The sequence below is a fragment of the Gopherus evgoodei genome, chromosome 10 (assembly GCF_007399415.2).
Source record: "Gopherus evgoodei ecotype Sinaloan lineage chromosome 10, rGopEvg1_v1.p, whole genome shotgun sequence".
Taxonomy (NCBI): domain Eukaryota; kingdom Metazoa; phylum Chordata; order Testudines; family Testudinidae; genus Gopherus; species Gopherus evgoodei.
In genome coordinates this window covers 44,581,081-45,734,513 of record NC_044331.1, presented here as the reverse complement: position 1 = coordinate 45,734,513, position 1,153,433 = coordinate 44,581,081, and the positions used below count along the sequence as shown (strand labels likewise).

At 44.9% G+C, this 1,153,433-nt stretch overlaps 4 protein-coding genes and 3 long non-coding RNA genes across 16 annotated transcripts; 3 read left to right on the top strand and 4 right to left on the bottom strand.

Annotated features, from left to right (window-relative positions):
- The first annotated feature begins 91,947 nt into the window (after positions 1 to 91,947).
- LOC115659269 lies at positions 91,948 to 93,455 on the top strand. Its single transcript, XR_004002496.1, has 3 exons — positions 91,948 to 92,119; positions 92,733 to 92,791; positions 93,433 to 93,455. It is a non-coding gene; the product is annotated as an uncharacterized LOC115659269 (long non-coding RNA).
- Positions 93,456 to 106,827: 13,372 nt separating this feature from the next.
- Positions 106,828 to 156,796, top strand: NPTN (neuroplastin). The gene is made up of 9 exons (XM_030578289.1): positions 106,828 to 106,845; positions 107,652 to 108,033; positions 115,986 to 116,154; positions 122,862 to 122,956; positions 134,892 to 135,025; positions 137,600 to 137,873; positions 148,431 to 148,452; positions 155,504 to 155,580; positions 156,186 to 156,796. Exons 1-8 carry the CDS (start codon positions 106,828 to 106,830, stop codon positions 155,562 to 155,564), a joined length of 1,155 nt encoding a protein of 384 aa, XP_030434149.1. The 3' UTR covers positions 155,565 to 155,580; positions 156,186 to 156,796.
- On the bottom strand, positions 137,880 to 245,211 carry REC114 (REC114 meiotic recombination protein). The gene is made up of 7 exons (XM_030578288.1): positions 244,987 to 245,211; positions 234,602 to 234,691; positions 204,890 to 204,973; positions 179,475 to 179,687; positions 165,875 to 165,958; positions 157,287 to 157,472; positions 137,880 to 139,923 (listed from the first exon to the last, which is right to left on the bottom strand). The coding sequence occupies exons 1-6, from the start codon at positions 245,209 to 245,211 to the stop codon at positions 157,308 to 157,310; spliced, it is 861 nt and encodes a 286-aa protein (XP_030434148.1). The 3' UTR covers positions 137,880 to 139,923; positions 157,287 to 157,307.
- Positions 245,212 to 338,295: 93,084 nt separating this feature from the next.
- HCN4 (hyperpolarization activated cyclic nucleotide gated potassium channel 4) lies at positions 338,296 to 518,046 on the top strand. The gene is made up of 8 exons (XM_030578700.1): positions 338,296 to 339,014; positions 388,412 to 388,835; positions 439,928 to 440,089; positions 459,366 to 459,584; positions 480,409 to 480,555; positions 481,995 to 482,235; positions 484,592 to 484,756; positions 513,786 to 518,046. The coding sequence occupies exons 1-8, from the start codon at positions 338,386 to 338,388 to the stop codon at positions 515,345 to 515,347; spliced, it is 3,549 nt and encodes a 1,182-aa protein (XP_030434560.1). The 5' UTR covers positions 338,296 to 338,385; the 3' UTR covers positions 515,348 to 518,046.
- A 67,722-nt stretch (positions 518,047 to 585,768) lies between these two features.
- NEO1 (neogenin 1) lies at positions 585,769 to 1,144,922 on the bottom strand. Of its 10 annotated transcripts, none has more exons than XM_030577723.1 (29): positions 1,144,555 to 1,144,922; positions 933,742 to 934,059; positions 878,030 to 878,305; positions 864,435 to 864,588; positions 847,512 to 847,648; positions 783,776 to 783,930; positions 782,151 to 782,271; positions 714,899 to 715,118; positions 700,768 to 700,922; positions 686,352 to 686,500; positions 683,517 to 683,655; positions 681,371 to 681,420; positions 680,361 to 680,505; positions 678,040 to 678,150; positions 674,710 to 674,904; positions 673,117 to 673,212; positions 671,648 to 671,871; positions 670,115 to 670,253; positions 662,383 to 662,490; positions 658,622 to 658,816; positions 657,804 to 657,836; positions 626,086 to 626,154; positions 623,827 to 623,974; positions 614,194 to 614,432; positions 613,422 to 613,514; positions 593,781 to 593,939; positions 591,458 to 591,715; positions 590,101 to 590,237; positions 585,769 to 588,580 (listed from the first exon to the last, which is right to left on the bottom strand). In XM_030577723.1, exons 1-29 carry the CDS (start codon positions 1,144,664 to 1,144,666, stop codon positions 588,497 to 588,499), a joined length of 4,419 nt encoding a protein of 1,472 aa, XP_030433583.1. In that variant the 5' UTR covers positions 1,144,667 to 1,144,922; the 3' UTR covers positions 585,769 to 588,496. The 10 variants fall into 10 exon arrangements, with proteins under 10 accessions (XP_030433583.1, XP_030433585.1, XP_030433590.1 ...); XM_030577725.1 differs by having other exon boundaries at positions 671,648 to 671,823; XM_030577730.1 differs by having other exon boundaries at positions 671,648 to 671,823; positions 714,899 to 715,058.
- LOC115658571 lies at positions 790,847 to 806,915 on the bottom strand. Its single transcript, XR_004002340.1, has 4 exons — positions 806,906 to 806,915; positions 806,839 to 806,842; positions 799,597 to 799,605; positions 790,847 to 790,948 (listed from the first exon to the last, which is right to left on the bottom strand). It is a non-coding gene; the product is annotated as an uncharacterized LOC115658571 (long non-coding RNA).
- Positions 1,094,803 to 1,111,632, bottom strand: LOC115658572. Its single transcript, XR_004002341.1, has 3 exons — positions 1,111,475 to 1,111,632; positions 1,110,370 to 1,110,374; positions 1,094,803 to 1,094,812 (listed from the first exon to the last, which is right to left on the bottom strand). It is a non-coding gene; the product is annotated as an uncharacterized LOC115658572 (long non-coding RNA).
- Positions 1,144,923 to 1,153,433: the final 8,511 nt, after the last annotated feature.

The following is a 1,153,433-nucleotide window of genomic DNA, read 5'->3' as shown; positions in this document are numbered from 1 at the left end:
GCTGCCCCACTAACAGACCTGACCAAAAAAACACAGCCAAATGCAGTTAAGTGGACTGATGAGTGCCAAAAGACCTTTAACCAGCTTAAGGCAACACTCATGTCTGACGCTGTGCTAAGGGCTCCAGACTTTGACAAACCATTCCTAGTAACCACAGATGTGTCTGAGCTTGGTGTAGGAGCAGTTTTTAATGGAGGAAGGACCAGATCAAAAATTTCATCCTGTCGTGTTTCTCAGCAAAAAACTGTCTGAGAGGGAAAGCCACTGGTCAATCAGTGAAAAAGAATGCTACACCATTGTGTATGCCCTGGAAAAGCTATGCCCATATGTTTGGGGACAGCGTTTCCAGCTACAAACTGACCATGCTGCGCTAAAGTGACTTCATACTGCCAAGGAAAACAACAAAAAACTTCTTTGGTGGAGTTTAGCTCTCCAAGATTTTAATTTTGAAATTCAACACATTTCAGGAGCTTCTAACAAAGTAGCTAATGCACTCTCCCGTGAAAGTTTCCCAGAAACAACTGGTTAAAAATTGTCCTTAAAATGTAGAAAATCTTGTAGTTTTACATAATTAGTATATGTAAAGGTTCATGTGTTTAATTAATCTGTTTATTCTAAAGTTCTAGGAAGAAATCACCGCCAGTGTGGTTCCACACTGTCTGAGATTTGGGGGGCGTGTCATAAACAGATGGTTAAGGGTTAATGTCTCTTTTACCTGTAAAGGGTTAAGAAGCTCAGTGAACCTGGGTGACACCTGACCAGAGGACCAATAGGGGGACAAGATACTTTCAGATCTTAGTGGAGGGAAGTCTTTTATTTGTGCTCTTTGTTTTTGAGTGGCATTCGCTCTCGGGACTAAGAGGGACCAGACGTCAATCCAAGCTCTCCAAATCTTTCTGAATCAGTCTCTCATGTTTCAAACTTGTAAGTAATAGCCAGGCAAGGCAGATTAGTCTTATTTTTGTTTTCTCAACTTGTAAATATTCCTTTTTTTTGCTGAGACGATTTTACCTCTGCTTGCTGTAACTTTGAACCTAAGGCTGGAGGGGGTTCCTCTGGGCTATAGGAATCTGATTACCCTGTAAAGTATTTTCCATCCTGATTTTACAGAGATGTTTTGTTAACTTTTCTTTCTTTAATTAAAAGCTTTCTTTTTAAGAACCTGATTTATTTTTCCTTGTTTTAAGATCCAAGGGGATTGGATCTGTGTTCACCAGGGAATTGATGAAGCCTCTCAAGGCTGCCCAGGGAGGGGAAGGTTTTGGGGGGGACAAGAAGTGATCCAGACACTGAAATTTCTGGATGGTGGCAGAGTTACCAGATCTAAGCTAGTAATTAAGCTTAGAAGTGTCCATGCAGGTCCCCACATTTGCACCCTAAACTTCAGAGTGGGGAAGGAAGCTTGACAGGGTGCACAAAGGGGGTCTCACATTACCAGCATGGAGTAAGACCAGAGACTGTGACTGCAGAGATAGAGCAACTACTCACCAGGCAGGAAAGGCCTCAGAAGGGGAGAAAAGGGATGAAATCAATCCTGTTTCATGAAGGCTCAAGTCTCAAAGATCCACTCTGCGCACCTCCATAGTCTAACATGAAGTATTGCACGGGACTACTGTCATGGGAGTCAAGTTGGAGGAGAGCGGCTCAGGATGGACAGAGACGGGTAATTAGCTTCCAGAGTTCTTGGGTCAAGTTTTAATCTGGAGTTTATTTTTATAACAAATTACAAACACGCAAGAAACAGATATTTATGATACCTCCTTTAACTACCCCAGCATTATCACAGGCCTTCTGTTCTGCCTGGAGATTTGCCGATAAGCCCAACGCATAGATCAAACTCAAAGTCCCAAACATGGAGCTGAAAGAATCCAAAAGAGTGAGGTAGATGGCTGACCAAAGAGATTTCAGAGTCTCTAGCTTGCAGTCTAGTCCTTCCTCTGACACTGAGTTGCCACAAGGCCTCAGTCAGGTTACTTAACTTCTCCATCCCTGTTTCTTCCCAAACGTAAAGCAGGGAGGATTAGATATCTTCTGTCCTACTTCACCAGGGATTTGTGAGGATTAGCTAATTAACTTCAGGTTACTTGTGCTTGGAAGTGCTAAAGATATCTTTAGGTGTAGAAAAAAATAACTGTATACACACAGGTGTTGCACACAGTCCTACTGATTAATCTGCAGCACCTGGGGAGTAAAAATGGAATCTCACACACAAAGCTCATTGTGTCCCTCAAGGGGAAAAACAGTAGCGACTTTACATCACTTCCTCATTTAAATAAACGTCAGTTAAAAATCAATTCACATCACATCTCAGGAGTCCGGCGACAGGGAGAGCCCGCACCTGTGGGCTACTGCGCATGTGCGGTGCCGGGGGGGTGGGACGGTGGAGAGTGAGTGCCCTGGGGGCGGGGCCTGAGTCCCTCCTCTCCATGTCGCCCAGCAACGGGCACTCGAGTCCCTCCATCTCCCTTTCATGTGCTACTTTATAGTTATCACTGCACGCAAGAGAAATGATTAATCCATTGTAATTAGTGACAGCACTGGGTCTTCTACTGAGTCTGACCCCGTTGCATGGTGATTTTACACCTTCAAATAGTTTTACTCACACCGCTATCTTGTCACTGTTACGTCAGTTGAATTGTAAATGAATCGTAGGTAGAGAGGGGACCCCCTTTCAAACCCTCTCAGGCTCAAATCCTGCTAGCAGCTCCCTGTAGGTGGACACCTGCAGAGTCTTCGGTGACCTTCATCCTAGGTGCAGTGAGCCACCCACAATGATCAGCTTGTAAGATTGGGGCCTTCGTTGGGACGACTTCTCTGATGATCAGAACAGTGGCTGAAATCATTCCCAGAAATGTGAGTAACCAGAGAAGCTTGAACTCAATCAGGTATTAAAATATACACTCTCTATCTCCACTTCTGCAAATGTGCTCAACAGGCATTCACGTTGTCCCCTAAGACTTTAATAAGCATGGGCTATTATGGGGCTAGAAATCAGGCAAGGGCAGTCATTTAAAGATACAGCTCTGTAAGAGAAGAATTTGGGCTCTGTGAATTTCCCATGTTGCTGAATTTGGCTTCCAGAAACTAGTAGAGTACAGAAAGTTCCACACCACTGTTGCTTGTTCTCTCCATTCACTCTTACTGCTCCATGATCCCTTGTCCAATGAGGGGTTTGATCTGACCTGAATTGTTTTCAGGATGCAGTTTCTTGGGATTCTGTGACTAAGTCGTCGCACCCCTATGGTGAAACCCATGGTAAAAGGCTCTGAGGGAGGAAATCTCCATGAGGAGACCCTAGCTGAGATACCTCCACATCATCCTGGTAGGGGGTGAAGAGGGAACAAAGCCACAAGGCCCACCCTCAAGCCCTGCACATCCCCAGAGCACTGCAGAAGACCGGGACTCTCTATGTAGAGGCCTTTTACCTTGTCAAACCTTAGTCCCAGATTTGGACCTTAGCGTCCAAAATATGGGGGTTAGCATGAAAACCTCCAAGCTTAGTTACCAGCTTGGACCTGGTAATGCTGCCACCACCCAAAAAATTAGAATGTTTTGGGCACTCTGGTCCCCCTGAAAAACCTTCCCTGGGGACCCCAAGACCCAAATCCCTTGAGTCTCACAACAAAGGGAAATAATCCTTTTTCCCTTCCCCCTCCAGGGGCTCCTGGAGAGATACAGAGACACAAGCTCTGTGAATCTAAACAGAGCGAGTCCAACCTCTGTAATTCCAGTCCTGGAAACAAAAGCACTTTCCTCTTCACCCAGAGGGAATGCAAAATCAGGCTAGCAAATCCAACACACCCAGATCTCCCCCTGATTTCTTCCTCCCACCAATTCCCTGGTGAGTACAGACTCAATTTCCCTGAAGTTCCTCCACTAAAGAAAAAACTCCAACAGGTCTTAAAAGAAAGCTTTATATAAAAAAAAAGAAAGAAAAATACATACAAATGGTCTCTCTGTATTAAGGTGACAAATACAGGGTCAATTGCTTAAAAGAATATTGAATAAACAGCCTTATTCAAAAAGAATACAAATCAAAGCACTCCAGCCACTATAGACATGTAAATACAAAAACAACAAAACCATGTTTGGTACTTACACTTGGAAACAGAAGATTAGAAAACAGAAATCACTTCTGAAAGCTGAGAGAAAAGCAGGCAGACAGACAAAGACCTCAGACACAAAATTCCCTCCACCCAGAGTTGAAAAAAATCCTGTTTCCTGATTGGTCCTCTGGTCAGGTGGTTCAGGTGAAAGAGACATTAACCCTTAGCTATCTGTTTATGACATACCTCCACACCAGCTCCAGCCCCAAATTCAGTTGAAGGCAATGGGAGCACTGGCTTCACAGCCCCTCTGAAAATCAGCCCCCAGGTGTCCTCAGTTGGGCACAAGAAATGAAGGCACCCAAAAATCAGTAGCTGCTTTTGAGAACATTGACCTCCCCATCTCTGTGCCTCAGTTTCCCTATCTGTAAAAGGGAGATTGTACTTCTCACTCAGCTTGCTAAAGCACTTTGAATGATGAACGCTTGGTAATGCTTGTTGGAGAGACTGTAAAGAGAGAGGAACTTTCCTCACACACATATCAGAGAGACTTAGCAGCAGCCATATTGCTTCCCACCCCTTTGACTGACTCCCTGGAATGCCCAGTGAAACTATGCATCCACTGAAGAATTCTAGACAGCCTTTGCATCTCTCATGGCCAGTAAACTGCTCCTTGGTGGCATATTGGAAGAGCAGATGCCCCTAACAATACTGCCTGGGGTTAGGGGGACAAGCTACTCTTGTTACAGAGGAACATTGAGATGATCAGAAAGCCAGACCCAGGGACCATCCTAGAGTTTGCCAGCTTTTCCTTAAGGGAGTCAAGAGTTTTGATTCATTCTAAATTAGACTCTTCCTCAGTCACTTTGTGTGAGTGTGTGGATACAGAGAGAGAAAGTACAAGGGTGTGTACCTATATAGGTAGGAAAAAGCAGGGAGAGGAGGCAGGGAGCAGAGACAGGCACTAGGGAAAGACACCCCTTGCAGATGACACAAAGCTGGGAGGTATTGCTAACACAGAGGAGGACCAGGATATCATACAGGAAGATCTGGATGACCTTGTAAACTGGAGTAATAGTAATAGGATGAAATTTAATAGTGAAAAGTGCAAGGTCATGCATTTAGGGATTAATAATAAGAATTTTAGTTATAAATTGGGGACACATCAGGTGGAAGTAACAGAGGAGGAGAAGGACCTTGGAGTATTGGTTGATCACAGGATGACTATGAGCCGCCAATGTGATATGGCCATTAAAAAAGCTAAGGCAGTTTTAGGATGCATCAGGCGAGGTATTTCCAGCAAAGATAAGGAGGTGTTAGTACCATTATATAAAGCACTGGTGAGACCTCATCTGGAATGCTGTGTGCAGTTCTGGTCTCCCATGTTTAAGAAGGATGAATTCAAACTGGAAAAGGTTCAGAGACGGGCTACTAGGATGATCCGAGGAATGGAAAACCTGTTCTATGAAAGGAGACTCAAAGAGCTTGGCTTGTTTAGCCTAACCAAAAGAAGGTTGAGGGGGGATATGCTTGCTCTTTATAAATATATCAGAGGGATTAATATTAGGGAGGGAGAGGAATTATTTAAGCTTAGTACCAATGTGGACACAAGAACAAATGGGTATAAACTGGACACTAGGAAGTTTAGACTCAAAATTAGACAAAGGTTTCTAATCATTAGAGGAGTGAAGTTCTGGAACAGCCTTCCAAGGGGAGTAGTGGGAGCAAAAGACATATCTGGCTTTAAGACTAAGCTTGATAAGTTTATGGAAGGGATGGTTGTGATGCAGTAGGGACTGTCTGTGTGGGGAGTGGGAGAGCAGGGGAGGACTTTAGGGGATGGACGATGCCAGGGCCTGTAACCTGAGCTAGGTAAGGGAGGGGAAAGGTCAACACCTTTGCCCGGGAAGGGGAACAAAGGAAGGGAGTGGCAGGAGGAAGCAGTTTGAGTTTGGGCTTGGGCCTGTGTGGGCGGAATTCAGGGTATCCTAGGTAGGATCCAAGCACCCTGAAAGCCCAGAAGGACTCGGTGGAGGGGTCCTGAATGTGCCTGCAAGCTCTGCTGTAACCGGTGTTCCTGTTGTCCAATAAACCTTCTGTTTTACTGGCTGGCTGAGAGTCACTGTGGGTCCCAGGAAGAGGGGTGCAGGGCCGGACTCCCCACACTCCGTGACAACGGTATGATGGGATAGCCTAATTTTGGCAATTAATTTTGACAATTGATCTTTGATTATCAGCAGGTAAGTATGCCCAGTGGTCTTTGATGGTATGTTATATGGGATGGGATCTGAGTTACTGCAGAGAATTCTTTCCTGAGTGCTGCCTGGTGAGTCTTGCTCAGGGTTTAGCTGATCGCCATATTTGCAGTCGGGAAGGAATTTTCCTCCGGGGCAGATTGGCAGAGGCCCTGGAGGTTTTTCACTTTCCTCTGCAGTGTAGGGCATGGGTCACTTGCTGGAGGATTCTCTGCAGCTTGAGGTCTTCAAACCACAATTTGAGGACTTCAATAACTCAGACATAGGTTAGGGGCTTGTTATAGAAGTGGATGGGTAGGATTCTGTGCCCTGCTTTGTGCAGGAAGTCAGACTAGATGATCATAATGGTCCCTTCTGACCTTAAAGTCTATGAGTCTATGAGTCTTAAGTGGGTTGGAAGAGGAAGAGCCAAAAAGGGACAGAAGGAAAGAAAGAGGCAGGAGGAGAAGAAAAAGAAAACAGGGAGGCCTGGTGGGAAGGCGAGCTGGGGAAACTCAGGGGAAGAGTCCACTGGCCCCAGGGCAAAGGGTTGGAGGAGATGCAGAGGAAGAGAATAGAAAAGAAAGGGAGTGGGGGGGGAGATGAAGGGGGAATCAAAATCATAGAGAGGAGAAGGGCTAAAGAAATGGCTCAAGGGGAGGAGAGAGCAAAACAAGCCACCACGTTATTATCCAGCCAGGCTAGTGGAGCCTGGTGTAATAATCTGGGACTCATATGCCTACCTGACTGTAAGCTTAACTTTGGGTAAGTGCATAAAAACTTGATCAAATGTTCCAATAACTCATAACAGGGAATGCTGAGGAAAGGGAGACAGACTGAATGAGCCCAAACAGAAAGGCCAACTAGTAACTCAAGGACAGTGTTAAGATCATGCCTGGTCAAAAAGAGAACTGTGGGGCTGGAAATCAAGGGACCAAAACTGGTGTGTCGGAAATGAGGTCTAATTGGTGGACAAAATAATAAGGGGAAGGACTATTCCACTCATCGCCCCCTTTGGGGTCCATTAGAAAAAAGACCTTCGGGGAGATTGAAGTGCTCTGACTAGCTGGGAGATGGGTGGACAGGAAGAAGTGAGCTTCACTGCATGGCTGCCACATCCACCATCTCCTAGGGACCTCAGGATCCACCGTAACGCTGTTGGGCCTTCACGATCTTGATCCTGCTGCTGAGAAATATCCTGTCCAGACCAGGCCTGAGAGAGAGGGACCCAGATGACACGGCCAGCTTCACTGGCTCCAGCCAAACACCACCTGGAATGTAAGACCGTGGTTCCTGCTGTCACCCCCACCTTTGTGTGTCATTTTCCTTCCCTCCTATTTCTCCTCTTCCCTCTCCCTCTCCTTTTGCCTTCTGTTTAGTAAGAGTCTGACTGAGCTGGCCAAATCTGCATATTTTGCAGCACTGCTGTGATCCTGTGACTAAAGAGGCAACAAAAAGCAATGTTCTAAGCAGCCCAATGCTGGTACAAGTTTGCCAGGTCTCAGAGCGGCTGATCGGAACATGTGCTGTGCCTTTAGTTCTCCAGCAGTAAGGCTGCAAGGGAAAGTTTTTCAATCTTCCCCTTTTTGTGTGTTTCTGACTTATTCGGTCTTTTCGGAAACAGCATCCATCTGCAACAACAGATCCAGCTCATCTCAGCTAACTCCTTTTCTCTACCAAAAACAAACAAACAAAAGCAAACAAAAAAACCAAAATAACAAAGAAAAAAACAAGGGACAGCTATTACCATCTTTAATACCATCAAAGAGACCTTCAGACAGGGCTTGTCCCTTCTAAAAACTCTCTATAGCAAAAGGATATTGTTAAAACAAAAGCCTCACTCAATACATTACATTTCAAATGTGTGAACTATTTCCTTCTTGTTCTGTGTCTTTAATAAAAGGTTACAAAGATTTTTAACAGGGTGTTTGCTGTGGGACTGAGCAGACCAATGTCTGTGTCTTCTAAAATCCCAAGCCTTGTTTCACTGTTTAGCGCTGTACAGTGGCAGGTCATGTTAACACCTTTCAAGCTCTAGGCCAATATATTCTTTTAAACCAAATACAAAAACTTTCCAGGCTATGGCTGCCTCTCTGCCCCCAACTCATAGTAGCCCTTGGGAGAGCTGCATTGCACAGCTGCCCCACACCTTCCCCCCTCTAGAGCTGACCCCAGAGCCACCCTCCTCTCCATCAATCCCACAGTCTCAACCTTGGGATCAGCTACAACTCTGCCCCTCCTTCTCCTCCTCCCCCCACCCCAAATCCAGGCTGCTGCCCAATCTCACCAGTCATAGGCCTGGTCTACACTACGCGTTTAAACCGATTTTAGCAGCGTTAAACCGATTTAACGCCGCACCCTTCCACACTACAAGGTCCTTTATATCGATATAAAGGGCTCTTTACATCAGTTTCTGTACTCCTCCCCGACGAGAGGAGTAGCGCTAAAATTGGTATTACCATATCGTATTAGGGTTAGTGTGGCCACAAATCGACGGTATTGGCCTCCGGGCGGTATCCCACAGTGCACCACTGTGACCGCTCTGGACAGCAGTCTGAACTCGGATGCACTGGCCAGGTATACAGGAAAAGCCCCGCGAACTTTTGAATTTCATTTCCTGTTTGGCCAGCGTGGAGCTGTGATCAGCACAGGTGACCACGCAGAACTCATCAGCACAGATTGCAATGCAGTCTCCTGAGAATCGAAAAAGAGCTCCAGCATGGACCGCACGGGAGGTACTGGATCTGATCGCTATATGGGGAGAGGATTCAGTGCTAACAGAACTCCGTTCCAAAAGACGAAATGAAAAAATATTTGAAAAAATTTCCAAGGCTATGATGGCCAAAGGCCACACCAGGGACTCCGTGCAGTGCAGAGTGAAAGTTAAGGAGCTCAGACAAGCCTACCAGAAAACCAAAGCAGCAAACGGAAGGTCCGGGTCAGGGCCGAAAACATGCCGCTTCTACGCTGAGCTGAATGCAATTTTAGGGGGCTGCGCCACCACTACCCCACCCCTGTCCGTGGATTCCGAGGTGGCGGTTGTAATCTCAACCATGGCTGAGGATTCTGTGGAGGGTGAAGAGGAGGAAGAGGAGGAGGAAGAGGAGGATGAACTTATAGCGAGCACACAGCACTCCGTTAGCCCCAACAGCCAGGAGCTTTTTGTGACTCAGACAGAATTACCCTCCCAGCCCTCTCAAGCCACTAGCCCAGAGAGTGAAGCCATGGAAGCGACCTCTGGTGAATGTACCTTTGTAAATATAAAACATGGTTTAAAAGCAAGCGTTTTTTAATAATTGATTTGCCATGAGGGTTTGGGATGCATTCGCGGCCAGTAAAGTTACTGGAAAAGTTTGTGAACATGTCTGGGGATGGAGCGGAAATCTTCCAGGGACAGCTCCATGAAGCACTCCTGGAGGTACTCCAAAAGCCTTTGCAGAAGGTTTCTGGGCAAGGCAGCCTTATTCCGTCCACCATGGTAGGACGCTTTACCACGCCATGCATGTAGCAAGTAATCGGGTATCATTGCATGACAAAGCATAGCTGTGTATCGTCCCATGATTGCTGGTATTCAAGAAACATCTGTTCTTTATCTCGCTCCGTTATCCTCAGCGGAGTGATATCGTTAAAGGTAACCTGGTTGAAAGTCAGGAATTTAATTAAGGGGACAGAGATGGCCATTTTCCTACTGGGCTGTTGCTTAAAAGAAATCCTTCCTTGCACGTAGCCAAGCGGGGGGAGGGGAGGAAGGCTAGCACTACGCTTTTTTGCGTTGGGCTAGCAGGAATCGTCCCAGCTACCAGCCACGCGGTGGGGGGCAGAAAGGGGGGTGATTAGCAGTGATCTTCCATGATACCAGCCATGCGGTGGGGGCAGGGGTAAAGCAATCATCCTAGAGAATTGGATGGGAGGATTGGCTTCTGCTGCTGCATGTTAACAGGAAAGAAGCATCAGAGGGTACTGTGTATATGAAGGCTGGAGAAGCCAAAAGACAATGGCTTACCATGGCCGCATGCAAGCTGAATTCTGATGCCCGGACCTGCGTCTGTGAGATCTGTAACACCAGAGCCGCAGGCACTCAATATTAAGATGCAAAATGCGACCTTGTAGTGAAATCACATGTGCTATGTAAGGTGAATAGTGTTCTTCACTGTGAAAGAGTTTAACCATTGTTCTGTAAAATGTATCTTTTAAAATACTTCTCTCCCTTTTTTCCCTCCCTCATGCAGCTGCACATTTTTCAAGCCTCCCTACTCCATCCCGAAGGCTCTCTCAGATAAGGCGGAGGAAAAAGAAGACGCGAGACGAAATGTTCTCTGAAAACATGGAAGTAACCCGCAATGAAAGAGCTCATCTGAATTACTGGAAGGACGTGGTAGCAAAGTACAGGAAAGATGCCAGTGAATGTGAGGACAGGAGGGACCAATGTGAGGATAGGAGAGACACTCGAGATGAGAGGTGGTGGCAGGAAGATCAGAGGTGTAGGCAGGAAGATCAGCGGTGGCGGGATGCAACACTGGAGCTGCTGCGTGATCAAACTGATATCCTCCAACGTCTGGTGGATCTTCAGGAAGAGCAGCAGGGTCACAGAGTGCCGCTGCAGCCCCTGTGTAACCACCCTCACCACTCACCATGTTCCATAGCTTCCTCACCCAGACGTGTAAGAACACGTGGGGGAAGGCTTCGTGCACCTGCTCACTGCACCCCAGTGGACAGTCCAACCAAAAGGCTGTCATTACATTGAAATGTATTTAATGGCCTTTTCCTTCCCTCCTATGCTCCTCCCAAACCACACCCGGGATACCTTGTCAGTTCTCTGCCTCTTTTTATAATTACTTTTTAATAATGAATACATGATTTTTAAATGATAGAGACTTTATTTCCTTAAGCAAGCTGTAATCGAAGGAGGAGGGTGGGTTGCTTATAAGGAAGGAGTCAATAAAGGGGGGGCGTTCATGAAGGGGAAACAAACACAGCAGTTACACCGTACCCTGGCCCGTGATGAAACTCATTTTCAAAGCTTCTCTGACGCACACCGCTTCCTGGAGTGCTCTTCTAATCGCCCTGGTGTCTGGCTGCGCGTAATCAGCGGCCAGGTGATTTGCCTCAGCCTCTCACCCCGCCATAAAGGTCTCCCCCTTACTCTCACAGAGATTGTGTAGCACACAGCAAGCAGCAATAACAAAGGGGACATTGGTTTGGCTGAGGTCTGAGCGAGTCAGTAATGTGCGCCACCACGCCTTTAAACGGCCAAATGCACATTCTACCACCATCCTGTACTTGCTCAGCCTGTAGTTGAACAGCTCCTGACCACTGTCCAGGCTGCCTGTATATGGCTTCATGAGCCATGGCATCAAGGGGTAGGCTGGGTCCCCCAGATAACTATAGGCATTTCAACATCCCCAACTGTTATTTTCTGGTCTGGGAAGTAATTCCCTTGCTACAGCAGTTTAAACACAGCAGTGCTTCTGAAGACGCGAGCGTCATGAATCCTTCCTGGCCATCCCACGTGGATGTTGGTGAAACCACTGTGATCCACCAGTGCTTGCAGCACCATGGAAAAGTACCCCATGCTGTTTAGGTACTGGGTGCCCTGGTGCTCCGGTGCCAAGATAGGGATATGGGTTCCATCTATCGCCCCCCCCCCCCACAGTTAGGGAATCCCATTGCAGCAAAGCCATCCACTATGATCTGCACGTTTCCCAGAGTCACAACCTTTCGTAGCAGCAGCTTAATGATTGCTTTGGCTACTTGCATCACAGCAGCCCCCACTGTAGATTTTCCCACTCCAAATTGATTCCCGACTGACTGGTAGCTGTCTGGAGTTGCAAGCTTCCAGAGGGCTATTGCCACTCGCTTCTCCACTGTGAGGGCTGCTCTTATCTTGGTATTATGGCATTTCAGGGCAGGGGAAAGCAAGTCACAAAGTTCCATTAAAGTGCCCTTACGCATGCGAAAGTTTCGCAGCCACTGGGAATCGTCCCACACCCGCAAAACTATGCGGTCCCACCACTCTGTGCTTGTTTCCCAGGCCCAAAATCGGCGTTCAATGGCTAGAACCTGCCCCATTACCAGCAGGATCTCCAAAGTGCAGGGGCCCGCGTTTGAGATAATTTTGTGTCCATGTCCTCATCACTCTCGTCACCGCGCTGCCGTAGCCGCCGCCTCCTCCTTGCCTGGCTTTGCAGGTCCCGGTTCAGCATAGACTGCATGAGAATGCGCGAGGTGTTTACAATGTCCTCTATAGCGGTACTGATCTGAGCAGGGTCCATGCTTGCTGTGCTATGGCGTTTGCACAGTTCACCCAGGAAAAAAAGCGTGAAATGGTTGTCTGCTGCTTTCACGAAGGGAGGGGTGAGGCTGTACCCAGAACCACCCGCGACAATGATTTTTGCCCCATCAGGCACTGGGCTCTCAACCCAGAATTCCAAGGGGTGGGGGAGACTGTGAAAACTATGGGATAGCTATGGGATAGCTACCCACAATGCAATGCTCCAGAAATCGATGCTAGCCTCGGACCATGGACGCACACCGTCGAATTAATGTGCTTAGTGTGGCTGCGTGCACTCGACTTTATACAATCTGTTTTATCAAACCGGTTTATGTAAAATTGGAATAATCCCGTAGTGTAGACGTACCCATAGAATCATAGAATATCAGGGTTGGAAGGGACCTCAGGAGATCATCTAGTTCAACCCCCTGCTCCAAAGCAGGACCAATTCCCAACTAAATCATCGCAGCCAGTGCTTTCTCAAGCCTGACTGTAAAAACCTCTAAGGAAGGAGATTCTACCACCTCCCTAGGTAACCCATTCCAATGCTTCATTACCCTCCTAGTGTAAAAGCTTTTCCTAATATCCAACCTAAGCCTTCTCTACTGCAACTTGAGACCATTAGTCCTTGTTCTGTCATATGCTATCGCTGAAAACAGTGTAGCTCCATCCTCTTTCAAACCCCGTTTCAGGTAGTTGAAATCAGCTGTCAAATCCCCCCTCATTCTTCTCTTCTGCAGTCTAAACAATCCAAATCCCTCAGCCTCTCCTCATAAGTCATGTGCTCCAGCCCCCTAATCACTTTTATTGCCCTTCACTGGACTCTTTCCAATTTTTCCACATCCTTCTTGTAGTGTGGGGCCCAAAACTGGACATGGTACTCCAGATGAGGCCTCACCGATGTCGAATAGAGGGGAACGATCATATGCCTCCATCCGTTGGCAGTGCCCCTACTTATACAGTCCAAAATGCTGTTAGCCTTCTTGGCAACAAGGGCACAGCTGTTGACTCCTATCCAACTTCTCGTCCACTGTAACCCCCAGGTCCTTTTTCTACAGAACTGCTGCCTAGCCATTCGGTCCCTAGTTTGTAGCAGTGTATGGGGTTCTTCCATCCTAAGTGCAGGACTCCGCACTTTCCTTGTTGAACCTCATCAGATTTATTTTGGCCCAATTCTCTAATTTCTTTAGGTCCTTCTGTATCCTACCCCTACCCTCCAGCGTATCTACCTCTCCTCCCAGTTTAGTGTAATCTGCAAATTTGCTGAGGGTGCAATCCACGCCATCCTCCAGATCATTAATGAAGATACTGAACAAAACTGGCCCCAGGACTGACCCTTGAGGCACTCCACTTGATACCGGCTGCCAACTAGACATGGTCATGGACCCACTGATCACTACTTGTTGAGCCCGATGATCTAGCCAGCTTTCTATCCACCTTATAATCCATTCATCCATCCCATACTTCTTTAACTTGCCAGCAAGAACACCGTGGGAGACCGTAGCAAAAGCTTTGCTAAAGTCAAGGAATAACACATTCATTGCTTTCCCCTCATCCACAGACCCAGTTATCTCATCACAGAAGGCAATTAGGTTAATCAGGCATGACGTGCCCTTGGTGAATCCATGCTGACTGTTCCTGATCACTTTCCTCTCCTCTAAGTGCTTCAGAATTGATTCCTTGAGGACCTGCTCCATGATTTTTCCAGGGACTGAGGTGAGGCTGACTGGCCTGTAGTTCCCCAGATCCTCCTTCTTCTCTTTTTTAAAGATGGGCACTACATTAGTCTTTTTCCAGTCATCCGGGACCTCCACCGATCGCCATGAGTTTTCAAAGATAATGGCCAGTGGCTCTGCAATCACCTCCACCAACTCCTTTAGCACTCTCAGATGCAGCGCATCCGGCCCCATGGACTTGTGCTCGTTCAGCTTTTCTAAATAGTCCTGAACCACTTCTTTCTCCACAGAGGGCTGGTCACCTCCTCCCCATGGTGTGCTGCCCACTGCAGTAGTCTGGGAGCTGACCTTGTTCGTGAAGACAGAGGCAAAAAAACAAACAAACACTGAGTACATTAGGGGCCCACACTTTCCTTGACTTTCTTCTTGTTGCTAACATACCTGAAGAAACCCTTCTTGTTACTCTTAACATCTCTTGCTAGCTGCAACTCCAAGCATGATTTGGCCTTCCTGATTTTACTCCTGCATGCCTGAGCAATATTTTTATACTCCTGCCTGGTCATTTGTCTAGTCTTCCACCTCTTGTAAGCTTCTTTTTTGTGTTTAAAATCAGGAAAGGTTTCACTGTTATTTACTATTCTTTCTACTGTGATAAAGTTCCTTCTCTACCTTGGTGGGTCCTGTGCTTATTGGCAGATTTGCTCGCCTCAGAGATCTTCCCCTCTGGTGGAACCCACAGTCCGGGTCAACTCCTCCTGTGTCTGATCAGGAGTTGAGAGGCTTGGGGGAACCCAGGCCTGCTCTCTACTCCAGGTTCCAGCCCAGGGCCCTATGGATTGCAGCTGTCTATACTGCCTCCTGTAACAGCTGCATGACAACTACAACTCCCTGGGCTACTTCCCCATGGCCTCCTCCAAACACCTTCTTTATCCTCACCACAAGACCTTCTTCCTGGTGTCTGATAATGCTTATACTCCTCAATCCTACAACAGCACACCCACACCCACACCCTCACTCTCACTCTCACTCTCACTCTCACTCTCACTCTCACTCTCACTCTCACTCTCACTCTCAGGTCCTTGCGCCTCTTGCTCCCAGCTCCTCACATGCGCACCACAAACTGAAGTGAGATCCTTTTTAAACCCAGGTGCCCTGATTAGCCTGCCTTAATTGATTCTAGCAGCTTCTTGATTGGCTGCAGGTGTTCTAATCAGCCTGTCTGCCTTAATTGTTTCCAGAAAGTTCCTGATTGTTCTGGAATCTTCCCTGTTACCTTACCCTGGGAAAGGGGACCTGCTTACCCTGGGGCTAATATATCTGCCTTCGATCACTCTGCTGTAGACATCTGGCCTGAGCCTATCACACTACACATTGGGATGGTTTGTTCCTGCAACCTCAGTAAGGATTCTTTAAAATACAGCCAGCTCTCCTGGACTCCTTTCCCTCTCACGTTATTCTCCCAGGAGATCCTACCCGTCAGTTCCCTGAGGAGTCAAAGGCTGCTTTTCTGAAGTCTAGGGTCTGTATTCTGCTGCTCTCCTTTCTTCCTTGTGTCAGGATCCTGGACTTGACCATCTCATGGTCTCTGCCTCCCAGGCTGACATCCACTTTTGCTTCCCCTACTAATTCTTCCCAGTCTGTGAGCAGCAGGTCAAGAAGAGCTCTGTCCCTAGTTGGTTCCTCTAGCACTTGCACCAGAAAATTGTCCCCTACACTTTCCAAAAGCTTCCTGGATTGTCTGGGCACCGCTGTATTTCTCTCACGGCACATATCAGGGTGATTGAAGTCTCCCGTGAGAACCAAGGCGTGCGATCCAGTAACTTCTGTTAGTTGCCAGAAGAAAGCCTCATCCACCTCATCGCCCCCTGGTCTGATGGTCTATAGGAGGCTCCCACCACGACATCACCCTTGTTGCTCACACTTCTAAACTTAATCCAGAGATTCTCAGGTTTTTCTGCAGTTTCATACTGGAGCTCTGAGCAGTCATACTGCTCTCTTACATATAATGCAACTGCCCCACCTTTTCTGCCCTGCCTGTCTTTCCTGAACAGTCCTTCATTTACCATGTCTCTACAATCCCCCTCGTCCTCTCCAGCCCACCTGCTCCAGGCCTTAATCACCCATCCCATTAACTCTGCCCTCCCCCCATATCTCCTCTCATTCCCCTTCAGAGCCTGCTGTAAAATCATCTCACCCATCAGACTAGTCCATTCTGATCCCTCCCTCGGGCTCCATCGCAGGTCTGTCAAGGTTCCTCCCCCACTCTGAACTTTAGGGTACAGATGTGAGGACCTGCATGGACACTTCTAAGCTTAATTACTAGCTTAGATCTAGTAACACTGCCACCATCCAGAAATTTCAGTGTCTGGAACACTTCCTGTCCCCTCAAAACCTTCCCCTCCCTGGGCAGCCTTGAGAGGCTTTTTCACTTAGTTCCTGGTGAACTCCAATCCAACCCCTTGGATCTTAACACAAGGAGAATTTTACCATCCCGCCCTCCTTTCCCCCACCAATTCCTGGTGAGTCCGGATCCAATCCCCTTGGATCTTAAAACAAGGAAAAATCAATCAGGTTCTTAAAAGGGAAGCTTTTAATTAAAGAAAGAAAAGTAAACAAATCATCTCTGTAAAATCAGGATGGAAAATACTTTACAGGGTAATCAGATTCCTATAGCCCAGAGGAACCCCCTCTAGTCTTCGGTTCAAAGTTACAGCAAACAGAGATAAAATCCTCTCAGCAAAAAGGAACATTTACAAAAATAAGACTAACACGCCTTGCCTGGCTGTTACTTACAAGTTTGAAACATGAGAGACTGATTCAGAAAGATTTGGAGAGCCTGGATTAACGTCTGGTCCCTCTTAGTCCCAAGAGCGAACAACCCCCGAAACAAAGAGCACACACAAAAGACTTCCCCCCACCAAGATTCGAAAGTATCTTGTCCCCTTATTGGTCCTCTGGTCAGGTGTTGGCCAGGTTTACTGAGCTTCTTAACCCTTTACAGGTAAAAGAGACATTAACCCTTAACTACCTGTTTATGACAAGGTCCTACAGTAGAGCTAGCAAATTCCCCTAAAATGCATCTCTCAGGGCCACCCAAACCACGTGTGAATTCAGCAAATCCTTTCAAACCCACACACAAAAAGGGAATTTTTTTTTAAAAAGTCTAACCAGTCTGTTTGGACCTTTCCACAGCAAAATGTTGTCACTTTTCATTTTGAAATTGAGGCAACTTTAAAAAAAAAGAGGTGAGGGGGGTCTTGAAAAACACCCATACACAACCTGAAATGAACAACCAAAACAATTTTGTTTCAGTCCAAACCGAACCAATATACATATATTTTTTTATTTCTCCGACTGGCCCCCAAACTGAAAAGTCACTGATTCGCTCAGCTCCTTTCAGCACCCGAGTGCAGCTCCTTCTTGAGTCTTTGCAGACTTCATCCCCATCTAGCTCTCCAGGCTCATTCCCCCGCCACTCTCCCAGCCATTCCATTTGTATCCTTCCCTGGTTCTCCCTTGCCAATCCCCTGCCACGCTGCTCCTCAAGCTAACATTATTCTCCCCTGCTCCTGCCCCAGACTTCCCTCTCTTCCTTCAAGTTCCTCCTTAAACAAGATCCTGCTCAAGACAGTGGGAAATCAAATAAACCAAGCAAGAGATTTGCTGCCCTCCCCTGTGTTCTACAGCCCCCAGAATGCTGTTGGGACTCAAGAAATACCCTCGGGTCCTGGGCTCTGACTGCCTTTTATTGCAGCCTTTAGGAAAGGGATTTAGTGTCCGTGTGCATCCTTAGGAAAGAATCTTCTCAGCCCTTTTATTCTCTCGGCCCAGGGCACCGATGCAGCTGTGGCTGGACTAGCAGTTGGAGCGCCTCATGCTGAGACAGACGCCCAGTGCAATCTCATGCTTCATGGATTCCATGGTCACTGAGGGCTGAGGAAGAAATTTTTTACCCATGTGGCAGAGAACAGCAAAGGTGGCCAGGTGCATTGTGGGGATTTCACCTTTCCCTTTGCTGCTGCAAGAGGCAAGATACTGGAGTGGACTGACACAGAATAGTTTTGCACCTTGCGGTTGAATCTCCTTTTCTCATGACACATTATACAGACAGGGTTTGTGGGGAGGCCCCAGGGCTCCCTTGGATTAAAATTCCCAACAAAAGCCAAGAGCAATGCTCCCTTAATCCAGTCTGGGGGATGCAAACCTCAAGGACCCTAGCCAGAAAGCTCCAGCCCACCTTGCCTCTGTGATGTCAGCAGTGGCCCTGTGTCACAAAGGGAGCAGGCAGCCTGTGGCTCAGTGTGTGCTCTGGGAGCTGGAGGAGGGAGCACACGGCTGTCTGGGCTCTCCTTTTCAGACAGTTGGGAGCATTTTTTGGAGCATATAGCATCTGTTTACATAGAACTCGCAGAGGAAGCCACATCTTCACTGTCATCTGCAATTATATGTGAGACATCAACATTCTTCTGTGGCTCGACCATCCCAGCACAGGGAGAGGGACCTTTCCTAGCGTATCCTCAGGGATAGGAAAGAGACGGACAAAATTATACCAAGCTCTGACAATCAGTCTTTCTTTAGGTAAATATCTAAACAGCAAAAATGGAAAACAAGGTTAAAATCACAGATTTAAATCAAGATTTCCTCTGCTTGTTGATTTAAATCACAGTGAAAATCATTGATTTGACTCGCTCTGATTTAAACCAGTCCATGCTGCCGTGAACTCGGTGTGGGGTGGAAAGGGGTAATTTTAAATTGCGTTGGATGTCAAGTAATTTTATCCCAAAACTTAGTAAAAATATGTAGTTTAGAGAAACAAACAATGCTAAGCTAGCTCTTCTTATCTCTTTTTCTGACCATTCAGAGGGTGACTTCACTGTTTTAGTCACAGGGGCTCTTTTACATACTTTAGGGGACACCAGGATTAAAGCCAAGCAAAAGAATCGCTGTTATTAACCATGGCTATTTGATTATTCAAGAAAAAAAAACACTAAACAAAACAACAAAAGACAGAACACAACTGAGAAAAGGCTGATTTCTGTTCAGTCTCATCTGTGTGCTTCTCTCTGGAGCACTTTTAACAGATAACACCTTTGTGAGCAGCCCTGCCTTTGATGGGGCACTTTTCTTTTGGTAAGTTGAAACCAAGGTCTTATTTCCCAAAATTTTTGTGAATCATAGATACTAAGACTGACTATGGATGGGGAAAATAATTTTAAAAGCAGGCGGATCCTATTAATAACTAGACTGTTAGATGGGCAAAGTAAGCAATTTTAACTAAATTCTCGGAAGCAGAAGAAATTAGTAAAATTACTGAGTTAGAAGAAACCGTTTAAGGGGCTGTCTGGAGACTGGCCAATGAACAAAATATTTAGAATCTTAAATACAGTTAAATCCCACGATTTCTCTGTTTCCCAATGTTTAGCCCTTGTCTCTTTCCCAAATGCATATGGTCGAACCATTTAGTGGTTCACAGGAGAAACTGTTAACATCTTAAATTACAACAGTATTTCCATATCACAAAAAAACTGTTACAAGTGTTTATTACTCTAATCCCTTGGCAGGGTTTTAGTTAACTTCTCTTACCAACACATGCTGAAGTTTTGGGGAGGTTGCCTTGGGCTGGTTTCTTCCTGAGGCATCTCTCTTCTGTCTGTGTCAGCTTGCTTGTAGAGAGGGAGAGGATGAGTTGGGTTGGAGCAGGGTCGCAGAGCATGTGCAGGGTACTCACTTAGAGTTTTTATACTCACCTCTTCCCTGTTTCCATGTAATTTTAGAAAAACACACCTCTCTCTCCCTTTACTTGGCTCCATACATTCATGGAGCCTCTTCATCTTATGCATAGGTAGTTTGTTAATGGGTATATGTGTTAGGGCTGTAAGTCTTTCTTGACAGTTATATTTCCTTTGTTTGTGTAGGGGAGATTCTCAAACCAGCTTCAAATTTAGTCTTTTAACTCTTCTTATTCAGTTCATTTTCTGAGATATTTCTTCAGTTTCATTAGGGTTCAGCAGGAAATGAAATTCTGTTTTTAAAAAGTCCAAACATTCCTGTTCTTTATGAGAAGTTTTTAGTTCCTGAAGCAGTCTTTGAAAATCAAATCATTCTTAGCAAGTCTTTAGATTAAATAATGATTGAAGGACTTGTTGATTCTTTAGAACAATTGTTGGAGAGATGCTTCTTATCTTTCTGAGTTGGGGGAAGGAGTGGCTGAAGCTCTGCTAGTAACAAATTAATTCCTCATAAATATAATAGATAGTCTAGACTTAAATGTCTTCTTATAGTGGTAATCAGCTGAACAAGGTCATTTGATTTGATGTTAGTACATAATGCATTTTACTACATGTAGCAATGATATTAGAAAACTACATTAGATGCTTTTCCTTCAGTTAAAATACTTTGCAAATATGCCCTCCAAAACAGTTTGCCATTTCAATATTTTAGAAATCAACTGAAGTTTTCTACAAAACTTCTTCTCCACTACACACATTTTTCTCTAAAGTTTGAAGGACCCAAGCAGAGGGTTTTGTTGCAAAGAGGGGCTGGTAGAGGGCACTTTGTGGCTTTGATTTATTGTTCTAACATCTGTGGAGATACACACTTAGCTCATAGAGCTAGAAGTGACCCTGAAAGGTCATTGAGTTTAGTCCCCTGCTTTAACTAGCAGGACCAAGTCTTGATTTTTGCTGCAGATTCCTAAATAGCCCCCTCAAGGAGTGACCTCACAGCCTTGGGTTTAGCAAGCTAAGAGCTCAAACCACTGAGCTATTCCTCCCCTGCCCTAGCCCAGCCCTCAATTCATTTTGGAATATCCAACATAAATAACATCCTCACCTTCTACAGGGCCAGATCTTTCCTAAAACATTTTCCTTTATAACATGTGTTTTATTGAGTTAAAGGATTAGATCATACTAAACTGGCAGCTTATAGAAGGTGGGGGGGTGCGCTGGTGTAGATAAAACACTCTTTTGGGTGCTTTGATTCTTGACCCAAGTTCTTTAGAGTTACAAGTGGTTTGTTATAGCAATTCAACTTCTATTAAATATTTTCTACAAAGTACAAATGCCAATAATTGACACATATTTTAAACAAAGCACAAAAAGAAAATAGTATAAAAGTTAAAGCAAATTAAAATTAGGACAGCTGCCTTTGACATGTTTGTACAGATACTCTTGCAGGACATAAACAGATTTATGGTTAAGAAAATATTATTTTCTGGACATTTGCTCATTTCTGGAAAGCAGAAAGCTGAAGCCTTCTGCAATTTCTTTGATTAGCGTGAACATTTTATAACCTAGCTAACTAAAACTGGGCTACTCATTTTTTTAAGCATCCTGGTGATAAATGTATATTTGAATGTTCAGTAAAGGCATAGACATGTTTGTAATGACCTAACATTATAAACATGTTATAATAATGCTATTCATAAAATGTTTACATCAATACTGAGGTCTTGCCACCTCCTAGCGGTCTTGTCTCTCCAGCCAGGCAGGCAGCAAAAAACCTAAGTCTGGGTCTCCTTGGCCCATCTAGAAGCATGTGTGAGAATGGTGTAGTCTGTGTCATGGGAAGGAAGCCCCAGGGACTCATTCATGTTGGTTCATGTCTTAGGAGCCGATATGAATCTTAATGGCTACCTCTGCCAACTGCTGGTCCGGTCTGGAGGTGAGTAGGAATTCTCCCCTGCAATGGACCCTCCTCTCCCACCATTGCTGTCCTCTCCAGAGCTACCTGCAGGGGACTACTGGGAATCTGCGTGGAATCTCCATGTACTTGGGGAGTCAAGGTCTCCTGATGGAGGAGGTTTGTTTTCTCCAAGGTTCCTTGGAGCATTTTAGCTTTATTTAAACCCCCAGACATTTCTAGCCCTTCTGGACTGGCAGGGAATTCTCTGATGGGACCCCAATGCAGCACTGCCATCCTGACCTTATCTGCAGTCTCCTTGTCTCCTGCGGGAGATCTCTTATTAACTGGAGTAGCAGGGACAAGCAGAGCTGTGGAAGTTCTGGCCTCTAATGGAATCCAGCTGGTTAGGAAAGAATTTGGGGCAGATTCTCCACAAATTTCCCCCAGTCCCTATTGCCCCTGCCCATAGTCTTCCAGCTCCCTTCCTGTGGGGTGAGATGTTTGTCAAATGACCTTGGAGATGGATGTGCAGTATAAATGCTCTGGGCTGTGACTGGTGGCAGTCCCTCTCCAGAGGTGCCCTGCAGTGTCATTAGTTCTCCACACAGCTGTATTGTCTACCTCAGCCCCTGTGGTTTCTATCAGAGACAAGGAAAGGAGAAATGACCCCCTCCCCTTTGTTCTTTTCCACAGCCACAGACCAGGGGAACGAGGCTACGGCAACCACTGGGTATTCCAGCCCTTCCCTATCTGAGCCCGCTGCTTCAGGTAAGTAGGAAACAGTAGACTCATAGACTTTAGGGTTAGAAGGGACCAATATGATCATCTAGTCTGACCTCCTATACAAAGCAGGCCACAGAACCCTACCCATCCACTTCTATAAAAAAACCCTAACCTATGTCCGAGTTATTGAAGTCTTCAAATTGTGGTTTGAAGACCTCAAGCTGCAGAGAATCCACCAGCAAGTGACTCATGCCCCATGCTGCAGAGGAAGGCGAAAAACCTCTAGGGCCTCTTCCAATCTGCCCCGGAGGAAAATTCCTTCCCGACCCCAAATATGGCGATCAGCTAAACCCTGAGCATGTGGGCAAGACTCACCAGCCAGCACTCAGGAAAGAATTATCTGCAGTAAATCAGATCCCATCCCATCCAACATCCCATCACAGACCACTGGGCATATTTGTCTGCTGATAATCAAAGATCAATTGCCAAAATTAAGCTATCCCTTCATACCATCCCTTCCATAAACTTATCAAGCTTAGTCTTAAAGCCAGATATGTCTTTTGCCCCCACTACCGTCCTTGGAAGGCTGTTCCAGAACTTCACTCCTCTAATGGTTAGAAACCTTCGTCTAATTTCAAGTCTAAACTTCCTTGTGTCCAGTTTATACCCATTTGTTCTTGTGTCTACATTGGTGCTAAGCTTAAATAATTCCTCTCCCTCCCTAATATTAACCCCTCTGATATATTTATAAAGAGCAAGCATATCCCCCCTCAGCCTTCTTTTGGCTAGGCTAAACAAGCCAAGCTCTTTGAGTCTCCTTTCATAAGGCAGGTTTTCCATTCCTCGGATCATCCTAGTAGCCTGTCTCTGAACCTGTTCCAGTTTGAATTCATCCTTCTGTACAGTGGTACAGACTCCTCAGATTCACCCCTTTCCCTGCATAACCTTCTGTAACCTTGATGCTGAAATGTTTCCAATTCGTAGTAAGTTGTTACAGATAAGGCTGCAACAAAACCCAGGTTCAAGCATCTAGGTCGGTTTCAGAAAATGTATTTAGGCGACACTATGAATGATAAAACCAAACTTCATTCCAAAATAAAATGATTCGTTGAGCAAACAGGTGTGCAGTTACCACCTACACTGTCATCACTGAGTGTTGGATTGTGGATCAGTGCGGGATCAGTGCACTGACAACAGCATGAAGTACAGCCTTAGAGCCCTGGGACAGAACGGTACCTTGGGCTGTTAACTGGAGCGCTCACCGAACTAACAAAACAACTCCCAGTGGAAGCTATTCTCAGACTATTGAATGTGCAACTGCCCCTTACACTGCTTATATTTCCATCACCTCCTTATTGACTCTCTACATTACATGTGGTTTACATTAATATCTGCACCAATATCCTTCCCATGCTATTAGTATACATAATGTTTTAATAAAACTGTCACAATTCTCAAAAACACTCATTCAAAACCCTGCTTAAGCCAGTTATAGCCAAACAATAGCATAATTCCGGGCTTATTAACTCTTACTTTCCCATAACAGGACCTTTAACTTATCGCTAACATTCCTCATGCTAACAACTTCAGTTTTCTAAATTCTTCTACACTTGAGCTAACGTAGGCCCCAAACCTATTTTCTACTTATTTCTTAACTAAACCATCCCATAGGTAGGGCAAATTCACAGCCACGAAAAAGTCATGGACCATGAAATCAGACCTTCCCATGAAATCTAGCTATTGGAGGGGTGGGGAAAGGCAGGCTCCTACCATGGCCCTGGCTCCAGCTGCTAGTCCCCTCTGGGCTGGGGAGGGAGGGAACTGGCACTTCTCCTGCACAGCCGCCCTCACGGGGGAGATCAGACCCCCCTCCAGGTACATACACCTGTTGCTCGGAAGGCAGTGCAGAAGTGAGGCTGGCAATCTCACAATCCCCCTACAGCAGTTTTGCGGCTCCTCCACAACTTCCTTCCAGGGCAAAACCCCCACTACAATATTGTGACATTTCAGAGGTAAATATCTGAAAACTTGAAATTGATTTTCAAATCCTATGGCCATGAAATTGATCAGAATTGACCGTAAATTTGGTAGAGTGCCACCTATAGGCTATACCTGCCCTTTGCCAACTCCCTCCAGTGGATCAGCCCTCTCCTTCCCAGGAGGTTCTGCTTGTGCCTGGCATTCAACTTTTCCACGGGCCTTGTGGTCTGCACTGCTCAGGGCCGCCCAGAGGATTCCGGGGGCCTGGGGTCTTCAGCAGCAGGGGGTGTCCGCTTTGGCAGTAATTTGGCGGCAGGGGGTCCTTCCACTCCGGGACCCCCCATCGAAGTGCCCGGAAGACCTGTGGCGGGGACCTTCTGCCACTGAATTACCGTCGAAGCTGGACCCGCCGCCGAAGTGCAGCCGGGTTTTTGGCAGTAATTCGGCAGCAGGGGCCCCTGTTACAGGTCTTCAGGGCAGTTCGGTGGCAGGTCCTGGAACAGAAGGACCGCCCCCCACCGCCATCCCACTTCGGTGGTAATTCGGCGGCAGAGGGTCCCTACCGCGGGTCTTCAGTGCACTTCGGCGGCGGGTCCCGGAACAAAAGGACCCCCACTGCCTCCGAATTACCGCCGAAAACCCGGCTGCACTTCGGCAGCTGGTCCCGCTTCGGTGGTAATTCGGTTGGGGGGGGTCCTTCCGTCCCAGAGCGGATGGACCCCCTGCCAGTGAAGACCGTGAGCGGAAGCTTCAGGGGCTCGGGCCCCACGAGAGTTTTCCTGGGACCTCAGAGCCAGTGAAGGACCCTGCTCTAGGGACCCTGAAAAACTCTCGTGGGGGCTCCTGCTGGGCCCAGGGCCTGGGACAAATTGCCCCACTTGCCCCCCCTCTGGGCAGCCCTGGCACTGCGTGAATGAGGAGGGCTCTTGGAGTCTCCATCTCCCTGCAGTTCTCTCTCCCCAGGCACTGCACGTGCAAGATTTCTAAATCCTCCAAGTTGTGTTTGCTGCAAGCTAGTCCCCACCCCCTGCACTGCTGAGACCCCATACCGCACTGTGTGGGAGTCAGGGGCTGTGATTGTTGGCACCAGCCTGTGACAGTGAGAAGGAGAACTGGAGTGGCTTTGCAGCTGTTTAGAGAAATGCTCCTTTCTGGGTCACACAGGTGTTTTCTGTAACCGAGAAAGTTCTTTGGTGACCCAGGTGTGACTATATTAGTTACTCAGTGAAATCAGCTTCATTGAAGTGTCACAAGAGGACTGGAACCTGCTGCTTTGGGTACCGAAAACTCCCCTCCCCTCAGCACTATCATTCAGATCATTCCCCTGGGCGTTCAACCAGAGACCTTTAATGGAGAAATTTAACTCTTCTCTTCTGTTGAGAGACACAGCAGTGCAAGAGACTTCAGTGTCAGCCAGAGATGGCAACCTACCTGACACAGAGTCTCCTGGTCCAGGTAGGCAGAAAGCGGCATGTTACACAGCCAGAATTCCTTTCCGAGGCCAAAGTTGCTGTTCATCTGCAATGTCTTTTACAGAATCAACATAATGTTTAGTATCAGGGGGTAGCCATGTTAGTCTGTATCCACAAAAACAACAAGGAGTCCAGTGGCACCTTAAAGACTAACAGATTTATTTAGGCATAAGCTTCCGTGGGTAAAAAAACACTTCTTCAGATGCATGGAGTGAAAATTACAGATGCAGGCATTATATAATGATACAAACTAACATAATGTTTAGTTCTAGCTTGTGCAAACAGTATAATTCCCAAGGGATCCTTCTGGGTGAACAATGATATATTAACATGGGGTGCTATATTAGAGAATCACAACTGTTATTATGAGAGTAAATGCCTCATTAGGCTCAGAATTCAGAAGGATGTCCACAACTGCTTATTAACTCATGTGCATGGTTGCAGCAATTATCTAAGCAGTTGAAGTGACTACTTGTGCAAACTGTCATTGTGATCTGTAACTGGTTAACTGTGTGTCAAGTGATCACGGCTGTGGCTGGAACTGTGGGTGCTACTGAGCCACACACATTCCATTTCTGGGAACAGATGCCAGTGCATTTTTCTTGACTGAGATGCACACATTTTTCATATGTATATTAGAACAGATGGTTAAGGGTTAATGTCTCTTTTACCTGTAAAGGGTTAAGAAGCTCAGTAAACCTGGCTGACACCTGACCAAAGGACTAATGGAGGGACAAGATACTTTCAAATCTTGGTGGAGGGAAGTCTTTGTCTGTGCTGTTTGTTTTGTTCGTTGTTCGCTCTTGGGGCTAAGCAGGACCAGACGTGCAACCAGGTTTTCTCCAATCTTTCTGAATCAGTCTCTCATGTTTCAAAATAGTAAGTACTAGCTCGAAAAGGCGGATTAGTCTTATGTTTGTTTTCTTAACTTGTAAATGTGTATTTTGCTTTAAGGATTTTTACCTCTGTTTGCTGTAACTTTGAATCTCAGGCTGGGGGCGGGGGAAAGTCCCTCTAGTCTATATGAATCTGAATACCCTGTAAGCATTTTACCATCCTAATTTTACAGAGATAATTTTTTACTTTTTCTTTCGTTAATTAAAAGCTCTCTTTTTTAAGAACCTGATTAATTTTTTTCCTTGTTTTATGACCCAAGGGGATTGGGTCTGAACTCACCAGGGATTGGTGGGGAGAAAGGAGAGGGGGGAAAGGTTAATTTCTCTCTGTTTTAAGATCCAAGGAGTTTGGATCAGGTTAGCCTCTCCGGGTAACCCAGGGAGGGGAAAGTCTGGGAGGGGGAAAGGAGGGAGGATGGTTTATTTCTCCTTGTTTTAAGACCCAAGGGGTTTGGGTCTTGGGTTCCCCAGGGAAGGTTTTGGGGGAACAGAAAGTGTGCCAAACACTATATTTTGGCTGGTGGCAGCGTTATCAGATCTAAGCTAGGAATTAAGCTTAAAAGAGTCCATGCAGGTCCCCACTTTTTGGACGCTAAAGTTCAAAGTGGGGGAAAAAAACCTTGACACAAGCTACCACGGCTGGAACTGTGGGTGCTACTGAGCCACACACATTCCATTCCTGGAAACAGATGCCCACATTTTTCATATGTATATTAGAAATGGCTTTGTGAGTCATGATCAGATGCTGTCTCAAGCACTGCTGGTTTGGTGGCTGTGCAGTGAGGTGGGCCAGAATAGGTAACTTCTTGGTCAGAACATACCTCATAAGCTCAAATACCTCATGGAGCCAAATGCTCTAGGTGATAGAGCCACCTTGCTGAATCCCAAGGAAGAGGAGAGGTACCACAAAGGTTTTATCCCAAAGAAGGGGGATCCCACATTTCAGTGCTGAATTTCTGTGCATCTACCTCCATCTGAGCCTTGCAATGTCTCTATTTCCTTGGGGTTCTCCAGCTCATGAGTTCCATCCTTCTGACTGAGGGGAACCCAGTGGAATCTCCTTCAAAGTCCCTAGTCAAGCAGAGAGCCTCCCCATGTAAATGGAGGTTCCCTCCACCTGGAGCAATTCCAGCCCTCTTGGGAGCCACAGACCCGCACGAAGAATTGAGCCTAGGTCTCATTCCACATGGCAGTGCAGAGCACTGAGCACCTGAGTGCTAGCTTGGCCTCCCAAGAATGAGATGTGAATGTTATGGTGACCAGATGTCCCGATTTTATAGGGACAGTCCCAATTTTGGGGTCTTTTTCTTGTATAGACTCCTATTACCCCCCACCCCCGTCCCAATTTCTCACATTTGCTGTCTGGTCACCCTAGTGACTATTCTGAGGTCTGTGCAGTAGAAGAGAAACTCCTATGATCTGTTTACATTGGTTCTTGTCTTAGGAGTCAAGATGGGGCTTTTGGACCGTGTCTACCAAAGACTTACTCATACTATTGGTGAGTAGGAATTCTGTGTGGGAGCATCCCCAACGATACAGATGAACCCCAGCTCTCCTCTGATTCCTATTGCCCTTACAGAGACTCAGTCACCTGACACCTCACCCCACCACTGCCCTTCTGAATTACAGGATGGACACCTTTCCGAATAGACAGGAAAAATCTGGACTTCAGCCAGCCAGGCCCCACTGACTCTTCTGTCCCAGGTAGAAGTCAACAGCCTTTCGCTGTGACAAATCATCACATTTCTATTGCTGTCCCATCAGGAAGTTCCATCCCAGTGCACACAGGATCATTCAGTGCCTCAGTTTCCCTAGCTTCATCATGATTCACAATCTTCACTGGGGTCTGGAAGGTGTGGGTAATGTTTGTAAAGGAACTAGAAAGGGAAATGCCCGATCTCAGTGTTAAGTAACATGACAGCGTCTGGGCAGTGATTCGTGGAAATCCCTCACCAGGGGTTCCATAAGGTGCAGATAGTTCCCACACAGCTGTATGTCCCTGTCAGTCCATGAGAGGACCTTCCCTCTAATCCCATGACTGCTTACTTTGCTTAAGAGCCAACTTAGTTTCCTTCTGTTCATTTTAGGCACAAAGCGAAAGGTCTATTTGTCACCCAGGGGACAGCTCACCCAATCAGCAAGGAGGAGGAAGAGGAAAGGCCAAGGAAGACCAGAGTGAGTGAGGAGAGAATGGGAAATTCACAGCACACTGGGGAAGTGTCCATGGCACAGACGGTACAAAGTTCCCTTCATCACCAACTCAGCCTGGACTCCCGCTCCTACTGCCTTCTCCACAACATACTGACCCTCTAAGGCTCTGATCCCTTTTCCCCATCTGCTTGCTCCCAGATTCACTGCCATTCTCTGGCCCTAGAGAACATGCTCTGCCCCCACTTGCCAGGGCAGCTACTGCAGATGGGAGGAGAGAGGCGACTCCATTCCCAGCACCTGGCTCTGCTTTCTTTCTTCTTTGCTGGCTGGTCAGCAGGGCCGGTGCAACCATTTAGGCAGACTAGGTGGTTGCCTAGGGAGCTGAGATTTGGGGGCACAAAAAGCACCCCCAAATTTTTTTTAAATGGTTGAGCAGCCGCTGCTGCTGGGACAGAGAGGGAGTCTGAGCTGCCGGAGGCAGCCAGCAGCCCAGGGTGTCCCCTGGGTCAGGGCGCCGCTGCGGCAGCCGGCAGCCCAGGGTGTCCACGGGTCAGGGCGCCGCCGGAGGGGGCGGCAGGCAGCTCCTGTAGAGCTGCTGCAGTGGTGCCTGCGGAGGGTCCATTGGTCCACGGCTCCGGTGGAGCTGCCGCAGTCGTGCCTGCGGACAGTCGGCTGCTCGCGTGGCTCCGGTGGACCGCCCGCAGACACCACTGCGGCAGCTCCACCGGAGCCACGGAGCACCGGACCATCCGCAGGCACGACTGCGGCAGCTCCACCGGAGCCGCGGGACCAGCAGGCGGGGTGGCGAAATTGCCGTCCGCCTAGGGCACTCAAAACCCTAGCGCTGGTCCTGCTGGGCAGCAATGGGCTGCATTTGGGAACCAGAGAGAGAGAAATAATAACCATAGTCCTGAGCTTCACCTCTCCCCAGAGTGTCCCGCGCACTCACCTCTCCCTGGGTCCAGGGCAGGATTAGCTGTTAGCCCAGCCTAGACCTGCGGAGACCAAGGCTCCGGGAGGGGAAGTGGCTGGTCCAAGGCCAGAAAGCAGGAGTATCCATCCCTGGTACACTCTGGAAGTGACCATTGTAGGAGGTGAGCAGGCAGAGACAATGGGCCAGATCTTTGGCCCCTGGTAAGGCTGCATGAAGGGACATGAAACTCTCCCTTCCAAGCTTCCATGTGGTTTCCTCACCCCAGAATGGGGGCAGGGAGGAGCCCTTGGATGCTGTCTCCCCATCCCTGACCTGTCTGTGTGGGTCTCTAGACTCTCAGCCCTTCAGGACACAGATTGTCTCTGTCTGCATTGTGCTGCACCCAGTGCAACAGGGCCTGATCCTGACTGGAGCCTCTGGGCGCTGCCATAACATCAGTAGTGATAAGTAATCAGGGCAGGCCCCGCTCTTCCAAACCGGGCCCTGCCATCCCTGCCATCCTCTCAGCACACACCACCCCAGCTGGCACCAGGTACAACTGTCCTGTTGAACCAACCAGCAGTGATACTAGGCTATTGCAAACAAAGGGGTCAAACTCCCCTTCCAGAGAAAGGAGAGTCCAGCACCAGCTGGAAGCTGCTCTCCGCCAGGGCCATAACTTTATTCCTTCCAAGTCTGGGTTGTAGTTACCCAGCTGCTGATGGAGATTCTACACATTGGGGCTTGTCTGCCTGACACGTCATCGCCATGTCCTGTGTCTCTTCTCTTGCACAGGGCCTTGCTTGCATGAGGGACATGGATGAGGCTGCCCTGAGGAAGGACATTGGCATCCTCTTCCCAGCATTCCACTCCATGGTAAGAGATGCTGGGATCACTCAGGCAAAATGCCGGGGCCTGTTGGCTTAAACTGGATAGGCTGTGGGAAGAGCTGTCCCTGCCTCATCCTGTTCCCACTGCGGGATGGATCCTGGAGAACTCTCCTTTGGTTTCTTTTCCTCCCACCCACCCCAACCCCTTTGACCGGGAACATCAGCATCCCGCACCTTGTTCCAATGCTCCACATCTTCGGTTCCTGACCCCTCAGACTCTGCTTCTACATGAACCACGGCCCCCAAAGCCTCAACCTCACTCATAGACTGATCCAGCTTGCTGGCCTGGTCTTTAGATGGGAATTAGAATCTGCCTCTCCACCCTCATCCCTTCACTCTGCCATCCCAGGGCTTGGCCTGAGAGACATTGGATCTAGTTTACTTTTGCTGCTGTTGCTTTCTTCCCTTAGGTGTGTCATCTCCCCAGAGAGCACCTGGAGGAGCGGAGAGAGGCCCTGGACTCTCTGGTCCATCTGGGTAAGAAACCCATTCCCCTTTCCCAGAGAAGGAGATCCCAGCCTGTGGAATTTCAGAGCCCAGGCACAGAACTATATTCCCTTCCCCTTTACGATTCACCCCATTATGATTCACTCCTCTTCCTGCAGCTCGCTTCTTCCTGGTGGACTTGCTTGTGTTCGTGTTCAGGAGGCTGAACAAGAACGAGGAAGAGGAGACCTGTGCCAGTCTCTGCATTCTGGACCAGATAGTCCGATCCAACAGTAAGTGACCCCACAGCAAGGCGTTGTCTTTTGATGTGTTATGGCCTCTTGTGCAATTAGCAGCACTTAGCACTGGGCCTCATTGGGCTCATTTGCACCTGTCTGCAGTAGACAAGCCAAGTCCTGCAGCCCCTCAGCCGATGCTGCGGCAATGAGAGAGGAAAATCACTGCTGGAACTGCCAGCGTGGGCAGATGCAGCTGGTTACCTGTGGGGGTAACCTCCAGGAGGGTCATGTAGGGACACTGAGGTTGCTCTAAGGTTCCTGAGATCTCAGGTCCCTGCACACCCTGGTTTAACATCAGCCCTGCCAAGCCGTGTTTCTGTGTCTCTTACAGTTTCCGAAATGACACAGCACACAGAGAAGCTGTTCATAGCCCTGAGGCCAATCCTGCAGAGCACAAGCATACGGGTGAGTCTGGAACCATGGCCAACGTGTCCAAAGCTAGTGAATGTCTGCCTGCCAGTGCAGAGCCTGCCGGGACCCTGTGCATCGAAACATATGACCCATCAGTGCTCCATAGTGTAGGGCAGGAGGTAGGGGAAAGAATCCCAGCAGGCCTCCGCCTGCATTGCCATCTCTGGGCTGCCTAGCAGTATTTCACCAAACACCCCGCTGAGAAAGGATCCCAGCCTGTACCGGGAGAGGACAAGGTCCCTCTACACTGTGTGCAAATCATTTCTGTTTCTGTCTGGGTCTGGCAGGTCAGAGAAGCCCTTGCTTATTTTATACGCACCATGGGGGCGCATGGGCTCTTGGAGAAACCTGATTCAAGACCCTTAATTGACTTCTTGGTGCGTCAGTGCACCCTGCCCCTCGACAGCATGGTAAGAATCCGCAGAGACCTTAGTGATGGGGGTCCATGAACAGGGCAGAACATGAGGTCAAGGGATAGGGAAGGAGAGGCAGCTGCAGATGGGGAGGGGCAGGCGATGGGCAGCAACTAGGGCTTGGGAAGCAGATGAAACTGGAGACGGCACCCTCCGTCTACTGATGGAAGATGATGACAAATGGAATACAGTGTTTTTTCCTCTCAGCCCATTCTCTCTGATCCCTCTCCCAGCTGCCATCTGGGCTCTGTCCCTTGTGCTGGGAGGGCAGGACCCCTGGCTTCCTCCTTCTCTCGCCCCACCATGATCATCCACCCTACAGGAGACTAAGCCATGATGGGTCTGGTTTTCACTACGCAGAGGGGTGGAGCCTAGAACTGGCTCCACACAGACCCTGGGCTGGTTATGGCACAGTCACAGCCAGGGTTGTGCTTTTTCCCTTCAAGACCCATTTTCACCCCCTGCCATGCCCACTATATGTACCATGCCACGGAGGTCTCCACTGAATCTAAATCTCCCTGGTGTCTCCTTTATTTCTCACCATCAGGAGGCAGCAGACGAGAGGCACACCATGGAGCTCGAGGTCCGCCAGCTCTGCTCCAGCACCCTGCAGTCCCAGGGTGACTCCCCCAGAATGGCCAATGTAAGTGCCCCTCTCCATTGGACACAGGCCTCTCTGGGTCTGAGCTTTTCCATGAGACAGGCTGCAACCAGACTTATTTACCTGAGCCTTCTCGCTGCAGAACATCATGGGGTTGGGTAAAATGGACCCTGGATCCGCGCCAGACCTGGTTCTTTGGAACAGGGAACACTCACCAGCTGAGTGCCCCTGCATGCCAGGATTTGGGGTCACGGGGGCTCTTCCGCTCTAGCATCCCCTGTGGCCAGTCATGCTGCTTCTGCAGCTTCCATAGCTCAGTCCCTCTTCATTGGTCCCTCTGTTAACTTTTTCCTGGCAGTTACAGGGTGGGGTCTATACAGACCATCACATTCTTCTTTTGCAAAAGCCAATCCTAGCCCAGGACTTCCTGCCTCTCACCCACACTACCCTGGTGCCTAAGGGAGAATCCACTGAGCTGGGAGACACTACATCCCAATCTCATCTCTGCTGACTACTGCTTAGGTTTCCACACACTGCACAGGCCTGATTACTGACCCAGGCCTCAGAACACAAGCCTAAGCAGTCAAGTATTAGCCAGCCCCTCCCCACACTGAACAAATTAACAGCCACGTTGCGCAAGGTCACGTCAGGCAGAGCTGAGATTAGAAACCTCATTTCTAATAAGGCAGACCCAAGTATTATGCCCTCAGCTACACTGTTGTTCAGACTGAGCCTGCCAAAGACATGTGCTTTAGATACCACAGGTGGGGAGAGACCCCCGGGGGTTCCTGCTCTCCACTATTCTATAGTGTCTAGCAAAGAGTTGTGTAACCCTGTGGCATAGTGTGTGTTAAGTTCCCCTCTTGTCCACACAGCAGACAGCAATTTCATCTGTGGTTCAAGTGGCGTAGGCCTGTGTGGGGATGTGAAGGTCAGAGCTCAAACCTCCCTGAGCGCCTGTCATGGTTTCACTTGATGATATTGGTTTTCCTAGTCTGCACTGTGAGGCAGGACATTGCGGCCTACCTGTGGGCCCACGAGTTCTGCAACTCCCTGCTGACCTTAAACACTTGGTGCTGTAGGGTAGGTCTCCGTAGGAGGCAGGTGCTCTCCTTCCTTCAGGACAGGGGGTACTCTGTGATCTTCCTGTAGGAGACCCACATGATTCCAGCCACCAAGGTTAGTTAGCAGCTGGAGTGAGGGGACGAGTTTTATTTCGGTCACCTCAGCACCCATTCGGCAGGAGTGGCCACCCTGTTCTCCCCCAAGCTAGGGACCGAGGTGCTGGGGTTCGCTGAGGTCATGCCGGATCGCCTGCTGTACCTCCGGGCCTCTGTGGAGGGGCTGACATTGAATCTAGTCAAACATAGGCCTAGAATGAGTGCATTTTTATCAGCAGGCTTCGGCCTTCCTCGACACTCTGACAGAGGACGGTGCCACCCCTCATGGATCCAGGGGAGATACATGGAAGGGCCAGGGCCTTTTACGCCAGCCTCTTCTGCCCAGATCCACCTGATGCTGAAGCCTTCAGGGTGCTCTGGACTGAACTCTCAACAGTCCGCACAGGTGGCCAAGACCAGCTGGAGCAGCCTCTCTCTCTGGCCAAGCTCTCGGAATCCCTCCGTCTCATGCCCACCAACAAATCCCTGGGCATGGACGGGCTGACTGTGGAGTTCTACTGCGTGTTCTTGGACGTCCTAGGCTTGAACCTCGTCATCACCCACTACCCCTCAATGACTACTGCCTCCTGGTGCCCGCCTCGCCCCATGTCGAAACTTACATGCTAAATCTCAGTGTTTACCTTTCCACCATGCATCCTTCTCTGTCGGAGAACTGGCATGATATGGAGGCCAGGGTGGGTGAGCGGCCATGAAGATGGACAGGACTCCTTCGGTGCCTCTTTCTGTGGGGGAGGGCACTGGAACTGAACCAGCTAGTCCTGTCTATGCTCTGGCAATGGCTCAACACCCTGAGCCTGGCCCCAGGGATCCTGGCCTGGCTTCAGAGGGTAGCTCTGGAGTGCTACTGGCCAGGATTGCACTGGGTCTCTGCAGGGGACTTGAGTCTTCCCCTGGAGGAGGGAGGACAGGGCCTGGTGTGCCTCTGCAGCCAGGTCCATGTCTTCTGCCTCCAGGCCCTGCAGAGTCTCCTTTATGGTGCAGGTAGTCTGGTGTGGAGCACGTTAGCACATGCCTTCCTCTGCTGCCTCCAAGAGCTCCGATACAACCGGCAGCTCTTTTTTTCTCCACCCAAAGGGTCTTCCGTGTGATCTCTCCAAGCTGCCGGTCTTCTACCAGTAACTCCTCCAGACCTGGAAGCTGTTCTCGGAGACCAGGTCTGTTGTCACCACCGAGAGGGCCGACCTCCTCGCGGAGCTCCTGCTACACAACCCCAACCTACATGTGTAGGTGGCTGAGTCGCCCGCAGTGCACCAGAGGTTGGTCCTGGCAGATACCACCAGAATCAGAGACCTCCTGGATTATGACGGGGGGACTGGGTGGATCCCCGTGCGCTCGGTCGCCACATGGGGTTCTCCATCCTTGTGACGTCCCTGCACATATTCCAGGAGGTGGGAGCAGCTTTGTCACCCACTTCTCTTGTTTTCCTGCAATTGGCAGTGCTAGAGGGAGCTCCCCGCTCACTCCTCACTCCAGGCCCTCCAGACCTTTTTATCGGGCCCCTGTTCTGTGAGCCCCCTCTGGCACCCGCCCTTTTGGACTCCAAGCCGGCTGCGTACCCTGCAGCCGGTCTGCTTTTGAACTGCCCCGAGGGATAAACTGTACATGCTCCATATGTTGCAATTTCTCACCCTCATGTCCCGCCCCAACACAAAATGGCAGAAATACCTTCCACCTGTACAGGGTGAGGAGCCCCGGTGGGCCAGCCTCTACTCCACGTTGGTCCCATGGCCCACCAGGGACATCAGTTGGCAACTCCTCCAAGGAGCCATGAGTACAGGCGTGTATCTGGCATGATTCATCCCTATTCCCAAGGCCTGCCCCTTCTGCAGCATGTGGGAGAACATGGTGCACGCCTACCTTGAATGCACCAGGTTGCAGCTCCTTGCTGAGGTTCTGGATGCACTTTTCCCCATACTTGTTCATTTGTGCACACTCTATCCATGGCCTCATGAAGTCGCGAGACCTCCTTGTCAACCTCCTTCTGGCCCTGGCCAAAGTCCCCATCTACAACAGCAAGAGAAGGATGTTGGACGAGGGGGTGCTCTGTGACTGTGGATCCTATTTCCGGTCTTCCCTAGTGTCATGCTGTCATAAACAGATAGTTAAGGGTTAATGTCTCTCTTACCTGTAAAGGATTAACAAACAGGGACCCCAAACACCTGACCAGAGGACCAATCAGGAGACAAGATAGTTTAAAATCTCGGTGGAGGGAAGCCTTTGTTTGTGGGTTTGGGGTTTGGCTTTGTTCTCTCTGAGTCCTGGATGGGGCTAGAGGTGTAACCAGGTTTCTGCCAATCTCCCTTCTACAGTCTCTTATCTGTTCAGAATTGTAAGTAGAAAAGGCGGTCATAGGCTTTTAATTTGTTTTCTTTTTAATTTGCATATGGGTACTTGCTGGAAGTAGCTTAAATTGTATTTCTGCTGGAGAAAGTTTCTTTCTATTGTTTATAAGTTAAAAGACCCTGTAACTTTTTATCATCTAAAGTGCAGAGATAAACCTGTTACTTTTTTCTTTCTTCTTTTTTTTTAAAGCTTTCCTTTAAGACCTGTTTAAGTGTTTTATCCCAGTTAAGGCTCAACGAAGCTTGAGTCTGTATTGCCTGAGGGAGGGAATGGTAAAGTTCCTCTTTGTGTTAGATTCACTGAGTTGAATCAGGTGATCTCCTAGTATTCCCAGGGCAGGAAGGAGCTGGGGAGGAAGGAGGGAGGGGGAAGGAAATGGTTTATTTCTCCTTGTTTTAAGAACCCAGGGGATCTGGGTTCTTGGGGTCCCCAGGGAAGGTTGGGGAGGTCAGAGTGCCCCAAAACACTATATTTTTGGGTGGTGGCAGTGCTATCAGATCTAAGCTGGTAATTAAGCTTAGAGGATTCAGGTGCTAGTATCTCATTTTCTGAACTCTAAGGTTCAGATCTGAGAAGGAATGCTATGACACATGCCTCCAGGCAGAGTTCCACTGGGCAGCTTCCGCTGGCTCCCTAGACAGCTTTGAGGAGCAATGGGCACTGTCTGGGGTCCTCTGCTCGGTGTCCCCATCCGGATCCCTCATTTTGAACCTCTGACCACCACTCCCAACCCTGTTTTTCATTAGTTGTCTCAAGTAATCATTTGGAACCTGGGTCCAGAGGTCCCTCCTGCCCACCCAAGTCCCAGGTTTTTTCCAATAAGGCCTCACTACACTCCCCCTCTGAGAAATGTGGGCCACAATCCCCACATGTGGGCTATGAGAGCGTTTCAGAGGGAGAGTGGGTGACAGAGTCAGTTTGAGGTTCTCACCTTCTGAAGGCAAGCTGGGTTCTGGATTCAGTGCTCCTGGTATATGGGCTTTAGAAGTGAACCAGTGGGGAGTTCTCATAGTCAGATCAGGGATTTACAGCCACCACTTGGTCATATTTCCATTCTCCTATATGTTCCTCACAGTGATTTCCCCTTGGGGGTCCCCTCTGTTTTCTGGGGCTAACCCCCAACATTTTGGTTGATTTTATCAACAATCATTGATCTGTGCTGCAAACTCAATTAGAGCTCCATCGGACCACAGGCTTTGTCAGCTTGGCTTTCGAGTGCTGTTGTGAGTGCACTTGAAAGGAAGGTGGCTAGTGGGGAGATCTTCTGGGAGAAGGATTTCTCCAAATGCCAAACCATATCAATAAATACATGGAAATAGCAGAAACTCCTGTTAAACAGATCCATCTACAAGTGTTTAAAAGTGACCTGTAAGGAAAAAAGGTGTTTGTCTCTCCTTGCTGCTCTACGATGGATAAAGAAGATCTGGGGGTTTGTCTGTCAGATTTTCTAAGGGTTTTTCCCCCCTCCTTGCTTGTATTTAATTGACAAATATTCTGGGTTATGTCTATCCAGCTTCTGCTGGTGCAGTCTGTGGATGGCCAAGGCACGATTGGAATTGCAGATAGCAAGGGATGTGAAGGGTAACAAGAAGGTAGTCAGGGAAAGTGTGGGACCCTTACTGAATAGGGGAGGCACCATAGTGACAGATGATGTGGAAAAAGCTGAAGTACTCAATGCTTTTTTCACCTCAGTCTTCACAGACAAGGTCAGCTCCCACACGGCTTCACTGGGCAACACAGTATGGGGAGTAGGTGAGCAGCCCTCAGTGGTGAAAGAACAGGTTAAGGACTATTTAGAAAAGCTGGACATGCACAAGTCCATGGGTCCAAATCTAATGCATCCAAGGGTGCTGAGGGAGCTGGCTGATGTGATTGCAGATCCATTGGCCATTATCTTTGAAAATTTGTGACAATTGGGGGAGGTCATGGACGATTGGAAAAAGACAAATATAGTGCCCATATTTAAAAAAGGGAAGAAAGAACTACAGCCTCACTTTAATCCCGGGCAAAATCAGGGACCAGATCCTCAAGGAATCCATTCTGAAGCACTTGGAGGAGAGGAAGGTGATCAGAAACAGTTGGATTCACGAAGGGCAAGTCATGCCTGACCAACCTGATTGCTTTCTATGATGAGATAACTGGCTCTGTGGATATGGGGAAAGCAGTGGATGTCATATATCTTGACTTTAGCAAAGTGTTTGATATGGTCTCCCACATTATTCTTGCCAATAAGTTAAAGAAGTATGGAATGGATGAATGGACTATAAGGTGGACAGAAAGCTGGCTAAATTATTGGGCTCAACGGGTAGTGATCAATGGCTCGATGTCTAGTTGGCAGCCAGTATCAAGTGGAGTGCCCCAAGGGTCGGTCCTGGGGCTGGTTTTGTTCAATATCTTTATTAATTATCTGGATGATGGGATGAATTGCACCTTCAGCAAGTTCGCAGATGACACTAGGCTGAGGGGAGAGGTAGATATGCTGGAGAGTAGGGATAGGGTCTAGAGTGACCTAGACAATTAGAGGATTGGGCCAAAAGAAATCTGATGAGGTTTAACAAGGACAAGTGCAGAGTTCTGCACGTAGAAAGGAAAAATCTCATGCACCACTACAGGCTGGGGACCGACTGGCTAAACAGCAGTTCTGCAGAAAAGGACATAGGGATTACAGTGGATGAGAAGCTGAATATGAGTTAGCAGTGTGCCCTTGTTGCCAAGAAGGCCAATGGCATCTTGAGCTGTATTAGTAGATCGAGGGAAGTGATTATTTCCCTCTGTTCAGCACTGGTGAGGCCACACCTTGAGTATTGTGTCCAGTTTTGGTCCCCCCCACTACAGAAGGGATGTGGACAAACTGGAGATAGTCCAGCAGAGAGCAATGAAAATTATTAAGGGGCTGAGGCACATGACTTATGAGGAGAGGCTGAGGGAACTGGGATTGTTTAGTCTGCGGAAGAGAAGAGTGAGGGGGGATTTGATAGCAGCCTTCAACTACCCAAAGGGTGGTTCCAAAGAGGATGGAGCTCAGTTGTTCTCAATGATAGCAGATGACAGAACAAGAAGCAGTAGTCTCAAGTTGCAGTGAGGGTGGTCTGGGTTGGATATTAGGAAACACTATTTCACTAGGAGGGAGGTGAAGCACTGTAATGGGTTACCTAGGGAGGTGGTGAAATCTCCATCCTCAGAGATTTTTAAGACCTAGCTTGACAAAGCCCTGGCTGGGATTATTTAGTTGGTGTTGGTCCTGCTTTGAGCAGGGAGTTGGACTAGATGACTTCCTGAGCTCTCTTCTAACCCTAATATTCTATGATTCTGTGATGACCAGAGAATTAGTGAGATTATGACACCCAAAGTAACAAAATAATTTAATCCTGCTCCATAGAGGAGGGAAGGGATTTTGAGCCAGATTGTTCAGAATTTTTATATCTTCTCTAACCGTTCCTCATTTGCCCTAAAAGGTTGGGGGTTATCAGCACTGGGATTTGAACCTCTGCAGGCAAATCACCATTAATCATCACAGACCACTGCCTTAAGTGCTCAGCCCTTCTAACTGACTTGATGGCTACCCCCAGGCTTTGTAATAAAACTATTCTATTCTTACTTTCATGTCATTATTCCAAAGACACCAAGATCAACATTGAGACCCTATACTGGCAAAACCATTTTTTCTACACAACAACTTCTCTATAAGCAGAGGTTTCATTATAAGTGGAAATGCATTTTGCTCACAGAAAGGCACTGAAACAAACACAGTCTTTAATAACACATCAAGAGTTTCAGGATATCCGAGTTTGATACAAAAAGGTTCAATTGTAAAGGCCCTATATATACTATGGACCTGGTCCAAACCCTGTGGAAAGACTTTGAGAGCCTTCAGTAGGCTTTGGATCAGGCCCTAAAAGCACAGCCATGTTTTGTAATTAGCTCATGACACCCCAATCTCATTTGGTTTACTAAGGTGTATCTACTCAGCAGTTTGTTTGTTTGTTTGTTTGTTTGTTTTACAACAAAAACATATGTCAGATGAGTTTCTGCTTCCTCACTACTTGCACCGTGTAACCATGTTCATGAGTGCCTTCTGGGAAAATCTGGGCAGTTATTCCATAACACCTCAGCATGGAACAGAGTGCCTGGAAGACACATACATACAGCAGTACCAGCAGCATGTGAGGCAATGCACTCTAGGATATCCCACCACACAGTACTGGGAGGAAGAGCATCTCACAAACCAGTTACGCAAATGTGCATAAAGGGTTCTAGCCACACAGCAAAATAGCAGCACGCCACACTGGTTACAGGAAAATAACTATATGTTAGCTTAGGCTCAAGCCTCTGGCAGGGTGACTTGCCATGGTTACTGTCAGTGTCTGGGATGTGGCTGTAACTAAGAGAGTGAAACTCAGGTCAGACTGTCAGAAAACAGACATGCCAAACCGGTGATCTGTTCCATAATTAGATTTCATCAAGACAGTAACAAAAGTGCAGTCCTGGATTACTATACTAGCCTCACTATGAAGTCACAGCCAGTGTCTGTGATGGGTTCAGTCACAGAGACTCTCTTGGGACTGTCACCTGATGTGCTGAAATTACCTCCGAGACCATTTTCCCTGCCAGCTTGGGACTTCCAGAACCCTGCCTTGTTGAGCCAGACACGCTAGCCTGCTGCAACACAGACCCAGGGTCCAGGCCATGCCCCCAAAGCTGCAGAATTTAACCAAAAACAGCTCAGAAGGTTACCTCTCCAGCACCCAGACACCCAGTTCCCAATGGGATCCAAACCACAAATAAATCCATTTTGCTCTGTATAAAGCGTATACAGGGTAAACTCACAAATTGTCTGCCCTCTATAACACTGATAGAGAGATATGCACAGCTGTTTGCTCCTCCAGGTATTAATCACTTACTCTGGGTTTATTAATAAACAGAAGTGATTTTATTAAGTTAAAAAGTAGGATTTAAGTGGTTTCAAGTAAAAACAGACAGAACAAAATAAGTCACCAAGCAAAATAAAGCAAAAACACACAAGTCTAAGCCTAAAACATTAAGAAATTGATTACAAGTAAACTCGCTCCCTCAGAGATGTTCCCATAAGCTTCTTTTACAGACTAGACTCCTTCCTAGTCTGGACCCAATCCTTTCCCCTGGTACAGTCCTTGTGAGTTCCAGCTGACATGTTCTCATGACTGTCAGCCTCCTTTGTCCTGTTCCACCCCCTTTTACAGCTTTGGCACAAGGTGGGAATCTTTTGTCTCTCTGGGTCCCCACCCCTCCTTCTGAATGGAAAAATACCATATTTAAGATGGATTCCAATATCGTGTGACATGGTCACATGTCCTATGAGACTCCAGCCTCCATTCTTCCTGGGCTGGTCCAGAGGCATTTACAGTTCATTGATTCTGAAGGATGCTTAATGGCTTCCACTTAATATGTTTAAATCAGCAATACAAGTTCATATCTTATTCTCCTGACTCCAGATATAGAAATAATACAAGCAAACAAACAGGATAAACACACTCAGTAGATTACAAGCTTTATAATGATACCTTACAAGAGACCTTTTGCATAAAGCATATTCCAGTTACCTCATATTCACATTTATAAGCATATTTTCATAAAGCATATGGAATACAACGTCACAGTCCCCTTAGCTCTCCAGCCCCTTTTTAACACCCAGACAAACGGGACTTTATGATGAAATGTTTTTAAAACCACAGCCCATCACATAGATTCATAGACTCATAGACTCTAGGACTGGAAGGGACCTTGAGAGGTCATTGAGTCCAGTCCCCTGCCCTCATGGCAGAACCAAATACTGTCTAGACCATTCCAGATAGACATTTATCTAACCTACTCTTAAATATCTCCAGAGATGGAGATTCCACAACCTCCCTAGACAATTTATTCCAGTGTTTAACTATCCTGACAGTTAGGAACTTTTTCCTAATGTCCAACCTAAATCTCCCTTGCTGCAGTTTAAGCCCATTGCTTCTTGTTCTATCATTAGAGGCTAAGGTGAACAAGTTTTCTCCCTCCTCCTGATGACACCCTTTTAGATACCTGAAAACTGCTATCATGTCCCCTCTCAGTCTTCTCTTTTCCAAACTAAATAAACTTAATTCTTTCAGCCTTCCTTCATAGGTCATGTTTTCAAGACCTTTAATCATTCTTGTTGCTTTTCTCTGGACTCTCTTCAATTTCTCCACATCTTTCTTGAAATGCGGTGCCCAGAACTGGACACAATACACCAGTTGAGGCCTAACCAGCGCAGAGTAAAGCGGAAGAATGACTTCTCGTGTCTTGTTTACAACACACCTGTTAATGCATCCCAGAATCACGTTTGCTTTTTTTGCAACAGTATCATACTGTTGACTCATATTTAGCTTGTGGTCCACTATGACCCCTAGATCCCTTTCTGCCATACTCCTTCCTAGACAGTCTCTTCCCATTCTGTATGTGTGAAACTGATTGTTCCTTCCTAAGTGGAGCACTTTGCATTTGTCTTTATTGAACTTCATCTGGTTTACCTCAGACCATTTCTCCAATTTGTCCAGATCATTTTGAATTTTGACCCTGTCCTCCAAAGCAGTTGCAATCCCTCCCAGTTTGGTATCATCTGCAAACTTAATAAGCGTACTTTCTATGCCAATATCTAAGTCGTTGATGAAGATATTGAACAGAGCCTGTCCCAAAACAGACCCCTGCGGAACCCCACTTGTTATACCTTTCCAGCAGGATTGGGAGCCATTAACAACTACTCTCTGAGTACGGTTATCCAGCCAGTTATGCTCCCACCTTATAGTAGCCCCATCTAAATTGCAAATGCCTAGTTTATCAATAAGGATATCATGCGAGACCATATCAAATGCCTTACTAAAGTCTAGGTATACCACATCCACCGCTTCTCCCTTATCCACAAGACTCGTTATCCTATCAAAGAAAGCTATCAGATTGGTTTGACACAATTTGTTCTTTACAAATCCATGCTGGCTATTCCCTATCACCTTACCACCTTCCAAGTGTTTGCAGATGATTTCTTTAATTACTTGCTCCATTATCTTCCCTGGCACAGAAGTTAAACTAACTGGTCTGTAGTTTCCTGGGTTGTTTTTATTTCCCTTTTTATAGATGGGCACTATATTTGCCCTTTTCTAGTCTTCTGGAATCTCTCCCATCTCTCATGACTTTCCATATTAGATTACTTCCAGCCCCTAAGGGCCAGTCGCTCACCCCAAGTCAACATATACTCCAGATCTCACCAAGAGAAAGCTGACAGCCAATTCCTTTAGTAAACTAACTAAAGATTTATTAGCTAAGAAAAGGAAATGAGTTATTGAGAGGTCAAAGCAGATAAAATACTTCACAGGTGAATCAGATCTTGTAGTCCAAATGATGCAGAGATGTAATTTCTGCTAGTTTTCCACAAGCTTCTCGGGGTTTCCCAAAAATGGCTTTTGGGGACCTCTGTCTTGTATCTGGAACCTCCCTGTCAGTGTTCAGATGGATCAGAGATGAAGGATCTCTCCCAAGATTCTTCTTTTTATAGTTATCCCTGGAAAATGATCTGGCAAGTGTTTTTATCACAGCATGCATTTTCCTCTGAAGAAGAACAGGTAATGTAGACCAGTGATTCTCAACCAGGGGTACTAAAATATCATACAAACAATGACTTGTTTATACAGCTCTAAATACGATACTCTGAAATGTAAGTATAATATTTATATTCCAATATGCTTATTTTATAATTATATGTAAAAATGAGAAAGTAAGAATTTTTTCAGTAATAGTATCTCTGTGACATTTTTGTATTTTTGGGTCTGATTTTGTAAGCAAGTAGTTTTTAAGTGAGGTGAAATTTGGGAGTATGCAAGACAAATCAGAATCCTGAAAGGGCTGCAGTAATCTGGAAAGGTTGAGAACCACTGATGTGTTGACTGATTTTTAATCTGGCCAGGAAATCAGCCTAGATTTGCCTCCCTATCCTACATCTGTCATCGAGTTGTTAGCCCCAAAGAAAACTCAGCCCTGGTCTACACTGGGGAGCGGGGGGATCGATCTAAATTATGGAACTTCAGCTACGTGAATAACATAGCTGAAGTTGACGTACTTAGAGCGACTTACCATGGTGTCTTCCCTATGGTGAGTCGACTGCTGCCTCTCACCCGCCAACTCTGCTTGCGCCTCTCGCAGCGCTGGAGTACAGGAGTCAACAGGAGAGGGCTTGGGCGTCGATTTATCATGTCTAGACCAGACACGATAAATCAATCCCCACTGGATTGATCACTGCTCGCGGATCCCATGGGTAGTGTAGACAAACCCTTACAAAGATAAGGTAAACATTAAATAACAGCTTTATTTATAACACAACAGTTAAAACAGTAATAAAGGGATAAACACTAAGGACTTCCAAACTATAACTATAAAGGACCAAATACAAACCCAGCTCTGGCTGTAAAAACCCGGGACTTAAAGCCCTGACCCAGAACTATATACAGGACAGGTGATCTGAGCATAGATGTCTCTTTACCAGCTTGGTTACAGATGCCCACCGACATGATAGGATGGAGCACCAGTTGCAGGCAATGACAGCAGGCTGCTGAGGATTAGATCTCGAGACAGGTAAACTGACAACTCTGTTTTTCTCTTCACAGGCCTGTGCTTTCATGTGTGCCTGGGTGAACTGGAACCAAAGGACAGCAGATGGATGGCTATCCTCACATGCAGGTATGTACCCTACCCCAGCAACCCTTAGTGTGGTACCTGTCTGCCTCTCAGATGGGCAGCCCCGTGTGACTGGAGGGCTGGACTTTTATACTGTCTTGTTACTAGGCAGATTACCCACCTTTAGCAAAAAAAGTGCTTTGACGGGGCACCTGCCCTGCACTGGCCCTGAGAACCTGGGGCGCATTTGTTTGATCCTGCATCCATCTCCTTTGGGAGATGGACTGCGGCTCCCGCTTCTTCTATGCCTTGAAGAAAAGGAGGAGGACTAAGAAGCACATCATCTGTCTTTTGGCAGAGGATGGCACTTCCCTCATAGATCCGGAAGAGATGTGCGGAAGGGCCAGGGTCTTCTACGCCCACCTCTTCTCCCTGGATCCAACCGACATTGATGTTTGTAAGGTGCTCTGGAAAAAACTCCCAACAGTTCGTGTGGGCGACTGGGACCGGCTGGAGTTACCTCTCACTCTGGCCGAGTTCTCTGGGCATGGACGGGCTGACCGTGGAGTTCTACCACATGTTCTGGGACATTCTCAGCCCAGATCCTGTCACTGTCTGGGCCAAGTCCTTGGGGAGCGGGGTCCTCCCTCTGTTGTGCAGGCAAGCCGTGCTCGCCTTGTTACCCAAGAAGGGAGACCTCCATGACCTTTGTAATTGGCATCCCATCTGACTCCTCAGCACGGACTATAAAGTCTTAGTGAAGGTCATCTCTCTGCAGCTGGGGTCTGTGCTGGCAGACATGGTCTACCCTGACCAGACCTACACTGTCCCGGGCCGCTCCATCTTCGACAATCTGTATTTGGTCCAGGATCTCCTTGAGCCTGGGTGTGGGGACGGTCTGTTGCTCACCCTCCTGTTGGGGGGGGGGCAGGCCCCGAATAACTGGCAATATGGCGTGGGGTTAAAAGTTTACATTCTCAGGCCTGCCATCGCCCTCGAATTGCCCCTTAGATTAATCAATATGTTCCTTTGAAGCTAGCATGAGTACATGTAATCATTTATCGTTTTCTTTTGTTTATGGTATAAAATGTAATCGAGCAAAGGGGGGCTCTGTAGTGTGGGTAAAGGATATAGTTTAATTAAAGGAGCCGGTACTTAATGAATTGTAAATGATCAATTGTGGCACCTGTGAACATCTTTGTAAACAAGTGCGGTATATAAGGTGGGGAAGAGGATAGTAATTCATGCATGATTTGAGATTTGTATCTCCTGCACCTTATTTGACTCAAATAAAGAGACTTGCTTCTCCACTCCGGTGTGGTCATTGGGGATACGCACACCGGGCAAACGAACCCCAACTGTTGCCCCCCTGCAACACTCCTGTCTCTAGATCAGGAGACAGTGTTCGACTGGATGGACCACGGGTATCTCCTGGGCACTCTGTGGGCGTTTGGCTTTGGGACCCAGTTTGTGGGTTTTCTCTGGGTAATGTACGCCTCCGCGGAGTGTTCAATCAGGCTCAACTGGACTCTGACCATAGCTGTCAGCTTCGGACAAAGGGTACAGCAGGGCTGTCCACTATCAGGCCAGCTGTATACTCAGGCCATTGATCCTTTCCTTTGTCTCTTCCATTGGAGGTTGACGGAAATGGTGCTCTGTGAGCAGGAGATTCAGCTGGCCCTGAGTGGTAAGTGGCTGCAGCAGGGATGGGGGACTCTGAGAAAGGGGAAGTGGCACTAAGGGGCTGCAGCAGGGATGGGGGCTCTGAGCTGGGGGAGGCAGAGGGGAGACAGCAGTAAGGGGCTGCAGTAGGGATGGGAGGATCTGAGCGGCCAGGAGGGGAGGTGGCATTAAGGGGCTGTAGCAGGAATGGGGGCTCTGAACTGGGGGAGGGAAGGGGCAGTTAGGGGATGCGGCAGGGATGGGGGGCTGAGCTGGGGAGGGAAGGTGGCAGTAAGGGCTGTAGCAGGGAGGGGGGCTCTGAGCTGGGGAGGGAGTGGCAGTTAGGGGGTGTGGCAGGGTTGGGGGCTCTGAGTGGACGGGAGGGGAGGTGGCAGTAAGGGCTGCAGCAGGGAGAGGGCTCTGAGATGGGGGAAGGAAAGTGACAGTAAGGGCTGTAGCAGGGAGGGGGGGCTCTGAGCTGGGGGAGGAGAGGTGGCAGTTGGGGGTGCAGCAGGGATGGGTGTAGGGATATTAAAGAGGCTATTAATGATTTCCCCTAGTGACAATGACCCCCCTCCAGTTTCACCAAGTGCAGAGGTCTTTTAGTTCTTCTGTTGGGGCTTGTGGGCTCTTATCTGCAGAAAACACTGATTGTATCTGTCCTGTGAAAGGTACTCTATTACTATGTAAAATTTACAAACAAGTTAATTGACTTTGTTCTTGAAGTAAACACTATGCTAGCCTTAAGCTGTAATTGATACGATGTAAACAAACAGATCCCCACCCTCTGTAATTACAGGGCCGGGAATCTCATAGGAATTAGTGGTGGAGATAGTAAATTAAAATATGGTTAAGATATGGAATGTATGTTGATGAATGTTTGATGTATGTGAATGGTTAGGGAGGTGCCAGCCTATAAAGGATCCATCCGCAGAAGAATGTGTCAAGTGGACCACCAGACAACCCCTAGAGGGTAAACTGGGATCCACCCCAAACACCTGGAAGGAATGTGCCACTTTAGACAGTGTGGAGCCACCAGGAATGTGAAAGGGTTTCCATAGACTAACATAGGAATTAATTCCTATAAAAATGGACTCTAAAAACTGAGGACTTCTAGTCTATGGTTCTGCTGCCAGCCTCCAGGAGCATCAGGTGCATCTGACACACACTTGGCTCCATCCTCATGACCAAGGTACCTGGCCAGTAACTTGGCATGAGCAACGTCTAGGCTGGTAACTATAACACCTATACAGAACCTGAATGAATGATTTTGTGTGTGTGTGTGTGTGTGTGTGTGTGTGTGTGTGTGTGTGTGAGTGTGTATATATATATATATATATATATGGAATAAGGAGTGATAGGATAAGTAGTTAAACAGCGTTGTTTGCTTTTATCTTTTGCTTTATTATTATATTTACAATAAATGTGGCATCTTTGCCTTATCCTTCTTAATAAGATCCTGCTGGTTTTTATTATATTGGTATAACATGAGGGGCTGAGCTGTGGAGGGGAGGTGGCAGTTAGGGGGTGCGGCAGGGATGGGGGGCTGAGCTAGGGAGGGGGTGGGAGTTAGGGGGTGCAGCAGGGATGGGGGGCTGAGCTGGGGAGGAGAGGTGGCAGTTAGGGGGTGCAGTAGGGATGGGGGGTGAGCTGGAGAGGGGAGGTGGCAGTTGGGGGTGCAGCAGGGATGGGGGGCTGAGCTGGGGAGGTGGCAGTTAGGTGGTGCGGTAGGGATGGGGGCTGAGCTGGGGCTGGGGAGGGAGCAGTTAGAGGGTGCGGCAGGGATGGGGGGCCGAGCTGGGGGAGGGGGTGGCAGTTGGGGGTGCGGCAGGGATGGGGGACTGAGCTGGGGGAGGGGGTGGCAGTTGGGGGTGCGGTAGGGATGGAAGCTGAGCTGGGGAGGTGGCAGTTGGGGGTGCACCTGGGATTGGGCGGCTGAGCTGGGGAGGTGGCAATTAGTGGGTGTGGTAGGGATGGGGGGCTGAGCTGGGGAAGTGGCAGTTAGGGGGTGTGGCAGGGGTGGGGGGCTGAGCTGGGGAGGGGGTGGCAGTTGGGAGTGCGGCAGGGAAGGGGGGCTGAGCTGGGGGAGGGGAGGTGGCTGTTAGGTGATGCAGCAGGGAAGGGGGGCTGAGCTGGGGGAGGGGAGGTGGCTGTTAGGTGATGCAGCAGGCAAGGGGGGCTGAGCTGGGGGAGGGGAGGTGGCTGTTAGGTGATGCAGCAGGCAAGGGGGGCTGAGCTGGGGGAGGGGAGGTGGCAGTTGGGTGCGGCAGGGATGGGGGCTGAGCTGGGGAGGGGAGGTGGCAGTTAGGGGGTGCGGCAGGGAAGGGGGCTGAGCTGGGGAGGTGGCAGTTAGGGGGTGCGGCAGGGATGCGGACTGACCTGGGGAGGGGAGGTGGCTGTTAGGGGGTGCGGCAGGGAAAGGGGCTTAGCTGGGGGAGGGGAGGTGGCAGTTGGGGGTGCGGCAGGGAAGGGGGCTGAGCTGGGGAGGGGAGGTGGCAGTTAGGGGGTGCGGCAGGGAAGGGGGGCTGAGCTGGGGAGGTGGCAGTTAGGGGGTGCGGCAGGGAAGGGGGGGCTGAGCTGGGGATGTGAGGTGGCAGTTAGGGGGTGCGGCAGGGAAGGGGGCTTAGCTGGGGGAGGGGAGGTGGCAGTTAGGGGGTGCGGCAGGGAAGGGGGGCTGAGCTGGGGAGGTGGCAGTTAGGGGGTGCGGCAGGGAAGGGGGCTTAGCTGGGGGAGGGGAGGTGGCAGTTAGGGGGTGCGGCAGGGAAGGGGGGCTGAGCTGGGGAGGTGGCAGTTAGGGGGTGCGGCAGGGAAGGGGGCTTAGCTGGGGGAGAGGAGGTGGCAGTTAGGGGATGCGGCAAGGATGGGGGGACTGAGCTGGGGGAGGGGTGGTGGCAGTTAGGGGTGCAGCAGGGATGGGGGGCTTAGCTGGGGGAGGGGAGGTGGCAGTTAGGGGGTGCGGCAGGGAAGGGGGGGCTGAGCTGGGGATGGGAGGTGGCAGTTAGGGGATGCGGCAGGGATGGGGGGCTTAGCTGGGGGAGGGGAGGTGGCAGTTAGGGGGTGCGGCAGGGAAGGGGGGCTGAGCTGGGGAGGTGGCAGTTAGGGGGTGCGGCAGGGAAGGGGGCTTAGCTGGGGGAGGGGAGGTGGCAGTTAGGGGGTGCGGCAGGGAAGGGGGGCTGAGCTGGGGATGGGAGGTGGCAGTTAAGGGGTGAATCAGGGAAGGGGGCTGAGTTGGGGGAGGGGAGGTGGCAGTTAGGGGTGCAGCAGGGATGGGGGGGCTTAGCTGGGGGAGGGGAGGTGGCAGTTAGGGGGTGCGGCAGGGAAGGGGGGGCTGAGCTGGGGATGGGAGGTGGCAGTTAGGGGATGCGGCAGGGATGGGGGCTGAGTTGGGGGAGGGGAGGTGGCAGTTAGGGGATGCGGCAGGGATGGGGGGGCTGAGCTGGGGGAGGGGAGGTGGCAGTAAACAACTGCTGTAGGTTGACCGAGCAGGCTAGCTGCCCGCGCTGTCACGTGACACATGTCACTGTCTCCCAGACTGCGTCACGTGAGGAGGCAGCTCAGTGGGCGGAACTTTGCTCCTTCCCGTTCCGAAGTCTCGCGAGACTTGGCGCTGCGGTAGGAGGCAGAAGGACGGAGTCGATCGTTTCTCGTTGTCGCCTCCCCTATCGCCTCGGGCCGTGTCGCGCTGTGTCCGGCCTGAGAGGAGGATGTCCGGCTCCGGGTCGTTCCCCCTCGCGGCCTGCCTGTTGCTGGCTGCCGCCAGCCTCATCTCGGGTCCCGCCGCAGCGCAGAACGGTGAGGGGGGGGGCAGGGGAGAGGAGGAGCAGGGGGGCTGTGGAGCGGAGCAGGGTATGGGGGGGCCAGGGAGCGGAGCAGGGTACGGGGATGGGGGGCTGGGAGGAGGAGGAGGAGGAGGAGGAGGGGGGCTGTGGAGCAGAGCAGGGTATGGGGGAGGGGGGCTGGGGAGCGGAATGGGGCAGGAGGAGGTGGGAGGTCTTGGGAGCAGAGTAGAGGGAAGGGAGAGTCTAGGGATCGGAGCAGGGCATGGGAGGAGGAGGCTGAGTTCAGCAGTTACCACTTTAAATACTCAATGCCAAGATATAACTATATAATTTAAAGAGTATACTTGTGTTAATAGTTATGTGAAAACATGATGCGTTGAATGAATCACCCCACTTAAAATCTCTGATGGCCTTTTTGAACCTGTTCTTAATAGCATAACCTGTTAATGCAGTGGAAATATTATCTAAGCAGTCAATAGACAGGCCAGTGTCTTCAGATAAATACAGTCTGCAGTGTCAAGACCCATAGCTTTAAATCACAGCTGCTTTCTGAATTTTTGTGTCTCAAGGAGCTTCTGAGGCATTTAATGTCCTATGCAGCATTTGGGGTGCTCCTGGTAAAATGAAATGTCTCGGTCCGCCTACTAAATCTGCATCTGCTGAGCTGCTTTAAATCATTTATAATAGAATACAGTTGTAGTTTCTTAGCAACCAAAAAGAGATCCACTGATAGCACCATAAAGAAAAAACTGTTTGTTTTCTCAAAGGATAGTGTGTGCTAAATCTAGCATAGCATAACATCTCCCTAGTGTGAGTTTGCAGCTAAGTGCATGACAGTGGCAGTGTAAAGCAGGGCCAAGAGCCTGGGTTAAACGAGTGAAACTCTACATCTCAAGGAAAGTTATGCAGAGTTTATAAAAATGAATAAGAACATAAGAATGGCCCTATGGGTCAGACCAAAGGTCCATCCAGCCCAGTATTCTGTCTTCTGACAGTGGCCAGTGCCAGGTGCCCCAGAGGGAATGAACAGAACAGTTAATCATCAAGTGATCATCCCCTGTCGCTCATTCCCAGCTTCTGGCAAACAGAGGCTAGGGACACCATTCCTGTCCATCCTGGCTAATAGCCATTGATGGACCTATGTGACATGATGAAACGTGATCCTAAAGCTAGTGCAGGGGTTCCCTAATTGTGGTATGTGAAATTGTTGCAACTGGAACCCTGTAATGGGGTGTTCTGCCCCTTTAAAGGGGTGAAACCTGGGGCTAACCAGCCCTTATTCCGTGACCTGATTCTTTAAGGAAACAAGTATTGAAGGGAGCAGTGAACTGACACCATCTGTCAATCAGGTAGATACTTCCATAACATGATAACATCTAGTGTGTAGGTGAGGCTCAGGAGGAGAGCCTGGAGAGAAGAATTGCAGGGGAGCATTGAGTTAGGAGGGAGGCTCCTTGGGATGGGAACTAGAAGTAGAAGGGAGATTGTTCAAAGTAATGCATGTTGGAAAACATAATCCCAACTATACATACAAAATGGTGAGTTCTGAATTAGCTGAATTAGAAAGATCTTTGAGACATTATGGATAGTTCTCTGAAAACCTCCGCTCAGTGTGCAGCAGCAGTCAAAAAAGCTAACGGAATGTTGGGCGCCATTAGGAAAGATAATAAGACAAAAAATATTATAATGCCGTTATATAAAGCCATAGTACACCCACACCTTCAATACAGTGTGCAGTTCTGGTTGCTCCATCTGAAAAACGGTATGTTAGAATTGGAAAAGGTACAGAGAAGGGCAAAACACGTGATGGGGGTATGGAACAGCTTCCATATGAGAAGAGATTAAAAAGATAGGGACTGTTCAGCTTGCAGAAGAGACAGCCAAGGGGGGATATGATAGAGTTCTATACAATCATGAATGGCCTGGAGAAAGTGAATTCTCTTCAGATCGTATAAATCTTTCGCCTTTTACTCCTTCATGTAACACAAGAACCGGGAGTCACCTAATGAAATTAATAGGGAGCAGGTTTAAAACAAAGAGGAAGTACTTCTCCAGACAGCGCATAGTCAGTCTGTGGAACTTGTTGCCTGGGGATGTTGTGAAGGTCAAAAGTATAACTAGGTTAAAAAAAGAAATAGATAAGTTTGTGGAGGATAGGTCCATCAGTGGCGGTTAGCCAGGCTCTGGATGTTCCTAAGCCTCTGACTGCCAGATGCTGTGACTGGACAACAGGGAATACATCACTTGATAATTGCCCTCTTCTGTTCATGCCCTCTGAAGCGTCTGGCACCGGCCACTGTCAGATGACAGGATAGTGGGCTAGATGGACCATTGGGCTGACCCAGTATGACTGTTCTTATTGGTGTGCTGGGGGAGCCTGTCTGAATCACAGCCCAGCTCTGAGGAGGGAGAGGGGCCCAGTATGAGAGTCCAAAGTTCACAGGAGCCTCTAGGATCTAGGGCTGGAGCTTGGACACTGGTGGGTTGGGGAAGTGTATTTGAATCACAGCACAGCTCCATGAAGGAGGGCTGTGCAGTCCTTTTATGAAGGGGGAAGGAGTTCAGACCAATAACCAGGGCAGGAGGAGAACTGTGGGAAAGACTGTCCCGTGAGGCCAGGGCCTGCAGTGAGACTGACAGAGCTCCCTGGCTCAGAGGGAACTGAAAAGGGTGTCTGGGAACCTGAAGCCTTGGAACAAGGGTAAATTGGAACTGAAGTTTCCTGATGCCCAGGTAAGAATCAGGGATTCATTATAATAGAAGTCAGGCCAGATGGCTTCCTGTCACGGAAAAGGACAGATGATTAAACTGCATAGGATGAGGCACTCAGTTTTGAATTTAACAAAGTGCTGCTCAGTAACTTGTGGTTAAGAAGAGGAGAGGACTTTAGTCTGATACCTGACAGAACTTTGAGATTTTTTGATGCCCTTCAGCACTAAGTATCTGTGCAAGCATTTTTTCCCCTAATTGCCATTAAAAACAAGTATAGGACAAACCTCAGTGTACAACTGGACCTCTGCCAAATTTATTAGTATCTCACCTAACATAGCAACTACTGTATATTCTGTGAAGCAAGCACACCTTTCTCATTAATGGCACTTTTAAAATTTTCTCTGAGTTATTCAAAATGTTTAATATTTTTCTTGATTTTAAATTTTGTAAAAAGTAAACAGAGTAAATTTTGGCTCATGTTCAACAATAATCCAGATTAGAATTAAGCAGGAATTTCAAATTTAAATTAGACAAATTAAAAAATCAAGCCATTGATTTAATTTAGCGGCATGTCAAAATACATCAAAACATCATTTGACATATTTCATTGTTTTCTATACTTTGAGTAACATGACCAACATAAATTAATAATTGATGCTTTTGATTCACTGACTAAAAACCCAAGTTGTTTTATGTGATACATGAACCAATAAGTTAGTGAACAGCTGAGCTGGTGAGATGTATGTATCTAGGTGGGTTCTGCACCCAAAGAGTATACTAATGCAGTTGTAAAAAACACAAAAAGTAACTAGTATGTATTAAGACATAGTTGAAGGTATAAATGCTGTAGGGCTTAGGTATTTTAGTGCAGAAAGATGGGACTGTGGATCTATGCACCTTTTGAAATATAGATCTAAAAGGAAGGCAATCGCTTACTATAAGTAAGCCTACGATTTTGTCATGCATATTTTTAGTAAAAGTCACAGGCAATAAAGAAAAATTCATGGAAGCCAGTGACCTGTCCATGACTTTTACCAAAGATATGCATGACAAAATGGGGAGGTTCAGGCTCCATACAGGGCCTGGCTCGGAGCTACAAGGTCTCCCCAATGCTGGTGGCTCCAAGCTTGGGACACTCCTGCCACCTGCGGTGGCTTGGTGCCCCAGCACAACCCTGCTGCTTGCATTGGCTTGGAGCTTTGGGGTTCCCCCTCTGCCCATGGCGTCTCTGTGCTACAGGGAACCCCCGCTGTCTGCGGCGTCTCCGTGCTACAGGGTGCCAGTGAGGGGCCGAGAGTTGCAGGGCAGCCCCCAGAAGTTCCCAGGAGCCCCACCATCTGGGAGCTGCAGGGTACCCCCGCCTCTTCCCTGGGTGGGAGCTTGGGGCCCCCGCAGTTCCCAGCTGCCAGCGGTGATGGGGGACCCTGCAACTCCCAGGCACCGGGGCTCAAGTAACGGAGGTTTCTGGAAGTCATGGATTCCATGACCTCCGTGACAAAATCATAGCCCTAACTATAGGTCACTGGTTTTCAGTGTTTTCTTCTGGCTTGCAAAGGTTATTGTTTTTAGCATTTATTTTGCAGAGAAATGCTACTATTATCTTGTCAACATAGGTCAGTTCCATTGACTTGCCTCCTACGAATTATTGGTTTAGAATAACTAGTGAAGGTCCCTTAACATGCTTATCTTAGAACCTTTGCCAAATAAATCAATGAATGGACACTTGGAGAAGATATGAAATCTTTAATCTATACAGTTTGGAAGTCTGAAAACAGAAGAGATGACAGCACTGCTGAATCTTATGCTGCTAAAAATCCTCCCAAACTTTCAGAACCCATTTAAAGTGGATGAATACTGTAGGCTTTCCTCCACGACCAAAAATGTGCAAAGCTAGAAGCTAGGATTTTTAAGACAGTCTAAGGGGGTTAGGTGTCTAATTCAGTGGGGAATAGGCAGCTAACTTCCTGAGATCCCTGTAAAAATGCTGGTTGGAATATGCTGTGGATAAGTCTGACCTCCCTTCTGTCAGAGAAATGCTGTCTGACTCTTGTGGTCAGATTACTTTCCAGGTGTCATCTCTATTGGGTTTATCTGTCATGTTTTCTATTTTATGTGAGTGAAGTGAGGGGAGCATTGAGTTAAATGAGCCATATGCTTGTAGCTGTTACTTCATAGAAATGACAGGCAGGATGTAGAATGATGGGATTGGATATAAATCTGTATAGACTGCATGCAGATCTGCAGCATAAATGTTTGCTTTGTGACAGTGAGTACTGGTCTTCAGATTAGTGAATGTTGACATAAAGCTGGGGTTAGGCTGAAGTGTTTAGCACTGTAGTGCACTGATCATGATTTCTGTTGCTGACATAAAGGCCTAGCTAGCCAGGTAGTATCAGGAATTAGCATAAAGCAAGTCCTTTTAGTCACAGAACTAGAATCCTCGTTCAGGCATGTAGTGTTTGGATGGAGTAGACCAGGGGTTGGCAACCTTTCAGAAGTGGTGTGCTGAGTCTTCATTTATTCACTCTGATTTAAGGTTTCGTGTGCTAGTGATACATTTTAACATTTTTAGAAGGTCTAAATATATAGCTAAACTATTGTTGTATGTAAAGTAAATAATTTTTTAAAAAAATGTTTAAGAAGCTTCATTTTAAATTAAATTAAAATGCCCCTTGACCGGTGGCCAGGACACGGGCAGTGTGAGTACCACTGAAAATTAGCTCGTGTGCTGCCTTCGGCACACGTGCCATAGGTTGCCTACCCCTGGAGTAGACTAAGATCATTAATTAGAATATTTATTACTTAGCCCACACCCACCCCAACCTTTCAATTGGAATAAATGATGGTTGTCCCAGTATTTAATAGGTTAGAGAGATGGCTTGAGGTTGTGCTCAGCTGCAGGAAATGTAGATAAGTAAGTTGAACTCTGCAGTAAGGCTATGTTTACACTGGCAATTGAACGACAAAACTTTTGTCTTTCAGAGGTGTTAGCTGCCTCTCCCTCCGAAAGGCAAAAGTTTTGCCCTGACGAGCGCCATTGTGAATAGAGCACTCCTGCCGACAATGCGAATGCGGTTCATTGGGGGTGGAAGTTTGTTTGGCAGAAGAGCCGACAAACAGCACTACATAACTTTTAGTGGCATGGCAGCTATAGCCTTAATGTCATAGAAGAAAACGGGTTTGTTTCTTAAAGAATGTGCATTGCCACTAATAAAATCAAAGATCAGTGACTTAAAAATGCAACAAAAACAAATCACTGTACAGCCTGAATAGGTCTACTTAAGTATTTTCAGTTTGATGACAACTTGCTTAAAAATGTGACTTTTAAATACAATATTGTATTCATGCCTATCATGCTGAAGGATCCCAAAATGTTTTACGGACTATACCTAGGAATCACACTATCTATTTGAAACCTAGTCACCCCTGTAGTAAAAGGTTACAGTGTTGTTGTGCACTGTGAAACACTGTAAGAGTTTAGGACAGGAAGTTAAAAGTAGCATAGCTGTTGAAATTGAAGAAGACATTGCCACTGTATTTTGATGAAACAACTTCCTCCTCCAAAAATGCTATGGAGTCTTGAATGGCCACAGACAAGCAAATCTCTGCTTTCTGTCTCAGAAAAAAGATTGTCATTTATTGGTATGCTGAACTTAAAAAAAAATTACTGTGAAATGTCCTCTTTAAATAAATGGGGAATAATAATTTATTATTCCTATAAAGCTCCAATAGAATTTTAAATTATTCAAGTGTTTTTTAAGATCGTGTATGAAGATTCTAAAAACCTATCAAATTTGAAGCATTTAGAGAAATTGACATTCTTGCAATTTAAACTTTCATGCTGGGAATACCTGAGAGAAACTTGTCAGGTTTTGCAAGACTGAGTGGATGTCTACTCCGCAATGTAAGCTAAGGGTCAGAGGGATTCAAGCCCACTAATTCAGTGATTGCAAGCCTGAACTTGGTTGTCCACACTAAATATTGACCCTAGGTTTAGAATTTCTGAACTCAGGTCTCTCACTCATACTTGGGTGTTGACACTGCATTACACAGACCTGAGTCAAACTAGCCTATCCTGAGCTTCCTAGTGCCCTCCCCAGCTGTAGCTGCTTTAGCCCTTTGTTTGTGGTGCAGTGTGGGAAAACTTGACTGTCTGCCTCACACCTCGCAGGAAGTTGTCACAGCCTGCCAACATATTCTGCCGTGCTGTCTTTTGGGTCTGCACACACTCAGCAACATGGAAGAGTCACCATTTGAAGAACTTATCTTGGTTATTAGAATATGTACAGAGCATCTGTGAGACACTGGTGGATATTTAGATGGTGTTTTATGACCCTACTGAAGGCATCTTTTGGAGAAGGAGGAGTATGCAGACATGGCAAACTCGATGTGGCTGATGCTGCTTGTGACTCCTGGTGTAGCTGCTGATACCTCCTACGTAGACCAGCACTTCTGGAGCAGGGCCACAAACACAGACTTCTGGGATCACATTGTCATGCAAACCTGGGATGATCTGAAGTGGTCCAGAGCTTTCTCAGACAGAAAGCTACATTTCTGGAACCACGTGAGCAGTTTGCCACAGCTCTCCAGCGTCATGACATGCATGAAGGCTGCCTTGCCTGCCCAGAAGCAGGGGGCTGTAACCATCAGGAAACTGTCTACCCCAGACTACTACTACAAGTCTGTTGCTATCCATTTTGATGTTAGAAAGACAGGTGTGGGAAAAGTGGTTGCCTCAGAAACCTCTGTCATCAGGCATGTGATTTAACCAGAGGTGGTGGGCTTAAACAATATCTCTGAAGTAACTACTAGGTTTGAGAGAATGCGGTTTCCAAACTATGCTGGGGCTGTTTATGGAACTTATGTACCCGTAGTTTACCCTCCTGAAGGCTCATGTGAGTACATAAACTGTGAAGGATACTACTCCATTGATATGCAGACCCTTGTGGACCATAGAAGCTGACTTATGGATGCCAGCATGGGCTGTACTGGAAAAGTTCATGATGCTAGGGTTTTCCGCTGATTGGGATCTACCTCTGTGGTTAGTTTGGGACGCTGTTTCCACCAAATGACATTGTCATAAATGGAGTTACTGTCCCCATTGTTGTTCTAGGGACCCTGCCTATCCCCTTTTCCTTGGCTTATGAAGTCATATCCTGATCTCAGGCGGCCTGGCAAACAAAGGCTTAATTACACTCTCAGTAGGTAGAATGGTTGTTGAATGTATATTTGGCAGGGTACCGTTTACAGAAGTGCTTGGATTCCAGTGGAATCAGTGCTGTCTGCATTACTGTGGCTTGCTGTGTTCTTCACAAGCTTTGTGAAACCAAAGGTGAGCCATTTGCCCCTGAATGCACATCTGACAGTAATGGATTGCCAAACTGGTACACTCAGCCAGAAGATTCATCTGTCACAGTCTGGAGCAGGATCTGCCTGGACAACAAATCAGGGATGGTCTGTGCTCCCATATTATGGACTTGCATGGGCCAATGGAAGAGGGAGAGTAGTATGTTTCTGAATGTGTTTGTATAACAATGTTAACAATAAATGAGGAACTGTCACTATATGCAGTGAATGGGGGCTTGGGGAGTGATTGCCATGATTTTTAATTATGAATGAGATGGGGGGTGCACTGTGTCACAACAATTGTGGATTTTCATCATGGATTGATGTAAATAGATGTATTGAGAAATTGTATTCGGGAACAACTTCCCAGTTGTGCTGTATCCTGTGTTTCTCTTTATTATTCAAAATACACATTTAATTCCATTCTAGGTGTGCAGGTGCACGTGCATGTCCGAGATTTTTGACTTAGTGGTATCTGTAGGGCCAGCTGTGGCGCTCCCTTGAGTGCCACACTCATGCATCGGTATATCAGGTGCCACCAGCTCTATGCCCTCTCTGTTGCTTTTTACCACCGGTGCTGGTTAATCGGAACGCCTTTTCTTGCATACCAAGGGCTAGCAGTTTCCACCATCCTTTCTGGTTCACAAGCATAGACACTTCTGATTCTTCTCTTCTCACCCATGCCAATCCTATCTTTAAATCCCACTGAACGTTGCTCTAAAATTGTTACTTGAACCATAACTGTATCCCATCTCTACTATTGTAGCCTTGTCCCCATACCTCATGCCTCTACTGTCCATAGAAAAAAATGTTTTGCATCACTAGATTGGTGTCCATCTCCTCTTCAGATTCATTCACTGTGGTTTCCTTTTGGTTTCTATATCAAATTCAAGTCTTGTCTTTCAGAGCTCATATAGCTTGACTCTTGGGTTTCTCATTGGCAATCTTGGTTTGTGACACCCAAACCACATGTCTTACTTAACTCCACTTTGTCTCCTTTCACTTTCTGGGCTTTATTCCTTGTGGCCCCTGTGCCTAGAAGCCCCTTGAAGAACGCTCAAAGTGCTTGTGATACTGTCCAAAGCAACCAGTTGCTTATTGTTGGAAACCATTTCATTCTCTTCCTCAACCACATGTTTTAATTTGCTTTTCAACTGAAGCTGTTCAGGGCAGGGCCATATCTTATTTGGCTATAAAGTTCCATGTTGTATAAATACCTAGGTTTTTTAGTTAATTAGGTAGTTCATTAAAATACACTCAGCTTGTCTTTAAAGTTGTACTTTTAAGCTGGAAATAAACTTAAAAAAAAAAGCTGATTTTAATCAGTCCAAGGATCAGTAATCATAAATCAATGTACGTACACTCTCCTGGATTTAGAAAGCACATACACTAATCTCTTGATGTAGGACCTATACTATGCGACGTTTGCTTTTTAAATATATACTGGATCTGATGGGATGGGAAAAGCAAATTACCCTCTTCCTCACTAAAGTAAAGTTGTCCCATTTCCAGATACAATGTTTAAAAGCACATTTATATAGTGCTGTATTGTACGCATGGTTTTCCTAACTTTGATTAATACATATTCCGTTACCTGAAGAGCCTACTCTTTAAGAAAGAAAACAAATACAAGAAAAATTAGAGCGCATTTTAAGCAAAGGAGAATGTGGGGTTCATTGCTGACGAGCAGCAGGGGTGCTTGAAGAGAAGAGTTTGAAAGTGGGGAGAGGGCTCTTGGCAGGCAATGGAAGTTTGAGGCTGTTTCAGGTATGGGGGAACAACATGACAGAAGGTGCTGTTGAGAGGGGCAAAGGAAACTAAATATGGAGTAAAGTAAACATATTGGGAAGAGTGCAAGATGTGGGATGAGGGGCATAGAATTGGGGCAGACAGGTAGGGCTGGGGTGGGCAAACTTTTTGGCCCAAGGGCCACATCTGGGTATAGAAATTGTATGGCGGGCCATGAATGCTCCCAAAATTGGAAATTAGGGTGCGGGGCAGGGGGGGAGGTGAGATGAGGGCTGGGAGTGTAGTAGGGTGCTTCAGGCTGGGAATGAGGGGTTTGGAGGGAAGGAGGGGGATCGGGGTGCAGCCTCCAAGCAATGCTTACCTGAAACAGCTCCTGGAAGCAGCGGCATGTCCCCCTTCCGGCTTCTATGTGGAGGCACAGCCAGGTGGCTCTATGCTCTGCCCTGTCCACAGGTGCTGCCCCTGCCGCTCCCATGGGCCACGGTTCCCAGCCAATGGGAGCTGCGGGGGCAGCGTGTGGAGCCCCTTGGCTGCCCCTGCACATAGGAGCCAGAGGGGGGACATGCCACTGCTTCTTGGAGCCGTGCAGAGCGAGGCAAGCCCCCTGCCCCACACCCTGGCTGGAGCACCAGAGCGGGGCAAGCCCCGAACCTCGCTGCCTGGTGGGAACTCAAGGACCATATTAAAATATCTAGAGGGCCAGATGTGGCCCCCGGGCTGTAGTTTGCCCTCCCCGATGTAGGGCATTGTAAATGAGTATCTTAAATTGGATTAAGATGAGAAGTCAATGGGAAATTCAAGGAAGGGGCTGATTTGATGAGAGGAAGGGGATGGTCATTGTAGTTGCAGTGTTTACGACAGAAAGAAGAGGAGGCGAAAGGCAGAGGTTAGAGAGTTTTAAATGATTGAGGTGAGAGAGATCCACAATGTGAACAAAATGTATTTTTTAGCAATGATGTGAGTGAGGAAAGAGCAGATTTTGGTGCTATTATAGAAACAGGATCAGCAGGATTTAGCAAGAAACAGGATTTGGTGGAGGAGGGAAGCCTGATTACATTAAGAGTATGGTCTGGGAGATGGGGAAGACTAGAGGTGTCACTAGAGAAGAGGAAAAAAGCAGAGGACAGGACAGGATGGAAACAAATTTTGCCTTTGGGGAAAAATGGTTTAGAAGGCAGTTGAACATCACAAGTTTGAAGCAGATAGTGATGTGAGATTTTGGCTGAGAGGAGATGTCAAGGTTAGAGAGGTAGACTTAGGAATCATCAGTATCAAGCTTGTATTTCAAATAATGGGAGTAGATGAAGGTGGCTGTGGTGAAATATAAAGAGAGGACCAAGAACAGAATCCTGGGAATGCCAGCTGATAGGAGGAAGAGTGAGGAGCCAGATATTAAGGGAGATGGTCAGCAAGGTAAGAGCGCAGTTCTGGAAACCAGGAATAGTGTGGAGGAAAGCAAAGTGCCTAAGGCAGCAAAGAAATTGCAAATTAGGATGAAGTCTTAGATTGTTGGTGTGTCAGAACAGTTTTAGTGAAATGGAGAGGCTTGGAAAACATTCTGATGGGGATCAAGGAGGGCTTGAAAGAGACATTGAGGTAGATCAAGCAGAGGAAGCAAAGGGTAAACAGCACACTAAAGGATATTCAGATACAGCAGACTAAATTTGGGACGCCAAATATTTTGATAGAGTTCCTCTAATTTTTATTGGTGAGACTCTTCCATTTGAATTTCTTATAATGAAATGAAGTAATGAATGTGGAAATTGCAGCTGTACTGTAAACCAGATAGTTACCAATTAAGGCAAAACTAGGAAGACAGAATCACAAAAGCAAACCTTTTAATATTCTTAGCATGATGGATTATGCTGTGTTTGTAGAACAGTTTGGTAACTGAAAACTCTTGAATCTGGGATCCATCAGTAGAGAGGGTTTACTTAGACAGTTAAACTGTCTTAATCTCTGCAGGAAGTGAATGAGAAGGTCAGAATGGACATGTTGATTTGTTCAGGGCTTGCATCCAGGAAATTGGGGTATTGCGTTCTGTACTGGGTTTCTTGTAATCTCCTTTGATGTAATTGCAAGGCTGGCTAGCTGGTGAGTTCCCCAGTTCTAAGGATGATGAACTGTATTAGGTAGAGTTACTTGTTTGACAGGAAAGAGGGACTTCTTGGGATATTTTCAGGTCCCAGAGCAGTTGGGCATGAAAGTCTCGTGAAAAGTTAATGGGAGTTAGGTACCCAGCTGCCCTTTGTGCCTTTGAAAATCTTCTCTCCAGTATCCTTTAATGGCACCTGATGCAGTAAATAGAGGTAAGCATTGGTTTTATAAAATGTTGCTACATTTTTACACTTTAAAATGTGACATACAATAACTTTGTTACACACTATGCAGCTTGACAGCAAATGTAACATATCAGTTGAGAGGCGAGTGTTGTGGTAGCAAACAGAGTTCAGATCTGGGATTGTTTTGGGTTGGTATTGGGGAAAAGAATACAGGTATTTCTCAGGAGCGGTCTAAAGAGACCAGAGGAAAGTGGTGCAATTGTGCATGCTCCATTTTTAAAAAGATGGTCAGAAAGTTCTTTTATTATTATTAAAGTCTAGTGATGGTGAAAAAGCTTAGTGCTGGTGTTGGAGTGCTAGTTCTGGAAAGGATAGTTTTATATCTGCAGAACACAGGCAGTAGTAATACATGGTTCTCTGCACCACACTCCCAAATTGCGAATGTGCTTTAATTCCCACTAGGAAGGACCTCTTAAGGGTTGGTATGGTTCATTCTTGATGCCTATAGAATGCTTGTCTTTGGAGACTAACCGTGCCAATTATTTCAGTTTGTGTTAGTGTTTCAATGTGGATACCTGTTTGCGTGGAACTTGAATGTGTCTACACAGCCTGCCGAAGTGAGCCTCCATGCCCAGGTCAACAGGCTCGGGTAGAGGAGCTCATGCTAGCCCTCTAAAAATAGCTGTGTAGATAGTGCTCTGAAGCCCATTTCCCTCCTTAGGCTTCAGAGCTTGAGCTGCAAATTCAAAGCATTGTCTATTCAGCTATTTTTAAAGCCCCAGTGCAAGTGTTGCTTCCCTTGTTGGTTGACCTGGGATTGGAGGCTTGCTTCCATGGGCTATGTAGACATACCCAAGAAGACCACCAGCTAATTTTGTGCAGGCCTAAGGAGAGTCATCAGATGGCAAATGTTTTCAGTTGCCACTAAATTGGCTAGATTTGAACATCTGAAGCCAAAAAGGCTCCATATCCCATTAGTATTACTAATGCTCTGAGCTGTTTTGCTTAATGGCTCGCTCCCACCAATGCACCTGTAATGGAAGGCTTCAACAAAATTGAGACAGCGGCTAATCAGGGCACTGCTTGTTTTAGTAAACAAAATTTGAAACAAAATTAAAACTAGAAAAGTAAATATGGGATCATATGACTTGTGCAAGAATTTTTAATTTCAGATTTATCTTAGTTATAAACTAGCAATTATATCTTGGGGGCTTAATGTTCAAATAGTCATATGCTAATTATGCTTTAAGTCATTCTGAACCTAATCCTGTCTCTTCCCCTCCCCCCCATCCCCATTTGCATTAAGGTCTTAGATTCAACCTGTGACATTAAGGTCATGTATCTAATTTCTAGCACTCATCTTAATCACTCTAGACAAGTCTGTTTCCTTGGATTTCCCCAATTAAAATACATTTTACAGACATCCAGATTAGGACTTCAAATGTTTCAGATGAAATTTCAACTGAGGTACTGCTGTTAATGTCTGTAGAAGTTCTTCATATTTCTTATAAGAACAAATGCCTATAAAAGATATCTAAATATCTAACATCTTGATTTTTACATTACACCTTTGTGGGGTTTGGTGGCAGCAATCTTTAGTTTCTAACCATCTCTCTTGCTTGATTCTCCTGCTTTCACACACTTCTTTTAAATTATTCTTCCTTTAATGTTGCTTTAATCAAACTCTGCTTCTGATATATTTATGCTTTTTGTTTTTATTTATGCTTAGATGACTTTTTCCAGCTGCTGTTGTTTTTTTAATATATATTTTTTTAAATGTTGGGGCTCTTTCTGTTCTGGACATGGCTTTAACACCCTCTTTTCATTGCTCTCCATCTTGCCTTCACCTTTTTCTTTATAGTTTGGTGCTATCATCTCTCTGTCTGCTCCTTCAGAAATATTTGAACTTTGTTCCACTTCCCTTTCTGCTGACTGTTCTATAACCTGCAGTGAAAGATTGGGTACTGAATGGAACAATTGTGAGAATGTTATGGTGTTGTAAAAACTTCACCCCCTAACCTACTGCCACATATTTTCTGTTAAACATTCCTGTACCTGCTTCTTTCTACAAGCCAGGATGTTTGCTGTCTGAGATGGGCTTGTTACCATGAAGCTTTGTTACTTGCATTTTGGTCTTTCACAGCCTCTATATAGTATCCAGTGGGCCTATTTGACAAGAATAAATATGGCACCACTGATGCAGTCAGAGTATACTGTACTCTGTGATTCTGCAAGTGTGGAATTTGCCACAGTATTGTGCTCCATAATCTAGCCTTTCATTTATAAAATTTTCTGGCCCCTTGTGGTTTTGAAAATAACCTTGGAAATATGAATGGAGTGTAAAGCGATGTAATGATCTCTTCTTGGATCAGCAGACAGTCTGACTTAACTACTTTGAGGTGTGAACTGTCACATTTGCTCAACTCAATGTGAAGACAATACAAACTTGAATTTAATATTGAACTAAATAGCAACTGTCGAATACAAACTTGAATTTAATATTGAACTAAATAACAACTGCCGTGATGATTCACTTTCATATTTAATCCCTTTTTTAGCTGAAAAGAAGTTGCTGCAGTGTTTCTAATTTGCCCCACCAGTGTGCTACATAATATATGTCCGGTTTGCTCCTTTGTAAATGAGGCCTCGTGTACAATATGTTGCATATCTTCAGTTCCTCTTGGACCCAGAATTATGCAGAGTGAAACTTCTTCCCTTCTGGCAGGGGATGTGTAGAAACTCAGGCTGTCAGGAGCAAACATGAGAAGTAGCCTCAGCAGAGATCCTTGGACACTGATATGAGACTGCTTGTTGTTTCCCCTCTAAATGTTCTCTCACTCCCTTCCTCATGTTTCTTAACCCCTTGCTTTATCTTTAGAGATACAAGTGTGTTTACGTAGCGAGATAACTAAATGTCATAGTTCATTTGCTGTGCCTCCACTCCCATTCAACCCTAGCCCCAGTCTGTCCTCCCCTACTAGTCCTTATCAGCCCATCTGACATGCCTCCTCCACCCCCACCCAGACCCGCAGCAGCTGCACACTGTCTCTCCCCATAGTCCCTGTCTCCCAACCTGGCCTGACAGGCACTGCAAAGGAGGCAGGCTCTTTCTCTTCCCTAGCTGGCCGGGAGCTGTTATAGTGTTCAATGGCCACAGTGCCCTTTGGTGGGCAAAAGGCAGAGCTGCAGCAACATTTCAGCAGAAGCTTTTTTTCTGGAGAAAAAAAAAAAGTGCAACTCATTAATTATGCACACATGCAGGAGCACAGAATTCCCCCAGAAGTAACATGAAGTGGTGGTCTGGCTGGTTCCTATGTGTATTCCACATGTTGGTACGTATGTGTGCCTTGTACCTGAGTCCAGAAATTCTAAAAAGCAGTGTCTGTTGGCCTGTGCATGCTCATGCTCCCGACCGAGGTCATCAGAGGGCCAACACCTCTCCAGTTCCTTCTTACCGCTGCATGATCTGAGTTGGAATCCTGCGTCCTCAGATTGCTCCCGCTTTTTTGATAAAATCTATACATCTGTAAGTACTCTTTATGCATCTACACCTTGTATTAGTGTTTAGAGTTTTATAGTATTGTTAGTGTATCTTGTTTTCTCCTGTTGGGGACTTCCTTCCTGTGGTCTGGGACTATGCCCAGGGTCCTGGAGTCCAGGAACTGTCTCTCTTGCCCTCACAACTTCTCTGTCCGTGGTGATCACCAATGCTGCCTCTACTGCTTGGGTGAGAGGCATATCTCTGCAAAGTGCTGTACTGGTCATTCATTTCCACCAAGAGCTCACAAAGCTTTGCCTAAGGAAAACACCTGATGGAGAAGGCTATGAGGCCACTCTCTGGTCTGGGTCAGAGAGACCTCTTCCCACCCTTTCCAGTACATTGGCCCCAACAGATGAGCAGCGCTCCTCAAAGAACATGCTTAGGAGCAGATTTTGCACCATCTAAGCACAAGGATTCTTTCTCCAAGGCTTTCCATGAGAGTAGGGGGCATTCTCATGGTCACAAGGAGAGTTCTCTATCAAGGATGCGGTCCCTCCCTGAACCTGTCAAGATTGGGTGAGCCTTTGTGTGCAGCAGTACTGGAAAATCACCAGGCTGGAGGGTAAAGTGTTCAGGAAGAAAGAGCTGTTGATGACTCTTGCATTACTGCACTGGAGGATGATACTACTTTGGTGTCTCAGGAACTGTCTCCTCTCCAGCCATCAAGCAGGAGAAGCCCTGGTGCTGACGACCGCGCCATTACAAGGGGAGTAGATTTCAGATTTGGACAAATCAGACGTGCTGGCTACTCCTGTATCTCCCTGGAGAGAGCTGAGCCCTGACAGGAAATCAAGGAGTTATGGTCGCTCTCTCTCCAGATAAGACTTCCCCAGGGACTGCTGGTACCCAGTACCACGCAGTCCCCCACAAACGGTTTACCCCTCTTTCCTTATTAGGCACTGTGATATCCCTATGGCAGATGCCTGGGACCCACCCATGAATCTTACCACACTTCTTCTTGGCACCCACCAGATCCATCAGTGTATGAGGAGGAAGATATTGACCCAGATCTAAAGGTACCTGTGGTACCAACAGAAGTCTTGTCCTTGTCTTCCAGGTTGCTCCTTCCTCTCTGTGTCTATCAGATGACTATAGGCAGTACCAGGAGCTATGGCAAAGAATTTCCAGTGACCTCGAGATATCACTGGAGGATGTTCAGGACCCACAACACTGGCTCCTGGATGTTTTGCAAACTTACAGCACCATATAAGGTGGCCTGTCCTGTTGATGACGCCCTCATGGAACTGGCTAAATGGTCTGGCATACTCCAGCATGCTGGTTCCCCACACCTAAAAGAGCGGAGAAGTGCTATTTTGTCCTCACTAAGGGAGCTGTGTTGCTAAATATCAGGTCTTGTTAGGGAAATATGACTTTAACAACTATTCCAGGTTAACAGACTTTAAGGACCAGCTCCTCCCTGAGGAGAGAGCTCAATATTAGTCCTTCAAAGAGGAGGGCAAGTTAGTGGTTAAAACATATCTTCAGTCTGCAGTGGATGCGGCAGATACAACATCCAGAGATCTGGTCACTGGTATAGTCACAAGGAGAGATTATTGGTTACAATCATTGGGTTTCCTTAGAGAGGTCCAGAACACCATTCAGGACCTTCCTTTTGACGAGTCAAGCAAACAGACAAGTCCCAACATTCATTAAAAGACTTGAGTTTGACCGTACGCACCCTTGGGATCTGCACTCCAGTCCTGAGGAGGAAACACTTGAGACAAACCTATAAATCAAGACCACCACCTCATATTACTCCTGGGGGAATTTTGTGCTACTGCATATGTGCATAATTAATAAGTTGCACATTTTTTTTCTTTTTTTTTGCAGAAAAAAAGCTTCTGCTGAAATGTTGCTGCAGCTCTGCCTTTTGCCTACCAAAGGGCACTGTGGCCATCGAACACAGCAACAGCTCCCGGCCAGCTAGGGAAGAGAGAGAGCCTGCCTTCTTTGCAGTGCCTGTCAGGCCAGGTTGGGAGACAGGGACTATGGAGAAAGACAGTGTCGGGCTGCTGCGGGTGGGGGTGGGGGTGGAGGAAGCATGTCAGATGGGCTGATAAGGGCTAGTAGGGGAGCACAGACTGGGGCTAGGGCTGAATGAGAGTGGAGGCACAGCACCAGAGGGAGGAGGGAAGTGGATGGCCACATGGTGATGGGGAAGGGGATGCAGAGCTACATAGGGACAGAGAGTGGCTGAGTGGGGGCACAGAAACAGATTGGGACAGGAGGAGGGGGTACAGGGACATGGGGAAGGAAGTGGTTGTGTGGGGCACACAGATACTTGAGGACGTGCAGGGGTACAGGGACACATGGGGATGGGAGGAGTGGGTGTCCGAGTGGGCATGGTGGGACACATGTCGACAGGGGGTGCAGGAACACATGGGGGTAGGAGCACATGTGCCTGACTGAACGGGACAGACTAGGGGTCAGCCAGGGTCTGCATCAGGGAATCTCCCTAACAATCCACCCCCCCGCCCCAAAAAAATAAGCCGTGTTCCATATTTTTCCCACTCATGCCCAACAACCCTCCAAGTTCAAACCCAGGCTCCTTCCCAGCAATTTACTTCCCTCTCCCTCAATTCCTCCATTATCACTACTCCCCCAAATCTTTGCACGGCTTCTAATGGGTGTGGGAAATATAGTTCTGTATTGTAGTTTAAATGAATTATTGTTCAGAGTTCTGTATTAATGTGCCTAGTAAGGAACCTATTTGTCAAACATTTCCTGAATCTTTTTTTGTCTGTATTGTTTTTAATTTTTTGGAGCAGAATTCCTCCAGGAGTATCATGTGTTCTACTACCAGTGTGCAGCCGAGCCCCCGTGACAATGTCAGAATGTTCAGAGACCTTGCTTCTTTGTCCCCTCTACAACCACGACCTCTACCCATTCCCAGCCACCTGCAAATGGCTACTTTTGGCATCTTGGTTAAGACCTATCTGCAACCCTCCTCTTCTCCCATCACCTTTTGGGGGCCCTCTCATACTCTTCCCCTCTCACAAACCCCCTTCCCAGTCCTCCTCTTGAGACGACTCTTATGAGATGATTCTTCCGCAAGAGGCAGACTCTCTCCATGCAGTAGAGCATGTCTCAGCTCACTATCAAGGGCGAGGGTTCTATTCTCTGTATTTTCTAGTCTCCAAAAAAGATGGAGGGTGGAGACCCATTCTGAACCTTTGACAAGCTCAACATCTTTATCTGAAAGTTGAAATTCAGGATGGCTACATTAGCATCCATAATCCCCTCCCTGCAGGAGGTGATGTGGTTCAGGGCTCTTGACGTGATGGACACTTTCATATTAGACATTCATCCCTCCACAGGGCATTCCTTCTGCTTGTGGTTGGACAAGAACATCTCCAGTTCAGAGTCTTTATCTTTGGGTTGGTGACAGCATCCAGAGTGTTCACAAAAGTTTTCTTGGTGGTGGCAGCCCAAATGAGACATCAGAGGTACACAGTTTTCTCCTATCTGGGTGACTAGCTCTTGGTAGGCTGCTCCTGCCAGGAAGTCAAGCTGGCGATTGTAGTTTCTGATCCATCTTCTAGCAGCCCTGGGCATTTGCATAAAGAAAAGTCCATTTTTATCACCTAAAAAGATGATAAACTTTAATGGAGCAACACTGAGACTCTGTTTCTGCAAGAGCTTTCCTTAATGAGCAGCCCGATCATAGGATATCAGGGTTGGAAGGGACAACCCCCTGCTCAAAGCAGGACCAGTTCCCAGACAGATTTTTACCCTAGTTCCCTAAATATGCCTGTCAAGGACTGAACTCACAACCCTGGGTTTAGCAAGCCAATGCTCAAACCACTGAGCTATCCCTCCCTTCCTCCCATGATCTCATGAATTTCCTGCAGACCAAGAACTGTAGACAGTCAGTCTGATTTAGATGTCTTGGAAACTACTAGAGCAATGTATAAAATATTCAGATTGCGAATACCTGGAGCATGAAGGGGTAATCACTAGCAGCCAGGGTGGACTTACCAAGAATGAATCATGCCAAACCAGCTTGATTTCCTTCTTTGACAGGGTAGCTGGTTTGGTGGATAGGGGGAATATGGTTGACATCGTATAGCTGGACTTCAGTAAGACTCTGTGACACAGTCCCACATGACATTCTGCGAAGTAAGCTGGAGAAATGCGGTCTTGATAGAACTGCTCTTAAATGTATCAAGTGCGGTTCCACAGGGATCTGGGTCCGGTGTTGCTTAACATCTTTTTAAGGAACTGTATGTAGAAATAGAAAGCATACTGATCAGTTTTGTTGATGACACAAAGCTATGTGGGGCGTGCTAACACTTTGGAGAATAGAGCTAAGATTCAAAGGGCTCTTGATAAATTGGAGAACTGGGCTATAAGACAACAAAATGGAATTCAGCAAAGACACACACAAGGTGCTATACTTAGGGAAGAAAAACCAAATGCACAAATACAGAATGGGGAATAACTAGCTTGGCAACAGCACTGCTGAGAAGAATCTGGGAGTTGTGGTAGATCACAACCTCAACATGAGTCACCAATGCAATGCTGTTGCACCCCTTCCACTGCCACCCCCCCCCCCGCAAATGCAGTTTTAGATTGCATTAACCAAGGCATAGCACGCAAGTCACAGAGGTGATAGTACCACTCTACTCAGTCTGAGTAGGCCTCAGCTGGAGTATCGTGTCCCAACTTTGATCACCATTGTATAGAAAGATCCAGAGGCAGGCAACAAAGATGGTCAAAGGGATGGAATGCAAGTCATCTGAGCAAAGGCTGAAAGAACTGGGTATGCTTACTTGGGAAAAGAGGAGATTGAAGACCACTATCATGTCTCCCCTCAAATACTTGAAAGGCTGCCATAAAAAAGATGGAGAAAAGTTGTTCTCTCTTGCCACAGAGGGCAGGACAAGAGTTAATGGGTTCAAACTACATCATAGCAGATTTAGAGTAAATCTCAGGAAAAACTTCCTAACTGTAAGCCGAGTAGAACAATGGAACAGATGCCTCAGGAGATTGTGGAACCTCTTTCACTGGAGGTTTTCGAAAGGAGGCTGGATAGCCATCTGTTTTGGATGGTTCAGTCTCAACAAATCCTGCCTCTTGGCAGGGGGTTAGACTAGATGACCTTTGCAGTCCCTTTTGAACCTATGATTCTAATTACAGTGAGAATGTGTAAATTGCTGTTAGGCCTTATGGCCTCATGCACTTATGTGACACCAATGGCCAGGCTTCATCTGTGATATTTACAGGACTGGCTCTGCTTTGTCTACTCACTGAACAAGGATCACATCAACTCCAAGGTTACTGTTCCCACTAGAGTCCTCTCCTTCCTCACTTGGTGATCAAACCTGGAAAAAGGCAGAGTGGGCATCCCCTTCAGTACTCCCACCCCCAATCCCATGATCATAACAGATGCTTCCCTTCTGGGATGAGGTGTGTACGTGAACAGCCATGCTGCTCAAAGTACTTTGACCCCACAGGAGGCCAGACTACACATGAACATACTAGAACTAAGAGTTGTCTGTCTCCCTTGCAAGGCCTTCCTCCTGTTTATATGTTTACTCCATATTCAAGTGATGTCAGACAGTATTACCATGGTCTTTTACATAAACAAGGCAGAGCAAAATCTCTTCCCCTTTGCCTAGAAGCAGTCAGACTTTGGAACTGGTTCACCAGAAACCACATCACTATCCAGGCCCTATAGTTCCCAGGTATTCAGAACTCCTTAGCAGACAATTTGAGCAGACACTTGTCTGTGGACTGTAAATGGAAGATCCGTGACACTCTGTCAAAGTGAAATATTCACACTGTGGGGTGCACCTCAGTGGGACTTCTTTGTGTTCCAAATGAACAGAAAATTTCCTCTGTACTGCTCCAGAGAAGCCATGGGCTGCTGCTCCCAGGGCAATGCTCTTCTGTTGTCATGGACAGACTATCTTGGATACGCATTTTTTCCCATTCCCCTGATTCCACAGGTCCTAAGGAAGGTATGTCGTGACAGGGCCAGCATCATTCTCCTAGCACCCAATGGGTCAAGGAGTTTTAGTTCACTGAACTTCCATCTCAGCCTACCCTCCAATCAAGATTCACCCCTTCTGGACCTCCTAACTCAGGAGAGGGGCAGACTCACATGCCCTAATCTGAGCTCGCTCCACCTCATGACCCTAACGTTTGGATAGGTGTCAGAAATAAAATGCTCCTGCTCATCACCCATTCAGACTGTCCTTATCCAAAGTAGGAAAGGTTTATATAGGACCTGTTATCGAGCTAAATGAAGGTGTTTCTCTGCCTGGGTGCAGCACAACCAACTTTATCCAGTCACTGCAGATATGCTGGTCATATTAGATTATCTCCTGTCTCTAAACCTCCCCCCCCCCAAAAAAAAAAACCCACTCCTCCTCCCCAACAACTCAGGACTTTCTGTTACCTCATTATGAATCCACCTTGCAGCAATTAGCATCTTCCTCCAGTAGATGGACTTCACCCACCCAACTACAGTATGACTCATGAAGGGCCTGATTAGGACCTGCTTGCCAGTGGTCCAACCTACACCTCAGTGGGACATCAATCTCTTTCAGTTGGTACTCACCAGACAGACCACCATTAGAACACTTGGTGACATGTTCCATTCTCCACCTGTCCATGAAAGTTGCATTTTTAGTGGCAATCACTTTGGCCAGGAGGGTCAGTGAGTTGGGAACCATCATGACAGACCCTCCTTATACAGTTTTTCACAAGGAAAAGGTATCCTTTTGCCTCTATCCTAAATTCTCTCTAAGGTTGTTTCTGAATTCCACATCAACTTTTGCTCATGAAAGAGACAAGCTTTTCAGCTCCACAGAGTAGTTCTTCAGTTCTGTGGAGCTCAAAAACTTCTCTTTCACCAATAGAATTTGGTCCAATAAAAAAATATTACTTCACCCACCTTGTGTGTCTGTGTCCTTGGATCAACACAGCTACGACAGTGCAAACAAACATGAAACTAACATGACACTTGCAAACAGTCATTCTTTTCACTGTTCACTCTGCTTGTATATTACCTCCCTTTCCCCTAACCTGTGTCTGTCTTGTCTAGACTGTGAGGCTGTTTGGGGGAACAGTCTATTACTTTGTTTTGTATAGGGCCTGTCAAAATGGGGTCCTGTTCTTGACTAGTCGGGCAATACCATGATACAAGTAAGGATGTTCTGCATTGCCTCTCTCCATTTTATGGCCTAGTATTGTCTATAAATAAAAAAAAAAAAAAATCAGTAGAGGTCCAAACTGCTGTCCTGTTCTTTGTGCACAAACAGACTTTGTTCCCAGGAAGCTGGCAATGGAAGCCCTTCGGTTACTGGGAAATTCAGTTATCTCAGTGCATGTTGTAGATCATAGGCCCTCCCATTGCAATAGTAAAACTTCTATATAAAATATTTTTTTAATGTGACTCCTCACATGCTTCTACAGCCACTTCTGTATTTGAATGCAGCAGCAGTTTAACAGTGCACAGCACACTGCCCTGCAGAATAATTCAAATATAACTCTTCAATTAATACAGCAGGTGGAGTTGAGGGAGGTAGAAAGGAATGGGGCAGATCAACTGGATTAACATCAGTACTCTTCCAAAACATACTATGAGATCGCCAATGAACATGATTTCATCAGAACTTTGTCTCATTTTATCAGGGTATATCAATATGACATACCATTTATAATACTGGACATTGTTTCAGCACTGTCAGGACATGAAGAACACCCACTATAGAATCACCAGTGTCACTTCCTGCAGCCCATTTATACTTTCTTGGGTTCCCATCTGACAAGGTGTTGCTCAGTTTAGTTTGTGAGATCTGAGTGGATCACTGTCTTTGATATTCACTTCAGGCAACTTGTTTAATGACTGTGCCCCTAGGCAGGCAGAAACTCGCTTATTTTTTAAAGTCTTTAATGCTGCACCTGACTAAGTGAAGTAGGAAAAATATGGATAGGCTATGTAGATGATAATTATTAGTGCGGCAGGGAGATTATGCTCTGGTATACAACAGTGAGAAAGCTAATAAAGGTTGAGCCTGCTGGCATTCATGTTTAAATTAAGATTATGTATATTTCAGTAGCTACTTGAAGTTAGCTTGGGAAAGGCTTTATGTGGTTGTGTTTTAGAAACAGTTTAGCAGAGTTATGTTACCCTTCTGCAACATTATCACTGTTACAGAAAGATATTCTCGCAGTCTGTTTAGTAGGTTACATTTTTAATTAGGATGTAACATTTGAAAAAACTTGTTCAGTACTATTGGTTGTTTTGGGTCATACTTTATTGCTGTCTTCATTGTGACTAACTTTGAGGCATGTTTTAGGCTAATTCTCTTGACTAATTTTAGGCTAATTCTCATAGCAGAACCCATTGCAGTGTTCATGCGCCCTTCCTACCTCTCTCCATTCTTGAATGTTATAAAATGATGTTATAAAAGGGGTATGTGGAGCCCTAGCCTTCTTCATTTGTTCCACTGCTTCTTCAGGTCTATGATTCTGTTAGAACTCTGAGGAAGAGAGGAAGGTGTGTGGTGAGTGTGCATATGCAGAGTCCATTTCAAAGAACTACAGTTACAGGAAACTATTAGTAGTGTCATCATCATGCTTAGGAGCCTTAGTCATGAATCAGGCCCCCATTGTTCGTGGTAGTGTACAAACACAGAACAAAAAGACAGTCCCTTCCCCAAAGATCTTACAATCAAGTATGACGAGACAACAGGTGGATCCAGACAGAGCAATGGCAGGGTGCAAGGAAATAATGAGACAATATTGGTCATTATAAGTTGTGGTCACAGCCCACCAGCAGCGTAATAGAAAAGTGTATTCCTGCTTATCGGATAGTTAGATAACCAGTGCATCTTGTAAAGAAGTTTTGTAATCTGATCTTAATTGAATAGGGATTGAGGTATTACTCTCTGAAAATGAGTTTGCAATTTAAACGCGAGGTCTAGGGTGTAGTGGTTTGTAAACGTTTGCTGCAGTTGGAATATGCCTAAAACATGCTATGCAGGCAGCCATTGCTCTGGAATGTGACCTAACCTCTACAAAAGGTAGAACAGATGCTAGTTTATAGCTTTCTTTTGTGCACTTTCTAATCTATCTGTAGTGAGATAGTGTGTCCCTTATTGATGTCTGTCAATGAAACGAAGAGACTAGAGCCTTTCTTAATGCCTTGGTTCTGTTAAGATAGTATGCCAAGGTTCTTTTAGCATTCATGGTGTGCAGCTTTGACTCCCTTATATGAGCATCAGATCTAAGAAAAAATACTGGCAGACTCATTGTTGGATTAAGGTGAAAGTCAGATGCCACTTTGGGGAGGAATCTAGAATCAGGATGAAGCACCACCTTATCATTGTGAACGGTAATGAATGGAGGATTAGCCATGAGGGCATGTAGTTCACTCAGTGGCCTATGATATGGCTCTGAGGAAAGCCATTTTGATAGGTGGAACAAAAAACACACTCTCCTAGGGTTTCAAGGGAAGATTAATTAGCTGCATAAAGATTAATTTAATATCCCGTAACTATACTGGATTCTTTACTAGTTGATACATATTGACAAGTCTTCTAGTAAATTTCTTCACTGTAAGATGTGCAGACTGGTTTTTGTTTTACTGATGCATAGTGAGCTGATATAACTGCTAAGTGAACTTTCAAGGAGGATATAGAAGTCCTGAGAGCTTTAACTGAAGTATTCAAGAGTAGACTGAATTTGTGCACTGGTAGATCTGTATATTCTTTTTTTCATTTGTCCACTTTACAAACCTACTCCATGTGAGAGCATAGTGCCTTCTCGTTGACTTTCCTAAAGTTAGTCAATACCTGGTGCACTTCTAATGGGCAAGATTTCATAAGATTCAGTAGAGGACTCTAGCCTGTGCAATTAGGTGCAGGGACAGGAGGTTCAGGTAATAAATTCTACCTGCTTGTTGTGTTGTGTTTGGGGACACAGGGAAAAGTTTGATACTGCCTTGGAGAACTGAAGTTGTTCCAAGAACTATTGTTGCCTGCCTGCGTTAGAGTAACAAAAATTATTTTCAAAAAGCACAAGAGTACTTGTGGCACCTTAGAGACTAACAAATTTATTTCAGCATAAGCTTTCATGGGCTACAGCTCACTTCCTCGGATGCATAGAGTGCATAGTCTCTAAGGTGCCACAAGTACTCCTGTGCTTTTTGCGGATACAGACTAACACGGCTGCTACTCTGAAACCAGAAATTATTTTGGCATTGTCTTTACCTTCTGGATGAGAGAGAAGTGCGGAAGGCATAGAACAGACCTTTCTTCACACCTGGAGAGAGCTATGTTATGTGGCTAGATTGTCTAGATTATTCTTTTTAAATGAATGACACAGGATGTCAAAAATGGGCTGGGAAGTCTCTTCCACTGTGACTGAAGGGAGTTTCAATGTTACTGCATTTCTGTGCATGTTAGTAGAATTGTAACACAACATCAGAAGGAGAGGATGCAGAAGCAACTATAATGGTTTTTGTCTGGAAAAGATTCATCATCAGGTTCTGTCTCCAACTCCTGATAATCAGCCTGGCTGCAGACTTCTGTTTCTCCTCTGGCAGTGACAGAAATTATAGTGGAAGAATTCTTCCTATAAGGAGGTGAAGTCAATTGATCCAGGAGTCCTGATATGAGGAGCAAGACTTTCTCTGACCCTTAGGAGGAAAGGAGTTTTTATCTGGATGAGAATGTGGAAGATTCCTGTACTGCCTAGGAAAGGGCTAATAGGACCAGCCATTTCAAATTGAAGTTCCATGTCATTCTCTAGGAACCATATTTATTTTGAGGTGCATTTTTTTTTCTTGTGAGAATGGAACTTAGGACATATATCTAATGCATTCCAATTATTCTTTGGACTGTGATTCTGATCTTGGATCCAGTTCAAACTATAGATGAAACTACAGGTCCTGGCACGTGTATTATTGAAAGGCATTAAATGTTACTGGAGAGCCTGTAGGTATGTAAGAGAGTGGAAGGGAAACGTTGGGATATCTGCAGTGACTTATCTGACTGCCTCTTCTTAACTCCCCCCAGAGACAGAATAAAGAAACCAGGGGCTTTCTCCCCACCCCCACCCTCCGGGTGCTCTTTGGAGGATGATACAACCTTGCCCACCCAACTGTACCTTTTGGATCCATTGTTACATTGCACTTGAGCTTCCACTGTAAATGTTGGTGCAGCATGGATGAGTGAACAAGAACAGAATCAGGAATATTCTTTGGATCAAGAATGTTTCTCTGAACCACTGTTGATTTTCCATAAGTCTTGAAACACTGGAAAAGTTCCAGATTGTATCAATATTTAAAAACGGTAAATGGGGTAACCTGGATGCTTATAGGCCTGACAGTCTGACATCGATTCCAGGCAAGATAATGGAGTGGCTGGTATAGGACTTGATTAATGAAGAATTAAAGGTCAGTAATACAATTGTCAGTCAACATGGGTTTATGGAAAGTTGATCCTGTCAAACTAACTGGATACCTTTGTAAAAAATCAGATTACAAGTTTGGTTGTTGAAGATCAGACTTTTGTAAGGTGTTTGACTTAGTACCACGTGACATTTTGATTATAAACAAACAAACTACAATGATGTAAAGTTAACATAACCAACTTTTAATCCACTGAATGTTTGCCAACTGATAGGTCTCAATGTAATTGTAAAGGAGGAATGTCCATGGAGCAGGTTTGTTTCTAGAAGAGACCCAGGGGGATCTGTTGGCCCTATGCTATTTGTATCAATGACCTGGAAGAAAACATAAAATCACCACTGATAAAACTTGGAGATGACACACATTGGGAGAGTGGTAAATAGTGAAGAGGTCACTAATACAGAGTGATCTGGATATCTTGGTGTAAGCTGGGTGCAAGCAAACAACATGTGTTTTAGTATGACTAAACTTGAACATGTACATCTAGGGACAAAGAATGTAGGCCATACTTACAGAAAGGGGGACTCTATCCTGAGAAGCAGTGACCTTGAAAAAGATTTGGGGGACATAGTGGACAATCATCTGAACATGAGCTCCTAGTGCAACGTTGTGGCCAAAAGGGCTGATATGATCCTTGGATGCACCAGCAAAGGAATCTCAAGTAGGAGTAAGAGAGGTTATTTTACTCTGTATATGGCACTTGTATGACGGCTGCTGGAATACTTTGTCCAATTCTGGTATCCACAGTTCAAGAAAGATGTTGATAAAATGAAGAGGGTTCATAGAAGAACCACAAGAATGATTAAAGGATTAGATGACATACCTTATTGTAATAGTCAAGGAGCTCAGTCTGTGTAGTTTAACAAAGAGACTATTAAGAGGCCCTTGATTAGTTTATAAGTACTTACAACAAGAACAAGTATTTAATAATGAGCAGGGAAAAAAATGTAGCATGATCCAATAGCTGAAAGTTGAAGATAGACATATTCAGATTATACATAAGACAGGATTTTATAACAGTGAGGGTGGTTAACCACTGGAAAAATGTACTGACCGTCATGGTGGATTATCCATCACTGACAATTTTTAAATCAGGCTTGGATGTTTTTCTAAAAGGTACACGGTATGAATTGTTTTGGGGAAGTTTTACGGCCTGTGTTATACAGGAGGTCAGACTAGATCACAGTGATCCTTTCTGGCCATGGACTCTATGAATTAGATAAACTTTTCAGAACAGGGAAATCGATCTTAACCCAGTACAACATCTTTATTCTTTGGTGTAGGAGCCCATGCTCTTGAGTCTCGGGATTCTCCTGAATGTGACTTGGTCTTCTAACAGGAGCCATTTTGACCTTAGTAGCTCTTCTTGAAGCAGAGGGAGACTGATCTGAAGATTTCTCCTATGTTTTTGATCTGATTCCAGAGGCTGACACAGACTGTTTCATTGAATGCTTTGACGTTGAATCCGATGGTCTGGGATCCGTCTTGGATCCAGACTCTGGTGCAGAGATTGGTCCCTTCTGCATTCCGCTCTTAATCTTCTTTGTTTCTAAGGCCTTTTAATCTTACTTACAGCCAAGGTCCTTTGGATTTGAGAGATTTTTCAGCTAGAGCTTATTGCAATATAAAGCTTGTAGCCTGTTCTGGCGCTCCTCGTAGGGTCTCATGGTAAAAGTGCTGTGAATTGAGCACTGTGAATGAGAATGTCCCTTTGAGGCACACCAGGCATCTGGTATGGGCATTTGATTCCGGAAAGACTAATGGACTAGAGGCATGCTTCTTGAAGCCAGCTCTCTGAGCTTTCATAACTGCCATGGGTTTGGTGGTCAGAATCAAAATCTGAACTAAGTAATCTAACCTAAAATCAAAATAACTTAAAATAAACAAGAACCCCGATTAGCTTAATGTTGTTCTTAATTGATAAAGCACTGATCCTTCTTAAAGAGAAGGTGCAATGACCTGGCTAGGCTAGGCTGTGCTAACTGTGAGGAGCAGTAGAGGCGAACTAAGACAAAAGGTGATAATTTTAAATTTTTAGAACTTTAATAAGGGAAAACTCAAAAATTGTACCAGAGGATAAATAATATAGCTCATTACCAAGTACTTACTGTTTCATAATAATCTATAGGTAACGAATACATTAACCTTTGTGAGCTTGTACAGGATATTCTTCTTCACTCTGTGCAGTTAATACCAAATGGCATGGTATTAAAAAGAACAGAAGAGATTTTTCAGCATAATATAGTGTCAGTTCAGGAAAGGAACCAGCTTTTCCTCTCCTTGGCTGTAAGTCCAGCTCCATTCTTGCTGTCTTGTTCTTTGCTTCTCCTTCACTTGAAGTGCTCCTTAGATTTGATATTCTTGTGACTGTACCTCTCTTCACCCACTTTATCTACAAGAGTGGTTTCTTCACTCTGGTGGGCCCTCACTTGTCCATGTTAAGAACCTTTGAACAGTATTCTTTCAATAGATATCGAACAGTCATTTTCTCTGTTCATATACTTCAGTTATTTTGTGGGTGAACTTCTTGTATACTGTTTACAGGATCTGTTTCATCTAACACAGCTTTTTCGTCAATTTCCTCTTCCCCCAATTATATTTTTCCTTTCAGTTTTCTCCCTTGATACTCTCTCTCCAGAATGTCTGTAGATTTTATTTTCCTCTGCTTCCCTTCTCTAATAGTATCTGTTCACATTACTTACACATTTCCTTCTTCTCATGATCTGAAACATCTTCTGTTTTCCTTCTTTCCTCCTCCTCGCTTACCAGATCCCTCCTGTTCTTTATCATTTCGCCTCCTATCCCAGCTCCAGTTCATCTGCTAACTCAGCATCTCAATACTTCTGCTTCCCTCTTTTTTTTTTTCTCTAACATCTTTTTCCAACTGCCCCCTTTTGGGTCACCTCCCCAGCTTGATCTGCTGTCTCCTTGGCTGCCTCTCTCCTTAGGGTAGTGTTCTGTGCTGCTTCAGCAGGTGCTAGTGCCAGGGTCAGGGTTACTACAAAAGATCTGAATCTGGAGAGGTTCACGACCATGTGTTGCTACAGTTGGAAGGAACTGAGGTGGATGAAGTGCCAAATCCCCTTTTATAGCCTCGTCCTGAAATCCTTCAAGAATAGAGAGGGAAGAGGAGGGAGGGGACCAATGAATGTTCCAACAGGCTCTGTTATGAGCAATGTTCCCTCTAATTTTTTCTGTCCACGTGTGAAATAAATTGTATGTGCACTGAGGTGATGTGCACCACCAGCAGAAACAAAAAACCTAGATATTATGTAATATATTTTAAGAGTTACCATAGGGATAATTACTCCAGTCAGGACAGTTAGGCATTTTAGAACTCACTACTCAAAGAACTAAATTTAAGTGTAAGAGAGAGAAATTATGAAATGCATATACCACTCAAAAAACTAAAATAACACACTTTGAAAGAATAAAATTACAGAGAATATATGTGCATTTCAGGAAGTACCAAGAAGTAACAATAATAATAATACAAGTGTTGGGAGGTCAGTGTGAAAGACTGTGTGCACGGGGGTGCGTGACACACAGACTGTGTGTGTATGCTGGCTGCTGGGGAAGCTTCCAAGAGACTGTGTGACTTCTCTTTAAGGCACTCACTGAAAGCTCCCCTGCTCCTGAGCCCTGCCCCCGTCCCTCGCTCTGCAGAGAATGGGATACATGGGCAGCGGGGAGGAAAAGAGACTCTGTGTATGAGTGAGAGAGAGCTGGCTGCTGGGTATGTCCTTGAGAGACCTTGCGCTATCTCTTTAAGGCACTCACTCACTGCCTGGGCTCATTCAGACCACAGCAGCTCTCTCCTGCTTCGAGTCCTGTGCCCTGGCCCCTCTCCCCAGCTCTGTGGGGAGAGTCACAAGAACACCTGGACATCAGCTTTCCCTCCCCTACCCCTCTTCTGCAAAACCAGCAGGAGGATCCTGGGAGCAGCTGCAGGAGCAGAATGGCTGCAGAGCAGTGGGGAGAGGGGCACCTGAATACATGCTGCTGGATATGCAGAGCTCTGCTAATCAAGTGTGTGGTACTTTAATCACTTCTGGGTGACTGCACAGCTTAGAGGGATCACAGATTGTGAGTGAGTTCCACCGTAGAACTGCACCCGCCAACACATCCTTCAAGTGAATATTCAGAGGATGCTCAGAACACTTACTACTCAAAGTGAAACTGTATTTTGGAAGGAGTTTAAAAAATTACATCAAAGGCTTCTGTATTTATTACTTAGTAAATTGACTTTATCTCCCTCTCCCTCCCCACAGCAGTGTCTTCTATGTGCAAGCTAAGCTCTGCTGAGTCCAGTGGCATTTAGTGGTGGCTAGTAGCACTGCAGCCCATTTATGAGGGAGAAAGGTAATTCTGCATGCACAATGTTAATTTCTGCAAAATTCTGCATTGCGCAGTGACACAGAATTTCCCCAGAAGTAAAAGTAAGCGAGTGTGCCTCAAAGGGCACATGGACCAGATATGTCAGATTACATGGTGCCATTTTATTGGTTTGTTTTTCTGAGCAACTACACTTAAAACAAATGCATGCTATAGTAACAGACATGATGAAGAATACCAAGTGAAGTACAAGAGCACAATAGAAATTTGATCCAACAAAAGAATTGGTTTGTTCTTCTTCAAGTGCTCGTACATGTCCATTCCGATTTAGGTGTGTGTGCCGAAGAAGAGACTTCGAGGCCACTGAGAGAAGACCCACTCTCCTGCACCGAAGGGAGGTAAATGGACAGAATGAGACAGAGAGAGACCCAAGCCGGGCTGATCTCTCTCCCCAGCACTGTGGCAAATGCCAGTAGCGATGGCAGCACCGGAACTGCAGGCACCAGATATCCAGCCAGCTGCCTGGCACTGGGCAGACCAGTTCGTGGCACCATTACCCCCGAAGGCCTATGCAACAGCGAAGGACTTATTAACTTTACTGGTATCCTGTAACTTTATTACAGGATACTTATTAACTTTACTGGTATCCTGGCCAGGAGGGAGGATACAGCACCGGCACCACCCAGCGGCACTCAGTCATCGACCAGCTTTAGATTGGTCTTAAGTCCAGCCTCCAGGGCAAGCCCCCTTTCATTGTCTTGCCAGAGATGTCACCATGGCACTGATAACTGGCACTGGGGGGATTGGTGCCGCTGTGGTCACTGCAGTCATCGTCATCGTCCTCATCCTCTTCCAGTTCGGACTCAGGGTATGACTTCAAGATGCCGGCGCTGGGAACAGTGTTGGCACAAAATACCTGGACCATGGGACTGTGGGGTCCAGCACTGTTAACAGTGGTCCTTTTGGAACCCATGGAGGTTTTCCCAGGTCCAGGGCACCAGCTCATGGCGCTCTTGCTCTGTGCGCTCAGAGACCACAGCGGCACCAGGGGTGCACTGGGAGACTCCGGTACCAATCTCTGGTGCAGACACCGGAGCAGGTCCCAATACTGAATCTGACACTGACCCAGGACTACTCCCTGGTACCAAGGCCAGGACTGGGGCTGATCAACAAGAACAAGTTCCTTGACAGGAGGTTGCCTTGGATGCTATGGCAACATATGGCTACTCATCTTCCCCAGATAGATCCTCCCTGCCTCAGGACGACCTTAGAGCCCATCAGTACATTCTAAAGCAGATGACCTCCAATCTAGTGTTGCAGGCGGAGGTTGTCAAGGAACAGCCGATAGGTTTCTGGATATTTTATCGGCCACAGCTCTTGCAAGGGTTGCTCTCCCCTTGCACAACACCATCGTGGGACTGATCAAGGCCCTCTGGCAAAATCCTGCTTCCATTCTTCCCATGGCCAAGAGAACAGAAAGAAAATACATTGTGCCTGCTAAAGGCTACGAGTTTCTGTTCTCACATCCTCCCAGGAAAATGGACCTTCTAGGGAGAAGGCATACTCAATGGGAGGGGCTTCAGCTAAGGATAGTGAACCAGCAGGCACTACTGGGTCGTTAGACTCCGACATGTTAATGTCATATAAACAAACTTAAGGGCAAGCTTCCACATGATAGTCAACAGGAGTTCTCGACCCTCGTAGATGAGGGCAAGACAGTGGTGAGAGCCTCCTTGCAGGCAACCCTTGACATTGTGGACTCGGCGTCTGGATCTTTGGCCACAGCTGTGACTATGCGTAGGAGCTTGTGGCTGTAGGCAGCAGGGTTCCCTCAAGAAGTACAACAGTCGGTGCAAGACCTGCCATTTGAGGGACCCTCGCTCTTCTTGAAGCAAACTGATGCCGGACTCCACGGGTTCAAAGATACCAAGGCAACACTGAAGTCTCTGGGTCTGCAGTCACAGCCTAGGAGGCAATACAGGCTGCAGCAAAATAGTCATTTCTACCCCAACCAGAACTGCTACGATCAGAGGAGATGGAGGAACAAGAGCTTGGGACGCAGACTTCCCCCACTTTCCTCCTCCTCTGGTGGCTTGGCATAATTTGCCCCAAGTCACTCGGTGGACATTATACCAATTCCTCACAATCTGGATTTAGTTACTCCGATTTTTTCTGACAGTCTTTCCCACTTCCTAGAGGCCTGGAAATGGATCAACTCCGACCGCTGGGTTCTAAATACAGTGGAATTTTTTTATACCCTCCAATTTATTTCAACTCCACCTTCCCAGTCCCTCTTCAGGAACCCCACTCAGAAGCTTCTGCTAGAGCAAGAAGTTCAGTCCCTCCTCAGCATGGAAATGGTGGAGGAGGTTCCATTACATCTAAGGCAGGGGTGGGCAAACTACGGCCCGCGGGCCAGATCTGGCCTGCTAGCCGATTTAATCTGGCCCTTGAGCTCCCGCTGGGGAGCGGAGTCTGGGGCTTGCTGTGCTCCAGCGCTCCAGCTGGGGAGCAGTGTTGGGTGCCACTCCACGCGGCTCCTGGAAGCAACAGCATGTCCCCCCTCCAGCTCGTATATGTAGGGGCAGCCAGGGGGCTCTGCTCTGCATGCTGCCCCTGCTACAAGTGCCACTCTCGTAGCTCCTATTGGCCGTGAACTGCAGCCAATGGGAGCTCCAGGAATGGCACCTGTGGATAGAACTGCTGCAAAGCTGCCTGGCCATGCCTCCACATAGGAGCTGGAGAGGGACATGCTGCTGCTTCACGGAACCGCTTGAGGTAACGCTGCCTGGAGCTTGCCCCCTGAGCTGCTCCTCGTGCCCCAGTCCCCTGCCCCAGCCCTGATCCTCCTTCTGTCCGCCAAACCCCTCAGTCCCAGAACAGAGCACCCTCCTACACCCCAAACTCATCCCTAGCCCCACCCCAGAGCCTGCCCCCCCACACCCCACTCTTCTGCCTCAGCCCAGAGCCCCCTCCTGCACCCTAAACTCCTCATTTCTGGCCCCATCTCAGAGCCTGCACCCCCAACCAGAGCTTCCAACCCCAATTTTGTGAGCATTCATGGCCTGCCAAATAATCTCTATTCCCAGATATGGCCCTCGGCCCAAAAAGTTTGCCCACTCCTGATCTAAGGGGAAAAGGGGTTTACTCTCGTTTATTTTTTTGATACCCAAGGCCACGGGAGATCTCAGACCTATCTTAGACTTGCATCGACTCAACCATCTTAAAAGGTTGAAGTTTTGCATGGGCTTCTTGGGATCATTCCGTCACTGGATCCAGGGGATTGGTATGCTGCCCTCGACTTAAAAGATGCATACTTTCACATATCGATCTTCCAAGGACACAGAAGTTTCCTGAAGTTTGTGGCAAACCAAGGACATTACCAGTTTGTGGCCCTGATGTTTGGCCTCTCAGTGGCCCCGAGAATCTTCACCAAATGCATGGCAGCGGCATTCACTTACCTTGACAACTGGCTCATCAAGGGCAGGACTTGAGTGCAAGTGCAGTTGGACATCGCCCTCGTTCAGTCAACCTTCTGGGAATTGGGCCAACATTCAGAAATTGACCCTGGTATCTATTCAGAGAATAGACTCCCAGCTGGTGAGGGCTCTTCTCCCAGAGTGTCATTTCCAAGTGATCAGAGTCAATACGTCTCGTGAAGTCTCAACCAATCACCAAGGTCAGGCTTTGTTTGAGTCTCCTCAGCCATATGGCTTCATGCACGTATGTTGTTCATCATGCGAGGCTGAGATTCAAACCTCTCCAAGCGTGGCTCGTTACAGTCTGCTCCCCTTCAAGACACCATCTGGACAAGGCAGTCACATTGCCACCTCATATTTTCAGCCCTGTGCCATGGTGACTGGATCCTCAAGGGTTCTGTGAAGGGATTCTCTTCACAAAATCTTGAGTTAACAGCTCAAGATCCAGGGTTGTTGGTCTGCGGAGGACCTATCGCTTCAAATCAATGTGAGGGAGCTCAGGGTAGTCCGATTGGCATGCTAGGTGTTCTTACCCCATATTGTGAACACAACAGTCTTGATCCTCATGGACAATACATCAGCCACGTACTATATCAACAGACAGGGAGGGGCTCGTTCTTGCCCTCTGTGTCGAGAAGCAGTAAGTCTAGGGCAGGGGTTCTCGGACTTTTGTACTGGTGACCCCTTTCACACAGCAAGCCTCTGAGTGCTACCTCCCCCCCCCATACATGGAAAACGCTTTTTTATATATTTAACACCATTATAAATGCTGGAGGCAAAGCAGGGTTTGGGATGGAGGCTGACAGCTCATGACCCCCCATGTAATAACCTCACGACCCCCTGAGGGGTCCCGACCCCCAGTTTGAGAACTCTTGGTCTAGGGGAATTCTGCATCGAACATTTGATCGAGATCAAGGTCTCGTATCTGCCAGGAGTACAGAATCAGCTTGCATACTGGCTCAGCAGGTCCTTCTAGACTCATCACAAGTGTTGCAATGAGCATCTTCCACAGATGGGGATTTCCCCACACAGACCTGTTTGCCACACAGTCCAATAAGAAGTGCCGTCAGTTCTCCCTGAGGGGTCACAGCCCTGACTCCATGACAGACACCTTCTTGATGAAGTGGTCTCATAACCTGTTCTGCGCCATTCCGCCCATCTTGCTAATCCACAAGGTGCTGACGAAGATCAAGCAGGATCGGACTTATGCCATACTGATAGCTCTAGTGTGGCCCAGGCAGCACCGGTACACCTTGCTTGTCTGTCTCTCTTGCAAGGCTCCGATCAAGCTTCCTCTGTGCTCAGACTTGATCTCACAAGACTATGGTCGATTACTCCACTGGAACCTCAGCTCCCTGCATTTGACAGCCTAGAATCTGTATGGCTGAACGCTGAGGAATGGGCTTGTTCGGAACAGGTTCGCAATGTTCTCTTCAGTAGGAAACCTTCCACGAGGTCAGTTTACTGTGCAAAATGGAAACTGTTCTCCCTCTGGTCTATTATCATTGAAAGAGCAGGGCCTGGCCTTTGCTCTATAGGTCCACCTGGTGGCCATTTCAGCTATCCACCCAAAAGATTGACATTAAGTTGGTATTTTCACACGATTTGTTTCCTCAAAAGTCTAGAAAAGACTTTTCCGCAGATAAGAGAACCTTTCTCCATGGGCATTAAACTATGCCCTCACGAAACTAATGAGGCCACCCTTCAAGCCGATGGTGATGTGCTGTCTGCTGCATCTTTCATGTAAGACAGCCTCCCTGGTGGCAATTACTTCAGCCAGGAAGGTTTCAGACATTCAAGCCCTCACGGTGAAGCCCCCCTATATTCTTTAAGGACAAGGTACAGCTTAAGCCGCACCTGAAGTTCTTCTGAAGGTTGTGTCCCAATTCCATTACAGCCAGCCTATCTTTCTGCCAGTCTTTTACCCCAAACCTCATGCAATTAGCTTTGTTTAAACTAGAACACCCCCCCTCTCTTCCCCGAAACTTAAAATTGAAAATCTTGTTTTCGGATCAAATGAAACATTTTATTTGCTTGAATGGAGGAGGTTTCTAGAGAGGGACTGATGGTACAGATCTTTTCTCACCTCCCTTCTCTTACTCTCTGGAGGCAAATATCCTACTGTTGCAGCACTCCTAAACCCTGTCAGACAAGCAGCTGTAGACTGAGTTTGTGTTGTTTTTTCACCATTGATCTTGCCAGAGTAACCACTTCTTTAACTCTTTTGGGTTTGTTTAATCTGGAAAAGAGAAGACTGAGAGGGGGCATAACAGTTTTCAAGTACATAAAAGGTTGTTACAAGGAAGAGAGAGAAGAATTGTTCTTCTTAACCTCTGAGGATAGAACAAGAAACAATGGGCTTAAATTTCAGCAAGGGAGGTTTAAGTTGGACATTTCATGGTGGTTAAGCCCTGAATAAAGGACTCTACTTAGGAAGGAACAATTAGTTGCACACATACAAAATGGGAAATTACTGCCTAGGAATGAGTATTGTGGAAAGGGATCTGAGGGTCATAGTGTAACACAAGCTAAATATGGGTCAGTATTGTAACATGGTTGCAAAAAAGAAAAAAAGGTGAAAGTCATTGTGTTATCATAGAATATCAGGGTTGGAAGGGACCTCAGGAGGTCATCTAGTCCGACCTCCTGCTCAAAGCAGGACCAATCCCCAACCAAATCATCCCAGCCAGGGCTTTGTCAAGCCTGACCTTAAAAACCTCTAAGGAAGGAGATTCCACTACCTCCTAAGTAACCCATTCCACTGCTTCACCATCCTCCTAGCGTAAAAGTTTTTTCTAATATCCAATCTAAACCTCCCCCACTGTAACGTGAGACCATTATTCCTTGTTCTGTCATCTGATACCACTGAGAACAGTCTAGATCCATCCTCTTTGGAACCCCCTTTCAGGTAGTTGAAAGCAGCTATCGAATTCCCCCTCATTCTTCTCTTCTGCAGACTAAACAATCCTAGTTCCCTCAGCCTCTCCTCATAAGTCATGTGCTCCAGCGCCCTAATAATTTTTGTTGCCCTTCGCTGGACTCTTTCCAATTTTTCCACATCCTTCTTGTAGTGTGGGGCCCAAAACTTGACACAGTACTCCAGATGAGGCCTCACCAATGCTGAATAGAGGGGAATGATCACTTCCCTAGATCTGCTGGTAATGCCCCTACTTATACAGTCCAAAATGCTGTTAGCCTTCTTGGCAACAAAGGCACACTGTTGACTCATATCCACCTTCTCGTTCACTATAACCCGTAGGTCGTTCTCTGCAGAATTGCTGCCTATCCGTTCGGTCTCTAGTCTGTAGCAGTGCATGGGATTCTTCCGTCCTAAGTACAGGACTCTACACTTGTCCTTGTTGAACCTCATCAGATTTCTTTTGGCCCAATCCTCTAACCCCCTCTCTATCGTATCTCTATCCTCCAGAGTATCTACCACTCCTCCCAGTTTAGTGCCCTCTGCAGACTTGCTGAGGGTGCAAGCCACACCATCCTCCAGATCATTAATGAACATATTGAACAAAACCTGCCTCAGGACTTACCCTTGGCAGCCAGTATCAAGCAGAGTGCCCCAACTAGACATGGAGCCATTGATCACTACCCATTAAGCCCGATGATCTAGCCAGCATGCTATCCACCTTATAGTTCGTTCATCCAGCCCGTACTACTTTGACTTGCTGGAGTATTAACGGGAGTGAGCAAGACCCGAGAAGTAATTGCTCTATTCTGTGCTGATATGGCCTCAACAGGAGTATTGTGCCCAGTTCTGGGTGACGCATGTCAGGAAAAGTGTGGACAACTTGGAGAAAGTCCAACAACAGAAATGATTAAAGATCAAGAAAACATGACCTATAAGGGAAGACTGAAAAAATTGGTTTTGTTTAGTCTGGAGAAGAGAAGACTGAAGGGGGACAGGATAACAGTTTTCAAGTACATAAAAGGTTGTTGCAAGGAGGAGGGAGAAATTATTCTCATTACCTTTTGAGGATAGGATAAGAAGCAATGGGCTTAAATTGCAGCAACAGTGGTTTAGTTTGGACATTAAGAAAAACTCTCTAACTGTCAGGATAGTTAAGCACTGGAATAAATTGCCTAGCTAGATTGCGGAATCTCCATCATTGGAGATTTTTAATAGCAAGTTAGACGAACAACTGTCAGGGATGATCTAGATCAGTGGTATCCAACCTTCTTATGCACAAAATCGCTTTTTGAATTTAAATGTAATCCAGGATTTACCCTGCCCCTTCTCTGAAGCCCTGCCCAGCTCACCACTCCATTTCCCGCCCCCAACACCCCGTTGTTCGCTCTCCCCCACCCTCGCTCACTTTCACCAAGCAGGGGGTTGGGGTTTGAGAGCTGGGTGCAGGCTCTGTGCTGGGGCAGAGGGGTTTGGAGTGTGGGAGGGGGCTCTAGGCTGAGCCTGGGGCAGGTGATTGGGATGCCGGAGGGGTGAGGGGTGCAAACTTGGGAGGGAGTTTGGGTGCAGGAGGGGGCTCCAGGCTGGGACACAGTGTTGGGGTGCAGGGTGTGGGATCTGGGCAGGGTATTGGGATGCAGGAGGGGACTCAGGGTGCAGGAGAGGGTATGGGGTGTTGGTTCTGGGAGGGGGCTATGGGCTGGGGGTTAGTGTGCGGACTTCCTCTGGGGGGCTCCCTGCCTGTCCCAGTCCCACTCGGGCACATTGGCACCACCTCCCCATCACAAGCCAGGCCACCTCCTACCCTGCCAGACAGTAGTGCACCACGAGGCCACGCTACTCCTGGAAGGGGCCAACGTGCCCCTATGGCTCCTTGGAGGGACGGGGATGTGGCTCTGCAGGCACTGCCCCTGCAGCTCTAATTGACCACAGCTTCCTGTTCCTGACCAATGGGAGCTGTGGGGCCAGTGCTTGCGGGGACTTGCTGGCCACTTCCAGGAGCAGTGTGAGTCCACAGCAGCCAGGGAGCCTGTCTTAGCGGCAACTCCGCTACACCTCACGCTGCGGCTGGAGGTCGCAATTGACTAGGAGAGTCTCCAGGATCGCAATCGACTGGTTGGTGACCACTGGTCTAGATAATATTTAGTCCTGCCATGAGTACAGAGGACTGGACTAGATGACCTCTTGAGGTCCCTTCCAGTCCTGTGATTCTTTGATTGTCTAAAACATTTATGTATAATTTAACTTTCTGTGATGAATACATTGATTTGCACAGATGGTGCTGGACAAGTTTCCATAATGTAGGTATGTCATGCTAGCAATATTGTGGCTAGTGTAAAGAGTATAAACCAGTTTGTTTTCCCTTTTCATGTTTAGAAAAATCCTTTTTAAGGAATTTAAATATTCAATTTAAATTTCTTACTGTAAGTTGGCTTGCATTAGTCTCTAGTGACAGGCTCACTGCTTGCATCAAATGTCAGCCCCTCCTGTGGTATATGTGCAACCGTTTTGCTGAAATCTCTGAAATGCACACTTCGATCAAACTAGTTTCGCTGACAGCATGCCATTTATGTACAACACTGCTTCCTGTAGAAACTGTTGGGCTGAGGAAACTAGGTGCAACTATTTTAAGCAAGACTGTGATCAAAATATTACAAAGCTAAACAAATCTTTTTGAAAGTAGTAGTCTGCATTTATTACAATTAGGGCTTGTCTACACTTAAAATACTGCGGCAGTGCTATAGCACAGGGGTTCTCACACTTCATTGCACCGCAACCCCCTTCTGACAACAAAAATTACTACATGACCTGAGAAGGGGGTACCGAAGCCTGAGCCCACCCACTGCCCTGGGTGGAGGGGACAAAGTGCCTCTGGCTTTGGCCCGGGCACTGAGGCTCAGACTTCAGTCTGGGCCACCCAGCAAGTCTAAGCCAGCCCTGGTGACCCCATTAAAACGGGTCGCGACCCACAGTTTGAGAACCACTGCTGTGGCGCTTCAGTGAAGATGCTATCTATGCTGACGGGAGATTCCCTCCCATTGGCATATGTACTCCAGCTCCCTGAGAGGCAGTAGCTAGGCTGATGGGAGAATTCTCCTGTTGATCTAGCACTGTCTACGCCAGGGGTTAGGCCAGTCTAAGTGCACTGCTGAGGAGTGTGGATTTTTCACATCCCTGACTGATGTAGTTATACTAATCTAATTTCCTAGTGTAGATCAGGCCTTAGTCCACACCCTTGAGTTATCTTAGGCCTGGTCTACACTACGATTTTAGGTCAAATGTAGCAGCATTACCTTGATTTTAACTGTGCTCCCGTCCACATGACGAAGCCCTTTTTTCGACTCAAAGGGCTCTTAAAATCGATTTCTTTACTCCACCTCTGACAAGAGGATTAGTGCTGAATTTTTGGCCTTGCGGGGTCAAATTTGGGGTAGTGTGGATGCAATTCAACGGTATTGGCCTCCGGGAGCTATCCCAGAGTGCTCCATTGTGACTGCTCTGGACAGCACTCTCAACTCAGATGCACTGGCCAGGTAGACAGGAAAAGTTCCGCGAACTTCTGAATTTCATTTCCTGTTTGGCCAGCATTGCGAGCTGATCAGCATAGGTGACTATGAAGAGCTTATCAGCAGAGGTGACCATGGAGTCCCAGAATCTCAAAAGAGCTCCAGCATGGACCGAACGGGAGGTACAGGATCTGATCGCTGTATGGGGAGACGAATCCATGCTAGCTGAACTCCGTTCCAGTAAACGAAATGCCAAAACAGTTGAAAAAGTCTCCAAGGGCATGAAGGACAGAGGCTATAACAGGGACTCGCGGCAGTGCTGCATGAAAATTAAGGAGCTCAGGCAAGCCTAGCAAAAAACCAGAGAGGCAAACGGCTGCTCCGGGTCACAGCCCCAAACATGCCGCTTCTATGATGAGCTGCATGTCATTCTAGGGGGTGCAGCCACCAGTACCCCAGTGCTGTGCTTTGACTCCGTCAGTGGAGTAGGATGCAACACGGGAGTGGGTTTTGGGAACAAGGAAGATAGCTCACAGCAAGAAAGCGGAGAAACCGATTTCCCCAACAGCCAGAATCTGTTTCTCGACCTGGAGCCAGTAGGGATAGCTCAGTGGTTTGAGCATTGGTCTGCTAAATCCAGGGTTGTGAGTTCAATCCTTGAGGGGGCCACTTAGGGATCTGGGGCAAAAATCAGTACTTGGTCCTGCTAGTGGAGGTAGGGGGCTGGACTCAATGACCTTTCAAGGTCCCTTCCAGTTCTAGGAGATAGGATATCTCCATCTCATTACTCATTAGAACCCCTGAACCCACTCAAGACATGCTCCTGGACCCTGAAGGTGGAGAATGGACCTCTGGTGAGTGTACCTTTGTAAATATTAGACATGGTTTAAAAGCAAGTGTATTTAATGATTAATTTGCCCTGGCATTCGCGGCTAGTACAGCTACTGGAAAAGTCTGTTCATGTGTCTGGGGATGGAGTGGAAGTCCTCCAGGGACATCTCCATAAAGCTCTCCTGGATGTACTCCCAAAGCCTTTGCAAAAGGTTTCTGGGGAGGGCGGCCTTATTCTGTCCTCCATGGTAAGACACTTTACCACGCCAGGCCAGTAGCATGTGGTCGGAAACCATTGCAGAACAAAGCATTGCAGCGTATGGTCCCAGTGTTTGCTGGCATTCAAACAACATCCATTCTTTATCTCTGTGTTATCCTCAGGAGAGTGATATAATTCATGTCACCTGGTTGAAATAGGGTGGTTTTATTAAGCGGACATTCAGAGGTGCCCATTCCTGCTGGGCTGTTTGCCTATGGCTAAACAGAAATGTTCCCTGCTGTTAGCCACACAGTGGGGGGAGGGGTCAAGCCATCAAAATGCAACCTTGTAACGAAAGCACATGTGCTATGTAATGTTAACAGCAAGGTTTACTGCGAAAGAGTGTACCCATTGTTCTATAAAATGTCTTTTTAACTACCACTCTCCCTTTTTTTCCTCCACCAGCTGAATATGTTTCTCCTTCCCAGAGGCTAGTGAAGATTAGAAGGCGAAAAAAACACACTCAGGGTGAAATGTTCTCTGAGCTCATGCTGTCCTCCCACACTGACAGAGCACAGCAGAATGCATGGAGGCAGACAATGTCAGAGTGCAGGAAAGTACAGTATGAACGCGAGGAGAGGTGGCTGGCTGAAGGTGATAAGTGGCATCAGCTTGCTGACAGAAGGCAGGAGTCAATGCTCGGGCTGCTGGAGCATCAAACTTATATGCTCCAACATATGGTTGAGCTGCAGGAAAGGCAGCAGGAGCACAGATCGCCGCTACAGCCCCTGTGTAACCAACTGCCCCTGTGTAACCAACCGCCCTCCTCCCCAAGTTCCATAGCCTCCTCACCCAGATGCCCAAGAACGTGGTGGAGGGGCCTCTGGCCACCCAGCCACTCCACCCCAGAGGACTGCCCAAGCAACAGAAGTCTGGCATTCAATAAATTTTGAAGTGCAGTGTGGCCTTGTCCTTCCCTCCTCCCCCACCCCGCCTGGTGCTTCCCTCCTCCCCCACCCCGCCTGGGCTACCTTGGCAGTTATCCCTTTATTTGTGTGATGAATTAATAAAGAATGCATGAATGTGAAGCAACAATTACTTTATTGCCTCTGCAAGCATTGATTGAAGAGGGGAGAGGAGGGTAGTTAGCTTACAGGGAAGTAGAGTGAACCGAGTGGGAGGGGGTTCATCAAGGAGAAACAAACAAAACTTTCCCACCACAGCCTGGCCAGTCATGAAGCTGGTTTTCAAAGCTTCTCTGATGTGCACCACACCCTCCTGTACTCTTCTAACTGCCCTGGTGTCTGGCTGCGTGTAATCACTGGCCAGGCGATTTGCCTCAACCTCCCACCCTGCCATAAACGTCTCCCCTTTACTTTCTCAGATATTGTGGAGCGCACAGCAAGCAGTGGTAACAGTAGGAATATTGGTTTCGCTGAGGTCTAACCGAGTCAGTAAACTGCGCCAGCATGCTTTTAAAATCCAAATGTGCATTCTGCCACCATTCTGCACTTGCTCAGCCTATAGTTGAACAGCTCCTGACTGCTGTTCAGGTTGCCTATGTATGGCTTCATGAGCCATGGCATTGGGGGTAGGCTGGGTCCCTAAGGATAACTACAGGCATTTCAACATCCCCAGTGGTTATTTTCTGGTCTGGGAAGAAAGTCCCTTCCTGCAGCTTTTGAACAGACCACATAGTTCCTGAAAATATGAGCGTCATGTACCTTTCCCGGCCATCCCACGTTGATGTTGGTGAAACGTCCCTTGTGATCCACCTGCGGTTGCAGCACCTTTGAAAAGTACCCCTTTCGGTTTATGTACTCGTTGGATTGGTGCTCCGGTGCCAAGATAGAGATATGCATTTCATCTATCGCCTCACCACAGTTAGGGAATCCCATTGCAGCAAAGCCATCCCCTATGGCCTGCACATTTCCAACAGGCTCTGCCCTTGATATCAGTAGTTCTTTGATTGTGTTGGCTACTTGGATCATAGCAGCCTCCACAGTAGATCTGCCCACTCCAAGTTGATGCCCGACCGACCGGTAGCTGTCTGACGTTGCAAGCTTCCACAGGGCTATCCCCACTTGCTTCTCAACTGTGAGGGCTGCTCTCATCTTGGTATTCTGGTGCTTCAGGGCAAGGGAAAGCAAGTCACAAAGTTCCATGAAAGTGTCCTTACACATGTGAAAGTTTCGCGGCCACTGGGAATTGTCCCAGACCCGCAACACTATGCAGTCCCACCACTCTGTGCTTGTTTCCTGGGCCCAGAATCGGTGTTCCAGAGCATGAACCTGCCCCATTAATACTATTATGTGCACATTGCCGGGGCCTGTACCTTGTGAGAAGTCTATGTCCATGTCTATGTCCTCATCACTCTTGTCACCGCGCTGCTGTTGCCTCCTCACTTGCGTTTGCTTTTGCAGGTTCTGGTGCTGCATATAGTACAGGATAATGTGTGTGGTGTTTACAGTGCTCATAATTGCTGCTGTGATCTGATCGGGCTCCATGTTCCCAGTGCTATGGCGTCTGCGCTGAAAAAAGGCGCAAAACGATTGTCTGCCGTTGCTCTGACGGAGGGGTGACTGACAACATGGCTTACAGGGAATTAAAATCAACAGAGGGGGTGGCTTTGCATCAAGGAGAAACACAAAGAACTGTCACCAGAATGTCCCCTTCAAGGATTAAAGTCAAAACCCTGGGTTTAGTAGGCCGTTGATTTCATGGAGGAAGGGAGGAGCAAATGAATATAAAACAAGTTGGGTCTATTTCTTGTTTTGATCCACTCCATCTATCTTATACATCTTAGGCTGGCAGCAGAGGGTGCAGTACGACAGCTAGCCATCGTCATCTCCTGGGTGCTCGGCAGAAGACAGTGCAGTATGACTGGGGAATGACCTGGCTGAATCACTCCCATGTCTGCCCAGGCGCCCCTGACCAACCTCATGAGGTCAGCTAAAAGCACCCAGGAGTACGACGATGATGGCTACCAGTCGTAATCCACTGTCTGCTGCCAAAAGGCAATGAGCTGCTGCTCTGTAGCAATGCAGTACCACGTCTGCCAGCACCCAGGAGACGTACGGTGATGGTGAGCTGAGCGGGCTCCATGCTTGCCGTGATATGGCGTCTGCACGGGTAACTCAGGAAAAAAGGCACAAAACAATTGTCTGCCGTTGCTTTCAGGGAGGGAGGGAGGAAGAGGGGAGCCTGATGACATGTACCCAGAAGCACCCATGACACTGTTTTTGCCCCATCAGGCATTTGGGATCTCAACCCAGAATTCCAATGGGCGGTGGAGACTGTGGGAACTGTGGGATAGCAACTCACAGTGCAATGCTCCGGAAGTCAACGCTAGCCTCAGTTCTGTGGACGCAGTCTGCTGAGTTAATGCACTTAGAACATTTTGTGTAAGGACACACAATCAACTGTATAAAAACGATTTCTAAAAAACCAACTTCTATAAATTTGATCTAATTTCATAGTGTAGACATACCCTTACTTGCATCTCCTATGCAGCTTGATATATTGGTAATACTAAATGAAAAGGTGCCTATGGGTGGTTCTTGACTGATGTCTTCTAATTTCTTTAACTAATGCCTCTAGGGTGTATACTTTCCAATGTACTGAACAGTGTGCTATCTTAATATATCTTTAGATCCTGTTCAGGATAGTTGTACTAAGAATACTTAACTGTTTTAGTCTTTTGCTTTTCCTGTTACTTAGATGACAAAAGGAAGTAAAATGATCATCCTGAGGTTACATAGTGAGTCAACTCAGTTGGATCTTGGAGCCAGAGGAGCACTGGATTCCACTCTTTTATTCTAACCTCTAGGTCAGAATTCTGGAGTGAACGGAGCGAGCCTCCCAGCTGGGCCGATAGACTTGGCGAGTGGGGCTTATGCTGATGCTCTAAAAATAGCTGTGTAGACAGTGCTATGAAATTGTAGCTTAGGCTCTGAAGCCCACCCCCACCAGGCTTCAAAGTCCGAGCTCCAGCCCAAGCCACAACTTCAAGTGCAGTTTATGCAGCTATTTTAAGAGTGCTAGCCTGAATCTGTTGACCCAGATTCCTCGTGCTCAGTCCAAAATGCTGTGTAGATATACCCTTGGTAACTGAGTTTACAACAGAAAGCAAGCATTGGAAGTGAAATGTGTTGTTTTGCTCTGGACAGAAAATGGAGGCTGTGTTAGGAACTTCTGAATGTTTGAGAAACGTGATTTGTTTAAAAATAACATCTCATTACCCATATCTGTCACTAGTGTCTTGCAAATCATTCTTGCAAACTACTGCATCAGCTACTATCTGCTCCTCTGAGTCAAACTGCTGAGGAATGAACAGGATTCCTATGCCTTGTGCATCATCAACAAAATTGGCAATTAAATAGTGCTTCAGAATCTTTGGTGTACAAAGCAGAAAATGGCTTTATTTCCTCCCCCCAACCCTCCGCCTCATACTAAGCTAAGTCTGAAGTTCTTTGTCACTTGTAAATGAAGTTGAACATTAACCTGTTTTGTGTTCTTCTGACTACAGTCTCTCTCCAGTAAAAATCATATTTGGATGTATTTTGCTTTGCTAATATTCAAATGTTACATTCTGAAAACATACAATAGTCAACAGACTGACATAAGCTTGGAACCGATGAGTAAAGGGGTGCCTATCCCATGCTTGTTCAAAAAATTGTAGCAAATGGGGAATATTCAGAGTCTGAATTCTGTAAATTTACCTTTCTTATAATTACTACATACGTGCAGGCACATGATTGTGGCAGCAAGATAATCACTAGAGGAAATCTTAATAGTATTACCCATAGATTATAATCTTGCATTAATAAGGTTCAAGAGAAGTTCCAGTTACTTTTAAAAGTGAAGAAGCTGAACAGCAGGCGTCTTCAATAGGAGCACCAGTATTTCCAAGAATGCTGTCATCTTTAGTGTGATGTGTTTCAAAAGGGCAATTCTTGACTGTTATTACATGATGATCTTATATGAAGAGAATCTCCACCCACTCTCACATTCAAATCATGCATGGAAGTTTTTGCTTTGTGGAAGTAAACATTATACTTGAAAGTTTACATTGAGGAAATGTAAACTTTTAATTTTAAATTCCATCAGGACTTGTGTGGGAGAAGACAAATAAGTCACTAGTGGTCTGTAATTACTACCTTTTGTGACAAAGTTCCTCCTCTACCTTGGTGGGTCCTGCGCTTATTGGCAGATTTGCTCACCTCAGTGATCTTCCCCACAGTCTGGGTCAACTTTTCCTGTGTCTGATCAGGAGTGGGGAGGTTTGGGGGGAACCCAGGCCCACCCTCTACTCCGGGTTCCAGCCCAGGGCCCTGTGGATTGCAGCAGTCTATAGTGCCTCCTGTACCAGCTGCATGACAACTACAACTCCCCGGGCTACTTCCCCATGGCCTCCTCCAAACACCTTCTTTATCCTCACCACAGGACCTTCCTCCTGGTGTCTGATAATGCTTGTACTCCTTAGTCCTCCAGCAGCACACCCTCTCACTCTCAGCTCTTTGCACCTTTTGCTCCTAGCTCCTCACACATACTTCCTCTCCTCTGGCTCCCCTTCACCTGACTGGAGTGAGCTCCTTTTTAAACCCAGGTGCCCTGATTAGCCTGCCTTGATTGGCTGCAGGTGTTCTAATCAGCCTGTCTGCCTTAATTAGTTCTAGCAGGTTCCTGATTACTCTAGTGCAGTCCCTGCTCTGGTCACTCAGGGAACAGAAAACTATTCATCTTGTGGCCAGTATATTTGCCCTCTACCAGACTCCTGTACCCTACTGGTTTGGATCTCACACTTTCTGTCTGAGGTTGAGGTTCTTAGTCTGGGTGTGGTGGCCACATTGTCTGTTCCCTATGGATAGATATGAGGGTTGGGGAAAGAGGGACTGTTTCCTATCTAGATGGGAGGGTTATAAGCATGGTCCTGATATGGGAAAGGTTCAGAACCACAGACTTAGGTAATCTTTGGTTAAATCTTGAATAGATAGCTAGTGAAATGAGTTTGTTTCTATAATTGGGTTGGTTTCATTTCTTACAGATTAAAGAAAGATGCTCTACCTTATCTGAAGTGCTACAGATAATGTGTTCCACTAGAGAAGAAAGTTTGTAGCCAAAAAAATCAGGGTAATTAGTATGCACACCCAATATTCAAGCTGCCAAAGCCCAAATGAGGGCTGCTGCAGGAAAAGTGGAAGGAGGTGGTGGGGGGGAGAGGATAACTTGAGAAAATATAGAATCCAGTTCCTTTAATAATGCTCTTTCTGCAGTTTTCTTTCAGCATTTGTGATGTCAGTAATGGTAACAGGTGGGGCTAATGGAGATAAATATGCTAAAATGAGTATCAGACAAAATGCATTTGGAAGTGTGTGCAGTGTTTCTGAGAATTCCTAGGAACCCATATGCTTTCTTATTTTAATAAAAAGCCAAATGCTAATAGTGAAGGCACTTTCAGATTTGGGGATAGAGGTGTAGTTAGCTGGTCATCCAAAAGTACATCTGGCTACTTCTAGTTGAACATCCCATACAGTGGTTAATTTAGCTGGACAAATTACAAAAAGTGAGATTATCACTTCAACGGTATCTGAATCTGAGTGCGTAAGTGACTTCTACCAGTTCACTGTTGTGACTTTCTTTAAAACATCAGCAAACATATATTTCTTGAATGGTTCTTATTCCAAAAATGGGTCTCTTTTAAGGTCAGCTGCCATTATAGATTTTCTCTTCTAGTGAGGGCATGGTATGGTAGATGTCAAATCAATGACAGCTACACTCAGAAAGACCTCAAGACTTCTGGAATGTGCTGCTCAAACAGTTTCACTTCTGTTTCTACTGCCTGTCCCTCCCTTCTCACATTCATCTCCAGACTTCTTCTCCTTGTCCAGATCTATTCCGCCCCATCAATCTTCTATTCCAGGGATTGGCAACCTTTGGCACACGGCCTGCCAGGGTAAGCACCTGGCAGGCCGGGCCGGTTTGTTTACCTGTCGCATCTGCAGTTCGGCTGATTGCAGCTCCCACTGGCCAGGGTTCGCCGCTCCAGGCCATTGGGGGCTGCAGGAAGCAGCAGCCAGCACATCCCTCACCCTGCACTGCTTCCCGCAGGCCCCATTGGCATGGGACGGCAAACTGCGGCCAGTGTGAGCCACAATTGGTACTTACCCTGGCAGGCCGGGGGCCAAAGGTTGCCAATCACTGGAATAGAAGATTGTTAGGGGCAGAATAGATCTGGACAAGGAGAAGAAGTCTGGAGATAAATGTGAGAAGGGCCGCATACCAAAAGTTGCCGATCCCTGTTCTATTCATTGTACTTTTTGAAACTTTTCACTTTTAGAGAGAGGTAAGGGATTGACTCTGTGTACACAAATTTGCAGAGGGACAGTAGGTTGAGGTCTGTTATTTCTCACCTCTATATATTATTTATGTATTTATTTATTTATGTAAAAACATTTTTGCTGTTAACAAGCATGTTATCTCTGAAGACACAAATCCAGAGTTTGAAAACTTCAAAACTAAGCATCTCTGATGGTATCTTCTAGACTGAGCACTGAGTCTCATTGGGTAGATAGAAAGATTAACCTAAATAATCTCTATACAGAAGCTCCTGGATCCCCATAAAATTGGGTCTCTAATCCATGAACTATTGGAACTCATTTACAAAACTTTTTTCTTAAACATTACATTAATATATTCTCATATTATAGAATTAGAATTTATAATCCCTATTGCATGATGAGATATTTTTGAGCTATAATGTATCTTAATTAAAACTATCTTTAGATAGTTTTTTTCCTCAAAAAGCATTTTATAAAAAAAACTTCAATTTAAATAAAAATCCAGTTTAAAAAAAAATTATTTTTTTTTAAATCATTGATTGTTATCCACCCTGGTAAAATCCTGTCTAAGCTGTAAAAAGCTAATACAGTTTGAGGCCTGGTTACAGTATGATGATTCTATTTGATGTCGGTGAAGCACTGTTTGGCTTTGCAGTGTAGAATGGACTGAATTATGGCCCAGCCTTGGACTTTGCAGCACTGTAGCACAACTTGGGAGCATGATTAAGATGGTTAGAGTCCTGTCTGTGCTGTAAAATCAGTATTAGGCACTACTTGTGGTAGTAGCTTTTTGTAGTGTAGCGTGGACCCTAAATCAAATTACACTTAATATTCTTCTAGTTCTTTTAAGGGTGTAAAGTCAAGCACTCAAAAAGAAAAATGCCCAATTTAAGGTTGCTGATGCAAATACAAGTAAGACTAGGTTTTATTTTAAACTGCCTCCTGTAAACCAGACAACTGCTTACAAAGATTAATGTCCCTGATGATTTGACCTTGTAGGCATCAATATATTTACAGCCTAATGCATCAGTTATGAAGTCATGGTAATAAAAGGCAAGAGATGATTCAGAATCAGAATAGTCTCTTCTATCAAAAGATAGTTATCTACTGAATTCTGAGCTATTTTTAGACTGGTAAAGAGATGGATGGTAGCGAATATATTTTCCTTGATTGCTTTCTTTCCCCCACTGAGATGACTGTTTCTGCTAGAAAGAGCAGGCGGAAAGGAAGTAGGAATCTTTTAAATTTTTGATGAGATTGTTCAACCATTAAGGAATCCCCTTTTGTGTTTTTAAATTGGACTCCAACCAAGATGTCATGGAGTTGCTGTACTTATTTAAATCATGCTTTCTAAGGTTTGTAACATTGCATAAACATTTTATTGCAATTAGGCTTTATGCATGTGATTGCCTAACCCATTCGTAATGTGACCAAAGGTAAGGTGACATGACAGATGACACAACAGCCAGCAGAAAGGGGCAGGAAAGCCTACTCCACTCGCCTGCCATGCCATTTCCAGTTGGCATGCAGATTAGGAGATCATTGAACTGGCAGTGCTCTTCCACTGAGTTCTGTGTAACTCATATATGCCAAAGGGGCACAGAGTTCAGCTTTGCATCACTCTTGATCCTTGGCAGATCAGTTATTCCAAAATTAGCTGCATAGAATATGCATATCAGAAGTATGCTGGACAAAAATGCAGCTCTTGGTCCAACTGAGAGATTGCGTGCCTTTGCCAATAGGACCTAGTCAATGAAGTATTTAAAATCAGATTTTTTTTAAGCATAATTGCTAGAATTTCCTGTCTCCTGTTTTTCACTCTGGGTCTGTTATCATAAAGTTTTCATAACATCCAGGTGCTGTTAGTTTACTTATGTTACATTATATGTCTCCTTTCAGTATTTAGAAACTAAGTACTGACTCTCAAATATTCTTTCTGTTTTTGAGTTTTCCTAGCTGTCCTTACAGAAAAAAGTGTTCCTTTATCATTTGAATAAAAATAATTTCTCTTTCTAGATTTTAGTGAATCTCCATGTTGTACAAGTACTGCACAATCTGTAATCTGCAGTTCTTAGAGAGGTATTGCAGGAGCTATTGCAGGTCAGACTTCATATGCATTGGTGGAGATGCACATGGAAAATTTATCCACATTGACTAGTTCTAGGTCATGCCATCAGTCTTTTGCTCTCCTGAGCACGATGCTTGTATACTTTAAAAAAAGAAAAAGAAAAAAAAAAGAAATCTTGGCTATTGAGCTTCTGATATAATCTCTCTTTCATTGCTGAAACCTATGACTTTATCTGAAGAACAAAGCTGTAGAAGAAAATAAATTACAAAAATTTATAGCTCAGTTTATGTTGGTGACAGCAAGTAAATGTTACCCTGAAATGGCAAAGCTTCCCAGACTGTCCTGCAGTGTAACATCCCTTGTCCTCTGGTGTATCATGGAATTATATTGAGACTTTGTGGTGAATCTTGTGACAGATTTCACAGTAACTCTCACTTGCTCAATGCTACCATGTACAGTAGAACAATGTTTCGATTTGTTTTTTCCATGGTGCATTTCACTCCCTAGCAGTTTACAAAGCAGTCAGTAGCTTACCAGTGATTGTAAGCTACTGGTAGCTTTACAGCCATGATCATAACAACCTGCCTTATTTAGAGGGAGAATATTTCTATAAGCATTTCCATTTGCTTGTTCTCAGTAAGTAGTGTCTGAGGCCAAGCCCCTTTTGTCTAGTGCACCAGGGCTATTCTATAACTTGCAAAAGGGCCTTAGTTCTTTACCTTGCACTTGAAGAGCTACCAGATGGATTGGAGACCTCAGTTAAATAAATGCTTTTCTCACTCCCTTATCTCTTTTGTTCTACAGCATCAGCATCAAACATCAGCCCAAATTTTACAAGACTTAGTGCTGCCAACTGTGCCTTAATGACACTTGCAAAGTCCAAGCAAGACTGTTGTTCTTTCTGAACTGTTTTGGGGGTTCTCAAAATGTGAGAAGGATGCATTCAGCTTTAAAGCTGTAGGCAGCTAGAAAATCTGAACGAGGGCAATTTTCAGATGTAAACAGATGTCAAGATCAGTAAACTTTGACCTATTTTTCTCCCTTATCTGTTGAGAGAGATATTTTCTTTTGGGGGGTATCTTCTTAAGAATAAGTTATTCTTTGTTTCTGTAGCACCTGCCTCCTGAATATCTGTCTTTATGCACAATGCTACAAAAAACCCAGTGTATATGTGATATGGGGGGGAAAACCGAGTAAGGAAACTTTCTGGCTTCAGAAGCATCTTGTATAAGCAGTGAAATCTGTACATTCTCTCTCTATTTGCTTGGTTTTGTACGCTTATGGCATACATTGACAGAATTGCCAAACAGCATGAGTTTTCCAGATAAGTTTCTAGTCTTTCCTTCCATTATGGAAAGTATTCTGTTTAGTGTGCATTCCATTTTTTCAATAATTCCTGGGGTGCGGATGGATTTCAGCTCTACTTGTAGCTTCTTCTTGGAATTCTTTCCTTATCGGATATGGCTTGCTGAAGGTGCTGCCTGAAACTTACTGATGCTGTTTGGCGTTGCGTAGATAGTAATGAATTAGTGAAAATGCAAAGCACTGAGTTACGTATAAAAGTTGATAGACTTGCATGGCATTTCTAATCATGCAGCTAGTCCCGTACTAATAAGGTATTTTCAGAGTACGCTTTGTATAGGGAGGTTTCCTATGACTTCTCTCATTTCTAAATCCTTATAGATTCATAGATTCATAGACTGTAGGACTGGAAGGGACCTCGAGAGGTCATCGAGTCCAGTCCCCTGCCCTCATGGCAGGACCAAATACTGTCTAGACCATCCCTGATAGACATTTATTTAACCTACTCTTAAATATCTCCAGAGATGGAGATTCCACAACCTCCCTAGGCAATTTATTCCAGTGTTTAACAACCCTGACAGTTAGGAACTTTTTCCTAATGTCCAACCTAAATCTCCCTTGCTGCAGTTTAAGCCCATTGCTTCTTGTTCTATCATTAGAGGCTAAGGTGAACAAGTTTTCTCCCTCCTCTTGATGACACCCTTTTAGATATCTGAAAACTGCTATCGTGTCCCCTCTCATTCTTCTCTTTTCCAAACTAAATAAACCCAGTTCTTTCAGCCTTCCTTCATAGGTCATGTTCTCAAGACCTTTAATCATTCTTGTTGCTCTTCTCTGGACCCTCTCCAATTTCTCCATCTTTCTTGAAATGCGGTGCCCAGAACTGGACACAATACTCCAGCTGAGGCCTAACCAGCGCAGAGTAGAGCGGAAGAATGACTTCTCGTGTCTTTGTTTACAACACACCTGTTAATGCATCCCAGAATCACGTTTGCTTTTTTTGCAACAGCATCACACTGTTGACTCATATTTAGCTTGTGGTCCACTATGACCCCTAGATCTCTTTCTGCCATACTCCTTCCTAGACAGTCTCTTCTCATTCTGTATGTGTGAAACTGATTGTTCCTTCCTAGTGGAGCACTTTGCATTTGTCTTTATTGAACTTCATCCTGTTTACCTCAGATCATTTCTCCAATTTGTCCAGATCATTTTGAATTTTGACCCTGTCCTCCAAAGCAGTTGCAATCCCTCCCAGTTTGGTATCGTCTGCAAACTTAATAAGCGTACTTTCTACGCCAACATCTAAGTCGTTGATGAAGATATTGAACAGAGACAGTCCCAAAACAGACCCCTGCAGAACCCCACTTGTTATACCTTTCCAGCAGGATTGGGAGCCATTAATAACTACTCTCTGAGTATGGTTATCCAGCCAGTTATGCACCCACCTTATAGTAGCCCCATCTAAATTGTTTTTGCCTAGTTTATTGATAAGGATATCAACGAGACTGTATCAAATGCCTTACTAAAGTCTAGGTATACCACATCCACTGCTTCTCCCTTATCCCCAAGACTCATCATCCTATCAAAGAAAGCTATCAGATTGGTTTGACACAATTTGTTCTTTACAAATCCATGCTGGCTATTCCCTATCACCTTACCACCTTCCAAGTGTTTGCAGATGATTTCTTTAATTATTTGCTCTATTATCTTCCCTGGCACAGAAGTTAAACTAACTGGTCTGTAGTTTCCTGGGTTGTTTTTATTTCCCTTTTTATAGATGGGCACTATATTTGCCCTTTTCCAGTCTTCTGGAATCTCTCCCGTCTCCCATGACTTTCCAAAGATAATAGCTAAAGGCTCAGATACCTCCTCTAGGGCTCCATTCTTTTGCAGGGGGAGCTCTCTGCAAACCCCAGATATCTTGTGTGGTAGAAAGTAGTTCATTATTTCTTCATTTGTGGTCTAATGCTAAACTGCTTTATATTCATGGCAGAATATTTTCACTTGCATGACTGTGTGGAATGCCAGGGGGAGATGTAAATCTGTGTTTAACTGAAGTGTGTGCCGCAGCGACTTCTGTGCTATGCCGGTTCCGATAGCGGGACCCAAATACATTTTAAGGAGTTCTAAAAAGTAGTTTGTAGTATGAAGCAACGGTCTGTAGAGATTACAGATCTGGTCACATTGTATTGGGCCCTATAATCTCACAGTCAGCGCTCTTCTACTGAAGATGAAGGCAGCTGATATCTACTTAATATAAAAGTTAAGTGTAGCCTTAGGGCTCCTGGCAAATTACCAAAATGGTCCTTGGATGGACACAGTTTATGCCTAGCTTAAATGTGCATGTAGAATGTTAGGCCTTGTTTATACACTGTTGTAATGGATTATCTCAATTGCTCTGGAGGAACCAGTACTAGAACAGCAAGAGAAGCTTTTCCTGTCCATACTTCAACTGCCTGTGGCCTGAGTAACATGAATACAGAATTCCTCCTAAATCTACAGAAACGCTTGTTATAATATTAGCTTTCCAGTGTACATTTATTGTTCACTTGAATTTTATTTTACCGCAGTTCATCAGTTACCTATTGAGTAGCAGAGGAGAGAACCTTGGAACAGGAGTAAAAGGATGTGGTCCAAACTGTCTGACAAGGGACTGAAAAATTTCATCTAATCAGTGTGCATGGAAAGCTTAATGGAATAAGCATCTCATTCCTCCTCTCCTTTCTAACGGCTTATAACGACCAAAGGCTTGTTTCCCTACGCCTCTTTCTAAAATGGATTGTGTTTGGGGTGGGAGAAGAGTATGAGGATGTGTGGGGTGGAGTAGTCTATTTTATCAGTGTGTAGATGTCAGTAAGACTGTCTGCCCTCTCTGCTTGCTGCTGTTGCTGATCCCTGGTTCCCAGAGAGAATTCAACATAGATATGACAGGTTTTGCTGCATAATCTAGCTGGCCAGCTGTTTTTTCTAAAATTTTCAGTATACAAAATAGACTTGCTTTAAATCTGTACTATTTTCAGTGGGTCACTTCCAAAATATGCTTTGGAGGACAACTTAAAGTCAAATGCACTGATGTAATAATGCTGGTAAATAGCAGGGAAATGTATGTCACAGAAGGGGCTCCAATGGTTTTGGTACTGAATCACAACTATGCATCTTATACAAAAGGTACAGAAGGACTTCCCTTGTAACATATCTAGTTACTCAGTGCTATGAGTGTCTAAATTAGTGAAATAATTTTGTTATTCTGTATGTGTAAAATGAAAATCCGTATCAGAATTTAACAGGGATTGTGAGAATCTGCTGCTTTCAGATGCAGTGATCTAGCTGACGCCAGAAAGTAGGTCACTTATATCTCAGGGAATTCCCTGCCTCTGAAGTTCAGAATAGGTGGAAGAAAAGGTCAAAGTAGAGTTCATGGTGGAGAGGTAGATAGGACAGAAGCTTGCTATTTTTTTCTGTAGTTGCTGTTTGATCAGTTTTCTGTTTTAATGAGAAGGCTGAGAATGAACAGGGGAAAGTCTTCTGTTGGACATTTAACTTTTTTATAAACCAAACAGTTCAAGCAGCTAGAAAAGGACCACCATAATTTGCAGTCTGCTTTTCCATAGCTCCCTGGTGCCGTTTCATCGCTTTCCAGTTCCGAAAGGTGATGTGTGTTTGCTGTATATGGTTCCCCTGATGCAGCCTCCTGTAATGCAGTTTGACACTCTAGAAAACCCATCTTAAAATGCTTATCCTGGTAGTCTGTCTCCCAAGAACAACTCTTCCTTGAGAGGGTGTGCTGTGCTGTGAAAACTATAACACACCTTCAAGCCAACAAAATTAGCAAGTGCTCCGTGTGTTGTGCTTTCTTTCTATAAAAGTCTTGTTAACACCTGGTTGCTGTAAATGATGATGTCTTATCTAATCCTTTGTCTGTTTCCTGCAACTGACTTGCTTTGTTCTTTATAACATCTGTTGTTTTCTGCTAGTCTATCACTGCATTTCTGCTGCCCCTCCCTCTAGCTGGGTTTATCAAGTCGCCCATGTCAGAAACTAAACTCACAGGGGATGCCTTTGAGCTGTACTGTGACGTGGTTGGGAAACCCACTCCAGAGATCCAGTGGTGGTATGCTGAAGTCAACCGGGCTGAGTCTTTCAAACAGCTGTGGGATGGTGCTTGGAAGCGCCGTGTCACCATTAACACCGCCTACGGGGCGAACGGTGTGAGTGTGCTGAGAATAACCCGCCTTACATTGGAAGACTCTGGGACTTACGAGTGCAGGGCCAGCAACGATCCCAGGAGGAATGACTTGAGGCAAAATCCCTCCATAACGTGGATTCGAGCCCAGGCTACAATAAGCGTCCTTCAGAGTGAGTTCAGCACCCTACAGTAGTAGTACTGTAGTAACTAGAGGCAGTCCAGTGACCCTTCTCCCTCTCCCATGACCCCTGATATTACCACCTTTTGTCTTGTTTGTTGAACCCAAGATTATTCCTCCAGTTGTAGAGCTTGAGTGTGTCTGCCACTGTTTTTTGTTTTGTTTTTGTTTTTGTTTTTTTTAGTCTCTCTCTCTCTCTCTCTCTCTCTCTCTCTCTCTCTCTCTCTCTCTCTCTCTCTCTCTCTCTCTTCCATAGGATCAAAGGACTTGGGAAAATCTCTGGAACTATCCTATAGCTCTTGTGTGAAAACAAGCTCAGTGTTGGATTTTTTTTTTTCTTCTACTACCCTTTACTTTTATAGTAGGTTTCCTGCATCCTATCGCTGGCTTCTTCATGAGTGCCTTTCTATTTTGTTTTTTTTTTTTCTTTCCTGATCTAACCACTTTTATTTCTTCTTTTTTTCTTGGAATCTCTGAATACCTTCCTTACTTACATGGTTTTGAGTTCATAAGCTTCCGTACAAATCCTTCCCATTTTGATTTTGTTGTTACATGTGACCTTTAAAGCCTGGATTTTTCCATAAAGTCATGGAGCTTCTTTTCTAAACAGTATGTGTCCTAACAGATTCTCTGATGCAGCAGCACATTACTGATACAGCTATTCTTACATGGTGGTGTAAAAGCAAATGCCACTCAGAGTGAAGGGATGTTATCAACTTAATGTGCACTAGCTTTAGCTAAATGACTCCCCACTGAGAATGTAACATCCCTTTTTAAAAACTTATACTGGATAGGATGAGTTCTCAATTGATGTTTGTTCCATTTATTGTCCTAGATTTTGTACATGCTTTCTGCTGTCTTTATTAGGTTGCACACAAGTTTTGCTTTTGGTATTTTCAGAACCATTTTAACACAATCCTATTTTTATGTACATTGAATAGAAAGAATACTGTTTGCTTTCTCTTAGATGTAGTGATTGATGTACAGCTTGCATCTACACAGATTCAAAATGAAATACATGCAGTGTGACTTGACTGGGTACAAATGTGAAGAGCAGAAGGTAAAGGAGAGGTTTTTTTGATTTGTTAGTATAAATGTCTCACTGTTTTAGGGCTGTGAATAGCAGAGGACGGATGTTCTCTTTAACACTACTCTGAGTGTTTGTGTACATAAACCAGGATAGCGCAGAAATGTAATTTCTCGCTGCATATATTGTGCTTCATATTGCATAACTCAAGCTCTCTGATGGTGTAGTGACATCTGTTTAATCAATGTAATGGTGTCTGAAGGAACCCTGTGCCAGATGTAGACCTGGTAGCTAATGCTCAGTTCAACTTGGTACCCCACCTATCTGAAAGTATTTCAGAAGAGTGCTGCAATATGAAAATGATTATGGACGAAAACAAGCAACTTGCTTCAGTCAGTACTGATGGATCAGAGAATCTGCCTCTGGAAAATGAAAAGAACGTGAATGTATGTGGAAAAATAAACAATTAACCCAATGACATGGATTTGTTTAAAACCTAAAAAACATTGGATTGTTTGACTTGATAAACCTGTTCAGTTTCTAGTCCTAGGACTTGACCCCTCCCTAGTCCTTAGAGGTCACATTGGACTCAGACCTGTCAGCAGCAAGAACCTTCAGATTTCAGGGACTGGTGTTATTTCAAGACAAAGCTGAATTGTCCTGCAGCAAGTTTAACTTCTGGAAGTCTGGTTCCTGTCTCAGATACAGTGTAGTTGTAGCTGGTGGTGTAGTGTAGTCAGTCCCAGGATATGAGAGAGACAAGGTGGGTGAAGTAATATCTTTTATTGAAACAACTTCTATTAGTGAGAGACAAGCTTTCGAGTGACACAGGGCACTTCTTCATGTCACCAATAGAAGTTGGTCCAATAATAGATACTACGCACCTTGTCTCTCCTGTTTCATTTGATCACCTGCTTCTGCTGCCCATGAAGGTCTGTCGTATTTCCCAGCTCTATTCCTTGCCTACCCAGTCTCCTTTTAGTATCTTTTGGGGAGGGGGAAGAACCTTTTTGAATGAAAAGCTAATTATTAAGTTCTCGAAGCATATATTTGATAGAGTCCTTATGAAATGTCTCATTGTGTTTCCTATCTCCCTCAAATAGGTCATTTGTAACTGAATGTACTTTTTGGGATAGAGGTTCTAAGCTTCCATCTCCTTCCCCAGTTAAAGACCTGTCTTGTCTCTTGCATGCCTGCAGTTCAATTATCCAATGTTTCCTAATTTTGGATTATGTATTATGACTATATTGCCAAGTGCCTTGTGTTCAGGACACACTTTTGTTTTTGTTTGTTTCATATTGGTGAGAAAAACACTGTACTCAAACAAACAACTGTATTGTGCCCACAAAGGAGGCTTGAACTGCTGTAGTTTGTGGGAAGCAGAGCTCTTAAGGTTTAATCTCTAGGTAACTGCACATCGGAAATGGAGCTGAAGGGAGTCCTAGCTAAAGAAGCTCAGTCTGTACCTGGAAGGCAGGAGTACAAGTCTGAAGTATCCCAGAGTGTTTAAGCTTGCAAAGGCAGAATACAGTAGTGCACCTAGTAGAAACTATCCTGTAATTTTCCATTAGGAGAGTTGCATCTTACAGCTTAAGTAATATGTATTTGAAATGAAGGCTTCTGATTAAAATGGTGTTGGAGTCTTTGGCTAATGGTGGTCACTCTTCCACTGATCTCATGACACCATCTTTGGTATTCAAAAATAGACACAATAAACTAGTAGAGCCTGCTTTAATTGTGGTAGCTAAAACAAAATGTCATTGTTAATATCAGAACAGAATGTAGTGAAAAGCAGCACTGAATACTGATTTGAAAAGTTAAACAGGAGAACTGGAAATTGGTTTCCAACTAGACCGGGGGTAGGCAAACTACGGCCCGTGGGCTGGATCTGGCCCCTCAGGGATTTGGATCCGGCCTGTGGCGCCACCGGCACCACATCCCTGCAGCCCCCGGGGGGGGGGGAGGGGCAGAGGACGCCATGCATTGCCCTTGCCTCTAGACACCGCCCCTCACAGTTCCCATTGGCTGGGACCGGGAAACATGGCGAAAGGGAGCTTTGGGGGAGGTACCTCTGCCCCACCTCCTCCAAGGGTTGCAGCGCTTCCTGGAGCGGCATGGGGCCAGAGACAGGGCAAGTGGGCAGGGAGCCTGCCCTGGCCCCAGTGCACACCTCTGCCACTCGGGAGCCACTTGAGGTAAGCGTGATCAGAGCCCAAACCCCTCCTGCATCCCACCCCCCAGCTCCCTGCCCTAAACCCTCTGCCTGCACCTCACACCCCTCCTGCACTCCAACCCCCTGCCCTGAACCCCCTCCCACAGTCCACACCGCTCCTGCACCCCAGCCCCCTGCCCTGAGCCCCCTCCTGCAGTCTGCACCCCCCGTACCCCAATCTCTTGCCCTGAGCCCCTTCTTGCACACCGCACTCCCTCTACAATTGACACCTCAAACGTGAGGTATGGGAAGGATTTTCCTCTTGAGACTCTTCCGGATGTTCCTTTTTGGAGTGGGACAGCTGCTTTTTTGTTTGCATACCTTACCCAGTACCCCTTCCACAATGCATTATCTCCTCAGAACTAAACAGCAATGCCTGCTTGCTTTTCTGCTTTCTTACAGATTGATGAAACATTAGTGTCTTCTGCTAATATTTTAATACTTCAAGTGGTCAGCCATCAGGGACTCTAAGTTACATTCTTAATCTTTAACTCTTCTTGCTTCAAACATCTGTGTTTAGTAGTTTCCATATATTCCCAGGATAGGTATGAAAGCACCCAACAAGTCCTGTAAAAAGCCTTGTTGTTCACTTGGTTCCCATTATTTCATTCAACTCCACCTATAAATATCACAAATATGACTATGTAACTGATAGGTGGGTAAGAATAGGTCTAAACTGGACGAGATAGCCATTAAAGTCCCAATTAGCTCCAGGTCATCAACGTACAGTTTGAAAAGCAAACCTAAAATGGTCCATTATTGGCTGAATATGAAAAACATTTGGAAAATAAAGCAATTCCCAAAGCACTTCTGGATAAGTCTCTATTACACAAATTTTCTAGTTCTGTAGACTAGATTAAAACCGTTTTTCATTACTTGCTTTTTGGAGGTATGATGCTTGTAACATTCTCTGATGGCAGCATATATACTTTCCATTCTAGAGTCACTGCAGGTTGTGCTCTCCTCTAACCACCACAATAGGGTGTCCCTGGCTTCAGTCCAGTGTACTGCAGACAGCATCAGATTGCCTCTACTGTTGACTCTGTTTAAAAATATCCAGTTCACTATTACAGTGGCCAGTATACATGTTTTACCAATTTCCTCTTTTGACAGGAAAATGCTGTTTATAATTCATTGACATAAATAAAACTGAAGATATTTCTTTTCATATTGGATGAAAATCTGTAAAACAGAAGCAAATATCAGTCAGTTCCAGTAAAACTGATATCTGTTTACAAAATGCCCAGAAATTGAGTTAATGTTGCTTCAAAGGGGTATTTCTGTCAAAGTATTTTGATAGTTAACAGTAATTTTTGTTTAGGTGAACAAATCTTGTGTGCTTGCTCATTGGGGATGATATTGGGGTATGAAAGGAGAGGAGAATAGTTGTGGAGTGGTAAACAAATTATTTTCTTCCATCTAGGACCTGATCTTGTGGTCCTTGCACAGGTTAAATTCCTATTGCCGGACATAGTGGGGCAGAGTTGCAGCTGATGGGCAGTAATAAAGTTTCTACAAGAAAGGACAGAAGGAACTCCAGCATTTTGATAGCTGCAATATTGTATCTGGGATGGGGTGGTTAATACTGGGACTTCTAAGTAACTGAAAGAGGAAGTTTGCTTAGCCAACCTAGTAGAATTAGAAAGGAAAAGATATTCATGTGTCAAGTGGTGATGTAAGGGGCTTATTGGTCATCAGTAGTAAGATTTCTCACTTTGCATCACTGGGCAGCAGCAAGAAGGGCAAGTACTATATTATTGTAGAGATTAATGTTACATTATGAATAATAATACAACCTTCATGGTGCCTCGTTTTTTTCCCGATTCAATTTAATAATTTGCTTTAATAATTTGCTTTCCAAGTGCTTTACAGCTGAGACTTAAGAAGACTGTATGGTGTGACTTATCTATACTCCAAATGTGCTTAAAATAGCTGTCAGCAAGGTATATGGAACCAACTGGAATATATATTCTTCTTTGACTTTCAGACATCATTATGAAATGTTAATTAGGAATTATATGAATGTGTTTGTATAAACCACACCTGGCAACCCATCTGCAGTTTCCTCTCCTACTGTTTGGAATGCAAAGGAAGTTCTTGTATTCTGAGATATTAGCATTTTTCCAAGTCTAACCACCAAAAGTTCTCTCATCTTTTAAACCTCATGTTTAATAATTTTTTAGTTTGAAGGTAGATAAGAGCTTTTCTTAGTCTCAGTAGAAAAATGCCTTGCTTTGCAGTTTGGGAAAAGCATAGCTCCAGTGGCCAGCTTTCAAAATTTGGTGGTTGTGGATATTAGCTCTTAATTGTGCATAATGCCGCTTTCAAATTTAAGGAGAAAATTCATAATGTCCAAGTTCCCAATGCTAATTTCTGCAAGGCCTCATATATATGGTTGGACTTGTGCAATTTATAAGTTCTCACATTGCCACTCAGGACTGAAATGTGAGATATTCAGGGCTTCAGAAAATAACTAAAAACATGTCAGCAAAGTATGTAACCCTTACGTTTACCACTGGGACTCAAATGTTGCAAGCAAATTCTATTCAAGTGAACAAGAAAATGTTTCCTATTAAATAAAACTAAGGCCATTCTCAGTCAAACTCAATTGAGTAAAGGTAGGAAATATATTCTTCCCCCTTTATTTAAAAAAAAACAAAAAACCTTTTCACCCTCCAACTACTGTACAAGTGGGAGATTCTCCCCTCAACTACAAATGCTATTTCCAGTATGGGCCACAAAGTACCAACTCACCCTCTTTGTTGGCTGCCCTTCCACCCAGTCATGCAGTCCCTTCTCACCCAACTTGTGTCAACTAGTGAGGTCAACAGAAAACAATTTTCCCTTTTTCTCTATGGCCAGAAATTCTGCATCCCCCGCCTTCACCTCTTCCTCCCCCCTCCTGCCCCCCCGCCAAAAAGGAGCTAGAGATTCCCCTTTCCTCTCCAGTTCTTGGTACATGCTGAAAAGATGGATGTGGATTATACTGTGCAACTAACTTGCATGCTGTTCTAATTCATATACTGTGTGCAACAGCACAGTGCTGACTGTCATGGACACAACTGATCAGGGTCCTCTGGCCTAAATGTGGAATGCAATTATAGGGCCAGAGTTAAAGATGGCCTGCAAAAGAGAGAGAATATTTTATCTTTACAATATATAAAGAAAGCTTAAAAGCTTCTTTTTAAAAAATCTGCTAGGTTTTTTACTTTAAAAATATCAGGAATGTCAAGTCTTGTTTACCCTCTTTATGGGAAGACTTCCTGGATGACTAAAATGAGATCTGGGGCTTTGGTCTTTGAATCGTATTGAGTGTTGTGTTGGATTCTTAATGAAGCAAAATTCTTCAGACTGAGACAAAATGGCTTTAATAAAAATGAACATGTTTAAACAGTGAATAAGCACTGCATTTCTGCTCAACTAGCTTTAATGTCTTTGTTCACTCCTTTATAAAAAAAAACCTTCTAGTTCTCAAGTTGTCCATAGTATGGAAGAATGCACAAGATCTGAATTCCCAATATGAAAAAACAAGTAGGATACAAATCTCTTTCAAGGAGTTACACATAATAGGAGAAACATGGATGCTTAAATGGAATCTCTTTTCCTTCACAGTTCATCTTTAAGATTAGAATTGGAATCTAAACTGCACATTTCCTGAATCTTATAGCATTTATTTGATTTGATCACTTACAATACAAGCCTCTGTTCCACATTTCTTCTGCTTCCAGTTTGCTTTATGCTACTCACAGAGGACACCACAAGAAGGTTGTAGACATGTCACCCAGGTGTCCCATGACTGAACACTCTAGAGATCAACATATGCTACATAGCAAAGATGTTAATGCAATGCAAATTTAGTGTTATGCACTTTAAAGGCAACACTTTCTCAACCCCACCTCACATTTTTGTAGTTTGTGACTTGCAACTTGTCTACAATTGGAAATTTGCTCCAATTTTAGCTGTCTCAGGCTACCAGTTGGTGAAGCTGCACCCTCATGTGGACAAGATAAAAACTGTTTATAAACCAGTTTGCACTTGTGCAGCCTACCCTTAATTTCAAGCGGGAGTAATATCTACCAGCAGAAAAAGCAATTCTGTCCATTTCCAGTAAGGATTTGTACTGTTGCAGCTGCACTGATGGCAATAATGAGAGCATATCCCCCTTGTAGACATGGCCTTGTTCCTAAGACTGTTGACGTGTTTTTTTCCTGGGAACTGGGTACTCAAAGAGATGCATATTATTCGCTAAAGCAGATTTTTTTTGCTTGAAGTTTCTGCATATAGAAAAGGGTTTGCTTTATTCTGAATGAATAAAACTGCATTATATTGCCCAGAAACAATGACTTACTTCCTTCAGGAGGTGAGGAAAAGAAGATGATTTTGCTTGCATAGTCAACAAATATGAAGCTTACCTCTTTGCATTCCACCATATGCAGAAGATTTGTAAAAATCTTACTCTGAGGTGTGTAGCGGTTTGAAGTGTCAAAGTGAAGAATCTAAAATTCTTATTTTTTATATAGGGGAACTGGTCCTTAAACTGTTGCCTTCACTAGTGATCATTTGTTTGTGATTTGTTCTTTAGCTCCCAAATTAGTGAAGCAGTAGTCTCTTCCCTTCCCATCTCCCAGCTGAACATTAGACCTGGGTTCGAGGTGCAGTTGTTAGCTGAGATTTATGACTCTCTTTAATGTGCACTTTGTTCCAGAGCCCAGGATCAATGCCAGCGAGGAAGTGACCATTCACCAGTCTAGTTCTCCCATCATCCTGCAATGTAACCTCACCACAAGTCCCAGCCTCCTCACTTACAGCTATTGGGTGAAGAATGGGGAAGAAATTTCTGGCACTAAGAAGAATTCCAACACCACAGAGCACAAGTAAGTTTGTAAGAGGAGACGTCTCTTCACTATAGCATCAAGCCCCTGGTCGCCTTATGATTTAAAGTAGGGGATAAAGTCAGGACTTCAGGGTTCTGTTCATGGCTCTGCTACAGGGTGGCTGGACAGTTTGCATGAGATTCATCTGCAGTAGAGGGGTGTGTGATTTCTAGGGTAAACAGAACAACTAAATAGTTCTAACTCTGAAAGGGATCAGTGTTCACCATAGCTATCCCTGAGTAGTTCATATCCACATAATTCTAGGCACAGCTCTTTAGAACTTCTTGGAGCAGGAGTGTTATTGTATGGATAGAAAGTACAGATAATGATTTCCTTTCTCAGCTGAGCATACTATATATTGTACAATATCCTGTTACATACATTGCAGAATGTGTTCTTGCATCTGTGCATATTGTGCCTGAACAGAAGAGCTGGTCTGAGCTGAGACCAGCTTACCCACAACTTGGCTGTACTCTGGGCCTTGACAGATGAAAGCCAGTGCTCTGATCTGTCATTGAAGTATAGGCAGGAGTATTATGGAATTGCTAATTATGAGGAGATAATTGAAGTAATGCAGCTGCACTACCTGAACTTCTTGTCTTTGTCAGCACAGTAACATTTCTGACTGAACTCTGCTCAGAGCTTATCGTTGCCAACCCTCCAGGCTTGTCCTGGAGTCTCCAGGAATTAAAGATTAATCCTTTAAGATTGTCATGTGATGAAACTTCCAGGAATATGTCCAACCAAAACTGGCAAACCTGTAGAGCTCGTGCATTAGTACTGGAGCCTGTAATGTTTGTGAATAGTATTTCCATACGCTTGAATTGATGGTGTTACATGCGAGTATTCTTCAAGCAGTATTTTCATGAGTTTCCTCTATGATTGGTGTGCACACGTTGCTCTCATGAGATTGGAATTTTGAATATGCTCACCATACCTCTGTCCTTGCATCTCCTGTCCAAAGGTATATAAGGGCACGTCTACATTACGTGCTGGTCAGGCAGCAATCAATCCAGCGGAGGTCGATTTATCGCGTCTAGTCTAGACGCAATAAATTGATGGCCGAGTGCTCTCCCGTCGACTCCGGTACTCCACCGGAGCGAGAAGCAGAAGCAGAGTCGACGGGGGAGCGTCAGCAGTCGACCTACCACAGTGAAGACACCGCGGTAAGTAGATCTAAGTACGTTGACTTCAGCTACGTTATTCACGTAGCTGAAGTTGTGTAACTTAGATCAATTTCCCCCTCACCCAGTGTAGACCAGGCCTAAGAGGGTGATGCCCTAAATCCCACTCATGTCCTTCTATATGATTACAGTAACGAAAAATTATTGTAAGGTGTGGCTCCCTGGCACTGAGCTGTGAAACTACCTTGAAAAGCCACATCCATTGCGGATGTGCACAAGACATCTTGTGCAGTGGTGATGTCATCAACATACTCTCTGCGTGGGAGCGCAACTGCCTCACTTCCCTTGTTGTTCCAAAAGAGAGCATACAGAACTCTCCTATATGTCCTCAGGCTAGCTCTTTCCTTAGTTTAATTGATCTCCTTGTAGTTAGTGTAGAGTAGTGTAGTATAGCTTAGTGTACATAGCAGCATGCATCCAACAAAGTGAGTATTCACCCACGAAAGCTCATTCTCCTATATGTCTGTTAGTCTATAAGGTGCCACGGGACTCTTTGCTGCTTTTACAGATCCAGACTAACACGGCGACCTCTCTGATACTTAGTGTACATAGTATGTCCAGAACCACATTGGGCCCAGAGATAGATGCTCACATCTGGTGCCTTCTGTAGTTGGGTGAGACCCACTCAGTAACTAAGTGCTGCACTTTTGCTCGCTTTGGTGGGGGGGAAGAGAGACTTGAGACTCCAAGCTTCTCCGTGTCTCCAGCCTGATATACTCCAGACCCACCAATGGTATCAAGACCAGCCTCCATGCTGAGGTTCCTCTGACACAGGATGCAAGATGTATTTTGACCTTTTGGCCTTGGTACTGCCTTCCATCATGTGCCTGAGAACAGAATCTCCTTGTGCTGGAAGCAGATCCCTTATTCAGCTCTGCTTAAATCAAAAGTGGCACTAATGACCAAATTGGCACCACATATTATGGCCTCAGTAGCCTTGGTGACAACACAAGAAACACCTTTGCCATAGTTGCCCTGAGCACAGACTCCAGACCTCCTCTTCTTGGAGGCATCAAGGAAGGGCTTACAGTCCAGGAAGGGCCACTTTGAAATGCTATAAAACAAAAATGGAAATGGTTTACTATCTGGGCCACTAATAAAGGATTCTCTCCATCTCAAGCTTGGGTCACTGCAGTCCTACCATACTTTCTACACCTTCAGTCTAAGCAACTAGCCTCTCTAAAGATCCAGATGACAGCAATTTTATCTGCTTCTCACAGTTATCTTAAGGACAAACTCATTTTCTCACTCTACAGTCTCCAGGTTCTTAAGGGCATAGTAAACATGTTCTTCAAACCTCCACACTCCAGTATGGGAGCCTCTGCCTTCAAAGGACCTGCATCTTGTCTTAATGACACTGGTGGCCCCTCCTTATGAGCCTTTTGCACAAGTACTTATCAACCACTTATAAAAACGGCCTTTCTGATAGAATTTACATCTGCTAGGAGGGTGAGTGAGCTTAGTTCTTTGATCATTTCAACTTATGCAGTAAAGGCAGCATGAAGTCCTGTCCCAGCTTCATGCCTAACTTGTCATATTTCTACCCAGCCATCCCCCAGGTTTTTCCCCAGGCCCATTCCTACCCAGGGGATACATGTCTAGGTGAAGACGATATGCTGCTGGAAGACTTAGCCCTTGAAGAATCTAACTGGTTATTTGCAGTATGTGGGGAGAGGTGTCAGGGAAAACCCATTACTAAACTCTGTCACACTGATCTCGGAGCTGAATACAGTATTGTTACATCTTAGCTAGGAAACCATGGTCCTTAGGTTCAAAGCTCTTTTCCATGAGTCACTCAACAAGAGCCACTTCAGTATCAGTGGCTTAAGCAGGTGGGGATATGCAATGCAATTCAGCAGCTTTGAGTCTGTGAAAGTGTGCAACAAACAACTTCCCTCGATTTAGCATCGCACCCAGATGGGGAGAGCAGGGCTACGGGTCCATATTTAGTTAAGACCTCACCCATCATTGTCCCGAAACAGCACTGCTTGTTAATCTTCCACAAGAGGGAATGTGCACAAGTCCTGAAAGAAAAAGTTGACTTGCCTGTAGCTATTCATGAGTTACCTCTGCATATTCATGCCAACCGCTCACCTTCCCTATCACCTAAGAGTTCTGTCAGGAGAACATCAGGGCTCTATGGCTAGGAAGGAAATGAGGCCATAGAGGAGTGCGCTCCTTTCCTTAAAGTAGGGTGATGCCATCACTCTAGTGCAAGATCTTCTATGCATCCCTTAACACATGACTTTTCAAGGCAGTTCTATGGCTAGACACCAAAGGGCTCAAATAACATCTCCTGGTAAGTGACATCTTTTTCAGCAGTGTCCATCACTTTCCCATTGGTTGTTTTCAGGAAAGTGTAGTTTTGTATATTTTGCTGTTTAAAAACATCAAGACACAGTTTTATTACTGTTAGTCTTTTACAGCTTATCACTTCTCTAGCAAAACTCTGAGACCATTGCACTGTTTCCAACCAACCGTGAACTAGCCTCATCTAGGTGACCTGGTCTGATATTTCCATGGTGGTACTCTCTCTGTTATGGGAGCATGAAACAGAACATGTTTCCAGGGGCATTCCGTCCCTTTCATACCATCTCCACTGTCTGCTATGTTAATGATTAGTAACACACCCGATTAGCTCACAATCCAAAGCCTTTGGGCACAGGAAATGACCAATCTCTACATAAACATCCTGGAATGGAGAGCAGCCCACTGGCCATTTGAAGGGCACTCCTCCAAATTTTAAATGACAGTACAACATTGATGTATTAGGCAGCAGAGCAGTCCCCATTTTATACTCCTGTGTAACCTGGTGCATTCATCACTGTGGTACAGGCAGAGCTTTCCATCATCCTGGCAGACAGCCTCAGCAGAGAGTAGAAAAACCATTGCTGGTGGTCACTTGGAGCCAAGCAAGCAAGTTTTTTCGACCTGGGTCGAACATAAAGGATATGGTCCTCCCTTGGCTTCCATTCCGTTGTTCAGACTCTGCATACATGCTCTTGCTACAGTTTCAAACAACTGGGTCTCTCCTTCAGTTTAGTAAATGCACCGCTTTCTCTCACTGGTATAAAGGTCTGCTGTATTATTTAATCCTACATTGAGTTTTAAAAGGGTTTGCTTCATGTATTTCATCCTCTCCAGGAAGGTCTAGGACTCAAATATAGTACTTCCTAAATTAACAGCCAACTGAGTGATTGATAGAATGTTCTTTTCATCATCATCTCATGGAAAGCTGCATTTATGGTGGTGATCATGCTGGCTTAGGATCCTGAGATCCAAAAGGCTGATCCATAGCATTTCATGGTAGAAGTTGGTCCTTCCTCAATACCCCAAATCCCTCTATAAAGTAGTTGGGTATCTCTTTTTTGGAGTAGGGAGGGGAGAAACAGGAAGGTTGAAGTAAATCCCCATTGGTTATCAGGAGAGGGTCAGCTGCATGGTTTCTTTGTTAACATGGCTCTAAGTTGCAGTATGATCTGGAAAATCTTAAGTATTTGTGACTCATGAGAATAGTACGAGAAGTCAGTCCATTTCCACCAGAGGCTAACAACTAATTGGGATTCCAGGTGTTGGGGTACATTCCACCAGGGGTAAAGCAGTCTCTGCTGCCTGTCACAAAACTGTTTCCATCGCGGAGATCTGAATGGCTGGAGCTCTGTCCATGCTTTCATATGTTAATAGTCTTTGGACTCCCCTTAGCCTCTAGATTACATGCTTAGTTTGACAGAGAACTCTGGCAATCTTTATTCAAGTGAGCTTCCTCAAACCCATTTCCTTTAGGTCTGGGAACTGCTTGTCAAGCTCCTGTAGTGGGGATTCATGCAGGTAGTGCTCAAAGAAAACTGTTGCTTACCATAGCAACTGTAGCTCTTCAAAGTGATTACCTGTATGGATCCAAGTGTTACCTGCCCTTCTTCCCCATTATTTCGAAGTCTTACCATAAATTCTTGATATTTAATGGGAGGAATTGATTGGCTGGAATTGTCACACTGTGTCCTTGGGTGTTATGGTACAAGGATATCAGCAGGGTGCGCTTGCAGCATCAATGGACAGTGTTCAAAGTTTCAAGTTTGTGCCCCCAAGCTACACGTTGCTTGCAATCTGAATCCATAAAGGCAATTGTCTCTAAAAATCATAGGTACTATAGTAAGCACCCATCCTTTCTCTCGTGTAGAAGAACCTTTAATTTACCTCTGTGTAAAATATGTATATTACTCATTTGGGTCAAGGGGGTATGGAGGCTTGATATTGATACAGCACTTTGAGATTCTCTGATAAAAGAAGCTAGTGCAAAGTATCATGTTAAATTCACTGGCTGCTTCTAAGACTCTTGACAATTGCCCTGTGCTATTCAATAACTCTTTTACTGGAAATATCTTTTGTAGGCTTTCTGATCATCTGCACATTACTTCCTTTCTGTAAGAGGGTTGGGTACCTTTCAGTAAAGGGAGGAGGTGGGAGAAACATTAACAACATTTGCTTTAGGCAGGGTGGATATGTGGCTTCTGTGTTTAATACTGCAGAACAAAGCACATTTATTTTCCTGACCCTCAAGCTGTTGGTAGGTTAAATATCAACTGAATTTAGCAAATACTTTTTATTAGATACAGAACTTACTGCATGCAATTGAGTCTAAGCTTTTCTTGAGACACTGAAGGTTTCTAGGCTTTAAGTATAAAATATCTTTGTTTTTAGTCTCCAAAACTAGAACTGTAGCATTCTCCTAGCTGGTTCACAAGAACAGAGCTAAGAGAGGGAATGGAGAAGACAGTGAAAAGCCCTCATGTGTGCTTGTTTCAGTCCTTTGTTCCCATTTCAGTCACTGCAAACTTAAGCATTGCTTTCTTTATGTGGTTTGACCAGCTTAGAGGATGGGATTTTTGCCAGGTCCCATTTGCACAATTAATAGTCTTTTTTTTAAAAAAAAAATTCAGTTGAATGCCGTATTACAAAACTTTCTAGTATGAGAGGGTCGTGGTTTGGTCTTATCAATCTTGATTGTCCCTCTAACTATAATCATGTCTTAAATGGCTGTGCCTCAACTGTTTATGTTGCAGACGTATGTATAAATTGCATCTCTTGAGAGAGCAGATCTTTGTTTCCCATGTGAAGTAATCTCTGCCTATTGCTAACAATGAATGCAAATGTCACAGAGGTAATTAAAATTGTGATTTGTGGATAATTTGTGTGAAACTAGGCACAGCACTTAATGCAGGAGTGATGCTGAAACTTCCTATTGCTTTACAATAAAAGAGAGGTTCGTCTGGAAATACTGATTGTCATTCTAGTGTGTTAGTTTGTGTATTATATTGCTGAGGCAATACTCTGCAAATACAACATATATTTATATTGCAGGATAAAATCATAATTACCCAACACAATTTGACCAGTTTGTAATACCATTCTGAAATTCAGATTAAAAAATGAAACTCTCCAATGTACTTTGGTTGCCTGCCACCTTTCAATTGCTGAAAATAATTCCCAATGCCATTAACACACACTCTTTCCTTGTACCTACAGAATTTTGAAACTCCGAGCAGACGAGTCGGGGGAATACTTATGTGTGTTCGTGTTTGCTAACTCGCCTGTAGCCAATGCCACTATAGAAGTGAAAGGTATTTTTGGTTTTTCTCTTTCCAGAAAACTATGTCTGAGCAGTGCTCTTTCGTTTCTTCTCTTCTGGGTCCTTTTTGTCAGTAGTTCTCTCTGGGTGTGTCCATCCTACATAATTAACTCAAATGACCCTCCACGAGTTAATTCCCTTGTGTTACCTTCTCACGAAGTAATGTTCTGCATCCACACTGGCATCATGGTTGTTCATATGACTTCTGGAGGCACATCCTTTGGTTCAAAGCATTACAGTAAACTGTACCCCAATATGACTGCATTTGCAGTGTATAATGATAACTTTTCTGTGCCTTTTGTGGATACTGAATGGAAATGGTATGAACCCAGCAACTAATTAAAGTAAACCAGTTTAGGCTGTCACGTTCTAGATTTCTCTCAACTGGTGGCACGGTACGGATTCAGTTTGCAGAGGTTACCTGTACCAGATGTTGGCACTGGTTTCTCAGTTATTCCCTACACATGTGACCCTTTTTCCTGCTGTATCCATTTAACAGTAGTTGTACAAACTACTTCAGAGCTTGAAACTGGACTCGATGCACTAATGAAAAAACAGATTAGAGCTTAGTCAGTCAGAAGAAAAGGCAGCTAAGTAGTCTGCAAGGTACAAAATCCTCATAACCAACTTTGTAAACCTCACTCCCTTTCAGGTTTTGTATTGCCTTTTGCCATTACATAGGTCTGTCCCTAAACTTACATTGAAGGGGTTCTGTTTCCAGTCCATCCTCAAGCTTAATTAAAAAGTGTAAAGCTTTGTCTGTTGCTGTTCCAGTCCTAATGGCAAGTACCGAGGGAAGACAGATCATTGTCTTCTAAATGGGTGGTTGTTTTTTTGGCATCCCTGTGGGTAGCTTCTGACCTCAGTTATTTGATATGTTCCTGTGATATTACCTAAGGAACACCCTTGGCAAAGTCAAACACTGTTAATGGATACATCGGAAACTTCTCTGCCCCTGACTGAAGATATATTGTATGGCTGAGCTACTGAACTAAGCATAGCAGGAAAGTGGAGGTAACAGACTCTGCAGTCCAAGAGACAACTTATTTGATATTAAAATAAAATTAAGAAAACATAATAGCTGTAAAATTATGGTTAAAAGTGAGTTATGTTGTTCTAACACTTCAGACAAAGGAAGCAAACAATTTCCTGAGGCTTAAAACATTGCTATGTTAAAAAGATTGTATTCTGATCAAGATGTATGAAAAAATACTGTCAAATGTGTGTCTCTGTTCAAAGGATTCCTTTTGCAATGGGCTCTGAGAGAGGATCTTTACATAAAGACTGTCTAGAGATAGTGGATTTTGGTTAAACGTTGGGTATTGTGCTCATAAGGAGAAAGTGGTGATAGCTCCCTAAAATATATAATTAGGAAACGTACTTAGGAAGGCAAGAGGGCATTTTGTGTGGGAGGGGAGAGGGAGTAGAAATTCATTGCTGATCAGGAGTCTGACTGTGAAATGTGAGCAGAATCACACAACTCTAAGAATGCGAGTTCTATTGCTTTGCTTGAATCAGTTTAATAGAAGGTTGTGCTGTATTTAGTGAGCCTGTTTTCCAGGATTTAGACTGGCTGTGATTTTATGCTGCTTAATCTTGTTTACTGTGATTTTGCTCAACTTGCTAAATAATTATTGCTTTACGTAAAATCACTTTTGAATTAGGCTGCTCTTAGGGATGACCCTTACAAACCATTTCCAGAGAGAAGGACAGCGTCTTAGCTTTTATAAGGGGCAAAATATGTCCAGCCTAGAGCACTCTGTCAAAAGATGCAGCATGAGGCTGTGCATCAGAGTGGCCAACTTTCACATGGTAAATAAGCACCCTGACTTTCACAATAAGCCAAAAATCAAGCTAAAACAAGCCAGTCCCTAAGAACCCCAACACTTGATGCGATTAGGTCCCCCCGGCATGCAGTCTGGGACTGTGGTGGGCCCTCTGTGCACCCCTGACTCTCTCCTCCCCTTGCCCCTGCTTGCCGGGAGCCGATCAAAATAAAGAAGCAACAAGCTACAAGCCAACAAGGAACTCACAAGCCAATTAAGCCAAAAACAAGCCCAATTTCTGGGGGTTTTTCCACAGGTTTGGCGTGTCTGCTGTGCATTCCCCAAAAGTGCTGTTACTGTGCTGCCCAAGGATAGTTGCAGGCACGCAGAAAACCTGGTGGTGCTACTGAGCAGTGCTAGTGATAAACTGAGTTTCCTGGATTGAATCATTGGCACAAAGCATAGAGGCAGAACAGTAGTTAATGACATTAACAACTTTCCATGGAAATTATGTATAAATACCTGTGACTGAGTAATCATTTCCAATTATAAGTTAATGGCTATTAAGCACCACTCTCGGGAGGAGCTACACTTGTAGATTGCACAGCAGTCAGTAATTTGAGAGGACTTATGGATCCTATTCTGAAACCACTCCATACAATGTCATGATAATTCCTAGACCAGTAGGCATTAAACAAATTTGTAGACATACAAAGTATGGAGTGTGGAGTAATGGGAGAAGTCTTGTTAAACATCTTGCAAATTGTGGCAGGCAAATTTTTTTAGTTGAAGGAAAACTCAAAACTTTTGTACAATATAAATTGTTTCCCTACGTAGTGGCTACATAGGACTGTATTTAGGAGAGTCTTCTAAGCTACTGGTGATTACGTGGTTTAACTTCAGAACCAATGTTTTCCTAGAACTGCATATAAATTTATTATGTTGAAAATGATTACTCATTAAGGTTATTGCTACTGCAAGAACCACTGTATAAAAGGTGGGACATATATGGTGTCACATGGATCCTCTTAAATGTAGAATGTCACTAAGTGACTAGTTTGTATGTTAGGAATATACTGGTTTCTCCCAACTAACAAATCTTGTTGCCAGTTCAGTGGTAGTTTTTTAATATTCATACTGTTCTGGCATAGTAGTTCAAAAAGTCTGGAACCAAGACTTAAAAATCATTCTTCTGGATCTAGACTACTATGCTCTAGCATTAGTGGGACCTCAACTTTGTCCTCAAGTGCCTTACAAGGCTTTCTTTCAAATTCATGGCCACATCCTTGCTAACACATTTGTCTATAAAAATGGCATTTGTAGTAGCCATCACCTCGACTCGGAGGATCGGAGAAATAGGGGCTCTAATGACACACCCCCACTTAATTTTTTTCAGAGATAAGGTTACGTTGTGATCACACCCCAAATTCCTCCCAAAAATATCTTCCGCTTTCCACATAAACCAATGTATCCACCTCCCAGTCTTCTTTCCCAAGCCACGCCAGGACAGGAGATGTCAGAAGAGCATTGGCCTTCTGTTTAGATAGAACTAAATCTTTCAGAAAATCTCCTGGACCAGTGTTTCTCAGTGACTTGTCTGTGGATTGACACTGGTACCTGAGATCTCCCTGACACAGTTTAGGAAGGCAGCATGCTAGTCTCTAGTGTCAGAAACGCTGTCTTAGACTATTCCTTTCTAGTGCAGAGAGATTTAAAGGATCCTGAATCTCTAAGCGAAGACTCTCTAGATCAGGGGTCTCAAACTCAAATGATCACGAGGGTCACATGAGGACTAGAAAATTGGCCCGAGTGCCGCATTACTGACACCTCCGCCCTGCCCCACTCCACCCCTTCCATGAGGCCCTGCACCTGCCCCGCCTTTTCCCACCCCTTCCCTGCCCCCATTCCAACCCCTTCCTCGAAATCCTCACCCCAACTCTGTCCCCTCCCTGCTCCCAGGGGGTGCAGGATGGGTGTGGGGTGTGGCAGGGGGTCGGGGTGTGGCAGCGGCTTCAGGGCAGGGGGTCGGGTGCAGGGAAAGAAGTTGGGGTGCAGGAGAGGTGCGGGGTGCAGCAGGGGGTTCAGGACAGTGGTTCGGGTGTGGCAGGTGGCTCAGGGAAGGGGGTTGGGGTGCAGGGTGCGGCAAGGGACTCAGGGCAGGGGGTTCGACTGCAGGAGAGGTTCGGGGGGAGGGCTCTGCCCCGGCACGCACTGAGATGTTTATTGCAGTCTCCAGCTTCTTAACTGAAGGAGTCAGGGTGCGGAAACTTGAACAAAGGCATAATCCAAAATGTTGTTTACTGAAGTTAAATAGGTTTGAAACTATGTTTTGGGGTTGCATTACTGGGCAAAGATTTTTATTCCGATGTCACTGTTTTATTAGTTCTCCACGCAGTTTTTTAGCTTAAACAAGACCAGAATTTTAATGCGATTCGGGGGAGACTAAAACATGTTTCAGGTTTGCTTTATGCATAGTAAATATGGAAAGAGCCCACTCTTTTCCTCTGCTAGACCACCTTTGTATTCCCGTAACCCTTTGTATTTTTAGCTGCTTGCTTGATATGTAATTTTTCCCACTTAAAAATTCAAAGAATTAAGGGAATCGGAGCATGGTTGTGAACTGATCTTCTACGCACCAGTACTCCCTACTTGTCAATTTCTACCCACAGATATGTGCATTCAGCTCCCTTTGTCTTCACTGGAAGCTATGGACCAAATTCCATCCGCAGGTCAAAAGCAGCATTATACGCCTTGTGCTTGGAAGGAAATTTTCTTTCAGGGATCAGTTCTAAACATATCATGTCAGATACCTGTAGTGCTGTGTACTGTGTGGCTGTTACATAGTTCAGTGTTTGAAGATATGAGGGTGAGAAAGGGCTCACACTCAGTTTGTCTTCCTAGGAGTGCATCTGTCATAAACAAATAGTCAAGGGTTAATAGAACAGAAGTACTTCATGTCTCTTTTGCCTATAAAGGGTTAAGTTCCGTGAGCCAGGCTGTCACCTGACCAGAGGACCAGTCAGGGGACAGGATACTTTCAAATCTTGAAGGAGGGAAGTTTTTTGTGTGTGCTGTTAGTGTTTGGTTGCTGTTCACTCTGGGGGCTCAGAGATCAGACGTGCAACCAGGTTTCTCTCCAATCTCTCCGATACAGGCTCTTATAAGTTCAATATAGTGAGTACTAGGTAGATAAAGTGAGTTAGGCTTATGGTTGTTTTCTTTATGTGCAAATGTGTATTTGGCTGGAAGGAGTTCAAATTGGTATTTTGCTGAAAAAATTTTAATTTGTACTTGTATACTTAGGCTGGGAGAGTATTCCCAGTGTCTATAGCTGAAAGACCCTGTACCTATTCCATCTTAAATTTACAAAGACAATTTTTACCTTTGTTCTTTCTTCAGTTAAAAGTTTTTCTTGTTTAAGAACCTGATTGTTTTTTTATTCTGGTGTGAGACCCCAGGGGATGGGGTCTGGATCCACCAGGGAATAGGTTGGGAGAAAGGAGGGAAGGAGGAGAGAGAGGTTATTTTCTCTCTGTGTTAGGATTACTTTCTCTTTCAGGGAGAGTCTGGGAGGGGGAGACAGAAGGAGGGGGAAAGGTGAATTTTCCTCTCTGTTTTAAGATTCAAGGAGTTTGAATCACAGTGATCTTCCAGGGTAACCCAGGGAGGGGAAGACTGTGAGAGGCAACGGTGAGGGAAAGGTTTACTTTCCTTGTGTTAAGATCCAGAGGGTCTGGGTCTTGGGGGTCCCCCGGCAAGGTTTTGGGGGGACCAGAGTGTACCAGGCACTGGAATTCCTGGTTGGTGGCAGCGCTACAGGTTCTAAGCTGGTAATTAAGCTTAGAGGAATTCATGCTGATATCCCATCTTTTGGGACGCTAAGGTTCAGAGTGGGGAATTATATCATGACAGCATTTCTTTCTGTCACTGGATTATCTTCCAGGATACACTGTAAATGGAGAGATGGAATTTCTAACTAACAGGAAATAGGTGCTAATAATATAAAGAATTTTCTCTTGCTTTCAGAATGGCTCAAACGTAATTATTAGTTACAAAATTATTAGTAGTAGTAGCCCTCTTTCTTCTTGATCTGCTTACACATTATTTTAAAAAGTTCTTCAAACTGAGGAACTATTTTCTTCTTTTTTTGATGTAGAAATAAAAATAAGATGCATAAAAGCACTTCACAAAAATTACCTCTGAGGTGTAATGAATGAGAAAGCAATTAACCCGTTTTTAAGAATGGGGAAACTGAGACAAAGCATGTGGCTTGTCCAAGATCACACAAGAAGTCAGTATCTGAGCAGGGATTACAGTGTGGCTTGTAGTCCTCTGCTTTTCAGATAAACACTACTGCTCAAAAGCATATGTGAAATCTAAATCCAGTGTGAAGAGAAAAGAACTAAAGTTGTGCATTTGATTTTCCCTTCCTAACTACAAAGTGGACACTAATTGGCTAGGTGGTAGGACTGCTGAAAAGGACCTAGGGATCGTAGTGGATCACAAATTGAATGAGAGTCATCATTTAGGTGATTCAGTTCCAAAAAAGGCAAATGTGTCTCAGGGGTATATTAATGGGAGTGTCGTATGTAAGACACAGAGGCTAATTGTTTCACTCTACTTGGCATTGGTGAGGCCTCTGCTGGAGTAATGTGTCCACTGCTGGGAGTGACACTTTAGAAAAGATACGGACAAACTGGAGAGAGTCCAGAGGAGAGCAATAAAAATGACTTATGAGGAAAGGTTTAAAAAAAACCCAACTGGACATGTTTACTCTTGAGAAAAGATGACTATGGGGGGATCTTGTAACAGTCTTCAGATACGTTGAAGATGGTTAAAAAGAGCACAGTGATCAGCTCTCAATGTCCAGAGAAGATAGGACAAGAAGTAAGGGACTTAATCTGTAGCAAGGGAGATTTAGGTTAGATATTAGGAAAAACTAAATTGTTCTGGAATAGGCTTTCAGGGGAGACTATCACCTTGTGGTGCTGTCAAGAATGGTCCAGGTTTACTGCAGTCCAGTAGGGGGCTGGACTAGATGATCACCTGAGGTCCCTTCCAGCCCTACATTTTTATGATTCTATTGCTAAATTCCTGATCCAGGTGAACTAGTATGGTCTCTGCTGCTTAATTGCGATCTGCACAGTAAAACCCAACTGCCAGTTAGTCAAGGCTCTCTGGCAGAATAATCATTGAGTTAATGTCTCAGCCATAGTTTGAAAATCAGCTAGCATAGGAGGCTCTGGAATATTAATATTCCATATCAATCTCCCTTCAGTAGACTGCATGCTAGAAATAGTCTTTGTCCTAGTGGAATTATAAATTGCACATCCAGCAATAAAGTAGAATGTATCCTTGTCACTTATGCTCTCTTTGGGATAACCCAACACAAATGTCCTCTCCTTAAAGGAATGTAATTATCTCCTGACTCTAGGAGAGTTTTAGGTCACCCTGCAGTTGGAGTGACTGTCCTAGAAACCCCTCTGCTGCCCCCCACCTTTTTTCTAACTGTTTGCTGATGCAGTAAAAGTGGGCCAGCATTAGCTGTGCTGATTTACTGTACCTTCCTCCTCTGCAAGGCTTTGCCCTGCTTTCCTCTCTGCTGATATATGGCAGTGAAAAGCTCAGTGCTGACAGATGGAGACTGTGAGAGGTTGCAGTTTAAGCCGATGAATCCTGTTTCCCCTTTACTCCCATTAGGAAATTTACAGTCACTCTCTAATCCTGTGATGCCAGTTTTGGGACTATCACCCTGTTGCCTGCTAGCCTTTCTCTTCTGCCCCTACCTCCTGCCTGTTCTGTTCCATGAAATGGGACATAAACCCTGCATCTCACATTCTTAGTGCACAACATAGGAATGTCTCTAGAGCTCACCCTGACTGTTTGGAAGCCAGCAACAGGGAAATTAAGCAAAGGCCAAACTAGTGGGAAGGAGGAGGTGACCTCTGAATCGGTTAGGGGGCCTATGAATCCTCCCACATGCTCCACAGGCCCTTGCCTTTTGTCCACCCCCTTTCAGAACTCTGCTAGTAGGAACTGGTGTCCCGTGCAGTAGAAAAGACTCTTGCTGAGCAAGTGCCTCGTTCCTGCTGGAGGCTCTGTGGTGTGTCCACAAGAGGAGACTGTAAGTAGACAGTGAACCTAGTTTCCCTACGTGGCAGTGCAGAGCACAAAGGTAGCTTTCCCGTAGCTGTTTAGAGACCCTCAACATGAAAATCCCATTTGTCTGAAAGTCTAGTGCCTGTCATAGTCTCAGGTAACAGCTAGAATCACTATAACCGTGGGAGAAAAATGTTGCTAACGCCTTTATTTCTTTAGTTTGTTTTGTGCATTTGACTGTCCTTTGGATATAGTCTGTCTTATAGTTTATCATGACTAATCAGTTTTCCCCTGCTGAAGAGACCACTACATTGAAATTAGAGGTGAAAACCTCTTTACTATTTTACAGGATTGTTTTTAAACTCTCAGAACTTACTGTTTAAAGTGGAGATCTACCAGAAACTTCTGGAATTTTTCATATTACTCAGTTTTAAAAAAAAAATTCCAGTTGCCAGTATTCCTCTATTAGAGTGTAGGCCTCTTCCAGGTTAACTCTGTGGTCGCCAAACTTTTACCTTGCGCCCTCCTTTGCCGCTGTTTGCACGCCACCCCTAGAGCTGGGACTGGGAGTGGGGCCTTGACTGTGGGAAGGGGGGCGGAGAAGGGGAGGCACAAACAGAAGTAAGGAGTCAAGGTTGTGGCCACAGCTGGGGGCAGGCGTGGAGCCGGCAGTGGAACATTGGGTCAGCAGCTAGGACCCCGGGCCAGGAGCGGAGTCCCGGGTGTGGCTTCAGCTGCCAGGGCAAGGGCCAGGAGTGGAACTGGGTTGTGCTCCCCCCCTCCATGGGTGCTAGCTAGGGACCCAGTCCCCACCCCCCGAACATTCCTTTGCACCTCCCTAGAGGGGCGCACCCCCCAGTTTGGGGAACTCTGGGTTAATCTTTACCTCTTCTAGGGATATTATCCAGTGTCAGCTGATATACTCAACTAATTCTACATAATAATAGCTATGCTCCCTTCCTGTTTGGAGGTGGCAGCATGTTCTGGTCATTCAAGAATATGGGACTGGGAGTCAGGAGCTCCTGAGATCTAACCCTGGGTCTGCCACTGAACTTACCCAGCGGCCTTGAGCAAGCCATTTGTTTGTTTTTCTCCCATTTTTTAGATAGGCAATCTTGGTAGAGCTGGCTGGCTAGTAGGATTAATGCTTGTAAAGATTTTAAAAGAGAACTACACCTCTACCTTGATATAACGCTATCCTCGGGAGCCAAAAAATCTTACTGCATTACAGGTGAAACCGCATTATATCGAACTTGCTTTGATCCACCAGAGTATGCAGCCCCGCCTCCCCTAGAGCACTGCCTTGTTCTGTTATATCCGAATTCATGTTATATAGGGCTGTATTATATTGGGGTAGAGGTGTACTATATAAGTGCAAGAAACCAGGTGAATGGGTCTCTCTCTGGATGAGTGTGTTTGGTTGTGATGCTGTCCTTGCAGTGACGATCAACTAGTTGGTTTCTTCACTTGAAGGAGATAATGGTTGGATGTTGCAGTGACTTCCTATTTTGTAGTTCAAAGACCTCTTCTTTTCTGACCCTACTTCTTAAGAACAAGAATGGCCATACTGGGTCAGACCAAAGGTCCATCCAGCCCAATATCCTGTCTACCGACAGTGGCCAATGCCAGGTGCCCCAGAGGGAGTGAACCTAACAGAGATCAAGTGATCTCTCTCCTGTCATCCATCTCCATCCTCTGACAAACAGAGGCTAGGGACATCATTCCTTACCCATCCTGGCTAATAGCCATTAATGGACTTAACCTCCATGAATTTATCTAGTTCTCTTTTAAACCCTGTTATATTCCTAACCCTCACAATCTCCTGAGGCAAGGAGTTCCACAGGTTGACTGTGGACTGTGTGAAGAACTTCCTTTGGTTTGTTTTAAACCTGCTGCTAATTAATTTAATTTGGTGGCCCCTAGTTCTTATATTATGGGAACAAGTAAATAACTTTTCCTTATTCATTTTCCCCACCACTTATGATTTTTATACCTCTATCATATCCTCCCCTTAGTCTCCTCTTTTCCAAGCTGAAAAGTCCTAGCCTATTTAACCTCTCCTCATATGGGACCCATTCCAAACCCCTAATCGTTTTAGTTGCTCTTTTCTGAACTTTTTCTAATGTCAGCATATCTTTTTTGAGATGAGACCACATCTGTACGCAGTATTCAAGATGTGGGCATACCATGGATTTATATAAGGGCAATAAGATATTCTACATTTTATTCTCTATCCCTTCTTTAATGATTCCTAACATCCTGTTTGCTTTTTTGACCACCTCTGCACACTGCGTGGACATCTTCAGAGAACTATCCACGACGACTCCAAGATCTCTTTCCTGATTAGTTGTAGCTAAATTAGCCCCCATCATATTGTATGTATAGTTGAGGTTATTTTTTCCAATGTGCATTACTTTACATTTATCCACATTAAATTTCATTTGCCAAATAAATGGAATCACTTTATTTCTTTACCTTCCAAACAGAATTTAACTTTAGAAATGCAGCCCATTTAAATACCAGAAAATGCTGTTTGAGTGATACAGTGCAAAATAACTGTCGTGCTGAAACCATGAGCTTCTCATTCTGGCTGAGAAATATTTTCACAATAAAAGGCATGATGCAATTATTTGCCAGCAAAGGGTAGATTTAGCGTCTACTTATCAGTCATTTTGGAGGTCTTGTTTATTCCATTTGCTGGCCTGACTTGAATAATCAAATTTATCTAGCTTCCCAAACTAATTTTCAGCTGCACATGTGCTATAATGAACACAGATTTTCTACCTTCCTTCTGTAAGGATGACTGTCCAGTGCTCATTTGAGCAAAGGGGAGAGTGGCAAAGGAAGCTTTGGCATTGAGTGAGCCCTGGAATAATTTCCAGTGTCTGGAGTCTGTTGCTGAGGCACTTGGCTTGGACTTTGACTGGATTAACAGTTCACTGCCCAGCAATCACATAGCAGGCCACGTGTGACATAATTAGCAGGCTAGAAAGGGAATGTCTCTTAAAGGTGGTGGTCACTGCAGCACACCAACCCATCTGCTAAGTGAAGGTTCAGCTCAGGCAGTCCATTGATCCATTCTAATCTCTCAAGTTATTATAGTTCAACAGGCTGCAGTGGCAAAACTGGCAAAGTGATGGCAACAGTATTATTTATAAACAAATGCATGTCACCATGGTGTGTTCCGGTGGAAAGGCCCCATTCTGGGTACGTAGTTCCCATGCTTATCGATGACCTCCTGTGGAATGTAGGCTTATGGGTAGAATGGATTGGAGAACCCCAAGATAAAGAAGAGATTTCAGTATCTGCAAGCCCTTCTATACTGCGTGAGTGTGAGAAGTCTCTAAATCATGTCTGTGTAATCGTGGTGGTTAGAATTCTCTTCACTTGTTTTTCTAAGCCTATCCCTATTATGATGTAAAAAGTCCTCAGTTGGGTGGCAGGAGCCTGAACAGCAGCCAGGTTCCTATATCTCAGTCTCAGATCAAATCCAAGATCTTGCTTCAAGCCTTGGGAAATTTGCTTTTCAGCTAGCTTGGCATGACTTTGAACTCCTGCAAATTAGAGTTCAGAGAAGACTAAATCCATTCAGAATCCTCAATTATAGATGTTCCACCAGGCAGGAGACTATTCTGAGAACTTTTAAATCTGTCCCTAAATATGAAAGTCCCTGGAGGACAACTGGAATTGATTTGTGTGTGATTCTGCTGCAGTTGAGATCAGTGGAGGAACTTCAGCCTTATAAGTCTCTTCCCTTAATAGGGAAGGGGCATAGACAGAAGATGATTGTTGTAACTGTATGTAGTCCTCAACATTTCGTGTTCCATCCATTCACCCCACCCCCAGTTTTTACAGCCTGAACTTCTTAACCGGGGCAGATGTGAGAGTTTATTATTTTATGTGATTTACATTTGGGAAGTTGGACTTGGCTTGGAAGAGCAGGTGCCCACTTCTTTGGGCTTTTTATAATTTAAATATCTGTTCAAGCTCTCTGAGCTTGAAATAATCACTTTTTTGAAAGGAATGGTTTGTAAATGCAGAACTTCTGTTTGTGTTTTGTAGCTAGTCCTGATATCACTGTCCACAAGCGAAGTGAGAACAAAAATGAAGGGCAGGAGGCGGTCATGTATTGCAAGTCTGTGGGCTTCCCCCATCCCGACTGGGTGTGGCGCAAGAAGGTCAATGGAGTATTTGCGGTGAGTGAGAGCCATAATGTCAGTATGCAGGCCTGAATTAACCTGCTGAAGCTTCTGATAGGAGAGAGAACTGGAATCCTTATTTGTTCCCAGTGTTGGACGCTCTAATGCCTTGTAACTTTTTTGAAAAACTGATTGGGGGGCGGGGGGAGAGGGAGGGGTGTCTGTTTGAATCTTTACTGAAATGGAACTGAAATGATTTGCTTAATAATGAAATAAGTAATTCTGCTTACCTTTAAAGTTAGTAGCTGAAATACTAATAGCTTTCTAAAATGGTCTCCTTTGTCCTCCATTCCTATGCAAGCAAAGCTGCCTGTTACACTGCTGCTGGGTGTGACCACTAAATGAACTGGCAAGAACATGGAAGGATGGTGTAATTTGCAGTGGGCAACCTGAACAGGATACATTCGGAAAGTCCCTTCAAATCTATGTTTAATGGGCAAGAACACCAATTCAAAAAAAAAAAATCTCATTAGCATTTTATCATTTGCTTTCATTTTAAGCAGGTTCTCCAGATACCCTGGAAATCCAATTTTCCAATTATACCATTGTAAAGAAATGACCCTTGGCATTCACATGTGTGACAGAAGCTACAGCTAAGCTTATTCACATCTATATTAGAATGCAAGATTAATGTTGATGTCACTGGCTGCTTTAATTTTATGCACAATCTGTGCTATTGTAGTATAGGTGAATTTTATTGCAATGGTGGTGATAAAAGCAATAACACAAGCATTCCATGGTGGGTAAAGCATCTCAGCCAAAACAGTGCAAAATGGTCCCGTTTTCCCATGATATCTACTAACATAGATTAAATTTCTTATTATGAAGCTGATTCATTAAGTTCACTGTGAGAGTGGCAGTAAAAGCTTTGGCAATCATATTTTCCATGTGGATACTTGTCTCTTGGGCAAACTATTAACAAGTGGTTGAAATTGTACATTGTCCTGGCTTTTACACATTGCTTGTGAGTAAGAAAAATGCTTATAAGTAGAGAAAATATCATGATATACCTATCATGGAATACATTTTTTCTTTTAAGTGAAAATTTCCCAACTCTCTCTTTGATGGGGAAAACCACATTAATTATTTCTTAGGAAAACCAATAATGGATATATCAAGTCCAAGCTGGACCTGGTGCAAGCAAATCTGATGCACCTCAATCCTAACCTATGGAGTTTCTTGTATTTCCAGTCCAGGGTCCCTTTCCCCTACAACGCTACCCTGGCACCTTGACCCTAACCTGCAGTTCTTCCAGTGTTTGCAGATTCTGCAGCTGACTTTGCAATGTGGACAGAGTCCCCCTATGGGCTAGATTGAGACAATACTCACTTTGCTTGTGACCTAAGGGCTAGTATAAAGTGGCAGCGCTTTAATGTGCCTAGTGTGGTCGCGGCGCAGCGCTAGGGGAGAGCTCTCCCAGTGCTCTAAAAAAACCACCTCCAAACTTTACAGCTTTACAGCCTTGAAACTTGCTGTACTCAGGAATGTGTGTTTATGTATACTAAACACCATTATTTGGAAATTACTTAGAGAATCTATGTGCTGTGCATTGACTTCAGTTGAATCTGAACCAAAGTAATAGGGTCCGTCAATTTTTACAGTTAGCTGGAAGAATGATACCCAGCAAATGTATCACAGAATAAAAACTTTTACATAGTCCAGTCTTATGAGTCCAGACATCCAGCTGGGCTACTCTCAGAAGTGACTTGATAAAAATGGCATGGAAAAAATTTGCAGCCTCACATGACTTTCAGATCAAAATGTGTTTTACCTGCTAGCCCTGCAAATATACCTTCACATCATCGGTAGTAATTTCTGAAGTTTAGCTCCATCTATGCAAGCTTATTGCTTAGAGTTGACGATTGGGACTTGTCAATTCCACTGATACACAAGCCAGAAAAGCATTCTGTTTACATGATCATGGCTGTGTTGGTGTTGCATCTCTGACAGTAATAAAAAGGAGTGAAAAAAAATGTAAATTATATCATTGCAGTGAGCAAGTCTGCTGATTTAAGGTGCCACTTTTATATTCCTTTCAGAGCAGAACTGCATTTTAAGAGACTGGAGACTAACTTTAGCTTTTGTAAATATTTTGGAGCTTTTAAAGACTGAACACTTAAACATTAGACTGTTGAATAGTCTGAAGTAACCAGCCTCTTCGCTTTTACAAGAATCTCTTTAAATTTCCCACCTAACACAGTAACTGAGTGGAAACTGTATGTCTACATGGCAATGGGGTGTGTGGGGGGTGGGTGGGGAGCGGACACCTGCGACAGTGAGTCTGACTGGGGCTTGCATTATAAGGGCTAAAAATAGCAGTGTAGATGTTCCCTCTGGAGCCTGGGCTGAGACCCCTCCACCTCACCAGATTTCAGGATCTAGACTGCAGTCCAAGCAAGAATGACTACACTGCTATTTTTAACCCTGTAGCATGACAATGAGTCAGTTGACCTGGGCTCTGCGACTTGCTGTCACAGGTTTTTCTTTGCAGTATTGACATACCGTAACAGCTTATCACCTGGGCTTACTCAAAGTTCTCATTCCCGTCTGTTCCCTTTCTGCTTTTTACAGGAAATCAACAACTCCTCTGGCCGATTCTTCATTACAAATAAAGACAATTACACTGAGCTGAGTATCACAAACCTCCAGATAAGTGAGGATCCCGGCGAGTATGAGTGCAATGCAACCAATATAATTGGCTCTACCTCTGCCACCACCATCCTGCGAGTGCGCAGCCACTTGGCCCCTCTCTGGCCCTTCTTGGGGATATTGGCAGAGATTATCATCCTTGTTGTTATCATAGTGGTTTATGAGAAGAGGAAGCGGCCAGATGAAGTCCCAGACGGTAAGAGTGTTCTCAGAGCCACTTGTAAAACTTATGGAACCAGGTCATTGAGAGAAAATAAGCACCATAGTCCATGAAGAGTTCTGAAAAGTTCTCATTTCAGCAGCTGTTCTCTCTCCAAATATTAGGCCCTTCACAGTAGCTCTGCAGAATCTGTACATTAATTCCTAGCTTTGCTTGTCCCTGACTCCTCATGCTATAGTTGGACAGTTACTACTGAATCTTTGAAATGTTTATTGTAAAACTGGTAGTGGTTCCATGGTTCCATCTCTCTTCCCTGCTATAGCCCTTAGATCTGACACTTAGTCATACAGCATAGGAGAATAAACTGAACCTCCCCCTCCCCCCCGAGTCCCTCTTAATGTGTCCGCCTAAATCTGGCAAGCTCTGTTGGATTGAGCAATATTCAGGGATAGGTTTTCATGTCACATTAAAGAGATTTTAATTTTGACTTCAGATGATCATAGGGAGACAATGATTTCATTGTTCTTATAGTCATTCATCTGTTGTTTGATATTTAAATAAGACTCTCTGGTCTCGTAATACAAGTTTTGCATCCTGGTCTCTGCTGAAAGCATCAGTAATGTTTTTAACAGTGTGTTTTATGTAATTGAGGTTACGTAATGTAATTAAGGAATGTTATGGAGATTTTAGTCTAGCTGTGTCCATTGGGTTAAAATCCAAGTTGAAAGGAGCTAAGTTATCTGCCTTCCATGCTGGTGGTAGGATTCATTAGTTAATGTGTGTACAGTGTTTAGGAAAAGTAGAGTTTTTATTTTATCCTTATTTGAGCTCTTTGCACTATATTTTCCTCTCTTTAAGGAAGGGTGACAGTTTCGGAGGAGAAACTGGTTTATGAAAGAGACAGACTGGTGAACAGACTTTAACGTAACAACCAGTTGCTTACAATGTTGTCTGTCAAAAGCCTACCCAAGTTGTCCTAGTGAGAAACTTATCGCTCACTATAAGGATGTGATGTTTTCAAGTGATCAGGGGAAGCGGGTGCAGCAGGGAATGACCATGTCCATATCATAATTCGCTATCATTTTATAATACTGGAGAATCCTTCTCGTGTATCAGACAGGTACCACAGTGTTCCAGTGTACCATAACTTATGCAACAATAACTACTGTAGCTGAGGCAGTACAACAGATTGATTATTCAGTGGTCTTCAAATGTTCACCTATTGGGATGAAAATTTCTGAGCCCAACGGTGAACTTCTTTGCAAAGTTGGAGCGAAAATAGCTCTACCATTTCTGAGTAATACCATGGAGAACAGAAAGTCTTCATTAAAAAGATTTTTTTTTTTTTTTTTAATAAACAGCCTTATCAAAACAGCCGAGGCTTGTAAATTTCAATCTGACATGGAGTAATGCATATCCTGGGTTCTGAGAAAATCTGCTTTGGTTCAGCCAGGTTATGTGAATGTAAAAAATGCCTACAAAGCATGCACAGAGACTTTGTCCCTAGGTGCATTTCTAACAAGCTTAGCAAAGTGGTGCACAGTGATGCATACTCACTGTAGTGATGGGTGGCAGTATAAAACTCTAAACTAGTCCCAAGGTGGCTCTCAACAAGCCCACAAAACTTTACATGTGTGCTGATAAACTTTTAATTTTTAAAAAACTTCTCTTTACTAGTCTTTTTCTCTGTTTACAACCCCCTTTTTGCTTAGCAGAATATGCACTAGGCTGGGATTCAGAATAGCCTGTGTTATAGTACCACCTTTTCCATTGGTGGCTCTTCATAATCCATTGCACTTTTCTACCTTTTATTTAGTGAGGGCTGACCAGAGGTTACAGCAGAATCTTAACACTTGCAATTTGGCATGGAAAATAGTGCATGGACTTATTTCAGAGGAAACTGGTGTTCATTTGGTCAAGTTCCAAGCATTTGTAATGACATTATCTTAAACTCATTAAGTGCGCACCTAAAATGATGTATGCATCAACAGTTAAGTGTACTGAATATAGGCTCCCATGAAGTGTTCTCATTTGGTTTGGCCACTCTTCTCAAATCCCCAAGATCATCTCCTCCAGTAGAGACATTCTGGTAATGATAAGGCAAAGAGTTGAGATTACTGAATTTGCTTGTTTTGTTTGCTGTTCTCAAGGCGACTAAGCTGAAGGCCCTTGTGATGCTTCTCTTCTCCTCCCTCTTCCCACTTCCTTTTCTAGGGGAGGAAATTAAATGTAAATGTCTCCGTGTGTGCCATTAAGGTTATTTGGATAAAGGAAATCCAGGTAACATTAATCCACGCAACTTCAAAAACAGTTAGTTCTGGGTCAGATATATGTCCTGGAGTCCCCTGGCTATTCCTGTTCTTTTACAATCGCATCATAAAGTTTTTCTCCGCTGCTACTGTGGAAAAGACCCTCACAAGCAGTGACTGTTCACACGCTGCTATCAAATGTACATTAAAGAAAATGAAAAACCTGGAGAAGTCACTGATCTTTGATTTTCAGTTATATCAAGCAAAACATTCCAAGGAGAAGCAATTTTTAAACTGACTGCCCCTTTGAACATTAAAGTAATGAAATGCCAAAGTTAAGGGTGAACATTAACTGTGCCTTTTGTGTGTGCCATTTGCATTCAACTTTCAATTACATCTAAAACCCATGTAGTACTATTCTCCTCTCTACATATCAATCTATGGAAGTGCTAAACAGTGAGCTGTATTTAATTTGCTAAAGAAGTTAATATTAACTCTTGTGTACCATATGCCAGAGCATTGTGTAGCATTTCATTAATGCATCTTGTTCTAAATAACACTAATTATATTAACAGCTGGAAACACAACTGTGATCCATAATCTGCACTGGCTATCAGTTAATTTCCTTGGGGCTGTTTTAAGGTGTTCATTTTGATCTACGAAGTCCTAAATGACTTGGTTCCTGGCTCTCTCCCCATATAATACTACTGTAGCTGTAATTAATGGAGGTGCTTAAGCTATCTATCAGTCCTTCCTGGCTTACTGAAGAGGAAGGTTAGTGGCACAGGGTCCTCAGTGAGGGCCTTTGACTCTGGGATGTACCCTCACCCCAAGATCTACCAAAAATCTTTCCACAGACTCTACAAGCTACCTCCTTCCTTGAGCTTTGGCTGTTTTATTCCGGGGTGGAGTGACTGGAGTCACATTCCTAACAGAGATTTTCCTGTGGAGTGGCAAGTAGGAGAGGCAGTCAGGAGAACACTTGAATGGAGTGACATGGCTACTTGTGTCTTAACTTGAGAACTGTATGCTCATAGGTCATCAAGATATATCCAGACAGTTTAGTCTGCTCCAGGGTACCTACTTTAGCTTATCAAGTGACTGCTAGTCGTAAACAGTCTGAGTGACACAGCACACATAATTTTCATCTACAGCCTAACCTTCCGGTATACTCTATCCCAGTTCAGAGTCCCCTGAAGGCAGGCTTTGGGGGAGGAGGGCAGATCTGTGTCTAGTCTCCTCTTCTTTTAAAGATCCCCAAGGCTTTTTAGTAACCTGCTGTACTGTCTCTATAAGAAGATCTCAGAATGTGATTTTTTTTCTCTATAATACATCTCTGTGACTGAATGCAAATGAGACCTCTCATAATCTTAATCAGGGAGAAAGAAAAATTTTTTTTTCTCTGCTGGAATATTTCCAGTTACATAGAAACTCAACAGGGCCAAATTCCAGCAACTTTCTTCTTATAAGGCACAAACCCCACCAAACAGCTGGAACAGGATTACTTCAGTGTCTTGAATGTTCCTTCTACTTCAAAAGGGGTATATCATAAACTCCCTCCTTCTCATTATCCCCAGCCCAGTGTCATCTTTCAGAAATCAGCATCCTCTTCCCAGACCATAGGAGTAAAAGAGTGTACTTGATATTTAGTTCTTCAGAGGCCTGGAAAGTTATGCCACATTCTGTATCTTAAGAGTCAAAGGAGAGGGATAGCTCAGTGGTTTGAGCATTGGCCTGCTAAACCCAGGGTTGTGAGTTCAGTCCTTGAGGGGGGGCCACTTAGGGATCTGGGGCAAAAATTGGTCCTGCTAGTGAAGGCAGGGGGCTGGACTCGATGACCTTTCAAGGTCCCTTCCAGTTCTAGGAGTTTGGTATATCTCCAATTATTTAAAAAAAAAAAAAAAGTCTTAACTAGCTTGTGAAACAGCATACATTTAAGATCCCTCAGCTCAATTCTGGCTCTGATGGACAAGTAATGGGGGTGGGGAGTATCATTGCTGAAAAGGTTGATTTGGTGCTCTTCCCCAGACTGGCTACTTGATGAACAAGGAAGACTCATCCCATAGCCTATATTGGTGTTGCCAGGATGCACACACATGCAGGTGTGTTGCTAGCATAAAAACACACAAAACTCACTACAGTCTTTAACTCTGGCATTTCCTGACTTGAGTTCCTGTCTATTCAGCCTCAATGTTCATGAACGTAGCATTTAGCATTTAATTTCATCATGTCTCCCATTCCAAGGAAAAGGGGAAGAGAGTACTGTAAAGCTCCTTTGTTAATATTTCTTTACTGACATACTCAAGTTGTTCACCTTTTTGCTGCTGCTGTGTAGCAGAAAGAGGAAAACCAGTCTCTAAATCCAGCGAAAACTGTATTCCCAACTGGAAATGTTAATACAGTGACTGAGTTATTACAATTTTAGCTGTAGTGCCTTAACGACGAGGGGTATCCTTTTGCATCCCACAGTAAGAGATTCTTTTCAGTGAACACGTCAGGAGGGAGAGACTGTGCTTGATCCCCTTCATAATTTTTAAATAAAAACCTGACCTTGCTTCCCTCATGACACAAACGCATTTCTTTTTGCAAACAGCTGTCAGGGTGCTTAGGCTCTCATACTGTAGTTGAATAGTGTGCAGCTTTCAACATCATACTGTTGCAAAAAAAGCAAACGTGATTCTGGGATGCATTAACAGGTGTGTTGTAAACAAGACACGAGAAGTCATTCTTCCGCTTTACTCTGCGCTGGTTAGGCCTCAACTGGAGTATTGTGTCCAGTTCTGGGCACCGCATTTCAAGAAAGATGTGGAGAAATCGGAGAGGGTCCAGAGAAGAGCAACAAGAATGATTAAAGGTCTTGAGAACATGACCTATGAAGGAAGGCTGAAACAATTGGGTTTGTTTAGTTTGGAAAAGAGAAGACTGAGAGGGGACATGATAGCAGTTTTCAGGTATCTAAAAGGGTGTCATCAGGAGGAGGGAGAAAACTTGTTCACCTTAGCCTCCAATGATAGAACAAGAAGCAATGGGCTTAAACTGCAGCAAGGGAGATTTAGGTTGGACATTAGGAAAAAGTTCCTAACTGTCAGGGTAGTTAAACACTGGAATAGATTGCCTAGGGAAGTTGTGGAATCTTCATCTCTGGAGATATTTAAGAATAGGTTAGATAAATGTCTATTAGGGATGGTCTAGACAGTATTTGGTCCTGCCATGAGGGCAGGGGATTGGACTCGATGACCTCTTGAGGTCCCTTCCAGTCCTAGAGTCTATGAGTCTATGAGTAGGAGCTGCTGAAAAGTCACATATCAAGTCCAGGCCTAGGGTGCTGATCCTTCACTGCATGTATGACCAAAAGTTTTCAGTGAGGCAGTGCTGATTCATTTTGCCCAGTACATATGTTGGTTGGTGGGCATTTTACAGTGAAAGGAGGAAAATAGCTCTCTCCCCTCTCCCCATGGTAGTTTAAGCTGCTTAATTTTTTGAAACTAATGATAGTCATAGAAATCAGCCATTGTGATCTCTGTAATATTTTAAAGGCTCACAAATGAAGGAAGTTCTTTTACTTAGCAAATCACTTTTTAAGAGAGTGTGTTCTTGGGTAAGTAGAAAGTAAAAACTCCTTGGTTACATTCCTACCGAAGAATGTAGCAAGTGAACAGTTTTTACTTCCAAATCCATTTTCTACATACTCTTTAGTTTAAAGCCATGAAATAACTTAGTTATTATAACATGTGCCTTCTCTTTCTTCCCTTTTCATTTGTCAGCTTAATTGGAAGTAAACTATTTTCATAAGTATTTCTGCTCCAGTGGTGCAGCAGTCACATTCCATTACCCCACATTTTTTCTAATACTCATTTTTCTTGCTTTTCTATGCTACTGCTATTACTGTAAGTAGTAATTTAAAGAACAGATATGTTTATTTCACTAAAATGGTTTATCTTGTTACAATTTAAATTTTTCTACTACCCTTCATCTTTCTCCCCCACACTTAATCTCACCAAGGAGAACAAACTGTTGGACACAAACTGTAAGAATGCATAGGCGTTAACTGTACCTGCACTGAGGATTACTGTAGCATAGTGACAGCCAAATCGCATCATTTCTTAGGTGGCTTTGCCCTTTAGCACTGTATAGGTTTGTTAGATGCTATTGTAGGAACAGAATTCATTATGTGCCAGATTTGTCCACTGTTGGCCATATGTTTTGTTATAAATCTATATTTATGCCTACATTCCATTTCAGATTGATTGATTGCTTTTTTGGTACATAAACTCTTCATTAATATGCATGTTTTATGCAACCCATGAGTCCCTTATCCCATTTTCCTACTGGTCATGCAGCATGATAAAAAAATAACATTAAAACAATTCCTATTGCAAACTTGGGACTTAGTGGCTATAAACGTTGCCTCTAAATCTTTGTGTGTAACAAAAGCCCTTGACAGTTAATAAGAAGGGTTTTAACTCACAGCTCTTCTAAAGCTTGCATATCTCCAGAAAATTACTAGTTTTTAAGAACACAATATCATCCTGCATTTTGGAAGTCATCAAGTCATCCTGAATACTGATCATGCTTTTTGGGAATCTGAAGAATAAAATACAAAAACTTAATATTGGATAAATAAAGTCTAAAACTCTTCTCAATGATAAATTCTCTCAGAAGTAGAATGTTCAAATTTCTCATCAGATTGTTTTGATTTTATTTCTCTTCCTGGAAAGGCAGAATATTAAACCAGTTTAACACTTAGGTGCTGCCTTTTGTAGCAATTTCACAGAGCTGCTATAAAGTTTTAGAAGAAGTTCCATTATAAAACCAGACTTCCAAACGGCTTAGACTGGCCATTTTAATAGAAGGGAAAAAAAAATAAAAAAGTACTTGAGTTGAAATTGATCATAAACTTGGGTTGTGAGTATTTAGCTGAAGTGGGGTAAGGCAGCAGAATTGACTGCTGCCCTGTGACTCTGGTCTATCTGACAAATGTTCATCTCTTCTGCTGCTGCTGCTTTCTGAAACTGCACTTCAGTGAGACATTAAACTGAAGCATCAGCATGAGTTGCATTAGGTAAAGGGATATTCAGCAGCAAAATGGACTTTGAGGGAGAAAAATATTTACTTATGCTGTTAACTTTTTTTTTTAATCCACTTCTGAAAATTAGTTCTCAATGACCCTGAGAAAAATTAAAAAAAAAAAAGTTATTCCTATTAGGAAGCTAGATACTGAGCACATCAGAAATGTTAAATTTGTTATGTCCATGTTATAGTAGCATCATAACGGGCCACACTCAGTATTAACCCAGTACAAATAATGGCAGTATAGTGTGATTGTTCCAAAGGACCCACATTTTGTGCTCTTAACATACATCCCTTAAACACTCACACGATAACTGGGTAATATGAGAAATTAAATGAAAAAAACTAGAATTAAATTAATGTTTACAGTGACAAGCAAGGAAATTAGAGCTGAATGGTATTAGTTTCTCTGCTCATCCTACATACTACAGATGACTGTTAACCATGTACACTGCAATGTGCAGGAGGGCTAGTTATGTATAGATACTAGGGGTTGTAAACGTTTCAATTTCGGAATACGCTATTTCAGGGCAATGTTCAGCAGATAATCACTTTACCTACAAGCAAGGTTTGTTAATCTTGCATTATATAAACAATGATTCACTGAATCTGCAGATCCTCCAGATTAAAAAGCAAATGCCTGAAGAGTGAGGGGTGTAGTGCAGTTATCTTATACAACTGAAGACTGAGTCGCAGTATTTCAAGAGCCTGGCACAGTACTGTTCATCTGCACACATCTGAATGGAATGAAGAGACATGTTCACATCCTCTCTGACCATTGGTTTCAAATACTAGTGAGTTAGAGACTATCAGTTACTAGAGCAGGCCGTCTAGCATGAGGGATTTGGGTTATATTGATATTTATCGGTTACTATGACTTCTTTTTTTTCCCCCTCAATTGCATCATACCCTTAAAAAAATGGTGGTAAGTGAGAGATCTGCATGCTTTGGAGTTTGTTAATCTCCGCTTCAGTCTATACGATGCACAGTTCATAACGTTAACACTTTTCTTAAAGTTTCTTCATTCACGTTCACAACTAATTTGGATTTCAGTTTGCTGTTTTTAATCTTTATTTACTCTTAATTTTGTTCTTATTTTTCTGTAGTTCTGTTCTCCCCCTGATTTTTTCATTAGGGTTTTGGACCTTTGTCTGTACTGTATTGTACTGTACTGGGGAAGATTTTGTAGCAGTTAAATGGCTGACCAACAAGCTAGTGACATACAAAGGCATTTTCTTTAATTTTGTTTTATATTGAACCTATAGAATTTAGATGGGTGATGGGAGGAAGCGATCAGTCTCCAAGTTTATGCTTAACTGTGACTATTCTTACAGGCACAGCTCCTATAGTTAATTAGATCTTTGCTAAGACAACACCCACTGGTAGCCTTTGTAAATCAGAAAAATGTTAGACTAACACAACTATTCATCTGGAATCTGCATCCATGCTACATTTATTTATTATTTAGTTAAGATCACAGAATGGTTACCATAACGAGATGGCTTGCATCCCGTTAGTATAGTTTTATTTTCTGAAGTCTAGCAAAACTCCCAGCGATGTTCATTATATAGTAGTATATATTATAGAAGGCTGCGATGACAGTCTTGAAGTAGAATGTCTGCTTTTATATGGAATTACTAACCATATTAATCCTTAAAAAAACCCAAAACCTAAGGACTCACTGATGTCTGTCTGATTCCATTAAAAGACTCCCAGATAGTGTGTAGTTTAAAGTTGGTAGAGAACGTGGCATCATATGTTTTGAAATCTTTTAGAAATCAAAGATGTTTGCAGAGGCAGGACTTAGTTTTACTCTACTGTGCTTTGTGTTTCAGTTCCTGGATGTGTCTCTGTATATCTCCACTGTATATACAGCACATTGATGTCTGGTTGTCCTTACTAGTCCTAGTTTCTCTGTACCTTGTATTGTTGCTAGTGATGGACTTCCGTGGACACTGGTGTGTCGCTAGTGTGTTACTTTGGCTGTAAAGCTGTTGGTTTGTGGTTAGTTCTTTATTTTTTTGAAATATTTTTTTGTTCCGGTCACTGTTTGTGCTGGCAGTGGCTTTGCCTATCCGTTGCCTTGAAGGTACAGGTGGAGTAATGTCCTATTTTTTGACAGACATTACTCCTAGTGTGTGCTCATGCAGATGCCTACACTGTTAAGACTGTAACTTCCATAACTGCTTCATGTGCACTAAGCCCCCTTGTGGAATCCTGCTGAGAGTTTCTTATAGGTGTCAGCGGAAAAAATCATTAAACCTTTTAAAAAAGAAAAAAAAAGTTGAGATGCTTAAAACAATGGATTAGCAATTGCTCCCCAACAGTAGTTCTACAAGGAGCACTAACACAACTTTGTGGATTAATTTTTATGACACTAGGTACCCAATTACTACTCTCTATAGTGCAGCCTGAGGGCAAAATAAGGCATTTATAAATCCTAAAGAATAAAATGTTCATGAAAGCATATATTGAAACATCACAAATTATTGGATTTTTTTCAATTTCTCAATGATATAACTATTTTCTGGTGTTTTTGCGAAGAGACACAGGCAGATCAGTGCTATCGGTTTATTTGTAGTAGAAGTCTGTTGTCTCTAGGGGAGTTGCAACACCATTTAACTTTTCCTGTTGTTTTACATGAATCTTATCCTGATACACACATGCACAGTGCTTGCTGCTATGCAAGAGACTGCACTTGTTTACAATGTTACATTAAAATATTGCAGCTTCCACCTCCCAAAATGGGTTCAATGTGATTAGATATCTGGAAGAATGGGATATGAAATGGGTTGTGTAATCCTTGGGGGAGAAGAGATGGTATATACCTTTTGCGTATATACTGCTACTTGCCCATCAAGAGTTGATGAATGTGTATTTTAAAAAAAAAAAGTTAATGCAAGAAAACAAACAGCAGGATTTTACAACTGAAATGTTGGTTTGTGTTCTCATCTAATTTATAAGATTGAACCACTGGAACTTGGGGACAAGATGAGTATGACCATATTGCAACAATCTGTCCACTACAGTTGCAGTTCTTCATGACAAGCATTCAAAGTGTTAACTCAAACCATTGAAACAACATACTTGCCATTAAAACTTGAATCCAGAAAAATAACTTCATGAACCTTTGCACTACCAAGTGGAATGGCCTTTAACGCATAGATAGATCAGTTTGCTGTTCACTGTCCTGCTAGGGTTTAATACAGAACCTGACTCCACTCTCTTTCCTTCCTTTGTCTTTCACTGAATCACAATGGAACTCTTGCTGCAGACGACGAACCAGCTGGGCCAATGTAAGTACTTTTATCTGAATTTATTAAGATAGTTTTATCTAGTTCAGTCACTATTACTGAATTTGTAGCTTAAAATTGCTTACTGGAAGAGCTTGGAGGCTAACGGGATTTTATAATGCATGAAACTTAGATTTAGGCATGATAGCAATTACTATTTGTATTGCAGCACTCGGTTTCTAATGGGGATTGGAGTATTGTGCTAGATGGTATTAAGCAAATAAGAAAATACTTCCTGCCCCATAGAGCCTGTGGGTTAAGGCCATCTACTTTGGTTTTCCTTCCCAGGCCAGGAAGAGCAATACAAATTCAGATGGATGTGGGAGGTATGAAGGGCTTAGTCACAGAGCTGGACGAATACAGCAAAAATATTTGCAAATATCCTTACTAATAAACCTGCTCATTTTCACTGGTATTTGTGCCCCCAGACCTTTTTACTTGCTTATTCATGACCATTTGGGTGAGGGAGATTATATTTGCAAGAACTTCCCTGCAAAGGTAAGTGTTGTGAAAATCACTGGAAGCAAATATTCTTCTTCGAGTGCTTGCTCATATCGATTCCAATTAGGTGTGCGCGCACGGCGTGCACGTTCGTCGGAAGATTTTTACCCTAGCAAAACTCGGTGGGTCGGCTGGGTCACCCCCTGGAGTGGTGCCGTTATGGCACCGGATATATACTCCTGCTGACCCAACAGCCCTTCAGTTCCTTCTTACCGCCCGTGACGGTCGTTGGAACTGTGGAGCGCGGCTTTGCTGATCTCCACGTCCCTAGCTACTCGTAGTTCTTTGCTGTTTATTGTGTTGTATAGTTTGAGTTCTTGTAGTTATAGTTAGTATTAGTTGTTGTATTTATAGTTAGTGTATATAGTTTAAGGGGGATCAGGGATTAGCCCCTTTCCTCCACCCTGGTATGGGCTCATGCCCAAGGCACCGGGATTCAAACCGTGCTCGGCGTACCAAAAGCCGATGCCAATAGGGGATCCCCATGACTCCTGCCTCAAGTGCCTAGGGGAATCCCACCTTACCAATAAGTGCCACATCTGCAAGTCATTTAAACCAAGGGCGAAGAAGGAGCGGGACTTTCGATTGAAACAGCTCCTCATGGAGTCGGCACTTAATCCTGCAGCATCAGTACCGAGCACCCAACAGACTGCTTCTGTAAGGAGCACCCCTTCGGTCCCAGACCACTCTGGTACCAAGAAGGAGCCCCAGCACCGACCCTTACTGGCACCGACATCTGCTCGGCACCGCTCCCTGTCCCCAAGACCCAGGAAGCAACATAGTGCTACAGCTGCTTCAGCTCCACAGAAGGAGCGCTCTTTGAAGACGAATCGTCCGGCGCCGTCATCTGCCGCGGCACCTTCGACTGTGGCACCGCCAGTTGCGGCTCCGCCAAGCGCGGCATCGTCGATTCTGGTCCCACAAGGGCCGTTGAGTCTGGTGCCTCACAGTTACCCACCTCATGCTGTGGTTCAGCTTGCCCTCCCTTCTACACCGGAGACCTTCTCCACGGCAAGGGAGCTCATCACCATGACGGAGTTGGCACGGCCTCAACCCCCGGCACCGCCGGTGCAGGTCATACAATCCATTGGGAAACCGGCCCTAGTAAGGCCACCTTCCGTTGGTCCAACTGAGAGACGTCATTCAAGATCACAGTCTCACAGACGCTCTCGATCATGCCATTCCCGCTCCCGGCGCTGCTCGCAGTCCCAGCACCGCTCTCCATCGCGGCACCGTTCGCACTCGCGGCACCGTTCGACATCTCATTCACCGGCCAGATACTCCCAGTACCGATCTGACTCACAGCATCGCTCTCGGCACCGTATATCCTGCAGTAGCTCCAGACGAAGGGACTCGAGATCCCGGTCGACCTCTCGACACCGCTACGGTCGCAGGTCCCAGTCTCGTTCGCGGTACCATTATAGCTGCCAGTACCACCCCGGGATCGAGCATCCAGAACAGTGGTGCCCTCCCAGGGTCTACTGGCACTGCCGTGGCCATCGAGACACACATCAGTGTCATCGCAGGCTGGTAGCGCATCCTGTCCTCAGGAGCGTGACTCTGACGTCCCCAGCCATATATTTTCAGAGAGCCAGAGCCACGAGCAAGGGCTTCATCACTGGAGATACGCCTCATCGTCACTCCTGATGCCAGAGTTCTGGCTTCTTCTGGACACCGTGGGCATTCCACCAAGCCCAAGGTGCTCCATCAGTAGCTCCACGGTCGGCCCCATCAGAACACTGGGTACCAGAGGCGACAGTAAGCCGTCCCTCCCCATGGACACGGATGAGGCTCCGATACCATCTGCAGACACCCAGGTCTCACCTGATGCAGATGACGCTTCTCAAGTACAGGAGCTCCCACAAGATCCCCTGGTCCTGGGCCTCTCCTCTTCCTCCTCGCCAGACGAGGTGGTGGCGGGAACATCCTCCTCAGGCCCCCCACCAATTGATCTCAGGGCCCATCAAGACCTTTTGAGACGACTAGCTCAGAATATGAACTTACAGGTGGAGGAGGTCCCTGAAATAGAGGACCCTGTCGTGGACATCCTATCGGGTGATGCACCTACTAGAGTGGCTCTTCCGTTTATGCGCACCATACAGGCAAATGCGGACACCATTTGGCAATCCCCAGCCTCGATTCCACCTACAGCCAGGGGAGTAGAGAGAGAAAATATATGGTCCCCTCAAAGGGGTATGAATATCTCCACATTCACCCTCCTTGCTCTTTAGTAGTGCAATTGGTGAACGAAAGGGAGCGTCATGGCCAGCCAGTCCTGGCTCCTAAGTCGAGGGAGGCTAGGCGCATGGACCTCCTATGCTGCAAAATATACTTGGCTGGGGGCCTCCAACTTAGGGTGGCAAACCAACAAGCCCTCCTAAGTAGATATAGCTTTAACACGTGGGTGTCCTTGGGGAAGTTTACGGAGCTTCTTCCCCAGGAGTCCCATCAAGAATTTACAGCCCTACTTGAGGAGGGTAAAAAGATAGCAAGAACCTCCCTCCAAGCCTCTCTGGATGCAGCGGACTCTGCAGCCAGAACTCTGGCGTCAGGAGTGACGATGAGGCGTATCTCCTGGCTCCAGGTATCAGGCCTTCCTCCTGAATTACAACAAACTATTCAGGACTTGCCCTTCAAAGGCCAGGGCCTGTTCTCAGATAAGACTGACCCCAGATTGCAAAGTCTGAAGGACAATCGCGTTATAATGCGCTCGCTGGGTATGCACACACCAGTGACCCAACGCAGGACCTTCTGGCCCCAGCCACACCGTCCCTATGCTCAGTCTAGGCCATGTCAGGACTTTAGCAGAAGGCATGGTCGAGGGAATCGTCAGAGGCAATCTGGCCCCCAAGGAGGTCAAAATCAGGCACCCTCTAAACCACCAGCAGGGCCCAAGCAGAACTTTTGATGGGACGCCCGAGGACGGCCCACCAGTTGCTTTACCGGATCCTTCTCCTCCCTTTTTCAACCGCCTCTCCCAATTCCTCCCTGCCTGGTCCCAGCTAACTTCAGATCGTTGGGTCCTGCGCACGGTGGAAGTGGGACACCACCTCCAGTTTATTTCAACCCCGCCTTCTCACCCTCCCTCCCCGTCCCTCTTCAGGGACCCTTCTCACAAGCAATTCCTCTTACAAGAGGTCCAGTCGCTCCTAGCTATGGGAGCCTTAGAGGAGGTACCAAAAGACATGAGGGGCAAGGGGTTTTATTCCCGATATTTCCTAATCCCCAAGGCAAAGGGAGGTCTACGACCAATCCTAGACCTGCAAGAACTCAACAAATTCATGATAAAGCTGACGTTCCGCATGGTAACCCTGGGGATCATTATCCCGTCCCTGGATCCAGGAGACTGGTATGCCGCCCTCGATATGAAGGATGCATATTTCCACATCGCAATTAACCCACCACACAGACGGTACCTCTATTTTGTGGTCAACCATCAACACTTTCAGTTCACTGTACTTCCATTTGGCCTTTCTACGGCTCCGCGTGTTCACAAAATGCATGGCTGTAGTCGCCGTCTCCCTCCGGCGTCGTCGGGTACACATCTATCCGTATCTCGATGATTGGCTCATTCAAGCGACCTCCCAGTTACAGGTGTCAGAGCACCTGTGCATCGTCAAAGACCTCTTCAGGAGCCTAGGCCTGAAGATCAACACAGAGAAGTCTACTCTGACACCCATGCAGAGAATAGACTTCATCGGAGCAGTTCTGGACTCCAGTCTGGCCAGAGCCTGCCTCCCACAGTCGCATTTTCAAGCAATGGCTACAATTATTCAAGGTCTTCAAACCTTCTCGACAATGTCGGGGCGCACCTGCCTCAGCCTAGTAGGTCACATGGCCTCCTGCACCTTCGTGACCAAACAAGCCAGGCTACGCCTCCGCCCCTTTCAAACCTGGCTTGCTTCAATATACCAACCACGCAGAGACAGCCTGGACTCGGTGCTCACTATTCCCTGGAAGGTTCTGGGCTCCCTAACCTGGTGGCTAAACCCCACTTTAGTCTGTGCAGGAATGCCATTCCACCCACCGCAACCCTCAATGGCCCTATCCACAGACGCGTCATCTCTGGGTTGGGGTGCCCACCTCGAGGGCCTTCGCACTCAAAGCCTCTGGTCACCTCAAGAGCTGGCCTTACACATCAATGTGCAGGAGCTGAGAGCGGTCCGTCTAGCATGCCAGGTGGTTTGAGAGCATCTCCAAGGCTGTTGTGTATCAGTGTTCACGGACAATACAACGGCCATGTTTTACATAAACAAGCAGGGCGGAGCATGCTCCTCCCTCCTTTGTCAAGAAGCCTTCCAACTCTGGGACTTTTTCATAGCCCACTCGATTGATTTGATAGCGTCTTTTCTCCCAGGAGTCCAGAACACTCTGGCGGATCACCTCAGCAGATCCTTCGTGTCTCACGAGTGGTCGATTTGTCCAGACGTCATCCATTCTGTTTTCCGGAAGTGGGGGTTTCCCCACATAGACCTCTTTGTCTCCCGCGAGAACAGGAAACGCCAGGTGTTCTGCTCCTTCCAGGGATGCTCCCTGGGCTCTCTCTCAGACGCATTCCTGATCCCGTGGAAGAGGCACCTACTCTACGCCTTCCTACCGTTTCCGCTCGTTCACAGAGTCCTACTCAAGCTCCGCAGGGACAGCACCCATCTGATCCTGATTGCTCCAGTGTGGCCGAGGCAGCACTGGTACACCATGTTGTTCATCCTCTCAGTGGCAGACCTGATTTCCCTGCTACTCTGGCCGGAGCTCATAACACAGGACTTTGGCAGGCTTCACCATCCGGACCTGCAGTCTCTTCATCTCACAACAGGGTTGCTGCGTGGTTGAGCCAGTCTGAGTTGCGTTGCTCTGCCTCGATCCAACAGGTGCTCTTGGACAGTAGAAAGCCTTCCACTAGGATGACATATCTGGCCAAGTGGAAGCATTTCTCCTGCTAGTGCGCTCAGCGTAACTCAGTCCCCAGGCAGGTGTCCATTCCTACTGTCCTGGACTACCTCTGGTCCCTGAAAGAACAGGGCCTAGCGGTCTCTTCCGTAAGGGTGCATCTGGCAGCCATCTCCGCCTTCCACCCAGGGAAAAATGGCCGATCAATCTTCTCTCACCTTATAGTTTCAAGGTTCCTCATGAGATTGGAACGTTTGTACCCTCAAGTCAGGCGCCCAACCCCGACCTGGAATCTCAACCTGGTGCTAGCCAAGCTTATAGGTGCTCCTTTCGAACCACTAGCCACCTGCTCGCTGCTGTACCTTTCCTGGAAGACAGCCTTCCTCATCGCTATTACTTCAGCAAGACGAGTATCTGAGCTTCGGGCCTTGACAGCGGACCCCCGGTATATGGTATTCCATAAGGACAAGGTACAGCTGCGACCAGAGCCCTCCTTCCTCCCTAAGGTGGTGTCTGCCTTTCATGTCAATCAAGACATCTTCCTTCCAGTCTTTTTCCCGAAGCTGCACTCATCGCGTCGGGAACAACAACTGCACTCCTTAAGACGTGCACAGGGCTCTGACCTTTTATATCGAGAGAACAAAACCCTTTCGAAGGTCGCCTCAGCTCTTTGTAGCGGTGACAGACCAGATGAAAGGCCTGCCAGTCTCATCCCAATGAATTTCAACTTGGGTAATGTCCTGCATCCATACCTGCTATGATCTGGCTCATGTTCCGGCTAGCCACCTCACCACCCATTCTACTCGGGCTCAAGCTTCATCTGCCGCCTTCCTGGCCCATGTTCCCATCCAGGAAATATGTCGGGCAGCTACCTGATCATCGATTCACACCTTTGCCTCACATTACGTATTGGTTCAACAGTCCAGAGATGATGCAGCATTTAGCTCAGCAGTTTTGCATTCTGCAACATCTCACGCCGACCCCACCGCCTAGGTAAGGCTTGGGAATCACCTAATTGGAATCAATATGAGCAAGCACTCAAAGAAGAAAAGACGGTTACTCACCTTTGTAACTGTTGTTCTTCAAGATGTGTTGCTCATATCCATTCCAAACCCGCCCTCCTTCCCCTCTGTCGGAGTAGCCAGCAAGAAGGAACTGAAGGGCCGTTGGGTCGGCAGGGGTATATATCCAGCGCCATAATGGCGCCACTCCAGGGGGCGACCCAGCCGACCCACCAAGTGTTGCTAGGGTAAAAATCTTCCAACGGATATGCACGTGGCGCACGCACACCTAATCGGAATGGATATGAGCAACACATCTCGAAGAACAACAGTTACAAAGGTGAGTAACCGTCTTTTCACAAGATTATTCAAGACAGAAGAACTCTCCTGGCCCTTACCTTGAATGACTTAAGAGAGACATAGTGGGTGAGGTAACCTCTTTTATTACATCAGCTTCTGTTGGTGCGCTCTGTGTAAGCTTGAAAGCTTGTCTCTCTCACCAACAGAAGCTGGTCCAATAAAATATATTAACTCGCCCACTTTGTCTCTGTAATATCCTAGGACTAGCATGGCTACAACACTGCATATTGTGAGTGACTTGTCTCTTAACCATGCTGCTGTTACATTTTCAACAATTTTGATGTGACTTTTTTTTCTCTCTAAAGGAAAAGCAATTCTACAAACAATCACAAAGATAAAAACTTACGCCAGAGAAACACAAATTAAAAATAATGCGTATAATGTAAGTATGACTTTTTTTAGACGTTTAAAATATTCTTACTATTTAAGCACTTCTGTTCTTTCATTAAGGTGAACTAAAAATGTAAGGAATAATCAACAAATAATACTGATCGAACAAGCCATGTGTAGGTATTTCAGTGACTTGCAAAGTTATCTGAAACTGTTCTGAATAAAGCATCATTTCTATTGAACTCTTCCATACACTACTTGGGTAGTGTATCCTTTTCAGGATTTTTATAAAACATTCCTGCCATAATAGCCTAGGCTCAGTAATTAGTGCATATTCACACAGCTCTAGTCAAATTCTAACATGATTCTTACCTGTGCAACACTTACAGCTTTAGCAGCAAAGTAAGTCCACAGACACACACAGATGCACAGACACACTTTCTGCGGATTTTATACCATAAAAGTAAATTTGCTTTCTGGGTGTAAGCAGTTCCAGGATACGGTATGAAACTGATGTTTTTAGGTTGAAACAACAGGCAAGCCTTTATCTTAATAGCAAATCGGACAGCAGTTTTATTATGTGCATTATGGTATACTGTAATCAGGGTGGCATTAATCATTGACTAATATCTGTTCTCAATTCTTTTTTTTCCATAGAGCTTTAAGTTTCTGAGAGACTGATGGCAATATAACCTGCTAAATTAATGGTTGGAACTCTTGGTTCTAGAACTCCAGTTCTATTTGATTTTTCCTTTCAAGTGAGCAACAATATGACTGTCTAAAAAAGCATGCCTTATTTAGCCTGTCCTGTAAGGATGACGTACCCAGACACATTTTAACAATGCTTCAGTGTAGAAGGTGTAAACTATTTTGGGCTTGATGTGCTGTGAATGTTGCTTTTTTCCCTTAAGGTATTTAAACATTAGAAGTAAAGTCAAATCATGCATGCGCCATTTTTTACTTTCTTAATGTAGCTGTTAAATTGGCAAAGCTCTAAAATGCACTGCTGCCATCTAGTGATAACTTTTTGTAAAGTACAGCAAAACCTAAAAATATATACAGTATATATTTATATTTTTTGGGAAGAGGAAAACCAAAATACAGTAAGTGTTTCATTTTTAAGCTGCTGATATTCATTCCTTATATTGTATGTCTGAGAGATGAGAGAATTATACTGTTCTGGTACTTAAAGAGGAGTAATATAAATTGAAATTATTTTAAGGGCTTAACCTATATAGAAAGATTTGGGTGTCCTGTAATCAAAGACTTTAAAAGCTGGAACAGTCCAACAAGTGGTGATGAATTGTAGTACAAACTTCAGTTTATATATATATGTGTGTGTGATTGCTTTTTAAGTGTGGTGGTGTTTTTTTTTGTTAAATCATGTAAATTCTCAAATCCTTTTGCACTGATGTGTTCAACATATTCTTGTACATTCAATTCAGGCAACTTTTATAATTTACTTTTTTGTTTTAAATGATGTTGAAATGTTACAGCATGGTGATAGTCTATGCAACTAGTAATACTTTTCAGTTTTACACTGTAATTTCTCATGTTCATTTAAAGATTGATTGTAGAATTACAGATCTAACAGGGTTCTCATGCCGTGCATAATTGTAGATGCATGAACTTGTGTTCTGTGTATTTGTTGAAGTGCAATGATGTATAAAAAGTGGATTCACCTGTTTTTAAAAATAAAACACTGACCAAAAAAACCCCAGACTTTCTCAAATTTGTATCTACTCTACTTGTTATTACCTGAAATGTATTAACATTTCCTCAACCTTCTGTCAGTTTTTTCAACTCCTTCTCCACTTCTTCCACAAATGCTGGGAAGTTCTGATCCATGAGACATAGGCGAATAAAAGGTCCTAATTCTTCAGCACTCCACACGGAATGCTGATATGCAAGGGGGAGTGCAAATGTTGATGACTTCAGCACAGACTGCAAAAGCAAAGGCAAAGGTGATTTTATTTAAGGTACATTTCATCGTCAGTGCAATTGAGTGTGTTTTTAAAGTAGCATTCATAGATTCACAGAAATGCTTGTTTTACTACACATGCATACTAAAAATCTACATGGCACCTGTTCATTACAAGTATGACAGTCCAACTAGGTCAGATCTTCCTTTTATGTTACTTGCTAACATGTTAAAAAAAGACAAATCTACAGTTTTTGCTTGCTATGGCCTAACATCTAAACACTAGCCTGTTTCAGATGTAGTCACCGTTTTAAAGTATTTTACAAACAATAGCATTTAATATATGTTTGACCTCTGCACACAAGAAAAGATACTTGCATCCTTTTCCTTCATGGAAACAGTCTTTCTCTGATCTCTTTCCAATCTCTTTTCCCTAAGTCACGAACTTAAAAATTAGGAAATGCCAATTTTACAGTTGCAACCTTATTTCTGCCACCTGTATGTCCATCCTGTATCTTGAATGAGGCAAGGATTCTATTCTTATCTCTTGCAGAGCTTGCCAGGCCAATTTGCGGCAGCCTCATCAGCAAAGTGCACAGCCTTCAGACCACTATCAAATCTGGTCAGAGGGTAGTCATAAGTGAGGTGTGACATAATGTGTTTTTGGCCCTAGTTGCATGTGGGGATCCTCATGCTAGCCCTAATTGTGAAGGCTGGCTGCATGTTGACCCTGGCCCCTTCTAAATCGATTCAGAAGTGCCTGTGAGCAGTGTGGTCAGGTCCATTATAAGAGACTGGTTTCTGACATCAGCTGCAGACCATTCTACATTGATGTTGCAGAAAAATCTGGGCAGGGCAAATGGGCCTCCAAACAGGTGCCTCCATGACTAGTGCACACCTGGATGGTCAAAGAGGTTGATGTATACTGCTAGGCTCAGGTTTGCCCTGATCTTCTCAATCATTCTGGCTGCAGCATCCTCACAACAGATATCTGGGAGTGATGTTGCTTAAGACAGGGAGCACAGTACTGATGTGGGTCGATAGTCCAAGTTATGGTGCACAGGGTTGAGTGTAGTTGTGTGTCAGCCAATTTGAGATGAATGGAGCCATTATTAGCACAGCATTCTGCTGCAGAGTAACAGAGGGCTAATATGGAGGATCAGAGTTTTAAGTATTTGCTCCCTATAAAGTGCTAGCCAATTTGCTTAGAAGGCTTTTATGCATCCTCACCTTAGCAGCAGTTTTCCTCAGGGGTTAAGATATGTGAGACATCTATCTAGGTTTTCTTTGAGGTTGAGTGAGTGGGATTCATGTTTCAAGTGACGTCCACTGAGAAAGATATTTAATTCCTGGCCTGCTCTGGTGTTGTAAACATGGAATACACTCAAAACTGTTTTAGTCACACTGGGCTGTAAATGCCAGTGACCTTGCTTGGATGTCTACGCAAATGCTATCATTTGCATACAGGAGAACGCAGTACTGGGTGAGTGGAATGTCATTCGTGTACAGGTTGAAAAGCATTGGTGCCAGCAGAGCCTTGAGGTAGGACCGTTGGTTTGTCTCTTCCATTGGTAACTCTGTTTCCCATGTGCATTTGAAAACATCTGTTGCAGAAGAGGTACCCTTTCAGGAGTCTGATTTGTCTTGCGTTCCCCCAAGTTACATCTCACTTAAAAACTACTTGCTTACAAAATTAGACATAAAAACAGAAGTGTCACAGCACACTATGACTGAAAAAATTGTTTACCTCCTCATTTTTACCATATAAATATCGTTCTTCCATTGTACAGTGTATGGTATATAGAGCAGTATAAACAAGTCATTGTCTGTATAAAATTTTAGTTTGTACTGACTTCGCTGTTGCTTTTTATGTAGCCTGTTGTAAAACTAGGCAAATATCTAGATGCACTGATGTACCCCTTGGAAAACTGCTATACTCCAAGGGGAACGTGTACTCCTTGTTGCTAAACACTGTGCCAGACCATGTCATATGCTGCTGTCAGGTCTAGAAATATAGCTCCCGTCTCCAGGTTCTTCTGGAAAACTGTTTTTGATTAACGTTTTCAAAGCTAGCACTTGATCACAGGTACTCCAAACTCTCAGAAAACTTTCTTGCTTGACACAGAGTACTGACTCCACTAGGAGTCTATGCATTCTAGATTCTATGGGGGAAAAGTGTAATTATATGATTCTGTACTATCAGTGCATGTGTACAAGGGTGTAAGATGAAGGCTGCCTGGCAAGCCATAAATCTGGCATTTTCTTGACTCTGCAGCCGAAATATCGTCTCAACAGCTTTTTTTTTTCAAGATAACTTCTTTTAAAAAAGCCTAGCACAAGTTACAACAGTAATAATGCCAAACAAAAAATCATATAACATCAACAGGATTTGAACTATACAGCTGGCAACAGAAGGCAACTGCTATTCCTGGAAGGGCTCAGAGAGGAAATAATCAGCAACTGGCACTACATGCTGCATTGGAGGGCACAGGCCCACCTCCCACCAGCAGGAGATGAGGGCTCCTGTCCCATGTGGTGATGGGGAGAGTGGGACCATGTGTCAGGTCTAGGAAGGGGTATGAAAGAGAGAGCTCCCAAGATTCCCTGTGCTGTTACTATTTTGGCAGTGGTGTGACCCCGGCTGTTTTAAATGTTCATGTTCAATTATTTTGGGATGCTGCCAAAAATTCCTGAGGAACGCAAGTCACTGTGGGGGAAAATGGCAATTTGAACATTTACATCTCAATCAAATGGGAACAGATTTTCCTGGGGCAAAGAAAAGACACTTCTGTCCCCGGAGCTTTCTAAACTGCAAGTGCCTGTTGCAAACAATACAGGTGCTAGAACTTTTCAGGTATCTTTTATAATGGATAATATGCAACCTAAATACCAGGGTCATTGCCAGCATCCTCTCTAATGAAGTAAGGACAGGCAGGGGGAAAATGGGGGTTGTGTTGTATTATTTATACACCAGGAATGTATTCACTTCTTCTGAGTTCCTGATGGAGGTAAGAGGCAGAACACTTGAAAGTCTGTGTGTGAAGATAAAAGGGTCTAAGTTGGTGGATGAGGAATTTCTAGAACAAATGCAGAAATAGCCAAAACCCAAGAGCTGCTAGCCAAGGGGAATTTTACCCCAATAGCTGTTTGACCAGTAATATTGCAAAACACAAAACATCCACTAAGTTCTTGGAATGTACTGGGGATAACTTGTTTCAGAAGGTGAGGGAGGCAGCCATTTAATACTTGATTGTGACTAACGAGGAAATTGGTTGAAAATCTGAAGGTAGGAGGCAACTTGGGTGAAAGTGATCGTGAAATGATATAATAATATAATCTAAGAAATGAAGGAGAGAAGACAGAAAAATAAAAAGACACAGGCTTAAAAAAAAAAAAAACTTGAATAAACTCACAACTGGTAAGTAAGGTCCCATAGGAAGAAAATCTAAAGGGAAAAAGGAGTTCAGGAGAGCTGTTAGTTTCCCAAAGAGAGATTAAAAGCACAATAGCAATCTATCCTGATGAAAAGAATAAGAGGCCTGTATGACTCCATCAGGAGCTCTTTAATTGATCTTGGATTACCACCAGATAGGTCTGCTCAATGGTCTGCGGGGAGATGTTGGATGGCATGGGAACTGAGTTACTGCAGAGAATTCCTTCTTGGGTGCTGGCTGGTGACTCTTTCCCACATGCTCAGGGTTTAGCTGATCGCCATATTTGGGGTCGGGAAGGAATTTTCCTCCAGGGCGGATTGGCAGGGGCCCTGGAAGTTTTTCGCCTTCCCCTGCAGCGTGGGGCACGGGTCGCTTGCTGGTGGTTTCTCTGCAGCTTGAGGTCTTCAAACCAATTTTGAAGATTTCAATAACTCGATCCTGGGATAGGGGGTGTTATAAAATTGAATGGGTGGGGTTCTGTGGCCTGCCTTGTGCAGGAGGTCAGACTAGATGATCAGATTGGTCCCTTCTGACCTATGAGTCTATGACCTGATAATCAAAAAGGAATCTTACAAAATGTGGAACTATGGATGAATTGCTAAGGATGAATACAAAAGAACAGCACAAGCATGTAGGGACTAAATCAAAAAGTCTAAGGCACAAAATGAGTTACACCTGCAAGAGACATAAAAGGTAATATGAGGTCCTATAAATATATTAGGAGTCAGAGCCAAAGGAAAGTGCAGATCTACTACTTAATAGGGAAGGACAGCTCAAGTGTTTAATGCCTATTTTGCTTCAGTCTCCACTAAAAAGGTTAATTGTGATCAGATGCTTATCACATTTAATAGTAATAACAAGGGGGAAGGATCAGGAGCTAAAATAGGTGAAGAACAGGTTAAAGAATATTTACCCTAATTTACTTACACAACTAGGTGAAGCAATCTTTAAAAAGGGGAACAAAAGGGACCTGGGGAATTAGACCACTCAGCCCAACTCTGATATCTGGAAAGGCATTGGAATAAATCACTAAACAAACAGTTTGTATGGACCTAAAGGATAAATGGGTTATAAGCAATAGCCAACATGAATCTATCTAGAACCAGACATGCCAAACCAACCTAATTTCCTTTTTTGACATGATTACTGGCATAGTGGATGGAGGGAAGCAGTAGACATGACATACCTTGATTTTGGTAAAGCTTTTTTGACCCAGACCCACATGGCATTTTCATAGGCAAACTAGGGAAATGTAGTCTAGATCCGCGTTCACAAACTATGGGGCAGGCCTCCCACGGGAGGCACGAGCTGTGTGCTTTGTCAGCCCTGAGTGGCTGGAGCTCATGCAGAAGGACATGCATATCCAGGACATGCATAACCCAGGCTCAGGATCTCCTTCCCTTCCCTCCAAACTCCTCACCTGGAGGCAGTGGGGTGGCAGCAGCAGTGCAGAAGTAAGGGTGGTAATGGGGCACTAAGTCTGCTGTGAAAAGTGATATTGAATATCACTTTTCACATTGCGATCCTTATTTCTGTGCTACTTCCAGTGTGGTGCTGCCTTCAGAGGTGGGTGGCAGTATATATACTTTGGGAGGGGCACGTGAATGACTACAGACACAAAGAAGGGAGGCCTGATCAAGTAAGTTTGAGAACATTGGTCTAGATGAAATTACTATAAGGTGGTTACATAAGTGGTTACATAATTAGTTGAAAGACCATATTAAAATAAGTTATTAATGTTTGTGTTCAAACTAGGAGGATGTATCTAGTGGGGTCTTTCTAGAGTCTGTCAGTACTATTCAATTAGTTGGATAATGGAATGGAGAATATACCTGTGAAATCTGTAGATGACACCAAGATGGGAGGAGTTGCAAGCACCTTGGAGGACAGGATTAGAATTAAAAACAACCTTGACAAATTGGAGAACCGGTCTGAAATTGACAAGATTAAATTCAATAAAGACAAGTGCAAAATACTACACTCGGAAAAGAAAAATCAAATGCACAACTACAAAAGGGGGAATAACTGGCAAGGTGGTAGTACTGCTGAAAAATAACTGGGCGTTCTAGTAGATCAGAAATTAGGTGAGTCGTCAATATGATGCAGTTGTGAAAAAGGTTAATATTCCAAATTGTATTAAGAGGAGTCTGGTATGTGAGACACAAGAAGTAATTGTTCTGCTTTGGCATTTGTAGAGTCTCAGATGGAGTACTGTGATCAGTTTTTAAGAAAGATGTGAACAAGCCAGAGTGAGTCAAAAGGAGAATTACAAAAATAAAAGGTTTAGAAAACCTGACCTGTGCGCTAAGGTTAAAAAAAACTAGGCATGTTTTAGTCTTGAGAAAAAAATGACTGAATGGGGACCTGATAAATCTTCAGATATGTTAAGGGCTGTTGTGAGGAGGATGGTTCTCCATGTCCACTGAAGGTACGACAAGAAGTAATGGGCGTAATCTGCCCCTTACTAAAGCTGAGATTTAGGTTAGATATTAGGAAAAGCTATCTAACTATAAGGGTAGTTAAGTTCTGGAATAGGCTTCCAAAGGCAATTGTGGAATCCCCATCAGTGGAGGTTTTTAAAGAACCAGTTAGAGCAACACCTCTCAGGAATGGTGTTGGTAGACTTGGTCCTGTCACTTACAGCCACATGCACTAAGACAACTCCTCATGTCCCTTCCAGCCTGACATTTCTATGATTCTATGAAGTCTCTTACAGCGAGCTCTCCACAGATCAGCTAGTAGGAGATGCTGCAACTTGTGCCATTGTTCTCTGAATCCTCTACTCTCAAGACCAAAGATAAGGAAAATAAGAATCCAGATTTGCTCTTGCATAGCAGTACAATAAGCTGCTCCCATCATTGGACTATAACATTTAAATAAGAAAGTGCTTCATTTCAAGGGGTTTAAAAAAACAACTAAATCTTTTTTTCCATGGGAAGGATTCTCCAAAGAATGTTCACTGCTGCAGTATTCTCATTCTCTGGTTTTGTGCTCCTAGTGCGAGAGAGAGCAGATTTTCTCCTAATTCTAAGACTCAAACCTCTGAGATAAAGGCTGCTAGCACAAAACATCCCACCTGGTTAGTTGTGGCAACAACTGTCACACCTGCTGAAATGTGGTAATCTCAAAGCACACACTGAAAGAGGCCTTTCTGAAGTCTAAGTCCAGAGCAAAATAAAGTGGCTGAACAAGAGACTCTACGATTCTATAAAATGCAGTAGAGTTGGAAAACAAAGCCAAAAATTGGAAAGGTCTTGCTGGTCAGCAGCCATGTGGCCCAAAGTGCCAAAGGTGAGGAACCTCCTTATATGAGTAGACAATACATTAACAGCTGACTCGAAGGCATACAAACCAGTAAACGATTATTTGACTGCTTGATACAATCTGGATGGACATAGAAAAACAGTTGTTGTTCCAAAAGGGAGATCATTACCTGGTATAGTCAAGTAAGAGCCATCTAAAAGTTCAATTGTAGTAATGGCTGCAGTGTGTAACTACTGTGTATGTAACGAGAAAAGTTTCATTAATTGCTACTGCCCTGCTACCAAAAAGCTTTGACCTGGAGCAGGTATTATAAATCTCAGACACACGTGTGATTAGAGTAGCATGATATATATATTTTTTTTAAGTTTAGTCTGTGTTTAGACTATTTTGAGAGCCCATGTAGTTAGTAAGAGTGTAATGCAGGAGCTGGTGAGGGGGAGAAGATGGTCAGAGGAGTGTGTGTCTGGTGCATTGGAGTTCAGAGCCATGTAATAGAGCTGACCTTCAGCTTGCCTCCACCCCATGCTGCACAGGCATATATAGCCGTCTACAACACATCTACTGCCTCTAATCTACCACATCAAGGCAACTTCCACAGCAGACTCCATTCTGCTTTCGGAATTCATGGCTCTAACTGAGATTGACATTGAGAAAGAAGCAGTGGCCTGCTTCCAACTGTCACCTTAAGGAGTGGCCAGTGGCCACATTCTTCCCTCTGATACTACAGATGACAAATTAGCATTAGACTTTAGCATTGATGGAAGTACTGTATTCTGTAGTTTGCAAACAGACCAGTACGCAGGTGAGGAACAGCCTGTGCGCTATATCTAGGCTGTGACATATTTGAGGCCCAGATGCCATTCACCTAATGCAAAATCTCCACTTTAAACAAAAAAAAAAAAAAAGTTTTTAGGGTTCGTGGTTGCAAAAACAACCTTCCAAACATGAACAGACACTAACCCATGCATTGATGTCTATGGGAATCAATAGCTTTGAGAGGGGTGAACTCCTAGGCTCCTATTAATGTCACTGAACTATCAACTCTAAAGCCAATGACTTCTAGGGATAGTTTTACTATTCTACAGCCCTTCACATGGGCAGTAGAAATAGGGTAAAAGGGCAGAAGTGAAGCCCACAGGGAATTGGGAGTTACTGCTAGAAAGAAACTGTAGAGGGAAGACAGAGAAACAAGGGCCAAGAATAATAGTGCCATATTGTCTTACTGATACTGAATGTGATAAGGTACTCAACCAATAACAAAATATAGTTAACATAAACATGCCATTCTACCTTGTTCTTTAAACTTTCCATTCATAACAGCTGCAGTTCTCGATCAAGGTTAGTATGTGTTCCTGAATTTATACACCAGCCCAGAGCTGATAAGTAAAAATTGGAATTTGTCTCAGCACACTAAATTGGGTTAAGTGCATCTAATATTTGGGCAAGTTTTCTTTCTAGCCATTAGGGCCTGAATGTTAATTACAGTGAAAGCTCAGGTTGTGCAGGCAAGTCCATGGCTACTCAACAGCAGACACACAAGGTCCTGCCCTTTTCTCAATATATGGTCTTTGTGTGCTTCTGTCTTGATGTCTGCAGGTTACTGTTTCACTGAACAAGCTGGTACATCATCAACATAGGAAAAACATAATATCACCCAGCCTACCACAAACTGTCTCTCCCTGACAGAGAAATGCAGTGTCTTATCACAGGACAGTGTTTGACTCTACCTGTGCTAGCTCTGTCACGGATCTCTGTCTCTCTGGAAAGCTTCTGCATGACTGGGCTGGAGGCTTATCTATAATGTGACTTGGCTGGAAAGGATCAAAACAGAATTTAAATTAATAAGGATCAGTTCAATCAGTGCAATAAGGACAAATGAAAAGTATTTTGCTTAGGAAGGAACAATCAGTTGCACACATACAAAATGGGAAATGACTGCCTAGGAAGGAGTACTGGAGAAAGGAATCTGGGGTCATAGTGGACCATAAGCTAGATATGAGTCAACAGTGTAACACCATAGCAAAAAAAGCAAACATCAGTTGTGGATTTGATTTATATCTCTTAATCATGATTTAAATCACTAGTCAGGAAGTCAATTTAATCATGGATTTCTACTTAAAAGTGCATTCTTGTTCATTGTTCTAAGGGGGAGGGGGATAGCTCAGTGGTTTTAGCATTGGCCTGCCAAACCTAGGATTGTGAGTTCAATCCATGAGGGCAGGAGGCACTTAGAGAACTGCAGCAAAAATCAGTACTTGGTCCTGCTAGTAAAGGCAGGGGGCTGGACTCCATGACCTTTCAGTTCCATGAGACAGGCATATCTCCATATATTTAAACCTTAATACATATTCTTCACAACTCAGAGATAGGTATAGGTTTCATTTTTAGAAGGAACACACTATACATTTTTAAGGTGATTTATTTTGAAAACTTTTCAGATTCGTTTTACAGCTATATCAGAAAATGAATTGGTTATTTCATTTACCAAAGGTAATTGAAGCAAATATTTATGAAGTCACTGGGAGGTGAACTATCTCCAATTCAACAGATTAATCAGTAATATTTTGAGGATTTTTTTGCCATGCTCTATTAGGAGAACATCACCAGACAGGCATTTAAATTGTTTTATTTAACTAAAACAACATTATGTATTCTGGATTTTTTTCTTCAACAGAAAACATACAATATTTTAACAAAACAAGCATATGATTTTTGAGTTTAGTTAAACATTCAAGTTTTCTAAAATCAGATTTGTTTTTGCTAAAATTGTTTTTAACTAAAATAGTTAAATGAAATATTAAAAAAAAACCCTCAAATTAAATTGACAGCCAGGTCAACATGAGAAACTTAAAATATTGGCTTCTGCAGCTAACTCAGTTGTCATCACCTTCACTTTCCTGTTTGTTTATAATCTGGAAAAGAAAAACAAGCTTTTTTGATTTTTCAGGTCCCAAATGATTTCTCAATTTGGAATGAATTAGTCCAAAGGAAGAAGCTATTCTTTCTACACCAGCAGAAGAAGCTATTGCTGTTAAAAGTGAGATTATCACTTCAACAGTCTCTGAGTCCAAGTGCTTAAGTGACTTCCACCAGTTCACTGGTGTGACTTCCTCTAAAACATCTTCAGCAAACATATATTTCTTAAATGGTTCACCCTTAGCTCTGAAGTTTATTATAGTTGGCATTATGGAGGGATGATTGCTGGATGCCCATGTCATAACCAACTCCTTTTCTTCAGCAGTTAAAAGTTTGACCCTGGTACCACGTATTGAGAATATTTGCAAGAAAATGAGCTGGAGACAGTGCTTGTCCTATTTGTTTTTTTAATGCTTGTAATTTAACTCTGTCATTGCATATTTCTCTTTTTTAAGATCACTCGGTTCCTTCCAAATCTCAGCAGCATCAGCAATAAAACCGCTATTTCCCTGCATTTTGTTCAAGACTACAGAAATAGGCTTCAGGGTACTCAGCAGATGTTCAACATTTCTCTTAAGCCCAATGCTGAGAACTTTGGCTGTGTCAGTGTCATCTATTTTTTCACAAACTGTCATCCGATTAGGTCAGTTCTTGATATAGTGCTCAAAACAGTCCACTACTGAGTTCCATCGCACGTCTTGTGGGAACGTTAGCTTGGTTCCTTCCACTTTATTCAGAGCAGCTGCTGCAAAGTGGTTGTTATGGAAGTATTTTGCAATTTCAACATTAGCCTTTATTTCTGGAACACTGAAGCCTTTGGCTAGGAGGCTCATCAAATGAGCACTGCAATGGCATGTTATTAGCTTGGGACTCTCTTCACTCTCTTCTAAATAATTTCTTCTCATCTTGGATACATTTGCAGCATTATCTGTGACCAATTTTTCCACAGTTTGTTATAGCTTTTACTGCTACTTCTTGTAAGTATTCTGTGGGTGCATTTCCTGATGTATCAATTGTTTCTGTAAGGAAGACATTCCCTTCTGTTGTCACACAAGCACATACAACAGGATCATTGTGGACATTGCTTCATGCATCAAGACAATTTTACCCTCTAGACCTTTTTGCACACTGCTCAATTTCTCTTTCATACACTTTATCCAGCAATTTGCTTGCAACATCTGCTCTGTTGGGTGGACTGTATCCTGGTCTTAATGACTGAACCATGTTAATAAAGTGTGGGTTCTCAATCATACGGAAAGGAGAGTCTGTTGCATAAAGAAACTGGGCAATTTTTTCATCAATTACCTATTTTTGTAATTTGTTGGTTCTTATCACAAACTTATCTATGGTTGTTTCTGGATGATGGAGATTTTTTTTCTTTTTGGTACAGGTGATATACTGTGGCTATGTGACATATATGATGTGACTGAATCACTATCATTGGCAGATAACTCCGAAACTATAGAAAATGATGGTGATCTTGAAGGTGGATAGTCTTCAGAATCCCGTATGTTGAGAATGGATTCTTCTAAACAAAATAAGTCAATGCAGTTATTTAATTATTACCATACTGCTCATTTAGTAGTACTGATTGCATTCACTGGCACTCAGTACTACTAAAGGTGAAATTGTAAAAGGAAGATCTGCCTATCTTAGCTATTTATTTTTTATCACAACTTCATTTGAAATGATAGTATCATAGAGTAACAACTATAGTATTTGCTCAAACATGAGAATTCAAGAATAGTCCAGAAGGAAGACAAGCAGTCCTTAAGAAAGAAGTATGAAATAAAAAAGTTTACCACCGGAAGATCCTGAATGTTCAGACATGTTCCTTTCATCATCTTCAACGCAGCTTCCTCCTGAGAAGGAACACTTCTTATGATGATGTTTCATTTGGGCAACCAGGCCTTGCATTTCTTTGTTGCACTGTTTGCATTTTGCACACATGCCTGTCTTACCCACAGGTAGAGGAACTTTATTAAAATATTCCCAAACTGGGTCTCTTTTACAGCCTGCTGCCATTATAGGTTTTTCCCTTCTAGTGAGAGAATGGTATGGTAGATCTCAAATCAATGAAGGCTACACTCAGAAAGACCTCGAGACTTGGAATATGCTGTTCAAACCGTTTCACTTTTGTTTCTACTGCCTGTCCCTCCCTTTTCACATTTATCTCCAGACTTCTCCTTGTCCAGATCTATTCTGCCTCAACAGTCTTCTATTCATTGAACTTTTTAAAACTTTTCACTTTTAGAGAGAGGTACGGGATTGACTCTGTGTACACAAATTTGCAGAGGGACAATAGGGTTGAGGTCTGTTATTTCTCACCTCTATATAGTATTTATTTACTTATTTAAAACATTTTTGCTGTTAACAAGCATGTTATCTCTGGAGACACAAATCCAGAGTTTGAGAACTGCAAAACTAAGCATCTCTGATGGTATCTTCTAGACTGAGCACTGAGTCCCATTGAGTAGATAGAAAGATTAACCTAAATAATCTATACAGAAGCCTCTGGAACCCTGTAAAATTGGGTCCATAATCCATGAAAAATTGGAACTAATTTACAAAACTTTTCTTAAATATTATGTGAATATAATAATAGAGGTATACCCATCTCCTAGAACTGGAAGGGACCCTGAAGGGTCATTGAGTCCAGCCCCCTACCTTCACTAGCAGGACCAAGTACTGATTTTGCTGCAGATCCCTAAGTGGCCTCCTCAAGGATGGAACTCATAATCCTGGGTTTAGCAGGCCAATGCTCAAACCACTGAGCTATCCCTCCCCCTGAATAGATTGTCTCATACTATAGAATTAGAATTTACAATCCCTATTCCATGATGAGATATCTTTGAGCTAAAATCAATCGTAATTAAAACTATCTTTAGACTGGCTTTTTTCCTCAAAAAGCATTTTATCAAAAAATAATCTGATTTAAATTAAAAAAAAATCATTTTTTTTAAATCATTGATTATTTTTTCTCTGTCATGCTGTGTCTCTTCCCTCCATTCATGCTGCCTGGTAGAGTGTGAGGCTACATTAACAACAATGTGTTAACTTTTGAGGGCTCAGCCAAGTTCTAGTTCATCATTTAGCAGTAAGGCATTCCCTGGGAAATATCCCACCCTCTTCCACTGTCTGACTCCACCACCTCAACCAAGCTCCACAATCATCATTGCTGTGTACAGTATTAAATTGTTTAAAACTTATACTTGTGTGTGTGTGTATAGTCTTTTGTCTGGTGAAAAAAATTTACATTAATTCTTCTGGGGAAATTGGATTTGCTTAACATCGTTTAGTTTAAAGTGGCATTTTTCCGGAACATAACTACAACGTTAAGTGAGGAGTTACTGTACTAATGCGAGAAGTATGGGGAATAAGCAGGAAGAACTTGAAATGCTAGTTAATAAACACAACTATGACATAGTTGGCATCGCAGAGACTTGGTGGGATAATACACATGACTAGAATATTGGTATAGAAGGGTATGGCTTACTCAGGAAGGACAGGCAGGGAAAAAAGGGAGGAGGTGTTGCCTTATATATTAAAAACGTATACACTTGGACCGAGGTCGAGATGGATATAGGCGACAGACTTGTTGAAAGTCTCTGGGTAAGAATAAAAGGGATAAAAAACCAGGATGATGCCATGATAGGGGTCCACATAACCAAGAAGAAGTGGATGAGTAAGGCCCTAGCAAATTCATGATCCATTTTGGTTAATTTCACAGTCATAGGATTTTAGAAATTGTAAATTTCATGATTTCACCTATTTAAATCTGAAATTTCATGGTGTTGAAATTGTAGAGGTTCTGACCCAAAAAGGAATTTTGGAGGGGTTGCAAAGTTATTGTGGGGGGGGGGTTTGCGGTACTGCTACCCTTACATCTGTGCTCCTGCTGGCGGCTGCGCTGCCTTCAGAGCTGGACAGATGGAGAGTGGTGGCTGCTGGCTGGGAGCCCGGCTCTGAAGGCAGAGCTGCCGCCCGCAGCAGCGCAGAAGTAAGGATGGTATGGTATGGTATTACCACCCTTACTTCTAGGCTGCTGTTTGCAGAGTTGGGCCCTCACTCAGCAGCCACCTCTCTCCGGCCGCCCAGCTCTGAAGGCAGAAGCAAGGGTAGTATGGTATGGTATTGCCACAGGATGCTGCCTTCAGAGATGGGCACCTGGCCAACAGCCACCACTCTTTGGCCACCCAGCGTTGAAGGCAACACGGAAGTAAGGGTGACAATACCACAACCCTCCTAAAATAACCTTGCAACCCCCACTGCAACTCACTTTTGGATCAGGACCCCAATTTGAGAAACACTGGTCTCCTTCCACAAAATCTGTATAGTGGAGGGTAAAAGTGCACAAAAGACTTCACAGAGGAGACCAGAGTTCACAGTCCATGATGCGTTTTTCATGGCTATGAGTTTGGTAGGGACCTATGGATGATGCTTTTTTTAAGCAACTAACAAAATCATCAAAAGCAAGGACTTGGTGGTGATTGGGGACTTCAACTACCCAGACATCTGTTGGAAAATAACACAGCAGGACACAGATTATCCAACAAGTTCTTGGAATGTATTGGTGACAATATTTTATTTCAAAAAGTAGAGAAAGCTACTAGGGGAGAGGTTGTTCTAGATTTGATTTTGACAAATAGGGAGGAACTGGCTGAGAATTTGAAAGTGGAAGGCAGCTTAGGTGAAAGTGATCATGAAATGGTAGAGAGGAACGATAGGAGGGAAAACAGCACAATAAAAATAATGGATTTAAAGAAGGCAGACTCTAGAAAACTCAGGGAGTTAGATAAGATTCCAAGGACGCAGTGTGCTCTGAGGAGGAGGTGAAGCAGGGCTGGGAAGAAGCAGGGAAAGGGTAGGAGTTTGGGGGAAGGAGGTGGAGTGGGCGGGCCTGGGGCAGAGCCAGGGTTGAGCGCTCCCCCCCCCCCCCGCCCGGGGAAAGTCAGTACCTGTGCTTGCACAGTAGGGGAAGCTGCTGCTGCTCAAGTTGTTTCCTAGCCTACACTGACACCTTCAGCCTCCTTGCCTGCCTCATTGTCTGCAGTGGGCTGTGACTGTGTAGGGTAAGACGGGGGCACCTCCCTACTACAGTACAGTATGGTTCAGTATGTATGTTTGTAAACACACACCATGTGCACGCTAACCCCCCTCCCTGTTCCCCAGCGATTCACTGTCACTTTATGGCCCAGCTGCCGCCCTGCTTGGGAATAGGGCAATATACGAAGTGCTTGAGAGGACACCAGTTGCCTGCAAAGCAGCTGCAGGGGATGCATAGCAGCAGCCCTGCCTTGCTGCCTTGCGGCTGAATAAACAATGTTCCAGCTGCTCACCGCACTTCGCTGGAGGCGGGTAAGAACACAGGGGGTGGCAGCCTGCCCAAAGCAAGTTACAGTAATAGTGTTCCAAAGCCTGTTTTGCTGTAGCAAGAGGGAGAAGCAGCACAGAGATGCACAGAACCCATGAAAGTCTGTGAAATCCACGGGAGTTTTGTCATTCACTTTAATGCCAGCAGCATCTCTCAGCCCTGCATGCACACAGCAGGGAGGGGCGCAGCCCTGCAGCAAACGTTATTTTCCTCCTCTTACTACATTGGCTGCAATGTTGCCTGGGTGCTGAGTGCATGGTTACTAGGGGAAATACAGCAGGGCCAGTTTTCCACGGCACCCTGGAAGACAGGCCTTTGGTCCTCCAGGTGAAAGTAAGAACCTACAAGAAAGTAATAACCTCCATAACTAGTCCTAGCCTAAACCCACAGGGCTTCCAGTAGGGGAGCAGATTACCATGAAGAATGACATAGGTTATCCAAATTCTTTCCCTTGCAATAGTTGACTGATGCTGCATGACCTCGGCCACTCCAGGCTGAAGGGAGTGAAGAGTAGCACATGCATGCGCTGTTTGGAGTCAGACATCACGAGTCAAAAACATTCAGCAAGTGATAGTGGAGTGCCTAGCAGTAGCAGTACCACTAGCACCAAGAAAACCAGGAAAACCATTAACATGGGTTCTAAATTAGACATTTTAAAGCATTTTGATGCAGGTGAGCGTGCGATAGACATTGGCATCACTCTAGGTCTTACTCTGACCACTGTGAGAACAATTCGGAATAATGCCGACAAGATCAGGGCTAGTACTGGGTGTGTAACACCACTTAGTGCTACTACAATAAGTTGATCAAGAAGTAGTTTGCTGGAAAACATGGAGCATCATCTCTCACTGTGGATAGAGGACCAAAACCAGCGGAACATATCTTTAAGTTTGCTTGTGATACAAGGTAAGGCAAAAAGTTTGTATGATAATTTGAAGAGAGACCAAGGTGAAGGATCACAGACAGAGACTTTCACAGCAAGTCAGGGATGGTTTGATCGGTTCAAGAGGCGCTTCCACTTGCATAACACCAAGATGTCTGGTGAGGCAGCTAATGCTGATACCCCGACTATCTCAAGAAAATAATTGAGGAAGGTGGCTATTCCCCTAAACAAGTCTTCAATGTCAATGAAACGGGCCTGTAATGGAAGAGGATGCCTGAGCGGATTTACATTTCCCGAGAGAAGGCAGTGCCTGGATTTAAAGCAGCTAAAGACTGTCTAACCTTGCTTCTAGGTGGTAATGCTGCCAGAGATATGAAGGTGAAATTGCTGACAGTGTACCATGCGCTCTCAAGGGATTTTCAAAAGGAACACCTTCTGGACATTTGGTGATCCAATAAGAAGGCATGGATAACTCGAGCTATTTTTTCAGAATGGCTGACTCTCTATGTCATCCCTGCATGAAAGGAATACTGTGCCAAGGAAAATCTTGATTTCAAGATTTTATTGCTTATTGATAATGCATTGGCTCATCCAATCAACCTGGATGACTTGTGCGAAAACATCAAAGTTGTCTTTCTGCCACCTAACACCACATCACTCATCCAACCCAGGGACCAAGGAATCATCACTGCATTTAACGCATATTACTTACACCGTACTTTCAACCAGCTCATCAGAGGCACTGATGGGAAAGGCAAACCTATGATTTGGCAATTTTGGCGTGACTACACCATTCTGAAGTGCATCAATAACTTTGTTACTCAGGCATGCATGAATGGTGTGTGAGGGAAGTTGTGGCCTGAATGTGTCAATGACTTAAAAGGATTTATAGATGTAGTCCCCGCTATGAAGAAAAATATCCTTGGCTTGGCCAAGAAAGCAGGTTTTGATGAGGTGGAAGAAGCCAATGTTATACAACTTCTGCAATCACATGGAGAAGAGCTAACCAATGAAGATCTGATGCAACTAGAGGTGATGAGAGCAATGGAAGAAGGGGGCCAATAAGTAAAAGAAAAACCAATCTATTGAAATTTTATTGCCAAACGTCTTTCTGAAGCTGTGATAAATGGGGGGGGGAGCTCCGTTTTATGGACACCCAGCTAGCCAGTAGCTATAAAATCCCTCTTAGTAGCTGTTCTCTAATTGCTTTATCTGTAAAGAATTAAAAAGTCTCACTGCTATGCACAGGTAAAAGGAAGTGAGTGGGCACCTGGCCAAAAGAGCCAATGGGAAGGCTAGAACTTTTTAAAATTGAAACAAGACTTCCCTTTTGTCTGTCTGTTATTGTTCTCCAGGGGAGAGGCAAACAGGGCAGAGTTATGCTCTAAGAATCTTGGGCCAAGTATGAAAAAATCATCGGTATCATACCTAGAAACTTCTCATTGGAAACCCCAGATATGTAAGTAGATCAGGAAATATCTAGGAAGACACAATTAGGTTTATCTCTTTTTATTTCTTTGTCTTGTGGAATCCTCTGTGCAAACCCCAGGTGCTTTTGTTTTGCTTGTAACCTTTAAGCTGGACCTCAAGAAAGCTATTCTTGATGCTTAATCCTCGTAGATTTTTTTTAAATCTAGCAAATGCCTGAGTTTCCAATTGTATTTTTTTTTTAATAAAATTTTACTTTTTTAAGAACAGGATTGGATTTCTGTGTCTAAGAGGTTTGTGCACATGTTGTTTAAATTAGCTGATGGCAACAGCTGATTTTCCTTTCTTTTTCTTTCTCAGCTCTTCCGCGGAAGGGGGGTTAAAGGGCTTAAGGGAACCCCATAGGAAGGGATTCCCAAGTGCAACCTCCTGGGCTCTGAAAGGGGTTCTGCACTGGTGGCAGCATTTACCAATCCAGGTCAGAGAAAAGCTGTACTTTGGGAGTTTAATACAAGCCTGGAGTTGCCAGTATTAATTTTTATTACCCCTGTGGGCCCCCATCTCCTGCACTCAAAGTGCCAGAATTGGGAATCAGCCTTCACAGAAGCTTTCCAAATGATTGAAGCTGGCTTGCAAATCCTTAGTGATGACAATCCTGACAGGGAATGCAGCTCCAAAGTGATTAGGGGAGTTGGTCACCTAATGACTTTCTATAAAGAAATTTACCAAGAAAAAAAAAGAAAATCAAAACAACTATCTCTATATGTGTTTTTTTTCCTAGTTCGTAAAGTTCAGCAAGAAGAGGAAGAGGAGCAGCCGGACAATCCACCCTCTTCCACTTTGACTCCACCACCTCAACCAAGCTTCACTCTCAGCAATGATGACTGTAGTATTAAATTGTTTCTTTAAAACTGTTTAAAACTTATACCTGTATTAAACTGCTTGTTTAAAATTGTTTAAAATTTATACTGTATATGCATATAATGCCTTTTGTCTGGCAAAAAAAATTTCCCTGGAACTAATCCCCCCATTTACATTAATTCTTATGGGTAAATTAGATTTTCTTAACATTATTTTGCTTCAAGTTGCATTTTTCAAGAACATAACTACAGCGTTAAGTGAGGAGTTACTGTATAAAGATCTCTAAGCAGCCTGCCTCAGAACTTCCTTCACTTTGCACCTGTCTGTAAGTGGGACTCCAGTCTAAGTTTCCAAACTTCTACTACCTGGTTCCAAGGAACAGTAATCTAATTCTCCTTTATAGGTAAAACTGGAGAAGACACAGATCCTGACAGAGAAGGAAGACAGAACAAAATATTGCACACCTGGCTGAAGCAAAAAGGGAAATTCTACAGAAGTGCCGACTTCTGTGGCAAATTCCATGGTCTTGGAATTGCAGAACACAGCACCCTACCAGTTGGATTCATTATAAACTAAATGGTATATCTTGTCCTCTAAACACAGGTTAACCCAAGCACTGCACCACTGTTAAGAGTTCTGAAACAACATGTCATCCTTCCCTCTGTACTGCTGCTGGCAGTAGCACTGTCCTCAGAGCTGGACACTCAGCCAGCGGCCACTGCTCTCTGGCCACCCAGCTTGAGGCTGATACCTCTCAGATTAAGCACTGCTGACAGTTGTTTGTTTAACCCATTCTTAAAAACCTCCAATGACAGAAATTCCACAACCTCCCTACATAGTTTGTTCCAGTGTTTAATTACCGTGACAGTTGGGAAGTTTTCCCTAATGTCTAACCCAAATCTCCCTTGCTACAATGTAAACCCATTACTTCTTGTCCTGTCCTTAGTGGTTAAAAAGAACCATTTATCACCCTTCTCTGTGACAGCCTTTTACACAAACTTGAACACTGACATATCCACCCTCACTCATCTTCTCCAGACCAAAGAAACCCGATTTTTTCAAACTTTCCTCATAGGTCATGTGTCATAAACAGATAGTTAAGGGTTAATAGAACAGGAGTACTTCATGTCTCTTTTGCCTGTAAAGGGTTAACAAGTTCAGTGAGCCTGGCTGTCACCTGACCAGAGGACCAATCAGGGGACAGGATACTTTCAAATCTTGAGGGAGGGAAGTTTGTGTGTGTGCTGTTAGTTTTTGGTGGTTGTTCACTCTGAGGGCTCAGAGGGACCAGACGTGCAACCAGGTTTCTCTCCAATCTCTTTGATACAGTCTCTTATATGTCCAGAATAGTGATTACTAGGTAGATAAGGCAAGTTAGGCTTATGTTTGTTTTCTTTATTTGCAAATGTGTATTTGGCTGGAAGGAATTCAAATTTGTATTTTGCTGAAAGGATTTTAATTTGTACTTGTATACTTAGGCTGGGAGAGTATTCCCAGTGTCTATAGCTGAAAGACCCTGTAACATATTCCATCTTAAATTTACAAAGATAATTTTTACTGTTTTTTTCTTCCTTTAATTAAAAACTTTTCTTGTTTAAGAACCTGATTTTTTTTTATTCTGGTGAGACCCCAGGGGACTGGGTCTGGATCCACCAGGGAATTGGTGGGGAGAAAGGAGGGAAGGGGGAGAGACAGGTTAATTTTCTCTCTGTGTTAGGGTTAATTTCTCTCTCAGGGAGAGTCTGGGAGGGGGAGAAAGAAGGAGAGGGGAAGGTGGATTTTCCTCTCTGTTTTAAGATTCAAGGAGTTTGAATCACAGTAATCTTCCAGGGTAACCCAGGGAGGGGAAGCCTGGGAGAGGCAATGGTGAGTGAAAGGGTTTACTTTCCTTGTGTTAAGATCCAGAGGGTCTGGGTCTTGGGGGTCCCCGGGCAAGGTTTTGGGGGGCACTGGAATTCCTGGTTGGTGGCAGCGCTACAAGTACTAAGCTGGTAATTGAGCTTAGAGGAATTCATGCTGGTACCCCATCTTTTGGACACTAAGGTTCAGAGTGGGGAATTATACCATGACATCATGTTTTCTAGACTTTAATCATTTTTCTTGCTCTCCTCTGGACTTTCTCCAGTTTGTTCACAGCCCTCTCAAAGTGTAGTACCCAGAGCTAGACATAACAATCCAGTTGAGACCTTATCAGTGCTGAGTAGACTGGAAGAGTTACTTCTCATGTCTTGCTTACAAAACTCCTGCCAACACATTCCAGAACGAGGTTGACATTTTTGGCAACAGTATTACATTGTTGAGTCATTTTTAGTTTGTGATCCACTATATCCCCCAGATCCTTTTCTGCAGTACTCCTTCCAAGGCAGTCATTTCCAATTCTGTATTTCAGTAACTGATTATTGGTTACTAAGTGTAATACTTTGAATTTTTCTTTATTGAATTTCATCCTATTTATTTCAGACCATCTCTCAAGTTCGTCAAGATCATTTTGAATTCTAATCCTGTTCTCCGAAGTATGTGCAACCTGTCTGCTTGGTATTATCTGCAAACTTTAGAAGTGTACTCTCTATGCCATTATTCAAATAATTTATGAAGATATTCAATGGAACTGGATCCAGGACAGATCCCTGCAGGACCTCACTTGATATGCCCTTCTAGTTTGATTGTGAACCTGTAGAGGGGTTTGGCCGGGGCTTGTCCCTCTCCAGAGTGGCAGGGGACCACACCACCTTGCTACTTCCTTCCAGTTGTTGATGGGTGATTAGCCTGGCCATGGGAATCTCTCACCGTGGCAGCAATAAAGGCAGACACAGACAGTTATTCGTGCTGGCCTATGGTCGACAGGAATAGCGAGTCAAGGGCTCAGGTCCTCAGGCAGGGGCTGAGCAACAGTTTATGTAATTTGCAAGCCCCAGTACTGGGTCAGAGTGGGGCAGCAGAGAGTCAATGGCTCAGGCCCTCAGGCAGGGGCTGAGCAAAGGCAGGTAAACAAGCCCAAGCTCTTGGCTCAGAGAGGCCTGGGAGAGGGGACACTGCCACCCACAAGTTGGGTAGCAGGGGGGATGCAGCCCAGGGCCCTAGCAGCGGCAGAAGGCCTGCTGCTGAGTCAGTGGGGATCCTGGCCACAACACACTTATACTTCGGTGTCCAGAGGGGCTCGTCCGTCTCCGGGGCGGGGGGTCAGGGGACCACACTGCCTTGCTACAGAACTATTAATAACTACTCTGAGAATGCTTTCCCAACTACTGGTGCACCCATCTTATAGTAGGTTCATCTAGGCTATATTTCCCTAGTCTGTTTATGAGAAGGTCATGTGAGACAGTATCAAAAAGTGTCATGTGACATATTTCCTGCTGGGCAGAAACAAAGAAGCCCAGGATACGGGAGTCATAGTCTGCGGCTACATACAGTAGTAGGAAGTTTGTTACTTCATTGCTATACGTAGTTCTTGTTCATTATAAAGGATTTATCTTGATATCAGTCTGCTTGTCAATAAGATACTACATTAGCAGATAGCATAGTTTTGTTTCTGAATAAATGCATAGATGAAATGCCTCTTTTCAAAAATTTGTATTATGAAACAGGATTAAAATAGTGATCTCTCATACCCAACAACCATACAAGGACCATATTCTTATTAGACTACACATCTAAGCTGTGGGCTTAAAGCAGTGGTTTTCATCCTGTAGTCCACGGACATCTGTCTAAAATTTCCAAAGGGGTTCGCACCTCCATTTGAAATCTGTAGGGGTCCTCAAATGAAAAAAGGTTGAAAACCACTGGCCTAAAGGACTATGGACATGGCACTTAAAGAAGGCAACCATTATTTTTCTCAGTTTCACACACACACACTCTTCCAGCTTACTCCATGCAGCATTGATGTGTTTTGTTCAAAGTCCTTCACTCGACTTTCACTGTTAGCCAGCTGACTATGTCCTTGGTGCAGCTCCTGGCTTTGCTCATCTGTTACCTGAACTGTTACATAGTCTGCAAGTTTCTGCACACAATTATAGCAGTGTTCCAGCGCCTGCTCTTTTGAATCTCCACCAAACTGAATACGAAACATGCGGCATTCATTCTGTTGAAAGCCAAAAAGAGAAATTAATTTGAGTTTAAAAACAATTTTGTTTTTAATTACATTTGTATTTATTGTAGTCAAAACAAAATAGGGATAGTTACTGGATCACTGTGCCAACTATAAACACAAGGTTGATTAAATTTCTCCTTGTTGTAGAAGAACATAAGAATGGCCATCTAGTCCAGTATCCTGTCTTCTGATAGTGGCCAAAGCCAGGTGTTTCAGAGGTTATGAACAGAACAGGTAATCATCAAGTGATCCATCCCATCACCCATTCCCAGCTCCTGGCAAACAGAGACTAGGGACACCATCCCTGCCCATCCTGGCTAATAACCACTGACTGGCAAAGAGTTCCACAGGTTGACTGTGCATTGTGTGAAGAAATGCTTCCTTATGTTTGTTTTAAACCTCCTGCCTATTAATTTCATCTTCATTTACTCCAAAAGAGCTACACCAGAAACATTTTATCAAATAGTCAAAGCTGTTTCCCAGTGCAAACATGGAACCAGGAAATGTAAGCAAGATGGTTTTACTTTTGCACATTCCACTATCTATCTGCATCTTAAACAGAGAATTTTCAGTCTGCCATAAGTTGATGCTGAAATATTAAAGCATATTCCACATTAATTTATCACTTTAAAATTTTTGGAAAGTTGATGGTTCACTGCATTACTAATGCAACACTGGCCAACATAAAGGCCATGAATGTTTAACTAATAGCATCCATGGCTGCAAATGTGATTTCCCGACAAGTAGCACTCTGCCTGTATCCAGACCACCAAAGACTAATCAGAGCTCTCACCATCTAAACCTGATGAGGCTTGGGCAATTACCTAAATCAGAGATTGCCAAAATATAAAGCAGACTCCTGCAAGTATTGCTGGGGAAGTAAGAAGCACATTCCTTCTGTCATTATTAAAGCAATGTCCCAGGGTGCAGTTAAGGGCCCTCTCTGGGACATTGGTTGAATGACAGAAGGAATGTAGACTCTTTTAGAGGATACAAACCAAGTTCTGACCACTTCTGGCCTCTAAAAGTCCAACGGCACTACAGAGAAGAGCAGAGGTATTAGCCATGGAATCCAGGCCGAATTCTGACTCTGGTATTATTATTACATGGTAATTACATTTTCCATTCCTAAATTTTCCTTACAGTTTCAATTTATTAAGTTATTCTTCATTTCAGACTCTCCTGAACCCACCGATTAGCGTGAATATGCATAGTTAAGCAGTTGTTGCCTTCCACCCCAGAGTTAGCTGCACTTCAGTGGTGGAGAAAATACTCTGAGTATAATTTGTACTGCTGTTTAAGTTTATTTAGTGAGACAGAGTGACCTTCTTCCTCTGCATGGGCAGAGCCAAATCCACCCCACCCCTGCTCACCGGAAGTACCAGGGCGGGACAGAAAATAGAAAAGGAGAGTCCTGGATGTCAGTTGCTGCTGAGCCACAGGAAAGTAAGAGAGAATATAGGCGTGGACAGAAGAATTGATATAAGGAGGAAAGGTAGTGTAGATACCAGTCTAATAGGTGATGCTGGTGGTAGAATGTCTGTGCCTAACCGGGTAAAGAATGTCAGTAAAGCCAAACGGCAAAAATTAAGATGTCTGTACACTAATGCGAGGAGCCTAGGGAACAAAATGGAGGAACTAGAGCTACTGGTGCAGGAAGTGAAACCGGATATTATAGGGATAACAGAAACATGGTGGAATAGTAGTCATGACTGGAGTACAGGTATTGAAGGCTATGTGCTGTTTAGGAAAGACAGAAATAAAGGCAAAGGTGGTGGAGTAGCACTGTATATCAATGATGAGGTTAACTGTAAATAAATAAGAAGTGATGGAATGGATAAGACAGAGTCTGTCTGGGCAAAAATCACACTGGGAAAGAAAGCTACTAGAGTCTCCCCTGAGATAGTGCTTGGGGTGTGCTACAGACCGCCGGGATCTGATTTGGATATGGACAGAGACCTCTTTAATGTTTTTAATGAAGTAAACACTAATGGGAATTGTGTGATCATGGGAGACTTTAACTTCCCAGATATAGACTGGAGGACAAGTGCTAGTAAGAATAATAGGGCTCAGATTTTTCTGGATGTGATAGCTGATGGATTCCTTCACCAAGTAGTTGAAGAACCAACAAGAGGGGATGCCATTTTAGATTTGGTTTTGGTGAGTAGTGAGGACCTCATAGAAGAAATGGTTGTAGGGGACAACCTTGGTTCGAGTGATCATGAGCTAATTCAGTTCAAACTAGATGGAAGGATAAACAAAAATAGATCTGGGACTAGGGTTTTTTACTTCAAAAGAGCTAACTTTAAAGAATTGAGGAAATTAGTTAGGGAAGTGGATTGGACTGAAGAACTTGTGGATCTAAAGGAGGAGGAGGCCTGGAATTACTTCAAGTCGAAGCCTGCATCCCAAGAAAGGGGGAAAAAATGATAGGCAGAAGTTGCAGACCAAGCTGGATGAGCAAGCATCTCAGAGAGGTGATTAAGAAAAAGCAGAAAGCCTACAAGGAGTGGAAGATGGGCGGGATTAGCAAGGAAAGCTACCTTATTGACGTCAGAACATGGAGGGATAAAGTGAGAAAGGCTAAAAGCCATGTAGAGTTGGACCTTGCAAAGGGAATTAAAACCAATAGTAAAAGGTTTATAGCCATATAAATAAGAAGAAAACAAAGAAAGAAGAAGTGGGACCGCTAAACACTGAGGATGGAATGGAGGTTAAGGATAACCTAGGCATGGCCCAAAACCTAAATAAATACTTTGCCTCAGTCTTTAATGAGGCTAATGAGGCACTTAGGGATAATGGAAGGATGACAAATGGGAATGAGGATATGGAGGTGGATATTACCACATCTGAGGTAGAAGCCAAACTTGAACAGCTTAATGGGACAAAATCAGAGGGCCCAGATAATCTTCACCCAAGAATATTAAAGGAACTGGCACATGAAATTGCCAGCCCATTAGCAAGAATTTTTAATGAATCAGTAAACTCAGGAGTTGTACCGTATGACTGGAGAATTGCTAACATAGTTACTATTTTTAAAAAAGGGAAAAAAGTGATCCGAGTAACTATAGACCTGTTAGTTTGACATCTGTAGTATGTGTAAGGTCTTGGAAAAAATTTTGAAGGAGAAAGTAGTTAAGGACATTGAGGTCAATGGTAATTGGAACAAATTACAACATGGTTTTACAAAAGGTAGATCATGCCAAACCAACCCGATCTCCTTCTTTGAGAAGGTAACAGATTATATAGACAAAGGAAATGCAGTAGATCTAATTTACCTCGATTTCAGTGAGGTATTTGACATGGTTCCACATGGGGAATTATTAGTTAAATTGGAAAAGATGGGGATCAATATGAAAACTGAAAGGTGGATAAGGAACTGGTTAAAGGGGAGACAACAACAGGTCGTACTAAAGGGTGAACTGTCAGGCTGGAAGGAGGTTACTAGTGGAGTTCCTCAGGGATCAGTTTTGGGACCAATCTTATTTAACCTTTTTATTACTGACTTTGGCACAAAAAGCAGGAATGTGCTAATAAAGTTTGCGGATGACACAAGCTGGGAGGTATTGCTAACACAGAGAAGGACCGGGATATCATACAGGAAGATCTGGATGACCTTGTAAACTTGGAGTAATAGTAATAGGATGAAATTTAACAGTGAAAAGTGCAAGGTCATGCATTTAGGGATTAATAATAAGAATTTTAGTTATAAATTGGGGACACATCAGTTGGAAGTAACAGAGGAGCAGAAGGACATTGGAGTATTGGTTGATCACAGGATGACTATGAGCCGCCAATGTGATATGACCATTAAAAAAGCTAAGGCAGTTTTAGGATGCATCAGGCGAGGTATTTCCAGCAAAGATAAGGGGGTGTTAATACCGTTATATAAGGCACTGGTGAGACCTCATCTGGAATACTGTGTGCAGTTCTGGTCTCCCATGTTTAAGAAGGATGAATTCAAACTGGAACAGGTTCAGAGACAGGCTACTAGGATGATCCGAGGAATGGAAAACCTGTCCTATGAAAGGAGACATAAAGAGCTTGGCTTGTTTAGCCTAACCAAAAGAAGGTTGAGGGGGGATATGCTTGCTCTTTATAAATATATCAGAGGGATTAATATTAGGGAGGGAGAGGAATTATTTAAGCTTAGTACCAATGTAGACACAAGAACAAATGGGTATAAACTGGACACGAGGAAGTTTAAACTCGAAATTAGATGAAAGTTTCTAACCATTAGAGGAGTGAAGTTCTGGAACAGCCTTCCAAGGGGAGTAGTGGGAGCAAAAGACATATCTGGCTTTAAGACTAAGCTTGATAAGTTTATGGAAGGGATGGTATGATGGGATAGCCTAATTTTGGCAGTTGATTCTTGATTATCAGCAGGTAAGTATGTCCAGTGGTCTGTGATGGGATGTTATATGGGATGGGATCTGAGTTACTACAGAGAATTCTTTCCTGGGTGCCGCCTGGTGAGTCTTGCCCACATGCTCAGGTTTTAGCTGATTGCCATATTTGGGGTCGGGATGGAATTTTCCTCCGGGGCAGATTGGCAGAGGCCCTGGAGGTTTTTCGCCTTCCTCTGCAGCGTGGGGCATGGGTCACTTGCTGGAGGATTCTCTGCAGCTTGAGGTCTTCAAACCACAATCTGAAGACTTCAATAACTCAGACATAGGTTAGGGGTTTGTTATGGGTAGGATTCTGTGGCCTGCTTTGTGTAGGAGGTCAGACTAGATGATCATAATGGCCCCGTCTGACCTTAAAGTCTATGAGTCTATGAGTCTTCTAGGGAGCAAAGGCCCTTACAAGAGCCTAGCCTAGCCCCACCACCTTGCCATCAGGAGAGGCAGATGAGGACCCCAAGGAGCTGCCAGAGCTACCAGTAGCTGAATGCCCTGAGGAGATGGGATCTTTGAACCATGGGACTCTACACCCAGACTGTGGTAGGAAATAGTCCAGGTGGACCAGACTCTAGTCCAGTTCTGCTGCTGGAGTGTGAGTCGGTGTGTTGTCTGGATTCCCCACTGACCCAGTGGTGGAACACTCAGCCACTGTTAAGGCCCTGGGCTGGGACCTGGTGAAGTTGGGTGGGCCTGGGTTTCCCTACCCCCTGCTGCCAGCCCCCACCCCTTGGGTAGCAGCCTATTCACTCCTAGGCCAGAAAGCCCTGTGTGTTGTCTGCCCCAGCCAGGTGTCTGAGGGCTGAAGACTGTTTGTAGTTCTGCCTTGCCCAGAGGGCCAGAGCTCCCTCACAGACTGCTAATTATAGGCTGTTAATTACTGTCTTCCCCAGACAGGTGTCTGTGGGCTAAGGAATGTTGTGCCTCACCCCACACAGGCGGCTGGAGCTCTCCCCTATAAGACTATTACTTGCAGTCTGCCAGCAGTGAGGCCTTACTGGAAATCCTCCCTACTAGAGAGTGAGGGACCATGAGACCAGTGGTTCTCAAACGTTTGTACTGGTGACCCTTTTCACATAGCAAGCCCCTTACAAATTAAAACACTTTTAAATATATTTAACACCATTATAAATGCTGGAGGCAAAGCAGGGCTTGGGAGTGGAGGCTGATTGATCACAACCCTCCATGTAATAACCTCATGACCCCCTGAGAGGTCCCAACCCCCAGTTTGAGAACCTCTGTGCTAGATCTTACAAAGCACATTGGGATCCTTCAGGATGAAAGATGCTACTTAAATGAAAGGCTATTATAATCACTGTGACATTGCAGTCTATATGATTTTATAAAAATTTGATAATGAGTGAATATAATGTAACTGGAATATGCTTCATACATAGACTCATAGACTCTAGGACTGGAAGGGACCTCAAGAGGTCATCGAGTCCAGTCCCCTGCCCTCATGGCAGGACCAAATACTGTCTAGACCATCCCTAATAGACATTTATCTAACCTACTCTTAAATATCTCCAGAGATGGAGATTCCACAACTTCCCTAGGCAATTTATTCCAGTGTTTAAACTACCCTGACAGTTAGGAATTTTTTCCTAATGTCCAGCCTAAATCTCCCTTGCTGCAGTTTAAGCCCATTGCTTCTTGTAAAATGGTTCATAGAATAATCAGAGTTGGAAGGAACCTCAGGAGGTCATCTTGTCCAACCCCCTGCTCATTTTTACCCCAGTTCCCTAAATGGCCCCCTCAAAAATTGAACTCACAACCCTTGGTTTAGCAGGCCAATGCTCAAACCACTAAGCTAACCCTCCCCCTTCTAAATGGCCCTCTCAAGAATTGAACTCACAACCCTTGGTTTAGCAGGCCAATGCTCAAACCACTGAGCTATCCCTCCCCCAAAAGTCATAGAGTCTAGCCTCCTGCCTTCACTATCAGGACCAAGTACTGATTTTTGCCCCAGATCCTTAAGTGGCCCCCTTAAGGATTGAACTCACAACCCTGGATTTAGTAGGCCAATGTTCAAACCACTGAGCTATCCCTCCCCCCAAGTCTCTTGCAAGGTATCATTACAAAGCTTATTATGTACTGAGTGTGATCATCCTATTTATATAAATGTACCACTCTTGTATCTGGAACTTATATGAAATATAAGTCTGAGGGCCTATTGTAATTATGCAAAGTGTGGGCCATTAATGGTGGTTTGGAATCTTGATGACTCCCATTAACCAGGACAATTGTCTGCAGATGGGTGTGTTTTACCTGTAAGTCTTCCTGTATATGTGTGTGCTGGCAAGTGGGCAATGAAGTCTTGCAGTGCCATGTGATCATGTCACCCTGAACTGGAATCCATCTTTATCCTGGTGTCTTTCCATTGAGAAGGAGGGGGTGGAAACCCGGAGAGGGACAAAGGATTCCCGCCTTATGCAAAAGATATATAAAGGGGTGGAACAGAACAAAGAGAGAGAGGAGCTATCATGAAGAATCCACTAGTTACCACATGAGCTGGATCAAGAGCTGTACCAGAAGAAAGAATTGTGCTCAGGCCTGGAAGGGGTCCAGTCTTAGGGAAAAACATACTGAAGCATCTCTAAGGGTGAGATTGTCTGTATTCAGTTTGCTTAGACAGAGATTTGCATATTTTATTTTATTTTGCTTGGTTGACTTTGTTCTGTCTGTTACTACTTGGAACCACTTAAATCCTACTTTCTGTATTTATTAAAATCACTTTTTACTTATTAATTGATCCAGAGTATGTATTTATACCCAGGGGCGCAAACAGCTGTGTATATCTCTCTATCAGTGTTATAGAGGGCAAACAATTTATGAGTTTCCCCTGCATAAGCTTTATACAGGGTAAAACAGATTTATTTGGGTTTAGACCCCATTGGGAGTTGGGCATCTAAGTGTTAAAGACAAGCACACTTCTGTAAGCTGCTTTCAGGTAAACCTGCAGCTTTGGGGCAAGTAATTCAGACTCTGGGTCTTTGCTGGAGCAGACGGGAGTGTCTGGCTCACCAAGACAGGGTGCTGGGGTCCTGAGCTGGCAGGAAAGGCAGGGGTAAAAGTAGTCTTGGCACATCAGGTGGCAGCTCCCAAGGGGGTATCTGTGATCCAACCCGGCACAATCGCTTTTTGAAATCTGTCTTTGGAAGCGCTTATTAGTGAAAACCAGTCTTACTCAATCCACTCCCCCACAAACAATGCCCTCAGTTCCATGAGGTTCTGGATCACTTTGCACTCATGGAATAGCCAACAATGCATACAATGGTAACAGTCTCACATAATGTTACCTTTTCTAAATATTAAAACACTATAAAATTATAAAAACCCCTCACCAGATGGATGCTGTATAATTTCCAAGGTGAGTTTGATAGCATTCGCCTTGATAGAAGTCACATCACACAATAGACTGGAAAGTACAACTACTAGACATAATTCTGTAAATTACTTTGAAAATGCAGGCCAAAAAAGGATTCAAGTATCTGTCATGCATGTCTTTCATGTGAGTGAGCATGCTGTAAGGGCTGATTTATATACTTAACACTATGCAGGATGCAAAAGCTTGTGATGTGCAAATTATTCAGACTTTTATGCTGCTCCTGAAATTTTAAAACAGAAAATGGGCTTAAGATACCAAACATGAACAAGTCTCATTTAGATGGGCAATGCTTAGTTGATCCTGGGTGTTTCTGAATAGAGCTCCACATCACTAAGCCAATATCATATTTATCCTATTTTTTCTTTTATGACCAGATCAGTAGACTGTTCAGTGATCTACATAAATTTAGAGGACTTCACATTTAACTTCCAAGCCTTTGACTAGTAAAGATGAAACAACTCATCGCAGTAGTACAATCTGGCATATTATTACAGGCACATTATTTTAGGACACAGCTATTATATAATGTGATTTGAAGGCACTGCAAGTAAATAACTCTATTCTAATGCTTTTTAAATGGAAAAATGTCAAAATGATGGTTCAGATTTTTAACTTTCTCTTTATGCATTGTACCATGAGAAGCTTGTAGGATTTTTCTTCTAGTTTATTGAGCTGATATGGCAAGTTGATTAACTTCTCACAGTTCAGAAGTAACACATAGGCATGTTTTTAATGGGAGAATTTACCTGTATGGGACAAAATCAGAAAATACCTTTTAATTTGAACTCATTTTGGGAGATTTTCACAAGAGACAAATAATATCTATAGGGTCTTTTGGAGGCACTGTAAAATATTTAAATACACTCCAGCTCTGATGAGCTATTGTTACCTCACTGTGTATATGTGGATCTGAATTACACAAAAGCTATAACATTTGTGCTTATCATTGAATTGCAGTTCATCACTGATTTATTTTTGTTGTAGACATTTATTTTCTTTATGTAGGAGGAAGGCAGCAACGATCTAGCTAAGGAGCATATATAAATGGATGTGAGCATAAAATCCGATGCACAGCTAAGTGTGCTATTCAAGTGCAGAGTACCCTGTAAGGATTTTTAAATTGTCCGATCACGTATATTGTGCTTAGTCACCAATAGAGTTTCAGTGAAAATAAAGTCTAATAAGGAATATTGCTTCCTACAACTATCTTAAAGTATACACTGCGTAATGATTTTTATAAAAGTATACTTTTATACGTGGAGATAACTGACTAATATAACATTGGGGGATAGTTGACAACCAGAAGAGTTTTGTGCCTTGAGTAAGAAAGAAGCTGTAATATGAATGACAATACAAGATTGTTCACAATTCTGTTTGCTCACAAGTGTTTTAAAGTTTCCTTCACTATCATTCATGTAAATATTTATATAACTTGAGGGCACTTCCTATTTATGAGGTGTCAATCCTATCCTTGGATAAACAAACTTGAAGTCTGAAGCAGGGGTGCCGGAACAGGGAGAGAGGCAGGGAGCCATGGCCCTCCCACTTTTTACTGTCCGTAAGGATGAGTGGGGGGGCAGGGAAGGGGAGTGGGGCCATGATTTGGGTGCCATTAGGCCCCCCTCCCCCACGGTTAAGAAGCTTCTGCCACTCCTGGTCTGAAGTGTTTATTAGTCTAGGATATAGTTCATAAGCAACACTCCATATCATATACTGAAGTGATCTGTTTACAAACAACATGGTTTAAAATAATTTTTCTCTGGAAGAAGAGATGAAGATAATAGGCCACCACAGTGACAGTCAAAAGAACTAAAATGGCTTTGAGAAATAAAAAAAACTTTCAGAGGAGCTAGGACTAGATATCCCTCTGCTTGATTTTATTTTATTTTTTTTACATTTTTATAGTGTGATTCTTCTTTTTAAAAAGTATTTGCTATTATCTTTCACTCAAGAAAAACACCATTATTGATTTAGTGTAGGGGTAGGCAACCTATGACGTGAGCTGATTTTCAGTGGCACTCACACTGCCTGGGTCCTGCAGGTTTTTGCTTTTTAGAGGGAGGATTCTTTTAAAATTTGAGCTGGTCTTATTAAAGATTAGTCCTGGAACAAAAAGCTTTAAGAATAAAATAATGGTCATATTGAAATCAGTAGGTGTTTTGCCATGGACTTCAATGGTACCAGAATGTCACCCTAAATGTTGAGAAAAAGTGAACAATCTAGGCAACAAGATTAGTGAAACAGTGAAGGGTATTCAATATCTAGCAGGAATTTAAATAAAAATGCTTTTGCATATGTAAAACAAGAAAACATTAAAAAATATTTCATTAGTGTCTAGAATTGTTGGAATGGGGAATTATTTTAAAAGAATTCCTATTTGCTGAATTCCCTTACCAAATTTTGCCTCTTACTGCATGTTCTAAAGATGGTCTGTATAACCCTTAAATCTGCCCCACTTAAATCATTACCTGATTCAGCTATATGAGCTAGAATATCACGGGACAGTTAATCTATTATGAATGCAGTTGGGAAAAAGGCCCATATATAAATTTTAGATAAAATTTTTTATTAATATCAGATAAAATTACTATTAAAAATCAAGAAGGAAATTACTGGCCCTCTGCCCAAAATTCATTCTTGCTATAGGCTTTCTTGCTATAGACCCGCCGGGCGGACGTCAAGGCTACCTTCCAGGAAAGGTGAGACCACAAGCATGAGGCCAGGGGTTTGAACGGGGGCCCCGTGAGGTGGGACAGCACCAAGTTTAGATCCCACTGAGGGACAGAGGTTCTAGCATAAGGGAAGGACCAGCCTAGCCCTTTGAGGAAATGACCAGTGATGGCATGGGAGAAAACTGAGCAGCCCTGAACTGGTGGATGCAACGCCGAAATAGCCGCCAGGTACATCCTGCCAGAGGAAGGGGCCAGGCCTTGAGTTCGAAGGGAAAGGAAGTACTCAAGGACAAGTTGGAGTGGGGCAGAAGTTGGGGAAATACCCTGCTCACCTGCCCACCTGGAGAACCAGAACCATTTTGCCAGGTAGGTCCAGCATGTGGATGGCTTCCTACTTTCGAGGAGGACACGCCTGACTCCCTGTGAACACCCTCTCTCCTCCGCATTTAGCCATTGATCTGTCAGACGGAGAGTGTCCAGATTGGGGTGGAGGAGGTGGCCCTGGCAGAGTGGCAACAGCCAGGGAGGGGCCACGAGTAAACCTAGGAGGGTCCAATACCAATGCTGTCAGGACCAAGCTGGGGTGATTAGGAGGACATGTGCTTTGTCCATTTTTACTTTCTTACCTTGGCAATGAGGGGAAATGGGGGGAAAGTGTAAAGAAGTTGGCCCAACCATAACAGGAGGAAGGCGTCAGAGATCGCATTCCTCCCCACACAACCCCTGGAACAGAACCTGTGGCAACAGTGGTTCTGCCTGGTTGCAAACAGGTCTGCTTGGGGAGAGCCCCATGCTCAGAAGAGCTGGTGAGTGACCTCTGAGAGGAGTGACCACTCGTGTTGGGAGGAGAAAACCATGCTCAGGCGATCTGCCTGTGTATCTGCCTGGGCAATCTGCCTGTGTAGCAAGGTGCTTACCCTGCTCCTGCCCTGAAAGGATTGGAAAAGCCCTGCAGAGGGCAAGGTAAAATCCTGTCTGATCAGGGGAAGAGGCTGCAGCTGGGGCCACACCCCAAACTGAGCAACAGGGCCTTATAAGCAGCCAGGGAAGCTAGGAACAAGGAGTATTTCTCTCTAGCTGTAGAGTGAGATGGGCCTGGCTACAGGGAACTAGACACAAGGTACCTGAGTGAAGCGGGGCTGGGGAAAGGCAGAGGAGCTGGGGAGCTCTACCCTGGAAAGCCCTAGGCTGCGGCCCAGCATTGGGCCAACAGGTACTGGGGGTTGCAGAGGGCAGCCCAGGGGTAGGCCAAGGCAGCAGGTCCAAACCCAACCTTGCCAATGATGAGTAGGCTGATACTGCAGTCTGCCCCAGGGTGCAGGGGCTAGACAATGACTGGCAGTGGCCATATACAAGGCAAGGTGGGGACAGTGGGTGGGCATTCCCTTGGGAGGGGACAGGTGGCTCACCAGCGTGCAGAGGGCGCTCTGGATGCTGGAATGAGCTAATTCCCTGAGAGACCAGCAGGAGGCACCGCAGGGGTGAGTCCGCCAGTCTACACATGGTGGAGAATGCAGGCACATATGGCCCACCCTTGATACAAGGGGCCAGGGCAAGGATTGTGCACTATTGCCCAGAGCAGAGACTTGATAGCCTGAAGATGGACTATTATTGGAGAGCCTGTGTGGCCCGGCTCACCGAACAGCAAGAGGGGATGCTTGAGCTGCTGCGGGGGAAGGCAAATGGACCTCAATGGGGGCCAGGCATCTTGGGCTGGAGGCTAGTGCCGGGGCCTAAAGACTGTTTCGCCTGCGGGTGACGGGAACACTGGAGAAGGGAGTGTCCCTACTGGGCTGGAGCAGAGAGGCCCCAGCCAGCAAAGGTGCCCCCTGTGAGAGTAACAGGGGGGGCCCCCAGCTTGTTGGGCTTGTGGGGAGCAGGGACACTTAAAGAGAGAGTGCCCTTATAGAACTCCCAAGGCCTGGGCCAGCCCAGAGGGAAGGGCTAGGGCCAAACAGACTGTGATAGGGCCGTGGCAGGGAAAGGTCCAAGGGTGCTTCCGCTGCCACACCAAGGACCACATAAAGAGGTATTGCCCCCTGAGGAAGAAAGACGGCGTGCCTGAGATAAAGTCTCGGTTTGAGACCAGCCCCAGGGAAGGGGTGGTGAAGACTGAGGCCTCTAAGGAGAAAGGGGCTGGGGCAGAGAGGCCCCACCTAAAAAAAGGAACCCATGTAGTGGCCGGGAGGCCTGAAGTGGGAACCCACATAGACCTCTCTAGTCCTATGGTGGGGACCCAGACTGAGGAGAAAGCGAGCAGGCTGCTCCAAACACTGCAGAGTCTGTGGCAAGAGAGGGATTCCCTGCAGGCTCAGCTGAGGAGACAGCTGGGCCGGTAGAACAACACCCCCAGGTGGAAGGGTTCTTGAGGTGGGGGGTGTGAAACAGGGTGCTTACCCTGCTCCTACCTTGAAGGGGTTGGAAAAACCCTGCAGAGGGCAAGGTAAAACCCTGGCTGATTGGGGGAAGTGGCTGCAGCTGGGCCCATGCCCCAAACTGAGCAACAGGGCCTTATAAATGGCCAGGGAAGCCAGGAGCAAAGAGTCACTCTCTCTAGCTGTAGAGTGAGATGGGCCTGGCTGCAGGGAGCTAGACACAAGGTACCTGAGTGAAGCAGGGCTGGGGAAAGGCAGAGAAGTTGGGGAGCTCCAGCCTGGAAAGCCCTAGGCTGCAGCCGAGTATTGGACCAACAGGTAGAAGTCACTTAAGCACCTGAATTCAGAGACTGTTAAAGTGATAATCTTGCCACCAGTCAAGGTGCATCAGAACTTCATTAAAATATTCCCAAACTGGGTCTCTTATGGCCTGCTGCCATTATAGGTTTTCCCTTCTAGTGAGAGAATGGTATGGTAGATCTCAAATCAATGAAGGCTACACTCAGAAAGACCTCAAGACTTCTGGAATATGCTGCTCAAACAGTTTCACTTTTGTTTCTACTGCCTGTCCCTCCCTTCTCACATTTATCTCCAGACTTCTTCTCCTTGTCCAGATCTATTCCACCCTCAACAATCTTCTTGTTCATTGAACTTGACTCTGTGTACACAAATTTGCAGAGGGACAATAGGATTGAGGTCTGTTATTTCTCACCTCTATGAATTTATCTATTTAAAAACATTTTTTGCTGTTAACAAGCATGTTATCTCTGGAGACACACATCCAGAGTTTGAGAACTGCAAAACTAAGCATCTCTGATGGTATCTTCTAGACTGATGATATAGATGTTTTGGACAATTCTTTCTTCATTATCTCACATGGAACAATATATGCAATTGATCTTGACTTTGAATGCTAACATTTCTCTTTTTACTTCCCTTTTTCTGTACCTTTTGGTAGAGTTAGTGGAATTTGGTAAGGCTACTCATTTTTCCTTTGAAATTATGAAAACATTTATCCTTATTTGATTCCCTTCATTATATTTACAAAATATCAATAAATAAAAAGGGTAACAAAATGGGCTGTTATAGCCATGTCAGATGTCCATGACGGCTTGTAAGGCTATTCTGGTCACCATCTGGCCTTCTCTAATGGTCTCCTTTAACTATTCCTTGGAATCCTTTGCCCCATTTAGCAGGAGGAGGGCATCACCCTGTCCCATGTCAAATTATATTTGGCAAACAGCAGGTAGTTTGCCATACAGAGTTCTAGTGAGACAGAGACGAGGCCTTGCACTCAGACAGATCTAGATTTTTGGTCTCCTAGTCTTAGGCATACCTTGTTTTGAGTTTTCCTGCACTGTTGCAACTACCAATGATACTGAATTTGGTGGGAGTAAGTGTTCTCATTTATCCAGCCTCTATTTAAACAGGGGCTGCTAACAGGGAGTCTTGCAAAGGAGTTCTCTAAGTGAAGGAGGAGCAAATACAGCACCCTTGGGGTAAATGACTGTCTGTAGTGTGTGTTTGGGGGCTACCTGCTGTGTACTGAGCTTGTGTTTGTCAGTCTGGTTGGTTGGTTGTTTGAAGGACCATGTGCTGTGGCTGGCATTTGGAAGCTGTGAGCTTCAAAGGAAGGTCTGAAAGCTAGAAGCCTCTGGTAATTAGCTGAGCCTTAATCAGTGGGCAAGGCATTCACACAGGCCAGTGCTTTATAAAGCAGCGCACAAGCGACCAGGGAGCTTTGGACCAGGGGCTGCTAACAGGGAGTTTCGCAAGGGAGTTTGGAAGGGGAGTGGGAAGGGAGCAGGGGTCCCTTGCCAGTTCTGTTCTCTTTATTCCCCTTAAAACCTATAAAACAAACTACATTCAAAAACTTCTTGCTTTAAACAACCCTTTCATTAACTGGGAGACAATGCAGGCAGAAGCCCAGCAGCAGAGTGGGGGCTATCCAGTTTATTGCACTGAGTGTAGCAAGTATGATTACCTGCCCTGTGGGCGGGTGGTGTATGCGTGCATTCAGTGCAAGGAGCTCTTGGCCCTCAGAGACCACGTACGGACTTTAGAGGCCAGGGTGGCAGAACTGGAGGAGCTAAGAGAAGCAGAGAGGTATGTTGATGAGGCTTTCCAGGACACTGTAGAATTGTCCCACCTCCAGTCAGACAGCCCCTGCGCTGTTGAGGAGGATGAAAGGCCCAGGGAAGCAGAGCAGTCAATGGGAGCAGAGGGAAACCTTCCCATAATTGGGAGCCTCCTTCCAGATGGTGCCGGGATTGCCTCTTGCACTGAGGTTACCTCTCCAGGGGAGGGAACTCCAGTTGCTAGGAAAAGGCAGATGTTAGTAATGGGAGATTCGATCACTAGAAATGTAGATAGCTGGGTTTGTGATGACCAAGAGAACCCTATGGTGATTTGCCTGCCTGGAGTGAAGATTGCGGATCTCTTGAGGCATCTAGACAGACTTATGTGTAGTGCTGGGGAGGAGCTGGTGGTTGTGGTACATGTAGGTACCAGTGACATAGGGAAGGGTAGGAGAGATGTCCTGGAGGCCAAATTTAGGCTGCTAGGGAAGAGACTGAAATCCAGGAACTCTCTGGTGGCATTCCCAGAAATGCTCCCAGTTCCATGCGCAGGGCCAAGTAGGCAGGCAGAGCTCCAGAGTCTCAATGCATGGATGAGACGATGGTGTAGAGAGGAGGGGTCTACATTCATTAGGAACTGGGGAAATTTTTGGGATGGGGGAGCCTATACAGGAGAGATGGGCTCCACCTAAACCAAAGTGGAACCAGACTGCTGGCACTAAACATTAAAAAGGTTGTAGAGCAGTTTTTAAACTAGAAGGAGGGAAAGCCGACTGCTGCAGGGGAGCATGTAGACCGGACACAGACTTCTCTTAGGGGAGAGTCTAATGATAGAGAATCTCCAGGTTATAGTCAGGAGCAGACGATGGAAGAGGATAATGTAAGGGCCAGATCAGATGATAAACAGTCACATAAAGAATGACACATCAGAAAAGGGCAGACAAATAAACAGGGACAAGTTTTTAAAGTGCTTGTACACAAATGCTAGAAGTCTAAATAATAAGATAGGTGAACTAGAGTGCCTTGTGATATAGGAGGATATTGATATAATAGGCATCACAGAAACCTGGTGGACTGAGAGCAATCAGTGGGACACAATCATTCTGGGGTACAAAATATATCGGAAGGACAGAACAGGTCATGCAGGGGGGAGTGGCACTATATGTGAAAGAAAATGTAGAATCAAATGAAGTAAAAATCTTAAGTGAATCTACATGTTCCACAGAATCTCTATGGATAGAAATTTCATGCTCTAATAAGAATGTAACATTAGGGATCTATTATTGACCACCTGATCAGACAGTGATAGTGATGATGAAATGCTAAGGGAAATTAGAGAGGCTATCAAAATTAAGAGGTCAATAATAGTGGGGGATTTCAATTATCCTCATATTGACTGGGAACATTTCACTTCAGGATGAAATGCAGAGATAAAATTTCTCGATACTTTAAATGACTGCTTCATAGAGCAGCTGGTACAGGAACCTACAAGGGGAGAGGCAACTCTAGATTTAGTCCTGAGTGGAGCACAGGAGCTGATCCAAGAGGTAACTATAACAGGACCACTTGGAAATAGTGACCATAATACAACAGCATTCAACATCCCTATGGTGGGAAGAACATCTCAACAGCCCAACACTGTGGCATTTAATTTCAAAAGGGAGAACTATGCAAAAATGAGCAGGTTAGTTAAACAGAAGTTAAAGTACAGTATAGAATCATAGATTATTAGGGTTGGAAGGGACCTCAAGAGATCATCTAGTCCTACCCTGCTCAAAGCAGGACCAATCCCCAAATCCCTAAATGGCCCCCTCAAAGATTGAACTCACAACCCTGGGTTTAGCAGGCCAATGCTCAAACCAATGTATCCCCAAATTAAGAAACACAGTAAAAACTAAAAAAGAGCCATTGTGGCTTAACAATCACATAAAAGAAGCAGTGAGAGATAAAAAGACTTCACTTAAAAAGTGGAAGTCAAATCCTAGTGAGGCAAATAGAAAGGAGCACAAACACTGCCAAATTAAGTGCAGGAATGTAATAAGAAAAGCCAAAGAGGAGTTTGAAGAATGGCTAGCCAAAAACTCCAAAGGTAATAAAATGTTTTTTAAGTACATCAGAAGCAGGAAGTCTGCTAAACAACCAGTGGGGCCCCTTGATGAGTGAGATACAAAAGGAGCACTTAAAGACAATAAAGTCATTGCAGAGAGACTAAATGAATTCTTTGCTTCAGTCTTCATGGCTGAGGATGTTAGGGAGATTCCCAAACCTGAGCCGGCTTTTGTAGGTGACAAATCTGAGGAATTGTCACAGATTAAAGTATCACTAGAGGAAGTTTTGGAATTAATTGATAAACTTAACATTAATACGTCACTGGGATCAGGTGGCAGTCACCCAAGAGTTCTGAAAGAACTCAAATGTAAAGTTGCAGAACTATTAACTAAGGTTTGTAAGCTGTCCTTTAAATTGGCTTCTGTACCTAATGACTGGAAGATAGCTAATGTAATGCCAATATTTAAAAAGGGCTCTAGAGGTGATCCTGGCAATTACAGACCAGTAAGTCTAATGCCGGTACTAGGCAAATTAGTTGAAACAATAGTTAAGAATAAAATTGTTAGACACATAGAAAAGCATAAACTGTTGAGCAATAGACAACATGGTTTCTGTAAAGGGAAATCGTGTCTTACTAATCTATTAGAGTTCCTTGAAGGGGTCAACAAACATGTGGACAAGGGGGATCCAGTGAACACAGTGTACGTAGATTTCCAGAAAACCTTTGACAAGGTCCCTCACAAAAGGCTCTTATGTAAATTAAGCTGGCATGGGATAAAAGAGAAGGTCCTTTTATGAATTGAGAACTAGTTAAAAGATAGGGAACAAAGGGTAGGAATTAATGGTAAATTCTCAGAATGGGGAGGGGTAACTAGTGGTGTTCCCCAAGGGTCAGTCCTCGGACCAATCCTATTCAACTTCTTCATAAATGATCTGGAGAAAGGGGTAAACAGTGAGGTGCCAAAGTTTGCAGATGATACTAAACTGCTCAAGATAGTTAAGACCAAAGCAGACTGTGATGAACTTCAAAAAGATCTCACAAAATGGCAAATGGTGTCAAGTATCAGAGGGGTAGCTGTGTTAGTCTGGATCTGTAAAAGCAGCAAAGAATCCTGTGGCACCTTACAGACTAACAGACGTTTTGGAGCATGAGCTTTCATGGGTGAATACCCACTTCGTCAGATGCATGTCAACATGCATCTGACGAAGTGGGTATTCACTCACGAAAGCTCATGCTCCAAAACGTCTGTTAGTCTAGAAGGTGCCACAGGATTCTTTGCTGCTTTTACAAAATGGCAAATGAAATTTAATGTGGATATATGTAAAGTAATGCACATTGGAAAAAATAACCCCAACCATACATATATGATGGGGGTGAATTTAACTATAACAAGTCAGGAAAAAGATCTTGGAGTCATCGTGGATAGTTCTCTGAAGATGTCCACGCAGTGTGCAGAGGTGGTCAAAAAAGCAAACAGGATGTTAGGAATCATTAAAAAGGGGATAGAGAATAAGACTGATAATATATTATTGCCCTTATATAAATTGAAGGTACACCCACATCTCGAATACTGCATAGAGATGTGGTCTCCTCATCTCAAAAAAGATATACTAGCACCAGAAAAGGGCAACTAAAATGATTAGGGGTTTGGAACGGGTCTCATATGAGAAGAGATTAAAGAGGCTAGGACTCTTCAGTTTGGAAAAGAGGAGACTAAGGGGGGATATGATAGAGGTATATAAAATTATGAGTGATGTAGAGAAAGTGGATAAGGAAAAGTTATTTACTTATTCCCTTAATACAAGAACTAAGGGTCACCAAATGAAATTAATAGGCAGCAGGTTTAAAACAAATACAAGGAAGTTCTTCCTCAGGCAGCGCATAGTCAGCTTGTAGAACTCCTTACCTGAGGAGGTTGTGAAGGCTAGGACTATAACAGCATTTAAAAGAGAACTGGATAAATTCATGGTGGTTTAGTCCATTAATGGCTATTAGCCAGGATGGGTAAGGAATGGTGTCCCTAGCCTCTGTTTGTCAGAGGATGGAGATGGATGGCAGGAGAGAGATCACTTGATCATTGCCTGTTAGGTCCACTCCCTCTGGGGCACCTGGCATTGGGTAGATGGACCTTTGGTCTCACCCAGCATGGCCATTCTTATGTAAGTGGAGAATAACTCAGTTTTGCCAGAGCTCCTTCGCTGTCTCCAGTATTTCTTTTTCAAACTATTTCTAAGAGATGAGTTTGAGGCTAGGAGATTTAATCTTGTTGCTACAGGAGAGTAATGAGGGTGGCTGGGGTGCGTCGCAGCTGCTCCACTCTTTATAGTCTACACAAGGAGATACACTGGCTTCAACTCTGCAGAAACACAGCACAGTTGTTTGAAATAAAACAGGATAAAATCTAAAATAAATGATGAAAGAGTGAATTTCTAGTGCAAAGGTGTAAATTGTAACCACTAACATACTATGGCTTGGAACTTTATCAAACAGCTCTCAAGGGACATTTACAAAGGCAGATATAAATCTTACTTTAAGGTATGATGAGTGAGTTACAGAAGGCTTTGATGATTTGCCTTAAGTCACACAGTTAGCAACCAAGCCAGTCTTTCAATTCCCAGTCTAGGGCCCTTCCTCTTTATAAGACAACAGTCTTCTGAGCCCCTAACTGAGCAACTGCTACCCAGATTTCCTACTACCATAAATGGGAATTTCACAGCTGGAATGGTTATATAATTGAGGACCTGAGGAAATATCCTTTAAAGAAAAATACAGCTGTGGTGCAAAAAATTCTGTCTGACTTCAGTTCTGATTTTCTTAAATGTGCTACTCATCTAAATCAAGATGTTTCCAAACTAAATTTCTCAATTAAAACTGTAGCAGAGTGGGTTTCTGAACTATCTGACAGTTTGCAAGGCATTGTTTAAAAACAGAATATTTCATTAAAAATTAGTACATTTCACTAGAAATGCAATATTATCAGCTGGGTTAATGCCAACAGATTGGTTTTCATAAATCTTCTTAAGTACATAATCCCAGTCATTAATCTCCATGTTTCTTTGATGAGGATCATTCTTTAAGCTTTGTACAGCTGTGAAGCAGGTAACTGGGAACATAAAGAATAGGAGAAAAGAGAAGTAGCAAAATAAATGAAATGTTCATAGTAGTAAATAAAAAAAATCATCAAAATAAAAAGCAAGGACCATAACAAAGGAAAAGCAATTTCAGTACATGACCATTAGTTTCTGTTTACTGAGAAATAGGTCCTGTTTTTTTAAAATAAGCACCTTTCCTCTATTCAGAGGGCTCCTTCTTCTCTCTCTGTCTCTCAATATTTTGCAGGAATGTCAATGTTTTGGGTTTACCAAAGTGGCAAGACAGGCCTGAAATTTAATATACCAGCTAGGCACAGGAATATCTTCACTAGTAAAATGCAGCCATTTCTGGTGTGAAATAGGGCAACTGTTTAACAGGACATGCCAAAACCACCACATCCTATTGAAAGTGCAGGAGGAGTTTAGATAAACTGAATATGGCTATGCAGATTGAATTCACCCAAGACACTGGTGTTAATATTCCTCCTCTTCTGAAATGTGTCCTTGTGTTCCATGTAAACACAAGCTGTCAAATCTTTGATTTGATATGTCTTAACTGAAAGGTGCAGCATAGTGCCCTTTTAACACTATGCTGGGGTGCTGATTCAGTACTGACTCATTGGGAAAATGATAATCTATTGATTCACCAACACTACTTACAACTGCACCTGGACATTTTCCTCCAGTAGGTCTCCCATCTACATGATGACCCAGGTTCAGTTATGAGATCTGACAATCACATGTGAAAGACTGTGCTGGTTAGGCCTCAATTACAGTATTATGGCCGGTTCTGGGCGCTGCATTTCAAGAAAGATGAGGAGAAATTGGAGAGGGTCCAGGGAAGAGTAACAAGAATGATTAATGGTTTACAGAACATGACCTATGAAGGAAGGCTGAAAGAATTGGGTTTGTTTGGAAAAGAGAAGAATGAGAGGGGACATAGAATATCAGGGTTAGAAGGGACCTCTGGAGATCATCTAGTCCAACCCCCTGCTCAGAGCAGGACAAATCCCCAGACTCTTTTTTTTTAACCCCAGGTGCCTAAATGGCTCCCTCAAGGATTGAGCTCACAACCCTAGGTTTAGCAGGCCAATGCTCAAACCACTGAGCTATCCCTCCCCCATGACAGCAGTTTTCAGGTATCTAAAAGGGTGTCATAAGGAGGAGAGCAAAAACTTGTTCATCTTAGCCACTTAAGTATAGAACAAGAAGCAATGGGCTTAAATGGCAGCAAGGGAGGTTTAGGTTGGACATTAGGAAAAAGTTCCTGTCAGGGTGGTTAAACACTGGAATAAATTGCCCAGGGAGGTTGTGGAATCTTCATCTCTGGAGATATTTAAGAGTAGGTTAGATAAATGTCTATCAGGGATGGTCTAGACAGTATTTGGTCCTGCCACGAGGGCAAGGGATTGGGCTCGATGACCTCTCAAGGTCCCTTCCAGTCCTAGAATCTATGAATCTATGTGGGTCATTATCATTCATGGATTTAAAATCAGCTAAGATCTGTAAACTCTTCATAGCTGGGGAAAAAAGTAAATACATTTTCTGATGCCACAGTAAGGTAAGAGGAAGAAGTGGTTACTCACCTTGTGTCCCTAGGGTGTTCCACTGTAGGTGTTTGTGGGTCACTGCGCTTCTGATTGGAGATCTTTGGTAGTAGTGTCCGTTTGGCCTGCACATGTTCTCTCTCCTCCTTGTGCTGTGCCTCAAGGCTAATTAGTGCTGCATGGGCAAACCACCCTCAGTTCCTTCTCTACCACAGAGTCTCTATCAAGAACTCTGAAGTAGAGGGCAGGAGGGTGGATCATGGAGCACCCATAGGGGGACACATTTCAAAGAACCATCATTAACTGCACAAAGTTACTTCTTATTTGAATAGTGTCCCTATAGGCTCCATTGTAGATGATTCCAGGTCAGTATCTCTAATGGGAATGTGATGGGCTGTACCCTTGGGGTGAAGCCTGGAAGCTGTTGGATCCGCTGCGGCCTCTAACTATTCAGCTGCGCTGCCCTCTTCCCTCTGGATTCTGCTGGTAACACACAACCAGATCCTCTGGGCCCTGTTATCACCCAATATGACAGCACGTGGCATCACACACCCAACTGAGTCACCTGATGCTTTACCTAAGCCACTCATGGACCAACAAGGGAGGTACCAGCCAATTTCTCAGCTCCCGGGCCTTGCATCCCTCCTGGAGTATAAACCCAGAATTATGTCATCATGCATTCCACAGGGTTCTGTATAGTGCAAGCTCATTAAATTAGTCTGCTTCCCCCCCTCGATGTGGGAAAGATATAAACAGCCTTTGTTAACAGAGCTAAGATTCCCTAACACTTCACTCAAAAACACACTGGTTAAGATAAAACATAAAACAAGTTTATTAACTACAGAAAGATTATAAGTGATAGCAAATAGATCGAAGTAGATTACTTATCAAAGAAATAAAAATGCTACCTAAGCCTAACATACTACACGGGATTTGAATCAAACAGTCTCTCACCCAGTTAGATAGTACAAGCAGTTTGTAGATATCTCACACACAGGCAGGGTTTCCTTCTTTCCTGCCTGGGACCAGCACATCCCCAGTTCAAAGTCTTTGTTTAACAAAGGTATTTTCAGGTGTTGAGCTGTGGAGAAAGTGAGGCTCCTTGGTGATGTCACTTCCCCCTTTTATAGTTTTTTCTATAGGCGAGAAGTCCTTTGTTCCAAGTCAGCTTCCTAGTCCAGTTTGTAGAAAAATACAGTACCAAAATGGAGTTCAGTATCATGTGGTCTAGTCACATACCCTTGCATGCCTCACTGAGTCATAGCAGCCATTATTCATAGGCTGGCTGAATCATCCCCAGGGGAGGACAAGCCTTTCCCATGGCCCACTGTCTTTGCTGATGGGCTATTCTACTTGGATGGGCCATTCATGATGTGCTGGCTTGCCTGAATGCAAATGAATTTTTGGGTGTTACCCCGGGGTGAACACATTTGAAATACAAATACATAGTCAATTTTCATAACTTCAGATACAAAAATGATATATGCATACACATAAGATAATAAAATTCAGCAAATTACAACTTTTCCATAGACATCTCACATGACACATTTTGCACAAGATGCATCGTAATTATGTCATAATCATATCATAATTATATCATTATATAGTGAATATAGGGCAGTCACAGGGAGGTTGGGGCTTCAGAATCGAGTCTGTTATCGATGATAATACTGCGGAGCTGAAGCTAGTGTTGGAAGCAGAGTCGTCAGTAACTGCATAGTATTCTGTGAAGGTATGTACAGACACCCAGGTGGCTGATCTACAGATTTCTGAGATAGCAACATTCTTGAGGAAGGTGACAGAGGAAGGCAAACTGACTTCATGGAGTATGTGTGAATTCCAGATGGAGGTACTATCTTGAGATGGTCAGTACTGAGGGCGTACATACTGACACAGTCTTCCTAGAAGCAGCATGGTCTCCTTTTCTGTACCTGACAGGCAATACTGCTACTTCGATATCTGTGTCCTTGGGGTCCTTAGGCATATCAGCAGTATCTTTCGCGCTGGATCCACATGGTCTATGGGTACCATGCTTAGATGCCTGCCTTCAGTGCCATCGGTACAGAGGAGACCAAACAAGCCAGGGTTCTCCTCTAGCTGGTTCAGGACTCACTATGAGGACTCCGAAGCACTCTTTTTAAGAGGTCTTACATGGAGAGTCTGAGGATTTCTTTCTTGGTTCACTGGCCTTGAAGGTGGAAGGCTGTGGAGAAGACTCACGTCACCTGGGAGACTCTGGACCCAGGTCAGACACTGGCTGATGAGCTCCCTCCATGAGGAGCAGATTGGTTTCAGTTCCCGTTTTTTCAGGATCTGGTTTTTGGCTGCTGACAGATGGTACGCTTCTGTGGGATGTGGCCCTCCCCAAAGCAACAGACACAACAGGAATGCCCAACCATTACCAGAATGGACTCCTCGCAGGAGAGGCACGTCTTAAACCTGGGCGAACCAGGCATACATGTTACTGAGGGCAATCGCAAGTTAAGGGGGAAAAAAGGGAACAGAAAAAACTAAAGGAAACTCTATGATACTAAGAAAAACATTAAAACCAGCAAAGAATGAATTTCTAAAGAGTAAAGTATCTGTGAATGCACTGCTAATCGCTCAGTTTCTAGCCGGGGTAGCTTAGAAGGAACTAAAGGCGGTTTGTCTGCACAGTGCTAATTAGCCTCAAGGCAGAGCATGAGGAAGGGGGAGCGGATATGCAGGTCAAATCAACACTCCTACCAAAGATCTCTGTTCAGAAGCACAGGGCTGCACATACACCTACAGTGGAGCACCCATAGGGACACTACTTGAAGAAGAACTAGGCTATTTCTAAGGCAAGAAAATGTCTTTCCTGTTCACTTGAACAATGTTTGTTGTTATTCTTCGAGTCTACTAGCATTCTGCAGACAATAAGGTGTTTTCCCCTGCAAATTGTAGAATACTACTTCTCTGTTTATAAATCAAACATACCTATCTAAAAACAAAATGCAATCACTGACTGTTAAGCAGTTTTGTGACGGGTCCACGTGAATCTTTCATAAGGAACAAAGCAACAGCTATGCTAGACATAGCTTCCTTCACTTACAGCCTTACTAGCCAGTTCTGCACCTCCCCCACATGATCCTGGAAATATGGTATGCTGGAGCCGGTCAAAGAATCCATGAAGCATTCTTATGCCCCAACTATTCTGCACCTGAATGGGAGAGGTGCAATCCATGCTCCATAACACAGCACTCAGTTCTGAATTTCAGACTTACAGATCCAAAACCTGTTCAGATGTCTAGGACAATCTGGAGCACTTTTAACTGTATCAAATAACCACATGTATTAAAAATTTTTATCCATGGTCATGTATGATGAATCCAAAAGTATCTAGGCTCCAAATCATCTACTTGCAAAGAAATACAAGTAACAAAACCACAGGTCCATCAGCTTGAGGAAAGGAGTTCCTTCATCTTCATCTTAAGCATACAAATAACTCACTGTACCTTTGAACTTCCTGTTGAATTTCACCAAAATCAATACAAAAAATGACATTGCAGATATTAAGTCCATACATGACATCCAGATTTTAATAGCAGAAACAGCAATGCAACTTACTTTTAACCTTGAACCAAACAACAGACAATCTGCTCTTCTTACTATCTTCAACCATTTGTTGGCATCAATTAATGAAAAACCTTCCTGAAATTAAGCAAAAAAAATAGTGACTTGTACAGAAAACCTGTAAAGCAGAAGGACCCAGTTATGCAAGCTAATAAACTGAGCCTGGTCAGTAAATGAGAAAATATTTACAACATGAATTTAAGGCAGAATACATTCTTTCAGAAATAAAGAATGTAAATACAAATCTTACAATATTTTTCATTCAAAATATATAACAAACAATATTTATCATACACAAACATAACACATATTTACATGTACAATATAAAATGTACAGGGTTTCATTTGTTTTTACCTCAGTATGAATTAAGTTTAAAAATATATCTACAGCAGTACCAGTACATTAAACTAAAATTTTATTTTTAAATATATTTCACAATTCATACATAATGAAAGGCAATTTGACTTATATTATAATAATTCCTTCCACAAAGAGCTTTGAACTCTACTCACAAATCCCATGCGGTAGCCCTAGAGGGCAGCAGAGGGCATGCAAGATTTGAGAATGTGATACCAGTGGGCTTGTGTAAAGCTGAGAAAGATACTTAGGTATTTTCTTAAGATATACTTAAAGAAAACAAAAACATTCTATCAAATTATTAAAGCTTATGCTCCAATTATGTTGACTGTGAATCTCCTCACATAAGCAGTAAATTAAGCTACAAAGTTTAGCGTGTGGTACTAATTTAGGAAACTGATAAGCTGACTGTACAAATATAGCATATACACTGACTCTGTATGTCAAAGCTATTTCACAGAGTGTTGTATACTCAGCACTAGACTTCCACCATGGAACTCTAGTACACTGCTGTCCAGGTTAAAAAAAAGTTTAAAAATCACCTGAAATACTCCAGCAGGGGGGAAATGGTCAATCTATTATCTCCAAACTATTGCCTAATCACAGACTTCCTTTCCCATTAGCTTTTTGGGATATAGCAATGAAAAAGTTGAAGTTATGTACTTATTTAAGTTATATAGATTTAATCTTTTAAAAGCTGTATTGGCGAAAGTATTAATGTGAAATATCTATATATTGTAAATAAAATCAATAAATACATCAGCAGAATCTCAATTGAACAGTTTTTATTCATTCGTCACAAACAGCTTAGAGGAGCATGAAGGACCCCGGAAGGATTTCTGAGGCAGACAAAGATAAGAGAAAATCTGAAAGGGGACAAATGGCAATGACAAAGCTCAGAAGAATATTTAGAGAGGCAGAAGGAAGATGAAACGAACGCAAAGATGAAGGAAGAAAGTTAAAAACAGCACAAAGGGAGTTAGCTAAGCATGATGTGAGCTGTACATGATCTGAAACCGTACCAAGTGCAGGCCTGTTGACTCAAGCCAAGTGTTTCTATTTGAGTTTATTACATAGATATTTACTGAAATAGCATAAATCCCCTAGAACCTCAGTGAGGACCATATCTTAATAGAGAGATGGTCCATGAGACAATCTCCTCTCCCATTCTTGAATATATAGCGTGCTTGTGGAAACTACTACAGTTGCTTACATGCAAAAGTAATATCAGGAAAGGATTTAATGTATTTTAGCTACCTTTCAATGAAGATCAGCAACCAGAAACAAGGAAGAGAGTCAACACCATTTTAACAGCCAGCTTTCCTCAGACTACCGGCAATTCACAGACTACAGTTTGAGAACAGCTGCTCGGGAGTTAAACATAAGTCAAAAAGAAATAACCACAAAAAATAAGGAAGTAGAAACAATCTAGCAAACAACAACAAATCATAATATCAGATGCAGAAGCAATTCCTGAACCAAACTGGCTGGTATGAGTCACCAAGAAGCCAAATAACAGAAATGCAAGACCACAAAATGAGTTCTCATGACCAACATACGATTTTATTACTATTTCGTCCCCTCAAGAATAGGATTTTGAATCCTGCTAGCTGGAAAAGGCAGCTGTGATGCGGTCGCAGATAGAATCATCCCTGATTACTAATTTTCAGCAATAGCTGCATATAACATATAAAAGGGAAGAAAGACAAAAAAGAGGGGAAGTAGAGAAACTGAGGGTAGAGATAAAGAAATAAAGGGAGGGAAAAGGGAAACCCAGAGATCCAGTGGAGGGTGAGAGACCCCTCTGCCCCAAATTAAAACAAGTGCTTTCAACATCAGCTAACAGAGAGGTAGCTGAGTTACCTTTTTTCACTATATATGAATAGGTTTGATTTTATAAACCTAATAACATGAATATCTCAGAAGACATGCCTAGTAAAGCAACACCTGACTGGTCTTATTGATCAGAACTGGTCACTACTTCAATGGGAGACACCTCACCCCTTACTCCCACTCCTGCAAATAAGGTTGTACTGGGGAATCAGTAGATGGCACTCTTTTCTCCAAGTGAGCTCTGCTGGGTCCAGCAGCCCCCAGTGGCGGCCAACAACTGCAATGCCAATTCTGTGGGGGGGAAAAAGGAAATTCTGCGCAGCACATTAATTCTGCACAAATTCTGCACTGCACGGTGGCATAGAATTCTCCCAGGAGTAGCAGGACAGCTGCTACTAGTGGAAGTCCCCACCGCTGACCTAGCCCAGAGTCAGGATTTTATCCTGTATTTGGAGGAACCTGAGAAAAGATGGTAAAGAAAATACAAAAGCCTCCTTTAAAGTTTACTTCCCAAAGTTTTATAACTTACAAATTCCTCTCTATTTAATTTTTAATTTTTAAAATTAAACCATGAATACACACTCCTTGAAGGAACTACATTGCCATTGGCCTGTCAGAACAACTGAAAGCTACCTATTATACTGTGGCTTCAGAGGATTTAACACTAAACCTAACCTGAACAGCATATAAGTAACTAGACTTCTCTGAACTATTCTACAATGATTTTTATTTCTGTAAAATTGATACATAAATCATTAATGCATGTAAGCTGGTGGTGTCGGGGCTCGTCCCTCTCAGGCGCAGTGGGGAGCCAGGGCGCCTCCTTACACACAGCAGTCTGGGTAGGCCTAACCCCTCAGCAGGCTTTGAGGGAATAAAGGGTCTGCAAACAAAGTATATCAGGCCAGGCCCTTGGGCAGGGCAGGGCGGGGCAGTAAACAGTTCAACCTCAGGCCTCCAGCAGGCTGAGCAAACAAAGTATCTCAGCCCAGGCCCTTGGACAGGGCAAGGCAGTAGCAGTTCAGGCTCAGGCCTTCAGCAGGCTGAGCAAACACAGTATATCAGCCCAAGCCCTTGGGCAGGGCGGGGCAGTAGCAGTTCAGGCTCAGGCCTTCAGCAGGCTGAGCAAACAAAGTATCTCAGCCCAGGCCCTTGGACAGGGCAGGGCAGTAGCAGTTCAGGCTCAGGCCTTCAGCAGGCTGAGCAAACACAGTATATCAGCCCAGGCCCTTGGGCAGGGCGAGGCAGTAGCAGTTCAGGCTCAGGCCTTCAGCAGGCTGAGCAAACACAGTATGCCAGAAGGCTACACAGCAGGCCTCCTCAGGCCAGGGAGAGGGGGAGTCTGCCACCCTTGGGGGGATGGCAGGGGGAACGCAGGCCCTCCCACTCCACTGCGTTCCAGCCCGGGGCCCTAGCAGCAACAAAGGCACGCTGCTGTCAGTGGGGATCCTGGCCGAAACACACTGACATGGGTTCAGGCTTTTCAGGAGCCAAACCAGGGTCGGCTATCCCCAGGCCACTTCCGACCTCCCCCTCTCTGGGTACCTGTCTCTCACCAGCTTCGTCTGGGAGGTCCCAGACCATGGGCTCCTCCGGGTACCAGTCGTAGGGAGGCTCAGGCAGCTCCTCGGGATACTGGTCGTAGGGAAGCTCAGGCCACTCCTTGGGTTACCAGGCGCAAGGCAGGTCAGGCCGATGTTCCTCCGGGTACCGGGTATGAGGCAAGTACGGCCGGCGTTCCTCCGGGTACTGAGCGCGGGGCAGGTCAAGCCAGCGTTCCTCTGGGTACTGAGCGCGAGGCAGGTCAGGCCAGCGTTCCTCCGGGTAGTGAGCACAGGGTAGGCTGGGCCCAGCGGGAGCTCGGGCTCCAGCGTCTGTCCTCTCCAGCAGCCGGCCGCCAACTGAGCGCTTGGGCCGGGCTTTTATACTTCCTGTCCCACACCTTGAATTCCGGGGGGCGGGGACAGGTGGCAGTGGCTCCACCCACTGAGGCACCTGCTCTGGCTCGTCCCTCTCAGGCGTGGCGGGGAGCCAGGGTGCCTCCTTACAATGCACAACAAGCCAATAACATCCCTGAGTTTTGAAATGAGATTTTGAAGCTATGCTAACAGGACTGGACTTAAATCCTCTCACAAATGCTCATATATGATGGACAGAACATAAACTCCAAGATATACGACCATGTGATTGATATCTCAAAAGAAAATAACTTGGATTATGAGTCAATCCTGTCAAAAGCTTTGTAGCAACTCTGGAATATGTATTTCAGACAGTATTAAGATTTTATACTTTAAAGTATTTTGGCCTATTGAGTGAATAATATTTACTTACAAGGTTTTTGACCACACTCCTAACCAGCTGAAGAGGCTGTTAAGGTCTAGCAGGTCAATCTGAATAAGTCACTACATACTATGATTCAGTCTTTCTTTTTTGTGGGGGGAGGCCGGGGGTTGGGTTTTTTTGAACATTGTGGGGGGAGATGGCAGGCAGCAAGGATGGGGTTTCAATGGCTGTGATGCCCAAGCAGTGATGGAGAAAGGAAGTATGATTGCATAAGGCATATTGCCTCTGTGGGTGCTGCAGAGAAGACTCCTTTAGCAAAGGCACTTGCCACACGTTAAGAGTGCTACCTGCACACAGCCACAGCACTGTCCTCCCTAGTGTGCAAAATGGATGGCACTCTGGCCATGCTCATGTTGGTGTCACTTTGGCATAACCCTAGGTAACTCGGGAGGGTGGTAGACCACAAGTGTCAATGAAGCCCTCCTGTTGTAGGCCTCAATGAACCAATGTTCCTCCATGTTAAACACTTTGTGTAACCTAGTGTAACCTAATATGTTAAGAGCTGTAAAATGTAATGTCAGCAGTTAGTTTTCTGATTGTAACAGCCAGTTCCCTGCTGTAACACACTGGAGCTAAATTGAAGCAAGTTTCAAGACCGCTTTTAGATACAGCATACATGTCTCTGTAGCAGAAAGGGGGAGAAGGAGGGGGAAGACAAAGGAGTGTGTAAAAAAAATGCTGCAGCTGGACAGAAAAGGAAGGGGAAACGGGGAATTGTTAGTCAGCAAGAAAAGTTCTCGTGGGATATAAAGGAACAGACTGCTTGTTTTAGCTGTGCTTGATTTGAGGCATCAGCCTCCCAGCACCGCTTTGAAATCTCAAATAAACTTGTGTTTTGCTTCTCCACCCTGGTGTGTTCATTGGCGCTAAGCACTCTGGGCAACGAACCGCTGTTGCTTGCCTCTGGCACTTCTGTGTCGGCAACACTCACAACCAATCCAAACACTTGCTTTGAGATGTGCAACATGGCAAGCAGCTCTACAGGCCTTCCTTGTTTTCAGGGTGCACAAGCATCCGTTTGATTACTGTCTCCCATAAGGTTGCAGTGGGGGTAATGTTCCCAGTAAACATAAAAGGGCTGTGATAAACTGGTCCTTAGTAAAAGAGCAATTTACACTGCCTATATGTATGTACGTATGTGTGCGTTTGCATATATATATATATATATATTGCAGTACAGTAGCAATTATTTTTAGAACTTAAGAATTAAAAACAAAGCTCACTGCAAGCAATATTCTAACTCAATGCTCCACATCTTTTTAGACTTTTTTAAAGTTTTAAAATGCACAAAAAACTATGTTAAAAGAATATTAAGGTTACAATGTCAAGCATTCAAAAATTACTTACAAGGTTTTTGACCACACTCTTATATGTCTAAATTAAGGGTGACTCTATAACAGCAGTAGGTGAAAGCACACAATGGAACTTTTAGTGTGTGGCAGCAAGATTCATGAGGCCACTTAGTGTGCAGCAGGTAGAGCACTATATGGAGAACCTGTAGATGTGAGATTTGAAAACTTGTACTCGCAAGTTAATGTTTCTATAGTGATTTTGCTGGCAGAGATTCAGTCAGTGATAACAATTATAATATAACAACTTTTTTTTAATTATATATTTTTAAAGCCTAAACACTGCACGAGTACTTTAGATATTATTTGTGAATTTGAGTAAGTTTCCATTACTGTGCAAGAGAGGGCTGAAAAGGCATAATACTTTACAAAAGTAAATAATTAAAGGTTGTCACAGGGTATTTGGAGTCTTTGTGTGAAGTGGGTCCAGCTCCCGATGATGAGGTACATGCACCCAGGCTGGGCCTACTGACAGGCAGAGGGATGACTGAGTTAGGGGATAAAAAGAATGCTGCAGAGAGGCAGACTGGGAGGAGCAAGTTGGAGCAGGGCAGCCCAGAAAGAGTCTTGCAGAGGAGCCTAGGGCAGGGCCACAAGGAGAGCGGCGTGAGGGGAGTTAGTGCCTACAATGATTACTCCCAGGTTGGGGCCAGAAAGAGAATGGCTGGGAAGCTGCCTGAAACCTTGGGAAAGAAGGTAAGGCCCAGCAAGAGCAGATATAGACTATAAAAAGACTGTGGATACCCTGGGATGGGGGAGGGAGAGTGGCTAGAAAGATTAATAGAAATGTAGAGTTGGAAGGAACTTCAGTAGGCTGTCTAGTCCAGCCTCCTGCACTGAGGCTGGACCAGGTATACCTAGAACATGTTTGTCTAACTTGGTCTTAAAAACTTGTAATGATGGGGATTCTACAATCTCCCTTGGAAGCCAATGCAAGTATTTAACTATCCTTTTCATTAGTTATTCTTAATATCTAAACTATATCTAATATATTTCCTTTGCTGCCTATTACTTCTGGTCTAATTTTCAGTGAACATGTAGAACAACTGATAACCATCCTATTCACAACAGCACTTTACTTATTTGAAGACTTATTCAGTCCCTCCTCAGTCTTCTTTTCTCAAGACTACACATGCTTAGTTTTTTTAGCCTTTCCTCATGTGTCAGGTTTTCTAAACCTTTTATCATTTTTGTTGCTCTCCTCTAGATTCTCTCCAATTTGTCTACTTAGGTTCCACCAGTGCTGAGTCGAGTGGAACAATTACCTCCCATGTTTTACATACTACACTCCTGTTAATACACCCAAGAATGATTTTGCCTTTTTCACAACAGCATCACACTGTTGACTCTCATTCAATTTGTGATCCACTATAAGCCCCAGTTCCTTTTCAGCAGTACTACTGCCTAGCCATTTTGCAGTTGTGAATTTGATTTTTCCTCTCTAAGCATAGTACTTTGCACTTGTCATTACTGAATTTCATATTGATTTCAGAACAAGTCTCTAATTTGTCAAGGTCTTTTGAAGTCTAATCCTGTCCTCCAAAGTGCTTGCAACCAGACATATCAAACCCATGGGAAAAACACAGAAATTGGTTTGCTTTTGGCTTTATTGACTTGTGAGTTGCTGTTGGTTAGTTTTTGACTTGTAACTTGTTTGGCCTCCTGAGGGTCGAAATGACAGCCTGGACCTCTACATTGAATGCTTCCGCCGACGTGCACAGGCAGAGATTGTGGAAAAACAGCATCGTTTACCTCATAACCTAAATCATGCAGAACGCAATGCCATCCACAGCCTCAGAAACCACCCAGACATTATCATCAAAGAGGCTGACAAAGGAGGTGCTGTTGTCATCATGAACAGATCTGACTACCAAAAGGAGGCTGCCAGACAACTTTCCAACACCAAATTCTACAGGCCACTTCCCTCAGATCCCACTGAGGAATACACTAACAAACTGCACCATCTACTCAGGACACTCCCTACACTAACACCGGAACAAATCAACATACCCTTAGAGCCCCGACCAGGGTTATTCTATCTACTACCCAAGATCCACAAACCCGGAAATCCTGGACGCCCCATCATCTTGGGCATTGGCACTCTCACTGAAGGACTGTCTGGATATGTGGACTCTCTACTCAGTCCCTATGCCACCAGCACTCCCAGCTATCTCCGTGACACCACTGATTTCCTGAGGAAACTACAAAGCATTGGTGACCTTCCAGAAAACACCATCCTAGCCACCATGGATGTAGAGGCTCTCTACACAAACATCCCACACACAAATGGAATACAAGCTGTCAGGAACACTATCCCTGATGATGCCACAGCACAACTGGCTGCTGAGCTCTGTGCCTTTATCCTCACACACAACTATTTCAAATTTGATGACAATATATATCTCCAGATCAGTGGCACCGCTATGGGCACCCGCATGGCCCCACAATATGCCAATATTTTTATGGCCGACCTGGAACAACACTTCCTCAGCTCTCGTCCACTCACGCCCCTTCTCTACCTACACTACATTGATGACATCTTCATCATCTGGACCCATGGGAAGGAGTCTCTGGAAAAATTCCACCATGATTTCAACAGCTTCCACCCCACCATCAACCTCAGCCTGGACCAGTCTACACAGGAGGTCCACTTCCTAGACACCACAGTGCAAATAAGTGATGGTCACATTACCACCACCCTATACCGAAAACCTACGGACCGCTATGCCTACCTTCATGCCTCCAGCTTCCATCCCGGGCATATCACACGATCCATTGTCTACAGCCAAGCACTGAGGTACAACCGCATCTGCTCTAACCCCTCAGACAGAGACCAACACCTACAAAATCTCCACCAAGCATTCTCAAAACTACAATACCCGCACAAGGAAATAAGGAAACAGATCAACAGAGCCAGACGTGTACCCAGAAGCCTCCTACTGCAAGACAAACCCAATAAAGAAACCAACAGGACTCCACTGGCCATCACATACAGTCCCCAGCTAAAACCTCTCCAACACATCATCAGGGATCTACAACACATCCTGGACAATGATCCCGCACTTTCACAGGCCTTGGGTGGCAGGCCAGTCCTTGCCCACAGACAACCTGCCAACCTGAAACATATTCTCACCAGCAACTGCACACTGCACCATAGTAACTCTAGCTCAGGAACCAATCCATGCAACAAACCTCGATGCCAACTCTGCCCACATATCTACACCAGCAACACCATTACAGGACCTAACCAGATCAGCCACACCATCACCGGTTCATTCACCTGCACCTCCACCAATGTAATATATGCTATCATATGCCAGCAATGCCCCTCTGCTATGTACATCGGCCAAACTGGACAGTCCCTACGAAAAAGGATAAATGGACACAAATCAGATATTAGGAATGGCAATATATAAAAACCTGTAGGAGAACACTTCAACCTCCCTGGCCACACTATAGCAGACCTTAAGGTGGCCATCCTTCAGCAAAAAAACTTCAGACTTCAAAGAGAAACTGCTGAGCTTCAGTTCATCTGCAAATTTGACACCATCAGCTCAGGATTAAACAAAGACTGTGAATGGCTTGCCAATTACAAAACCAGTTTCTCCTCCCTTGGTTTTCACACCTCAACTGCTAGAACAGGGCCTCATCCTCCCTGATTGAACTACCTCATTATCTCTAGCTTGCCTGCATATATATATACCTGCCCCTGGAAATTTCCACTACATGCATCTGACGAAGTGGGTATTCACCCACGAAAGCTCATGCCCCAAAACGTCTGTTAGTCTATAAGGTGCCACAGGACTCTTTGCTACCGTGAGTAGTCTTTCAACCAGCTATGCACCCACCTTATAGAAATTTCATCTAGACCACATTTCCCTAGTTTGCTTATGAGACTGTTATGTGGGACCGTGTCAAAAGCCTGACTAAAATCAAGATACATTCTGTCTACTGCTTCTCCCCACTTCCATTAGACCAATAACCTGTCAAAGAAGGAAATTAGGTTGGTTTGCCATGATTTATTCTTGACAAATCTATAATAAGTATTACTTATAATCCTATTACCCTCTAGGTGTTTACAAACCGATTGTTTAATAATTTGTTCTGTATCTTTCCAGATATCAAAATTAGGCTGACAGGTCTATAATTCTCTGGGTCCTCTTTGTTCCCTCTTTAAAGATAGGTACTGTGTTTGCCCTTCTCTAGTCTTGTGGGATTTCACCTGTCCTCCATAAGTTCTCAGAGATAATCACTAATGATTCTGATAACTGCTTCAGGTAGTTCCTTAAATATCGAGAGTGAATTTCATCAGGCTCTGTTGACCTGAATACATCTAATTTATCTAAATATTTTTAATCTGTTCTTTCCCTACATTGGCTTGTGTTCATCCTCCCTTGTTAATATCAATTGTGTTAAGTATCTGATCAGAATTTACCTTTGTATGAAGACTGAAGCAATCACTGTGAAGCTACAAAAAGACTGTGATTACACTGGGATGGGTGAATATCATCTTGGTTGACTTTCATTTCTGAAGGAACACTGAGGGCCTGTGCCCAGTACCAGGGAGTCTATTAGACTCATAGACTTTAAGGCCAGAAGGAACCATTGTGATCATCTAGTCTGACCTCCTGCACATCACAGGCCACAGAATCTCACCCATCCACTCCTGTAATAGACGCATAGCCTCTGGCTGAGGTACTGAAGTCCACAGATCATGATTTACAAGACTTATAGTTACAGAGACTCTACCATTTACTCTATTTCAAACCAGCCAATAGCGCAGAGAAGAAGGGGTTGACAGAGAACTTTAAGCTGTGACATTAAGCTTTGCTTTAAGATTGTGGGAACAGTTATTTAGAATACTAACAAATAAACATGCAGCAGGGGTGCTTTTTTATGTTAAAAAGGTGCCAGTGGAGTAACTGCTGAGACCCTCCTGGAGAGAATATAAGAACATACGAAAGGCCATAATGGTTCAGACCAAAGTTCCACCTAGCCCACTATCCTCTCTTCCAACAGTAGCCAATTGCCAGGTGCCCCAGAGGGAATGAACAGAACCGGTAATCATTAAGTGATCCATCCCCTGTCGCCCATTCCCAGCTTCTGGAAAACAGAGGCTGGGGACACCATCCTTGTCCAACCTGGCTAATAGCCATTGATGGCCCTATCCTCCATGAATTTATCTAGTTCTTTTTTGAATCCTGTTATAGTCTTGGCCTTCACAACATCCTCTGGCAAGGAGTTCCACAGGTTGACTGTATGTTGTGTGAAGAAATACTTCCTTTTGTTTGTTTTAAACCTGCTGCCTATTAATTTTATGTGGTGACCTCTAGTTCTTGTTATGAGAAGGAGTAAATAACACTTCTTTATTTACTTTCTCCACACTAGTCATGATTTTATAGACCCTCTATCATACCCCCCCTTAGTCATCTCTTTTCCAAGCTGAAAAGTCCTAGTCTTACTAAACTCTCCTCATATGGCAGCCGTTCCATACCAATAATCATTTTTGTTGCCCTTTTCTGAACCTTTTCCAATTCCGATATATCTTTTTTGAGCTGGGGTGACCACATCTGCACACAGTAATCAAGATGTGGGCATACCATGGATTTATATAGAGGCACACTGGTATTGATTTTATTTATTTATTTTCTGTCTTATTATCGAACCCTTTCTTAATGATTCCCAACATTCTGTTCGCTTTTTTGACTGCTGCTGCACACTGAGTGGATGTTTTCAGAGAACTATCCACAATGACTCCAGGAGCTCCTTCTTGAGTGGTAACAGCTAATTTACACCTCATCATTTTATATGTATAGTTAGGATTAAGTTTTCCAATGTGTATTACTCTGCATTTATTGACATTGAATTTCATCTGCCATTTTGTTGGTTCGTCAGTTCTGAGAAATCCTTTTGTAGCTCTTTGCAGTCTGCCTGGGACTTAACTATCTTGAGTCGTTTTGTATCACCTGCACATTTTGCCCCCTCACTGTTTACCTCTTTTCCCAGATCATTTATGAATATGTTGAATAGAACTGGGCCCAGTACAGACCCCTGGGAGAGACCACTATTTACCTCTCTCCATTCTGAAAACTATTTATTCCTACCCTTTGGGCATAGCTGTGGTCTGTTGGGCTGCACTTGGAGACAGAGACTCATAGATTCTAGGGTCAGAAGGGACCAATGTGATCATCCAGTCCGACCCCCTGCACAAAGCAGGCCACAGAACCCTACCCATCCACTTCTATAACAAACCCCTAACCTATGTACAAGTTACTGAAGTCTTCAAATTGTGGTTTGAAGACCTCAAGCTGCAGAGAATCCTCCAGCTAGTGACCTATGCCCCACGCTGCAGAGGAAGGCGAAAAACCTCCAGGGCCTCTGCCAATCTGCCCTGGAGGAAAATTCCTTCCCGACCCCAAATATGGTGATCAGCTAAACCCTGAGCATGTGGGCAAGACTCACCAGCCAGCACTCAGAAAAGAATTCTCTGCAGTAAGTCAGATCCCATCCCATCCAACATCCCATCACCGACCACTGGGCATACTTAACTGCTGATAATCAAAGATCAATTGCCAAAATTAGGCTATCCCATCATACCATCCCTTCCATAAACTTATCAAGCTTAGTCTTAAAGCCAGATATTTCTTTTGCCCCCACTACTCCCCTTGGAAGGCTGTTCCAGAACTTCACTCCTCTAATGGTTAGAAACCTTCGTCTAATTTCAAGTCTAAACTTCCTAGTGTCCAGTTTATACCCATTTGTTCTTATATCTACATTGGTACTAAGCTTAAATAATTCCTCTCCCTCCCTAATATTAATCCCTCTGATATATTTATAAAGAGCAAGCATATCCCCCCTCAGCCTTCTTTTGGCTAGACTAAACAAGCCAAGCTCTTTTGAGTCTCCTTTCATATGACAGGTTTTCCATTCCTCGGATCATCCTAGTAGCCCGTCTCTGAACTTGTTCCAGTTTGAATTCATCCTTCTTAAACATGGGAGACCAGAACTGCACACAGTATTCCAGGTGGGGTCTCACCAGTGCCTTATATAACGGTACTAACACCTCCTTATCCTTGCTGGAAATACCTCGCCTGATGCATCCTAAAACCGCATTAGCTTTTTTAACGGCCATATCACATTGGCGGCTCATAGTCATCCTGTGATCAACCAATACCCCAATGTCCTTCTCGTCCTCTGTTGCTTCCAACTGATGTGTCCCCAATGTATATCTAAAATTCTTATTATTAATCCCTAAGTGCATGACCTTGCACTTTTCACTATTAAATTTCATCCTATTACTATTACTCCAGTTTACAAGGTCGTCCAGATCTTCCTGTATGATATCCCGGTCCTTCTCTGTGTTAGCAATACCCCCCAGCTTTGTGTCATCCGCAAATTTTATTAGCACATTCCCGCTTTTTGTCCCAAGGTCAGTAATAAAAAGGTTAAATAAGATTGGTCCCAAAACTGATCCATGAGGAACTCCACTAGTAACCTCCTTCCAGCCTGACAGTTCACCCTTCAGTACGACCCGTTGGAGTCTCCCCTTTAACCAGTTCCTTATCTACCTTTCAATTCTCATATTGATCCCCATCTTTTCCAATTTGACTAATAATTCCGCATGTGGAACCATGTCAAATGCCTTACTGAAATCGAGGTAAATTAGGTCTACCGCATTTCCTTTGTCTAAATAATCTGTCACCTTCTCAAAGAAGGAGATCAGGTTGGTTTGGCACGATCTACCTTTAGTAAAACCATGTTGTAATTTGTCCCAATTACCATTGTCCTCAATGTCCTTAACTACTTTCTCCTTCAAAATTTTTTCCAAGACCTTACATACTACAGACCTCTGTTACAAACAATTATTTTAAGTTCTTAAGTTTTAGTTCAAATATTATTTGAAAAATATTTTTTCTGTGCTGTTGACATTTTAGAAAATGTTGTCTTCACATTAATCACAGAGGGCTCCAAAGAAAAATCTCATTCTTGTGTAAAGTTAGGAGTTGTGAACATTAGGCTTAGAATGAAACTCCAATCACACTTTCAACTACTGACTTGTGACTAGCACCTGCAGTAAAGTAAATTTTCCTTGCCTGTTTTTTTTCATTCTTTAAGATCTTCTGTAGCAGGCTAGATGTTCGGGTTATAGTTCCAAGGATCTGACTGATTTAAAAGACTGAAGACAGAATAACATCTTAGTATTCATGTATGATAGGAACTGAAATAAACAAGATAATGATGTAGGACCATAGACAAGACATTTCATCTAATTTTACTGTTCTGTAAAATAGACATTATGAAAATTAGTGCTTTTAAAGCACTCTGAATTCCTGTGATTAAAGGCTCTATAGAAGTACAAAATTATTGGTGATGGAGAGATCCTCTTTGGGGACCCAGTTCTCCCAGGAGCTGAGTGTTCCCTCCCATGCAACACTCCTTCAGAGGTGCTCAGTACCTCACAGGATCAGGCCTTAAAGAGATGTGGTTAATAAAGTCATATAAATGTCTTCTTGAAATTTCTGTACATCACATCTATTTTCACAGATCAATATAAAAAATACTATTTGGTTTTAGGATAAGTATGGTATATTTAATCTAAGACACTTCTCTCTCAAGCATCCAGCTTGAAGGAAAAAAAAAAAAGACAAACATTAAGCCTTCAAAACTCTTTACTGCTAATATTCACCTATCTAGAACAAAAATCTATAAGCACAGACCAACAAGAAAAAGCAGCCAAGAAGGTATGCTCTTCAACTTTAAAGTAGTTGTAAATTCAGTTTCCATCACAAAATTTGTTTTAATGTATCCAAGGACAATATTTAACATTCATATTTTCCTCAAAAACTATACATATTAGGGCTTGGCTACACTCAAAACTTCAAAGTGCTGCTGCAGGAGCGCTTTGAAGTGCGAGTGTGGTCACAGTGCCAGCAATGGGAGAGAGCTCTCCCAGCGCTGCAGGTACTCCACCTCCTCATGGGGATTAGCTTGCAGCGCTGGGAGCCGCGCTGTTTACCCTGGCACTTTACAGCTTGCAGCACTCGGGGGGGTGTTTTTTTCACACCCCTGAGCGAGAAAGTTGCAGTGCTGTAAAGCGCCAGTGTAGCCAAGGCCTTAGTTTTATTCCCTATATATATTTGTTTTATTCACAAAGACCAACAACATTTCTAAATGGAGGCATTATAATGTTCACATATATTACAAAATTGTGTTCTGAGCTGGATAAAAATGGTTACTCACCTTCTCATAACTGTTGTTCTTCGAGATGAGTTGCTCATATCCATTCCAATTAGATGTGTGCGTGCCATGTGCACAGTCATTGAAAAGTTTTTCCCCTAGCAGGATCTGTTGGGTCAGCTTTGGAGCCCCCTGGAGTGGCGCCTTTATGGCACTCAATATATGACCCTGCCGACTCAGTGCATCCTCAGTTCCTTCTTGCTGGTTACTCGAACAGAAGGGAAGGAGGGTGGGTTTGGAATGGATATGAGCAACACATCTCAAAGAACAACAACAGTTACGAGAAGGTGAGTAACCGTTTTTTCTTCTTCGAGTGATTGCTCTTATTGATTCCAGTTAGATGACTCCCAAGCCTTACCCTGGCGGTAGGGTCGGAGTTATGTAATCACTGATTGGAGCACCACTCTGCCAAAAGCTGCATCATCTCTGGCATGCTGGGTGATGGTGTAATGAGAGGTGAACGTATTTACTGAGAACCAAGTTGCTGCCCTGCAGATTTCTTGTATCTGGATCTGGGCTACGAATGCTGATGATGAGGTCTGAGTGTGCTGTAAGAGCTGGGGCTGGTATTTTGGCCAGTTCAGAGCATGTGCGGATGGCATGACATGATCCAGGAAGTTATTCTTTGAGATGAGATCAAGAGTCCTTTTATCTGGTCTGCCACCTCTATGAACAACTGGTTCGACTGTCTGAATGGCTTAGTGCACTCGATGTAGAAGGCTAGGGTTCGCCAAACATCCAGGGAGTGTAGTCTCTGCTCACGGCTACTGGCATGAGGCTTAGGATAAAAAACAGGCAGGAAAATGTCCTGACTAGTGTGGAAGTGTGACACAACCTTAGGAAGAAAGGCCAGGTGAGGTCTGAGTTGCACTTTATCCCTGTGGAAACCATATAAAGTAGTCTGAGGTAAGGGCCTTTAACTCAAACACCCTCCTTGCTGATGTAATGGCGACCAGAAAGGTTACCTTCCATAACAAACAGAGAAGGGAGTAAGTCACCAGTGGTTCAAATGGGGGCCCCATTAGCCTAGAGAGGACCAGGTTAAGGTCCCATGCGGGGAAAGGCTGTCTGATTTGGGGATGCAGCCATTCGAGACCCTTGAGGAACCGACCAACCATAGGGTTGGTGAAGACAGAGCGTCCAGATGCTCTCAGGTGGAAAGCCGAGATAGCAGCAAGGTGTACCTTTATGGAGGACGCTGCCAGGCCTTGCTGTTTCAGCTGATTGACCTGGCCGGAGGGCTGAGTCATGAAGAGGACACTGCAGTTCCTGGAGTGGGAGAGGGACTGCAAATCAGAGAGTGTGATGGCGTGCGACCACAGGATGTGGTGTTAGCCTCAAGAGCTAATCCCCAATGACCAGGAGGAGGCACCATACCTGCAGTGAGTATTGCAATTCTGTGACACCACCAAAAGGCAAAGTGATTAGTTCTTTGTGCATCTGACAGAAACACTGAAGTTGCAAGCAACCAATTACCTATACAGCTGCATGGGAGTGTTCTTTAATAATTCACTCTGAAGCATCCTCAAACATTTTAAACTACTGTTTTGGAAGTTATCATAGAGCACAAGGATTCTCTTATTCCGGCCAGAGAAACCAACAATTATTTTTCAAAGCACGAAACGTTTGAGGAAAAAACCTATGTAAAGATAGTTAATATTAAGATACATTATAGCTCAAAGATATCTCATCATGGAATAGGGATTATAAATTCTAATTCTATAGTATGAAAAAATATATTCATGTAATCTTTAAGAAAAGTTTTGTAAATGAGTTCCAATACTTCATGGATTAGGGATCCAATCTTATGGGGTTCCAGGGGTTTCTGTATAGATTATTTAGGTTAATATTTCTATCTACCGAATGGGACTTAGTGCTCAATCTAGAAGATACCATCAGAGATGCTTAAGTTTTGCAGTCCTCAAACTCTGGATTTGTGTCTCCAGAGATAACATGCTTGTTAACAGCAAAACATGTTTTAAAATAAATAAATAATATATAGAGGTGAGAAATAACAGAACTCAACCCTAATGTCCCTCTGCAAATTTGTGTACACAGAGTCAATCCCTTACCTCTCTCGAAAAGTTTCAAAAAGTTCAATTAACAGAAGATTGCTGGGGGTGGAATAGATCTGGACAAGCAGATAAATGTGCGAAGGGAGGGACAGGCAGTAGAAAAAAAAGTGAAACTGTTTGAGCAGCATATTCCAGAAGACTTGAGGTCTTTCTGAGTGTAGCCTTCATTGATTTGAGATCTACCATACCATTCTCTCACTAGAAGGGAAAACCTATAATGGCAGCAGGCCATAAGAGACCCAGTTTGGGAATATTTTAATGAAGTTCCTCTACTGTGGGTAAGGCAGGCATGCATGCAAAATGCAAACAGTGCAACAAAGAAATGCAAGGCCTGGCTGCCCGAATAAAACATCATCATGAGAAGTGTTTCTTCTTGGGAGGAAGCTGCGTTGAAGATGAAAAATGTGTCTGAACATGCAGGATCTTCAGGTTGGTAAACTATTTTATTTTATACTTCTTTCTTAAGGACTGCCTGTCTTCCTTCTGGACTATTCTTGAATTCTCATGTTTGAGCAGAAACTATAGTTGTTACTCTGTGGTACTATCATTTCAGATGAAGTTGTGATGATAAATAAATAGCTAAAATAGGCAGATCTTCCTTTTACAATTTCACCTTTAAAGTAGTACTGAGTGCCAGTGAATGCAATAAGTAGTGCTAAATGAGCGGTGTACTAATAATTAAATAATTGCATAGACCTATTTTGTTTAGGAGAGTCCATTCTCAACATACAGGATTCTGAAGACTATCCACTTTCAAGATCACCATCAGTTTCTATAGTTTCAGAGTTATCTGTCAATGATAGTGTTTCAGTCATATCATGTATGTCACATTGCTACAGGTGATATACTATGGCTAAAAGAAAAAAAAAAGTCTCCATCATCCAGAAACAACCATAGATAAATCTGTGATAAGAACCAACAGATTACAAAAAGAGGTAATTGATGAAAACATTGCCCGGTTTCTTTATGCAACAGACCCTTCTTTCCATATGATTGAGAACCCACACTTCATTAACATGATTTAGTCATTAAGATCAAGATACAGTCCACCCAACAGAGCAGATGTCACAGGCAAATTGCTGGATAAAGTGTATGAAAGAGAAAGCGAGCAGTATGCAAAAGGTCTATAGGATAAAATTGTTAACCTGAATCTTGATGCGTGAAGCAATGTCCACAATGATCCTGTTGTATGTGCTTGTGTGACAACAGAAGGGAATGTCTTCCTTATAGAAACAATTAATACATCAGGAAATGCACCCATAGAATACTTACAAGAAGCAGCAGTAAAAGCTATAACAAACTGTGGAAAAACTGGTCACAGACAATGCTGCAAATGTATCCAAGATGAGAAGAAATTATTTAGAAGAGAGTGAAGAGAGTCCCAAGCTAATAACATGCCATTGCAGTGCTCATCTGATGAGCCTCCTAGCCAAAGACTTCAAGTGTTCCAGAAATAAAGGCTAATGTTGTTGAAATTGCAAAATACTTCCGTAACAACCACTTTGCAGCAGCTGCTCTGAAAAAAGTGGAAGGAACCAAGCTAACTCTTTAATGTTTTTAAGGAAGTAAACACTAATGGGAAATGTGTGATCATGGGAGACTTTAACTTCCCAGATATAGACTGGAGTACAAGTGCTAGCAAGAATAGTAGGGATCAGATTTTTTTGGATGTGATAGCTCATGGATTCCTTCACCAAGTAGTTGAATGACCGATAAGAGGGGATGCCATTTTAGACTTGGTTTTGGTGAGCAGTGAGGACCTCATAGAAGAAATGGTTGTAGGGGACAACCTTGGTTCGAGTGATCATGAGCTAATTCAGTTCAAACTAGATGGAAGGATAAACAAAAATAGATCTGGGACTAGGGTTTTTTATTTCAAAAGGGCTATATTAAAGAATTAAGGAAATTAGTTAGGGAAGTGGATTGGACTGAAGAACTTGTGGATCTAAATGCGGAAGAGGCCTGGAATTACTTTAAGTCGCAGCTGCAGAAACTATCGGAAGCCTGCATCCCAAGAAAGGGAAAAAAACCATCGGCAGGAGTTGTAGACCAAGCTGGATGAGCAAGCATCTCAGAGAGGTGATTAAGAAAAAGCAGAAAGCCTACAAGGAGTGGAAGAAGGGTGGGATTAGCAAGGAAAGCTATCTTAGTGAGGTCAGAACATGTAGGGATAAAGTGAGAAAGGCTAAAAGCCAAGTAGAGTTGAACCTTGCAAAGGGAATTAAAACCAATATAAAAGGTTCTATAGTCATATAAATAAAAAGAAAACAAAGAAAGAAGAAGTGGGACCGCTACACACTGAGGATGGAAAGGAGGTTAAGGATAACCTAGGCACGGCCCAATATCTAAATAAGTACTTTGCCTCAGTCTTTAATAAGGCTAATGGGGAGCTTAGGGGTAATGGAAGGATGACAAATGGGAATGAGGATATGGAGGTGGATATTACCACATCTGAGGTAGAAGCCATACTTGAACAGCTTAATGGGACAAAATCGGAGGGCCCGGACAATCTTCCTCCGAGAATATTAAAGGAACTAGGGCATGAAATTGCAAGCCCGTTAGCGAGAATTTTTAATGAATCAGTAAACTCAGAGGTTGTACCGTACGACTGGAGAATTACTAATGTAGTTCCTATCTTTAAGAAAGGGAGAAAGAGTGATCCGAGTAACTATAGGCCTGTTAGTTTGAGATCTGTAGTATGTAAGGTCTTGGAAAAAATTTTGAAGGAGAAAGTAGTTAAGGACATTGAGGTCAATGGTAATTGGGACAAATTACAACATAGTTTTACTAAAGGTAGATCGTGCCAAACCAACCTGATCTCCTTCTTTGAGAAGGTGACAGACTATTTAGACAAAGGAAATGCGGTAGACCTAATTTACCTCGATTTCAGTGAGGTATTTGACACGGTTCCACATGCGGAATTATTAGTCAAATTGGAAAAGATGGGGATCAATATGAGAATTGAAAGGTGGAGAAGGAACTGGTTAAAGGGGAGACTCCAACAGGTCGTACTGAAGGGTGAACTGTCAGGCTGGAAGGAGGTTACTAGTGGAGTTTCTCCAGGATCGGTTCTGGGACCAATCTTATTTAACCTTTTTATTACTGACCTTGGCACAAAAAAAGGGAATGTGCTAATAAAGTTCGCGGATGACACAAAGCTGGGGGGTATTGCTAACACGGAGAAGGACTGGGATATCATACAGGAAGATCTGGACGACCTTGTAAACTCGAGTAATAGTAACAGGATGAAATTTAATAGTGAAAAGTGCAAGGTCATGCACTTAGGGATTAATAATAAGAACTTTAGATACAGATTGGGGATGCATCAGTTGGAAGTAACAGAGGAGGAGAAGGACCTTGGGGTATTGGTAGATCACAGGATGACTATGAGCCGCCAATGTGATATGGGGCCGTGAAAAAAGCTAATGCGGTTTTAGGATGCATCAGGCGAGGTATTTCCAGCAATAAGGAGGTGTTAGTACCGTTATATAAGGCGCTAGTGAGACCCCACCTGGAATACTGTGTGCAGTTCTGGTCTCCCATGTTTAAGAAGGATGAATTCAAACTGGAACAAGTTCAGAGACGGGCTACTAGGATGATCCAAGGAATGGAAAACCTGTCATATGAAAGGAGACTCAAAGAGCTTGGCTTGTTTAGTCTAGCCAAAAGAAGGCTGAGGGGGGATATGCTTGCTCTTTATAAATATATCAGAGGGATTAATATTAGGGAGGGAGAGGAATTATTTAAGCTTAGTACCAATGTAGATACAAGAACAAATGGGTTTAAACTGGACACTAGGAAGTTTAGACTTGAAATTAGATGAAGGTTTCTAACCATTAGAGGAGTGAAGTTCTGGAACAGCCTTCCAATGGGAGTAGTGGGGGCAAAGGACATATCTGGCTTTAAGATTAAGCTTGATAAATTTATGGAAGGGATAGTATGATGGGAGAGCCTAATTCTGGCAATTGATCTTTGATTATCAGCAGATAAGTATGCCCAGTGGTTGGTGATGGGATGTTATATGGGATGGGATCTGAGTTACTGCAGAGAATTCTTTTCTGAGTGCTGGCTGATGAGTCTTGCCCACATGCTCAGGGTTTAGCTGATTGCCATATTTGGGGTCAGAAGGGAATTTTCCTCCAGGGCAAATTGGCAGAGGCCCTGGAGGTTTTTCGCCTTCCCCTGCAGTGTGGGGCATGGGTCACTTGCTGGTGGATTCTCTGCAGCTTTAGGTCTTCAAACCACAATTTGAAGACTTCAGTAACTCAGGCATAGGTTAGGGGTTTGTTATAGAAGTAGATGGGTAGGGTTCTGTGGCCTGCTTTGTGCAGGGGGTCGGACTAGATGATCACATTGGTCCCTTCTGACCCTAGAATCTATGAATCTATAAACTCTCTCACAAGACGTGTGATGGAACTCAGTAGTGGACTGTTTTGAGCACTATATCAAGAACTGGCCTAACCGAATGACAGTTTCTGAACAAAATTGTGAAAAAATAGATGGCACTGTCACAGCCAAGGTTCTCAACATTGGGTTTAAGAGAAATGTTGAATACCTGCTGAGTACCCTGAAGCCTATTTCTGTAGTCTTGAACAAAATGCAAGGAAATAGCTGTTTTTTTGCTGACGCTGTTGAAATTTGGAAGGAACTGAGTGAGATCTTAAAAAGAGAAATATGCAATGACAGAGTTAAATTACAAGCATTAAAAAAACAAATGGGACAAGCACTATCTGCAGCTTATTTTCTTGCAAATATTCTCAATACTTGGTACCAGGGTCAAACCTTAACTGCTGAAGAAGAGGATTTGGCTATGACATGGGCATCCAGCAATCATCCCTCCATAATTCCAACTATAATAAACTTCAGAGCTAATGGTGAACCATTCAAGAAATATATGTTTGCTGATGATGTTTTAAAGAAAGTCAAACCGATGAACTGGTGGAAGTCACTTAAGCACTTGGATTCAAAGACTGTTGAATAATCTCACTTTTAACAGCAAGCAATAGCTTCTTCTGCCGGTGTAGAAAGAATAGTTTCTTCCTTTGGACTAATTCATTCCAAATTGAGAAATCATTTGGGACCTGAAAAAACAGGAAAGCTTGTTTTTCTTTTCCAGATTATGAACAAATAGGAAAATGAAGGTGAAGACGACTGAGTTAGCTGCAGAAGCCAATATTTTAAGTTTCTTATATTGACCTGGCTGACATAGTTGATTTAATTTTTGTTTTTTAAAAAAATATTTAATTTAACTATTTTAGTTAAAAACAATTTTAACAAAAACAAACCTGATTTTAAAAATATTGAATGTTTAACTAAATTCAAAAATCGTATGCTTTTTTTGTTAAAATATTATGTTTGTCGTTGAAGAAAAACATCCAGAATACATAACATTGTTTTAGTTAAATAAAACAATTTAAATATCTGTTTATTAATACAGCATAGCAAGAAAATCCTCCAAATATTAATGATTAACCTGTTGAATTGGAGATAGTTCACCTCTGTAACGATGCTGCTTCTGACGGGAAACAACTGAGAGTATCAATTCAGGACAAATTGCTTAGAGCACGGCAGTCACAGACCCAGGCTGGCGGTTCTCCACCTCTAAGGCACACCAAACCAGCCAAACAGAGAGGACTTTGGTTTCACCCTACTGTCTAACCATAAGTCATACAAGCAATACCTCTGTGCTTTGAACATCTACACAGACGCTCTTTTCCCTGCTTGTTTGTGAATTTACCACCACCAGCAACTTAGAGACTGGATTGTGTTTGAAAGCAATACTAAACCAATTCAAAGTACTTAAGGGTGAGAGTTTGCTTGCTTTCCCCTGCATTCTTAAGCATTCAGCCATAAAACTGTTCTGCTCTGAAACACTCAGTAACCAGATCTGTTCTTAGACCCTGAAGCACAGACTGCTTACTTAAAGAATCTTAATGGAGACATTCCTCTCTCAACAACCTTGTCTCCACAATAAACTGGTTAAGCACAACCACTTGGTTATATGGCTGTTCAACTTTCTTAATAGCTTTTACATCATCTGAGCCCTTCTTAAAGCTATCCACACCTTACGTAGCTTAGGAAAGTCAGTGGATCCATACACAACAGAAAACTTCTGGTTGTTAGAAACTGAAATTTCTTTGATTAAATCACTTCCACACCCTTCAGTTGCAGTAAACTGCTTGCAAAGACTACCATGAGGATTCCTTTCCCTAGGAGCTTCTCTAAGCAACAATTCACCCGTCACAGAAATTCTGCCCTTACGCTCTTCATCTAGGGCTTGCTCTAAAGGAACACTTTCCTGAGCAACAATAGATTTTTTCTGGGTCTCGCTTACATCCAGGATTACCTTTGGCTCATCAGGCAGATTTCTACACAATCCCTTTTCAGTCAAACTCATAGACTTACTAGATAAAAGGTTAAAGGTACTCTCTTTCCCTCTGCAACTTTCCTCACAGTCACTGGTGACATGCAAGTTGTCAGACTCAACATACACAAGTTTAGGAATTATTTCCACCTTGTTGCAAATTTCCACACTATCAGTGGGTAATACAATCAAATTACCTTTAGGATCTCCTTGTTCCATGGCAAGGGTATCAACTTGATTAGACAGAGCTGCTACACCCTTTCCCAGCAACACATTAACAACAGGCAAAAAAAATATAAGCACCAGAATTGTTTGGTCTCTGGGACTTTGCCATGACACTAACTGGAAGCAACCTAGTTACAGTGCCATTCTCCCCAGCAGACACAAATCCCCTGCACCCCTCACACGCCCCCAGCCCCCTGCCCTGACCCCCGCACCCCCTCACACCTCCCCAGTCCCATGCCCTGACTCCTGCACTCCACACACATACACAGCCCCCTCCCACACCCCATGCTGTGACTCATGAACCCCCCCCACATCCCCACCCCAATCCTGAGCATCAAACAGGAATTCCTGCACACACACCCATTCCCACCTGCACCCCTCACACCAAAGAGAAGCTGCCCCCGGTAAGCGCGCCACACCCCAACCTCCTGCCTCAACCCTGAGCCCCGTCCCTCACCCTAGCTCCTGCCCAGACCCTGCACCCCAACTTTTTTTTAACAATATTTAGAAAGATCATTAAGTGGTCCATCGAGACCCTCCTCGATTTTCAAGTAGTCTGCTGAAAAATAAGTTAGACTACAAGAACAATCAAGGTACCTCACTTTATTTCCATTTACTTGCTATTACTTATAGGAAGAAGATGAAGAAAAAAAAGAATGAAAAGTAGGGGTGGGGGAGATGAGAGAGAATGCTTTTTTTCTTGGCTGGGTCCCAAAGAGGGGCCCCAAAAAATGAAGCTGAGCACAGGACCAGGGGACCCCCACTAACTCTAAATCCACCACTGGCTGTCACATCACCTGGACTGGGGATACTGTGTCAGCTGATCCCCACAGTCGCCAACCTACCTTGGCAGTACAGCAGACATGGCCCTGCCCATTAGCTCCTCTCCCCCCACCAACCACCCACCAAGAGGTGAAAGCAAACCGAGACGGTACTTCTGTGACAGTGATTTAAAGGGCCTGGAACTCCAGCCCCTGTGGGGAGCCCCAGGCCCTTTAGAGCGCCACCCAAGCCCCGCTGCCGGAGCTTCAGCGGTGCTACCCCAGCAGTGGCAGGGCTCCAGCAGCACTTTAAAGGGCCCGGGGCTCCCTGCAGTGGCAAGAGCACCAGGCTCTTTAAATCTCTGACTGAGCCCAACTGCTGGAGCCCCGGGGCCCCAGCAGCCAGGCTCCAGCAGGGATTTAAAGGGCCTGGGGCTCCCCACAGTGGCAGGAGCCCCAGGCCTTTTAAACCCCGCCCGAGCCCTGCCACCCCAGGGTAGCGGTGGCAGGCTCCTGTGGTGATTTAAAGGGCCCAGAGTTCTGTGGCGGCCGGAGTCTTGGGCCCTTTAATTTGCCCCTGGTAGCTTCGGGGTGATTTAAAGGCCCTGGGGCTCCCAGCCACAGCCGGAGCCCCAAGGCTTTTAAATCTTGAAAGGCCATGCCTCTTCCTGTTGAGGCCACAGCCCTGCTCAGGACTCCAGCATACCGGTAAGTCCTTTAAGTTACTTTCACCCCCGCACCCACCCCTTGCTTCCCACCGCTTAAGGCTTAGCCCTCTCACTTTTAAAAATGATTGTTTGCCCCTCCCCTCCTCAGGCTTTTCTGGCACCCCTGTTGCCAGGTATCCAGTTTTAGACTGGAGACTCCAGTAGAAAGTGGGACCTGGGAGTCCAGTTAGCAGTGCTGACTGGAAACTATAGGAGTAACCACATTATCCTCCGCTCCTCGCACTCCCAACACCCACCCCAGAGAGCTGGAAGAGAACCTGTCCTGCTGCTGCTGGATGTCTTTGTTCTCCAACACCTTCAGTTGGTACCTTGCAGGGGAGGGGCCCAGGCTATCAGTTGCCAGGAGACAGGTTGTCAGCCATTCTCTGTGCAGACAGCATCACATCTGCCATCTAGGGCTCTGCAACAATCACACACCCTTATCCCACTACCTAGATACTTAAGAAATGCATAGGGAAAACTGAGGCACCCACACAGTATTCAGAGAAAACATTAAGAACATTCCCACTTTGTCACACTGGAGGAGGGGCAGCTCAGTGCAGAGAGAGATGAAGAGAATGGGCTAGAACCAGGGAGAAGGTAGGTACCCACTCTATGTGGGCAGGCGCGGGGGGGAAACCTGTTTATCCCCCTCCCCAACCCTGCTGCGCTTGCAGTTTACCCCTGGCACCTCCCTTGGTCCAGAAACCAACCCTAGCTCCCGCCCCACTGTGCTTTTGCCCCCAGCCCCTTTTCCCATCATTCCCCAGGGAGGCCCACAAATATGTTTGGAGCCGGGCTCACAAAAAGTTAATCCAGCCCTGGTAACAGGTAAGGCATAGTGACACTCATCTTCCACTATTCTTGCCTTCCCAAACTTCTGATTAGACAAAGCCATCAGCTCATAAAGTTGCCTAGGCTCATCCAAACTTTCTTTGTCCTTCTCTCCCTTCAAAAATCTACCCTTTTCTTCCTTAGCTAGGGCTTTAACCTGACCATCCATTTTAATCTGCTCCTGAGAAACATTTTCCTGACCAATGAGTTCTTTCTGTGCTTGATCTAATTCCAAATTCACTTCTGAGACATCAGACAGACATTCAGAAACTTCCCTCACAGACAAACAATTATTTGCCACCTTTCACAGGTTAGTGTCCCCCTCCCCCTAGGATAAATACATAAACCTGCTCAGAGTAATATAGCATACCAACATTGTTATAAACTGGACTTCCAAGAGAATACAGTTTCTGCTGTTCTTCAATTGCTTTTTTGACTTGGAGCCTAAGTCTGGCAATCCTCTTCTCAGCAGCCAGTCGTTCCATTTGCCATTTATGAGCCCTTTCCTCTCGTTTAGCAGCTTCTTCTTCCAATTCAGTATTCCTTTCCTTAGCTTCTTTCTCCAGCTGGGCCAAGGCTTGCTTCTCTCTCATTCAAATTTCTGCCAGTTTTTTATTATGTTCAAATTGCAGGCTGCCTCTCAGGGATTGCAGTCTCACTGCTTCTGCTGATGCTTTCTGGCTCATGGTTACTGACCTTTAACCAACAAAACTCTCAATACCGAAATTCCAATTTGGATAGCATGGCGTTCTGATCCAAAGCTTAACTGACCTGGTTCTGTGGATCCTGCCAACTATGCCACCGTAATGATGCTGCCTCTGGGCATACCAAACCAGCCAAACACGGAGGACTTCAGTCTCACCCCATTGGCTAACCATAAATTATTCAGGCAATTCCCTTAGACACTCCAGTTTCCCAGTATCACTGCCACCCGCTATGAGGACAACTGGTTATGAAAACTAATACCCCAGTAAAAGAAAAAAGGTTCTCCCGATCCCAAAGGACCAAGTCCCAGACTCAAGTCAATATACAAGTCAGATCTTACCAACAAATCACGCTGTTGCCAATCCTTTAGAATATAAAGGTTTATTCATAAAAAGAAAAAATATATAGATGAGAGCTAGAATTGGTTAAATGGAATCAATTATGTACAGGAATGGCAAAGTTCTTGGTTCAGGCTTGTAGCAGTGATGGAATAAACTGCAGGTTCAAATTAAGTCTCTAGAGTACATCCACAGCTGGGATGGGTCATTCAGTCCTTTGTTCAGAGCTTCAGTTTGCAGCAAGATTCCTCCAGAAGTAAGAAGTGGGACTGAAGACAAGATGGAGGAGATTCAGCAACCTTTTACAGTCTCTTGCCATGTGGCCTCTGCTTTCTTTGTTCCAAAGACAAGCTATCCAGCACATGGCATGGAAAAACCTTAAGAGTTCTGTCCATAAGCATGTTCCTGCATGCCTTGCTGAGTCACAAGGTGTATCTGCCTTCTCTCAATGTATCAGTTGTATAGCTGATGGTCCTTAATGGGCCATCAAGCAGGCTAGGCAGTGCTGATGCCAAATTGTCTGGGGTGTCACCCAGAAGCATAGCACAAGTTTGAAATACAGACAGTATAAAGCCAATACTTACAACTTTAAATACAAAAATGATACATGCATACAGATAGTATAATCATAACCAGCAAATCACAACTTTGTCTTAGACACCTTACTTGACCTCCTTTGTACAAGATTTGGTGCCACTACAGCATCTTGGTTGCAACAATGGTCTATATCGTCACAGTTCATGTCAATAATGTCACAACCTCCCAATGACGTAATTAATTTCTGCTTCAATTACCTTTGGAAAATGAAATAACCAAATAATCATTCATTTTCTGATATAGATGTAAAACTAATCTGAAAAGTTTCCAAAAGAAATCACTTTAAAAATGTATAGTGTGTACCTTCTAAAAATGAAACCTACATCTCTCTTTGAGTTGTGAAGAATATGTATTAAGGTTATAACAACCAACAAGAATGCACTTCTATGTAGAAATTCATGATTAAATCGAGTCTTCCTGACTCGTGATTTAAATCAATTTGATTTAAAATCAAATCTATCCTGTAACTCCTATAATCCTATGTTCTGTGATTCCTTAAGGTCCTCCTTAGACAAAAAATATGATTTTTCAAAAAGGTTCTAGAATCTAAATAAAGGCTGTTTTCTAAGGCATTTAATTCAGGAAAATCAGACAAAACAGAAAACTATGTGTAATGGTACCAGTTGATGTTCTCCAGAAAGATGATACTGCAAACAAAAATGTCATTTCAGTCTAAATAAACTGTGCAACATCCAAAATAGTTTGTGCAAGAACTGGAACATATCTTGATGACAAACCATAGAGGTATTTCCAGATCAACCATATTTAATCCACGGTAGTTTTTTTTTTAAGTGCAGCTGTTTTATCATTTTAATATTTGCTTACAGTATAGAGTAGATATTACACGACACAGAGAGAGAATGCATCAAGAGGGAGGTTAATAAAACAATATTAGATTGTTTTAGCATGATACTCATTGTGTAAATGTTAATTTAGATTTTATAAGGTTGGTGCAGAAGTGTGGTCATTGTTGTAAAGACACTGGAAAGGGGAAACTTTTAGGGAAGAGATGTAGATCGTTCAAGTTCTAAGGAGCAGTGTGAGAGAAAGCAATGAACAATAAACTAAGGGAAGCAGAATTAGTACATATTAGTAGTACATAGGTGGGTCAGAGCTGTGTAACTCTTTAAAGGGGAGGACAAGAAGTATAAAACTAAAGCAAAACTGTACAAGCCAAATTTAAGCATCAAGGGCATGGCAGATGTTAGGTGAACACGTAGTTCCTTTCTAGAAGAGCATCTCACCCAGCAATGCCTTGGACCACAGGATTTCTATGGCAAAAATTCACCAGGCAGTGTTTCTACTCTATGTTGCTGCACAATCTAGAGCATGATTTGGTCAGTTTCTTGCATACACTGAGCATGCCTGATCCTAGTTCCCAGCACAGACCCAGTCAGTCATGCCTAAAGCTACCTATCAGGAGTTCTGCAAGCTCGTCCTGGCACAGAATCAATTTGTTCTGGCTGAGACTCTGATGTTAGCTTCTCTGATGTCATTGTGACTTCATTAAAATCATACAAGCTGGCTGTGTTGTAACCTAGGCTACAGCACAATCAACTAACAATTTCTCATCTCTGTTAATCTGTCACATTAAGGATGTATTTTATGTAACTATTTTTCAATTACATTTTTACCTGATCTACTCAAATAGGTAAATATACATGTGAAAGTATCCGCATATTGCTGAAAATGACATTCTTTGACACCAGTGGGACAGTTTCACCACACTTTTTAAATTTAGTTGTCAGTCACACAAGAAAAACACTATTATTCAATAGGGAAAGAAAAGTGCACTTTAACTATTATATAGATAAGTTTAGAGAACTTTTTCCACCATGTGAATTTGAATGTGCTAAGTAAAATTGGTACTGCTTTCTTTCAGTAACAGACCTCATTAAATTGAGGAAGGACAAAAGAATCAAGACTGATTACTAACTTGAGTTGAGAAATATGTTTAAGTACATGAAACTGAAAACCTACCTGTACTGCCCGTCTTTGGGAAATGAAGAAATGTCCAGATACAACAATGGTGAGAATAAGATGGCCTGATTCTTCACTTGACTCCAAAACCTTTTTTTAAAAAAAAGACAAAAAACACACACAAGAGAGCAATCAGTTATAAACAAGAAACCTGTATATCCCACTGCCAGTATAATGGGTACAGGTAAAGCCAAAGTTTTCAATCTTGGGTGCCAGAAATTAAGCATCTAAAGAAACTGCTTAGTTTTCAGTGATAGTGAGCACTCCACTCCTATTGATAACAATGGGAGTTTAGAATGCTCACTAATTCTGAAAAGGACCTCTTATTTAGGCACCAAAATATAGATTTAGATACCTAACTCTAGGTAACGAAGTTTGAAATTTTTCATCTGAAACAGTGGTTCTCAGCATTCTTGATACCACAAACCACTTGTGAAAGAAGGAAAATTGATGAACCACTATTTTATTAATTTTAATATTTATGTTCAACAATTAATTATGATTTCATGAACAATTCAATCTAAAGCGGTAATGATGCATTTAGATATTTAAATACAAAGGTTACTGCTCAATTTAATCAATTTTATGCAAGAAGATAATGATAGTAAAAGTCAATCTTCCGCTGTACTGCTGTTCAGTTCTAAAGTCCTTTGGAGTACTGACAAACTATATAATAAGCAGAGCTGCAGTAAGCAAGATTCACATTGACTTTCTTCCCTTCAACCCTCAATCTCCTGTCATGCAAAGAGCGCGATACAGAATATAACATTTCTTTTCTTTCAAATGAAAGGAAGTTAGGCCAGTTGATTCACCCAGATTCTTTTAATAACGTTTCAGCAACAATCATACTTCAAAGATTTGTATGGTTAATTTTTCAGGCAACCAATATTTATACTACTGATCTAGATTTCAGAATCTTAGAAGTGTGTGGAAGGAAGGGATGACAAGAGGTCATCTAGTCCAGCCTTCTATGCTGAGGCAATTATATGTACATAATTCCTTATAAGTGTTTGTCTTAAAAACTCCCAATGGAAGGGATGCCACAACCTCCCTTGGAAGTCTATTGCAGTACTTAGCTATCTTTATAGTTAGAAAGTTTTTCCTAATATCTAACCTAAGCTCTCCCCTGCTACAGGTTAAACTCCTTACTACTTTTCCTACCTTCAGTTGGCATAAAAAACAATTGATTACAATTCTCTTTACAATAGCCCTTCACATATTTGTTTACCAAGTCCCCTTTCAGTCTTCTATTCTCAAGACTAAATATGCACAGATTTTTTAACCTTTCCTCACAGATTAGGTTTTCTAAACTTTATGATTTTTGATGGACACAATACTCCAGCAAATCTTTTTTATATTCAGATTGTCCTGAGCTCTCTCTTGCATTTAATGTTGCCACTCTAAAAATACCTTACTGCTTCTGGGTTGGTTTTGCTTTCATCCTGCTAAATTATGAGACTTGTAGTACTTAAACTACAATTTTCCAAGGAATAAAACTAAACATTTATGCAAGAATGAATATTGAATGCACATAGATGGCTCTCCCTATGCAGCCTGCTCACTGTCGTACAAAATAAAAAGAAAGACACAGTCCATTCCCATATAGTTTACACTCCCAGTATATATTTAGGAAGATCCTGAACAATAGAGACATTTGACAAAATTCTGTTGATCATGACTGGGTTTTCAGATCAATTGAAATGAAAAGTAGTAGCTATTCCACTGACATTCTTTTTGTTCAAAAAGATTTATAGACATGTAAAAGGAAGGCTTAGGTCTCTTAAACTTCTCTCCCCAGTTTAATACCTTTTTTATTTATTTTAAATATATAGTGTGTGAAAAAGTGTAAACAGCAAAATACATCTCTACCCCGATATAATGCTGTCCTTGGGAGCCAAAAAATCTTACTGCGTTATAGGTGAAACCACGTTATATCAAACTTGCTTTGATCCACTGTAGCGCGCAGCCCTGCCCCCCCAGAGCGCTGCTTTACCGCGTTATATCCAGATTCGTGTTATATTGGGGTAGAGGTGTATTGGTTTATGAAATCACATCAGTGTCCATATTCTTAATTACATATGTAACACAAAACATCATTTGTGATTATGGTGAAGTTAACAGCACTATCCAACATGAAATTGTTTCCAAAGTATTCATTCCCTACACAGAATCATAGGGCTGAGACCGTGAGAGGTCATCTAGTCCAGTCCCCTGCACTCATGGCACGACTAAGTATTATCTAGACCACTCCAACACCTATTTGTCTAACCTGCTCTTAAAAATCTCCAATGATGGAGATTCCACAACCTCCCTAGGCAAATTATTCCAGTCCTTAACCACCCTGATAGGTAGGAAGTTTTTTCCTAATGTCCAACCTAAACCTCCCTTGCTGCAATTTAAGCCCATTGCTTCTTGTCCTATCCTCAGAGGTTAAGGGGAAAAAAAATCCTCCCTCCTCCTTCTAACTACCTTTTATGTACTTGAAAACTGTTATGTCCCCACTCAATCTTCTCTTTTCTAGACAAACAAACCCAGTTTTTTCAATCTTCCCTCAGAGGTCATGTTTTCCAGACCTTTAATCATTTTTGTCGCTCTTCTCTAAACTCTCTCCAGTTTGTCCACATCCTTCCTGCAATATGGTGCCCAGAACTGGACACAATACTCCAGCTGAGGCCTAATCAGCGCAGAGTAGAGCAGAAGAATTACTTCTCATGTCTTACTTACAACACTCCTGCTAATACATCCCAGAATGATGTTTGCTTTTTTTGCAACAGTGTTACACTGTTGACTCCTGTTTAGCTTGTGGGCCACTATGATGACCAGATCCCTTTCCGCAGTACTCCTTCCTAGGCAGCCATTTCCCATTTTGTATGTGTGCAACTGATTGTTCCTTCCTAAGTGGAGTACTTTGCATTTGTTTTTACTGAATTTCATCCTATTTACTTCAGACCATTTCTCCAGTTTGCCCAAACCATTTTGAATTATAATCCTATCTTCGAAAGCACTTGCAACCCCTCCCAGCTTGATATCGGCTGCAAACTTTATAAGTGTACTCTCTATGCCATTAGCTAAATCACTGATGAATATATTGAACAGAACCGGACCCAGAACTGATCCCTGATCATCTCTGAGTACTGTGAAATTCAACAACATAGGCTACTTCTAAGTTCATTACACACCTGAAGGCAGTACAGACTGCATATTGTGCAACAGAAATGAACACTGATACAAAAAAAATCATCTGGATCATTCCTCTCTATTCAACATTGGTGAGGCCTCATCTGGAGTACTGTGTCAAGTTTTGGGTCCCACACTACAAGAAGGATGTGGAAAAATTGGAAAGAGTCCAGCGGAGGGCAACAAAAATTATTAGGGGGCTGGAGCACATGACTTATGAGGAGAGGCAGATGGAACTGGGATTGTTTAGTCTCCAGAAGAGAAGAATGAGGGGGGATTTGATAGTTGCTTTCAACTACCTGAAAGGGGGTTTCAAAGGGGATGGAGCTCGGCTATTCTCAGTGGTGGTAGATGACAGAACAAGGAGTAATGGTTTCACGTTGCAGTGGGGGAGGTCTAGGTTGGATATTGGGAAAAACTTTTTCACTGGGAGGGTGGTGAAGCACTGGAATGGATTACCTAGGGAGGTGGTGGAATCTCCTTCCTTAGAGGTTTTTAAGGTCAGGCTTGACAAAGCCCTGGCTGGGATGATTTAGCTGGGGACTGGTCCTGCTTTGAGCAGGGGGTTGGACTAGATGACTTCCTGAGGTCCCTTCCAACCCTGATATTCTATGATTCTATGGTTCTATAATCAAATCTTAGTTCCATTAAATCTTAAGACTCTCAATCAAGAGCTACCTTAGCTGCAGCTACCACATTTTGCTACACTTAAGATCACTAGAGATTTTACAAGGATAAATCATTGCACAAAGAGAACCACTAACAGTTCAGACAGCCCAAGTATCTTGATACAGGATAAACAACCCATCACTTCTTTTGTGCATTTATTTACACCAATGCAAAGTCAGTGTAAATCATTACCATTCTGTTTTACTAGCCTTTTCCATATCCTTTCTATCAGTATGAATGACTACTACCCAAAGTGCTGGGCAATGGACAATCCAGTCCAATACTTTTCATTTTAAATCATAAAAGGCTATTTCAAATTATTTGTTAAGAGCATCCAGGGTATATTTCTGTACTGTCAAAGCCCCTATTTCTTTTCAAAGACAAGTCCCATTACATTTAATTTTAAATATTAAGTAGAGCAATCATTCTATGTCTTTACTGTTTATTTTAAATGTGAACATTTTTAAGGATAAAATCACCTAAATAGAACGAAATCCCTTGGGAATCTTCAGAGGATTAAAAAAATTAATTTATGTTTGCTTTTAGTGCAAAGGATAAGCTTCCATCATTAAAAAATTCTTATTAAAAATTTCAAACAAGCAGAATAAAAAAATACATTGCACAAAAGTCATGGAATAAACCAAAGATTACGTCTAAGAATGCATGCAAAGAGCAAAAAGATGCAGCAGGAAGAGAGGTTTAACATCATGCAAGCCCAAACTATGTTCCTGCATGTGTTTTGTATCAAGGAATGAACAGGTTGATCAAAGTTTAGGCCTGCCTATATACTTCCTAATTATCTCTTTCAGACTCCAGTTTACTTCACTTTCAAGCATGTCCAGTGCTCTCATTTTATTTGCAAATTATCATGGCAGCATCAGTAGCAACTCCATACTTATGGATGCAACTAGACATCCATTATGAATCTTACATTCAAGTCCCCTTCTCCCACCTTTTGATTGGACTACTGGATTTGAGTAGTGGTACAGAAGTGTTTGGTTTTGTTTGTCCTCTTAAAAGAGATTTTGGTTCATTCAGGACTTACAACACTAAGTACAAAATTAACCTGGGTTTTCAAGATATTCCTAGGCAACATAATGGCAGTGTGCTATTAAATTTCTGTCTAAATTTTCTTCACAGAATGATGGTTTGAAAACTTCAAGTTTCACATAGTGGAGCACTTCAGCACTGCTGAAGCTGCCTGTTTGGAAGCCTAGTCACAGAGGCAACCCAGAAGAGGTACCCTCTAGCTCTGCACTTCAGTGATGCAAAATCCAAGTATTCAAATCATAGGTCATGATTTGTGGGAGGTCTAGGTTGGATATTAGGAAACACTATTTCACTAAGAGGGTAGTGAAGCACTGGAATGAGTTATCAAGGGAGGTGGTGGAATCTCCATCCTTAGAGGTTTTTAAGGCCTGGCTTGACAAAGCCCTGGCTGGGATAATTTAGTTGGGGTTGGTCTTGCTTTGAGCAGGGGGTTGGACTAGATGACCTCCTGGGTCTCTTCCAACTGTAATCTTCTATGATTCTATGATGACCCCCAAATCATGATTGGCTTTAAAAATAAGACATGTAGAGGGTTTTTTTTTGTTTTCCTTCTCGCTTTCGCACTTTTAGGGGGTTGTGCTTTCAAGCTTATCTCCACAACCATGAAGGCTAGATTTTTTTATTTTTTTTAATAAAAGATGAGATTATAGCATATTCATGTAACTCTAAAGCAGAAGTGGGCAAACTACGGCCTGCAGGCCACATCCGGCCTGGGGGACTGTCCTGCCCAGCCCTTGAGCTCCCAGCCGGGGAGGTTAGCCTCCGTCCCCTGCAGCCTCAGCTCACCATGCCACCAGCACTGTGGGCAGCAGGGCTGCAAGAGCCACCGGGTGTAGTGTATTAAATTACTCCCCATAGGAATATGCTACTTACGGAGTACCAGGAGTGGCAGCCGCAAGTAGTACACCATTAGTAGCACACTCCTATGGGGAGCAATTTCCTAGTGTATTAGATTGCTCCCTGTAGGAATGTTCTACTTACAGTGTACTACTTACGGCTACCAGTCCTGGTGCTCTGACGAGCATGGTAAGGGGATGGGAGTGGGGGGCTGGATAAGGGGCAGGGGCTCCCGGGAGGCAGTCAGAGGACAAGGAACAGTCGCAGTTGGATAGGTATGAGAGTCCAGGGGGCCTGTCAGGGGGCAGGGGGGTGAATAGGGGTCGGGGCAGAAAGCGACAGGGAACAGAGGCAGTTGGATAGGCGTGGGAGTCCCGGGGAGCCTGTCAGGGGGAGGGGATGTGGATAGGGGTTGGGGCAGTCAGGGGACGGGGGGGGATGGATATGGGATGGGGTCCTGGGAGGGGGCAGTCAGGGTGCAAGGAGCAGGGGGGGTTGGATGGGTCAGAGGTTCTGAGGCGGGCAGTCAGGGGGCAGGAAGTGGGAGCGGGCAGATAGAGGGCTGGGGCCAGGCTGTTTGGGGAGGCACTGCCTTCCCTACCTGGATGTGTCCCTCCATACAGTTTTGGAATCCCGATGTGGCCCTCAGGCCAAAAAGTTTGCCCATCCCTGCTCTAAAGGCTTTGAGAAAGCAACCCAATATCATGAAACTCATGATAAAAATCACAAGAGTTGGAGACCCTGGCAAAGAACCCTGGTATTATTATTCATTATTTGTACTGCAGTAGCACCTAGGAGTCCCAATCATAGACAAGGTCCCCGGCATGCTTGGCGTGTACAAACAGAACTTCAAGTCTCAGTTCTAAAAAGCTTATGAGTAGGGCCATACCAAATTCATGGTCCATTTTGGTCAATTTCACAGCCGGTGGGTTTTAAAATTAGTCAATTTCATGTTTTCAGATCTTTACATCTGAAATTTCACATGTTGTAACCATGGGGGTCCCTCCAAACCCAAAAGGTGGACACGGTGAAAGAGTCACAAGGTCATTGCAGGAAGCTTGTGGGACTACCACATTTACTTCTGCCCTTCTGCTGGCAGAAGCACTGTCTTCAGAGCTGGGAAGCCAGAGAGGAAGGCTGCTGGCCAGGCATCCCACTCTACAGCCAACGCCAACGCCACTGCCAAAGTGAAAGTCATATGATATGTGGGGGTGGGTTACTATATATCCAGTGATCCTGGCAGTCCCATGCCAGTGCGGGGAGATGACAGCTCACCTCGAGCCGCAGACAGTACCGGATTTACCAGAAGGAGCGGGGAGGTGACAGAAGGAGGATTTACCAGAAGGAGCAGGGAGGTGACAGCTCACCTTGAGCCGCGGACAGTACCAGATTTATCAGGAGCCCCATAACACTCACTTCTTCCCCTCTCGCAGTGCTGCAGAAGTGAAGGCTGTGAGAACGATCCTCGGAGCAGCAGGGATCCAGCATGGGAGCTGAGAACACAAGGGGCCCTGGGAGCTGTAGTTCCTTGGCCAGCTCCCTGCCTATAGAACCGGCCCTGGAGCAGGGAAGGAACTACATTTCCCAGCATTCCCTCAGCAGCTATCAACAGGAAAGGGAGTGGGAAAGCTGAGACCGCATGCACTGCAGCTTGTCGTGAATGAAGAGCTGGCTGCTAGAAGGGGGTGGCACTCTGAATGGGGAACAAATATACTCAAGAAGTAGAAGGCTTTGGCCCAGATATCACCCTCAGAAGACTTCCCCATAGTGGATTAGGGATGATGGTGTGACCTCACCTGGCAGTCCCCAAAGAAGGAATTGGGTGGACTAAATGGACAGTGCACCTCTCTCTATCTGAAGCCTAGCAAGGGAGGTACGTAGATCCCACCAGAAGTTAAAGTGATAAGTAAGGGAGGGAAGGCTCTACTAGAGGACTTAGGCAGCTTTAGATACAGTACCAGGCACACTGGAAGATTTCCACATCTGACTCACAGAAGCAGAAATTGGCTTTTCCTTTCCAGATTTATATAATATTCAGAAAGGGAATCTAGCACCTGCCTTCCAGATTTGAACACTCTCAAAATTCAGATGTGCTCAAGCTCAGTTTAGGCTGCTGTTACTTCATTTCTCGCAAATCAAATATGCTGATCCACTGTAACTTGCTGTAGAAAAAGTAGGATCAAATTGAGCAACAAATGCTGGTATCTCCCTAGTGCTAACTAGGACTGGAATTGCTATTTTCAACAGCCATTACCCTTTTTTTAAATTTTGTTTGTTTAAAAGGAAGACAGTAATATTGCATTGGCAAGTTCCCCAGAGTGGAACAAAAGAATAACAAAGGCACCTCAACTTTTCCTTGTTTATGTAGGACACTCTTATAATATGGATCCAGCTATCCTCCAATCACACAAGCTGCAAATTGTTCCACTTTATTGCAGTTCTGTAACCATGTGGGAACCAGTTCTGTCTGTGTTCTGTGCACATTCAAAATTCCTACTGAATTCAGAAGTGCCTTGCTTTTGTGATCATACTACCTGATATTTTCAGCCCTTGTAAGCAAAGCGGGTTTACATTTAGTAATTGGGTGGGAAGCCTCTCAGAAAAAGTTAGGTCCTGTAGGAGGTGTTGCTTATTCATTAGGAAATGTGAGACCTTCCTGTTACAATAGTAAACCAGTGCAACATAGAATGCACTTTGTTCCTAGAGTCTAGAATGGGGTCCTTTGCTTCTATACACAGCCCATTAAAGATAATGAAAAGACTCCCACTCACTTCAACATGCTTTGGACAGAACTGGTTATACATAGGGTAACTCCACTGTCTTCACAGGGTCCTGGTCCCACAGCAGAGAGGGGCCATGTAAGCTTGTTGCAGAGCTGCTGCTCAAGGATGGGAACCTCCTGGCACCCCAGCCTTGAAAATCATTCAGGCTGCACTTTCTGCACGACTATGTGCTAGCTGAGGGATGCATGGGAATTGGTCGCCTCTGCTGCAGGTGATGGGCATCTCAGGTACTTAATGATATGGCTTAGAGGAGGGAAGCACTTAAGTGCAGAGTCTGCAGCTGCCTAGGGCCAGTGCTAAGGATTTAGAATCCCTAGTGCTGCCGTTGCAAGGTTCAAGCATGCTCAGCCTTGGAACTGTCACCCCTCCCTTGACTAGTAGTTGCAGCTATCTAAGGCTGGCCTTTGGCAATTGGCCCCATGGCTATAGCCAGAGAAGCTGCAGGTGGCTCTGTGACACTGGGGACCATTAAACTAGAGCAGATAAAGAAAATGGAATTAATCTCAAAGAACAGAGGTCACCAGTAGGAAAGAAATGTCAAGGGAAGCAGGCAAAGAGGAAGCAGGTCAGGCTTGTAGCAGGAGAAGAGCCCCAGCTGGTTGGGGAGCATGTCCAAAATAGAAAGGAAACAAGCAGGGGGAGAGAGAGTGGTGATCAGGTAGTAGACTAGCATGTAGATGGGAGCAGAGAAAGGCTGGTGTCTTCAGATTCCCAAGGGCTAAATCCTCACTTTGAGGAAATGGTGTTTGTAAGTGACTTGCTCAAATGGCAAGATAAATGCTGAGGGAGGGATTTGTCAGAACTGATCGGGTATCTGCTGGCTTTGGAACTTTGAGCTGAAACTAGGACCACATACTGTGACTGGTGACATAGAGTGGTACTGGAGACATGGCTGTAGAAGGGCTGAATGAGGAAGGAGATAAATCCGTGGGGAGTTTCCCGGGTCACTATGAAAATTCTACTCACTGTGGACACTGGTAAACCCACATGGGTGTACAGCTCAATGAGAAAAACTGGGGGCTGAGAGAGCTGTGTATGGCAATGCATATAGTCATGCAGAGGTATGTGACCAAATGAAAAGTGTCTCAGATTCAGTACCGGATATACTATGGCACTGCCACACCAGTCCCACACTCTGATCCCACAATGACTACGTAGGGGCCCACAAATATGTTTGGTGTCAGGGCCCCCACAAAAGGTTAATATGGCCTTGGCCACAGAGCTTCCTGCAGCTGGGGGAAGAGACCAGAGGTGGGTCTGCGCAGCCCCTGAAGGAGAAGGGGAAGAGGAAGTCTGGTCCCTCCCTATCCAGGACTCGCAGCAGCTGGAACTCAGGGTAGGAACCCAAGCTTCCATGGGTGAGATCAAATTTCATGGTCCATAATACATTTTTCACAGCTGTGAATTTGGCAGGGCCCTACTTATGATCTAAGTCCCCTTATCATTATCCCCTGCCCACCACCATGTCCTCTGCAGATTTCTCTCTCTCACACTTCATGTCCATCCTGTTGCTTCCCATTCAAGTTGGAAACATCCATAAACTCAGTGGTTAATAAATACTGTTTAATTTTAAGATATTCATGTTTACACATAATTTCTGGATGTGACAGGGGACCACAAAGTCGAGGGGGGGGGGGTGTAAGGGAGACTCCGTTGCCACAGTGCCTGGGTGCACAGACTGAGGGTATACAAGAGACTGGCATGTCCAGAGAGGCTGGGGTAGAGTGCGGGTGCGCAGGACACAAGGCTGAGCCCCGCAAAATAGGCAGGATATACGGGCAAGTACTGAGGCTTCCGGGAACCAGGGCAGTGACGGCGGGTGCAGCTCCGCCCGAGGCACCCAGCCCCAGCGCACAAACCAGGCCTCACCTTCCAGGAAGCCGAAGCTCGCGCCCCACACGGTGGGTCTCCCGGGGAGACAAAGCGGCCATAGCGTTTGAGCGGCCACGTCTCGGCGCTACTGAGTGGAGACGCTGCCCCGGGGCCACGCGCCTGCTCGGGAACGAAACACGGGAGCGTCCCCGCCGGCTCAGAGGTAGAGACTGAAAGCTTCCGACCCAGCGCCACACCACCGCCCTCCTCCGCAGCCGCCATTGCAACTATAAAGCCGACAACGACTGCGCCACGGAACGGCACCCGGCCGCCAACCAGGAGGTGAGACGTAGACGGCAGCCAATGGGATGCCGTCCGCTCTTTCCCGCTCGAGCCTTCTCTGCCCAATGCCGATTGACCCGGCGCAAAGCTTAAAGCGCGCGTGGCGAGGTGCACAGAGACCGCACCCTGCTGCTGAGGTGGAGATAGCAGCGTTCCTGTCCCTCAGAGTACCCTGTAGACTGCTTCCCTCATCCCAGTTAGCCCCATTCCGTGGCTTCATCTGTTCCCTACATCGGCTCAGCACCTCCCTCTTCTCGGACCCTGTCAATTCCCCTTCACGTCTACCAAATCCTTTATTCCACTTGAAGGCTCTCAAGTCCTCTCCTTCTCCAATTTCCCTCAATCCCTCTGCTCCTCAGACCCCTCTCAAACCCACCCCCAATCTCCCTAATAAAAGTCCTCAGACTGTGAATGTAACCCACACACCTTTTGGGGGTGGTCTGTCCAATCTAGTGGCACTGAGACCACTTAGAGAGAGAGAAAATGAGTCTGCTCTACAGAATTAGCTAATAGCCAGTTGGCTTTTAGCTGATGGTAGAAGCTCAGGCACTACGCTCTAGAGGCCCCAAGTTCCACCCCTGCCGGCCAATGAACAGGGTCTGTCTGTGTTACACAAACCCAAGTTTCTTGCTTGAATTTGCCCCCCACAAATCCATATGCTGGCTCTGCTGGCCTACCTACTGTTGCAACAGAAGAATTCTGTGGGGCATATAAATGCACAGTCTTAACCAAGCCAGTTATGTTGCACACATGCCTTTGAATGCAACATGAATACAGTACATCTGCCAAATGAGGGCCAGCCACTTTGTTGGATGTACTTTGCATCATTTTCCTGTTGGAATTTTTAAAATTTTTGCAGTCCTTCTATTGACTTATCACCCTTCCTACTGGGGCCTTCAACAGGCAGTAACTGACAAACTGTATGAAAAAAGACTAAAAATGTCAGAATCCCACTTTTGCTTCAGAGCACTTTGTAGTGGAGGGAAGCAGAGACAGGGATTAATTTAGATTTTGTAACAAAAAAAAAAGGAATACAAAATCTAATTTCACTAACAATGTTTCTAGTGTCAACAAAGGTCAAACTTTGTTCATAAAGGGACAGACATTTGACAATATGAATCATAGGGCTATTCAAATTACAACATAAATTAGTGGTATTCCGCTCTTTAAATAGCAGAGCAGGCCTGTGATAGGGTGAAGAGGAACCTGACTACTTTGAATATAGGTTCATGATTTAAAATAGGTAAGAAGCTCTTTACTCCCATCCAGAGGCAGCAGTGATTATGAATTGTGGTCTGTGCCTGTTTCTGCATAAGCAGGACATACTAAGAAACATTTTGTGTCCAATGCAAACCATCTGTTTTTCTGTCATATGCTATTTGGAATTGGAAGAGCATTCCTCACCAATTTAGTACATTCTTAACATAATCTAGGCATTGTATGGGGTGAGTTCCACAGGTAGTATCTCTGCATAGTAAACAGCCACACCTGTAAGGGGTGGTTTTGCTTGCACTTGGTCTCAACAACTCACTCAGTTCTCATTAGGGGCTCCAAATAGCTGCATGTGTACCACAGTGCCAGGTCCTGGGACCTTGCCTTGGTTGGCATGTTAAAGCTACTGAGGGTAGCTAGCAGTGACAAGTGCAAGTGAAGGGCACATGCCATGTGCATGCCAAGGACTTATGCTCATACACTTGGCAAATATTAGACCATAGATCAAATGAAGAATGGAAAAGATTTCACTCATCCTCATAAACATTGTTGAGTTAACAGATGGGAATCAAAGAAGAACATAATCTAGATCAAATTTTAGCCGAAAATTTTTTTCTTCTGAGCCTTACTTGCCACCATTTCCCACTGGTGTCATTTCAGCTGGAAGCTCCAAAAAACACCAACAGAAAATTGATCATGCATCAGGCAGGGATTTGTGGCTATTGAAATCTGGATAGACAAAAAAAATAAGTAAATTAATTATTAGTCATTGTTCTTTGTTCTGATTTACTATGATAAAATTTGTGCGAGGCACCATCTTTATTAAGCAAACTTTTGTCTTCAGGAACCAACCCAAAGTATTCCCCAGTGCACTGAATACAGTTCTGCTTTTCCTTTATGATATGACAGTCTCCATTAAGCAACTGATTTTTGTAAGTCCGTTGCAAGGTTTCACAGTATCTTTATATCCGCAGGTGGCCCGAAATGTTTGGGAATTGTTAGGAAAAGTAATGGGACTCATCGTTGCTGTCATTTCAAGCAAAAAATATCAGCTGCTACCTTTTTGGCTAATGATTTGTGTGGCTGCTAGCAAAGTGTAAAGCATGAAACATTGTAAAAAAACACTAAAGTATTGACTTGGCCCTGTTTTTTGACAGTCTGCCATGAGGTTGGCACTCATGGTTGTGAACCATTTCAGACACTGTGACAGGTGCTTTATAAGGTAAAATGTTGTAATTTTTATTTTAGGTCCAGATTGTGCTCTTGCCTGAGTGTTCAAGGGAGAGAATGGGCACAAGGGTCCTCTTTTCCTTCTTTACCTCTCTGAGACAGAAACCAGACATAATGAGAGTCTTTGTACTCCCAAAATTAAAATGATAGACTTTTACACTCATTTTGTATTCACTTTGCACAGGTCTAATTGACTACACAAGGTTCAGAGCAATGAAAAATCAGGCCCAGTAAGCATAAGGACTATGCCAAGATTATGTTTCCAGTATCAACTACACAAAAATGAGGAGGTTTGTTAAACAGAAATTAAAGGGTACAATGCCAAAAGTGAAATCTCTGCAAGCTGCGTGGAATCTTTTTAAAGATACCATAACAGAGGTTCAACTTAAATGTATACTGCAAATTAAAAAACATAGTAAGAGAAACAAAAAAGAGCCACTGTGGCTAAACAACAAAATAAAAGAAGCAGTGAGAGGCAAAAAGACATCCTTTAAAAAAGTTAAATCTTAGTGAGGAAAATAGAAAAGAGCATAAACACTGGCAAATGATGTGTAAAAATACAATTAGGAAGGCCAAAAAAGAATTTGAGGAACAGTTAGCCAAAAACTTAAAAAGAAATAGCGTTTGTTTTTTTTAAGTACATCAGAAGCAGGAAGCCTGCTAAACAACCAGTGGGGCCACTAGACAATCGAGGTGCTAAAGAAGCACGTCAGGACAATAAGGCCATTGCAGAGAAACTAAATGAATTCTTTGCATCGGTCTTCACGGCTGAGGATGTGAGGGAGATTCACAAACCTGAGCCATTCTTTTTAGGTGACAGATATGAGGAACTGTCACAGATTGAGGTATCATTAGAGGAGGTTTTGGAACAAATTGATAAATTAAACAGCAATAAGTCACCAGGACCCAGATGGTATTCACTCAAGAGTTCTGAAGGAACTCAAATGTGAAATTGCAGAACTACTAACTGTAGTCTGTAACTCCCATTTAAATCAGCTTCTGTACCAGATGACTGGAGGATAGCTAATGTGATGCCTATTTTTAAAAAGGGCTCCAGAGTTGATCCTGGCAATTACAGGCTTGTAAGCCTGAGTTCAGTACTGGGCAAACTGGTTGAAACTATAATAAAGAACAATATTGTTAGACATATAGATGAAAATCATTTATTGAGGAAGAGTCAACATGGTTTTAGTAAAGGGAAATTATGCCTCATCAATCTGCTAGAATTCTTTGAGGGGGTCAACAAGCATGAGGACCAAGGGGATCCAGTGGATATAGTGTATTTAGATTTTCAGAAAGCTTTTGACAAGGTCCCTCACCAAAGGCTCTTACACAAAGTAAGCTGCCGCAGGATAAGAGGGAAGGTGTTCTCATGGATTGGTAAGTGGTTAAAAGATAGGAAACAAAGAGTAGATATAAATGGTCAGTATTCAGAGGTAAATAGTGGTGTCCCCCGCGGGTCTGTTCTGGAACCAATCATATTCAACATATTTATAAATGATGTGGAAAAAGACGTAAACAGTGAGGTGGCAAAATTTGCATATGATTTTGCCTGGGTCTTAACTACAAAAGGCTCTCTCAAAACTGGGCCACAAAATGGCAGATGAAATATAATGTTGATAAATGCAAAGAAATGCACATTGGAAAGCATAATCCCAACTATACATATAATCCCAACTATACATATAAAATGATGGGGTCTAAAATAGCTGTTACCACTCAAGAAAAAGATCTTGGAGTCATTGTGGATAGTTCTCCCAAAACATCCACTCAATGTGCAGCAGCAGTGAAAAAAGCAGTGAAAAAAACAGATTACTGGGAATAATTAAGAAAGGAATAGACAGAAAATATCATGTAAATCCATGGTACGCCCACATCTTGAATACTGTATGCAGATGTGGTCACCCCATCTCAAAATAGATATATTGGAATTGGAAAAGGTTCAGAAAAGGGCAACAAAAACTATTAGGGGAATGGGCTTCTGTAAGAGGAGAGATTAATAAGACTGGGACTTTTCAGCTTGGAACAGAAACAACTAAGGGGAGATATGATTGAGGTCTATTAAAATCATGACTGGTGTAGAGAAAGTAGATAAGGAACTGTTGTTTACGACTTCTCATAACACAAGAACTAGGGGTCACCAAATGAAATTAATAGGCAGCAGGTTTAAAACAAATAAAAGGAAGTATTTCTTTACACAACGCACAGTCAACCTGTAGAACTCTTTGCCAGGGGATATTGTGAAGGCCAAGACCATATCGGAGTTCAAAAAAGAACTAGATACATTCATGCAGGATAGGTCCATCAATGGCTATTAGCCAGGATGGTAGGACTGGTGTCCCTAGCCTCTGTTTGCCAGAAGCTGGGAATGAGCAACAGGGGATTGATCACTTGATGATTACCAAGTATCAGAGGGGTAGCCGTGTTAGTCTGGATCTGATGATTACCTGTTCTGTTCATTCCTTCTGGGGCACGTGACACTGGCCACTGTTGGAAGACAGGATACTGGACTAGATTGACCTTTGGTCTGACCCAATAGAGCCATTCTTATGTTCCTGTGGCAGGGCTGGCCAGGTAGAGAGGAGCATTGTCTCCAAGGATATCACAGCACCCACACTGTGCCCTGGGACCAGTGAGAAGCATTTTGAACTGATTCAGAAACTATGGCTTCTGGAGCTAAGGCTGAGGCTGTAGCTATAAATCGCAATCCAGCCCTTATTGTTTGTTTATGTTAATCTGTGTGAAATGTGGAAGCTACAGATCTTAAGGATTTGTTGGAAGCTTTTTTCAGTTACAGTTCTCATGAGGTTTATGCTCTCAGAATTTCATTTCCAATTTCATTTTCTAACAAATCCAAAAAGTGCAAGTGAAGTTCATTCAAAACTCCCTATTTTTGCCTAGTTTTCACCAAAGGCCTTACATTTGGCCTTGGTTCAATTAAAGGTCTGTAAACATCAGCAAAACTAAGTAGATCATCCTCAACTTCCCATTTTGCAATGAAATCTGAAACCAAGTGAAATAGTTTTGGGTTTCATTATGAACAGTTCATCCAGTTCTCATTCTAAGCTCTGTGTGAGTTATCGGTGCTATCTGTACTTCCTGGCACAACCACTACTCTAGCAGTCTCTTCTGACCAAGGATTATAAAGCACTTTGGGATATTACTGTAAGTAGGAAATGCACTGTGTTAAAAATCCATTCTATTTTAGTTTTATGGTGCCGGTGCTTAGCTAACATTGGATTGTATATCTTGGTAATAAAATAGAAAAAATTGCTCTCTCTCACTCTGCTCTTGGTTTTATATAATCCTATGAGCAGCCTAAATTTTCTCTAAAAAAAGAATGATGCTACAGTGACTCATAGTAACACTTTGCACTTTTATCCATTTCACTTATAGGATTTACCTATCATCAACCTCTAGGCTCACTATGCATCAGCCATCCAAGGTCATTGAAAGTGCTGTGATAGAGGCTGCAGTCTCTGTCCAGAGAGATGTTTGGGAATCTGTGCTAACAAAGTGAGCTGGGGTGCCACTCTTAAACCACCTCCTCAACTAACCCACTCAGAACAATCCTGAATAAACAGCCTTAAAACATTTTACAAAGTTAAGTGTTTAGGTTTTTTTCCCCTTTCAAAGATGGAGAAACTCAGGCATAAAGAAGTTAAATGACTTAACAAGGTCACACAGAAGGTCAGTGACAGAACAGGAATACAAGTCTCCTGACTGTTAGTTACCTTCTTTAACCAAAAGACACATTGCTTGTCATGAGTGAAAGGGAAAATTCAAAAAGATTTTCGCCAGCAGATTTCATTCTACTCCTGTCAAGTGACCAGAGTTGACCTGTAAACTTAGGATTTTCTTGGAAACCACAGAGGAAAATAATGTGGGGAGTGTCAGAGAAATAAAGAGTGTGAGAGCATATATCAAATGCATTTTTCTACAGTGCAACAAAAGCTGTTGTGGAAAGTGGTTTGTCTGCAACATTTTCTAGTGTCTGATTGTTCTGCAAGAAAGAATTCTGACAGGCATGCTCAAGGTTCCCATAAAAGAAGGAAGGAAGATAAAAATCTCAGTCTGCATCTCAATTTTTTTAACAAAACAAAAAAAGACCAAACTGTTACTTTGGAAGAAACAGAGCTGAAGCAAAACCAGCTGTGAAATCAGATGCTCCTATCAAATTTTATTTTAAAAAATATTCTGTTTTGAATGTGATGCCCATGAAATGGAAGACCTAAATTGCAGCAGCTAGAGCTGGAGCTAGAAATAGTATGGGTAGAGGCTATACAAACTTCCCCACTCTCAATTCCTGACATGAAATCCTCACACAGCTCTGCTGATATATATCAGCCTTAAACCTACAGTATCACCAGGGCCTCGCAGAGGCTTGGGGCAAAACGTGAAACTGAGGATCCCCCACCCCCACCCAACTTCTAAACAAATTACCACTGAGGGGAGGCCTGGCGGGAGGATGTTGGAGAGCAAGCCAACCTCACACTCACTCTGAAGCGATGGTTTCTGTCCCAAGGGGCTGGACCTCGCTCCCCACTCCAGACATTGCGACCTGACGCACAGAGTTGCAGCACCAGTCTGGTTTGGCCTGGCCACCCTTCCATCATGACAGAGGGCCAGCAAGGCCAAAACTGTATGGCTCTCTGACCTCACAATCCAGGTCGTGATGCCTCATGGTTTGGGCACCTTCTCAAATAGGGGATGTGGGTCAAACTGACCTTTTTGTCACATCCCCATCCCCCAGATGGCCCTGAGTATTGCTTACTATCTGGTTGTGAGGCACCACTTCCACATATATCTCTGCTAGTGGACCTCAGGGATGATTTCATCACTCCCTGCTGTTCCAGCCCTGAGTGTCCCCTGAACAGAGACTGCCAGTGTGTCACTGGCTATGTGGTCCGACTTGTGGTTACACGAAGATTGTCAAACTCAGTCTTTCTAATATACTAAGTAGGATTTGAACCCAGAGAAAAAGGCTAGTTCATTAAGCCCCTGATCTCCCAGCTCCTGACAATGCTGAGTTTCCTGGAACATTGCACTATTAGTTCTATACCTAGAGGACAAAGGTGTATGAAACTGGTTAAAATGTTATTCTTGCAAAAGGCTACTGAGGCTGCCAATTTTAAACTACAAAAAGGAGAGAGAGAAAAAAGTTTCTGGCAGTGAAATTGACAAAATAAAGTCACATTTGATCAGAGATGAGGTGGCAAATTTGTAGCTACCTAGGACTTCACCATTATCACTGTGCTGCACACTGTGGCTGCTAGGAACTTCACAGAGAAACCAGTGGCATAAGTCAAATCCTCCTGCTACGAAAGCACAGAAGCCTAGCAGTGAGAATCCCCATTAGCTAGAAGAGCATAAATAAGGGGATGTGGCCTAGGGGAGATGAGGGTGAAACTAAAAGCATTTTTTTTTATTATGTTGTGATTTTGCAGAGTTTTACATTGTTTTATATCCCATATCTGCAGTTTTCAATTTTCTTGAGTATAGGGGTCCAAAATTATTTCCTTCCCCAGTCTAAATTGTGTGTGTCATTCATACCAGCCCCTTCCAGTCCTGCAAGTGACTGTGGCTGACCTTTGTCTGGGGAGTTGCTTTGGCAGCTGCAAAGTGGCCTAGGTGTTATCTTTTAACCAACAGGAGAATGCAGATGGGCAGTACATCTTCCCCTGTGCATTTAAAACACAAAACAAAAGCAGCTATAATCTGGTGCATTTCAAAAGCCAAACAGGGTCTTTAAGATGTAGTAATAAATGTCAACTTTGGTAAGATTGATTTAGGTAGATGGGGATGGATCACAAATATCTCTTACATAATATGTCACAATTCCTGATCTAACTGCACATATGACCCCTCCAGGTCCTCAGAATTCATCTGCTGCAGGGCTCAGGCATCCAGCCATATCTCTATGGTGGCAGCCTGGAATCAAGTGATTCTCCCCCTCTCAGATTAGGCTTTGGATTGCAGTCTGAAGGTGCTAACTGTTATTACTTCAGCAGGCCTGACATCTTTAGCACCCATAGTTTTTCCCACCCCCATCCAGGAGCAACAACAGTGGTAACCAGTCACCAGACAGCTTTCTTAAAGAAAACTAGTATTTATTTAGAACAAAAGCATTTAGGAGAAAACAGATCTTCAAACAGTAAACAGCCTGCATGCCAGCCTGGCTTTCCATAAGGCTTACCATTCCCTGTAACTGGGGAGAGAGCCAACTCTTTTAAACTTCTCCACAGAGTTCTGTCTCTGTGTCAACTTGTCCTCCTGACAGCCCCTGACAATTCACTCCCTCCTCTGCTGCAAATGGCTTTTTAACTGTTTCGTGTTCTTTGGATCTCTTTATTCCCAGCATTGGCAGAACAGCTGTGTCACTTTAGCTTGGAGCCTGGAAATATGCTGTTGTCTTGTAATTGCCACCCATGTTTGTTGGAAGGGTTGCTTATCTATAGTTCTTGTGTTGCTTTCCTGCTTGCTTTTCCCACAGACCCTTATTAGGTTGCAACATTTGATGAGGAAAATCTTACAGTATACTATAACTTCACCTCACTGACCAGACCACACGCAATGTTCATAAAATTGTTATAGCACAGTATTCTTAGACTTTTACATAGCAATTCCACATCAGTCACAAAATAACATCTTTAAGATCTAGTGATAAATGTTAACCATAGTAAGGATGGTTTAGCTGGATGGGGATGGATTATAAAAGATATCATACACACATTCAGATTTAAAGCTCGGGAACATGGAAAGGAGACCCTTGGAAATCCTTGTGGGCCCACCTGGAGGACCCTGGTTCTAGAGAGTGCCAGAAATTCTGTCCTCCAACCAATCACCTGCCAACAGAGATTATTTCTCTGAGAATCATCACAGCAATTTAGGCTTCAGTATGAAATTTTACTCATGATATTTGGCCCTGGTTTCACATTTTCCCCTGACAGAAAATCATTCTGTTGCAGTGAGCTTTAGAATGTTTAAGTAATAAATAGAATAGGCAGTGCATTTCTGGGTGATTGTAGCACAGTTCAAGTAGTGTTAAAAAGCATGAGTCTGAAGGCTGATCATTTGTATTAGATTATTTTTGTACAGCTATGGGTACAAATAATGTCCTGAATCTGAACTTGACAGATGTCCCTTTATCTATGATGGGCCAAACCAGAACTCTGGATCCAGACACCCCAGAAATTCAGGGAAGTTCCAGTCAGGATCTAGACTTTGTGACTCAGGCCCATCTCTAATTTTAAGTGTTTGAATCTACGTTTTGCAACAGTTCCCCTCAGCCTCCCACTTCCTGTTCTCCAAGTACTAGCCATCTCCTCAAAAGCAATCCTCAAACTCACCTTTATCCTGAAGCCATCCAAAATTAGTCTCTTCACAAATAGTATCTCCATATGTCCTTGCTCTTCATCTGTTCATTTTATCTAATCTAGGCATTTCTAACCTTTTCTATAGCAATGGTCCCCAAAATTTTTACCTCACCCCCCACTTACCCTGTCCACAGACACCCCTCCAACCAGATGGGGCCAGGGCCAGGAGTAGGGCTGCAGCTCCAGGAGGAGGGGACAAGGACAGGGGTAAGGGAGCCAAAGCTGGGGACACAGGTGCACAGGTGGAGTTGGGGGCAGAAGTAGGAGTGGAGCCTTGGTGAGGGGCAGAGGCCAGCAGCCAGGGTGCAAGACTGGCAGCCTAGGCCCTGGGCATGAGGCTGTCAGCCAGGACCAGCAGCAGAGCCCAGGGCATGGGGCTGGCACCCAGGACTCTGGGCACGGAGCTGGGAGCAGAGCCCCGGATGCGGGGCAGGGAGCGGAGCCAGCAGCTGGGATCAGGGACATGAACTGAGTTGGGTGGTGCTCCCTCCCCACCCTGCATGGGGGCTGGCCCAGGCCTCAGATGCACCCCCCCAAACATTCCTCTGCACCCCCCTAGGTGGGCATGCCACACAGTTTGGGAACCTCTGTTCTGCAGTGACTAGGCACCATGTTCATAATTAAGTATAGCATTTCTCTCCAGAAAAAGAGCAGAGTCTCAATTTCTGTCTTATTTTGTGCCATTTCCTTAAACTAGATCAGTCAGAAAGGGTATCTTCTAGGACAACTGAGGGATGTACTAGACTGTGTCTGAACATATGAGTTAGGAGCCTTAAAAGAAGAGGAAACAGCCCCCAGAAAATGCTCCCCTGTACAGGAAGCCTCTCTGGCTGGTGTAGAGCTGGCATAAGAGCTCTGTGCCAGCTCTGCTCCTGGCCCCTGGCAGATGAGGCAAGGGCAGTGCGGAGATAAAGAAGAAGGCACGCATCAGGACCCTAACTGGGCCTGGGTGATCACTACTTCCCACCACCCAGCACAGATGTAATGAGGTTGAGCAGTGGCTGTATAAGAAAAATTAAAACTACTGATTATTCCTCAAAAAAGGTTTTTAATGACTTTTGACTATAAAGGCAACACAGACAAAATAAGAAAAGCAACAATAAAGACAAACACTGAATAAGGATTAATATAAATGGCACTTTATACTGAAGACAAGCACAACTACATGTACAGTTATTATTCATCAGATACTTACTGCTATTCTTAACACTATAGTATTGATACAGACTTGAGATCAATTCACCTAGAGCAACCAGACTTCTTTACTCCATAAACTTACCCTGCATTCATCCAAAAATAAGTTACCCTTCAGTCGGCTGTTTTCTGCACTGGCCAGGTACAGACAGTCGACAAGTGCACGTCCCTTCGGTTCAGGGGGTGTGGGTCAGGTTTCCCTTATGACCGAAACACACACACAGTGTCATGCCTTCATACTTTTTATCTAATCTGTTGTCCGTGTCTTAAAACAGGCCAACCAATTAGGGTCAGCCAAATCTTTAATATGGTTAGTGTTGTCACATTGGCTATATAATTTATGCTTACTTATCTCCTTGTGTCACTTTGACCATATAATTTATGCTTACTTATTTCCTTGTAGCCAATTGTTTTAAATGTGGATTAGACAAGCTGTGCCCAGGGGCACAACTTATCTTGCTTTATAGGAGTCAGTATGCTGTGTTATCTGGTTGCAGCGCGTTTTGACCACAAGTCTTAGCTTACTTCTGCGAAGCGTGCTCTTTTTACCTCTGCAAAGCGTGCCCTTTTTACCTTTGCAAAGTGGAAGTTTGAGGTCTATCATTGTCAATACCTTTGTTCATTTTAAGCTTGACCATACTTTTGTTCACAGATTAATCACAGGCAGGAAGGACAAAGTGGGATATGAGGTGAAGGGATGGCTTGAGTATACATGCTATAGCTATTCTCTGCTTCCTAGTACCTATAAATGACCCTGGGAAGCAGGGTATCGGTAAAAGCAAACCAGAAGAGCTCTAATTTACACTGGGGTCTGGGCGAGCTCCTGAATGCCCCATAATACAGGAGGAACAGTGCTGGGTTAAAGCCATTTCTTCTCTCCTTCCATTCCTGCCCCAAGCAGTAGAATGGAAGAATTGAGCATTGATGTCCTTGTCTCTTTATGTTTTTATAAAGTATCCTACATTTCTGGTGAACCAAATGTATCTGCATCATTTCCTCCCACTGTTTTATTGTTGTTGTTTTTTTAAAGATTTCTAACTTCAGCACTTGTGAGGCACAGATGAAGGAGCTTCCCCCTCACAAATTTTCCACTGACATAAAAAAAAATCCCCACTGTCAGTGCATTTTTTTTGCTGAATGCCTTTCATTTTCTGTTACCTTGAAAACTTAGGGGCATTTATTAGTTAATTCAAATTTACACTTGGATGGAGGGGGGAATTGCAGATCAGAGAAGGGTGTTTTGCTGTCTACCCCTCATTTGAGGAAGTTTGAAGGAGAAGTATTTTTCATGCATAGCCAAGCCTTCCCCACCCTACTCAGCTATCAGGTATTTTTTCTTTCTGCATTAGCCCTTGTGGTAGAAAAGAGACAGGACTTTGTAGCGGTTAGTATGTAAGCAGGGTCTGCATGAGCTCTCCCCTGACATCTAGTGATGAGCTGGGGAAGAAGACTTCAGGAACTGAACTTGTTTGCATAGATACATCCACTCTGCCTGTGTGTGCAGCGTTATGGGGCTGCTTTGCCTAAAAGATCACTTTTGGCTGGTGCTGTATGATGTCACTGTGTTATTGAGTATAAAGGTAATAAAGTGTTGTTATCCTTGTTGTGTTAATCAAGGACAGGAGAACTGTGCTTGTCATACCCTAATTGAGGGACTCACCCTCAACTGAACTGCACTCGCTAGGCAGGGGACAGGGGCCAACAGCCAGTGCAGGGGAGAGAGGTTAGGGATAGGAGTTTGCAGTACTGGATTTACCATGGTGCCACTGGCATCATGGCACCAGGCCCCAGCTCGCTCTTCTCCACCCCCCGCTGTCTCCTGTGGGGTCAAAAGCTAGATGCTGCTGGAGCTCCGTGGCAGGCTCTGCCAGCAGCCAAGCTCCTCCCCTGTCTCCCCAGCGTGCTATGTTACCGCCCCCCCGCCTCTGATGAGCTGGATCAGCTGCTTGCCGGCAGGAGTGGGGAGGAGGAGCGAAGCCACAGAACACTTGCCGCTCCGGGGAGGAGGAGGAGAAGAGGCGGGGGTGAGGCCTTGGGGAAGGGGCTGGAATTGGGGCATACCCCCTCCAGCTCCCTCGTGAGCACCCCCACGACTCCAGCCCACACCCACAGCCATCTGCCCACTCTGACCTCTGCACTCCCTCACACACACCCAGCCCCTGCACCCCCTCACATACCCCAAACTCCCACCCTGACTCCAGAACCTTAACACACACACCCAGCCCCCTGTCCTGACCCCTGCTCTCCCCTCACACCTCCCCAGCCCCTGCCCTGACTCCTACACCCCCCGACACACTCCCAGCCTCCTGCACCCCCTCACACACCCTGAGCCCCCTGCCCCAACCCCTGCACCCCCTCATACCTCCCCAGCCCCCTGAACCCCCCTGACACATCCCCAGCCCTGACCCTGCACTCCCCTCACACCTCCTCAGCACCACCTCACACACACCCAGCCCGCTGCCCTGACCCCTGTATTCCCCACACCTCCCCAGCCCCCAACCCTGACCCCTCCATCCCCCAGACACACCCCAGCCCCTGCCCTGACTCCTGCACCTCCTTCACACACCCCCAGCCCCCTGCCCAGACTCCTGCATCCCCCCACATCCCCACCCCCATCTTGAGAACCAAACAGGAGTTGCCCCAGGTAAGTGCTCCACACCCCAACCTCCTGACCCAACCCTGAGCCCTCTGCCTCGCCCTAGCTCCTGGCCAGACACTGCACCCCAACTTTTTTTACAATATTTGGAAAGATCATTAAGTGATCTGCCAAGACCCTCTGTGATTTTCAAGCGGTCTGTGGAAAAATAAGTTAGACTACAAGAGCAATCAAGGTTCCTCACTTTATTTTCATTTACTTGGTATTACTTATAGGAGGAGGATGAAGAAATAAAGAATGAAAAATGGGGGCGGGAGGAGATAAGAGAGAATGTTCTTTTTCTTGGCTGGGTCCAAGGAGGAGCCGCAAAAATGAAGCTGAGCACAGGGCCGGGGTGTCCCACTAACTCTAAATCCACCACTGGCTGTCATGTCACCTGGGCTGGGGATACTGTTAGGGCCGGTGTAACCACTAAGGCGACAAGATTTGGGGGCGCCAAAAAGCAGTGCCCAATTTTTTTTTAACACTATGGTGGACTCACATCTTATGCGGGGGTTAGGTTCTAAGGTCAGCGCATAAGAGGAAAATCGTGTATAGTGAAAATTATCATAAAGTATAGTACACACAGTATACACTGTATACACTAGAACAAGGGTCCTCAACTATGGCATATGTGCCAAAGGTGGCACATGAGCTGATTTTTTTTTAATGGCAACCTGGGGTTTCATTCACTCAGCTGCCAGCTGGGGTCCCAGTCAGCAACTCCGTTCAGCCTCCTGCTGTTCACCCAGGCCGGCAGGAGGCTGAGCAGGGCTGGTGGCCAAGACCCTGGCTGGCAAGGGGCTGGCAGTCGGAACCCCAGATCGTCAGCGGGCTGAGCAGGGCCAGCGGCCGGGAACTTAGACCGACAGCGGGCTGACCTGCTCAGCCCGCTGCCAGTCTGGGGTTCTGCCCGCCGGCTCATGCCAGCCGGAGTCCCAGCTGCTGGCCCCACTCAGACTGCTCGACCTGCTGCCAGCTGGGGTCCTGTCTGCCAGATCCCCTCAGCTTCCTGGCGGCCTGGGTGAACAGAACCCGAGGCCAGCGAGGCTGAGCGGGGCAGTGGCCGGGACTCCTACTGGCAAGGGGCCGGCAGCTGGAACCCCAGAGCAGCAGCGGGCTGAGCGGGGCCGGCAGCTGGGAAACCCAGGCTGGCGGACGGAACCCTGGATGAACAGAACCCCAGACTATTTACCCAGGCTGGCAGGAGGCTGAGTGGAGCCAGCTGGAACCCCAGCAGGCTGAGCAGGGCTGGCGGCTGGGACCCCGGCTGGCAGGAGCCGGCCCACTGCCAGCCCTGCTCAGCCTGCTGCCGGCTGAGTGAACAGAACCCCAGGTCGGCTGCAGGCTCAGCAGCAACCGGGACCCTCAGCGTGCCATTAAAAAAAAGAATCGGCTCTTGTGCCACCTTTGGCACGTGTGCCGTAGGTTGAGAACCCCTGTTCTAGTATATACTGTGTATATTGTACTTTATGGTAATTTTCACTATACGCAATTTTCCTCTTATGTGACTTCACTGTATTCAATTTTGAAAATTTATAATAAGCGATGCTCCGGGGGGCGCAAGGTGGAAGTTTCGCCTAGGGGGCAAAATATCCTTGTACCGGCCCTGGATACTGTGTCAGCTGATCCCCACAGTCTCCAACCTACCTGGGCAGTACAGCAGACATGGCCCTGCCCACTAGCTCCTCCCCACTCCCTAGCCCACCCACCCCTTAAGGCTTAGCCCTCTTACTTTTAAAAATGGTTGCTTTCCTCTCTCTCCCCCTCAGGTTTTTCTGGCAGCCCTGTTGGCAGGTATCCAGTTTTAGACTGGAAACTCCAGTAGAAAACGGGACCTGAGTGTCCAGTTAGCAGTGCTGAGTGGAAACTAAATGTCCTGTTATAGGAGTAACCACATTAGCCTCCGCTCCTCTCACTCCGAAAACCCACCCCAGAGGGCTGGAAGAGAAGCTGTCCTGCTGCTATGGGAGGAGGGGCAGTTCAGTGCAGAGAGAGACAAAGAAAATGGGCTAGAACCAGGTAGGTACCCGCTCTACGTGGGCAGGGGCAGAGTGGATCCTGTTTATCCCCTCCCTAGCTTGGGGTGGCTCCAGGGACCAGTGCACTAAGCGTGTGCCTGGGGCAGCAAGCTGCGGGGGGCGGCCTGCCGGTCGCCATGAGGGCGGCAGTCAGGCTGCCTTTGGCAGTATGCCAGCGGGAGGTCTGCTGGTCCCACGGCTTCAGTGGTAATTCAGTGGCGGGTACACCGAAGGCGCGGGACTGGCAGATCTCCCACAGGCATGCCGCTGAATCTGCGTTACCAGCAGACCTCCCACAGGCATGCTGTCGAACGCCGCCTGACTGCTGTGCTTGGGGCAGCAAAATACATAAAGCCTCCCCTGTCCCCAGTCCTGCTGCACTTGCAGTTTACCCGTGACCCCTCCCTTGCTCCAGAGACCAACCCTAGCTCTTACCCCACTGTGCTTTTACCCTCAGCCCCTTTTACAGTCATTCCCACAAAAAGTTAATCCGGCCCTGATTTGTACCTGGTGGTGTGCCCAAGGATCTGGATGCCATTTAACATTTCCCTTCTCTACAGTGTAATGACAGAGCCAATTAAACTCAATTGTGAGTCTTTCATTGTGGATTTATTGAGCTAATAACCCAGTCTAAATAGTAGACCTGTGAGGAGATAACATCTCTAGTGAAAGAGACTTCCTAGCCGGCACTAGCAGTGACGTTTCCCCCACTAACAGCTGAAATCACTGAGAGCTGTGCTAAGTGGTGGGACTGCAAGACATGCCAGAGGGTGTGGTGGAGCAGCAAATGGTTGGCGGAGCAAGCAGTGTGGCAGGAGGAGTGAGCAAGATGAACTCATGCCAATGCACCCCTGTGAGTGAAGTGTGGTGAAGGGAGATGAGAGGGACACATTAAGGGAACATTTGTTTGTTGGACTGGAGAGCCTGAGACAAAAGACACTGCCCAATATATTCCGGAGTGGGTGATTTTACTCATGGTTTAAGGCTTACGAATTCTGCTTGCTGTGTTTTCCCAAGTTAGCACCAGCTTACTTTCCTCCTTTTTATTAAAAATTTCTTTTCTACACTCAGACTCTCTTCTTGCAAGCGGGAAAGTATTGCCTCTTAGCTGGGGGAGGAATAGCTCAGTGATTTGAGAATTGGCCTGCTAAATCCAGGGGGACCACTTAAGGATCTGGGGCAAAAGTCAGTACTTGGTCCTGCTAGTGAAGGCAGGGGGCTGGACTCAATGACCTTTCAAGGTACCTTCCAGTTCTAGAAGATAGGTATATCTCCAATTATTATTATAGTGGTGCTCAGGGGATGGTGTGTAATTTTCCCAGGTTACCAGATAGGGGCTCAAGCTGGTTCTATGTTGTATTGCTGAAAAGCAATCCCTACATATTCAACCTGTACCTTGTCACTGCCGACTCCACTTGGCAGAAGGGTTACAAATACAAAGGTGATTCTTTCTTTATTAAGTTTGTTGGACACAGACAGACCCTGTGGTTGTTTCTGGTTCTTTAACACTGACTAACACCGCCAGTATTGCCTAATGTCAGCACATACAGATTCCCTAAGTACTGGTTTGGACTCAACAGTCATGAAAAGGAATTCTGAGTACACAAGACTACATTGAAATTCATTCCTGTCTGATAGTACAGCACAGGAAACTCATTTCACTAACCTCTCTCTCAGCCCCACACCTCAGCCCACAACTGAAAGCCAGAAACAAGTCTACTTTGAAGTATAGCTACCAATTCCTACCTAAATCAACCAGAGGAGGCCTCCGTAATAATAAAGTAAACCTTTGGTGTTTGAGCTCAATTTTACAAGGTCCCACACTGGGGAAGTGGATCTTAAGAAGTTATCTTCACTAACCTGAAATCAAATGCTGTCCAACCTATTACTCTTAAAGCTGAAATAAATGGTCTCAGGAATTGGATAGGATGGAGTTATTTCACCTCTGTGGTTGGGAAGGAGGAGTAAGGAGTGGAAAAGATCTTAACAAGAAAGAGCATTATTCATATTTAAGAAAAAGTAAAACAATGATCTTTAGTAAAAGAAACAGCTGGAAGCAGTGCTGTCTAACAGTGATTAGCTTAGAGTACTGGGAGTCAGGACTGCTGGGTCCTACTCTCATTTCTGCCATCGACATATTACGGGAACTGGGGCCTTAGGCTCAGATCTTTAAAGATATTTAGGCTCCTAACATGGAATTAAATGTTTTTGAGGATCTGTGCCTGTTTCCCCATCTGTAAATTGAAGATAACAACACTTACCTCTCACTGTGGTGATGTGATCAATAATTCACATTTGTAAAGGGCTGAGATCTTTAGAAAAAAGTGGTGGTATAAGGTGAAAAGCATATTATTATTATGACTAAAAATATGGAGCAGTTGGGGAACTTTTGAACCAAGATAACACTTTTCACTTTAGAAAAAGCCATTCCTTTTTGTATTTATTCTAGCTAATCATTTCAGTTGGACGAGGTAAAGGATTACTGCGTGTAGCGTTTCAGAAAAATGTTAGACTATCAACCTTATTAATCAAGACTTAATATCAGTGAGCATTCGGGCCAAATTCTACTGTAGTGTCACTGAAGTCAGTAATATTGCATATGTGCCCTGTAGGGCAGCTTTTAGGCCTTCAAAACTGAGCCGTCAGAACCTTGTTCTGTTTGTGTCCTTCTCATTTATTTTTGTTTCCTTGCAATCCTTATTTCATTTTATTCCCCCGTGACCTCCCTTCCAGTCATCATCTGAATTTCCTTTTAACTCAGCCTTTGTGTTCTTTATCTGAGAGACTTTTAATCCCATATCTGAAGGAGCTTTGTCAGTGTAAAAGGAACAGAAATAGCAACTACTCAATGTTATCTCCTATTTAAGACTGTGTACTGTGGACAGTATTGTTTGTGTAATACTGAAGCTGGAGTTAGACTGTATGATCACTCTCCATCCATGCTACCAGCGACTTCAGTAAAATCAGATGTGTATCTTGGGACCCAAATCTTGCAAGGTTTAGAGCATCTATTTCCAGGCTACTGAGTGCCCCCCTTCCCCTTGAAGTCAGTGGCATTTTAGGGCAGTCAGAACACACAAGACCTGTTCAACAGCTTGCTGGATGAGGTCCCCAGTGAGCAAAAATAAAGGGCCACATCATTTCCTATGCAGGGCCCATGGCGGCACAAGAAGACTGCACTAGTTTCAGCTACAGGTCATGCTTCTGGTGTGGCAGAGATGTCCCTTCCCCACTCCCCACTGAATAGGTAGGGTGCAAGACTCACTACGCCCACAGAGGGTCTGATATCCTGTGGATTTCAAGCAATCCATGGAGGGCTGGGGCATGAAAATAAAGCCTTAGAGTGGAATCTACAAAAGTACTTAGGTATTGCAACACTGAGCATCACAGCACCTAACTTTTAGGCACCTAGAAAATCACAGGAAAAAGACCACAATCCACAAAGCCTGAGTTAGGTGCCTAGCTCCCTATACAACGAAGGTGGGAGAGAGGTGCCTAAAAATGTAATCCATCAAAACTAGCACACTGGGCAGAGAGCTGACTAAGCTAGCCAACAAGTGATACTGATGTACTAAGCCCTGCCTCCTTCTTAGAGATATGTGCCTATGTCCAGGCCGCAGGCGGGCACCTTGTTCTGCTAGCAATCTGTGAACAGGAATTCCTCTCTTGGTTTAGGTGCCTGCGTAATTTCTTGCAGCAATTAGTTAGATACCTACCTTATCGAAGGAGAGGGTACTGCCAACTTTGTAACATTTAGCTCAGTGGTTAGAGTCATAATCTGGGATGTAAGAGGTCTCTCTGTGATGGAGCGTGGGGGGAGAAAAGATCTGAACAGGTGTTTCCCCTGTCTTAGGAGAGTGCTTTAAGCGCTGGGCTATGGGACTGTCTGATGTGGGGGGCTCCCTTAGTCTCTCCGGTTGAAGCTGTTCCACTTTGGATAAATAATAAACGAGTGATGAGGCCAGAGATGTGAGTGTGACTCTATCACCCACTGGTGAGGGCACCCACCTAGGATGGGTGGAGATCCTGGTCAATGGCCCCTGCTCCGATCATTTTTTCATTATTTATCCATAGTGGGACAGCTTCAACAGAGGAGCCCCACGTCAGAATATCTGAGAGTGGTTAGAGAACTCACCTGAGAGGTAGGAGAGGCCATTGTTAAAGAACTTTCCCTCCAGCCCTTGCTAGAGAGGGGAGAGTTGAACGTGGGTCACCTGTCTCCCAGGTGAGTGCTTTAACTATAGTCTAACAGTTACAAGGTAGGCACCTCTTCCTCCCCTCCAGATTTTGAATGGGGCCTGATCCAGTAGGCATGCTAAGAGACCACCTTCTGGATCTGGCCCCTTGGGCGAGTTAAGTGTCCAGCTGTCTGTCTTCCTCAAATCATGAATTGGGGCTTAGGAGGGAGGGAGGTATCCAGAGGGCGACAGTGAGGCAATAGTGTGCATGCCCAGAGGCAGAAACATAGGCATGCAGGGAACTTTTACGTTGAAAAACTTTGCCGCCAAATAACTTAGGCTCCTACAGTGTTTGGTGGAGATTTTGTTGATTGCATTGGGGATTTAGGCAACTAACTCTGGGGTTTAGGTGCCTACCTAGCTTTTTGGATTCCACCCTTGGTGCCTCCACTTTACTTCGCAGGCCATCCTCCCCCACAAAAGTATGGGTTCCTCAAAAGCGGCACTGCGGTGCAGGCTCAAACAACTGCAGCTCCTGCGCTAGGGAGAATCAATGGACTGAAAAGTAGTGGACACCTGGTGGTCTCCCCTCTCCCTCCACAAAGGCTTGGCAGCCTGTAAATCCCACCCCGCATTAAACGCTGGAGAGCATAGAGAGAGAGATTGTGCCTTCATGTCCCATTCCTCCTAGTGACTCTGCACTGCCCCCAGCACAAGGTTGGTCCTTAAAGGCATAGTCTAGCCCTTATGTTGGAGCCCATCACCAAGACACCTGGGTGCCTGCCTTTAATGCAACAGTTGATTACTAAATATGATCATCTACCCGTAACAACATCTGCTAATCCTACTCCCTGTTATTAGTAAAGATGAATCAAAAGATTGTTTAAACCAGGGGTCGGCAACCTCTGGTACACGGCTTGCCAGGGTAAGCACCCTGGCGGGCCAGGCCAGTTTATTTACCTGCCATGTTGGTAGGTTCGGCGGACCACAGCTCCCAGTGGCCGCGGTTCGCCATCCCAGGCCAATGCGGGAGGCGGGAAGCCGCAGCCAGCACATCCCTCGGCCCACAGCGCTTCCAGAGCCACGTGCCAGAAGTTGCCGACCCCTGGTCTAAACCAATTGGTCTTATGCTCTGGCCTATAGATTGCTAAACTCAGGCTTTAGCAGAGGGCTGGACAGGGCAGGATCACAGGTTTGGACCCTCCACTGATAACCCTTTACATTCACCAATAGTGATTGTAACTTGATCCTCTTCCTAGTTTATCAACAAGCAAAAGAGAAATAACAGCCAAAGAACAACACCAAGAGCGTGAAGTGCTTTCTCTTTAGAATTTAGCTTTAGTTTTCCCTGTTATAAACCCTTCCCATTCCACCTGACATGCACACACACTGTGGAAAGTGCCCCTGGAATGGTGCAAGACATCTAGCCTCCACCCCATCATTAGGGATGGGATGTATTTACACTGTGACAAATCTAGTCCCCATCAATCTGAAGTGTGAGTCTCCAAGGCTTGGCTATGAATATCAATCTCTCAGGATCTCCAATAAGACACTGAAGGCTGAAAGTTGCTTTCCTCCAGAGTCCCTTTGATTTCAGTGGGACCTATAGCCTGAGAAAGGTGAACAGGATTTCACCCTGGATATTTCTTCAAGAGAATATTTCTTTGATGGTGAAGTCTCTTCCTCCATGTCTGCATTTTAGACTGTAACCCTCTCTGTGGTAGGGACTGTCTTAATTTTCACCTATTTTACAATGCTAAGCACACTGTCAGTCCTTAGCAAACATTAAGTATAAAATGTATTGCCTGTGACTGTAAATTATGTTTGGGTTAATTTTAATACAATCAACAGATGCTTAATTCAGGTTAATTTAGATGCTGTTTGAAAATGGAGAGACCTCTCCAATTACTCGTTGCAGAACCTGGGTCTGATCCTGATTTCACTTATAGCTGGTTTTACACCAGTACAACTCTGTTGACTTCCATTGATTGATTCCTGAAATCCACCAAAGAGAGATAAGAGTCTAACTCCCCCACCCACCCCTTCAGTCTTATTCCTTGTTGTTTTCAGAGGTTACATTGGAACTAATCAGTCAGGGCCTTCAAGAAGCAAAACCTTCATTAACATTCTCAGTGAAATAACAAGTGTGATAGATGGAATGCCATCTGGGACACAAGGTATTGTGCGTTCCTTTCTTAGCACTCCAGGGACAGGGCTTGCTAACACATTTCCATCTGCATTTAACAGAGGCACGATGTCAATGGAAAGCTCAGGATGTCTCTTTACATAAGCTCTCAAGTTAATCAAGTAAATTCTACTTGTTAAGAGACATTTCTGCTATCTGAGCACATAGGAGGCTTAAGGCCAAAATGAAAGGTTAGAGACCATTCATCAGCTTCCACATTTCCTGCATATGCTGTAGAGCACTGTTTCTCAGATTTTCAAGTTGACAACTCCTTATTCAAAGTCAAACATTTTTGTGTGTCCCTTATACTTACTATAAAAGTAGGAGTAAAATATATATTAATAATCACCCTATATAATTCATGTTTTGAGACACTGACAGAGTACTTGACTTTGAAGAGGAAGGGAGTGTGGGGAGTGGAAGTGCGAGGGGAGGTTGCTTTAGACTGTAATTAAATTTTCAAAGCCTCGCAACTCCCCCCTGAGTTCATGACCCAACAATTGAGAAAAGTTGCTGTAGAGCGTACAACACCTTGCCAGAGATCAGTCAAGTTTGATTTCCAGTCTTGTATTTCCTCAGTACAAGATGACAGTAGTGTGGTCTCTACCTATCTCTGACTAGCAGTCCATTCTGTGACAGGGTCAGGCCAGACAGCTACAGGAGAGTGCAGGAAGGAAGGTATTAGGCTCAGGATAAGCAGATCTCTCTTCTCTGGGTAACTGAGCAGGGGTTCCTCCAGGTTAATTGGGACACCTGGAGCCAATTAAAAACCTGCCAGAACGGGTTAAAAGCCTGCCCCCCTAGCCAGTCAGGGAGGGTGATAGGTGTTGTGAGAGTGAAGGTGAGTTGATGGATAGCTGAGCAGTGCAGAAGCTGACAAGGACCAGAGGAGAACACCAGAGATATACAGATTGGGGAGAAACCCTATCCTAAACAGGAGCTAAGGACCCTTCCAGGTCCAGACCTGAAGAAAAGGACCCCGCTGGAGGGAGAGACTGAGCCATGCATTTGGTGTGGTGCTGCCATGCCCAGAAGGGCTACCAGAGACTAGGGGCTCTCTCTCCTCTGGCAGGAGGGTTGAGAGGTACCCCACCCAAGCACTGTGGGGACAATAAGCCAATGAGCCAGGGAAACTAGCAGCTTTCCTGGGACCCGGCAGTGTGAGGCTGCTACTTGTAGGGTCCCTGCATTGGGGTCCAGAGTAGAGGGCAGGACCGGGCTCCTCCCACCCCTTTTTTCCTCTCACTAAATGTCCACCGAGGAGGCCAAAAGCTCCAATGAAGCAGTGAGGACATAGCAGGCCCAGAAACGGGAAGGCTGCTTGGAGACAGAATTTGCCCACCCACAATAAAAAGAGGGGGGGAAATTCTGAGAGACGAGACTCTATCCTGACCCACTGCTAGAAGGAAGCTTGGGACCCACCAAGGTAGAGAAGAAGCCCTCCTACAATTTAGATTCCGTGGATACTGGTGGCAGGCAAAATGGACATGGCAAAGGTATACGCAAGCCAGATCACACACAAAGCTTGCCTTCCCTGGGCTGGTGAGCTTTGCCTGCTGTTACTGGCAGCACCAGGCTGAAGAAAAGATTGAGGACTGGTGCTCTCAGCCATGGAGGTCTAGCCCAGCTGTAGTTTTATGGACAATTTAATATAGTGCAAAAGATACTGTCTGTGAAAAGAGCCAAAGTGATGAATCTCCTAGATTGCCTTCACTTTCTCCCCTTCATAAAGAACAAGTATATCTGGGTCCTAATGGACAATATAGCATGTATGTTTTACATCAACAGACGGGGGGAGCATGATTGCACTCCCTATGCATGGAAGCCATCTGGTTATGGAATTGGTGCATACAACACCACATAGAAATTACCGCTTCATACCTACTCAGATGTCACAACACTACCACCTACACACTCAGCAGACACTTCTCTGAAGAATACAAATGGGAATTACATCCCATGATACTATGCCTTTCCATCGATCCCTCTGATACACAAGGTTCTACACAAGATTAGAGACAACATGGCCCGGGTCATACTTATTGCCCCAGCTTGTCTGAGACAGACATGGTATCCTTACCTGCTATGCATGTCCATCCGTCCTCCACGGACTCTCCCCAACAGACCAGATCTGCTTTCTCAGGACAACAGCCAGCTTCTTCATCCACAGCTCCTGAAATTCCACCTGACGGCGTGGTTCCTTCATGGGTTCCAAACCCATGAACTAGCCTGTTCTGAGCAAGTCCAGTATGTCCTCCTGCATAGTAGAAGAGACTCCACTCATAAGACTTACCTGCAAAAGTGGAAACGCTTCTCCGTGTGGTGCTCCCATAAAAATTTAGCAATAGGGCAGTCTATACCACTCCCAGAAGGTCACCAGGCTTCTACTCCCATGCAAGGATGGGAGCACTGGCTGCAGGGGACACCTAGCTCCAGTGCAATCTCTTTCAGGCCTAGGGGGGAAACAAAGTCACACCCTGACTCAATTGCTCTGCAGCCTCTGGGTTCCTGTCTCCCTCTCTTGCCTAGGTTGCCACCTCTCCAGGCCAGGATTGTCCCTTGTTGGAGGTACTGTCCTGGGAAATCTGTAATGGTGCTTGTGCCATACTGAACAGCTGTCCAGTTCGATGGCTCAGGATCATCCTAGATGTCTTGGGGTTTTGTACCTCAGAAGTGGCAGCACTACCTTTTGTTGAGGCTTTAGGGGCTCACACTCTGCCACGCTCGGTTTAAAGAGGTGGGAGGTTTGGCCAGTGGGTGGGAAGGAGCCAGAGCCCACTGGGGAGAGGGAGCCAGCTGGGAACTCTTCAGGGAGGATGGTGAATGGAGTCGCTAAAGGCTGGGAAAATTCAGATCATTTATGATTCATCTCTTTAACTAGCCCAACAAGCCCTCTGAGAATTATTCATCACTCATCCAGGAAACCTGGGGGACCTGCAGGGGCCAGAGCAACATGTGGCCAAGGAGCCTTCTCTACCTAAGAGTTACGGCTTTGGCTGGGTGAGTTGGCACTCAGCCCTGAATCCTGCAAGATAATTGGCCACTATCAGATCAGTGTTTGCTGAAGGCTCCAATTCTGCATGGAGCCCCATTGTGGGGCCTAGACACAGAATCCAGGAGAGAAAACCCAGAGCTCAGGCCTAGAATAGAAAGTTCAGCCAGGGCCTTCCACTCCCACATCCCACCAAGCCACACAGCCACATGGACACTGTCCACTGTCCACTGTTGTTGATTAATCTACCCAGTTCCCAACCTCCCCCCCACACACACACCCCTTCATCCACCTCACTGCTACAGGATCTGCCCCATACTCTCCTCTTATTACTCAGATCCCTCTAACAAGTTCCTGAATCTCTACCAGAATGAAGGGCTAAAGCCCAAAGCGGCTCCTTCCTGAGACCCACAGGCCGCAAAAGCACAAATCTTTCTGTTTCTCCTGCTGAACAGCACGGCACCTCTGGCAGGAGGCACAAAGCATTGGATTGGCCAAGCCACATGGGAAACATGAGAACAGGTGCCAAATTCCCCCCTCATTTCTTCCATTCCCAGGTCTGACTCAAACCTGCACCCATCCCCTGGGATATCACATGAGTCTGATTACACTGGTGGTCTCTGTAGATTTGTGATGTGATCTGATTAAAATACGACAATATAGATCATTGTTGCAACCACTGTTATATATTTGCAACAAATCCTATACAAAATGTGACACATGAGGTCTATGAAAAGGTTATGATTTGCTCGTTATGATTATGCTATCTGTATGTATGTATCATTTTTGTATTTGAAATTGAGTATTGGCCTTATACCTGAAATTCAGATGTTTGTTCCTGGGGTAACGACCAAAGGGTAGTTAGCCAGCACATATTGGAGAGACTATTCAAATTGAGTGGCCCATCAAAAGGACACAACTCACAATGGACCATGGGAGATGCCCATCCAAACTGAATGGACTTTCCTTTGGACGTTCCATCTGAAGTATAGATAATGACTTCCTGCTATGTCTAAGCGAAACTGGGCATGCACACACAGGTGACTTGCCCATGTGACTCCAAACTCCCATCTTTTACCTGTAATTTTCCACTACCTGTGCTGAGGGCTTTGTTTGAAACAATGGATTCTCTCCACATGGTAGAAGCTATAAAAGGCCCTGGAAACACTTCCATTTTGGCTCTTTCCTGCTTAAAACTCTGGATCAGGGCTGGGCAAACTTTTTGGCTTGAGGGCCACATCTGGGTTTGGAAATTGTATGGCGGGCAATGAATGCTCATGAAATTGGGGTTTGGGTGCAGGAGGGGGTGAGGCTTTGGCTGGGGGTGTGGACTTTGGGGTGGGGCCAGAAATGAGGAGTTCAGGGTGCAGGAGGGGGCTCTGGGGTTGGGCTTGGGATGAGGGGTTTGGGGTGTAGGAGAGTACTCCAGGCTGGGACCAAGAGGTTTGGAGGGCAGGAGGGGATCAGGGTTGGGGCCCAGGAGGGGGTCACGGGTGCAGGCTCCAGGTGGCACTTACCTCAAGCAGCTCTCGGAAGCAATGGCATGTCTGCTTTCCAGCTCCTACATGGAGTCATGGCCAGGAGGCTCTGTGTGCTGCCCCATCCTCAGGCGCTGCCCCTGCAGCTCCCCTTGTCCACAGTTCCCAGTCAATGGGAGCTATGGGGTTGGCACTTCGGGTGGAAGCAGCATGCAGAGCTCCCTGGCTGCCCCTACATGTAGGAGCCAGAGGGGGGACATGTCACTGCTTCTGGGAGCCATGCAGAGAGCTCCCCGACCCTGCTCCCCAGCTGGAGTGCAGGAGCAGGGCAAGCCCCAGGTCCTGCTCCCCAGCAGGAGCTCAAGGGCTGGATAAATTTGGCTGGTGGGCTGGATGCGGCCTGCGAGTCGTAGTTTGCCCACCCTTGCTCTGGACTATGGATTTATATTAATAGGAGCGTTTTAACCAAGAGACTTGACTTAAGCCAGGAGTTCGTTCCATCACTGCTACAAGCCGGAACCATGAACTTTGCATTTAATGTATGTATTTGATTCCTTTAACCAATTTTAACTCTCACCTTTCTTTCTTTCTTTCTTTCTTTCTTTCTTTCTTTCTTTCTTTCTTTCTTTCTTTATTTTATAAATAAACCTTTAGATTTTAGATACTAAAGGATTGGCATCAGTATGATTTTGGGGTTGGCATCAGCATGATTTTGGGGTAAAATCTGAGTTATATATTGACCTGGGTGTGTGGCTGGTCCTTCGGGATCAGAAGAACCTTTTATTTGATGAGACTGGTTGTAAAGAACCACGCATCTTTAAATCCAGTGTTTTGCGGGGTGATACTAGGACTGGAATACCTAGGGAAACTGCTTTTATGACTTCTTGTTAGCCAGTGTGGTGAGACAGAAGTTTACTTTTGTTGCTGGTTTGGTATATCTTATGCAAGAATAACTGCCAGTTTTGGGGTGTAGCTGCCCTATTTCTCAGCAGTTTGTTCTGAATTTGGTATTCTCAGCTGTGATCCACAAAGGCATAGTTACAAGATCCCTGTGAGATCTGTAACAGATGTTAGCGCCAAGCTCCCACTCACCTACTTTTTGAACAAGGGACCTAACCAGGGTTGCCAATTGCCCAGTGAGTGAGAACAAACCCACCTGCAGCCCCACACCTGCCTCACCCTAGTCCTCTGCCCCCTGGGGAATCTACCCAACCTGCACATCCCCCTCCACGATGACACCAGCCAAGGTGACCCACTTCTCTTCTGGAGAAACAATGCAGATTCTTGAGATCCCTCCAACCAATTCAGCTCATAGAACTGGGCAAAGCTAACGCTTTGCAGTAGAAGCAGCTCCCACCTCTGATTCAGAGCAGTGGGGTCCATCTGACAGGATTTATATCACTCCTCTCCCCAGATTCAGGCTCTTTTGCAGGATCACGAGACAGGAGTCAGTGGGGAAGCAGGTCAGGAAGCTGGTCAGACCTATCTAAAGAGTGAACCCCAGACCATTATAGGGAGCAAGGACGGACTTCTGGCTAAAATGCAGGTACAGAAGCCAAGACATCTGGTTCTCAACTCAGGTCTGCTGCTATGTCACTGGAGATTCTTGGGCAAGTCACTTAGTGTCAGGTTGGCTAAACTGGCCAGACTCAATCCTGAGCCCCTTGAACTATCCCCCAGTTGGAAACACTGCCCTGTATCGCCCACCCAGCTACAGAGAGACATTGGAGTTAAGCCAGAAGTGGTTCCTATCTGAGTTGTGGAGGCCTTGGAACAAGACAATCTTGTTCCTCCTCCAGCTCCAACGTGCTACAACAAGTCCCCTAGCTGGGGTCACAAAGTGAAGGATGGGCAACCTGCATAGAGATAAAGAGACAGACCCTAAACTCATGAATTCAGGCAGTGTGACCTCTCCTGGGCTAAGAAAACTCCCTAATCCCCCTCCTCCCCAATGCCCATGGAAATGCAGAATGACAGCTGAGGAGCAGTTCCTAACTCTGACACTAGTGTGAGAGTTGTGGGGCTTGGCCACTCCCCCGGGACCTCTGCAGAGTCTTTGCAAGGAACATGAGACAAGGACCATCCAGGAACATTAGAAGGCAGATAGGAGACTCCTTTGGATGACATGGGAACTGAAAGTAATCTCCACCACCAGCAGCCTCAATCCTTCTGGTACGTGTGGACCCCATCCCCACTTGGATTTTTATTAGATTTGCTCACAGTGGCTATCCAAAAGGAGTAAATCTCCCTCCCGGGGTCCTCAAGGTATTTCCCTGAATTCCTCTCCTAGTCTCATTCCTGCTGCTTAGTGCTGACCTTCTGGAATTGTCCATGCCGTGCAATGGGAGATCACGTCCTGGAGAGAGACCATCCTGCAGCTGCTTCTGTCACCAGTCAGAGCAGCTGGACTAAATGATGCTGTTCTGCCCCATGGGAATCCTGAGGATTCCTACCTGAATGGAGGGAGAGTTGTGTTTAGGCTCCCCAAGGGAATGGGGAAACATCAGTGATTCCACTGGAGCTGAGGGACATTGTGACCTTGTGTCACACACAGGGTCCTCTGCTTGGAGGTGTCAGTGGAGGACCTACAGCAGGCAGTCTTGGAGTTAACATCCCATTGAGAAACATGGGGTAGTTCACCCCTCTGAACAATGGTTTCAGGCTGGCTGCAGACTCACGCAGATACCACTGCATCACATGCCATTCAAATTTTCAAGCCACAAGGGCTAAAAATTTAATTTTTGTTTTTAAATGAAAACTGAGATCTCAAATTAATCACATGACTCCATAAACTCGACCCTAGGCATGGACCTATAGTGCCTAGGCCTTAATTTGGCCTGGTGTTGGAGGGTCAGCAAAGAATGGTGGTGGGGATGAGTTATTGTGGGGGTGTGGAGAGGAGTATGGAACAACCAAGAAAGTAATGTCGAAAAGAGTGTTAAAAGCAACAGAATTGGTAAGGCAAAAGATGACTCTGTCTAAGCATCTGAAAGTGCCCTTTTAAATGGTGTGTGGATCCAGAAGCCAGTTTGGCACGTTGTTGCTGATTAGCAAGAACAAATCAGGAAGTTCAGGTTCCATTTGATGACTTTTTTGTATATAAATGTTTGCAAAATCCATTACACTTATGTCAGTTTCAAAATTGCTCTTGCAAACTTTCTCCATTAAAGTGCATGGTTCAAAACTTTATGAAAAAGTAATTATAAACTTGGCTCAGAGTAGGGAAAGAGCTTTGTTTGGTTAAGTCTGTTCAACTTAGCTGTTCAATATACATTTTTTCTCCTTCGGCACGGTGAAAGGGCCCAGTTTAATTTTATAGTCGTAGCATCACATTTGGAGGATGCAGTCAGGTAATTCCTTTGGTTAGGATTGGCAAACATCCTCCTCCTAAGATTAGCAACTACTCGTAGCACACCCTTTTATAGCTCTTAAGGGGAGAGGATGAGAAAACAAAGTTCATGTTATTAAGGTACAACTGGAAGATGTTCCGATACTATGGTGATGACAGCAGTGCAGGAAGTTAAGTCTTCACCCAGTGATTCCTTTGCCAAGCCCAGCAACCTGTAGTTCAACTACTGAATATCTTTAGGAAAGACCAAATCGATCTTGATTTAAACCCTCCAAGTGGCAGAATCACTTATCTGCCATCAACTCTATGTTAGGATGAGAAAAAAGAAAATTCACTCTGTAGATGCAAAGAGAGCCTGGAATCATCTGTTTTTTATGTGATCTTTCTGCTTCTGTTGGAAGGCTCAAATCCTAACCAAGGCAGGCTTCACCAAGAGGGAGACTTCTGTGACATCCCCTCCTGTGAATCTGTAAGCAGCTGGTTGTTGACACTCCTTGACTGATACGAATATCAGTGTCTCTTGGTGGGGGAGAATGTGGGCCACATAGTCAGTGATGAACCCAGCTTTCACTGCTGGCTGAAACATAGTCTTAAAGGAGGGACTGTTTGTTGGTCATTTTATAGAGTTCAAAACCAGGGAAATCAGTGTATGGCCTTCTCCAAAAAGTGGAATGCAGAAATAAAAGGCATTAAAATGAGTTAGACACTTTTCTCTCTTGTGCTCCTCTAGAGGTGAGTGGGAGGGAGTGTTCCCTGTCTTGGTACCACAGGCAGGAGTGTACCCACCATTGGCATTGCTGTGTGAGATGACGATATGGTCACCACAGACAGGGCCGCCCAGAGGATTCACGGGGCCTGGGGTCTTTGGCGGTGGGGGGCCCCCATTTCAGCAGTAATTTGGCAGCGGGGGGTCCTTCCGCTGTGGGACCCGCTGCCGAAGTGCCCCGAAGACCCAGCACTTCGGCGGCAAGTCCCACTTCGGCGGTAATTTGGCGGCGGGGGGTCGTTCGGCCCTGGGGTGGAAGGACCCCCGCTGCCAAAAACCCAGAGTTGAAGAAACTCGAAGGGGCTGGGCCCCGCGAGAGTTTTCTGGGGCCCCCGGAGTGAGTGAAAGACCCTGCTCCAGGGCCCCTGAAAAACTCTCATGGGGGCCCCTGTGGCGCCCAGGGCCTGGGGCAAATTGCCCCACTTGCCCCCCCCAGGCAGCCCTGATCACAGGGTAAGTGGGTGGGAGTGTGCACCCATCTTGGTGCCTTGGGGCAGAAGAGTGGGAGCATCTCCTATATAACCACTCAGAGGAGTGTGGTTGAGAGCGTCCCTGGTCTTGGCATTGCAGGATGAGTGTTTGGGAACATCCCAGGTCTCAGCACTGGAGGGCAGGAGCATTTGTCTTCGTCAGCCTGCCTGCTGTCTGCAAGAGAGGGAAGCAGGAGAGTGGTGAAAGACAGAAACCCAGGCTCAAATAAAATTTGATGTACAAATCTGTGACACATTCATCAGGAAGGGTAGAGTACACAGCAGGCTCATTATTATCCCTCTCAGCCCCCTGGTTCTCAGCCAGTGGCTGCAGCACATTGGCCTCATTCTCTAGCTCATCCTCATTATCAGACAGTTGCTACTGTGCAGGGTATTAGCACTGGCACCCATATTACCAGGGGGAGGCTATGTGCAGCTTGCTGGCCTGGGCTGGGTTTGTTAATCTCATGCCCTTCTGAGCGCTAAACTCCACCAGCCCAGAGCAGAAGAGCTCTGAGGTCACATTAAGATGTCCAGGTCCTGTAGAAGAACATGCTGCTGTATGTCTCAGGAGGCCTGTGGAGATAGTCTACAAGTTGTAAAGGGTTGTGAGTGGAAATGATGATGATGATGATGGTGATTGATGACAAAGTGGCTAAAGGAATGTCAAGTGTGCTTCTTACAGGGAACCTGAGAGCCTAGGGAAGCCCTGGCTAACTCAACAGCTGCAAAATTGGAGTGTGCCGCAGATAAAACAATCTGTCCTGCCCATGCATGGCTATGGTCAGTGAAAAATCTTCCTGGTGGACTTCAAATCAGTACTAGGTGCCAGAGGGCTCCAGTTCTTTTACGCCTAAAGGACTCAGGAGAGCAATTGCAGTGTGTGAGTAAGGGGTGCAAGCTGAGGAACGAGCCAGGGTGTCTTTGTTTATTCAGATCCAGTGTCCCCAAATGCATCTGGAGGAGATTTGGGAAGGCATTGGCTGCTATTCCAGACACCAAGAGGCTGCTTACAGGCAAGGGTGTGAATTTTCTTCCCCATTTTTGTGAAAAGAAGTGTGTGCACATGCATGTCTGTACATGACACATATCCTTTGGTTAAGCCAAAGCCATTCCCAACTGACATATTTAAAAATAACCATGTAAGTGAATGTAGCACAGGCTGGACAGTCTCTGCATATCCTCAGAACAGCAATAACTTGGGCAGCTGCAGAGCAAGCTGCTTCTTACTGATAACATGCCTCAAACCATCTCTGGAGAAGGCACAACTAGGTGTGAGATGGGGATTGATACACTGGCGTTTTGACTATGCCCGGTTCTGTCAGTGCTATGTATTCATGCCTTGCCTCTCTGCTGGGACTGTCAACAGTGGGTTCAGTGAATGCCACTTGCTACAGGATGATATTGACACTAACCCATTATGCACTGGCCATCAGCTCACTTCACTTCATGCCAATTCAATGGTAAAGACCTGCAGGTGCTACCCTCCTGCTTCAGATTTGAACTGGTGACCAGATGATAAAGGGCTTGTTAACCTATTCAGGCCAGTTCAGCCCTCCTGCAGCCAACATTTAACTCAGGTTATCACCTGCTCTTCTTTCCATTACCTGTGTCTTGTTAGTAAGTGGGTCATGAGTTCAGACCCATGGGCTTCAGAGGACTAAAGTGGTTGCATTCACTTCCGGCCAATCAGGTAACCTGAAATTAGTTACCTGTTTTCTCCCCATATAGCAAAGCTGTAAACTCACATTTGTAGTGGTAACAAATTATTTTTTTACCGGTGTTTTTGCTCTGAAGGCCATATTCCAAAGAGACTGTCTGACTTGTTCTATTATCAACGGCAATTGGACCTGTCTGCTCTACCACCTTGAAGGAGGCTATTTTTAGGCTCTCTCCTCTAAGCATCTGCAATTGGAAGCGAAGTAAGTTAGTTCAACAGATGGCGCATTGGGCAATAGTACTTTTGTAACTGTGCAATTAGCTGATTGTTAACAGCGTTAGAAACAAGGGTTCTAGTGAGAGCCAATTTGTTGTTCTGGGCAGGAGAAACAGGCACAAAAGTTAGGACTTGTTTATAGCCAAAGACGAGCTATTGTAACAAAACAGTTATTCAAAGAGACTGAGAAGATCAAGGGCAAGTCCTTTACCTGTCTGACAATGGTGCAGACTTTGTCAGCTAACAGTTGTCACTGGAGGCAGCTACTAGTAAACTCATGACTTGGGCTACATTGTCAAAGATTGCACAGAGCATACGCTTGCTTTAACTAAAATCAATTTAACTAAACCAGTGCAAACCCTCTGCATGGACACATTTAAATATAAACCAATTAAACGTGTCCACCAAAGGATTTGTATGGGTTTAATTAGCTGGATTTCAAAACCAATGCTAGTTAAAGCGGTTCAATGTTTGCATGTAGACCAGCTCCAACACAGGTTTTCACGCATGTAAACATAATGGTGCACATATAGTGGATGCTTGCCTGAATCTCCATTGACACATGCAATTTCCTGGTTTAAACTGATGTACCAGAGTGTATGTGTGCATGAGAGAGATTGTTGCCCTCTAATGGCTCATCCAAAAAGAGAATATAAACTCTACGCAACTGGTATCACTAAAAGGTTTCCCCTTTAGCTCAAGTGGTAGGGTCCTGTGTTCTAGGAGCACAAAGTTCCAAGTTCTGGCCCAACTTACAGTTGTCCAGGAGGCAACAATGGGGGACTGTCCCATCCCATAGCCCCGTGTGTTACCAGATGCATTGCAGAACACACATTTGGTTTTTGTCTGTGTAAATTATTTGTAAATTATGACCAAGCAGTATTTAGGATCCCGTCTCTCAGTCCATTATAGCAATGCTTCCTTGGTCTGAAATTAAACACAAACCTCACTCTTAAAAAAATCAATTAATTGAGATCCAAATGTTCCTTCTTAACTTTGAAACATACACTGTCACAAACTGGTACTTTTCCAGCAATTTGAAATGATTTTTGTAGGGAATTTTCTTCTGTAACATTCAGTAATAGGTGGACATTCATTTAGCAACAACATAGGGGGTTTAGCGGAAATTGTATAATGCCAACAATAACCTGATCTCAAGCTTAAGGGTGAACTGTAACTATCCTAGAAGTGCAATAATTTATGTGAAATACCAGCCTGACATGCTTCCTTAGTGCTATGAAATAGCACTGGTCCCTAAAATTGAGGAAAACAGTCAGAAGAAAGAATTTGCTTGGTGTTATTGAGGTGGGAATGCTGTCAATGACAGCTCATAAGAATAACACTTCTGTCTCTGAAATAGGTTCATAAGTAGAGCAGCGTGCTAGTCTTTTCCTCTTCCACACAGATCTCTACCGTTCTTTCAGATTCAAGGTTCCCAACTACAGAGAAACCTCCCTTTTTGTTAATGTAGCAGAACAAATATTCTGCAGATGTAAGGGTTTAGGTATGGCTACAGGCCAGAGATTTGGGAAACTTGGGGTCAGTTTTTGGCTCAGCCACACACTTCCTTGTGACCATGGGCAAATAACTTGATCTGCCCTGTGCCTCAGTCCTCCAGTCAGTAAAATGGGCATATTAATAATTCCCTAATTCACAGAAGTGTTGGAAGCTTTAATGATTGTGAGGCATTCAAATACTACTGTGATGAGGGCCATATGGTTAGATAGATAAAAGCCATTTCCAAATTAATGCTAACTTTCGGGAAAATTGTTTAATTAGATCTCTGTTAATTGCAGAGGACTCCAGCACCAATGACATAGCTCATTGCAGTCATAGTAATAAAGTGCTGTGTATCCCTATCAATAAAATATTGTTTTATTCTCCCTGGAGTTTGTCTGTTTCCAGGGATGCAGCAGGTGGTTCCAGTCAATCATGTGCTGGACCTCTGCTACTGTACCTTGCTCACCAAATACTGAAGCTGTTCAGAAATCCGGGGTAATTGTGACACACACTCTGACCTTGCTTGTCAAAGCAATCTGTAACTCAAAGAGAATATTTACTGAGGTTGCAGTGTATTCCTGTGGGACATGGCAGCTTCTCCCCTGAGTAACAAAGGGCTTGATTAATTCTGACTGTGTTGACACAAGTAGGCTATTGACTAGGATTTCCTCATGAGTGGGCAAATCCGTCCCCAACAGGAAACCATTATAGAAATGTCAAAGATCCTCCTCTTGTACGTTAAAAAAAACCACGCCGGGGCTGCAGAAAAATAGCTGAGGATGTGCACAGTTAGAAGTTTACACAGCAATATAACCCCCATCTCCCCAAGCAGTGAGTCTCAGAGCCAGGGTCAACTGATTTGGGCTTGTGGAGCTCAGGCGACAGGGCTAAAATTAGCAGTGTAGTTATTCCCACTTGGGCTGGAGTCAGGGCTCTGAGATCTATCCCCCTCAGTGGAATTAAAAATTCATGTAAACTCCACATATGTGCTAAATGTCAGTGACACTTTGAAAGCCTCCCATAATCCTTTGCCAATGATTGAAGAGATGCTGCCAAGACTCACAAAGGCCTTTCTACTTTAGATATCAAAGATGGTTTCTAGAAGGTAAAATTTGATGAAGACAGCCAGTATTTGAGGACCTTCTGGAGTTCTCCTGGCAGACTTCAATGGCTGTGAATGCTACTGGAAATTTCTCTGGTGCCAGAAGGATATCAGACTTATCAACATAAAGCGCTAGAGGGATTGAAGGGGTTGGTGTCATTGCAGATGACAATTCAGTGCTTGGTTGTGGAAACTTCCTTGAAGAGGCTAGTGTTGATTATGATCAGAATCTGATAGCAATAGTGCATATTAAGTGAATCTCAAGCTGAATAACAAAAAAACTTGACTATGCCTGTCAGGTGTACCATGTATTGGACACCTAGCAGCAAAGGGCATAAAACCAGACGCTGAGAAGGTTTGAGCTATTTTGGACATGCCCTGGCCCCAAAATATGCAAGACATGCAGCACTTTTTGGAATTTGTTAATTTCCTGTCCAGGTCTACCACACCTTTCCTGGGTCACTGAACCTCTTAGGGTATATGTACACTGCAAAAAAAGATCCACAGCAGCACATCTCAGAGCCCAGGTCTACAGACTCAGGCTCATGCTATGGGGCTAAAAACAGCAGTGTAGACATTCCCATTTGGCCTGGAGCTTAGGTTCTGGACTCAGCTCCCTCACCAGGTTGCAGAGTCTAAGCTCCAGCCCAAGCAGGAATGTCTACAGTGCTACTTTTAGCCCTATACTGCAAGGCCCATGACCCTGACTCTGTAGACCCTGGCTCTGAGACTTGGAACTGTGACAGAATGTCAGAAGCTAGCACCTACTGAGTTCCAGGAATGGGTGGATGCAAGCCTGCCCACGTCTAAAGGCTCCTCCCCCAGCCTAAAGGGAGGAGCCACTAAACCCAGGGCTCAAATTATTATGGGGGACAAGTAATGATAAAACAAGGACAGGAGTGAGGGTCACAGGGTCATAAGCAAGGAGCCAGAAGGGGACACTGAGCAGAGAACCCTGGACAGCGCCCACAGCTCCTTAAAGGCATCCAGGGAGCCAGTGGATGCGGCCCAGAGGAACTCTGCCTGGATACCTGAACCAAGGGTAGAGCAGAAATAGGCCCCACAGTTGCAGAGCACCTCCCCATCCAACATCATCCTCCTAGCATGGTGGATGGCCATCTGGCCAGCACCAGGAGGAGGTTGACAAGGAGGTCTTGTGACTTCATGGGGTCAGGGATGGGGTGTGCATAGAGCAGGAGTTGGGGGGGAAGTGCAGCCAGAACATAGGGAGAGGGTTCTGCAGGAACTGGAATAGGTGCTGCAACCTGGCACACTCCAAGTAGACGTGCCCCAGGGTCTCCCTGATGCCTGCCAAAAGCTAGTGGGTCAGCCAGCAGTTTGGTCACTTAGGCACCAATCAGTTCCCCTACGGAGAAGGCTGATTGGGGATATGTAGTTAATTAGCTGATCAGGCTGATGAACCAATTAACCACCAGCTGAGGGGTATAAAAGATGACATAAGCAGGCAGTGAGGGGGAGGGTCTGGGCTAGGTGGACTCAGTATGTGCTGTGATCTTGAGGAAGGGAGCGCTCTGCTCTTTTCTGGCCTTGTGGGAACAGGTAAGAAACACTGTAAGGACTTTGCTGCGTGCGGACTGGTGTAGATGAAGGGAGGCAGGGTTGCCAACCCTCCAGGATTGGCCTGGTGTCTCCAGGAATTAAAGATTAGTCTTTAATTAAAGATTATGTCACATGATTAAATCTCCAGGAATACGTCCAACCAAAATTGGCAATCCTAATGAAAGTATAAGTAAATCCGTGTCAAGTTGCTACTTTCTGGAGGGTCAAGGGTTTCTGGAGCATTAGAACAGGGACAGAGCTTATGCCTGTTACACTGAAAACAAATGCTTGGAGATGACAGAGCAATGGGCTACCCCAGGGCTCTGTGCTTTCTCCAACCCTGTTCAACCTTTACATCAAAGACCTGCCAACAACAGAGTCATAAAAGTTCATTTATGCAGATGAACTCAGTTGTGGTACCCAGGCCTGGATGTTTCACGAGCTTGCTGCCATCTTAAACCTGGACATGATAAAGTTAGCTGACTACTGTAAGATTGATGCCTCCAGCTAAGTGTCATAAAAACAATCTCCAGTTTGTTCCATCTTCATTAGCACAACCTGAGAACTGAATGTTTATCTGAATGGTCAGAAGGCGAAGCATGAACTAGAACTGGTCTACCTAGGTGTGACCTTAGACAGCACACTGAGTTACCATGCTCACCTGAAGAAGAGAGCAGCTAAAGTTAAGATGCACAAAAATCTTCTTAGCAAACTGGCAGGTTCGTCATGGGGTGCTTGTGCTCCAACTTTGTGGACATCAGCTCTTGCCACCTTGCATTCAGTGGCGCAATACTGCACACCAGTTTGGAGTCAATCATCACACACCAAACTGGTGGATACACAGTTACATGCCGCCATGTGTATCATCTCCAGCACCTTGCGTCTGACTCCACTCCCATGGCTTCCAGTTATGAGCAATATTGCTCCTCTTCATATCAAAATGAGAGGTTGCCACTGGCAAGTTACTGGAGAAAGTACGCTCCAACTCAAGCCTGCTGCTGCACAATTACCTTTTTAAACCACCAGCTGCACGTTTGCCATCACATCACGCATTATGGTCTCATCCGTCACGCCAGGATATTAGGGTGGAAACACTCTGGCGGGAGGAATGAATATCCATTATAATCCCCAACCAGTCCCTTGATGCTGACCCTACAATTTGCCCGCCTGGTTTTGACCTGCTCTGTTGCCTACGATCCCTGTTGAGCAAGATCTCTGTTCAACCAACCATTATTGCTGGGGCCTTCATGACAGCCCTTTGTGCAGCAGCAGCGCAACACAGACGATGACACAGATTGTCGATGAATACCTGCTAACTAGGTTCAGCAGTGGCCTAGAAGAACTGCATCACACCACTGACGATGCCATCACTTGGCTAGATGACTATGCACACTTTAAAAAATAATAAAATAGAAAAAAACTCTGCCATTATTCATGGTTGTTACTACTCTTTACTGGTAATGTTAGGCCTTGGCTACACTGGTGCTTTACAGTGCTGCAACTTTCTCGCTCAGGGGTGTGAAAAAACACTCCCCTGAGCCCAGCAAATTACAACGCTGTAAAGCGCCAGTGTAAACAGTGCCCCAGCGCTGGAAGCGCGGCTCCCAGCGCTATAAGCTAATCCCCTCGGGGAGGTGGAGTACGTGCAGTGCTGGGAGAGCTCTGTCCCAGCACTGGCACTGCAACCACACTCGCACTTCAAAGCGCTGCTGCGGGGGCGCTCTCGCAGCAGCGCTTTGGAGTTTCGAGTGTAACCAAGCCCTCAGACTTTGAGCTTGTGAGGGTTCTCCTTTTGTTGTTCTTGACAATGTTTAGGCCCAGCTTGTGCCTTGCCCTGTGTGTTTTGCCCAGGGTGGAGCACAATCCCAGGCCTCATGCTCTTGGCACACAAGGACCAGGGGGAGACTAATACAGTCAACAACAAAGGGAGGAAGGCCTGGAGTCAAGAGAGCACTTAAGAATGTGCATAAAATTAAGCATGTGTTTAAATGCTGCCCTGAATAGGGGTGTATCAGGATTCTGGTCCTTCAACAACACCCCCTTGGGGTGTTGAGGAAGTTCTAGACTTATTCCAGGTCTGGTAACTCAAGGGCAGGTGCTCAATAGCACCCTGAAGGGGATGGATTCTTATCTCTCTGGTTTGGTGCCTCTTGATCTTTCCCCTCTTGGGGTTTCAGGGAACAAGCAAGTGATTTAGGAGCAGCAAAATAACCCTAAGCCACCCTCCTGGAAAACAACTAGCTCCCCAGGGGGCTGCTAGCTGTTTGCCTGGGGGATGGGGAGCCAGGGACTAGAACAGTTTGAATCTAGTTCTTTAAAGCAGAGAGTGAGGAACATGCCAGCTGCCCAAGACTCAGAGCACTGGCTAGGATTACAGTTCCCTGATAATGATCCAGGACCGTCCAGGCCAATCCAGGAACACTGGCAGCTGTACTGCTACTTTTGGACTCTGCATCCATTTCTTAAAGGTGCAGCAACCACACCCAGTCACCATAGTTCTTTAATATGCACATCAAGCTTTACACCAGTGTACCCTGGAGCAGAATTTGACCCACTGTTTACAGAACCTGGAATATATTGATTGTTTTCTTCGCTGTAGCTTTATTTTCATGCTATGGACCACTGGTGTTTGGGCCCAATTTCTAACTGGCTTAAACCCATTGACGTTAAGGGAGGTACAGCTGGGTTTAATTTAACCCTTTGTTTCTAGCTTTCCCAGTAGGCTTCTGGGAGTTTTACAGGGTGGGGAGGGCAGGGGAGAGGACAGTGATGGATCTGAAGCAGAACCTGTCAGATGAGGTAGCTTATGTGCAGTTTCTTCAGTAGCATTGCCAACTCTCACCATTTTAGCATGAGTTTCTCAATACATAGTGTTTTTCTTAAATCTCTGGCTCCTGGAGTCATGTTATTTAGGCGAGATTCTCAACTTTCTTATTTTAGAAAAGCAAATGTCTAGACCTCATGGTTGCAGATAAAAGCTTGAGAATGTGATCCCTGAATGCTATAAATCCAGAAGGTGAATAACAAGAACCCCAAATATCTTTTTTTCAAGAAAATGTGAAAAAAATCTCCCGACTCATGGTATTTTGAATGCTTGAGGCTAGCAATGCTGATACAGAAATGAACAAACACAAGTAGAGCCTTCAGATTCAAATGCTGTGCATGTGTCAGTCTGAGAGAGTGTGAGAGGGGCTGTGTGAGAATGAATGGATGGTCAGAGGTAGAGGTGCAAGTATAAGGAGAGGAGAAAGGGATGACAAAGCTTTAGTGAAAGGCAAGATACCCCTGCTAGAATTATCAGCTTTCTTTCTGAATGGGGAGGTAAGGACAGTTTTGGGCTCTGATGTGCCAGCTGTGGCCAAGAGGGGAAAAAAACTGTTCATCTGTGCTGACTTCTAGGGTATTTCTAGCCCATGTTATGCAGTGCCACTTTGTCTAAGCCACAAATGATGTTTACTGGTGGTCTGCTTGAACTATGTGTCCAGCTGTTCTGAAGTGACTCAAGAGCATAAGTATCAACTGCGGGGACAGACAGTTAAGTGGCAGGGCACAAACCCCAAATTGGCTGAGTTCTATACTTAAAGTTATGCCTCAAGCACTATAACAGGCTTAAAAGGGACTGTTTGTGACTCCAGGTTATCTTGTCATGCCATAAGCTTGCCTTTGTGATAAATGGTTCCTTACACCAAAAATCACAACAATATTCAGGTTACTCCCAGTCCCAAAGGACCAATCACTTACCCCAGGTCAATTGAGCCTTAAATCTCACAGCAAGGTCTAATTAGATATTATTAGTTATCTATCTAAATATTTATTAACTAGGAAATAGTTATTTACAAGGTTAAATCAGATAAACATACACACAAAAATGAGTTATTCTTAAATTTCAAAAGGTAATAGAAGCTTCTCTAATAAGCAAAAGCAGCAAAGAGTCCTGTGGCACCTTATAGACTAACAGACGTTTTGGAGCATGAGCTTTCATGGGTGAATACATGCATCTGAGGAAGTGGGTATTCACCCATGAAAGCTCATGCTCCAAAACGTCTGTTAGTCTATAAGGTGCCACTGGACTCTTTGCTGCTTTTACAGATCCAGACTAACACCGCTACCCCTCTGATACTCTAATAAGCAAGCTCTTTGTGTCTCTTAGGTCTAACCCAGGCTAAATACCAGGGATCTCTTGCTTGTGCCTAGAAAACCCTGCCCTAGAGAGTCCATGCAGCACAGAGATAAAAATCCCTGACAAGGAGAAACTATTTCCTTTTTCCCCTTCTCTGAGCAGCCACTTCAGCTGATGGGAGAAGTTTACTTGCATGTCTACTCTTTATGGGGAGGGAGGAGAGCAACAAAGTATCTTGTCCTCTAGTGTTGTTCATCTGGTGTTGATGGGCCTTCTCTGTTGGGCGGGTCATAACACCTTTTGTTGTAGGCCAGCATTTCACACTAGTTAATGTCTCTCTCCTGCCTGGTGACCTACACAGCTGCAAAGGCTTACAATGCAAATGTTACTTTACAATATGAACTACAGATTGTTGTAAGTGAGATTAATGCATGCAACAACTTAAAGCACTCAAAATCTGAACACTAAGCACATTTTTGTAACTCTAATAGCTATTTTAACAATACTAACACATAGGTGAACCAGACTGTGCATTTGTCAGCATCCAAATGAGGCATGCAGACCTTGGCATAAGCTGGCACCTGGCTTGGCAGCATCACTCCTTGTTTCATCCCACAGTGTCCTTCCTTATGCCAAATGAAGAGTCTCTTTTAACAATAGCTGTAGATTCTGTAAGGTGAATAAACTCAAATCACATGGTGAAAGGCAATGAAACTCATGGGTTCTATCCATGTAGTGAATATGGCTACCATGTATATCCTGCCATGCTGAATGTGTCTGAGTCTATCACAGTGGTAGAGGACATTCTGCAGAGGCATCTGAACACGCATTGTTACAGGCAAACATTTAATGTTGGCACATGCCATGTCTGAGACATCCCACCATCTCTATCCATCCCTGACAAAGAAATAAAGCCTCAGCCTTTTAACTAGTGTCTTGGGAGACAACCTGCTAGAGGGGGGTGTCTCACTCAATAGCTTAGGGCTACTGATCAATGTTGGAAACAGTTCTCTACTTGGTTTCTCTTGTCCTGAACCAGGAAGAGCCTTGAAGAACTGTGAAGGATGGGGCTGTCTCATGTCACTCAGTACTGACCCTTGCCACTGGTTAAAGAGCATCAAACTTGGGATTTCTTTGAGTCTGAAGGTACGGTTGCGACAATTGCCATGTTGGTTGTGAACGTGGAGTGAATTGGGACCTCCATACCTAAAAGCATCAGCCACTACAGGTTGAGCTAAAGGACTAAATTGCTTAACAGGCAGCTGTAGCAGACTCATATGTCTGTGAAATAGGCACCGAGGGGGATGGGAGCAGGGTGGTGGGGCACTGTGAGCCGGAGCGGGGAGCAGGGTGGTGGTGAGAGAAAGTGTGACTGGCTTAGGAGTACCTAGGGCAAAGGTGTTTGAATGGTTGGATCTGTAATGGCTTTAAAGCTAATTCATTCCACTGGAGTGGCACAAAGCAGCCAGAGCAGAGGCTAGGATGTGATCCCTGATATTTTAATTATACACACAACTTGCTTGCCTTGAGAAGAGTGTTGTCTAGTGATCAGAGCAGGGGACTGGAAACCAAATTTCCTGGGATCATTTCCTAGCTCTGACACTAGCTTTTTGTTGTGCAATCCTGAACAAGTTGTTGAACCAAACTGTGCCTCCATTATCCATTTGTAAAATGGAGAAAATAACCTTTGGCCTTTAATGATGGGGTGTACTTGTCCTGCACTGGGGATAAAAGGGTTAAGTCCACACTCTTAGCAGTAGAAGCCATGCCCCATTGCCCCTGCTGGAGCTGCAGTATAAAAGGGAGCAGCTCACGTCAGTCAGGACTGATGGCCAAGGAGGAAGGATACATGTTGCTTGCCAGAAGCCCCAGACCTTAGAAGCCAGAAGCTCTGAGACTCAGGCAGCTGCAGATGCCCAAGAGAGGTTGGAGCCACCGACAGCAGCACAGGCTGAGGCACCTGATGACGCCAAGACCATAGCAACAGAAGATATGGTAGGAAGTAGATGGTGGGGAATGGGCGGGGACTAGGGCTTGTCCCAAGTGTCATCAACGTGTTTTGGATGCATTCTTGCTGACTCAGTGGTGAGTACACTTGCCCCTGAGAGGGGCCTGGGCTGGGATCTGGTGCAGCAGGAAGGGCCTGGGTCCCCTTCCCTGGCTGCCCCCCGCCCCTAAGTGTGGCCTATTCCTCCGCTGGCCACCAGGCCACATAGGGAGGGGGGCAACCATAAGACTGACCACTGGGCCATGCAGCCCTGCTGAGGAGGGTGGCCATATTGACTCTGGCCACTTGGACCTACTGCCCTGAGGCAAAGATTAGTCAGGCAGACAACCACAGGGCTGCAATGCCCTTGCCCTGACCCAAGGGGGGATGGGGTATACTTGTCCTGCAACAGATGCCTTATAACATCCCTTAGTTTGTTTCATAACACCATGAAAGCATTGGATGAAAGTTGTTCTGGAAGTGAGCCCCATTCCAATTCACACCCTCAAGTGAGAAATTGTTACAGTTTGCTGTGTGCTTCTTAGTATTGGGAATATTTTCTTCATTCTAGTTTAATGAGGCTTTATAATCCCATTAATTTAAAATCAATCTAACCTAAAACCAAAGCATGCCCGTGAAGGGACGCATTCTCCAGGACATGCACTCATCATCTAATGCCATTATGCTGCTTAGCTAGCCAAAGCCTATCATGCACAATAAGAAGCGGCCTGACTCTCTCACAAACCTGAACCTTTATTCTGAGATCAGGTCAGAGACATTCCCTCCCATCCCCTCAATTCCACCCACTATGGTGCAGGTGGCTTGAAAGAGTGGTGTGCCATGCCTTCTGGGAATAGCACAACCTTTGAAGCTCTAATGCAACAAGAGTGGGATTTTCAAAGACATCAAAGGGAGTTAAGTGCCTGACATGCAATGAAAGCCTAAGGGAGTTAAGTACCTCTGAAAATTCCAGTCATAAACTAAACTTCAAGGAGGCCCAGCAGAGAGACCACTTCCTGCTGCTAGCAGTTCCTGTGAGGGAGCAGAGGATAAAGCAGCTAGTGGAAGTATCTTTCTTTTAATTTAAACTCTTAAATGCATGTGACTTTTGTGCTGGTGAATAGCTGACAGCCCTGGAGAACCAAGGTCTCTATTTATCTACCCAGCCAGCAGGATACATTTGACCCTTGCCAGTAAGTGCCAACCAGGGCCAGTTCCAGCCACCAGCGAAGGAAGGTCTTCAGCAGCAATCCGACAGCAGGGCCTTCACTCCCCCTCTTCATTGGCACTTTGGCGGATGCTCAGTCGGGTTTGTTTGTTTTTTTTCCTTCGCTGCTTGGGGTGGCAAAAAAGCTGGAGCCGGCCCTGGTGCCAACATTGTCTCGAGGGTGAGGAGGTTTTGCTGTCCATGTCCTCAGCCAATATTAGTGACATTTGGGGTAAGGAGACTCCTAGGAATAGAGTGTGATCACTTCATAGACACTATCAAAGATCCAGGAAAAGATAATGACTATCAGTCCCTATTGACCTGTGCTGGATTTAGCCCTGGGCTGGTGATTCCCAGTCCTTCCCACTGTCCCATCTTCATTCCTAATCTCATCCCCATTACCTGTCCTCTGCTCTATCCTCTCTCCCATGCAATCGGATCTTCTCACTGATTTGTAAAATGATAAATGACAGCAAGTGTGTGAGGAGTGGGGCCAGCAAAGGAAGGATTAAATCATTAGTTCTCCTCTCACCCTCTGCCATCACCAAATGGTTGTTGCTCAAATTACTAAGAGTTAAAAGCTCTAGATCTCTGGAACATGCCTGCAAGCTCCCCTGTCTCCCTGTGAAGCAGAGTGCTGACCCTGTGAATGCTGGGCTCCTGGTCCCTGGACTGGAGTGAAATGAATTCACTAAACCCATCTCAGCCTGGCTGGCTGTCACAAGCAATTAATGGCAAAGCAACTCTATTCTTTTCCAAGGTGTCCTTGTCAGACAACTGTAAGTCCAGGTTTGTCTCCCTATTTCTTTAATTGCCAGTTCCTGATGGGATAAATAAAGGGTGCTTGCCAAGCCCACTCGATGTCTGAATCAATGTGGACAGAAGGAGATGTCACCTCATTGTTATAGTGCCAGCAAAATCAGTGAAGGATGAGCCCTTCCCTTGCCCTTAACTTCATTCATGAAAATTCAGCCATCATGCCCTCACTCTGATGTGCACCAGCTGTCACTCATTAAGCAGAAGCAATACAGAATTTAGACAGTGCTGTGACATACATTGTTGTTGCTTCTCATCTTTTCAAAGCAATACATTTCTGTTCAGTGCACTACCTCTGCCTACTGCCATGCCGTTCTGAGCTGTAATTGGAGAGAGGCAAACCACTTTGGGACGTACCCCTTAAGCCACAACCTTCCCCAATGCACTGCCCCCCACCCATAGGGCTGGCCCTTTTGTAAGATTCTCACACATTTCATTAAGGGGTGCTCTGTTCCAGACAAACGTCAGCTCCCAGAATGGCTGCTAAACTTTCCCACCATGCACTTCTAAGATAGGGCCTGGTCTTCTCAGAGCCTTGGAGCTAGCCAGTTGTGCCTCTCTCTCCACACACAACCCACCAATCCAGATCTGAAATCACTTAAGAGATGGGCCAGGCATCTGATTTCTAGCCTCTCTTGTGTCTTCAGATGCTTGATCCAGTAGCAATGTTAGGTAATAAAGCAAGTCCTCACTCACCTCTCCAACACCCAAGCTCGTGCGGAGTTGGAATTTTGGGCACACAATTCTGTCAGAGATCAGACACTAATGCGTTGATCAACGGGCTCACACTACCCCAAAAGCTTTAGAATAAGTGTGGCGCCTTTATTAGGGGTGAGCATCAATATTTATACACAGAAGTAAACAAAGTGATTAATAAAAGATAATGGTCATGCATAATCAATCAAGATTTTACAGGAAGAGCAAGTTTAACAAGTAAATGCATAGAGATAAAGGCTAATGGCTACTTGAGGAAGGGGGTGTCATGAGTAGTTTGCAGGTCAGTGCTTTGTTCAAAAAAAGGTTCAGAAAGGATTATGCAGAGACGGCCAGTCTGGATGTTTTTTGGCTCCAAAGTTCACCAAAAGTTTAGACCCAACATTCCTCCATTTGTAGCTTTGAGATAACTATTAATCAAAAAGCTACACCCTATTTCAAGATCTCAAGGGCCGCTTGGCAATTTCAGCCTGGGCCAATTCGAAGAGAGTAAGGCTTTTAGTTGAAGTGGGAAAAGAATAAACTGACTTACATGAGTTTATGAGGGAGGGGACACACTGAATACAGCAACACAGTATTATAAGGACTACCATGGCCCCAACAACACCCACCAAGAGGTTTTTAACCCACCCAAATCCGGGCAGCCAATTCCATAAGGCTCCCCACCAATCATAAGGTGGCTGGCCAGAGGAGTAGTTTTTAGCCATTTCCCTTAGGTGTTTGGTACGTTGAAAAGTGTCAGAGTAGGTGTCATTTACAAAAACACAGCATTCTTCATTTATGAGGGCGCAAGTTCCTCCCTGGGCTGCTAACATCATATCTAAAGCCATTCTGTTTTGCAAAGCCAACTGGCGCAGCTGGGACATTTCCCCGGCCTGGTTCTCAAATAGGGTTGCAGTTTCATTGGTCAAAGATTCTAATAGTCCCTGTAGACGGATGATGGCACCCTTCAAGCTAGTGTGACCAGCCCACCGCTGCCAGGACAAACCATCACGGAGATTAATATCTCTGTCAGTTTCACGGATGTTACGAACGTGGGGAAAATGAGGGGGAGTGAGGGAGATCCGAGAAGGCGGTGCTAGCCATGCCAAATAACATGACCCTGCCCAATCAGGGGAGAGAAAATAATAAGCCTTGGGCCCGCACACCCAGTATGTTCCATATAATGCGTTTTGGGTATTCCATTTCTCAAAGTAGGAGGTAACCCACCACCCGTTGTACCACTGTTCCCCTGGTAACGCAGAGGGGTCATTGTGTGAACTGCAGAGGCACAATTTGGTAGTGTTGTCCTCAAAGGGCAGTGTAGTACTGCTTGAGCAGTTGTAGAAGGCAATTGTGTATCCTTTAACAATTAGTTGGACACCCTCGAGATCTGAGCAGGGCTTTTTAAAAACTGACTCTGAAAACCTGCCCCTCCATGAAAAAGTTGAAAAGGTTGGATCGGGGTGAGGGATCCACATATGGGATAAGTGGGATGCGCAAGGCTTGAAGCCAAGATTTTTACTAAAGGCGATGCCATTAAAATATATGTTGCATTTACTTGTTCCCACAAAAGTTGACCCTTTTTCTTTAACAAAACACAGTGATCCTGTTTGATTGGTTACCCTGAGATATTTGTTAATTGGCACTTCTGTTTTGTCCCATGTAAGATTGGGCTGGACTGGATCTTTTATTCTAGTCGGTGGCATCCAAGTCATATTAGCAGTGGTTAGGGGAATGGGTGTGAAGGGGAGTCCCTGTGCTGCATTTACTGGAAATTGAGTACATACCCAGCAATCACTTCTATTTCCTAAAATACGAGTTTTAACCTCGTGGGAATATCTAATAAAAGCATTATCTTCATAAGCAGAAAATAAACTGAAAAAGCATAAAAAACATACAGTTGTCAGAATAAAGGGTCCTCTCATTTTTTTCGAGTTAATTTAAGTCTAATGTCTGAGAGAGGTAAGCTGGTCCACTGGTCGAAGGCAGTGTCCTCAGTGGTGACAAGAGCTGCTGGTCCGTCACTGTGGTCCACTACGGCTGGCTTGACGTGGGAGTGGTGGATCCAAGATTTGCGTCCTTCCAGGAACACTGCAGTCTGGGTTGTCAAAAGAACCTGGTGGGGTCCAGTAAACCTTGGCTGGAGGGTGTCGTCACGAACGAACTTTTTGGCCCAGACGAAGTCCCCTGGTTGGAACGGGTGGATTTGTTCCTCCAGCGGCACGGTCTGGGAAAACTGCGAGGCTTTCCAAAGGGTACGGAGGTGAGCCTGTAGGGAGAGAAACTGACACGCAGTCATATGATCCCCTCCCAATAGTGAAACATCAGCACGTGGTAGCGCCCCGCCTTTGAAAGGGGGGTGTCCATAGAGCAGTTCAAAGGGGGATAATCCCAATGCGCGGGTTGGGCGAGTACGAAGGTGAAACAGGACCAAGGGAAGTACCTGAGGCCACTTTAATCCTGTTTCCTGACAGTATTTAGCCAATGTAAACTTAAGTTCCCTATTCATACGCTCAACTTTCCCGCTAGACTGGGGGTGGTAGGGTGTATGAAAGGAGTGTGAAATGCCCAGTCCTTGTTCTAAATGGCCAAGGACATGACCAGTAAAGTGAGGTCCGCGATCTGAGTCGAGCACAAGAGGGATGCCAAAACGGGGTACAATATCTCTAAGGAGAATCTTCGCCACTGTGGCAGCAGTACAATTAGCAGTAGGAAAAGCTTCGACCCAGGAAGTCAGAGGGCAAACCAAAACAAGGAGGTGCTTTTTCCCAAAAGCCTTTGGCATATCTGCAAAATCAATTTGAAGATGTTGAAATGGAGCAGCAGGCGGAGGTCTTCCACCCTTAATTTTGTTAAGAGGTGGAGCAGGTCCATTACGCTGACATGTGCTGCATGCTTTCACTATTGATAGGCAATAGCGTTGAATGCCTGGAGCATACCAAAAGCGGGCGATAGTGTCCACGAGGGCGTGCGTGCCGTAGTGACCCCCTTTATCATGGTGCCAGCGAACTGCCACGGGGTATGTGGAGCGAGGGAGGCAGGCTCGGCCATCTGGCATAAGCCAGGTCCCTTTGACCAGAGTGGCCCCGAGGCTTTCCCATGATTTTAGTTCAGCAGCGGGTACTGGTACGGGGTGCGGTGGAGTAAAGGAGGAGGTTGCAATAGCCAATGTGGGCATGGCTAAAGGTAAGGTGGCAGCCTTCTTGGCGGAGGCGTCAGCCAGGGCATTCCCACGGGTAACGGGGCTGCTATCTTTAGTATGGGCCCGGCAGTGAACTACAGCCAGGACAGAGGGTTTTTGGAGGGCGTCCAAAAGCTTGTGGATGAGGGGGAGGTGCTGAATGGGTTTACCGGCAGCTGTCTGGAAACCTCGAAACTTCCAGAGGTGGATATGACAATGCACAACTCCAAAAGCATATTTGCTATCAGTAAAAATGGTAACGGTCTTACCAGCGGCCAACTGGCAAGCTCGGGCCAGGGCATAGAGTTCAGCGGCTTGGGCTCCCCAGTTGCCTGGCAGTGAGGCGGCCTCTTGAATGTCCCATTCAGAGGTGACAGCATAACCAGTGAAACGCTTGCCATCAACATAGAAGGAGCTTCCGTCCGAGAAGAGGATGCAATCGGGGTTGTCCAGTGGCACGTCAAACAGGTTGTCTCTTATCTGTAAGATGCTGTAAACTACTTCCACACAGTCGTGCTGGTCCTGGGGGACTGGCAGGTCAGGAAGCAAGGTAGCTGGATTAAGGGGTCCACACCTTTCAAAAATTAGGTTAGTGTCTTCTAAGAGTTCGGCCTCTAGCTGTTGCTGACGATGGGCCGAAAAGACTTGGGTTGTGCCCCTACGCAGAAGGGCTGACAAGGCATGAGAGGTCCAAACCGTGGTAAAATGACCCAGGGTTAGGCTCTTTGCCTTTGTGATCAGCAGGGCAGCTGCTGCCAGAGTCCGGGTGCAGGATGGGGTTCCCTGAGCGACAGGGTCGATTTGCTGAGAGTAAAAAGCAAGCGGGAAATGGTGGGGCCCGCTCAGCTGGGTAAGGACACCACTAGCAATTCCGCCCCTCTCGTGGACAAAAAGGTGAAAGGGTTTGCTGTAATTGGGGGGGCGGAGAGACATGGAGGAGGCCACGCTGTCCTTGAGTAACTGAAAGGCTTGAATAGTGTCCGGGGACCACTGCAAAGGGTCAGGAGCAAGGTTAGCAGTGAGTCGGTGGAGCGGTTTGCTTAACTCCCCGCAGGACGGCAACCAGGGGCGACAGAAGCCAATTAATCCTAAGAAACCTCGAAGTTGTTTCTTGGTGTTCGGTAGAGGGCAGTTTTGAATAGTCTTTATGCGGGCTGGGTCCATCTGTCTTCCTTCTGGGGTTAACAGGAAGCCCAGATATCGGACCTTCTGTGAGACCCACTGAATCTTTTTAGGGTCTACCTTGTGGCCTCTGGTGTGTAGGTATAATAAAAGTGCCTTACCATCGATGCGGAGGGCAGCTTCTTCGCGATTACCTAATAGGATGTCATCTACGTATAGGACCAATGTGGATCCCTGCGGACTGGTGAAACCTTCCAAGTCGTGGCGGAGGCACTGGCTGAAAATCGTGGGGCTGTCTCTGTAGCCTTGAGGAAGTCGTTGCCAGACATAACTTTGTCCCTCCCAGGTGAAACCAAAGAGATACTGAGAGTCTGGGTGCACAGGAATGCTGAAAAAAGCTGATTTTAAGTCAATAACAGTGAACCACTCAGCATCCCAGGGGATTTGGCTGATGATAGTAGCTGGGTCAGGAACTACTGCATGAAGAGGGACCACATACTGATTAACAACTCGTAGATCCTGTACAAAGCGCCAACGAACAGGGTCTCCGTCCTTTTTAGGAGGCTTTTTGACAGGCAGTATAGGGGTGTTACAGGGAGTGCGCTGAGGGCGGACTAGCTTTTGTGCAATGAATCCCTCGATAATGGGGCGGATGCCCTCCCGGGCTTCCAGCGACAGGGGGTATTGAGGGACTGACGGGGGGGTTAAGGAAGGTTTTACCTGAATCCTTACGGGCTCTGCCGAAAGGAGCAGGCCAACATCAGTGTCAGAAATTCCCCAGAGGGTTGAAGGCAAGTCAGTGAGGTCAGGGGAGAGAGAGAGAGGTGTTTCCCAATTACCCTGAGTAGGGGCCGAATCTCCTAACACTGTCATCAATAATCCTACCCCTTCAGGAGTGCAGGTTAAAGTAGCCTCAAGCTTACAGAGTAAATCCCGGCCCATCAAAGGGATCGGACAAGCTGGGGAAAAAAGAAAACGGTGAGAAAAACATTTATCAGCATAAATAACATTCAAAGGCAAAGTGAGTCCCAGAGACTGTGGGTTGCCCTCCACCCCAGTCGCAGTTTTAACCTCAGAGGATAGCCAGGGAGAGGGGGCATGATTTAAAAGAGAGAAAGTAGCCCCAGTATCAATGAGGAAAGAGACAGGCAGTCCCTGGACTGAAAGGGTTAAACGAGGCTCTTTGCTGGGAGGGGAGAAAGTGAGAAAGGAGCCGGCTAAAGACATTAAGGAAATAAGACCATCACATTGTTTGCCTTCGCCCCCGGGGTACCGTCATTGAGGAGGCTGAGTTTGCTGCGGCTGCTGCTGTTTCCCGTAGTTGATCCAGGCCTGGGGGATGGGCTGAGCTGGTGGTGCAGGGGTGTATTCCTCACTTGTATAAGCATCTGCGGATGCAACCAGACCCTCTGGGCGTCCCCAGGGGCATTCACGTTTAAAGTGACCAGGCTGTCCGCACTGAAAACAATTTCCTGATGGCTGGGGTCGCCAGGACCCTCTTCCCCGGGCACCCTGGAATCCCCTGCCATGGTCACGGCCTTTGCCTCGAACACCGCCGTGAAAAGCTAAAGCCATCAGCTTATATTCTTCCTTTTTCTCTTTCTTTTTACTACTTTCCCTTTCTTTCTCCCAGGCAAAATCAGCTACTTCCAACACTGAAGTGACTGACTCACCTCCCCAACCAGGGCGAAACTTTAAGAAGTAATCCCTTACAGGGGGCACCGACTGATTCACAAAAAATGAAATAAGAGTAGGGTGGTCTGCTTCTCTCTCAGGATCCATCTGAGTGAACATTCGGGCCCCCTCCAATAGCCTCGACCAGAACTTTCTGGGCGGCTCATCAGATTCCTGCCGAATCTGCATGAACTTAGCCTGATTAGGCGAGCGGCGAGCCATTTCCTTGAGTCTCTCTAACAATCGCTCTCTATCTGTTCGCAGCTGAGTCAGCCTTAGCGGAGTCCAGTCTAGGGGTTTCCAGCCAGCGGCCAGATCCCGCCTATCCATCCAAGTAAGATTAGCTGCATTGCTATCTCCCCATGTCCTTTCTGCCATCCACAATCTACTACGTTCTTCTCCGGTCAAAACTCTACTTAACAACTGATCCACATCCGTATAAGTAGGATTATAACTTAAAAACAATCTTTCTAGAAGTTCTATGATCTTTCGGGGATTTTCCCCAAAAGACCCTGACAACTGTCCCCACTCTTTCAAATCCCATTCTAGCCATCCTTTATATTCCACAATACTAGCATGTTGCAATCGTCCATCATTGCCCATATAAGGTTGATCGTGCACCTGTAAAGGCATCTCTCTAACTATACTTTTATTATTCGCAAGAGATTTGACGGAGACATCCTCTGGGCTATCCTCAGGGGGGGGGCATGCACCCTGCTGTACCTGCTTGGACCTAAGCCTAGTAACTACTCCTCCCGAGGTTTGCCCCTCCAATTCCTCCTCATCCTTCTGCACAAATTCCAATCTGGGATCCTGCAGATTCCCCTCTGCTACAAGGAGAGAGTCCCCCTGCGGAGGAATAGGGGCAGGTGCAGAGGGGACCAGCTGACGAGTCAAAACACGCCGTGGTCTACACCCTTCATCGAAATAACCTGGAGGGGGTTCACTCTCGGGAGAGTTCCTGACTGCCATAATTTTTAAAGATTTCCACAGCTCTGCTGCTGTGTCCCAACAAAACCAGTAACATAACTGTCCCGGATGGTCTTTTTCGATCTGGCTCTTTACTCCTCTTAAGGCAGCCTGCTCGAAAGAGCCATACGAAGGCCACCTCATCTCCGAGTCGGCCAATACCGCGGTATACCCAGTCCAATTCCTTACACATAGTGTGTACAACTTCTTCCTAGACATTCCTGTCTGTACTGGGAGTTTCCCTTCGTTCCATAACTTATTTACAATCCCCAACGGACTCTCAAGAGGCACGCTAGTCCCTTGACCCATGGTGTCTGACAGGAGCCCTCCAACTGGCGTTTACCCTGCTGTCCAATACACGACCCCTCAATATTGAATTGGCTAGGAGAAATCTCCTGTGGCGCCTTGCCAATTCATATATGAGTGGTCTGACCACTGGACAGAGGTACCGCACCAGAAGGAATCCCGGACGAGCCCCCAAATTGTTAGGTAATAAAGCAAGTCCTCACTCACCTCTCCAACACCCAAGCTCGTGCGGAGTTGGAATTTTGGGCACACAATTCTGTCAGAGACCAGACACTAATGCGTTGATCAACGGGCTCACACTACCCCAAAAGCTTTAGAATAAGTGTGGCGCCTTTATTAGGGGTGAGCATCAATATTTATACACAGAAGTAAACAAAGTGATTAATAAAAGATAATGGTCATGCATAATCAATCAAGATTTTACAGGAAGAGCAAGTTTAACAAGTAAATGCATAGAGATAAAGGCTAATGGCTACTTGAGGAAGGGGGTGTCATGAGTAGTTTGCAGGTCAGTGCTTTGTTCAAAAAAAGGTTCAGAAAGGATTATGCAGAGACGGCCAGTCTGGATGTTTTTTGGCTCCAAAGTTCACCAAAAGTTTAGACCCAACAGCAATATCTGCTTCTCCCTCCATAATCTGTCTGCTTCTGGGGTGACCAAACAGCTCATTTCCTTTCTCCACCATATGGTGTTTTAGTGGGTCACCAGCCTCTCCCCTCCCCTAGTGCATTATAGCTTCTGGGCCCTAAACAGCACTCTAGGGCTTCTGCTCCAGAAGCCTCTAGGAGAGGCTCAGACCTTGCAAGTCTGCCTCCTCCCCATGTTACTGTGCAGCAGAACTGATTGAAACATTTCTAACCCAACATCTTCCCATTGGAAAAGGAGGTTTCAGCAAAATCTCCTGTAGTGAGGGATCACCATGCATCAAGGGAGATATAGTCCAGGCAGATGCAGTACCTATAAGGGAAAATGGGGCTGCAAGGGACCCCCAACTACTACTCCATGATGCACTGTGGCTGTCAGGGTTCTCTCCCCCCACCATCTGAGGTACAGATGTGGAGACCCACATGAAAGTCCCCCTAAGTTTATATTATACCAGCTTAGGTTAAAACTTCCCCAAGGCACAAATTCCTTTCCTTGTCCTTGGATGGTATTGCTGCCACCACCAAGTGATTTACACAAAAATTCAGGGAAGGGTCACTTGGAATCTCTATCCTGCCAAGCCCCTTCATCCCCTTTCTTGGAGAGGCTTGAGAATAATATACCAACCAGTTGCCTTAGCAATGTGAGCACACACCAGACACTTTGTCTTCAAGGCACTGAAATCAGTCAGGGTCTTAAAAGAGGAACTTTATAAATAAAGGAAAAAAATAAAAATCACACCTGCACAAATCAGGATGGAAGGTAACTTTACAGGGTAATAAAAAGATTTAAAACAGAGAATTTGCCTCTGGGCTCAGCTTCACAGTTACAAAAACAGGAATGAAACTACTTCTGTGGCATAGGAAAATTCACAAGCCAAAACAAAAGATAACCTAATGCATTTCCTTGCCCTACTCAGTTTCTATGGTTTCAGATGGATTATTCTAGGTATATTTTCAGGAGATATTGTACCTGCTTGGCTTCTCCCTCTGTTCAGAGAGGGAACAACACACAGAACAAAAACAAATTCTTCCCTCCCCAGATTTGAAAGTATCATCTTTTGTCATTGGTCCTTCTGGTCAGGTGCCAACTAGGTTATTTGAACTCCTTAACCCTTTATGAGTAAGGCAATCCAGTACAGCTGCCCAGGATACATAAAAGTTGCTACCCTTCTCCCTATATTTAAGACAAAATGGGACTTTAAGGGACCCTTCCTCTCCCCACCTCCCCCACTACTACTCCATGATGCAGTGCGGCAGCTCAGCCAGACCAGAGATTGTCAACCTGAAGCAAAAGTGTGACATTCGTGCATCAACATTTCAGTTTTGTTGTTTGACTTTTTGTCCCAATTTGGGATAAAAACAAATGTTGAATTATCAGGGACAGGAATTCTATATTTCAATCGGCTCTCATGTACAGTGATCCTCTCTTCCAGCCCAGCAGGGAGGAAGCACTACAATTGCTGATTAGTAATGGAAAGGATCCATTTATTGCCATGGCGACAGGGCTGCGAGGTGTTGTTCAGTCACAGGTGCTGAGCCTTGGGTCTGCCTGCAGCATTGTCTCTACAAGGCTGCAGGAAATGCAAAGGGTTTTGTTTGTTTTTGCTTCAGATTCCCTGAGAGTTAGATTTTCTGACAGCATTTACCACTGCAGTTGGTCTTCTAGCTCTTCCCCTTTGAAGCTCTCTTCTCCACTAACAGCAGCTCAGTGACATCCTTCCTCCCAGCTCCCTCAGAAACTCCTTTGTCCCCCCTCCATGAAGCTAAAAGTGAGGTATCCTGGGCCCTGAAGTGTCCTTAACTGTTCAGGGATTTTCCCCTGCAAGATAATTCTGACTCTCTGCCTCTGCCCAAATGCCCCTGCATACCACCAGTGTCTCCAAATCCATAGGATTTCTTCATGGATCACAAAACAGCCGCAGGGCTGAGACTCACCCCGTTCACCTTTCATTTGGTGAAGGACAAATCTCCCCTGTGCAATTTAACTGATGTGTTTGAAGAAAACTCAGTGAGTTGAAGTCCACAATATTTCCCAGGGTTTTCCTCTATGAAGGACAACAGAGCTCTTACAGTTGTGTAATTCTTGTGAAAAATGCCAGTCATACTCCAAGGTACATAGGAAATATTGTAAGACACCCAATCTCCAGGGATTTCCTGGCACTAATCCAAGGCCGGATTAACTCTCGTGTGGGCCTGGGGCTATTAGATTTTGTGGGGCCCCTGTCCAAGGGGGTGCAGACTCTGGGAGGGAGTTTGGGTGTGGGAGGGGGTGCAGGCTCTGGGCTGGGGCAGGCTGCAGGAGGGGTCCAGGGGGTTGGCCCTTACTTTGAGTGGCTCCCGAAAGTGACCAGCACACCTTTCTGGCAGCAGCTCCAGGGGGTCTCTGCAGTGTTCCACTGCCGGCTGGGAACTATGGCCAGTGAGAGTTGTGGAGTTGGATCTTGGGGTGGGGGCAGCGCACAGAGACACCCACCCTCCCCTAGGACATGCTGGCTGCTTCTGAGAGTGGCGCAGAGCAAGGGTGGGCAGGAAGCCTGCCTTAGTCCCGCAGCGCTGCCAGAGGTGGCCGGGGACCTCCGGGCTCTTTTAAATCACCCAGGCCTCTGGGCAAATGTTCCCTTTGACCCCCCCCCGCCATCGGCAGGCCTGTTGCAGGGCTCTCCTTAGCCCGAGGCTGTAGGGGCTTTAGGGGCTGCATTAATCCATCCTTGCACTAATCTGAAGTCCATTGTAGGAATGGGAATGAAACAAAATCTAAAGCCAAACTTTAACCCTCTCCACTTTCTTTTGAAGTTCAGTGGAGTTTGGGTAACTTGAAGCATGACACTGGCAATTAACTTTATACTCTACTCTTCCTGCTTACAGACAAAAAATACCAGGAGAACCCAATGGCTTTTTATATGGATATTTGTCTACTGGCAACAAACCCCCTTCTACAGAGGCCACCACACAGGCTAGGATCTAAACTGTGTTAGGACTGGTGACCTAGTGATGTAAAGAACTGTGTTCTGTTACCAGCCCCTGGTCATACACTGTCATAAGGAGATTTTAAAAAATTAATCAGTCAGTGGTGTTCTGATCTAATTCTCCTCTCTAACTCTCAACAAGAGCCACCAGATTTCTCTAGGAAACCAGCAGCTTAGAGAACAGCTTGGTTCAGTATTCGTGACCTTCAGCAAAAAGTTTTATCATAAAAGCTAGGGGGTTGGGAATTTGCTCTCAAATGATTCATTAAAATCAGAAAATTTGACAGGCATTTTGCAGTGACAGTGGGATCCTCACAGACTTTCTTCCCTTCATTCAGTCATTAACTTTAAACCCCTTCTTGCTGCTCTCTGCATTCTTCCTGGCCTTTGCATTATTCCTGGATGAGTCAGGGGGCTGGGAATTCTGTTGGTGTCTCCATAAGATCACTGCATGCATTTCTATATTGCCACATCGATGGGGATTATGTAACTAAAAAATGAAGACCTAGTCAGATAGAGTTTTTAAAATGGGGATTACTGGTGCTGCAGATGAAATGGTGTGTTTGATGCGGTTACAATCATCAGTGTAAATCCTTCTCAGTCTCAGGACTCTTTAACTGATGTACTGAAAGCCTCCTTTGCAGCCCTTATTGTTAGGAGAAACAGAAAAACATTGAGTGCAGACACCTTAAAGAGAGAGGGAAAAACACAACCCTGAGCGATAAGCTTGGTACTATCAAGGCATTTGATTACTTTCAAGCACAGTCCCAACACTTCAACTGAAACTGATATATTGATACCATCTCTTTTGTCTTTTCTCAGAGATGTGCACTCAGTACTTTGGCTTGCAATAGCTTTCGAAATTACAATCTCCTTCAGGACCTGAGTGGCAGCCTCACAAATCGGGTTCTGTTGGAAAGAACTGTGTAATGAGATTTTGGAAAAGCAGGTGTCTGACATTTCTGCTGTTGTATCTGGAAGTGTCCACAGGCTTCAGGATCACTGGATACAAAGTTCCAGCAGAGGGATAAATAGCCAGGTTTTTGAATAACTAGGTTGATTGCAGTTGTTTTAGAGAAGCCAATTGATTATGAAGTGCTTTGAGATCCTCCAAAGGAGGTTGCTACAGGAAGGTGAGAATTATTAGCCTTTGTCCTTGACACAGGCTAATAGTCTGCAAAACTGTTAAATGTGAAAAATAAGCCTGTTTTGAGTTAGTTCTACCAGCAGGAACCCTTTGTTTTTTTATCTAAAGATCTCAGAGTTCTGTACCAGTAGCTAGCCTCAGAACAGCCTAAGGGAGTAAAGAAATTAACCCCATTTTACACCCATGGGGCCAGGGTCTTCTGTGTTAGGCCAAATTTTTACCACTCTCCTGGCACAAATCTTCACTAAAGCCAACTAATGTGGCCACAGGAGGCTCATCTCCCTGTTGGGGGATCCTCAGGTGGCATAGAGACTCATACATACATGCACCTTATGGTGCATGTATCAGCTTGGAAAGAAGGTATGGCCAGGGCTCTGTTGCACCTGGATGATCACTTATTGTTATGACAGCTCCTTAGAGCCAATGGCAGCTGGCATATATTAGACCAGCTTTCAGGCTGCTGTGCCTTGCACTGGGGGAATGGATCAGTGCAAGGAAATGCTAGGAGTGGGGGAGCCCAAAACGTACCAGTGACATTATCCATGGTACAATCTGGACTATGGACAGCTGTGATCCCATAACTCTCCAGACTGGGGTGCCCCTTACTCTGCTTCGCTGTGAGAACAACCACTCCTGGTCTGTTTAAACACAGCCCCCAGCATGTAATTGACACCTAGCTATGTTGTATGAGTGCCATATCCAGTCACTCAAGAACTATTACAGAGCAACACCAGAAAATTTGTCCCCAGAAATGTGGATCTTGTACTGCCCAGCACGCTCCTGATAATACGAGCTCATATAAAGTCGGTTATTTCGTTATTAGAAAATGATATGCACAACCCTTTTATCCCAAATGGAGGTTTCCAAATACTTCAGTCCAAACATATACTGGTTTAGATAAAACAAGCCTATTCACTTAATCTTATCTGTACTTATTACAAGTAACGAGGCATAAAAGTCAGAATTGGTTACAAAGAAATAAAAGGTAAAATACAAACTAATATCTAGTTTAACAAGCTAAGTGAATTTAAGACAAAAGGTTCTCTCTTACATTATGTTCTAGCAGCCTTACTGGCTGAATCTTTCAGCCAGGATCCTTCCCCAGTCCAATAATGCTTCCTTTGTTTGTTTGTTTGTTTTCAAGTGTTTGTCAATGCTGTGAGTAGAGATAATGTGGAGAGTTTATTTCCCATTTTTATATCTTTTCCTTCTCTTTGAGAATCATCTCCTGCTGGGGTTCAGGAGACAAAAAGTGTGTGGGATAGGAACTTGCAGCTGTTTCTTTGCCAGCATGTAAATTTCTTACTAACCTTCTTCCTGCTGAATAATAGCCAATTAACCAGGTGATATTCCATTTGATCATGTTGACTCCAGGCTTGGGTGTTGGCTAGCCTTTTGTCTCTGGATGTCTTATACAGTAGAATATTATAATTTTACAATGTCATCACACTTATTTTACCAGAACAATAATGTTCAGCAGATTATGAGTTTTTTCAAATGATACCTCACAAGACATACTTTGTACAAAATTTATCAGTCTTATAAAAAGGATGAACATAGGGGCACAGACTGTCCCTTAAAGCCACATTTGCACATCATTACCCTCCTGAGTTTTACCTTTTGCTCCACAGCTGGAGCCAAGGAATAGGCTGTGGGAACTAAATACAGAGACTAATTTAAGGACCATTTCTGCTAAGCAAGTGTTTAGTTGTGGTGTAAATGGAAGCTACTTTATTTCACTTGCACCAGGTTGAATATCATTCCATAGAAATTAAGGATCTTAGGGGAGTGAAAACTCCAGAGGTCTTCACTCCCTGAATTTCCTTTTCCAAGTCAGGGGTAAAGTTGAATTTACACCCCTCCCCTCCAGGACAGAGGTCCAGGCCCCACAACTGAGAAACCTCTTGAGCAGAGTATCCACCAAAGACCAGGGCCATGCAAACAAAGGTGCTGAGTTTCCACAATGCCTCCCAGCTTCCATGGGAGCCCAATTCCCAAGGAGCCATGCTGCTGTCACCTCCCCACATCTCTGTTGGGAAGAGTGACTGTGAAGGGGTGGGACACAGTCAGCATTAACTTGAATTAGTGTTGTCCCACAGGGTTGGTAGGAGAACATTGTCATGGAAAGCAGCTGTCCCCCACCCCACACTCAAGACCCCAGGTTGCCTCATCCTCACCTGTGTATCTCATCTCTGAGGGCATCCACTGGGGTCAGAGGAGAGGACAGTACCTCTTGGAGTCGCTACTCCAAACTTCTATTCCCTCCAGAAGGGATCCATGCTTTTTGCTCACATCCATTCATGCAAGGAAAAAGTGGCATTCGGCCCTCTGAAATTGGAGATGGGAAAGATTTACTAGGCCCCATCCAATCCATCTCCTATCGGTGCCAATGCAGGATTGTTCCCTATAGTGCATTCCCCAGAGCTTCAGCTACTCCAGTTTTAAATGTCTCCTTCTCTCGGGAGACAGTTCCTTAGCCAGCTACACCTCATTGTCAGGAAGCTCTACCTGAGATTTAGTCTACATTTTCCTTAACTCACTTTCCATTCTATTACTCCTAGTTAAACTCCTTCATATCACACTAAATAACTCCGCTCCTTTCTTGGTGTTTAAACCCTTTTTAATGATTTAGAGATTATCTTGTGCCCCTAGTCATCTCTGAGCCAACCTTTACATATTTCATTTCGTTATTTTAATCTTTCTTCCTAAGTCAGTCCCTCCAGCTCCTGAATCATTTGTGTTACTTTCCTCTGAACTTCCTTCAAAATTTGTCAATGTCTTTTTGGTAACAAGGAGCCCAGAACTGAACACAGTATTGCAATTTCGCCACTAGGTCATAGCCTATTACCGAGTCTATTATCCACCCTGTTCATGGTTTGATGCTTCCACAAACACCCAAGACTGCCCCCCAAATTGCATTGACTTTTCTTTGTTGCCATATTCCATGGAAGACTTGTATCTAGTGTTCTGTCCCATATCCTCCTCAAGTATCCAGGCCGTGCCCAAGGTCAGACATAAGTATGTTGGTCTGGGATATTTGTGGAAGCCATCCAACTTTTCTTGGCTGTCTTGTCTCTGTTACAGTTTGTGGTTTTAATTATTTGTCAGGGTGGAGAGAGCCTCAGCTTTATGCTTATATGTTTAAATCAGACTACATGCAGTGAGTCACTGGCAGAGCTGGGAGTAGAATCCAGGAGCCCTGACTGCCAGTCCTCTGCTCCCTGGGATCTGTTCCTGAGATGCTTGAGCACCTCACAGACCAGGACCTGCAACTGCACAAACATATCTAAAAACTGCTTGCTGTGTGTTGTTTAGGTGGGTCTGAAGAAGTTTCACTAAGAGCAATGGGATGAAACTGCAGTGTGACTAAGGAGCAGTGTGGTCCAGCTGGATTCTGTTCCTAGTACCAGCTAGGTGAACTTAGGCAAGTCAGTTCACCTCTCCGTGCCTCTATTTCCCCTCACATCAGGGAAAGGGTGGATCAGTTTAGACTGAGGCCCAGATCCTCAAAGGTATTTTGGCTCCTAACCCCCATGGGTTTAATTGGCAGTTAGATGCCCAAATGCCTTTTATGGTCTGGGTCTTTGTGCCCCAGGTTGCAGCCCCCAGCTCATTTTAAACTTTAGAAACCAGTTTCCTAATGGAGACTGTGACAGAACCCTCACTCTAGTGGCCCAGAGCACATGGCTTTAACAAAGATTAGTTGTCCTTTCATTGCATCTGCTTAAAGAGGTTTGCAAATTAATTGTGTGCAGCAAAATGCATGTTCTCAGCTACGAGTGTGAACCTGGCCACTGCTCCCCTGCTTGCCACATTTGATTTGTGTAGCACACTCACCAGGCCTGGGCTTTTTTTAAACAGGTCAGTCAATATGTAAAGTAGAACCTCAGTTAGTTACTGCAGGTGACAAAATTAATGTCTTGGGTTTCAGCACAAGCTGCTGACACAACTGGATGGGGACAATTACTTCAAAGTTAAAAGCCACTTTTGTGAAGAAACAAAGCAGGGAGGAACTTGAATTTACTTAGAGAGAGTAAGAAACTCCACTTGGCAGCTCCCTGGCTTTGTCCCAGCTTACAAAGCATTTGGCTAGTTAATTATAACAGAAGAATGAGCCCAGTCCTCCTTTGGCTATAAAATCACAGGAATTAATGTATCCAAATAGACCCCATGTCCCTTCTAGGCTAGTAGCAAGTCTCAGGCACTGGGTGGTGCTGGAAGCACTTGAGGAGCCCAGTTCTAACTTTGAAATTAGCTGCTATCCCTGTAAAGGACCCACCCAGAACCCCATGCCTAGGCTGCATCCACTTGCTTCAAGTTATCCTACCAGGTTTTGTTGAGGGACAACATTAAGAGAACAACACAATCACACTACTGGGCTAGTGGCTTCCCAACCCACAGATCCTGATCTCAGAGCATCCCCGTCATTGGAGGAGAGTAGGAAGTATGTCCCGGAGTGCTTATTCCCATTGTGTGAGTACAGCACCCCTCTCTGAGGGCCAATACCTTATGCTTTGTCATGGGTGGCTGGCCCTTTAAGGAGAGATGAGCCTAGTCCCATTTGTGAGCACTCAGTTGCCTCTCAGCTGATGCTCTGAGGACAGAGGGGGATCAGGTGATAGCTGGAAGATCACCTAGTTCTCATAAAAGCCAGAGGGTAATTTCCTTGAGTTACGGATGTGTGGGAATTCTTGGGTCAAAAGGAAGAGTCAAGAATCTGGCCTGCATGCATGTGATGTTCAGGAATATAATTCTATGGGGGTGTAGGCAGGTTCTTGCAGTACAGCCTGGGTCAGGGGGAAAGGATGTTGGGTGTGATGAGCTTATGTTAAATGATTTGTTTTTTTCTAAAAGAAGCTGAGTTCTTAAACCTGAAATCTTGTGGCTAGAAAGTGAATGGTGATAGGGGGCTACCTGCCATTAGAATCAAAGTCCTCTCTGGTCCCAGCTGATGTATTGCCCATTAGGGACCAATAAAGTGGGAACTCCAGGGCTTCACATCTAAGGGTAGGGATTCCACTCATGTCTGGAAAATACTCTAGAGGCTACTAGATCTGCCTGAGAGGGAGCTCTTCAGTGTTTGTGGGGATTCTATTTATGTATGTTCCATCACCATATACCCCTGAACTTCAGGAAAATTCAAACCTGCTGGCTGAAGGAGGTCTCCATCCATAATTCACCTACATGCAATAATATTCTTTGGCAGGAACATCTTCCAGACTCCACAGAGTGATCATCATGTGTCTGAAGCATGTGGACTGATCTCTCTTGTAACCTCCATCCTACTGATGAACACTGCAGTTACTGTTCCTTCAGCCTTCCTCAGAGAACACTGTTCCACTTACTCCAGTCCAAAAGTTATTGTATCTGGCTCAAAAAAGGTAGAGTCCCCACTCTGCTCTAAACAGAGCATGCACACACTGTATAAAGTCCAAGCTTACCCTATTCTTGGAGTTTGGTTTTACTCATCACTTAAATAGCAATAGAAAAATATAAACCACAGTCTAAGCATTCTCCTTAAACTTGGCTGTCCCTGGGTTTTCCTCTAGGACCAATCCACCTGTCTGTCCCTGTCCCCTAGTTTCTCCTGCTTCTGGTAGAGAGATGTCAGCCTTCCTGTATGTCTAGATTGCAGCTAATGAGATGGGGATAGCTCAGTGGTTTGAGCATTGGGCTGCTAAACCTCAGGTGATGAGGTCAATCCTTGAAGGGGCCATTTAGGGATCTGGGGCAAAAATCTGTCTGGGGATTGGTCTTGCTTTGAGCAGGGGGTTGGGCTAGATGACCTCCAGAGGTCCCTTCTAACCTTGATGATCTGTGATTCTAGGCCTGGATATGTAGGATGGAGAAGGTTTGAGAGGGTGTCAGCCTGAAACTGAAGGCATTGATTTTCAAAAACTAACACAGAGTGGTGAGCATGAAAACAGCAGGACTGCTGCTCTAGCTTTGCTCTGGGTAGAGGTTGCTTTCCTTTGCTCAGTATTTAGCATGGCTTCATCTGTCTGAAAATGGCAGCTGTAAGAGCTTTGATAAATGGATTGAAAGGTTGTCTAGTTTCACAGTACATGTCATCCTCTGAAATTCTCTTATATAACAAGCTACAGAAGTACTTCTTCATGGAGCACAGCTACTGTCCCTGCAGTAAGAATCAGCTGGGAACCATTCTCCTGCTCTCCAGTGGCAGATGCACAGTGCCTTGTGACTGTGTTCCTACACATAGGCCTAATCCTTCATGTATAGTCCTGAAAATGGCCAACAAAATTATAATTTAATAGCTTGGAACATGGAGGGGCCTAAACTACCCAGGAAAGAACCCCAAAAAGGTGTCTAATTCAGTCACATATATGATCACAAGTCCATGGCACCTAAGAATTTCAGAGCTGTCACTGAGCTGGACTCCTTGGAACTTCATGGACACAGTGGGGATATAATGCATTCTCCTTTTTCTGCACTGGCCCTGCACTCAGGGCTGGCTCCAGGCACCAGCTTATTAAGCAGGTGCTTGGGGCAGCAACTCGGGGTGGTACTTTCAGGGATTTGGCAGCAATTCGGCAGAGGGTCCCTCACTCCTGCTCAGAGCGAATGACCTCCCGCTGAATTGCCGCAGATTGCAATCGTGGCTTTTTTTTTTTTTTGGGCTGCTTGGGGCGGCAAAACTCCTGGAGCAGGCCCTGCCTGCACTACTTTAGGCTAATGGGAAATCCCCAACTACTATTAGCAGCATAGGGTCTAAGATAAGCAGTTGAACAGTTCTGGCCAACAGAGGGCAATGGTATATGGATAAACTAGCCAGTTTGTTATCTCTTTGACCAAGCACTGTTCTGACTGGCCATCAAACATAGGATTCTGCATAACTGTGTAGCTTAGACAGCTGTGTGACATGGTATATTCTAAACCCAAAGTGATTCTGAAGATCAGTCTGATCCTTTAAGGGGGCCAGATGCCTGCTGCTCATCAGCATTCTTTGCCAACAACATCTTCTAATACACCCAGTGCTGATTAGTGGAGTCCCAAAGAGGGCTCTTTGGGGAGGTGTTTTAACCCCTTTCTAGCCAGAACAGAGGGTCCCTTACATAACAAAACCTAACTTCTATAGATCTCAAAGCACTGCACAAAGGAGGTTGATATTTCCATCTTACAGATGGAGAAACTGAAGCACAGAGTGCGGAAATGACTTGCCCAAGGTCATCCAGCAGATTGCTGGCAGAACTGGAAATAGACAGATCGGAGTTCCTGTCCAATCTCAATACTCAATCCTATAGGCCACTCTGTCAACATATACAGTAACTCCTCACTTAACATTGTAGTTATGGTCCTGAAAAATTCAATTTTAAGCAAAACAATGTTAAGCGAATCCAATTTCCCCATAAGAATTAATGTAAATGAGGGGATTAGGTTCCAGGGAAATTTTTCTCACCAGACAAAAGACATACACACACACACACACACACACACACACACACAGAATAAGCTTTAAACAAACAATGTAATACTGGTAGGTACACACAGTGATTACGATTATGAAGCTTGGTTGAGGTGGAGGAGTCAGAAGGTGGGATATTTCCGGGGATGCCTTACTTCTAAATGAAGTAGCAATTGACTGAGCCCTCAAGGGTTAACTCTCAACACTCTACAAGGCAGCAGGAAAGGAGGGAGGGCAGACAGACACACACCCTGTATGTGAAAGAAAAAATGTGCATTTCCCCTGTAAGTAGATGACCTCAGGCTTAAGTACACTGCCTGGTTAATTTAATCAGCTTGCTAAGACCTGAGACAGCAGCTACTGCCTAGAAGTTCCCTCCCTCTGTCATATGTCGCCCCTGCACTATGGAAGATGGGGTAAGTGGAGTGTAGGAGCAGGGGGAGACACCCTGACATTAGCCCCCTTTTCCCCCCATACAGCAAGCAGGAGTCTCTGGGAGCGGAACATGGCAGTGGGGGGAAGGGACAGCTGCTGCACAGGGAACTTAGGGGAGGGGGGGAGCTGATAGGGGGGCTGCTGGTCCATCCTGGTTCCAACCAGCCCCAGCTGGTTGCAAGGGGCTGCTCTTCCTGCAAGGAGTGGACAAAATAGGTGGCTGCCATAGAGGTTATAAGGGAGCATTTCACAACTTTAAATGAGTGTGTTCCCTGATTGATCAGCAACTTAACATCAAAACAATGTTAACCTTGACAACTTTAAGTGAGGAGTTCCTGTAGTATAAATGGACCCAGGCTAAAATACCCCTGTGCATCTTGATTTCAAACACTCACTCATCTTAGAGGAAGGGCTTGGATCTGAGGTTTTAGTTCCCAGCTGTTCTTCTGGAAACCCACATGGCCCCAGCAGAGATGACAGAACAAACAACTGACTCAATGGGGCTATTCCTGGTGATAACACTAATCCAGTCTAATTTGCTGTTCAGTCCTGGAAAATGGTTGTTGTCCTACTTTTCCCCATACTCATCCCTGCCCATCCCAACTCAATATTAGTGATAACAACATTTTCCTCTACTGACGTTCATCAAGGTGACACAGTCGGATAGATGGCTGAGCAAACCTGAATTTAGGTGTTTTACAGGATTAAAAACCCACTTCAATCAGGTGATACACAGCACCATCTTCTGCTGAGAAATGGTGAGAGGTACAAGCCTCTGGTCTAACTTTTCCTGCATTCACTAAGCATTTATACATTGGAGAATGAGCAACACATGAAAATTCAATTACAGCAAATAGGGAAGAATCAAAAAGGGATGCACAGCTGGCTATCGCAAAGCAGGGGGTTTAGCTCAGCAGTGAAAGACTGACACGTGACATTCAAATATGGAGTGCTCAGATAAGTTATGAAGGTTGCTATTTCTTATGATTTTCAATTATTCTGTTTTAAAAAACCAGCTATTTTGTAATGAAACCCTGCTGGCAAGAGCTGAGCAGGGAAGTGAAACATATGAAGAGTAACAAAGATCAGTAAAATCAGAAGCTGCAAATTATATGCAAGGCACTCTGCAATTAGGGATGAATGCAAGCAGAGAAAGCCCTTGGAAATTACAAGCACAGTTCAGTGTTCTGCAGATGCTGCCATTTTAAAATACACTAGTCTCCAGCATTTCCAGTGTCACCCCTAGTGAAACAAAAAGGTAACAGCTGTTATCTTCACCTTACATAGTGACAGGTTTCAGAGAAGCTGCCATGTTAGTCGGTATCCGCAAAAAGAACAGGGGTACTTGTGGCATCTTAGAGACTAACACATTTTTTCAGCATAAGCTTTCGTGGGCTACAGCTCACTTCTTTGGATGCATAGAATAGAACATTCTATGCATCCGAAGAAGTGAGCTGTAGCCCACGAAAGCTTATGCTGAAATAAATTTGTTAGTCTCTAAGGTGCCACAAAATCACCTTACATAGTGGTTCTCAATCACTGCTACTTACTTTAACAATGAGTGTGCTCTTCTCCCATTCAGCAGTGCTCCCACTTGCCCATAATGGAGCATGGCCAGGCATTGTGAAACTCTGGCTCAGTGCAGCCAAAGGGTGCATACAGTTGCATAGGAGCTGGGGGCTACAACCAGGGTCTTCATCTGGTAAACCAGTGTGGTTGCTCAAAATGCTTGGGACCCATTGCTCTAACAGGCAGACAATTCTGACACAAGTATTTCTTCTGACACAGGCAAACTGGAGGTGGTACTGTCTCCTTTTCTTACGCGGAGTTGCTTGTCTGTTCTCCAGCTGCACCTATCCTGCCTCTTGTGGAGACCTCTCCTTCCTACCCATCAGACATTTGGAGTGTAGGGGGAGGAAGCAGCTTCCCTGAATAAGGCCAGCACCCAAATAGACAGAGGTTTTTAAAACATCTGACTCCCTTCTCTCTAGATTCTGGACTAAGATTTCTCACTCTGCTGCCCATTCATGTGAGCTGCAGGTAGAGGAGGATCCTTCACATTTTTCTAGTCATGAGAGCAGGTAGATCTCAGGGTAGACAGGATACAGCAGCTGGAATTGTTCTGTGTTGGAGTGCTAACATTTAGGAAAGTGCAGAAACAACAAGGAGGAGTGGATAGCATTATGTTAAGCACAGTTGGCTGATAATGACCTGATCTCTGTTTTAGCCAGGCTATACTTAATGATCATAGAGGTCTGAGAGGTTGCATGTTCTGGTGGACTGATCCTGGGACTAGGAATCAGGAAGTCTTGCAGTCTAATCCTGCTCTGCCATTGCCTTGCTAAGTGGCTTTGGTCATGTCCCTTAACCTCTCTATAGATGGTATATCGGTTTCCTGATTTGTCGGTAGCACTAAAACTTGCCTTTCAAGCTCACTGAGGACTAACTAGCTGGTGAGTTTGTACAGTGTTTGAAGATTCTAAAGTACATGTGGTTTTTCCATGCTACAAAAATCTAGTAGATTGGTACAGGTTCTTGAGCAACAGATGGGCAATTCTACATTGTAGCAATAATACAAAAGGGATGGGAATATTGGTAGAATTTCCATGGAGTTCTGGTTGAGGAAAATAGAAGACACAGGGAAAACTGTCTACTTTTGCCCTTCCTCAAGGAATCTTCAGGATATCCAGTCCTTTTCCAAAAAGGGCCTAGGAAATAAGGGCAGATTTCTAAACGAAGAGGTCCTCAAGCCAGCACAGGGATTTGTTTGACTATTTTTAATCATTAGCTTCTCTACTGTTCTGCCCTGTAATATACAAGAGGACTAAATATTATCAAGTGGTTAGAGAATGATGGTGAAGATATCTGGTTTCCACTCTTGACTTTGGCACTGACTTGCTGTGGTGTCCTTGGGCAAGACATTTGGGCCTCATTTTTTCCTATCTGAGAAAGGGAGATAATGTCCATATAAGGTAGGGTAGGATCTTTGGTACAAAGTAGATTATAAAGCCACTGAAATAAGATAATTTTCCTTCATCCATATAGGGAGACAGCTAGTTGGAAATTAGCAAATGAATTTAGTTTTATTCAGCCTATGGAATGGTTCCATCCAATCCTCAAAAGTGCCAGTTTATTAGTCATTTTCCCTAGCTGTGAGGCATTAATAAAACACAAAATAAAGCTCACCCCATCATAGATGGAAATCCAGGCATTACTGTTGCTCAAAGAGTCCTGGAAATCTAGATGCCTTACTTTCATTTTCTGTGAGGAATGAATTATTACATACAATGCTAAACTAATCACTAATGGTTTCTAAGAGGCTTCACAATTGGACATCCTCTCAATATTCCTTATTAGGACTCTATAACACCCAAAGAAGCAACTGTTCCCTAGAGTCCTTTCCAGATTTTACATTGAACCCAGGACATGCTCAGACTGGACTTTGATGATCTGATTCAATGAGACCTGTGAGTGATCAGCCCTCTGAAAGCCAAAACATGAGAGTGTGGTACAGATTTCCATGCAGTGCAAACATGATCAGTAATGCTCAGTTATGCACCTTACCACTGAGTCTTGATGCTTAGATTTAACAGCTTGGGATGTAACACCCCATCCAAGTTGTTTTGCTTCCTCATGTCCATTCTGCGCAGATAATTTGGTTTACACTGTTTCAATACATTCCTTCTCAATTCTACCTATGAGATTTATTCCCCTTTTTGATGGGCCCCCACAACTCTAACAATCATTAGGGGGCAGGGCCAAAGCCAGTCTGGGCCAAGTGGTAGGGACATATGACCACCCCACATGTTGCCTAAGCTGACAAGCAGCAACAGAGCCAGGAGTGCCAGGGCAGCAGCGAGTGAACACCCTTTGGGGAGCATCTCCTGGCAGCCAGGCTCTGCAGGCAGGGGCTGGCATCAGGGGGTGTCACCTGGCTCCTTTGAGGAAGAGGCAAGAGTGTGTCAGGGTGGAGCTCAGACTTGTGATGACCCCCCCCACCGCTTGGGAACTGCCTGGCTGTGCAGAGGTGGCCTGGCTTGGCTCTGTCACAGACTTCCCGTGTTACTTTGGGCAAGTCTCTTAAACTTAAATCCAGGCCTAACAATGCCTAACTTTTAGGCACCTAAAAAAATCCTGTGATCCACAAAGCCTGAGTTAGGTGCTGTAGCTCCCTAAAAATGAATGGGGAGAGATCGGCATCTTTGAATGTGATCCACAAAAGCCAGCATTCTAGGCCAAAAACTGCCGAAACTAGCCAATGGGAGATACACAGAGATGGTTGTGTGCTAACCCCTGCCCCTCTCACCAGGCTAGGCCACTATGTCCATTTAGCAGTTGTCAGATAACCTTAGTCCCAGATTTGGACCTTAGCGTCCAAAATATGGGGGTTAGCATGAAAACCTCCAAGCTTAGTTACCAGCTTGGACCTGGTACTTGCTGCCACCACCCAAAAAATTAGTGTTTTGGGGCACTCTGGTCCCCCTGAAAAACCTTCCCTGGGGACCCCAAGACCCAAATCCCTTGAGTCTCACAACAAAGGAAAATAATCCTTTTTCCCTTCCCCCCTCCAGGTGCTCCTGGAGAGATACACAGAAGCAACCTCCGTGAATCTAAGCAGAAGGAGTCCACCCTCTGTAATTCCAATCCTGGAAACAAAAGCACTTTCCTCTTCACCCAGAGGGAATGCAAAATCAGACTTCCCCCTGACTTCTTCCTCCCACCAATTCCCTGGTGAGCTGCAGACCCAATTCCCTGAAGTTCCCCACTAAAGAAAAACTCCAACAGGTCTTAAAAGAAAGCTTTATATAAAAAGAAAGAAAATACATACAAATGGTCTCTCTGTATTAAGGTGACAAATACAGGGTCAATTGCTTAAAAGAAATATGAATAAACAGCCTTATTCAAAAATAATACAATTCAAAGCACTCCAGCAACTATAGACATGTAAATACCAAAGAAAAGAAATCATATAACTCACTATTTGATCTCTTTGTCCTTACAACTTGGAAACAGAAGATTAGAAAACAGAAATCACTTCTCAAAGCTGAGAGAAAAGCAGGCAGACAGACAAAGACTCAGACACAAACTTCCCTCCACCCAGAGTTGAAAAAAAATCCTGTTTCCTGATTGGTCCTCTGGTCAGGTGCTTCAGGTGAAAGAGACATTAACCCTTAGCTATCTGTTTATGACAGCAGTCCACAAATGGAAACCCACTGCTGTGAGTCAGGTGGTGTAGGGTCCCAAGCTGCTCTCTGGGGGAAATGAGCTAGGTGCCTGCCTCACTCTGCCATGGAGCTGGTGGCGGTTGCTCCAGCACTTGCCTGGGATGTGGAGACCCCATTTCAATTCCCCTCTCTGTAGGGGAGCAGGAGAGAGCTCTAATCACTGAGCAATGGGCTATTCTGACTGGGGAGCTTCCTCAGTCTCTATTTTTGAAGCTGTTCCACTGTGGGTAACTAATGGAAAGAGTAGCTGGACTGGCCGCAGGGTCTCCCACATGGGGTACTTGAACCACTAAACTATGGAGTCATTCCCATTCTTTCTATGGCTCAGCAACTGGTTTACTGTGGATAAAGACTTAATCACTGGCCCAGAGAGAGAGAGAGAATGACTCACTCCATGGTCCAGAGGTTCAGGCACCCATCAGGGAGGTGGGAGACCCTGGGGCCAATCCCCTGCTCAAGCCACTCTTTATCCAGGGTGGAACAGCTTGCATGTGAGACAGTGTGGGAGCCCCACATCAGAATATCCCATAACTCAATAGGTAGAGCACTCCAGTGAGGTGGGAGGCCCCTCTTCAAATCCTTCCTCTCCCTCTGGCAGAAAGACAGGAATTGAACCTGGTCTCCCACATGGCAGGCAAACATTTGAACCACTGGGCTGAAATGTGGTCAGCTCCTCAAGCTGCATTCTGAATATGATGGCTTGCTCAGAGGCCATCTGCCAGATTCAGCATCTTAGGGGCTGAATGCTCATCTTCCCCAGTTTGTGGATCACTCTGGGGCTTAGGTGGGAGTTGGGCATCAGGATGCTTAAATGAGGCAGGAGAGTGAGTTTAGGGGACAGAAGGGCAGGAGTTCTGAAGATCTCAGCAGTGCCTTGGGCAAAATGCTATTGTCCCCCTTTTACAGGTAGGGGAAGTGAGGCAAAGAGGCCCATATCCACAGAGGTAACAACATCCCCAGCAGAGAGATGCCTTATGATATGTATATTACCAACTGGGAAATGCTCTTATGCTATGCTGGTGGAAGCCAAAGTAGTACCTAGATAATTACAATTTGAAAAAAAGATGAATGACATGCTGTAACAGGGAGGGACTCACCACTGCAGCACTTCCTGCTGGCCATCCTGGGAATTAGCTCTCATTTCACCAGAGAGCCCTTGTCTCACCCATTGTCATTCTCGCCTCCACCTCTAGGACCCACACCACTCTACACCACAGCATCCTTTTCTGGAGGCAGTCCTCTGGCTGTGTCCCACTCAGTTCTCTCCCAGCTTCTGGAGGACTTGACAGTCCTCAGTCCAGCCACTTGCCTCAGTGACAAACTGTTGTCCGTGTAGTGACCACTCCCCTTGGTGGCAAGTGGGAGGGAAAAGCACAGAGGAGACCCAGGCCCACCCACTACTCCAGGTCCCAGCCCATGGCCAGCAGCCATGTACTGCTCCTCCTCCTACTCCACCATCTGTTTCCCTGGGCCACTTCCCCACAGCCGTAGCACATTCTCTGCCTTTGTATCAGAGCATCAGTCTAGCAGCCCTCAGGCTGCAGCTCCCCTGGCCCTGCCCAGCACTTCTCTGTCCATGGTGCTATCTCACTCAACCCTCCTACAGAACAACCAGTCCTCCTCCTCCTTTGGCCTCTAAGGAGAAACTTCCTCTGTTCTGCTCATCAGCTCTTCTTATATGGGCCAGCCTGGCCCTGATTGGCTGCTCCACTAAGCCTTCTGCTAATTGGCTGGATTCTGCACAGCCTCCCCAAAGCTGCTTTAACCTTTCTTCTGCCTATGTGGGGCAACTGCGCCACCACACATGTGAAGGGGCAAAAGGGGAAAGGGAACCCTTCAGAATGATTTTTTTTTTGGCCAGATAAAGGTCAAAGTCTGTCCTCGGTGCCTTGATTCTCCAATGCCCTCTGCCTTGATCAGGCGTTTACAGCCATGCAAAATGAGAAGGTATAACAGAATGTTCCCAGATCTGAAGATATAACACCCCCTTCATCCTTAACCATGCAAGGTGCAAGTCAGTGGAGAATCAAGCCCAGTGTGAGATTTTCCTAGTGACTTCATTGGGAACAGGGTTTGGCCCTAGCAGAAGAGCAGAATGGATAGGGAGGCACACCCACTAATATAACACTGTCATCCCAAGACAAAACTGTACTGTGATGAACTGGTGCTAGGGCACTGGCCTCAGGTGCCTGTTGAGTGCTGTTTAAACATTTACCCAAAGATAAGCTGTGGGTCACAAACAAATGGGAACCTAATCTGTGGAAATAAATAAATAATGTAATCCAGGAAGCAGCTGCTAGAATTAGCAAAACATAATACAGGGTGAGCAGCATTCAGTGCACTCTTCCTATGTAGAACAGAACCTTGGAACTCACTGGGCTGAGGTCACCTGACCATTCCCTGACTGCTTAATTCTGGTCCAGATGTGCACAGATCCCTCAGTCTGCGTGCTAGAGAACCACCAAGCTACAGCTCTGTGTGTCTATTATTATTATCATCTATTTGTATTACTGCAGTGCCTACAGTCCCCAGCTGAGATCAGAGGCCTGTTAGGCTGGGCACTGAACATATACTGAATAAGACACCATCCATGCCCCAAATTGCTCAGTCTAAATAGGCAGACAGACAAAGGATGGTGGGAGAAGCAGTGCCCCAGAGAGAAGCAGTGAGAGGCTGTGATAAATGAAGGTGGGGTTATGCCCCTTTTTTGAACACCTAGTCAGCCAGTTAGCTGTAAAATCCCTCTTGGTAGCTGTTCTCTGCTTGCTTTGTCTTTAAAGAGTTAACATTCCCCAGGTAAAGGAAAAGGAGTGGGCACCTGACCAAAAGAGCCAATTGGAGGCTAGAACTTTTTAAAATGGGGAAAAAACCTTCCCTTTTGTCTGTTGTTCTCTGGAGAAGGAGACCCAGAGCAGCAATGCTATAAGCAGCAATGCTGTGTAAGTCTTGAACCAGGTATAAAAATTCATCTTCCATATCTAGAAGAAATCATTGGACAGAAAATGCTTAAATAAATGCAGTCAGGTTTATTTCTTTATTCTGGTTTGTGGCTTTTATCTGTGCTAACCCCAGATGCTTTTGTTTTGCTTGTAATCTTTAAACAGAACCTCAAGAGAGTTATCTTGATGCTTAATTTTTGGAATGGCTCTTTTAAAATCTAGCAAAAGCCTAACTTCCAGATGTATTTTCTTTGTTTTGTTTTTAATAAAATTTACCTTTTTTAAGAACAGGATTTGAATTTTTGTGTCCTAAGAGATTTGTGCATATGCTGTTGATTCGCTGGTGGCAACAGCTAATTTCCTTTGTTTTCTTTCTCAGCTCTTCCCCAGAGGAGGGTGAAAGGAGTTGAGGGTACCTCCCAGACCTGGCAGGTGTTTTTCTAGCCTGTTCTTAAACAACTTCAATTCTGCATAAAGCTGCATAAAGCTTCCCCTGTGTGTTTACACTCAAGACCCATCTTTTCTCTGTCCCTGGGGACACTGGGTGCACCACTCATCCCACAAAGTCCATCCCACAGTCCTGGGGAAAGGGGAAGAAAGACCAAATCTCACCTTTCTGCTGAATTGTTTCAACATTAGAGCTGTTTCAAAAGCATAGTGGTTCTTTTATAATGATGGAAGTGTATTCTACCCAAACACTCCATATTTTCAAAAAATAGTGAACCATTTTTGCTCAATCTTTCAAAGGAGGAAATTCGCCCTTGATTACAGACCAGGTAGGGAAAATGTCAGCCTGGAAAATAGGCTATTTCCTTCCAACAAAACCTCACCCAAAACACAATCCCCACCAAATGAAAAAGTCATAGCACCAACATGACACTTGAAGACCATAGGCTAGATCCTCAAAGGTATATAGGAAATTAATGGGCATTAGGTGCCTTTTTTGTCTTGTCTATTTAGATGATCAGATCTGGCTTACTCTGTTGGTACAGTGGGGCCCTGATCTAAACCAGGGTCCCTAGATGCTATCGTAATAAGAGCAAAACCCTGCCAGAGCAGACCATTATTTTTAATCCCATAGAGTCATTTTGGTCTTATCAGCTGAAGGCTCTTCGCTTTTCTCCACTTATCTCCTGGCTCACTGAGGCTGTGTTGCTTACATCTGCAGTACCTGCTTCTGAGGAACAGGCATGTTGATGGCACAAAATATTCTCATCTTATTGAAGATAATGGAGTGTTTAAGGATTCTGGAACTGGCCTGGCCCAGTCACTGATTTGTGCAGGGGATTGGTCAAGTCTGAAGAAAAAGAAACATGTGCAGTGAGATCACGCCTGAAATTTCTTGGGGCTTCATCTACGCTGGGGTGAAATCCCAGCCCCATTGAAGTCAATGGAAGTTTTGCCACTGACTTCAGTGGAGCCAGGATTTCACCCTGGGATTCTTTTTCCTGAAAAGTTTTCCCAAGTAGCTACCACTGATTCAGCACAGCAGGCATACGAGAGGACACCAGCTTCTAGTGCTTTTACCATCATGTTGTTTAGACCTGATGGGCCTAACTTGCCATTGTCTCACAACTTATGTTATCATTTACACCAATGCCAAAGAGAGGTGATATGATCAAGTGGCTAGGGTACTGCACTCAGGAGACTGGTTTCTCTTCCTCACCCTGCTGTTGACCACCTATGTAGCCCTGGGCAAGTCATTTCACCTCTCGGTGCTTCCATAGCATCTCTCCCCTTTGTCTTCTCTATTTAAATTGTAAGCATGTGGGAGCGGGAATATGTGCAGCACCTAGCACAATAGGGCCGTGATCTTGGTTGGAGCCTTCAGGTGGTATAATGAAGATAAATCAGAAGGGCAGTGTTTCGCACTCACTTTACAGTGGCATCACTGACAACACAAGTTGAAGAGCAATGATGACTTGAGCCCACTGCCTGGTGGACAATATGGAGCTTAGAATGCCGGTGACTACCTGCAGCCTTGCCTACACAAATGATCCTACTGTTGCATCCACTGATAAAGCTGAAAGAGTAGGAAATTACTCAGAAAAAGCATAGTGTAGCCCCCAAAGAAACTAGGCAGGTGACGTAGAGAGCCTCACCAATGTGAAGTCAGATCCATTTTCAGCTGGGAGAGTGCAAGTAAGAAATCTGCCCAAGTTGCTATAACAAGTTGTCTGTTTCTCTTTTTAATCAAAGATTTCAGGGCCAAGGGAAGGCTTGTGCATGGCAATGAGAATTGAGAGCAATACATGAGTGAGGTCTAGCAGAATGATACAGCCACATAAGAGGAAAGTGAGGAAAGTAGATCCAGTGGTTCAGGCACTAGCCAGTGACTTGGGTTCCAATTGCGGCTCTGGCATTGACTCTGTGTGTGACCTCAGTCAAGTCCTTTACCTTTCCTGTGCCTCAGTTCCCCACCTGTGCAATGGCTATAATAGCACTGCCCTACCCCACAGGGCTGCTGTGAGGATAAATACATTAAAGATTGTGAGGTGCTCAGATACAACAGCAGTGGGGGCCCATGGAAGTACCTTAGATAGACAGTAAACTGCACTGGCATGATTCATATCTGTGCTGGGGTCTGCAGCCTGTGCAGCTACGGTGGTGATTAAAACAGCACGGTTGAGAAGGCCACTGTTGAACTTATTTTCTCAGCAGGAAGAAGTGTTAAGTGAGCCCTGTGGGAATAGAGAGTTTAAGCACTCCAAATCTGGAGCCTGCTTCGGCTCCCCTGGGAGCCATGGCACAACTCCCACAGACCCATCTGTGACACTACTCACATATCCTTCACAGAGATAGTTATATTATGAATATGGCATAACTAAGATATGTTTTATGCATGATGGATGATGTGAGGTATCCTATTTGTATGCATGTATCATTTCTGTATCTGAAGTTAAGAATATGGACTATGTATCAATTACAAAAATGTTTGTGCCTGGGAAATGCCCTCCAGACAAAATGCAATTAGTCTGGCTGGTTAGTCAATGGGCCATTAGGGAGAACAACAGGATTCTGGAGGTGCTAATATCCCACCTTCCTGAGAAGCTTCCTGGGATGCTGCGTTGACACTGCAAGATTATGTGATAATGTCACCTGGTACTAGACCCCGTCTTGGCCTACTTGTATTTTTCCACTAATGGGGGTGGGCCCAAACTGGAAAACAAAGTATTCCCGCCATATAGAAATCCTATTTATGGCAGGGAAGTGAGTTAATCTTTGTTGGTTCTTCACTGAATCCCTGCCCAAGATGACTGCTGAAAACACTAAGGCTGATCTGGGGACGAAGGGACTGGACCCAGGCTAGAAGGTGTCTGGCCTGTGGAAGGAATATCTGGAGTTCTAAGCTGCAAGCAAAAGTAAGTTTGTCTTCAAGAATCTCTGCAACCTGCTTAATACAACATTTAGAGTGAAAAATTGCTACTTATAGCCAGTTTCTTTAGTATCCTAAGCTTAGTTTGTATATTTGCTTTATTTGCTCAGAAATCTGCTTTGATCTGTTTGCTATCCCTTATAATAATTTTAAATTGATCCTTTGTAGTTAATAAACTTGTGTTTGTTTTCTCTAGACCAGTTTGTGCAATTCAGAGCCAGGAGGCAAAACGCTGCGCATATCTTCCTCCACATTGAGGGAGAGGGAGAATGTCATGAGCTTACGCTGTACAGTTTTCTGTGCAGCACAAGACAATACCATTTTGGGTTTTCCAGAGGGGTTGAGCACTTGAGTGCTGGGCAGTTCCCTAGCTGAGTCTTCCAACAAGGAGCTGATCTCAGTGTCTCTGTCTTTCTGTAGCTGAGTGTGGCCCTACATATGTGTGTACTGGAGGAGGCTTGAGGGCCTGGCTCAGCAGGCCAGTGTAAGGGAACCCAGACTGGTGGAATCGGCCGGCTCAGTGGTACCACAGTACATCAGGCTGCACCGCAGATTGGGGGCAATCCATCACACCATCCCTGCCTGGTAAGAGCTGATATAGTGGAAGTCATATAGGAAGATACACAGACGGGGACAGATTCATGAAACAGGATCTCTATTTTCGGTTAAATTACAACTCACTGAGTGTGGGTGAAAGGGCCTGCTTTGAGACAGATAACCACAGCACTGACCCAGCTTGAGCAAAGTTCTTTCAACGGCCTCACTAATATTCTGGATGAGCCCAGGCAGATGTGGAACTTGAGAAGCCTGGTCCTCAGACCTCACTTGCAATGTGAGTTTGATGGAATATGTGATTAAAATGCAAGTTGTATTGAATTTAAGTTCTAGATACAAATTTAATGGCAGCACTTCACTATAAATATTAAGAAACTCACCAGTAAAGCTTAGGTAATGATTTTCAAAACTGTCTAGGGGATTTAGATGCAAACTCCAATTAAAATTAATGACATATTTAACACCTCTAGCTGGCTCCATCTCAGCCATGGTCTCTTGTTACTTATTAAATCAATCAATTCTATATATAGCTTTAAGATAGGTGGCAGGAACAAGAAGCACAGCTCTTGTATACAAAGAAAGAGAGATTTCCTGGCTGCTTTGTCCATCTTGGGTCATAGCTGTATATTTTGTTACTAGTCCCTGAAGCACCTGCCCCTCTAGTCGAATACTAATGGTGGAGTGGATGCTGTTACTGGTCATTATGTCTCAAGCGATGAATTTTAGCAAATTGTTGTGGTGAGAATACTAACATTTACAGCAAATCCAAACATCCTCAAAATGTCAGGGGGTTGTGTTTTCTGCACATTGTGTTCTATTTCCATAGATACAGGCATGACTGACCATGCAACAGAGGTGCCCTCGTTACTCTCCAGTAATGAAACTATTTATGAGTAATGAGGGCATCTCCGCCATACTCATGGAGATATGTATCTTGGATAGAGGCACATAGTTTTTTACTTGGTTACACAGGTGAAGTTAATGGAAATAGTTTAGATTAACACTGATGTAAGTAAGAGCCAAATTTGGCCTTATAGCTCCTTCCCTCTTGACACCTCTGCCAATGTCCCCTTCCCTCCTCTTCCCCTGTCATAAACATACAGCTAAGGGTAGCATAAAATTTCTCTTTTACCTCCTTTACCTGTGGTTGGCACCTGACCAAAAGGACCAATAAGGGGAGAAGATACTTTCAAATCTGTGTGGGGAGGTTTTGTTTGTGCTCTCTTTGTTGTTCTCTCTGGGACAGAGAGGGACCAGGACAGGAAAAACCATCTCCTAAAACCTTACCTGAAATAAGCATCCTCAATTACAAAAATTGTAAGTAATAGCAAGGAAATGCATTAACTTATCTTTTGTTTTATCTTGTGAATTTTCCCTATGCTAAGAGGGAGGTTTATTTGTGTTTTTGTAACTTTGAAGTTTTGCCTAGAGGGGAATCCTCTGTGTTTTAAATCTTATTACCCTGTAAAATTACTTTCCATCCTGATTTTACAGAGGTGCTTCTTTTACTTTTTTTCTTTATAATAAAGTTCTGCTATTAAGAACCTGATTGGTTTTTAGTGTCCTAAAAACCCAAGGGTCTGATCTGTGCTCACCTTGTTTACCTATTTGGTTGGTTTATTATTCTCAAGCCTCTCCAGGAAAGAGGGGAAAGGTGCTTGGGGGATATTTTGGGGAAACAGGAAATCCAAGTGGTCCTTTCCCTGAATCTTTGTCTAACTCACTTGGTGGTGGCAGTGATACCATCCAAGGACAAGGAAGAATTTGTGCCTTGGGAAATTTTTAACGTAAGTTGGTAGAAATAAGCGTAGGGGGTCTTTTATGCGGGTCCCCACATCTGTACCCCAGAGTTGAGAATGGGGAGGGAACCCTGACATCCCCCAAGTCATAACTTCTGCTGCCATTCTCTCTCCTCCCTATACCATTGTTGCTCTGACCTACCCCATTTCCCCAAGCTCCCCTTGGTGGACTCTGGATGCTGTCTCACCCAGACAAGTTAGAGGATTGGGTCCAAAGAAACCTGATGAGGTTCAACAAGGACAAGAGCAGAGTCCTGCATTTAGGATGGAAGAATCCCATGCACTGCTACAGACTAGGGACCAAATGGCTAGGCAGCAGTTCTGCAGAAAAGGACCTAGAGGTTACAGTGGATGAGAAGTTGGATATGAGTCAACAGTGTGCCCTTGTTGCCAGGAAGGCTAACGGCATTTTGGGCTGCATAAGTAGGAACATTGCCAACAGATCGAGGGACATGATCATTCCCCTCTATTCAGCATTGGTGAGGCCTCATCTGGAGTAGTGTGTCCAGTTTTGGGCCCCACACTACAAGAAGGATGTGGAAAACTTGAAAAGAGTCCAGCGGAGGACAACAAAAATGATTAGGGGGCTGGAGCACATGACTTATAAGGAGAGGCAGAGTGAACTGGGATTATTTAGTCTGCAGAAGAGAAGAATGAGGGGGGATTTGATAGCTGCTTTCAACTATCTGAAAGGAGGTTCCAAAAAGGATGGAGCTCGGCTGTTCTCAGTGGTAGCAGATGACAGAACAAGGACTAATGGTCCCAAATTGCAGTGGGAGAGGATTAGTTTGGATATTAGGGAAAACTTTTTCACTAGGAGGGTGATGAAACACTGGAATGGGTTACCTAGGGAGGTGGTGGAATCTCCTTCCTTAATGGATTTTTAAGGTCAGGCTTGACAAAGCCCTGGCCGGGATGATTTAGTTGGGAATTGGTCCTGCTTTGAGCAGGGGGTTGGACTAGATGACCTCCTAAGGTCCTTTCCAACCCTGATATTTTATGATTCTATGATTTATCTGTTGCTGTGTTCATAGGTGCTGGAACTAAGGGTTGAAGTGGTTTCAATCATATAAGCTTTTACAGTTTGGTTCAATGGCTCTCAGCCCCCCCGCTATACAAATTGTTCTAGGACTCCTGTCTATACTTCAATTTTTAAATTCTGGCATATATATATGTATATATACACGCCTTATATGTTCATGCAGTATCTCTGTGATCATTTGCAGAACCACATGATAAATAATCTGACACTTTTACTACCTCCCCTGCACTCTGCGCACTAAATCCACCCCCCTGGGACTTATTCCAACTCCCTGGGGTGCTCCAAACAGACATCATTTAAAAAAGCAATCAACTTGCAAAACAAAAGTTTCCTCTCTCCCCTCCCCACTGTAATTACATCTACTTGGAGCCCAGGATAAATTAGGTTCAGTACTACAGGAGTAGCAGCTTTTCTGCGCATAAAAATGTTATTATGAAGTCCATTTACTCATAGGGTGGATGCTACCGTAATACATACATAATACCAATAATGGCCATAATAATAGCTTGGTGCTCTCAGAGTGGCTTCTCAGGCCTTCACACTTATTTCTTGTCTTATAATGTCCTCAGATAAAATGATCATGACTTTGAAGTTTTATAGGTATAGAAAAGCCATTTAAAGACATTTTTAGAGGTTATAATACTCCCTCTAAGCCTGGGACTTTGGACTCATGGAGAAAAAATTTCCAAAGACCTTATCACTCTTGGCAGACTGATTTACACATTTTTGAAAATCTGGTACATGGTAACAGAGGCCAGATTCAGCAGAGTTCTTACACACTTGCTTCATGTTAAGCACATTCATCAAACCCATTGAAGTCAATGGTACTTAAGCATGAGCTGAAATACTGTGCTCAGCAAGGAGGGATGGAAGCATGTGCATAAAGGTAAGCACTGTGCTGAATCCCAGCCTCATGCTTTAGAGGCACAGGGATTTTTTAAAAACTCTCTTAAAATATTCGTATATATTTTTCTGTAATAAGTGTGGCATGTTGAGAATACAGGTTGGTGGGTGGGGAGTGGGATTAAAGGGGCTGGGCATTCATTGGGGATGGTCTGCATACTTCCCCACTGTGAATAGTGTGCCCAGATCCCAAGTGCACAATGACTGAACCTCTACACCAGTCAGCTGTCTCGACCTCTCATGGAGGTCATCTAGCCAAGTCCCCTGCACTCAAGGCAGTTCTAAGTATTATCTAGAGTCATCCGTGACAGGTGTTTGTCTAATCTGTGGAAGTCAAATCCTAGTGAGGTAAATAGAAAGGAGCATAAACACTCCCAAATTGAGTGTAAAAATGTAATAATAACAGCAAAAAGGAGTTTGAAGAACAGCTAGCCAAAAACTCAAAAGGTAATAACAAAATGTTTTTTAAGTACATCAGAAACAGGAAGCCTGCTAAACAACCAGTGGGGTCCCTGGACGATTGAGATACAAAAGGAGCACTTAAAGACGATAAGATTCATAGATAAAGTCATTGCAGAGAGACTAAATGAATTGTTTGCTTCAGTCTTCATGGCTGAGGCTGTTAGGGAGATTCCCAAACCTGAGCCATCCTTTGTAGGTGACAAATCTGAGGAATTGCCACAGATTGAAGTGTCATTAGAGGAAGTTTTGGAATTAATTGCTTTTTTAAAATTAATTAAAAGTTTTCTTTTCTTCTGCTGATGATAGCTCATCTCAGTTGATTGGCCTCTTACAGTTGGTATGGCTACTTCCACCTTTTCATGTTCTCTGTATGTAAAAATATCTTCTTGCTGTATGTTCCAGTCTATGCATCCGATGAAGTGGACTGTAGCCCGCGAAAGCTTATGCTCAAATAAATATGTTAGTCTCTAAGGTGCCACAAGTACTCCTGTTCTTTTTGTGGAATTAATTGATAAATTTAACAGTAAAAAGTCACCGGGGCCAGATGACATTCACCCAAGAGTTCTGAAAGAACTCAAATATGAAATTGCAGAACTATTAACTATGGTTTGTAACCTGTCCTTTAAATCAGCTTCTGTACCCAATGACTGGAAGATAGCTAATGTAAAGCCAATATTTAAAAAGGGCTCTAGAGGTGATCCTGGCAATTACAGACCGGTAAGTCTAACATCAGTACTGGGCAAATTAGTTGAAACAAACATGAACGGGGTCCTTTTACTGTTCCCTTACAAAAATTCCCCTATTTCAACCAGGTGACCATGAACTATATCACTCTACTGAGGCTAACACAGAAAGATATAGACCGAATGTTGCTTGAATGCGACCAAAACCCAGGACCATTCACTGCCATGCTTTGTGCTGCAATAATTCCAGAATACTTGCTACTGGCTTGGTGTGGTAAAGTGTCCTACCGTGGAGGACAAAATAAGACAGCCCTCCCCAGAAACCTTCTGCAAAGGCTTTCGGAGTACTTCTAGGAGAACTTCATGGAGATGTCTCTGGAGGATTCCCGCTCCATCTCCAGACATGTGAACAGACCTTTCCAGTAGCTGTACTGGGAGTGAATGCATCCTAGTTCTTCAGGGAAAATCAGACATTAAACACTATTGCTTTTAAACCCTGTACTGTAGTTACAAATGTGCACTCATCAGAGGTGCCTTCTCCGGCTTCAGGGTCGGGGATCCCGCCTTGGGAGGGCATTGGCTCCAGAGTGATGAAAAGTTCCTGGCTGCCGGGGAGAATGGATTCACTGCTTGTCTGCTGCACATTCGCTTCCTCCTCCTCTTCGTCATCTGCAAAGTCCTATTCCCTGTTGCATGAGACTTCCCCCTTGCTGGTGTCCATGGACAATGGTGGGATAGTGGTAGGGTCCCCACTTGAATGCCATGCAGATGGTCATAGAAGCAACATGTATGGGGCTTTGACCTGGAGTTACCGTTTGCCTCCTTTGTCTTTTGATAGGCTTGCCTGAGCTCCTTAACTTTCACACGGCACTGCTGTGTGTCCCTGTTGTAGCCTCTGTACAACACGCCCTGTGAAATTTTGGCAAATATATTTGTATTTCTTCTTTTTGATCGGAGTTCGGTCTGCAGAGATGTTTCTCCCCATACAGCAATCACATCCAGTGTTTACCTTTTGGTCCATGCTGGAGCTCATTTGCGATTCTAGGGGGATTGCATGATCACCTGTGCTGCTGAGCTCGCTATGCTGACCAAACAGGAAATGAAATTCAAAAGTTCCCGGGGCATTTCCTGTGTACCTGGCTAGTTCATTGGAGTTCAAAGTGCTGTCCAGAGTGGTCACATTGCAGCACTCTGGGCTAGCTCCCAGAGGCCAATACCATCGATTTGCATCTGCACTATCCCAAATTCAACCCAGCAAGGTCAATTTTAGCGATACTCCTCTCGCCAGGGAAGAGTACAGAAATTGATTTTAAGAGCCCTTTAGGCTGAATGGGGTTGGTTGTGTGGATGCAGTCATTTTTAAATCAACCTAATGCGGCTAAATTCAACCTAACCCCATAGTTTAGACCAGGCCTTAGGTGCAATCAACCGCCTCTCAAACAGGAGAGGTTTTGATTAATGAGATGCATAATATGTAATACTGAGGCAGCTCCTTAAGACTCACAGTCCCTAACCCTCCCAGAAAGAGAGATCAGTTTGGATCAATTCAAGGATAGAGCTGCTTGTCTTGTTTTGTCTCTGTTCTAGTTTCCCCTTGGAAAATGTTTGCACAAATTCTTCTTCCTGGATGTGCTGGGGTTATTCTCTCAACTCCACCTCATTTGAATAAGAATGGCCATAAGAATGGCCATACTGGGTGAGACCAAAGGTCCATCCAGCCGAGTATCCTGTCTGCCAACAGTGACCAATGCCAGGTGCCCCAGAGGGAGTGAACCTAACAGGTAGTGATCAAGTGATCTCTGTCCTGCCATCCATCTCCACCCTCTGACTAACAGAGGTTAGGGACACCATTCCATATCCATCCTGGCTAATAGCCATTAATAGAGTTAACATGTTTGTGCTTGGCTAAAAGGGATCATCCCAGAGAAAAGCCACACGATGGGGTAGGGGTAGGTGTGTGCTGCACATCCACTAGAAAACTGCAGCCCCTCCTTTTAGATGTGAAACCCAACCCATTGCGTGCTCTGGGAAAGGAGGGTGCTGCAGTTTGAAAACACTCTTACATGTTATGAAAGCATTAGAAGCCAACCCTGCGTACCCTTTGGCTTACCATGGCTGCCTGAAAACCGAATTCTGTTGCCCAGCCGTGTGTGTGTGGTGTGTGATGTGTCACCATACCGGCAGGTGCTCAATATGAAAGGCAAAATGCGACCTTGTACCTAAATCACATGTGCTCTCCGCTGTGAATTGCTTGATGCACTGTGAAAGAGTCTCCCTTTTGTTCTCAGAAATGTATCTTCTTAAATTTTACTCTCCCTTTTTATCTCCCCACAGGTGCAAAGGTTTCTACTCTCCCTCTATGATCTCCGTCCATGAGGGTATCATAGATTAGAAGGCGAAAAAAAATGCATTCGTGATGACTTGTTTGCTGAGCTCATGCAGTCCTCCTGCACCAATAAGGCACAGCTTAATGCATGGATGCAAATATAGCATCCTTGGGGTAAGTGACTCTCTGTAGCGGGTGTTTCTTTGTGTTTGGGGTTACTTGCTGTGTGCTGAGCTTGTGTTTGTCAATCTGTTTGGTTGTTTGAAGGATCCTGTGCTGTGGCTGGCAGTTGGAGGCTGTGAGCTTCAAAGGAAGGTCTGAAAGCTAGAAACCTCTGGTAATTGGCTGAACCTTAATCAGTGGGTGGGGCATTCACACCGGCCAGGGCTTTATAAAGCAGCACACAAGCCACCAAGGAGCTTTTCAACCAGGAGCTGCTAACAGGGAGTTTCGCAAGGGAGTTTGGAAGAGGAGTAGGAAGGGAGCAGGGTCACATGCCAGTTCTATCTGTGTCCCTTTATTCCCCTTAAAACCTGTAAACCAAACTACGTTCAAAACCTCTTGCTATAAACAACCCTTTCATTAACTAGGAGACAATGCAGGCAGAAGCCCAGCTGCAGAGTGGGGGCTATCCAGTTTATTGCACTGAGTGTAGCGTGTATGATTACCTGCCCTGTGGGCGGGTGGCATATGTGTGCATTCGGTGCAAGGAGCTCTTGGCCCTTAGAGACCATGTACGGACTTTGGAGGCCAGGGTGGCAGAACTGGAGGAACTAAGAGAGGCAGAGAGGTATGTTGATGAGGCTTTCCAGGACACTGTAGAATTGTCCCACCTCCAGTCAGACAGCCCCTGCGCTGTTGAGGAGGATGAAAGGCCCAGGGAAGCAGAGCAGTCAATGAGAGTAGAGGGAAACCTTCCCATAGTTGGGACCCTTCTTCCAGATGGTGCTGGGGTTGCCTCTCGCACTGAGGTTACCTCTCCGTGAGAGAGAATGCCAGTTCTAGTAATGGGAGAATCAGTCATTAGAAACGTAGATAGCTGGGTTTGTGATGACTGGGAGAGCCGTATGGTGACTTGCCTGCCTGGTGCGAAGGTTGCAGATCTCTCGAGGCATCTAGACAGACTTATGTGTAGTGCTGGGGAGGAGCTGGTGGTCATGGGACATGTAGGTACCAATGACATAGGGAAGGGTAGGAGAGATGTCCTGGAGGCCAAATTTATGCTGCTAGGGAAGAGACTGAAATCCAGGACCTCTCTGGCAGCATTCTCAGAAATGGTCCCAGTTCCATGCGCAGTGCCAGGTAGGCAGGCAGAGCTTCAGAGTCTCAATGCGTGGATGAGACGATGGTGTAGGAAGGAGGGGTTTATATTCATTAGGAACTGGGGAAACTTTTGGGATGGGGGGAGCCTATACAGAAGAGATGGGCTCCACCTAAACCAAAGTGGAACCAGACTGCTGGCACTAAACACTAAAAAGGTTGTAGAGCAGTCTTTAAACTAGGAGATGGGAGAAAGTCGACTGCTGGAGAGGAGCATTTGGATTAGGCACAGACTTCTCTTAGGGGAGAGTCTAATGATAGAGAATCTCCAGGTTATAGTCAGGAGCAGCGGACAGAAGAGGATAATGTAAGGGCCAGATCAGATGATAAACAGTCACATAAAAAAGAATCTGACACATCAGAAAAGGGCAGACAAATAAACAGGGACAAGTTTTTAAAGTGCTTGTACACAAATGCTAGAAGTCTAAATAATAAGATGGGTGAACTAGAGTGCCTTGTGATAAAGGAGGATATTGATATAATAGGCATCACAGAAACCTGGTGGACTGAGAGTAATCAATGGGACACAATCATTCCAGGGTACAAAATATATCGGAAGGACAGAACAGGTCATGCAGGGGGAGGAGTGGCACTATATGCGAAAGAAAATGTAGATTCAAATGAAGTAAAAATTTTAAGGGAATCCACATGTTCCACAGAATCTCCATGGATAGAAATTTCATGCTCTAATAAAAATATAACACTAGGGATCTATTATCGACCACCTGACCAGGACAGTAATAGTGATGATGAAATGCTAAGGGAAATTAGAGAGAGATCAAAATTAAGAACTCAATAATAGTGGGGGATTTCAATTATCCCCATATTGACTGGGAACATTTCCCTTCAGGATGAAATGCAGAGATAAAATTTCTCGATACTTTAAATGATTGCTTCATGGAGCAGCTGGTATGGGAACCCACAAGGAGAGAGGCAACTCTAGATTTAATCCTGAGTGGAGTGCAGGAGCTGGTCCAAGAGGTAACTATAACAGGACCACTTGGAAATAGTGACCATAATACAATAGCATTCAACATCACTGAGAAGAACATCTCAACAGCCCAACACTGTGCATTTAATTTCAAAAGGGGGAACGATGCAAAAATGAGGGGGTTAGTTAAACAGAAGTTAAAAGGTACAGTAACTAAAGTGAAATCCCTGCAAGCTGCATGGGCAGTTTTTAAAGACACCATAATAGAGGCCCAACTTCAATGTATACCCCAAATTAAGAAACACAGTAAAAGAACTAAAAAAGAGCCACTGTGGCTGAACAACCATGTAAAAGAAGCAGTGAGAGATAAAAAGACTTCCTTTAAAAAGTGGAAGTCAAATCCTAGTGAGGCAAACAAAAAGGAGCATAAACACTGCCAAATTAAGTGCAAGAGTGTAATAAGAAAAGCCAAAGAGGAGTTTGAAGAGTGGCTAGCCAAAAACTCCAAAGGTAATAACAAAATTTTTTTAAGTAAATCAGAAGCAGAAAGCCTGCTAAACAACCAGTGGGGCCCCTTGATGATCAAGATACAAAAGGAGTGCTTAAAGACAAAGTCATTGCGGAGAAACTAAACGAATTCTTTGCTTCAGTCTTCACGGCTGAGGATGTTAGGGAGATTGCCAAACCTGAGCCAGCTTTTGTAGGTGACAAATCTGAGGAACTGTCACAGATTGAAGTGTCCCTAGAGGAGATTTTGGAATTAATTGATAAACTCAATATTAACAAGTCACTGGGACCAGATGGCATTCACCCAAGAGTTCTGAAAGAACTCAAATGTGAAGTTGCAGAACTATTAACTAAGGTTTGTAAGCTGTCCTTTAAATTGGCTTCTGTACCCAATGACTGGAAGTTAGCTAATGTAACGTCAATATTTAAAAAGGGCTCTAGAGGTGATTCCGGCAATTACAGACCGGTAAGTCTGTCAGTACCGGGCAAATTAGTCGAAACAATAGTTAAGAATAAAATTGTCTGACATATAGAAAAACAAACTGTTGAGCAATAGTCAACATGGTATCTGTAAAGGAAAATCATGTCTTACTAATCTATTAGAGTTCTTTGAAGGGGTCAACAAACATGTGGACAAGGAGGATCCAGAGGACATAGTGTACTTAGATTTCCAGAGTGCCTTTGACAAGGTCCCTCAACAAAGGCTCTTCCATAAATTAAGCTGTCATGGGATAAAAGAGAAGGTTCTTTCATGGATTGAGAACTGGTTAAAAGACAGGGAACAAAGGATACGAAATTAATGGTAAATTCTCAGAATGGAGAGGAGTAACTAGTGGTGTTCCCCAAGGATCAGTCCTAGGACCAATCCTATTCAATTTATTCATAAATGATCTGGAGAAAGGGGTAAACAGTGAGGTGGTAAAGTTTGCAATGATACTAAACTGCTCAAGATAGTTAAGACCAAAGCAGACTGTGAAGAACTTCAAAAAGATCTCACAAAACTAAGTGATTGGGCAAGAAAATGGCAAATGAAATTTAATATGGATAGATGTAAAGTAATGCACACTGGAAAAATACCCCCAACTATACACACAATATGATGGGGGCTAATTTAGCTACAACGAGTCAGGAAAAAGATCTTGGAGTCATTGTGGATAGTTCTCTGAAGATGTCCACGCAGTGTGCAGAGGCAGTCAAAAAAGCAAACAGGATGTTAGGAATCATTAAAAAGTGGATAGAGAATAAGACTGATAATATATTATTGCCTTTGTATAAATCCATGGTATGCCCACATCTCGAATACTGCATACAGATGTTGTCTCCTCATCTCAAAAAAGATATACTGGCATTAGAAAAGGTTCTGAAAAGGGCAACTAAAATGATTAGGGGTTTGGAGAGGGTACCATATGAGGAAAGATGAAAGAGGCTAGGACTGTTCATCTTGGAAAAGAGTAGACTAAGGGGGGATATGATAGAGGTATATAAAATCATGAGTGATGTGGAGAAAGTGGATAAGGAAAAGTTATTTACTTATTCCCATAATACAAGAACTAGGGGTCACCAAATGAAATTAATAGGCAGCAGGTTTAAAACAAATAAAAGGAAGTTCTTCTTCATGCAGCACACAGTCAACTTGTGAAACTCCTTACCTGAGGAGGTTGTGAAGGCTAGGACTATAACAGGGTTTAAAAGAGAACTGGATAAATTCATGGTGGCTAAGTCCATAAATGGCTATTAGCCAGGATGAGTAAGGAATGGTGTCCCTAGCCTCTGTCTGTCAGAGGATGGAGATGGATGGCAGGAGAGAGATCACTTGATCATTGCCTGTTAGGTTCACTCCCTCTGGGGCACCTGGTATTGGCCACTGTCGGTAGACAGGATACTGGGCTAGATGGACCTTTGGTCTGACCTGGTACAGCCATTCTTATGTTCTTATGAGGCATTCAGTGGCAGAGGCCAGGAAAGAATTAAGTGAGCGCAAAGAGCAGAGGCCATACTGAGGCTAATGAGGGAGCAAACGGACATGATGAAGCATCTGTTGGAGCTGCAAGAAAGCAAACAAGAGCACAGATCCCCACTGCATCCACTGTATAACCGTCTAACCTCCTCCCCCAAGTTTCATATCCTCCTCACCCAGATGCCCAAGAACATGGGGAGGAGGCTCCAAGCACCCAGACACTCCACTGCAGAGGATGGCTCAAGCAACAGAAGGCTGTCATTCAGACAATTTGTTACTGTGACTATAATAAACAATGTGGCCTTGTCCTTCCCTCCTCCCCCACCCCACCCAGGCTATCTCTTCTTGCTTAACTGTCAGGGCACCTCTCATCTTGGTATTCCTGTGCTTCAGGGTGAGGGAAAGCAACTCAGAGAGTTCCAGGAAAGTGGACTTAAGTATGCAAAAGTTTCGCAGCCACTGGGAATCATCCCATACCTGCAACACTATGCAGTCCCACCAGTCTGTGCTTGTTTGCCTGGGCTAGAATTGGCATTCCACTGTATCAGCCAGCCCCAGTGCCACCATGATGTGCCAATTACAGCCTGTGCTTTCAGGAACGTCTGTGTCCATGTCCTCATCAAAATCCTCCTCATGCTGGTGTCTCTTATACTACAGTATATGCAGAACCAGACTAATGCGTGAGGTGTTCACCGCTACTGTTGCGAGCACTGTAATGGTGAGCTGAGCGGACTCCATGTTTGCCGTGGTATGGCATCTGCATGGGTAACCTAGGAAAAAAGGCATGAAACGATTGTCTGCCGTTGCTTTCATGGAGGGAGGGGCGAGGACATGTGCCCAAAACCACCCACGACAATGTTTTTGCCCCATCAGGCATTGGGAGCTTAACCCAGAATTCCAATGGGCAGCAGAGACTGTGGGATAGCTACCCACAGTGCACCGCTCCGTGAGTTGATGCTAACCACAGTAGTGACGACACACTCCGCTGATTTAATGCGCTTAGTGTGGACATACACAATTGACTGTATAAAATCCATATTTAAAAATAGACTTCTATAAAATGGACCTAATTTCGTAGTGTAGACAAACACATCCCTCAGGGAGGAGGGGGACAGGTCTGTAATCCTGACAGAGGTTTGAGTTTTCCAATCTACAGGAACATTTCAAAATTGACACCCCTCCCGCCCCTGCTGAAGGAAAGTTCACAATCCCCCCAGCTGGGTGTTGGAGTGTTTCACAGGAGTCAGTCGGTGTAGGTCCTGTCACTGGCTGCAGGGGCGGGCCGAGATGCTAGGCGAAAGCACAGCGAGGGGGCTGGTCAGGATGAAGCAGCATGTGCTGTGCGTGTGCACGGTGAAGTCACTCCGCTGCTGGCTGCATTTCCTCGAAGTCAGAACTCCAGTGACTGACACATCCCGCTGCCATAGACCGCTGGAGAGCGGACTGCGCCGCCAATGACTGACAGCAGCCTGCTGGGAAATCTGTACCGCTCTTCTCAGGGGAGGCGGGGGATTCCCTCCTTCGCCAGTGTACAGGCTGCCAACTAATCCCGCACAGCGTGCACGGGCGTGGCCTTTTCCCGATTTAGTTTTATTTTACAAAAAGGGAAAGGAAATAGAGAGCGGAGGACTTAGACCCCCACGTACAATACAGACTACCATCCTCCATCCAGTAGGCCAAATTCATCCTTGCGGTAACTCGTTGGAATGCAAAGACAGGGAACCGGGGGCAGTTCGCAAATCTACGAGTTTAGAAAAGCTGGTATGGAAAATAGCCACCCCCAATAGCCTCCATCCATTAGCGCGCATGACCAAATCCCCCTCCTTAGGAATACGCCTGGCTGTGTCCTGACCCCACCGCTTCGGCATCCCTTAAGGGAGGTTCAGTGCAGGGCTGTGCCGGGACAGAGGCTCTCCAGGCCAGCACCAGTCTCCTTGGAGACGCGGTGAGTCTGGGGTGAACTGCTGAGTCAGCTGCCCCCTGCCAAGCGGTTTCCCCAAGTCCCAGGGAGAGCCCAAGCTTTCCAGCCCCTCCCGACATCAAACCCAGCCTCCCTGGTTTGCGTGGGGGGGGGCGGGGGTGTCTTTGAAATATAGCTTTGGAATGACCAACCCCGCCAGGGGACATAGACAGTAACGTTTACAGGACTCAGGGGAACGCAAGACAAAGGGAAGCCAGAAACCCATCCATGGCTTGCCGGCGTGTAGAGAGTAAGATAGCTTCCTTCCAGCGCAACCTGCGACCGAAACGCCGCGCATCCCTCAGACCCTCTGCTTTGCATGCAAGCACGTGTCCAGCACGCCAGCTTTTCAAGGTGAACTGGTCTCGCTTTAGCTTTGCATTTTTCCCCTTTCACCAAAGCCACAGTGTTTTCGGGAGCAAAACTGCAATGACACAGCCACAACTCCAAGAACGAACGGAAATGAACCTGTCTTGGTCTTTTTAACATTTGTAATTCATTACCCCCAAGTAGTTTCCTCTGAAACTAAACTGTACAATAAACCTACTCAATGAACGAAGAGAACCCCGGGATCTCGGACAAGGAGCAGAGCTGCAGTGCCCAGTCCGAATGGACATTGCAGGCTGCGCTCAGAAATATTGCAGTGTCCATCTAGCTATACACCACCTGCCCAGCCAGACGTTGCCCTTTTAAGAAGCCAGGGTGATGGCTCAGGTAGGCAGAGCTGTTTGCAGTAGCGTTCCTATGGCAACCCAATTGAATCAGATAGCCTCATGAATATTCCCAGCCCTGGCAGCTGCAGGAGAGATGAGGAGGGCAGTGATGTCAGCAAGCTGGGGATGCTGCAAGTTGCGGTTAATTGTGTCTTAGTGGCTGGGGGCGAGGAGCGGAGGCGCCCCGGGGTGATGTGCGCTGTGCCGGAGCCGCAGCCCCAGCCCGTTCGCAGGCGGCATGGCCACGGCTGCTGCGGCCGCGGGCTAAGCCCTGAGTGCGGCTCTGCCCTAGACTTGCCCGGCGGCGGGGCTCGGGGCGGCCCCGGATTGCAGTGACCCCACCCCCTGGGGAGCAGGCGGCCAGGAGCCGAACCAGGACGAGGGGGGGGGCTGCTGTCCCCTGGCGCGGCCGCGGAGCCGAGCCTGATGCAGAGCCAGTGGCCGGCACGCTCCGGCGAGGAGATGACACGCCTGCCGCCGGCCCCCCCTGCCCGGTGAGCTGGGGTGCGGGAGGCCGGGGCCCCGGGGCGGAGCAGCCGCCATGGACAAGCTGCCCCCTGCCATGCGCAAGCGGCTCTACAGCCTGCCCCAGCCCGGTGGGTCCAAGGCGTCGATCATGGACGAGGAGGGAGACGTCGACAAGGACACCCGCAGGCGGAGCATCCGCCTCAAGCCGTTGCCCGCGGCGGGGGGCACCCGGGGAGACGCCGGCCTGGAGCTGGGCGCCAAGAGCAGCACCAACGGGGACTGCCGGCGCTTCCGCGGCAGCCTGTCCTCGCTGGCCAGCCGGCACCTGCACGACGCGGCCGAGGGCACGCGGCTCATTGGGGGCGAGGGGGAGGTGGCCTCCCCTGGCGAGGAGCAAAGACCCCCGGGTGGCGTGGAGCCCAGGCCCCTGCCGGCCCCCGCCCCGTCCCCCCCGCTGGAGCCACATGCCCTGCCCGCCTCCATCAAAGTGGAAGGCGGGGCGGGGGGCGACCAGATCACCCCGGACGAGGAGCTGCGGCTGGGCCAGGCCGGCTTCATGCAGCGCCAGTTCGGGGCCATGCTCCAGCCGGGGGTCAACAAGTTCTCGCTGAGGATGTTCGGCAGCCAGAAGGCGGTGGAGCGGGAGCAGGAGCGGGTCAAGTCCGCCGGGTTCTGGATCATCCACCCCTACAGCGACTTCAGGTACTGAGACCTCGCCAGCCCCAGCCTAGAGCCCCAGCAGCCCCCCAACCCCGCCAGACGTGTCCAGCCCAGAGCCCCTCACCACCCAGCCTGCGCGTTGCCTCCCACCAGCCTAGAACCCCCGCCTGCTGCGCCCCTCCCAGCCCACAGCCCCCTGCCCGGAGGGAACCTTCCTGATTAGTTTCCCTGTCGCCGGAGCTAAAGGACGCAGCTGTTGCTGAGCAGCCCCAATGCAGACCCGCTCTCGCTCTCCGCAGGGTTTATTTGTTTAAGCAAAACTTTACTGCCCCCATCTTATTTTTGACTATATTTTCAAATGTATCATCAGCTCCCACCTGCGTTAAGGGCCACTCCACAGTCCGGAGTAACTGGGAACCTGCCCTCCACCTGATGCACAGTTGTGGTTAGTTTGGTGCCTGCAGCTTGCTAAACTGCTCCTGCCTCTCCACTTCTACCCCTAGGGTCTACTTTGTTCAGGTTCTAGCTCCGCTGTTTGCTGTTGATCCCTAGATCGTTATTCTCTCCTCCCCCCCCCCCCCCGTGGAGTGAGGATGTTGCTGTTGCTCCATAGGGCTACTTACTGCATCACCACTCGCCAGGCATTTGTATGTGCAAGGGATAGCACAATTCATTAAGCAGAATCCTAGTCCTTAAAAAATGGTAAAGACTTTTTTTTGTTGCATGTACAGATGCTGTTTGTGGAAGTAATTTGAACGGGGTTAGTTAGCCTGGTTTTGCTACCTGTTCTCACTTTCACTGAAGTGGGAATCTTTCATTGTGGGTTAATGAGAGAATTAACTTGTAAGCAGTAGAGCCAATTTCTTTAATGCTCTCTGTCACAGTATTTGGATATTTCTGGGTGAACTGATGGCTACTGTACAGGCAAGTGTTCCTCAGTGCAATATGTAAAGCACTGCAGTCAGTAAGGGAGTACTTAGTGCAAGCAATGTCCAAAGTTTATTGCTTTGGCTTTAATTACAGCAGGTTTATATGCTACATTAAAATGCAGTAGAAGCTCCCCATACAAATACATATCACAAAATACACACTGCAAATCATCCAGCCCAGCATTATCTCCTAGGATGGTGTCAGGGAGATGGTTGTAGGGGAGGGGGAGTGTTGGTTTCTTACCAATACAAAGCCCCTGAAACTATGTTTTAGAGATTTAAAAATCAGTTCACACATTTCATGGGTCTACACCTGCCAGTGATCAGATTAATTGATATTTCTTGAATTAACACACAATAATAGGGGTTTTTTTTAATCTGGAAGAACTGCACTGTCAATTAAATCCATGCATTGAAGTGTCCCAAATGCACTGCTGACCCAGCACATAAGGGTTTCCAATAGTCACATCATTTTAGTCCTTGTATGCATAATCTCCTTTATGCCTGGATTGAAAAGGGTTTAAAATTGCCTCCCATTTGTGATGCCTCACAGACACCATGGAATGTGAGGGGTTGGCTTGAAAAACAATAATTGTGTGGCCTTGTCTTCAAATCTTTGTCTTATCTGCCTCTGCCTGAATGTAAAACCGAACCAAACCTCTGTGGCCTCTTAGGTTATTCTAGTAAACTGTTCTCTTGCATACGGTATCTTAAACAGTTTGTTTGGTTCTCAGTGCATTAGCCATCTGAGCGGACTCCATCCAAAAATAGCCAGAGCTTGCATGTTTCACTCATACTCTGCATTCATTCTCCTCTTCTTTCTTTAGGGCTAATTTTTCAGCATAGAACCAGACTGTCAAACTCCAATACAGAGATGTTTGTAATAGTAGCCAGTGTGCCTCTCATTCCAAGGTGAGATGTTCCTATTTGGCTTGACTTGCTAAATTAGCCAACACTTGCTGCTTAAAATAGAGCAACACATTATGAGGTAAGTTTTTATTTCTGAGGTGCTGCAATGCATGGCCATTCACAGCATCACACACAGGAACAAAACATGCAGGCAAGTTAGACACACCCAGACCAAATGATAGGACCAAGCCTGTAACATGCATATATGTGATTTGTTAGTATTAATAATTAAATCCTTGCCTGATGTAGCCTTGTGTTTGTGCAGAGATGATAGAGCTGGCTGGATATTGTCCTCAGGTGCAAGGCACTCTTGGTTTTAAATTCCAGTTAAGATGATCTGTTGCTGTTTTGTGTTCCGTTGTAGCCCTATGCTAGAAGCCTGGCACACAATATATGCTTTCTCCCCACAGGCTGTACTGGGCCCGCCACAGATGGGACAGCAGCATTGGTTACACAATGGATGTTAGGGAAGGGGATGAAGAGAGGGGGAGATGAAACAGTATTTTATGGCCATTGCCTGTCTTCCCCACACTGTTTTCCCCCCTTTCCCTGCTTCTAGGTCCCTTGAGACTATCCCTGTGAAGGTGACTGCCACTGAAAAGAAATGTGTAGACTTCCCTGAGAATACTCCTGTGACCAGTGTTTGAGCTGAAGGGAGCAAGTGGAATTTTTCCTGATTTTTGGTGCTGAAGCATTCTTCTTGGGGGCAACTTTGTTCTCCCTTTTATGGGTGACAATATTTTTGGCCTCTGAAATGCAGCAGATTGCAAAAAATAGTAGGTATTATCAAAGTACTTCCAAGGGCTGGATATCCTTGAGCCAAAGGACTTTACTTCCTCCATTGCAAATTACTCAGTGCAACACTGACTGCTCCTAATCAAAGGCAGGTGCAGATTCCGTGCTGTTAGGACAGTATAATGGGCCTGATTCTCTGTTGCCCTGTAACTGCATAGTCTCCAAAGTGCTAGGGGAAAATTTTGTAATGACAACAAGGAATCTGGTGGCAAAAACCACGAAAGCTTATGCCCATACAATTCTGTTAGTCTTTAAGATGCCACCGGACTCCTCGTTGTTTTTATGGATACAGACTTAACATGACTCCCTCTGATATTTTGTAATGACTACACAAGGTCCAGGGCAATGGAGAATCAGGTCCCAGATCATATTTCCTGCCTCTCTAGGGTAACCAGTTTGACCATTGAGAGTAGCTCTTGCACCTGCAAGACAGAGATCTGGAAAATCATTGCTGTTGCATTAGACTACTGGGGATGTGAACCTGTGGGCTGGATGCCTTGGTATGTCAAGTCACTATTACTGGGCCTGATTCTGCCCTGACTTACATTGGTGTAATTCTACTTGCTTCACTGGAGGTCCTCCTGATTTATAAGGGCATGCGAGCAGTTCCTGTTGCAGTGGCACAACAGATGCTTTCATTCATAGATTGTCATTAAAGAATCTGTTTTACACCTAATATGGTTAATTCAGTGGCAAATCTATGACCCCTCCAATAGTAAGATGAGTTAATACGGATTAATGCTCCATTGATCCCAGCTTCTAGTCCATTGCAAGAGGAAAAGAAACTGAATGACCTTTTTAAAAATCAACTCCAGTGCCCTAAGTATGGTGACTAATGAATGGGCTAATTCTAGAAGCACTTAAAAAGTGACTTAACCAATACACTTTCTGTTAGAAATTGCTGTTACGCTGAGAAGCATACCTCTGTATTAGTTACCAGAGTCTATTTGCATTCATGGTTGATTGCACATCAGTGCAGATTCAATGTACGTTTCCTAAATCAAGATTTATGTGAAACTTTGAAAGCTTTTTCAGTGGCTAGATAAATAGATTCATTATTTCTAACTTGGAGGAAGCATTGATCCAGTACAATTTGTTTAAGATAAAATAATAGGCAAACAATGATAGATTTTTGTTTGTGAAGGATATTGGGGGTGTCTGCTCTCTCTGTGGTCAGGAGCTGCTTGCAAAGTGGGCGTGGCATGCTGCTGTTTAGAGTGAACTGAGCCATAAATGTCACGTGAAATGTACGAATATCAGGAACTGGTAAGGAACACAGTTGTTTCCATTCCTGAATATGGGCCCAATCCCCCGGATACTATCAGCCATAGTTCTTTCTACTGTGGAATCAATAGAACTGCTCCTAGTAGTGCACACTAAACCTGGTAGCGTTTGCAAGACTGGGCCAATGAGGGGATGAGAAACACAAGGCCCATGATTGTTTTTTAATAGACTTACTGATCTGTGAAGGATCCCTGGGGCACTAGTGGATCTGTGCTTTTCCACTAGTGGATCTTTTCCTGCTTATCTTTTTACTCATTGTTTTGCTAAGATGAAAAACCATTTGCAACATGTACAGTGATACCCACTGCCTATGTCAGTTCATCAGGCAGGTATTGTCAACCCTGTTCTGAATCAGCAATGGTATGCTCGTTACCTACTGTTGTAAAATGGCTCTGAGTGCCACCTCTCTGCATCATTTTATGCCTGCCCATGTTCTGAGACCACCCACCATAGTGAACTCTGATCCTGTGAATTGCTTGCTACTCTTAGTGAAATGGAATGGAAGCTGCACATTGTTCCAGTGTCAGAAAGCAAATTGAGTGAGATCTCAGTTTAAAATGAGAGGCAGAAGAAGCTCTGCCTGTTAGTAAAAATGGCAGGTATAGCCCAGTCATAGACACAGGTTAAAACAGATGGTTCAAACACTGAAGTCTCTTTTCTTATTTTCAAACTGATTATGCTTGGGTTAAAACTGGTGCTACATTGCTAATTGTGAAATAGTTTCACTGAGCCCCGTCCTGCCATCCTTACTTAGGCAAAACCTCCCACTGACTTCCATGGGAGTAGTACTCTAGGGTATTTAGTAGGAATGGTTCAGGGTGTCACAGCTTCAGGGAAACTGCAACTGTATTCAATCTCCTCCTGCCATCCTATCTAGCCCAGGAGTGCCCAGTCATGTCTCAGATTTCTGCTGTCACTTGTCTCCGGACAGGAACTCTTGACCCACTCTGTTCTGATGGGGGATTTTTAAGGCCACACAGCTCCCTGCCATCCACTGAAATATCCCCAGCAAGCCAGTCTGCTTAAAGGCCAACCCTGTGTGTTGCTTTCTCTCTGAGGACGACACTGTTTTTACTGAAAGGGACAAGTTACCACCCAGTTCTTCCTAAGCAAGCACATTCTTCGGGTAAAAGCGTTACAGAGAAAACATATAAAAACAATAAATGGATTTAAACACATACCAGGAGTCACTCATGAGTCTTATGGGGCCCTAGTAATCCAAAGTCTTTCCAACGCTTCTGCAATGGTTCCCCTCCTCCCCCTTGGACAGAAGGCCTTGTTTGCTGGATCAGAAAGCAGGCCCTGCATCAGTTTAAACCTGGCCTTTTTATATCAAAAGCCCTTTCTTTGTCTGTTGGTCTCTGGAAAATCCAGTTGAACCAGTCTATGCACTCCCCACCCCCTCTGAATTGATGCCCCTCTGGAGGTGTTTATAACCTAGCTGATTCACCTGTATCATCCCCTCACTGTTTGTTGTTTGTGAAGGAGTTGTGGTAACAATCCCTGTCCCACAGTGATACATTATACATTTAACGCAGCATGCTTCCAGAGATATTGCATGGGGTTGCAACATCTGTCACACAAGGCTCTAATCCAAATCTCATTGAAGTAATTGGAAAGGCAATTCCTAACTTCAGGGTTCCAAGAGAGGAAGCCTAGTCTTGTAGTTGGCTAGTCTAGATTCAGAGGGTCAGAGTTCTCTTCCTGCCTCTGACTCTGTGTGTGCCCCTGTCCAAACCACTTAATTTTTCTGTGCCTTAGTTCTCCATCTGTAAAAAGGGAATAATAGCTCCCTGCCTTACAAGGGTGTTGCGGTGATAAGTGCATTTGTTTATGAGGAACATCCAGCTACTAGAACAAGCACCATTTAAAGAAAATAATGCCTCTGTGGATCAAATGCTACAGCTTATTACCATAATGACAGGGCAAGATTTGGACCATTATCATAGTAGCTCTCAACCCTTCCAGAGTACTTTACCCTCTTTAAGAGTCTGATTTGTCTTGCATACCTCTATGTTTCACCTCACATAAAAACTACTTGCTTGCAAAATCAGATCTAAAAATACAGAAGTATTGAAGTAACTGGAAAGGTTTCACTATTAGTATACTATGTTATTACTACACTATTACTGAAAAATTGCTTACTTTCTCATTTGTACTATATAATTATAAAATAAATCAACTGGAATGGAATATAAATATTGTACTTACTTTTCAGTGTATAGTATATAGAGCAGTATAAACAAGTCATTGTATGAAATTTTAGCTTGTACTGACTTCACTAGTTGTAAAACTAGGAAAATATCTAAATTAGTTGAGTATTAGGGGGGTAGCCGTGTTAGTCTGGATCTGTAAAAGCAGCAAAGAATCCTGTGGCACCTTATAAACTAACAGATGTTTTGGAGCATGAGCTTTCGTGGGTGAATACCCACTTCGTCGGATGCATGTAGTGGAAATTTCCAGGGGCAGGTATATATATGCAAGCAAGAAGCAAGCTAGAGATAACGAGGTTAGTTCAATCAGGGAGGATGAGGCCCTGTTCTAACAGTTGAGGTGTGAAAACCAAGGGAGGAGAAACTGGTTTTGTAGTTGGCAAGCCATTCACAGTCTTTGTTTAACCCTGAGCTGATGGTGTCAAATTTGCAGATGAACTGAAGCTCAGCAGTTTCTCTTTGAAGTCTGATCCTGAAGTTTTTTTGCTGCAGTATGGCCACCTTAAGATCTGCTATAGTGTGGCCAGGGAGGTTGAAGTGTTCTCCTACAGGTTTTTGTATATTGCCATTCCTAATATCTGATTTGTGTCCATTTATCCTTTTCCATAGCAGAGGGGGCATTGCTGGCATATGATGGCGTATATTATATTATATATAATATATGCCAGCAATGCCCCCTCTGCTATGTACATTGGCCAAACTGGACAGTCTGCTGTGGTTATGTATATTATACAATAGCAAAACACCAATGTATGTTGAAAGAATGTTACTGAGGCTGCAAAGTGAAGCCTTATAGGAAATGCCAGTATTTCAGAGCAGCATTCAGACCATCCTTTCTCTTCCTGCAAGTCTCCTGCCTCGTTCATCACACATCTTCCAACTTCCCCAACAAATGGGGCAGGGGGTCTTACCAACAACAGTCTCCTTCATTACACAGTCATTCATTCATTCTATTCTATAGGGGCTGATCCTGTTCACTGAGTGAGTCGGGAGTCATGTGGAAAAAATAGCATATGCTCATGTAATTACCATGTCGTAATGCATAGACACAATGGGGTTGAGTTAAGGTTGTACAGGCAATCTTAATTTGGGCATTTCCTATCTTTTGAGTGCTTGATTTTGCAATCTTAATAATATTCTTTTAAAATAGTTTTGTGTGTGTCATTTCCTAGTTTTTAAGTTTGCTTTTCAAAAAATACAGAAATTCCATCATATAGGATCATAATAGCACACATGCAGATCATCAGTGGGGTTGGTACCTTTAGATCCGCCACACAGACCTCTACCACTTGAGCTGACAGAGAGCAGCAGTAGCCAGGGTATCTATGTAGACCAGCACTAAAAGGGTGAGAGAGAGACGCTATGGTTTTCACTGCTATTTGGTGACATCAGAGGAATGGTGACACTTAGGAATCTTGAGTTCCATTCTAGCCTGGGGTGTGTGCTCTGATGGGTTCGTGCTCTTATGCTCATTTTCCCCAAGCTTCCCCCTCTAACCAGTCTCTTTGTCAGTCCTGTCTCTTTCCTACCCCATCTTAGCCAGTTCCAGTCTCCCCTCCTCAGACTCTTTATCTCAGTCTCCTTGCCCAATAAAGCCTAGTCTTATGCCTCTGGGCACCCATTTTGTCTCCCCTGCACTCCCAGTCCCTGCCTGTCTATTCTTAGCCCCTCCCCCATATTTGTTGCCATTTTCCTTGCCCAGTTTCCCTCCCACTCCTTATCTAATTTATCCCCTTCACCCTGGTCTCCACCAATGCCTCCTCTGCTCACGGTCCCCAGGCCCACTGGCTCCCAGTACTAATCTCCCTCTGCAGGTCCTTCATCCAATCTGTATCGTCATTGTTCCATCCTGGCTCCTTGACTCAGGGCAGGGCTTTAATGTGTGTGGTCCTGGTTTCCCAGTGCTGTAAAAAGCCCACCTCCATGAGGGGAGTAGCTACCCTGGTACTTTACAGTGCTGAAATTTGCAGTGCTCAGGGGGGTGTTTTTTCATACCCCATGAGCGAGAAAGTTGCAGTGCTGTAAAGTGTCAGTGTAGACAAGACCTTGGTCTCTTTGCCCAGCAAGTCCTAGTCCCCCATACACTCTATGGCTCCTTGTCAGAACCGTCTCTTCTCCCCACCCCTCCTTCCTACTTTTCTCAATCCCAGTCTCCTTGCCCAGCCAGTCCCAGTCTCCCACTTTCCCACAGCTCTTCATCTCAGTCACCCCTCTTCATCTACTGGTTCTCAGTTTCTCCATCTCCCATTTCCCTTTCCCAATCCCTTAGCCCAAGGAGTGGCAGTCCCCTTTGTTCCCCCCTTTACTGACCTAAAAGTGGAATTCTTTATATAAAGACCAATTTTTAGATAAACTCTTCTACTTTTTGACTGCTGGATCCAAATAATCTCAATCGATAAACCTTTCAGATTACATGTGTCTATAGAAGTAAAATCTTCATCTTGCTAGGATGAAGCAGGTTTTTTTTGAGGGGGAGGGAAAGTGTGTTATAAAAGTATTTACTGATGAGCACACAGAAAAATATACATGTAAATATTTTTAGTGTTATAAACAGGTAGGGCTCTGCTGTGCAGGTGTTTTGCATTATACAATAGTCTGTGGTGCAACAAAGTAATATTGCATCAGAAAGCTTTCAGAATACAGAAACCAGAATGCTGTCTTTCTGGAGATCAGCATCATTTTAGTTTGAAACTACTGAAATGTGTGATTTATTTCTTATTGGTGACTCATTAGCTAAGCCACAGAATTCTTCAGACTGCTCTTGGAACCATCACGTTGGAGCACTCCTCTTTCCCACATCATGTGTTTCTCTCTCTCTCTTTCTCTCTCTCTCATTTTTAAAGACATGTTAGTGCCAAGGCAGTTACAGGTTGATCAAATCATTGTTGGTTATAACTGGCACTCTAACAAGCTGTTAAATCATTTAACTTGCAGATGAATGTCACTCATAAATAAAGGTGCCAAATCCTTTTCCTCCTTTGAGAACATCACAGAACCCATTTCCCTGCATATCTCTTCTCACTGATGAGCATAAGTGAAAGGTAACTACCCGGGAACTGGCTTGTTGGAATTTGAGATTCAACCCACAATGCTAAATGAATGATGGCTGCACAGAGGGCCTGTGTAACTGTGTTCCAGTCTGGTCCCTTGTGTGATTGTACAGTAGGAAGGGTGCAGCTTTTATACAACATGAGACTATGGAGAAGATTTTCAAAGGTGGAATGGGGAATCAGATGCCCAACTCTCATTGTCTTTCAGTGCCTAACTGCCCTTTGTGCCTGTGAAAATCTCTTTCCTGATCTGTAACTTTATCACCTTTAAAAGCAGCAAAGAGTCCTGTGGCACCTTATAGACTAACAGAAGTTTTGGAGCATGAGCTTTCGTGAGTGAATACCCACTTTGTCGGATGCATGTCGGATGAAGTGGATATTCACCCACGAAAGCTCATGCTCCTAAACTTCTGTTAGTCTATAAGGTGCCACAGGACTCTTAGTCTGGAATTATAAAAGCAGCAAACATGGCTACCCCTCTGATAATTATCACCGTTGTGCCATCTGCCAAGCCCCTCCTGCTACTGGGATATAACAAGGCTAGTGAGCATCCGCCAGTAGAGTCAACTCTGCTTTAAGCCATTTTAAGAGATGTTTTATGTATCAACATCTCAGTTCCTCTCTCTAGGCATTCATGCCCATCACCATAGTGTCTAAGCATGTCTCATTCCCATTCTCTATTAAATGGCTCAGCTTGCAAGTCAGAACAAGATTTTCCTAGCTATTAACATTGAAAGCTCATTCTAGTGCCTCCAAATCACAGCTGCCTTTTCTCTGCCTCGTATATGACAGGCAGTAGGAAATATTCTGGAATCCTTGTTTAGGTGGCCAGTTTTGCTGGTGATGCATGTGGCGGAATAGAATGCAGTTTTGCTCTGCACAGATGTATGGGCTCTGCAATGCTGACAGCACTAAAATGTAGTGGTGTTTTTTTGGTCAGCGGACAAAGCGGTTAGGATGTTGGGAACATTGAGGAGGGAGCAGGTGTGTGCTAGGCACTAATGAAGTGCCATTCTATTGGCCCTTTTCTAACCTTGACCCTAGTTTAATGCTTCATTTCTTTGGAGTCCCTTTACAAATGCAGAATATTTGCCCCATGCAGTATATTCGTGTCAAACGTGGCCATCCTGTGCTTAGCATTAGCACCAGAATGTAATACAAGCAGACAGTTGCTCCTGTTAGGACACCGCATGCAGCAATGGAAGGATGTGTCAATAAGAGAGAGGCAGATGATGATGATCCAGAGGGGAATTCCAAGGTCAGCTCACGGGACCATAAATCTGAAATGATAGGCTCACAACCAAGCCCCAGTGAGGCACATGCGTTAATCTCATTTGTGGTGCGTCTTCTAAACATGCTAACTATTGATTTAAATCTTTGCCACTTTGGAGGGACAGGCTGCCTGTGTTTATGCATCTATTGTTAAGGAGTTTAGAAGCAGGAGAGTTTCTTCAGATGCCAACTGACTCTGGGCAGTGAAAGGTGCAAGAGCTTCCCCTCTCTTTCATAGCTGTGGGTCTGGTTTCTGCGATTGCACAAGTGCTGGCTTTACTGGTAATGAGTATCTCCCATTCCTTGCACTTGGTACCTTATTGCTCTCCTTTCCCTTACTCTGAACTGCTCTAACGTTGCTGTAATTTGACAGACATTTAGGTCCTCTGCACATTTGGGGGATGGGAAACCTGGTGAAGTATTTATAGATTTGTTGGGGGGGAGAGAAATCTCTTGCACCGTTATCAGTGCTCCAGAGCTTGTGAAGGAGATAACAGCTGCATTCTGAAGACTTGGGGACTCCACATTAAAAAGTCTCTTACTTCCACCCATCACATCACACATGATTTTGTAGCCAGGCACTCATTCCGCACAGCACTAGTATCACTGTTGCCCAGCACAATGTCTTGTCTGCAAAGAAACAGAGTGCAGTGATGGCAAGGGGTGGGTGGGCAGGGTGTTTGAAGCCCCTATTTGTCCACTGGCTCATTCTGAGAATTCAATCCCCTGTGTTATGTTAGTGAAGAGATTGCAAGAAAGGTGCTGAACCCTGGGGGTGCAGGATGAGAGAATGCAGGAGCCGATAATGGAGGTATTAGAGCTCTGCAAAGAAGCAGATGTTGCATTAGACAAAGAAGCAGAACAGGGATGACACTTGTCAGGCAGTGTCCGGATTTGGACTGGCTCTCCCAACAGTCAGAATGATAACAGGGTCAATACTGACAGCTGGCTCCATGCTGCCTCTTTGCACAGAGAAAACCCTTCACTAAGTACTGATTCCCAAAGCTTGATTTCCCCCACCCTCTTGCTTATAACACTTTTTCCAGTGTTGTAACTCCACTGACTTTAATGATTTACACTGGTGTTAATGAGGACAGAGTCGGGTACCTTCCATCAACAGTCTTTAATGAACTGTAGAGAGAGGAAGGGCTTAGTATAGACTGTGGCCATATTCTGTTCTCACTTACACTAGTACAAACCTGGAGTCACCCCATCAAAGTCAACGTGTGTGTCCCAGTGGAACTGAAGGATCAGTAGTCTCTGGAGAGGAAGCATTGTCTACCTGTCGAAGTGCAAAGTTGGGAGGTGGGAGATCTGGGATCTATACTTGACCCTGGGCATAGCTACACTGGAAACTTCAAAGTGCTCCCATGGGAATGCTCCTGCAGCAGCGCTTTGAAGTGCAAGTGTGGTCACATGAGAGCACTGGGAGAGAGATCTCCCAGCGCTCCTGGTAATCCACCTCCACGAGGGGATTAGCTCCGAGCGCAGCTCCCAGCGCTCAGAGCCTGTCTACGCTAGCACTTTAAAGTGTTCCGAGCGCAGCAAGTCTGGGGGATGATTTTTCACCCCCCGAGCCAGCAAGTTAGAGCACTATAAAATGTAAGTGTAGACAAGCCCTCTGTCACACATTCATTGTCACCTAGAGCAAGTCACTCTCTTTCTCCAGCTGTATAACATGGCTATAATATTCAGTGACCAAGTGAGCGGTTGTGAGGCTTAACGTTGTGTAAAGCTCTTTACTACTCTCAGATGGAAGGTGCTAAAGAAGGACAAAGTAGAGTTACCTGCTCTGGGATCCATTGTTCTTCTTCGAGTGATTGCTCATTTCCATTCCAGTTAGGTGTGCGTGCTCGTTGGAAGACTTTTACCCCAGGAACTCCGGTGGGTCGGCAGGTCGTCCCCTGGAGTGGCACCACCATGGTGCTGGATATATACCCCTGCCCACCCGTCCGCTCCTCAGTTCCTTCTTACCGCCCGTGTCGGTCGTTGGAACAGTGGAGTGCGGCTTAGCTGTCCTCCACTTCCCTAGCTTCTCTCTGTTCGTCTAATCTCTAGTTGTGAATGGTTGACTTAGTTCTTAGTATCTTAGTTTTATAGTTTACAGTCGTTAGTTAGTTGTTGTACATAGTTTAGTGGGGTTTGTGCTTGAGCCCTTCCCCGCACCCGGTGCCAGGGCCCATGCCTTGTTCACGAGGGTTTCATCTGTGCTCGGCCTGTAAAAAGCTGATGCCCACAAGCGATCCCCACGACTCTTGCTTAAAGTGCCTCGGGGAATCGCATATCTCCGACAAGTGCCACATTTGCAAGGCCTTTAAGCCGCGAACTAAAAAGGAGAGGGACGTTCGGTTAAAGACTCTCCTTATGGAGGCAGCCCTTAACCCTCCGTCCTTGGCACCAAGCACTGACAGCTCTTCTCCGGCACCGGACCGCGCCGGCCCCGCCAAGACACCTCGGCACCAGCCTTCTCTGGTGCAGGGACCTGACCGAAGGCCTTCAACTTCTTCCACGCCCTCGGTGCAGACTCTCCCGAATCGCCCGGCATCTACCCATGCCGTGACACCAACGCCTGTGGTACCGTCAACTCCAGTCCTGAGAGGGCCGTCGAGTCCGGTCCAGGAGAGCTCCCCGGTGAGACCCGTCATCGAGCTGATGGTCCCCTCCACGCCGGAGACATTCTCCTCGGCCAGGGACCTTATTGCCATGACTGAATTGGCCCTGCCTCAACCACTGGTGCGGGTTCTCCAGTCCAGAGGCAAACCTGCTGCTATGAGGCCTCCTTCGATGGAGTCGACGAGCCAACACCGATCCCGATCTAGGTCTCGGCACCACTCCCGGTCTCGCGGCCGGTCCTGATCTTGACGCCACTCGCAGTCCCGGCACCGCTCACCCAGGCGACACTGGACGTACTCGCGGCGCAGATCCACCTCTTGTCCCGGGGTCGGTACTCTCGGTACCGCTCCGGCTCCAGTCACCACTCCCGGCACCGAGACTCTTGCAGCTGGTCCCGTCGTAGACAATCGAGATCCAGGTCGACCTCCCAGCATCGTGCTGGTTGCAGGTACCAGTCTCGGTCTCGGCACCGATACGATTCCTGGTACCGATCCCCGGCACCGAGAAGGTCTCCAACGATAGGAGCGAGGGACTCATACCAGCCTCGCTTGGCTCCTCTATGGCCGTCCCATCAGCCGTCCCTGTGCTCTCAGGCAGACAGTGTATTTGCCCGGACACTGACGTGCCCGCTGCCTTGTTCAGCGAGCCCCAGCCTCAGGAACATGGTCCGCAGCAGTGAGGGTTCTGGACACCTTGGGCGTACCATCAAGCCCAAGGCCCTCCCCCAGGTCCTCCGCATTCGACGGCCTCGGAACACAGGGCACCGGAGGCCACGATTGCCCTCTCTCCCCCTCCTGCTATGGAGGAAGGGGTGACCCAGCCACAGGACTCCAAGCTCCCCAGGGAGACAGACACTTTGCTTCAGGCGGAGCCCTCTTCAGACCCGCTTGTTCCAGGTCTTTCATCTTCGTCCTCTCCTGACGAGGCGGTAGCTGGAACGTCGTCGACCAGCCCTCCTCCAATTGACCTCAGGGCCCACCAGGACCTCCTCAGGCGTGTTGCGCAGAACATGAATTTACAAGCCGAGGAGGTCCCAGAGGTCCAAGATCCAGTGGTGGACATACTGTCATCTGATGCCCCCACTAGAGTGGCTCTCCCATTTATAAAAACCATACAGGCCGATGCCACTACAATATGGCAGTCTCTGGCCTCTGTTCCGCCCGCTGCGCGAGGAGTAGAGCGCAAGTACATGGTGCCCTCAAAGGGCTATTAATATCTATATGTACATCCTCCTCCTTGCTCCCTCGTTGTCCAGTCGGTTAACGAGAAGGAGCGCCATGGCCAGCAGGCCCCAGCTCCTAAATTGAAGGACGCGAGACGTATGGACTTGCTTGGGTGTAAAGTTTACTCTGCGGGAGCTCTCCAGCTCCGGGTGTTCAACCAGCAAGCCCTCCTTAGCTGCAATAGCTACAATACCTGGGCAGCGGCGGACAAATTTAAGGAGCTTCTTCCACAGGATGCATGGCAGGAGTTCTCAGCGATCCTCAACGAGGGGAAAAAGGTCACGAGAACTTCCCTCCAAGCTTCCCTGGACGCTGCTGACTCAGCCGCCCGGTCTCTGGCCTCTGGCGTGACTATGCACCATATCTCGTGGCTGCAGGTCTCTGGCCTCCCCCCGGAGCTTCAGCACACGATTCAGGACCTTCTATTCGAGGGTCAAGGGCTATTTTCGGACAAAACTGACCCTAGGCTGCAGAGCCTAAAAGACAACAGGGTCATTATGCGTTCGTTAGGGAAGCATACGCCCATAACTCAGTGCAGGCCCTTCCGACCCCAACAGCACCGCCTTTACCCTCAAGCCCGTCAGAGACAGGACTTTGCCAGACAGTGAGGCAGAAACGGCTGCCGGAGACAATCGGGCAACCAAGGGGGCCAGAACCAAAGCTCCTCCAAGCCTCCCCCCGGGCCAAAACCTTCCTTTTGAAGGTGCGCCCGAGGGTGTTGTACCAGTTTCTTTAAAGGATCCGTCTCCGCCCTTTTCCAACCAGCTTTCCTTCTTCTTCCTTGCGTGGTCCCAGATAAGTCAGATCGTTGGGTCCTACGCACGTTGGAACTTGGATACCATCTGCAATTTATTTCAACCCCCCCTTCCACCCTCCTCCCTCGTCCCTTTTCAGGGACCCCTCTCACGAGCAACTCCTCCTACAGGAGGTGCAAGCACTCCTCGCCAAAGGAGCCATAGAGGAGGTACCAAAGCATGAACGGGGCAAGGGGTTTTATTCTTGCTACTTCCTGATCCCCAAGGCAAAGGGAGGTCTCAGACCAATCCTCTATCTGCGGGAACTCAACAGATACATGGTAAAGTTGAAGTTCCGTATGGTATCCCTGGGGACCATTATCCCATCCCTGGATCCTGGAGACTGGTATGCCGCCCTCGACATGCAAGATGCCTACTTCCACATAGCCATCTTTCCACCTCACAGGAGGTTCCTCCAGTTCGTGGTCAACCGGCAGCATTTTCAGTTCGCGGTCCTCCCGTTCGGCCTCTCTACAGCCCCAAGGGTATTCACCAAATGTATGGCTGTAGTCGCTGCCCACCTTCGCCACAGTCGGATACACGTCTTTCCGTATCTAGACGACTGGCTTATCCGCGGGACCTCCGAAACGCGAGTCCTCAGTCACGTCCGCATTGTCAAGAACCTTTTCCTACATCTAGGTCTAATGATCAATGTGGAAAAATCGACTCTAATCCCCACTCAGAGGATAGAGTTTATCGGGGCCACCTTGGACTCGACTCTTGCCAAAGCCTGCCTACCACTTCCGGGGTTCCAGGCTCTCATGGCCATCATCCGGAGACTGCAAGCGGCGCTGCTAACTTCGGTACGCACTTGCCTCGCTCTCTTGGGCCACATGGCGGCCTGCACATTCGTAACGAACTATGCAAGACTGCGCCTATGGCCCCTCCAATCCTGGCTCAACTCGCAATACTGTCCAGCCAGGGATCCTATGGACATGGTCGTCACCATTCCCTCGACCGTGCTGGACTCCTTCCAGTGGTGGCTGGATCCCTCCATGGTGTGTGCGGGGCTCCTGTTCCACCCGCCCCAGCCCTCGGCGTCCCTGACAATGGACGCATCGTCCCTCGGTTGGGGGGCTCACCTCGGGCACCTACGCACCCAAGGCCGTTGGTCACCTCACGAGCTGGATCTCCACATCAATGTCTGAGAGCTGAGAGCGGTCCGCCTCGCTTGTCAGACGTTCTGACAACACTTGCAGGGCCGTTGTGTGTCGGTATTCACCGACAACACAACAGCCAAGCACTATATAAACAAACAGGGCAGCACGACATCTTCACCCCTGTGCCAGGAAACCTTACAACTATGGGACTTCTGCATAGCCCAGTCTATACACCTCGTCGCATCCTTTCTCCCAGGAATTTGGAACAGGCTGGTGGATCGCCTCAGCAGATCCTTTCTGTCCCACGAATGGTCGCTTCGCCCGGACGTTGCTCTTTCACTCTTCCGGAAGTGGGGGTTTCCCCGGATAGACCTCTTTGCATCCCAAGGGAACAGTAAATGCCAGACTTTCTGCTCCTTTCAAGGCCTCTCACCGGGTTCAATGGCGGGCGTCTTCCTTGTGCTGTGGACGACGCACCTGCTCTACGCCTTTCCACTGTTTCCACTCGTCCACAGGGTCCTACTGAAAGTACGCAGGGATAAAGCCCATTTGATCATGATAGCTCCAGCATGGCCTCAGCAGCACTGGTACACCATGCTGCTAGACCTGCCCCTATCCGACCCTGTTCCCCTGCCTCTTCACCTGGACCTGATTACCCAGGACCACGGCAATCTCCATCACCCAGACCTTCAGTCGCTCCACCTCACCGCGTGGCTCCTGCGTGGCTGACTCGCTCTGAGCTGTGTTGCTCCACCCCGGTGCAGCAGGTACTCCTAGGTAGCAGGAAGCCTTCCACTAGAGCTACATATTTGGCCAAGTGGAAGTGCTTCGCGTGCTGGTGCGTGGAGCAGAACTTCCTTCCCACCGAGCTATCCATATCTAACATCTTGGATTACCTCTGGTCCCTCAAACAACAGGGCTTGGCGGTATCATCTCTGAGGGTCCACTTGGTGGCCATCTCTACATGCCACCCAGGAGAGGATGGCCGCTCGGTGTTTTCCCATCCGATGGTGTCTAGGTTCCTGAAGGGCCTAGAGCGCCTCTACCTTCAGGTACACCGCCCTGCCCCAACATGGGATCTTAACCTGGTTCTTGCCAGACTCATGTCCCCTCCGTTTGAACTGTTAGCAACCTGCTCCCTTCTCTCCCTCTCCTGGAAAACCACTTTCCTGGTGGCCATCACATCCACGAGAAGAGTTTCAGAACTTCGGGCCCTCACGGTGGACCCCCCGTATATGGTGTTCCACAGGGACAAGGTGCAGTTGCGGCCACATCCGGCCTTTCTCCCCAAGGTGGTATCAGCCTTCCACGTTAACCAGGAGATCTTCCTCCCTGTCTTCTTCCCAAAACCGCATGCGTCTCGCAGGGAGCAACAGCTACACTCCCTAGACGTTTGTAGAGCGCTTGCATTTTATATAAAACGAACTAAGCCATTCCGCAGAACCCCCCAACTATTTGTCACAGTGGCTGAGCAGATTAAAGGGCTTCCTGTCTCCTCGCAGCGGATTTCCTCCTGGGTAACATCATGCATCCGCGCCTGTTACGACTTGGCTCATGTCCCGTCGGGCCACGTGACTGCGCACTCCACCAGGGCTCAAGCATCATCAGCTGCTTTCCTCACTCACGTGCCCATTCATGAAATCTGCCGTGCAGCGACCTGGTCCTCGGTCCACACTTTTGCCTCCCACTATGCCCTGGTTCAGCAGTCTAGGGATGACGCAGCCTTCAGCTCCACCGTATTGCAATCTGCGACATCTCACTCCGACCTCACTGCTTAGGTAAGGCTTGGGAATCACCTAACTGGAATGGATATGAGCAATCACTCGAAGAAGAAAAGACGGTTACTCACCTTTGTAACTGTTGTTCTTTGAGGTGTTTTGCTCATATCCATTCCACACCTGTCCTCCTTCCCCACTGTCGGAGTAGCCGGCAAGAAGGAACTGAGGAGCAGACGGGTCGGCAGGGGTATATATCCAGCGCTATGGCGGCGCCACTCCAGGGGGCGACCTGCCAACCCACCGGAGTTGCTAGGGTAAAAATTTTCCGACGAGCGTGCATGTGCGGCACGCACACCTAACTGGAATGGATGTGAGCAACACATCTCGAAGAACAACAGTTACAAAGGTGAGTAACCGTCTTTTACATAGTGTGTGTGTGATCTACAGCAGTCCGAGGGTTTACAGGGCAATCTTGGAGGAATTTCTGTCTTCTGTCTTTGAAGATGTGAGATATACCCCATAGCCTGTTAATGTCACAGGCCTGAATGGATCTCCACGCTGCTGGCTGATTTCTAGAGAATTGGTTCCTTTGTCCTTATCTTAATGAGACAAATTTGACCAGCACCAAATCTGAAAAACAGATAACTTCTATGATAATTTCTAACTTCAGATAACAGGAATAACTTCTATGATTCTACATTGCTTGGCACGTTTTTAAAGCTAGATTAGACAATCAGTAATTGTGTCATAGGGAATAATCCTGCATTGGCAGGGAGAGCGACTAGAGGAATTCTCTCTCTTCAGTGATCTAGTGCAGCACCTTGGGAAGGATTGGGGATGCTTCCAAAATAAAATAATGCTGTGCCTTTCCCTTGTGCACAATGCACACCACAACATGGGACACTCTCTGCTTTTGGAATCGCAGCTTCTTGGTTACAGTAAATGTGACCCGATGGAAGGTCCAGCCCCAGGGTTATGCGATCTGGCCTTTTTTGGGGATGTGGCAGGCTTGGAAAACATCAGCTGGTATAATTTCCTGTGGAACAACCTTTTGAATTATCTGTTGTGACGCTGGGCTTTCAGTTCAAACGTGAATGTGCTTCAGATAAAGTCAGTCCTGATTAAATTCAGGTTAGAAAGTAGCTGAGGTGCTTGTTCCATGCTTGAGAGCTGGAATGAGGCAGCTTGAACAAATGATACATGCTTAAAGGAAAATCCAAGTATGGGGGTGGCTGTAGGCTGAACATTGATTGTGTTTGAAAAGGTCTGGTCCTTAGCATTCAGAAGACCCTATGCAATGTAATGTGCAGGGGTCCATCTAGTTCTTTCACTATGGACGCCCCCTGCCACATCTCTCTGTACCCTTGATATTCCTCCTCTCCTGCCTGTCTGTCACCCACCACGTGGATGGGGTGAATTCCTCCTTGTTACTGTCCACGAGGCTTCTGTGACCACCCATCCCACTACATTGAATAGGAAGGGCAGCCTTTTAAGCAGAGGAGGTTAAGCTGGCTCTGTGGTCTGCTGGTACCACAGCAATGGCACTGGCAGGTTTGTGTATGGTGTGGGTTACTGAGTATTTGAACAGGGATCTGGAAACCTCTGCCACAAGTGGAGCCGTGCTGTGAAATTTGCACTGCAGGCAGGGGAGGATTTGCCTTGACATCATCTGTCCTGAGATCCTGTCCTTGACGTCATCTGTCCTGACTGTCAGCAGACCTGTGCGCACATCCAGCATCTTCAGCTTTTGTAGAATTAGGGTTTAGCTTCAACATAAGCTAATGCAAGCTGTGCCCAGCCCACATAGCTGGCTGCTGTATGGTTTTGTGTCTGTCTAAGCATTCTGTCATGTGGGCGGATGTGTTATGTGTGTGAATGACTCTGACTCTGCTTTGGAAATTAATACGTAAAATCGGGGGTGCAGCTAATAATAATACACTGCCTTGTGAGTGATGGGGATGTGAGAAGCACAAAGCAGAGCTGAGCATGTCAGGCTCCTGTACTGGGAACAACATTTCTGTTATCAGAGCATGGTGGTTCTCAACCCCATCTCCACATGATAGTAGCTCGGATGTCCAGCCAGTGCTTTTCTCCTCCCACAGTCAGTGGGCATGCTAGAGATTGCAGTGGAGCTTCTCCAAAACCCAGTCTCTCAACCCCAAGAATAGCTCAAACTTTACTACACGTTAGAGTGCATGTAAGTGAATGGGAAATGGGCAGTAGAGGTCAGGTGCCTGGTTCATCATTAAGGAGTGAAGGAGACATATAATCTCTATCCATGAATACAAAGCTTTCAGAGAGTTTGAGAAAAGTCATCTGTGCCTCCAGACTTCTGGAAAGTGACCTGCACAGGCTCTGACCTTGGCAGCCTTTACAGGGGTATTGTTTTCCTAAGGATGAGTGTTTTAAAACAATTTTTCCAGTGTAACTGGCAGAAATCTACGTTCCCAAGTAATATCAGGTCAGCAGTTCTTCTTTCTTTGTCTCCTGGATGAGACATGCCAAGGCATGCTGGGTAAGAGTGACGTGAAATGTTCCCTAATCAGTCATTCAAATTCTCTTTGACTAGGGTTTGGGGTGGTCTTTCTGCATTCATTCATGAGTGTCCTAGTGAATTAGGTTTTAGAGTGGTAGCCATGTTAGTATGTATCAGCAAAAAGAACGAGGAGTACTTGTGGCACCTTAGAGACTAACAAATTTATTTGAGCATAAGCTTTCGTGGGCTAATACCCACTTCATCGGATTCATGCAGTGGAAAATATCTTCCTACTGTATTTTCCACTGCATGCATCCAATGAAGTGTGTATTAGCCCACGAAAGCTTATGCTCAAATAAATTTGTTAGTCTCTAAGATGCCACAAGTACTCCTCGTTCTTTCTAGTGAATTAGTTCGCTGGTGGGAATGTTCACTAAAACAGTGAATGTTAAATGAATATTTGTGGAAATTTGTTGTTGTTCTTCACACCTGAAATTTGATTCAAAGATCCAATCATGTAACGCTACCATAGCATGTGAGTTATATGGTCAGTCAGGGTGGTTTGATTCTTGAATTTCAAATCTTAAATCCTCACGGCTGAGCAACAGAGTGTGTGCAAGTGAGAATTCTTCACAAACCTAGCCGCAGCAAACTGAGAAAGTCATTTGCTCCTGAACAGTTTATGGAAAAAGTGAGAGGTGCCATTAATCAAATAAACTATTTTTTGGTTTGCATTATTCATCCAACTTTAGAACACAGATATACAGGCCACCCCTGCTTATTTAAGATCCACAGCAGTTTTTGAAAGAGTTCGTCTCTTAGCCAAATTCCAACTGGAATAATTCCACTACAGCTTCAATAGCATATAGTATTTCTGTTCACATCCTGCCCTGAAATGTTCTGTGGGGGTTGCTGTGCATTGCTTAACAGCTATTGCACTTCATCCCAGAGTCAGCTTCATTCCAGTGCTGGGTGAAATTACTCCAGTACATGTAGTTTGCACTGTGCTCTGGGATCCTCACTGATATACAAAGGTGTCATTTCTTTCTAACTATTTTTATTTGAATAGATGTATGGTGCCATATTCCTTGGTGTAATGTCTCTAAAGTCAGGGACATTACACCAGAAATGTATTTCACCCATTGTGTTTGTCTGGGGCTGATCTTTCTAGTTTAGATATTGTGTAACTTTAGCGCTCTTGTGGCCAAGATGGAGTCTGCTCTGCAGGCAGCTCTGGCCAAGAGAAGGCGTGCGCAGGAATGCAGCAGGAAAAATCCCTTCCACTCCAGGGGCACCTGTTCCAAAACTCCCAGTGAACACACACACCTACAGGAAAAGTACAATGGATATAACAAAGGGAGGTAATTATTTACAGAGGAATGAGAGGAGAAAAACAACAAGGGGAAATATAGGGGGAGCAGTAAAACAGGGCTGCATCCAAGCCAAGGCCCCATGGGCCCAGTGGGAGCACAGTCTGGAGGGGCAGACACCAAACAATGTGTCTGCACACAGAGTTCAGGAGGCCTGAGCAAAGTTCCAGTCCAGTGGTGAGTCTTGGTTGCTCCTGGTCGTCTTCGGCACCAGTGAACTTTCCCCCAACAAATTCTTCCGGTGCCCTCTTCTGCCGCTCTCTGCAAAGCCACACAGAGCGACCACCTCCCCACTTAACTAGCTAGCAGCCTCCCTCCTTGTTCCCAATGCAGAGTCACAAGCCCCAGTACTTTCAGATCCATGCAGCTCTGGGCAGCCTGATACTAGGTCCAGCTCCAGCCTATCCTTCACGGGCGATTCCTCCCTGGCACAGGACTCCTCCTGGCTCCTGTCGTGTCGTGGAGTGTCCCCGATCGCCTGCCCTAGCCTTCCCAGGCTTCAGGCAGGTTCTCTCTGTTTCCTTTGCAAGGGCCTGTGGGCTGCTGCCTCTCTCTCCCTCCGAGCTCCAGAGCCACCTCCACCCCGGAGTTTCCCTCCTTTTTTCCTCACTCTCCCTATCCACCCTAGGAAAAAGATTTAAAGGGGCCATGCTCTCTAAACCCCAAAGGGGTTACACTTGCTTAGGTACCTATCACTGCTATATCTAGAGCGATGCCCGAGTCCTGCTTTTGCTGTGCCATAGTGATATATACATGCTCTTGTTAATGTTTGTTACTTGTGGAATCTGACTTCAAGATTCCAGAGCAGTTTCATAGAGGTTAAGGCCAGAAAGGAGCATTAGATTATCCAGCCTAACCCCCAGTATAACACAGGCTATACATTTTCATCCACTTACCCCTATGTTGAGCCCAATGACTCTAGCTGGATGAAAGTCCTCAGGTGACTAATTTACTGTGTGCCACAGGCAGAGAAGAGGAGAGACTGAGGTGCCATCAATACCCATGGCCCCTGGAGTGACAGAGAATCGATTAGGTAAGACATGCCAAGATGATCCCAGCAAGTGAACTGCACTCTTTGTTGTGGAGGAAGGTGAAAACCCCTCAGGGTCCCTGCCAAAATTCCTTCCTGACCTCACTAGAATGGGGACTTTTAGGGGGCATGGAGTTTTCTCCTCTTATCCCATGAAGAGTCTCTGGTATGAATCAGTGCTGTCTGTGGTGGATTGGATCCTGAACCCAGGAGTTAATTGTCTAAGCAGGTTGAGAGGGTGCTGGGGAAGTTTTCCTGCACAAGCCTGAGAGGAAGGGAGCTAATCCACTCCCTGTTCTTCTAGGCTTCCTGGGAAGGACCGTCCCCTTGTTTCTGAGCACAGAGTAAAGGTTCCATCTACTGGTGACTCAGCTGCTAAGAGTTGGGATTTGGTTTGGATGCCGAACTATCAAAACCTTTTTGTCCCGGTGGTCCTCTCGCTGACTTCATGAGCTTCAAAGGGAGGATCTCTTGATTTACACCAGCATGAGAGGAGAAGGTTTGCAAAAATAGGCTATCTCCTCAACTTGGCCGAAATAACTATCAGAGGATCTATCTGCCTATATCCTCACAACTCCTCCTGAGAAGCAGGGCAATTATCCTTATTTTACAGATGTGGAGACTGAAGCATAGAGAGAAGGTGTGATTTCCCAGGGTTATAGAAGAAGCCTAGAGGAGCAGATAATAGAACCTGAGTATCCTAGGTCAGGGGCCAAATCACTGGACCATCCTTCCTCTCATAATCCTCTCTGAGCACTTCAGCACACCAGCGAGTGCAAGTCATTTGAACTGAGTTATGCCAGGGTTAGCCCAGGTGGACACAATTAGGTAAAAAGGGATCGGGTCCTAGATCCTGCCTCCTACCGGAGCTTTCTTTAGTGCAGTGAGTAGAACAATAAAAAATTTAAAGTAATATCCTGGAAATCACTTAATCAAGTCAAGGGAAGCAGTTAGGTTTTTTAACTTCTCCCATTGAAATCACTGGGAGTGGGGATTGGTCCCCATGTGTGTAGAATTAAAAACTACCAAACGTTTTAGACAGTGAAGTATTTAAGGATCCAGCTCCTCCTTTGCTTCCCTGAGTTCAGGGATCTGTGCTTTTTTTTAGCTGCTATCACAGCTACTTAAAACAGGGCAGGGACTGGACATTGACAGCAAACGGAAAAACCTGTTTAATGATATTTTCTCTTAAAATATAAATGTGATTGAAACTTTAAAGTCTGGGGAAATCTCTTGTGGTCATAATTTTCAAGACTGCACATGAGTTTTTTTTGTTATTAATTTGAAGCCATAAACATGACTGGATAGGTTGTGTCTCGCCTTAAGCAAAATATCTTTGTTCACCTCCCGCTCCCTTTTGGCCTCCTTGTGCATTGGTCAGGCACAGTCCTGGTCCTTGCCCAAGGACTGGATAACAGAAAAGAGGGTTAATTGCGCCAGCACCTGGACCAGAGCAATATTAGACAGGATGCTGCTGCCTGTTGCAGGGTGAGATGGGCATGTCCAGCCCATGCTTCAGGAGCCATTGGACCTGCCCCTGAGAGCAGCTGCCGGTATGCAGTCCCCACCTACGTGTGTCCCAATCTAGGCAGTGGCTTACAGTCACACTCTTGCTCTTTTCTTTTGTTTTCAAAATACTTTGCATGTCACCGAGTACAGTTGGGTTATTTGAGGGGTGCACAGTTCCCAGTGACTAATTCTGAACAGGAACTGGGAAATTTAAAACACATCTTTAATAAACATGTATGTGGTGTTTGCGATGGGATCAGAGTCTTAAAGGGGGAAAGCAAGACAAACAGTTCAGATCTCAATAACGAAATATAGATGTCAATTCTGTTCAATTAGTAATTGTAGTTCAGTTCATTAATATAGATAACTGTGTGTCTGAATTACTTATGACTGATGGTAGAATAATCATGGTTGATGTACATCAAAAATCTTTAAAGAGATTGTTTGTTTGTTTGTTTTTAATAAAAAGCCAGTTAAAATCTGGTGATAAGGAGCCCCAAGGATTGGCATATATTTAGTTCTTCGTAGTTTGGAATGCACTTCAGCTGTTTTGGATCCTGTTAACTGTATGGGTCAAGATTTTGAAAAGTGGCTAGTGATTGTGGATATCTCAGTTCTGGGGAGCCTTAAAAGGGCCTGCCTCTCATACGGTGGGCGCTCTCAGCACTTCATGATCATCAGGCCACTTTAAAGTTTCTCAAGTCGGGAACCCAAAGTTGCTAATCATTTTTCAAAACCTTGGCTTCGGCAATGAATACCTTGGAGAGCATTAAGAGGAGAGGCTCCTAGATTTGTTTTAAACAGCTGGTAGAAACTTCCATTGTAACTCTGATGTAAGAATTCATCTATCTGTGAGTCTAGTCACTTACGTAGCCTCCATCACCATTCTACTTGAGCACCTCCCAAATGTTTATGGATTTACCTTTGTTATACTCATATTAGGTAGAGAGGTAGTATTATTCCTATTTTACAGATGGGGTACTGATAGGAGAGATTACTTGACTTGCTAGAGGACACACAGAGACTCTGTGGCATAATCAGGAAATGAATCCAGGTTTCCTGAGTCCCACACTACTGCCTTGATCATCAGTTTGTCCTACCATTCTCCTGGGATGTCCCTTTTGTTTTAGATGGAAAACAGGCAAAAATCTGTGATGAAGAAACTGGGATGCCTCAATCTGAATAGATGTCAGAACTTGTTTCTGGCAAGCTGGTCATTTAAAAAAATATATTTACTTCTAATTGCTGAGCTGAATTCTTAATTAGTTCTACATTTCCAAGAAGAATTAATCAAAGGAATGGTTTGTGACCGAGTATTACTTCCTGAGAAGCCAATGGCAATGCTCTCATTGTCTTAAATAGTGCGACATCAGGCACTCAAAGACCAACCCTTATTTAGAAACAGTATCTATGCAAGTTCCTATAATGATAGCCAGAGGCTACATTGATGGATACCTATGCTCGAGGTACTCCAGTATTCTACAGTAACAGTCAGGGCCGGCTCCAGGGGGTTTGCCACCCCAAGCAGCCCCCCCCCCAAAAAGCCACGATTGCGATCTGCGGCAATTCAGCGGGAGGTCCTTGCTCCAAGCAGGAGTGAGGGACCCTCTGCTGAATTGCCACCAAATACCTGAAAGTGCCTCCCTGCTCCAGAGTTGCCGCCCCAAGCACCTGCTTGATAAGCGGGTGCCTGGAGCCAGCCCTGGTAACAGTCCAGGAGGCTGCAGTCGTATTACAGCAAGGTGCAGTGTTTTGCAACATTACTGTAACACTTCTCAAAAACAAGGGGACCCTGCATTATTCGTTGGGTTGTGCAAACTCCCATTGACCTGACTGGGCAGAGAAGGAAAGATCAGTGTTGGGCAATGATTATTCTATCTCAGAGAGCGTGACTGCTCACATGAGATATTGGATGCTCTGTATGACTGATGTTGTATTTAAGCCCACTCCCTGGCAAATCTCGAGATGGGCCCAAAGGGAGTGGTGGGATCACAGCACTGCTGAGGTTTGGATTGAAGCATTGCTGCCTGGCTCCTCTCTAATATGTTTTATTTAATAAAATACTTTCCAGGTTTTAGCCTGTGATGTTCCAGGGCATAATGTCTGCAATATTAATACACAGTAGGCCAGTTAGGCAGCAGGAAGCTTGATAGTAGTTCAAAGAATAGACTCTTCCTGCAGCTTCTGCAAAGCTCTTTTTATGGCATTATAAGATGCCATGAATTGCCATGGGGAGGTGATGGTTTCTTAATCCTGCTCCTCCCATCCAAAACTCCTGCTGCCCTTGAGCCTCCCTCTACTTTCTATCTAAAGCAGGCACACTTGCTGCGGAGGAGTCAGGGAAATGGAAGGGCTCACAGAGACCTGCAAAGGGTTGGGAGACCCAGAGGCTCCTTGCAGATGGAACTGCCCCATGTGGGGCCTGGTCGTTCCATCAGGGTCGGGAGGGCTGGGGTAAGCTGCCTCCCTGTGATGGAACAGTCTGTAAGGGCGACCTCTTGGAGTTTCCAGTTCCCTGCGTGGTGAAGTGCAAGCGGGAGACAACAGAGCCAAAGTGAAGCAAGTGAAGCGGTTATGTGAACATCGCTCTGTCTCCCAGTGAGTGCTGGAACACTGACTAGGAGGCAGGAGACCTTTGTTCTGTGCTCGGTTCTGCTGCTGTCTTGCTGGGTGGGACCTGAAGCAAATGACTTACTCTGTGTGCCTCAGTTCCCTCATCTGCAAAATGTGGGTAGCCTCCTTTTGCAAAGGGCTTTGATATTGTTTGATGCAAGCTCTCTCTGAGCCAGGTATTATAATGGAATTGAATGTGTCTGGTATGAAGAGGGGGTAGAAGATGCATGTAAATAAGTATAGCCCTAGCACAATCTTTCTGGGCTATATGATGAAGCCTGTCTGAGTCATAGACTTTAAGGCAAGAAAGGACCATTGTGATCATCTGGTCTGTCCTCCTGAGTTGTCCACCCACTCCTGTAGTAGGCCTGTAGCCTCTGGCTGAGGTACTGAAGTCCTCAAATCATGGTTTAAAAACTTCAATTTACAGATATGCTGCCATTTACTCTAGTTCAAACAAGCAAGTGACCTGTGCTCCACACTTCAGAGGCAGCTTTAGCTCTCCTGATCTAGGATGAGTTATCCTGTAGGGATAGTGGTCCATGTCCTTGACTGGTGTGAATTGGCATTGCTATGTCGGCTTCAGGGAGCTATGCTGATTGGTTGTAGCTGAGGATTTGGCCTGGTGTTCTTAGGGGGAAAAAACCTGCCATTTAGGGTCAAATTATTCCTTCCTGCTGGAAAAGGTGGGGAACAAACTGTTTGTTGCCTCCTCTGACTCTTCCCGTCACAGGGCTGGTGGTTTGGTCTTTGTAGGGAGGATTGGGAGACGTGGCTTGGAAATCCCATGGAGTCCTAAGCTCCATGCACTCAGATCCTAGGCCACTCAACAGTGCAACACTGGCCTTCCCTTCACCTATACCTTTTGGAGCTCAGCTGTTGTTGGCTGCCTGAATTCTACTCACTCCAGGTGGGCTGGGGAATAGATGTACTATGGGAGTCAAAGCTGCTCCAAGCTGCATTAATGCCAGAAGCAATTTCTACTGGGAAAGGTAATAAGACACAGAGCATGTTGCAGAGAATATCTCTTTCCCCTTGGCTCCTCTCATTCCCAGCCTGCAGAACCCTGATCCATTAGAGCAGGGGTCAAGGGTCCACTGTAGGCTTGGAAGGCAGGGTGGGGTGAAGAAGTAGTTTATAGCTGAGACTCTACTCCCTTCCTTTTGTGACTCATTTGCTCCCACCTCTTGCAGTGGGGGAGGAATTTCTGGCCATTAGGGCAAACTAGGGGTCACAAAATGAAATTAATAGGCAGCAGGTTTAAAACAAAAGAAGTATTTCTTCACACAACACACAGTCAACCTGTGGAACTCTTTGCCAGAGGATGTTGTGAAGGCCAAGACTATAACAGGATTCAAAAAAAGAACTAGATAAGTGCATGGAGTATAGGTCTATCAATGGCTATTAGCCAGGATAGGCAGGGATGGTGTCCCTAGTCTCTGTTTTCCAGAAGCTCGGAATGAGCTACCAGGGGATGGATCACTTGATGATTAACTGTTCTGTTCCGTCTCTCTGGGGCACCTGGCATTGGTCACTGTTGGAAGACAGTATACTGGGCTAGATGGACCTTTGGTCTGACCCAGTATGGCCATTCTTATGCTCTTTATGTTCTAACTATGAATGTCATGACCACAGCAAGCTCCCTACTTATCTAAGAAATCTTGATGGCTTTTCATTACTGTGGATATGGCTACACTTGGAGATGTGCAGTGCTGGGTGTTACAGCTGTCTTCATACAGCTGTGTAGGGACAGCGCTGCACTGTGGCCACACTGACAGCTACCAGCGCCGCAGTGTGGCCGCATTTGCAGCATTTGCAGCGCTGTTGGGAGTGGTGCATTGTGGGCAGCTGTCCCACAGAGCACCTTGTCCCATTTTGGCACCATGGATTGTGGGAAGGGGACGGAAGGGTGCGGGTCATTCCGCTTCCTGTCCCAACGCCCTGTGGTGCATCACTTCACATCCCAGCAGTTTGGCGCCATTGTGAGTCTGCAGCGTGATTTCTCTGGGAAATGGAGCCCGAGCTGCTGAGGACTTTGCTGATGAATGTCGCCAGCACATCACATTTGGCAGTTGAGCTATTCCTTCAGCTCCAAAGTGACAGTGAGGAGTCCGACGATGATATCGATTTGCCTGACGTGTGTGACAGTAAATTGCTTGTGGCAGTAATGGACATGCTCAGCACCGTGGAATGCCGCCTTTGGGCTCAGGAAACAAGCACTGAGTGGTGGGATCACATCATCCTGCAAGTCTGGGATGATGAGCAGTGGCTGCAGAACTTTAGGATGAGAAAAGCCACTTTCATGGGACTGTGTGCTGAGCTTGCCCCCACCGTGCGGCACAAGGACACGAGATTGAGAGCTGCCCTGTCAGTGGAGAAGCAGGTGGCTATTGCAATCTGGAAGCTGGCAACTCCAGACAGCTACCGATCGGTCGCGAACCAGTTTGGAGTGGGAAAGTCGACCATTGGAATAGTGTTGATGCAAGTTTGCAGGGCCATTAACCGCATCCTGCTAAGAAGAATCGTGACTCTGGGGAACGTGCAGGACATTCTGGATGGGTTTGCACAAATGGGTTTCCCTAACTGTGGAGGGGCGATAGATGGGACACATATTCCTATTCTGGCACCACCCCACCTAGCATCCGAGTACATTAATCGGAAGGGGCATTTCTCTATGGTTCTCCAGGCGCTTGTGGATCACCGGGGGCATTTCATTGATATTTACACAGGCTGGCCTGGAAAGGTGCATGATGGACGCATCTTTCGGAACAGTGGCCTGTTCAGGAAGCTGCAGGCCGGGACTTTTTTCCCAGATCGGAAGATCACAGTAGGGGACGTTGAAATGCCCATTGTGATCCTTGGAGACCCCGCTTACCCGTTAATGCCTTGGCTCATGAAACCGTATACAGGGAAGCTTGGCAGGAGCAAGGACCGGTTCAACTACAGGCTGAGCCGGTGCAGAATGACTGTGGAGTGTGCTTTTGGCCGTTTAAAGGGACACTGGAGATGTCTTTATGGGAAGCTAGACTTGGGGGAAAGCAGCATCCCTGCAGTTATATCCGCGTGCTGTACCCTCCATAATATTTATGAAGGGAAGGGTGAAACATTCAGTGAGGAATGGACCTCCGAGGTTCAACGCCTGGAGGCTGAATTTGCACAGCCAGAGAGCAGGGCTACTAGAGAGGCCTAGCACAGGGCTACAAGGATTAGGGATGCCTTAAGGGAGCAATTTGAGGCTGAAAGCCAACAGTAATGTTTGGTGCCTTGCACGGGAGTGAAGTGCAGTGGTTACAATGATTTGCAGTGCCTGTTTTTTCCTTGGAGTACAGTATCTTTCACTTTCTGCAATAATAAAAACTCTTTTAAAAGCCAAGAAATCATTTATTGAAAAGACAGTAAGTAAAAGGACAGGGGGGTAGGGTGGTGAACTGTACAGTCAGAGGTTTGAATATGTCCTGCCTGGAGTGCTGTGCAATGACTGCTGCACTTCAGGATGAAAATGCTGCATGGTGATGGGGGTTGAGTGCAGAGGGTAAGGGTCGTAGTTCTCAGGGCTGGTCGGTGAATGTACAGGTGTTGGGGGCAGCTGGTGGTGGTAAGAACCTGGATGCTGGAGGAGGACGTTTTGAGCTGACATTGGGGCACAAGGGAGAGAGCTTTGGGATGGGGGGAGGGGCAGCACGTTAGTGCTCTGCCTGCATGGCTATGAGTGACTGCATACACTCCGTTTGGCGCGCCAGGAGGCTTATCAGCTGCTTTGTGCTTTTCTTCTTAGCCAATTCCTTTCTCCTGCTTTCTGTTTCCCTCTACTGCTGAATTTTTCTCTCCAGTCCTGCAGCCTCTTACTCTCTCTGGCAGACTGATTCATAACTGCTTTCACCAAATCTACTTTACTTTTTCTTGGTTTCCTTCTCAGGTTCTGTAGCTTTTCAGCAGTCTGTGATAGGGATGGTGGATTACTGGTACTATTCAAGGACACTTAGAAAAAAAACAGAAATAGAAACATTTATTACAGAGGCTGCATTGTTTATAATCACAATTAAGGAGTTTTTAGTCTCATTTGTAGCATCCTTTACACATGGCAAACATAGCACAGAGAGGCCACAGCAGCGAAGACATGGTGAGTAATGGGGAATGAGTGATTAATGAAGCCATCTCGCTGCCGCGGCTCACCTAGGAAGGGCAACTGCTTGGGTCAGGGCTGCACCGGGGTTTCAGTGCATTGGGGAAAGCAGAGAGCAGCTGGGGGGAAACCGCACTGAACACTACCCCTACATTTGCCACAGGCGTTACTCCTGGAAGCCACCTCACTGCCACGGCTCACATGGGAAAGGCAACTGCTTGAGTCAGGGCTGCACTGGGGTTTCTATGCATTGGGGAAATCAGAGAGCTGCGGGGGAGGGGGGACCTGCACTGAACACTATCCCTACCTTTTCCACAGGATTTTATCCTGCCAGATATCTCGCTGCTGTGGGTTACCTGGGAAGAGCGGGGGGGTCTTCTCCAGCAATGCGGATTCCACCCTGGCCCCTATGCAGCTTGCCTGTGTGCAGCAATGGTCCCCCACCCCTCACGGCACAGTGGCGTGGACACGTTAGCCTGACTGGGACAAGGACCACAGTGGCTCTCCCTATAAACTTGCACAAGCGCATTGCCCACGCTCTGGCTGAAACTTTTGAAGAGATTACAGAGACCGATTACCGAGACGTGATAGACCACATCAATGGGCTATTCCACATCTAGGCATGCATGCATGCAGCCATAACGCCCCTCTCCTCTCCCAAAACATTTCCATCTTTAAAATAAAAGCTGCTTACTGGGAATCCGCTCCTCTGCTTCTTCTTCACCAACAAGTTCCAGCTGCTGCGACTGTCTAGCTTCCTCCTGGATTGAGAAGAGCTCCTGGCTGCATGTGTCCTGGGACTCCGGGGTGTCTCCCACCACCGCAGTACCCTCACTCTCAGTTTCCTCTACCCCCTCCCGTTCCCCCTCCTCTCCCTGCTCTGAACTGTCCATCGTGGTCCTCGGATTGGCAGTGGGGTCACCCCCAAGTATCACATCCAGCTCCTTGTAAAAATGGCAGGTCGTGGGGGCAGCACCTGAGCGGCAGTTTCCCTCACCGGCTTTGCAATAGGCACTCCACAGCTCCTTTACTTTAACCCTGCACTGCACCACGTCCCGTTCATGGCCCCTTTCCAGCATGGCCCTTGATATCTGCCCATAGGTATCATAATTCCTGCGGCTGGGGCACAGCTGTGACTGCACAGCTTCCTCACCAAAAACACTGATGAGGTCCAGCAGCTCGCCAGTGCTCCATGCTGGGGCTCGTTTGGCGCATGGAGGCATGGTCACTGATTGATTGATTGCACTCCACAGCTGGCTGAGCAAACAGGAAGGGGATTTTTAAAATTCACGAGGCATTTAAAGGGCGGGTCACCTGAGCCCAGGGCAGTGGAGTGTGAAATGATGAGCAGAGTGGCTGAAAAGGTATTCTGGGATACCTCCTAATACCCTGGAGGCCAATAACAGCGCGTTTGCTGGCCACACTTGATGAGCAGCGCTGCATCACCAGCGCTGGAATTGTGACACCCCAAGCAGACCAGGTGTACAGCAAGCGCTGCAGCCAGGGAGTTGCAGCGCTGGCTATGGCTTGCAAGTGTGGACACAGAGTAAGTTGCAGCACTGTAAACCCACCACCAGTGCTGCAACTCTCCAGTGTAGCCAAGCCCTGTGATGAGCAGGCATACCCAGGGCCTGAGTCAAGCAGCAAGAGTGTGCATGCATTGGCACTGCAGTCTACACAATGCTGCTATTCAACCCAGTTGTAAATCTAGGAATTTGCAAAATCAACATCATTTATTTTTCATGGATTTCGCCCCAAACATTTTCATTTTGAAAAACAATAGAGTCTGATCCTGCATCACTCCCTCTTGGGAGCAGAACCAGGGATGTCAATGGGATAGCTCACTAAGAGTGACTTGCATGACTTAAGAGCTGTTGGATCAGCCTCACATTTGACTTTTCACCCAACTCTTTCCCCACTGTTTTGCTTTATTTTTTATTATTAGTCCCAATCTTCAAGGTACTCAATGGCTTGGGCCCAGAGTATCTAAAATATCATCTAAAGCTTCAAGATGAGGATCATGGTCAACATCTCTGCTATGCTGGCACAATAAGGGTGAAGTTAGTCTATGCAGGAGACAAAGTTCTCAGTAGCTGGTCTGAGAGTCTGGAATAACTCCCCCAAGAACTAAGGACCATCACAAACCTCTCCACCCTCTGTTCCAGGACAAGGTGTGTTTCTTCGACTTGCCTTCTCTCTCCAACATCAACTCAGAGCAGCCTGGGCATTCTCAAAAACAAAAAAAAGGAAAAAAAAAACACCCCACCAACCCACAATAAAACACACTAACCTCCAAACCGAACACTCCACTGCGCACACAGTTCTCCTTGTGGGGAGAGAGTGAAGCACATGGGGAAGGTGCTTGGACCCTGCAGTGATGAGGGGAAGTAAGAATCTGCACAGGATAGAACAGACAAAAATATTAGCAAGGCCAGCTCTTTTCCATGGTACTTCAGCATTTTCACCTCCTGACCCAGCCAGAATCAAGGAGGTCCATGTAAAGCTCCATGTTGTCCCCTCTTCTCTACCAATGCTCCCAAGTTTGTCAACCTCTTTGCCAGCTTCTTTCATGCAGCCCTCTCTGCACCTCCCTGAACCCATCCACAAGACCCTTCCCCTGTCCACATGTAAGTCCTCCTACAGGCCCCACTTCTGTTGTGCTGCTTACAGTGTATTGAGTTGGCTTGTGTACAAATGGACTGTTTATTCCCATTCCCATAAGCTCTGTCCATGTGTCTGTCCCTCCTTAGATTACAAGTTCCTTGGGGCAAGGAATATTTAGAAAGCACCTGGCATGTTGTGGGTGCTACTGTAAATAAGAACAACAATTTTGCAGTTTCATTAATCTGGTCCAGCTTCCGTTAGACTCTTGATGACTGTTCTGGCCATTTCTTGTTATCTGACCCAGTTCATTACTCCGATAAAATTGGTGATGATGGTGGGATTGCCTTACATGTAATTGGCTATGTGTCATTCTCAGCTGGGATAGATATGGTGACACCAGTGTTCTCTCTTTTAGTTTTATATTCTAGCCTTTTTTCCTTCAGTTAATGAGCAATAAAGACCCAGATTCTCAGCAAGTCTAAAGTGATGTGATTTCCATGGAGCTGTGTCATTTACACTAGCTGAGAATTTGGCACATGGTCTCTGTAGCTTGTGAAGAGAAACATAGTTGAGAAATACATTGTGTACAACTTTAGTTTACATCAGGGGTCGGCAACCTTTCAGCAGTGGTGTGCCGAGTCTTCATTTATTCACCCTAATTTAAGGTTTTGCGTGCCAGTCATACATTTTAACATTTTTAGAATGTCTCTATAAGTCTATAATTTATAACTAAACTACTGTTGTATGTAAAATAAATAAAGTTTTAAAAATGTTTTAGAAGCTTCATTTGAAATTAAATTAAAATGCAGAGCCTCCCAGACCGGTGGCCAGGACTCGGACAGCGTGAGTGCCACTGAAAATCAGCTTGCATGCTGCCTTTGGCACACGTGCCATAGGTTGCCTACCCCTGGGTTACATGTTCTCTTTGTCATACTGTGTTGTGGTTGCAGCGTTGTTGATTCTAAACCATAGAGTATATTGAGCCTGATCTGTAGTTGTAGCCCAGTTTGTCACAAGTAGCCCAGTTTGTCATGTAAGGGCCACAGGATCAGGCCTATAAGAATTACCCCATGTGACTTTTTCCATGGAATTGGCATCTGGCAACTCTGAAACAGGAGACAACCCCATTTGTGTTCAGAGATGGGTCCAAACAAAACCCTGCTCCCAAACATTTTGGGAAAGTTTTTTGATACAAATCCTAATTTATGATTCAGGCCCCTCTTTATAATGGGCAAAACCAAACTCTGGATCTGGGAAGTGCCCAGGGTTGGACTGTGACCAGGATCTGAGTTTTGTAGCTCGGTCTCATCTTTACTCGTATTCCTGTACATTCAACAGTAGATGCACTGGGTCTTTGCAAACTACTGCCCCTGTTGAGCTGTATATTCTCTACTGCAAGTTTCCAAGGCAATGGGCACCCTTGAAGGGGCTTCCTTCCCCAGCATGTTGGTTCTTTTTATTATTCACTCATCAGAGATAAATACATTTCGAGAAGGGTCAAAGCCTGGATCAATGGACAGCAAACAAAAAGGGACATTTCCATATTCATATATTTGGGAGATTTTTGGGAGATCAAACAAAGCATGTTGGGCTTATACATAATTTATATTGGGAGCTCTGTTAAATTAAGACATATTAAACACATTGAACGTCTTAACAAAGAGGCATGGAGAAGGGGGCTAACGATGTGTTTATCCAGTACAATGGGCTGGACGTGGAGAGGGCTAGATCCTTTGCACTGCTTTTTTCCTCGATGACTTGCTGGGATTCCAGCAGGCCTGGATGAAAAGTCAGAACAAGGAATTATACGTAGCTAGGTAGCTTTGTATGGAAGGGATTATGCTGCTTAACCCCTCCTGGCAAAGCTTGGCTAGGATAAGCATGGAGAGAGATGACAGCCTGCAGTGACATGACTGCCCAAGAAGTGATCCCACTGGGATTCCACTGGAACAAACCAGCAGAACTTAGGCGCCGGACCACAGTAGTAGGTGTGCATTGTCCCCTCTGTGACTTTCACTCCACCTAGGGGCATGGAATTAACTAGAGCAACACCAACAGCAGGTGGAGCCAAGCCACGATAAAGTGGGACCATGCTGGCCAGGAGACGCACTGATTGGGCACCTCTCCTGGTCAGCTTGTGCCTACAAGTCTCTGGTGAAGGCCCTAATGAATTTTAAAGCAGAACACATATGGGAGGGGGTAGTGGTTCCATTACCAGCTTCCCCTGGCAGTGAAATACCACTCGTGTCCCTTTGCATGTCATCTTCAATCCACTCAACTTTGTCTGAGCCTGGGGTCTCCCCATAACTGTATAAACATGTCTAGCTCCAAGAAATGAACCTTCTCCCTTTCAAGCCCTAAGGAGGGGAAGGAATGAAATTTTTGCACAGGAAGTAATTATCCTAAAACCTCTTTGCTCTACTGTCATGTTGCAGAGCATGACTCGCCCTGAGCTGATAATGGCTGAATCCAGGGAGGAATATGACTAATGCTGTCTAGGAGCTGAAATGGTAATTCTACTCTAACTGCCTCCACTCTTCAGATTTAGGGCAGAGAATTCCCTGAACCTGAGCGCTGAACAAACAAGGTCTCTTGAGGGTCTGTGTGTGGGGGGTGGGAAATGAAATCACATTGATTCCTCTTTCTCTTTTAGGAAAGCCAGATTCTAAATATAGATTTAAGAAAATGCTTAGTTTGCTAAGCAAGCAGTTGCAGGAAAGAGAGCACAGAGCAAGTCCGGGGCAGTAGCCATGAGAGTAGCTTGCAAAGAACCTAGTATGGCTGCTGTTCTTGTGACATGTTTGTGTCTCGTCACTGCGGGGAACATCCTTGTAACACAGTAAAGGAATATGTTGTTTCCTTGTGATGCCATGCGTGCAGGCAAAGGAGGAGATTTAATTAGCCGAATACATTTCAATACTGGCTTTTCCTTCAATTTTTGTCAATTGCATGTCGCACATTGGATTCCTCAGACCTTTCTGCAATCTTTAACGCAGTATTTTTTTCAGATGGTGGAAGTTGCTTGTTTGCATTGTATTTGAATTGTGGTGGAACAAGTGTGCATGTTGCTCTCCCTGGAGTTGCTTCCAAGAATGAGATGAGTGCCTTTGGTTCTGGAGGCAGCAGTTTCCAGTGGGTAGAGCATGGGATGGGGAGAATGGGACTCCTGAGTCCTGACTCTACTACTGACTCATGTAGTGACCTTAGGCAAGTCACTCACCGGCTCTGTGCCTGTTTCCCCATCTGTAAAATGGGGGTTACATTTACAGCAGGATTGGAGGGTTATGTAGCTTGATTGATGGCTGTCAAGTGTCATTGATTCCTATTATTACAAGCACTGTATAAGCATTAAGCAATATTACTTGTCTTGGGGAGCATGGACTGACATACAATAACCAATGGGAAAGGGAATCTGGGGGAATATTTGCAGCTGGAGAAAGCTGTTGGCCTGACAAATCTGGAGACCATGAGACATAGAGAGGGCAGGCAGTGGTAGTGCAAGCTACATACACACTCCCTCACTACCTTTTGAACCAGCCTCAACCATGACTGGAGGGACCACTGGTCAGGATGGAAGGGGCAATCAGTCTTCATGGCCCGTTCATTGTGCACAAGGATACAACTCTCCACTCTCCTTATGTAAACTACCATCCTATCAGACTTGAAGGGTCAAAAGTAAAAAGAAGTGCTGTCTAGTGGTTAGTGTGGACTTAGAGTCTGATCTCAGCTCTGTCACTGATTCATGTCAGTCAAGTTGCTTACCCTCTCTGTGATTGGTTTTCCATCTGAATAATTGGATTAATTATGCTCATAGGAGTGTGTTGGAAAAGCTAATTCACAAAGGCTTACAAAGAGCTTTGAGATCCTCATGTGAAAAGGCAAAAAGCAAAATGAAGTGAGGAGAAGCACACTGACATGGAGGGACCATAGCCTTTGAATGAATAATTTAAAAGGCAGTGTTAAATCAAATGGAACAGTAGGTCTTTGGTGGAGGTAACAGAAATGTCTTGAGTCCTGTAGATCCCGTCTTGCTGGGGGATAGTCTATTGTCTTATGGCTCATCCCAGCAGCTGTAATGGTTGAGACTGGAGCTGTTGGCTGTCCTAGCATCCAGGAGCTGGAGCTTTCTCTCTCAAGGCCCCAAGTTTATGAAGTGCTCTTCCTTCTTGCAGAAGCCAGAGCACATTCAAGGCTGACTGCTTTTTAATTTCTTTTAGCTGATATTTGATGGAAGGGGGGCTCTTGGTAATGGGTTCCTTTTATTGCATTCTGCACTCCTTTATTTGAACTAATGGAAAGTGCAAGGTCCAAGACTTTCTTAATCATAGCAATTAAAAGTCTGTTTGTTTTAATAGGCATGTCATTTGTTTATCTCCAGAGGACCATTTCGGCAACTACTCAATGGTGCAATGGAAAGAGGTGTCCATGGTGCTGAAATGGATCACTCGCAAGGGAAATAGTGCTTCCTTGTGTCCATCCCAAAGCATGCAGCTTGGCCAAAAAAGTTCATGCTGAAATCAAATGTAGTGCTAAGAACTAACAAGGCTCTGATTTATTTAGAGCATTGTGCTATTGCATACTATAGATTAACACATTCTCTGTTCGGAGATTACCTTTAACATAAGGCCAGTTTTAGTAGCTCTTGATTCTCTTGAATTTCTCTATAAACATCTCCTTGTGAATAGTGCCATGCAAAGCCCTTCATGTCTTTAAACAGCATGATAATAGAGTGGATGTATTGTAGTTGACATCAAAGCACTAATAATTTTAACGAATTCTTATTGATTTAATGCATTATCTTTTGTAAGTTAAAGGCCGTCCATCATATTTTACTGTGTTTATAATAGGGTAAATGCATCAATGCACTGAACATTTGAAAACTATTATACGCTATAACTGGAATAAAAATATCACTGAATGCATATTTATGTGTGATTATATTTTTACTGTGTCAATAAAATGCTCCAATTTTAGTGTATAATAGGGAATTAAGCATAGAACTAAGACAAACTCTCCTAAAAAAACAAAAGTCTGGTGACACCTTAAAGACTAACAGATTTATTTGGGCATAAGCTTTCATGAGTAAAACACCTCACTTCTTCAAATGCATGGAGTGAAAATTACAGATGCAGACATTATATAATGACACATTAAGAGAAGGGAGTTACCTCACAGGTGGAGAGCCAGTGTTGACAGGGCCAATTTGATCAGGGTGGATGTAGTCCACTCCCAATAATAGATGAGGAGGTATCAATTCCATGAGAGGCAAAGCTGCTTTTGTAATGAGCCAGCCACTCCCAGTCCCTATTCAAGCCCGAATTAATGGCGTTAAATTTGCAAATAAATTTTAGTTCTGCTGTTTCTCTTAGAATCTTGTTTCTGAGGTTTTTTTGTTCAAGAATAGTTACTTTTAAATCTGTTATAGAATGTCCAGGGTGATTGAAGTGTTCACCTACTGGCTTTTGTATGTTACCATAATTCACCATCAAGAACTCATTCACCTGCATGTCTACTAATGTTATATATGCCATCATGTGCCAGCAGTGCCCCTCTGCCATGTACGTTGGCCAAACTGGACAGTCCCTACATAAAAGAATAAATGGACACAAATCAGACTTCAGGAATGGTAACATACAAAAGCCAGTATCTCTTCAACACTTCAATCTCCCTGGACATTCTACAACAGATTTAAGGCTAGAGCACCGGTTGTAGTGAATCAGATGTGATAGAGTAGCTCTAATGCACTGAGACGTAGGCCAGTACCAGTAGTGAATGCTTTGTCTGGCTCCTCTCCCTACCTGTGGTTCTGACCCTAGCAACACTTAAATATTTATGTAAGTTTCCTACTTGGAGTAGTCCTGTTGATGGCAATGGCAGTAAAGTTAAACAAATGTAGGATCAGGGCCTGTCTTAGTAACTTAGGCCTAGATCCTCAAAGATATTTGGGCTCCTAACTTCCTTTAGTCAATAAAATCATGAATGATGTGTCAAGTATCAGAGGGGTAGCCGTGTTAGTCTGGTTATGTAAAAGCAGCAAAGAATCCTGTGGCATCTTATAGACTAACAGACGTTTTGGAGCATGAGCTTTCGTGGGTGAATACCTACTTCGTCAGATGCATTTGACGAAGTGGGTATTCACTCACGAAAGCTCATGCTCCAAAATGTCTGTTAGTCTATAAGGTGCCACAGGATTCTTTGCTGCCATGAATGATGTGGAGAAAGTGAATAGGCAAGTGTTATTTACCCGTTCACATAACACAAGAACTAGAGGTCACCTAATAAAATTAATAGGCAGCAGGTTTAAAGCAAACAAAAGGAAGTACTTCTTTACACAATGCACAGTCAACCTGTGGAATTCGTTGCCAGGGGATGTTGTAAAGGCCAAAAGTATAATACTGTTTCAAAAAGAATGAACTAAGTTCATGGAGGCTAGGTTCATCAATGTCCATCAACGGCTATTAGTCAAGGATGCAATCCTATGTTCTGGGTGTCCCTAAATGTCTGACTGCCAGAATCTAGGGCAAATGACGGGGCTGGATCACTTGAAATTGCCCTGTTCTGTTCATTCACTCTGAAGTATCTAGCACTGGCTGCTGTCAGAGACAGAACACTGGGCTTAGATGAACCATTGTTCTGACCTATTATGGCTGTTCTTATTGATTTCAGTGGAAGTTAGGAGCCTAAATGTTCTCTAAGGATCTGGACCTTAGCCTCTATGGCAGGTCTGGTACAGCACCATTGACCATGTCCCATCCGCTTACATACATTTTAACTTGCAGTGGAGATAGAGTTTGGTGTAGTCCCAGTTTTATGGAGAACTGGAACATGCACAACTGACGGGAAGCAACTGGCACTGACTAGTATGGCCAGGGTGTTAGTCTGGTAAACTGTTATAGGAAGCAGACTTTGCAGTATACTGTCACGTGATGCACACCTCATTATCAGTACTCTTGGGTGGTTATTTACGGATGGCAGAGTATACATCTTGTTTGCATAGCTTAGTATGGAGTTAATTAAAGCAATTTATCTCATTCTTTTAACAGGTCCCCTAATCATTTTCCATTATGTAACATTCAGGTTTGCTGGGTTTTTAGTAATTTAACACAAGAATTCTCTTTGTGGGTATTTATTTCAGAGAGATTTATCATGTGGATAGCGCATTTGAATCGATCACTATGAGTAAATGAACTTGTTCAGCAGGTGAAATCCTACACTGGGTATTTGCCTAAGTGTCCTTTAATGCATTTAGTCGCAGTGACTCACCACATCTATTCTATTATCTCTGTGAAGAATGCAAAGTTATGACTATCTAACAGAAATATACCAGATCCTGGTTGGAAAAAATAATGCTCAGTATAGAGGAAAGTATCTGTCTAGCCCTCCTTCCTTGTGTGTATCTCTTCTCATTCTACCCAGTGAGTAGCTGCTTTCTGAAACGAACCTTTCCTCCAACCCCCACAAACCATACCATCCCCACTCCAATCATACTGACATCTGCTAATGCATTTTGCAAATGATGATTTCTATTTCTAGCCTAACTAGCAGTCCAGGGAATTAAACGGTGACCTGTTTCCTGCCAAGAAAGTTACTGGTCAGTGTAGTAGTACATCATTCAACATGCATCCTCCAGGAGAGGGGAGCTGCTCCTTTGTCAGGAGAAAAAATTTAGGGAACATTCCCATGTGAAGAGTGACCATATAAAGAGGGGAATTCTTCTCTGAATCAGCTCTTAACCAGTGCCCCAGACTGGTCTTGTTGGAGACAGTGGGTGTTTTTGATGGGATGTGGTCATTAAATATACCATTGCACTCATTGTAAGAGTAGGAAGGTTATCCATGGTATCTCATTTAAATTGCACTCCTGGTGATATTCTGGCTTTGGTTTTGCTTCATTTCTGTGCATTGGCAGAAAGCTACTTGGTTCAACCCAGAGCTGACTGCATTGCAATGAAGGTTGAAAATGGCCCAAATGCTTTGTTAATTTAGAGTTAATGTTAGAATCATATACATGTAGGACTGGAAGAGTCCTCCAAAGGTCATCCAGTCCATCCCCCACAAGATGAAGCAGGACCAAGTAAACCTAGATCATCCCTGACAGGTGTCTGTCATTCTTAAAAATCTCTAGTGATAGGGATTCCACAACCTCCCTTAGAAGCCTATTCCAGAGCTAACCTACCCTTCTAGTTAGAAAGTTTTTCCTAATATCTAATCTAAATCTCCCTTGTGCAGATTAAGCTCATTATGTTTTTGTCCTACCTTCAGTGGACATGGAGAACAATTGATCCCTGTCATCATAAACGTATTTGAAGACTGTTATGTCCCCACTCCAACTTCTTTTCTCAACATTAAACATGTCCAGTGTTTTTAACCTTCCCTCTTTTATTTTTTGCTGCTCTCCTCTGACTCTCTCCACATCTTTTTTTTAAAGTATGGCACCCATAAGTGGACCCAGTACTCCAGCTGCGGTGTCATCAGTGCTGAACAGAGCAGGACAATTACCTCCCACATCTTACCTACGACAATCCTGTTAATACATCCCAGAATTACATTTGCCTTGTTTGCAACAACTTCACATTGGCTCATATTCAATTTGTGATCCACTAAAAGCCTCAGATCCTTTTCAGCAGCACTACTACTTAGCCAGCTATTCCCCATTTTGTATTTGTGCTTTTGATTTTTCATTTCTAAGTGCAAACTACTTTGCACTTGTCTTTATTTAATTTCATCTTGTTGATTTCAGACCAATTCTCCAAGATTGTTTTGAATTCTAATCCCTGTCCTTCGAAGTGCTTGCAACCCTCCCAGCTTGGTGCCACCTTCACATTTTATAAGAATACTCTCCGCTGCATTATCTAAAGGATTTAGACATTGCAACAGCAAGCATTGCAACGCCTAACTTTTAGAGGCCTAGAAAATCACAGGTTCAGCACTGAGATCTGCAATGCTGGGTTGGATGCCTTGACTCCCTATTCATTGCAAAGGGAGAGATCAGCGCCTTGGAATGTGATCCACAAAAGCCAGCATGTTAGCCCACACCTGAGCTAGCCAATGGGAGATGATGACAAGAACAGTGTGTGTAAGCCCCACCCCTCTCATGGGGATACGCACCTAAGTCCAGTCTACAGGGAGGGATCTTTCTCTTCCTCTGCTAGGTGGTGGTGGGGAGCGGGGGCTGTACCTGCGTCTCCCACATCCCAGGTAAGTACTCTAAACACTGAGCTAAGAGATGTAAGATGGGTACCACCACCTCCTCTGGCCAGACTCTTAATGGGACTCGGTTTGCTAGGTGGCCTCTGAGCATGCCTGCTGGACTGGGCCCTGCACACAACTTAGGTTGCTGAATGCCTTTCTTCCCCTGGCTTGTGAATTGCTCTGGGCCTCAAGCAGAAGAGAGGAGTCCGGACACGGGAGAGAGGCAGCTGTTCACGTACCCAGAGACAGGAACATGGGCACCCAGGGAACTTTTACTCCGAAAAGCTCAGTTGTCAAGAGAGTTTAGAGTTTACAGGAGTTTTGTGAATCGCAGTGGAGCCAAAACTGAAACATAGGCACATAACACCTGACTTAGGTGCCTGAGTCTGGAGTTTAGGTACAATAGTAACTTTATGGATTCCCACCATGACTCATAAACGAGAATGTTGAATAGTGCCTGATCCAGGACAGAACCCTGAGGGTATGTCTACACTGCAACCAGACACCCACTGTTCCTGTGCCAGCAGATTCAGGCTCAGGCTAAGGTGCTGTTTAATTGTGGTGTAGACAGTTACAGAGAATTGGGTCAGCTAGTAAGCTTGCTAGGGAGGACTAATGACCCAGCAGAGTTTGGCAAAAAGCAGCACCTTTATTATATTGATAGCTAAGCTCAAAAGAGGGACGGGGGGTGTCACATTCACACTCGCATACTCACGTTCCCAGGACAGGCATAGCACTGGAGATGTCAGGATCCTTTAAGGTAAGTGTCCAACAGCACAGCGAAGGATGGTGTGATGAAGTTATGGCTTCCCAAGGCATGATGGAATGCAACGCAGCGAACCACTGGTCAGCCAGTCCAGGCGAAGGGCCTTCATGGGAGGTACAAGCTTGTGAGTGCACTTCTGAGTACATGGCCCCTTCCTCTGCTAAAGACCTGCTCCTCATGCCCTGCAACTAGAGATGACTTGGCTGCATCTGTTTGGCCACACTGCATCTCAGCCAGTGTCCATGCACTGAATGTGTGAACACTGCCTAATTAGAGTCCCAGACACCTTGTCTACCTGGGAACTCTTCTGATCTCCCAGCTGTTCAACCAGCCCATTCATCCCACAAGCATTCCAGGAGGGGGGGGTGGGGGAAAGCCACTTCACAGGTATTCAAAGAGGGAGGGGAGACAAGGGGGGTGGGAAGTATAACAGACCTTTTGAGCATACAGGTTATACAGAGCATACAGATCACTGCTGCTCCTACAACATAGACATTTGAGCTCAGACTGCAGCCAGTGCTCTGGGACTCTCCCACCTTGCAGGGTCCTAGTGCCCAGGCTCCAGCTAAGCCCAAATGTCTACACCATAGTTAAACAGCTCATTAGCCCAAGCCCCATGAGCTAGCACAGGCCAGCTGCAGGTTTTTAACTGCAGCATAGACAGACCCTGAGAGACCCCACTAGATACATCCTCTCAGTCTGACAGTGAACTGTTGATGATTGCTCTCTAAGTGTGTTTTTTCAACTAGCTGTGCACCTACCTTATAGTAATTTTATCTAGACCACATTCCCCTAGTTTGCTTATGTTATGTGGGACTGTGTCCAAAGCCTGACTAAAATCAAAGAGCTAGCATGTCTACTTCTTCCCCCCATCCACTAGGCCAGTAATCCTCTCAAAGAAGGAAATGAGGTTGGTTTGGCATGATTTGTTCTGGACAATACCATGTTGGCTATTACTCATCACCCTGTTATCCTCTGGTGATTACAAACTGATTGTTTGATAGTTTGTTTCAGGAACTGAAGTTAGGCTGACTGGTCTGTAATTCCCCGACTCCTCCTTTTCTCCCCTCTTTAAAAACCGGCACTATGTTTGCCCTTCTGCAGTCCTCCTGGACCTCACCTGTGCTCTGAGTTCTCAAAGATAATCTGAGATTGCTTCAGCTAGTTCCTTATGTACCCTTGGGTGAATTTCATCAGGCCCTGCCAACTTGAATACATTTAAGTTCTCATACTATTCTTTAACTTGTTCTTTCCCTGTTCTGGCTTGCATTTCTTCGTCCTTGTTGTTGCTTAAGTATATTTTTCTTATGAAAACTGCAAACGCTTAAAAATCCAGGAGAACATAAGTTAAGGCAGCATTCATGCCCAATACAATATCAGTCTCCAAACATTAGACTGATATCATCCATGATATTGATCCAGACTAACACAGTAATACCCCTCTGACACGCAATCATTTTCTGTTCCATAATACTATTCCCTCTCAATGCATACAGCGAAAAACTGAAAATCCCACTGCAGCATGCACTCTGAACTTTGTCCTTCCAACATTACAATATTTAATTTAATGTTAGTTATTGTAAAATTACAATTCTAGCACGTCCACACAACATGCACTAGGTATTGAACAGAAAGCTGATTTAACTCGCTGATCAAAAATCACAAACGAACATCTGCTAGGTATTTATACTGTGACTTTTAAAAAATCAGATCAGCTATGCAATACCCACTGCCATTCAGAAATTCTCACAAATATGACTGAAATGCACATGCCCACCCTATTTCATAGGCATATCCGTGGAACGTTGTAACTAAATTACAGATTAGCAGGTCAGAGTTAAGTGTGCAGGCTGCAGTGTGAATTTTTTTTTTCCCAGTTCTAAGGTATGTGATCGTATTGTATTCAAAGCAAGTATGTTAGAACTGGCTGGTCAGACAGTGTGACTGAGCAGCTCAAAACAAGAGGAAAACCAGCACTAAGTCAGCTAAAATAAATCACATGCATTCTTGCTGTTAATCTTCTATGTAAGCTTTTGGAAATTGGAGGGGAGCTGTGGTCAGCAAGACAGGAAATGGGAAGGGAAACATCCATAAGTCAATCTCTTTATAAGCTGTAGTCCACACTATGGGAAAAGTTTTAAGATCTACTGGTCACAGCACAAGACTGCAAGTCGTTTGAGTTCTGTTCTCTGCAGTGCCATAGACTTGCTGTGTGACCGTTAGACTATCCCTTAACTTCACCATGTCTTCGGTTCCTCATCTGTAAAATGGAGGTGATAATCCTTACCCACCCTTCAGGGGAGTTATGAGGCTAAATTTATTACTGTTTGGGAAGTGCTTTGGGATCCTTGGGAGGCATTGGAGAAATGCAGTGCACGGTTATTAATAATTGCTACTAGCCCTTCTAAACGTCACATGCATTTTTATTCATCTCAATCAATAACTTAGAAAGGGCAAAAAGAGGCTTCTTACTGCAAATATAAAATGACATGAAGATGTTTGACCCCCCCAAAGTGTTGTGATCACTGAGCAGCCATTGACACTAAATTAATGATCTTTCACTAAGTGTGGTGCATTTGACCTAGATTTATGTGGGCTGTGGCTTCCTTATTGTTGCATTTATAACGTCTAGGAATTCTGGTTAGCAAATTCCACTAGGCACCTCTTTTTGTAGTGTGGGAATGGTGTCAAGGCCAAAATCCTGGTGCTTTTCAGCCTTGGTTTTCTTCTTCATAGAGGCCAAAGGTTGTATTTGCTCACCATTTGGGGCACCCATTAGTGAGTAGTCAGTGCATTGGATATAGATGCTCATCGTCTCTATTCCATATGTGATGCCTTCTGAATGCCAGGAACAAGAGGAATCGATGGCATTTGTCTTGACTCATTTCTCCAAATCTGGGCTGAAACTCTGCTTTAAGTACCACATGGAAATGAATGTTATGACTTAATCTCTGCTTGTTCGCCTCACAAAACGACTGTGTATGTGCAAAACTCAAAACTCAGCATTATAATATCAGTGGCACTGCTGCTGATCAGGTCAAGGCTGACGTGTTGGCAGAGCTAGGAGGGGTTACTAGGACTGGAGCAGCAGGGACTGCAGTATTCAGGACCACAGGGAGCTGGCAGAGCTCTATATCTGGATTAATTTACAGTGGACTGGAATATGAGGGAGTTCTGCAAATCAGGATTGAAGTATATTGCTCAACCTGCGTGTGGGAAATTTCCTGCTACCCACACTGACTAGTTAGCCAATGCCATCAGTTTCTCACTCTCTGCTGAACCCTAAAATCACCTGCTGATGTTGAGAAAGGCAGGCACAGAAATCAAAAGATCTCTGCAGAAAGTGACTGTCACCTTTATGTGTATGCAGGGCTGGCTGCTGCTTTAGCTTTCATCCGCTTCCTTTGAAACTTGGGGAGGAATAATGCTCTTCTTATATGTGTGCATCTCCTTCTGTATTCCAACAGTGAGATTAAAGATGGCTGAAAGGATATTTCTCTTGGGAACACATATACCAATGTCTTAAAGACTTGCATGCTGTTGTGTGATTATCTAAATTACTTGAATAGGGAAGCTGTGTCATCATATCGCCCTTAATAAACAAGTTTGCAGCTTAGATTTGTTCAGTACTAGCGTGTATTGCGATATGGCATGATGATGCTCTTAGACACACAGTAGACTCATTTTGTTGCTTGGTTTCTAACATCAGCTACTGTGCTTGCATGCTAGGTAGGCAGTTGCACTGGGTATTTGGCAGGGTAACGCCTATGCATCGAAGAGAGAGATAAAATTAGCTGATGGGATATTCAGAGGTGCTCACTGTTGGCCTAACTTTGCTCCCACTGAAGTCCATTACCATGGGCTTCAGTGGGACCAGATTTAGGCCAATGCTGAATACTTCTGAAAATCCCCACTTTGTGTGTCTCTTTCTCTGTAAATATATCTTACACTTATGTTTGGGGAGTGCAGTGTTCATTGATCTAGACAAAGAAGTCTTTTGTTGTTGTTTGTTGACAATTTAACAAAATAAAGATGAGGGGTCAGATCCCCAGCTTGCACAAATTGATGTAGCTTCATTGAACTTGCTAGAGCTACGCTGTTTTATACCAGCTGAGAATCTAGTCCAAGATATAGACTCAAGGAGTAAAATTCTTACCTAGATCTACATTCTGAGCATCCCAAAGTTGGGTGTGGTTGATGCAAACCCATCTTGGCTGTGTAGCGAATTTGCCAAGAAACATGTGCTATGTCTGTTTCACAGACCAAATTCTGTGCTTGATTACATCAATGAAAATCCAGAGCAACTCCACTTAAGAGTTCCTAAGTGTAAATAGGAGTGGAATTTCTCTCTTCTGTTGTAAACCTTTTGGGATGGTGACCTTGTCTTCCTCTTTGTACTCTACATGGCAGAGAATATATTGGGTGCTCAGGAAATGAAGAATAATAAATAAAGTATCTTGTGACTGTGTGAGTAAGCAAACAAAGCCGTTAGATGAGTTTGCCCTGTGCACTTGGTTCATTTACTTTGACAAGCGCATTTTAATTGTTTATGATACTACTTAATATAGCAGTAAATGCCCTGTAGTATACTGTGTAGAAGTAATGCAGTCTTGATGATAATGAGGCCATCGATGTCTCCACTAGTTACACCTCTGTTGAGGATTGGAGTGATGCTACTCGGTTACTTGTGAGACTCCTCAGCAGAGTCTGAGACTAGTGAGGTTTTCTGTCTGTTTTACTCTGGATTAGCTGCTGCAGCAGCATCATGTGATCACGTATCTATTATACTAATGCCTGGTTAAAAAACAGCGAGTGGTTTATAACATCAGGGATTATGCTCAGACACACAGTGCTTTCCAAAAATAAAAAGAATGCTGTTCTGAGAGCCATTCAGATAATATTGATTGACCAATAAAGAAAAGACCAGAGTATCAGAGACTTGTTTGAGGGCACAGCAGTGAAATGTTTCCCTTGGTTACTTTGACAATTAAATACATATCTTCAGGCACACGACTATGAGCTGTATTGATCATTTCTGCACTGCTTGGGCATCCATGTAGCGCTATCTAAACTCCCAAAATCCAGTCTCTGCACACACTAAGCGCAGTGAGAAATCTAAGCTGAATTCTTGGGATACTGCACTGGATCAGAGCAGGCTCCATCTAGTGCAGAGTCCTCTTTCTGAGTGTGATCAGCACCAACTGCTTCAGGGGCAGGTGCAAGAAACCCACAGTGGGCAGTTCTGAGAGAGCCTGCCTGAAGCACTATGTTTCTTCTGACTCCCAAAGGTCAGCTGACACCTGCAGTGAGAGGGTTTAGAATCATAGAATATTGGGTTGGAAGGAACCTCAGGAGGTCATTTAGTCCAACCCCCTGCTTAAAGCAGGACTAATCCCCAGATTTTTACCCCAGGTCCCCATATGGCCCCCTCAAGGATTGAACTCACAACCCTGGGTTTAACAGGCCAATGCTCAAACCACTGAGCTATCCCTCCCCCTTCCTTTCATTAGCTTTTTTTTTTCTTTTAGTGTTTGTTTATTATTAGAATGGTGGTGGTTTTTGTCAGCCATGTAAATGTCTTTTGGGTTATTCCAAAGCCCTGATCAGGATTTTGGAGTGGACACCCCCATTGTACCCTACACCCCCATCAGGATCCACCATGCCAGCAACCTAATATCCCTCTTTACGTTAAGTACCTAAATACAGTGGTCACTGCTGTGCCCTAGACGTACCTCTGACAGGCGGGCAGGGGGTGAGGAATCTAATAACAGTACAGTTTTATAAAGCACATGACTTGGTCTCTCTTGCCCTGGGGGACCGCCTTTGGCTGATATCCTGTCTCTGTCTCACTGCATAGGTTCTACTGGGATCTGACCATGCTGCTCCTGATGGTGGGAAACCTGATCATTATCCCTGTGGGCATCACTTTCTTCAAGGATGAGAACACCACCCCGTGGATCGTTTTCAATGTGGTCTCAGACACCTTTTTCCTCATTGACCTAGTTCTCAACTTCCGGACTGGCATTGTGGTAGAGGATAACACCGAGATCATCCTTGACCCCCAACGAATTAAGATGAAGTACCTGAAAAGCTGGTTTGTGGTGGATTTTATCTCCTCCATCCCCGTGGACTACATCTTCCTGATTGTGGAGACCCGTATCGACTCAGAGGTTTACAAGACTGCCCGGGCTCTGCGCATTGTGCGCTTCACCAAAATCCTCAGCCTCTTGCGCCTGCTGAGGCTCTCAAGGCTCATCCGCTACATCCACCAATGGGAGGAGGTGAGCAGAGGCTGTGTTTCATGTGCACTAGGGCCCTGAGGCCCCTTTCCTCTCACAACAGGAGCACAGTTCTTCCCACTTCACACCACTGTAAGTGGGAGAAGACTTGGGTTCTAGATGTGGCTCTTGGCAAGTTGCCAAGCGGACCCTTAACCTAGCAAAATTTTGGCACTCTTGCTTTAGAGTGTACTCTCTCTTTAAGGGCCGTGATATAATGTGGGGTGAAGTTTCACTGTGTAAAAGGAGAGTAAATTCAGGTTATTCCTCTGCACTTCATATGAGATTGTAGAGTAATCTCAAGGAGAAATGGATAGCCAGTCTGCCTGCTGGTGCTCTTTTAGAGCCAGAAAGCACTACCGGGTAAATAACCTAGGGCAGGGGTTCTCACAACACACTCAACTCTGAGTGTGGCCACTATCTCTTGCTGGGGGCCGCTCTGACAATCCTTCCTAAAAATATTAATTAACTTTAGGAAAAACAAATAAATATGCACAGATACACATCCAAATTCCGACCTATCTCTGTCCTTATCTCCCGTGGCCTTTCAGCGAGACCCTGCCCTGGGGAAGATGGGTTGGGAACTCACCAGCTGCCTGCGGAGTCTCAGACTCTCCATGCCCTGGCTGGGCGGGAGTGGGGGAGCTGATCAGAGGAGTGCCCCAGCAACCAAATATTGCAGCTGCTTCCACAGATAACTGCTGCAGTCCCCACACACACTGGTCCCTCGCATCTCCAGACGCGCTGCCCAGAATGCAGGGCACCGATACCTGCTGGTGGCACCAGCACAAACAGCAAAGCAGCACATCTCACTGCCCTTGGTAACAGCTATTCAGGAGCAACAGCTGGGTGCTGCAGGGAGAGGCCACTGCTTTCTGGGAGGGGAGACTGAGGGTAAGGGTTGGACTGTGACTCAAGCTGTTCAGGAGGCAGTGGAACCTTTACATTGTCGTCTCCCCCCCCACTATAAACATATACATTTGGGTGGGGGGGATAATGCCCCCCAATTTCCATCCATACTTTAGAGGCTGTCGTGGCTTCAAAAAAATCTGCAGGTGGCTGCATTTGAGAAACACTGACCTGGAGTATCAGCCTCTCTTCAGGTGCCTGCACAGACACGGACATTCATTACATGCTTATCTCTTGAGTAAACAGCTTGGTGATCTATTTATAACGTGCCAGCTTTTCTAAATTCTCAAACGCCATGTTCAGGGGAAAAAAAAAGCCAGACAATCTGCTGGCAAGCAGGCACTGCTTGGTGATGGGGAGAAACCTAACAATCTGGCACAGCCTGATAGCTCCCAGCACCTCCCTGGCCCTGCAAGGAAATTCCAATGTATGGATGTTGATACTCTGGTTCCCAGGTTGGTTTGATTGGAGCCCCCTGTCTTGGCTATGGCCCAAGAACTGATCACCTCCCAGTTCCCTGCTCCCTCCACAGGAGCAGGGAAGGAGCTCCCTATATTTATACCCATGTCTCAGGAGCACATCTGCAGTGGAGGAAAGACTGGTTAAGTGTCATGCATTTTTTCTCTTCTCTGTACCCTAGCTAGTCCTGGGTTCCCCAGTTTTGGGAGCACCGATTTTTATGCAATTGTGCCATTTCCTGTTCTGCTCCCCACAGTGGCATGGCTAAGAAGGGAGGGTCCTCAGTCACTGTGAAATCCCTGGGGTTCATCTGTGTGTTCTTAATAATAATAATTTGTATTAGAGTAGTGCCAAAGGTCCCCAATCAAGATCAGAGCCCCATTGTGCTTGGCACTGTGTGGGGACACAGTGAGGGGCAGTCACCCCAAGTAGTTTGTAAATAGACAAGACAGATGAAAGTAGGGAAGAGAAGCAGAGGCATGGGGGATTAGTGGGGAGTGGATTTCCCCAGGTCACACAGCAGGTCAGAAGCAGAGCTGGAAACAGAATCCAGGCCTCCTAGTTCCAATCAGAAAACAGAAACAATACCATGTGAATTAGGTGACCAAACACACAATAATGAACTGTGAGTAGATGAAGCGAACGAATCCATAGCCTGAAAATTGTCTATCCAAAACTATTCATTAATACTGATGAATAAATATGTCTGATAGGATCACAGTCCATTCACAAATGACTCTGGATGGGATTAATTCAGGCACAAATATGTCCGATGAGTTGAATCATAGGACTGGAAGGGAACCTTGAGAGGTCATCTAGTCCAGTTCCCTGCCTCATGGCAGGACTAAATATTATCTAGACCATCCCTGACAGGTGTTTGTTTAACCTGTTCTTAAAAATCTCCAATGATAGAGATTTCACAACCTCCCTAGGCAGTTTATTCCAGTGCTTGACCACCCTGACAGGAAGTTTTTCATAATGTCCAGCCTAAACCTCCCTTGCTGCAATTTAAGCCCATTACTTCTTGCCCTATCCTCAGAGATTAAGCAGAACAATTATCCCTCCTCCTTGTAACAACCTTTTATGTACTGGAAAACTGTTCTCATGTCCCCTCTGTCTTTTCTTTTCTACACTAAACAAACCCAATTTTTTCAGTTTTCCCTCATAGGTCATGTTTTCTAGATCTTTAATCATTTTTGTTGCTTTTCACTGAACTTCAATTTGTCCACATCTTTCCTGAAATGTGGCACCCAGAACTGGACACAACACTCCAGTGGAGGCCTAATTAGTGTAGAGTGGAAGAATTACTTCTCGTTGTCTTGCTTATAACACTTCTGCTAATACATCCCAGAATGATGTTTGCCTTTTTTGAAACAGTGTTACGCTCCTGTTTAGCTTGTGGTCCACTATGACCCCCAGATCCCTTTCTGTAGTACTCCTTCCTAGGCAGTAATTTCCCATTTTGTATGTGTGCAGCTGATTGTTCCTTCCTAGATGGAGTACTCTGCATTTGTCCTTATTGAATTTCATCCTATTTACTTCAGACCATTTCTCCAGTTTGTCCAGATCATTTTGAATTATGATCCTATCCTCCCAGCTTGGTATCATTCACACACTTAATGGCATAGAGAGCACACTTATAATCTAAATCATTAAGATATTGAACAGAACTGGACCCAGAACTGATCCCTGTGGGACCCCACTCATTATGCCCTTCCAGCATGACTGTGAATCAGTGATAACTAATCTCTGGGAACTAGTTATGCACCCATCTTACAGTAGCTCCATCTAGATTGTATTTCCCTAGTTTGTTTATGAGAAGGTCATGCGAGATGGTATAAAAAGCTTTACTAACATCAAGATATACCATGTCTACTGCTTCCCCCTATTCACAAGGCTTGTTAGCTATCAAAGAAAGCTATCGGGTTTGTTTGACATGAGTAGTTTGACTATCTCTAGCCTAGGAGTCTTTGTAGTGTTGAAGGAGCATGAATCTGTTCCTTTCTGCATTATGGTTCTGCTGGTCCAAGAGGAGTTAAATAATTTGGCTGCTGCTTGTACTGAACTTGTTTAAAACATCAGCAATTAAGAGCTAATCAGGCACACTCTTCCCCTGCTACCCTCCCATCTCACAGTGGGCAACTGCCCCTAATTTGAGTCTGATAACATGACCAACATGTGGTTTATTGCACCTTTGCTGCCAGCGACACTAAGCCAGATGTGGCTACCATTGGCATGACATCTCCAGATGCTCTGGAACACTCTAGAGATTGGGCTCTCCAGCAAGGTGTTACACTGCAAGTGTGAGGGACAGATGGCAATGTATTGCCACTGGGGACTACAATGCAGAGCCCAGCAGTGCAAGCCCAGGCCTGTCTTTGGCACAGGACTAAGCTGAAACAGCTGGTTCTCAGGGATGACCCAACAGTAGGAAGGTTTCTTGGTTTTGGGTGGAGTGGTAAGAGATCTCCTTGTTGGGGTGTCACATGCTACAAAGCAGTGAGGTGTTAGGGAGGCCGTTACTTCTCCTCCTTGGGCAAGGTTAGTCTGTTCTGCTCACTGTAATCACACAGACAGTTCTTGCATCTCTTACCCTGAAGTGCCTACAGCTGATCTGTCTCAGACAACAAATTCCATGCAGCTCTCCTCACTGTACAGGCCAGAAATGTACAGCTGTAGCAGGAAACCATGTGAGACTGGATTGGCTGTGGGGGCAGGGCATGAGGTGGAGGGCTGGCTGACCAGAGAGAGACAGAACGATGTGGAGGGCGAGAGGGAAGTGAGGGTCTGTCTGGATTGGGGCCTAGCTGATATGGGGAAATGGCTGCATGTATGGGCAGGCTGAGGAGAGGCTAACATGCAGTCACTCTCCCTTGTTTACTGGCCACCCCCACTGTCCTCATTCTGTCTCTCTATCTAGCTAGCCCCCTACACACAGAGCAGGGATGTGGAGAGTAGTTAAGGAGAGGGTGGGGAACAGTAGCTAGACAGAGTGTGCAGGGGTCAGGAGGAGGCAGGGTTGGTTCGTATGCATGGGCTAGTTAGGAGGACAGCATGAGTGTGATAAGGCTAGTTGGCTGGGGGAAGAGGGAGAAGCATCCTACTCTGTGGGTGGAAACCTAGTGTTGTGATGGAGCTGTTTGATTCACCTGCATGGAGCCTTGTGACTTGCCTTCTGAGGGAGAAATTGCTGCTGCAGGGTGGAAAATAGTCACCTAATATTGAGACTTACGTTCCTTCTGAGGGTAGGAAGTTCAGGCATCCATCCACAGCTCCTCTTGCCACTAAATGCAGAGGGGCTCTAAATTACTGGCCCTACACACACGGACATGTGTGCGTGCTTTCTATCCCGGCTTTTTCTCAGAGTCAAAGGGGTAGAACTTGTAAAATGTTCATTTCCCAAGTTCACTCTACTCTCCCACCCCCATTTGTTCCCCTCTCACATGTTGGAGTTGAACAAGCACGGCATGAATTCAGCCCCACAGTGAGTGTGGGGGAGAACCTTCTCAAAGGCTGCAGTGCAGCAACACAACCAGCCAGTTATCCATTCCTGTCAGTGCCAGAAGGTGCCATGGGCTCAGGAACTGGATGAACAGACAACCCCGACTTCCTCTGTGGGCTTGTGAGGTTAGAGCAGGGCAAAGGCTTCAACCAAGATTTTGCTAATGTTTACTTGAACTAAAATGTAAATTCATTCAGTTAATCATAGTCATTTGTATTTGCTTTCTAAAAGTATTCCTGCAAACAAGTGTCCTGGCAGGAATGACTGTGGAAAGAGCCAGTTTTAAATAACTAGGAGAGAATATTCTTGGAAAGCAGATTTTGACCACATAAATGCAAGTATTTGCCCTAGAAAACATGTCTTAAATTCCTCCAGTCGGGGGACAGAAACAAGACCATATGCCTCTGATTCCACCAGACAGGACCATTGTGGTCAACCTCTGATCTGTGCATCCGATCAAAACAAGCAAGAGTGGTTCAGATTTTGAATGTTAAATACAATAAAAATCTTTGCTCAGACAAAGTCTGAAATGAGAAAGAGGCAAAACTGACTGAATAATAAATCTAATTTGCTGAGCTTTGCCAGTGGAACCTACCCTAACACTCAGTACTAGTATGTAGTACCATGTGTAGACTTCTTGGTCATTTGAGGTCGAGGCCATTGTTTCCTTGGTGAAATTAAATGTGTAGCTGGAGAACAGTGGAATCTCCTTCTTGAGAAATCTGTTTTTAAACAGCAAAACAGCAGCTCTGGCTAATTTTTTTTTGTTTTTGGAGAAAAAATGGTGCTTTGATTACGATGGATTTTTCTGTAGGACTCTTTTTCATCAAAAAACAAAATGATTTTTGCTTTTGGAAATCAAAAACTGGAAAAAAAATTCAGGTTTGGGATTTTTTGGATTTTTTTTTATTAAAAACATGAAAACTTCTGAAGAAACATTTAAATGACAACTTTTAAAAAAAGTATTTTCCCTAGGAACAGAAAACCTTTCCCCATCCAATGCTATCAAACAGGTTGCTGATCTTCTCCTCTGTCTCTGCTGAGTACTAGTAAGGAGTGTAAGTTTAGCCTGGAGAATATACAGTTCTCAGGGTCTGTAACTTAATGTTATGGGTATCTCAGTTCCAGAAAGACATTGGCATATTTGAGGGACTTCAGAGAAGCCCAAAAAACATGCTTAAAAGAAGGGATCGGCTTGTGAGGAAAGAATAAGAGTGGACAGCAGTAGCTGCTGGCTTGGCACCCAGCTCTGAAGGCAGCGCTGCCCCAGCAGCAGCACAGAAATAAGCGTGATTAATGTGAAAAGTGATATTCATTAATATCACTTTTCACAGCAGATTAGTGCCCCATTGCCATCCTTACTTCTGCACTGGTGCTGCCACTCTGGGCTGATAGCCAGAGGCCCACGGCATCCAGGTGAGAGACTGCAGGGAGTAAGGAGAGCCCGAGCCCAGGCTGCCTTCTGGTGTGGGAATGGTGGGGGTGGAAAGGAGAACGTGAGCTCGGGCTGCCTCCAATGAGAGCTTGGTCGGGGGGCGAGCCCGAGCCTGGGTGGCAGGGCTCTGGCTGTTCCCTTTATCCCCACCTCCTGGGTGTGCATGGCCCTTCTGCACAAGCCCCAGCCACCCAGGACTGACAGCCAGAGCTCTTAAAAAATAAACACACAGCTTGCACCTCCCTTGATACAGATAACTTTGGCCTAGATGACTCTTGAGGTCTCTTCCAACCCTAATCTTCTATGATTCTATGATTCTGGTACCTCCCATGGGAGGCCTGCCCCATAGTCTGAGAAGTGCTGCTCTAGAAAATGTAGTGCACGGTGCAGTCCTGCACTGGGGATGGAGCAGATGGGTCAAATTATAGTGCTACAGTAGATCCTCAAGGTCCAACACTGTTTGGGGGCCCCAGTTTGCTAGGTGTTGAAAATGACCTCCAGGGCATTGTTAATCTCTAATGTTGACTGTCAAGGCAAACCTCCACTGGAAAATCTGTAGCGTGACCCAGGACCTTCTCTGAGATCTCTGAACGAAAGCCAATCCACTGGGGGGAGTCTAGACAGTAGGCTTCCAAATTGTACACCCCTGCATTTCTTTAAATGGCACGATCAAGCTTTTGTTTAATGCCACTGGAGCAGCCTCTAGCATTCCTGCTGAAGCCCTAGTAACTTGCATTCCCACTGCATAGATTGGCCAAGAGCCCTGGCAAGTGTTACCTCTGGAGGAAATCCTGGCCCCACTAATTCCAACTCCAACTGATTTCAGTGGGGCAGTATTTCACCCCTGTACATGGTGACCTGCTGTTTGACTTTGTAAATGAGCAGACTCACCCCCGTGGCGCCCCCTGCTGGTGTCTTTGGGGAATTGGCTCCAGAGCAGCGTCTGCAGGCCGGTGATCCACCTGTCCTCTGGCCATGTGTCCTTCCCTGGACCCAGTGCCCTTTTACCTGGGGGCTGCCCCCTGGCAATAACCCCTTTCTCTGAGGGTTTCCCCTCGCCGGGGGACCCCCACCCTCTATCCCCACTTTGCCTCAGTATTGGCTACTGCCCAGTCTCCATCTAGCCCCCACACCCTGGGGCAGACTGCAATATCAGCCACTCATCATAGGCAAAGGGGTTTGGACCTGCTGCCTTTGCCTACCCCTGGGCTGCACCTTGCAACCCCCAGTACCTTTTGGCCTAATGCTGGGCAGCAGCCTGGGGCTTTCCAGACAGGAGCGCCCCAGATCCTCTGCCCTTCCCCAGCCCTGCTTCACCCTAGGTACCTTATCTAGCTCCCTGCAGCCAGGCCCTTCTTCCTCTCAGACAGAGAGAGACTGTTTTCTTCTGGCTTCCCTGGCCCTCCTATAAGGCCCTGTTGCTCCATTTGGGGCATGGCCCCTGCTGCAGCCACTTCCCCAGTCAAAGCAGCCTAAAGGCTGCTTTCCCCAGCCACAGCCCCCTCTCAGGGCTGTTTTTAACCCATTCTGGGCAGGAGCAGGGGTCCACCCTGCTACAGACTTGTAAACCTGACCCCTTTTGGAGCAAAGTGTCATTTGTGGGGAATGGGTGCCCCTCTTCTTCTACACATCATCACAACCTTCCTTAATGCATTGTGACTGCTAGAGACTGACATCTGTACCTAAGCAGAGTCCTTGTTAGAGGAATAAAGCTAACGAGGTCTGGTCTTGGATGTTGCCCTCAGCAGGAAGTTATGTAGCTGTAGTGCAAATAAAGCTTTCCACCTGGGCAATGAAAATACACAATTTCAAAGTGAATATCATAAAAAAAAGGGTTGTAATGAATTATAAAGAGCAAGGCAAATATTTGAATAGCTGCGCAGCTGCAAAGGTTGAGGAGGTTGGGATAGAGAAGAGAAAAGCAGTTTTACATTTGCTTTCTGGCGATATTTAATGTTTCTGTTATCAATGAGATGGGATGATAAAGAGAATGGATGGCTCCAGGGGCTGCAGAGCCCTTTGTCTCTAGGTCACTGGTTCAGATCCAGCTTGGTAGTAAATGAACATTATATGCCATCTTGTGGCTGTTCGACTATTTATCTCTGATCAATTTTCGGCAGGCACGTGTCTGTTACAAAGTTATCGCCACAGCTGGCCCCGTTGGTCCCCAGGTCCCATTCAGAGGCAGCCTCTCAGTTCTGGAGGGTGGTCTCTCTAGAGCAGGGTGAAAGCATGTCGGTAAGAGAGTACAGGAAGTTTGTCCTGCCTCTGCCTGGCCTGCAAGTCATCAGGGCTATCACACTGGCACCTTTCACCGGCACCAAACAAACTGTGATTTAAGGACAGGATGATCAAATCTATCTAGAATCAGGTCCGTGTGCTATCTAGAGGCTGCTGTAGCGTGTCACTTTGCCGTCCGTAGGTTTCTCTTCTAGACTACTCCATATGACTGACGTTCCTTTCCCAGTGCATTCTAGGCACTGTGATAAGGCTGCTCTCCTCTTGGAGAGCTCGGATCTATTTCCCAGCCAGCAGCAGCAGCTCCTTATTCAAAGTCCATGCCTCCCCAGTCATAGCCATTTTTTCCAGACAGTTATTTTTGCGTAGAGTTTTCTGCTAGGTTATATTCTAGCCCCAGGCTGCCGTGTCATGGTAACACAGTGTCTCAGGTGAAGGAGTGCTGGAGTCCGGCCAAGGCTGACTCCTGCTTTTTTGCAGCCCCAAGTGGCGAAGCAGAAAAAGCTGTGATTGGCGGCACTTTGGCGGCGGCTCTACTGCGCCGCTTCATTCTTCGGCGGCAGGTCCTTCCCTCCGAGAGGAAGTGAGGGACCCACCGCCGAATTGCTGCCAAAGACCCGGACATGCCACCCCTTTCCATTGGCCACCCCAAGCACCTGCTTTGCTTTGCTGATGCCTGGAGCCGGCCCTGGGTCTGGCACAGGGAGATTCGGATTCCAACCATGGTGGTTTCATAAGAGGCCTGTAAATAAGGAGGAGCGAGGTGAGCTAGCTATAAACTATTCCCATAGATGCTACATACACTGGTAATGGGCCAGTAATCTACTGTACTGATATAGCCCCATGGTGCTCTTGTCACACTGAGACCCATCATGTTGCCACATGGGGCATTGCTGGAGCACCCCAATGCTGTCTCTTGTGTTCTGAATTCCATTTAAGCCCATGTGTAGCAGCATGAGCAGCTGAGGAGCCACTGGTAACCCTGTAACTAATGTGGAGAGAGTCCAATGAGCACGGGGACCAAGATGGTCAAGGCCTCATGGGTATCTGCTGAGATACATGGAAGCAGCTGAGATTCAGACCTACGTGGGCCTGTGCTAGGCAGTTGAGAAGGTCTCCATTCTCAGTGACATTGGGAAACTGTCATAAGGTACAAACCAGCTCAAGCAGTCCATGTGCCACAGCAAACCTGCCAAAGAAGATCAGTGCAGACCTCTGCTTAACCAGGGCTGTGTCTTCTGTGGCTAAGCTGCCTAAAATGATTTGTACAGCACATATGTTAGCAGCTGCCAATGGGATCCTTTTGATTGAGGGTTTCAATAGAAACTGGGATGTTGATCCTACCTCTCTGGTCTTTCCGCTTGCAGTCCATGGTATAGTGTTTGGGCAGCATGAGAGACATGCTCAGCCAAACATGCCAAGTGTTTCTGCCAGATGTGCCTGGCACTACGTAGCAGAGAAATCCATTTTGCCTTAGCCTTAGCAAAGGGCAGCAGTGTAATTGCTGTCCTCAGAAAATGACAGTGAACCCACTTCCAAGAAGGCTCTCTGGATTGTAGTCATGTCAGGTAAAGAACGTGACGAGACAGCATGCGAGAGAAGAGTTTTCTCTCTGCTGCTTTATTATCAAATGAGACAGGTGGAAGAGATGGACGTTGGACCCACAAGTGAGGCAAGAAACCTGCCTGACAATTTCACAGGGCCAAATGGTTAAAAAGCAACCCCAGGAAAGGAGCTGTGTCTGAAATTGAACCTCACCCACAGCTGGTTGCAGGTGTAAGCCTAGAGGGTTTGGGGCTGTAATAGTAGGGTGTAGCAGCAGGGAACCACATTGGTTAAGAGAGTATATAAAACTGGGTACCTACTTTCCGCCGACAGGACACTGAGAAATGAATGGGAACAGGACAGAGAAGAATCACTCAACAGGACAGGAAAAATAAAAATGACCTACTGCGATGGTTTAGGCCATATGTTCAGCAAAGGGGCATCTGCCCTCGAACCGTGTGGCTATGCATGCTGTGTTTCAACCTTGTTCTGCCTAGGCACTAGATCAGGTGGACCCTTCAGTGTACAAGCCACCACTGGCTGTTGTCCAAATTGATTCCACAGTAATGCACATATGTATGGCCCCTTCATGGAGTCCAGTACAGAGGATGGGTTGGGCAGTGGGTTAATGAACAAAACCCCAGGTCTTCTGGTATGAAGGAGTGTAATGTAGCCCATGGAATGCACTGAATCACTGCAGGGGCTCTAGACCTAGACAACAGGTGCCTACCTCTTGCAGTTCGCGCCCACTGTAGTGAAGAAGGCTGAGTACACCCAGGCCTTGCTGACATTTTTTGCTTGTCCCCAGACCTGAGATACTAGCATGGCCATGGAGTAGTTGTGAGCTGGAAGGGCACTGTGGGTACTGTCATGCAAGGGAGCTCCCTTAAGGGCAAGAGCTGCCTTTTCAAGTATGAGATGCAATGAGAGGGAGGGGGCGGGGGGTGTCAGTTGAGCTGAGGGACCAGGAATCCTCCTACCTGCAGGGATGGCTCAGAGGGCAATTGGTTGGGTAGCATGCCCAGCAGCATTGCTAACCATTTCTCTGCACACATAAGGGCTGAGGCCTGTTCAGTCCCCCATGGGGCTGTGGAGCACTGCTGGGTACATTAGTTGGGTTCCCCACTCAGGAAAGCACCAGCTGCCCCTCCTCTCTTGACCTTGTGCAGATGGCTTAAAAGATGAAGAAACTTGGTGGGTGCTCGTCCTCCAGAGTGCTTCCAAGCCATCTTTTGCCCAGAGCAATTCCCACATCACTCCTGGAAGTTCTGAACAGCCATGGTGGGGTGCTGTCTCCACAGCACACCCTGTGGGGGGTGGGGGGGAAGAGGATAGAAAGCTCCAGCCCTGAGCACATTTATTTTTTAACCACTTCTTTCTCAGCACCAATATGCAGACGTGACAGGGAAAGCCAAATGGCCCCTTTCCATTAGTTAAAGGGGGAAAATCACCCCAGGGGTGCCGGCTTTGTATCTGACGTGACACGGAGTAGTGTGAAGGGTTGATGAGTGAAAGCCGTACTAATGAAGTTATTTTCTAAGTGCAGCTGTAGAAAGAGCTGTGGTGAAGACAGTTTCAGGACATGCAATTATCCAGTTTGCCAGCTTAATGCATTCAACTTAACCTCATTTATATAAAGTAGAAATCAATGCGTAACTTTTTCCGGGCTGCAAGTTGACATTTTGCTTCTGCTTATCTCAGAAAGATGAATTTTCTGAGCTCCCTCTTCCATGTCTGCCCAAGCATACTCCCCCGGCTCTGAGCAAAAAGGAATAACCTGAGGGCAGAAGGACATGCTGGGGCCATTCTCCATGATCCTTTTGGCAACTGGGGCTTTGAATGTCCAGCATGGGGGTAAGGGCTGACAGTGCATTTACAACAGAAATCCAAAAGCCTTTCTCGTTTCAATCCACCATCACTTAATCAAGAGAGAGGCCCATTCCGTTGTTAATGGAGTTAATCATCAGCCCTTTGGGTACTCTGAGACCTCGAGGAGGCTCCCTTACCTGGAGCTCCAACAGCAGAGCTTCCACACAGAAGCTTGGACCTTCTCTGTACTACAGCAGCATCTCCCACCACGAAGAGGGCCATTAGTATCCTAGCAGTCCTCCTCTTCTTTCAGTTAGAAACACAGCCAAAGCAAACTGCATGCAGCTGCTGGAGGGTGCTCTTCGGGATCCCTGGGATAGAATTCTGCCACCAAACTGGAGAGGGTGCTTGAGGAAATTCCTTGCCTCTGGAGGAGTCATCCCCTCTCTGGATATTGCTAAGCCATCCCTGCCATGGATAGCTTCTTCCTGGCGATTGTTGCAATCCCCATGAAGTGTGTGGAATGGATCAGGGTGCACTAAGGGTTGGGGATTTTCAAAACACTTACTGGGAGAAGAAACCCCAAAGTTACCTCCCACCCACCCCCATCTGCCTCTTCATCAGGTGACACATACTGAACTCTGGGCTGTATTCTTCATATGCTCTGCACGCTATCGGGAACAAAGGATAAGCCTTCCAAAGAGCCAGTTGGGTCCATGCTTTCACCTACCTCTTTCTTTGATTCTCTTCCAGCCAAGAGCGCAATTTTTGTTTAAATACAAAAACAAGTGACTGGGTTGCCCAGATTCTGTCCCTCCTCACTGCAGTGCCCTAGGGTTTATCCCACACTCCTGGCAAAGTTTTGTGGGAGCCCCTGGTTTCATGCATTGGCAGCACATCGCTGGCTAGTGCACAAAAATCCCAGATAGCATGGCAGCCCAAACTCCTCTTGAGGCAGTGAGAGTCACAATACATGACTCAGCATTTGTGCTGCTGAATGCTTGGCAGCATCTGCAGGATGGACAATGGCAGCAGGTTGTCTGCTTAATACAGATCCCAAGCTGGGTCACTCTTCAGAGCTATTGGCTCTCACCTTACTGGTCACCACAGCTGATGTGACTTGCAGATTTCCATGAAATTGTCAGGCTGGTCAAGGGCAAAATGCTTCATTTTCTAAAAGGAAAAAACGATGTTTTGTTTGGACAGTGGAAAATGGCAAAGATCTACCCTGCAGAGCACAATAGCAAATGGCCACCTGCTGAAGTGCAGGTAAATGGATCATCACCATTTTCTCCAGGAAGGTCTCCTCCCATGTTTTATGGGAAAAGCCAGAAATCAGAACTGACCAGAGGAAATCTGCCTGTTGGTGAAAGGAATGAAAATAGAGGGAAGCCTGGACTGAACACAGGAACTGAGTTCTTCCATCAGTCCATGAATGTCAAGGCCTCAGTTTCCCTATCAGTAGAACAGAGTTAACAATAACTGAACTACATCACGTGGGACTCGAGAGGTTTAAGATAACTAATGTTTGCAAAGCATCTTGGAGCTAGAGGACCAGAATCTGTCCTGATCTGCATTCTGAGCAATTCAGCTCAGATACTGTTTCAAAATACAATTATCCCTGTGTCTCTCTTTGGCCAGCCGTGCACCTCTTATCTCCCCACTCTAGAAAGACAGTCCTAGACTAAGCTAAGGCCTATATATCCCTCTGTTCCACACTTATTGTCTCCTGTGGCCCCACACTGTATTGCAAACCTGCAGAAGCACCATCCAGTGGGGTCTTTTACCTCCTCTTCCTTGATTTATTTACTTTGCTGACCACGGAGAGACTCATTAGCTCAAGATCCTGGAACATGATTATGTCACAAAACTTCATGGCCACTGTCCCCTAAGGGGCAGTAATTACAACAGTGACAATGACACAGCAAGGAGATAGGCAGAGTGGTTTTGGAAAGGAGTGATGGGCTGGTAACAATGATAGTCAACAATTCCAGGGCTAGAAGGGTCCACTGTGATCATCTTGTCCAGGGGTTCCCAAACTTGGTTTGTGACTTGTTCAGGGTAAGCCTCTGGCGGGCCGCAAGACACTTTGTTTGCCTAAGTGTCTGCAGGTACGGCTGCTCGCAGCTCCCAGTGGCTGCGGTTTGCCATTCCCAGCCACTAGGAGCTGCGAGCGGCTGTACCTATGGATGCTCAGGTAAGCAAAGCATCTCACGTCCCACCAGGGGCTTACCCTGAACAAGCCGCAAACCAAGTTTGGGAACCCCTGATCTAGTCTGACTTTCTGTACAGCACAGACCAGAGACCTGCCCCTAAACAATCCCCATTGGAACCAGAGCTGACTGTTTAGAAAAACATCCTATCTGGATTTAAATAGTGCTAGTGATGGAGAATCCACCCTGATCTTTGGTCAGTTGTTCCAATGGATAGTTACCTTCACTGTGAAGACCATGCTCTTGCTGGATGTGTTCAGTGTGATGAGCTGCCTGTGTCATTCCCCTACCCCAGAGTGTCTACGCTTTACAGATAGGCATAACCAGGACAGCTATGTTGTGAAAGCAGAGGGATTGGTGTGAGAGAGGGGAGTGGGAGGTTGTTCTGAGCAGTAGGGCATCATGAGAGAAGGCGTGAAGAAGCAATGGGGCAGGCAATAAAGGGATCGGTTGGGAGAGAGGCTGTGGAGGTGCACAGGGAGTGAAGGATGAAACAGTGGCAGAAGGGATAGGTAATGGGGGTTTGCACAGAGCCATCGAAGGGAGGCTGAGAAGCTAGATTCACTCCTCTGGTGGCTCTGCTGGAATCCCAGGTTTGCCACCAGTGATGAACTGGGTCCCAGGAGTTCAGAGACAGAGGAAGCCAGCAAAGGATTCCTAACAAAGGGGCAGGCCCAGTTGGAGGGGCAGGAGTGGAAGTCATCCTAGTAGCTGATGAGAGCAGGGCTAGGATGCAGGGAGGCAGAGATGGCAGCTCTCAAGGTGAGTGAGGACCAGGGCATGAGGCAGGGGATGGAGAAGGAAGGGCAGGTTTTAGAGCTGTTGGAGAACAGCTAACATGGAAAGAGCCTGAAGGTGGGGGAGGAGCCAGTGCTGACACTGAGTTTGGGTGTGGGGGTGAGAAACCCTCCTCTTCTGAACTCTGCCCAACGCTGAGGCAATAAGCCAGAGTCTTCTCCATCCCCAGCAGGGAGAGGCCAGGAGACTTTTCTCCATGAGCATGGATCAGGGTCCTGCTCAGTCTCTGTCAGGGAGAGGTCGGGAGCCTTCCCTGGCTCAGGGTCTGGTAGACTCATCTCCGTCCCCGTGGTGGAGAGGCAGGGAATCCTACAGCAGGTGGCTCAGAGAGAACCTCTCTCAGCATTGGTGGTGACAAGCAATCAAACAAGCAGCAAGGGTGTCTCCTTGTAAACATTGTGAGGAAACAGTGAGGATAATAGCTCATAAAGCAGCTGATAGGCCTGTTCCTCCCAGGGTCCCGGAGGGGTAGAGAGCATTTAAGATGCAGCAGCTGTGTTTGTTTTTTTGGCTTTGCACAGCAAACTGCCAAGTATTAATTCCCCTTGATTTGCTTTGTCTCAGCACAGCACAGTCTGGAGTTGCTGTCCCCTGAATAGGGTTGATTAGACGCCTCTCCTGTCTGTTTTGCCCAAACATCAGCTAATTCCTTTTTATACTAACAAGGTGCCAGGCTTTTATTGGGCTATAAGAAGTAATGCTGCAACTGTCAACAGTTAATTAGATAAACTTACCACTAGAGAGGTCTCTAGGGCATCAGCGGGCCCAGCCAGTGTTCCCCAGAGCTGGGCCAGAGGCCAAGTCCTAGATCTTGGCGCCTCTGACCCCAACCATCCCAGGCTGGGATTTGCACAAGGAGACTGTCTCCTGTGCCCAGCTCTAGTTAGTTATGGCAGGGCCAGTTCATCCTTATGGCTAAGCTTGGCACAGGGATTGAAGTAAAGATAGGTGAGTTTGTGCCTCTCTGATGCTGGGGCTCATTTGTCCCATGATGGAGATTAGAGCAACCCAATGGCTACCCTGACTTGTGCCCTGACTCATCAGCCATGCTTCCTGCTCAGCCAGCTATGCCAAGGGGACTCCTGCAGAGGATGCTGTAGCAGTAGTTAAGCTGACTGTACACTGTCAGGGACTCCCCTTTTCTGGGCAATCTCCCAGGGGGCTATAATAATAGCTCTGTCGCCTGTTTAGGGACCCAGCACACAGATGTGTTTGGCTCCATGTGTTTGCCCTGTCATCCCTTGTCTCCTGCACCCTGAGTCCTAGCTGGAGATGCACAAAGGATTCTTCTTCTTCTGACTCATTGCTTCTGGCAGAAACACTACAGGGGCCTGGGTTGGGCCACCAGCCAGGTTGTTCCCACTATGACTGGGGTCCTCTGTGGCCACCCCATGCCCTGGGTTGACAAGTGAGGTGACTGCTTGTGTGTAGCTGATGAGAAAAGGATGGGCCAGGTAGAAGGAGTGCAGCAATGTATGGTTAGAGAGTATTATGTCTTCCCTGGTGGTCTCTCCTCTCCCTGGAAGGGTTTGTTGGCCTTGTCTCACATGGCAAGATAGAGCAGCTCATGGCTCCTCCCCCTGCACAGCGAACACGTACTCTATGAAATATCTTGGCTCTACCACATCCCTGCCAGGACGTATAAACCCCTTTGTGAGATGGCTGCCTGAGCTGACCTTCCTGCAGTCAGTGACTAGCTCAGTGCAGAGGGGGACGTATAGGAATGAATGCCAATGTCTGAAGGAAATTGTCAGGGCATGTGCCTGGACTGATTGCTTGAGACTTTTTCTTCCATTTCAGCCCTCCAGCTCTGGCAGATGAGTCTCAATCCCATGTCCAGGATACACCAGACAGAACTTCCAATTCTGGAGTGCAAAGGGAAAATTAGAGCTATGTGGAAGGCTGGACCAAAGAAGAAAAGGGAATGTAACAGTCTCCTGTAGACCAGGAGCCACAGAAATTAGAGCGGCCTAGTGCTTCAGGTAGAGCCTCCTAGTACAGGATCATTCCCTGCACTGTATTTCTGTGCTGTTTTCAGATGAGTTTTATATGGGTGGGACATCCCTACATTGGGACATCCCCCACTTACCCTGGGAAGCTCTCGCACAACCTCCCATTGAGTGCTGTGCCATCTTTCTTCCAGATATGAATCATAGAATATCAGGGTTGGAAGGGACCTCAGGAGGTCATCTAGTCCAACCCCCAGCTCAAAGCAGGACCAGTCCCTGTCCCCAGACAGATTTTTGCCCCAGATCCCTAAATGGCCCCCTCAAGGATTGAATTCACAACCCTGGGTTTAGCAGGCCAAGGCTCAAACCACTGAGCTATCCCTCCCCTCATGGTGACTTCTGTTGCTCATTTGGGGGAATCTCCTGTTGTTTCCTGCCTGTGCCTCAGCCTGTCTAGGCACAGTGTGAGGGGTGTATTGGTCCTGCTGGAAATAGAGTTTCAGGAAGTGCTCTAGGAGAGGAAGCCCATTTTGCCACCATGGAAAAATCATCCCCAAACCAAAGGATGACAAGTCCTCCTGATCCAGAGAGCTGCAGACATGTGCAGATTGCAGGGCAGGCTGCAGCACTTCTGCTTTGCCAGCCTCCCATAACGCTCCTTGTGAGCACAGTGGCGGGCTTTGGGGGAGCTGGATAATTCCCCCTCTCCTGGCCCCCTCCATGATCATTCCCACAGCTGTTCAGTAAGTAGGAACACCATCCATGCTAGGGAGAGGGAGATGCCAGCAGCCTTCCACCTTTGCTCCCTAGAAGTGCTAGGAATGTGGAGACTGGAGGCTGGAGCCTGGCTGGAGCGTGTTCCTCTTGGGCCTTTGTCCTCTCCTCCTGCCTGGCAGCAGAGCATGCTGCAGAGCCCCACAGGAGATGGCGCCTCTAAAAGGAACCTTATCACAAAGTGCTCCGCTCTTATCTGCAATCTCCAGATGCCTACGTGCTGCATACAGCATCACACTGTTCGCAGCTTGACTTACTCGATGGAGGAGAGAGCGCTCTCTCTACCTGCCTCCGAGCCCTTCTGCAGCTCTTGGACTGGCCACAACGGGGGGCAAGGAAGAGAGTCTCCACCTCCTTGCAGTGGCTTGCTGCGCTGCCCATGCTGAAGCTTCTCTCCCTTTCTGTGAAAGCAGAGCTGGGGATGAAGGTCTGCTGTGCAGCGTTCAGGGCTGGGTGATGGTGTCCGGTGCACGCATGCTGCTTGCTGGCAGGCTGTGCTTGTCATTACAGACTCCCGCCCCTGGGCCTCGTTGCTCATAGCACTATGCACAGCTGCAAAGCAGCCTTGTGGCCTGGTGTGTCATGGCCTTTAGGGCTGGCTGACTCGTGAGCAGGGGTGAAGGGAGGCTGAGAGGAGCTAGTGCTCCAGTCAGTTACTGGTGTGAGGCCACTCTTATGCTTATTGGCTAGCTGTTCTGCCAGCTACTGTCAGAAAGAGTTGCCAAGATGAGTTCTTCCTTCCCAACAGCAGGCCATAGCAGTGGTCTGGCATAACTGCACATGGCCCAACACAGAATCCTAGAATATCATGTTTGGAAGGGACACATCAGGAGGTCATGTAGTCCAGCCCTCTGCTCAAAGCAGGACCAATCCCCAACTAAATCATTCCAGCCAGCGCTTTGTCAAGCCTGGCCTTAAAAACCTCTAAGGAAGGAGATTCCACCACTTGCCTTGATAACCCATTCCAGTGCTTCACTACCCTCCTAGTGAAAAAGTTTTTCCTAATATCCAACCTAAACCTTCCCCACTGCAACTTGAGACCATTACTCCTTGTTCCGTCATCTGGTACCACTGAGAACAGTCTAGATTCATCCTCTTTGGAACCCCCTTTCAGGTAGTTCAAAGCAGCTATCAAATATTCCCACCCACATTCTTCTTTTCTGCAGACTAAACAATCCCAGTTCCCTCAGCCTCTCCTCATAAGTCATGTGCTCCATCCTCCTAATAATTTTTGTTGCCCTCTGCTGGACTCTTTCCAGTTTTTCCACATCCTTGTAGTGTGGGGTCCAAAACTGGACAGAGTACTCCAGATGAGGCCTCGCCAATGTCATAAAATGTCAGGGTTGGAAGGGACCTCAGGAGGTCATCTAGTTCAACTCCTGGCTCAAAGCGAATAGAGGGGAATGATCATGTCCCTCGATCTGCTGTCAGTGTCCCTACTTACACAGCCCAAAATACCGTTAGCCTTCTTGGCAACAAGGGGAAACTGTCGACTCATATCCAGCTTCTCGTCCACTGTAACTCCTAGGTCCTTTTCTGCAGAACTGCTGCCTAGCCATTCAGTCCCTAGTCTGTAGCAGTGCATGGGATTCTTCTGTCCTAAGTGCAGGACTCTGCACTTGTCTTTGTTGAACATCATCAGATTTCTTTTGGCCCAATCCTCTAATTTGTCTAGGTCCCTACCCTCCAGCATATCTACCACTCCTCCCAGTCTAGAGTCATCTGCAAACTTGCTAAGAGTGCAGTCCATGCCATCCTCCAGATCATTAATGAAGATATTGAACAAAACCAGCCCCAGGACTGACCTTTGGGGCACTCTGCTTGAAACTGGCTGCCAACTAGACTTGGAGCCATTGATCGCTACCCATTGAGCCCAACGATCTAGCCAGCTTTCTAGCCACCTTATAGTCCATTCATCCAGACCATACTTGCTGGCAAGAATACTGTGGGAGACCGTATCAAAAGCTTTGCTTAAGTCAAGAAATAACACATCCACTGCTTTCCCCTCATCCGCAGACCCAGTTATCTCCTCATAGAAGGCAATTAGGTTAGTCAGGCATGACTAGCCCTTGGTGAATCCATGCTGACTGTTCCTGATCACTTTTCTCTCCTCTAAGTGTTTCAGAATTGATTCCTTGAGAACCTGCTTCATGATTTTTCCAGGGACTGAGGTGAGGCTGACTGGCCTATAGTTCCCCGGATCCTCCTCCTTCCCTTTTTTAAAGATGGGCACTACTTTTTCCAGTCATCCGGGACCTCCCCCGATCGCCATGAGTTTTCAAAGATAATGGACAATGGTTCTGCAATCATATCTACCAACTCTTTTAGCACCCTTGGGTGCAGCGCATCCGGCCCCATGGACTTGTGCTCATCCAGCTTTTCTAGATAGTCCTGAACCACTTCTTCTTCCACAGAGGGCTGGTCACCTCCTCCCAATGTCCAGTGCAGTAGTCTGGGAGCTGACCTTGTTTGTGAAGATAGATGCAAAAAAAGCATTGAGTACATTAGCTTTTTCCATATCTTCTGTCACTAGGTTGCCTCCCTCATTCAGTAATGGGCCCACACTTTCCTTGACCACCGTCTTGTTGCTAACATACCTGAAGAACCCCCTGGGACTGGAATACTTGGCTTTCAGGATGTGTCCGAGGCCTCCTAGAATGGGGGGAAGGGGGCAGTGAACTACTATATTTAGGAATCTCTTCCCTTCCCTTAGTCCCAGATGAGTGAGAGCAGAGGAGGCAGGGGGCACTTCACCTCTGACTGAGGGAACATGGGGAGATTGGGCTAAAGGAGATGGGGCATTTCACTTGTGGGCGAGGCAGCTTCCAAGGACGGGATCTGCATGTTGGGCTCTTGCACAGTGGCTTCTGGCTCTTGTTGTTTGTTGGAAGGTGTTCCAATGCTACTGAATCTAACAGCTAATAACCAGTCCTGTGCATCCTGGCTGACACGTTCAGTATGCCATGGGGTCCTTTCTTGGCCTGGGAAGGTGAGAAGGTTTTACCAATGAGCCAGCATAATTGGAGGATCTGCTGCTGGAAGGTGAGCAGCTGCCAATTCCAACTGTTGGCGCTGGTGCAAAGAAAGCTACAGCAGAGAGGAGACTGGAGTGCATAAGGGAAAAGATCTGAAACATAACTCTGTTCTCAAGTTCTGGAACTGAGCAGGCCATGTTCCCTGGATGGAAGGACAGTGAAACACTCTGACTTTTGGGGTCCTGAGTCTCTTGGGAGAATGACTGTGCTCTGAGAGCTCTGGCCAGGTGTAACAAGCCATCTCTAAACAGTCAGTTATTAAAGAGAGCTGATTTCCTCCATCTCATGGGTATGGTGGTGAGAAAGCCTATTGATTCCTGGAGAGATGGCAGCCAGAGGTCATCCAGGGTCATCTGTGTTGGCGAAGACATCCCTTCTCTCTTGTGCATACAGGTGGGGCTCGTGGGTTTCAAATCCAGCTCGCCAGAGGGCAAGAGGATGTATTGGCCAGACACTTGTCTGTATGGCTGACTGTGCCAATCTGAGGCTATCATAGCACATCTTCTCTGTCTGTCCCTTGCGATTATCAGGATTTGTGAAGTCACCTTAAATTTACTGGATCATAGAAGTTTGAGATGGCAAAATCTGTTGAGCCATCTAGATACAGGCACATTCGTTCTTCCTCCCCACCCTGCATCCCAGAGTCCACTCTGGTGCTGAGTGTTTGTACACATCCCATAAGACACTGGCACAACCTAAAAAACCTCCCAAGCAGGAGTTTCCCCCTGATATTCAGTTTAGATGCTCCCTTTCCTAACTTCTTCCCATCACTTCTGCTTAATCCCCTTGGAACAGTCTTCAGATTTAGAGATGGGGTCCCAACCAAAACCTCAGAGCCAGATAATTTCATGTATCTTCTAGAATCCAAACCCAACCCCCCATGCACATGTATGTGTTCTGAATCTTGATCTGAAACCAGACTTTGCCAAAGTTTAGGACGCTTGGATCACAGGGAGCTGCAAACTCCCATCTGGGGTTTCAGACCTTGATAGCTGGTTGTATTCTCCACTTCACCTTCTATGACCTTTGGGGTTATTGAGCCCAGTGAAATATTTGTGATCCAGCCCTTTTATCATTTTTGCTTGCTGTTCTCGGAATTCCCACCAAGGTGTCAGTGTTTTTCAAACATTTGCCTCTGCAGGCTTAGAGGCAGCAGTGGTGAAGGGGAGAATGAAGTGTCCTTATGGAGTTCCACATGTCCATGGGGGCAGCATGATGCAGTAGTAGGTGGTTGTGGCTCTGTAATGTTGTGATCTTGTGAATACAGGAGTTAGGCTTTGTTGCAAGATTAATGGAAGGAGGCAAAATCTTGTCATCTTGTAACATTTCAACTGTATCTGAAACTGAACTGGAAAATTAAGCTCCTTCTTCTTGGATTCAACTTAGACCCAAATCCAGATGGCCAGGTTTAAAGCTGAGTCTTCCCACCCACCCCTTGAAATCCAAAGAAGTTCAAGACTGGATGCTGCTTTTGGCAGATCTCCCAGAGAGTTTTAAATACCATCTGTTGCAAGAGTACTACATCCACCATAAAGTGGTGCATTTAGAAGTTTCATACATAAAAACAGCCATGCTGGGTCAGACCAAGGTCGATCTAGCCCAGGATCCTGTCTTCTGACAGTGGCCAATGACAGGTGCTTCAGAGGGGATGAACAGAACAGGTAATCATCAAGTGATTCATCCCCCGTCATCCAGTCCCAGCCAGGGGTGCCAGAACGGGGCCAAGGGGCCATGACCTCCCCACACTTTTTATTGGCCATAAAAATGGAGGAGAGGGTGGAGAGGAGCAAGTGAGGGGTGGGGTTTGAGGGGGAAGAAGCAATGCAGGGGTAGGACCTTGAAGGAAGAGGTGGCGTGGAGGCAGAGTCTTTGGGGAATGGGCAATGCAAGGGTGGGACCTTGTGGGGTGGTACAGAGGGGTGGGGCAACAGTTCAGATGCCTGTGCCCCTCCCCACTTTACAGTGCTTCCACCACTCCTGGTCCCAGCTTCTGGTAATCAGAGGCTTAGGGACACCCAGAGCTTGGGGTTGCATCCATGACCATCTTGGCTAATAGCCATTGATGGACCTGTCTTCCAGGAGCTTATCTAATTCTTTCTTGAATTCAGTTATATGTTTGACCTTCACAACATTCTCTGGAACTTGTTAAATGTCTGTTATATGAAAAAGTACTTCCTTTTGTTTGTTTTAAACCTGCTGCCTATTTAATTTCATTGGGTGACCCCTAGTTCTTGTGTTATGTGAAGGGGTAAATAACACTTACTTTCTTCACACCATTCATGATTTTTATAGACCTCTATTATCTCCCTTCTTAGTTGCCTCTTTTCCAGGCTGAATAGTTAGTCTTTTTAATCTCTCCTCATATGAAAACTGTTCTATATGCTTAATCATTTTTGTTGCCCTTCTCGGTACCTTTTCCATTTCTAATGTATCTTTTTGGAGATGTGGTGACTAGAACTGCAATCAATATTCAAGGCATGGGCGTATCATATTTATATAGTGGCACTGTGCTATTTTCTGTTTTATCATCTATCATTTTCCTAATGGGTCATAACATTCTGTTCGCTTTTTTGACTGCCATGGCACATTGAGTTGTTTTCAGAGAACTATCCACAACGACACCAAGATATTTTTCTTGAGTGGTTAACAGCTAATTTAGATCCCATCATTTTATATGTATGGTTGGGATTATGTTTTCCGATGTGCACTACTTTGCAATTATGAACATTAAATTTCATCTGCCATTTTGTTGCCCAGTCACCTAGTTTTGTGAGATCCCTTTGTAACGCTTTGCAGTCTGCTTTGGACTTAACTATCTTGAGTAGTTTTGTATTATCTGCAAACTTTTCTGCTTCACTGTTTATCCCTTTTTCCAGATCATTTATGAATATGTTGGACAACACTGGTCCTAGTACAGTTCAGTGGGGGACATTGCTTTTTACCTCCTTGTTACCTTATTCTCCATTTATTCCTACCCTTTGTTTCCTGCCTTGTAACGACTTACTGATCCATGAGAGGACCTTCCTTCTTATCCCATAACTGCTTACTTTGTGTAAGAGCCTTTGATGAGAGAACTTGTCAAAGGCTTTCTGAAAGTACAAGTATGCTGTATCCACTGGATCACTTTTGTCCACATGTTTGACCTCCAAAGTATTCTAGTAGACTGATGAGGCATGATTTCCCGTTACAACAGCTGCGTTTACTCTTGCCCAACAAACATTGTTCATTTATGTGTCTGATAATTCTTTTCTTTACTGTGGTTTCAACCAGTTTGCCTGGTACTGAAGTCAGATTTACCAGCCTGTAATTTCTAGGATAATCTCTGATGCCTTTTTAAAAAAAATTGGCATCACGTTAGCCATCCTCCAGTCATCTGGGACAGAAGCTGATTTAAGTGACAGGCTTCATAGCACACTCAATAGTTCTGCAATTTCATATTTGAGTTCCTTCAGAACTCTGGGATGAATACCAGCTGGTCCTGGTGACTTATTACTATTTAATTTATCAATTTGTTCTAAAACCTCCTCTATTGACACCTCAAGCTGGGACTGTTCCTCAGATTTGTCACCTAAAAAGAATGTCTCAGTTTTGGGAATCTCCCTCACATCTTCTGCAGTGAAGATCAATGCAAAGATTTCATTTAGCCTCTCCTCAATGGCCTTGTCTTCCTTGAGTGGTTCTTTAGCCTCAACTTCCTCAACTGATTGTTTGGCAGACTTCCTGTTTCTGATGTACTTAAACATATTTTACTGTTAGTTTTTGAGTCTTTTGCTAGTTGGTCTTCAAATATTTTGGCCAGCTTTGTTATACTAAATATATTTTTGCTTTTGAGCTTCCTGAACTTCAGGGACTGTTTTGTCCAGTAATCATTAGGAAGGGCCTTTAGTAGAAGGGAGTGTCGCCTAGTGGCTAAATTAATGAACTTGAGACTGAGGTGACCCCTGGCACACCCCCACCCATCCCTGCCTGTGACAGCCTATCTCTGTGGACCAATTGCCACCAGCATCATTCTGTATAAAGACACCCCCCACACACACCCCCCACTGGCATCCTCCTGCTTTCACGCTCTCCTCCCCTCATTTTCACTGAACAAACTCACATCTGGTGCCAAGTTCCTATCAGGTAGAGACAGTGCACCACAAAACTAGGACTGTTCATCCTTAAACTGGGCAAAAGATCTCCCTACTTGGGAGATGGGGGCGGGAGGTCAAAATCCTCTTGGGCTACTCACTTAACTTCTCTGTGTCGCCGTTTCCCTGCCTGTCAGATGTGGGAGAAGAGGGGGGAAATAACATGTCCAGAGCATACTACAGGGTTTGTGAAGCTTAATTCACCTACCATTTTGTAAAGTGTTTTGAGATCTTTAGACAGAAGGGGCCAGAGAAGAGAGAGAATTATTCTTGTTATTCAAAAGGTAGAATAATTTAATCCTAGTGCTAAATTTTCCAAAAATGGCACCTTGGAGGGCTCAGGGAAATGTGCATACTTCCCTGCTGTTGCTGAGGGTCTGTGCTTCACTCTCACATGCCCCTGCTGTCAGGGTACAGCCTCTGGTATCTGTGTCCTCCACCTGATAACATGCTTCTGTTCTGAGTCATATTTCTGCCACAGCTATGGGGTCAAGCAACTGGCTCCATTCCTCACCCACACGGTTGACTCATCATTCTGCATGAGTATTGCTCGTGGAGCAGCCATTGGCTAGAGCAGGGGTCGGCAACCTTTTAGAAAGTGTGCTGAGTCTTCATTTATTTACTCTAATTTAAGGTCCCACATGACAGTAATACATTTTAACGTTTCTAGAAGGTCTCGTTCTATAAGTCTATAATATATAACTAAACTATGGTTGTATGTAAAGTAAATAAGGTTTTAAAAATGTTTAAGAAACTTAATTTAAAATTAAATTAAAATGCAGAGCTCCCTGAACGGGTGGCCAGGACCCGGGCAGTGTGAGTGCCACTGAAAATCAGCTCGCGTGCTGCCTTTGGCACACATGCCATAGGTTGCCTACCCCTGGGCTAGAGTAAAAGAACCACACCCCACTAAACCTCTGCTCTGCTGGCTCCTCCCCACCCCTTCAGCCTATGTGCTCTGAATAGTGGGGTGCAGCCTCACAGCTCTGTTCATACTTTGTCCTGTGGGACAGGATTTGAAGTTGCCTTTTGTGGTTGCTCTGGAAGCCTTTTGGCACTTGAGGAGGTGTATAATTAAGTCATACTGGCAAGAGTGATTTGTGCCACATACTTAGATTTCTCTAATAAGCCACTGCAGGGGTTGGTGGGATTCGCATTGCAGCAGGATCATAAAGAATGATCAGCACTGTCATTCCAATGCAGTTCATTTTCCCTGGTAACTTTTCAGCACTGCCGTTGCTGCTGCTTCAATCTACAGAGGCAAATTTTCAAAGTGCTGCATTGGGGATGGAGGGTGGTTAGCAGCAATGACTGTCATTAAATCAGACATGGCAGCAGAAGTTGAAGAATGGTCCTCAACCATGGCGGCCAAGATGGGAGGAGGGGAATGACCAGGATGTCATGTGACTCCCCAAAAGAGTCAGTTTCAGCTAAAACTGAACAAGGAACTTTATCCAAATATGGAAAGCAATATTATCCTACCTCTGCATCACAGGAGAACCTCTTCGTAGAATTTTCCCTGATTCTTACCCAGGTCTGGCTCTCTACTAGAAATTTTAAAGAAACAATAGGCTGGAGATTGGAGGAAAGGAGCCTGATTTTGATTTCACTTATACTAGTTAGGATGCATGAGGAATGGGCTGGATAATACAATAATTCCATTATATAAAGAGGCTGCCATTTTAATTATAATTCCAATAGGAAATGCTGCCTGACAACAGACATCAAGACAGAAATAACTAAAGCTGCAGCTGGAGAGACAGGGCAAAGAAGGAGATTTGCACAGCCCTTTGGGGAAGCAGGAAAAAGTATGACATGGATGTAGAACATTAAATCAGAAAGGAAAAGCTATACAAGAGTGTTATGGAAAACTCCTGCAGTTCCCTGTGTCTCCAGCTGTACCTCTTATCTTCTTGCTCTGATGCATGTCATCAGGCTGGTAACATGGCAGGGTCCGGCTTTGTTACTGCATATTCACATTGCACTGTGAGGCTCTGACATCCTTTCCACTCAGTAAACTCCGACCTACCAACCAAAAAAAAAAAAGGGAAATTTAAATAAAATCGAAAACCCTCACCCAACAGTTTTTACCCTTGAAAGGTTGCACTGCCAGAGACTCCATGAAGTCCACCAGGACTTTGCTATTGCTATTTATGTTAAGTGGAAATCAACCAGATACTATGGTGATGGGTGGCAGTACAAAATCCTAAGATAGATACATAGATGCTAATGAGGTAATTGTTAGGGACTTAATCATGTTTCACACTGGATCATGTGGCTAGATGCTATTTTGAATCCCACTAAAAGGCTTGTTACTTAAAAGATTGGTTGAAATTGACATCACTTGTTCTGATCAGTTTTTTTCTCTTGCCCTAGAAAGAGGGACTCTCTCCTTTCTCTTTTGACATGACTTCCTCCAACTGAAAATTGCCCTCCTAGTCCTGACAGGATTGACATCCTGCTCTTCCCCCGCCCACTCACTCTTTTCCTGGGGCCTGATTTTGATCTCTGTTATACCAATTTACTTCAGGAGCAACTACATTAACTTCAGGGTAAAACCGCAGGAATCTAACAATTGGATTGGACCTGTGGTCCATCTACTCCAGTATCCTATCTCTGATCAGCTGCTTCAGAGAAATGGGTAATAAGACCTGCAGTAGGTAGATATGGGATAATCTGCCCCCATGAAGGTCTCATCCACAATAGATACTGATTGAAATTCTGAAGCATAAGATTTTTTTATGCCTTCCAAAACACTTTTTGCATTGTTATAACTCTGGGTAGTCAAATTATCCATATAAACTGCCAAACCATCTTTGAATTGTATTAAGTACTTGGCTCAACAACATCCTGTGGCAGTGAGTTCTAACTAAGCATACAGTGAAAAATGTTTCCTTTTACCAGTTTTTAATTTGCTACCTTTTTGAAGTGAATTGAGCATCCCTTTGTTATGGAGACTGGGAGAACAGAAGCTCCTGATTTACCTGCTCTATATCATTAATCATTTTATGTACTTTTATCATGTCCTCCCTTATCTGTCTCCTTTCTAAACAATCCAATCTTTCCAATCTCTCCTCATAAGAGAGTTTTTCCAGGCCCTTGATTATCCTCACTGCCTTTCCCTGAATCTTCTCTAACTTTGCAATATCCTTCTTGGGATGGGATGACAAGTACTGCCCAAAGTGGTCCAAATAAGGCCAAAGCATTACTTTATATCAGGGGTTCTCAAAATTGGTTTGTGGCTTGTTCAGGGTAAGCCCCTGGCGGGCCGCCAGACACTTTGTTTACCTGAGTGTTCGCAGGTACGGCCGCTCGCAGCTTCCAGTGGCTGTTCCTGGCCAATGGGAGCTATGAGTGGCTGTACCTGCAGATGCTCAGGTAAACAAAGCATTTTGCGGCCCACCAGGTGCTTACTCTGAACAAGCCGCAAATCAATTTTGGAAACCCCTGATCTACAGGTTTTGGTTGAGTGAGTTTTTGTGTGAATGTCTAAGGCAGCTGTAAAAACCAATTCACATCTGGGTGCTCTCAGCATTTCTGAGGATCAGGCCATTTAGTTGGGTGTCTAGATACACACACCTGGTTTGTAAAGGTTGGTCTTGGTCGAGCCATCATAGTATCATAGAACCATAGGGTTAGAAGGGACCGCAAGTCTAACCCCTGCCAAGATACAGGATTTGTTGTATCTGAACCATCCAAGTCTCCTTTTGAAAGTTTTGTCGAACTACCTAGCCTCCTTTTGAAAACCTCCAGTGAAGGAGTTTCCATGACTTCCCTACACAGTCTGTTCCATCGTGTCCCACTTAATCTCTTTTCCTAACTGAATATATCAAGTTCCTTCAGCCTTTGCTCTGGCTTGCATTCCATCCCTTTGATCATTTTTGTCGCTTGCCTCTGGATCCTTTCCGGTTTCTCTACATCCTTTCTATACATTGATGACCAAAATTGGACACAGTACTCCAGATGAGGCCTACCTAGCACTGAGTACAAATGGTACTATCACCTTCTATGATTTGCATGCTAGGTCTCTGTTAATGAACCTGAAATTGCATTTGCTTTTTTTGCAACAACATCGCATTGCTGACTCATGTTGAAGTTGTGATCCACCACAATTCCCAGATCCTTCTCAGCACTGCGGCTGCCAAGCCAGTTACCCCACATTCTGTATTTATGCATTTGGTTTTTCTTCCTTAAGTGTAGCACCTGACAAGTGTCTTTGCTGTCTATAGCCCAGTTCTCCAATTTATCAAGATCCCTTTGAATTTTACCTCTATCCTCCAAAGTGTTGGCAATCCCCCGCCCCCGGCAGAGCTTTGTGCCATCTGCAGATTTGATCAGTATGCTCTATTCCTACATCCAGGTCAATGATAAAGATGTTAAACAACACTGGGCCCAGAACAGATCCCAGTGGAACTCCACTTGAGACCAGTATGTTAGAACAGATTAGAATTTGGTCTGAGTGGTGCTCTTTTGGATCCAGAACTGAATCTCTGAACATGCCCAAGGATCAAGCTGTTAAAAGTGAACAAGGCATGGAGCACAGGGGAACCAGCCTACATTAATGGGGACATTGCTGTGTGGCCACCAGCTAGTGCTGTCTGGTGGCAGGAGTAAAGCCTAAGAGGGGATCATGTAATTAACATTTCATTTGCCTGCTGAGGATCTTGCTTTGTGCAGTTACATTCTGGCTCTGTAAAAATGGCATGAGAGTCTGCTATAGACCACCAGACCAGGGGGATGAGATGGACGAGGCTTTCTTCTGGCAACTAGCAGAAGTTACTAGATTGCAGACCCTGGTTCTCATGGGAGACTTTAATCACCCTGATATCTGCTGGGAGAGCAATACAGCAGTGCACAGACAATCCAGGAAGTTTTTAGAAAGTGCAGGGGACAATTTCCTGGTGCAAGTGCTGGAGGAACCAACTAGGGGCAGAGCTCTTCTTGACCTGCTGCTCACAAACTGGGAAGAATTAGTAGGGGAAGCAAAAGTGGATGGGAACCTGGAAGGCAGTGACCATGAGATGGTCGAGTTCAGGATCCTGACACAAGGAAGAAAGGAAAGCAGCAGAATATGGACCCTGGACTTCAGAAAAGCAGACTTTGACTCCCTCAGGGAACTGATGGTCAGGATCCCCTCGGAAAATAACATGAGGGGGAAAGGAGTTCAGGAGAGCTGGCTGTATTTTAAAGAATTCTTATTGAGGATGCAGGAAAAAAACATCCCGATGTGTAGAAAGAATAGTAAATATGGCAGGCGACAAGCTTGGCTTAACAGTGAAATCCTTGCTGATCTTAAATGCAAAAAAGAAGCTTACAAGAAGTGGAAGATTGGACAAATGACCAGGGAGGAGTATAAAAATATTGCTCAGGCATGCAGGAGTGAAATCAGGAAGGCCAAATCACACTTGGAGTTGCAGCTAGCAAGAGATGTTAAGAGTAACAAGAAGAGTTTCTTCAGGTATGTTAGCAACAAGAAAAAGGTCAAGGAAAGTGTGGGCCCATTACGGAATGGGGGAGGCAACCTAGTGACAGAGGATGTGGAAAAAGCTAATGTACTGAATGCTTTTTTTACTTCTGTCTTCACAAACAAGGTCAGATCCCAGATTGCTGCACTGGGCAGCACAGCAGGGGGAGAAGGTGACCAGCCCTCTGTGGAGAAAGAATTGGTTCGGGACTATTTAGAAAAGCTGGATGAGCACAAGTCCATGGGGCCAGATGCACTGCATCTGAGGGTGCTAAAGGAGTTGGCGGATGTGCTTGCAGAGCCATTGTCCATTATCTTTGAAAACTCATGGCGAATGAGGGAGGTCCCAGATGACTGGAAAAAGGCTACTGTAGTGCCCATCTTTAAAAAAGGGAAGGAGGAGGATCCGGGGAACTACAAGGCAGTCAGCCTCACCTCAGTCCCTGGAAAAATCATGGAGCAGGTCCTCAAGGAATCAATTCTGAAGCACTTAAAGGAGAGAAAAGTGATCAGGAACAGTCAGCATGGATTCACCAAGGGCAAGTCATGCCTGACTAACCTAATTGCCTTCTATGAGGAGATAAGTGGATCTGTGGATGAGGGGAAAGCAGTGGATGTGTTATTCCTTGACTTTAGCAAAGCTTTTGATATGGTCTCCCACAGTATTCTTGCCAGCAAGTTAAAGTAGTATGGGCTGGATGAATGGACTATAAGGTGGATAGAAAGCTGGCTAGATCGTCAGGCTCAATGGGTAGTGATCAATGGCTCAATGTCTAGCTGGTGGCCAGTTTCAAGCAGAGTGCCCCAAGGGTCGGTCCTTGGGCCAGTTTTGTTCAATATCTTCATTTTTAATGATCTGGAGGATGGCGTGGACTGCACTCTCAGCAAGTTTGCAGATGACACTAAACTAGGAAGAGTGGTAGATATGCTGGAGGGTAGGGATATGATACAGAGGGACCCAGACAAGTTAGAGGATTGGGCCAAAAGAAACCTGATGAGGTTCAACAAGGACAAGTGTGGAGTCCTGCACTTAGGATGGAAGAATCCCATGCACTGCTACAGACTAGGGACCAAATGGCTAGGCAGCAGTTCTGCAGAAAAGGACCTAGGAGTTACAGTGGATGAGAAGCTGGATATGAGTCAACAGTGTGCCCTTGTTGCCAAGAAGGCTAACGGCATTTTGGGCTGTATAAGTAGGGGCATTGCCAGCAGATTGAGGGACGTGATCATTCCCCTCTATTCGACATTGGTGAGGCCTCATCTGGAGTACTGTGTCCAGTTTTGGGCCCCACACTACAAGAAGGATGCGAAAAAATTGGAAAGAGTCCAGCAGAGGGCAACAAAAATGATTAGGGGGCTGGAGCACATGACTTATGAGGAGAGGCTGAGGGAAGTGGGATTGTTTAATGTGCAGAAGAGAAGAATGAAGGGGGATTTGATAGCAGCTTTCAACTACCTGAAAGGGGATTCCAAAGACGATGGATCTAGACTGTTCTCAGTGGTACCAGATGACAGAACAAGGAGTAATGGTCTCAAGTTGCAGGGTGGGAGGTTTAGGTTGGATATTAGGAAAAGCTTTTTCACTAGGAGGGTGGTATAGCACTGGAATGTGTTACCTAGGGAGGTGGTGGAATCTCTTTCCTTACAGGTTTTTAATGCCAGGCTTGACAAAGCCTTGGCTGGGATGATTTAGTTGGGAATTGGTCCTGCTTTGAGCAGGGGCTTGGACTAGATGACCTCCTGAGGTGTCCCTTCCAACCCTGATATTGTATGATTCTATAAAATACCATCCTTGCAGACAGCAGGGGATTTGAGAGTCAAGCTGGGTTTTTTCATCTTTGCATATTATCAGCTGTTAATCAAAGTTTTTCAGGGCAAATCAGGCCTTTAGCTACATCCCATTTTCTTTACTAGATTTGCTTGCTCAGCAGCAACTGGAATTCAGTAACATTCCTGATGATGATGAAGGAAGAAAGGAAATCCACCTCACTCAGTCCTGCAGAGACAGCACTGCTTGGAGTGACTGGAATAACCTGCAATAAGGTTTATTTATTGGCCTGACTTTCAGAAATGCTGAGCTCTCATGTGGGCCAGGGGCTGCAATAAGAGTCACAGCTGCTGAGCTTGCTGCAGATTGAGTCATTAGTCACTAGCCAGAGCTCTGACTCTGAGCATGCAGAGAGGAAGGACAGTCTAGTAGTTAGAGCACTAGCTTGGGACTTGGCAGACATGGGTTCAGTTCTCTGCTTCTCCACAATCTTCCTGTGTGATCCTGGGCAATCTCTCTGATGGGGTAAGAGCCCTGGGCTGCCCCCTAGGGATGCTGTGAGAGTTAATGGAGCATGAGCTTTTGTGGGTGAATACCCACTTCGTCAGATGCATGACATGCATCTGTGAGAGTTAAGACATTACAGACTGCAGAGTACTCACAGACTGTGGTGGTGATGGCTTGGATAGAGAGAAAAAGGGCCTGTTTTACTTTTGGCACTTCAAGTCATGTTCCCTTGCTTCTTGCCTGCCCCTGCATTGTTGGAAACAGCGGAGCAGGAGTGCAGGGGGCTGAAGCCTTGCTCCCACTCAGTGCCTACAACTGTCCCAGCTCTGAGCATAAAGTGCCCTTAGGGACCTTCCATGCACCCTAGTGCTCCATGCTGCACATTGGAGGGGCAGGGAGGTGTCATTGTTCTCGTCTGGCCTGTTACACAGTGACGCCCAAGTCACATTTTGAATCCAGAACAGCTTTTGTTACCTGGTCTGCTCTGCACCTGTTTCATGGTTAATCTGAGGATTTAAGTCTCCAGGGCTGTCAGTTCAATACCCTTTTGAGGGCACTTCAGTCAGTAATGGCATAAAAAATGAAGGGTGGAAGTTGCATTTGGTTCCTGAGGTTTTAATCTAATTAACTGGAGGATTGAGTTAAAGGGAAGCACTCCATCTCCCTGTAGAATGTGACCTGTCCAGGCAGAGTGATTTTGTGCTATAAGCCACAATATATTAAACTAATACATAATGTAATTGACTGTAACACAATAACAGCATCTGTGGACGGATGTTGCAAATTGGAATTTATGGCATCTGTTGTGTTTAAAAACAAACTAACTGCAGGCATTTCCGTTGACAGGAAATCTGACAGCTTTTCAAAATTAATAGCTGAAATTGACAAAGGGTCAGTGTGAAAACAAATCTAATTAAAACAATAATAAATCCAGCAAGGCTGATTGTGGCTCCTGCTCTGGTCCCTGTGCACTGCTCTAGGGGGGAGCCTGTTGTGCACTATGAGGATTCTGGGTTGTTATGCCATCCATACACCGCCATGAGGAGTCTGTCATATGTTAGAGCAGCCCTTGGGCTACTCTAACTGATGCCAGTACGAGCAATGCAGCAGCCTAGAATTCAGGCAGTGCAAAGGTGGCTTAAGGTGATCTATGACATTTGTGTTGTGCCTCTAGGAAATACAATATAGAATCTGCCCCTTGAGGCACAGGGTAAACGTCAGCTTCAGGGGAATTGTCAGTTGTTAAGGGATTTCCTAAAAAGGGCGGTAATAATGAGGACTTTGGAGCAAGTTCTTATAGGGAGTGAAGTACCAGAAAAGGATGCACTTAAACCCTCCTAAGCCTGCTTAATTCCATGCAGGGAGGAACGCAGTGCTCTGATCTCTGTGGGGAAATGCGGATTTGCAAATGCAAATATGGGTGTTTGGGGATGAACAGGTGCATGGGCATTTCACCTTTGGGATTGTGTTATTTTAGGTCACATCCCTTCCATATGCTCTCTCTCGACGTTTGCATAGAGCTTAATGCAGGATTAATGTGCATGTTCTTCACTTGCTTATTTAAATGGAAAATGTGATAAACACTCATTGATCAAGAATATATTGCATGAGTTATTTAATTCTCTAGTTCACAGCTCTTGCACAGGACCTCTGAGTCTGGCACTGAGTTATATTGGACCCCACTAGCTGTATTAATCCCCTGATATGTGACATTCACAGATTGTTTTAAGTCTATACTGAATCCTTACCTAAGGCTGGCAAATTAAAGTGTGACGGAAAAAGAGAGAAAGAGTTGTGGCTGTTTGGAGTCTGATCTGGACTTTGAGTTTTTGGTTTTAGTTTTTATTTGAAGGGTGTCTTCTATGGATCTGATTTTATTGCTTTGATGATCCAATTTGGGGTTTCTGTTTAGATACCGAGCTGTCAGCAATTAATTATCAGGATCATGCTCTTTCACTGGTGTAATTAGGAGCATAGGAATGGCCATTACTGATCAGACCCATGGTTCATCTTGTCCAGTATCCAGTTTCCAGTCAAGGTCAATAGCAATGCTTTAGAAGGAAGGTGTAACAAAGTGCCCGCAGGGGAAGTTTCTTCCTAAGTCCCATCAGTTACAGGTTGACTTCTACCCTGAGAAGGGAAGGGCATTAAAAAAATCCACTTTCTAATATAACTGTGGATGTCCTTGTTACCCAGTCATTTTTTTTTAATCTTGCCAAGCTCTCAACATCAGTGATACCTGAGTGGCATTGAGTACCACAGGTTAAATGTGCATTATGTGGGAAAAATAGTGTCCCCTCTGATCAGTTTTTAAATTTGGCATCCTTCAATGTCATTCAATGTTCCTTTGCTCTTGTATTATAAGATAGGGTAAATCAGAATGCTTCACCTCCCTTCTCTGTGCTAGTTGTTGTTTTGCCCCCTCGGTCACCTCCTCTCTGGACAAGACATCCTCATAATTTTACACTCCCCCTGCGAAAGTCTTTCCTGAACTAATCATTTTCATCTCCTACCTCGAACCCTATGTCTATTGTATTGATTTGGCAGCAGAGTGGCTAGGATGTGGTGTTCCAGGATAAGGGGACTGATCACTGACTTATGTCATAGCACAACACTTCCCCACCTTCACCTTTTGTTTGCGTTTTTGACCACAATGAGCAGAGGTTTTCAATGCACTCTCCACAGCAATGCTCAGCTCCTTTTACCTGCGTTGTTAACTTAGAAGCCAGTAATGTGTATGGATAGTTCAAATGATTCCTTCCTGTTGTGGCAGAGCTCTGACCTTGCTCCCCTGGGTTCTGCTCTTCTAGGCAGTTTATGCTAGCCTCAGTGGCTCACTGTGACCCTCCACATAGCCCTTCTCTCTCTAGGGCCAGGGTTATAGTCTACTGAGCCCTTTACATCATAGGCCATAGGTTGGTGAGAGAACTCCCACAGTCTCTGTTCAGCCTCCTGTCCTGACAGGGGCCTGACTTCCCCTCCCAGGAGATGTTCTTGTAGTGGTAGGTTGGGGGGGGAACCCAGGCCCACCCTCTACTCCGGGTTCCGGCCCAGGGACCCTAATGGTAGCAGTTGTTGGCAGTCAACCTTTCACTGCCAGAGTTGCTACATTTCCCTGGGTCACTTCCCCACTGCTCTCCTGCTTCTCCCTTCTTCACCCTTACCTTAGGGCTCCTTTAACAATGGTCTGAGGGCATTTTCAGTAACCAGCCCTTCAGCCACACTTCCTCACCCCTGGCTCCTCTCTGTCTGACTGAAGTGAGCCTTTTTTATAGTATCAGCAAGGCCTTAATTAGAGTCAGGTGGTCACATTAACCGAATGGCCTCACCTGACTCTTTGCAGGTTAATTAGAGTCAGGTGTTCTCATTAGCCTGGAGCAGCCCCTGCTCTGGTCAGTCAGGGAACAGAAAACTGTTAACCCAGCCGCCAGTATATCTGCCTTCTGCTATACCCAACTGGCCTGGGTCTATCACACTATGTGCATTACTTTGCATTTCCCAACCTTGAGTTTTATCTAACATTGTGTTGCCAATTTAACTAGCTTTGTGTCCGATGAAAAGCCCATTGAAATCAATGGGGATCATTCCATTTATTTCAATAGGCTTTGTTCAGAACCCCTGTGAAGCCCCTCTGAAGTTTCTGCATGCTTTTCACCAGTCTTGACTAGTCTAAATAATTTTATGTCGTCTACAAACATTCTCATCTTGCTGCTCAACCCCTTTTCCATTTCACAGATAAATATATTAAACACTGGTCATGGTACAGAATCTTGGAGCTGTTAACCTTTGCTGATGGTGAAAACTGACCACTCATTTCTCCTCTTTGCTGTCTGTTGGCCACTTGCTAATCCATGACAGAACTTTACCTCGCATCCCAGGGTGACCAAGCTTCCCAAGCCTTGGGATAGACTTTGTCAAAGGCTTTCTGAAATGTCATGTTAATGATGTCATCTGGTTCTCCTGTGTCCATGACCTGCTCAAAGCATTCTAATAGGTTAGAGAGGCATAGTATTTTCTTTGCCAAAGTTATGCTAGTGAGTCCTTTTCAGACCATGATCAGTCACCTATTGCAAGTGTTTTATAATTCTGTTTTTAATGATCATTTCAACCAATTCATCTTATGTTGCTGTAAGAGGAACGATATAGAATAACAGAACTTGGTATTTACATAGCACTTTGCTTAGTCCACACAGAGTATAAATATTCATTAACCCTTGCAACACTGCTGAGAGGAAAGTATTATTACTCCCATTTTACAGATGAGGTGCAAAGACATTATGATTTGCCTGAGGCCTCATATAAGTGATGAGAAACATGCATTGTTCAGTCATCTATTCCTTGCTAAGTTTGGAACTGTTTTAATAGAGGGACACTGATTAAATGAAAATCATATTTTAAAATTCTACTCAAAATGTCCTTCTGTACTAATTATTCTCCTCATAGAATATTAAAACTGAAAAAAAAATTAAGTTCATTTTCACCTTTCTGCTGTTAGTTTAATTCTTGCACTTAGTTTGGCCACAAAGAAGATAAACTGGTCAGTTTCACTTCCTGATTCTCCTGCACCAGCAGCAGCTGTTGTGCTTGGGTTTCCAGCACTGCATGGAATGGTTTAAGTGCAAGCTAGAGCCATGGTGCAAAATTCAGATTGACATCTGAGGTGCAAACACACCAGAATTTTGTTTTGTTCAGACTTGGACCCATTTCTAGTTTAAACAACCCCCCCTAAAAAAACAAAAACAAACCACCAAATAAAAAAACAGCCTCTTGGAATTTAAAATGCCACTGAAACATTCCAATTTATATGTTGAGTTTTGTAACTAGTGTTTTAGCAAAACCTAAGGCTAGATTTTCAGAGTGGCTTATGGGGGTTAGGGGCCAATTTCCACTTCAGTTGGAGTTGAGTGCCCAAATTTGTCAATCACAAATCATGCCAAATCAATCTAATTTCCTTCTTTGGCAGGTGTACTGATATAGTGGGTGAGGGGAAGCAGTAGATGTGATAAATCTAGACTTTAGTAAAGCTTTTCACACAGTGCTGAGTGGATGCGCTCATTTTTAATTGCAAGCGATTGACATTCCTCACTTTTGATTCTTTTTGTGTTCATTTTCTAGGCTCAGAGTAAAATTTCCGAAAGTGGCTAATTCCCATTTTCAAAAATGTCTTAGGGCCAGATTTTTAAAGAGATTTAGGTACCCGAAGATGCAGCTAATGGGAGTTAGGCACCTAACCTGTTTAGACACATTTGAGAGTCCCAATAGGTCTCATCTCCATCTTTAGGTGCCTAAATACCTTTAAAAGTGTGACTCCCCTAGGCACTTCAGAGCCAAATCCTCATTGAAAGTCAACAAAATGTTTGGGCATCTAGGTGTCTAAATCACTTTTGGAAATGATACATATAAAAAAATTAGCACCAACGTTATTGTTGCTTTTATCAGACACTTGCTCTGAGATTTCAACCGTTGCCTCCTCCCTGAAGTCTCACATTTGAGTTCGGTGGGAGCAGGATCCACTCTGGAATCTTTTTCCTAGAGGTATTTGGAAAAGACAATTAAAGAGCAAGCCAGTCACTGGAGTTGTCTGTGTCATGTTTGTTGTGGTAGAAAAGTTCTTAAAATGATGACGATTAAAATCTAGTCTGAACAGTTGCATGGGAAGGGAGGCAGTTGCCATGACAACCTGAACTCAAAGAGGCACAAACACATGGCGCAAGCAAGATTTGGAGTTTTATATATCTATCTATAAACATCTGCCATTTGCACTAGCTTTTTTGGTGCTAATTAGTCCTGCTACTTCACCTACTCCTGCTGTAAACATTTTGCAACAGACATGAGTCTCTGCAGGAGAAGAGAAAAAAATGTTTTTTATTTTTAGTTGGGTTTTCTGGTGGCTTTTGTCCTGTCTCCTGCCCACTCACTCCTACCTCACGACTGGAGAAGAAGCTCCATTAGCCTGATCAGTCCTGCTGGAAGCCAGCTCTCTGTGAAGAATTAAACTCCCTCTGGAGGTTAGTGTAAATCTCTCTTGCTGCTATACAGTTAAATTATGCTGGCTGACAGTGTTACAGAACAATCACTGTGCAAAGTATAATCCCTCCACGTGCAACATAATTCTTCACACTGTTATAGCCTTGAAAATAAGCCTCCTCATTCCTTCTTGCACATTTTTTCCACTTCAAATTAGCCTCTGATCAACGAAAACAGGTCCATTGTGAGTAACAGGTGCCTTTGAAATTCAGAACTTGTGTGTGTTAGGGGCAAAAATGGCCATTTTATGCAATCTCGAGGGTTGGTAACTGGCCAAAATGATGCATGTTTTGGGGTAAAATGTGCCTGGTTTTGCACAGCTTGAATTGCAACCTCACTGGGGGGAAATGAGCAATCTTAGCGGGATGTAAATGAGAGAGGTTGATGGATATTTGATGGACAGCACAGTGTTGGGATAAGAAATGCAGAAAAAGCAACTGAGAGCTTTTGTTTGGAGCTGCTAAAATAAAATGTATTAGAGTTTTGGATAGTGTGTGTGCTGGTTTCTCAGTGCACTGAAGCGTGAATTATTTTTCCATCTATCCTAGTCACCCTGGTTCTTATGCCTTGTCCATCACCATAGTATGAGTTAGCTGGCCAAGGGGTTTGGCTGTGGGTGACTTAGGTGTACTTGTTACTTGTCAGTGTTTTGATGTCCATAAAGTATTGTATATTCCTGGAGAGTATTTATCTTCCTTGGCGGAAAGCCAGCTTATAAAATCTCCGAGCATGGGGAGGTGCTTGTTTGATCTTCCCCCTCTTCCACTGGCACATCCTGTTGTCAACTAGCAGTCAGGGCATGTCATAGTTAGTGTTGTGTGAGATGTTTAAGTTTGGAGAAGAGGAAGGAAGGTGTTTTCTTTGCAGGCAACAGCAGGCTCTGTCCTCATACAACAACAAGCTCTCAGTGAGAAAAATAATGATCCCTGAGCAGTTGCATTACCTTGAACATTGGTGTGGGGCAATAACAGCTTAGATATTGTACTCAGAGGTGTGGTTGCAGCATGAGTAGATGTACCCAAGCTAGCATTAATCTAGCTAATGCAAATACCAACTGCAGTGAAGCTGTGGCTGCATGGGTTGTGTAATCCGTCTGGGACCCTGGATTCTTAATCAGGTGGCTGGTCTGTGCTGCTGTGGCTTCACTGCTATTGATAGTCCCATGAGCTAAATCAAAGCTAGCTCAGGTGTGTCTATACTTGCTCAATTGCACCTCCAGCTGCAGTGTAGACATAGCTTGTGGTCCTTTCTAGTCAGATCTTGCAAGCTAAGCAGGATCAAGCTTAGTCAGTGTTTGGATGGAAGACCTCTAAGAGGAATAGAGGCTGCTATCAGATGTAATGTTGGTGACACAGGATATTCTGCTGCTCCTCTATCAGTAGGAAGCTTGTGTGAAAGCTGTGCAGTGTTACTCTTGTGTTCCTCCCCAGAAGTGGGGGAGTGATTCAGGTGTATATGTTAGAGCCAAGCAAATAATTCCCAGTGAATGGTTTACTTGGAGATTTTAGCCTCTTTCCCTGCTTCTGGAATGTTCTTGGGTAGATTAATTTACCTGATAAATTGATAAATTAAACAGTAATAAGTCATCAGGGCCAGATGGTATTCACCTAAGAGTTCTGAAGGAACTCAAATGTGAAATTGCAGAACTACTAACTGTAGTGTGTAACCTATCGTTTAAATCAGCTTCTGTACCAAATGACTGTAGGATACCTAATGTGACACCAATTTTTAAAAAGGGCTCCAGAGGTGATCCCGGCAATTACATACTGGTACGCCTGATTTCAGTACCAGGCAAACTGGTTGAAACTAAAAAGAATAAAATTGTCAGACACATAGATGAACATAATTTGTTTGGGAAGAGACAACATGGTTTTTGTAAAGGGAAATCATACCTCACCAATCTACTGGAATTCTTTGGGGGGGGGGCTGTCAACAAGCATGTAGACAAGGGGGATCCAGTAGATATAGTGTACTAAGATTTTCAGAAAGCCTTTGACAAGGTCCCTCACCAAAGGCTCTTAAGCAAAGTAAGCTATCATGCGATAAGAGGGAAGATCCTCTCCTGGACTGGTAACTGGTTAAAAGATAGGAAACAAAGGGTACGAATAAATGGTCAGTTTTCAGAATGGAGAGAGGTAAATAGTGGTGTCCCCAAGGGGTCTGTACTGGGACTAGTACTATTCAACATATTCATAAATGATCTTGAAAAAGGGTAAACAGTGAGGTGGCAAAACTTGCAGATAATAAAAATTTCTCAAGATAGTAAAGTCCCAGGAAGACTGCAAAGAGCTACAAAAGGATCTCACAAAACTGGGTGACTAGGCAATAAAATGGCAAATGAAATTTCATCTTGATAAATGCAAAGTAATGCACATTGAAAACATAATCCCAGCTATACATAAAAATGATGGGATCTAAATTAGCTGTTACCGCTCAAGAAAAAGATCTTCGAGTCATTGTGGATAGTTCTCTGAAATCATCCACTCAATGTGCAACAGCAGTCAAAAAAGCAAACAGAGTATTGGAAATCTTTAAGAAAGGGATAGATAATAAGACATAAAATATCACATTGCCTCTATATAAATCCATTGTATGCCCTCACCTTGAATACTTTGTGTAGATGTGGTCAGCCCATCTCTAAAAAGATATATTGGAATTGGAAAAGGTTCAGAGAAGGGCAATATAAATTATTAGGGGTATGGAATGGCTTCCCTATGAGGAGAAATTAATAAGACTGGGACTTTTCAACATGGAAAAGAGATGCCTATGGGGGGACGGGTATGATCGAAGTCTATAAAATCATGACTGGTGTAGAAAAAATAAATTAGGAAGTGTTATTTACTCCTTCTCCTAGCACAAGAACTAGGGGATTGCCAAATGAAATTAATAGGCAGCAGATTTAAAACAAACAAAGTGAAGTATTTTTTTCACACAATGCACAGTCAACCTGTGGAACTCCTTGCCAGAGGATGTTGTGAAGGCCAAGACTATAACAGGGTTCCAAAAAGAGCTAGATAAGTTTATGGAGGACAGGTCCATCAATGGTTATTAGCCAGGATGGGCAGGGATGGTGTCCTTAGCCTCTGTTTACCAGAAGCTGGGAATGGCAACAGGGCATGGATCATTTGATGATTATTGTTCTGTTCATTCCCTCTGGGTTACCTGGCATTGGCTACTGTCGGAAGACAGGATACTGGTCTAGATGGACCTTTGTTCTGACCCAGTATGGCCGTTATTATGTTCCTATTAACTTTTTCCTCTAGTTTTATTTCTATCTGTAGTTTGATCACAACCAATTTACTGCCAGTATTCGACACTTAATACATATGAACAAAAATTAATTATTAGCTAGCTGTGATTGACCAGATGGTATCATTATTGTTTCCTGATTGGATTATCATTATTTTTGTGATCAGGCAGAAGGCTCAGCAAAGCTACTGATGCTTTGAATCTCTTGGAGAGAAGAAGCAGTTTAAGGAGAGAGAGAGCATTTTTCATCAGCTTCTTTAAAAGTATTTTTTGCCCCTTTCTGTGTCATACAGGACTTACCTATGGCATCTTTCCTAAAAGAACTGGGCTATGTGGGGGGGAGTTTAAAGATAAATTTGTCTTGTACTAATCACACAGAATAACTGCTTGGACATTTGTGGTCTGTTTAATTGTATCAGTACTAGAGATCTGGTGAGGCTCTTAGGGAACCTTGTCCACCTATGTCTGATACCATGTAAAAGACACCAATTTTCATAGAATCATAGGACTGGAAGGGACCTCAAGAGGTCATCTAGTCCAGTCCCCTGCACTCGTGGCAGGAATAAGTATTATCTAGACCATCCCTGACAGGTGTCTAACTGGCTCTTAAAAATCTCCAATGATGGAGATTCCACAACCTCCCTAGGCAATTTATTCCAGTGCTTAACCACCCTGACAGTTAGGAAGTTTTTTCCTGATGTCCAACCTAAACCTCCCTTGCTGCAATTTAAGCCCATTGCTTCTTGTCATAATCTCAGAGGTTAAGAACAATTTTTCTCCCTCCTCCTTGTAACATGTACTTGAAAACTATCATGTGTTACACTGTTGACTCATATTTAGTGTAACCCTTCTGCCCCTCTGAGTTGGCAGCAACAAGGGCCGGGTTCAGTATCCAGGGGTTTCTTTTCAATAACACAATGCATAACCAGCTCAAGCCCCCACCCAGTGACCTGGGACACTTACCACTCGCCCCCGGGTGCCTCTAGGAGGCAATACTTCCCCACTTGCAAGCATGGAGTCTGAGTGTAGCAAAATCCTTTTAATAAAGGAGGGAAACAATGTGGCATCACATTGGAGAAATACCACAAACAGGATTATAACACAAATCATGAGCAAAAAAACCCACCTCAAAGTACGTCTGGCAATGTCCTTTCCCCCTTAGGGTCTTAAGTCCAATCACCCCAAAGTCCAACAACCTGAAAGTCTCTGGTCAGTGCCACCCCAGAGTTCAAAAGTTTATCTGCAGAGTTTTACTCCGGACCCCGCCACCAGCCTGGGTGGAAATGGGGGGAGAGGAAGCCCAAACAGGGTGTTAAGGGGCACCTTACGTGGGCCAGAGCCAACTGCTCCGCCTCTCCGTGGAGTTCTGCTGCAGCCTGCACCATGACCAGCTCCACTACACCAGTTATGCTGCCACTCCAGCCATCCCTGCAAACCACTCCACTCCACTCACTGTTCCATGGGCTGCTCCAGCATGCTGCAAACTGCTCCGCTCTGCCAGCCACTTAGTGATAGGTCTTCAGGCTCCCCCACTAGTTAACACAGCACTCAGTGATCTCAGCTCAGCTCTTTTAGTGATTTCAGCTCTTAGTAGGGGAGCCCTGGTGCACCATTGGCCCAACATGAATTCAGCTTAGCAGTCTCTAGATGGACTCCTAATGGAATCAAAATTAGCTCTACTCTTTAACAGTGGAGAGAAGAGGCTGTGCAATTGGTGTTCCAGGCCCTCAAAAGGGGCCCATATCATCAGGTACACACACCAATCCCCAACCTCTCTCAATTCACTGGGTTTTGGAACCCATGTCCCTTGTCTAGCAAGTACTACTTAATTTAGGTTGAGTCATTTCTGTCATAAAGCAGTCTCATAGTTCCTCATTTGCATAATTAGGGTGACAGCATTTGTTTTCCTCCTGCCCCAATAATAAAGAAATTGGGGATCCCAGCTGTCAAAATAACCATCCCAGGCTGCCGTGGGCTTATGCTAGGTGAAGTAGGTGTGCCAATGCAAATACCTGGAATTCCTTTCCATACTCCCTGAGATTCTTTCCACTCCCCATAATTCACCACCAGATGTCAGGGTAGAGCTCATCCTGACTCTGCTTACATCAGCTTATGGTCCACTCTGACCCCCAGATTCCTTTCCGCAGTACTCCTTCCTAGGCAGTCATTTGCCATTTTTTATGTGGCCAACTCATTGATTGTTCCTTCCTAAGTGGAGTACTTTGCATGTGTCCTTATTGAATTTCATCCTATTTACTTCAGACCATTTCTCCAGTTTGTCCAGATCATTTTGAATTTAAATTTTGGTGCAAATTCTGGCACATGTAAGTTAAAATACGCTATGAATGAGTATTTAGGTGTTGTGTGTGTAAAACTCTATTACTCCAAAAGTGGATTGAGCATGAGCAAAGCATATTGGGTCTGATTGTCTTTTGTCCTGCATCCTTGTATAGTCATTGACACCAGTGCAAAGGAAGAGTGAAATGCTATCAGATCAAAGTGGTAGCATTTTACGTTCACTCTGCATTAGTCTAAATGACTATGCAAGGTGCAGGGCAACAGACAAGTGGTCCAGTGAATTTTAAATTCAAGCCAATACTGTATGGAAAACTTTTTTCCTCATTCACTCAACTTTCATATATCCAGAAACAAAAAGCTTTGTTTAGAAAGCTAGCTAAGTTTGCTACGTGAAAAAAAAATCACAAAATTTTCCTAATGCTTCATTTGCAAAACCCAAATAAAGGAACGAATAGTTAAGTGTCCTAAATCTCACATTCTCCACGTAATCGACAAACATGCTATTTTCAGAAATAATCAAATGCACATTTAATCACAGCACAACCGTAACTCTGTCCCATAGGGTGGTTTTTAAAATTATTTTTGTTGTCTTGATTTCTGTACCCTTAAGTGTTTTCTTCTAAAGGGATATTTTTGGATTTGTACCATAAATTAATGTTGGACACTTAAACTACTTAGCCAACACTATTCTCAAGGAACTGAAATTATAGAAACTTTACCAAAAATTCTACAGACAATTGATACATCAGTTGGAGTATCCACACTCAGATATGCACCGACTTAAAAAACTACACCTTTAGTTAAAACAGTGTGATGGAGTCACGGCCTAGATCCCACAGCAAGGGCTGGGCCCCTGGCCCCGTTAAGTCACCTTAAAGTCTACTTTGCTCTCTGACTTTAGTGGCCATCTGAGGCTTCATCCAGCCCAGCGGAATCCTACAGGGGTGTGGAGCCAGTGGAGATGTATTCTACAGAGCTGGTCAGTGCTGACAGGATTTCAAACATGTACAACTAGGAGCCTGATGGATATCCCATTAGATGCAGAGGGGGTTCTAAGGCACATCCACAACTAGAGGCTGCTTTACTGGGAAAGAGTTCAGTCTGGCTGTGGTGTTCACAGTCCCTCCTGCTGCTGGCCTGCCAGGAAGCTTTATCGTTCCCTGGACTGGGGGGTGTAGAGCAGACTTCATAACAGTGATTCACAAGTCATAGCCATTTGTGGACAATCAGCCTGGTTTCTGAGGTGAAGCCCTCAGCGCTGTCAGCCAGTGTCACCACTTGCCTCTTTCCTGAAACAAAGGTTTGGAGGTTGAGTACAGGACACCACCGCTTTTGCCAAACCCCAATCACTCAAATGGCAAGCAGATGAAAGACCGACTGTGTGACCAACTCCAAGGGAGCTAGGGAGCTCCAATAGCACCCAGCACAGGACTGGTAATTAGCACTCCAGGCTTCCCTGCCATAATGACAAAAGCCAGACAAGTACCAATCACAGCTCATGTCCCCGTGCAATTTACTTTCGGACACTCTTTCCCCATCTCTCATGCACAAGTGGGATGGGATGGGGGATGCTGCAGCGCAGCAAGGCACAGTGCTAGGTGAGAGACCAGCTTAGGAGCTCTCTGGTGAGTGTTTGGAACCCGTATTCCCCATGACATGGGGAAAAATTACAGCAGGGCTATCTGCTCAGACGAAGGGCATCCACTACACCCCCCCTGTGGCTACGTCTCTGCTCCTCAGAATGCAGGTTCCTCATTTGTTCTTCATGTCTGAAAGTGAATTTATTTCCACAGGGGGAAGATACTGAACTGACTGCCCTGGAGACTTGGGCTGTCTGTCCAGATAGTGGCAACAGCCCTGGGGATGGCAATTCACTCTATGTAGCCCATTCAACTTTTGGCCCCCTTTCCTGGGACTGCCAGCCAAGGGGGTCAATTCATGCCAAGAGCAAAGACAGCGGCTTGTCATGGGGACACCTGTCCATTAAGAACTAGGCTGAGGTTCCCAACTCAGTTCACGCAGGTTGCTGAACATACATCAGAACATACATAGGGCCAAATCCCCAGCTAGGGGGTGAAAAGCTTTGTATCCCTTTACAAATCCCCTAAGATAAGTCCATTTCCCCAGCTTTTGATTTTCTATCTTTCTATGTTCAAAGAAAAAAGGCAGTTCCAGACACTGTCCCTGTGGGCAGGGCTCCTAGGGATGGAATTATTACTAGAACTCTAATGAAATGTGAGAGTGCAGATACATAGGAGAGGAAACGTCATTAACTCACTAAATCTCTCCATTGACACATATCCACTTGTGGCCCCTTTCACAGATCATTGCCCCAAGCACCAGCATAGCCCTCGGTTGTCATTTGAATACTCTGGACTCGAGGTGATCGTTTCTGCGACAGAAGAAGAGATGAAACGAGTCAAATGATTCTTTCTGAAGGATTTGCTCAGCTGTCATACTAACCTGCTGAGCCAGCCAAACAGAGCTGGATTTCCTACCGCAGCCTTTCACTCAGGATTCTGGGTCCATCTTGCTTGGAAATGCTGTTTGCTGGCCTCTCAGGCTGTTTTGGCTCTGTTTTCTGCTGCACCCTGTAAGCAGAGGAAGCTGGGTAAACAATGGGGTTTAGAAACAGTTAACCAAGCTGTCTGCCTTTCTACTTCCCTACTTACCTGGCCACATTGCTGCAGTATCTGAGCGCCTTTAATTTATCCTCACAACAGTCCTGTAAAGTAAGGCCAAGCTATTGCCCAATTGTACAGATGGGGAACTGAGGAACAGGAAGACTAAGACCCGGATCCTCCAAGGATTGAACCCAATGGGACATAAGTGCCTAAACACCTCTGAGAATCTAGGCCTAAGGGATTTTCCTAACGAAATCTGTTGTGGAGCGGGGAATTGAACCTGGGTCTTCTGAGTCCCACGGTCTGCTTAAATTTGATGGTGATGGTTTGGGTTGGTTCTTTCTTCATACAAACCCATCACTTAGCCTAATGTAATAGAGCTGTGTGAGTGGACAGCGCTGCTCTAGTGCTAAATGTTTTCAGAGTACAGAATATGACTAGCTCTACATTATTAATTATTATAGTTAGTGGTTCCTATTAATTAACTGAAAATTACTTCTCCATCTTACATGAGGGGTTGCATCAATTTCTCAACCCAGCTTGGCCAAGTGCCATGTGAAAAAGCTGGGTTAAGTGGTACCAGAGGGCAAATGTTCAACGGGATTGTGTGGTAGCCTTTTCCCCAGGAAAATCCCAACAGTGTAATAGCAGGGGGTGCTGCACCTCAGGATAGAGACCCCTTTGGCAGAGCTCTGTGGGGGTGGGGGTGGCATCAACAGAGCTGTGAGGGGAGCCCAGTACTGGAATAGCAGGGGTACAAATCACTGATTCATAGAACCATAGGGTTAGAAGGGACCACATGAGTGAGGACTGAGGTGCATTTTGGTCAGGAGGCAGGTGTGTTGGCAGAGCTGTGAGGAGTGGGGGACTGGGCACTGAAATAGCAAGGGGGCTATGGATTAGGACTGAGCCACATTGGCAGAGTTGTATGGGGAGCCCAGGGATGGGATAAGTCCAGATGCAAGGTACCTGGGTAGAGCTGTGGGGTACATGGAGTAACCAGAGACATGCTTGTCCGGAATGCGTCTCCTTTGTGCTGCCCAAGTCCCGTCTGTGCTTTGCCTGACTCACATGGGGACATTCAGCCCCTCAGGTTCCTTGGCACTCTATTGACTCAATTAAAATCAAACTAAGAAGTTGTGTGAATAGCTTGTGGGCTGATCTGTGAAACAGCCAGGCTATGCCTGGATCCCCAACATGGGGAAGGGAAAGGTCTCCTCATGATGAGGGGCAGCCAGAATACATTTGGTGGGAAGCAGCTGACAGCAATGAGTCTACATACTTCACTCACATGTGTCATTCCTCCTCTAGCCACAGCAGCATTGCTTCACATGGGCAGCGGTGTTCAGGATTTCCCTGGCCAAGGCACCGAGATGCGATGAGCAGGCAGGGCTAGGCAACATCTGTCTGTTGTGCCTCCGTCCTTGCACTGGCACAAATCGCTATGGCAACCCTTCAGAACATGGGGAGAAAGGGTGGGGCAGGGCAGGGCCTTGGGGAAGGGATGGGGCGGGGAAGGAGTGTTTGTTTTTTTGTGATTAGAAAGTTAGCAACCCTAACAACTTGCCAGGCACCTCAAATACAACAGATTTATTGTAATGTGAACATGCATCCCATGGGGACTACAGGGTCTAACACAAACTGCTCCATCTTGATCCAAACAGGCTTTTTGTTCAATTGGATTGTGGTATGCTGGGATTTGTAGTCTTCCTGAGCTGCACGTCTGTATTAAAGGTGCAGGGAACCTTGGGATGCTCTGTGCGCCATGTGTCACATGTAACTTACAGGTCTTCCTTTAAAGAGGGAACCTCCCCCAGTTACACTTGTGCAGGAGTGTGCACACCTCTCCGCCCACAGTGATCCACAGCAGAGGGGTTCAGCTATTGCAACAAAGCAGGCTATTAATAAAGAATCATAGGACTGGAAGGAACCTCAAGAGGTCATCTAGTCCAGTCCCCTGTCTCATGGCAGGACTAAGTATTATCTACACCATTCCTGACAGGTGTTTGTCTAATCTGCTCTTAAAAATCTCCAATGATGGAGATTCCACAACTTCTCTCGGCAATTTATTCCAGAGCTTAACTACCCTGACAGTTCAGGAGTTTTTGCCAATGTCCAACCTAAACCTCCCTTGCTGCAATTTAAGCCCATTGCTTCTTGTCCTATCCTCAGAGGTTAAGAAAAACAATTTTTCTTCCTCCTCCTTGTAACAAACTTTTATGTACTTGAAAACTGTTAAGTCCCCTCTCAGTCTTCTCTTTTCCAGACTAAACAAACCCAAGTTTTTCAATTTTCCCTCAGAGGTCATGTTTTCTAGACCTTTAATCAATTTTTGTCACTCTTCTTTGTACTTTCTCGAATTTGTCCACATCCTTCCTGAAATGTGGCACCCAGAACTGGACACAATACTCCAATTGAGGCCTAATCAGCACAGAGTAGAGCAGAAGAACTACTTCTCGTGTTTTGCTTACGATACTCCTGCTAATGCATCCGAGAATGATGTTTGCTTTTTTTGTAACACCGTTACACTGTTGACTCATTTTTAGCTTGTGATCCACTATGACCTCCAGATCCCTTTCCATAGTACTCCTTCCTAGGCAGTCATTTCCCATTTTGTATGTGTGCAACTGATTGATTGCCCCTTCCTAAATGGAGTACTTTGCATTTGTCCTTACTGAATTTCATCCTATTTACTTCATACCATTCCTCTAGTTTGTCCAGATCATTTTGAATTTTATTCCTATCCTCCAAAGCACTTGCAACCCCTCCCAGCTTAGTATCGTCCACAAACTTTACACGTGTACTCTCTATACCATTATCTAAACCAGGGGTGGCAAACTTTTTGATCCAAGGGCCACATCGGGCTTGCAAAACTGTATGGAGGGCCGGGTAGGGAAGGCTGTACCTCCCCAAACAGCCTGGCCCCTGCCCCCTGACTGCCCCCCCTCAGAACTCCCAACCCATCCAATCCCCCCCACTCCTTGTCCCCTGCCTGCCCCCCCAACCTCTGCTCCATCCAACTGCCCCCTGCTCCCTAGCTGCCCCCCGGGACACCCTGCCCCTTATCCAACCCCCCCACTCCCCGTCCCTTTACCATGCCACTCGGAGCGGCAGGAGCTCACAGCCACGGGGCCTGGCCAGAGTCAGCCATGCCGCCCAGAGCGCTGGTGGTGCAGCATGGCTGTGGGGGAGGGGGGACACTAGGGGAGGGGCTGGGGACTAGCCTCCCCACGCGGGAGCTCAGGGGCCAGGCAGGAAGGTCCTGTGAGCCTTAGTTTGCCCACCTCTGATCTAAACCATTGATGAAGATACTGAACAGAACCAGACCCAGAACTGATCCCTGTGGGACCCCACTTGTTACATCCTTCCACAATGAGCCACTGATAACTACTCTCTGAGAATGGTTTTCCAACCAGTTTTGCACCCCCCTATAGTAGCTCCATCTAGGTTGGATGTCCCTAGCGAGACAAACTCCAGTGTTTTCAGAATGCCAGTTCTCCCTAGCAAATAAAGCAAAGTGTCCCCACTGGGCTGTACTCTATGGGGCATATGTCGGTCTGCACCCTGCCTTGATCACATGATACGTGGACTTCTGAATATATTCTGCTTATGATTAGTACAATGGGGGAAAATACGTTGCCCCTCCTTGTAATGGAGAATGGTGGCTGCAGAGAACCAGCTACAAATCCCTGATTCACGGCTGCTGAGCCCTCTGGTTCTAAATGGCCCTGTGAAGAGTAAGACTCTGCATACCAGCAGAAGATGGTAGCCCAACTCTGTGTAGCCAAACTATGCCATGCCCCTTCCTCTCTACCAGCCTGCCCTCCTCCTTGTAAGGCCAAGGGCAGAGGGGACAGCTGAATAGGAGACAAGATCTGCTGAATTTTTTGGTGGAGAGCTCTGGCTGGTTTAAGGCTGCTGCATGTGAGAGAATGCTGATATATGCCTCCGATGTACAAACACAGAGAGAGTCCCTGCCCTATGGGATTTACAATCTATTTTCAAAACTGGGGGGATATCAAAGGCAGACTGCTCCCTGGAGAGATGTAATACACCAGTGAAATGCTGAAGAGAAGCTATGCGATTTATTTTGTAAAGCAGACTGAAAAATTTAAATCCAAGTGAAATTTGAGTGAAAAATGGGAGGGGGTGGGTATATTTGGTGATTTTTTTTTAACCTGTTTTCTGACTTGCTCTAATGTTTTGTATTTAACCACTGATCTGCCCGTGGAGAATTAACCCAACCTTGTCTTGGGCTGCCTTTGTTTTGTTGTGGCTCCCTGGCTTGGAGCTCTCTGTCTGCTGGTTGTATTGGTTGGCTGATGCGCTGGGTGTGAATCGTCTCCATCCTGGCCCCTGCAGATATTCCACATGACCTATGACCTGGCGAGCGCAGTGGTGCGGATCGTGAACCTGATTGGAATGATGCTGCTGCTGTGTCACTGGGATGGCTGCCTTCAGTTCCTGGTGCCCATGCTGCAGGACTTCCCTGAAGACTGCTGGGTGTCCCTCAACCGCATGGTGGTAAGTACCTGCTCTTTCTGACACTCCAGAGCCCTCCACAAGCCTCCAATAATGAAGCATCCCTCCTACACACAGCTTCCTATTCCACAACCCCTCCCCCATCAGCAATACAACATCCACTAGGGTTGCAAACTTCCTGGATTGGCTGGGAATCAGCCTCAATCTCCTGGTTGCTATTGAAAGCACTCCAGGAGATTTTAACAGGTCAGAAGTCCAGTCAGCGGCACAGCGGAGCTAAGGCAGGTTATCTGCCTGCCTGCCTGGCTCCATGTGGCTCGCAGAAGCAGCCAGCAGGATCCTGCGGCTCCTAGGTGCAGGGGTGGCCAGGGGGTCTTTGCACACTGCCCCTTCCCTGAGCTCCAAATCCACAGCTCCCATTGGCCAGGAATTATTGCCAATGGGAGCCACAAGGGCAGTGACTGCAGGCAAGGGCAGAGCCGCCTGGCTGCCCCTGAGTCTAGGAGCCTCAGGGATATGCTGCTGCTTTCAGGAGCCCTCCTGAAGTAAGTTCCGCCCGGCTGGAGCCTGCAACCCTAACCCCCCCCCCATACCTCCTAGTCCTCTGTCCAGTCTCAGCCTGGAGTTCCCTCCCACACTCTGAACCCCTCAGCTCCAGCCCAGAGCCCGCACCCCCTCGCGCATCCCAATCCCCTGCCCCAGCCCAGTGAACATTAATGAGGGTGGGGGACAGTAAGCAACAGAAGGAGGGGGGATGGAGTGAGCAGGGGCAGGGCCTTGGGGAAGGGGCGGGGAAGGGGTGGGGCAAGGGTGTTTGGGTTTGTGCAATTAGACAATTGGCAACCCCAAGCACCCCCCAGCTATCCAGCAGCCCTCCACTGTCTCCCCCACTCCAGTATCTTCCTCCTCTCTCCAGCATCACCTGGAGGTGGGGGAAGCTGGAGGGAGGTGGAATGCACCTTGCAGAGCCCTCTGTGGTGAAACAAGCAAAGCTGACTGGCCTGGAAAACAGCAGCGGCAGAACCTAAGTAAAGTCTGCTCTGGATGCACACAGGAGAAGGCAGGAGCCCAGCTCCCCCTGCTGGCATGAGACAGCAAGGAGGAGGGTTCAAAAAAAGTACACAAACCCTGCTCCATGCTGGGAGCAGGCCCTTGTGCTTCTGTGGGGCAGAGCTGAGGCGGCAGCATGCCCAGTGCCTCCTCATAAAGGTAGGCCTGGGTTTGAACCACAGGCTCCTAATTCCTGACACCAATCCCTGCTGTGGCCTTGAGCAAGTCATTCATCCTCCCTTGCCTCAGTTTCTCTGTGTATAAGATGGTGTGATTGCACTGCTCACCTCCCTGCCATATGGAGGTGTTGTACAGACTATAAAGCATCCTGAAAATAAACTGTGCCAGGCAGTATTGCAACTCCCATAGCAGGAGCAATAGCTCGGGCTCTGCTGGTGGCTGCAATGTTTATGATGAGACATGGAACATATGGTAAGTGCCTGATGAGCTCATGGTGCCTTTCAACATTTCCCCAAGAATTCAGGATCCCTTATTCAAAGGGACAACGTCCAGATGATTAAACAGCAAAACTGACAAACCTTAAAAAATTGACTCTTATTGCAGCTCTTAACCTCCGGATCCCGCAGCCAATTTCTTCTTCAAAATCAGGCACTGAAGTAGAAAGAAACTTGAAATTAAAAAGACTCAGCCAACATCTCATGCCTGCCCTATGCAGAACTGTGAAGGGCCAGGGTGGGTGTCCCATCTCAGGCTGAGTTAGAAGCCACAGAGAACCACCTGTGGGGAGATTGGTTTGTTTATTTCTCCTCGCTGGTGAATGGTGCCAGACTGACTGCTCTATTGATCTACAGGACAGGTACAGCACAATTGTCCCCCATGCTGCCCCTTCTCTATTTCCATTGTGGTGACTAGAGATCAAGGCCCTGTTCTGCTGGGTGTTGGACTGAGACGGAGTGAGAGACGGCCCCTGGCCTGAAGAGCCTATGGCTAGACAGATCAGAAATGCGCAGTGATGTGCCTACGGTCACCCAACAGGACAGTGGTAGAGCCAAAAATAGAACCCAGGCATCCTGGCTCCCAGTCCAGTGCCCTGGCTACTAGATCATGCTGCCTCTGCATTTCTGCTGATGTGCCTTAACCATCCCGGGGAGGTACTAGCCTGAGCAGCAGCTGAACGGGGAGTGGTGTCTCTCTGCCTGGTCAGTACTGACCCCAGTCAATTAGTGCCATTTCTGTGGTGGGTTTTGTGACATGGATACCTGTCCACTAGGAACTGGGTGGAAGCTGCAAACATGCTGAGCAGCCTGGAAGGACTTTCAGACGGTTCTCTCCTGAGCCAAACTCCCAAAGCTTTGCATCCCATCGCTGCGTTCTTGAACAGCCAGGCTCCCATGCCAGACTGGTGTGCCAGATTTACAGTGCAAATTCAGCTAAAACCAAATGTCATCTGGAGGAACTGGAGCAAGTGGCACAGCAGGCAAGGAGGAGATAGTCCAGACTGACACATGCCAAGCCCTACACCTAGGAAAAGGCAATAAACAGTTTGGATAGGGAGTGACAAAGAGGCTGGATGGACCGGGGTCAGGGCACTAGCTTGGAATTTGGGAGATTGGGATTCAAGTCCCTGCTTTGCCACAAACTGTGTGTGGCCTTGGCAAGGCACTTAATCTCTCTATGCCTCAGTTCCCCACCTGTGCAATGGAGGTGACAGCCCTGGCGGGTTGAGAGGAGAAAGCCATTAAAAATTATGAGGTGCTCAGAGATTATCGCAATGGGGGCCAGATAAGTACCTTAGATAGACAGATTTAGGGGAGTCTGAGACCCTCAGGTGATAAATCTGGGCTCACAGTGCTATCCTGGGGTTCAGTACAGCTAAGGATGTACAAACAATGCCAGTTTGTACCCCTGGGGCATGTGGCACTTTGGTCACCACAGTCGCTCTCAAAGGATGTTGATATTCTTATCTCCTCTGCCTTTTTAAAAAAAAATGGGGAAACTGTGGCACAGGGAGGTAATGTTACTTTCCCAGTGTCACCCACTAGGCCAGTGACAGAGCCAAGAAGGTAACCCTGGTCTTCCAAGTCCCTGTCCAGTGCTCTATCGACTAGCACACACTGCCCCCCCCCACTAGTCTCACCCAGTACAAAGATGAGCAAAGGATTGGAGCACGAGAGGAAGTGAGGAATGGAGCTAAAATTATCATCATAAAAAAAATTAGGTAAGGACAGGCCATGATCACAGGCTATTAATATTTTCAAGAGATCAGTATGACAGAAGGAAAGGACTATTTGCAGGCTCAGAAGATGCAGGAGTTGTGGAGGGTGAAGGAAAAGCTAAGTGGGATTTGGGGTTAGGTGAGAAGTGAAACACACATCACCTTTGGTACAAACAGTCTTGTGAAAACTCCTTGACTCTAGCAACGATTGCTGATGCTCCTGTCACGTTGCCTTTCTTCAGCTCTAGGCCTAATGTATGGGAGTGATGCCCTAGGCGGGGGAAATCAGCCCCCGGTGCAGTGAAGTTGAAGTGAGACAAGTCTAGGATGACCGCATGACTCAGCTCTATCCAAAGTGTTTGCTAGCTGTGGGCTGACTGTCCAGGTGTCTCATTCCTAACTTCTGCTGTAATAGATTGGCTCAATTGCTCACAACTGGCTGCCCTGCCAGGAATGTCTCATAAGCCATTGCATCAGTTACCACGGTGCCTTCTCCAAAGTGCTCGAGGCGCTGCCCCAACTCCCCATATCCCCAAAGCCGGTGGGAATTTAGCTTGGGCTGGTAGCCTAGAGCTGAGGCTCAGCCAGCTGGCTATGGCCAAGGGGGACCCAGGGCAACTCAGGCCAGGGGTTGGCTTGGGGCTGGTCAGGCCGGCAGTTGGGGGCTGGCCAACAGCCCAGGGGTTGCGGCAGTTTGGCCAGGTCTCCTCTGGCTGCGGTGGGCCTCAGGGCTTTGGCAGGTGGAAGGGAGGAGAGGGGCAAGGTGGGGTGGGACCTCAGGCAGAAGGGGTGGGCATGGGGAGTCTATTCTTCTCGAAGGCGGTATTCACATACCGCCCATGGACCCCATGCTTCCTTTGAGGAGTTACAAGAATTGCCACAAAGTATTTTGAGAAAGAGCAGCTGAGTATGGGATACTGAGGGTGCCCAGACCTGTGCAGCACTATCTACATTAGGGCTAAAGTCAAACCGGTTTGGCAAATCATTTAAACAACCTGTGAGTTCACCCACACAAATGCTTCCTGAATCAGGGAATGCACTAAACTAGGTCAGTGCCAGACGAATGTTCAAATGGATCTCCGCTCAGCTGGGTTCACACACTGTTCTGTAACTTGGTTCTGCTTGGTTGAAAATTTGTTTAATGAGGACAGGGCTGTTTCCTTAACACAATGTAAAGGCTTAACACATAAAAGTTCTGCAACTTTAACTACCCTGGAACACTTCCTCTCATGTGGCCACAGTTATTCTGCTATAGCTGTTACCTTACAGGAAGGAGAATAAGCTACATCAGTGTGAGGCACTTTTATCCCCTTATAACTGTGTCCACACTGGGGTTTGTATTAGCATTACTTGTTCAGTTACAAAAATATCACCAGTGTAACAGATTCGTAGATGTTAAGGCAGAAGAGACTACTGTCATCGTCTAGTCTGACGCCCTGCCTGGCACAGGTCAATAGACATATTTGTGCTGGTAAAAAATCCTGGGCCTAGACCAGGCCTAAATTAACAACGTGAAGAGGCCCATAAACCAATGGGCATCCCAGAGATTGCAACCACAAGTGTCTGGAAAGGTTTTGTAGGTGTCTGAAGCACTCAGTGGGTAGATTGATGTCCTGAGGCACTGAGCTGAAGCTTCTGTTTCTGCAGCTCTCGTTTGCTGTCACTGGCACACAGCCCTGCCCAGTGCCAGTTGCTCCTTGCTCGCCTACTGCCCTGGCAGTTTGACCTGTAACCACCATAAGATCTGAAAAGTTACTCAAGGTCTGGTGTGGAACAGGCTGCTTCTCAAGGTGGAGCCAGGTGCTGAAGGGAATGGTGTTGGTGGTACAGCAGGTAGCACTCTTCCCTCTGAGCCAGTTCTGACTCTGGGCCTCAGTAGGATGCTGTGCGTCAGTCTGGTCTGCGTTGGGTAACCACTGTACAAAGTACTGCCTTGCCCTCTAAAGTCCCAGGGCATGTGGGTAAATATTATCCCCCACTTCCTAAGGGACTGCCAGAGAGGTGAAGTTGTTTGTCCAAGGTCAAACAGCAAATCATTGGCAGAGCTGCTCCCAATTCTCAGCTCTCAGTCCTGTATCTCAGGCCCTGGCCACCCGTGGCCATTAGAGACCCAGTTTTTGTGTGGTGTTGAGTTCCTCCTGTACTGTCAACTCCTGTGGAGCTGGATGAAAACTGAATTTGCTCAGCACCTCACAAGAAGGGCCCAGCACCACTGGCAGATCTTCTGGTGAGAGAGGGTGTTAGCCTGGGTATTTTAGCCAACAGGACTGATAGAAATCTGTACTCCGAAATTCCCACTTCAGTTTCAGCTTGATAGAGCGTCCTTCACTTCCTGTCTTAAACTGTAGCATCAAGTTGCACTTCAGTGTTTAACAGCTGTTGCGTTCAACCCGAAAAGCAGCTGCATTTCCATGATGGGAATAAGTGATTTCATAGATGTACCACTGATAGAGCACTGTGGGATCCTTCAGGCTGGGAGATGCTGTAGAGAAGCTAGAATGACAAGGCCAATGGAGACATTTCCTGAGCGCTGCCCAGCTGGAGTGAAACAGGACATTGTCTCCCCTCTGTGTAGTGCCTGCCTCTTGCCTCTGTCATTGCAGTGACAGCCACAGATGAGTATGAAGGCAGATGGTTGCAGCTCTCTCGAGGCATCTAGATAGACATATGTGTAGTCTGGAGAGGAGCCGGTGGTCCTGGTACAAGTAGGTACCAATGACATAGGGAAGGGTAGGAGAGACATCCTGGAGGCCAAATTTAGGCTGCTAGGAAAGAGAGTGAAATCCAGGACCTCTATGGCAGCATTCTCAGAAATGCTTCCAGTTCCACAAGCAGGGCAAGGTAGACAGAGAGAGTTTGAGTCTCAATGCGTGGATGAGATGATGCTGTAGAGAGGAGGGGTTTAGATTTATTAGGAACTGGGGAAACTTTGGGGATAGCAGGAGCCTATACAGGAGAGATGGGCTCCACCTAAACCAGAGTGGATCTAGACTACTGGCACTTAACATAAAAAGGTTGTAGAGCAGTTTTTAAACTTAGATATGGGGGCAAGCCGATCACTGCAGAGGAGCACATGGATCAGACAGAGACTTCTCTTAGAGGAGAGTCTATTGATAGAGATTCTCAAGTTTTTAGTCAGGAGGAGAGGATGGAAGAGGATAAAGTATGGGCCAGATCAGATGAGAAACATTCACATAAAAAAGAATCTGACACATCAGAAAAGGACAGACAAACAGTGACAAGTTTTTAAAGTGCTTGTATGCAAATGCTAGAAGTCTAAATAATAAGATGGGTGAACTAGAGTGCCTCGTGTTAAAGGAGGATATTGATATAATAGGCATCACAGAAACCTGGTGGAGTGGACAATCAATGGGGGACAATCATTCCGGGGTACAAAATATATTGGAAGGATAGAACAGGTCATGCGGTGAGCGGGGGGGGGGAGTGGCACTATATGTGAAAGAAACTGTAGAATCAAATGAAGTAAAAATCTTAAATGAATCCACATGTTCCATAGAATCTCTATTGATACCGTGACCGACCCAGACCAGTGGAGTGCAGGAGTCTGGTAGAGGGCAAATATACTGGTCACTGGGTGAGTAGTTTTCTGTTCCCTGAGTGACCAGAGCAGGCTCTGCACTAGAGTAGTCAGGAACTTGCTAGAACCAATTAAGGCAGACAGGCTGATTAGAACACCTGCAGCCAATCAAGGCAGGCTAATCAGGGCACCTGGGTTTTAAAAGGAGCTCTCTCCAGTCAGATGGAGAGGAGCTAGAGGAGAGGAAGTGCGTGTGAGGAGCTGGGAGCAAGAGACACAAGGAGCTGAGAGTGAGAGGGTGTGCTACTGGAGGACTAAGGAGTACAAGTGTTATCAGACACCAGGGGGAAGGTCCTGTGGTGAGGATAAAGAAGGTGTTTGGAGGAGGCCTTGGGGAAGTAGCCCAGGGAGGTGTAGCTGTCACACAGTTGTTACAAGAGGCACTATAGACAGCTGCAAATCCACAGGGCCCTGGGCTGGAACCCGGTGTAGAGGGCAGGCCCAGGTTCCCCCCAAACCTCCCAACTCCTGATCAGACACAGGAGGACTTGATCCAAACTGTGAGGGAGATCACTGAGGTGAGCAAATCTGCCAATAAGCGCAGGACCCACTAAGGTAGAGGAGGAACTTTGTCACAGCTGGTGTCAGGCGTGGGATCTTGGTGTGCACAGCGCGGCAGAAGAAGGAGGGTGATTTTTTAAAAAAAAAGTAGAGGGTTTATTTTTTTTCACCACAGTAGAAGACTTAGTGCGGGCATTGATACAAGCTACGGTGGCCCAGCAGGAGGCTACCCGTGTCCAGGCAGCTGCCCAACAGGAGGCAGTGCGGCTGCTGCAAGAGACTAATCGCCTGCTGATGAACCAGGCTTCTCAAGACCGAGCTATGTTGCAAGAACTGGTAAACCAGGTAAAGACCCTTACAGAGCTGAACTACGGCCATGATAGGACGCAGATCATACGGGCCAGCCATTGGCTGCAGAAAATGACATGGGAGGATGATGTAGAGGGATACCTTCTGGCCTTTGAGAGGACAGCCATACGGAAGGCCTGGCCTAGAGATCAGTGGTCTGGCATCCTTGCCCCATTCCTGTGTGGAGAGGCCCAGAAGGCTTACTGTGATCTGCCTGAAGAGGCTGCAGCAGACTACCCGCAGCTGAAAGCAGAGATCCTGGCCAGATCCGGGGTAACAACTGCAGTGCGGGCCCAGCGGTATCACGAGTGGAGGCACCAGGAAAATAAAACCCCGCGGTCCCAACTGTATGACCTCATCCATCTCGCACGAAAGTGGTTCCGAATGGAGTACCGGAGTCCAGAAGAGATACTAGAGGTTCTGGTCATCGACCGATACATGAGGGGACTAACGCCAGACCTTCATACCTGGGTAAGCCAGAACGAACCCTCCACCTATGGTGACGTTATTGCACTGGTAGAGAGGCGAAGGACAGCGAGGGAGCTGACCGACCAGTTAAGGAAGAGGCACCCCGGGTTAAACTAGCAGCACTAAGCCCTAGAGCTCGAGTGACGGGGACACCAGGAGAGCCCAGGTGGAAAAAGAGAGGGGCTGAAGGCTCACCAGAAGCCACAAAGAGTCAGAGAACTGAGAGAGAAGAGAATCATGAGGTTGGACTGCCCAAACCAAGAGACCAGGGAATGCCTAGGGCTCCATATAGATGTTATGCCTACGGGGAATGGGGACATATAGTTGCACAATGTCCCAATGCTGAGGAATCGATGCAGCGTAACCTGGGGAACTGGGCAGACCCATGCTCCCTAATCCACCTTGTGGGGGGTCTCACTAACCCCACATATGTACACCAGACCAGTAAAGCTAAATGAGATAGAGACCACAGCACTGGTTGATTCGGGGAGTGCTATCACACTTGTCTCAGGGAAGCTTGTGAAGTGTAGTCAGTTGCTGCGGGTTAAGCGTACGGAGATAACATGTGTCCATGGGACAGTTGGTTATTACCCCACCATCCCAGTAAAACTCGAAATTCAGGGGAACACTGCTGAGGTAGCAGCAGGTATAGTCCCTAAACTCCCATACCCAGTGCTCATAGGGAGAGACTTCCCAGGGTTTGGAAACTTACTCCCAGTTTGAGGATTGGAGAAAGAGGGGAATCCTGAAGTTAGTGAGGCATCCACAGTAGACTGTCAACCCCTGGTTTTCTCTGAAATATCCCCAGATTTATTTTCCATTCCCAGACAGGGTAGAAAGTCGAAAAGGGAAAGGAGGGCAGCTAAGGCCTTGGGAACCCGAATACTGACCCAAAGCCAGAGGGTCACTCTCGTAGGCAGGCGGACCCGAGCAGCTGAAAAGGAGGCCACCCAGGAGGGAGTAGCACCCGAGTCTGACCCCCACCCTAGCGTTTCTGAGCCAATAGAGGCAACAGAGACTGGGCCCCTAGATCTTGGGCAGATTAGTCCCGGAAGAGGAAATTTTGGACAAGACCAGGCCGAAGACCCAAGGTACGACAACATTAGGAAGGAGGTGACTGAAATAGATGGAGTCCCTGTGGAAGGGAAAACCCAGGGACCAGGACCCTACTTCGTAATGAAGGAGAATCTCTTATACCGAGTTGCATCAGTACAGGGGCAGAAGATACAGCAGATCCTAGTACCTCACAAACACCAGAATGCTGTATTAAGTCTTGCTCATAGTCACCTTTTGGGGGGGCATTTGGGGGTAGAGAAGACCCTGGCACGAATCCTACAACGGTTCTTCTGGCCCAGAGTACACGAAGAAGTATGGAGGTACTGTGTGTCCTCCCCAGAGTGTCAGCTGCACAGTCCCCATCCCCACCTGAGATCACCTTTAGTACCCCTTCCCATCACAGAGGTCCCGTTTGAGCGAATAGCCATGGACCTAGTGGGACCCCTGGAGAAGACGGCTCGTGGCCACCAATATATACTTGTTATTTTGGACTATGCTACTCGCTACCCAGAAGCCATCCCCCTATGGAACACAGCCTCTAAAACGATAGCCAAAGAGCTGGCGGGGATCTTTGCCCAAGTGGGGCTACCAAAGGAGATATTAACAGACCAAGGAACCCCATTTATGTCAAAACTAATGAAGGACCTCTGTACGCTGCTCCATATACATACCCTGAGAACTTCAGTCTACCATCTGCAGACTGATGGATTGGTAGAAAGGTTTAACCAAACCCTCAAGGCTCTGATAAGGAAGGTGGTAAGTCAGGACGGGAAGGGTTGGGATGTCCTACTACCCTACCTTATGTTCGCTATCCAGGAGGTACCTTAGGCCTCAACTGGGTTTTCCCTCTTCGAGTTATTATACGGGCGCCACCCCCGTGGCATACTAGACATCGCCAAAGAGATCTGGGAAGAGGAACCCAATGAGAGGAGAAATATAATAGAACCTATAATACAGATGTGAGACCATATAGCCTGTGTCACCCCTATTGTACGGGAACATTTGGAAAAGGCCCAGGAGGCCCAGAGAACCTATTACAATCGCCAGGCAAAAGTCCGACCGTTCCAACCAGGGGATCGGGTCATAGTGTTGGTACCCACAGCAGAAAGCAAGCTTCTGGCTCAATGGCAGGGGCCCTATGAGGCGGTTGAACCCGTGGGGGAAGTAACCTACAAGATGCGGCAGCCAGGACGCCGAAAACAAGAACAGATTTATCACATCAACCTTCTGAAACCCTGGCATGCACAAGAGGCGTGCATAAGTGTCCAAAAAGACCTAACCCAGGAAAACAAGCCTTCCAAACAGGTGAGAGTGTCTCCTGATTTAACACCAGACCAGAAGAATGAGGTGTCTGAGATGATCTTCCGGAACCAAGATGTGTTCTCGACAAAACCAGGTTGAACAACCGAGACGTATCACCACATCGTCACGAACCCTGAGGCCAGAATAACAATGAAACCCTATCGGGTGCCAGCGGCCAAAATGGAGGAAATAAAAGCAGAAGTAAAAAAAAATGCTGGAGTTGGGGATCATCGAAGAATCCCACAGTCAGTGGTCCAGCCCAATCGTGCTGGTGCCCAAACCTGATGGCACCACAAGATTTTGCAACGAACTTCCAGCAACTAAATGAAGTATCAGTTTGGCACATACCCCATACCTCGCATAGATGAGCTAGTGGACCGTCTGGGTAATGCCCTGTACTTGACTACTCTAGACTTGACAAAGGGGTACTGGCAGATTCCCCTTGTGGAAGACGCAAAGGAAAAGACTGCATTCTCTACACCAGAGGGTCTTTTTCAATATACTGTCCTCCCTTTTGGACTACATGGGCCCCCAGCTACTTTTCAGCGCCTCATGGACAAGCTATTATGCCCGCATAACAGTTATGCTGCTGCCTACTTGGACGATGTGGTCATTCATACCCCAGACTGGGAAAGTCACCGAGAGAAGGTGGAGGCAGTCCTTGATACCTTCAGGTGAGCTGGCCTTACAGCAAACCCTGTCAAGTGCGCTGTAGGGTTTACGGAGGCCAAATATCTTGGCTACATTGTGGGAAAAGGTCTGGTAAACCCCCAAGTGAACAAGTTGGAGGCCATCCAAAATTGGCCCCGACCACGTTGCAAGAAACAAGTCCAGGCATTCCTAGGTGTAGTGCAGTATTACCGACAATTTATCCCCCACTTTGCCACAAGGGCAAGCCGCCTGACTGACCTAGTAAAAGCCCGTGGACCTGATCTGGTGAGGTGGTCTGACGCAGCAGAGGAAGCATTCACAGACCTATGGACTGCCCTCTGCAGTAACCCTGTCCTAATAGCCCCTGTTTCTCCAAGGAATTTATCCTGCAGATGAATGCATCGGAAGTAGGGTTGGGGGCCATTCTATCACAGATGATCAGGGAGGAGGAACACCCAATTCTCTACCTCAGTAGGAAACTGCTTCCAAGGGAACAAAAATATGCAGTGGTGGAGAGGGAGTGCCTTGCCGTAAAATGGGCCATGGAAGCATTGAGCTACTACTTGCTCGTGACCGACCATGCCCCTCTCCAAAGGATGCAGCGGAACAAGGAGAAGAACACAAGGGTGACTAGGCGGTTCTTATCCCTCCAACCTTTCCAGTTCCGTGTGCAACACAGAGCAGGGAGCTGTCATGGCAATGCGGATGGCTTGTCAGATGTGCACTGTCTGGCTTCCCAAGCTGCCCAATCCCTTGGTGTTGAGCAGGGGGGAGGGATATGTGACAAACCCAGGCCAGTGGGGTGCAGGAGTCTGGTAGAGGGCAAATATACTGGTCACTGGATGAGTAGTTTTCTGTTCCCTGCGTGACCAGAGCAGGGTCTGCACTAGAGTAGTCAGGAACTTGCTAGAACCAATTAAGGCAGACAGGCTAATTAGAATACCTGCAGCCAATCAAGGCAGGCTAATCAGGGCACCTGGGTTTTAAAAGGAGCTCTCTCCAGTCAGATGGGGAGGAGCCAGAGGAGAGGACGTGCGTGTGAGGAGCTGGGAGCAAGAGACACAAGGAGCTGAGAGTGAGAGGGTGTGCTACTGGTGGACAAAAGAGTACAAGCGTTATCAGACACCAGGAGGAAGGTGCTGCAGTAAGGATAAAGAAGGTATTTGGAGGAGGCCTTGGGGAAGTAGCCCAGGGAGGTATAGCTGTCACACAGCTGTTACAAGAGGCACTATAGACAGCTGCAAATCCACAGGGCCCTGGGCTGGAACCCGGTGTAGAGGGCAGGCCCAGGTTCCCCCCAAACCTCCCAACTCCTGATCAGACACAGGAGGACTTGATCCAGACTGTGAGGGAAATCACTGAGGTGAGCAAATCTGCCAATAAGCGCAGGACCCACCAAGCTAGAGGAGGAACTTTGTCACAATAGTAATTTCATGCTCTAATAAGAATATAACATTAGGGATCTATTATTGACCACTTGACCAGGACAGTGATAGTGACAATGAAATGCCAAGGGAGATTAGAGAGGCTGTAAAAATAAAAAACTCAGTGATAGTGGGGGATTTCAATTATCCCCATATTGACTCGGTACATGTCACCCCAGGATGAAATGCAGAGACAAAATTTCTCGATACTTTAATTGACTGCTTCTTGGAGCAGCTGGTACGGGAACCCACAAAGGGAGAGGCAATTCTTGATTTAGTCCTCAGTGGAGCACAGGATCTGTCCCAAGAGGTAACTATAACAGGATGGCTTGGAAATAGTGACCATAAGATAAAAACCTTTAACATTTCTGTGGTGGAGGAACACCTCAACAGCCCAACACTGTGACATTTTATTTCAGAAAGGGGAGCTATGCGAAAATGAGAAGGTTAGTTAAACAGAAATTAAAAGGTACAGTGACTAGAGTGAAATTCCTGCAAGCTGCATGGACACTTTTCAAAGACACCATAATAGAGGCCCAACTTAAAAGTATACCCCAGATTAAAAGAACACAGTAAAAGGACTTAAAAAGAGCCACTGTGGCTTAACAATCGTGTAAAAGAAGCAGTGAGAGAGAAAAAGACATCTTTTAAAAAGTGGAAGTCAAATCCTAGTGAGGTGAATAGAAAGGAGCATAAACACTGCCAGATTAAGTGTAAAAATGTAATAAGAACAGCCAAAAAGGAGTTTGAAGAACAGCTAGCCAAAAAGTCAAAAGGTAATAACAAAATGTTTTTTAAGTACATCAGAAGCAGGAAGCCGGATAAACAACCACTGGGGCCCCTGGACAATCAAGATACAAAAGGAGTACTTAAAAACAATGAAGTCATTGTGGAGAAACTAAATGAATTCTTTGCTTCAGTCTTCACAGCTGAGGATGTTAGGGAGATTCCCAAACCTGAGCCGTCCTTTGTAGGTGACAAAGATGAGGAATTGTCACAAACTGAAGTGTCACTAGAGGAGGTTTTGGAATTAATTGATAAACTCAACAGTAACAAGCCAGACGGCATTCACCCATGTTCTGAAAGAACTCAAATGTGAAATGGCAGAACTATTAACTACGGTTTGTAACCTCTCCTTTAAATCAGCTTCTGTACCCAATGACTGGAAGATAGCTAATGTAACACCAATATTTAAAAAGGGCTCTAGAGGTGATCCCAGCAATTACAGACCGGTAAGTCTAACGTCAGTACTGGGAAAATGAGTTGAAACAATAGTAAAGAATAAAATTGTCAGACACATAGAAGAACATAAATTGTTGGGCAAAAGTCAACATGGTTTCTGTAAAGGGAAATCACATCTTACTAATCTATTAGAGTTCTTTGAAGGGGTCAACAAACGTGTGGACAAGGGGGATCCAGTGGACATAGTGTACTTAGATTTCCAGAAAGCCTTTGATGAGATCCCTCACAAAAGACACTTCCATAAATTAAGTCTTCATGGGATAAGAGGGAAGATCCTTTCATGGATTGAGAACTGATTAAAAGACAGGGAACAAAGGGTCAGAATAAATGGTAAATTTTCAGAATGGAGAGGGGTAACTAGTGGTGTTCCCCAAGGGTCAGTCCTAGAACCAATCCTATTCAACTTATTCACTAATGATCTGGAGAAAGGGGTAAACAGTGAGGTGGTAAAGTTTGCAGATGATACTAAACTGCTCAAGATAGTTAAGACCAAAGCAGACTGTGAAGACCTTCAAAAAGATCTCACAAAACTAAATGATTGGGCAACAAAATTCAATGTGGATGAATGTAAAGTAATGCACATAGGAAAAAATACCCCCAACTATACATACAATATGATGGGGGCTTATTTAGCTACAACTAATCAGGAAAGAGATCTTGGAGTCATCATGGATAGTTCTCTGAAGATGTACATGCAGTGTGCAGCGGCAATCAAAAAAGCAAAGAAGATGTTAGGAATCATTAAAAAAGGGATGGCGAATAAGATGGTGTAGAACTGATAAATGAAATTGTTTTTAATTGTTCACTTTATTAATGTAACTTCTGTTCACCATTCACTACACTTGCCTACACTGTAACTTCTGTTCCATATTGTAATTCAAACCCCATTTTAAAACATTCACTCCATTTTGTAAAAGCTTCCTCCAACCTTCATTTTTGCAAACCCTGCTGTAATCTTATTAGTTTAGTTTAGATGTATAAATGAGGTATGTATGAATGACGGAATCAACCTCCAGCCCCAGCCTGTCCTGATGAGATAAAGTTCAAATACCAATGGCTGAAGACCTAGACAACAGCCCTAAACGAAGTAAGAAGCATCCACCCTAAAAAGAAAAGGACAACAGAAGGAAGATCAAAGCCAGGTTCAAGGCTGAAAGTCATGCCTGCAATTGATGGGTGATCAGTCTAAACCCAGAGGCAGTGTGACACAGCAAGACCTATAGACTTTGAATCCAAACTAAAAGCCTATAAAAAAGAAGGATGAGATGAGAGACTCTGGGTAACATTCTGCTGCCAACATGGAAGAACATCGGTGCCTGCCCAACAGAGATCCAGCTCGGCCTTGTGCCCGGCTTTCCTGGCCAGTTAGCCGCCACAAGCTATGAACCCAAGCTGCAAAATCAAGCCATGAACTTAAGCTATCTTTAGGACTGGTAACTATGCAGAAGCTGCAGAACACCTGATGAATGTGGGTGTGTGTGTAAATATGTGTGTGTGTGTGTGTGTGTATAGGTATTAAGTATAATGTGAATGTGTGTGTAAATGTGTGTGTATAGGTATTAGGTATAATGTGTGTGTGTATAAAAATTAAGATATTAGTTATTAGTCATAAATCAAATTATCATAATAAATATGGCATCTTTGTCTTGTCCCCTTTAATAAGATCCTGCTGGTTTTTACTGGTCTAATATAATTGGTATAACAATGGAGAATATCTTATTGCCCTTATATAAATCCATGGTACGCCCACATCTTGACTACTGTGTACAGATGTGGTCTCATCTCAAAAAAGATATGCTGGCATTAGAAAAGGTTCAGAGAAAGGCAACTAAAATGATTAGGGGTTTGCAACAGGTCCCATATTAGGAGAGATTAAAGAGGCTAGGACTTTTGAGCTTGGAAAAGAGGAGACTAAGGGGAGATATGATAGAGGTATATAAAATCATGAGTGGTACGGAGAAAGTGAATAAGGAAAAGTTATTTACTTGTTCCCATAATATAAGAACTAGAGGCCACCAAATGAAATTAATGAGCAGCAGGTTTAAAACAAATAAAAGGAAGTTCTTCACACAGTGCACAGTGAACCTGTTGAACTCCTTGCCTGAGGAGATTGTGAAGGCTAGGACTATACCAGGTCTAAAAGAGAACTAGATAAATTCATGGAGATTAAGTCCATTAATGACTATTAGCCAGGATGGGTAAAGAATGGTGTCCCTAACCTCTGTTTGTCAGAGGGTGGAGATGGATGGCAGGAGAGAGATCACTTGATCATTACCTGTTAGGTTCACTCCCTCTGGGTCACCTGGTATTGATCACTGTCAGTAGACAGGATACTGGGCTGGATGGCCTTTGGTCTGACCCAGTACAGCCACTCTTTTGTTCTTATGGGTGTCAGTGCAGCTACTGCATTGAGGGGCGGTCGGGTTTCAATCATGCCACCTCACCAGCCTAAATTAGGAGCAATGAAGGATTATGTGCAGACTGTGGCTAAACTGCCCTTTTCACTTCTCCTGGGGTACACTGAGCTCTGAGACTGGCTGCTCCATGTTTTCCTTATGCTTCTGCTCTCCAGTGATGTGCCCCAGATCTTCTTTCTTGGGCCACTCTGCACTGGATGTGTGTGTCTTCAGCTGGTCCCAGTCACACACATGAATGAACGAACATACCTGGCCTCTGCAACTTCTCCACAGGCCTTTTCTGCCTTCCCAAGATAAGATCCTACAAGCCACTGCTGGGGATCCAAATTCTCCCACAGGCTGTGATGCTGCAGGGTCTGGTGCAGGAGCCCCCTTGTGCCGCTCTCCTGCCCAGCAGCAGCCTTCAGCTCACTCCCACCAACCACTGACCTACTGTCTCTAATGCAATTTGATTAACACAAACCACATCCATTTAACAGGGAAGATTCATTACATAGAGAGGGAGAGAGACTGCTGTGCTGCCTCTGCCCCCTCACACGGGTGGCAGCTGACATAATTGGTGCTGTCAATCCACTGCCCACCTCACAGGTGACATGTCATCAAGGGCAGAGGTCTGGCCAGGGCAACTGGTCCAGCTCACAATTTCAGAGCTCCCTTTAGCCTTTCAGTACATAGACAATAAGCCAGATGGGGAGGAGGGCTAACAATTGGGGAGTGTGTGCGTGTCATTGTGTAAGTGATGGGGCTTTTTACAATGATGGCTCTGTGATTGCTAGAATGAAGAGGGCCCAGGGAAAGGGAAGGTGGGTATATACCATAACTTCAATGGTAGCGGTAAGGGAACAACACATTCATTAAAACAAAACCTAGTTCGAGGTGCCCCGACAGCTCAGAGCTGGTTCAGCTCATTGCACAAGACCCCAGGTAGTGACAGATGCTCCCAGGAAAACCTCCAACCCTTGCTTGGCTAGGAACCGCACAGCCTGAAAAGAGAGTGGGGATGGTGGGGGTGAGGGCATAGCCAAGGTGTATGGAGGATACACCAATTCAATGCACAACCCCTGGCAACGTCCATCCATAAGGTTCCTTATGGAGCACTGTCTGCAAGTGAAATCTGTGCTCCCATTCCAAGGTGCAAACGCTGCTCCCCTTGGCAGAGGTGTCCCCACTGGCACATGAGTGGCCCATTTTGTAGTAGGGCTCTGAATCTGCAATTGTTAAGTTGTCTCAATGGCAGGAGACATTTTCCAATGGACTGGGTTGAACTGGCTCCTTGTTTGTTAACAACACCAGCCCAGAGAGTTTGGCACGATGAGGAGCTGTATCTTTATGGGGCTCTGAATGGGCTACTTCTGTGTTCCTTTTGCTGCTGCTTTTGTTGTGTTGTCCATTTTTAATCAGGACATTATACATATGGCCACTGAATATAGCCTGAGTCGGACTATTCTGAGTCTCTGTCCACTTGCTTAGCGCCCACGAACACTCTGCAGAGGTTCCAGCTGTTCTTGGCTGCCCAGAAGCTGCAATAATATGCTCTGTCTCCATCTATGCTAGTGGAGCTTCTAACAAGTTTCCCAGTAAAGTTGGTAATGTTGGGAGTCCTGTTGTAGATGGGTCACCAGCCTGTTCTCCACCATTGTGGTTAGATCTCTCCATGGTGGGCAGTGTCCAAAAACTTCTGGCGGCCCATTAGCATGAGGCTTCCCAATGCTGCTGCAGGGTGGAGCTGAGCCAATGGTGGGAAATTCCTAGGAAATGTCCCTCGTGTAGACAGGGTCTCTCTGGGTGGTTAGTAGAACTATTCCTTGGTTATACTACACTCACCCACCAACCAACCCTTCCCCACAAAGATCTTCCCCAAGCTGGTTTGCCCCATGTTATTGGCACAAGTCAATCCGTAACATTAGTGTCTTCCTAGGAACAGAAGAGTGGTGAATTCGTGTGTTCTTCACTGTCACTCATGTAACCACAGTGAAGGTATTGTTCATATATGTTGTTGCAGCAGTGTGTGAAGACAGTGTAATGACCAAGTAAGATTTTGTGGGATGGACCATAGAGCCATCACTGCACCTCTTCTGTAGTTAATAAACCTGTGTTTGGTGTGTGAACTCAGTCTAGTCTGAGTAGTTTAGAAAACCTCAAACTTGCCTGCATTCAGCCCTATCTAGTTCTGTAGCAGTTGCTGTGCTCCTGCTGTTCATTTCAGCACAGAGTCAGGACTGCGCAGACTGTCCCAAGAAAGCAATGAATCGATTTGCCTTTCATTGTGACACCTTAGTGCATCCCTGCAATATGGTCACCCGTGGCTTGTGCTGCTCCTAGGGAGAAGTACTATTTTACACTGAAAACAAGTCCCTGCGCTGATCTTGGGGAAAGGGCTGCCTGGACATTATAAATACTAACTTGCCTTCACCCCTTCATGCCTGTTCAGTTGGGGTCTGGCACTTCTGAGCAGGAGAGTAAATCAAAGACATACAAGTGATATTAGAACACAACCCCTCAAGGGGTTCCAAATATCAGCTTGGAGCAGGTCACTTGTGATACCCCCAGCTGTTTCCCAGCTTAACCAGTTTTTAGGCAGAGCAGTGATTTGCTGCAGTTCCTCCTCCAGCACATGAATCACCCTGAGAATCATCCTGTAGCCTTTTTGTGCTGTGATTGATGGCGCTGCCTAAGTTCATCCTGGACTAGCAGCATGTTAGTCTCTCTGGGTTCCCTTTGCAGAAGGTTTGGCTGGAGCCAGTTTATGCAATTTGTATAAATCCTAGCCATGATTTTCAAATGTTGGTGCCTAAATTTAGGCTTCTGTGCCCAGAGTTAGGCACCTAAATAAAAGATCTAATTTCTTCAAATATACTGAGTACCCAGCTGTTCTCAGGGGAGTCGATGGGACTGCTTGGTGTGCAGCCCTTGAGGAATTAAGTCACTTGTTTAGGTACCTTAAATATGGAGTTAGCAGGCTAACCTTAGGCATCTGTGTTAAAAGTGTCTGTCCCAGGGAATGTCTCTCTGGCTTCCTCCTTGTGTCCTGTAAAGCTGCTAAAGCCTTGTCTGTCTGTCTGTCTGTCTGTGATTGTCTCTTTAGAATGACTCCTGGGGGAAGCAGTATTCCTATGCACTGTTCAAGGCGATGAGTCACATGCTCTGCATTGGCTATGGGCAGCAGGCTCCCGTTGGCATGTCAGATGTGTGGCTCACTATGCTGAGCATGATCGTTGGTGCCACCTGCTATGCCATGTTCATCGGCCATGCCACAGCCCTCATCCAGTCTCTGGACTCCTCACGGCGGCAGTACCAGGAGAAGGTAAGGACCCTGCTTTGCCACAATTAGATTAGCACTGAGGTGTCACCAGTTTATGGATGATTGGTGTCTTTTCATTCACTCAAAGAAAACCCCACTGGCCCCTAGGAAGAAATCAGCATAACAGGCGGAGGAGGCTGACTGCAGGGAGGCTGGCCAACCCATGACTCCACTCTCTTTCTAAAGGGATGCTATCAGCTTCAGTGGCAGCTAAATTTTGTCTCTTTCAGGTTTGGTTTCAAAGCCCATGTCAATCTTCCAGCAAGCATTGCTGTTTTTTACCCAGGCCTTTCTTTAAAAGTATCAATTCCAACAACTCCAGTGCTTGTGAGCAACCTGTGCTACCATATTGCTGCACGTAGCTCAAAGCAAGCATGAGCTAAACAGACAATGAGTAGGCTGTGTAGCTGCCAGATTCACCGCAGAGCGATGCGGTGGCCAAATGTGATGACATTACAGTGTCATGCTATTACATTGCACCCTTGTGTATTAGCTGATGCAAAGGCAAGACAATAAGTCTGGTAGCACAGTTCTGTGATGGAGTTATTTTGTCCCAGCTGATACAAAAGGGCAGGAGTTCTAACTTAATTTGAAGCAGCCAGGCCCTACATGGTAATGAAGAAGAAAAAGTGCTTGTAGAACTGTGTGTAGCTGTGGGCCTAGAGCATAGGTGCCCAGAAGTGAGGAGTCTACTTAACAACAAGGGAGTTTGGTTACCTTCATACATGGAGACAGACACCTACCACTGGTCAATAGAATTCAATCACCTTTGGACAAGGAGGTAGGTTGTCAGGGGAGCCAAGGTACCTCCAGAGTGGGAGACAGACGGTCTTGTGGTCAGGGTGCTAGGAGTCAGGAGACCTGAGTTTTAATCCAGACTCTGGTACTGATTTGCAGGGTGACATTAGGCAAGTGATTTTCCATCTCTATGCCTCAGTTTTCCCATCTACAAATTTAGGGGGTGATTATTATTTATATGGGTAAATCAACATGTTTTTAGGCTTCATAGAAGTGAGTTTTAAGGAGACACTGGAAGGAGATGGAGGGGTAGAATTGTGGGACTGGTCAAGAAGGAGGTTCCAGCCATAGGAGATCAAAACTGGAAGTGTGAGGAGGAAGAAACAGGAGTGGTCAGTTGTGTAGCTTGCTCAGAGAGCAGGGGCAAGGTAGGGAACAAAAGGGAACAAGAACAGGAGTAGGCAGGGCCTCATTTGTGAGGGGAGCTTGAACCTGAATTTGATTGAGAAGTTGAGAGGGAGCCAGGAAAGGAACTTGAAGGGAAGCTGGGTATGATCAGAGCAGCAGGCAACATAGATAATTTTGCCACTATATTGTGGATGGTTTGGAAGGTGGAAAAGAGAGAGTGAGGAATGCAAAAGTGAAGGAGCCTGCAGCAGTCATAGTGCAAATTGTTCAAGTGTGTGTAGAATGTTTATACAAATATGTTTGAAATGGCAGTGTGTAAGCTGAAGACTGATTTGCAAATTCAGCTGCCTGGACTTGGTAGCAACAACTCAGTTTGCATCTGTGGGTCTGGGCAGTAGGGTTTGGTCCAGCCAGATTTGAAGTCCAGAGTGGAATGTGGCCCATTTGTGTTTGATTCCAATCAATGTGCATAGTCCAGAGCTCTGAAGCACTAAACAGGAAATAAAGACACAGTTTAGCCATGGGGATTGGAGTGGGGGATGGTTGGAGGGGTGTAACATTTAAAGCAGGAATAAAATTTCAGGATGTTGTGAATGAGAGGTTAATCCTGCATGTACCTGAACATCCCCAGGGAAATCTTTATGGCAGAGTCAATGAGCAGTGAGGACGTAACAAAAAATGTATTTTGTGTGTGCTGGTTACAGCGTATTCATTTCCCCTGGGTTTCTCTGAGGAGCATAGCCAGACAGAATCGAGTACATTCAATTTCCTGTTGCAAATGGGACAAAAGATGGCCTAAAAATAAATATATATTTACTTTCTGCATTCCTGGAACTTGAATAGCCATAATTAAAAATGAGTCTGCTTCATGATTTTCAGCTCCCCAGCTCAATTTAGCTCAGTCCTCCTGGGACAGCATTTTTGCTGGAGCATATTAGAAGCAGAGAGGTTCGGAGGGTTGATTTGGAGAGGCAGCCATCAGGCTGGGATTTATCCTGATTTGTTGTAGTTGTTTGTATTCCCGCTGTGCCTAGCAGCCCTCGTTGCGGACCAGGTCCCCACAGTGCTTTGGGCTGTGCCTCATTGGATTGGACGTTCTTGTGCAGTGGTCCGTACTGTTTGTCCGGATGGGCTGTTTCATGGGTATGATGGTGGTGGCCCTGCGCAGAGGAGCAGACAGAAAGTGTTGGTCGGGGAATCTTTTATTGTTTTCTTGGTTTTAAACAAAACTTTCCCTCAGGAAAAGGTTCAGGTTCAAGCTTGCAGTAAAGTTTTAGGCTGGCTTATATTTTAGCCAAGCCAGTTTGCTCTTGCATTAGAAAGGCCAGTTGCACAAACAGGGCTTCGGAGGGCCAGAACTCAGGGCCAGATTCTGCAGTCATCAGTGGGAGACTTGTCTGAGGAAGGAGTGCATGAGGTGGCCCTACCTTCTTCAATTTGTGATCTGAGCCATTGAATGGTTGGACAGCCTGCTCCAGTTCTAGCTATTGATTGCCCCTTGTGCCCACCCTTTGCTGAATCTAAGTGCCACATGTGCAAGGACAAACAGATTCTCACAGTGCTTCATGGGGTCGGGGAGCTGAGACACAGTGAGATTCAGTGACTTGGGCCTGGAATTGAACACACATCATGGGCGACCAAGCCCCATGTGTAACCACAAATTCAGCCTTGCTCTTGAGCATCTTTCGTCCTTCCCTTGCATCAGGTCTGGCAGGGCATTGGCACCAGCAGTTGCTGGTGATGCTGCCCAGATACCTCCAGGTAACTGCTATGCACAGGGAAAGGTCCCACAACAGAGAGATGCTGGTTCATTTGGCATGTGAGCTGGGCTCAATCCTGGGGCATGCTCCATGCCGTCAACTCCCAGGCTCTTCGGTGGGAATTGAGGGCGTTCAGCACCTCAGGGATCCTTTCCCTGCCATTGCAGAAGCCTTTGGCCCTTAGGTACCTTGGTCCTTCCTGTTTGCCACCTGTGGTTCGTACCAATCCAGTCTCCTGAGTGCTGTGATACTTATGTCTCAGCTCGGTTGTTGGGTTAATGTGCAGGTGCTGGGTGGTGCTGGTGGCCTGTGATCTCCAGGAGGCCAGGCTCGATGGTCTGGTCCAGTGGTTCTTAACCAGGGATATGTGTACCCCTGGGGGTACTTAGAGGTCTTCCAGGGATACATCAACTCATCTAGATATTTGCCTAGTTTTACAAGAAGCTACATAAAAAGTAGAACTGTCAAGCAATTAAAAAAAATAATCGCGATTAATCATACATTTAAAATTAATTACGATTAATCACACTGTTAAACAATAATAGAATACCATTTATTTAAATATTTTTGGATGTTTTCTACATTTTGCAAGATATTTATATGCCAGATGCGCTAAAGAGTCATATGTCCCTTCATGCTTCAGCCACCATTTCAGAGGCTATGCATCCATGCTGATGACAGGTTCTGCTCAATAACAATCCAAAGCAGAGCAGACCGATTCATGTTCATTTTCATCATCTGAGTCAGATGTCATCAGCAGAAGGTTGATTTTCTTTTTTGGTGGTTCAGGTTCTGTAGTTTCTGCATCGGAGTGTTGCTCTTTTTTGACTTCTGAAAGCATGCTCCACACCTCATCCCTCTCAGATTTTGGATGGCACTTCAGATTCTTAAACCTTGGGTCAAGTGCAGTAGCTATGTTTAGAAATCTCACATTGCTACCTTCTGTGCATTTTGTCAGATCTGCAGTGACAGTGTTCGTAAATCAAACAACATGGGCTGGGTCATCATTCGAGACTGTTATAACATGAAATATATGGCAGAATGCGGGTAAAATAGAGCAGGGGACATACAGTTCTCCCCCAAGAAGTTCAGTCACAAATTTAATTAAAGCACTATTTGCCTAACAAACATCAGTATCATGGAAGCATGTCTTCTGGGATGGTGGCTGAAGCATGAAGGGGTATCTGAATTTGTAGCATATCTGGCCACATAAATACCTTGCAATGCCAGCTACAAAAGTGCCATGTGAACATCTGTTCTCACTTTCAGGTGACGTTGTAAATAAGAAGCAGGAAGCAATATCTCCCATAAATGTTAACAAACTTGTTTGTCTTAGAAATTGACTGAACAAGAAGTAGGATTGAGTGGACTTGTAGGCTCTAAAGTTTTATATTGTTTCGGTTTTGGGTGCAGTTATGTAACAAAAAAACAATCTACATTTGTAAGTTACACTTTCACAATAAGATTGCACTACAGTACTTGTATGAGGTGAATTGAAAAATGCTATTTCTTTTGTTTATCATTTTTACAGTGCAAATATTTGTAATAAAAAATAATATAAAGTGAGCACTGCACACTTTGTATTCTGTGTTGTAATAGAAATCAGTATAGCAGAAAATGTAGAAAAACATCCACAATATTTAATACATTTCAATTTGTATTCTATCATTTCACAGTTCAAATAATGATGATTAATTTTTTTAATTGCAGTTAATTTTTTTGAATTAAGCACATGAGTTAGCTGCAGTTAATCGACAGCCCTAATAAAAATACACTAGCGAAGTCAGTACAAACTAAAATTCCATACAGACAATGACTTGTTTATACTGCTGTAGATACTATGCACTGAAATTTAAGCACAATATTTGTATTCCAAATGATTTATTTTATAATTAGGTGGTAAAAATGAGAATGGGGGAGGGATAGCTCAGTAGTTTGAGCATTGACCTGCTAAACCCAGGGCTATGAGTCAATCCTTGAGGGGGCCACTTAGGGATCTGAGGCAAAATCAGTATTGGTCCTACTAGTGAAGGCCGGGGGCTGGACTCAATGACCTTTGGTGGTCCCTTCCAGTTCTGTGAGATAGGTATAAGCCATTGTTCAGTAACAGTGTGCTGTGACACTTTTGTACTTTTAGGTCTGATTTTGTAAGCAAGTACTTTTTAAGTGAGGTGAAACCTGGGAGCATGCAAGACCAATCAGATTCCTGGAAGTGGTACAGTAGTCTGGAAAGGTTGAGAGCCACTGGTCTGGTCCCTTCTGACCTGGAAAGCTGTGGTTCTGTGATGGGTCTTGACTGAGCACTGCTTATTGTTTCCTGCCTTGCCTTGAAAGGGCTGATTGTCCAGTTACATCCCAGGGAGGTAGAAAATGGCTGCTCCCAAAGCTGTGAACTTTACACCCAAAGGCGCTTTGCCATATAAATGGTGCAATTCAGCCAAGAATCCCCCTGGCATCTTGCTGTGCTACAGCAGACTTGATGAGGCTTTTCTCTCTTGTTGAATCTGACGTTTTACATTGTTTATTCCCCCTTAGCCATGTCGCAAACCCATGAATCCCCCTCCCTGCCTATCTGCCAGCCCGTCCTCTTCTCCAGGCTCCCTCCAGCTCTGCTTCTTCTGGCTGCACTGGTGATTAAAGGTATTGTGTAAGAGGAGCTCAGGTGTTGGGCTCCCAGCAAGGCCATGTGCACAGGTGGGGGGAGGGTGACATGGGCTGTCAGAGGAGGCCAGGCTCAATGACAGATTTGCCACTGTTCCTCTCCAGCTGCTCCCACTCTCCTGATCGCTGCGCTGAGAAGTCCTATTGATTTCTCTTTGTCCGAGAACTCATCAGGATTAATATTAATGGGAAGTCATTATTCAACCCCCTTGATAGACTTTGTAACCTTGAGCCAGCTGGGAGAGCTGAATGTACTGCTGCCCTACTTCTTTGAACAGGACAGAGAGGGCTGGGCTCATAAGAACGGCCATACTGGGTCAGACCAAAGGTCCATCTAGCCCAGTGTCCTATCTTCCAACAGTGGCTAATGCCAGGTGCCCCAGAGGGAATGAATAGAACAGGTAATCATCAAGTGATCCATCCCCGTGTTGCCCAATCCCAGCTTCTGGCAAACAGAGGCTAGGGACACCATTCTGCCTATCCTGGCTAATAGCCATTGGTGGACTTATCCTCCATGAATTTTATCTAGTTCTTTTTTAAACCCTGTTAAAGTCTTGGTCTTCACAACATCCTCTGGCAAAGAGTTCCACAGGTTGACTGTGCATTGTGTGCGGGCTCCCTGGACCCCACTTCTCCCTCTCTCATCCTACCACTAGGCATGGGGAGCTAGGTGTGTCGTGTAGGGAGGTGTTGCTCTCCTGTATTATCTCCTGAGATGCAGCCACTGACAAGAACTAGGTCTTGCTGCTGTTAGCTGTGCAGAGTCCAATCTAGCTGAAATTTCTTCCCAGAGCCCCCTCTCCCTTTCCAGATCTCACATGCTCTCTCAAGCTCTTTTCTCCACACCTTCGTTGCTCTCCATGCTACCCATTCTAAGGTAGCTGTAAATATATAGCTACTTACTGTACTGTTCGGTAAATATTTGCATGTAGCCCCAGACTGGCTTGTCACTGCCCCAAAGGGGCATCATCAGTTCTCATGCACAGTCATGGGGGACAGTTGGCTTATATGGGTTTTTTTTCAAAGAGGTATTAAAACACGGGTGGGCAAACTTTTTGGCCTGAGGGCCACATCCGGGTGGGGAAATTGCATGCAGGGCCATGAATATAGGGCTGGGGCAGGGGGTTGGGATGTGGGAGGGAGTTCGGGGTGTGGGAGGGTGTTCAGTGTGCAGGAAGGGGCTCAGGGCAAGGGGTTGGGGTACAGGAGGAGTGTGGGGTGTGGCAGGGGGCTCAGGGAAGGGGGTTGTGGAGGGAGGTGCAGGAGGGATTCGGGGTGTGGGCTCAGGCATGCAGGAGTGAAATCAGGAAAACCATATCACACTTGGAGCTGCAACTAGCAAGAGATGTTAAGAGTAACAAGGAGGTTTTCTTCAGGTATGTTAGCAATAAGAAGAAAGTCAAGGAAAGCATGGGCCCCTTACTGAAGGAGAGAGGCAACCTAGTGACAGAGGAAGTGGAAAAAGCTAATGTACTGAATGCTTTTTTTGCCTCTGTCTTCACAAGCCAGGTCAGCTCCCAGATTGCTGCACTGGGCAGCACAGTATGGGGAGAAGGTGACCAGCCCTCTGTGGAGAAACAAGTGATTCAAGACTATTTAGAAAAACTGGATGAGCACAAGTCCATGGGGCTGGGTGCGCTGCATCTGAGGGTGCTAAAGGGGTTGGCGGATGTGATTGCAAAGTCATTGGCCATTAACTTTGAAAACTCATGGCAATCGGGGGAGCTCCTGGAAAAAAGCTTATGTAGTTCCCATCTTTAAAAAGGGAAGAAGGAAGATCCGGGGAAATACAGCCAGTTAGCCTCACCTCAGTCCCTGGAAAAATCATGGAGCAGGTCCTCAAGGAATCAATTCTGAAGCATTTAGAGGAGAGGAAAGTGATCAGAAACAGCATGGATTCACCAAGAGCAAGTCATGCCTGACTAACCTAATTGCCTTCTATGAGGCGATAACTGGGCAGGGCCACCCAGAGGATTCAGGGGGCCTGGGGCAAAGCAATTTTGGCGGCTCATCCTATAAAAAAAAGTGGCAATACTATAGAATACTATATTCTCATGGGGGCCTGGGGCAAATTGCCCCACTTCCCCCTCCTACCCCCCCCGGGCAGCCCTGTAACTGGGTCTGTGGATGAGGGGAAAGTGGATGTGTTATTCCTTGACTTTAGCAAAGCTTTTGATATGGTCTCCCACAGTATTATTGCCAGCAAGTATGGGCTGGATGAATGGACTATAAGGTGGATAGAAAGCTGGCTAGATTGTTGGGCTTAACAGATAGTGATCAACGGCTCCATGTCTAGTTGGCAGCCGGTTTCAAGCGGAGTGCCCCAAGGGTCGGTCCTGAGGCCTATTTTGTTCAATATCTTCATTAATGATCTGGAGGATGGCATGGACTGCACTCTCAGTAAGTTTGCATATGACACTAAACTGGGAGAAGTGGTGGATACGCTGGAGGGTAGGAATAGGATACGGGGGACCTAGACAACTTAGAGAATTGGGCCAAAAGAAACCTGATGAGGTTCAACAAGGACAATGCAGAGTTCTGCACTTAGGACGGAAGAATCCCGTGGCTAGGAAGCAATTCTGCAGAAAAGGACCTAGGGGTTACAGTGGATGAGAAGCTGGATATGTGTCAACAGTGTGCCCTTGTTGCCAAGAAGGGTAATGGCATTTTGGGCTGTATAAGTAGAGGCATTGCCAGCAGATCGAGGGATGTGATCATTCCCCTCTATTCGGCATTGGTGAGGCCTCATCTGGAGTAGTGTGTCCAGTTTTGGGCCCCACACTACAAGAAGGATGTGGAAAAATTGGAAAGAGTCCAGTGGAAGGAAAAAAAATGATTAGGGGGCTGGAGCACGTGACTTATGAGGAGAGGCTGAGGGAATTGGGATTGTTTAGTGTGCAAAAGAGAAGAATGAGGGGGGGATTTGATAGCTGCTTTCAACTACCTGAAAGGGGGTTCCAAAGAGGATGGATCTAGACTGTTCGCAGTGGTACCAGATGACAGAATAAGGAATAATGGTCTCAAGTTGCAGGGGTAGGGGGTTAGGTTGGATATTAGGAAAAACTTTTTCACTAGGAGCACTAGAATGGGTTACCTAGGGAGGTGGTGGAATCTCCTTCCTTAGAGGTTTTTAAGGTCAGGCTTGACAAAGCCCTGGCTGGTATGATTTAGATGGGAATTGGTCCTGCTTTGAGCAGGTGGTTGAACTAGATGACCTCCTGAGGTCCCTTCCAACCCTGATATTCTATGATTGTATGAATAGTGCTTTAGAAAGGAGCTCCCAGATGCCCAGTCTGGGGCAATAACCCTTTATATCAGCCAGCTCAAGGAGATCCCCAGCATGCAACCGGTGCTGAGGTCTGGGTGCATCAGTCTTATTCAGTAGTTTTCAAACATGGGTACGTATACCCCTGGGGCATACAGTAGTCTTTTTGAGGGGTACATCAACTCATCTAGGTATTTTCTTAGTTTTACAACAGGCTACATAAAAAGCATTAGCAAAGTCAGTACAAACTAAAATTTCATCCAGAAAATGACTTGTTTGTACTGCTCTATATACTGTACACTGAAATGTAAGCACAATATTTATAATCCAATTGATTTATTTTATAATTATATGGTAAAAATGAGAAAGTAGGTTTTTCAGTAACAGTGTACTGTGACACTTTTGTATTTTTAGATCTGATTTTGTAAGCAAGTAGTTTTTAAGTAAGACGAAGCTTTGGTTGGGGGTACACAAGACAAATCAGACTCCTGAAAGGGATACAGTAGTCTGGAAAGGTTGAGAGCCACTGATCTTATTGACTTTAGTGTATATGTGGGTGCACCTGAGCCTATGGGAGGGTGAGTGTACATGTGAAACATGTGCATGTGCGTGCATGCAGGGGTGGGATGGTGGGAGTTAACTGCATGTGCAGCACATACCTAGCCAACATGTACAAATCACTGTGGGCCAAACTAATCCATGGCACAACTCCAGTCTTGCCAATGGAATTACACCAGGGATGAACTGGCCGATTGCAGGAAAAGGCTAAGATTTTGATATCTGTTATTTTTGTGAGTGAATCTCTGCCGAGGGTGCATGTTTTGGTCCCATAGCCACGTGCAACAACAATCTGGCCTGAGAAGAGAATTTGTGTGTGTGTGTCTGCACATGTTCACAGTGAGGAGAAAGCTCTTGTCATTAGCAGTTCAGTATATCCCATGTATGGGGGGAAGGGAAGGTTCAAACTTCATTATCAGTTTTCAAATTCAGTTCTGCACATGCATGGGAAAATAAATGAGTAATGCTGAGAGCCGAGCCTCCCTGCTGAGCAGTGACCCCAGCGGGAACAGGAGGTGTCTACTCCCTGAGCGCTGATTGGAATTGCACAGCCTCTTTGTTCCCCACCCCCACCCCTACATTGTCCTTTCCTCCTGTTCACTGCTGCAAAAGGAGCATTGTTTTCTCCATTGTTTTCTCCCAGCCTCTCCGGACCCGCTGGCAATGAATGTCCTACCCAGGGCGAACTGAGTGCGCAGGCTGGGATGGTTGAAGAGCTGTGTCCCAAGGGAAATCCCAGCCCCAGGGCTTAAGCATATGGCCTGGCAACCAGTGGCTAAAGGGTCCTATACAGCTGTGTGGGATGCTGCCCAACTGTAACCCACTCTTGCCCCAACCAGCCTGCTTGAATGTGCTGTTCTGATCACAGGCTGTGTTGAAGGGCAGGTATGGAGGGCCCAAGGGCTTGCCCAGAGATAGCAGCAGATGCGATGATCCAGTGGCTCCGGAAGTTTATTTCCATTCTGTGGGATCTTTGTTCAAATCCAGCCACCCTTGTGGATGCCTCCCCTGTCAGATCTGATCTTGCATCTGTCTTAGGGCCACCTCCACACAGACACCCTCTGTGCTTAACTCGTGCCAGATCAGAGCCCCAGCTCCATCGGGCTTGGCAGCTCATGGCCCCAGCCCCTCTGGGCTTGTCAGCTCATGGCCCTGGCACCTCCGGGCTTGCTGCATCAGTTATTCATGTAAAAAAATTGCTTGGGCCCTAGCACCTCTTTCATTACAAATTGAGCACTGGACACCCTTATCAGTGCAGGTGGGTCTTAGGACCTACACCCACAATCTCCCTCTCTTTCTAGCTGCACTTGCCCTCACCCTCCCCACTCCCTCAGTCTCCCCTGCAATAGAGATGTCAGCTCAATAAGGGCTCAGTCGTATTTGGCTCTGGATGGGTGTCCCCTCCATTGCAGCTGCCTGATCTCTTTGTGTTCAAAGGGGCCATAACACCTGCCAGGATTGGGCTCTAGCTTTACATCAGACCTCACAGACTTTGTTCTGTGAAGATTTTTTGACCAAACCTGGAGTTCCTCTGTGCTGTGCTCCTGATTCAGGCTGGGATCAGGCCTGTTGGATCCATCTGTCATGGTGCTTGGATCAGGGGTCTCTCCCCAGCCTGGAGACAAAATCATGCAAATGAGTTCTTCGAATGGCTTTTCCTCCCCTCACACATGTTGATGCATAGGGATGTTTTGTCTGGCACCGCAACACACCGTCCTTGCTGGGGCACACCTCCTGGGGGAGCACCCATAAAAGCAGGCAAGCCCTGCACTGCACCTCCACTGTTATGCACCCAGATCAACCCCTAAGGGTATGTCCATACTGCATTGGGAAGGGAGCCTCTCAGGCCAGGTTGATAGCAGGCTTGCGCTAGAGCGCTATAAATAGCTGTATGGACACTGCGGCTCAGGCTCACATGCCAAGGGGTGAGGGTGGACTTGAGAGTCTGAGCTCCAGCCAAAGCTGCAATGCCAAAGCAACATCTACCTGGCTGTTTTCAGTGCACTAGCCTGAGCCCCACGAACACAAGTGTGTCAGCCTAGGCTGGGAGGCTCACTGCCAGGTGTAGTGTGACTGTACCTTTAGGGTGTGTCTACATAGCAAAAGTCCCTCCTCCACTTAAAACAGCCGTGCAGACACCTTGGCTGGAGCTGGAGCTGGAGCTTGGCACTGAAGCCCATATACATGGTTATTGTTAGCGCCATAGCGCAAACCCAAGTCTGCAGACCCGGGCTCCGAGACTCAGTGCCATGGGGTTTTGTTTGCTCTATAGACACCGGGTGAAACCTGGCACAACTCCTATTGACTTCAGTGGGGCCAGAATTTCACCTCCTGAGCATATAGCCATCAAATGCTCCAAAAGTTGAGGAGTTGATAGATCTGGGGATTAGGTTTAGTCCTATCTTTGATAAGAAATCAAAGTTGCGTTACTACAGCATCCCAGAATCACCTGGGCATTGCTATGGAAAGGATATACAGAGCAGACTAAGGCCCTGCCTATGCAAACACTACCACACCTGCTTCACTTTACATACCTAAATAGTCCTGGGAAAGTCAGTGGGAGTCCTTGTCTGTGTGTGAAGCTAAGCATGTGTGGAAGTATTGGCAGGATCAGTGTCTAATGTGACAGATTGCACTGATCTTGATCCAAGCGAAAGGTGAGGACTGGAGAAGAGAGGAGTGAGTGGGGAAGGCCAGGAATGGGAGGAGAGTAGTTCTTCCTATGTGCAGAAACCTTCCTTGCTGATTCCCTGAGAAATGTGTCCAGGTCTATGATATTATAGCTGTCACATGGAGCCATAACAAGAAGCAATGGGGTAAAATTGGTTTAAAAGTGTTCAGCACCCAAGAGCTTTGAGTGAGCTGTGCAGAGAAGGGGGAATAGACAGAAAACTAGAGTGACCCACCCTGGAGAAAAAGATTCCTGATTAGATTCTTCCCTTCTAATACACTATTGTTGCCTTTCAGGGCTTGCTGGGAAAAGCAAACTTGAAGAAGATGAATTGAGATTTAAATCCCCCCAATTTTCTTCAGAGAGATTCAAATAATCTCTAAATGAGTCTTTTTGGGTTGAACTTGGGGGTGTCACTAATCTCTGCATATGTCACTGAGCTCTGGGCAAATTCAAGAGCACAAGCGAGGGAACTGAGCAAACGACTGCAGGAGAGAGGTTGGGCAAAATGGACCTGGACATAGCGTTCACTTACAACTCACACTTCAGTCAAAAGAGTGTCTCTCTCTAACAGATCCTCTCTGAAGAGTTCTCTGCCCACAATTCCTGCAGTGCATTTTCATTTCTGGAGCAGCCTCTGCATTTGTGGGTTCTGTCTTGGACCAGAACTGTAGGTGTTTAAATGCTACGTGAAACGCTGTGCATCTGTTAGTCAGGGGCCTGTTGATGGCAGGACATACCAGGAAGCTTGAGCTCTCCTGTGCAGTTTTCAGGTAAAGTTCAGATAAGGATAAACATTTTGGGGTGCAGAATGGACCCACTGAGCCTTTGGCAAGGTGGGGCAGTGAGTCTTTAATGCTCTGTTGAATCTGTTGAGAGATGCTGGTTGGGCAGGAGCAGGGAGGGAGAGCTGTGGTTTGAGTCACATAGGGACGTGGCTGGTGGGATGGCTCTGGAGACAGGTCATGGAGTGCCTGGTCTGTAGACAAGGCCGGCTTTAGGCCTATTCCACCAATTCCTCCGAATTGGGCCCCACGCCTAAGAGGGCCCCGCGCCCAGTGAGAATCCCTTCCCTGGTTAGAGGAACCTTTTTAATTTTTATTCACCTGGCAGCGCTCTGGGTCTTTGGTGGCACTTTGGTGTGGGTTCTTCGCTCACTCTGGGTCTTCAGTGGTGAGTCCTTCACTTGCTCTGGGTCTTCGGCAGCAGGTCCTTCAGTGCCGCCGAGGACCTGGAGCGAGTGAAGAACCCGTCGCCAAAGTGCCACCGAAGACTCGGAGCACTCTCCAGTGTGTCCAAGCCTCACATGCTTTTTTACATGTTTTTTTTTAAAGTCATCCCTGCTGGGGGCCGGTCAAAACTGTTAGAATTGGGCCTCGCCTTCCTAAAGCCAGCCGTGTCTGTAGAGATCAAAGGCAATTGAACCGCAACTTAGATGACACTGAGATGAGGCAATTGTAGGAACATGGAGTTCAGTCTAATTAGCAGAGTTTACCCTGTGAGCAAACAACCCAGGTGTTTCTGGCATTTAGCTTTTCCAGTGAGTTCAAAGGAGCAAGATCAGGCCCTCTTTAATTTTCAGCATCGAGCTGAGCAGGGTATAGTTCCTCTCTGACTCAGCACTGAATAGCAGTGGGGACTGAGTACTAGCCAGTGGCACAACAAGAATACTCACCTTCCTGGCAGCAGTTTCTATCTGTGGCTGCAGCAGGTAATCTCAGCATTGCTAACCCGAATCTCTTAGAGGATCAGCTGCTGTGGGGGCTCCAAGGAAAGATGTAGCCAGAGGAGAAAGATCTGGAACCCTGTCATTCCTAGGACTGCCTCAGAAATGCACTGGGAGTCTGAGGACCCATCTTTCCATCTTTAAATTCATGGTCTGATAGCTCGGAGGATCTCAGACATACAAGCACATGCCAGCAGAAAGCTGTGATTTGCATAGCAATGGTATAAGGTATGTCCCTAGCTCTGGGAGGTAGGGAAATGTTTAAATTCACATAATTCTGATTACCATTTTACTTTTAATCCCACTTCAATACCAGCATGATTTTTAACTATCTCAGCAATTGCTAGACTAGACAATTCATGCATTTCAGCATCTGAAAGCAGCTTGGAACCCTGAGTTTCAAATGCTATAAAGCAACAACCTCCTACTACTCATGTCAGACCTGAAGAGGGTGGGGAAAGCAAGAAGGTAATTTGAACTACATTATTTTATGCTGTGTTACCTCTTAACCTGCTTTACTTAGAAACTCTTTGGTAAGGCCAGTAAATGCTTGCCAATCCTGGGCTTGGACCAGCAATCAGAAATAAAGGAGTTTAACTCCTGTGCATGCATTTTATTTCTATTAGTCTTCAGTGCGGGCTGCAGCAGGATAGCAGGATGTGATATGTATGCAGAGTGCCCTCTGTACTGCATTCTCATTAATGGGAGACAACAATCAGTCACTCTCCTCCCAGCAGCTCCTCCTCACATTGGGAGGATCCAGCCTGCTTTCTTTGAATGTTAGTGGACAGGGGTGGCTCCAGGCCCCAGCACGCCAAGCGCATGCTTGGGGCGGCAAGCTGCGGGGGGCACTCTGCTGGCACCACGAGGGCAGCAGGCAGGCTGCCTTCCACGGCTTGCCTGCGGAGGGTCCGCTGGTCCCACGGCTTCAGTGGACCTCCCGCAGGCATGCCTGCAGAGGGTTCGCCGAAGCCGCGGGACCAGCGGACCCTCCGCAGGCAAACCGCCGGAGTCAGCCTGCCTGCTGTGCTTGGGGCAGCAAAATCCCTAGAGCCACCCCTGTTAGTGGATAACTCTCTGCTTCCCAAACTGTGTGCTCTCTGGTTCGTATTTTCTTCTGCCATTTTATACCATATGTAACTGGGTAGATGATCATTCCTTGGGTGCAGCAAATGCTTTGTTTCCCTGGGGCTGAGCAACTGTCATAAATTTTGTGGCTTTGGTGTCTTCAGCCAGCACTTGGGTGGCAATTACTGTTCAATGCAGGAGGTTCTCCAACTAGATGAGGGCTTGGTCTCAGCTGGTCTGGGAGGCCAGCTCTTTAAACAGCCACAGAGCTAGAACAGTGCTCCTCATTAGAGTGGCCAAGTGCCTGGTTTTTGACCAGAAAGTCTGATCAAAAAGAGGACCTGACAGTATCCAGTCAGATCTACTGACCGGACACTCAATGTTTGGTTACTGAGGGCAGGAGAGGTGCTGGATCATCACCGGCACCAGCCCCTATTCAGCTGGGACTACTTCCTACTTGTGTCGGGTGGCTGCAGCTCCCAGCCCTGGCTCCGCAGGTGAGTCTTTCCTCACCTGGGCAGGGTAGGGAAGGGAAAACAGCAAGCGACATGGGGGAGGGGAGAAGAGGAGTGAATGAGGCGGAGCCTCGGGGGAAGAAACAGGGCAGGGGTAGTGCTTTATGGGGAACAGGTGAGGTGGGGTGGTTCCAACACTCCTGCTGAAGTGTCTGGTTTTTAAATATTACCAAGTTGGCAACCTTAGCTCCTCTGCAAGTAGGATCAGCAGTGTGCTGTGGCAGAAGGTCACGGGGACATCCCCATGTATTTGCTTCTGATTTACTCCCACCTGTGCTGCAGAGAAATGCTCCCCCACAGCCAGTTAGGAATAAGTAACCACCAAAGAAGCCACTAGACTGCTCCTCTAGGCAGCTAAGAGAAGGTGCTGTAGAGCAGTGCTGACTACAGCATTCTGTCATCTCCCTGCCTCTGTGTTTGCAGCGTTCCCATGTCCTTGCTGAGCAGAGTCTTAGGTCTGGATTTGTCACCTGCCAGGATGAACCATGGGACTTTCTAGAGTCGCATAGGGATGAATGACACACTTAGGAGAGCCCTGGGTATAGACATGCAGCTGCCCACTGCCTTGAGTGCCACATGGCCACACAGCTGCCATCCCAGATGTCCCTTCCCCACTGCTCCCCATCTGATGTGCCATAGAAATCATTGCACAGCTGCCCCATAACCTTGCAGTGGTGTCTGTCCATGTTAAACTGACAAAGTCCTTTCTTATATCCGTAAGTCTTCTCTTTTATAGCCATGAGACAATTGGAGTATGTAGGAGGCCCACAAGACACTGTGCAACTCAAAGCTTTCCTGGCTTAGCATGGGGTCCAGGGCATTGTAAATCAGGTGGAAAGGTTTTGCCAGAGCTGGTGGTTTCAGCGAAGACAATGCTATGAATATTGGGTTTCTTTGATGCAACAGTATTCCTGGTACCCATGATGTGAGAGGAAGGATGGTCTCATTTAAGGTACTGGATTGGGACTGAAGAGAACTGAATTCATTCCTGGGCTCTGCCACATATTTCCTGTGTGATCTTCCGCACGTCACTTAATCTCTTTGCATCTGTGAAATGGGGAGAATAACACTGTCCTTTTTCCCGCTTTTTGTGTTATCTATTTAGAATGTAAACTCCTTAGGGTGAGCCCTGTCTTTCACTTCATGTTTGTATGCCCTCTTGCACAATTCCCCACATCCTTTCTTGGCCCACTCTTGCACCCTTGAGGGAGTGTTGTTTATTCGTGGTTCCGGTTCCATTGAAGGCCTGTTTCTCTCCCGGCGCTGCTGTCATAAACAGATAGCTAAGGGTTAATGTTCTTTTACCTGTAAAGGGGTAACACCAGTAACCTGAAACCCCTGACCAGCGGACCAATCAGGAAACAAGACTTTTTCAAATCTGGGTGGAGGGAAATTTTGTGTGTGAGTTCTTTGTTCTTTGTCTTGTGTCTGTGCCCTCTCGGCTCTGAGAGTGATTTCTCCATCTCCAGCTTTCTAATCTTCTGTTTCCAAGTTGTAAGTACAAAGATAGTAAGACAATAGGGTTATATTGTTTTTTTTTATTTACATGTGTGTAGTTGCTGGAGTGTTTTGAATTGTATTCTTTTTGGATAAGGCTGTTTATTCACTTTTTTTTCTTAAGCGATTGACCCTGTATATTTTCACCTTATACAGAGACTATTTTTAATGTATTTTTCTTTCTTTTTATAAAGCTTTCTTTTTAAGACCTGTTGGAGTTTTTCTTTAGTGGGGACTCCAGGGAATTGAGTCTGCAGCAGCACCAGGGAATTGGTGGGAGGAAGAAGTCAGGGGGAAAATCTCTTTGTGTTAGATTTACTAAGCCTGACTTTGCATACCCTCTGGGTGAGGGGGGAAGAGAGATTAGCTCTCTCGGTACTTGTGTTTCCAGGACTGGAAACAGGGAGGGTGGAGTCCCTCTCTTTAGATTCACGGAGCTTGCTTCTGTATATCTCTCCAGGAACCCAGGGAGGGAACACCTGGAGGGGAGGAGGGGGAAGGGAAATGGTTTATTCCCCTTTGTTGTGAGACTCAAGGAATCTGAGTCTGGGGGTCCCCCAGGGAAGGTTTTGGGGAGACCACAGTGAGCTAGGCACTGTATAAATCCCTGGCTGGTGGCAGCGTTATCAGGTCCAAGCTGGTAACTAAGCTTGGAGGTTTTCATGCTAACACCCATATTTTGGACGCTAAGGTCCAGATCTGGGAAAAAATGTTATGACAGCTGCCCATGTCCTATCAAATGAGCCCTTGCATCCCCATTAAGTGATGCTGTGGAAATAGAAATCCACAGGCAAAACTATAGCCAAATTAGACTGGCGGGTATCTGCAGTGCAATAGGACTGTGGAAAAGGCCAACACAAATTTGGTCTCTGGTGGCCACGCATCACGAAGTAGGGAAAGTGAGGGATGAGTGCGTAACTGCTGAACAGAAGAGGGTGGTGGAGGGGTTGTTATGTGAGTGGAAAATGGGGACAAACTGTTTTGCTGCTTTTGCTAAATAGCTTAGCTAATGTCTGGCTGTATCTGTCTGTCTGGCCTAGTTAGTCTGTACGCCCTTCAGGACAGGGCCTGTGTTCTACTGTTTGTACAGTGGGGCTGTAATCCTGGCTGGGGCTGTTAGATGCTAAAGGAATGCACATAAGTAGTAAAGAGGGTAATGGACTCTCCTGGGCCATTTGATTCCATTGGAGCTATGCTGATTTACACCAGCACAGGGGCTGGAATATCACATTCCTGTCTGGGCACCTCATAACTAGAAGGACTTTGGCAAACTAGAGGGAGTTCAGAAAAAGACAGAACTAATCAGGGGACTGGAGTAATTGATTTCAATGGGAAGATTCAAACCTCTAACTATTCACAGCTTGGTGAAGAGGTGCCTAGGAAATGGAATGAGATAACGCAGAGTGGTTCAAAGTGGCTTAACTAGGATGAATGGAAAGAAAGTAAGGAAGAGAAAACCAGGCTGAATAACAGGCTGAATAGCAGGCTGTGCGCTTGGTTCAATTGTGATCTAATGGATCTAACACTGGACTAGGTCTCAGGAGACCTGGTTTCTGTTCCTGGCTCTGCTGCTGACCTGCTGGGTGACCTTGAGCACGTCACTTTACCTCTCTGTGGCTTAGTTTCTCTTCCAGCCCTTTGTCTGTCTTGACTGTTTAGATTGTGAGCTTTTGGGGGCAGAGGATGTACTGAGTTTTTGTACAGCGCCTAGCACAATGGGATCCTGATCTTGGTTGGAGTCTGCAGATGCCCCTGTAATACATATTGTTGTTATTTATTACTGATTTGTGTTACCATAGCATCTAGGAGCCCCGGTCATGGCCTAGACCCTGTTGCGCAAATGCAGAACAAACAGTCCCTGCTCCAAATTGCTTTCAATCCAAGTATAAGACAAGAGAGAGCAGCTAAGGAGTACCAGGAAATAGTGAAACGATACTGGTCAGCATAATTGTGGAATCGTTTCCCAAGCTGTAATGTTTAAACTGTGCAAAATTCTGTTACATGTGTAATAGGAAACAGGCCTGCCCTGGGAGGGAGAAGGGCTAGCTGACCTTGCCTGTGGAGAAATGTAGTGATTCTGTGATATCGAGGACCAGGGAGATGGAGAGTGAGCCTGGGACAGATATAAATGTCCACGGATGTGTGAAGAGGACAAAGTTAGTACACTAGCCATCTGCCTCTGGAGATCTGGATTCTAGTTCTATACAGGCCATTCAGAAGTGAAACAGTGTTTGGTCTCATTCCAATTCAAAAGCCAGCACTAAATTCACAGCAGCTGGCACCCTGATGGAGCTGTGTGAGGGGCTCAGGACTGGCAATGCAGGGGCTGTTGCCATGGGAGGACTTGGGTGCATTGAGTTTTCTGTAGGAAGCTGGCATGATGCCTATTGGTAATTGTGCTCTGCCACTGCTAGACAGACCTGTCAGTTTCTTCTCAGGATGGGACTAGCACTGAGATAGCAGGGGTGCTCCAGGTCAGAGCTGAGCTGTATTGACAGAACCAGGAGTGAGTGCATGCAGGACTGCAATGCAGGGGTAGAGATGGGATTGGTGGGCACTGCACATCAGGACTGAAGAGTATTGGCCAAGCTGTGTGTTTGCCCATGACTGGACCAGTAGGGAATGCAAACCGTGATGGCTCGGCAGAGCTGTGTGGAATGCAGGGCTATAAGTCCCTTGCTTTCCTGAATGCTGGCGGCTGCCAGAACTCAAAATCATTATTCCAAAGCCTAGAAGAGCTGAGAGTGGAAAGTCTCAAGTCAGCTCTGACCTACTCCGCCATTAATAGACGAGGTGATGGGCTGCCCTTAAACGTGATGTGCATGACAGCCTAACAGTACTCCAAGCAAACCTTCCCCAAATGCCTCCCCTGGCCCATTATTTTCATCAACTGCTCAGTCTAAGGCCATTGCTGATCTAACCAAATGGGGCAAAAGGTCATTCCCAAGTGACCAGCATGGGCCTTCCATGCTCATTCCTAGTGAGGGCCCATCCAGGTGAAGGTAACTGCAGATAGGCAGGAGGTGGGGTGTGTGAGAGCAAAGGAAGCTCAGCCATGTGCCTGTTCTGAGGACACATAAAGGGGACTTTGGTCTCCTGGGTGGTCACTGATATGCCTGGGGTTCTGGGTATTAGCCTTGTAGGAATGGGAGTGTTTGCTCTTCAGTCAGGTGAACTCTTGGCACTGAGCTGTTAGCTCTCATTTGGCAGGAGCTGAGTAACCCCACGTGGGTTGCCCCTGAACTGAAAATGAAAATGAACAGTTTAACCTGAGAACACAGAGCAGAAGAGGTTGGGTCCAGTCCAGTTGGGCAGGAGAGTCTAATGTGGGGACAGGGGAGGGATTCCAATGGCAAGAATACTGGTGAGAGCTTCTGTCTCTAAACTTTCAGTTGGGAATTCACCCCGAGTCCTCTGGACATGAGATCCTGGCTGCCAGTACCCCACCCAGCTGCTGGAAGGCACGATGGAGGGGGGCAGGTGTCTGCTGGGAGCTCAGGATAGGGCTGGCTGCACACAGAACACATGTAGGGAGGAGAAATGGAAACCAGCAGAAGGGTAGTATGGTGGCTGGGAGCACCAGGCAGCTGGGAGAGAGCTGGGTGGGTGAGGTGGAAGGTAGAGAGGATCCTGGGTCACCGAGAATATGTGTCTTGCGTTCCTCTGTCCAACTGACTGAGGAGAAGTCACCCTTACTGTGCTAAGGATTAAAATGTGTGGTAGCCATTTCTGGGGAGTGTGTGAATGGCCTCTGAGCTCCTCTGGTTCATTGGCCTCTGCATCACCTGGCTCTGCCTGACACAGCAGACGCAGGTCGGTGTGAAGGAGGCAGGTGTAGTCACCATCTGAGATTTGCTCTGACGTGCACAGACGTCTGCAGCTAAGATGACTGGAGAGGTGCCCTTCGGCATTGTGTCCCAGTAATGTCTTGCTTTTGCTTGTCTCTGTCTACCTGCACAGTACAAACAAGTGGAGCAGTACATGTCCTTCCACAAGCTCCCCGCCGACATGCGCCAGCGGATCCATGACTACTACGAGCACCGCTACCAGGGCAAGATGTTTGATGAGGATAGCATCCTGGGAGAACTGAGCGAGCCCCTGCGTGAGGTAACGAGGGGTGCCCTGAGCGTTCATTGGGGGGCTGAGTGGGGCCAGGGCTCCTCACTCCTTTGCCTGATCCAGGTTACAGAACTGGCAGTGACTGGAAGTCACTGCTTTCCCAGTCCCTATCTTCGTACTGTGCTAGACATACCGAAAAGAGGAGGAAACAAGTCACAAAGGGAAAAGAGCCCATGTGATGGAATATCTCTTTGACTCTGAGTGGTTTTGCTGCTGGAGAGACTCCCAAATTCATGTCTGTTATGCACTGTGCACGGGTGTTGTATTACCAGACTAGCTCTTTGCAGATGAAGGAGCCATGCTAGAGCCAATGATTGGGCACCCAGAGTCATTCACAAGTTCATATCCCAAAGCAACAGCATTTCCCCAGACAGCCTGCCAGCTGCACCAGGTCACTGGTTTATTGCCCAGCACATGGACAGCCCCCCTACAAGTTAAAGCTCATATTGCCAATGCCCCGGTGGGAGTGGAATGTAAGGGAGAGAAGAACCTTTCTCACTAGCATAAGGGAGTCTCGAAAAGGAAATTGCAACAAGAAGGTAGATGACTTGCCTCAATTTCACTTCACCTTGTTTTCTGAGTTTGAATCCTAAAAGGGTGTGGTGCACTGAAATATATACAGGACATGTATATTTTATGACAAAGGTACAATCACGTTGTATTTTCTTCATCTGAGACACTGAAACCAAAGAAGTCGGGGAACGTGGAAGAAAGGTGTCCCTAGCCTCTGTTTGCCAGAGGCTGGGATTGGGTGACAGGACATGGATCACTTGATGATAGTGTGTCTGTTCATTCCCTTTGGGGCACATGCCATTGGCCACTGTCAGAGGACAGGATACTGGGCTTGTTGGACCTTTGATCTGACCCAGTATAGCAGTTGTTATGTTCCTAAGTACAGCCAACCTGGGCCACACTAACTGGTGGGCCCCTATCCTGCCCACCTTCTCCCCCAACAAAGCCCCCACTTGCCCATGATATTTCATTTTCTGAGTGGCTGGGCACATCTGCCCAGTTGTTTAGCATCTTGGAAGCAGGCAAGGACAATGCGGAACAAAGGGCTGCCAAGGCGAGTTACAGCGTTTTTCCATGAACCAGCCCTCTAGCTGCTTCATGGGGCATGTCATTTGTGCCACCCATGATGTGCATGGCTGCCAAAGACTGGCATGTGGGGGAAATGGCTGTCAGGTCCCAGGTTAGAGAGAGAGAGAAAGCATGCCTTGAATTCAAGCATCCAGGCCCTCCCAGAGTGCTGTCCCAGCAGGCACTGGATTTGTGTCCATCCTACAATGGATCTTTGGGAGAATAGTATCTTTGGTTTTTCTGAAGTCCTGGTTGGGGCTTTGAAGTGGATCTCTGTAGATTATTTCACCCTAACTGAAGCGTTTCTCTCCATGCATGTCTCTGTCTCTTCCCCCCCACCCCTCCAGGAAATCATAAACTTCAACTGCCGGAAGCTGGTGGCATCCATGCCGCTGTTTGCCAATGCTGATCCCAACTTTGTAACATCCATGCTGACCAAACTGCGATTTGAGGTGTTCCAGCCGGGGGATTACATCATCCGGGAGGGCACCATTGGCAAGAAAATGTATTTCATCCAGCATGGGGTGGTGAGCGTGCTCACCAAAGGCAACAAGGAGACTAAACTGGCAGATGGCTCCTACTTTGGAGGTGAGAGTCAGTGACCCACCTAACTGTGCTGCTTGGGCAACAAGACCCATGGCTGTTCCCAGGCTGTCCTCGTCTGGTTCATGTTGGTGCTTGTGATAGACAGGGGGGCAGCACCAGACAGAATTGGAGCCTCAGTCACCTTGTCTGTCTGTCTCCACCTGAGGACTCTTGTCTTGCACTTAAATCGTGACCTCTGTGGGTCAGGGACTGTCTTTTTGTTCAGTGTTAGGACAGCGCATTGCACAACAGGGTCCTGACCCATGACTGGAGTCCCACGGATACAAGAACAATAAGGAAATCAGCATCAAGGGGGGGAAAGCTTTGTTAATGTCCTTTGTTAATGGTCATTTCCTCCTTGCTCCTAGTGCATTAACAGATCTGCCAAACACAGGCCCTTCCTTATAAAGATACCTCTGCCTGATCCCTCCTGCTGTCCAGACACTGTATTGTAGTGATGAACAGGGACCAGGCTGCATGGTGTTAGGTGCTGTACGAACACAGGACAAAACAACAGTCCCTTGACAGAAAACTCGCTATTTAAATCTTACCCAGGTCACCAGGGGAGTGGGGCACAAGGCAGCAGCGAGATGAGTGGGACCAGTACAATAAACAGTGGGATGGGATTTCATTGCCTGCCTGCAGGCTGTGTGACTGGTGACTGCAATCTTCTCACTCCTAGGGCTCTGCAAAGCTTTCACCCGGAAACCCCTAACCAAGCAGACCTCACATGGGGGCAACTTTCAGAGCAAACATTAAACCTGCTGAGGCCTAGTGGACCTGGAAAGGATGGGCAGAGTGGGCCCCTCCTTCTGTGGCCTGCTCTCCACAACCAAAGGATCCCCCTCAATCTGTAACAGACCTTGGGACCCTTCATCCCCAGAGGAACTCCTACCCATCCCCTCAGCAGGCCCCAAATTCACTAAAGAATCCCCTTTGTCTGATGACTGTGACATGTGCATGACTGTGCAAACCCAGGCCAGTGTGATCCATTAGTTGGGCTCCAATCCCATTGGAGTTTCTGGTTCAAATGGATCTGAAATAGCAAAGTGAAACTTGTAGGTTTCATCATGAAACTGCTGAGCTTTTGTAGCTTCTCCCTTTCCAGCCATGAGAACCTCTTTCTCCCCCTAGCAGGCCCATGGGGTCCCTCACTCTTCTCACATGAGCATCCCCCACAGACCCCAGCACCCCACATGCAGTGCACATTCCAAATCTTCAGAGGGTGGCTGGCTGACTTGTGAAGGGCTAAAATAGAGGAGAGACTTGCTGACCTTGAGCCCTGTTTGGAATGGGTAATGGCTTCCGAGTAATCTGCACTCACCCCTAGAAATGCCTTTGGCTGGATTCCCTGATTGGGGGCTGGAGGAAGGAAGGATACCAACTGCGGCATCAACAAAGCCTGGCGATCTTCTGCGCCCGCTATACCCAGCGGCTAGTGGAACAGGAGAGCACTGCACTGAATCTAGTAGTGCCTTTGCTCTCAGAGGAGCAGAGTAATACTGTCTGGACCCATCTACTTTGCTAGAGGAGAATGGCTTTCCTCCTGGTGGCCGCATCCATTAGAACCATCTCCCAGAGGGGCCAGCTCTTTTTTAAAACAGATTTTAAAAATTATAGCATCCGTCAGAGTTATTATGCTAGAGTAATACCTCTTACGCTGGGGCAGATCTAGATGGAGTGCCGGGGAAAGGCATCGTCCAATTACTTACATGCGCACACATACATGCACAATATGTGGTGCAGCCACAAAGTTGAAACCAGCGAAGAGCTTTGTGTGTTCTCTGCCGGCCTAAGAATGGTTATGCGAAGTTTAATTACATTAATGTTAGTAATAAAGCGGTTTCACTAGGTGAGCTTATCCTGTCAGTTAATAAGATCATAGCAGATCCACCAATAACTCGTAAGTTTCTTTGCTTACATTCATCAGCATGGAGGATCGCTGAACCTCCTGACACTGAGGTCACAGGTCAAATCAAAGACCTAACTGCAAATCTAGGCAGTTAGCTTCAGCGAGACATGGTGTGACCTTCCACTCCCAGTGGGCCAGGAAAAGTGTGAGAGAGACAGTTCCTCCATTCTGAATGCACAAGTGATACCTGTGATAAGCCACGATTACAGAACTTGGTGGCTAATTAGATCAGCTGAATCCCCACGGTGCCATATTGTACAGCAGTTACTGCAATTGAGCTCTCTGATATTTTGTTCAGTAAATGTTATTGCATAGTGGAACGTTTATACTGTTAATGTGAAGGCAGGGATGTCGCTTAGTGACACGAGCTGCTTTTGTTTGGAGGCAGCAATGGTTGTTTCCTTGCTCTTCCAGTCCCAGGGTTCTCAGACTGTGTCTTCATTCCAGAAATCTGCCTGTTGACTCGTGGCCGGCGCACAGCAAGCGTGCGAGCTGACACCTACTGCCGCCTCTACTCCCTCTCGGTGGACAACTTCAACGAGGTATTGGAAGAGTATCCCATGATGAGAAGGGCTTTTGAAACGGTGGCGCTGGACAGGTTGGATAGAATTGGTGAGTAGAGAGTATAAGGCAACACTTCATCATACACATCCGTGGGCTCCCTTCTCTTTTCAGTGGCTGTTTCCAAGTGGGGGAAGCCACACCCTGCTCTACCGTCTTCCACAGTCCCTTTTACCAATGGATAAATCCTTTCCCACCCCATCACCTTCAGCTCCATTTCCAAGCAGATAACCTCACCCCCCACATACCTCCGTTTCCATTGTCTCCATTTCCAAATGGCCTCTGTGGCACACCTCCTGCCAATTGTGCAAGATTTTGCAGGAACTCCATATGATGCAGTGTAATATCCACCATGAAATGGAGCTTAAGCCAGATTTTGGTTGAGGTTATACTGTGGCACAGTGGAGTGTGGACATACTGGTGCTAGGCCTTGGACTATAGCTACAGAAAACAAGACCAGCAGAACAGATAGGAGATGTTCTGAGGAGGGCAGGGGACCGGAATGCTTGCTGATCCAAAGAAAGATCCCGCTATTGCAAAGGGATCTGCAGAACATAAAAGTTAAACCTTATATGCTAATTAGCTCAATTATGAATGTATTTGCTCTGATTAAATGCCTGATTAAACAAAGATATGGGAGCATTTACAGAACAAAGCCAAGATCCAGCACTGGTTTCTGCAGGTGTACTAAGTTGGGAGTATGGCAAAATACTGAACCCCAACAGGCAAAAGGAGCCATAACTAAGGTTGATACACCCCCAAGTTATTGTATAGATTCCCCCAACAGAGTTGACAGCTCCATTTTGCTGGGTGCTGGACAGCATGTAGGAGAAGGGAGTGTCTGCTCTGAAAAGTGGCAGAAATAGACAAGACAAAGGGAGAGAGAAAGGAAGGGTTATTCCCTGTGTATTGCTGGGGAGCTGGGCACAGGGAGATTAAGTGATTTCCCCAAAGTCAAACAGGTTGTGAAAAAGCTGGAACTGAATCTCCTGGAGCCCCAGTCCAGTGCCGTAACCAGTGGTGGATTAACAAATTTGCTGCCCCTAGGCCCTCAAAAAATTGCCATCCCCCTCCCTCACCAGCTCACCTCTGCTCCCCCACAGCAAGCCTGGGAGGGAGGAGGGAGAAGGGGAGTTGTGGCGCGCTTGGGGGATGGCAGAGGTGGAGTGATGGTGAGCTGGGGCAGGGAGCGGTTTCCTCCCCCTGCCCCCCGAAGAGTTACTCCCTGCGCCCGCTGGCCCCAGGTCACCTCCGCTATCCCCCGAGCGCACCGCTACTCGCTTCTCCCTCCCTCCCAGCGCTTTCACATGGCTAGCCTGGGACGGAGGGGGGATTAGGGGAGTTGTGGTGCACTCGGGTGATGGCAGCAGTGGAGCTGAGGTGAGCTGGGGCATGGAGCGGTTCCTGCCCCCCCCCCAGGTTACTCCCCGTGCCTGCAGGCCCCAGCTCACCTCTGCTCCACCTCCTCCAAGTGTGCTGCTACTCGCTTCTCCCTCCCTCCCAGCACTTTTGCACGGCAAGCCTAGGAGGGAGGTGGAAGGAGGGAAGTGTGGCGTGCCTGGGGGAGGAGGCGGGCCAGGGATTTGGGGAAGGAGCGGAGTTGGGAAGGGGGCATGAGCAAATTTGCTGCCCCTGCAAATTTGCCACCCTAGGCCTAGGCCTTATTGGCCTAGGTGATAATACGCTGCTGGCCGTAACCCCTACATTGCCCTTTGTTAATTAGACCTCTGTTTAAAAATGTGTGCTTATTTTAACCGATTCCTAGAATCAAAAAGGCTAGTGCAGTTCTGGGCAATGCTCCAGGCAGGCACAGAGGAGCTGGCATAGGGCTCTGGACCTGGCCATACCAAGAGGCATTCATTCAGTTCTGGGCATCTTGCTCCTAGAACAATACTGCAAATTGGAGGGACTGACTCTGGAGGAAAAAGTAAGAGCCTAAATATGTGCAGCTTGGTCAAGCACTGACTAATTAGACCCCAGTGTAAGTGGTACAGTTTTGTCACTTGGGACACTTGAACAAAGCCCAAGAAAATGTGCTGTAAGGAGCAGTCCTGCCTTGTTCCAAGGGGATGGACTAGATGGGAGGTAGCAGCGCTTTCCTAACTCTAGTTCTGTGGAGTCTCTGAAAAGAGATTCCCTGTGATGGACAATTATGCTGCTGTTCAGCCTTGCAAAAGCAAAACTCCCCTGTGCATGCATGTACATGTAAGCAGGCTGTGCTGTGGTGCCAAGCTCCACACCCATCTGCTGCATCTCTGAGTAGGCAATACAACTGCTGAAATCTCTCTCTCAGCAGAGCAGAGGAGAAAGCACGTGTGAACCCAGAGGACATGGTTCCTAGCTGTGTAGACAGCAGTGCCTCCTCTAATAAGGAGCTGTAACATACTAACTGTGATATCTCCTTCTAGTAGCAGATCCACACAGAGGATAAGAATCCACTGCTGCTACTAGCTAGCAGAACTGCTTTGTTAGCTGAAGTGGGAGAGGCCTGGGCTGAAGGTCCCAGGTTCCATCCCTGTTGATGAACCATGGTGGAGGGGGTTGTTACATACTTTTGATGAGGAACATACACAACGAGGGAGAAATAGAGTAGCAACAGGAGGAGCGTGGTGTAGCTCTGACTCGATGCTCTGGTCCAGGTTCCAGCTGACCTCATGGAACCCACATTTGCCACCACTCTTCTGTTTTAGGCCCCACCACTGAGAGCCTGTTCCTTGCAGTGTGAAGTCCAGCAGGCGGCATGGGACTGTGTGGAACCATGGAGCTGGGTGCAGACCCAATGAGACAAGAGGCAGGGGCAGCACTGATGGCACCAGTCAGACCAATTTCCAATGACAATGCTTCAATAAAACACCACATAGAGCCAGTTTCCACACCCTGTGAGCATCACCCAGATGGCTGCTAGCGAGGGTGGATCAAATGAGAAACTGCTGAATAGAAGAAATAGTAACAGTGTTTGCAAGTATCAGTCATGCCAGATACTCAGGGGTGAATCCCAGTGTAGGTGGATGTGGGGGTTCCCAAGTCACATGGGAGCTTCCCACCCAAACAGTAGCGGGATTCAGGGACTCAGTCATGTGATCTACACATCAGCGATGTCCAGCCATCATAGAATCATAGAAGATAAAGATTGGAAGAGACCTCAGGAGGTCATCTAGTCCAATCCCCTGCTTAAAGCAGGACCAACCCCAATTAAATCATCCCGGCCAGGGCTTTATCAAGCCAGGCCTTAAAAACCTCTAAGGATGGAGATTCCACTACCTCCCTAGGTACCCAATCCAGTGCTTCACCACCCTCCTAGTGAAATATCCAGCCTAAACCTCCCTCACTGCAACTTGAGACCATTGCTGCTTGTTCTGTCTTCTGCCAGCACTGAGAACAGCCTAGCTCCATCCTTTTTAGTACCCTCCTTCAGGTGGTTGAAGGCTGCTATCAAATCCCCCCTCACTCTTCTCTTCTGAAGATTAAATAACCCCAGTTCCCTCAGCCTCTCCTCATAAGTCATGTGCCCCAGCCCCCTAATCATTTTTCTTGGCCTTTGCTGAACTTTGTCTAATTTGTCCACATCCTTTATGTAGTGGGGGGCCCAAAACTGGACGCAGTACTCCAGCTGTCACCTCACCAGTGCCAAATAGAGGGGAATAATCACTTCCCTCGATTTGCTGGCAGTGCTCCTACTAAGGCAGCCCAATATACCATTAGCCTTCTTGGCAACAAGGGCACACTGTTGATTCATATCCAGCTTCTTCTCCACTGTAACTCCTAGATCCTTTTCTGCAGAACTGCTTCCTAGCCATTCAGTCCCTAGTCTGTAACAGTGAATGGGATTCTTCTGTCCTAGGTGCAGGACTCTGCACTTGTCCTTGTTGAACCTCATCAGGTTTCTTTGGACCCAATCCTCTAATTTGTCTAGGTCCCTCTGTATCCTATCCCTACCCTCCAGCATATCTACCACTTCTCCCAGTTTAGTGTCATCTGCAAACTTGCTGAGGGTGCAGTCCACGCCATCCTCCAGAACATTAATGAAGATATTGAACAAAACCGGTGTCAGGACCGACCTTTGGGGCACTCTGCTTGAAACCGGCTGCCAACTAGACATGGAGCCATTGATCACTACCTGTTGAGCCTGATGATCTAGCCAGCTTTCTATCCACCTTATAGTCCATTCATCCAATCCATACTTCTTTAACTTGCTGGCAAGAATACTGTGCAAGACCATATCAAAAGCTTTGCTAAAGTCAAAGTATATCACATCCATCACTTTCCCCATATCCACAGAGCCAGTTATCTGATCATAAAAGGCAATCAGGTTGGTAAGGTATGACTTGCCCTTGGTGAATCCATGTTAACTGTTTCTGATCACCTTCCTCTCCTCCAAGTGCTTTAAAATGGATTCCTTGAGGACCTGCTCCATGATTTTTCCAGGGACTGAGTTGAGGCTGACCAATCTGTGGTTCCCCAGATTCTCCTGCTTTCTTTTTTTAAGGATGGGCACTATATTTGCCTTTTTCCAATCGTCCAGGACCTCTCCTGATCACCACGAGTTTTTAAAGATAATAGCCAATGGCTCTGCAATCACATTAGCCAACTCCCTTAGCACCCTCAGATGCAGTGTATGCGGTTCCATGGACTTCTGCTCATCCAGCATTTCTAAATAGCCCTTATCCTGTTCTTTCACCACTGAGAGCTGCTCACCTCCTCCCCATACTGTGCTGCCCAGTGCAGCAGTCTGGGAGCTGACCTTGTTTGTGAAGGCTAGGAGAGGTGTGCTACTATGCTCCCACTGCTCTCCAGGAGCAGAGAAATCCTTAGAAACTCTTTGAGTGAAAGGCCCTCTTAAAATTGTATTCTGACCCTGATTTTCTTTGCTCTGTTCCTATGCCAGGGGGAAAGAGGAGCATGCAAAGGTGGCTCTAAGCTATTCTCTTGAATTTGGCATCATGCCAGGGGCCTACCTCACCCCCAGAACAACTGAGAGCAGCCCCCAGACTGCTGGAAGTTGTGCGAGCCCTCTATGGGCCATTTCACCAGCAGAGAATAGCTGGAGTGCAGTGCGCTCTGGTCAGATCTCTTCTCGCTTCCTCCCTCCCTTAATGCATTTCATACCCTGGGGGCTGGGAGGGAATCCAGCACAGAGCTGGGGAGAAGCAGAGACAGACACAGGCAAACTCGTGTCCCAATGCTGCCAATTCTCACAACTGTAGTGCAACTCCGTCTGTTTTTTTTCTTAAAGTCCCAGCCACTGGAGTTGTGATTACATGAGACTGTTTCATTTTTTAAAAAGAAAAGTTTCTAGTTCTCATCATTGCAGAGAAAAGCTGGAAAATGTGACCCTTAATGGTGCAAACGCCAAATAAGAACCCCCCTCAAAAAATAACGTTTTAAATCTTGTGATTTGGGGGGCCTGACTCGTGATTTTCAAACACCTGGGGCTGGCAATGCCATAGCAGTCACAACACTCTGAAGCTCTTCTGTAGCAGGTAGGTGTACACCAGCTGTAAGCAGGTCTCAAGATGACTCACACCCTCTGCCCCCAGATTGCTGAGTCTAACAATAGCACGATTTCCGCTAATGAATATACGTGGGTCTTTTAGAGAGCTGCTCCAGTTGTAATACCACCTAGCTCTTATAGAGTGTGTTTTTCATCCATCAGTTTCAAAGTACTTTACAAAGGAGGTCAGTATCATTATCCCCCTTTTACATATGGGGAAACTAAAGCACAGAGTGAAGAAGTGATTTTCCCAACATCACCCAGCAACCAATGGTAGAACTGGAAATAGAACCCAGGAGTCCTGAGTACCGGTCCAATGCTCTGTCTACTAGGACATATTGCCTCTCTGTACAACTACTTTACTTTGGGTCAGAACAACCATGTGCAGAGCAATCGAAATTTTTAAAAGGCTTTGATTATGCCTGCTACAGTTCTCTGCCCTCTGGCCCCAGCAGAGCAGATGCTGTGCTTTCCAGGACAGATCCTCAGCTACTGTAAACTGTCAGGTCCATTGACTTAAAGGGACTTAAGATCATTTACACTACCTGAAGTTATGTCTCTCCTTATTCAAAGAGCAGCTACCTACATTCAATGAGAATGACCCTGAGTTTAGATTGAGAGCAACAAAGAACAAAAGTCAGGTCCCCAATGGAGAGCTCAGTGTGTTTCATCTCCTTGGTTACAGTCTGCAAAACTCTGCTTGCACAAAATGGCAGCTGCAAACTGAAGACACCTAGAAATATAAGGGTGCAATACATATCCAAACAACACCCCTGGGGGCAGGACAGTGCTATTATCCCCATAGTACAGAAGGGAAGCTGGACACAGAGAGACTAAGGGTATGTCTACACTATGAAATTAGGTCGAATTTATAGAAGTAGATTTTTTAGGAAGCAATTTTCTGCAGTTGATTGTGTGTCCCCACTAAGCGCATTAAGTCGGTGGAGTGCGTCAACAGTACCGAGGCTAGGGTTGGCTTTTGGAGCGTTGCACTGTGAGTAGCTATCCCAAAGTTCCCGCAGTCTCCACCACCCACTGGAATTCTGGGTTAAGGTCCCACTGCCCGATGGGGCAAAAACATTGTCACGAGTGGTTTTGGGTACATGTTGTCAGCCGCCCCTCCCTCCGTGAGTGCAATGTCAGACAATCGTTTCGCGCCTTTTTTCCACGCAGACACCATACCACAGCAAGTGTGCAGCCCGCTTAGCTCAGCTATCACTGTTATGTCCTGGGTGCTGCTGGCAGCAGACGGTGCAGTAGGGCTGCAAACCATCATCACACATCCGCTGCCACTCTGCTCACCTGTTCTGGCAGCAGATGGTACAGTAGGGCTGCAAACCATCGTCACGCTTCCACTGCTACTCTGCTCTCCTGCAGATGCCATACCATGGCAAGCATGGAGCCCACTCAGATCACTACAGCAGTTATGAGCACTGTAAACACCTCGCACATTATCCTGCAGTATATGCAGCACCAGAATCTGCAAAAGCAGGCAAGGAGGCGATGGCAGCGTAGTGATGAGAGTGATGAGGACATGGACACAGACTTCTCTCAAAATGTGGGCCATGGCAATTTGGACATCATGGTGGTAATGGGGCAGGTTCATGCCATGAAATGCCAATTCTGGGCCTGGGAAACAAGCACAGACAGGTGGGACCTGGTGTTGCAGTTCTGGGATGATTCCCAGTGGCTGCAAAACTTTTGCATGCATAAGGGCACTTTCATGGAACTTTGTGACTTGCTTTCCCCTGCCCTGAAGCGCCAGAATATCAAGATGAGAGCAGCCCTCACAGTTCACAAGCGAGTGGCGATAGCCCTCTGGAAGCTTGCAATGCCAGACAGCTACCAGTCAGCCAGGCATCAATTTGGAGTGGGCAAATCTACTCTGGGGGCTGCTGTGATCCAAGTAGCCAAGGTAACCACTGAACTGCTGCTATCAAGGGTAGTGACTCTGGGAAATGTGCAGGTCATAGTGGATGGCTTTGCTGCAAAAGGATTCCCTAACTGTGGTGGGACGATAGACGGAACGCATATCACTATCTTGGGACCGGACCACCAAGGCAGCCAGTACATAAACCAAAATGAGTAGTTTTCAATGGTGCTGCAAGCACTGGTGGATCACAAGGGATGTTTCACCAACATGAATGTGGAATGGCTGGGAAAGGTACATGACGCTCGCATCTTCAGGAACTCTGGTCTGTCTGAACAGCTGCAGCAAGGGACTTACTTTCCAGACCAGAAAATAACCATTGGGGATGTTGAAATGCCTATAGTTATTCTTAGGGACCCAGCCTACCTCTTAATGCCATGTCTCATGAAGCTATACACAGGCAGCCTGGACAGTAGTCAGGAAATGTTCAACTATAGGCTGAGCAAGTGCAGAATGGTGGTAGAATATGCATTTGGACGTTTAAAAGTGCGCTGGCGCAGTTTACTGACTCGGTTAGACCTCAGTGAAACCAATATTCCTACCGTTATTACTGCTTGCTGTGTGCTCCACAATATCTGTGACAGTAAGGGGGAGACATTTATGGTGGGTTGGGAGGTTGAGGCAAATCGCCTGGCCGCTTATTATGCGCAGCCCGACACCAGTGTGGTTAGAAGAGCACAGCAGGGCGCGCTGCGCATCAGAGAAGCTTTGAAAACCAGTTTCATGACTGGCCAGGCTATGGTGTGAAAGTTCTGTTTGTTTCTCCTTGATGAAAACCCACCTCCTTGATTGACTGTACTTCTCTGTAAGCAAACCGCCCTCCTCTCCCCCTTCTATCACTGCTTGCAGAGGCAGTAAAGTCATTGTTATTTCAAATTCATGCATTCTTTATTAGTTAGGCACACAAATAGGGGGATAACTGCCAAGGTAGACTGGGAGGGGTGGTGGAGGAGGGAAGCACCGGGTGGGGTGGTGAATGAGGGGAGGAGGGAAGGACAAGGCCACACTGCACTTCAAAACTTATTGAATGCCGGCCTTCTGTTGCTTGGGCAGTCCTCTGGGATGGAGTGGTTGGGTGCTGCCTGTAGCCCCTCGCGTTCTTGGGCATCTGGGTGAGGAGGCTATGGAACTTGGGGAGGAGGGTTGTCGGTTACACAGGGGCTTCAGCGGCGGTCCCTGCTCGTGCTACCTTTCCTGAACCTCAACCATACGCCGGAGCATATCAGTTTGATCCTCCAGTAGCCTCAGCATTGCATCCTGCCTCCTCTCATCACGCTACCACCACTGCTCCTCTTGCTCCAGCCATCTATCCTCTCATGTGTCCCTCCTGTCCTCACGTTCATTTTGTGCTTTCCTGGACTCTGACATTGTCTGCCTCCACACATTCTGCTGGGCTCTTTCAGTGTGGGAGGACTGCATGAGCTCAGAGAACATTTCATTGTGAGTGAGATTTTTTCGCCTTCTTATCTGTGCTAGCCTCTGGGACAGAGATGATAGGGGGAGTATTGAAACAGAGGAGATAGCTCAGTGGTTTGAACATAGGCCTGCTAAACCCAGGGTTGTGAGTTCAATCCTTGAGGGGGCCATTTAGGGAACTGAGGTAAAAATCTGGGGATTGGTCCTGCTTTTAGCAGGGGGTTGGACTAGATGATCTTCTGAGGTCCCTTCCAACCCTGATATTCTATCATTCAACATTTGCAGCTGCAGGAGGAAAAAAGGGAGAGTTGGATTGGCCATTTAAAAGGAGGGGCTGCAGTTTTTGGGTTAACATGCAGCACAAACCCAACTAATGCCCCCCTCACACCCAATTCTCTGGGGTGATCACTTCACCCCTCCCCACACCACATGACTAACAGCAGAGATGATTTCTTTTCAGCCACAGGCACACAGCCCAGCAGGAACGGCCACCTCTGAATGTCCCCTTAATAAAATTCCCCTATTTCAACCAGGTGACCATGAATGATATCACTCTCCTGAGGATAATACAGAGAGATAAAGAACGGATGTTGCTTGACTGCGTTCCAGTAGCTTAACTGACCATGAATACATCCCAGGTCTTCAGGGCAAATTAATCATTAAACACGCTTACTTTTAAACCATGTATTATATTTACAAAGGTACAAGCACCAGAGGGGCCTTCTCTGCCTTCAAGATCCCAGAGCCCGGGTTGGGAGGGTAATGTCTCCAGGGTGATATACAGTTCCTGGCTGTCAGGGAGAACGGTTTCTCCGCTTGCTTGCTGTGCGCTATCTTCAACCTCTTCCTCCCCAAAATCCTCATCCCTGTTGCATGAGGCTCTCTTGCAGGAGTCCGCATACAGGGGTAGGGTAGCTGTAGGGGCACCCCCTAGAATTGCATTCAGCTCATGATAGAAGCCACAAGTCTGGAGGTCTGGCCCAGAGCGGCCATTTCCCTCTTTGGTGTTTTGGTAGGCTTGCCTGAGCTCCTTAAATTTCATGCGGCACTGTTGTGGGTCCCTGTTATAGCCTCTGTCCTTCATGCCCTTGGAGATTTTTTCAAATATTTTGGGACGGAGTTCCGATAGCATGGATTCATCTCCCCATACATCGATCAGATCCAGTACCTCCCATTCAGTCCATGCTGGAGCTCTTTTGCGATTCTGGAACTCCATGGTCACCTCTGCTGATGAGCTCTGCATGGTCACCTGTGCTGATCAGCTTGATCTGCTGGCCAAACAGGAAATGAAATTCAAAAGTTCGTGGGGCTTTTCCTGTCTACCTGGCCAGTGCATCTGAGTTGAGAGTGCTGTCCAGAGCAGTCACAATGGAGCACTCTGGGTTGCTCCCGAAGGCCAATACCATCGAATTGCATCCACACTACCCCCAAATTTGAACTGGCGATGTCAATTTCAGCACTAATCCCCTTGTTGTGGAGAAGTACAGAAATCAATTTTAAGAGCCCTTTAAGTCAATAAAAATGGCTTTGTTGTGTGGACGGGTGCAGGGTTAAATCGATCTAACGCTGCTTAATTTGACCTAAACTCGTAGTGTAGACCAGGGAAAGTGCCTTGCCCAAGGTCACCCAGGAAACTTGTGGCAGAGCAGGGACTAGAACCCAGGTTTCCAGCTAGCACTTAAACCACTGGAACATCTTTCTTCTTTGTAACCCATTCCCTGTCAAAACCAAAACAGAAAACCCACCCACAGCGCCTGCTGCTCCATTAGTAATAATTTGTACATTATTGTATACAGTATCTTTCATCTGAGAATTTCAGAGTATTTTACAGTTGTCAGGTAAGTATCGTGTCTCCATTTTACAGATGGGGAAACTGTGGTAGAAGGAGGTGACTTGACCTGCTCAGGATCATACAGCAAGTCAGTGAAAGTGCAGGACAAAGACCTCAGGTGATCTGACTCCTAATCCTCTGCTCTAAGCACTAAACAATACTGCCCCTCTGTAGCATCCCAGTGCTGAAGGCAAGTGGATGTCTGGCCTTCGGATGTCTGGGCAGGGCCACCCCACAACATTTTGGCACCTGAGGCAGGGAGCTCAAATGATACCCTCATACCCTCTTGCTTGGGCTAAAACTTTGAAAGGTCTCAATTCTGCCTTCTTCCTGTTCTACTCCTCTCATGGTACTGCTCTGATACCTACCCCAATAAAGAACGAACAGCTTAAAATGCCTTGTTCCAAAATTTTAAGTAACACTTAACTTTCAAATGCCTGAAGAGCAAATGTAACTTCCCTTGTCTGCATAGTAAACGCTGGCATTTTTATTTGTTTGAATAATCAAAGTGGTGCTTTCCGTGCCTTCTTGGTTGCAAAGATTTGAACTGCTTCCTGCTGAAGGTCCACAGTCTGGGCCAGCTCATGCTCTATTGAGATAATTGCAAGGCCGATCAGCCTCTCCTGTGTCATTGTGGAGCGTAGATGTGTTTTTAACAACTTCAGCTTACAGAAGCTGCGTTCTCCACTGGCAACTGTTACAGGAAGTGTTAGAACTATGTGCAGAGCAACAAAAGCATTTGGAAAGCGGGTGGTCATCTTATTTGTGAGCATATATTCAGGGCCGTCCTTAGGATTTATGATGCCCTAGGCGGGATTATTAAACTGGTGCCCCTGTGCCAGACTTGCTCTGAGCAACACAAACATAAGCTTACAGTATTGGAAAACTTGCCACATGCATGTTATTAAAACCAATTTAACTAAATGAAGCACACTGTCATGCTGATGGACTAGCACTAAAGAAGTAGCACTATAGAAAAAATTCTGATTTGACAGAATGATGCAAATAATATAATTTTTTTAATTTGTCAACATTTTATTGGAAATGTATATGAAGAGGTATTGAAACAAGGATTTGTTTTTAATTAAAAGCAATCTTTCTGGCTTTTTTGGCTGCCAAATCAGCAATGCCATCGTATGACAAAGACAAAGTGATGTCTTGTTCGACTGCAAGAATAGCAAGACCAGTCAAAAGCAGCAAAGAATCCTGTGGCACCTTATAGACTAACAGACGTTTTGGAGCATGAGCTTTCGTGGGTGAATACCCACTTCTTCAGATGCATGTGGTGGAAATTTCCAAGGGCAGGTATATATATGCTAGCAAGCAAGCTAGAGATAATGAGGTCAGTTCAATCAGGGAGGATGAGGCCCTGTTCTAGCACTTGAGGTGTGAAAACCAAGAGAGGAGAAACTGGTTCTGTAGCTGGCAAGCCATTCACAGTCTTTGTTCAATCCTGAGCTGATGGTGTCAAATTTGCAGATGAACTGAAGCTCAGCAGTTTCTCTTTGAAGTCTGGTCCTGAAGTTTTTTTGCTGCAGGATGGCCACCTTAAGGTCTGCAATAGTGTGGCCAGGGAGGTTGAAGTGCTCTCCTACAGGTTTTTGTATATTGCCATTCCTAATGTCTGATTTGTGTCCATTTATCCTTTTCCGTAGAGATTGTCCAGTTTGGCCGATGTACATAGCAGAGGGGCATTGCTGGCATATGATGGCGTATATTACATTGGTGGATGTGCAGGTGAATGAACCAGTGATGGTGTGGCTGATCTGGTTAGGTCCTGTGATGGTGTCGCTGGTGTAGATATGTGGGCAGAGTTGGCATCGAGGTTTGTTGCATGGATTGGTTCCTGAGCTAGAGTTATTATGGTGCGGTGTGCAGTTACTGGTGAGAATATGTTTCAGGTTGGCAGGTTGTCTGTGGGCAAGGACTGGCCTGCCACCCAAGGCCTGTGAAAGTGTGGGATCATTGTCCAGGATGGGTTGTAGATCCTTGATGATGTGTTGGAGGGTTTTCAGCTGGGGGCTGTATGTGATGGCCAGTGGAGTCCTGTTGGTTTCTTTCTTGGGTTTGTCTTGCAGTAGCAGGCTTCTGGGTACACGTCTGGCTCTGTTGATCTGTTTCCTTATTTCCTCGTGCGGGTATTGTAGTTTTGAGAATGCTTGGTGGAGATTTTGTAGGTGTTGGTCTCTGTCTGAGGGGTTAGAGCAGATGCGGTTGTACCTCAGTGCTTGGCTGTAGACAATGGATCGTGTGATGTGTCCGGGATGGAAGCTGGAGGCATGAAGGTAGGCATAGCGGTCGGTAGGTTTTCGATATAGGGTGGTGTTAATGTGACCATCACTTATTTGCACTGTGGTGTCAAGAAAGTGGACCTCCCGTGTAGATTGGTCCAGGCTGAGGTTGATGGTGGGGTGGAAGCTGTTGAAATCATGGTGGAATGGACTCCTCCTGAGGGTCGAAATGACAGTCTGGACCTATACATTGAATGCTTCCGCCGGCGTGCACAGGCAGAAATCATGGAACAACAACATCGCTTGCCTCACAACCTAAGTCATGCAGAACGCAATGCCATCCACAGCCTCAGAAACCACCCTGACATTATCATCAAAGAGGCTGATAAAGGAGGTGCCGTTGTCATCATGAACAGGTCTGACTACCAAAAGGAGGCCGCCAGACAACTCTCCAATACCAAATTCTACGGGCCACTTCCCTCAGATCCCACTGAGGAATACAATAAGAAACTACAGCATCTACTCAGGACACTCCCTACACTAACACCAGAAGAAATCAACATACCCCTAGAGCCCCGACCAGGGTTATTCTATCTACTACCCAAGATCCACAAACCCGGAAATCCTGGACGCCCCATCATCTCGGGCATTGGCACTCTCACTGAAGGACTGTCTGGATATATGGACTCTCTATTCAGACCCTATGCCACCAGCACTCCCAGCTATCTCCGTGACACCATTGATTTCCTGAGGAAACTACAATGCATTGGTCACCTCCCAGAAAACACCATCCTAGCCACCATGGATGTAGAGGCTCTCTACACAAACATCCCACACACAGATGGAATACAAGCTGTCAGGAACACTATCCCTGATGATGCCACAGCACAACTGGCTGCTGAGCTCTGTGCCTTTATACTTACACACAACTATTTCAAATTTGATGACAATATATATCTCCAGATCAGTGGCACTGCTATGGGCACCCGCATGGCCCCACAATATGCCAATATCTTTATGGCCGACCTGGAACAACGCTTCCTCAGCTCTCGTCCACTCACGCCCCTTCTCTACCTACGCTACATTGATCACATCTTCATCATCTGGACCCATGGGAAGGAGACTCTGGAAAAATTCCACCACGATTTCAACAGCTTCCACCCCACCATCAACCTCAGCCTGGACCAATCTACACGGGAGGTCCACTTTCTTGACACCACGGTGCAAATAAGTGATGGTCACATTAACACCACCCTATATCGAAAACCTACTGACCGCTATGCCTACCTTCATGCCTCCAGCTTCCATCCCGGACACATCACACGATCCATTGTCTACAGCCAAGCACTGAGGTACAACCGCATCTGCTCTAACCCCTCAGACAGAGACCAACACCTACAAAATCTCCACCAAGCATTCTCAAATCTACAATACCCGCATGAGGAAATAAGGAAACAGATCAACAGAGCCAGACGTGTACCCAGAAGCCTGCTACTGCAAGACAAACCCAAGAAAGAAACCAACAGGACTCCACTGGCCATCACATACAGCCCCCAGCTGAAACCCCTCCAATGCATCATCAAGGATCTACAACCCATCCTGGACAATGATCCCACACTTTCACAGGCCTTGGGTGGCAGGCCAGTCCTTGCCCACAGACAACCTGCCAACCTGAAACATATTCTCACCAGTAACTGCACACCGCACCATAATAACTCTAGCTCAGGAACCAATCCATGCAACAAACCTCGATGCCAACTCTGCCCACATATCTACACCAGCGACACCATCACAGGACCTAACCAGATCAGCCACACCATCACTGGTTCATTCACCTGCACATCCACCAATGTAATATACGCCATCATATGCCAGCAATGCCCCTCTGCTATGTACATCGGCCAAACTGCAATCTCTACGGAAAAGGATAAATGGACACAAATCAGACATTAGGAATGGCAATATACAAAAACCTGTAGGAGAGCACTTCAACCTCCCTGGCCACACTATTGCAGACCTTAAGGTGGCCATCCTGCAGCAAAAAAACTTCAGGACCAGACTTCAAAGAGAAACTGCTGAGCTTCAGTTCATCTGCAAATTTGACACCATCAGCTCAGGATTGAACAAAGACTGTGAATGGCTTGCCAACTACAGAACTAGTTTCTCCTCTCTTGGTTTTCACACCTCAAGTGCTAGAACAGAGCCTCATCCTCCCTGATTGAACTGACCTCATTATCTCTAGCTTGCTTGCTAGCATATATATACCTGCCCCTGGAAATTTCCACCACATGCGTCTGAAGAAGTGGGTATTCACCCACAAAAGCTCATGCTCCAAAACGTCTGTTAGTTTATAATGTGCCACAGGATTCTTTGCTGCTTTTACAGATCCAGACTAACACGGCAACTCCTCTGATACTTAAGACCAGTCAAGTGTTCCTGATTCATTGTAGAACGGAGACAGTTTTTAATGAGCTTTAGTTTTGAGACACTCCGTTCTCCTGATGCTACTGTTACAGAAATTGTCAGTAGAATACGAGTGGCAATGTACACATTAGGATATATGTCAACAAGTTTGCTGGTATGAATAAACTGTACAATGTCCATCACTGATTTTGCATGTGGCAACATTGATGACAGTGTACAGAATTCTTCGTACAGTTCAAGTCCATTTAAATCAGAACTATCACCGTGCTTCAGGAGGCTCTCTAGGTTCTTGCGCTTTGTCATTAGTTGCTCTTGTTTTCCTATTTCGTTGAATTTAGTCCCACTCAGCCTGCTGCCAGCTGAGTGAATGGAACCCCAAGCGGACAGTGGGTTGAGTGGCTTAGCCGGGGTCTCAGTCGCCGGCCTGCTTAGCCCGCTGCCAGCCTGGGGTTCCTTGGGGGTCCCAGGCCAGCAGCGGGTGCTGAGTGGGGCCGGTGGCCAGGACCCCAGCTGGCAATGGGGCAGCAGCTGGAACCCCAGAGCATCAAAAATCAGCTAGCATGTCACCTTTGGCACATGTGCCATAAGTTGCCGACCCCTGCTCTATACCAGTGGTTCCCAAACTAGAGTTCGTGAACCCCTGGGCTTTCACAGAACGTTACAAGGGGTTCGCCAGAAAACTTTCACTAATGCCGGCCAGAGGACCCCGGGCATTGGAGACAGCAGATGGGACCCAGTTGGAGGGCAGACACCCCAAGCCCCAGGGAGAGCGGGGCCAGGCAGTTTGGGCTGGCAACCCGAGTTCCGGCGGTCGGCAAGGGTGCTGGCAGCCTGAACCCCAGTGCTCTGACCGGGGCTGGCAGTCCGAGTAACAGGAAGAGTGGGGCTGGGCAGTTGAGGCTGGCAGCCTGAGCCCTGCCCCCGTCAGCAGGGGAGCCAGCAGCCCGAACCCCAGCCTGAGCCCCAGGAAGAGCGGGGCAGGCAGTTGGGGCATCCATCACACTGAGGAAATTTAAACTTAAATCCCTGAAAATATTCATTTTTAGGAGGGGGTTCATGACATTTCACAATTTAGTGAAAGGGGTTCGTGGGATGTTAAAGTTTGGGAACACCTGCTCTATACACTAGTAAGGAGATGAGCATATTACAGTTGTTGGAGGGCTCTATTTAGCAGTTACAGGGCTATAGGAAAGTCAATCAACATTTTTTGTTTCTCTGATGAAAACTGGCCCACTCCCTTCCCCATACCAAACTTGTCACAAATAATTGTCAACAACTTAATTTTCTGGTTTTGGCTAAGATATTGATTTTTTTTTAATTGAAATTGAATTCAGGATTGTTAGAAAGCATTTTTGGCAAACAAATTTGTTAAATGACAATCTAAATGGCAACACAGTACTGCTTTCATGCTTGACGCACCCCAGCCTGCTGGTCCAACAGCTGCAGTAGAGGAGGAGATAGGTGGAAAACTGCAGGACCCCAAAATCCACCTCTTGGGGTGCAGAGTGGCAACAGCAGCAGCAAACCCTCAGGTCTGATCACACGCCAATAGGCACTTTCGCCAGCCCAATGGACCATGGTAAAGTTAGCACACCATCTGATCTCAGAGACGGGGCACCCACGGAGCCGCAGCAGCTCATCCTCCCCTGTGCAGCTCCGCCCGGGGGAAAGAAGCGCTTCTCAGCTAGGGTGACCAGATCCAGATGTTCTGATTTTATAGGGCCAGTCCCAATATTTGGGGCTTTGTCTTATATAGGCACCAGGAGTCTATATAAGAAAAATACCCCAAAATTGGGACTGTCCCTATAAAAGTGGGACATCTGCTCACTCTCCCCCAACCCCCTGTCCTGATTTTTTGCACATGCTATTTGGCTATCCCCAGCCGAGCCCTGTGCGACCATTCCAATCCTGGCTGCCTGCAGAGGAAGTGAGTTACTTTCACTTTCATTCCTCAGTAGGCAGCCAGGGAGGGGAGAGGGGAGATAGGGGTGCTCCGTGGGGAGATGGAGAAATGTGGGGTGCTCCATGGGGTAGGGGAGAGAAGAATGGATGTTATGGGGGACAACAAAGGATACTGCCAGAGCTACCAAGCGTGCCTCACCTCACACGGGGGAGAAAGAGTCACACTCACAGGTGAGTTCCTTCCCCCACCCCTTCCCAGAGACCCCAGCAGCCAATCCCCTCTCTCAGACTGTGCTGCATTCGGTTCTCTCTAGGACCCAGCAGCCCTGCTCTTACATGCTCCGCTGCTTCCCGTCTGTCTGGGCTCCCAGCAGAGTGGTGCCCTAGGCAGCTGCCTATTCTGCCTGTGGCTAAGGACGGCCCTGCATATATTCCAGAACAGCCTTTGGAGTTGATCCTGCTGAGACCTGCATGGGACAAAAAAACCTCAAGGGTTTAACTCTCAGATCCGTGTCTGCACTCCTCTGTTCTTTCCTCTCATTTTGGCACCATTATCATAGCCCTGACTTCTCATGTCAGCTTTTGCAATTCCCATATCTTCCAGCTTTTTAAGAAGCACGTTTGTCATACCAGCTCCAGTAGTATCATCAATGTCAATAAATTCTAAAAAATGCTCTGACAGTCACCATTGCAGGGACATTTTCACTAGGTTCTATTGTTGATACAAAATGCACCATTAAAGTCATTTGTTCCGTATGGCTGATGTCAGGTGTGCAGTCCAGAATAACAGAGTAATAGCTTGCTGACTTCAGATCTGCTACAATCTTCTGTTTGACTTTTGTTGCCAGTAACTGTATGATCTCATTTTGAATTGTTTTTCCAAGGTAGTGGTGTGTGTACATTTCTTGGGTGGTAACTCTTCTTAAATGCTCCTGGAGTAAAGTGTCAAACTCAGCCATCAGCTCCACAATTTTAAGGAAGTTTCCATTGTTTGGCACATACAGCTGATCTGAAGTGCCACGCAGTGCTAGGTTTTGGGTAGCAAGCATTCTCACAATGGCAATGAGCCTTTTCAGAACATTTTGCCAGTAAAGACACTGTGTTGCAATCTTCTCTTGATGCTGATCATCTATGGTGGCCTTTAACCTTAGCCTCATCTCTAGCTCTTTCCACCTATGGAATGCTCTCTGGTGATTTGCTGCCTTCTCATGTCATGCGAGATTTCTAGCCAGATTTTTCCAGTCCTTTGTTCCTGTAGAACCTAATGTGGCTGGAACATTAGACTGGAAGAGTTTGCAACAAAAACAGTATGCAGCATTCTGGGTTTTACAGTACATAGGCCATGGCCTCTCCACTTTGTCACCATTGGGGATTTCATGCCAGTAAAATGTTGGATAGAAACTTCTATTTTCATTGTCTTTGGGGAACATGAAGTTTTTCACTTGCTGTGGCCCATGCAGTACAAGGAAGTCCCTAAGGCTACTGCTCAAGTGGGTCCACAGTCCTGGATCATTTAGACTTAGCAGCAGCCATTTCTTGCACTTCCACCACACTCTCATCTACACTTTTCTTCAGGAATGTGCATGGTTACATCCATTTGAGATGGAGATATGGATGCTGCAGTAGTTGCCAGGTCACCTGCACTCTGACTAACTGGAAGATCAGGCATCTCCTCACCACTCACATCCTCACTGGGGCTGGAAGGCTCACTGTAAACATTTGTGTCTGTATCTCAGGAGAGCTCCTTCCTGCATAGATAGTAAAGCTTCCTTTGCTTGCTTTTTCTGAATGCTGCCCCAGAGGGGTGTTTTCTTCTTTCACTCATGACTCCTGTTCTGTGCAACCTATAGTGGCTCTCAACACTCAGATGAAGGGGACAAATAAGCAGGCTGGTAGCAGGGCCTGAGTGAGGGAAGATGTCAGCATCTTAAGGGCCTAACTGGCTCCTACTACTTCAGTTGACTGCCTGTTCTCCTCAAGTGGGTTCAGGGAAGCAGCAGGAAACAGGAAGCTTCCTGAGAAGCTGGTGTTAATCAGTCCAGGATCCTGGGGGAACTAGAGAGGTACATAAGAGTCTCCTCCTCCTCCTCTCTCCCTGCAGCTCCTGCTGCTTTCTGTTATTCCCTCTCACCTTTTCTCCTGCTTGCCTGTTATGTGTCTTGTGCCCTCCTTCCTCCAGAACAGCACTCCACCATCTCTGTGCATCTAGAGCAGAGAGAATACATATGCACCAGCAGCAGACACAATTTTCTACACTCTGGGTCCTATTGGTGCCTTTCCTGCTCCCCCCAGTCTGGCACCTGAGGCGGTCACCTCAGTTCGCCTCATGGTAAGGCTAGCCCTGAGGCTGGGGGGGGGGGAGAAATATTCATCATGTGATTTATTTAAATATGATTAATGAACTTCCTCAAATAAATTATTCAACAAGTACAATTTGACCAATTCTGATTTTAGCCAATGTGTTAGTCTTCTTTTCCTATGCAAGGAAAACAACAGACTCACATCAAGAGACAACTAACAAGAATTAGGACAAGAAAAGAAATTGATTTGGGGGCCTGCTCTAGACACGAGGTTTGTGCTGATGTAATTGTAAGTATGTTACACCAGAGCTGAAGGTGTCATTTCCAGCATCAGCATACAGACCCACGTGGCTCTGATCAAGCTAGTATGCTAACAATAGCAGTGTAACCCCATGGTCTGAGCAGCGCAAAGTGCTAGTGCAGGTAACATGCTGACAGCGTAGGGGCCATATCCAGGGCTTCTTTGCTCCACCAGCCATCACCAGCTGCAATATTGGCCCATTAGAGCCACTGGCAGCCAGCTAAGTTAGAACAGGAGAGCAGCCCAGTGCACAATAGTCCAGGATCAGAGGATTGCAAAGGCCACTTTCACTCTTGAGCTGTGTTGCAAACTCCTTGCTCTAGCCAAGGATCTGACCTGGTGTGTTTACTATTCAGTCTTCATAATAAAGACACAGAATGTACCTGAGCCTCCCAGGAGCTAAGTAGCTGTGCAGAAGCTACCAGAATAAAGTGAGAATGTTGAAAATGAATGTAGATTAAAAAAGCAATTCACTGACCCAAATTCTTAAACTACAGCCACTGGCCTCTGACTGAACTGGAGGGAGAGAGCCAGAATGAACATAGCATTGCAACTAATCTTCCCAGGGTCTGTGCAGAATTTTAAAAACAGAAAGCTCATTTTGATGATTTGATAGAACTATTATTGAGAGCTGATTCTTTTCATTAAACCACATGGCCCTTTTCCCTGGGATCCTTTGTGTGTTATCTACAGTCAGGTGAAGTGTGTGACTTTTCAATTCTTTATTAAGAGAGAACTGTCTATTAGTTAAGCTCCAGAATTTCAGAGACATCACTAAACTTCAGAGCTCTTATGACTGCATTGGGCACATCCTCTAGGTTCTAAATAGTATTTTCGTTTTCAGACCATCACTGTGTTGATGAGAAATTTTTTTTTGTGGAACCCATAGCTTTCTCTTCTGTCCATATAAATCTTTCGTCTTTTACTACAATTATTTATTATTTGTATTGTGGGGTTCTCACAACAGAATGCAGCCACCAACTCTTGCTGGTGGCTGATCTGACAATTTTTCTTAAAATACTTAATTAGCTTTAGGAAAAACAAATAATTATGCACATCTACATGTCCAAATCATTGTAATCTATCTATGTATGTGGTTTTTTCTCAGACTCAGTAATAAAAAAGTGTACAGCTGTCTCTATTCTTTATTGGACCTAAAGAGAATAGAAACACAAATAAGGTGCCTTGAACATTCTTGTCTTTTTTCTTATTGTTTCTTTTGCCCTTTTAAAAATTTTTTTAAAGATGTGCTAGTTACTAAGCGTGCTGTGAAAAGTGATACAGAGGCAGCAGAGGCCACAGGTGATGGGGCACTGGAGGAGGCAGGAAGGGGGCAGAACTGATGGGGGGTGAGCTTGGGCCAGAGCACATCACCACATAGCCAGGGAATGGAGCCCGAAGCCCCATGTCCAGGGGATAGGGCCTAGGGACAGAGCCCGAAGCGCTGTGGCTGGAGCCTGCCACCCAAGGGCTGATGCCTGACCCCACTGGCCCTGGGAAGGTGGGGAACTCACTGGCTGCCTGCTTCTCCAGCTTGTGTCTCTCCAGAGGGAGGCAGGGCTCAACTACTGCTGGTGGTCCCTGGGAAGGGGCTGCTGCTTTGCCCTCCCCCACCATCACTGCCAAGGAGGCCGTGGCCACAAGAAAAGCCCCTGGTGGCTTCATGAGGCTATGGTGGCCACATCTGAGAAATGCTGCCTTAGGACCCCCAGTTCTGGACCAGGATCCCCTTGTGCTAGGTGCTGTACAGAACACCAACACAGTGTATGCTCCAAAGAGCTTGTGCAATCTAATTATGATGCACCACTGGTGTGTCCATATCTTTGCTAATGCAACTTTAATAAACCGGCTCATGTATCTTTGTGCACCACTGTCCTCTACTGGATGGTATCAGAACTGCTCAACTATGTGTCAGAGATCTTATATTACTCACACCTAGTGAAGAGTCTCCTCTACTCAAGTGGCCAGAAGCTGTGCTTTTTGGAGAGGGAGGATCTGAGTTTGATTACTGCTGCTGCCATGAAGTTCTGCATATTCAGGTTTAGAAGTCAAACTGGAACAAGTGTGTATTCTATATGTTATATCAGTTCTTATGCCATGATCATCGCTGTAGTGTCGGATGGACAGAAGGTCTAGAAGGATAAAGTCTTGACATCACACCGGCTTTGTGCTTCCAGCACTGAAATGAGAGGAAAATAGATTATTCTGTCCAAGCATCCTACTGTGGTTCACTGAACAAAACTGTGGTATAGAATAGCATTACAGTTCGGATTACACAGAGCTACTTAGAGAAGCCAAATTAATCAGCCTTTCATCACTATGTTTGCAGATCTCATTTCAAGGCAGGTGAAATGACAATAAATCCAGAGCAAAGAGACTGATCTGTAGTGAGAGCAGTTTAATAAAGAAAGAAGGAAGAAAAAAGTCATTGCAGACACATCTCCCTAGGAAACTCCTCTCTCCTGCCTTGCTCCAGCTTTGGCTTGTGTTTCACTCATGGCTTTAGTTAAATTGTCAGGAAACCATCTTTCCTCAACTAGGACATCACCCTGTACCTATTATGGTCTGACACTGCATGGGGCTGCCCCTCTGGAAACAGCCAATGGGCCGCACACATGGTCAGAGGAGAGATGGGTCAGTGGAAAGGTGTGTGAGGGTATAACATGTTGCTGGGGCGCCCAGAGCTGCGTGCCAGTGTGTTACCTCTCTGCCTCAACAGAAGTGAGTTTTGCTGGTAACTAGATTGTGTGCCAGCTCCCTGCCACACCAGTCTGTCTGCCTCCCCACTCCAGCCAACTCCTCAAGGCTCTTCCGGCCCAGACTTCACTTAGTAGTTACAATCAGTGAACTCCAGCATCTTAGTGCCCCAGGGATGTTTCTCTGCAGTGCACAGCCCCATATCATAATGCAGTCGCAGAAGATAACTGCTCTGTTAAAGAGTCAGTACATCACAGCTTATTAATTGAACTGGGGTTATTACACTGTTCTCTTCAAACACCACCCTGAACTGGTTTATGGTAAAAGTAAAATGAGTTTATTAACAAAAGAGCATGGGTTAAGAGATACCAAGTAAAAGATAAAGGTAGAGCTGGCTATAAGCAAAAAAAAGTGAAAATACGTATCTAAAATCTGAAACTTAATATAGCAAGATACAGTCTTTGTGCAAGATGGTTTCTCTCACCACATCTCCTTTCCAGCCTGGCCAGGAGCTATCACAGACATGAAAGCGCTCAATTTCTTTGTTTCCTTAAAGTGAAAGATTGAGATGGCGTCTCTCTCTCTTCCTTGTCTCCCCAAAGGGATGTCTTTGTGTTACATGTCAGGAAGGCCTCCTGGGAACTCAGTCTCCTCTGTCTTTCTGGGGTGCAGAGCCATGTTAATTCTCTATCTCTTGTGTTCCACCTCACAATAAGGCCCACTGGTTTAGCAGCTTTGATAGCTGATAGCAGCTTTGTCTACAGCTAATATGTAAATTGAGGTAAACCTCCCTTCCTTTGTCTGGGGCAGACCCCTCTATCACCTTTACCTAGGTTAGACTGTCTTTGACTTAAACTATGTTCTAGTAACATTATACAGAGGGAATTCATAACTTCACATGTAAGGTTAACACATGCATTTTACAATGATATTAATAACCAGCATGTTGTTAGCTTTCATATGATACCTTCCACGGCATATTGTATACCAGTATTATTGCAGTAGTGTGTAGGGTGTGAATACAGGGGGGCCTCGGCTCACAGAGAGTAAGGATGTATTGAATGTACTGTGAAGTAAGAGCTGTCGCTATACTGCTGTCACAGAGTGCAGGCATTGAACAGTTGGGGCCTTCTCCTGCCTCTCAATCTACCTGGGCAACAATCCTTAACATCCCAGCGTTCTGCTGTGGAGTGAGGGCAGGTGTGTCTGAGGTCAGAGGAGGCTCAAGCCCAGAAGAGCAAACTGGAAACCAGGTGCGGTTGACACAGGATGAAGGAGTGAGGCAAGGCGTTTGCTGTGACGATGGAATCACAAAGCAGATGCTGGTCTAGCACTCTTGGGGAGGCTGCAGTAATCACACCAGCTTCTTCTCCTCCTCCTTCCATCTCTTCTCACTTCTAGGCTTCCTCAGCCCAGTTTCTTGATAAAGAAATCCACTATACAATATCCACAGAGCTACTAACTTTCAGCCATGGGGTTGTAGTTTGATTGTCTCCTTGAAGGCACTCCCCCACCTCATATCTCCCTCTCCACACCCTGGCCTTGCAACTGTGTGGGAGAGCTCTTTGTGCCCCTAGCTGGAATTTGCACCTGTAATTCCAGAAAACTCATTATTACAAACCTGAGGTGTTGCCCTCTCAGACATACCCTTTTGATCCTTAGCGTGTTAGCCAAATTCTTGCTTGAGTAATTCCATGTTGTTTCCTACCCTGCAATTTCAACTGGGTAGGTTCTTGTTTACATCCTCCCCAGAACTGTTGTGTTGTGTTGCTGTGCACTGCTGAAGAGCTGTCCCATTGCATCCCAGAAGTGGCCACACTCTTGTCCTGCATAGATTTGAATGATGATGGAAGCATACAGGGTCTGATTCTCCACTGCCTGCAGCTCATATAGCTACTTACACCAGCGCAAAACACTTCCAAAGCCAAATTGTAGCTTTTCACAGCTATTTTGCACTGGTGTAAAAAAGACAGGTCTTGTCTGTCCTGGTGATACGTGTAGCAGTCGCTCTCGTTCTATGGGAGCTTTTCCAGATCTTGACTCATTCTTGTAGTTCTTTTCTGCACCCTTTCAGCTTTTCAACGTCCTTTTTGAAGTATGAACACCAAAATGGGGCACAGTCTCCAGTAATGGTCTCACCAGTGCCATGGCCAGAGATAATACCAGCTCCCTGCTCCTGATTGTGCATCCAAGGATCCCATTCTTCCTCTTAGCTACAGCACTGCACTGAGAGTTCGTGTTTAGATGGTTACTTACCGTGACCCGTAACTCGTTTTCACTCACTGCTTTCCAGGATACAGTCCCCCAATTTATAAGGGTGACCTATATTCTTTGTTCCTCGATGTATGACCTTGCATTTGGCTGTGTTAAACTGCATGTTGGCTCACCTTACCAAGAGATCCAGGTTGGCCTGTATTAAAGGTATGTCCTCATCGTTATTTACCACTCCACCAATTTTTGTGTCCTCTGCAAATTTTACCTGCAGTGATGTTATATTTTCTGCCCAGTCATTGATAAAAGTAATGAATAGCCTAGGGCTGAGAACAGATTCCCTACAGGATCCCACTAGAAGCATCCCCACTGGGTGACAATTCCCCACTTACAATTACTTTTTGCAGTCTGTTGGTTAACCAGTTGCATTGATTTTCTATAGTGCTAAATATTTGTATCAGCATGTTATGTGGGACTAGGTCAAATCCTTAGAACTTTGTCTACATGTGAAAGTTAATCTGGAATAATGATCTCAACAAAGAATGATGACAAGTTTATCTGACAAGCCCTATTTTCCATAAACTTTGTTGTCTGGCATTAATTATGCCGACATTCTTTAATTCTGAAGATGCGAGGTGGCTGTGGTGCCAGAGTTCAGAATGGAAGGTGTTTACAGATCCAATCTACCATACTGTGCCTGTGTCTAATTCAAATTCTGCAAACCCTCTGGGAGGAAGGGTGTTTGTCAGTCCTGGTTTTGGATGGGAGCTGAAAGTGCAGGCAGGAACCTGGGGCACTGAAACAGAATGAGAAAGTTAACGAAATGGTGTGGAGCTTGAGGAAACTTTTGTTTGGGAGGAAGGTTAATATTGCTTTTGATTTAATCCAAACTGGCTGGCGCCTTGGGATGCTATTGTATGCTCACCTTGAACCCCAGCCTCAAGATAAGCTGCCATGCACACGCGCACTCCTGAGTGCTGCACGCAGGTTACTACTGACTAACCTGAGCCCTCCAAATCCTACCAGAACCAAGAAACAAAAGCTAAAGGGAGCCCCACAGGCAGCTACTCTAATATCTTCAGGATGGCATCAGCTGGGAGTGTGGACTGCCCTTGTAAAGTCAAGTGGTGGATTTAATTGAAGCCAGTTTGTTAAGGATATGATACAAACTCCTATGAGCAGCAATTCCTCATGCAGTAATGCTGTAACAGAATAGTTCATTTTCATTAGGCTTTGAGGATACAACTAAATTCTGATGCATCAGACATTTCTTCTATTGAGAAGGTACCGTGCATAGGCACCGATTCCATGGTTGCTCCGGGGCTGGAGCACCCATGGGGAAAAATTAGTGGGTGCTCTGCACCAGCAGCAGCCAAGCTACTCTCCCCTCCACCTCACTCCCTCCTCCTCTCCCCCACTGAGCACACCACATCCCTGCTTCTCTGCCTACCTCCCAGTGCTTCCCACCTGGCCACCACCAAACAGCTGTTTGGCCACTCCGGGGGGTGAGGGGAGGAGGAGCAGGAACATGGCGCGCTCAGGGGAGGAGGTGGGGAAGAGGCGGTTTCAGTGCCAGGGCAGGGATTTGGGGAAGGAGTTGGAATAGGGGCAGGGCTGGGGACAGAGGGAGGGGTCGAGCACCCACTGGCGGGAGTAGAAGTCGGCGCCTATAGTGCTGTGATCTGGTGAAAGGGCTCCACACAACACCCTCACTCATGGCTCAGATCTGTTCTTTAGTCACTTGAAGTTTCCCCGCAACCCCTGGTACATTTCGGGACCAGGCAAACTTTGTCACTGAATTTTGCAACACTTGGAAAGGGCAAAGTGTTGGGTAATATTATACTGCAAGGCTGAAAGTTGAGCTGGAACTTAAAATTTGGTTGGTTTGGAATTCCACTTACCAGGCATTAATGAAACAATAATGGCAGGCAATCTGCTGCACAGAGAACTCTCACCTGAGCCAGCAGAGCCTTTAGGGAGGGAGAGTTCTTCTGTCCCTAGTGCACAGAGACTTCCTCTCAGCTAGAAGCACTTGCTTGGCTTACCTCCCTGCTAGGGAAACTGTGAGGCTTAGGGTGAAGTCCTGGCTCCATTGACAGAGTTCACATTGACTTCAGTGGAGCCAGGATTTCACCCTTGATTCCTTACCGTTTGTAAAGTGCTTTGAGAGTCTGGGGGAAAGGGTCTAGAGAGAACTTAAATGTCACAGTCACCTTTAAAGGGGAAATGGACATAGGGTGACCAGATATCCCGATTTTATAGAGACAGTCCCGATTTTTGGGTCTTTTTTTATATAGGCTCCTATTACTCCCCACCCCCGTCCCGATTTTTCACATTTGCTGTCTGGTTACCCTAAATGGACATGGGCTTAAATGATGGAGAACATGGGGGAAGGATGTTCTTGTGAACCCAAACAATGGTTGGACAGCTTTGCAAAACCTCCAAGGCAAGGAGGAGGTTCCATTGTCTCTTCCTTAGTCCTGCAAGGTAATGCACAGTGACTAATGATTAGAAGTTGTATGCACCCAGCACAGTGTGCTGTGCAGTGTCTCTGTTCATTCTATTCAGATCATCCACTATGCTTGAGCCAGGTGGAGGTGGCTTTAGGTCACCTTATGCACTCCCCCAATACCTGGGCTGGCTGGGGGCTGGTCCAGGTCCCAGCATAGAATACAGCAGCCTCTGGGATACTCTAACTTATGCCAGGCCACTCCCAGCCCCTTTGTGGCAGCCAAGGTTTGCTTGGATGTAGGAATGCTCAGTCATGCCCCCTTTCTGCTAGGAATGCCCCCTGTACCGAGATACAGGAGATGGGGGTGAGTTAGAGTATTCTCTGACAGTTCTGCTCCATTGGAGGGTTCCCCGATGCCTCAGGGACACAGTTCATCAGGCTTGATGGCTGCTTTGCACTGGAGGAAGGCTGAGGATCTGACTCACCATGTCTCACTACCCAGTAGGTGCAATGAGATGTAGACTGGATATGAAGGAGGGATGTCCAGTGATTTAGCGCAGGAGGCTGGGATTCAGCGCTCTTGGGTCCTGTCACTGCCATGCTGTGTAATCTAGGGCAAACCACTTCACCTCTTCGTGCCTTGGTTTACCCAGCTGTAAAAAATATTGGGACAATAATAGTGACCATACTGAGTTGTTGAGATGCAAAATCACTTGAAATTAGTCAAGCGCTGTCATACTCTAGATTGATAGGTGCTACAGAAGTGCTGAGCATTAGCTAGAAAAGTGTTAATAAAAGGCCTGCTGCAGAAAATAACTTACCATTCACCAGAGGAAATTTACTCAAGAAAATCCCAAATTGTGTGTGTGGCATGCATGGCTTCTGCCTTTCTGCAGCTGGGTTTTATCAGGTACTGTTCCATCCTGAGAACATGTTGAGCTTCTCCAGAAAACTGCAGGAACGTGCAATGGCCAGGAAACTCCACTAAACCTTGGCCTCTGTTTTGGATTTCCTTCAAGTGAGAAGAAAGGTCCAGCTGCCACTTCAGGAGCTGTTTGTTGAAAGCCTGTCAGGAATGGTCTAGATAATATGTAGTTCTGCTATGAGTGCAGGGGACTGGACTAGATGACCTCTCCAGGTCCCTCCCAGTCTTACAATTATACAATTCAAAGGAATCCAGGGTGGTGGCAGCACGAGGAACATGCAGCAGGAATAGAATTTGGGGTTTGGAGTAGGAGTACTTACCCAACATCCACCCACAAACCACCCACATGAGATACCAAAATAAAATACCGCTGAAAGCAGATCTTTACAAAATCATCCCTCAGCACTGGATCAGGGGTGAAATAGTTAATAATGTTTATATTTAAAAAGTTTTGCCATTAGACTTCAGAGTAAACTAATCCATTGAGGTGAATGAGGCAGAGCTATTGTTTCAGGCTCTCTGCAGGCTCAGGCAGACATCACTGACATAGTTACACTCGGTTCATATGTTTGGTGTTTTCTTTGCAACCACCAGCACTACAGAGTAATTGTTTTAAATGAAAGTTGAGATTCTGAAGCACAAGATAATAGCCTCCAGACAAAAAAAGCCATTTGCTAATCTGCCCTGACCTGGTCCCTTAAAACCCTGGGTGAGCAAGACTTCTCATGCCCCATGAGGCAAGATCTTATGGGACACTACTTGGCTAGAGGATGTAGTGTATGTGAGCTTATTGGCTGGCACAAAGGTGCCATGGCACCTCCATTTGAGGGAACAAATGAGAATGGGATAATGTGGCCCTAAAATGAACTGGGAGGTGCAGGCAGTGGCCTTCAATTGATACCCGCTGAAAAGTTTCCCCCTTGCTTTTACCAATCAGACTGATTATTCCTCGCTCCCTTTTTTCTACAGGTAAGAAAAATTCCATTCTGCTGCATAAAGTCCAGCACGACCTCAACTCTGGTGTCTTCAACTACCAGGAGAACGAGATCATCCAGCAGATTGTGCAGCATGACAGAGAGATGGCACACTGTGCTCACAATGTCCAGGCTGCGGCCGCCGCAGCTGCAGCTGCAGCTTCCACACCAACCCCTGTTATCTGGACTCCACTGATCCAGGCACCCTTGCAAGCTGCAGCTGCCACCACTTCAGTAGCAATAGCTCTGACCCACCACCCACGCCTCCCGACGGCTATATTCCGTCCTCCATTGTCTGTCTTGGGTTCCTTGGGGCAGCCGTCCAGCCAGACACCAAGACAACTGAAAAGGCTTCAGTCCATTATACCATCCGCTGGTCCTTCTGCTGTAGGTTCTCCATCCAGCACGCCGTCCCAGCTGCACACTCCAGGAGCTGAAACCCCCTCATCATCTTCCTTCCAAATCCAGCAGCTGGCAGGATTCACAGCCTCTGCTGGCTTGGGCCAGTTCCATCAGGCCTCGGTTGGATCTCCTTCCCCTGGCTCAAGCCAACAGTGCTTGGGTGGCACATCATCAGCGGGATTGAACCAGTTTCAACAGGCACCTTCAGGGTCTCCTTTAGGGACAGCTCAGCAGCAGTCACTTTCCAGCAACACTCCACCTAGTGGGTTTGGCCACTTTCAGCAGGCCACCACTAGCTCTCCATCTACTTCCTTCACCCAGCTCTCGTCAAACTCACCTAGCAATCTTCTCAACGAATTCCAGCCCACCATCCCCAGGCCACCACAGGTGGGACAGTTACAGCCATTCATGGGAAGTGGAACTTTGGGAGGAATGAACCACTTTCAACCTCCTCCTTCCTCCAGTTCTCCATCCTCTAGCTTAAGCCAGCTGGCACAAGCCTCTGGAGGCTCCCTTTCAGCGCTGTGCCAAATCCAACCAAGTGCATTAGGCTCTGCAACTGGGACGCTAGGCCACCAGGAAAGGTCACCTTTTGCCTCTATGTCTCCACTGCAGCAGCCTGGTGTAGCTTCCCCTTGTTACACCCCTTCTGGCCTTAGTCCTCCTAGTAAGAGCCCTGTGGCCGCAAGAACTTTCCAGTGTGGCCCTGCCAGGGCCTCCGGCTCTCATGGATCTTTGCTCATGCCTCAGACCTCCAGCCTGCCTCCGCTGGTCCTTCAACCCAAGAGCTCTCCACATTTGCCACCAAGACGCCTGAGCCAGGACATCAAGTTGATTTCTGCTTCCCAGCCATCTTTGCCCCAAGAATTGGCTCAGACTCTGAGCCAAAGCTCTCCTCTTTCCTCTAGAGAGTCTGTTCTGAGCGTCTTTCCTTTCTCTGGGGGAGGGTCTGGACTTCTTGGGAAGCCGTGTAGCTCTATTCCTGGGCGCATGACTTTGCCGCGTCAGATGTCCTCAGGTTCTCTGCCACACCCACTAGTGTTTGGAGCCAGTGCTGTCATTGCTCCCTCCCTGACTGCTGGTGGGAGGAAAGAATCTGTTGTGCTCCCTGAGGAGCTAGAACCTGTCAGATCCAAACTGCCCTCCAATTTGTGAAGACCTCTTCTCAAAGCAGTTTCTGTCACTCATGCAATTCAGTTCCTGATCAGACTTTCACAAGTCATTGCTTTCCTTTTTCTCTCTTTATTTGCCTTTCTTTCTTTAGGTTTGACTGTGATTAGCGATAAACAAAAAGAAGATAACCAGGTATTCTTAGAGCTATAGATTTTTGGTCACTTGATTTTATAGAATATTTTAATACATGGAGCAAAAGAAAATGAGGAAATTTAATCCACTGAGGTAACACACAGATACAATGTGTGCCTGAGCTGGAACTTGTGAATGATCAGCCATAGAGCCACCAAAAGGTTTTCCTGTTGAGACGCAGATCCCAGGTTGACATGAGCAGGTCCATAGCTGGTGTATTTTGGAACAGCTCCATTTGAAGAGCTGTGTTGATTTGCAGCTGCTGGAGATCTGGCCTTTAGTGTCTAGGTTTGGAGGTCCTGAGCAGTTTGCTGTGCACATCGGAAGGTTCTGATTCCCCCATGGTTTTCTCGTGTCCTGAGTGGATTGCAGAGGAAGTGGCAGAGGGTCAGTATTGCGAATGCAGTTCCCCGTAGGGATTAGAATCACAAGGGCAAGCGGTTTGCTTTTCCCTTTCTTGGACTCCTTCTGGACAAGGTGAAGCACCTGGTGACCTGGCTATGGAAGGACCTCTCTTCCTCAGCATTGCAGGCTCCAGCTTCTGATTTCTTCCCATCCCACAGATGTGTTAGTGGGAAAAAAAGCCAGTCACAGGTCCATCATGGTAGGGCAGGGCTATGTCCCATCTGTATTGCTAAAGTGTTTGGGGTCAGGGGAGGTGCGAGTCTCATCTCACTGGTCACTGTTGTACTTTACCAGCTGACCAGCAGCATGGCTGCTGCCTCACAACTAGAATCATGCTCAGGGGCCTGTTGCTGATTTTGCATTCCAGCTGAAGGAAGTCAAAGCAAGTAGTGGGAAGAGAATGGTTCATTCGCCTCCCCTCCTTCAGTGTTAGCATCTCAGCTTCTGGGGACCTCTGCTTTGAACCACAAGAGAACAGGGTAAAATTATGTTGAAAGGTAGAGTCCAGCTAGTTTCCATCCTGCCATTCCTGTGTTCAGGGAAGCCCCATGGTGTGGTACAGAGTGTCACCCTGGTACTCTGCCGGAGCCTGAGGGAGTCACCTGATTTGCATCTAAATTAATATCATGTAAAATATGTGTATTAAATGCTGCCAGCCGTGGCCTGTGCTTCTCCTCTGCCAGAGGAACAGAAATCATTTGCTTGACTTCACCAACAATAATAACCTGCAGTTGATTGGCTGTGGCTCCACTCTGCAATGACAGCACCATCAGACATTGTCGGATCCTGTGGGCCCTTGGGCTACATCTTGGGTTCCTGATGTAAGGCAATCCAAGCAGGGACAGGACAATAACTAGAATCCTGGAGAGGTTTCAGCCATTGGATGTGCACAGCGCTGAGATGCTGCAGCCTTTATCTCTAGAGCAAATATTTCCTCTTGCTTTGCTTGTCTTTTTCTTAGACTAACAGGTGTCTCTGGTCACCTCACTGTAAAAGAGCCGAGCGCTCACCTTTTTTCTATCACAGGGTCCCGTGTGCCCCTTCTTCCTCTGCCCTCTAATATCGATTCCTTCCAGTGCTCCCACGAAAGCAGGCCTTCCTGCCACAGTGCCAGAACAACAGTAACAATCAGAGTAATAGCAATCCTCCTGTCCTTCCCCAGCCCCCTAAAAAACTGGCTGGCTGCTGGTTTTATACCAAATTGTTTGCAAAACTCTGACACAGGCCTGTATCTCCAAAAATTGCTGCAAGTGTAACTGGGCACTCTTGGTTCAAGGTGCTTTGGTGGCTCACAATTAAGATGTACTCAGCTTTGGTCTTCCTTAAAGGGTCAAGGTTATGCTAGAAATTTTTTTCTACTAACTAAATACAGCTATATGTGTGTGTGTATATATAAGTGTATATGTCTGTAGATACAATATACACTGCTATACACTTATATAATATACACATATATATTCTAGTTTTAAAATACATGTTAGTTTTGATTTTCCTGTAGAGGCAATTGGCAGGTGACGCCTATAGAGTATATACCTTGCTTTCCAAAACGTATATAGGATCATCTGACCAGCTTCAGCTAAAGGCCCATTTGAAACAGAAACCACTGACAGAGGGGGATACTGACCAACACCCTTCCCCCCCACCCATGCTCAAGGATACGAGATGATTTTGGGAGACCTTTTAAAAAAAATTTCCCCTATTGCCACATGCTGGACAGACCACACTGAGCGTCTTGAGAGAGTGGGATCTGAGAAGATGGCTGGGGTCGGAGAAGGTAAGGAGTGGGTGGGAAAGATCTCCTACAGACCAACACCACCAAGCCTTTGTGGATGAACATGCTTAACTGCTGTGTTGGCACTTGAATTTCGAATGAGACCCATGGATACTCAGACACACAGAGCTGCACAGACACACCTGCTGGGCTGTCACTGGTGGACTTGTATTCCTCCCCACATTTGGTGGACAGACTTCATTCGGGTGGGTTCCTTTGTTTTGATTTTCTAGGGGACATTATTTGATTTCTGATTCTTAGCGGTGCAGTAGCTAATACTGAGTTACTTTGACTGGACTTCAGTCAACACTAGGCTTGTCACAGTAGTTTTATTGTGAGGGAGGGAAGAGTTGTAGGGGAAGGGTTTGGAATATAAAACAGACACAATAAAAAAAACTTAGTAAATAAAAAAGACCCTCTGACTTGGTATCTGTTTACTTTAACCCACAGGAGAAGGTAAACAACAGATCGTATCATCTCTCATTTCAGGACATCTATTTCCTACTAGTCCTGCTTGGGGGCACTGGGGACTTTGCATTTCCCTTCCTGTCTGTACCCCTATCTGTCTGTATTTTCCTAACCACCTGTGTGATTTTGAAGAGGCTTCCTTTTTTCTAGGAAAATAAAAATAAATTGCTGGAGAACACCAACAAGTGCAGAAAGGAAAGGACTCTGTGCTTTTAAACCTACAAGAGGAAACATGATAGATGCTTATAGGGATTCGTGTTTGTGTTACTGGAGAGCCAGGATGCCCCAGCTGAGTTTGGAGCCCATACAAGCATGTAGTGAGAAGCAGTCCTTGCTGCCAAGAGTTTATGCTCTGCATAGAAACCAGAGAAACGTTGGGAGAAAGGAAATATTGAATCCCCATTTTCATGACTGGGCGATGCTGAAATGTACATATGGCACATGTTTTGAGGATGACGTTGTTCCCCAGAATCTAACTTTCATTCCTTTAAAAAAAGGAAGTTCTCCCTTGAGTTTCTGTGCACGTGGATCCCACTCTAGGTGCTCATGCATCTCATGCAGGTGAGATTGGGTTCTTGAGCCAGCAGTGTCTATTGAGGCCACACCTGCATGTCCTCATGCCCCTCCAACCAAGGGCACACAGAAGCCCCACCCACCGCTTAGTTCCGTCCTGTGGCAGTGAGGTGAAGTTCAGCCGTGTTCACCTGCTACCTCACAGCACCTTTTGCCCAATCCTTTTGTATAGCTTAGTTCAGTGAGATATTTCTGCCTTATTGGCAGCCCCTTCTTTGTATTCATTCTCTAAAATCTGTCATTTCTTCAATCTGTCATTAGTCAATGTCTTCCCGCCTAAAGGCTGAGCCTCAATCCTCTAGGTTTAAGCCATGCCCATTGTGCAAAGGACTCATCTCTCTAACCCATGGGCACAGTCAGTGTCTTTTCTGTTTGGGCAAGTGCCACATCCAGGACCATTGCTCACTGGTCTGGTCCTTCTTCACTCCACTTGGTACTCCAGAGATACTTGGCTAAAGCTCCACCTCCTAGAGAAGACAATGAGGGGAAAGAAAGGTTTTGGAAAGACATTCCTCTGACATCAAAAAGGGACTCTTCTCCCAGCGATCCCTCTTCTTTAGTGTCCCTATAAGTCTAAGGGACAGGCTCCTGGTTCCAGTCTGAAACCCACTCAGTCAACTGTCCTTGGGCCTGCAGACTAGCTAGGAGTAGAGGTGGTCAGAAAACTTTAGGTCGGCATCAGAAAATACAGGTCCTTCAAAGTCAAAACAAAACAAAAAATTAATGTGTGTCAATTTTGCCAAAATTTTGTTTGGGGAGTGGGATTTCCAACAATGTAGAACAGCCTATTTTGACATTTTTTGGAACAAAAAGTTTCTGTTTTCTTTTGAGAATGACTTTTCATTTCAAATTGTTTAACGTTTTGAATTACATTCTTAGTTATAACATACAATTTTAAAAAGTCAGAATCGAAACTAACCATTTTGAACAATCCAAAATGAAAAGGAAGGGTTTTTATTCTTGCTGCTTCTTTATTACCAGAAAAAAAGTGTAAATACTGTGACAGGATCCCCGGGGTGCAGCTTGGGCTGTCTCTCACAGTGCTTTGCTAGTGACAAGCAGCAAACCCCTCCAGGTGCTGTTATCACTCAGCACAACAGCATGTGGTGCCCTACACCCCGCTAGATTACATGAATGCTCCCAGAGCCACTTGAATCACACAGAAAAAGGCACCAGCCAAATCCCCACAGCTCCCAGCCTTGTACCTCAGGAATATACTGTCTTGAATTGCTCAAAATGAGCAGTGCAAATTTATTAATTGGTTCACCAGTTCATCAATGGAAAGTGGCTATACACCAGCCTTTATAAACCTGAGCAAGCACCCTTACCAAGCACTTCAGGCAAACCCACTGATAAAGATAAACAGTTAAACAAATTTATTGACTATAAAAGATAGATTTTAAGTGATTATAAGTGATAGGCAAAAAGTCAGAGTTAGTTACCAAAGGAAAAGAAAAGAAAATATAATAAATATGCAGTCTAAACTCTCAACCCTATTAGACTGGGCAACATCTAGATTAAGTAGTTTTCTCACCCAACTGGATATTGCAGTCCTTAATATACAGGTTTGTCCCTTAAACCTGGGCCAGTCTCCTTTGTTGGAGTCTTCAGTGTTCTGAGTGTCTTTGTTGCTTGCAGCATATGTGGGGGCAGGAGAAAGGCCAAGCATGGGGCCCCTGTGTTCTGTTTTATACCCTCAGTCCCATGTGCTCGGAGAACAGAAGTCCAGGCATGTCTGGTGGGCATTGCTGAGTCCCCAGGCAAGGTTGAGCAATTCCCCTGATGTGACAGGTGAGTCATTGAATTATAGTTCCCTTGCTGGACAATGGCTGTTAATGGTTGTTTGACACCCGCCTAGGCGTTGGTACTCCCCTGTACTTTCCTTGGCATTGTCTCTGGAGAGCTAGTATCTGGGTGCTTCCCAAACTCACAGCATATTTTACTGAGAACCATACAACACAATTCTCATAACTTCTTATGCATTAATGAGATACATATTTGGATAGAATAGTGACTTTCAGCAGATCATAACCTTTCCCCTGATACCTCACATGGTCTGCTTTATATGCAAGATCACAATTATATATGAATGAGGAATATGGGGGTTACAGGGTGCTCCCCCAGGTATAGAATGTCACAAATACATCTTAATATGGGCCCGAGGCAACTGAACAGATTGACATACTGATTCCAGTTCAGAATGGTGACTCTAGCCTCCATCATCCCCTCATTAGACTCTTAGGATTAGTTTGCAGTGCTCATCTTCCAAGATGTTTATTTTCACATAGCAATTTTTCTGACTGACAGACAGTATCTCCAGTCACCTTGGGACATAACTGCTCCCTGTACAGGGTACTATTGCTCAGCCTCTCTGCTGCCCTGAGAGTATTCAGAAAAGCTAGACAGTAGTAGGGGCCCACCTGGGAGAAGAAATACAGCTCTACCTGGGCATGGACAAATGGCTTCTAAGAGGTTATTCCCCATCAAGAAGTTTATTCCCCATCAAGAAGTTTCCAGTGCCCTCTTCACAGTCCTCAATCTGCACCACTCCTTAGGATTAAGAATTAATTACAAGTCATCCCTCACTCCAGCACAGTCCATAGAATGTATAGAGGCCCTTCTTCATTCCAAGTCAGCAAAGGCATACCTCTCTCTGGACAGATTTCAGGCCATCCCATCCCTGTTGCTTCTCCCTTCCCCCTGCTCTCCCCACCTAGGGCAGGGGTGAGAATAGGGGGAGGCACGTGAAACTCCCAGCTAGGAAAGAATGGAGTGAGGGACTCCGTGCTGCCCCATCCCTTCTGGGGCACACCCTGCACCCAGAGGGGTGGAGACAGGGCCAGATTAACTCTCCTGTGGGCCCAGGGCTATTAGATTATGTGGGGGCCCCCATATACAAGTCTTTCCTAATTTAAAACAAAATGATTCCAATTATGGCATCGAGGCTATTATTGCTATACTAAACTTGCCTTTTAATTAACATAAAGCTATTCTGTGGTTACATTTCAGTCTTAAAACATGTAGACTATAGCTAAATTCATTCAAAATAGCCTACTTCTTACCTTAGAACAGCTGATATATTAGTTTCTTTCTGGGAGGGAGTTTGGGTGCAGGAGGGGACTCCAGGCTGGGGCAGAGCATTGGGGTGCAGGAGAGGGTGAGGGGTGCGGGCTTTGGGAGGGAGTTCAGTGCAGAAGGGGATTCTGACCTGGGGCAGGGGGTTTGGATGCAGGAGGGGAGGGGAGGTTCAGGCTTCGGTTGGGAGGCGCTTACCACAGGTGGCTCCTGGACAGTGGCGCAGCAGGGCTCAGGCAGGCCGCCTGCCTGCCTGCCATAGCCCCACTCTGCTCCCGGAAGTCTCTGCGTGCCCACGGCAGGAGGGGGACAGCATGTCTCCATGTGTTGCCCATGGCTGCAAGTTCCTCCCTTGCAGCTCCCATTGCCCAGTTCCTGGTCAATGGGAGCTGCGGAGACAGTGCTGGGGGTGGGGGTAGCGTGCAGAGCCTCCTCCTTCCCCCCCACCAGGGACCTCAGAGACATGCCAGCAGCCAGCCACTTCCAGGAGCAGCATGGGGCCATGGCATACAGGCAGCCTGCCTGAGCCCTGCCGCACAGCTGGACTTCTAGCAGCCCAGAGATCATGATCAACTGGCAGAGGCTCCAGGATTGACCAGTCAATCGTGATCGACAGGTTGGTGACCACTGAATTGTATATAATTATGGATTTTTTTGCAGGGGCCCCCTTAGCCTGAGGCCCTGGGCTGCAGCATTAATCTGGCCCTGGGTGGAGAGCGAAGTGACTGGGAAGGAGCAGAAACCCCAGGCCAAGGAGTGAAGCAGCCTCCCAGGAGGTGTGTCCGGGAGGGGAAAGATGACAGCGCTCATGATTTTCTCACTAGTAACAATCTGGCTGGGGCTAGGGCTAGAGTTGTCAGATGACCAGTTTTCGACAGGAACTCCCCGTTTAAAAGGGACCCTGGCAGCTCCGGTCAGCACTGCCAACCAGGCCATTAAAAGTTCAGTTGGCAGTGCAGTGGGGGCCTGGGACTGAGGCAGGATCCCTGCCTGCCCTAGCTCCATGTGGCTCCCAGAAGTGGTCGTCAGGTCTCTGCAGCCCCTAGATGCATGAGTGGCTAGGGAGGCTCTTTGCGCTGCTCCCGCCCCGAAGTCCAGTTCTGCATTTCCCATTGGCCGGGAACCGCGACCAACGGGAGATGCAAGGATGGTGCCTGTGGGCCAGGGCCAGTGCAAGGATGTTTCGCTCCCTAGACAAAACTTGCGCCCTCCCCCATCCCAGAGCCCCCACCCTGAGGCGTCCCCCCCGTGGCATTTCCCCCCCTCCACCCTGAGGCGCCCCCCCCACGGCAGCTCCCCACCCTCCGCCCTGAGGCACACACCCCCGTCTCAGCTCACCCCTGCCCCGCCTCCTCCCTGAGCACGCCGTCGCTGCTTCACTTCTCCCACCTCCCAGGCTTGCGGCGCCAATCAGCTTAGGCGCCACAAGCCTAGGAGGCGGGAGAAGTGAAGCAGCCATGGCGTGCTTGGGGAGGAGGCAGGGCGGGGTTAGCTGGAGTGGGGAGTTCCCCTGCGTGCCACCCCCCCACCCCTTACTTGCTGCAGGCGGCCCTCCCCGAGCAACTATGCCCCAGCTTCCTCCACTTAAATGCTAGTGGTGACCAGGGCAGCCGAAGATCCAGCCGCCGTGGTCGCTGCCGAAGAAAATGGCACCCCCCAAATCCTACTGCCCTAGGCGACCGCCTAAGTCGCCTAAATGGTTGCACCGGCCCTGCTGTGGGCATGAGGGCAGCAAGCGGAGCCTCCCTGGCTGCCATGTGCCTAGGGGCTGCAGGGACCTTCCAGGAAGCCATGGTAAGCACTGTCGGGACCCCGCACGCCCTCCCGCACCACAACCCCCTGCCCCAGCCCAGAGTCCCCTCCTGCACTCAAACTACCTCCTGGAGCACCCCCCCCCAAAACATCAACACCCTTTGCTCCTGCATCCCAAACCCCTCATCCCTGGCTCCACTCCAGAGCCCGTACCCCCAGCTGGAGCTCCCACCCACACCCCAACCCCCTGCCCCAGCCTGGAGACCCCTGCTGAACCCTAAACTCCTCATCCCTGGCCCCACCCAAGAGAATATACCCCTAGACAGAGCCCTCACCCCCACTTTCACCCTACTCCCCTGCCCCAGCCTGGAGCCCCTTCCTTCACCCCCAACCTCTCATCCCCAGGCCCACCCCAGAGTCCACATCCAGAGCCGGAGCCTGCACCCCCCCAACCCCTTGCCCCAGCCTGGAGCCCTCTCCCGCACCCTTAACCCCTCCTTTCTGGCCCCACCCAGAGCCCATACCCACCTCTGCATCCCAACCCTTGCCCCAGCCAGGTGAAAGTGATTGAGGGTGGGGGAGAGGTGGGGCACCAGCGAAGGGGCAGAGCATGGGGAAGGGGTGTTTGGGTTTGTGTGATTAGAAAGTTGGCAACCCTAGCTGTGGCCTATGTAGCCATGACCCCACATGATCCAGGCCTCTGGGAGAAAACCTGGGAAGTGTCAGGCTTGAAAGGGGCATCGGGCTCAGCCTTCCCAGTGGCCATCCCCCAGCTGAGCCTGGTCTGGACTCAGTTATCATTAGTGACTCCAGCTGTGACAGGGAGAACTCTAGAGCTCAGAGCACTGCTCACTGCGAAGGGCCTGGGGCAGGCAGGCTGAAGGAGGCCATAGGGCTGGAGTTAGTCCCCATGGTGGCCAGGAAAAGGGGCAGGTCAGAGAGGTACCCGGTGGGTTGGTGTTTTGGGGAAGGAGAAGCTGGGAGGGCATGGAACCAGAGGTGAGGCTGAGAACCAGCACTAAGGGCTGGGAGGTAGGAAGAGGCTCGGTGGAGCAGCAGTGCATCTGAAGGAGCAGGCCTAGCTGCTGAGAACAGGGTTCCTGGGCTGGTCCCCAGAACAGAGGGTGGGTCTGGGTTCCCCTCCAAGCCCCAAGGCAGGGGCGTACAAACCCAAACACAAGGACTCTTGAGCCCAGGGTGGGGCTGAGGATTGGGCCTGATGGGTGGGTTGAGGAATAGCCCCAAAGGGATGGAAGGATTGTGATGGGTTGATTCACAGAAACCCCCTTGGGGCTGCCAATTGATGTGCCAAGACTACTTCTGCCCCTGCTTTCCCTGGCAGCTTGGGACTTCAGTGCCCTGCCTGGTTTGAGCCAGACCCACTAGCCTGCCACAAATCCAGACCCGGTCTGAACCACATCCCCTAGCAGCTCTAGGCTTAAATTGAAAGCAGCTTAAGAAGTGTTCCTGTCTTTAACACACAGGTGACCAAGTCTCAATGGGGTCCAAACCCCAAATAAATCCATTTCACCCTGTATAAAGCTGATACAGGGTAAACTCATAAATTGTTCTCCCTCTATAACACTGATAGAGAGATATGTACAGCTGTTTGTCCCCCCATCCCCCACCCCGGTATTATTAATTAACCCAGAGTAAGTATTAAGTAAAAAGTGATTTTATTAAATACAGAAAGTAGGATTTAAATGATTCCAAGTAGTGACAGACAGAACAAAGTGAATTACCAAGCAAAATAAAATAGAACACGCAAGTCTGTCTAATATAGTAAGAAAACTGAATACAGATAAAAACCTCACCCTCAGAGGAATTCCAGTAAACTTCCTTTTACAGATTAGTCTCCTTCTAATCTGGCTCCAGCAATCACTCACACCGCCTTGTAGTTACTGTCCTTTGTTTCAGTTTCTTTCAGGTATCCTTGGGGGTGGAGAGGCTCTCTCTTTAGCCAGCTAAAGACAAAATGGAGAGGGTCTCCCATGGGTTTAAACAGACTTTTTCTTGTGAGTGAAGACCTCTCTCCTATGCAAAGCCCAGCTCCAAAATGGAATTTTGGAGTCACATGGGCAAGTCACATGTCCACACATGACTCAGTTTTTACAGGCAGCAGCCATTGTTTACATGCTACCCTGAACGTCCTCAGGTAGACTTCTTACGTGGATTGAAGCCTTTCAAGATTCAATGTCCTTTAAGTGTTTCTTGACTGGGCACTTAATTTGCACATTCCTTTCTCAAGAAGCTGACCAAATGCTTTACTAAGGCTACTTAGAAATCAAGCAAGTACACAGCCAATATTCATAACTTCGAATAGAACAATGACACATAAAAAGCTACAAAGAGTCCTGTGGCACCTTATAGACTAACAGACGTATTGGAGCATGAGCTTTCGTGGGTGAATACCCACTTCATCAGATGCATGTCTGATACTTAACAATGACACAGGCATACAAATAGAATGAAGATTCAGTAGATCATAACAGTTACAGAGATATGTTACATGACATATGTAGCATAAAACATATTCCAGTTCTGTCATAAGCATATTTCCATAAAGCCTTATGGGGTACACAGTCACAAGGATCTCCTGGGATGCTCAGCCTATGTTATCGTGGCAGGGGTCTGGACCAACTATTGCTGAACCAGAGCCCAGGGAGCTCGGCTGTGCACAAAGCCAGGCCCTTGCAGGGCCAACGAGGTGAACAGCAGGGTGCTAAGAGTGAAGACCCTGTAAGGCCAGACCTGATACCAGGGGGAGGGGGCGCTACAGTGGTAAGTGAATCTACTTGTACGCAGCCAATCACAGTGAAAGAGTGCTTCACCCCCCTCCCTCAGGAGCTCAGAGTTGTTTTTGGATAAGGGAGGAGGAAGCAAAAATTGCCCTCCCCTCCACTCAGGATGGCTCTGCTTCCCACGCTCCTGTGAGCAGTGGGTCAATCTGCGTCTCCCCTTTGAAGCCCTGGGAAGGAGAAGCGGAGGGTGAAGAGTCCCAAGAGGAGCAGGGCTGAGCCTCTGGGGGACAGACAGATGGCAGGGGGAACTGATGTGGGGCTGTGTAATGAATTGCAGCACTGGTGGTGAGGAAGATGGGGGGTTGGGGGGGCACAGGATTAATGGTACACTGGGGTTTGGGGAGAAGTTGGAGGGTCCCCGCTATCGGAAGGCCGCAAGAGCTCCTGATGTGGGGCCTGAACCCCCTCACCCCATACATTTGAGAGAGTTTATGACACTGCTTGTGACCCCTGCATGGCGGGGGGGACAAGCAGGGATGTTCAAAATCCAAATTAAGCACAGTCTAATCTTCAGTTTTAAACCCAGTCTCATGAGTTTTGAAGCTGTGAGGTTGACAATAAGACAGCAGACTGATTAATTGGTGGGGGAGGGTCTGTCTGTGGTTGGGGAAGGGTAGGGCAATGAAGGGAGCGTTTGGAATTAGCATATATGTAATGAAGTGATGGCTGCCACTGCCAGCTCATCTCCCTTGATGCTGGTGGGAGCTCATGGCAATTCCTCTCCTAGAGTCCTGCCCCACCCTCAGGCCAAGTCTGGCCTAGGGACTTCCCTCGTTGCTGCTAGCATTGCAGCTGTACAGGTTTGACTTTTCTTACAGACAGGCAAAGCCACTCTTGCCACCAGTGGGGCTGCCCCATTCTCAAACCCCCTGGGTGAGCGCCACGTGAGGGGCTACCCTGGCTCACCTATACTCATGGCTGTAATCAGAGCAAATACCCAGCCTACACTGTGCAGTTTAAATAGAAATGTACAGGGGTTTTGGCTGAAGATCTTGGCAGGTCTGGCATCACTTTTAGAATGAGATTCCTGCTGCAAATACAATTATTTAATTAAAAAAATCAGCTGGCCAAGGAGATTTGCCAAGACTCATTCATAATTCCCCATATGGTGACTTGCCTGCCTGGTGCAAAGGTTGCGGATCTCTCAAGGCATCTAGACAGATTTATGTGTAGTGCTGGAGAGGAGCCAGTGGTCATGGTACATGTCGGTATTGTGACAAAGTTTCTCCTCTACCTTGGTGGGTCCTGCACTTATTTGGCAGATTTGCTCACCTCAGTGATCTTCCCCACAGTCTGGGTTAACTTCTCCTGTGTCTGATCAGAAGTTGGAAGGTTTGGGGGGAACACAGGCCCACCTTCTACTCCAGGTTCCAGTCCAGGGCCCTGTGGTTTGCAGTTGTCTATAGTGGCTCCTATAACAGCTGCATGACAACTACAACTCTCTGGGCTACTTCCCCACGGCCTCCTCCAAACACCTTCTTTATCCTCACCACAGAACCTTCCTTCTGGTGTCTGATAGCACTTGTACTCCTTAGTCCTCCAGCAGCACACCCACACCCACACCCACACCCACACCCACACCCTCATTGCACCTCTTGCTCCCAGCTCCTCACATGCACTCCCTCTCCTCTGGCTCCCTCCTCCCTGACTGGAGTGAGCTCCTTTTTAAACCCAGGTGCCCTGATTAGCCTGCCTTGATTGGCTGCAGGTGATCTAATCAGCATGTATGCGTTTATTGGTTCTAGCAGGTTCCTAATTACTCTAGTGCAGCCCCTGCTCTGGTCACTCAGGGAACAGAAGCCTGCTTCTCCTGGGGCCAGTAGTAGAGGAAGGAGGGAGAGGGTGGCTGCGGCTGCGGCTGCGGCTGCGGCTGCTGCTGCTGATGATGCTGTTGTTGTTCCTGCTGGGCACTGGGCCCTCGCTGCTGCTGCTGCTGCTGTTGTTTCTGCTGCTGTTCCTGCTCCTGCTGCTCCCCTGGCTGGACTAGACACCACCACTCACCCCTTTCTCTGCTGTCTCTTTTGCTGGCTGGCTAGTGGTTCCCCCCCACCTCAGTTACTGCTGTTACTCCACCTACAGCCCTTGGGGGGGGCGGGGGGCTGCTGGCCTGCTTCCCGGGGGGGAGTGAGGGACCCTGGCTCTTGTTGCTGAGGACACCACCATTTGAGCGGGGTCCCTCCTGCCTGGACACCAGACCACCACCACCTGGAGCTGCTGTGGCTACTTTGGCTGTTGCTGGGGAGCTGTTGGTGCCTGGAGGAGGAGTAGAAGAGGACCGCCTGCTGCGGGGAGACCACGTGAAGACCACTGTGAAGGGGGCTTTTCTGGACTGAGTCTTTTTCGAACTGTGCTCTTGTGGTGGGGGTTTGGACTGTGTCTGCTGGAGCACCAGAGGTGTGGCGTGGAGCCTGCCCCCGGTCCATCCATGTCCCCTTTCGCCTCCACCACCCCCGCTGGCTGTTTTCCTTCTGCTTCAGCCTCCTGCCTTTGGGACTGAGCTGCTCGCCTGGCTCACCGCGCCCGCTTCCATCATTTGGGCCTGCAGCAGCAGCAGCCAACAACTGACATTTTGGCACGAGTGCCCGTGAGCGCACACCCCGCCCGCCCCCCTGGGCTGACCCCCTCCCCTTTGCCATGATTGTTTGCCCCACCCATTTCCCTCTGCGGCCCTGATAGTCCTGCCTCAGCCCTGCAGCTGTCCCCGTGGTCCCTCTACCGCATTCCCAGCTCGCCCTTTTCCCCTCCACCCTGTGCTCCCCCAGCCCTGATTGGTCCCTCCCCTCGTGCACCCACGCCCCCTCCCATGCGCTTGTGCCCTTCCCCATTTGGTTTCCTCTTGTTCTCTGCACACCCCCCGCCGTTGTCCCCCCTGATCCCCTAGTGCAACTAGAGGAGCCGGAACTGCTCTCTGCGTCGGTGACTTGACACCCTCCCACCCCTGGGTCCTTGGTTGCTCCCCACGCCCCTTTAGCCTTCCCTTTCTGGCACCCTCCTCCCCTGCCTACAGCCTAGCGGGGAGGGGTGATCGCCTCCTCTCCTTCCCCTCCCCTCACTGTTTGTCCCTCTTCCTGCTCTCGTTGTGGCGGGGGACGCGGCGGGGGAGACCCCTCGCAATGCTTCCACCGCCCCTCCTTCACCTGCCCCCGTGTCCGCTGCCCAAGCCTCTACCTCGACCGTCGCTGCCGATCCACCTACCACCACCCCTGCTGGGGCACCGGCGGCGGCGAGTACCGGGGAGACCTCCGCTGCTGCCACGTCCCTCGCCCCTTCCGATTTGGGGGGAGCCCCCCCAGCTGGTGGGAAGAGTCGGGGTGGGAAGAAGGCTAAGGGCCCCGCTAAAAAGGCCAGGCCCTTCCTGATGGAGACTGCCCCTGCTGCCGCAGCCCCGCTACTGGCTGCGGCATCCCTCCCCGCTGCTCCCTCCACCAGCTCTGCAGGTGTCCCTCCCCCAGCCCCCAGGGCGTACGCCCAGGTGGCGGCAGCCCCCCCACCTGCCGCTGCTCCTCCGACCGCCACTTCCGCCAACATCTACAGCGGCCGGGGCCCCTTTCCCACTTTGACCAGGAAGCATGGCGTCCTTTAGCCTCCTGGTGCCCGCCTCGCCCCACGTGGAGACCTACGTGCGGGTGTTGGCGAGGGTGGTGGGGCCCACGGCCATCGTGGCGGCCTCCAAAATGTGCGGGAAGGTGGTCTTCTTCCTGGCATCGGAGGCCGCCGCCCAGGAGGCGGTAGAGACAGGCCTGGTGGTGGGAGGTGTGTTCGTCCCCCTGGAGCCGTTGGAAGACCTGGGGGTCCGCTTAATCTTGACCTCCGTGCCTCCCTCCCTGCCCAATGCCGCCCTGCTGCCCGCCCTTTCTGCCCTGGTATGCCCCATCTCCGTCATCAGCCCTCTCCCCTTGGGCTGCAAGGACCCCGCCCTCCGTCATGTTCTCTCGTTCCGCCGGCAAGTGCAGCTTCAACTGCCGCTGGCGGCATGGGGCGGAGAGGCGCTCAAGGGGTCCTTTCTGGTCCCCTACCAGGGAGCCCACTACTGGGTGCATTACTCAACGGGGGAGGCCCGGTGCTACCTCTGCCGCGCAATAGGGCACGTCCGGAGGGACTGTCCCTTGGCCCAGCACAGAGGAGCGTCTGGGACCCCCGAGCCCCGGCAAGGCGCCAGCCCTGTCATCGCCGGTCCCCCTGGCTGCCCGGCACCCGAAGCTGCCCCTCCTCCTTCTTCTCGGTCCACCTCTGTGGAGGAGGGTATGGCGGAGATACCGCCGGCCGTGGGAGAGGGCTCGTCCCAGGGGGAGTCCTCCCTCATTTCTGCTGTCCCACCACTGCCTCCCCGAGTCCCTGAGCCATTGCCCTTGCCCCCCAACTCGACCCCTGTTAGCCAGCCCCCAGATGATGCCATGGAGGGCTGGTCCTTAGTGCAGGGGAAGCGGGGCAAGCGGAAGGCTCGAGTTTCCTTACATCCTTCGGATTCGGAGGCCCCCCAGAAGAGTAGGAAGGGGGGCACCGATGACGAGTCTTCCGCCTTGCCCCCTGATGACTCCCATTTTCTGGTGCTGGCAGGGGATGCCGTGTCAGCACTGGAAGGTGACACCGCCCCTCTTCCGGGGTCCCTTCCCGTGGAAGCCCCCGAGGGAGCCTCTCTCGCCCCCTTCCCACTCAATGCCTCTGCGAGCGCCGCGGTGGGTATCGCCTCGGGTGCTGGTGGGGAGGGCCCTGGGGTGATGGACGGTGATCTCCCTCCCATCTACGAGGAGATCGAGGCCCTGGGTTTGACCCCAGTCATGCAGGGTGAGGACGACCCTCTGCCGGCGGGCCTCGATCTGGGCAACCTCCACACGGCTCCCCTGTCCCCGAGTTCCCTTCCCCTAACCACTGCTTCTGCTCCCAACTCTGAGGGTCCCCTGGAATCTTCCATCGACCTGGCTGCAGGTGGCAATCTGTTGATGGCCGCCGAGCCCCTTGGGGCAACAGCCAGTGCACCGCTGCCGAGATCCGCTTCCCAGGGGGTGTCCCTCTTGGGTGTGGAGGACCCGCACTCCTTCCTCTGCGGGGACCCCATTGACCAACATCTATCTCTGGATGCCGAGATTGCCGCACGTGCCACAGTGGCTGAGCCCGGCATCATTAGGGGTCCCTTTCCCACTTTCCAGATCCCTGACCCTGGCCAGGAGAAGCCACCGTCCGGCGTCTCAACTATGGAGGCTCTGGATCCTGCCTCTATCTCCTTCCCGGATTCTTTCCCTGATCCCCGCCCTACTCCTGTTGGCTCTGTCCTTGTCCCCTCCACCTCCTGTGATGCCAGTGCTGGCCCTGGGAATACCCCCCGGGGAGTGGCTTCACTAGTTTCTTCCTGTCCTGACCCCCCAGGGGCTGCTGTTCTCCTTCCGCCGCCCCTTCTTGAATCTGGGGGCGGGGCGGGACGCGTGGCATCGGCCCATCTGCTGCCACGTCGTGGGTCTGCCCCCTGCCTGCCCACCTCGGTGGGCCACGGGGCTGTGACAAGGGTCCCATTGGGGGACAGTCATCGATCAGTGACCCCACCCCCCCATGTGCTGAGGGAGGAGCTGCGGGAGTTCCTTGAGGACGTCCGTGGCTCCCGGAGCAAAGTCCATCTTGCGCTCCAGTGGTGGGGGGATTTCCATCAGGTCCTCTGGGCCGCAAGGGCCCTCATGGGGGAGGGTAAGAGGACCGGGAAGCAGGCCACCGTGGCCTACCGGCGGGTCCGTATCTTCTGTGACTCTACTCACCTTCGGGGTAGGTCATGGATTGCTGCGCGGCCTGCCGGAGGCCGTGGGCGTGTCTGCCGGCGAGGATCCCCCCCAGCCCTCCTCGTGGCGCCGATCGCCCTTGCCACCTTAAACAACCGAGGCTGTAGGATGGGTCTCCGCAGGAGCCAGGTGCTCTCCTTCCTCCGGGAGGGGGAGTGCTCTGTGTTTTTCCTGCAGGAGACCCATACGGATCCGGCCGCTGAAGCTAGCTGGCGGCTGGAGTAGTGGGACTGGGCCTACTTTAGCCACCTCTCGGTTTGCGCGGCTGGAGTGGCGACCCTGTTCTCCCCCGACCTATGGCCCGAGGTGCTGGGGGTCGCCGAGGCTGTGCCGGGTCGCCTGCTGCACCTCCGGGTCCACATGGAGGGGCTTGTGGTTAATCTCGTCAACGTTTACGCCCTGACATCGGGCCCAGAGAGGTTGCATTTTTATCAGCAGGCGTCCGCCTTCCTCGGCTCCCTGGATCCTCGTGAGTGCCTGGTCCTGGGAGGGGACTTTAACACCACCCTCGAGGAACGGGACCGCTCAGGGACCGAGCAGTGCCCGGCCACCACAGATGTCCTCCAGGAGATCATCGAACGCCACTCCCTGGTGGACGTCTGGCGCGACCACCACCCGGATGACTTCTCGACCTTCATCTTCATCCGGGTGGAGGCCCATCGGTCGCGCCACTCCCGGCTGGACCGTATTTATCTGTCACGTTTCCACCTTTCACGGGCCACTCCTCCAGCGTTCGGCCGGCCCCCTTTTCGGATCACTACCTTGCCACCGTGATGGCCTCTCTCTGCGCAGAGAGTCCGGGGCTAGCCTATTGGCACTTTAATAATAGTTTGCTGGAGGATGCGGGCTTCGTGGCGTCCTTCCAGGAGTTCTGGTTGGCCTGGCGAGGGCAGAGGCGCGTCTTTCCCTCGGCGCGGCGGTGGTGGGATCTGGGGAAGGTGCGCGCCCGGCTCTTCTGCCGTGACTACACTCGGGGGGGCCAGCCGACAGAGGGATGCGGCGATAGGGCAGTTGGAGCGGGAGGTCTTGGAGCTGGAGAGGCGTCTGGCTGCCAGCCCCGAGGATCCATCCCTCTGCAGAGCGTGCCGGAAGAAGCGGGAGTAGCTCCGGGCCCTCGAAGACCATTGGGCCCGGGGTGCTTTTGTTTGATCCCGCATCCACCTCCTTCGGGAGATGGATCGTGGCTCCCGCTTCTTCTACGCCCTGGAGAAAAGGAGGGGGGCCAAGAAGCATGTCACCTGCCTCCTGGCGGAGGACGGCACCCCCCTCACGGATCCGGCGGAGATGTGCGAGAGGGCCAGGGCCTTCTACACGACTCTTTTCTCCCCAAATCCGACCGATCCTAACGCTTGCAGAGTACTATGGGACGGACTCCCGATGGTCAGCACGGGCGACCGGGACCGGCTAGAGCTGCCTCTCACTCTGGCCGAGTTCTTGGATCTGGCTGCCAGCCCCGAGGATCCATCTCTCTGCAGAGCGTGCCGGAAGAAGCAGGAGTAGCTCCGGGCCCTCGAAGACCATTGGGCCCTGGATGCTTTTGTTCGATCCCGCATCCACCTCCTTCGGGAGATGGATCGCAGCTCCCTCTTCTTCTATGCCCTGGAGAAAAGGAGGGGGGCCAAGAAGCATGTCACCTGCCTCCTGGCGGAGGACGGCACCCCCCTCACGGATCCAGCGGAGATGTGCGAGAGGGCCAGGGCCTTCTACGCGACTCTTTTCTCCCCAGATCCGACCGATCCTAACGCTTGCAGAGTGCTCTGGGACGGACTCCCGATGGTCAGCATGGGCGACCGGGACCAGCTAGAGCTGCCTCTCACTCTGGCCGAGTTCTCGGAAGCCCTCCGTCACATGCCCACCAATAAATCTCCCGGCTTGGACGGGCTGACCATGGATTTCTACCACTTGTTCTGGGATGTCCTCGGCCCAGACCTGGTCACCGTCTGGGCCGAGTCTTTGCAGAGCGGGGTCCTCCCTCTCTCATGCAGACGAGCCGTGCTGGCCTTATTGCCGAAGATGGGGGACCTCCGCGACTTAAGGAATTGGTGTCCCATCTCGCTCCTCAGCACGGACTACAAAATTGTTGCGAAGGCCATCTCGATGTGGCTAGGGTCCGTGCTGGTGGACGTGGTCCATCCAGACCAGTCCTACACCATCCTGGGCCACACCATCTTTGATAACTTGTATCTGGTCCGGGACCTTCTGGAATTGGGGTGTACGGATGGTCTGTAGTTCGCCCTCGTGTCCCTGGAGCAGGATAAGGCGTTAGACAGGATGGATCATGGGTATCTCCTGAGCACTCTGCGAGCGTTCGGCTTTGGACCCCGGTTTGTGAGTTTTCTCCAGGTGCTGTACGCTTCTGCGGAGTGTCTGGTCAGGCTCAACTGGACCCTGACCGAGCCGGTCAGCTTCGGGCGGGGAGTGCGACTGGGTTGCCCCCTCTCGGGCCAGCTGTACGCTCTGGCGATCGAGCCCTTCCTCTGTCTCCTCCACAAGAGGTTGACGGGGTTGGTGCTTCGGGAGCTGGGGCTGCGGCTGGTTCTGTCGGCGTACGCTGACGATGTGCTCCTCGTGGTCCAGGACCCGGGCGACTTGGAGCGAGTGGAGGCTTGCCAGGCTGTGTACTTGGTGGCCTCCTCCGCCCGGGTCAATTAGGTCAAGAGCTCTGGCCTGGTGGTCGGGGACGGGTGGCAGGCGAGCTCCCTCCCATCCACGCTTCAGGCCATCCGGTGGAGTGCAGGTCCGCTGCTCTATCTCGGCGTTTACCTTTCTGCCACGCATCCGTCTCCACCGGAAACTGGCAAGATTTGCAGGGCAGGGTGACGGAGCGGCTCCGGAAATGGACAGGACTACTCCGGTGCCTCTCCCTTCGGGGGAGGGCACTGGTGCTTAATCAACTGGTCCTGTCCATGCTCTGGTACCGGCTCAACACCTTGGTCCCGGGGCCATATTTCCTGGCCAACCTCGGGACGGTGATTCTGGAGTTCTTTTGGCCAGGAACGCACTGGGTCTGTGCAGGGGTCCTCCACCTGCCCCTGGAGGAGGGGGGGCAGGGCCTGAAGTGCTTACACACTCAGGTCCATGTCTTCCGCCTCCAGGCCCTGCAGAGGCTCCTGTTTAGTGTGGGTAGTCCTGCGTGGAGTGTATTGGTGCACGCCTTCCTCCGCCGCTTCCGAGGGCTCCGATACGACCGGCAGCTCTTTTACCTCCATCCGAGAGGTCTTCCGCAAGACCTCTCCGGGCTGCCGGTCTTCTACCAAGACCTCCTCCGGACCTGGCAGCTCTTTTCAACAACCAGGTCAGTGGCGGACACCGTGGGGGTTGACCTCCTCGCGGAGCCCCTGCTACACAATCCCCAGCTTCGTGTGCAGGTGGCGGAGTCCCCCACGGTGCGCCAGAGGCTGGTCTTGGCGGGAGTCACCAGGGTCGGAAACCTCCTGGACTACGATCGGGGAGACTGGCTGGATCCCCTGACGCTCGCTCAGTGCATGGGGCTCTCCAGACCTCGTACTCCCCAGCGCGTACTTCAGGAGGTGAAGGCCGCTTTCCTGCCTGCTGCTCGGGCTTACCTCGACCAGGTCCTGCGAGAGGGCACGCCCCGCCCACCCTCCTCCCCAGGCCCCTTGGACTTTTTTATCGGGCCCCTGCCCTGTGGACCCAATCGGCCCCCTCACCCTTTCACTGCCAGCCGGCTGCATGATCTGCAGCGGGTTCTGTTCCAGACCGCGCCACGGAAACATCTGTACACGCTCGTGCTCCACACCCTTCACTACCTCACCCTCGCTTCCCGCCCCGATACCAAATGGCGGGACCTCCTGCCACCTCTAGAGGGTGAGAAGCCCCGGTGGGCCAGCTTGTACTCTGCCCTGGTCCTGAGGCCTGCCGGGGATATTAGTTGGCAGCTCCTTCACGGGACCGTGAGCACGGGCGTGTACTTGGCGCAGTTCACCTCTGTCCCTAGCACCTGCCCTTTCTGTGGTGAGAAGGAGACCTTGGCACACATTTATTTGGAGTGCCCCAGGTTTCAGCCCCTGTTCCGGCTCCTCTTGCCTATTTTCTTACATTTTTGGTTGCACTTTTCCCCTCACCTTTTTATCTACACGCTCCCAATCCGTGGCCCCACAAAGTCGCGGGATCTCCTTCTCAACCTCCTCTTGGCCCTGGCCAAAGTGGCCATCTACAACACCAGGGAGAGGAGGTTGTCCGACGGGATTTCCTGAGACTGTAGGGCCTATTTCTGTTCCTCCATCTGTTCATGCATCCGGGCAGAGTTCCTCTGGGCGGCGTCCACTGGCTCCCTTGATGCCTTCGAGGAGCAGTGGGCATTGTCCGGGGTTGTCTGCTCGGTGTCCCCATCAGGTTCCCTTAGTTTAGCCCTATGACCTCACTCCCGATCCTGTTTTTTCATTAGTTGTCCCACGTAATTACTTGGAGTCCCCGACCTGTGGGTCTTCCCCTTAGGCTGTGGGGGAGGTCCTTTAGAAGTGGGCAGGTGAAGCCCGCCCACCCCCGATGGATGCCACTAGGACCTCCTGTGATGCCAGTGCCACCCCTGGGAATACCCCTCAGAGAGTGGCTTCACTAGTTTTTTCTTCTCCCGACCCCCCAGGGGCTGCTGTTCTCCTTCCGCTGCCCCTTCTTGAATCTGGGAGCTGGGCGAGTCGCGTGGCGTCGGCCCATCTGCTGCCACGTCAGGGGTCTGCCCCCTGCGTGCCCACCTCCGTGGGCCACGGGGCTGTGACGGGGGCCCCACTGGGGGACAGTCATCGATCAGTGACCCCGCCCCCCCCCCATGTGCTGAGGGAGGAGCTGCAGGAGTTCCTTGAGGACCTCCGTGGCTCCCATAACAAAGTCCAGCTTGTGCACCGGCGGTGGGGGGATTTCAGCCACATCCTATGGGCCACTAGGGCCCTCATGGAGGAGGGTAAGAGGACCAGGAAGCAGGCTGCCGCGGCCAACCAGCGGGTCCGCCTTTTCCATGAATCTTTACTTACCTACGGGGTAGGTCACGGATTGCTGCGCGGCCTACCGGAGGCCATGGGCGTGTCTGCTGGCGAGAATCCCCCCCAGCCCTCCTCATGGCGCCGCTCATCTTTGCCACTTTAAACACCCGAGGCTGTAGGATGGGTCTCCGCAGGAGCCAGGTGATCTCCTTCCTCCGAGAGGGGGGGTGCTCTGTGTTTTTCCTGCAGGAGACCCATACGGATCCGGCCGCTGAAGCTAGCTGGCGGCTGGAGTGGTGGGACGGGGCCTACTTTAGCCACCTCTCAGTTTGTGCGGCTGGAGTGGCGACCCTGTTCTCCCCCGACCTACAGCCCGAGGTGCTGGGGGTCACTAAGGCTGTGCCGGGTCGCCTGCTCCACCTCCAGGTCCACATGGAGGGGCTTGTGGTTAATCTTGTCAACGTTTACACCCCAACATCGGGCCCAGAGAGGTTGCGTTTTTATCAGCAGGCGTCTGCCTTCCTCGGCTCCCTGGATCCTCGTGAGTGCCTGGTCCTGGGACGGGACTTTAACACCACCTTCGAGGAACAGGACCGCTCGGGGGCCGAGCAGTGTCCGGCCGCCATGGACGTCCTCCTGGAGATCGTTGAACGCCGCTCCCTGGTGGACGTCTGGCACGACCACCACTCGGACCACATCTCGACGTTCACCTTCATCCGGGTGGAGGCCCATCGGTCGCGCCACTCTTGGCTGGACCTCATTTACCTGTCACGTTTCCACCTTTCATGGGCCCACTCCTCCAGCATTCGGCCGGCCCCCTTTTCAGCCACCGTGACGGCCTCTCTCTGCACAGAGAGGCTGGGGCCAGCCTATTGGCATTTTAATAATAGTTTGCTGCAGGATGCGGGCTTCGTGGCGTCCTTCCGGGAGTTCTGGCTGGCCTGGCGAGGGCAGAGACGCGCCTTTTCCTCAGCGCGGCAGTGGTGGGATCTAGGGAAGGTGCGTTCCCAGCTCTTCTGCCGTGACTACACCCGGGGCGCCAGCCGAGGGAGAGATGCGGCGATAGGGCAGTTGCAGCAGAGGTCTTGGAGCTGGAGAGGTGTCTGGCCTCCAGCCCTTAAGATCCATCCCTCTGCGGAGCATGCCGGGAGAAGCGTGAGGAGCTCCAGGCCCTCGAAGACCATCGGGCCCGGGGTGCTTTTGTTCGATCCCACATCCACCTCCTTCGGGAGATGGATCGCGGCTCCCGCTTCTTCTACGCCCTGGAGAAAAGGAGGGGGGCCAAGAAACATGTCACCTGCCTCCTGGCGGAGGACGGCACCCCCCTCACGGATCCGGCGGACATGTGCGAGAATGCCAGGGCCTTCTACGCGACTCTTTTCTCCCCAGATCCGACCGATCCTAACGCTTGCAGAGTGCTGTGGGACGGACTCCCGACGGTCAGCACGGGCGACCAGGACCGGCTAGAGCTGCCTCTCACTCTGGCCGAGTTCTCGGAAGCCCTCCGTCTCATGCCCACCAATAAATCTCCCGGCTTGGACGGGCTGACCGTGGAGTTCTACCGCTTGTTCTGGGACGTCCTCGGCCCAGACCTGGTCACCGTCTGGGCCGAGTCTTTGCAGAGCGGGGTCCTCCCTCTCTCGTGCAGGCGAGCCGTGCTCACCTTATTGCCAAAGAGGGGGGACCTCCGCGACTTATGGAATTGGCATCCCATCTCACTTCTCAACACAGACTACAAAATCATTGTGAAGGCCATCTCGATGCAGCTAGGGTCCATGCTGGCAGACATGGTCCATCCAGACCAGACCTACGCGGTCCTGGACCACACGATCTTTGATAACTTGTATCTGGTCCGGGACCTTCTGGAATTAGGGTGTAGGGATGGTCTGTCATTCACCCTCTTGTCCCTGAATCAGGAGAAGGCATTCGACAGGGTGGATCACGGGTATCTCCTGAGCACTCTGCGAGCATTCAGCTTCGGACCCTGGTTTGTGAGTTTTCTCCAGGTGCTGTACGCTTCTGCGGAGTGTCAGGTCAGGCTCAACTGGACCCTGACCGAGCCGGTCAGCTTCAGGCGGAAAGTGCGACAGGGGTGCCCCCTCTCGGGCCAGCTGTACGCTCTGGCAATTGAGCCCTTCCTCTGTCTCCTCTGCAAGAGATTGATGGGGCTGGTGCTTCTGGAGCTGGAGCTGCTGCTGGTCCTGTCGGTGTACGCTGACGATGTGCTCCTCATGGTCCAGGACCCGGGCGACTTGGCGCGGGTGGAGGCTTGCCAGTCTGTGTACTTGGCGGCCTCCTCTGCCAGGGTCAGCTAGGTCAAGAGCTCTGGCCTGGTGGTCGGGAATGGGTGGCAGGCGAGCTCCCTCCCACCCACGCTTCAGGCCATCTGGTGGAGCACAGGTCCGCTGCTCTATCTCGGCGTTTTCCTTTCTGCCACGCATCCATCTCCGCCGGAGAACTGGTACGGTTTGGAGGGCAGGGTGACAGAGCGGCTCCAGAAATGGACGGGACTACTCCGGTGCCTCTCCCTTCGGGGGAGGGCACTGGTGCTTAATCAACTGGTCCTGTCCATGCTCTGGTACCGGCTCAACACCCTGGTCCTGGCCCCGTATTTCCTGGCCGACCTCCGGACGGTGATTCTGGAGTTTTTTTGGCCAGGGACGCACTGGGTCTCTGCAGGGATCCTCCATCTGCCCCTGGAGGAGGAGGGGCGGGGCCTGAAATGCCTACGCACTCAGGTCCATGTCTTCTGCCTCCAGGCCCTGCAGAGGCTCCTGTATGGTGCAGGTAGTCCAGCGTGGAGCGTATTGGCGCACGCCTTCCTCCACCTCTTTTGAAGGCTCTGATATGACCGGCAGCTCTTTTTTACTTCCATCTGAGAGGTCTTCCGCGAGACCTCTCCGGGCTGCCGGTCTTCTACCAAGACCTCCTCCGGACCTGGAAGCTTTTTCAACGACCAGGTCCATGGCAGCCACCGTGGGGGCCGATCTCCTCGCGGAGCCCCTGCTACACAATCACCAGCTTCGTGTGCAGGTGGCGGAATCCCCCGCGGTGCGCCAGAGGCTGGTCTTGGTGGGAATCACCAGAGTCGGAGACCTCCTGGACTGCGACTGGGGAGACTGGCTGGATTCCCTGATGTTCGCTCAGCGCATGGGGCTCTCCAGCCCTTGTACTCCCCAGAGCATACTTCAGGAGGCGAAGGCTGCTTTAGTGCCCGCTGCTCGGGCCTACCTCGACCGGGTCCTGTGAGAGGGCACGTCATGCCCACCCTCCACTCCTGGCCCCGTGGACATTTTTAATCGGGTCCCTGCTCTGTGGACCCAATCTTCCCCCTCACCCTTTCACTGCGAGCCAGCTGCACGATCTGTAGCCGGTTCTGTTCCAGGTCGTGCCACGGAAACATCTGTATACGCTTATGCTCCACGCTCTCCACTACCTCACCCTCGTGTCTCGCCCCGATACCAACTGGCAGGACCTCCTGCCACCTCTCGAGGGTGAGAAGCTCCGGGGGGCCAGCTTATACTCTGTCCTGGTCCCGAGGCCCGCCGGGGATGTCAGTTGGTGGCTCCTTCACGGGGCCGTGAGCACAGGCGTGTACTTGGCACGGTTCACCCCTGTCCCCAACACCTGCCCTTTTTGTGGCGTGAAGGAGACCCTGGGGCACATTTATTTAGAGTGCGCCAGGTTGCAGCCCCTGTTCCGACTCCTCTTGAATTTTTTTGCGTTTTTGGTTGCACTTTTCCCTTCCCTTGTTTATCTATTCACTCCCCATCTGTGGTCCCACAAAGTCGCAGGATCTCCTTATCAACCTCCTCTTGGCCCTGGCCAAATTAGCCATCTACAAAACCAAGGAGAGGAGGTTGGCCTACGGGATTTCCTGTGACTGTGGGGCCTATTTCTGCTCCTCCGTCCATTCATGCCTCCAGGCAGAGTTCCTCTGGGCGGCGTCCACTGGCTCCCTTGATGCCTTCGAGGAGCAGTGAGCGCTGTCCAGAGTTCTCTGCTCAGTGTCCCCATCAGGTTCCCTTCGTTTAGCCCTATGACCTCACTCCCGATCCTATTTTTTCATTAGTTGTCCTACGGAATTCTTTGGTATCACAGACCTGTGGATCCTCCCCTTAGGCTGTGGGGAGGTCCTTTTAGAAGTGGGCGGGCTTCGCCCACTCACCTCCTGGATACCAATAGGACCAGACTCCTGTACCCCACTGGCCTGGGTCTGTCACATATCCCTCCCCCTTGCTCAACACCAAGGAGTTGGGCAGCTTGGGATGCCAGACAGTGCACACGTGACAAGTCATCGGCATTACCATGATGGCTCCCTGCCCTGTGTTGCACACAGAACTGGAAAGGTTGGAGGTATAAGAACCACCTGGTCACCCTTGTGTTCTTCTCCTTGTTCCGCTGCATCCATTGAAGAGGGGCATGGTCGGTCGCAAGGACAAATCTGCGCCCGAGCAAGTATTAGTGCAATGCTTCCATGGCCCATTTTACGGCGAGGCGCTCCCTCTCCACCACTGCATATTTTTGTTCCCTCGGACGGAGTTTCCTACTGAGGTAGAGAATTAGGTGTTCCTCCTCCCCGACCATCTGTGATAGAACGGCCTCCAACCCTACTTCCGATGCATCTGTCTGCAGGATAAATTCCTTGGAGAAATCAGGGGCTATCAGTATGGGGTCACTACAGAGGACAGTCCATAGGTCTGTGAATACTTCCTCTGATGCATCAGACCGTCTCACCAGATCAGGTCCATGGTCTTTTACTAGGTTTGTCAGGGGGCTTGCCCTTGTGGCAAAGTGGGGGATAAATCGTTGGTAATACCTCACTACACCTAGGAATGCCTGGACTTGTTTCTTGCGACATGGTTGGGGCCAATTTTGGATGCTCCAACTTGTTCACTTGGGGTTTTACCAGACCTTTTCCCACAATGTAGCCAAGATATTTGGCCTCCGTAAACCCTACAGCGCACTTGACAGGGTTTGCTGTAAGGCCAGCTCACCTGAAGGTATCAAGGACTGCCTCCATCTTCTCTAGGTGAGTTTCCCAGTCTGGGGTATGAATGACCACATCGTCCAAGTAGGCAGCAGCATAACTGTTATGCAGGCATAATAGCTTGTCCATAAGGCGCTGAAAAGTAGCTGGGGCCCCATGTAGTCCAAAAGGGAGGACAGTATATTGAAAAAGACCCTCTGGTGTAGAGAACGCAGTCTTTTCCTTTGTGTCTTCCACAATGGGAATCTGCCAGTATCCCTTTGTCAAGTCTAGGGTAGTCAAGTACCTGGCATTCCCCAGACAGTCCACTAGCTCATCTATGCAAGGTATGGGGTATTCGTCGAAGTGGAATACTTCATTTAGTTGCTGGAAGTTGTTGCAAAACTTTGTGGTGCCATCAGGTTTGGGCACCAGCACGACTGGGCTGGACCACTGACTGTGGGATTCTTTGATGATCCCCAACTCCAGCATTTTTTTTTGCTTCTGCTCTTATTTCCTCCCTTTTGGCCGCTGGCACCCGATAGGGTCTCATTGTTATTCTGGCCCCAGGGTTCGTGACGATATGGTGATATGTCTTGATTGTTCGACCTGGTTTTGTCGAGAATACATCTTGGTTCCAGAAGATCATCTCAGACACCTCATTCTTCTGGTCTGGTGTTAAATCAGGAGACACTCTCACCTATTTGGAAGGCTTGTTTTCCTGAGTTAGGTCTTTTTGGACACTTATGCATGCCTCTTGTGCATGCCAGGATTTCAGAAGATTGATGTGATAAATCTGTTCTTGTTTTTGGCATCCTGGCTGCTGTACCTTGTAGGTTACTTCCCCCACGGGTTCAACCACCTAATAGGGCCCCTGCCATTGGGCCAGAAGCTTGCTTTCTGCTGTGGGTACCAACACCATGACCCAATCCCCTGGTTGGAACTGTTGGACTTTTGCCTGGCGATTGTAATGGGTTCTCTGGGCCTCCTGTGCCTTTTCCAAATGTTCCCATAAAATAGGGGTGACCCGGGCTATCCGGTCTCACATCTGTATTACATGTTCTATTATATTTCTCCTCTCATTGGGTTCGTCTTCCCATATATCTTTGGCAATATCTAGTATGCCACGGGGGTGACACCCGTATAGTAACTCGAATGGGGAAAACTCAGTCGAGGCCTGAGATACCTCCTGGATAGCGAACATACGGTAGGGCAGTAGGGTGTCCCAATCCTTTCCATCCCGACTTACCACCTTCCTTGTCATAGCCTTGAGGGTTCGATTAAACCTTTCTACCAACCCATCAGTCTGCGGATGGTAGACTGAAGTTCTCAGGGTATATATATGGAGTAGTGTACAGAGGTCCTTCATTAGCTTTGACATAAATGGGGTTCCTTGGTCTGTTAATATCTCCTTTGGTAGCCCCACTTGGGCAAAGATCCCCATCAGCTCTTTGGCTATCATTTTAGAGGCTGTGTTCCATAGGGGGATGGCTTCTGGGTAGCGAGTAGCATAGTCCAGAACAACAAGCATATATTGGTGGCCCCGAGCTGTCTTCTCCAGGGGTCCTACTAGGTCCATGGCTATTCACTCAAAGGGGACGTCTATGATGGGAAGGGGTACTAAAGGTGCCCTCAGGTGGGGACGGGGACTGTGCAGCTGACACAGTACCTCCGCACTTCTTCGTGTACTCCGGGCCAGAAGAACCATTGTAGGACTCGTGCCAGGGTCTTCTCTACTCCCATGTGCCCCCCAAAAAGATGACTATGAGCAAGTTTTAAAACAGCATTCTGGTGTTTTTGAGGTACTAGGATCTGCTGTACCTTCTGCCCCTGTACTGGTGCAACCCAGTATAAGAGATTCTTCATCATTATGAAGAAGGGTCCTGGTCCCTGGGTTTTTCCCTTCCAGGGGGACCCCATCTATTTCAATCACCTCCTTTCTAATGTTGTCGTACCTTGGGTCTTCAGCCTGGTCCCGTCCAAAATTTCCTCTTCCGGGGCTAATCTGCCCAAGATCTAAGGGCCCAGTTTCTGTTGCCTCTACTGGTTCAGAAGCGTTAGGGTGGGGATCAGACTCGGGTGCTTCTCCCTCCTGGGTGGCCTCCTTTTCAGCTGCTCGGGTCCGCCTATCTACAAGAGCCATCCTCTGGCTTTGGGTCAGTATTCGGGTTCCCAAGGCCTTAGCTGCCCTCCTTTCCCTTTTCAACTTTCTACCCTGTCTGGGAATGGAAAATAAATCTGGGGATATTTCAGAGAAGACTGTGGGTTGACAGTCTACTGTGGATGCCTCACTAACTTCAGGATTCCCCTCTTTCTCCAATCCTCCTACTGGGAGTAAGTCTCCAAACCCTGGGAAGTCCTTCCCTATGAGCACCGGGTATGGGATTTTAGGGACTACAGCTGCTGCTACCTCCATAGTGTTCCCCTGAATCTCGAGTTTTACTGGGAAAGTGGGGTAATAACCGACTGTCCCATGGATGCGTGTTGTCCCCGTATGCTTAGCCCACAGCAGCTGGCTATACTTCATGAGCTTCCCCGAGACAAGCGTGATAGCACTCCCCGAATCAACCAGTGCTGTGGTCTCTATCTCATTTAGCTTTACTGGTCTGATGTACATATGTGGGGTTAGTGAGACCCCCCACAAGGTGGATTAGGGAGCATGGGTCTGCCCAGTTCCCCAGATTACACTGCATAGGCTCCTCAGCATTGAGACACTGTACAGCTATATGTCCCCACTCCCTGCAGGCATAACATCTGTATGGAGCCTTAGGCATTCCCCGGTCTCTTGGTTTGGGCAGTCTAACACCACGATCCTCTTCTCCCTCAGTGCTCTGACTCTTTGTGGCTTCTGGTGAGCCTTCAACCTCTCTCTTTTTCCACCTGTGATCTCCTAGTGTCCCAGTCACCCAAGCTCTAAAGCTTAGTGCTGCTAGTTTAACCCGGGGTGCCTCTTCCTTAACTGGTCGGGTCAGCTTCCTCGCTGTCCTTCGCCTCTCTACCAGTGCAACAACCTCATCATAGGTGGAGGGTTCGTTCTGGCTTACCCAAGCACAAAGGTCTGGTGGTAGCCTCCTCATGTATCCATTGATGACTAGAACCTCTAATATCTCTTCCGGACTCCGGGATTCCGTTCGCAACCACTTTCATGCGAGATGGATGAGGTCATACAATTAGGGCCACGTGGTTATATTTTCCTGGTACCTCCACTCGTGATACCACTGGGCCTGCACTGCAGTTTGTACCCCAGATCTGGCCAGGATCTCTGCTTTCAGCTGCGGGTAGTCCGTTGCAGCCTCTTCAGGCAGATCATAGTAGGCTTTCTGGGCCTCCCCACTGAGGAATGGGGCAAGGATGCCAGACCACTGATCTCAAGGGCATGCCTCCTGTAGGGCTGTCCTCTCAAAGGCCAGAAAGTATGCCTATACATCATCCTCCCGCGTCATTTTCTGCCGCCAATGGCTGGCCCGTATGATCTGCGTCTGATCATGGCCGCGGTTCAGCTCTGTAAGGATCTTTACCTGGTTTACCAGTCCCTGCAACATAGCTCAGTCTTGAGAAGCCTGATCCATTAGCAGGCGATTAGGCTCTTGCTGCAGCCGCACTTCCTCCAGATTATAGTCAGGAGCAGAGGATGGAAGAGGATAATGTAAGGGCCGGATCAGATGACAAACAGTCACATAAAAAAGAATCTGACGCATCAGAAAAGGGCAGACAAATAAACAGGGACAAGTTTTTAAAGTGCTTGTACACAAATGCTAGAAGCCTAAATAATAAGACAGGTGAACTAGAGTGCCTTGTGATATAGGAGGATATTGATATAATAGGCATCACAGAAACATGGTGGACTGAGAGTAATCAATGGGACACAATCATTCCGGGGTACAAAATATATCGGAAGGACAGAACAGGTCATGCAAGGAGGGAGTGGCACTATATGTGAAAGAAAATGTAGATTCAAATGAAGAAAAAAATCTTAAGCGACTCCATATGTTCCATGGAATCTGTATGGATAGAAATTTCATGCTCTAATAAAAATATAACATTAGGGATCTATTATCGACCACCTGACCAGGACAGTAATAGTGATGATGAAATGCTAAGAGAAATTAGAGAGGCTATCAAAATTAAGAACCCATTAATAGTGGGGGATTTCAATTATCCCTATATTGACTGGGAACATTTCACTTCAGGATGAAATACAGAGATAAAATTTCTCGATACTTTAAATGACTGCTTCATGGAGCAGCTGGTACGGGAACCCACAAGGAGAGAGGCAACTCTAGATTTAATCCTGAGTGGAGTGCAGGAACTGGTCCAAGAGGTAACTACAGCTGGACCTCTTGGAAATAGTGACCATAATACAATAGTATTCAACATCCCTATGGTGGGAAGAACATCTCAACAGCCGAACACTGTGTCATTTAATTTCAAAAGGGGGAACTATGCAAAAATGAGGGGGTTAGTTAAACAGAAGTTAAAAGGTACAGTGACTGAAGTGAAATCCCTGCAAGCTGCATGGGCAATTTTTAAAGACACCATAATAGAGGCCCAACTTCAATGTATACCCCAAATTAAGAAACACAGTAAAAGAACTTAAAAAGAGCCACTGTGGCTTAACAACCATGTAAAAGAAGCAGTGAGAGATAAAAAGACTTCACTTAAAAAGTGGAAGTCAAATCCTAGTGAGGCAAATAGAAAGGAGCATAAACACTGCCAAATTAAGTCCAGGAGTATAATAAGAAAAGCCAAAGAGAAGTTTGAAGAATGGCTAGCCAAAAACTCCAAAGGTAATAACCAAATGTTTTTTAAATACATCAGAAGCAGAAAGCCTGCTAAACAACCAGTGGGGCCCCTTGATGATCGAGACACAAAAGGAGCACTTAAAGATGATAAAGTCATTGTGGAGAAACTAAATGGATTCTTTGCTTCAGTCTCCATTGCTGAAGATGTTAGGGAGATTCCCAAACCTGTGCTGGCTTTTGTAGGTGACAAATCTGAGGAACTGTCACAGATTAAAGTGTCACTAGAGGAGGTTTTGGAATTAATTGATAAACTCAACATTAACAAGTCACTGGGACCAGATGGCATTCACCCTAGAGTTCTGAAAGAACTCAAATGTGAAGTTGCGGCACTATTAACTAAGATTTGTAACCTGTCCTTTAAATCAGCTTCGGTACCCAATGACTGGAAATTAGCTAATGTGACGCCAATATTTAAAAAGGGCTCTAGAGGTGATCCCGGCAATTACAGACCAGTAAGTCTAACGTCAGTACCAGGCAAATTAGTTGAAACAATAGTTAAGAATAAAATTGTCTGACACATAGAAAAACATAAACTGTTGAGCAATAGTCAACATGGTTTCTGTAAAGGGAAATCGTGTCTTACTAATCTATTAGAGTTCTTTGAAGGGGTCAACAAACGTGGACAAGGGGGATCCAGTGGACATAGTGTACTTAGAATGCCAGAAAGCCTTTGACAAGGTCCCTCACCAAAGGTTCTTATGTAAATTAAGTTGCCATGGGATAAGAGAGAAGGTCCTTTCATGGACTGAGAACTGGTTAAAAGACAGGGAACAAAGGGTAGCAATTAATGGTAAATTCTCAGAATGGTATTCCGTCAGTCCTAGGACCAATCCTATTCAATTTATTCATAAATGATCTGAAGAAAGGGGTAAACAGTGACGTGGCAAAGTTTGCAATGATACTAAACTGCTCAAGATAGTTAAGACCAAAGCAGACTGTGAAGAACTTCAAAAAGATCTCACAGAACTAAGTGATTGGGTAACAAAATGGCAAATGAAATTTAATGTGGATAAATGAAAAGTAATGCACATTGGAAAAAATAACCCCAACTATACATACAATATGATGAGGGCTAATTCAGCTACAACAAATCAGGAAAAAGATCTTGGAGTCATCATGGACAGTTCTCTGAAGATGTCCACGCAGTGTGCAGAGGTGGTCAAAAAAGCAAACAGGATGATAGGAATCATTAAAAAGGGGATAGAGAATAAGACGGAGAATATATTATTGCCTTTATATAAATCCATGGTATGCCCACATCTTGAATACTGCGTACAGATGTCTCCTCATCTCAAAAAAGATATGCTGGCATTAGAAAAGGTTCAGAAAAGGGCAACTAAAATGATTAGGGGTTTGGAACGGGTCCCATATGAGGAAAGATGAAAGAGGCTAGGACTCTTCAGCTTGGAAAAGAGGAGACTAAGGAGGGATACGATAGAGGTATATAAAATCATGAGTGATGTGGAGAAAGTGGATAAGGAAAAGTTATTTACTTATTCAACTCACACTGGAGTAAATTAGGAGGAATGTAGCTCCACTGTTGCCAATGGAATTATGAGAGGAGAAGCAGGCCCCAGGACTCTATCTCTGAGGAAGAGGGAGTGGAAAAGAGATGATTAATGATCTGGAGGATGGAGTGGACTGCACCCTCAGCAAGTTTGCATATGACACTAAACTGGGAGGAGTGGTAGATACTCTGGAGGATAGGGATAGCATACAGAGGGACCTAGACAAATCAGAGGATTGGGCCAAAAGAAATCTGATGAGGTTCAACAAGGGCAAGTACAGAGTCCTGCACTTAGGACGGAAGAATCCCATGCATGCTACAGACTAGGGACCGAGTGGCTAGGAAGCAGATCTGCAGGAAAGGACCTAGGGGTTACAGTGGATGAGAAGCTGGATATGAGTCAACAGTGTGCCCTTGTTGCCAAGAAGACTAATGACATTTTGGGCTGTATAAGTAGGGGCATTGCCAGCAGATCAAGAGACATGATCATTCCCCTCTATTCGACATTGGTGAGGCCTCATCTGGAGTACTGTGTCCAGTTTTGGGCCCCACATTACAAGAACGATGTGGAAAAATTGGAAAGAGTCCAGCGAAGGGCAACAAAAATAATTAGGTGGCTGGAGCACATGATTTATGAGAAGAGGCTGAGGGAACTGGGATTGTTTAGTGTGCAGAAGAGAAGAATGAGGAAGGATTTGATAGCTGCTTTCAACTACCTGAAAGGAGGTTCCAAAAAGGATGGATCTAGAGTGTTCTCAGTGGTACCAAATGACAGAACAAGGAGTCATGATCTCAAGTTGCAGTGAGGGAGGTTTAGGTTGGATATTAGGAAAAACTTTTTCACTAGGAGGGTGGTGAAGCACTGGAATGGGTTACCTAGGGAGGTGGTGGAATCTCCTTCCTTAGAGGTTTTTAAGGTCAGGCTTGACAAAGTCCTGGCTGGGATGATTTAGTCGGGGATTGGTCCTGCTTTGAGCAGGAGATTGGACTAGATGACCTCCTGAGGTCTCTTCCAACCCTGATATTCTATGATTCTATGATGAGTCCAGGAAGCTAATCTTGGATTTAATATGTCCTGCCCCATCTCTTTTCACCCAATGGTATGGGGGTACATGGAACCAGGGGTTTGGCCCATTATAGAGACAGGGTCTAGCTACAGCACGCAGATACAGATCCAGCTTTAAACTGTGATGCTTCCTTACCAAAACTGTGGGATCTTTGGTTCATGTGTGACTCCAAACTTGAGCCTTTTCTTTCATTTTGTAAATTCAGTGAATTATTTGGCCTGGCAGCATCTCAATGAGATTACAAGGCTCCTGATCACTGAACCACAAGATGATTTGTGAATGTTCCAGTCTGGAAAAAATACTGTTTCCCTTCACACTTTTCTGTCTGCAAAACACAATGGCCAAAGGGGACCTTATAATTCAATTAGTGCTGTGCCTCCAAGAGCCAGTGGAATATCTGGAGTGGTGTTTGAGCATTGTTCAGAGTTCATCCTTCCCCACGGGCGGGCCTGACAGCTGCTACTTTCACTCCAGCCAGGTGCAAACGCATACTTTTCGTCTTCATTGCAAACCCAATGAACTGAACTGCCCATGAATTTGAGAGCTCATGGGATGGGCCAGACAGGCTGAGAAACAATACCACAAATTCCCATCGGACTCACTCTTTGCTTCATTCACCTCCACAACAGGCAAGATGTTAGAGATTGAGGAATGGACTACTTATCTAAATGAAGAAAACAAACCCAAAAGATTCATGTGATCTTTTGATCCTACATTCCCCGTAGTTAAGAGCCCTGGTCCTGCTACCAATGCTTACTGACTGAATCTAGGGAAATTATACACTTGAGGAAAGGCTGCAGGATTGAGTCCAAAGGTTTTGTAATCAGGGACATTTTAACCATGTTAGTTCATGAAGATCCTAAAACTAGTATGGGGGTGGTGCAGTGCCAACTGTAGGGAGCAATATATGCCCAGATGCCAGGGTAATGGTCAGTGGGGAATGGGATGAGAGATAGGGATGAAGAGTGGGTGAGCTGTCTGGGGCAGGTGAAGGGAAATGGCAGGAAAAGGGTGGGACAAGCAATGGGAATGGGAGGACATGTGGGGGATGGGCAGTGGGTGGGAGGTGGCCATAGGACAATCTCGCTATTAAGATGTGGCCCATACTATGTAGAATTTGGAGAACTCCGAGTAGATTAATGAACGAGTGTCAACTCCTCCTTTATCGGGGAATTATCCACAGTCTTGCTTTTTTCATGCCCTAAAACATCTGCCCTTTGCACCAGCCATTGGTTTTCACCCACAGCTCTACTAAATAAAGTCCAGGCTCTGAGATCATAGAATCATAGAATATTAGGGTTGGAAGAGACCTCAGGAGGTCATCTAGTCCAACCTCCTGCTCAAAGCAGGACCAACCCCAACTAAATCATCCCAGCCAGGGATTTCTCAGGCTGGGCATTAGAAACCTCTAAGGATGGAGATTCCACTACCTCCCTAGGTAACCAGTGCTTCATCACTCTTCTAGTGAAATAGTGTTTCTTAATATCCAACCTAGACCTCCCCCACTGTAATTTGAAACCATTGCTCCTTGTTCTGTCATCTGCAACCACTGAGAACAGCTGAGCTCCATCTGAGGGTGCAATTCATCTCTTCATCCAGATCATCAATAAAGATGTTGAACAAAACTGGTCCCAGGACTGATTCCTGGGGTACTCCGCTTGATACCAGCTGCCAACTAGACATTGAACTGTTGATCACTACCAGTTGAGCCTGACAATCTAGACAGATTTCTATCCACCTTATAGTCCATACTTCTTTAACTTGCTGGCAAGAATACCGCGGGAGCCCATAACAAAAGCTTTGCTAAAGTCAAGATATGTCATGCACACTGCTTTCCCCATATCCACAGAGTGAATTGGCTCAACATAGAAGGCAATCAGGGAATCCCTTTGACTATTCCTGATCACCTTCCTCTCCTCTAAGTGCTTCAAAATGGTTTCCTTGAGGACCTGCTCCATGATTTTTCCAGGACTGAGGTGAGGCTGACCAGTCTGTAGTTCCCCAGGTTCTCTTTCTTCCCTTTTTTAAAGATGGGCACCATATTTGCCTTTTTCCAATTGTCCGGGACCTCCCGCATCGCCACAGATTTTCAAAGATGATGGCCAATGACTGCAATCACATCAGCCAATTCCCTCAGCACCCTCAGATGCATTAGTTCTAAAGAAGTCCTTAACCTGTTCTTTCACCACTGAGGGCTGCTCACCTCCTCCCCATACTGTGTTGCCCAGGACAGCTGTGTGGGAGATGACCTTGTCTGTGAAGACGGCGGCAAAAAAAGCGTTGAGTACTTCAGCTTTTTCCACATCTTCTGTCACTATCTTGCCTCCCCCATTCATTAAGGGTCCCACACTTTCCCTGACCTTTTTCTTGTTGCTAACATACCTGTAGAAACCCTTCTTGTTACCCTTCACATCCCTTGCTAGCTGCAACTCCAGTTGAGTTTTGGCCTTCCTGATTATACCACTTGCATGCTTGAGCAATATTTTTATGCTCCTCCCTAGTCATCTGTCCAAGTTTCCATTCTTGTAAGCTTCCTTTTTGTGTTTAAGTTCACCAAAGATTTCACTGTTAAGGGGTTTCCCTGTTCTTGGGGTTTCAGAGCCTGGCTCCAACACCAGCAGTATGTCTGCACTGCTATTTTTAGCTCCGTAGCACAAGCCCTGCTAGGCCAAGTCAGTTGACCCAGGCTATGATATGGTTTGGTTTAGGATTTTTTGAAGTGTAGACTTACCCTTGGAAGCTATGTCACACTATATACTGGGACATGCGAATGAATAAGCCAGGGCTCACTAATAGCCAGGGCTCGGGTGGGAGGGAGGCAGGGAAGCCTGTGAGCAACAGGCCAGGCAGAGCTGCACAGGTTCTGTTGCCTCTTTAGCAGGATGGGAGTGGGAAGGCAGGGAGCCAGGCAGCCCGTGAGTTGCTGCCAAATTCAATCTAGAAGCAGGGAGTGAGAAACAGAGCAGCCTCTGAGTTACTTCTTTGTTCAGAGTGTGGATGCCGGGGGTGGTGAAGCTCTTGGGTCTGGAGGGCAGCAGCAGAGGGTCCTGGCAAAGAGGCAGGGCGCTGTTTGTGGCTGGGAGCAGAGGCAGATTATGGTTTTGTGGGATTCTGGGACAGAGCAAGTAGGGGCCCCTCCCCACTCCTTCTGCCTGCAGTCCCCACCCCACCCCTGCCCTCCTGCCAGGGAAAAGGAGTCAGGGCACAGGGGCTTGCCGTGTCCCGTCCGGCACTCCTGTTGCAGCTCTGGTTGGCTTCACAGGAACCAGATCCAATTTTTCATGAGAACATCCCCACTCCCCAAGAGATCTCCTCAATGGAAGACACAGAGCCCTGCCTTTTCCCTTCCTCCGCTGTACTGATACAGCCTTTTGATAGTTGTGGGATGGAACAAGGTTAAAGAATGGAGTCTTGCAATACACCACTGGTTAACCAGGGTGGGGTGACAACTTCCTTCTGCTGGAGTGGGCCATCTCTGAGACATATTAGCTCCATGTGACTAGCATTTACTCCAAGTCTATAAAACGCACTTTCAATATAGTTTCATTATTCCTTAAATATTTCCCATACATACATCTTGCAATGACTATGAATCTTGACAAGTTACGAGCTTTCTATAGATACCTCACATGCTACTGTTTATGGCTAAATAGCCTGCAAGATGTGCATGTGGTGTAGTGAGTTTCTCAGGTCTGAGGACCAAGCTGTTTGCAAAGAACAGGGGACCTTTTGCTAATGGCTATGTGTCATAATGAGGACATGAAGACTTGCAGTGGGAATTAAACAGCAGTGGCTTTGGGGGGGGGCAGAGCAGGGGCGAGGGGCAACACAGGTATTGTTCACTGCGATGAAGTCAGGGGAGTCCCTGACACTCACCCAGTCGAAGAGGTTACCCCTTGTGGTGGGTGGAATTTCTGAAGCCCCGGTAGCTATCAGACCAAAGGCCCCTCACCCTGGATAAAAGTTCTCTAGAACAGGAACTCTAGAACAGGGAACTCGCTAAAGCCATGAGGAAGAGGTAGTCTCACAACTGAGTCTCAGTGGAGGACAGAAATGCTTTCTCAGCTGTATACTTGTATACATCATCCCCTCTTGGCCCCTGCCCAGTTGTTGTGAGGTGAATCTGCTGCCACATGAATTGTCATTATCCCAGCGGGCTTGGCTGGCTGGGCTGACCTTGGTTTTCCGCTTGCTGGAGCTGTCAGAAGTTAGCGGCATGCAGGCCCGCTCCTGTCGGCGCACTGCTGGGGGGAGAGGCACTCAGCCTGACCTCTCTGCCTGTGTAACTGAGGGCAGCAGCCACCGGTGCCATCCACGTGCCAGCCTCTCTCACTTCAGGAGAGGTGAAGCAGAGTGACAATGAGGCTGTTTCCACTTGAAGGGAAGCGCCAATAGCAAAAGGCCGGGGGGGAGGGGTTAAATGTATTTGATGGGCTCCTGCATTGCACTCAGAGCTCAGCACATGGGTCTATACAGCCTTTCCTGGGAAGGCAACATGGTGCAGAGACAGGAGTGGAGAAGCAGCCCCAGGCCCCAGTGTGCAATGGCTTTGCCCCAGCTATTTGCACAGACATAGGAGCAAGGTCTCATGGTTGCCACTTTCCTATAATAGTATCTCCCCTTTCATGTTGCCCCCCTCCCAAGGGAGGGCGCTGTGTTTGACCCTATCCCACATGCTGTGATTGCTGTTGTTTCTCTTAATCATCTGCGTGTTTCCTTGATTGCATTTCATATGTTGATTGAGAAAAGCAAGTGGCAAGCCCCAGGCTTGGCAGTAACTAATCTTCTTGAGGTGGGCTCCTGCATTGCACTCAGAGCTCAGCACATGGGTCTGCAGCAGGCAGGGGAGGGACGGCATATGGTCCAGTGGTTAGGGTACTAGCCAGAGACATGAGTTCAGTTCCCTGTGCCTCCACAGACTCCCTGGGTGAGCTTGTGTTTCTCTGTGCCATAGGCCCCTAACAGCACAGCCCTACCCCGCAGCGGGGTGAGAGGATAAATGCATTAGGGATTGTGAGGTGCTCAGGTACCAGCATGGTGAGTGCCATACATATACCATAGGTGTGAAAGGCATCTAGACTGACGTGGTGGTGATACAGTTAACTGGGTTACCAGAGTATTGTGAGATTCCTTCCTGTTTCAGCAGTGGGTCTCCTCCTCCCACCCACCCTCCTTGAGATGCAGTTAAAGAAGGCAGCAAGGACTCTTTCTGTGGCACCGAGTGTACCTTCGCAGAAAGGCCGAGTGCTTTGCTATGTGTCAATGACAGGCTGTTTGCATTTAGCCCGCAGCCCCGTCACCCCCCAAACTCATTCTGTCCACTCCGCCCAGTCACACTCTCTCGCCCCCTCCCCAGGGCCATCCTTAGCCACAGGCAGAATAGGCAGCTGGGTAGGGCACCACTTTGCCTGGGGGCACCACTCTGCCGGGAGTCCGGACAGACGGGAAGCAGCGGAGCATGTAAGAGCAGGGCTGCTGGGTCCTAGAGAGAGACGAATGCAGCACAGTCTGAGGGAGGGGATTGGCTGCTGCTGTCTCTGGGAAGGGGTGGGGGAAGAAAATCACCTGTGAGTGTGACTCCCCTGGTGTGAGGTGAGGCAGGCTCTGCGGCTCTGGCAGTATCCTTTGTTGTCCCCCATAACATCCATTCTTCTCTCTTCTGCCCCACAGAGTACCCCCCCATTTCTCCCTCCCCCCCACAGAGCACCCCTCTCTTCCCCCTCCCCTCCGTCAGGGCTGGGTTGGGTGAGGTGCTGGGGGGGAGGGGAGGCTGGCTGGCTGCCTGCTGAGGAATGCAAGTGAAAGTAACTCACTTCCTCGGCAGGCAGCCAGGATTGGAATGGTTGCACAGAGCTGGGCTGGGATAGCCAGATAGCATGTGCAAAAAATCAGACAGGGGCTTGGGGTTGGGTGAGCAGACGTCCCACTTTTATAGGGCCAGTCCCAATTTTTGGGTCTTTTTCTTATATAGGCTCCTATTCCCCCCCACCTCCATCCTGATTTTTCACCCTTGCTGTCTGGTCAGCCTAGATAGGGGTAATTGGTGCCTATATAAGACAAAGCCTCAAATATCAGGAATGGCCCTATAAAATCAGGACATCTGGATCTGATCACCCTAGCTGGGGAGCGCATCTCTCCCCTAGGCTGGCAGTGATCCATCTCATCCGGGGGGAGCGGCACAGAGCAGGATGAGCTGCTGTGGCTCCATGGGTGCCCCGTCCCTGAGATCAGATGCTGTACTAACTTGACCATGGTCTGTTGGCCTGGCTGTCGTGCCCATTGGCATGTGATCGGACCTGAGGGTTTGCTGCTGCTGTTGCCACTCTGCACCCCAAGAGGTGGATTTGGGGGGGTCCTGCAGTTTTCCACCTATCGCCTCCTTTACTGCAGCTGTTGGACCAGCAGGCTGGGGGGTGATCCAAGCATGAAAGCAGTACTGTGTTGCCATTTAAAGTGTCATTTAACAACTTTGTTTGCCAAAAATGCTTGCTAACAATCCTGAATTCAATTTTTTTAAAAATCAATATCTTAGCCAAAAACAGAAAATTAAATTGTTGATAATTGTTTGCGACAAGTTTGGTATGGGGAAGAGAGTGGGCCAGTTTTCATCAGAGAAACAAAAAATGTTGACTGACTTTCCTATAGCCCTGTTACTGCTAAATAGAGCCCTCCAACAATGTAATATGCTCATCTCCTTACTAGTGTATAGAGCAGGGGTCGGCAACCTATGGCACACGTGCCAAAGGTGGCACGTGAGCTGATTTTTGATGGCACGCAGCGGCGAGCTGAGCAGCTCAGCCTGTCACTGCTTTGGGGTTCCGGCTGCTGCCCCATTGGCATCAGGGTCCTGGCCCCCGGCACCACTCAGCACCCACTGCTGGCCTGGGTACGCCCAAGGAATCCCAGGCTGGCAGCGGCTGAGCAGCCTGGAGGCTGAGACCCAGACTGAGCCACTCAACCCACTGTTGGCCTGGGGTTCCATTCACTCAGCTGGCAGCAGGCTGAGCAGGACTAAATTCAACGAAATAGGACAACAAGAGCAACTAATGACAAAGTGCAAGAGCCTAGAGCAGTGGTCCCCAACCTTTTTCATCTGGCGGGCGCCAGATGAAGGACCATGGTGGCGGACAAGCATCCGCCGAAATGATGCCAAATTTCGGCAGTATTTTGGCAGATGCTTATCCTCCGGCCAGTACGTGGGTGCACCGAGAGGCCCCTACGGGTGCCGGGGCACCTGCAGGCACCACGTTGGGAACCCCTGACCTAGAGAGCCTCCGGAAGCACGGTTATGGTTTTGATTTAAATGGACTTGAACTGTACGAAAAATTGAGTTGTTGCCACATGCAAAATCGATGATGGACATTGTACAGTTTATTCATACCAGCAAACTTGTTGACATATATCCTAATGTGTACATTGCCACTCGTATTCTACTGACAATTCCTGTAACAGTAGCATCAGGAGAACGGAGTTTTTCAAAACTAAAGCTCATTAAAAACTATCTCCGCTCTGCAATGAGTCAGGAACACTTGACTGGTCTTGCTATTCTTGCAGTCGAACAAGACATCACTTTGTTTTTGTCATACGATGACATTATAACTGATTATGCAGCCAAAAAAGCCAGAAATCTTGCTTTTTATTAAAAACTAATCCTTGTTTCAATACCTCTTCATATAAATTTCCAATAAAATGTTGACAAATTAAAAAAAATGATGTTATTTGCATCATTCTGTCAAATCAGAATTTTTTCTATAGTGCTACTTCTTTAGTGCTAGTCCATCAGCATTACAGTGTGCTTAATTAAGTTAAACTGGTTTTAATAACATGCATGTGGCAAGTTTTCCAATACTGTAAGCTTATGTTTGTGTTGCTAAGAGCAAGACAGGCACGGGGGCACCAGTTTAATAATCTCACCTAAGGCACCATAAAGCCTAAGGATGGCCCTGCCCCTCCCCCTCCTGATCATCCCGTTCTCCATCACTCCCGCCGGCCCCTCTCCCACCCTCGAGCTGAGCACTCCTGGGCTACACAGCCTTTCCTGGGAAGGCAACATGGTGCAGAGACAGGAGTGGAGAAGCAGCCCCAGGCCCCAGTGTGCAATGGCTTTGCCCCAGCTATTTGCACAGACATAGGAGCAAGGTCTCATGGTTGCCACTTTCCTATAATAGTATCTCCCCTTTCATGTTGCCCCCCTCCCAAGGGAGGGCACTGTGTTTGACCCCATCCCACATGCTGTGATTGCTGTTGTTTCTCTTAATCATCTGCGTGTTTCCTTGATTGCATTTCATATGTTGATTGAGAAAAGCAAGTGGCAAGCCCCAGGCTTGGCAGTAACTAATCTTCTTGAGGTGGGAGCCTGCTCCCTATGCAAAGGGAGGTTAGGTTGGTCTGGGTGCCATGCTGGCACGTATGGGCAAGTGACAATGATGGGCAGGCTTTGGCTCTGGACCCTGTGCAGGGCAGATGGATTGTTGGCTGCAAAATTGCTGCCTGTCAGCTTGGAGAGCCTCTTGCTGCAGGGCACAGACAGTGGAGGTGGCTCTGGGAGTAGCTTGCCTGGACTGAGCCTCACTTGTCCTAGGCCTCATTTGAACTGGGTTTCCCATGCACACAAACACTATAAAGGGGTGCTATCTTCACTGGTCCTTCAGTGAAATATTTTGTTAACAAGCCCACACTCTGTTGCTACTCAGAGCACAAGCACAGCACCCCAGGAATGGGCTGTGGGTCACAAGCAAATGGAGGTAACGCAGTGCCAAGTGTTTCCCAACTCGTTCACTGCAAGACCTCCATGCTGCAGAGAGACCTGGTGTCAAGGTTTTTTCTGCCACTTTGAACTTTAGAGTACAAATGTGGGGACCTACATGAACACTTCTAAGCTTAATTACTAGCTTAGATCTGGTAACACTGCCACCACCCAGAAATTTCAGTGTCTGGGGCAATACCTGTCCCCCCAAAACTTTCCCCTCCCTGGGCTGCTTTGAGGGACTTCACCAATTCCCTGGGGAACACAGATCCAAACCCCTTGGATCTTAAAACAAGGAGAAATTAACCATTCCCCCTCCTTTCCTCCCATCAATTCCTGGGAAGTCCAGACCCAATCCCCTTGGATCTTAAAACAAGGAAAAATCAATCAGGTTCTTAAAAAGAAAGCTTTTAATTAAAGAAAGAAAGGTAAAAATTATCTCTGTAAAATCAGGATGGAGAATGCTTTACAGGGTACTCAGATTCACATAGCCCAGAGGAACGCCCTCTAGCCTTAAGTTCAAAGTTACAGCAAACAGAGGTAAAATCCTTCCAGCAAAAAGAAACATTTACAAGTTGAGAAAAAAAAACATAAGACTAACATGCCTTGCCTGGCTAATTACTTACAAGTCTGAAACATGAGAGACTGATTCAGAAAGATTTGGAGAGCCTGGATTGTCGTCCGGTCCCTCTCAGTCCCGAGAGCGAACAACAAAAACAGAAAAAGCACAAACAAAGACTTCCCCCCACCAAGATTTGAAAGTATCTTGTCTCCCTATTGGTCCTCTGGTCAGGTGTCAGCCAGGTTCACTGAACTTCTTAACACTTTACAGGTAAAAGAGACATTAACCCTTAACTATCTATTTATGACACCTGGCCTCCTGAAGGGTGGGCTGCTTTGTCACTTTGCTGTCAGCCCAGACCCTCTCCTGCACTGATATAGGCTCCCACCGGTGTGTTATAGTTACAAGAGGGGCCTGAGACTCAGAATTAGTCCTGGCTCTGTGGTGTTACTTCAGGCAAGTCACTTGATCTCACTGGGTGCCTCTGTTTCCACATTTACAATGCTTCTGCTATGCCGCCCCTCCCACAGTCCCAATACAACGTCATTGCAACAGCAGCCACCGCTGCTGGCCTCTCCAACTGTCTTCACCCCTGCTCTTACTTTGGGAGCATCAGAATGGGGTCTGCTGTAATCCTGCATCAGGCAAAACCTTGCATCTGCTGCATTTGTAAATCACTGTTCTGCTCAAGTCAAAGTGCTAGCAGACCCCTGATTCGAAAAGTCATAGGTGTGCAGAAGTGACTGAAATTTCTGAAATGCTGCTGCCTCTGTTGTATTTTCACCAGCAAAAGACAGCAGCTGGGCAGATTAAAGCGGAGTCTTCATCCCAAATGCAATATGCTTTCCCCCTCCTGAGTTTTTCCTGAGCTTCCTACAGTGTCCTACAGAGACTGACACACCTCACCAGCTTCTGGGCAGACTCCTGCCCACGGAATCCTCATGGCTTAGTCAGTTACATTGCAGGTGCCTGGGACTGACCTAGGGAGGGGCACAGCCTTTGCTTGTCTTTCTTTCCTTTAGGTGTTGCAATGCTGGACAGGAGGGTGTTAATTGTGGCTTCCTTGTGGGATATTCATTTGCCAGTCCCTGATGCCAAAAACACCTCACCGAACCCCAGGGAGCTGATCTCCTCTCCTGTGCTGTAAACTAAACAGCTCTACTTGGTCACTTTCTTAATACCCCACTTTCTTCCGCCACTATGGAAACAACTGGGACCTGCCCACACCAGCTCCCAGCTGCTTCTCCATATCAGTTGGGCTCTGCCAAACGCAGAGCGGAGGTCTGGGAAGCAGCTGCTAAGCTCCTACATATGGTCTGCCCACACCAGTCCAGCCCCTCCCTGCTCGGCCCACAGGCATCAGCCAGACTGTGATAGAGGCAGTCAAATCCAGCTCCCCGCTGATTCTTCTGTCAAGGCTGACAGGCACTGTCAGCTCTGGCCTTGCTCCTGTCAGCCATAATCACCCCACCCCCCACCCCCATGCCGAGATGTAGTTGGTTCTGTGTGATGCTGTACGGTCCTTGGAGTGGCTTGGGGGAGGCATCACTGGGGATGTCTTGCTTGTTTGAACTAACACTGCTGCTGCCTGTTAGCCCAGTTGACACCCTGGCCCTGGGAATGAACCCACGTCTTCTCTAGACAAGGTCACCAGGTTTGCTCAGCCCCGGCCTGGGTTCTAACTGGAAAGCCCTGGCTCTAGTGCTAGCAGACATCCTGAGGTGTCTTTGTCTTGGGGATAGAAGGAGGAGCTGAGGCCTCTTTTCTATGCTCTACTGCATCCTAACCCCAGGACTGCCCTCTCTCCTCAGGTCAGTGTGTCCCACAGTTGACCACAGAGTATTTTGACTCGCAGGCTTCTAGGCAAACATGTACGGTTGGCTGGGTACATGATGGGGTTTTTTTCCCCCTTCCCCTGAGGCATTGGGTTCCTGCTGCAGGCGGGATGCCAGCTGATGTGGAGCAGTAAGGTATTAGTGCATGGCAAACCCTGTGTCCCTGTATGCCTTCACCACGAGCAGCTGTCATGTATCTCTTTAAATGAGGAGACGTGCAGAGGCCCTGGGTAAAAGCACAGGAAACTGAAACAGCAGCTCGTCAGTCTTTAATGGGGGGTTTGCAATTTAGCCACAGGTGCTAATTCACTTTCACTAGCGCTTGCTTTCAAACAGCTACATAGAGGGCAGCCACTTGAGCTCCCCTTCTGCTTCAAGCACTGATGAAGCACTGTGATGGCAAAGCACACAGCTGGCTGTCAGAAATCAGGAGATTGGCATAAAATCATGAGATTGAAAAAATAATTTTGGTAATTTTTTTTGCCTTCTGGTTTTTGAGTCTTGAAAGTCTTTATGCCTCAAGACACATGTCCCAGCTTGGCTTCACAATCACGAGGGATAAAATTTGTTTTTGTTTTTTTAAACAATTAAAGCTGAGATTCTTGGGTGATCCCATGATTGCAGGAACGTTAAGCTAAATACTAACTATTATGAGAATCGCGATGCAAGCATGAAGGATGGCAACACTGACCTTGTTACATCCTCACAGATGTGGGAAACGTGTTTGTATGTTGGCCTAGACTCTGCGTAAAGTCTGTCCCAGCGTGGCTCTACTGAGCTTTAGGAGATGGTTCTGGCATAGCCCTCTGGCACATACTAGCATGGTGAGGTGGCTTCTGCACAGCGTAGATGGTGTGGTTGGGGTGTATTCTTGAAACAGTTGCAGTGCAAAGAGTTTAACCATTTCCCTGCAGTGATGACAGCCCAGATGCAGGAGGAATGAGGTTGGGAATGAGAAGGAAGTGACCAGCTTACTGTCATGGCACCAAGTGAGTGAAAAGAGAAAAAGTAAATGACCTTAATGGTGACAATCACATGAGAATATTAGGTTTCAGAGTAGCAGCCATGTTAGTCTGCATCTGCAAAAAGAACAGGAGTACTTGTGGCACCTTAGAGACTAACAAATTTATTTGAGCATAAGCTTTCGTGGGCTACAGTCCACTTCATCCGAAGAAGTGGGCTGTAGCCCACAAAAGCTTATGCTCAAATAAATTTGTTAGTCTCTAAGGTGCCACAAGGTCTCCTGTTCTCTGAGAATATTAAAATCTTTCAGATTTAATAACCCTGGACAGGCCCATTCGCCCCAAGCGAAACATCAGGATTCAGAAAGAGTCCTCTTTTCAAACCTGTTTCACTGAATATTGGCTCAGTGGACAGCCGTGTTGCAGGGTATGGCCTTCCTTCCCTCCACGGACAGTGTACATGGGCTGGTGGGGGCAGGGAGGAGAGAGCTAGGTGTTTCCTCCATGACCACAAGAAGGCGCCCTGGCTCCTTGCAAACCAGTCCACAGATACAGTTAATTCTTGCCTGATGTTGCAACAGGGATCCTGCCCCTGCTCTGGGGAAAGCCCAGCTCTGGGGAAAGCCACCTGCTCTGAAGCAGCATGTCTGGGGTTGCCTGGCTCATGGCTGAGCTGCTCTTCCAACCTAGTTCCTGGGCCTGCTGAGCACTTTTAGCAAGAATTGTTATCGTTAATAATGATGAGCTGCAATTTTGCTCTCAAGAAGCTCCTGTGAAGATGTACAATATTAGTTGCCATGGCAATGTAGCGGTGGATGATAAGGAGACCTTGGTTCTGGACTAATTGCTGCTTGATGAGGGCTGATTAAACACATGGCTGAGTGGCAGGAAAATTAGCAGGTGACAGAGGCGCCTTGTCCAGCCTGTCACATCACCTTCATCCAGATCATTAGAGCCTTGTTAGCGAGCCTGACACTGCACGCGGGTTTGGGCTGTATTTTAAAGCAAAGTCACCTGAGTAGGGCAGGTCCTGTGGGGTCGGGGACTGACACTACTGCTGGAGGAGGCAAGTCCAATGGAAACTGCAGGCCCTCCCACCCCCTACCCTGAGTCCCGGCTTTGGAAATGTGCAGACATGGCCTCTTTCCTGTCCCATGCTCCATGCACACACTTGCTGACCCATGGCAATGTCAATATCTGACAGCTACAGACTTGACATTAGACTCAGGAACTCCCACTGGATCATGACTAGGGGTTTGCCCAAAGCCTCCTAGCTAAACTTTCCCCCTCCACCATTGTTATTCTTTGCAGTGGTAGATAGCTTCCCTCTGCCCCAGTAATCATTGCCAGCCAGTGGGGTGTGTGCTTGAGTGTATACCTTCTGGGATGTGGTAGGACTGAAAGGAGCTATAAAATGGATATACTTGGGACAAATTGATGGCCATAGAAGGGCTTTCCTGTTTGTCTGGGTGTTGTACATTCAGCTCGAAAACACAAATCCTCCTTCTCCAAGCACACAAGCCCCTGCTACTGAAGCTAAAGAAGAATCTCCATCAGATGTTAGCAGTAGCTGGCCTAAGAAGTACAGTAGTGCAGTTCTGAAGCCATCCAATAGAGGCCTGTGGTGTCTCAGTAGCCTTATGTCCTGGTGTAGCCTGGTCCTGCTGTATTTTCCACCCACTTGCATGCTATGACTATCTCCTCTGTCTGTAACCCCTACTTGGCCCAACACATGCAAAAATCAGCCCTCTTGCAACAGCTGCAGGTTCATTGGTTTCACCAGTAGTTTCCACTCAGTGCCGAATTCAATATAGTTTGGTTAAATAACACTGGTCTACAATTTTTGAGAAGTTGTCTGCTTCAGAGATAAAATGTGATATTTATTATGTATTTTGATGTGCTGAATTCAAATATGACAATTAAAACAACTGATTGGCTACTGTTTCTAAGATATTTAAGTTTTTACACTTTATGTCTATGTACATTGTGTAGATAGTAGAGTTTTAATCATAAATTGTAAACCTAGGTCTTTTCATGTGTTTATGGTTGCTTTACATGATAATATTTCACCTGTCCTGTTTATGTAACACTTTAAAAATCAGCAAAAGGGTTATATAAATAAAATTTATTATGAAACAAAGGGCAAAAAACTATTATGTACATAGTTTAGTCCTATTCAGTGTCTCGGCGCTTCTTGGCTTGTCTCTTGTATTCATTAAATGGAGCATCTCCTGTCACTGTCCAGCAATAGTCTGCAAGCATTGATGGGCTCCATTTGCCCTGATAGCCTGCCAGGAGATTCCACTGCTGTAGTCTGGAGCCCAACAGCTCTGCCTTACTCTTGGGTAGTTCCAAATCCCTGACAAGGTCGTTCAGTTCACCTTGTGTTATGAGGTGTGGTTCAGAGGAGGAGGATGGGAGAAAATGTGGATCCTGTGACATTGATGGTTCAGGACCAGAAGTTTCATCCTCTTCCTCTTCCTCATCTGACTCAAGGGAGAATGATTCTGGTGCATCAGGAACCGGCAGTCCTTCTCCGTGGGGTACTGGGCGTATAGCTGATGGAATGTTTGGATAATGCACAGTCCACTTTTTCTTCTTTGACACACCTTTCCCAATTGTAGGCACCATGCAGAAGTAACAATTACTGGTATGTTCTTTTGGCTCTCTCCAAATCATTGGCACTGCAAAAGGCATAGATTTCCTTTTCCTGTTCAACCACTGGCAAAGATTTGTTGCACAAGTGTTGCAGCATATGTGTGGGGCCCACCTCTTGTCCTGATCTCCAGTTTTGCATCCAAAATAAAGGTGATAGGCTTTCTTAACCATAGTGGCTATACTGCGCTTTTGTGATGCAAAAGTCACTTCACCACAAACATTGAAAAAGTTATCTGCACTGTTCACACAAGTACAAGGCATCTCTGCTCACTTTGGCTAAACAGAAATGTGTCCCTTTGCAAAATCAAACACTGACAAATAAGAGAGCACGACACTATATGATTTCTAGAGTTGATATAGGGCAATTTGTTCAGCAGAGTGATGTAAGCTTTGTTATGATTGCATCATCCATGACTTCTAGGAATAACATGATGCAATTCATATCATGTATGACGCAATACCAGCTTCAGATTGCATCATTAATTGTTTTGCCTAAAAAGCAAGTACTGTCCAAACCCAGTCATAGATTTATTCATAAATACAGTCAAAGATGTATTTTAGTCATTTCTTGTTTAAATTGAGATCCCTTCCCTTTATAACTCACTTATCCTCCGCCATTCCCAAGTCAAGGGTCGTATATACTGACCAAATAGCATATCTTGAAAACTAGAGCCAATCAACAATTTTAAGCATCATTTTCTTTCTCAGTGACCCAGAATTAGTAACATTGGACTACATTTATTTCAGAAGCATTTTGGCTGTAGAGCAATGTAACCTGTGGTGCATCCTCCAGCCTCACCAAAGCTCCCCACCATTCCCTTCATTAAACACTAGACCAATGGGTCTCAACCAGGGGTACACGTACCCCAGGGGTACACAGGGCTCTCCCAGGGATATATCAGCTCATCTAGACATTTGCCTAATTTACAAAAGGCCACATAAAAAGCACTAGCGACATCCAAACAAACTAAAATTTCATCTAGACAGTGAGTTGTTTATACTGCTCTACATACTATATGGTGATATGTAAGTATAATATTTATATTCCAATTGATTTATTTTTATAATTACATGGTAAAAATGAGGCCATCAATTTTTCAGTGTAATTCCATGATTGCAGTGTGCTGTATCATTTTTGTATTTTTAGCTCTGATTTTGTAAACAAGTAGTTTTTAAGTGAGGTGTAACTTGGGGGCATGCAAGACAAAGCCGCCTCCTGGAAGGGGTGAAGTAGTCTAGGCAGTTTGAAAGCCACTGCACTAGACAGCTCCCCTGCCCTCAGACATGTCACCCACCTATACAGCCAGCTGGGAAAGCTCAGCTATTGTGATGGTTTGGGAATGTGGCTGTGCAATTTATCACAGGGTAACCATGTTAGGCTATACCCACAAAAACAATGAGGAGTCTGGTGGCACCTTAAAGACTAAGGTGGGCATAAGCTTTCGTGGGTAAAAAACTCACTTCTTCCCAAATAAATCTGTTAGTCTTTAAGGTGCCACCAGACTCCTCACTGTTTTGGTGCAATTTATGACTCTTAGGTACTTATGTCAGGCTACAAACTCTATTTTGATTGTGTAGACTTTTGTCTTCTCTGCAGTCTGCTTGCCTCCATGTTGGTTTGAAATAGGACAGTTACCTGTTCCATAACAGGCATTTTTTCGAGATGTGTTGCTCATGTCTATTCCACAGTAAATGTGTGTGTGCTCACCATGTGCACCGGTGCCGGAAATTTTTCCCTCAGCAGCACCTGTAGAGGGAGCACTGCTGTGACCCCTGGAGTGGTGCCTCTATCGCTCACTATAAGGGGAGCCATGTGCTCCCACCCCAGGGCTGGCTCCAGGCACCAGCCCAGCAAGCAGGTGCTTGGGCAGCCAACGGAGGGAGTGGCAGGTCCAGCTCTTTGGCGGCGGGTCCCTCACTCCCTCTCGGAGCAAAGGACCAGCCACTGAATTCTGAAGCGGCAGCAGTAGAGCTGATCGTGACTGCAGCTTTTTTTTTTTTTTTTTTTTTTGCACTGCTTGGGTGGCAAAAACCCTGCTCCCCCCACCCGCGGTTCCTTCTTGCCGGACCAACTCCAACAGAGGGGAAGGATGGTGAGATGTGGAATACACCTGAGCAACACATCTCGAAGAACACCAGTTACGGAACAGGTAACTGTCCTTTCTTCTTCGAGTGCTTCCTCATGTGTATTCCACAGTAGGTGATTGCAAGCTACGTCTGATGGAGGTGGATAGGAGTTCATAGATTCCCTGGCTGAAGCACAGCTCTACCGAAAACAGCATCATCTCTGGAGTGGGAGACGACCGCATAGTGCGACGTGAACATGTATCCTGAGGACCAGGTAGCAGCTCTACAGATGTCCTGGATAGGGACATGGGCCACAAAGGCCGCCGACAAGGCCTGAGCCCTTGTCAAGTGAGCTCTTACGATAGGTGGTGCGGGAAACCCTGCTAGGTCGTAGCATGTGTGGATGATCAATGTAATCCGCCGGGAAAGCCTCTGGGTGGAGATCGGTTGACCCCTAATGTGCTCTGCTGAAGCAACAAAGAGTTGCAGAACAGCTTAGTCTGATCCAGATAAAAAGCCAGTGCTCTGTACATATTGAGCATATGGGGTGACATTCCTCATTGGAAGCATGAGGTTTGGGGCAGAGGATAGGCAGGAAGATGTCCCAGCCGATGTGAAAAGTGGAGACCACCTTAGGGAGGAATGCCAGCTGTGAGCGGCGCTGAACCTTGTCTTTGTGAAAGACTGTGTAAGGGGAGTCGCAGGTTAGGGACCTCAGCTCTGAGCCCCTCCGGGCTGACATGATGGCCACAAGGAAGCCTACCTTCCAATGAAAGGTGAGACCATGAACATGTGGCCAGGGATTTGAATGGGGGCCCTGTGAGGCGGGATAACACCAAATTTAGATCCCACTGAGGGACAGGGGTTCTAGCATAGAAAAGGACCAATCTAGCACTTTGAGGAAACACCCAGTCATAGCATGGGAGAAAACCGAGCAGCCCTGGACAGGCAGATGGAATGCCAAAATAGCCACCAGGTGCACCCTGGTGGAGAAAGGGGCCAGACCTTGAGTTCTAAGGAGAAGAAGGTACTCAAGGATAAGTTGGAGTGGGACAGACATTGGGGAAGTACCCCGCTCGTGCTTCCACCTGGAGAACCTGGACCACTTCTCCAGGTAAGCTCGGAGCGTAGATAGCTTTCTACTTTCAAGGAGGACACCCCTGACCCCTTCTGAACACCTTCTCTTCTCCGCATCTAGCCATTGATCAGCCACGCTATCAGACAGAGGGGTGGCAGATGTGGCCCTGATCCTGGGAGAGTAAGTCTGGGCGGAGAAGAAAGAGCAGCAGAAGGACCATGAGCAAGCCCAAGAGGGTCTCGTACCAATGTTGCCGGGACCAAGCTGGGGTGATCAGGAGGACGTGCACCTTGTCCATTTTCACTTTCTCCAGGATCTTGCCAATGAGGGGAAATGGGAGAAAGGCTTAAAGGAGTTGACCCGACCATGACAGGAGGAAGGCACCTGAGATCGCATTCCTCCCCCCCGGAACAGAACCTATGGCAACGGTGGTTTTGTCAGGTTGCAAACAGGTCTACTTAGGGAGTTCCCCATGCTCGGAAGAGCTGGTGAGTGACCTCCGAGTGGAGTGACCGCTCATGTTGGGAGGAGAAAACCATGCTCAAGTAACTGGTCTGTGCATTGTTGATGCCTGGCAGGTGGAAAACCTTCAGGGAGATGTTGTGGGCTATACAGAACTCCCAGAGGCTGAGGGCTTCCAGGCAGAGGGCCGAGGACCTTGTTCCGCTTTGTCTGTTGATGTAAAACATCGTGGTGGTGTTGTTCATGAGTACTCTGGCCACCTTGCTGTGCAGCTGTGAGCTGAATGCCATACATGCTAAGCGTATCACCCTGAGTTCCCTGACTTTTATGTGAAGGGACAACTCCACAGCTGACCACATCCCTTGGGTCTGGGAGTTCCCTGTGTGGGCCTCCCAGCCCAGGTCCAACGCGTTGGATACTAGGTCTAGTGACAGGGTTGGGTCCCAGAAGGGAATTCCCTGGAGCATATTGTCTGGGCAGGACCACCATTGTAGCGTGGCAATCACTGGTACTGGAACCGAGAGGACCTTGTCCAGTTTGTCCCGGGCTTGGGAGAACACTGAGGCCAACCAGAGTTGGAAGGGCCTCATCAGAAGCCTGCTGTGGCAGCCCACATACATGCACGCCGCCATGTGGCCCAGGAGCCGCAGGAATGTCCTGGACCTGGTGACGGGGAGCTCTGTGACCGAGGCTATAAGCCCTTTCAGGGTCTGGAACCTGTCCAGGGGAAGGGAGGCTATGGCCTTGGAGGCATCCAAGAAAGCGCCTATGAATTCTATGCCAACTTGGCCTCGTTTACTAGGAGGCCTAGGTTGGCACACATAGCCAAGAGCAGGTCCATGTGGTTCTGTACCTGGGACCGTGAGCTGCCCTTGAGCAGCCAGTCATCGAGGTAGGGGAACTAGGCTTTTTGTGCTGTGACTCCTGTAGTGATTAAACCCAGGTGCTGGGCCTGCATCAGGCAGTGCAGCCCAGGGCTGTGAGGTGAGCAAGGTGCTGGCAGGCAGGCCTGGTGCTGACTGGCTGGGTGCCCTCAGTACAGTCACTGAGCTTTCTGTTGCCCTGATATTTGCTTGTCTCTCAGGGGACACAGGTCACAACAGGGTCCTGGCCCAGGCCTCAGGCGAGCTGGGTTCAAGTCCTGCCTCAGCCACAGCCCTGCTGACTGATGCTATGTCCCTTTTAACGTCTGTCGAATGGGGCTGATGCTATGGCCCTGCTTCAAGTCCTGTGGGTGGGAAGTGCTGTGGTAATGACACCACCTAGCACTGCACTGGTCACAAAATATTCTGAGCACTGCAGAAATCCAAATTCATCATAGCACGGCTGGTTCTGCCCTGCCCAGGACCCATGGGCCCTCCCTAGTGTCATGGAGATGAATTGGCACAAATCCCAAGGGAAATGTATGTTACAAGTGCGGGGGCCTCCAGGCGAGGCTTCCAAGTACCAGGAAGGTGCTGCAGCCTGGGGGCTGTTACAGGGGAGGGACTGTTCGGGGCATGAGAGGCAGAGGCAGGCAGGCTGTATTGAACACACAAAGTTTCCCTTCCCCTGTGTGTGCTGGGGCTTAGTGTTTTGCAGCTGCTGACACACTCTGTTAAACATCTCTCCAGGGTGGAGGCCAAGCTGAGCGAGGGGAGGAATAACTTACAGCTCTGAGAGATGATCCAGGCCCAGGGTGCATTGGCAGAGCTGGGCCTGGGGATCCCCTGACTGGACTTGGAAGTGGGGCTGCGGGTTAGGAATGTGGTGCATCAAGGACTGGCCTAGTGGGGAGCTGTGGGTGAGGACTGCATGGCTCTGGGAGACCTCTGTATGGGGATCCCAGGACTGGAATTGCAGGGCTGCTGCAGATTGGGTTGAAGGGGCATCAGCAGAGCTGTGGTGTGCATGTGGCATCCAGAACTGGAATAGCATGAGTGACCAGGACAGCAATTGCAAGTGTGTGTGGTGTGGGGCGGGAGAGAGGTTATGGGTCAGAATTAGGGGCTGTGACAAGCAATGGGGATGGGGAGCCTACATAGCCAGTCACTATGCCGACACATCACGTCCACTTCACAGAAACTTTCTTTTTTTCCATTAGCCTTTGATCCTTCACGGCACAATGAGGAAACATGGAAAGAGGGGGGCATTTCTCCTGAGAAAGACAGCAGCAGGGAGAATTCCCTTTCTGCAGCAGGAAACTCATCCCGTGGCCTTGTTCTGAGTAATTGGCTGATGCTGTTGCTGTGGTAACGGTGCATGTGGAGGCGATGGGTTACTTCAGCCAGGGCTGGTGTTATCCTCACATACAAAGGCACGCAAGGAACTGGGAATCCGTACCCATGACAACTGCACTGATCAGGCTGCAGAGGAGACACAGGGAGGAGGAATGGGCTGAAGGTATTGTTTGTTTTGGTCACCTGTTGAAGATCTAGCAAGGACTCCCTTGGGCGCGGGGGGTGGTGGTGAGGAACCATTACTGCTTCTGAGTGCTGTAGTTTACCAGAACATATACAGTCCCGGGGGGGGGGGGGGGGGAAGAGGGATACACTGCTCAACCCCATGCTGCTGGAGTGAGCAAGTTCTACGTGCTGGAAAAATAAATGAAGCTTAGAGGAGCTACGCAGACTAACCCTGGGCCATCGTGCACCATACAAGGCTGTGTCACCAAGAGCTGCTCATGGTTCACCTCCTCCCCTCTCCCTGCTCAGGGTGCTGAACAGGAGCAAACGATAAACCAGTGCTAGTGGTGCCAGAACTTTTACACCAGGTCTATTTCCTCTGTCACTGACATTTGATTTAAAAACTCTCAGCAGTTGGCACCTGCCTGCTTCTGCAGTGCACTTTCTCCCTTGGCCAGCAGATGGTAGGGCAGCTCCACAACTAAATCCCATGGAAGGAGCTGATTGCTGGAAGGCCTAGGATGAGGCTCTGGCATCTGAACTAGCAAACGGTTTTAAAAGCATTTTGAAAACTGAGCCGCATGCCATATACGTGCCAGTAGCTGCGCCGTGCCCTGGCATAGCTTGGCCTTACCATCACTAAGGAGACGGCTCAAAGGAGCCTGCAGTAAGGGTCAGACTAAATTGTTGCTCAGAGTCCCAGGACCATTTGTGCAAACTTACAGCGCGTTTCTGGTTTCAGCGCTGTTGTAGCCATTAGTCCCACATAGAATTGCCAGACATGCGGTCAAAAAGGGATCCTGGTGGCTCTGGTCAACACTGCTGACAGGGACATTGAAAGTCAAGTCAGCGGTGCAGCGGGGCTAGCGCAGGCTCCCTGCCTGTCCTGGCTTTGTGTGGCTTCCGGAAGCAGCCAGCATTTCTCTGCGACTCCTAGGTTGAGGCATGGCCATGGGGGTTCCACATGCTGCCCCTGTCCTGAGTGCTCCCAGGAGCCGTGGCCAATGGGAGCTGCGGGGGCAGTGCCTGTGGGTGAGGGCAGTGCACTTAGCCCCCATGGCCATGCCTCCACCTAGGAGACGGACATGTCACCACTTCCGGTAATTGTCGCTTGGAGCCCTAGACCAACTAGATAGACATGCCAATTTTCTAACACCCCTTCCCTGCCCCTTCTCCAAGGCCCTGCCCCCACTCACTCCATTCCCCCTCCCTCCATTGCTTGCTCTCACTGAGCTGAGGCAGGGGGTTGGGGTGTGTGGAGGCTGAGGACTCCAGCTGGGGGGTGCAGGCTCTGAGGTGAGACTGGGGATGAGGGGTTTAGAGTGCAGGAGGGGGAGCTAAGCTGGGGCTGAAGGGTTCGGCATGAGGGAGGGGGTGCGGCGCTCTGGCTTGGGGTGTGGACTCTGGGACGGGGCCAGGGATGAGCAGTTTGGGGTGAAGGCAGGGGCAGGGGGGTGGGGTGCGGCAGGGGCGAGGGCTCTGGCTGCGTGTGGGGGTTCTGGGATGGGGCTGGGGATGAGGGTTTTGGGGCTGAGGCAGGGGGTTGATGTGTTGTGGGGGTGCAGGCTCTGGGATGGAGTTTGGGTGTGGGAGGAGGTATGGGTTACTGGGTCCCGGTGGCACTTACTGTGGCTCCCAGGAAGCAGCTGCCAGGTCCCTGCATCCCCTAGATGCCTGGGCAGTCAAGGAGGCTCTGCACGCTGCCCTTACACCTGCAGGCACTGCCCCCACAGCTCCCACTAGTCACAGATCCTGGCCAATGGGAGCTGCAGTGCCAGCCCTTGGAGTGGGGGCAGCATGCAGAGCCTCCCTGGCCGCCCATGCATCTAGGGGCTGCAGGGACCTGATGGCTGCTTCCGGGAGCTGTGTGAAGATAGACCAGGCTTTCTGATTGAAAACCAGATGCCTGGCAACTCTACGGAGCCTCCTCCCACACTCCAAACCCCTCATTTCTGGCCCCACCCTGGAGCCGTCACATCTGCCCTCACCCCAACCCTTTGTCCCAGGCCAGTGAAAATGAGAGTGTGTGTGGGGGGGAGTAATGGAGGGAGGGAGAGATGGCATGAGCTTGGGGGGGGGGGCAGGGCCTCAGAGGAGGGGGAGGCAGGCTGTTCGGTTTTCTGCAATCGGAAAATTAGCAACTCTAATTCATAGCTGTGTGAAGTAATAGTTTTTAGGAACCCGGCCTCTGTTGGTGAAGAAGACAAGTATGTGAGCTCTTCTTCAGGTCTGAAGGGGTACTCAGAACATCACAGCTGAAAACAAAGTGAAGCAGATTGTTCAGCATAGGGAATTAATATGTAAGAAATCATTCAAGGTAGATGTGGGTACTTAACAACTCTAGGGTGAAGGAAGGTTAGTTTTGTTATAATTTCATGTAATGAGCCATAAACCCAGTGGCTTTAAGACTAAAAGGGACTATACATTAAGCTTGTGAGCACTGGGGCAGATATTGATCTTGCTGAAGGGCACAGGTCATGCACCGTCTTGTTCTGAGTTTCAAACCTGACTATGAACAAGGTAGCTCGCCCATCTTTACTGAATATAAAACTACGGGGGAGGTGGGGAGAGAACATTTCTATATCTAGGTTTCTAAGATTAACAGCAAAAATTGTAATCCAAAATACACAGGCAACAGACACACCAGCCCAAATCTCAGTCTGTGCACTCGAATTTGTGCTCTTTGCTTTCCCGGTGCAAATTAAGTAGCATGTCTGCTATTGGCAACTTTTCCTTCATTTCCATAGACAGTGATGGTAATCAAAGGAGAGACTAATGCTGCCACCTCTGCATCTTGCTTCCACCTGCAAGAACGTCCGCTCAGGGGCACTGAATATTCCCCAAGAAGCATGGTTAAAAAAATGGTGACAGTCAATCCAAACACAGAGGCTTGGCAGGGACCAGCCCAGCGGTGCTGTAATAACATTTGCGTTCAAATACTGCTGCTGAAGCCAGCACCCTTGTGTTCTGGGAGTCAGTCCTGGGTGTATGGGCTAAAGCCAGGCTCTCTTGGGCTGCTGTCACAATGTGGGGATTTTACTCTGTGACTAAGGCAGGATTAGGATCATGCTGCTGTGAAAGCAGATTGAATGGATGTGGCAGAGTTTAGTTAACAATTTCAATCCACGCACAAGGAATAGCTGGGCAAACATGGCATGACTGTGATCAGTGGGCCCCCTCTCCCATGGGACACAGCTAGTGTTCACTCTAATTTTTCCCACGCATGTGCAGAATGAATTTTGTTATATGCACCAATGTGGAAGTTATGTGTGAGACATTGCCTCCATATTGGTGCACATAACAAAATTCATGTGGTGGGGATGGGGCCGAGGGGTTTGGAGTGTGGGAGAGGGTTCAGGGCCAGGGCAGAAGGTTGGGATGTGGGAGGGAGTGAGGATTCCGGCTGGGGGTGCAGGCTCTGGGGTGGGGCTGTGGATGAGAGGTTTGGGGTGAAGGCGGCCCCAGGATGACAGCGGTGAGAGAGGATTCTCCCCACAGCAGCACTTGGACTGGGGTGGGGGATAGGTGATGCTCTCCCAGCTGCAGCAGGTCCTGGGCTGGGCTGGGTTGGGGTTGGGGCGCCTCTCCCCTCCCCCACGGCAGGCTTGGGGTGGGTCTGGGGCCAGCAGGGAGATACATCTCTCCCGACTGCAGCCTTGAGTGCCTGCACGGTGCTTAATAGGCTGCTGTGCAGCCTCACAGCTTAGAGAGAACTCAGGACATAGCCCCTTCCAACATTCAGCCAGTGGCAGACACTGGAAAGTAGCTGATTGAGTACAAGACCTGCTGCCTAAGACAGGAATGGCAAGAATCACAGAGGGCTACGCTCTAACCAGCTGCCAAGGGAAATGATTGATTTGCTTTGAATTGCCCCTCCTGCTCCCTTTCAGGCAAGTGGTGCCCCAGCAGGTGGCTAGGGTGGGGGCAGCTGCCTGGGCTGTGGGACAGATTTTTAAAACTAGCACGGTGTCTAAAGGTGCTGATAGACACCTGGGTGCTTTTGAAAATCCCTAGCTGCATTCCTAAAGACCCTTAGAAAGCTGGTCCAGCCTGTCCCTCATGTATTTTTCCACAATTCTGCAATGCCCTCAAGGCCCTGGATCTGCCACTTGAGCATTTGCTTAGGTGGCAGCACAGACTCAAGAGCAGGGACCTGTTTTCTCTGTTTTTTAAATTAATGCACATGTAGGATGCCAGCCTGAATCCCTCCCCTTGTTGCTCCTGGATGCATCACCCTGCACTGCCTCTGGACAGAGGTAGGGCACAGCGCTGCAGGAGCAAGGTCAGTTCTTGATCCACATTGGGGAGCAGGGCGTTTGGGCAGCTGGCTCCAGTGGTGGGATTTTCAGGAAACTGGTCGTGCAGCCCTGGGCTCCGACCATGGGGGCAGCGAGTACTGACACCACACACGCATACCCCGCCACCTCTGGCCACACGGCCCTGGCCCCCAGCTGCGTGGCAGCAGGCGCTGGATTTGAGCTCCATTTCCAGGCTCCGGCCATGCATTAGCAGGCATTGGCCACAGACGTTGAGCCCTAGCCCCAGCCGCAGGGCAGTGGGCTCCAAGCATGGGGCTTTGGACGCCAACCTCTGACTCTGGCCGCAGGGCAGCAGGTGCTGACCCCTGGCTCCAGCTGTGGAGCTTCAGTTGGCCTCTTGCCCCCAGCTGCAGTCATGCGCTGGCTGGCGCTGGCCAATGCGCTCAAGCTCCAGCCCCAGCCCCTGGTGCCAATTCCCTGCCCCAGCTGCCTGGCAGCTAGCACTGACCCACAGCTCTGTTCCCAGGTGCCGGCCACACAGTGGTGGGCGCTTACTCCAGCCATGTGGTCCTGGGCTCCAGCATCCAGCTCTGGGTACTGGTCGCAAGCACTGAGCCCCAGACCTGGCCACATGGCAGCAGACACCAGGGCCTGGTTCTGGTCACTCAGTAGTGGGGTTCATGACCCACCCCCTTTGCCTATATATCCATCCCGGCCCCAGCTGTCTCCCACTGCCCTATATCCATCCCTATATCCACCCCTCCCTCATTGCCCTGAGCCCCTGCTGTTTCCTCTGGCCCCACATCCATCTCACTGTTGCCTCTAGCCCCTGCTGCCTCTCACTTTGGCCCTCCCGCCATGGACTTAGTGGGTTCTGGGGCTTGCTGAGAAAAGTGATATTAACAAACATACAAGTATCACTTTTCACAGCAGACTGACTAGCTAGCTGTGAAAAGTGATACTTGTAGGTTTGTTAGTATCACTTATCATAGCCTCCCAGGTCGCTACTAAGTGTGCTGTGCTATTAACAAATATCACTTTTCATTGCAAGCCTCAAGACCCACTAAGCCTTGGATTGGCAGGGGGAGGGAAGCAAAGAGGGAGGCAGCATTATTTTGTTATTGAGTCTGCCAAAAAAACTCTACAAATACACATTGCAATGATTTGGATGTGTTTCTGTGCATATTTAATTGTTTTTCCTAAAGTTAATTAAATATTTTAGGGAAAAAGTGTCAGTGCACACACTGGTGCGAGCTGATGGCCACACTCTTGAGGCCACCAAAAATGTGTTGCAAGAACCCCTGATCTGGGCTCTGGACTGCAAGAAGCAACACATTCCACACAGCACACTTAGGGCTCAGGCCAGTCTGCAGAGCATGTGCTGGTGGATCATGCAAGGTGTCAAGTCTCAGAGTGCTGGTTCCTCCTTGCTTCAGGGGCATAGGAAACATGGGCAGATGGATCAGGTTGCAGGAGAACTGGACCATGCAGTGATGGATGGTGTAGGGGAGAAGCAGACAACAACAGATGGGCAGAGGGAGAGGAAATGGGCACCAAAAAGTGTGCAGAGGCCACCACTTGCTGCATCAAAGGCTGTTGAATACATTGCCATCCTCATGCAATGCTCCAAAGGATCCCCTGGGCTGGAGGAAGGTAGTGCTGGGCCATGATAGTGATATTTGGCCTCAAATCACTCTAAGGCAGGGTGCATACTGTGATGGCTCTGGCGAACCTCCTCCTCCCACATAGCAGCACACCAAGCAGCAGTGAGATTGGTATGAAGTGGATTTTGCAGTGTGGCAGATTTAGCTTTGTGCTGTCCCGCCTGCTTCCCCCTCCCCCCTTAGTTTCTAGTACTTGTCCCCTGACAACCTGTTCTGTATCACATCAATCAGGCATCTCCCTTCAAGGGCACAGTCACATCCTAGATCTCTGCTCATCTCCTCCAGTTGCCCCTCACTTCTGCTGCAGTGTTCTCATCCCCATATGCATTCTTTATTTCAGTTCTTTCCCAGCTGGAAATGCCTTCCATGTCCTCTCCATCAAACACCCTCTCTCCTCTTCAAAATTCACTTCTGCCAAGAATCTTCATCAGCTGCCTCCACAGCCACTTTTCCTGCAGTCTTGGCGGCTGAGTTTCAGAGATGCCAACCACTCACAGCTTTCCTTGACTTCAGTGCCATTTTGGGGTGTTCCTCACATATGAAAAATCAGCTCCCTTAAGTGTATAAGCATGTTGGTGTATGTGCTCTGTAAAGTACTGCATTCATTTACAGTGGGGTATAGATATTTACTCAGTCATGCCCTTGACCTGGAAAAAAAGTTTACTCCATGGGCCATGCAGGATGGTTTGATTTTTGCACAGATAAAGGCTGAGGCCTTGTCTATGCGGGCAGGGTGCACTGGCTTAACTTAAATTTGGTTGTATACTCGTTTAGTAAAACCAAAGCATCCCCTGTTTGAATGCTCTTATTTCAGTTTAAGGGTTTTTTTTTGTGGTTTATCTTAAACCTGTACCTAACTGATTTAAGCTAACCTGAAACAGCCACTAACCTGAAAAGAGCGCCCATAGAGCAGGGTGAACTGAGGCAGCTGCCTCAGGTGCCAGACTGAGGGTGGGGGGGGGCAACCACTAGGACCCAGAGTGTAGAAAAGTGTGTTTGGTGGAGTGCTGTGCTGGAGGAAGGAGGGCAAAAGAGACATAACAGGCAGACAGGTGAAAAGGTGAGAGGGAATAACAGAAAGCAGCAGGAGCTGCAGGGAGAGAGGAGGAGGAGGAGACTCTTATGTACCTCTCTAGCTCCCCCAGGATCCTGGACTGATTAACACCAGCTTCTCAGGAAGCTTCCTGTTTCCTGCTGCTTCCCTGAACCCACTTGAGGAGAACAGGCAGTCAGCTGAAGTAGTAGGAGCCCGTTAGGCCCTTAAGATGCTGACATCTTCCTTCACTCAGGCCCTGCTACCAGCCTGCTTATTTGTCCCCTTCATCTGAGTGTTGAGAGCCACTATAGGTTGCACAGAACAGGAGTCATGAGTGAAAGAAGAAAACGCCCCTCTGGGGCAGCATTCAGAAAAAGCAAGCAAAGGAAGTTTCTCTATCTAAGCAGGAGGGAGCTCTCCTGAGAAACATAGACACAAATGTTCACGATGAGTCTTCCAGTCCCAGTGAGGATGTGAGTGATGAGGAGCTGCCTGATCTTCCAGTTAGTCAAAGTCAAACAGAAGATTGTGGAAGTTCTGAAGTCAGCAAGCTTTTACCCTGTTATTCTGGACTGCACACCTGACATCAGCCGTACGGAACAAATGACTTTAATGGTGCGTTTTGTAACAACAACAGAACCTAGTGAAAATGTCCCTGCAATGGTGACTGTTAGAGAGCATTTTTTTAGAATTTATTGACATTGATGATACTCAGAGCCGGCTCCAGGCACCAGCTGAGCAAGCTTGTGCTTGGGGCGGCAGATTATACGGGGTGGTATTCCGGCCAAACCTAGGGCGGCACGGACGCTTTTGTTGTTGTTGTTCGCTGCTCCGGCCGCCTTGTAAGTGGCAGTGGCACAGAAGAGGGGAGCGCCCTGCAGCAGACTCAGCATGGCAGCCCGCATCCTTCCCTCCCCGCTGACTGGAGCGGCGCAGAGCCCTCCCGGCAGGCGGTATGGTGGTTGGGGCTGCGAGGCGAGCACCCCGCTGAAGCGCTGGCCACCCCACTTCTCTCTCTTCCTCCCCCGTTCCCTCCTCCTCCCCTCCACTGGACTGGGCATGCACTCTGCAGCACAGGGAGTCCCCCTGCTCCCTGGCTCCCGCCGCCCTATAGGGTTTTTTGTTTTGGCTTTTTCCCCTGCTTTGCCGGCCACACCATTGTTCCCCCCCCACATCTTTGCCAGCTGCGCCATTTTTGTTTTGTTCCCCCCCCCCCCCCGCAGCTTTGCCGCTCCGGCCACGCTGTGTTTTTGGTTTTTTTTCCCCTTGCTTTGCCGCTCCGGCCGCCCCCTCCCTTTTTTTTTGCTTGGGGCAGCAAAAAAGCCAGAGCCAGACCTGATGATACTACAGGAGCTGGTATGAGAAATGTGCTTCTTAAAAAGCTGGAAGATACGGGAATTGCCTTAGCTGACATGAGAGGTCAGGGCTACGACAATGGTGCCCACATGAGAGGAAAGAACAGAGGAGTGCAGACATGGATCCGAGAGTTAAACCCTTGAGCTGTTTTTGTCCCATGCAGGTCTCCTTCATTGAACTTGGCGGTCAGTGATGCAGCATCAGCTTCTAGTGAGGCTGCTGAATTTTTTTTAATGTAATTCAAAGCATCTATGTATTTTTTTCTGCATCAACTGCAAATTTTGAAGCAACATCTGGGAACATCCTCTCTGACACTGAAACCACTGAGTGACACATGATGGGAAAGTTGAGTGGAGGCGATAAAGCCTATCAAATACCAAACTGGGAAGACACATGATGCCATAGTTGCCATTATGGAGGATAATGCTATGACAGGAACTGTTCCTAGGAAAAGAGTGGCAGAGGGAAATGGAATCACCAGAAACATACATAACTTCAAATTGCTGTGTGGCCTAGTGTGGTGCCATGACATACCATTTGAAATAAATGTTGTAAGCAAGAGACTGCAAGGTGTTGACCTTGATATATCTGGAGCAGTGGAACAACTGGACAAAGCAAAGTCATACCTACAGTCTTACCGGTCAGATGAGGGATTTCAAAACATTATGAAGAGTGCACAGAAGTTGGCAGAGGAACTTCACACTGAAGCTATTTTTCTGCCCATTCAAGAATACAGGAGTCACCAAAGAAGACATTTTGATTACGAGGCACAGGATAATCCCATAAGAGACCCCTGTCATAAACAGATAGCTAAGGGTTAATGTCTCTTTCACCTGGAAAGGGGTAACAAAAAACACCTGACCAGAGGACCAATCAGAAAACAAGACTTTTTCAAATCTGGGCAGAGGGAAGTTTGTGTATGAGTTCTTTGTTCTTTGTCTTGGATCGGTGACCGTCTCAGCTCTGAGAGTGATCTCTCTCTATCTCCAAGCTTTCTAATCTTCTGTTTCCAAGTTGTAAGTACAAGGATAGTAAGACAATAGGTTTATATTGGTTTTTTTTGTACTTACATGTGTGTAGTTGCTGGAATGTGTTAAATTGTATTCTTTTTGAATAAGGCTGTTTATTCACTTTTTTCTCTTAAGCAATTGAGCATTGTCACCATGATACAGAGCCTATTTTTAATGTCCTTTTTCTTTCTTTTTAAGACCTGTTGGAGTTTTTCTTTAGTGGGGACTCCAGGGAATTGAGTCTGCAGCTCACCAGGGAATTGGTGGGAGGAAGAAGTCAAGGGGAAAATCTCTTTGTGTTAGATTTACTAAGCCTGACTTTGCATACCCTCTGGTTGAGGGGGAGAGATTAGATCTCTCGGTACTTGTGTTTCCAGGCCTGGAAGCAGGTAATCTCCTAGGGTCGTCCAGGGAGGGGAGCCTGGGAGGAAGTAACAAGGAAACAAGGGGAGGGGGTTATTTCCCTTTGTTGTAAGACTCAAGGCATCTGAGTCTGGGGGTCCCCCAGGGAAGGTTTTGAGGAGACCACAATGAGCTAGGCACTGTATAATTCCTGGCTGGTGGCAGCTTTACCAGGTCCAAGCTGGTAACTAAGCTTGGAGGTTTTCATGCTAACACCCATATTTTGGACGCTAAGGTCCAGATCTGGGAAAAAATGTTATGACAACCCCAAACAACAATTCAAAGTTGAATTCTTTAACCAGGTGCTAGATTGTGCAATACAGTTAGGTGAAGAACATTTCGTGCAGCTCAAGGAACACAGCACTATATTTGGGATGTTGTATGATATTCCAAAACTCCTCACTATACCTGAAGAAGATCTAAACCAGCAATGCAGGGCACTAGAGATAGTGTTGACACATGATGACATGCACAATATTGATGCGAGTGATTTAGGTGATGAACTGAAAGCCCTTTCAAGATACATTTCAGCAAGATCAACTCCAAAGGCTGTTCTGGAGTATATGTGCACAAATAAGATGACCACCCTCTTTCCAAAGGCTTTTTTTGCTCTGCGCATACTTCTAACACTTCCTGTAACAGTTGCCAGTGGAGAACTCAGCTTCTCCAAGCTGAAGTTAATAAAAACACGTCTACACACCACAATGATAGAGTAGAGGCTGGTCGGCCTTGCAACCATCCCAATAGAGCATGAGCTGGCTCAGACTGTGGGCCTTCAGCAGGAGGCAGTTCAAATCTTTGCAACCAAGAAGGCATGGAAAGCACCACTTTGATTATTCAAACAGATAAAAATGCCAGCGTTTACTATGCAGACAAGAAAAGTTAACTTTCAAACGCCTGAAGAGCAAATGTAAATATTACTTCAAATTTTTGAACAAGGCATTTTAAGTTGTTAGCTCTCCTTTATTGGGGTAGGTAGCAGAGCAGTACCATGAGAGAAGTAGAACAGGAAGAAGGCAGAATTGAGACCTTTCAAAGTTTTGGCCCAAACGAGGGGGTATTGGGGCATAATTTGAGCTCCCCGTCTCAGGTGCCAAAATGTTGTGGACTAGCCCTGACATACAGGATTTTGCATGATTTAACTCAGGGTTTCTCAAACAGGTCACCGCTTGTGTAAGGAAAGCCCCGGCGGGCCAGGCCGTTGTGTTTACCTGCCCCGTCTGCAGGTCCGGCCGATCGTGGCTCCCACTGGCCGCGGATCGCTGCTCCGGGCCAATGGGAGCTGCTGGAAGCGGCGTGGGCCAAGGGACTTACTGGCCACCTTACACAAGCGGCAACTCCTGTTTGAGAAACCCTGGTCTAACTAAACTGGTTTAAATTAACTCTAAATTAAACCAGTGCAATGCTATGGCCTAACAATGCAGTGACAGGGGGAATGCAGTGTTGAATGCATCAGCAGTCTGTTCAGTACTTAGCACAATGGGTCCTGGTCATGACTAGAGCTCCTAGATGCTGTAGTAATGCAAATAACTCATTTGATGAATGATCACATGCTATAAGTTTTTCCAATAATGAAGTTAAGTCAGGGGTCAGCAACCTTACAGAAGTGGTGTGCTGAGTCTTCCTTTATTCACTCTAATTTAAGGTTCCACGTGCCAGTAATACATTTTAACATTTTTAGAAGGTCTTGATCTATAAGTCTATAATATATAACTAAACTATTGCTGTATGTAAAGTAAATCAGGTTTTTAAAATGTTTAAGAAGCTTCATTTAAAATTAAATTAAAATGCAGAGCCCCCCAGACCAGTGGTGAGGACCCGGGCAGTGTGAGTACCACTGAAAAATCAGCTTGCGTGCCGCCTTTGGCACACATGCCATAGGTTGCCTACCCCTGTGTTATGTTTAACTGTGAGGGATATGTGGGATTGGCTGCCCTCTGGTGTTTATGCCTTGTCATTGCCAGTCTGTGGGAGTTAGTAGCCAACCAATCTGAGAAATTCTTCTTGTGAGAGACTTAAGATCACCTCTCCTCTCTAAAGGTCACTTCTCCTCCTCCACTTTATAAAATTTGTACCAAGTTTAGTTTAAGTTGCAAAGCCAATACCATCAAATTACCTGAAGTGACCAATTTAACAGCCGTCACTTTCCATTTTTAAACCTAGGCAAGCTATTTGCTTAGCCTTTTCAACCTTTTCTCTGTCTGGTTTAGGTACAGATTATGCAACATTCATGGGCTCTTTGATAAATGCACCATTGTACAGAAATGACATAAATTTCTTTGTAAACCTGTCTCCTATATACTCACAAAGTCCCTGGTCAGCTGCCGTACTTAAGGTAGCTCCCTAGAAACACGTTGGAGCCCAATTCCCATCTAACTCCTCAACGTATCACGAAAGATTAAGTGGAAACAATCAGAATCAGACTGACTGTTGCCCTGGGTCAGAGGCTCGCTCTCATGGGTTGTGTAGACGTACTGTAGGAGAACCAGGCTTGAAGTGAGTGTGAAAATGGGAAGCACTTGGAGAGATCATCCCAATAATGTAACACATGGAATATTGCTCATCATGGCCTGGCCACCCTCCGGTCTTGTAAACTGCATTCTGGGCTCTAGTCCAGACTCTTCCAGTGAAGTACCCAGGTGACTGGCTTGAGAAGTAACTTACCTCTATTTTTGATCAGTAAAATAAGGATACTTATCCCACGTTGTAAACACTTTGAAATCTATAGATACAAACGGCTAAGTGCAAAGCATTAGAATTCTGTTCCTCTATGGATTTATGGGTTTATTGTATTAAGGACACTTTCTATAGCATAGTTCATTGCTTTGAAATACTCTCCTTGTGGGGCAAAGTTTGTTGGAAGAGGAGATTTATGCTGGTGAATTTCTGAAATGTATGGGGGTTAAGTGCAAAAACACTGTATGCATGTTGGAGAAACACACCCTACTGCCAGTAACATGCTGCTTCTGCCTTTTCCCTTGGAGCCCCTTAACCCTGCGCTGCTCCACGCATTTAACCCAGAACGAAAAATAGGCATGAGTAAAATTCAATCCTGGGTCACGCAAAGGGTTAAAAAATAGCAGGTATGGTGTGATAAATGAAGGAGGGGTAGTTCCCTTTTATGGACACCCACCCAGCCAGTAGCTATAAAATCCCTCTTAGTAGCTGTTACAGGGTTACATCTTCGCCAGGAACTAACATTTTGGATCAAACTGCAGAACATCCTCAATTACTCTCTAGCCCTTGCGCGAGAAAACCTACAGGATGCTCAACAAGAGCAAAAGGCCTGGTATGATAACATGTCAGAGAGCGTTCCTTCAGCATAGGTGACCAAGTCATGGTCCTGAAAGTGCTCCAGGCCAATAAGAGGGAAGCATCATGGGCGGAGCCATTTATGGTCCGAGAGCACCTGGGAGCTGTTAATTACCTCATAGTGTTCCCAGACCCTATTCTAAAACCTAAAGTATGCCATGCTAATTCTCTAAATCCCTTTTATTCCCAAAAAATTCCACTACATGCATCCAACGAAGTGGGTATTCACCCACGAAAGTTCATGCTCCAAAACGTCTGTTAGTCTATAAGGTGCCACGGGACTCTTTGCAGCTCAGGAGAGAGACAATGCTGAGTGGCCTGAAGGAGTCTACTATGAAGGGAAAAGCAATGGTGGTGTGGAAGAGGTGAGCCTTTCCACAACCCTTGGGCGTAAGAAGTGACAGCAAATCCAGAAGCTGTGCACCAGCTTTGCTCCAGTGTTTTCAGCCACCCCCAAGATGCACAGAATAGGCGTGCCACGCCATTGACACAGGTGATGCTTGCCCAATTGGAGCCCAATCCTACTGGATGGCTCCTCAAGCCAAAAGTGTGATAGAAAGGGAGATCAAGGACATGTTAGGGATGGGTGTAATCCACCCCTCTGAGTGGTGCCCAAACCAGATGGGGAAATCTGCTTTTGCGTTGACTACTGTAAGCTAAATGCTGTAACTCGCCCAGAGAACTATCCAATGCCATGCACAGATGAGCTATTGGAGAAACTGGGACATGCCCAATTCATCTCCACCTTAGACTTAACTAAGCGGTACTGGCAAGTGCCACTAGATGACCCAGCCAAGGAAAGGTCAGAGTTCTATAAATTTAATGTGCTCCCTTGCACCCGCCACCTTCCAGAGACTTGTAGATAACCTTATGTCTGGATTTGGGGAATTTGCAGTTGCCTACCTTGACAATGTGGCCATATTCTCAGATTCATGGGCAGAACACCCGGAACACCTCCAAGCTGTCTTCCAGTGCATAAGGGAGGCAAGATTAACTGTTAAAATGTCAAATAGGCCTAAACAGGGTAACGTACCTTGGACACCAGGTGGGTCAAGAAACTATCAAGCTTGGCTGGTGTTGGTCCTGCTTTGAGCAGGGGGTTGGACTAGGTAACCTCCTGAAGTCTCTTCCAACCCTAATCTCCCATGATTCTAACCCCCTACAGGCTAAAGTAAATGCTATCCAAAATTGGCCTGTCCCTAAGTCAAAGAATCAGGTTCAATCCTTCTTGGGCTTGGCTGGGTATTACAGACGATTTGTACTACATTACAGCCAAATTGCCACCCCACTGACAGACCTAACCAGGAAAAAAGTCAAATGCAGTTCAATGGACTCAGATGTGTCAGATAGCCTTTAACCAGCTTACAGCGGCGCTTACGTCTGACCCTGTACTAAGGGCCCCGGACTTGACCAACCTCTCGTCGTAACCACAGATGCGTCTGAGTGTAGTGTTAGTAAAATTACATATTAACTCTGTTTTCCTAAACCTCCAGTAAGAAATCTCAGCTGGTGTGGACCCGACCTGACCCAGGCTGGCCAACACCATCTATGATTTCCCGTGGGGGGGCTTGATAAATGAAGGGTGGGGGGTAGCTCTCTTTCAAGGACACTCAACCAGCCAGTAGCTATAAAATTCCTCTTAGTAGCTGTTCACTAATTGCTCTACCTTTAAAGCGCTAAAAAGTCTCACTGCTATGCACAGGTAAAAGGAAGTGAGTGGGCACCTGGCCAAAAGAGCCAATGGGAAGGCTAGAACTTTTTAAAATTGAAACAAGACTCCCCTTTTGTCTCAGTGTTGTTGTTCTCCTGGGGAGAGGTGGACAGGGCAGCACCTATGCTGTAAGAGCTTGGGCCAGCTATGAAAAATCATCAGTCTCATACCTAGAAACTACTCATTTAAAACCCCCAATATGTAAGTAGATCAGGAAATGTTTAGGAAGACGGGATTGGGTTTATTCCTTTTATTTATGGCTTGTGGATTCCTCTGCACTAACCTCAGGTGCTTTTGTTTTGCTTTTAACCTTTAAAATAGACATCATGAAAGCTATTCTTGGTGCTTAATCCTTGTAATTGCTCTGTTAAAATCTAGCAATAGCCTGAGTTTCCAAATGTATTTTCTTTCTTTTTTTAATTAATAAAATTAAAATTTAGAACAACATTGGATTTTTGTGTCTTAAGAGGTTTGTGCACATGTTGTTTAATTAGCTGGTGGCAACAGCTGATTTCCTCCCCCCATTTCTCAGCTCTTTCCTGGAGGGGGGTGAAAGGGCTTGAGGGTACCCCACAGGAAGGAATTCCCAAGTGCGCCTTCCTGGGCTCTCAAAGGGATTCTATTCTTAGTTAGTGGCAGCATTTACCAATCCAAGGTAAGAGAAAAGCTGTAACCTTGGGAGTTTAATATAACCCTGGAGTGTCCAGTATTAATTTTTATTATCCTTGCGGGCTCCCACCTTCTGCACTCAAAATGCCAGAGGGGGGAATCAGCCTTGATATATGGGATTAACAAAGGGAACAAACTCTCCAAGCAGACCAGAATTTGATTGGATTAAAAAATGTGTATTGGATATCCAATACTAAATAATAAACATGAAGTTATTAAAAAAGCCATAGAGTATACAGCAAATACTACAGAAAAGAAAAAAAATTGTACAGAAAGGTAGAATTCTACAGCAGTCCTCAAAATTCTCCTACATCAGAATCATAAAACCATGTACTGGGTTGTTTTGTTTTTTCCCAAATCCTTCTGAAGGAAGCTGCCATTTAACAGCCTAACTACAACACTACAAGATACACCATGTTCCAAATTCAAAATCACAGAATATGTAAGAAAATGTAGCATTAAAATGTGAAAAAGTGCAATACAGATTGTACACTGATTTGAGTGTTTTTTTTAGTTTAACCTTAAAAAACAACAACTTTGAACAGCTATTTTATCTGTAAAAATATACTAGCCCCCACCCCAAATTCCATGGCAATATTAACATTCCCTGTGTTGTACATAAGTAATATTCACAAAGACCCACCAGCTAAGAGTACTGAATACATATGATGGCATTTCTTTGGGTATAGGTCAGAGGAAAACATACACCACCCTTACAAGCAACATGTGGATCCAAGTGTGTGTGTTTTGTTCATTAAATACAAGTTCTGTAGCTTATTTTGTCCTGAATTGTATTGACAAAGGCCTGAATATCTATTTTCAGGTGGCCTGGGGTGCTCAAATGTTGCACTTTTCACCAATGCCCCCCATACCCCACCCAAATAATAAATAATACCAGCAAACCCACTAGAAATGGCAACAGATAAGCAGTCTAGGAAAAGAAAGGAAGTCAAATCCCAAACAAGTCCCAGCTACTTTCCAGGATGATACATTGCGTCCCTTCTCAGCATCAGGAACCAAACCATAAGCCAAGAGGGTCATTTAATCCAATGGATAGAAGAAAAAGAATATGCAGTCTTATTGCTTTCTTTATTACATAAATCCTAATGTTTCCTGCTCAATATTCTGAGAGTTGCAAGAGCCAGTTTGTGCCCACTGGAAGTGCTATTTACCCATCATTAACCTGCTTTGGCAGAATAGATTTGCCATAAAAAAGCCATCAGTAAGTTCTTGTTTTCCTTTGTTCAAAAAAATGTGTATGTGAGTTCCATGGGAAGCTGCGATTTCATCAAACACTACCCTTCAGGCCAGTCACCATTGCCGAGTGTGGCACAGCCAAGAATGCTGGTGTACCACATGGCAACAAGTGTGCGAGGAAAGACACTTCACTTGCCTCCCCCTACTACTTTCTCCTCATGCAGGAATTCCCTTTTAACTTCCCTCCCACTCCTAGAGAGATGTGTGAACAGCATCTGAGTCATTAACACTGATTTTTCAACGGGTTTTAAATACGTAGAAAAATACTTTTTGCCTTGATTGTAGTTGAACATTTAAGATTCTTTTCAAAGTACTGTTTAAATGGCCTGGGACAGCAAAACTACAGGAGGGTTGATCTAGCTGAAAGAGCCTGTGGGTGGGGTTCCTCTAGTTAAAAGATCCTATGATTGGGGTTTGATTGTTTCCAAAGGCATGCTAGCCTGCTGGATTACAAGAGCTCCACCTTTCTCTGCTTCAGGACGTCAGCATATTTAAGCACCCTAGCAGTGGAGAGGTGTTGTGAAAACTGTGCACTGCTGACTGCTCTATGAGAGCTGCAATAATGCTCAATTTGCACTTAGAAGTTTTAAGACCTGTAGGATCTTTAAAATTATAGCTAACAATAAATCCAAGCACTGTTGCCAAAAGAAATGGTGATGTCATCTGTACATACGGAATCCAACTGTATAAGAGGAACTTTTAAAAAATGGTTCTAAATGACTCCCACTGCAATTTAATAACCAGAGATATAATTAAGTTACAAGAAAGGACATAACAGAAGATGATTTCATTTTCTTCAGTCTTTTAGTGAACAAATGAAGACTGGAAAACCACAATAAGGAAACCTCCCAATAGTCCCTGGATCCCCTCCCCCTTCCCCATTAACTCCCCCCCCCTCAAAGTATTGAAACTGCACAAAAAGTGACAAACAAGTCTTTCAATGTTACATTTCAATTCAAACAGATTTGTAATCTCACAGCGATGAGAGGAGAAAGTCAGGCTTTTAATAATTATAATATAAAAATAATGAAAGAGCTTACAAATAGCAATGCAGCATCCCAAATGGCCATGGATTAACTGCTGGAAGGGGATGTAATTATATGCAGAATAAAAAAAAACCAAAACAGAATACCCCACACTGGCAATGAATTTCCATACACAATAGAACAAGCAGTCAAACGTCAGTCTAGGCTGTGGAAAACAACAAGGTTTTTCTTTTTTTTTCAGATTACATTTTTTTTCCTTTTTATAAAAAAAGATAAAATAAAATAAAAACACACAAATAAACTTGTACATAAATGCGAATGTCCAACACTGAAAAGGCAGGGCAATCACACCACTGAGACAAAACCTGACCAGAAAAAGAATGTAAAGTCCATTTGATTTCCCCCCCCGCCCCTTGCTTGGACACTAGATTTCACCTGAAGTGTCCCATCCTGCATGGTCTCAGCAGGCAAACAAGACTTCAACTTGGCAATGACTTTGTTTCAGGACAAGGAGGAGAAAAGTCATCTTTTTAACCAGCATTAGCATTAATGCACCAGTTGGTTTGTTTGCTTTCTACATCTGCTCTCGTGTGCTGTCCCTCTCTTTCTCTTTACAATTCCTTGTGTTCCAAGGCTGAGTTCCAAGACTTGTGAAACTGGATTTGGAGTCATGTCCTGGTGAAGGTGTTCATGCTGTAGTGATGGCATTAAGGTCCTTCATCAGTCCTTCCAGGTGGGCCATCTCTTTGGTCAGCTCATCCGGTTCATAGTTCTGCAGGAGATTTAAGAGGGTTAATGGCTCTTTAAGGAAAAGTGGGAGGAAGCATGATCAATGACTCTGGTATACAATATGACTATAAAACATATATAGGCAAAGCCAAATTTTGATGGTTATGTCAATGCACAAATTGAAACCAACAACCATTTTTCAAATGCTGGAATTTTGCAAAAGTGATGAAAGGAGTAAGAGACAGATGGGCAAAGGGTGCACCAGAATTGGGCATGCAAACAAAACCACAACAAAACATACAGAAATCGAACCAAAAAGGGTGAATTATTGACAAATACAGTGTGATAGAGAAAAAAACACTTAAACATTTTCTGCACCCACAACACTAAGTACATCAAAGATAATGATTTGAAGCAGTGCTATGGTAGTGTCAGCTACAAAGGATTTTTAGCTATCATTTTCAAAGCTGGATGCCTAGTTAGACTGTTCACTTACCAAAAAAAAAAAAAACAAAAAAACAAAAAAAAAGTAGCCTCATTTCCAAAGATGCTGAGCATCTGTAGCTCCCACAGCCTTTGATGGGAGCTAGGGTTGCTCAACACTTTTGAAAATCAAGCCACTTTCGTTCAGGAGCCTAAATATGAATTTAGGGTCACAGGTTTAAGTGTTTTGACTCTAATCCTCAACTAATCCTCAACTATCCCCTTTTGTCACCCCCACTCTTCATCCTTGGGATGTAACATGGTTGTGCTGCATGAGATTACAGCTATGGCATTTCTAGTAGCAGTTATATCCAGGCACAGCCTTCTTTCACAACAACTGTAGGGAAATGAAATGCCAACTTGGGCAAGATCATAGCATATGAAGCAGCAGTGGCTTTCCAGGAAAGCAAACAGTGCTTGCTGGGGCTTCCCCCTCTGGTTAGTAATTCTTTGGCACATACAGTCCAGTGTAGAGGTCTAACAAAGCTCCTCTTTACCCTGCTCCTCTTTTCATCAAGACAGGTTAGGGGAAAACCAGAGGCTTGGACAACTATTCCTCCTCAGCTAACTGTGCAGTAAGCCTGGGGGAACAACATTATCCCACGTTCAAGTAACTGAGAGGCTTGTTAACTTGAGGTTCTGCTGCATTTGGTAAAATTGTCAATCTCTGCTCAGGAAGGCTCCTGGAGTGGAACAGAGGGAGTATTGCACATCAAGGCAGAAGTATACTGAGAGAGCATTACCATAGGCTTGGCTCTAACAATCACTATTTGGCCTTAAATTTATGTAGTAAGTCCTTAACTTCACCACAAAATATAAAAGGAGTTTGTCCTGGGTGAGATTTTCAAAAGGCATAAAAGACAGTTCAGAGCCCAAAGCCCACTGTCACTGGGAGTTCTAGTCTAGTCTAGTCTATATAGGTTCTTATATCTGAGTGCCTGACCTGGGTGCCTAACTGCCTTTTATGCTTTTGAAATCTCCTTCCCTATGGTTAGCATTACTTGAATGCTCTCTGCGGATATCCAGAGAGGTTTGTCATGCTGTAGTAAATGCTGCCAAGAAAGCTGTAGATACACTTACACTTTCTGAATCCTCAAGCATCCTGGTGGTCTCCTGCACATCGGGGGCGCTGGGCGCTACCACTGGCATAGGCGGTCGAGTTCTCCCTAATGTCCCGATCGATGCAGTCTTCACCGAGTGAACTGGATGGTTAGAAGCTTAAAGCAAAAATGTTACATACTCTTAGCAGTGTTCCCTATTTTTCCCATCCATGTGCGGAATGAATTTTGTTATGTGCATAAATATGGAGGTGATGTGTGACACATCACCTTCATATTGGTGCACATAACAAAATTCATGTGGTGGAGGTGAGGCCAAGAGGTTCAGAGTGTGGGAGGGGGTTCAGGGTTGGGGCAGAGGGTTGAATGCAGGGGGTGAGGGCTCCTGCTGGGGGTGCGGGCTCTGGGGTGGGTCCACAGATGAGGAGTTTGGAGTGCAGGAGGGTGCTGCGGGGCTACGGTGGGAAGAGACGACTCCCCTCGGTGCTCTCTCCCTGCAGCAGCACTTGGGATGAGGGAGAGGCGCCTCCTCCCACCGCAGGAGCTCTAGGGCTGGGGCTGCAGGACAGGCACCCCTTCCCCGACCCCAGTAGGTCTGGGCCGGGGCAGGACCACCCTGGCTGCGCCTGAGTCCAGGCCAATCCAGGGTTGGGCCGCACAACCCTGCCGGGTCTGGGCCACTCTGGGACCGGCCTGGGCCGCACTGCTCTGGCCAATCTGGCCCTGATCTGGCCACACTGACCCAGCTGCAGCAGGTCCGGGCTGCAGGCTGAGTTGGGGCCAGGGCAGGGACGCCCCTTCCATGACAGGTTGGGGGCTGGGCTAGGTGGGGGTTCCCTGAGTGCCTATGTGACACTAAATAGGCTACTGTGTGGCCACGCAATTTATATGGAACTTTGTCTCTTAGCCATAATTTCCCTGTCCAGATGGAGAAGGTGGTTATGGGAATGTCAGAAGCATTGCTACAGTGCGGAGAATGCTCTTGAATTGGCCAGATCAAAAGGGTTCTATCAGAACACAACTGTTTTCCAGTGGGTTAGAACTAGTGCTTCAAATTAATGCATGCTGGATTGAACATCCCTTTGGATTATCCAAATACCTGAAGATGAAGTTTACTGCGGTGCTTGAAAACTAAATGTATGAAATTCAGCCCAGTCTTATCTCTGGCTACCTCTCTAACATCTCTCCTTGGATGTCAGGTGAAATCTTTCCCAAAAGCATCTCCTCATTTTCCTCTTGATCCCCTTCCTCTCCTTCCCTCATCTATCTCCACTGACAACTCCACTATTCGTCACTTTATCCTCCTCCACGTGCAGGATATGCACTGTGATTTTCAGAGCTATACCATGTCATTTATCCTTCCACCCCACTCCGCTCACCTTGCTGCGTCAATAATGGTGTGCTTGGCAACGCTGGGTCATATGTGGAACCTGTGGGTGGAACTGCTGGCACTGCAAAGCTCTTCAGAGGGTGAGAGGGACGGACGTGGGCAGTAGGGAGACTTTGACCTGAATCCTCCTCCTGTGCGTTGGCCAGATAAGATGCTGTGGCACTTTCTGGCTCTTGATGGTCAGCACAACATGTCTGAGATGAGGAAGCCGGCATGGTGTCTGTGCTTGGTGTATTTCGAACAGATTCTACAATGGGAAAGTAAAAATGGGGCTTATTTTCTTTTTTCCCTCCTTTCAGCTAGGCTATTAAATATTTCCTTTTGCAGCATCCCAATAGCCACATGGGACCAAAGCAGGAGTCTTTACCAAGCGCTTTTCCTGAAGATCCTGGTTAAAGCTAGGGAAGCTTCATGTGGGAAGCTTCAAGCATCAACAATCACCTGAGCACTTAACATCCAACACTGCCCTGTTTTAAGAAATAAGTCCATAAAAATTCCATAAGACAAAAGAAAAGCAAAAAGCAAAAACCAAAAACCCAGCCATCCCATGACAGTCTAAGCTTTGGCACCAAAGGAGTCCACAGCTGACCAGAGGTTTTGCTGTCTTACAAGGTTTCTGCAGCTTATTTTCAGGCAAATAATAAACACAAGGAGAAAAACAAAATCACTCTAATTCAGATATAGATTTGGTCTATGATATTGGTCTAACAACAGTGTGTCTCAAATCTTAATATCTAAAAATGTGTATCCCATTCACATTTCCACATTGCATACCCACAAATGACTTCTTCTCCACACTCATCCTAATGTTACCTGTGTGCACTTAAATTCTTCTCTGGCTTTTTGTCTACGTTACTGTGCCTAAATAGGATGCAGCAATCACGATATAATATGCCAAGTGGTGGTCAGTCGACTATTAGAGAAGAGTTCATTTTAGTACCTAGCTCCAAAGGGAAACCATTATCAGCCCAATACCTAAGCAATCGATATGCCAAATCACAAAGTCACTGTGAAATTCTGCATCATCATCAGCTTTTGCTTAAGGAATAAACAGCATGTGATGCATATCTTAATTCTAATTGGAGACTAGAACATTCCACAACTTTGTAACTACTAAAAATACCTAGATGTTTATATTTCACCAATCATTGCGATATATAGATGAAACCAAAATCTTCTAGAGTATTATGAAGGCAGGGCAATGAAAGAGAATCTTGCATTTTTATGGCATCTCTATCCGACCTAGTCTTGCACAAGAAAATATCTTGGCTGCAAGAGCTGCTACTCCGGTAATCATTTGAATAGTACAAAAACAAACAAGCAAGCAAGCAAGCAATACCTTCTACTACAACACAATCTTTCATCTGCATATTAGCAGCTTCATGAGGTATTTGAAGCTTTGCTTATGAACTGAAACATTCCAGAAAACAACAGTACAAGCTTCATTGTTGCCTATGGTACCTTATAAGGATTCAGAACCTAACAACAGATTAGAGGAATTGCATTCATTGTATCCTACGAAGTTTAACTATTTGTGATTCTTACAGCATACACAGCAATGTTGCCTAGATATTTCTCATAGTACTGGCTGCTTTAATAGGAATACTGCAAGAATTGTACTTACAAACCACTGGGCTTGAAGCTTAAAAAACGTTATGTAGGAAAGATCAAGTTTTTTCTTGTTGTTTTAACAAACCAGGAAAGTTATTAATGTTCTAAGTGTGCACAAATTAAATGTAAACAGAGTTTCAGTTTCTATAGATGCTAAAAAAGGACACTATCCGATATCTCAGGCTCAACATTTGACCCATGCAAAATTCAGATAATGGGACAAAATATTCCTAAGTATCAAGGGGATTTTGTTCATTCTTAACTCATCACTCCATTACTGAGAAATACAAATAAAGCTGGTAATTCTTCTGTTCCATTGCTGGTCTTCAGTAGGAATGAACTAGCAAACACTATTCCCAGAGATGGGCTCTCAGTGCTGAACTGGTTATACAAAGCACATTTTTCACTGTGATGAGGTGTGGTGCAAGGTAAGTTGCAGCTGCCACGCAAAAAAAACAAACGTTAATTTTAGTTTAATTCAAAACAAGGAGACACATTGTCTAACACTGGAAAAGAAAAAAATATCAGTAGACATAAGTATGTTATTTTCTCACTTTTAAGGAGACAATAAGAACAAAGGAGACCGATCAGATCAAACTACTAAAGATGACTTGAGGGTTTTCCTTGGAACTTTGCTTTCCACATACGTTTTGCGAATAGTTCCCTTTCAAATGAATGCTACCTGGTCATTCATCTCTCACCTGTGGAATTGGCCCTGTCTGAATGGGACATGGATGTGCCAATCGGCCAAGGGTTGACCTGATGATGGAGATAGCTGCGAGTTGGAGAAGCGAGGCTGCCGGAGTGGAAATGATGGTGAGGGTTATCGAGTGAATGGATGGGATGAGCGCTAATCACAGCTGTGAATGGACACAAGACAGAAAAAAAGCTTAACATACAGATGGGCATGCACACATACAGCAATCCACTGAACCCCTCCCTTCTCCCTCAAAGGCACAGTACAAGGTAGACAGCCATTCATCAGATTGAGAAGAGAATCAAGTGGACTTATTTTAACATCAAATTCATGCTCTACCCCTAGTATAAAAACAAACAAAACCCCCCAGAAATCAGTCTTCTCACCATTTTTCTTATGCTGAAAAAACACACCACTCTTGGTCCTGCTTTCACCGAGAGTCCTCTTGAGAAAATGAGGATCAGCTCCTTTTAGAGCCTTTCTGTGTAACTCTAGGCTATAAACTTCACGCCTAATAAGGGGAATGTAAATGTGAACTCAAACTGTGAAAACCATTTCAGTCTGAGGGAATTTAATTTCCCAACAAACATGAGCAAGTATTACAGTACCTTTGGTTAATTAAATAATGTTAGACAGATAGTGACAAGCACAGGACGGGATGCAGAAGATTCTGCTCATAATCAGCAGAATTCTCATCCAATACATTCAAACTGGAGGCCTTTTTTTCTCTCTACACTTTTCTTTCTGCTTGAGAGACATGAATACTTGAATTTCTCAAGAGGGCAGCATTTGTATGTCTTACATTCTCCCCAGCTTGACATTAACAGGAAAGTAAGGGTTTCTACAACTGCAAGTTCACACCACACTCCAGAATTTGGAGGGCTGTTTTACACAGGATTTGGTTCTTATGCTAGGCTCAAACACTAGATTACTCACGAAATGGCCCAAAAGAAAGTTGGAGGGATATGCTGAAGGTCAGGGCTCATTGCTAGCACCATAATTAAAGAATAAGAAAACTGCAATCAGTTACTTACCCAAACATGAAGTTGCCCAGACCTATTTGCCTCAAAAACTCCCCTTTTAGGAGTCATACATCCTGAATCTTTTAAAGTAGTTCGGCTAGGGCCGCCTGCCTCACTGTGTGCAAGTTTGCACACAAAGTATGGTTAAAAAAAAGACTGAAACCCCTGCTTCCTCCATTCCTATTCACCTGTTTGGATAACAGTCTCTGAGTTGGGGAGGGTGTGAATTTGTGGAGGCAATGTATTCAGAGATCTGCAGTTATAGGGAGTAACCAACCTCTTTTGCACAAAACTGCCTCTGCAGATTCCAGTTCTTGGAACTTAACCAGCAGTACAGGCCTCTTCAGAACCAGGAGACTGGCTAAGAAGAGACTAATTAAAACAGCATCCCTGAAACACTAATCTAATCCACCTATTTAATGGCAGCCTTTCAAGTATTTGAAAACTGCTATCGTGTCCCTCCCCCTTAACCTCCTCTTTTCCAAACTAAACATACCCAGGTCCTTTGGCCTTTGCTCATATGGTTTATGTTCCATCCCTCTGATCATCTTTGTCACTCTCTTCTGGATCCTTTCCAGATTCTCCACACCCTTTCTATATATTGGCAACCAAAACTGGACACAGCACTCCAGCTGAGGTGTATGTAAACTGACTGCTCAAGGAAGTCTGAGCTTAGGACAGGCGGGTGCTGTGACGCTTTACTACACAGTTCTGTCCAGCCTTCATCTGGAATTCCCCCTTCTGGAACTCCATTTCAGGTGTACACACGCCCCATGTGCCTTTGATCAAGGTTTTTCGTTAGCAGAGCCCATTTGGCCTGCACACATACTCCAGACAGCCTCATGCCCTATGCTGAGGATATACAGAGCTGTATGGGTGAATGACCCTTGTTTCCTTCTCTATGGTAAAGTCCTGCAAGACAAAACTCTGAATCAGAGGGGAAGGAGGGCAGATAGTGGAGCACCCAGAGGGACACGCATCTCAAAGAACTCCAATTACTGCACAAAGTGAGTAACCTCTTCTTCTTCAAGTAGTGTCCCTATGAGTGCTCCATTTCAGGTGATTCCCAAGCAATATCATTAGAAGGAGGAAGGAGCTTCAGAGCTGGATCTAACACTGAAGATAGAATTGCAATGCCAATCAAAACCTCTGAACTAGATGTATGAACCAATGCATAATGTTTAGAGAAAGTATGAACTGAGATCCAGCTTGCAGTTCTACAGATTTCAACAACTGGAACATCCTTCAATATTCCCACTGAGGTAGACTAGGACCTTGTTGAATGGGCAGAAAGAAAGGAGGATGCTGAATGCTGGCAGCCTCATAACAAGAGATAATATACCCCGAGATTCATTTTGACCGTTTCTGGATGAAAACTGTGGATCCTTTGGATCTGTCCAGAAAAGAAACAGTCTGGGAGACTTTCTAAACAGTTGGGGTCTGTCCAGATAGAAGTTAAACACACTTTTAACATCCAAGGTATGGAGGATAGTTTCCTCTCTAGTCTGGTGTGGCTTTGGAATAAAAACTGAAAGATAAATAACCTAGTTAATATGAAATTTAGAAGATATTTTAGGAAGAAACTTAGGATGTGGCTGTAATTAAAACATTGTCCTAGAAGAAAAATGTGAAAGGAGGATCTGCCATTGAAGTTTCCATTTCTCCAACTCTCTGGCAGAAGTGATGGCCACCAAAAAAGCCTCTTTCACTGATAGCTCAAATAGAGAACACATAGTATCTCAAAGGGAGGTTTCATAAGGGAATTAAGAATCAAGTTTAAGAGTGGGCCCTTTAATTTGCAGAAAGCCATTAATCAATCCCTTGATGAATCATGCTGTTGTCGGATAGGCAAACAGTGAGAATCCCTCTACCAGTGAATGAAAGGCTGTGATAGCCACCAAGTGAAACTTGATGGAACTCAGAGAAACAGTTATCTTTTTTTAATTTCGACAGATAATTGAGAACAGCAGAGAGGAAAACTGCACCTGGGCACACCAGTGGTGGAATCTTTTCCATTTTCGATGTTAAGTGTTTCAGGTAGATATCTTCTTGCTCTTTAACAATACCTGATGTACTTCTGCTGAAATCTCCAGCCCCAAGAAGCATCAGGGAGCCAAGCTCTGAGCTGAAGCATTCTCAAGTTGAGATGAAGAGTCTAACTGGAATCAAAATGTTTGGAAGTCTCAATGGTGGACAAGAAATGAGGTGAATCAGGTAAGGATAACACACGTGTCTCTGCCAAGCTGGTACAACTAGAATAATTCTGACTTTGTCGTGTTTAATCTTGTTCAACACACTGAGGATTGATGGTTTTGGGAGTATACCTTAAGAAGATCTCTTGTCCAAAAAATGAGGAAGGTATCTCCTAGGGATTGGGACCCAGCCCATATCTCAAGCAGAATTTCTTGCACTTCCTGTTGGTGGTGATGGCAAAGTCCACCTCTGGAAGCCCCCAAGTGAGAAGAATATGTCTGAGAATTTGAGAGTCTGAGTCCCAGTTGGAATCTAGGGAGTGCCTGCTCAGATCGTCAAACGTGTTTTGTATGCCTGGAAGGTAACAGGTTGAGATGAGGGTGTGATTGTTTATATACCAGCTATATACCAGGCATATTGCTTTACAAAAGTACAAGTCATAGCATTGAGGACAACTTCTCTCCGATGTCTGGGGGCTTATTTGAAACCTGGAGATGAGGTTTGTTAGGGTCATAAACCTGTCAACAGGTAGGTAAGCCCTGGTTGTTACAGCATCCAGAGACATCTCTATGAAATGTATCTACTCTACTGAGGTCAGAATGGGTTTTTCCACACTGAGTTGAAGACCTAACCTGTAGAAAGAGACATGGTTATCTGCACTGCAGAAAGCACTTTGTGGTAAAATGAGTCCTTAAGCAGCCAATCATCGAGGTAAGTGAAGATGATTACTCCTAGCTGTCATAGGTGAGTGGCTACCACTGATATAACCTCTGAGAAAATCCTTGGTACAGAGAAGAGGCTGAACAGAAGCAATCGATACTGGAAGTGATCCTGGTTGACTATAAAACAAAGAAACTTCTTGTGAGGGGGTGAAATGCAATGTGAAAAAAAATGCATGTTGAAGATCAAGGGCCACAAACTAATCCCTGGGATCTAATGATGGAATTATAGCTGTGAGAGTCACCATCCTAAATTTATGTGATATGACAAAGGTGTTTAGAAGTCTGAAATCTGATATCGGTCTCTATACCATGTTATTTTTAGGGATCAGAAAATACTTGGAATATAATCCCTTCCCCTGTGGTGGACTAGAGCTGTATCTATGGCCCCTATGTGTAAAACAGAGATGACTTCTTGTCCCAATAAATGGTCATGAGATGGGTCCCTGAAAAGGAATGGAGAAGGAGGATGGTGGTGCTGGTGAGGGGTTCAAACTAGATAGAGTAATCTGATTTTACAACCTTTATGACCTAATTGTCGGATTTAATCAGCTCCCCAGGTCAAAAGCCAGGAAAATCAATCTCTAAAGGGTGGCAGGTGGGTAGGCTGATGAAGCTGAAGATTCCCAAGGTGGGGAAATTCTGGGCCATTGACAAAACCATGAAAATTGACACTTGGTCGCAGATTTAGGTGGTTCTGTAGATCTATCACAGGTAGAGAGTTAGACTGGTCAGGATTTCTGTGTGGTTTGAGTTCTACTAAATTTCCTCTGCTTTGCAGGTGTGTAAGGCCCTGCAGTCCTTCAAGGTAAGAAGAGATTCATTGGTAGAATCTGAAAAGAGTTTAAGTCCATCAAAAAGGAAGTCTTGCACAGAGTGTCCAAAGGAGAGCAACAAAAATGATAAAAGGTTTAGAAAACCTGACCTATGAAGAAAGGTTAAAATATCTGGGTGTGTTTAGTCTTGAGAAATGAAGACTGAGAGGAGACTTGTTAACGGTCTTCAAATATGTTATGGGCTGTTATAAAGAAGACTGATCAATTGTTGTCCATGTCCACAGAAGGTAGGACAAGCAGCAGTGGGTTTAATCTGCAGAAAGGGATATTTAGATTAGATATTAGGAAAAGCTTTATAACTGTAAGGGTAGCTAAGCTCTGGAATAGCCTTCCAAAGGAGGTTGTGGGAACCCTGTCATTGGAGGTTTTTAAAAATGAGTTGGAGAAATACCTTCAGGGATGCTCTAGATTTACTTGGCTATGCCCCAGCGCAAGCAGCCAGACTTGATAATTTCTTGAGGTCCTTTCCAGCCGTACAGTTCTATGATTCTTTGACATCAGTTTGGTAATTTTCAATCCTGAATTGCAGGGTTGCTGAAGATTATCTTGTGACTGAAGAGATAGAGTTGTTTTTGGTCCCTATCATAAAGCTGTAGGCTTTTTATGGTGTCTGCTATGTAGCTAACTGCCTCCACAAGTAAAGACTTTGGTGAAGGATGGGAAAATTAAAATTCTGACTTTTTGGCTGGCACACAGTACTTTTTGTCTGCCCATTTACAAGTAACTGATGCTATAACCAGTCTGCCAGATGGTGTTAGCAGAATCCTCATTCATGGGTCAAGCCACTCATTCAGAAGGTGTTGCATACAGGATGTCCAAAAGTTTATGTTGTGACTCCTGGACATCCTCTAGTTCAGGGGTATGCAATCTGTGGCAGGTGTTCTGAAGGCGGCACGGGAGCTGATTTTCAGTGGCACTCACACTGCCCGGTCCTGGCCACCAGTCCGGGGGGGCTCTGCATTTTAATTTAATTTTAAATGAAGCCTCTTAAACATTTAAAAACCCTTATTTACTTTACATACAACAATAGTTTAGTTATATATTTTAGACTTATACAAAGAGACCTTCTAAAAACGTTAAAATGTATTAGTGGCACATGAAACCTTGCAATAGAGTGAATAAATGAAGACTTGGCACACCACTTCTAGAAGGCTGCCAACCCCTGCTCTAGTCTAATGGGATATGGAGAATGTTCTTCACGAGCTCCTGAAATTGCTTGAAATCATCCACCAAAGGCAGTGGTGGAGGCATTACAGCCTTATCTGGAGACAATGATGAAATATTCTATCTGAGGTCGCACTTGAAAGTCTCCTTTAGAGGTTCAGACTGTTAAGGAGGAAGTGGTGCATCAGGCACATATCTCTCTCTATGTTCTCCATGGGAGAAATTAGGAGCTATTGAGAACTGCTGGAGATAAAAAGCCTACGGATCCCAAAAAGGCCACTGAGGGAGCCACGCTGCTCATACTAGTGAGGCAGGGCTTAAGATAGGAAAATTCCAAGAGCAAAGCTTCCAGGGTAGGTGACAGGTGAGTAGTCCCTTCCATGGTAGATGAGAAATTCATGGACAGAAATCTGAGAATCAGAGAAATCTCCCTCAACATAATCCAAAAGCGGGGTGGATAATGGTGTTGGGGATCACTGTCCACCCTGTGCGGTAGGTACCGGAGAACTGGGAGGCATCAGGAAAAAAGACAGTTACCTTTTCCATTACTGGTGTTCTTTGAGATGTGTTGTTCATGTCCATTCCATATTAGGCGTGTGTGTGTGCTGGCCACATGCACTGGGGCCGGAAGTTTTTCCTTTAGCAGTATCCATAGGGGACCGGCTCTGGTGCTCTCTGGAGTAGCACCCACATGGCACAGTATAAGAGGCGTCACTGGGTCCCTCCACCCTCAGCTCCTTCTTGCTGGAAACTCTGACAATCGGGAAGGAGGGGGGGTTATGGAATGGACATGAGCAACACATCTCGAAGAAAACCAGTTACGGAAAAGGTAACTGTCTTTTCTTCTTTGAGTGCTTGCTCATGTCCATTCTATATTAGGAGACTCCCAAGCAGTACCCCTGGAGGCGGGTAGGAGTTCACGGACATGTAGATTGCAACACAGCTCTGCCAAACCCAGCGTTGTCTCTGGTCTGCTGAGTGATGGCATAATGTGCCATGAACGTTTGGACACAGGACTATGTCACAGCTCTACAGATCTCCTGGATAGGGATGTGTGCCAGGAAAGCCACTGAGGATGCCTGACTGTAACAGGTCCATATGCAAGAGGTGATCTAGTTGGAAATTCTCTGTGAGGACACCGGAAGGCCCTTCATCCTATCTGCTGTGGCAATGAAGAGCTGAATCGATTTACAGAAAGACTTGGTATGCACTAGGTAAAAAGCCAGCGCCCTTCGGATGTCCAGGTCATGCAGTCGCCACTCCTCACTGGTCTTGTGTGGCTTAGGACAGAACAGCAGGAGGAAGATGCCCTGATTCATATGGAAGGTAGACAGGTTGGCAGGAAGGCTGGGTGAGGTCTCAGTTGGACCTTGTCTTTGTAGAATATCATGTACAGCAGTTCTGAGGTCAAGGCTTTAATCTCAGAGACTTGCCTTGCCGATGTCACTGCCACCAGGAAAGTGAGCTTCCATGATAGGTGGGAAAGGGAGCAGGAGCCCAGCGGCTCAAAGGGCAGGCCTGTGAGCCTGGAGAGGACCAAGTTAAGATCTCACTGTGGGACAGGGGTATGTACCTGCGGGGCAAATCTCTCAAGGCCTCTCAAGAATCTGACCATCATGTCATGAGAAAACACCGTCTGGCCTTGGATTGGTGGGTGAAAAGCGGAGATGGCCGTGAGATGCACTCTAATGGAGGAGTGTGCCAGGCCCTGGTTCCTCAGATGAAGCAGGTAGTCTAAAATAGACTGTATAGAAGAGCGTGAGGGAGAGATGCCACACTTGGACGCCCAGTGGGAAAACCTTGTCCACTTGGCCAGGTAAGTCAGTCTAGTTAAGGGCTTCCTGCTTCCCAGGAGGACCTGTTGGACCTCATTCATGCCGAGAGGAGGAGGGTCATGAGGTTGGGGTGCAGGAGCCGACCCTTGTCCCGTGACAGAACGTCTGGTCGGTTGAGCAGGGGCCAGGGAGGGTCATAACCGTGACGAACCAGTGCTGGCGAGGCCCAGCCAGGGCGATCATGATAATCTGTGTCTTGTTTCTTTTGAACTTTGCTAGGACCTGCTGATGAGAGGAATTGGAGAGAATGCGTATATCAAGCTTCCTGACCACGACAGGAGGAAAACATCGGAGAGGGAGTCTTTGCCCAGGGCTTGCCGTGAACAAAACCAGTGGCATTCCCTGTTTAGCCTGGTGGCGAACATGTCTACTTGAGAGTTCCCCACCTCTTGGAAGATCATACGGGCTACCTTTGGGTGGAATGACCATTCGTGGTGAGAGGAGAAGTCCCTGCTGAGCTGATTCATTAGTGTGTTCTTGACACCAGGGAGGTGACAAGCTTCCAAGTGGATTTTGTGGCTGATGCAGAAGTCCCAGAGATGGAGTGTCTCTTGGCAGAGGGTCTACGAACATGCTCCCCCTTGCCTGTTGATGTAGACCATTGAGGCCCTGTTGTCTGTCAGGACTCTCACCACCTTTCCCAACAGGTGAGGTAAAAAGACTCTGCATGCCAAGTGGACCACCCCGAGTTCTTTGATGTTTATGTGTAACGTCATCTCTGGGGACCACATACCCTGGGTCTGGAGGTCGCCGAGGTGCGTGTCCCAACCAAAGTCCGAGGGGTCCGATACCAACTTGATGGAGTGATGGGGGGTGTCAAACAGAATTCCCTCTAGGACTGTTGTGTGATCAGTCCACCATCGCAGTGAAGCGAGTACCGCCGGGTGAATGGTAACAACCTTGTTCAGGTGATCTCTGGACTGAGAATAGACCATCACCAGCCATTGCTGCAGGGGCCGCATCTGGAGCCTGGCATGGCGGACAATGTATGTACACATTGCCATGTGACTCAGTAGGCACAGGCAAACCCTGGCCATAGTCAGGAGGAACGCAGAGACTTCTGTGATGAGGTCTGTTAACATCTGGAATCTTTCTAGCGGCAGGAACGCTCTGGCACAGGTTGAGTCGAGCACCACTCCGATGACCTCTATCCTCTGCACTGGAACTAATGTAGACTTTTTTTTAATTCACCAGTAGGCCCAGGGAATGACATATGTGGCTTGCAGCACCGCGACATCCTACTGGACCTGAGAGCTGGTCGCCCTCGAGCACACCATCTAAATGCTCACTTGCCCCCCTGCTTATTGCAGGTCGAGCCCAACTGGGCAGACAGTAGAGGTGGGTGGTTTGGGCGGCACTTGTAGCCCCTACTCCTCTTATAGGGGGTCTCCTGGTGGGGTTGACTCCCTTGACCCTGAGATTGTTGCAGTCTGAACCACTTACAGGCTGGACGGGGAACATACAGCCCCAGATTTTTCAGGGTAGTGCGGGAGTCCTTAAGGCCATGCAGTTTACTGTCCCTCTGCTCTGCAAACAGGGCCTGGCTGTCGAAGGGGAGGTCCTTCATCGATTGCTGAGCCTCCACTGACAGACCTGAGAGGAGTAGCCAGGACGCCCTTCACATGGAGATGGCTTAGGCTATGGTGCGAACCGCGGAGTCTGCTGCGTCCGAGGCTGCTTTGAGGGCTGCTCCCACTGCAGCCATGCTCTCTTTGAGGATTGTCGGTAATTCCTTCCAGGACCCTTCAGGCAGCAAGACCTCAAATTTGGCCATAGACTGCCACATATTGTAGTCATAGCAGCCAAGGAGGGCTTGGTGGTTGGCCACTCTCAACTGAAGGATGGAAGATTAATAAATGTTTCGCCCAAACAGATCCAGTCTTTTTGAGTCTTTATTCTGGGGCATAGCTCTGGGTTGACCCTGCCTCTCCATCTGGTTATTTGCCTAAACTATGAGGGAGGAAAGATAGGAAGTATGACAAGAGACCACCCTGGCTTAACCAGGAGATCTCCAATGATCTAAAACTCAAAAAAGAGTCCTACAAAAAGTGGAAACTCGGTCAAATTACAAAGAATCACAGAATATTAGGGTTGGAAGAGACCTCAGGAGGTCATATAGTCCAACCTCCTGCTCAAAGCAGGACCAACACCAACCAAATCATCCCAGCCAGGGCTTTGTCAAGCTGGGCCTTAAAAACCTCTAAGGATGGACATTCCACCACCTCCCGAGGTAACCCATTTCAGTGCTTTACCACCCTCCTAGTGAAATAGTGTTTCCTAATATCCAACCTAGACCTCCCCAACTGCAACTTGAGACCATTGCTGCTTGTTCTGTCATCTGCCACCACTGAGAACAGCCAAGCTCCATCCTCTTTGGAACCCCCTTCAGGTAGTTGAAGGCTGCTATCAAATCCCTTCTCTTCTGCAGACTAAATAAGCCCAGTTCCCTCAGCCTCTTCTCCAAAATCATGTGCTCCAGCACCCTGATTATTTTAGTTTCCCTCCACTGGACTCTCTCCAATTTGCCCACTTCCCTTCTGTAGTGGGGGGACCAAAACTGTGTACAATACTCCAGGTATGGACTCACCAGTGCCTAACAGAGGGGAATAATCACTTCCCTCAATCTACTGGCAATGCTCCTATAGCCCAATATGCCATTGGCCTTCTTGGCAACAAGGGCAAACTGCTGACTCATATTCAGCTTCTCATCCACTGTAATCCCCAGGTCCCTTTCTGCAGAACTGCTGCCTAGCCAGTCGGTCCCCAGCTTGTAGCAGTGCATAGGATTCTTCCTTCCTAAGTGGAGGACTCTGCACTTATCCTTGTTGAACCTCAACAGATTTCTTTTGGCCCTATCCTCCAATTTGTCTAGGTCACTCTGGATCCTATCCATACCTTCCAGTGTATCTACCTCTCCTCCCAGTTTAGTGTCATCTGCAAACTTGCTGAGGGTGCAATTCATCCCATCGTCCAGATTATTAATAAAGATGTTGAACAAAACTGGCCCCAGGACTGACCCCTGGGGCACTCTACTTGATACTGGCTGCCAACTAGACATCAAGCTGTTGATCACTACCTGTTGAGCCCGATAATCTAGCCAGCTTTCTATCCATTTAATAGTCTAGTCCATCCTTCTTTAACTTGCTAGCAAGAATACTGTGGGAGACAGAATCAGAAGCTTTGCTAAAATCAAGATATATCATGTCCACCGCTTTCCCCATGTCCACAGAGCCAGTTATCTCATCATAGAAGGCAATCAGGTTGATCAGGCATGACTTGCCCTTGGTGAATCCATGTTGACTGTTCCTGATCACCTTCCTCTCCTCCAAGTGCTTCAGAATGGTTTCCTTGAGGACCTGCTCCATGATTTTGCCAGGGATGGAGGTGAGGCTGACTGGTCTGTAGTTCCCTGGGTTCTCTTTCTTCCCTTTTTAAAATATGGGCACTAAATTTGCCTTTTTCCAATCGTCCGAGACCTTCCCCGATCATCACAAATTTTCAAAGATAATGGCCATTGGCTCTGCAATCACATCAGCCAACTCCCTCAGCACCCTTGGATGCATTAGATCTGGACCGATGGACTTGTGCACGTCCAGCTTTTCTAAGTCCTTAACCTGTTCTTTCACCACTGAGCACTCAGGTCCTCCCCATACTATGTTGCCCAGTGCAGCAGTCTGGGAGCTGACCTTGTCTCTGAAGACAGAGGCAAAAAAAGCATTGAGTACTTCGGTTTTTTCCACATCATGTCTCACCATGTTCCACCCCCATTAATTAAGGGTCCCACACTTTCCCTGACCGTCTTCTTGTTGCTAACATACCTGAAGAAACCCTTCTTGTTACTCTTAACATCCTTTGCTAGCTGTAACTCCAAGTGTGATTTGTCCTTCCTGCTTTCACTCTTGCATGCCTGAGCAATATTTTTATACTCCTCCCTACTCATCTGTCCAAATTTCCACTAGTAAGATTCCTTTTTGAGTTTAAGCTCACTGAAGAGTTCACTGTTAAGCCAAGCTGGTTGCTTTTCTTTTTGCATATCGGGATGGTTTGTTCCTGCGCCCTCAATAAGGCTTCTTTAAAATACAGCCAGCTCTTCTGGACTCCTTTCCCCCTCATATTAGCCTCCCAGAGGATCCTGCCCATCAGTTCCGTAAGGGAATCTAAGTCTGCTTTTCTGAAGTCCAGGGTGTGGATATGGCTACTCTCCTTTATTTCTATTGTCAGGATCCTGAACTCAACCATCTCTAGGGCACTGCTGCCTAGATTGCCACCCATTTATACTTCCCTACTAATTTTTCCCTGTTTGTAAGCAGCAGGTCAAGAGGAGCATGGCCTCTAGTTGGTTCCTCCATCACTTGTACCAGGAAGTTGTCCCCAACATTCTCCAAAAACTTCCTGGATTGTCTCTACATTGCTGTATTGCTCTCCCAGCAGATGTAAGGGTCCCCTATTAGAACCAGAGCCTGTGATCTGGAAACTTCAGTTAGTTGTTCGAAGTAATCATCATCTATCTCATCGTTCTGATCAGGTTGTCTATAGCACATGCCCACCAAGACATCACCCTTGTTGCTCTCGCCTCTAAACTTAACCCAAAGAGTCTCAACAGGCTTTTCTCCAGTTTCATGCTGGAGCTCTGAGCAATCATTTACCACTCTCTTACACACAATGCATCTCCTCCACATTTCCTCCCGTATCTGTCCTTCCTAAACAGTTTATACCCATCCAGGACAGTGCTCCAGTCATGTGAACTGCCCCACCAAATTTCTATTATTCCAATCACATCATAGTTCCTTGATTATGCCAGGACTTTCAATTCTTCCTGCTTGTTTGCCAGGCTTCTTGCATTCATATATAGGCACCTAAAATAACTAGCTGATTGCCCTGCTTTCTCAGTATGAATCAGGAGGCTTCCTGTCTTGTACTCTCCTCCTTGTGCTTCCTCACGGTATCCCACTTCCCCATTTACCTCTGGGCTTAGGTCACCATTCCCTGGCAAACCTAGTTTAAAGCCCTCCTCACTAAGTTAGCAAGCCTGCCTGCGAAGATGCTCTTCCCTCTCTTTCCTAGAAATCCTTCTTCCTGAAACAACATCCCATGGTCGGAGAATCCAAAGCCCTCTCTCCAACACCACCTGCGTAACCACGCATTCAACTCCACAATTCGATGGTCCCTACCTGAGCCTTTTACTTCAACAGGGAGGATGGACAAAAACACGAGTTGCGCCTCAAACTCCTTTATCCTTCTTCCCAGAGCCACGTAGTCTGCAGTGATCTGCTCAAGGTCATTCTCGGCAGTACCACTGGTGCCCATGTGGAGAAGTAGGAAGGGATAGCAGTCTGAGGTCTTGATCAGTCTCAGCAGACACACCGTCACATCCTGGATTCTAGCTCCAGGCAAGCAGCACACTTCTCAATTCTCCGGGTCTGGTCGTCAGATGGATGACTCCATCCCCCTTAGGAGGGAGTCCCAGCCACCACCGTCTCCTACTCTTGGGAGTGGTGGTCATGGAACCCCTATCTCTAGGACAATGCATCCCACGTCTTCCAGCCAATAGGGTCTCCTTCTGATCCCTTCCCTCAGAGGGCTCTTCCAAATCTTTCTGTGCAGTAGTACCTGTGCAGAGAGCCTGAAAATGGTTTTGCACCTCAATCTGCATTGGGGGTACATTGGTGCTCCTCTTTCTTCTTCTGGAGGTCACATGCTGCCAATATTCTTTAAAGGATGAATATAAACAAACAACACAAGTATGTAGGGACAAAAGTAGAAAAGTCACAGCACAAAAGATCAAACTAGCCAGGGACATAAAAGGAAACAAAGAAAACATTCTACAAATACATTAGAAGCAAGAGGAAAATGAAGGACAGAGTTGGCCGACTACTCAATGAGGGGGGAAAGACAATAACAGAAAATGTGGAAATGGCATAGGTGCTTAATAACTTCTTTGTTTCAGTTTTCACCAATAAGATTGGTGGCAATTGGACGTCTAACATAGTGAATGCCAGGGAAAAGGAGATAGGATCAGAGTCTAAAATAGGGCAAGAATAAGTCAAAAATTACTTAGACAAGTTAGATGTCTTCAAATCACCAGGGCCTGATGAAATGCATCCTAGAATACTCAAGGAGCTGACTGAAGAGATATCCAAACCATTAGCAATTATCTTTGAAAAGCCATGGAAGGCAGGAGACATTCCAGAAGACTGGAAAAGGGCAAATATAGTGCCCATCTATAAAAAAGGAAAATAAGGACAATCTAGGGAATTACAGACCAGCCAGCTTAACTTCTGTACCCTGAAAGATAATGAAGTAACTAATTAAGCAATCAATTTGCAAACACCTAGAAGATAAAAAGGTAATAAATAACAATCAGCATGGATTTGTCAAGAACAAATCATGTCAATCCAACCTGATAGCTGTCTTTGATAGGGTAACAAGCCTTGTAGATGGGGAGGAAGTGGTAGATTGGTATATGTTGACTTTAGTAAGGCTTCTGATGCTGTCTCGCATGATCTTCTCATAAACATACTAGGGAAATACAACCAAGATGGAGCTATTATAAGGTGGGTGCATAACTGGTTGGAAAGTCGTTCCCAGAGAATAGTTATCAGTGGTTCACAGTCATGCAGGAAGAGCAAACTTAATCGAAAGAGTCTCGACAGGCTTTTCTCCAGTTTCATGCTGGAGCTCTGAGCCATCATACCAATCCTGCAGGGATTGGTTTTAGGTCCGGTTCCGTTCAATATCTTCATGAATGATTTAGATAATGGGACAGAGAGTACACTTATAAAGTTTGCGGACGATAACAAGCTGGGAGGAGTTGCAAGTCCGTTGGAGAACAGGATTAAAATTCAAAATGATCTGGACAAACTGGAGAAATGGCCTGAAGTAAATAGGATTAAATTAGTAAGGACAAATGCAAAGTACTCCATTTAGGAAGGAACAATCAGTTGCACACATACAAAATGGGAAATGACTGCCTAGGAAGGAGTACTGCGGAAAGGGATCTGGGGGTCATAGTGGATCACAAGCTAAATATGAGTCAACAGTGTAACGCTGTTGCAAAAAAAGCAAACATCATTCTGGGATGTATTAGCAGGAATATGGTAATCAAGACACAAGAAGTAAGTCTTCTGCTCTACTATGCACTGATTAGGCCTCAACTGGAGTATTGTGTCCAGTTCTGGGTGCCACATTTCAGGAAAGATGTGGACAAATAGGAGAAAGTCCAGAGAAGATAACAGTTTTCAAGTACATAAAAGGTTGTAACAAGGAGGAGGGAGAAAAGTTCTTCTTAACCTCTGAGGATAGGACAAGAAGCAATGGGTTTAAATTGCAGCAAGGACGGTTGGACATTAGGGAAAACTTCCTGACTGTCAGAGTGGTTAAGTACTGGAATAAATTGCCTAGGGAGGTTGTGGAATCTCCATCACTGATGTTGTTTAAGAGCAGGTTGGACAAATACCTGTCAGGGATGATCTAGATAATACTTAGTCCTACCTTGAGTGCAGGGGACTGAACTAGATGACCTCTCGAGGTCTCTTCCAGTTCTATGACTCTATGAGTTTGGTGCAGGGAGGAGGGGGTTTGCCATAGGGCATTAATTATTTTTGATGCTCCCTCATGTAGGGGTAAAGCCACTCTATTGGGTGTGGTGGAGCAAAGGATGTAAAAACAGTGAATCTGATGGCTCAAATTCCTCTGCTTGGAGCCCCAGGTTAGAAGTGACCCTCTTCAAAAACTCCTGATAGCCTTGGCATCATCTTAAAGAACTGGGTGAGGACGACCCATGATCACTTCGTCTGGTGATGATGAGGATGAAACCAGCGTCGACAGATCCACCACATCCCTTGGTGGTCCAACTGGCTGCTCCCCTAGGTCCTCATGGGCCTGCGGGGGTCTTTCCCTGTGGGATTCTGTGGCTGATGGCCTATCTTCAACCACTGACCGGGCGGCCTGGGAAAGCTTGGTGAACCCCCATGGATTCTATGGGTATCACGCTGCTGGTGATTGTCCCGGGGTCGGTTGCAGTGCTGATGGGGTTGACAGTACCACTGGTGCCAGAGCCTGCCCTGCTACCAGGGACTCCAGAGTCGTAAGCAGAACGGATGCTGCGGAGTGACCACAACCGGCTGGCCCAGTGGCCCTCCTCCCCACGGTGCTGGCTGCTGTGCCTCAACACCAACCTGTTCGATAGGGACAAGTTCCTCCCGCAGGACCCCGGGGATCTTTGGCGTTCGGTGGATCTGCATCGGTAGACTGGCAATCTACACCTTACACTGCTTGACCTGTAGTTGGATCTAGAGTGGGACTGGGAGTCAGAGAGGGCCAGTTGTTGGTAGAATCTCCCTGATTGAGGGGATTTGCGTCTCAGCAACGGGGGCCGGCAATCGATAGCAGAACTGGTGCTGAGGCATTGGGAGACCTGATAGGTCAGTCTTGACGCTCATGCCAGGGGGCGCGTGCCTCCACAGGTCTGCATCGGGTTACTGCACCTCGAATGCTGCTGTCGGTCCCCAGGGTCCAGAGACTGGAGAGGGCTTCTCTGAGCCTGCCTCCCAAAGTCAGAGGCATGATGGCACTGTGCAGGCGAGCGCTGGTGGGATGTCCCCCATGATGGGGGGTGGTGCTGCTGAGTCGGGGACACTCGGAACGGTCCCAAGGTGGATTTACCCCTGGGCTTGGGTACCGCTAGTGTGGGCGACACTGGTAGAGTCAGGATCTCCTGTGCTTCCTGCAGGGCCTCGGGCGTTGATGAGACTTCGAGCTGACAGAGCCCTCGTCATTGTCCAGTGTGGCAAGAATAGTAAGGGAGGGGCTCAACTGCTCGACATGAGCTTGGGCCCGACTCCCTGACGGAGATGTTGAGCTGTCCAGCACGGGTCTTGGCTGTCCTCCGGCCCTCTCCTTTCCCTTATGGGAAGCGGGAGATCTTCCCTTTGCGGACCTCTTGGGTTTCTTGGCCGGGGCTGGGGAGAAGGATCGGTGCTGGCTCATAGATGGCACTGGTGGGGCACTCCGTACCGATGCTGTGATGCTCAGGGCTGAGTTGTTCCTCTGCTCCGGTGCTGGGGTCAGCGCCGACTCCATCAGGAGTACTCTGAGACAGATATCTCCCTTCTTTTACATTTTGGGTTTGAACAACTTACAGATGTGACAATCGTCACTTATATGTCCTTCTCCTACACACCTTAAACAACTAACGTGTGGGTCACTGATGGGCATGGGCTGCTTACAAAGATTGCATGGTTTAAAGCCTGGGGACCAGGACATGCCCGTCTGTAGGCTGAGTCCCATCCAGGACCAACTAACTAGAACAAATACTAAGGGTAAATACTAAACTATATACATCTATTTTACAAAGAAACGTTCATGAGACACACGGAACTAAGTGAAAGCTAGCTGAAGCTGCAGAAGTTCCTGCACCATCACTGGTGGCAAGAAGAGACTGAGGGTGGGGGCAGCCGATGGCTCCCCTAATACCGCGTCATGTGGCCGCCACTCCAGAGGGCACCAGAGCTGGTCCCCTACACATACTGCTAAGGGAAAAACTTCTGGCATCAGTGCATGTGGTTACCACACACACCTAATATGGAATGGACATGAGAAAGCACTCAAAGAAAAATATATGGTTTTGGTGACCAAGAAGATCTTGGTACTGACAGACATTCCGTGCTGGCAAACAACAAAGTCTCTAGCTTCTCTGAAACAAACAGATCTCTAGAATATCTGAATTCCTGCCATATTGGACATATCTGAGTTGAGGCTGGAAAGGATGTTCAAGTTACCAGTGTTGGTACTGAAGACAGCAGTTTCTGTGGTGCATGCCTGGTGGTCAAAGATTGTATCAAAGAAGTTATAATTTTCTTGCATACGGATATAATAGATTGGGACACCAGTTTGGGTACCAAGGGCAGTACAGAGGAATATGAAGATGGTACAGACTGATTTAAAAAAGAATGCTTAGAATCTCTGTTGGAATGGTCATGTCTAGTCAGTACTGAGGGAGGTTTCGTTACTAACATATGCTTGGCATAGTGGCCCTTGGAGGAGCTGAAAGTCTCCAATGAATCCCCCAGTACCAGAATAGCTTGGAGCCTCAATGGTACTTGCTTTGGGACCTGAGGTCTGCAAAATGGTCACTACATGAGATGACCAAGGTTTCTTGAAGATGACTTTCAAGTGGGAGATCTAGAGTTCCTCTTCCTTGGAGTCTTATCAGTACCCTGCATGTTCTTATCTCGTGATGCTCTTGGTGATTGGGATATGGACGTTGACAGGGCACTAAATGTGCTTGAAGGCAGGTGTACAGAGGGATTCTTAAAGCCTGGCTCACGGGCAAGTCTCAGGGCTTACTCCATCATGAGCAACCTGAACTTAATTTGCCTGTTTTTCCTAAATCTGCTGTTAAAAGACATGCAATTCTTACACTTGGCCAGTATGTGGGAGTCTCCCAAACAGTGGAGGTATCAAGAAGAGTCATCACTAACTGGGATGGATTCCTGGCAGGAAAGGTGGTGCTTGAAGCCTGGAGATCCTGGCATACGCTAGAAACAATGACCCCGCTGAAGAGAGACCCTCAGCAACAGAGGCAGTGGTGGTGGGTGGGGGTTGATAGAAAAATCCTCCAATAAAAATAGAATTCAAAACAAGCAAATTAGATAAACTACTAAACTAAACTGAACTATCATGCAAACTAAACTAAAAGGCTAAGCTACAGGCTGTGCTAGAGTGGGCATGCAAGATGCTCTGTCTCAGGGTGAAGAGCTGTTGATATGGTGGTTAGCCCATTCAGCTCTATATATCCTCTGCACGGGGCATGAGAATGTCTGGAGCATGTGTGGGCCAAATGGTCACTGCCACTGAAAATCTCTGATCAAAGGCGCATGATGTGCATGAGGACCTGAAGTGGAGAATCCATAGGGACGCTACTCGAAGAAAAATGCATATTGTGTTGACTTGTGCCTGACAATGGCATATAGTGGCTTTGTGATAAAGACAAATGCTTGTGGAAACCAGCATAAGACCAAACTTATATTTAACTACGACCTGAGCCAAGATCTCAGTAATTCTCCGAAGACTGAAGACCAGTAAAACTAATGCAATGTGGCAAAGTTTCCTCTGCTCTCAGAGAGGTTGTTTGAAACTGAAAGTATTGTTTGATAAAAAAACTGTTCTTACAATATTCTGGAGCAATGGGAAAAATAGCATGACCCCATTGCATGGTGCGACAGCAGCAGCAAAACTTCCAGTTAGCGCACTTCCCTCAATCATCAGTAACTGGTAGTCAGGAAAATACACAGATACCAAATGTAACCAACCAGGCACCCACAAACTACCTTCTTATTTGAAACTTGATATTTTTTCCCTAATGGGATGTATGGCAGCTGGTGTACATTAAGTATACACACTGAAAGACAAAAAGCAGTAGGAAGCATCCAAAATGAGAGTCTGCTTGACCAGGCCCACTGAACCTCAGCTTCTATCAGTGAGCATTCTACGCAGTACTCCCAGCACCTTGAGATCAGAATATCATTCTTTTTTTGGAACAAAAGTACTATCAGACTGAGTACTGGGAAGCTTACAGGATTATTTTATATAGTTATTCTTTCTAAAATACGTGCAAATATTTTTTTGAGCTACTTCTTCCACACAGTAAATAATCCTTATTCAGAAAGGGCCATCCAGATCTCTCTGCCAATAAAAGGAAGGTGTAACAGGACTTCAATGTCCCTTCCTGATAATATCCCCATTGCAACCTGGGATGGAATTATTTAGGAGTGGAAGGTGTTGAAAACAATCACAATGGCTCGTTTTGTTGTTCCCAGTTATAACAAAACATTCTTTCTGGCTGAGACAGTTGGTAAGAAAGGCTGTTAACTTACGCTGCGGGGGCTGAGAATCAAATGGCATCATCATTTTTGGCCTCATCCCTCTTCTTCCTGCCAATGTGGACATGCTGTCCTCTGACTCATGCCCTGACGAAAGAATACAGAGGTTTACTTACTACAGCACTGATTCCTTCATGACAACACACAACCAGGTGATTTGGCTACAAACATCTTTTAATTCTTACTAACAGACTAGATATAGTTCTTCTACCCACTCCACTGGAAAACCAAAAAGGGCGGGTTGGGTTACAGGCACTATTGTGTATGGGAGAAACAGTCCAGACTTCTGTGAAACTAGTATCCTATAGATTTGCAATTTCTGGAGACAAACGTTAGTATGAATTAAGCTCAGTCATGAAGAGATGGCACTAATCATCATTTCCCTTCACAGACTAGTATGAGATACTTTTTATATTATCTTGCACACAAGATTACTAACTTGTTATAACTAGGTACGATTATTGTGCTATACCAAAGAATAACTCAACTATTAATTCTTGTGCACTCTATTGTCCCACTGATACATATGTAAACCATGAAGATGAATCCTCTACACCTGAATGGAACAGAGCCCTGTAACCTAGTCACTAAACCCAATCTAATAAATAGAAAAAAAAAAGAAAAATAATTTAGTAAAAAAACCTTTTATTATAATCTAAATAACATTTTAACAAATGCTTTTATCAGTTACAGTGGTTATACTGTATCTAATTTTACACAATTAAATACCAAGATCCAACTACGGCTTGTTGTTAGGCAAGCTTACCCCTGTATGAGTTGCGCCTTTGATGGATATTGCTATCCATGGAATTGTCAACTGGTGTGATGTCCTGGGAGTTGCGAGGGATTGGGGTGTCTGTCATGATGGGGTTAGGGTCTGGAGATTTATCAATGGGTTTCAGCTCCAGTCTCTCATGATGGATCCAAAGGTCAGGGGGTTTGACATCCTTGGAATTTCCTTTGTATTTATGGGATCCATTCACTGATTTGCAGGCAGCCCGTTTCCTTGCAAAACAAGAAAATAAATGAAACATTCTTAGACAAATATTTTGTTACTCTCAGAGACAGGCGAGTTTTCATTTGAATTTCTTTCAGATCTACTATTCAACTGTGAGGCAGCTAACTACCAGGCAAGAAGCTTTCTTTAACAGATGTACATGTTCCACACCTAAAGGGATAGGCTGGTGTACTATGCAGCCATTGATTTTTGTTTCAAAATCCGTCACATGCTGCAGAAAAAAAGCTTTCATGAACAAATATTACCGGTAAGTTCCCAGTCCTTGTGGTTGTGAAGATAAGTGTGAAGTGTATGAAAACCAATGCTATATTGTAGTCCTAAGTGTGCAAATAGCCTTAAATAATAGCTGCAAGTGGGGTGTGAAATGACACAATTACTTCAAAATGGTGATAACTCTGAACCTTAATGTTGATAGTTTAAATGTTAATGGTTTTACTACTGATCAGGTTAGCAGACACATTCAGCTAATGTGCTTACTTGCTCTTGTTGGAGTAACAATGCCAGGTTCTGGAGTGTGAGGTGATTTTTGTGTGAGGTCAAGGGTTTTTACAGGTGGAAAATGAGGTGTTCAAACACCCCTTTCCACCTTGGACCCTAAGAGCAAAAGAGGAAACGTCATATCTAGCATCAAGAAGGAATGCAAGTAACAATTAAGATGGGTCTAAAACGAGGCAAATAAAAAATTAGGGAGGAGGGGGCTTTTTCAGTTTGTTTACACTGTGCAGAGAGTGGGTAGCCAGAGAAGCTCCATTTGTCATGGGGCCAGGGTAGCCTGAAGAGTGCAGCAGGAGGGAGGGTATTTCACTCCCTGAAACTCCTCTGCAGGTTCTGGGTGAGTGCAATGTAAAAGTTAGGAAGCCTTATCTCAGGCCTGATCCACACTACGCGTTTAAACCGGTTTTAGCAGCATTAAACCGATTTAACGCTGTACCCGTCCACACAACAAGGCCCTTTATATTGATATAAAGGGCTCTTTAAATTGGTTTCTGTACTCCTACCCAACGAGAGGAGTAGCGCTAAAATCGGTATTACCATATCGGATTAGGGTTAGTGTGGCCGCAAATCCGGGCGGTATCCTACAGTGCACCATTGTGACCGCTCTGGACAGCAATCTCAACTCGGATGCACTGGCCAGGTATACAGGAAAAGCCCCGCAAACTTTTGAATTTCATTTCCTGTTTGGCCAGCGTGGAGCTCTGATCAGCACAGGTGACCACGCAGAGCTCATCAGCACAGGTAACAATGCAGTCTCCTGAGAATCGAAAAAGAGCTCCAGCATGGACCGCACAGGAGGTACTGGATCTGATCGCTATATGGGGAGAGGATTCTGTGCAAACAGAACTACGTTCCAAAAGACGAAATGAAAAAATATTTGAAAAAATTTCCAAGGCTATGATGGAGAAAGGCCACACCAGGGACTCAGTGCAGTGCAGAGTGAAAGTTAAGGAGCTCAGACAAGCCTACCAGAAAACCAAAGAAGCAAATGGAAGGTCTGGAGCAGGGCCGAAAACATGCCGCTTCTACGCTGAGATGCATGCAATTCTAGGGGAGTCCGCCAACACTACCCCACCCCTGTCCCTGGATTCCGAGGTGGGGGTGGTAATCTCAGCCATGGCTGAGGATTCTGTGGATGGGGAAGATGAGGAAGAGGAAGAGGAGGACGAGCTTGCAGAGAGCACACAGCACTCTGTTAGCCCCAACAGCCAGGAGCTTTTTCTCACCCAGATGGAATTATCCTTCCAGCCCTCCCAAGCCACTAGCCCAGCCAGTGAAGCCATGGAAGCGACCTCTGGTGAGTGCACCTTTGTAAATATAAAACATGGTTTAAAAGCAAGCATTTTTTAATGATTGATTTGCCCTGAGGACTTGGGATGCATTCGCAGCCAGTACAGTTATTGGAAAAGTTTGTTAACATGTCTGGGGATGGAGCAGAAATCCTCCAGGGACATCTCCATGAAACGCTCCTGGAGGTACTCCAAAAGCCTTTGCAGAAGGTTTCTGGGCAAGGCAGCCTTATTCCATCCACCATGGTAGGACACTTTACCATGCCATGCATGTAGCAAGTAAGCGGGTATCATTGCATGACAAAGCATAGCTGCGTATGGTCCCAGTGACTGCTGGCATTCAAGGAACATCCGTTCTTTATCTCGCTGTGTTATCCTCAGGAGACTGATATCGTTCATGGTAACCTGGTTGAAATTCAGGAATTTAAGTAAGGGGACAGAGATGGCCACTTCTACTGGGCTGTTTGCCTGTTGCTTAAAAGAAATCCTTCCTTGCACGTAGCCAAGCAGGGGGAGGGGAATAGCACTGAGCTTTTTCGTGTCTGGCTATCAGGGATCTTCCCTGCTACCAGCCACGCGATGGGGGGGGGGGGAAAGGGAGGTGATTAGCAGTGATCTTCCATGATACCAGCCATGCGACCTTGTAGTGAAATCACATGTGCTATGTAAGGTGAATAGTGTTGTTCACTGTGAAAGAGTATAACCATTGTTCTGTAAAATGTATCTTTTTAAATACTTCTCTCCCTTTTTTCCCTCCCTCATGCAGCTGCACATTTTTCAAGTCTCCCTACTCCATCCCGAAGGCTATCTCAGATAAGGCGGAGGAAAAAGAAGACGCGAGACAAAATGTTCTCGGAAATCATGGAAGTAACTCGCAATGAAAGAGCTCATCTGAATGAGTGGAAGGACGTGGTATCAAATTACAGGAAAGATGCCAGTGAACGTGAGGACAGGAGGGACCAACGTGAGGATAGGAGAGACGCTCAAGATGAGAGGTGGCAGCAGGAAGATCGGAGGTGTAGGCAGGAAGATCAGCGGTGGCGGGACGCAACGCTGGGGCTGCTGCGTGATCAAACTGATATCCTCCGACATCTGGTGGAGCTTCAGGAAGAGCAGCGGGGTCACAGAGTGCTGCTGCAGCCCCTGTGCAACCACCCTCACCACATTCCATGTCTTCCTCATCCAGACGTGTAAGAACACGTGGGGGAAGGCTTCGCGCACCCACCCACTCCACCCCCGTGGATAGCCCAACCAAAAGACTGTCATTACATTGAATTGTTTTTAGTAGCCTTTTCCTTCCCTCCCATCCTCCTCCCAAACCACACCCGGGATACCTTGTCATTTCTCTCCCTCTTTTTAACAAAGAATACATGATTTTTAAATGATAGTGACTTTATTTCCTTAAGCAAGCTGTAATTGAAGGGGGAGGGTGGGTTGCTTACAGGGAATGAGTCAATCGGGGGTGGGGCATCAGGGGGAAACAAACACAACAGTTACACCGTACCCTGGCCCGTGATGAAACTCGTTTTCAAAGCTTCTCTGATGCGCACCGCTTCCTAGTGTGCTCTTTTAATCGCCCTGGTGTCTGGCTGCGCGTAATCAGTGGCCAGGCAATTTGCCTAAGTCTCTCACCCCTCCATACATGTCTCCCCCTTACTCTCATAGAGATTGTGGAGCACACAGCAAACAGCAACAACAAAGGGGACCCTTGGTTTGGCTGAGGTCTGAGCGAGTCAGTAATGTGCGCCAGCGCGCCTTTAAATGGCCAAATGCACATTCTACCACCATTTTGCACTTGCTCAGCCTGTAGTTGAACAGCTCCTGACTACTGTCCAGGCTGCCTGTATATGGCTTCATGAGCCATGGCATCAAGGGGTAGGCTGGGTCCCCCAGGATAACTACTGGCATTTCAACATCCTCAACTGTTATTTTCTGGTCTGGGAAGTAATTCCCTTGCTGCAGCCATTTAAACAGAGTAGTATTCCTGAAGACACAAGCGTCATGAACCATTCCTAGCCATCCCATGTGGATGTTGGTGAAACGTCTCTTGTGATCCACCAGTGCTTGCAGCACCATGGAAAAGTACCCCTTGTGGTTTACATACTGGGTGCCCTGGTGTTCTGGTGCCAAGATAGGGATATGGGTTCCATCTATCGCCCCCGCACAGTTAGGGAATCCCATTGCAGCAAAGCCATCCACTATGACCTGCACGTTTCCCAGAGTCACAACCTTTCGTAGCAGCAGCTTAATGATTGCTTTGGCTACTTGCATCACAGCAGCCCCCACAGTAGATCTGCCCACTCCAAATTGATTCCCGACTGACCGGTAGCTGTCTGGCGTTGCAAGCTTCCAGAGGGCTATTGCCACTCGCTTCTCCACTGTGAGGGCTGCTCTCATCTTGGTATTATGGCGTTTCAGGGCAGGGGAAAGCAAGTCACAAAGTTCCATGAAAGTGCCCTTACGCATGCAAAAGTTTCGTAGCCACTGCGAATCGTCCCACACCTGCAAAACTATGTGGTCCCAACAGTCTGTGCTTGTCTCCCGGGCCCAAAATCAGCGTACAATAGCTAGAACCTGCCCCATTACCAGCAGGATTGCCAAAGCGCAGGGGCCTGCGGTTTGAGAGAATTCTGTGTCCATGTCCTCATCACTCTTGTCGCCACGCTGCCGTAGCTGCCTCCTCTTCCTCGCCTGGCTTTGCAGGTGCCGGTTCAGCATAGACTGCACGAGAATGCGTGAGGTGTTTACAACGTCCAAGATTGCGGTATTGATCTGAGCAGGGTCCATGCTTGCCGTGCTATGGCGTCCGCACAGTTCACCGAGGAAAAAAGGTGCGAAACGGTTGTCTGCTGCTTTCAGGGAGGGAGGGGTGAGGCTGTACCCAGAACCACCTGTGACAATGATTTTTGCCCCATCAGGCACTGGGATCTCAACCCAGAATTCCAAGGAGGGGGGGAGACTGCAGGAACTATGGGATAGCTAGGGGATAGCTACCCACAGTGCAACGCTCCAGAAATCGACGCTAGCCTCGGACCATGGACACACACTGCCGAATTAATGTGCCTAGTGTGGCCGTGTGCACTCGACTTTATACAATCTGTTTTACAAAACCGGTTTACGTAAAAATCGGAATAATCTTGTAGTGTAGATGTACCCACAGTTCTAAACTGCTGAAGAGGTAAGCTGGCAGGAATGGGCACACAGGAGAGTGGAAGCAGGTGAGTGGAGAAAGGGCTTGAGCAAGTTTGAGGTGTTGTTCTCGGGGCCTGCCGCTTCTCTTGCTGAAAGGGCCTTATAAAAATAAACTGTGAAGATGAAAAACCTTTATTTTTCTAAAAGTTATAATGGGTGACCTGCTATTTAAGGGATTGTTCTACTAGAAAAATCAAATTGATAATGTCCCTTTAATTCAATAAAAGTATCCATCCTGGGATTCACCAAAAATACAGAATTTTCAGTCTGCTGCACTAGAGTGCCACGGATCACACAGACTTCCTGAACTGTATCTATCAGGATATTTCTTTTGGTATGATAATCCTAGAATTATAGAAGATTAGGGTTGGAAGAGACCTCAGGAAGTCATCTAGTCCAACCCCCCTGCTCAAAGCAGGATCAATTCCAACTAAATCATCCCAGCCAGGGCTTTGTCAAGCCAGGCTTTAAAAACCTCCAAGGATGGTAATTCCACCACTTCCCTAGGTAACCCATTCCAGTGCTTTACCTCTCTCCTAGTAAAATAGTTTTTCCTAACAGCCAACCTAGACCTCCCCCACTGCAACTTGAGACCATTGCTTCTTGTTCTGTCATCCGTCACCGCTGAGAACAGCCTAGCTCCATCCTCTTTGGAACTCCCCTTCAGGTATCATAGAATCATAGGCTTTAAGGTCAGAAGGGACCATTATGATCATCTAGTCTGATCTCCACAACACAGGCCACAGAATCTCACCCACTCACTCTTGTATCAAACCTGTGTTTGAGCCATTGAAGTCCTCAAATCATGGTTTAAAGACTTCAAGATACAGAGAATCTTCCAGCAAGTGACTCGTGCCCCACGCTGCAGAGGAAGGCAAAACACCTCCAAGGCCTCTGCCAATCTTCCCTGGAGGAAAATTTCTTCCCGACCCCAAATATGGCGATCAGCTAAACCCTGAGCATGTGGGCAAGACTCACCAGCCAGACACCCAGGAAAGAATTCTTTAGTAACTCAGATCCCACCCCATCTAACATCTCGTCACAAGCTATTGGGCATATTTACTGCTAATAGTCAAAGACCAATTAATTGCCAAAATTAGGCTATCCCATTATACCATCCCCTCCATAAACTTATCAAACTTAGTCTTGAAGCTAGATATGTCTTTTGCCCCCACTACTCACCTTGGAAGGCTGTTCCAGAACTCACTTCTCTGATGATTAGAAACCTTCATCTAATTTCAAGTCTAAACTTCCTGATGGCCAGTTTATATCCATTTGTTCTTGTGTTCACATTGGTACTGAGCTTAAATAATTCCTCTCCCTCCCCAGTATTTACTCCTCTGATATATTTGTAGAGAGCAATCATATCTCCCCTCAGCCTTCTTTTGGTTAGGCTAAACAAGCCAAGCTCTTTGAGTCTCCTTTCATAAGACAGGCTTTCCATTCCTCGGATCATCCCAATAGCCTTTCTCTCTACCTGTTCTAGTTTGAATTCATCCTTCTTAAACAGGGGAGACCAGAACTGCACACACTATTCCAGATGAGGTCTCACCAGTGCCTTGTGTAACAGTACTAACACCTCCTTATCTCTACTGGAAATTCCTTGCCTGATGCATCCCAAGACCACATTAGCTTTTTTCACGGCCATATCACATTGGAGACTCATAGTCATCCTGTGATCAACCAATAGTCCAAGGTCCTTCTCCTCTTCTGTTACTTCCAGCTGATGCGTCCCCAGCTTATAACAATAATTTTTGTTATTAATCCCTAAATGCATGACCTTGCACTTTTTATTATTAAATTTCATCCTATTACTATTACTTCTGTTTACAAGGTCATCCAGATCTTCCTGTAGGATATCCCGGTTCTTCTCTGTCTTGGCAATACTTCCCAGCTTTGTGTCATCTGCAAACTTTATTAGCACAGTCCCATTTTTTGGCCAAGGTCAGTAATAAAAAGATTAAATAAGATTGGTCCCAAAACCGATCCCTGAGGAACTCCACTAGTAACCTCCCTCCAGCCTGACAGTTCACCTTTCAGTACGACCCGTTGTAGTCTCCCCTTTAACCAGTTCCTTATCCACCTTTCAATTTTCATATTGATCCCCTTCTTTTCCAATTTAGCTAATAATTCCTCACGTGGAACTGTATCAATGCCTTCCTGAAATCAAGGTAAATTAGATCCACTGCATTTCCTTTGTCTAAAAAAATCTGTTACTTTCTCAAAGAAGGATATCAGGTTGTTTTGGCACGATCTACCTTTTGTAAAACCATGTTGTAATTTGTGCCAATTACCATTAATGTCCTTAACTACTTTCTCCTTCAAAATTTTTTCCAAGACCTTACATACTACAGATGTCAAACTGACAGGCCTGTAGTTGCCCAGATCACCTTTTTTCCCCTTTCTTAAAGGTAGGAACTGCTAGCAATTCTCCAGTTGTACGGTACAACCCCTGAGTTTACAGATTCATTAAAAATTCTTGCAAATGGGCTTGCAATTTCATGTGCCACTTCCTTTAATATTCTTGGATGAAGATTATCTGGGCCCCCCGATTTAGTTCCATTCGAGTTTGGCTTCTATCTTAGATGTGGTAATATCTACCTCCATATCCTCATTCCCATTTGTCATCCTACCATTAACCCTAAGCTCCTCATTAGCCTCATTAAAGACTGAGGCAAAGTATTTATGTAGATATTGGGCCATGCCTAAATTATCCTTAATCTCCACTCCATCCTTAGTGTTCAGTGGTCCCACTTCTTTCTTTGTTTTCTTCTTATTTATATGGCTATAGAGTCTTTTACTATTGGTTTTAATTCTCTTTGCAAGGTCCAGTACCTGGCCCGAGCTGGGAAGCTAATGATCCAACCAGAGGACCAAATTTGGTGATGAATTCTGGTCAGGGGCCACCTGAGGAATGTTGCACATATACTAAGAAGAACTACTCTCTCTTTCAAAATTTGTTTGAAGACCTTGCATACAATTAAGATCAAATTAACAACCCTGCACATTTTCTGGATCACTCCCCACCCCCACTTTCTTAAATATAGCTACCGTATATTTGCAATTCTCCAGTCATAGGGTATGACTCCCAAGTTTATTGATTCATTAAAAATCCTTGCCATTGGGCTTTTAATTTCATGTGCCAGTTCCTTTAATGTGGATGGAGGTTATTCAGGACTCCCAATTTGGTCCCATTAAGCTGTTTGAGCCTGAGAATGGGAGGGATAACAGTGGTTTGAGCATTGGCCTGCTAAACCCAGGGTTGTGAATTGAATCCTTGAGGGGGTCACTTAGAGATCTGGGACAAAATCTGTACTTGGTCCTGCTAGTGAAGGCAGGGGGCTGGACTCAATGACCTTTTGGGGGCCCTTCCAGTTCTATGAGATAGGTATATCTTCAAATCCTCATTACCCTTATTAAAAACTGAGTCAAAGTATTCATTTAGGTGTTGGGCCATACCTAGATTATCTTTAATCTCCACCCCATCCTCAGTGCTTAGTGGTTCCATTTATTCTTTCCTTGTTTTCTTTATATTTAAATGGCTAAAGAACCTTTCATTATTGGCTTAATTCCCTTTGCAAGGTCCAATTCTGCTTGGCTTTTGGCAGTTCTCACATTTTCCCTATGCTTTCTGACCTCCAAGATGTAGCTTTCCTTGCTGATCCACCCTTTCTTCCATTCTTTATGGGCTTTCTGCTTTCTCTTAATACACTGTTTGAGAGGCTTGTTCATTCATTTGGTCTGTGACCCGTCCCTACAATTCTTCTCCTTTGCTTGAGATGCAGGCTTCAGAGAGTTGCTGCAACTTTGACTTAAAAGTAATTCCAGGCTTCCTCCACATTCAGATCCTTCTTCAGTCCAGTCCACATCCATAACTAATTCCCTTAATTTTTCAAGTCTGCCCATTTAAATCAAGGACCCTAGTTGAAGACCTGTTTTTGTTTATCCTTCCATTTAGTTTAAAGTGAATTAATTCACGATCACTTGAACCAAGATTGTCCTCTACAATGAGTTTCTCTCTAGTGGCCTTGTTACTTACTAGTACTAAATCTAAAATGGCACAATCTTTTGTTGGAGTAAGATAGTTAACTCTTTCATCAGTGAAGCCAAGGAAACAAACACCCTTAAACAGCTAGTGTTAGTGGCGTAGACCTATATAATAATTAACTGACTTATATTCAACCCACATAAGACACAATTGATATTGATAGCTAAGGGCAAAGAAAATGCATGAATGGCTGAGGGTTGTACCAACACTTTCAGATGGAATGTTTTCTAAGCCTTTGCCAGTATCAACGCAATTGTGATATCATAATGGAGACATCACTACTCTTGCAGTCACAGATACAGCTATTAAGTAACTGAATAAACGGAGAAAACTAGAACAGAGTAAAGCACATCTTACTTTTTCTGGTGAGAGGTGGTGCGACGAGTGCAGAAGACAGCAACAATCACCACTATCACAATGGTGATCACTCCAACAGATACTATTATGACTAGAAGCATGTTGCTATCCAGGGGGGATGTGGGGCTTCCATGAGGACTGTTACTGCCTGTAAGAGGGTGAGGAGGGGGAGGAAAGAGGAAAGCACTTGTTATACAAAGCCCCCCCACAGCAGAATGCAAAGGAATCAACAGTGATGGGGAGCCTGAAGAAAGTACACAGTGGCAGATAGAAACTAATCTTGGCTTAGCTGGTGCATTTCACGTTAAGTACTCTCGCTCTTATCTTTTGTTATTTAAACATTTGCACATCATCACCTGATTATGGCCACGTAGGATTACCTGATTATGGCTCTGTACAATTATCCTTTTCTCCTATATAACATTTTGATAATCTGTTTCCACATGATAGCCCATTAAAAATTACATAATGATTCCTACAGTTGCTGCTAAGACCATTCAAATGTGGTGAGACACCCAACTATATCACAACAAAGAGGTTCAATATGTGAGAGGCTGGCATAGTTAACCTGCAAAGCAACAATGAGTCTTCACATTAAAATGTATCTGCATGAGCATTTCTGATTAAAAGAAAAGAATTGTTATACAAAAATCAATTGGTTAAGTCCTATTTGTACTGAAAATGTTGAGACAGGATAATATGCCAAAAGATAGGCACAGGGTATGCTTATATATAATGACATCTGATCAACTGCTCCACTTAGCAATCTCTAAGGAGTCTCCAAGGGAACCATGAACATGCTCATTGCATTCACTGGACCAAGTAATGTAAGAATTCTATGACCTGACTGCATCTCCTTCTGAGGTGCCACAAGTTCTCCCACTTCACTACTGTTGTTGAGGATGCATGGGCGGGTCCCTGCAGAGATTAAGGCAAGAGGACAGAAGCCCACTGGAACACACACTCCAATACCTCAATAGTCTGAGGCTGTAAGAGTGCCACCTGCAGGGGTCTTCTCATTACCTGTCCGCGCCTCAGTTTCCTCATTTGTAAAATGGGGATAATGACACTGACTTTCCTTTGATATGCACTGGTGACAAGTGCTATAAAGAGCTACAGATTATTATTATTATTACCTAACTCCCTATTCAGTTACCCCCTTCCTGCACCATGTGTCTCCAATGTCCAGACAGTCTTCTGTCATATGAATGAACTCATTATCCCTTCCCTGCCCTGGAACTTTGGAAATATTGGAATCTGGAGTTTGTGGCCCGGGGTACCACTGTTTCTGTAATGGGTCTGACCTGTATCCTTGAACTCGGGCAAAAGTTTACTTCTGGATCTGAATTTTGTGGCATCTCTAATTAAAACAAAACAAAAATAACAATCAAGCACACAAATTACATATTGGCTCATAAATGTAAGTTTCAAAATAAAATATAAACCTTTAATTTCAAATACCTTCCATAATTAAAAAAAAAAAAAATCCATCCCAGCATGCTGCTTCCAAAGAACAGCACTGTGCTAATAGCAGCTATCTTCTTTTACAGTCCAAGCCTCTTGGCCGTTGGGGAATTGTACTTTGCTGTCTCTAGAAAGATGTGTGGTGGATGGTGAAAGAGAAGAAGGGCCTGAAAACACATCCAGGAAAGCTAACAAATATGCAGTGAAAAAGACCCTGCTGGAACTAAAGGGTATCAGGCATTCCTCTGGACACAGTAACCACATGCAATACATTATTGGTATTCTACAATGATCATTTTTCTTTAAAATAAGATACATTTTATACAGCTGCAACCAGTGGTACCTCAGTGCAAGACTTTCATGATACTAAATACAAATGAGGGGAAGGTTTAAGAGCCGAGATTTTTTTTCTCCTTGACCCTGTTCTGTTCTATACAATTAATTATACACTGGTACATAGTGGCAGTCATTTTAAAGTAGGCTGGGAAAAGATTTGGTGACATAATTGAAATCTAGTGCATATAAAAACATTTTTGTTCCCATTTGTTTTTTCATGGTGGACAAGGACTGTATTATAGTAACATGTTAAATTATTTTCTCAGTCTTACTTGTGAACTGCTAATATGCAATGGTTCATAAAAGGGGAAAACTGCAATTATTGGAAAAAATGTGTTCAGGGCTGTAAATAATAGCTTCATATTTTAGGAGACATATCACATCACACACCATTATACCAAGACATACTGAATTTCAGCCTAATAGGTCTCAGCTGAAATGCTTTATAAAGCGCCTTACCACTCATGGGTGGTTTGTAGTCAGGTCCTATATCCAATGGCCGACTTCCTTTTCCTGAAGACCCTAATGCTAGGGGGAAAAAAATCACATTAATAAATATCAGTTATGGAATAAACTTTCTTCATCTCCGAGCTATTCATTTCCAAAACCTGTATCATCTTGGACCTATATTGTACAAGTTTTGTTTTCATATGGACATGAATAGCAAATACACTCCACCAGAGATGTTCCCAACAAGTTCAGCAAACTCTGAATACCTTCAAACACAGGAACAGTTCAGAAGAGCTACCACCTAATAGGTAGATACTGTTTTTCTCAGTAAGTTGGGCTTTTTAAAATATCAATAAAAAGAAAGGATGGTTTGTAACCATGATAGCCAATAGACTGATACAAGCAACTTCCTAGATGCTTATATTTGGGGTTATATCTATTTGGGCATCACTGAACAATAGCATATACAACATGCTAAGTTACTTTTTCTGGCCCCAGAATTACAAGCCAGGTAGGAGACAGAAACAAATAAACGATGGGAATGTATCTTAGACATAGTCAGTCTTTGCTTATCCATCCATACAAGCTTGCAAGGCAATTTTTTTGGTGCTCCCCCCGCACCCGGAAAGTGAAAAATCTTTTTAGTGGACGTTAGGAGAACAAGTCTAGCTGCTTCTGGTCTGTCTTTCAAAGACAACACATCTAAAAATTACTTAAAGTTCTGGGCAGAGCAGTGTGATTAGTGGATGACAATGGAGGTACATCTATTTGCCAGCTGGTTCATTACTAAACTGAAGGCAAATAACATATCCACTTCAAGAATCTGAACTACTGTTACCTAGTGAAACAAAATAATAACAGACACCTCAACTTCTCCTCATTTATGTAGGACAGTCTTATAATATGGATCCAGCTATCCTCCAATCACACAAGCTGAAAATCGTTCCACTTTACTGCAGTTTTGTAACCATGCGGGAACTAGCCCTGTCTGTGTTCTGTGCACATTGAAAATTCCTACTGAATTCAGAAGTGCCTTGCTTTTGTAACCATACTACCTGATATTTTCAGCCCTTGTAAGCGATTTAGTAATTGGGTGGGAAGCATCTCAGAATAAGTTAGGTCCTGTAGGTGGTGTTGCTTATTCACTAGGTAATGTGAGACCTTCCTGTTACAATAGTAAACCAGTGCAGCATAGAATGCACTTTGCTCCTAGGGTCTAGAATGGGGTCCTTTGCTTCTATACACAGCCCATTAAAGTCAATGAAAAGACTTCTACTCACTTCAACAGGCTTTGGACAGAACTGGTTATACACTGGGTAACTCCATTGTCTTCACAGGGTCTTGGTCCCACAGTGGAGGGGGGCCATGTGAGCTTCTTGCAGAGCTGCTGCTCAGGGATGGGAACCCCCTGGGACTCCAGCCTCCAAAATCATGCAGGCTGCACTTTTTGTTCGACTGTGTGCTAGCTGAGAGGTGCATGGGAACTGGTGGCCTCTGCTGCAGATGATGGACATCTCAGGTACTTAAAGCCATGGCCTAGAGGGGGAAGCGCCTAACTGCAGAGTCTGCAGCTGCCTAGGGCTAGTGCTGAGGATTCAGAGCCCACAGGGTCGTCATTGCAAGGTTCAAGCATGCTCTGTCTGGGAATTGCCACCATGTAGCTACAGCTATCCAAGGCTGGCCTCTGGCAATTGGCCCCATGGCTATAGCCAGAGAAGCTGCAGGTGGTTCTGTGACTACTGGGGGCATTAAGCTAGGAGCAGATAAAGAAAAAGACGGTTAGTCACCTTTGTAACTGCTGTTCTTCGAGATGTGTTGCTCATATCCATTCCAGTTAGGTGTGTGCATGCCGCGTGCACACTCATTGGAAGATTTTTACCTTAGCAACACTCAGTGGGTTGGCTGGGCGCCCCCCGGAGTGGTGCTGGATATATACCCCTGCCGACCCAACCACTCCTCAGTTCCTTCTTGCCAGCTACTCTGACAGTGGGGAAGGAGGGTGGATTTGGAATGGATATGAGCAACACATCTCGAAGAACAACAGTTACAAAGGTGAGTAACCGTCTTTTCTTCTTCGAGTGCTTGCTCATATCCATTCCAGTTAGGTGATTCCCAAGCCTTACCTAGATGGTGGGGTTGGAGTGAGATGTGGCAGAATGCAAAACTGCTGAGCCAAAGGCTGCATCATCTCTTGACTGTTGAACCAGAGCATAATGCGAAGCAAAGGTGTGGACCGAGGACAAGGTAGCTGTGCGACGTATCTCCTAGATAGGTAGGTACACGAGCCAGGAAGGCGGCAGATGAAGTCTGAGCTCTGGTAGAATGCGCAGTGATGTAGCTTGGGGAAATATGAGCCAAATCATAACAAGTGTGGACGCATGCCGTCACCCAAGATGAGATCCTCTGAGAGGAAACAGGTAGGCGTTTCATTGGGTCTGCTACGCGACAAAGAGTTGGGGCACTTTACGAAATTTACGGGTTTTGTCCGCTCAATATAAAATGCGAGTGCTCTATGGACGTTCAGGGAGTGCAACTGTTGCTCCCGTCGCGTTGAGTGTGGCTTCGGGAAGAAGACCGGGAGAAAGATGTCCTGGTTAACATAAAAGGCCAAAACCACCTTAGGGAGGAATGCCGGGTGTGGTCGCAACTGCACCTTGTCCTTGTGGAACACAGTTTACAGCGGATCCACCGTAAGAGCCCTAAGCTCGGAGACTTGTCTGGCCGATGTATGGCTACAAGGAAAGCTGTCTTCCAAGACAGGTATAGTAGCGAGCAGGTTGCTAACGGCTCGAATGGGGGAGACGTAAGTCTGGTTAAAACCAGGTTGAGGTCCCAGATCGAGGCTGGGTGGCATACTTGAGGGTATAAGCGCTCCAAACCCTTGAGGAACCTCGAAACCATAGGGTGTGAGAACATGGAACAACCACCTTCGCCTGGGTGGAAGGTAGAGATGGCTGCCAAGTGTACCCTCAGTGATGATACTGCTAGGCCCTGCTGTTTGAGACCAGAGGTAGTCCAAAATAGAGGGGATCGAGACCTCAGTGGGAGCAAGATTAAGCGTTTCACACCAGCAGGAGAAACGCTTCCACTTGGCCAGGTACGTTGACCGGGTGGAAGGCTTCCTGCTACCCAGGAGAACTTATCGTACTGATTCAGAGCAACGTAACTCTGACTGGTTTAGCCATGCAGCAGCCACGCCGTGAGGTGAAGGGCCTGCAGGTCCGGGTGGCGAAGCCTGCCGTGGTCCTGAGTTATGAGGTCCGGGTGGAGTGGCAGGGTAATTGGGTTGGCTATTAACAGGTCGAGCAAAGTGGTGTACCAGTGCTGCCTGAGCTACGCTGGAGTGATCATGATGATGCACGCTCTGTCCCTGCGGAGTTTCAGCAGGACCTTGTGAACCAGTGGGAATAGTGGGAAGGCATAAAAGAGCTAGCCCTTCCACGGCATCAGGAAAGCGTCAGAGATCGATCCCGGGGAGAGACCTTGGAAGAAGCAGAATATCTGGCATTTCCTGTTCTCGCGGGAAGCGAACAGGTCTATGTGGGGAAATCCCCACTTCTGGAAAACAGAATGCATAATGTCCGGGCAGATCAACCACTCGTGAGACAGGAAAGACCTGCTGATTCGATCCGCCAGAGTGTTCTGAACGCCTGGCAGAAAGGACACTACCAGATCTACCAAGTGGGCTATGCAAAAGTCCCAGAGTTGGTTGGCCTCCTGAAAAAGGGGGGGAGGACCGTGTCCCTCCCTGTTTGTTTATGTAGTACATGGCCATTGTGTTGTCTGTAAACACTGAGACTTGCAACTTTTGCTGGAACGCCTGGCATGCCAAGCGGACTGCTCTCAGTTCTCAGACATTTATGTGTAATGCCAGCTCCTGAGAAGACCAAAGGCCTTGAGTACGAAGGTGACCGAGGTGAGCTCCCCAGCCGAGAGATGACGCGTCCATCATCAGGGACATAGAGGGTTGGGCTGGATGGAACAGCATCCCTGCACACACCAGGGAGGGAGTTAGCCACCATTCTAAGGAGCCTAGGGTGCTCGGGGGAATGGTGACTATTGTGTCTATTGGGTCCCTGCCCGGGCAGTATACCGAGTTGAGCCAAGTTTGGAGAGGGCGCAGGCAGAGCCTGGCGTGTTTGGTTACAAACGTGTAGGCAGCCATGTGACCCAGGAGACCGGGACAAGTGCGAGCCGAGGTCGTCGGGAAATTCTGTAGACCTCAGATGATTGTTGCCATCGCCTGAAACCACGGCTGTAGTAAGCAGGCTCTGGCTAGATTGGAGTCCAGGATAGCTCCTATGAAGTCTAACCTCTGCGTGGGAACCAGAGTGGATTTTTCTATATTGATCATCAGGCCTAGACGTGTGAATAGGTCCTTGACGATGCCCACATGCTGAGTGACTTGTGTCTCGGAGGCCCCTCGGATGAGCCAATCGTCCAGATATGGAAAACGTGTATCCGACATCGGCGGAGGTAGGCGGCGACTACGGCCATACACTTTGTAAATACCCTTGGGGCTGCAGAAAGGCCGAACGGCAGGACTGTAAACTGGAAGTGCTGACGGTTGGCTACAAAGCGGAGGTATCTCCTGTGCGGAGGAAAGATGGCGATGTGAAAGTACGCGTCTTTCATATCGAGGGCGGCATACCAGTCTCCAGGATCCAAGGACGGGATAATGGTCCCCGGGGATACCATGCGGAACTTCAACTTTATCATAAACTGGTTGAGTCCTCGCAGGTATAGGATAGGTCTGAGACCTCCCTTCGACTTCGGGATTAGGAAATAACAGGAGTAAAACCCCTTGCCCCTTTCGTCCATCGGTACCTCCTCTATAGCTCCTATGGCGAGGAGCATCTGCACCTCTTGTAAGAGGAATTGCTCGTGAGAGAGGTCCCTGAAGAGGGAGAGGGTGGGATGGTGCAGTTGAAATAAATTGGAGGTGGTACCCATACTCCACTGTGCGTAAGACCCAGCGATCTGAAGTTAACTGGGACCATGCCGGAAGGAAGTAGGAGAGACAGTTGGAGAAGGGAGGAGAGGGATCCTGGCCTGTAACCGGTACGCCGCCCTCAGGCGCACCTTCAAAAGTTCATCTTTGGTCCCGCTGGTGGTTTTGAGGGACCTTGATTTTGGCCCCATTGGGGTCCTGACGGTCGTCTGCGACCACCTTGGCCATGCCGCCTGCCAAAGTCCTGTCTTTTTCTAGGCACAGAGTATGGGCGGTGAGGCTGGGAACAGAAAGGCCTGCGTTGGGTTACCAACGTATGCATGCCAAGAGAGCGCATTATGCCCTGTTGTCCTTCAGGCTTTGCAGCCTGAGGTCAGTCTTCTCCGAGAAGAGGCCTTTACCATCAAATGGCAAGTCCTGAATGATATACTGCAGCTCCGGTGGGAGGTTTGAAACCTGAAGCCATGAGATGCGCCTCATGGCAACACCCGAAGCCAGAGTCCTGGCTTCTGAGTCTGCTGCATCCAACGAGGCCTGGAGGGAAGTTCTGGCCACCTTTTTCCCTTCCTCCAAGAGGGCAGCAAAATCTTGGCGGGAATCTTGAGGGAGAAGCTCTATAAACTTACCCACTGCCACCCAGGTGTTATAATTATAGCGGCTAAGCAAGGCCTGTTGATTTGACACCCAGAGCTGTAGGGCCCCTGCCGAGTACACCTTGCGGCCGAGTAGGTCCATTCGCCTAGCCTCCTTTGATTTCGGGGCTGGCGCCTGCTGGCCATGGCGTTCCCTCTCATTAACGGACTGGACGACTAGTCAGTAGGGAGGAGGATGGACATACAAGTATTCGTATCCTTTAGAGGGCATCACATATTTACGCTCGACTCCCCTAGCCGCAGGAGGGATAGAGGCTGGGGACTGCCATGTAGTATCGGCATTTGCCTGGATGGTCCGAATAAATGGTAGGGCCACTCTAGTGGGAGCATCCACTGATAGAATGTCCACTACCGGGTCCTCTACCTCTGGGACCTCCTCCACCTAGAGGTTCACATTGAGTGCTACCCTCCTTAGGAGGTCCTGATGGGCTCTCAGGTCAATTGGAGGAGGGCCCGAGGAGGATGTTCCTGCCACCGCCTCATCTGGAGAAGAGGAAGAGGAGATGCCGGCAATGAGCAGGTCCTGGGTGGCCTGTTGTTCTTGGGCGATCTCCTGCTCCAGAGGAATCTGGGAGTCCGGTGGGTGAACTGGGGCTTCCTCCGCAGCAGTTGGAGGGGGACAGATAACCGTTGCCTCTGGCACTTGGTGCTCTGATAAGACAGAGTGGGACAGAACTACTGGTACGCCTTGGGCCTGGCAGTACGCCCAAGGTGTCCAGAAAGACCACTGATGGAGTCCTTGGTCCTGAGCCTGGGTCTCTTAGAAGACTCTGGTGGGCACATCAGAATTGCAGTCCTGATCACAAGAGCTGTCCGCGTAGGACGACACTGATGTGTGTCTGGATGGCCATGGAGGTGCTGAAAAGCCCTGTGCAGAGTCTCTGTCTCTAGAAGACCTTGCTCTACTCGGCACTGGGGACCGGTACTGGGAGGCATACTGGTACCGGGAACGAGATCGGGACCTGCGACCGGAGCGGTGCTGGGAGGTCGACCGAGATCTCGAGGCATGACGTCGGGAGCGGCTACAGGAGTCACGGTGCCTGGAGCAGTGCCGGGAGCTGGAACAGTGCCCAGAGTAGCGGGCCGGCGAACGGGATACCAACCGGTGCCGCGAATGCGACCAGTACCGAGGAGGAGAACGGTACCGGGACTGCGAGCGGTGTCGGGAGCGGGAGCGCCGACGGGACATGGAACGTCTGCGGGACCATGATCGTGAACGGTGCTGCTCTGCTGTGCCGACAGAGGATGGTCTTATCAAGGCAGGCTTGCTGATAGACTGTATTACCCGCACCGGCGGTGCCAGGGGTTGAGGCAGCGTCGATTCTGTCATGGCAATCAGATCCCTCGCTGTTGAGAATGTCTCCAGCGTGGATGGAATAGTAAGCTTAACCATGGCTCGCGCCAGGGGAGCTGACAGGCACCAGACTCGACGGCCCTTGTGGGACCGGAATCGACAGTGCCGACGTCGTCGGTGCCACGGCAGGTGTCGGTGTTGGGCGATCCGACTTAGACAAGCTCTCTGGCTGCAGTGCAGGTGGCACGGAAGCAGCAGGAGTCTTAGGCTTTCTCGACCTCGGGGAGAAGGAGCAGTGCCAAGTCGACTTCGGTACCAGAGACAGCTGGTGCCGAGAGGCCTTTGCAGTACCAGGGCAGTCCGGTGCCGAGGAGGTGCTTCTGCCCGCCGATTGACCAGCACTTGGTGCCGAAGGCGAAGGGGTAAGAGCAGCCTCCATGAGGAGCTGCTTTAGCCGAAAGTCCTGCTCCTTTTTTGTTCTTGGCTTAAAAGCCTTGCAAATGGGACACTTATCTGTCAGGTGAGATTCCCCGAGGCACTTAAGGCAGGAGGCGTGTGGATCTCCTGTCAGCATCGGCTTATGACAGGCCGAGCATGGTTTGAAACCCGGTGAATTGGGCATGGGCTCCGGCACCGGATGCGGGGAAGGGGCTAATCCCAGAACCCCTCTTAACTATACACTAACTATGAACAATAAAAATTAACTATAACTATATAACTTTGAACTATATACACAACAAAATAACTAGAGAACGAGTAGCTAGGGAGGAGGTGGTCAGTAAAACCACACTCCACTGTTCCAACGACCGACACGGGCAGTAAGAAGGAACTGAGGGGCGGTTGGGTCAGCAGGGGTATATATCCGGCGCCAGTCCAGGGGGCGCCCAGCTGACCCATCGAGTGTAGCTAGGGTAAAAATCTTCTGACGAACGTGCATGCGGCGCACGCACACCTAACTGGAATGGATATGAGCAAGCACTTGAAGAAGAACTGGAGTTAACCTCGAGGAACAGAGGTCATCCGTAGGAAAGGAATGTCAAGGGAAGCAGGGAAGGAGGAAGAGGTCAGGCTTGCAGGGGAGAATAGCATCCAAGGTGGAAGGGAAACAGGCATGGGGAGAGGTAGTGCTGACCAGGTAGCAGACTAGCATGTAGATGGGAGCAGAGGGAGAAAAAGCTGGTAACTTCGGGTTCCTAGGGGCTAACTCCTCACTTTGGCGAAATGGTGCTCGCAAGTGTCTTGCTCAAATAGCAGGATGGGTGCTGAGGGAGGCATTTGTCGGACTTGATCAGGTATCTGCTGCTTTGGAACTTTGAGCTGAGACCAGAACCACATACTGTAACTGGTGAAATAGGGTGGTACCGGAGACATAGCTACAGAAGGTCTGAATGAGGAAGGAGATAAATCTGTGGGGAGTTTCCCCTGATCACTATGAAAGTTCTGCTCAGTGTGGACACTGATAAAGCCACATGGGTGTACAGCTCAATGAGAAAAGCAGGGGGCTGAGGGAACTGTGTATGGCAATGTATACAGTCATGCAGAGGTGTGAGATCAAAATGAAAAATCTCTCTGAGATTCAGTACCAGATATACTATGGCACCGCCACACCAGGCCCACACTCGGAGCGCACAATGACTACATGGGGGCCCACAAATATGTTTGGCTCTGGGGCCCACAAAAGGTTAATCCAGCCCTGATACATGTGACCTAATAATTAGAGTGCAGCTCTCTTTTTATTTTACCGTATGTCCACTATTATTATAAATCAGAACTAATTTAGGCAATCTGCTGCAGCAGCAAGACATACGGAATCACAAGTTCAAATCTAGTGTCAGAGCCCCTACTGAGTCAGCAGAACCTTTCTAGCAGAGAAGATACAACAGAGACAAGTGCAAGAAAAAAATCAAATGCACAGCTACAAAATGGGGAATAACTGGCGAGGTGGTAGTACTGCTTGAAAGGCTCTGGGTATTACAGTGGATATGACTAAATATGAGTCAAAAAAGTGATGCAGCTGCAAAAAAGTCTACACACACACACACACACACACACACACATATATATATATATAAAACCCCCCTCTCACCCCTATGGGTGGTATGTGTCTTCCTCAAACTCGGATCCTCTACCAGAGGCCTGGGAGTTTGAGGGGTCTGCGCAGTATCTTAGCTGTTTCTAGCACTGCACTCTTCTGGACAGAGAGCTCTGATGTTGTTCCTGGGATCTGTTGGAGCCACTCACCCAGCTTAGGAGTCACAGCCCTGAGTGCTCCTACCACCACTGGGACCACTTTGGCCTTCACTTTCCACATCCTCTCTAGTTCCTCTTTCAGGCCCTGGTACTTCTGCAGCTTCTCATACTCCTTCTTCCTGATGTTGCTGTCACTTGGCACTGCTATATCTATCACCATCGCTGTCTTCTGGTCCTTATCTATTACCACAATGTCTGGTTGATTGGCCAGTACCTGCTTGTCCATCTGGATCTGGAAGTCCCACAGAATCTTAGCCCTGCTATTCTCCACAACCTTCTGTGGAATCTCCCATCTGGTCTTGGGAGGATCTAGCCCATACGCTGTGCAGATGTTCCTGTACACAATGCCAGCCACTTGGTTGTGCCGTTCAGTGTATGCTGTTCCTGCCTGCATCTTACATCCTGCCACTATGTGTTGGACTGTCTCTGAGGCCTCTCTGCACAGTCTGCACCTTGGGTCCTCTCTTATATGGTGGACCCCTGCTTCAATGGATCTGGTGCTCAGTGCCTGTTCCTGTGCTGCTATGATCAGTGCCTCAGTGCTGTCTTTTAGTCCAGCCCTTTCCAGCCACTGGTAGGATTTCCCAATGTCAGCCACCTCAGCTATCTGTCGATGGTACATCCCATGCAGGATCTTGTCTTGCCATGGCACTTCTTCTGCTTGGTCTTCCTCCCATGTCTGCTGCTTCCTCAGGCATTCTCTTAGCAGCTCATCTTTGGGGGCCATCTTACTGATGTACTCCTGGATGCTTCGGGTTTCGTCCAGGACAGTGGCTTTGATGCTCACCAAGCCCCGCCCGCCTTCTTTCCTGCTGGTATACAGTCTCTGGGTGTTGGACTTGGGGTGGAAACCTCCGCGCATTGTGAGGAGCTTCCGGGTCTTCACATCGGCAGCCTCCATGTCCTCCTTTGGCCAGCTCACTATACCGGCAGGGTATCTGATAACCGGCAGGGCGTATCTGTTAATGGTGTGGATCTTGTTTTTCCCACTGAGCTGGCTCTTCAGGACCTGTCTTATCCTTTGATGATACTTGGATGTTGCTGTCTTCCTTGCCTCCTCATCGTGGTTTCCATGTGACCGTGGGATGCCAAGGTACTTGTAGCTGGTCTGTATGTCTGCTATGTGGCCCACTGGTAGTTCCACCCCATCAGTCTTGACTACCTTCCCTCTCTTCACTACCATCCGGCCACACTTCTCCAGTCCGAATGACATCCCGATATCCTCACTGTAAATCCGCGTCAGGTGGATTAGTGAGTCGATGTCTCGTTCATTCTTAGCACACAGCTTGATGTCCTCCAGGTAGAGGAGGTGGCTGATGGTAGTTCCACTCCTAAACCCATACCCATATCCAGTCCTTGTAATTATCTGGCTGAGGGGGTTTAGGCCTATGCAGAACAGCAGTGGAGACAGTGCATCACCTTGGTATATGCCGCACTTGATGGCCACTTGTGCAAGCTGCCTTGAGTTGATTTCCAGTGTCGTCTTATATATATATATATATATAGTTAGAAATGTGAAAAATAGATGCCCAGTATGACAGACATTGCAATCCCATGCGATATCTTTGGGGAGCATACTGTAATAAGTTTGTTTCACTGTGGGCAGGGACCATATGCAACTCCAAGGGGGAGAGTTATTACAGCTCCTCTAGAAACCAAAAACACTAGGAGGTGATTAAGTTGAATCCCCTAGGTGGAAAACACATCTAGAGAGTACCCTACCCGGGGGAGGACTGCATATGAAGGTTCAAACTGGATTTTCCAGAGCTCAATAGACAGGGCTTTTGGCATAAAAAGACTGTGTTTAAACTGACCCAAGCCTTCTTTCTGATCCAGAAAACAGACAGGACTTTTTGTCCAAAGACGGCCGCCAATCCTTGCGGAAGGGTTGGAAAGATTTTGGCCTACTAAGGTCTCTATGATGATGGGGTGACCTTTGGTAAGTTTCTAATATGCATCCAGGAAATTTTATTGCTTTTATGTTTTCTCTGTAACGTAACTTTAAGAATAAAGGTGCTGCTTAGAAAGAGCTGTGCGGTAACTTCTAACTGGTGCATAGCTCTTGGAGAGAAGGCAAAGCACAGGCACTGGCCTTTAGGCAGGCTGGCTTGCTGTAGATATCAGTGTAAGGCAGGGAACTGTGCAGCCTTAAACCCCCTAGAGTCAGGAGGGAGAGGCATGTGACACTGGGAGACAGAACTCTCCATTAAGGGTTGTATGTGCCCTCAAGGAACCACAGAGGGGAAATACAGATGCAGGAACCCTGAAATTCTGACACCCAAAACCCTACAATTCTGCACTCATGAAAGAAGGCTTATAAGGTTAAGACATCATTCTGATTAAGATGGGAAGTTGAAAAAGCAATAAAAATGAATATAGGGATATAATGGAAACAGGGATAGAGACAGCAATCTCTATAAATTAGCAGTTACACAATACAGACAATTGATAAGGGCTCAATGAAAAAGACAGAAAATACACTAAATTAAAGACAGTAAGAAGGAATTTGTTAAATATATGAGAAATAAAATAAATTCTAACAATTGTGTAGGTACATTGCTAGATAGGAATGGTAAAATTGTCAATGCAGAAAGGATAGATGTGTTTAGTAAGTATTTTTGTTCTGTATTTGGAAAGAAGCTGGATGAAATATTCACATCTTACAGTGATAATGAAATACAGTATTAGGCAAAATATTAAACAGCAAGTACTGAAGGTACACATTTTTAAATCTGCAGGACCAGATAACTTGCAATTAAGAGTTTTGAAAGAATTGGCCAAGGAGTTCTCTTACCCATCGATGTTGGTATTTAACAGATATTGGAACACTGGGGAAGTATCAGAGGTAGGGTGACCAGACGTCCCAATTTTATTGGGACTGTCCCGATATTTACTTGTTTGTGCCACGTCCTGACCGATGTTCGGTTGGGACACGAATTGTCCCGATATTTTGCCCTCCAGCACACAGGGGGAGGGGGCTCGCGCCCCCCCAGACAAAATCCACCTGGCCCCTCCCTGACTCCACCCCTCCTTAACCACTGGATCTCTCCTCAAATCCCCACCCTGGCCCCGCCCCCTCACTGCCCTATTGGATCCCCTCCCCAAATCCCCGCCCTCTTCCCCAAGCATGCCGCATTCCTCCTCCTCACCCCTCCGTCCCAGGCTGCGCTAATCAGCTGCATGGCAGCACAAGTGCTGGAGGGAGGTGGGAGAAGCGGGATGCGGCAGCCAGCTCAAGGGAGGTGGAGGCAGAGCAAAGGCGAGCTGGTGCGGGGAGGTGGGCCTGGAGCTGCCGGTGGGAGTTCAGCACCCACTGATTTTTCCTATGCTCTGGCAGCTCTTGGATTTTTTTTTTTGCTTTTGTTTTTTCCTCCACCACTGGCTCTTGGGGTGTCTCATCTGGTCACCCTAATCAGAAGACTAGGAAAAAAAGTTAATGCGTCAGTATTTTAAAAGGGTAAATGGGATGGCCTGGGTAACGTTAGTCTGTAATATCTCGACATTGAACCACATATTGAAACCAGGCAAATCATGGAAAGGCTGATATGGAATGGAATCACTAAAGAATTAAAAGATGGTATTATTCATGCCAACTTTTATGGAAAATGGGTCTTGTCAAACTTGATACAATTTTTGGATCAGATTATGAATTTGGATGACAAAGGTAATTGTGCAGACATAAAATATGTAGACTTCTGTAAAGTATTTTACTTAGCACTGAACAATATTCTGATTAAAATTAGCAATACACAAAATCAACGTGGCACACACTAAATGGATTAAAAACTGGGTAACAGATAGATATTTAAAACTTCTAATAGGAATCATAGGATTGGAAGGTATCTCAAGAGGTCATCTAGTCCAGTTCCCTGCACTCATGGGAGGACTAGGTATTATCTAGACTAGGGGAAGGCAACCTATGGCATGTGTGCCAAAGGCAGCACATGAGCTGATTTTCAGTGGCACACTCACTGCCCAGGTCCTGGCCACTGATTCGGGGGGCTCTGCATTTTAGTTTAATTTTAAAAGAAGCTTCTTAAAAATTTTAAAAACCTTATTTACTTTATATACAACAATTGTTTAGCTGTATATTATAGACTTATAGAAAGAGATCTTCTAAAAATGTTAAAATGTATTACTGGCACGCGAAACCTTAAATCAGAGTGAATAAATGAAGACTTGGCACAGCACTTCTGAAAGGTTGCTGATAGACCATACCTGTCACATGTTTGTCTAACCTGCTCTCAAAAATCTCCAATGATGGAGATTCCACAACCTCCCTCGGCAATTTATTCCAGTGCTTAACCACCCTGACAGTGGTTTTCCTAATGTCCAATCTAAACTTCACTTGCTGCATTTTAAGCCCCTTGCTTCTTGTCCTATCCTCATAGGTTAAGAACAATTTTTCTCCCTCCACCTTGTAACAACCTTTTATGTACTTGAAAACTGTTATGTCCCCACTCAGTCTTCTCTTTTCCAGACTAAACAAACCTAATTTTTTCAATCTTCCCTCATAGGTCATGTTTTCTAGACCTTTAATCATTTTTGTTGCTCTTCGCTGGACTTTCTCCAATTTGTCGACATCTTTCCTGAAATGTGGCGCCCAGAACTGGACATAATACTTCAGTTGAGGCCTAATCAGCGTGAAGTAGAGTAGAAGAATTACTTCTTGTGTCTTGCTTACAACACTCCTGCTAATATATCTCAGAATGATGTTCACTTTTTTTGCAACAGTGTTACACTGTTGACTCATATTTAGCTTATGGTCCACTATGACCCCCAGATCCCTTTCTGCAGTACTCCTTCCTAGGCAGTCATTTCCCATTTTGTATGTGTGCAATTGATTGTTCCTTCCTAGATGGAGTACTTTGCACTTGTCCTTACTGAATTTCATCCTATTTTCTTCAGACCATTTCTCCAATTTGTCCAGATCATTTTAAATTTTAATCCTATCCTCCAAAGCACTCAACCCCTCCCAGCTTGGTATTGTCCACTAACTTTATAAGTGTACTCTCCATACCATTATCTAAATCATTGATGAAGATATTGAATAGAACCAGATCCAGAATGGATCCCTGCGGGACCCCACTCATTATGCCCTTCCAACATGACTATGAACCACTGATCACTACTCTCTGAGAATGGTTTTCCAACCAGTTTGCACCCACCTTATAGTAGCTCCATCTAGGTTGCATTTCCCTAGTTTGTTTATGAGAAGATCATGCGAGACAGTATCAAAAGTTTACTAAAGTCAAAGATCATTATCCAAAGTGTGTGTTTTTAGTGGGGTCCTGCAATGAACTGTTCTTATCTCAATATCATGTGGCAAATTGCAGGTACTGTTATGCTGGGTCTCGCGCTTTCTCTTCTTTGGGGAAGGTTCAGGGCGCCATTGCTTGCCTCTGAACCGGTATTTTAATTATCCCACTAGTGTCCTTGAGGAGGGGAGTGGAGAGGGAGTTGGCCTACTTGGGACGAGAGGCAGTGCCGTCGCGATAGGCCATCAGCGTTGCCATGTTGGCTCCCAGCTCTATGCTGGACCCGAAAATGGAAAGGCTGCTGAGAGAGGAAACACCTCGTCACTCTGGCGTTCTTCTCCTTGTTCCTGTGCATCCACTGGAGCGGGGCGTGGTCTGTCACTGCAGCCCCAGGAGATAGTAGCGGAGAGTCTCCATAGCCCACTTTATCGCCAGACATTCCTTTTCGACAATCATGTACTTTTGTTCCCTAGGGAGGAGCTTCCGGCTGAGGTACAAGATGGGGTGCTCCTCCTCCCCTACCATCTGGGAAAGGATGGCACTGAGCCCCACCTCCAAGGCGTCCGTTTGTAGGATGAATTCCTTCTCGAAGTCTGGGGATATGAGTACTGGATGGCAGCATAGGGCTGTCCGTAAATCTGCAAATGCTTCTTCTGTCGTATCAGTCTACTTCACTGTCTCGGAGCCCCGAGCTTTTATCAGATCCATCAATGGCCCTGCTCTTGTGGCGAAATGAGGGATGAATCTCCGATAGTATCCTACTATTCCTAAAAATGCTCTGACCTGCTTTTTGCGGATTGGTCGAGGCCAACCTTGTATTGCCTCCATTTTGTTCCATTGGGGTTTTACCAAACCTCTCCCTACTACATGCCCAAGTGATCTGGCCTCAGCTAGTCCTATTGCGCACTTCAGAGGGTTAGCAGTGAGACCGGCCTTTCGCAGGGCTTCCAGCACTGCTTCTACTTTTTCTAGGTGCGTTTCCCAGTCAGGGCTATGTATGACTATGTTGTCTAAATAGGCAGCGGCATACTTGGCATGGGGTCGTAATAACTTATCCATAAGTCTTTGGAATGTTGCAGGGGCCCCATGGAGTCCGAAAGGGAGGACAGTGTATTGAAACAGGCCATCGGGTGTAGAGAAGGCAGTTTTTTCTTTGGCATCCTTGGCCAGGGGAATTTACCAATATCCTTTGGTCAGATCCAGAGTGGTCAGGTATCGGGCCTTGCCTAACTGATCAACTAGCTCGTCAATGTGTGGTATCGGGTAGGCACCAAAGTGGAAAACTTCATTCAATTTCCGGAAGTCGTTACAAAACCCCAGGGTGCCATCAGGCTTGGGGACTAGGACGATTGGACTGGACCACTGGCTGTGGGATTCTTCAATGACCCCGAGTTCCAGCATCTTCTTCACTTCCATCCTAATTTCTTCCCTTTTAGCTTCCGGTATTCGGTATGGTCTTATCGTCACCCTTACTCCGGGGCTGGTGACAATATGATGTTGGACTAGTGTTGTTCGGCCCGGTTGTGTACAGAATACGTCCTGGTTCCGGTGGATCATTTCAATGACCTCTGTTCATTGTTCTGGGGTTAATTCAGGAGATATCTTTACCTGTCCCTGTGGGTCATCTGCCTGAGGTAGAGCTCCTCGAATGACCAGACACGTCTCTCTGTCATGCCAGGGCTTCAGTAAGTTGATGTGGTAGATTTGCTCTGGCTTTCGGCAGTCTGGTTGTTTAACCTTATAGTTTACTTCCCCAATGGCTTCCACTATCTCATATGGTCCATGCCAGCTGGCTAGAAGTTTGCTTTCTGCTGTCGGTACTAACACCATCACCCGTTCCCCTGGCTGAAATCTCTGTACTTTCGCCCAACGGTTGTAATATGTCTGCTGGGCCTCTTGTGCTTTTTCCAAATGTTCCCGTACTATCGGAGTTACTCGAGTTATTCGCTCTCTCATCTGTGTCACGTGCTCAATGACATTCTTTCCTGGGTTGGGTTGTTCCTCCCAATCTTCCTTGGCGATATCTAATATCCCGCGTGGGTGGCGTCCATATTATAGTTCAAAGAGAGAAAAACCCGTGGACGTCTGGGGGACTTCCCGTATAGCAAACATTAGATACGGTAGAAGGGTATCCCAGTCTTTTCCATCCTGTGCTACCACCTTCCGGATCATACTTTTAAGGGTATGATTAAATCGCTCGACCAGTCCATCTGTTTGTGGATGGTAGACTGAGGTCCATATGGCCTGGATGCGGAGCAGGGCACATAAGTCTTTCATTAGTTTTGACATGAACGGGGTTCCCTGGTCTGTCAGGATCTCCTTAGGGATGCCCACTCTGGTGAAAACATGTAGTAGTTCTTTTGTTATTGCCTTGGATGTGGGGTTTCTTAAAGGAATGGCCTCTGGATACCGCGTGGCATAGTCAAGGATGACTAGTACGTTTCGGTGGCCTCATGCTGATTCCTCTAATGGGCCCACTATGTCCATGGCTATCCTCTCGAAAGGGACATCAATAATAGGCAAAGGTACTAATGGGGCCCGCAAGTGAGGTCGGGGGCTATGCAACTGGCATTCAGGGCAGGAGGCACAATAACGCTGGACTTCTGCGTGTATCCCTGGCCAATAAAGCCTCCTTAGGATTCTATCCAGTGTCTTGTCTACTCCTAGATGTCCCCCAAATAGATGACTGTGAGCTAACTCTAGTACTGCCCTTGTGTGTTTCCGTGGGACTAAGAGTTGCTCTACTTCTTCCCCTCGTATTTGCTCTATCCTGTACAAAAGATCGCGTTTGAGCACATAATATGGCCTTGGGCCTTTGATTTTTCCTTCCACAGGCACACCATTTACTTCCACTACCTCCTCCCTCACGTTCGCATATAATGGATCTTCGGCCTGGTCCTGCCCAAAAGTCTCACATGCAGTACTGAACTTACCTAATTCTAGGGGGCCTATTTCTACTCTTCCCCATGGGGTGCTCCCACTTGGGCTAGGAACCGCCTCCGAGTTTTCCTTGGCCTGAATTATCTCCTGGTCTCCTGAGCGGGATCGCCTACCCACAAGGGAAGTTTTTTGATTTGCTGCTAGAATCCTGGTCCCTAACCTTTTATCTGCCCTTCGTTCTCGCCTAGACCTCCGGCGTTTTCCAGGGGATGAGAATAACTCTGGAGCAAATTCGGCAAACACTGGGGTGAGGCTATCTGTAGTTGTCTCCATCTCAGCCTGGGGGTTGCTACCCTGCCCTGTCTCTATTCGGGTAAGTAAGCTTTCAAACCCGGGGAAGTCTCTCCCAATCAAAACAGGGTAGGGGAGCTTGGGGACCACCCCTGCAGAAACCCTGGTAATATTTCCCTGGATCTCAATCCGTACCGGAATGGTAGGGTAAAAATTTACGATGCCATGTACGCATGTTACCCCTGTGTTTTTGGCCCGGGTTAGTTGGTCTGTTCCCACCAACTTCCCCGAGACCAGCGTGACAGCACTCCCAGAATCTATTAATGCTATGGTCTTTATACCATTCATTTTTACTGGTCTGGTATATCCATTTGAGGTCATTGTGACCCCTAACTAGGCCGATTAGGCCACCTTGCTCCCCGTAATCCCCCAGATTACACTGCATAGGTTCTTCCTTGTTGGGGCATTGGGCTGCTATATGCCCCAATTCCCCACACTCATAACACCGCCCCCTTATTCCGGTTGTCACCCTCTGCCTGGGGCTATTTGGCCGGCCTCCCACCTCTCTCCCCAAGCCCCCAGGTCCCTTCCTGGCCTCGAGCCATTCCTCAGTGTCTTTCCTCCCCGTAACAGTTCTTCTATAGTTCTCGACAGCCCAGGGCCTTGGGTTTGGGGTTGGCTTCCTGGAATGCCGTGTCTCCCCGCCTGGGGTCTGGAACAGTTCGCGGGCTGCGAGCTGTCTTTCTACGAGGGAGACAAACTCAACATAGGTAGAGGGATCATTCTGGCCAACCCAAGACCTGAGACCTGGTGGTAGCCCCCTCATATACCGGTTCAATACCAGTACCTCCATCATCTTCTCAGAGCTAAGGGCCTCAGGGCGCAGCCATTTCTGGGTCAGGTGGGTCAGGTCAAACAGTTGTGGTCGGGGTGTCTTGTCCTCCGTATATTGCTACTCATGGAACCTCTGGGCTCGCAGTGCCGTCGTTACTCCGAACCTGGCCAGGATCTCTGCCTTTAGCTGGGAATAATCGGCTGCAGCCTCTGCAGCCATATCATAGTAGACCTTCTGGGCTTCCCCACACAGGAATGGGGCAAGGATACCAGACCATTGATCTCGGGGCCAGGCCTCCCGCAAGGCTGCTCTTTCAAAAGCCAGGAGGTATGCCTCCATATCACCCTCCCGTGTCATTTTCTGTAGGCAATGGCTAGCCCATATGCTCTGGGTCCCTTCACAGTTGCAATTCTGCTCCATAAGGGCCTTCATCTAGTTCACCAGGTCTTTCAGCTGGGCTCGGTCCTGAGCAGCCTGACTCATCAACAGATGATTGGTCTCCTGTTGCATTCTAGTCGCCTCCTGTTGGGCGGTTGCTTGGACCCGGGTAGCCTCCTGCTGGGCCACGGTGGCTTGTAGAAGGGCCTTGACCACGTCATCCATCTTAAGGATGGGAGGGTTTTGCCTAACCCTGGACTAAGTCCCCAGCGCACAACTCCCACTCCTGACACCACGTGTGACAAATTGCCAGTACTGTTATGTTGGGTCTCGCGCTTTCTCTTCTTCGGGGAAGGTTCAGGGCGCCATTGCTTGCCTCTGAACTGGTATTTTAATTACCCCACTAGTGTCCTTGAGGAGGGGAGTGGAGAGGGAGGGACCTGGGCCCTCCCTCTTCTCCAGGTCCCAACCCAGGGGCCCTGAGGTTTGTGGTGAACCACTTGAACTAGCTGTTCCTTCCCCTGGGCTACTTCCCTCTCCTGCCCTTCAGCTTGGGAAGGGGCTTCTTGCCCTCCTTTTACACAAGTCAGGTGCCCCTTACCTAGGGTTTCTTTTGGATTTCTCAGCCCACCGCAGCACTCCTCCAAACTTTCCTTTTGTCTCTCTTCAATACTGTTCTCTTCTCCAACTCCTTCAAACTGCTCTCTGCTCCAACCAAACCTTCCTGCTCCAACTCCCACACTGTCTGACTGAAGCAGGGGTTTTTATCACATGACTGACTGCTGGTGCTCTAATTGGCTTCAGGTGCTCTAGTTAATCTGTAAGAAACCTTCCTCCCCTTGCAGGGAATACGGCTCCCTGCTAAGACTCTCCTGCTGCCCTCTGGCCATGCTGTATCACAATCATCAATCATCATTATCAATGGTCTGAAAGAATATATAAATTAAATGCTGGTAAAGTTTGTAGATGACATAAAAACTGGCAGAGTGGTAAATAATAATGAAAGATTAGTTCTACAGAGCAAAGTGGATCACTCGATAACTGGACTCATCTGATCAATATGCATTTTAATACAGCCAAATGCAAGAGTATACATTTAGGAACAAAATCGCACACAGAAGCAGGGGACTGTATTTTGGAAATCAGTAACTCTGAAAGGAAGTTAGGGATAATGCTGAAGAACCAACTCAGCACAAGCTCCCAGTGCTTTGCAGTGGCTAGAAGAATTAACACAAGATGAGGTGGTAATATAATTGAATACAGAATTGAGACTGTGAGTAAAATTTTCAAAATGCCTTCGTGTAACTTAAGAGGTAAAGTCAAATTTTCAAAAGTGACTTAGGCACTTCGCAGGCTACATCTCACAAACAGCCAATGAGACTTGGGCTCCTAAGTCACTTTTGAAAACTTGACCTTGCATGTTATGTCATTTAGGCATTTTTGAAAAATTCACCCCATTGCTGGAATACTGTGTCCAGTTCTAGAGTCCACACTTTGAAGTGATTAATTGGAAAGTGTTAACAAAAGCACCACAAGAATCATCAGGGGTCTTGGTACCTGCCTTATAGGGAGGACTAAAGACATTTCATCTATTTAGTTTAGCCAAGAGAAATTAAGAAGTGTCTTGATCACAGTCTGTATGTACCTACACAGGGAGAAGAGTTTTAATACAGACAGCTCTTTAGTCTAGAAGACAATGGCTACTGCAATCTCATGGCTACAAACTGAAGCTAGACAAAATGTGACTAGAAATAAGGTGTACATTTTTAACAGTTATTCTTAATTAACCAGTGGAACAACTTACCTAGAGAGATGGTGAATTCTCCATCACTTGAAGACTTTAAAGTAAAATAAATGGTTACTAAGCTTTCCGTAACTGCTGTTCTTCGAGATTTGTTTCTCATGTCTATTCCACTTTAGGTGTGGCATGTGCTGCATGTACCCATGTGCACCATTGCTGGAGATTTTTCCCTCAGTGGTATCCATTGGGCTGGCTTTAGCACCCTCTTGTGGTGCACGCTCATGGCCCCGCATCCTCTCAGTTCCTTCTTCTTGGCTAACTCTGACAGAGGGGCAGGAGGGTGGGTCATAGAATGGACATGAGCAATGCATCTGGAAGAACAACAGTTACGGAAAGATTAGTAACCATTTTAATTCTTTGAGGGCATGCTCATGTCCATTCCATGTTAGGTGACTCAAAAGCAGTATCCAAGGAGGTGGGCACAGAGTTTATGGACATGTAGATTGAAACACTGCTCTTCAAAAACTGGCACCATCTCTAGCCTGCTGAGTGATGGTGTAATGGGAGGAGAAGATACTGACGACCAGGTTGCTGCTCTGCAGATGTCTTGGATTGGGACTTGGGCCAGGAAAACTGCTGCTGAAGTCTGAGCTCTTGTTGAATGAGTGGTCAAAATGGCAGCAGCTGGAATGCTCACCTGCTCATCACACACATGAATACAGGAGGTGATCCAGGATGACATTCTTTGGGATGAAACCGGTAGGCCTTTCATCATCTCTGCTATTGCCACAAAGAGCTGCCCGGGTTTGGTCCTCTCAGTGTAGAAGGCCAGGGCACATCTAACATCCAACAAGTGTAGATGCCACTCCTCTGCATTCCTATGCTCTTCTGGGAAGAAAACCGGCAGGAAAATAGCCCGGTTACTGTGAAACTGCAAGGTCCCTTTTGGAAGGAATGCTGGATGGGGGTGCAGTTGAACTTTGTCCTTACAGAATACTGTATATGGGTTCTGATATAAAGGCCCTAATTTCTGAGACCTTCCCCAAGGTAATCGCTATTAGGAAGGCAAGAAACATCAAGAAACACTTCCATTTGGCTAGGTAAATTGCTCTAGTAGATAGTTTCCTACTACCTAGCAAGATCTGGCAGACTTGTTCTGAACAGGCCTGTTTCTTCAGGTTCAACTACGGAGCTTCCATGCAGTTGAGTGAAGGACCCAGAGGTTTGGGTGGAGTAAATGGCCGTGGTCTTGTGAGATCAGGGCCAGGCAGGGCGGAAGCGGCAGCAGGGGCACCAGTGACATGTTTAGCAGTGTCCCTCTCATTGGCCGCTGTAACACAAGGAACCATGCGAGGACGGTGGAAGTACAAGAATTCATGTCCCTTGGCAGGCACATAGTACTACTTCTCTGTCCTCTTTCAAGTGGGAGGAAGAGAAGATGGGGTATGCCATAGGGACCTGACCACACCCATAACAGCTTCACTGATAGGTAGGGCCTCCCTTGACGGGGCTGCTGTGGCCAAAGTGTCAATGAGGATATGTGAGGACTCTTTAAGAACCCCCACCCTCCAAGTCTAGGTTAGAAGTCATCTTTTTTAAATGCTCATGGTAGGCTCTAAAGTCAGCCAGGGGAGAAGGAGGAAAAGACGGTTACTCACCTTTGTAACTGTTGTTCTTCGAGATGTGTTGCTCACATCCATTCCAGTTAGGTGTGCGCGCCGCGCGTGCACGTTCGTCGGAAACTTTTTTACCCTAGCAACTCCAGTGGGCCGGCAGGTCGCCCCCTAGAGTGGCGCCGCCATGGCGCTCTATATATACCCCTGCCGGCCCGCCCGCTCCTCAGTTCCTTCTTGCCGGCTACTCCGACAGTGGGGAAGGAGGGCGGGTGTGGAATGGATGTGAGCAACACATCTCGAAGAACAACAGTTACAAAGGTGAGTAACCGTCTTTTCTTCTTCGAGTGATTGCTCACATCCATTCCAGTTAGGTGACTCCCAAGCCATACCTAGGCGGTGGGGTCGGAGTGAGAAGTCGCGGCCCGGAGCACTGCAGTTCCGAAGGCCGCATCCTCCCTCAACTGCTGGACCAGGGCGTAGTGGGAAGCAAAGGTGTGGACCGATGACCAGGTCGCTGCCCGACAGATTTCCTGGATGGGCACACGGGCTAGGAAAGCCAGCGACGACGCCTGCGCCCTGGTAGAATGCGCAGTCACACGGCCCGTAGGGACATGGGCCAAGTCATAACAAGTCCTGATACAGGACGTAACCCAAGAGGATATCCTCTGGGAGGAGATAGGAAGACCTTTCATACGATCTGCTACCGCCACGAAAAGTTGGGGGGATTTTCGGAAGGGCTTAGTCCTCTCTATGTAGAACGCGAGAGCCCTACGGACATCCAGCGAGTGGAGCTGCTGCTCCCTGCCTGAGGAGTGAGGTTTTGGGAAAAAAACCGGAAGGAAAATCTCTTGGTTGATATGAAAGGCTGAGACCACCTTGGGCAGAAAAGCAGGGTGTGGCCTCAGCTGCACCTTATCCTTGTGGAAGACTGTATATGGGGGGTCTACCACCAGAGCTCGGAGCTCCGACACCCGTCTAGCTGAGGTGATAGCCACTAGAAAGGAAGTTTTCCAAGAGAGGAAGAGCAGGGAGCAAGTAGCTAACGGCTCAAAGGGGGGTCCCATGAGCCGGGACAACACCAGGTTAAGATCCCAGGTTGGAGCAGGGGGACGGACGTTAGGGAATAAACGTTCCAGCCCTTTAAGGAATCTCGACACCGTTGGGTGAGAAAAAACGGAGCGACCGTCCGCACCCGGGTGAAAGGTGGAGATAGCTGCTAGGTGGACTCGCAACGACGATAAGGCCAGACCTTGCCCTTTGAGGGACAAAACGTAGTCTAAGATTTCGGAAACCGAAACTTCCATAGGGCGGAGATTTCTCTCTACGCACCAACAGGAGAAGCGCTTCCATTTCGCTGAATATGTGGCTCTTGTGGACGGTTTCCTGCTGCTCAAGAGCACCTCTCTCACAGGCGTAGAGCAGCGCAGCTCTGAACCAGTTAGCCACGCAGGAGCCACGCCGCTAGGTGCAGCGACTGCAGGTCTGGGTGACAGAGGGTCCCGTGGTCCTGGGTAATCAGGTCCGGATGAAGGGGCAGGGGAACTGGGTCGGCTATGGCCAAGTCCAGCAGCATGGTGTACCAGTGCTGCCTGGGCCACGCCGGGGCCACCATGATCACGAGAGCCCTGTCCCTGCGCACCTTCAGGAGGACCTTGTGGACCAGAGGGAACGGGGGAAATGCATAGTACAGGTGGGTCGACCACTGGATGAGGAAGGCATCCGCTATCGACCCCGGCTCCCTGCCCTGAAAGGAGCAGAACGCTTGGCACTTCCTGTTCCCCTTGGACGCGAAGAGGTCCACCCGGGGATAACCCCACCTCCGGAAAATGGAGAGAGCGACGTCCGGGCGAAGGGACCACTCGTGTGACAGGAAGGATCTGCTCAATCGATCTGCCAGAGTGTTCCGTACTCCAGGGAGGAAGGAAGCCCTGAGGTGAATGGAGTGGGCTACGCAAAAGTCCCAGAGACGTATCGCCTCGTGGCACAGGGAGGAGGACCTGGTGCCGCCCTGCTTGTTGATATAGTACATGGTCGTCGTGTTGTCCGTGAACACGGCGACACAACGACCCTGAAGCTGATGACAAAACGCTTGACAAGCAAGGCGGACCGCTCTCAACTCCCGTATGTTGATGTGGAGCCCCACCTCCTCCTGGGACCACAGGCCCTGTGTCCGCAGGGTCCCTAGGTGGGCCCCCCAGCCTAGATCTGAGGCATCCGTTGTCAGGGATACCGATGGCTGAGAGGGGTGAAAGGGAAGACCCGCACATAATACGGACTGGTCCAACCACCAGCCGAGAGAATCTAAGACCTTCTGGGGGATTGTGACTAACATGTCTAAAGGTTGCCTTTGCGGCCTGTAACGACTGATAAGCCACAGCTGGAGAGGCCTCATGTGGAGCCGAGCGTAGCCGGTCACAAAAGTGCACGCCGCCATGTGGCCTAACAGGGTTAGACATGTCCTCACTGACGTCAATGGGGCTGACCGCAAACGTTGAATGATCGCCGCCATGGTCTGGAACCGTTGCAGAGGCAGCGAGGCCCTGCCCACAGTGGCATCCAAGACGGCCCCGATAAATTCCACCTTCTGCGTGGGCCTCAGAGTGGACTTGTCTGTGTTTATCAAGAGGCCCAGACTTGCAAATATGGCGGTGATCATGCGGACATGGCTGTTGACCTGCTGTTCCGACGTGCCCCGAATCAACCAGTCGTCCAGATAAGGGAACACGTGGACACGGTTGCGCCGAAGATGCGCCACGACAACTGCCATGCATTTTGTAAACACCCTCGGGGCCGTGGACAGGCCGAATGGGAGGACTGCAAACTGATAATGAAGAGCCCCCACAACGAAGCGGAGAAAGCGTCTGTGGCGCGGCCAAATGGCAATGTGAAAATACGCGTCCTGCATGTCGAGGGCGGCGTACCAGTCTCCCGGATCCAGGGATGGAATAATGGTCCCCAGGGATACCATGCGGAACTTCAACTTCACGAGGTATTTGTTGAGTTCTCGCAGGTCGAGGATAGGCCTGAGGCCCCCCTTGGCCTTGGGGATCAGAAAGTAGCGGGAATAAAACCCCTTGCCTTTCTCGTTTTCCGGAACCGCCTCTATAGCTCCTTTGCTGAGGAGCGTCTGCACCTCCTGTCGAAGGAATTGCTCGTGAGAGGGGTCCCTGAAGAGGGACGAGGAAGGAGGGCGGGAAGGAGGAAACGAAACAAACTGCAGGCGGTATCCCGTCTGCACCAGGCTTAAGACCCAGCGGTCCGATGTTATTTGGGACCACGCCGGGAGGAAAAACGAAAGGCGGTTTGAAAACGGGGGGAAAGGATCCATAGGGGAAACTGTTACCGCGCCCTCGGGCGCACCTTCAAAATGAAGGCTTAGGACCAGGCGGGGGTTTTGAGGAGCCTTGGTTCTGCCCCCCTTGGTTCCCAGACTGCCTGCGCCTGCCGTTCCTGCCGCGGCGCCTGTAAAGGTCCTGCCGCTGGCGGAACTGGGAAAACGGCCTACGTTGTTGCTGTTGTTGCGACCTAAAGGGTCTACGCTGCGTCACGGGGGTGTGCATCCCGAGGGACCGCATGATGACCCTGTTGTCTTTTAGACTCTTGAGTCTGGGGTCTGTCTTATCGGAAAACAGGCCCTGGCCTTCGAAAGGAAGGTCCTGTATAGTGTGCTGGAGCTCCGGCGGAAGGCCGGAAACCTGCAGCCAGGAGATGCGACGCATCGTAACTCCTGACGCGAGGGTGCGGGCAGCCGAGTCCGCAGCGTCCAAGGAGGCTTGTAAGGCCGTGCGTGCGACCTTCTTGCCTTCGTCCAAGATGGCCGTAAACTCTTGGCGAGCATCCTGTGGCAGCAGCTCCTTAAATTTGTCCACTGCCACCCAGGAGTTAAAGGCGTATCTGCTCAGCAGGGCCTGCTGGTTAGAGACCCTGAGCTGCAGCGCCCCAGCCGAATACACCTTACGGCCAAGGAGGTCCATCCGCCTGGCCTCTCTGGACTTGGGGGCCGGAGCCTCCTGGCCGTGACGCTCCCTATCGTTCACCGATTGCACTACCAGTGAACCGGGAGTCGGGTGAACATGTAGATATTCATAGCCCCTAGAAGGGGCCATGTACTTTCTCTCGACTCCTTTCGCTGTCGGAGGGATGGAGGCCGGGGACTGCCAGATAGTATTGGCATTGGCCTGGATGGTCCGTATGAAGGGCAGGGCGACCCTGGTGGGAGCATCAGAAGAGAGGATGGTGACAATTGGGTCCTCTATCTCCGAGACCTCCTCTGCCTGCAGACTCAGGTTTTGAGCCAATCGCCTGAGGAGGTCCTGGTGCGCCCTGAGATCCAGCGGGAGGGGACTGTTGGAGGAGGTACCCGCCACCGCCTCATCCAGGGAGGAGGATGATGAGACCCCAGGCACGATAGTGTCCAACTGAGGGTCTTCCTCAGCCCTCGCCTCTGCCTCCGGAGCCACAGCGGAGTCCTGCTGTTTGGACCCTTCGTCCCCTTCCGGGGAGGGAGGGGGGCGAGACAAGGAGGCTTCAGGGGCCCTACGCTCCGCAGTCGCCGGTCTAGCAGGGAGCTGCTGGGGGCCCTGGGCCTGATGGTATGCCCAGGGTGTCCAGAATCCCCACTGTTGTGGGCCTTGGTCTTGCAGCGGCGGATCCCCGAACAGCGCCGCCTGCCGGTCGGTGCCCAGCGCATACCCACTGTCCGTCTGGGAAGATACGGACGGCTGTCTCGAGGGCCACGGCGGGGCCGACCCCGGACGGTAAGGGTCTGCGCGTGCCGGCACGGAGGATCGTCTCGGTGCCGGGGACCGGTGCCGGGAGTCATATCGGTGCCGGGACCGGGATCGGGACCGGGATCTATCACGGTGCCGGGATCCTGATCGGTACCGGGTGCCGCTTCGGTACCGGGACCTGCCACCAGCTCGGTGCCGGGAGGTCGACCGGGACCTGCCACCAGCTCGGTGCCGGGAGGTCGACCGGGACCTACCACCAGCTCGGCGCCGGGAGGTCGACCGAGACCGGGACCTGCCACCAGCTCGGTGCCGGGAGGTCGACCGGTGCGGCGAGTAGCGTCGGGACCTGCTCCTGGAGTCGCGGTGCCGGTGTCGCCGACTGGAGCCTGACCGCGACCGTCTCGATGCCGACCGTTGCCGCGAGTGCGACCGGTACCGCTGAGGGGAGCGGTGCCGGGACTGCGAGCGGCGTCGGGATCTGGAGCGCCCAAGACGTCGGGACCTGGATGGCGAACGACTGTCTCTGGGCGGCGCCGACAGCATGGGCTTGCCTCTGGACACAACCCGCACCGGAGGTACCGGGGGTGGCAGCCGAGTGGGCTCAGTCAGGGCAATAAGGTCCCGAGCCGAGGCGAAGGTCTCCGGTGTGGATGGGACCACTATCTCAACCCCAGATTTCATGGGGGAGCTCGGCGGCACCGGACTCAACGGACCCGCCGGGCCCGGAGTCAACGGTGCTGACGGTGCCGGCGGCGCCGCGGCCGATGTCGAGGCCGGGCGCTCAAGCCGGGTCTGCCTGGCCGGAGTATCAGACTTCGACGGCCTAGGCTCTGATTCCGGTGCCGGAGAAGGTCGGTGCCGGGGAGTCTTCTCGGTGCCGGAGCGATCCGGTGCCGGTGCCGATACCACGGCCTGCGAAGTCGACGGGTCAAGTGCCGCCTCCATTAGGAGAGTTCGGAGCCTCTGATCCCTCTCCTTTTTTGTCCTCGGCTTAAAAGCCTTACAGATGCGGCACTTGTCAGATCTGTGCGATTCCCCGAGGCACTTCAGGCACGCTTCGTGGGGATCGCTGGTAGGCATGGGCTTCTTGCAGGCCGCACACTGCTTGAAGCCCGGCGACACAGGCATGAGCCTGGCGCCGGGTGCCGGGAAGGGCTAAGCCCCCGGCAAAGAACTACTTAACAACTATTTAACTAAACTATCTACTTAACAAACTAATTAACAACTATATGGAACTAGAGATAAATGATAGACAAGCGATAGAGAACTAGGAGAGCTAGGGACGTGGAGGACAGCTAAGCCGCGCTCCACAGTTCCAACGACCGACACGGCGGTAAGAAGGAACTGAGGAGCGGGCGGGCCGGCAGGGGTATATATAGAGCGCCATGGCGGCGCCACTCTAGGGGGCGACCTGCCGGCCCACTGGAGTTGCTAGGGTAAAAAAGTTTCCGACGAACGTGCACGCGCGGCGCGCACACCTAACTGGAATGGATGTGAGCAATCACTCGAAGAAGAAGAAGCCTGTACCAGCAGGGGGCCCTCCTCTTCTTCTTCAGCCCCAACTATGCCCCCCAGGCCTAAGTCCTGTGTGTCAGTACTAGGCTCAGTACCTGAGTCTGGGTCCATTGCCAGATTGTGAGTTGGAGGAGCTCTCCTCTCGGACAGTACCATGATCCTGCTGGCATAGCGATGATGGCCTGGCATCAGCAGATGGTCCCGCACTGGACTCAATGTCATCTGCGATTAGGGATGAGTTGATGGTGCTGCTAACGTGCAGTGGAGGTGTAACCTGACATGGGTTGTACTCCATTGCACTCCCCTTGTTTGTCCTTCCTCAGTACTGGGTAGCATCCCCTCTCGGACCGTTGCTTCTTTCCTTGTACTGCAGATGGAGAATGGTGCCGAGAAGCATGCAGTGCTGGAAATACTCTTCGCATCAAAGCTGAGGTGCTTGTAGCTGAGTCCAGTCGGCTTGGCTCTGACGCTGGTTTAAGTGACACTTCCTTTAGGATAGCCTGTAGTCTAGCCTCCCTGTTCTTCTTTCTATGAGGCTTTAAATCCCAGCAGATTTGGCAACACTGTCATATGTGCGCCTTTCCCAGACACTTTATGCAGCTGGAGTGTGGGTTGTTCACTGGCATACCCCTGCTGCAGGAGGCGCAGGGTTTGAAGCCTGGAGACTGGGGCATGCCCGGATCCAGGGGTGAAAGAATCCCCTCTAAGCTAAGATGGGGGGAGGAGTCTAACTATACACACTAATTCTATCTAACTATATACAAGACTACAAGAAGTTAAGACTAATATAACTAATCTAGAGAATAACAGGAAAAAAACCACTGACTGACCGCCCTGCCAAAGCAAGAGGTCACAGGTGGTAAGAAGGAACTGAGAGGGTGCAGGGCAAGCTAGGCTCCTTATACTAGTGCGTAAGCTTGCAGCACTAGAGCTGGCCTGATGGATACCACTGACAGTAAAATCTCCAGCACCTGTGCATGTGATGTGTGCACACCTAACATGGAATGGACATGAGCAAGCACTCAAAGAACTAGATGTTCTTCTAAAGTTCAATCACATGTTGGCATGTCTATAGCTCAATCACAATTTATGGGCTCACTGCAGTGACAACGGAGTGAAACTTTATGACTTGTGCTATGCATCAAGAGGTCAGACTAGATGATCATAATGGATTAATCTAGACTCCTTTCGCATAGTGACTCTCAGTCAGTCTGGCAAATATCTAATTCCTAGAATGAGGGATTGATAGATTATCCTTTCAACTCTTTGGAGTTTTCACATCTCACACTACCTTAACAACTGTTCTATTTGCAAGATGCTGACCCTGGTCATCCTCTCACAGCAGTTTTACACCATTGTAATTGAGAAGAGAAATGGGCCCACTAGCCTAGTACAGCAAGCAATTCTCCTCCTCCTCAAACACTGATCATCATTGCAGCAAGCATTAGAATAAATGCCTCTACTTTCAACATGACACTATGAACTAGCTAGTGCACATGTCCCATCTTTGATCCTAGAGGATGTGTACCAGTCCGTTTGCAGAGAGCTGTACTGGAAGTATTGAGGTTCTCTGTTGCCCTCTTCAGCAAGGATTGGTAGAAATACAATTTGCTTGCAATCCTTAAAGACTTTCCAGTGTTAATAGGTCAGTTTTTTTAGGCTAGCTGCCTTGGGAGTGCCCCATAAGTATGCTACAGCTGAAAATAACACTATTACCTTTTGTTACTGTAGGTTAGCTCTTCTGAGTACTACACACATTGCGTTTTGTCCTTGTACTTGACCAATGTGCAACACACAGATAGCTTCAACAGGGAACCTGTTCTACTGTGAGCCAACACCTGTGCTACAAGGAAGGAGAATGGAGGGGCAAAGTATCGTACTATGTACGTAAGGAGAAACGCTATGGGAAAAAGATTTGAAAAGGTATTCTGAGATAACATACTCATCAATAAGTGGCTACGGTAGAAATAAGAAGAACCACAGAAGTCAGAGATTCAGTCCACTCACTGTGGGTTGGTTTGTTCCCTATATTCTCCAGTGCTTTTTCCATCACTTCTTGAGAGACACTATTCCACAGTCTAACAGATCTTGTTGTCAAGAAGTTTTTTCTGCTATTCAGCCTATGCTTTCCTTTTCTTCATTTCACCCATTGCTCCTAGTTTGTCACCTCTTCAAAGCCCTATTATATTTACAAGAATTATAAAACAAACGTCTCCTGCTTTTCATATGTGCATTTTTGAATTAAAAGTTCTATGCAATTATGAACACTAACAAAATGTTACTGAGACAAAACTTTCCTCCCTTAGGATGCTCATGCTGTATGAAGGACATGAAGACAGTTATGTGCAGAACTGAGGTTAGAAAAGCAGTGCAAAAGAGACAGTGTAGCAACTTTTAAATAAAACACAAAGTTTTCGTCTTTCCCATCCCTTGGGGACAGAGACTGGGCTAGCAGCCAGGGTTTTTGCAACCAAAGGCTGGATAAGAGTTTGTTCCTCAACTGCCCTCAATCATCACTGTTTGGTTTGGGACAGGTAAAATAAACAGTGTTTACAAAATATTTCTCAGTAATGGATTAAACAAATATATATTTATAACGTGGAATACGTTTTCACTTTTAGCTTTAATCATATGCTAAATTCTTTGCCAGTATCCCTTTAAACTTGTTCCTCCCCAAACACTAAAATACATTTCTCTCCCTACCAGTGGGATGTTTACCTTATTTGGAAGAAAGCAAAATTAGCCCTAAAATATCACCACAGACCCCAGCTCCACACAGCAAACTCAAAGCTACCATTTGTCAGGTTAGTAAGCTTAAAGTTTCTGGTGGCTAAAGTTGCACTCCTAGTGGAGACTGATCTCTAAATGAGTCAACCGGCAGACTCTCTCGTGCAGAAAGCTGAACAAGACTAAGGCTACTTTTATTTACTGCAAAAATAACAGATGTAGAGCTGACAAAACACAACTTGTGCTAATTCAGCAAGTGTTCTTTGGTCTTCTACCTCTTTGTGCTGAGATCCAGGGTTCACTGGTCAGAGCTCTACTTGAATATTACCTAATTCAAATTCATTTTAACAGAATGGTTCAGGGTTGGCATAACCCACTTCTCCTCTTATGTGACATCTGACTATGGAGATCACTTTACATTCCTGACATCCAGACCAGAAATAAAATCTCTAGTTCCTCTGCTAATAAAAGCTCCACATGAGCTCGCTCAGTTACATTTAGAGCAGCTGATGTGTGTTTCATTTATTAGGTGCAATTGCAGGTGGAAAAGAAACACAGTAGTGTGTGAAAGAGATGGAACAGAGGAGAAAGAATGTCTGTTTATTTACCTTGATCATTAGGCATTTTATCTGAGGAGTCAGCTACCAGGACAAGCACAGGGGAGTAAAAAACAAGAGAAAGATCACCAGGTCTGAAGGAGTGACAGGCAGTATTTAAAGAACTTCACACAGCAGAAAAAAACTAGTTAGAGATTTAAGCTTCCATTTTTAAACACAAAAAACTCACATAGAAACAATACTGCTAGATATTAAATTGACACACACCTTTTTTGCAAGGTTATTTTTCACCTCTCCTTACAGATATTATCTACATTAACATCTGTCCTATACAATGATTTCTCCATGTTTCCTTAATAGTACATATTTTCAATGTCATGTTCATTCCTACGCTTTCACAAGTTACCCATGAACAAGCATCTCCTGATTAAAGAGGCAGTTATATCATACTTGTTCATGTTATATCATCCATGACATTAACATGTAATTGTTCGCAGATCAATAAGAACTTATTTGCAAATCCTGCTGCCTGTACCGTTGGGCAGATGCAACACACTGCACCTGAAGTCTTTGGGTAACTAGATGTCAGTTTTTCTGAAACTCACTTACGGCACTGACTATGTAATAACAGCTTGGTGATATATGGGCCAATAATTAATTTAAAAATAAATCTCCACAAACATATGATTTTAAACTGGGTTATGCGTTTGTTTCCAGCCAAGAGCCGCTGGAAGATAAAGAGAAAACATCTTCCCTAATCAAACTTCATCTTTTCTTCCGCAGCCCATATTCAATACAAAATTGATGCTCCCAGTTGCTTTTCCTACAGGTATTTTAGGAAATGCTGGAGAACATACATGAGACTTTACCTTTGGGTGTTCTGAACTGTACTGCCTCCGACATAGGCCCCATGCCCTTTGAGTTGCGGGCCTGGATTTTGAAATAATATGGCGTATCAAGGGTTAACTCTTGGATCTGGTGTGTCAATCTGTTTCCCACCACAGGCTCAATGACCCAATCATGTATCTCAGCATTCACATCTGTGCTGTAGTAAATGATGTATCCTGTTCAAAGGTACCAAAAAGATAAAATTTATGCATTAAAGGGTGGGATTTTTGTTGCTTCTTAAATGGCTCGAGCACAGATCCTACTGACATTAGATGGAATAGGTGCTCTTAAACCACTGAGGGGCTTTCGAGAACCACAACCTCCTTTGTTTCAATATATAAGCATTCATTTAAATCTTAGATACACATCCCATGGGAAATTTTAAACCATTGTATTATATCATGAAGTATAACAATGCCACTTAAAATATCAAAATTATCCTACATTCAATTATAGAGAATCCCATTATTTCCATCTTCTTTTCCAATCATATGAAAACAATGTAAAATAATAATTTGAGGACTATTATAAGAATGCTCCCTCCTCAAATATTAGCAGTTTAGAGAAAAATGATAGCTTTAAAATAAAATAAAAAAATAAGTAGTTACAGCTTTTGCTATCTCTCAGTTTATATTAACAATGAAAAAATGTAAACCTCAAGAGAATTGCATATCACCTGTAAAGGTATACTAAATTAATGTAACCTTTTATTGAATATACTGTATGTATGGCACCATGGTGAACTGGCAAAATGATTATAATATATAATATATTTAATGACAGTGAATGGGTAGAAACAATGGCATAAAATAAATACTAACAAATACAGGGCTAAACATCACTAGCCCCATGCGCCTGCACAAGGGGATATCTGATGTCCCCTTTCTCCCTTGCATGGGCTACCCGTACCATAGGTAGAAGAGTGGAAGGGGCTGCATACTCTGCAGAGCTGTAACCTCCTCTCCCATGCAGGTAGGTGACACCCACCTCTATTCCCTGGGCTAGTCCCCTGCAATGCAGCTAAGATCTGCCCTAAGCAAGGAGCAGCATGTAAAGTGGCAATCAAACCCCAGAGATTAATGCAATTGAAGACAACACTCTTTATTTTTGTCTTGATTAATTGGTTGGTATTTTCAATATATTGTATAACAAAGGCCTGTAGAACCCAGAAATTGCACTTCTTAATGTTTATTTACATATAAGACACCTAAAGTTATGTTAAAAAAACGTTATTATGGTTGCAAACAAGCCAGTAGAAGCTAGGGAATGTTACAAATAAAGTTGCCTGTGCAACCTTAATTCACCCCTCTTGTGTGCATGCATTATGATACAGTCTTTAATGACATGATCACATACTGTTTTTTCCACAGGACCCTGTCTCCCTCAGTGCACAGAAAGGCCAGTGCTGACTTTGTGAGCTATTTAGTATCTTGTTTTCTATTCAATCCACCAGAGGGCAGTCTGTTCACATGTTCCTGGAAAACGTGGAATTGGCGTACAACTGACATATAAAGGGAATTCTAATGCTTCACATAATGCAATCATTTTATCAGATTTCCTTTTATAGCGTGATTGCAAATGTGATTACAGAACATTTTTAAAACATTCAGCTGTGATCGTTGCACATTCAAAGAATAATAAAGCTTAGTCTTGTAAAATTCTGCTTAAACCAGGTGAGCAAACACATTATTTTTTTCATCTTCTTCATCATTTTAAGAGTGGGAAAGCAACTTCTGTGCCTGGATTTTTATGACAATTTTGGATGAAAAATCTAAATTTGTCTCTTTCTTTTTCACATACACATATATGGAACACTTGATGGGGTGGCATAAAGATTTTATTGGCATGGATTTGAGATGGCTGCATAATTCACAAATGATTAAAAGTGGAGTAACTGATTTTCAGACTCAGACCAGTTCAGGTTTAAAGTCCACTAGTACAGTATGAAAGCTAGAAACAGGAGACTTGCACTATTGCAATGAGGAGAGTCTCATCTTTCCAAAAGGATACACAACCCTTGTTCCCTGCTATCCAAGGACTAGTTATCAGACCATATTATACATAAGACATTTTTTAAAGACGTTACTGAAATGGATGTTAAAAGTTTCCCTTCCCTCAGAGTTCTGTTTACTTGGACTCTCCATTTCAAAGATTTTCTAAACCAATACCCTTAGGTTTCCCCAATTTTCTGGCTCTAGGCAGGAAGTACATTTTACTGGCATACATCATACAGTGTTTGAATCCTGTCCTGTTGTCAGAGTCAGCCAGAACACAGAATCAACTCCTCAACCCCAAGCACCAACTAAATAACCTGCCTATGCAATACTGAAGACGTGGGGTGGATGGGGAGTTGAAAGCAGGCAAACCTACCTAAAACAACTTCAAAAATAACTTTGAACCAGACAACTGGAATGGCTGCTAAAAAGCAAAGGGCACTTCACCTACAGTCCTGAAGCCTGCAGCTAACCAGCTTCACTGCTGAACAATCCAACCCATGAGGGGGGGCACTTGCACAACCCAGGAAGGCACGGCTCTTTTAGTGCTGTGGCACTTCTCAAAGACAAACCTTTATATACCACACAATCATATACTCTAGCTATCGGTGTGTATTCACAGCTGTTTGCACTATTGTAGCCATGCTGGTCCCAGTACAACAGAGACAAGGTGGGTAAGGTAATATCTTTTATTGGACCAATTTCAGTTGCTGACAGAGACAAGCTTTGAAGCTATACAGAGCTGAAGAAGAGTTATTATGTCATCACTTCGTCTTCGGATATATAGCTGTCCATCTTTACATGTCTCTATATTGTCATCCACATTTACAGAATCAAATTCTATATTATTTTATAAGTATTGGGGGGATATTTTATTTTCTCCCTTCCCTTCTTCTGTCTGCATGACGTTCTTAGGTATAGAAACAACCACCCAGATTCAATGTGTAATTCAGAGCAGCTTGCTCCTATGGTCTACAGGGTACAATGAACTACCAGGGTACAAATATACCCAGTCATGCTCCTAGGCCACTTATGAATGATCTTGAACACAGGGAAATCCTCCAGCACCTTCACATACTGAGTCTAAGTCCACTTTGTACCAGAGGAATGCCACAGACAACATGCTAGAGAATTGGGCCAAAGAATCTCTTTCATAAAATGCTTCAGGGCCAGTCTAACTGCAGATGTGTGTTTCTGAAAGTTTGCTACTAGGATTGCATTAACTGGTGAAGATGATGATTTCTATAGTATTTAAAATGATAATCTGACCTTTCATGATCACAGAATCATAGGTTCTATGATCATGAATCATAAAATATCAGGCTTGGAAGGGACCTCAGGAGGTCATCTAGTCCAACCCCCTGCTCAAAGCAGGACCAATCCCCAACTAAATCAAAATATTATTAATGATAATTTTACATGATCCAGACTCCTATTTTACAATGATCTATACTTCATGTGGAGATCAGCAATGCCGATGCCTCTAAAGAGCAGAGCAGCAGTGGGCTGAAAACTTCAGAGTTGCATTTATTTTTTATACTTAACTCATTTCCAGCAGATGTAAAATTAAACAATTAATTTCGGCTACATGAGAAGATTCATAAACAAGAAGATAAACATCCTACATGGGTTTGTGATTAACAAAGAGGAGACTGGGGCATTGATTAGATATCTTCCATCTACCCTCCCAGGCTCAGTATACTAAAAATAAGGACACAGGATCACTTGAGAGCGCACACAAACTGCACCTGTAATTTTGCCATTGGCTTCAGATGGAGGCTGCCAGTTTACAATTATTGTCCTAGGTTTTCCCTCTTTGCTCACCACAGTCACATCTTTTGGTGGAGACGTAGGAACTGCAAAAAAAACCCCAAACAATCATTAGAAGCATGTAAGTGATCTCACTGAATGCATGTAAATGATCTCATAACCATCCTTTTAAACTTGCTTTGCCACAGAAGTATGGGTGCCCAGCAATAGAAACCCAGTATGTTTAATCGCAAGGTAAATCTACCATTCTAGGGCAGCAGTTTTCAAGATTTACTCCATTAAAATGGCCAGTACCATATGGTGCATAATATTTCCTTTCCTTAAGGAGCTATCTATTTCTACAGTCCAACAGATGCTGTGAATCATGACTGGATAAACAACGTGTATCTTCAATTATTGTCTTTTTTTTTTTATATATAAACAGACAATATATTCGTAGAAACAAAGCTACTAGCTGAGAGTACTGACTGGTAGTCCACAATATTTTAACATTCTTGAAATCCCATCAACTTGTAAAGACACCATTCCATGTTTTGTTTTTATGTAAAATAATAAAACATAAAAGATAAATTTTATCTCTACACAAAAATGTTTGCTCTGGGACTCAGATCTTGCAATGCAAATTTTCCACCATGAACACATTTGAAACACCAAGGTAAACTCCTGCAGGCTTTTAATTGTAACCTCTGAGAGACCCTTCACTTTGACTACAGGTTTCTGATGGCTTGCAAGGAAGTCTGCATCTACAGAGGTGTTATCTCTCTTGCTTTCTTTTAACCAAGGTTTATTTGAACTCTGGAAACAGATATGATGAACACATAGCCTTTTTTCTTTTTAGTAGCTTGAAGCAGAAGTCTTTTCCCCACCATCCCTCCTGCACAAAAATGAGGAAACGATACAGGCCTTTTACCCCAGTTAAAGGCTTAAATGTGTGAATCAGAATCTTATGGTGAACTGAAATACCCAGACGGGGCTCAGATTAATGGCAATGAAATGCATAGAGCTGATGTCTCCAAAGGTGCAATTAAATAACCAGCTATGCCTTGGAACTATATAGTTATAAAAAACAGACTTCTAATTATATAATTTTTAGCAAATTACATCTGCCATGGAAACTGAATTCAATAACAGTATTAGTTAGTGTTGTCATAGTGCTTTTCCTGTTCAAAGGGCTTTATGTATGTTACCTACCGGTGACTAATCCTCCTGTCATCCCTTGTGTTAGGTTACTAAGTATTATTATCCCCACTGTAGAGATGGGGGAAGTGAGGCTCAAAAGTTAGTAACTATTGCCCCAATTCAACAAACGACCAATGGTGTTCAAGTGCTCTACAGAGCAGGGATGGACTTAAGCAAAGCACGAATCAACCTCTTAGACAAGGCTCGGATGAGAGAACCAGGAACACTGTCAAGACTAGAAAGAGGTTTCCGATTTCCAGGCCTGTGCTTGAGCTACAACAACAAGTTACTCATCTTGTGCAGTAATGATGGCACTTTGAGATGTGTCCCCCTGTGGTTGCTCCTCTATAGGTGTGCTTGTATCCCTGCGCTGCTGATCAGAGAACTTCAGTAGCAGTGTTCATTGGGCCCACACATACACTATCTCTCCTCATGCTGTGCCACAAGGCTAGCCAGTGTGTGTGGGCTAATGCCCCTCAGTTCCTTCTCTACAACAGAGTCATAGACAAGAACTCTGAAGTAGAGGTGAGGAGGGTGGGTTGTGGAGCACCCACAGGGGGACACATCTTGAAGAACCATAGTTATTGTACAAGGTGAGTAACTTCTTCTTCACCGAGTAGTGTCCCTATGGATGCTCCACTGTAGGTGACTCCCAAGCAGTACCCCTTCTGGAGGGCCAGGACTTCAGAGTCGGGTCAGTTACAGATGACAGCACTGCAGAACTGAAGATGGCATTAGAGATGGAGTGCCAGTGACCGCGTAGTGTTCTGCAGAAGTGTGAACTGACTCCCATGTCACTTCTCTACAGATCTCTGAGCTAGTGACATTCTTGAAGACAATGGATGAGGAGATCGACCTTGTGGAGTGTGTACGATTAGAGTCTGGAGGGATAATCTTGCGACATTGATAACACTATCTGATGCAATTTGAGACCCACTTAGAGAGCCTCTGGGCACACTTTCGCAGAACACTATGCGATCACTGGGGACTCCACCTCCGATGCCATCTTCAGCTCCACAGTGCTTCCTTCTGTAACTGAGCACTAGGATCTTTCCACAATGGAGAGGAAAAGTCTAGTCCAGGGAACTTCCTGAAGGACTTTGTCCTGTCCAGGTGGAAGGCCAGGGTTCTCCTGACATCTAGAGCATGTAATATAGCCGCCCTGTTGTTTTGGTGAGGCTTGAGGTAGAAGATTGGAAGGTGAATCAATTGATGCATGTGAAACAGGGAGGTTGCCTTAGGGATGAATTTTGGATGGGGTCTGAGTGTAACCTTGTCTGGAAAAAATACCATGTAGTGGGGATGTGTCACCAGAGCCGCTATCTCTCCTATTCTCCTGGCCAAGGTAATCACTGTGAGAAAAGCCATTTTCATTGATAGGTACGGCAGGGCTGAAAACCAGTCTCCCTTTTCCAAAGTTGGAATGAGCAATCATCTTGAATTTTTGAGCCTTGACAAACATATTGAGAGCTCTGAAGTCCAGTATAGGTCTCCAACCTACCTTCCTTTTGGGTATTAGAAAATAACAAGAATAGAACCCCTTGCCTTGTAGATGTTGAGATACTGTTTCTATGGCTCATAACTATAGGAGACGATCTATCTCTTGTAGTAAACTCTTGTAAAAAGGGTCCCTGAAGAGGGACCAAGAAGAGTGTTGTTGAAAGGGTAGGGAGGTAAAATGTATGAAGTACCCAGTTTGAGCCACCTCTAAGATCCATTGGTCTGATGTTATGCATTCCCAGGTGCTGTGGAACGCTGCCAATCAGTGGCCAAATGGGCATGGTCGGCTGTGTCAGCCAGGGGGAGTGGCCTAATGGCGCCTTGACCTGCTTGTCAAAAGTGGTGCTTATACATAAAGGGCTGGGACCAAGATTGTGGATCAGATGGTTTGCGGTTAGGGAATTTCCCTTTCTTCCTTTGCAGCTCACAGTGGCGTTGAGGTTGGTACTGAGATGCGTGTGTGACTGGAATGGGGGACTAAATCATCTCTTTTGTTCCATGTATAGATATCCAGTGATCGGAGGGTAGCTCTGCAGTCCTTCAGAGTGTGAAGGGAGGCATCAGTCTTCTTGGCAAAGAGCCCTCTAGAGGAAGGCCCCTCAACAGTGGACTTTGCCTCTTTCAGGAAGTCTGACAAATGGACTCCTGCCACTCTTTGCATCACATCTGTGGAGATGGATCCAGCTGCTGTGTCAGCCACATCGAGGGCCGACTGAAGTGATGTCTTTGCCATTAATTGGCATTCCCGGATAATGGCCTTAGATTTGGTCACAATGTGCTTCTGGCATCTTTTCAATAAAGACATTCAGTTTTGAGTAATTTATGTAATCATAATTCGCCAAAAGGGCCAGGTAGTTGGCGATACGGAATTGTACACTGGCTGAGGGATACACTTTTTTACTAAAAAGGTTAAGGCGCTTCCAGTCCCTGTCGTAGGGAGTAGCTCGACAGTGTGATCGGTCATGGAAGTTGACGGCATCCACCACGATGGAGCTGTGTGGTAGGTGGGAGAATAGGAATTCAGATTCCTTAGCGGGGACATAGTATTTTTTGTTCACTTACTTGCAGGTTGGTGCCACAGATGCTGTGGTCTGCCACAGAATCTGTGCTGGGTCTAAAATGGCTTAATTAATCAGGAGGGCGATCTTGAGGAGGAGGCAGAGTGGAGGATGTCAAAGAGTTGATGTAAAAGCAGCAAAGAATCCTGTGGCACCTTATAGACTAACAGACATTTTGGAGCATGAGCTTTCGTGGGTGAATACCCACTTCGTCAGATGCATGTCACGAGTTGATGGTGGGTGTACATGACTTCCTCCAATGGTATCTGGAGAATGACTGCTACTCTCTTTCCCAGCTCCTGGGAGAGAGAAAAATTGTCTGTCAAAGATGGTGGAAGAGGCATAATGGCTTCATCTGGAGAATAAGAGGATATGATCCTTGGTGTCACTTCCCTCTCTTTACCAGCTTCCTGTTCCTCTATGACTTGAGGTGGTTCTGAAGCTCTGGATGCTGCGGCCAAGGGAGGCCTGTTTCCAGGGTTCTTGGGCAAGGCTGGAAGACTGAGAGGCATGCTGGCGGTGCGCCACTCAAGGGTCCCAATATGGCCATTGGGATGCTGGTGGCATAGAGCCTAAAGGTGGCACGCATGGGTGGCCATACCAGGATGGTGCTGGTGGGGCCATCTGTGTGTATATCCTTGGTCTCTGTTGGCAGTAAGCACCATATGGAGCTTGGGAGGAGTACTGCAACACTACCTCCTCTGGCTCACTGTCTGAACCCTCACTAAATGGCAGAGGGGCATGGCAACAGGGATACTTCCTGAACTTGGTGGAGGCTTGGTGCAAAGGTCTTGATACCAAGAGATGGGGACTCTGGTGCATCTGGCATGTGGAGGTCTCTGCAATGTTAGGATTCTGCCAGTACTGATTGTCCCGGCATTGGTGGTGGTGCCGGGGAGGACAGGGATATTGTTCAGATCAATTGCTCCAGTGCTGGGCGAGCCATCATTGGTGGTGCCGATGTGGACTCGAGTACCAGGAGTATCTTTTTAGAAGACTGCTTACCCCTGTCCTTCAGGGCTGATGACTCAGTGCCCATGCCCATCGTGTCTGTAGGCCTGCCAGAAGTTCCAGTTGCTGTTGGTCTCTGTGATCCATAGGTACTGGACTGAGATAGTCTCAGTGCCGGTGATGCCGAAGATACCGAGTGAGATGATGAATGATTATGGCTATCTTGGAGCTCACTGTGGAGACTTCCCACTCTCTTCTTAGATGATTTATGAGAGGGATCTGCAGCCTGTTTCCTTGACCTACAGGCCTTAGATGTAGAATGCTGTGGGGAAGGTTCATGTCTCTCAGGCGACTAGGGTCGGAGAGTTCCTCCATGAAGATGATCTTCTGGCAGAGCTTTGTCTTTGCGGGATCTTGGCTGGAGTTGATGGCAAAGACCACACTTCTGCTGTGTATGGCCTTCCCCGAGGCAGTGAATGCACTGAGAGTGCTTGTCTGCAATCGGGATGGCCTCTTTACAAATGAGACACTTTCTGAAGTTGATGAACCAAGCATAGCCCATTGTGGGGAAGGATCCCCGACAGGGGAGAAAGAACAGGAAAGAAATTAATGTATTTTTTATTTTATTTTCAAGGGTAAAATAAGAAGGGAGATGACTACAACTAGAACTATAAGTAGTAGACCAACTAACTACAGGTATGTAAATTAAGTGATAGTCTTAATGGACTGCTAATGACTTCATCTCTGGCTGGGGTGGTTGAGAAGGAACTGAGGGGGGTTAGCCAACACGAGCTGGAGAGACAGCATATAAAGAGAGACAGTGCATGTGCGGGCCTAACTGACACTGCTAGCAAAGTTTTCCGATCACCAGTGCAGGGATGCAAGCTCTCTTACACTGCAGCACCTATAGGGACACTACTTGAAGAAGAACAAACCTTTCTTCAGCAGTAATTGAGGAATAAATCCTATGCTGCATTGCCAACCCCAACTGTTCAAAAATCATCCATTAGGCACCTAAAACCAGGAGACTGGATTAAGTCATGGACCTTTATTTTTTTAAAAAAAGATACATTAGGAGTTCTTTTTACTTGTCTTCTGGTTTTTGAGCCTTTTGGGCACACTAAGTTTCATGCATTCAAGTTTTTCTCCACAAACACAAGGACTAGAAAGTTACTTTATGTTTTAAATGAAAGCTGAGATTTTCATGTATTCATATAATGTCATTGTTGGGGTTTAAGGAACTATCACAAAACTCACAATAAAATTACAAGAGTTGGCGACTCCGCCTACATAAGTCTATGGAGATCTCTAATGAAAAGATGACTAGTCAGGGACAGAGAAGTAATTTTCTTCATTTCACCCTGATTCATATCTCAGTTGCTTGTATTTTTAGTACAAATTCTACTTAAAAGGTGTTTACACTTTTCTGCAACTTCTAGATTCCAACTTTAATAGTTAATGATAGATAGATATTGTTACACTAAAACCAAGTGATCAGGTGCTCCTGCTTTGGACCTCACCACACATCACTCTGATAACTAGACCTAGCCCTGCTTGCCGCTTCTGTCAGCTGGGTAAGTTCCTTAAGAATTTAGGCTCCCTCAGTACTAGGTCAACTATAGTTCCTGTGAAACCGATACTAAGAAAGATGTCTAACATGACAAAGATACGTCACAATCACACTCACAAAACATAGAAACATTTTCAAAAGCAACATAGATGTTTTTGAAAATTTTACTTTAAATCTAAACAAAGTGATTGGTTTCACTCTTTCTTTACGATATTGTGCTGACTGGACTGGCTCTTTGTGCACTTTGTTTTTACATGCAGCAAAGAATCCTGTGGCATCTAATAGACTAACAGACATTTTGGAGCATGAGCTTTCGTGGGTGAATGTGGGTATTCACGCACGAAAGCTCATGCTCCAAAACGTCTGTTAGTCTATCAGATGCCACAGGATTCTTTGCTGCTTTTACAGATCCAGACTAACACGGCTACCCCTCTGATACTTGTTTTTACATATTTTTTATGCAATATTTTAATAGATGTCAAAGCCTTAAGGATAGGATAGGGGCTTATTTGTATTTACAATTAAAATAAATCAAAAAGTAAATATAACAACAGTGGATTTAGATTAAATCTCAGGAAAAGCTTCCTAACTGTACAAACAGTATGACAATGGAACAGACTGGCAAGGAAAATTGTGGACTCTCCTTCACTGTAGGTTTTAAAAAAGAGGCTGGATAACCATCTGTCTTGGATGAGCCTTGTGGTCCCTTCTGATCCTATGGTTCTATGATTATAAGAAAGCTAAATTTAAGCTGAAGTGAAAATAGCTGGAAGCTAACATAGAGCTGGTGAATGCTCCCTGCTCTTTGACCAATTTTGCAGGTGAAAAATAAGATACCGGGGAACAGGTCTGGGGCAGAGGGATTCTTCAACCTACAGATGCTCATTAGGCATGAGTTTCAACCAGCAGCTGTAACGCTGTAGTTTGTACGCACAGTTCACAGCTCCTATAGTTCTGATAGCTGCCTAGGCAATTCACGAGGAGATGATGAATTTAGGGCTGATTTTGATGACTAAATTTCTATGCACCAAAGTTCTCAGAATAGTTTGTCTAGTCTAATTTTTGTTCTATAATTAATGAATTTTAGTAAATTGTCATTATTAATTACAAGGTTTTTCTCAGTAGCTGCTATTAAGATGCGATTTCTCAGATATTTAAAACATATGTCTCTCTCTCTTCTTTCCCATCTATTAACTACAGATCATTTTTTCCATTTATTTTCTGTAATTTGATCACAATTCTCTCTTTTATGTAATCTCCCCTTCATTGACTTTCAAAGACTATTAATATCAGGAATGCCCACACTCTGTTCCCCTCCTCCCTCAAATCCCACATCAGCAACAGCAGAGGACTGCCATTTTAAGTCTATGCAAAGAACCAGCATTGGGATAGGACTGACTTTATTTATCTCATTGAAATGGTTAACAGTTCCAGAAAGACACAAGTGAATACCTAATTCAAAGGTAGTCCCATGAGCTGTCATACTCCAAGTACTTGATCTTCGACCTTTAGTCACCATCACAGAGAATTCATACAGGGTGTTTGGTTTTAAACTGGTCACTAAATAGCTCAAGGTGGTTGTGTTTGCAGTCTGAAAGAAACACAAAGTATAAGGAACTTCTGAGGCGAAAATCATCATTTACAAGGTCTCAAATACTCTTGTCTAAGGTAAGTGCCTAAAGCATTATTATAACATTACCAATACTTGAAAACCATAGCCATTAATTCTCTCAATATTCTTTTTTGCTCTACCATGCAAATTCATTAATAATTTACTCTATCTGAAATGAGAAGTTCCTTTTGTAATCAACAAGAGCATTCAATACTAGTCAATCATAAATGTAAATGCACAAGGTCTAGGACATACTTGTTATGCAGCAAGACTTTTAGCTGTCTACTGGTGGTGTTTAATTTACAGTGCTCCACTAAATGAACTAACCATGGGAAAGAATGATAAAGGGAAGCTAAAACTAAAAATCCATCTTGCAATTTGAGTATTTTTCAAAAATTATGTCAGAATTCTAAGATGAACTCTAATGAGTTCAAAAACTAGCTAAAAATGGTTCTCTGAGACTCCGGGAAAAAAATGGTTTTATTTTCTATACCTGTATATTGGTTTGGAGAAAGGAGGACCATCTGTGGATAGACTTTCCTAAATCATGCATGGCCTAATAAGAAATATGATTCATTTAGTTACCATTTCTGCCTTTGGGCTAAACTGTCCAGTATGTACTGTATGTGACTTGAGTATAAATAGTATGTATACCTGATGCATACATAAATAATATAACTTGTTCCTTATTTGGAGCTACCTCTAATCTAAAAGCAGAATGAAGTGACTGGGAACTTCAAAACTGGACAATGTGAATATATAGCCATAAATAATTGCTACCTTCAGAGAATTTTACTTACAGGTAATGCTTCTTTTTCTAAAGGTAAAGATTATCTATAAAGTCACATTCCACAGAAGTGTAAAGGCAATAAAACTCTCACTTCTGATGTAAAGTATATAATGAAACCTTTTTAAAGTATCCCAGTAAAAGATCAGGAAAATTTCTATTTGCCAAATGAAATGGAGTCACATAGAATGCTTTGAATGTTCAAATAAATGATTCGACTAGTTCGGTTTCATAAGGATCAGTACGAATAAAGCCCTACCAAATTCATGGCCACGAAAAATGTGTCACGGACTGTGAAATCTGGTCTCCGCCCATGAAATCTGGTCTCCATGCGTGAAAACTGGTCTTTTGTGTGCTTTTACCCTATATTATACAGATTTCACAGGGGAGACCAGAGTTTCTCAAATTGAGGGTCCTGATCCAGAAGGGGGTTACAGGGAGGTCCATTCATGCCAAATTCAATTAGACCCAAATCTAAACTGCTTGCTCATCAAATACCTCAGCCCTCTAATCACAATTACCACAAAACGGAACATTAAATCTGTGTTCATTACACTGTACCAACTGCGCTGATGTTGTTCAGTACCTTGTACTTCGTGTTTGCAGGAATGTTTGTTTTCCAGCGGACCGTGTAGTAGCGAGCATCTGTGATCTTCTGATTTTTCGGCAGAGAGTTGTCTGCCCAAGTGATCCTTATGGTGTCATGGCTCAGAATGGAAGCCTGAACTCCCACCGGTGGCATCATGGGGGAGGGATCTGGCACTGGAGTGTATGGAGCATTAATAACAAATAAATCAACTTCAGAAGTGTCTAGAGGATTGATGGGTAAAAAGTAGTGTATTATAATTAAAAAGGGAGAATGTGGCATTTTATTGTAAACAAAAACAAAAAAGGAAATGCAGGGTAATACAATGGAATGAAAGATGAGGAATGGAGAAAAAGAGAGAAAAGCCAGAGTTAATAGGGAACATAAGACTAGCAACATAATTATTCCATCCCGATCGCTTCCTAATGCAAAGATTATTAATAAAAATATTCTGTAAAGTTCATCACGTAACCATGATAATGTTTATGAACCTCAATCAACATATAAAGTACTTTTAGGATAAGATACTAGTTCTAACCTTTGGCTTTATTTGCCTCAAAAGCATCCACTTATTTCTTCTCCAGAAAACAATGATATGAGAAGAACAAGATAGACTTCTCAGGGATAAATAATTAGTGTTTCATACAAGATTACTGGAGAAGTATCGTCTTTCAGAGCATTTTGGGGAAAAAAATCTCTGTTACATGAAATATTCAGTGATTCAGGGAATTCAAACTCCAAGGTACTCTAGAAAACCTGGCAGAATTCCTGGTCTTCAAAAGAAAGATTAAATTCACAACAATGTTCACATCTGATGTATTATCTCTTAAAACAAGGCCAAAATGCTACACAATGTTAGCAATGCCAAAAAGCAGAATGAGACATAGGGTAACAGCAACTCGGAGGCTAATGGATTACTCTGCTTAAAGTCCAAGATAATATCAGGTTTATTATCGGTTTATTACAAGATGAAAAACATTACCCTAATGCCTCATTTAATGTAGTTACTGCAAAACAAGACCTAAAACACATCATACAGAGAATGTATGCATTCTAATCAGCATCTCAACTTAAAAGATAAATGCTATCCTTTTTCTGAGACATCCATAAAAGGAAAAAATTAGGGCCAGATTTTTCAAATTCTACATGTATCATCTGTGCTACACAGTTAAAGCCACATTCTGAAGTTAGAACATTTGTAAGTTTTTGTAGGGTAAATTCTAGAATTTAAAACCAAAACCAAACATACAGTTTTGGGTAGTTTAATAGCTGGCTTAACAATTGAAGTTAACCACAAAGGCAATAATGTGAACCAGTTTAGGACACAGAGAATATCTGAGATCACAGGAGAATAAAACTTGTTGCATTATGCATTTTCTCATGTCTTTGATTGTTTCCTGGGTCTCAAGGCTATAATTTTCACCTATGAGTAAACAATAAATTAAAAGAAGGCATACACTGTCCTTTACCTGTATGAGGCCTGGTCACTGCACTTTCATAGAGTGGGATTCCTTCACCAACATTGTTAAATGCTTTCAGAGTTATGACATAGTGGGAACTTGGATCTGATGGAAGAAAAATTCACATGTAGTTTTAGTGCAATTTCTTGTTGCAAATTGTTAGTTAACTTCTATTTTCTGCCTCTAGTTTCTCTATACATCACTCACTGCTATATTTGTTAACAGAGAAATGCATCCAATAAGCAGCAAAACTAGAACTGTGAGTTTTCTCAAAGACTTCTTCCAGCATGCTTCGTGTATCAGAACATACAAGAGTTCTTGCATACTGCAGGATGTCTGTATTCATACCAAGTCTTTAACTGGAGCAAGACTGAGATAACATTGAGGAAAAATACCCCAACAGTTTCTATAACATTACCATATTATCCTAGGCCCTGTTCTACTATCCTAAGCCCCAATATAGTTCCGTATTGTTACACATTTCACTTCAAAGCACTTTCCCCAGATGCCATAAAACAGCTTGTAAGGGTTTGTTTTCCAAATCTTTAGACCTTTTCTTATTTGGAGAGCTCATTTTTTAGTGATAGAACGGTGGGGGGGGTGCTCATCACAAGGGTTTCTTATAATACTCAAAGGAAAATCTAATACTTGCAAGGTATGAACAAATCAATCAGAACAATGCTTCCTCTCAATGAACTTGGGATGCTGGCTTTTTTCTCTTTTTAATAGGAAACAGAATTTATGATAAATTTCAGGTAAGTTTCCAACCTCAATGTAGAATCTTCATGTAGCAGGGCAGTCACCCCACTCTGGTTAAGAAGGGATTAAAAGCAGCCAAGAGCAGCTGGTTGGATAGTCAGCCACAGGTGTGGTTGCACCCAATTAGGGCACAGCTGGCCCTGATAAAAGGGCAGGCTGAGGGAGTGAGAGAGAGACTTGCTCTAGCTGAGGAGCAGAGAGAACTAGGCTGCCTGGGAGAGCAAGCCAGGTACCTGAGGCAAAGCAGGGCTGGGGAAATACAGGCAGAGCTGAGGAGCTCTGGCCTGGTGAGTCCCCAGGCTGAGGCCTTGCTAAAGGCCAGGGGAGGTACTAGGGCTACAGGGAGGCAGCTGGGGCTAGAAAGACAGCAGATCCAAACCCCCTTGCCGATGATGAGTGGCCACTTCAGACTGCAGTTTGCCCCTGAGGGAAGGAGCTAGATGAGGACTGGCAGTGAGTCACTGAGGCGAGGTGGGCTTAGGGGATTGGGGTTTCTGGGGAGGGGAGACCCAGAATGTGGGGGCACTGCTGTGGTGCAGCACACCAAGGTAAGGGGTCCAGAAGGAATGCGGGGCCTGAAGTGCTATAAGTGGTGAAGATCAGGAGGAATGAGGCTCCAGTAGGAAGACACCGTCCAGCAGGAGGCACTCTGAGGCTGGAACTGAGTTAATTCCTGGATGACCAGCAGGAGGCACTGTGGTGGTGAGTGCCTTCCATGCTACACTTCATAATGGAAGAATCTTTGAAAAACACAGTTCTATATTTTTTTAAGCTGATACTTGGAAAACACCAATAGAAATCAGAGCTAAAATTTAGAAAACAATGTTAGTGAATGTTCCTTACCCAAATTCTCAATGGTGTAATAGCGTTGTTTGTAGTCCACTTTGATAGTCTGTGCATGAGGACTGCCAATGCCATACCCTATAGCATATCCTCTTACCACAATGTTCTGGTTTTCAGGAGGAGTCCAGCTCACTACAATACTTGTAACAAGTGGGCGAACATGTAGGGAGCTTGGAACTTCAGGAACATGAGTTTCTGTTACAAAAAGAAAAATGCAATTAACAAAAATCATGAAACCAAGTATTCTTACAAGCTTGTGAAACCCAGTTTAACCCCTTGTGCTGCCAAAATTAACCTAATTTTATATTCTAATATAAACAGAAATTCATACTTCTAATACTTATCATAAAGGAGAACTTTTACACTGGAGCAAAATATTACCTACGGAGACAAATCCATTTAACTTTCTAGCTTTTGTTTATTTTCCTTGCCACTTTGCAGTTTTTTTCAAAATTTGCTTAAAATAAAGGATTTACTCCACTCCATACTAACTAACCATTTACTTCTTATGCATGTTACTGCAGCACAGTCACATTACTGACTTTTTGGCATCAAAATATTTCCATGACAACAGAATGATGACATAGCAAAAAGATTATGACTTCACTGTAGAATTAAGTAGAAAATTTTATTGCTTTAACTGCCAATAAGAAGTTATTAAATTTGCTACATAAATCACTTGTGATTTGTCCAGTGAACTCAAGGTTAGTAGTCTCTCTCTAAATCTATAAGCCCCCTTTACTTACCAAAGCAAGTACACAGACATACTGTGACTATGTGGCTAATGTTTAATACTCTCATACATCTTCATCACCTCACTGGTCTAGTTATGAGCCCACTGCATGCAATCTTACTGCTGAGACACCATCAGAAAGGAGCACCTGTGGAATCCACATTAAGTGTCTGAACATAGCAAACACTCAATCAGGATCCAATCAAATCGGTCAAAACTGTGTAGCTGAGTTCAGATGGATTTCCATAACACTGTTAGAAGCATAGCACCAAAGTCATTTTAATGAAGTGCTTTTACCACCATAGTTAATTGAAAAATAAGCAACTAAACAAACTTAATATATATGTCCGCACCTTTAACTAAATTGCTTGGAAGTAATGGAAAAATAGCTGCTTTTTATTTGCATTACTTTCTCTATCCAGTGGAACCTGCACTGGCAGATCTTAAATATTCCAAATAAAAGATAAGATGGATGAATATTAGGTTCACACACACACAAAATCAATTCCACTAGTTCTGCTGGCTCCTGTCCGCAGGGTTTCTTGATTAATGAACTGTGTTTTATTTATTGAAAATATTCAACCAACTGCACTGATCAGGATGTCAGATCAGAACATGCCTATAGGCCTGCCTCACCTAGAGGGCTTATGGTCTCCATCTAATATTACTGGTCAACTAAAATTCACAATTATTAAATATAAAAAGTTACATTAATACAATGTTAAAATGAGATATTAAATTGTACAAACTCGGTCCATTCTAAAACTTCTCACAACAGTGTACGGGGGCCATTCCATCAACTGGAGATCAGCTGTGTGCAGGTGCCACAGCCACCTCACTGCATGAGGAGGCTGGGTAGTGCAAGCTCCATTATGGTGGCACGACATTACCATAAGATTGCCTTATACAAGAGAATCTGCCATGAGCCAAGATGAGCAGAGTATAAGGCTGCTTTAAACAAAAAAGGAGGAATAAAAAGGAAGGTGATAAAGAGAAAAAAAAGAAATGCAAAAAAGATTAACAGATTATTAAAACTGATCCTAGGACTCTATTCATAAGCACTTCTAAACTGAAATTTCTGTCTATGGCTACCTTTTGTATAAGCTACTAAAGGCAGTGTTCTCTCCAGCTCCCTAATATTGCCTGCTATTTTGTGACTCTTTACCTTAGCCATGAGTCTCCAATGTGGAACCTGTAACATACTTTTTGAAAATCTAAAATATAGTGCACCCACTGAATTCCCCTTACCTAATCATGACAGCTATATATCATCAAATAATGTCAGCAGATTAGTTAAGCATGGCCTCACTCACATTGGTTATCCTTAATCACCTCTGTTTTTCAAGATATTGTCTTACACTGTCACTGAATGCAGTTTCTAAGAATTCTTGCATGAAATGATGAAGTGATACTTTTTAAAATAATAGTTTTTTTCTTACCAAACTCAACTGCAGTTGGTCAGATTCTGGACAGCCCCAGCTAAACCATCTTTCCTCATTCAAATCCCTCTTAGAGACTCAGGATAGGATTTTTAAACCATCTAGAGGATTTAATTTTGAATGGAAGATGATATGGATCTAAATTCCCTGGACTACTTTGAAAATCTTAACCTCAGTTCTTCCATAAGACCCAAATAGTTACCATTCTCAGTCAAATGCCCTCTTACCCTCTTTCTACTATAAAGAAGGAAGAGGTGAGAGAGAAAGTTTAGAAGAAGAAACAGCCTATCACCAGGGTGTGAATCTAAGTACTTAAGTTACCACATAATCTTATTATTGTTACCTTCATCCACATTTTTCCTTTCTCTATTCAGTCTTTGTGCTTCCCATTCATTTCACCATGACTATCATAGATCATTAGGGTTGGAAGGGACGTCAAGAGATCATCTAGTCCAACCCACTACTCAAAGCAGGACCAATCCCCAAATGGCCCCCTCAAGGATTGAATTCACAACCCTGCAATGTACAAGGTGTGGGCAGACTGCTGAACACACACAGCCCCACTGCAGTCAACAAGACACACTCCAAGCAGAGCCTCAACCTCAATGTACAAGGTATGGGCAGACTGCTGAACACACACAGCCCCACTGCAATCAACAAGACACATTCTAAGCAGAGCAGTCTGCCAAAGCATGGGACCTTTAGAGTTTGGGGCATTAGACTGGAATTCTTTGGGGGGTATGCACTGTGTTTTATTTGCTTCATAAAGCACTAGCCTGCTGTATAAATAATAGGTATATGATCACACTTTTGCTTGCCTCAAGGAACAACTTTTTCCCCACTTTTGCAGGGTGAAAACGTGGAGGATTAAAGTCAGGCACCCAGTTACATTATTTCTTTTCAATTGACATTGAATATTTAATTGACGTTGGCACCCTGTAATTAGGAATTATTTAGTGGGGAAGGCAACCCATTAGTGACTACTACTTAAATTATATATAAATAAAATGCACGTGTCCTGTTGTGCAATTAGAATATAGTAAGCACAACTGAGCAAAATTACGTTTGCTTTGGAAAAAAAATCTGCCAAATTTTGTAGTTACCCTGCTCCACGAATTTTGAGGTCTCTAAAGTCAGAAACATGTTTATGGTCCTTACCATCTAGGTCACTCTCAAAAGTTTCAGCGGATATCCAATCAGTAGCTGGTCCTGTACCATTGCTTGTTAAGGCAGCCACACGGAAACTGTATTCTGTACCTCGCTCAAGACCTAATACAAAACAATATAAAAGTTACTAAAATAGGAGCTCTAATGGTGATCAAAGAATCACAATTTCTCATTAAAACATCAAGAATCTCACTATCAGACTTTGACAGTAAAAGCTTGTTAATGCAAAACTAAACAAGTGGATACACATACTAGCTGTTGTCCTGACATTGTTTGGGTCAAGCCTGAAATAGAGCCAGCAAGTTAACTGCATTATGTTTTGGCCTTTCACCTTTGAAACTGCTGTTGAGCATAACCGGAGGTCAGGAATGGAAATCAGCACTACTTGCAGTGAGACTCCAGTAAGTGAAACTGACACAAATTATAGTGTAACAGCCAGACTGTGACAGCAGACACCCATGACTACAGCACTCTGGAGACCTCCCCTGTAGGTCACTGGCAGAACAGCACGAATGTAGTTTGCAACATGTATAGCCAGCTGATAAATGAAAGACTGCTTTTCACGCTAGTAGCCCTTTGTCTGCACAACAGAAACCTCCACATTTCTATAACTAACCTTCTGCATTTAGTGCCAGCTATTGAGTGATCAAAGTATGTAGAAAGTGAATTATTCTTCTCAGAAAAACATCTACAAGCTATAACCAAAGCAATGGGAAGATACACTGTAATAGTTAATATATACCTTTATCAAACATACATATGAATAAGAGCATCCACCATTACCCCCAAAAACCACCACTGTGCCATTTAAAGTATTTTAAATAAAGAACCTTTACTGACATGGTTTGAAAAACACTTCCTCTGTGGACAATTATTCCATACTTGTCCATTATGGGATTTCTTCCACCTTGCTCTGAAACATCTGGTACAGATCAGTGTCACAGACAAGAACTGAATTAGATGGACCACTGGTCTAAACCAATGTGGCAATTCCTATGTAGTGGGAGCTAAGAATTCAAGATGATATCCAAAGAGCCTTAAAAAACCCAGGATTCAAAGGATAATGTATCATGCTGGAGGAAATGATCCAGGGAAAAAACAAGGTGGTACAACTAAAGTAATATTAGTTTCACAGATCAACTAATTTTCAAATGAACACTAGAGCTAAAAATCAGTTCAGCATCACCTTCATTATTCACATTTTAGTTTATTATAATAAATGTTTAGAATTTATTTCTCGTATTTGTGTATTTACACTATTCAGAGCACTCAGTTTCAGTTTTGTTTATAAACAATTTCTAATCAGTTCCACTTTACTATTTTCATACAACAGAATGCTGAAAAGTCTGGATTGTAAAGGCTATTTTTAAAGGAATACCATTCCTCTGAAAATTTTCCATTGACCTGTCAACTGATGTTAAGTTTACAAAATTCAGATTATTCTGACAAGCCTATTTAAATGTACTAATGATATGGGTTGCATGCTGAATTTCCCTAATGACAAGGGTATGATGGGACTTAAGTGTTTCTAAGTGTACTTTGGTTTGGCTTTACATGCCCTAAACAGAAGAGGTCCTGCTCCATTCTAGAGTGCCACAGCACCACTGAAACTCACTGTGCATGGAGCTGGCAGATCTGGGAACAATTGCCTTTTTTAAGTGTGTGTTCATCTAGTTAGGGTATTATTTTTAGAGCCCTAGGTGGATACAAAATTTGTAGCCACATATGATCTGCAAACATGGTCCACAGATTTTCAGGCCTCTCATTATTTTGTCTCTTTAGCAAAAACAGTGGCTGGCTAGTTGTGACTTCAGAGATTAAAAAATGAACAAAACATTTAGAATCACTTATGTGTTGAGTGTCCTGGTTACTTTTATTATACGACATATTCAGTATAATTCTACTATCAACAATAAAAAAACCTTACATTAGCACTTTTCAACCAAGAATCTCAAAATCCTTTACAAAGGTTCCACTTTGCAGATAAGGAAACTGAGGCAGGGAGGACTTAAGGGACTTGTCCAGTACATGCAGCAATCCAATGGCAGAGTTAGGAATAGAACTCAGGTCATGACTTCAGTTCTGCCCTACCTGCTGTCCCATGCTGCCTCCAAACTTACCACAATTAGCGCATGTAAAGTACATTTTCAGGTCACTTGTAAAGGCTAAGAGTGTAAAGAACCTTGTACCCAAACCTGGCATTCCCAGAAACAATCAGGACCTACTCAGCTCCTGATAACAAGAGCTTGGTTAAAAACAGGACTGATCTGTGACTTTTTTCAGTTTTGACTAAATGATGTAAAATGGCTTACCTTCGATTAGCTGGAAAAGTTGCGTCCCACCAATGCTCTCGGTTACCTCACTCTTACGAGATGCTTTACGGTAGCGAATTTTGTAGCCGGTGATTAGACCGTTGTGGGTTCCTGCAGGAGGGAGTTGCCAATGTATCATGATGCTCTGTGAAAGGCAAAATGTATTAGAAATCACTGCCTCCCATCTAGCCGATCAAAGTGCTCATTTCTAATGCTCCATGTAGTACAATCTTGCTATGGTATTGGTGCATACCGAAAAAAGAATATGAACAGTAAAACAGGGGAAGTTTAGGAAAGATTTTTTAACTAATCTGCCAAAATACTCAAATTGTAAAATCTAAAATAAAATAGAGAACCATGTACCCAGGAGGCTATCCCATAATAATGTTTATATTGCACATATGTATACACACACATACATGAAATTATTATATATCAGACACACAGGGCAGTAGTTAATCACTGGGAACACATTCTAGTTCTGTTACTTTGGGCTTTTGCATTTGATCTAAACTCTTCTGTTCTATAATACGAACCCTCTGTGCTTAGCCCTGGTGCATTGCCACTGCCCAACTCCTATTTAGTTACGTGTACTCCTAACCCACAATGGAACCTGTGCTGCTCCAAACACAGGGCCATAATTCCTCTAATTTGTTAGAACGTACACAAATGAACAGAAGACAGCAAGCACTGTCTCCCAGAGTAAGCCCTGAGCTGTACCAAAACTGGTAAAGTTATCCAAGAGGTTGGAAACTAAGGACATGTAGGTTGGAATAATCAGGTGATGCATATGGAAATAAAAAGCCTGCCTTGAACCTGAGTACTTGGGGAGATCGTACAGGACTGATCTGGACTAAGCCCATCAAGCCCTGTGACCTGGAGAGGGGGACATATGTCACAGTCTGCTTGAGGGATGGGGAGATTTGAAGGAAGAGTCTGAGGGGGCTTGAAGTTTTGGTCTACCTGGGCTACATCTACTACTCAAAAATGGCAAATTAACAGCATCTTACCTTGGAATTCCGCACTTCCAGCGACAGATTCTGAGGTGCAGCACTGGGGACTAGAAATGTTTTAAAAAATTACTCCTCCAAAACTCTGTAAGTAATATAATTCCTCCCTGATATTGGTCCATTGCATAAGAGGTCTTGGGATCTGACTTTTAAGAGTCTTAGACCATATTTTATATACTCATGAAATAGTTCTACTATGAATACTTTATGATACACAGCAATCGTTCAGCTAAGTAGGTTTTATGGTATATATATATCTAGTGGTACAGGTTCTATTTTTTTAACCTGAGTGCCTATTATTAAGTACCTGAATAAAACTGGCCTAATATTCAAAGTTTCTGACATCTACATCTCCCACTGACAACATTGGAAGAGATGATTACTCAGCATCTTTTAAAATCAAGACCTTTACTTAGGTTCCTAATTTTGGGCACCCAAATTTGAAATTTTGGCCCTATTCTTTATATCATGACATCCTGCTAAAGGAAAACTGGCTACAAAGTAGCTCAGATCTGTTTAGTGGTGGAAAATGATAAATTCTTTGTTAAACTGTTTAGTTAAACAGTATTGGGGGTAGCTGTGTTAGTCTGTATCCACAAAAACAACAAGGAGTCTGGTGGCACCTTAAAGACTGACAGATTCATTTGGGCATAAGCTTTCAGGGGTAGATCCATCTGAAGAAGCGGGTTTTTTACCCACGAAAAAAATCTGTTAGACTTTAAGGTGCCACTAGACTCCTTGTTGTTTTAGTTAAACAGTAGCAACTTTGGTATCATAACATTTACAATTAGACTGTGAGAAAATGAAGCAAAGAATATATTAGAGAGCCTTAGACCCTGTTATGTCCCCTCTGCACTGATTCAGTGGTGCAAAACTCACATAAATTTATCCCAAATGGATAGCTGAGTGTTCTCTTGGCACAGAAGCGAAGAGCCAGCACAGTGTAAGGGGCTAGGGTGAGGCTGCAGCATAACAAGGCTATATAGGTTGGGATCAGAGCATGCTGAACTCCAGTGATACTTAGCTGGCAGAATAGCTCCTAGGGAACCATTCCAGATAGCATCAATTGGGAACCCTCCTACGGCTACCGTAATTTATGACAGAGACCGACTAGACTCAGCATGGGGGAGGCAGAAAGGCAGGCTTCTCCTTGAATGTGAGCTCAGCATAGGTGAGGATTAAGTCCTATACTCTTTCACAAGGACGAAAACAGATTAAGAAGAAGAAAACAAAAACCGAAAATTTTCTACAAGTGGAGCCTACTTGCAAATAGTGTGTGTGTGTGGGGAAACCTGAAAAAGGGAAGAAGTATCTGAAGGACAATAAAGAATGAATAATTACAAGCATATTTTAGAGCTAAGCATTACAGGTAAAAGCCAGTGTTAATAGTGGCCACTCTACAATTTTTTTAATATAGTCAAATTTACTTCTCTTTCCGATTGCTTTGCCTCAAATATTGTAACAATCGCCTGCTTTTAACAATATTTATTTAATACTGACTTCTGATTTAACAATATCCACATGGGAACCAGATCAAAAATACAGTGTTTTTTCCCATCGGCTAGCAAACTTAGCAGGTGAATTATGAAGGGAAAAAAGGAGAAGAAAAAATGGGAAAATGTAAGAACAAATATGAAACATCAAAGAAATCATTAATTTATCACAGCTGTGCTGTATGTGCCCACTACAAAGAAGCATTTTTTAAATTTAAGACTAGTAGGACTTAATCATTCAAGTGCAAGTATTTATGCTGGGGTTGATGAAAACTCTCTTAATGTGAAAAATCTGCTTACATACAGTAAATTACAGAAATTAAAAAAAAAAAATTTGGAGTTATCGGCTTCAGTAGTATTCTCTCTCTGTTTTTGATCTAGATATGTTGTTAGCCCAGGATGTGAATATTAGGGAAATAACTGCTTGATTATTAGAAAAGCAAATGCTTTTGCAGGCATAGTAATCTCCTTCCACCCACTTCCAACAATCTTGAAGAGGTACAGTCAGCATGGGGAGCGTATGCTGCAACCACATCATGATACAGGGCAATGTGTTGCAAGAAACTCTTGCAGGTCTATTCGGCTAAAAATCCATTTAATTGAAAGAGATCACCAAATGATTTCCACAAAAAAACTGGAATAAAGCAACTCACCATCTGACAGAGTTTGCACAACAACATCTTGGGTAGAGACTCCAGGACCGTGTTTATTGTAGGCTACCACTCGGAAGCTGTACTCGGTATATTTCTTTAATCCATTAATGGTGTAGGAGTGACCTCCAACATCAACATCCTGTTCACGAACAAAGATACATGTGACTCAATCCCTAAAGCAATGCTGACATGCTAACAGGTCTGGCTCCAGGCAAGCGATGCAACCTGGTGTGTTGGGTCACAGTGCTGCTCAGGTTTGGCCCCTGCCCCATCACTGGGCTGCAACACCTGGAGTGGCGAGCTGTGCTCAGCCCTGTGGGTGGGATAGGAGCCACCACTGCAGGGTGAGTCACAGACACACACTAAAATTAATAAACAAATGGGAAATACTGACTTTCTGTGGCATTTTTACCAATGTAACAAGCCTGCAGCCCAACTCATAATCAACAAAGTTTAGTCACTTAAGAGAATCCCACTCACTTCCTCCAAAATACTAGCAATGGAAAGATTAGGGATCACATTAAAGCCACCAATTAAATTAGCTGTTTCCATCTCTCATAAAAGAGGAACGAGTCTGTCTACGAACTAAGCAAGCCCACTTGACATAGTCTGAGTTAATATTGCTAAACTTAAGATCTTCACTGTGTTTCCAATACTTCTTAGCAAGCTCAACAACTTGGCTCTTAAGTACTCCCAGAGCACATTCCCTTGTCATAGTGCATGAGCCTTTTGGTACCCACTGGAGAGTACTGCATCCTTGATGTTTCCCACTGCAGTGGTGGCCCTTAGAGAAGGGCTCTGTGGGACAAACAGCCTGGAGATAAATTTTCATATTAATTCCCAACAAGGACTCAGTCAGTTCAGGAATTAGATATATGAGATACATGCAAAGCTTTGTGGAGGGAATGGAGCCAGAGACTTCTGTTAAGTTACTGTTATTGTGGTTAAACCAGAACTGCTGAAATAAATCCAAAACCCAGAGAGCCTTTTTGTATTTAGGTCTCCTTTAAACTTTCTGAGCACCCACTCAGATCCAACCTTGCCCTTCCATAAATATTTCTTCATACATGTTCGCTAACTTGGGGCATTGTCTATGTAAAGGTTGGTGCAGCTTACCTAAAATCAGTTTTAAAATGAGCAATTTGGTTAAAACCATGCAAACTCCAGTATGAAAACACATATTGATATGCCTTGGTAAAAGCTAAACCAGAACAAGTCAGTTGTAAACTGATAAGAAAATCCATAGGAGTTTACATCAGTTTAACTAATTTATTTTTAAACTAATTTTAGTTTAACTTGTGCAACTTTTATGTGTAGATCAGGCCTGAACAAGTCACGTATCAGTTTGTTGCTATGAGATGAGTTAGAACATAGAATTCTGCCTTAATTCCGTTATGTTCATACTTTATGAATCCCATAATACTATAAAATTCACAGTTCCTCTTTTCAGAGAGACACTGAGGCCAAGTCTACATTATGATTTTAGGTTGTATTTAGCAGTGTTACCTCAATTTAAGCCTGGACCTGTCCACACAACGAAGCCCTTTTTTTGACTTAAAGGGCTCTTTAAATCAATTTCTTTACTCTACCTCCGATGAGGGGATTAGCACTGAAATTGGCCTTGCCGGGTCAAATTTGGGGTAGTGTGGATGCAATTCGATGGTATTGGCCTCCAGGAGCTATCCCAGAGTGCTCCATTGTGACCACTCTGGACAGCACTCTCAACTCAGATGAACTGGCCAGGTAGGCAGGAAAAGGCCCGCGAACTTTTGACTTTCATTTCCTGTTTGGCCAGCACGGAGAGCTGATCAGCACAGGTGACCATGCAGAGCTCATCAGCATAATGTGCACATTGCCGGATCAATTTCTTGTTTTGATCCACACCACCTATCTTTTACATCGTAGGCTGGCAGCAGATGGTGCAATATAGTATGACTGCTAGCCATTGTCATCTCCTGGGTGCTCAGCAGAAGATGCTGCATTACGATTGCTAGCCATCACCATCTCCTGACTACTCGCCAGAAGATGATGCAATACGACTGTTAGCTATCGTCATCTCGTGGGTGCTCGGCAGAAGATCGAATAACCTGGCTGAGTCACTCCCATGTCTGCCCAGGCGCCTCTGAACGACCTCACCGAGGTTGGCTAAAAGAGTACCCAGGAGTACAACGACAATGGCTACCAATCATAATGCACTGTCTGCTGCCAAAAGGCAATGAGCTGCTGCTGTGTAGCAATGCAGTCCCACGTCTGCCAGCACCCAGGAGACATACGGTGACGGTGAGCTGAGCGGGCTCCATGTTTGCCATGGTATGGCGTCTGCTCAGGTAACCCAGGAAAAAAGGCGTGAAACGATTGTCTGCTGCTGCTTTCATGGAGGGAGATGGGGGCCTGATGACATGCCCCATCAGGCATTGGGATCTCAACCAGAATTCCAATGGGTGGCGGAGACTGCAGGGACTGTGGGATAGCTACCCACAGCACAATGCTCCGGAAGTCGACGCTAGCCTTGGTACTGTGGAAGCAGTCTGCCGACTTAATGCACTTAGAGCATTTTGTGTGGGGATACACACAATCGACTGTATAAAAACAATTTCTAAAAAAACGACTTCTATAAATTCGACCTAATTTCGTAGTGTAGACATACCCTCAGTTTCTATAGCTCCCTAGTTTAACCCTTAATATGCTGGGATTATCCAAACTGCCAGTCAAATGATTGGCAGGATGTTTGAAGAAACTCAGAGGAAAAGTGTTACAACTAGAAAGTATTGTTACTGGATATATGGCTGAATAAACTGGCATTATATTCTGTCCAGAGAGAGATTGGTATCATACCTGTTCATTATCTGTCCCCTTTTCCATGTAATAGAGCTTGTAGTTCTGGATTTCACCATTGCCCGACAACGGTGTGTCCCATGTGACAGTGATTGAAGTAGGTGAATTAGCATATGCTCGAATGTTTGGTGCTGGACCAGGAAGTTGAACTGGAACGTAAACATGAAACTAGTGTAAATTCAAACATAACTATTACATTTTACATTGCTAAACGTACTGAGGCAAACCCAAAAAGCAATCAACCCTGAAATCCTCCTTAAAACAGGTATTTTGAGTAACTGAACAAACCCATTAATATTACTGTACATTTTGCAGGCACAAGTTGTGTCCACAATGAGAGTCCACCCTTCTGCAAACTTATCCCTACATATTGTGCATAGGCTTTTAGGCTGCAACTGGGTGCTGGCTTAAGAGGCACTGAATCAGCCCGTTAGCTCATGAAAGGTGCCTAAGAGCAATCACCTATGAGCCTCCTGAGAGGAAGACCTATAAAGCAGGCAGGCAGGAAGTAGGAGGGAGGAACATGAAAGTGAGGAGTGAGGGCTTGTTGCTCCCAGCTGCTGTAAGAGCAAGCTGCTCCCTAAGGGGCTACTGACTGGTATTGCATTGTATATAGCTGTATATATGTGGTGGTGGGAAAGTACTGGGAAATAAAAGGGCACTGGTGTGTGAAAGAGTGGTCTCCAGCAAAGTTGTACCGCGAGCAATAAAGCACTCGTCTACAGGCACATTCTACCAACAGTGAAACAAACTCTACTCCGTTACACCAGTTTTATATAGATGTCACTTCCCTGACATAAGCATAAGCATAAAACTGGTGTAAAGGAGAGAATATGTACCAGTAATTTTCCACCCTCTTCCACACTACCTCAATTTCAGAATACCTGAACTCCATTTCATTAATTGGCAGATTGAGAGATATGGTATTGTCTCAAATGATAGAAAACCTCATTTTTTAATCTCATTATTTGCAAACCCTGCAGACCACAGAGCAACTTCTGATTTCAAAAGGAGTTCTACTGCAAAGGTACATTATATGCAGGAGCTTTTTATACTGCATTTCAGAGAGATATTCTGAATGTACCTGCTCTCCATTCATGCCAAAACAGAACTTGCTTTGAAGAACACAGAAATATCAGCCCAGCTGGTGTGATAGATGAAGCAAAATCAAAGAACCTCTGACACTAATACTTTCTTCCCTCTCTTCCTCCAAAACAAACAAAAATTATTCCATTCTTTGTGTCAATGTGAAAATTTCATTTTTGAGGTAGAAATCTGCAAAGGCACTTACATTTACAACAAATGCTTTAACATTTGTAAACCACTTCCATACACTTTAAAAGGGATGAAAACTACATGCTTAAGAATTATAATATGTTGATCTAGCTGTCTTTGTGTAGAGCACATTCAAAGTATTTGCACTTTCTATGCTCAGCTGAGGCAATTATGTGTGGAATACAGGAACAAGCGGTACAGAACAGAGATAAAACATTAACAAAACTAAAAAGTAATCATATTTATAGAAACCAAGGGTTGATGGGATCAGAAAGATCTTCACAGAGTCATAAGAGATAAAAATTAATAGCCTGATTTTCAGAGCTGTTGGAATAACCCCATCTCCCACTGGGGTCAATGAGAGCTGCAAGCGCTCAAGACTTTTGAAAAAAAGGCAATACAACTACATTTTAAACAGCATGACTATAATAGGCAACATTCTGAGCAGCTGTCTGTTCTCTCATAGACTTTGTATAGTTACTGATGTTTTAATCCACCTAGCCATTATTGATAGACACAGCTCATTAACTACCAGACCCTCAAAAGCTCAACACAACTGAAAATATCACAAGTACCCCAGAAAATTCAGGTTTGGACAGAAGCAAGTTGTCACTCTTATCACCTTCCAGAATAAAGGCTACTCTTCAGGGAGAAACTCTTGGCTTTCAGAACTAAAAAAATGCTCTTCATTTTCTTTATGATTGGCAATCATATCCCATTCTTAAAAAATAGAGTTAGGTAGTGAAACAGACAAGACAGTTACCCATCTTTTCGTAACCATTGTTCTTCAAGATGTGTTGCTTATGTCCATTCAATTCTAGGTTTGTGCATGCCCATATATGCAGTCATCGGAGATTTTTGACTTAATGGTATCTGGAGGGCCAGCTGTGGTACCCCCATGGAGTGCCATGCTCATGCGTCGGTATATCAGGTGCCGCCAGCCCTATGCCCTCTCAATTCCTTCTTGCTGACAACTCCAAGAGGGGAAGGAGGTCGAGTAATGGAATGGACACGAGCAACACATCTTGAAGATAACAGTTTTTTCTTCTTCGAGTGGTTGCTCATGTTGATTCCATTCTAGATGACTCACAAGCAGCGTCCATGGAGGTGGGCTCAGAGTTCACAGTCTTGCATCTTGCAGCACTGCTCTACCAAAGCCAGTGTCTCAAGCTAGCTGGGTAAGCGCATAATGACAGATGGACAGATGACCAGTTAGTGGCCCTACAGCTCTCTTGGATTGGTATCTGTGCCAGGAAGGCCACCGACGATACTTGTGCCTTAGTCGAGTGTGCCATCACGATTGCTGGCAGAGGCACCTTCATCAGCTCATAGCAGTGGTGGATGCAGGCCATGATCGAAGACGAAACCCTCTGAGCAGAAACCGGGCAATGTTTCATCCTGTCTGCCACCACAACGAACAACTGTGTTGACTTACGGAATGGCTTCATTTTATCTATGTGGATGGCCAGCACTCTCCTGACATCCAGGGTGTGTAGTTTGTGCTCCTTATCCGACGAATGAGATTTTGGAAAGATGATGGATAAGTATATGTCCTGGCCAGTATGAAACTGGAGAACAACCTTTGGCAGAAATGCTAGGTGGAGTCACAACTGGACCTTATCCTTGAAGACCATATAGGGTGGTTCTGAAGTAAGCGCCCTGATCTTGGACAGGGCCAATGTTATTGCAACCACAAACGAACTCTTCCAGGAGAGAAGCAGGAGAGAGCACGAAGCCAAAGGCTCAAAGAGCCACATGAGCTTTGACAGCATCAGATTCAGATCCCAAGGAGGGATGGGATCCTAGACTTGCGGGTAGAAATGCTCCAGATCTTTAAAAAAACCCAGATGCGGGGTCTAACCAACATGCCAGTGATGACCGGATGTGGTCCGGCACCTTGACTATCAGGTCTAGGTCGTGCCTGTTGGGGATGTAGACCGACGCCAGCCACGCCTCCAGTGGGCAGAGATGAAACCAGACAAGATGGGCCACATAAGTAGAGACTACCACGTGGCCTAGCAACCGTAGGCAAGTGCAGGCGCTGGTGAGGGGGTGGCCCCTTACATGGGAGATCACGTTTGACATTTGCTTGGAAATGGGCCTCCGGAAGGAAGGCTGTGGCCCGCATGGCATTGAGGACCACCCCAATAAACTCTATTTGTTGCACTAGTATGAGGTTTGATTTCTTTTTGTTCACTAACAGGCCAGGTTGCAACAGGTGGAACGCATCAGCTGGAGACTGTTCTGCACTTGATCCAGCAACCTGCCCTTGATGAACCAATCGTCAAGATAAGGATAGACCTGGACCTTCCAACACCTCAGGTAAGTGCCTACCGGGGCCATGCATTTTGCAAATACCCATAGGGGCAAAGAGAGGCTCACTATAAAATGGAGTAATTGTCTGTGTCCTTGGAAGATGAAAATAAGCATCTTTCAAGTAGAGAGCGGCGTACCGGTCTCCTAGATCCAGGGAGGGGATAATGGAGGCCAGTGAAACCATGCGGAACTTCGAATTCTTGAAGTACTTGTCGAGTCACTGCAGGTGAGGAATGGGTCTTAGGCCCCCTTTTGCCTTTGGGATCAAGAAATAGCAGGAGTAGAAACCTTTCTCCCCTCATTTCCTGAGGGGCCTCCTCCACTGTTCCCAGTTGTAGGAAGTTGTCTACCTCCTGAAACAGGAGTTGCTTGTGAGAAGGGTCCCTGAAGAGGGAATGGAAAGAGGCGGGATGCCTGACAATTGGATGGTGTAGCCCAGTGATACAATTCCTAGCACCCAACAATCCAAGGTAACTTATGACAAGGCCAAACAATAGGGACAGAGACAGTTGAGGAAAGGATGGGGCGGATCCAGGAAGTTGACTGTGGTATTGCTCTCGAGCGCATCCTCAAAATGCACACTTCTGGCCCCCTTGGTGTTTTGCTGGGCCAAGTTGTACAGGTGAATGGAAGGAGGAAGAGTGGTGAAGACTAAAACTAGTGTCCCTATCCCTTCTCCTTGTAGACCCCTGTCGAGACTGACAAGGCCTTGGCGGCAGAGGCAGCCAGAATTGCTTCCTCACGGACTGAGAGATATACAATCTCAGTGAGTAGAGGGTGGCTTGAGTGTCCTTCAGTCTGTGCAGCCTTGCGTCCATTTGCTTTGCAAAGAGTCCAACCCCATCAAACGGGAGATCCAGGATCAAGGACTGCATCTCCTGGGACAGGCCTGCGGTCTGACTGCTGCTGAGGTAACCACCACTGGCCACCGAATCAGTCACATTTCATGCCATATGAAGGGAACACTGAGCCACTGTTGGACCTTCCCTGAATTCTTGGGCCACATGCTGGGGCATGGAGTCCTTAAACTTATGGAGGGAATCCCATAAGTTAAAGTTATATCTCCCCAAAAGAGCCTGATGGTTTGTGACTCTGAACTGGAGCCTGGCCGTGCAATAAATTTTCCTCCCGAAAAGGTCCAGGTTCTCAGCCTCCTTGTTTTTTGGAGTGAAACTAGATTGCCCTTGCCTGGCTTTCTCATTGGCCGCAGAAACAACCAATGACCCTCGGGCGGGTGAGTGTACAAGTATTTGAACCCCTTGGCTGGGATGAAATACTTCTTTTCAGTCTTCTGGGAAGTGGGTGGGATTGAGGATGGGGTTTGCCAGAAGGCTTTTGCAATATTTAGGACCCCTTGTGCACTGGAGTATGACACGTGCAAGGGTGGATGCGGACAGCACATTAAATAGTGTCTGGTTGCTCCACCATCTCTTCCACCAATAGGCCTAGGCTAGAGGCCATCCTTCGGAGCTGGGCTAGGTGCTCCTTAAAGTCATCCGGTGGGCTGCCATGAGAGGGCCTCGCCACAACCTCATCTGGAAAGGAGGAGGATGACTGGACCACTGGGAGAGGGCCTGGGGCATCACCCCCTGTGGGGGAAGAGGATCTCGGGGTGGGCACCTGCCCTTTCAGCCCAGCATCCACTTGCACTTCACGCACAGAGCCTGGTGCTGTCAGTGTCGTCTGATACTTGTCCGATGCAGCAACTGACGATTGGGGCACTGGCATAACCGAGGTATTCCAGTAAAACCATTGCACTGGCCACTGGCCCTGCTGCCAGGACGGTCTAGGTCATAACTGTTGGGGATATAGACTGATGCCAGTCAAGCTTGCAGAGGCCGGAGATGGAGCCGAGCATGGCTGGTCATGTATGTACACACGGTCATGTAGTCCAACAACCACAGACAGGTGTGAGCAATGGTGAGCAGGCGGTTCTTTACACGGGATATTAGGTCTAACATAGCCTGAAAACACGCTTCCGGAAGAAAGGCTCTGGCTCTCGTGGATCAAGAACCGCCCCAATGAACTTATTTGCTGGAAAGGCATTAAGGTGGATTTTTTTCTCATTTATAAACAGGCCCAGGTCACAGCAGGTGGAACGCACCAGATCAAGGCTCCTCTGCACTTGTTCCTGAGACCTGCCCTTGATGAGTCAGTTGTTGAGATACTGGAAGACCTGGACCCCTCAACATCTCAGGTAAGCAGCCACTGGCGACTTACATTTTGTGAACACCCTTGAGGCTGATGAGAGGCCAAAGGGCAACGCTGTGAATTGAAAATGGCGTCCATGCACTATGAAACAGAGGAAACGTCTGTGACCTTGGAATATGGAAAAAAGTGTCCTTCAAGTGGAGGGCAACGTACCAGTCTCCTGGATCCCAGATGGGAATGATGCCAGGGAGGAGGAGTTGCTCATGAGAAGGGTCCTTGAAGAGGGACAGGAAAGATGGGGGAGTGAGGGAGGGGCAGCCAAAAACTGCAGGGTTTAACACCGAGAATCTATGTCCAGCACTCAGCGGTCCGAGGTGACCCGTGATTGGGCCAAGCGATAGGGATGAAGATGGTTGAAGAAAGAACAAGGTGGATCCAGAGAATTGATTGGGGCATTGCTCTCAAGTGCACCTTCAAAATGAGCACCTCTGGACCCCGGGATGTTCACCCCGCCCCAGTTGTCTGGGAGAGTGGGAGGAGGAAAGGCGGCAGCAACTAAAGTTCTTGTCTCTATCCTTTCTCCTTGCAGACCCCCGACGGGGCTGCAAAGACCTTGGCGGAAGGGTCAGCCAGACCTGCTTCCATGCACACTGCAGTGTATACATGTCCAGCGAGCGAAGGGTGGCCCGAGTGTCCTTTAATCCACGCAGCCTCACATCAGTCTGCACTGAAAAGAAACCATTCCCATCGAAATGAAGGTCCTGGATAGAGGTCTGCATCTCTTGGGACAGGATGGCAGTCTAAAGCCAAGAGCTGCACCTCATAACCACCGCCACCCTGACCACCCTACCTGCCTTGTCCGCTGCATCCCACACCATTTGGAGGGAGCACCTGGCCACTGTGGTGTCCTCCTCCACCAGGTTGCTGAATTCCTAGGCCAGACCCTGTAGGAAGGACTCCTTGAACTTATGGAGGGAGTCCCATAAGTTAAAATTGTACCTGCCCAAGAGGGCCTGATAGTTCACCCAGAATTTCAGGCTGGCTGTTGAATAAATTTTTCTCCCAGAAAGGTCTTGTCTTTTGGCCTCTTTATTTTTGGGAGTTGAACTAGTGTGCCCCTGCTTGTCCTTTTTGTTAGCTGAAGGGACAACCAGTGAGCCTGGAGGTGGGTGGGTATAAAGGTACTCGAACCCTTTGGTCGGGAAGAAGTACTTCTTTTTGGCCATTTTGGAGGTGGGAGGGATGGACGACCCGGTCTGCCAGAGGGCCTTGGCAATTTTCAGGACCCTGTCATGCACTGGTAATGCAACATGTGCCAGAGAAGAGGCTGAGAGGCCACTGAACAAAGTGTCCACCTGCTTGGCCATCTCCTCCACCTCCATTTGGCGGTCTGGTCCCCAAGAATCCTGTCACCGCCTCATATGGAGATGAGGATGATGACGAGGCATCATCCCCGGTGGGGGAGGGAGGTTTTGGTATGGGCGCTGTCTCCTCTACCTTGACCTCCAATCGGGTCTCATGCACCGAGCCTGATGCCACCAGCTGTTGCTCTGAGGTGACAGTAGAGGAGCTGTGCGAAGGGGACATCATCACCACCAGCATGCTCCTTGCACTCCGATAAGGCCACTGCACTGGCCACTGGTTGTGTGCCAAGGCGGTGACATAGACATAGATGCAGATTCATGTGCCTAATCGCACTGGTGGGATCTTGGCGAGGGGCTGAATTGCCCTTCTGTGCTAGAAGAATTCCCTTTTGGTGACCATGGCAGGGTTGTTGACCCCTGCGTCTGCTGTAATTTGAACCCACTGCCTCTTGTCCTGCTCTCTTTGGCAAAACAGAATAACTTCTCTTCATTTTTTTTTGTTGCAGTCTTTCACATATCTGAAGACCATTATCATATCCCCCCTTAATCTCCTCTTTTCCAAATTAAACATATCCAGTTCCTATAACCTTTGCTCATATGACTTGCATTCCATCCCTTTGACCATCTTTGTGGCTCAGCTCTAGATCCTTTCCAGTTTCTCTATACCTTTCTACACATTGGTGACCAAAACTGGACACAGCACTCCAGAGTGGCACTATCACCTCCTGTGACTTGCATGCTACGATTCTGCTAATGCAAACAAAAATTGCATTTGGTTTTTTTGCCAGAGCATTACATTGCTGACTCATGCTGAGGTTTTGATCCACCACAACTCCCAGATTCTTCTCAGCGGTGCTGCTGCTATGCCAGTTTTCCTTGAGGAGGTGTTGCACTATACAGTCAAGAATGAACACGCATGCTCTGAGGTCCAGTGGGAAGTGAGCAAAAGACTTATTGAAAGTCTCTGGGTGAGGATAACAAGGGAAAAGAACTGTAGCAATATTATGGTAGGGGTCTATTACAGACCACCAAATCAGGAAGAGGAAGTAGATGAGTCATTCTACAAGCAGATAACAAGATTAGGTAACACACATGAGCTAGTATCAATGGTGGATTTTAACTTTCCCTGATACTTATTGGAAGACTATTGCAGCACAACATAACACTGCAAATCCTGCAAATTATTAGCATGTGTAGGGGACAACTTTCCAATTCAGAAATTTGAGGAAACAACCAGGGGGTTACCTATTTTGGATCTGGCTTTGACTAACAGGGATGAATTAGTTGCAAACATGAAGGTGGTTGGGAACTTGGGAGGATGTGATCATGATCTGATTTAATTCAAGATCCTATGGAAAGTAGGACATGAGACCAGCAAAACAAGGACACTGAACTTCAGAAAGGCAGACTTCAATTGACTCAGAGAAATTGTAGGCAAGGTGCCATGAAAAGACCAGTTAGGAAGAAAAGAAGTCAAAAAGGGCTGACAGTTCTTTAAAGATGTAATACTATAGGCTCAATAACAAGCTATTCGGACACAGAGGAAAGATAAGAAGAGCCACGGGAGGCCAATGTGGCTACACAAGGAGTTTTTTAGCTATCTAAAAACTAAAAGGGATACATACAGAAAAAGGACGGAAGGTCATGTCACTGAGGAAGTACACATGGGAATAGTACAAGCATGTAGGGACAAAATCAGGAAAGCCAAGGAAAAGAATGAGTTACAGCTGGCAAGAAATGTTAGAGATAGCAGGAAGAGGTTCTTCAAATATGTCAGACAAAAGCGAAAGATCAAGCATGCTGTTGGTCCGCTGCTCAGTGGAGAAGGTGAGCTGAGAACAGAAGATGATAGGAAGGCAGAGCTCCTAAAGCCTATTTTGCCTCAGTTTTATCACAAAAAAATAACATGACCAGATGACTAGTGAAGTTACCACTGACAATAAAGGGAAGGGATACAGATTGGGATAAGAAAAGAACATGTCAGAGATCTTCTCACCAATTTGCCTATTTAGAAACTGGGGGATTAACTCTCTGAAAGAAAACTATTGTCTTCCTCTCATGGATAAAAGTGACCCAGCCAAAACTGTAATTAGATCTGCTTACAAAAGTGGAGAGAACTAAATCTGGTTCACTCTGACGGTTTGAATTATTTGGTTATGAAACATTTTATTGAATTAGCACCAACAGCTAAGTCCATCCCATGTCTATCTGTAAAAGGGCTTTTCTTATCCTAAGGGAGATTTTCAGTAGACAACTAAATATTTCAAACGAACAATTAAAAATGTATATTAATGCTTCCCAGTTCCTTTGATTCCAATCCATTTGTCTTCTTTACATCTATGTTACTAGAACATTATGGTTGCATGGTTAAGCACTCAAAAATGAGCTAACAAAAAATCAAGGACAGACATTATTACACAACTCTGCCTGCTTGTGCATACACATTACAATACTGTTACACCATCACAGACTATATTTCAAATATATTATTTTTTCCATAATCTTAGATGCACATTGTGACTCTAAGAGCATTCCAATGCCAGAGAGCAGGGGGCTCCCTGGTATCTAGCAGTGTCTTAGTGTGCCCCAAATCATTCTTGTCATAATCTGTATTTAAAAGGTGTCATGTAAGGTATGATATGCAAACTGGTAATGTGCTGATCATTAATAGTATGGAGTTGTGTATGCATGGGTGATATATTTACAATTTTTCATATGTGCTGGAAATATATTCTAAAAATATGTTAGCAGGTAGGGCTTAACGTGTCTCTAAGGTAAATTAAGCAAAGAGAGACAGTGGAAGTACATTTACATAAAAGGTAAACAAAGCCATCAGACTAGCAAGTTGGGAGATAGCCATATAATTATCATGACGAGGGAGAAGACTGCAAAAATTAACATGGCCTCAGCAAGCTGAGCCCCCAGAAGGGCCTCCTGACTGAACACACAGATAAATGTTGAGGATATAAGCAGAGAACCATATTGATGTCTTTCACCTGAAGGGACAATAAAACTAGGTGCTTTGAGCTCTGTGGTGGATCCTGGCTAAGAACTGTGGTGAGAAAACTACTCTGAACAAAAGGTTCTAGTGTCTTAAGTTATGGTTTACTCCTAGAAGCGTATTTTTTTTTTGTTTAACCATTTCTATCCCAATTCCTTCTACTTGGTATTACTTAAATATCTGCTCTTTCTTAACCTTGGTTTATTACACAATCATCTCGGTACAGTGTTTCAAGCTGAACAATAAAATCCTCAGCCAAACTATCAGGTTAGTGCTATGCACTCTTTAAATGGACCAGAGAACTTAATATGGTTTGTGAGTGCTGCCGTGAGACGGGCTGAGCACTGCAGAGGAGATGGTCTGGGGGAGACTCGAGGGGCTGTTGCCTTCTCCCTGCAAGGAGTAACCAGGATGGTGGAATGCAGGGTGAGGCCATCATCCTGTAAGGAGGCTGCTGGTGTCAGGATGCTGAGCCACAGCTGCACAGCTCAGAAGTATCCAGGACTACAGGGCAGGAAGTGACACAAACCCCTTACTGGTCTGAGTGAATACCCGAAGTGTCACACATATATGGGTATCTTGTACTGCTGTATACTACTATGTATATGCCAGAATCAATGAAAGTAAATTATATGAAAAGTAGACCACACTTCCACAGTATACTAGACTAAGTATACAGTACCTTAAAAGTGAACATTTACATGTATATACAAGCAAGTATTGTATATAATGCACTTGCAGCATCTTATTATGGAAGCATTGGCTGGTTGGTTCTATAGTTAAGGCTGAGTTGAATTTTGCACCTGAAGTAAGGATTCACCCACTTCGTTTCATATGACGAATACCGTGTATACCTCCCCAAAATTACAGCACTTACTCCAATTTACAAATTAATTTATGAGTTAAAAATAAACTGAAATGGCTCCTTTAAGAAATTTAGTTCCCTGGGTCAGATTATTTTTTGTCCTTAATGGTGTTACAGAATAACAGATTCTTCAAACTTTCCATATTGTGTGCGTATAAAGAATTAAAAATTGTTTTCCCCATTATTCTTTATAACAAAACAACCTTAACTCTGCTCTAACATGTGGGGGAAAATGAAACTTCTTTTTAACCTGGGATTACAAACATTATAAACTAATCATAACTGTATGGTTAATTCACTGCAACGCTACAGGACAGAGCTAAGATTTAGGTGCCTTAACTATGTATTTTCATACCTTAGCTGTGAGGATAAGGCCTTTGTACACATATTGCAAGGCTTAAAGCCTAAGGCCTTCATCTACGGCCAGATTAAAAGAGCAGCAGCCATTAGCTGAGAAGCAGGAGGTCACATCCTCACACTCTATATAATTTGCATTACAACAATGTAATATGACAGGCTTCAGAGTAGCAGCCGTGTTAGTCTGTATCCGCAAAAAGAACAAGAGTACTTGTGGCACCTTAGAGACTAACAAATTTATTTCAGCATGAGCTTTCGTAACAATGTAATATGAGGCTGTTAAGAAGGACAACCTGTCCTAATGGTACCCACTATCACCAGATGAAGAAACGGAACTTAAGATGGTTAAAGAAAACTTAGTTTGATAGCATCCTGCCTGTCAAGAAATCACTTGTCAATAGCTGTGGTTGTGAAATCCTCATTTCTTTATTGTTTTGTCATTATGGTCCACACTTCTCTATTGTTTGTCTGTATGAGCTCTGTCTGGTTCTTTGACTGTTTCTGTCTGTTACATAATTAATTTTGCTAGGTATAAATCAATTAAAGTGGTGGGGTAGGATTGGTTAGAAAATTTTGTTACAATATATTAGCATTGGTTAGTAAAATTTTAGTATAATGATTGGTTAAGGTACAGCTAAGCAGGCCTTAAATTTTCACTATATAAACTGGGGTCCAAAAGGAAGTTCTTTGGGAACCAACTCCAGGATACAGCCCCAAGAACAGAGCTGCCAGACCTCAACATTCTGCCAATGACACCAGGCAGAAACTGAAGTCCCCCAGATGGACCTGATCCTGATTGGCCATCAAGAAATGTTCATCTGTTTTATCGGGAGTAGTGGGCATTGTATGTGAGGCATGTGCATTCTGGTTTTTGGTGATTGTTAATAGAGGTTACGTAGGATATTACTGTGTAAGGCTCTTTCACTGGTAAAAGACCCCATAAACCAGCAAAAGATTAAGCCCTGACTCCACAAGGAAAGGGTGTTTGCTCTGAGTCCATATGGAAAGGGTGTTTGCCCGAAGCAGGAGTAGAGCCTGGAGCCCTAGGAACTTGGAAACGGTGGGTGCCTAAATTAAGAGGATTATGCCTTGAGCCCTAGGAACTGAGTAAAGGTGTGTGCCCTAGAGCAGCAGTTCTCAACCAGGGGTCTATGAGCCCTTTCACGGGGGCCACGGGGCCTCGCAGCTGAAGCCCCAATCCCTGATGCCCTTCCCACCCCACAGCGGGTCTGAAGGCCCAATCCCCGACACACCCTCCCTCACACGGCTGAAGCCTTGATCTCCAGCGCCTGCCCCCCGCCCCACCCTGCGGGGCTGAAACCAGGGGAGGCACGAGACTGAGGCTCCGATCCCAGGCGCCCCCATGGGGCTGAAGCAGGGAGCGCGAGGCTGAATCCTGGAGCCCCTAGCCCTTATGCTCCCTGTGGGGCAGAAGCCCTGAGCACATGGGCAGAGTTGGGGACATGGAGAGCATTGCCCCCCCCCACAAACTACAACTCAAGATCAAGGCAGTCCCAGGGGCCATTCCACACCTCCTCTGAGTCCTCCCCATCTCCTCTTTCCATCCCCTGGCCAGGTCGGAGGTGGGAAGCCACAGTCGGGCAGTGCGGGACATCTGCTGCTCTGGCTGGTGCCATGGAGCAGGGAGCTACTGCAGTCCTTCCTCTCCTGCTGGTGCCCCAGGTTGAAGCTGCTCCTCAGCTTCCAGTTCCCTTTGCTCCCACAGAGGCAGCTGGTAAGAGCCCTCTGGGACAAGGGACCACAGGGAAGCCCTCCCAGCACACAGACCCTAATACTCCTCTCCCTATACCCTGAGCTATGCCCTCCCTGCACCAAGTTATCTCCTGTCTGCATGCGGCCCCAGTACCCCTCTCCCTGCACCCTGAGCTACCCACTGCCTGCACAGCCCCAGTACCCCTCTCCCTGCATCCTGAGCTACCCCCCTGCCTGCAGAGCCTCAGCTACCCTCCTCCCTGAACACTGAGCTACCCCCATCTGCACACAGCCCCTAGCCACCCCATTGCCTGCACACAGCCCCAGCTACCCCCTCCCTGCTTGTTGAGCTACCCCCCCCCACAGTCCCTAGCGAAGACCTCCCTGCACCCTAAGCTGTTTTTAAACTTTTTGAGCTAAGCCCCCCACCTTTGAGTAATAATTTTTGGTGTGACCCTCCCCAAACCCAGACAGGCTAGGTGGCCTGCTGAGGTGAGTCAGAAGGTGGAGGTGGTGCTCCCTCCCCGACCATGACATGCGGAGTTGGCTCAAGCCCTGCTGGCCCCTGCACCCCCCTTCCCCCAAATAGAAATCAAAATATGCCTATGCCCAAGGGCCCTGGCCTGAGCCACGCCTCCCGCTGGGCCTCGAGGTTTTTATAGCATGTCGAAGGGGGCCTCAGAGAGAAAAACCCCTGCTCTAGGAGTGTGAGAGTAACAGAGAATTTTGTGCGGATAACACAGCATGTTTGACTCTCTTAAGTTTATCCTTAACCCTGAATTTCCTGGGTTTATAACAAATATTTCTGGGACAATTACAACTTCCCAACAATTACAGGGTTAAGTTACACAATCTCAACTCCAGGTTAACACTTTTTAAGCTGTTTGTAGTGTTACTATAACCGTGCTACTCCCAGGATATGAGAGGGACAAGGGGAGTGAAATAATATCTTTTATTGGATCAACTTCTCTAGGAGAAAGAAGTAAGCTTTCAAGCTCCACAGAGCTCCTTCTTCAGTTCAGTTTTTATCTGGACATGTTAATTGAAGCAGTTTATATTGTCACAAAATAGAACGTTAATTCAAATATATTAAGAAATGTTAATATTTAATTCTAATTTGTAAGGATCTATATATTACAATATTAAATTTATATTTCCAAATATAAATGATACAGACTAGCTTAATATCAGAATATGAGGCAGACTTGAAAAATTCAGTCTAAAGCTACACTAGTAATATCAGCAAGTGCAACCAGAGCATGAATAGCAACTTATTGTGGGAAAAGGCCCGGAGAAGGAAAAGACTGTTTGCAATGGCAGTTGTAGATCTAGGTCAATGAAAGTCAGTAAGAGGCAGAAATGTTCAAGGCTTACCTTCAGGCTGAGTCGCCACCTTCAGTGGTACTGAGCTCTCTCCAGGGCCATGTTTGTTTTGAGCCACAACCCTGAAAACATACACGGTCTCTGGCATCAGGTTTTGGATTGTCACTTGCATCTCTCCAGGACGACTTGTATTTTCAACACGTTCCCTTTAGGAAAGAAAAGATTTGGGCAGGAAAGCAAAAGTGAAGATTTATCATTGATTAGTAAAGGGATAGTACAAATCTAACAGACATGCTGTTTGTACATATCTAACAAGTAATTGATATGATTAATTATATTACATTGATTGCACTTAAGACAAACAGCTTCTAGTTCTGCAGCTTCATTTTGAACAAACATAGCAAAGAAAAAATGAGGGGAAGGGCAGGGCACTGTTTTGTTGGTTTGTGTTATTCTTCATAACCAGATAATAATTCAGCTTGAAAATCTGTCACAGAAGTCCAAAGCCCTGGGAGGAAAATTAAGAACTGTGTTTTTAAAGCATCAGTTTACAATTCTCTTTTGAGCTTGATTTAGTTCATTCTGATATTTGGACATTTTTTGTAAAATGTCTAAGGCTATGTTTCCAGTGTTGTCACTTTCACTACAGAAGTTGGTCCAGTGAAAAATATGACTTCACCCACCTTGTCTCTAAGAAACAGGATGGCACATAATACCAAGCAGTGATCTTAGATGACCCTTACAATACCTGGCACTAAGAGTCTAGTTGTGGCCAATGTGTATGTTTAAGTTTAAGATGGAGACTCAATCCTTAACTTTTAAAAATTTAACAGATTTTTTCAGTTCATGTCACAACCTCAAAGTAAAACTTCATCCATTTTGATCAAGCCAGCAGCTTGAAAGTTCACGAGGAAAAGTACTTTTTCAAACTAGACTGAAATGTAGTTTTTAATGACATTTGGCTTTTCTGAGTTTAGCTATAGCTATATTGCAGAAAAGTGACACCACTGGGGACACTGACAGTGGGAAAAGCTCATAATCAGACTGTACAACTAGTTTTCCATCTGCTCTAAAACAATAATTGTATTCAGTCCATGTGGGACCTGAAATGCATAAAGATGTGAGTGGCAGCCTTTAAAACTTATCCAAACTGGCTCAGAGGAGGTCAGCCTATATTATAGTTAATGTGAAGTTATATAAATCAATGGTACACCCACATCTTGAATACTGCGTATAGATGTGGTCTTCTTATCTCATAAAAGATATACTGACACTAGGAAAGGTTCAGAAAAGGGCAACTAAAATGATTAGGGTTTGGAGAGGGTCCCATATGAGGAAAGATTAAAGAGGCTAGGACTCTTCAGCTTGGAAAAGAGGAGACTAAGCGGGGATATGATAGAGGTATATAAAATCATGAGTGATGTGGAGAAAGTGGATAAGGAAAAGTTATTTACTTATTCCCATAAAACAAAAACTAGGGGTCACCAAATGAAATTAATAGGCAGCAGGTTTAAAACAAATAAAAGGAAGCTCTTCTTCACGCAGTGCACAGTCAACCTGTGGAACTCTTTGCCTGAAGAGGCTGTGAAGGCTAGGACTATAACAATGTTTAAACGGGAACTGGATAAATTCATGGTGGTGAAGTCCATAAATGGCTATTAGCCAGGATGGTAAGGAATGGTGTCCCTAGCCTCTTTTGTCAGAGGATGGAGATGGATGACAGGAGAGAGATCACTTGATCATTGCCTGTTAGGTTCACTCCCTCTGGGGCACCTAGCATTGGCCACTGTTGGTAGACAGGATACTGGGCTAGATGGACCTTTGGTCTGACCCGGTACAGCCGTTTTTATGTCCAAAAGGGGTAGTTTCTCAAATTTGAGGAAATGAGCAACAATGATTGGGAGGAAAAACTCAGACAGAAAAATGAGTGCAAATTGGTAGGTTTTAAAGAAGAGTTTATTAGATGGTCAAAAAGCCTCAATTCCAAAATCAAGAAAGAGAACAAATTTGGTTAAAAGCCCTTCCTCATTTAGTGGAGAAATGAAGGAAACAATTAGAAGTTAAAAAAAAAGAAGCAATATATAAGAAAATGGGATAAGTAGAGATAGCAGTTGATATAAATTAGAAGTTATGAAGTGCAGAAAATTGATAAGGGAAGGTACAGACACCATCGCTGGCAGGGGTATGACAACAAAGAGGTTTTTTTTTTGGTTGTTTGTTTATTTTAAAGTATATTAGGAACAACAGAAATTATATCAATGTTACAGGACTATTACTAGAAGGAGATTGTGATGAGGTGTGCTCCCCACACTAGCCTTGCAAGAGCTGAATTAGGCCAGCTGGACCCCATCAGCTGGCCAGGTGGGCTCCTTGTCACCTCCTCCCCTCCCCCCAAGAAAGGGAAACCACAATAGTGACCTGGCCGGAGGGCCAAGTCACAAACAGGACAGCTGTGGCTCCTGAGAGCAAGAGAGGGGCTTCAGAGAAGAAACTGACAGGGTGTAACCACTGGAAGGGGCATCAGCCTGATTTAGCTAAACCCCAGAACCACCCGCAGGTAGAATCATCCAGCAGTGAGTACAACAACCCTATTACAAAGATAGTGAAATTGTTAATAATGTTGCAAAAAGGCAGAAATGTTCAATAAATATTTCTCTTTTGTATTTGGAAAGAAGTAGGACGATGAAATACTTTCCAGTCCAGTAGTAAAGGAAGTTAGACATCATCTACTAGGAGAATTATTTTAAAATCAGCCAGCCCAGATAACTACCCAAGAGTTGTAAAAGAGTTGAACATAGAATGCAGGTCACACGTATTCTGGAAAGTAGTGATTCCAAAGGATTTACAAACAGAGTGGACAAACAGGTGAACTTGAGCTGCCAGAGTGGTGCTATGGCAAAAATGACTAATGCAATCCCTGGATGTATAAACAGTGGAGTAGGAGTAGGGAGGTGACTTTCTCTCTCTATACAGCATTGGTGAGCAGATCTGGTATCCACATTTTACAAAGGATGCTGAAAAATTGGAGAAGGAGCAGAAAAAAGCCACAAAACTAATTACAGGGTTGGAGAAAAAGCCTTACAGTGCGAGATTTAGTTCAATCTGCTTATTTTATCAAAAACAAGATTAAGAGGTGACTTGATTTAAGTACCTTCAAGGGGTTCTAATGGGTTCTACAGAGCTCTTTAATATAGTAGAGCAGAGGCAGGCAAACTACAGCCTGCAGGCCACATCCTGCCAGCGGGATGCTCCTGCCCGCCCCTGAGTTTCTGGACCAGGAGGCTAGCCCCTGCCCCCTCCTCTGCTGTTCCCCCTCCCTCGCAGCCTCAGCTCACTGTGCTGCCGGCACAATGCTCTGGGCGGCAGAGCTGCGCGCTCTTGCCGGGTAGCGCAGCTGCAGAGCCGTGGCCTGACCCGGTGCTCTGTGCTGCACGGTGGCATGGCTCGCTCCAGCCGGGCGGCACGGCTGCCTGTTCTGGTGCTCTGGGCAGCACGGCTGTAGTGCCGCCAGCCACCGGTGTTCCAAGCAGTGTGGTAAGGGGGCAGGGAGTGGGGATTGGATAGAGGCAGGGCTGGCTCTAGCAATTTCGGCGCCCCAAGCACGGTGACACGCCGCGGGGGGCGCTCTGCCGCTCACTGGTCCCGTAGCTCCGGTGGACCTCCCACAGGTGTTTCTTCGGAGGGTCCGATGGTCCCGTGCTCTGGTGGAGCTGCCGCAGGCGTGTCTGCGGGAGATCCACCAGAGCCACGGGACCAGCAGACCGTCCGCAGAAATGCCTGCGGGAGGTCCATTGGAGCCGCCTGCCACCCTCCCGGCAACCAGCAGAGTGCCCCCCGCAGCGCTTGGCGTGCTGTGGCCTGGAGCCAGCCCTGGATAGAGGGCAGGGGAGTTCGGAGTGGTGGTCAGGGGGCGGGAGTGTGGATAGGGGTTGGGGGCAGTCAGAGGGCTGGGAACAGGGGGTTGAATGGGGGCAGGGGTCCCAGAGGGGCAGTTAGGAAGGAGAGGGGAGTTGGATGGGGTGGCAGGAGGCAGTCAGGGATGGGGGGTGGCAGGGGGCAGGGGATCCTGGGGCGGTCAGGGAACGGGGGGCAAGATGGGGCAGGAGTCCTGGTGAGTGGGGGGGCATTAGGGGGTGAAAAGCAGGGGAGGTCAATAAGGGGAAGGGGCTGGGCCAAGCCTGGCTATATGGTGAGGCACAGCCTCTGCTAACCGGCCCTCCATACAATTTCGGAAATTCGATGTGGCCCTCAGGCCAAAAATTTTGCCTGCTCCTGTAGTAGAAAAAGACTGAACAAGAACCAATGGCTGGAAACTGAAGCCAGACAAATTCAAATTAGAAATTAGGCACATTTTTAAACAGCAAGTTTGATTAACCACTGGAACAAATTACCAAGGGGAATGATAAATCTCCATCTTGTTATCCTCAAATCAAGACTGGATGCCTTTCTGGAAGATATGCTTAAGCCAAGCACAAGTTATGCTTTAGTCACACATCATTATTGAGCTCAATACATGGGTAATTGGCCTGTTGATACACAGGAGGTAAATCTAGCTGATTGGACCTTTCTGAACATAAATTCTATGAAGTGTCACCTGTGTTATCAAAGGAGAGCTGATCTTATGTTTATAAATAATAGATAATGATGTAATTTTTAAAAGAGATGTTTTGTAGGAGACCATGCTAAGTTGCCACATTACCTTGTCCAGAGGATCTGTATAGTGTAAGTCAGGGGTTCTCAAACTGGGGTTCGGGAGTCCTCAGCGAGTCGTGAGGTTATTACATGGGGAGAGGCCGCAGGCTGTCAGCCTCCACCCCAAACCCGGCTTTGCCTCCAGCATTTATAATGGTGTTAAATATATTAAAAAGTGTTTTTAATTTGTAAGGGGGGGGGGGTCGCACCCAGAGGCTTGCTATGTGAAAGGGGTTACCAGTACAGAAGTTTGACAACCACTGCTCTAAGTGATATAAAAAGGCAAGTAATCTGAGCCACCTCTGGTTGAACTTCAGTATCTTGTCACAATGCTAACCTTTAGTGAGTTATATTCTAGCTGGGAGAACAGATTATGCATGTCTGAATATTATGGCAACCAGAGGGGCTAGTGCCCACAAATTCAGCAAACATCAATTACAACTACAAAACAGCAGAAAATACCTCTACAGATACATTCAGTGCGGGAGTATGGTATTGAGGACTAGCTCAAAATTAAAAGGAATTGTTAAAACCTAAAATTCACCAGCAGTTATTACTTTTATTTTCAAACACATTTCACTTTTTCCATGTGAATTTTTGGCCAGCTAGGTGTTTTAAAAATATCATTTAAATACTCTGTTTTGTTTGAGAAGGGCAAACTCTTCCGCTTTCTTCAAATTAAAATAAGAGCTGTATTACAGAAGTATACATCAGCAACTGCCCCAGTGAGTTAATAAAAAGAAAATGTTAACATTGTGTTAATACCATCCTTTCCCTCTTGATTAGTGCACTTTGTTTAACTCTGCAGCAGAGGGCAGACAATTCTCACACTAATGATTACCTGCTATTAACTCATTTGTGCTGAAGAGGGAGAAACAAAGTTGCTTTCATACAATTTTTCCTTCTTTCTCCACACTGCCTTCAGGTCTGGTTTATATTATGGAAAGACAGTGCAATTAAGCCAGTTTTAAAAAAAGATTTTTAAAAAGTTTCAGCTAGTTCTGTGCCCAACTGGAGACTGGTTTTCAACACTGTTTTCAAAACCATTTATGCTGCCACACTACCACAATATTATGCTCTACCCCCACTGAGGAAAAACCATGCTTCCTAAAACCAGTTTTTAAAATTTGTTCATAAAAACAGTTTCCCAGCACTGTCTCTTTGGTAATGTAGAAGGAAACTTAAAAGAACACACACAACTTAATTTTTAATTGACTATTTTTTAAAATTTCAGTTTGACAGAGTATCCTATTAATATGTTCTGAACTTCAAAAAATACTTTTCTCCTCTTTTGATGTTTATAGAGGTCTTTTCAGCAAGAGAGGAGCTGACTGACTATTCAGTAAAACTGGCTGATCCCAAAGTGCTAACAAATTGGAAAAACAGAGAAATAGTTTTTCCTAACTAACTTTTCCAGTTACAGTAGATACAAAATTTTCAGTTGGCAATGCAATTTTGCAAATTGATGGGATCCCTTTATAGCTTACACCATATATAATGATTGGTATTTAAAATACACAGAACAAGTGTAATTGGACGAATGTTGTTCAACAGCTGTGAATATCTCATTGACATGCAAAATATATCACATTTTATCACCCAAAGGTAAATGTACTCACTAGTTTTACCTAAAAATGTAACACTCAAGTTATTTTGCAATATTATGAAAATAAAATTGTTGTAATGGAAAGAGAACACTTATTTACCAGAAATTAGTTAGGTGGATATGTCAAAGTATTATAATTTTCAGTAATAACAGGGACTGTGCCCCTCCATCACAACAGTATGTTAAAAATATGTTGAGATAAGTCTAAGTGTTACATAAATCTCTCATTTATACTCTTTCTTAGGGAGTCCTGAATACTTTTACGAGCGCCAATGTGTTTAGGTACGCATAATAGGTAACATAACAGATGTCTGATATGAATAACTATATTACCCAACAGAACATTAAGGCTATCCTATCTCACTCTATCTAAATTTCCAGACAAACAGCTTTGTAAAATGGAATTAAGATTGCTAATAGCTATCAATTAATTCAGGGAAAAGAGCCGTGAAGAGAATCCTGTAATTTTCTTTAAAAAAAGCTACAAATGCTAGCCTGGAAATTCAAATTTAACGGTACACTTGAAAGAATCCAAACATTAGGAAAGTATTACCGAAACACCAAAACCACTCTAGCTCTGCCTCATCCCCATTCCCTGAAGATCTATCCATTGTACCCACATTGCTGGAGATATTAGGGGGAAAAAGACTATTTGCAGAGTTTGGAATTGGTGGAGTTGAATCCTGGAGTAGATGGAGATAGTACTGTCCATGTATTTGGTATATGCAATTTACCCCATGATCTTGTACCATTAGCTACCTAATTTATGGTCCACCCCCTAAGCAGTCTGTAGCCCTGACACAGTAGCTAGGTGTTTATGCAAAGTTTCACAGTATGAAAAAACACTTCTGCACTTGAAACCTTGTACACACTTTGAGAAATGAACTTGATTTTGGTCATTTGGAATCTCCTTCCATAGAGGTTTTTAAGGTCAGGCTTGATAAGGCCCTGACTGGGATGATTTAGTTCGGGATTGGTCCTGCTTTGAGCAGGGGGTTGGACTAGATGATCTCCTGAGATCCCTTCCAACCCTGATATTCTATGATTTTTAGTGAAGAGACAAAAAGGCAGGTACGACTTAGTGATTTTTAAGGAAGGCAGTACTTTATCTTCCGTGGGTACACTTAATGCCCTGACTATAGCGACATAAAGTCACGTGCCACAATTTAAATGTAAATCCATCAATGCACTTCAGTTTAAATGTAATTCCATCAATGAAAGCAGGTCACTTCTCCATACTGAAGTCACTGATATGAGATGAAGATGATGGTCATGGTTTGAGGACAGAGTTATCTCTGGTTTCCAGTTCAGTGATACAGAAGCAGAAAAGATGGCTTCTATAGATTTCTACAATTGTGGGTGTGTGGTTTCAAGTCCAACTATGATAATCCACACAGCCTCTCTTGCCCATGTAGCTGCTTCTTTCTGCTTCCATATCTTACTGTTAGAAGAGAAATATTGTAAACCAGGATGGAGGCACTTAAAGATTTAGTGCATTTATCTGGGGAATAGGCCCCAACTACTCACTGCCTCCATCTGGCTCTCTCTGAGCACTCACAAATTAGTACAAAATGTGACACAAGGTACTCTACTGCCTGCCCCCTAAGACAGCTTCCCATATCTATTACCCCCTCATGTTGCATCTGTCAGCATTTGGACCATACGAAATTTATATAATCAAAAACTGCTTTGTAATTATCAGGAGTAGTGAAAGCAGACACAATAGCTGTCTGCATAAGTAGCTGCATTGCAACTCCTTGTTTTCAGCTGATTATTTTCTATAACTTTCAGCTCTCCTTTTTAAACTTATTCTCTTCCTGAGAGAAACTGATGAAATGAAAATTGATTCAGCTGCTTTGGAATATGAGGAAAATGGAAAATATAAGCTTTCCTCTTTTTTTTTTTGGCAACCTCTTTTTGAACAGCTCTACAGATGAAGCAGCTGGTAAGTGAAAGCTGACATTTGGTATGGTACTACTGCTCATGAGGAGTGCCTGAGCATTGCAGTGAAAAATCACACTCTGATCATGCAAAGTGTATTTTGCAGTCTTATTAAGCTCATAAAGTGAGCAGCTAAGGTAGGCCATGCCATATCTATATGTGGCTCACTTCACTGTACAGAGAAATTCAGTGGAAGTGAATCACTGATGGATGGGCACTCTGCAGGAACCACCACATTTGCTGCTCATCTTGTATAAAGTTAAAGCTGCATACATGATTATGGTCTGTCATTTATGTAAGACAGGTATTCCAGTGGAGTCCAGACAGTTTCACATTATGGAATTTTTTTCCTACCAGTTTTTCCTCTTTTTCCTGTAGGAATTCTGTTTAAATAGCTATGTGAGAAGAATGTTATGTTTTCACTGTTAGTCACACAGAAGTCAGGGAATGACAATGTTGAGGTTGCAAGTACAATTGTCCCTTTATATAAACACACTAAGACATAGTCCTTAATTACACGATCACATACTGTAACAATGAATGGGACTAGTAGCAGAGTAAGGTACTACTCAACATGATCAAGGGTATCAGAATTTGGCTCTAAATTGTTAATATACATACTTGTTAGAAAAGAGACCTCATGACCTCATTTTCAAAAGTGCCACAGCACTATTTCCACTGATGACAAGATGGATGAGATAGTATATTTTATTAGACCAATTTCTATGGTGAGAGAGACAAGCTTTTGAGCCACACAGAGCTCTTCATTTAGGTCAGAAGAGCTCTGTTTGTCTTGAAAGCTTGTCTCATACCATCAAAAGTTAGAACATAAGAATGGTCATGCTGGGTCAGACCAAAGGTCCATCCAGCCCAGTATCTTGTCTACTGACAGTGACCAATGCCAGGTGTCCGAGAGTGAACCTAACAGGTAATGATCAAGTGATCTCTCTCCTGCCATCCATCTCCACCCTCTTACAAACAGAAGCTAGGGACACCATTCATTACCCATCCTGGCTAATAGCCATTAATGGACTTAACCTCCATGAATTTATCTAGTTTTCTTTTAAACTCTGTTATAGTCCTAGCCTTCACAACCTCCTCAGGCAACGAGTTCCACAGGCTGACTGTGCGCTGTGTGAAGAAGAACTTCCTTTTGTTTGTTTTAAACCTGCTGCCCATTACTTTCATTTGCTGGCCCGTAGTTCTTATACTATGGGAACACGTAAATATATTTTCCTTATTCACTTTCTCCACACCACTCATGATTTTATATACTTCTATCATATCCCCCCTTAGTCTCCTCTTTTCAAAGCTGAAAAGTCCTAGCCTCTTTAATCTCTCCTCATACGGGACCTTTCCAAACCCCTAATCATTTTAGTTGTCCTTCTCTAAAGGTGGTCCAATAAAAAAATATTACCTCACCCACCTTGTCTTTCTAATACCCTGGGACTGACATGGCTACAACTGTACTGTGTATTTCCACTGAAGTCATTCCAACACCTTTAAAAGTCAAATCATAAAGCAAAGATATATTGGCTCATTATGACTTTGAAAATAGTACAAGTATTAAAAAATAATATATGTGCAATTAAAACTTAAGAAAAAATGTAAGATATTGTTTTATTCAACAAATAGAAAGTGATCATGTGATTAAAGACTGTTTTATAGCAGATATGCAAGAGCGGACAGAGTTACCTTTGCACATGCAACCTTAACATTGGGATTTCATAATTTCTGAGTAATTAACTATGTAATTGTAACATGAATTGGATTAATAAACAATTCTGCCACAAACCCGTACAACTAGTCAAAGAAGCCAGTCCGCATCAAAAAGTTTAATGGAATACCCATTGTCAACTTCACCACTCTTCTATCTGAATTTTTTTTTTAGCCTACTATCGTTAGAATATCTAAGATTAGTTTGACTGAGTTTCAAGAAATAATTCTCCCCATTTTTCAGTTTATTTTGTGCATAATCAGTTTCCCTTGTTCGTTTGAATCTTTCCCCACAACAATGGACAGAAAAAAACATTTAAACAGGAAAATGTGATTGCAAGTCACAAAAAAATGACCAAGGGACTCAGTAACAAACTAATACCTGAAATTAGTTTTAGCTAAGAATGTTAATTTTTTTTTTTTAGTGTGCATTGTGTATTTTAGAATAGAGATGGTCTCATAACCCACCTTAAGGCTGTGAAATTCAAAGGGTATTAAGGGGAATTCAGTGGAAGCTGGGTGTATGATTCCCTAGGTCTCTCTGAACATCCTAGCTTTAGTGTATGTTTGCTAGCTTTCACTGCAACATTGGAGGCAGAAATATGGAGGAGTTAGTACTATGTGACCAATCTGCTCTCTGAACACCATCAGCAGTGCATGCATCTCAGCTTGAGAACTTCTGTTCTTATTCATTGTTTAAAAAAAAAATTGATTAGATTTCAAGTTTCTAAAACAAAGTTGGTATTTCTATGTCAAACCTTTTTCTAATTTTAATTTGATTCAAGATGTGAGCGCTTCCCATTTGTTGCCCCATATCTCTCAAATACCTTTTAGAATCCTACCACAGGATTTGCTTGTAAAATTTCAAGCCATTGGTTTAGGTAAAGTGAAGTTAGTGACTGTATGCATGACAAGAGTCAAGCTTTGAATGGAGGATTAGCTTCAGGCACTGATTTGAAGATTAGTTTCAGTGTTAACTAATATAATCCCCTAATAAACAATCTGGGCCCAGATCTAATGCATCCAAGGGTGCTGAGGGAATTGGCTGATATGATTTCAGAGCCATTGGCCATTATCTTTGAAAATTCGTGGTGATTGGGGGAGGTCCTGGACAACTGGAAAAAGACAAATAGAGTGCCCATCTTTTAAAAAGGGAAGAAAGGGAACCCGGGGAACTACAGACCAGTCAGCCTCACTTTAGTCCCCGGCAAAATCATGAAGCAGGTCCTCAAGGAATCCACTTTGAAGCACTTGGAGGAGAGGAAGGTGATCAGGAACAGTCAACATGGATTCACTAAGGGCAAGCCATGCCTGACCAACCTGATTGCCTTTTATGATGAGATAACTGGCTCTGTGGATATGGGGAAAGTGGTGGATGTGATATATCTTGACTTTAGCAAAGCTTTTGATACAGGCTCCCGCAGTATTCTTGCCATCAAGTTAAAGTAGTATGGATTGGGTGAATGGACTATAAGGTGGATAGAAAGTGGTTGGATTGTCAGACTCAACAGGTAGTGATCAATGGCTCGATGTCTAGTTGGCAGCCGGTATCAAGCAGAGTGCCCCAAGGGTCAGTCTTGGGGCTAGTTTTGTTCAACATCTTTATTAATGATCTGGATGATGGGATTAATTGCACTCTCAGCAAGTTTGCAGATGACACTAAGATGAGGGGGAGAGGTAGATATGTTGGAGGGTAGGTATAGGGACAAGAGTGACCTAGATAAATTGGTGGATTGGGCCAAAACAAATCTGATGAGGTTCAACAAAGATAAGTGCAAGTCCTGCATTTAGAAAGGAAGAATCCCATGCACTACTACAGGCTGGGGACCAACTGGCTAAGCAGCAGTTCTGCAGAAAAGGACCTAGGGATTACAATGGATGAGAAGCTGGATATGAGTCAGCAGTGTGCCCTTGTTGCCAAGAAGGCCAACGGCATGTTGGGCTGCATTAGTAGGCTCACTGCCAGCAGATCGAAGGAAGTGATTATTCCCCTCTATTCGACACTGGTGAGCCCTGGAATGTTGCATCCAGTTTTGGTCCCCCCACTACAGAAGGGATGTGAACAAATTGGAAAGAGTCCAGGGCAGGGCAATGAAAATGTTATTAAGGAGCTAGGGCACATGACTGAGGAGGGGAGGCTGAAACAACTGGGGTTATTTAGTCTGGAGAAGAGAAAAGTGAGGCAGGGTTCCAAAGAGGATGGAGCTAGGCTGCTCTCAGCGATGGCAGATGACAGAACAAGTTGCAGTGACTAGGTTGAGGGAGGTCTAGGTTGGATATTAGGAAACACTATTTCACTAGGAGCGTGGTGAAGCACTGGAATGGGTTACCTAAGGAGGTGGTGGAATCTCCATCCTTGGAGGTTTTTAAGGCCCGGCTTGGCAAAGCCTTGGCTGGGATGATTTAGTTGGTGTTGGTCCTGCGTTGAGCAGGGGATTGGACTAGATGACCTCCTGAGGTCTCTTCCAACCCAAATATTCTAGGATTCTATGACTCCATGAATTGTTTGCTTAATTAAGTTTGACAGAATCAAAATTCAGCCTAACCTGGATAAACACTGGTAACTTGTCAGATCATGCCTAATTTGAATATAAGACAGATAGCAACCACACTCATTTTTAATGAGAAGGCATAGCATTTAGAGAGGATGATGGTTATATCTTACTTTTAATCTAGTTCATTACATTTTCTTTTAGCTTCTTATTTACGTTACATAAAATTTTCTAGTCATAGGTACGCGGATCTCCAGGTCCAGCTTTCATCTCAGGATCTCCACACTTTACAAATGTTAAATTACATAACACCCTTCTAAAGTAGGTAAACATTATTATCTTTATTTGGCAAAAAAAAATACACTTATACAAAGAGATTAGCAGCAGAGCCTGCAGGAATGCTGACTGGGGCTGTGTCCACCTCACATAAGGTATGTTTACACTGCAATAAAACACCCATGGCTGTCCTATGTCAGCTGACTCAGGCTCATGGGACCCAACTTGTGGGGCTATAGCATTGCAATGTAGACATTCAGGCTAGGGCTGGAGCCTGGGATCCAAGACCCTCTCCATTTGTGGGGCCTCAAAGCCCAGGCTCCAGCACAAGCACAAACATCTACACTGCAATGTTATAACCCTGCTGCCCGAGTCAGCTCACATGGGCCAGCCACAGGTTTTGTACTGCAGTGTGGACATACCTTTAGGCACTGATCCAGCAGGATTCTTAAGCAAGTGCCTAACTTTAAATATAAGAAGTCTTACTGAAGTCAGTGTCATGACTCACATGCCTAAAGTTAAACAAATGCTAAAAACCTTGCTGAATTAGGGCCACAGCAGAATTTGTGTGGGCCAAATTAAGTGAACCACAGAGGGTATTAGCAGCAAATCAACCCCTACCTACATGGTAATGCCCTGGAATTTCCTAGGTGATTCTCTAAAGATTAAGAGATGAGTCTGCCCCTTTGCTCAGGAGAGAAGCACTTCAGCAGGAAGTATCTTCCTGGTTCCTGCTGAATATTTACACAACTGAAGACCTTGAATTGGGGGAGACAGGCAGGCATTACCAGAAATTTACCCCCCATGAGTTCCCAGATGGTAGAGGCGCCAGCTCCCTGACATCCCCTGAAGACTTGCATTGCTTAAACTGAGTATTAACTTCTGTTTACCAATTAGGGGAGCTTCTACCTCATGATGATGCTAGATGATCTGCCACTCAGAATGGCAGTCTCTTTCACTAAAAAAGCTGGATGTATTGTATTAAACTGGTGAAGCATTGTGCCAACACAAGATTAATGAATGATCAGCAATACGATGATTTTAATGGCAACTGTTGTACGTAAAGGAGTCAACAGTCACCAACAGTTACCACACTGTAGTATCTGGAATCTGACAGTATGTCTCTGGTTTTAGAACATGAAATAATTTCCGCATTTCAGATATTGTGGTGTAGTATCTATTGACTGTTTAAGGGCTAACATGGTGCAAGAGTTTACCATATATATTTTACTTGTCCCTTGAACATTTAGCCCTGGAATAAATATCAAGGACTGCTAATTCTAATTGTTTCCAGTAAAACTTTGCCAACCCCTCTAGCCCTTCAGCTTTTGGACACTGTATGGAACCACACTATACATATATTGTTTGCCCTTATAAACTAGTGTGAGGGCACAGTATTTGAGATGTGAAAGGATGCAGAAAACTGAATTCAATCCAATTCACAAGCAGAGGTCTTTACCTGTTTATACCTTCCTTGGTGTAGAATACTGTATAGGTGAGATTGTCTCCATGAGGATCTGATGCTGGTGTCCGCCACGTCAGTTTGATGAAGCGAGTAGAGACGAGGGAGGCCACGACATCCCGAGGAGCTGAAGGCAATGGTCCAGTTGTAGCTGGTGCTAGATGGTCAGTAGTGGCACTGGTCAGTGAAGTGGGAGGTAATGTTGGGATGGCAACATCTTGTCATGTGCAAACATTGGGGAATATGAAGGGCAAACATCACGACGGTTTAAAAAAAGAAAAACAGAAAAAAACAAAAGAAATAAACAAAACCACGATGGGAAACAAAACAAAATGAACACACACACAAAAGGCCATTAAACTGAAGGCTGACATGCAGGCAAAGCGTAACTATTGAAAACTAATGGGAAATATTAAAGGACGCATCATTGTAGAGCAAGCAGACCAAATCTCCATTGTAATGGAAGTGGCAAGGGAAGGGGAAGGGTGAGAACTGAGGAAAGATATCACCTCATAAGAGGACACATCGGTGCCCAACAATATTTTTCATTTTTTGTAAGAAATAAAAAAAATAAATCAACTTTCATTTGCTATTCAATAGTACATTCAAACCTGATTTTCTATTTTACTTTGTTAAAATGTGGTATTAATTTGTACTAGACTCAGTTATAAAAGGTAATCTGTGGATTATACAAAGCTCATTGAAGAGGCACTGCAAGGTTATCCAGTTCTGATGGGCAAATTATGAAGTAGGTTAGCAGAGTTCCAGTTGCGTATCAAACTATAGTGTCATCTACCTGCTGCATAGTACCATTTAACTGGTATCAGAAGGAGTTTGGGCTGTAATACAGTCAATACATCTGATGCAGTGATAGTCTTCCTATGATATTTAGACAGATGCTCCTATCTTCTACCCAAATCAGGTATTTCTCTCCAATAACTAGTTATTTCTCATTGTTTACTGATTTTTTATGACAATTTTAAAGGGTATTAACAGAACCACACCTAATATTGCTTCATGAGATGAAGAATGCCATGTAAACTGTGTTGTTGAATGTCTTGTATGTCATCATATATTACGCTTCTATAGTAATGCTCAGACAAATCCCTTGGAATAATATATTAAAAAGTGGTAAACTGTAATCTGATGCATGTTAATAGCAGCAGCTACTGTATGTAAACAGTTTTATGCTAAATCCCATTAAGATAATCCATGCAAGCCTCCACTAAATCTAGTGCTAATATTCTGTGTCGGAGAAGCCCAGTTACAAGCAGTACTATAGACTGTGAATGCAGCAACTCCGATTGTTAAGGTCACCTGACATTTTCTATTACAAGATTTTTTTTTTCAGTTGCTTAGAACTTTATTAAAAACTTAAACCATTCAGGTTGACTTGTTTTTGGAAATGTCATCTAATGATTCTATGATCTATGAAAACGGTTCAGCCATTTCCAAAAATGTGGTTAGGGAACAATACATGTTTTTAACACTCTTACAAACATTTTGTTGAGAAGTCATAGTGCCTCCATGATCTGGAGCAGCAACTTGACATTTTAGGATGTCTAGAGTCAAGTGTCTACAGCCAAAAAGTCGAAATCATTAACCGCCCACTTTCTAAGCTGTGTCATAATACTAAAATAATAGCAAGGTATTATTGTTCCTTTATAGTTTTTCTGAAAATTATTTTGTACTTTGTTTTACATTAACCATGTGTAAGCTTAATCATTATGTCCTAAATATTACTGATGTAAAATCTGAATGAGCACTAGTTGAACAGTCTGACAATCATTGTGATTGCTTGGATAATGGAGCTGTTTTTGACCTTCTTGGAAATCAAGATTAAATTGGTATTTACAATAAGCTAAAAACATCTTTGATGCATGTTATGTAGCTTGCATCACATTTCAGGCTTTACATTTAACTTTAGACACTTTAGTAGAGGCTCGTGTGAATTATTAAAATTTGGAGTTTGCCTCACTCTTTTGCTGATGGTACACAATATGCTATTACATTTTTTTTTATGCAGTTATGATATCAATAGGAAGGAGGAGGAAGTGACTGATTGTTGTGCACTAGAGGCATAGAGGACAACTGCAGTATTGGTGGATGATAAGCACCTCTGTCATGAGTGGCAAGGACAAAACTACAGACACATCCACAGAATAAAATAATGTTACAGTTGCATGAACGACAAACAAGATGGCAAATCAGCACAGACACTGAAAGACAGGGCTATTGACAGTGTTACTAAAAGAACCTTCATTTTAAATTCCAAATATGAAAACTGGCAACAAAATACCCTCTCAGTCTTGACCAAGCAGAATTCTCTGTTCTCATAGTTTCCATTTCTCAAACAACTGACACCAAATGGCTAAAACAATATATACAATACACTCACAACCATGCTTATAATTTAGTTTATGCTTCATATTACTTTCATATTGCAGGTTCAGTCCTTCAAAAAACAAAACGAAACCAAGAACAACTAGCCATGTTTTTATGGTGCTAGAAGTGATATCCATTGGCTGATAGCCTAGAATATTTGCTTTCATCAGACCTACAGAATATGACAAAGTCTATGATGAGAACTACTTAATATGAAACAATCACGCGCACGATGCTTCAAAGACCTGTGCTTTTATTGGTTAAAGGACCACAGCAAGTAAGTCTCCATCTCTTATCTTCTCCTTTGACTGAGACCTTGCGTTTCCTCAGCTGACTGGGCCTTAACTCCACCCCACATATCACATATGCCAATCTACCACTATATCACCACTATAACTGCCACACAGTACACATCTGCTGAAATCTGTGCCCCCCCTTTTTTAAAAAATATCCTCTCTGACTTTGTTTACATTGGCAATGTTTGGGAAAAGTGTAGGTGAAGCCATCATCACCACTAAATTCCAGTGACACTGGCTATCAGGAAGTTTAGACTTGAAATTAGATGAAGGTTTCTAACCATCAGAGGAGTGAAGTTCTGGAACAGCCTTCCAAGGGGAGTAGTGGGGGCAAAAGACACATCTGGCTTCAAGACTAAGCTTGATAAGCTTATGGAGGGGATGGTATAATGAGATTGGTCTTTGACAATTAGTGGTAAATACGCCCAATGGCTTGTGATGGGATGTTCGATGGGGTGGGATCTGAGTTACTACAGCGAATTCTTTCCTAGTGTTTGGCTGGTGAGTCTTGCCCACATGCTCAGGGTTTAGCTGATTGCCATATTTGGGGTCAGGAAGAAATTTTCCTCCAGGGCAGAGATTCTATGATCACTGCTGGGATACTGTGATCAGAGTCTATTTACTTTAGGAAGAGTAATTTTCACAGATTGTCTAAGGCAGTAGAAACTGAAATACAACAGACTAATAACCCCTCCAAATTCCAGTATGTACAGAATGCCATTGGCTCTTCTCAGACAAACTAAGTAGTGCAGTCAGCTTTCCCATCTTCAAACAACTCTAGTAGGGTCTCATCCATTTCAGAATCCAATCCAAGTTTTTTCCCCTTTATATCTTTATGGATTTCTTACAGACATTGGGACAGATTCTGGTCCTTGTTCTTGGGTCAAATAAGAGCTGCAGTAACCCAGGAGAGATGTGGGTGTATGTGGCCTTACACTGCTTCACCTAGTACTCCTAGAGTATGGGAGGTACCAAAGGATAAAGGGGGCAAAGCAGGAGAATAGCATTCATCAAAGTGCTTAAGTGCATGCTTAACCTTAAGCATATTCATAGTCCCATTTAAGTCAGCGGAGCTCCTCTGAAGCTCATATTTAAGCACCTGCCTCACTGTTTCACTGGACTGTGTTCCTAATCACTGACACCCTTTATGTTCCCTCAACACAATCTTGCCATTGTGGATAAAAATGTGGTAGCCTTCTATATAGTTCCTGTAAACATGAATAATCTCCCAGCACAGCTGAAGACTCTCATTTTTATTTCCAGTTGAAAACCTATTTTTTCCCTGTAGATTTTATTTCCTTTCCTTCTACTTTTATCTCTGTTACTTCATTATTTAATTCCATGAAGTACTTAGGGATTCGGCTTGTGTGAAGAGTGCTATACAAATATCAAGCTGTACTGTACTGCATAGAAGCCATGTCAGGCAGCCATATGTCTTCTGAAGTGGTAACTTCTGGTCCATCCCTGAAAGATGACTGCTCCACTGCTTTAGGGTAGCATTTTCATAAGCACTTAACTGTGTTTGGAACCTAAATTCCATTCCAGGGGGACTTAGGACCCTAACTCAGTTAGGCACTTTTGAAAATTTTACCCACATAATTCCACATAGCATCAATTTCATTGTCTTAACACTCAAAGTTAATCATAGCCACCCTTTTAGTTGCTCAGCCTAATTCCAGGAAGAATGAGGGAAACAAATATCTGTTATGAATTTAAAAAGAAAAAAAAATTAAACTCAGTACCAAATCTTTTTCCACAATAGCAGTTCTCTCTCCTAAAATCCAACACTTCTTGACATTCTAATTTCAAAATATGCATCTTTAGATTACATTACATTAAAGTTTTGGTTCATGTATGATGTCTTGGTAATTGTGTCAGGTGATTTATTTAAATTATAAGCTCTTTGGGGCAGGGAACAAGTCTTATCTATCGTTGCAAATCACCATGTTAATTAAAAGAGTTATCTAAAGGTTTTTAAATAACCGAACTGAAACCAAAGTACCTGATGAAAGCTGTCCATAAAAAATAACTCTAATGAATTTTTTTAAAATTCACGTTTAATTTAAAACACTGTCCACTTATTAATACATTCATCTCTACATATAATGAAACACTCCCATCATTTGCTTTAAGTAGTCTGTACACTGTATTTGTGGAACCTGTAGGCATCAAGCCGAAGCATCTGGGAGAGCTGCCAAAGTTTCCCAGATTAACAAAAACTCAGTTGTGTCCCTGTGCAAGACGAGAGACTGGAAATACTTCTCCTGACTGCATTGTAGGTAGATCAAGCAAACACAGTAAAAAAACAGCGGGTGTGAAAAATAAACCATGAACCAAATAAATGCATGAAAGACTTGTAAATTGTACATGTAAGGTAAGCAAGGAATAAGCAAGCAAACTTACCCAGAGGAAGCAGCAATTAAATATCAAGTTGGTAACAAATTGGTATTGTTGAAACCTGTGGTACCCATTTAGAAGACTAGGTTATTTCCTTCCTCCCTTCAGCCCCCTACTCTCTTTCAATATGCCTCGAATGCCATTACAAACAGATCTGTGAGCACAATGCTCAGTAGTGCACAGCTATGTCAATGAATAATTACACTAAAATTAGTTTAATACCAATAAAGGAACCACTTTATTATCTCAAACTTTTAAGCACAGTTTAACAAGGTATTATTGAAACAAATCTTTACATACATCTCATCATCATTTTTTCATTCCTCTGGAACATTCCTTAAATTGCTATTTCTGGGCAGTTTTGTATTAATCTCAATTTTTTTTAGCAGCATGTCAAAGATGCAAGTGATTTGTTAAGAACCTGGATAAAGAGTCATATTCCACATCGCTAGAACAACAAACAACAGATCAATCTTCTCAATTATTGCTGATATTGAGATTCTTTTCATACATATTTTTGAATGGGCTCTCAAGGAAAAAAAGCCAAACATTTCCCACACTCATCTAATGCCCAACGATGCTGCAAAATCCACAGACAGTATGTTTCCTTGATCATTTGAAAGAAATGGTTCAGCAGAACTACAGCTGATCTTAAATGAATCAGTCCCCCTTATATTTTAAATAGCAGCTCCACTGTGCTCAGAAGGTTATCATTAAATAATGATATGGTTGCTAAAACTATATTTAGCGAAATGCTGAAACATGGGACCTAACTGCTTGACCAATGGACACTGAAAAGAGGCTGATTCATCTGTCAGAACCAAAAGACTGGATAAACATTTTTAAATATTATGAAACAAAACTTCCAAAATATTGCTCTTTCTGCTCCAAGAATGAAGCTTTCCAACGCATTTTATAGTAAACTCAGCAACAAAACACAATGAGATGCTTGTATTATGAGACTAAAATGATGCAGATGACCTTTAACTACCAAGACAAATGTTCATTGCAAGCCCTGGGCATTCAGTAAGTATCCAGCTATGATGCAGGGGATTGATATCAAATGTTATAATGTGGGAAATGACTAACCTACAATTAAAAAAAATAGAAAAATAAGTTTATCATCCCAAGAGATATACATGTTCTGCCAGACATTGTAATGTATATGCCGTAGATTTCCCACACATAGCTCTGTCAATTTGCCTAGGCCATGGCCTGAAATATCCCATGTTTACGATATGCAAAGAGTGAATTCCAGCTAAAACAAGCTTAACACACATCCTACTGACTCAGCTAAAGAGAAGATTCCTTATCATGCACCTGATAGATCTGAAGACCACAAGGTTCCCAGTTAGTCCAGCTGTGGCAATGTGCAGAACGAACACTTTGGAGCACGACCTGGCTTGCTAATTGCTCAAGTCTGTTCTGTCATAACATTCCTTGGCAAATATTTTGGTCCAAGGGATTTTCTTGAACAGTGACTACCTATTGTGACAATTGTATCAAAATGCTTTGTAATGTGCACAAATATCCACAGGTGTCTAGACTGAAACCAAAATCATTTTTCTTGGTAACTTAATACAGATCTGAACCCAGGTCTCAGTAGTGAAAGCACAGTATAAAACATTCCTTTGGTGGTTTTCCATTCAGTAAAAAAGTGAGGATGACTACTACATTTTGATGGATTAAGATGGCACAATTCTTCAATGACACAGCAAAGAGAATCTCATCATTATTAAAATAATTTGCTAGGGGAGACCGAACTAATTTGAATATATTTAAGTGATGTTATTCTATCATAAGCACTTCAGGATGCTAATGTGATCATTTAAAAAAAGTTCTATCAAAAACATCACTCCCAAAGGGCTACTAAAATGAAATGTTTTACTGGTTAGCTAATTATTATAAATATTTTCCATGCTGTCTAGCCCCTCCGGTTTAGATTTCCCTTTTCCTCTCTCTCTCTCTCTCTCCACTGCACACAATGGCATAGTCACAGGCTTTCCTCCTGCTTTAGGCAATAGCATTCCAATGCCGACAGCCTGACACTGACTATACCAAATGAAAATTTAAAAAGTAAAATGGTTACCATAAGAATGATGACCATGGTCACTTTAAACTACAACAAAGTAGTGGTTTATGTAAAACAGCAGGTTTTATTATGCATCAGACATACTAAAGAGAGAGATGTATATAGTAAAAATGTTTACCTAGTGACCAGTACACCTAACTAGTCAGGAATCTTGTCTTCTGCTGACAGCATTGCCATTTAGTGGCTGAACAACCGTGGACAAGTTGAACTCTCTGTGCCTCAGTTTTACGAATCTGCAAAATGAGGATACTACTGCTACAATCTACCTAGTAAAGCCATTGTTGAGAATTACTTAACATTTGTGAGCACTCAGTCTTGGATATAAAAATACTATATATAATGCTGCAAGCGTAAAGGAAACTCATTTTAAGATTATAAACACAGCAATCAATGTTATAGCTGCTTGAGAACAATGGCTTGGCTTACAACTTCTGGCTTGGCTTACAAACACTTTTTTTAAAAAGCAGCAAATTTACCATTTCACCAAAAAATCATGAACTAAGTTATTCAACATGCTTGAATGCTTTATCATCTTTAACTGTAAAAGTAAAAATAAATGTCTCATAAGAACCAAATTGCCAACATTGAATTTAGTTATTCTGGCAAGGTTATTTACTTGTTAAAATAGTAGTCTTTTCTGTGTAGATTGACAGTCAAAAAATTACTTAATGCTAGGCCAGAATATGCATTTGAAACACATCTCAATTCCATCAAAAGCACTGACTGCCCAGCTTTGAACTTCACAGAAAATATCCTCTCCCCCTCCTACATTTATCTTTGGTCTTGGTTAGGAGGCTGTGAAACTTTAAAGAGCATTAGTCACAAGCTACATTCATCAGCTAATCAGATTCTTTGACATTTGCCTTTGCAGAATTAAGCAATACAGCATCACCTGGTGGCAGTGTTATTGTCATGAAATAACTGCATCATTACGTATTTACCATATCTTATATTTTAAAGGACAGCCCCCCATCTGTTTCCTGTATTTACCTAGTCTCTTTTTCTTATGCTTAGACTAAGTTTTTCAGTGCAGGACTTGTCCTTTTGTTATTCTTAACAGCGCCCTTGGTACTACCACCATATAACTAAATAATATATTAGTTGGTGATACAAGTCCAGTTCTTACTGGACAAGTGTCCATATCGATAAAATTGACACTTTTGCTGACAGTCTCAGCAAATCAGGTATGATGACTGAATTACTTCTCCACCTTGTAACATATTCAGTACAAACAGACCTGAATTACACCTTTCTTAGGGCTTGTCTACATGGACATTTAGTATGCAGCAAGCTATGGTATGAAGCCTGCCATGGTCTAACAATGTGCATCCTGCTGATGTGCATTAAAAGTCCACTAATGCGCTCTGACTTTTAGTCCTGTTTCAAAGAGGACTAAATCACTATAATAAACTCTTAAGACAATGAAGACAATATATGGACACTGTGTATATTCTGTGAACATATACACATTCAGATGTGTACAGATTTGGCAATGAGTACATTTTAAAAAATATTTCATTGTAAACTTTTAAAGGAAGTCATAAAATCCAGGATAATAAAGAACACTCCTCCCAAAGTCATGGCATTGTGAAATGTTTTGCTTTAAAGGAAGGAATTTGATTTTTTCCTGTCATATAAAAGTCATTAAAAAAGGTGTGACAGACGTTATTGACGCATCACACAGCAGAGAGTCCAGAGAGGAAGGCAGCCTCTCCTATAATCCTAATCAGAAATGCTGCATTTCAGAGAGGATACCAGCATCCAACAGAAGGAGGTAACAAGAAAAAGGCACTGAATATGTTTCTCATCATAACAGACACAGACTACTAAAAAGAAGGAAAAAACTCCAACACAGTATCACACCTTCTTCCCCCAGAGACCTGAAAAACTAATGCTCAGAAATGGGCTTTCCGGCTCAAGCAAAAACCAACCAAAACTGCATATTCAAAAATGAAGTAAACAACATACTGCAATGTTTGAAAATCAGTTTTCTAATATCCTGTCCCCAAGAACATGTAAATAATAATACTAATAATAAATAATAAAAACTAAGCCAATCCCATCATATACGAAGGCAACACAAAATACATCCTGTACAGACTGCCCTGGGAATGTAAATATTCTTAAAATTGTATTCTTATGCAGAACTGAAATCTCTGAAGAAAAGTGGAATCTTTAGCAATGTGTGGTAGTTTGAGTTCAATTTTTCATAACAGTAGAAAGCAACAGTTTGATTCTGCCATCCAATACACTATATTCAAACGTAACTAGTTCTTTACGGAGAAGTTACAAATAAAAATACAGTACATACTGGAAAAAACATTTATTTTTACTGCATGTGGAGCCATTTACAGGAAATTTACAGAGTTGAGGAGTCAGACTGCAGCAACACAACTTCTGGCTGTGATCTCATTAGGCTTCTGCTACTGATCTGCTGAGTGATCTTGGGCAAGTCACTTCACTTTTCTGTGTCTGCTTCTGATCTAACACTTTGTGTCTCTTGTCTATTTAGACTGTAAGCTCTTCTGGGCAGATGCGGTCTTTCACTTTTCATTTCACCATTTGTCTAGTGCCTGGCACAATTGAGCCCCAATTTCTGTTGGTGGTTGTAAGCACTAATGTAATACAAACCACAACAATCTCACAAAACAAGTAGACTTGGGCATACCATTAAATGGAAGACATCCAAGGAACATCCGTAGTGGTATCATGCATTGTTACTGACCTGTGGTGATAGTTTATTCAAGTGTAATACTTTTTAAAGAGACCTTCAAGGATTCCCACAGTCTGGGATGGACACTTTTTTAAAATTGTAGTGTGAATTGAAATAAATATGTGCATCTGTTTTGGAACTGCAGCTAATGATCTGCTGGGTGGTATTCTAGCCCTAGCACAGAACTCTATACAGCGGCAAAGTGCCAAGCTTCAGATAGCCCTGGACAAATTTCTGTTCAAGGAATTATATTCAAAATTACAGAAATTCTCATTGCAGTTTCAACTGGATACAGCATTCTTCTTGCTTCCATGTCTTGAACTTTTGTGTAGTACTGATAGATACTGTTATATTTCTCTGCAGAGATGGCTGAAACATTTCCTGCATATCATATGTCTGCAAAGTGCACTGCAATCCATGGATCCAGATCTAATGCATCTGAGGGTGCTGAGGGAATCAGCTGATGTGATTATAGAGCCATTGGCCTTATCTTTGAAAACTTGTGGCAATCAGGGGAGGTCCTGGACAATTGGAAAAAGGCAAATATAGTACCTATTTTTAAAAAAGGGAAGGAGACCCAGGAGAAATACAGACCAGTCAGCCTCACCTCAGTTCCTGGCAAAATCATGGAGCAGGTCCTCAAGGAAACCATTCTGAAGTACTTGGAGGACAGGAAGGTGATCAGGAACAGTCAACATGGATTCATTAAGGGCAAGTCATGCCTGACCAACCTGATTGCCTTCTATGATGAAATAACTGGCTCTGTGGATATGGGGAAAGCGGTGGATGTGATATATCTTGACTTTAGCAAAGCTCTTGATACGGTCTCCCACAGTATTCTTGCCAACAAGTTAAAGAAGTATAGATTGGATGAATGGACAATAAGGTGGATAGAAAGCTGGCTAAAATTGTCGGGCTCAATGGGTAATGATCAATGGCTTGATGTCTAATTGGCAGCCGGTATCAAGCGGAGTTCAGTCCTGGGGCTGGTTTTGTTCAACATCTTTATTAATAACCTGGATGATGGGATGGATTGCACCTTCTGCATGTTCGCAGATGACACCAAGTTGGGGGTAGAGGTAGATATGTTGGAGGGTAGGGATAGGGTACAGAGTGACCTAGACAAAGTGGAGGATTGAGCCAAAAGAAATCTGAGGAGGTTCAACAAGGGCAAGTGGAGAGTCCTGCACTTAGGACGGAAGAATTATATACACTGCCACAGGCTGGGGACCAACTTGCTAAGCAGCAGTTCTGCAGAAAAGGACCAGGGGATTATAGTGGATGAGAAATTGGATATGAGTCAGCAGTGTGCCCTTGTTGCCAAGAAGGCTAATGGCATATTGGGCTGCATTAATAGGAGCATTGCCAGCAGATCAAGGGAAGTGATTATCCCCCTCTATTTGGCACTGGTGAGGCCACATCTGGAGTACTGCGTCCAGTTTTGGTCCCCCCACTACAGAAAGGATGTGGACAAATTGGAGAGAGTCCAGCGGAGGGAAACAAAAATGATCGGAGGCTGGGGCACATGACTTACGAGGAAAGGCTGAGGGAATTGGGCTTATTTAGTCTGCAGAAAAGAAGAAGAGTGAGGAAGGATTTGATAGCAGCCTTCAGCTACCTCAAAGGGGGGTTCTAAAGAGGATGGAGCTCAGCTGTTTTCAGTAGTGGCAGATGGCAGAACAAGGAGCAATGATCTCAAGTTGCAGTGGGGGAGGTCTAGGTTGAATATTAGGAAACACTATTTCACTAGGAGGGTTGTGAAGCACTGGAATGGTTACTTAGGGAGGTGGTTGAATCTCCATCCTTACTGGTTTTTAAGGCCTGGCTTGACAAAGCCCTGGTTGGGATGATTTACTTGGTGTTGGTCCTGCTTTGAGCAGGGGGGTGAAGTCTCTTCCAACCCTAATCTTCTATGATTCTATGATAATCCTTTCATATAAAAGGCTCTGGATATTGATAAGTAAATTATTATTGACATGTCTCTTTCTTCATAGATTTAAAGGTCAGAAGGGACCATTATGATCCTCTAGTCTGATCTCCTGCACATTGCAGGCCACAGAACATCCACTCCTGTAACAGACCCCTAACCTCTGGCTGAGTTACTGAAGTCCTCAAATCATGGTTTAAAGACTTAAAGTTATAGAGAATCCACCATTTCCACTACTTTAAATCAGCAAGTGACCCTTGCTCCATGCTGCAGAGAAACATGGAAAAATCCAAGGGTCTCTGGAAATCTGACTTGAAGGAAAATTCCTTCCTGACTCCAAATATGGTAATCACTTGGGCCCTGACTATGCTGTCAAGACACAGATACCTTCACTGTAGTAAATCAGAGCCCTCTCCAATTAGTGTCCCATCACCGGCCATTGGAGATATCTGCTAACAGTTGCAGATTGGCCACATGCCAGTGTAGAGTCACATCATACCATCTGTAGAGCTCAGTAGTTTGAGCATTGGCCTCCTACACTCAGGGTTGAGAGTTCAGTCCTTGAGGGGGCCATTTAGGGATCCAGGGCAAAAATCTGTCTGGGGCTTAGTTCTACTTTATGCAGCGGATTAGACTAGAGGACCTCCTGAGGTCCCTTCCAACCCTATGATTCTATGATCTTCTCCATAACTTATCAAGCTCAGTCTTGGAGCCAGTTAGGTTTTTTGCCTTCACTGCTCCCCTTGGAAAGCTGTCCCAGAATTTCACTCCTTTGAGGGTTAAAACCCTTTGTCTAATTCAGTATTGCGGGTATTTTATGCCACTTAACGAATAGCTCTGACATGTCATAAACAAATAGTTAAGGGTTAATGTCTCTTTTACCTGTAAAAGGTTAAGAAGCTCAGTAAACCTGGCTGACACTTGACCAGAGGACCAATAAGGGGACAAGATACTTTCAAATCTTGGTGGAGGGAAGTCTTTTGTTTGTGCTCTTTGTGTTGTTGTTGTTTGCTCTTGGGACTAAGAGGGACCAGACGTCAACCCAGGCTCTCCAAATCTTTCTGAATCAGTCTCTCATGTTTCAAACTTGTAAGTAATTAGCCAGGCAAGGCGTGTTAGTCTTAGGTTTGTTTTCTCAACTTGTAAATGTTTCTTTTTGCTGGAAGGATTTTACCTCTGTTTGCTGTAACTTTGAATCTACGGCTAAGGAGGGGCCCCTCTGGTCTATTGGAATCTGATTACCCTGTAAAGCATTTTCCATCCTGATTTTACAGAGATAGAAAAGATGAAAAAGTTTCTTTAATTAAAAGCTTTCTTTTTAAGAACCTGATTGATTTTTCCTTGTTCTAAGATCCAAGGGGATTGGATCTGGACTCACCAGGGATTGGTGGGAGGAAAGGGGGGGGATGGTTAATTTCACCTTGTTTTAAGATCCAAGGGGTTTGGATCTGTGTTCACCAGGGAATTGGTGAAGTCCCTCAAGGCAACCCAGGGAGGGGATAGTTTTGGGGGGACAGAAAGTGCCCCAGACACTGAAATTCTGGGTGGTGGCAATGTTACCAGATCTAAGCTAGTAATTAAGCTTAGAAGTGTCCATGCAGGTCCCCACATCTGTACCCTAAAGTTCAGAGTGGGGGAAAAACCTTGACATGGTGAGCAGCGGTTTGGGATTTTGTAGGAACCAAAAGCCAGTAGGATTTTTTTTCTCTCCTTTCTAGCTGCTTAGAAAGCAGCCTGAAGGCAGAGGTGTTAAGTTTTTTAACAAGGGTCTTTGTTAAGAGGAGGCTTCAAGCTGTGAGCAAGCAGCCAGCAAAATGGAATTTACAAGCTGAATTGTTTTCTTTCTTTCTACCTCTTGGGTATAGCTAGTTAGAAAATCTCTGTTAACCAAGCAGCCCTGAGCTGAGTGCATCCGAGTCAGTGAGCTGCAGAGGGGTGTGGCCAGCACAAAAAAGCAGGGAAATGAGTACCAGTGAAACAGTTACCAAACTAGAACTGGCTAGGCTGGACGCAGAAGAGAAAGCCAAAGAGGCTGGTCACAGGAGAGCTATGGAGATGAAACAAAGAAATGGAGATCCAGAGGGAGGCCCACCAGCAGGCCCTGGAATTAGCAGATGTACTAGCCAACCCTAACAACCCTTCTCCAGGTACTGTTTCCCATCCCAGAAAATTCCCCACCTACAAGGCAGGTGATGATACTGAGGCCTTTTTAGAAAATTTTGAAAGGGCCTGCCTTGAGTACAACATCTCTGCAGACCAGTACATGATAGAACTGAGGCCACAGCTCAATGGACCCTTAGCAGAGGTGGCGGCTGAAATGCCTAAGGAACACATGAACGATTATGATCTTTTTCAAACCAAGGCCAGAATCAGAATGGGGCTAACACCTGAGCAAGCCCGTCGGCGGTTCAGAGCCCTAAGGTGGAAACCAGATGGGTCATTTACCCGACACGCCTACCACATTGGGAAGAATTGGAAGCCCTGGATATCAGGAGCAAATGCTAAATCTCTGGAAGAGCTGTCCTTCCTAATACAAATGGAGCAGTTCTTAGAGGGTGTTCCTGAGGAAACAGAAAGGTACATCCTAGATGGGAAGCCCAAAACTGTAACCGAGGCGGGGGAGATTGGAGCCAGATGGGTGGAAGTGGCAGAAAAGAAAAAAAACTACGAGCAAGGGGAGAGAATATCAGAAGGGGCAAACCGAAAATAAACTCTATCACCAAGGGCAACCCAAGACCCCACCTACAACCCAAGGAAAGCTCCAGACACCCTATTGTCCCACCTCACCAGTCTCCAGCAACCCACCTCAGCCCAGTGACCAGTCAGCTGGGCGATGTTTTAAATGTAATGAACTGGGACATAAAAAGGCCAACTGCCCCAAGAACCAAGTACAGTTCATTATACCACCATCACACCAAAGATACCCAGGCCCAGATGCCTCTCAAATACCCTCAGAGCGAAGGGAAACTTTGAGAGTGGGCAGAAAGAAGGTTATCGCGTGGAGAGAAACGGGGGCACAAGTGTCAGCTATCCACCAATCCTTAGTGAACCCCAAATTCATCAACCCAGATGACAATTCATCCATTCATGTCAAAATCTTTAAACTTGCCTACAGCTGAATTGCCTGTCCAGTACAAGGGCTGGTCAGGAACGTGGACTTATGCAGTTTATGACAATTATCCCATCCCCATGCTACTGGGGGAAGACTTGGCCAACCAGGTGAAGCTGGCCAAGAGGGTGGGGATGGTGACACACAGCCAAGCCAGGCAAGCTTCCAGACCCTGTTCCTGAGCCATCCACAAGGGCCCTGTCTGTGTTACCAGAGACCCAGACAGAGGTGGTGGAACCGGATCCCCTGCCAACAACTGCAACAGCCATAGTGCATCCAGTCCCAGAACCGGAACTGGAAAAGCAACCAGCACCAGAACCATTGCCAACAATGACTCCAGCGCTTGCAAACCCATCTACAACTCCAATGCCAGAGGGCATCAGCGGGCCTGAACTGGCAGAAGCAGCAGACAACCCTACCCAAGAGGCTCAGCCAGAGCCTGAAATATCACATAGTGCACCAGCGGAAAGCAGTTCACAATCAATGAAAACAACCTCATCACCTACATCGCTTCCAGAGGGACCAAGCCCAAGTCCACGGTCTACGGAGGAACTGATGTCTCCAGCCTCAAGGGAACAGTTACAGGTTGAGCAGGAAGCAGATGACAGCCTTCATAAAGCTTGTGCGGCGGCACAGAGCACCCCACCGGCTCTCAGCTCTTCTAACTGATCCCGGTTTGTTGTAGAACAAGGACTTTTATACAAGGAGACTCTTTCTGGTGGACACCAGGAAGACTGAGGTCCTCAAAGATAGTTGGTAGTTCCAGCTAAGTACCGGGTAAAGCTCTTGAGCTTAGCTCATGATCATCCCAGTGGCCATTCTGGGGTGAATAGAACCAAAGACTGTTTGGGGAAGTCTTTCCACTGGGAGGGAATGGGCAAGGATGTTGCTAAGTATGTCCAGTCTTGTGAGGTGTGCCAATGGGTGGAAGCCCCAAGACCAAGTCAAAACCCCTCTCCAGCCACTTCCCACAATTGAGGTCCCATTTCAGCAAGTAGCTGTGGATATTCTGGGTCCTTTCCCAAAAAAGACCCCCAGAGGAAAGCAGTACATACTGACTTTCATGGACTTTGCTACCCGATGGCCGGAAACAGTAGCTCTAAGCAACACCAGGGCTAAAACTGTGTGCCAGGCCTTAGCAGACATTTTTGCCAGGGTAGGTTGGCCCTCCGACACCCTTACATATTTGGGAACTAATTTCCTGGCAGGGACCATGAAAAATCTGTGGAAAGCTCATGGGGTGAATCACTTGGTTGCCACCTCTTACCACCATCAAACCAATGGCCTGGTGGAGAGGTTTAATGGAACTTTGGGGGCCATGATACGTAAATTCGTAAATGAACACTCCAATGACTGGGATCTAGTGTTGCAGCAGTTGCAACAGGGCTGTACTACATCCCAGTTTAGGGTTTTCACCATTCGAACTTGTGTATGGCCATGAGGTTATGGGGCCATTACAGTTGGCGAAGCAGCAATGGGAGGGGTTTATGCCTTCTCCAGGAATTATAATCCTAGACTTTGTAAGCAACTGACGAAGCACCCTCCGACGCTCTTTAGCCCTTGCTAAAGAAAACCTAAAGGATGCTCAGGAAGAGCAAAAGGCCTGGTATGATAAACATACCAGAGAGCGTTTCTTCAAAGTAGGGGACTAGGTTATGGTCCTGAAGGTGCAACAGGCCCATAAGATGGAAGCATCATGGGAAGGGCCATTCAAGGTCTAAGAGCGCCTAGGAGTTGTTAACTATCTCATAAGCATTCCCCACCTCAACCCTAAAGTGTACCATGTTAATTCTCTAAAGCCCTTTTATTCCAGAGATTTAAAGGTTTGTCAGTTTACAGCCCATGAAGGAGACGACGCTGAGTGGCCTGAAGGTGTTGTGATACAGCATGGCCAGAGGGCAGCAGGAGAGTGTTAGCAGGGAGCCTTATTCCCTGCAAGGGGAGGAAGGTTTGTTATAGATTAACTAGAGCACCTGAAGCCAATTAGAGCACCAGCAGTCAGTCATGTGATAAAAACCCCTGCTTCAGTCAGACAGTGTGGGAGTTGGTGCAGGAAGGTTTGGTTGGAGCAGAGAGCAGTTTGAAGGAGTTGGAGAAGAGAACAGTATTGAAGCGAGACAAAAGGAAAGTTTGGAGGAGTGCTGCGGTGGGCTGAGAAATCCAAAAGAAACCCTAGGTAAGGGGCACCAGGCTTGTGTAAAACAAGGGCAAGAAGCCCCTTCCCAAGCTGAAGGGCAGGAGAGGGAAGTAGCCCAGGGGAAGGAACAGCTAGTTCAAGTGGTTCACCACAAACCTCAGGGCCCCTGGGTTGGGACCTGGAGAAGAGGGCGGGCCCAGGTCCCTCCCTCTCCACTCCCCTCCTCAAGGACACTAGTGGGGTAATTAAAATACCGGTTCAGAGGCAAGCAATGGCGCCCTGAAACCTTCCCCAAAGAAGAGAAAACGCAAGACCCAGCATAACAGTACCAGCAATTTGCCACACGTGGTGTCAGAGGTGGGATTTGCGCGCTGGGGACTTAGTCCAGGGTTAGGCAAAACCCTCCCATCCTTAAGATGGACGCCGTGGTCAAGGCTCTTCTTCAAGCCACCGCGGCCCAGCAGGAGGCTACCCGGGTCCAAGCAACCGCCCAACAGGAGGCGACTATAATGCAGCAGGAGACCAATCATCTGTTGATGAGTCAGGCTGCTCAGGACCGAGCCCAGCTGAAAGACATGGTGAACCAGATGAAGGCCCTTATGGAGCAGAATCGCAACTGTGAAGGGACCTGGACCATACGAGCTAGCCATTGCCTACAGAAAATGACACGGGAGGATGATATGGAGGCATACCTCCTGGCTTTTGAAAGAGAAGCCCTGTGGGAGGCCTGGCCCTGAGATCAATGGTCTGGTATCCTTGCCCCATTCCTGTGTGGGGAAGCCCGGAAGGTCTACTACGATATGGCTGCAGAGGCTGCAGCAGATTATTCCCAGCTAAAGGCAGAGATCCTGGCCAGGTTCGGAGTAACAACGGCACTGCGAGCCCAGAGGTTCCATGAGTAGCAATATACGGAGGACAAGACACCCTGATCACAATTGTTTGACCTGAACCACCTGACCCAGAAATGGCTGCGCCCTGAGGCCCTTAGCTCTGAGAAGATGATGGAGGTACTGGTATTGGACCGGTATATGAGGGGGCTACCACCACGTCTCAGGTCTTGGGTTGGCCAGAATGATCCCTCTACCTATGATGAGTTGGTCTCCCTCGTGGAAAGACAGCTGGCAGCCCGCGAACTGTTCCAGACCCCAGTCAGGGAGACACGGCATTCCAGGAAGCCAACCCCAAACCCAAGGCCCAGGGCTGTCGAGAACTATAGAAGAACTGTTACTGGGAGGAAGGACACTAAGGAATGGCTCGAGGCCAGGAAGGGACCTGGGGGTTTGGGGAGAGAGGTGGGGGGCTGGCCAAATAGCCCCAGGCAGAGGGTGACAACCGGAATAAGGGGGCGGTGTTATGAGTGTGGGGAACTGGGGCATATAGCAGCCCAATGCCCCAACAAGGAAGAACCTATGCAGTGTAATCTGGGGGATTACGGGGAGCAAGGTGGCCTAATCGGCCTAGTAGGGGTAACAATGACCTCACATGGATATACCAGACCAGTAAAAATGAATGGTATAAAGACCATAGCATTAATAGATTCCGGGAGTGCTGTCACGCTGGTCTCGGGGAAGTTGGTGGCAACAGACCAACTAACCTGGGCCAAAAACACAGGGGTAACGTGCGTACATGGCATCATGAATTTTTACCCTAAAATTCCGGTACAGATTGAGATCCAGGGAAATATTACCAGGGTTTCTGCAGGGGTGGTCCCCAAGCTCCCCTATCCTGTTTTGATTGGGAGAGACTTCCCCGGGTTTGAAAGCTTACTTACACCAATAGAGCCAGTGGAAGGTAGCAACACCCAGGCTGAGACGGAGGCAACTACAGATAGCCTCACTCCAGTGTTTGCCGAATTTGCTCCAGAGTTATTCTCATCCCCTGGAAAACCCTGAAGGTCTAGGCGAGAATGAAGGGCAGATAAGAGGTTAGGGACCAGGATTCTAGCAGCGAATCAAAAAACTTCCCTTGTGGGTAGGCGATCCCGCTCAGGAGACCAGGAGATAATTCAGGCCAAGGAAAACTCGGAGGCGGTTCCTAGCCCAAGTGGGAGCATTCCAGGGGGAAGAGTAGAAATAGGCCCCCTAGAATTAGGTCAGTTCGGTACTGCACGTGAGACTTTTGGGCAGGACCAGGCCGAAGATCCATTATATGCGAACGTGAGGGAGGAGGTAGTGGAAGTAAATGGTGTGCCTATGGAAGGAAAAATCAAAGGCCCAAGGTCATATTATGTGCTCAAACGCGATCTTTTGTACAGGATAGAGCAACTCTTAGTCCCACAGAAACACACAAGGGCAGTACTAGAGTTAGCTCACAGTCATCTATTTGGGGGACATCTAGGGGTAGACAAGACACTGGATAGAATCCTAAGGAGGTTTTATTGGCCAGGGATACGCGCAGAAGTCCAGCGCTATTGTGCCTCCTGCCCTGAATGCTAGTTGCATAGCCCCCGACCTCACTAGCGGGCCCCATTAGTACGTTTGCCTATTATTAATGTCCCTTTCGAGAGGATAGCCATGGATATAGTGGGCCCATTAGAAAAATCAGCACGGGGCCACTGAAACGTACTAGTCATCCTTGACTATGCCACGTGGTATCCAGAGGCCATTCCTTTAAGAAATCCCACATCCAAGGCAATAGCAAAAGAACTACTACAGGTTTTCACCAGAGTGGGCATCCTTAAGGAGATCCTGACAGACCAGGGAACCCCGTTCATGTCAAAACTAATGAAAGACTTATGTGCCCTGGTCCGCATCCAGGCCATACGGACCTCAGTCTACCATCCACAAACAGATGGACTGGTCGAGCAATTTAATCATACCCTTAAAAGTATGATCCGGAAGGTGGTAGCACAGGATGGAAAAAACTGGGATACCCTTCTACCGTATCTACTGCTTGCTATACGGGAAGTCCCCTAGGCGTCCAAGGGTTTTTCTCCCTTTGAATTATTATATGGACGCCACCCACGCAGAATATTAGATATCGCCAAGGAAGATTGGGAGGAACAACCCAACCCAGGAGAGAATGTCATTGAGCACGTGACACAGATGAGAGAGCGAATAACTCAAGTAATTCCGATAGTATGGGAACATTTGGAAAAAGCACAAGAGGCCCAGTGGACATATTACAACTGTCAGGCAAAAGTACGGAGATTTCAGCCGGGGGGAACGGGTGATGGTGTTAGTACCGACAGCAGAAAGCAAACTTCTAGCCAGCTGGCACGGACCATATGAGATAGTGGAAGCCATTGGGGAAGTGAACTATAAGGTTAGACAACCAGGCCGCCGAAAGCCAGAGCAAATCTACCACATCAACTTACTGAAGCCCTGGCATGACAGAGAGACATGTCTGGTCATTCGAGGAGCTCTACCTCAGACAGATGACCCACAGGGACAGGTAAAGATATCTCCTGAATTAACCCCAGAACAACGAACAGAGGATATTGAAATGATCCACCGGAACCAGGACGTATTCTGTACACAACCGGGCCGAACAACACTAGTCCAACATCATATTGTCACCAGCCCCGGAGTAAGGGTGACGATAAGACCATACCGAATAACGGAAGCTAAAAGGGAAGAAATTAGGATGGAAGTGAAGAAGATGCTGGAACTCGGGGTCATTGAAGAATCCCACAGCCAGTGGTCCAGTCCGATCGTCCTAGTGCCCAAGCCTGATGGCACCCTGAGGTTTTGTAAAGACTTCCGGAAATTGAATGAAGTATCCCACTTTGATGCCTACCCGATACCATGCATTGACGAGCTAGTTGATCAGTTAGGCAAGGCCCGATACCTTACCACTCTGGATCTGAACAAAGGATATTTGCAAATTCCCCTGGCCAAGGATGCCAAAGAAAAAACTGCCTTCTCTACACCCGATGGCCTGTTTCAATACACTGTCCTCCCTTTTGGACTCCATGGGGCCCCTGCAACATTCCAAAGACTTACGGATAAGTTATTACGACCCCATGCCAAGTATGCCACCGCCTATTTAGACGACATAGTCATACATAGCCCTGACTGGGAAACACACCTAGAAAAAGTAGAAGCAGTGCTGGATGCCCTGCGAAAGGCCGGGCTCACTGCTAACCCTCTCAAGTGCGCGATAGGACTAGCTGAGGCCAGATACCTTTGGCATGTAGTAGGGAGAGGTTTGGTAAAACCCCAGTGGAACAAAGTGGAGGAAATACAAGGTTGGCCTCGACCAATCCGCAAAAAGTAGGTCAGAGCATTTTTAGGAATAGTAGGTACTATCGGAGATTCATCCCTCATTTAGCCACAAGAGCAGGGCCATTGACGGATCTGATAAAAGCTCGAGGCCCCGAGATAGTGAAGTGGACTGATACGACAGAAGACGCATTTGCAGATTTACGGACAGCCCTATGCTGCCATCCAGTACTCATAGCCCCAGACTTCGAGAAGGAATTCATCCTACAAACAGATGCCTCGGAGGTGAGGCTCGGTGCCGTCATTTCCCAGATGGTAGAGGAGAAGGAGCACCTCATCTTGTACCTCAGCTGGAAGCTCCTCCCCAGGGAACAAAAGTACGCGGTTGTCGAAAAGGAATGTCTGGCAATGAAATGGGCTATGGAGACTCTCCGCTACTATCTCCTGGGGTGGCAGTTTACCCTTGTGACAGACCACGCCCCGCTCCAGTGGATGCACAGGAACAAGGAGAAGAATGCCAGAGTGACGAGGTGGTTCCTCTCTCTGCAGCCTTTCCATTTTCAGGTCCAGCATAGAGCTGGAAGCCAACATGGCAACGCTGATGGCCTATCGCAACGGCACTGCCTCTCGTCCCAAGTAGCCCAACCCCCTGGTGTTGAGTGGAGTAGGGGGGATATGTGATACAGCATGGCCAGAGGGCAGCAGGAGAGTGTTAGCAGGGAGCCTTATTCCCTCTAAGGGGAGGAAGGTTTGTTATAGATTAACTAGAGCACTTGAAGCCAATTAGAGCACCAGCAGTCAGTCATGTGATAAAAACCCCTGCTTCAGTCAGACAGTGTGGGAGTTGGAGCAGGAAAGTTTGGTTGGAGCAGAGAGCAGTTTGAAGGAGTTGGAGAAGAGAACAGTATTGAAGAGAGACAAAAGGAAAGTTTGGAGGAGTGCTGCGGTGGGCTGAGAAATCCAAAAGAAACCCTAGGTAAGGGGCACCTGGCTTGTGTAAAACAAGGGCAAGAAGCCCCTTCCCAAGCTGAAGGGCAGGAGAGGGAAGTAGCCCAGGGGAAGGAACAGCTAGTTCAAGTGGTTCACCACAAACCTCAGGGCCCCTGGGCTGGGACCTGGAGAAGAGGGCGGGCCCAGGTCCCTCCCTCTCCACTCCCCTCCTCAAGGACACTAGTGGGGTAATTAAAATACCAGTTCAGAGGCAAGAAATGGTGCCCTGAAACCTTCCCCAAAGAAGAGAAAGCGTGAGACCCAGCATAACAGTATCGGCAATTTGCCACAGTGTCTACTACGAAGGAAAAAATGATGGTGGCATGGAAGAGGTGAACCTGTCCACCATCCTGGAATGTCTGCAGCGGCAACAGATCAAGGAGCTGTGCACTAACTTTACCCCAATGTTCTCAGCCACCCCGGTATGGACTGAAGGGGCATACCACTCCACTGACACAGGTAATGCTCATTCAGTTAGAACCCCACCCTACCGGATGTCTCCTCATGCCCAAGCTGCTATAGAACAGGCGATCCAAAGCATGCTACAGATGGGTATAATCTGCCTCTCTAACAGTGCATGGGCATCTCCAGTGGTTCTAGTTCCCAAACCAGATCGGGAAACAGGCTTTTGCGTGGACTACCGTAAGCTAAATGCTGTAACTCGTCCCGACAACTATCCAATGCCACGCATCGATGAGCTATTGGAGAAATTGGGACGTGCCCAGTTCATCTCTACAACAGACTTAACCAAGGGGTACTGGCAAGTACCGCTAGATGAACCCGCCAAAGAAAGGTCAGCCTTCATCACCCATGCAGGGGTGTATGAATTTAATGTGCTTCCCTTCAGGCTGCGAAATGCACAAGCCACCTTCCAAAGACTTGTAGATGGTCTCCTAGCAGGATTGGGAGAATCTGCAGTTGCCTACCTCGATGATGTGGCCATTTTTTCTGATTCATGGGCAGAACACTTGAAACACTTGGAAAAAGTCTTCGAGCGCATCAGGCAGGCAGGACTAACTGTTAAGGCTAAAAAGTGTCAGATAGGCCAAACCAGAGTGACTTACCTTGGACACCAGGTGAGCCAAGGAACGATAACTCCCCTACAGACCAAGGTGGATGCTATCCAAAGTGGCCTGTCCCAAAGTCAAAGAAACAGGTCCAATCCTTCTTAGGCTTGGCCAGCTATTACAGGTGATTTGTACCACACTACAGCCAAATCGCTGCCCCACTAACAGACCTGACCAGAAAGACACAGCCAAATGCAGTTAAGTGGACTGATGAGTGTCAGAAGGCCTTTACCCAGCTTAAGGCAACATTTATGTCTGACCCTGTGCGAAGGGCCCCAGACTTTAACAAACCATTCCTAGTAACCACAGATGCGTCTGAGCGTGGTGTAGGAGCAGTTTTAATGCAGGAAAGACCGGATCAAGAATTTCATCCTGTCGTGTTTCTCAGCTAGAAACTGTCTGAGAGAGGGAAAGGCACTGGTTAATCAGTGAAAAAGAATGCTACACTATTGTGTATGCCCTGGAAAAACTATGCCCATACGTTTGGGGATGGCGTTTCCAGCTACAAACAGACCATGCTGTGCTAAAGTGGCTTCATACTGCCAAGAGAAACAACAAATAACTGCTTCGATAGAGTTTAGCTCTCCAAGATTTTGATTCTGAAATTCAACACATTTCAGGAGCTTCTAACAAAGTAGCTGATGCACTCTTCTGTGAAAGTTTCCCAGAATTAACTGGTTAAAAATTGTCCTTGAAATGTGGAAAATCTTGTAGTTTTACATAATTAGTAGTATATGTAAAGGTGCATGTGTTTTATTAATCTGTTTATTCTAAAGTTCTAGGAAGAAATCACCGCCAGTGTGGTTCCACACTGTCTGAGATTGGGGGTCGTGTCATAAACAGATAGTTAAGGGTTAATGTCTCTTTTACCTGTAAAAGGTTAAGAAGCTCAGTAAACCTGGCTGACACCTGACCAGTGGACCAGTGAGGGGACAAGATACTTTCAAATCTTGGTGGAGGGAAGTCTTTTGTTTGTGCTCTTTGTGTTGTTGTTTGCTCTTGGGACTAAGAGGGACCAGACGTCAATCCAGGCTCTCCAAATCTTTCTGAATCAGTCTCTCATGTTTCAAACTTGTAAGTAATTAGCCAGGCAAGGTGTGTTAGTCTTAGGTTTGTTTTCTCAACTTGTAAATGTTTCTTTTTTGCTGGAAGGATTTTATCTCTGTTTGCAGTAACTTTGAACCTAAGACTAAGGGGGGGCCCCTCTGGTCTATAGGAATCTGATTACCCTGTAAAGCATTTTCCATCTTGATTTTACAGAGACACTTTTTTCCGTTTCTTTCTTTAATTAAAAGCTTTCTTTTTAAGAACCTGATTGATTTTTCCTTGTTTTAAGATCCAAGGGGATTGGATCTGGACTCACCAGGGAATTGGTGAAGTCCCTCAAGGCAACCCAGGGAGAGGAAAGTTTTGGGGGGACAGAAAGTGTCCCAGACACTGAAATTCTGGGTCGTGGCAGTGTTACCAGATCTAAGCTAGTAATTAAGCTTAGAAGAGTCCATGCAGGTCCCCCACATCTGTACCCTAAAGTTCAGAGTGGGGAAAAAACCTTGACAGACACCCTGAAGTTTGAAAAATATTTTTAATACAATTCTACTATTTCATATAATTATGATATTTTTGTATTTGTCTTTCAAATTGATTTCTGTGTCAAAGTTCATATACCCCTGGCATTTATTTATCATTTATTTATTCACTAGAGTGTTATATTTGACAGTACTATCTTTATAGAAACCATCCAAAATGTCAGGAAATCACACATAGGATAAAAAGAAGGAGCAGATGAACTCTTAATAACGATCTTGAGTTCCTAGTGAACAAGAACAGATACAGAAACATTATGAACAATATTGGTTCTTCAGTACATATATCTTTCAATGTTTCCATTAAACATCAATAGTACTAAAAAAATAAACTTCTGTCACTAGCAGAAAGAGTTCTAAAAGATCTGTGTGTACGTCAGAGCATACAGAAATTTGAAGTTACATCCCAACCACTTAAGATCATGGCTGGAGCTTGCAGCAATGAGATGCAACACTCGTCTTACACATGAATTAATTATTTTATTCTGTTAGTTGATTACTAACACAAGAGCTCAATTTAAAAAGCAATTGCAATAAACATGTTGAAGAAAAGAATGAGACAGGCTCTTCTCTTTAACCCAGCGGTGAAACATTTACCACTGAGACATAGCAAAACCTGTTTTCTTCATGACTTACACAGACACAACTAGGAAAGCAGATCTAGGCATGGCTTCATTTTTTCCTTATTCTTCCCACAGTACCTTTACTGCCAGTGTGTCAGCAGCAAAACCAGGCAGAATTCATCTGTCTTTTTTAAGATTTTGGTACCACATTTACCAGTCTCGCCCCTCAATCATAAACATCTTAAAAAAATATCACACATGGATATTTTCAAGGCAATGACAATTTTCACTTCAGTTTCTATACTGAGATGAGACAAACAATGTACATTAAAAATTGAAATTCCTAGTTTTATACCTTATTTTTAACTATGCTTTGAGCCTGCTACAAAAAACTCATGTTTATTTAAAATGCCTTCCTGACACAACAATTAAGATAACATCTGCAGAAAATTAATCTTCTCCCACACTTTATATTTTAACTGTATGAATTCTATTGCATATACAGCCAAAATGTAAAATAACCCCCTTTTTTCTCCAAATGGCGTTCTGCTGTACGACTATGACATTACTGTATAATTTAACAACTTTGAAATATAAGCAACCAATTAAAAAAATTCACACATTAGTTCCCTTCTGGTGAAAAAGCTGATTTTTCCTTTCCACACATACAACAAGAGGTTAAGATCAAATATAAATCAAGGCTTGCTCTGCCAAATTATTATTTGTGAGTAATAAAGAGAGTGAAAAAATTCTTAAGTAGAATTCTCATGTAGCTACGAACCTGAAAATCGAGTAATGGCACTCACTCATTATATAGTGTTATAGTTCTTGGCCTTAAGGAAAATCACAAAAGAGGTTTCTTATCTTTAACTAGAGGTTCTTCGAGATGTGTGGTCCCTATCTGTATTCCACACTTGGATATGCATGTGCCTGAGTCCGGAAGTGTTTCTTAGCAATGTCCATTGACCCACACGTGCACAGTGAGTCCCCTTGTGCTCCCAACTGAGGGTATAATGGGTAGTGCGGGTTGATATCTCTCCAATCTCCCTCTTACTGTCATGGAATCCAGTCTCAAGGAGAGAGGATGGAGGGTGGGGAGTGAATAACGGCCACACATTTCGAAGAACCTTCAATTACAGGTAAGTAATCACCTCGTCTTTGAGTGATGGTCCCTATGTGTATCCACACTTGATGACTGCATGCAAGCAAAGATTAGTGTGGAGGTGGGTGCGAGAATGCCAGTGGAAGTGTGGTCTGCAATATGGCCTGTCCTTTGGTGGTGTCTGTACCTGCTGCTTTTGCAATGGCGTACTGTATCATGAACATGAGGATTGAGTGCCAGATTCCTTGGCAGATGGCTTGCCAGGACATGTCTGCTAGTGAAGTCGATGTGGCAGCTTGCAGTTGCATAGAGTGCGCTGTGATTCTATCAAGCGTGTGTGTGTGTGAGGTGTTGGGATGGGTTGTAGCATTTGCGGATGCACCCTGATATCCATTTGGAGATGCTTTGGGACAAAAGGAATTGGTCAGCAATGACCACAAATAGTTTTGGTGATGTTTGAAAGGGCTGAGTCCTGTGTAGGTAAAATGCCAGTGCACAGTGGATGTGGAGGGAGTGTAAGGCTCTGTCCTGGGGAAGCCGGACAATAGTAGCCATGAATCCTGCTGCATAATGATCCCAGTTGCTAGAGGGTGAGATGACATGTTGGCTGCATGCACAGTGGCCTGGAGGCCCACCTTGGAGACTCTTTGTCTACCTGCACCTGGAATTCGTGCTGTTGGTCCAGTGGCAGCTTGTCCTTCAACTCTGCTATCCTGTTGTAGTTGTTAAAATCATAGCTGGCTAGCAATCTGGAACTGTAGTCGTGCTGAGGAATATACCTTCCTGCCCAGCAGGTCTTTGCTGCCCTGTCCAAAGGAGCAGACTTCTGTGGGTGCTGGTGCACCCACTCCACTGTCGTGTAGACAACTAGAGAGCTGTGGATCTGTGTGTGTGAAAAGGAGATGCGTAAAAAGAAAATCTGTCCTTTTAGCGGGTACAAAATACCACCTCTCTGCCCTCTTAGGTGTGGGGGCACAGGGGTGTGCCATACTGCATGTGCTGGTTGCAGGATGGCCTTTTTAATGGTTAGAGCTACCTGAGAGGGCCCCTGGGGTTAGAAGATGCCCAGGAGCTGTTGCATGTCCTGAACATCCTCCAATGGGATACCTAGGTCTCCCAACACCCTCTGGAGCAAGTCCTGGTGCTAGTTGAAAGTATACCTATCTCATAGAACTAGAAGGGACCCTCAAATGTTATTGAGTCCAGCCCCCTGTCTTCACTAGCAGGACCAAGTACTAATTTTGCCCCAGATCCCTAAGTGGCCTCCATCAAGGATTGAACTCACAGCACTAGGTTTAGCAGGCCAATCCTCAAACCACTGAGCTATCCCTCCCTCACAGTTACCTGGTGGAGAGAACGGGAGGGGAATAAGTGCCTCATCAGGCAATGAAGATGCAGCATTGGGGACCGGCAGAACTGGCGGTACCAGTTCGATGTCTGTCTCCTTCCTTATAACACAATGATGCTGGTGGGTAAATGGTGGATGGTCGATAGGATGCCTTAGATGGTGCCTGGTGTTTGTGGTAGGGATCCCAGTGTCCTCAGGAGGGCCAGAAAAAAGGGTGCCTAGGTTTTGGTGGGTCCCATGGAGAGCAATCACAGGCTTCCATTGCCAGATCATACATTGGGGGGGTAAGGCAGTCTGTGTGAGAGTTTGGACTTCAGTGTGACATCGTGGAGAATGAGGATTCTGGCTCCAAGATCTCCTCGGGCTCTGAAGACAGTTCCAGCAAAGGGAATTCCGTCGGTACCGGAGGGTTGTAGTTTGGCAACAGGACAGACTTCTCCACCAGCAGTAGCAGCAGAGGTTCATTCTTCAGAGCAGTGGTTCTCAACCAGAGGTACATGTACCCCTGGGGGGTACTCAAGTCTTCCAGGGGGTACATCAACTCACCTAGATATTTACCTAGTTTTACAACAGGGGTACATAAAAAGCACTAGCAAACTAAAATTTCATACATACAAAATAAGAAAGGAAGCAATTTTTCAGTAACAGTGTGCTCTGACACTTTTGTATTTTTATGTCTGATTTTGTAAGCAAGTAATTTTTAAGTGAGGTGTAACTTGGGGATATGCAAGACAAATCATACTCCTAAAAGGGGGACAGTAGTCTGGATAGGTTGAGAAAAGACGGTTACTCACCTTTGTAACTGTTGTTCTTCGAGATGTGTTGCTCACATCCATTCCAGTTAGGTGTGCGTGCCGCGCGTGCACGCTCGTCGGAAACTCCCTACCCTAGCAACTCCAGTGGGCCGGCAGGTCGCCCCCTGGAGTGGCGCCGCCATGGCGCCCAACATATATCCCTGCCGGCCCGCCCGCCCCCCAGTTCCTTCTTGCCGGCTACTCCGACAGTGGGGAAGGAGGGCGGGTGTGGAATGGATGTGAGCAACACATCTCGAAGAACAACAGTTACAAAGGTGAGTAACCGTCTTTTCTTCTTCGAGTGATTGCTCACATCCATTCCAGTTAGGTGACTCCCAAGCCATACCTAGGCGGTGGGGTCGGAGTGAGAAGTCGCGGCCCGGAGCACTGCAGTTCCGAAGGCCGCATCCTCCCTCGACTGCTGGACCAGGGCGTAGTGGGAAGCAAAGGTGTGGACCGATGACCAGGTCGCTGCCCGACAGATCTCCTGGATGGGCACACGGGCTAGGAAAGCCAGCGACGACGCCTGCGCCCTGGTAGAATGCGCAGTCACACGGCCCGTAGGGACATGGGCCAAGTCATAACAAGTCCTGATACAGGACGTAACCCAAGAGGATATCCTCTGGGAGGAGATAGGAAGACCTTTCATACGATCTGCTACCGCCACGAAAAGTTGGGGGGATTTTCGGAAGGGCTTAGTCCTCTCTATGTAGAACGCGAGAGCCCTACGGACATCCAGCGAGTGGAGCTGCTGCTCCCTGCCTGAGGAGTGAGGTTTTGGGAAAAAAACCGGAAGGAAAATCTCTTGGTTGATATGAAAGGCTGAGACCACCTTGGGCAGAAAAGCAGGGTGTGGCCTCAGCTGCACCTTATCCTTGTGGAAGACCGTATATGGGGGGTCTACCACCAGAGCTCGGAGCTCCGACACCCGTCTAGCTGAGGTGATAGCCACTAGAAAGGCAGTTTTCCAAGAGAGGTAGAGCAGGGAGCAAGTAGCTAACGGCTCAAAGGGGGGCCCCATGAGCCGGGACAACACCAGGTTAAGATCCCAGGTTGGAGCAGGGGGACGGACGTTAGGGAATAAACGTTCCAGCCCTTTAAGGAATCTCGACACCGTCGGGTGAGAAAAAACGGAGCGACCGTCCGCACCCGGGTGAAAGGTGGAGATAGCTGCTAGGTGGACTCGCAACGACGATAAGGCCAGACCTTGCCCTTTGAGGGACAAAACGTAGTCTAAGATTTCGGATACCGAAACTTCCATAGGGCGGAGATTTCTCTCTACGCACCAACAGGAGAAGCGCTTCCATTTCGCAGAATATGTGGCTCTTGTGGACGATTTCCTACTGCTCAAGAGCACCTCTCTCACAGGCGTAGAGCAGCGCAGCTCGGAACCAGTCAGCCACGCAGGAGCCACGCCGCTAGGTGCAGCGACTGCAGGTCTGGGTGACAGAGGGTCCCGTGGTCCTGGGTAATCAGGTCCGGATGAAGGGGCAGGGGAACTGGGTCGGCTATGGCCAAGTCCAGCAGCATGGTGTACCAGTGCTGCCTGGGCCACGCCGGGGCCACCATGATCACGAGAGCCCTGTCCCTGCGCACCTTCAGGAGGACCTTGTGGACCAGAGGGAACGGGGGAAATGCATAGTACAGGTGGGTCGACCACTGGATGAGGAAGGCATCCGCTATCGACCCCGGCTCCCTGCCCTGAAAGGAGCAGAACGCTTGGCACTTCCTGTTCCCCTTGGACGCGAAGAGGTCCACCCGGGGATAACCCCACCTCCGGAAAATGGAGAGAGCGACGTCCGGGCGAAGGGACCACTCGTGTGACAGGAAGGATCTGCTCAATCGATCCGCCAGCGTGTTCCGTACTCCGGGAAGGAAGGAAGCCCTGAGGTGAATGGAGTGGGCTACGCAAAAGTCCCAGAGTCATATCGCCTCGAGGCACAGGGAGGAGGACCTGGTGCCGCCCTGCTTGTTGATATAATACATGGTCGTCGTGTTGTCCGTGAACACGGCTACACAACGACCCTGAAGCTGATGACAAAACGTTTGGCAAGCAAGGCGGACCGCTCTCAACTCCCTCATGTTGATGTGTAGCCCCACCTCCTCCTGGGACCATAGGCCCTGCGTCCGCAGGGTCCCTAGGTGGGCCCCCCAGCCTAGATCTGAGGCATCCGTTGTCAGGGATACCGAGGGCTGAGACGGGTGAAAGGGAAGACCCGCACACAATACGGACTGGTCCAACCACCAGCCGAGGGAATCTAAGACCTTCTGGGGGATTGTGATTAACATGTCTAACGGTTGCCTTGGCCTGTAATGACTGATAAGCCACAGCTGGAGAGGCCTCATGCGGAGCCGAGCGTAGTCGGTCACAAAAGTGCACGCCGCCATGTGGCCTAACAGGGTTAGACATGTCCTCACTGACGTCAACGGGGCTGACCGCAAGCGTTGAACGATCGCCGCCATGGTCTGGAACCGCTGCCGAGGCAGCGAGGCCCTGCCCACAGTGGCGTCCAGGACGGCCCCGATAAATTCCACCTTCTGAGTGGGCCTCAGGGTGGACTTGTCTGTGTTTATCAAGAGGCCCAGACTCGCAAACATGCCGGTGATCACGCGGACATGGCTGTTCACCTGCTGTTCCGACGTGCCCCGAATCAACCAATCGTCCAGATAAGGGAACACGTGGACACGGTTGCGCCGAAGATGCGCCACGACAACTGCCATGCATTTTGTAAACACCCTCGGGGCCGTGGACAGGCCAAACGGGAGGACCGCAAATTGATAATGACGAGCCCCCACAACGAAGCGGAGGAAGCGTCTGTGGCGTGGCCAAATGGCAACGTGGAAATACGCGTCCTGCATGTCGAGGGCGGCGTACCAGTCTCCCGGATCCAGGGATGGAATAATGGTCCCCAGGGATACCATGCGGAACTTCAACTTCACGAGGTATTTGTTGAGCTCTCGCAGGTCGAGGATAGGCCTGAGGCCCCCCTTGGCCTTGGGGATCAGAAAATAGCGGGAATAAAACCCCTTGCCTTTCTCGTTTTCGGGAACCACCTCTATAGCTCCTTTGCTGAGGAGCGTCTGCACCTCCTGCCGAAGGAATTGCTCGTGAGAGGGGTCCCTGAAGAGGGACGAGGAAGGAGGGCGGGAAGGAGGAAACGAAACAAACTGCAGGCGGTACCCCGTCTGCACCACGCTTAAGACCCAGCGGTCCGATGTTATTTGGGACCACGCCGGGAGGAAAAACGAAAGGCGGTTGGAAAACGGGGGGGAAGGATCCATAGGGGAAACTGTTACTGCGCCCTCGAGCGCACCTTCAAAATGAAGGCTTAGGACCAGGCGGGGGTTTTGAGGAGCCTTGGTTCTGCCCCCCTTGGTTCCCCGACTGCCTGCGCCTCCCGTTCCTGCCGCGGCGCCTGTAAAGGTCCTGCCGCTGGCGGAACTGGGAAAACGGCCTGCGTTGTTGTTGTTGTTGTTGTTGCGGCCGGAAGGATCTACGCTGCGTCACGGGAGTGTGCATCCCGAGGGACCGCATAACGACTCGGTTGTCTTTCAGACTCTTGAGTCTGGGGTCTGTTTTGTCAGAAAATAGGCCCTGGCCTTCGAAAGGAAGGTCTTGTATAGTATGCTGGAGTTCCGGCGGAAGGCCGGAAACCTGCAGCCAGGAGATGCGACGCATCGTAACTCCTGACGCAAGGGTACGGGCAGCCGAGTCCGCAGCGTCCAAGGAGGCTTGCAAGGCCGTGCGTGCGACCTTCTTGCCCTCGTCCAAGATGGCCGTGAACTCTTGGCGAGCATCCTGTGGCAGCAGCTCCTTAAATTTGTCCACTGCCACCCAGGAATCAAAGGCATATCTGCTCAGCAGGGCCTGCTGGTTGGAGACCCTGAGCTGCAGCGCCCCAGCCGAATACACCTTACGGCCAAGGAGGTCCATCCGCCTGGCCTCTCTGGACTTGGGGGCCGGAGCCTCCTGGCCGTGACGCTCCCTATCGTTCACCGATTGCACTACCAGTGAACCGGGAGTCGGGTGAACATGTAGATATTCATAGCCCCTAGAAGGGGCCATGTACTTTCTCTCGACTCCTTTCGCTGTCGGAGGGATGGAGGCCGGGGACTGCCAGATAGTATTGGCATTGGCCTGGATGGTCCGTATAAAGGGCAGGGCGACCCTGGTGGGAGCATCAGAAGAGAGGATGGTAACAATTGGGTCCTCTATCTCCGAGACCTCCTCTGCCTGCAGATTCAGGTTTTGAGCCAATCGCCTGAGGAGGTCCTGGTGCGCCCTAAGATCCAGCGGGGGGGGACTGTTGGAGGAGGTACCCGCCACCGCCTCATCCGCGGAGGAGGATGATGAGACCCCAGGCACAATAGTGTCCAACTGAGGGTCTTCCTCAGCCCTCGCCTCTGTCTCCGGAGCCACAGCGGAGTCCTGCTGTTTGGACCCTTCGTCCCCTTCCGGGGAGGGAGGGGGGCGAGACAAGGAGGCTTCAGGGGCCCTACGCTCCGCAGTCGCCGGCCTAGCAGGGAGCTGCTGGGGGCCCTGGGCCTGATGGTACGCCCAGGGTGTCCAGAATCCCCACTGTTGAGGGCCTTGGTCCTGCAGCGGCGGATCAGCAAACAGCGCCGCCTGCCGGTCGGTGCCCAGCGCATAGCCGCTGTCCGCCTGGGAGGATACGGACGGCTGCCTCGAGGGCCACGGTGGGGCCGACCCTGGATAGTACGGGTCTGCGCGGGCCGGCACGGAGGATCGTCTCGGTGCCGGGGACCGGTGCCGGGAGTCATATCGGTGCCGGGAGCGGGACCGGGACCGGGATCTGTCACGGTGCCGGGCGCCGCTTCGGTGCTGGGCGCCGCTTCGGTGCCGGGCGCCGCTTCGGTGCCGGGACCTACTACCAGCTCGGTGCCGGGAGATCGACCGGGACCGGGACCTGCCACCAGCTCGGTGCCGGGAGGTCGACCGGGACCTGCCACCAGCTCGGTGCCAGGAGGTCGAGCGAGATCGGGACCGGGACCGGGATCTGCCACCAGCTCGGTGCCGGGAGGTCGACCGGTGCGGCGAGTAGCGTCGGGACCTGCTCCTGGAGTCGCGGTGCCGGTGTCGGCTGGAGCCTGACCGCGACCGTCTCGATGCCGACCGGTGCCGCGAGTGCGACCGGTACCGCTGAGGGGAGCGGTGCCGGGACTGCGAGCGGCGTCGGGATCTGGAGCGCCCAAGACGTCGGGACCTGGATCGGGAACGACTGTCTGTGGGCGGTGCCGACATCATGGGCTTGCCTCTGGACGCGACCCGCACCGGAGGTACCGGGGGTGGCAGCCGAGTAGGCTCCGTCAGGGCAATAAGGTCCCGAGCCGAGGCGAAGGTCTCCGGTGTGGATGGGACCACTATCTCAACCCCAGATCTCATGGGGGAGCTCGGCGGCACCGGACTCAACGGACCCGCCGGGCCCGGAGTCAACGGTGCTAACGGTGCCGGCGGCGCCGCGGCCGATGTCGAGGCCGGGCGCTCTAGCCGGGTCTGCCTGGCCGGAGTATTAGACTTCGACGGCCTTGGCTCTGGCTCCAGTGCCGGAGAGGGTCGGTGCCGAGGAGTCTTCTCGGTGCCGGAGCGATCCGGTGCCGGTGCCGATACCACGGCCTGCGAAGCCGTCGGGTCAAGTGCCGCCTCCATCAGGAGAGTTCGGAGCCTTTGATCCCTCTCCTTCTTTGTCCTCGGCTTAAAGGCCTTACAGATGCGGCACTTGTCAGATCTGTGCGATTCCCCGAGGCACTTCAGGCACGCTTCGTGGGGATCGCTGGTAGGCATGGGCTTCTTGCAGGCCGCACACTGCTTGAAGCCCGGCGAACCAGGCATGAGCCCGGTGCCGGGTGCCGGGAAGGGCTAAGCCCCCGGCGAAGAAGTACTTTACAACTAATTAACTTAACTATCAACTTAACAGACTATTTAACAACTGTAATAGAACTAGAGAATAACAATAGATAACGATAGATAACTAGGAGAGCTAGGGACGTGGAGGACAGCTATGCCGCGCTCCACAGTTCCAACGACCGACACGGCGGTAAGAAGGAACTGGGGGGCGGGCGGGCCGGCAGGGATATATGTTGGGCGCCATGGCGGCGCCACTCCAGGGGGCGACCTGCCGGCCCACTGGAGTTGCTAGGGTAGGGAGTTTCCGACGAGCGTGCACGCGCGGCGCGCACACCTAACTGGAATGGATGTGAGCAATCACTCGAAGAAGAACCACTGCTCCAGAATAGGGATATTGCCAAAGAGGAGAGGTAGGACCAGCTCCAAGAAAGGCTTGTTCATGGTGTGCTCATGAAGATGCCAGAGGGGCCTGGCAACATCTGCAGACTGTCTGGGAGGCACAGAGGTACAGGGGAATGGGTGGAGCGGGTGAGTTTTCTGGACACATGGGTTGCTGTCGGTACCATCAGATCACATTTGCGCATGGTCTTACCCTCCACACGGGGAAGACTGGGTGCTTGTCCGGCCAGATCCATGTGCAATATCTCATCTAATCTGGCCCAGCTCAGGGAGGAAACACTGCTTGGAAGAAGTCCATGGTGGGGATCTGCTCTTTTCCCATGGAGAGTGTTTTTTACTCTCATGCCAGGACTTGTCTTTGGCTTTTGGTTCAGACAGTTTTGGTGCTTGAGGGGTGCTCACCATCTGTGATGGTCGCTGTACAGGGGCGTCTGCTGGTCCCAGATCCAAGTGCACCCTCAGTCTCATAGCTTCCTCCGTCAAGTACTTATGGAGGCAGAGCTCTCGACTTTCCCAGGTTCTGGGTGGGTAGGACTTGCAAATGGAGCAGTGTGCTGTGATGTGTGCCTTGCTGAGGCAGTAGAGGCACTGCTGGTGCTTGCCACTCACTGAGAATTTTTAAATCTCAGAATCTGGGGCATAGTCCCTGGGGGAGCATGAGGGGTGCGGGGGGATCAGTCCCCAAAAAGGGAAAGAGACTACATTAACTAAACTAACTTATCCAATTATACTAGAAAGACTATATACAACCATTTACTACTATATACACCGAGTGAAAGGTAAATCACTCAGAAAAACCACAAGCTTGAAGGAGCAGGGGTTCTGACTCATAACATGTGGCAGTGAGAGAGAGGTGGAGATGCGTCAAACTGCACTACCTATTACATCATCGTCTAGGAACATGAGGGGATGCACTACACACGTGTGGGTCAACAGAGCGGGGTGTAGTGTAGATGTGATAAATCGATCCTTGATAGCTCTCCCATTAACTGCTGAACTCCAGCTCCCCTCCCCCTCGCCAGTGTAGACCAGGCCTAAAGGTGTTGTATACACTAATTTGCTTGGTACAGTTTGATTTACTCATGACTGTACAGCATGTCGCTGAGTACCAACAGGATGTTTTGATTAAAAAAACGTGCATGACTTGGAACCAATAGGGCACACATTAGATGCATTAAAAAACAGTCTCACTGAAAGATCTCAAAATGTTGCTGACGGGGAGACAATGAGCCGGCTATTTCTAGTGGGGTCCCGCAGGGATCAGTTCTTGGTCCAATGCTATTCAGTATTTTTATCAATGAGCTAGATACAGTGAAACTTGTCAAGAATGACCACTCATGGAAGTTAGCAAAAGTGGTTGGTTGTAAGAGATGGTCTCTCTTCAAAGGTTTGCACACCAGAGAGCTGTGGCCTCTGCAAGCAGTCGCTCGTGACAAGTGGTATCTCTTCAGAGGTGGTCTCTAAGGCAGGTTTTACTAGAACATAGAATCTTTGCTGATGTAGTTTGCAGATGACTTGAAGATTGGTGGGGTAATAAATAATGAGGAAGACATGTTACTATTACAGAGGGAGCTGAATTGCCTGATTAAATGATCAGAATCCAATAAAATATGTTTTAATACAGACAAATGAAAAGTAATACAACTGGGAACAAAGAATGCAGGCTACACATACAGGCTGGGAGACTCTGTCTTGGAATGCAGTGACTCAGAAAAGGGTTTTGAGATCATCACGGATAACTATTGCAGTGTGAACTGTCAGTGTGATGCTGTGTTAAAAAGGGCTAATGTGATCCTTCAATGTATAGACTCATAGACTTTAAGGCTAGACAGGACCATCATGAATATCTAGTCTGACCTCCTGCTCTTCGCAGGCCACAGAACCTCACCCACCCACTCCTCTAATAGGCCTATTACATCTGATAGAATTACTGAAATCCTCAAATTTGGTTTTAAGGTTTAAAAAAATTATAGAAAAGCCACCATTTACTCTACTTCTGTGAGCCAGGCTGAAGAGAAAGGAAAAAAAACACCCAGGGTCACTGCCAGTCTGACCTGGGGGGAAATAACTTCCTGACACCAAACGTGGTGATCAGTTAGACCCTGTGCATGAGGGTAAGACACTCTAGACAGACATGTGGGAAAGAATTCTCCGCAGTAAATCAGAGTCCTCCCCATTTAGTGTCTCATCACTGACCACTGGAGATATTTGCTAACAGCAGATGTGGATGGCCATATGCCATTGTAGATAACCTCATCATACCGTGCCCTACATAAAAGGGAATATCAAGTAGAAGTAGGCAAGTGATCTTGCTGCTGTACACAGAACTGGTAAGCCAGCTATTAGAACACGGTGTCCATACTCCAAGGAGAGAGTTCAAAGAAAGGCCTGAAAAATGATCCAGAGGATGGAAAATAAGCCTTCTGATGTGACTTTTAAAGAGCTCATATATTCAGTTTATCAGAGAGAAGGTCCACTGTGCATAGGCAATAACACACAGAGAAGAGATCTAAGAACACGGGGCTTTTCAGTCCTGCAGGCAAAAGGTAGAACAAGATCTAATGGAGGAAGCTGAAGTTAGATAAATTCAAACTTGAAATAAGATGTAATTTCCTAGCAGTGACAGTGATTGAACACTGGAACACCTTACTGGGGACGCGGGGCCTCACTGTCACTTGGAGTCTATAAAATAGGATTAGATGCTTTTCTAAAATATGCTTTAGTCTGTTTTCTGGGAAAAATTCTGTGGCCAGGATGGGAGGGAAATCAGGCTGGATGGTCATGGTGGTCCCTTCTGGCCTGAGAGTTCAAGAATCTCCCAGTTCATGCCCTCCCTTCATGGGTAAAACAAAAAAGCTCTGGATTGCTCTCACCATGCCCATAACATCAGCAGCACTGCATTAAGACAATGACTGTAATCAGTTCTCAGGCTGTCAGTTGGTCACTCACATAGGTCAGGAAGGACTTTTTCTCCCAGTATACAACTGGCTAGATTTATTCTGAGGATTTTTTCCAACTTCCTCTGATGCATCAGGGATTGACCACAGCTGAATCATAGAAGATTAGGGTTGAAAGAGACCTCAGGAAGTTATCTAGTCCAATCCCCTGCTCAAAGCAGGACCAACACCAACTAAATCAACCCAGCCAGGCCTTTGCCAAGCCGGGCCTTAAAAACCTCTATGGATGGAGATTCCACCACCTCCCTAGGTAACCCATTCCAGTGCTTCACAACCATCCTAGTGAAATAGTGTTTCCTAATATCCAACCTAGAGATCCCCCACTGCAACTTGAGATCATTGCTCCTTGTTCTGCCATCTGCCACCATGAGAACAGCCGAGATCCATCCTCTTTGGAACCCCTCTTCAGGTAGCTGAAGGCTGCTATCAAATCCCCCCTCACTGTTCTCTTCTGCAGACTAAACAAGCCCAGTTCTCTCTGCCTCTCCTCGTAAGTCATGTGTCCCAGCCCCCTGATGATTTTCATTGCCCTCCGCTGGAGTCTCTCCAATTTGCCCATATCCTTTCTGTAGTGGGGAGCCCCAAACTGGAAACAATACTCCAGATGTTGCCTCACCAGTGAAGATAAGACATTGGATGGGGTGGACCAATGTTTGAGGTGGTAAAGAGAACCCTCTTTCTGGATGCTTTGATGTTGTGTCTTCTTTATTTAGGGTCAGGTCAAACTGGCAGGGACCTTGGGATTTTTCACCTTCCTCTGCAGTATGGAGCATAGATCACCTGGACATAACCCACCTAATCAATTCCCTACTACTGCAGAGGTGTTGGGCCATGGTGGCGTATTAGTCTGTCCTGTCCTCTACCTGGGGCACTGTTCTGATTATTGGACTCAAAAAATTATCCTAAGCAAGTGTGAAAAGTATGTGAAAGCTCACACAATGTCATCATGTCTGCTTAACAATTAACTATGGTAAACAACTTGATCTATTTTTAATAAATGAATGTAATGGACCAGTGCAAGAAAACCTGAAAGACAAATTGAAGTACTCCAAAAAAAAATATGGCCTACTTATGTAAGTCAAAGACTGAGGTGAGATCATACTTAGTAAACAAGAACATTTGTGAACAAACTTACCTATGACAAGTCTGGCTGGAAATGGATTTAATTGGAGGACAAAATAATGCTGCCTATCCTATTTCTCCTTTTCTATGCTTTTCATCAAATCCTAAAATCAAATACACTTCATTCATCCAAATCCGCCTTGTCTAAGGAGAAAGGATCCAAGCAAGATGATGTGCCTGACCAGAGAATGAACCAGGGCCCATGCAGTAGGTGTCATGGTCAAATTGCCAGCCAACGCAACCACTCGTTCCTGACCAGTGATCCAAAAACATCAACAAAAGCCATATTTCACCTAACTTTTCCATTCTGTCTCTTCACCATATTGTGTCTGTTAGAACAGGATAAATGAATGCCCTTCTTACACTAGAACAGAGAGTAAAATTAACCTTTTTCTTTTCAAAGGAAGGTTGTTCTGAAAATATGAGACCGATATTTTGCCTCCAAACGGAGAGGGACTTAAAAGGTTTTGTTTACGTTCGTTTCGCATAATCGCTCAACCACAGTTTCCATATGAATGCTAATTTCTTGTTTTTTCTTGTGTTTAATCAATAAACTTTCAATTTGAATGAATCCTTATAGGTTTTTGCCAAACAACCGAATAGAACAATGACCTCTGTAGAAACATACCCCTAAACCCATCTATCACTGTTTAATGCTGGACAATGAGAGTTTATAAACACATTTAACTCTTTAGGCCTTTGAGAGCAATGTCCATACAATAGTACAAGTTTAGTCTCCCAACGACTGAAAACCTTTAGTCTAACCCAAAATTTTGGGCTCAACACAGGGGCAATTGGGTGAAATTTAATGGATGGTGATACACAGGAGGTACTATTGGTACCTCCCGGCCTTATACTGTATTATACAACAGCAGTTATTAACCAGGGGTCTGTGGCCCCATGTCACGGAGTGTGGTGGAGTCAGGGCCCTGCACCTCCCACTTCCTGCGATTCACCGTGACTCTCAGTCAGCCAGTAAAACAGAAGGTTTAATAGATGACAGGAACAGAGTCCCAAGTAGAGCTTGTAGGTACAACCAGGACCTCTCAGCCAGGTCCCTCTGCGGGGCAAGGATCTTAGACCTTAGACTTGGGGTTCCCTGCTTCTTCCCAGCCAGTCCAAAACTGAAACCAAAACCCCCTCCAAGCAGGCTCTCTCAGGCTCCATCTCTCCCCCTCTCCCTTTGTCCAGTTTCCCAGGCAAAAGTGTCAACTTGCCCCACCCCCCCTTCCTGGCTCAGGTACCATCCCTCACCTAAAGTCATCCCCAGCTCTCCCATCCCCCATGCAGACAGTCCCAGTGAAACTAAACAACATTCCCAGGTCAATCCACCCCGCTCCCTACTGCGTCACACCCCACCACTGAAAACCCAAGCCACGGTACCCCTCCCCTCCATGCAGTTGAAACAGAGAGCAGCGCAGGCCTGAAGACTCACTCATGGCACCTCTCCCGCAGGGCCGAAGCCAGGAGAGGCGCAGGGCTGAAACCCCAAGCTCCCCTCTCCCCCGTGCTGAAGCTGGGAGCAGTAGAGGCTGAAGCCCTGAACCCATGGGCAGAGTTGAGGGGGCACAAGGGTCTTGTCCTCCCCCCACTGCAGTGCTTGGAGGAGTTCCAGCCCCCCTCTCTTCTTCTTCAGCCCCCCTCAGGGCCCACCTTCTGGCCAGATCCTAGGCAGGAAGATGGAGCCAGGCAGTGCAGGGAAGCTGCTCCTCTAGCTGGTGGTGCCTGGAGCCCTGAGTTCCTTCCCCCCAACCCTGCTAGGCACTGGAGATTTTTAGCATGTTTGGGGGGCCTCAGAAAGAAAAAGGTTAAGAACCCCTGCCATACAGTGATATAAGATACTATTCATTACTGACAACAGCATGATAGTAAAAGAGAGGTGATGGCCCAGATGATAGGAGATAGGAGGCGGAGGAGAGGATGAGGGTATGTGTGGGGTGTGTGTGCAATGAATGAGATGGTCACTGGACTGGATAGTGAGACTGATGCAAGGCAATGTTATGCTGGCAGGTGTATCCCCTGCTGTTGCTTTTTCATGATGGGAGTAAAGCCATCAGTTGTTTGCCTGAAAAACTGGTCCTAACTTTCTACCTCAATTCTGATCGAATCTTGAGATCAAGATGCCTTTGATCCTTGAGCCGCATGATGTCTTTGATCCTCTCAGTCTGTCCCCTCCCTGTAATCATCCCTATATCAACTTATAAATTTCGCACACAATATATCTCATCTTCTGGTTACTTTGCCTTCTCAAACCACAAGGTAACTCCATTGCTATATCTGTTCAAACGTATTTTAAAGTGTAATTAAGGGCTTGTCTAGAAGGGTAAGCTGTTGCAAAATAAACAGGGGTATGAATTTAGAGCAGGTGTTGGCAACCTATGGCACACATGCCAAAGGCAGCATGTGAGGTGATTTACTATGGCACGCTGCTGTCAGCCTGGGATCCTGGCCGCCAGCCTCACTTAGCCCACTCCTGGCCTGGATTGACGTAACGTACAGGGACCAGCGGACAGAACCCCAGACTGGCAGCGGGCTGAGCGGCTCAGCCCAGTGCCGGCCTGGGAGTCCCAGCTGCTGGTCCGCACAGCCTGCTGCCAGTCTGGGATTCCATCCGCCGGTCCCTGTAAATGTAAAATGTATTAGTGGCAAGTGAAACCTTAAATTATCGCGAATAAATTAAGACTTGGCACACCGCTTCTGAAAAGTTGCCGACCCTTGATTTAGAGTGTAATAGATGTTCTGCACTAGCTCCCCCTGTGGACACACTTATTCTGCACTAAAAGTGTCTTTTTATGGATTAGTTTAATCCATTTCCAAAGCAGATAAAGTTAAACCTCACAAAGGCACTCTTACTGTAGAATCAGAGAGTCCACACAGGAGGTTAGTGTGGAATAGCACTGCATACTGATAGCTATTAAAAAAACCTATCAATTTAGATCCCCATTCAGCACTTACCTTAGCTTTAGTACTTATGCTTAAAGTTTGGCAGATGCTTAAGTAGACCCATTGAATTCAAAATTATGACAGCTCTAACTTCCAGATTTAATGAGTTATACTAAAGTAGATGTCAAATTTCTTGAACTTAATTTCTTAAAATCAATAGAACTATTCACATGCTTCAGCCTAGGCATGTCTCGAAGCATCTTGCTGAATTGGGACCTCAAACAGGAAAGAGGCAAAGGTCATTTGACTAAATCAGAGGTCGTCAACCTATGGCGCACACATACGCATGTAAAGACAGAGAGCACAAGTACAATGGAGTATATGTGAGAGAGACAGATTTTAAAGTGATTTAAAAGTATTACCTATCATTAAACACTTGTAAATAACATTGTCAAATACAGGATATTTTTGTCACACTAACACAACCTCATGACTTTTCCTACTGTTTTTTTGTAAATGTGAAACTTAGCTTTTTTGCTAAAGACCTTATATTCCCATTTTGTTCATGACAAACCATCAGCCTTAAGTATTTTAAGCCTTAAAAGTCACGCAGACAAATATGTCTTAACATGACAGCAGTTTATTTTGAACTAAACACCTTCCTTAGTCTACTGAGTAACTAATTCACATAACTATACACAGGTGCTGGAACTAGTGGTGCTGGGGGTATGGTAGCATCCTCTGAGTTGAAATGGTTTCCAGGGGTTTACAGCTTTGTTCAATGTCTTTCAGCATCCTTACTATAAAACCTGTTCCAGCATCACTGTAACTATATGTTGGTATTTAACAGATCAAAGTGGAAGGTGTTAGGTTGATGAAAGAAATTCATCTATAATTTTTGTTCTCTGAAGAAGTATATCTTAGCAAATGACCATTACATTTTTTGGGTATGTCTACACTACATTGTAAACCTGGGTCAGCTGGACTCATGGTCATGGCCCTTGTGTTTCCAAGCCTCTGCTTGAGCATTCACACTGCTTTGAAAACATGGATTTACAATTGCTACATCCAGGTCTCCACAACTGTGCTAACACATCCACACTGCACTACATAGACCTTCTGACTCTGATCTGAGCCTTGAGCTGTGTCCACACTGCAGTATGATAGGGCTTGGACTTGGTCTCTGACTCATAACCATAGCAGGATCCTAGGACCTGAGTCCTGACTGCTTACTGACCTGAGTCAGACTGATTTGTGTGTGGACAGAAAGGGAGCTTAGGGTCAAACCTGAGTCAGAGACCAGGTGTAGGGTATGTCTACACTGTTATAAAAGCCCAGGGTTAGCAGAACTCAAGAATCCGAGTTTGTTAACTTAGGGCTCGAGCGTCTACATTCATCTGTAACCCCAGGTTATGCACTGTTGAACCTTTAGTCCCAACCTGGGGCTCCAGTGTCTACATTGTATTATGTGGGTTCAAGTCCATCCACCCAAATCGCAGACTTCCTAGCGCCCCTTGTGATCAAATGTACCCTTGTGTTCACACCCTACACACTGTTCTAATAATATTTGTACTAAGTATGCCTTGTAAGTATGCCATCTGAAAACTCAATTTGCTGGTCAATATTGTCCTGGTAAAATACATGTGGCAACATGTGGAGTTGTAAGATTCCATTGTATAGTGTTATTAGTACATGTTCCAAACTGAGGTTGGAAATCGGGTCATTCTCAAACATATGAATGTGTGTTCTGCTTAATTTGCATTTAAGCAGTAAACAGAGTCATCAAGCAGGAAGCTCCAACAGATGAGATCCTTTCCTGTCTCCTGAATCACAGCTGGAAATGGTTCGGGGGGGTGGAAGGCTCACACTATGAAAAGGCACACAAACACTCCAAGGCACCACCCTCCCACTCCCTGTCCATCAATTCACTGTAGGAAAAGGGACAAAGGAAACAGCCATTAAACAGAAGAACGGGTCCTGACCTAAGATGCTGGGCCAGTAAGATTGTTGAGAGCATGTGGTGAGGAAAACTTTGCTTTGAATTTAACATAGTTTGTTAGCCACTAATTGCATTTTATCTTTATTTTTCTTGTAACCATTTCTGATTTTTATGCTCATTACTTGTGTTCACTTAAAATCTCCCTCTCTAGTTAATAAACTTGTTTTACCTCATCCAGTGTATTTAAACTGAAGTATCTAAAGAACTATTTGAAATAATTGCTATATTATTAGCTTAATGAAATAACAGACTTAACATTCTTGTATTATCCAGGAGAGGGCTGGACAGTACAGTGAGTGTTTTGGAGCCATCCTGTACTACACCCAAGGACTATAAGAGCCCAAATATGGCTGGCTGGCTGCAGCACATACAGACAAAGCTGGGAGTGATTTACATGCCGGTTACTGTTTGTGAGCTGTTTAGACTGGAGGCTACAGCAGCAAAGCAGTGTAAAGGGCACCCCACGTAAGAAGACAGTGATGACACGACTATTCAATCTAGATTGTATCTTAGGTATGTCACATCCTCCTAAAATAAGGCAGTTCTAACCCTTTGTTCACGGTGCAATGTGGAAAACCTTGACTGTCCATCAAACTTTACGGTCCATAGGTCAAAGTCAGACCATGAGATTGTGGCATACTTTTGGTAGACTCAGACTCACAGATTCTAGGGTCAGAAGGGACCAATGTGATCATCTAGTCCAACCCCCTGCACAAAGCAGGCCACAGAACCCTATCCATCCACTTCTATAACAAACCTCTAACCTATGTCTGAGTTACTGAAGTCTTCAAATTGTGGTTTGAAGACCTCAAGCTGCAGAGAATCCACCAGCAAGTGACCCATGCCCCACGCTGCAGAGGAAGGCGAAAAACCTCCAGGGCCTCTGCCAATCTGCCCCGGAGGAAAATTCCTTCCCGACCCCAAATATGGCGATCAGCTAAACCCTGAGCATGTGGGCAAGACTCACCAGCCAGCACTCAGAAAAGAATTCTCTGCAGTAACTCAGATCCCATCCCATCCAACATCCCATCACCGACTACTGGGCATACTTACCTGCTGACAATCAAAGATCAATTGCCAAAATTAAGCTATCCCATCATACCATCCCTTCCATAAACTTATCAAGCTTAGTCTTAAAGCCAGATATGTCTTTTGCCCCCACTACTCCTCTTGGAAGGCTGTTCCAGAACTTCACTCCTCTAATGGTTAGAAACCTTCATCTAATTTCAAGTCTAAACTTTCTAGTGTCCAGTTTATACCCATTTGTTCTTGTATCTACATTGGTACTAAGCTTAAATAATTCCTCTCCCTCCCTAATATTAATCCCTCTGATATATTTATAAAGAGCAAGCATATCCCCCCTCAGCCTTCTTTTGGCTAGACTAAACAAGCCAAGCTCTTTGAGTCTTCTTTCATATGACAGGTTTTCCATTCCTCAGATCATCCTAGTAGCCTGACTCTGAACCTGTTCCAGTTTGAATTCATCCTTCTTAAACATGGGAGACCAGAACTGCACACAATATTCCAGGTGGGGTCTCACCAGCGCCTTATATAACGGTACTAACACCTCCTTATCTTTGCTGGAAATACCTCGCCTGATGCATCCTAAAACCGCATTAGCTTTTTTAACGGCCATATCACATTGGCGGCTCATAGTCATCCTGTGATCTACCAATACCCTAAGGTCCTTCTCCTCCTCTGTTGCTTCCAACTGATGCGTCCCCAATGTATATCTAAAGTTCTTATTATTAATCCCTAAGTGCATGACCTTGCACTTTTCACTATTAAATTTAATCCTATTAATATTACTCCAGTTTACAAGGTCATCCAGATCTTCCTGTATGATACCCCGGTCCTTCTCCGTGTTAGCAATACCCCCCAGCTTTCTGTCATCCGCAAACTTCATTAGCACATTCCCGCTTTTTGTGCCAAGATCAGTAATAAAAGGGTTAAATAAGTTTGGTCCCAAAACCAATCCTTGAGGAACTCCACTAGTAACCTCCTTCCAGCCTGACAGTTCACCCTTCAGTATGACCCGCTGGAGTCTCCCCTTTAACCAGTTCCTTATCCACCTTTCAATTTTCATATTGATCCCCATCTTTTCCAGTTTGACTAATAATTCCCCATGTGGAACCGTGTAAAATGTCTTACTGAAATCGAGGTAAATTAGGTCTATCACATTTCCTTTGTCTAAATAATCTGTCACCTTCTCAAAGAAGGAGATCAGGTTGGTTTGGCATGATCTACCTTTAGTAAAACCATGTTGTAATTTGTCCCAATTACCATTGACCTCAATGTCCTTAACTACTTTCTCCTTCAAAATTTTTTCCAAGACCTTACATACTACAGATGTCAAACTAACAGGCCTATAGTTACTCGGATCACTCTTTCTCCCTTTCTTAAAGATAGGAACTACATTAGCAATTCTCCAGTCGTACGGTACAACCCCTGAGTTTACTGATTTATTAAAAATTCTCGCTAACGGGCTTCCAATTTCATGTGCCAGTTCCTTTAATATTCTCGGATGAAGATTGTCTGGGCCCTCCGATTTTGTCCCATTAAGCTGTTCAAGTATGGCTTCTACCTCAGATGTGGTAATATCCACCTCCATATCCTCATTCCCATTTGTCATCCTTCCATTACCCCTAAGCTCCTCATTAGCCTTATTAAAGACTGAGGCAAAGTACTTATTTAGATATTGGGCCATGCCTAGGTTATCCTTAACCTCCATTCCATCCTTAGTGTTTAGCGGTCCCACTTTTTCTTTCTTTGTTTTCTTATTTATATGGCTATAGAATCTTTTACTATTGGTTTTAATTCCCTTTGCAAGGTCCAACTCTACTTGGCTTTTAGCCTTTCTCACTTTATCCCTACATGTTCTGACCTCACTAAGGTAGCTTTCCTTGCTAATCCCACCCTTCTTCCACTCCTTGTAGGCTTTCTGCTTTTTCTTAATCACCTCTCTGAGATGCTGCTCATCCAGCTTGGTCTACAACTCCTGCCTGTGGTTTTTCCCCCCTTTCTTGGGATGCAGGCTTGTGACAGTTTCTGCAGCTGCGACTTGAAGGTCTCCAGGTCTCCTCCGCATTTAGATCCACAAGTTCTTCAGTCCAATCCACTTCCCTAACTGATTTCCTTAATTCTTTAAAGTTAGCCCCTTTGAAATCAAAAACCCTAGTCCCAGATCTATTTTTGTTTATCCTTCCATCTAGTTTGAACTGAATTAGCTCATGATCACTCGAACCAAGGTTGTCCCCTACAACCATTTCTTCTATGAGCTCCTCACTACTCACCAAAACCAAATCTAAAATGGCATCCGCTCTTGTTGGTTCTTCAACTACTTGGTGAAGGAATCCATCAGCTATCACATCCAGAAAAATCTGAGCCCTATTATTCTTGCTAGCACTTGTCCTCCAGTCTATATCTGGGAAGTTAAAGTCTCCCATGATCACACATTTCCCATTAGTGTTTACTTCATTAAAAACATTAAAGAGGTCTCTATCCATATCCAAATCAGATCCCGGCAGTCTGTAGCACAGCCCAAGCACTATCTCAGGGGAGGCTCTAGTAGCTTTCTTTCCCAGTGTGATTTTTGCCCAGACAGACTCTGTCTTGTCCATTCCATCACTTCTTATTTCTTTACAGTTAACCTCCTCATTGATGTACAATGCTACTCCACCACCTTTGCCTTTATTTCTGTCTTTCCTAAACAGCACATAGCCTTCAATACCTGTACTCCAGTCATGACAACTATTCCACCATGTTTCTGTTATCCCTATAATATCCGGTTTCACTTCCTGCACCAGTAGCTCTAGTTCCTCCATTTTGTTCCCTAGGCTCCTCGCATTAGTGTACAGACATCTTAATTTTTGCCGTTTGGCTTCACTCACATTCTTTACCCTCTTAGGCACAGACATTCTACCACCAGCATCACCTGTTAATCTGTTATCTACACTACCCTTCCTCCTTATGCCAATTCTTCTGTCCATGGCTGTATCCCCTCTTACTTTGTTTACTTCCCTCTCAAGGTTAAATTCTGGCGTGGAGATCTCCTGAACATCTCCCAACCATCTCCCCCAAATTTCTAGTTTAAAGCTCTCTTAATCAGGTCAGCGAGCCTCCATCCTAGAAGTCTATTTCCCTCCTTACTCAGGTGAAGTCCATCCCGAGAGAACAGTCTTCTGTCCGTAAATGCTTCCCAATGGCCGTACATCCCAAAGCCCTCCTTATAGCACCACTGCCTGAGCCATCTGTTGATCGCCATAATCTTGTCACACCTTTGGGGCTGTATCTACACTGCAAAGCAATAAGACTTGAATCCTGTGTCCTTGCTTGACTCAAGCTCAGAGTCTCCCCACCCATGTGGGATCCTGGGACCCTCAGTCCAAACCCTGGATTAGTACAATTTGTGTATGGACAGAGGAAGGAGGTAAGGCTGGAGCTTGAGTTTGAACCCTGAGCTTACACTGCAGTGCAGACATAGCCCTACAGTTTACTTCCCACACAAGACCAGATGGGAATTCTCAAATCTCTTTAGGTTTTTGATTCCTGGGGCAGAAACAATTGCTCTTCACATACAGCAACTTGTCAATGATTACTACTACTTTCTTCTCCCTTGTGTTCCATGATCCATTTTTAAGCAGATTTTTAAAAAATATCTTTATAGTTAGGCAGGGATTAAAATTTTCTGGAAAAATCTTATTTAGTCCCAGTCTATAAACCAGTGCTTCACTGGTAGCACACTTAGATTTCTGAAATCCATCTGTATACCATAGGGGCCTTTTCTGCTTTTCATTGCTTAGCAATACATCCTCACACAAACACACACACCCCAAAGTGTTTTCAGCAATTTCTGCTCGTGGGAAAAGCAAAATAGCCTTAAGGGAGGAAACCCAAAAGAGTCATCCTTTGATTGAGTGTAGAATTTTTACTCTTCCAATTTTTCATATTTTGCGTAATTTCCTAATATTTTTATAGTTTTACACAATTCTATGGTATATTAAGTCAGCCTTTTCTGTATTATATTTCTAACACTACAGTATTTCGCATTCACAATCAGTTCAACTCCAAAAAAAAAAACTACATTGAAAAAATGCTTTCACATTAAACTAATGGCAAGTGGCCTAGAAACTGATCTACCTTTCACATGTGCACAATAGTCCAAAATAATGGCAAAATTAACATGTAGATTATTTGTCTCTGACCCACACAAATGAAGATAATCAAGAATTTTGTTGGGGAGGGTATTTGAAATGATCCATATGGACTTTTTCAAATCAGACCACAAGCTTTTTCCATATAAAGTTTCGATGTCTTGCATATACATTCAGAGGAGCCAGGAGGACTTGAGATGCATGCCTTGAAACATCAAGCATTTCTTTACTATCCTCTCAGAAGCCAGGCTGACAGGGATGTGATCACATGTGGCTACACTTTCCACCGGATGCAATTTATCACTACTATTTTCAGCAAGTTTGAGAATTGTATTTTCAGGGCTAATATGGTGTATTTAAGATAGCTGAACCTCTCTCCCCCCCCTTTGGTTAGTCAGAACCTTTGCCATTAGAAGTACTGGTGGAGAAGAACATGAGAGCTTCCTTTTCACTACCTGGTGGAAAGAAATGGTGCCCTTCAACTGGGTACATTGTGCCTTGACCAGAGCATTAATAGCTTTTTGTTGTCAGTTCTGAACAGATTTAAAACTCCATATCCCTGGGAACACTGGTGGGGAACAACCATAAATTTAGCCTGTCTGCGATACTTTCCTTTACTGCCAGAGAAGTGATTACCATAAATGTCTTGTTGGACACTACTCAGATCCACATCTACTGGGTTTCCTAACAGAGGAAGCAAAATCCTGGTCTTCTCTGTTTGTTTTTGTAAAACATTGTGGCCGGATTTGTCAGTCCGGATCAGAAGCATCTTTTTGGCATACGCAGTCTCTAAAGGTCCTGCTGGAAGAGATTAAGTGCTCTAAGCATGGAGCCTCTCTGTGAGAGCACCTCATCGCCAGGTAGGTTGCATCTGTGGTTGAATAGAAGAAATTTGGAAATCCAGCTCTAACTGGAGATAGCCTTTAACTGGCACCAAACTAGAGAAGCTGAAATTGTTTGTCATCCAGATGTAATGTGAGAGTCTGTTGGTGGCTTGCTTCATTGCATTTTCAGAGTTCACTGAGGTTGTCTCATACTGATATAAAAATAAATAAATAAAAATTGCATGTATTTCCCAGAGACCCCAAACTGAGACAGAGGGCATGAGATAAGAGGTAGGTACCATCATCCCCACTTTACAAGTTAGGAATTAAGGCACAGCGTTAAACAAATTGTCCAAGACTGCACTGGTCTGTGGGAAAGCTGTAAACTGAACCCAGATCTCCTGCAGCCCACTCCAGTGCTTTACCCACAATCTCATCCTTCCTCTCACGTAAGAGATGCCATGAACATTGTTGAAGATATGCAACCTAATACCTGCAGCATGGCCCTTGCTGAAATCTGCTGGCCCTGGAAACATCTTTCAACGAATTCTGTGATGCCTTATACTTTTGCAAGGCTTTTAACTATCTGTTCTCAGTCGTGGATGAAGTTCGGCTGTTCTCAGTCGTGGCAGATGACAGAACAAGAAGCAATGATCTCAAGTTGCAGTGAGGGAGGTCTAGGTTGGATATTAGGAAACACTATTTCACTAGGAGGGTGGTGAAGCACTGGAATGGGTTACTTAGGGAGGTGGTGGAATCTCTATCCTTAGAGGTTTCTAAGGCCCAGCTTGACAAAGCTCTAGCTGGGATGATTTAGTTGGTGTTGGTCCTGCTTTGAGCAGGGGATTGGACTAGATGACCTCCTGAGGTCTCTTCCAACCCTAATATTCTATGAGCTGCATCTCCCAGGGCTTCTACATACACCCATGAGACAATTAAAGTAAGATGGGATGTTAGATGGCTGATCATTAAACTTCCATGGAGACTGAGATGGATCAATATAAGCTGAGATGATCCATGCAGCAATGGTACCCCAAGGGAGTTTTTTCAACAGCCACAGTCAGAAAGAACTAGGCCAATGTGCATTTTAAAAACATCCTCGGAATTAGGAGTTACATAGAAAGAGACCTTAGTGGAAGAGCCACCATCCATTCAGTGCAACCAGGAAAGGTGCGATATTCTAACCAAGTTTGGTCTAAAAAGTCAGACTGTGAATGCAATTCCAAACTTATGTTTCTCACAAAGTGACGAGTAGGGAAACAGGAAATATAAAAATTTTCATAATTCAAATTTAAAGTTAATGCCCCAGTAGGTAAAAGGGGACAATTCACAGTTCTTGGAGCTAGTGTTTGTCTCTTTCTGAAGCTCATTGCTACCGACAATACTGCACTGGTTCCCATTCATATGTTTCTCTCTGCACTCATAAGGCTATAAACTATTTTTCATGAAAGTTTAAAGGCTACAGAAACAGATGGTACCACCAAAAAAGAGGTGACATGGCATATTTCTAGGGATCAGCTCAATCAACCCCCCTGCTCTCATGATTTCAGTCTAACATCTACAGACCAAGAAAAAGGGATTAAAAAAAAAACAGGCAGGGAAATACTAGCTTCTGCAGTAGCAAGGTTCAAAATACACTTACTCTACTATGTTTACTTTACAATTTTGAAGATAGCAGATACTGTATTTTAAATGATGTTTTGAAACAGTTGTCCACATAAATCAGCATATTTATTTACAGTCTATGAATTTTTTGTATACGGCGATCAATAATGATTCACTTTTTGGCTGCCTGAGTACTTGTCAAGAGCCTGTCACGTAGGGGTGACAGCAAACCATCTGCCTTCCTCCCCTCAAGGCACCTCCTTCTAGTTGCTACCACCTGTTCTTTTCCAGCCCCCAGCTGATTGCTGCACTGCCAGTGGCTGGACTACAGGTCCTAGAAGCAGCTCTCAGACCTTTCATCAACATTTAACAACTATAAAAAAAAACAAAACCAAAAAACAGTTCTGTATAGTAGCCAAAGATTTTAACACAGTGTAGGCACAAAATAATACTCTAAAAAATGCTGATAGGAAAGAACTTTGTTACATTGTATGAGCTGTGTATCCCTGATCCCTATGTTGCAAAAGCATGAAGGTAAAGATCAGTATTTGCTCAACCTAGGGATGTAAATAGGTTTTAAAATAGTAACAGTGTAACCTATTAAAATTCTATCAGTTAAATGATTAACCATTAAGGAGTTCACATTGGCGGGAAACTAGGAGTGCAGGGGGTGCTGCAGCACCCCCACGCTTTATGTGGGCCTTTGCTGATGGCACCACGCCCGGGGTCCTTCCTGGTTGCATCCCTGCATGCCCAGGGTCCAGGCTGCCAGCCCCGCGCGCCTGGGGTCCTGCTGGCCCTACTGGATCCATTATATGTTTTTTATAAATAAAATAGTCAATTCAGATATATTACTTACTGCTGAGGTTTATAAGATCCTATCTTGCAGGGTTTTTAGAGAAACTGAGAAGGAAAAATGACCAGAATCTTCATCTTGTAATGACAGGAAATTGATCTTATGATGTCTGGTTAATCTTCTTTTGGAAAGTTAAAATACTCCAAAGGTCCTACCGATATGTCCTTGTTTTCCCATGCAAAATACAGCAAGCAGTTAATACTGTCCGTGTTCCCTACTCCCATCAGACTTTGGTAGCATCCTTCAAACACTGTGCAAGTTATCGCGATTATTGGTAACTATTGTTTCATAGTGAAGATTGAGTGATTGAAAAGGAGTACTGCCTGGAATCATTTTACAAAAAACAGAAGACACCATTAAATGTAAATTGTGTAATGCAGTGCTGAGGGATGCAAACAGCACGAGAGCAATGCTAAACCACTTGAAGCTGAAACATTCCTCTGCTTCATGTGAAAAAGAAGGCAAAAAAACCCAAACAACGCTGACAGCGTTTGTTTTTGGCAGTCAGGGCCGGCTCTAGGCACCAGCAAACCAAGCACATGGTTGGGGCGGCACATTTTCAGGGGTGGCATTCCGATCATCTTTTTTTGCTTTGGGTGGCAAAAGTCTAGAGCTGGCCCTGGCAGCAGCAGTGCGTCGTGTGCGGGAGGGGGGTGTGTGCCCTGGGGGCGCTGTGGTTTGTACTGCAGGGGAGGAGTGCCCGCACCTTGTGGCCGGGCAGGCTCTGAGCAGGGGACACTCGGGCTTGGGGCCACCCCGTGGGGCACACGGAGCTGCCTGAAGGTGCTGCAGGGCGGCTGCCCCCCAGCGCCGCAGCTGGGGCTGAGCAAAGTGGCCTGAGCCACTCAGGGACTGCGGCAGGGTAGCTAGCAGGAGCAGTGGGGCCATAGAGGGCAGGGCGCTGCCATGTGGGGCCTGCGTCCCACTCTCTGGGGCTCCGCTCCCTCTGGGGCTGTCCTGTCCCGGCTCCTCAGTCCCCTGGTGGGGTGGTCCCCTGGCTCTGCTCTCCCGGATTCTGGCCAGTCCTGGAGGCAGGAGCCCTGGCTGGAAGGACTCTAGGCTGAGGCGCGGCCCGGGAGCCCTGCTGCTTATCCCGACCCTGCCAGCACCAGACCGGCTGGAGGTGAGGGGGGAGCGGGCGGAGTCAGCACTGTTGGGTGGGAGCCTAGGGCTGGGGCGGCAGTGGGTGTGAGTTGAGGGGGGCACTGGTAGGGTGGGTGAGAGCCCAGGGCTGGGGTGGGGGGCAGCCAAATTTTTTTTTGCTTGGGACAGCAAAAAAACACCTAGAACTGACCCTGCTGCCAGTTCAAGAAAATCCAACACACAACGTGAGGAAAAACTAATGGAGTTGTTGTGTACAATGATCACTACAGATAGGCTGCTTATAAGTGTCGTTGAGGGTACAGGTTTTCATGCATGGATGAGTTTTGTAGAACCTGAATACCATGTACCTATGAGATAGCACTTCTCTAATCGCAAAGTTATAGTCTATGAAGACTGTGAAGTTTGTCTGGGAAATATTTGAAAATGCTGTTAAAGTAGCTTTCACCACTGACTGCTAGACAGCATTAACTACAGAAAGCTACTGTAACATGCTATTAGATTGAAAACTGGGAGCTTTGATCCACAGTTTTACAAACCGAAAGTATGGCAGAATGACATAGCAGAAAACCTTGCTGAAAAATTAAGCGCTCCAGTGGAAAGATGGGATCTGACAAGCCATGTCTTGGCATGCGTACACGATAATGCAAGCAACATTGTTCTCATCAACACACTGAGATATGTTACATGGGAATCTGTCGGTTGTTTTGCCCACACTTTGCAGCTAGTCATAAATGATGAGTTTTCTTCAAGTAGTGCTGATTGTGCTCTTGCAGATGCAAGTAGACTAATTGCACACTTCCACCACAGCATCATGGCTGCAAATGAACTCGAAAGAAAACAAACACTGTCTGATCCAGTCGTGTAAAACTCACAGGAATTCAGTATATGACATGTTTGAAAGACTCAATGAGCAAAGGTTGGCTCTAACAGCTGCGCTTTCAGATTGCTCTGTAACAAAACAATCTGATGCCCAAACGCTTCAGCTGCAAGATGAGCACTGGCAATTAATAGAGGATATCTTACCAGTACTTTTCACTTTAGAATGCACTACAACTGCAGTGTCTGCTCAACAGTCAGTGTCAATTTCATATATTTATCCAATTTGCAATGGTCTTCTCCAAATTCACCTCAGAAGAAAAGTCACTGATTTCAAGGCTGTTGTTCGTCACCCTCTGGAGCATCGCATGAAATCCAACAATACTGCCATAACTGTCAAACTTGCACTTATTGCCTCGTTAGATCCACGACATACACACATGCAGTTTCGTTCACCTCCTGTCCAAATCACTGCTAAATCAAAGCTTCTGCAACTTGCATCAATGTTAGAAATAGAAGAACCTCTGAGTACTAGGGCTGAACTGAGAAGTGCTGAATGGGATAAGCCGAAAGAATCAGTGCCAAAAAAAAAAAAAAATGCATGAAACTCAGAAGAGTGCTATGGTAATGCTTTTAGGTGAAGATTATAACAAAAAGGAGAATGCGGAGAATGCAGCAGAAAATGAACTGGAAAATTACTTCAGGGAGCCTTGTCCTTCATTGGCATGCAGTCCATTGGAGTGGTGGAAGGTCAATGCAAAGTGTTTTCCAAGGCTTGGAAAAATGGCAAAGAGTTACCTGTGCAATTTCAGGATCGTCTGTGCCTGCAGAACATATATTTTCCAACACTAGTCTTAATGTTAATCGGCTGCACACAAGACTGACCCAAGAGCATGTAAACATGTTAATTTTTCTTAACAAAAATCAGCAGTAGAGTTGAAATGCTAATCGGACTTTTTGTGTTTTTGGACGACTCAGGGATATTATGTAAAAAAGTTAAACCAAAAAACGGGTTTTAGTTTTACACACAAGACTGGTTGTTTTAGTTGTGAATAAAGGAACTTGACAAAGAAAATATAAACACAGTAGATTCATTGTGAACCAGTGGCGCTGGAATATTTTAACAGTGGGGGTGCTGAAAACCAGCCATCTCCTTACCCCTGTTCAGCCCCACCCCCAGAACTGGGCCTGGGAGCAGAGCCCTAACTCTCAGGGGTTAGAGGGAGGACACACACGGACACAGATTAGGGCGTGGAGGCTGGGGCCACAGCTGGGGGAGGGTCTGGAGTGCAAGGTTAGACATCTAATTGCAGTGATTCTTACTCAAATCCATAGTATTATCTGCTTACTATATTTTGTGTGGGAAAACAAGGACATATTGGTAGGACCTTTGGAATATTTTCACCTTCCAAAAGAAGATTAACCAGACATCATAAGATCAATTTCCTGCCATTACAAGATGAAGACTCTGGTCATTTTTGCTTCTTGGTTTCTCTAAAAACCTCAGCAGTATTTTATTTTATTTTATTTTAAATTTTTATTTATTTAGATAGATAAAAACAAACATATAATGGATCAGAGCTTGGGTGAAGATGAGGGTAGTATTTATGAGAACAGCTACATCCCTAAAAGCCTGCATAAATTGTGGGTCGGGTGTGGCAGATGGGCACCAGAGCCATACTCCACAATCACTTGTGATAACTTAGGAAGCAGGCATCCCCATAAAAACAGGAGAGGAAGGAGGGACTTAAAATATTTGCACTGGGGGGAGAGGGAGTGTTACGCACAACCCACATGCTGAATGCTGCTGTCTAAGGAAGTGAAGGGGAGATATTGCTAGGGCAGGAAGAATAGCATCCAGACCATCCTGCCTGGCCTCTGACCTTTCCTGGTCCTGCCACCTACAGGCAGAGCTGCCCTCAATTCTCTGCTCCCTGCAGAAGAGCAGTCCTTTGAAAGTACTGCTGGAGAGGAACAGCCCTATGAGCTGTGTCTAGCCAGGCCACCTCTGTTGTCTAGCCAGGCCACTGTTGTTTCTTGTCAGTCCTCATTTCAAACAACTAGTGTGGCACCAGCAAACCCTCCCCTCCAAAAATATTAACAGCTTATTTCCCCTTTAAATAGCCCACTATTTGTTTCAAGGTCTCTGCCACACATAGCTTGTCCTCAGCCACAAGTTTTTTCAGAATTTCTCATTAATGCAAAGAAACAAAATCTCATCCACAAAGGGTGATGCTATCAAAGCAAAATATCTCATTTCTGTAATTTGAAATCAGTTTTATATAGAGTTTTCTAGTGTACTATAATTGTTAGTGTGCAGTGAACTGCAGCAAATCACTGAATTGCATCTGTGGCGTGTGAAATTACTGTATGTGCACAAAAAATGAAGACTTATTCTATGACTGATTATCATATATTATACAGATGTTTATTACATCTACAGCAGAAAACACAAGAGCACAATATATTTCAGTTTGAGATCATTCCCCAGCCAGGCCAGCCCACTTCAGCAAGGACATGACCAAAACTGGAAAGTTCTAGAGGAAGACAACAAAAAACAAACACCAAGAAAGACTTCCATACAAAAAGAGTTTAGAGAGATTAAGGCCTTGTCTACACTACAGGGGGAGATCAATCTAAGTAGATCTACTTACCACGGGGTCCGCACTAAGCTATGTTGATGGGAAACGCTCTCCTTGACTCCCTTTGTGCTTCAGGTCAAGTACAGGAGTCGATGGGAGAAAGATCTGTGGTCGATCACTGTGCGTCTATCCCCCGGTAAGTGTAGACAAGCCCAGAGACTATTAGGTTAAAGAGGCAGTGACTAAGAGCTGACATGCAGCACAAAATAACAAATGGTAAGGAAGTGGTCAGCTATACTCCTGTTTAACCTCTCAATACCAAAGACTTCTCATCCTCACCTTCAAGGTCCTGCATAATTCTGCCTTTCCCACTTAGCCAAGCTAATTTATGTTTTCCAAATCCCACTTCTTGCCAAAACCAACACTATTGATGCCTTATTGTATCCATGTTCCTATGACTCATCACAGTAGTATCGGTTGGTCCATTTCTCAAGTACTGGCCTGTAAACATGGAAAGCCGTTTCCATAACTGCTTCATATGGCCTCTAACTTCTCATTTTAATACTTCTTTTAAGAAGGAATTTGAAATTATAAGCCTACTGGAAAGGGAAGCCTCCTAGAAAGGCTTGTCAACCCAGCCAGGAACTTTCCAATGTCACCTTTAGACGATAGAAGAAACAGAGATTGGGAAGGGAAAGAAATTGATTTAGGTATGCACTTTCAATAGGTAATGTGACAAAGTTCCTCCTCTACCTTAGTGGGTCCTTAATTGGCCCCAGGTGCCTTGATTAACCTGGAGCAACTGTCATTTGGTTACCAGGGTACTAGGGATTTGTTTAGTCTGGGGCTAACATACCTGTTTCTCAGTACTTTACTGTAGCCATCTGGCCTTGCCCCATCACATATCCCCCGCCCCCCCTCTGCTCAACACCATAGGGTTGGGCAACTTGGGATGCCAGGCAGTGTGCTCATGAAAGACCATCAGCGCTGCCGTGGTGGCATCCAGCCCTGTGCCATATGCGGAACTGGAACGGTTGGAGGGATAAGAACCACCTGGTGACCCTTGCATTCTTTTCCTTATTTCTCTGCATCCACTGAAGGGGTGCATGGTCTGTCACAAGAGTAAATCGCCGGCCTAAGAGGTAATAATGCAGTGTCTGCATGGCCCATTTGACAGCAAGGCATTCTCTCTCGACTACTGCATACTTCTGTTCTCTTGGGAGCAGCTGTCTGCTTAGGCAGAGGATCGGGTGTTCTTCTTCTCCAATCATTTGCGACAGAACCGCCCCCAATCCAACCTCGGAAGCATCTGTTTGCAAAATAAATTCCTTGGTAAAGTCCGGGGCTATGAGGATGGGGTCATCACAGAGAGCTGTCCGAAGGTCTATTAATTCCCTCTCTGCTGCGTCGGTCCACTTCACCATGTCTGGACCTCAGGCCTTCACCAGTTCCGTTAGAGGACTTGCCCTATTGGCAAAGTGGGGAATAAAACGTCGGTAGTAGCCTACCACACCCAGGAACGCACGGACCTGCTTCTTTCGGAACGGCCGGGGCCAGTTTTGAATCGCCTCTAGCTTATAAGTTTGGGGCTTCACTATACCCCGTACTACAATATATTCCAGGTACTTAGCCTCTGCTAGTCCTATGGCACATTTAGCGGGATTAGCGGTGAGGCCAGCCCCGCCTTAAGGTGCGCAGTACGGCCTCAACTTTCTCCAAGTGGGTTCCCCAGTCTGGAGTATGGATGATGATATCATCTAGGTATGCGGCTGCATAACTAGTATAGGGGCGCAGCAGCTTATCCATGAGGTGCTGGAATGTAGCTGGGGCCCTATGTAGCCCAAAAGGAGGACTGTGTACTGGAATAGCCCGTCCGGGGTGGAGAATGCTGTCTTTTCTTTAGCTTCTTTGGTCAGGGGAATCTGCCAATACCCTTTTGTTAGATCTAGTGTAGTCAAGAATCAGGCACTACCCAGTTGGTCAACCAGTTCGTCGATGTGTGGTATGGGGTACGCATCGAATTGGGATACTTCGTTCAGTTGGCGAAAGTCATTACCGAATCTCATGGTACCGTCAGGTTTAGGCACTAGAACTATTGGACTGCACCACTGACTGTAGGATTCTTCAATAACGCCTAATTCTAACATTTTCTTTACTTCAGCCTTGATTTCCTCTCTTTTGGCTGCTGGGATTCGGTAGGGTCTCAGTGTTACCTTGGCTCCGGGGATCGTGCGGATATGGTGATAGGTCTCAGTCGTCCGCCCCGGTTTTGTAGAGAACACATCTCGATTGCAATTAATCATGTCGGCTGCCTCAACCTTTTGATCTGGCGTCAAGTTGGGTGATATCCTCACTTGCTCGTGTAAGTTATCCTTCTGGGGAAGGGTCTCCTGGGTGACTAAGCATGCCTCTCGATCATGCCAAGGTTTTAGAAGATTGATGTGGTAAATTTGCTCAGGTTTCCTGCAGCCTGGCTGCCGTATCTTATAGTTTACCTCTCCCATGGGTTCAATCACTTCGTAGGGTCCCTGCCACTGGGCCAACAGCTTGCTTTCTGCTGTGGGCACCAGGACCATTACTCGATCCCCTGGTTGGAACCGTCGAAGCTTTGCTTGGTGGTTATAATGGGTTTGTTGAGTCTCCTGTGCTTTCTCCAAGTGTTCCCGTACAATGGGTGTAACTCAAGCTATCCAATCCCTCATCTGTAGTACATGCTCGACTATGTTCCTTCTGGGATTTGGCTCCTCTTCCCAGGCTTCTCTGGCTATATCCAATATGCCCCAAGGATGGCACCCACATAGTAGCTCGAATGGAGAGAAATCTGTGGAGGCTTGTGGGACTTCCCGGATGGCAAACATGAGGTAAGGCAATAGGGTATCCCAGTCTTTCCCATCCTGGCTCACCACTTTCCTGATCATGGCCTTTAGGGTCCTATTGAACCTTTCCACAAGGCCATCTGTTTGTGGATGGTATACAGAGGTCCGTAGGGCTTGTACATGGAGCAATGAACAGAGATCTTTCATCAACTTGGACACGAAAGGTGTCCTTTGATCAGTCAGTATCTCCTTGGGTAGCCCAACCCGGGAAAAGATCTGTAGTAGCTCCTTAGTTATTGTCTTGGAGTTGCGTAGGGGAATGGCTTCTGGGTACTGGGTTGCATAGTCTAGTACAACCAGAACATGTTGGTGGCCCCGAGCTGTCTTCTCTAGGGGCCCAGTCAGATCCATGGCTATGCATGCAAATGGTACCTCTATTATTGGAAGAGGTATCAAAGGGGCCCGCAAATGTGGGCGAGGGCTATGTAGCTGACACTCTGGACAAGAGGTGCAGTATCGCCTGACATCTTCATGTACTCCTGGCCAGAAGAACCTCCGCAGGATCCTGGCCTGGGTTTTCTCTACCCCTAGGTGTCCTCCAAACAGGTGACTGTGGGTGAGGCTCAATATGGCTTACTGATGTTTTTGTGGCACCAGAAGTTGATGTATCTCCTGCTCCTGCATTTGCACCACACGGTACAGATAATCTTTCTTCACTATAAAGTAGGGTCCTGGACCCCGGACCTTCCTCTCCATTGGTGTCCCATCTATCTCAGCTACCTCTTTCCTGACATTATCATATCTAGGGTCCTCTGCCTGGTCCCTCCCGAAAGTCTCTCTCCCAGGACTAACCTGCCTGAGCTCCCAGGGGCCAGCTTCTGTTTCTTCCAAAGGCTCATCACCATCATGGCTGGGGCCAGCCTCCGGCTCACCTTCCACGTTGGTAGTTTCTCTGATGGCTGCTTGTGTCCATCTGCCTATTAGCGCGGTCTTCTGGCCCTGGGTCAGGATCCGGGTTCCCAAGGCCTTCGCAGCCTTCCTTTCTTTTGATGTCTTCCAAGCCTTTTGGGGGGCAGAGAACATATCCTGAGAAAACTCTGAAAACATTGGGGGTTGACATTCCCCCAACGATGAGTCGCTGCCAACAGGGTCCCATCTCCCTCCAGCCTCTCTGGGGGAAGTAAATTATCAAACCCTGGATAGTCCCTCCCAATGACTACAGGATATGTGAGTTTAGGAACTACGCCCACTGTTGCCCACTGTCACCTCAATGGAGTTCCCCTGAACCTCTATCTCCACTGGGATGGTGGAGTAATGACTCATGGCCCCATGCACGCATGTCACTGCTACGCGTTTGGCTTGTAGCAGCTGGCTACTTTTTACCAGCTTACCCGATATAAGGGTGATAGCACTCCTCGTGTTCACAAGCGCTGTAGTCTCTACTCCATTTATCTTCACCGGCCTGGTGTAGTTATGCGGGGCTAATGCGACGCCCGCAAGGTGGATAAGGGAGCATGGGACTTGCCAATCCCCCAAGTTGCATTGCATAGGCTCCTCGGTGCTGGGACACTGTGCTGCTATGTGTCCCCACTCCCCACATGCATAACATCTATAATTGTTTCTAATCATTCCCCTATCATGTGGGTTAGGGAGTTTAGTCTCAAGGTTTCCTCCACTCAGGCCAATCCCTTCCTTCTGGGGTCTCCGCTGGTTTTCGGCCCCCCTCTTCCTCCACCTAGGACTCCCCAGGGGTTTGGCTGTCCCACCTTCCAGGGCTGGGGTTGGGTGTTTGCTACAAAAGGGGCTTTCCTTGGGTAGTCGGGTCAATTCCCTGGCTGTCATGCATCTTTCTACCAGCGTGATCATCTCATCATAGGTGGACGGATCGTTCTGGCCTACCTATTTGCAGAGATCCGGTGGCAGTGCCATCATGTATCGGTCAATGACCAGAACCTCTAGTATCTATTCCGGACTCCGGGACTCTGTTTGCAACCACTTTCGTGCAAGACGGATGAGGTCATACAGTTGGGACCGCGGGGTTTTGTCTTCCTGGTACCTCCACTCGTGATACCGCTGGGCCCACACTGCAGTCATTACCTCAGATCTGGCCATAATCTCTGCTTTCAGCTGAGGATAGTCTGCTGCAGCCTCTTCTGGCAGATCATGGTAGGCCTTCTGGGCCTCCCCACACAGGAATGGGGCAAGGATGCCAGACCACTGATCTCTAGGCTAGGCCTTCCGTAGGGCTGTTCTCTCAAAGGCCAGAAGGTATGCCTCTACATCATCCTCCCGCGTCATTTTCTGCAGCCAATGGCTGGCCCGTATAAGTCGCGTCCCATCATGGCCACGGTTCAGCTCTGTAAGGGTCTTTACCTGGTTTACCAGTTCCCACAACTTAGTTTGGTCTTGAGAAACCTGGTCCATCAGCAGGCGATTAGTTTCTTGCTGCAGCCGCACTGTCTCCTGTTGGGCGGCTGCCTGGATATGGGTAGCCTCCTGCTGCGCTGCTGTGGCTTGTATCAGTGCCGGCACTACATCATCTATTGTGGTGAAGAAAAAAAAAACCCTCTCCTTTTTTTTTTAAATCACCCTCCTTTTTTTTTCCCCGCCGCGCTGTGCACACCAAAGAATCCCACCTCCAACACCAGTTGTGACAAAGTTCCTCCTGTACCTTAATGGGTCCTGCGCTTACTGGCGGATTTGTTCACCTCAGTGATCTTCCCCTCTTGTGGAACCCACAGTCTGGGTCAGCTCCTCCTGTGTCTCATCAGGAGTTGGGAGGTTTGGGGGGAACCCGGGCCCGCTCTCTACTCCGGGTTCCAGCCCAGGGCCCTGTGGATTGCAGCTGTCTATAGTGCCTCCTGTACCAGCTGCATGACAGCTACAACTCCCTGGGCTACTTCCCCATGGCCTCCTGCAAACACCTTCTTTATCCTCACCACAGGACCTTCCTCCTGGTGTCTGATAACGCTTGTCCTCCTCAATCCTCCAGCAGTACACTCTCTCACTCTCAGCTCCTTGCCTTCTTGCTCCCAGCTCCTCACACACGCTCCTTCTCCTCTGGCTCCTCCCTGCCTGACTGGAGTGAGCTCCATTTTAAACCCAGGTGCCTTATGATCAGCCTGCCTTGATTGGCTGCAGGTGTTCTAATTAAAGTAGTTCTCTCTACTGCCTTCTAGAAAGATCTTAATTGGCCCCAGGTGCCTTGATTAACCTGGAGCAACTGTCATTTGGTTACCAGGGTACTAGGGATTTGTTTAGCCTGGGGCTAACATACCTGTTTCTCAGTACTTTACTGTAGCCATCTGGCCTTGCCCCATCACAGTAAGAAAACTATGCACAGACAGTAAGCAATTTTTTGTCAGTTGTACATTTTTATTTGATTTTTCAAACATCACAAAGCCAATCTCTCTCATCACCAGGAGCCAAGTCTGAAGATTTATACAACAACTGTTTGAGTTAGCATGCCAAAAAGCCCAAAAACCTGTAAGTGTAAAATATATATATTTTAATTTGCACACCAAAACAAAGATTACCAGATCACCATCTTCATGTACTTTAAGACATCCATACACTCCCATTCCTGAAAGTTTACTTCCTCCTTGCCTTTCATTTATTCTGAGATAGTATACAGCTTAAATAGCTTATTTCGATATTATCTCTCTGTGTATAAATGTGATGGCAGGCAGCACATACACCACTTTTCATGAGTTAGAATTTAATACGCACAGCTCACTCATGACTTTGATCCACTACTCATTAAGCCATCATTCTCAATGGAGAAAAATTAAATGTACATTATGCTATCAACCTTGTGATTATATGTCAACAAAGAGCAGTATTTAGAACATATAGGTGTTACAAATGGAGTGCAACGTTAAAAACATTGCAGGCCACATAACAGAAAAATATAATTTCGTAGGTGTACTGTTACACCTGTATGAAAATGCACCAACACTGCTCCCATAATCCTCTGGCAGCATGCAAAAGAAAGGACAGAGTTGTAAGGCAAAATTCTCTACTGTAACAGGAGAGATGGTTGGAGCAGGATAGGAGGTGAAACAGTCGGAGGAGGCAACAAGCAGCAAAGGAGTGACACCAGGGAATAAAGTTGAAAGAGAAGGAGGAAAGCAAAACTCTTGGGAACTGGGAGGAGGTACAAGCCTGGGCAGGGCCTGAATCCAGAACTCAGATACATTAATTATTCAACATTTAAAAAAAAATGAAAATATGGAGTTATCCTTCCATTTCCCAGCTTCTGAGAACTTCTCGATCTGACTTGTGTAGTCATGAGAATACCTCAAGAAGAGGTAAGATTACTTTTAATTTTGTTCCCTGAACACACAGATAGTAGTAAACCATTGTTGGATCCAGATTCCTAATACTAGACAGATTGGGAAATACCATAGTTTATAGCACTAAAGCAGTTGAATCCAGCAGGGGGCATCTTTTGCTCCAAAATATATAGCAAATTTGTAAAATACAGGAATGACTTCAACTGGAATTGAAACATACCCACATTGTACAGTATATTCTCTGTATACTGAACACCCAAAATCATGTCTAGTTATTCTATTCTGCTAGTATTGCAAGTGCAGTCACACCATGTCTATGGTCCTATATCAGGGGTCGGCAACCTTTCAGAAGTGGTGTGCTGAGTCTTCATTTATTCACTATAATTTAAGGTTTCATGAGCCGGTAATACATTTTAATGTTTTTTAGAAGCTCTCTTTCGATACGTCTGTATATTATATAACTAAACTAGTGTTGTATTGTAAAATAAACAAGGTTTTCAAAATGTTTAAGAAGCTTCATTTAAAATTAAATTAAAATGTTGATCTTACGCCACCGGCCTGCTCAGCCTGCTGCTGGTCTGGGGTTCTGTTCACCTAGGCTGGCAGTGGGCTGAGTGAGGCCTGTGGCCGGGACCCCAGCTGGGAAGGGTCTGGCAGTCAGAACCTCAGACCAGCAGTGGGCTGTGTGGGGCCAGCAGCCGGGACCCCAGATCGGCAGTGGGCTGAGCGGCTCCTGCCAGCCAGGATCCCAGATGCCGGACCCGCTCAGCCTGGTGCCGGTCTGGGGTCCCAGCCCTGCCCACATACAGTGAGTACCTACTTTCTCCCTGGTTCTGGCCCATTCTCTTCCTCTCTCTGCACTGAGCTGAGAGTGGGAGTGGACTGAGCACAGAGCTGGGGGTGAAGGGTCTGACCGGGAGCTAGAATGAAGGAGGGAGCTCAGGGTTGGGGCAGGAGGTTTGGGTGTGGGGGCACTCACCTGGGCAGTTCCCATTTGGTGTGAGGGGTGCAGGTGGGAATGTGAGTGGTGGTGCAGGGGCTCCTGTTTGGTGCTCAGGGTGGGGATGGGGATTTGTGGGGGGGATGGGGATATGGGGGGTACAAGAGTCAGGGCAGAGGGCTGGGGACATGTGAGGGGGTGCAGGTGTCATCAGGGTAGGGGGGCTGGGTATGTGTGGGGGTGCCAGTTAGGGCTGGGGTCGTGGGGGGGGTGAAAGAGTCAACAGAGGGCTGGGTGGTACAGGGCTCAGGGCAGGCTCCTGGGAGTGTGTGGAGGTGCAGAGCTCAGGGCAGAGGGCCGGGTGTGTGTGGTGGGGTCAGGGCAGAGGCCTGAGTGACTGCCCACCCCCAGAATTCCCAACCCCCCCACTCCTTGTCCCAACTACCCTGTCCTAGGACCACTGCCCCTTATTCCCTGACTGCCCCCCAGGACCCTACTGCCCCAACTCTTATCCACACCCCTGCACCCAGACAGACCCCCTGGACTCCCATGCCTACCCAACTGCTCCCTGCCCCGATAGGACCCCCAGAACTCTGGACCCATACAACCCCCACCCGCTCCCTGCCTGCCCCAACCTCTCTCTACACCCCTGCCTCCTGACAGGACCCCCCAGAACTCCCAACTCATCCAACCCCTCACAGCTCCTTGTCTCCTGACCACCCCCTCCAGAGACCCACACACACCCTAACTGCTCCCCCAGGACCCTTCTCGCTCCCTGTCCCCTGACTGCCCGGACCCCTATCCACCCCCTAAACAGACCCCAGGACTCCTATGCCCCATCCAACCCCCCCTCTCCCTGACTGCCCCCTCCAGAGACCCCCCACCCCTAACCACCCCCCGGGGTCCCACCCACCTTGCTCTCTGTCCCTTGACTGCCCCCATCCCTTACCCAACCTCCCCCCTCCCGCTGGCCCTGGACCTGGCCCTCTTACCATGAGACTCCCGGCTCATCCGGAGCCCTGCCGCTGCCGCCCTCGTGCGCGTAGCCCTACCCTGCCCCTCAGAGTGCTGTGCGCGCGGCAGCAGGGCTCCGGATGAGCAGGGAGCGTCTTTCCCTCCCCATGGAGCCAAACGCTGCCACGCGGGAGCACCTAGCCCCAGTCCCCAGAGCGCTGCGCGTGCGGCGGCAGGGCTCTAGAGGAAGGCGGGAGAGTAGGGGGCGGAGGCTTGCTGCACTCAGGCCGGGACTCCGGCCTGGGATCGCGGACCCCGCAGCTTGCCACGTCGGCAGGATTTTTAATGGCACGCGGAGTCCAAGCAGGCAGCCGCGTGCCATTAAAAATTGGCACGCGTGCCATAGGTTGCCGACCCCTGTCCTATATGAACAATATCTCTTCTTTTATTTTTCTGAACCCAAAGGAATCCTTTTCTGTGGAAAACAGAATGCATAGCAGGTACCTTCCTTGCCATAACCAAGAATTCTTCCTTCTAAAACAAGACCAGGATCAGACAGGCAATACAAAAGTCGGATAATAGTATGAAATGAATGCTCTCTTGCTTGATGTCTTCCTTTGCCTTCACATCAGTTGTCTCCCCTACTCTAAGACTGATTACCAAAATTTGTGTCACCTGAGGCTGGGAGAGTTATCCAAGATGATGCCCTAGGATGTTATTTGTACTATTCGGTGTTTCTCTTAGTGAGTATTTCTACTATCATGACAGTTGTTATGCTCCCTTAATACCTAAAATATGTAATATGGGACATCATATGTTTAAATGGCAGGGATGTGAATGTTATTAATGATTTCTCTGATTAGGGCATGATAACAAATATTTATCTTACTCCACAAATGTATTTTTAAAGAATGCTTTTATCAGTTTACATACGTGATGGAGATTACTTTAAATAAATACATTCTGACAGGGAAGAATAGCTTCTGTAATGGAAATGAATTTTGTCTGAACTAATTCACTTGTATAAAGTTCCATGACTGCTCATTTTTCACTTCTGTAATCCCATTCATCAGTTTCAATTCAGCTATAGCCACTATATTTTTATCCAGCTGTGCCCTAGTACTATCTTAGTCTGGCTTTGTTGTGTGTGTGTGTGTTTTGTTTTTTTTTAAATAAACATTCCACGATAACAGAGTACATTCTCCATATTAAAGGGAATGGTTTGCAGTTCACTCATTTTTTTTCCTATAAAAAACTATTAACATACAGTAAAAACACTTAGCCTTTTTAAATTATGAGTCATTGAGTTTTCTGGTTTAGCTGAGTTGTGGACATAATGTCTCATGCAGAAAAAGCCCCTTGAAACTGCTCTTTCCCACCTTCTGGCACCATGTTTCCCCAGTTTCTCTTACCATGTTCAAGTATTATCAGCTGGGCTCCAGCCTGTGCATTTCCAACATCATTTTCTGCAATGCATTGATAGAATCCTTCATCTGATTTCACAAGACCCAAAACCTGCAGGTTATGCTCCTTCTGAGGGGGAAAAAGGCAAAACATTTCATGATGCATTCATTAAAAATGAACTACAAATGCAAGTACATTCGTTTTTAAATGGTTACTATGACTTTCTGAGAAAACACCCACATTTTATAACATTATGCCGAAAGGGCTTTGGAGTTATCTTCAGATCTCATGGCTATTATAATTTACCATGAGCCTGTCCCAGGTAAAGTATCTTTTACTTTGAATTTTCAAATGGCTGCACCAAAAATCAGCACTATTGTTAATAGGCTATGGAAATCATAACCTGATCCTAACATTCAAAAGCTAGGCACAGGCATGTATACAATCATGTATTAAATAATTATGTAAGTAAAAACTAAAAATGATTGCAAAAGACAGACTGCATACTTGGAAATCAAGTTCTTACCTACACAGTCTTGTAGCCACCAATTAAACCTTTAAGATACATATTTCAGTAATGAATTTCATTAAATCGTAGAGGATTACACTTTAAGGTTTGCTCAACCAAAACTCAGGATTATATCATGAGTAAATCTCCACGGTACATCTTTATTTGAGATTTTAATTCTTGTAGAGCCAAAATGACTATACAAAACTCAGGCAATCTGTGGTCACATATACCTCATGACTTGCCAGTTTTCTGGTGTGTGAGAAGGACTGAGGCTGTTCAAATTCAAACTGATAGATTGTCTTTCACCAATGAATTCATTACTGTGTATATCTCGTAAAAGATGTATGCTATAAAGAAACAGGTTTTTATAGCGTATGGAACACAGTGTCTATGCTCTTCAATAAAATGCTTCACACTCGATTACTCAGCAATAAAGGATTCAAGGAGCCATTTAATGTTTCTTGACCTTAACCACACACTGTAAAAACAGGCAGCTGACCCTATAAAGGAGTATAGCTTATATGTACATACAGTAACTCCTCATTTAAAGTCATCCTGGTTAACACTGTTTCGTTATTAGGTTGCTGATCTATTAGAGAACATACTCTTTTAAAGTCGTGCAATGTTCCGTTATAAGGTTGTTTGGCTCGCCCTGCTCCACTCATCTGCTTGGCATTCTAGCTGAGGAGTGGGATTGAGGTGTGGGGGCTTATCCCACTCTGCCCACCCGGCATTCCAGCCAGGAAGGGGGCTAGCCCCAGACCCCGCTCCCCAGCAGGAGCGCGGAGTGGGGCAAACCCCTGTGCCCCGACCCCAGTATGCCCTGCCTCAACCAAGCTTCACAATCATCACTGGTAAGTACAGTATTAAATAGTTTGTGTAAAATTATTTAAAACTTATACCGTATATGTATATAATGTCTTCTGTCTGATTAAATTTTTTTCCCTGGAACCTACCCCCCATTTAGATTAAATTCTTATGGGGAAAATCATTAACATCATTTTGCTTAAAGTAGCGCTTTTCAGGAACATAACTAAAACGATAAGTGACGAGTTACTGTATATAGGAGGATTAAGGTACCGGTCAACAGGTTGAAATGACAGAAAATGAAAATGTACTTACTACAATTTTGAAGTAGTCACTAGGGATCACCATATCTCCATTCTTGATCCATTTCACTGTTGGAGTTGGTTTTCCAGTCACTTCACACTCAAAGACAATATCCATAGATTCATGAGCATAAATATTATCAGGCTGCTTCAGAAATTCAGGTGGAGCTTTACATATAAAGGTAGAAGGAGAAAAGTTACTGTTTATCTAGACTTTGGTAATATCATTGGAGTTCACACTCTCTGTAAAATAAAACGATAAAGTAGAAGTCGAGCTGGGTGAAATTTTTGGGACAAGGAGTTCATTTGCTGAAAAAAGCAGTTTGGGGTTGACTGGAACTATTTATGTATTTGTGTCAATTTCACCAAATAGCTTTGATCGAACTGAAAAAGTCTAAATGTTTCAGTAATGTTGAAATTAACCTAAATTACTATCCACTGTCACTGGGCCAGGGAATGACTGAGTGACTCTATAGCCTGCTCAGCAGGGCACCTACTGAGGATGTGGGCTGCCTAAGTTCAAGCCCTGCTCTAGTAACTATCTAGTTATTTATATAAAGTGGAACAGCTTTAGAGAAGAGATGGAGAAAACCCCATAACCAGAATATGCCATAGCCCAATGGCAAGGTCACACTCTGTAAACTGGTAGATCCAAGTTCAAATCCCTTTCTCCACATGAGAGAAATTAAGTGCTATTTACATCCATACAAGATTCTATTATACCACTGTTGGACTTCTTAGCAGGTGGGGATGTTATAGGTTAACTCCATATGTTATTTGAGCAAAGATTGCCAATTGTTCTGAACTGTGTAGTGGCCTTCTAATAAGGACAAAATTCCAGTAGTAACTATGAGACCTCAATCTCAATAGCACTCTTGCTCATCTATATGATCCCAGTTAACAAACAAGTACATTCAAACATCTTGCTATTTAGGCAGCTAGGGGCTGGAAGCATCACCAAAGACACATAGTTGGTCTTCCTGTTTCAAGAGAAGTGTGAGCAATGTCCACTGTCATCTATTCCCCAACAGTTAGTTACAGATGTCACAGTCTTGCAAGTGAAGCCTGCATATTATTGGCAGAACATTACTACAAAGCTTTGGGGAAATTTATGTATATTTATCAGGACTAAAATGGCAGGAAATATATCCAAGGTTACTTACAAAGACAGGAGAGGGAGCAAAAGAAAGGCTTGGGAATGAAAGTCAATAGTCAAAAGGTATGTGTAGGGATGGAAAACTGAATGGTTGCCCCAATATTTTCAAGATAGAAAAACGTGAAACAAACAGAGTTGGGACTATTCTTCCCATTCCACCTACAAGATAGAACACAACCCCTACAGTTTGAAATGGTAATGCATAATTTCATTAAATTACTTCTAGGAACAGTGTGGTCCCTCTAAGTCAGGGCAGTACACACAAGTAGAGGGAAATGTAAATTAAATCTTGGGGGCGACCACTACAAAAATGGATGTCAAACTGTATGTGCTGTAACCTACTCCCATGTAATCTTTATTTAAGAGACTACAGCTGGAATCTTTGTCTCTTTCAAATAAGGAGTGCTCTACAGACTACAGGACAACAGCCAAGTTGTTCACAAATGTTTACTATGCAAAATGTACATTTCATTTTCAATTATTTTCTTTTTAGTGAATTAAAAAATAATGCTTTCAAAATGTGCTCTTTTACAGTTTAACTACTTAATTGTTCAGCATTCACACCAATTAAACACAACATAAATGCAGATGTTTGTGGTAGAGAAGTTAAATTGATAACCAGAGAGAAAATGGGCCAATTACCATGTAAAAAAAGATTTGTAATGGAAGATTATGTGTTTCGTTACCAAACAGACAATTAAACTTCAAAGCAGCCTTGGCAGCTCTGCTTTCCCGCTCTCCTTCCTAATGTCATTATCCACGCAAAGAACAATTTTAATTGCTAAATGCTTATGCAGAATTTCACATTCAGACTATTATACTTGCAACATTCCTATTCCATGGGCTCCATTTAATTCCGTCACTATTTTGGAGCTATTTTAAACTTTTAAATGTTTAAATACTGCTACCTAGTGATCTGACTAGCTCAGTGGTTTGAGCCTTGGCCTGTTAAACCCAGGGTTGTGAGTTCAGTGCTTGAGGGGGCCATGTAGGGATGCAGCAAAAATCTGTCTGGGGATTGGTCCTGCTTCTAGTAGGGGGGTGGACTAGATAACCTCCTAAGGTCCCTTCCAATCCTGGTATTCTATGATCAACAGTGCAACTGCAGCACTTCATTGTTTCCTTAGTGTGCTATGCTAGATAGAATTCTATATTTTCAAAGATTAGGAATGGACGTCCCTCAATAATTACAACAACGAGAATAAAGAAGTGTTGTCTACTGTAAGCTTTGCATTAGTTTCTTTAAGTATCTTCTCATAGCTGTGCAACTCTTTTACCAATGTTTGGAGCAGGAAGCCCGAACAGCCTCAACAGGTAACAGCTTGACTGAGGTCTGCTATCAAGTCAGCCACATGCACTGCCTCCAATGAGTGAGAGAACCAATTATATTTAGTACCTCCCAAAAATCCCCAGATGAGCTTTCCTTTCATCCTCATACCAAATCACTCCTCCCACCCCCAACAACAAAAAATCCAAGTGTCCCCCCCCGCTACCCACACATCTCATTTCAAATTTGCAGCTCAGGCAAGGAGGGAAGAATTAATGTAGTACTTCAAACCTTTAAGCTTCATTTGGCATAATAAGTAATAAAAAGTTGTGTTTCTTAGTTGTCAATACAATTATCCATATGTGAATCAAATTAGTGGCATATAAAATATGAGGTAGGACCTGAAAATACATTTAAAAATGTTTTAGGCCTTATTCACAGCTCAGTCTAATAGTGTTTATTTGAAAATGTGATGCCTTCGCTAAAAGTAAAACATATTAATCTCTACAAGATTTTATTCATGTATGTGAATATTTATTTCCACAAAAGGCAATCATCTGAAAGATCTGAGTACATACTTACAGAGCAAAGCAGTCTGGTCAGCCTCTCCCGTTTTAGGGAAGCAGCAGACCCCACCAATTAGACTGACTTAACGTATCTCTCTACACACATATACATCATATATCACTTGAAATCTTTAGGTCTACTTTAAGATGAGGTATGACGTGGAGCTGCCAAGTGGTGCTGTTAGTATAGAAATGGGGATGAGCAATGACATCTTCAACACATTAAAATGACCACTTTGAACCATTTGCATTTATTTGTTAGTTTAATTAGTCTCCATATTATTTCACAATATAAAACTGGATTTCTTTGGGATATAAAACCATTGCAACAACAATATCTAGCATAAAACAAATCTAATAATAAATTTCTAAAGGTATCATTGAAATATAATAGTGCTGGTGACATTTCTAGTTGTTATCACCATCTTGTTCATCCTTAATACCTCTGTTGAGAATGCACAGGTCACCACAGTCCTCATTCCCTGAGCAGAGCTGTGTACATGCCAAGGCAAGATTGTTCTGACAATAGACACAGTTGATTGTGAAGCAACCCCTATGAGTATAGGCACAAATGAAGTTTTGAAGCTCAGATGCCATACAGGAAGTAGTTTATCATCCACATTTTTCCATCCATATTGTAATGGTGATCCACTATTTGGTTTACCTATGTTCAAAGACAGTAACATTTTTGTTTGCCAAGACGCTCTTTTGACATGCTCTTCAAAACTGTCCTCACATGGTGAGAGTTTGGCCAGTAAATTGATGGCTTTTTGATGGCTAGATTCAGGTGCAAGCAATACAGGCCTCTGAGAGACTCCTTTTCTTTCTCATTCTGGTCATACAACACTGCAAGCAACTTTCCTGCTGTAGAAAAGATCGCTTGTCTGTCACACCCCCTCCACCATTTGGCAAGCCTTCTTAACAGTAAGCTTAACTGTTTTGTCAATATTAAATCACAATTTTTTCCCAGTATCAAATAGGGATGACACAGAGTCACATATTGTTAACACATGTACAGCAGAAAGTATGTTGCAGATGTCAAGAGTGTGTCACAAATTGTATGTACACCTCACTTACGGCACCATTTGACAGCTCCACAACACACCTTGTCCAAATACACATAAAATAAGCTTCAAATGATCTAGGATGTGGGTGTGGACAGGGCTGGGTACATTAAACTCTGAAATTATGGCCCTTTTTGGAGAATTGCCTCATACCTATTAACAAAAACCAGCCATCAACTAATAAAAAGCAAACCAATATTTCATAACACCTTAGTTACTATCCTGTTCCTTCTATGTCCTAATCCTCCTCAAAAAGTCCAGAAAAACATATGGGCATTGTAGGGTGCCCTAAACAGATCTGAACTATTTCTGATCAAGGGTGGATGAGTGCTTTCCAAAGTTGGCTTCATGGATAACATTCTGCCAGAAGCTCTCTCTCTGTTATCCCAGGGGCTTCAGATCAGGGTGGATTTGACTTAAATCAAATTGATTTAAATCACAGTTTAAATTACAATTTAAATCGTGAGTCAGGAACACTCAATTTAATCATGGATTTCTACATAAAAGTGCATTCTTGTTGGTTGTTATAACCTTAAAACATATTCTTCACAACTCAGAGATAGATATAGCTTTCATTTATAGAAAGTACACACTATACATTTTTAAAGTGATTTATTTTGAAAACTTTTCAGATTAGTTTTACAACCATATCAGAAAATGAATGATTGTTTGGTTATTTCATTTAGCAAAGGTAACTGAAGCAGATATTTATGAAGTCTTTGGGAGGTGAATTACCTTCAATTCCACAGGTTAATCATTAAATATTTGGAGGATTTTCTTGCCATGTTGTATTAGGAGAACATCACTAGACAGACATTTTAACTTTTTATTTAACTAAACCAACAATGTTATGTATTCTGGATTTTTTTTTCCAACAACAAACATAATATTTTAACAAAACAAGCATATGAATTTTTGAATTTAGTTAAGCTTTCAAGTTTTTTAAAATCAAGTTTGTTTTTATTAAAATTGTTTTTAACTAAAATAGTTGAAATATTTTTTTAAAAAACCACAAAAATTAAATTGACTATGTCAGCCAGGTCAACATGAGAAACTTAAAATACTGGCTTCTGCAGTTGTCTTCACCTTCATTTTCCTGTTTCTTCATAATCTGGAAAACAAAAGCAAGCTTTCCTGCTTTTTCAGGTCCCAAACAATTTCTCAATTTCGAACGAATTAGTCCAAAGGAGGAAAATATTCTTTCTACACCGACAGAAGAAGCTACTGCTGTTAAAAGTGAGATTATCACTTCAACAGTCTCTGAATCCAAGTGCTTCAGTGCCTTCCACCAGTTCACTGGTGTTCTTTCTTTAAAATATCAGCAGCAAACTTATATTTCTTGAATGGTTCACCCTTAGCTCTGAAGTTGATTATAGTTGGCATTATGGAAGGATGATTGCTGGATGTCCATGTCATTGCCAACTCCTCTTCTTCAGCAGTTAAGGTTTGACAATAGTTTCAAGTTTTGAGAATATTTGGAAGAAAATGAATTGGAGATAGTGCTTGTCCCATTCATTTTTTTTTAATGCTTGTAATTTAACTCTGTCATTGTATATTTATCTTTAAGATCTCACTCAGTTCCTTCCAAATTTCAACAGCTTCAGCAATAAAACATCTATTTTCCTGCATTTTGTTTAGTGCTACAGAAATAGCCTTCAGGGTACTCAACATGTGTTCAACATTTCTCTTAAGCCCAATGTTGAGAACTTTGGCTGTGACAATGATATTTATTTTTTCACGATTTTGTTCAAACTGCCATCAGATTAGGCCAGTTCTTGATATAGTGCTCAAAACAGTCCACTACGAGTTCCATTGCACATCTTGTGGGAGAATTAGCTTGGTTTCTCTCACCTTTTTCAAAGCAGCTGCTGCAAAGTTGTTGTTACGGAACTATTTTGTAATTTCAACAACATTAGCCTTTATTTCTGGAACACTGAAGTCTTTTTCTAGGAGGTGCATCAAATGAGCATTGCAACCACATGTTATTAGGTTGGACCTCTCTTAACTCTCTTCTAAATAATTTCTTCTCATCTTGGATACGTTTGCGTACTAGACATTTGAATTTTTTTCACAGTTTGTTATAGCGTTTACTGCTACTTCTTGTAAGTATTCTGCTGTATGTGCATTTCCTGATGTATCAATTGTTTCTGTAAGGAAGACATTCCCTTTTTCTGTTGTCACACAAGCATATACAATAGGATCATTGTGGACACTGCTCCACCCATCAAGACTTAGGTTAATGACTGAACCATGTTAATGAAATGAGGGTTCTCAATCATACGGAAAGGAGAGTTTGTTGCATGAACAAATCGAGCAATTTTCTCATCAATTACCTCTTTTTGTAATCTGCTGGTTCTCATCACAAATTTATCTGTGATTGTTTCTGGATGATGGAGTTTTTTTGGGGTTTTTTTGTGCGCTATAGGTAATATGCTCTGCCTATGTGACATACATGATGTGACTGAAACACTATCATTGGCAGATAACTCGGAAACTATAGAAAATGATGGCGACCTTGAAGGTCGATAATCTTCAGAATCCTGTATGTTGAGGATGGATTCTTCTAAACAAAATAAGTCAATGCAGTTATTCAATTATTATTACCATACTGCTCACTCAGTATTACTCATTGCATTCACTGGCACTCAGAACTACTTTAAAGGTGAAATTGTAAAAGGAAGATCTGCCTATTTCGGCAATTTTTTTAATCACAACTGCATCTAAAATGATAGTACCATAGCGTAACAATTATATTTTTTGCTCAAAAATGAGAATTCAAGAATAGTCCAGAAGGAAGACAGGCAGTCCTTAAGAAAAGTATGAAACAAAAACGTTTACCAACATAAAGATCCTGCATGTTCAGACATGTTCCTTTCATGATCTTCAACGCAGATTCCTCTTGAGAAGGAACACTTCTCATGATGATGTTTCATTTGGGCAACTAGGCCTTGCATTTTGTTTGTTGCACTGTCTGCATTTTGCACGCATGCCTGTCTTATCCACAGGTAGAGGAACTTCATTAAAATATTCCCAAACTGGGTCTCGTTTATGGCCTGATGCCATTATAGGTTTTCCCTTCTAGTGAGAGAATGGTATGGCAGATCTCATCAATGAAGGCTACAGTCAGAAAAACCTCAAGACTTCTGGAATATGGTGCTCTCCTTATCCAGATGTATTCTGCCCCCAACAATCTTCTACTCATTGAACTTTTTGAAACTTTCACTTTGAGAGAGGTAAATTTGCAGAGGGGCAATAAGGTTGAGGTCTATTTCTTGCCTCTATATATTATTTATTTATTTAAAAACATGTTTACTGTTAACAAGCAGTTATCTCTGTTACTGTTATTACTGTTATCTCTGGAGACACAAATTCACAGTTTGAGAACTGCAAAACTAAGCATCTCTGATATCTTCTACACTGAGCACTGTGTCTCATTGGGTAGAGAGAAATATTAAACTAAATAATCTATACAGAGGTCCCTGGAACCCCATATGATTGGGTCTGTAATCCATGAAGTATTGGAACTCACTTACAAAACTTTTCTTAAACATTACATGAATACATTGTTTCATACTATAGAATTAGAATTTATAATTCCTATTCCATGATGAGATATCTTTGAGCTATAATGTATCTTAACTAAAAAAAAATGAAAAAATCTGATTATTTTGGTTTTTTGTTTTTAAATCATTGATTTTTATCCACCCTGCTTCAGATACAGTACTGACCACAACTGTTTGTATAGGTAGAGAGATGTCTCAAGTAGGCATATCCCAGGTCACTTAGGCCTTTATAGTCAAAATCAGCACCTTAAAATTCTATCTGAAAGCTAACCATGTGACAAAGGTACGTCACTCTACTCAATCAAGAGTCAGCAGCAGTTTCAAGTTTCCAAACAGATTTAAGACGCAACTCCAGACAGAGCACACTGCAAGTCTAATCTTGAAGTGACAGAAACATGGAAAACAATAGCAAGATCAACAAAACACAAAAAGATGCTTGCCAAAAAGGGAATTATTGATGAAATGTGGCTTAGTCCAAGCGTAAACTCAGATAAAGAATCTAGTTACAAAAGGCAAACACCTCCCCTCAATCATAGGGACAGAAAGAATTTCTATTACAGCTTCCGGCAGTTTCTCCCAATGTACCAACATCATCTGTCTTGTCTGGGTCAAGATTCAGTCAGCTTAATCCCACCCATTCCCAGTCTTGATCACACATGGGCCAACCAGCTCAGTGGCTCCCCTAGATCATCAAGATGAAGCTATAAAGCTGGGTGTTGTCAGTATCCTATACACACAGTAAGATATTGGCATACAGGACAGTCACACCATCTCCTTGATGATTACACACCACTCTACCTCAGGCTCATGTTGCACTGAGTCCTGCCTGGCACCATCTGAGGCAAAACCAGTCCCGCATAATCAACAAACCGGGTCTCAGTGATAAGCGCATGGGAGCAACCAGGCTTTTCCTAAAGAGGGTGCAGGACCAGAAGCTGAAGAGGTGGAGGAGACAGTGCACAGAGATGGCAGCCAGAGGTACTGGAGCCCCAGGAGGACAAGTCACCCCACCTTTAAGTCTTCCTGGCCATTGACTGCTTCAATTACCTTTTCTTCCCCATCCTGCTGGTCTCTATATCCTGGTACCAGTGGTTGGAGATAAGGAAGAAGTGGTGTCTGAAGCTGTCGGGGAGCAGAGCCGGGGCAGAGGTGGCTGCTCCTGGGGTTCCACCCAGGATCACCAATTTCAGACTCCACTTGTGGCAGGGGGCAACTTCCAGCACCCCAAATCACTTGGCAGTGCCCCCATCCTACAGCTCCCTCCCTCCTCAATCACACACCATTCCATGTCACAGTGACATCCCCCACAGCTCCTCCTGGTCCGATACCACTGGTACAGTGGAGGGGGCCAACCTGATGTCCTGGCCTCCCAGGGGTAGGCGGGAGGAGAAGGGATGCCCCGTACAACAGCTGTTCCTGGGCTCTGTCACCATCCCTGCATGTGGGGGGAGGGGAGAAGAACCACGTGGAGGGGATTCTCCATTGACACCCTGGCCCCTCCAGGCAGCCCCCTCCCCTCTCACCTGGGTCATGCTCCCAGCTGCAGGTGTGCCGATTGAGCAAGGAGAGACCCCTCCCACAAGTGCTGCAGTGATTGCCATGGGCCAATAACAGCTCTCCTATGAAGGCGTGGCTCTGCAAAGCAATCCTGGGGTCTGCATAAAATACCAGCTGCAGCCCAACCTCTGGGCTCAGGTCGGCTCCCTAGGAGATCAGGGAGGGTAACTGCTCCTTTCCCACCCTACCTAAATGGCAACCCTGGCTTTAGACCCCAGGACCAGCACTGACTGCAAGTATGGACAAGGAGGAAGGAGAGGTCTGGGCTCTCTGCCCTGCCTTGTTGAGCCCCTAGAGAAATGCAAAGATGGGGCTTCATCCTTAATTCGGTCGTAGATAACAGAAGTTCTGACTGCTGACCTTGCAAAAATCAACACGAACAAAAGGCCAGGATCCTTCTCACTCGATAGTGTAGCCTCTTCAGAGAGACGCAATACCAATGTTTTTGAGACTAAACATCTTGAACCAATATTAAACCTTATCCTTACTTGTTTTCACACTTTGTCACTTCAGTGTTATACCCAAACCCTCATAACCCATCACCACCCTGTTGCCTGACTCCCCCAGAGTTGTTCTATCCTTTTCAATGGGCCAAGGAAGCCACAGGTCAGCCAAGCAAGAGTCTTCAAGTGTAGAATGAAGCAACTATCTGTAGTCCCACAGACATCTATAACTGTCCCTTATCACATCTAAAGCCCCACAATTAAAATGTAATACCAACTCAGCCCCTCCACAAATTCTTCCTTCTCTCCGTATACCCCTCTACATAACAGCACCTTTCTTCACTCCCTCTTCTATACAGATTATATTTAAAAAAAACACTTTGTCACAATACTGGATATAAAACTACACAGATTACTGTGAAGTGTGTGTTAATATTATGAATCTGTGATTCATCAAAAGTGTTTTATAATTTAATTTTTCTATACATTTCACACAATAGAATCTGACTAAAATTATAGCTCATCTTGCCTATGAAGCAGTATCCACAATTCCTAGTTGTTCTAAAGCCCTCTTATTTTGATGAGACTCATGTCATACCACTGTGGAAGGTATGGAATTCCTGAATGGCAGGTGAAGAATTTCATTTTCCTCCTGGTGGAACTAGATACGTTCCAACAGGATGTGACATTGCTCCCAAGTGTGTTGTATCATATTAGAACTAGGGCTGCCAAGCAATTAAAAAACATCAATCATGATTAATTGCACGATTAAAAAATTAATTGCGATTAATCATGTCGTTAAACAACAGCAGAATACCACAAATATTTTTGGATGTTTTCTACATTTTCAAATACACTGCTACCTCGATATAACGCCACCCGATATAACACGAATTTGGATATAATGTGGTAAAGCAGTGCTCCGGACAGGGCTGCACACTCCGGTGGATCAAAGCAAGTTCAATATAACACGGTTTCACCTATAACACGGTAAGATTTTTTGGCTCCCAAGGACAGCGTTATATTGAGGTACAAGTGTATACTGATCTCAATTACAACACAATACAAAGTGTACAGTGCTCACTTTATTTTTATTATAAATATTTGCATTGCAAAAGGAAACAAAATAGTATTTCAAGTCACCTAATAGAAGTACTGTAGTGCAATCTCTATCATGAAACATGAACTTAAAAATGTATATAATTATGTACAAAAAAAAACTGCACTCAAAAATACAACAATGTAAAACTTTAGAGCCTACAAGTCCACTCAGTCCTACTTTTGTTCAGCCAATCGCTCAAACAAGTTTATTTACATTTGTGGGAGATAATGCTGCCCAATTCTTATTTACAACGTCACCTGAAAGTGAGAACAGATGTCTGCATGGCACTGTTGTAGCCAGCGTTGCAAAGTAATTACGTGCCAGATTCACTAAAGATTCATATGTTCTTTTATGCTTTGATCATCATTCCAGAGGATATGGTTCCATGGTGATAATGGGTTCCGCTCGATAACGATCCAAAGCAGTGCAGACCAATGCATGCTCATTTTCATCATCTGAATCAGATGCCACCAGCAGAAAGTTGGTTTTCTTTTTTGATGATTTGGATTCTGTAGTTTCCACATTGGAGTGCTGCTCTTTTAAGACTACTGAAAGAATATTCCACACCTCGTCCCTCTCAGACTTTGGACGGTACTTCAGATTCTTAAACCTTGGATCAAGTGCTGTAGGTATCTTTAGAAATCTCACATTGGTACCTTCTTTGTGTTTTGTCAAATCTGCAGTGAAAGTGGTCTTAAAACGAACAACATATGCTGGGTCATCATCCGAGACCGCTATAACATGAAATATATGGCAGAATGCAGGTAAAAGACAGAGCAGGAGACATATAATTCTCCCCCAAGAAGTTCAGTGACAAATTTAATTAACGTGTTATTTTTTTAATGAGTGTCATCAGTATGGAAGCATTCCTCTCAAATGGTGACCGAAGCATATGAATGTTTAGCATATTTGGCACGTAAATACTTTGCAACGCCAGCTACAGAAGTGCCATACGAACACCTGTTTACACTTTCATGTGACATTGTAAATAAGAAGCGAGCAGCATTATCGCCCATAAATGTAAACAGACTTCTTGTCTTAGCAATTAGCTGAACAAGAAGTAGGACTGAATGGATTTGTAGGAGCTAAAGTTTTACATTGTTTTATTTTTGAGTGCAGTTATGTAACAAAAAAAAATCTACGTATGTAAGTTGCGCTTTCACAATAAAGAGATTGCACTGCAGTGCTTGTATGAGGTGAACAGAAAAATACTATTTATTTTGTTTATCATTTTTACAGCGCAAATATTTGTAATAAAAAATAAAATGAGCACTGTACACTTTGTATTGTGCTGTAATTGAAAATCAATGTATTTGAAAATGTAGAAAAACATCTAAAATATTTAATACATTTCAATTTGTATTCTATTATTAAAAGTGTGATTAAAACTGTGTTTAATCACAATTTTTTAATCATGATTAATTTTGAGGTAATCACATGAGTTAACTGTGATTAATTGACAGCCCTAACCTTATTCCACCCCAAAATGCTGCTTATAAAGAAAGTAAGGAAACAATTCTAGAGTATGGTGATCATACCAGCTAATCCACTTAGTCATATCTTTCATCTGTTTTCACATTCTCACTACTATTGCTGCAATGTATTTGATTTTCTTTTAACCTATTCACTTTGTGGCAAATATGGCTCATGTTTCTGCAAATATCATTCTAACGATATCTTTCTGTACTTGTCAGGATTAAAAACCCTTGGGTCTTTCCATACATATAACAAACTAGAAGATGTGTTGATGGATGGTTCCAAACTGATTTACAGCATAGGTCACCATTTTATTGCTCCCGGTACCTTGGCTATGCCATGTCGACTTAACTCTCACAGTAGAGAGTACTGTATTCTAAAATGGTATGTATTTCATTTAAATTTAAAAGCAATTTCTTTGGTCAATAAGATGACCTTAACTGATATCTGTTAACTATTTGGCAATGGCATATACAGAATGGACAGTAACAAAAATTTTACAAATCCCTCTACATCAATCAGGTACTGGGTCAAACGACTAAAAATTAAATTAATGACAATTTTGATTAAATAATGATTTTTAAAAATTAAAAGGAGCGTGCTAATCCCCAGCAAGTCTCAGTTATCATTTAGCTCAAGTACAAGACAAACAATGTAACATCTGTCTCAATGTAACTTAAAATGTAAGCAAAAGTCACTTATTTTAGTTTGATCAGTTTGTTGGCTTTTTTAATGAATAGTTTTCAAAGCAAGAAGTCTATAACAGAATCTCTGCTCTAAAATGGCATGACAACATCTTCCTCCAAAAAAGACAGATAATGTATACAAATTCAGATTTGGTATTTAAATATACAGTATATCCACATACAGTAGCTAGTTTTCTTAAAGTGAACAGCAGCAACAGGGCCTTGTGTAGTGAAAATGCTTTCTTCCCTAATGGCAATGGTGGAGGGAGAGAGAGGCTTGTTTATGAATTAGATTAAAAGAAACTCCCCCAAAAAGCTATTTCTAAAGAAAGTCAAGTATCAGAGGGGTAGCCGTGTTAGTCTGGATCTCTAAAAGCAGCAAAGAGTCCTGTGGCACCTTATAGACTAATAGACGTTTTGGAGCATGAGCTTTCGTGGGTGAAAGTCAAAAAGTCTTCCAAACCTCTGTCATCTTTTGAAAAACACATTTAATATATAACTGGAAATTTTGCACAGCAAACAAAAGCTGACAAAATGGAATCTAGTTAGAGAAATATCCACAGAATTGAAAACTGTCAAACGCATAAAAAAGCAATGTACCAAGAAAGAAAAAGATTATAAAAATGTAAACGGGTATATGCACAGCATTTTTTAATATGAAAAAGCCTCAGTTTCCAACGTATGAACTGAAACTGTCCTAAGAGGATGAAAGCTCTTGTGGTAGCAACATAATGTACCTTTATTCTTAACTCTGAGAATAAAAATTTCACATCTGTTTTTAACAAGCAAATGATCAGCAGTTTTAGATACTGGGAAAATTAAATATACATACACATTTAGATGTATAGTTCTGAACTCTGGGAATGGTTTACTATGACAAAAGGTCACTGGAATTCTTCTATAGCCCTCCTTCCATGTAAAGCATATAGTGACTGACAATTATTACTACCTGTGAAATGGTATCTCTCAGATGGGATTTTGCACCTATTGCAGTTGTAAAGGCACAAATGACCAATGAGATAACAGAATTTTGAGCAATGACACAGGGTTGCCTAGAAGCTGATAGCTTCTTCCACACAAATGTCAAAGCATTTAATATGAAGAGAAATACTTACAAAGTGAGAGGGAAGAATCCTGGTTGGAATGAAATTAGTTAGAAAAACAAAGGCATCTTGCTCACGCTCAAAGTGAAAAAACTTGTCCAGAAATGGCAAAGTAAAAAACACTATCCATGGGCCATCCCCAAGAGAAATGTCTCTGAAGCACAGAAAAAAAGCCAGAATCCTCTTACTGCAAGACAAACCCAAGAAAGAAACCAACAGGACTCCACTGGCCATCACATACAGTCCCCAGCTAAAACCTCTCCAACGCATCATCAGGGACCTACAGCCCATCCTGGACAATGATCCCACACTTTCACAGGCCTTGGGTGGCAGGCCAGTCCTCGCCCACAGGCAACCTGCCAACCTGAAACATATTCTCACCAGTAACTGCACATCGCACCATAGGAAATCTAGCTCAGGAACCAATCCATGCAACAAACCTCGATGCCAACTCTGCCCACATATCTACACCAGCGACACCATCACAGGACCTAACCAGATCAGCCACACCATCACCGGTTCATTCACCTGCACGTCCACCAATGTAATATACGCCATCATATGCCAGCAATGCCCCTCTGCTATGTACATCGGCCAAACTGGACAGTCACTATGGAAAAGGATAAATGGACACAAATCAGATATTAGGAATGGCAATATACAAAAATCTGTAGGAGAACACTTCAACCTCCCTGGCCACACTATAGCAGACCTTAAGGTGGCCATCCTGCAGCAAAAAAACTTCAGGATCAGACTTCAAAGAGAAACTGCTGAGCTTCAGTTCATCTGCAAATTTGACACCATCAGCTCAGGATTAAACAAAGACTGTGAATGGCTTGCCAATTACAGAACTAGTTTCTCCTCCCTTGGTTTTCACACCTCAACTGCTAGAACAGGGCCTCATCCTCCCTGATTGAACTACCTCATTATCTCTAGCTTGCCTGCATATATATACCTGCCCCTGGAAATTTCCACTACATGCATCTGACGAAATAGGTATTCACCCACGAAAGCTCATGCTCCAAAATGTCTGTTAGTCTATAAGGTGCCACAGGACTCTTTGCTGCTTTTACAGAAAAAAAATTGAACATTACTAATAGAACTATCCATAGATCAGATGATGGTGGTGTGACAAAGTTCCTTCTCTACCTTGGTAGGTCCTGTGCTTATTGGTGGATTTTCTCATTTCAGAGATTCACCATGGGGGTCAGGAAACAGCCCAGAGACCTTCCCTTCTGGTAGAAGCCACAGTTCAGGTCAATTCCTCCTGTGTCTGATTAGGAGTTGGGAGGTTTGGGGGAACCCGGGCCTGCCCTCTACTCCGGGTGACAGCCCAGGGCCCTGCGGACTGCAGCTGTCTAGAGTGCCTCCTGGTATAGCTGCACAACAGCTACAACTCACTGGGCTACTTCCCCATGGCCTCCTCCCAACACCTTCTTTATCCTCACCACAGGACCTTTCTTCTGGTGTCTGATAATGCTTGTACTCCTCAGTCTTCCAGCAATATGTCTTCTCACTCTCAGCTCCTAGTGCCTCTTGCTCCTAGCTCCTTGCATGCACATTACAAACTGAAGTGAGGTCCTTTATAACTCAAGTGCCCTGAATAGCCAGCCTATTCTAACTGATTCTTGCAGTTTCTCCTTAATTGGCTCCAGGTGTCCTAATAAGCCTGCCTGCCATAGTTAGTTCCAGCAAGTTTCTGCTTGTTCTGGAACTGCCCCTGTTATCTTATCCAGGGAAAAGAGATCTACTTAATCTGGGACTAATATATCTGCCTTCTACCACTCTCCTGTAGCCATCTGGAGTGACCCTGTGTCATAAACAGATAGCTAAGGGTTAATGTTCTTTTACCTGAAACACCTGACCAGAGGACCAATCAGGAAACAAGACTTTTTCAAATCTGGGTGGAGGGGGGGGAAGAGAGATTAGCTCTCTCAGTACTTGTGTTTCCAGGACTGGAAACAGGGAGGGTGGAGTCCCTCTCTTTAGATTCACGGAGCTTGCTTCTGTATATCTCTCCAGGAACCCAGGAAGGGAACACCTGGAGGGGAGGAGGGGGAAGGGAAATGGTGTATTCCCCTTTGTTGTGAGACTCAAGGAATCTGAGTCTGGGGGTCCCCCAGGGAAGGTTTTGGGGAGGCCACGGTGAGCTAGGCACTGTATAAATCCCTGGCTGGTGGCAGCGTTATCAGGTCCAAGCTGGTAACTAAGCTTGGAGGTTTTCATGCTAACACTCATATTTTGGACGCTAAGGTCCAGATCTGGGAAAAAATGTTATGACACCCTGTCACAGTGGATATTGGAAACATCCTTTGTCCATCAGAGAAATACCATTTAAAGGTAAAATTGATGGATAATCTCTGAGCCGACAAGCCCAGTCTCTAATTATAGTAGAGTGGAAGAGCGTGTAAAACCTGCAATCTGTTTAGCTCTGGCCTGAGGACCTTACAATACTTTAATTGTAGCATGAGAACAGTGTTTGAGCAAGGAGTTTATTAGCTCTACTGCCAAAGTGTACAGAATTTGTAAACTGAAGAAGCTCTGGATTTTTCCTCTTTTCTTTAAAACAAAAGCTAGCATTAATTCAGCATTAAGGAAGCACAATCATATCAGAAAAGTCCCAAAGTTAAGACTTCTCGAGCAATGTTAATTTGGCCAAGTTGCATGTTAGGATGAGACCTTTCCTGTTGTCAAATTCCCAGCTCTGTGACTTTGATCAACCTCTTTGCGCTTCAGTTTCCACATCCATAAAATGAGGCCACCACTTCCATTTGTAAATCATTTTGTGCTCTACTGATGGAAAGCGCTATGTAATTGCTAAGTATTATCAGTTACATGCTATGCAAGAAATAAAGCATGCAATGTGGACAAGTTGGCATTTTAGTCCAACTTTTACAGGTGACTGGTGAAAAATATTCAAAATACTCATTTGTCCTCCTTTGCTTGATAATGGGTTATTAATACCTTTCAGGTTGCCTATTATTAGAGATCTTAAGTATCAGGAATGTCAATTCTGATCTTCCTTGATTTCACTAGAGGCCCTCTTGACATGTTTTGGAGGATGTGCATTGTGAGATTTCAAACCTTAATTAACAGGACAGTGCTGCTGAATCTTTAACCAAGATTTCACTAATACAAAACATTGATTAGTTAGTGGTGTTAGGCAGGCATTAAGCATAACAAACAAAAGCTAAACTGTTTTAAGCCAACTAAGAGCTTATCTACACACATTTCAGAAACCAATATAGTTAAAGCAGTATAACCCCTCCAACTGTGGGCATACTTATACTAGTGTAAAACTGTTTATATCAGTATCTTATTCTGTAAATTCATGGTTGTACTGTTTTGGTATAAAATCACACCACTAACTGAAACAGATAAAATTGGTACAAAAACTGTGTGTACAGCAGGCCTAAAAGTCCTTTCCCTCTCTTGGCTGTTTAGGTTTCAGTCTCCTGTGATGTCATAATTTCACTAGTTCTCCAGTCACGGAAGAGTCCAAGGATAAGGGGGGGGGGAGAGAGAGAGTGTGGAAAGGATAAATATTAGAAAAACCAGGATTACTTTATACATCACAAAGAACCAAAAACTGCACAAGCCATGTTTTTAGTTTTCCTCTCTACAGGTCACTTCTGATTTCTGGAGTTTCCTAATATTTGAGTTCTTATTTTTGCAATCTTAACATTTCTTCATAAAAAATGAGAGAAATAGTAGGAACAACCTTCAGCTTTACTGGGGAGGGGAGGGGTGGAAGAATACACCTGTTCTCCCAGAGATAGCAGGAGCAGAAGAGGGATTCTCCACATGTGCTGTAGTGGCATCACAATAAAGTCTTGGCTATCAAACAAAATAACTGGGAAGGAATGAGGAGGAGACATGCACCTAAATTAAAACCAAATTTGTTACAACAGCCTACGTGTGCTAAGATTCTTCAGTCGTAAAGTCTCTCTCCTCATTGGATGTCCTATCTTAGGAGAGAAGGTGTGGACACTCCTGACACCAATGTGCATGACAGTTGAGATGCTTGACATAAAAGCAGAGAAATTCAGTCTAACCAAGTTGCACAAGTTCCTGCAAAAAGAACACATTTCTTCTCATGTTTTTTCAACCATTTTTAATATTTCCTACCAGTATAAGTATTTGGCTTTAAGTGTGAAATCAAGGAAGCAGCAACAGTTCTGATACCACTTGCAACAATAGAAAGAGGAACTACATGCAAGGACCGAGCATTTTATATCATCAAACTGACTGATTATTTAGAACTGGACCCCTAATGGTTTAATGACATAACATGGTTCGAAGATCATGAGGCATGGTCACTGACACCTGCTTATTGGGGATTTGCAGAGCTAAATTCATGAAGGAATAGGTGGCTATACAATATAATCCTCACCATTTTCAATGCCAAATAATAATCTGTGAGGTAGATTAGGCATTTAGGGTGAGCAAGTTGGAGATCAGGTACTCTGGTGAGTTCTGTTTTAAATTAGCATGTTTTATCAGCATAAGAATGCCATTCTCAGCTCTTGTATAAATATCTTTGAATAATAACATATCTGTCCCTGGGCAGCACATTTTCCAGATATTGTACATTCAAATAATATTTAACAAAAATCCTTTACTTGCAGGCTGACTTGGTGGTGCAAGGGAATCCAGCATTCTCATGTACTGGGACTCCCTGGATCCAGTGAGACTGCACTACCATGTCCACATTCCATGGCCCAGGAGCTTTTCTAAAAATTACCCACCATTGTTAACACCTGTTCAGCATTTAAGGAAATTTTTTTAGAAGAGCTCCAGGCTTCATGGAGAGGAAAGAAGTCTTTGCTTTCAAATTAATTTAATAATTTGCTGAGCAAGATAGCTTATGGATGGGTGCTGTGGGACAGAGGAGATCATAAAGGACCCACCAACTAGAAAATGAAAACAATGTGTGTACACAATGCGGGTTTAACATACGACTACTTGAACAACATTCACCAGTCCTCATGATAGACAGTAGATGGTTCTATTAAAAGAAGAGAAACAAATTTTATACATTCATGATTACCAATGTAATCATAATATTAAACATTAAAATATACATAATGTGCACAAAAATGGGTACTACCTAACTAAATATTCATTAATTAAACAACAAAGTACAAAGTAAACCTCCTAAAGTACTTCCTGGATGCTTCTATATTAAATAATTAAGGTATCAATCAGGTGAAATTCCTATTTTCACTGTGTTCCCCCTTGTTTTAATATTTAAGTTTTAAAAGTCCTCCCACTCCAGCTCTTCCACAACAAACAAAAGCTTATTTGACCCTGAATCCACCCTACATACCATGGAAACATCTGAATCACAAGAATTTTCATCAAAATTTAACTTTCTTACAGCAGTGCCAAAACCAATGAAATTTGGATTTCAAATCCCTAATTTTCTAAATGAAGAACACATGGTGAAGAGGCATCAGACATCGTCCTGTGCAAGATGTGCCTTTGGGCCCTCATTCCATATTTGTAGCACAAACTACTTTCTAACATAAACCTCCAGACTTCCTGTTTTAATTTACTGACTTGCCACCTCTAATAAACACAGAGCTGCAAGAGAAGCCACACTGGTAGCTCTAGGCAGATTCTGCTCTTGGGAGAATATTTTGTTTAGATTTTTTTCCTCCCTGCTAAACAGCACAGTTTAAAAATCTAGCATGCCACAACTATTTCTATTCAGACTATTTAGTGGAAGGATTTGCAGCACTCCTTCAGCAACATGGAAAATAGCAAACTCTACTCTTGGCATTTACGGATATTATTTTGGATATGGTGTTTGTTTTCTTGAAGAGTAAAACAAAGGTTTTGAAGGGACAGCCAGGCTGGCTGGTGTGTGCTAATATATACTACATTTGATATTTAACAATAATTTACAGTCTAAAGTAAAATGTTAATGCTCTCACAAATTATTCATTTAATAAAATAACAGCTCATTTCACACAGATGATTATTATGGCACATTAGAACATTTATAATTGCAGAGAGGTCATTGCGTCACTGGTGGAGCAACTGCTATAACATCCTGTCAATCTACAGACATTAATGACCAATCATTCCACCAGACTATAAACCAGACTATCCAAAACAGAAGGCGCACGTAGCACCACCTATTACTATTGTGGTTGCCAGAAACTTCCAAATATAAGAACGTGTTTTCAGTTGCTTAGAACTTTGCCAGAGTTTAACCATTTCAGCTGAAGTTTTACACACTGGGTGTTGCTTCAGACTGAATGTGTTCGGAAAATTTCAGCCAGTACAGATCAGCCATTCCTGAGAAGAAGACTAGAGGAAAACACCTTATCTTACACCTCTGTTAAAAAAATCTGGTAACCTTTTCTTTGAAACCTCTAACACCTCAATGCTTTCAAGAAGGGATCTGAAATTTGGCAAGGAGATGACCTTTGTAAAATTCACCCATATTTGGCCAAATTCTAAAGACTTTGAAAAATTGTAGTTCGTACATGCTCTGTAGAGACTTCTTAGACTTTAAGAGCATAATCCCCTTAGAATTCCTACTTCACCGGACACGTTTCAGCCAGGGGCCAAGCAGAACTTTTCCTGCAATGCAGTTCTGGGCTGCTGTGCGCTGTACTGGGTCAAGGAATCTCAACTGAGAGCAAAAAGCCTGTCTTTCCTGTGCTTTTGACCTCCAGGCCAGGACTAAGGAGTGTGAGAAGGAAGCTACCTGATTCAAAGACAGAGGGGACAAGAGCTGGACAAAGGAGGGGCTGCGGGTAGGAGAAGTAAATCAGGACAGGGAGCCTGAGGGTTGGGAGGCAGAAATGGACTGGAGGCTGACAGGAAAAGGGAGAGGGAAACTGGAACTGACAATTAGGGTGCAGGTGAGAGACTGGAAACCAGAAATGTAGAGGACTGGGACTGGCTGAGCAAGGATACAGGGACCGAGAATCAGTGGGGAGGGAGAAGGGGGGGGGGAGATTTGATGGAATGTGGTGGGAGAATTGGGACAGGTTAGGAAAAGAGACTAGCACAATAAACTGAATGGGGCAACTGAGATTTGAGGGAGTCCAGGAAGGGAGACTGGGACAGAGAGTTAGTGTGGATAGGAAAAGTGGGCTGGGTGAGGCAACTGGAAGACAGGGTAGGGGAGAGACACAGATTAAATGAGGAATAGGGAGTGGTGTACTGGGACTGCAAGTCTGGAGGGGTGAGACTAGGACTGGACACTTAGCGGGAAGAATCTGTGTACACTATAGCACACCCAGCTTTTACAGCCTGGCATGGAATCCACAATTCCTAAGTCTCAACTTCAGGCTGTCCGCAAGTAGCTGTGATACCTACTGGAAAAGGGTCCCATCCCCATCTAGCAGTGGTCCACGTACATAAGCACACCTACAACTGCTATCATTTACTCTCTTAGCTCCAGGGGCAGAAGACAGTGCAGGGGATGTAAAGGTTCCTATGCTACTGATGATGACTGATGTTGGTGTCAGTATGTCACATGATTCAATTTCTGTTGACTCAGTTTAAAAAAAAAAAGAGGAAATTACACACAAAAGACTAAGTTAAAAGAACATTATTAACATTGCACAATCAAGACTTAAAACTTTTGGAAATGCCAGAATTAAGATTGCCTATGAAACCTCAATTCAGCTCCCTATGCATCTGTATTATGGTAATCAATTATATTCAGATACTTTTCTTTGCATTGGACCACTGCCTCATTCAACGCATAGGGGGGACGTGCTCTGAGGATGAATCAGGATTGTGTAATGAAGGTGATTTATCTATAGGACTCCTGCTTCATTTGTTGTAGAAGTTGGAAGGTGAGTAATGAATACTATGGATGAACTTCAGGTTAAGGAAATTTAATAATGCCCTAGGGAACTGGATTCTATCCTTCTCTCTGCCATAGAGTTCCTGTGTGATGTGAGATCAGTCGCTTAAACCAAACTTTTCAGAGGCGGTTCCTAATTGTGTTCCTTGCTTTCTGTGTGCCATGAACACTGAGCTGCAGAAGTGCTCAGCATTCACAGCTGCCACTGATGTCAGAAGAAGTTGTGTACTTTGAAAAATCAGGTGCCTGGTATCTCAAAAGTTAGTGGATACTTTTGAACATAATCTCTCTATGCCTCGGTTCCCCATCTATCAAATGATTATAATAATACTACCTAATCTCAGACGTGTAGTGTGAAAATAAATTAATGTTTGTGACACACTAAGATACTATAATGATGAGCTTCATAAGAAAGCCCATGAAAAAATTAATAATTCTGTCTTCAGAGAAGGATTTCAATAATGTGCAGTAAATAAGGCCTGGGGCCACACATTGAACATGAGGGGAAAGCTAAATACTAAATGCTACCATTAAATTGAGCCTCATGCATTCTGTGCACTGAATGAGGCCGGGGTCCACTGGAAAAAAACAGTATGTGAACATATAATTAAAAACTGTATCAAGGCATATGCACAAGTGGGCCAAATTAAGGTTGCACAGGCAACCTTAATTCTGATATTTCCTAAATTTCGAGAGCTTCACTTTGTAATCTTAATGTTCTTTTAACACAGTCTGTGTATGTTGGTATAAGAACTCAGCAAAAGCCAAAAGCAATATTTTAAAGATATTTTTTATATATTAAAATTGTTCTCTGGATACAGATTTCCTAAACTCAGTATTGTTTTGCCTTTAAAAAAAATAGGAACAACATGCACAAAAATAACTGACTCGATGTCCTGTGCTTCAGAAGTCCTTTTGTCATCTTTATAGAAATACTGTTTTGTAACCTCTTACATGCTGCCCTGGGAACAAGAGACATCTCTATAGTAGTCATGCACTGGGAGGATTATTTTTCTTCCTGTTACTGTTGTGCAAACCAGAACTGTATACATCATGCAGGATTTGGCTCACAAAGATGCTCAGAAAATGAACTCTGCAGAGGTCTACCTTGCATCATCTGGAAGTAAACCAATTCCTGTAATTTTGCCTTTAGCTCATGGAATTGAGGCCCCTGAGCAAATCTGTTCAAATTTATTCCAAACCCCACAAATAGCTGGGAAACTCACTTACTTCTTTCATTTAAATATCTTTAATCAAACAAGGCTTCTTCTCTCAAAGTCAACAGGAGTTGCAGGACTGCACCCAGAATTTTGCAGGATTATACACTAGATTTAGGCGTTATATAACAAATGACGACAAGCAATGAGGATGTGTGGGTGTGTATGTGTACAAAGGACAAGAGTTACAATATTACATGGCAACTTTATATAGTTATGCACCCATCTTTATGTAACCACTTTTAAAAAGATGTTTTCAATCGCACCCCAATGCACTTTCACACATGCAAACATACCTCAAGATTTGGAGTAGTTCTGTAATTCAAGTCTAACCTTTTGCATGGCTCTAAGTAGCAGCACGCTGTCATACAACAATGGTGCTGTGCCACAACATTCGCTTTTTCATACTTTTATACTTTCCTACAGCAAGTTCTATATTTAACAAAGTCAAGAAAGCAAACAAACAAAACTGATAAAAAACAAGGTAATCCGAAGACTCTCCAACTCAAACTGAATGGTCAATAGCACAAGAACTCATTTACTAATCAGTGTTTTAGATTTCCACCATTATTAAATTGGCAGACTGGTGAGTTCAGCCCAAAGGATCTCAGTTAATCTACTATTAACAGCTTTAAATCTGCTGAAATTTTCTATTAAATACTTAAATTCATGGATTAGTTTAAGAAGTATCTAAAAATGAAGCAATTAAGCAAACAAATTTTATCTCCTCAAAGCCTAGTTCGGGCTTCCCAAATAAGTGAAAGATTGGACAAATGACTAGGGAGGAGTATAAAAATATTGCTCAGGCATGCAAGAGGAAATCAGGAAGGTCAAATCACACTTGGAGTTGCAGCTAGCAAGAGATGTTAAGAGTAACAAGAAGGGTTCTTCAGATATGTTAGTAACAAGAAGGTCAAAGAAAGTGCGGGCCCCTTACTGAATGAGGGAGGCAACCCAGTGACAGAGGATGTGGAAAAAGCTAATGTACTCAATGCTTTTTTTGCCTCTCTCTTCACGAACAAGGTCAGCTCCCAGACTACTGCACTGGGCAACACAGTATGGGGAGGAGGTGACCAGTCCTCTGTGGAGAAAGAAGTGGTTCAGGACTATTAAGAAAAGCTGGATGAGCACAAGTCCATAGGGCCAGAAGTGCTGCATCCGAGGGTGCTAAAGGAGTTGGTTGATGTGATTGCAGAGCCATTGGCCATTTCTTTGCAAATTCATGGGGATCAGGAGAGGTCCCAGAAGACTGGAAATAGGCTAATGTAGTGCCCATCTTTAAAAAAAGGAAGGAGGATCCAGGGAACTACAGGCCAGTCAGCCTCACCTCAGTCCCTGGAAAAATCATGGAAAAAATCATGGAGCTGGTCCTCAAGGAATCAATTTTGAAGCACTAGAGGAGAGGAAAGTCATCAGGAACAGTCAGCATGGATTCATACCTGACTGACCTAATTGCCTTCTATGACGAGATAACTTTCTCTGTGGAGGAGGGGAAAGCAGTGGACGTGGTATTCCTTGACTTTAGCAAAGCTTTTGATATAGTCTCCCACAGTATTCTTGCCAGCAAATTAAAGAAGTATGGGCTGGATGAATGGACTAAAAGGTGGATTGAAAGCGGCCTAGATCATCGGACTCAACAGGTAGTGATCAATGGCTCCATGTTTAGTTGGCAGCCAGTATCAAGCCGCCATCAAGTCCCAAAGGAGTGCCCCAAGGGTCAGTCCTGGGGCCGGTTTCATTCAATATCTTCATTAACGATCTGGGGATGGTGTGGATTGCACCCTCACCAAGTTTGGGTGACACTAAACTGGGAGAAGTGGTAGATACGCTGGAAGATAGGGAGAGGATACAGAGGGACCTAGACAAATTAGAGGATTGGGCCAAAAGAAATCTGATGAGGTTCAACAAGGACAAGTGCTGAGTCCTGCCCTTAAGAAGGAAGAATCCCATGCACTGCTGCAGACTAGAGACTGAATGGCTAGGCAGCAGTTCTGCAGAAAAGGACCTAGAGGTTACAGTGGACGAGAAGCTGGATATGAGTAAACAGTGTGCCATTGTTGCCAAGAACACTAAGGGCATTTTGGGCTGTATAAGTAGGAGCATTGCCAGCAGATCGAGGCACGTGATCATTCTCCTCTATTTGGCATTGGTGAGGCATCATCTGGGGTACTGTGTCCAGTTCTGGGGCCCCACACTACAAGAAGGATGTGGAAAAATTGGAAAGAGTCCAGTGGAGGGCAACAAAAATGATTAGGGGGCTGGAGCACATGATTTATGAGGACAGGCTGAGGAAACTGGGATTACTTAGTCTGCAGAAGAGAAGAAAGGGGGGGCGGGAATTAATAGCTGCTTTCAACTACCTGAAAGGGGGTTCCAAAGAGGATGGATTTAGACTGTTCTCAGTGGTACCAGATAACTGAATGAGGAGTAATAGTCACAAGTTACAGTGGGAGAAGTTTAGTTTTGATATTAGGAAAAACGTTTTCACTAGAAGAATGATAAAGCACTGGAATGGGTTACCTAGGGAGCTGGTGGAATCTCCTTCCTTCGAGGTTTTTAAGGCCTGGCTTGACAAAGCCCTGTCTGGGATGATTTAGTTGGGGATTGGTCCTGCTTTGAGCAGGGGATTGGACCTGCTGACCTCCTGAGGTCCCTTCCAGCCCTGATATTCTATGATTCTATGAAATACGGAGTTTGTAACTTTAGATTTTGGTTGATCGCTTGAAAAATTCTCCAGAAGAAATTCTATTCTATTCTCAGTTACTTTAGTGCAATGAAAGCAATGGGAATTCAGGCAGAGATGTATTGGAGTTGAGGACCGTAAAGCATCCAATATTTGAAGTGTTTTTCCCCAGAGGAAATCAATGGAGGATATATTCTGAATAAAGAATCCATTTCATATTTAAAAAAAGACAGAAATGCCAAGTGTTTGCAATATTTTTGAAAAATATGCTTCTCAACATATGTGCATAGCAGAGTGTAAAGAATCCATAATACTGATACCCTCCCTCCCCCACTAAAAAATCAGCAATTGCTAATAACTAACAAAAACAGAAGTCACCAAGAGAACAACAACATTTACAAAGTTTAGATGATTCAAGTTTTAATTTAGCAAATACAGCAGTTACTTTTCTTTTTTATTGCAAACATTAACCTCTACAAGAGTACTAGATAAAAGTTTATTGCTACCATAATAAACCTGAAAACAGTACTGAAACCATTCAAAATTACCAATGATTTGTCAGATAAAGGGTCACCATTTTAGTATCAAAGGCACAGTATTCTTTTAAAACAAGAAATCTTACACATTTGTGAGTTACTGTAGTTAAATCAGGGGAACAAAATACACATTATTTCTCTCCAAAAATATCCTTTTCTTTTGCTGAATTATAGACAGAACTCTCTCTGTCACAGTCAAATGGTAATAATTAATGTACAGAGATCTTTGTGCATGGAAGAAAATCTATGGTTAGTGTAAGGGGTAATGATGCTGCATTCCATGAACTACCTTGTTCTGATCCTATAATAATAAAGAAAAGAGGGTAGGAAGAGAGAAGGTGGTATAATTTCAATAATATGACAAATAATCTAATAGCCAAATAATTGTATCCTACATGACTACAATTTCAAGCATTCCTTGGGCTGCTCCTCTTCTGTTGAAACTCCTTTACTATTGAAGAGTCATTTTCATCACCTCTGATTATGGAGATAATTAAGAGCCATACATGTTCTTGACTTTTTGATTCAATTTAGGAATCACTGCCTAAAGGCACAAATTCAAGGAACAATTTCAAGTACCATAATTTAGACCCTAATTTTCCCCTACACCAAAACCATTAAAATCTGGTGCACAGTCCTCACACATTCTAAATGTCTTTTTCTCTAGGATTGCTGAGTTTTTATTTTTTTTTAGTAAGCTTCAGTCTATGAAGTACATGTGATAGTTCATGCTATACTATAAAGGACCTAGCCAAAAGGGGAAGCAAAACATGAACCTTGTATTGATAGGTATGTTATCGTTCAGAATGCCTGTAAACAAGCAAAGCTATCCACGACAGGAATGTAGTCATATTAATTACCACTGTACTGACAAGCCATGGAAAAAATAATTTGTCAAATTTGTCAAATAAATTTGTCAAAAAGAAAAGGACAAAGCTAATATTTTTTCTTGTATTGAAATTCTCAGACTGCCTCATACAGCCTCTGGAGAAAACAAAAAACATTTAATAGTACTAAAAATGGAACCTGATAGTGTTGACTGAACTCATACTACAAACTATCTTACTAGGAATATTTCATTAGATGGCTAACAAATGATTTTTTTAATATTAGGCTACCCTTTTTTGCTTTTTTATATATACAGGAAGCCTGAAGGCTATCACAAGATGGTATGCTGACTCACTAAATAATATCCAACTCATATCTCATTTCATCAAGATATTCTTTTAGAATAATTAGAATAAATTTCAAGTTAAAATCCCAAGATATAATTGTGCTGTAAGAATTAGAGAGCATGTAGAATGATGATTTTCCCAGCCTGCAAAACTTTCATATCCCTTCCAGTACAGTTCTACTCCAAAGGTGACTATGCAAAAATGAGCTCTTACACAAATGATCTAACCCCTTTACGTATTCAGTATTATGTATTTAGTTCCTTACTACTTAGAAGCCTGTTAGCACCACCGAATCAACACAAGTAAGAAAGCATGAACTCAATTCTGTTCCTTCTTATGAATCAAGAGAAAATGTTTACTAAGTTCCAATTATACTTGTACGAACTCACAGAAGACAACGTTGCACAGGAGTCACTGACGGTACAAATTTGGCCTTCAGAAACTTTATTACAGTTGATGAACAAGGAGGAAAAAACCTCATTCTTATATCCTAAGCTGCGTTTGCAGATGCAAACATATTTTTACTTGTAAACTTAGTACATTTGATGTGAAAATCACCAAGACACAAATATGAAACCCTGTGATGCCACTTCTATAGTTGTTTTTCATAGTGAAATGCTTTCAGTAAGCGTAGGAAGAGATGTTGAACATGTAAACCTCCATTCCTCCAAAAATCTTTCCATCTCTACAAATATTTTGCATAACGGTATCTTAAAAATGTGGCTACCTCCTTAGGAATGGTGATAAAAAGGAAAAGCCACAAGAGACCATCAATGGTTTAATGTTCAATACCACAATCTCAACCTCTCCTGTGCCTAAATTAAATGTACGAGAGATTGGTAGAAGTGAGAGAAATCTGAACGGTTTGGCAACATCATGAATACACTAAATTCTGCTGCCCTAAAATAGCCATTTAGCAGATGACTGCTGTAGATTTGCATTTCCCTTCCACCTAGTATTTGGTTCCCATTATGTTTTATTCTGGCTTTCCCTTTTACTCATTTCTGAAGAGGAAGCACATCCTCAAAAATGGCTCTGAAAAACATGCAAAAAAATTGCAAGTAATTACATTATTCATACATGCCTTTAAGTACTTTGTGACTACTACAAAATAATAAATTTAATTTAAATTGATGCTGTAGCTAAGCAACTCAGTTTTATTTAAGGAATCAAACTCTATGGGTGTTTTTCCTTTAAACTATTCTCATTATGAACAGAAATTAATTAGCTGATCTACTACAAAAATGCTTAGGGAGTAAGTCACCATAGATAATAGGCCTGCCCCCTTGAAATAAAATTACTGAATTGTTTCATTTTCCATAACTGGATAAGTTTCCCTTCTTCCAAGGAGTACGACTTCATAATTGGACTTACACTGCAATACTCTCCCCTTCCCACCAGAGAAATAAAATATTCCCATGCTATATAAGACATCAACCATTCTCATCTTAACTATCATCAAAAACATATCCTGATATTCACAATATACACACATCTTATTCCACTCTCCTGACTCATTTCATTAGTGTCCATTCTGTTACTTACCATTTCTGTTTATTTTAAACATAATCCAAATCAATTTTACCACCACTAATTGGAAATTTAAGAATATTGCAGAACCCTATCACTGCTGGAACTGACAAGATGTACAACAGCAACTGAAAGTAAGAGAGTATAAATTTGTGAATCAAACATAAAAACTTGATTTAACCAATAAAAGCTGGCAAGGATGTCCCTGGTATCACAGACAGCAATAGTTGCCAATTAAAGTGCCATTCCTATAAAGGACTTCTCACCTAGAAGGAAGGCATTTTAATGAGTTTCACAATTCACACATTATTTCTCGTGAGTCTTCAGCATATGCATTTTAAAAATTAATACTGAATCTTTGATCTGGGCTTTTATTTTTAATTGAAATTCCAAGTGTCATATCTCTTCTTGACAGGCAAGTAATAAAATCTACAGTATATCTCCATCTTGTGATCACATCTGCTGTCTTCTTCAGCACTTAACACACATTAAAAAGCACCCTGGAACTTTCAATCAGTGCGATCACCTGACTGGTTTAACATCTCTTTCTTTATGGAAAAGGTATATCATTTGCAACAGCATGTTCAACTGTGACCGCCAGTGCCCTGTTGTAATATAGTACAATGCCCGATATTAATTGTTTTTGCTATATAAGTCATGGAAAGTCTCATACTGTGTTCCATATGTTATATGTGAGAAACAATTTCTTTCAAGAAATCTAAAAGGAAAATATACTAATGAGTTTTTATGCACAAATTAAAGTTGATAAATTGATTAAGCAGACATAGTCAAACTTTTTCTAATACACAAAGGGGGCAATCGTGTCAATTCATATAGATTATAGAAAGTAGTCAACATTAAAGAGATTATCTCCTCATTGCATGAAAGTGAGAACTTTAGAAAGGTTGCCATGGCAATTAAGTCACTGCAAAAAAAATTCCTATCTACCATTCAGCTCCACTGATGGCAGAAACATTGCGAGCACTAATGCAGATATAGTTCCCATAGCCACCAGCAATTTTGTCACCTGTTGTCTAATCCTCTCTGAGCAGGACAAACATCACTGCAGTAAAAAATGCCTGACATACAAGTTATGTCTATATTAGCATTCCCAATGTCACTACAACCATGACATTGAATTCACTGTAGAAATAGCAGGTTCCCTGCCACCCACACAAAACTAATTTAGTGTATATAAACAACTGCAGAAACATTATCAGTATCTCCTGATTACAGACACTGTAATCTCTTTGTAATTAATATTGCAACCAGATTCCATTAAAAAGCCCTTATTTAGTATTATTGTTGGCAAGTCTGGTAGCATTGCCTATTATTAAAGTTGCCCAACACTTCCCACTATAAGACCCTGTTTTCAGACCCTTAGAAATTTCCTAAGCTTTAACTGTTTGGGCTGAAATTTTGCATATTGGGTGCTGCCTAAGACTAAACTTTTTTGGCAAATCTCGGCCAAAATGGTTCGGCCTTTTTAAAAAGTGAAGTAACAGAAAAATACCTTGTTTTGCCCATGTTAAAAAAATGGCAACCTATTCTTTGAGAAGATCTAACACCTCCATATGCTTTAGAAAAGGGACATGAAATTTAGCAGAGTGGCTTTTGTTTCAGGTATGTCCCTTCTCTCATCCCTGTGAAAAATCACACAAATTTGGCCAAATTATAAACCTTTGAAAAACTGTAGCTCATATGCTCAAGAAAGACTTACTAGAGATTCGCAATTAAATTATCTGAAGATTCCGTCCTCACTAAGCATGCTCCAACAGAACTGAAAGCAGAGAGCCTGTTTCTCCTGTGTTCTCAATGCTCCTCCTACTGGTACCCATGGAGCATGGAGGAGGAAGCTGTCAGATTCAAATGCAGAGGGAATGTGACCTTGATTGGAGGCTGTTGGGAGGGGAGGTTAAGGGGTAGACGCTGAGACTGTCTGTGCAAGAAGACTGGGAATGGAAACCAGTGAGGGTGGGGGAGGGACATAGGTCTGACAAGGACACGAATACACAGGGAGGATATGGGATTATCTTGAAAGGACACTGGAATTAAGATAAGAAGCCTGAGGACTGGAAAATAGAATTTGAATGAGAAACCAGGGTGGGGGAAGAGAAGACTTGAACAAAGAGAGAAGGGGGTCAAGTTTGGGTGGAGGAACAGGCAGAAAGATATTTGAACACTAGAGCACACACTTCTCCAGATCTTGGAATGGAATCCAGGTCTGCTGAGTCTCACCATTGTCGAGTGACAGAGGTCTGTGCAGTGGATCTAAAGATTTCAGCCCTGCTGCTGATGTAATATGTTGCTACATGATGGAACTTTTTGGTTTTTTAAACCTAGGAAATAGCACACACACAAAAAGTTAAAAGGATATTAAGGTTGCAGGGTCAAACACTCAAACACTTAGGAAATACCAAACGTAAGGCTGCCTGTGAAATTTTAATTCCCCCCCTCTCACCCCGGTGCATATGCATTTTGATATAATCTTTAATTAAATGATCTCACACTACTTTCCATAGGACCCCCACTTCATTCAGTGAACTGGGTCAACCTGTTCTGGGCAGAACCAGGGCTGTGCAGAGAAGACTACTTGTCTGTAGAGGACCCCTGCAGCATTTATTGCAGAAGTTAGGAGGTGTGTATTGAATGAGGCAGGAGACTGCAAGAAGAGCAAAGATGGTCTCATGGTTAAGGCAGTTGAATGCTGCCTGAGAAAATTCTATCTCTGCCTCAGAATTCCTGTATTATGCTAGGCAGGGGTGTTTAAATCAAACTTCTCACTTTTCTCAGTGCCTGCTCTGAGACCATGAAGTCTTGATTTGCAGAAACGCTGAACATTCCAGCTGCAGCTGAAGTCAATGGGTCCGCATCTTGAATACATTCGGTGCTAGAGAATGCTACAGAATCTGAAAAATTAGGTCCTAGGTGTCTCAAACTGAGCACCCAAAATGAGTGGATACTTTTGAACTTAATCTCTCTATGTCTCAGGTCCTTGTTTGTAAAATGGGGATAATACCCACTCATCTCACAGGGATGTTGTGAAAATAAATTAATATTTGTGAAGCGCTCAACTGCTATAGTGATAAGCACCATAGAAAGGCCCATGAGAAAATCAATAATTCTGTCTTTAGAGCAGGATTTGAAAAGTTTGCACGAAATTAGGCCTGGGTCACATATTAAGTAATGAAGAGAAAACAAAAGATTGAATAGCTGTTCATTATGGTAGTACCATTCTTCCTGTGCACTGAACGAGGCATGGGTCTTCTGGTAAAAATAACAAGTGATCATGTAATTTAAATACTATTATAATGCATATGCACAGGAGCACCGAATTAAGGCAGAGAGACTTGGGGGCTCTGTTGAGCTTGTGAGTTCTGCAGGATAATGACATATAGGAAGGAATGGGAACCACTGTGGAATTTGTGAACTCCACAAGACAAATGTGAACTCTGGAATGCCAAGAACCCTGGAGGACTCAGTAGTGTCCCAGTATTATTTTTAAATAACAAACATATTTTTGTATTTTAATTTTTTTTTCTTTCAGTTAAAATACAGTCACAGTAAACATATTCCTAAAAGAAACTTAAATCTGCCCTTTCCCAGCTGCCTAGCATTTAAGTAACTACAACTATATATTTTTTCCAAAATTAATGACTGGAAATGACAGCACCACATTCTACAGACTTAGTGGTTCTGTTCTCTGCTCTATAGGAGAGTAAGGCACTAGCCAATTTTTTTTTTTTAAGTGGGACACAAAAAAGTCTGTAACCTATAGTTGTTGCACCTATTAGAATGCAGTGGATATGATTTCTGTATCTGGCAGGTAGGGTCTTCATCTCACAATGCAAGGTGAACAGGGAAGAGCATAATAGGATTTCCTGTCTACACAGAGTAGATTAGGTGATCTCCCTCATGGTGGAATAACAGATGAAGAATAAGATGTGATATGCTATCATCCCCTGACCACAGAGTTAGTTAAGAGGTGAAAGGGTTGTAAAAGGAGGGTCTGTAAAAGGAGGGTAAAAGGAAATATATTTGTATATTTTTCACAACAGGTAGGAGAATTAGAAGATGCTCTGTACTTCGATCTGTGAGCCATAAGATGGTTAGAGAGTAGTTGGTGACAGTCTGTAGCCAATATTAGAATTAGATCTCAGATGTGGGTGGAAATGAAAGGGTTTCTAGTTTATACTCTGAGCCTAGGTGATTGTAAACAAAGTTAAATCTGGTTTCGAAATATGCAACAATGTTGTTTTAGGTGTATATATTTTTACAAGTTTATACTTTTCAAATTCACATATCAATGATGTCAGTATTGATGAAATTGACAAATGGAAAGAAAAATGTTTGTATTCATAAAGAAAAATCAGTCTATATTGCTAATATATATTGCGTTTCATCAGGCCCATTTTGGGCAATTTGCAGAACACCACAGATTAAGATATCAGAAACAAAAACACAGCACAGCAAAAAGTAGTTTAAAAAAACCTCTTTGGTTAATATTAAAAGGAACGCTATGGCATAGCTAGATACTACAGTAAGATTGTTTCATACAGCTTTCCTATTTACATGACAAACTTGTTCTCTATGAATGTACGAAAAGGAAAAACAGTTACTCACCTTCTTGTAACTGTTGTTCTTTGAGATGTGTTGCTCACGTCCATTTCAATCAGGTGTGCTCGCGCTGCATGGCCGTCAGAAACTTTTCCCCTTAGCAGCTCCTGTCAGATCGGCTGGGGAGTCCCCTGGAGTGGCACCCTCATGGCGCTCAATATATAACCCTGCCAACCCGACACCCCTTCAGTTCCTTCTTGCCGGCCACTCTGACAGAGCAGAAGGAGGGTAGTACTGGAATGGACATGAACAACACACGTCAAAAAACAAGAGTTACAAGAAGATAAGTAACCATTTTTTCTTCTTCAAGTACTTGTTCACGTCCATTCTAATCAGGTGACAACCAAGCTCTCTCCCGGAGATGGGGTCAGAGTTAAGGAATCGCTGATTGGAGAACTGCTCTGCCGAAAGCTGTATCCTCTCTGGCATGCTGGGTGATGGTATAGTGAGTGGTAAACGTGTGCACGGAAGACCAGGCTGCTGCCCTGCAGATCTCCTGGAGAGGCTCCTGGGCTAGGAAGGCAGCTGATGAGGCTTGTGCTCTTGCCAGGTGGGCCATAATAGCTGGGGCTGGGACCTTGGCCAGCTCGTAGCAGGAACGGATGCAGTTTGTGATACAGGAAGAAATGCGTTGTGAAGAGACTGGAAGCCCTTTCATCCAGTCTGCCACCGCCACAAACAGTTGCCTTGATTTCCTGAAAGGCTTCTTGCACTCGATATAGAATGCTAGCGTGCACCAAACATCCAGTGAGTGAAGCCTCTTCTCCTGCGCACTAACATGAGGCTTGGAATAGAAGACTGGCAAAAAGATGTCTTCGCCAATGTGGAACTGAGACACCACCTTGGGCAGGAAGGCTGGGTAAGGCCTGAGTTGTTCTTTGTCCTGGTGGAAGATTGTGTGTGTGTGGGAGAGGGGCGGGCTGGAGATTAGCACTGTTAATTCGGATACCCTCCTGGCTGATGTGATGGCAACCAGGAATTTCACCTTCCACAAGAGCTACAGAAGGGAGCATGTCGCCAGTGGTTCGAATGGGGGCCTCATTAGTTTGGAGAGGACCAGACTGAGATCCCAAGCAGGTACAGGTGGTCGCAAATGTGGATATAGCCTTTCCATGCCCTTCAGGAAACGCCTTACCATGGCTGGTGAATACAGAGTGCCCGAACTCTCCCAGGTGGAACATCGAGATAGCAGCAAGATGTACCCTAATGGATGAGCCTGCCAATCCCTGATGCTTTAACTGCAGTAGATACTCCAGGATGAGTGGTATAGATGCCTGAAGTGGAGGTGCGCGATGCTGCTCACACCAGCACGAGAACCTTTTCCACTTAGCTAGGTAAAGTGGCCCTGGTGGAAGGTTTCTTGCTACCAAGCAGTACCTCTCTTATCGATTCTGAGCATTGGAGCTTCACTAGGTTTAACTATGAAGCTTGCAAACCATGAGATGGAGGGACTGGAGGTCTAGATGAAGGAGGTGAGACTGTGTGATCAGATCGGAGTGGAGCGGCAGTGCAATCAGAGTGCCCACTGAAGCTCCAGAAGCGTGGTGTACCAATGCTGGCATGGCCACACTGGGACCAGAAGAATTGCCTCCGTTTTGTCTCTGCAGATCTTGAGCAACACTTGGTGGACAAGTGGGACCGGTGGGAAGGCATACATGAGGTGGTCTCCCCAGGGTAGCATGAACGCGTCCAAGATGGAGCCCAGACTGTGTTTTTGGAAAGAGCAGAACATTGGACACTTCCTGTGGCTCCTGGTGGCAAATAGATCTACCTGGGGAAACCCCCATCTTTGGAAGATGGAATGTATGACGTCCAGATGGATGGACCACTCGTGGTTGTGAAACAACCTGCTGAGGTGATCTGCAAGGTCATTCTGTACTCCTGAGAGATAGGACGCCTCCAGGCAAATGGATTGGGCTATACAAAAATCCCAAAGCCGGAGAGCTTCCTGACAGAGAAAAGAGGAGCAGGCTCTGCCCTGCTTGTTTATGTAAAACATGGTGGTGGTGTTGTCGATCATCACCAGTATGTACTGGCCCTGCATTCTGAACTGGAAGGTCTGGCAAGCTAGTCACAAAGCTCTGAGCTTCTTGATATTGATGTGGAGTGAGGGCTCGGTCTGTGACCACAGACTGTGTGTCTGGGGATCTCTCAGGTGGACCCCCAACCCAGAGCTGACATGTCCATTACTAGGGTGATGGAGGGTTGAGGAGTGTTGAAGGAGACTCCTTTGCGGACCATGCAAGTGTCTAGCCACCAATGGAGGGATTCTAGAACTCGGTCGGCACTGTCATTACCGAGTCCAAGCTGTCTCATCCTGGGTGACAGATTGACACGAGCCACACCTGGAGTGGTCTGAACCTCAGTCTGGCATGTCTGAGGCATGTAGGTGCAGGCTGCTATGTGACTGAGGAGATTCAGGCATCCTCTAGCAGTTGTGGTGGGGTATTACCTGGGAGTCTGGATGATGTCTGTCAATGCTTGGAATCGTGACTCCGGCGGAACTGCTCTCATCTGTACCGAGTCCAGCACCGCCCCAATGAATTTGAGAAGGAGTCCTAATCTCTCAAAGGTAGTTCTGACTAATTGGACTTGAGACTCTACCTGCTCCCTGCAGCGCCCCTGCAGCAGCCAGTCATCGAGGTAGGGATACATCTGTACCTGCCTTTTGCAGAGAAAGTCTGTACCCACCGACATGCACTTGCTGAACACTTGGGGGGTTGTTGATAAACCAAATGGGAGCACCATGAACTGATAGTGTCTGTGGTTGACCACAAACCTCTGGAAACATCTGGGAGCTGGACGAATGGCTATGAGAAAGTATGCATCTTTCATGTTGAGGGCGGCATACCAGACTCCTGGATCCAATGAAGGTATGATCGTGCTCAGGGAGACCATGCAGAACTTCAGCTTCACCATGAATTGGTTGAGTCCTCACAGGTCTAGAATGGGTCTGAGACCCCTCTTTGCCTTGGGGATAAGGAAGTATTGGGAGTAGAATCTCTTACCCCTTAGCTCCTGAGGAACCTCTTCCACTGCCCCATGGCACAGAGCGATTGCACCTCCTGGATAAGGAGCTGCTCGTGAGAAGGGTCCCTGAAGAGGCATGGGGTAGGGTCTGGGAGGGAGGAAACGAGCAGAAAAACCAGTTACCCACCTTTTAGTAACTGTTGTTCTTCGAGATGTGTTGTTCATGTCCATTCAAAGTAGCTGTGCGTGCACCACGCACACGCTAGCCGGAAGACTTTCCCCTAGCAGCGCCCGTAGGGTCAGCCCTGGCGCCCCTTGGAATGGTGCCACTACGATGCCCTATAAAGGGGCCCACCGACCCTCCACCCCCTCAGTCCCTTCTTGCCGGCACTCCAAGAGAGGGGCAAGAGGGTGGATATTCGAATGGACATGAACAACACATCTCAAAGAACAACAGTTACTAAAAGGTGGGTAACTGTTTTTTCTTCTTCGAATGGTTGTTCATGTCCATTCAAAGTAGGTGACTCACAAGCCTAACCTTAGGTGGTGGGGTTGGAGGTCACTGACGACTGAAGCACTGCATGACTGAAGGCGGCATCATCCCTAGCCTGGTGCGTGATTGCATAGTGTGACGTGAACGTATGGATGGATGACCACGTGGCAGCTCTACAAATCTCCTGGCAGAGTGGGCTGTAACCAGAGGGATAGAGGCTTTAGCTATACGATAGCATTCCCGTATGCAGGCTGCGTTTCACAAAGAGATCCTCTGAGAGGAGACCAGGAGCCCCTTCATTCTATCCGCCACCACAACGAAGAGCTGGGTCGACCGTCTAAACGGCTTTGTCCATTCAACATAATAGGCTAGGGCTTTGTGGACATCCAGGGAATGCAGCCTCTGCTCCTTACTGGAAGAGTGTGGCTTTGGATAAAACACCAGTAGAAAGATATCTTGTCCCATGTGGAATTGGGAGACAACCTTGGGGAGGAAAGCCGGGTGAGGTCTAAGTTGGACCTTGTCCTTATAGAAGACCGTGTACGGGAGTTCAGATGTCAGCACCCTGAGCTCCGATATCCTCCTGGCCAAGGTGATCACTACAAGAAAAGCAGCTTTGTATGACAGGTACAGCAGTGAGCAGGAAGGCAGGGGCTTGAAGGGAGGCCCTGTGAGGACGGAGAGGACCAGGTTGAAGTCCCAAGTAGGAGCTGGTTGACAGACACGTGAAAACAGCCTGTCCATACCCTTGAAGAGACAACCAGCAAGCGGGTTTGTGAACACTGAGGTGCCCCTTTCTCCCGGGTGGAAAGCCGAGATGGCCACTAAGTGAACTCGAACCGAGGAGAGGGAAAGGCCCAACTGTTTCAGGTGGAGCCTCAGAGTGTAAGGCCTGGTCTACACTATGCGTTTAAACTGAATTTTAGAAGCGTTAAACCGATTTAACGCTGCACCCGTCCACACAACAAAGCCCTTTATATCGATATAAAGGGCTCTTTAAACTGGTTTCTGTACTACTCCCCGAAGAGAGGAGTAGCGCTGAAATCAGTATTACCGTATCGGATTAGGGTTAGTGTGGCCGCAAATTGACGGTATTGGCCTCCGGGCGGTATCCCACAGTGCTCCACTGTGACCGCTCTGGACAGCAATCTGATCTCAGAGGCACTGGCCAGGTAGAAAGGAAACGCCCCGCAAACTTTTGCCCAGCGTGGAGCTCTGATCAGTACGGGTGGCCATGCAGTCCCAAATCCAAAAAGAGCTCCAGCATGGGCCATACGGGAGATACTGGATCTGATCGCTGTATGGGGAGGCAAATCTGTTCTATTAGAGCTCCGTTACAGAAGACGAAATGAGAAAGCATTTGAAAAAAATCTCCAGGCTATGATACAGAGTCCACAGCACAGTGCTGCACGACAAGCGTAACGGGAAGCCAAAGAATCAAATGGACGCTCATGGAGGGAGGGAGGGAGGGAGGGGGTACTGAGGACTCCAGCTATCCCACAGTCCACAGTAGTCTCCGAAAAGTATTTGTATTCTTGGCTGAGCTCCCCATGCCTGTAGGGTCAAACACATTGTCTGGGGTGGTTCAGGGTATAGCTCGTTAATTTACCCCCCCCCGCCCCGTGAAAGAAAAGGGAAAAAAATCATTTCTTGACTTTTTTCAATGTCACCCTATGTCTACTGAATGCTGCTGGTAGACGCGATGCTGCGGCAGTGAACAGTAGTATCCTCTGCCCTCCCCTCCTCGGTGGCAGACGGTACAATACGACTGCTATCCATCGTCATCGTCAGCCCGTGAGTGCTCCTGGCTGGCCTCAGGTGACGTCAGCCGGGGGCGCCTGGGTAAAAATAGGAATGACTCCCGGTCATTCCCAGTAGATGGTACAGAATGGCTGGTAACTGTCTTCATCGTAGCAACTGGGGGCTGAGCTCCATCAGCCCCCTCCGTTTCATATGTAAAGAAAAGATTCTGTACTGCCTGGACTATCATAGCAGCGGGATGCAGGGCTCCTCTCCCCTGCACTGTTTAATGTCCTGCCTGGACTATCATAGCAGCTGGAGGCTGCCTCCCCCTCATTTTATCTCACCAACAAGTTAGTGTTTCTTATTCCTGCATTCTTTATTACTTCATCACACAAATGGGGGGACACTGCAATGGTACCCAGGAGGGTTGGGGGAGCAGGGAAGCAACGGGTGGGGATGTTGCAGGGGCACCCCCTAGAATGGCATATAGCTCATCATTTCTACGGGATCTGACACAGAGCGGCTGTGCTCTCTGGTTCTCTGGTACACTGGCAGGACTGACTCTATTTTTAGATACCATAAAGGAGGGATTGACTCGGGGAGTCATTCCCATTTTTGTCTTTGCGCCCCCGGCTGACCTCAGCTAGGGGCACCCATGACAGCAGCAGACGGTACAGAACGACTGAAAACCGTCATCTCATCGCCAATTTACAATGGCATGGCAGACGGCACAGAACAATTGATAACAGTCTCTGCTATCTTGCAAAGGCAAATGAATGCTGCTGTGTAGCGCTGCAGTACTGCGTCTGTTAGCAACATCCAGTAGACATACGGTGACAGTAAACAAAAAAAACCTGAATGGGCTCCATGGTTGCCGTGCTATGGCATCTGCCAGGGCAATCCAGGGAAAAAGGGCGCGAAATGATTGTCTGCCATTGCTTTCACGGAGGAAGGAATGAGAGACGACATTTACCCAGAATCTCCCGCGACACTGTTTTTGCACCATCATGTATTGGGGTCTCAACCCAGAATTCCAATGGGTTGGGGAGACTGCGGGAACTATGGGATAGCTACAGGATAGCTATCCAGAGTGCAACGCTCCAGAAATCGACGCTAGCTTCAGACCATGGATGCACACCACCGAATTAATCCGCTTAGTGTGGCCACGTGCACTCGACTTTATACAATCTGTTTTACAAAACCAGTTTATGTAAAATTGGAATAATCCTGTAGTGTAGACATACCCTAAGATAATGGGAATCGGGGCCCACAACAGTTCCTGCCCTCGCTGACCGGACCAGATGGAGAAGCACTTCCATTTGGCCAGGTAGGTGGCCCTGGTTGAAGGTTTTCTACTACCGAGTAGCACTTGTCTGACCTGTTGGGAGCATTGCATCTCTACTGGTTCAACCATGGAGCATCCAGGCTGTGAGGTGGAGTGATTGCAAGTTTGGGTGGTGGAGACAGCCCTGGTCCTGCGTGATCAGGCCTGGCAGCAGGGGCAGCGTCAGGGGCACTCGGGTGGGCATGTGCAGGAGCGACATGTACCAATGTTGGCGCAGCCATGCTGGTGCTATCAGGATTACATGGTCATGATCCCTGCAGATCTTGAGAATTACCCTGCGTATCAAGAGAATTGGAGGAAAGGCGTAGAGTAGCCCTTCCTTCCATGACAGGAGGAAGGCGTCCCACAGAGACCCCGGGCTGTGGCCCCGGAGGGAGCAAAACCGCCAATACTTCCTGTTCTCCCTTGAAGCAAACAGGTCTAACTGGGGACGACCCCAAAGCCGGAAGATTGAGTGCACTACGTCCCGATGAAGTGACCATTCATGACCCCGGAAAGGGCGGCTGAGGGTGTCCGCCAGGCCGTTCTGTTCCCCTGGGAGGTAGAACGCCGTCAGATGGGTAGCTTTCTGAACGCAAAAGTCCCACAGTGCGAGGGCTTCCCTGCACAGGGGAGAGGAGCGTGCACCCCCGTTTGTTGATATAGAAGACCGCTGACGGGTTGTCCATGAGGACTGAGACACATCTGCTGGCCAGGTGGGATTGGAAGGTAAGACAAGCCAGGCGAACAGCTCTCAGCTCCCTGACGTTGATATGTAACTTGAGGTCCTCCGGCAACCACAAGCCCTGTGTCCTGAGATACCCTAAGTGCACTCCCCATCTCCGATCCGAGGCATCCGTCACCAGGGAGAAGGAGGATTGAGGGGTGGCAAAGGGAACACCCAAGCACACCTTCAGCGGATTGAGCGACCATTGGAGAGAGCTCAGCACCACCTCGGGAAGAGTCACCACTGAGTCCAGGGGATCCCTGGCCGGGCATGTCATAAACAGATAGTTAAGGGTTAATGTCTCTTTTACCTGTAAAGGGTTAGCAAACAGGGAACCAAAAACACCTGACCAGAGGACAAATAAGGAAACAAGATACTTTCAAATCTCGGTGGAGGGAAGCCTTTGTTTGTGTTTTTTGGGTTTTGCTTTGTTTTGTCTGGGTCCTGAAAGGGACTTGACGTGCAACCAGGTTTCTTGCCAATCTCCCTGCTAGTCTCTTATATATTCAGAATAGTGAGTATTAAGTAGAAAGGCAGTTATAGTATTTTGATTGTTTCCTGTATTTGCAAATGTGTAGTTTGCTGGAAGTATTTTAAATTGTATTTTGCTGGGGGGAGGCTTCTCTCTAGCGCCTATAAGCTGAAAGACCCTGTAACTTTTACCATCTAAATTACAGAGACAACTTTTACTTTTTTTCTTTCTTTTTATTAAAAGTTTTGCTTTTTAAGACCTGTTTGATTTTTTCTCCTTGTTGAGGCTCAAGGGAATTGAGTCTGTACTTACTAGGGAATTGGTGAGAGAAGGGAGGGGGGAAAGGTAGAATCCCTTTGTTAGATTCACGGAGCTTGAATCTGTCTCTCTCTCCAGGATAGCCCAGTAGGGAACGCCTGGAGGGGGAGAGAAGGGGGGGGGAAACAAACCTGATTTCTCTGTGTTGTGATTCAAGGAGTTTGAATCACAGTAATCTTCCAGGATAACCCACGGAGGGGAAGCCTGGGAGAGGCAATGGTGAAGGAAAGGGTTCACTTTCCTTGTGTTAAGATCCAGAGGGTCTGGGTCTTGGGGGTCCCCGGGCAAGGTTTTGGGGGGACCAGAGTGTACCCGCACTGGAATTCCTGGTTGGTGGCAGCTTATCAGATCTAAGCTGGCAATTAAGCTTAGAAGAATTCATGCTGGTACCCCATTTTTTGGACTCTAAGGTTCAGACTGGGGAAATATACCATGACAGGGCGGTATACTGTCGCCAACCAGGATTGTAGCAGGCAAAGCCGGAGTCTGGCATGGCTCACCACACAGGTGCACGCCGCCATGCGGCCGAACAGCTTGAGGCAGTTTCTTGCCATGGTGATCGGGGCGCGTTGCAGACCAAGAATGATTTCGGACATGGACCGGAACCTGGACTCCGGAAGATACGCTCTGGCCTGTATTGAGTCCAGAACCGCCCCAAAAAATTCTATCCTTTGGGTAGGAGACAGGGTGGACTTTGGCCTTGTTTAAGAGGAGGCCTAGCTTGAGGAAGGTCCGCCTGATGAAAAGCACATGAACTTCCACCTGCTCCTTGGAGCGGCCCTTTATAAGCCAATTGTCCAAGTAGGGGAATACTTGGATACCCTGCCTGCGCAGAAAGGCCGCCACGACTGCCGTGCACTTCATGAAGACCCTCGGTGCCGCCGATAGGCCAGACGGGAGCACTGTGAACTGCAGATGGGTGTTGGCCACGACAAACCTGAGGTACCAACGGTGTCAGGGGATTATGACAATATGGAAATATGTGTCCTTTAAGTCGAGGGTGGCATACCAATCTCCTGGATCCAAGGAGGGAAAGATCGAAGACAGGGAGACCATGCGGAACCTGAGCTTTTTCACAAACTTGTTCAGCCGCCGCAAGTCCAGGATGGGTCTGAGGCCCCCTTTTGCCTTCGGTATTAGAAAATACCGGGAGTAGAAGCCTCTGCCCCTGAGCTCCTGAGGAACTTCTTCTACCGCCCCTGCTGTGAGGAGGGACAGCACTTCCTGAATTAGAAGTTGGTCATGAGAGGGGTCCCTGAAGAGGGACGGGGAGGGAGGCTGGTGGGGCGGGAGGGAAGAGAACTGGACAGAATATCCCCTCTCTACCGTGCAAAGTACTCAACTGTCTGACGTGATTAGGGACCAGGCATGGCAGAAGGGGGACAGACGTGACCCAAAGGTAGGGAAAGAAGATTCCAGAATCCTACTCGGTAGGCCATCCTCGACCGTGGTCTAGGCCCTGACTTCGGTCCCAGTTGGCCGGATGCCTGGCCAGGGGGGTGGCGTTGGTGGTGCCTCATGCCATTCCTGCCTCGTCTGCACCCAACCTCTAGACAATTCTGAGGCTGGTAAGGGCGCGAGGCCGCTTGCGGCCTAAACGGTCTTCGTTGGGTTGCTGGGGTATGCAGGCCCAGTGAGCGAAGCATAGCCCTCGAGTCCTTTAGACTGTGCAGACGCTTATCCGTTTTGTCCGAAAACAGTCTCTCCCCTTCGAAGGGGAGGTCCTGGATAGTCTGCTGGACCTCATAGGGGAGGCTCGAGACCTGGAGCCAGCCTCCCCGCCTCATGACCAGGCCTTTTGCCATGGAGCGTGAGGCCAAGTCCGCTGCATCTAGGGCAGCCTGGAGGGAGGCTCAGGAGATGAGCTTTCCCTCTTCCACCAAGGCCGAAAACTCTGCCCTCGAATCCTGGGGAAGGAGCTCAGTAAACTTCGACATGGCCGAACATGTGTTATGACCATATCGGCTTACGACAGCCTGTTGGTTGGCTATTCATAGTGGAAGGCCCGCCGTGGAGTACACCTTTCTACCAAAGAGGTTGAGCCTTTTGACGTCCCTGTTCTTTAGCATCGATCCTTGAAACCCTTGATGCTCCCTTTGGTTGGCCGCATCTACCATCAGAGAGTCCGGGGAAGGGTGGTTGTACAAATGCTCATGCCCCTTAGAGGGCACAAAATAACGCCTGTTTTCTTGGCAGTAAGGGCCAATGAGACTGGTATTTGCCATAAGGTGCGGGACGTGTCCTCTATGGTCCTGATCCATGGTAGGGCCACCCTGGATGGTCCCGATAGAGCCAGGATGTCCACTACCGGATCTATGTCCGCCTCAATTTCCTCAGCCTGGATTGCGAGGCTCTGAGCTGCTCGTCTGAGCAGCTGCTGAAGGATCCTAGTGTCTTCCAGTGCCAGTGCCATGCCCATGCCCACAACCGCCTCATCTGGGGAAGAAGAGGAGGAAATCACCTGGATCACACCGTCCTCCAGCGGTTCCAGCCTTTGGGGTCCGGCAGCATATGGTACCGAGGTTGCAGGGCCGGTGTCGGTTCCAAATGCGGCACCGCGGCCAGTACCAGGGTCGCCAATGAACGGCTTAGCGTCTCTAGCTGCACCTGTTGAGCCCGCACCGTGTTCGCTGCCGGTGCCGATGCCCAGCAAGGGGGTGCTGAACTTAGATGTGGCACACCCTTGCCCGGCGACAGTGCCGGTGGAGGAGGCAACTGCGCTGGGGCCATCGATGCCGAGGAGACCGAGGTTGACCTGGGGCAAGGACCAAACGCCTGGCCTACCGACTACTGGTAGGCCCAGGGGATCCAAAACGGCCACTGGGAGGATGGTGGCCATTGCTGCTGCCACTGTGGCGGGTACCGCTGGTGGCTCACTCCCGAAGTCGATCTCCTGCTCCGCGACTGGCTGGAGTGATAGGAGTCCGCCTCTGAGTCTGAGGTCTCCGAATAAGAGGACCTGAGGGGAGTGGCACCCATCGTCACTGGAGAGCGGCGCGGAGGCGGGAAGCTGTCTCTCTGGTCCGGTGCCGCCCGGGTGGCACGGGACAGAGAGAGAGGCGACAGCATGGCCAGCTTGCCCCTAGACTGTACTGGGGGACAAGCTATGGTTGGCAACTCCCTGCCACGATGTAGGGAGGCCAGTACCAGGAGTCTCAGCAGGTCTGAGACCGCTTTGAATGCCTCCGGCATCGAGGGGGGACGCACATCTCTGCTAAGGCCCGGGGATGTTGGTCGCTCTGAACTCGACCGCCCTTTCTCCGGTGCAGGAGTCGACGGAGCAGCCGGGGGCTGTAGCCCAGCCTGTCCACTTGTACCAGCCTGGTGGGGCGATCGCTCCCTCACCGACCTCTTCTTAGCGGGCACCGGGGAGAGTGAGCGGTGCCGCACTGAGGCCGACTTCTTGTGACCCGCCTCCCTCCGGAGCCGGGTTTTAGAGGATTTGGGCTGGGTCCTAAATCCTGATGCTGGTGGCGGGGCGCTCCGCACCGACGATGACGTGCTGGGCACCGCGTCGGCCGGCTCTGGGTCCGAAAGTGGCCGCAAGGCAGCCTCCATCAGAAGAACTCTAAGTCTCTGCGCTCTGTCTTTGAGAGTTCTGGGATGGAATCCCTTGCAAATAGTCACTGGTCCCTTTGGTGGCTCTCCCCGAGGCACCGCAGACAAGCAGAGTGCGGGTCACTTTTAGGCATGAACTTTCCGCAGTCCTTGCAGAGTTTAAACCCGGGAGACCCGGGCATGCCTCCGCGGGGCGACGAGTAGGTGGGGAGGGGGGAACCCCCAACAGCAAAGAACTACGCACAACTAATCTAGATAGACTAACTAAATACATGAACTATATACATGAGGTCTACGGACAATGTAAACTTGCTATCAGCAAGCGAAGTTCCAGCTAGCCGTCACTGGCGGTAAGAAGGAACTGGGTAGGTGGAGGGTCGGTGGGCCCCTTTATAGGGCACCATAATGGCGCCACTCCAGGGGGCGCCAGGGCCAACCCTATGGGCGCTGCTAGGGGAAAATCTTCCGGATGGCATGCACGTGGTGTGCGCACACTTGCCTTGAATGGACATGAACAACCACTCAAAGAAGAACTGGAGAGAATATCCTACATCTATCGTGCAGAGCACCCAGCGGGTCGACAGTATTTGTGACCAAGCATGGGAGAAGTGGGACAGATGATTTATGAAGCACGGTGAAGGATCAGGAATAGCGGAGGGTATGCCATCCTCAAACATCCCTTCAAAAGCCTTGTTTGGAGCCCAATGATGGCTTCGTTGGGCCCTACCCCTGCCCTGAAGGCATGTTTGAAAGCTTGTGCCTATTATTTCTGCCCCTATGATGGTAGAAGTCCTGCCTTTGGAGGGGCTGGTACTGCCACAGGTGCTGCAGCTGGGGCTTGAAATGCTTGCACTTGGTAGCCAATGTGTGTATCCCCAGCGACTTCATAGTTGCCCCAGAGTCTTTCAGGCTGTGTAGCATTGAGTTGATCTGGTCTGAGAACAGCCCTGCGCCTTCGAAGCGAAAGTTTTGCAAGGTCTGTTGAACTTCCAGAAGTAACCTGGATGCTTGAAGCCAGAAAGTTCTTCTCATCACCACCCCCGAGGAGAGGATATAGGCAGCCAAATCAAGGGAGACCTGTAAGGCGATCCTCGCTACTGCCTTCCCCTCCTCGACTATGGCAGAGAATTCCGCACTTGACTCTGCCGGAAGTAACTCCTTATACTTAGATACAGAAATCCAAGAATTAAAGTTGTACCTGCTGAGGATAGCCTGCTGGTTGGCTATCCTCAGCTGGAAGCCCCCTGTGGCAGATATTCCTGCCAAAAAGGTCCATGTGTTTAGCTTCCTTAGATTTGGGGGCTGGTGCTTGTTGCCCCGATGCTCCTTTTTGTTTACCGCCGAGACCACCATGGAGCAAGGATGTGGGTGTGAGAAGAAGTACCTGTAGCCCTTGGAAGGGACAAAGTACTTCCTCTCTATGTCCCTGGCAGTGGGCAGAATGGAGGCAGGAGTCTGTAACAGGGTCTTATTAGTGTTTTGAATGGTCTTTATTAGCAGTAGTGCCACCCGGGAAGGACCTTCTGGGGCAAGAATGTCTACCATAGGGTCCTCTGCCTCAACCACTTCCTCCACCTGCAGGCCCATGTTGCGGGCAATGCGACGGAGCTGGTCTTGATGTGCCCTGTGATTAATAGTAGGGGCCCTGAAGCTGATGCCCCCGCTACCGCCTCATTGGGCGAGGAAGATGAGGTTGCAAGTGGGACCTGGCCCTTGAGCTGCCTGGGTTGCCCCTGGACTGTACCAGGCTCCACCACTGGCTCAGCAGGGGTGGCCGTCTCATAGACTAGTGGCAGGTCCTGAGCTGGTTCCAGCTCCACCTCTGCAGTCTAAGGGGTTGACAGGACTGGTGCTGTGGGTCCGGTGCTGGCGATTGGCTGCTGGGCTCCGGTGCTGCTTGTCAGTGCTAGTCCTGTGAGGGTGTTGTAGACCAGTACCGATTCGTCCTCGGTGCCGGGGAGATAGATCACCATGCCCCCGGTGCCAGGAATGCTCCCACTGGACTCAGTGCCGGGGATTGATGTCGCGGCAACAGGGATCGGGAACACTGCCTGTCCGGGGACTGGGAGCACCACATCATGGTGAGTTTGCCTCTGGACGGTACTGTTCTCAATGGTACCAGAGGCTTCTTCCTAATAACCGGGGGCGGAGCCGCAGTAATCTCTGTGAGATCTCTTGTGGCTTCAAAAGTGTCTGGCATGGAGGGTGGCTCCAACACCTCCACCTGACACTTCGCTGCCAGAGAGTCACTGTGTGCTGGATGCGACAGTTCCTTCTGGGGCACTGGAGTCAACGCCACTGATTCTCGCTCTCTGGGAGCTAGGTCCTTCCGTTGGTGCAGTGAAGCATCCCTGGCAGTCCCACAGCTCTCTGAGGAGAGCACCCTGTCTCAGTGCTTTTATGTCACTTGTGGGGCACCAGGGAAATAGAGTGGTGCTGGGCCGCTGCTCCCTGTTGTGATGCTGGGGATCACTGGTGCCAAGGGGCTCTCGTACTAGAGTCCTTCCTCGGCCCTGAGTCACAAACCGATTCCAGAGTGCTGCACAACGATGTGCTCAGGCCTGAGCCTTGGTGATCTGAAGCCGCTGGACGAAGTTCAGATTCCATGAGCAGCTGCTTCAAATGGAAATCTTGCTCCTAAGTTTAAAAGCCCTGCAGATTTTGCAGCACTTGGTCTATGCACCTCCCCCAGACACTTTAGGTAAGAATCATGGGGATCACGATTTGGTATGGGCTTGTGGCATGCGCTGCAAGATTTAAAGCCTTAGGCTCACAGCATGCCCCGGTCCTAAGAAGGCATGAGGGGATAGGGAACTATCATGCTCACATTCACTATATTAACTATAACTAAAACTGTACTAACAACTACAAAACAAGAAAACAAGAAGAACAACTATACTAGGTAACTATGCTAAGGGAGCACTTGCAAAGCAAGCGAGTCACAGTTCCAACAGCTGCTACAGACAGTAAGAAGAGTTGAAGGGGGAGTCGGGTCAGCATGGCCATATATTGAGTGCCAAGAAGGTGCCACTCAACAGGGCTCCTCAGTTGATCCGACAGGAGCTGCTAATAGGAAAAGTTTCTGATGACCATGTATGCAGCGCGCACACACCTGATTGGAATCGACTTGAACAAGCACTCAAAGAAGAAACATTTTTATATCACTATAATCAAAAAAAGTAACTTCCTTCTGTGATTTCCTTAAACTTTTCAGGAGAAAGGACTCATACATCCAGACTGGTAGATAATTTTAACAGTATCTTTTTTCCCCGAGATCCTATGAAACCCTGGTGATACTGGGAAAGCAGAATACTTTCTCCTCAATATGAGAGATTACCTTTACTATTTCATACCTAGTGCATTATTTTCTGTATCTCTTATTGAAGTAAACATTATCACCAGGGCACAACATACAGCAATTAGAAACAGCAATCAATATAGAAGACCTAGACAGTATGAGAAAGGCTTTAGCAATTTGCAGTGGTGGTTCAAATTTCTTCCCTAGCATAGGTTCCAATAACAGTGAAAGCTTAATGCAGAAATCCATGCCATCTAGATCTACAGACAGACCTATTATTCTGATGTTACAGGATTTAATTTGGTTTTCAAATATCTCTAGTTTCCTGTGAAGTAGACATTATCTCTTATCGATATATCTACCAGAGATTTGGAGTTGTCAAATGCACTTTCTAATCGATTGGTTTTATCATCAAACTGCTTAACTCTTACCAGAATGCTATGAAGCCCAGCTTAGAAAAGAAATCAATCAAAATGAGCTTGTAACTCAGACACCTGACAAAATTGGTTGTGGAAGACAAAGAAATGGAATGGATGGGAGACACCGTTTGCCCCATGGTCAGCACATAAGGCCATTGCAGCAAAAGGAGACCAGTAATGAAGAGGCTACAAGGGAATCCATCGGTGTTAGGTACAATAAGATTAGAAACTATGTATTTCTCAATATGCTATGCATCTTCAAACACCTCAAAAATAGTATTTTGAGTTACAGAAGGAAAAACAGAAATATAAAGTATGCTAGTATTAGCATTCAGTCCAATGTATTATAAGAATACTTAAATGAGGGAAAATATGGCTGCTCAAAGCGTACTCTGATGTTTTCTTATGACCCTCAAAAGTATCACACTTGTAAAGTTAAATAAGTATCTGCAAACCTGATACTGGTGTGATTATAGTTAATTTATACAACTCCTAGCAGGAAGATTATTTTGAAACCTCTACATATATATGGCATTCAGTACAAATGGCAAAAAATTAAACAGGGAGCTCAAAAATTAGTTGGAAATTTTAAAATTTCCACTTTCCCCAACATTAGCATTAGGACTTAAAAAACAAACAAACAACACAGTGCCCAATCTACTAGAGCCCCCCTGCCTCTGATGGGGCAAAGAAACAGTTTTGTTCTTGTATAATAGTTTGGTTAATACATTCACATCTACAGTTAACTTCCTAAAATTTTTGTCCAGTGGAGATCACTCTTATTCCACCAGTAAAAACTAGCTAAATTTAAAATAAAGTTGACTGGCTATGAAGTTTATGGAGCATTTCTTAGAAAATAAGATCTCTAATACGTACTTTAACGAATATGTCAACACTTTCCTTTCCTTTCCTTTTGTCATTCAACTTCACTAGTTGTAGGAGCACTGGGAGCACTACCAGTTTCTCCATGTTAGACTGTTTTGAGTGTGACAGTAGAGTGATCAGGTCTGGGCAAAACACAAAAATATAAAGTTTCAGTCATCAGGACAACTGATTACTAATCAAGCACATTTCTGCAATATAGCAATAATATGGTAGAGATCTTTTTCAAACTTGATTTGAGTGTTGTGATTTCCAATATAATATATACCAGGTATCAGCAACCTTTGGCCTGCAACCCGCCAGGGGCCGGTTTGTTTACCTGCCGCATCCTCAGGTTCGGCCAATTGTGGCTCCCATTGGCCGCAGTTCACTGTCCCAGGCCAATGGGGGCTGCAGGAAGCAGCAGGGGGGTGAGGGATGTGCTGGCCGCTGCTTCCCGCAGCCCCCATTGGCCTGGAGTGGGAACTGCGGCCAAAGGGAGCTGCGATCGGCCCAACCTATGGACGTGGCAGATAAACAAACCAGCCCGGTCTGCCAGGTTGCTTACCCTGACGGGCCGAGTGCCAAAGGTTGCCAATCTCTGATATATACATATATTGGTTAGATAATATATTGCCTTTATTTATATATCTTATTGATTAGTAATTCAGATCATAAAATGCACAGAAAGTGCAAAAACATGATTTTCCTCTGCTTTACACACCAGGAAAAATCTACAGGAATACATTCTTCTTAGAGGTATTGATTACTGTAAGTATGGGGAAGGTACACTAAAAATATTCTAGATTTTTCCTTTCAGAGCACACCAATTCCCCCGAAATATATCTTTCCTGAGACTGCTTGATTTTTCTGTACTATTTATTCTGAATATGGCCGGTGATCTAATTACTAATCACATAGTATCTCAACTCTATCACCCTTAAGAGACACCTTAAATAAAATGTTCCCTTTAAACTGTTTTTCTGATTTTAATATATCAGTATGACATTCAATGTATGGTATTTAATAGACAATATCGATACTGAATCCTTTCCTAGAACACTCAAAGGCTCATTTCCTGTAACACTAGAAATCTATTGGAAAATATATGAAAAATAAGACAATACTGTGAAAGTAGCAATCTTAACTCTTGCCACATAAATATAAAATCTACAGTATTTCATTGTTTAAGTGAAAGGACTTCTAATGCAAGCTAATCAATTCTATAAATTACTCTAGGGAAATGAAAATGGAAAAATTGTTTTATTATTTGTGGCTCAGTATAGGCTGCAGTAAATATTTCAATAGAAAGGGGAAACTCCCTTTAAACTCATTATCTACACGATAAGTACCAAAGCAGACGACAGGAAGCTCTAGCAGCGGTCTAACTCACGTCACAGTATTTGCAGAAATCCTAGGGGATCCGGATACAGCAATAAATTTAAAATGATTCCCAGATGAAGAATGAACTTGTAACCTTGTCAGCATCTAACTGCCACCATGGCTCTTCCTGATGTAAGTTTATAAATTGAACAGAAGTCAGCAGACTGAATTTGAAATACATTTACTACTTGTTTCCCCAGCATTTCTTTCACAATCACCACCTCTTTTACCTAGTGGAAATCCGACAGATACTTTCCTTTGCTGGTTCAGATCAAAACATTTTTCCCAGTACCCACAACCTACTATAATATTGCTAAAATAAACCTGATACATAGCACCACTCCTCCTGTTGACAGGAAAGGGAAAAAAACAACATAGAATATCAGGGTTGGAAGAGATCTCAGGAGGTCATCTAGTCCAATCCCCTGCTCAAAGCAGAACCAACACCAAATAAATCATCCCAGCCAAGGCTTTGTCAAACCAGGCCTTAAAAATCTCTAAGGATGGAGATTCCATCACCTCCCTAGGTAATCCATTCCAGTGCTTCACCACCCTCCTAGTGAAATAGTGTTTCCTAATATCCAACCTAGACCTCCCCCACTGCAACTTCAGAACATTCTTCTTGTTCTGTCATTTGCCACTACAGAGAACAGCCTACCTCCATCCACTATGGGACCCCCCCTTCAGGCTGCTATCAGATCCCCACCTCACTCTTCTCTTCTGCAGACTAAACAACTCTAGTTCCCTCAGCCTCTCCTCGTAATCCATGTGCCCCAACCCCTAATCATTTCTGTTGCCCTCTGCTGGACTTTCTCCAACTTGTCCACATCCCTTCTGTAGTGGAGGGACCAAAACTGGATGCACTACTCCAGGTGTGGCCTCATCAGTTCGAATAGAGGGGAATAATCACTTCCCTCGATCTGCTGGCAATGCTCCCGCTAATACAGCCCAATATGCCTTTGGCCTTCTTGGCAGTGAGGGAACACTGCTGATTCATATCCAGCTTCTCATCCATCGTAATCCCCAGGCCCTTTCTGCAGAAATGCTGCTTAGCCAGTCAGTCCTCAGCCTGTAGTGGTGCATGGGATTCTTCCTTCGTAAGTGTAGGATTCTGCACTTATCCTTGTTGAATCTCATCAGATTTCTCTCAGCCCAATCCTCCAATTTGTGTACGTCACTCTGGACCCTATCCCTACCCTCCAGCGTATCTACCTTTCCCCCCAGATTAGCGTCATCTGTGAACCTGCTAAGGGTGCAATTAATCCCATCATCCAGATCATTAATAAAGATGTTGAACAAAACCAGACCTAGGCCTGACCCCTGGGGCCCTCCACCTGATACCCGCTGCCAACTAGACACTGAGCCATTGATCACTACCCGTTGAGCCCGACAATCTAGCTAGCTTTCTATCCACCTTATAGTCCATTCATCCAATCCATACTTTTTATAACTTGCTGGCAAGAATACTGTGGGAGACCATATCAAAAGCTTTGCTAAAGTCAGGATATATCACATCCACTGCTTTCCCCATATCCACAGAGCCAGTTATCTCATCGTAGAAGGCAAACATCCATATAGCTAACAGAAATTTGACTTTGTACCAAATCCTTTCAAACACTGAACTATATTCTCCTTCACCGGGAACACAGAGGAAAGTTCAGTGGAGTCCATTATAAGACTCAGCTGTGCCGCTAAAGAAGAGTTCACATTTCTACTTTTCCTGGGATCTTCTTATGCTCACTGCCACATACAAAATGCCAAAGACATGTGTGAATCAAGGATTTGTGCATAAACATGGCTTTGAGTGTGTGTGAATCCGAAAATGTGTATATGAATCTATGCGCATTTGCTGCTGAATGATCTCCTAGTTTGTCTTAAGGTTTTATTTTTTTCCTTGTGGCACGGGATATTTCCTCTTGTTTAAATATTTCCACCTAAAACATGCCACTGATGTTAAATTCATTGTTTTGGTTAATATTACATATGGTCCTTACTGTTTAATGACCAGGTATTACCAACTTGAAACATACAAATATTTAAAAGAATATAGTGTGTACATTGAGGTAGACTTAATCCAATGCAACTGTTACAAACAGTGTTATTAAAGTCTTGTCTACACTACAAATGCTTTGCTGGTATAACTATATAAGCAGAGTGTCCTACTATGGATGCAGCTGATGCCAAGAATTTTTTTGATGGCATATCACCACAGCTTTCTTGAATGACATTAGCTATGCCAATAAAAGCACTCTTATTGAAATATCTGGGTTTTTTTGGCCAGCATGCTTATGTTGGGTAGGGAGGTGGTTTCTTGCCATCCCTGACCTACATAACTATGCTGACAAAACTGCAAATCTAGCCTAACTGAAAACTCTATGACTTCTCCTGTTTTCCTTCTCATACATCCAGGATATATAAACAGATTGCTATTTCTTCCACAAACACACACTTAAAATTTGAACGTTCTCTGACAAACACTTTTCAGTGCCATGATCAATTACTGTAACTTTCTTCTCTGGCACCCCAGTGCCTATACTGCCTGCCTTGAGCATATGCAAAATGAAGATGCTGGAATTATCTTCCTCACTTATCAGATCAAATCATGCTTATTTTTTAATCTTTCTATTGGCTCCCTACTGTTCACTGCCTGAAGCTTAAAATTCTTTATTTTGCCTTCATGGCCCTAAGTCCTGGCTATATCTACGATCTAGTCTGTTATCACACCCTCCATCCCCTCCACTCAACTATCAATGCACAGTTTTGACTCCTCTCATTCCGGTCCTCATGCCTTTAACCATATCACCTGCTACTTGTGGACTGGTCTGCTGATCCCTACTTCCCAAACCACCACTTTCCCAACTTCTCAATTCCCTCCAAAAAAGATTAACTTCTTTTGCAATATCCACATGTTAACCAAACCAAATGTTAAAGAAAAACTCTCCTCAGCATTCTTCATTCAAGACTTGGAGGGCATCCCATCTTCTGTATTTTTAAAAGAGTGTAGGATTTTCAGGGTAGGCCTGCCTTCATTTTGTGTCCTCTACAGTGTAAGATATTGTCAGCGCTTAACAAATGAATGGTCACGAATAGGACTTGATTAAGCAATATTATTTTATAGCTCTAATAATTCTCTTGATTTTACACTCACAATTTAACAGGTTCAACCTACTGGCGTTGGTAACTTACCAGCAACTGCCTCAAAATTCCTACGGGGCTGCACCTACTGCCACTGTACTTTGCGGGAGCTCTCAGTTAAGAGTCTCTGAGAAGAGCCATCCCCTTCAATAGCCCTAACATTGTGAAACAATGCCTTTTTACCTAAACCTGGTAAGTACAGGTCTACAATAACTCAGCGAATTATCAGCATGACATGTTAATAGAAAAAAACTGAGAGCACGTTTTAATTAGTACAGTCTGTAGTTAAAGATTTCAATAATAGAAAGAGTAAAATAACAATAGCGTACTAAGAAAGAAACTGATTTGTTCAGGAAAGGAAGTTCAGATGAAGCGTAAGGGAATTAAATACCCAAAGCTCAATTTCTTGTATGAATCTCTATTGATTTAATAATGACATAAGAGGGTTGATTGGAATCAGAGGATCTGAAGGGGGATCAGAGGATCATTAGGTGGGAAAAGCTGAGAATTTTTCTAGAGGATAATGATACAATAATCAAATCACAGTCACTCCAACCAATCAACAGTTCTTTGCCAAATTACAATAATAGAGAAATGCAATTACTCTCCATACAGTGACTTAAGATGGAGGGAAGTACATGTAAGGGACGGAGGTTTAGAGCCTACAAAAAAGCAGCACACAACTTTCCTAAATTATTCAGTATCACTCACAAGAGGAGGTTCATCATCATCACTCCCATAACCTCATTGGTCGTTGGGGCACCATCATTGATGAGCAGTCAACCAATTGTCTCCACTCCTGATGTTTGTGTGTCAGTGCTTGAATCTCTGAAATCCATTCTGGTCTACTCTTTTATGTTGTTAATCCATCTCTTCTTCTGTCTACCTCTTCTTCTCTTCCCCTGTACTGTCCCTTGGAGGATGATCGTGGATAGGCCAGATGATCTTGTTACATGGCTTTACCACTTCAGCTTACGCTTCTTCACGGTCGTCAGGAGGTCTTCATATGACCCAGTGCATTGGGTGATGATGTTGTGGACCTCTTCATTAGTGATGTGGTCGAAGTAGGAAATGTCCAGGATTTTATGAAAGTATCTCATCTCTACTATGGTACTGCCTTTAGATGGATGGAAGTAAGCCTGCTGAACATTGGGAAGCATCCTAATACTGAATTCTTGATATCTTTATGCACAAGAAATTCTATGCCTTTTCTGTCCAGGGACAGAATTAAATGGGGTTGCCTGGAGAGTGATGGACTCCACCAGGTTAGAAATTTGACCAAGACACACCATATGATGAGCAAGTCAATGATGTCCATACCGGACTGATCACAGCCCAGATTAATAATGACTGCACCATCTGTCTCCCACCAGGGCAGATGCGACAAGTGTACTACTGGTGTAACCCCAACAAAGAGGATCTGAGGAAGAGATATCATCATAGCCACATGGAATGTAAGGACATTGAGACAAATAGGGAAAGAACTCACATATGAAATGGAACAATATACCTGACACCTCCTAGGAAACTCTGAGGTCAGATGGAAGAACTTTGAAGAGGTACTAACAGAAGAAGGCCATATACTCTATTACAGTGGAGAGGACAAACATGTCATTGGCATAGGATTTCTTGTGCATAAGAGGAGGTTACTTACTTGTAACTGGAGCTCCTTAGAGATATGTCATAGAATCATAGAATATCAGGGTTGGAAGGGACCTCAGGAGGTCAACTAAGTCCAACCCCCTGCTCAAAGGACCAATCCCGAGACAGATTTTTGCCCCAGACCCCTAAATGGCCCCCTCAAGGATTGAACTCACAACTCTAGCTTTAGCAGGCCAATGCTCAAATCACTGAGCTATCCCTCCCCCAATTTGGATTCCAAACATGGGTGTGTTTGTGTGCCATGTGATGGAGCCGGAAGGTTATTGTAGCAGCGCTTGTTGACCTGCCTGAAGGCTGTGCATACCCCACCATGCTTGCAGTCAAAGCTATAAGCAGCCATGTGGGTTGACACCATTCCAGTATCCCTCTTAACACTGAGAAGTCCAGTCCACAGCAGAGGTGATGGAAGGTGAGTGTTGGAATTCAAATAGGGTCCACACATCTTGAAGAACCTTCTGTTACAGGTCAGTAAACTCCTCTTCTTCTTCAAGTGATAGACCCTATATGGATTCCAAACTTCGGTGTGATTAGTGAGCAGGTGGGTGCGAGGACTTGTGAGGGAGCACTGCTAGACCCCCACATCACAGCAAGGAACTTTCTAGCAGCTTGAAGTATAAATAATGGACAGTGACATCATCACTTGACCTTTCTCCTCCCCTATCTCAACACCTGGAAGATTGTCTGGAAGACAAAGATGTATTAGGATGAGAGTTTCTGGGAGAGTGGATTCTTCTTGATGGGCCAGCGACGCCTGCCTGGTCAGTGACAGTTGCTTCTTTGTTGCCACAAAGTCTCGCTGTGGATGTTCTCCAAACTCAACATATTTCAGTTACACACACATAGCAAAACTTCATAACTTTGGATACAATGATATTACGTACAATTCAACAGGATATTAATATTCAATAGTTTAAGACTTTTTAAATGATACCTCACAAGGCATACTTTGTACAAAAAACATCAAAAATCATATCACAGTGGTGAATATGGGGGTTCCACGGTGTTTCTTTGAAGTATAGAATGTCATAGATGCATCCAGAGATCCACTTGGAGATTCTCTGTACGGAGAGGACATGCCCCTTGCATCAGTTAGCAAAGGCAATAAAGAGTCTCAGAGAAATTCGAAAGGCACACGTGCATTGGCAGTAGAAGGAAAATGCACAGTGGATGTTGAGGGAATGGAAGCTTGGGATACAAGGCCAAGAGGCAAATGCACTGATTCAGGTGGAATTCTGACACCACCTTTGATAGGAATTTCAGATGCAGGCGCAAGGAAACTATCTTTGTGGAAGATCATGTAAGGTGGGGTCAGCCATCACGGCCACCAGTTCGCTGACTTGTTGCACCAAGTAATGGCCACCAAGAAGAGTGTTTTCATGGAGAGGTGGGAGAGGGAAAGGGACCAAGTGGTGAGGGGTTCAAAGGCAGTTTTGTGAGGACAGAGAGAATAAGGTTAAGGTCCCATGGAGGTGACCGGTTTTGCACCAGAAGGAAGGTATTGAGCAGACCTTTTAGAAAGTGGATGGTGGTGGGTGCGAGAACATGGAAAAGTTGACCACTGTGGGTAAAGTCACTGAACAAGTACACCCAGATGGAGCTGAGGGCGAGGCCTGAGGTTCTGAGCTTGAGGAGGTAATTGAAAATAATGGGTATGGAGATCAATTGCACTGGGTGTCGATGTTGGTGCAACCATGAGGTGAAGTGCTTCCACTTGGCCTGGTAGCAGGCCCTGGTGGAGACCCTTCTACTTTGTGTAAGGATATGTTGGACTGGGGTGGAGCATGTCATGGCTATTTCCAAGTCCCAGCCAAAAACCAAGCTGTGAGGTAGACAGGACCAGAACTGAGATGTCAAAGCTGGACCTGGTCTTGTGTGAGGAGATCTGGGCTGGCACAGAGGCAAATCAGAGTGTGAGCAGAGAGGTGGAAGTATGTGAACCAATACTGATGGGCAGAACGGGGCTGTCAGTATCACCTTAGTTCAGTCTCTGCAAATCTCGTGGAGGACTTGTGGGAGGAGGGGAAGGGGGGAAAGGCATAGAGCAGATCGCCCCTCCAAGGGGAGGGCGTGAGAGAGGCATCCCCAGAGAGTTGTATCCCACAGCCCTTCTGGAGCAATAAAGGGCCAGTTTGTGGTTCTTCGCTGGTTGCAAAGGTTTCCCAAAGGGGGGGTGCCCCACCTGCGGAGGAGGTAAAGGAGAATGGTGTTGTGTAGTTCCCACTTGTGGTTCATGTGAAAAGACCTGCTGAGTGTGTCTGCCAGTGAGTTTTGGGTGCCTGGGAAGTACGTTGGCTTGGAGTGTAACGTGGCATTTGAGGCATCAGTTCCACAATCAGATGGATTTGGCAAAGAGGGAAGGAAAGTAGGAGCTGACTTGCTTGTTGATATAAACCACTGCTCCAATGTTGTTGGAGAGCAGCTGCATGTGGCAGGACCAAATGAGAGGAAGAAAGGCCCAGCAAATGAAATGGACTGCTCTCAACTCCAGGATGCCGATATGCAGCTTCCCATGGAGTCCAGACCTCTTGGGCTGTGTGGTGGTCCAAGTTATGGTGGCTTGTGGGATAAGGAGGTGTAAAGAGGGTATGCCGTTGGAAAGGTTGGCCCACCACATGAAAGAAACAAGGACCATCTGGGGACGGAGGACTCTGTGGTCTGTAGATGGAGAGGAGTCACAACTGAAGGTAATACATGTGGAGGCAAGCGTGGGGCATGACAGAGGCACAGGCTGCCATATGTCCATGGAGGAAGAGACAGTGGCAGATAGTGGTGCGGGGGTTGCGGTATAAGTGCACAATTGTAGAAGTGAGAATGGCGAAGCTATCTGCTGGGAGGAAGGCACCTGCAGCAATGGAATCCAGTCAGGTGCCAATAAAGCGGATGACCTGGTTAGGTATGAAGTCCAACTTCTCCTCATTGATACAAATGCCCAAAGAGACGAGGCAGCAGCAAAGAGCTATGATGGCAGTGATGAAGACTCGTTGGGAGAGTACCATGAAAAGCCAATCATCCAGGTAAGGAAACATGGAGAAGCAGATGAATTGTATGTGGGTGGCGACAATGGCAAAGACTTTGGTGAAGACACGGGGAGCTGTCACAATACCGAAGAGGAGGACTTAGAATTAGTAGTGAACTGGAGGAACTTGCACTGGGCAGGGTGAATATCGACGTGGAAATAGGCATCCTTCAGGTCAAGAGCCACAAACCAGGCTCCATGGGGGAAAGAGGGAATAATCAACGCTAGCATCCCAGTGCAGAACTTAGATTTCTGGATAAATCTGTTGAGTACTCAAAGGTCCACAATGGGTCACCGTCCCCTGCCCTTCTTTGGGATGAGGAAGTCTGGGGAGTAAAAGCCCCTGCCCAGTAGCAAAGCAGGACAGGTTCTATGGCACCTTTGAGGAGAAGAGCACCAGCTTCCTATTGAAGGAAGGACTGATGAGAGAAGTCCCCATGGAGGGACCAGGGTGGGCAAAGAGGCAAGAACTCTATGTAGTACCCTGACAGATGATCTCCAGTACTCAATTGTCCATGGCGATCTTGCCCCAACTGTGGGCAAATGGAGCAAGATTGCCCCCAAAGATGACATGGGGTGCTGCAGGTGAGAGTACGAGCTGTTCCTGACCAACATATTAAAACTGTTGTTTGCACTGCTGTTGGACAAAGAATGTCAACCCCCAAACTGGAGGGAAAGCTACTCTAACTGAACTTACTGAATGAACTATCAATTAGGAACAACTATTCAGACAATTATATACAGTAAGGCACTAGAAAAATCACTGCTTTAGCAGAGCCAAGAGCATGGAGGGACAAAGGGGTTCCAACTCCAGCCATGTGGTGGTAAGAGGGAACTGGAGCAGTGTCAACCCACACAGTCTATTATAGCCTCAGCTGCAAGGGAGACACATGGCACATGTGCAGGTCAATGGGCACTGCTACAAAAACCTTTTGGCTCTGGCACATGACACGCATGAGCACCCATGTTTGGAATCCATATAGGGACTATTACTCCAAGAAAAATAGTTTTTCTCTAATGCCTTGATACTAGAAGTCAGATGTTCTTGCTGCTAATTCTATAGCAACTGATTGGCATAAAAGAACTAACTTTAAAAAAAATACTAAAGTTTTCACATAACCAAACAAATGAAAGCCATAAGTAAAGCCAACATCATTGTAGATCTGTCTGATTAAGCTTGGCTGTTTCAGTGTCACAGATTAACACTGATCTCAGATCCTTTTAATACCCAAATGGCCAGACACAATGGGACAAGTTAAGGATGCAATGTCAATCATAACTTTGATTTTGTTTTCTTTAGTTTGTCTCATAGCTTTGATTTTATTTCCACTTCTACATTAAAAAGTTTGAGTCCCCTTGATGATTCTGTAAAATACGTAATCAGCTTCTAAACCATCTAAACACACAACACACAGGGTCTCACGTAACCCACCTTACATAGATATGTATCAGCCTGCACATAAATACACAGAAAAAAAGGCACACCAGTCTCCCCAAGTTTCTTCTCTCTGCCCTGGAGCCAAGATCAGTAGATGGCATTTGCAGCATATGCTGAAGGTCAACAGATTCTCATTATTTTGGATCAAAGTGGAAGCAATTCCAAAGTGAAGCAGCTCTCAAAAAGAATAACTTCTCAACAAACCCCTTTTCTTTTAAACCAAGCAGGCTCCATCTTAAGTGCCTGATAACTACCATAACAGTATTTTATGAGGCAAGAAGCACACTCTCTGACAGGAAGTTCCCAGACCAGTTAGGACTTCACAGGTCAATACCAATATCTTTTATTCCATCTAGAAACTAACAAGCAACTAGTGCAGATTGAGCACTGGTAATTTGCTCCCAGTAGAATACTCCCTCCAACTAGTAGGCAGCCAAATTTTTGCATCTTCTTAATATGCAATCCCATAAAGAATGTTCTCCAGTAACAATCTTCAGGTGAGCAATTTTCCTTTGTTAATTTAATATTAAGGTTACATGGGGGAAATACACAATATGAAATCTGATATTCTATGACCTAATGTTTCACAACAAATTATGTAAATTTTGGGAAGAGGCTTTTAACCCAATATCCCAGAGGTAAGCACTCTTGAAAGGCAACTTTCTGAACCATTTAACACTATATCATGGTTCGCTTTGTTGTGTTGTTTTTTTTTTTTTTTTTAATATATCTATATAAACTCAATGGTTAAAAATAGAAGACTAGCCAATAGGCAATTTTCCCCATCTGCTTATTTTCCTTCTCCAGAGCTGGTATGCCAGGACAATACACTTGGGTATAGTTCCACCCTGCCAGCAAACAGAGACAGCATACAAATATTTTTTGGCAATATCAGATTCTGGGACTTCTAAAACTTCCTAACAACCATACATAAATATGCCTTGAACCCTGAACTAGATTTTAACTACCATAAATACATGACTGCACTAATCTGAATAGAGAAGGAACCTGAACCTGAAGGTTGGAAGTAGCCTGAAAGGCACCTCTTCACATCTAAATGACCTCATCTGAAGAGAGCAGATTTCCATGAAATAGAAGAAGAGTACTGTGGAGCTTGAAAGCTTGGCGCTTTCACCAACAGAAGTTGGTCCAATAAAAGATATTACTTCACCCACCTTGCTACTTTATGAAAATTTAAGACAGCGGTCAATAAATATACATTTTGAGGGACACTTCTGTCACAGAAAGTTGCGCTTATTACTCTGGACTCCCTAAAGCAGTATGCTGAATCTGTGTGCTTGGCTTTATGTACATATATATTACTGTACATACCTGTTCATAAGCCAAATATTGGTAAAAAAGTGACGAATCAAAGAGCAGGGGTTGGCTTGTAAACAAGTGGCATGCCACTTCCTGCAGCTCCCATTGACTGGGAATGGTGACCTGCAGCCACAGGGAGCTGAGGGGCTCCATGCCTGCAGAAACTCCAAATAAACAAAATGTCCCATGCCTCCAGCAGCTTACCCCAACAACCGGGAGCCAAAGTTTGCCAACCCATGAAATATAGGGTCAGCTTATAAAAGGGTCATACAGTTTTTGCTATTTTTACCTAACCATCTTGGGGGGTCAGCTTATAAACAAACGGACTAATGAACAAGTATATACAGTAAGTTTTCAGCTTCAGTATTTCTCTCCTTCCAGACAATTTAAAGTGTATTTATGTCTATTTCCAGTCCTAATTATGTCAGCACTAATTAATGGGATCAAAAATCTTAGCACCTGCAAACAATAAAATGAATTGTAAATTTATTGATTTCCTAAAGGGAAAAAAGTAATTAGTCCAGATTCCAACTATGCAGAATTAGCTTTGGTTTGGTTTGTGAGGGTACGTCTTCACTACCCGCCGTATTGGCGGGCAGCAATCGATTGCTCGGGGATCGATATATCGCGTCTCATCTAGACGTGATATATCGATACCCGAATGCGCTTATATCGATTCCGTAACTCCACCAACCCGAATGGAGTTGCGGAATTGACAGGGGGAGCCGCGGATATCGATCCCGCACCGTGAGGACGGTGAGTAATTCAATCTTAGATACTTCGACTTCAGCTACGTTATTCACGCAGCTGAAGTTGCGTATCTAAGATTGATTTTCCCCCGTAGTGTAGACCAGCCCTAAGGCAAAACACTCTGTTGCAGAGTCACTTTCTCTTCTTAGGAGGACAAACTAATATAAGGTAATCCCATTAGAGACAAATGTTGTCTATAGAAATGAACTGGCTTTAAAATAGGACTGTTCTCCATTTATTATGAAACATGAAGAGCTCTAATATTATGACATAATTACTATATTATATATATATATATATATATATATATATATATATATATATATATATATTACTATAAGATTGGCTAATTCTACCATTAAAACAATGAAATGCAACCTCTGCAGAACAATGTTTTTTTTATTTTTTTTTTTTTAATAAAAGCAGCAGTCATTACTGTGCAACCCACTGTAAACAAATCAATCATGCTCTATGACAAGATGCAGCAGATATGCACCAATCAGGCATTTGCGGGCATTTCTATATATTGTAGTAGAAAAAAGTTCCAATAAAAATTCATACCTGAGATCCCTCACGCGACAAGGCAAGGATTAAGAGATGCCAACATTTCTCCTAACTTTCTGTGCCCTCTAGAGAACTTACCTTATTTGTATACTTCTTTGCAAAGTTTACATAACTGAAAGTGTGTCTTTAAATATATGTCTCAATGTTATTTCTATTAAAAGAATAGCATTCATGAGCAACCTTACACGTAAATGGTATGCACACAAAAGAGGAGGAAATTAGGTGAATAAATTTATTTCAGTTTTATATTTTTCAAGTGGGTTACTCTAAGACAGTAACATCTTTACGGATTATGAAAAATACCTGTGACAGTGTCCTTGTCAGGTAAGACCTAGAAGGTAATTATAAAGGCAGGTCAAGTTTCAGTCCTAATAACCTAGAGACTGTTCTGTTTAGGAAAATTTATGGTGCCAAACATTTAATATTGTCGTACTCATCTGATGCATGCAACTGTCTTCAGTGTGGTTAACACATACATATAAACATTTAATTCCTCATTTGAGAATTTATGAAATCATGAACAATACAAAGAGTAAAAAACAGCATGGGTATAATCATGTGACATTTCTAGGAAACCAACTCAGGTTGTTGGCTTTGGTTTTATTGTAGAAAGAACAAAAATCTGAATCCCTTTTGAAGTCAATGAACATGGAAGAACAAACCCCATAATATATTCACATATGTGGAGATCAGTTCTTTCTCAAAACTAAACATTCTACATACCTTGAACTGTAAGATCTGCTTGAGCTTCAATTGTCTCATTCCCATTATCCACAATGCAGGCATATGTCCCAGCATCATCTTCTGTGATATCACTGATCTCCAGGCTCCCTCCCGCCAGTAATAGAAATTTTTCAGAGCTGTGCAAGACAGGACATACAGGTAATATAGCAAACAAACTCATCTGTATGGAGTACTGATAGAAAGAAATATGGAAAGTATCTAAATGAAACTTCTAAATACACTGAAAAAATTGCTGATTACATCACTTCTGAGGTTGGATTCTTTAATGGTACACCTCTACCTCGATATAACATGACCAGATATAACACAAATTAGGATATAACACGGTAAAGCAGTGTGATATAACGCAACCTGATATAACACAAATGAAATATGGAACGTCTCCAAATGAAACTTCTGAATACACTGAAAAAATTGCTGATTACGTCACTTCTGAGGTTGGATTCTTTAATGGTACACCTCTACCTCGATATAACACAACCTGATATAACACAAATTGGGATATACGCATTAAAGCAGTGCTCTGGGGTGGAGAGGGCTACGCACTCTGGTGGATCAAAGCAAGTTCGATATAACACGGTTTCTCCTATAACGTGGTAAGATTTTTTTGGCTCCCGAGGACAGCATTATATCGAGGTAGAGGTGTATATTAACATAGAGGGATGATGTGTTTTTAACTAGACTCATTATTTAAATATAAGCTTAAATTCAACAATATACATCCCACACAATATTAATGCATTTTTTGCACTTTCAAGCTTCAAATCTTATGAGTCAAATGCAATTCAAGTTATTTTAAAATACGGTAATTAAAATTCATTGAAGATGTAAGTATTCAATCACTGCCTTCAAAGGATAATTTTCCCAGCACTAAAACCACTCCAGCCATAGCTGGAAAGTGGTTAACTCAAGTATATCGAAAGCCAAGCCTAGCATCTACGCAATGTAAGAAATAAATGGTTGCAAGTACTCTGCGTAATTGCATTTTTGTAAAGAAGGCAGCCATTTGAGTGGGATACAAGAGCTCCAAAATAAAACCTGTTTTACCAGGGCTTCCTACACTAAAACAGTGGGAAGACAGTGGGAAAACTAAACTTACAGATCTAAAACAGTAGGAAGACTACACTTACAAACTCTCCCCCATATGAACATTCAAGGCTGACTTTTGTTTTCTTTGGAAATAATTACCTATCTTCAGATTTTATTATGTAAGCCATGTCAGTGTTTTTTCATGAACAAAACCAACAAAGAACAATAATTCTAGCCTCCCTCCTTAGGTACCCTCCCATTACATCCTGCTTTCTTGTGTGCTGTTCCTTATATTTAGAAGACTCTTCCAATACTCCTCAGTTTTTGCAAAATTTAATTTTAAAAAACTGTACATTATACAAGTACACATACATCACTAACAAAAATTAAAAATGAGAAACAAACAACAAAAGCCTGGTTGACTGGATAAATTCCAAATCATCCCAATCCTTCAATGAAAGTGGGAAATAGAAGAATATCAGCTGCCTCTTCTGGAACTCCAGAGCCATATTTTTCTGATAAAGTAGTCTTTGACATAGATTAATATAGTAAAATCTAATGTTCACTGGTCTATAGTTATTAATTAGTAATTAATTAGAGCAATCCGATCTTTCTGAGTTTGACCAAGTCAAAAGTCCAAAACTAAAAATACTTTTGTGGATGTTCTAGCCTGTATAATTACACTTTTTTACTTTACAATTTTATTAAAAGGCAAGTGGACGAAATATAATTCTCAACCTACATGCTTCCTCTGTTAAACTATTTAAAATTAGGATTATATCATTGGAAGAGATATGCTAACATGATTGTAAGGGTAATTTGTTATGAGATAGAGGCCTTTGGAGCTTTCTTCTATCTTATTTCCACCACAGAGAACTGAAGGACATTCAATTTTTTCCAAGACTGTTCTATCCAGATAATTTATAGGTCTGTACTCCAATTTGTGAACCAACTTTTCTGTTGGATGTGCTGGTTTAAAAAATTAAAAAACAAAGAACATCTTTCAAATTATGTGAAAGGAATAGTTGCATATGGATACAAATTAGGAACCAGGCTGAGAAGAAATGTCCAGGAAGACTTGGAGACACGACTCTTTTACGGACAATGATTCCAAGTGGATAACCAAAAAAATCTGAGGTAAAAGTAATTATGGAGACGATATACAAGGGAAAACAACACTTCAGGGAGCTTAAAAAGGTTGTGTTTGGTTTTTAAAAAGAGCTTAGGAAATTAGGCTGAGATTCCATGTTCCAGGAAGGCCATACTGGGAGTCCTAGTATTGTGACTGCCTTAAGCAATGGTGCTTGTGCAGGTGAACAGCACAGCTAGCTGGTTCTACACTAGCTGAGAGGAAGACAGCAGAAACTGTTACCTGCAAGTCCTTTCTTGTAATCTCCCTCTCTCTCAAATAAAATAAAGGACAGAAAATTTGGAGTGGGTCAATGTTGTTGCATAGTCTTCAGCAATGAAACATGGTCCTCCAAAAGTCCACCTGAATGTGAAGGGACATTGCTGAAGATGAACAGTTATCCACCATTCTGTATTTGTGCATTTGATTTTTCTTCTCTAAGTATAGCACCTTACTCTTATCTTCGTTGAATTTCATTTTGTTGTCTACAGCCCAGTTCTTCAATCGACGAAGATCCCTCTGAATTTTAGCTTTATCCTCCAAAGTGTTTGCAACACCCTCCTCCTCCTTCCCCCTCCCCTCGATTTGTGTCATCTGGAGCAATGGTCTCAAGTTGCTGTGGGGGAGGTCTAGGCTGGATATTAGGAAAAACTATATTTAACAAGGAGGGTGGTGAAGCTCTGGAATGGGTTACCTAGGGAGGTGGTGGAATCTCCAGGCTTAGAGGTTTTTCAGACCCGGTTTGACAAAGCCCTGGCTGGGATGAATTAGTTGGGGTTGGATTAGATGACCTCCTGAGGTCTCTTCCAACCCTAATCTATGAGTCTATGATCTACTTCCACAGCACGAAGATCAGAATCTTTGCCTTTTGGTGTTGATGCTTCATGCCCTTGTCTCTCCTGCTTGTTAGCAGCTGCCACTACCAAGGAGCCTGGGGCAGAATGAGAATACAAGCGTTCACATCCCTTAGAGGGTACGTAATACCTCCTCTTTCAGTTAATTTTGCTTCAGGAGGCAAGGAGGAGTAAGTCTGCCAGGATGCCTTAACTGCGTCCATAATAGCTTTGCAGAGTCACTCTTGTAGGGGCTGCGGATACCAGAACATCCAGCAACTTGTGAGATCTTTCAACACAGCTCCTCTGACTGAATATTCAGAACAGAGGATACCTTTTCTTGATAGGTCTTGATGTGCCCTGTGGTCCTCTGGCGGTGGCGAATCGCTTGCTACCTCAACAGCCTGACCTGGTGATGAGGAAGAAGACACAACAGGATTCTGAGTTGGTGTTGTATTGGAGAAACCATCAGAGTGACTTCTGGCTGCTCAATACCAATCTCGATATCGGGAACTGGAGAATAATGTCACAGTTGTAGTGCTGCACGGGAGTGACCTTGAGGACAGTGAATGAGAGTTGTGGGGAGATCCTATCAGAAGGGATGTCCCACAGAGTCCAGAATGTTCACTGACATGGGCATGGGACCCATCCTTGCCCTGGTCACTGCCCCTTGGGAGGAACCCAGTGCTGTGACTGCTGCATGACCCATGGTCCCCAAGTCTCTGATGAAGCATAGGCTTTCCCTCTTGATTGGGACATAGATAAACATACCTCCGAAACCTCTGAAAATGGAGGAGTAAAAGTAGCTGGATCTGGGGATAGGAAGCTTAAGCCCGGGGACAGTAGTAATGGAGATATCATTGGAGGCTTGCCTCTCAACTGTACTAGCTTTTGTGGAAGTTTGGGAGATAACGGTACCCCAGGTTCCTGATATGGTGAGGTAGGAGCCCCACAGGCATAGGTACCTACTATAAGCCTTCCATTACCTTCCATTCCAGGGAAATTGCCACCGAGAGGCTAACCAGGTGCCTTGCGGCTGCACATGCCTCTAGGGTAGTTGAAAGTGGCAATGACTGATGACCCTGCTTCAAGGATCTCTCAGTGGACAGCCTCAACAGACCTGGCAAAGTTTCCTGAGGGAATCCCTTCTTCTTAGGTAATGACTGCTCTAGGGAGCATCTCTCCCTCGAATGTCTTGCAGAGTCTCTGCCTCTACCCGGCGTCAGCACTGACATATTTAGACTCAGACTCACAGACTTTAAGGTCAGAAGGGACCACCGTGATCATCTAGCACACTGCAGGCCACAGAACCTCACACTCCTGAGCGTGCTACTAAACCTGAGGAGGGACTGTGACTTTTCTTTGGCACTGGTGAAGAGGACCAAAAACCACAGATACCTCCTGTGGGGCATTCCATATTGAAGCTGGTGTGTTTGGGGCATTTTCCATACATAACTCCAATGGATGGCAAAGTGCTGCCTCCATAAGTAAACACTTGAGCCTCACCACTCTTTCTTTGAGCAGGGCTTTAGTCCTTTACAAATTTGACACGTCATTGATGTGGGATTCTCCCAAACATTTCAGACGTGTTCGGTGTGGTCTACTGACTGGCATAAGCATCCTGCTAGACTGGCAGACCTTAAACCTCAGTGAGTGAGGCATCATTCTTGTACCAGTCCTTTCACTGAAAGATAAAAGTTAGTCAAAAAAAACCTAAAACTAAAACCTACTGCTACAAACTAGCTAAACTAACATTAACTAACTAACTTCTAACAATAAAAAGGATTAGATAGATAGATAGTGGCAGAGCTGCGACCTTGTCCCCGTGCGTCCCACACTTCCAGGTGGTTTATACTAATCTCAGAGGCTCACTGTGACCCTCCACATAGCCCTTCTCTCTCCAGGGCCAGAGTATAGTCTACGGAGCCCTTTTCATTATAAGCCAGCAAGGAGGTTGATGAGAGAACTCGCACAGTCTCTGCTGTCCCTACGGGCTTATTCACAAACAGTTTAGCCTCCTGTCCTGACAGGGGCCTGTCTTCCCCTCCCAGGAGGTGTTTCTGTAGTGGCAGGTTGGGGGGAACCCGGGCTCACGCTCTACTCCAGGTTCCAGCCCAGGGACCCTAATGGCAGCAGCTGTTGGCAGCTGACCTTTCACTGCCAGAGTTGCTACATTTCCCTGTGCCAAATCCCCACAGCTCCCCCGCTTCTCTCTTAACGCCTTCTTCACCCTTATCTTAGGGTTCCCTTTCCAGTGGCTTGAGGGTGTCTTCATTACCCATTCCTTCAGCCGCACTTCCTCTCTCCTGGCTCTCCTCAGCCTGACTGGAGTGAGCCCTTTTATAATGTCAGAGAGGCCTTAATTAGAGTCAGGTGTTCATATTAGCTTAACAGCTTCACCTGAGTCTTTGCAGGTTAATTGGAGTCATGTGTCCACCCTAGCCTGGAGCAGCCCCTGCTCTGGTCAGTCAGGGAACAGAAAACTGCTTATCCAGTGGCCAGTATATCTGCCTTCTACTACTCTGCTGTACCCTGCCCCGTGGACCCAGGCCCCTCCCCCACCTCTTCACCATGAGCCGGCTGCACAACTTGTAGCTGGTTTGTTTCCAAACTGCACCAAGGAAACATCTATACACACTCATGCTCCACACCCTTCACTTCCTCACCTTTGTGTTGGGGCGGGACCTGCTTCCACCTCTAGAAAGTGAGGAGCCCCGGTGGGCCAGCCTATACTCTGCTCTGGTCCCAAGGCCCGCCGGGGATATCAGTTGGCAGCTCCTTCATGGGGCCATGAGCACAGGCATGCACTTGGTGCAGTTTACCCCCATCCTGGACACCTGCCCCTTCTGCAGCATGCGGGAAACCCTGGAGCACGTTTATTTGGAGTGCGTCAGGTTGCAGCCCCTATTCCAGCTTCCCAAAAATATTTTGTTACGCTTCTGGCTGCACTTTTCCCCTCACCTCCTTATCTATGCATTCCCAATCTGTGGCCCCACAAAGCCACGGGACCCCCTGGTCAACCTCCTCCTAGCCCTGGCTAAAACGGCCATCTATAAAACCAGGGAGAGGAGGTTGGTCGATGGGGTCCCCTGTGACTGTAGGGCCTATTTCTGATCCTCCATCCACTGCATCCGGGCAGAGTTCCTCAGGGCAGCGTCCGCTGGCTCCCTTGACGCCTTCAAGGAGCAGTGGGCGCTGTCCAGGGTTCTCTGCTTGGTGTCCCCGTCAGGTTCCCTTCATTTGACCCTTTGACCTCATGCCCGTCCCTGTTATCTCATTAGTTGTCCCTTGGAATTATTTGGTTTCTAAACCCTTTGGATCCTCCTCTTAGGCTGGGGTGAGATCCTTTAACAGTGGGCGGGTTCCTGGTTCCCAATAGGGACTGCTCTGCTGTACCCCACTTGCCTGGGTCTAACACATATCCCTCCCCTCTGCTCAACACCAAGGGGCTAGGCAGCTTGGGACACCAGACAGTGTAGATGTGATAAGCTATCCGCGTTGCTATGGTGACTCCCCGCTCTGTGCTGTATGCAGAACTGGAAAGGTTGGAAGGGTAAGAACCACGTGGTTGCCCTTGTGTTCTTTTCCTTGTTCTGTTACATCCATTGAAGAGGGGCATGGTCGGTCACAAGGACAAATCTACGCCCCAGCAGGTAGTAACACAACATTTCCATGGCCCATTTTACGGCGAGACATTTTCTCTCTCTCTGTACAACTGCATATTTTTGTTCCCTCCGAAGGAGTTTCCTACTGAGGTAGAGAATTGGACGTTCCTCTTCCCCAACCATCTGCGACAGGACGGCCCATAACCCCACCCCGGATGCATCTGTCTGTAGGATGAATTCCTTGGTGAAATCCGGGGCTATCAATACGGGGTTACTGCAGAGGGCAGTCTGTAGGTCTGTGAATGCTCTCTCTGCTGCGTCAGACCATCTGACTGGATCAGGACCATGAGCCTTCGTTAAATTCATTAGGGGACTTGCCCTTGTGGCAACATGGGGGATGAAATGCTGGTAGTACCCCATCACCCCTAGGAATGCTCGGACCTGCTTATTACAACTCGGCCATGGCCAATTTTGGATGGCCTCTAATTTATTCAGTTGGGGTTTTAGCAGACCTTTTCCTACCATGTAGCCAAGATATTTGGACTCTGTGAACCCCATGGTGCACTTAACAGTGTTCGCTGTAAGGCCAGCTTGCCTGAAGGTATCAAGGTCTGCCCCCAACTTCTTCAAGTGGGTTTCTCAGTCTGGGGTATGAATCACCACGTCATCCACATAGGCCTCAGGATCGCTGGCATGGGGGCATAATAACTTGTCCATAAGGTGCTGAAAGGTAGCTGGGGCCCCATGTAGTCCAAAAGGGAGGACCGCATATTAGGAAAGACTCTCTAATGTAGAGAACGCCGTCTTTTCCTTTGCATCTTCAGCTAGGGGAATCTTCCAGTACCCCTTTGTCAAGTCCAGGGTCGTCAAGTACCGGGCATTCCCCAGACGGTCCACTAATTTGTCTATGCAGGGTATAGGGTAGGCATCAAACTGGGATATCTCATTTAGTCGACGGAAGTCATTGCATAACCTCGTGGTGCCATCACGTTTGGGCACCGACATTAATGGGGCAGGACCACTGACTGTGGGATTCTTCGATGATCCTCATCTCCAGCATTTTCCTGACTTCTGCTTTTATTTCCTCCCTTTTGGCTGCTGGCACCCGGTAGGGCCTCATTGTTACTCTGGCCCCAGGGTTCATGATGATGTGATGATATGTCCCAGTTGTGCAATCTAGCTTTGTTGAGAATATGTCTTGATATTGGGCAATCTTCTCAGTTCAGGGATGCCCGGGCTGGGGGGGGGGGCAAGTGGGGCAATTTGTCCCAGGCCCCAGGCCCCGCAGGGGCCCCCATGAGAGTTTTTCGGGGGCCCTAGAGCGAGGTCCTTCACTCGCTCTAGGTGCCCTGGAAAACTCTCGCGGGGCCCGGGCCCCCGGAGCTTCTTCCACTCCGGGTCCTTGGCGGCAATGGGTCCTTCCGCTCCGGGATCCGAAGTGACCCGAAAATCCAAGGCGGGGGGTCCTTCCGCCCCGGGACACGCTGCCGAAGTGCTGGGTCTTCGGCGGCAATTCGGCAGCAGGGCCTCCTGCCGAATTGCCGCCGAAGCAGGTGCCCCCTTGCTCCCAAAGACTCCAGGCCCCCTGAATCCTCTGGGTAGCCCTGTCTCAGTTACCTCTTTCTTCTGGGCTGTCGCTAGATCAGGAGACACCCTCACCTGTTCAGGATTTTTGTTCCCTGGGTGCAGGTCTTCCTGAAGCACTGTGCATGCCTCTCGGGTATGCCACGGTTTCAGAGAGTTGACATAATATTTCTGCTCTAGTTTTCAATGTCCCGGTTGTCGCATCTTGTAATTTATTTCCCCTACGGGTTTGACTATTTCGTAGGGCCCTTGCCACTGGGCCAACAGCTTACTTTTGGCCGTGGGTACCAGTACCATTACTCAGTCATCAGGTTAAAACTGACCAACCTTGGTTTGACGGTAGTAGTAGGTTTGCTGGGCCTCCTCTAGGTGCTCCCTCACTATGGGAGTGACCCGGGCTATCCGGTCCTTCATCCGTTATGTTATCTATTATGTTCTTTCCCTTACTGGGTTCCTCCTCTCAAATTTCCTTGGCTATGTCCAGGATGCCTCAGGGGCTGCACCCATACAACAGCTCAAAAGGGGAGAATCCAGTAGGTGTTTGGGGGATCTCACAGATGCATCCACTGCATGTGGCTCACATTACAAATATTCTTCCGAAAAGGTGCAGTCCACTGAATAGCTTTGGCTTGAGTTAGCTTTCTGAGAGATTAAAATATTATATAAAAAGGAAGCACTGGTTTGGTTAGGAGACATGCCAAAAGGTACATTACTATACTAAACAGTAAGACTGCTTGCAGTTATATATGTGGTTGCCATTCTGAAACTCAAACTCACACTGCTGGAAAGGGACCAAAAATGTTAAAAAAAAAATAAGAAAAAATTACCCCAGTTCATGATATACAATACCATGTTTTTATTTAATAGAATCTTGCTAGAAGAACGCATTTTCTGGATGCTGAATTTAAATATATTTCCATAGATGAACAAACATAGGAAAAGCTGGTAGCAATCCTTACATTTAGTTAGCCCAAAACTTTCCACTATAAAGTATGCTTGTAATCTTATCTGCAAACGCTGTAACAGCTATATTATTTGCAACAGGACTTCAAAATCCTGCAGAGAGAAAGCCCACTGGGTAGAAAAGTATCTTTTATTTGTCCCTTGAACTTGCATCTGGGTTTAGCTAAATTACAAATTGTTAAAAATTGCCATTTTCTCTCACTTGTGTTCCTCATGAGAATTTTGGCAGCATGCCAACACAACAAAATGTGACTATTCCACATTGCTGGGCCCCATGTAGCCACCAAAGCAGCAGCAGCGCCACCTCCGAACACTATGCTGGAACATGTGGGCACTGCTAGAGCAGCTGCAGTAGTGGTTAAGGGGGAGAGATTTGAATGAACTACTCAACCCTGCATAGAGCATAGCGCACCAGAAACCTCTTTAGCATAAAAAACTTCTTCTGATGCCAGTTAATATAGTTAATCCTGTAGTTCAAGAGGTAAAGGTCTGTGCTGCAAGTGCTTGAAGTTCCAGGACTCAAAACCCTGATGCTGCTACTTATTTATTTGAAGAAGTGTATTACAGTTGTATAATATAATTCATCTTTACCATTTTTCTTTTAAAAATCTCTAGAAAATTATATACAAAAACAATATTAAAAAGGTCATTTAAAGTTTAGATTGCAAAGTAAAACGCTTGGAAGTTTGCACAATCTAGCTTTTCCTAACACATAACAAAACAGTTTTTAATTAAAAGACCACGTTCTATTTTTCCTCAGGACCTCTGCCTCGTGCACAGGTTGGACTTACAAGGAGGCAGAATTAAATTTCTATGGGGAACTGGATTTAAGAGGTGTGATGGGGCAAGGCCAGAAGGCTACAGTAAAGTACTGAGAAACAGGTATGTTAGCCCCAGGCTAAACAAATCCCTAGGACCATGGTAACCAAATGGCAGTTGCTCCCGGTTAATCAAGGCACCTGGGGCCAATTAAGATCTTTCTAGAAGGCAGTGGAGATAGCTACATTGATTAGAACACCTGCAGCCAATCAAAGCAGGCTTATCAGGGCTCCTGGGTTTAAAAAGGAGCTCACTCCAGTCAGGGGGGGAGGAGCCAGAGGAGAGGAAGTGCATGTGAGGAGCTGGGAGCAAGAGGTGCAAGGAGCTGAGACTGAGAGGGTGTGCTACTGGAGGATTGAGGAATTATCAGACAATCAAGCATTATCAGACACCAGGAGAAAGGTTCTGTGGTGAAGATAAAGAAGGTGTTTGGAGGAGGCCATGGGGAAGTAGCCCAGGGAGTTGTAGCTGTCATGCAGCTGTTACAGGAGGTACTATAGACAGCTGCAATCCACAGGGCCCTGGGCTGAAACCCGGAGTAGAGGGCGGCCCGGGTTCCCCCCAGACCTCGCAACTTCTTATCAGACACAGGAGGAGTTGAACCAGACTGTGGGTTCCACCAGAGGGGAAGATCACTGAGGTGAGCAAATCCGCCAATAAGCACAGGACCCACCAAGGTAAAGGAGGAACTTTCTCACAGAGGCCTTTATTGTTTTAAAAAATCTGTTTTGGCATGGTGCACACAATGAATAGTCCATCCCTTTGACAACTGAGAGACTCCTTTGTAACTTCAGTGTGCTGAGGAGTTTGGCTATAATCTTTCTAATAGCTAATATTTTGCTAGATAATCATTTACAAGGGATTATTCATTGCCTTTTGGCATGTGAGATGGTTAATCAGTTACATTTCTTTAAAAGATCTGTTTAATTAACCACTTACTCTTGAAAGGGCAGCTTTCAGTTAACTATAATTTACAGTATTGCATTTCCTTTAATCTATTTCTCAGACAAAGCACCAATGCTTCCTCCTACCTCTCTCTAGCTATGACAGATCACGTCGCTAAACATAAGAGTAGAAGCTTTAAAATAGGATTTCTCAACCTATGGATCATGACCGAAAATTAGCTCACTGGAATGTGTCAAAGGGTCTCAGGGTTGGCTGGGCTCATTTGCAACCTGGTGCATGAGGTCACAGTGGTGCTCAGGTTTGGCACAGCCATCCCTCCAGCATGACGACAGGGGGCTGAGTGGGCCAAATCTGAGTGAATAGCACTGTGACCCCATGTACCAGGTTGCAATGTCACTCAAAAACGATTACCTCAGAAATCAAAATGCCCAAAGTGGGAAGCTGAGCCCAATCAGCCCCCTCTAGACAGAAGCCAAGATGAAGTGAGTTGTCATGTTTTCCAGTAAGTACTGCTCCCCGATATATGCCCCCTCTCACAGCTGCCCAACACCCCCATCTTCCACATCCTATCTTGACTTCCAGCCTAGACCTCCTAATGTACCTCTCCCCACAGCCAGGCAACTCCCGTTCTGTCAAACGATCCATCCAAGCCTCTAACCCCCCAGATCTTCTCCCATGAGAGCCCAGCCCCTTCTGTCTCTCAACTTCAGAACTCCAAATCACCTCCACTCCTTTTATCCTCTGCCCCCATGGACCAGGGAAAGAGAGCTGGTCTTCTAAAAGCATGACTTGCATCACTCATTGCTGAACCTATGAGGCAGTGTTGCACGTCACTTCTCGCAGACAGTGATTGGTAAATCTCATGGCAATGTCATGACATGTTGGGGTAACAAATGTGCTTGGAGTCTCACCCTTGTGAGAGTTAGCCAGGATTTTTAAAATAATATTTCAGTGGAAATTTTGAAAGGAATTAGTTTGGAAAATATTTTATCATGGGGAGCTAATTTCACAATTTACTATGTGCATCACATAGCTTTGTTTCAAATAATAATTCAGTGAAATTGTTTAAACCTTCAAAGACTGACACCATTAAAATTTACTCATGCTGGAATATGACATTTCATTATTTTAAATCCTGTAGAATTCTTTGACAAACATTCCATCAAAGCAACTACATCCACTGCATCTGGCTCACATTATAAATATTATTTCCAGAAGGTGCAGTCCGCTGAATTTCTAAGATTATGCTTTCCTAGAATTATAGATTCTAATTGAACATATAGCTTGAGAGGACAATTTCTTTAATTCTATAAAGGGTGATTTGCCACAGTTAAAAAACAGAATGTAAAATGGTTATGTTATCTAATAAAGTAATGAGTCTAGTGGTAAGAAAAGGGTAGTGTTAAAGCTAACGCTACAGCACAATTAAAGAAAAACAGCTTTATTTTCTGTCTTGAATATTTCCTCTTGTCTTCAGCTCCACTTTACTGCTTTTCATTCCTGAAACTACCAAGTCTTTCACTGGAAATCAAACCAATCAGACACCCCCAGTATTCCATATACTTTACAGGGTTCACAGGAAGGAGACCCCCTCCCCAAATACTTCATGTCCACTTTTTGAGGACCAGATCCCACCCTTTGCTTTTTTTTAAAAACATGAACTCTAACTTCTTTTTTTAAAGAGGTCTCAATGTACATAAAAAAATCTGTCCAGACCTTAATAAGCAAGTTTATGTTTGGGAGCATGGTCATAAGGGGAGAAGTATTATAGTTAGTAAAAACAAGCTATTTCAGAATTTACCAATAGCTCTGAGTGACTCAGTAGCAGAGTAACAGATTTTTTTTAATTAGATTTTATTTAAACTCAATTTTTTGAATTTCAAATATATTTTCTTTAAAAATAAATCTATTTAAGATTAAATTTGAAGTTATGACACATTATATTAAGGCCTACACTTAGTAAAATCTATTAAAATAATTTAAATTAAATTAAACAATATTCAAGCAGTATATGTACGCTGCCAAAATTATAAGTAAAGTCAAGCCACTGAACTGGTGAAATCACTAGCTGAGCACTTGGAACCAGAGTTTGCTGAGATGCTACACGACCTTTTGACAGTCTGCAGACATAGAGAATATTTACTTCATTTTAGCTTATTCAGTTAGTTCAGTTCACTGACTGGCTCATTCAGTGTTGAGAAACCGACAAGGAGTTGAAAAAAGGAAAGCTTATTTTCCTTTACCAATCGATGAATAAAAATGAAGTATGAGGATGAGATCTACTACTTCTAAAATCTTGAAGGATGTGGTGACTAGAAACAATCAGCTGAATATATTAACTACAGATTATACTTTCTTTGTTTAATAAATAAGAGTTTTAAATATAAAACATTTTGATAAACTTATTTTGTTTTTATGTATCCAGCACACTTAAGGTATTTTTAATTGAATTAAAATTTCCATCCAAATGCAGGTTAACACAAATCAAATTAAAATTAATCATCAACTAATAAATAAGAAATGCATCATTGACCATTTTCTAACAAAATAAAAATAACTAAGAATCTGAATAAATGTATGTTAAGCTATATAATTGCTTCAGTAAGTTTAGAGATACAGCATACCCTCCTGGGTAGCAAAAAGAAGTACCAAATTTTAATAGTTACCAACTAATATGAATCTTTCTTCAGGAAAATAATTTAAAAGTATAATTGTAAACTAAGATTAAAATAGATGATTTAAGTCCAGATTTCTTGCTTGCTGATTAAAATCATCATTAAAAAAAATCAAATAATTAAATCACTTTAATTTAAATCAATTCACTCTGCTTTATACAAAGGACAAAAATCCTTTAAAAAATGTAGAATTTTGAATCAGAATTGCAATCTAACATAGAATCATAGATTAGGTTTGGAAGAGACCTCAGCATGCTTGATTATGTGCTGGAATGAAACAGGAAAGAAAATACTGGTTCCACAACTATTAGCGACTCTGGATAGAAATAAAGGCCAAGTCTTCCATGATCTGGGTCTCGCAGGTAGGGAGCAGAATGGGCTTCTGCCTTTTGGTAGAGCCAGCCGTGCCTATTTCAGTCAGTGAATGTCAGCATTGCCAAGTCCGCCTTCCCGCTGTGCTGTATCGGTGCAAGCAGCAATTGTTCCCTTGTCTCCCTTGCTGGCACCGGGATTGTTCCTGCCGCTCCTGTGGCTGGCTGTTTCAGGATGCTCTTGGCCCTTAGTACCAGCAGTTCAGATCTACACACTTCGCGAGCTCCTGACACACCCATACTGAGGTGTGGAATATCATTTATTTGGAAAGGTTTAGGGAAGGGATTTTTCCTGTTTCTTATGGGGGTATTTGTCCTTACCCTTCTCCCGTCACTTGCTAGTGTCCTTAGGCACGGTGTCTGCCAGACTACAGCCAGGGAGTGTTTTATGGGGCCAGATTACCTGGGGGAATACTGGGGCCTCATTGTCCACTTCATTAGGTGTGTTTGGAGCCAGAACTCACAGGATTGCTGATTCTCTACTGCATGGTGAGTGATGGACAGGGAACCCCTACACCCTGAAACACTATCTACACTAGTGAACTCCTAAATTCGTAAAATACAATGATCCAACAGTAAACTACTTCCAGGAAAAAAGCTAGACTCGAACAGGAACAGCTAGTAAAATTGCAGGGGTTCCATCTCAAATCATGAGCAGCAAAAAGGAACTGGAGAAGCAGACTATAAATGTCACCCCTTATGTCCTCGATTCAGAGCACAAGGAGGTAGCGGGCACAGACATGTGAAGCATATGTGCACTTACATTGGAAGACACTCATCACTCAAAGAAGAACTGTGTTCTATGAAAAACAAATCAAGAACTCATTTTCTGCAGAGTGAGGCAAACCAAATTTTCCTCGTTATTACCCCTCAAAATAAACATTGTTAACAAAACACACTTCTCTCAGGAAAAAGCCATAACGCAAATGGAATCAACTTTAGCCAGCAACAGCCAAATACCTCTCTCGTCCCCTACCTGACCAAAGAGACTTTGTAGTATAATATGTAAAAAAAAAAAAAAGGCTTTTAGGGCCCAACCCCTTATTTATTCCCTCTTTTTTGTAGAGTGAACATTTATTTTGAGCTTTAAAGGAAAAAGAAATATTCCTCTTACTATCTCTATCAGAGACTAGATGTCCACTGATGTAGTAACCATTAGCTCATGAAAGTGTATGGAGTCATCAGGAGCTATCAGGTCACTGGGAGTATGCCCACACTGCAATAAAACACCCGCAGCTCTCTCATGTCAGCTGACTTGGGCTTCAGGGCTATAAAACTGCAGTGTAGAAGTCTGGACTTAGGCTGGTGCCTGGGTTATGGGACCAATGCCACCCCTATGTCCTCCATGGGATCCCAGAGCCCAGGCTCCAGTCCAAGCCCAAGCCCAAGCCCAAACCCAGAGGTCTACAGTGCAATTTTATTGTCCCACAGCTTGAGTTCTGTGAGCCCAAGACAGCTGACATGGGCCAGCCACAGATGTTTTATTGCAATGCAGATATACCCTGGAATGCTGGCCTGAAAAGACCCACACACCCACTTACATTCTAGATAACTGGCCTTTAAATCTAGAAAAAGATGTGCAATACTCAATGAATCAAGGTTGTATAATGAAGGAGACTTGTCTGTAGGATCTCAGCCTCATTTGTTGCAGAGGTTGTAAAATATATAGCAATTCAGGCAGGAAATTACAGGAAGAGAAAGGATGATCTCACAGGTAAGGCAGTTGAATTCTGCCACGGAGAATTGGATTCTATCCTTGCCTCTGTCACAAAGTCCTGTGTGATGCCAGGCAAATTGCTTAAACCAAACTTTAATGCGTGATCGCTAATAGCATGCTCCAAAGGGGGGAGGGATAGCTCAGTGGTTTGAGCATTGACTACTAAACACAGGGTTGTTAAGTTCAATCCATGAGGGAGCCACTTAGGGATGCGGGGCAAAATCAATACTTGGTCCTGTTAGTGAAGGCAGGGGGCTGGGCTCAATGACCTTTCAGGGTCCCTTCCAGTTTTATGAGATAGGTATATCTCCATATATTATGTTTCTGAGTGCTCAAACTGAGGCCTTGGGATCTGAACAGATGAAGGGCTGAACACTTACAGCGGCAACTGAAGTCAGTGGGAGATGGGTTTTGAATATATAAAATGCTATATAATGCTATGTACACTGAAAAATCTAGTCTGAAGCATCTCAAATTGGACATCGAAATTAAAATACTTTCAACCTTGATTTGTGTGCCTCAGTTTCTCATCTGTAAAATAGGCATACTACCACCTAATCTCACAAATGTATTGTGAAAATAAATTAATATTTGTGAACTACTCAGATACTCTAGAGATAAGCACCACAAAAAAAGCCCATTAGGAAATTAATAAACGCCTTCAAAGCAGGATTTGAATAGTATGGAGTAAATAAGGTATAGGACCATACAGTGAACAATGAGGACAAAAAAAATACTCTACAGCTGTTCATTGAGTACTATCCTTTCTGTGCACTGAATAAGGCAAGGATACTGTGGAAAACCTAGCATTTGATCATATAATTAAATAATATCATAATGCATATGCAGAAGGGAGCTCAGTTAGGTTACAAAGGTAACCTTAATTCTGGAATTTCCCTATTTTCGAATGTTTGACTTTGCCACTTAACATTCTTTTAACAGTTTTGTTGTGTGCAATTTCCTGTTTTTAAATATCAAACAAATAAATAAATGTGATCATGTGCCATCATACTGACACTCCTGTGGTTTAGATCCACTGAACAGACCCTGTTGTTTTACCAGTGTTCTGGATTGACTGAGTTGGCTTATCACAACCCTCAACCTGAAGACCTCCACATTAGAGCAGTAGAACCTACTGTGTCACTTTAAAATTAAGCAGAAGCTGAGTGAACTTAAGTCTAAAACCATAAGTCTCACTTGGCCTAATAATTCCTATATTACTATGTTTAGGTAATGGGAAAGTCAATTTCCATTTACCAGCCATTACTTACCCTTCTATGGTAAGTTCTTCTTCGTTTTTCATCCACCTGACAACTGGAGTTGGAAATCCTGCAGTGACACATGGGAAAACTGCACTTTGCCCAGTAACTTTGGTAAGTGAAGAAGGTTGCCTCAGAAACACCAGGTTTAACGGAACCTCTGGATCTGCAAATATTTTGTAAATAAAATGACAATGAAGTTATCAAACACTGAATAAAGACAAAGAGATTATCAAATTAACACCAGCATATTGTGCCCCTTCAGTAGTAAACACAGTGCTCAAAACAATGAAGCAGCTAGTTGCTTCTCTACCTCTTGCTGGTGAAGCTACGATAAACACAAAACTATAAAGCCAAGAAGGCATTTCTACAGGACACTAATTTGTCTTACCTATAAATGGAGTTTCTGGAAAGAGCTAATCTAGGATTAACTGGCTGCATCTGACTTCCTGCTCCAGACATGCAAATTGACTGTTCTGGGGTTGGAGTTATGGTTTCTCAAGAGCAGCCTGCACCAAATTCCCCAGGAAACAACCTGAGCAACTAGCTATACCTACAAAACTTGGAAATGGCCACTCAGCAAGAGGAGGTTATTTACCTGTAACTGGAGGTTCTTCGAGATGTGTGGTGCCTATCTGTATTACACAGCATCAAGAATCTGGAGCTGGAGATTTTGATTTTGAAAGTAGTAATGTCTGCTGGTTTGCGCATGTACCCTTCGTTCACCTCATGGTTTCATCCAAGATGCTAAAGGCAGGGCAGACCATCCGCACCTCTAGTTCTTTCTTAACTGTAAACCCAACAGATCCACAGTAGAGAGAGTGAGAAATGGAATACAGATAGGGACAACACATCTTGAAGAACCTCTAGTTACATGTAAGTAACCTCCTCTTCTTCAAGCGATGGTCCCTATTGTATTCTATTGAGGGTGATTAATGAGCAGTACCTAAATCAGAGGAGGGTACAAGGATAAAGATGGAACAGTTGAGCAGAGGACAGCTGTGCCAAAGGAGGCATCTGCCACCAATTCCTGCACCAAGATATAATGCCACATGGCTGCTCAACATATGTCCCAGAGTGGTACGTCATGGAATGAGGCTGTGGTCGAAGCCTCGGCTCTTGTGGAATGTGCTCACACCCCAGAAACTGGAGGCTGTTCCAATAACTGACAGCAGAGTGTGATGCACCCCAAAATCCATGTGAAGATTCTCTGTGTGGACATTGTCTGACCTTTAACTCTTCCAGCTATTGCAACAAAGAGTCAAGGAGATTTCCTGATCGGTCTTGTCCTCTGCAGGTAGAAGGCAAAGACCCGATGGACATCAAGAGAGTGGAGTCGTCATTCCTCTTCCAAGGCATGATGCTTTGGAAAGAAAGCAGGTCACTGAATAGGCTGATTGAGATAAAACTGGGAAACGACTTTGGAAGCAACTTCGGATGCAGGCGCAGGGAGACTATCTTTATGTAAAGTGGTGAAAGAAAGGTCTGCAATCATGGCCTCAAAGTTCACCTACTCTTCTCAAAGAAGTGATAGCCAACAAGGAAAGTGACATTCATGGAAAGGAGTGACACAGAGCATGAAGATAGTGGTTCAAATGGTGGTTATGTTAGTGCTGAGAGAACTATTTTGAGGTCCCACTGGAGAGAAATGGATTGTACGGGTTGGAAGGTTCTGATGACACTTTTCCAAAACCTAGCAATCAGCAGATGTGTAAAGATAGAATGTCATTCTGGTGGAAGGGGGGAGGGGGAGGTGTAAACTGCCACTGGGTTTACCTTGAGAGAGTTGGAGGAGAGACCCAGTGCCTTCAAGGACAGAAGGGAGTCTAAAAGCAGGGAAATCTCCACTGCTTCTGGGAATGCTCCTTCCGCTGGGTGAAGCAGTTCCACTTGACCTGGTAGGAACACCTAGTGGGCTCTTTTCCACTGCTTTCTGATGGACACAGCCATTCTAGAGAAGATGCCATCCAAATACCACACTCTGAGGTGAAGTGTCTGTGAATCGGGATGTCTGATCCTGATGTTGTGCTGTGTCAATAGCTTGAAGAAAGCAGGGATGGGAATTGGGGGATGGACAGACATGTAGAGGAGGTTGGGAAACTAAAAATCTCTCAGGATGACTGTTACTCTGTCCCGTCTGATCCTCTGGGATACTTGTGGCAGCATGGAAGAGGCAGGAGGGTGTATTTGATTTTCTTGCTACCAGCTAGTAGGGATATTCTTGCTACTAGCTTCCCCTCCATTATTGCTTGGAAGTGGGCCTGGTCTTGTGGCAGTTTTTCAGCAAAGTCCTCCAGTTTGCTGTAATGAAGGAAACTGTATTTGCCAGGTAATGCCTGATAATTTGAGATCCTGAATGGAAGGCTGACTGAGGGGAGAAGATCTCAGGGCCCAAAAGGTTTAGCTGCTTGCCTTCCCTGTTGGATGGGCTGGAGCATGGATGCTGATGTCCAGCCCATTCCATCGCTCCCTGGACCACAAGTGAATTGCGGGTGGGGTGGGGGAGGGCATGAGAAAAATTCATGCCTCTTGGCTCTCACATAGTAGCATTTATCTGCCCTATTGGTGGTAGGCATACATGTGGCTGGCATATACCAAACCATTCTAGGCTGGCTCGGGGATGGCATCGATTGGCAGTGCAACTCTACACATCACTGATGAGTGAAGTGTGTCCAGCAGCTTCTCAGGAGTGTCTTGGATCTCCTCCAGAGGAATGTGCAGCTCTCCTGTCACTCTGCGCAGAAGATCCTGGAATTGGCAGTAGTCATCAGGGGATACCAAAGCCACTGCTGCTTCAGATGGGGACGATGGGAATCTCTCCTGTTCCAGCAGTACCAGTGGAACCGGACTGAGTGGCTTTACTTCCATCATCAGTTCTGAGCATCTACTCAAAGATACCCAAGACAGCGAAATAGGTGATGTTCCTCTGATGGAATAGACAGGTTCCAAGGATAGGTATTTGGACCAGGATCCCCAGTAGGGTCAGTATGACAGATCCAGAGGGTGTTGTGGTGGGCGGCCGGAGTGGAGGTTACTGCCAGGATGCAGAAGGCCTCCACTGTACTCATAGTGGCAGGAACGGATGGACAGCCCCCATCCTTCATCCAATTCCTCTGAAGAAAAAAATTCGAAGACTAGTTCCATCAGCGGTACTGGTGGAGCCAGTGGAAATGTGTACACCACCAGAGCAGGGAGTGATGAGTGATTCAGCTGCGGCATGCCCTGCACAGGAGATAAAGTCTCCCTAGAAGTAGAGGGTTCCAGATGGTGCAGAGGCCTCAGCTTTCCCAAAGCAAACACTTCCTGGGGCTCTGGGGCTTTTCCCAACCTCCCTGGAGTCAAGGGATCTCTCTCCGTCCCTATCCAGTACGGGAATAATGGTCCTCCATGGAGTGGATGGTTCTTGAGCTCAGAGAAATGCCAGTGTTGATGGTGTGTGCAGGTCGGTACCCAGTACTGACAGATCCGTTGGTTTCAGCAGTCTCTTTTTGTGCTTGTGTGCTTTAGAGTGTGCTACCTTCCCATGACTGGAACTCACGGAAGGAGCCTCTCCTTTCTTAGGGATGGAGGAAGACTTACTGCTATGCTTATGTGCATGCTTCCTTGCCTCCAAAAGTAGGCTCCAGCACAGGGTCCATAGCAGTTGTACTGCTGGTGCCGGACTCAGACTCTGTAGCTGGAGGTGCACTCCTGGCTGCCTCAGGCCAATGTATGGATGGAGTTTAATGGCAACTTCCAAGATGTGCTTCTGGAGGCAGAGAGCCTGGCCTTCTCGGGTACGGTTGGAGAAAGACTGGCAGATACTGCACCTGGATGAAATATGGGCTTCTCCCAAGCAGTAGAGGCAATGCTGATGTTTGTCGCTGGCAGGAGGCGCAAATTTTAAAGCCTGTGATCTTCAGCATAGTCCAGTATCCACGTACTGAAACAAGTAAACTACCAAAACTACTACATAAACAGTAAAACAGTTTGCTTTAGAATATGTACAACTCTTTATCTTTTAAAAAGTGCGTCACACATGAGAGGACACTAATAGTGATAACCTGGACCATGTGTCGGCAAGAAGGAACTGGATACATGGTTGGTCCACCTGCCCTTTATCACCTCAGGTGAAACAATGAGGTGAGCCAAGGGCGCATATGTGGACCAATGGACACAACTACTTTCAAAATCTCCGGCTCCAGATGCATGGTGCATATACATAAACTCTCAGTGGAATACAATAGGGATCATCACTTGAAGAAGAACTAAACACTATATGAGTAGCTGATTGGTCCAAACTTCATAAACTACAGGACCCTTTGGTGAGGACTCCAGTAACAAAAAAGAAATTACTCTTTCTGCTCAAGGTCCTCGAGGCTAGGACTAACAGGCTCTGTGAAACAATTTTAAAACTACAAGGTGGGTTCATGATGACTCACTTGAATTAATTCATCTTTCCCCAGTCCACTAAACCTGGGACACAGTCTTTACTGGCAGCATTTCAAGATTCAGTGGCAATTATTTTGCAGTAGTTTGGAAAGATGTGTACAGAACGTTTTCAGATGGCTAGCTGTCAAACATTTAGGATTGACAGAGTTTGATTTTTATTTTTGCGATTTAGATTATTAATATCTTTTTATATTTAAGAATATTTATTTTTATCTATTCTTATTTTTAATATTTTTTCTATTTGTAACTGTTTTTATTTTTACAGTTGCAGGAAATTAAAGTGGGTTGGCGATAGGGGTAGCACCGTGCTGACAAAGGAAGCTGGAGGGCCCAAGGCACAAGGTGTGGGGGAAGATGAGGTCCTGACCTAGCACACCAAAGACCCCAGGCCAGGATTGGTAGCAGGAGAACAGGTCCCCGGCCACAGGCTGCTGCTGAACAGCACCTGCCCAAGGATGACTCTAACACTTGTGGTTGATGAATGAGTGAGCAGGGTTGTGACAAAGTTGCTGCAGAGGCTCCCTGAAGAGCCAACAGAGCCAGTGACAACCAGTCCTTGCAGATGCAAGGTGAGTGGAAGGCTGTGGTGCTGGCTAGACAGAGAAAAGCAGAGACCTCCATCCAGAACTGCAAGAAGCATTACATGTCCCCTGCCATGGGGGAGGCCACCCACCGCTGAATGTCTCCTGTTCGAGACAGAGACATTCAGCAGAAGGGTGGCCTCCTCTGTGGCAGAGGATTCACAGTCCTCTTTGCGGGTCTGGCTAGGGATGTCTGCTCTGTTTCGCTAGGACTGCAGCCTCCACGCCTTGTGTCTGCAGGAATTGGATGTCACCGGCCCTGTGGCAGTGCAGGAAGCCTTCTGGATGAAATATTAGTAGGTTCATGATATTAGGGCTGCAGACGGCTCCCTGCACTGCCGCAGGGCTAGTAAAACCTGATACCCACGTGTGCAAGCAGGGGAGGATACACTCCTGCCGATTGTTACTGACAGACACATTTTTTTCATCGATTTCAGTCTGTCATCTGAAATAGACATTGACCTACATCTATCCATTAAAATTGAATCCTGCCAAGCCTACTAACCAAGCTGCCCAAGCCTATATACCAAATCCTCTTCTGCCTGGGAAAATGAAATCCCTGTGGCAGCGTCAACCCTGAGCCCAGAGAAAGAAGTCAAACTGACTGATGTGTATGCTTCAGTAATACAAGCCTTATGCTACACAAAAGGAGACAGCTTTTTCCTTTCTCAGGTCACTTGTCAAAACTAAGAGCATCCAAGTGCCTAAGGCTACTTATTTAATTAGATAAATGTGGTAAGGACATTAAAACACTGAACTGTGCATTTGGATATTTAGAATTAGGGGAAAGGTTGTGAGGTGAAAGTCCTTGTCCATATAGCACTCTGACTTTACTTTGAGTCTGAAAATGAGACAGTTTCTCAGGATCAGCCTATCTAGAAAGAAAGTTAGAACAAGGAAACTGCCAACCCGTGGCAGCAGTCTCAGAGGCCGGGTCACCTAAGTCAGGCTTGCAGGGCTCATGCCGAGGGGCTAAAAATAGTAGTGCAGAGGCTCAGTCTGAGTGCCCAGGCTCAGAGGCTCCTCCACCTCTCCAGGTTTCAGAGCCCGTGCTCCAGCCAAAGCCTAAATATCTTCACTGTTATTTTTAGTTCCACAACATGAGCCCTGTGAGCTCGAGTCAGTTGATCCAGGCTCTGAGACTCACTGTTGCAGGTCTTTTTTCACAGTGTAGACAGATCTTCAGTGACCCACAATGCAACCCTAGAAAAAAGATGCTGCTATTACCCAGAGCTGAAGCTTACCCACTGAGGGTGCCCTTTTGACCCTATCCTGGAAGAATTCCAGTATCATTAGGATGGAACAGAACTTTGGTTTGTCTACCTTGTCCCTACCACAGTACGTAATTTTAACACAGAACCTTAATATCCACTGGAAGTAACTGATTTCCTAGAAACTAACACCATTTCTACCACTTCAGTTACCAGTCTTCTCCTGCCAATACCAGCCTTTCAAGCACCAGGAAATCAGGCACAGCCTTTTGAGAGTATTTATGTTACACTCACATAAAACCTGTGTGCGCATTTATGTCTCATCCACTACAAAAAAGGAAGCTAGTTGACAGACAATCTCTAAAATTGGACAAACCCTCAAATCTATTCAAAATGCTACTGCAAAGATCATATTCCTGGGCTCATCACTCTAATCGCACCAAGAACCATCACTCTAATTCCTCCTTTCACACACACTGCATCAAATAAAAACTACTTGTCTTCACAATTAAAGACATTCAAAGTTTCACCTACCTATCATCTCTTTTATACTTCTGAGCTATCAACTCCTATCTCTACTCTGCGAACATTGCCAAGGTTTATCACCCATCACTCCAATTTTCCCTCAAACATCTTTGCATTTTTCTTATGTCATCCATTATGAGAGGAATTCCCTGTAAAAATCTGCATAGCCACTATGTTGTCTTCTCTCCAATCCCTCCTCAAAATTCACCTTTGTCATGACACCAAAAGACACACTCAACAATGTCTAGGCAGCTACTGTACTAAGACCATTGCTCATCACATTTATCATTTCATCTGGTGAGCCCTGCGCACTATGTTTTATTTGTAATCATATTCTTAGTGTTGTATGTTTGTGTATATAATAGTGTATTTGGGGCAGGGGCTATCTTTTCATATAGTGCGCATACAACATGTACAGTAGGGCTCCAAATCCTGCCTGCAGCCAATAGGCACTCCTGCAGTATACCAACAATAATTATAAAACCAACTAGGTGGGAACTTTGAAAAGGCCTGCATCAAGGCTTTTCAAGTTCTAGGTGCTGATGCTGGTGAGAGGTCTGAATGATTATGTAGAGCAGGGGTGGAGAACCTCCGGCCCATGGGCCAGAGCTGGCTGTCTGCTTAATTTCATCCGGCGCATGGCAAGTCTAAGCTGCGGGCCTGAAGCCCTGAGCCTCAGCACCCCATCCTGCGGGGCTAGAGCTGCGAGCACTGGCTTGTCCTGCTGTGGGGGGAAGCTGGGGTGTCAAGCCGGTAGGCTGCCCCTGTGGCCCCTAGGCACAAGGGCGATCAGGGAAGCTCTGAGTACGCCTGTGCCCACCCCTGCCTGCAGGCGCTGCCACCACACCTCTCACTGGCCAGGAACCGCGGGTGCGGGCAGCGCACACCACACAGAGCCGCTTGGCCACATCATGGCCACTTCCAGGAGCAGCTGGGAGCCACCTGAGGTAAGTGGTGCCTGGCCGGAGCCCGCACCACTCACACCCGCTGCACCCCAACCTCCGGCCCGAATCCTGAGTCCTCTCCCACACCCCAATGTCCTCCCACAGCCCAGACTCCCACCTCAACCCCCTGCCCAGCCCTGAGCCCGCTCCCACACTCAAAACCCCTTGGCCCTAGCCTGGAGGCCCGTCATGCACTCTGAACCCCTCATTTATGGCCCCACCCCAGAGCCTGGGGGAAACCCTGAGCCTCCCCGCCCTGCCCGCCCCATGGGGCTGTGTGTGGCCCACGACTGATTTTTTCCTGTGGGTCTGTGGCCCTCAATAGAAAAAAGTTCCCCACTCCAATGTAGGAGACTAGGAAAAACTGGTGCCACAATTCAGACACTTTCTCCTTGCATTCCTATATTAGAAAATAATTGCAGAACTCAGAATCAATGTCCTGCTATATAAAAAATGGAAGGAAGACTTAGGACTTTTGGGCAGACTCCTCCTGAGAGAGAGAGTTTTGCCTATGTGGATGGAGGAGCAAGGAGAAGTTTCTTTGTTCCAAACTTGAAAAACCTAAAGCAGAAAGTTTTCAACCAGACTTCTCTCTTCTAAAAATTTGTCAACCCCCATGGCGCGCACACAAAATTAATAAAAATAACTACAGCTGAGAATAAAGCATATATATTGAATTATATAATTTACTCTCATTTGATGTTTTTTGCCAGTTACGAAATGCATTGCTACAAAAACATGAGTTTGAACTTTTGGACCTGAAACTGGCAGCTTGAAATACTGATATAAATTAGATTTTGCACTAGTTGTCAATATGTTTTAGCTTTTCCACTCACTATAAGGAGGACATGTCTAGCTAGTCATGAAATATAGGAGTTTCTACACGCACAGTTTATACCAAAATGTATTTATGCAGACACTACATGTTTAGTTTGGTTTGTTTTATTGTTAGCTGTTTTATAAACCAGAGAAAAGCTATGGAGGGTTTACCATGGATGGACAGGGGGTCAGTGGTACTGATCATAAGTAATATATCCGAGGTATGTAAAAGGTTTGTAAAGGAGTTTTAATTCAAGGAAAAAGTATTTTCTTACTCTTTTCTCCTTTCCTAGAGCATACAACTGCAGAGATGTGTTTTCTGTGTGTAAAGTAATGCTGAAATGCATTTGCTGCTAATGTCTAGTCATTTATACGAAATTAAAGTTATGTAGAAACCTGCTTCTGCTATTAACATGACACAAAACTGAAATGAACTGCGTAAAATGTTAAAATAAAAAACGTTGTGATGAAATCTGTGCTGGCTGATTAGAAACTAACATTGTCCTTTAAACTATATTGACTCAAAATTATGAGACTGATGGCTAGTTCTTGCTCAGAACAGTATGATGGACAACCGATATCTCTTTCAATAAGAACGTAAGAACGGCCATACTGGGTCAGACCTAAGGTCCATCTAGCCCAGTATCCTGTCTTCCAACAATGGCCAATGCCAGGTGCCCCAGAGGGAATGAACAGAACAGGTAATCATCAAGTGATCAATCCCACAGTCCATTCCCAGCTTCTAGAAAACAAAAGGTAATGACATCATCCCTGTCCAGCCTGGGCTAATTGTCATTGATGGACCTAGGAGTTACTCTCAATAAAAGTTACTCTCTTCAAATTAAATGAAGTAATTATTTCTGACTAAACACTAGTATCTCCTGTTCAGAGTTTTACAAAAATATTTTAGTCACTTACTAAGCTGACTGATTAATCAGTCAAACTCACAATTTGTATTGTTTTGTATGCCACTAATTTAAGAAGGAAAAACAACAAATCAAAATTTCAGTAAGTAAACATATACTAATGGAGCCAAAGTAAAGAATGTTTAAACCTAAAAAAATTAACTTGAATTTGAGGCCCAGACTCAGAAAAGCATCTAAGCACTGCTTAAACACATTCCTATTCAGAAAGGAACCTCAATAAAGGGTGTTCTTCAACTCCAATGACTAAGGCCATGTCTACATCTAAAATTTTGCAGCGCTGGTTGTTACAGCTGTATTAGTACAGCTGTATAGGGCCAGCGCTGCAGAGTGGCCACACTTACAGCAACCAGCGCTGTAAGTGGTGTTAGATGTGGCCACACTGCAGCGCTGTTGGGCGGCTTCAAAGGGGGTTCCGGGACGAGAGAGCAAACCGGGAAAGGAAACCAGCTTCGCCGCGATTTGCTCTCTCGGTCCCGGAGCCAGCCAGCAAACCGCAGGGAAGGAGACCTGCTTGCTCGGGGTTCCGGGACCGAGAGAGCAAACCGGGAAAGGAGACCAGCTTCGCCGCGGTTTGCTCTCGCGTTCCCGGAGCCAGCCAGCAAACCGCAGGGAAGGAGACCTGCTTGCTCGGGGTTCCGGGACCGAGAGAGCAAACCGGGAACGCCGCGGTTTGCTCTCTCGGTCCCGGAGCCACCCAGCAAACCGCAGGGAAGGAGACCTGCTTGCTCGGGGTTCCGGGACCGAGAGAGCAAACCGGGAACGCCGCGGTTTGCTCTCTCGGTCCCGGAGCCACCCAGCAAACCACAGGGAAGGAGACCTGCTTGCTCGGGGTTCCGGGACCGAGAGAGCAAACCGGGAACGCCGCGGTTTGCTCTCGCGTTTCCGGAGCCACCCAGCAAACCGCAGGGAAGGAGACCTGCTTGCTCGGGGTTCCGGGACCGAGAGAGCAAACCGCGGCGAAGCTGGTTTCCTTTCCCGGTTTGCTCTCTCGGTCCCGGAACCCCGAGCAAGCAGGTCTCCTTCCCTGCGGTTTGCTGGGTGGCTCCGGGACCGAGAGAGCAAACCGCGGCGTTCCCGGTTTGCTCTCTCGGTCCCGGAACCCCGAGCAAGCAGGTCTCCTTCCCAGCGGTTTGCTGGCTGGCTCCGGGACCGCGAGAGCAAACCGCGGCGAAGCTGGTCTCCTTTCCCGGTTTGCTCTCTCGGTCCCGGAACCCCGAGCAAGCAGGTCTCCTTCCCTGCGGTTTGCTGGGTGGCTCCGGGACCGAGAGAGCAAACCGGGAAAGGAAACCAGCTTGATTACCAGAGGCTTCCTCCTTCCACGGAGGTCAAGAAAAGCGCTGGTAACTGTCTACATTGGATTACCAGCGCTGGATCACCAGCGCTGGATCCTCTACACCCGAGACAAAACGGGAGTACGGCCAGCGCTGCAAACAGGGAGTTGCAGCGCTGGTGGTGCCCTGCAGATGTGTACACCTTCAAAGTTGCAGCGCTGTAACTCCCTCACCAGCGCTGCAACTTTCTGATGTAGACAAGCCCTAAGTCTAACTGTCACTATGCCTATCTCAGCAACACTGATTGGGGTCTTTGGGTGCTACCATAAAATAAATATTTTCTAAAATACCACTATTAATAGTAACAGTATTAATATTTTGGGATAAAAAGGATTGTCTGTACTAACAAATTCAGTGCTCACTCTTCTGCACTAAAACCACTGTCTCAGTGCTAGCATGGGTCTAGGTGCTATTGTAAACAGGACTAATGAATTTTCAGCACTGTCACAAAACCTTGCTCTGAGCAGCAGTGATGACTTGGTGTCGAAAAGACATCAAATTTCCAAGTGTAGACACAGCCTGTGAGCCTATCATATTGGTGCAAGATTCTAAAATGTTAATTAAATTAACTTTTGGGAGGGGGCATTTCTAAAGGGTAGTGTGGATGCTTTAAGCCAAACTGTGAAAAAAAATTTGGTTAACATAATTATTGAGTTTTCATAAATTGTTGAACTTGTGGGTTATGGTTTTACTTGTGGATGCAGTTTAAATTATTTAATATTCGCACATAGGTCTTGTCAACACTAGAATTAAATTGTTGGAAAGTCAACTAGTACAAAACAAATTTATGGACAAATAATTCAGTGCATCCACACTAACCATGCTTAATTGGTTTAAGTTTTGGCCCACTTTAGCACTGAAAAATATAAATGACAATGTTCTCTTAATATTTATCCCACAATTCCTGATTCAGTGAATGCAATACATTCTAGGTGTTTTACAAATATTCTCGGAGCTTTAACCACTTAAATTTTTCTAGTGTAGACCAGGTGATAGACATTGAAGGATGCGGGAGGGATAACTCAGTGGTTTGAGCATTGGCTTGCTAAACCCAGGGTTGTGAGTTCAATCCTTGAGGTGGCCATTTAGGGATCTGGGGCAAAATCAGTACTTGGTCCTGCTAGTGAAGGCAGGGGGCTGGACTCGAAGACTTTTCAATTAAAAAAAAAAAGAAATTAAAAAGATTTACAATGTGGGGTAGAATAGACTAAAGAACATTAGAGATAGGTTTTTCTTTCAAGTGAATCTCAAACTGAGCATCAATTACCTATCCAGCCAAGATATAGGAACACAGAACATTCTATGGGACAATTTGATTTCCATTCAAAAAGACAGACACTAAATTCAGGAGAAGATTGAAATTCCTTCTCTATAGACACGCTACTTCATTTTCAACATTTTCACATTTCCCAAAACAAGGGAAGAGAAGTCACTAAGTGTAGTCCCTAATGTGGGTATCTTGTGCAATAATATAATCTAGATCAGGAGGGCTACATATCATGATAAAAATTCCAAAAATTGCTTATAATCATCACAAACCTGGAAATCTCTAGCACTCATCTGGAAGGCCCTGTAAATACTCAGAAATATTTTAAAAGCAAGTTTAAAACAAGAACTCAATCATGGTTTGAAGACTATAAAAAAAGACTCAGGACAGAAAAAAAGTCTACCAGTCACTGCAACAAGGCAACCTGAAGATTTTTATAAGGCTACTGAAACTAAATCTGCTTAGAAACCTGATTTTCTGAGTACTTTCAGATTAATTAAACTGCCAGTGAAAACATAGAAATCTCATGAACTACAGCTGCTTTTGACACCTGTTAAAAACTAGGGTGTGGTTCTGACACTCTGGCCACAAAAGCAGCTGTAATTCATGGGGTTTACACGTTTTCCATGGCAGTTTAACTAGCCTGAAAGTGATCTAATTGGGGCAAGTATTCAAAAAGTGGAAGTAGAAACAGAACTCTAAATCATCAAAAAAAGTTAGAAGGAAAGAGTCAAAGCTTCTGCACAATCAGTGGGAAAGTCCATGTAAAACAAGCTCTCATACTGGTCAGAAGAGCTACGGATTGGACCTGGCACCCAAATCAATGTCTTATTTCTGACCCGTTTTTATCGCTATGTTCCTGTTAGATCACCTTGTCATACTGCTGTTGGCTGTCCTCTATTACACTAAATATATGAAACTGCAAGTAGCTGATGTCATAGTTACTCCTTAGTTTTTTTTATAGAAAGGTAATCTGTGAAAAGATAAACATGGTCAAGATTTTTCAGAAATGATTAGTGAGATTGGGTGCCTCCATTTTTGGGTGCTCAATTGGAGATATCTTAAACGGGCCTTATTTTCAGCAGCTGCATGCTCAGTATTTCCTAAAAATTAGGTCTCTCTAAAAATGCCTCAAATTGGGTACACTCCCCAAAAATAATCACAAATACTAGTCACTTTTGAAAATCTTGAGCATAGCTATTTCAAAACACCAGGCTCCATTCTGGCAAACCTGAAGATGCCTATCTATACATCTTGCCTCAAAAGAGTGACCAGCCCCTTTCTTTACAATTGCCTCCTCACAAACAAAACTCTCCAGTGTTGGGAATGTTTTATAGGAACTCTTTCCTAGCACACTTTTCTTGATTGCTTTAGGGCTGTCATTACCTCTGTCACATTTAAAGGCCCAGCTGCTATTTGGCAGCAGACTGCTGCTTGCCACATCTCCTTTTCTCCTATCTGGTAAGTGTTCCTATTTTGTTTTCCTTTCATCTTATCATTAAAGGAGATAACACACAAGCATGCAAATGGATAAATTGATGGGGAAAAATCTTTTAAAAAATAGATTAGTACCTGGAAGAATTTTAAGCTCTGCTTCATCACTGTATTTGGGCGACCCACCACTTTCAATGACGCAGCGATAGAGTCCTCCATCCCCATCTGTAACATTGCTAATGATTAGAGCTCCACTTGGTAATGTGAATACACGGTCATCCAAAAAGAGTGGCTGACGATCCTGCTCCCACCTCACAAACGGTACCAGATCAGCATTGACCTCGCAGTTCAGAATTACGCTGTTTCCTCTATAGACAGATGTTGATTCTGGCTGGCTAGTGAATCTTGGAAGTCCTGGAGAGGAAGGTGAAAAGAGAATGGAAAAATCAAAATTATGCCAAATTACTATAATTCTGAAGGTCAGACCAGCAATCTGCCTTTTAAGCCTGACAAAAGTTGCACTCCAACTTTCTAGAATCAACAGATATGGATGAAAATAAGAAAAAAATTGCTTATTTGAACAACAAGTGAATACAACACAGATTCTACATGGGACATCATATTAAGTATGTTTTAATAGGGGGAAAGAAACACTGAGGACCAAATTGTGAAAGCCTTTATGGGAGAAGGAGGAGACATGCAAAGAAAATTCACTCACTTCCCCCTGTGTGCTCCCTCTCTGTCCCCGTAGGAAGCAAACAGTAGCCTAGACAAAACGGTGAAGCCTAGACCAGTCCCCTCTTGGACATCAGGCTATACATGCTTTGGGCCAAATGATGACATCTACCCACTGTTCCAAGTAAGCTGTGGTGTGGAATCGTATCAGGAACTCAGAGAGAGACTGCACATGGCCCCACTTCCTCTCAGCATTGTTTTTTAAATGCCATGCACCCCAGGGTTGAGAATAAGGCCTGAAATTATCACAAGACATAATGCATGCCCTGGGGAAGGAGAGGAGGCTCCTGGAACGCTCTTCCCTTCCCAGAGCCTACATTCTGTGAGAGGGTCTATTAAATGCAATTATAGATTGATGACAGGTTTAAGTTCAGAATTTAAATTCAAAAGTCAGGAAAATCAGAAGTGCGTTCCCCCTAATGGCAACATTATCAGTGTTCACTACACAAATGACAAAGATACACGTTAACTTCACAGTCATTTAGTCATTCAATCTCACTGAAACACAGTAGGAATGTAGTGTGTAATTCTCTTAGGCCCCTTTGAAAACACTAAACTTAAAATACCGCTGTACTGGTGCACATGAGCAATATGACTAATATAGCTTTTGAATGTCTTCATATGCAAGTGTTTACATTTTCAGCCTTAACTTTGCATTTATGTATTTTTGTGCATTTAATTTCCTTGCCTTATAAAAAAGTTATCCCTGGATGCACAACTATGGAATAACAGCTGTATTTTGCACACTACTGGCTTTACACTACCATATATACTCGTTCATTAGCCCGTTCATTTATAAGCTGACCCCCCGAGATGGATAGGTAAAAACAGAAAAAACTGTATGACCCTTTCATAAGCCAACCCTATATTTCAGGGGTTGGCAAACTTTGGCTCCTGGCCCATCAGGGTAAGCCGCTAGCAGGTCTGGACGTTTTGTTTACCCTCAGCTCCCATTGGCTGGGAACGGCGAACCACAGCCACAGGGAACTGAGGGGCTCTGTGCCTGCAGATGCTCCAGGTAAACAAAACAACAATGTACTATATATTCAATTCAATGATTCCATAGAGTTCAAAATCATCAAATTTTGGTGTAGGCCCATTTATAAGCTGACCCCCACTCTTTGCTGCATCACTTTTCTACCAAAAATATTCAGCTTATGAACAAGTATATACAGTATATCACTTTCTAGATAAACAAATCTAGCTGAAACATTAAAATAAAAATAGATTGCTCTGCAGTCTTCAAAATTTGTTTAAAAGGCCTAACAAAATGCCTAGACAAAAGTTCATTTAGGAAAAGGATGAGATTATTTCCCTTTAACAAACTAAAATTGTTAAAGTTTAAAAACCCTAAATTCTCATAAATCAGGAAATTTATTTCAAGTTCCAACACCAATTTATCCTTTGTCTCTTCTCCAACCCCCTCCCAAATCTAAATTTTCCAGTACAGGCCACAAACCCCAAGGAAATTACATACCAGTTTGGAAACCCAGCCTACCCAACTGGATACTGACCAGAAACCCATGCTTCAAGTATGAAATCATCTTACTTTCTACCAATGTGACAGAGAAATAATCCTACCCTCTGTTCATCACACCACATGAGCTGGGGCTCACACCATATCTTCTAAAACAGGTAAGGCTTTGCTGAGATTACTAATATTGATCAGAAATCCAAATAGAAGTTAGTGATAAAATTGTACTCCATGTATCCTACTCATTCAGTTTAGACATCATGATAACCCATCCACCCTTACAAGGTAAGACTAAATTCTGTACATAGTATAACCTAGAAGAGTGAATGCTGGTTGTAGCATATGATTCAATACCACATTCTTGTAATTCATATATGCAACAGGTAGATTTGTTTCTTCCATGTGGCAACTCATGTGTGTTTCCCACTAGTAAGCAGAGAATAAATGGCTGCATAGGAGCAGAATTAAGGTTGGTGTCAGAATTTTACTTGATAAATTTCCTGACTTTCAAGCAACTGTTATTTTTTTTCAAATAAGATACAAAGTATTTTCAACTTTCCATTCACCCCTGCCAAGTTAAAAGTTTTCTACAACAATATTTTTTGCAAAATATTTTAATGAACTTACTAAAAGCAAAGACAATTGAGTCTTCCCAAAATAGATGAAGTACACTATCAGACATGAATTTCTATGAGTTCCAGAATGAGCTGAAAAATCTTAGTGGAAATAAAATCAAGAGAACACTAGTACATATCGAAAGGCAGAATAGTAATTTAATTTACTACACAGCTAGACAGATTTGCACCATAATTCACAAGTCACTGTAAGAGTCTTCTATAACAAGCCAGAAGTCAACTGATCAACAACAACAGTCAAATGATACACTCATGCTACTTCCTCACATATGCAGCAAGCAAAACATTTTGACCATAAAAGCTGTAGTCCCAGTGAAGCCAATTATCACTGGGTAGAAATATTTGCTAGCCAGAATAAAATGTATGCAAACATTCTTACTGCAGAGTTGTTAAAACACAGTATAATCGAAGTCAACATAAATATTAAGCCAGCCTTTTAAATTGGTGTTAAAGTCTAAAACAAAAATATATGCAAGGGTCTAAATTGTGAAGGTTTCAACTACAATAATGTTCAGCATAGTGTGCTGAATTTCTGTAATCCCGGCCAAAAACCTAAGTGAAATGTTCACATTTCAAGGTATTTACAACTTCAAGATATATTATTTTACGTGTTATCTTCATCTACCTTTCCATCACTCTGCCACCTTCCCTCTTTCTTAATTATGTATGAAAACGAACCATGGTCATTTGCTTAAAGGAAGCTGGAAAACAGCTGACTATGCTAGGTTTTGATAATATTGCTGCCAGTGCCCTTCACCTCCCTCATTCAACCATATGAACGATCACAATCGGACACTAAATTCACCTTAGTCACAAAATGATTGGCAGAAAAGTAGAGTTTGTCATGGGGTTCTCAGAAGCCAGACAGGATGATGAGTGGCACAGAAATTGAAACAGCTATAATAGCCATAGTTACGATACCATAACCATTTCCATTCTAACCCAGTCTCTTCAGAAGCTCATAACTGTCTGAAGCTTTCAACTTTCAGGCCAAAATTCTCCCTTTTTTGAGTTAACAACGGATTTTTTTCTTGAAGTTTGAGCAAAAATGGTTGAAGACACTGAGTAAAATGGGAATGATAAATATTTTTGCACAATATTTTATTACACAGCTCTATAGTCAAAATAACTGAGGGCTGAAGGATGAAATTTTAGCGTGGAAATGACCCTCTTTGAGAAATGCCTTCACTTTTTTACCAGTTATTACCACCCGAGGGACTGTTAAACAAGGAGATTTTTCCTTCGCAGGACAATCTGCAGCTAAAGGAAAAGGGTTGAAGAGATGTTGTAAAATGAAAGCCCTACTTAACAGTTTAAATTTCAAATGCTTTAACTGTTTTTCCTTATTCTGTATCATTAATAAAACGTTAAAATGGATTTGTAATGGATTTTTGCCATGGCACTAAGCAGGCGATGGTCTCTGTATACCAAACCAGTAACTTTGTTTAAGATAATTTAATGTTGGTCCCTTTCACGGTCATGTTAACATCTTTGACTCTTTGGGCCCATATAGTCTGTTTAAATTAATACAACTGACCCTGTCAGATATTACTTTAATATTTCACAATTTAGCAAGAAGTGAAGTATTTAGCTGATCTTTTCAACTGTGGATTGGCCAAAGAATTCTTAAGAGGACTGATCTTATCAAGGTCAATCTAAACAGTTTGCAATGATAGGAGCAACAGCCTTGATAAATGCACATATCACAGTCACACCCAGTAAAATGGCATATTAAAGTAGTTGTTTTCATATATTTCCGTAGCATCAAATAAAAGCTGCCTCAATTAAAAGAGAGGGAAACAAAGGGAGAACAGCTACCTGAAAGCAAAACTACACTGAAAAACACAGACATGTAAAGTGATGCTGTATTAAGGCCTTCTTGCCTCATTCTCTGCTCACTTCACAGTTTCATTCAAAATGCACAGGGTTTAGATAAGGGATTCTGAGTACTTTACTAGAGCTGCAGGAGCAGAGCCAGGGTTCCTACAGAGCCCTTCCCTCAACCTCGTAAGGATCTTATAAAGTCTGCAGGAGCCCTCTTGACTTTTCGCTATCCAGCTGCGTTAGCAACAGACATACCATGTGTGAAACAAATCCTTATTTAGCTACTCGCTATATGAGCTTGGCAAACTGCTGTGCATATTCATTATTCAGGTTTCTCAGCTCTGTCACACAAAACCATTTTTTTCCTGGAAAAAGTGAAGGCATTTCTCAAAGAAGGTCATTTCCATGCTAAAATTTCATCCTTCAACACTCAGTTATTTTGACTGTAGAGTTGTGTAATAAAATATTGGGCATAAGGGCAGGGCACTGGGCAGGGGGGCAGCGTGGAAGGGGTATGCTAGCAGTGCAGGGTTGGGAAGGCCATTGTGCATCTAGAACCTGTGGGTTTGTAAACAATGCCCTTGTGCTGGGCTGAGTGGGGCCACTCCTGCTGCAAAGCACATCATTGCCCCCAACCGGCTCCTCGCTCTGCAGACCGCCCCCCATCACATGCCCTATTTTCCCAATGGGGGCCCACAAATATGTTTGGCACCAGGCCCACAAAAAATTAATCTGGCTCTGGCTAGGGGGGAAGGCCCTGGGGTGGGGCAAGGGAAGAGGAGTTTGGGATGTAGAAGGGTGCTTCAGGGTGGGATCGGAGGGGGAATCAGGGCTGGGGCAGAGGGTTGGGGCCCGGGAGGGCATCAGGGGTGTAGGCTCTGGGTAATGCTTACCTCAAACAATTCCCAGAATCAACAGCATGTCCCCATCCCATTCACCCCGGGCTCCTACATGGAGGCGTGGACAGGCAGCTCAGCACACTGCCCCACCCTCAGGCGTCGCCTCTGCAGCTCCCATTGGTTGTGGTTCCTAGCCACTGGGAGCTGCGCGGGCAGCACTTGGGGTGAGGGCAGCATGCAGAACTCCCTGGCTGCCCCGATGTGTAGGAGCCAGAAGGGGGACATGCTGCTGCTTCTGGGAGCCACGTGATGCGGAAGCTAGCAGGTAGCCTGACAGCCCCACTGCATGGCACTTCCAGGATCCCTTTTTGACCAGGTATTCCAGTCAAAACATGGACATCTGGTCACTCTAGTTGGCAGCCAACTTATGTTTTCCGTCAAAAATTTGTGCACTCGCATCCCCCAAAGTTTTGTCTTTTTAAGAATCCCCAAAGGGGAGTGATGGCTGGAACAGCCCATCTTTTCGTTATTGTGATTGCCAGCTAGGCCTAATTTGTGACACATCAATTTTAGTCCACTGATTTACAGTCCCACATTTCTTTTGTTTACCAGCCTTGATCTCAGCATAGTCCTTGAGTAATATCAGTCAACCTTTTTGTTTGGACTAACTAAGTCTGTCTTCCTTCTGTACTTTTTCCCACCAACATTTGTTACAGATTATTTTGACATTTTATGAACTTTCATTCACTTTCGCTAAACATCAGAGTACTTGCCAAAGCAGTAAAGGAAGATACTTGCTCTGAGGCGGCTTTGGAAACCTTATATTGCTGAAATGTTGGGAGTTTAGAAAGGCCATTTATATAGTTTATGATTAAATGATTTAAAATGTATCCATATGATTCCTAAAAACAAGAATTTGGTTCATTACTTGAAAACTGTAGTTCTATAAATTGTTCCCAAATTATTGGATTAGGCCATTGTCTTTTGCCCTCAAGTAGCTCTTCTGACCATGAAAACCATCTGGAATTCAACTCTCAATAGATCTCGATCAAGCCACTCCAGATGAGAGCTTCCCTAGCAAAACTAGCAAATAACTAGTTTAAAAATCATTATCTCCAACAATATTCTGCATCAAACTATGAGAATAGAATAACATACCAGATAAGTCTCTTGACAGAGGCAGCTCTTTAAAGAACTCCAATTTTCAGGTAATTAACATTTCCTTTTCTGCTCAGAGTCCCAAATCTACAGTGAATTAACTAGGCCGAGCAGCACCCAAAACCCAAATCAGTGCGTAAGAGAAGACAATGAAAAATTAGGAAATATTTAAACACAATAGACTCATAGACTCTAGGACTGGAAGGGACCTCGAGAGGTCATCGAGTCCAGTCCCCTGCCCTCATGGCAGGACCAAATACTGTCTAGACCATCCCTAACAGACATTTATCTAACCTACTCTTAAATATCTCCAGAGATGGAGATTCCACAACCTCCCTAGGCAATTTATTCCAGTGTTTAACTACCCTGACAGTTAGGAACTTTTTCCTAATGTCCAACCTAAATCTCCCTTGCTGCAGTTTAAGCCCATTGCTTCTTGTTCTATCATTGGAGGCTAAGGTGAACAAGTTTTCTCCCTCCTCCTGATGACACCCTTTTAGATACCTGAAAACTGCTATCAGGTCCCCTCTCAATCTTCTCTTTTCCAAACTAAACAAACCCAATTCCTTCAGCCTTCCTTCATAGGTCATGTTCTCAAGACCTTTAATCATTCTTGTTGCTCTTCTCTGGACCCTCTCCAATTTCTCCACATCTTTCTTGAAATGCGGTGCCCAGAACTGGACACAATACTCCAGTTGAGGCCTAACCAGCGCAGAGTAAAGCGGAAGAATGACTTCTTGTGTCTTGTTTACAACACACCTGTTAATGCATCCCAGAATCATGTTTGCTTTTTTTGCAACAGTATCACACTGTTGACTCATATTAAGCTTGTGGTCTACTATGACCCCTAGATCTCTTTCTGCCATACTCCTTCCTAGACAGTCTCTTCCCATTCTGTATGTGTGAAACTGATTGTTCCTTCCTAGGTGGAGCACTTTGCATTTATCTTTATTGAACTTCATCCTGTTTACCTCAGACCATTTCTCCAATTTGTCCAGATCATTTTGAATTTTGACCCTGTCCTCCAAAGCAGTTGCAATCCCTTCCAGTTTGGTATCGTCCGCAAACTTAATAAACGTACTTTCTATGCCAACATCTAAATCGTTGATGAAGATATTGAACAGAACCGGTCCCAAAACAGACCCCTGCGGAACCCCACTTGTTATACCTTTCCAGCAGGATTGGGAGCCATTAACAACTACTCTCTGAGTACGGTTATCTAGCCAGTTATGCACTCACCTTATAGTAGCCCCATCTAAATTGTACTTTCTTAGTTTATCTATAAGAATATCATGTGAGACTGTATCAAATGCCTTACTAAAGTCTAGGTATATCACATCCACCGCTTCTCCCTTATCCACAAGGCTCGTTATCCTATCCAAGAACGCTATCAGATTAGTCTGACACGATTTGTTCTTTACAAATCCATGCTGGCTATTCCCTATCACCTTACCACCTTCCAAGTGTTTGGAGATGATTTCTTTGATTACCTGCTCCATTATCTTCCCTGGCACAGAATACTTTCAGAGCACTACACCAATCACATTGCTCAAAAGCAATTTCTGCAAAGGCACTGATGACCACATAATAATAGCTAGTGAACATGTGAACAGAAAATCAAGAGGTTGCTTAAGATCTGCTGAGTTACTTTTTGACCCAGTAGTCTCCATTTCCCTATCAGAATGGATCCTGACACTCAGAGGATAAAGAAGGCTATCTGATCTCTAATGCAATGTTAGATTTATTAGGTATGCCAGACCAAGAAGGTTTCCAATTCTGAAAAAGATTAATGGAATCTCAAGCGTCCTATCAATATGCCTTGTGTAAATCAAATTCTTCTTTGAGTGATTGCTCACATCCATTCCAGTTAGGTGTGCGCGCGCGCCACGTTCGTCAGAAGACTTTTTACCCTAGCAACACTCGGTGGGTCGGCTGGGCGCCCCCTGGAGTGGTGCCGCTATGGCACCGGATATATATCCCAGCCAACCTTCAGTTCCTTCTTACCGCCTGTGTCGGTCGTTGGAACAGTGGAGCGCAGCTTAGCTGACCTCCACTTCCCTAGCTACTCGTAGTTCTCGTTCGTTATCGTGTATATAGTTATAAGCGGGGTTCAGGGACTAGCCCCTTCACTGCACCCGGTGCCAGAGCTCATGCCCGGCTCACCAGGTTTCAAACCGTGCTCAGCCTGCCACAAGCCGATGCCGACAGGAGATCCGTACAACTCCTGTTTGAAGTGCCTTGGGGAATCGCTCTTGACAGCTAAGTGCCCCATTTGCAAGGCTTTCAAGCCGAGAACAAAAAAGGAGCGGGACGTCAGGCTTAAGCAGCTTCTCATGGAGGCGGCCCTCACCTCTCCACTTTCGGCACCGAGCGCTGGTCAGTTGGTGAGCAGAAACGCCTCCGTGGCACTGGACCACACCAGTATGCCCAAGGACTCACGGCACCGAACATCACCGACACCGAAGTCGGCTCAACGACGCTCCCTCTCCCCGAGGTTGAGAAAGGCCAAGACTCCTGCTGCTTCGGCACCGACCGCACTGCAGCCAGAGAGTACGCCTAAGTCAGACCGCCCAGCGCCGACACCCGCTGCAGCACCGACTAAATCGGCACTGTCGATCCCAGTCCCACAAGGGCCGTCGAGTCCGGCGCCTGTTAGCTCCCCAGCGCGTGCTGCAGTAGAGCTCACTATGCTGTCCACGCCAGAGGCACTCTCAGCGGTGAGGGACCTGATCGCCCTGACAGACTCAGCACTGCCTCTACCCCCGGCACCACCGGTGAGGGTAATCCAATCCATAGGCAAGCCAACCTTGATTAGACCACCCTCTGTCGGCGCAGCTGACCGGCACCGCTCACGATCGCGGTCCCGCAGACACTCCAGGTCCAGATGGCACTCCCGCTCTCGAAGCCGTTTGCAGTCCCGGCACCGTTCTACCACATGGCACCGGTCAGACTCACGGCACCGGTTGGACTCTCGTTCACTGGCTCATTACCTGCGGCACCGCTCCAGTTCATGGCACCGCTTCAGGCACCATGCCTCCCAAAACCATTCACGACGCTGGGATTCGAGATCTCGGTCGACCTCCCGGCACTGATCTGGTCGCAGGTCCTGCTCTCGATCCCGGCACCGGTCCCTGATACCGAGGGGAGCCAGGTCCATTGGAACATCTGCACAAGGCTTCTCCGCTCCTCCATGGCCATCCAGGCATACGTCAGTGTCCACTCACGTGGACAGCTACTATGGCCAAGACCGTGATTCCGATGTGCCCACCGGAGTGTTTCAAGAAGTCTGGTCTCAGGACCTCACCAGTGGTCCTTTTGGACACCTTGGGCATACTACCAGGCTCAAGGTGCCCTGCTAGTTCCGGCCCGCTCCGCTTCATCAGAGCACCAAGCACCAGAGGCCACAGTTACTCGTCCTCCTCCACCAGGGACGGAGGAATCACTACTCCACCCACCGGGTTCCCCAGTGACAGTGGAGCAGGAACCGCCGCAGGAGCAAGAGGCCATACAAGACCCACTCGTCCCCAGCGTTTCATCTTCTTCCTCTCCAGATGAGGCAGTGGCAGGGATTTCCTCCTCAGGGCCGCCTCAGATAGACCTAAGAGCCCATCACGACCTCCTCAGGAGAGTAGCACTCAACATGAACCTCCAGGTGGGGGAGGTTCCCGGAGGTCGAGGACCCTGTAGTGAGCATCCTGTCGGCTGATGCCCCCACTAGGGTGGCTTTGCCCTTTATCCGGACCATCCAGGCTAATGCAGACACCTTATGGCAGTCCCCAACCTCCATCCCCCCTACAGCAAAGGGAGTTGAGTGCAAATACATAGTACCCCCTTGGGGGTACGAGTATCTATATGTCCACCCTCCTCCCTCCTCACTGATTGTCCAGTCGGTCAACGACAGGGAGCGCCATGGCCAACAGGCACCAGCCCCAAAGTCAAAGGAGGCTAGGCGAATGGACCTACTTGGCCGCAAGGTGTATTCGGCAGGCGCCCTATAGCTCCGGGTGGCAAATCAGCAGGCTCTACTGAGCCGTTATAGCTACAACACCTGGGCAGAGGTGGGTAGATATACAGAGCTACTCCCCCAGACTCCCAACTGGAATTCGCTGCATTCCTAGAGGAGGGGAAAAAGGTGGCCAGAACCTCCATCCAGGCTTCTCTAGATGAGGCCGATTCTACAGCCAGAACTCTGGCCTCCGGTATCTCCATGAGACGCATCTCATGGCTACAGGTCTCCAACTTACCGCCTGAATTACAATATACCATCTAAAACTTACCCTTCGATGGTAAGGGTCTGTTCTCGGAGAAGACTGACCCCAGGCTACAAAGCTTGAAAGACAACAGGGTCATCATGCGCTCCTTGGGAATGCATACACCTGTGACCCAACGCAGACCTTTACGTCCCCAGATTCACGGCCCATACTTTGTGCCCAGACACAGGCAAGACTTTTGTAGATGGCGCGGGCAGGGTGGCCGTAGACGCCAGTCCGGACCCCAAGGGGCCCAAAACCACAGCTCCACAAAACCACCAGCGGGGCCTAAGTCTACCTTTTGAAGGTACGCCCGAGGACGGCGTACCAGTTTCAGGACAGAATCCTTTTCCTCCCTTCTCCAACCGCCTCTCCTACTTCCTCCCGGCGTGGTCCCAATTGACCTCAGACATATGGCTCCTACGCACTGTGAAACAAGGATACCACCTCCAATTTGTTTCATCCCCGCCTTCCCACCCGGTCCCTCTTCAGGGACCCCTCTCACGAGCACTTCCTCCTTCAAGACGTGCAGATGCTCCTTGCCATAGCAGCAATAGAGGAGGTGCCGCAAAACAAGAAGGGCAAAGGGTTTTACTCCCAGTACTTTCTAATCCCCAAGTCGAAAGGAGGCCTCAGGCCTGTCCTAGACCTGCGAGGCCTCAACAAGTTCATGATAAAGTTGAAGTTCCGCATGGTCTCCCTAGGGACCATTATCCCATCCTTGGATCCTGGAGACTGGTATGCTGTCCTCGATATGAAGGACGCGTACTTTCACATCGCCATTTTTCCTCCACACAGGAGGTACCTTCACTTTGTAGCCAACCACCAGCACTTCCAGTTCACGGTCCTCTCCTTTGGCCTCTCCACGGCCCCAAGGGTGTTTACAAAGTGCATGGCCGTAGTCGCCGCACATCTCCACCAATGTCGGATACACATATTCCCGTATCTGGATGACTGGCTCATCAGAGGGACCTCCGAGACACAGGTCAGACAGCATACAGACATTGTCAGGGACCTATTCACATGCTTAGGGCTGATGCCCAATGTGGAGAAATCCACACTGGTCCCCACACAAAGGCTAGACTTCATAGGAGCTACCCTGGACCCCAATCTAGCCACGGCCTACCTATCCCAGCCGCGATTCCAGGCAATGACAACGATCATTCGAGATCTGCAGAACTTCCCGACGACCTCGGCTCGCACCTGTCTCGGTCTCCTAGGTCACATGGCTGCCTGTACTTATGTGACCAAATATGCCAGGCTCCGCCTCCGACCCCTCCAAATGTGGCTCAACTCGGTCTACCGTCCGGGCAGGGACCCAATAGACACAATAGTCACCATTCCCCTGAGCACCCTATGCTCCCTTGACTGGTGGCTAACACCCTCCCTGGTATGTGCAGGGTTACTGTTCCATCCGCCACAACCCTCACTGTCCCTGATGACGGACGAGTCATCTCTCGGATGGGGGGGCTCACCTCGGACACCTTCGTACCCAGGGCCTTTGGTCACCACAGGAGCTGACGCTTCACATAAATGTCCAAGAGCTGAGGGCGGTCCGCCTGGCGTGCCAGACATTCCAGCAGCATCTACACAGCCATTGTGTCTCAGTGTTTACAAACAACACAATGGCCATGTATTATATCAACAAACAGGGAGGGACTCAATCATCCCCCCTCTGTTAGGAGACCATCCGACTCTGGGACTTCCGCATAGCCCACTCGATAGACCTGGTAGTGTCCTTTCTCCCAGGGGTTTGCAACACTCTAGTGGATCAGCTGAGCAGATATTTCCTCTGCCATGAATGGTCGATAAGACCAGATGTTATTCTTTCGGTCTTCCAGAAGTGGGGCTTTCCCCACATAGACCTGTTCGCCTCTCGCACGAACAGGAAATGCCAAGCGTTCTGCTCCTTCCAGGGTCTTTCACTGGGATCAATCTCGGACGCATTTCTCATGTCGTGGAAGCACCAGCTGCTCTATGCCTTCCCTCCGTTCCCGCTGATTCACAAGGTCCTGATAAAACTCCACAGGGACAGAGCACACCTAATCATGATCGCGACAGCGTGGCCCCAGACAGCACTGGTACACCACACTGCTCAACCTGTCCATAGCCAGCCCAATTACCCTGCCTCTCCACCCGGACCTCATAACGCAGGACCACGGCAATCTTCGCCACCTGGACCTGCAAGCCCTCCACCTCACGGAGTGGCTCCTGCATAGCTAAACAGGTCGGAGTTACGCTGCTCCGTTCTGGTACAACATATACTCCTGAGTAGCAGAAAGCCTTCCACTCGGTCAACTCGGTCACTGGCCAAGTGAAAACGTTTCTTCTGCTGGTGTGAAACACAGAATACTACACCCCCTCAGGTCTCGATCCCCACTATCTTGGGCTACCTCTGGTCCCTTAAGCAGCAGGGCCTGGCGATATCGTCTCTGAGGGTGCACTTGGCGGCCATCTCCACATTCCATCCAGGGGAGAGTGGACACTCCGTGTTTTCCCATCCTTTAGTTACTAGATTTCTCAAGGGCCTGGAGTACCTCTACCCCCAGGTACGCGGCCCTGCTCCCACCTGGGACCTCAATCTAGTCCTAAGCAGGCTTATGCTTCCACCATTCGAGCCATTGGCAACTTGCATGCTGCTATATCTGTCCTGGAAGACAGTTTTCTTAGTAGCCATTACATCGGCCAGACGAATCTCCGAGCTTCGAGCGCTAACGGTGTACCCACCGTATACTGTCTTTCACAAGGACAAGGTACAGTTGCGACCGCATCCAGCGTTCCTCCCTAAGGTAGTGTCGGCCTTCCATACCAATCAGGACATCTTCCCTCCAGTCTTCTTCCCGAAGCCTCACTCATCTCGGCGGGAACAGCAGTTACACTCCTTAGATGTCCGTAGGGCGCTCACTTTTTATATCGACTGGACGAAGCCCTTCAGGAAATTGCCCCAACTCTTCGTTGCTGTGGCTGACCAGATGAAAGACCTATCTGTCTCCTCCCAGAGATCTCCTCTTGGGTGACAGCGTGCATCCGCACGTGCTATGACCTGGCTCATGTTCCCTCAGGCCATCTCACTGCACATTCTATTAGAGATCAGGCTTCATCAGCCTCCTTCCTGGCCCATGTACCAATCCAGGAGATATGTCGTGCAGCTACTTGGTCCTTGGTCCACACCTTTGCTTCACACTATGCTCTGATCCAACAATCTAGAGATGATGCAGCCTTTGGCTCAGTGGTTTTGCACTCTGCCACATCTCACTCCAACCCCACCGCCTAGGTAAGGCTTGGGAATCACCAAACTGGAATGGATGTGAGCAATCACTTGAAGAAGAAAAGATGGTTACTCACCTTTGTAACTGTTGTTCTTCGAGATGTGCTGCTCATATCCATTCCAAACCCACCCTCCTTCCCCACTGTCGGAGTAGCCAGCAAGAAGGAACTGAAGGGTGGCTGGGTCGGCTGGAGTATATATCCGGTGCCATAGCGGCGCCACTCCAGGGGGCGCCCAGCCAACCTACCGAGCGTTGCTAGGGTAAAAAGTCTTCCGACGAATGTGCATGCAGTGCGCGCACACCTAACTGGAATGGATATGAGCAACACATCTCGAAGAACAACAGTTACAAAGGTGAGTAACTGTCTTTTTTAGATCCTTGACCACATGCTTTCATGACACCCACTTGGGACAAAAGAAAGGGAAGTCAATGGCTTAATCACTAAAGAATTTAGAATTAAGCTGTGAACCATAGGGAGACAAATCAGTGGCTGCAAAAATGATAGAACAGGCACAAGATAGGCTGCCAGTTCTCCTGTTCTGCAAGCCAAAATGATGGGGAAATACAGAATAAACTAGTGATCCCCAACCTTTTCATCTGGCAGGCGCCAGAGGAAGGACAATGACGGCAGTGGAGCATCCGCTGAAATGCTGCCGAATTTCTGCGGTGTTTCGGCGGCGATGACTCTCAGTAACGCCACTTGCCGCCAAGCGACGTCATCAAGAGGCATCGCCACTGAAACGCCACAGAAATTCGGCGGCATTTCGGCGGATGCTCGACCACCGACCAGGACATGGGCACATTTAGTTCGGGATCACCCTGATGAACTCTATCCTCTGGGTCAGTTCTAGGGTCAACTTCGCTATGTTGAGGAGGAGACCCAGCCATTGGAATGTATACCTGACCAGTCATCGAGGTAAGGTCCACCTTCAATGGAGGAAGGCAGCCACGACTGACATACACTTGGTGATCACCCGGGGGCTGTGGAAAGGCCGAATGGAAGGGCCGTAAACTGGTAATATTCGCGGTTGACCACAAAGTGCAGGAAGTGCCTGTGCGCCGGATGAATCGCTATGTGGAAGTACACACCCTTCATTTCGAGTAAGGCTTACTAGTCTCCAGGATCCAGGGAAGGGATAATGGTGCCCAGGGAGACCATGTGGAACTTCAACTTGACCGTGAATTTGTTGAACACGCACAGGTCCAGAATGGGCCGGAGGTCCCCTTTGGCCTCGAGGATTAGGAAATATCAAGAATAAAACCCCTTGCCCCTTAGTTCCCGTGGAACCTCCTCTACTGCCTCCATGGCAAAGAGTGCCTGAACCTCCTGAATAAGGAGTTGCTCGTGAGAGGGGACCCTGAAGAGGGACAGGGAAGGGGGGGGAGAGGAAGAAAATTGGAGAGAGACTGAGTATCCCACGCTTCCACAAATGATCCAGTGGTCCAAGGTTATTTGAGACCATGCATGGTGGAAGTGGGATAAACGATTCAAAAAGGGTGGGGAAGAATCTGGGGGTAAGTCTGGTACGCAGTCCTTGGGCATCCCTTCAAAAGGCGTACTTGGAACCAGACGATGGTTTGGTTGGGCCCTGGCCTTGCCCAGACGGAAGGCTAGAAGGCTTCCTCCTGCCATTCCACCCCCACCACCTGTAAAAGTCCTGCCTTGGACAACAAGGGTAGGAGTGCTGCTGTGGCTGTTGGGGCTTGCGGTGCTTCAGCTGGGTTGCTGGGGTGTGCATATCCAGGGACTTTATGGTTGCCCTCGAGTCCTTAAGGCTATAAAGCCTAGAGTCAGTCTGCTCCGTGAACAGGCTCTCCCCATCAAAGGGTAGGTCCATCAAGGGGTAGGTCAGTGTCTGCTGAACCTCAGGGGGCAGGCCAGAGTCTTGCAGCCAGGAGGTGCGCCCTATGGCAATCCCAAGGACAAGGTATGTGTGGCTGAGTCTGCAGCGTCCAGTGAAGCCTGTAAAGAGGTCCATGACACCATCTTGCCCTTGTCAACAAGGGCCCCAAACTCCTCCCTGGACTCAGGAGGCACAAACTCCTCGAACTTCAGGATGAAGTGCCTGCTGATTGGCAATCCGAAGCTGAAGCCCACCCATGGAGTATACCTTGAGACCAAACAAGTCCAGCCGCTTGGTGTCCTTCGACTCTCCTTCTCATTCATGGCTGCAACCACCAGCGAACAGGCCTCTAGGTGCAGGAACAAATAGTCATACCCCTTCAAGGGGCCAAAGTATTTATGTTAGACCCCTTTGGCCGTAGGGGAAATAGAGGCCGGGGTCTGCCAGATGGTTTTGGCGTTGGTCTGGATGATCTTGAGGGGCAGGACCACCCTCAACAGACTGTCCAGGGCCAAAATGTCCAACACTGGGTCCTCCGATTCCACCACCTCCTTGGCCTGCAGGTTCATGTTGCGTGCCACCCTGCACAGGAGGTCTCGATGAGCACGGATATCTATAGGGGGTGGCCCAGAGATAGAGGTGCCTGCCACAGCCTCGTCAGGGGAGGACGACGAAGAGGCCATGGGTGGGGAAAGGGTTGTCTTGACCCCCCTGTGCCATGGGGGCCTGATGCTCTGCATCCCTGACCACAGGCCCAGGCTTGGGAATCAGTGTCAGAGTGGGTCCCACGGTGGGAAGAGGGCATGACATCTCCTCCACACCCCCAGGAGCAGGCTGACAGGCGGAGGCTTCCAGCACCCATGGTTCAGAGGTGGCCAACTGGGAAGCACCAGACTGTGCACCTTGGGCCTGGTGGTACGCCCACAGGGTCCAGAAAGGCCCCTGGGTGGGCCCCTGCCCATGCGCCTGCCATGGTGCTGCCCCTGCATCAGGGCAGCCACAGTCCAATTGGCAGCAGTCCCGTATCCGAACAAGAGGAACGAGAACCGGACCGTGAGGCCAGGGCGGCACTGACATGATCTGTGCCAGGGAGCAGCATCGAGGAGAAGGACAGCGGTGCTGCAAGGCTGGGGAGCAGTGTCTGGACCTGGAGCTGTACTGTGGCCTGGAGCTAGGTCAAGACAATGAATGGCACCGGGATCGCTGCCAGGTCCGGGACCTGCTCCATGACAGCAACTGACAGGCAGAGCAGCACCATGATCAGGAGCGTCGACGTGAACCAGAGCGATGACTCGAGTATATCCAGCATCACGAGTACAATCAGCACTGCGATGGACAGCGGTGCATGGACTCTAAGCGGTGTTGGGAATGGGAGCGGTGCCAAAGCTTGACCACCGGAGCTGACAGTGCCAACAGTCGGATTAATGCCAGCTTGCCTCAAGATGGTACCATCTGCTGGGGCGCCGGAGACTTGGCATGGAGCATAGAGAACACTGATGCCATCATGGTGATGAGGTCCCTCACATCCGCAAAGGTGTCCAGGGTGGAAAGAGCTGGACTTCCACAATGCTGCGGGTTGGGGAGTCCAAAGGCACCAGATTCAATGGTTCCCCCAGCGGGGCTGAAGTCGATGGTGCTGCATCAATGACCTTCGCTGCCAGGCGCTGCCCTCCAGGACGCACCACATTGGCTGGCTTCAGGGAATTGGGTCTCTGTGACGGAGAGCCACCCTTCTCCAGATTTTGGTGCCGCTTCGGTGCCAGAGATTGAGAGCAGTGCCGAGTCAATGTTGCTGGCTTCGGAGCCAGGGAATGGCCGTGCCGCCGGGAATGGCCAGACTCCGACTGCAGTGCCGCCTTCACTACCACCGCAGGGGTGCTAGGCGCTAAAGAACTTGATGCCAGGTCCTGCCACGCCGAAGGAGGCTGGGGACTAAGTGCTGCCTCCATAAGGAGCTGCTTCAGGCGAAAGTCCCGCTCCTTTTTAGTCCAAGGACAAAATCTCTTCCAGATCCTGCACTTCTCGGCTTGGTGAGCCTCCCCCGGACACTTTAGACAAGAGTCTGTTGGCATGGACTTGGAGCAGGACTTGTAGAGCTTGAATCCTGGGGAGCTGGGCGTGAAGCCCTGAAGAAAAATAGTTGGGATGGAGGGTAATCCCCCAACCTAACTGCCACTAACTAAAACAAAAACAAAACAAAAACCAAACAACAACTGTGTTCCAAAGCTAGGGAAATGCAGAGAACTTGCAGAGCAAGATGCCACAGTTCCAACGACCGTCACGGGCGGTAAGAAGGAACTGAGGGGGCACCGGGTCGGCTGGGTCATATATGGAGCGCCATGCAGGCGCCACTCCAGGGGTCTCCACAGCCGACCCGATGGATGATGCTAGGGAAAAAACCTTTCCGACGGCCAAAAGCACACATATGTGGCATGCACACACTTAATTGGAATCGATATGAACAAGCACTCAAAGAAGAACAAAGTTTTGTTCAACCTGAAATGAAACATTTAGCTTTTGAGCTTTTTAAAACACTAAAAAAATTAATGAAATGAAATATAAAAAATTCTAATTTAAAAAATGTCAAAATAAAACTTTTCAGTTTTCTCTGAATATTTATAATTAAATCAATTCAACAAATTTGACCTGAATTTATGACATTTTGGCCAAAAAAATATTCAGCCAAAAATTTTTGTCTAGATCTACTTAGAAGAGCAATAATTTCTTATAGCAGTGTTTCTAAAACTAGGGTTGCCACTTGCGTAGGGAAAGCCCCCGGTGGGCCGGGCCAGTTTGTTTACCTGTCCTGTGCACAAGTCCAGCTGATCACAGCTCCCACTGGCCGTGGTTCGCCACTGCAGGCCAATGGGAGCTCCTGGAAGCATCGGCCAGTATGTCCCTCAGCCCGCCCCACTTCCAGCAGCCCCCATTGGCCCGGAGCAGCGAACTGCAGCCAGTAGGAGCCGCGATCGGCCGGACCTGCGGACGGGGCAAGTAAACAAACCGGCCCAGCCCACCAGAGGCTTTCCCTACACAAGCGGCAACTCTAGTTTGAGAAACACTGTCTTATAGCTTTGAGTTCAAATGGCTTAAATATGAAGACCTCTTTCTTAGTAGGTTCAGGAAACTGGAGCTTACCAATGGAGCCATTCCAGGCTTGGTGTCCAGTGTCCATGATCACCAAGGTTCTTAGAAACATTTCCCAAGGGTTTTTTATGAGGTCAGAGAATATTTGAGTGTTCAACAGAGTTAGTGTGAAAGAGGAAACTGCTGTAAGGAGAATCCCACTGATGAAGAGAATGAAGCAGGGGTTGGAAATGTTTCTTACTAGGGAACTGGTTCTTTGATTAAGTCCATCATGTGGTCAACTGGCTTTAACAAGATATGGAAACTGCATGAAGGACTCTTCATCCAATAGGAAATTGCTGCTAGTGCAGGTCAAAAAGGGATCACAGATGTATTAATGAAGGAAACCATTCAGTCTTTTCCATTCAGAATTGATTAGAAACACTAGCTAGGATAGGAGATTCAGTAAGTCTTGGAGCGATCTGCAAAGTGACACCTTTACTGACCCCTCAAACATGGTATCGTCTTTCAGGGAAAGGCAGTATTCCCTTTAACCAAATGCTTACAAAATTCCAAGAGGCCAAACTAAAACCAAACAAGAGGGTGGCGTATAGCAGATGTTCATTGTCCTAAATGAATTGGAGGAACTTCTGGCACTCCAAAGCATTTGAGATCTTGAGGTAGGCATCCTTCATATCAAAAGATACTAAGAATTCCTCTCATTCTACTGCTATGATGAAAAGTTAGATTATTCTTCAATATCTCAGGTGATGAAGGAGTTGATCTACTTAAAATTCAACATGTGATTCTAGTTTCCTATCACAGGAACACTTAAGGAACATCTGAAGTGGATTTCCTTCCACTCTAACTGCTGATTCTATTCAAAGAAAGGATCCCCAAGAGTTATAGCAGTCTTGAGGCAATCTAAAGAGTTTGTGTAAGGTGTTGGAGGGTGGGTTTAAAATCTGACCAATTTTAGGATTCTTTCATGATTTCATTAACATTCTTGCAAATTGTGAAATCAAACTCATGCTTTGCTATGGCTTTTCAAAAAGTCTTGGAGTTTTTGTCTCTCCGTTAGTGCCACACAGATTTAAGGTAAGGGGTAACAGACTAGACTTCCAAGGAAAAACTGCCTGGAGTGGTCAGAACGGAGGAAAGAACCACCAAGCATGAGAGCATTCCACTTGTTAGAAAGGACTCTGGCTCTTCTGGAGAATCCAGCAGATTCAAAAATGTCCACTTGCTGCTGGCGCTTATAGGGTGAGAGAGAGCATTAAATCACACCTGATTTTTTTTTTTATTCTATGAAAGATGTGGTAGCTGATAAGTAATGAGGAAAGGAAGAACTTTATGAGAAGCATCAGAGGGGTAGCCGTGTTAGTCTGGATCTGTAAGAGCAGCAAAAAGCCCTCGTGGCCAACTACAAAAGCTGTTTCTCCTCCCTTGGTTTTCACACCTAAACTGCTAGAAGAGGGCCTCATCCTCCCTGATTGAACTAACCTCGTTGTATGCAAGCAAGAAGCAGGCTAGAGATATATACCTGCCCCTGGAAATTTCCACTACATGCATCCAATGAAGTGGGTATTCACCCATGAAAGCTCATGCTCCAGTATGTCTGTTAGTCTATAAGGTGCCACAGGACTCTCTGCTGCTTCTATGAGAAGCATGACTGTTAATTATACATATAGGAGGAGCTGTGAGCTGTTCATAGTTTCTCCGTCTCAGCAGCCCTCTTCAAAGGCCTTATTCAGCAGCCAGCTCCGGGAAAGGTTGACGTGGAAAGAGGAGGGCTATAGAGCCTAGAGGAGACAACCCCTAAAGGTGACTCAGTGAAACTGACTGTACAAAAATGTACTGTGAAATGCACAAAGTATATTTTAAAAGAAATATTTGTTCTCTTTCATCCTTTTAAGTTACATATAAAGAACTTAGGCATTATTTGTAACAGCAGGAGGTAAATATTCTTCAGAATGAAGTTATTTTTAAGATGACTCCCCATTAACCCTTGTGCTGCTGAGACTACCATGACACTTGCTCCATTTAAACTGTCCATTAACATTCCAATGTAGTCCATAAAGATCAGAAAGCACCTGCTACATTCAACAGTATAGCAGGTGCATTCTAACAGCATTCTCTGGGAACACTCAGCAGCAGTCAAGATTCATTTATAAGAGAGACGTGGATAGTCACAATAACTGATCATAAAAATGAAATATCCGCACAAATATATTTTTAAGTGACTATATCAAACAAGGTTAACTTAAAAGCAGTTGAAGATCATTAACAGAAATAATCCAAGAAATGATGTTAATAAATCAATAATGGCACATTACTGAACTGACTGGGAATTTACTCACAAGTTCCATGCCACCTTATGTAACAGCCGCACATAGGGTTCAAGATTCACGTAATGTGGTTTAGAAACTGTTCCTAAACCCTGATGAGCATAAGCACAAACAATGATGATCCTCCACACTCTCAGAATTAGGGAGTGAATTGGTATCACTACAGCAATTATAAAGTTCCTCACTCTGCTGAACACAAACAGCTTTGACACTGTGAACTGATAACATATAATTAAATCTAGACTTGTTAAGTATGCAGTAAGTGAAGTAACACAGAGGTGTGAATTTCCTTCATTTTTCTGAAGGAGGTAGTAATCCTGTGTGTTCATAGGGTTGACCAAGCAAAACTTCACATTTTGTACAACTGTGACCAGCAATCTTTTTTGTATTATTGGAAGGCAGTGAGAATGACTCATGCTGACCTTTGGCTTCTGCCTTTCCTAGCCTTTTAGCCCTTCTGCTTTCTTATACATCTTCTGCTGACTCCCACTGATCTCACCTCACTTTCTTTTATAGTTACTAGAAGACAAGATTTTTCCCAAAAAATAATTAAATTTCTACCATTTTGCTTCTTCTGCCCATATTAATCCAGCAGCCCAGATGTAGCATTGTCCTCAGTCTGCTGCCTAAGGTCTTCTATGTTTATAATGAAAATTTTAGGGAACTCTCTCAGTTGTTTTTGCACCAATGCATGCATCAGTGTATTCTGGACACCAGTAGATTCACCATTGTCATTTTACTTGCAGGGTAAATCATACAAATGTAGGGCTGGAAGACACCTTGAGAGGTCACCTATTCCAGCCCCCGGCACTAAGGGAGGACCAAATAAAATAGGGATCTACAACCCATCCTGGACAATGATCCCACACTTTCACAGGCCTTGGGTGGCAGGCCTGTCCTTGCCCACAGGCAACCTTACAGGAGTTTGTCCAATCTTTTCTTAAAAACCTTCAGTGACGGGAATTCCACAATCTCCTTTGGAAGCCTATTCCAGTATTTAGCTATCCTTATGGTTAGAAAGCTTTTCCTAAGAGCTAACCTAAATCTCCCTTGCTGCAGATTAAGCTCATTATTTCTTCTCCTACTTTGAGTGGACATGGAAAACAATTGATCTCTATCCCTTCAGTCTTTTTCTTCTCACAACTAAACAGGGACAGGTTTTTTTAAACCTTTTATCATTTTTGTTGCTCTCCTTTGGACTCTTTCCAATTTGTTCACATCTTTCTTAGAGTATAGCTCCCCAAACTAGACACAATGTTCCAGCCTTTTTTTGCAACTGCGTCACATTAAGTGTCAGAGGGGTAGCCATGTTAGTCTGAATCTGTAAAAGTAGCAAAGAATCCTGTGGCACCTTATAGACTAACAGACGTTTTGGAGCATGAGCTTTCGTGGGTGAACACCCACTTCGTCAGATGCATGTAGTGGAAATTTCCAGGGCCAGGTATATATATATGCAGGCAAGCTAGAGATAATGAGGTAGTTCAGTCAGGGAGGATGAGGCCCTGTTCTAGCAGTCGAGGTGTGAAAACCAAGGGAGGAGAAACTCGTTTTGCAGTTGGCAAGCCATTCACAGTCTTTGTTTAATCCTGAGCTGATGGTGTCAAATTTCCAGATGAACTGAAGCTCAGCGTTTCACTTTGAAGTCTGGTCCTGAAGTTTTTTTGCTGCATTGCTGGCATATGATGGCGTGCCATCAGGTGCCACAGGATTCTTTGCTGCTTATACCCCCTTAGATGCTTTTCAGTCAACAGCCACCTAACCAATTATTCCCCATTTTGTAGTTGTACATTTAAATTTTCCTTCCTAAGTGCAATATTTTGCGCTTATTGTTCTTGAATTCCATCATGTTGATTTCAGATCAATTCTACAATTTGTCAAGTTTGTTTTCAATTCTAATCCTGTTCTCTAAATTTTTTTTGCAACCCCTCCCAGTTTGGTATCATCTGCAAATTTTATAAGCACACACTCTACTCTATTATCAAAGTCAGTGGTTTTCAAACTTTTTTTCTGGTGACCAGGTTGAAGAAAATTGGTGATGCCCATGACCCAACGGACAAGGACAAGTGCAGAATCCTGCACTTAGGATGGAAGAATCCCATGCACCTCTGCAGGCTGGGGACTGACTGGCTAAGCAGCAGTTCTGCAGAAAAGGACCTGGGGATTACAGAGGATGAGAAGCTGGATATGAGTCAGCAGTGCGCCCTTGTTGCCAAGAAGGCTAACAGCATATTGAGCTGCATTAGTAGGAGCATTGCCAGCAGATCTAGGGAAGTGATTATTCCTCTCTATGTGGCACTGGTAAGACCACATCTGGAGTACTGCTTCCAGTTTTGGACCTCCCACTACAGAAAGGATGTGGACAAATTGGAGAGATCCAGCGGAAGGCAATAAAAATGTTATTAGGGGGCTGGGGCACATGACTTATGAGGAGAGGCTGAGGGAACTGGACTTGTTTAGTCTGCATAAGAGAAGAGTAAGGGGGGATTTGACAGCAGCCTTCAATTACCTGAAGGGGTGGCGGGTTTCAAAGAGAATGGATCTTGGCTATTCTCAGTGGTGACAGATGACAGAACAAAGAGCAATGGTCTCAAGTTGCAGTGGGGGAGGTTTAGGTTGGATATTAGGAAACACTATTTCACTAGGAGGGTGGTGAAGCACTGGAATGGGTTACCTGGGGAGATGGTGGAATCACCATCCTTAGAGGTATTTAAGGCCCAGCTTGACAAAGCCCTGGCTGGGATAATTTAATTGGTGTTGGTCCTGCTTTGAGCAGGGGGTTGGACTAGATCAGGGATCAGCAAGCTTTCAGAAGTGGTGTGCCGAGTCATTATTTATTCACTCTAATTTAAGGTTTCGCGTACCAGTAATACATCTTAATGTTTTTAGAAGGTCTCTTTCTATAAATCTATAATATATAACTAAACTATTGTTGTATGTAAAGTAAATAAGGCTTTTAAAATGTTTAAGAAGCTTCATTTAAAATTAAATTAAAATGCAGAGCCCCCCCAGACTGGTGGCCAGGACCTGGGCAGTGTGAGTGCCACTAAAAATCAGCTTGTGTGCCGCCTTTGGCACCCGTGCCATAAGTTGCCTACCCCTGAACTATATGACCTCCTGAGGTCTCTGTCAACCCTAATATTCACCAGCACCAAATCTCAGTACAGTTGTTTGGGATTTTTCTGACATTATCAGGTAGGCAGGGAATCGTTGCTTTACCTCCTGCATTGCCTTAGTGCAATATTTTCAGTTCTTGAAACATCTGATTTCTGCTTAAAGAATGTGGGTAACTGCAGAATTAGTTTGTATATTCTCTTGTCATTTTTCAGGAATATTTCAAATGAAAAATATACTTGGCTTAAACTAGTAACGTGCTCTCTGGATCAGTAACATTTTCCTTTAGTGTTCTCAAATCAATACTTAATGTTGTCAAAAGGGTGGAATGTTGTTGCTGCTAAGCTATTAAGGTTACTCAGTACTTCTGTCCTTGGAGCTCCAGTGTTATCAATACCAGCTTATAGTGCAGCCTGCTAATTCAGAGGACCTTGATGTTACTCATAAAGGAAGACCACAGGCAGGGTTTGCTGACAAAGGCACTCAGCCAGGTTTATTGCCCTCAAGGCATAGAACTAGCATCCCCTAGGACCTACAGGTACACTAACACATGAGTGCCCAGTGGCAAGGAGCAGCTCAGTCAGCAGTGGGAATTACTGTTGTTGCCTTGGCCACACAAAAGTTTAAGGCAAAGTATCCCTACATTTATAGACCGAGACAAATAACTGTGATAAAAAACCTACATACCACCATTCATGTTTCATGACACCTATTCGTTACCTTCATTTGTTCCTGATATCTTGGACAAAACATCTCTATTCATAGTTCTGTGAGACCAGAGGTGGGCAAACTACGGCCCACGGACTCTCCTGCCCAACCCCTGAGCTCCTGCCCCAGGAGGCTAGCCCCCGGCTCCTCCCCCACTGTTCCCCTTCCCCCGCAGCCAGCACAATGCTCTGGGCAGCAGGGCTACGAGCTCCTGGGGCAGCACAGCCGCAGAGCCAGGGCCTGACCTGGTGCTTTGTGCTGTGTGGTGGTGTGGCTGGCTCCAGCCAGGCAGCGTGGCCATAGCGCCACAAGCCACCAGTGCTCCAGGCAGCGCAGTAAGGGAGTAGGGGGGTTGTATAAAGAGTAGGGGAGTTCGGGATGGTGTCAGGGGTGTGTGCGTAGGTGTTGGGGTGGTCAGAGAGTGGGAAACTCGGGTGTTGAATGGGGGCAAGGGTCTGGGGGTGGCAGTCAGGAAGGAGAGGAGGGACTGGATGGGGCAGCAGGGGGCACTCAGGGGCAAGGGTTCCAGAGGCGGTCAGGGGACAGGGAGAAGTGGTGGTTGGATGGGGTAGGGGTCCTGGGGGGGCAGTCATGAATGAGAGGAGGAGTTGGACGGGGTGAGGGGGCAGTCAGGGGCGGGGGTTCAGGGGACAGGGAACTGGGGGGTGTTAGATGGGTCAGGAGTCGGGGGGGGTATCAGGGGGCGAGAAGCAGGAGCGGTCGGATGGTGGAGGGGCCGGGCCACACCTGGGCTGTTTGGGGAGGCACATCCTCTACTAACCAGTCCTCTATTCAATTTTGGAAACCTGATGCGTCCCTCGGCCCAAAAAGTTTGCCTGCTCCTGTGTCAGACCATTATATCTTGTGCTAGATTGGGGTGTATCTGTACTAACCTTTTAAAATATATTTATGTAAATATCTAGTGCCTAGTACACTAGCCACAGCTTTGCCAAGTTCATGTACTGAACAGTGACCTAGTAAGCATCTGCTTGAATACATGGTCTGGCTTTGGTTCACAGCCTCTGGTTCAGGCTTTGCACCAGCCTCTCTTTACTACAAATGTATTTCTGCTGACATGGAATGAATTATTAGGGTGACAATGTAACTTTCAAAGTAGAACCTAAAGGGTCACTTGTCATTACATTAATTTAGACAATAATTTGACTTTGTCTTCACTATCAAATGTCTTGCAGCAAGTGTGCAGTGGGGAAGGAATTGTTTCTTACTAACTCTCACAAATCTTCACATACTTTCTTTGCTTCCTTTGATTGATTGACTGAAATAAATAAGCAATAATACAAATCATTACCAGAAAAACCTAGAATAAATCCATATTCTGCATCTTTGACAATGGAAAACAAGTTTTGAATCTGTTTGTCTAGCTTAAATAAAAGCATTGGAATAGTCTAAATTGAATGCATGGGAGGAATAAATTAATATTTAGGGGAAATACAGAGTCACAAATCACAAAATTATTCTTTTAGGGGAGTGGAGAGGTTCACTGTGACTAAGCCTCCATTTTGGTACATGGAGATTTTTGTTTTCTTATGTTATTCACTCTAGTCTAGGAAACATATCCTAGTACTGTCAAACATATTAGTGCACATGTTTACGAATTGCAGATAGTACTTTAAAATATGTTGAATACTTTGTTTTAACCTTTTAAGGCTGTTTTGAGCCTTAAAGGCTTGTGCTTAAATTTAATTCTTTGAGTAGTGAGTTCTAAAATGCCTCACCTGGAGTAATTATCCGTATGGTAACTTTATTATATATATGATTTTTGTTTCTACTGGTGGCACACATCTGCACATTACCTCAATATTGGTGCACATAACAAAATTAGAGGGAACATTGTTTGAGACCTCCTCAGGAGGGAGAGTTTCCTCACTATGGACACCACTATCCTACCTTTTATTCAGACCCATAACCTGGGAGTCATCTTTGACTCAGACCTCTCTAGGTCCTCACATCCACTCTATGTCTAAATATTGCAGATTCTTTCTGTACAACATCTCTAAAATATCCATCCACACACCTAAAACTCTTGTCTAAGTTCTCATCATCTCATGATTGGATTACTGCAACATCCTTTTTCTCTCACCCTGACCAATACAATCTTGCCCGTTCATATTCATTCAAAATGCTGCTGCAAACAATTTCCCTAGCCCATTGTTTTGATCATGTCACCCCTCCCTTTGCACCCCTCCACTGACTTCTCCTTCACATCTGTGATAAATGAAGTGGGGGGGAGCTGCCTTTGATGGACCCCCAGCCAGTCAGTTAGCTATAAAATCCCTCTTGGTAGCTGTTCTCTGCTTGCTTTAACCTGTAAAGGGTGAACAAGCCCACAGTTAAAAGAAAAGGAGTGGGCACCTGATCAAAAGAGCCAATAGGAAGGTAGAACTTTTTAAAATTGGGAAAGAAACTTTCCCTTTGCCTATTGTTCTCTGGGCTGCAGGGATGGAGCAGCAATGCTATAAGCAGGAATGCTGTGTAAGGTTTGAACCAGGTCTGAAAAGCTATCTTCCATACCTAGAAAAAAATTATTTGGATAGGCAATGTTTAGACAGACACAATCAAGTTTATTTCTTATTTTGCCTTGCGGATCTCCTCTGTGCTAACCCCAGATGCTTTGATTTGCTTATAACCTTTAAGCTAACTCTCAAGAAAGCTATTTTGTGTGCTTAATTTTTGGAATTGCTCTTTTAAAATCTAGTAAAAGCCTAAGTTCCAGATGTACTTTCTTCCTTTTTGTTTTTTAATAAAATTTACCTTTTTTAAGAACAGAATTGGATTTTTGGTGTATATGCTGTTTAATTAGCTGGTGGCAACAGCTAATTTCCTTTGTTTTCTCTCTGTGTGTGTATGTGCGTGCGCGTGTGGGTGTGAGAGAGAGAGGGCAGAGGGTATCCCACAGGGAGGAATTCCCAAGTGCTCTTTCCTGGGTTCAACGGTGGTTTTTGCATTTGGATAGTGGCAGCATTTACCAACCCAAGGTCAGAGAAAAGCTGTAATCGTGGGAGTTTAATACAAGCCTGGAGTGGCCAGTATTAATTTTTAAAATCCATGCGGGCCCTCACTTTCTGCACTTGGACTGACAGAGTGGGGATTCAACCCTGACATCAAACAAGCTATTTCTCTTAACTTTCAAGGCCTTCATGGCCTGTCCCGACCCAACCTACCATCTCTTGTTCATTATCGAAATGTTGACTCCCCGTCATCAACTGGCCCATGATATCTGCCTTCTGCACCCACTTGATTGGAGGGAGGACTGCCCACACTTCGTTACTCAAGTTCATAGCCAAGTGTCATGTTAAATCATAGGCTCCTTCTGAATAGCCACTGGCCAGGAACAGTTAGCAAGATGTTGCAACCTTTACTTTCACATGTGTACCTCACCACCATTATCCATATGTTCCACATAGAGACTACACTTCCAAAAGATGCTCTATGTGGGATATACCTTAAAGTCACCCAGTTCAGCCAGTGCAGAATGTAGCTGCCTGCTTAAATGGCATTTCATGCTCAGAATGTATTACACCTGTATCTATGCTTTCATGGGTGAATACCCACTTCATCTAAGTGGGTATTCACCAATGAAAGATTATGCTCCAATACATCTGTTAGTCTATAAAATGCCACGGGACTCTTTGTTGCTTTTTACAGATCCAGACTCACACAGCTACTCCTCTGATACTTGACACCTGTATCTATGTAATCTGTATAGGCTTCAAGTTTGGCTTCCAGATGAAATTTAAGGTGTTGGTTTGACCTGTAAAGATCTGAGTGGTTTGAGCATTGGCCTGCTAAACCCAAGGTTGTGAGTTCAGTTCTTGAGGGGGGCCATTTGGGGACTTAGTTGGGGTTTGGTCCTGCTTTGAGCAGGGGGTTGGACTAGATGATAGCCTGAGGTCCCTTCCAACCCTAATAATCTATGATTCTATATCAGAAACCACCGCTCTCTGCACATGCAATACCACAGCAACTGAGATCAGCTGAGGTGCTTAAGCAAACAGTCTCAGGTTTAAACAAGAGGATGTTAGCAGTGGGGCATTAACAACAAGAACCCTAGACTCAAGCTTATTTCCACATGGTCTGACAGAGCCTGGACACGAAGCCATACAAAAGCAAGGGAATCTGTTCTTTCCTGAAGATTTGGAGTTTTTGTTTGTTTCAGGGATGAGTGGGGGTATTTTATTTGTGGTGGACAGTGTCATCTGAAGAATATCAAGTGTGTGGAAGGGGTGAACATTAATGGGAATGGATTGGTGAGTTTTATTTATGGATGTTAATCCAACATAAATTTTGTAAATATTTTTAATTTTTAGTGCCAAAAGCTCAGGATAGCTGTATATTAATCATACTTAGAGTTCAGACTCTAAAATAGCAAGATCTTCTAATTTCAGGATATAAAGGGCCACCAACCTCATTAAGCAATTTTCTTCCTCAGTGGGAAAAACAGGAAAAACAGTCCCAACTGCTAATGTACTGTTGCTGTACTCCTGCAAACTCAGTAAGGGCACTAAAAAAGCCAAGTTGCATTCTTATTTCATTACAAAGCTCTGCAACTGACATGTCTTAGTGCTTTCTATAGTGCCTCCCACCACCATATCTAAGCACTGCTGTATCTTAGCTCTCTCCTGATGACATGTGAGGCCCAAAAGAAGCCAGCTGTCTCTTCCATAGCTCCTGCTGCAAAGGCAGTATAAAAGAGAACCCAAAACTTGGCTTTGTTAGTAGAGTGAGAAGATATTAGTTGAAGAACAGATATGTTATTACGAAGCATCATCTTTATGTGGGGGAGAGGGTCCCAGAACCCAAGCTCCAGCCTGAGCGTCCACACTGCAATTTTAGAGCACTGCAGCCTGAGCCCCATGAGCCCAACTCAGCTGACTTAATTGTTTTATTGCAGTGTACTTATACCCTAAGATAATGGTCCCCAAACTTGTCAGGGTCATGTCTCCATCTTACCCCGTCACATCTCCACTCCCCTAACTGGGACTGGGGGGAGTGGGGCCGTGGCTCCCGGAGCAGACGGGGACTGAACACTGACAGGAATAAGGAGGCCAAGGCTAGGGCCGCAGCTGGGGGTGGGGCTGAGAGCAGGACCAGGGCTGGGAACTGAGCTGTGGCCAGGGGCCAGGCCAGGAGTGGAGCCACAGCCGGGCTGCGATGGGGGCAGCAGCCAGGCCCATGGCTGAGTGCGGAGCCACAGATGGGGCCAGAGCAGAACTGAGGGCAAGGCTCAGTGGCGCTCTCTCCTCATCCCCCTAAACATTCCTCTGTGCCGCATTAGGGGGCACGGCCCACAGTCTTGGTATCTCTGCCCTAAGACATTTGGGAGCACTAGTAGACAGGAATTGAATGTGTGTTTTAGATGACTAAGAATGCTGCATAGTAGTAAACTAAAACAGCAATTCAACAGTGTTTGGGTTTGAGTCTCAGAATTGGGCACACTTTTGCTATCTGTAATATAAACACATTACAGGCATGTAATCAAAAGACAGACAAATTTATTTAATGTTCTGCTGATCAGAATAATCATGCTGCTTTTCATCAGGTATGCTGGCTGCACACACAGTACCCAACACATTGCATTTAATATAAGCTTTTTCCAAGTAATATGAACTCATTTGTTTACAGATGTCATTAGATTTACTACAATTGCTGGTTTGTTCCTACTATAAAACACTGATTGAAAAATGATCAACTTACTAATTAGGTTCTTTGGGAAAGAGGGGAAATTATAAGAATAAAGGTGACAAAACGAAAGATATAGGATTGACCAGATCTTTATTATATGAAACAGTATAAAAAGATGTTATACACAGGCACAATATACCAAATTTAAAATTAGAATTATGAACCATTAAGTCAAAACACAAAAGCTGAATTGGTTCAAAATGGCTGAAACTCCAGCAACTCTGATTTCAGTGCCAATGCCTTTTAGGAAAAAAATAAGACAGCATTCCTTAAGCATAGACCATGTAATTCAAAACTGACAGGACACGTGAAACAGAAATACCAGAACTACTTTCTTTGTTCCTAAGGTGTAATTAACCTCACAGCACAAGGAGTCTTATTTCAAACTAGCAATTACTTTATCTTCCAGTCATCAGCCCATAATAATACTATCAAACAACTAATTTTCAAGAGGACATTGAAATGTAAATCTTAAATTATCCCCAACTCAAAACAGCAAATGTTATTGAAAAAAATCCAGTTACTTACCTTTCTGTAATTGTTGTTCTTCGAGTGGTTGTTCATGTCCATTCCAAGCAGGTGTGTGCGCGCTGCCTGCACACCAGCCAGAAGATTTTCCCTTAGCAGCGTCCGTACAGTTGGCCTTGGCACCCCCTGGAGTGGCACCTCCATGGAGCCCTATATAGGGGCCCGCTGACCCTCCGTCCCTTAAGTTCCTTCTTGCTGGCACTCTGACAGAGGGGTAGGAGAGTGGGTATTGGAATGAACATGAAGAACAACAGTTACAAAAAAAGAAGTAACCATTTTTTCTTCTTCAAATGATTGTTCATGTCCATTCCAAGCAGGTGACTCACAAGCCTGAGTTTAGGTGGTGGGATCGGAGTTTACCGCGGATTGGAGAACTGCGTGGCTGAAGGTTGCATTGTCTCTGGCCTGGTACATGATGGCATAATGTGATGTAAATGTGTGGACTGAGGACCACGTAGCCGCTCTACATATTTCCTGTGTTGGGACTTAAGCCAGGAATGCCGCAGAGGAGGCCTGTGGCCTTGTGGAGTGGGCCGTGATCGGCGGGGCAGGTACCTTAGCCCGACTGTAGCATTCATGGATGCAGGCTGTGATCAGACGGGGAGCCTTTTCGTCCTGTTGGCCACAGCAACAAAGAGTTGGGTTGATTTCCTGAATGGTTTGGTTCTTTCAACATAGAATGCCAAGGCCCTGCGAACGTCCAAGGAACGCAGCCTACGCTCCGTGCCGGAGGAGTGTGGCTTAGGACAGAACACAGGGAGAAAATATCTTGGCTCAAGTGGAATTGGGAGACCACCTTCAGAAGGAACGCCGGACGTGGCCTAAGTTAGACTTTGTCCTTGTGGAAGACAGTGTATGGCGGCTCGGACGTCAGTGCTCTGAGTTCTGACACTCTCCTGGCCAAGGTGATAGCCACTAGGAATGTGACCATATATGAGAGATATAACAGAGTACGTAGCCAGAGGCTTGAAGGGGGCCTTGTGTGGGTGGAAAGGACCAAACTGAGGTCCCAAGCCGGGGCTGGTTGTCGAGTATGTGGGAACAGTCTGTCCAGGCCCTTGAGGAAGCGACTGACCAATGGGTTCACGAAAACTGAACCACCGTCCGCTCCTGGGTGGAAAGCTGAGATGGCCGCCAAGTGGACCCGAACCAAAGAGGGAAAGTCCCAGTTGTCTCAAATGCAGCAGGTAATCCAATATGAGAGGGATCGGGGCAAGCAATGGAGCCTGACCCTGTTGTGCGGCCCAGATGGAGAAGCATTTCCACTTGGCCGTGCATGTGGCCCTGGTGGAGGGTTTCCTGCTGCCGTGGACTTGCTTGACCTGCTGAGAGTATTGCATCTCTATGGGGTTTAGCCATGGAGTATCCAGGCTGTGAGGTGGAGCAACTCCAGGTTCGGGTGGTGGAGATGGCTCCGATCCTGTGTGACCAAATCCGGGAGCAGGGGCAACGAGAGGGGCGCCCGTGTGGACATGAGCAGCGGCGACGTGTACCAGTGTTGTCGCAGCCATGCCAGTGCTATCAGGATGACACGAGCATGATCCCTGTGGATCTTGAGGAGTACCCTGTGAACCATGGGAATTGGGGGGAAAGCGTAGAGCAGGCCGCTTTCCCATGAGATGAGGAAGGCATCTGTCAGGGACCCTGAACTGCACCCCATGACAGTGAGATTCTGTGGCCTGCATTGTGCAGGAGGTCAGACTATATGATTATAATGATCCCTTCTGACCTTAAAGTCTATGAGTCTATGACACTTTCTGTTGTCCCTCAAGGTGAACAGGTCTATCTGGGAATAACCTCAGAGACGGAAGATTGAGCTTGCTATATCTCAGCGCAGGGACCACTTGTGACCATTGAATGAGCAGCTGGGGGCGTCCGCCAGTCCGTTCTGCACCCCCGGGAGGTAGAATACCATCTGGTGAATTGCATTCTGTACGCAGAAATCCCATAATGCGAGGGCTTCCAGGCACAGGGGAGAGGAGCATGCACCCCCGTCTGTTGATAGAGAACATCGCTGAGGTATCGTCCATGAGGACTGCAACACACCTGCCCGCCAGGTCAGATTTGAAGGTCAGGCAGGCTAGATGCACCGCCTGTAGCTCCCTGACATTGATGTGCAAGGAGAGGTCCGCTGGGGACCAAAGGCCTAGAATCCTGAGGTTCCCCAGGTGCGCTGCCCACCCCAAATCCGACATGTCTGTTATCAAGGATAGCGATGGCTGGTGGCTGATAAAGGGTACTCCCACGCAGACCTCCTGTGGGTCGAGCCACCATTGGAGAGAATCTAGCACCATTCTGGGAAGCATCACTACCAAGTCCAGCACATCCCTGGCTAGGCAGTACACAGTCACTAACCAGGACTGGAGAGGGCGCAGCCTGAGCCTGGTGTGGTTCACCACATAGGTGCATGCAGCCATATGACCCATCAACTTAAGGCAGTTTCTTGCCATGGTGATCGGGCAACGTTGGAGACCGAGAATGATGTTGGACATGGCCTGACACCTGGCCTCCAGTAGGTATGCTTTCACTTGCGTCAAGTCCAGAACCGCCCCTATAAATTCTATCCTCTGGATGAGAGACGGGGGACTTGGCCTCATTCAGCAGGAGGTCAAGCTTGAGGAAGGTCCGTCTGATGAAGACCACCTGAGCCTCCACCTGTGCCTTGGCGTGGCCCTTGATGAGCCAATCATCCAGGTAGGGGAACACCTGGATCCCATGCTTGCGCAGGTAGGCTGCCATGACTGCCATGCATTTTGTGAAGACCCTTAGGGCCACTGACAGGCCAAAAGGCAGGACTGTGAACTGGAAATGAGTGTTGCCCATGACGAATCTGAGGTAACGCCTGTACTTGGGAACTATTACGATATGAAAATATGCGTCCTTCAAGTCGAGGGCAGCGTACCTGTCTGCTGTATCCATGTAGGGAATGATGGAGGACAGGGAGACCATATAGAACTTGAGCTTCTTTACAAACTTATTCAAATGCCGCAAGCCCAGAATGGGTCTGAGGACCCCTTTCACCTTGGGTATTAGGAAATACAGGGAGTAGAAACCCCTGCACCTGAGTTCCTGAGGAACTTTCTCCACTGCCCCTTCTATGAGGAGGGACTGCACTTCCTGAATTAGAAGCTGCTCGTGAGAGGGGTCCCTGAAGAGGGACAGGGAGGGGGGCTGGTGGGGCGGGAGGGAGGGAGAACTGGATAAAGTATTCCCTCTCTACCGTGAGGAGCACCCAACTGTCCGATATGATTTGGGATCAGGGATGATAGAAGGGGGACAGACATGACGAAAAGGTAAGGTTGGTAGGATCCAGAGTTCTGACTGGCAGGTAGTCCTCAACCGCACCATCAAATTTGAGGTGAGATTCCCCCCACCGGTAACGTCGCGGGACCTGCTGCAGTCTGAACTGCCTGCGTTGGGTGGCTGGGATGTGTAAGCCCAGCGAGCGTAGGGTAGCCCTTGAGTCCTTTAAGCTATGGAGCCTCTTGTCCGTCTTTTCGGAGAAGAGCATGGGTCCCTCGAAAAAGAGGTCCTGAATGGTCTGCTGGACCTCATTTGGAAAACCTGAGACCTGAAGCCAGGCTCCCCGTCGCATAACGAGCCCAGTTGCCAGTGTGCAGGAGGCTGCATCCAGGGCTGCTTGGAGGGATGCCCAGGAAATTAACTTACCCTCCTCCACTATAGCCGAAAACTCTGTTCGCAATCCCTGGGGAAGGAGTTCAGCAAACTTGGACAATGCTGAGCAGGTGTTGTGTCCATACCAGCTCACTATAGCCTGTTGGTTGGCTATACGTAATTGCAGACCCCCTGTTGAGTACACCTTTCTGGCAAATAGATCCAACTTTTTGGCCTCCCAGTTTTTCGGTGTCGACCCTTGGAACCCGACACTCCCTTTGGTTGGCCACATCCACAACCAGAGAGTCCGGGGGAGGGTGGGCATACAGGTGCTCATGGCCCTTGGAGAGCACAAAGTAGCGCCTCTCTGTCTTTTTGGCTGTGGGGACCAACGAAGCTGCTGTCTGCCACAAGGTGCGGGACGTGTCAGCTATCATTTTTATTAATGGTAGGGCAATCCTAGATGGGTCGGAGGGGGCCAGGATGTCCACTACCAGATCCACATCCATCTCGATCTCCTCCGCTTGGATCGCCAGACTCTGAGCTGCACGCTTAAGGAGCTGCTGAAGCACCTGGTTGTCCTCTAGGGCTGGTGCCGCTGAAGTTCCTGCAACCGCCTCATCTGGAGAGGAGAAAGAGGAGGAGATCACCTGCAAAGGGCCTTCCTCTGTACCTTCAGTCTCTGCAGGGTCCTGCGACACACAGTACTGCAGTTGCATGGCCGGTGCGGATGTAGCAACGCAGCCGGTACCGGGGTCAACAACAAACGACGAGGCATGCTATGTGGTGCCTGCGGCATCGGGACCATGGTTCCTGCCGGTGCCAGCCTCTGGCTAGGGGGTGCCGGGCTTTGATGTGGCACACTCCTGTCTGGTGGCAGGGCCAGTGGTTGAGGCATTTGTGCCAGGGCCACTGACATCAAGGAAACTGACACAGACCTGGAGCGCGGGCCGTGCACCTGTCCCATGGTCTGATGGTAAGCCCAAGGAGTCCAGAACGGCCACTGGCGGCTGCTGCTGCCACTGTACCAGGTAAGGTTGTTGGCTCACGTGCGAAGCCTGCTCCTCAATCTACTGGATCAGTAGGATTCCACCTCCAAGTCCGAGGTCCCCGAATAGGAGGATCGAGGGGGAGCAGTACCCACTGCCGCTGGAGGGTGGTGCCGTGGGGCAAGGGAACGCTCCCTCTGGGCCAGTGCCGCAGGGGCGGTGCAGAGCGGAGACTGAGGAGACATCATGGCTGGCTTGCCCCTTGATTGGACCAGGGGTCGGGCCATGTTGTGAAGCTTCTTCCGCCAGTGCGGGGAGGCCGGCACCAGGAGGCTTAATAAGTCAGAGGCCACCTCAAACGCCTCCGGCGTCGATGAAAGACGCACATCCTCATTGAGGTCTGGGGATCTTGACCAGTCCAGACTCGACCACACCCCCACCAGGGCAGGAGTCGACGGAACCGTGGAAGAATGCAGTTGTGGCATGGCTTGTCCCACTGCACTCGTGGATGCAGCTGGCCTTTTAAGGTCCTGGTGGGGAGATCGGCCCCTCACCGGCCTCTTTTTCTTTGTGGGCGCTGGAGATGGTGATAGGTGCCTCACGGAGGCCGATTTTCTATATCCCAATTCTCCCCGGTGCCGGGACTTGGAAGTATTAGACTGGGCCTCCTGGCTTGATAGGGGTGCTGGGGCTCTACGCACCAAGGAAGAGGTGCTGGGCGCCGGGTCGGGCAGCTCGGGGTCCGAGTGTGGCCGTAAAGCCACCTCCATCGGGAGCACTTTGAGTCTCTGCTCTCTGTCCTTAAGAGTCCTGGGACGGAATCCCCTGCAGATACTGCACTGGTCTCTTTGGTGGCTCTTTCCAAGGCACCTTAAGCAGGAAGAGTGCGGGTGACTCTTCGGCACAAACTTCCCGCAGTCCTTGCAGAGTTTAAGCCCTAGGGACCCGGGCATGCCCCAGCAGGGCGACGAGCATGTTGGGGGAAAAAAACCCAAACCATTAACTATCTAACACTAACTAAATTATGAGAGAGGGAACAACTATATACACTTGAACAGGACACTGCTATGCTTGCTGTAAGAGCGAGCAAAAAGTTCCAGCTAGCCGTCACTGGCGGTAAGAAGGAACTGAGGGGGTGGAGGGTCGGCGGGCACCTATATAGGGCACCACAGAGGCGCCACTCCAGGGGGTGCCAAGGCCGACCCTCCGGACACTGCTAAGGGTATATCTTTCAGCTGGCATGCGCGCACACACCTGCTTGGAATGGAAATGAACAATCACTTGAAGAAAACTTTTCAAATATTCCCTTCTACCATATAGACATGATAATTAAGAATCAAAATTTGATCTCTTAGTATAGGGGTCGGCAACCTATGGCACGTGTGCCAAACATGGCATGAGAGCCAATTTTTAATGGCACGCTGGGGCCTACCGGGACTCCAGTGTGCCATTAAAAATCTTGCTGACGCGGCAAGCAGCAGGGTCCGCACTCCCGAGACGGAGTGTCCGGCCGAGTGCAGCAAGCAGTCAGCCCCTCCCCCGCCTTCCCCCAAAGCCCTGCCACCATGCGCGCACCACTCTGGGGGCCAGGGCTGCACTCTCCCGCGGGGCAGTATTTGGCTCCACAGGGAGGGAAAGACGCTCCCTGCTCATCTGCAGCACTGCCACTACACGCGCAGCATTCTGAGTGGTTGGGCTGCACGCGTGGCAGCAGAGCTCCGGATGAGCAGGGAGCCTCATGGTCCAGGGCCAGGGGGTGGGTGGATAAGGGGTGGGGGCAGTCAGGGGACAGGGAGCAGGGTGGGTTGGATAGGGGGGTGGGATCCCAGAGGGATGGTTAGGGGCGGAGGTCTTTGGAGGGGGCAGTCAGGGAGCAGGGGCGGTGAACGGGGCATGGGAGTCCCGGGGTCTGTTAGGTGGTGGGGGGTGGATGGGGTCAGGGCAGTCAGGGAACAGGGAGTAAGGAGGGTCTGGGGGGGGCAGTTAGGGTGGGGGGGTCTCTGGAGGAGGTGGTCAGGGGACAAGAAGCTGGGGCGGTTGGATGAGTCAGGAGTTCTGGGGGGGACGCTGTCAGGAGGCAGGAGTGTGGAGAGGGGTGGAGGCAGGCAGGGAGCAGAGGAGGTTGTATGGATCAGGAGTTCTGGGGGTCCTGTCAGAGGGCAGGAAGCGGTTGGATAGGCATGGGAGTTCGGGGGGGGTGTCTGTCTGGGTGCGGGGGTGCGGATAAGGGTCAGGGAAGTCAGGGGACAGGTAGGGTTAGGGTCCTAGGGGGGCAGTCAGGGGACAAGGAGCAAGGAGGCTTAGATAGGGAATAGGGTCCTGGGGGGCAGGGGTCCCAGTAGGGAGTAGTCAGGGGACAAGGAGCAGGAGGATTGGGGGTTCTGAGGGGGGCAGTCACCCAGCCCTCTGCCCAGAGCCCTGACCCCCACACACACAGCCCTCTGCCCTGAGCCCTGCACCCCCCCACACACATCCAGGCCCCTGCCTTGAGCCCTGTACCTTCCTCATACTCATCCAGCCTTCTGTTGACTCCTTCACCCCACCCTCCCACAACCCCAGCCCTGACTCAGCACCCCCACACATACTCAGCCCCCCCCTGCCCTGTCACCTGCACCCCCCTCACATGTCCCCAGCCCTCTGCCCTGACTCTTGCACCCCCACATATCCCAAGCTCTCCCACATCCCATGTACCCCACACATCCCCACACCCACCCTCACACCAAATGGGAGCTCCTGCACACACACACCCACATTCCCACCAGCACCTCTCACACCAAAAAGGAGCTGTACAGGTGAGTGCCCCCACACCCAAACCTCCTGCCCCAACCCTGAGCCTCCTCCTTCATTCTAGCTCCTGGCCAGACCTTTCACCCCCAGCCCTCTGCTCAGTGCACTCCCACCCTCAGCTCAGTGCAGAGAGAGGAAGAGAATGGGCCAGAACCAGGGAGAAGGTAGGTACCTACTGTATGTGGGCAGAGCCGGGACCCCAGACCAGCAGCGGGATGAGCCGGTCTGGCAGCAGCCGGTGGATGGAACCCTGAGCAACAGTGGGCTGAGCCACTCGGCCCACTGCCAATCTGGGGTCCCGGCTGCCGGCCCCGCACAGCCTGCTGCCGGTCTGGGGTTCTGGCTGCCAGACCCTTCCCAGCTGGGGTCCCGGCCACAGGCCCCGCTCAGCCCACTGTCAATCTAGGTGAACAGAACCCCAGACGAGCAGCAGGCTGAGCGGGCCGGTGGCATAAGATCAACATTTTAATTTTAAATGAAGCTTCGTAAACATTTTGAAAACCTTGTTTATTTTACAATACAACACTAGTTTAGTTATATAATATATAGACTTGTAGAGAAAGACCTTCTAAAAAACATTAAAATGTATTACCGGCATGCAGGACCTGCTCCAGGCACCAGCGTATCAAGCAGGTGCTTGGGGCGGCAACTCCGGAAGGGGCGGCACTTTCAGGCATTCGGCAGCAATTTGGCGGAGGGTCCCTCACTCCTGCTTGGAGCGAAAGACTTCCCACTGAATTGCCGCAGATCGCGATCGCAGCTTTTTTTTTTTTTTTGGCTGCTTGAGGTGGCAAAACCCCTGGAGCCGGTCCTGCTGGCATGCGAAACCTTAAATTATAGTGAATAAATGAAGACTTGGCACACCACTTCTGAAAAGCTGCCAATCCTTGTCTTAGCATATAACCTAAAATTTATCTTTTTTTAAAAATCCATGTTTTGATACTGAAAACTCAAGCAAATATGGTCCAGTAATATTTCTGTTCCACTGAAGAAGCAATCAAGCAATGAACATCTAAGTCAAAAACAAAACAAATATTTGTTTCATTATGTTGATGAAGATTTTCATTCCAAATTTTCCAATTGGAAAATAAAATTAAAATCAACTTTTTCTCTGCTGAAGAGGTTGACAAAAACATTTTCTGATAGAAATTTTTTTCAAACAATTACTTCCTACCAGACCTCCATCTAAAGGTGCTATCAGACAACAGGAAGTAAAATACCTTTGAAATCTTTATTAAATACTTTGGAGTTTTGCTGCCCATAGGATCCATTAGCCCACTCAATCTATGGGGTGATGGCTCTAGTTTTACAATAGACAAGGGTTTTCAGGTTTTTGGTTTTTATTAAAGGTTTGCAGAAAGCATTCAAAATTTATGCAAATACCATACATTTGCATTATTCACATTTTTTCATGCCTTTAAAAAACTTTCATATATTGGATTACCAGCCATATTTTGCTGGATTTGCTACTGTGATTCTTACAACTCTTTTCATCCGAATTGTCTCAGCAATAGCCTAACAGAATCAGTCCCTATACCTGTCGGGTACAGCAGAGGGAATGTGATGGGACAAGAAAATGAGGCAAGACATTTTTAAAAAAAGAAAAATCCTGGATGTTCAATTCTCTCTAACCGCTGCCCTTCGCTTTCCAAGCTAAGCAAGTTCTTCTATTTAAAGGACAGTGGGCCAGGTCTTAAAGGTATTTATGCACCTAACTCCCATTGAAATCAATAGAAAACGTTTTTACATTAGAAACTGCTTCCCCCCAGTCATTCCATCCCTACTTTCCCCTTATTCAAACAACTGAAGAGATTCTTCTCAAACTTTCAAAAAACAATTCCCATTTACATACAGTAATTCCTCACTTAACATCATCCAGGTTAACGTTGTTTCGTTGATCTATTAGAGAACATGCTCATTTAAAGTTACCCAATGCTCCCTTATAACATTGATTGGCAGCCACCTGCTCACAGGAAGAGCAGCCCGTTGGAGATAGCTGGAAAGGGCTTGGAACCAGGGCAGGTCGGCAGCCCCCCTAAGTTCCCTGTGCAACAGGCTATCAAGTACCTGGCAGTTCAGGTGTTCTTACCCCCATTGCCTTGGAGCTGCTCCCAGGAGCCTCCTGCTTGCTGTGGAAGGAGTGGAGGGGAAGAGGAGTGCTGATGTCAGGATGTCCCCCTCTCCCAACTCCTACCCCCTGCCCTTGTACCCCATCTCTACAGAGCAGGGGACGATGACACTACAGGGCTCAGGACAGAGGGAGCTTGCTGGCGGCAGCTGCTGTCTCAACTTGCTGATTTACTTGAAAAGGCAGTGTACTTAGAGTGAGGTCAGCGCACTTAAAGGGGCAATGCATGTCTGTCTCACTCTCTCTCTCTCACACACACACACACACACGTGTGTCTCTCTGTCTCACACGCACATGCATACACACTCCCAGCACCTTGGAAAGTGGAGAGAGTGGTACGCTCCAGTTGGATAGTGTAGGTTCATCATCACATTCAGTTTCCACAGGGAATGTTTGCAACCACTGCCATGCCTCTATTGTGTCTCCTCCCTCCATTTGTGCTACCTTATAGAGTGTGAGGATACATTAACAAAAATGTATTAACCCTTGAGGGCTCAGCTGAGTGTTAGTTCACCATTTAGCGGCAAGGCATTCCCTGGGAAATATCCCACCCTCTGACTCCACCCTGTCAATCAAGCTTCACAATCATCATTGCTATGTACAGTATTAAATTGTTTGTTTAAAACTTACTGTGTGTGTGTGTGTGTGTGTGTGTGTGTGTGTGTGTGTGTGTGTGTGTGTGTGTGTGTGTGTGTGTGTGTGTGTGTGTGTGTGTGTGTGTGTGTGTAATGTCTTTTGTTTGGCAAAAACATTCCCTGGAACCTAACCCCCCCATTTACATTAATTCTTATGGGGAAATTGGATTCGCTTAACATCATTTCACTTGAAGTAGCATTTTTCAGGAATATAACTACAATGTTAAGCGAGGAGTTAGTGTACAGAAACCAAGCAGGGAAATTTTTGTTCCAGGGGAATGTTCATTAAAAGTAGCAGCATATGAAATTAGGTTTATAATGGTCTCTCTTTTGCAGCCTTAACTGAATAATTACCAGTGACCATCATAATATAGTACTCTTCCCAAGCACTTAAGGTAGAGGTTAATACAGTTCTTAAACATAGTCCCCCTTACAGGTTTGAGTTAAGTGATCTTCTGAGCTTTGATTTTTCCAGTGTACTGCACCAGAGACATTTCTACAGATTACTCCAGTGGATGGAGTTCTGACAAGTCAAAAGCTGAATTTAATCATGTAACATGCTGTACCAATGATGAAGAACTACGGAGAGATAGCCACTTAAAATCAAGTTTTCAAACTTACTAGTTATTTTGCAAGTCCTAATGTATTAAAGCTAAGTTTAATAAAGAGACTGGGATACTTTTTAACACATTCAACATAGGAATAGCCACATTAGATGAGTGGTCCGTTTAGTCCAGCATACTGTTTCTAACAGTGTTCACTTACTTGCAAAAAAAATCCCAGTAATGGCTAGTTATCAAATAACCTATTAGGAAGTTTCTTCCTAATTCTTGGCATTTAGGTGTTGATTTTGGATGAAGCATAAAGATTTATTTTTTTATTCTAATATACTTCTTTATGCTGTCTTTATGTAAAGAGAACAACATAATGGTATGTCCTTTTAAGATTCCTATTAAGCTCTTCGCCTCAGTGATATCCAGCAACACTAAATTCCACATATTAATTATGCATGCCTTAAAATGTATTTCCTTTTACCCATTTCACATTTGTTGCCTTTCAATTTTATTGATCGTTTGGTTTTATTCCTATTATGAGAAAGGGTAAACAGAGTACCCAATTTACATTCGCTATATCAGTGGCTCTCAACCCTTCCAGACTACTTCACCCCTTTCAGGAGTCTGATTTGTCTTGTGTACCCCAAGTTTCATCCCACTTAAAAACTACTTGCTAACAAAATCAGCACACTATTACTGAAAAATTGCTTTCTCATTTTTACCACATAATTATGGAATAAATCAATTGGAATATAAATATTGTACTTGCATTTCAGTGTGTAGTATACAGAACAGTATAAACAACTCAAACAATTCTCTCTCTGTATGAATTTAAACACACCAAAATAGAGGCTCAAATTAAATGAATATCTTCCTCCCCACCTCCCAGCTCAAAAATAAATAAATAAATAAATAAATAAAATAGAGGACCAAAAATATGCCACACGTTTTCTGCTTGGAACTTAATTTCTCTCACTCCCTAGATCAGGACTAATCCCAGTGTCTATTGTATATTTGAGTCTTTGTAAAACCAGTTTTAAGAATAAATGAACGCTTTTAAAGACTGATAGGCTGTTCTAATAAACTGGTATGTTTTGGTTTTGAAGTGAAATCAAATGGAAACTTTGCTGTGAACAATTCCTATACTGCAGAGTACTGTACTAATGAAAACATACAATGGTGGGTGAGTGAGCTCAGATGTTGTATAGCTGGAGGATGAATTTCATAAATCTGGCATTTCTGCCAATCTGTAATGTATCAGGTCACTCACTCCAGATGTTGGCATTCCTGTTTTTCAGAAATCAAAAAGGGTTAGCTTTCTGGGTAATCTCAGTTTACTGGAAGTGACAGGCAGAGACTAGGGTCCAGCTCTGCAATATGACCTTGTTCCCTTTTCTCCCCCAACCCCACCATGGAATATTGGAGCATGAGTATGATGATGTCAGGAAACTTGAAACTTTCATGATCTCTAGAGAATTAAAGAAATTAAATTAGCTCTTCTCTCCCCTCTGGTTTAAAGGCACAGGGAGCTTTAATCTGAAATGCAATATTTTGTTTTTCATATTTACTTGCAAATATGTTGCATAAAAAAGGACTCCTGATCTTTATATCTGAGAATCAGAGCTAGCCAGTTTATTTCATATAAAGAATGTTTAAGCTAGACTTCAACAAGGCCTTTTACATGGAAATTTCACCACAAGGGTAGAGCCATCTTCTCTTCATTTTCCTTATTCAGCGAGCTTTTTATAATGCTGCAAAGAACTTCCTGATCTTTCTGATTAGATTTTGCCTTTGAATTGTGAAATGACAGTCTAAGGATATGTCTACACGTAAACTGTTACAGGGGCATAGAGAGGGGTTCTCTGGTTAGCGTAGGTAATCTACCGTCCCAAGAATTCTTCCATCAACCTAGCACTGTCTACTCTGGGGGTTGATTTGGCATAGTTACATCTCTCAGGAGTGTGGATATTTCACACCTCTGAGAGACACAGCTGTGCCTATGTGAGTTCCTAGTGTAGACCAGGCTTTTTAGGCTTTTAGAGACTTAGATGAGTTGTACTTAAATGTGTGTTAAACTGCTCAAAGTAAGTGGCATATTGGTGAAATGTTTTTTGCAACATTACATTTTCATAAATATCTGTTTTTTCATTCATATCTTAACCAAATATTATCCTAGGTAAAAAAAATACATCTCATTCTTGATGTCTTACTTTTTAGTGTTAGAAGATTGGAAAGGTTGAGCAAGGTAGATTTTAGGAATGCAGTTGATACAATTTCTGGAAGCCATTAGTAGAAACTGAGAAACAATTTAGACAATTTCAGGGTAATAAAAATGTTCAAGTTCACATCTATCATTCTAGATTCTCCCAAGCTGCATTTACTTCTTTTCATGTGAGATGGCAAAGAAGAACGATTTGTCTTTATTGCTACTTTGACTTAGTCCTGAATTTGGACCGCTAATCTTACATATTTAATCACGGGCAAAAATGAAAATTCTCTATGAAGTTTGGCATATTTTCTTATGCTTTTTTAAACACTGTCATGCTCTTGCACAGGAGCTTTGTTTGGAGACAAGGACAAAGATTTTCAAAAGTGAATAGTGATTTTTAGTTGCCTCAATTTTGGTGTGTCCAACTTGAGAGACCTTAAAGAGGCCTGATTTTGAGAAAGTGCAGGGCCCTCATGCACACTGCCAATGCCATGGGTAAGATTTTTGTGCTGGGCCTCTTGGGTGGCTACCTGACACTGCAAATTTTTCACAGGACATTAGAGACGTGGTGAAATCCTGACCCTACTGAAAACGAGAGTTTTGCCATTTACTTGGAGCCAGGATTTCATCCTTGATGTATTAACTTCAGTTCAGGCAGCAGAGTTCTGGGAACCACTACTTTTTAAATGTATTGTCACCTGTAATCCCATCAATTTATTTCCTCCCTCATTGTTATACTTCTCTTTTTTTATTTGCCTGACTGCAGCCTCTTGTGGCACATCTTTTAGGAGAGGATATCTTTGTCTGAACCCTTTGGGCCATAACATGTAACTGGAATGTTAAGGGTCCATCTGTTATTTACCCTGCTTTACCTTTCCTTAGTTTGTGGGAATTGCCCAAGTAAACGTCCGCGATTAAAAAAACTGTTAGAAATAAAGTTTGATAAAAATAGAGAGAAAGAGAGTTTAAAATAAGTTGTGCATAATATAGTTAATCTGAAAATTTAGCAAAGCTCAGCTGGATAGGCTCGCTATAATTTCGTTAAACTAGAAAGAAAATAAATCACTTACGTTCCTTGAAATGAATATCTATTCTTTAACTCTCTTTGGACAGAGCAGCCTCAGATTCGTTCTCCTTTCTGAGTCTGAGATTTCTCTCTGATTCTTCCAGGACTTGTTTTTTCAAGATTTCTAGCCCATTTATCATGGGTGTTTATGAAGTTCATCATTATCCCTAGCACCTGTTGCAAAAGTTGTTTTGGTTTGTTATCATACCAGACAACTCCTCATATAGTCCTTAGTGGGTAGCTCTACAATTTGTCTGCAACTGCATCAGTCCTCTATTGTGAAAAGGTCTGTAAGGATTGTTAATTAACCTCATTTCAAATGGTTAATTTACTGACCATGCAAACAGATTCTAACCTGTCAGGTGAGATAGTCAGCCTCTGTCTATATTTTAAAATGTAGCTTATAGGCTTTCATAATTCAATTTTAACATACTAACTTACTCCATATTAAATATCATTTGATAGCTACCACCATATTCTTTTATAGGGACATTCCTGCCCATGATTGAGTGAGGGTTGTGGGCACTGCTATTTAAAACCTGTTTGTGTTCATTAGAGGATGAACAGGAACAGAGAGGAAGACTTTTTTCCCTACATCTGTTCATTACTTCCACAGGGGAATCTGTTACACTCCCATGCCAGTTTTCTATTTCATCAACGATTAAACTTTTTTCAATAACAGGTCAGCTTCATCTCTAGAAAATAGTCACTTCTGTGTGTGTGTTTAATGCTATGGAATATTCCAATCTGAAAAGCCTTGCAAGAGGAAACAACTCTGAACACATAGTGTTTAGTTCTGTTTCCTATGAGAGTGACATCTGTAGGAGAAAACTGCTTGATGCAGTTTCTCAAATGGACAGTAGCAGATACTTAATTTAAATGTAAATAACAATCTCCTTTTTTGAGTCAAATATTTTGTATGAGATGATGAAAGTAATTCTAGCCATTTTGATCCTAAACACTTAGCTAGCGCTAGAGCTTTAAAAGTTATAGTTATCCATTCAGACCATTTAATTTTATTAAAAATTAGGCAACCAATTATATATTCCATTAGAAAAATTATTAGTTTCTTCTTTAGAAGGATATAAATTTACTGTCTAGCAGAGATCGTAGAGCTTTATCAGTAAATATTAGCTTAGTAGCTAGCAAAGTCTCCTTGTTGATATTGACTAATGGGCAGAGTTATCTTTATTTACATAACTGCACTTTATGAAATGCATGTGCCTTCTGACTGCATATTGATAGAAGAGTGCCTTGCAATATAAATTCATACCATGGCCTTTCCAGGAAAGTCTTTAAAAATGTGCATTTATTCTTAAACTAGTTTTACAAATACTCAAATATACAATAGATGCAGGGATTAGACCTGGTCTAGGGAGTGAGAGAAAACAAGTTCCAAGCAGAAAGTATGTGGCATTTTTTTTGGTCCTCCTACTTCTTTTGAGGGAGGGAGGGCTTTACATTTAAACTGAGCCTCTATTATGGTGTTTTTAAATTTTCCATGCAATTAGCACGTCACACTTCTGACTGTTCCTTTTCATTTCCACTTAACTAGCTTCCTCATTTTTGTATAGTTCCCCTTTCTGAAGCTAAATGCTACCGTGGTGGGCTTCTTTGCTATTTCCCCCCACACTCACAAAAGGGTGTTAACTTGAATTACATTATGATCAGTACTACTAAAAAGTTCAACTATACTCACCTCTTGGACCAGATCTTGCACTCCATTTAGGACTAAATCAGCAATTGCCTCTCACCTTGTGGGTTCCAGAACTAGCTTCTTCAAGAAGCAGTCATTAATAGTGTCTACGAATATTATCTTTGAATCCTGTCCAGAGGTGACAACAACCCAGTCAATATAGGGATAGGCCTGCACCAAATGCACAAACAGGCCATCTATCCACCAGGCATGCTGCACTGAGTGCTATAAATCACTGGTTCTCAATCTTTTTTTTACCCAGGGACCTCTAACCTTAAATAGACAAACCTACAGACCTCCAACCAGAGATGGTGTATGGGGGGAAGCACTCCCTTCCCAAGCCCCCCTGCCTAGGGCTGAAGCCAATCCTTGGTGGGCCCCCTGAAATCTAATCCAAGGGGGCCCACAAACCCCCAGTTGAGAACCAGTGCAATAAACTGCTGGACTTCTGCCTGCATTATTTGTACTCTTTCAGGGGGTTGTTTGTTCCTTTTTTGTTTGCTTGCTTTTGTGGGAAGAGGAGGGGTATTTATTGCCCTAAGCTTAGAGAACGTTAGGTGTGTGTCTGGTTCTCACTCCCCTCTCTAAACTCCCTCACAAAACTCCCATTTGCTGCTCCTGATTGCTTGCTCCTCTGGTAGCTTAGGAGCTGTCTTTTTAAGCCCCCACTCTCCCTGATTGGCAATATGCCTACTCCCATACTTCCCAAATTTCTGCACAAGGTTGTATTTGAATTTACAGTGCACAGGTGTGCTCAGGTTCAACAGCCATAATATATCACCTTGAGCCTCACAGCTTTTATGAGTCATGACTGGCTAGCAAACCTTTTGGACACTTCGTCTGCACATGCGCAGTGAAATCCCATTTGGCAGATGCCAATCTAGAGCTAAATTCTTTCAAATATTGTTTTCAATGTATCTCCCCTAAAGGGCAAGTGAGAATGTCATGCATTAGCTGGTGTAAATGTTGAGAGACTGAGACCATTTGAGGCATGATCAAAATCATGGTCTGATACCTAGCTCTGTGCAAAAAATACTGATAGACTCCAGCAAACTTAAGAAAAGATGAGGGTTTCTTTGGGATGCAGTGGGGTCTGTATCTCGGGAATCAATGGATCAGATGACCCCAAGATTTGGATCACTAACCTATCTTTATGAGGCACACCAAATTTCAAGGCAATCAGCATAAACATGCAGATTTTATAACATTTAGAGACATCGAACTTTAAACACAAAGGCGTTCTTAACCTAAACAGCAGAACTAGAGCTCTACTATAATAAAACTTTTTTTCATCTACATCTTCTGATATTGTGATAAAGAACTGAAAGCCCCTTATCTACACTAGCCTTTTCCCTAGAATTTCCCACAATTGCTGCCACTAGTTCAGATCCACCACAACCACCATGAGAGCTGTAAAGAAGATGAGGCACTGATGTTATCAGCACTGTCATCTAGACTTTCTCTGAACTCTTGTTTAACATCCTGGGGCTTGACTGAACAAGGAGAGCATAAATGTCATGATTTTTTTTAAAAATGCAACAATTTTTTAAATTATTTTATTTAAATCATTTTATTTAAACTGATTTTATATTTACGTGATGTCAGCTCTTAGTTTTCTTCCCAGTTTATTGATAAAGTGGATATTTTGATTTGATTTTTTAATTTCCTAATTGTTGGTAGAATTTTTAAATTATACATAGAAATTTTTTCTAAGTTGCACACTTAAAATGTTCATCTGTATAGTAAGATAATTCTAGAGTCTCGTTAACATCCTTAGTACAAACACAACACAAATTAACAAGCAAATAGCCCAGGCTATATTTGCAACCAGCACCACCTATCAATATACTGAACTTCCACAAGTTAAGAAGCTAAAATGTTTCATCAAGACTATATTCGTTTCTCAGGGTTTGCAGTTCTAAAGTTAGTGGGGCTTGTTCTCCTAAGTCAATTAGGTGCCTAAATATGGAAACAAGGGCCCATATAAAGGTCTATTTTTGTACATTTTGGCTCTTTTTATAAATTGGTTCACAATAAATTTAACATACTAAAAGTCTAAATAACAGTAGGTGCCTGGAACGTGGAAGCAATTAAGTTTTGAAGTGACAAAAATTTTATGCCACTAAGAGAAAAGTAAATTTTTAGCTTCTGCTGCTGCAAAAACTTACACACAAGCTTAACTTTAAGCATGAACAGCCCCACTGAAGTCAATGAGATGATTCATGTGACCCGCTAAGCATTAGTGACATAGGAGCCTTAATTGTGAGTATTTTGTCTGCTGCCTATCACAGTAGTATAGTGGAGTTTTAAAAAGAAAGAATGGCATTTATAGATTAGATCTTTTTAAATTTTATCTGAAGCTGCAGTAGCACAAATTTTCAAATTAGTTTTACAAAGTTTCAACCTGATATAAATTAATGATAAAAAATCAAGTTATTTAATTTATGTAAACACTCCACCCCATAAATGCCTTTTCTTCCCCTTGATGATAATACCACCTAATAACTTCCACACCATTTTTGCAAATTGCATGAGTAACCAGTTAAAAAAAAAAACAACAGAGGAAAAGATCTTAGTACTTGTAATCAACTCATACTGGTCATGGAGAACTTGGTACAACATCTTGTAAATAAAACTATTTAGCATTAAAATGGAAGATTTAAAGTAACAAATATCATTAGTAATCTTTTCTATCAAGAAAATTTTACCCATTTTGCACTCCAACTGACTGCATGCAACTTGTGAGGTTGGGTCTTCAATAGTATGGTATCACCAAGCAGCTGATAGGCTTTCTACTTGGAAAAGTTCCAAAACCAAAATGTAATGAATAATTTGCAGGACATGGTTTGCTTAGTGCAGTGGTCCCCAATCTTTTTCAATTGTGCCCTCACAACCAGTTCGCTGCCTCCCCCCTGGTGGGATGGAGGTGTGAATGAGGCAGAACAGGGGAGGGGAGCCACACTCAGAGCAAGACAGGGATATCACCAGTATCTCTCTGACCAGAGCCATCCCTGAATGCTTCTCCAGGTGAGCAGCAGCTGCTACTCTTCCCACTAGGGGTGCCAACTTTTTAACTGCTGAAAACTGGACACCCTGCCCGGCAAGGCCCAACCCCTTGCCCCACCTCTTTCTTCAAAGCCCCACCCCCAGTCCCACCTCTTCCCCAGGACCCACCTGCTGCTCACTCCTTCCCCTGTTGCTCGCTCTCCCCGTCCCGGGATTCACTTACCACCTGCTGAGCCTGCCTCTCAAGCTCTCGTCCACCTCAGCTCTCATCCACTGATCCCTCCCCTTCTCTACCTACGCTACATTGATGACATCATCATCTGGACCCATTGGAAGGAGACTCTGAAAGAATTCCACCACGATTTCAACAGCTTCCGCCCCACCATCAACCTCAGCCTAGACCAATCTACACGGGAGGTCCACTTCCTAGACAACACGGTACAAATACGTGATGGTCACGTTAACACCACCCTATACCAGAAGTCCACCAACCACTAAGCCTACCTTCATGCTTCCAGCTTCCATCCTGGACAAACCACATGATCCATCATCTACAGCCAAGCGCTAAAGTACAACCGCATCTGCTCCAACCCCTCAGACAGAGACCAACACCTACAAGATCTTTACCAAGCATTCTCAAAACTACAATACCCGCATGAGGAAATAAGGAAACAAATCAACAGAGCCAGAAGTGTACCCAGAAGCCTCCTGCTGCAAGACAAGCACAAGAAAGAAACCAACAGAACTCCACTGGCCATCACCTACAGTCCTCAGTTAAAACCTCTTCAACACATCATCAATGATCCACAACCCATTCTGGACAACAATCCCTCACGTTCACAGGCCTTGGGAGGAGGCCCATCCTCGCCCACAGATAACCTGCCAACCTTAAGCATACTCTCACCAGCAACCAAACACCACACCATCATAACTCTAACCCGGGAACCAATCCATGCAACAAACCTTGATGCCAACTCTGCCCACATATCTACACCAGCAACACCATCACAGGACCTAACCAGATCAGCCACAACATCACTGGTTCATTCACCTGCACGTCCACCAATGTAATATACGTAATTATGTGCCAGCAATGCCCCCTCTGCTATGTACATCGGACAAACTGGACAGTCCCTACATAAAAAGGATAAATAGACACAAGTCAGATATTAGGAATGGCAATATACAAAAACCTGTAGGAGAACACTTCAACCTCCCTGGACACACAATAGCAGATTTAAAGATAGCCATCCTGCAGCAAAAAAACTTGAGGACCTGACTTCGAAGAGAAACTGCTGAGCTTCAGTTCATGCGCAAACTTGATACCATCAGCTCAGGATTAAACAAAGACTGTGAATAGCTAGCCAACTACAAAAGCAGTTTCTCCTCCTTCTCACACCTCAACTGCTAGAAGAGGGCCTCATTCTCCCTGATTGAACTAAACTTATCATCTCTGGACTGATTCTTGCCTGCATATTTATACCTGCCTCTGGAAATTTTCACTACTTGCATCTGACGAAGTGAGTATTCACCCATAAAAGCTTATGCTCCCATAAGTCTATAAAGGCCACAGGACTCTTTGTCGCTAGTAACGGTCAAAGCAATCTAAAACTCAGAAACTGAGAATCAAATGATATTTTACAAAGCTTTTCTAAGCAGACAGATCTTATTCAGCACTGCATAAATATTAATGAATGCAAAGTATGTATCAGCAGCAACATCTTCGTTATTGATATTTTCTACGCTCTATAGATGGTATAAGGCATCTGTTTCTAACATTGGCAGATCATTAAATGTGTGACATGATGATGTAGGGAAAACTAAGATTTAATAATATTTATAAAATGTATCTGTGATAAATGAAGGGGGGTGGAGTGGGATGGGGTGCGGGATAAACTTCCTTTTATGAATACCCAGCCAGCCAGCTAGCTATAAAATCCCTCTTGGTAGCTGTTCTCTACTTGCTTTCCCTGTAAAGGGTTAAAAAGTCTTACTGCATGCATAGATAAAAGGAAGTGAGCGGGCACCTGGCCAAAAGGGCTAACAAGAAGGCTAGAACTTTTTAAAATTGAAACAAGACTCCCCTTTAGCCTGTCTCTTGTTGTTCTCCCGAGAGAGAGCAGGAACAGGGCTGAACTATGCTGTAGGAAGTGTTAAACTAGGTATGAAAAATCATCAAATCATACCTAAGAACTGCTTATCTGGAACCCCAGATATGTAAATAAATCAGGGAATGTCTAGGAAGACATGATTAGGGTTATTTCTTATTGGCTTGTAGACTCCTCTCTGCTAACCCCCAAATGCTTTTCTTTTGCTTGTAACCATTAAGCTGGACCTCAAGAAGGTTATTCTTGACATTCAATTTTTGTAAGTTGTTTTTTTTAAATCTAGTAAAAGCGTAAGTTCCAGATGTATTTTCTTTCTTTTTGTTTTTAATAAAATTTACCTTTTTTAAGAACAGGTTTTGGGGGTGAGAGGTTGTATCCTCAGAGGTTGTGCATATATTGTTTAATTAGCTGGTGGCAACAGCTAATTTCCTTTGGTTTTTTTTCTCAGCTCTTCCCTGGAAGGGGGCATGAAAGGGCGTGAGGGTACCCCACAGGAAGGAATTCCCAAGCGCACCTTTGTCAGTTTTCAAAAGTGGGGGGTTGCATTTGGGTGGTGGCAGCATCTACCCATCCAAGATCAGAGAGAAGCTGTAACCTCGGAAGTTTTTATACAAGCCTGGAGTGACCAGTATTAAGTTTTAGAATCCTTCCAGGCCCCTACCTTCTGCACTCAAAGTGCCAGAGTGGGGAATCAGCCTTGAAAGTATCACTTACAATTTACCGCTCCTTTGAAAGCCTATATATTCACAGCACGTAGCCAGCTTGGCTTTACATGTAAAAGGTTCTGAAAAATATCCTTTTTTTTAAAAAAACAGTTAAAAACTCAAGCATAGTATCTGTAGAATTTGTCATATGCAGGGTATACAATGTAGTGTAGCGTAAGTGCTTTATTAGCAATCACTGAACTGTATTACTCACCTGCAGTTTTGCCATTTGTAAGTAATACAGTTATTCCAAACTCATTTCAATATAAAAATGTATATTACATCTCTCCATTTTTTAAACATATGAAGTGCATCCCAGCACAGATGGCAACATAAGCTCCTACAGATCATATAAGACCAACCTACCCAACTTTAATTATTTTAATTAATAATTTCAGTTTCACTAGTTATACAAATTGTAGAAGTGATTTTTTTCAAATAAGCATTTCTAACAAATGTTTCCACCCACAATCACTATTCTTCTAAGACAGCAGGGTTGCTGAATGTGGGTGTGTAGGTTGAAAATGTTTGTGTGGTATACATTTGGCCTCATCCAGAGTGGACAGATCTGTTTATGCCAATGCTTACAAACTTTTTTAAATGTACCTTTAGGAGTGCAAACAAAACAAAACAATCGGTCTCTGCAGCATTTCTGAGTTTATTAAAGGTGATATGGTCACAGAACCTCCAACCTAGATCACTGGAATTTTCAGAATGGTATAAAGGAGAATACAAGGACTGGACATTTTAAAAGGTATATTAAATTCTCTTTGTTTCTCACTCTATTAACTTTACCTATTCATAATCATTGCACTGAAAATGAGAACAGACATGCCACACGGTGTAAATGATCTGGTGCAGAACTCAGCAAAATGAAATATCACTACTCAGTCAAAAGAGACTAAATTATAATTATTTTAGATAAAATTATTGGGATTGCTTTTAATGTCATTTCCAAAAAACATATAGAAATTATATTAAAAAAAACACTTCCCATTTCAGAGATATTCTGGAAGTCACTGCTGTAAGATGGAGAAAAATCAGTTGTTTATTTCCACTGTTACTGATCTTTCACAATACCACACAATAATGTAATAGAGACAATGTCTGAATATAAATGGCAACAAGTAGCAGCTCTGGGAGATGCTGTAGCACCAGTCAGGATGAATTCATTACCCTGAGCCATTTGTTCGCAGAAGAAAAAATTGTCAGAAAAGCTGGCAAGCAGATCATTAGAGAAACGAAGGAAAATTGTTGCATGGACAATTTTTTCTCCTTAAATTGCTTCGGCTTCTTTTTCTTTTGTTTTTGAAGTCTGATTTGCTGTTGTGAAGTAATTATAAGCTTCTTTCATGTAGTGTATATAGTTTGCATAAAGCTACATTGTCCAAAAATAATAGAATCAGACATTCCTGAGGCCTCAGCTATAAATAGATCCCTACCAAATTCAGGGTACATTATGGTCATTTTCACGATCATAGGATTTTAAAAATAATAAATGTCATGATTTCAGGTATTTAAATGTAAAATTTTAGGGTTGTAATTGTAGGGGTCCTGTGGGGGGGGGGCTGCAGTACTGCTACCCTTACTTCTGCACTGCTGCTGTCAGCAGCACCGCCTTCAGAATTGAGCAGCTGGAGAGCGGCAGCTGCTGGCCAAGAGCCCAGCTCTAAAGTCAGAGCCACCACGGGCAGCAGTGCAGAAGTAAGGACGGCATAGTTTGGTATTGCCACCCTTACTTCTGAGCTGCTGCCTGCAGAGCTGGGCCCTCAGTCAGTAGCTACCACTCTCTGGCCGCCCAGCTCTGTAGGCAGCAGCGCAGACAAAAGGGTGGCATGGTATGGTTTTGCCACCCTAACTTCTGCACTGTTGCTGGCAGGATGCCACCTTCAGAGCTGGGTGCCTGGCCACCAGCCACCACTCTCTGGCCATCCATCTCCGAAGGCAAGGGAGCTACAATGCAATGACTCATGTGCACAAGGCCACACCAGGGGAATTGCTCAGTCTTTCCTGGGGACTCAGCAATGTCCACCAGACATGCCTGAACTTGTGTTCTGCAAGCACATGGGACTGAGCATTTAAAACAGAACACCGGGGCCCCTATGCTTGGCCTTTTCTCCTCTTCCCACCTATGTTGCAAGCAACAAGGACACTCAGAAGACTGAAAACTCCAAGAAGGGAGACTGGCCTAGGTTTCAAGGATGAAACCTGTGTACTATGAACTGCAATATCTAGTGGGGTGAGAAAAACTGCTTAATCTAGATGTTGCCCAGTCTAATAGAGATGAGAGTTTAGACTGCGTGCTTATATTTTATTTTTTGTTGGTAACCACTCTGACTTTTTACCTATCACTTATATAATCACTTAAAATCTACCTTTTGTAGTCAATAAACTTGTTTTACTGGTCATCTTTACCAGTGAGTTTGCCTGAAGTGTTTGATAAATCTGCTCATATTTACAAAGGCTGGTGGAAATCCACTTTCTACTGATGAAGTGGTAAACCAATTAATAAACTTGCATTACTCATCTTGAGCAGTGCAAGACAGTATATTCCTGAGGTACAAGCCTGGGAGCTGGGGAGGATTCGGCTGGTGCCTCTCTCTGTGATTCATGAGTGGCTCTGGGAGCATTCATGCAATCTAGCTGAGTATGGGACTCCAAATGCAGTTCTGCTGATTGATAACAGTGCCTGAAGGGGTTTGCTACTTGTTACCAGCAAAGCATTGTGAGAGACAGCCCAGGCTGGAGAGTTAAGGGGACAAAGCAGTCCTACAGTCCCAAGCTGCACCCTGGGGATCCCGTCACATGCACATCGACATCATCATGCAGTCAATTATCATGCACTCAATTACAGGACTCACCTGCTACTGTAAGCTTTGCTGTTCTGCTTACAATGGTCCCAAGGCTTTCCACAGTTGCCACACATTGATAATATCCTTCGTCAGGTTTATTGTGTTTGGAATGCACCACACTGTTTATTAATAAAGATCCATTTGGCAGCAGCTGGCGCCGGTCATCTGACACCAAATTTAGGAAAGTCCCATCTTTCTTCCATTCTATTTTTGGAGAAGGCTCACAGTAAGCTGAACAGTTCAGTATGATAAAAGCCCCTCGAACTGATAACGTGTCCACTGGCTCCACAAGAAAATAAAACGGAGTGAAGGTTCTCACGGTGGACCCTGTAAAACATAAGTAAAATCTGGAAATGTTTGTTTACGCTTCCATAGTTATTAACATAAGGAGACGTTTCTTATGGGGAACAGAAAAATATTAGCAGCAAAGAATCCTGTGGCACTTTATAGACTAACAGACGTTTTGGAGCATGAGCTTTGACGGAGTGGGTATTCACTCACGAAAGCTCATGCTCCAAAACGTCTGTTAGTCTATAAGGTGCCACAGGATACTTTGCTGCTTTTGCAGATCCAGACTAACACGGCTACCCTTCTGATAGAAAAATATTAGAATATCTAGTGTGCCATACTACTCATAACTCTTACCGTAGGAAATGTGTTTCTTAATAGTTTGGAAATGTTATTCTTCTGTTCAAGTAAGTTGAAAATATTTTAATATCTTCTATTGACAGGAGATATCTTGAGTGAACAACTGTGTTAGGAATTTGAGACAACACTGAAATTTTTGTAGGACAACTTTATGGAAAACTCTATTTGTTATTAAAGGTTCAAGGACAATCCGAAAAGAAAAGATACAAAGTTAAAAGCACTAGCCTGACTAACTTCTGATCAAGATAAAAAGAAAGAGGAAGGACTCATCAAGAACACCTTTATGTCCAAGTTACTTTCTACTAAGCTCTATGACAGAACAGAAAATAATTCAACATACTGACATGTTATAAGAATAACTAAGCTTGGCCTATAAAAATAAGCTTTTTTGCCCTCATCCTTCCCAGAATCCCACAATAACTTTTTTAATAGGGGAAGAAGTTGTATTCCAATCATCCCAATTTTGACAAATTTAGTTTTATGAAACTTTAGGATTAAAAAGTTAACCTTTTAACTGCCCAAGATACATATCAGGGGCAGCAGAAGCTTCCTAACAGTGGCGGAGTCACCAGAACTGAACCATTGCCCCCCCCCATCCCATCCTTCCCCCCATCCAGGATCACCTGCCCCCTCTTTCCAGTGCCCCTGACATACATACTGATTGGTTAACCCTTTCAGCACTCAAAATATGCACAAAAGGCCTATTAATGCCTTCAAGTGTTGTTATTAAATCCAAGTTTAATTTCGTTTGCTGTGGACATTCAACAAAACTTGGACACTATATCAGAGACTTGTGACAAGATTTGATATACTGCATGCCAAGGTAGACCCATTATCACTACAATAATATACTGGAACACTAATTGTTGTTCAGTGACTGGTGCCATTACACAAAGTCGAATTTATTGTATTGACAATAAGCCAAAGCAGGAAAATAAAAGGGGCAGTAGTTCTTCCTTACCTCATGGAGTGTTGTGAGGATAAAATTTTTGCCCAGGGCTTGTTTTTAAGAAGTTGTAGACATTATCCCCTTTGTTAATAAAGCTATTTTTGGCATCGTTTTTTCTTCTCTTAAAACACTTCTTATTCTTTTTAAGCTCTCTAGCTATCAATAGCTATTTCTGCATTTTAAACCATGAACATTTTGCCCCCCTATCTTTTTGCTGAAACCCTTAATCAATTTGAGTAGTCTTATTTGGTTGACATCTCACTTTTTTATTTAAAATTCAAGCTGTTTCTTAACAGGAAACAGTCAATCTGAAATCTAGTTAAATTCAGTTTTTGTAGCATCATTTTCTAGTTAAGGTGTTTATATTTGGCTGCAAATATAAAAGTTATAAAAATATAAAAGTTCAGCTGCTCTTTTGAAGATAAAGAAATCTTAGTCTTTAACGTGACAATCTAATTACTGGTATCTCTCGAAAATAACTTTTAGTAAGTTTTGGTTTTATAACTCTGATGGACTGGACTTATAAATTACTCTAATACTTCGGAGTTGCATGTTGTGGGCAGAGTGTATCAATTTTCCCAGATGTGTGTCACGGCCAACTCTAAATAGTTAACACATTTTATTTTACTTTCATTCTATAGAATATAAAAAAAATTAGAGCAGAATTAAATGTCGTCTTACAGATTCCAATTTGTTTATAATATTATAAATAATGTGTTTTACAACTTTGATCAATTCATTACTATAAAGAGGTCTAAATAATAAGTTTCAAGATTTATCAAGACCATTATCTTCCAGATGCAAACTGACATACACCATTTAAAAATGTTATCTCTAACTGAAAGAAATATTTGATTAATGGCTAAGTGCTACTTTAGTATATTTATAGGAACAACATGGTATTGTCTTTCAGGACATTTTTCCTTGACCTTTTGTGATATATGGATACCAGTGAGAGCAGTCTGATGTCTTATTTGCAATAGTATGAAATAAAAACATTAAGAAATTAGACCTTGAGGGACAAGAGTGTCTGCTTTTTGGGTAATTATTTGTAATCCAATTCTGAGTCTAACATATCATGTGGTACCATAGTACAGTTTTTCACTCCTACATTAGTTAAAGGGTAAACATGATTACCTTTCCATTTTTAATTATTCTCAAATAAACTCTATAACTAATATTCATATTCTATTGCATAGCTTTTAATTACTATATTCCTAGTGTTGTCAGCATCACTTTCTTTTAGCATAGCTTCATCACTGCCAGAGAAAACTCATCAAAGAAGCAAGAAATTATTTTGGGAGGGAACAGAGACTGACAACCAAATCACGATCTCTTAATAAAACAGTTATTATAATGTTGGTCTGGTGGCAAGAGCAGTCTTAAAATTTTCATATCAGCTAATAAGAAAGAATGATAGGGTGCCCTAACTATTTGTTTGATCATGAAGGTGATTCTCCCTCTCCACTGAGAAATTGGAAGCAGGATATGTCACACATAATAAATCACACTGCTGGTATCATACTAATATAATTTAAAATACCACCACCAGAGCCTTTAACCACAAAATAAGAGGGTATAACATAAAATGTGGCAACTTGGTTCAGAACCACTACTAACACAGAACACTGAAGTTTATTTCCATACCAAGCTGGGGAACAAATTGAGGAAACTGACAAGAGGCTTCTAAGAAACCAAGAGCATCCATCTGTCAGCTGAAGACAAGACAACAATGCCAAACTGAGACAAATTGTCTTTTCACAACTGACTTCCTTCAGAAACTCTGCAACATTAACAACCTCTATCACAACACCATTCTTGCCATCATGGATGTCACCCCCCTATACACCAACATCCCTTACAATAACACATACCTCAAATATCTACAAGACAAGGGACAACACTCAGAGATCCACCCCAAACACATTGTTAAACTCACCTATTTCATCCTTACCCATAACAACTTTACATACAACAACAAACATTTTGTCCAAACCATGGGAACAGGCATGGGTACAGGATACCTCCCCAGTATGCCAACCTCTTCATGAGCCACCTTGAGGAAGCATTTCTGGACAAATACAGCAAAAAATCAATTATATACCTCAGTTACATCTATGACATTTTCATCCTCTGGACAGACAACCTAAACTCCCTCACAGATTTCCACCAAACTTTCTCTAGAACATTCCCACACCTTCCTGGACAGCACAGTCAGCTCAATAATGGAATCCTACAAACAACTAAATACAAGAGAAACACACATCACTACATTTATCTTCACAGATCCACTGAACACCCCAAACACACCAAGAAATCTTATATCAAGGTCCTCAGATTCCACAGAACATGCTCCGAGAAGAAAGTCCAGGATATATATCTTCACATACTTAAAACCACCTTCACCAAACAAGGACACTCCAACAGAAAAAGCAGATTACTCCTGGAAAGGCCACCCAAATACCCCAAGAGAACTTGCTATAAAACAGGAAGAAGAAAAAAAACCCACAGCCCTAGTTGTCACCTACAACCCATACAGGAACACATAAAGATAACCATTAAATAATTACAACCCATCCCAGATAGTGACCACATCCTGAAATATTTTTTCCAAAACCCCCTCTTCCAGCCTTCAAACAACTCTCCAGTCTCCCTAAACTCATCATCAGAAGCAACCTCCATACAGACCAGGACCCATCATTTCAATGCGGCACCAGACTCTGCCATAACAACACATGCAAAACCTGCAGATACATCTCCATTTCTACAATGATCAATATGCCCCACAACACACCTTTCAAGATCTATGGGACCCACAGAAGCCTATCACAACATGTGGTGTACCTCATCTACTGCACTAAATGCCCCCAATTATAACTATGTGGGTAAAACCAGACGATCACTACGCTCTCTAATGAACTGACACAGAAAAATGACAAAAATTAAAACATTATATCACTGAGGAGAAAACACATTTCACAAAATGATCACTCCATATCTGACCTCGTAGTCCTCCTCAAAGGAAATCTGCAAAACACTTTCAAAACAAGCCTGGAAGCTTAAATTCATAATTTTGCAAGACATTAAAAATCATGGTTATAATAAAGACACTGGATATATGGCTTATTATTACAATTTGTAACCCACTCCCTCATTCTTTTTTGTCCTATGACTGCAGGAGTGTTAAGAGGCCACTTCAGCTTGCATGGTCTATTAGAACGTGTTAACTACTTATGCTGAACAATCCGTTCCACCTTGTGAGGCTGAGAATTCCTTTTCCAGACCTGAAGTAGTACTCTGTGTGGCTCAAAAGTTTGTCTCTCCCACCAACAGAAGCGGTCCAATGAGAGAGATTATTTCACTGACTTTGTCTCTCTAGGATCCTTATTCGTAGTCCAGAGAAACCAAGGACTAAATGGAAACCAAACTGGCTTCACCACTGAAAAGTGGTATTTTGGGTCAGATTTCTGGCATTTTGGTAAGATCTGCCTTTCCTTAGTCTTATCTGCATGTATATTGTAGATAGCAGCGTAGATAAAAATCAGTGCTTTTTAAAAAAAAAATTCAGATTTTATTTAAATAAGATTTTTTTTTATAAAATGCTTTTTGAGGAAAAAACCTATCTAAAGACAGTTTTAATTAAGATACATTATAGCTCAAAGATATCTCGTCATGGAATAGGGATTATAAATTCTAATTCTATAGTATGACACAATATATTCAGGAAATGTTTAAGAAATGTTTTGTAAATGAGTTCCAATACTTCATGGATTAGGGACCCAATCTTACAGCATTCCAAGGGCTTCTGTATAGATTCTTTAGGTTAATCTTTCTACCTACCCAATGAGACTCAGTGCTCAGTCTAGAAGATACCATCAAAGATGCTTAGTTTTGCAATTCTCAAACTGTGGATTTGTCTCTCCAGAGATAACATGCTTGTTAACAGCAAAAATGTTTTTAAATAAATAAATACATAATATATAGAGGTGAAAAGCAGATCTCGACCCTACTGTCCCTCTGCAAATGTGTGTACACAAAGTCAATCCCTTACATCTCTCTAAAAAGTTCAAAGTTTCAAAAAGTTCAATGAATAGAAGATTGGTGGAGGAGGAATAGATCTAGACAAGGAGAAGAAGTCTGGAGATAAATCTGAGACGGGAGGATCAGGCAGTAGAAACAAAAGTGAAACTGTCTGAGCAACGTATTCCAGAAGTCCTGAGGTCTTTCTAAGTGTAGCCTTCATTGATTTGAGACCTCCCATACCATTCTCTCACTAGAAGGGAAAACCTATAATGGCAGCAGCCCATAAAAGAGACCCAGTTTGGAAATATTTTAATGAAGTTCCTCTACCTGTGGGTAAGACAGGCATGCATACAAAATACAGACAGTGCAACAAAGAAATGCAAAACCTGGTTGCCCAAAACATCATCATGAGAAGTGTTCCTTCTCAGGAGGAAGCTGCGTTGAAGATGATGAAAGTAACGTGTCTGAACATGCAGGATTTTCAGGTTGGAAAACTTTTTTATTTCACATTTCTTTCCTAAGGACTGCCTGTCTTCCTTCTGGACTATTCCTGAATTCTCATTTTTGAGCAAAAAAATATAATTGTTACTCTATGGTCAGGGTTAAATGCAGTTGTGATAAAAAATGAAGAGCCAAAATAGGCAGATCTTCCTTTTACAATTTCACCTTTAAAGTAGTACTGAGTGTTGGTGAATACAATGAGTAATGCTAAATGAGCAGTATGGTAATAATAATCAAATAACTACATTGACTTATTTTGTTTAGGAGAATCCATCCTCAACATACAGGATTCTGAACACTATCCACCTTCAAGATCACCACCATTTTCTATAGTTTCAGAGTTATCTACGAATGATAGTGTTTGAGTCACATCATGTATGTCACATAGCCACAGTATATTACCTGTAGCAAAAAGAAAAAAAAATCTCTATCATCCAGAAATAACCATAGATGAATTTGTGATAAGAACCAGCAGATTACAAAAAGAGGTAATTGATAAAAAAAAATTGCCCGATTTGTATAGACTCAGACTCATAGGTCAGAAGGGACCAATCTGATCATCTAGTCTGACCTCCTGCACAAGGCAGGCCACAGAACCCCACCCATCCAATTTTATAACAACCCCTATCCCAGGACCGAGTTATTGAAATCCTCAAAATTGGTTTGAAGACCTCAAGCTGCAGAGAAACCACCAGCAAGCGACCCGTGCCCCACGCTGCAGGGGAAGGCGAAAAACCTCCAGGGCCCCTGCCAATCCGCCCTGGAGGAAAATTCCTTCCCGACCCCAAATATGGCGATCAGCTAAACCCTGAGCATGTGGGCAAGAGTCACCAGCCAGCACCCAAGAAGGAATTCTCTTCAGTAACTCAGTTCCCATTCCATCCAACATCTCCCCGCAGACCATTGAGCAGACCTATCTGGTGGTAATCCAAGATCAATTGCCCAAATTAACAATCCTATCATAACATCCCCTCCATATACTTATCAAGCTTTGTCTTAAAGCCAGGAAAGTCTTTTGCCCCCACTACTTCCCTCGGAAGGCTGTTCCAGAACTTCACTCCCCTAATGGTTAGAAACCTTCGTCTAATTTCAAGTCTAAACTTCCTAATATCCAGTTTATACCCATTCGTCCTCGTGCCTACATTAGTACTAAACTTAAATAATTCCTCTCCCTCCCTAACGTTAACCCCCCTGATATATTTATATAGAGCAAGCATATCCCCCCGCAGCCTTCTTTTGGCCAGGCTAAACAAGCCAAGCTCTTTGAGTCTCCTTTCATAAGGCATTTTTTCCATTCCTCGGATCATTCTTGTAGCCCGTCTCTGAACCTGTTCCAGTTTGAATTCATCCCTCTTGAACATGGGACACCAGAACTGCACACAGTATTCCAGATGGGGTCTCACCAACGCCTTGTATAACGGTACTAACACCTCCTTATCCTTGCAGGAAATACCCCGCCTGATGCATCCCAAAATCGCATTTGCTTTTTTAACAGCCGTATCACATTGGCGACTCATAGTCATCCTGCTATCAACCAGTACCCCAAGGTCCTTCTCCTCCTCCGTCGCTTCCAACCGATGCGCCCCCAACGTATATCCAAAATTCTTATTATTAATTCCTAAATGCATAACCTTGCACTTTTCACTATTGTATTTCATCCTATTTCTATTACTCCAGTTTACAAGGTGGTTCAGATCTTCTTGAATAGTATCCCTGTCCTTCTTCGTGTTAGCAATACCCCCCAGCTTCGTGTCATCCGCAAACTTTATTAGCACATTCCCGCTCTTTGTGCCAAGGTCAGTAATAAAAAGGTTAAATAAGATTGGTCCCAAAACCGATCCTTGAGGGACTCCACTAGTGACCTCCTTCCAGCCTGACAATTCACCTTTCAATACGACCCTCTGGAGTCTCCCCTTTAACCAGTTCCTTATCCATCTTACAACTTTCATATTCATTCCCATCTTTTCCAATTTGACTAACAGTTCCTCGTGCGGAACCATGTCGAACGCCTTACTGAAATCTAGGTAAATTATATCTACCACATTTCCTTTATCTAAGTAATCCGTCATCTTCTCAAAGAAGGAGATCAGATTGGTTTGACACGATCTACCTTTACTAAATCTGTGTTGCAATTCGTCCCAATTACCATTGACCTCAATGTCCTTAACTACTTTCTCCCTTAAAATTTTTTCCAAGACCTTGCATACTACAGACGTCAAGCTAACAGGCCTATAATTACCCGGATCACTTTTATTCCCTTTCTTAAAAATAGGAACTACATTAGAAATCCTCCAGTCATACGGCACAACCCCCGAGTTTATCGATTGCTTAAAAATTCTCGCTAACGGGCTCGCAATTTCACGCGCCAGTTCCTTTAATATCCTCGGATGGAGATTGTCCGGGCCCTCCGACTTCGTCCCATCGAGCTGTTCAAGTACGGCCTCTACCTCAGTTGCGGTAATATCCACTTCCATATCCACATTCCCGTTTATCATCCCTCCATCATCGCAAGGTTCCTCACTAGTCTTATTAAAAACTGAAGCAAAGTACTTGTTTAGATGTTGGGCCATGCCTAGGTTATCCCTAACCTCCATTCCATCCTCAGTGTATAGCGGCCCCACTTCTTCTTTCTTTGTTTTCTTCTTATTTATGTGGCTGTAGAACCTTTTACTATTGGTTTTGATTCCCTTTGCAAGGTCCAGTTCAATGCAGCTTTTAGCCTTCCTCACTTTATCCCTACATGTTCTGACCTCACCAAGGTAGCTTTCCTTACTGATCCTGCCTTTCTTCCACTCCCTGTAAGCTTTCTGCTTTTGTCTAATCCCCTCTCTGAGTTGCTTGCTCATCCAGTTTGGCCTACAACTCCTGCCCATGTTTTTTTTCCCCTTTCTTGGGATGCAGACTTCCGACAGTCTCCGCAGCTGCGACATAAAGTAATTCCAGGCCTCCTCCGCATTTAAATCCACTAATTCCTCTGTCCAATCCACTTCCCTAACTAATTTCCTTAACTCTTTAAAATTAGCCCTCGAGAAGTCAAAAACCCTAATCCCAGATCTACAAAACCCTAATCCCAGATCTATGCAACAAACTCTCCTTTCTGTATGATTGAGAACCCACGAGCAGCAAAGAGATGTGGAAAGTAAAGCATGAGCAGTGAGAAAAGTATTTCAATTTCAGCATACACATGTTTACTACTAAAACCTCACCCTTCACCCCATAACTAGGGTTTTGCTATTTAAAACAGAAGCCTTGCTTATAAATATGGTGAATATTATTTTTAGTACTATAACTGTCACTTGGCATGAGGACTTTTGTTGTGAGCTACAAAGTTAAACACTCAGCTACATGTGTAGCAGAGATCAGGCATTCCACCTGGGGTATTAATAGGTCACCCATCATTGTTGTTCTATAGAGACAAAAGCTCTTGTCTACACAGAACGACTAACCATGCTTAACTGCCATACTAAAGCATAGATTCAACATATTCTCGGTTTCCCTGCCAGTGTGGGTGGAACTTGATTAAAAACATCGTCTACTTGGCTGAAAATACATTTCAACCCACTTAAAACAAACTTCAGCCCTAAACTACTAGGCCAATCTATATCCATGTTTAAGCCACACTTTAGCATAAACACTTTGCCTTGGGCAGACAAGGCCCCAGTGAGGGCTGCTATGTCTATGACAGATTCTCGGAGTCCAAGAGCAGAAAGGACCATTTCAATTATCTAGTCTGACCTCCTGTATAAACACAGGCCATAGAACTTCCTCAAGATAATTCCAAAAGCATATATCTTAGAACAAACATTCACTCTTGATTTATAAATTCTCTGTGATGGAGAATCCACCATAATCCTGAGATTCTGCCACCCCACCAACCTACCAACAGTGCAATTAAGAAGACCACCATATTACACTGCCTGCAGCTAATTTACTGTATTTTGGATATAACTGATGAGCCTTTCAAATTTTCTTCATCTTCCCTCACTCGACTGAATGTTGTTTGTGTTAGTGCTGTATAAAGAAGCTTTAAAAATAGACATAATTTAGTTACATAAGTATGAAATGAGTTAAGTACATTTTAAAGAAATTTGATCACATTAAAATAATTTAATTACAAAATCTGAAGCCATTTTAATGATTTCTTTAATGAGTCATTGTAAACAAGTACCATGGAGATTTCATGAAAAAATAAAATGAATATTTTGTAGTACTGAGAAAGTGAATCCAAAATTTGCTGTGCTAACAAAGGAAGAAGTCACAGCTGAATATTGTAAATGAGCACACTGAAATACTGTTAAATCTTTTTGAAGGTGACAGGCAAAGGTTTTGTTAAAATCTTTTTGAAAAATACCATAAGAAAAAATAAAGCTCTTTGAAAAATATAATTTTTCTCCATAGAGCCAAAGGAATCTGAGCTAAAGACTTCTTGTTTCCCTCCCTTGCTACAGCCTCACAATTACCATGAAGTTGTAATACCAATTATTTTGTGAATCTCTATTCCATTCCTTCAAAAACACAGCCCTCTATACAATGGCATGATGTGGTTGTGCAAATGGCCACATAATTATCCATTTTAACAGTGAAATATCACTGCATAATTATTCAAAACGTCTATTTTAAAAATTAATTTTGTAATCATTATGGTTGCAAAGATAACCTTCAGATAGGAAACAAAATGTAAACTGAAAGTAACATCTGTCTGAATCTAGCAATAACAGAAGTGTGAAAAAACCCATTCATAACAATGGGATGTTAACGTGGAAGCCTGACAATTAAAATATCCCTCTTATTAGCTCTCTTGCTTTATTATTTTTAGAATCCTTGCAAGTTAATGTGGTTACTCATTATGGTTGAATGCAGTAGCAAATTTTGCAGCAGGGTGCTTTGGGGAGCTAGCTGATGTCCAGAGTTGCTCCTGTGGGAAAATAAGAATTTCTTCCCACCCACTCCTGCAAAAATAAATAAATAAATAAATCTCCTTGCTACTTCCAAGAAAAGAGAAGAAATCAAGAACTACATCATCTCTCTCAAACCAAAAATGTTTGGAGGTCAGCAGGTCAGAAGAATGAGTCAACAGTAGCAGTAGAGACCAAAGAGACACACACATTAGGCACTAACTGTGTGAAACTTTAAACACTTCAAAAGGGGCAGTGAACACAGGAGTCGGGTCAGGGTAGAAGACAGAAAAATGAAGGTTACTCACTTGTAACCAGAGTTCTTTGACATGAACCCTGAACATTCACACTCGTGATGCACCAGTGACGCAGCTTACTTAGTGGAACATTTTGCAGTCATCTTCTGGTCCCCCTCGTGCCCCTTTTCTCACTCTTCCTAAATGTTCTGAAGGCAAGCCTATGAAACCGGGGGAATAGAGGGGTAAGGGGGAGAGGCAGAGATGGCTGGAGGTCCTTCCACCACCTATCAGGTCTGAAACTGTAACTAGGACTCTGAGAAAGAGGGGAAGGTAAGAACTTTGGTTACAACTGTATAACCTTCATTTCACATTTGAGTGGCTCTACACACTTCCATTCATGGGACTGTTTGATAGGCAGTACTGTCATCAGAAGAAGGTGGGATATGGAGTCCTAATTAAAGAGCGACCACTGTACACTCTACTAGGATTGTTTCCTGGAATTTATCAAGATATGCTACATTTCCAGTGAACAGGACCTCTCTAGATCTGATAGGGTCATATAGCACTGTAGACTGGTACATCTATCAACAATATTTATCTCATAGCTCTGCATCATGCAGCAAACACATGGAATGTAAGACAAAGGTTCTTGCTCTCACCCCTCCCTTCTGTGCTCTTCTCTTTCCCCCACCTTATTTCTTTTTCCTCTCTCTCTCTCTCTCCCTCCCTCCCCCCAGAACTTTTGCCTTTTGTTTAATAAGATTCTGGCTTGGTTTGCCAAGATAGCACCTCTAGCAACACTGCTGGAACAGAATCACTTTGGAATTTCCTTGATTGCCCCTACTTCCAAGAGCAAGCAGACCTTGTTCCTCAGTAGGTTCTCGCAAGGGATCCCTAAATAGGGAGGAAAGGTGTCAAATTGTATGGAATTACGCCTTTTTACAATTTCTAGAATCCACTTGTCTGTGGTGACGGTACTCCAATTGCTGTAGGAATGAGAAAGTCAGTCCCCAAAGGGGTGGGAAGGGAAGCAGTTTCAGATTGGTTAGCAGTTCTCAAACCTCATGCTAAACCTGTGGTACAAGACCTGGCACGGTAGATAAAAAGGTCTGTCTGCCTTTATATGGGTCTTGAAATTCTCTCTCTCTCTCTCTCTCTCCTGCTGCTACTGTTGAGCAGAAAGTTGTAGATAGGTGCTGATGTTGGGGGTCTGTGTGAAATATAAAGATGTGCATGAAGATTATTAGTCTGATATTTGAAATCAAGAGCACCAAATTTTCTCCTTCAAGTCTGCTGACCCACTAGCAACCTAGCTGTTGATCATCTTCTCTAGGACTTCATCCATCTTTGCACTGAACAAACTATCAATAGTTGAACGGAGGGAAGGATGGTAGCTTCAGTGGGATCTTAGATTGCTTTTTTATTCCCTAAAGGAATAATGAACCAATGCAGGCCTCTCAGTACACATGAAAATGGTGGTTATGGAACTGGAGGAGTTGGTTGAGAGAAATTCCTGAAGTAGTAAGGTTTAGAGTTAATTTTGATGTCCTCTGCAAGCTCTTGATATGAAGGTACAGCAGATTATGCACCATGACAGTGTCCTCCCCCCAGGCAACCTAAATACATTTGCAGGCATCCAAAGCAGGGAAGACAGTAGTACAAGAGGCATACCTCTTAATCCTATCCTATTGCCCTTTGGATCTGTGAGCCTGCACCAAGGAGCAAGAACCAATAAAAACTAATACATAAATTCACAAGATCTCTGCCACTCAACTGAAATCTAAAGTACAAATTGAGAATATACGTCATGGGTTAAAATTTTCAAAAGTTTTCCTTTTGGCCCAAAATTTGACTCCACTCTAAGTGAATTTTTTGGAAACAGTTAACAAAATCAGTTAGCATTTGAGATATGGAAGGGAAATACACTGCATCCCTTTTGAAAAGTTAGACATTTTCTATTGCTTGGATAAAATAAGACAGGTCTGCTTTCAAATATCATATTTTTCATTCACATGGTCCTCACTGAAAACACATCTGAGGAAATCTGTTTCACCAAGATAAAAAAAGCAACCTTACATCAGTGACTGTTGGCACCATAGTTCATGATCCCCAGGTATTATATCAGGATTATGAATTCTACCACCAGTGACCCAACTGCAAGAAAGCTCATATATTCTGCAAGAATTTAGATATGGAAGGTCCAACTTCTTCAATGTTCTTGGCATTGTTCTGACCATTTTTCAAACATTATGAAGAGACAAGCCAGACAAATGACAAGCAACCTATGCTAGATGGGGTGGGTAGGCATGGAAAGAAACCAAGAAACCAATCCCAAGAGAGAAAAACAATGATTAAAAGGTCAACAGTAGAATAGGAGAACAACAGGAGACAGAGTAGGAAAGAAGAGTAACCATATCCTCTTATCAACAAAAATGGGAGACATTAAGAAGCCAAAAGACTGGAACAAGGAAACGTGGTATGGAATAAAAAGGACAGTGAAGAAATGAAAAAAGGGAATTAAAATTAAATATTTTCAAACTTCTATTTTCATAGATGTAAAAGGCTTCACTTAGTTCCTCAGTCCCAGCAAAGGTGGACTACTAACTGACAAAAATGAGCAGAAATGTGTAAAAATTGGGCATGGCACAAGGTCCATGGTAAGTTACCAATACAATCCTCTATGACTCAGAGATCTTGTACTTCATTAGGAAAAAGAGTATGTTTAATATGTTACTCTCTTAGTATGGACAAGGCACGTATAGTTCTAACATGTTTTACATGGCTGAGGTAAACCTTGGGAGTAGAGGGGACTAATGCATTTACACATACTAGGTGTTAACACCCACTTTTCCGAAAAAAGATATAGTTAGAATGTAAGCACCTCTGCTTTATGGCACTAAATTAGAAAAATAGAGTGTGTACTATGGCATCAGAAAAAATTCAACATCCTGGAGTTAATTTTCATTATCTACTGTGTTAATTGATAAGTAATTAAAAACATAAACACATGGGACTTGTGTTCAAAGAAAAACAACTGCTATTTCAAGGGCAGCAATGTTTTCTTTTTTAAATGGAACCTAATCCCTTACTACTCTGGCCACCAGAGAAACTGCATAGCTAGCAAATCCAATCTTAGTGGGGGGAAACTGTATGCAAATACCTTGCATCACTCAACATCAACTCATTCTTGGTGACTAAGAAAAGTTAAATGTTTTAAAATCTCACTCCAGTCAATTTTCAGCCAGAAGGATGGCAGCTATAATGCTGACTGCCTTCAACTCAACATCCTACAAATATGTCTCAAAAGATAGAAGCAACAACAAAAGCCAGAGCCAGTCTTCTCCATCTCCCTTTCAATTCTTATTCTCCATTTAACCATTTCTTCTACTTACTTTGGTGCCCACACAAAACTCCTCCCTGCCCATATTTCATGCCAGTAAACAGGACTTTGATTTGCCCAAAACTGTCTATATATGTCTTAGAAAAGTAATGTAGCCTATGAAGAGTAAATGAGCCAGATTTAGTGAAACTGGAACACAAACTTAACTATGGAATCATGACCAATGCCTTCAGAAGAACATTCTGCTTCAACTTCATCTCCTCTCATACTAACTACTTCAAGTCAAAATGTAACTGTAAACGGGGAATCGTTATCACATGGGGGTGTTTCTAGTGGAGTCCAACACCGATCAGTTCTTGACCCTACACTATTTAACATTTTGTCAATGACCTGGAAGAAAACAAAATCCTTACTGATAAATTCTCCCTGAGAATGATTAAAGGATTAGAAAACATTCCTTGCAGCGAAAGATTGAAGGAGCTCAATTGCTTTAGGTTAAAAAAAACAAGGTTAAGGCACAGACTGTGACCACAGTCTGTGTATCTGATAATAGGGGGCTCTTCAATCTAGCTGACAAAAGGTGGAAGTTGAAGCTACACTAATTTAGCCTAAAATAAGGTGCGAATTTTTAACAGTGAAGGTAATTAACTACTGGGACAGCTTACCAAAGGTAGTTGTGAATTCTCTATTACAGGCAATTTTAAATCAAGATTGGACATTTTTTCTAAAAGACACATTCCAGTTCAAACAGGAATTAATTCAGGGAGGTCCAAAGGCCGGTGTACACAGGAAGTCAAACTAAATCACAAATGATCCCTGCTGGCCTTGTAATCTATAAACTATCTCCCATATCAATATTCCAGCACCCATTTCTCCAGAATACTGCCACCTGCTTTCTCACACTCTAAAACTCAAACATATCACTTCTTCACACACATCCACTGGATTCTCATCCATTTTAGAATGTGATTCAAAACTGCACTCTCCCACCCCCCTTAATTCTCCACTTGATCTAGTCTGCTTCCCAGACTTAAATTATGTTCTCTCCTTCCACTCTTGTTCCCTAGCACTTTCCTCTGAGACTTCCCAGCATTAGCCCAAAAGCCTTCCCCCTCTGCAGTGCCTCCTATCTGAAACAGCCTTCCTTTTTCTCAGTCTGTAATTGGAGCTCTTCACATTTAATTTTAAAATCTATTCCATCTTTGTCCCGGCTCTGCTATTACACTTTTTATGCAGCTTTTTAACTATGCTAACTATGCAGAAAATATTGAGAATTTTTGAAGATGCTATGTAAAATAAAAACTACTTTTCCTCATTTATGTTTTTCCAAATCTATTCATTTCTATATAGGTATTGCTGTAGTATCCAAGAACTTTAAACACTGAAAACAAACATCCTTGGCTGACTTCAATATATTAAGTGTATCTGAATTAGAACAGACCCTTAATCACGTTTGATCTTTAAAAATACCTACTAAAGTCATCTTAACTACAGCTGGTTGTGCAAGTAGCATGACTGGAAACATTCTACCTCCGCAGGTTACGTGTATACACAAGTTTAATTAATTTATGGGTAAGAATGCTATTTGTGATGACAGATTTCGGGAGGGTTGTTTTGTTTTTAAGTTATAAATAAATCATGTTAATAATATACTGGTGAGCATTTTTGTACTAAATTCTTGAATTTTTAGAGCAAATAAAAGTGTACATGCTTCAAGAACAGTCTGAACATAGTAACTGCTGCACAGGAAGCTATCTTTGTAAACCAAAACTGGCTTTCCAAACTGAAAAAAGATTTTCCTTCACTATCCAGTTGTCAACATCTGTAAACAGCTTTCTAAAAGACTTGAACTCTGATATTAAAATAAAACTATATTAAAATATGTTCTGATTCAAGTGCCTAAAATTAAGATATTTCAGATTGAGAAATTCTGGCGATGGTCAGAAAAAATGACCATAGAAATGACTCACTAGCTGCATGGTTCTGCTGAGTGCATCTGTTCTCCCCAACTAGTTTGACAACATGATTTTACTATTAACACTGTAGATTCAATGAAGTTAGCTGTGGAAGAACGTTATAATGTACTTTGTCTCCAACAAAATTGCCAACTTAGTACCAATTCCAAAGTCTTCATTGCTGGCAACTAATTACAAAGCTGAAGAGTTTGATACTGGTTTTCATATAAGTGACTGAGATAAAACTGTGTTTTAACTTTTAAAATGAGCAAATCTGATTGGAAGTCCCTGAGAGAGTGGGAATGTGGAACATGAGCTGTTAATTCAGGCACTTTTTCTGACTGTAATCACAAATTAAGGCCGACAGAAGTACCCTTACACGACAGAACGTAAGTACTTTCCAATCGTGTCACTTAGTCAAACAAGGATCTCAGAAGAATCGGTTATTTACATTTTGCTGCAAGGAAAAAAAATATCAATCAGCTCGGATGTGACATCATACATGTTAAATTAAGAGTCCAATACAATTTTAAAGAATAGATACTGAACCCCCTGGAAACCTAGGATTAGCATAGAAACACTGATGAAACTTTAACTACAGTGGCAGTCACTATGATGTCCTTCTTTGTGTTCTGCAGGTCAATGACAAAAGATCCAAGTTCTCTCACCACAGGACTTAACTTTTAAAAGGCTTTTCGCCAGAATTTAATTAACATTCCCAGTGGGCCTTGTAGTACTAAAAAGAGCACATCATGCCCTTCCTAACCTAGATCATTAAACAAGCTGTCTCAAAGAACTAGACAACTATATTTTCATTGAAGACGTTACACAACTATAATCCTTGCAAACTGCCAAGAACTTATATTTTGTGGGTTTATTGAACAATTCATGATTAAGGGACATATCTATACACACAGACTGGTACATTCTGCACAGCCAAATTATTAACATTTTAGTTGATATAGAATAGTTGGGAAAAAGTTTCAGTGAAGAAACAGATTTAGTGGCAATATTCATTATCATATTATATTTGTATGGCAGAATATGTCGGGGGAGGGTCACAAATAAAACTAAATAGCATGAGATGACTGAATATATCAAGGACCTGACTTTCTGGAATGCTAACTGTCCACAAGACCCATTCATTTCAGTATGTTGACCACTTCTGAAAACCAAGGCCAGATTCTCTGAATTGTTACTATTTTACACTCTCCTCCACAGATATAATTACGCTTCACCTCAACAAATAGGGACACTATATAGTTTTAAAGTCCATATTGTAGCAAGTCATCCAGAAAGGATTTTTGGATATTTTAATATTTCCAATGCAAGGCTGACAATAGGACCCTGGAGCAAATAAATGATAAATCTGACACTACTTTATTACAATACACAATTTGTTTCAGGGTGTTCCAAGTCCAGGCTTTCCCAGATTCTCAGGATTCCTCTCTCCATAAATGTGAGCAATTTTTCCTCTGAGGTCTTTAAATATTATGATTAACTACCACACAATACACAAAAATACTTGTAAAAAGGATGACTTTCTGCCCTTGCGATTAATGTACTTGGTGGCTAGGTGGTCTGGGACCAGAATTGGAATATGCGTGCCATCTATCACTCCTCCACAGTTAGGGAAGCCCATTTACGCAAAGCCATCTACAATGTCACACACATTGCCCAGAGTCATGGTCTTTCAGAGAAGGATGACATTAGTGGCCCTGCACACTTCTGTCAACTGGAGTCCAAAGGCAGACTTTCCCACTCCAAACTGATAAATGACTGATCGGTAGCAGTCTGGAGTAGCCAGCTTCCACAGTGCAATTGCCATGCCCTTCTCCAACGGCAGGGCAGCTCTCATTCTGGTGTCCTTAGGCCACAGGGCTGTGGTGAGCTCATCGCACAGTCACATGAACGTGGCTTTCCTCATCCGAAAGTTCTGCAGCCACTGCTTGTCATCCCAGATGTGCATCACAAGCTGATATCACCACTCAGTGCTTGTTTCCCGAGCCCAAAGGTGGCATTCCACTGTGGTCAGCACCTCCATGAATGCCACAAGCAATCTTGTGTCGTAGCTACTACGCATGGAGAGATAACGTTGCACTCCTCTTGCCTTTGTAGTTTAAGGAATAACTTCACTGCCACTTGTGATGTGTTGGTTACAGCAAGCAGCATACTGGTCAACAGTTCGGGATCCATTCCTGCAGCCTGAAGAGGCAGCGCGCACAGTACACAAACCATTGAAAGATGGTGCCAAATGTGGACAGAAGCACAGGGATTGCTGGGAGGTGAAGCAATGCATCACAGGTCATTAGCACTGGACCCAGGATGCCCCATGAAGCCATCCACCTTCCCACAAGTCTTAGCGACAGAAGAGAAAGAGATGCTCTGTGGGATAGCTGCCAAGAGTGCACTGCTCTGAATACCACTGCAAGTGCCACAAGTGTGAACACACTATTGTGCAGGCAGCTGACAGTGTGAACACACAATAGCCATTTCCCTTCAGCACTCTCTGAGCGGTGCTGTAACTGCCGGCGCTGTAACTCTGCAAGTGTAGACATGCCCTGAGTGCTTCAAGATTGGAAACTGACTGCACTGAAGTCCTAGAACCTGATCCTCTGACAGAGACCGGAACCTTGTGCATAGGATTTTTCTTCTTAGTTAGAGATATCAGATGCCAACACTAGCCTTTTTACCATGATTCTTTAGATGGGTCTGATCTGAGAGGCTCTGCAGTCATAGCTTCTTGAATAAACAAGGCTTTCATCCAGTTCTGGCACTTCTTGCACACCCTTGGGGTGAACATGCTGCAGACAGAGGACCCTGAAGGAGGATAATGTTCTCAGAAGCATATCAAACACTGTATATGGGCATCCAACAACAGAAAGACCATTGGAAAAAAAAAGGCACACCTTTAGAAGCCAGGTCTCAACTTCTAGATCTGCCATGGAACCCGAAGCAGGAACAAGACTTACTATCTATCCAAAGAATACAAAAACTTTTCCTTAAACTAAGTTTACCACTAAAACTACAATAAACTAGAGCATTAAATTCTTCTTGAGAGGAACCTGGTCCAATGGAAACGGAGAGGTTCATGTCTGTCTCTGCTAAGGCTGGAAGGAACTGAGGCAGCAAAGGGTGCTACACCCCCCTTTACAGCCTGACTTCACCACAGAATGTTCAGAGGCACAGAAGAGAGAAGCAAGAGGGCATGTGGACTCTTACCATATGCCCATGAGTGGACACTTGAAGGACTAACTGTTGGGTAGGCTCTCTCACCCACCCCACCAAACACAAACACATAGAATGATGTGTTTGGTTGCGATTTTTGAATATTGTTCTACTATAGCTCCTAATGAACCACCTACTACAGGATAGGTTAGAACTGCTGTGGATAGAGCCATCAATATTCAACACTGCTGAAAATGACCTGAAAAAGAGCTGTGTAAACTCAAAAGCTTGTCTCTCTCACCAACAGAAGCTGATCCAATCATTTTACCTCACCCATCTTGTCTGTTCAAAGCTAGCCACTCCTCTACCTCAAACAGTATCAAAGTTAAGACATTCTTTAACTTAGCTAGGCCCATCCACATCACTCCTATTGCATTAAAACAGTTAAGTAGAAGTTTCAACATGGTTTTTGAACATAGCTCCACTGCTAGCTTAAAGCCCATTCCAACGTGTATATTCTCCAGATCAGAAACAAACTGCTTTTAGAATTTAAGTTAGAAAAACTCAGTGTGTGTGTTTTTGCTAGTTACTACATAGTATCTGTATTTAAATGCTAATTAATAGCTTTTGAAACAAACATTCCACTAAGATGGATGACCACGGTTCATACTTTATGCTTTTGGCTTATTCTGTTTGGCTACAGAATGAAGAACACCAATGCCTTGCTTTGCATGGGGAAAGCCTTTTTGACAGTCAGAGAGCTGGAAACTTTCTTTTTTAAATCATAATAGATTCTGTGGGTAGAAGACCTCTTATAATACAGATCAAGCAGATGACATTGATTGAGTACTAATTGCCTAGGATACCATGATAAACATGCACACACACTCATTCTCCTTAGCAAATGATGTTTTTTCAATAGATTATTCTCTATGGGTGACTGAAAAGCGCCTTCCTTAATTAATGCCAAGAAATTTAAATATAGGCTGTCATTTTAGGAAAGGAGCTTAGCTTTCATTTATAAGAAAAACTGTTTGTATTAGGCCTACTATGATTTTATAGGTAGTAATAAAGGAACCTGCACTTGTGAAAAGGCTAGATATTTCTTCATGTTAATCAGTAATGATCTAATATTCCAGGATTGACCATTTCTCCAACAGCATGTATACAGAACAAAAAAGTTTAGCTCTTCATTTATTAACATAAAGAAGAAACAGATTACATCTAGTGCAGTCCTCATTCTCCAACAGATGCTTTCAAAGCATCTTCCCCCATTGGGTATTCTTCATTTATAAACAATGAAGCTTAATGTAAGGATTACTAGAAAAAGCTGCATCTCTTTATGGGGAATTCTTCTCCCCCTTAGCCCATTTTCCCAGTTAGTTTTCATATTCTTGAAAACAAGGCCATCCTTAGGCATACACAGCATACATGGCTGCATGGGGCACCTGAAAATTTGAGGCACCATTTCCCTCGCTGGCCATGGCTGGAATACTCTCTTCTCTGGCCCCTCCGCGACCCCAACCCTGAACCCACCCTCACTCGTTCCTCAGCTGGCTGTCTGAGGGCTCCAGCCTCTGGCTCTGCTGCCCCAGCCCCAGGGAGCCCAGAGCGGTGTGGCTGGTCACTGGTGGCGCAGCAGCCTGGCCCACCGCCGCCTGGAGCGGAGTCCCTCACTGGATCCTGCCTGCCTACACTGCTCAGTCTCCAGCGCGGGCTGGGGACAAGACAGGAGGAGCGAAACTTCCATGTGAGTCAGCAGCGGGGTGGACCAAGCGGGGGAGGGAGGGAGGGAGAGGGGACTTAACACACACACAGGCTCTCTCACACACATACACTTTGACTCTCACAAGTCACAGTCCCCCAATATAGATGGGGGGTGTGTGAGAGAGATACACAGTCTCATGCCCCCCCAACACACACTGTCCCACAGTCCTGCAACACAAAGTCCTGCAACACACAGTCTCTCTCTCACACACGCACAAGTATTGTTGTTATTACTGCTTGGTACTTCCTGTCAAAATGCTCATGGTGAGCCAAGAGCAGCTAGCGGCTGCAGGAGGGCCGCGGGCTCTGGCAAGATGCAGCCCCCATGTGGCAGCGCAAAGCCTGCCTTGAGCCATTGCTGCACCATCTGCTCCATACAACGTTGTGTATGTGTCAGCAATGGGGGGAGTTCTGCGGGTCCCTGGGTGGAGGTGGGAGTGGCTGTGCCCCCTTGACACTGGGGTCAGTGATGCTGTCTGGAAACCACCTTCAATGGAACATAAGGACACCAGTTTAATAATACTGCACAGGGCCCCCTAGATCCTAAGAACTTGCTTGGAAATATGAGTTTGCCAGGTTATACACCAACTATTTGCGGAGATCCTTCTGTAAGGTCTAGAAGCAGAAAGTTGAATGCACTGCAGCAGTGAATTATCCCATTAAAAAACAGTAAGGAATGAGGAAGACTAGGAGCAAGAAGTCCAACTAATATGTAGGGCAAACCATGCAGTATAAGAAAAGTACTGAACAATGAAAAACAGAAGTCTGCAGTGAGTGACAACACTGACGCTTCAAGTGATGATATAACCTTTTTAAATGTGATTGCAAAATGGGAGAGGAAAACAAGATAATTAACTAAATAAATACAAGCATATTTTATCCAAAAATTGCATAAACTTTTGTAAAATTTTAAGTAAAGTTTACAGAAAAGTAAGATGCCCTATAGTGTTTAATTTCATCTTCATTTTTCTACTTGTGGAGTAATCCTCTTTTCTTCCAGGTGAAGTGCTACTCCATCAGGCTTGGAAAACTGCTGAGAGGTAGTACATGAGGCTCCTCTTGCAGTATTTCTTCCCTGGCAGCCTGCTCTACAGCAACCTCTGGCAGTATACTTAAAGAATTACAAACATCTCTTCAAAATCCTTTGCCTCCAGGCTCCTCAGAACTCTGCTTTTTTCAGGCAGGCTTTCTAACTTTCTCCTTCCCTGCTGAGTTTGCCCTGTACCTGGTAGAGAGAGTGTCTGCCCCTGAGAACAGCAGAGTTTCAAAGGGCCAAGCTCCCACTCTTGGTTCTCTGCACTGGGAAACCCCATTCCAACTCTGCTTCTAACATCTAATAGGCAGCTTTGCAAGAGATCACTAGCTTCCAGGCCTATTTTGAGGCACAATGCTGCTTTTTTCACCATTTAATCCCAGCACACAGCAGCCAGCACAAGTTAGGCCAGTCGTGAGGGGGGGATGAGCAGGAATCATAGGGAGAAACCAACACAATCATTCTCCTAAATTGCAACAGTAATGGGCTCCTACTGTCTCCATCACTCTAGAGCAGTGACCTAGAAACCGTACCTGCCTCATTTCCCACAACATTCATCTTCCAATTTGGCTTGAAGATTCCCTGGACTCCGCCAGTATGTATTTGCCTAGAGAAAGCCTCACTTCAGTTCTCAAGCCTCAAGCGATACAAAATCTTAATCTTTTTGAATTAGGAGTATTTGCAGGTTCCTCCCCCTCTCCTTGCGAACTCCTGCAAGGGTTTTTTTTAGCTAAGCCGTCATCACTTTACATGATGTGATCACACATGGTATCAGTTCACAAGTGGTATCCATCACTGGGTCCCCCCTTTTGCTCTCAGAAGAAGAAACTCCTTAGATACTGCACGATATACAAAGAACAAGCTTATGAAGATAGCATTAGGCTCTCTCTCCATGGCTGTTTATGAAATGCTTAGTGACTTTGGTAGCTAGTAGACAAGAGGGCACCCACATTACTGCTACCTGGATAATCTGCTGGTGACGCTGCAGTCGTTGAGGTAACAACTCACATGTTTGCCAACCCCTCCAGCCCTTGTATCATTATGGATTCAAAGTGAACTTGCAGAAGAGCAGCCTAACTCTAGAGAAACTCCAACACCAGGGAACATTTTTAAAAAACTTCAGACTATATATTGTTACCCAAACAAAAATTCAAAAAAAAACCTCAAGTCATAACCAATATTTCCCTTGCACTCCCACAGCTTTTAGCACAACACCTCATAGGCATTACGGAAGCTTGTGTGAAAATAATTCACTTTTCCTTTGGCGATCATTTCCTAGAAGTTCTCCAAGTCTGATATTCACACAAAAGAGAAAGGTAAAATTAGTTTTCATAGCTGTCATTTTGAGTTCTCTGAGTGAGAGCCTGCTCCTAAGTCAGTCCCCACTCTGTGCTGGCTACTTCCAGTAACTCTTTTAATAATCTAGTTTCATAGGGTTGGTGAATATCACATTTTCTGCCCAGAGAAAATGAATTGCAAACTTAAACTGTCTAATACATCATTTTGATTGCAAAAAGTATTCCAGCCAGACATTTTAGAGTTTTTTTTGAAACACTCCATTTTCACTGCTTTGACAGAATGGTGGGGAGAAAATTGCATCTGCAGTTCCACAAAACACTATCAGAGGGCACTGTAAAGAAGCCTGCAAGGAAAAAAAGCTGGTTTTGTATATCTGGATGTGCAACAACAGTACTCTGACTTCTATAGAAATCTTTAACAGATCCAAGCACTTGTATAGCTCCATTTGTAATAACAGTGGTTCAAAGTGAATTTTCATCTTAGTAAATTAATCATTTAGTAATGGAATTTACTAAGATGAAAATTCACTTTGAACCTCTATTATTACAAATGGAGCTTTATAAAATGCGCGTGAGAGAGAGAAACGAAAGCACTAAACAAAAACTTAGTAGTATAAGAAGTTTGAGACTAACATTATTCACAAGCAAAAACTAGTTTGTAAGTGCACTAAAACATCTAAAGCTTGGTCACCATTCTGTTTAGAAGAGGTGCAAGTTTGGAACGATACAAATGGCAGGCCAATCCTGCAGAGAAATGACAGATATGGAAGGGAAGTATGCCAAATTCCATCTATATTATAGCCTGTTAAAGCAGCACTATACAGTCCTTTTGGAGATTATTTTCTCATAATTTTAATTCACAAAGATGGGTGACATACAAGTCAAACCACCCATTTTTAGCAGTGCATTACAGTCTTGTTTTCAGTTAACAAGAACTAATTTTTAAGGTACAATTATACGGTAGTCTGAAAAGGACTACAAAATGACCTTATGGGTTTCTATCTTTGTCTCATTAACATCCATATTATAGAGTCAGAATTTAAGGCCAGAAAGGGCCATCGGATCATCTAGTTCAGGGTTTCTCAACCCGTGGGTCGGGATCCAAAATTGTGTTGCCAGAATGTTTCAAAGGGTTGCTTGACAGCTCCTGTCCCATGGGGCTGGCTGGGCTCACCTCCCTGCTCCAGGCACTGAAACCTCCACTCAGGTTTGGCCCAGCCATCATTATGACAAGAGTCCAGGTAGGCCAAATTTGAGTGAGTGGCACTACAACCCCATGCGTTGGGTCACAAGCTCCTCAAACAAATTTGGTTCAGTCAAGGGAACAGGGCCAAATCTGAGCAGCAGTGCAATCCCAGAGGTTGCAATGCTTGGAGTGGAGAGCAAAGCCCCAGCCAATTCCACAACACAGAAGCTGCCTCTGTGGGACGAGTGCTGGGCAGGACCCAATCCCTGCCCCTGCCCCAGGAGCCATGACACCATTGAAACCACCCCAGGGCCTCCACCTCCAGACTTTTCACTGAATAACGATAGGCCATAAACAGTTACAAATGGGTGCTCAAAAAGGTTGAGAACCACTGATCTAGTCTGACCTCCAGTATATCACAGGCCACCAACATCATCCAGCACCCCTACACTAAACCCAACAACCAAAATTAGAGCTAAGTATTACAGACCACAGGAGACTAGACTATTATGTAACACAGGCAGAGAATAGGAGGGACCGAGGCGTACCAGGGCCTGAGGCAAATAAAATCGCAGGGAAATGATTGAGATACACTGAGATTATCCTGGCAAATTACTTACACTCACACGCTGCAGAGGAAGGCAAAAAAAAACTCTGAGGTCACTATTCAGGAGCAGTGATTACTAAGGCCCTTAATTAAGGGAAAAATCACTAGCAAGTTTGAGGGTTTTGGTAACAATTCATAAAAACATAATGGTGGACTTTGAGTAAGCCCTTTGAAATCCCATGTTTAAAAGAAGATAAAGAAAATATTGCTTGCAATGTTATTGTAGCTATGTTGGTCCCAGGGTATCAGAAGGAGAAAGTGGGTGAGGAATTATCTTTTAATGAAGTTTTCAAGCTCCACAAAGCTCTTCCTCGGGTCCTGCAGAACTCAAATGCTTGCCTCTTACTAACAGAAGTTAATCCAATAAAAGATACTACCTCATCCTCCTTGTCTCCCTCAAAGAAAATACAGTATTCACATTTTGGGGTCAGAGTCCCCTTACTCTGGCTCACCCAAAGAAAGGATATAAACAAACACACGCATATTAAATTATGACACTGAAATATAAAGATGAAGAATTGCTAAATGATAAGATTAAGACTTTTATTAGCTGTACCTTAATTTATGATTATGGCTATTGAATGAGTTTAGGCGATTTAACAGTTAGGCCTAGGCCTTGCTGGCATGACAGTGGTTTTGCCAACTCTTGTCCTCTTATATAATTTGCTTTAAATGAACATAAGAACAGCCATACTGGGTCAGACTAAAGGTCCATCTAGCCAAGTATCCTGTCTTCCAATAGTGGTCAATGCAGGTGCCCCAGAGGGAATGAATAGAACAGGTAATCATCAAATGATCCATCCCATTGTCCATTCCCAGCTTCTGGCAAACAGAGGCAAGGGACACCATCCCTGTCCATCCTGGCTAATAGCCACTGAGATGGACCTATCCTCCATGAACTTATCTAGTTCTTATTTGAACCCTGTTATAATCATGGACTTCACAACATCCTCCGTCAAGGAGTTCCACAGCACTCATTTGTAAATGATATTGCTGACTGGGCAAAGGTAACAATTTGTCCTGGAAAACTTTAGATGAAAGGTACACAAACCTGTAATGACAAAAAGTCCCCCTCTCCTGGGAAAACTGAGGACATGAGTGATACAGAAACAGAATGACATGTAAATTGTATAAACAGCAGATGGGTAAATTGAGGCTTGTGTATGTATACTGTATGGGTTACATAAAACATATGTAAAATGCTTAATGCTGATTGGAAAAAAGTTAATTAATAAATGTATAAAAATGTAAATGTATAAAAAGATCAAAGTGAGGCTTACACTGGAGAAAAACCAGACCAGAAACTGAAGAAATGGACAAAAGGATAAGGGATCAGAGGCAGCAGCGATCATCATGAAGTACGGGAGAACTCCCCAGTGCCCCGGAATGCAGAAATTTGGGCCTCCTATCTATTCCATCTTTTTCTGCTTATTGTCTAGCATAAATATATGTCCAGAAACAAAAATGTGACAATAATTCTTTCTGCAACTGTATAAATAAAGGTGGAAATGTATTAAGCCTAACTTGGATTGAATTATGACTCAGTTTCTCACCTTATACACCATCACCACTGCCAATCTGACCTGGGGAAAATTCCTTGCCGACCCCACATTTCGTGATCATGTTTTATGTTTACTTAGTTTATAGTAATGAGCTTTTTCAGTCAGCACTGTAAACGCAACTTGGAATCTGAGAACTTAAAACATGTTAAAGTATGGAAATAAATTTATGGTATCCAAACAACCTGAATTCTGCCCCAAATTGACACTATGCAATAATGTATGATAATATTTTGTTGATTGGGTTCCAGTTTAGCATTGACTATTTTTAAACAGATTTTTTTCTTCTTCCCCATCCTTGCTCCATTACTACAAGCAGAGCTGAATTAACTCTCCTCTGGGCCCAGGATTATTAGATTTTGTGAGGACTCTGTATACAAGTCTTTTACCTAATTTAAAACAAAATGATCACAATTATGGCATCAAGGCTATTAATGTTATAGTAAACTTGCCTCTTCATTAACAAAGCCATTCTGTGGTTACATTTCAGTCTTAAAATATGTAGAATATAGTTAAGTTAATTAAAAATAACCTACTTCTTACCTTAGAACAGCTGCTATATCATTTTTTTTGCTGGGCAGGGCTCAGGCTAGAAGATACCATCACAGATGCTTAGTTTTACAGTTCTCAAACTGTGGTCTGAGTCTCCAGAAATAACATGCTTGTTAACAGCAAAAAAAGTTTTTTAAATAAATAAATAAATAATATAGAGGTGAGATATAACAGACCGCAACCCTATTGTCCCTCTGCAAATTTGTGTACACAGAGTCAATCCCTTACCTCTCCCTAAAAGTTCAAAATTTCAAAAGTTCAATGAATAGAAGATTGTTAGGGGCAGAACAGATCTGGACAAGGAGAAGAAGTCTGGAGATAAATGTGAGACGAGAGGGTCACGCAGTAGAAACAAAAGTGAAACTATTTGAGCAGCATATTTCAGAAGTCTTGAGGTCTTTCTGAGTGTAGCCTTCATTGATTTGACATGCACCATACTATTCTCTCACTAGAAGGGAAAACCTACAATGGTAGTAGGCCATAAGAGACCCAGTTTGGAAATATTTTAATGAAGTTACTCTACCTGTGGGTAAGACAGGCATGTGTGCAAAATGCAAACAGTACAACAAAGAAATGCAAAGCCTGGTTGCCCGGAACAAAACAACATCATGAGAAGTGTTTCTTCCTAGGAGGAAGCTGCACTGAAGATGATGAAAGGAACATGCCTGAACATGCAGGATCTTCAGGTTGGTAAACTTTTTTATTTCATACTTCTTTTCTTAAGGACTGCCTGTCTTCCTTCTGGACTATTATTGAATTCTCATGTTTGAGCAAAAAATAAAGTTGTTACTCTATGGTACTATCATTTCAGATGCAGTTGTGATAGAAAATAAATAGCTGAAATAGGCAGATCTTCCCTTTACAATTTCATCTTTAAAGTAGTACTGAGTGTCAGTGAATGCAATGAGTAATACTAAATAAGCAATGTGTTAATAATAATTAAATAACTGCACTGACTTATTTTGTTTAGGAGAATCCATCCTCAACATACAGGATTCTAAAGACTATCCACCTTCAAGATCACCATCATTTTCTATAGTTTCAGGCTTATCTACCAATGATAGCATTTCAGTCACATCATGTATGTCACATAGCCACAGTCACTTGTAGCAAAAAGAAAAAAAAATCTGCATCACCTAGAAATAAACATAGATGAACTTGTGATAAGAACCAGCAGATTACAAAAAGAGGTAATTGATGAAAAAATTGCCTGGTTTGTTTATGCAACAAACTCTCCTTTCCATATGACTGAGAACCCACACTTCATTAACATGGTTCAGTCATTAAGACCAGGATACAGTACACCCAACAGAGAGGATGTCGCAGGCAAATTGCTGGATAGATTTTATGAAAGAGAAATGTGTGCAGAAGATATAGAGGGTAAAATTGTTAACCTGAGTTTTGATGAGTGGAGCAATGTCCACAATGATCCTGTTGTATGTGCTTGTGTGACAACAGAAGAAGGGAATGGCTTCCTTATAGAAACAATTGATGCATTAGGTAATGCAAACACAACAGAATACTTACAAGAAGTAGCAGTAAAAGCTATAACAAACTGAGAAAAAATTCAAATGTCTATTACGCAGCTTGGCCACAGACAATGATGCAAATGTATACAAGATGAGAAGAAATTATTTAGAAGAGAGTCCCAAGCTAATAATGTATAGCTGAAGTGCTCCTTTGATGCACCTCCTAGCCAAAGACTTCAGTGTTCCACAAATAAAGGCTAATGTTGTTGAAATTGCAAAATACTTCCGTAACAACCACTTTGCAGCAGCTGCTCTGAAAAGAGTGGGAGGAACCAAGCTAACTCTCCCACAAGACATGTGATGGAACTCAGTAGTGGACTGTTCTGAGCACTATATCAAGAAAAGACGGTTACTCACCTTTGTAACTGTTGTTCTTCGAGATGTGTTGCTCATATCCATTCCAGTTAGGTGTGTGCGCCGCGCGTGCACATTCATCGGAAAACTTTTACCCTAGCAACTCAGTGGGCCGGCAGGTCGCCCCCTAGAGTGGCGCCATCATGGCGCTTGATATATACCCTTGCCGGCCCACCCGCTCCTCAGTTCCTTCTTGCCGGCTACTCCGACAGTGGGGAAGGAGGGCGGGTGTGGAATGGATATGAGCAACACATCTCGAAGAACAACAGTTACAAAGGTGAGTAACCGTCTTTTCTTCTTCGAGTGATTGCTCATATCCATTCCAGTTAGGTGAATCCCAAGCCTTACGTAGGCGGTGGGGTCGGAGTGAAATGTGGCAGAATGAAAACTGCTGAGCCAGAGGCTACAGCCTCTCTTGACTGTTGAACCAGGGCATACTGCGAAGCAAAGGTATGGACCGAGGACCAATGGAGATGCGCGACAGATCTCGTGGGTAGGAACAAGAGCCAGCAAGGCGGCAGATGAAGCCTGAGCCCTGGTAGAGTGTACGATGATGTGGCTTGGGGAAATATGAGCCAAATCATAACAAGTGCAGATGTACGCCATCACCCAAGATGAGATCCTCTGAGAGGAAAACAAGCAAGCCCTCCCTTTGGCCTGCTACCATGACAGAGCTGGGGCACCTTACGAAATGGCTCTGTCAGCGCAATATAAATGCGAGCACTCCACAGATGTCCAAGGAGTACAATGGTTGTGCCCATTGCATTGAGCTGTGGGTAACATGAAAGGCCGAAACCACCTTAGGGAGGAAAGCCACCGTAAGAGCTCTGAGCTCAGAGACCCGTCTGGCCGATGTAACAGCTACGAGGAAAGTTGTCGTCCAAGACAGGTATAGCAGAGGGCCAGTCGTGAACGGCTCGAATGGGGGAGACATAAGTCTGGCTAAAACTAGGTTGAGGTCCCAGGTTGGGGCTGGGCGGTGCACCCGAGGGTGCAAGCGCTCCAAGCCCTTGAGGGACCTCGAACCCATAGCGGAACGTCCACCTTAGCCTGGCTGGAAGATAGAGATGGCCGCTGAGTGTATCCTCAGCGATGATACCGCCAGGTCCTGCCGCTGAAGGCCAGAGGCAGGCCAAATAGAGGGGATCAAGACCTCAGCAGGAGCAAGATCGAGCGTATTGCAGCTGTAGAAGAAACGCTTCCACTCGGCCCGGTACTTGACCAGGTGGAAGGCTTCCTGTCACCCCGGCTCAGTTACGCAGCAGCCACACCGTGAGGCGAAGAGGCTGCAGGTCCGGGTGACGAAGCCTGTCGTTGCCCTGAGTGATGAGGTCTGGGTGGGGTGGCAGGGTAATTGGGTCGGTTATTGACAGGCCGAGCAACGTGGTATATCAGTGCTGCCTGGACCACTCTGGAGTGATCATGATGATGCGCGCTCTGCCCCTGCGGAGTTTGAGCAGGACCTAAAGAACCAGTGGGAACAGTGGGAAGGCATAACGGAGTTGGCCTTTCCACGGCATCAGGAATGCGTCCAAGATCGATCCCGAGGAGAGACCTTGGAAGGAGCAGAACATCTGGCATTTTCTGCTCTCGCAATGAGCGAACAGGTCTATGTGAGGAAACATCTCCACTTCTGGAAAGCAGAACGCCTCACATGGGGCAGAGTGATCACTCGTAAGACAGGAAAGACCTGCTGAGTCAAAGCGCCAAGACGTTCCAAATGCCTGGGAGAAAGGACGTCACCAGCTCCATTGAGTGGGCCATGCAAAAGTCCCGGAAATTGATGGCCTCCTGACAAAAGGGGGGAGGACCATGTACCCCCCTGGTTATTTATGAAGCACATGGCCGTTGTGTTGGCTGTAAACACCGAGATACCACGGCCTCACAGCTGCCGCTGGAACCCCTGGCATGCCAGGTGGACTACTCTCATTTTTGGGGCATTGATGTGAAATGCCAGCTCCCGAGAAGACCAAAGGCCTTAAGCTCGGAGGTGACCATGAGCACTCGAGCAGAGAGATGACGCGTCCGTCGTCAGGGGCAGTGAGGGCTGGGGCGGATGGAACCGCATCCCTGCCCACACCAGGGAGGGAGTTAGCCACCACTCTAGGGAGCCTAAGGTGCTCGAGGGAACAGTGACTACCATGACCATTGGCTCCCTGTCCGGGTGGTACGCCGAGGTGAGCCGGACTTGGAGAGGACGGAGGCGGAGCTTGGCATGTTTGGTTAAAAACTTGCAGGCAGCCATGGGCCCAGGAGACTGAGACAAGTACGAGCCGAGGTCGTTGGGAAAGCCTGCAGACCTCAGATGATTGTTGCCATCGCCTAAAACGCAGTTGTGATAAGCAGGCTCCGGCTAGGTAGGAGACCAGGATAGCCCCTAGGAAGTCCAACCTCTGCGTGGGAACCAGAGTGGATTGCTCTATAGTAATCATCAGGCCTTGACCTGTGAATAAGACCGTGACGATGCCCACGCGCTGAGTGGTTTGTGTCTCAGAGTCTCCTTGGATAAGCAAATCGTCCAGATACGGAAAAACGCATATCCGACATCAGCGAAGGTAGGCGGCGACTATGGCCGTAAACCAGAAGTACTGACAGTTGGCTAGAAAGCGGAGGTATCTCCTGTGTGGAGGGAAGATGGCGTTGCGAAAGTACGCGTCCTTCATATCAAGGGCGGCATAGTAGCCCCCAGGAGGCAAGGATGGAATAATGGTTCCCAGGGATACCGTGCGGAACTTCAACCTTATCCTAAACCGGTTGAGTCCGTGCAGGACTAGGAAGGTCTGAGACCTCCGTTCGAGTGGGGGACTAGGGCATAACGGGAGTAAACCCCCTTGCCCCTTTCGTCAGTCGGTGTCTGCACCTCTTGTACGAGGAATTGCTCATGAGAGGGGTCCCTGAAGGGGGACAGGGCTGGAACAAATTAGAGGTGGTACCTATGCTCCACCGAGCGCAGGACCCAGCGATCTGAAATTAACTGGGGCCATGCCAGGAGAAAGCGGGATTGGGATCCCGGCCGGTGACTGGTACACCGCCCTCAGGCGCACCTTGGAAGGTTCGTCTTTGGTCCCAGTGGTAATTGCGAGGGACCTTGACCTTGGCTCTTTAGGGGTCCTGACGTTCGTCTGCGACCACCTTGGCCTCACCGTTTGCCAAAGTCCTGTCTCTGGCTAGGCAGAGAGCATGGCGGCTGGGGACAGAAAGGCCTGCGTTTGGTCGCTGGCATACGCATGCTGAGAGAGCGCATTAGGACCCTATTGTCCATCAGGCTTCGCAGCCTGGGGCTGTCTTTGCCGCGAAGAGGCCTTTACCAACAAAGGGTAAATCCTGAATGGCATACTGCAGCTCCGGCCGGAGGTTTGAAACCTGAAGCCATGAGATGCACCTCATGGCGACACCAAAGGCCAGAGTCCTGGCTGCAGAGTCTGCTGCGTCCAACGAGGCCTGGAGGGACGCTCTGGGTACCTTTTTCCCCCGTCCTCCAAGACGGCAGCGAACTCTTGGCGGGAGTTTTGAGGGAGAAACTCCATAAACTAAACTACCTTCACCCAGGTGCTATAATTATAGCAGCTAAGCAAGGCTTGTTGCCTTGCTACCCAGAGCTGCAGGGCCTCTGCAGAGTACCCCTGGCGGCCAAGCAGGTTCATTCGCCAAGCCTCTTTCGGTTTCGGGGCTGGCGCCCGCTGGCCATCATATCAGAATCGTGGTCCTGAGCATAAGATCTGCGCATGTGGGATGACACGGATGCGTGTCTGGATGGCCATGGAGGTACTAAAAGAAGGCACAGGCAGAGTCTCTGACTCTATCGGACCTTGCCCAACTCGGCACCGGGGACCGGCACCGGGAGGCGTACCGGTACCTGGAACGAGATCCAGACCCGCAACCAGAACGGTGCCGGGAGGTCGACCAAGATCTCGAGGCTCGGGGAGAGGCTACAGGAGTCAAGGTACCTGTCGCGGTGCCGGGAGTCGGAACGGTGCCGATAGCGGGTCGGCGAACGGGATACCGACCGGTGCAGCGAGTGCGACCAGTACCGATGAGGAAAACAGCACCGGGACTGCAAGTGGTGTCGGGTGTGCCAACAGGACCTGGAGTGTCTGCGGGACCGTGATCATGAACGATGCCGCTCTGCTGTGCTGACAGAGGACGGTCACATGAAGAGACTGTATTACCCGCACCAGCGGTGCCAGGGTCAGGCAGCATCGACTCTGTCATGGCAATGAGATCCCTCGCCGTTGGTAATGTCGCCGGCGTGGAGGGAACAGCAGGCTCAACCACAGTGCATACTGGGGAGCTGTCAGGCACCGGATTCGACGGCCCTCGTGGGACCGGGATCGACGGTACCAAGGTCATCAGAGCTTCGGTAGGTGTCGGTGCCGGGCAATCCGACTTAGACGAGCTCTCTGGCTGCGGTGCCATTGGCACGGAAGCAGCAGGAGCAGTAGCTCAACCACGGCGCGTGCCTGGGAGCCGTCAGGCACCGGATTCGACGGCCCTTGTGGGACCGGGATCGACGGTGCCGACATCGTCTGTGCCTCAGCAGGTGTCGGTGCCGGGCGATCCGACTTAGACGAGCTCTCTGGCTGCGGTGCAGTTGGCACGGAAGCAGCAGGAGCAGTAAGCTCTACCACAGCGCGTGCCGGGGAGCCGTCAGGCACCGGATTCTACGGCCCTTGTGGGACCGGGATCAACGGTGCCAACGTCGTCGGTGTCTCAGCAGGTGTCGGTGCCGGGCGATCCGACTTAGACGAGCTCTCTGGCTGCGGTGCAGTTGGCACGGAAGCAGCAGGAGCAGTAAGCTCTACCACGGCGCGTGCCGGTGAGCTGTCAGGCACCGGATTCAATGGCCCTGGGGGACTGGAATCGACGGTGCCGATGTCATCAGTGCCTCTGCAGGTGTCGGTGCCGGACAATCCGACTTAGACGAGCTGTCTGGCTGCGATGCAGGTGGCACGGAAGCAGCAGGAGCAGGGGGCTCAACCACGGCGCGTGCCTGGGAGCCGTCAGGCACCAGCAGGAATCGTAGGCTCTCTCGACCTCGGAGGAAGGGAGCGGTGCCGAGTCGACTTCGGTGCCGGCAACGGCCGGTGCCGAAAGGCCTTGGCAGTACCGGCGGGTTCCGGTGCCGAGGAGGCGCTTCTGCCAGCCGCTTGATCATCGCTCGGCGCCAAAGGTGGAGGGGTAAGTGAAAATCCCGCTCCTTTTTGTTCTCAGCTTAAAAGCCTTGCAAATGGGGCACTCAGCTGTCAAGTGTGATTCCCTGAGGCACTTCAAACAGGAGTCGTGTGGATCTCCCTTCGGCATCGGCTTCTGGCAGGCCGAGTCCATTTTAAAACCCGGTGAGCCGTGCATGGGCTCCGGCACCGGGTTCATGGAAGGGGCTACTTCCTGAACCCCGCTAACTATTACTAAACTAACTATGTTAGCAAAGAAAAAATGTATAACTATACAAATATATATATAAAAGGATTATAACTGCATAACTATATACGAGAACTACGAGTAGCTAGGGAAGTGGAGGTCAGCTAAGCCGCGCTTCACTGTTCCAACGACCGACACGGGCGGTAAGAAGGAACTGAGGAGCGGGTGGGCCGGCAGGAGTATATATCAAGCGCCATGATGGCGCCACTCTAGGGGGCGACCTGCCGGCCCACTGAGTTGCTAGGGTAAAAGTTTTCCGACGAATGTGCACGCGCGGCACACACACCTAACTGGAATGGATATGAGCAATCACTCGAAGAAGAACTGTCCTAATCAGATGACAGTTTGTGAACAAAATCGTGAAAAAATAGATGGCACCATCACAGCTGAAGTTCTCAACATTGGACTTAATAAAAATGTTGAACACATACTGAGTACCCTGAAACCTATTTCTCTAGCTTTGAACAAAATGCAAGGAAATAGCACTGAAGTTTGGAAGGAACTGAGTGAGATCTTAAAAAAGAGAGAGAAATATGCAGTGATAGAGTTAAATTACAAGCATTAAAAAGAACGAATGGGACAAGCTCTCTCTCAAGCTCATTTTCTTGCAAATATTATCAATACTTGGTACCAGGGTCAAACCTTAACTGCTGAAGAAGAGGAGTTGGCTAGGACATGGACATCCAGCAATCATCCCTCCACAATGCCAACTATAATAAACTTCAGAGCTAAGGGTGAACCATTCGAGAAATATATGTTTGCTGATGATGCTTTAAAGAAAGTCACATCAGTGAAATGGTGGAAGTCACTTAAGCACTTGGATTCAGAGACTGGTTTAAGTGATAATCTCATTTTTAACAGCAATCAGTAGCTTCTTCTGACAGCGTAAAAAGAATATTTTCTTCCTTTGGACTAATTCATTCCAAATTGAGAAATTGTTTGGGACCTGAAAAAGCAGGAAAGCTTGTTTTTCTTTTCCAGATTATGAATAAATAGGAAAATGAAGGTGAAAACGACTGAGTTAGCTATAGAAGCCAATATTTAAAGCTTCTTATGTTGACCTGGCTAACACAGTCAATTTAATTTTGAGGTTTTTTTTAAATTTCATTTAACTATTTTAGTTAAAAAAAATTTAAAAAAAAACAAACCTGATTTTAAAAAACTTGAATGTTTAACTAAATTCAAAAATTCATATGCTTGTTTTCTTAAAATATTATGTTTGCTCTTGAAGAAAAACATCCAGAATACATAACGTTGTTGTTTTAGTTAAATAAAACAATTTAAATGTCTGTCTGTTGATGTCCTCCTCCTAATACAGCATGGAAAGAAAATCCTCCAAATATTAATGATTGATCTGTTGAATTAGAGAGTTCACCTCCCAATAACTTCATAAATATCTGCTTCAATTACCTCTGATAAACGAAATAACCAAACAATCTTTCATTTTCTGATATAGCTGAAAAACTAATCTGAAAAGTTTTCAAAATAAATCATTGTTTAAAAATGTATAGTGTGTCACTTCTATAAATGAAACCTACATCTATCTCTGAGTTATGAAGAATATGTATTAAGGTTATAACAACCAACAAGAATGCACTTTTATGTAGAAGTGTGTGATTAAATCGAGTCTTCCTAACTAGTGATTTAAATCAATTTTATTTGAATCAAATCCAACTGTTGCTGGGAGAGAGTTTGGGTGCAGGAAGGGGCTCCAGGCTGGGGCAGAGTGTTCAGGAGCAGAAGAGGGTGAGAGGTGCAGGCTCTGGAAAGGAATTTAGGTGCAGGGGACTGGGGCATAGGAGGGGTGGAGGTACAGGCTCCAGCTGGGAGGCACTTACCACAGGCGGTTCCTGGCTGGTGGTGCAGCAGGTCTCAGGCAGGCTGCCTGCTTGCCACAGCCCCACGCCGCTACTGGAAGCACCCAGCTCCTGGCATATCACTGCCCACCCCTGTGGGGAGGGGGACAGCATGTCTCCATGTGCTGCCTGTGCCCACATGCACCTCACCTGCAGCTCCCATTGGCCGGGAGCGTGCAGAGCCTCCTCCCTCCCTCCCCCCCCCCGCACAGATACGCTGTGCCCTTCCCCCCAGAGGCAGGCAGTGACACGCCAGCAGCCGACTGCTTCCAGGAGTGGCATGGGGCTACGGCATGCAGACAGCCTGCCTGAGTCCTGCTGCAACACTGGACTTTTAGTGGCCCAGAGATCGTGATCGACTGACAAAGGCTCCAGGATCGACCAGCGATCACAACTGATGGGGTGGTGGACCACTGAATTGTATATAATTATGGATTTATTTTTGCAGGGGCCCCTTAGCCCAAAATCCTGGGCTGCAGCCCCTGCATTAATCCGGCCCGAATTACGAAGCACAGGTATGGTTGTTCAGGTGCCCTAGCAGCATTTCCAAACCTTTGATTGTCTTTTTTGTTTGTTTGTTTGTTTAAATAAGGTAATTCTGAATTTATTGAGTTTATAACTTTTGGTTTCGGGATAATTTCAACATCCTTATAACGTATTTTCTCTTAACCACTGACATGTATTCTCAACCTAAATTCCATCTTAATGTAGGTGTTGTCTGGGAATTTCTTGTTTATATTAAAAATTTCATACACAAATCAAAACCCAAAGAGACTTACTATGTGAGAATGCTAATGAGCTGAAAATATAGCAACTAGGGCTGTCAAGCGATTAACAAAATTAATCACAATTAATCGCACTATTAAACAATAATGGAATACTATTTATTTAAATATTTTTGGATGTTTTCTACATTTTCAAATATATAGATTTCTATTACAACACAGACTACAAAGTGTATAGTGCTCACTTTATATTTTTATTACAAATATTTGCACTGTAAAAAAGAAAAGATAGTATTTTTCAGTCATCTCATACAAGTACTGTAGTACAATCTCTTTATTATGAAAATTGAATTTACAAATGTAGAATTATGTACCAAAAAAACTGCATTGTTTTATTTTTCAATGTAAAACTTTAGAGCCTACACTTCCACTCAATCCTACTTCTTGTTCAACTAAGACAAACAAGTTTGTTTACATTTACGGGAAATGCTGCTACCTGCTTCTTATTTACAATCTCACCTGAAAGTGAGAACAGGCGTTTGCATGGGACTTTTGTAGCTGGCACTGCAAGGTACTTTTGTGCTAGATATGCTAAACATTCGTATGCCCCTTCATGCTGTGGGCACCATTCCAGAGGATATGCTTCCATACTGATGATGCTCGTTAAAAAATAATGCATTAATTAAATTTGAGATTGAACTCTTTGGGAGAGAACTGTGTCTTTGGCTCTGTTTTACCTGCATTCTGCCATATATTTCATGTTATAGCAGTCTTGGATGATGACCCAACACGTTTGTTTTAAGAACACTTTCACAGCAGATTTGACAAAACGCAAAGAAGATACCAATGTGAGGTTCTAAAAATAGCTACAGCACTCAACCCAAGGTTTAAGAATCAGAAGTGCCTTCCAAAATCTGAGAGGGACAAGGCGTGGAGTATGCTTTCAGAAGTCTTAAATGAGCAACAATGCAAAAACTATAGAACCCAAACCACCAAAAAAGAAAATCAGCCTTCTGCTAGTGGCATCTGACTCAGATGATGAAAATAAACATGCATTGGCCTGCTCTGCTTTTGATCAGTATCAAGCAGAACCCATCATCAGCATGGACGCACAACCTACAGAATGGTGGTTGAAGATGACTCTTTAGTGCATCTGGCATGTAAATATCTTGTGACACCGACTATAACAGTGCCATGCAAACGTCGGTTCTGACTTTCAGGTGACATTGTAAACAAGAAGCGGGCAGCATGATCTCCTGCAAATTGTAACCAAGATCCTTTGTCTGAATGATTGGCTGAACTGTAGGCCATAAAGTTTTACATTGAAAAATAAAACAATGCAGTTACTTTTTGTACACAGTTCTACACTTGTAAAAGTTCAATTTTCATGATAAAGAGATTGCACTACAGTACTTGTATGAGGTGAATTGAAAAATACTATTTCTTTATCATTTTTACAGTGCAAATATTTGTAATAATAATAATAATAATATAAAATGAGCATTGTATGCTTCATACTCTGTGTTGTAACAGATATCAATATATTTGAAAATGTAGAGAACGTCCAAAAAGCTTTAATAAATTTCAGTTGGTATTCTATTGTTTAACAGTTTGATTAATCGCAATTGATTTTTTTGAGTTAATCACGTGAGTTAACTGTGATTAATTGACAGCCCTAATAGCAACCTTAACTTTTCTTTAATTTTAACTTATATGATGCTCTGGAGCAACAGAAAGTAGCCAGAGCTTATTGGCCAGTTAAACTGGAATTTACAGCTGCATTGCAATACTTAAGAAATTCAAAAGAATTATATGCCCCAATTTCTATCTATCTTCTCCTGTTATCCAAATTCCCCCACCTCTTGCCCCTACCTATGTACTCCCAAGCATGAACATGATGCACACCGAATTTTCTTCTTTCCCCTCCACCCCGTATACCCCTCCATCTCCACTTCTTGTTCCATTGAGTACCTCTTGTACAAAAGATAACTTTTCAAAGTAAATATTTAGGATTTAAGTTCACATCTGTCATTAACTTTAATAACTGACAGATTATCTGTCAGCAGAGGTTGATCTATAAAAGTTTTCCTCAGAGAGACTCAAAGAACTGCCTCCTTACAAACTAGCTATCATCTCTAATTGTTACCGGTATAAATGAGGCCACAGCTGCCTTCAGTCAAGGCACTCTATTTTGAAATAACCACTACTTTTTCTACTGTTTCTAGTGAGAGAAAAGCCAGAAGCCATCTTTATTGAAGAGCACACTGTTGCCTGAGTCCGAGTGGGAGATGGCAGCCATTTTGAATGAGAGCAGGTCTATGTGGAATTCTATAGCAGAACATCAACCATCAGTACTCGCAGAAGGAGAACCTTCTAGTTATTAAGAAAAATGAGAAAAAATAACTATTAACCCATAAAAAAATCTTTAAGTGTAGCCCATGCACAAGATCAATAATATTTTTTTTAACTCCCAGGAAAGATTAAAGTGGGTTATTCTGTTATTACAATAATCTGGAACAAAGAAACTAACATTGGGTGCTAATTTAAAGCTTAACCCTAACTTAACCCATTTTTTAAATTAATCTGAACTACCTAGTTTGCTTATAAATTATCAGAAAAATAATTCTGTACTGAAAAATTAGGAACTTTAATTTTAGGGAAGTTTCATATATTCTTCATACATTCTTCATGTGGATGAATCACTGATTGAACCTACCTCATTATCTCTAGCTTGCCTGCATATATTACCTGCCCCTGGAAATTTCCACTACATGCGTCTGACGAAGTGGGTATTCACCCACGAAAGCTCATGCTCCAAAACATCTGTTAGTCTATAAGGTGCCACAGGATTCTTTGCTGCTTTTACAGATCCAGACTAACACGGCTGCCCCTCTGATGCTTTAAATGAGAAACTCAGTGCATCCTTAACTATGGAACCATAATTCTTCTGTTGCTGTGGAAGCAAGAATAGAATCCATCTCCCCCTCTTGGTGTTGGCTCTACAGTACTGAGAAGCAAATTAGTAATAAAAACCAATTGTAGTCACCAAAGCAAGCAGGGAGTAGATCTGTTGAGTAAGTAGCTGACATTCATTTTTCTGGCCATAATGGCACAGTAAACAAGGTTTAGAACAGGAATGCAATAAAATAAAAAGGTTAATTTTTGTTTGTTCAAACAGATCCATATAAATACTTGGAGTACTCAACATTCTTTGTAATTGCTTAAGAGTTCTGCAGCAAATATGAACACTTAATACCATTTATTAAAAATAACAGTTTATTTGGCACCATACAGTATGTAGAGGAAGACACAGCAACTGCACCAAAGGACTGGCCATCTAAGTTAGACATACTATACAATTTAAACACTAGTTTCAGATTAATAATGGTGCAAATTTCTTTGTTTCCTCCTCTGCCCATTTATTTGCTTTACTCCTCTGGATGACTGACAATGAAAAAAGGTTGCAGAACTGTGATTGAAAGAGATCTGAAGGGCCAAAGGAGCACATTACAAAAGCAAGAGTGTTCCAAGCATAAGAGGCAGTAAGGAACAAGACAGAGAAAAAAGGAGGAAGGGAACAAAAAAGGAATCCTAGTTCAGTGAGAGGCTTGATGTGGGAAAGGACAGGGTTGAAAGAAATGAAAGCAGAGATGTAAGCAAGAGCAAAGCTGGAGATCCATGAAAGTGAGAACTGGAAGCTTATTAGGGAGTCCAACATCATCTTCCTCTATATGCCTTTTTTCAAGGTGGTCTGCATCATTTTGGTGAATTCCAAAAGGAAAAAAAATAAGTAACTCTTCAGAAGTATCTTTAAAGACATAGAAAGAACAGAGTACTTGTGGCACCTTACAGACTGTCCGGTAATGCCCCTCTGTCATGTACATTAGCCAAACTGGACAGTCTCTAAGCAAAAGAATAAATGGACACAAATCTGACATCAGGAATCATAACATTCAAAAACCAGAAGAACAACACTTCAACCTCTCTGGTCACTCAGTAACAGACTTAAAGGTGGCAATTTTTCAACAGAAAAGCTTCAAAAACAGTCTCCAACGAGAAACTGCTGAACTTGAATTAATATGCAAACTAGACACCATCAATTTAGGCTTGAATTGGGACTGCAAATGGCTGAGCCATTACACACATTGAATCTATTTCCCCATGTTAAGTATCTTCACACCTTCTTGTCAAACTGTCTGAAATGGGTTCTTGATTATCACTACAAAAGTTTTTTCTCTTAATTAATTAGCCTCTTAGAAAAGTAGGGCAACTCCTACCTTTTCATGTTCTCTGTATGTGTATATATATACCTCCTTACTATATGTTCCATTCTATGCATCCAGTGAAGTGGGCTGTAGCCCACGAAAGCTTATGCACAAATAAATTTGTTTCTCTCTAAGGTGCCACAAGTACTCTTGTTCTTTTTGCGGATACAGACTAACACGGCTGCTACTCTGAAACCTGTCATTATAGGATATAAATCAGTCCTGCAAAGGATGGTGTAAGAGACTCTAGAGACAAGTTAATTACCACCGTCACCTATGTGAACCTCAGCAGTATAGAAGGGGGTTAAGTATTTGCAGACCGCATTTTCAGTAGCCCTGATTTAATTGATTAATAATGATAGATTACGAAAAACATTCTTCCTTTGACTGTGTGCATTTAATAGGGCTATGAGTTTGGTCAGTTTCAGCTTCCCACTTTCCTGCATTAGTATGGCCAACATCTCTTAGCACCATAACAGTAGTGCTGTTCCTAATTCAGAATGTGCTTGACTGTTACCTCATTTAGCAAATGCCATTTTTAAAATGTATAAATATTAAAATATAAGGACAATCATGGAAAGAGTTTAGGTCCTAATAGAATATTGAGAAACAGATTGAAGGATGTGCACCCCTGTAGGACCCATGTAAGTACCAGTAAGTGAAGGCAGCTGGCAAAGTGAATATCCTTTTTCCACAGCCCTCACGGAGGAAGATTGCCACACAGCCAAGTGAAAAAAAAGGCTCTTGAGAATGTGTTTCTTTCCCTCAATGCACTTCTCCAAACTCCATTGGGAGAATGGCACAAAGGACAATGGTATGAGGCATGCTTCTTTTTGCTCCAAATACTTAACAAGGGAAGAAATCAAGGCATAGGAAAACATGGTGCAGTGGGGCAGGATTTCCTTGTGAACATGTCCATGGGGCTAGAGAAATCTCCACAAGCCAAGCTTAAGCAGTACATACTGAGTCTTCCCTTTTTCAGTAGGTTGGGTTTTTCCTATCCACTAGGCCAAGCAAAGTAGAAAAGGAAACAGGAGGTTCCTTCTACCAATATGGCCAAACAGGCAGGAATCTTCTATCCCCAATCCTATCCAGTGAGACTGAATGCAGGAAGAAAGTGCATCTATGCGGGTGGGAAGGGGGCAAAGATAGTCACTACCTAGAATTCTTTCCATGGAACCACAAAGCTAGCAATGAGAGGTAATGGGAGCAAGCTAGAGAAAACAGAGTTCTTCACTCCCCAGAATCCATGCATGGGGTCACTTGGGGGTAACAAAGAACTTATGACACAAGATGAAGAAGAATTTCTACTGGCCAGTAATACAAAATGACGTAAAAGATTATTGCAGGTCTTGCGTATTGTGCTAGGCAAGGCGAAGGCCTGTAGGACCCCAGAAAGTTCCTCTATGTCCCTTGCCTGTGATGCAGGAGGCATTCCTAAGGGTTGCGATGGATGTCCTGGGCCCTATGCAGCATCCCACCTGGAGAGAGAACAGGTATATCTTAGTAGTACTGGATTTTGCCACCAGATATCCTGAGGCAGTTGCTCTGTCTAATAGTGAAGCCAAGATTGTGGCGAGGGCCCTTCTCACTATATTCAGCAGAGTGGGTTTCCCTAAAGTAATTTTATCTGATCGAGGGTCAAATTTCATGTCACAAATTTTCAATGAACTGTGGAAGTTGTGTGGGACAAAACAACATAACTGCCCCATATCACCCACAGGCCAATGGTTTAGTGGAAAGGTTTAATGGGACTCTAAAATTCAGGCTAGGGATGAACACTAAGAAGAGGGGCCAAAATTGGGATGAGTTTTTACCATTTCTGTTGTATGCTTACAGGGAAGTACCCCAAGAATACACAGGTTTTTCCCCATTTGATCTTTTTTATGGAAGAAAAGTGAGGGGACCCCTCGGTCTCATTAAAGATTCCTGGGAGAGAAATATTGAGATAAAAGAAGAACCAGTAACTGAATATGTTCAGAGGTTTAGAAAAGAGTTAGAAGACATGATGGAAATCGTTCAAACCAATCTCCAGGACCGTCAATCCAGGCAAAAGGTGTGGTATGATAAAAATACTTCTAAGTGTATTTTTGAAATAGGGTATATGGTAATGATATTAAGCCCTGCGAAAAAGTATAAAATTCAAAACTCTTGAGAGGGACCCTTTGAGGTAATAGAAGTCGCAAATGAGGACAAGTATCAAATTAAAAAGCCCCTTGATGATGCTGTCCCACAGCTTGTGCACATGAACAGGCTGAAAGCCTATCACAACAGAGAAGCCATAGTAAACATGATCTGTTGTATGAAATGGGAAACTGAGGCACATCACTCATTGATTTGATGGCTGAATGCCAAGAGGGTTCAACTATGGAAAGTGCTGAGATCTGCAATGAGTTGACACCAGCTGAAATGGGGGAGGCGTTATCAGTGCTGCAAGGATACAGTGAGGTGTTTTCCAACAAACCAGGAAAAACACGCATGCATACCCACAAAATCCTTACAGTAGGGACGGAACCACCCCCTTCCAGGCCTTACAGGGCCATTGGCATGGTACAAGAACACATTTGTACAGACACACACAATATGTTGGACCTGGGAGTGATTAAGGAGTCTGAAAGCTCTTGGGCATCCCCTGTGGTCTGGACAACACTAAGATTTTGTGTTGACTATAGAAAGCTTAATGCTGTTACAGTATCAGATGCATACCCTATGCCTAGGAATGACGACATGCTGGATATACTGAGCAAAACCAAATACCAGAGCACCTTTGATCTACCTCAGGGTTACTGGCAAATCTCTCTGGATGAGGATGCATAGAAAAAAAATATGCTTTTCTCAGTGACAGAGGCCTCTGTGAATTCACAATGTTATCTTTTGGTTTGGTCAATGCTGGTGCGACCTTCCAGAAGCTGGTCAACAAAGTGTTAAATGGTTTACAAAATTTTGCAAGAACACATACAGATGACATAGTGGTGATCAATGACTCATGGGACGATCATAAAAAACACCTGGGAATTATGCTGTCTAAACTCAAGGAAGCTGGTCTAACCGTAAAACCTTCTAAGTGCAAAATAGGAGCAGCCAGAGTCCCTTATTTGGGACATTGGGTTGGAGGGGGACAGATATCCCCTGATTCCGTTAAAGTGGAAGCCATTGTAAATTACCCTGTGCCCCAAACTAAAAGAAAAGTCCAATCATTCATCAGTCTGGCAAACTACTACAGAAGGTGTTTGTGTGGGTTCAGCGACTTGTGTAAAAAGCACCAACCCAATAAGGTGGTTTGGTCAGAAGCATGCCAGAAGGGTTTTGACAAGATAAAGACAATCTTGTCTGGAAAACCCATACTAGCCAGTCTTGACTTAGAAAAAACGTTTGAGCTATGTACAGATGCCTTTGACACCGGTGTGGGTGCTGTACTGGTGCAGTCAGAGAAGAAAGAACATGATAAAAGGGAGAGACATTTGTCATGCTCTTCCTCTCTCTTTCACTTACATCTACAAGCACCACACCAAGTGACTGAAGCACTGATCAAAGGGAAGAGCTGGACTGCAGAACAACAAGCCAGCCAGTGGTGAGAAGCATCTAAGTTTGTAAGGGCACTGAAAGTGTAAGATCAGCTTAGAATGCGTTTTGCTTTTATTTCATTTGACCAAATCTGACTTGTTATGTTTTGACTTATAATCACTTAAAATCTATCTTTGTAGTTAATAAATTTGTTTTGTTTATTCTACTTGAAGCAGTGTGTTTGGCTTGAAGTGTGTCAAAACTCCTGTGGAGATAACAAGCCTGGTGCATATCAATTTCCTTGTTAAATTGACAAACTGATAAGCTTGCAGTGTCCAGCAGGCATAACTGGACACTGCAAGATGGCGATTCCTAGGGTTGTGTCTGGGACCGGCAATATTGGCTAGTATCATTCGGTTGCACAATCCAAGGAGCAGCTTACATGCTAGAGGCTGTGTGTGAACAGCCCAGGAGTGGTGGTTCTCACAGCAGAGCAAGGTAAGGCTGGCTCCCAGAGTCAAAGATTGGAGTGACCTGGCAGATCACTGGTCCAGATAACACCAGAGGGGAACGTTACAATGGGCAAGCAAATTCACACATCAGATATCTCCACAGAGTCAGGGGAAGTGGGAGAAATTCCATGGAAGTCTGAAGGCACCCAACCCCAGAAGCAGCCTTGAGAACATGCACTCAACCCTCAAAAGACCTCTCCATGGTAGGCAGCACACAGTTTCAGAATAGGCCTGCACTTCTAAAATCAGGCTGCAGAAGCATGAACAGCAGAGAGTTCACTACACCCAGGCACATCCACTGACACCTCATGTCAGGCTTGTATCCGCTTCTCTTATGTTTGAATAGATTTATTGTTAGTTTTCAGAAATGATAAAATACATAACATGAAAAATTTGGTCCAGAAAGTTAGCAGGTCAACTCAAGGGCAGGAATTCTATAAAACTGGTGGTAATCATGGGAATTACCTTGTCTCCAGATTCTGTTGCATCATCCTTCCAAGAATTTTGAATATCTCTAGGTCTTAAAGATATTTTTGAAGATGTATGTACTGTTTTTCCTTTAGAATTCTGTAAAACAGCTTTGATTTCATGTTGGTGAAAATGACAGCACTAGCACTAAACAAAAACAAAAGAGTTGTCTTTTCCTAGAAAAATGAGAATTTGCAACTTTCCACAAGGCACCTCCTTTTCAATTAGAATTTTCACTTTTCCATGAGAGGCAAACACATCCCTACTCCTAAAAGCCACCTTTCAGATAGATTTGGCTAAAAACTACAGTGATAATTTTGCACGAAAGGGCATCTCACAAAGTCCTCAGATCTGTATTCCCATGCAGGCCTTCACTTCTCTAAAATTACTATGCAGAACCCGTAGACTTCCTGGGCATACACATGAATAATGCTACAAGTGGCTGACATAGACAATAAGGCACATGAAGTAGATTAAAAAACAAACAATGGAATTAATGAACTTTCCACTCCATTTATTAAGTTAAGATAAATGTCAAACAGAACTAAGCTCTTTTTAGTAGAATAAAAATGAAGAGATTTCCAAGAAGTATTAAAAGTTAGTAGGTTGAATTACTTTGATCAACAAAATGTATTTTTACATTATCCTCACAGGAATGTTACACATCATTTTACAATAAAATACTGTATAAAAGGAGCAAATAATGTAACAAGAATAGCAAACAGATTTCTTTAGCTTTAATCGTTGTAACAGAATGGAGGCTGCCAAGAAATGACAGTTACCACGGCATCCCGCTAAGATTTTAGATCACAATTTGGAGAAATCAAATGGCCTGACAATTCAGAGCTCTAATAAAACTTCCATCAGATATAAAATTCTAATTCCTTAGCAAATTCCACATAAAATTTGGTTGATACATTCTGTTAACTGGGTACCCGTACCAATGTTTCTGAAGTGGGCTACATCATGCACCAGCCCAGCACTGAGGCATTTGGGCCAGCCAGTACCCTACTAGTCCTTGCAAGAGACGGTTACCTTTCATAACTATTGGTCTTCAAGATGTGTTGCTGTGACAAGGTCCTGGGCAAAGGGTTGCCAATAGAGGCAAAGACGGGTGAGTCATGGAATGGACATGAGCAACACATCTCAAAGAAAAGACAGTTACCTTACCCGTACTGCTAGGGGGAAAACTTCCAGCACCGGTGCACGTGGAAAACATGCACAGCTACTGTGGAATACACATGAGCAATCTCTCGAAGAAGAACAACAGTTACGAAAGGTAACCGTCTTTTATTCTTCGAGTGCTTGCTCATGTCCATTCCATTGTAGGGGACTCCCAAGCAGTATCACTGGAGGTGGGTAGGAGTTCATGGACATGTCAATTGCAACACAGCTCTACCTGATCCAGCATCATCTCTGGCTTGCTGGGTGATGGCGTAATGCGTCATGAACATGTGAGGCAAAGACCATGTTGTGGCTCTGCAGATGTCGTAGACAGGACTGTGCACCAGGAAGGTAGCCGAAGATGCCTGAGCCCTAGTTGAGTGAGCCCTCCACTATCGATGAAGGTACAGCCTGCACCAACTTATAACAAGTACAGATGCAGGTGGTGATCCAGTTAGAAATCCTCTGAGAGGACACTGGACATCCTGTCAGTTATTGCAATAAAGAGCTGGGTCAATCTGGAGAATGGCTTGGTGTGCTTCAGGTAGAAAACCAGGGCGCGCTTGATATCTAGAGTGTGCAGCCACCTCTCTTTATTGGTCGTGTGAGGCTTTGGATAGAACACTGGGAGGAAGATATGCTGGTTGACATGGAAGTGCAACACCACCTTTGGCAAGAAGGCCGGATGGGGTAGCAGCTGGACCTTGTCCTTGTAGAGTACTGTGTACGGAGGCTCTGAAGTGAGGGCTTTAATCTCAGAGACACATCTCACCAAGATAATAGCTACAAGGAATGCTACCTTCCACAACAGGTTTGAGCCATAGGCTCAAAGGGTGGACTTGTGAGCCAGGAGAGAATGAGGTTGAGGTTCCGTTGAGGAACCAGGTCCTGGATCGGTGGAAAGAGACTTCCAAGGCCTTTCAGGAAACTGATCGACATTTCATGCGAGAATATCAATCTACTATGGATGCAAGGATGGAAGGCCAATATGGCTGGCAGGTGCACCTTGATCAAAGAGAAGGTGAGGCCCTGGTGCTTTAAGTGAAGCAGGTAATTCAGGATGGAGTGTAGAGACAACTGGGTCAGGGAGATATTCTGCTCCAATGCCCAGCAGGAGAAATGCTTCCACTTTGCCAGGTAAGTTGCTCTAGAGGAGAGCTTTCTGCTCTGCACAGGAACCTGCTGCACCTGACTAGAGGACTGATAACACTTCCTGTTCTAGAGCATCCCACTCTGGAAGAGCATTCTGAAAACCTCTAAGTGAAGGAAGGACCTGTTGAGACAATCTGCCAGCATGTTCTGGATGCCAGGAATGTCGAAGGCTTCCAGGTAGATTGCATGCTGGATGCAGAAGTCTCACAGACGAGGGCCTTCTGGCGAAGAGCTGATGAACGAGCTCCCCCCTGCCTGTTGACGTAGAACATGGAGGCCGTGTTGTCCATCAATATCTGCACTACCCGACTGGATAGCTGGAGAAGGAAGACACCGCAAGGCAGACAGACGGCTTTGACGTACCTGATATTTATATGTAAGTGAGCTTCTCTCGAGACCATAATCCCTGAGTTTGCACTGTACCAAGATGTGCTCCCCAACCAACATCAGACACATCTGAAATCAGAGATACCGTGGGACATGAGCTTGTGGATGGCACACCTGCCAACGCCCGAACTGTGCCAGCCCACTACTGCAGGGAGGTAAGTACCCACAGCAGGATCACGATGACCTTGTCCAAGTGATGTCTGGCCAGGAATAGACCAATGCCAGCCACATCTGGAGGGGACGCAGCCTGAGTCTCACATGTTGGACAATGTATGTGCATGCTGCCATGTGCCCCAACAGTCTGAGACAGACCTGAGCAGTGGTGAGCGAATGGGCAGTGATGCTGGCAATCAGATCTGACATTGCCCTGACCCTAACCTCTGGCAGGAATGCTCTGGTTCAGGTAGAGTTAAGTACCACCTTGATATATTCTATCTTTTGGACAGGGATCAACATTGATTTTTGTTCATTTATCAGCAGGTCCAGAGCTTGACAAGTGGTTCACAACATCTCAACACTGCGCTGGACCTGGACTCGGACCCTGGAGCAGCCCTTGATGAGCCAGTCAACAAGGTATGAGTAGATCTGGATACCTCGACATCTGAGGTAGGTCACCACCACCAATATGCACTTCATAAACTCCCTTGGCGCAATTGCTAGGACAAAAGGGAGCACTGCGAATCTCCTGAGACGGGTCCCTGAAAAGGGTGGGGGAGGTATGGGGAATGGATGATAGAAATAAACTGGAATGTATCCCCCCCAGCTACTGTTCTGAAGACCCACTGGTCTGATGTTACAGAGGCTCAGGCAAGGAGGGAAGGAGACAAGCAGTTGGAAAAAAGCAGGGGTGCTGGATCCTGGACACAAGCACGGTCACGTTCTATTCCTGGTAAGGGGTGATGCAAGTGATAAAGTTTGGGCGCCACTGCCGTAACCAATATATGAGCACCAAAGGTGAATACGTCTGCTTCACTGGACATATGCAGATGAGGAGATAGTGGGAAGAGTGTTTCAGACAGAGGGAGAAAAATGACTTAGCATTCATGGGAGCTGTGGTTTCTGAGACATGGAGAAAAACAGCAGGATTCTAGGGCAGGGCATTAGCACGTTGTCAAGGCCTGTGTCTGCAATACAACATCCTAACCTGTGACTCAGTAAGTCTAGCCAATTACAGCAGCCAAGTCTTGAAAAAACAAAGGTATTTGAACCTTAATATTGATTAGGACTGTTTTTTAAAACGGTATATTTACATTTGCCTTTTAATTCCAGTAAGACAAAGTATATGTTAAAGCTTAAGACTGATTCTTACTATCTGGAAAGTTCATCATCATCATATGGGAAAAATTAATTTACAATGAAGTTTAATCCTTCACAAAACTAAATCTGTATCTAACCAATTTATTTGTAAAAGAAAACTGACAGCTCAAAGTTCAAGTACAGAAAAGTAATATTGTATTTTACAGTAGATTTTGTATTTTGAACATTTGCTATTTAAATGGAGAGGTGCAATTTGAATGCAAAGTTAGGAAAAAAACAAACTAATTTCCAAAATAAGAGTGGCACCACAAAGAGAGAATTTTATTTACCTCCTCATTAACTTAATACAAATGTGTAGATAATAGTGATCAACAGAGCTACCAAAAAGTCATTAATCTCATGTGACACTCATGCATTTCCTAGCTCTGTCACACATTCCCCTATCTCAGATGGATGCTCATATATTCAGCTGATCTGTAAAAAGACAGCTGGCATTTGTGTGCAGTTGAGCCTTTCAACCACTAAAGATTAACATATGCAGTCAGCGAGGCCCTTCTACTCCTGCTAGACCCATCCTGTGCACCAATGCACGTGAGTAGGAGGCACAATACGTCCCTCTTGGCACTCAGCATGGGAGTCGAAAACTCTGTAGAGTCACTACATTACACCACCCCTACTCCGGCAGGCAGGAGAAGTAGGGAACTGGCAGAGCCTTGGCTACACCCTGCAACATGCAAAGTAGCACAGTTGTGCTGGTATAGACCCACAGAGTTTACTCCCTCCTCAGAGGAGTGAAGAAATCAGGCTGGAAATTATGACTCAAGACAATTTGCCTCCTGGGGAGTTCCCTGAGCAGTGCAACAATGAACTGCTCCTTATCCTAGGATTGTGGCCAAAGCCATGAATGAACCCTGTAGTTCTATGTTTTATATAATCATTACCACATTACTTTAATGCCCTAAAACAGAGATTTTATGAAGTTCGGAGCAATGAAACCACACACACCAACAACAACAACCTAAAAGAAAATACTAGAAACAATCTAAATTATGATCTGATTATTCAATTGTTTATCAATAAAATTCCCAAGGGTCAAATCTTGGACCCATAGATGTTTGGCCATTGACTTCAACAGCACCAAGATTTAGCCCCAGTGAATAAGCATCTCAGAGAACTTATATTAAGATAAGAAGCTTTTTACTTTTTTATTAAAATTACCTATTTTAACTCAGGGTCATTCCCAAAATTTAAAACCAATGTAGTATTGCTCCAAAGTCTATGAAATTGTCATCTCAATCCAGTTCGTAATGAACAGATGGCTACATCACACAAAAAACCTCAAAACTCTTAACAGAGGTTAGTACTGAACTTGACGGAAGCTGTGTTGGCGAGAGAGCAACATAAATTACATTGACTTAATCGGTAGTGTACATGAGCCCTCAAAGAGCACATCCAAACATAGGCTACCATGTAATGAGGCAATAGAAGAAAATTAGCAGTGTTACTACCAATTCTTGTACCTGTATGGTACATAGAGAACTTAAATTTCCAGTAATATTTGTTCTTTCATAAGCAGTAATGACTACTGTACACACAAAAAATAGAAATTAAGGAAAAATTCATCTTCAATCCAATTACTGAAGCATAGAGTTGTGTTTAATATTGATATTCCACTGATCATTCACAACTTTCACTACTGCACCAGAGTTTCAATGACAGCTGAAAAATGCTATGAAAAAGACTCACCAGATTAAACTCTTTCTGTATAGTCTATGTTCCAATACCTCATCTCCCCATCCACACCTCTATAAACTTCCTATTAAAGCGAACGTCATTCTGTTCAAATCTGAAGAATCTGACACCATTTAATAATTGAAGGAGACAAATGCCTTGAGGCAGAGCATTTGATGGTCATTGAGGAAAACTGCAGTAATTAGAATTATAATTATTTTATCTAGCAGGGACCTGAGCATGTTCATGCATCCAAAGTTAACAGAATGGCAGCAAGGAAAGCAAACACTTACTATACATAAATACCTGCATGGTTTAGACATTTTAAAAAAAAAAATTTTAAATTATAAACTCCAAAATTCATCAGGAATTAAAAGCATGCTTAGGGGTAGGAAGTATTTAATGAACAAGATATATTATGTTGATCCTACAGTACATTACAATGGCATCTCAATATGTCCAATACACCACTCAACTTCAGACCAGGAATCCCACACTAAAGAAGAACTAAAGCTAATCATACAAAGGCCTGGTCTACACTATGCATTTAAACCGATTTTAGCAGCATTAAACCGATTTAACACTGTATCCATCCACACAACGAGGCCCTTTATATCGATATAAAGGGCTCTTTAAATCGGTTTCTGTACTGCTCCCCAACGAGAGGAGTAGCGCTGAAATCGGTATTACCATAGCAGATTAGGGTTAGTGTGGCCGCAAATCGACGGTATTGGCCTCCGGGCGGTATCCCACAGTGCTCCACTGTGACCACTCTGGACAGCAATCTGAACTCGGATGCAGCGGCCAGGTACACAGGAAAAGCCCTGCGAACTTTTGAATTTCATTTCCTGTTTGCCCAGCGTGGAGCTCTGATCAGCATGGGTGGCAATGCAGTCCCAAATCCAAAAAGAGCTTCAGCATGGACTGTACGGGAGATACTGGATCTGACAGCTGTATGGGGAGACAAACCTGTTCCATCAGAGCTCCGTTACGGAAGACGAAATGCCAAAGCATTTTAAAAAAATCTCCAGGCTATAATACAGAATCCACAGCATAATGCTGCGTAACATGCATAACAGAAAGCCAAAGAAACAAATGGATGCTCATGGAGGGAGGGAGGGGGTACCGAGGACTCCAGCTATCCCACAGTCCCCGCAGTCTCCGAAAATCATTTGCATTCTTGGTTGAGCTCCCAATGCCTGTAGGGTCAAACACATTGTCCGGGGTGGTTCAGGGTCTATCTCGTCAATTTACCTCCCCTCCCCCTCCGTGATAGAAAAGGGGAAAAAATCATTTCTTGACTTTTTTATGTCATCCTATGTATACTGCATGCTACTGGTAGACACGGTGCTGCAGCAGTAAACAGTAGCATCCTCTCTCCACCCCTCCCCGGTGGCAGACGGTACAGTGCAGAAGGACTGATAGCCGTCCTCCTCATGAGCCTGTGAGTGCTCCTGAGTGGCCTCAGATAAGCCGGCCGGGGGAGCCTGGGTAAAAATAGGAATGATTCCCGATCATTCCCAGTAGATGGTACAGAACGGCTGGTAACCATCTTCATCATAGAACGGGTGGCTGAGCTCCATCAGCCCCCTTCCTTTCATGTGTAAAGAAAAGATTCTGTACTGCTTGGACTATCACAGCAGCAGGATTCTGGGTTCCTCTCCCCCACACCGCTTAATGTCCTGCCTGGACTATAATAGGAGCTGGAAGCTGCCTCCCCCTAATTTTATCTTGCTAAAAAGTCAGTGTCTCTTATTCCTGCATTCTTTATTACTCCATCACAAAAATGGGGGGGACACTGCCATGGTAGCCCAGGAAGGTTTGGAGAGGAGGGAAGCAATGGATGGGGTTGTTGCAGGGACACCCCCTAGAATGGCATGTAGCTCATCATTTTTGTTGGATCTGACACGGAGCAGCTGCGCTCTCTGGTTCTCTGATACACTGGTTCTCTAGTACACTTGCCTCATATTCTAGACAGGGCTGACTCTATTTTTAGATATCATAAAGGAGGGATTGACTCAGGGAGCCATTCCCATTTTTGTCTTTGCACCCCCGGCCGACTTCAGCCAGTGGCACCCATGACAGCAGCAGACAGTACAGAACGACAGATAACCGTTATCTCATTGCCAATTTACAATGGAGCAGCAGACGGTACAGAACGGCTGATAACCGTCTCTGCTGTCATGCAAAGGCAAATGAATGCTGCTGTGTAGCGCTGCAGTATTGCCTCTGTCAGTGGCATCCAGTACACACACGGTGACAGTAAAAGAAAAGCTGAACAGGCTCCATGGTTGCCGTGATATGGCGTCTGCCAGGGCAATCCAGGGAAAAAGGGCACGATATGATTGTCTGCCATTGCTTTCCCGGAGGAAGGAATGACTGACGACATTTACCCAGAACCACTCGCGACAATGATTTTTGCCCCATCAGGCACTGGGATCTCAACCCAGAATTCCAAGGGCCGGGGGAGACTGCAGGATAGCTACGGAATAGCTACCCACAGTGCAACACTCCAGAAATCGATGCTAGTCTCGGACCATGGATGCACACCACCGAATTAATGTGCTTAGTGTGGCCATGTGCACTCGACTTTATATAATCTGTTTTACAAAACCAGTTTATGTAAAATCGGAATAATCCCGTAGTGTAGACATACCCCCAGTGTCAACATTGCAGGAAAGAAAGGGGAGAGGAGGAGGGAATGCCTCTATAGTCATGGAATCATAGAATATTAGGAGCTGGAAGAGACCTCAGGAGGTCATCTAGTCCAAACCCCTGCTCAAACCACGACCAACAGTAACTAAATCATCCCAGACAATGCTGTATCAAGCCAGGCCTTAAGAACCTGTAAGGAATGAGATTCCATCACCTCTCTAGATAATCCATTTCAGTGCTTCACCACCCTCCTAGTGAAATAGTGTTTCCTAATATCCAACCTAGACCTCCCCCACTGCAACTTGAGACCATTGCTTCTTGTTCTGTCATCTGCCACCACTGAGAACAGCCTAGCTCCATTCTCTTTGGAACCCCCCTTCAGGTAGCTGAAGCTTCTGTCAAACCCCCCTCACTCTTCTCTTCTGCAGACTAAATAACCCCAGTTCCCTCAGTCTCTCCTCATAAGTCATGTGCCCCAGCCCCCTAATCATTTTCGTTGCCCTCTGTTGGATTCTCTCCAATTCGTCCATATCCCTTCTGTAGCAGGGGGGCCCAAAACTGGATGCAATACTCCAGGTGTGGTCTCACCAGTGTCGAATAATCACTTCCCTCAATCTGCTGGCAATGCTCCTACTAATATAGCCCAATATGCCATAGGCCTTCTTAGCAACAAGAGTCACTGCTGACTCTGGGTACGTCTTCACTACCCACCGTATCGGCAGGTAGCAATCGATTGCTCGGGGATCGATATATCGCGTCTCATCTAGACGCGATATATCAATCCCCGAATGCGCTTATATCGATTCCTTAACTCCACCAACCCGAACGGAGTTGCGGAATCGACAGGAGGAGCCGCGGACATCGATCCCGCGCCGTGAGGACGGTGAGTAATTTGATCTTAGATACTTCGACTTCAGCTACGTTATTCACGTAGCTGAAGTTGTGTATCTAAGATCGATTTTCCCCTGTAGTGTAGACCAGCCCTCATATCCAGCTTCACATCTACTGTAATCTCCAGGTCCTTTTCTGCAGAACTGCTGCTTAGTCAGTCGGTCCCCAGCCTGTAACAGTGCATGAGATTCTTCCATCCTAAGTGCAGGACTCTGCACTTGTCCTTGTTGAACCTCGTTAGATTTATTTTGGCCCATTCCTCCAATTTGTCTAAGTCACTCTGGACCCTATCCCTACCCTCCAGTGTATCTACCTCTCCCCCTGGCTTAGTGTCATCTGCAAACTTGCTGAGGGTGCAATTCATCCCACCATCCAGAACATTAATAATTAGGTTGAACAAAACCGATCCTAAGACTGACCTCTAAAAGGCACTCCGCTTGATACCAGCTGCCAACTAGACATCGAGCCATTGATCACTATCTGTTGAGCCTGATAATCTAGCCAGCTTTCTATCCACCTTATAGTCCATTCATCCAATCCATACTTTTTTAACTTGCTAGCAAAAATACTGTGGGAGACTGTATCAAAAGTTTTGCTAAAGTCAAGATATGTCACATCCACCGAGCCAGTTATCTCATCATATAAGGCAATCTGGTTGGTCAGGCATAACTTGCCCTTGGTGAATCTATGTTGACTGTTCCTAATCACCTTCCTCTCCTCCAAGTGCTTCAAAATGGATTCCTTGAGGACCTGCTCCATGATTTTGCCGGACACTGACGTGAAGTCCTGTAGTTCCCTGGGTTCTCTCTCTTCCCTTTTTTAAACATGGACACTATATTTGCCTTTTTCCAAATGTCCAGGACCTCCCTGATCACCACGAGTTTTCAAAGATAATGGCCAATGGCTCAGCCAACTTGCTCCGCGCCCTTGGATGCATTAGATCTGGACCCATGGACTTGTGCATGTCCAGCTTGTCTAAATAGTCCTTAACCTGTTCTTTCAGCACTGAGGGATCCTCACCTCCTCCCCATACTGTGTTGCACAGTGAAGCAGTCTGGGAGCTGACCTTGTCTGTGAAGACCAAGGCAAAAAAAGCATTGATTACTTCAGCTTTTTCCACATCATCTCTCACTGTGTTGCCTCCCTCATTCAGTAGGGGTCCCACACTTTCCCAGACCACCTCCTTGTTGCTAACATACCTGTAGAAACCCTATTGCTACTGTTCAGTGGTATGTTAATCATTATGCCTGTGGTTGGCTGTCCAGTTACATTTTAAAAGATCATTTAACATTTTTTGAATAAGAAAGGATGACTGGCATTCTAGGCAATGTTACTTCTCAATTATTTTTGTCTTGCCAGAGTGCCTATTGGCACCAACTTAGAGAGAAGGTCCATTTTACTATACAAGCACACAGCATTTAGTTCTAGAGCCTCTGCCCTAAAGATGTTACAATTTAGACAGACAGGACAACTTATGAGAAAGAATCAGTATCCCCATTTTATAAATGAGGAATGAAGGCAAAAATTCAACAACTTGCCTATCATAAAATAGAAAGACTGGGGCAGAGCAAGGAATTGAACGCAAATATCCTGAGTCCTAATCCAATCATTTTATAAAATGACTATCCTTCCTTGCTCGAAATAAAAATTCATTAATACCTGAAATGCTGAGCTGCTGCTGAACAGGCTAAAACAATATATACTTGACATTCTTTAAATTTAAGGCAATAAACACCCTCTGATAAAAACAAAACAAAAAAGGCAAAAGCTTCAGGAATAAAAAGAGAATGCAGGTAGAAATCCAGCAACAAAATGAGGTAAATTTGTTTCAAAAGAAATTCTGGAGATTGCATTTGACCATCTAAAAATATTTGTAAATAGAACTTGATATACCAGATCACATTTGATCTTAGCTCTGAGGAGCCAAAAAGTCTAGTATCCTGTCCAACGGTGACCAGTCCCAGATACTTCAAAGGTAACATTTCCTAACCCATATCAGTTAGTAATTGGCTTATGCCCTGAAGCACAAGGATTAATATTCCTTCTGTCTCTTAATTCTTTATACAATCTAGTGTAACAGTAGGTGCTCCCATTACCCATATAAACACCTAGGGGTTTTTTGCGATTTTTTTTTTTTTTTTTAAATCTTACTAACCGCTTGGACTTCATAGGCTGTGTAGACAAGCCCATGACAGTGAGCCTTCCAGCCCAGGTCAACAGACTCAAACTACCAGAGCTCACCCGAGCACTCTACAAATAGCTGTGCAGACAGCTCTTTTCAAGTTGCAGCTTGGCTAGAGATTGGGCTCGGAAGCCGAGCGGGGGTGCAGAGAGCCTTGCGTTATGTCCCCCTCTTATTGGTCATCTTTGTAAGCTAATCATTTTACCTTCTAGCAATGAATTTCACAAATTAGGTAGACTCCAAGGCCAGAAGGGACCTCTATCGGTTTGGAATATGTTGCTCACAAGTTGGATGGTCCCCATGTTCTTGTATTTCAAGCAAAGAGAAAAAACAACACAATAGTGACCTAGTCCCTCTATGTGTGCCCTATCACCCTCTTATTGGTCATTTTTATAAATTAATCTTTTTTTTATTTGGTATTCATATTAAAGCCTTTTCATGCCTCTAATAATTTTTTTTACTCTTTCTAGACGCCCTCCTATTTCTGCTCTTTTTTCCAGGCAGGGTAATTACTACTGAATGCAATATTCAAGATGAGGACAAACCAATTTATATATTGTATATTCACTATTATATTCTATACGTCCTAATATTGCTTGATTTTTTGAATGTCTGTGCACACTTAGTAGACGTTTTCACTGAGCTGTCCCCAGTAATGCAGAGGTCTTTTTCCTAAGCGGTCATAGATAATTTAGAACTCAGAACAAGAAATTCCAATAATCCCTTACAATGTATTCCTTGCATGTATTAATTCTGAGTTGCAGCCCCCATTATGTTACCCATTGATTTAGCTGTTCCCTCAATACCAGCGAGAGTAATTGATCCAGATGAGATGGTTCTAGTTTGGGATATTCCCTTGTAATTTTCTGAAAGAAGGTTCCCTTTTCAGTTGCCTTTCTTCAGCTTTTTTAAATAGTGCTCATGGTGGTACCTTCTAACCCTGCTAGTATCCAATAGGAAACTCAATGACCAAAGAATGACAATTCCATTTTGCATCAACTTTTGAGGTTTCAAAAGGTGTTTTCTTTCTGCATTGGAACATAAGAATCACACTCTATAGTTCAGTGTAGTTAGGGTACTGACCCAGAATACGGATGACCTGAGTTAAGGTCCCTGCTCTGCCTGATTCAGAGAAAAGATGGCAGGGCTGGCTTTACCATGAGGAAAACTGAGGTGGCCACCTCAGGTGCCAGACCGTGGGGGTGGGGAGGGCGCCACTATGATCCAGAGTGTAGAAAATAGTGTCTGTTGTTGGTGTATATGTATTCTCTCTGCTCTAGATGCACAGAGATGGTGGAGTGCTGTGCTGGAGGAAGGAAGCCACAAAAGACATAACAGGCAGGCAGGAGAAAAAGTGAGAGGGAATAACAGAAAGCAGCAGGAGCTTCAGGGGGAGAGAGAGGAGGAGGAGCCTCTTATGTACCTCTCTAGCACCCACAGGAGCCTGGACTGATTAACACCAGCTTCTCAGGAAGCCTCCTGCTTCCTGCTGCTTCCCTGAACCCACTTGAGGAGAACAGACTGTCTACTGAAGTAGAAGGAGCCAGTTAGGCCCTTAAGATGCGGATACCTTCCCTCACTCAGGCCCTGCTACTACCCTGCTTATTTGTCCCCTGCAATTGAGTGTTGAGAGCCACTACAGCTGCCACAAAACAGTAGTCATGAGTGAAAGAAGAAAACGCCCCTCTGGGGCAGCATTGAGAAAAAGCAAGCAAGCAAAGGAAGCTTTACTATCTATGCAGGAAGGAGCTCTCCTGAGATACGTAGACACAAATGTTCACAGTGAGCCTTCCAGCCCCAGTGAGGATGTGAGTGGTGAGGAGATGCCTGATCTTCCAGTTAGTCAGAGTGCAGGTGACCTGGCAGAAAATGCAGCATCCATATCTCCATCTCAAATGGATGTAACCATGCACATTCCTGAAGAAAAAAGTGTAGATCAGAGATGTCTGTGGTGGAGGTGCAAGAAACAGAAGCTGCTGAGTTTAGTTCCTTAAGTCTGGATGATCCAGGACTGTGGACCCACTTGAGCAGTAGCCTGAGGGACTTCCTTGTACTGCATGGGCCACAGCAAGTGAAAAACTTCTATTTTCATTGTCTTTGGGGAACGTGAAGTCCCCATCTAACACATTATTGGTGTGAAATCCCCAATGATGACAAAGTATCAGAGGGGTAGCCATGTTAGTCTGGATCTGTAAAAGCAGCAAAGAATCCCGTGGCACCTTATAGCACGTCTGTGGCATGTCTGTTAGTTTATAAGGTGCTGCAGGATTCTTTGCTGCTTTTAATGATGACAAAATGGAGAGGCCATGGCTCAGGTACTCAAAAACCCAGAATGCTGCATACTGTTTTTGTTGCAAACTCTTCCAGTCTAATGTTCCAGCCACATTAGGTTCTACAGGAACAAAGGACTGGAAAAATCTGGCTAGAAATCTGGCATGACATGAGAAGGCAGCAAATCACCAGAGAGCATTCCATAGGTGGAAAGAGCTAGAGATGAGGCTAAGGTTAAAGGCCACCATAGATGATCAGCATCAAGAGAAGATTGCAACACAGTGTCTTTACTGGCAAAATGTTCTGAAAAGGCTCATTGCCATTGTGAGAATGCTTGCTACCCAAAACCTAGCACTGCGTGGCACTTCAGATCAGCTGTATGTGTCAAACAATGGAAACATCCTTAAAATTGTGGAGCTGACGGCTGAGTTTGATGCTTTATTCGAGGAGCATCTAAGAAGAGCCACACACCACTACCTTGGAAAAACAATTCAAAATGAGATCATTCAGTTACTAGCAACAAAAGTCAAACAGAAGATTGTAGCAGATCTTAAGTCAGCAAGCCATTACTCTGTTATTCTGGACTGCACACCTGACATCAGCTATACAGAACAAATGACTTTAGTGGTGCATTTTGTAACAACAACAGAACCTAGTGAAAATGTCCCTGCAATGGTGACTGTCAGACAGCATTTTCTAGAATGTATTGACATTGATGATACTACAGGAGCTGGTATAACCAATTTGCTTCTTAAAAAGCTGGAAGATATGGGAATTTAGATAGCTGACATGAGAGGTCAGGGCTACGATAATGATACCAACATGAGAGGCAAGAACAGAGGAGTGCAGAAACGGATCCAAGAGTTAAACTCTTGAGCTTTATTCGTCCCATGCAGGTCTCATTTATTGAACTTGGTGGTCAGTGATGCAGCATCAGCTTCTAGAGAGGCTGCTGAATTTTTTAATGTAATTCAAAGCATCTATGTATTTTTTTCTGCATCAACTCATCAATGGCAAATTTTGAAGCAACATCTGGGAACATCCTCTCTGATACTGAAACTATTGAGTGCTATACGATGGGAAAGTCAAGTGGAGGAGATAAAGGCTATCAAACACCAAATTGAGAAGACAGATGCCATAGTTGCCATTATGGAGGATAATGCTATGACAGGAACTGTTTGTGGAAGAAGAGTGGCAGAGGAAAATGGAATCACCAGAAACACACAACTTCAAATTGCTGTGTGGCTTAGTATTGTGGCATGACATACTGTTTGAAATAAATGTTGTAAGCAAGAGACTCCAAGGTGATGACTGATATATCTGGAGCAGTGGAACAACTGGAAAAGCAAATTCACACCTACAGTCTTACCAGTCAGATGAGGGATTTCAAAAGATTCTGAAGAGTGCACAGAAGTTGGCAGAGGAACTTCACACTGAAGCTGTTTTTCCGCCCATTCAGGAGACACCAAAAACGACATTTTGATTACGAGGCACAGGATAATCCCATAAGAGACCCCAAACAACAATTCAAAGTTGAATTCTTTAACCAGGTGCTAGATTGTGCAATACAGTCAAGTGAAGAACATTTCATGCAGCTTAAGGAACACAGCACTATATTTGGGATGTTGTATGATATTCCAAAACTACTCACTATACCTGAAGACGACCTACACCAGCAATGCAGGGCACCAGAGACAGCATTGACACATGATGACATGCACAATATTGATGCGAGTGATTTAAGTGATGAACTGAAAGCCCTTTCAAGATACATTTCAGCAGGATCAACTCCAAAGGCTGTTGTGGAGTATATGCGCACAAATAAGACGACCATCCTCTTTCCAAAGGCTTTTGTTGCTCTGCTCATACTTCTAACACTTCCTGTAACAGTTGCCAGTGGAGAACATAGCTTCTCCAAACTGAAGTTAATAAATAAATTTGTCTCTAAGGTGCCACAAGTACCCTTGTTCTTTTAGCAATAAACCAGCTATTTCCCTGCATTTTGTTCAAGGCTACAGAAATAGGCTTCAGGGTACTCAGCAGGTGTTCAACATTTCTCTTAAGCCCAATGTTGTGAACTTTGGCTGTGACGGTGCAATCTATTTTTTCACAGTTCTGTTCACAAACTGTCATCCGATGACATCATTGGGGGTGGAACTAAGACTGGTCAGCCAGTGCCCACAGATCTCTGTGCTTCAAAATCATAAGGTTTAGCAGCTAATTCTTTCTGCAGTAGTAGCGCTTGAAGGAGATTCTGACCCTACTTTCTGGCCCTGGAGATGGAGGTGCTGCATATGGCGCAATAAGAAGGCAAATCTCTTTCCCCTGCAAGCAGGCCAAGCAGCTCACATCTGTACCTGAAATAGGATAAACAGCAATCAGGGCAAGAGAAAACTCTTGAACCCTCATTTCTGTGTCTACAGTTCTGACATATCAGAACCAAAGACCTGACCCAGAGCACTACAATCCTTACACAAAAAAAAAAAAAAGCAAGAGGGAGAAAGAAAATAAAATATATATTATATATATATATATAAAAAGAACTATATCCTAAATAAAACTGTGATGGTGGTAGCATGGGCAAAGAGCCTTTCCAATGAATCTGGGTCCAAAGACCTCACAAGATTTCTGGTCAACCTACTGCGGCTGGAAGGAACTGAGGCAGTTGGTGGGTCACACATCCCTTTTATAACTGCACCTCTGAATGCTGAAAACCCAGTGGGGAAGGGAGCACACAAGAGCACTTTAACAGGTCCTACTACAGAAATGTCCACTGGTCCAGGCTGCACCGTAACTGCATTCCAAGAGTCAGAACTGCAAAGTCTACTAAAAAAGAATCTTAATTATGACCTTAGGCTTCTTCCAAGAACATGCAATACCCCCCATCTAACTTGTGTATGTATGTCAACTATGAATATTTGGTGATGTCATAATTGCTGTTTGACTTTACACTATCATGGACAATGTGTGTGCACTGACATGGATATCAAGGTATGTTATTGGTATCTCCTTTATCAAGTTTACTTTGTGGATACAGTCACATTTAAACAACCTTAATCCTTTCTAAATGAGGCTTTTGTGGACAGATTTATGTTAAATTATAAAACAAGGTGTATAAACTAAAAGCCATTTGGATGATCAGAGAATAAAAGCAGCCACTGAGGAGCTTTATGCTACAACAACCAACTTTTTCCCAGACAGAGAAATCAAAAAATTGTTTACCTCAATTCACTACATTCTCCCAAAAGAATCATCTTTCAGCAAAGAACAAAGCAAGAGAAATTTCAACCTAAAGGGTAATTGTTTTGAATATAAATATCTGAAAACAGGCATTTATCATGGAGGTGGCTCCTCAGCTACAATGTTGCAATATTTTTTAACCATTATCCAGTTTAATTATTTCAGCATTCATTTAAAAAAATGTAATTGTTAGAAAAACTAAAATTGCTCTGAGGTCAAACAACTTGCATGAGCTTTTCTCATTTGAGAATTTCTTTTAACTCAAGCATACCTTAGTCATAGTATAACCAAATAATTAGTTTCTAATCCCAGAGAAATCTACCATTAACAGCAGTTAATGCTCAAGATAATGCTTCAGGCAACTAAAGTTCTTGTAAACCTTTCTTTAAATTAGTTACAATCAATTTGGAGTACATTATAAGCTGTAACCTACTGTTTATAACAAGCAATAATATTCACTTTTTGAACAAAATGGCAAAAACTCAACCTTCTGGTCAATAGCTCTCATGAGCGTTTTTTTAAAAGCACAAGATAACACTATATTCAAAAAACAAAAGTAAAAACTACAATTATTGGGCTACACCTCTTTGGTCACATCTACATCAGAGAATTAGACCATTTCTAACTGATCTCATAAGAATGCACACTTTAAGCACAAACAGTTGGCTTGTTTAGCCTAACCAATAGATGGCTATGGGAAGATATGATTGCTCTCTATAAACACATGAGAGGGATAAACACCAGGAAGAAAGGAGTTATTTAAGGTAAGGGCCAAGGCTGGCACAAGAACAAATGGATACAAACTAGCCATCAAGTAGTTTTATCTCACAATCAGATAGAGGACTAGCCCTCAGAGGAGTGAAGTTCTGGAACAACCTACTGAGTTGGGGGCAAAAACCTGGCTTCAAGACTGAGCTTGAAAAGTTGGGGGGAGGGGGGATGATGGCATGTAGCCAATCTGCCATTGCAAGTAGCAAATATCCCCAACAGTTGGCAATGGGACACTAGATGAACATGGTCAGGGTCTAACTGGCTGTCATAGTTGGGGTCAGGTAATGATTCTCCTAGCAAATGTATTCTGATTACTCCTGTTTACAGGTGGTTGTTTACACCATCCAGAGATAAGGGAGGTGAGAATAGCTTTCTAGAGAAATGAGATGACAGACATAGGATGAGGAAGGAACCCTGGAACAGCCAAACAAAGCAAGTGTTGGGCTAGATTGTGTGTGTAATTTTTGGTTCCTTTTGTGAATAAAAGCAAAGAAAAGGTTACATTTTGACACACTACAACTTATGTGAACTCATGTTTGGATGGGGACACCATCAGCTCAAGCACAGTTGTTTGAGTGTTTCTGCACATAAAGACAAAAAAAAGTATTAAACTCAGACAGCATGTTAACTACAGGTGTAGAGCAAGGTTCTTTTAATGGCAGAGTTTTGGAGACAGTCAAAGCTATCCCTCAAGCTCTTCTGAAACTCTACAAGAAAATCTTCCACATGCATACACTATGAATCTACTAATATCATCCATTACTATAATTAGAAATCTATACAGTTTGATACCTACAATAAAGAAAGGGGCCTTTTTTTTAATATTACATAAATGGAGGTGATATCCATGTAACAAATTGCACAGGCACGTGTTAAACACATTTTACATAGCTGTGCAACTGATCACATACCTATGATTAGATCACATGCTCACTAAACTACCACCCCGGAATTCTAAAACTCCCCTGGGAAGGTGGAGAAATCTCATTCACAGTCTGTTCTGGCATTTGTGCCTCCAGAAGGGGACAGGGCCCAACCCCTCCGGGTGGCCCCAGGGGAGAGGCCACTACTTTGCCTTGCCAAACACCCCCTCCCCCCACCAAATCACTGCCCAGAAGGCTGAAGCTGCAAGAAAAGCCCCTGGTGGCCGCATTTCAGAAACACTGACTTAGGATGTCTTTTTCAGTTATGGAAAGAGCACCTGAAACATATAGATAGGTGCTTTTTTAGCACTCACATAACTATTTTTCTTCTAAATTTGCAATGCTATACCCTGCTTGATCCTGAGGAGGAATCTGGGTTACTGAATAGCTGTCAATGGTTGCCATCTTACCATTTCTGCATTATTGTACTATTGCTTCCTTGCTGCAGATCATTCTCATAGTCATACCAACCTGAGTTAAAGTACAACTGTGTTGTCTACACCACAATTCTAACATGCATGCTAGACATGACCACAGCATGGTGGAGTGCGGAAGAGGAGTAGACAGGTCAGTGTGTCATACATCCTCCCATCTTAAGTAATTTACATTCTCACAATACCCATCCATCTCCCAAGAAATCACAGAGAGCCACTTTGGCTACAGGCCATTTTTAGAAGGTGTGTGTTTCTCTTGTTTTATGCTCTGTGGAAATGATAAAAGTAAATCATCTTATGGAAAGCCTAACAAAATCTTAAAAGTAACTAAAGAGGAAAAATAATTTACCAATGAAAAAATTTACTTTATTCAGTACTGGAAACAACAACAACACACTTCTAAAAATGCATTATTTTAAGACAAATAGAGGACACTTAGGATGGGGAGAAGACCTGCAGATGACTGCCAAGTTCTACTCTGCTTTCAGGAAGGAAAGAAGGGTGGAGGGGTTGCAGAAGACTGTAGAATGAGAGTTTCATTAGGGGGCAGGGTTATTTGAGTACTTAATTGAACATATGGAACCTTCCTGGGGGAATTCTACACCAAAATTTTAAAATTCTGTGCAAAATACTGCATATTATATTTGTTAAAATAATACTATATAATCATGCTAGTTTCAATTATTTTGGTAATTTATTATAAAATACCTGTCAGCAACTATGTAACAATGCAGACCAAAACAAAAAACAAAAACAAACAAACAAAAAACCAGAAGAGAGTTAAAGAAACTTCTATGACAGCACAGTTACTGTTTCTCTGCTCCCCTCCCCCACATCTCTGGCCCAGAGACTTGCATCCCCCTCCACCCTCCCCAGCAAGAAACAGCTTGATGCTGGATCCCAGGCTTGTATGGAGTTTCCTGCGCATCACCTCCTTCCTTCAAGGCATGCCGGGAACTTAACTGCCAGGAACCCTCCAGCTCCTCCTCCTCCTCCCCCCCCCCCCAGCAGTGTCTTTTATTTGCAAGATGACGAGCTGGGCTCTGCTGCATTCAGTGGCCCCTACTGGTGGCCAGCAGCTCTTCTGCGGAGGGAAAAGGAAATTCTGCATAGAACATTAATTCTGTGCAAATTCTGCATTGCGCAGTGGTGCAGAATTCCCCCGGGAGTAATACAAAGTGCTGCCAGGTAGAATAATGTCATGAACTTAATATGTGACATACTAAATTCCACAGAACTCACAATAAATATGCCTGTATCTTTTAGTACTCCAATTAAAGTGCCAGAAGGTAATTCGCCCTTGGATTTTGCCATTTGCAAGTAATGCAGCCATCCTAAGTGAGCGCCTATGAATTTATTTTTATCTCATCATGTATTCCCTCTATATAAAAACAGGCACTATAGACTGCCTATATAAGTTTATATAAGTATTTCATCTTTTTCAGTGACAATCACTGCTAAGATCTAAACATCAATGTGAGATCAGATTGGTCAACATGCTATTTCTGAGAAAAAACTTAGACAAACAAGTTTGAGAGTTCACTAATCCATCACTACAGTGACTTACCAGCAGTTATGTGTGACAGCTCAAGTTCTGCCTTAACCTTTAAATTGAGTTTACTGAAGCACTATAATACAGCAAATGCTCCTACCAAATACTTCATGACCTGTTAACAGGTCTAACAGGTCTTTGCAAAGATCTGTATATTCAACTTGCAGGGGGTTTGCATTTCTCTGTCAGATACACATGCTTTTTCCAGCTTATAATTTCTTTTATTTTGATTTATAAAACTTGTTCATAAAGAGGAGTACCTATCCCTGGCACTCAGTGCTCCCTGGTATATTTTTAAAATCCAGTAAAATACAAGTAATCCCCTTCTTTCAATGACAATCACCACACAGCTGAAAACATATGTAAGATCTTTAAAATCTCCCGAAGTCCTCCCAACAAGGGAAAAATAAATGAGTCCTGCAGCATGCCCTGAAGGTCGGCAAACTGGGATGTGGGAAAGCTGAGGGAATGCACTGCCATCTCTTTACATGAGTGGGGCTTCAGTTTGGCATTCCCCACTGATGTAATTGTGGGTTTATGAGACAGGAAGAGAAGGTCCTAAGCCATTTAGGGCTTTACATCTTAAATTCTACCTGGTATTAAATAGCCAGTGAAGATGCAGATGCTCTGGTGTCATGTACTCCTGAAAATATGCACCCTGTAACAAGAAAGCCACCGAATTCTATGTTATCTTCAGCGTCCAGATGGATTTAAGATGTAGCCAAATGCAGAACACATTGCAAAAGTCTAATCGGATTACGACAAAAGGTACTGATGATGTTGAAGTTCTGCAACTGAAAGGAAAGTAACCGGGCAGTATGTAAGTGGAAAAAGTTGATCTGACTATAGTTGCTATCTGTCCTATTAACAGTTGAAGTCCAACCAGGCTCCTAGATTGCAGAACTGCCCAACAAATGGTAGGCAAATATTTACAGAGACAGTCTCAGTCATTTCTTCCAGCTGTTTCCCCAAACCTACCAACATCCTCTGCCTTCTCTGGATGGAGTTACAACCAGGTAGCTCGCATCCATGCCCCAATCTGATTCACACACTGGGCTAGATAAGCAGCTACTTTGGCTGGATTAGTTGGTTTGTGCTGTTAATACAAAGGTTCTAATCTTGCTGATGAACCATGTGGAGGTCAGTATGGTTCCATGTGATAGAATCTTTTTTTTTTTTTAAGTTTGCTTTTAAAAAAAAAGTTAACATACACAAAAATGTTAAAGGAACATTAAGGATGCAAAGTCAAGAACTCAAAATTAGGAAGTGCCACAGGTAAGATTATCTGTGCAACCTAAACTTGATTCCTTTTTTTGTATTCATAATGATGCAGTCTTTAGTTTCATGATCACATAGTATTTTTTCCACAGGACCCCTGCCTCATTCAATATATAAGATGGATAGTGCTCAGGGAGTGAATCAGGATTGTGTAGTGGATGAGACTGTCATCTGCCTTATTTGTTGCAGAAGATGGAAGGTGTGTAGTGCATGAGGCGGAGGATACTAGGAAGAGAAAGGATGATGGTCTGATGGTTAAGGCAGTTAAATATCACCCTGGAGAACTCAACTGTATTCCTGCCTCTGCCACAGAGTTCTTTTGTGATGCTGGGCTAGTCACTGAAACCACACTTTTCAAAAGGGCCACTAATTGTGTGTCCCTCACTTTCCGGGTGCTCACGCTGAAACACTGGGGCCTAATTTGCTGAGCACTCAAAGCTGTAATTGAAGTCCATGGGAGCTGTCCTCTGAATAGGTAAAGTGCTGTAAAATGTGAAGTACTCAGAAAAATCAGGCCCTAGTTATCTCAAATTGTGCATCCAAGATTAGTGTATGCTTTCGACCATAACCTGTGTGCCTCAGTACTCATCATATAAAATACCACCATCTTGCCTCACGGGTATGTGATGAAGATGAATATTTGTAAACTATTCAGTTACTATAGTGTTTGCACCACAGAAAAACCCATGTGGAAATTAATAATTCTCTATTCAGAACAAGGTTTGCACGCTGTGCAGTAAATAGAGCATGGGGACATATGCTGTATGATGGGTTCTATTCCAGGTTTTAAAGTGAAGTGTGTTCCACTGGTAACAGACCTTTCTGCCCCATTCCTCCAAGCCAGACTCCTTCCGCCCCATCCCCTACCACCAATTTCACAACTATCCATCTGGCTCATTGCCCCAGTCCCCAAGCATTGCCAATCTCGTGACTTTATCACAAGTGCTTTAGCAGCCAGCACCATGGGTCCCGGAAGTGATGGCATCCCAGAAGTGAAGGATTCATCACTTCCATCCTGGGAATCCCCCAGGGACGGCTCTGGTGCCGGAATTTCTGTCCACAGGTATGACAAGAACAGAATATAACTTTCTGGAATTTGTTAAACTATTAAGTGCAGACTAACAGGCAATGCATGGAATGTTTCCACTTCCACTTAGTCATCTAACAGTGTTCTGATCAGAATGTCCATTTCCTTCTCATATCTACCTTGGATTTGTTTATTTGCCTGAAAGCACTTAACTCTTGATTCAAGAGTTTTAGTTATTTTTTGAAATTGTCAAAAATACTTTCCAGAGAGGTGGGGAAGCAGAGGTATCTTATTTGTACAGTAACTTGAGGTTCTGATGTTTTGTCCCTATTGGTGTGCCACCATAGGATATGTATATGCCTGTGGACTCTTAACCAGAGATTGTAAATAGCAATGTCCATGGCTTTGTGCCTCTGCAGAGCAGCACTTCATGCTCTCTGGTCAGGGCATATATGGAGGCACAGACATGCTGTTACTCCAGTTCTTCTCGACCATGAAGCCTGAAAGACTTTGCAGCAGAAGGGAAGGACTGCAGGAGTGAAGCACCCATATGGACAAAACATTTTGAAGAATTCAAGTTACTGTAAAGGAAAGTAACCTCTCCCCCTTCTTTAAGTATATGTCTTGATGGGTGCTCCACTGTAGGAGACTTCCATGCAGTATCTCAACATGGAGGTGGGTGCTGAGGCAGCAAATCCAGCTCAGAGGACTGAGCTGCCGAAAGTGGGTCAGCTCTGGACGTTGCTATTATTTTGTAAAGTTTGGCGAACATGTGAACTGAGGACCAGGTTGCAGCCCTGCTGACTTCTGTTATGGGAACATCCTTAAGGATATAGAAGTGAACTGAGTCCTAGAGGAGTGGAGTGGGCTGTCATCCTATGACTCTATACCAGCTGCACTGTAGTATGTCAAGATACAACCCAAAACCCACTTAGAAAGTCTCTGAGTGGCAACTAGTGCCCCTTTCTATCCCTTCTTGAACGGATGAAGAGTCTGGGAGAGGAACTAATGGTATTAGTCCTGTTGAGGTAATAGGTGAGGGGCCACCTCATGTCTAGTGTGTGGGGAATTGCTTCCTCTCTCAAGGTATGAGGCTTTGTATAAAATATAAAGCAAACTATAAAGTATTGGTAAATTTCATATCTTGGTTGATATGAAATTCCAATGAGACTTTAGTTAGGAAGATGGGGGCATAGCATGACCCTGTCACACTAGAAGGTAGCATATGGTAGTCTGCCATGAGCACCCCAAGTTCTCTCATCCTTCTGGCCTAGGTGATGGCTATTAGAAATTAATTATTGCGGGAGAGCAGGGAAAGAGCACCAGGTAGCCATCAGTTCAAATGGGGAGAGGGGCCCCTCAAAGCATAGAGGACCAGATTAAAGTCCCATGTAGGAGCAGGGTTCTGGAGAGGGGGAAATAAGTTGTACAACTCCTTAAGGAATTTGGCCAAATAAGCATGTAGAAGAGTGTAATGGCAGCCAGGTGTACTCTAAGTTCACTGACAGACTTTGTGTCTAAGTCCTACCAGGTAATCTAGAATCCTTGAGAGTGGAGCTTCTGAAGCTTGCAAAGAGCAAGGATAACACCAGGAATGGAACCATTTTCAAATTTGCAGGTAGGTCTTACAAGTAAGTTTCCTGCTTACGTAGTGTAGCTGTCCTGTTGTCTAACATTACCCCTCTATCTCATAGAGAAAGTGCTGACATGCATAGCAGACTGTCCTTGATTCCAGTTTGTTGATGTAACACAATGAGAACTATTTGCCCTGTGCTGTGGCAGCTCACAGATACACCTTCTCTTCCCCTGCAAGTGTTCTTGTTGCTGTTTCTTCCAGGCTGGTACCCTATCAAATTGTTCACTGTAATATGTCAAGGGGTTCTAGTAGGGTAATCCTAGGAAACAGTCAGCCAGAGAGTCCACAGGTTTTGTGTGACTCTGAAAATGTACAGAAACTACTGGGTAAGCTTGGGAAAGTCAGTGCTGATTTCAGGGCTTAAGCCCTTAGACCACAGGATCACCACTGTCAGGAGAATTGTCAAGCACAGGCCTGCACCTGGAGCATGTCCCTAGAGGCCCTAAACTCTGCCAAGATGAGACCCAGCATGCCAATTGGTTTGGTAGCACAGTGATCTGGTGAGCATCCAGCAGGAGGAGCTCATCAGGGTTGCAACAACTAGTTTTAATAGTCAATTTACACTGATGTTAGACTGTTGTGTATTTGAGTGTATATTTGGGTTATCTAATTAACACATTCAGTAAGCACTCAACTTAACTGTTCCCACGGCACAATACTACCAGCATTAAACTAAAAAATCTCTGCATTCAAAAAATATTTTTATATACTTAGCATTTTTATTCCTTAAAAGCATATACTGTAGTTACGTTTCCTCTGTTTTCAACATATCAGGGGTCACAAAATGCAACAAGACCAAGAAGCAGCTAGACAAACAGACAAGAAACATTTAAAATCGGGGGGGGGGGGGGGAAGACTGTTAGATTCACAAGATCAAGACAAACCATTAAAGTGTAGTGCAGGAGGTATTTCATCTATAAAATAGAATAAAAACTATATTTTTGTGAAATCTATAAAACAATCACCTCAAAACATCAAAATTAATTCAGATTTAGTGAATCTTCATCCTCTGTTCGAACTGGAAATAAAAGTTTTCTCTTTTATGTAATCTGAGGTTAACCCAGTGCTGTGGCTCACTAAGAATTTATATTAAAAACTGCCAGAGACCCTCACCAACCACAAATCAAAACAAAATTCTGTATAGTATTCATTCTTGGTTCTCCCTCCCCATCCCCAATTTAAAAAGAGTAGTATAAATGAGGAGACGTACTAACTGAAACCAGATTTCTGGCGCAGAAGTTTTCAGATGCTTAACAGGAAAGGGCAAGTCAGCATACTGCAAGTTACATTTCAAACAATGTACAAGCAGCACACACTATTTTCCTTAACAAAAAGTTGCACCCATTTTGCTGAGCACTGTAGTATGAAGGGTTCCAAAAGAAGCCATTTTCCATGTTTAAAATAACTTATATTAAGTTAAAACTGGCTCTTTTGAATCAAAGTAATCACCACCTTGCTGAAAAGTTACACCACTGTAAAAACAATAAGTGTATTCCAATCCTGTTTTAATACCAAATAAAGCTCTTGTTGTAAAAATGTCAATATTTCACAGAAAACACGTCTGTGTATACAAATACAAATTAAATGTATAACTTAATAAGCATAGGTGGCTTCTGAAAATATACTGGAGTAGGATTAAAAATCCACATTTCAGACAAAATTATTGAATTGAGACAAGATAGAGGACAGGAGAACCAAAGGAGAGAGGAAAATAGAAAAGTTAGGTGCAGAGAGTAGATTTATAGATTACAAGGTCAGAAGGGACCATTTTGACCATCTAGTCTGATTTCTTGTATAATAAACCAAGTAGGGTCTTGTTGTTTTAGACTAATTATTAAGTCAGAGGCCAGAGATAAGAGATTAGATTTGAAAGTTCCAGGCATCAACTAGGACCTAGGTGCAGAGCACCACCATCTTTTCCATATCAGGGGTGTGGTATTTTGAGAAAAGGCTCTATTGGCTACTGTAGGCAGATAAAGAAAGGGAACTTGGGACCAATCTTATCTAACCTTTTTATTACTGACCGTGGCACAAAAAGTGAGAGTGTTAATAAAATTTGCGGGTGACACAAAGTTGGGAGGTACTGACAATAAGGAAGAGGACCAGAATATCATACAAGATGATCTGGATGGCCTTGTCAACCAGAGTAATAGAAATGGGATGAAATTTAAAAGTAAAATTGCAAGGTCATGCATTTAGGGACTAACAATAAGAATTTTTTATATAAGCTGGGGATTTATCTGTTGGAAGCAACAGAGGAGGAGAAAGATCTGTGTGTATTGGTTGATCACAGGATGACTATGAGCAGTCAATGTGATGCATCTGTGAAAAAGGCTAATGCAGTCCTAGGATGCATCAGGCGAGGTATTTCCAGTAGAGACAGGGAAGTGTTAGAACCATTATACAAGACATTGGTGAGACCTCATCTGGACTACTGTGTGCAATTCTGGTCTCCCATGTTTAAGAAAGATTAATTCAAACTGGAAGTGGTGCAGAGAAGAGGTACTAAGATGATCTGGGGAATGGAAAACCTGCCTTTTAAGAGGAGATCCAAGGAGCTTGATTTGTCTAGCCTATCCAAAAGAAGGCTGAGGAGATATAATTGATCTTTTTAAACACCGCAGAGGGATAAATACCAGGGAGGGAGAAGAGTTATTTAAGTTAAGCGCCAGTGTGGACACAGGAACAAAAGGTTATAAACAAAAGGTACGTCTACACTATGGGATTATTCCGATTTTACATAAACCGGTTTTATAAAACAGATTGTATAAAGTCGAGTGCACGCGGCCACACTAAGCACATTAATTCGGGGGTGTGCGTCCATGGTCCGAGGCTAGCGTCGATTTCCGGAGCGTTGCACTGTGGGTAGCTATTCCATAGATATCCCACAGTTCCCACAGTCTCCCCCACCCCTTAGAATTCTGGGTTGAGAGCCCAGTGGCTGATGGGGCAAAAATCATTGTCGCGGGTGGTTCTGGGTAAATGTCGTCATTCATTCCTTCCTCCTGGAAAGCAATGGCAGACAATCATTTCACGCCCTTTTTCCCTGGATTGCCCTGGCAGACGCTATAGCATGGCAACCATGGAGCCCGTTCAGCTTTTTTTTTTTTTTTTTTTTTTTAAACAGTCACCGTATGTGTACTGGATGCCGCGGACAGAGGCAATACTCCAGCACTACACAGCAGCATTCATTTGCTTTTGCATGATAGCAGAGATGGTTACCAGTCGTTCTGTACCGTCTGCTGCCAGTGTAATTTGGCAATGAGATGATGGCTATCTGTCCTTCTGTGCTGTCTGCTGCTATCATGGATGCCCCTGGCTGAGATCGGCCGGGGGCGCAAAAGCAAAACTGGCAATGACTCCCCGAGTCAATCCCTCCTTTATGGTTTCTAAAAATAGAGTCAGTCCTGCCTAGAATATGGGGCAAATGTACTAGAGAAGCAGTGTATCAGAGAGTACAGCTGCTCTGTGTCAGATCCCACAGAAATGATGAGCTACATGCCATTCACAGGGGGTGCCCCTGCAACAACTCCACCCGTTGCTTCCCTCCTCCCCAAACCTTCCTGGGCTACCGTGGCAGTGTCCCCCCCATTTGTGTCATGAAGTAATAAAGAATGCAGGAATAAGAAACACTGAGTTTTTAGTGACATAAAATGAGGGGGAGGCAGCCTCCTGGTGCTATGATAGTCCGGACAGGACATTAAGCAGCGTGGGGGAGAGGAGCTCAGCATCCCACTGCCATGATAGTCCAGGCAGTACAGAATCTTTTCTTTTCACATGAAAGGGAGGGGGCTGATTGAAGCTCAGTCCCCAGTTGCTATGATGCTATGATGGTACAGCTGTTCTGTACCATCTACTGGGAACGACCAGGAGTCATTCCTATTTTCACCCAGGCTCCCCTGGCCAGCCTCACCTGACGCCAGCCAGGAGCACTCACGGGTTGATAAGAAGGACGGTTACCAGTCCTACTGCACCGTCTGCCACCGGGGAGGGGAGAGGAGCGGATACTGCTCTTCACTGCTGCAGCATCGCGTTTACCAGCAGCATTCAGTAGACATAGGGTGACATTGAAAAAAAGTCAAGAAACGATTTCTTCCCCTTTTCTTTCACGTGTGTGTGTGGGGGGTAAATTGACAAGATATTCCCTGAACCACGCCGGACAATGTGTTTGACCCTACAGGCATTGGGAGCTCAGCCAAGAATGCAAATTCTTTTCGGAGACTGCTGGGGACTGTGGGATAGCTGGACTCCTCGGTACCCCCTCCCTCCCTCCATGAGCGTCCATTTGAGTCTCTGGCTACCCGTTACACCTGTCACGCAGCACTGTGTAGCCTGTAGATTTTTTTTTTCAATTGCTTTGGCATTTCGTCTTCTGTAACGGAGCTCTGAAAGAACAGATATGTTTCCCCATACAGCGATCAGATTCAGTATCTCCTGTACGGTCCATGCTGGAGCTCTTTTTGGATTTGGGACTGCATTGCCACCCGTGCTTATCAGAGCTCCACGCTGGGCAAACAGGAAATGAAAATCAAAATTTCACAGGGCTTTTCCTGTTTACCTGGCCACTGCATCCGAGCTGAGATTGCTGTCCAGAGTGGTCACAGTGGTGCACTGTGAGATACCGCCCGGAGGCCAATACCGTCGATTTGCGGCCACACTAACCCTAATCTGCTATGGTAATACCGATTTTAGCGCTACTCCTCTCGTTGGGGAGGAGTACAGAAACCGATATAAAGAGCCCTTTATATCGATATAAAGGGCCTCGTAGTGTGGACGGGTACAGCGTTAAATCAGTTTAACGCTGCTAAAATCGGTTTAAACGCGTAGCGTAGACCAGGCCTGACCAACAAATTTAGACTTGAAATTAGATAAAGGTTTCTAACCATCAGAGGAGTGAAGTTCTGGAACAGGCTTCGAAGGGGAGCAGTGGGGGCCAAAAAAAAAAAAAAGAAAGAAAGAAAAATTAAGAGGCTTCAAGACTGAGCTGGATACATTTATGGAGGAGATGGCATGATGAGACTGTCTACCATGGCACGTGGCCCATCATCGACTGCCAGTAGCAAAAATTCCCAAATGCTGGAGATGGGACACTAGATGGTGAGGGCTCCAAGTTATTGCATATTGGGCTGCTAGTAAGAGCATTGCCAGCAGATCGAGCGTAGTGATTATTCTCCTCTGTTCAGCATTGGGGAGTCCACATCTGGAGTACGGCATCCAGTTTTGGGCCCCTGATCACAGAAAGGATGTGGACAAATTGGAGAGAGTCCAGCGGAGGGCAACAAAAATCATTAGGGGGCTGGGACACATGAATTACAAGAAGGGTCTGAGGGACCTGGGGTTATTTAGTCTGCAGAAGAAAAGAGTGAGGGGGGATTCAATAGCAGCCATCAACTGCCTAAAGGGGGGTTCCAAAGAGGATGGAACTCGGCTGTTCTCAGTGGTGGCAGAAGACAGAACAAGGAGCAATGGTCTCAGCTTGCAGTGGGGGAGATCTAGGTTGGATATTAGGAAACACTATTTCACTAGGAGGGTGGTGAAGCACTGGAATGGGTTGTGATGGGTTGGATTACAGAAACTCCCTTGGGAACTGCCCACCAATGTGCTAAGACTACTTCTGCTCCTGCTTTCCCTGCAGCCTGGGAATCCAGCATCCTGTTCTGTTGAGCCAGACATGCCATTCTACTCCAACAGAGACCCAGGGTCTGAACCACATGGCCCAAATCTGCAGACTTAACTGAAAGCAACTTACAGAAGTGTTCCTGTCTTTAAAACTCAGATGCCAAACTCCCAATGGGGTCCAAACCCCAAATAAATCCATTCTATCCTGTATAAAGCTTAAACAGGGTAAACTCAAATTGTTTGCCCTCTGTAACACTGATAGAGAGATATGCATAGCTGCTTGTTGTCCCCCCACCCCAGTATTAATGCATACTCTGGGTTAATTAATAAATAAAAAGTGATTTTAGTAAATACAGAAAGCAGAATATAAGTGGTTCCAAATAGTAACAGACAGAACAAAATGAATTACCAAGTAAAATAAAATAAAACAAACACACAAATCTATGTCTAAGAAAGCTGAATACAGATAAAACCTTACCAGTTCCAGTAAGCTTCCTTTTACAGACTAGCCTCTTTCTAGTCTGAGTCCAGCAATCACTCACACCCAGTGGTGAGCTGGAGCCGGTTCCCACCGGTTCGTGGGAATCAGTTGGTAAATTCAGAAGCCCTTTTAGAAACAGTTGTCCAGCACGAGTTACCTAGGGAGGTGGTGGAATCTCCATCCTTGGAGGTTTTAAGGCCCAGCTTGACAAAGCCCTGGCTGGGATGATTTAGTTGGTGTTGGTCCTGCAGGAGGTTGGACTAAATGACCTCCTGAGGTCTCTTCCAACTCTAATCTTTATGATTCTAATTCTTTCCAAATATCTGCCTGTTGAGTCTTACCCACATGTTCAAGATCTAACTGATCACCATATCTGGTGTTGGGAAGGAATTTTCCCCCAGGTCAGATTGGCTGAACCCCTGGGAATTTTTTACCTTCCTCTGCACATGCGGCACAGGTCACTTGCAGGTTTTAACTAGTGTAAATAGTGAATTCTCTGTAACTTGAAGTCTTCAAACCATGATCGGAGGACTTCAGTAACTCAGCCAGAGGTTAGGGATCTATTTCAGGAGTGAGTGAGGTTCAGTGGCCTGCAATGTGCAAGAGGTCAGACGAAATGATTATTATGGTCCCTTCTGACCTTCAAATCTATGGATCTATGAACTGAAAGAAGAATTATTTGAAGACTAAGGAACTGAATAGAAACATAGATTTTGTTTCATTTGGATTTTTTGTTTTATTTTGTGTTGCTTGGTGGGGACAGAAGAGAATTAGTCCTGAGTAACAACTAGAGAATGCTGTAAAAATAGATGCAAGTCCCTCAAGCACTTCAAAGATTAGTATAGAGATTTTAGAGTGGACTCTAAAACGCATTATTAGGACTTCTGAAGTTGAGGATAATGTTCTCATTTCCAGGCTGAGGACTGAGAATACCCTCTGTACTTTGTTCAGACAAATATGGAGCATTGAAAGATATACCACAAAAGAGGGGATTTGTCAACTAAAAAAGCGGGACTGAAAAACACTCTCTACCCAAAACTTTGTTAGGCACAGAAGGTCGAGGCTCTTTGCCGCATGACCAAGACAGCAAATGGTGAAGAATAAAGAGAATGGCTCCAAGGAAGATAGGCAAGTGGGCTGGGTAAGAGACAACCCCTTGGGAAGGAAGATTGCTGGCTCTCTCGAAGTTCAAAACAGTGAAGGAAGCAACGTATCAGACCCAGAGGCCAGCACCACTCCCTTTCACAGCAAGTGGAGCAAGACCAGCTAGGCAAAGCAGTGACTCTTTTGCTAGGATTTCATAAAGTTAGTCCAACATATAGATTGTTCAAAACAGCCAATTTGGAGCCATGTACATATATCATCTCACAGATTGGCACTGGTTCATGACAGAAATGTGTAAAATCTACACTTGTCTCATCTTTCAAATAATTTCAAAGTACTAATTCCTAACGAGAAACTTTCCATTACTCCACCCATGCCTACATCAATGTCATTACCTTTATATTCACTCCTATTCTCTTTGGTCTCTCCATGTTCCTTTGATTCCTTCATCCACTCCAGATATTTGTGTTCTCCTGCATGCTGTCCTATGGGAGACTGTTCTAAAGAGCAACAAAGAGTCCTGTGTCACCTTATAGACTAACAGATGTATTGGAGCATAACCTTTCATGGGTGAATATCCAGTTCGTCAGACGCATGTTCTAAAGAAGTCTTAATATATTCTATGCATCCACCTGTGCCTCCATAATAAAGACTTTGCAAGACTCACTTAGTCCTTGAAATATACCATCTATGAACAAAACCTTCTTGTGTTTTATACAGTACTAACTTTTGTACCTTTATATTATAAGCCCCTTATTATTTAGGCCTATTACTTGTTTGGCATGTTAACAGCACTATAAAAACAAAGGAGGAGTCAATGATATTAGACAAGAGGAAACCATGCAAACGTGAATATCAAATTTCATGGAGGAGCAGTTAAGAGTACCCTTTATTTAGGGGACATTCTGGAATAATTTAAAATTGTAACAAAAGTTTAACAAAGGTTTAACACCCCGTCCCCCTTAGGCTATAGATCTATTATTGACAGAGGACAGGAATCCATTTACAAATTTTAGACTGTAAGACCAATCTAGCTGCATCAGGGTTTCAGCAAGATGACATTTGCGTAGATTTCAAGTCTAGGTTAACTGATTCCAAAATTTTAACTTAGATTTGTTGTATGGCATTTACATTTTGTGAAGAACTTTCAGAATAGGAGCTGAGTAACTGTTCAGATTGTAACCTATTTGAAGCAGGGACGGTCTTTATTGTGTGCACATTGCTCAGTATTAATGATCATGGCCTCCAGGTACCACTGCAGTTTTTAAAACAATTCCTTTCATTTTCTCATTAGAATTAGGTTTCAAACCTGTTTTAAAATTACTCTTTTTTTATCCTATGAGAATGTTTCTTAAGTCTGAGAGCATACTTTCAACTTCATTAGCAATACTGTCCAAAAGACCATGAAAAGGTAAGAAATGCTAACATGGTATTTATAGCATACTGCATGAACTGTGAATAGTTTTGCTGGTATAATACATGGTGTATTGCCATTTCACTTTTCACTTGCAGCTACAGGCCCAACGCAATGGCCTTAATTCAAAACATTCCAATCAATCAAAAAGTACAATTCCAAGCCCTATACACAATGCCCTCCACAGGCATTCACGTACTAACAGCTACATACCACTAATCACAAAGCCCACTCCTCAGACATTTGTATAATACAAAGAGGGGGATGGGGCGCTGTGGGAATCCCATACCACCCGTTTCCATAGTTACACTAGTTGAGCAAGTAGCATTTTACAATAACCAGACTACCAGTTCTCCATGGTCATTCTTAAAAGGCAGTGCCGATCGACTAGAGGAAGGTTTGCAAATAACGCTAGATTAAGATAAGGTAAATAAAAAATCAGTTTTGAACCTAAATTTGAGCATTATTAAATCTTTATCAGCTTCATTGTGATTTTAAACTACACTCCCCAAAAGGAAAATTGAGTTTGGGTTATCTGGTACTTATAATTAAGTTAAAACATTCTTAATATTTCAGAGGCAAGGAAGTATAAGTGTCAAATATCAACTTATTATTTTCTCAGTCAGTGTAAATGTTTAATTGTACTATTGTAAAACGAATGTAATACTAGCTACTTTACACAATTAAATACATTTTAAGCACTAATTCTTGGGGGCAAAAATGCTACAAAACAAATTTAAGAGCATCTAACATGCATATTTCTCATTTACTTTGTCATTCAAGAAACATTCTATGGGTTTAAAATATGTACATATTTGAATTACTTAGTTGCTCTTTCTGGGGAATCTCTATTTCTTTTTTCCCCACCAGCTCCTCCCCATGAAATTCATCTTTATTTCCATATTGACAAATCTAACAGGCTTTTAAAAAAATTCCTTTCTGTTACACTTCTTTAAAATAATCTATGATGACATTTGTACTGAGAATCAATCATCTAAAGCTGCAAGCAATCATGGTCACCCTGTGCATTACAAGGTGTATTAGTCAAGCTGAAAGAAAATATCATTTGACTTGCAGACTGCAACACATCAGTTTAGGACAGGCAGCACACAATGACATATTGCCATGTGGGGTTTGTTTTTTTAACCACAGAAGGAAGTTAAGATTCCTTGTGTCCACTGTTTCAGAAACTGCAGCTAAAAACTGAACGTTGTCTTTTTATAGTAGTGAAGAACTCAAGAACAATTATTCTCAAATGAAACAAAGAAGAACATTCTGTCAGTCATTCAAACAGCAAATAATATTTTTCCAACTGAGCTTTTTTCAGTCAAAAACAATATGCACAGAACCTGAAATTCAATTTGAAAGGAAGTTCTTTGTTATGAGGAAAAGGATGAGGAAGAGAAAAAAGCCACCAACTTCTTCCACTTCAAGCACAATGTCAAAATATATGATTACAATTCTAAAAGCTTTGAGAGATTTAATGTGTTGAACATCTGCAGCACAGTTTAGAGAAAACAAATGTTAATGAGATGCTTCTAGATCCTGAACAAACTGATTTACAGAGATCTTGTCAAGTGTCTGATACTGGGGGTTGGGGAGTCAAAGTAAACAACCAAATGCTTATAAACAGAAATGAGTTATTCACTACAACAGAATATGAATTTTAAATGGAAATCTAGGGCTGTTGATATAAAAGGCAACATAGCTATACTACGTAAAACTTGGTAAAGTATTAATCTTTTTGAGACAACAGTCAGATCTTCTTGCCTGTGGAGAGACTTTCCAGCAATAGATGCCCCAAAAGCCACAGGCCCAAAAGCCACAGGCAGTTTAGCTAGTCTTCGCTACATGCAATATTCACCAGTTTATCTTGATCACTGCAAACCTCTATGTGGACACACTTAAATTAGCTTATGACTCACTTAAAGTTAAATAGCTATAAGCCAGGTGAAAATCAATTTAAGTTATATCCACAGACATTTGCACCAGTTTAACTAAACTCTTTTAATTAAACTTGTGTGTTTATAAGGCCTTGGACAAACAGGTAGCAGACCCATCCCCCAAAATAACAGTTCACTCCCAACAAGAAGTATGTTTAACTGTTTTAACAGGATTGAAGATTATACAGCCAAAACAAGGGAAGGATACACCTACCACTAAAATCTTTACCTTATAAAAAAGGGTTGATATTTTTCTAGTGGAATTAAGCTTTGAGAATTATACTTTTATTAGGCTCTGAACCTTTTTTGAGCATGCAGAAGTCCAGGGATTATTTTTTGGCCATTTATATTGTGTCTATATAAATATAAACTCTACAGTTTAATTATTTTACCAAACAATTGTAGTCATAAGGGGATACGTATGTATCATAAGTCAAGCAGCAGAGCTTGTCCTGATTTTTTTTTAAATTAGTTTTCTCCATCAGTTTGTGTGTGTACAGTGAAAGACTTTTACAGATAAAATCCTTCCAAGCCTAAATATACTGAATGACTTTCAAAAGGCACAGTACAAGATAGGAATCCTGGAATCAAACACCACTTAAAGGACTAGCAGTCATGGTAAATAATAGTTGAATATGCTCCCAATGCAACGCTGTAGCTAAAGGTGAACACAGTCCTTGGATGTATAAACAGTGCAATATCAAGTAGGAATTGGGAAAAGATATATGGCATGAGAGAGACCACTACTGGAATACTGTGTCCAGTATTCACACTTCAAAAAGGATAATGAAAATTTGGAAAAGGCTCAGAAAAAAGCTACAAGAATGATTGAGGTCTACAAAAACATACCTTATGATGAGCAGGGCCGGCTCTAGCCATTTCGCCGCCCCAAGCACGGCGGCACGCCGCGGGGGGCGTCTGCCGCTTGCTGGTCCTGCGGCTCCGGTGGACCTCCCACAGGCGTCCCTGCGGAGGGTCCGCTGGACCCGCGGCTCCGGTGGACCTCCCGCAGGTGTGCCTGCGGATGCTCCACCGGAGCTGCGGGACCAGCGGACCCTCCACAAGGACGTCTGCGGGAGGTCCACCGGAGCCGCCTGCCGCCCTCCTGGCAACCGGCACAGTGCCCCCAGCGGCATGCCACCCCAAGTACGCCCCTAGAGCCGGCCCTGATGATGAGATACTTAATCTCAATTTTTTTAGTTTAACTGAAAGACAGTTAAGAGACAATTTGATCACAGGCTACATGGGGAAGAGCTTTCTGATTTAAAAAAGCTTTAATTCAACCAAAAAAGTGCATTAAAAGATCCAGTTAGAGCCTTCCAACCCAATAGGACCCAACTATAAGTGTTGGGTTCAGATAGGGTATGCAAACAACTCAACATTCTCAGGCTCAGTCAGGTTCAGGTACAGTTAGGGTTGTGATAGCCAGCACAGCAGCCAACATCACAACCACCTGGTGTGAGAGGGAGGAGGTTGCACTGGGAGCATATTCAACTATTTACCATGACTGCTAGTCCTGGTGAAGGACAGAATGGATCTTCTGTGGGGAAGACATTTGTCCTGTTCTGCTTGGACCTCACACTCCTTGGGAATTGAGAGTTCTTATAGAGTGGCTTTTCCCATAGTATCTTGCATTTTACGGACTTCAAGAGGAAAAGGTTTTCAAGTTTACCTTGTCTACTAAAACAGAAGGGAGGAACTACTTTGAAATTTTGTGTTAGTGCTCAGCTATAAAACTGTATAATTTCCACTCCTTGGGAGATGCCTTGGTGTTCCAGTGAGAGTCAGCTCTACTGGACATCCACTGTATCGGGCCGGTCACTGTTTTATCATGTAGCTGTTGCAGGCGCTCCTGCACACAAAGGCGTTGTCCTGCTGCCAACACTGAATGTAGTTTGGAGTTTTCAGTTTTTGCAAGCTGACTGTCAGTTCTCTACCTGCTAAAGAACAGCAGCTGAGCTCTGGGATCCATGAAGAAACATAGATGCAGCAGATGACATCAGAAAGTATTGCTGTACCATCATCATCAACTGATAAGGAATAACTATAGACTGATACTGAAGAGTGAAGGGGAAATGATTTAGTTCTTAACATGTAAAAATGTCACTTGCAATGTTTATATAATCAGATATCCAAAAACTTAGAAGCCTTATTCTCAGTGTGTAGCCTTCATTCTCACTTCCACCATCACCACTTTTATTTGCCATCTTTTTTTGTTGTGCAGTGTTTAACTCTACATTCTTTGGGGCACAGTCTATAAGAAGTTATTTGTAAAGCTTCTAGCACACTTTTGGTCAATTTATAAGTGATCACTAATCTCATTAGAGTCAAACTTAAATTCTGAAACAACTGAGTTTTGCACTGAATTTTGATTAGAACATAGGAAATTCTGCTTAACTGAGTTTCTGTTATCGGTATAACATTAAAACATATTCCTCTTTAAAAACAACCCTAACCTTCTTCCCCATGCACTTCAAAACAGGAGAGTTAAAAAATACTGTAGAATTACTTTAATTCTATTGCTATTAAATAGCCTGATTTATTCTGATTAAAAAACTGATTGATAGGTCTCAAAATGTAAATGCAAATGAGGAATCATCTTAGAGTGGATTTGTTTCTAGTGGGGATCTGCAGAGATTGATTCTTTGCCCTAAGGCTATCTAACATTTTTATCAATGACCTAGAAGAACACAAAATCATCATTCATAAAGTTTGCAAATGACAAAAATTGGTGGAGTGGAAAATAATGAAGAGGACAGGTCACTGATTCAGAGAGATCTGGAAGCTTGATAAACTCGGTACAAACAAATTATGTGTGTTTTAATACAGCTAAATGTAAACGTATACATCTAGGAACAAAATTTAGACCATATTTAAAGGATGCAGGACTCTATCCTAAGGATGGGCAACACTCATCTATTCAGACAGTAACTCTGAAAAAAATATTGGGGTCATATTAAATAATGAACTGAACATGAGCTCAAAATGTGATGCTGCAGCCAAAACAGCTAATGAGGTTGTTGGATGCAAAACCTGGGGAACCTCGAGTAGCAAGTAGAAAGGTTATTTGACCTCTATTTGACACTGATGTGACTGCTGCTGGCATGCTGTGTCCAGGTCTGGTGTCCAAAATTCAAGAAGGATGCTGGTAAATTGGAGAGGGCACAGAGAAGAGCCACAGGAATGATTAAAGGATTAGAAAACACACCTGATAGTGACAACCTAAATAGATTGAGCTTCTTGAGTCTAATACAAAAGGTTACAGGATAAATTGATTACAATCTAAGTATCTACAAGGGGAACAAATACTTCGTAATTGACTCTTCAATCTACAAAAGAAAGGTATAATACTATCCAGTGGCTGAAAGCTGAAGCTAGACAAACTCAGACTTAAAAGAGGTATACATTTTTAACAGTGAGGGTAATTAACCATAGGGACCATTTACCAAGGGTTGCGGTCACTGTTCCCTCTAAGCTGTGCATGTGCGCACGCACACAGATCCTAAACCCCGCGCACATGGCAAAACACTTCGCACACAAAAAAATGAAATACTACATCAGAGCCAGGCCGAAAATATCATTTACGGGCAACTTTTGACATTGTTCGCAACTACGGCCAGGCATTTTGACTTATTCGCACATACTTGAGTTTGTACATAGCCAAATGAACAGATAACAAGGCGATGTGTGGGTCCTAACCATCCCAATGTGATCAATGTTCCACGTTCGAAATGCTGACTGTGAGGACCTACACATCTCCTTCTGGTATCCTGATCTGAATGATCTCCCGTTTGCCCTTTTGTTGAGTCATGCTGTTAAGTGCATTGAAATAGTAGCCGTATAATAAAAGTATTAATTTTAAATAAACCAATCTGGTAAAAAATCAAACCCAAAATGTCACTGTCTAGAGGTCTAAAGCATAAAAAAACTTAATTTAAATCTGGATGAGACTATAGAGACAGTTACACCGAAGTCACATAGTGTAATGCTTGTTAAACTTGGTGAAATATTCACATATGATGAGGACAACAGAGTGTTTTTTATATATTGTCGAGATGTCAGAGCTTTGGGAGAATTTTCAACAGGAAGAATGTGAAAGTTGGATTTCTTAAAGCGTCATCTGTCAAGTAAGTCTCATAGATGGTGTAACAAGACTTAGAAACAAAAACCCTTCCTTATGGAGCGGATTGCTTAGCATGATTCTTGAAAGTCCAGCTGAAAAGCAGGAGGCGGCAAATAATCTTGAACGCAAGCACTCAAAACCCAGAAGAAATCAAGGTACTTATCGACAATGTGTTGTTGGCTATTAAAATGAACAGCTCAATGCTTACTGTTCAAGATATTAATGACCATATGGAAAAGTATGTGCACATACCAGTGAGCTGGAGAAGTAAAAATTATGCTTTTAAATTTCTTGAAATTATCAACTGCATTGTCCAAAATGACCTCATGAATGAAATAGCATTGGTAATGTTTCATACTCTAGCTGTTAAATTCTGAAGACTATAAAACTTTGTTTGGTGGACTACTACAATTGCAAGAATGTGAAGCTGTTTCAATATTGTCTGCAAATCAAAGAGTTTTATTAAAAACACCAACTTGATCTAATGAAAATGGTGATGTTCACATCTGTGCCTCCGTGATGTTGGGCAAACTCAATGGTGTGGCGGTTCAGCTGAAATGTGATATTCCACACTTAGTCCAGCAACATTGCATTGCACACCAGGAAGACTTGGGGATTTCCGATGCACGGAAAGAGGTCAAGTTGATAAGAGACATTGAAACCTTAATGAGAACTATCTACATGGTGTTCTGTTGGTCATCCAGGAGAAAATGCAAATTTCAGGAAATAGTGGATGCTTCTGAATGTGCATGGCTTTCAGGCCACTCAGTGAAGTATGTTGGTTATCTAGGCACTTTGCACTTCAAGCAATTATTCGCAACTATAATCCTCTTCTGAAATATTTTGAGCAAGACAAAGATACTGATCCAGTTTCTAAATACTGCCACAAAAAGCTGAATACCATGGAATACCAAATAACTTTAGAAGTTTTGAATGATGTTTTATCGGAGCTGGCTTCACTATCCACGCTGCTCCAGAAACGGGGCCTTACACCTCTTGAAGCATTTCACCTTGCCGAGGTAAACTGAACAAGATCAGAAGACAGTACTTTGGAGAGTTAGTCTTATGGACTGACAAAGTTAAGGCTCTCTTAGATATGAGCTCTCAAGAAAATAATGAAATTGATATCAGTTACATAATAACTTTCATAAACATCTTGCGTGCACATCTGGCAGACAGGTTTCCCGAGGATGAAGTCCAGGAGTGGTCCGCTTTTGATTGTACAGCAATAGTTAAGTGTAACTTCATTCTGGAATTCATCAGGTCAAATCCCTATGTTCAAAATACAAAGACTTTCTTGCTGAAGAAATTGTTATAGTCAATCAGTACAAGGACTTCAAGTCTGCAGTTGCTGAAAGAATCAAAAGTCAATTGGTTTTAAGTTTCCCGGATATGGTGACATTTGCTCACCAGAACGAACAGTTTCAGGATCTTGCAAAGTTGATGGATATTGGAGGAACATTCCCAGCATCAAGTGCAGACTGTGTGCGTGGTTTTAGCTTAATGAGCACTGTAAAAAAAAAAAACTACGGAATCGTTTACAAGTGGATCATTTGGGCATGCTGATGTGTATTAAGAGTTACCTGCTGGATAGAGGACTGATAAATCTGGACAGAGTTTATATTGAAAGGGAAAATGAAAAAGATTGCAGGGAAAAACAGTAAGGTTAGTTTAGCAGTCTTTGACATTTCGACCAATAAGGAAATTAAAATGCATTTGTAACTACATACCTTATTCTTAGCTGATAATCATTTATTGTTTTTGTTAGGAAATTTTAAAATTTAAAACACAAACTCTTGTTTTTCTTTTTTTACTTATGTCTCTATCTGAAAACCCATTTAAATGGACAAAATGGCACACTTATTAAATTGTCTTTATTATATGTTTATCAAAATCTTTTCAGACGTGTATAGAATGAAAGGTGAAAGTGGACACCAATGGGCAGAAACCTATGGACTGATAATGATCGTGATTAATATGTGCTTGATATATGCTCGTGATGGTCTATAAAAAAAGATCATAAAGCGTAATGCTTAAAACTAACTTCTGCTTCATGAAGAATGGTTAAATTTCCTTTTTCTAAGTATTTGAAAATGACATTTATAAAATAATGTGTGTAAAACTACCACCACCACAAATTGCAAATTAAAACTTTTTAAATGTATAAGCATTTTACTCACTTGGGCACATTTGCCCCATGGTGCATAAAACTGAACTCTGCGTCAAAAATCTGCACAGAAGAAATGTTTTGCACACACAGCCTGCCAAAAATTAGAGGGAACATTGGTTGCAGTCGATTCTCTATCACTTAATTTTTATATCAAGATTGGATGTTTTTCTGAAACATATGCTCCAGGAATTATTTTGGGGGAAGTCCTATGGCCTGTCATACAGAAAGTCAGACTAGATGATCACAATGGTCCCCTCTGGCCTTGAAATCTATGAATTTGCAATATCAAAAAAATTTCTTCACCCTCAGTCTGGGGGGTTTAAATATTTTAGTGCATCCAAAATGCTTCAGTCACAGTGGTCTAATAAACACCAATCTTTCCAAATAAACTGAGAAAAACATCAAGTTCTCAAAATGTGCACATTACACACTTAAGCTATGAGATTTAAAGTCAATTCCCTTAATTCCCCCTTCCCTCACCCCCACCAGTGTCATATTTCTTGTTTGTCTTAAACCTAGATTGTAGACTTTTTAGGGCAGGGATTTCTGCCCTGATTTTCAGAAGAGATGAATAACCAGAGTTCCCATTGATTTCAGTGGTATTTCTGGTTGTTTACCACTTCTGAAAAATCAAGCAATCACTATTATGGCAAGGTAGTTACTGCTCCATAGTTAAGGCTGAGATTTGCTTTCCATCATGAGCCAAGCTATAACCTCTCTGGCCATGACAGATGAAGTGATTCAATGTCTGAGGTATTCACTCAAAAAATAAATGTTAATCATGCTTTGCAAGATCTTTCCTCAAACAAATTTTGTTCTAACAAACAAACTTATACTGAGATCTAATACACAGGACAGAGATATTGGCCGCAAATTAGCACCATCAGAATGGTACATTGGGCTCTACAGATTGAAAAGGAAGCCAAATGATTAGTGGAGACCTATGCTTCTGTTAATTTAAATAGGAAACATTCTTAACCACCCTGTGCAGACCCTTGATAGCAAAAACTAAAAAAAGGATCCAGTGTGCATTAATGTAGTCCTGTTTGAAATGCGACTACATCAATGCGAACTACATACCTTTTAGTTTCAGCCAGCACGGTCTACATGGGGCAGTTAGAGCATTCTATAATCTACACTCCTCTAGAGTGCACTTTTGCACTAATATACAAGCCTAAAGAGTCTAAGAAAATTCTATCTACACTAGTATCTGTATTGAGAATCCATTAAACTGAAGCTGCTATGACAAGCTGAATTGTATAAAAAGCTAAAACAAGTTCCATCCTACTTTGACACTGGAATGCTTCCAAATGACAAACTTTTATTGGCTGTGGTTTCTAGATAATAAGTTCCAACAGTAACATACTGTTATGAAATCTAGCAAGTGCTTCTGATTACATTTAATTATTTTAAAATAAGCCCACTGATGGACGTGGAGGGGCATGTAAATTATGAATATTGTATCTTGACTGAGTCAGTTTGATGTTTACTGTGTGAATGCATTGAGTTAATTCACTAGCAAGGCTCTCAGGAAATTCCTGCACATAGGAAGAAAGGGTGGATCCTGATATATACTTCTCAACAAACTCTGACAGAATGCAAGAGCCATTCACTTAGAAGCCCTGCACAGACAGCCGGCACAGCAGACCTTGAGCAACCTGCCCAATGACCACAAGATCAGTTAAGGTACAAAGGCACCAGGCCAGGTTTATTGTTGACAAAGCACAGTAACAGCACTTGGCAGACTTTATGAGGCTATTAAGACATGTACTATCCTTGATATCAGGATGTTCTGGTACCACTTGATATCAGGATGTGTTTGTGTGAGTATTATGTGCTTAGCAATTCTTAGGAATGCGTATTTCTGCAATATCAGCCCTGTTCTTGCATAATCTGTGAACAGGTCCTGCCTCACACCAGGCTTCTGATACAAGGCTTATGTCTCAGGCTCTCTTCTCACTATAAGCATCACTCTTGTTCAGCGTTCAAATTACTGTCTTGAAAAGTTACCTACAACAAGCAATTTCAAACTCTTTCTCATCTACCTAGCCTTTCCTCCAGATAAAAATGGCATTCCAGAAAAACAAGCACAATTAGACAACTTTAGATTATACATCCATTCAAGTAGCCTCGCCTGGCAAATGAGGCAAAATTATGTTCACTCTTTAATCCCTTCCTAGAAAACATTCATTAAGGATCATGATTTGTAAACAGACTGGACAGATTACAGAAGCTAGTTTTTGTTACCTATGAGTTTAAATACTCTAATGTAAGGTGTCACATTTCAAACCTCAACTGTAAATACAGTAAGTCAATTTTAATCAAATACCAAGGAAGCTTAAAACAATCCTGCCAAATCTGAATTAGTAATGCTGCAACAGATTTTCTGGCACATAATGAAAAGTATGTTGTATTTCACAACTGTTGAGTTTGTTGTAAGAAAAACAGGGTATAAAACAATCCTTAATTAAGCAAACTGCTTACCCAAACCAGCTTTCCTAGGGTTCTTTGGATTTCAATTGTTTAATTAAATAAATGGACTTGACAGTTATATTTTGATTTATAGAACTTTATTAACTATTCTGAACAGCAAATAATAGTATAAGATATAAGGCAAAAAGTATTGGACTACGATTTTGCTAACAAACTAGAAAATTGGTGAATATGTTAATCAATAGATGTTCAGAATCAAATAACAAAAATCACAATAAAAAAACCCTACTTATTTTCAACCACTATCCTGGGAAGATGACTCTTTAGATTTTTGACTAAAAGTCCCTTAGCATAGGGCTACAACTGGTTATCAACTTTGTTGTTGCTAACATAACAGAGGAAAATAAAATAAAACAATCCAAAGCTAAAGCATAAGACAGCTTGGTGAATTACTTACTTGCCAATTCATCAAGGTCTCCCTCCAAATAGATCCATAGTAGTCAACCCTTTTTAACCTATTTCCTCACAAATAGTAGCCCCAGGAACTGAGTAACACTCCTAACTACCTAACATGAATTCCTACATTTTGTGACACCATATAAGACTGAGTGCCATTCAAGAAGTCTGCACATTTGGTCTTGTTTCATGTCTATGCACACCTAGAACTTGAAAGTATGAAACCATTAGCTATGACAAGACATGTATACAGTGTTCTGTAAACTTAATTATCAACAGTAACTTGTTCAGCTTCAAAGCTACTTTACAACAATCTTGATTAGAACCTGTTAAAAAACAAGGATACATTAACTCTGTGACAATCTTTAAAGCACCAGCATGTACACTTCCTATCTAATTAGGTGCCCGCTTTCAGGAAGTAGTCAAGTGACTGATTTGAGTCATCACCTAAGAGAAAATTTGTGTTAACTTGTCACCAAATCCTTGCTCAGCCGTCAGCTCAGTTACTGTTCACAGAAGGAGAGGACACTGCAAACACAGGTGGAATGGAGGACAGATGCAACTATAGTCTTTACCCAGTGTGCTAGCAGACAACCCGAACTGCAGGAAAACAGAAACAGTGAAAGATTCCGATCCAAGACAGGTACTTGAGATCACCAGAAGGGCTCCCAGGTGGCCAGCGCAAGACCTCAGTCTTTGGCTTTAGGGAAGCAATGTGCTGAAGGAGACTGGCTGTTTTTCCCCATTTCTGCTGAATGGTCCAACTTGGTTCCTCTTCTTGGAGATGCTGGCATGGACCAATCAAATAGTTATTTACCCATACTTCTGCTGAAGATCTGAAATGTCCAACCAAGATGTCTACCATTCAAATCAGAAAACAAGTCATCCCCTTTGAGTTCTTGCAATTCCAGCCCCTTTGCAAACAACATCTTGTCATATCAGCTTGTGCAAGACAAGTTCGGCCACAACTGTTGGTACAAGCATCCTGAGACATATATTTAACACTGGCTGGTTTACTCCAGTCAGCAACTTACCTCTTTAAATTGCTTTCTGTGGGCCCCTCTATGGTACATTTCCTCACCAACTTGCTATGCTTGGTCAAGACACAGGTTCTCTATCAACGTACTGGCTGCTGAAATGTCCTATTTAGTGTTAATATTGTTTATACATAGTCTCTCCACATCTTTGTTGTTCTTTAAACCTGTTTTAACAGTCCATTATGCAACACAAAGTCATTTCAAGAACAGATGCTCTCCAGCCAGAAAGAACATCAACATAAATCTACTTTTCTGTTCTTGTTTTAACTACAATGGTGGGACCTTTGTATGCATCATTGAGCTGTGTCTGTGCATTATTGATCGAACAAGTACATTTCTGATTATTCCACTCTGTGTTCATATATCCCTATTGCATACTATTTGGTTTCAGTCCCTTTTATTTACTGCCTCTTTCAGTGCAGGTGTATTTCACTAATTTGCTAACACAAGAATGCTATCAAGTTTTCCAGGTTTTTATTTATATCTTTAAAAAAACAGAGAGAGGTCTCACCTAGGAGCAAGCTCTTTATTTAGGCAAATCTATTACAGTGATATGCAGTATAGACATGCCAATGAAGTTCGCTTTTCTGTATTAAAAAATCTCAGTTAACATGTCTAAGAAAAAACTTATATTGAACCATTAAACAATTTAAAATTGTAATCCAGGAGAGGAGCAAGAGGAATAGTCTAACATTTATGCATCGTGGACAAATGTCAGCATTTTTCTCTCTTACTCAGTATGATACCTTTGGGAAACAATCTTGATCCTCATGAGCCCAAAATTTTGGTAATGTCTTGCCTAAATCCAAGATATTAAAGTTAATGCGATCATATAGTCAAATACACCACATACAGCTTACTGAATACTATAGTGATTGATGCCCAAAACAGTACAAGTACATTAGCAATCTGTTAAACAGATTATTAATATTTTGGTGCACCAAAATAAGTATTGATTTCAACTACATTAAAATATTTTGATTTGGTATCGAGAAAAATATTTAATGTCAATCTATTTCTTGATATTTTAGAATACTTGGTACATTAGAAGTTAATTCCTTTATCTTTCATTTAATTTAAAAGGACTTTGTTTATATTTTGGTGCATCCAAGTTGTTCTCAATAAATCTATTCTTTGAACAGGCATCTATTGCAAAAATCCTGAGAAAGGTACATATTGCATCTGGTATTCTTCATCTTACACACACACACACACACACACACACACACACACACACACACACACACACACACACACACACACACACACACACACACTACATGTACCATTTTACACAATAGTAAGGGGCGCCTCTTGGAAGATAGAACACTCCTTGATAAATATTTCATTTCTAACAAAAAAAGGGAATTTGATCTTGCAATATTGTTTAAGTTTTTATTTAACTGTGTAAAGATTTTTCTATTTAGTGTCCTAGCTACTTTATAATTCTCTATCCACTTTCAAGAGCTAATTTTTCACATTTATAATAAAACAGTATTACCATTTATTCTCTAATATGGAAAGTAAAAATAGAAGAAAGTTTCAGAGATATCTAGTATCTCCTCTTTCGCAAGGAACTATATAAACTGCAGTTCATCTTCAAGTTCTATACCAGGTCATTTTTTAAAATTCTATTTTAGGTAAGCAAGGGACTGGCATATTTCATATCCTTCAAAATAATATTAATGTAGCACATTGTGCCTTTCTGTGAAGGCATCACAACACCTAGTGACATGGGAAAGTTTTACCCTATTTTATATATGACAAATCTGAGAAACAGAGAAACAAGTCTATGGAAAAATTGTAAATAGAACCTAGACTGCCACACACAGTTGTGCACATTAGCTGTTAGACTGTAAGCACCTTGGGACAGAGGCCAACTTTCTTGTATGTATTTGTATAGCATCTAGTCCAGTGGGGCCCTAGTACATGACTAACTGCTACTGCAATATAAATAATACACGATTATGGCTTTGGTTATTGTCAAAGTGACGGACATGTAATAAACTATACTTAAACATTAACCATAAAGCATTGATATTCCAGTAAGATAAGAAGTTATCTTCTGCTTCTCTGATGGAAGACATTACATGATACTTTAAAAACAAAATAATGGATATTCCTTATGTTTAGGCTGGCTTTCCTCCTCTCAATAAAATAGTTTGCATCAAATGCTGCAAATTAGTAAGGCTGAAACATTTGCACCCGGTAATGTATTTCTAATATGGTGAATCTCTCAAGCGTTTGGCATAGCTAACAAAATAAATGAAAGATGCTTCTATAAAACAAGGCTCTGAATGGTAATCCATATTTAAGAGCTCAGCTCCAACGCCATTGTCTTTAACATTTCTATTATAGATCACTTTAAGATCTACTCATTAAAAGACTCTAAAAAACTGCAAGAGAGTATTATTATATTTACAGACCCCAACAGAGACTGAGGTCTCACTGTGAAGACACCATACACACAATCCCTACTTCACAGAGGGTAGTTTAAAAATAAGTGACAAAGGGTGGGAGAAATGAAGTAATGGCAGGCCTGAAACGGAGATGACCATTGACATGCATTTTGTATGACATGCACAAGCGCCAACTCTGTGGGTGAGCCAAAAACACCCAACACTCACAGACAGCCCCACGGATCAGTATCTCCCTTCCCTTCCCTCAGCGCCTACTACCCACTGTCAGCCATGCCAATCAGCTCCGGCACCATCTGCCCCCTGCGATCAGCTGTTCAGCAACCTACAGGAGGAGCGATGGCAGAGGGAGGGGTGTGGGGGCAGGACAAAGTGGGGAAGGAATAGGAGCTTGGCAAAAGGGGTGGAGTGGGGCAGGGCCTCAGGAGGAGCAGGGGCAGAAACATGTATTTGACAGGTCTGTTGTGCCCACCCACCTCTCAGGGAAAGTACTGAGAGTGAAAACATAACCCACTACACAATAACTATAACCTAAGGGAATGTGCACTGGGCTGAAAGCTGGAAAACCACAAGTTCTCATCCCAACTCTTCTAATCATAGAATCAGATAATATTAGGGTTGGAAGAGACCTCAGGTGGTCATCTAGTCCAATCCCCTGCTCAAATCAGGACCAACACCAACTAAATCATCCCAGCCAAGGCTTTGTCAAACCAGGCCTTAAAAATCTCTAAGGATGGAGATTCCACCACCTCCCTAGGTAACCCATTCCAGTGTTTCACCACCCTCCTAGTGAAATAGTGTTTCCTAATATCCAACCTAGACCTCCCCCACTGCAAATTGAGACCACTACTCCCTATTCTGTCATCTGCCACCACTGAGAACAGCTGAGCTCCATCCTCTTTGGAACCACCCTTCAGCTAGTTGAAGGCTGCTATCAAATCCCCCCTCACTCTTCTCTTCTGCAGACTAAACAAGCCCAATTCCCTCAGCCTCTCTTTGTAAGTCGTGCCCCAGAACGCTGATGATTTTCGCTGCCGTCCGCTGGACTCTCTCCAATTTGTCCACATCCCTTCTGTAGTGGGGGGACCAAAACTGGACGCAATACTCCAGGTCGCCTTACTAATGCTGAATAGAGGGGAATAATCATTTCCCTCGATCTGCTGGCTGGCAATGCTCCTACTAGTGCAGCCCAATATGCTGTTAGCCTTCTTGGCAACAAGGGCACCCTGCTGACTCATATCCAGATTCTCGTCCACTGTAATCCCCTGCTGTTAGCATTTTGGTGCGCTCCAATCTTTGCTAACCAAAGCCTCATAACCTTTATCTTATGGGAGATAATTTGAAAAATGAGTGAAAGAGAGTTAAGATTGCACTAAGACACTTCAGAAAAAACTGGGAATAAATACCCAGTCTGTAATATGAAAACCAACGTCTCATTCACTTGGAATATTATTATTTTTTATGAAAGGCAGTGTAGCAAATTTATGTGCTTCGCTATACTGTCTCTAGCCACTAGACTATAGTGTGCTCCTATAGCACAGAATGGAACTCAAGAATCCTGACCAACATTGAAGTGCTGTCTCAATCAGCTGCCAAAAGAAATTTGATGAGGTTCAACAAGGATAAGTGCAGAGCCCTGCATTTAGGACAGAAGAATCCCATGCACCACTACAGGCTAGGGACCAACTGGCTAAGGAGCAGTTCTGCAGAAAAAGACCTGGGGATTACAGTGCATGAGAAGCTGGATATGAATCAACAATGTGCCCTTGTTGCCAAGAAGGCTAACGGCATATTGAGCTGCACTAGTAGGAGCATTGCCAGCAGATCGAGGGAAGTGATTATTCCCCTCTATTTGGATGCAGCACTCCAGATGTGGCCTCACCAGTGCCAGTTTTGGGCCCCCCACTACAGAAAGGATGTGCACAAGCTGTTGAGTCCAATGGAGGGCAATGACAATCATCAGGGGGATGGGGCACATGACCTATGAGGAGAGGCTGAGGGAACTGGGCTTGTTTAGTCTGCAGAAGGGATGGGGGTGGGGAATTGACAGCAGCCTTCAACTAGCTGAAGGGTGGTTCCAAAGAGGATGGAACTAGGCTGTTCTCAGTGGTGGCAGACGACAGAACAAGGAGTAATGGTCTCAAGTTGCAGTGTGGGAGGTCTAGGCTGGATATTAGGAAACATTATTTGACTAGGAGAGTGGTGAAGCAATGGAATGGGTTACCTATGGAGGTGGTGTACTATCCATCATTAGAGGTTTTTAAAGCCCAGCTTGACAAAGCCCTGGCTGAGATTATTTAGTTGGTTTTGGTCCTGCTTTGAGCAGGGGGTTAGACTAGATGACCTCCTGAGGTCTCTTTCAACCCTAATCTTCTAAGATTCTAAAACTGGAAAAACAGGTTAGTCAGAGCATAATGTAGAGAAGAAAGTGGTATTGTTATTACCTCTGTATAAAACATTAGTGAGACTATATTGAATAGTGCATCCAGTTCTGGTGCCCATACTTTCAAATGGAAGTCTGAAAAATCAGAGAAGGTTCAAAAAGAAGCTACAAAAATGATCTGGGGTCTGGTCAACATATCTAACAAGAAGCCACTTTAAGGAGCCCACTCCATTTATTTTTATCAAAGAAAATGTTACAAAGCAACTAGATAGCAGTCTATAATTACTTACATAGAAAAAAGATAAAGAATACTAGACAGTTTTTCTGACTCTTACAATGCTCGTCTGCTAGTTTAATATCAAAGTTCAAACTGGAAATAAGATGTCTTTTTATTTTTTTAAACAACTAGAGTAATGATTTACTGGAGATATGGTAAATTAGCTATCATTTGGCATCTTTAAATGATGTTTGGATGTCTAAGGTTATATCTTCACTGCAGCATTAATCCAGGCTCTTACCCAAGTGTTAGCATAAAGCCCCTAACTATGCACAGAGCAAACATCTGACCTAGGGGTGGTGGTGCTTTAAATTAGTCTGAGATATGGGTTAGCACTTTGGTGCTGCTTTCACTCAGGCTAGTACCCACAACTCTTTGGCAGTGAGGTCACAGGTAAAAATCACTCTGGTAATGATGGGCCTCCAATGCCCCTACTCACAATTCCTCAACTAGTCTGCAACCCACCCCCATACTGAAGGACAGGGGAGTACTCCTGCAATTGACAGGGAAAAAATTCTAAAGTGTGTCAGCACAAAGAACCAAGAGATATGGCCCAGACACACACAGATTAGCACAGAAACAGCGAGGGTACAGTAATATGGGTATGGTTTTGCTGTGGGAAGGCTCACACCCAAGCTCAAATGACTCTGGTACCAAACGCCCAGATTAACTGTGCAGGGAAGATGTATCCTAGAATATATGATCTAATTCAGCCACAAGTTGTTGGACTAGATGTAAGAATTCCCTGTGTTATGCAGAAATCTACGGCCTAGATTATGCAGGTCAGACTACACAGTTATAACAGTCCCTTCTAACCTTAATTTGTGAATCTACAAATAATCTACAGGACATTTTATAAAAGTATTTCTCATATTTTGCCAATTAAACCCATAATCTCTCAAGTCAAGGTGTGCCACATCAGTAGATTCTAGAATAGTAACAGGAGAAAAATTAATGTCCAACTTTAATTACAAAAATTCTATCAGCAATTATCAATTCAAATTTTAAACTATTGATTAACAGTTACTAGCTAGAAAGAGATTACAAACATGGTAAAATATCAGTAATTCAAGTTTTCATTAACTGGTAGAAAAAACAGAAACGGAGGAGAGAAGGCAAATGTGTTTCTTTATAGATATGATTTGGGAGCAATATGGTGTGCATATTCACTCAGGCAGGAATCCTACAGTTACTGTAACGTCTTTAAACAGTTTGAGAGTTTGCAGGATATACAATGCCAAGAACAGGGACCTATGGAAGCAATTTCATGGGGGGAAAAGAGGGTGTCAGAGGAAATATGTAAGATTCTGCTGCCATGATTTTTTTAAATATGGATCATCTCCCAAAGTTCTCTACTCTTTGGTTAATATAAGAACACAGTCGATCAAACACTGCCATCTGAAATTACATGTACTTTTCTGTACTAAATTTTCATAGCTGTCAATATATTTTTCTCCAATATTTGCATTGCCCCTGTTCTATTGTACAGAAAGATTTAAAAACCAAAATGTGTGTGTATATATTTCCTTTCCTTTGATCCTTTAGCTTCTTTTCTATGTTTTTTCTAGAGGAAACTGCATATTGCTACCAAGGCAAAAAGACTAATATATTACTGTCAAATCATAGCAGCCATGAAATATTGATACTGTTTTCTCTTATATAATTTAAACACCAGAAAATGACAATGAAAACAATTAAAAATAAAGTAAAAACATAAGGATACTGATTGAGATATCTGGACGTACTAACCAGCAACCAGTGTTGACCTATGCTTCCACTAGGACTACTGATTAATAGCAGTTAACTCACGCGATTAACTACAAAAAATTTACTGCAATTAATAGCACTGTTAAACAATAGAATACCAATTGAAATTTATTAAATATTTTTGATGTTTTTCTACATTTTCAAATATATTGATTTCTATTACAACACAGAGTACAAAGTGTACAGTTCTCTTTATTTTATTACAAATATTTGCACTGTAAAAATGACAAAAGAAATAGTATTTTTCAATTCACCTCATACAAGTACTGCAGTGCAATCTTATTGTGAAAGTGTAACTTACAAATGTAGAGTTTTTTGTTACAAAACTGCACCCAAAAACGAAACAATGTAAAACTTTAGAGCCTACAACTCCACTCAGTCCTACTTCTTGTTCAGACAATCGCTAAGACAAACAAGTTTAGATTTATTGGAGATACAGCTGCCTGCTTCTTATTTACAATGTCACCTGAAAGTAACAGAGGGTAGCCGTGTTAATCATGCATCTGAGGAAGTGGGTATTCACCCACGAAAGCTCATGCTCCAAAACGTCTGTTAGTCTACAAGGTGCCACAGGATTCTTTGCTGCTTTTACCTGAAAGTAAGAATAGGTGTTGACATGGCACTTTTGTAGACAGCGTTGCAATGTATTTATGTGCCAGATATGCTAAACATTTGTATGTCCAGTCATGCTTCAGCCACCATTCTAGAGGACATGCTTCCATGCTGATGATGTTCATTAAATTTGGGACTGAACTCCTTGGGGGGGAGCTGTACGTCCCTTACTCTGTTTTACCCACATTCTGCCATATAGTTCATGTTATAACAGTCCCAGATGATGACCCAGCACATGTTGTTTGATTTACGAACATTTGCTGCAGATTTGACAAAATGCAAAAAAGGTACCAATGTGAGATTTCTAAAAATTGCTACAGCACTCAACCCAAGGTTTAAGAATATGAAGTGCCATCCAAAATTTGAGAGGGAATAGGTGTGGTGCATGCTTTCAGAAGTCTTAAAAGAGAAACGCTTAGATGTGGAAACTACAGAACTCAGACCACTGAAAAAGAAAATCAACCTTCTGCTAGTGGCATCTGACTCAGATGATGAAAATGAACGTGCATTGGTCTGCTCTGCTTTGGATTGTTATCAAGCAGAACCAGGCATCAGCATGGATGCATATCCTCTGGAAGGGTGGTTGAAGCATGAAGGGAAATATTAATCTTTAAGTGCATCTGGCACATAAATATCTTGCAATAGTACAACAGCGCCATGTGAATGCCCATTCTCACTTTCAGGTGACATTGTAAATAAGAAGTGGGCAGCATTATGTCCTGCAAATGTAACCAAACTTGTTTGTCTGAGTGATTGGCTGAAGTAGGACTGAGTGGACTTACAGGCTCTAAAGTTTTACATAGTTCTGTTTCTGAGTGTAGTTTTTTTGGTACATAATTTGACATTTGTAAATTCAACTTTCATGATAAAAAGAGACTGCACTACAGTACTTACATTAGGTGAACTGAAAATACTGTTTATTTTGTTTTTTACAGTGCAAATATGTGTAATCAAAAATAAATATAAAGCGAGCACTGTACAACTTTGTGTTCTGTGTTGTAACTGAAATCAATATATTTGAAAATGTAGAAAACTTCAAAAATTAAATAAATGGTATTCTATTATTGTTCAACTAATCACACAACTAATCACAATTAATTTTTTTAATCGCTTGACAGACCTAGTTTCTGCTAATCCCTCCATAAATATAGCAGGAATCCTACATGCTTCTCACCAGCTGTACTAACAAAAGGAAAGCCATCTTAGAACATCCCTTTCACCTTTCCAAGGCAGTGACTTGAACATGAATGCTCCTTTCTGTGAATACCACAATGTTTTCACACTTACTGTGCGAGTCTCATTATTTCAAAGGCTGAAACAAATTGTTCATGAAAATAAAGCTAGACACTTTCATGGGTTTAAATCAAAATTTGCACAATCCAGGGAACAAGCCACAATTCCCAGTGAAAAAGGAATAATTCAGAAACTTGTCTTAGTTCACTTTTTATGCTAGGACAACTTAAGAAAAGCCATCTAGAGCTGTATGTCTTGTGTTTTTAAATGGTTTAAACAAAACTAACGGTATGTTTCTGACTTCTAGATAATTGCTAAATGATAGAAAGAAAGTAGTAATTTTCACACACTGTTCAAACTACAAAGAGAAAGCATTCTTGAAAATAACATGACACTAAAGTGATAAAAGTAATCAATACCAAGGGCTTTGAGTTGTCCCTCCCCCCCCTTGATCAAAAAGTCACATTTTAAATTCAGAACTAAATTTGTTGAGCTATCACACCATTAATTTACCTTCTAGATAGACTACCACCACACTTTAGTCGCTCTTTTAAAAGATACGTTTTAATTGAGAAAAAAATTAACATAGACACACCTTAATGTTTTCACACTTACTGTGTGAAACAGACACAGCTTAAACTATTATTCAAAATATTATACAGTAAAATAATGCAATCTTATTTTTTTTGTTTCTTAGACCACTAGTTACAAATGTAAACCAGTCTAGGGAAATTAATGTGTTACTCAGTATGTAGGTTTAGCTCTACCAATTTTGCTCAACTTCAGCCATAGAAAAGAACATCTAAGTGAAGCCACATTAATTCCTAAACACAGAAAATGAACAGAAAATGAATAATTTATTGAAGGTTTTTGCTTCATATCAGTAGCTTTGCTGGAGGAAGTGATATTTATGAAGTCCCTTAGGACACTGAGAAGTTAAAGATGGGCAAAAGGAACAGCAGACTAATATCAGGACTTTCACAGAATGATGCTCACTGTATCTAGGTTATTTCCTACCATGGATGAGGTACACAAAAATAAAGAAATTCAGATTTTAGGAGTCCAACAGAAGCATCAGTGACTTTATATCAAGAATCTGGATTACAGATTTATAACTTCAACTACTTATTAGATCATTGGTGGGGAGGATTATTAAAAATATTTAATGTGAAGCCATTATTCTATTTGTATGAATAACTAGAAAAAAAACTGCATCTGGATCTAGTTATCTATCAAACCTGCCAGTGTAGCTGCAAATGCCAACCCAGAACACTATTTTTAATATCCAATGCACACTCTTCTAGATTTACACTGTACAGGGAGTCCTTGGATGCCATTTATGACACTTTTCAATTGACTGCCAGTTTTGCCCTTACGATGCCCAATTTGCATAAAGTTCACTTAAAATCATGTCTTGGTTGCGTTATACTGATATGGAGTTGGAAAGCGTCACTTCTGATTCGCTTCGAGGTAGCAGAGTAGCTTGTTGCCGGGTAGGGTTGCCACTTGTTTTTATTGGCTCCCGGCCCAGGCTCTGCCAATCAGAAAGCTTAAATAGTGATTGGCTGAAGCTCAGCATATGTGCCCCTCTCCTTGGCTTTCTGAGCCAATTTTGCCAGCAGTATGAGCAGACTATGTGAGTTCATATATTTATTTGAATGCTGTTTACAAAATACAGCATACAGTAAATATAGTGATGTTGCAACATTAGTCATCTATAATTCATTTAATACAAAAATCTGGGTTATAGTGGTGAAAATAACGTATCAAGGGTTGGCTCAGGAACCAATTCCCCCTTCATACCATTGATTTCTATGGGAAAAGCGGCTTCAGCTTACAACGTTTTGACTTACAATGCAATTCTGAGGAACAAATTGCGTCGTAAGTCCAAGGACTCCCTGTACTGTACTTCTACAATGATTTAGATAAAAGGACTAATTTTATCAATTAACGGTCTTAAATCAGCTGATAAAAGCAACAAGTCCTCTTCCATAAGCTCTCCCAACTAAAAAAAACTAAACAAATAAAAACAACCCTCAAATACTGGCATCAATAAAACTACTATATTGCAATACGCATAGATATGCTTATTCTATTGCACTTAACAGTCTCTGTAAAGAAACTCCTTTTTACTAGGTTTGAACATTAATGAGCGAAGAAATATACAACTTTCTGTGAGAGAGTTCCATTGCTTCACATTATACAGATAGGGACTATAAACAAAGTCTGCCTGCTACTGTCAAAGATAACATGGAAAAGAGCTATGAGTACTGTAACACTTCTCCTATAAAGATACACCTCTACCCTGATATAATGCGACCCGATATAACACAAATTCTGATATAACGTGGTAAAGCAGTGCTCCAGGGGGGCGGGGTTGTGCACTCCAGCAGATCAAAGCAAGTTCGATATAACGTGGTTTCACCTATAATGCAGTACGATTTTTTGGCTCCCGAAGACAGCGTTATATCGAGGTAGAGGTGTAATTTGAACCAATGATCATTTTATTGTTGGCAATGCACTGTTTGGTACATTTGCAATTAAAACTGAAAATGATATTAAGAACAGGGAAGAGGCTAGTGATGAATACAGAACGGCCAATTACAATTTCCTGAGAAATGGATTTAAATGGAAAAGCCAACAAGGAGAGGATAACCATTTCCATTCAGCTGATAGGAACTGTTGCACACACAAATGCTGAAGGTCTGGAATGTTTAACTAAAACTGGTTTAAAAGAAAAAAGCAAGTTAACTACCAAGAAAAAAAATGATGACTTAACAGATCAAATTTACAGTACTTCTGTTTAAAATGAGATTTTCAATCACCATGAACTTACTGCAATTTAATTCCTCTCCTAGCTAAACACCTTCAGTGAGCCATATAGCAAATTTATACTTAAAAAAACTAAAATATTTTACTTACCCTAAAGGCACAATATAAAAATATTTAAGGAAAGTATTCCAAATAAACTGTATAATAAGTAATTCAGCCATTTTTGATATATTGCTAAGCTGTGGCAAAAAAGCATAAGAATTTTCAAAACATGACTAACATCTATTTCTTGAGTCCACGTTGTCAAAACAGCCTGCCAACTATGATGAAAAGTGTGAAATAGAAAGAATCTTCTTGAATTTTAGAGTTGGAGCTAAAATATCTGAGTAAAAATGAAAAAGGCATTTCTATCTTAACTCTATAATAAAGACTAGCAGCTTGATTTTTCAAGAGTGCTGAGTACCCACAAATTCTGCTGAAGTCAACACAAGCTGACAAACATAGCACGTTTAGGATACAGGCCATAGGTTTTTCAACCAGCAATATTTTTCAGGAATAAAACAACTTGCAGCCCAAGTCAGAAGTTGACAATATAGTACATTTTCAGTGAATCTTTCCGAAGTAAAAATTTCCTCTCAATCATTTTCCAGGTAACGACCAGAACAATACAGACATTAAATGTGATCCTTCTTAGCTGACACCTCACTCAAATTGGATGCTTCCTATCAGAAGACAAAAATCCCAGGATGTTAAAGTAGGCAAGAACCCAAGGATGGACTGCATTTATGGCTGATGTTCATGATATATACAGTCAGTGTGTCTATGCTCACATTATGTTACTAAGTTGACATTTTAAACCTCAATCTGGTCTGTTCCCAACTGTTGCCACTACTGAAGAGTCTAAGCAATCAAAACTGTATTTTTCCAACTGTTTGCATACAGATATGTTCAACACTAGAGAATGTGGCTACGGTTACCTAAAAGCTCAAAGCACCAACACTTAAAAACTTTAGCAGAATGAATTAAGCAGATTCAGAATACTGTGTGTGATTAAAGATGATCACATCTGCAGATATTCAAACTTTTCTAAGGCCTGGTCTACCCGGGGGCTGGGAGTGGAGGGGTCGATGTAAGATACGCACCTCAACTACAGGAATAGCGTAGCTGAAGTCAACGTATCTTATTTCGACTTACCTCCTGTCCTCACGGCGCGGGATCGATGGTCGCGGCTCCCCCATCAACTCCACTACCATCGCTCGCCCTGGTAGAGTTCCGGAGTCGACGGGAGCGCATTCGGAGATCAATATATCACGTCTAGATGAGACACGATATATCGATCTCCGACAGATCAATCGCTACCCGCCTGGACGTACCCTAAGTTGACAATCTCACATGACTCTGCTGAACACACGGGAGGTCAGACCAATGAGAGAACAGCAAACACAGTTACACGTGTGACAGACAAGATTGTCCATGACCATTGCAGGCTTTTTTATTCTTGCTTTGTGCTGTCCATGCTTTTCACATAAAGTGTTAATGTGTCTTGCTTCACAGCAGTTAGTGGCAACACAGCAAACCTGCCAGCAACTTGCTCTGTTGTAGGCTGTTGCTTCTCAGTTGCTAGGGTCAACCTGACACGCTTTTTAGTTAGACTTCAGTGAATCTTTAAAATTGTTTGTATTGACCACCATGAGAACAGCTGCCTTGCTTTAGCTGACCATCAAATATGGCCTTGGGTACTCTCTAATTGACCATATTAACAAGCTGCTCAGTGAGTGCAGTTGAGCTTCAATGTGCGTGTTTTGAATGCAAGACATCCAACAGCTATTAAGGAATTAGCTGGGAATCTCATCCCACCATTTAACCCTGCAAACAGCCCATGGCAAAGGCATATGAAACTGATCAACATGAACAGTTTTAGTTTTACTAATGGGTCAAAAAAATACTTAAGAATTCATTTTATGGAGACATTGACTTGGTCATGCGCAAAAAGTTTTGTCCATTTCTTTGGTGTTGAACAAGTGTCTCTGGATGAATTAAGGGTTTTGTTAACAATGAAAGAAAGACCTCATCTAAAAACATAAATACCTCTATAAGAATTTCCATTGACAATATAGACAAAAGGAGAAATACTCCTCCACAATGCTAGGAGTTCTCACACCATCTACAAATCTAAAGGAGATGGGATGAGTTGAATGACCAAACAACAAAATCAAGCCAATAAAACCTATTCCATTAAGAAGTTTAGGAGAGTCCCCCCATCTGACAACAAAAGATCAAGGATATGAATGAAAACACACATGAGGAACAGGGCTCAGTTTGATTCTTCTGGACTTCTTGAACTCATTATTGTTTCTTCATTCACTTAACTGCAGAAAAAAAAATCTAATATTCAATATGTAGAACAAAGAAACAATGAACCGCTTGAAGAAATATAGTAGAACCTTCATAATTCATCCCAATCAGAGTGAAGCCCTCCACAAATTAACAAGTAAAGAAAAAACCAAAGATAATACATTAAATAGATATTTACTTAAACAATTCTAGTTCAGCTCCAATTATTATTAATACCTCAATGTAGTCTGTACTATGTATTTTGTTTCTAAAAAAAGCCTTAATATGCAAAATTTACTACATTTTATAATCACAAAAAAGATCTCCTCACCTTCCAATAATGTAACAGAAGACAGAGTCAATGTTCTACTGTAATTCATGGCACACTAATGCGATGGGAAGCTGCAGATTTAGAGTAAACAAAACTCAATTGTATCTGCCTGCTGGACCACTAGCAAGTCATACTGTGGAAGCTATCGGAGCTGAAAAGGTACTTCAGCTTGGTTAATTGTCAGATAATCAGAACCACATGAACGAGCTTGAACAGAAACTAGTTCATATTAATGTTAATAATCTAAAAGTTTTAAAAGAGAAATAATTTGCTCAATTCAGTAATAATATCTATTCTCCACCCACCAAAACACTTACATTTTTCGCCTACATTAGTGCACTTACATAATCACATTTCCCTTTTTTTATTCAAAAAGTTAACAGAAATGTCATCCTAATAGAATGAAAGATGGGTCAGTGTCCCATTAAGAAGCAATTAAATTTAATAATCATATTTGAAGCTTTTAATTAAGAAGCTAGAAGCAGAGGAATTCCACTTAAGTGAGAAAATTGTAATAAAATTACATTTTAACTTGTTAAAGACAATATGTAAATAATATCGTTCTGCTGTTCCAAATTAATGTTTGATCAAAAACCCAATTATCTAGACCTCACACCTGGATAAGCTTTGGTTTTCAGTTTGTCTGCCTAAAAATATTCTTCTAATATATCAACCTCAAAACCAATGGTTCCTTAGGAATAGATATTCTCATAGACTCTAGGACTGGAAGGGACCTCGAGAGGTCATCGAGTCCAGTCCCCTGCCCTCATGGCAGGACCAAATACTGTCTAGACCATCCCTGATAGACATTTATCTAACCTACTCTTAAATATCTCCAGAGATGGAGATTCCACAACTTCCCTAGGCAATCTATTCCAGTGTTTAACTACCCTGACAGTTAGGAACTTTTTCCTAATGTCCAACCTAAATCTCCCTTGCTGCAGTTTAAGCCCATTGCTTCTTGTTCTATCATTGGAGGCTAAGGTGAACAAGTTTTCTCCCTCCTCCTGATGACACCCTTTTAGATACCTGAAAACTGCTATCATGTCCCCTCTCAGTCTTCTCTTTTCCAAACTAAACAAACCCAATTCCTTCAGCCTTCCTTCATAGGTCATGTTCTCAAGACCTTTAATCATTCTTGTTGCTCTTCTCTGGACCCTCTCCAATTTCTCCACATCTTTCTTGAAATGCGGTGCCCAGAACTGGACACAATACTCCAGTTGAGGCCTAACCAGCGCAGAGTAAAGCGGAACAATGACTTCTCGTGTCTTGTTTACAACACACCTGTTAATGCATCCCAGAATCATGCTTGCTTTTTTTGCAACAGTATCACACTGTTGACTCATACTAAGCTTGTGGTCCACTATGACCCCTAGATCTCTTTCTGCCATACTCATTCCTAGACAGTCTCTTCCCATTCTGTATGTGTGAAACAGATTGTTCCTTCCTAAGTGGAGCACTTTGCATTTATCTTTATTGAACTTCATCCTGTTTACCTCAGACCATTTCTCCAACTTGTCCAGATCAGTTTGAATTTTGACCCTGTTCTCCAAAGCAGTTGCAATCCCTCCCAGTTTGGTATCGTCCGCAAACTTAATAAGCGTACTTTCTATGCCAACATCTAAATCGTTGATGAAGATATTGAACAGAACCGGTCCCAAAACAGACCCCTGCGGAACCCCACTTGTTATACCTTTCCAGCAGGATTGGGAGCCATTAACATCTACTCTCTGAGTACGGTTATCCAGCCAGTTATGCACCCACCTTATAGTAGCCCCATCTAAATTGTACTTTCCTAGCTTATCTATAAGAATATCATGCGAGACTGTATCAAATGCCTTACTAAAGTCTAGGTATATCACATCCACCGTTTCTCCCTTATCCACAAGGCTCGTTATCCTATCAAAGAACGCTAACAGATTAGTTTGATACGATTTGTTCTTTACAAATCCATGCTGGCTATTCCCTATCACCTTACCACCTTCCAAGTGTTTGCAGATGATTTCTTTGATTACCTGCTCCATTATCTTCCCTGGCACAGAAGTTAAACTAACTGGTCTGTAGTTTCCTGGGTTGTTTTTATTTCCCTTTTTATAGATGGGCACTATATTTGCCCCCTTCCAGTCTTCTGGAATCTCCCCCGTCTCCCATGATTTCCCAAAGATAATAGCTAGAGGCTCAGATACCTCTTCCATTAACTCCTTGAGTATTCTAGGATGCATTTCATCAGGCCCTGGTGACTTGCAGGCATCTAACTTTTCTAAGTGATTTTTTACTTGCTCTTTCCTTATTTTCTCTTCTAAACCTACCCTCTTCCCGTAAGCATTCACTATATTAGACATTCCTTCAGACTTCTCAGTGAAGACCGAAACAAAGAAGTCATTAAGCATCTCTGCCATTTCCAAGTCTCCCGTTACTGTTACCCCCTCCTCATTGAGCAGTGGGCCTACCCTGTCCTTAGTCTTCCTCTTGCTTCTAATGTATTGATAAAAAGTCTTCTTGTTTCCCTTTATTCCCATAGCTAGTTTGAGTTCATTTTGTGCCTTTGCTTTTCTAATCTTGCCTCTGCATTCCTGTGTTATTTGCCTATATTCATCCTTCGTGATCTGACCTAGTTTCCATTTTTTATATGACGCCTTTTTATTTTGTAGGTCACGCAAGATCTCAAGGGTAAGCCAAGGTGGTCTTTTGCCACATTTTCTATCTTTCCTAACCATCAGAATAACTTGCTTTTGGGCCCTTAATAGCGTCCCTTTGAAAAACTGCCAACTTTCCTCAGTTGTTTTTCCCCTCAGTCTTAATTCCCATGGGACCTTGCCTATCAGCTCTCTGAGCTTACCAAAATCCGCCTTCCTGAAATCCATTGTCTCTATTCTGCTGTACTCCCTTCTACCTTTCCTTAGAATTGCAAATTCTACGATTTCATGATCACTTTCACCCAAGCTTCCTTCTACTTTCAAATTCTCAACAAGTTCCTCCCTATTGGTTAAAATCAAGTCTAGAACAGCTTTCCCCCTAGTAGCTTTTTCAACTTTCTGAAATAAAAAGTTGTCTGCAATGCAGTCCAGGAACTTATTGGATAGTCTGTGCCCCGCGGTGTTATTTTCCCAACATATATCTGGATAGTTGAAGTCCCCCATCACCACCAAATCTTGGGCTTTGGATGATTTTGTTAGTTGTTTGAAAAAAGCCTCATCCACCTCTTCCACCTGATTAGGTGGCCTGTAGTAGACTCCCAGCACGACATCACCTGTGTTTTTTACCCCTTTTAGCCTAACCCAGAGACTCTCCACCCTTCCGTCTCCTACGTCCATCTCCACCTCAGTCCAAGTGTGTACATTTTTAATATATAAGGCAACACCTCCTCCCTTTTTCCCGTCTATCCTTCCTGAGCAAACTATACCCATCCACACCAACATTCCAGTCGTGTGTATTATCCCACCAAGTTTCAGTAATGCCAATAATGTCATAGTTGTATTTATTTATTAGCACTTCCAGTTCTTCCTGCTTATTACCCATACTTCTTGCATTTGTATAAAGGCATCTAAGATACTGGTTTGATCTTGCCTCCCAGCTTTGCCTTGACCCTCCTTCCTCTCTGCCATTATAGCCCGTGCTCCCTCCTGTTTCCAACCCATCTCCCAGGTCTTGTTCCCCACTTACCTGTGGGCTTTGCTCACCTGTCCCCGTCTCTGTCTCATGTTCTTATGAACCAGCTAAGGGCTGGGGTACTGATCTATCTGATGAAGACAACTGAGAATTCTATAATGGCAAATTATTTATGTGAACAATGACATCTAAAACCTCACATTACACCATTTTCTTCTGGATGACTAGCCTTATATAGGAACATGAAGAGAAGTATGTATTAGCCATTTATGAATGGTACTTTAAACTGTAGGACACTAGTCAGTCTGGTTGTTTCCCACAACCAGACTGGCCATTTTCTTGAAGCTGGATGAGGAGTATAAAGGGTTTTAAGAGAGAGAAGGTGGTGAGTTGATACTCCTAAGTACAGTCAATCCCACCACACATGCCATTCTGTCAAGACCTGCCCTATAATCATACATACAAATTGAACAGATGCAATGGCTATGGGGGACAAAACTTTCCTGAAGCCCAGTGCAACTTCACAGTAGAGTCTTGGCAGCCAAGAGAAACATGGGAGACAGAAGCCAAGCACAGAAAGACTGACCATTTCTGAGTTTACTCTGTTCAAACCTATAGGATAAAATAAGGAAAAAAACATTAAATTTTAACATTCCAATTTCCATGAAGTCTGTTTCTGGCATGGAAGATGTGATTCTTTTATTGTACAGTCAAAATCTGACAGATTTGGCATACTTTCTAGAGAAGCTCTGAGTTACACTTCAAAGCATGTAGTATTAAACAATCTAGTATACTCAAACTCAATCTTTCTTGCTGAGCAAGCATCAAAAATGTTTTCACATACCAAAACATGACTGTTTGAAAGCATTCTCCATTAAGGCTAGCTAGGGCCGTAGATTTTGTCTTAAGGTAGAAAAAACAGGCTGCTCTCAACTGAATGAATGACGGAAAATCAGCTCATTACCTCCAATACTTCTTTTGAATATTTCAGTGACTGACACCTCTTCTATTAAGATGCCAATAAGGGCTTTTACAGAATCTTAATTGTAGGAACTGAGCACTTTATAAGGATAACATAGAAAAATAGGACTGGAAGAGAACACGAGAGGTCATCTAGTCCAGTCCCCTGCACTCATGGCAGGACTAATAGACCATTCCTAACAGGTATTTGTCTAACCTGCTCTTAAAAATCTCCAATGATGGAGATTCCACAACCTCCCCAGGCAATTTATTCCAGTGCTTAACCACCCTGATAGTTAGGAATTTTTTTCCTAATATCCAACCTAAACTTCACTTGCTGCAATTTAAATCCATTGCTTCTCGTCCTAGCCTCAGAGGTTAAGAAGAAATATTCTTCTCCCTCTTCCTTGTAACAACCTTTTATGTACTTGAAAACTGTTATGTCCTTTCTCAGTCTTCTCTTTTCCAGACTAAACAAACCCAATTATTTTCAATCTTCCCTCATAGGTCATGTGTTCTAGACCTTCAATCATTTTTGTTGCTCTTCTCTGGACCTTCTCCTATTTGTCCACATCTTTCCTGAAATGTGGTGTACAGAACTGGACACAATACTCCAGTTGAGGCCTAATCAGCACAGATTAGAGCAGAAGAATTACTTCTTGTGTCTTGCTTAACAATATTCCTGCTAATACATCCTAGAGCACTGGTCCCCAACCTTCTTGTGACCAGTAGCACATTCATGTTTTCAGAAGAGTATGGCAGGCGCCAACAATTTTTCAAGGCTTATTTTGTATTTCTACATTAAATAATACAAAAAAAAATTTATATTACATAATATATGAATCCAGAGAGAAGCCGGAGAGAAGCCGCGAGGATATAGAACACTGGCGCCCATAGCCCCGGAGTACTCCATCCCCAGCAGGCGCGGGGGCCCGGATTCTCTCCTCTGCTGGACACTAGGCAGGTCACACGCCTGCCAGGGACCAAGAACACCGGCGCCCTCAGCCTGCAGCCCCGGAGCTCTCTGTCCCTGGCAGACACAGGGATGCAGCTTCTCTCTCCTGCAGGGCATTAGGCAGGCCCCGCACCTGCCGGGAACAGAGAACACTGTGCCCGCAGCCTGAGTTCTCTGTCCACGGCAGGCACAGGGCCGCGGCTTCTCTCCCCTGCTGGGCACTAGGCGGGCACATATAAATGCCCTGGAGGGTGCCATGGTGTCCACAGGCACCACGTTGGGGACCACAGTCCTAGAATGATGTTCACTTTTTCTGCAACAGTGTTACACTGTTGACTCACATTTAGCTTTTGGTACACTATGACTATCCCTTTCTGCAGTACTCCTTCCTAGGGAGTCATTTCCCATTTTGTATGTATGCAACTGATTGTCCTTCCTAAATGGAGTACTTTGCCCTTGTCCTTATTGAATTTCATCCTATTTACTTCAGACCATTTCTCCAGCAGGAGCCGAGATCATCCAGACAGGGCAGATAAACACACTGGCCCGGCCCGCCAGGGGCTTTCCCTACTTAAGCGGCGACTCATTTGAGAAACCCTGATTTAGCCTAACTGTTAACCCCCAGCCCTGGGCAGGCCAGAGCAGCAGCAGACCGCCAACCCCAGCCCCGTTGACCCCAGCAGCAGCCCCGGACTATGCCCACTGTCCAGAGCAGCCCCAGTCCCTCTCCCTTTAATTGGTCAACTGGTTAAGTTTTAATCATTTAAGCAGTTAACTTTTTAAATGATATTTACATCCCTATTGCCAACCCTTCAGTTTTGCTGGGAGTCTCCCAGAATTGGGTTCGATGTCCCAGAGGCTAGAAGCCAAACTGGGAGATTTTAAGCCTCTAAAAGTCGGGTGGCCCAGCGGGGCTAAAGCAGGCTCCCAACCTGCCCTGGTCCCACACCACTCCCGGAAGTGGCCGGCATGTCCCTGAGGTCCCTGGGGAGGGTCAGGGGGCATCCACACGCTGCCTCCACCCCCAGCGCCCACTCCGCAGCTCCCATTGGAAAGAACTAGATAAACTCATGGATGATAGGCCCATCAATGGCTATTAGCCAGGATGGACAGGGATGGTGTCCCTAGCAGCTAGCCTCTGTTTGCCAAAAGTTAGGAATGGGCAACAGGGGATGGATTTCTTGATGATTACCTGTTCTGTTCACCCCCTTTGAAGCACCTCACATTGGCCACTGTCAGAAGATAAGATACTGGGCTAGATGGACATTTGGTCTGACCCAGTATGGCTGTTCTTATGTTCTAAAATAGGGCTAGTGGCGTAAAAGAATTCATTAAACTTGTAAACTCAGCACATTTAGTACAGAAGTCACTGAGACATGAATATGGAACTTCACAATTCTATTTTTAATAAGTCACTTTGCGAAGTAGAATATTTTAAATCTGGCTGATAATAAGAATTCCAGTATTTTAGCCATCCAGAGACTAACTGAAGAGCTCTCTAGCTGACAGCAGAAAAAAAGAAACCCCAATAGTACTCCACTATCTTAGGTCTAAGTTTCTGCGTTAGTGCAGGACTAAGATTCAGTAGGGTTTATCTCCAACCTGAATATTTTAAATGGAAAAACCACGGATTTGACTCTTGCCTGCAGAATACAAGTAATTTCTATTGACTTCAAATGCAGGAAGTTCATTAGGACCCAAAATTCTGGCTTTTACTGGTGGTGTTCTTAGAGAGGGTAAAAGAAATTAAGAGGTATTAGCTGGCAGACTAATTCATACCTTTCAGGGAAAATCTTGAGCCTAGGAGCAAAATCCATAAAACATCCATTTGCAGTAGGCAATGAAAATCACAAACCTTATTAGTTCACCCATCCTCTCTCTCTAGTTACTTATGCGGGATCTGACAAAAGCATATTTGACAGCTGCCTTAAGAGCAAGTACAGACCTGGCACTTAGCTTCTTAGTATGCCAGCATTATAGATAAAGTCAGCACCTACACTTCAGATGAATTGAATTTAACCACCACGTCATGTCCCAAAATAATGCTTCTGGGTGTTGGAACAAAGATTCAGACTATTTTTCTCTCTTTTCAGATTGGAAGCCAGTGAGGCAATATATGTTTGCAGAAGAAATAAAAGCAAGCATACAGTTATATTTTTCTTTATTAAACTTACATTCTTTGCCACAACATTTATTTTTTCTCTGTACATTTAAAAATAATTCATGAAGGCATTACCTTACATAAAACCATTCCATATTTATAGGTCTGTTACTATATGCCTCTGGCTTTCACAGAAATAATTTTGCATGGATTTAACTGTATGATTATGAGCCTATTATATACAGCTCCAGTATATATTATGGAACTGAATTACTAACATAGTAGATAAAAATAGGGATTTTTTAAAATATATATTTAAATCATATTTTATTTTAGAATACTTTTATTTAAAACAAACCTGTTTAAAATTAATGTGAAATTATGACAACCTAAGGCTTAAGTTTACTATAAGCTATTAAAATTTATTTAAATGAAATAAAATATTAACCAGTTATATGTTTTCTGACAAAGTTTTAAAGAAAGTCAAACCAATGAAGTCACTGGTAGAAGTCACTAGCTAAAACACCTAGAAAGTTTGTTGCAGAGCTAAATCAGCTTTTGACAGCAGTAGCCTCTTCTTCAGGTGCAAAGGAGATATTTTCTTCATTTCAGTTTATTTAATTTGTTTTGTTCAATTACTAATTCCTTTAAAGTTAAGAAACTGATTGGGAGTTGAAAAACTTCTTCCAACCTACGAACAAAACCTAGGTGTGAGAGGATAAGATCTACTAGTTCTAAAATCTTGAAGGACATGGTGACTAGAAACAATCAATTCACTAACTACAGATAATACTTATTTCACTAAATCAGTTTTAAGTACAATATATGTTTTGATGCCAAATTATTATGTACATGTTATGGAATAAAGAAGCTCCTGCCAGGGTTTTTAAATTCATTCCCCCATCCCTCTTGTTCTAAAATAGCTTGAATCTGATAATCCACAGGGAAGTCTGCAAATCTATTTTTTTTTTTGTCCCCAGACATTCAAAATGGGGTGGAATTATAAGGACAGATAGAGAACTAGAGTTTTTCAGTTAAGTGATTTACTGGTGGTGGGTTGTGCTGAACTGTATGGATGAATCTGGTTATTTTTTAAGTTATCTCAAAGGAAACCAGAGATAATTTCAGATGGAGAGTCACGTGGCTTAGAGCAAGCTATTCCCACTATATCCTGGTATGATGACATACCACCTTGAATTTCAGTCTCAAACTAAGCAGAGTATGGTCTGTTCGCTATTTATTTAGGTAAGTGACTTCCTAGAACATCTGATACTTCTTTGAAGTGTGATTGCTATGCAATAGGGCATCTATATATTTTTTTTCAAGATCTCAACTATGACCAAGAATTTATGTTAAGTCTGAGGTGTACGGAAAAAAATGTGTGGGGCAGAGGGGAGGAAAACATACAGAGAGATTCCAAGAGCATCACACATCACTCTGTATCTTGACATGTTGTCAGCATGCATGTCAGTAGGTTCTCTAAAAATGCATGACTGCATATCATGGGAAGCTTGGGGGGAGAGAAGAGAGAATCAAGTATTAACAGCCCTGTGGGTCTTTTGAGAAAGAAACATTATTCTTAAATGCTTATGAATCAAGGTCCTAACAGATAAGGCACAATATGGGGTATTAGTTGGTGTCTGATACAGACCACCAGATCAGACCAGGGACCAAGATGATTAGCTTCTTACACACTTGCCTATGACCTGTAGTAAAAAAAGGTGAGTGATCATGGGGGATTCCAATCTGTGACATACATGCTGGGACTCTCATACTACCAATATTAAAACACTCTTGGCATTTCTAAATATTATAGATGACAATTTCCTAACTCAAAAAGTGTTGCAATCAGCATAGAGGAATTCTATATTACACCTCATCTTGACAGATAGAGGAACTGATCAGAGTTAAAGTTAATGGTAGCTTAGGCACAAGTGACTACAATTTGGTCCCATTTATAATGTGCAAACACAATGAAGTCCACACCAGCAATATACTTGGTGCTTTAACTGTACCAATTTCATAAAGCTGAAAACAATTATGAGCCAAATCAAATAGAAAGAAAACATTCAAATTTTTCTGATTAAATTTATCTGGGAATTATTTGAGTACATTTACTAGATATAGTAACTCCTCACTTAAAGTCGTCCTGGTTAATGTTGTTTCGTTGTTACGTTGCTGATTAATTAGGAAACATGCTCATTTAAAGTTATGCAATGCTCCCTTCTAACACCATTTGGCAGCCACCTGCTTTGTCCACTGCTTGCAGGTAGAGCAGCCTGTTGCAGCTAGCTGGTAGGGACTTGGAACCAGGGTGGACCAGCAGCCCCACTATCAGCCCCACTATCAGCTCCCCGCTCCGCTACGTTCCCTGTGCAGCAGCTGCCCAGTAGGCTAGCAATTGCAGCTATCCCTCCCCTCAGTGCCACGTGCTGCTCCTGCCCTCTGCCTTGGAGCTGCTTCCCGAGACTCCTGCTTGTTGTGCAGGGGGGAGAGGAAGAAGAGGGAGGCTAATGTCAAGGTGTCCCCTTCCCCCCTGCTCCTGAACCCCGCTTAACCTATCTTCCATAGAGCAGGGGGGACACACAACAGGGAGCTTCCAGACAGCAGCAGCTGTGGTCTCAGCAAGCTGATCTAATTAACAAGGCAGTGTACTTAAAGGAGAAATGCACATTTCTCTCTCTCACACACAGTGTGTGTCTCTGTCTGCAGTGCTCTCTCACCTCCCTCCATTCCTCCTGCCTTGTAGACTGTGAGAGTTAACCTTGAGGGCTCAGCCAATTGCTAGTTCATCATTTAGTAGTAAGGCATTCCCTGTAAATATCCCACCCTCTGACTCCTCTACCTCAACCAAGCTTCACAATCATCACTGTGTACCAGTATTGTTTGTTTAAAACGTATAGAGTGTGTGTGCGCGCAAGCACACGTGCGCATATATAATATAGTCTTTTGCGTGGTGGAAAAAAAATCCCCTGGAACCTAACCCCCACATTTACATTAATTCTTATGAGAAAATTGGATTCACTTAACATCGTTTTGCTTAAAGTCGCATTTTTCAGGAACATAACTACAACATTAAGTGAAGAGTTACTGTACCCAAAAAGCCACAACCAAGGAAGGCTATATTGATTAAAAAACTGGTCTGATTTAGAAGGGAAGTGAAGGCAGCTATAAAAACTAAAGATGAATATATAACAAATGGAAGAAAGGGAAAGCTGACAGTAACCAATAAAAATCAGAAGTCAGGAGCTGAAGGAAACTTATAAGGGATGCCAAGGAACACAATGAGAAATCCATGGCCAGCTGAATTAAGGGCAATAAGTAGTTTTAAAAGTATATTGGGAACAAAAAGAATCCTAACAATAGTATTGGTCCATTACTAGATGGAAACCAGTAGAATTTTCAAAAATACTGCAGAAAAGGCAGAAGTGTACAATAAATATTTCTGTTCTGTATTTGGGAAAAAAACAGATGATGTAGTTATATTGCATACCACTTTTTCCATTCCACTAGTCTCACTGGAAGACATTAAACAGCAGCTAGTAAAGGGAGACATTTTTCAAATCAGTAGGTCCAGAAAACTTTCATCCAAGAATCTGAAAAGAGCTGGCTGATGAGCTTGCTGAACCATTAATGTTGATTTTTTATCAGTTTTGTAACACTGACGAAGTTCCAGAAGACTGGAAAAAAACAAAGGTTATTCCAATATTTAAAAAGTGTAAATGGGATGACTTGGGTAATTATAGGCCTGACAATGATCCCAGGTAGGACAATGGAGCAGCTGATATAGGACTAATAATGAAGAATTAAAGGAAAGTAATACAATTATTGCCAATCAACACAGGTTTATGGAAAATAGATCCTGTTAAACCAACTTGTAATCTCATTAAAATAATATATCAAGTTTGGCTGATAAAGTTAAGAGTGTTGATGTCATATACTTAGACTTCTGTAAAGTGTTTGACTTGGTACCACACAACATTTTTATTAAAAAAACAGAATGATATAAAGCTAACAAGGAACACTCTAAATGGATTAAAAGCAGACTAATAAGGCTCAAAATCTAACTGTAAACATGGAATCATTATTGAGCAGATGTGTTTCTAGGGGGTCTGTAGCAGGGTGGTTCCCCTGCTCCTGTCTTAAAGGGCTTAAAACCAGCCCTGGGAGGGGGCTGTGGCTGCAGGCCTGGCACTTCCATTTAGGTGACTGCCTAGGGCACCAGGACTTGGGAGGGTGGCAGACTGCTCCGGTGGACCTCCCGCAGGCATGCCTGCGGAGAGTCCAATGGTCCCGTGGCTCCGGTGGAGCATCCGCAGGCACACCTGTGGCAGGTCCACCAGAGCCACGGGACCAGCGGACTGTCCACAGAAACGCCTGCGGGAGGTCCACCGGAGCCGCAGGACCGGCGAGCCGGCCCTGCGACTAGGGCGCCAAAAACCCTGGCACCGCTCCTGTGTGGCTGGAGAAAGCAGTTCTAAAAGCCTGGGCTGATTGGGAGAAGTGGCTGCAGCTGGGGCCATTCCCCAGACTGACCCAGCTGGCCCTATAAAGGCAGAGAATCCAGGGGTAAACAGAAGCCTCCCTCTGCCTGTAGTGGGAGAAGGGCCTGGCTGCAGGGAGCTGGAGACAGGGTACCTGAGCGAAGCAGGGCTGGGGAAAGGCAGAGGAGCTGGGGAGCTCCAGCCTGGAAAGCCCCAGGCTGCAGGGAGGAGAGACCCTAACACTGAGGGGTTACTGCTAGGGGGCAGCACCCTAGGTAAAAGGGGCACCGGGTCCGAGAGGGACATGGGGGGGGGGCCAGAGGACAGGCGGATCACCAGCCTGCAAAAGTGCTCTGGAGCTGGAACTAGCTAATTCCCTGAGTCACCAGCAGGAGGCGCCAGAGGGGTGAGTCCGCATGTCTACACAGTCCCACAGGAATCTGTTGGACCTAAGCTATTTAACACTTTCCTCAATGACCTAGAAAAAAAAATAAAATCATCACTGATAGTCTGCAGATGACCCAAAAATTGGGGGAGTGGAAAATAAAGAGCATGGGACACTGATACAATGGTAAGCTTGGTGCAAGCAAACAATGTGTGGTTTAATATAGCTAAACGTAAACACATACATTTAGGAACAAAGAATGTAGGCCCATACTTACTGGATGGGGGACTCTGTCCTGGGAAGCAGTGACTCAAAAAGCTTTTGTGGTAGATAATCAACTAAACATGGGCTCCCAATGTGACAATGTGGCCAAAGGGGGAAACATGATCCTTGGATTCATAAACAAATGTTTAGCAGGAATAGAGAGGTTATTTTATCTCTGTATTTGGCACTGGTGCAACCGCTGCTGGAATACAGTGTCCAGTTCTGGAATTCACAATTCAAAAAGACCTTAGATCTCTTAGTGTCTCCTGTGCAGCTGACATATTGGGTATTCCAGCTCCTCCACTGATTCCAGTTGCTTGCTAGTTGTACTTCTTCCCAGGTGATGCCAGCACATTCAATATCTTCTCTCATTGCCTTATACCAGTTCTTCCTTGATCTTCCTCACTTTCTCCCCTCGGGTACTAAGCAATTCAATACTTGCTTAGCATGTCTCTCAACTTCCATCTGTGAAGCACAGCCTCCAATCTCTTTTTGTTAGCCAGTATGATTGGCCAAGTCTCTGTTCTATACAGTAACATGCTCAGTACAACCACATGGTATATGTTTGGTGTGGAGTCCTCTGCGGATAAATCTACAGAGTGAGTGGCAGTGAATATCAGAGCCCAGGTTAAAGCTATGTAGATATTGCGGCTCATGCTCTGAAGCCTGGGGGGCAGGGGGAGAAAAGAGTCAGAGCCTGAGCAGCAATGTCTACACAGCTATTTCTAGTGCTGTAGCAAAAGACCCATGAGCCCAAGTCTGTCAACCCAGGCTCTGCAACTTGCTGCCATGGGCTGTGTAGATATACCCTACTTGACCAGATGTATCTATTGCAGCTACCTTCAAATATCACGCTCCTTAAATACCAACACTGTCTGTCCGATTTCATTTCCATCCACATACATCTTTGCATTTGTTGTCCAGTTACCTACCCTCATAATCTTGTTTTTTTTCTGCATTTCCAGTTTCGTTGCTTCCTGTTCTACTTCTAATGTAAGGTCAATCATTCATTCCGTGTCATACTTAGGAAAGCAATGTCATAGGCAAAGTTAAGGTCATGTAACACGTCTCTGCTACCACATTTTACACTGTCCACAATATCTTTTGTTGCCCACTTCATCACCCAAGCTATTTGTACTGCAAAGACATACTCTGCCACTGTTAGCAACAGTGCCAGTCCCAAGTGCAGATAAAAGAGGAGGATTATATAGTAGGATTTGTGACCCACTTTGGTAAAACCTTACCGCAATTTAAAAAAAAAAAGTTCAGTTAAACCAAAACGTGAGGATAGTAGGTGCAGATGAAGCTCAAAACCCAACAACAGATCTCAATTAAGGCTGAAAACAAGCCAAAATCGAGAGACTGAATCCTGAGGACCAATCTGTAACAAGTGTAGGCACAAGGAATGTACCTACTTTGTATAGTATAGGAAAGTTGGCAAAAGTTATACACACGAAAATATAACATGAATAAGTCAAGAAGAATGTTTCAAAACTGGAGAGGGTTCCGAGAAGAGCTGTGAGAATAATTAAAGGATCAGAAGACATCCCTTATAGTGATAAGACTAAAGGAGCTCAATCTATTTAGCTTAACAAAGAGAATGTTAAGGGGTGACTTGAATATAGTCTATAAGTACCTACGTGGGAACAAATATTTAATAATAGGCTCCTGAATCTAGCAGAGACAGATATAACAAGACCCAAGGGCTGGAAGATGAAGGTGGACAAATTCAGACTGGAAATAGGCATAGTTTTTTAACAATGAAGGTAACTAGCCACTGGGACAATTTACCAAAGATAGTGGTGTATTCTCCATCACTGGTAATTTTTAAATAAAGACCGAGTGTTTTTCTAAACAGATATGTTCTAGGAATTATTTTTGGGAAGTTCTCTAGCCTATGTTATATAGGAGGTCACACCAGATGATGACAATGGTCTCTTCTGTCCTCGGACTATGCGACTTCTTGTATCTTGGTTATATCTGAATAAATTACATACTGCGGTTTGCCTAAAATCCCCCTAATAATTTTAATTTGCTAAGGAAGTGGATCTTTACTTCTTCACCATGGGCTGCTTTGGATTTAGACCCTGCAAGAGTTTTCATCCTGATCTGATACAAAATGGCTGTCACATCTCACTTGAGAGGAGGCTGCTTCCCAGTATTTATGAAGTAGCTCTTCCGTGCAGTAGATGTTAGGAAACTCAGAACTTACACAGCCAAAAGGGGCTATAACAACACAAAAATTTATTTCATATCCAGCAATATGAAAATTGGTAGAATCATCACAATTCCATACTGAAAAGGTAGACTTGCAAAGGTTTAATGCTTTACCAGCTTGCCAGTATGAGAGTCTGGTTAAAATCCAGCTTTGTAACTAAAAGTGGAGAAGAAATCAACACTTCAACATATGTTGTCAGCCTCTTTGTACTCATTTACCTTATTTAAATTACATTTTCCCAAGCAGTGTTTCCAGCTTTATACATATATCATTCACACAGGTAGTCCGAATCAAATAATTTCTGTTCTCTCAGCACTATGCTAGAGGGTAAATTAGATAGATCTACAGCAGTGCAGAAGCTTTGGATTGAGCTAGCTTTGTCAATAATTAATAGAGCTCCATGCTGCAAAGCACAGCAACCAGCTAAATTAACCAAAATCTTCCCTCATAACACCAGTTACAGGTCTCCCTCAATACTTACATACACAAAACTGACAACAAATGTAATTAAGCGTTCTACAGAAGCCCTTGATGTGAAATGACTTTTGAAGGTTACTTTCTTTTGCCATTTAAAAAAAACATTTTCTAAAAAATAAATGTTTCTAGCTCAATTTATTGTTTGTATACATCGATAAATAGTAAACAATATACGTATATTGGAGTATGTTGTTAAACAGATGAAATCATGGCACGGTCTCTAAGAGTGTGGTTTCAAACAAGTATTTTGAAATCCTAGTCAGTGAATCAGTTTTAAATCACAGGGGTTTTAGGATCCTAGTATAAGGAATAGAAAACAATGAATGAATAGAATAGCAGTGATACTGTACATATCAATTTAAGAACCATGATAGCTTAAAGCACAACAGATGAAGCAATAATAGTGCCTTGATGTGTAACTTTAGCAATTAATGCTCTAATAATAAGAGAGATACCTATCTCCTAGAACTGGAAGGGACCTTGACAGGTTATTGAGTGCAGCCCCTGCCTTCACTAGCAGGATCAAGTACTGATTTTTGCCCCAAATTCCTAAGTGGCCCCCTCAAGGACTGAACTCACAACCCTGGGTTTAGCAGGCCAATGCTCAAATCACTGAGCTATCCCTTCCCCCTATGGCCACAGATTTTATATTACTGTATAAAAATCACAAATTACAGGATTTTGAAGCTATATATAATAAAACATTTTTAAAATAGCTAAAATTACTAAATGATCAACTATAAATGAAAAAGTGTTAAATCAGGTACAAGTTAAGAGACTTGGAGGTCAACAAATCAATTTGCAGATTGGCAGAGCAGGGTATTACCAAAAGAAACTTCAGAAAGCCACAGTTCACGTAAACTGTAGGAGACAAACACAGATTACAGAAATCTGGTAAATTGTGGTCTGTCTTAAAGTAAAATTAAAAGCACATGGTCCAAAATTGTTAGAACATTAGATTATCCTCCATCTTAATGTTAGTTGGCTTTAGGTTACTGTATTATTTCATTCACATAGTGCAGATACTTAATACATTTTCTTTTAGTATAAAATAACTGCCTAATTTGACAAGAGCAAGTCAAAGGAAGACATCCATCCATTTAAATAAAAAAAATCAGAAACCATAGAAATCAAGACAATTTCACAAACAATTCTGACATCATCTAGGGATATAATATATAATTAACAGAGATATCCTAGCTCCTAGAACTGGAAGAGACCTTGAAAGGTCATTGAGTCCAGCCCCCTGCCTTCACTAGCAGGACCAAGTACTGATTTTTGCCCCAGATCCCTGAAGTGGCCCCCTCAAGGACTGAACTCACAGCCCTGGGTTTAGCAGGCCAACGCTCAAACCACTGAGCTCTCCCTTAATTTTTTTAAAGGCCCATTTAAACTATTAAAATTATATCAGTTAACTGGTTAACCGATTCAGGCCTCACAATGCCTAAAATGGCATGGCTCCCCTTCTGCTTGCCCCAGACAAACTGGGAAGGGCAGCTGAGCTTATATCAGGGGTGATACAACAGGCCTAGCCAGGACAGCCTGGGACAGTTGAGGGGGCCCAGCACCCCCCTTGCATTCTCAGTACCCAGGAAAACAGAAAGGGGCCCCAGGTACCTAGTTTGTCCCAATGCAGTCTCCGCAGATGCTCCATGCCACCCCAGCAGCAGCTTCCTTTCCCTTCAATCATCAGCTGAAGCCACAGCACCGACCAGCATGCCATCCAGCTCTGCAGCCAAACCCCTTCCAGTGGCATGGAGGTGGCTGGAGACTACTTTACCCCCCAATGGGGCCTGCAGTCTCATCTACCCATGCAGCCCCACCTAAACATGCCCCCTGCCTGGCTCGCTGCTCCCCACAAAACCTCACAGACCAGCAGTTTGCTCATCCTGCTTCCCTGCGCTGCCAGGCATTTCTTGGCCTAGCGAGCAGTAGCCTTCTGTTGCCTCTGGGTCCCCTCAGAATAGTGGGGCTGGATGGACTGCTTTTACCATCTAAGGGGTGTACAGGACCCTACTCACCGCTGGGGCGAAGACCCCACTGGGCTAAAGCATAAATATCAACCGAGCCCCTTTAAGAGTGGTCTGGGCTCCCAATGACCTCTCGTGATGCCCACCCCTTCCTGATTGCCATAGTCATCTCTTGCCAGCATCCCAAAATGGTGTGTCTGCTGGAGGAGAACCTGTTCAAGATCTGCACAGAGGCCCATGACCCCAGCAAGGACTTCTACCAGCTGATCACTACCCGGAAGGAGGTGGGTGAACGAGGGAGGGTTAAAGGTAAGACTAATACTTATTGGCTCTACCAAATTCACAGCCATGAAGAATGCATCACAGACTGTGAAATCTGATCTCCCACTGAGAAATGTGGTCTTGTGTGCTTTTATTCTATACTATACAGATTTCACAGGGGAAATGAGTGGTTTCTCAAATTGGAGGTCCTAACCCAAAAGAGTTGCAGGGGGAGGGGGAGAGAGGTCACAGTATTGCAACACTTACTTCTGCATTGCCTTCAGAGCTGGGCAGCTGGAGAGCGGTGGCTATTGGCCAGGCACCCAGCTCTGAAGGCAGCCCTCCACCAGCAGCAGAGCAGAAGTAAGGGTGACAATAACATACCATACCATGCCATCCTTCCTTCTGTGCTGCTGCCTTCAGAACTGGACGGCTGGACAGTGGTGGCCGCTTACTGAAGGCCCAGCTCTGCAGGCAGCAGCACAGAAGTAAGGGTAGCAATACCATATCATGCCATCCTTACTTCTGCACTGACTCCTTTTTGGGTCAGGATCCCTAGAATTACACCACCATGAAATTTCAGATGTAAATAGCAGAAATCAAGAAATTTACAAGTTTTAAAATCCTATGACCATGAAATTGACCAAAATGAACCATGAATTTGGTAGGGCCCTACTTATTGGTTAACCCTTTAACTGTTTATTATTTTACATCCCTAATCCTAATACTCTTCTGAATCATTAAGCAAACATTCTTAATGACCAAATCACAGTAACTTTGCCATTTCATTTGTGTTATTTAGTAGTCTCTCTTTTGACTTCAACACAATTTGGAACAGGCCATCATATGTCTCTAAGACCAAGAAATTTAGATAATTCAATATGTATATATTTGTTTGAAGCATCAAATTTGATGCTTCATTACTACAAGAAGTTCCTGCTTTAATGAAATGGACATTTTTTTCAGTATGCCAGGCAGTTGTGTTTGGTCCATATATTAGTTTTCAGGAATGTTTTTCCTAAGGTACAAGAAATTATTTTTCTCCTTAGGAAGAGATTATTTGGGTATGCTTATATAACCCAATGATGTAGGCACTGTGTAGAAACTTGAGAGATTAAAAGGGTAAGACTGAAGTCCGGGTAGTCTTGAAATAGTTAAATATCTTTCATTTTGTGGCTAGCTCAGCTGGTTAGATCATGGTGCTAATAACGCCAAGGTCATGGGTTCAAGCCCTATGCTGGCCACTGCATGTGCTGGATGGAGAGGGTGGCTTCTGCTCTAGTAGGGAGGGATACCTCAGTGGCTTGAGCATTAGATTGCCAAACCCAGGGTTGTGAGCTAAATCCATGAGAAGGCCATTTAGGGATCTGGGGCAAAAATCTTTCTGGGGATTGGTCCTGCTTTGAGGAGGAGGTTGGACTAGATAACCTCCTGAGGTCCCTTCCAACCCTGATATTCTGTGATAAAAGTAGTTATTTATTTTACAACCTTTGTAGGAAAACACTGTACTAAAGATGTTTTTTGTTTTTCCCTTCTTCATACAGATCTGAGAAATATCTATGTGAAGAGCAAAAGTGTAGTTCTTGTGAGAACTCTGATACAGGACATGGTTACGGTTGTTTGGAGGACAATGAAAATGTTTGTTTAATGGTCTGTAAGTAAACTGGGTATTAAGGTTGGTGTCAATGTAAATAAATTTTGCAATTTGCACAGTTTGTAAAAAAACTAATGGACATGTGTAACTGTATATTCTTGAATGGCACTTATTAACCTTAATTTAAAAAAAAAAGATGTTCTGGTTTGAAATTGCCTTAGTTTTGTTCATTTGTTTCTAATGTAATAAAATTACAGGCTCTCTCGTTTTTTGTGAAAAAGTTCTGTACCCTGTTTGTTGAAAGCTTAAATGTTGATTAAAGCTCTCTCTGGTATATGAACTTTTTCCCAGAGCAGCTAGGATTATTTTACTGACTCCGTAGTCCCATTCCCCAACCAATTTAGCTCTTCAGACAGCCTCCAGCCTTAGTTTCCCAGCCAATCCTCATTGCCTAGTTCCAGTCCTCTGCCAATCCTCATTACTTGGATGTAGCTCCACTTCCCAGCCCAGTACAAGTCCTGGCTCCCTGGCCCCAGCATTTCTAGACAACCTCTCTCCTTGGTCCCACCCACACCTTCTGTTAAGGTAATCAAGAAGAAAGCCCTGTTTTTAAGGCCTCAACAGGTTTGCCAGCTGCCAAAAATGCCTCCGCATGAGAATTCGCAGCCTCACTGTCTTCCTGGATCCTTTCCCCCCAGGCCCTCGCCACCTTGTCAATTTTTTTCATCTATGACCTACCCAACACTGTTGTCCCAATCTATACCACTACTGAAATTCAGTTTAAGTGCTAATGCTTGTAATTAAAACCTTAATCCAGCAATTGCGTTAATTATGAAGAGGTTTGCAGAGATCCAGTTCACAACAAGATTCAGAACTAGCCATTTTTTTTAAATGCCATATTTGTGAAAAATGCCCCCCCAACTGCTGAGAGGGCTATGTGCACATATGTGCAATCTGAAGTTCTTAAATATTGTTTGCTGAGAAAGAGGTGGTCAAAGAATTATGAGACACTTGCAATATTTAAAACATGGTTAATTTTGGATTCAGAATCATTACCATATATACTCGTTCATAAGCCGAATATTTTTGGTAAAAAAATGACGCATCAGAGTGCAGAGGTTGGCTTATAAAGGGTCTACACCAAAATCTGATGATTTGAAAATCTATGGAATCATTGACCTGAATATCTAATACATTGTCGTTTTGTTTACCTGAAGCATCTGCAGGCATGAAGTGCCTCAGCTCCCTGTGGCCACAGTTTGCCGTTCCTAGCCAACAGGAGCTGCAGGAAGCTGCTGGGAATGGCAAACCACAGCCACAGGGAGCTGAGGGGCTCTATGCCTGCAGACGCTCCAAGTAAACAAAAGCGTCCTGACCCGCCAGCAGCTTATCCTGACGGCTGGGAGCCAAAGTTTGCCAACCCCTGAAATACAGGGTCAGCTTATGAAATGGTCTGACAATTTTTGCTATTTTTGCCTAACTGTCTTGCGGGAGGGTCAGCTTATAAACAAACTGGCTAATGAACGGGTATATAGAGTATCTTTTAGTTTCTAAATTCTCAGGGGCAAATTATTCTTATAACCTCAAGTTTTTAAACTGATAACTTCCTCAAATCAAAAGTTAGAGGACATATAAACATGGTTTATAATACAGCAAAGTCTTTATAAAAAGAGGATTTTAAAGACAGTCTACATATCTCTCTTACATAAACATGTCCTGAAGGCAACCGGGAAATATCTAATTTCTGCAGACACCTGAGGAGTCTCTCTCTCAATCTTGATTCTCAGAAACAAATCTTCCTTCTCCTAAAAGAGTGTTCCTTTTCAAATGTGCCACAATTCTTTTGATCACCAGCGCCGCAGACTTCTTCCTGCCCTGGCATTATCTCTTAACAACCCTCAAGTGTTTGCAGAAAAGTGGCTTATCTTGACCCATTCCTTTCCTTCCTGCTTGTTTTTTCTTACAGCCCTTTACTAAACTAAAGAACCAATTCAAATACAGTGTTCATATTATAGCAGCTCCAATTCCTATATAAATAGAAAGAAGCCAGGAATTAGCAAGGCCTTATGATGTGCACTGCCACCCACTGAATGCTGCATTTGAAAAAATCTGAAAATCTAACATATTTTGGAAACAAGAGACCACTGGCCAGGCAAGGTAGCCACCTTGCATCTCAGCGCAGGCGACATTAAATGTTTTGGGCCCACAAAGTTACTGTTGATTTCAGATAGTTTGTTTTAAGGGCACTCTGTGTGTAAGCCTCTATAATTATCAGAGTTAGCTGACAATGGGAGACTTACAGATCTTTTGGCTCTGACCACTGGATTCTAGAGGAAGAGAACTTCAGAATTCTGCAGTCTGGCTAGTGTACATCTTTACAACCCTACAGTCATCTATGTTTTGCCACAGAGTTTCTTTTGGGTGAGTTCTGAATTAACAACATGCAATGTAAGAAACAACTCCTGTGATCTTGAGGGAAAAAAATTAAAAAGCACTTAAAGATAGGTTTCAGAGTAGCAGCCGTGTTAGTCTGTATCCACAAAAAGAACAGGCGTACTTGTGGCACCTTAGACTAACAAATGTATTTGAGCATAAGCTTTCATGGGCTACAGCCCACTTCATTGGATGCATGTAGTGGAAAATATTATTTCACCATGCTTATTTTCCCCCCCTACAGTTCCTCACATCTCCTTGTCAATTGCTGGAAATGGGCCATTTTCATTACCACTACAAACAGTTCTTTTCTCTTCTGCTGATTAGCTCACCTTAACTGATCACTCTCCTTATAGCGTGTATGGTAACACCCATTGTTTCATGTTCTCTGTGTGTCAGCAGGAGAGAAAAAGAACTGTCTGTAGTGGTAATGAAAATGGCCCATTTCCAGCAATTGAGAAGGAGATGTGAGGAACTGTAGGGGGAGTGGAAATAAGCATGGGGAAATAGTATTTTCCACTACATGCATCCAATGAAGTGGGCTGCAGCTCACGAAAGCTTATGCTCAAATACATTTGTTAGTCTCTAAGGTGTCACAAGTACTCCTCTTCAAAAAGCACTTAGTGATTGAAGGTGAAATTAGTCCTGAAAACCAGTTTATGTACATGAATTTGTAATTTAGTCTCTATGGAGAGGCATATCAATTCCAATATTTGCCTTGCTGAGATGATAGCTAAATGATTTGACCAGAAAAAGGAAAGTGATTTTCTGAAGAGGTTCAAAAGAAAAAAAATCATATTTGGTTAGGCCAAATTAATTATTTAAAATCCAGAGAGGAATAGAGGCCTATGAGTAAGTGTTTAAAGAGGAAGTCACCTTGAGGAATTTTACTTTAAAATGAGAGCAGATAATCTTACGTCATGTTGTGCCCAACATATCTGAATGAGAGTGGAGGCATGGATTAGGGTTGCCAACCCTACAGATTGTCCTAGAGTCTCCAGGAATTAAAGATGAATCTTTAATGAAAGGTTATATCACGAGATGAAACCTCCAGAAATATGTCCAAATCAGAATTGGCAACCCTAGCATGGATACACTCAAAGTATTATTTTTTTTAGTAGTAGTTTATAATGAAGAATGAATATACTGTAGGAAAAGACATTTAAACAGTGATTTTATTATTCATTCATAATACACTTAACTATTTCCAATTTTTTCAAGCAAAGCTTTCTTTAAGTTTAATTCAGCCAGATACTCATCAACTAAAGATTCATTCCTGACCTGTCAAACACTATGGAATGACATCAATAGGTCATCCTCTTGAACGTCAAATTATTCAAGTAAGTATTTGTCCTCAGCCTGATTTCCAGCCTGCCAATGAAATCCTAGCTATGAAGTTCTAGTTGCTTATAAAAAAACCAGCCTCATGATTATTTTTCTATCACCATAAATATTTGAAAAAGACAACAATGTAGAAAACGGTTTATGACAGGAGCCACTGTGAGTGTACACATAAAAGGGAGGCTTACTTTTGAAGATAATCATTCCTTAGAAAGTATTTTTAGATGCTAAATGCTTGGCATAAACAAAAAAATATTAAGTAAAGTCTCTAATTTTCACTTGGTGACCCTCTCATGCACTTGATCAGTGCTCTTCACTATTTTTGAAGGGGGGACCACTTTCGCAAAAAACCTCCAATGTGAGAGTCACATGGTGTGGGGCTGAGGGGTTCAGACAGAGAGGTAGCCCTGGGTAGGGCAGAGGGTGGAGTGAGGGCTCTAGGGTGGAGCTGGGGATGAAAGTGCGAGAGGGGGCTCAGGGCTGGGGCAGAGGGTTCTGGCTGGGGGTGCAGGCTCTGGGGTGGGGCCAGGGATAAAGAGTTTGAGGTGCAGGCAGGCTGCCCTGGGGCTGGGGCCAGAGGACTCCCCCCTAGCCCTCTCCCTGCCACCAGCAGCTAGCTCCAGGGAAGGGGCCCTCTCTCCCCATGCCAGCAGGCAGCACAGGAGCTCTGGGTGAAGAGGCCCTCTCCGTTCTCCTCACCCTCCCTCCCAGTAGCAGGGAGCTCTGGGGCCAAGCCCACAGCAGCTCTGCAAGCCCCAACGTGCTCCCTTCCTGAGTTCCCACCCACTCCCTACCTCTTCCTCTCCAGGTCCCTGCTGCGTGGCCCTTTAGAGCTTTTGCGTGGCTATTTATAGCCTGCTGTGCAGCCGCACAGCTTAGAGGGAACTTATGCTCGCGGGCCATGCAATGAAGAACATTGCACTTGATAAATACATTGCCCATTTTCACCCAGATCACCTAGAGATTTCAGCAAATTCTCCATCTAAGTAAAACAAAATTAATATCTTTCACTTTCAGGATATTTTAGTGGATTTATTTACAAAAATTTTTCATGTCGGGTAGAAATTCCTTATACTTTACAGAGAACATCTAAACTAGTATGCTATTGCATTTTCAGACCTGAAATAACCCACTATTTATGCTTGAGTTAAGATCAGCCTTTTGAATTTCAAATATTTAAACATTCTTGGTTGCTTCACATTTCGGTTTCTAAAAGGCATCTCAGGTCAAGTTGCCTCTTTATTTTACTTGCTGAAAACCGACTAAGCACCAATATATCCCAAATGATTCCATACATGGAAATAGTATTTGCACCTAAGAAATAATTATATTGTCTTTAAAAGATTTTTCTTAAGTTACATGTCTTTTGTCTATTATTTGATGACTGAATTGTTAAGGAAAGCCCAAGGCATATAGCCTCAATTTACATACATGACTCAGGATAAACTCAAATCTCAAAATGCACAAACAAAAATGGGGGTGGGGGGCTTGGAGCACCAAGCCTCCCCTCATCTTACTTTGAAAGAAAGATTCACTGCCCTCAAATGGATATCTTTCTAAAAGTTATGCTCTAGTTAATTCAGAATTTACGAGGTTGATGCAAGACTCACGAAGTGAAATTAAATAGATGATCAGCCTATGGATGACATTCTTCCTACTGCTCCTGCTCCTGCTCCCTTTTATATCAGGTAAGAGGACCAGAGAAGCATGAAAAGACTTTAAAAAGCCTAATCTGGCCAGAGGAGAATTCCCCCAATACAGGAACTGAGGAAGAAAGCTGCAGGATGTCTCCCAAGGACACCAATGCAAACTCCAGTATAGGGAGGCATGCCAGGAGCCGAGCTGAGAAGGGAGTAGAGCCACAGTACCTAGCATTAGAGATTTTGGGCAGTGCTGCTGCCTCTAGGCAGCCAAGGACAGGTTGACATAGTTTAGATGGCCCTCCAGAGGGCTGCCTCAGTTATGCCATGCCAGCCACAAATCAGGAGGGAGCAAATGTGACTTAATCTCATCTTATATGATCCAAAGGTTCCCTTCTGACCTTCATCTATGAAAAAGAACTGTCATGCTTTCCCTATCCTCCTCCTGATTTGTCTATTCAGACTCTTCTCCTTTCTCTCCACTCTACCAATTTCTTCAGCTTCCATTGCTCACCCACTATCATCTCCATCCCTTATCCAGAGCACCAATTTCCACAAAAAAATGGTTACCTACCTTTCTGTAACTGTTGTTCTTTGAGATGCATTGCACACATCCACTCCACTGTGTGTGCGCACGTCTCATGCACAGCTGGAGATTATTCCCTCAGGAGTACCACTGGGGCAGCATGAACACCTTCTGGTGCCTAACATCACCGACGCAGGTATAAAGGACAGTGCTGCCCCCAACTCACCTTAGTTCCTTCCTACTAGAAAAAAATTAGTATACAGAGGAAAGGCGGGCAGTTCATGGAATGGACATCTGCAACACATCGCAAAGAACAACAGTTACAGAAAGGCGGGTAACAGTTGTTTCTTCTTTAAGTGACTGCACACGTCCATTCCACCGTAGATGACTTCACAAGGAGTCTGAGCTGGAGGTGGGCTCGGAGTCTACTTGAATAAGGACTGTAGGACTACTCGTCCAAATCTGGCATTTTCGCTAGACCGATGAGAGATGGCATAGTGAGAGGCAAAGGCATGGACAGACAACCATAGGGGGAGGGATAGCTCAGTAGTTTGAGCATTGACTTCCTAAACCCAGGATTGTGAGCTCAATCCCTGAGGGGGCCATCTAGGGCAAAAATTTGTCTGAGGAGTAGTCCTGCTTTGAGTAGGGGGTTGGATTAGATGACCTCCTGAGGTCCCTTCCAACTCTCAAATTCTATGAACCTGGTTGCTGCCTTACAAATATCCAGGATGGGCAGAAAAGCCACAGAATCTGTGACCTGATTGAATGAGCTACCACTTTACATGGAGATGCAATATCAGCCAATTGGTAGCATAAACAAACACAACCAGTGTGATAAATGAAAGGGAAAGGCAGGGTAGCTTCCCTTTATGGATGGCCGGCCAGCCAGCCAGCAGCAATAAAATCCCTCTTAGTAGCTGTTCTCTAATTGCTCTACCTGTAAAGGGTTAAAAAGTCTCACTGCTATGCATAGGTAAAAGGATGTGAGTGGGCACCTGGCCAAAAGAGCCAACGGGAAGGCTAGAACTTTTTTAAATTGAAACAGGACTCCACTTTTGTCTGTCTGTGGTTGTTCTCCAGGAGAGGAGGACAGGACAAAGTAATGTTGTAAGAAGCTTGGGCCAGGTATGAAAAAATCATCAGTATCATACCTATAAACTACTCATTTAAAACCCCATATATATAAGTAGATCAGGAAATGTCTAGGAAGACGTGATTAGGTTTATCCCTTTTATTTCTGTATGGCTTGTGGATTCCTCTGTGCTAAACCCAGGTGCTTTTGTTTTGCTTCTAACCTTTAAGTTGGACATCAAGAAAACTATTCTTGGTGCTTAATCCTTGTAGTTGCTCTTTTAAAATCTAGCAATAGCCTGAGTTTACAGATGTATGTATTATCTTTTTTTTTTAATTAATAAAATGTACCTTTTTCTAGAACAGAATTGAATTTGTGTGTCTTAAGAGGTTTGTACACATGTTGTTTAATTAGCTAGTGGCAACAGCTCATTTCCTTTTTTTCCCCCCCTCAGCTCTTCCACGCAGGGTGGTGAAAGGGCTTGAGAGTACCTCACAGGAAGGAATTCCCAAGTGTGCCTTCCTAGGCTCTCAGAGGGGTTCTGCACTTGGGTGGTGGCAGCATCAACCAATCCAAGGTCAGAGAAAAGCTGTAACCTTGGGAATTTAATGTAAGCCTGGAGTGGCCAGTATTAATTTTTAGAATCCTTGCGGGCCCCCACCTTCTGCACTCTAAGTGCCAAAGTGGGGAAATCAGCCTTCACAGACAGAAATCCAGGAAAAGGTCCTTTGAGTGGATAATGGGTGGCTCTTTACTCTTGTCTGAAACTGCAACAATGAGCTGAGATGAAGATCTGAATGGCCTAGTCTGATTTAGGTAAAAAGCCAAAGCTCCTCTAACATTCACAGCATGGAGCTTTTCTTCCCATTTACTCAAATAGGCTTTAGAAAGAAAATTGGTAAATAAATTGCTTGATTAATGTAAAAAACTAACACAGCTTTAGTCAGGAATTTTGGGTGAAGTCAAAGAAAAACTTTGTCCCTAAAGAAGATTGTATAAGGAGGCTTCAATACTAAAGCTTGCAGCTCCCTTACCCTCCTGGCTGAAGTTATAGTAACCAAGAAAGCTACCTTCGTAGACAGGTGTAACAGGGAACAAGTCACTAGCAGCTCAAATGGGGGACCAGTCAACGTTGCTAGAACTAAATTTAAGCTCTACTGTGTAACTGGGCTATGTACCTGTAGGTATAATCTGTGCAAACCCTTTAGAAACCTGATAGAGACAGAGTTTGAAAAAAAATTGATCAGTTATCCACAGGAGGGTGGAAAACTGAGATAGCCACCAGACGGACTCTGATGGAATTAGGAGCTAACCCTTGTTGTTTCAGAAACAAGAGATAGTCCAAGGTATGAGAAACTGAGATTGGGGAGACATTTCTTTGCATGGACCAAATGGAGAATCTCTTCCATTTGGCAAGATAAGTAGACCCAGTTGAATGTTTTCTACTATTAAGCAGAATTTCCTGCATTCCCTTAGAGCAATCTCCTTCCGAGATTGTCAGCCTGAAGCATTCACGCTGTCAGATGGGGAGCCTGAAGTTAAGATGATGACGACAGCCGTGGTCCTGGGAAATCACATCCACTTCTCTCGGGAGAGACAGTGGAGATCTGACTGACAGGGCTAGTAGAACTGAAAACCATTATTGATGGGGCCATCTTGGGGTTATTAGAATAAGGTGTTCAGAATTTTTCCTGACTTTGGACGACACTTTGGGTAGGTGCAGAACTAGAGGGAAGGCACACAGCAGGCCTTCTGACTAGGGTAGAAAGAAAGCATGTCAGTGAAAGTGGGCTGCTCCCCACTAAGGAACAAACTTGACTACTTTTTGCTCTTGTTGTAAACAAGTCAACTTAGAGAGTACCCCACCACTGAAAAATTGGATCTGGACACATCAGGGCAAAGAGACCACTTGTGGTAGTGACCTGTGAATGACTTATGGGCTGCCAGAGAGTGTTCTGAACTTCTGGAAGGTAAGCAGCTTTCAGGCTGATGGAACTGACAATGCAGAAATTCCAAGGGAGGCTTGCCTCCTGGCATAACTTGGTCGACCAGCCCCTCCCTGTTTATTTACATAGAACATGGCTGTTGTATTGTCTGTGAGCAACAACAAGGTCCAACCCTTGATATGTGGAATGAATGCTGTGCAAGCCAAATGGATGGCCCAAAATTCCCTGATATTTATGTGGAGAATTAGACCAAAGGCCCTGAGCTTGAAGGGGACCTAAGTGAGCTCCCCAATCCAGATCCACTGCATCTGTGATTAGAGAGTGTATCTGTTGTAAGGCAAAGGGAACTTCCTCACAAACATTTGCAAGATTCTACCCACCAGTTCAGGCAAGACAAAACCTGAGTACATACTTGAACCATCATGTATATATGACAATGGCCAGTAAATACACCAAAGTTAGCCAATCCTATAGTTCTCTGAAGTGCAATCTGGCATGCTGCACCACATAAGTACACACTGCCATGTGTCCTAGAAGTTTGAGGCAGCTTCAAATCATAGTGACAAGGAGGACCTTTAGATCTAGAGCAATGACCTGCATTGTTTGGAACCTCAGTTCCAGCAAGAAAGCCCTGGCCTTTGTAGAGTCAAGGACTGCCCCAATAAATTCTATTTTTCAAACAGGAATCAATAAATTTCTTTGTATTAAGTGCCCTAGCACACTGAAAGAAGACTGGATAGTAGCTATGCTGGAGAGTACCTGAGACAGGGACTGACCTCTTTACTAGCCAGTCATCTAGATAAGGGAATACGTGGACTCCCAACCTTCACAGGAATGCCACTACTACGGTCATGCATTTCGTGAATATGTGAGAAGCTGCTGACAGGCCAAAAGACAATACTGTGACTTGGTAGAGAGATCTGTTGACCAAGAATCTGAGAAACTTTCAGTGGCTCTGGTGAATTGTCATATGTGGGGAGACAGCTCAGTGATTTGAGCATTGGCTTAGTAAAACCAGGGTTGTGAGTTCAATCCTTGAGGGGGCCATTTAGGAAGCTGGGGTAAAAATCTGTCTGGGGATTGGTCCTGCTTTGGGCAAGGGGTTGGAGTAGATGACCTTCTGAGATCCCTTCCAACCCTGATATTTTATGATCTATGAATATAAGTGTCCTAAGTTGAGAGCAGCATACTAGTCCCCAGGATCTAAGGAAAGGATATAATAGACACTAGGGCAGGGGTCAGCAACCTTTCAGAAGTGGTGTGCCAAGTCTTCATTTATTCACTCTAATTTAAGGTTTCACGTGCCAGTAATACATTTTAACATTTTTAGAAGGTCTCTTTCTATAAGTCTATATTATATAACTAAACTATTGATGTATGTAAAGTAACCAAGGTTTTCAAAATGTTTAAGAAGTTTCATTTAAAATTAAAATGCTGATCTTACGCCGCCAGCCTGCTCAGCTCGCTGCCAGTCTGGTGTTCTGTTCACCGAGGCCGGCAGTAGGCTGAGTGGGGCCTACAGCCGGGACCCTAGACCTGGGGAGCGGGGTTCAGGGCAGAAGGCTGGGTTGGGGGGGGTTCAGGGGTCAGGGCAGAGGGCTGGGGGGTGTAGGGCAGAAGGCTGGGTGTGGGGGAGGTTCAGGGCAGAAGGCTGGGTGTGGGGGAGGTTCAGGGCAGAAGGATGGGGACTGTGGGAGTGTAGGGCAGAAGGCTGGGTGTGGGGAGGGGTTCAGGGGTCAGGGCAGAGGGGGTGTGGGGAGTGTAGGCCAGAAGGCTGGGTATGGGGGGGTGTTTAGGGGTCAGGGCACATGGCAGTGGGAGTGTGGGGGATGTAGGGAAGAAGGCTGGGTGTGTGGGGAGGTTAGGGGTCAGGGCAGAGGGCAGAGGGCAGTGGGGGGGTTCAGGAGTCAGGGCAGAGGGCAGCGGGGGTGTAGGGGAGACGACTGGGGGTGTGGGGAGGTTCAGGGCAGAGGACTGGGGTGCTCAGCTCGTAGGGGTGCTCCCAGCCCCCTGTCCTGAGCAGCTCATGGCAGGGGGCTGGAAGGGATATGCCCTATTCCACCCCTTCCCCAAGGCCCCGTCCCTACCTCTCTCTGCCTCCTCTATGGAGCTGCGAGCACACTGCCACTCTCCCCCCTCCCCCTCGCAAGGGTGATCAGCTGATTGGTGCAGGGAAGGAGAGGGGATGGGGCAGGAAACCACCATGCTGGGGGAAGAAGCAGGGGAGGGGGGAAGCTTGGCTTCTGCAGGACCAAGCTTTTGCCTCCTGCCCCCGCAGGGGAGAGCAGCGGGCAGGGGGGAGGGGGGACAGAGCCGGGACCACAGCAGCATGCCACTCAAAGTCAGCTTGCGTGCCGTGTTTGGCACACGTGCCGTAGGTTGCTGACCCCTGCACTAGGGTAACCATCCAGAATTTTGTTTTCTTTAGGAACTTGTTTAGCTACCTTAGATAAAAAAAATAAGTCTGACAACCCCTCCCCATCACCCCCAACCTTCAGGATTTGGAAGGACCAGAAATAAAATCCCTTTCCTCTGAATAACATGGGAACTTCCTGTATGGCTCCCATGAGCAAGAGAGACCTCCTGAAGCAGCACAATCTCATGAGAGTGGTTCCTGAAGAGGGATGGGCAAGAGGGTAGGAAGGGTGGATAAAAATAAATTGAAGAGTGTATCCCAGTTCCCCTGTGCTCAGCACCCACTGATCCATGGTGATATGGGACCACGCACTTCAGAAGTGGGACAGGCAGTTTGCAAAAACTGAAGTGGGAAGGATGCTACTCTGGGAAGTGGTAAACTGTTCTTGACCAACAGGTCAAAATGATTATTTAGGAGGAGACAGTTTGACGAGATGAACTAGCAGCTGCAGAAGAGTGGTGAGGAGGAGGGCATCTCTTGTAACTTCTTCCCCTCTTTCTGGACAAGTCCTGGGTATTAGGCATGAAGGGCAGAAAGCACTGGGACTGCTGCAGGCAGAACAGTTACCTTTTTGTCACTGGTGTATAAATCCCCAGACTCTTAAGGGTTGCCCTTGAATCCTTAAGATTAAGGAGCCTCTCATCCATCTTATCAGAAGAGTGAGGGGCCCTGAATGGTTGGCTGCACCTCCAGCAGAAGGCATGACAACTGCAGCTAAGATGAACACCGCACAGTGATGGCAGAAGTCATAGCTCAAGCCACAGAGTCTACTGCATGTAGGCCTGCTTGAAACATTATTTTAGCAAGTAATCTGTCCTCCTCGACCATAGCCTCCTGCTTTGCATTGTGCAGCAGCTTTCCTTTAAAACTTCTGGATATTATCCCACAGGCTAAAACTGTGTTGACCCAGCAGAGCCTGTTGGTTCATAATCCTAAACTATATGCCTCCTGTGGAAAAAATCTTCCCACCAAACAGATCTAGGTGGGTTTTTTTGCTTTTTGTCCCTTTAAGACCGGATGCCCTGTGTCTCTGCCTCTTTTTTGTTTGCAACAGCAACTAGCAGGGATCCTGGAGAAGGGTGTTTATAGAAGTGCTCAAACCCCTGCAAGAACATAAGACTGGCCATACTGGGTCAGACCAAAGGTCTATCCAACCCAGTATCCTGTCTTCCAACAGTGACCAATGTCAGGTGCTACAGAGGGAATGAACAGAACAAGTAATCCCTTGTCACCCACTCCCAACTTCTGGCAACATGTGAAGGGACACAGTATCTTTTCGCCACCCTTTTAGCAGTGGGAGGCAAGGAAGATGGGGTCTGCCATAAAACTCTACCAGGTTCCAGGATAGCCTCATTAATAGGGAGAGTCACCTTAAAGGGTCCCACAGAGGATAAAATGCCTATACACCTGTAAAATCTTTCCTGCATGCCTTTTGGTTGGATATCCACAGCTGCAGACACCCTCATCAACAAGTCTTGATGAGCTCTGAAATCATCAGGAGGGGGAGAAGTAGACTCTGTCACTACCACCTCATCAAGCAATGAAGAAAAGGAGGTTAAGTGTTGAGGAAGTCCCTCCTCCAGTTCCTCCACAGGAGAGTCTTGTGCTTGCAATTGCCCTGCACAGTACCAGTACTGGGAAAGGAAAGACTATGACCCTGCTGCAGCAGCTCATGTCACTTAGCCAATGCAGAAGGGCACAAAGGGAGCATTGGTCCTGAGGGCGCTGAGGATGTAGCCAGTAGTACGGTGGACAGGCACCCCACTGGAGTTGCTGGGAATGCTCAGATCAAGATACACATGATCTGACCTTGGAGTCCACTTCCTCAGATCACAGGAGAACTGATTCTATCGGTACTAGGGAGATTGACTAAGTCAGGAGATGGGGGTACCAGCCAGATCATTGCTGCCGTCTCCCTAGATGAAACCATATGGAGAGGTGCAGCCACTGTAGCAGACACTGGTACCAAACAGAGCTCTGAGGCTGAAGCTAAGACCACAGGAGTGTGTATTTACAATCCTGGTACCATGCAGGAGTCCTAAAAAGTAGGGTACACTGGCACCAACAAGTTCAGCAACTCTCAGGCAGCCTCAAAAGCCTTAGGCATAGATGGTACCAGAAAAGGCTCCTGACTCTGCAGCACCACCATACACGGACCCATCAGGTATTGGGCTCAATGGACCCTTCCTGAGCTGTCCCTACTGCCTTATGGACTGTGTCTGAGGGCATCTTTTCTTTAAGTGCACAGCCAAGTCCTTGCCTCCACTCAGTGCCTTCAAAATCTGATGATTACACTTACACTCTCTCCTCTTCTGTACTGGTGACAAGGATCTGACTCTTGACTCAGTCATTGAGGGAGCACTACTAATCAATTCAGACGTGCTCAGTACCCATTTTGAGTGGGAACGTTCCAATGGCGGGTGAAGCACAGACTCCATAAACAGGTACTTGAGACACAAGAACATAAGAACAGCCATACTGGGTCAGACCAAAGGTCCATATAGCCCAGTAACCTGTCTTCTGACAGTGGCCAATGCCAGGTGCTTCAGAATGAATGAACAGGACAAGTAATAATGAAGTGATCCAACCCCGTCACCCATTCCTAGCTTCTGGCAAACAAAGACTAGGGACACCATGTCTGCCCATTCTGGCTAATAGCCATTGATGGACCTATCCTCCATGAACTTATCTATTTCTTTTTTGAACCCTGTTGCCAGCTGTTGTTGTGAAGGCCAAAGAGTTACATGGGTTGACAGTGCATTGTGTGAAGAAATACTTCCATTTGTTTGTTTTAAACCTGCTGCCTATTAATTTCATTTGGTGACCTCTAGTTCTTGCATTATGAGAAGGAGTAAATAAAACTTTATTTACTTTCTCCACATCAGTCATGATTTTATAGACTTCTATCATATTCTCCCTTCTCCCCTCCCCCAGGCGTCTCTTTTTCAAGCTGAAAGAGTCATATGGAAACTGTTCCATTCCCCTAATCATTTTTGTTGCCCTTTTCTGTGCCTTTTCCAATTCCAATATATCTTTTTTGAGATGGGGCGACTAGATCTGCACACCGTATTCAAGATGTGGGCATATCATAGATTTATATAAAGGCAATATATGTCTGGCACCTCTGTCCTTCTCTGATTGAGATTTGAACCCTATACAAATGTGACATTTGTCAATCACAAGCACCTCTCCCAGACAGTTAAGGCAGCTGCGTGTGGGTTGCTCGCTGCCATAAACTTGTTACATGAGAGGCAGGACAGGCCTTGAAGCCAAGAGAGCAAGGCATTCATGCAATAACAAGCCCAGTACCTAAACAGGAACTGGTCACCCCACTCTAGAAAAAACTACTGTAACCTCACTCTTATATCGACTATGTACAAACATAATAGACTAAAAACTACCACTATAGGTACTAATATACACATTAAAAAGAGGGAAGACTGGCAAATACAAGGATCACAGCTCCAACTGTCTCAGGTGGTAGGAAGGAACAGAAGGGAGGCAGGAGCCACGCTGCCCTTTATACCTGCATGGCTAAGGGAAAAATCTTCAACTGTGCACGAGGCATGCACATACCTACAGTGGAATGGACGTGAAATTGCTTAAAGAACATTTAACCTGTTAACTGCTTTTCTTACTCTTTGGAACTATTCTGTTCCCCTATTCTGCACTTCATCTGCTGGTTGCACTTCAAATGAAGACATTTTAGGAAAACACCACGTTAAGATTCTAATATTAGACAGCAACACTGCTAAAAAAAAAAATAAAAAAAAAAAATCAGCACTTCTACTCTCACCTGATTCTTGCTTTTTTTTTTTTTTTTTTTTTTTTTTAAGGGAGTGATGGGTCAAGCATGGGATCCAGTATATTGTGATTCTATGTGTAGTTATGTATTAGATTAGCCTGATAAAACCAGAAAATTGCTGGCTACAGCAATTTGTCCACAAGCAACAGATCCTAAAAATCAAGGGACTCATGAATATAATTAGAATTGGAAATATCAGACAGGTATTTAACTCTATATGGGATTTGTGCTCATCACTTAGGCACTTCTGAAAATCCCAACCAAAAATCACTAATATTGGCATTGAATTCTTAGGTGCAGCCAACTCTAAACTCAGTGGTATATTGTAATAAAGGAGCCTGCTTTACTGCACTGGAGGATTTTGATTCAACCATGCAGATTAAAAATGCGTTATTGGACACTGCTAACAGAAAGGTTCTTTTCATCTGAAGTAAATTGGAGCTCTACAATGTCAATGACAAAGTTTCATTAGAGAAGTCAGAAAAGGTGTAAACTATAAACATTCATAATCATAGCATAGTTTAACATATCTAGTATTCCTCTGAAATTTCAACACAGATTTTATTTTAAAATCATATGACTGTACATATAAAGTCTTCCTTGACTTCATAATCAAAGTATCAATGCTACTATTCTCACCACTATAATTAATATTTTCCTTTCATGTATCTCTACGGGAGCTTAATTGATACAAAAATTACTCCAGACTTGAATTTGTAAATGTTTCCAAACAGAAGAGTTTTTCTTCTTAAAACAACTAAATTTGCATTTAATAAAATGTATAAGCAACTAGTCCAAACACAGTTTATCCATTTAAAATAGAACTAGATAAATTCATAGAGGATAAGTCCATTAATGGCTATTAGCCAGGATGAGTAAGGAATGGAGTCCTTAGCTTCTGTTTGTCAGAGGGCAGGAGAGAGATCACTTGATCATTACCTGTTGGGTTCACTCCCTTTGGGGCACCTGGCATTGGCCACTGCCACAGACAGGATACTGGGCTAGATGGACCTTTGGCCTGATCCAGTATGGCCATTCTTATGTTCCACACACACACAAAATATGGATTTTAAAAATGGAATTTGGTTAGTGATTAGTCTATGCACAGTCCAAAATGGAAAACAGGAATCTGCTAGTTAAGCAGTAAAAAAAAAAAATCATTCAGTAAAGTCTCTTCCTCACGGCTTTATTCACAAGGGATAGATGCACAAAACAATTTATAATAAGAAAAAACCCCAACTGGAGTAAATCCCAATCCTTTCACGAATGGCCGTGAAAACCTACCTGCACATACGCATTCCCCCCTCTGGTTACCAAAAAATTGTTCCTGGAGGGTTTGCTGTATTCTCTCAGAGCCTAACCGGGCTTACAAGTCTCTAGCACTGTGTTATTATCCCATTCTGAACATATGAATCGGAACCAATGTGAAAACTATGTAAGGACTCCAAATCCTGCCATATGATCCAACTGCTTTGTACAGTCAGAACTCATATGGGTGAGAAAAATATGGAAGATTACTATTACACACACAAAAAAACTATATTAAGAGAACATTAGTGCTTCAAATGGTCCATTTTTTTCTAAATTTTTTAAATCAGAAAATGTCATTTTGCCAAAAACAAAACTTAGCAGAAACATATCAGTTTTGACAAAACTTGTCAGGAAGGTAAACAGACCATATTATATATTATTATACAATGGGTTAATGTTGCTGGTTATGGCAATAAAGGCAGAGCAGGGACTTGAACCCAGGCATCCCACTTCCTAACTGAGTACTCTAACCAACACAGTATTCGCTAATCTAGAGTCAGATTTGCTCATGCACATTCTGGTTTTCACAAAAAACATTTTAAAAGGTCTTGCTTTTTCTCGGGGTGGATCTGATTTAAATTTAAATCATAATTTAAATCACTAGTCAGGAAGACTCGGTTTAATCTGGATTTCTACATAAAAGTGCATTTGGTGGTTGTTATAACCTTAATACAAATTCTTCATAGATAGACATAGGTTTCATTTTTAGAAAATACACACTATACATTTTTAAATGATTTATTTTGAAAACTTTTAAGATTAGTTTTGCAGCTATATCAGAAAAACGAATGATTGTTTGGTTATTTCATTTACCAAAGGTAATTGAAGCAGATATTTATGAAGTCATTGGAAGGTGAACTATCTCCAATTCAACAGGTTAATCATTAATATTTGGAGGATTTTCTTGCCATGCTGTATTAGGAGAAGATCACCAGACAGACATTTAAATTGTTTTATTTAACTAAAACAACGTTATGTATTCTAGATTTCTTTCTTCAACAGCAAACATAATATTTTAACAAAACAAGCATATGAATTTTTGAATTTAGTTAAACTTTCAAGTTTTGTAAAATCAGGTTTGGTTTTGTTAACATTGTTTTTAATTAAAATAGTTACATTAAATATTTAAAAACAAAACAAAAATTAAATCAACTATGTCAGCCAGGTCAACATGAGAAACTTAAAATATTGGCTTCTGCAGCTAACTCGGTCATCTTCACCTTCATTTTCCTGTTTGTTCATAATATGGGAAAGAAAAACAAGCTCTCTTGCCTTTTCAGGTCCCAACTGATTTCTAAATTTGGGAAGTGTTAGTCCAAAAGGAAGAAAATATTCTTTCTACACTGTCAGAAGAAGATACTGCTGTTAAAAGTGAGATTATCACTTCAACAGTCTCTGAATCCACATGCTTAAGTGACTTCCACCAGTTCACTGGTGTGACTTTCTTTAAAAAATCATCAACAAACATATTTCTTGAATGGTTCACCCTTAGCTCTGAAGTTTATTATAGTTGGCATTACGGAGGGATGATTGCTGCATGTCCATGTCATAGCCAACTCCTCTTCTTCAGCAGTTAAGGTTTGACCCTGGTACTGAGTATTGAGAATATTTGCACGAAAATAAGCTGGAGATAGTGCTTGTCCCATTCGTTTTTTTTTAATGCTTGTAATTTAACTCTGTCATTGCATATTTCTCTTTTTAAGATCTCACTCAGTTCCTTCCGAATTTCAAAGCTATTTCCTTGCATTTTGTTCAAGGCTACAGAAACAGGCTTCAGGGTACTCAGCATGTGTTCAACATTTCTCTTAAGCCCAATGTTGAGAACTTTGGCTGTGACGGTGCCATCTATTCTTTCATGATTTTGTTCACAAACTGTCATCTGATTAGGCCAGTTCTTGATATAGTGCTCAGAACAATCTACTACTGAGTTCCATCGCACATCTTGTGAGAGAGTGAGCTTGGTTCTTTCCACTTTTTTCAGAGCAGCTGCTGAAAAGTGGCTGTTATGGAAATATTTTGCAATTTCAACATTAGCCTTTATTTCTGGAACACTGAAGTCTTTGGCTAGGAGGTGCATCAAATGTGCACTGCAACTGTATGTTGTTAGCTTGGGACTCTTTACTTTCTTCTAAATAATTTCTTCTCATCTTGGATACATTGCAGCATTGTCTGTGACCAAGCTGCATAATAGACATTTGAATTTTTTCCCCACAGTGTGTTATAGCTTTTACTGCTACTTCTTGTAAGTATTCTGCTGTGTGTGCATTTCCTGATGTATCAATTGTTTCGCTAGCAGGCCAAGATTTTTAAAACACATTATTTGCCAAGCTTGTTCTCTCACATCATTGCTATCTCAAGAGATCATTATGTTGGGGAGTTTCTGTACTAAACTTTTGTATATAATAATAAATTTTTATGTAAGAACAGCCATATTGGGTTAGACCAATATCCCAGTATCCCATCTTCTTACAATGACTATTCCAGGTGCTTCAGAGGGAATGAACAGAAAAGGAAATCATGGAATATTCCATCTCCTGTCACCCACTCCCAGCTTCTGGCAAACAGAGGCTAGGGACACTCAGAGCATGGTGTTGCATCCCTGCCTATCCTGGCTAATAGCCATTGATTGACCTAACCTCCATGAACTTATCTAGTTCTTTTTTGAACTCGTATAATTTTGGCCTTCACAACATCCCTGTCAAAAAGTTCAATGGGTGACTGTGTGAAGAAATACTTCCTTTTGTTTGTTTTAAACTTGTTGCCTATTAATTTCATTGGGTGATTCCCTGGTTCTTGTGTCAAATGAAGGGGAAAAATAAAATTTCCTTATTAATTTTCTCCACACCAGTCAAGATTTTATAAGCTGCTAGCATATCCCCTCCTAGTTGTCTCTTTTCCAAGCTAAAAAGTACCAGTCTTTTTAATCTCTCCTCATACGGAATTTGCTCCACACCCCTAATCATTTTTGTTGCCCTTCTCTGTACCTTTTCCAATTCCAATACATTTTTTTTGAGATGGGATGACCAGAACGGCATGCAGTATTCAAGATGTGGGCATATCATGGATTTATATAGTAAAAGTAGAGGTGCTTGGTTTGCCAGACTGATCAGCTAAGCCAATAGTGGCAACCTATATGAAAAGGCCAAAAAACACCATGCCTCTGGACTGCATCAATATGCAGAAAGCCTTATAAGACCATCACTGTCAATGACAATTTTAGATTAACTTAATGAGGCTGTTAAGAATGCTGGAGACACAATTCAGTTTGTGTGAACCAACATGGCTGTTGAATTATTCTTTCTACTTAAGCAAGAGATATCACACACTACAAACTAGAGGTCAATGTGAAGTGCATTGTTACTTGTTAATCCTGAAGTTGGACACTGGTTTCGAACAAGATTGGTAAATGCTCGCTATCTTTCTGAAAAAACTCAGCTGACTCTCTAGAGTCATGTGGTGCAACAGTGAAAGACTCAGCAGTTGAAATAGTGAAGAACTCTCTCACCATACTCCAAATGTGTACATACATGGCTGATGAATGCACCAATGCAAAGAGGCATCAAGTATTAAGTCAGTGTGTACATTATCTTGATGTTCATGGTAGGCCAGTAGATGCATCAACTGCATCTATGACATCTTAGAGAAGTTAAATGCCTGTAAATTGAACCCCAGACAGATGGTTGCTTGTGCATCTGATGGAGCGACAAACTTCTCTGGAAGATCTACTGGAGTATAAACTTTGCTCAGAGAAAAGTATAATCCTAATCTCTCCTATACACGCTGCAGAAGCCATCTAATCCAGCTAGTGCTAGTACAAGCTGCAGAATCTTCAAAAGACATTAAAAAGCCATACATTTAATGGTTTTTTATACTCTCTTTTTTCAGCAACAGTCCAAAAGGACTGGACATTGGGGAAAAACAAACAGAAGATACACCAGGATTGAAGTTCAAATTAGTCCAACCTGGAAAAGCCTGCTGGTTTTCTCATGAGCGATTCTTGTCTTAAAATTACTGCAACTCTTATTACTGGCTTTGGAAGTATAGGCCAAGATCTGAGTAGTGAGGCTGCTGGACTACTTTTGTTACTAAGTTTAGAGAAGACTATCACCATTCTCTCTCTTGTAAGTCTACTGTTGAAACCACTTTGTGTCATTAAATAATGTCATCCAGGCATCTGCTACAACAGTAGTAGATCTCTGTCCAGCAATAGAAGCTACATTTGGATCAATCACAGAGCTATCCACTGAAAATGTACTGGAAGAAGCAAAGACTTCAGTCCAGAAGTTGACTAATAAAGGTACTTATACTGACTCCTTAAGTGAAGGGGATAAGAAGTGTTCGTTAAGCTATCTGAAAAAGTACAGACTTAATTCTTACAAATCTACAATAACGATTTCTGGATTCTACTCAATCTGCATGTAGCTTTTACAGATGCCTGTTTATAAAACACTGACAGTTGAGTGGAGTGAGGCACTACCAGCAATGGGGCTACCATGTGATCAGGACAGAATAGAGAATTTTGAACACAAAGTGGAAAATCTTTATTTGTTCATCCTAAGATATAACTTCAAACTTCTTTATCATCACTAGTGGTTCAACCCAATCTTTGTGTTATGTTTCCTGGGATGAAAGAAGTTGGAATTCATCTCTTGCTACTCCCAGTCACAACAGCTACAGTTGAGCATTCTTTTTCCTCATTGAATAAAATTGTGTGTTCTGAAAGAAGTCGCCTTCTGCCTGATCATGAGCATATCATGAAGGACTGGAAGTGGCAGACACAAAAGAAGACACCAAAGAGTGAAAGAAACCAAGAAGGATGTAGATGTACTGCTTCATAATAAGCTTGAGTAACCAACTTTAATGTTTGTGATGATTTTAAAAGACAAGTTAAATCTAATAAAATGGTTCGGAAACTTTTTTCAGTTTTTACTGTGGTGCCATACAGTCCATCTTCGCCCTCACGATCTCAACCCTCGTCAGCCCTCATCCCCCCTAATTTCAATCCCTGGGGAAAACATTAGTATGGTAGATTTCAAATCAATGAAGGCTACACTCAGAAAGACCTCAAGACTGCTGGAATATGCTGCTCAAATAGTTTCACTTTTGTTTCTACTGCCTGTCCCTTCCCTCTCACATGTATCTCCATACTACTGCTCCTTGTCCAGATCTATTCCACCCCCAACAATCTTCTATTCACTGAACTTTTTGAAACTTTGCACTTTTAGAGAGAGGTAAGGGATTAACAAATTTGTAGCGGGACAATAGGGTTGAGGTCTATTATTTCTCACCGCTACATATTTAAAAACATTTTTGCTGTTAACAAGCATATCTCTGGAGACACAAATCCAGTTTGAGAACTACAAAACTAAGCATCTCTGATGGTACCTTCTAGACTGAGCACTGAGTCCCATTGTGGAGATAGAAAGACTAAACCTAAATCTACACAGAAGCCCCTGGAACCCCATAAGATTGGGTCCCTGATCCACAAACTAAAGGAAAGCATTTACAAAATGTTTCTTAAACATTACAGGAATATATTGCCTCATACTATAGAATTATAATTTGTAATCCCTATTCCATGATGAGGTATTTTTGAGCTATAATGGATCTTGATTTTTATCCACTCTGGTTTTTGTCTAGATGTGGAACAAAATCAAATACTGAAGCCTTGACATTTCTGGCAAAACAGAATTCTTGTTTTCCAGCCAGCCCTATTTAAGAGGGAGACAAATACCAAAGTTAAAGTTGTCCATACAAATTTAACTCTTCTTCCTTGTGCATATGCACTGATTCTTTTGCCATACATTTACATACTAATTATTCACAAAATTCCCAGCTCATGAAGCGTGGAGGCTGGATGATGTGCAGTGAACAAGGCATATGTTCAATACGTATTCGTTATCTGTTCAGTCCTCTCCTTCATTCATTACACACCATCCAATTCCCACAATGAATAAGAGAGGGTGCATCGGACTACTTGTCTCACTCGTTATACACAGTACCGGGTTCATACTTGGGAAGGAGCCCATGATCCTGGGTCAGGTGGCGGGGGGGGGGAGGGGGGAGGGGAAGGACAGCAGCTGTCTGCCCTGAGCAGAGCAGGCAGAGGCAGCCAGCAAGCAGGAGGCATGGTGGTGTGTCCAGCTCTGCTCCCTGCAGCAGCTCATACCACTTGGCATAGCGGGAGGCGTGGGAGGTGGTGCCCAGGCCCAGGTCAGGGGTTTCTGGCTGCCGCACAGACAGCTAGACTAGCCGATGGCACCTGCGCATAGACAGCGCAGCTCCCACCTCCTCCCTGGGCTCTTGGGCCCCTGCCAGGCCAGGGACAGCACTAGTGAGAGGGTGCTGCGCATGCAGCTGCCCTGGCCCCACCATTATTCGAATGCAGAGGCCAGGGAGCGCGATAGCCACTTCCATCTGCATTTTAAACTTGTAAATATCGTAAATAAAACCTGTGCACAAGTGTGCTGTGTCAGAGACAATTCCTGTGCCAATCTCCTGTCTTTTACAATTGTTCCCTATGAGGGCCCCACAAATACATTTGAAGCTGGGCCCACAAAAATTTAATCCGGCCCTGACTACAGATCATTCAACTTTTGCAGTAAATGAGGCAGGAGTCTAATGATTCCTTAACTCATTCACCATCCAACCTGCACAACAACTGAGGCAGGGTGCTATTGAAACAGTGATTTATATGGATACTAAATGTAAAATGTAAATATTTAGCACAGTCCTCCATATTTTTCAACTGTCATTACCAAGGTATTTTAGCTTTAAATAATTTCTGTTTAAATGGACAGTAAGTGTTAGACCATTTTCTTTTTCCCATTAAGACAGTTGCACATTATTCCTATTTTTGGGACCTTTCACCCTCCTTTCAGCCTACATACAGAACACAAAGAATTAAACTTTTGTTACATTCTGGCTAATGCCACTGACAGTCACTACAGGAATATTAAAAGAACAAAAAATATTTGTAGATAAAGTTTCCATCTCCTTATGGTGAAATTTCAATTGTAGTGACAGTATATGGGCTGTTCTATTACTCTTTAATACATCCTATTAATACAGGATCGGGGGGGTGGGGTGGCCTTTTCCATTAATACCCAACTATGAAGCCCTAGTTTGACTGTCATGACTCTTGTCAAAATCATAGCCTTAACCAACATCTTCTGTTGCTTATTAAAAATAATTTTGTTGTAACGTATAAAAAAAATGACTTAATAAATTCAGCAAGTCAATGCATCATGCCTTCAGTTTAAGGATTCTATTAGAAATTAAACCTTTTTTGATATGAACTAGATAATTATTTAACCTGTAGAAACTAAGGCAAAATAGTTCACATCACAGGGTTTAATGCACTAATTCACCATAACCCCTGATTTTATCACCCCCACATTTGTCTACAAGATTCCATAATGTTTAAGGTAATAACACTCACCATTCTAGCAAATAAAAGTGTGAATTCCATATGCAGCAATATAAGGAAAGCACAGTGAACAGACTGCCATTATAACAAAATGCTTAAACACCCAGGAAACTTGCAAGAGGGTAGATGTCAAAAATCATACTTCCACTTCAAAGTCACCTTCCTAATGCACACGGGAGAAAGACTAAGTTAATAAAACTCCAGGGATTATTTAAATTATGAAGTTTTAAAATGCTATGCTCTCAGATTTTTCCAATTAACCTCTCATGGAAATCACCACTTTAAGAGCCATCATGGTTTTTAGGGTTTTTTTTACTTAAAATGCTAGATCAAGATTAGTTTAGTTTACCCAATTGTTAATGTTTTACTTGCATTTTAAAGGAAACTAAAAGAACTTTGAAACAGATAATTTTGTTTTATTACATATTTTGTATGGCACCTATATACATTATGCTTAAATGCTACTTTAAGCTATTTCTTCAAATCCGAATTAGGACTCATTAAAGAATACTAATTGGACAACAATTGAGAATGAAACCCTGTCCACAGAACAAATACAGCACAGACAGTAATAATGCAAGCAAAATGTCCCTGCCAACCCATAACTCTGATATAAAGGACCTACCCTTAGAAGTGAGAGTGCGGTCCATTCTCTGTGGTCTATGGCTTCTACCAAGAATGGCAACAAGGGACACAATTAGTGCCAATTTTTTCTGTAGTGATTATGTGCACATCTGTTCACTAAAACTGAACTAAGAGGTCCAACTCATTTCATAAAGGACATCAATACAATACAAGATCTTACTTTTCAGTCACATGAGCTAGCTCAAATCAGTGAAACACAGATGACAGCAGAAGTTACTTATGTGCAATTCTTCTGAAGAACATAAGAACTTCCATACTGGGCCAGAATAATGGTCCATTAGCACAGTATCCTCTCTCTGGCCAATACCAGGGACTTCAGGGAGAGTATACACAGCAGGGCAATTATGGAGAGATCTACCCATGTCTTACAGTCCAGGCTTCTGTCAGTCAGAGAATTAGGGTCACCCTGAGCATGGGATCGCATCCTTGACCACTGTGGCTAATAGTCACTGTAGGACCTATCCTCCGTGAACTTACCCAGTTCTTTTTTTAACCCAGTTATACTTTTAGCCATCAAAACATTCTATGGTAATGAGATCCACAGATTTGTTGTGCATACTGTGAAAAAGTACTTCCTCTTGTTTGTATTAAATCAGCTGTCTACTGGCTTCCGTGGTGACAATTGATTTTTGTATTTTGGAATGAGTAAATAACACTTCCCTGTTTACTTTTTCCAAACTATTCATGATTTTATAGACCTCTATCATCTCCTTGTCTCTCTGCTAAACTGAACAATGCTAATTTTTTTAGTCTCTCCTCATATGGAAGACATTCCATACCCTTGATCATATTTGCTGCCTGTCTCTGAACCTTTTCCAGTTTCACTATATGCTTTTTGAGATGGGGTGTCGAGAATAGAACAGTATTCAAGGCCTGGTGCACCATGGATTTATATAGGGGAATTATGAGATTTTCTATCTTATTATCTATCCCTTTATTGATAGTTCCTAATATTCTGTTAGCCTTTTCAACCATTGATGCGCATTGAGCTCAAGTTTTCAGAGAACTATCCAGTGATTCCAGATTTTTTTTTCTTGAGTGGTAACAGCTCATTTTGAACCATCATGTATATTTGGGGTTATTTTTTGCAATGTACATTACTATGCCATCTACCATTTTGTTGCCCAGTCACCAAGTTTTGTGAGCTCTCCCCTGTAACTTTTCAGTCAGCTTTGGACTTAAGCATCTTGAATAATTTTGTATTATCTGCAAACTTTGCAACGTCACTGTTCACAACCATTTCCAGATCATTTATGAATAATACACTGAACAGCACTGATCCCAGTACAGATCCTTAGGGGATCCTGCTATTTACCTCTCTCCATTGTGAAAACTGAACATTTATTCCTACCCTTTGTTTCCTATCTTTTAACCAGTTACTATCCTATGAGAAAACTTTCCCTATGATCCCATGGCTACTTAGTTTCCCTAAGACCCTTTGGTGAGGGACCTTGTCAAAGGGTTTCTGAAAATCTAAGTATACTACATCTACTTGAATACCTTTGTCGACATGCTTGTTGACACCCTCAAAGAATTCTGACAGACTAGTGAGGCATCATTTCCCTTTACAAAAGCTGTGTTGGCTCTTCCTCAACGTATTATGTTCATCTATGTCTGTTAATTCTGTTCTTTACTATAGTTTCTACCAACTTGCCCAGTACTGAAGTTAGGCTTGCTGGCTTGTAAATTGTCGGAATCATTTCTGGAGTGCACACACACACACACACACACCCCTCTCTCTGTCTCACACACACACCCCTCACACACACACACGTTTTGTTTTGTTTTTAAATAAAATATGTTACATTAGCTACCTTTCAGTCACCTGGTATAGTGCCTTGTTTCAGTAATAGATTACATACCACAGTTAGTAGTGCTGCAATTTCATACTTGAGTTCCTTCAGAACTCCTGGGTGAATCCAATCTGGTCCTGGTGACTTATTACATTTAATGTATCAGTTTGTTCTAGAACCACCTCTCCTATTGAGATCAGTTTGGGACAGTATTTCAAATCTGTCTCCCAGAAGGATTGCTCTGATGTGGGCATCTCTCCATATCCTCTGCAGTGAAGATGGATGCAAAGCTTCTTCCCTAAAAGTTACTAATAGAGTCACAGTGCTCGGGCTCACTCCAAGGGAATATGCAGAACTAAGTTGTTTTTGAGGTCTACCACCACTACAGCAAGTGATAGATTTCATCCCTGGTAAGTGGGTTCCACAGTAGTACTAATACAGATCTACATTGGGCCCAAGTAAACAATGGTTTTAAACTGAAATTGGACATTGGCATGAGCAATAGCCCCAAAGTGTGTGACCAAAAAGTGTAAGATCATGAGAAAGAGGAATTGTTTGTGTTAAACTTGTTGTGACCTAAGTTTCCTCTAAGTTGCACGGCCATGCAGCTGCCTATTAAGCACTGCATAGGGGCTCAGGGCTGCAGCAGGGATAGATGCCTCTCCCCCAACATGGACCTGCCTCGGACTTGTCGTGGCCAGGGGAGAGGTGCCCCTCCCCCAGCCTCGGCATGGACCTGCTGCAGCTAGAGAAGAGGCGCCTCTCCCCACCCCACCGCCCAGCCCAGGTGCTGCTGCGGAGGGAGAGAGAGCTGGGGGCGGGGGGCAGAGTCCCCTCTCCCTACCATAGCCCCCAGGCAGCATGCACCCAAAACCCCATATCCTCAGGCCTACCCCAGAGCCAGCATCCCCAGCCAGAGCCCTCAGCCCTCACACCACAACCCTCTTCCCCAGCCCTGAGCTGCCCTCCCATACTCTGAACCCCTCCGCCCCACCCCCACCACATGAATTTTGTTATGTGCACCAATGTGAAGGTGATGTGTCACATTGGTGCACACAAAGTTCACTCCACACATGCGAGGGAACACTGGTCGTGACCTTTGAAACACCAGAGTTACCTTTTTTAAGGATTAGGTTGAGAAAACTGTTAATTGGGTACCAGGTGCAGTGAATAATTGGTTTGTTTATTATAAAGAAATGCTAAACCAGTAGTTAAGAAATGATATAGCAAAATACGGTGGTGTCATGGCATGATGGGAAGGTGTTTCCCAGGCTTGATTCTGTTATAAATATTATGGCCAATGCTTTTAACTGCATTATAATTTGGATATAAAATATAAATTTGCAGATGCTTGCTTTGATATTTTGGATGTAACCAACACCATGTGGACTTTGGACTAACAAAAGAATGCTTGTGTGAAATCTGAATCAAACCATAATAAATGTATTTGGAACATTATTTCCAATAACAGGCCTCAACTGTCAGTTCTATTTATATAAAAAAGACAGATCATTAACTAATACAACAAGCAATCTCAATTTTGCAGGAACATGAGTGGGCAAATGTCAATGTGTTACAACTTACTGATATTTCTTCATAGAAGAACTACAAGACGTTTACATTTCTTGAAAAACAGATTCCTGTTCTTGAAGGTAAAGTGCTCAGGAACGTCTCCATGGCAGCATATTTCAGGGAGCTCTGAACAGGGAAAGTGCCTGGCAACAATATTTCCACCTTACTATCATATAATTATGAAAGATCCTGCCAGGATGGACAGGGATGATGTCCCTAGCTTCTGATGGAGCTGGAGAAACTTTCAAGTAGGTTAGTTCCCACCTGAAGTCATGCTCATTTTGTGACATCACAATTAGTTACTGTAAGAAAAAAAACAGCAGGAACAGAGGAAATTCTAAACAAAAATCTTATGTTTATGCAAATATCCTTAGCAATAAAAAACAAAAAAACATACAGTATAAGCACACACAACAGAAGCAGGCGTCTCTCTAAGTAAGGCCTGCTCTACACTCAGGGTGGTGGGGCCGATCTAAGTTACACAACTTCAGCTGCGCAAATAATGTAGCTGAAGTCAACATACTTAGAACTACTTATCGTGGTGTCTTCACTGCGGTAGATCAACTGCTGATGCTCCCTCCTTGACTCCACCTACACTTCTCGCTCCAGTGGAGTACCGGAGTCAACGGGAGAGCTCTCAGTGGTCAATTTATCATGTCTTCGCTAGACACGATTAATCGACCCCCACTGGATTGACCACTCCAGAGGTAAGTGTAGACATGCCTTTAGTTTTTCAAAGCTTTCCTTGAGGTCTCTACAATTCTTTAAACCATTCAAGGTAAGATTAAAATTCAGATACTTAATAAGCTGTGCTGGTAGCAGACAGCTGTAAATCTTTCACAGCGGAAATCTATAAATAGTGGATCAATTTCCAAGCACAGCTTTGTACGTTATTCATTTCTAAAATAAAATATCCTTTAAGGTTCTATTTCTTCACTGAATTATTTTCCAATTCCCATGAAAGAAAGATGGCACATATTCAGGCTAACTAACCTGGCACATTCATGTGAGAGTCACTCTCTATTATTATTTGCATTCCAGTAATGGTTTAAGGTGCCAGAGATCAGCAACCCCATTGTGCTTGTTGCTGTACAAACATCTCTTACATCTTGAAAAATTTACAGTCTAAATAGACAAGACATACAAAAGGGGGGACAGAACCAGAGGTGAAATGACTTGCCAAAAACAACACAGGGAGCAAGGGTGTGTTTCCACTGCAGAGGTAACTAAAGTAAGAACAGTAACACTGCAAAACACCACCTGGGCTGCACAGAGTTCACAGCTGACTCGTCATACTAACACAGGTTGTAGTCTATACCACCAACAGACCAGCCAACTCTAATTTAAAGCATCCACTATACTTAAAGTTTTCTTGAGAATGGATGAGATTTGAGTTTAGAGGCAATGCTCAAGTTATAACACAAGTTTACTCTGCTATGAAGATAAACCATGTGACCTATATATTTAACCTCAACACCACTGAAATGAAGTTATTAGGTGACTTCTCCCTCCCCATGATTTCTGCTACAGAGTGACCATATATTGACAATATTAAAAGCTACTTTTTCAAGCCAATTAGCTTTTTTTAATCTGGTTCCCCCCACCCCCCCACTTCAACTTTTAGTTTACACAGCACAGTTAATGAGCCACTGTCTCAAACTGACCCGAGGCAAGACAGTGAGATTGGTCAGAAAGGGAACACACTTTGAAAACTGCACTCCTCTGGAACAGTGCAGGGAAGTCCCAGACGAAGAATGTGAGAACCTGGGACAAAGCATTCTGTCAACGAGATGGAACAATTTTCTAGAGAATATAAAGCAAACACGCAGTCAGGCCATCTCTAGGGCACGTTGCAAGGCATTCCTCTTTGAGAAAGCCTTTCCACCATGAGTGATGATGACAAGGTGAATACTCTTTTTATTCCCAAACCCCATGCAACTCCTCTCTACCCAAAAAAAACCTACCCTAAGCAGAATTTTGACCCCAAAAGGGAGAAGCGCCAGAGACTCCATGAAGTAAACTAGAGACTTCACTCTTCCTAAAAAAAAAAAAAGCGCTCAGATACTACAATGATGGGCAGCAGTATAAAACCATAAAACAAACTACAAATTTAACAAGCCTATCATACCACTATGCAACTCTATGCAGTTAATTTTAATTATTCTCACGACATTCTTCTAGTTTCTCTTGGTAATAAAAACGGATATCTGCAAAAGCAGGAGACAAAATGTGTATTTAAACCAACAGAAACTTAGCTGAAAAAATGCTAAACTCTGAAGTTTACTTTGACAGTTTGCCAATTAAAAGCGTAGAAAAGATAGCAGGGTGTAAGTTTAACAATTTAAAGAACTCCCATATAAATTCTTACTGGTAGAAAAAACAGCTAGTAATAATAAACAAAATGTTTATGTATACATTTAAGTTAGTAAAAACAAAATCTGAATTCTAAATTCTGAATTCTAACTAAGCATGAAGTCTCAAAAAATTCTTTCCACTGACCATTTTCTGAACTCAAGAGGGAATTATACGTTTTAAGAACCATTACTGGGTACAGTGTCAACATTTATTGTACTTTAATAATAAAATTCTTAAGTGACTTGCTGATCATAACTCTATTTGTGGGAATACATTCCTGTATTATGATAGTCGTGATTATTTAACTTTCATAGACAAAGTGAACATGGAATTGCATTACCTCTAGTTCAGAAATAAAACTGTAAACTGCTAAGGCACAGAATTACTTTTTCTAACCATATTTCCTTATTATACTTTCCTTTTCATATTTTTTTCCAAGTTCTCCAGATGAAAAACATTATTTTTTCTCCCTAATTAGAGGGTAAACTGGTTCCTTTTAAGTCAATCTAATGGAGACAAGTTTCTCACAGCAGCAGATTTTTGGCATCTTTAATATCTGTCTCCTCATCTATTGTATGGAATTTTGGGACACCTACCAAATACCTACTACCAAGAACTTAATTGACTAGCTCAAAAGACAATATGAAAGTTAGAGGCTAGAGAGAGGATCCACTAGCAAAGTCCAGGACAACTCTTTGATAAGAAACCCAACGCTCCTACCTCTTACTCAAGTTTATATTGACTAGTCTAACTTTCCCCTAATCTCTTTTTTTGCTGCCTCCAATTTTAAACATTTTCTTCTTTTCTGCTGCTGCTTAGTATTCCCAAACAGCAGTAGAAACTGACAAGAGATTTGCTGGTTATCCTGCTGCTATTCAGAATACCATGGGCAGCAACAGAAAAACAATGAAAGTCAAGACATTTTCACTCTGCAATTGCTTGGGAACGCTGCATACTTGGAGAGAACAGTACTGTATCAATATATTTTCTTCAGTCATTAGGAACATCTGTAGTATTTAAATTTGAGTTTTTAGAGAAATTTTATTTAGGACCCCTAGCCCTCAAGAAGATTTTCCTACTAGTCAAGAGCAAGTACATTTTTCAAGCTCTACGTTAGGGAAGACTGAGTGTTCAAAGGGCTCAGCTTTTTTTAAAGTAACTCAGTGAATGTGAACTTCTGCTCCTGTTTCCTAATAACTTCCTGGATACTTTACAATTGTTTCCTCCCAGGAAGTTCATTCAATCTGTGTAGCTCCAATACTAACAATTCTTGTTGAGAGATAAGCTGTCCAAGAACATCAAAAGCGCATTCCTAAAACTCAAACATTGACTTGTTTCTGGCTCAGCAACAATAGGGTTTTCATTATATGTCCCATTATAAGAAAGTAGAAGAATGAGCTGATACCGTACTGCCAAATGTCTCACTCAATTTTACTAATTCAAAACACTGCAATACAGCCTCCATCAAGAGATTAAACAAAGTTGGGATACCATTTAAAAAAAAAAAAAATCTGTTCTCCTCTAACAAATCTGCAATATGCATGTGTGGTAAGGAATTTCTCAAGTAAAGACAAAATTACCTAATAAATGAATCATTCTGCAGAGAAGCCTGTCAGGTTACAGCTACACTGCAGCTGGGAGGCATAATATCCAGCTCAGATAGAAGATATGTGCCAACTCTGAATGGGCTATCATCTAAAATTAGCCATGTTGCTATTGCGACATGGGGAGCAGCTTGGGACAGCAGTCTGAATAAGTACCTAGGATCTCAAGACAGATACGTACATGGGTGACTAGTGTGTGCTGCCATGGCCACACCACTAATGTTGGGTGCTAGCTCAAGGAGAGCCAGCACGTACCCACAGATATCAAACAACTGACTGCCTCCATGATAAAGACAGTGTTGCAGCAGCTGCAGGGGCTTTTGGCCCATCACATTTCCTTTTGATATTTTTTACCTGTAATTCATCTAAATGTTTAAAATTCTAGTAGCTACTTATCAAAAGCAGCTGGCCTTATTCTCTATGGAGATTTGGCATTGCATGTTAAAGACAGGGTCTACAGGGTCAGACAAATGTCTAGTTAGACTAGAATTAGAGCCATTATATGGGTAGTCAAACAAAAAGGAAAAAATAAATCAATCCTCCATTAATTTTTAATATTTTGAAGAAGAAAATTATACATACTTACCATTAAGCAAAAATTAAGAACCAAAAGTTGTTAATTGGAATACAAATCAAGACTTACTTTTATATCCAGAGCTTTACTTTTGCCCTCCATTTAAAGAAGCAGGGGGAGGGGGGAGCTGGCTTTTAATCATTTTGGTAACTTATTATTAGTTGCTACCAGTACCACAGTTGACAAAACAATGGCCGGAAAACAATGCAGAGTTAAGTTTCTTGCAAACATTAGGCAAAATTTGTGGCAAAATCCTTAAAATTTGGACAAAATAGTCTTTTATCTTCTCTCTATATACATCAGCCTAGTAATTAATAATTGCCTCTGGAAGAAGAGCACTTAGCATTTCTGTAGAGCTTTACATCTTCAAAGCACTGTACCAACATTAACTAATTAACAGTGATACAGAACTATCATATAAACCTAAGTTTTCAAGTAATGCAAATATGGCAGTTTCACCACCAATTTCCCAGGACAATTCATGCAATGGAAAACATAGTGAATATGAAGATCAAAGATTAGTTACTTAAAATAGTATACATGTAGCATACATCAATAGAATATTCCACTGTTTACAGTTACAGAACATTTTCAGGCAGGGGAAGAGCCACAAAATTAGTAATTTTTGAAAAAAAATTAGACATGAACACTACTCTAAACTACTCACAATCTGAAATCAGACGAGACAAACAACATTGCAAGAGAGAAAGTTCTTGGAAAATTAAGAAGGGAGAAGGCATTCCTGGAAGAAATGGGCTTTAGTGAGAAAAAGAGCATTCTGTAGAAAGAAGACTATGCTAGGTCCAAAGTCTAGAATGTGAAAAAGAGTAATGGAACCTACCTAGGTTGAGGGAGGGATAGCTCAGTGGTTTAAGCATTGGCCTACTAAACCCAGGGTTATGAGCTCAATCTTTGAGGGGACCGTATAGGGATCTGGGGCAAAAGTATGTCTGGGGATTGGTCCTGCTTTGAGCAGCGGGTTGGACTAGATGACCTCCTGAGGTCCCTTCCCAACTCTGATAATCTAGGATTCTATAGAACTAATAATGACTAAGTAGAGGGCCAGTGGGGGATATTAGTGCCATAATTTTAAAACAAAAACTTAAATCAGTGACAATATTCCTGATGATTGTATACCAGTGGTTCTCAAATATTTTTTTTTAACTAGTGACTCCTTTCACATAGCAAGCCTCTGAGTGCATTCCCCCGCCCTTTATAAATTAAAAACACTTTTTCTATATTTAACATTATAAATGCTGGAGGCAAAGCAGGGTTAGGAATGGAGGTTGATAGCTCACGACCTCCCATGTAATAACCTCACGACCCTCTGAGGGGTCCCGACTCCCAGTTTGAGGACCCCTGTTGTATACTTATATGTTGTATCCTTTCCACTACCCTTCATTTCATTTGTATATTGTACTCCTTTCCCCCACCTTTATCCGGTTTTTAAGACAGTAATCCCTTTGGGGCAGGAATCCAGGCCTCATTTTGACTGTACACTTAGCACACTTTGGGCATTAAAAACAAAATGTAAGGGGAGGAAGTTGATCAGAGTGGTGAGTGGAGTGACATTAAATAAAGATATGGAAGGTTTGGACAAAGACACTGAGGTGAAGGGGATGAAACACAAGAAGCAAATAGAAAAATTCAACATAATCATCAAGATGTACATAATCATATGATCATCTTATCTTCATCTTCTCTCTACTTGTTTTTGATCCTCACTGGTTATGTCATGTCAAACAGGTTTATGCTTTTGAGGGCAGGGCCTTTGACTTGTTCTCATAAGATGCAGACTTGCTCTTGTTCAGTGATCTTTTAGTTGCTCTCTAGGCTGCCTCAATTCTAGCTGTGAATGTCATGTCATAACTGGCATTTCACACAAATAACAATGCTGAACCTAGAAAAGATGACATTCACCTGAATTGCCTCTGGAAGCCAGAGACAAACTTTTCAATAATGTGTGATTGCCTGACAACTACTCAAGGTGTACACTGCATGCACAGAAATTTCAAGCATGAATCCAGAATCCTAAGCGGGGTCTCTCTTCTTTTGCCTATGGAGTTTGGTCCTTAAGGGAGAAGAGCTGTTGTCCAGAAATTGGTTTGCTTTCCCACTCAGTATATGGGTATATCAGCCCAAATACTGAGCTAAACTAGGAGAAAATACGAAGTCCATGATCTGAAGTGAATCATGGACAACAGATCTCTTCATATTCAAATAATTTTTGACATCAGGGTGCACCAATACAGACTTATATGAGAAGAGAACCCCTCTTTTAGATTTATGTTCTTTCCCTCTTCCAATGCTGATGTTTGGACTTCTATGGCAATTACGGAGAATACGTCCTTCTTGAAGTAATTTTACTGGTAAGGTACACCAAATCCTCATGGTACTCTTAGATGACGACTAGTCCTATTCAGAAATCCATTAATGACAATCCTCAGCTACCTCAGACCCAGCAGAAGTCCTTAGGGAACAAAATCCCTCCAAGGAAAGGGGAGCCACAGCAAAGAATCAAGGAGATAATGATGAAATAACCAGCCCCCACAGCCAGGGGAAATCAATAAAACATGTTCTTTGCAGAGTAGGAACAAAGAACAACTGCAGCTCCTTCTGTAGAGGCAGCTATCTAGTGATAATCTAGACATGCTGATACCAGAGCACTAAGGTTTACAAAATGAAAATGAAGTTGACTGCTTTCAATTTCTGGCAAGTGACTGGATTACCTATCAAGAGGCAATACCAACCATACACTCAGAGAAGAGGAGATATTTTGTGATGGATGCGTAAGTTTTTAGGCTCCCTATTGCTTATGTAACCAATATTGAGTTCCCAACTTGATTGGATCTCATGAAAAGAGTCTAAATGTGGGTCAGCAGGAAAACAATTATGTTGGTTTCAGAATTACTTGAACTGGTTTGCTTGCAGCCAAAAAATTGTAAAAGATTTTTACACTTCAAACCAGCTTGATTATTACATTTCAAGCCAGTCTTTGTTTCTAAAGCAATTGTCTTGTGTACAATACATATACCACAAACTGACATTAATGATGCATGTAGAAATCTTAGAAAGGAAACTAGGCAAGGAGTCTTCTGCTAAAGAAAGCAAGTTTGTTTCAGATGTTTTACAATGATTTGGAGTAGTGTTTGTCTTTAAATGCGTCTTCAAGAACGTAAAAAGAATCCTTAGTTTTTCTAGAACACTGACTGTTTTGTTTGAAACTGCCAAAAGCTACAAACTAAGATCAAATTTTTTCCCTAAAAGTATACAGTATAGCTCAGTTCACACAAGCTTCCTTGTAACTGCTAGTTTATGCTCTCTCTTCTGTGAAACAAACCTTTATGTCTCCACAGTGGAAAAAACCACTGGTATACATCCTTTTCAAGATGTATGTAGCCAATTAAATTGTAAAATAATATCTGTTTGAAAGTTTGGCTCAAAGAAGCAATACATTCTTAAAATGGGGTCAGTGCCAAAAAAGGTCACCTTACACTTTAGGGTCACCAAGACCATTCAGTTTTGGAATCTGGCATTTTGTTTCTAATTTAAATTAAAAACCAGAGGTTGGAAGGATTAAATATTATGCATATTACATATGCACACAGCTCTTGCTCAAAGGTAAAACAAACTTAGATGCAAAAACAATAATTCAGGAGTTTGTTGTGATTTTACAAGTTATTCAGAAAGAGGCACAGAAATGACAGCTAGATTGGGCTTTGTAACTTTTCTTCCCCAAAACACTTCTTAAATCTTACAGCTTCAAACCTAAGAATGCTGCTTGCCATGTCTCAGGAACTATCAACATTAGCTGCTGTCACCTTCATAATTATATATTCATAAAGTCTACCAAACAAGTTCAAATTTCAGTCATTCATGCTTAATCTTTGCTGATCTTATACCTGGAGCAAATCAAGGCTCAGTCATTTCAATACTATTAGTCTATTAAACTTTAAAATCAATATAGAAGTTTTTTTCTGAGCTAAATCTGCAGAAAGTTGTATGACATTTTAAAATCAAAGGTTTTACATATTGTAATTCAGAATTATTTCCTTATTTTAATTCATGAGTTTCCTATATATTAGAAATGTAGATGAACAGTGTTACACTATTTTAACTAAGCTAAAAGTTAATGGATATTGCAAGTGTGGTTATTTGTTCAGCTGTTTGCATGTGTTCTCCCTGTCTGCCGCCCCAGTTCTGTGCAGACAGACAGTACGGCAAATCTCAAGCGAACCAGTCAATGACCACAAGATCTGTTAAGGTACGAAGGCACCAGGCCCGGTTTATTGTTAACAAAGCATGGTAACAGCACCTGACAGACTTTACGAGGATACTAAGACGTGTGTTCACGACAATGGACGTAGTTCAGTGAGTGGTGGGACTTTCCATTCCCCCCTTGAATGGACCAAGACACTTTGTCAAAGATACCTCTTTATACCCTGATACAAACAAGTTATGTACTGCCCCTCTGACTTAGTTACTGCCCCCTGACGTGGCTAGTTATTACTCATCTTCTTCTACATGCTGGCTTGATGAAAACATTTTTATTGATTACATTGTTATTCTGACCTTATCTGTGTTCCTGTTATCCTTTGGGACTGTTTTTGTACCATTCTTGATATTAGGATATTTTGGTGCCACTGTTCTGGAATGTATTTGCATGAGTACTTTGTACCTAGTACTTCTTAGGAATGTGTGTTTTTGCAATATTAGCCCTGTTTTTGCCAGATTCTGTGAACTTGCAAGCAAGCAGAGCATGACGTTTGCTTACAGCCTGACTTTCGCTAACTTTGCTTTATATTAGCAAAGCTTGCTTAATATTTTAGCTCAGGACTCATACCAGGCCTTTTATACAAGGGCTTATATTTTAGGCTTTCTTCCTACTACAGCAAGCACTATTAATCTTTCAAAACACTCATGATAAAGCTATTCACCACAATTAGTGTTTTCATAACAACCGTTCCTTATAAAATTTGTCCAACCATATTCATCTTATTTTCTTCCAAATTTGCAAAAAAAGAAGAAATCCATTAGTCTTCTCATATGCATGTGATGTTTTAAATTCACTGATGGCTTACTAACTCAACATTTTACATTATAAAAGGGTTAGAAAAATCAAGCTTTGAACAATGCCACTCTAAGTAGAGTATCAGATATTGACAGGAATAATGCAGATGTCACTTTATATATACAAAGTTATATGGTTGGACTAATATATTTAAAAGGTACAGTAGATGATATCAAAATAATCCTTATAGTTATTCTACTATAACCAAGTAATTCTAAAAGCATTACATTTATTAATTTAATATTAGTCATCTGTTCAAGTGCTCACTTCCTCTTCACAATTCACCAGATTGATCCCTGTAGCCATGGTAATGCAATCTCCTACCCATTTTTCCTTAGTTGAGAAATGCCCCACTTGGTGAAATCCTAGGGTAGCCAACTTTCTAATGGTACAAAACCGAACACCCTTGCCCTATCCCCTGCCAAGCCCCTTCCCTGAAGTCCCGCCCCCCACCCACTCCATTCCCCCTCCCTCCGTCGCTAGCTCTCCCCTACCCTCACTTACTTTCATTAGACTGGGGCAGAAGATTTGGGTGCAGGAGGGGGGTTAAAGCTCCAGCTGGGGGTGTGGGCTCTGGGGTGGAGCCAGGGATGAAGAGTTTGGGGTGCAGGATGAAACTCCAGTCTGGAGCCAAGGGGTTTGGAATGCATGAGTGGGCTCAGGGCTCGGGCAGGGGGTTGGGGTGTGGACTCCAGCTGGGGGTGGGGCAGAAGATGAGGGGTTTGGGGTGTAGATGGGGTTGCAGGGTACAGGCTCCGGGAAAGAGAGTCTGGGTGCTGGAAGGACTCAGGGCTGGGGGAGGGTGTTGGGGTGTGCGAGGGGGTGCATTATCCAGGAGAGGATTCTGACATGGGGTCAGGGGTTGGAGTGCAGGAGGGGGTTCAGGCTCCAGCTAGGCAGCGCTTACCTCAGGTGGCTCCTGGTCGGCAGAGCAATGGGGATAAGGCAGGCTCCCTGCCTGCCCTGACTCTGTGCAGCTCCTGGAAGCAGCTGGCACATCCAGCTCCACGCCTGCAGGTGCAACCAGGCAGCTCCCAGCCCACAGGCCCTGCCCCCAACAGCTCCCATTAGACACAGTTTCTGGCCAATAGGAGCTGCAGAGCTGATGCTCGGGGCAGGGGCAGCACACAGAGCTTCCTTGATCGCCACTGCACCTAGGAGCCGTATATGCTGGCCACTTCCATGAGCCGCAGTGAGCTTGCCTTAGCTGGGCTGCACCACCGATCAGACTTTTAATGGCCCTGTCGGCGGTGCTGTCCCTTTTCAACTAAGCATTCCAGTCAAAAACCAGACACCCAGCAACCCTATGTAGTCCAGGGAAATATACGGAAGCGAATATGATTTGCTATTTCAGCAAATTTATTCTCAGTTGATATAGTCCAAGTTTCTTAAAGTACTCAATTCACACAACAAGCATTTAATGTTTATATTGCCTATATTAACCTAATGCACTTAACTTACGGACCCAGAACATTTTGAAGAGAAAAGCACAGAGAAAAAGCATATAGCCGCAACACACAGCCTACAGCAGACATAGCTCCTCTGGCTGCTCCACAGAAACATGCAATATTTAAAAAATGTTTTAAGACTAATATTTTAACTCTTCAGCCTTACACATTATAGAAAGCGAATTTTCAGACTAATGCATGTAGCTTTAGTTTAAATTTCACTCGCCCTGACATATTTGTCAAATGCCCTTCTGTTGCTCTCCCTGGGGAATTGAATTTATTCTCTTCCTAATGTGTGTTTTGTTTTCCAAGATACAGAACTCAATGTTTGTTTATATTAATGTATATATTTACATAGCCGCTTCTTCCCTACAAATACATTTCCAGTAGCATTGATTAAAAGCAGAAATGTGCAGTCTCGAAACACTGCTATGACAGAATTTTTTTTAGCTATGTCTTTGATATCATGCCACATCTGAAGTAATATTTTTTGATTTCTTATGCATTTCCAAATTTAAACCTTTCAGAACTGAACATAGCTATAACCAAGTAATTTAGATGCAAATATTAGCCAAAAACTGAGATTACAAGGTATTGGGGGTGCTGGTGGAGAAGAGAAGTAAATCACTTCAGGTATACAGTAATTCGTTGTAATCCAGGCCCTCAGTGTTCAGGTTTACCAAAAGAAAATCAATTTCTCGGGCAAATAAAACTGCATAAATTTAGCTTCCTTCTATTAGAACTTCATAACAGCAGTGCACTATATCATGTGTAAATTACTTCTTCTCATCCTAAGGAAAAAAAATCTGCTCAGCTACAACCACTTCTGTTCCGATACACAGGACTATTACAGCTCTTCTCCAATCAGAGTCCAAACCTTACTGCTACTGATGGCTAACAGCTTTCACCAGTCCCCTACTGAGGGCCTCAAACATTCCTCTGCTCTGTCAGGCAATGAAAATATCAGCACCAGGATTAGAGCAACCCTCTGAAGCGAAAACTTGTTCAGTAACATACAAAACAAAAAGTAAAAAACCCGGGTGCTTTTTTGGGTACACCACACTTATTTGTCACTCCAAATTACAATCATCCAAATCTGTTTGAAAATTAACTCACCATAAATAGACTCAATAACCAACAAAAATAAAAGTAGACCTGAGAAATGTGTGTGTTTATAAATACCTTATTGGCCATTAAAAGGCACTGATCAAATTAACTAAGGTATAGAAAAGAGTACTCTCAAAATGAAGGGTTTTATGCTAAAATTTACGAGGGAAAGAAAAGCGCACCCCAAAAAAATAGCACAACAGGATTTTTCTTGCCATTTCTGATCTCACTACACCCCTGAACACCAATTCACTGTTACTCCTATTCAACTTCATACCAGGGAGTGGTGAAGAGCTGACCAGAAGCATCCAAATAGGGAACAGTACAAAAAAACAAAACAAAACAAAAAAAAACCACACATCTACTCCCCACCACACACACACACACACACACACACACACACACACACACACACACACACACAAAATGGAAATTCTAATTTTTTAAAAACAAGAAAGGGGGACAAGAGACACTTGAGAGGATCTGTAAGCACTCAAAATTTAAAAATATCTTTGGGAAAGAAGAAGATGGAAAATAATAAGGCAGGTAACAGGCCTTGTATTATAATACACAATACATTCAGAAGTATTTCTTGGACAACTTGACAAATGTAAAAATCACTACAATGGCCAAATCACCACCACTATATATTTTTTTAAATAATTCTATCACATCTTCCAGCCTAGACTTTAGGCTGTTTTCTCAGACAACAGGCAAGTCAGAAATTCCAAGTATCAGTTCTTTTTTTTTGCCAAACATCTTAAATAAGAACATAATTTAAAGGGGGTTCATTTCTACAAGTAGGTGAGAAGGACCGTGGCTGCAGCTCTTTCATAATTAGAATACGATTATTAGATTGTAAAAAAACACATTCAAGGATGCATGAAAAGCTAATTACTGTCATCACTGTTAAATGAAAATAGTAAGAATTCCATCCTAAAATTTTAAGTTTTCTTAAAAATCAACTCCTTCGAAACCTGAATATTAACACTTAGGCCCTGATCCTGCATCTAACCTGAAGGTGGACACATCAACATCAGTGCAGAAGCTCATCTTCAATAGGACTTCATGCAAGCTCAGCAGTCTGCCTCTGAAGAGTCAGCTGCAGCACTGGGGCATTAAGATATCAAATGTATGTTTCTGTAGATTTATATGGCTAAATGTTGCTTCTGTAGAATATATATCAATCAATCAGTTTATATTTGTGCATAATACCTAATAAACATCTTACAACTACTTTATATGACAAACAGTTAGAAAGTGATTTAGCCACTGAATAAGAGCAAGGTGTAGATGACTTTTTATGCAAATATATTTAAAAACATTACAACCATGATGAAAATCCAAAGACCAGAAATGCAGATACGAAGGCACATTATTGTATCTATTCAAATACATATTTTATACATTTATGTCTTCCCTTGCTTTGTGTTAACATTATGCATTTTGTGTACTATTTTTCTTTCATAGAATCATAGAATATCAGGGTTGGAAGGGACCTCAGGTGGTTATCTAGTCCAAAACCCTGCTCAAGACAGGACCAATTCCCAGCTAGATCATCCCAGCCAGGGCTCTGTAAAGCCTGACCTTGAAAACCTCTAAGGAAGGAGATCCCACCACCTCCCTAGGTAACCCATTCCAGTGTTTCACCACCCTTCTAATGAAAAAGTTTTTCCTAATATCCAACCTAAACCTCCCACTCTGCAACTTGAGACCATTGCTTCTTGTTCTGTCAGCTGGTACCACTGAGAATAGTCTAGACCCATTCTTTTTGGAACCCCTTTTCAGGTAGTTAAAAGCAGTTATCAAATCCCCCCTCATTCTTCTCTTCTGCAGACTAAACAATCCCAGTTCCCTCAGCCTCTCCTCATAAGTCATGTGCTCCAGCCCCTTAATCATTTTTGTTGCCCTTCACTGGACTCTTTCCAATTTTTCCACATCCTTCTTGTAGTGTGGGGCCCAAAACTGGACACACTACTCCAGATGAGGCCTCATCAATGTCGAATAGAGGGAAATGATCACATCCCTCGACCTGCAGGCAATGCCCCTACTTACATAGCCCAAAATGCTGTTAGCCAAAAGGGCACACTGTTGACTCATATCCAGCTTCTCGTCCACTGTAACCCCTAGGTCCTTCTCTGCAGAACTGCTTCCTAGCCATTCGGTCCCTAGTCTGTAACAGTGAATGGGATTCTTCCAGCCTAAATGCAGGACTCTGCACTTGTCCTTGTTGAACCTCATCAGGTTTCTTTTGGCCCAATCCTCTAATTTGTCTAGGTCCCTCTGTATTCTTTACCTTTAAAAAAGATAAAATATATATGTTGTTGAGTCTCTCAAGGTTAAACAACATTAAAATTTTGATCACTAGTAACTACTACAGATGCAAGAAGTAATAAATGGTACTAGAGAGATACCAGTCTGAAAATAGAGGTTTATGATAAAAATACTGGCATGCATTTTAAATGCACCACTAGAACACTAATTTTCCTATTTTTATTTTAAATTGTTTATTTTAAATTGAAGATACTCAATACAAGGATTATTTTTCACATTTCAAAAACGAAGCCGTTTTAATTTATTTTATATTTCTAACAAATGATTATGCAGTTTCAGAAAGTGTGGTTATGCATTATATTAGAATGACCTATGGAATAAAACCATTTTTCCAACTCTTAGGACCTGTTGCTTTAGGAACCATAAAGCTTGATTTAAAATGATTGTTCTAGTGGCTAGAGCAGTTCTTTAAGTTCTCCATGCAACCGAGGGTCTCTTGTTTTCCTTTACTAACTAAATCCAACAGGGTCAAATAGTGATGCCAAGAAAAGCTTTAATTAGTTTCTAATCATAAATTAGGGCCTTTTTAAAATAGTAGATTATTAGAAACAGAGACTGTTTAAAGGGCCAGAAGCACTTGGAAATGGAAATACAAAATTAACCCAACTCTACAAATACAGCTGTGTTTACAGACAAAAACTATCATACATTTGACTGCAGTTCATGATATAAATGGAATTATTCAAAGGTGACCTATTCCTCCCTCCACTCCACAATCCACAATTCTAATTTCTTTAAATGTAACAGAGAAAGAAATGATTCTCTGCACAACTCAGTGTATATAGCACTTCACAGACAAAGTAAAGGACAAATTCCCTGGCCACAACATCTTACAATCTCAGTCAAGTGACATAAACCAAGATGCTTTGTAAGAAATCCTTATGGAGCTTTTCAAAATCCCTAGATCACTGTGCATACTCTGAAACCCAATGCTTAACTAAATGCTAACAATTGTTTAGTCTTCACTTGGGACAGAGAATTAATCTGATATTAGGGAAGGAAGAGGGAAAAGTACAGAAAGAAAAGGGAAATTAATTTTTCATTCATATCTTATGCATCGCATCCAATAAGAGACTTCCATAATATTAGTATATTAGCATATTGTAGTAAAATGAGGCCCCGAAACATAAACCCTTGTAACAGAGGCCCGGTATGAGACCTAAGGCCTGAACTAAAGTAATGGTCAAGACTTTGTTAACATAAAGCAAAGTTAAACTGTAAGCCAGGGGCAGGTCCTGCTCACAGAAGCTAAGAAGAAAGCCGATGTTGCACATATACACATATCTAAAAGGTACTAAGCACTAGTAAGATAAACATGTGCCAGGATGGCACCAGAACATTCCCGTACTAAGACGTTCCACATAGATAATAAGGAACATGCAGACCCATCCTAAAGACAGGGTCAAAAGGATAATACAATGGATAGAGTTGTTTTATTTGAACTAACATGTCCAAGGTGAGAGGCGGCACCCTAACATGTAGAGGGGTTGTACTTCTCTTGTACATGTAGAGGGGTTGTCAGGAGTGATGCATAACTTGTTTGTACCTGTGTATAAGAATGAACCCGAGGAGTTGTCTTGGTCTGGCCTAGGGGGCAGTGGAGAATCCCACCACTAACTGAGCTGGTCTATTGTCAGGGAGCACATATTTGTAGTATGTCCTGTAAGGGAAACCATTAGTGTGCTTCATTTAACAATAAACCGGGCCAGGTGCCTTCGGAGTCTGTGGTCATTGGGGAGGTTCTCTCATGGTCTGCTGGGTCAGCTATCTGTAGAGCCAGGTCAGCACACACAGGGAAAACACACACACACACACACACACACACACACACACGACTTATCATTGAACAGAGCAGAGCACCATATCACTGACATCTGACAACAGATATTAAGTTGATAATCAGATATAAACTCTAGATCACAGGTCCCCCCAAACCTGTGCATAGCATTGACCTCTTAAACCTGTCTTACAGACATCACCACCACTTCCTCTTCATGAGCATCCATGCCAGCTATCACCACCGTTTACTTTCCTTATTAGCTAAAATGCATTGCATGACAAAGTATCTTAATCTGATTGATCTTAAAACAATGTTACATATGACCAGGCAGCGCTCCACATACCACCGCTTGAGAACAGCTACTACACCGTAAATCTTTGTAAGCAGATTATTTGAGTAAAATCCTGGTTCTTTGAAATCAATGTGAATTCAGAGAATATTCAATATTCAGAGAACCTAGTTCTAGGAAAGAAATCTTCCTGACTTTCAGGCAAACTGTCTGTATAGATCACCTGTATAAGAAAACAGCAAACAAAAGCAATTCCCAGGATGACAACTGCAGAATACTACAAGACAGACTGGAGGAGGTCCCTTTCAAAAACAAGCATCTGATCATTTTCAAGAGAACAAAGCTAATTGGCAATAACTGTATACTCTCACTGAATATACAAGACAATACCACTTTACCACGCCACAGTACCTTTGGTAGCAGTTAAAAAAAATATTTAAAAAAAACCACACACACACAAACACACAGGGAGAGGTAAGTCATCCCCCTCATGCTACTGGAAACAGAGGGTATAAGAGATCCGCCCTAACCATCCCTCAGCTCCTTTCAGTTTCCACAAAACCACACTTATAAAGTTTGCCATACAGGGAGCAGCATAGTCTAGTCTAATCTTGTTCTCTACCCACTAGAAATCAGATTCTATACCCAACTCTGACACTGTTTCTCTGTGACATTTTGGTCACGTTACTTTACCTGTGGTTCAGTTTCCCCAACTGTAAAACTGAGATAATAACCGTACAATTATGATTAAGATAGTTTAATGTATGCTTCTCAGATTAGCTGCAACTGAATTTTAAAAAAAGATTGTTTGTTTTTCTAACACTCCCCAACTAGGTCATCACTAGGCCTCCAGTCCACAAAACAGAAGTGCTAGAACACAAGTGAGTGAGAGATGTTGGGAAGGAGCAGCAGGATAACAGGGGGAGCTGGGAGGAAGATTGGGGCAGTAGGGTAGCCAGGGGAGATTCAGAAGAGCAGGGGTTGACTCTCTGCAGAGCCCATACTGTCCCCCTCCAGCCTGTGACTGACTCCTGCTCCCTGCACTGGGAGGATCCACTGTCCAAGCAGCTCTTCTACCCATCTCCTGACATAGCCCATGCTGTCCTGACCGCAACACCACCAGCTTCCTCTATGCTGACCCACCACCAAGCACCCACTGTTGGCTCAGAGGATACTATGCAGTTGGAGTTGGAAAAGAAGCTGTCTGACCCAGGATTGACAGAAATACTGGAATGGCATTCTGGCTCCCCATCAAAAAAAATTGCTGTAATGGCATTCACGAGCATTCTGGCATGATTTGAGTGCTAAGTGTCAATACAAGATTGAGTTAAGTTTGCTTGGGTGCCTTACACGTGTGTTTGGATTTCTTTTAGAACCTGAAAATACATTGAGTTGAAATTTAATTCTGAATTTCCTTGGTTTGTAATGATTGTTGCAAATATTTTTTTTAAAGTGTAATGTTTTCAACCCACAAATTACTAGAGTCAGTCTAACTTCAATAGCTGGAAAGATGCTAGAAGCAGCTATCAATCTAAGAATCTAAAGGAGAATAGGATTATATAGAGACTAGCCAACATGGATGTGTCAAGAAAAAATCAAGCCAAAACTACTTAATTTTATTCTTTGACAAGGTAACTGGCCTAGTGGATAGGGAGAAGTAGTAGATGTGACATATCTTGATTTTAATAAGGTTTTTGACACAGTCCTAACATGACATTCTCATATGCAAACTGGGGAAATGTGGGCTAAATGAAATTACTATAAGGTGGTTGCACAACTGATTGAAAAATCCATACTCAAAAGACTAAATATCAATGGTTTGCTGTCAAAAAGCAGATGTACCGAATGGCGTCCCACAGGGGTCAGTCCTAGGTCTGGTACTATTGAATATTTTTATGAATTACTTGGATAATGGAGTGGAGAGTATGGTTATAAAACTTGCAGATCACACCAAACTGGGAGGGATTGCAAGCACTTTGGAGGACAGGATTAGAATTCAAAATAAACTTGATAAATTGAAGAATTGGACTGAAATCAACAAAATGAAAAACAAGAAGAAGCAAGTGCAAAGTAGTTAATCTAGGAAGGAAAAAATCAAACACACAACTAAAAAATGGGAAATAACTGGCTAGATGGTAGTACTGTTGAAAAGGATCTGGGGGTTACAGTTGTTCACAAATTAAATAGGATTCAATAATACTATGCAGTTGTAAAAAAAGCTAATATTCTTGGGAGTACTAACAGCAATGCTATATGTAAGATATAGACAGTAACGGTCTTATATGCTTGGGAGGCCTCAGCTAGAATACGGTGTCCTATTCTGGGTGCCACACTTAAAAAAAGATGTGGACAAATTGGAGAGAGTCCCAAGGAGTGTAACAAAAAATTATAAATAGGTTTAGAAAACCCGATGTACACGGAAAAGTTAAAAAACTGGACATGTTTAGTCTTGAGAAAAGAGGACTCGGTGGGACCAGATAGCAGTCTTCAATATGTGAGGAGCTTTTATAAAGAAGACTGTGATCAATAGTTCTCCATGTCCACTGAAGGGAGGACAAGAAGCAATTAGCTTAATCTGCAGCAAAGACGATTTAGATTAGATATTAGGAAAACTTTTTAAATATAATGGTAGTTAACGTCTGGAATATAATTCCAAGGAACGTTAATAAATCTCCAGTGATGGGGATTCTATAAGAACAGTTTAGACAAATGTCTGTCAGGGATGGTCTAGGTTTACTTGGTGCTGCCTCAGCACTGGTGCTGGACTGACTTCTCAAGGTCCCTTCTAGCCCTACATTTTTAAGTTTCTATACTTCGAACATTATCTACAAGGTAAGGTAATTTCTACCACCTTGGATTTTCCTTTTTAATGTTTTTTTAAAATACATGAACATTAGTCAAGAAATCCAAACAGAATGCTATCATGCAACACCTCTAATGAGCTAAAGTCATTAAACAACCTTAAATCATTTTTATTTTAAATTTAAGGCCAAATAGACCAGTTCACTCAGGTTGTTTTGTACTACTAAAGAGCAGCAGAAAGCATCTAAAGCAGGCTGGAGCATCTGGCCATTAATTTCCTAGCATGTGGCCAAAGAACTTTTAAGAGAAGCAACATCTGAGGGCCAAATAATCTACCAATGACAACTCTTGATACATGTGCAGTTCCCTTCCCCCCCCCCCCCGGCACACACACACACACACACCTCTCACTGTGCCACTGATTCATTTCAACCATGCAAATCAGCTGGAATCTAAGGGTGATCTCACAATGGCCCCACTGAGCTTGAGCTATTGATATGGCCTTGTAAATTAATCTATAACAGCAGTTCTCAAATAGTTCATGGTGACCCCATTTTAATGGGATCACCAGAGCTGACATAAGACTTGCTGGGATCCGAGGTCAAAGCAAAAGCCCAAGCCCCACTGCCCTGGTAGTGTTGGGCCTGGGGCAACGGGGCTTGGCCTTCCCCTACCCTGCCCAGGGCAATGGGGCTCGAGCGGGTCAGGCTTCAGTCCCCGTTCCTGGGCTCATGTAGTAATTTTTTTTGTCAAAAGGGGCTTGCGATGCAATGAAATTTGAGAGTCCCTGATCTATAACAACAATTAGATACAATCATTAAACTCTGGTGGCAATGCTGCTACATTGTTATTGTGTACCCCATGAGCACATTTCTGCGGAAACTAAAGCAGCAAACTGAATTGATATATGCTTGATACCAGCTACAGTGGTATGGGAGCAGTATTCATAGGTTCTTTGTTTTCCATTCTTTAACTCAAGCTTGAGGGGCTGTCAGCTGCAAAGTGCTTAGTAATAGAGAATCTTGTGGCCTGTCACAAGGTTGACACTATTTGTCTCCAAAAAATGCATCTAGATTCCTTTCTTGCCAGTAGGTTGACAATCAGAGGCTATGACATTGTTAGCTACAGTCTTCATGGGAAATATGACAGAGCCGTAGATGTGAAATCTGATAGATCAGCAGTTCTCAACAAGGAGTCTGGGGCCCCCTGCAAGCAGGTTTCAGGGGGTCCACCAAGCAGGGCTGGCATTAGACTCACTGGGGCCAAGGGCAGAAAGCTGAAGCCCCGCCGGCACAGGCTTGATGCCCGCAACCCTGAGACCCACCATCCGGGTCTGCAGCCTAAGCCTGGGCAACTTAGCTTTGCAGGATCTCCTGTGATGTGGGGCCCCAGGAAATTGCCTTGCCTGCTACTCCCTTGCGCCAGACCTGACTTTTATTTGCAGCAAAACAGTGGTGGCACAGGTGTAGAGTTTTTAATAGCAAGTTGGGAGGGCCTTGAAGAAAAAAACGGAGAACCCCTGTGATAGATGATATAGAGGCTTTGCCAACTACTTCATCTCACTGTGACTATGTTAGAGTCAGTTAGTTTAAAGCTGAAAGTGATGATAAACCTCCTGATGAAACCTGGAAGACCCCACTTTTACCAACACTTCAACAACCATCCACACTGAGAACTTCAGTAGCCACCCACACTTCATGGGACTACAAAGAATTTGAGAAAAACGGACTGCATCTCAGACTGGGCCTCTACAAATTATCTATATCTCTTGCATAACCCTAAGAAGCCAGCCACCTTTTTTTGTCACATGATGGAAGCAGGGCTATTCTTCTGACCTCAGCTGGATCACCTCAGCACAGGTCTAACCATTACCAGCCTCCTGCAGAGTTCTTGGAAACTTCCCTCAAAACCAGCACTGTCGAAAAATACTCAGAGGTGACCAATGAGTATATACTATGCATACCACATGATACCTCTGTAGAAGAGGTTTATATTTATTTTCATCTTCAAAGCAGTCAAATCCATCACACATTGCTATCAAGTCTTACATACCTTGCCTACATGAGGAATGCGCATAACTTCTGAAGCAGTATGAAGAATCTAGTGACTCAGATTGCAAACCACCTCACTCACAACCTCATTGCACATCACAGGGAACACAGAGATGAAATTATATCAGATAGGGACATAAGAAGGTCTAGAATGAAAATGTGGTCTCTCATAAGGAAGCTTGGAGCAGCAGAGAATCTACCATCCGTATATCAGTGTAAAATATCCATCAACAGCATTGCCACGTACCTAACTAACATGGCAAAAACCAACAGAGATTAGCCCTTTGAGGAATCAGTAAATAGGAATGGTGCAGATACAGACTGGCTCCACCTTCGAATGAGGAAGACATTCCAGCCTTTCTTCAATGACGAAATGGAGGAAGCACTAAGTTGCATGAAAGCATAAAAAGCAGATGGCCTTGACAAGGATTTCACCAAAAATACTACTATACTTTATTCTGGTAAGAGAAGCATAAAATGGACTGTAAATTTTCATATCCTGTGTCATTTAAGAGGACAAGACACATAAGATATGGAGGAAAGCTTGGGTGACAGCTATATCAAAAACAGGAAAAGACCACTCCCTTCTACCATCCGATTTCACTTCTGAGCGGTGCTTACAAACTTTTGGAAAGACTAATTCTGCAAAGAATCATACCCACAGTAGAGCATTCTGAGTGATGACCAGGCAGACTTCAGATCTATTAGGAGCACTTGCGATCACATCTTTGTTCTTACCACATATGCAGAAAATGGTTTTCAACAGGAGTAGACAGCGGCTATGTCTCTTGACTTGACAGCAGAATATGATACATCTGGAATACTGGCCTGCTGGTCACAATGGCAAAGATGTTACCTTGATGGATCACATGATTACAAAAATTTAAAACAGATAAACTGCAAGCAATGCTAGGAAATAAACTGAGCACATGGCTGACCCAGAAGAACTGACTGCCTCAGGGGTATGCTTGCTCCAACTTTTTTTTTCTTAAAACATATTTGCAAATTATCTGCCTGCAACAATTTCAAGACATTCATGTATGCAGATGACAGATCTCAAAAAGATTGAGGACACCTGAACACACATGGCAGCCATTAGTGGCTACTGCAAGAAATGGAGACTTAAGCCAAGCAGTGTCGCGAAGGCAAGTGTTATCATTCTCCTACTTGAGTCACAGCACTGCTCTACAGAGATGCTTAGTTTTGCAGTTTTCAAAATGTAGATTTGTGTCTCTAGAGATAAAGTGCTTGTTAACTGCAAAAATGTTTTAAATAAATAAATATATAGAGATGAGAAATAACAGATCGCAACTCTATTGCCCTTCTGCAAATTTGTGTACACAGAGTCAATCGCTTACCTCTCTCAAAGTGAAAGTTTCAAAAAGTTCAATGAATAGAAGATTGTTGGAGGTGAAACAGATCTGGACAAGGCAAAGAAGTGTGGAGATAAATGTAGACAAGAGGAACAGGCAGTAGAAACAAAAGTGAAACTATTTGAGCAGCATATTGCAGAAGTCTTCAGGTCTTTCTGAGTGTAGCTTTCATTGATTTGACATCTACCATCCCATTCTCTCACTAGAAGGGAAAATCTGTAATGGCAACAAGCCACAAAAGAGACCCGGTTTGGGAATATTTTAATGAAGTTCCTCTACCTGTGGGTAAGGCAGGCACGCATGCAAAATGCAAACAGTCCAACAAAAAAATGCAAGGCCTGGTTGCCCAAATGAAACAACACCATGAGAAGCGTTTCTTCTCAGGAGGAAGCTGCATTAAAGAGGATGAAAGGAACATATCTGAACATGCAGGATCTTCATGTTGGTAAACTTTTTTATTTCATACTTTTCTTAAGGACTGCCTCAGTATTAGTGAATGCAATGAGTAATACTAAATGACCACTATGGTAATAATAATTAAATAACTGCACTGACTTATTTTGTTTAGGAGAATCCATCTTCAACATACAGGATTCTGAAGACTATCCACCTTCAAGATCACCACCATTTTCTATAGTTTCACAGTTATCTGCCAATGACAGTGTTTCAGTCACATCATGTATGTCATGTAACCACAGTATACAACCGGTATCAAAAGGAAAAAAAAATCTCCGTCATCCAGAAACAACCATAGATAAATTTGTGATAAGAACCAGCAGATTACAAAAAGAGGTAACTCATGGGGAAAATTGCCCAGCTTGTTTATGCAACAAAAACTCTCCTTTCCATATGATTGAGAACCCACACTTCACTAACATGGTTCAGTCATTAAGACCAGGATACAGTCCACCCAACAGAACAGATGTCGCAGGCAAATTCCTGGATATGAAAGCGTCTGAAAGAGCATAAAAAGGAAATTGAGCAGTGTGCAAAAGGTGTAGAGGGTGAAGTTGTTAACCTGAGTCTTGATGGGTGGAGCAATGTCCACAATGATCTTGTTCTATGTGCTTGTGTGACAACAGAAGAAGGGAATGGCTTCCTTACAGAAACAATTGATACATCAGGAAAAGCGCACACAGCAGAATACTTACGAGAAGTAGCAGTAAAAGCTATAATAAACTATGGGAAAATATTCAAATGTCTAGTACGCAGCTTGGTCACAGACAATGATGCAATGTATCCAAGATGAGAAGAAATTATTTAGAAGAAAGTGAAGAGAGTCTCAAGCTAACAACATACGGTTGCAGTGCACATTTGATGCACCTCCTAGCCAAAGACTTCAGTGTTCCAGAAATAAAGGCTAATGTTGTTGAAATTGCAAAATACTTCTGTAACAACCACTTTGCAGCAGCTGCTCTGAGGAAAGTGGGAGGAACCAAGCTAACTCTCCCACAAGACACTGGATGGAGCTTAGTAGTGGACTGTTTTGAGCACTATATCAAGAACTGGCCTAACCGGATGACAGGTTTGTGAACAAAATCGTGAAAAAATAGATGGCACTATCACAGCCAGCCATTCTCAACACTGGGCATAAGAAAAAATGATGAACACATGCTGAGTACTCTGAAACCTATTTCTGTAGCCTTGAACAAAATGCAGAGAAATAGCTGTTTTATAGCTGATGCTGTTGAAATTTGGAAGGATCTGAGTGAGATCTTAAAAAGAGAAATATGCAATGACAGAGTTAAATTACAAGCATTAAAAAAACGAATGGGACAAGCACTATCTTCAGCTCATTTTCATGCAAATATTCTCAACACTCAGTACCAGGGTCAAACCGTAACTGCTGAAGAAGAGGAGTTAGCTATGACATGGACATCCAGCAATCATCCCTCCATAATGCCAACTATAATAAACTTCAGCACTTAAGGGTGACCCATTCAAGAAATATGATTGCTGATGATGTTTTAAAGAAAAATCACAGCAGTGAAGTGGTGGAAGCCACTTAAGCACATGGATTCAGAGACTGTTGAAATAATAATCTCACTTTTTACAGCAGTATCTTCTTCTGACAGTGTAGAAAGAATATTTTCTTCCTTTGGAATAACTCTTCCCAAACTGAGAAATCATTTGGGACCTGAAAAAGCAAGAAAGCTTGTTTTTCTTTCCCAGATTATGAACGAACAGGAAAATGAAGGTGAAGACTGAGTTAGCTGCAGAAGCAAATATTTTAAGTTTCTCGTGTTGACCTGCCTGACATAGTCAATTTAATTTTTGGTTTGTTTTGTTTTTTAAAAATATTTAATTTAACAACTATTTTAGTTAAAAACAATGTTAACAAAAACAAACCTGATTTTAAAAAACTTGAATGTTTAACTAAATTCAAACTCATATGCTTGTTTTGTTAAAACGTTATATGCTTGCTGTTGAAGAATAAAAATCAAGAGTACATAACGTTGTTGTTTTAGTTAAATAAAACAAATTTAAATGCCTGGTGATGTTCTCCTCCTAATACAGCATGGCAAGAAAATCCTCCAAGCATTAATGATTAACCTGTTGAATTGGAGATACTTCACCTCCCAGTGACTTCATAAATATCTGGTTATTTAATTTACCAAAAGGTAATTGAAGCAAACAATCATTCATTTTTCTAATATTGCTGTAAAACTAATCTGAAAAGTTTTCAAAATAAGTCACTTTAAAAATGTATAGCGTGTACCTTCTAAAAATGAAACCTACATCTATCTGAGTTGTGCAGAATTTGTATTAAGGTTATAACAACCAGCAAGAATGCACTTTTATATAGAAATCCATGATTAAATTGAGTCTTCCTGACAAGTGATTTAAATCTATTTCATTTAAATCAAATCCACCCTGCTTACCTAACTTGGTGGGTACCACCTCACCAAAGCAGCTTATAAGATTAAGAGTGGAAATGGCCTCCTAAGTAAGCTTGCAGACTCAGCTTGAGAAGCTAATACACACACCTCCCACAGCTTGGAGCTATTCAGTTGGAGAATACTGTGCTCTTGTGTGGTTAAATTCTTCGTATACAGAGTTCATGGATGTACAACTGAATCAAATGATATGAACAACAACAGGGGTTATGTGACCAACAAACACCAAGTAGCTAACAGTCCTCTCCAATATCCCACCTTCTAATACAAAGAAGCTTGGGGGGGGATTGCTCAGTGGTTTGAGCATTGGCCTGCTAAACCCAAGGTTGTGAGCTCAATCCTTGAGGGGGCCATTTAGAGAACTGAGGTAAAAATCTATCCGGGGATTGGTCCTACTTTGAACAGGGGATTGGACCAGAGGACCTCCTGAGGTCCCTTCCACCCTTGATATTCTATGACAAAATGCAAGAGATGCCACAACTTCTACTTTTCAAAGATATATGTGAAGCGTCTCATCGCTGACTCAGCAGCAGACAACCAATCATCGACCATTTCTCCAGCAAATGCTGCCACATTGTGCCAAGACAAATTGGAAAAAGCTGCTCCCTCTGTTGGAAACTCCTTCTTCATTACTCAGCTTGATGACAGGTTTCAGAGTAGCAGCCATGTTAGTCTGTATCCACAAAAAGAACAGGAGTACTTGTGGCACCTTAGAGACTAACAAATTTATTTGAGCATAAGCTTTTGTGGGCTATAGCCCACTTCATTAGATGCACAGAACGGAACACAGTGAGGAGATATATATACATACACAGAACATGAAACAGTGGGAGTTCCCCAACCAACTCTAAGAGGCTAATTAAATTAAGATGAGCTATTGTCAGGAGAAAAAAGCCTTTTGTAGTGATCATCAAGATAGTCCATATAAGACAGTTTGACAAGGTGTGAGGATACTTAACATGGGGAAATAGATTCAATGTGTGTAATGGCTCAGGCCTTGGCTACACTACAGAGTTGCAGCGCTGGTGAGGGGGTTACAGCGCTGCAACTTAGGATGTGGCCACACTTGCAAAGCATGGCCAGCGCTGCAACTCCCTGGTTGCAGCGCTGGCTGTACACCCGGTCGAGCCTCGGGTGTAGGGGATCCAGCGCTGGTCAGCAAGTGTGGACACCCACCAGCGTTTTTATTGACCTCCGTGGCATAAGGAGGTATCTCAGCATACCTTAGAAGCCTCTCTGGTAATCATGCACACTCCACTGCCCTGGGCTCAGCTGACCCCTCCTTTAAATGCCCCGGGAATTTTAAAAATCCCCTTCCTGTTTGCTCAGCCAGGTGTGGAGTGCAATCAATCATTCAATCAATCAGTGACCATGCCTTCACGCACCAAACGAGCCCCAGCATGGAGCAATGCAGAGCTGCAGGACCTCATAAGTGTTTGGGGTAAGGAGGCTGTGCAAGCACAGCTGCGCTCCAGAAGGAGAAATTATGATACCTATGGGCAGATATCGCAGTCCTTGATGAGAAGGGGCCATGAACGGGACGCCTTGCAGTGCAGGGTCAAAATAAAAGAGCTGAGGAGTGCTTATTGCAAAGCCCGTGAGGGAAATCGCCGCTCAGGAGCTGCCCCCACAACCTGCCGTTTTTACAAGGAGCTGGATGCCATACTTGGGTGTGACCCCCCTGCCAATCCGAGGACCACGATGGAGAGTTCACACCAGGGAGAAGTGGGGGAGGGTGTAGAGGAAGGCGACAGTGAGGCTACTGGCGTGGAGGGAGACACCCCGGAGTCCCAGAACACATGCAGCCAGGAGCTCTTCTCAAGCCAGGAGGAGGCTAGCCAGTCGCAGCAGCAGGAAGTTGATGGTGAGGAAGAAACTGAAGATCGTGCTCGGGGTAAGTAGATTTTTATGTTTTGGGAGAGGAGGGTTGTGGTTATGGCTGCCTGCCTGCATGCATGCCTAAACGTGGAATAGCCCATTGATTTGCTCTATCACGTCTCTGTAATCTGCCTCGGTAATCTCTTGAAAAGTTGCAGCCAGAGCGTTTGCAATTTGCTTTCTCAAATTGATCGGGAGAGCCACCGTGGTCCTTGTCCCGGTCAGGCTAACTCGTCCGATCCACTGTGCAGCGAGGGGTGGGGGGACTATGGCTGCACACAGGCAAGCTGCATAGGGGCCAGGGTGGAATCCACATTGCTGTAGAAGACCCTCCCTCTCTTCCCAGGTAACACGCAGCAGTGATATGTCTGGCAGTAGGAAACCCTGTTGAGAATTTAGGGATACTTGAGTGCAGGGCGCCAGGGTCGCGGTCCACCCCCCCCCCCCCAGTGCGCTCTGTTGTTATCCACCCCCCTACCCAGCACGTAGCTAGCCCCGCGGTGCCCTCCGGTCTCCCCTCCCCCTTCCCAGCAGGCAGCCATCCCCGCGGTGCGCTCCGGTCTCCCCTCCCCCTTCCCAGCAGGCAGCCATCCCCGCGGTGCGCTCCGGTGTTCCCCACCTCCCTCCCAGCAGGCAGCCAGCACAGCTGTGCGATATCCCCCCCTCAGCAGCAGGACAGCATGAACGCGGACCAAAACCCGCCCCCCGCCAGCAGCTCGCCACCTTCCTGTTCACTACTGTCCCCTGTGCAGGACACCAAACTACGTCCTGTACCCAGTGCAGATAAACCCCTGTGACCCATCAGTCAATTCCCCCTCCCAAGGGGAACTCGGTGGAAAAACACTCACCCCATTGCTCGCCATGACTTAGCTTCCCTGTCCTCTCTGTGTTATGTGAGGTATGTGAGATGGATGCTACCAAAAGTCTAAAAAGTCCTTCACTGTGTGATAATAAACAATGTAGCCTCTGTGTATTACATGGTTCTATCTTTCTTTTTTCTAGTGACCTTGACTAATGCAGCCGGATCACCGGCCTCACGTAGATTGCAGAACTTGAGAAGAAATCCCAGAAAATCAAAAGAGGAATTGATCAAATCAGTTATGATTCACTACAACAGAGAAAGTAGGAAGACACAGGAATGGAGAGAGAAAATGTTTGAATGGAGACAGAAAATACAGGAATGGAGGGAAACAGAAAGCAGGAGAAAGGAATTGGCTGCCAAAAAACCACAAAGCAGATGATAAGCCTCCTGGCTCGCCAAACTGAGTCTTTCAAGTCTCTCGCAGCCATGCAGGCAGATATGTACCGTGGTAACCCACAGCCCTCCCAAAGCCCTCTTCCTTGTTCCCCAGTATTTCCACAAAACCCCTTTCTTCAGCAGCCAGTTTCTTATTACCCCCAGCTGCCCCCAACACCTGTACAATCACCTACTAGCCCTGATAACTATAATTCTTATCCTGTGCACTCCACCCCCATTACCCAGCAGCATAGTAATCCTGAAGTGCAGCAGACATTGAACAGTAATCAAAATAGGACATATTCAAACCTGTGAATGTACAGTCCACCACCCTAACCCCCCTTGCCTTTTATGTACTGTATGTTGAATAAAGGATTTTATTTCTTTTTCACTACGTAATATTATTGCATTAAGTGGTAAATATTGTACCCCAAGGTAGAACAAAGCACAGCAAAGGCACCAAATATTACTGTTGGCTCTCAGCATCAAATTGCTCCCTTAAAGCATCCCTAATCCTTGAAGCCCTTTCCTGGGCCTCCCTAGTAGCCCTGCTCTCTGGCTGAGCAAATTCATCCTCTAGGCGTCAAACCTCGGAGGTCCATTCCTCACTGAATCTTTCACCCTTCCCTTCACAAATATTATGGAGGGTACAGCACGCGGATATAACACCGGTGATGCTGCTTTCTCCCAAATCTAGCTTCCCATAAAGACAACGCCAGCGGGCTTTCAAGCGGCCAAAAGCACACTCCACAGTCATTCTGCACCGGCTCAGCCTGTAGTTGAACCGGTCCTTGCTCCTGTCAAGCTTCCCTGTATACGATTTCATGAGCCATGGCATTAAGGGGTAAGCGGGGTCTCCAAGGATCACAGTGGGCATTTCGAAGTCTCCTACTGTGATCTTGCGGTCTGGGAAAAAAGTCCCGGCCCTCAGCCTCCTGAACAGGGAACTGTTCCGAAAGATGCGTGCATCGTGCACCTTTCCAGACCATCCTGAGTAAATGTCAGTGAAACGCCCACGGTGATCCACAAGCGCTTGCAGAACCACGGAGAAATACCCCTTGCGATTAACGTACTCTGATGCCAGGAGGGGTGGTGACAGAATAGGAATATGCGTCCCATCTATTGCCCCTCCACAGTTAGGGAAACCCATTTCTGCAAAGCCATCCACAATGTCCTGCACGTTCCCAAGAGTCACAGTTCTTCTTAGCAGGGTGCGATTAATGGCTGTGCAAACTTGCATCAGCACCATTCCAACAGTAGACTTTCCCACTCCAAACTGGTTCGCCACCGATCGGAAGCTGTCTGGAGTTGCCAGCTTCCAGACTGCAATAGCCACCTGCTTCTCCACTGGCAGGGCAGCTCTCAATCTCGTGTCCCTGCGCCGCTGGGTAGGGGCGAGCTCAGCACACAGTGACATGAAAGTGGCTTTTCTCATCCGAAAGTTCTGCAGCCACTGCTCGTCATCCCAGGATTGCAGGACGATGTGATCCCACCACTGAGTGCTGGTTTCCCGAGCCCAAAGGCACCGTTCCACGGTGCTGAGCACGTCTGTTACTGCCACAAGCAATTTAGTGTCTTCAGCGTCAGGCGATTCAATATCATTGTCTGATTCCTCACTGTCACTTTGCAGCTGAAGGAATAGCTCCACTGCCATGCATGATGTGCTGGCAACATTCATCAGCAAGGTCCTCAGCAGCTCAGGCTCCATTTATAACTAAAATCGCTGAAATAGCGCTGCAGAATCACAATGCCGCCAAACTGCTCGGAATGTGTAGCAAAGCACCACGGGGCGTTGGAACAGGAAGCGGAAAGACCCCCACACTTCCTTCCCCTTCCCACAAGCCACAGCGCCAAAATTGGACGAGGTGCTCTGTGGGATAGCTGCCCACAATGCACCACTCCCAACAGCGCTGCAAGTGCTGTAAATGTGGCCACACTGCAGCGCTGGTAGCTGTAAGTGTGGCCACACTGCAGCGCTGGCCCTACACAGCTGTAATTACCAGCGCTGCAAAACTGTAAGTGTAGCCATACCCTCAGCCATTCCCAGTCTTTATTTAAGCCTAAATTGATAGTATCTAGTTTGCATGTTAATTCAAGTTCAGCAGTTCCTCATTGGAGTCTGTTGCAACAGAAAAGCTTCAAAAACAGACTCCCAATGGCTGCAGTTAGTCATTCCTAGCTAATGGGAGCTGTGGGAAGCAGCAGACAGCACATCCCTGTGGCCCATGCCGCTTCCCACAGCGCCCATTGGCCGGGAACGGTGAACCATGGCCACTGGGTGTTGCAGGCAGCTATTCAAATATAAACCAACTGTCTGGTGGCCTGCCAGCAGATTGTCCTGATGGGCCACGTATGGCTCAGGGGCCGCAGGCTGCTCACCACTGATCTAAGCCCTTTTTTACTTATACATCTGTTTGATTTCCCTACTTTACATTTTAAACTTTTTTTCATATTTATGTTACCAATTGTGATTCATGAATAACTTAGTTACAAGAAAATTTCTTCAAAACTAGCCTATACAGAGGATTTAAGTTAGTAACTATATAAGAAGTTTGAAGACTGTGTTATTCCATTATTAAGATGGGACAAAACAGGACTGGCAAGTATTGTTTCTTAAACAGTCTTTTATGTGTTTTTCTTAAACTGAAACTGAAATACTTGGAAATTGACAGAAAGTTAATTTTGTTTTCAAAGAGTGTGATTTAAGAGTGGAGAATATATATGGTGTTCTTTGATCTTCAAAGATGTTGATACTCTGCTTAAAGTGCAAACCTGAACTCCGCCTTGATTATGGAGAAGAGACTAATGCCTGAACTACAAAGTCCTCACAGAGTGGAGAAATAGGATAGATTACTGCATATGTGGAGGTAATGTGGTCAGGTACCTTTAGTTATAGTTAATTAACAGACTTCTCTTACAAATTAATATCTATGAATGTCTCCATTGAATTAAATCTAGGCTGCAGTGATAGGTCTCAGAAGAACTGTAAAACACTACTTTGGGAAAACAGCACTCCAGTCTTTAGAACTCATACTGTTGTTCCCACCAGCATTATATAATTTCCATTGACTTGGATCAGAGCAAGCCCTAGCCACGTAGGATTTTCGAGGATCACAACGATGCCAGGATACAATCAGATCATTCTTTCACCGTGTTTGATGAAGGAAAAAAAAGTTCTTTTGTGCATCTTCAGAAAGCTTTATATTGGTTTACAAAGCTTCCAAAAATGAACTACTCCCAGGGTACATCTACACTACCCGCTGGATCGGCAGGTAGCAATAGATCAGTGATCGATTTATCGCGTGTAGAGTAGACACGATAAAGCAATCCCCGATCACTCTCCCATCAACTGCTGAACTCCAGCAGTGCGAGAGGCGGAAGCAAAGCTGACAGGGGAGCCGTGGCTGTCAATCCAATGCCGTGAGGACGCAAAGTAAGTAATTTCAATTCAATCTAAGATACGTCGACTCCAGCTACGCTATTGTCGTAGCTGAAGTTGCGTATCTTAGATCGATCCCAACCCACCCAGTCCCCCACCCCCAGTGTCGACCAGGCCAGATTGGGCTGAAAACCTTTTCGACTTCAGATCCAGCTTTTTTACATCCAGTGTCTTCAGGATGGACCCACAACTCCGATTTCAAATCCAAGGAGCTCTGTTTGGAGGAGGAGAGGTTACTCATCTTGTGCAGTAACTCCAATTTAGATGCCCGTGTACCCCTGTGCCTTTGAGCAGACATTTTTGGTAGCAGTGCCTGTTCTGCTCACACATGCAACCTACACATCCTCGTGCCCTGAACCAAGGTTACACATAGGGCTTAGTGGGCGAACTGCCCTCAGTTTCTTCTCTACCACAGAGATCACAAAGGCAGCTCTGATGTAGAGAGGAGGAGGAAGGAAGTGGAGCACCTACAGGGACACATCTTGAAGAACTCCAGTTATTGCACAAGGTAAATAACCTTTCCTCCAAGTAATATGTCCCTGTGGGTGCTCCCCTTTAAATGATTCCCTAGCAATAACACTTTAAGGAGGTGGGCGTTTCAGAAGAGAGTCCATCACTGAAGAAAGAATTGTGTTGACTAATGCTACATATGATCTTGCAACATGAATTAGGGCATAAAGGCCAGAAAACATTTGCACTGAGGATCATTTTGCAGCCCTGCAAATTTCAACAACTGGAATGTCACTGGAGTAGAGCTCCAGACAGACTGCTATCTAGTAGAGTGTGCAGTCACTCTTAGAAAAGGTGCAAGCTCAGCGAAAGCATAGTAGGCAATAACACAGATCCATTTAGATAGGCTCTGAGTGGAGACAGGCCTAAGGGAGAGTATCTGTAACGGAAAAAATATAGGGGTGTTCCTGAATGGCCTACTCCTGTCCAAGTAAAAGGTTAATTCTCTCTTAACACATAGCATATGAAAAGCAAACTCTTCTGTACATGGATGGGGCTTCATTGGGGGGAGGGAAGAGGAGGAGCAGAAGGTGAACAGTTGGGTTGACATGAAATCCAGAAGACAAGAATTTTTGATGAGATCTTAAAGATTACTTCGTTCTCCAAAGAAAAGGGAAGGGAAGGTCTGCCATTAAAGCTCCCATCTACCCAACCCTTCGAGCAAAACTGATGGGCACCAAGGCCATCTTCACAGATAGATATAGTGAACACAGTGTCAATGGCTCAAAGGGTCGTTTCACAAGATGGTCAAGAACCAGACTGAGATCCCAAAGTGCAGGGACTCTACTCTGAGGAAAAAGACTGATAAATCCTTCTAGGAATCTCACTGTGGTCAGATGAGCAAATACTGAGAAACCTTCTATTGGCACAAGAAAGCTGTTATTGTGCTAAACAAACCTTGAAGGAACTCATAGAAAGGCCTGAAAATTTTCAATTCCAACAAGTAATCCAAGATTGAGGAAAGAGACAAGTGAGTAGGAGAAAAATTGCACCGCTTATTCAAAAGGCTATATCTTCTCCATTTCTGAAGGTAAGTATGTCTAATAGATTTCTTTCTGCTATTTAACAGTATCTTTGTACTTCCGATGAACATGTTCTATTCCTGAGAACCACTGAGGAACAAAGCTTGTAGCTGCAGGATGTTCAGATTGGGGTGAAGCATCTGACCCCCCTCCTGAGACAACAGTCGACATTTCATAAAGACCCATCATGCAGGGCAAGAGATGAGTCTGATGAGACAAGGAAACCAAACTTGTCTTGGCCAAGTTGGTGCAATCAAAATGACTGGCTTGGCCCTGTCTGATCTTGATAAGGACCTTTAAGAGCAACAGAGTTGGAGGATATGCATAGAAAATCCCCTTTGTCCATGTAATGAAGAAAGCATCTCCTAGAGATTAGGGATTGAGCCTCACCCTAGAACAGAATTTTCTGCACTTTGTGTTGGCTTCCCCAGAAAAAAAAGTTCAACCTCTGAAAATACTCAAGATAGGAATATGTCGAGGACTCAAGAGTCCAACTACAGTTGTCTGCTCAGTTCACCCGCCATGGTGTTTTTTACACCTAGTAGGCAAGAAACCAACATGATTATCTGACTGATTATGCACTAATTCCAAAGCTTCATCATTTAAGTGCAGAGTGAGGAGAATGTGTGCTGACCTGCAAATTAATGTAATACATGCAAGCTATGTTGCCTGTCATGATCTTGACAGACCTGCTTTTGAGTAGGGGAAGAAAGTGGAGGCAAGCATTTCTGACTAACCTTAATTCTAACACACTGATGTGCAAACATTGCTCCCGTTACGACCATTTGCCTTAGACTGTGAGAGGACTCAGACATGCTCCCCATTCCAAGAGGGAAGCATTCAATTTTAATTGGACTGTAGGAGGATTCTGGTTCAACAGGATTTCTGCACACACTTTGGATTGACCCATCCACCAGGTGAGTGACTACAGGACCTGACTGAGTACAGATACTTGCTTGCTGGGTACATAAGCAGTCCTGAGACTCCCCTGGAGACATCAGAGATGCAACCTGATAGCTCCCATGTGTTCCAGAAGCTGCAGACATGTACTTTCTGGACTGCACTGCACAATTTGTATAAGATTCTGAAGCGCAAGAAACTTGTCTGTTCATTATTGAATCCAGAAGCGCTCTTTTAAGGAGAATTCATTGTTACAGGGTAAAGATATGCAGGCTTACCTAGACTTAGGATTAGTAAAGTTGTTGTTTGAACTGCCAACTATACACCCCTACCTCGATAGAACGCTGTCCTAGGGAGCCAAAAAAATCTTACCTCGTTATATCGAACTTGCTTTGATCCACCGGAGTGCACAGCCCCGCCCCACCCCAGAGCACTGCTTTACTGCGTTATATCTGAATTCGTGTTATATCAGGTCATGTTATACCTCCTTACACGACAAACCCTTGAGGAGCCAGTCAAGTTATGGAAGGACAGTTATTCTTAGACAATATAGGTAGGCAGCTACGACTGCCATGATTTTTGAGAACATCCTTGGGGCAGATGTAGGACCCAGTGCTGGTAGCTTGGGTTTCAGAAAATATCTTGACTAGACCCCTTTGTCTCTGCATTGAAGTGGGACTGGCTTCATGGCTCCTAAACTTCAGAATGATGAGATCTCCTGTATCAGCAATTGCTTGTGGAAGAAGTCTCTGAAAAGGGATGGGGAAGGAGGCGAGAAGGGTAGGGTGAAGGCAAGTTGACTAGCATAACCCACATAATGGCAATACCCATTTGTCTGATGGTATAGCCTTCCATGCTTGATGAAAGAGAGAGGTGGTGTTCAAACTGAGGAAAGGGTGGTTGTGTCACATAACTGATAAAATCTGGTCATTGGGTGGTCTGGACTCTTGACCAAATCATCAAAACTGGCACTTGGACAATGTTGAAGGCTGGGATGAAGCACGTGAGGTAGCTACAGGCTTTTTCTTTGAAAACCTCTTAGCCAGTGGCTCTGGTGACCTAACAAAGGCGGAAAATTGGGCAGGGCAGGATCTTTGTGCCAACTGAAACCTACTAAACTTAATTTTATTTGCAGGCATGCACATCTCTAATGACCTCAGTGTTGCCCTACAGTTCTGTAGGATATGAAGCAAGTCGTTCATAGAAACTGCATAAAGCTTTTGGCCATCAAAAGGTAAGTCTTCCAGAGTCGAATGTACTTCCTGTGGAAACTCAAACAACTGAAGCCAGGAGGACCACCTTATCACTACTGCACTGGAAACAGTCCTGGCTGCAGAGTCCATCACACAGAGTGAAGCCTGTGGTGAAGTTTTTGCCTAAAACTGATCCTCCTTTATGATGGCACTAAACTATTCTTGATGTTCCTGTGGCAAATGGTCAATAAAGGTACTGAACTTCTCATAGTTCATGTTGCCATACTTTGACATCAGTGCCTCATGGCACTGTGTTGTTGATGAAGAGCTCTTATGACCAAGCAGGTCGAGACTTTTTTGGCCCTTTTTTTAGAAGGGATGGATTTGGGGGTATGCTACCAGCCCCTTTCATTGACTACATACATGACCAGACATTTTGATGTTGGATGAGAAAATAAAAATTCAGAATCCCTGGTCATGATGCAATATTTTTTTTTTAAAATCAGCCCTCTTGCATGGAAGGGGGGGTGCGCATTGTTGGAGTTTGTCAAATGGACTAGGCTGGCTCCACAAGGGCTTCATTAACTGGCAGTATAAAGCAAGCGCAGAGGTGCCAGGTTTATGAAATTCCAAGCCTAGTGGTACCAGGGCTCTGCCCTGGCAAGACTTGGCACAAATTAAGCACTGCTCCTTTCTTGTACTTGGAGTGGGAAGCTCTCGGAACTGGCAGCGCAGTTATTGGTACCGCAGTCAAGGAGTGTTGGAGTCTAGGGTTTTGGAGTGGATTTTCCCTTGGAAGCTCTCAGTGAATGCGATCTAGATGATGACAGGGCACTGGAAGCCGTCGAGGGACCCAGCCCAGGGGGTGTTCTCTGTACCCAGGGCCAAAGCCAGTTTTAAGGCTTGCTCCATCATTAATAGACCATACTTAATTTCCCTGTTTTTATAGGGTCTTCCCGTCAAAGAACAGATTTTACACTTGCGAGGAAAGTGAGAGTCTCCTAAGCAAAGAATGCAGTGGGAATGACTGTCACTAACAGGGATTGCTTCTCGACAAGAGCAGCACCTTTTAAATCCCAGGGAGTCCTGCATTCCTGGGAAGAAATAATCGTTCAAGCCCCTCAATAGGAGAAAAAAGAAAAACAAAAGCATGTGTGTGAAAAGAAAAGGAAAGAAAAGGGAACAAACTTTCCAACTATAAGGTACTAAAAATCTAATACTTCTAAGAACCAACTATAAAGCTAAAACACTAGTAAAAAGGGAAACAGGTACACAGCAAACAGGCACATGCTAGACTAATCTCTGGCCAAAGGTGCTCGAGAAAGAACTAAGGGTGGTTCACCAGCGTACAGAATCATAGATTAGTGTTGGAAGAGACCTCAGGAGGTCATCTAGCCCAATCCCCTGCTCAAAGCAGGACCAACCTACCGACCGCTATGCCTACCTTCATGCCTCCAGCTTCCATCCCGGACACATCACACGATCCATTGTCTACAGCCAAGCACTGAGGTACAACTGCATCTGCTCTAACCCCTCAGACAGAGACCAACACCTACAAAATCTCCACCAAGCATTCTCAAAACTACAATACCCGCATGAGGAAATAAGGAAACAGATCAACAGAGCCAGATGTGTACCCAGAAGCCTCCTACTGCAAGACAAACCCAAGAAAGAAACCAACAGGACTCCACTGGCCATCACATACAGCCCCCAGCTAAAACCCCTCCAACGCATCATCAAGGATCTACAACCCATCCTGGACAATGATCCCACACTTTCACAGGCCTTGGGTAACAGGCCAGTCCTTGCCCACAGACAACCTGCCAACCTGAAACATATTCTCACCAGTAACTGCACACCGCACCATAATAACTCTAGCTCAGGAACCAATCCATGCAACAAACCTCGATGCCAACTCTGCCCACATATCTACACCAGCGACACCATCACAGGACCTAACCAGATCAGCCACACCATCACTGGTTCATTCAGCTGCACGTCCACCAATGTAATATACGCCATCATATGCCAGCAATGCCCCTCTGCTATGTACATCGGCCAAACTGGACAGTCTCTACAGAAAAGGATAAATGGACACAAATCAGACATTAGGAATGGCAATATACAAAAACCTGTAGGAAAGCACTTCAACCTCCCTGGCCACACTACAGCAGACCTTAAGGTGGCCATCCTGCAACAAAAAAACTTCAGGACCAGACTTCAAAGAGAAACTGCTGAGCTTCAGTTCATCTGCAAATTTGACACCATCAGCTCAGGATTGAACAAAGACTGTGAATGGCTTGCCAACTACAGAACCAGTTTCTCCTCTCTTGCTTTTCACACCTCAACTGCTAGAACAGGGCCTCATCCTCCCTGATTGAACTGACCTCGTTATCTCTAGCTTGCTTGCTAGCATATATATACCTGCCCCTTGAAATTTCCACTACATGTATCTGAGGAAGTGGGTATTCACCCACGAAAGCTCATGCTCCAAAACGTCTGTTAGCCTATAAGGTGCCACAGGATTCTTTGCTGCTTTTACAGATCCAGACTAACACGGCTACCCCTCTGATACTTGACCATCACCAACTAAATCATCCCAGCCCCAGCTTTGTCAAGCTAGGCTTAAAAACCTCTAAGGATGGAGATTCCACCACCTCCCTAGGTAACCCATTCCAGTGCTTCACCACCCTCCTAGTGAAATAGTGTTTCCTAATATCCAACCCAAACCTCCCCCACTGCAACTTGAGACCATTGCCTTTTGTTCTGTCATCTGCCACCACAGAGAACAGCTGAGCTCCACCCTCTTTGGAACCCCCTTCAAGTAGTTGAAGGCTGCTATCAAATCTCGCCTCACTCTTCTCTTCTGAAAACTAAATAAGCCCAGTTCCCTCAGCCTTTCCTAATAAGTCATGTGCCCCAGCCCCCTAATCATTTTTGCTGCCCTCCACTAGACTCTCTCCAATTTGTCCACATCCCTTCTGTAGTGGAGGGACCAAAACTAGACACAATACTCAAGGTGTGGCCTCACCATTGTCAAATCGAGGGGAATAATCACTTTCCTCCATCTGCTGGCAATGCTCCTACTAATACAGCCCAATATGCGGTTGGCCTTCTTGGCAACAAGGGCACACTGTATCAGAGGGGTAGCCGTGTTAGTCTGGATCTGTAAAAGCAGTAAAGAATCCTGTGGCACCTTACAGACTAAGGGATGTTTTGGAGCATGAGCTTTCGTGGGTGAATGCCCACTTCGTCAGATGCAAGGGCACACTGCTTACTTATATCCAGCTTCTCATTCATTGTAATCCCCAGGTCCTTTTCTGCAGAACAGCTGCTTAGCCAGTTGGTCCCCAGCCTGCAACGGTGCATAGGATTCTTCCTCCCTAAACGTACGACTCTGCACTTGTCCTTGTTGAATCTCATCAGACTTCTTTTGGCCCAATCCTTCAATTTGTGCAGGTCACTCTGGACCCTATCCCTACCCTCCAGTGTATCTACCTCTTCCCCCAGGTTAGTGTCATCTGTGAATTTGCTGAGGGTGCAATTCATCCTATCACCCAGATCATTAATAAAGATGTTGAACAAAACCAGCACTAGGACCGAGACGTAGGGCACTCTTCTTGATACCGGCTGCCAACAGCATAGTCCCATATAGCCTTGGCACAGGGCTTAAGGCTGTTTAGGGTGCTTGTGCAGGCAGGATGTGGACTGCTACCAAAAATCTCCAATCAAGAGCACCTAAAGTGGAGCACCCACAGGGACACGACATGAAAAAAAAAATCCTCTTCTTATTTGACTCATGGGAACCACACTAGCAGACTGAAGAGTCTGAATCTACATTCAACAATAGAACCAAAATGGACAGCTCAGAACAAGTGGCCACAAAGCCTTCTTAGTTAAGAAAAGTATGAGCCTTTCCTTCCAACTGCATCTGAAAAAAAAAAAATCAGCATAAAAACCACAACCTTAAAACAAATACCCATCAACCAGCCACATTACATATCTGGCCACGGGCATCAATCACAGAGGATTTGCCATTACTGGTCTCATTTCTTGAAATTTGGCCACTTGTCAAAGAATACTATAAGAAAAAAACAGAAGTCAGTAACTACAAAGAGCCTAAAACTGCAAAAGAAAAAGAGGCAAAAAAGACCTAAAAGACCCAAAAGATCAGCCTTCAAATATACACACTGGCCATAAACAATCCACACAATAAAACCTAAATTAATAAGACACTTTATTCTCTAAAAAGAAACCAGGCAAATGTTTTTGTGCAACATAAATAGAATGTGATGCTTCTATGGCCAGTCCAGTCTGCAGAAAATAGGAAGCTGTGGGAAAGTTATGGGGCAGGCCTTTCAAACTCCGTTTCTAGAAGAATAAATGTATTAGCATCTTGGTAAAACACAGAAGGTAATTGTTCCATTCTATTAGGCATTGGTGAGCACTGTATCCAGTTCTGGCTGTCACACTTTAAGAAAGATGTGGACAAATTGGAGAGAGTCCAAGGAGAGTAACACAAATGATAGAAGATTTAAAAAACAATCTCTGAGGAAAAGCTGAAAATCATGGGGATATTCAGTTTAAAAAAAAAGAGATGACTGAGAGGGGTACATAACCTTTTATATATTTGAAGACAGTTATTATAGGAAGGAAACCAATTAATTGCTCTCCTTGTCCACTGAGGTTAGGACAAGAAATAATTGGCTTAAATCTCCTTTGCTGCAAATTCTGTTATATATTAGGAAAAATTTTCTAAATATAAGTATCAGAGAGGTAGCCGTGTTTGCTGCTTTTACAGATCCAGACTAAGAGTCCTGTGGCACCTTATAGACTAACAGACGTATTGGAGCATGAGCTTTCATGGGTGAATACCCACTTCGTCCAATGCATCCGACGAAGTGGGTATTCACCCACAAAAGCTCAAGCTCCAATATGTCTGTTAGTCTATAAGGTCCCACAGGACTCTTTGCTGCTTTTTCTAAATATAAGGATAGTTAAGCACTGGAACAGGTTATCTAAGGATGTGTACAATCCCATCATCGGAAGTTTTTTAAAATAGGTTAATGAGACAACAGTTGGAGATGTTCTAGGTATACTTAATCCTGCCTCAGCATGGAGGGAATGAACTAAATGACCTCTTGAAGTCTCTCACAGCCCCACATTTCTACATGTATACATACTAACTACTTTCTGATAGTAAACGTTCTGTGTCCCACAAGGTAAAGCACACAATTTCTTTTTGTATGGATCTGCAAAGACAGTTATGACTGAAAATAAAGAGAGAATAATGCTGGGATTTGTACTGAATATTATCCCTGGATACTGTTTGAATGTTCAAGACTATCAATATCTAGTCTGGTTATTATTGATATAATTGCAACCACATTAGGGCTTTTCTCAGTGTAACTATTTTGGTTAAAAGTAGGGAAAAAACCCATACTTCTAACCAAGTTTGCCAGTAAAACTTAAGTGTAGACCATGTTGCTGGAAGGGAACTGCAGCACTCTCTCCCTCACAAACTTTAAAGCCTGACTGCATCTTCACCCCTGCACCAGCTTCCAACATTTTGGATTCTCCTCTTCTGAGAATATCTCCAGTGTACTGCTCATTGCTTTCCCAGGCAGAGTGAAATTTACACTAATCTTGTCAGTATCACTGACAACCATTATTGTTCTGGTTTCTAGTCAGGAAGATCATCATTAACTTAAGCCACACTTTGGTCTGAATTTTTTTAATCCTACTACTATTGATATAAGAAACCATCAATATATATTATAAAGGAAAGGTTCAGATAAAAATTCTCTACTTATGCACAAGGTAAATTGCAATTGCCATCACACTGCATATCATCAGTATCACTGCTGTCCCTGTAAACTCAATTTTATATTTGCTTAACTCTTTCATACAGCAACAGGACAAGGAAGAGAAACATTTTTAAAACAAGAAAATGTAACTGATTGAAAAAACATTACAACTGGCAGAAGGTTTCAGAACAGATTTAGCACCTAAAACCATTTTAATGCTTTTTTTGAACTGACTAGATTTCAAGTTCATGTGTCTTTTATATGAAAAGCAGTCATCAATTAAATAAGGCAGTTATGCTACAGGGAAAAAAAAATGTTTTTAAATCCCTCCCAGTTTCAAAATGCTGAAGTTACAGCATCTAGTCCATACTATTACTACACACTTCCACTGTAATACAGCTAAATAATTCCAAATAATGACAAATTAAATTTCACACTAGTCAAGGTGAAGATCCTGAAATGAAGTTTCCTTAGGATTTCTCAGACAGATAAGTGGCTAAAGTATTTTCATGGATATTAAGCAACCATGCCACACAGAAAAAAAAAACACTGTAATCCATGTAGTGGCTTTATGTTTATTTCCTCTTAGTGCTAAGTAGATCCAAACCTCTTTCAGAAAGATAATTATAGTTTGTCCCCAATTTGGAAACAGTCACATGAATGAAAACTTTCTATAAAACTGTAACTAAAAGCTAAAACTGAGAACTCATTATCAGTTTAAAGTTGAATTTTAAAACATTGTAATTACGAGCAGATTCAGTTAGAAATAAATGTGAATTTGCAGCATTTTAACTTAGCAAATTTTAGTCTACACATATGAAAACTACTTAGAATGTTTAGGCCTAATTTAATAAGATTACAGAAGGAAAAAATGACTTGGCTGTAGTCTCACATAAGTATTCTGCAAAACTGATTTGGTAATGTTACGTTTGCCCAAACTGCATTTTTCTGGATACAAGATCATCTCAACTGATACAGAAATAAAGGAGTTTGCTGCAGTAAAATGATGTCCACTCTAACACTGTCCAATGTAAAAACATTTTGATCCCAACTTCACTACATCATATTGAATTCCCATGAGCAGTCTTGTGAAGGAGCAACAGATAAAGCGATTCTTTCTGTGGCCCATTTTCAAAATAATGTTTCCAAAAATCAATACTAGTTTCACATTTTATTTCCTTATTAATATCTAACTAGTCCTTCTTCCCCACCATGTTTGATACTCCTGGCCCACCCACTTTTCAAATAATGACTACAGTATTCATGATTAAAAATGCAACAATAATATCTGAAATCAGAACTTGGAACGCAAGTGTGTGCACGAGACACATGATTTCTTTCAATGGTGGTCACATCAGGCTTGCCATCAAGCTGCAGCATGCAGATCAGTGTAATCACCTTACTTCGCGCTCAAATTCCAGCAATGTAAGGACCAGGGCCCGCTCCAGGCACCAGCTCAGCAAGCAGGTGCTTGGGGCAGCAAAGGGGAAGGGGCAGCACGTCGGGCTCTTTGGTGGCAATTTGGCAGCGTGTCCCTCGGTCCCTCTCGGAGGGAAGGACCAGCTGCCGAATTGCCGCCGAAGAAGAAAGTGGTGCGGTAGAGCAGTCACCGATCGCGGATTTTTTTTTTTTTTTGCGCCGCTTGGGGCAGCAAAAACTCTGGAGCTGGCCCTGGTCAGGATGTACCCCTCACAGATAGGCCCCTTTCTTTTAAAAAGTTATAGCAACTGTTCTATTGATCTAAAATGCATTTTAGTAACCCGCTACACTTACTGGAGAGAATGCACCAAATTAGTAATAGTGGTAGTAGCAGTAGTGTTACAGAAGTTGGGAGCTACCTCCTTCAGGTATTCAGGGCTTCAATGAATGAATAAGAAGATGATGTAAAGAGGAGATAAAGTTTATTAGACACTGGAGTACATTTTGAGGAAGGAAGAACCTATGAAGATGGGATGGATTCCATCTTACACCAAAGCAGAACCAAACCTTGCCCTATTAAATTAATAAAGTTTGGGGGAACTGTTTAACATAGGATTTGGGGGAAAACACTGAAATTTGCCAAGGATCACTCAAGTTGGACAAAGACATCTGTTAGAGATGTCAGCAACACAAAGGTATCTTTGTATCAAGTACAGGATAGAACAGAAGTTACAGCTGAACAGAAGCAGAGCAGGGACAGGTCAAGATCACACAGATAATTGCTATTAAATCAACAAGATGTCACATCAAGGTAATAATAGACACATAAAAAAATAAAAAAAAGTTATGTCTGTATATACAAATGTGAAAAGCTTGAAAGCAACAATAAATTAACCTGAATGTATGGAAATGGACAGTCCCTAACATAACAGATATCACTGAGACATGGTGGGAAAAAGTAAGTGGTATACTGTAATACTTGGCTATACAATATATAAAAAGGGAAAATTAGGTTGAAGATGTGGAAGAGTAGTATATATCTAAGATTCCACACAATCTGGTAAAGTAAATTATCTGAATGGTGAGAATCATGCAGTTGAATCTATAAGGATACAAATCTCAGATTATAAGATTACAAATATGAAAGCAGAGTTATAAAACCAACATCCATATAAGGAAAAAAGACAGTGCACAAAACAGATCAAAGAGGCAAAGTCTAATAAAATCATAATAATGGGAAAATTCAACTATCAACATACATACTGGTCAAATATCAAAACGTGATACGGCTTAGAGAAGCCAAAAAAGCTCCAAAGTAAAAACAAAGAAATTAAAATATTAAAATTAGGTATAGATGCTATTTAAAAAATATATAATTTTTAAAAAGTCATGCATATTTTTGAATTAAAAAAAGCAAAAAGAAAACTTGTATGACTAAATAGCATGGGTCAAGGGGTTATTCAAGCCAAGCAGATATCCTTCCAGAAATGGAAATCTAACCCCAGTGAAACCAATAAAAAGAACCATAAATTACAGCAGCATTACAAAGGAAATTGAGAGGGCTAAGAAGGAATCTGAAGAGCAAATCAAAAGGTATAAAGAACAAAAAACTCTTGAAATATATCAGAAGCAGGAAGAGAAAAGAAATAGTAGGCCTCTGGATCACCATGCTATAAAAGTTAGAAATTAAGATAGATAAGAAAATTGCTGAGAAGCTAAGTGATTTCTTTATATCAGTCTTCACCACAGAGGATGTGAGAGGGAGACATACTCAGACTTAGTCTTTTCTGGTAATAAGCAGGTGCCACTGGAAATTGCTGTATCAAAAGAAGGGATGCAGCAACAAACTGATATATTAAAAATAAGTAAATTATCTGATCCAGAGAGGATACACCCAAGAGTTCCAATTGAATTTAAGAATGAAATGGCTGGGCTACTCTCAAAAAATAAGCAATCAGATATTATACCAGAGGACTGGGAGGGTAGCAAATTTTGTACATATACTAAAAAGGCATCACGGAAGATACAGGGAGTTACAAATCAACAAGGCATACTTCTGTAGTGGGTCAACTGGATGAACTAATAATTAAAAATATCATAGAACATCAATAGCAGCATCTAACTCCACTACTACAAAGTTAACTCATAACTCTAGTTTTTTCAATAGGTCAGTAAAGTAGTAGTTAACGGAGAATCAACTGACAATTTATCTGGACTTACAAGAAGTCTTTGACAAAATTCCTCAACAAGAGGCTACTAAAGAAACTAAGTGGTCATGTATCAGAGGGGTATCCATGTTAGTCTGGATCTGTAAAAGCAGCAAAGAGTCCTGTGGCACCTTATAGACTAACAGATGTATTGGAGCATGAGCTTTCGTGGGTGAATACCCACTTCGTCCAACGCATGTAGTGGAAATTTCCAGGGGCAAGTATACATATACAAGCAAGCAGCAGGCTAGAGATAACGAGGTTAGTTCAATCAGGGAGGATGAGGCCCTCTTCTAGCAGTTGAGAGGTGAAAAACCAAGGGAGGAGTAACTGCTTTTGTGGCTGGCTAGCCATTCACGGTCTTTGTTTAATCCTGAGCTAACGGTGGTCATGGTGAACAGGCAAAGTACTGTCCTGGATCAGAAACTGAGAGAAAACAGAAGAAATACATAGTCAATTTTTATCTTGCCACAAAGTTAAGTGTGGCGCCACAAGGTTTCGAAATGGGCCAAGTGCCATTTATTAATTAATTCAAAAGGGGGATGAGCACTGAGGCGGCAATATCTGCAGATTACAAAATTATTCAGGTTAGCGAAGACTGGAGGACACTGAGGGACAGAAGGACCTAACCAACCTACCTGAATGGGCAACTTGGCAATATGATAGCAGATGGAAATTCACTGTTAATACATGCAAAGTAACGCACACTGAAGGAAAAAAAAGAAAAACCAAAACACTACCCCTCTCTTACTGGGTTCGAAATTATCTTACTAACTCAGAAGAAAGATCTGAGCATCACTGTGGACAGCTCAACGAAAACCACTTCTCAATGTACAGCTGTGGTCAAAAAAAAGTAAACGACATTAGGAGGCATAAAGAAATTGGATGGAGCGCACAGGAACTGTTACAAAGCCATCATAAAATCAGTGATATACCCTTACTCCCACTACTATGTTCAGTTCTGGTTAACACATAGAATGTAGCTAAAAAAGACAGACAATGAAAATGATTGGGGCATAAAATATTGTATGAATTGAGATTAAAAAAAGAATGGAACTGGTCACCTAGAGAGAAGATAAATGAGAGAGGGAACATGAGAGACATACACAAAAATAGAGCCTGATCTGCCTTTTGTATACTTCTATTCATCCAGGGCTTTGGAGCTGTGCTCCGGCTCTGTCTAGCTCCAGGCAAAAACCTGCAGCTCCACTGCTCCGGAGCTGCTCCACGCTCCAGCTCTGGGCTCCACTCCAAAGCCCTGTATTCATCTGCTCATAATGCAAAAACATGACTTTCAGTTCAGTGCACATAAGCCCTACAATGAAGAAAAGTCAGATAGGAAAGATAGAAGAAACCTTAACATCTGTAACCAAGTAATCAAAAAAACCAAGCTTTTTCTGCCTCTTCCATCATACAACTCTGCATTACTGGGCCAAAAGAGACCTGATGAGGTTCAACAAGGACAAGTGCGGAGTCCTGCACTTAGGAAGGAAGAATCCCATTCACTGTTACAGACTAGGGACCGAATGGCTAGGAACCAGTTCTGCAGAAAAGGACCTAGGGGTTACAGTGGAAAAGAAGCTGGATTAGAGTCAACAGTGTGCCCTTGTTGCCAAGAAGGCTAATGGCATTTTGGGCTGTATAAGTAGGGGCATTGCCAGCAGATCGAGGGATGTGATCATTCCCCTCTATTCGACATTGGTGAGGCCTCATCTGGAGTACTGTGTCCAGTTTTGGGCCCCACACAACAAGGAGGATGTGGAAAAATTGGAAAAAATCCAGCGGAGGGCAACAAAAATGATTAAGGGGCTGGAGCACATGATTTATGAGGACAGGCTGAGGGAACTGGGATTGTTTAGTCTGCAGAAGAGAAGAATGAGGGGGGATTTGATAGCTGCTTTCAACTACCTAAAAGGGGGTTCCAAAGAGGATGGATCTAGACTGTTCTCAGTGGCACCAGATGACAGAACAAGGAGTAATGGTCTCAACTTGCACTGGGGGAGGTTTAGGTTGGATATTAGGAAAAAACTTTTTCACTCAGAGAGTGGTGAAACACTGGAATGGGTTACCTAGGGAGGTGGTGGAATCTCCTTCCCTAGAGGTTTTTAAGGTCAGGCTTGACAAAGCCCTGGCTGGAATGATTTAGTTGGGAATTGGTCCTGCTTTGAGCAGGGGGTTGGACTAGATGACCTCCTGAGGTCCCTTCCAACCCTGATATTCTATGATTCTAAGATAGTTTCTTCACAACTAACGGTGGTTGAAAAGCCAAGTGTAGCAGGTGTCTGAAAACCACTTCTTTGATGGTTCAGAGTCTGAGGGATCTAAAAGCTTTGACATAGTAGCGTTAGGTTTGGAAATTCTAGAAGACATATCCTTGCGCCACTTCTAATAATATGAGTAAATATATTTCGTAACCCTTTTGGTCACAAAGGAGAAGTATGGATTCTGAAATTCACTGTAGAATCAAAAAAAGAATCAGAGAATAGGAGAGAGGCTGGAATACAGAGTCCTCAGCATTAAAACTCTGGACAGAATTCCTGGTGCTGCTGTGTGTAACTCTGGCAACTGGACTAGTCTACATGTTCCAGACTGGTGTACCAAAACTGCTGATCAATTTAGAATACTCAAAGAGTTAAAGATAAATGTAGATTTTTTTTTAAGAGTTAAAATGGGAAAACTTAAGTTACAGCAGAAAGACTAATAAGATTGGTCATGATTGATGAACAGTAAATTGACTGTAAATATTGGTGAAAAATTGGTGAACAAAAGAAATGTACCGTGTCTTAAATAGATGTGCACAAGAGAGACACCAAAAAAAGCACAAAATATTTACATAACATCTTGTAGATCACATTTCAATTATCTTTCTAGGACAAACAAAGAAAAGATTTGCAGGAAAAGAATCAATGAACTAGTCAGCAGCATAGTCAAACTGTGGAAACAATCTTAAGCCAGGGAGCAAGCCTAGAAGTTGGCCTTAAAAAAGGTTTAATAAATCCAACAAGAACGGCTACTCATTTATTTTTGCATTTTTTTTCCGGTTTATAAAGAAATGGAGGGATTTTACCCCCACACACATAGAAAAAAGACAGATGAATTAACTTCCCAAATATTACGACGTATCACATTTCATTGAGCAGAATGGATTTACCATACTGTGACAAATGATAATCTTTAGATTCTCACACTGACACCATGCCCATTTGGTGATACCTTTTACACTTATTTTCCCTACCCTTGAAGTAACTATTGTGTACAGCAACTGATCGGACAAAAAAACCTCAGCAATAAGTATGCAACTTCTATTAGCAGTAGCTATAAAAATGTAACATGTTCACTTCTAAAGTCCGTATTATAAGTTGTTACCTCCACTGTAACCACGGCACCCAGGATTCACCCCAATTTGAGGCACTGTTATCCTCCTAAAAAGTCTTGTCTCATACTGTTCTCCAAATAGTGTGGATTTCTAATGAGTCTGATTTCATCCTGCCAGAACATTCCAACACCACAATGGTCTTAAACAATGCTAAGAATACTCACCAACCAACCAACTTATAAAACGATTTATAAAAAATAAAATAGCATTGGAGACTATTGTATGAAAAAGGAATTTGTTTACTTGTGGGAGAAGCATGCACAGAATTTATGTTCGCCGCAGATTTCTTTGCTTCCCCACAGAAAAATTACTTTCTGACGGGGAAGCAAAGGGAAGCCACAAGAGCTGTCATGAAACCTTTCCCAGCAGTATGTTTCAGGTTCCCAGGGCAGCCAGCAGAGAGGTAAATCACTGCAGGGCAGGAGGCAGGACTGGGGAAAGACTTGCCTGATGGCTCCTACCCTGCACACTGGGCTCAGATGCTAGTCCTGGCTGGGCTGGGGAGAACTAGACTTCCTCTTCCTCTGCACAGCATCCAGGGCCAGGTCAGGCCCACCCCTAGATTTCTCCCCCAGCTGCAGGAAGCTCTGCAAACTCCCCCTCCCTCCTCTTTCCTGCACCCATTGCTGCTCAGGGAGCTGCTCCCCCATCGGCCCAACCTCTCGTGCATCTAGACTTCCTCATACACAGACCCTCCTGCCAAGCCTCACCAACACCACTCCCCCACCACAAACACACACACACACACTCAGAACCGCCCAATGAATCCCATTCTCCCTGCACCTGGACCACCTCAAGCTACCCACACCCAGATCCCCACCCCACCGAACCCCACTACCCCAGCATCTGCACCCCCCCACTGAGCCCAGCACACCCAGATTCCCTTCCCAAGCTCTATTCCCCCTCCCACAGACTTCTCCCTCCCCCCCCCCCCCACTGAGCCCCAACCACCTTCACCTGGACCCCCTGCAGAGTCCCATTACTGTCACAACCAGAAATCCACAACAAGCCCCAATGCATACAGATCCCCCACTGCATCTGGATCCCCCTGAGCCGCCCACACCCAGACTGCCCCACACAAAACCCTCTCAATCCATGTCTGGCTCTCTCACCCTCACCCTTAAGCCCCTCCACACTTGGATCCTGCCTTGCTGAGCCTGCCTGCCCACATGGAGGGTCAGGGCCCGGCTGTGGCATGGTTGGGTGCAGCCTCACCACTGAGTCTGTATCCAGGGTAGGGGAGACGGGGGAGCTGCACAGTGATCTCCCACCTCCGTGCGGCCAGTGGCCTGTGCTCCCCAATGTCATGCTGTAGCCTCCACATTTATTTGACATATAAGCTGCAGAATTTCACAGAATTTTAATTTTTTTGGCGCAGAATACCCTCAGGAGTAATGTGATATGAGTCCAAGTATTACTCTGCTTCACAACTTGCAACCATTCAGTAAAGCACTTTTATATCACAAAAGGAATTCTCAGCACCATGTAAATGTGTATTAGAAACAATGGTGATTTAATTTTCCAATTGGATTTTTATGAAGAAATCATTAAAAACAATTTACATTAAAAAAACAGATACTTAATATATTCACAGTAGTCTATGTATAATCCATGGATTTAATAGTAGCTGGAATTACAAAATAAAGTACTTCAGGGGCTTAAGTACTTTCATGCAAGAATTCAATGTAAATTGCTAATGTTTGGAGACAGGGAATGTAATGTTAATTTCTATCCACTGAATTTCTAGAGGACATTTGGGTATCTGTTCTTCAGCAGGGCGCTTTGAATTTAAGAGTATCATGGCATTGCGGTAACACATTCTTAAAGGGCAGTTATAACACTGTGGTAAAATGATCAAAGAGCACTAACTGCTTCTTCTATCACTCTTTTAAGGCCATTTCATCATTACACTCTCTGATGCACATGAGAATGGTAAACACATAACAATAATCTTTCACTATCAAAGTACTGTATCACTTCATATTATTCATAGTAGACGTATATGGTTAAATGTGTATGAGTAACAGAAAGCAAGCATCCATAAACAAAAATGCACTGAATTCTACAGAATACTACAGAACGCAAAATGGATTACCGAGCCTATTTTGTGTTAGCTAGACCCTGAAGAAACATCAGTCACCTCCCTTCCTCCTCTCAAATCCTGAAGAGTCACCATCAACAATGCAGATCTGTTTATTCCTTCATCCCATTTAATCGATAGTTTTTTTAATTTTAATCTCTAAAATTATTTTATCAATTCAATGTAAAGTTTTTGCATCCATCAGTTAATCATATTGTTCACTTTGCAAAATTAAGAGTTAAAGGTATTCTCTTAGTATATATTTAGCATTTAAAATATTGAACATTTTAAAAATGAAAGCTCCTAATAGGTTAGTTATTTATTAGATACTGCTATATCTAAATCTCATTTTTCCAACTAATATTTAGTTCCTCATACAATACCAGCAGGGGGGTGGGGGAGGGAGGTGTTAAGAACCCTATAATGCAACTATAAAAAAAATGAAGTGTGTATGTGCATAAACTACATGGAATTACTCAGGTTACCATCTTTATAGAATACCAGGGTTGGAAGGGGCCTCAGGAGTTCATCTAGTCTAACCCCTGCTCAAAGCAGGACTAATGCCCAGACAGATTTTTGCCTCAGATCCCTAAACGGCCCCCTCAAGGACCCTGGGTTTAGCCAGCCAATGCTCAAACCACTGAGCTATCCCTCCCCCACAGTTGGCAGCTTAGGCCTTGGCTACACTGATGCTTTACAGCACTGCAACTTTCTCGCTCAGGGGTGTGAAAAAACACACCCCTGAGAGCAACAAGTTACAGCTCTGTAAAGCGCCAATGTAAATAGTGCCCCAGTGCTGGGAGCACAGCTCCCAGAGCTGTACGCTAATCCCCACGGAGAGGTGGAGTACCTGCAGCACTGGGAGAGCTCTCTCCCAGCGCTAGCGCTGCGACCACACTCGCACTTCAAAGCACTGCCGCGGGAGTGCTCCAGGGGCAGCGCTTTGAAGTTGCAAGTGTAGCCATACCCTTAGTGACTTAATTGGAGCACGAGCAATCAATAGACAACCAGTAGAATTGTTGATTTCTCAAATTCTCTCATAGCACTGTAATATTTATCCTATGGATTTAAGATTCTTTTGGCTCTTTTACCTGGTATTTTGAGAGACACTAGGTGGGTGAGACAGTATCATTTATCAATCTATTTCAGCATGATAAAATATATGGACAGGCAGTATATTTCCCCATTCACAATCCAAATACACAGATAGGTTATTTTAAATTTAGTGAACATAGGCTACTACTTTTAAATTAAATCTCTAAAATTTGTATTGCAAGAACAACCAGTTTGATATTTTCTGACAGCACTTTTTATTATACTTTGGGCATGTCATAGCCTACTTTTAACATGTCACATTTAACTACTAGATTTATTGCCATCATATTACCATGCACCACATTAAATGTCTGTTGTAGTTAAGAAATAGACATACAAACCAGTCTGGGTATTACATCACTAATAAATAAGTTTTGGGATTTCTCCTATACATCATCACCAAAAGAAAAGCCTACTATTGCATTTTACTAGAGTACATCATTGATTTGTGCCTTTTATCCATATGTGTCAGTCAGTCTCATTAGGGCCTACTGGGTAACATTAGGGCAACTCTGAAAGAAAATATTTGTTACCATTTACAAGTGAAGCCATTAATGAGCTAGGTAACCAATATTTAGCAGAGTAGATGAACGTCTAGAGAAAATGGATAACAAATCAAAGGAACACTGGTACCACAATGATGGGAGATTGTGAAAAGAACGCAATGTTAGCTACAAAAAAAAATTTTTTTTTAATTAGACAAGTGAGAAATAATGATCTTGATCCTGCAGTCAGTTGAGTTCTAATCTTGCAGCCACTGAAATCAAGAGAAGGTTGGCAATTAATTTCAGTGGAAGCAGAATCAAGCCTACTTTCATTTCATTAACTTCTCTCTCTAAGCCAGAACCCAGATTCCTCACAAAACAAACTAATAAATATTAGATAAAGGCAACAATTTCATTACTCTTTCCCCTCTCACACATGCATTACAAAGTATGAAAATGAAAACAAATCCTTATGCATTTTTAGAAAAAAAAAGATCGTAACTGTGATGGCATATATTTCATGAAGTTGAAGATTTCTAAAAGGCTAAAATTACTGCAACACCTGTTTTCAGTCCCAAAGTGATCTATAGGCTGCAATTTGGAAATTATGTATTGTTACATAAATGAGAAATATATTTGCCAAAAGAACGTTAATACTGTTCTTTATGTAATTTTCTTGAAAACACCCATCTTGTTCCATTTCCATGCACCTTCATTGCTTCATATTACTGACTAAGAGGAAAGCATGCATTAAACATTTTTTGAAAATCTCATGCAGATAGAAAGCCACAAAAAATTGAGCTAGCTGAATATTATTTAAAAAAAGAACGACACGCCTGAGCTGTGTTTAGATTTCTCTGAGGATGCTTGCATAATTTTATCTTCTCTTTCAAAATAAATAAATTAATGGTTTCTCATTAAGATACATAATATATATATGTGATGATATCCATAGTTGTCCTCCTCACCTACACTCAAGACATGAACTCAGCTCCACCAGAACTAACAATGCAAGCCTCTACACAAATTTCAAAGACTCAACATTTATTAAACCTTCAAACAAAAATGTGGCTTTTCTCTCCCACTTTTCCCCATATTACACTGCCCTGGCAATAATCAATCCTAGAACAGAACAGTGACAAAAGTCTGATCTCTTGCAAACCACCAGGATATTTTATAGCCAAGAATAACCAGGTGTGTACTATATCACTTATATAGAGAGAAAGGAGGAACACCACTAAGCCAAGAAACCCAATTTAAAATGAAAATGACAATATTTTCCACACAATTCCTGTTTGTGACAAATGCATACTACGCATAGGTATATGTATAAACTGATCAAATCTGTGTACATTTATATATTAGTTTACTATAATAATTTCATCATTAATCAACAACCATTTAATCCAAACAGGCCTGTGATGGGGTCTGCTTACCCTGCACTAGCCCAGACAGGGTTAAGCCCATGGTATTGACAGTGGAAGTCCAGCCTCCCTGGCAAGACTGGGCATGCGGCCAAGTACTCTAGTAGTATAAAGGGAGGGAGACCAGCTCATTCTGGGCTGGAGGCTGCAGGGGAAGAACCTGCCTGGAAAGCTCCTGTGGAGGGCCAGCCACAGCCTCTGACTGCACTGGGAATTAAAGCCATCCATGGCTTGCCTGCACCCTGGAGGAAACCGTGGAAACCTGCTGAACACAGAGGACTCAACATCTCATGGGAAACCCCAACACAGACTCTGGTAGGAAGTGATCCAGGGAGGGTGATGGAGAGGTACCTCCCACCTGGGGAAACTCAGTGTGTTTCAGCAGGACCCCCCACTAAGTCAGTGGCAAGCTGCCAAGCCACTGTTAGGGCCCTGGGCCAGGGCCTGGTGGAGCTGGGTGGACCTAGGCCCCCCTACCGGGGCTGCCACACCCCATAAAGGGTGCCCCAATGCTATAGACTCCGGCCACTAGGCCATGTTGCCCTATGCCAAAGGGCTGCTTTATAGACTGTGACTGATAGGCCACACTGCCCTGACCCTAGGGGTGTGGACCATCACAAGGACCTACAACTAAAAAAAAAAATTTTAAGAATGCTAAAATGTGTAGTAAAGTAATATCACTGCAAATGTGAGACTGAAAGAAAGAAACCACCCACTTACAACTTAGCTAAGTAGCAATGTACTGCCTTCCCCTTGAAATAACAAACTTTACATAAAGCACTATCTAGAAAGATTCTGCATAATACCCTGGTAACTGAGTCCATTCACTTTGCTCTTTTAACAACTATAGCTGAAAAGTTAGAAAAACTTATTGTACAGAAGACTAAACTAAACCAACCAGTTGCTACTAACTATGCTGTATTCCTGTTGCATAAAGTACAGATTGACTTGCAATAGTCTCTTCTTTATTCACAAAGAAAAAACATCAAGATGGCCTTTCACTGCACTCTACTTATGGGCACTTATGCAAATACCAAAACAATACATCATGCATAGCCAAGGAGGTGTTATTTTCAATCACGTCACTTACATGTCAAATTATATGCTGAATAGTCAATATACATGTATGACAAGTATTAGATTTATTATGCAGGTGGTGTTGGTGGCCTGTGATATACAGGATGATCTGGTGGTCCCTTTTGGACATAAACTCTATGACAGTGGTCCCCAACGTGGCACCTGTGGGGATATCTTAATGTGCCCCTGTCCTGGCCCCTGGGAGAGCACCCACTGATATGCTGCCAAATTTCAGTGGCATTTCGGCGGGGATGCCTCTCGATGATGACACTTGTTGCCAACAAGTGACATCATCGAGAGGCATCGCCGCCAAAATTCGGTGGCATTTCGGCAGGTGCTCCACTGCCGCAGTGGTCCTTCGTCTAGCACCCATCAGACGAAAAGGTTGGGGACCACTGCTCTATGACATCAGTAATTCCTTTAGTATCTGTGTTTATAATTATTTTGCAAGTTAAATATATACAAAAATTCTTAATGGAAATAATAAAATTTTCACAAAATCACCCAGGCAAACTCATGATCATATAACTGAAAAGAAACCTTGACCTCCCCACCCCTATCTGTTTCTGTTTTGTCTTCTCTTGCCATTTCACGTCTAATCTCTTTGATTTAGGTCAAATATCTAGATCTCTGACCCAAACAACATATTTTGGGAATTTAATAATCATTCCATAAATAGTTAAGACAAGAGGAATTATGTCATAAATGGTGACTTGGGACATTAAGTCCGGTAATACTCTTACCAATAGTAACAAAAGGGTAAATTAATAATTTAAGAGTATACTTTGTTTTTTATACTTTTACAAAGGGCATGGGCTTCTTGTCCCTCTAGCCACTATGGTTCCTGTTAACATTAATGGGAATTACATAGTGCAACAATGTAAAGAATAAACCGGTCAATCCTAATAATATGTATTAGGAATATATAACCCTATAGTAACCATATGGTGGAATTCACTCCTGGGGCTCTGCTGCTTTAAATCACTCAAGCAGTGTGTGGGTGGTTGTTTTTGGTTTTGTTTTGTTGTTTTTTTTTTTTTGTTAAATGGCACCTGCAGCACCCAGCAAGTACATTATATTTTATATACTAGAGGAACAAAATATTTGTTTTCCAAGTGCAGTTGTCCAATATCATTCCAGGACATGCAATAACTGCAGAAACAATCTGAAGTTTAAAATCTTACATGCTATCCAAGCCCAGTGCTAAGAGGTAAAAGTGGCATGAGCAATCTTTGCAGATCACCACTAATCTGTCATTTTCAGAATGATGACACAATTCTAGCCCTATTTCTCCAGTCCAAAGACAAAAATATAGTACTTTTTTTCCTAGATCATTTTTTAAAGAAAAATCACTTAATTGGCTCCAGGCCACAGACTTAAGACAACTTCCAGAGAATCTTCTTTTGGTTCCAACATTTAGAGCATGTTTTTGGTACTCTCTCTTTGTGGGGTCCCTTCCCACTTCACTACATCTTTCTCTACCGTATCCCATTTTTAACATCCTTTTTGTAAGGTACAGGCCATAATTCAAAGTTAGAACTTACAAAACTTGCATTTTGTACAGACAAATTCTCTCCTATCATGTAAATATCAGCTATCATACATACATATTTTATAGCAGGACCCACACTGACAACCCCCATGCCAAGTTCCTGCCCAATGTGATTTGAAACAGCCACACTATATCATGTAATAACAGAGCCTATTAAGTCAAGTTTATGAAGAAACTCCACTGCCTGATCAATAATTTCTTTTTCAACAAAACCTCAACACCACCACCATCTTTAATCTCAAAATGAAAAAGCTACAATAAGATTTCCAATCAAAAATTGAAGGTTTCTTCGTACCAGAAACCAGATTTTTTTTCAGCATGAATTCAAATGCCAACAAAGGGACAAAAGTGTTTTTTTCCTCTTTTAGCAAAAGCTTTGCAAACTAAGCAGCTTACACTATTAAAGACTTGATAAGCATTCTATAACATTACCAGATTTGACGTTCTTTGTAAGATTTAGAAAATGCTAATTCATATTATATTTCAACTGGAGGTGATTTAATGAAAATCAGGATTCATAATGGAAACACTAAGATCATGAACTGTAAAAATCTGACAAGTGTGACTATTATAAAAAATGAAATGCTGCAAAACCATTAATTTAAAGTCTTGTATGCCTACCAATCCCACTGTTAAAAAGGCAAGAGGCACAAGCAATGCAGAAGATCATAAGTGATCACCTGAGGGGTGACACAATCTAACCCTATTTCTTCCCACCCAAAGACAAAAACATGAGATATTTCTCACTAATTTTTAAATAAAAAATTACTTATTGGCTCTCATTTACCCAACAGGCTCACCCTCCGCAGGCCGTCATTTTTCGGCTGGTAAGCAGTCCCTGCTGAAATCACCAAACCAGGTCTTGCAACTCAACTAGGGCCCGATTCTGCTCTCACGGATTTCGATAATAGTTTGCCCATAGACTTCAATGAGAGCAGGAAACGGAGGTGGGAATACTGAGGGAAAAGAGACCCAGGTGCCTCTTGTGTGTCTCCCTGCACCGAGAAGCGGCAAGGATAACTCTACTGAAGGAGATGTGCAGTGGCCTCTACTGGTGCATGTAAGGTGCCCAAGGCTGTCCCGCTCTCACAAGTGGAACGGACCTTCCCAGAGCTGGGGAACGGTGCCCGTAAATGCGCAGCCCGGACCAACCGCCGTGACCTTTCCAAAGCCGCGGGGCTACCGTCCCCTGCCCTCAGCGAGCCGCCTGCCCGGCCAGCCGCATCGGCCCCTTCCCACCAGCGCGCGGGCGCAGCGGTCACCCAGGGCAGCCCCTGCGCGCCGCGCCAGGCCGCTACTGTAGCCACCCCCCACGCGCGCCCGGGCGCAACCTCTGCGCGGCGCGGAGCCCCTCTGCCCGCCAGCTCCCCCCCACACCGCCGTCGTGCGCTGCCACAGGGGTTCGCCCGACTGGTTACCTGCAGGGCTCTGCGAGCTGCTCCTGGCGGCGGCGCCGGCCGGGTCCGGCTGCCCTAGGAGCAGGGCGATCCACAGGGAGCCAAGGAGCCGCCTGGCTCCCCGCGCCGCCATCGCTCCGCGCCCCGAGCCCGGCAGCCGGGCACCCAGCAGCAGCTGCCCCTCCCCCGGGGGCTTCTCCGACCGGACGGGGTCCGCTCGCCCTTAACCGGGCGCTGCGTCTGCGGCGGCCTGAGGAGAGGGCTGCCCTGGTCGGGCTCCGAGGGGCGAGCGCCGTCCGTGCAGAGAGGCCGGAGCGGGAAGTCACGGCATCGCGGGCCGGTCCCAGCGCCAGGCTTCGCGTCTCCTGCACACAGCAAGAGGGGCATTTGCCGCGCTCCGCCCCCAACCACCGCCGCCCGTGCGCATGCGCCAAACGCACTTCTCTCCTCTCAACCCCCTCCCAGCGGGAGGCGGCGCGCTCCTGCGACGGCCAACAGCCGGGGGCGGGCGGGGAACGCCACCTTCCCCCGCCCCCGCCAGGAATCCCACACTCCGCCCGGAGAGAGAGAAAACGCGGCGCGAAGGGGGCGGCAGGAAAACCCAGAGAGGGGCCGTCGAGGGGATAGCACGGCCGGGCCCAGCGGGAGCCGCTCCTAGCCGCGCACAGGGCCCCAGGCAGGGCTGTGGGGGCCACCGGGCCCTGCTGGTGCAGGAACAGCGTCTGCTCCTCTACACCCCCCACTGGTCCCCTACACCCCTCCCCTCCCCCCGCCGGGTCCTCTGTACTCAGGGCCGGCTCCAGGCACCAGCTTATCGAGTCCCGGTGGACTCTTGTACACGGGGACATTATAATGGGGTAGAGGTGTAGTTCAAAATATTTTGCTATGGACAATGTGTATTTTTGCACTTTTAACTAGATAGCAGCACTCAATTTTGTGGAATTGAGCAATAATTTAGAACAGTTTATTGTTCACCTTGATTAATAATCTGCTTTATAACACTTGCCAGGCAATCTGCATGTTCTCCTCAATTTAGTCATCTTCATACTAAAATGAGAATATTCCTGAATTTTTTTCAGTTGTACTTTGAGAAACTGAAGAATGAAAATCTTGCGGTACCCAGAGAGTGTATCTGTATAGCGCTGTGATCACAATGTTGGATGGTTACAAGGGGTAACCAATTAATAGAGCTAAACGTATTGGTACAAATACTGTTATGTAAAGATATAAAACTTGGTTCACTGTTTATATTTTGTTCAGGGTTATGGTGAGAAAAGGGTAACTTTGTACTAGGGCTGTCAAGGGATTAAAAAATGAATCAAGATTAATTGCACGATTAATCGCACTGTTAATAATAGAATACCATTTAATTATTTTTGGATGTTTTCTACATTTTCAAATATTGATTTCAATTACAACACAGAATACAAAGTGTACTCTGCTCACTTTATATTTATTACAAATATTTGCACTGTAAAAAACAAAATAAATAGTATATTCAATTCACCTAATATAAGTACTGTAGTGCAATCTCTTTATCATGAAAGTTGAACTTACAAATGTTGAATTATGTACAAAATAATGACATTCAAAAATAAAACAATGTATAACATTAGAGCCTACAAGTCCACTCAGTCCTACTTCAGCCAATTGCTCAGACAAACAAGTTTGGTAACATTTGCTGGAGATAATAATGCCCACTTCTTGTTTTCAGTGTCACCTCAAAGTGAAAGCAGGTGTTCACATGGCATTGTTGTAACCAGCATCTCAAGATATTTATGTGCCAGATGTGTTAAAGATGTCCCTTCATGCTTCAACCACCATTCCAGAGGATATGTATGCATGCTGATGCCTGGTTCTGCTTGATAACAATCCAAAGCAGAGCAGACTGATGCATGTTCATTTTCATCATCTGAGTCTGATGCCACCAGCAGAAAGCTGATTTTCATTTTTGGTCGTTCGAGTTCTGTGGTTTCCGCACATGAATGTTGCTCTTTAAGACTTCTAAAAGCATGCTCCACACCTCATCCCTCTCAGATTTTGGACGGCACTTCAGACTCTTAAACCTTTGGTCGAGCACTGTAGCTCTTTTTAGAAATCTCACATTGGTAACTTTGTTGCATTTTGTCAGATCTGCAGTGACAGTGTTTGTAAATCAAACAACATGTGCTGGGTCATCGTCAGAGACTGCTATAACATGAATTATATGGCAGAATGTGGGTAAAATAGCAGAGGACATACAATTCTCCCCCCAAGGAGTTCAGTCAGAAATTTAATTAATGCACTCTTTTTTTTTTTTTTAAATGAACATCATCAGCCTGAAAACATCACCTCTGGAATGGTGACTAAAGAATGAAGGGGTGTACAAATGTTTAGCATATCTGGCACACAAATACCTTGCAACGGCGGCTACAAAAATGCCATGTGAACACCTGTTCTCACTTTCAGATGACACTGTAAATAAGAAGCAAGCAGCAATATCTCCCCTGAATGTAAACAAACTTGTTTTAGCAATTGTCTGAACAAAAGAAGTAGGACTGAGAGGAGTTGTAGGCTCTAAAGTTTTACTTTTTTTTTTTTTTTTTTTTTGCTACATAACTGCCCTCAAAAACAAAACAAACTATATTTGTAAGTTACACTTTCACAACAGGGATTGCACTAAGTACTTGTATGAGGTGAATTGTAAAAATAGTATTTTTACAGTGCAAATATTTTAATCAAAGATATAAAGTGAGCACTGTACACTATGTATTCTGTAATAGAAATCCAATATATTTGAAAATGTAGAAAAACATCCAAAAATATTTAACAAATTTCAATTGATATTCTATTGTTTAACATTGATTCATTTTCTTAACTGCAGTTAATTTTGAGTTAATCGCATGAGTTAACTCTGACAGCCCTAATAATTACTTGGGGTGAGAAGGGGAATATCGGAGTATTTCTACTTATAAATAAATTCCTCCTGAACACCCTAGGACCTGCTCCATTCTCTCCATATTAACACATAGTAATACTAATTATATCATTTGAGGCATCCACAATGAATTATATTAATTTATATTAAACATTGGGAGACAGATTATAGGTGGGGTTGGTAGTACTGCCTGTTAAAGTTGACCAACACTTCCCATAAGATCCTGTTTTCAGTTGCTCAGACCTTTGTCAAACTAACTGTTTGGATGAAATTTTCCATGCCAGCTGTCTCCTTCAGGCAAAATTTTTCTGGAAGACTTAGTGAAAATGGTTTAGCTGTTTCTGAAAATGAGTCTAGGGGACAATAAGTTGTTTTGCCAATGTTAAAAGAAATCCAGTGACTGTTTTAGTAAGACACTCTAGTGCCCCCATACTTTGGAGAAGGGACTTCTAATTTCATAGAATATTAGTGTAGGAAGAGACCTCAGGAGGTCATCTAGTCCAATCCCCTGCTAAAAGCAGGACCAACACCAACTAAATCATCCCAGCTAGGACTTTGTCAAACCAGGCCTTAAAAACCTCTAAAGGTGGAGATTAGACCACCTCCCTAGGTAGCCCATTCCAGTGCTTCACCACCCTCCTAGTAAATAGTGTTTCCTAATATCCAACGTAGGCCGCCCCTACTGCAACTTGAGACCATTGTTTCTTGTTCTGTCATCTGCCACCACTGAGAACAGCCGAGCTCCATCCTCTTTGGAACCCCTCTTCAGGTAGTTGAAGGCCACTATCAAATCCACCTTCACTCTTCTCTTCTGCAGACTAAATAACCCCAGTTCAGGAATCTGCCTTTTACCATCCTTGTGAAACTCCACCCAAATCCATCAACCTCATGAAGAAACTTGCACAAATACAGACAGATATCATCTTCCTTTACCTTGTTATCTCTAGCTTGCTTGCTAGCATATATATATCTGCCCCTGGAAATTTCCACTACATGCATCTGAGGAAGTGGGTATTCACCCACGAAAGCTCATGCTCCAAAACGTCTGTTAGTCTATAAGGTGCTACAGGATTCTTTGCTGCTTCCACCCAAATTATACAGCTTTGAAAGACTGCAGTTTTCACATACTCAACTTGCTTGAGCTTTGCAGTTTAATTCCACAAAGGTTTCATCTGCTCTGAGCACACCCCAGTGCAGAGCTGCAGGGGGTTAAGCAGGACTTTCCCTGCAATCCCAGTTCTGGGCTGCTCAGAGCTTTGCTGGATCTGGGCACAGGAACTTAGACCAGGGAACCAGTCTTTTCTATGCTCTAAATGTCCCACTTACTGATGCCTAGGCAGCATAGATCAATAAGCTGTCTGAATTAAATATAGGACCTGAGGGAAAGACAGTAAATTTGAACAAAGAGCCTGGAAGGGGAAGAAGGAAACTGGGAGCTGGAGAAGGGGAGACTAGCTAGGTAGGCAAGGAGATTGGGAGCTGGGAGAGGCAGAGGGGGTTGGGTCTTGCCCACACCAGGAGACTGTGAATGGGGAGATCAGGTGAGAAGCTGGGGAGGAGACAGAACGAGTGGTTTAGGGGGAAAGGTGTGGGGGGGGGAAACTGCCATGACAAGGAGCTAGGGTGTGGGGCAGAACTGGGACTTGCTGGGCAAAGAAAATGAGATAAAGATCTGGGTGGGAGGCTGAACAAGAAGCCCAGGGAGGGAAACTGGGAATGGGAGCCAGGGGAATGGTGAAGGTGGGTGTGGAGGATGGAGGTAGTAGGGTTACCAGATGTCCCGATTTTTATAGGGACAGTCCTGATTTTTTGTGCCTTTTTCTTATATAGGCTTCTACTACCCTCCCACCCCCATCCCGATTTTTCACACTTGCTGTGTGGTCACCCTAGGAGGTAGACAAATCAGATGAAGAGCCAGCAGGGGTAACTGGGACCACTTGGAGGAGGAGACTAGGGCCAGATCTCAAAATGTAACTGTAGATGGAGAATTATCCTTGAGTGGGTGTGTTTTTAAGTGGTTTCCTCCAGGGATCAGTTCATGGCCCTATGTTCACATTTTTATCAATACCCTGGAAGAAAACAAAGTCATTACTGATAAATTTTATAGTTGATACAAAGGCAGGGGGAGTGATACATAAGAACAGCCATACTGGTTCAGATCAAAGGTTCATCTAACCCCATATCCTGTCTTCCAACAATGGCCAATTGCAGGTGCCCCAGAAGTAATGAACAGAACAGGTAACCATCAAGTGATCCAAATAATGAGGAGTACACATAATTGATACAGAGCTGGGTGCAAGCACACATTGTGCGTTTTACTACAGCCAAATATGAAGTTATACCTCTAGGAACAAAGAATGTTGACCACATTTACAGCTTGGGGGGACTCTATTTGGAAGCAGTGACTCCAAAATGGACTTGTGGGTGATGCTAGATAATCATGAGTTTCAATGCAATGTTGTGGCCAAAAAGACTAATGTAATCCTTGAATGTATAAACAGGGGACTCTTTAGTAGGAGTAGGGAGGTTTTATTAGTTCTTAACCAGGGACTGGGGCTAATCAAGAAGACCAGGGCTTCAAAAAGCCCGCTCCTAAGCAACCAGGAGTGGCTAACAGGGGAGTTTTGTAAGGGAGTTTACAGAGGGTGTGCGAGGGGGGGCTAGATACACTTTACATTCCTTAAATGTCTTTAAACCAAAAGCCTAAACCACACCCTAATAAAAACAAAAACAGCAAAGGAACAAGCTTCAGGAGTAAAAAGAGAATGCAGGCAGAAGCCCAGCAACAGAGTGGGCATGTCAAGGCTGATTTCCCACTCTGGCATTTTGAGTGCAGAAGGTGGGGGCCCGCAAGGATTCTAAAAATTAATACTGGCCACTCCAAGTCTGTGTAAAACTTCCAAGCATACAGCTTTTCTCTGACCTTGGATGGATAGATGCTGCCACCACCCAAGTGCAAAAAAAACCCTATGAGAACCCAGGAAGGACCACCTGGAAATTCCTTTCTGCAGGGTACCCTCAAGCCCCTTCACCCCAACTCCAGGGAAGAGCTGAGAAAGAAAACAAAGAAAATCAGCTATTGCCACCGGCTAATTAAACATGTGTACAAAACAATTAGGACACAAAAATCCAATCCTGTTCTTAAAAAGGTAAATTTTATTAATAACAAAAGGAAAGAAAATACACCTAAAAACTCAGACTATTGCTAGATTTTAAAAGAACCACTTCTAAGGATTAAGTATCAAAATGACTTTCTTGAGGTCCAGCTTAAAAGTTACAATCAAAACAAAAGCACCTGGGGTTAGTATAGAGGAGTCCACAAACCATACAGAAATAAAAGAGATAAACCTAATCATGTCTTCCTAGACATTTCCTGATCTACTTACATATCCGGGGTTTCGAATGAGTAGTTTCTAGGTAAGATCTGATGATTTTTTCATACCTGGCTCAAAGCTTCTTACAGCATTGCTGCTCTATGTTTCTTCTCTGGGAGAACAACCACAGCAAACAAAAAGGGAGTCTTGTTTCAATTTTTGAAAGTTCTAGCCTTCCCATTGGCTCTTTTTGCCAGGTGCCCACTCAGTTCCTTTTACCTATGCATGCAGTCAGACTTTTTAACCCTTTACAGGTAAAGCAAGTAGAGAACAGCTACTAAAAGGGATTTTGTAGCTAACTGGCCAGCTGGATGTCCATAAAAGGGAGCTACCCCACCCATTGTATTTATCACAGGGGGCTATCTAAAGCAGCATGTATGATTACCTGCCCTAATAGGCAGGTGGCATATGTATGCATTCGGTGCAAGGAGCTCCTGGCCCTCAGAGACTGTGTATAGGCTTTGGAGACCAGAGCTGCCGAACTGGAGAAGCTAAGGGAGGCAAAGGGGAATGCAGATGAGACTTTTCAGGACACAGTAGAAAAGGTCCCACCTCCAGTCTGACAATCTCTGTGCTGTTGAGTAGGATGAAAATCTCAGGGAAGGAGAACATCCGTCTGGAGCAGAGGGAAGCAATCCCATAGGTGGGATGTACTATTGGGTGTCCGGGAAGTGGGCAGGCGAAACCCGCCCACTGCTAAAGGATCCCCCCACAGCCTAAGGGGAGGACCCACAGGACCATAGAACCCACTGATTACGGGGGACAACTAATAAAAGAACAGGGACAGGAGTGCGGTCAAAGGGTCATAAGAAGGGAACCTAATGGGGACACCGAGCAGAGAACCCCGGACAGCGCCTACTGCTCCTCGAAGGCATCAAGGGAGCCAGTGGACGCCGCCCAAAGGAACTCCGCCCAGATATGTGAATGGACCATGGATCGGAAACAAGCCCCACAGTCACCGGAGCCTCCATCGGCCAACCTCCTCTCCCTGGTCGTGTAGATGGCCTTTTTAGCCAGGGCGAGGAGGAGGTTGACCAGAAGGTCCTGGGACTTCATGGGGCCACGGATAGTGAGTGAGTAGAGAAGGAGGTGAGGGGAAAAGTGCAGCGAGAAATGCAACAGAAGATTAGTGAGGAGCCGGTATAGGGGCTGCAACCTGGTGCACTCTAAGTAGACGTGTGCCAGGGTATCCCTCACGCCACAGAAGGGGCAGATGTCCAGGACAGGGGTAAACCACGCCAAGTACACGCCCGTGCTCAAGGCCCCATGAAGGAGCCGCCAACTGATGTTCCCGGCAGGCCTCAGGACCAGAGTGGAGTAGAGGCTGGCCCACCGGGGCTCCTCACCCTCCAGAGGTGGCAGGAGGTCCCGCCACTTTGTATCGGGGAGGGACACGAGGGTGAGGAAGCGAAGGGTGTGAAGCACGAGCGTGTAGAGTTGTTTCCTTGGCGCGGTTCGAAAACAGACCGGCTGCAGATCGTGCAGCAGGCTTGAGGAGAAGGGGCAGGGGGGCCGGTCGGGTCTATGGGGCAGGGGCCTGATGAAAAGGTCCAGAGGGCTTGGGGTGGGGCGTGGGCGGGGCATGCCCTCCCGCAGTACCCGGTCGAGGTAGGCCCAAGCAGCGGGCGGCAAAGCGGCCTCCACCTCCTGGAGTACGCGCCGGGGAGTACAAGGTCGGAAGAGCCCCATGCGTTGAGCGAGCGTCAGGGGATCCAGCCAGCCTCCCCGGTCGTAGTCCAGGAGGTCTCCCACCCTGGTAGCTTCCGCCAGGACCAACCTCTGGTGCACCATGGGGGACTCTGCCACCTGCACACGGAGCTGGGGATTGTGTAGCAGGGGCTCCGCGAGGAGGTCTGCCCCCTCGGTGGCCGCCACGGACCTGGTCTCAGAGAGCAGCTTCCAGGTCCGGAGGAGGTCATGGTAGAAGACCGGCAGCCCGGAGAGGTCTCGCGGAAGACCCCTCGGTTCGAGATAAAGGAGCTGCCAGTCGTATCGGAGCCCTTGGAAGCGGCGCAAGAAGGCGTGCGCCAGTGCTCTCCACGCTGGACTACCCGCAACATAAAGAAGCCCCTGCAGTGCCTGGAGGCAGAAGACATGGACCTGAGTGCACAGGCACTTCAGACCCTGCCCTCCCTCCTCAAGGGGCAGGTGGAGTACCCCTGCAAGGACCCAGTGCAGTCCTGGCCAAAAGAACTCCAGAACCACCTTCTGGAGGTTGGCCAGGAAGCCCGGGGCCGGGATCAGGGTGTTGAGCCGGTACCAGAGCATGGACAGGACCAGTTGATTGAGCACCAGTGCCCTCCCTCGAAGGGAAAGGCACCGGAGGAGTCCTGTCCACTTCCGGAGCCGCTCCGCCACCCTGCCCTGCAAACCTTGCCAGTTCTCCAGCGGAGACGGATGCGTGGCAGAAAGGTAAACGCCGAGATAGAGCAGTGGACCCGTGCTCCACTGGATGGCCTGAAGTGTGGGGGGGAGGGAGCTCGCCTGCCACCCGTCCGCGACCACCAGGCCAGAGTCTTGACCCAGTTGACCCGGGCGGAGGAGGCTGCTGAGTACACTGCCTGGCAGGCCGCCACCCGTGCCAAGTTGCCTGGGTCCTGGACCACAAG

Coding starts and splice junctions, on each gene's coding strand:
- NPTN (XM_030578289.1), top strand. Junction 108,034..115,985: donor TACAATAAGCGTCCTTCAGA/GTGAGTTCAGCA, acceptor ACTTTGTTCCAG/AGCCCAGGATCAATGCCAGC. Junction 116,155..122,861: donor TCCAACACCACAGAGCACAA/GTAAGTTTGTAA, acceptor TTGTACCTACAG/AATTTTGAAACTCCGAGCAG.
- REC114 (XM_030578288.1), bottom strand. CDS start 245,211: ATGGCGGCTGCGGAGGAGGGCGGTGGTGTGGCGCTGGGTCGGAAGCTT. Junction 234,692..244,986: donor GAGCTTCGGCTTCCTGGAAG/GTGAGGCCTGGT, acceptor TTTTAAAAAAAG/GTTTTGGAGTCAAGTGAAGA. Junction 165,959..179,474: donor ACACATCAATGCTGCATGGA/GTAAGCTGGAAG, acceptor GATCCTTTCCAG/CCAAGTCACATTATAGATAA.
- HCN4 (XM_030578700.1), top strand. CDS start 338,386: ATGGACAAGCTGCCCCCTGCCATGCGCAAGCGGCTCTACAGCCTGCCC. Junction 339,015..388,411: donor CACCCCTACAGCGACTTCAG/GTACTGAGACCT, acceptor CTCACTGCATAG/GTTCTACTGGGATCTGACCA. Junction 440,090..459,365: donor TGTCCCTCAACCGCATGGTG/GTAAGTACCTGC, acceptor TTGTCTCTTTAG/AATGACTCCTGGGGGAAGCA.
- NEO1 (XM_030577723.1), bottom strand. CDS start 1,144,666: ATGGCGGCGCGGGGAGCCAGGCGGCTCCTTGGCTCCCTGTGGATCGCC. Junction 670,254..671,647: donor CTGCAAACACGAAGTACAAG/GTACTGAACAAC, acceptor TGTTTCTTTCAG/ACTGCAAACACAACCACCTT. Junction 588,581..590,100: donor TGCTTGAGGATTCAGAAAGT/GTAAGTGTATCT, acceptor AATCTCCTGCAG/AACTATGAACCGGATGAGCT.